Genomic DNA, 1,009,113 nt, shown 5'->3' with positions numbered 1-1,009,113 from the left:
TTGTTTGAAGGAAGAAGACTCGTAGGTATTTTTTATGTTAATATGACTGTTAACAGTTTTCTGGCTTTTTCGACATATGATTCAAACATTCTCAGATAATTATTACTGTCATAAACAGTGTATCACGCGAACTTTCCTCCAAAAGAACTCTGGAAAAGAGTTTGAGAAGTGGAATATAGGACGTTGCAAGAAATATTCGTAGACTTTCAAAAAGAATAAAAAAATGTAAAAAGTTTTCATTTTCATTAACTTCGCTTTAATTACTTCTCATCCTCTACCCCCCTAGATTTTAATCATTTCCTCATCATTAATTTAATTAATACTCTCAATTTCCATGCTCCTCCATTCTCAATAACTTACCCGCCACTGAAAATCAAATTCACCAAATGGCAGTGACGTTGACAATTATACTCACCAAACGACAATGATACTGACAATCAAGTTCACCCACATACACCTACTGGTTTGTTTGCCACTTTATCTCTTGTGATAAATGGAAACTTACCGACGTCTAAGCGCCGAAGGTAACAATTCTATGCTGAGTCTTCCTCTTTATGTCTTTTTTATAACCATTATCATCCTGTATGAGAAATATAAATTCGTAAAGAAAAGGTGTTTAACCGAAATTTCTTTAACAAATCGAACGTTGAAAACAGAATTCTATCGAAATTGAAATTATGGCCAAAAGGGCGAAACTCGCAATAAACTCATTCTTCCGGGAAATTAAATGCCAGTCAATACTCCTCTAGATTGTTACGATTTTTAGGTTTCTGTGCAGGGGCAGTTACTTTCCGACATATCGAACGGGGCTTTCAGGACTCTGAGGCCATTTTTACATTTCAAATAAAAATTCCTATGGAGAATATTACACCACTTTTGTTTCACTGATTGCTCGTTTGAAATCCCCCGAATCGAGAAAGGGGAAATAGGTGATTTCCTTCAAATCGATCCACCTGTTTTGAATTTTCGGGGAAAACCAAAGGTCTTCTTTTGGCGATATTATGCATTGGGTAATATGTCGGACAATGAGTTACAAACTGCGCAACTTATGTTAAAGTGCACGAACTTAATAAAAAAATATAAAATAAAAATAAATAAATAAATAAAATTTTTCGCCTGCCTTATGGTTCCATAATTACCAAATTTATTGTCCCAACAATAAAAATTAAAAAACGATTGTTACTGCCTATTATGTATTACTAATCTATTACGTACGGTTATTACTCATACGTAAGATTTTTATTATTGTTTAACCTCCAGGCCCGAAGTATTGAATTAAACCAATAGATTTCAAAAGAGGCAGAATGAGATCCCATTATTCCAACATTAACAACCACCGTTGAGAAACTTATTTAAATGAATGGCTGGAAGAGCTGTCAGTAGGATTCCCAGGAAACACTAAAATGCAACATTTCCCCTGATATCTTTCTTTTCCTTTTTACTTACCTCCCGGAAACAGAATACGTTAACATCAGTAACAGCGCTTTTCGAGCAGACATCAGCTCGTACATTAGAGAATCTGACATTTTTTTGTAATGCCCCGAGCTTTTAGCCTATTTTACTTTGTGAATTACCTCCCTTCCCGAATGGGCTAGAAGTTCTAATAGGCGCGAGAAAAAATCGGGATGCTCAGTCTACAAGAGCGAAGCGGGTAATTTTACGTCAGGATTAATTACTTTGAAACATCAAAATAGGCCATCGAGACTGAAATATTTCGCTGTTAGCTGCATATACGCTTCGAATTTTAAATCCACCATCAAGCTGAGTGGGCAGAAGATTAACTGCAAGGCTGCCATTATAGTTGCAGAGTACAGTATAACTAAGAAGACTAAAAACACCTCAGTTTACGCTAAAAATTATTATAATTTATCCCACGAACGTCAGACCAGGTATCGAGGCAAGAAATTGAAAGAGAAACAAAATGACAACACAGTCTGCAACACGCTGGCGGGTAAAGCCCCGAGCAATTTGGAATAAGTCAACCTATACTTTCTATATGGGAATTTTCCTGGGGCGAAAATTAATTATTATCTCCCACCCCTAATGCGGGGACGAATTTAAAGTGTTTTTGCCTCTGTCTCGCCTGTTTTCCTCACCCGAAATTAAGGAATTCCGAAACAAAGTTTGGTATTTGTTGAGGTGAGATACTTTCAGGAAAATTGGGAAAATGTTACTGAAGCGTCTTGCTGACGCAAAAATGGTAAGAGGAGTATTGACAGTCGGAATGCTTAGAGGAGACTAGTATTTCACAGGTGAGTTACTCAATGCATCACAAAAAGGCTCACAAAATTGCCATCGATCACTTGACCGTTATTAATATATTTATAATATTACTAATATAACTCTATATGAAATTTGAAGCATTCTCCTTAAGGAGAAAGTAAAAATTTCCTCTGATCCATTTAACTTCCATTCTGCTGTCTTCCGCATCTGTCATGTCTCTCCCTCCCTCTTTCGAGGTTGGCTCCCCGGCTCGGGGGAGAGGGAATCCGGGGATCACCACGTGGAGATGCGGATAGGTCTTTGACCCCCCTAGTACTGAGACTAGTCAATGCTCTTCAACGAAAGGTCCATTAATTTGTGTTATATAGAGGTAGACTTAGATTCCGCCATTCAGCAAACACCGGTAATGTTGTACCAGTTAAGATACTGCCTGCCTTATAAAGCAATATTAGTCATACCATATCACTGCATTCCATTTAAGCCACTAATTCCAATACTTTTTCCACCAACTTTAATTTGACCAACGTGTTCCTTACTTCGACACTTTGACAAGGAACGACCAGGGTGTCCAAACCGTTGTGGGACTAACGAATCCACCTCTTCAAACACCCCAAAGTGTCTGATTTCCATCGAGATTTTCTCCATAAAAAAGAGTTTAATTAAATAAACAATCAACAGCTTTAGAGGTTGTAATTCCTTTGAAACAACTCAAAACGAGAGAGTTTCGAAAATTGACACTTTGATCTTGGAAGATTAGCGCGCTCCATGAACCGGATCACGGCTTAAGAAATTAGTCATTGTCGAATATTAATGGTCCGCTGGGTTCGCAGAGATAAAAGTGGGCCAAATGCATGTTAAATGTCTTTAATTTAAGGGCGGTATAGAGGGAGATTGTGAATTAAACGGGATTAGAGTTCTTAAACACAGATGTAACAATAAAACTGCCTGACAAAGGACAATTGATTTTGGAGAATAAGGGGGCGCAATGGACCAATTCACTACAGCTCACACAAAAGGGTTATTATTATTTGCCGAAAAATATGGCATCCAGAAATGCGAAAATATCATCGTTTACAATAAGACAAAAGGGATCCATTTGTTTTATTTTAACAAAGCTATTAAGTGATTAATTGTTGCCATCTGGGAGGAACCCCTGGGGAATATCGCTAAATACCAGAATTCAAGGATAAATACCACTTTCCTTTGTGATCTGTCTGAGAAATTAATGCCGAGGAAATTTCCGGAAATGTGCATTTAAGAGATATTTTCTTTGTAATTTCTCATTGGTCGAATTGCCAATTATGAGGTTCAGCTCGAGGATCTAAGGTGCAAAAATTACCATAATTGATTGGCTCTTCATGTAAAGTATTCAAGGGCTATAATTGCACTGCTGAGTAGGAATATTATAACTAATGATGGATTGAGTTTATTCTATAATCAGATTTAGGCTTTAAATGTTGGACGTGGATTAGAAAAAATACTCTCTGCATTGTGAAGTGGAGATGTGACTCAATAAGTCTCTGGTTTGAGTCATATGTGGCAACACTGTTGACAAACTAATATGATTTCTAGATAGTACCAATCTTCAAACGATACATGTCAAAATTTTGTGATATTTTAACAATTAGTTTACATTTTGATCTGGCGCCGCGTTTGCTCCCACCGAACCAAAAACAACAACGCGTCGACGATTTAGAGCACTTGTTTGGAGCTGTTTAAGCGAGATAAAAATAATTTCTTGTGCCGGTATGTGATGATGAAATATGGATGCATTACTACGTACCTGAATCGAAAACATCGTCAGCTGAGTGGATAGCAGCCAGTGAAAGTCGTCCAAAGCGACCAAAAACTCAAAAGTTGACAAGGATATGACATCCATATTTTGAGACGTACATAGTATTTTATTTATCGACCATTTTGAGACAGGTGAAACTATCAATAGTGAATATTCCATAACATTGGATCGATTGAGTATAGAAATCCAAAAAAAAGGCCTCACATGTAAAAGAAAAAAAATACTGTTCCACCAAGACAATACTTCGTGTCGCAAAGTTAAATTGAATGCGTTACGTTTCGAATTACTTCCCTACCCTCCGCACCATCCAGATCTGGCCCCCAACGACTACTAGTTTTTTGCAGACATCAAAAAGGTGCTCCAGGGAAAGAAATTTGACTCAAATGAAGAAGTGATTGCCGAAACTGAAACCTATTTTGAGAGGGAATATAAATTGTTTTACAAAAAAGGCATCGAAAAGTGGAGTGTTGAAATGAATGTTCTCTTAAAGAAAAATACGTTGATGAATAAAGTTGCATTTCTAAAAAAAATGTTTTTCATAGTTAGACTGGAGACTTATTAAGTGATGTGTTAGGTAGTCCCGGGTGTTTAATTTCAGTCTGTTCGCAGGGTATCGCGCTTATAATAGGGGAGGAGGATGCGGTATTCGTGAACGTTTTCGGGCTCGAAATCAGTTTATGATCTAGCGAGTTTGCTAGCGAGTCGAATAAAACTTCGTTAAAAATCACCTATTAATAGAAGCCTGTGTCCGTCAGTCAATATTAAAAGAAGCCCTTTGACTGGAGGGAAAAATGCTTTAGTCCATTGCCAAGTCAATTTTCTCTATTACAGAAACTCTCAGCCACTTTATTGCTTGCCTATAAACCATGCCTGAAGTTTAGAAGTCGAACTCCATATCAATTTATAGGGTGCATTTCCAACATCTTCCTTAGAGACGGCGCGATCTAATTCACTTCACTGAACACATCACATGAAGACAGATTTAGCGAACTGAATTATTGATATATGCAATTTGCCTATGAGTAGGAAGCTTTGCAGTTTATAATAAAATACACTTAGTCCGAGACAATTATACTGGATGTCCCAAATTCGGCTTTTTTGTGAACCTCGAGAACAGCAAAAGATAGAAAGTTGGTTAAATGGATCAGTTTTCTGGAAGACGAGGATTGTCCATTCACATATACACTATATTTGACACTCTGATTAATTAAAAACTAGAACCTATTTGTGGGGAAAATGTTTTGCTATCAAGCTCGCCAATAATCCCAAGCCGCCACAAAATGTGTCGATTAAAATTCACGTCTCTTCGAAAGTGGGTAATAACAATTTACTTTCACCAATTCGTGATGTGATTACGTTGCTTTCAGATCGTATTAACTTCAACCACACTTTAAACTCTAATACTAAAGTTTGCGCTATGTTTCCAGTTAACTGGGCTAATTGGGACGTAACTCAAATATTATAAGGAACAGTGTGGCCAAGATGAAGAAGCCTAACGTGGGTACGGCAATAAAACCGATAAAAACGATGATTTGCGATAAGAAATCGATAAATACTAATATCACTTTTCCATTGCACTTTTTAACCAGCTTCAAATTGCTTCGTCTCATAACGAAAAATCATTATATAACAGACAGCGAGTTTCCGGACGCACTTCCAAGAAAATACATATACATATACAAGTAAAACCAGTTCAAGTGGAAACATAGGAATTGTGCAAATAGGAAAAGGTCTGCATAAGGTTTAATATGTCTGCGACAAAGATCAACTATGTGGCTTGAGACGTTAGCGGTGGAAGTAGGCGGAGTTGGTCCGGATTTAGTATGGATTTGGCTGCCTTCACGGCTATGGGAATTTTAAAAACTATCGGAGCAAAAAGCAGCAATGTAAATAAATGGAAAAAAAGAAACCTTAATGACTCTAGAAATTCTTAACATGTTTTACCTGCACTGGTCAATTTATTTTATTTTCCAATATCGTTCTATTTTGTGTCTTCTACTTGGCACAGAGAGGCGGTTTGTTTGACAATCTACTAAAATAATTTAGGTTTTGTGCTTTAGAATTTTTTTGTTTTTATTCAAATTTTGCACGGTTAATTTATTACAGAAAATAGATTCATTTCTTTTAAGATGGGATAACATCAAACAGTTAAAAAAAATTAAAAAGTGCACAAATGCGCCTATTATTTTGATGGAATGAACTGATGCCTTTAACATTCCCCGTGCAACAATCGGTCGGTATTGAACATCGTTTTAAGCGGTAAACAAACCTTAAGAGGCCAGTGCTGCCGACTCAATCTTCAATCCACTAAAGATCATAAATACCTAAATGTTAACGAATTCAGATCATTATGTTCATTAGACGTAACTACATTATGCTAACGGGGAAATGTACAATTATTTATAAATAAGTAAAAATTCTAAACTAATTTAATCCCTCACTAGAACGTATTATGAGTTAAAATTCTGAAATGATGAGTGGTTCGGCAAACTCCGGACCGCCCAGGTTAGCTACTAGTCCCCGACGCACTTCCTTGGTTTTTGTCGGATGCATATTAAACCTTATGCGGTCTTTCTCTCACTGGCACAATTCCTATGTTTCCACTCGAAGCGGTTTTACTTTATAAGACACAAGCAGTTAAAATCACCGTGTGCGCATTTTACTTCTACCTACTTAACAATAGTCTCATAGTAAGCTGTGTCCGCTCTGCGATTAAGTAATAATACACGGGACGTTCTCTACGAACGTGTCGAGGACAGTGAACGTCGACAATCCGGTATAGTTTTTAAGCTCATTTAACTCTTATTCCAGAAGGGCAAAGCTTTTTAATACCTGAAATAAGTTCGAATATTAATCCACTCCTCAGCCAATGTATTAATTCTTCGAGCAGCGAGGATACTGACGTTAAATATGTCACTGAGACATTTGTAAACAAAGCGACATATGAACCTCCTGTGTGTCGTTTGGGGTATCTAATCCCAACATCCCACAGACTCTCGTCCGGTTAAGCGCTATCTGCGACTCTAGGCTCTGTACGTTATGTTTTCTTTGGTCGAAGGTCTTGATGCCGGGCATGTTCTGTCTAATCAGGAAATTTAATGCGGCACATGCCACGATAGGTATTTGGTGCGGTATTTGAGTGCGGTTTGATAGGTGCATCCTTGGACTATAACCCAGGGCGTTTGAGGCCCCGTGCGTTTCGCAAGAAAACGGCTACAATGCCGGCAAAAACGCTTTATTTATTTGGTAAAATTTCTTGGATGCACAACAACAACACTCTTGTTTTCGGTCTCATAATAAATGGATGCGGTTGATTTTTGGATATGTGTAGGAAGCGGATAGGGAGCAAACCAGATATACCGAGGAAAGCAAACAGTAGTAATTGGTCGAGCCTAGAAATGGCTTGACGAATTACTAGTGTTTGCTGCGTTGAATAGATACCGAATTACTAATATTATTCTCGATGAGACATTTCGAAATTGGGCATTAGAATATAGAGGCTGGTGGGCTTGTCTTGGGATCTATTCGATCCCCCTCGTGTCTCAATTGGTTGAAGAATTACGCAAGATTTGCATTGCTTTGATTTTCCTCTTATGTCAGGCATTACAAAAGAGTGGCCCGATAATTTCTTCGGAGAGTTGCGCATCCAAAAATTTTTCGAAGAAAAAAAACCTGTTTTTTGCCAAACCTGTAACAGTTTTTTCACGCAATTTCTCATAATTTTCCACGATCTTTCCCGCACTCAAATACGTGTCGTTCTCGCAGTATGTTGTGAATTGAAACGTAGGACATTGATTAAGCCATTTGTTATTTATCACCAAACATCTGCCTAACGAGTTCCAGATGATTCTGACATTTCAAGGCCTGCTCGACGTTTTTTTAGCAGTGGCCCCTTATGTATAAGCTGCAAAATTTCATTATGCGTTTCGAAGTTTATTTGCCAAACAATTCGTATTGTGACTGTCAAATTGTCGAGCTTTGAGTACATACGTGCGCTTATTTGGCAATATTTGTACTCGCCCATTTGATTCCGCATATTTCACTGACTTCAGGCAGGAACAATATGAGGCAGAATCAATATTTATCATAAGGTTAAAAGGGGCGAAAACCAAGTGATTACTGCACGGCGTAAGACAATTGCGGTATGACGCCATGTTGATGTATTAAATCGGCTCGTGGGGTCAACGGTTACAATGGGAAAGCCAGACTAGGCCGCGAATGATGCTCCTAGGACTTAGCCGACAATTAATCTTGTCTAGAGGGTGATCCGAATCCTTGGTCTAGGCTCAGTTAGCAGCTAAGCACACAGCAAACCGGTAAACTGACTTTTGCCATGATTTTAGCTTATGGGTTTCGGCGACGGTCGATGGGGGAGTGTGTTGCATGGGCCTAATAAAAAACCGGTAAAACGTATCGGTTTCGAGTTTATTACGACGACAGTAATAATTAGGCGGCTAATTGAGATTAGACAATAATAACTTAGTTAGAGCGTAGGTAATCACGCTCATCTCGATGAATTTTTAGTGCGGATTCGAAGAGAATTTCGGTTTTTCTGGGAACGAAAACTACGACTTGGGTCGATGGTTTAGGGAAAGCACATACAAAGGAAATTCGGAAATTTTGCATCAACTTTTACGGGAATAGCTAGCGTTTATGGGGAGTTTGGAAATTGGGTTTAAATTAAAATCTTCCAAAGCGAAATAAAAAAATTCGCCAGGATTCCGAATTTCATGCCATCATTTTCGGTTTTGGAGCAACGCAAACATATACGGAGCATTTTTGAGATTTTTTTAAATTTGAGGTTACAGGGTAAAGTGTGGCAATAGAGCTTCAAGTTGACCGCAAAAGGGAGTGACACGAAATCTCGCCGTAAGGTTTTTTTTTGAAAATGCGTTTAAAATCCCGTGAATTTTTACGTCTATCGGTTTTTAAGAGAATGACAAGTTTCTTCTCCGTCACGCCAATGGTGCATCCTTCGCCTTTCACTACCCCAAAAAATTAATCAGCGTCCGGATTACAAGTGTGTTAAGTGCAAAATTTTTTGTGATTTTTGATTTAAAAAAAAATGTAAAATCATTTTGTGCCGTTGGGAAATAATGTTCTATTCTCTAATGTCGTTAGAAAATGAACCTCTTTTCAAATCAGGTTTTGAATAGTATGATATTAATTGTCAAACAAAAAAAAAAGATTTTCTTTTACTTTTTTAAGAAAAAACGTTGTTTCTCAAACGTAATTTTCTGCTATTTCCTGCCAATTTCTCACTGTGATTAATAATGCAAAAACAAAATTTAATATAACTAATTATTCCATTTTATATATGAGAGTAATTTGCTTCCACTTTGCACATTTATGCGAAAGATAACAAGATTTCAGCTTAAAACGGGGCATTATAACGATTACACTCAAATTTGCATGATTTATTTATATTTGCGCACCACGCTGAGGAATGCGCTTAAATAAATTGACTGAAAGAGCGACGCCAGGTTGTTGCAAACATGATATTGCTAATGCTAATGTGTCCCTAAATTATGAATTTCTTATTTGCACGATGGAGACAGTGCACTAGGATTGCGAGGGAAGCAGTATTTTTATGTGAATTAGAACGCTTTGTATATCGTAACATTTTTAGCTTCCCTGCAAATTACAGTTTACTTTATATAGAGTGTCGGTGAGTTATTCATAAAAGCTCTTCTTAAGCCAAAATTTCAGAGTTTTCGAAGCGTAGAATGCCAAAGTTCACAATCTCCAGACTACATCTCCCATTGATTCAAATCGTGTGGGAAGTTATGAACTCAAGGAACTATCACAATGCGGGCGCTAGCCGTGTTGCCAAGGCAACTTTTCATTTTAATTGTAATAAGTTCTAAGGTAAATGTCAAATATGGACTTATTTACGTTGCCTTAGGACAAAACTCACAAACTTAACAATACCATAAAAATCATGCCAAGTATTATTCATTTTCATAAAAATGGATTAGAGACCTGCACCGATAATAAATTTTCATCGGTGCACTTTTTATTGAGTTTTCCAAAGAACCCATTTACCGGGCCAGGATTCGAATATTTATTAGGTTTATTCAGCTTCTGCCAGTTGTAAAAGTTTCCAAATTACACATAAACCTGTATAGTGCACCTGGGCTTGACTCACATTGTTGGAAAACTGATTTCTAACTATGTTGCTTTAGACTATGAAAATAATTTTGAAGATTATCTTTTTAAGAACCTTTCTATAAAGGATTTTTAAACTTTCTACGACATATTTCATTGACAATTATTGCCATCGAATTTTTATAGATATTAAAAAAGTTAATGTTTATTTAACTTTTTTTTATAGAAGATTAGACAGTCTGCTTCCAGACTTGTGGGCTTGGCACATGAGCGATCTTCGTTTGCTCACATGGTGTCGGGTTGGTATCCCTCGGGATACCAACCGACTAAATTCCTTTCTTCTCTCTTACTCTGGATCCCCCCGGAACTGCCTCAAAGCATTACTTCGGGAAGTGAGCATAAGTCCATTTCTCATCCATTGCTTATCCATCTTCCTTCTGCCTTCTAAAACTCCTAGTCCCCATCCATGCATACCAAACTCCTAACCCTCATCGGAGGGGACTTCTGGATCCTTTTTTTATTTCGTTCTTTCTCCTTAATCACTTCTACTATTACCCCCCCCCATCCCCACCCCCATTGCGCCCTTCTTCTCGCTGCTTTCCATCATTGTCTCAATGACGTTGTGCAGACGTGAGCATTTTCTCTTTACAATAATCGCGTGACGCACAGCAGTGTTTCTTGGTCATATTGAGACAAAATTTCATCGACAGCAAACCATTTTTGAAAATTAGACTATGCCAAGTTTCATTGAGTATTTCGAAAAAATATTAAATAAAACGTAAACAAGTTATAATTTTAAAGCGAACAAATAATACACTGGATTCCAGTGACATTCGTAGTTTTTTTTTATCTCGAGGAAAATCTTCAAAAGACACCCGGCTTGATTGTTGTATTGGTCGGGTAGTGTGAGATTCGCCGAGGTGCCTACCCATTAAAAAACCTTGGAAAAAGAAGAACCTCTCCTCCCTGACCCGAAACTGTCCCTGAGGAGATATATCATCAGTGTTGGAAAAGATTTTTCTCTCTTTTGTTGGATCTTCTGCTGTTTTTATGGCCTCTGACGTATTTTTTTTGCGATGACGCAGAAGGTCGTGTCTTTTACCTGCGGTCACCCCCATCCATTCGCCAACCACGCCCCACGTCGTTTTACTTAGGTGATTGGACGGCAACCTACAGACTAATGTGACACGCGACAAGCCGCCATTTTTAACTGCCAGGTACTTAAATTGAGTATATTGATATAAGGAGTTCGACCCTCTTCCGCCTCGTTCGGTATAATTTACCCTGCAACCGCACCCCTGTAAAGGACTCGGCATTTTTTCCTCGCATTGCCCACTCAATGTGTGTCGTGTCACTCTTACCATACCAGCGGTTCCTGCAGTAAAATGGAGTTTTTACTCATGTCGCTAATTGCTTTGCTTTGCGCCATGTTCAAAACTTAATCACACTCGCAATTCTCGTTCAACTAACGTAATAAGTTTAATTTATGTAAAATTTATGTCCCTCTAACTATTATGCATATGCCCCTGGTTTTAGTCCCATGTTTGCGAAATAGTTTACATATGTAGAAACTGACCATTTGAAGTAAAATATATTGTAATAATTAACCGAGTTCTAGCTGGCCACATTGCTGGCGTATAGGCACCGAACAATGCGCAACAGTAAGAACTAGTTTATAGAGATAGGTAAATTAAATGTTTCTAATTTTACGATGTTAGGAAACTTAACGAATTCAATTAACCGAATATGCCTTTTGAGCAGTCTGTTTTTTAGTTCATAACACATTTCCTTTGTCATTCAAGAAAAGCTGATGTTCAATGTTTTCTCAGCGAGCTTACGATCTTAACGTGCTTTCAATAAAAAAACGACTTCTTATGAGTCCTAGAAATACACTACCTATGTGGGGTTAGTTCAAGTATCGATAAGTATTTGTTATCACTTGCTGCATGTGTTCCCAAGGTCTAAGCGGAGGCGTTTCTAATTAGTCTTACGTTGTAATTTAAAAATCACTGTCGAAAAATAGAGCTCTACATGTTCAACAATAAATGACCAATCCTATAACGAGGTACGTGATCCGAAATATTGATGATCGCTAAATACCTTAATCTCCTATTTTGCACGTTTGGAAATGCGCCTATGCAATTAGCGTGAATAATGGCCACGCCTCTGGAAACGTAGGTAGTTTCTCTTTAATCCAAACGAGGCCAACAATTATCGTGTTTTTCCAGCACTTCATCGGAAACGAGATATTAACTCTTTCATGTTATACTATCAGTGTATGTGTTGGGTTGTCCACAAACTTATTACGTATTTTCAAATGTAAATAAAAGACAATTTTCTCACTAAAAATGATAACTTACTATTAAATTATGCTTTATCCATTTTGTCCAATAACATTTCTCCATCTTTAGAGATATTTAATGACAGCGCGGTCATAAAAATTAGATTTTTTTCGGCAAAAAACTGGCCCAAGTACGATTCTACATCTTCACCAGTCGCGAAAGTTTTTCCATTAAGGGTATTTTGCGGCGATCGAAACCGATGATAATCCCATAGTGCTAGGTCTGGGGAATAGAGTGGATGTGGCAAGACATCCCATCGAAGTTGTAGCAATTTTTGGGCGGGTACGAGTTACTAGTCCTAAACTCTTTTTCTTAAATCGACTTTTTGTAACACCTCATATCTGCGATACCAAGATAGCGATGACTTTTGTGCTGCTGTTGAATTTGTTTCATAAATATCGGACATGCGATTATGAAAACCGTATCTAATATACTCTCTGCAGAACTGCTTTACTCCGTTTCCGTTTGTCCCAATATTATCTCACAGTGCAGTTTACCGTAAAGTTATAGTTTACTAAATTTTAATTTAATTCATACCACTAAAGCATGTCAGTCATTTGCTTAGTGACAACATATCATAAGTGTTGTCACTCACAGCCCCGTCCCGGTAATATCAACATGACGCGAGTTTAAATAACGAATTCAAGGCTGCTGATTCCCGAATCAAACACACGACAGTTTTTTCTATGTACACTCAATTTCTAAAGATAAATGAGCCAAATCTAAATACACGAGATGAATAGAGAACGCCTGACAGATGAAATTTAAATTGTGTAGGGCGGTGAGCGCGTGAAAGAGCTTCGCTGTCAGCCGCAAGTGGATTTAGCGCAGGATACCAAAGACTTTTTATGGGTCCTTGTCTCCTCACGATTTGGTTTTAAGTCAGGACTGAAGTTGATATCTCAAGTATTGTTCTTGCGGGATCTGAGGAGATCGCACTAAATTATTAGTGTCTGGGTTTCCAGAAAGTAGAAAAAAATAAACGCCATGAGCAGACGCTCAGACACTTTATATTTGATTTATGTCCAATGATAGCAGTGTAGAGGGCTAATTACCTAATGTGGTTTTCCGAATCGATGCTTTGGCCGCAAAAAATGAACATAGACAGTGAAAAATATTAGTGCACGTGAAACTGGTCATCATAAATCATAGTTGTAGATAATTGTTATCGATGATTCTATTCAATATCATTCTTTATGGGAAACCATATTAGCGATATCAATGTCAACCTCTACGTGAAAACATATTTTGCATTGAACAAAATCATAAAAGCGGACATCTCTTTATGTGTGAAAATTTAATTATTATCTACAGCCATGCAGCTATGCAACGTGATCGAATTTTTCATTTTTCCTTTATTAAAACTGGTTATAAATTAAGTTACGTGAAGTTGACATTACTGTGTAGTTTAACTAATCTGGAAATCGATATTCGGTTTTATAAAAACGGGTAGAGATTTTAGCCCTTTTTCCATTAATCATGCATAAAAAAACATTTAACAAATTTGAACAGCTCTCAGTAAAATATTCCCATCTCGGGTGGACTAACAATATATGTATAAGTTGTTCAGTACAAAAACCGGTGCACGTCATAAGCCACGTGATATCTTTGCCAACTCTCACATTCGAAATACGAAAAGTTCTCGCCGAGAAATCCGTCTCTAGGTAAACAATAATTATGTGGATCAACTGCAACTAGTAGTTGGACCTGAGGGTAACCTACCCGTTGACGTTTAATAAAATATTTAAACTTAACATGAACGTAAATAATGGAAATGTTAACAACGTTGTTGGAAACAGGGCGCGTTGTCGCCAAATCGTCATATGTTTATCCGTTTTGACGTGACGCCTTCCCCATTTCACCACGTTATTTTTGTTTTTTATATACCAAAGCACTTAAATAACCGGTGCAAGGAGCTTGCTGCTTCCTTAATAGAGAATTTGGAACGGGAAAAGAAAAACAACGATCCTTTGTTGCCACTGAGTGCTGTCAGAGACGTATGTTTGTCATTTTTATTAAATTTCAGATTTTATGTTTATATATTGTATAAGAAATACTGAATTAATCTTGCAACCGGCAACATCGTTGAGCTTTAGCGTTATGACGTGCATTGGTTTTAGTACTGGATAACCCATGGAGATGCGTTATTCTCATAGTTATAAAAATCCCCTGCACGCGTGCACCAAAAAAACTAAATGCACTCTCTGGAACCTAAAACGTTATTAAGGCAAGAATCCACAAATCTTCCAAGATTTATACGATCCCCTTATTGATGGATGTTATCAAAGGCGGCACTGTGGGTAATATATTTCTCCTGTTGACTGGTTTTCGAAAACAAGGCCCTAAAGCTGCGGCAGGTTAAGTCTTTATTTGTTCCATTCTCCTATGACATCTTTGTTGAAAGAAGTAATACATTTTCTATAATAGCTTTCGTGAGGGTAATGTCGATAATGACCACTCTATAGCCAATTTAAAATTTTTAACATCGGCTTGTGCTTGAAATTACTTGGTCAGGTGACTATCAGACAAATAGCATTTCATATCGATACGCTGTGAGAACATCAATTGATAATCATATAGTTGACATCCTTTGGAATCTCGAAAAATCACCAAAATAATTTAAAAAAAATAATAAAAAGATTATTGAAAATTTTGTCACTCGTCAAGATCACATCAGACAAAATCGAGGACGAAACGGAGCGTCTTATTGCCCTTCAGATTTAACCTTGAAATTTTCAATAGAAAACAGTGTAAAGAAAGCAGTAGAATTGCTGAAAACAATATTCCTAAACTATTGTGCAGTTGATAACAACTAGCAGCCATCGTTTATCTTGTAAAAACAATATCTTGGGGCAATCGTCGAAAGCAAGAAAAACCAAGAAAGCACATTAATGTTATAGCAAAGGAAACATTTATTTTAAAAATAGATTGATTACTAACGCAAGAAAGGCCAATTTCTAGTTTAATCTTCCGGGGTGTTATTTATTTTTCTACGTTTCACTGGTTTGACATATAGTTTGTTTTACTGGAGCCAAAAGTATTAAATTGGGTTGTGTCTTGGCAAGGCCAGACCTCTTGTGGATTTCTATGAAACCCCTCCCCCTTAAAGTTACACTAAGCCGGACCTTAAAATTTCCGATTCTAGCCAACTTCGTTGCTAGAAAAGTTTGCCACTTAAGATTTTGGTGGTGATTTTAACGGCGAGAGGTGCACATGGCGCTTAAACATTACAGTATGTTCCTAAAGTCACATATGAGATATTGTGTAATTTTTTGACATTTTGACCTAATACAAGTCCCAAGACTACATAACAACCAACCACGTGTAATTTTTAAGGAATGTTTTTAATAATGAATAGATGTGAATTTTTTCGTCATTATTTACGCAGATATTCTCTAATCATTGCGAGTGACAATATTTGTGAAAAAGTATTGTGGGATTTCGGCTCGAAGCACCAAAAAAATGGTGTGTTTTGAGGATATTACCGGAACGTAGGAATTTATAAAAAGGCCCGCCAAACCATTTATGAACCGGATATTCACGCTCGAACCAGCCTAAACAGTTTTAGGGACACTGTTTCAGGCAAAAAAAAATTAACAATTTTTCGAACTACAGCTACGCTTTTATGAGCATCGAACAAAAATATACGTGTTGAAACAATATCGAGGAAGATGGCATATGGCAAATAGCAAATATAGTGAATCACCCTATTGATTTTCATAACGAATCGAGAGAATTTTATCACGGGAGAAAACCACTTAAGTTTTAATAGTGCATTAGGAAATTACCATGTGAGACATCCTGTATATTCATTTTCAGTTGTCCTGGCGTTCCCCGAGTAAAATATATCGGCCATTTTCTATTTGCTCTGGTAATACCGATTCTATCCTATAGAGAACTGAACTATTAATAGAGATAATATAGATTAATGGGTTTTGCTCGTGATTATATCATACCACAAAACGATATTGTTTACGTCGAATTTCAAACGTAATGAATACTTGGAAGCTATAAAGCCTTTCAAGATTTATGCAGATCCTTTTATTGATGGTTCCTATCAAAGCCGACGGTATCTATAATATATATCTCCTGTAGACTGGTTTTTCGGATGCAAGGCCCTAAAGTGTCGGAAGGTTACTGATTTATTTGTTCGGATCACTTAAATCATTAGCCTAACTGGTTGGAGTACAATGGTCAGTTTAACGGAAAATAGAGCAAGCTTGCTGGCTGAACAAAGAAATATGGAGGTGATGTATGCTGTGATTGATCGAAGTATGAGTATTACAGGACCGTGTTTTCCTCCTATGTAAACATTACTATATCATCGCAGCACGTGCATCTAAGAAGGGGAGCAAGCACGGCTTGCTTTTAACACAAAATGTCCATTTTACCCAAAATCACCGTAAAGTGAATGAAAACGACACAATGGCAGGGCCCATTAAACCCATCTTTTTAATACCAACCAATGTGTTGGTTTAAATCCGCCCTTTTCCGAGACTCGTCATTCGACACTAAGAGCTATAGCAGCTGATATCGATGGATCTATATCGAGTTCCATTGCAAGTGGTTCAGGGGAAAAGGGGATGCAAAACATGTCCGTGACCCATATATTCGGATGCTTCCATTGTCGATTTTTTTCATCTATTGGGCGATCGCTCACAAACATGCATAATGTAACCCGTTTGTGACACCAGTTTAGTATCGTGAATTCAGTTTGAACTCAAGCAAAGTTCAGAACATTTGAACAATAGTTTATTCTGCTAGTTGCAATGAACTTTAACCACTAATTGAGGAAAACAAAAATGAGGAGAATCAAAAATGATAATTGAATTGAGAATGAATACAATGGAATAAGAGTGCGTCGGCTAAGAATTTCGTGACTGTATATGAAAGAAGTGCACTAGAGGCGAGAGCCGAAACGCAAGAGCGCGATTTCTGTGTTACAAACAACTTAAGGGTTAAAAGCCTTAACAAACATTCATAGGCGTACCACTAACTAAAGAGCGATTATTGATGTACTATTTACGAGGCTGCAGCAGTTATATTGTTTCAGTGAAAATTTCGCAGTGTTAAAATATAATTGTCCTTAAACAAAGAGGCCAATTTAAGAACGACTATACTCTATCTAAACATTGAAGAAATTAGTCATCATGATAGGTCACACAAAAAATGGTTCAGAGATAAATATGCACTAAGATTACAGTGGTTCAAAATGTTGCTGAATGGTCAAAATCAAAATCACAATAACTCCCCCATCCCAGGATTCATTGGGTTTCAGTTGTCCATGGCGTCGGGCGTCCATATGTGGGATAATATGTTGACAAGACAAAATGGGAAAAAATACAAATGATCACGTGAAGATGCAGATGGCTCTGTGACGTTATGGATAACTGCATAACTCACGTTTGGAAATAATCGGAAACTATCAGATGCATGCAAGAATAGATTTTACTTGGGGGATACCTATTTTCTAATTCTTGACTAAGTACTTAGAAAAAAACAAGCACTTATTAGAGCTTTCTATTTAAAAACATGTATATGAAACGCACGTTAAAATTTACTATTCATAAGATATTTTAATATTTCCAATATATTGGACCACTGGACGGTTTATCAGGCGTCTAAACATTTTTTGCTGCATTTTTTGTATGGCCTATGGCGATGACCAATTTCTTCAATATTTAAACGAATTATAATACCCAAATCCATTCGTTATCAGCGAAATAAATCTAAGAAAGAGAGTGCTACACATAGGCGTAGGACAGGGGTACATTACACATGATACTCCTAATGCAAAAACGTCGCATCATCAGGCATCAATTCCGATCCCATTTCGGTAATTCGGGGCGTACCCTTCGCCTGCAATAGGCTTAAAGGCCATTACGTGTACCAAAAGGTGCCATTACATGTCGTTCGCAGCTTATCTTATTGATTGATTGTAATAGGTGCGTCAGATATGCCTGTCGTAACACAATATTTCCTTAACACAAAAAGCCTCGTATCGGTCCTGAAATTCTGATTGATTGTCTGTGTCTTTTGTCTCGAAGCATTACATACACGAGCCCACTAAATTTCATAAATAATGTCACGTTTCAAAGCAAGATGTTTCTTGGGCGGCAAAAAAAGCTTCATTTTGCTAAAAGAGCAGAAACGCCATGTAGACGTCGTTACGTTTGTATGGCCATTTGTATAATAAATTGCTGACTCAATGACATGACGACTCCTTATTTTATTTAGTAGGGCGAACCGTGAAATAGCACGCACAATATTGTGTACAGACCAGGCTGCTTCGCCTTAAAACTATCCTTTTTACAACTGGAATAATGCGTGATTCCCCAATGTAATAACAGTAGCACATATGTAGGTACATTTACATGGCAACTAGAGGAACACAGCATGGGAATTGCCATGGCACTAAGCTGGGGCTATTTCCGATAAGCAGTGATAGCACAATGATTAATGAGAAGTCTTGTTAACAAGTTTAACAACGGTAAATAAGTTGATGTTCACGTAATCTATTCACGAGTTTCAAGTTTTAATAAGTGGACCTAATCCACAGAATATTATGAAGGTTTACTAAGGCAATGGTTGAAATCACAATGAGGAAAAAGAAATGATTGCCAAGGAAATGGGCCTGCGCAGTGGAGAGTAACTAAAAAGTACTTGGCTTCAGAGGCAAAACACGACGTGAGCTGAAATTAGAATAAAAATTATATACATATAATAAAAAGTTATATGTATAAATAAAATGAAACGAAATAAAAATGAAACTTTATACATTCTAGTCTACAAGCTGTCAGCAGTTGTCTTTGCCTTGTGGATGAATGCAGTTTTAAGTTAAAAGTATATTATTTAGCTCGTAAATTAATAACTTTTACCAATAAACCTTAGCTACGGTTAGGAAGGTTGTTTTTGCACGAAACGGTGTCTCTGAGACTGCGAGCTCAGGGAGGTCCGAACCGGTCCATAATTATCTTGGCGGCCATTTTGTGGAAGCACCTCACGTTGGCCCTACGAGAAGGATCGACACAGATTTTTGGCCCTTCGAGCCGCATCAATTCATCTCAATAACAAACCCAATTCCACGTATTTACGTGTGACTCGTCTGCTTGTGTACGGTCTATGTATCGACGAGAATCGAACTGGTGATGTTTTTAGGAAATGAGCTTAATATTTACAGATTTTTGGTTGATTTTATTACGACTAATGATTCGTTTAGGATGCGCAATATAACGAATTTAACGGTCCTCAGGTGCACCATTCAAAAGTTAAAAAATGGTCTACGGGCCCGCCTCTTCGCTCGATCATTTATTTTCTCTCACTGTTGGTCCCCTATATTCACAGTGGGTCCCAGCGAATAAATTGCTGGTCTGTATCTCGAAAAACGTTATACGAGTATAGTAACAACTTCCACAGAAAGACACGGACCTTTGTAAATGCACACATAAATCTTCTTCGATTTATGCTATAAATGACATTTGTAGCATACATTGTATGCGATGCGACATTACTTACAGCTCCATATCAAGTTTCAGGTTGTATTATGACAAACACGAGTCGAAATAACATAAATCTTCCTCTCGTAGAAGCAAGACAAAGCAATTTGCTCAAGTGCATCTGTCTTGAACAGCGGAATTACTGTTCCATTGTTCGATATTATTGTCAAATTGTCGCAAATACAGATTGTGTGCAAAGTAAATTAGAGCTGAAACAATTCAGACTAATTCAAATGTTGCGGCGGCAGTGCTGTCAATAAACTAAGTATAATTCGAATAGCTTAATTGTGTAGTTAATCCAAAAGTTAAAAGAACAATGACATGAAATTTCCATTTTTCTAGTAGAACACTCTGTATAAGCGTTCTAGCAGTCAACTTCAATAACTTATCTCGTTTTATCCACCTGTATTTCCAAGGAAACAGTATTATCTTAATTCATCGAGCGGGTGGCACGCAGTACATACAGTTAGAAAGTATAAATGAGCTGTGGTAAATTACGAAATTGACACATTTTGATCACTCTGTATATTATATTAAACATTTAATGTTAATAATAGATGACAGATATTGATGGCAAATGACATATAATTTATCTAAGACGTGCCTCTGATATTGCAACACCTAATTGAGGTTTTTTTAGTTCTCAACCTCTATAACTGAAAAACTTGAAAAAACCCTTTCCACCGAAATAACGAAGGGCCATAATCGCGCAAGCAATTTTCATAGAGATATTTAATTGCAGGTTATATTTTTATTTTATTAATGGAAATATGCAGTTCTATGGGGGCAGTAGCCATGGGCGGTCATGCACACGATTCATTGCTCTTGTTGAGAAAATTAAAACGTTGCATATAAATTTCTCGCTAATTGTTTAAGAGATTACTTTATTTTGTTGAAAGGAGCTTTTTCAAGTATTTCAAATATGTGATAATATTCAGCGACATTTAGCAAAAAGATACTTATTATCGCTTCAGTACAGAAGTACAGAAAGAATCCGTAAAAATTCCTATTTAATGATTTTTCTTAGCAACTGCGATAAAAAAACTCTCTGTAGACTTGTGAAAATACAATACAAAAATTGGCTTTATGTGTATGAGGATTTTGGTTATCAGAAGTGTTTCCGAGGAATAGCGACAGTTGGTTAGTCAGAGCTCTTGCAACTACCTATGCATACTCCATTTGATTTTATAATTCATTTCCGTTTTGTTAACTGCCCCTACGAGTGGCAATTAAGGAGTACGAGAGGCAAAATTAGCTGCAGGTCGCAATTACATTACATACACAAATAAGTCCGTTGCCAATTTCTCCATTGCTCGTCTTTATCACTGTATTGTCACTATTACGAACTTCACGCAAATAAAATTAACATGAAACAGCTGAACCGAGTTTAGCTACAGCAGCAGTTTCCATCAATTTGCTAGAAGTTGATTAAATCTTTCGATGTGTACGTCGAGTTTTGTGTTTTCACTCCTCTTTTAAAGCTTGTGCTTTTTACGTTCGCAGGGTTCATCTGAAAATGGTATTTTCACCGGTTTTTTAGTTGCAGAAACCCTTTTTCAGGGTTCAGCCTGTGTAATTATCGTAAGTACTTTTGGTGAAATAATTATTGGAGTAAAAAAAACAATTCGTTATACCGTACACGGTGGCCGGGGTTCGTAAACTTTTCGCGACAATGTTTTTTTCTATCTATGTAATGTTTCTGCGTGCGTGTTTTTTGTTTTCCGCCTTTACGTTGTGGCATCCATGAGTGTATGGCCGCTTTTAGGTATTGGTTCCCTTTACCATTTCGTCACCATCTTCTATGGCCTTTCCTATCGTGTTTACTCTGAAGGTTGGTTTCTGATGATGCAATTTCTTCGACAGATCCGCGTCCAGGCACTCCTCAATTTTACCCAACGAACATCCATCCTTTTGCCTTTTGCGTCCGCTAAATCTGTTTTCCTTCTCCGAGGCTGGTCACGCGGACGCGAAGGAGGAGGTATCCAGGAGTCACTACGTCTAGATGCAGATGGGATTTTGACTTTCTTTTCAAATACAATTGTGAATCCAGAGCTGAGAGATACGAAACTTGTTGAATCAGTCATCAAATCTTCGGTGACGTCCTTCTTATTTTCTTACCTACATACTTCATAAGAGAAACTAACATAAAAGAGGAGCAGCTTCGACATAAATTATCGAGCCGAAGACAGGCTGCGATAAATGCAAATAACTGTTTTCTAGGGGAGCCTGCCAGACTGAAAACTAAATTTCAACCCAAGAATCTATAAACGTTCCGTGAGAGAACGAGAGGCTTTAAGGATTTAGACTCTAAAATAAGATTTAGACCCGATTCATGAGCATGCTTAAATAGGTTTCGGTTTTAGTAACACTGTTATTGCGAGGTCTAGCTGGCAGGGGGTCTTATAGTGGATAAGTAGGCTGTTACTTCCGCTTAATTGGTTCTTACAACCGCTTCAATCCTATTTGCGTGAAATGGGGGTCCTTATTATTTCACTTATTTACGCAGCTCTGATAAATTTAGGATAATCTACATCTACGAGATTGCGTGAAAACGGTATTACCTTAAAATGTACTCTACGGATTGGAAGTGCAGCTATAAATTCTTCCGGGGATTTATTACCCCCCGACAGACTAAAGTATACAAACGTTTAAACATTTACGGAGAGGAATTTTGGATTGTTGTTTGATCTGTATAACATATTCAACTTGTTAGCTTAGTTTATGACACATGCTGCGGGCTTGGAAGGGCCAGTAGGGTCAAGCTAGTGTTGGTCAGTCGAATTTTTGGGATCCAACACCGGACAAAATTCGAGGGACGATGGTCTTGGAGATATTAGTAAAGTTACACACAAAGCAGATAAAGATTTAATTAAAACTTATCGTCTCTAAGGCATGTTAGTTCTGAAAAAATAATTTTCGTCATACTGTGACATAATTAACGTCTAACTTTCCCCATGCACATTTTTTGTGCGCTCTGCTCGGAAACCACTTCATTTATCGCTACCTTTTTTATTTTGCTTTTTACAATAGGGAAATTCAAATCACGACGAATGCTATTGATCGTTCTCCATTTTCCATATAGGTTAATTCTGCTTTTTCTACTTTTTTGCCGACCTTACAGTGTAGATTGGTTGGATTACCTCGTGACCATCATGTGGATGTCCCAAAATGAACGTTTATTTTAAATAGTTAATTGGTAATTCATTTTACTGACATTCTACTTTTATTTATTATCTGTGGAGCAAAATATCGAACGGTTACATTTTAAATTCCCGATCGAGTCACATCCCGCAATGGAGACCAAACTGACCATTAAAAGCATGAGGATGCCAAGAAAGAAGTTGCCTGCTTACTGGCAACTGGCATTTTAGTATGCGCAGAGAATCTAGTTAACCTTTAAATGAGAAAATTGATATCTGCAGTTTTCGCAATCCTGCATAATGGGGCAAACGGCTAAAATCTCGCAGTAAACGAAATACGACGCAAAATTCGTGAAACAAAATAATAGCTGAAATAGAAATAATTAGATCGTAAGTTTCTTGGTTGAACTCTTCCATTTCAAACGAATATTTCACGAAATTTCATTTCGCGAAATTCGCTTTTAAACTGGCAGATAACCAGCGTCCTTTATCTACCCAAGCGGGAAACCGGCACCGGTTTTCAGCCTCGTAAAATCGGTGTTGGACAACCTGCTTTCTTTGTGTGGGCACACTTTTAATATAAGAACTCCCAATTCTCCTGAAGACTTTTTTGAAACTTTCTGCCCCTAACCCAGCGACAAGTCCAGATTTGTAAAGCGAAATGCAACGCATTTTTGATGATTATGGTATCGATAATTTCACGCGGACAGTGCAGATGTCACGCGTTGTATAAATGGAAGTAGCTAGAACCAGAAAACCAGCTTTTAAGGAATTCCAGAATAAATGAATGGATTATCAATCGTTGGGGGAATTTTCAGTACTCTAGGCAGCTATATCCAGAAGCTACATAAAACATGTTATATCGGGCTATCTGAAACTGGATATACAAGAGTAAGAGAGATCGTCGGAGTTTGAATATCTGACTAAAGAACAAAATGACGATTTCTACCGAATAAATGGGAGTTCCCGCTCTTCTCATAGTGATATTGTCGAGATTATTTTCTATGAAAATGCTGTGTTGATTGTTTCAAATACAAGTTTCGATTCCTTTAATGAATTTAAACTGAGTACTAAGGTGTGTGTGATTGTGTATTTATTAATGGGCTTCACATCGACCTATGTATGATTTAAATCACGCAACCTTTTATGTACGTCACAAGCTTCACATTAACAGTGATGTCACATCTTTTCAAAATTAATATGTAGCAGGAATTTGTCAGGTATTAATGCAACACTATCAGTATTTAGCAGTATTAAAAGATTCAGAGTAAATAATTGTAGTATCAATGAAGAAAAAAGTAAAAATAATAATATTTATTGCTAACAAATGAACAAATTTGAAGGAAATGTTCTGAATAAACATGTTTAAAAAAGCACACTTAGCCACTAAAATCACTAAACAAAATTTCTGATTCACTTGAGTAATCATCAACATTAATAATTATAGGTGAGATTGCCTTTCTGTCAAACATTCTTTCTTCGTTAAACTAAGCCAAAATTTCCTTTTCTGTGTGCTGAATAGAATTTTTCCACATATCTGCCGTGACAGTATGTAAAGCTTCACACCACATGTTTAAAGCATTGGTTTCTGAATATCCCTTTCTTCCAATGTGTTTACTGCAGTAAGGTTTCTCAATTCCCCAAATAAGTTGTTAAGATTTATATGATTTCCTAAAATCAGCACTTTCTGTACTCGTCCATAAAAGCAAACGCCCATTAATTACTTACGATTTGTAAAATTTTTAAAATTTGTGCTATACACAAATTTTGTTGTGCATAGCACTAACATCCAACAATGATATGCCATTTACTGGTTTCTTTCTCCTTCGATTTTTCTTGGGGGAATGTAGCCTTACATTCCCTTTAATTGCCGCTGATACCTTACTTATAGTAGTCAAACTCAAATTCAATGCATTTGAAACACTTTGATTAAAACAAGAGTTCATAATATTTAATTATAAAATGTTAAAATTCAATTTACCTCTCTAACTGAATTCAATGGTAACAAGGGCCCATTATTTTCCAATTATTTTTCAAAATAGTTGATAAGGGGCGGTACAAGCTCCTTACACCGACTGTTTAGGAACTTAGGCATTATGTCAACAATAATATTAACATCATTGATAATAAATAACCAGGAGAACTAATTCATATTTATATTATAAAGAACTAATTTATATTAATAAAATAACCAAAAGAACAAATTTTTACTGTCAAAGTTGATGAACAAAGAGCACAACGGTTTAAAATACCAAATTAAACCAAAACGTCGACAAATTAAGAAACAACCGCGCAAAATTAGGATTACGTTGAGACATACAAATATATCTTTATTCTCTTGCAGCATATTAAATTTATGTGATTTGTCATTTTACGTAAGGCGACTCTCAATCGTTACATTTTGTGACTTGAATAAAAAGTACCTGATTTGAACCATATTTGGGACTGCGCAACATATTACATCCACCGTCTTTCAACCGTGTAAGTGCCCCGGCCTGTATATTTATTGACGTCATGCATTTCACGATTTTTTTTTTAACAAAAAAGTATCACTATCAGGCCTTTTAAGATCCTTTGTACGCAAATAGGACTGAATATCGAATTGAAGTTTCTATTGCCTATTTCATCGTGGAATCTCACATTGAAAATTTATGTAGCTCCACGCGTATGCTAATACGGAAAGCGGGCTACCAAATCGACAGGATTTAAGGGGAAAGAATAATGGTAGAGAAGACGATTCGAAGCTAACATTCAATCCTTTTCTCATATCGATGGGCTGGTACAGAGGTCGTGAAAGCATATCATTGGAAAACGATTTCCTTGTAAGGCTTATAAATTTGAAAGGGAGTTAAATCAGTTTGGAGTGTTCGCTTTTCATTTATTGTATGAACGACGAGGGTATTGCACACACTATTCGCAAAAAAACGATCGCGTCAAACGAACAGTTTCATAATTTCCCTTTTCTAACAGTTCTATCTTGAAAAATAATGAACGCGATCTATCTCGTCCTCGAGGAGAAGATGAGTGACAGGACGTTGTTATCGCGAGCTGTGACGGAACAATAAAAAGTCGTGAGTTAAGCAAGCGACACAGGGCCCATATGCGAATCAGGCCTTTAGCTGGAAAATAAATTATACCCCTGGGAAAGGAGCTTTCCATGTTTTTTGTCATTTTTCAATTTCCTTTACGTTTGATTTTTATTGCTATTTTTACCACTTTTCCAGTTTAATTTAAAGTACGCATGTAGCGTGCAGCTCACATACCGAAACATCCCTCAAAATTAAATAATCCCCGAAGAATATTACTATCACAGTCAGGGCAAGATTTATTGATAGAATTTTAACGAACCATCAAAAAGCGAAATTTTAGATTAACAATGAGGGGTCTCCGGGATATAATTTTGTCCCTTTTAGGAAAACAGCGGCGTCTTCAAAATTAATGAACGTAATCTATCGCGTTTGCGCCTGGAAAAGCAGTGAATAAGGAAATTCTAACGCGCCAAGTTTTCGTAATAAATCTTTGCTATTTAGTTATTGGCTGTATTTCTGCTCTAGACTGCGAATAATGGATTCGGTTTTGATAAATGCAAAATCATGAGCTGAAGTTTTTTTTGACGTATACATATAGAGTGTTTCAAAAAAGTGGTGCCGAACTTGGAGTGGTGATAGAGGACATTGCGGTAGAAAATTTTAGCGTTCTGACGTCATACGGGGCAGCCGCTTACTCGTAGCTATGCGCAATTTATGGCAAAACACGGTTGTTGTGGGTAATAAAAATGCAATGTAAATCAGTAAAAGCGAAATTTCCCCGGTAATCCTCAATTTATTGCGCGTCACGCTGCCTGGCTAACGCCAAGCATACCGCTTTGTGACGTCACATTGCTCAGTTCAGACGAGAATTATGATTTTTCTTTTAAATTGAGGGATCTGTGTGGGCTGTAGATGTAGGCCGACGTAGAATTTCATCTGAAAACCTGTTGGACCTGTAAGGGGCAAAATGGAAATTGAACTTTAACACTCTGATTTTTTTCGAAAAGCTTTTCATTTCTGCTCAACAGATTTTCAAAATAGACACTCACAATAAATTTTACGCCTTCCGCGCCATAGGTACAACAGGGCGCTTGCGCTTAATTCTTGAAGTACGTGTATTTTCTATTTAGCGAGCAAATAGATTTCATTTTCAAACTGCAATACTCGTCGTTGAACGAGCTGCTTATGTAGATGGAATTTTAACCCGGCTTAAAGACCGTTTCATTCTAAGGGTCAAGCGCCGCTCATGCTTACACTCAAATGAGCGCGGCTCCCATTTGGATGCATAGGATCGTGGCGCTCACTTTAGTGTGAACACAATGATTACTTTTCAATGTAATACATTTTGAGCTTTGCTTGAGTGGAGCGTGAATGTCGCCAAAGGATGAAACGACCTTAAAAGTTTAACTGTGTAGTTTGAAAATCAACATTGATGTTAACTTTCGCGTGCTGAGAGGTAATGGAATAACTTCTCGTAAATATCCTTCATTAAGTAAATTTAATCAATACTTGAATTAACTTGGGTTTCTGCCTCTAAGCTTCAAACGGGAGTCGTGGAAATTGCCGCAGGTCGTACCAAGAGACAATCTGGAGTTATCGTTATGTTTCCTTGCGTTTCTCAAATTAAATAAAATTGTTGCGTCGCCAATATTGTTTACCAGCAATCGTGGGGCAATAACGTGTAACAATACCCTCGTTATTACAGTTGTCATGCAGAATATGATTCCATTGTACAGGGTACACATGTACCAGGGTTAAATGCAAATGCTCTTTTCAGCTGTTTTCATGGTTTGCGCTTAAAAATATCAAGCGAAATCCATGCAGTTTTATCTCTAACGTTGAGCTCTTATTGTTTGCATTATTTGATAGCAATATTTTCGTCTAACTATTATCTTAACTAGAACTACCTATAACTGTAACATTTCCATATTCAAATAACACAGGAAAATCCAGACGAGGCAAGTCTATGTCCGCTAGACGGATGACAAAGAGGAACTCTTAAAGAAAATTGCCCAAATACCGCCTTGCGTTACCTTTTTAGATTACCTTGATGGATTCAATTCACTGAAATAAATTCTAAGAGCTTCTTGAATGGCCAGAAAGATAAGGCCGCATGAAATAAAGGATTCCATTTGTTTTGGTCAATCGAATGTAAAATATAAAAGTTGGCTTTTTCTTTTGTTCCACTTGGGAAGTACAGTACAATGCGTCAAATTTATGAACGTTTTCCTTCAGTGGAGCTTCCTTCGCCTTATGTATTTTAAAACACCTATGAATTCGGGTCACGTGTAGCTTTATGCGAATATAGCAAATTTTCTAGGAAATCGAGGGTTAAATGATAAAGAATGTCTTCAGTCTAGCCTCACGATGTAATGGGCAAGCTTTACTCAAATCCTTATATATCGAAGTTCGTATCTTCAATGAAAAATAGTTTAACTCGAATCGTTTGAAAAAATATATTTCCTTCTTCAAGGGCAGCTGTTGCCCTACAGTACCAGATACCAGGATGACTTGTCTAGTCCCAAAGTACCTTTTCAGGAACCATAATACGGAAATGTTCTTTTTGGAAGTACGCCCTCTTGATCGCGACATGTTACCTTCGATTTAAACATTTTAAATATGAATGAAATATACGGTTTGTGGTATTAGTCGGTATCCATTAGTCTACTCATATATCCCAATATGTTATAGGTACACCACGAATGTGAATTGCATTATTATAACCCGAATGTCACAATACGAAACCTGAACGTTTTGTCAGGTTACGCGCAATGCCTTTTCTCAAGGGAGATCTCATTAATACTTTTAATTGTTGGTGACCTACATGCCCAATCTACTGGTCTTTCATTCTAGAAGCTTTAAATATTCAAATGACCGTATTTTGCTTTGGGAGCAATCGAACTTGATGCTTTTTCCATGTTTTTAAACACATGTAGTATTTTTATTATCAGTTTAAACTGAGAAAAAAAACCCTACCGGCATACATTGAAACAATTCAGTACGAAGGTATAACAAAACCGATATTTTTTGAGTTATTGTAACGCATAAGTTTAGTAGGGACATATTATTTTTTGATTGAATTTAAATACAGGTTTCATCATTCTCATCATCAGTGGAGTCACTATCAACGCTCGACTGAATAAATATTGAGGCAATAGGAGGTGACACATGATACTCGTTTTCTTTTTCTATAACATGAGCTGCATAATTTTTTCACACTACGTTGTCCCTCAAATTACTTCGATGGGGTTAAAAATGCAATAATAGGGCAGTAACCGCAAAATTGTATGTCCTTTTGCTCCTTTTTGAAATTTAACGACTTTATTATTTCTAATAATTCTTTTTTTCTGGAATATGTACATTTTTGCCCCTCATAAAGTTGATTACGTCCTGTTTCTTTGCACTATTATTAGGGGTGTTGACTAGTAACTGGGAATGATAAGGGGCGTTGTCCATTACAATGACTAGGTTAGGAAGAAAGTTTGCTAGTAGTTGTTCGGTGATCTATTTTTCCAATAGTTGAGCAGTAATGTATTTGTGATAATCAGCAGAGGAATGGCTTATATTTGTAACGGACAATAACAAGCCGTTTGGCACAAAACCATTTTCACTGCCAGCGTGCAGAATAATAATTCATTTGCAACTCGAACATAGAGCACCTAAACTGCAATTTTTTGAATTACTATCTATCCAACCATATTTAATCACGCCGTGAATGTCGAACCACGTTTAATTTAAATAAACTATACATCTTCCTAACTGTCGATACTCCCTAATTTGACGTAAATATGTATTCTCCCCGCAAACCAACTATTCGTTATGATTCCATTCCATTATCAATTTTTTTTATATTTAAAACCCATTATAATCCATTATAATGGCTCGTGATGTTGCCAAGCAACGATGATTATAACGTGAGTGGTGTTTTAGCCTTTCTCGAATCATTTCTAGTGTAGGTACCGCATTTTCTTTATAAAAAATTATAGATAATTCTCCGAATAACATCTGTCCGTATCGTCGATTTGTTTAAATTTTCGAGAAGTCCCTTTCCTTTCAAAGCTATCGTCTATAACATTTTCTTCCTTAATAACTTGATAAATCGCGGACATTGATAATTTAGTCATTTCGCTTATTACTGTTCCAATACTTTTAACTGAATTATGAGTGATTTCTTTTTTTAAACAATCATAAATATTCAAAAAGAGACGTTGATATTATACTTGTAGGTACTTGTTTTTAAAATCACTTTTAGCCTCTGCAGAATTCATATTTGCTTTATTTCCTAAATAGTCTTTAAAGGGCCTCCAAAAAGTCATACCTAACTGATATATTCAGGTCTTTTGTCTGTACATTTAAAACTATGAATGACTTAATATAACTATGTAACACTACAAATGGACAAAAAAAACTCAATTTTAAACGCCCTTCGTCGGCGCCACTGGTTTCAGTTTGTTTACACTCACGAGTACCCTTTTCTGTGAGGAGTGGCGGCGCATCTTAAATATTCTTCGTTTCGCAAGCCAGACCGAGGCAACATTCGTTTTGGTCCACTGGCTTAGGTATCTGAAATGTCATAGTAATTATGTAGTAATTATGATTTCATTTCACATCGGGATGTTTTTGATCATTTCTTCTATGGGCGAGGTTTTCAACTGATATTCAAAATCCTATATGTATTGGGTTGGCAATTAAATTCGTTCAGTTTTTTAGTTTGGAATAAAACATTTTTTTTTTATATGCAAAACAAATTTTAATCAATTATATATTGACCATCTTTATTGATAACCTCTTGCCATCTCTCTACCAACTTCATTATGCTGCGTTCATAGAATGACTGTGGCTTATCAGCAAAAAAACGATCAAGGTGGTTTTTAACTGCATCTTCATCTTTGAAGGTTTTTCCTTTCATTGAATTCTGCAGCGACCGAAATAAATGAAAATCGGAAGGGGCAAGGTCCGGTGAATAAGGAGGATGAGCCAAAACGTCCCAGCCAAACTAGAGTAATTTGTTCCGCGTGGTCAAAGATGTGTGAGGCCTAGCGTTGTCATGATGGAAGACAACACCCTTGCGATTTGCCAATTCTGGCTGCTTTGTGCGAATAGCTTCTTTCAATTTCGTTAATTGGGAACAGTATAGGGTTGAATCTATTGTTTTTCCAGATGGTAGTAACTCGGTGCCCTTAAAGTCCCACCATACGGAGAGCATTATTTTCTTCGGATGCAATCCCACTTTCGAGGTCGTTTGTGGTGGCTGGCTGCTGTGTCCCCATGATCTTTTGCGCTTAACATTTTCGTAAATGATCCACTTTTCATCACCTGTTACTATTTGTTTCAAAAATGGATCGCTTTCTTGGCGCTTCCGTAACGAATCGCAAATGGATATTCGGGTGATCAAGTTAGCTTCGGTTAATTGATGCGGTACCCAAACATTAAGTCGAGAAACGTATCCTAACTGATGCAAGTGTTTTTCTACGCTTGTATGAGATATATTCAATTTTGTGGCAATCTCTCTTACCGATTGGGATGGATCACTCTCGACTATAGCTTTTACGTCACTTGAGTTAATCTCAGTTTGACGACCGGAACGGGATGCATCGTCGATATCAAAATCTCCAGAACGGAATTTGGCAAACTACTTTTGACATATACGTTCTGTTAAGGCACCATTTCCATACACACGGCATATCTTTTTATGAACATCGGCGGCTCGTTTGCCTTTTTTAAAATAATAAAACAAAATGTGACGAAAATGCACGTTATTTCTTTCCATGTTCACCGCTACACTATATGTACGATACTTATGATAGCCAAACCAAAGTTCGTAGAAAATATAAGAGAAATCTGATCTTGCATGTGTTTATTTAATTTGCTTGATAGCATTCAGAAAAAAAAGCAAATCAGCATGAAACTTATATGGAAAGAAAACCGAACGAATTTAATTGCCAACCCAATACTTCCCTTTGATCACTTTAGACGTGGAAGAACCTCAGCAGTTCTTGCCCATAAGCGATTCTACATTACATTGTTGCGGGTTGAAAATAAAATTTTCATTAATAGAAGTAGAGGTGTTCCAGTCACTGGCACCTCACATATGTGAGTCCTCTTTTGTCGACGATGATTTTTTCTACTAGGAGGGACCAACTGATACCGCGCAAGCGGATATCGCGCACGTTCCTCGTGACGCATGAAAGAGAAAATGAAAATCAGCAATTTCTATCTGGACCCATATGCATATCTGGACAGAGCCAGCTAAGAGATGCTCAAGAGCAAAATTATACGGGCAAAACGTTTGATCGAACTAGACTAGATTTTTATTTAAGGGTGATGCAATTTTGCCCGTATTCGTGTGGACCTTTGACAAGTCATTCAACCCTCCTTTACAACAACGATCGTAAACTGTATTCCCTGAGATGTCCCCATGAAATATAGGGTCTTCATTTTCGCTAGAAGTATGCCCGAATTCGTTAGGGCCGCCACACCGGCCCTAGTAATTCTCACGGTCTCTTCCAGGTATTTTTGCAAAGCTTATTATACCTATTTTGTTGTGTAAGTGCGACAATATTTTCGGTTTTTGTGTGGATTTTCTAAAGACCACTTCGCCTTTGCGATCTATAGCCGTCAGGGGTATTTTCACCATATCGCATGCAGATTTCTGAACTTCCGCATTGACCGCTTGTCGCTTCGCTTGACCTAAATGGTATTATTTACCGAAGATTTTGATTGAAGAGGTTTTGATTGAATAATACATGAGCAATAAAGGCCCTTGGTAACGATTAAAACGCTTTCACATCTGCGTTATTAATGTGAGGTGAAAAATGTTTTTTTCGCGCAATCTGAAAAAAGGCAGTAATTTTAAGGTCTTCAAGTTGCCCTCCGTATCTGTAAAATTGCAGGAACTATCGTTGTTATGAGTTCTATTTGTTGACTGAGTTAGTAAAGTACCTGCCCTCATTATGCAACTAGTCATTTTTCTTATGAGGGTGCAGTAAAGTAGTTTTACCGCACACGTTCAAATTAGGCTTTAAATACTTTTGAATTTTTCCTTTTTTTATTTTTTAGGAAAGCCCTCGGTTTTAATTTGCTAATTTGAAACTGCTAAAAAAATACTACGCGCCGGACGCCCATACTTTGCGGAACCAATCCCTAGGGCATACTAAGTAGCTCTCCTATATTTTTTTAGTGTAATTTAATTTCTATTTAAGGAAATCTTCATTTTAATTTGTATGACGTTTTAGGTTATTCATTTCCTGGTGTGTACTTTATTATTCCACATTCAAGGCGGGCGTTAACCAGTTTCCCACCCTCTCCAAATCGAGGTTATACCGCTACCTCCCTAGTTTGCGGTATAACTCCTTTTTTGGGGTATTTAAACGCCGAAGAGCGAACACATTTTTAATGCCACTTTTGACAACATTACTTGAAATAGAGAAGTTTTGATCTGTTTTGAGATACGATAGATCTCGCCCACACACCTCAGTTTGCACGTTCGTTCTTTCCAAAACTTTCGCACGTGGGGTAAAACTTCTAATGGAAAGGAACGAGGTGAGTGGGGTCACACATAAATTCATTTCTCTATTGTAAGTATCCGGTATTTAACGGTGAATGGCAAATACTGATCAGCTGCTATTCAGTTTTAATGAAAGTCCGCAATTCTATTTCCGAATTTCATGGAGGTTCGTTTTTTGGCCAACCGAACACTTTTGGAAAAAAAGAAGTCCGGCTACATGGAACCAATTTACCACGTAAAATCAAACCTCATCACAACATTAAAAGGGCCTACGCAAGCCTGCCAATTTCTCACTGAAAACGTTCCCCAAACAAACCAAAAAAACCTCGCCAGGGTAACAAGTACGTTTACAAATTAACGCTGCGGTTTTTTTCGCAACCGAACGATAATAAACCTCGACGATGTGACCGTAGTGGCTTTGTCGGGTGTAATGAAATTCTGGTAGGCCTAAAATTTTAAGGGAATATCGTATCGTAATTTGATACCTTTAGAACGTTATCTCTTTAGTGATGCGTAAAATTAAATTACTAGGAATGGCGGAGTCCGCTTTATTCTCTAGCTAAGAGGTAATTCCCAAAAATATAGTTGGGGCTCAGTGCGTGCCTTAATATGTCCAATTCCCTCAAGATGCCTCGATATTTTCGTATAATAATCGAGGTCAAATGTCAAATGAAAGCGGAATAATGGTTATTCTTATGGCTATCGTTCTGCTTGGGGAGCTGATGATGGAGATATTCATATTCTCTATTACTTAATTTTATATATGCACTTTTCGGAGAAATTTCGTTAACGAATATTTTCGAGCAACAACGTCCTGGCTAATTCTTTATTGTAGAAAGTCGTTTCGCAACTTCGTATCTTCATAAAATATTTAAGGTAGCCAAGATAAGGATGTCCGGCATGGGGATTTCGTAGACGATAAAAGATGCAGGCAAGGGGGAAGTGTTGCGCATTCAAGGGAATAGTTTCACGCTGCTAACAGATCTAGAAAACTACTTTTGTTTTCTTTATTATTTTGAAAAAAACTCAATTTTGGGATTAATTTTTTTTTCATGAGTTATGATAAAATATAGATGAACCACCTTTCTATTGCAGATTTTTATAAGCTTTACCACGCCAATTTAAGTGTCATTCAACAACATTTGGTCCGTCAAAAACGAGTATCGCGAAATATGGCCCTGGTAAGTTTTCCTTTACCAGGATCGTACACACACAAACACTGTTTCCCTAGCAGCAGTGATAACTCGGCTGTACCAACACCGAGAAATCGACAAAATTTATATCTTCTAAAATATCCAGCAGTCCATGAACGTTTAAAAAAAAAAACAAAACTGATATTTATTCCCCAATTCGGACACTTTGCCGCTCTGTTAGTTTCCGAGATTTCTTCACCAAACATGGAAAAGTTCACCCTGCAGAGAATATTCAATTTAACATATTTTTCGTTCACACCAATTTAACCACAAATTTGCTGTGTAATTGTATACGTAATTATCGCGGTTGATCGTTTATTGCCAGTTAATTTTAGTTCTCTCGGCATGCTGTGGCTGCCTGAAAGTAATGTGTGGCTTTATTGATCCTTTTGTGAAATTCTATTCAATTGTGAAACTGTGGATGAGTGTTTAGTCAAATGTTTAACGTTATTACATTAGAGCGAAAACCCGTGTAACCCATAAACTTTTTCACGAGGTGCCCGTTTTTCGGACCGCTCCATTCGACCGAACCCATTATTCCATTACCCAAATTTCTGTATTAAGATAAGAAACTCAGGTAACAGAAGTGCTTTTTCCACTTTTAAAACTTACACGGTCACATCAATAGTTTCCAGTTGTACCATGGCACCAAGAGCTTTATCGGGAGGTAATAATAGTTCTTGAAATGCCCGTGATTGTTCTAATTGCCGTATGGGTACATTTTAGGAATTGATCCCAATATCCATTTCCATCAAACTAAACTTCATCTGCCGACAAAGGGCTCGTTTTTCATGATCTGTTGAACTTGATGAATGACTTCTGATGCACGTCTTAAGCGGTTTTCCGCTGCCTTGTTTTCCCGCTAAAGATTCAGTTTGTCTGAATGGAGCAAACACTTCTAGTCAAACACTCAAATTAATTATAGTCAAAAACAAGCACTGGAAACTGGATTCGAAACTATTCCAATTTTGAGCTGAATAAGACCACACACTATTAATTTTCTTATTATTGCGGAAATAACTCGTTCATAAACGTCATTTCTTCAAGCAAAAAAATATCACATCGTGACTGAAGATGTATTAAAGTAAAAGTCGAATTTAAGGCCGAACGTGGCTTCGATCTGCCTGCAGTAAATAAAATTCGTCCCAAAGCACCCTTGCCCAGGAATTTTCTGAAACACTCGTTATATTATATGGTTCTACATTACGCATTGACGCCATGAGATTCCATTCCCTTTGCGGCTACAGGGTGGAAATTAATTTCAGTCTTTGAAATGGACAATAAAAGAGCGATAAATTCTCTATGCAACGAGCTTTTCCTCATAAAAGAAAGTTATCGTCATTTGATTAGAACAAAGCATCCATCAAAGTCATTTCCCTTCATTTCACAGGTTAGACCCCAGTTTTTCGCAGTTAACCAAGATTCCATATCGTCACGTTATTACATGCCTTTACTACGCATATTATTAAAAAAAGACGATTTTTTTGTGTTGAAATGCGAATCGCGTTTTCCATGGGTGGACCCGAAAATTTTCCATCAGAGACCTTTCTTGTTGGCATACTCTGTGCATTACATTCGTCTATAAAAAGTTCGTGGTACGCAAAATAACACGCGGCCATCGAATGGCTCACAACATCTGGACACATTGATCTTATGATTTTTTGTCATGCTCGAGTGACTTAATTTTATTCTGGAATAAATCTTGAGTTATTTAGTTGTAGAGGGTGTCCCAGTGATGAATCGAAAATAATTCCTCTTTACTGATATATACACGGTGTTCAAATTTTAGGTCGTCTCGAGTTTCATTTCAGAGCTCCTTTAGTTTCTGAGGTATCGTTGAATGTTTGTACATGTACCGCTCTTAATTCATGTGATTGTGATACACAATTTGTTGTCAATATCTACAGGTGGTACATTTTCGGAGGTGAGGATCCCTCTCACCGCCCTGAATCTTTACGCTACTGAATTTTCCATCGTGGAAACGCGGAAAGCTGTCTAAATTGAACAGGGCTGCCATTTTCGGGTTAGTCAGGGCGTGCTACAAAAAAATTCAGAGTGGGAGGAAGAATCCGCGCATCTAAAAGTTATCACCCTGTAGATTTTGCCAACAAATTTCAGATAATGGACATGTGGATAGATAGATAGATAAAATTTGATATCTCAAAAACTGAACGAGTTGTTTGATAAAATTTAAAAAAAAATCAATTTCCATAGTCAACCTATATAGTCCATTTTAATCCTTTTTCTAATCATTTCCAATATCTACCGATTTATCTGTGTGCTTTGACGCAATTTTCCAGAACCCTGTTCCAACTTTTTAATCTAGGTAGACAGCAATATCCTGCAATGTGGAAATCCCTGCCTCATTTGTATCGGTACAAACGCCCGCTGACAAGACATTTAAATTAATTATTCCAAACATGTTCAAACTGGCTAGTTAAAATTCAATTGATACCTTAGACAAAGCCATTTATTTGCAAAGTCTTACGCGTATCGAGCGATAATTGAACCAATAGAAATCAAGTTTTAGCTTTACAGCGGCAGCGGTTGAACGATTCAGTTCGAGCAAGTGAGATTTTTTCAAATGTTTTCGTTCGTTTTAAAGTTTAATTGTTACAAAACTCAATTTCCACAAACAGTCTTTGCTCTACACATAAATCTATCTGAACAAAGCCGACTTCCGTCATGAAAACAAAATTCATAACCATAAATTTCCCAATCAATGATGGCAAAAATAATGAAGTTTTAGTTTGAAAGGAAAAGTGGTTGTGCAATACGCTCTTTAATGGCCCATTGTCCTGAAAATAATTTATAACGCACCATTGTGTTTTATGTTTAGTTCTTTTTAAAATTAAATTATAAATATATTTTGTTTCGGATTATTTGCATTATCCTTTGGTCGAAGTTGTAGCTGATGCTAATAGGAAGGGATGTGGATGCATGCAGTCTTAGCTCAATCATCCGTTAGAAACCTAAAAGATCTTTTTCTTCAGAAAACGATACCGCCAATAATAGCTACAACTACCGATACATTGGTACAATATCTTTTTCGGTCGTATGACGTAAGTAGTTTTCCCAAGTGTCCGGAAAGTGGCTTTAACGTACTAATTTGCAAGTTGTGAGTAGTGCTATATTGCTTAACCTTGCGACATGCGCATAATAGTGGTTCGTGATAGCGTCAATTTTTTTTTTTTTTTTGACTTTGACTTGCCTGCAGAAAAACATTTTACTGCGCGCAGGTCAATGTGAATGTTTAAATTGAACTTACAGAAGACATTAAAGATAACACACATATATATATATGTATGCGTTAGAGGGAAAAAATATTGTACCTAATACGTATGAGAGTGCGTTACCGCAAGTGTAATCAGCGTGTAGAAAAATATGATTTTCCGCATTTGTTTTTTTAAATGTTTTTATACGTTTTTTATACTTGTTTAAAATCTACACAAATGAAAAGAATTGTTTTTTTTTTTTTGTGGTTTGCGTAGATGAACCTGCTATTGAATCCACTGAAGTTCGCTGTTGGCTACGTTCCATTGCCATTGTCTTCCAACTTTGTTTGATGAACTGCACTTTTAATACACTGAACTATTTTGTACACATAATTTTGACCTCTGTTTGAAATTTACCGTCGGGCTAAAGCTTTCCGCTTCTACACTGGCTCTGCAAATTAATTTGTTGTTCTCATACTTCAATTTCGAATGGCCCCGCATCCATTCAACCACAGTTGGTTCAACTTCGGGTATTGCATCAAATATTAAGTAACTAATTGTTGATAGAAATACACAGTAAACGCGAAATACTTGGACAAAAATCTCAGAAAGGTTTAATATTATGGACTAATTATGGGTTAATTCCAAATTATGACTGACACGATTTCTGCTGGGGTTCCCCTTGACGTTTGTCTAATTCAGGGGGGGAGATGATTCCCCCAATTGTATAAAGCGGTTTTTGGCGGTCAATGTGTAGGTATGTCGCTTATCAATGTAAAAATAGCAGACAATGCCTGGACATTGCACAACTGCCATAAACCTGCCCTGTAAAGAACAGCTTTGTTCAAAAATGTGAAAAATTAAGACCATCCAAGATAGCGAAAACAAACTTGGATAATGTAAGCTCTAGCATCTAGAATTCCTTCTGAAATGTAATGGCATAGTTGGATTCCTTATAAAAAATTCCTTTGTAATGTCTGAGTTATGAACTTCCACCGCAGCCGCCGGCTTTCGACGTAGAAAATAAAAAGAAAAATCAATATTTACGTTTTTTTCAAGCGAACCCGCGGAAAGATGCGAACCGTCTTAGAGACCTTGGAGGTGCGCAGCTTTGGCCTCATTTAACCACCTTACTTACCTCGTGATTTCCCATGCCCAAGTCCACATTTAATTATTTTCCGATGGTGATAAAATAATTCTGAAAAATCTGTATAAGTCCATATGCTTAAATTCGATTAGAAAAAAATCGGCACATGGTTAAAAAGCCAACTGATTATTGCGTTGGGGCGAATTGCTTTATACGTTTGATGCGGTAAGGCTAAGGATAAAACTGCTCTCTTTTTATTCATTTTTCATCACAAGCAAACAATATAAAAAACTTTTTCCTTTTCATTCCCGGTATTTTTATATCTTACCCATTGCTAATATTGTTACGAATAAGTAGAAAATCTCCGCCCAGCTTATTGTTTTGAAAATTTGGTCAGTTGTTACATTCAGCTTATGGGGCTTGTAGGTTAAAGCAGGTGGTACTATTTATATATGTAGCTTCATGAAAATGCCATAAAGGCCACCAGTCAGCATAAATAAGTGGTATAAAATAAAACGTAATAATCTCTAGTTTTTAATCCGTATAAGGCAAGAGTAGGGTCATTGTCCTATTTCCCTCAGAGCACAATATCAAATAATTACTTACATAGTAATTAATCAAACTATTTAAACTCTTAAAGCACTTCTCATTGTCTTTCTCCTCTCCCATGGCCACGCAATCATCCTCTCTAATTCTGATATTGAGATGGAAAATTCTGAAGTCTTGCACGATGGACATCGTCCCTAGCGGGGATCTTTTTGATGGTCTTATAATGAATGTTCCGTTCTGTTTATTCATTAGAAGTTTTTCGGCTCCTTCTCTGCCGACGTTCTTATAGAATGCTTCTGATGATTCCCTGATTAGCACTGAAAAGATTTTAGAATTCAGTAAGGTCCTGTCGGACGTTAGCTTTGAGGTGAGTTTCAAGAGTAATTTGCTGGCCAGTCTTCGCATGTTTAGCTTACCGCATTTTCCTGATTCTTGAGAATGGCTACTGCAACAGCAAAAAATGCACATTTTATAAGCCAAGTCCAACGTTTCGGAATAAAGTCTTCTAGTGAGATTCGCTAAGACACAACAAATCACCTTAAAACACATACACATCTGCTTGCAAGTGTTGTCCATATTGCCTCATTTTCCGTTTACTCTCTGCTATTGTCGGAAGAATACTATAAGTGCAAGTAGATTCAACTTTTAGTGTTAGGAAATAGAAACATGATGTGCCATATGGATCATGAAGTCGAGAGGAGATTTTTTTGGGTGCATATACCAACAATTTGCACCAACGGTAGCCGCCTTGTAGATCTGCTGATATGCACAATTTGACCAGGGACTTTCCTAGGGAAACTTTTTCCTTAAATTATCTAAATATGTATGTACGTGTAAAGGGAAGATTTTAAAACTGCCGAGATCCAAATATCTCAAAATGGGATCCTTTTTTTCTGAATTAAAAAATGCAGTGCTCTGCATGGAAACATATAAAGCTGTGAAATCGCTAATTGTCAAATTGTTTTCAAAACTCAATATCGAAAAAAAGTGGTTGAAAGAGCCCCGTGAGAAAATATAAGATTATTTGTATACATTTTATTTTAAACAACGATCGTCCTTTTTTTTAACGAAAACTATGATTTTATATCCATTTTTAGATATTTTTCAACACATAAAACATACAAAAAAAGCAAATAGAGAAAAAAATTACCTATGAAGCGGCGGCGAATTATTCTTGAAATTCAATCCTGTGGATCAGGTCGTAACACCGTGAAGAACGCCATACACGATACGGTTTACCGGAAGGCAGTTCTGCTGGTTTGCATGCCGGAAGGCTAACCTGCACCCTTGGTTGAGGCATACATTAAACTTTTTATCGCGATTTGTGCGGTTTTTGTGTAGTAGTGAAAGGACAACTTTGTGTATATAATCTCGGAAAAGGGTTCTGCCATTATAATAGGCCCGGCGGTTGTATACAGTTATTACAGATAGATAGAGAGTAAAATTGAGTATAAACAGCCTCAAAATAGAACTGGCAAATGAAGAAATTATAAAAGCAAATGTTGTTATATAATTCAAAAGTAAAAGCACCTGCAGGGATAGCTACACTGCAATTAAGTAATTAAAGATTTAAGTGCATGCCCGCTAATCTTTTAAAGTGAATTATCAACCATTTTATGTATAGGGAATCTTTGATAAATACCACATCATATTTATGTGAAGGATTACTGATATTACTTTCCCGGATGTGCAATTTTGGAGACGAACAGTACCAGTTACTGGTGACTCAACTGAAGGTTTCATCACAGACTTATCGCTCAATGGTGCAGCATTCATAATCTGGCAACAGGATGGGGTTCGCCCGCATGGTACTCACCAAGTTAACATGTGTAATTTAAAATATCCAGGGAGGGGCATTTGCGGAACAACACCTTGGCCAGAATACAGCCCAGATTTAAGCCCATGATGCCTGATACAGATTTTAGAAAATCTCGTTAAATCTAGTAGTGGAAAAAATCGTGTATACACCGCGGTTGTGGGATAGTTATATGCGGATTAGTTCCCGGAGCGCTGTGCGCTTCGGGATTTAAACTTGACGTTGGGGGCATAATAATGTACTGCACGCTCTTGGTGTATAATTTCCCCGGGTTATATAAAAAACGGTTTCAAAATTCTGCGATATTACTGATCTAAAGCTAAGAATAACAAATACCATTCTGGATTTAAGAGGAGTTGGAAAAATTCCATGCACGAAAAGTGCGGAGAAAAACCCGATAGTCGTGGAGAAAAACGTGCTCAAACCACGCACAACTTAATTAACGTTTATTGTAATTAGGTGTAGAATTTAAAATTTTCCAATGTCCATCAAAGGAAGCATTGGAATTGGAATTTCAGGTGGCGCACTGCATACATTTTAGTAATGCGAAAGCCGTTTTGAGTGCGACGTCTAAACCGTTGGTGGTAATTATCATGCACCAGTTATATGATACGTCGACTTCTTTGTCAACTCCAGCGAGATCGTGTTATGAAATTTCATTCCGTTTTTTCTTCCCACAGTGGAGAGGACATTTGCATCCAAATAAAAATGCATAATATGGCTCTAATTCCTTTTGTTCCTATCTCGACGTTTAGTTTATACGCGTACAATGAAGAGAGCGTAAATTTCAGAGCCAAGTTTGCGTTGTAATTAAGATATAGCGGTCAGGTATGACATTAAAATATCTCTTTTGTAGTCAAGAACAAGTTTGAGGTGAAAAGTGGTAAGTTATTTATTATTTTGTTCGCGTAATCGTGCATTTGTAAAGTTTGGCGAAGGCCCTCCAGATACGATGTTAAATCGATAAATTGACATATTAATTCGGGACAACTATAGCTGTAATGGTTCTAATGCAGCTTAAAAGCTACATCTATAAATTAGACTTTAAGCTTCTTAGCGAGTAGTGGCAACCCAAGCAGTGTTCAAAACAAATTTATGTCTGTTTCTAACTAGAGTTTCGTAGCAGCGACCAAAGGGATTAGTTGAGGGTTAAAATATCAAAAACAGGGATTTTGAAGTCTTTGCTTTGAAGTGTTGTTGCTTTATAGAAACTTTGCAGGGATTATCGATTGCATTGGTTAATTATTGCCTCAAGATACCTACTTTTATCATGAATTGTAGCTGCCCAGTACGTTTACCATTAGGAATGGTATGTCATGAGTAATTTTGTTATTATTCGTAAAAATTAAAAAAAAAAGCTTTATATAGTATAACGGAATATTCGAAGTCTTACACCTATCATGAACTGTAATTTTTCAATTCTGATCTGTAGTTACTTCTTACATAATATTGTGCAGACGCGAGCGCAGAAGCAGCGAAGACGATTTTCAAATTGTCATCCCGCTTCTGTTTCCTCCCGATGACCGCGATTTTGTCGCCTTAATTTCCTCGCTATTAATCAGCTCATACCGTAGAATTTTGCCTTGAACCAGCCACCATTCACCGCCAACTTGGAACACATTGTATACATCCCCTTCTAAATTAAAAATACATGAGCGACGCGGCCTCAAATATATGACTCTTTTCCTTCCCCAATTTCCTAGATACGCTGAACCCATAGAAATTATATAACCCTCAAGGATATCATAAATCGTTCCACCGTCGCCAGTGAGACTGTACATCAAGTGCGGTTTTCTAGAGCAACCTCCGGTAATCATTAATATTAAAGAACTGCGAGCGGGATTGTAAACATTTCGGTTTACTCCTCCAGACACCTATTTGATTTTAGGTGGATAATAATTAACTTTTACGTTCAGAGGTGCTTAAAATTTCATTTATTTAGACTTCAATTTGTTTGGACGAAATGAGTATATGAGTCCAAGGGAGATATGCTGGAAACATTAACTTAAAAAATGAGCGGGTCCTTTAAGATTGAGGAAGATGTTTATCTTAATACGCCATAAAATATCTCTTATCTGCTCCCAATACGAGACATTTTTGTTGTGGCTTTTACGAATAAAATGGTCTGGTTGTGTAATATTCCAAGAGAACGTAAGGAGTATACGGAGTTAAACACATTTCGAAACATTTTTCCATGAATCTCGTTAAATAAAACCGTTCCGTATTTAATGTAATTTAATAATCAAATTTAATTCGATGCCCTTTTTTGTTCCATTTTAGTGCGACTTAAAACTCAAAATTTAGTGAATATTTAACTGAACCATTAATTTAGGAACTTATTTTTGCGCGCTCGTTCTACGCATAAAAACGTTATTTGTCAAAAAAATTGAAAATTTTCAAGAAGTGTAAAAAAATTAGATTAGACGTCCGCCCAGAGTAATAAATTTTAGCAATTTGACATTTCAAGAAAAGTGAAAGGCACTTTTTTATCTGCCGGGCACTTCTCATCTCACCTGAAAGGTTCAATAATTTTTGCCGTGATCTAAACCACAAAACTCGAAAATTGCCTATTTCCGATTGCCAGCAGGCACAAATTTGATTGCAGCATCATAAAATTAATGTTGCAGTTAAAATTTATACCGGTTAGGTCTGTTTTATTCACTCCCTTATAGGCACTACGGACAATAAAATTTGCCGCTCGTAAACACGTACATTTATCCAGGGTCTCGTGAAATATTTATGGCCTGATAAGATGCCGGTCTTACAGTTAATACCTTCAGGCTAGACAATTAAGTTATTTATTTTTTTACTTCTTATTAAAACAGGGAGCAGCCAGAGCGTTATATACGATTGAAGCCAAGAAGTTTCCCATATAGGTAAAGTAGTCCAATTCAGGAAATAGCGTGGAGCCTCCGAACCAGATGGCTTCGACACATGTTCGTAATGTTCTCATAGGAAGACCTTAATATCCAAAAAGCTAGATTTCACTTATTCTAATGTTGATTCGCTATCGGAACATGTGCTTTTGATGGACCGTTAGCCCCACTTCAAGCTTATCTGAAATTAGAGTTCTTGTTGTCATTAATATTAATTAAGGAAATTTTGATTTCCTGTCCGAAGTTCAATTAAGCAGCAGTCAGACGAAACCCGTGAAAGTTATATTGGAATCGATTAGGATCAAATTGGGTTTGTTTTCGGGGTGTAATTTTAACTAAACCTGAAAATTCTGCTCGTAAATTGCATACAAAGCTAGAAGTCATTATAAGAGTGCGATGAAATCTGCAGGGTGAAATATGACTGCCTCATTTTGGGTAATTATCCCTTTGTTTTAAGCACTTCTTAAGAGTGGCACCATTTCCGTGAATTAATGAGTATTTTCCAATTAAAGTGGGATTTTAATTGGACTCCTGGTTGACAACGATTAATTCACTAATTTAAGGCTTTTTTGTCACGAGAAAAATCTTCAAAAGACATCCGACTATCCGACAAACAACGTGCAATACCACAGACTAAAGGGCTATGAAAACACCATTTTGGAGAAGGTCACAAACGCGTGTGCAAGCCGCTTACGAATGCAGGATGATGTATCGTGAGTTTCCGAATATTTCCGATCGGCGCCGATTAGGTGCGAAGAGCAGGGCAGGAAAAACTGCTAAGGGCCACCATTTTTCCATTTGCAACGAGTCAATCAACAATTTTCCTGTCAAATTTTTTTGCTTTTTTTAGTGATAGATTCACATGAGTACAAAACCGAAAATATTCAAGATTCAGATTATTGATCAGTCTGACGAGTTGAGAACATAAAGACATAGCCCTCTGTCTGTCACGAAGAAAATCTTCAAAAGGTATCTGGCCTGGTGTTCTGGTGACCGGATAGTATGTGTTAGCGCTTACCCACTAAAAACTTCTGGATGAGAGAACCTTCTCCAATTCAGGAACTGTCTTTGAGAGATATATTAGGGATATATATTATCTACTCCACTCATCTTCTTCTGATCAATTCAACGTTCTCCTCATTTGTTGTGTTTTTAAAAGATCTATTGTGTTTTTGGGCCATTTCGGTCCTGTTGTATTTCTTTTCGCCCTTCGTATACTCGAGAGGGCCTTTGCGATGGCTTCGCCATGCTCAATTTGTGGCCTTTCAAGCTATGGGACAACGCCGCTCTTCCTCCTTTCAATCACTTGGTCGATGTCCTTCTGTTCCCGTATTGTGTTGTTATCAATCCTGATATATACATCTAACAAAAACCTTTGCTTTCCTTCGGCGATGGAAATTGTTCCTGCATATTTGCATTTTCTCCTGAGATGCTTCTCTTTGCATCCATTTGTGTATAGCTGCCCTTAAGTGTTCGGTTCCTTCGCGATTTCGTTTTGATCTTCTATGAAATTTTCTGTCGTGTTTGCCCCAAGGGCTGGTTTTTGATGATTCAATTTCTTTGGCAGTCTTGCGTCCAGGCGCTTTCCGGGGTTTCCTATTGAACATCCGTTTTTCTATCTTCCGCGTCTCTTCCGCTCCTTTCCCTCCTTCTACGTTGGTTTCCCAGACTGAGGTCACCATGTGGAGCTGCGGATTGGTCTTTGGCCTCCACAAATTTCGGGCTAGTTCAGGCTGAAGAGTTGTTAATGTTAATATTCCCTTAAGGGTAACACACTTGCTGAGAGACAATCATCCACCTGAAAATTTAAACGTAGAATTATGGATTATTGAGTCACTCCAAGCTGAAATTGGACAACATTTCCACATACACACGTTACTTCCAAACGGCTGTTTAATATGAAAATGTGTCGTTCCACTGTTTTCTCTTCACCACATTATGCCGATTACGAGTAAATACGCCCCGCACGAATAGAAATTTAAAAGCAATTTACCAAATAAAACTTTTCGGAGTAGATAAAGGTTGTTTTCTATTTTCGAGAATGTGTAAACAAACTTTGGAGCAGCAAAACAATACCCTTCAAAGTTTCGCTAAGTAGTTTTGTAGATCGGTGCAAGAGATAGTTTAAAATGTGGGGAGATATTGAGAAAACAACTTCGACACCAGGATCAAATTAAATTGAAACTAATGTTGGAAACAAATATTGTTCTAAGCAAGAAGAGCTGTATCCGTTTGGAAATATACTCAACTTGAAAATAGACTCTTATATGAACGTAATTTCAAAACCGTTAAATTCGACTATCTATGAAATGGGCGCATTCACGGGAATGTGCAATGCTGGAGCGCTGCAACAATTGAAGCTTCAATTCGCTCACTGCTTTTCGTCTGGCAATCTGATTTGACAAGCAACTCTTAATTTGATCTTGTGAAAATTGAAGATTCGAAAGCTTAATACTGCTGCAAGTCAGCGCTACAACGAAGGCAACCGCTGGCCCAAGGCGTTGCAGCAATCGAGTGCTTTCCTGATGGCACATATTATTAGATGTTCGTTGGAGTTAGCACCCCTTATAGTTTATGAAGTTAAGTGCTTCCGCGCATTGCGACAAATATCACAGCGCGAATTAAAACAACCATTTAATCGCGATTTAATCCTCCTGGTCACTATACACCTCAACCACTACCTGCAATGGGCCTACTCCCACTCTTAAGACTCGCCCGTGCAGGAGCGGTATTCAGTGTCGCCGTTGAGTTATCTTCTTTGCAGTTAAAACAACTTGTAGAGGCCAATAAAGTCTCAACTTTTTGAGAGCCCAGAATTCTTTTACTGCTCTTAATATATTTCCTGTGTTTTCGCTCATTTTCGGATTGTTTCGTTAATTCTAATTACTTGACCTGTACCATATCTTAGACATGCCTCTCACCGTTTTTGTGGCATGTACCCGAATTTGTCAACAAATGAGCATCATAAATTTGATTCATCACGGCGTTGTCCAATGTAGCAAGATACAGGTACTGTAAGAAAGCACAGTGTCTCGGCTAGTAATTTTAAGGTTGCCAAAACGTGAGACTGGCAGCACTGCGCATACTGTGACAAAATAGTTTACGTTTTTCTACGCCATTTTTTGCAATCTGTTAATCTTGACCAACCTGACAGGGCAAAAACAGCTACACGAGTACGGCAATAGTATAGCTCATAATCAAACTGCTAGCAGAGCGGTAAAGTAGCGATAAGCGTTCGGAACTAGCAAAAAGTATTTATACTGTTTTGTCTATTATGCGCATATGAAGTAATAGTCGTAAACTAGAAACTAGATGTGCTACATAAGTTCTCGAATTGGTAAGTGGGAACGAAAATTAATTCAAATTAAAGCTCGACCCTTAAGTTTACGTAAACACACGTTGTCTGCCATCTGTATGTGCAAATTCATCCATAATTCAGAACTCAAACGCTACAGATGTGTATACCAAAAATAAAATTATGCCGTCCCCAGCCGTGACCTGACTTAGATTTTATGTAAAAAACTATTCCGACGACCTTTTCCCGGTCGGAATTGGATTTGTCGGCCCGTTAGAATCCGATTTGAAATTCTAGAGGTGGTCAGTATGTTTTCCCCAGTGAGGAATTCATCAATGAAATTAAGTGATCCTTCGTGAGATTATTATCGTTTAGAAGACCTTTGAGGATACTAAAGTAAATTACTCAAAATTCTATTGTAACGGTAAATAAAAGCCATCGAACGACTTGACCATCAGTTCTTCTGCATTAGTAGATGAATTTTGGGGCAGCATCAACGTCACTGTAGGTTTATCCAAATTTATCTAATTCGAAGACTGACTAAAGTTGCAAAATATTATATTACTGCACACTTACAGATTTTTCGATAATTTGTAGCGCGTCATCAAGACGGACATTCATTTACTTCGGGCTTTATTTTCGATTTCAGCATCAGCAGTGCACTGAAAGGTTAATTTCAATCGAGAAATGATTTTTAATTAATCGCTGGAATAAGATAATCATGACGTTATGTTGTTTGCACACCTTGTATATATAAAGAGTGTTCGTGCAGTTATTGGGGCCCTAAGGGATACCCATTTACACCACTGCTTCCTGTGAATAAACAATTCACATGCTTAGAAACTGATCGCTTGATTTATGGTTATTTCATTTTCTCGCATCGACAGTTCGTAGATGCTTTGAGCGTTGACTGCGAATTTCTCCCTAACCATCTCCTTGTCGTCAATAAATTTTTGATATCTTCTTATCCTTCGTTCTTGGTTTCATTTGCATTGAAGAGTAACAGTAGCTGGTTTTGATAATCGAGTGAAGTTAGAAATCTAACAAATGTCAAATTTTATTTGGCATGTGTTGTGTTAGTGTTTGAGACAGTGAGGTTAGAAATTCAGCACATGCCTATTGAAATTTGACGTTTGTTGGATTTCTAACCTTATTTGAATGTCAAAATCAGTTCGCATTGTCTCTTATTTAGACAGGAGCAAAGCAATAGAAAATGTTCATATAGTAGCAATAAAAGAAGTCAGAGTTCTACATCCCGAAGATCAACTAAATTATAAGTTTATGCGAAATATTATTACCATTTCAAATCAGATATAACGACAACATGCAATATTTGCAAGCTGCATCAGTATTTCTCCTCGAGTTTCAATTATACCAACAGAACAGCTTTGCTCCTGCTTTATGGAATTCTGGCAAATACAACGTAGCTTTGAGCTTTTGTTTTCCATGTTACTGCTACCTTGTTATGTGTAAGTCGACGTGCGCTTCGACAATTCCCTTGTTTTCGTTCGGGGATAATGAGAGTAGACCGATTCATCGCTGTAACGTATTGTTATAAAAAAAAGACTAGTGCAAGCTACGTGTATGTATCCAAAAATTTGACTTCACGGCTAGAACTGAGAGATCATTTTGCACATTTTCAAACCAGTCTACAGCATTTCGCAAAAGGTGAGGAAGTAAACGAATTAGGGTTCTTTGGCCCTGATCGACAACACTAAATTATATTTACTTACGCCCTTTTCCGGAACTGACCGGATAAAAAAACACGGATCTTTTAAATTCTCGAGGACTGCCTTTACCGGCCAGTCGACAAATCAAGTTTTGACCTATAAAGGGCTGAGGGGGCAGTTTTTCTATAAGTACGGTGTCAGGATTCGGCTGGAGAAGGCATAATTTCTCTAGGCCTTCGCATTTGTTGTAGACAACTTCTGAATTATGGAACAGCTGCGTTCGAAGACTACTCAGAAGTAGTGTTATACCGATTATCGTTCCAGGAAGTGCCGGTTTTTCATAAACTCGCCGAAAAAAATTTCTGGCATCCTTTAATTCTCTGAACAATATAAAGCATGTCCACAATAAGAATGTCTCTCACGGGAATGTCGTAAACGGTAATGGGTTCAAACTTGGCTAAATATCGTCCACACCGAGAAGTAGGTACGCAGCTCTACAAATTTTTCAAGCAGAATTTTCGAATTTCTGTTTTATTTTTTCCTGAGTTTTGGCAGGAAAGAGATGAAAACTAAAATCCCTTTTCCATAGCAGCTTTCACCCTGATAGTCTCGACTCCATTCTATGACATTTCGTTTGTCAAAAGTGACAATTTTTCCTCCAAGTAGGATCTTCAGAATTTTTTGTCGATTTTGAGACAAGTTTTCAGACCGTATTTAGAAAAAAGTTGATGAGCATTTTTCATGATCATCTTCAAAAACCAAAAATAACTTTATAGATCCGTTTGCTCTGCTGCTTTGGACGCGCACCTTTCCTCCCATTTATCCAAATCTCACTTCATCGTTCACGAGATAGACATCCCTACCTTGAATACCCTGTATAAAGCGTTTGTGCAAATTTCATCAAATAACAAATTCTAATCGCTTTCGCATGAAAAAACTCGAGTCCCTTTATCCCGGTCTATGCTACGCATACGATATTAGTAAAAGTTGGCTCTATAGAGGAAGTTTTAGCACAATGAGAACAGAAGGTTTATTACTCTAAAATAGATCCAGTCAGCTTTTGCAAGACATGAGCAACTGGGGAGCTAAATTGAGGGAAGAGAGGAAACTAATGAAAGTCAAATATGAAATGCATTTTAATCCATCAGCAAGTGGCAAATGAAATATGTATACAGATAAGTTGAAACCATTAGTAACAAAGCAATATTAATGAACTATCCGCGAAGCGGGTACCTCTCCGCATGTCAAGTGATGGCACTTGCAAGTGTTCCCCTCGTTAGTTCAGTCGACCCAAAAGAATTTTTAATGCAGGTTATTTCTCTTTATTCAGGTGAGTTGGCTTTCAAGGGAACTTTCAAAGGGGCATTGTTTTAAACTCTTACATTACAGCTAAGCCGAGTTGTTCGAGAGCAACGCTCCGAGGGTTTATGAAGACTAAATTCAGCTGCAACTTTTCCTGCAAATGCCGCTCTCGTAATGGCCGGTTAACTTTAATTTTCGCGACACGGCAAGTTTTAAACTAGGATGTAAAGAATGTTTAGGAAATTTCTGCAGGTTTATTCAAGTTTGGGGTGAAATTCTCCGAAGTTTTGGTTTTTCGGCAGGATTTTTGGCCTTAGAGGTGCAAATTAGTTGGAGCTTCTTACGCTTAAGGAATTTGAAGAATCTCATTTAATTCTTTCTCAACAATAGACGGGCAGTGGGAAAAACTTTTATTTTATTTACACGACTATTACGCGGAATCTTCGGCAGGGATGCACTCCAGGAAATTCGCTGGAGCTGCTCCACGTGGTGGTAAAAGCAGATTCGCAGATCGAGGTGAAGTTCAAGTGCATTATAAATTTCACTGTGCCTAAACTATTGTACCGGGCCACAACTTGGATGTAAATAGTTAATGTTACACACGATAATGGTTCACCTAGAATTCTTAGCCGAATGATTCACGAGTCTTGAGTTGCAGGAATCGCACTGCCGGCAACTTTCGTTATCGGATTTCACGTTTTTATTACGAACAGAACTAAAGAGTGAATCATTTACACTGAACCAGATAGCTCCACCTTCCCCTACTGAGTTATGAAATTAAGATAGTATAATAAGATATTCTCGACTTCGATGAGCAAGTTTGAAGAGTTTTCAAAAAACTAATAAAACTGTTAGATAGCTTGATCATTTAGTTATAATTTCGCTATAGACCATTTTGCTGTAGTTTGTAATGCTGCAGAGCTATGGCCGGAAAACTAAAAAAACGTATTTTACTCTCTTCTCCCCTACTACCGTGGTAAAGATAGTAAACATTTTTTAATACTGCAAATGAAATAAAAGATAAAGAAAAACTTACAGTGATTTTGAATTATTGAAATATGTTTATTTAGAATGTTTGTTAGAAAATGAGGTTTAATCAAAATCTGTTTTTATTCCTACTTGCTCATCATGTTATTTTTTACATTTGAATATGGGATCATCTCGTTTTACTACCCCGATGGCTTAAATTTCTATTATCGGTCGGTAGCGTTTTTCGGTTATATGCACCATTACACCTAAAACCAAAAAAAAATTAACTGCTATCTTTGCCCCACAATCACATTTTACTCATTTTCATTGATTTTGACTAATAAACAGATGTTTTAGTGGAAACAAACATTATAATCGCGTTCCGCTCCTTATTTTACCTTTTAATTAACTTACCTTATTAAATTTGTAACACAGATGATCGTGCGCGAAAAAAACGATTAATGCTATCAAAATTTTATAAACGCAGTTTTCTTAATATAAATTAGCTCGTAACTTTTACAAATGGCGGCACAGAAATTTAAAATTTTATCTGTCAGTGTCGATAATGAAGGGAACTACGGTGTTAATGGTGCCATCTTTCTTCTAGCCGTTTAGCTGTCAGACTAAATTACTATTTTAGCTCCACTCTCTCCTGTTAATTAGACCTTGTTTCGTTAACATAATAATTTATAATAATTATTAAAAGTTCAAGTTAATCGCAAAAATATTTTATAAAGCACAATAGTAAACAGTAGTAAATAATAACTACTCGGAATTAATTTATAACATTAGAGAATAAACTGGCCCACATATTCCTTGTGCAAGTTTCTTGTGTGATGCATAAATTCGGCTTATTTTAATTAGAGACAACCGATCGTTTATAAAAAGCAACACAAAAGTCCATGGTCCTTTCATTGCCACCAGTTGTTTTGCGATTTATATCTAAAGAAACTGCTTCACGTGGGTCCAACGGAGGAGTTCGATAAGGCTCAAAGTTCGAGCAGGCATGTGCTCAATTTCTAAGTGTTTGACCGATGATTAAGCTTATAAATATGGTCAATACCTAAAGCCGGTATTACATCGACAATTTATTCATGAATTTCTTATAAAAATTTTGCGTATGGCAAACAATGACTTATAAATTTATTAAATATCTATTAAAATGTTTAATTTAATCGAAATAATGTATTTTCAGCCAGTCAATTATGAAAAATTAATAACATCAATATTGCCAATCATAATTTGACAGCAATAATTAAAATTGCACCCAGATAATATTGACCAAAATGGCTAAAATATTTTATAATGTTTGTTATTTTAACGATATTAGCCATATGAATTTGCTTAATAAATAGCCAGTGTATCGTTATTAAAAAACGTCACAAATAATTTGCCTGGTAAAATAATGGCGGATAATTATTATAGGGCCATTCGTCAACAGACTGCAGACATAATAATAATATAAAATTAATTGTTTAATACTGCTGATAAAATGCAGACTTATTAATTACTTGAAATTATTGCAGTTTTAATACACCTTTATGCTACGCCTATGGACATCACCATTTTTTAGTAATATACCCGGCTAGAGTTTAGTACCAAATATCCTCAAAAAGGGGCTGTTCTGCGTAATAAAAATTCCACACATTTCCTTTTATTGTAAGAAAGAATTGGAATTTCAGTACCGGTACCGCAAAAAGTTCTGTCGTTTTTTTACATCTCATGTTTACACACTTACAATTTCTAAACCATTATGATAAACAAATTGGGTACATTTAGGATCAACAGATGTTTCCTTTGTTGGCAACTAAGGCCATTCAAAGTTAAACCAGTTAATATTCTGAGTCCGAAGGAAAATTATCACGATCATCACCCTAGAGACGCAAATTCGTTCAGTTTTGCTTTACGAGGATAAAACAGGAATAAAAGCCACAAAAACAGCACGTAAACTGCGCCAGATGTTTGGGGAGGATGCTCTCTCAGATCAAAAGGTGTAATTTTGGTTCTTAAAATTTTGTAACGGGGATGAATGTTTCATGGACGAACCTCAAAGTGGAACACCCAAAGTTGTCGATGATGACGCTCTAACCAAAATCATTGAAGTTGATCTGCGCCAAATTTGTGCAGAAGTCACATAACTGGATGTTTCAAAAGCGGCCATCAGACCCCACCTTCATGAAATTGCTAAGGCAAAAAAGCTGAATAAGTGGATTCTTTGTTTAGACTAAAAAGTGAACAATTTTTTTATTGGATCATCACATGTGACACAAAATGGGTTTCGTGTTACAATACAAAACGGTCCTGTCTATGGCTCTAAAGATGAACCTCCAAAAATGTTTTCTAAGAAGTATTTACACTCAAAGAAAGTTTTGCTAACTGTTCTTTGGAATTTGAAAGATACATTTTGAGCTCCTTAATCAAGGCGAATCAGTTACAGCAAGTATGTACACATCTACACTTGAAAGAACTCACAAAGAATTACGTGAATTTCAGCCTTCTCTCGTTAATCGAAAACGCCTGTTGCTTTTTCAAGATGACGCCCGTCCTCATACGCCAACAATCACACGGGCAAAATTGTTAGCGATTGCTGGGAAACTATGCCTCATCCGTAGTAATTTCCTGATTTGTCTCCTTCGGACTATCACCTATTCAAAGCGCTGGGTAACAGTATGACTGGAAAAATGTTTTTGGACCGCAACACCTTGTAAACAGCCTTGAGACATTTTTTCTCATCCAAACCAGCAGATTTAAAAAAAAAAGAATTCGGAAACTTGAGTCACGTTGAGAAAAGGTTTTGGAGAGCGAAAGTGATTATTTTGATGAGTGGATAATATTTAAAATGTTCATTTGCTTTATTGTTTCGTTACAACACAAAAATTACGGGACTTTTTGCGGTACCTGGTACATCCACTGTTCCAAGACCCATTGCACAGTAGCAACGTTAAAAGTGCTTATCCCAACTAGAGTTTTACCTGGATGGATGAAAGGCCATTGTGAAAATACACACTTAATTAAACTCGTCGGAATTGAAACTAAAAACGCCACCTCTTATGTTTGGCAATTGGAAACAAAGGACTTTTCAACAAAGTTTGCACTAAACATGCCAAAGAACAATCGACGTAGCAAACAATAGGAAACTAGTTTAAAGTACTCAGATAAAAATTTAACAGGAAAAGTTTCGTTTCTGTTGTCGCCACCTGAAATAGAATCAAGATGGCAAAGAAAAATTCCAATGAGAGAGAAGTTTGCTTTTCTTCAATCTTGGAGTCTAAATGTTTGGAAGCGCCTTTTTAATTGCTGTGCATAATGATCACTGTGCAATAAGGTGTTGAAAACAAATTAAAATGGAACTAATTTTCCATTTCAAAGTCGTTTGTACAGGCAGAGTTCACTTCAGACTCATGGCTTTAACACCTTGACAAAGCATCAAGAGAATGGTTAACAGAATCGGCTACTTCATCGTAGCAGGACGCCGAGGAGCCTCCGATTAACAAAAAGGATTAAAAAAACTAACAGGAGTTATGAGCCATTTCCATCGTCACAGGGCCATCTGTATTTCATCTCATTTTTATTTCATCTTATCCAGGTATCATCAGTTCTAGGTCGGAACACAGGAAGTGTGTAAGCGAGATAAGGACCGAATAAGGTTTAATATGCCTCCGACAGAGACCAACAATGAAGTGGGGGAGTCAATCCGGCCGGCTTCTCCACCTCGTTGTTTAGATTAGTATCGATTTCACTGCGAATATCAGAGCAAAAAATAGCAATGTAAATAAATGGAAAAAAGCATGGAAACACAGAAATTCTGTACGCTAAAATCGAAATTCCTTACATGTTTTACCTGCAATGGTAAATTTATTTGTTTTCCAACATTGTTTTAAGCGATAAAGGAATCGTCCCTTTCTGTTTATCAGTTGACCTCGAGTCTGCAGCCTGTGCCGTTGGCTGAGTCTCGGACCCATCAAAAAGTCATAAACAAATATCAGCGGATTCAAGTCATCATATTCATCAATGACGTGCCTAAGTTATGCTATAACTGGGAAATGTACATTAATTTATAAATAAGTAAAAATTCGAAACTAATTTAATCAATTACTTATATCAGTAAAAATTCTGAAATGGTGGAAGATCTGGCAACTGGAGCTGGACTCATTCCGCCCACTTCAAGTGCTAGCCCTCAGCGCACTTTGTTGGTCTTTGTCAAAGGCATTATGCGTTCCTTCTCCCACTTGCAGAGTTTCTATGCTCCGACTTGAATTGGTGATATCTGCATATTATCTTAGCTAGGGACACCTGGGACCATAGCTCATTAGGGCCCACCAATAAGGGACAAGCATAAAACCGTCTTTAAGTAATGAAAATAATAATTTTTTTCCATAAATTCTCTGTGCACAGTGTTAATGATTGGTGTGCATGATCCTTCTAATAAGGCCAAAGTAGGGTGTTTCTGCAAAGTGGCTGCCAGAACAATTATAGCCGGAATAATCACGTTCAACCGCACTGAGGTCGCAGTTTCCAGGGCATTGTTTCTGGCTATTTAAAGAATTTACTAAGTTTCGTTCCTGTCGAAACTTCGTCGTATTTTGAGGTTTTAAAGTCCTCAAATTTTTGAGCTTAATAGAGTTAAAGTCTTTATTAAATTGGATTTTCCACTTTCCTCGCTCGTGTTTGATATTGTCTCCTCTAGAGAATCGGCCATCGATGATTGACGGCTTCTGCCCTCAGAGGCCATTGCCCAGGAACATTCCATCGCGTTATTTCTATCCCTATCGAAGGCTTCCCAGTGCAATTGGTTTTGGATTAATAGCGACAAGTTCAGCGATACAAAAAGATGTCTCCTGTTGAGTGACTAACAATATGGGGAGATGGGGGTGCCAGTGGCAACTCCATCTTCTCAAGAGAGCTGCTGTGTCCAAGGGGTTTAGGCATATTTCGGACGACCCCTTTGATTTGCAATCATCAAAACTGACAAGCTACAACTTCGAATTCGCAGTGAACGACAACAACACTTGATGAATTGAACATTTGATGTTTATGACCATGTTACATTTGACTCTAACAAGACCTCGCATTTATTGGCCGGGGGACTTCGTCTTAAATGCATTCAAACATATTCCGACTTCAATCAAGTTCATCTTGTACAACACATCACAATGTTCGGAAATTCACCAAAACGAATTTAAGTTTCCGGTTGAAGCCAATTGAAATTCTCACAGCACTGTTTTCGAGTCTCGACTCGTAACATATCCGTTTACATAATTCGGAATTTTAAAGGAAAATAAAACTCGCCGTCAAAAGCCTTATTTGCCCCGAATTTGGCAAAAATTGACCCTCCCGTCTTCAACGGATTCAAATTCGATTTTTCGCTTCGTTGCATCGCTATTTGTAATTCCTGAGGACTCCAGTGGTCTCTCTTGTGGAAAGATAAATGAGCGTAAATTATCAGATCCAGTTATGTGAAATACTTTCGGTGTCTTAATGGACCTACTCGATTTATCGAAGGAGTTTTTTTTGCGTCAGAGAATGGAACGCTTCAGCGGACCAAAGAGGAAAAATCAAAGCACCTGATTGAATCAAAACCTTCAAAGAGCCTCAAAATTCGTCAATACTCCAGACGCTCTTCAAGCATCCAGCAGCCAGAATTTATTCCGATAGCTTCATTGATGTTACACATATTTTGAAACGCGAATAATTTTCCCCATGAAGAGATAAGGCCTCTTAGTCCCGTTTGTGCAATTAATCCAAATCATAAACACAAAGTTTACACTAAAAGACCGTATCTTGTAGAGATAGTTAAGGCGGTCTGGCCAAGTAGGAATTATAACGCTGCCGCTACGTAAACTTTCTCAATTCATTTATGTTTTCACAGGACTCCAACATCTACTTGACTTTGCTCTGGAATTGATGTAAATTAATGTTTTCTGTTAGTTTCGTAATTAATCATGGGACAAGGTTCATTAGCTCTAATTCGAGGGGCCGAAGTAACGTGCGATGATCGTATGGCGGGAACGTGAGCTATTGTTTTGGATATGGTAAGTTGTGAATCGATGGCGGTTACATTTCGTGATAAATCTGTTCCGTCTCAGTCAAGAATATCAATTGATCAAACGCCATTGATCTGCTTTATCAAATTACGTATTTGTAACGTATCACGCGAGATTCGCCCTGCTGTCTAAAGAAAAAAATCGGCCGACAATGTTTCCATTGATTGTATCCAGAGGTGTACGTGACTCCGTAGTTCGTGATGTCTTGGTAATTGGGATAATGGGTTTATTTGTATGGTGGGCGCATATATAAATTAAATGTCACTTAGTCGAGTTATCAGTTCTGATTCGGATTAATTTCAATTCTTCGTTTCTGTCATTTCACCATTCGACTCGGGGAATGCGGATTGCCGACATTAAATCATCTGTCCACCCGGACAAAAAGAAGTAAAATCAAGGAAAGTGCAGACACAAAGTGTCCCAGAATAGGTGTGCAATTCTTCAGATTCATAGAGAATGTATCAAGATAATACGACAAGTTCCTATAACATTTTTTTCCCACTGACCCACCCTATGGAGTCCTAAAGGACGCCTTTGGAAATCACTTTTTCTTGAAGAAGGTTTAAAATACTTAGTGTAATTAAATCATTTTTCAGTATGATGGATGTTAGACGGGGGTCCTTAACATTATACCATTGAAACACATTTGATTTATTTAGTTTGCCAGGAACGGATCAGATTTAACACAAAAATAACCATTTTTCTACACCCTGATAAAAATGTTTTTTTCTTGAAAACAGTTCATTTTTGCGATAACGAACAAGAATACATTTTTTTTAATCCAACGTAAACATTATCTAAAAAAGTTATTTTGATGTCTTTATAGATGTAGGGTGTAAAAAAATTATGATTTTTGTATTAAAGCTGGTCCGTTCCTGGCAAACTAAACAAATTAAGTGAGTTTAAATGATGTAATGTTAAGGAACCCCTTCTAATATCCATCATACTAAAAAATTATTTAATTACACTAAGTACTTTAAAACTTATTTAAGAAAAATTTATTCCTTGAGGGGTCTTTTAGAAATCTGTATCTCTGTGAGGAGGGTCAGTAGAAAAGACTTTTATAGGAATTTGTCATAACATTTTGATGTATTCTCTATGAATACGAGAGATTGCCCACACATTCTAGGATACTTTGTATTTTACTAAATAAAAACCGATGTGTGGTCTCTTGTTCAGTATAGATGGACTTTGTTTTTCGTTTTCCTAATAATTTTTTCCTCGTTTTTGAAGACGGTTTTGCCACCGAAACCTTATCGAAGGTTTTCGTCTGAGCCTTCAGTAGAAAGTGAATTATTAGTTTTACCTAAGAATAAAGTTCAGTTTTACCGCTCCACCAATCCCTATTTATATCTGAGGCCTTGTTTGCATGAAAAATAAAAGAAAATAGTGCCTGTAATAATGTTATTTTTTACGTTTTTCTCAGTTGGAAACCGCTCTATTTCTCCTTTTATTTAACTCAATTTGCAGCTATGCAAAAAAGCATCTTATAACTGAATGAAAATAAATACCTTTGTTCCTCGAAAATAAATTACATAAGCCCGCCTTTAAGCTCGGTTAACAGACTCACGTACGTTACGTTACCTTAAGTTCACGCTACGTTACGTTACACTAGCGTGACGTAAAAACATAAAAGCACTTCAAACATACTGGGTAGTTTATAACCGTATGGCAAGTATCGTAATCAATTGGTCTTATGTGTTTGTCCTCTTGTAGCGTTGCCAAGACTTTGGCCTATTAAATCTAACGCTGAAATAGAGATTAGGCGTTCCCAAATATTTTGTCAGCCTCCATTTTTCGATTCCCTGATGTGATATTTATAATTAACAATCCGCCAGATAAGCTCGAGTTCGACAAGTTCAAGCAACCTACGCGTCGTCTAGAAGTCAAAAGTATTCGTCGCAAACAGATAACTGAATTATACGGTCAGAATCTAAACATCAACATAGATAACGCAATATTGCAAATAGTATCAAAATCTCCAACAAAGGGCAAGTAATTTAACAACCGGGGCGGAAAATCCTACGTGAAGTCCATGCGAAATTCCCTAATATTGAACCCAATACTCTAGAGAAACGGGGCATTACCTCGAAGTCCCTGAAAATTAATGGGAAAAACATTACGATTGTGACACGCGATGGGAAGACAATGAATAGAAAGAGGGTTTACCCCTTTTTGATTGTTACACACTTAATTTAGGTTTCTTTTCACACGAATTCACATTGATTTCCAGCTGTAGAACAATGCAGGTACGTCGTTAAGATCACTCGGTAACATCTAACGCTACCCTGGAAGAAGTCATCCAGATATGAGACGTTCTGATAATTCAACTAGGAAAAGTGGACCCTCTCAGATCCAGAGTCATTATTTTTCGAAATTTTCTAACAAACTTGGGTTTTATTAGGAATATAAATTTCCGAAATTCCAGACGTTCGTAAAATGCTCAGTGAGAAGAAAATAATTTATTACAGAAAAAGGTCTTCAAATGGAATTTAAAACTAAGAAATAGCGGCATTAAATTCATACTGTGGAAAACTTTTGTCAAGTGTAAAGGTAAAACCCGAAGAAACCGGATTAGAAAATTGTTCTCCGACGCTGAAAATTATATTTTCTTGATGACCCAAATATGAGAGGGCAACGAAATAAGCCAAGTGAAGTGAGTTCAACCGTAATACAATTGGAATATTGTGTTTGGCACAAAACTTCGCCTCCGACGATAAACTTTTCAACTCGTTTTCTTTTTCTTTTGATAAATCGTTTTTCCACCCCTTGATTGTAACTTTAATACTGTTACTATTTTTACTAATCTTTCCACGGTTTATGGCCCCTTTCATGGAAAATTAAGCACTATTTTATTTACAACCTACCATACCTTTCCCTCTTGGCTTTTTACTCGTTTAGGTAAGATAAATTGGTTACATTTAGAGTAGTTTCGAAAATATAAAGTACCATTTATTCTCCGTACTTGTAGACATGTGTACGCGATGAGAGAAAAGGAGTGAACACTTTAAAGTTAATGGCTTGAAAAATGACCATTGTCGATCCTGTAAGAAGTAAACGATATATAATGCAAAACATCTTTAAGTATTATGAATGAGGATGCAGTCATCCAAATTAGCCAAAAAACACAAAAGAATTATACGAGATCGACCGTTATAAAATTAGCCATATCCTTAGCTGTGCTTTAGCACACCATAATGGGCTAGATGCCACTTCGGTTAGCAATACGGAATTTTCATGAGAAATTATTATAATTTTACCACGTCCTTGACAATCGCTAACAATGAATTTTTCAATGAAAACAAAAAGACACAAAAGTTCGTTATGGAGCGTTATTGGCTTGGAGAACGCCCAGAAATTATTAAATTGTATTTCCAAAATTGCCTTCGATAATTTCAAATCAAAGTGCTTTTAGGAGCGTATCTCGACCGAAGAGCTCCGCAGGGAGAAACAGCTCGTCGTTTGATGTAATGGAAAAAATGGAAATATTGAGAGGCCGCCTCATTCCCCTGATTTGACGACATCATATGTTTTCTTGTGGAGGCACTTGAAAAATAAAGGCACCTCGTGATTTTTCCTTTTTATTGTTATTTAATTCACAACTTCCTTCAGTCTCAATCCGGTTGATTTGGGTGATTATATCCGAGTCAGTCCGAATCAAATTCTATTTGTACGTTAGGATCATTAAAAACTTCTTCTACTTTCGAGGCTTCATCTTCAGCCTTTATGAACTCATTCACATTTTCAGCCTCGCTATCCATGTTTTGAAAACCCATCATTTTTCAGGTCACTTTCTATGAGACCCTGTAACTAAGCCTGTTGAATTTGATAAATTAGGAAGGTTGGTTCTGGTCAGTTCGGGCTTAGCCAATTAAAACAAAAAAAACATAAGTTTGATTTATCAGTATATTTTTAGCACTTATACGATTAAAAAAAGAACCGCCTTACCGAGGATAAGCAATTATACAGAGGATGTCGATGGAAGAAGCGACATAGAAGAAACGCCCAAAATTAAACAATATGACACCGTTATTAAACTCATCAGTATCCTAATCAAAAAGAAAGCGGTTGCTTAAAAATCGTACGAGGATAGGTTGCTCGAGATTAAAAAAAAAGAGAAAAATTGACGAAGATAATTTTGTTGCCTTCTTTTCTACCTGTATTTGCAAAATTTAATGAAGATCAAACATTTGTGGCCCGAACAGAAATTATGAATGTTATGGGGCTTGTGCGTTTGTCAGGATATACTCTGTAAGGTCCGAGTGGATTCCAACATGCAAATCAACCGATTGGCAACAATTCGCAACAAAATAATGGTGCTTAGTACTTCTCGAATTTCGCATGAGAAGGGCCCACTCAACCTATCACTATCAGGTGCGTTACTCGTGACACAAGATTCTTGGGAAAACGCATCCGATTCAAGTTTGTTTCGTTTATAAAAGTTTTGCTAAATTTACAACCAGTTAATAAAAATTTTAACTTTAAAGACTGATTAAAGGTACCTATTAATTTTTTATTTTATTTCAAATTGAAGGCCAATCTTTCCGGTGGCGGTACAGCCAGACGCATGTAGGTTTTTTAGTATGACACTCGACGTCCCAGTACATTTAAGTCAAACCTCCCAATGCTCATATGGAAATAACTGCAGAATTTTATCGGGTACTTTCTCAATCCCTCAAACAACTAATGAAATTGCCCCTTAAAAAGTCTTCAGCTTAAAATCGAATGAATCCAAAATCCCTTTCGTTTTGCTTTTATGAATAGTTAGTCATCACGTGTGAGCAACTATTCGATTGTCCATACGCGGCCGCGAAATGTTACCAGCAACTTTTTAATCGTGGCAATATTTAATCACCAGCAATTCAATTTGCTCGTGTGTGGTGGACCCGGACGCTTTTCTACTTGACCGATTTAAGAATCGGTCATATAATACATTTATACCTTATAATAATAAATAATAAGGGTAAAAACATGGTAAGGTATCGCGGCGAGGTGAACGTCGAGGTGTGATGCTTTACTATGTTTTACGCTAACTGCGAATATGAACGATTGAAAAATTGGTCAATCAGAAAATCTGAGTCCAAGCATAGATTCCCGGTCCGAATGCCATCGGCCGATGTACCTACGTCTATAGTTTTTAATGGGGCCATGCGCGAGAGCTCGATTTTACCCGATTTAAGGACACCTGTCGCGAAATAGAATAAACAAAATACCGACAGAACCTCTTCTTTTTGCATTGCTTCGTTTAATATTTATTTTTTTGTAAGGTACCCTTATGCTACGCCTATGTACATCACCATGTTTTAGCAAAATACCTGACATGGCCAGATTTCTGTATCCCTTATTTTCTCAAAAGATTGGTGGAAGTGACCCTTTTCTTGCGTTGGATTGATTATAGGGTGAACTTAATTCCCCCTTTTTTTGTTTGTTTTTTTTCCCGTAATTTAAGGTGTAAAGAAATAACACGCGCAGTTTCTATAAAGTCTATTTCGTTTTTCCCGTGGCCGATGATAAAATCGGACCATTTCGCGGGCATCTTGAACCGATCGAAAAATAATCGGTCATAGTTTAATAGTTCATGCGCGCCTAGTCTTAGGCCTAAGGCCGTTCATTCGCGCCTGGCTTAAGATATCAGTACATTTTCTGACATGACAGCATTTGGTTAGGACTTCGGTAAATCGCGTTTCCTCGAGCGCGTCTGACAAGTCCCCGCGTGAGGCGAATTAAGCACGGGAAGTTATATGATCATTTAAGCGTGGGAAGTCATGTGGGGCTCGAAAATGAATTTCGCTGCGAGCATAATAAACCACTTATTTATGATACAAGACCGGAAAGTCGTGTTTTGCAAGGCGACCCGCACAGATTTTTGAACATCGCAGTCCGCTGTATCTGATGGAAACCCGGAGGTTTATAAGTTAACTAAAAAGTCATTAAAATCGTGCGAGGGGTCCCGATAAACTTGGGGTAAATTTTGCCGTTCCCCTAATTGTGCCAGTGAAGCTTCTGAAAGGTCGGTAATTTGATGGGAAAAGACCTTGGTTATCTTTCGGGATTTCTCTCGCTGCAAAAAAGCGGCGACTGAGGCAAGTACGATGGTGCTCCTGACTAGGGGTACGACATCACATTACATACTTCATGACATGAACTGGAATCAAAGCGTGGTTTTGTGCAACCAGCTCGGTTCTGGGGGCCAGCGATGCGAAACCTCACTATATGACACAAGTTACACAAAATATCTGATATACTTTTATGCTTCCTTCACTTCGAAGATCAAATTAGCAACTTTACACCCTATGAGGGAGGAATAAAGTGGATCATATAGTTTCAGTGAAGTAAAAAAGTTTTAATCCCTCTGGCGCAATTACTAATTGTATTATTTTAGTCCCTTAGCGACTTCAGCACGGGATTAAAAGACTTAAATTGGTCCCTTGATATATAACAACCTTCACTACAAATAAGTCTCACGTCCTAGTTTCTGTCTTCATGTGCTGTGTTTCCAACTATTGGCTTTGCTTTCTCTTCCTGCCAACTTCATATTTGGTAAATAGACCCCTGCTGAAGTATATCAGTCTATTACTAAGTTAATTTTGGGAGACTACATGGAAATTTTACAAGCCCTAAAGCTTCGAATATTTTAGTATTCTAAATTAATGGATATCAAGTTCTCCAAGTTACTGGGGAGCACCAAACTGATTCCCACCAAACTTATATAAATATTGGTTAAACACGTTCTATCTCAAGTTATTGTTAAACCAATATTCGTTAAGCAAAGACCGTAGTAAATTCTGGGGTGCATGAATAATAACCGGAATGACTTAAGGCATGGAGCTGCTTCAATTATTCACTTAGACTAAGTGCATGTTGAATTATTAGCTGTATTCGCGAACAGGCGGTCAATATTCTGGGAAAGATTGGTGCTGAATAATTAGTTGTTATTACAGTTAGGTGTTTTCAATAATTTCAGTACCCGTACCGGAATTTTTCATTACGTATTCCATTTACGGAATAAGTTAATATTAAATAATCGCTAGATAAAAGAACTTTGCACAATACGGGCTGAACATTTTAAATGACATGTATGATACATCACTGGTTTTAAAAAATAAAAAAATAAAAATCATTTTTTAAGCGTTCAATATTTCTGCGAAAAAAGGTCTCTTGAATATTTTCTTTAACGTTAATCGTTTTCGTGGAAAAAATAAAACGCAAAAATCTGCACCTGAGAAATCGCATAATTCATTGGTTTAATACGATAAAAAATGCACCAGAGATTTTTCAAAAAGTGCGCGATAATGGAGAATTTAGGAAATTATTATTATTATTTTTAAACCAGTGGCGTATTATATTTTTCATTCTAAACTTTCACGATCATATCAATAGGGACGCCACTGGCGAAATTAAAAACATTGTTTTTTCCTTAAAAAATGTATCTTTACACCCATTTTACGTCCCCCCTTGTATATTAAACAGGAAATGAAAACAGACCCATATTCATATGAGCTTTTTTCTTAAAATCACGAACACATACACAGCTACAGATGCACCATTATAATTTTTGACATATTATTAAGAGACACCCTCTATAACAGCTAGAAAATAATCTAGAATCTTTGTGCTCGAGCCAAACTATTAAAATAACGATAACCGAGATCCGCGATGAGATTAAAGACAAAGAAAAATTTACTGTCGTAAGGGCCCCTTTTGACCTTAAGATGAAAGGACGAGAAATCCTCTTCTAGTGCCTGACGTTCAAGAACTATTATGAATTATTAGAGATTACGCTTCATTGGATGCGTTTGTTAGATTTCACGTTCCGTTGAATTTCAAGGCACATAGTTCAAGAACGACGTTGAAATAATATTTCGAATTATTCGAGTCGAATATCACTATCTAGTGGATTTGTTTGTCCCTGATTCGTCTGAATATAAATTCTAATGTGTGCAGATTGAGGAAAATAAGGACTGTTGATATCGAACACTCCAGTATTATACCGTCCTTCCCTCGGGATTAGCTCTGGTTCTGAGCTCCTGACCTCCGGATTTTAGAATGGAGGCCGCACCATTGAGCTCCCGACGTACCTCACTTTACTAATTTGTCCACAAATTAATATACATTCAGCCACTTATAGTAACATTAACGTTTCCTAGTTCTTTGCTAATTTTTCTAGTCGCGTATCTCACATTCCATCAAATTCACAAAAAACCGAAAGTTCGAGCGGCAGCGATGAGTAATAGAATCTCTTATATACAGCGATATACAGGGTTGCTCCTTAATGCGCCAAAGTGCGATGTCTCAGTAAATATGATTTTTAGAAGGGAATGTTTCGTATCAAAGTTTTTGGTCATTAAGAGATGCGTATTTTAAAGTTATTTTCAAATATATAGGATCTGTCATAAAAATGTGGTAGTACCAAATTATGTTTTTTGTTAGATGGAACCTCCCATTTTTTTTCCCATTTTCGCATTTATTGTCAGATTTTAGGGTCAGTATATGTAAAGGGACTTATGTTAAAAATTTACCGTTTCTGAGTTATTCAAGAAAATTCTAAAATTTTGATTGCAACAAAGTCTCATGAAAGTAACTTTAAAATACTATCTTTTAATGACCAAAAACTTTGATATGAAATATTTCCTTCTACAACTCATATTTACCGAGATATCATACTTTGATGCGTTAATGGGCAACCCTGTATATTGGAACACAAAAAGACCACAACACTAGCGAATATTATCGTTTAAACAACACCACCTTGCCTGAGTATTACCAGTGCTAATCAGCAAAGCGGATCGATAATAATTAAGTGAGGGAGGCAAATGCACGTGCCTGTTCATTGGATTAGACTGCCATATAAACTAAACGTGACCGCGGCAATGGATTTTGTCGTGCATCTACCGTATTTTGCCACCCATTAAGTGATTTGGATGTTCGGTATCGAATTTCGTTATAACTTTTGAAGGGATGTCATGAAATGTTACGCTAAGAATATTCGCGAAGGTGGCAGTTTCCAGAATTAAGATGTCGTGTGAGGAAGTTTCTGATCACTGGGCGAGAACACGTCAGGATAACTCATCCTTGTCGTATTTATTTGAAAAATTCATTCACCACTTATTCCATCCTAAAGGGCGGCCTCAGTGGCATGAGGTTGAGCGCCAGGTTGGCTTCGGAGGACTGACCTCTGAAATCCAGGAGCAGAGCTTAATACCTAATCTTGATACTTGTTAATTAGGAATAGATGCTAATTTTGTTGTTAGAGTTAGAGGAGAGTGTTTGCAATGGATATTCCGCTTGTGACCTGCCAGGAGAATAGATTTTTCTCCTTGTCGAAAGGTGTAGCAACTTCGTTACTACACTACGTTTCTCTTTACAGATTATTCCAGCATCAAAATATGTGGATTTCTTAGCCCTTAAGGGGTCTAATTCTTAAAATATTTTAAGTAAAGTAGGCAGATAGAGGCAAGTGCTCTCTTCACGCTACTTGACTACATATTTTGATCGACATTCCGTCCAAATCCACGATTCGCCGAGCACAGTCCTCACTAGATGATTAAATTGATTCTCACGTGAGCGCTTGTTCATGAAATTCTAACATCTAAGTAAATAATAAATAACTACTGTTATTCTATATTATACCCAATACAATATCGATTGATGAAGGGCAGGAGTTTTATACCGAGGGCTTGAATCTTGAACCGTTGCGGCTGGAAGAATGCCCCCAGCACCCCGAAAACTGTGTCTGCTTAGAATAATCCACATAGCTGTCAGAAAGACACATAAAAGGCCATTACATTAAACGCTCATTACATCACTGTGCAGCACAGTATCCTCCGCGCCTGTGCTTGATCTGAATAAGACTATTCATCATAAAAATATTATCCGTACAAGAAGTAGAGATAGCTCCTGAATTTTATCAGAGTGTAGTCAAAAACTTTACTCCTGTTTATGCTTTATATATGCCATAAATTTCCAACCCTAGAAAATTCATATCATATTCACCCGAAGCAAATAATTTATGTGCGCCCGAGAGGTATGTTAAATGTAATTCTGAAAGATTCATGTCGAGTGTGTCATAAATGTTGTGCAGAAAAAATAACGATATTTTACGTTTAAGGTGAATTATTTATCATCTACTATGGGATATTGAAACTGAATTCTACTTGTTCACCACGTACATAAGACGTGATGCAAATACCACGCGTATTATGAAAAATGAAGCGCTTTCGACACGCTGCAATATAGTATTAATTCGGTTGCTACGTGAGCTTATGTGATTCAATATTCGAGAAGAGCGATAGTTCTGTCAGAGACATTAATATCGGTTTTTCACAGTTCCTGCGCAACCCGTAAATAATAATCTAATGGAGTAAGATCTGGTAAACGGGCAGGCCAACGTGTATTTCCATTGTTTCTGTCTGGTGTGCTAACATACGAGGCAGAAACTGATCCATTATTATCAACTCTTCTTCTGAAACAGGTTGATTCATCGTGTCAAAATCCTGTTTTTAGTCTTCATGACCATTCCCCGTTCTGGTAATAATTTAAACTGTAAATGACTTGTTTATATTTTATTGGTGATAATTAGTGTTTAAATATTCTGATTTTCTTTTTGCTAGAAAGTTGCGAGAAGGGGAGTCCCTATGTCGTTTCTTTAAACTTTTATTTTCTCACAAGGCGGTGCTCGAGGCGAAATCGTTTGTTTTAAACAAAGGATTTTACAAGCTGTAAAAGCGAGTCATGAACCTAAAAATTGCTTACGACACTAACGTGGTGTTTATGGCATGAATTACTCTCAGCTTTGAATTTTTGCTATCGTTCATGCGGTTATAGATATGTCCAGTTTATAGAGCATGAAAGAACGTAAACGGTATTTTACTGCCCTCCAGGCGTTTAAAAAATTCCCAGTCATTTCAGGTCCCATTGTGTATGCCAGACAGTCGGTGGCCTACATTATCGTTCCAGCGGATCCCAGAACCATGACAGACAAACCAGGGTTCAGCTATTAAGCTTCGGTTCGTCTTCATTAACACCAACATCTATTTGAAATTTATTTCAAGCGTTTAACGAGGTTTCCGTATATGCATCTTAACTAACCAAGCAATTATATGGTGAAACCGGATTCGGAGATGCGGACCAAATTGAGTTCAAACAAGCATCAGCTATTCATGGAACCAGAGTGTAATATGCATAAACAAAGGTAGAATCCTTGTAATAGGAATTATCGAGATTCTGTGTTATTGTGGAGTGAGATTGCTCTGAAGTTGTAAGGGAGATTGTTGTGTTATCCACGCCTGAGGCTGGCGAAGCAGCACAGGGGATATTAGTGTTTAGTTTAATTATGATTCATTAGTTAAATGATGGTTTATTAATTAAATTATGATTTATTACACGGAGAGAAATCTTTTAGTGCACCAACTGTTTCATAGATAGAGATAGCAATAGGACCCTTTTTATTTACATGCAGGGTGTGTGTATAGCTCCTTTAATCTAATAATTGCCTCGGCCAAAACTAATCCCAACGATATCTCATCTAATTTTAACCTGCATGCGATGAATAAGCTCCTTATTAAACCGCAATTTAAGTTGAAAATGTAGATTCATTCTCTTTATCACTGTATGCAAATGGGCAATTTAACCTTTAAAGTTGAGCAGTTTCAGCAGAGCAAATATTCGAACGGAATTGTTATTGGGATTCGATCGAATTCGGTTTCAAGAACTTTAATTGTAACGCTGTGTTAATATTTAGATAATGAATATTGCGTATAGTTGTCCCAGACCGATAATCGTCCAGAAGTAATAATGGAAGCTAATATCAGTTTCATGGAGTTTTTCCAGGCTATTCCTGACATTTGGAGGCAGTTTTTGCTTGCCTGTTTCATGACGCTTTAATATGCACGATGTGTAGATACAGTATGTAGCGAAGCAGAAACTGACGAAAGTTAGGGATCAATTTCATCGTTCCTATAAAAGTTGGCTTACAGTTAAACGCATATTAATTATTCGACCCCTAGTTGGTATCGGCTTTAGGGGGGGGGGGGGGGGGAAGACAGTGAACTCTCCTGGTCGCGGGGGCAGGGGGCAGTGATTAAAAATTTCGCGAGAGCTCCAGATTTGCCAAGGCGGACCCTTTCCCGGAGTTTTGTCGGTGCATTGTTCGGAGTTTGAGATTTCTGTGAGAAAAAGACATTTAGATCCACTCTAAAATTTTCTCGATTATTTACATTTCTTTGTCCAAAAACCAATGGATCACATTATAGGCGCCCCCTTCCTACTGCAGCACCCCAGTTAAAATATCGCTCGCTGACCATTAAGCTCGCCTAGGGCTATCGAAGATGGTCCTAAGCGGTGCCAAACGCCTACGGACGACTACAAATGCTATTTTGAACAAAAAAATGGCATCGTCCGTCCGGGGTCTTGACTTGCTCCTGAATAAACAGAGATTTTTAGCAAATTATTTAGACCTGGCATGTGCGCGTTTTGTCAGGTTTCTCAACTGATCTTTTCTGAGTCTCATATGGGGTCAAGGATAAATCGATTCGTTCAAAGAACAACCCCCTATGTATTACTGAGTTAGAATGAGAAGTAAAACTTAAATTTCAAAGTTGATGTCATTAGGATGTTAATGTTTAAAATGGTCTTAAAATTAATGGATTTACATAATGGTAAGTATGTGTGAAGTGCGTCTTCTGAATAGAACACCCTATATATTAGCAAACGCGCCGAAAGGGAATTAAATTCCCCTTAAAATGACGTGTCGTGTTCCTCTGCTTAGAGGGGCATATTTCGCTAATAAATGCTGTTTGCGTACTGATCCTGAACATTGGATTATCATGGCATTTTTGCCGAAGGTGGCTCAGGCCCATGAGGGTTGAAAACAATTGCGAATATTCGCTTGCACGTTTATAGAGCTTCAAGGCAATATATCGTATCGAACGTCTCTGGGACAAGCTAAAAGTGACGGTCGGACTGCAATTTCCGTACTCAACATGAAAAATATAGTGGATCGAATCCAGGTCAGTGGCGCAGATAACAAATTAAGGTTTATGACGATGCTGTAAAACGAATGTGTTATCCAGCATTGTTGTGCAACAATCTGTCTTATATTTTGCCTCGGAATACGATCCCACACGCTCACAAACAAGGGTGGGATGGTATGGTGCCATTCCACTCTTTCGATGCAATAGGAGCATGTGAGGCTGCGAGTAAAATTTTTGTCGATGAAGAAGTCCTCAACATCACTTTTAGATGCTTATAGAGACTCTCGTCTCGCCAATGGGTGCGGTCAAAGTTCAGCATGCCGGTGACGTTGCACGTGATACGTCACGCCAGTTAATGGTACAGCCTGCCCCGTTTAGTAAAAAAAATTAAAATATTTATTGCTGCCGCATGTGGATGGGGATTCACCACAGCGGGTGGGGAAGAGGGTATTCACCACGGCGGGGAGCTCAAAATTAATGCTCTCATGGTTAAATTCTAAACCTGCCTAAGAGCGTCTTTTAAATAGAATACCCTGTATGTTAGCAAATGTCCTGAAACGCAATTAAATTTCCTTCAAAATGATGTATCACCTTTCCATGCATAAACCGCCAGATTCCATCAATAAATGCTTTTTTTGTGTATCGTCGCCGCGCATGGGATTATTTGTGCATTTTTGCCGAAGGTGGTCGAAGCACGCCATGACTAATGTAAACAAACAAGTGCGAATCACTTGCGCATCAATCGAAGGTCCCTGGGCCAAGCGAAAAATGATCGAGCCGAGATTTTCATACCCAGCAAAAAAAAAGTACAGTGGCTCGAGTTCAGGCCAGCGGCGTAGTAACAAATTAAGTTCTATGACGGTGTTGTAAAATAAATGCGTTGTCCAATATTGTCACGCAGCAATCTGCTTGTTTTGTTCTATTCCACTTGCGAATGAAGCCTCGCACACAAACAGGGATGGAATTGAGCACTATTCTCAGTTAAAACTAATTGAGAACTACGTCCATTCTTTACTAAAGGTTCGGACGAGCATTGAATAACAGTGCAGCTGCCAAGGTGGTTATACATCTGTTTGCTCCTAAATATGTTTCTGAACTGGATTTCATTTTCGCTACAAAAGAAACAGCTCGAACCTTACCACAGGGACGGCAACAACAGCTTGAAATTAGGTCAAAAACAAAATTTAATAAAGTTAACTAAAAGTTATTTCCGAATTTCCTGCTAATTTCTGAATAAAAAAAGTTGATTTTAGCTCTTGAAAGGGATCGTTTTTTAAAAATTACGTACTATATGTATTTAACCGCATATGTAGGGGAATAAACTACACCCGAAAGCATGCTGTAGAGCTGATTGGCAATTTTCCACTCATTGGTAACAGTCCCTGCTTTGCTACCTGAGTTTTGTGAGATGCAGCAATCGTGGAGAGCAGCTTGCTAATGAACCAGATGGCTGCCTGGGCCGATCCTAATAACCCACCTGGATTAGAGAGGCGATTGCAAAGAAACCAGGTAAAGAACCACAAAAGTATACGCAGATATCAAGAAGTCTTCTTCCTCGGAACGGGATAAATATGATAATGGCGCCTATGGCGGGGGCCACTCTCGGTTACAATCGCGCAAAAAACGCAAATCTTCAGTTTCCATTATATTCATATCACGCTTACGCGTCATTAAACCCCTGTAACGTAATAACCCTATATTCATCATTGCTATTATTAGTGGAGAGCGTATTAATTACAATAAACGATATTCAATTTAACGAGATTTCAATTACACATCAATATAATGGAATGAATAATAAGTTGAATTATTAACGTGTCATTAATATTATACATTATCGAAGTATATTCCTTATAACGATATAATGTTTTAAATGGCTGCATAGTTTACCGGTAATAACGCTGCATTGCAAATCCTGATTGTAATAAAGTACTGGGATTGTTTAAAATGCTCATTTTAATATATTTGAATTTATTATTATTCAAGAGCAAAGCTGACCATAAAACATGTTAATCGAATGTAATGAATTAAATCGTGCTTCATATGTGGATTGCAATCGCAAAAATTTATGGCAGATTATAAATAGCAAAGATCTAGCCGATTTATTTCATTTTCGGCATGGAACTGATGTTTGCATATCGCGTGTGTGTGCACATTGCATGGCAGAATTCGGCTGTGTCCACAACCACCAAGCCGATGCCTGTCTGTGGCTCCAAAAACCGTCATATTGTCACTACTGATTTAATGCAGGGCGCATAATCGCATATGGCAGTAACGTCATTGTCTGGGCTGCCGCACTGGAACTCATTCACGGCGAATATCAATTCGGAGAGTTTCATTCCCGCATCCGCCGGTTGTCAGTTTGGGCATTAAATCCCATAAATTTGAATTAAACTAAGTGAATTTTAGCAGCCGAGTTGTAGCGCACTTTTCGTGATAAACTGAGTAATTGTTTCGCTTTTAATAATGCCCTGGATCAGTGCAGGCATTTGATTTAATTTCTTTAACTATCAACTTATTTTTAATTAAATCAGTAATTTATGACTTGGCAACATGGCCGAACAATAATTATGGCGGCTGAGGGCTCGGATTACGAGACGTCAAAGTCAAAATGTAAATAATTTCTTGAAGTTTAAATTAATTTTTTTTTGCTTTTATATTGCGTTATTTGAGCTTAATTTGTTGTGTGCAGCGTAAATACGTACTAATTTAAAAGCAGTATTTGCTTTGAGTGTTGTCTTATTAAATTCCAAGGTGAAAATTCATGATGGAGGTTCGCAGCCATAACAAGAAAGAGAGAGGCAAGGTTGAAGGAGCAGGCTGCACTCTAAAAATAAACACATTTGGAATATTATTCATCACAGTTATATGCTGCGTAAGAGAAAAAAGAACACTCCGTAAAAATTCGATTTAAACAATTTTTAATATGTAAAAACGATCAGCTTTTCAACTATAATCTCACATTCGTTTTTGTATATCAGAAATTTTACGTTTTTTTTACTGTTAAAAGTCCAACAACAAATCAACCTTGCAAAAGATCGCATAGTGGACATATGAGAGGCTGCTTCCCCATTTGAAGGAATCGCAAAGTTTAAATACCGTGGCCATCCACAAAGGAGGAGAGGTTCGGGAATAAAACTATCTCAGAATCCTTCGCAATACAGTTTTTCAATAAGATAATGCGCGATCACATGTGGCCCGAGTACTGCCAAGAAAATCAAATCAGTTTGTCGCCTTAACCTCCCCGATCTCCAGACTTATCACCATCCAAACATGTTTGCGATACTGTCGGTAGAAAGTTACAAAATTTGCAGCATCCCCTCAAGGGGACATCGATCATTTCATTGAATATATGCCCAGACGTATCTAGGAGTGCATAAGACAACGCGAAGGACCGACATTTTATTAAGTTTTTGCTATCGAATTTGTTAAATTTTTTAACGATGTAGTTGCATTAATACAAGATATTAAAATTTAAATCAGATCTTTTTTAAGGAATGTTCTCTTTTCTGCGTTGCGCAATACAAATTGAGTACCTTACAGTTCAAAGAGTTAGACGTTGTCCTGTCCATCACTCAGCAGAAAATAAATGATCATTAAAAAATCTCATTACACGTAAACGAATGATGGAAAGCCACAAATATTATAGGAACAGTCATGTAATAATTATAATAATTGTAAAGAGACTTTAGCAAATTTAATATAGGGCCGCAGGTTGTCTAGTTAGCGTGTGTGAAAAACTGGATGTAAAACAAGCAAAGATAAAATGAGAATTTTAATTTAATTAAGAGATTCAACGTTGGCATGTTGCTGTGTAGGTGGACTCAAAAATATGGCTATGACATTATTTCAATAGACGTAATTTTCATTTTTGCGGGCGTATGGAAAATGTCCTTATCTGGGACCGCATTTTCATATATTCAGTAAGGGAACATTGTTTGCCTTTCGAATATGTTTTCGACTTCCTTTTTTGTTGGAGATTTTGTCGCCTTACACACAATGAAAAACGCTGAAATGATGCTGTTGGAGGTTGCCTTTTCATTGCTTAATACATTTTCTTTATTACACGAAGTAAACTATGGTTTTAAGTGAAAATCAAGTCCTCTAATTGACCCGTACCGATCTTGGCCTCACCTAAAAGGACCGCAATCTATCCACGTTAAGTTAGTTAGTTTGACCGGGCTTTATGAGCCGCCCTATATGGTACACAAAATTATGTAATATTTAGAGCTCGGGTCAGCGGCTATTACAAATCTAAGTTAGCTCTTCCATAGGTAAACCTAAATTTCGATGTGAATTTCATAATTTAACATTTCAATTCTGTCCTTCTGACCCTTTCTATGTACAATACATTAAAATCCCTCTATCTCGATATCTCATATAAGTGTGCTTGCCTTAATATCCAGAACACAAATATACAATTGCTATTATACCTCTGGCAATAGTAATATTGCTCGAGAGATAACAGGGTCTTGTTTTCATTTGAATGGATCTCTCTGGAACGAACTGAGCGACCAGAATTTAATATCAAAATTTACTGTGGTTGAAGGTACAAGGAGGGTATATTAGCGACGTTGAATATCGAATACAGCGGTTTAAGCATTAAGTGAAGTTTTTGGCGATAATTGAACAATAATTTTTGGAATCTAATGCAGCACCAAGAAAAATAAAAGTATATTTTTAAAAGATAGATAATCCGGATGATCCATTCTGCCAAGAAACTTGAGCTGCATTTATGAATTTTCATTACGTTGAAAACGAACAGATTTCCATAATTTTAATATAAATTTGAGGAAAAAGTTTAAGAATGCCAAGTAAATCCCGGAGCCATTAAGGGAACATAAATATCTTCCCTCGAGGTGACGTTAACCATTTTGAGGGATTGAGAGATATTATTTTCAGTTTATTAATATTGGCTGGGACCTCGAAGATGGAAATATTCCAATATGTGTGTGGAGAATTTAACAAGATATGGCACGATGTTATTAAAAATTGTTTAAAAGTTTAGTGTCCTGACGAAGTATCTTAAAATTAAGTAACTAAAGATCTAATATTTTTTATTTTTTGTTATTGATAGGCAAGGAGGAAAAACAATGGCACCCTGTATTAGCAAATTGAAGGTCTCTCGACAAAAATAACTCTCAGTAGGTAACATTAACTCCATGATGAACGTGATGGCTGTGGAATTATTTTTTAACGTTGCTCATAACTTTATTAAGTATGATACACACTTCTCTTCAGCGACTTGTCTGCAAGTGCTATTAATTAAGGCACGTGAATGATCATTCCGATAACTTTATCTAATACTGAAGTCCTCAAAGAATTCATGTTATCCATTCCAATAAATTTTTTTACCTGACAATAAAATTAAGATTATTTAGGCATAACCAAAATATATCTTCCCACTGTGTAATGGTGAAGTCATGCGATGCTGCTTTCACGTCCATCATGATAATCTCTCTCTAGATTTTGACGTTCGCATAAATCCCTATTCTTAACGTTTCTCAAACGTTTCATTGATTAGTATTCTGCCATTTATCAGGAGGTCTTAAGGCAAACACAACTGCGGCATAAATGATTTACCTTTGGCTAATTGCGGTCTTTTGAGTTCAAAGGCCAAGCATAATTCTCTTGTGACCACTGCTTAATTTTGGGTCGGTTATTAATAAAATAAATCCTACCAAGGGCCGTATCATTCATCGTTTGTAAATTATGAGAGCCGTATTCCTAGATATTTTTGTAGATCTGTTTCCAACCCATTGAAGTTCAGCCGCTATGAAATTCTTTGAAAGCAATGGTTACCGACCTGAAAGGGCAAATAACCCGATGATAATATTACATTGTGCACCAAGGATGTAAAGTACGTCATTATGACCCCAAAGTGAAAGTTGAATCTTGAAGCGCACGACGCTGAGGGGTCGAAGACTTCCACCCAAATTCGCGGGGGGGTTACGGTCTTTTTACTCTATTAAAGTGAGTCGGTAACAATGTGCCATTTTGACATCGGTAAAAAGTGGTTTTTACTGCAGATAGATATTCTAATACCGGGAATGTTTTTCATGTAACGGTCCACAAGGGATAAACGCCGATTACAGGCCGGGAACAATGGCAGCAAATTACCGAGGAGTGGGCAAAGTCTCTGAACTGTTGTTCATCCAGGCCTTTTGTTCATCAGCTTTATAATTACCTCAAGTCAATTACAAGGAGTTTAATCTGGAAGTGGATAGAAACGCCTTTTCCTTGAGGAAATAAGGAGAACCGTGTTTGGAGGAGATTCGAGGATGATATTATTTCCCATTACGGGAGCTGCATTAACCGATTGGCATTTTGAGAAAAGTAGAAATCAGTTTTGTTAAAAACGTACGTTGATAGGAGGCTTCTTGCCAAAAAAAGAGGACATATCTGACAACTGACTTTCATTTATATTGGACACAAGTGGTCTATTCAATATTGGGGTCACATTTTCCGTCGTCAAGAGGCCAATCTCTAATCCGCTGCAATATATTATCCGCTCGTAGCAGTAATTCGCGGATGTCAAAGGATTCTTTCTGGCTATGCACCGCAAGAGATAAACGATCGGCCACAATGGCACGAAATTATAGTGGTGGAGAACTAAGCCCGGACTATACTTCGTTATTTTATATGGATTTATTGGGACGTGTGGGGATTTTCTAGGATTGAAATTGGATTTTGAGTTGATAACAATTAGCCCTGCTAAGCGATTAAGTTGAACCGGTCTGCATATTTAACAAAATTAAAAGAATTTTCCAATTTGCGTTTTCCCGAGCGAACTACATAATTTTTTCTCCATTGGTGCCATTGGTCTATTGGGGCAAAACCAATTTATTGAGTATGAAAGGGCCTAATGACATAAAACAGGCTGCAACCGTCTCTTTTAATCTGAATGCCCAGTCAGCAAACGTGTGACTTCACAGCCTAGGCATTAAAAGCGCCACTTTACACCCCGCTTTATGCCATCACAAGGTCACTCTTTTCTCAATGGGAGAAAAATGTTGTTTTTCCTATAATGAAGGGTAAACACACCATTTCTTGCGTCCGAAAAGGAGCCGAAAATAATGATGTTATGAGGATATTTACTCATTTGCGCGGACAGAGGCGTGGAATTTTACCTTTGGTTTGACCTCTAGTATAACGCTAACAACGTACGTAACGGCTGATATGTATTTTGCTACGTTGCTCTGCTTTCGTTATATTTCATCGTTTAGTGCTAAACGTGTCTACTTAAGTTATTTGTCCCCGTCAGGAGAGAAAATTGATATTCCCGCGAAAGACTAGATAGAAGTGCACGTAAGAAAATTTTCTTTGGAGGATAAGGCGGGAAACAATATGCAGAAATCGAATTAGGTGCCAATGTGAAAACGTTTAGCAGAAAAAGCCCAGGTAATGTAATTCGAGCACAAAGTGTTGTCGCTGTCATGAAATATCTGCGCTTCGCTACGCATGGAGCGACAACATATCACTTTGCGCTCTTAACTTCCCGGCTGCGGCGGTCGATGCGACCCTTCGCGCAACATTGTTCGATGTTTCACTTATTCAGTTTCTCACTGTCCTTCCAGGTATTCTTTATTAGGCCCAGCTGGTAAAGTATTACCTCATCGGGAGAAACTTATTGCAAAGAATTAACTAATCTTATGGAATGGTCGAAGCTGTGAATATCTGACAGTTTCCACGAATTATCTAGCTTGCAGCGGAAATTATATAAAAAGGGGTCGGTGACAGGCGGATTTGAGAGAGGAGGGATTTACTTAATAAAGTAGTTAGAAGTTAATTAACTGAATGCAGCGAAGAAATTGAAGTAGTGGAGTTTACTCACGGCCACTCTTAGTAAATAGCAGATAATGTATACGGGGCTTTAAATTGCAGTACATGGGTCGCCGGTGGCAATGTCACACAGAATGAATGCACATGACTGATGTCCTGTATGGACGGGTCCGAGCGAAATAGATGACCTTGGGGGAAATTTTCCATCAAAAAAGGGTCCTTGCCTGCGATCTTATTTTGTTTTCGATTTTCACGGCACAGAAGATTTAGTAATTTCTATTAATATTTCTCAACACGTGTTGTTAATACAAGTGACAGTAAGACGCTTCCCAGCACCACACAGCAGTGAGGCTAAATCCCCAATAATGACACAAAAGTGGAAACCTACACGGATGAAATTTCCAAGGTAATGGAGACGTCTTTAATGAAAAGTTCTATTTAGTGTAATGCGGCTTAAAAAAGGATAAAGATTTAAGGTGTCGAAAGAAATAAAAACCGTAATGACCCGTGAAGAACGTGCACCCGGTAACAGTGTTTATTCTCCCCGGCTTCAAGGCAATACTGCGAATTTCACTTTTTGTGACAGCGATTAAACCACGTCAGCCACGAATCTTGTCCTCACTCGCACATGTTCCTATAGAATCGAGGCTCGGATGGGGCCTCATGGGGTCAGCCATTTAATAAAAAATGCTTATTTCGGTCTTTTATCTTCCACATGAAATCTGAAATGCGCATATCTTTGCGATCTATCTGTTTTTGAGCGACCTGTTTCCCGTGCCGTTAACAACCCGGAAAGTGATTGACTTACCATTTAACTAAACGATAATTAAATTGTAGGGTTTATCACGAATACATTATATTAAGTTATTTGCAGTATAAATCCACGCTTCCACACTGAGCAAATAAGCGAGTACAAATGATTATTAATGAGAGTAAATTATAAGTAATAAATCATCAAAAAATAACAAGAATTTGACATTTGCAGTTTTATCGCTTTCCTTTTTGATCGCTTTACAGAATCGTGCCTCTGGAATTTGGGCAAATATGCAATTAGCTAATTATTAGCCCCACTTTGATGAACCCGAAGAGGATGAATACAGAGCCCCGATTAATCAATTAATTTTAATTATGCGTGTTTAACTAATGCAAATGAGGATAGCTAGGTGGGCCTTGAGAGTTTACTTGTTGACTTCCATAATACTTTCTTTTAATTAATTTTTACATCTATTTGTTTCAGATACCTCGCTACCCGTCGGTACACTTTAAGATACATTAAAAGGTGAGATTTTTTATTTTCGTCTACCTTTAAGCTTTACAAAAATATCCCCGCATCAAATTAGACCTGCCTACAATTTTAATTACCATTTCGGTAAAAAAGTCCTATACTGGCGTGAATAAATTAAAAATACATTTATGCATGCAAAAACATAAAGTACGTGTTCATGCCGGTCTCGACAAATTACCATTAATTAATTAGACACATACATGTGGCGTTTTATATTAGCTATAATGTCCAGTATAAAAATTAAATTATGCATCATTAATTTTAAAATGATAATATTGACAGTGGTTTAATCTCCTGCTTTGACCGATTCTTCTTATTTTGAGCACGCATTATTGAGCGATGATAAATTATCAAATTGGTCTCAGACTCCATCCAGGGGCACTACATGGAGGTGCGGATAAGTTTTTGCCCCCATTCGCTCTAACTAGTTATTTCGGATGATTTGTGCCTTTCCGGCTGAGCCGCGAGAAACACGGGAGAAATGTATACAGTATATTTCATGGCCCTAATGAGATGAAGGAGTGTGTGCTTCCGCGCATGTCAATTTATAGTATACAAAAAAACAAAGCAAACATAGTGGGAATCAGCTGCCTTACTGCATGAGCTCTACAATGTTGCCGGTTTGCTTTTGAACAGCCAGGTTGCCGGATTGTTGTTTAAAACTTGATATCAAAATTATTTCGAAAATAAACTAAGAAAATAAATGCAACTTTTGAACATGAAACAAAATCGCATTCTAGAAATAAATAAAAAATCAATAAAAATGTTATCGATGAAATTTAAAATAAAAACAAAAACCACATTAAATGCTCAAATCGGCGCCCTTCTTATGCAGAATAACCGAGTCGGTCATAAAAATTCTGCCACACGTTCGCAAGTATTTCTAGGCTAATAGTTTGCATGTAATTTCGAATTTCAATTCGCAGCTCATTTAAATTATTAGCCCTACCACCCTTAAATCTGTATATTGTAGATTTAACATAAACTCATTAGAAAAAATCTGCAGGACCTAAATCAGGGGATCTTGCTAGCCACAAAATGTGGCCCTATCCACTAATCACTTTGCTTCGAAAACATACCTCAAGACGTTCTCTAAGAGCGGCATTGTGGGCAAGACAACAATTTCACTGAAACCATACATCTCTTAATTTAACTCCTAATTGTTAGATTACCGGAATAATTTGTGTGTGGAGTAGGTCGAAATGTCTCAATCCATTTAAAGTATGTTCAATGAAAAACGGATCAATTACATGGTCACCTAAAATACCTGCCCAGACATTAAGTTTTTGAAGATATTGGGTTCGTGCATTGTACGTTTTGTGCAAATTCTCCTTTGACCAGTAACGAGTGACGGCTGGATTAGCGTGACTCAATAATGGAAAGGTCGATTCATCCGCAAAAAGGATGTTTTTGATGAAATTTTCATCATTATTCGCCCTTTCCATTATTATTTCATAAGAAACCAGCCGTCTCTTTAGATCTTTAGGAAAAATTTCATTCATTTTTTGCACCTTGTATGAATTATATCCGTTTTTCCTCAAAACTCTGTGGGCGGTTGTACGTGGCATATCTAATGTGTCCGCTATTTCCTTAAGGGATTGATCAGGGTTTTCCTCAACACTGGCGCAAATAATAATTTCCTGCTCTTTCCTTTCATTGTTATCTTGTGGGGAGCGTTTATGATGCACGGACGAAAGATATCAAAATCGTCTCGAAATTTCGAACGACATGACGTACTGTAGCAACACTAGGATAGGGCCGATTATCAAAATTTCCTAAAAAAAAAGTAACAACTTCTTCTAAGGATTTTTCTGAATAAAACTGTTTGACCATGGAAATTTTTTCTTCAATTGTAAAGACTTTCATGTTATTATATTTTTATTCGCTATTCTAACAATATACGGAAGGTAAAATTATTCCAAAGTTTCGATAGCTAGTGAAGAAAGTATAATTTTACAAGTTCAAAAAATATGCAAATGCAATATGCAAAATTGCAAATGCGATATCGACAATGATATGTATTAATTTTTTTTAAATAATGCAAGCCGGCAACATTGCAGAGCTCATGCGCAACAACAGCTGATCACTATGTTTACTTCGTTTTTCATAATTATAAACGGACATGCGCATACACTCCTTTATATCGCTAGTATCGTAAAATATACGGTATATAAGTCCAAATAGTGATTTAAAATAGAAATTACATGCGACTTTTATCAAAAAAATATTTTTAAATCGTTTATAAAATTGTCCATTTTACCGGAGCAGCAAATATCCAATGGACGTGTCCAATTTCAGTGAACATTTACCGTCACGAACAAACAAATATTTTTAGGTGTTAATTTTAACTCCCGTAACAAAGGGCCAATTTCGCTCTGGAGTTCAACACGGCAGCATTTCAATTATGTAGGACCACTGAAATGCTTTTAGTCAAGGGACAGTGAATTTAAAAAATAAAGTGGGACTTCCGAAATTACGGCTAGTCCGTTTAACTATTAGCAATTCATAAGGGAGAGCGATAAAAAAAAAATCCCTCACGGGTGTCTGTGACGTATATATACGCAGATACTTATTTGGACATGTTTCGGTGATTTCACTTCTTATTAAGCTATCAGTTTAGTCTTAGATGACCCAAATTAAGCATGCAAAAAAATTTGATTCAGAATCTCGTAGAAAGTTGATTCAAACTTGCAAATGTGCAAGATTTGCCGCTGAAATGGAAAAATTTCATTAATTTTTAATTAATAATTTTCATGAAATTTGGATTATATTTATTTAATTTATATATTTATTATCCTGATTTCATTATAAATGAGTTTTGCTTGATCTTTGCTCTGAAAAAACTGACATTTTTACTCAATTATCGACCATAATTTCCGTTCCGTTTGGGCTAGAACTCATAAGGAAGGGGCCCAGAGTAATGGCGTAGGAAAATCGAAATATCTAACTTCGTTCAGCTAAGACGCGATAAAGGTAGCATGTATCGATTAATCTCGATAGAATTCTAAGGTTCGGGAGACCTTGACGGCCCGTAAAAGGCGTGCGTGGGGCGTCGAGGTCGGTCGACCGGGGGGAGTGTGAGAAGATCCAAAACTTGCGAAATTGAACTTGCACGGATCACTTCTAGTCAGAATGGCTCCGTTATTCGAACGACTCAGGCCATTTTGCATAACGGCACCGCAAAGGCTACGTCCTTATCTATCTTCCTGCAGTGGAAACGGACTGCGAGTCGCAGTTTAAAACGGGGAAAAATCAAAATCTGGAAAATCCTGAAGAGTCACTTCCGGCATCCTGTGCTTTCCCCGTTAGAGGTACTGTGATGAGCCTGGCAAAAAATTCTTTGGGGGTTTTCCATGCAGATTTTCCATCGTAATTTTTTTTAATGACCAGAAATCACATTAATTTCAAACTGAAGGAAAAAAGTCGGGAAATTTAGCAACTTTGTCACTAGAAAAAGCTTTCACCGGGAAAGCGGCAGGTGGGCTAACAAGCGGTTTCCGGAAACACTCGGGGATTGGGTGGGGCGGCTAAAATTATCTATCGGGTGTCGATTTGATTTCATTTTTATCTAATTTTCCCTATTCCATGCCGGGTGTTTGCGCCGCATTCTGACGAGAAATTTCGCCTACTAAAGGCCCGACGCCTCGAATACCGAATTAAGCAGTAAAACGCTCCAAACGTGGAGTGTGCCATACTGTCCCATAAACCCTTCAAAACACGTAACTTCGCGACGATTTAACGAGAATGCGTTTCTTAAAAAATACTAAAATTCCGGCATATTTGGAGCGACATTCCCAGTTAACTCAACAAAATTCGATAACCGATAATAGACCAGGACAGGATGATTGATAAACGACACTGTGCCATGGTACAATAATTGAAGTGTTCTAGCCAATCAACTTCGAAGAATATCGTAATTTTTCCAAAAAGACTCGACTCAGCCCTATCTGCGGATTATTGGAAAACTACCAACGAGAAGGGTTTTAAACATTCAGGTGCATGAAGGGTTAAATTTAGTTTGCTTGCAATTGCGTTCTGATGGATACCTCGCTGATTTATTTTATCTACTTTCCGCCGATGAAGTAAAAGCTCGTCTAATCTCTTGCATTACGGTAAGTCGAGTTATTTAAATTGAAAACTGTCTGGTCGGATAGAGATGTCACCCTCGTTCTGGAAGTAAATTTATAAATGTTACGATGGGCGGAGTACGTGCAATAATCAGCCTCAGTTTGCGCCAGGGATCGTTTTCCTGCATGTGGAATAATGAGAGCGCTTCATGATGCAGCAGATTCGAAACATTAAATAAACGCAATGAAAGGGGCACACGTCCACGAAAGTTGAAACTTTTATGGACTTTCACCGATTTTTATTTTTATGGAAAGTTTACGTCTTTTAGAGACGTTTTACGCCAGTGATCGACAAAACAGTAATAAAGCCCAAAGGCCGTTTTTTTTCTGCCGTCACATCACACAGAGGGCAGTGTGAGGATGGAAGGCGTTTCGAGAGATAGTTTGCCGCCTCTCGGTATTCAAATGGAGAAAGTGCCGACTCAGGGTTGGCCCAGATTACTGCCGAATGATTGCAACAAAATTAAATCCGCAATAAAAGATGAACTGTTGAATATGGTTTGGTCCGAGTGCAATCGCTAATATAACTCGAAAATTGCCACAGCTCATCCGATTATCCACGCTAAATACAGTATTCGCCAAAATAAACAATGCCGAAACAGAGGGCGCTGTGGAGTTGCTTATGTAATATGCATTTGTCATATTTGGATTGTCACTAGTGTCATAGCTGATATATTAATATCGTTTTCCCCGAAAATAAGGCCCAGTCTTATATTAATTTTTGCTGCGAAAGACGTGTTAGGGCTTATTTGAGGGGATGTCTTATTTCTCATGCACAATAATTTATATCTGTTCAAGAAATAAAGTTATTTATCATTTATAAAAACAGATACAAAAAATATACAAAAAGTTAAAAAAATTATTTAATTGCCATGATCTTCGAAAAACATATTCATGTCGTTTTCTTCTGAAATATCGTCATGAATTTCTAGACCCCAAATTCCAGCCTGAATTTGTTGCGTCTACATTTCCTCTAGACCATTGGCTTTAATCTCTCATGTTGAGCAATAGCGCTTTCCTCAAATGAGCTTTTCTTGTCTAGGTAGCCTGCTCATAGGGCATTGGCGATACAGCTGCCTGCATCCATGCATTTTTCACTCACGTAACGACTTCTTGTAGCTTAAGCTTTACGAAGTCTTGGCGTTGATTTCTCTATTCCATTTTCAATGTAGTCATTGATTTCCGTCCGTAAATGATCTTTAAATGACTTGTTTATTGCAATATTAAAAGTTTGGAAATATGCAGTTATTCCTGCGGAAATCATTATTTCAACAATGTTTCATTCCGTAAGAAAGTTTTTCGTGGCCTTAACACGATGAGTGCCAGCAGAATCCCACACGAGCATACCTCTTTTGCCACCGTGCCAAACAAGTGGTGGAAATGCATCGATCAATTTTCTTATTGCTGCTTGTGTTGACCAAGCCTTTTCAGTTTTAAGAACATGAAAACCTGAAATATGTTCGATTTCCTCTTTCTTGCCCTCAGAGATGATTAAATGATTGTTATTTTCATAGAGACGAATTGCAAAAATAGATGTAATGCGTGTACTTTTGTAACCAGTGAAGGAAATGTAGGTTGCGACCAATGGTAATTTGAGAATGTTGGTAGTTTGAATTGTTGAATGTGGGAAAGAGGGTTCCCCTAGTCGTCCGGATAACGAATTTAACTTAGGGCTTATTTTAGGGATAGGGCTTATACTAGAAATGCCTTGAAAACTCATGTTAAGGCTTTTTTTTTGGGGAAACACAGTAGTACGCTGTAATTAAATTTTATTTAAAATGGTTCTAACAACGGAAGAAAACCTGTTTTTGGTAGAGCATTATTTTCGCTCATAAGGAAATAGTCGCAATGATGGTCTAAGCTTATAACGGGTGTCAATAAAATATCGACATAAGTTTAATGAAGCAGCTCTCAGTAAAAATATCATATTAGTTGTTGTTGAAAATCTTCGTCGCACTGGTAGTGTATTGTGTAAACGTAAAGGTTCTTCAGGTCGTCGAAAAACTGCGTGTACTAACAAAAATGAAGGACACATTTTTCACCAAGTTGTGCAATCACCTTAAAAAAACCTCGTAAGAATTGCGTGTGAAGTCAACATCAATGAAACATCTACACGCTGACTGTTCAAATCAATTGGTGGTTATCCATACCGTATTCAAGTTGGACAATGACTAAACGCTGCAGACAGACGCGCAAGAGAAACTTACTGTGGTCGCATGTGAAGCTTAATTTACGAGGATTCGGAATTCTTGAAAAACATATGGTTTTCAGATGAGACTCACGTTCACCTTAGCGGCTATATTAATCAAGAAACAACCAGATTCCTTGGATTTGAACGTCCAGATGTTATTATAGAGAAACCACTCCTTAGTCTTCGAGTTACCATTTGGTGCTCGGTATCTGGTCATGACATGATTGGTTTATATTTTGTTGAAGACGATAATCAGAATTCACTTTCTGTCATCCAAGAATGTTATAGACAGAAAATTATTGTACCTTTTGTAAGAGATATAAAGAGCTTTTGTCGTGCACGAAATCTATAGGTGCGCGCACAATGGTTTCAACAAAATGGTGCAACGAGCCATACAGCTGCCCGCACTCTACACTTCCTCCGTCAGTATTTTGACAATAGAATAATTTCCCGGGGAACAGTCTTCGAATGTCCTCCTCATTCGCCCGATCTGACACCACCTGATGCATACATTTGGGGCATAATGAAAGACAAAATATTTCACTCAGAAAATTCGCCGGCGAATATTGCAGAACTACGGGAAAGAATTAAAAAAATTCAGCAGTTAAACCAACCACTTTTTAGAAACATGTTTAGTGACTGACCCTCTTCCTCGGCCTATGAGGACATGACAGCGACGCCTCCTCATCCTTCCCTGAGCCTTGTCCCTACAAAATAATTGAGCTCTCGCATTGTCCAAGTTGGCCTGTAATTTTCCTTTATTCGCTTTAGTCAAAAAATGACTGCAGATTTCAGTCTATGGTTAGCTATGGCGGTTATTGAGGTTCTTGTAATGTCGTTGAATACCTCTTAGATACCTCGATAGTTATTTAAGCAAGAAAAATATGTCGGCTAATCGAGGGGGTGACTTTTACTCCCTTCGCTCTGTCTTTAGCTAACGTCCAACACAATTTTCAACAAAAACCCCCCTAATTAAATAAGCATGGCTGCTAACCGCCGCCCGGCTTTGTTAATTTGTTTAGTAAACCTAATGGATGATAATGTTTTTAGGAGTATGCAGGCTTGTTTTTATTATTTCCGGTCTCCGTTTTGCGAATGTGTGTGTGTGTGTTTGTGTAGTAAATTTAATGCGGAATAATTTATTAAGTGGTTAAAAATTTGAATTTGCTGGTTCACCTGCATAACCATGATAGTTGCAACAAAGCTTCATTTACATCGGTGACATGCTTTGCATACGCGTCAGGCAACAATACTACGGAAAGTTGCCATTAGCCGTAGTTATGCTCTTTTGGTACATCGTTAAACTCGGAATTAGTTCCGACATATTTGCTTTACACTGCGCGAACTTACTCCTGACACTTTTCCATTGTGAGTGTATATGATCATAAATTTTCTTCCATGAGGACTCCCCTTCGAAATGCCTTTATTTACTTAAAGCATTGTCCCTGTGAAAAGTAAATTAGAGAAATGGAAAGGAATTCCAAACCCCTTTAAAAGTACCTCGTCAATTAAGGTCCGAAGATAAATTAGAGCAAATCGAACGACGGCAAGCAAGCTCACTTATTCAATTAAGCTTGGTTTTTGTTGGCAATTACTTGGAACGTTCGTTCAAGACAAAGCGTTGTAATTAAAGATCAGTCTTGACCTAGACAGGAATTATTTCATTCTACGTATTTACATCAGAACGGCCTTTCAGTCTTTCCACTGAGCCGAAGATAACTCTTGCGACGGATTTGATGTCAAGGGTGTCTCCGTATTTTTCACTTGCAAAAATAACGGGCATCCAGGCGAATTCTGGACAAAGGGGAGATTAACATGGGAAATCGGTTTTTATTTCTTTGCGCCAGCACGGATTATCCAGTTGAAAAACTTTTACATGGAGTTCACAGTGCTCAAGACCAGCCATCATTCCGCAAATTTTTCAATTTTCTAATTAAAGCCGTTTTGGCTCGAAACACCTCTAAATTTCAAAAATTCGAATATCCCGCGTAACTGTTCGAGGCTACGATTGGTTAGAGTCAACGTCAGCATTAAACAAACACAAAGTCGCCAACAACATAAGCGAAAAAACCCCATGTCAAATGAATTTTCTCTTTTTGCTAATTTCTTAGCAATTTTTAACTTATTTATGGGTTAATTTAGTAAGAAATCAATAGAAAATCTGAAGATAATTATCATATGATCTGCTTCGATGTCCTTACAATATATAGTTTTTACGCTTTTGTTGTTGGCGACTCTGTGTTTTTTAAATTCTGACCAATGGTGGCTTCAAACGGTTACGCGGGACATTTAATTTTTTTCAATTTGGATGCGTTTTGAGTCAAATTGGCTTTAATTAGAAGACTGAAAAAAGTGCGGAATAATAGCCGGCATTGGGTACTATGACCTCCATGTAAAAGGTTTCAATTGGAAAATCCATGCATATGCAAAAAATAAAAACCGGTTTCCCATGTTAATCTCCTATGTCCAGGGTTCACCCGGCCACCCGGTATACTTTTATCACTGCAGTGCGATTCACATATTCGCGGCATACACAAACAGATTTTTTCTATGGGACATCATGAACATTTTCGCTGATTTCAGCCATTTATCACACATGATATTTCCATGCACCAATCTGATCAAAAATTACATTTGTTTCACAATAGTGGAAAAATTTAATCGATTGATGTTAATGGCGCTCTGTTGCGAGGAAGAAAATAATTTTAACATTATTTCTGTCTCGTATAAAGGAAAAAAAAACTTTCTTCTTGAGCTAATTTTCACACAAAAGTTTTTTGACTTTTTAGCGGCTATGCATTGCGGCATCGAGAGCGGCAGATCTAAGCCACCATGGCAAATATAAATCGCACTCTGTTGATCAATTATAAATGAAAATACGACATGCACAATGCGTTTTCTCGACGCTCAATGTAGAGATCTCGGTAACTAGCGGAGTTAAAAACGCACAAACATTTCCAGTTTTAAAAGAACGGTTTATAAGGACTTACGGTTTCCTTCGGCTGCATAGAACTATTAAGTTTTAAGTAGAAAAGTCTTTTTGTTTTTTACACATCTTTGTAGTCGTTTAAAAACCGAGCGCAACCAATAACCATTCTCTACTCATTCGACTTGCATGACTCGCCTGCTGCTAGTGGGCAGAAGTTATACTCCCAGGAAAAGAATAGCAGTTCGTGCTCATAAAATGCCTTCTCTTTTTCCCTAGTCTGATGTATATCTTGGGAAAATACGTAATAATAACGCATTTAACCCTCGCGGGAGTCTTTAGAATCGTAATTGATTTACTCTGCACATTTGAACCTTAATCGCTCGCTGGACCTAACCTCTTACCTGTTGATTAATTACAAACTTAGTAAAGGTCACATAAACTTCATGAGCTGTTGGGAACGACCACATGTTGATAATCCCCTTAATAGTCACGGTGTTTACCGGAATGTAATTAATTCTAGTAATGGTCCTTCAATTAATCACCTTAACTGCTCAGAATTATATAGTACTTTTTCACGTCCGGGCAGTAAATTTGAGGATTTTTGTACGTGTAGGTTCACGTCTCGTAAAACAAGCAACTAAAACAACTACATATTTGAAAATACCCGGATGCTTTGAATGTTTACAGTTGTCCTAAATTACCCGACAAAAGTGCTTTTCGGCTCGTAAACTTAGCTTAAGAGGTCCTGGACCTTCCTTTGAAACATTCTCGATAGGAAGTTCTTTATTGTTATGTTAGGGCGTCACCCTTTCTAGAGAGCAAACTTTTCGGGATTATTATGTAGTTCGCCGTTTACGTTTATCTGTGTCAGTGTGTTTGGTCCGGGCTGAGCTGCTGCAATTGTCGCTTTAACAATTTTACGACTTAGGATATGACCAAGCGGATAAAATTCATATAATAGTTATTTATGTACTGTGTCACAAATACGTAATTCAAGGTTTTATCAGGCGAAATTGTTTATTGCCGAACTGGCGAGCGAGTCCATAATTGGTTGAGCCGAATAAACGCTCATTGTGTATGCAGGACATGCAACGTTTATGTCCGATTTCATGTCAAATTGAGAATAATTTATCTTTTACGGGAAATTTTTTGAAATCACCTGGTCAAGTAATAAAATATGTGTTAATGAAGGCGCTAATTAATAACCGAGACAATTTAATGCGCGAGCGAGGTGCGCGTATCAACGCCAACAGCCCATTAACGCACGAGTTCGGCACAGTATTTTTCCACCCTCTGCAGGTGACGGTCTTGAAGAAAATCTAATTTTTGACTTAACGTAACGGCATATTGAGTATCAAAGTCAGTAAAGCCGTTCATAATGCTTATATTGTTCGTGCACGACTATGAGACACTGGGTGTGCCACAGTCTCTTCTGCTTTTTGTGCCCTTGGAAGTTTATGGGCTTTACGTGTAGTGTTAAAAGCAACAATTTTTCTGCATCATTCCATTCATAGCTCCAAGTTTTCAGCATTTATGGTCTTCATGAAGATGAAGAATGTGGGGTTAAAAAATCAGATATACAGGGTGTTAGTAAATAAGTGCGAAAGATTTTAATGGGTGATTGCTGAGGTTTTTGTTAAGTAAAAAAGTTCATATAAACCCTGGTCCGAAAACGCTTAGTTTCCAATATACAGTGTTAAAGTTCTTATATGACCATGCCATGACATATTTTTAAGGAAAAAAAGGCAAGCCGACGGTTTTTTCAAATGTTCCATTAATTGTTAACAAAAAAGACAACAATTATTTTAAAACTAAATATAATTATGATAAATGTTGAAAATGACTGCCCTCAGTCGTGATACAAGAGTACTCTTCCCCTCATTGATTGGCGTATTCGTTGAAATAATTTTTTATATTGAAAACGGCTACATGAGCGACAAAATATTAAGAGGTCTTTTTTGTCAATAATTAATGGGATATTTGAAAAAAAATCATTGGCGTGCCTTTTTTCCATAAAAATATGTCATGGCATGACCGTATAAGAATTTTAACATTCTGTATCTTAGAAACTAAGCGTTTTCAGACCTGAGTTTATATGAACTTTTTCACTTAAAAAAACCTCAGCAATCACTCATTAAAATCTTTCGCACTTATTTACTAACACCCTGTACACGCCAGGGATTACCTAGCTAAATTTCTGAATGAAGTGCTAGATGAGGTAATTTTGATCATAAAATAAATCGTGATGAGCAGGTTAGCTGAGGTTAGTGCACTAAGTTCTACTTTTACAATTATCAGCAAAACTTTAGTTAAAACTTCGGTTTAAACATTGAGTTAAACTGGAGATACTGAGAAAAGTGGTTTTAAACAGTTCGTTTTAATTGAGTGTTATCTGTGATCTACAACAATGGAAAAATAATATTAAACGCATATCGGCAATCTCCAACAATTTCTTACTCAGTAATCCTTACCGAAATCACTTCATACGTGTTCCCACACACGCTTTCTCGACGGTAGTAAAGTAAGTGATTTTTTATGGTATAAACTTCGGCTCGAGGTTTAAACCATACCTAAAATACCGGTATCGGTTAAATCTCAGTTTGGAGTTTACGATAGGTCGTTAAAGGCAAATGTTTGTTGATTCGAAGTTTAAACCTCAAACCGGAGTTTAAACTGATCTTGTAGAAGTCGCTATAAGTAGTTCGCTTGTTTTTTTATTGTATATCTGTTGAGTAAAGTTCATTCAGTCTACCATAGCAAGTCTTACTTATCTCTGAGCTAAAGAGAAGGGTAAGATTGCTATCTATGCTCCCAATGTAATAACCATCCAACTCTACGCGTAACGTAGATATAAATAGGTGTAAATCAATATCTTATTGTACAAGGTATCCCCCTAAGTTGATGAGGGATATGCAACGAAAACATGTTGAACGTGGCAGTTTCCTTGTTTTAAATGCATTTTTCGCTATTGCGAATTTCAACAGTTTTTGCTATATGGTCCATTTACAGGTTAGCAATCATTTTTCCAATTTTCCGCTTTAGAGCGATTTCGCTTTCCCTTTAGGTCGTACGCGTATTGGCGTTGGCGGACGGGAAAAGACCGATTCATCAGAAACAGTCAGAATCACGTATAAGGAGTCACGAGCGGTATACTGCGCGCATTTCTGAGCGAATCTGACGATCCGGCGTTTTCACACAAATCCGTTCAACTTGATGCTGCCTCAACATCTAAAGGGCCGTTCCCGATTTTTTTCTTTGATTAACATTTTATCCGAAAATATCAACCCAAACTAATCTGAATAATGCTCAGTATTTTTAAAACATGGCTTCAGTCCCCTCGAATCAATACCCGCAATAACTTGGACGCTATCAAATTCTGCTTTGGGAGTTAGTCATCCTGTATTCTATTCCCATTCAGTATGCAGATAAAATTCTGACACGTTCAAATAAAGATCGGGTTTATCAGTGCAATGAGAATACCGAATAGAATATGCTGGTGGAGAGAGAAAAATGGCTTTGGAACCCTACCGTTCTTTACAGGGACGATATCCGTAAGGGACAAGAGATTACCTAAAAGGTTGTGCGAGCAACGTAAGAGGGTTAGCCTCTGGACTCAAGAAGTGGTGTATAGTGATACATAATGGCAAATTTATGATTTGTCCTCTTCGATGGGAGACCGATCTTTAAATATTCATCTACATTCACGCTTCTCCTCGAAATGCGTGCAGCTCATGGAAATTATTATAACATATTCCTTAAGAGATTTGAAGAACAAACGGGAAGATAATCGGAAAAATAAACTATTTCCACTTTTCCGCCGGTCCGCTAAACGCTGATAAATTTTATTCGCTAGTGCTTGACATATTCCTGTTTGCTTTCCTGAAGGAAAGTCATCGTGCAGGAAAATGTTCGCTCGCAATTTTCCTGCCTACCTTCTTTGCTACTGGTGTGAACTTGAGTGTATTATTTGCCTTCCATTAAAAATAAATATATGCACAGAGGTGATTTGTAGAAACGCTCTTTAAAGCTCCTTTTGGTTTCATGAGCTACGGCGAGAAAAGGCCAATAATACGGTTGAAGTAGAAATTTAAATAGTTGTCAATTAGAAGGCGATTTGAAATTCAATTAATAAAGCTTCAAAGCCAATAGATAAATCTCTATTTCATTGGATTGTCTGTGTGCAACGATATAGAATCACATCTGATTTGCGGTTTTCTTATTCTATTTATAACCAACATTGCGTTGGCTTGATTAAACGTTTTCGATAGGGAACCAGTTCGCTCAAACTCTTTAAAAAATAACGAAATATATCAATAGATAATCCTGCAAAGTGAGACGAGAAAGAATAAGTTGTCAAGTAGCGTGCAAATTGGAGCCTTAGCTACTCAAAGTCGGAGTCTACCCGGATAGCAGGGGACGTTAATACACTGCTCAAAATAATTTAGGGAACAAGGCCAATTGTTGATAAATCTTCATATTGAAGAGTGCGGACCGACGTGTTATTCATAGATAAGTCTCGGTCTGGATTTCGACTTGACACCCGAAAGTAACGCGTTTGGCGTAAAATTGAACGACTAGAATGAAAGATTCATTTGCATGAAGTCCATAATTCTGGAGGAGTTCGATGATGTATGGGGTGGTATCACATTGCAACATCGAACCGAGTTTGTTTCTTTGCCACAAATGCTGAACCATGTGCGCGAACCTGCTGTCCTTCCTTTTACATAAGCTGCTGGTCCAGAGCTGCTCTATATGCAAGACAATGCTCGTCCACATGTTAGTCAGACTACTATACAGGGTTACAGGGACAACAAAGGAACCCTTATGAATTAGCCACCATAGTCACCGGGCTTGGCTCCTCGGAATATTTTCAGGGAGCAGCGGCAACTTTTACCACAAAATGTTACTGATAAGGTGATTTTGAGTATGCCAAGACGTTGTCGTGCTATTAGTAATGCTCGGAATGATAACACGAGGTATTGAAGAAATTTTACGTGAATTAATTGGGAATTAATGCCACTATGTGAAAATTATAGCCTAAAGTATGCTTGATCCTTAGATTCTTTTGAGCAGTGTATTCTCCACATTTGATAAAGGGGCGCACATGCTGATTCTGAATAACTTTTCTTAACACTTTCACTGCTATCCTAAAATTTGTATGGTCGCAAGAGGCGGACTTTTTTTTCCAAAATACGACTATAAAGAGATTGGTGGCACCTATCGGGGCCATTCGCGGTGAACGTGTTAATAACTATTTGTCGTATTTGCCTCATAAATAGCGCTTTACTGAAAAATCGTTTTTTTTCTTTTTTGATAAAACATGTCTCTGATTTTTCAAAACATTAACCAATCAGCCAAGGAATTAAACACCCCAAAAAGTGTTCGCGGGCATACTGCATGCTCGACTTATGTCTCGGTATCCTTCTTATTCATAATTGTTATATTCAGTTTTTATGCTTCCAAGAGATTTCGACATAAATATTGACCAAGAAAACTTGAGACACTCTACATACAGCAGCGTTTCTTCTTGGCATCTCAAGTGACTTTCCTGTCACTGTCAACTTTCTTTACCTAAGAATCGAGCACAAATTTACGAAAACCATATGCCTCCAACTTCGATACTTACTGGCAAAACCTCGTAAAACCATCCAATTTAAGTTACTCGTACACGGCTAACCACTAAAATGGCAGTCCCTGGAGAGCAGGAGAGATATTGCTTCCTCGGCGAACAAGGTCTTTATGTTAACCTTCGTACAGACATGAATATTTCGGCAAACAACGTACAATACAACGGACTGCAGGGCTATGGCAACACCATTTTGGAGAAGGTCACAAACGTGTTTACAAGCCGCTTACGAATGTACGATGACGCAAGCGTGACTCTCCGAATATTTCCGATCGGCTCCGATTAGGTGCGAAGAGCAGGGCAGAAAAAACAGCTGAAGACCACCATTATTTTATTGGCAACGAGTCAATTAATAACTTTCTTGTCAAATTTTTTGCTTTATTTAGTGATAGATTCATATGAGTACAAAACTGAAAATATTCTCTGTAAGTAAAGATTCAGATTATTGATCAGCCTGACGAGTTAAGAACATAAAGACATCGCCCCCTTTCTGTCACGAGGAAAATCGTCAAAATACATCCGGCCTGGTGTTCTGGCGACCGAGTGGTAGGCTAACCACTAAAAACCTCTGGATGAGAGAACCTTCTCCAACTCCGGAACTGTCTCTGAAGGATATATCAGGGATATACACTATCTATTTCATTCATCTTCTGTGAGGCGATTCTGCGCTCTCTTTATTTGTTGTTTCTTTTTTAAAACATCTATTGAATCTTTGGGTCATTTCGGTCCTGTTGCATTTCTTTACGCCCTTCGTATACTCGAGAGGCCCTTTGCGATGGCTTCACGCCTCCCCATGCTCGATTGGTGTTCCCGGTTTTACCCATTGAGCATCCATCTTTCTGGCTTCCATGTTTGTCAGCATTCTCTTTCTCTTCCTGGATTGATTACCCGGACTTGGAGAAGGAAACACACAGAGATTACCACGTGGAGGTGTGGATAGGTCTTTAATCCCCAAAGTTTGCCCTCAGTTGCGTCCGAATCTCAATTATCTGACATTTCGAACTTTGTTTTTTAATGTATCTGTAACACCATTTATGTTAATATGAAATTATGCCCTTCAAACGTCTCTAGTTTGATTATGCACATTAATGCCATGAGCTATAGCACATCAGTGATTGTGTATGCATTAATTCCACATTTTCCCATAAACAGTATAATATCGTGCATAATCAGTAAAGCAGATTTTCTGTAATTGATTGAAAATGTTAATTATTATCTAATATTAAGAGCGCTCCTTAATCACTAATAGACTTGGTTGAAACGGGCGGAATAAGAACGAAATTTCAATCGTTGGTATAATTATTGGTTGCGTGCTTACATAGCTCGATAACGGTCATTAATCTTTATAAGAGTATTGGTTTTTCTATTCATTAGGTGCATTTTTTTACTCTCCAATTTCTTACAGCGAAATATTCCTTTTTATTTAATTATTAAATATTAACAAGCATTTCAGTGGATAGTAATGAGAATGTGAGCAGCAGCTATACGTACAGGGACTTCCAAATTCAAGACTCGCCATTGTGATCTCGGAACCACCGAGACCCGGTCTGGTTTAAATGGGGCTAAATTTGCGTTTTGCGTATTTATCAGCTGATATTAAAACAAACAAATTGACTATCATCGGGGATCAATCCGACATTTAGATAATCACTTCTGAAAAGCTATATTAATTCAAACGACATAGGTGCCGAATATACCTGTCCGCGACGCTCATCAGCAGCGCGCATTAAGGGTATCCCCCTTTTAATTGAATAAAAAATTCACTTTCTGCGGGAAATAATTTAATTTTGGGATTTGTAGTGAGTTTTTAGCGCAGCGCTAGATACAAAGAATATGAAATAATATGAACTACTAAGTTACAAAAATTACAAAATGAAATTTCCAGCCAAATATGCTCTCAAATTTCTATTGTGGTTATTTCATTGATTGCAATTCGTTATAGCAAAATAAATAGGGGAAATTGAGCATAAATAGCTACCAAATAAAGCAGATAAAATGAAAATATGTACTGCATGTTAAGAGATAGCAGAGTGGGTTTGTGCTTGTCAATGCTTGCAGATATAAAGAGCGTTAAATTCACTTTCCCTTCGGATTCCTCATTTAATTAGTGTTTCATTTTAGCTCTAAAACCCATTTGGTCATTGCTGCACTTTCCATTTCATTACAGGGGTTCGATAGACGAGACTTTACTCGCTAATCTCCTAGAAACGCTCACAAAAGGCTTTACTGAAACCAACAGGGCCCGTATAAAAGTTGTCTAACCCCTGAAATCTTGACGCCGTGCTCCGGAATATATTACTACTAACCGAGCAAAGAAAAGGTAAATTTGGTCTCAACATTAGCAGCAGACTAGAATTAATATCCACTTTCGAGAAAATTGCTAAAATCTGGGAAAATATGAGAGAAAACATTAAAAAATTTCCTCAGGGGGCAATATTTAATCTCATGTCTCTGTACCAAATACCTTTCTTTTTGTAAATAATCTGCTTTTTATCAGAAAAAAACAGTAAAAAAATTAGATAATATGGCAGTACGCTAATTCTGGTCTCTCTCAACTTTCTGCCAGGCGCGCATGTGTTAAAATGATACATGCGCATTATATACATATTAACTGACCAGCAAAAAACGCTGATGTGGCCATTGTCATTTCTCATCCATTAATTAATTTTCAGTTTAATTTGTCACATTTTCTTCTTAATTTTTAGCTAAAAATTCAAATTTAATATGTGTAGCCAGGTTAGCGACTGACCCTCGTCAAAATGAAATAACATCCTCTATTCATAACTTATGATCGTTACGCTGTTGGTAAAAGAAAAAGCAATTTAAACATCTTGGATCTCTAGCAAAAGCATTCTAAAGTGTGGAAACCTCTACGTGCTTAACTGCTTGGAACGCTCATGATCTTTTCATAGAGATCACTCGAAATTACCTATTTATGGACGATGTTTAAGAGCTCGTTTTAGAAATTTCTTCTCTGCTGTGCAAGATTTAAATTTCGATTCATTTTGAGAGACGCTTGCTGGAGAGGGTTGAGCTTACAGCGCGACGTAGATAGATACTTCTTAAGTTTCAGTTTTGTATGGGAATCACGTGTTTTCTTTACTAATGCTGGTTAGACGGCATAATTTAACATATTCAAAAAGCTTTTTGGATTCCTTAGGCAAAAGCGTATATCGCCTTAATGTAAACTGCTCGCAAAAATAAATGGTCTTGACGGCACATTTTTTCGTCTTTGTTGAGAGCTCGTATTTCCGAATCGTCTTGGCTGATTTTTCGAGCAAAAAAATGTTCTGAAAGTCTATTCCTTCTAGAATCAGATAGTTATATTCGGCTTAAGTAGAATGTTCTGCAAAATAATTTTCCAAAGGCTCCAAACACATACATGAGATTGACAGGTTTGACAGAAGGGTTGGCTTGTCAATACCGCTGTCAAAGTGGGTGATTCAGTGAAAGACACATGACAACCAAGATATATTTGGTACCCGCCTCAGTTGATATATACCACGATTGGTTCATATCCCGACAATTCTTTGCAGAGAGGTCGTTTTGACCAACAAACACTCACATAATCCATACAACCTGAACTAATCCGAACTAACCTAACAATTTTATACTTGTTTGAGGAAAATGCCGAATAGAAAAAGTTGCGTTAACAAAGAAGAGTCTAAGAAACTACTTAGAAATCGATTACCTCGAATATACGATTAAAAACATATATTTCGTGCGAAAGGTTATTTAACTCTGCACGACAAAAGAGTACTCTAACTGCCCAAAAGTTAGGTCTCACGAAAACCTACAGAAAGAAAATTCATAATCAATTATCCGACAAAGCACACTTTCGCATGGCCAGTTTGGATAAGGGGCAACCGGAAAAAAGGGCTTTCCTAAAAAGGACCCGGCCAAAAAGGCAAAAATAGATGACCTGTAGGGAAGGCGCACAACACCTTCGCACCCTTTCGTTGTACATTTTCACCTCCCAATATCCTGAAAATGTCATAGGATTATGAGTGAAGCACGTCCTCCTAGTTGGGTTTGACCAAAATGTTTTCAGTTCAGGATGTAGTATAGGGGATATGCATAATCTATTTAATCTTTCCATCCATTCCATTTCATTCCTTTCCATTAGTATTTTTCCGAACTATTAATACTAAGGGAAATATGGAGCCTTAAAATTAAAACATAAAAATTTATTGGTTTCTGCCAAACCTACAGAATGGAATTTTGTGAATGCTGGTAGCTGCAGCAAATGCATATTTTTAATAAAAAATAGTGTAATTAAAAAAAACGACATTCCAGCGTGGTTTTTCAACAAATAACAAAAAAATAACTGTAAGGAATAATTTAGGCAAGATGCAAAGACGATTGTCACAGCTGAACCATTCCGAACCCTCTTTTCCTTGCAAGGCAAATAAGACAATCCGGCTCCTTTTCCCTTCAACCACTCCATTGGAACATTTCCAAATGCAATTTTTTTGTAAAATTATCATAAAAGTGACTTTCTCCAAAATAAACTGAAACTGTGTTGTTCTGGATGTTTCTGGATCTTACTTCGTTGCTTCTTAAATTACACAACTTGTTTTCCAGTTAACATAAGCTGAATCTCCTATTATTTCCGAGATCCTCATACTGAGCGTCACACTATTGATCCCCCAACAGCAACGGGAACGGTGAGAAAAACGAACAGCGGAAAGGCGAAAAAAATTATAAATCCAGTTTTATTCTTCCACAAATTTAACCAAATATACCTGGCACTACTACCTAAAAGCCGGAAGGAGCACAATAAACTGTTTCAAGTTATATCAGCTAGGTCGACATGAAGAACTCCGGAGCAGGAAACCACTGAAATTGGAGCTCAAGATTAAGGCCATCGCGACAAAATCGGGATCGAATAGTTCCCAAAAGTTCCATTTCAGCTGAGGGCGATTAATGATACTTATGACATGGAGAAACTGTAAATATTTCACGGCAAATTCGCACCATTAAGTACGTGATGGTTCGTATGTGATCAGATCACGATAAGATATAGGTAGCGAGGAAATAAGGTGATGAATGGGTGAGCTCACGGGAGCAACAGATTGATTGACATGAGGACAGATTGACCTGTAGAATCCTGTGGGATAAGTATCAGGGGAGACATTGGACATTCCGGTCTTGCAGAAACCAGACAGCAATTGGCTTGATTTTTATGAACTTTAAATACCCCCTTAAGTAAGCACCCCAATAAAGAGTGCTTACTTAAGTCTCTGCGGAAGATATACTCCATTTTAAATCTCTGGCTCTTCCAACGGCAGTAGCGATAACGTTTATTTTATACCTTTTATTGCGTAAGCGTAGCGAATTTCTGCTAACACATCAACTCATTATTTTGTAATTTTATTACGAAATGGATGAGGCCATAACAATTTCCTCGAACTTCCTCACCTAATCTGCCTACGACGCATATCAGAGAAAGACTGACTTAATCTTCCCGTGAATATGTTTTTCCAATACGTAGGTTATCGCTATTTTTCCCTTCATGCTGGATATCGCACCAACAGGCAATTTCCCTTTCCACCGACTTTGCGAATAAGGATAAAATGAAATTATTACCGGTATCAAGTCAAAAGCTTCCTTATGATTTATGGTGTCCCGTTGGGAGAAGAAAATTTTTATTTTCCCCGTTTTTGATCCGTAGAGGCCCGGGGTGAGGATAAAATACGAGCAAGAATTTTACAGAGTTCGTGGTAACATTCTCTTGTTTCCTGAGATAATCGGGCTCCAATAATATTTGAATTTGTAATATAACACGAGTTAGTCTCTCTATAAACTTTCTCGGAACTTTTGTTGTAAAGTACACCCAACAAACAAATGATCGCTTTATAGTTGTTGTAGCACAGTAAAATAAAATAGTAATTAGTTACGCGCACAAAACCTGACACAACCAGAATTGTCGTGCATTGTACCGGGACCTCAATCTTAAGCCACGTACGGACCTGAATACAATCGGTGGAGGCATTGTTGGCCGACTGCATCCTTTCAAGCGTCGTCCGAGTCGGCCGATTTCTGGTCGACACAACAGCGCCACCGAGCATCAACAATCGGCGAGATTTAAATCGGCCGACTGTCTGAAGAAATACATTCAACGGGAGCAGTAAGGGGATTAATTAGCCATATCAGTATTATTTTTGTACTGAGCATTGCCAATTGCGAAGGATTATTCCTGTGGAAGGGCTCGGCTAAGAACGAGACTACTAACTGAAAGTAACGGATAATTAACATCAATATTTAATTTTAAACAAACCTTTCCTTCCCCTCTAATATTCAAGCATCGAGCACCCAACTGATTGTCAGGTTTTGCAAAACAGATAATTTATAAGCGAGATGTGGAGCCTCTCGAATTTGCTCTGGAAAGCGAGTTTCGGGTCATTCACAAATAATTAATGCCCAGACCCGGTTTTAATTTTATTCATGCTTTCGCTTTCCCCTTGACACACATACATAATACATCAGTCTTAATTTGACCCTGTTAGGACCTCTCTAATGTCGTTTTTTAGTCTTCGCTTTCCGATATTAACAATTATCGATGCTGCAGATAATCCTGCGCTGCACTCAGAACAGTTTGCTGATAAATTGACAAACTTTGCAGATGCAACTTCGTTTCAATTCAAACAATATCTAGAGCATGATATGCCCCAAAGTTTCGCTTTATAGGTTAAACATATACTAGAGGCCTTAATTCGGTTGCACGTAAGACTGAGTCCGGTTTAAATTTGCAAGAAACACTGCAGCCCTCTGCGGTTCTTTAATGAGTAAAGTGGTTACTGTTGCAGACAAAGGGTGGATTTACAAGTTACGAAACCACAATGACGTGGGTGTTTAAACTAATGCAAAGCTGAATTTGCCTTGAATATTTACTTGTGGCAGTTGTAGGTGAGAAAGATTATTGTGGTTTCCACTGTTAGCCATGTTTGCGTATCGATAATTTGGCCTGAATTGATCGATTCTATTAGTTGGTACCTGTAGCGGAATAATATTCTGTAACGAGGAGTGAAACTCTACTGTCAATCTCTGGCATGAAATGGTTCATTTCTCACGCAGGCGCAGAGAAGAAATATGTATGGTTCCAGTGTTGTTTAAGCGCACTTGGTTGATGAGTGCCAAATGTGCATTTATTCCCGTTTCGCAACTCCTGAATATAGTCATTTTCCCAACGAGTGCGGAAAAACGCTTTCCGCAAGAATCGACGTGTTTTCTATACGATTCGCAGTAAAATTCCCGATCCACGTCACAGCCTTCAATGACGACGACGTTGCCACATTATGGGAAAAGCAATAACGATCGTGGGATTTTGAATTAAGAGCGAAATTCTTAGAACAAGAGCACATTATAGGTATAATACATAAAGCTTAAACATTTTCAGCTATCTGAATCATTAAAATCTCTACTGCCACTTCCATCAAATTGCCAGAAAAAGTGATCACTTAAAAAGGCGGCAATAAATCTCGGCAGCAACGTCGTAGATTAAGACGCGGTGTCGCCAACCCGACGATAATAAAATTCGAATTTAACCAATATTTACAAGTTTAATTGAAATAATTGTTTACTGTATTTGCCTTAGTTACAAAATAAGATGAAAAACTTCGTAGTATTTTCATTATCCGGCCGATATTTAACATTTTTAGCCTAAATTTTATCCTGTCACATTTGCAGCCTTGTGCATTGCCTTCTGGGTAATTTGTGAAGTGCATCGGGAACTTTACGGCGTATAGTACGTGTTATTTTTCGTGTAAAGAGTGTTTGCTCGTGTGAGGAAGAAAGCAGTACCTGATAAACGCAAGAGCCAAGAAAAGAAGGTATAATCAATACTTAGAAAGTACCGCACGAGCGCAGGAGAGATCTTTTTAGTTTCCCTTTCTCAAGCGGCTCGGGCGCGTAAATGTGCTAGTTTCTACATGCAAATGCGTGCGGAAAAGTGCTAATTAAACGCGGCAGTAGATACAAGGTATTTCCACCCCTGAAGCTTATGTTTTTCATTTAAACATCATTCAAACCATCAAAACAATAATTTTCGTAACCGAATTGCCTTTTTCAAAAGATATTGCCAAACCTCGAGATAAATCTTCGGGCTGACGATAAAACGCGTACCATTAAAATTTATCCTCAAAAATAGTTCAGCAATTTTCAGGACGAGAAAAATGGAAGCGTACCAGTTAAAATGCTTTATGCCGCAAAATGCTTAACTTCGAAAAATATATCTCGAGCCGCTCAAAAGAAAACGGGCGGTACACGAAACGGTGCAGATTAACCTTATTTATGGTTATGTCGCAATTATTTTACATCTCGCAAGAACGTTTATATTATCTGAGAGTTTAGGCTATGGTTTGGGGTAGCCCGCAAACAAATTTGCTCGATTTTGCGGGAGAGGTGAGAAAGAAAAGTCCCAGTAATTCCGCAAGTCGGAAATGGACGCAACCCCAATTTCCCTTCACATCTGCAGTTCATACGTAGGTATTAACCAGCACATAATCAATCAATCCATAGGACATAAAGCCGAGCAAAAGGAGTGTCTTCAGCAAAAATTAACGTGGGGGCAAACGTCTCATCTCCCTTTCTGACTTTTCCATTCGGAACCACCCCGAATGTAATTTGACGAGTTTCTTAAATTGGAAACGAAAATAATTGCCTGAATACGAGATCGTTGTTTTCACGGAAAGCATTTGCTTGTTCAAACTAGCTGCCACGAATAGGCACGTTTGATGCACAAAGCGGCCAGATTTGAACCGTCTTGACCTGTTTTCGAAACGGCTAAACGGTCGTCGTAAAAAACCTGGGGCACCATTGATGTGTACTTCTGGGATACAACAGAATTTTAGTGTCCCAAAATTTCGGTCCGTAACATCTACATACAGGTATGACCCGTTCAAGTCGATACATAGGAATTGTACAAGTGGGAGAAAGATCACATAACTCTTAATATCTCTCCGACAAAGACTAAGGAAGTGGGTTGAGACACTGGCGACTGACATGGGCTGAGTCAGTCTAGTGCTACTAGGTCTCTCACTGATTCAAAATTTTTACTAATATAAGTTCTAGTGATGGATTAATTGCTTTTTTCATTTATTTATATTGCTGCTTTTTCTTCTAATATTAAAAAAAAAATCATCCCTGCGAAGGCAGCAAAATCCATACTAATCTAAGCATCGAAGTGGAGACGTCGGCCGAACAGGTCAACCCAGTGGGCGGAGTCACATCAGTGTTACCAGATCTCTCACCGTTTCAGAATTTTTACTAATATAAATTCTGGATTCATCGTTTTTTTTTTCATTTATTTACATTGCTACTTTTTTCCCTGTGTTATGAATTAATTAGGAGTATAAAATACCGAATAGTTAATGTTTATTATTGGTTACTATCGTTCTTTACATTTTTACGATTAACTTGTACTCATAATAATTTTTATAAATTATTTACCTTAATTGAATAAGGTCTAATTAATAGTTAGTTATGGAATTATTTAGTGCAGTGACTGTTTTATTCTTCAGTTCTGATTGTAATAGAAACGTAGAAACCGGCAACGAAGATTGCTGGTGGTGTGATTCCTGCAACCTAAAGTGTGTGAATCATTCGGACGAGACTTCTACGTAACTAAAGACGTGCATCATTTATTGTATGTAACATCTGATATTTTTAAAAAGTTCCATCACCGCAAAGGTAGCGAAATCGATACTATATGTATAATTTAAACATCGAAGTGGGGACGTCGGACGGACTGACTCAGCCCACGTCCATTTGCAACCCACTTCGTTGATCTTTGTCGGAGACATATTAAACCTTATGCGGTCCCTCTCCCACTTGCACAATCCCCACGTTTCCACTCAAACTGGTAATACCTGTGTAAGTTATTCTGGAAATAGAGGCTTCCCATCAAAACCGTCCAAATCTCACCTCCTTGAACACGAAATATGCTCAAAATTTCAAGAATACTGGACAAATTTTCCAGGTGTTTCAATTGAAATTTCCATATCGTCTTCGGGTTCTGTTATTATACGAGGTGTCCCACAAAATACCACCATTATCTTGAAGTGAGCACAGACGGATCTAAGTCAATTGACCCATGTGCTCTTTCTACGTGCGAAACTTGAGCGTTTGCGCCGAAGTAGCTGCTTACCTGTGCGGCTAGTAATAATTATTTTTTCTGTTTGTAGCATCATAGCTGCAAAAGTAGGGTTTAAGCATGCCTGGTTTATCGCTCCCCAGTGTCGGTGTATTTACTGGCGCCCCACTGTTTATCATTTTTATTCACATCAATTAAAAACGTACGTGTGCACGCAAAAATACTCGCACTAGTCTTCTGATGCCAATGATTCATATACGTTTAACCTCTCCCCCCCTCCTCCCCCCTCTAACGTTGAGTGTAAAGCCGAGAATTCAATTTTAAATATTTATGCAAGCATTATGAACGTAGTTAAAATATCGCTGATGGTTGTTTACTCAGAGCGAACACTCGTATTAAAATGCAAATTTCCCATATAATAAATTTTAAAGTCCCTAATAAAATATAATCCAGATCTATATTGGGATAACCCGAAAAATTGAAGCGGAATTTTAAATCGGCCAACGGCAACATAAAAAGCATAGATTGACGTCTAGGGAGGTATTAGCTCAGTCAAATTTATTTATTATGGAAAGGGGTTCGCCGAGGAAGCAGGTTATAGCACGAAAATTGGAGATTATGGCAAATTATCTGTGAATGATCGACTTTTATAATTCTAATATGGACCATTTTTTTCACTTAACAGCTATTTTGTCGCTATAACTGTGAGCTAATAGTCGTCTCATCGACCTGAAGTTTATTCCGACGTATATCAATCACTTTCATTAATTTATATCCGAGAAATACACCACTATCACCGGGTGTGCATTTAATAGCATCTTACTTTACGAGTGTGGTAAGAGACATGTTACGCGCAAGCTAAAATTTTGCGACCGAGCCGCAAGTAAAGTTCGTAATTTCAGCACGCGAAGTATCTATAGAGATGTTAGGCCAGCAATTTTGATTTTCTAAGTTCTAAGTTGGGCCTAATCCTCGCGAAACGCCTGTTCTGTTTGAGTTCACAAGGTTGAAAGAACCTACCTTCTCTTAAAGCCGGATACGACGGATTTAAGAAAGGAAGAAGAGGAAGAAATAATGAGCGAAAATGAGAAAACGTTTAAATTATCTCGCCAGCGCTGCTACTATGGCTTCAAACCTATGTTACATTGTTTAGGTGTACTCCATGTGCATCTCATCATATGTTTAAGGATTCATTAGTAGCATCTCCTCGCTCCAGTTACTCGAGGATATATGTTTGGCCACTAGAGTAATCTTCTTCCAAAGAGAAAGCCGGGTTCTGTTGAGAGGCATTAATGTTTTAGAAAGCTCAAAAATTATTAATAGACTTTCTAGAGAAATGTATGTACACAGGCCACCAAGGCTGAGAAAGCCAAAAATAGACGATTAGGGCCTGCAATTTTAACGCTTGTTCAAAAGTCTAAGAAGCAGTGGAAGCAGCGGAAAAACCTAGGAACAGAATGGCTTTCGGGTAAAGAAAAATGCGTCCAAACCCTCAAATGGAACAATTTTTTCCCAGTACATCAACAATATTAACGAATCGCTACCCTGTACGCAACTGCCCGAGAAGCTACAATAGCATGAAATTTAATTGGGTGCACAAAACCTTATGTTACGTACTTATGACGTAAACAACTATTACCTTAAAAAAGTCTCATGGTTCAACGTCCGAATACGTCCTTGAGAATTTGCCCACCTCTTACTTTGCGCAGCCCCTGGAAGCAGCAGAAGCAGCGATCTTACTTGAACGCGCTATCGGGTGATAAGCACGAGCCAAAGTAAGTTAGAGAATCGTGAATGTTCCTGCCTTTTTTGGGGTTCGAAAGTATGGCTTTGACGTGGTTGGATCAATGTATCGCAGCTAAGTGAATTTCTGTGTTACATATCGGTTGGAAGATTTTAGAGACCTTTAAGAAGTTGTCCCTTGTTATCAATAATTTATGAACAAATTTATGTGAATTTCGAAGGAGCTCATACCGAGAAACTGATAATTTATTCTTGTTTTGCGAACTTCCTCGAAAGTTGAACTCCAAATCTAAACTGATACTTTTAAGCTTGTAAATTTGTAATGCTCATGTTAGGGTCAAAATTATGAGAAGTAAAAGGTATACTTCTCACCCGACTAACCAAAGAATTTAAGGGCCTTAATAAATATTGCATAAAGAGCGAGCTTTCAAATCCCAAACTCGAGAACGGGAGCGCTATGTGATCGAGCTTAGAGGAAACTGGAAGGGCAAGGATCAGTTTGGTCCAGGCCGGTGAGTCGTGTGGGTCGATCCCTTCGGCGTCTGCACGTCTGGTTCCCTCGTGTTTTGCAATGCAAATTGCACTATTTGAAATTTGATATCTCCTTTTTGCATATTCGGTGACAGTAATTATCATAATGTTCTTGTTATTTCAGTGGAAATGGAACTCGGTGGCTGGTGAGAAACTATAAGGTGCAGGATGGATTATGTTTTTCACAATTATTGGTAAGCACTTGCTTAGTAGTAAATCTTTGCTCAAAGGTTCGTACACGCATATTTAGTTCCACCGTATGGAATGAAGACATGTATATCGTACACCTCTAGGTTAAGATTATACCGTCGCGATAGTTGTGAAGAAAATTACACTGATAAAGAATATTTGAACCAACTTTTGCTGTATATTAAGAAAATGCAAAATGCTTCCGCTTGCTTTTCTGGGGGCTTTCGAAAACTATCTATTGTGTATGTTGAAATACAGCTAACCATGATGTCTTATTTTCTGTTTCAAAAGTCGTTAATAAAGAAGCCTTCCCTAAGGAGAAGAGGAACATTTCCGTAAGTTTCTACTTATCTGTAACGCTTGCTGGCGAAAATGAATAATAACGGAAGAGATTGCATCAGGATATTTAACGCATAGAATTTTGATAGACAATTTTCCATTTTGTACCTTAACTTATAGTCCGATTACATGCTGTTCCAGCTTAAAAATCGGCCGGTGCCACGGAAATGAATTATTTTTACGCTATATAAATAACGAACGGCGACAATACGTGAATCTAAATGTCGGTACAAATTTGACAAATGTCAATATTGAGAAGTATATCAAACATTCTCACAAGAATTCAGCACATGCCTAATAAATATTATTACATGCATTCATATGTCGTTAAACGTAAAGACGCCCTCAATAATCCAAAGAAAAAATATAAAGTTCACCGCCCATAAAAACCCCCGAATTCAAGACTTCTTAAAAACTCAGATTTTTCAGTGCTAATGAATCACTCTATATATGGCATGGCCTTGTATATTCTTTTTTGGCCTAGTCGCTAAACTAGTGTAAACTTACCTCTAGAAATTTTACTTACGCCCAATTATATAGTTGTAATAGAACAGAGTTCAACATGGAACAAAAAATTTTGCACATAGTAAATACCGCATTGCCTGGTAGCAAAATGCACTGTGGAAAAATGCCTTTTATGGCATTAATTACAAATATGAATTACAAATTTCGAAACAGTTTTATCGTTATGTTAAACAGAAAGCATATTTTAGTCTCAACATAATTAATTGAAAAGTTTAATTATTCCTCGGTGCTCGAAACGGAATTGTTTCCATCCACATTTCTATACCAAAGGAGTCATTCAATCCATTTACTTCGAATAGTGCCGTGCGCAAGCAGAGCAAGTGTTCAACACCGTGTCGCGTTGAGAGTGTAGGTAATTTTATTTTCAGGGCAGCAACTTTTAAGGGTTTGTAGCTGTAAACTTCAGGTAAGCGATGTTGAAACCGTGACATTTAAGAAAAGCGGTTTTCTAAAAAGGCAACTGATAACTGAGAGTATTGTTCAACTTAAATGAAAGGTGGAGAGTCCAGATTCTAAGAGTTTTCCGGAGACACTTTTCCTGAATTTGGCATAAATAAAAATCTATTGGGGATAGGTCAGGTGAACTTGCAGGCCACTCGCCCACGTCTCGGGTCCCAATCCACTTTTCAGGAAGTTTTCTTTAAAGAAACTCTTTTAAAATGTGGAGACTGGAAAATTTCCTCACAAGTTTCTCCAGGGTGTTGTTGGAATCAGGGAAGGCGAAGCCATCCGATTGGCAAGGTTTCCAAATACTCTGTTTCGTGATTTTCCAGGATATCCAAAAGAGCAGCTAAAATCAAATTGTTTGCGTAAATAAATGAGCCTTTTACGTGACTGTTTAGAATCCCAACCCCCATACATTAATCTGTCTAAATTATGATGTTTAAAAAATCGCCCCCTAAATTAAATCGTTGCCTTAGCCAATTCCACCAGGCTAATCTCCGACGCCGCCCCCGAACACTCTATTAACGTCCTCTTCCTCAATTCTGTCTCCGTATTTATATCGCGGTTTTTCAAACGAACCATATTCAAATAAATTTGTGTTGTGTTTCGAAAAATCAAAAAGATGTAACCAGTCATTACGAAAGTGAGGAGCTCCAGCGTTGAGTTAATGGATTTAGGGTGGAACTACATTGGATTCGATTCCCAGTCGGACAACTCTTTTTAGTTTTAATTTTTGTGTCTTTATTACTTCGACCTTGAAATAAATTGTAACACACTGGCGTGATTGGCGCGTGCATAAGGCTGCTGTATAGCATTTCACACTCGTGTGTTAAGAGTTACTTTCTTTGCTGATTATCTAACATACCAATTACGGCAACTTGTTTTTCTAGCCGCATGTAAAGAGTGCCCATTATGGAGGTGGATGTCACCATTTGGGTCAGCGAGTCAACGATCTGTAAGTACCTCAAGCAGACATCGGCACGCGAAGTGCCATCACAAGTTCTGTTTGCATTTTACCCACTTGTCACACATTTACCTAGACTTGAGGTTACCCCGAATCCACGTTCCTTGTTATGTTATGTTCGCAACCAATGAGAAAAGAACACATTACGTATCATTACGTAATCGTGACAGATGTCGTTGCCGTATTAAAGTTAAATATGCGAGGTAGTACGCATGTGTTGTCATCGCGTCAAAACGGTCTTTATTTTTTGACCGATATCCATTCCTTTTCACATTTTTTGTTTATGTTTGGAAGCAATTAAATTGGATAAAACCTATTAAAAGTTTCCCCTGACTAATTAAAAACCCGCACAAGCTTAACAAGAAGGGTTATTGCGTACGATTTTCTGCCGTACTGACGCCTTGTCCGAATTTAATTACGGGATCATAATTTTAGCGTAGGGTTTTGCGGTCATCGACGGCAGGACGCTCTTCGCCTGTACCCTATTATGAATTTTCCCGCGTAAATAAAGCTAATATTGTCGTTGTGGGCGGAACACTGTAACTAGCCATCAAAGACTGGCATGGGTGGAGGCTTTGGACTCTTGAATATTAGTTCGGATTAAAACCCTGCGTTGCTGGTCGAGCAAAATATAAAAAAGTTGCCAGAACTGAGAGGTTATCCAGCTCGCAATAATACAGGTTCTTCGCAAAAAGTAGATTTTATGCAAATTATATAATAATTGAAAAAAAATTAAAACAACTACCCCCCAACCCCAATGGGAGGCGCATGTAGACCTAACATTTGCCTTACAAATCTTCACATTACAGTTACCAATTTGTTGTTGATAAATAATGTAAAATAACACCGGTAACAAAAAACAAATTGGGTCAAATCTGCACTGTAAGAGTAATTTTCTGATTCGTTGTGAGCAAAAATAACCCCAAATTTTGTTTTTTTAACTTTGATAGTGAACATGTCGGATTTCGTAATCGAAGCAGGTGCGTACCGAGTTTCATTTCGTAGACGTCTTTATTTAGCAAACGTCTTCGTTTCGTAAGATAGTTGACAGGCCAGTAATAACCACTGTGCTGTAGCTCTATAGCAGACACAGGATGCAGTTCGAATCTGTCCAAAAGTCGGCGCTTTTCTTTTGATTCCTGCATTGTGCACCGAAATTCAAAAAAATCATGCATGGGATTCATTGCCTGGCTCCGCGCACCGCACGGAATCTTTCTAGTCACGCAAAAGTATCCATTTTCTAACTGCTTCCATTAAAAGTCGTTGTTTTTAAAAATGTTTACTTTTGCCTCTTTTCCAAGGATGCATTCTAGTTCTTCTGATTATTTCTAAGGAGATATGAGTGGGTAAAGGGGCGAACAATGGCGGTGCAAACTCAGTTATGTAGGTGCTTTACCCACGACTCATACGCCCGTAACGCGAGAAAACTGTTGGGTAAACTATTCATTTCTTATATTACATTTGCGGTTGCTTTCATCCAGTTATTGCAATCAGAAGCGTTTTATAAAAAAATTATTTCCATAGAAATATGAAAAAGGAACGAATGTAATATCAGTAAACCCGCACCCAATTTCATTCTGCGTGGCAGCGATAATATAATTTCCATTAATTAGGAGAAAATCAAAATCGACTAAGGAGGACTCAGGTTAAAAATTCCCGTCGACCAATGATAATTCAAAAACATTTGCATTTCACTGTGACTCTTTAATGAAAAAACTCTTCCTCAAAGCTCATCATTAGCGGCCTTTTCGAAATGCAATTACTAGCCGTATCTCTGAAGCAACACTCCGCAATGCGTCTACAAAGGATATTTTTTGTTTTTAAAATCAATTACCATATTTCCCAAACATGCAGCCTGTTGGTAATGCTAAAAGGATAATTTGATTTTGGTTTAAAGCGATAAGTTCAATAAGCTTGCGTTTGATAGAACTTAATTGCCAGAAAGCCAGCAGCGAACTGGTAATTAACTCTTTCCAATCCTACGATTTTTAGGCAATCGATACATGTTATCATGTTCAGGTTCTCATGTGGAAACGCCATGTAGGGATATATTCCAACAAAACCGCCCCCAGAATCTAAACGGTTAATTTCATCAATTTGCCTTCGAGCACAAATTTATCATTTAACTATTTTCTCAGCTCCTGCTTAAAAGTCGGTAATATTTCCTCAGTAAATTGAAGCAAAAGTTTACCATAAACTAAGAGAAGTCGATAAATCTTAGCTGATATATTAAGTTTTAATTACTTTACATTTTACTTTAACTACACTTTTGCATTTAAAGTTTTATACATAGTTAGCAGTTCCCGGCGTGAATTTATTTAAGATTCAACAGAGCTTCAAATCTTAATTCAGATTACTGTTCGTCCAGTTCATGGCCTCATTAAGTATTATAGATCATTGCACTTGAAGATATTAGCAGAGAGGACAAACAGATTTCCCTTAACTATAACGTGACTCAGGTAGTGGCAAGTTTCCGATCAAGTATCGAGAAAGGCTATTTATTATTCACTGCAAATGTTGTTCTAGTGGTGACTGAAGCCAAACGACACGCCATCTGGCGAAATAATTTCAAACTGCCGGGATATAACCTCAATTTTCTCTTGCATTGGATTTCCTGTTTGCCCTTTGAAGAGTTCGATTATTTTCCTCATGTTTCATCAAATTGTATTCAGTGCAGGGTTTGTGGACACGGAGTATTTCATGGACAGAATTTCAGTATTTTGTCGACTACTACTCCCAAACATTTCGATTTAGGGTTAGTTTTTCTGTTTAGTTGCGTGACCGTTTGCGGTGAATGTAGAAGGTTCTGCTTCAATTTGTTTATTCGAGGGTTGATTTTTGGCGGCATTTGGTGTCCGATTTGGAAATATCAATGGTCATAATACAAAATTTCATGCTTGTTCTTCAGTAGTTCCTAGTTAGTTTTGGTTATAATAATGTTAGAATATTAATGGAGCTTCCATAAACTTAAAATGGTGATTTCTGTTCGACCAATTTTGCAAGAAATGGGAGACTCAATGTAAAATAAAAATTAGGTTGTATTTTTACTGCTTTAGGTACAGAAAAAGAGCGGGAAAGTTTTTATTGCAATCGCGAGTAATTCAACAAACATCCCTGGAGTGCCTGAATTTCCCATAAAGAAACACCTTGCAACCTCCCTAGCACCTGAACCGAACTAACCCGTTCCCGACGCAGACGCTCATACTTTTTTACAATAGCTTTGCAAACGATTTCTTTATGACTTATGTGGCATATTCAGGCCCAACCTCTCGTTCAATTCATATTCTCAAATAATTTGAGGTTTCCAAACGCTTCCATCCGAGCCCCTATAATAATTAACAATTTTATTGTCTCACGTCTCAGCACCTTCTAATGAAGCCTCAGCTATAATGTTGATGGAGAAGAAATGAATTTCTCATTTGTCTCCTCCCTCGGAAAACCACATAATAATTATTTCGCATTCCAATACTGATTTCCAAGCTATTGTAACTAACCTCGCCAGTAATTTCAGAGCTCTGAGACCGGGAAAACGATTAAATAAGTTAAAACGGAGTATGAACATAGACTAAGGCACGAGCTTATTCAATTAACCTTAGGTTTTGTTCGCAATTCTAACACATTTAATGTCTGTATAAGGCGAACCGGCTGTATGGCAAACCCAGAACTTGGTACTTGCAAATATAGCGTGTTAGAAAAGTTCCTGCTTTTTTTAAAAATATTTCAACAGTACTAAAATACTGCATAAACTATTAAATTCACATAATTAACCAACAATATTTGTGCATAACCTGCACATTTTACCCGCAATATGCAGGATTACCTAAATCTACAATTTCTTGGACGATAGATCGGAATGAGAGGAACTATTAGTTGGCCATCACGAACTCCCGATTTAACTGTGTTGAACTTTGTCCTCTAAGGTCACATTAAGTCCATAGTTAATGTGGCGTAACACTTATATTTATAACCCTTAATTAGATATTCCTTAGTTATAAGGGCTTATAGTGTGGATGTTGTTATTTAATCGATAAGTCATTATGTAACACTTCATTTTCTCAACTTTTAAGTTATCGTTAAGTATTTTATCCATTGTGGCAAATTTTAACAGTTTACCTCCATGTCTAGTTTAAGGGGGGGAGGTATAATGTACCCCTTTACTATGCCTATGTGCAACGCCCTTTATTAGATTAGTTTTGTTGATAACGAACGAATTTTGGTACTAGTCGCTCCCTAATTTCGCGTAAATACTCTCCCCGCAAGCCAACTTCATTATGACTCCATTTCATTATCATTTTTTTATATTTAAAGCCGCAGTTCATTATAATGGCTCGCAATGTTGCCAAGCAATTATAATTATAATGTGAGTAGTCCTTTAGCTTTTTTCGAATAATTTCTAGTGTAGCTACCGTATTTCCTTTGTAAAATCTATAAATAATTCTTCGATTAACATCTCTGTCGTCATCGTCGATTTGTTTAAATTTTCGAGAAGCCCCTTTCCTTTTAAAGCTGTGGCTTTAACATTCTCTTTTTTACTAATGCGACAAATCGCCGCCAATGATAATTTAGCCATTTCGTTTATCCTCGTTACAATACCTTTAACCGAATTAAGCGTGTTTTCTTTCTCCAAACAGTCATAAAAATTCAAAATGAGACGTTTACTCTGTATATCTAAGACTTTGTTTTAAAAATTACTAGCCTCTATATGATTCACATCTACTTTATTTTCCGAATGGTCTTCAAAGGGCCTCCAAAAAACCATACCTAACTGATATATTCAGGTCTTTTATTTGTATATATAGAACTATGAGTGACTTAATTTAACTATGTAACACCACAAACGGGCAAGAAAAATTTAATTTTAGACTCCCTTCGTCGGCGCCACTGGTTTCACTTTGTTTACACCTAGAAGTACCGGTCGCCGTGCGAAATGGTGGCTCATCTTAAATATTCATCGTTTCGCAAGCCAGACCGAGGCAACATTCGTTTTGGTCCGCTGCCTTAAGCATCCGAAATGCTACAGAGCCTTAACACATGATTTTATTTTGCATCGTGGTATTTTTGATGAATTCCTTCTCTAGGTGAAAATAACTCCGTAGTTTCAGTTTCTTCTTGACAATGTGGCAGTGTTGACGCTACATCTGCTGATACCGAGCTCCTTAGCCATTTTGCGCTTGAACGTTGGGAATTTGGCATTCGGTGGTACTACCTTGGAGCGATGGCTGGACCACCGCCAAGAGGACGGTATGCAGTCCCTCCCGTCTCTTTGTGGTGTTTTACGAGGTCGTAAATCGTTCGTTTCTTGAAACCAGTCGAGCGAACAGGGTCGGCCGTACTCACGAGACATTGACTCTGGAACAACTGAAAGTAGGCACATGACTAATGTGCATCACGGACCTCAATCAACACATCAAAAATTGCCAGACTCGACAATATCACCGGTAAAAACTTCCCAGAACAAAAATGTTCACCCTGTAGTTTGTCTCCACGAGAGAGTGGGTCAATTAGCTCGTCCATTGGGGCTGAAACTCCTTCGTGCGAGTTAAAGGTGATCAGCAAAGACAATACTTTTCTCTGCTCCACCAATTTCAGCTGCGGATCGGTTGATGCTCAGTTACAGTTGAAAACTCGTTTACCGTCAATTGCGCGATATAATGATAAGTATGCGGCAATGTTTTTAAGACCTTACATTAAACCGCTTTTAAGCTTATTGTCCAGCGGCTATAAAATAGAAGTAGGTACCGAAAAGGCCTTATATAACCAAGAAAAATATCAATGTGAAGCTTTTCCTCCGGAGGAATCCAGGAAAACAATTTTAAAAGCTCCACTCGATAGCTCCGTTCGTCAAATACGCTCACAGAAATATAAAAATCTGAACAGCGTTTGGTGGTATCCAGTGTCATTGGATTTCCCGGAAGAGTGGCTCTTTATTGCGATTTTCGGTCTCGTGGCCCTGATTCCAATTTAAATCCCTTTTTGCTGCAAACTGTCATACCAGCAAATAAAAGTCGGTTTGTGTAACGGCTATAGGCAATGCAGGTATCTGTTTCACGCCTTTAGGCTTCAACATGCGTCGAGTTGGAATTTTTCGATTCGACATGAACGGGAATTCAATAAAAGTTAGTTTGAGGAAACGTCTAATTTTTCGCTTCATTCCTTAAGTAAATAAATAATATTGGGGCCGCATGCTGAAAATCGACGGTACATAGAATTTTCTCATAGAGACATACATGCTCCGTGAGGTACGAAGTTATTGAATCGCAGAAGTTAGCCGAGAGAAACGGTGTGATTACTGCTTGGTGAGTTGAAGTATACCTGGCAAAACTTCGTCAATAAACTGTTATCTCAGGCGTGCACTTATAGGCGCAAACGAGACTATAGAGGAAGTTTTGAAGCTCTCTTATTCAACAGCTTATTTCCACTGGCTCCCTGCATAATACACAAATTAAGCTCAATCTCGTGACTTTCTTGTGTATAAATCCACCCATATCACCTCTCATCGTGGGCAGTTTTCGATGACCAAGAGCAGATCCACACAGGATGTGCGTTTCCGGTGCTCAACCACAGCAAAGCGGTGAAATTGCGGTTAACTTGTCTAATTTTGACTTTAAAAAATTACCATTTCTTCGTTTTCGGAAAGAACTTTTCGGAACCAACTGCATCTTTAGAGATCTACGCGGAGCTTTTTGAACACAGATTCGTGGAATCTTAAGCCACAAAGCCTTGTGAGGCGACGAAAAGACTGTTTGGCTAACGGTCAGAGGCTTGCGGAACAAACGGCATTTCAGGAATCAGGCTCAAACTCGAGATAGAAAGGACTTTGTGTGGTTTTCGCTTTGTGAAAGTGGCATGAGATATATCGCCCTCAGTTACATAAATATTGTCTATCATGTGTACCGGGTGTATTTTTAAAAACTTTCTACCCCTAGATTAGTGCAAACTACAGTTAAAATTGTTGAGACGCGTCAACCTTAGAATCGAGGGAAAAAACTAAAAATGAAAAATGTTCTCGCTCCCCATCGACAATATCACGGGGGTGGCAACCCCTTCGTTTCCTTTTTTGAATAGGGAATATGGGTCAAGTTACATATTAATGTAAAGGTCTTCAAATTCTTTAAACAACAGTGTGAAAATTTTCGTTTTTTTAATTTAAATTTAGTTGGGAAAATGGGTCATTCCGTGAAATTATTCGAAGAAGAACGAACGAGAGTGGACATCGAATATTGGATGGGGATTTATTACACTTTCAACGGGATGGCGCCTCTCTACATTATATTTTACCGGTTCGACAGTTTCTTGCCAATAACTTTCCTGATAGATGGATTGGCAGAAGAGGCACTATTGAGTGGCCAGCTAGATCTCCCGATCTTACACCTCTCGGCTCCTTCCCTTGGGGATACTTTAAATGCGTGATATACGCTACTTCTGTACATAATCTTCAAGTATTATGTAGAAGAGTTACAGAAGCTTATCTAGCATTCCACAATAGATACTTGCAAAAGCGCACTTGCTATGTACACGGAATACTTCCACACCTTAAAGCTAGATGAATCAGTGATTCGTTTTTTGGAATTTGATCGCACACGTCCCATTACTGTTACTTGAGCCTCCTTTTACCTATCTATGTGCTGTATATGCTGATTGATGATTTCAGCGGGTCTTTAGCATCCGATGATTATTTGATATGTTCCTTTTGTGTTGTCTTGTATCTCTTGGAGCTGTAGGCGACATTTGTAAGTTAAAAGAATAAATTGCCTTTAAACCATAAAATCTCACACCATATCAGGAAAACATAATCCCTCAGGTAATAAATCACCTTTCGCTTACGTACGTCTTTCTTCTTTGTTTTCACAAATGTTACCTTAACGGTAATAAAAATAAAGCAGTTCAACTGACCTTCGGCATAAACAGGATGCTTTATTTTGCAAACAAATGGGAGTTGACAAAACTCCGTTGCCTTATCTGTTGTTTTATTTATTCTTCCCTCGTAGAAAAATCAGTGTCCGCATTCCCTGGGAGCAAACCCTCAATTTGTACGCAGAACTTTTTTGGATTTTGTTGTCTTTAGGCAGATAGAATAAATACGGAATACTGAAATAATTCTGTATTTTATCGTTTAGCTTTTTTATGCAAATAAGGCCTATAGAATACCGGGATTATACAGGGAAGCCCTCCAGGGACTGCAGGGAGTGATTTTCGGATTTTTCCTAATTATGATTCTTCCATAACCATAAATGGCAAAAAAATATGAAGGTTTGCCATAATACAGAGCTCGACATGGAAAACACATTTAAAATATTTCTAAGGAGACGGTACTTCCGGTTCTATTCTAAGCATACAGGGTGTTTCAGAATAATACGTGAAAAATTCGGGAGGTGAATCTATGACGAACATTGTGGAAAATATTCAAGAGACTTTTTTTATAGAGATATGGAGCATTCAAAAAATGATTTTTATTAAAAAAAACAGGCGGGTCATATTTTTCATTTAAAATGTATAGGGTCACGTCGATGGAGACACCACTGGTGAAATTAAAAATATTATTTTTCCCTTAAAAAATGTGCCTGCGCACCTATTTTGCGCTTCCTAATTCTTATAAAAATATTTAATACCTGAACTGACTCATTAGGAAAAAGCTAAAAATGAAATTTTTTACCACTCTGCATATCAGACAGGAAACGGAAACGGACCTATGTTTATATGAACTTTTTTCTCTAAAACTATTCACAGATTCGCCGCTGAATTTTTGACATAGTATTATAGAACGCTCTGTATATGAATTGTCAGTATGTGAATGAGACACACTGCATAGACGCCGACAGTATCACGCTCGCCCGAGGGAATTATTCCTCAGTTGTGTTTGGAGCAGGTTTCAGTGTTTCATATTTGATTTGCTTCGCCGGGAAGCATTAGCGGAGCTAATGACAAACCACTAGAACTTTTGCTCCGTTCGTATTTGGGGCAGGACAATATTTTAAAACTTGGTACTTATCTCCACCTTTGAACAGGGCATAAACCTAAATTCTGAATGCAGTTCCAAAATTAAAAAAGTTACAATGCCTTGTGAAATATAAATTTTCGGGGAGGTGTTACAGCTGATGCATTATTCATTTCTCCTTTATCATGTTAATATGGCGCATTATTCCACGACTAGTGTTAGCTTGAAGTCAGCATTTCTAGTTCCACAGCATCACGGATTAAAATTTATGCCGGCTTTTAGAGGACGGGGCTATTAATGGAAGAAAAATTCTCGCACTATTTTATCATTTTTCAAGCAGTTTAAGAAATATATTCCCTTTTTATCTGCTTTGAAATTTACACAATAACTCGTCATATTGATGTACTAATCATCATTCGAATCGCGCAGACCCTTTGTGGTTGCTCTCATCTCATCCAATTCGGATAATTTATTTGAGTTCACCGTGAAGGGTTATTAACTGTCCCAGTTGAAGCTCATGTAATATGAAACGACTATCGAACATTCGCGTAATTTTCCAAATATCCAGTGACAATGTTCTTGGTATATTTCGGGTTGGGCGTGATGTCACCCAAGGGGAGTTTGGATTGTTAATTATGTTGGATTAGTATCAATGATGGATAACAGACATATTTGGCTTCCCTAGACTACACAGAGGGGTCGTCGAGATCTTCAAGCTCGACAACAACTTCGATAGGGAAGGGCACGTCAGGGCCCTTATTCTGAAAGCGAGTCCTACCTCACCTATCATGAGCGCCAAAACTCCTCCCACAGCTGCTCACTGATGAGCGCACTCGCGCTTCTAGTGTCGTCACGACCAGTTATCGACTTAGTCACCGTTGAACAGTAACGTAAATATTGCCTCAACGTTCTTGATAATGCTCGCTGCAGATATGGAGGAAAATTCAGCAGAAATTTCCTTGGAGAGCGGTTTCAAAGTACAGAAAGTGTTTTAGAATATAGGGGAAAGCTGGGTATATTGGACCGTTTGCTAAATTGGACCACTACTATATGTCAAATTGTCGTTTTTATTTTTATGAGTTGGTAGCACTACACGATTAGGAGCAAATTCATGGTGGTCGGCCATCTTGTTTTTTTGCCTAAGCTGACGCAATTGTGGGCTGTTTACAAAATGCTAATTTCGAACGTTTTAAAATAACTTTTAGTATCTTATTCTAAAGGCGTAGTAACGTTAATGGTAAGCTTTCAGAACTTGTGTTTACAATTTACATTCATTATCTATCAACAAACGACTGTAATGGCGCAAATAGCGGCTTTTATAGGTTATATTGTTGTAATTTTTATAAACTTTTGATGTTGTGCAGTTTGATAAATTGGACTGCAGGTAGTTGGGTAAAATGGACCGATCCAATTTAATTGATACAAATGGTTTTTTTACACATGACGGAAAATAAGTATTATAAGTGAAAACCTGAGGATTTGCAAAATGCAATACATGATTATAAAAAGGTATCGATCTGAATGAATATGTAAGATTATACAAAGTTTCTGAAGCTATCTTGAAGAGACATTTGGATAAGGGCAAAGCTAGTAAAAGTGCCGAAATAAATAAAAGAAGGCAGGCTGTTTCCAAAAAATGTAAAAATATTATAATTGAGCATATATTGAAGCTGAAATAACTATTCCTCACAATTTTAATTATACAAAAGAAATGGCAGGCAAAGCTTGGCATTACGCTTTCATGAAAGGACACAAGATAAAATCGGTTCCAGAACCCCAGCAAAAAATAAACCCGAAGAAAATAGAGGAAATAGACCAAATTATAAAACAAAAAATAGAGGGAAGCGAAATACGGAAAAGATACGTGTAAAGAAGCGTGGGAAAATTATGAATGAAACACGAGCAAAGAATCTGACAACAAAGAAGAAATCTCATTTCTAGATGATTCAGGCAGTTGTATGTCAGAAGACCAAGATAATGAACGTGCCAAATGCAAACTTAATTATTTTAACGAAAAAGACCCTAAAGTGAATTGGTGCAGTGTGTACGTTGCCATGATTGGAACCATGAAAGTTGCACCAGCAATCCCGACATATGCGATAATTGTTTTCCTTCATTTTACAACTTATACCTACTACTGTTTTTCCAAGATATTAAAAAAAACATTTTGTTTTTTGCTTTGCTTTTATCAAAGTCCAATTTAGCTAACTCATGACTAATTAATACGGCTGACCGGCTAATTTTGAATAAAATTTCAATTGCAAAATTAATTCATTATTGAAAAATATATAACAATTTTGTTGATTTATCTTTAATAAATATGACGATTAATAACTGTCCTTTCATTTGGCGTAATGGATAATTTGATCAGTTTTAAATTATTCTGAAAAAAATAGATTTAACAAAAGTGGTCTAATATAACCGACTTTCCCCTACGCACCATTTCGAACGTATTGTTCCGCTCTGTGTCCTGAATTTTAATGTTCCTCGTCATTCTTAGCGCACCGCGTATTTCATCGTTTTTCTATTAGCTATTAATGTTATGACTGACGACTATTATGAGAAAGGCGAAAGACCAATGGAACACGGTATTTACCAGCAACAATCAAAAGCTCGATACCATGATGTGAAAACGACCAAAATGTGTCGCCGGTATTCGTCATTCTCCTCGCTCTACTTTTGTTAGTTACCAGTCCGCATGTATTACGTCCACTAAGTTTTCGATTGTAAGTGCTATGCCTTGTTCAGGCTAATTTTGCCACAGTAATGACGTATACCGTCTATGATTTCGCAACAAGCTGTGGCCTAATTTAAATTTGGGCCCTGGGTCAAAGCAAACAATGTTTTTTTGACAAAATGGTGAAAGCAACTTTCTATGGTCGAAGGAAGAAAAAGTGTTAAGAGAATGGTTGCGAAAGCAACTGAATGATGAATCACCCCCTTCGACGAGCCATCAATGAGGTCAGACTGTTCGGCAACAGCGCTACAAATCGGGGGTCCTAACATTCGATTACCCGCCGCAAATCAGCAGAGCGCACAGAGCGACTGATCTAGATTCTTTTTGTGACATTCACCTAAGTCCACCATTTCATAATCCTCTTTACTGGAAAATGCCATCTTACACAACCATCCATCTTTTTATCCTGCCCCAGCTGAACTTGGAGACCATTTGCAATGTGGCCTTTCTTTAAGCGCGCTACCTCACCTCGCTGAAGTTTCATTCTTTGTGCAAGAGCATCGAGCTGTCTCTTCCCTAAATTGACACATTTCAAATTGCAAATAGAGCAATTTTAAAATCTAATGTCTCCGGTTGGTACGAAAAGGGACCATCCAGTGCAGATAAAATCACTCAAATGCTTTCAATATTATGTACGTGATAAAGCGACAAACGTATCATTTCCTTGGAAATTCTTATATATTTTTATTCATTCCTCTTTCATGCGCGAAACCGTCTGACCCGATTCATCCGCAATTTTGATTCTTTCCTTTCGTATACGGCATTTCCATCATATTGAAATATTTTCCGTTCCTGCATTTAGACCACAAGGAATATTTGCAGCCACGCTAAGAATCCGTTTCGAATTTATACATTTGCTTATTCTCGTATGTCGAATATTACGATTTCTTAACAGGTGTGCAAAATGTATGTCCTCAAATGCTATTTCCTGAATGCATGGAAAATCCCAAATCCAACCTGTTCCTAATATATTTTATTAAAGGCGAAACTTTCTATAAATGCCGTGTTATCCGCTGGGCCATTAGGACACATGATTTCTTTAAGACTTTTTACATTAGACAAAGTTTAACCGGCCTGGTTTTTGCTGACGCGTAACGAAAAAAAATCCCATTAAAAGTTGGAACAAGGGATAAAAGATAAGCAAATAACAAACTTCCCGAGAATCACTAAGTAGGACTTGAAAAAGTTCCCATTTTTTTCCCTTATTGGGTTGTTTCGCAGCGTTGACGCCATGTGCAGGAATATCGGGGGAGCCGCAGAAGTAAAATCATGGTTTGCTGCTTTTTTGATCTGAAAATGAAACAATCAGAGCAGGTCCGGCCTTTGAAAGTCTGGCGAAATTTTAAATCTCCACCGCCTTGTCTCCAAAAAAAAACCGCTGATCAGGACCGGCTTCGCCCTCTCCGGCCGGATTTACATCAAGTTTCATTATAAAATATTCAACCTGTGTTAAGGTGTATTGTATACGTACCTATGGATCCATGAAGCGCAGCTTCCCTGAGAAGGCCTTAACAGCCTTCTTGCCGTCAACAATAAATGCATTCTGATGACTGTCCCCCGAAAGGCGTCCTGCGCAAACCCACAACCGAAAATATGTTATTATCTACCGGATTCACACGTGCAGCTTTATCACTCTAGTGCCGGCCTAGAGCGGAAGCGAAGGCTCGGTATAATTGATGTCTGCTCTGATTTGGACCCCCTGTAGATTATGCTAAATTAGCTATCATCAAGGGGTGGCTTGCAGAGTTGTCATTTCGGTTAGCAGGGTCCGTTTAGTGGACTAATCGACACTAAAAAAGACATAATTGGCAATTCGCAACAGACAATATTTCAGCCTCCTTTGAAGGAAAAGTGGCCCAATCTAGGCAAGCGAATTTGCCTGCAACTAAGTACAAAAATATTTCGTTCCGTTTACCTAATAATCAAACAATGATTACTCTATTTATGCAGCTCTAATTAAATGTTCGACACGTTGACTGTTGAAGGTCGGTAGGGATCATAACGCGTCAGAGGAAATAATGACGAATCTGCGAAATATGAAGTCATTATTCCCGCTGGACTTTTGAGACATACAAGTGCTGACGGTGGTGACTGCCGCGTTGATTGACTGCGCAGTCGGGTTGCTTGGTTGCGCAGCCGCGATGAGGCAAATGGCATTTCGATAATGTTTGAACCGTAATATTGCTTCAGTTTTATTAAAACTTATCGATGGTAATAGACAATGGCGTGCACAAAGTATAGTAATATACTTACATTTTATGGCCATTATTCCCTTAGAAAAGCCGCGCCCCTGGTCTGAGACTCGGGACATAAGCGTCTGCTTCAGGGAATAATGACATATAAAAGTATAACATAGTATAATAACATGCTATAATTTCCATTATATTAATGTCCACACTTTCATCTCGATTAATACCTGTTATACGAAAACACTCACGTCTCACTGGGGGTTAAGTTGGATGATCCCAACATTTTTCTAAAAGCGACCTCAGCTGCAAATATGGCCATCACCCTCTACAGTAATAATTAAGATAATTGGACGTTAATTGAAATTTATTTCACAGGCCTCGGAGTTCCTTGAACAATAACAATTATCAAAGTTAACATATAGGAGTTTCATGCAACTTTGTGAATTCTATCCGAAACAACTTCGGTATCAAATTTAAACTCGGTTTCAAAAGTTAGATATATGAGTTGTAGTTGTTCGATTTTAATGAGGAAGTTTAGTTTTCCTGTTTCTACAACGTAGGTCCCATCGAGAGAGACATGGACTTTCATCAATGTACTCATTTATGGAGGTGAAGGAAAGTGAACTTACCCATTCCAGGTTGTGGTTGCTCTTATGTAGCATGCCCTGGGCATGAGGGACTCAATGGCGATCTTGTGAAATACCCACTAAAAACCCCTTATCCTCTCTTCGTCCTGAGTCCCTCCCCTGAACCACAGGGAAACATAATCTTCAGGGGGGCGCATTTGCTGTCTTCAACGTTCTACTTATTTTTCTCTTCCTTTCTCTGTCCTCCATCTCCTTCGGTCTCGTGGGTTTCTTCAGTATTCTGATCATAGCCATCCAGTTAGTCTCGCTTCTCAGCAGCAGACGAGCGACATTCGCTGCAGTGCACCGAAGTACCGTGTATTTCGGATTCTCTTTGCCACCGCTAAATCAATATCTTTAATTCGCACTTCGACCTATTCTGTCGGCATCCCTCGGGGTATCTACTGACTTAAGTCCTTCCCTCTCTTCGTTTTGGTTCCTCCAGGACCGCCGCAATGCATAACTCTAGGAGGGGAGTGGTATTAAAAACTCTCACCCTTCATCCATTCTAAAACTCTTGCCTTTCATTCATCTACTCATATCCCTCATCGGACTTTTCATAAGAGGTTTGCTGCGCTGGATGCCTCCTATGATTCCACTGGCCGCATTCCATCCCTCCCAGGGAAACCGGAGCTAATTAAATAACTAACTACTGAGCGTTTTTTTGGAAAAGATATTTTGGGATTGTGGAGAAAATGCCACCATTCCTGGAGAAAATATTTTCTTTTGCGTCCTTTTATACTTGTTATAGGACACTTTCTTCTTATATTACTCACATCCTATTTAATTCACATGCATGTTTGTTCATAACGAGGAGAAACCCAAAACGCTTAATAACAAAATCTTTAACATAATTACCTCAACAACAAAGTTACAACTTCCTTTGTTGATCTTCCTTTAACTATACAATTATGTACCAATAAATGCCAACTAGAGCCGAGCCTGAGTTGTAGCAAGTTAGAAAAGTTCCCCTGGGAACACTGTATCGTATTTAGCAGTTATCGATATAAACATGTGGGAAAATACATCGATTAATAGTTGGCTAACCCAGCCCTTGGTAGTGGTAGATTGCAGGGCCGGCCTTAGCAAGTCTGGTGCCTTAGGCGAAATTTTTAATCGGCGCTCCCCTACTCCCAACGAATACCGCCGGCCAGGACCGGCCTCGCCCCCTGTAAGGCTGGTACTGCTAGTTAGAGAAAGAGAAATTACTTTCCGTTAGCGCGATTTTTCTCGCTATTTCCCTGGAGTTTATATACTAAGAAATATTTAAAGATCGCGACAGAAATATTGCGGAAAAAGTAGCGCATAACGGTACAGGAGCGTGATCAATATCTCTTTACCGAGTTTTTAAGCAAACACTTGTCAACCCCTAGTGCCGAAAGCGAGCTTCTGCAACATGGCGAAATGATTTGCACAACATGATTACGTTTAGATAACGCTGTTTTTGTTGCTCGCTGTCGCCTTCGCTTACCCATTTCCGGTAATTCAATATCAAGTGCCTCGACGTTTCTCATCTTTGAAAGCTGCTGTTGAGAAACAAATTAGTAGTTTATGGCGATATGAGATTTTCAAGGATGCGAAATTAGTTTAAATGATAATAGAGCGACTCGAGCTGTAATAAACATTGGCGCCCCCATTGCCGTCACCGCACTGACCTTTCCTGCTGACTACAGTGAAAAGATCTGCCTTATCCGGTGACCCTAAAGAGATATAAAACTTGAGAAATTGTCTGCCCATTTCAAACGGTATGGACTTTTAAGAACGTTCCTTCGCCTAGCAGCTAGTATTTGGCTTTTACTGACTTGGGGTGAACCGACTACTGCATGCCTTCAAGCGCAACAATGAGCTCCCATTTAAACCATAATAAAAAAAATACTCCAAAATAAGTGGTTGTTCGTTTCTCATTTTTCGAATTTACACACATTCATTTTCATCGTCGTTAAACAAACTGCATCTGATTATGTTTTTGCGACATCCGTTTTTCCTGAATCGTTCTGAATGCCGCCCACCGCAGGGAAATCGGTAGGCCCTACATCCGGTTATTAATGATTGTCGTCACCGCTAACCATTTTCCACAGCTTGTTGCACACTTTTATGTGTGAGTGCGGTTTCCAATTGTATTGAATTTCCCAATTAAATTGAAATGTGGCGAAACAACGACGTAAATTAGGCATTTAAAATTATTTAAATTTTACCGTCACCGCTATAACTAAATAGTGCATTTGTAGCAGAAAGCAATAATCATAATTTCTCTGCGGCGCTTTATTTGCTGGTAAATGAGCAGATATTATTTTGTGAAATATTTCATATTCGAGCTACAGGCCGCACTTTATTAACCTGGTATTGATGCCTGAGCGACGCATACGATAATTAGTGCAGCCGGAGGTTCTAGACTGTCATGATACGAGGGCTATATTTTTCAAATTCCAGCGAATGAGGTCAACAAGACATGTTTTATTATACATAAGAATTTCTTACGCACCCAGACTACTTTTCGACACAGTCACCAAGGACATTAAGACATTTGTCGTAACGGGAAACAAGTTTTTCTATACCCTTTTCATGCCAAATTGCCGCTTGTGCAGTAAGCCGATCTGGCACACATCATTTCAGTTCCTCGTTTGTGTTGAATCGCCGTTTATCTAACCACACTTCCATCCTAGCGAACAAGTTAAAGTCACTTGGTGCCAGGTCTGGACTGTACGGTGGACGGCCAAATACTTCCCGTCCGAAATTCTTATGCGGTTCTTTAGTCTGTACTGCTGCATGAGGACGTGGATTGCCATGCTATAGGACTACTCCCTTTGTCCAGCGATTCATGCCACACGCTCAATTACAAAACTCCAATATTACCTCCTTTTAACGTTAATTGAGCAATTTTCCCTTCGATCGCATTCGTCACCGTCAAAGTAAATAATTACCCGTTGTACAAATAGTGACTCCCCCTTTCTTTACCTAAAAACGGCTAAACACCCTTAAATATTTATTAGGCGGCCTATTAGCATTTAACTCAAATTAAAACCAAACAAATACGGCTCCGGTTCTCTTTAAGCTTAAACTTCGAAACCGAACTATTTTAAATTCAAGAAGTGAACTTATCATTATTCCAGTCGCCGATCCATTGTCACAAATATTTCAGCTTTAAGAGAGTTTTCTACAGAAAAATACTGTTCGTATCCCGGTGTTTAGTATGCAAGTAGAGGATAACTCTAGGGAATCCCGGTTCCTCTCCAGGGCTCTAGGACGCGTTAATTAGTGTCGCCCTCTAATGAGCTCGTGTTTAGAAACTAGAACTGTCCCATTGTTGATAATTGTTTACTATTGTCTATTTCTAATGACATCTGCATAATTGGAGAGCTGTTAGAGTAAATTGTTCAGATTGTTATTCGCTTAGTTATATCGCTTTTCGTTTTCAGGACAACGCTTGTTTAGGGCAGTTATTCGCGTGTGTTGTTCGTAGCCCGAGTTCGACGATACGTGAAACTTTTCAAACTTTCTCAGAGTCAAAAAGATTATTTAAACAGCAATTCAGTAATAAACAACTGAGAATAACCCTTCGAAATATCTAGACTCTTCAGTTGCTGGAACTAGTCAGACAACTCCAAACCGCTTCAAGTGCGTAAGTCTTGCGCGAATTACCGGGAATGTTCTCGTAATGTCAAAGCACCATCGTACGTAATCACGGCCACATGTAACTACATAAAGTTATTTGGGCGTATCCGTTATCTAAAGGCCTAGAGGGAGATAGATGGTTGACGCATGTGGAATTAGTACATTTTCGCACTGCGATATGATGGATGGTCCGGAAGGAAATATTTAGACCAAGGATGCCATATTTTGCGTACTCGCAACACGTAGGCCAAATGCCAAATCCGCTTTCGCATCACTTGATTTACGATAATGAATTTGCATTCATTCAAAAAAGCACATTCCAAGATAGAATTTTCATATAAGCATATCCTTTTTCAATCGCCCTGTAGCTTCGACCCGGGCATAAATAGGAATCATGTGGATGAGAGCAACCTCCTCTAAAATGCCTTTAGTAAGCACTCCTGAAGTACTGATCACATATCCTGGTATGTTCTATATTTTCTGAGGCCTTCATCCTCCTTTAACTATTGAATTCCACACAAATAATTAAAATATCGAGGAGACAGTTTATGAAAAAAAAAGCGTACCTGAATGCAGTACAATATAAGAAAACGGCTGGATTTACTGAAAAACTTTAAATTTGAAATATGTTTGAAGTTGAATAAGGAGTCCCATGTTACGAATAAAGTAGGAGTTTCTATTAAAAGTTATAGAGAAAAATGACTTTAAAAAAGAAAGTTTCCATTTTTTCCATGACGACGTGAAAATTGGTATCGGTAAAATGCCCGGAAATACTAATCTATGAAAACCGAGTCGATCGAGTTTCTTGCGCTCTGGAAAAAATCCACATTTATTATTAATGATATAGCAAATTTTAACGGCATTTTCCCGAAACCGGTAAGAGATACATGCAGGTTATATGACACGTTAATGGCTTAGAATTTGCGTAGAATCCGACAATAAGGAAACATGCGGGAGATTCTATTTGAAACAAGGAAATTGATCTCACATCCGACACCGAAACTGGAAATTATATTTCCATATACGGGATGTTTCAAAAAGATGGTGCCAAACTTGAAGAGGTTGTTGAGATTGTGGTAGGAATTTTTGTTACCACTGCCATCACTCTCCCTAACAGTTCCTCGTGGGCGGCTACATGGATTTTATTGACTAAGGACTTGACATAACCCTAGAGGAAAAATCTAACGGAGTTAAATCAGGACTTCACACTGACCAACTGATAAGTTTTCTTCTTTCGATCTCTTATCTCTCAGAAAATTGTAGGTTTGCGGGACCCTGCACATAATAAGCAACATGTGCAGGTGTACCACCGTTGAGGTGTAAAAATAAGAATTATTTACTACAATTTCACGTATTCTAGAAGCGCATAAAATATTAAGAGGTCTTGAAAATGTCAGGGAAGTGTTGACGGGATTTTGGATCTTGATTATTTGGATCTTGAATATTTTTCGTGCTTTACGTGAATGTGAAACAGAGATATTGCGCAGAAAAATGTTAAAGCCAAACAGACGATTTTTAGTTAAATATACCTTGAATTATATAATAAAATCTGCCCCAATATGTATTATAGGTGCATGTAACCACTATGTGGTAGTGTACATTGGCGTTATTTAAGAACCTATTGGGAGCCCTTTTTCCATCGATGAGTTGAATGATTAAATGCATGACCCTCTAAATATCGGACACCTCTATACATATCGGACAATTTACAATTCCCCGTTTGTTAGCGATCGGAGAATTCGAATGAAAAATGCACCAGCGATCGATTATTCTATCAAATAGAGTGCATGCGAGTATAAATATAAGAATCATGCGATTGCAAAAAATATTCGAATACAAGGAACTAACAGGTGATCACTAAAACGAACCTCGCGCTGCGATGAGTACAGCCGAAACCGTGCCAGGGTCGCGCTCCAGTAATCTCTTAAATTGAAATTTTTATGCAAAAAATATGCCATTGTTTAGCCAAATTTCATAGCCATTGTTTAGGCGTTTCATTAGCTGTTTAATTGAAATTTTTCATTTTCTGATAAATTCTAATGCATCAAGGTACAGTCTATCGATTTATAGAAGAAAACAACTCCGACCTCAATTTCACTCATCAGTAAACTCAGATTAAAATTGATGTAAACAAGTTTTCACTCATGCCAGATAAAACGGAGATATCTGTGATTAAATTTCGTTGTAAAGAAATGCGAGATGTCTCTGCCAACTTTACCAAGCCATAGAACTTTGGAATTTGCATTATGACTTTTTCGCTTAGGAAAGTGAGTAGTGAAAAGTTCAGTTATCATGCAATGAAGGCAGTTGATTTAAGTTATGGTATTTTCCTGTTTCCTTACGGGTTATTTTGGATGTTTTGTGAGAGGTGAGCAAATACGCCCAACAAAGACTGTGAAGAGACTTGTGGCGCTGGACCCAAGATCAATGTGGCGATCGCGTCGCCTATTTAGATCGTACCGCTGCTACTCATGGCCAGTTAGTTTTTATTTTTTTATCACAAGGGAAATTTTCCGATAGACGTTCCTGGTCTGATGTCGATCGGTTTGTATACAGGGTGTAACAATTAACTTGAGACGTCGCAATATCTCGAATAATAAGCGCCCTATGAAAAAAATGTCAATTATGAAAGTTTAATTATTCCGCGGGGGAAATACATTCAAGCTAAAATTAGTGCCCCTCTGCCTCTTTTTGTCGGGGGGATGGAGGGTAACTTTGGTTTCTTAAGTGGCATCACATATTTTTTATTGCAGATTCGAATTTTACAACAAAAAACACGTAGAATTTGACTGGAACATTTTCGCGATTCGCGACAAATGGCGCTTTAATCAACGAAACTTAATTTTCCTTTCGCTTATGATTTACCGGAATGTTTGGTGAAATTTGCTTTAAAAAAACCTTATTCTCACGCGTTGTTGGGGATAGATAAAAATAATACATTTTTATTTGTTTACGTTTTTGGTTTAAACGTATTAATAAAAAGAAATAACTTGAAATAACTAATTGCAACAAAATTATAAGTATCAGAAATTCTTGTGCCGAAATTCCAGCAGACGTACTTCTCGGTTGTGTACTTGGTCGTTGGAAATGCAGATTAATAAGTGCATCGAAGTTGAAGGGCATCATTTTGTGCATTTACTTTAAAAACTACAAAAACTAAACTAAACTGCAAAAAGTTTTTATTTACATTGATTTTAAAGCAGATTTCACCAAACATTCCGGTAAATCATAAGCGGAAGGAAAATTAAGTTTCGTTGATTACAGCGCCATTTGTCGCGAATCGCGAAAATGTTCCAGTCAAATTCTACGTGTTTTTTTATCGTAGAATTCGAATCTGCAATAAAAAGTAAAGGATGCCACTTAAGAAATCAAAGTTACTCCCCATCCTCCCACAAAGAGGGGCAGAGGGGCACTAATTTTAGCACCAATGAATTTTCCCCGCGGAATAATTAAATTTTCATAATAGAAATTTTTTTCGTAGAGCGCTTATTATTCGAGATATTGGGACGTCTTAAGTTAAATGTTAGACCCTGTATAATGCGAGATTCGCCCAAGCGCCTCCACCCACTAGAAAAAAAACCTCCAAAATGGGAGAATCCTCCCCCCCTTTTCTCCGACGCAAAGAACGACCTCCCCCCTAAGAAATATACATGTAATATCCTTTTCTCTCTCATCAGTATCGGAAGATCTTTCTTCTCTTTTCGTGAGGTCTGCTGTTTTTATGGCCTCTGGCGTGTCTTTTTGTTTGTGGTGACGTAAAAGGCCGGTTGCTCTTTGCCTGTGGTCACCCATCCATTGGCCAACCACGCCCGATGTCGCTCTCCTTCGGTGATTGGATGGGAACAGGTAGACCAACGTAGGCCACCTACTCTTGACTCGTTTAGTCCATATTCGTTTTCCTGATTTGAGTTTAAATAAGGAAGCAGAACCCTTTGACCCATAATTAGCTAGCTCCACTTGTATCGTGCAGGGGCTCGTTGCCAGCTTTGCCACTTTTTTTGTTGTTTACCTCGCAAATCGCCATCTTTTTTGTACCAACAAACCTTCGCTATGGCGAGAAAGGTTGTTTTTGTCCGAAACAGTGTCCTTGGGACTACGACCTGAACGCGAAACATCAGTCGCTAATTATCTTAGCGGAAGCACCTCATTTCGGCCAACGAGAAGGATCGAGTGCTTTCAGTCCTTTATACCAGATCAATTCACCAATCTTCCTATACATGCCCTCGTTTCGCCTTTAAGAAAACTCGAAGTTTTGTGGAACGTTGATTCGAAATCTCCGCTATGGAATATGTAGCGGTATAGCTCCCAGCTATGTAACTCCGAATATCGAAATAATATTCAGCGTTGGCAATATGCCAAAAGTACGTATAAAACATTAGTCGTAATTCTAAATGGAGTTACTAAACTCGGCCTAACTGTTGCCAACTGATTAATACCAATTAAATAATGCCACATCATAATCCAGCTGTAATTAATTTCAGTTTGATACTAGCAAAACGAACTTGCAGCGATTTTCCGTTTATGCTTTTCCAGCATGTTTGCGATTGATTAGTTGCATAAAGAGCTGCGAGTCTGAAGGGATAAATGAGCATTTGGCGAGGGCGATGAGAATGATGAGCCAGCATCGAGGAAAAGAACCGTTTTAATTCAGGTATTATATCAAGGGCTCCAAATTCCGGCTTTAGTTACTCGATCGACAGCGAAACGAATTATCAAAAGCCCGACATGCCTCAGCCGTTAAGGCTCCATACAGTCCACACACGCTATCAATCGGACTGCGTAACCCACGCTGCTAGGCAACAATTTGCCCGTGTGTGGGAACCTGTGTTGCATTCCGACAACCGTAAAATACTGTGCAACAACACGTAGATACACACACAGTCAATTGTCAGTTGCTCTGCGTTGCCAATTATTGCACGATAGCACGTATTGCGCAGTTTGGTTGATAACGTATGGGCCCCTTTAGGGACAGGAGGTAAATAATAGCCTTGCTCACGCCGAAGATGCAGCTTCAAGTCTGGTTCAACCATTTCTGATTCATAAACAAGCCAGTAGATTCAAATGGGTGCATGCGTATCAAGGATACGTTAATTACTAGCAAACGTACGTGTTGTGCATGTATGTGATTATACTAAACTACTGGATAATTGCGTTGGGACATTCGATTATTTGAACCATGTTGGGCGAAGCGTAAATGGCGATCGCCATGACGGCGGCGGGGGCGGTAAAGGCATGGGCATATTAGTGACGGTCGTGGTACCACATTGCAAGACTTTGTGATACCTGCAATGGATTTTGAAGCAGTACTTACCTACTGCCTTTAGCATCAAAGGAAATAAACAAATCTAATCAATAATATGTAAAAATACAACAGATGATGTGGGGTCAATCGGGGTTCTATCTGTTGCGAATTCGCCGAGCGCGGAACCCGTTTCGCTTAATTAAATTATAAAGCCGAGTTCACCTCTCGCATTCGGTTGATACTTCTTGCGGAACACTCACGGGCTTACCATAAACTTTAAAACGCCATAGAACCTAATCTTGGAAATATATCTCTTTATTTTCCGCGAACTGGTTTCAACAAGATAATAAATGACACATTAAATATACATATACTGCTTGACGTAGAAAAGAGAACACCCCGTAAAAAAGGTTTTAATTTAAATATTAATATCTCATATTAACGCAACTACGTCGTTCATAAATTAAACAAATGCGATGGTTAAAACCGGAAAAACTCAATGATATATCGGCCCTCCGCGTTATCATATGCATTCCTGGAAACGTTTTGGTATCAATTCAATGAGACGATCGATGCCCTCTTGAGGGACCTCATTCCAAACTATCTGTACGGCATTATAGACCGCCGCTACAATATCCCAGACATGTTCGATTGGTGATAGGTCTGGAGATCAGGGTGGCCGACGTAACAAATTGATTTCGTTTTGTTGAAAGAAATCTTTAGTAACCCGAACCACATGTAGTCGTGCATGTAGTCACAATCCAGTGGCTATTTCTCTAAATAGCAAACCAGCCTCTCGTAAACCCACTATTCGACCTCTTTCAAAGTTGATTTGTTGTCGCGCTGTTTACAGTTAAAAAATACTTAAAACTGCTGTTGACGCAAAAACGAATGCGAGAACATAATTGAAAAAGTGGGCGTATTTATATACGAAAAGCTATTTGAATCGAACCATTTATACGGGGCGTTCGCTTTTCTATGTCACGCAGTATAATTATCTCCGACCTAATCAAATAACCTGCATTGGTTGCCACCGGCGTCTCTTAATCGATACATCAGCGAAATACGGACTATTACTGACTTAAATTGATTACTCTATCTTTGCATCAGGTAAGTGGATGAGCTGGAGGCTTATTTCCGATGCCTGTCGAAAATTTCCGTCCGCCTCGTCTGCGTCTTTTTGGGGCAATTATCGACTAAATGTGTTATTTATAACGTGCTCCGGAATTTCCAATTAGTTGCTAAATTCACGCTAGGATTAACTGAAAATTATGTTACAGCGATGTGGGAAGAGGAATTCCTAATTTATGTAATGAGATGAGTAACGGTGAGCTGCTTCCGCGACTGTTTTGTTTCGGTTTTTCCCTATTTATCGCGGATAATTCGTTATTTACTGCTGCTTTAATTATGTATAATTTCATGGCATATGTAGATAAACAGGCAAATTCTAATTCAAAAGGAGATTGAACAAACAGTGTTTCAAGACTACAGAGGATTCTCTGCTGAATCCAATTTACGTCCCAGCACCGTAGTCTCTTCAAATATTTAGGTTTCCTGTGCGAAACAAATAAATTGGCTGAATCAAGGAGTGGAGTTTTCTCCCTGTTTTCTTTTAGCAACATGGGAGTACGTTTATTTAGGACATTCTTTTGAGCTTGCCAGAAATCCCTTATTTCGACAAAATATTTTTTATAACCCTTGACAAGAAGTGCTTTGCCCTAACAAGTCCATTTACTCGTGAAAACGCAGAGCAAACATTAGATTTTGCAGGAGAAAGGCCACTTTAAATGCTCTGCTTTGTTAACAATCGCCTGAAGGTTCTCTTAAGGTTTAACCTTCATTGAAAAATTATGAGATTTACTGTCAGTCGCGAAGCATTACTGTGTTATACAGGATGTCCCGGAATTAGGTGGCATAACTGTCTCAGCATGTTCTACCAAAGCCACGACAACATGTTCAGGATAGCTCAGGTTACCGAAGTAATGCCGATGTTAGTTTGGGAGGGACGGGGTCCGGTCGGTGAAATGATAGAAGGCACCCCGCCCAGGAAACCTCTTAGGAAAAGACGGATGAGGCATATGAGTAGACGGATGAAGAACGGGAGTTTTTTAAATTCATGTGAAGTGAAAGTTTTTAATATCACCCCTTCTCGGAGTAACGCTTTGCAGCGGTCCCGGGGGCTAGGGTGAAGTTCAGGTTCAGGATCCACAGGGATCTCAGGGGCTTCGCCTGCAAGATAATTTATTAATTTTTTTCCGTGCAGCTTCCAAAATATGTGAGTTATTTAGCTCAAACTTGGAATGCACCTGAATTCTTACCAAACCTCTTCCTCTTCTTTCTAAGTATATGAATTCCTTGTTCAGCTTAGAATCGCTCTCATCTCTAGCATCCCTTCAGCACCTAGCACCCACCAGTTATTTCCTTCAGAGTTTCTTACAAGAAAACTAGGGAAACCACTTAATTTTACTACGATTTATTCAAAAATGTTTTTGGGGGTTCACCCGCACTTAGCGAACCGACAAACCGTCCAGTGCCGATTTGGGCAGATATCGTCGGGATACTTGAGACACGTATAGAAACAATTTGCTTCACCACGTTCAAATAGAACACCTTGTATTATATTTCGCATGCTATTCATGATGCTAAGAATCCTTATTTCACAAAAAAAAGACAAAAAAAGCATGTCATCCATTCATACTTCTAGTTGCCCGTTTCCAGAAGGTTTTTGGCGCTTGAAATTCGTGAAGTAGACCACTGTGCTAGACGTTGTCAAAGGCCTTGTTGGTGTCCATTAATATGTTAAATGTGTCTTGAGAAGCTTTTACTCGGTTTAAAGCAACTGTTAAAGTCGCACGTAATAGAAATATTCGTGCGTTTACGGCAGCCATTAATGTACACATTTATCATGTGGTGTGTCTCGCAGCCCCTCAGAACAATTTCCAGAAATCTCTTTTCGCACTGTGATTCATGTGTTACACTCCTAGAGAACTGTTTTATGCAGGGTGGTCTCCGGGGAAATGATCGTCTATGGGAAAACTTCGGAAATATAAAAATCTGAGAATTTGCATCGTCGATGATAGAAATTGATGAAGGACATCCGCCTAAAATATCTCCAAGAAGGCGACATTTCCAGTTGTATTTGAAGTAGGCGTTGCTTGCCTTAAGTAGACAACCCTATATATTTTTTCATTTTTAAATTCCACCGCGAATGCTTTAAAACGGCACCGAAAAGGGGAGTGCTTTGCTTATCAACTGCTTATTTCTCATTTTCTGCCATGTCGAACGAAGTACGCTCGAATGGCACGGTTATGGACATTCGCGTTAAGTGGTTGACGAAACGGGCATTCCAGGACAGCGTCCTTTTAAGGTGCCGCTCTAAAAGCATTGCGCTGGACTTCTATGACATTTCCTCATTCCGCGATTCGATGTGAAAATCTAAATACATTTCGTATGTGTATTTCAATCGATTTTTCGTCACTCAGATGTCTCTCAGCCGGAAAAAATTTACGAACGTTATACGTGTCTAGCAAGGAATATTTCAAGTAGATTTTGCGCGATCCAGGTGGCGTAGCAATAGTCCTTTTTCTATTTGAAGCAACACGCATGTCGAGCGTAATAAAGATGCGCCTGCGTCCACGGCAGTGAGGTACATTTACGGTTGTCGCGTGCGTGCGTTCGGGAGATGAATCACTGCGCTATGCCTTAAGTGTTCGACCACTCTTTGATGATGCTCTGTACAGTAAAAGAACATTAATTCAGTCGAAGAAACAGGCATGATCGTATACGTCGGAGGTAGTGTCTGTTTGTCCTAGACGTCAAACGATAATCAAATCTGAAATACGTTTACCCCGAATCCGTAAAGCAGACATTTGGATGGGATCGGCTTATATTTGAGAAACAATCGATTTCTCTTTTATGTTTCTAGGGCACGGGAAATGAATTCACAGAATATAGCGGAGAGATAGAGGATATTTTATGTAGCGGACGTCTCCAGGTCGAAGCCATTTCACAAGCTCTATCTATATACAGTGAAGGTCGGAATTTACTTTGGGATGCATCTGTAGGATTATTGCGTTGAGTGTTAGCCAAATAGAGCAGTTACGTTTTATCTCCTATTAGAAATTTCATAAATGAAAAGTCCAGACCTTTCCGGAGCAAATTAAAAGGGGTGACACCCTGTGACGATGGCCCCGTCGATTGCCTACCAGAAACTCTATATGGAACTGACGTAATTGCTGCATCTTCGCTCGCAGCTGGAGGAAAATGATTTCCGATGTCATCATGGAAAATTTCCGCTTCAGTCGTGTTGGATTTTATCCCTGCTGTCCGACAAAGGGCAATATTTTCAGGGCGAAATTCATGCAGATGAAATAGCAAATGCGTTCGTTACCGAATAGTTGAACTAACCATGGTTAGGTGCAGCTGTTGTAGCAAATGCCCGCATTGTTCGTCTGTTTACTTTCAGTCAAGAAAGGAGAAAAATTGCCGCGCATTATCCAATTTAGGTACCTAATGATGCCTCTTTAAAAGTTCTTTTCCTCAATCTAGAGACATTTCTTATTCAAGCAAATAGATTAAGGCTCCTGGCGAAATAGAGATAAAACGTGATTGCCTCCTTTATGCAGATCGAAAGCTGTGTGTTTGCATTCAAGCTTCCTATCTCCATCAGTATCTCAGCAACTTCATAACGGATAGCTCAGTTACGTCTTACCGAATTACAATCAAAATATCTAATTTTCAATCTAACCAGCACCGCACATGTCCAGTTTCCTCCTTAACGACAATAATGTGCAAAAAAAATTAACATAGATCGCGCTGCAAGATGCCAATACAGGGTGAACGGTATTGTTAAGACTTTGCAGTTAATAACCGTATTGTTAAGGCCGAGACAAGGAGACTGAAAATTAATAACAGTGTCCCTCCTAAGTTATGGGACCCACGGACGTCATAAATAAGAGCTAAGTTTAAGACCTGATGTTCGCTGAATTAGGTCTGCTCTATACAGGATTGCCACTTTGGTACACCAAATATTGTTCCAGCTTGTCAGCACTTTCATATGGAACAAGAACAATTCGTTTCAGTTTGTGAAATACGTCAGGAGATTAAAATGCCCGGGGTCCGTGTTCCTGTCTTTTTGGACATGGTGTGTTTGCTTACGAATATTCCTAAGCTACTAGTGCTTGACGCAATCGAGCATAGCTGAAGATTTATGTCCTGTTACACGATCGTATCATTAATAGTTTTCTCGAGATTATAGAATTTGTGTTTACACCCAACTACTTTACATCCAAATGAAATTTCAACAAACGAATCAGACCGATACACGGTAGAATACTATCGGTACTCTAAAGACGTGACGCCGCGATTACCCGACAAAATGGCGAATGCACCCTGTCACTAGCAAAAATCGAACCGTAACGAAAGGGAAATAAAATTTCTTGGTTGGTGACCTTTTCCGCGCGTAGAAGGTGTCTACAGCAATTGAATTGCATGCTATCATTCCAGAAGGAGAAAACAACAGCACAAGAATTGAAATCTTTGTTTTCTTTGAAAAGCACCAATTTTTTAGATGGGTTACTTAACTTGCTTTGATTAATTTTATTTGGCTCTTGACTGGACAGCTTAGAAAACTAATCTCATCCAGAAAGATTGATGACTTGCCGTGGCAGTCTTCTGTATTGTGCCACCGATGCTATCTCAAAGGTTAGCAAAATAAAGTTTAAAAGTCGAAAATAAAGTAAAAATCCTTTCAGAACAGGCATTACATTAATAAATACTAGAGAATGATTTAAGTTTGCGGGAAACTGATGTTTTAGGCAATTGCTCTTTTTGAGAGTTCTGGGCCGTGGTTCGACTTTCTGTTTATATTTAGATTAATCACCTGTAATGGAAAAAATTAATGCTTATGATATTTCAAATAAACGGATATTTTATTGAGTGTTGGAAATTTACCTAACAAGTCGTGAAAAGGTAAAAACTTGCGAGGACCATGTGCGGGGGATCTCACGATTTGATAACGCAAGCGCACTATATGCTGCTTGCAGAAACTCCTTTTCTCTACGTAAATTTGTTATTATTTAAAAATACCAAGTGAAAAGATGCCAACAGTGCAGAGGTCCGAACGCGTGCTCCTCTATACAGGGTGCCCATATCTGGAACTTAAGAATGGAGAAATCGATAACCACACAAGAGGTCTATAAGAAAAGGGGAGGAGAGCAAAAATTAAAGGATCAGACATGGAAAATTTTATATGAATCTCAGTGAAGGTACTCGAAACTCCTTCGGGAAATATATACAAAGCAGCAGTAATAGGCGAGTCATTAGTTCTCGTCCAGATTTAAAATTATCAATTAATTTACTTTGGGTTTCATTAGATCTCTTGTCGGATAATTGGAAATTTATAATTATACAGCCCTCAAAGTGAAATAGAAGAAACTGAAAGGAAAAAGGTACATTTATTAAGGTCATCGGAAATCGGCTTTCCATTCATTCATTTTGTTAATACCGAGCTGCAGTAATTGCGTTTGATTTAGATTTGAAATGAAATAAGTGATGGAACAAAATTGACCCGTTGGTGAATTCTCTTGTAGGAAATCAGCATTGAAGTAGAGAACAATTAAGCACGTTTATTTGAAAATGAGCACGTTAATTGATATGAGAACGCAGTCTGTTCATTAGTCATTAATCACCTAAATATTCACCCACGGCGCTGCAATTACTTTCTAAACAACTTAAAGAAGGTAGCGATAAAATGGCTTTTCCATTAACCTAGAAATTGCTTTTTTTACAATTTTGTTCCCCGTTTTTGAGACACTAATCTATGGCGGTGATATCGGAGGAAGTGACGCTCCCATAACCTCTTGCGTGTTACATGCCCCGATTCCCCCGGTGCACGGGACATCTTTGCGCCTCCAAAATGACTTCACAGGGGCACTAATGCAGAGCCTTTCGTCCGAAAAACTGGACCAATTTTATTGGGATGTTAGCAGTTGTTCGCTCACTTCTTCTTTGTGATTGAGCGTTTTCATCACAATGTGTGAATCGTATGTCGCCGAATTATGAAATTGGTCCAACAGCAATCGAACTGGTTCCGGCATGATCATGCCGAAAGGAAGTTTTTAAATGGGCAGCGGCGTGAAGTTGGGCGTTGCGCAAGTTGGTTACCTTTCCGCAAAACTTTTTGGGAGTTTCAGATTTCTACATGGAAGTTATATGCTCGTAATAATAAATTTTTACGAGCGTGTAATGTTCAAAAGCAAAATCGCGTACTCTGAAAGAAAGGGCGTTATTGTCGTTACACAAAAGCACTACATAACACACATTGGCGCCAAAAGGAAGCACAAATTAAAAAAAACACGTGACGTAAAACCATCTTCAGGGGAGGCCCTTGAGAGGGCTGTACCGCCCTTAGTGTCCATTTGCCGTCCTATATTTATAGGAACTGTTTTTAATATTTTTGGTCGTAGAATTGGCTCTTAAATTATTGCTACTTAATTTAGGGACACTAGGTATATTAAATACCCCCGAATCAGCGACTTAGAATCTTGCACCACCCTGTATAAACGAATTATTTAATCATACACCGAACATTGAAATCATGCAGATCATTAGCTTCCAATTACATAGCCGCATAATTTTCATCTACTTAACATGCCAAATTGCCTTTTCATGTTATCATACACATATATAAATATACCAAACACTGAACACTATAATTTTCCATAGTTCTGTTAGCTGAATAAACACCTCGTTATTTATGATCCATTTTATTGCATTTGCGCTTCTAATAACTTATTCCAAATATTTTTAAACAAGCAAATTTCACTACATTACTTTTGATAAACCATTCGATACGCCAATATGCTGTTTGAATTTTCCTGGCGTTGAAATCGCGCTATTGAATTATTGGACGGGAAAACTCCAATAAAATGAAAATATAGTTTACAATATTCAAGCTGCGAAGATATTCCAGGTAACGGTTATCAAGCGGAAAACCCGCCGGAAAATCGTCAGAAATTTTGTGGCATCGTTCCTCCTCTTGCTGTCGCTCTTCTGAATACAGTTTTTCAAGAAAGTGGAGCAACGGGAGAAGGAATACGATCTAACTGCAATAGATTTCGATTGAACCTCCTCGAAGTAAGAGTAAAAACAAATTGTTTCGATTCTGGCTCGTGCAGAAGTTGCATTTGCTGAGTTCGATCAGAGGCCTTGACTAAAGGGACTACTGAGCTGGCGTTTTTTTTCCATTCAACATACTACTACGGTTATGATCATAAACATATTGCAGTAATTGTAGAGAGCATGGGTCAAGGAATATATAATTTTAAAGGGCTTTAAATTCTCAAAAAACCTATGTGTAAATTTGAATTTTTTTAGTTCAAATTTAGTCCAAAAAAGTAACATCCCGTGAAATTTTATTGTTGATTTATGAGATTTCCAAAAGAATGGTGTCTCTCCCCATTATGCTTTACCGGTTCAACAGTTTCTTGCCAATAACTTTCCTGATAGATGGATTGGCAGAAAAGGTACATACTACCAAGTGGCCAGCTAGATCTCCCGACCTTACACCTCTCGACTTTTTTTTAAGAGAGACCTTGGAGATAGTTAAATGCGTGATTTATGATTAATCTGTACAGAATCTTCAAGTATTACGTCGGAGAATTGTAGAAGATTGTTGTAAAATTTCCGTTACCTTCGAATTGCGACTTTTTATTCGGATATCTTCAATGGGTGTGAACGGTATGTCCGTATATTGTCACACAAAACTGATTTTTGGCTTGTATAGCACACTTGACGACTCTTTTATATCTCTTTTTAATTATTTTCGCCCACTAATAATAACTCCATCAAAGAATACATAAAACAGCACACCATATGAATTATTCAGTTAACGATGCCGGTTATACGGCAAGCTACTTTGAGAGAACACATTTATGCAGGGTGGAATTTTAACTGAGGGCTGAAGAAGCAAAAATGAGGACCGTAAACTTAATATGCACTAACAATACGGCATAATTTGTGTTGGATAGCAAAACAAATGGTCCCAGCCAGAACATGATAAACCACAAACGCAAACAGGCCGAGTTAATAAATCTGGCCACGTAAAAATTCTCGAGTGGCCAATTTATTTCATGAAGATAAAGCAATTACAATTTTTCAAAATGCCGGAAACAGAATTAACAAGAAACGTGCCACACAATTTAAACTTGCTCATGTCTCGTTGACTTAGGGTTAGGTTGGAGTAACCTGTCACCATCCCGAGTTAATTTATTATAATCAAATCCGAGGGTTAACATGAGACGTGGCGATAAGAAGGACTATCATTTACGAAATCCGAAGGGGAAAACATGGCTTGGGCTCAGGGTGTTTGACTTACGCGCCCATCTGAAGACACAAGTCTGATAGAGATGTATAATCGGCGCGCTATGAAGAGCGCATATACTGGGTGCTTTCTTTGAATCCGTGGAAAAATTTGCGAGCATTAGGAAAGAGCGCTTCCTCCAATCAGGTATATAGCAACACTAGGTCGCACGGTACCTTATAGAAACAGCTTGACTAGAAGTATCTCGGCTATATCTGGAATTGATGCCAGCATCGAAATTTCTAACGAAACACCCAGTATACTTGGAGATTTTTTACCATATTTACTTAATAGAAATAAGATCAAAACATATGGGAACCTCATAGTATTCAATATGATACGTAAAAGTATCACAAGTCGGAACACAGGAAGTGTGTAAGCGGGATAAGGACCGAATGAGGTTTAATATGCCTCCGACAAAGACCAACAATGAAATGGGAGCGTCAATCCGGCCGGGTTCTCCACCTCGATGTTTAGATTAGTATAGATTTCGCTGCGAATATCAGAGCAAAAAATAGGAATGTAAATAAATGGAAAAAAGCATGGAAACACAGAAATTCTGTACGCTAAAATCGAAATTCCTTACATGTTTTACCTGCAATGGTAAATTTATTTGTTTTCCAACATTGTTTTAAGCGATAAAGGAATCGTCCCTTTCTGTTTATCAGTTGACCTCGAGTCTGCAGCCTGTGCCGTTGGCTGAGTCTCGGACCCATCAAAAAGTCATAAACAAATATCAGCGGATTCAAGTCATCATATTCATCAATGACGTGCCTAAGTTATGCTATAACTGGGAAATGTACATTAATTTATAAATAAGCAAAAATTCCGAAAAGGTGGGGGATCTGGCAACCGGACGCATTCCGCCAACTTCAACGAACTTCTTTGCTCTTTGTCGGAGGCATATTAAAACTTATGTGGTCCTTCCCCACTCGTACAATTCCTCCTACGTTCCAACTTGAACTGGTGATACCTGTATGTTCCGTCTTAGTTCAGCTGTCGTATGCCTGCCATGGGTTCTCCCATGCTTGGATCATCTGCTTTTTGATCAGTGTCCTCCCTTCGCCACTGAACTAACCTGAACTAATCTGATCTTTTTTTGCCTCCTTCGAATAATCGAGAGGACCTCCGCGCCTTCCCATACTCGATTTGTGATCTTTCCAGTTGCGGGGCACTCTTCCTCTTTCCAATCACTTGGTTTTTGTTCTTCTGTTTTTGCATCGTGTTGTTACCAACTCTGATATATACATCTGACAGAAATGGTTTCTTTCGGCAATGCAAATTGTTCCTGCATATTTTTGTGTTTCCTCAGATGCTTCTCTCTGCATCCATAAGTGTACGGCCGTCCTTTGGTGTTTGGTACCTTCGCCATTTCGTCTTAATCTTCTGCGGCATTTCCCGTCATGTTTGCCCCAAAGGCTAGTTTCTGATAATGAAGTTTCTTCGGCAGGCTCGCGTCCAGGTGCTCCTGGGGTTTATCCATTGAACGTTCATCCTTTTGCCTTCCACGTCTGTTACTCCACTCACACCTCCCTCCCGGGGGGGTACCCGGACTGAGGGAAGAAACATCCAGGGGTCACCACGTGGAGATGCGGATAGATTTTTGACCCCCACATATCAACGTCTAAAACGAGCGCTTATTTTATACCGTGTGTTCGCCATTAGGCGAGCATTATTTGTCAGGGCCACAATTGGTACATGCGTTTGGCCATGTGCATGCTCCGTTGTTCCATACACAAAGTCCCCTCATAGAGGAGACCAACTAAAGACGATTATTTTAATTTGTACGTATCAAAGGGCTTTGTTTTGCTCGCCAGCAGTGAATGAGAAATTTGCAGGCATTAAAAAACCTTAAACGGGCTGTTTCTTTAAAAACTCAAAAATATTATGCTCATATTCTCTAAGTACGGAGCTTCTATGTTTACACTTCAATAAATCTTAAAGTTAGCTGCAAAAACGGCCGTATTTTCCTTAAACTGCAACCGAGAAACAAACAGATTCCGAGGGCAATTTATTAAAATGCAAGATACAACCAGAGAACAAGTTAATAAATCTGACTGCGCAAAAAATCTTAAGTGGCTCTTGTATTTCGAGGAGATTAAACAAATACAATTATTCAAAAGTTTTGAAATGAAATTTAGTGGGTAACTGGATAAGGATTTATTGTTTATTGCGGTATTTTCCCAGAGAATTTCACAACACGTCAAAAAAGTTTCTGCCTGTACATCCACCCGTTTCACTGTTCGGTGACGAAAAACTTTTACGTAATAATCCTAGACAGATCTCATATTTAACGAATAGAATTTCTTTCTCCATAAAAAGGCACGACGTCCAGACTTCAATAATTCAGAATCTGTAGTATTAGAAGTTAATTTCCTATCCTGTCAGCGTTCTCTAAGTTATCCGCCTTCTCTGTTGATAGATGCCGAGGGCGTAAATTACATTTTTCAGATGATCTTATTTTGGTTGTCTGGTTGATGAAGTTATGAATTTAAATGAAGTTTGAACTTTGCACGGTGCATGTATAATGATTTATAGGAGCCGGCGACGCTGGCCTCTTTTGATATTAGTGGTTCCCCGGAAGTGGCACATACTCTTAACAACGTAGTCAAAGAAGATTGGCTTAGTGATGGAATATTAAGCTCGAGAGCTGCGATCACCTCAAATCGCGAATTTACCGCACCAAACCCGTCAATCTGTGTTAGTGTGCCCACTTTCCAGCCTTATTCCCAGGCACTACAGAGTGGATCCTTAAGTTCGAGTTAACTTTTCGTAATCTCAAAAACAACCAAAATATATGTGAAAAAGAGTAAAAAAAATAAGAAATTTTTTATATAACCAATTTTCTAACAAATGGATAGGTCGTGATGAATCGATAAGATGCCCCGCGGGATCAGCAGACCTAAATCCATATGATTTTCATCTGTGAGGTTATACGAAAAGCTTGGTGTTTACCATTGAAATTAAAAATTGCGTGAACGGGTAGAAAATGCAATTCCGCCGCAGAAATAATTCGAGGAAAAAATCTCTTCTAACATCGTGCACAGAGTCGTGGATAAGGCGAGCTACAATTTGTGTGAATGAAACTAAAGACGACAATTTCGAACACCTTTTCTAACTGGTCCTAGAGTGAATAATTATTAACAGTGTTGTATTACATAAATATTTTGCTTAGTTTTTGAAGTCTATGTCATATTAAAAAGATTCACTGTCTATGCCCACCCTGATTATTGTCCGATAGCGACTGAAGAAATTCTACTCCTCTATCATGGGAATTTCCACTCCATAAGCCCCTTGGGATCCCCCCCCCCCCCCTTCGACAGTACCATTGAAACCCTCTTTTGAATGAACTCAGCAATACTCTAATGATCGGTTTCGCCTCGTGTTTGCGTCCACCGTTTGCAAGCTCCCATCGAAAGCCTCCGTCTTAATCTAAATTGGAGGCTTGAGCAACATCAGTTCAGCGTCGCTCCGGATGTGTCTTGTCAAGTGAGGTGGCCGTGCTTCTCGACTTTAGACCCTTCCAAATAAGAAACGAACTTATCTTGTTGTAATATTCCTTAATCGCAAGTGGAAAACAAGGGCAATCAGCTCAAGGACTTGCAGTATCTCTTTGTATTCACAAGGAGGCTTTATCTCACTGAAACCCGGGTCACTGAAAGCCGGCAGGTTGTTAGTTTTTTGTTGATACCAGGATAAAACCTGGTTATCGCTGAAGTGTTCATTTTGTTCTTTCTCAATGGATCTAGTGACGCAAAATCACACAAATGTGACGAAATGCGGATTTTTAGCCCCGATGTTAAATTTTAATTTAGCCACCAGTTTCCGTTGAATTTTGCATATTTCTATGAATGACATAACGAATTCATGGTGGTTATAATGCCATCTAACAAATGGAACGTAATTTCCCGGTTAGGAATTTTAATAAAGTGTTAGGGGCATGATTCACAATTCAGAACCAAATCTCATTTTTGCTTAATTTATTCAATTATCGGATAAATTTTGTGGCCATTTGTACTCGATTTTATTTTCAGTATGTACATCTGTCATAATCAATTACTATCAATGGAATAACCGCAAGGTGAATTTGCCAGCAAATTTCCATTTTGTACTTTATATTCATTGTAGTGCTGCGTAAAATGTGAAAAAATTTCGAATTGATTAAATTTTTGAAAAAAAAAAATTATGATGAATATATGATATGAATGAATGATGGTATGATATGAAAAAAAAATTATTCAAACAACCTAATAAGAGCGCATGTCTGCATTTTGGACTCTGTGGGATAAGGCAGAAATGCACACTTCCATGAGGAGGCATAAAAATTCAAATTTGCACTTTTGAAAAATGTCGAAAATTTGAATTTGAGGCCATACTGTGACTTTTCCGTTGCAGATGCATATGTGTTGGCGCCATTAAAATTGCCTTTGAGCCTTCGCCATCGATACTCCGTCTATCACGTTTCCTCTAAAGGGCCTAGAAACGGCTTGTATTTCAAATCACAGGGAAAAAAATAAAAAATGTTGCCAATTTTTCACTAGTAACATGTCGGAAATGCCTCATTTATCCACACAAGCATTTGCAGAATATCCGTGTTTGCCCATGCGGATTGTTTGATTTTATTACGTGAGCGAAGCAAAGTTGATGAATGCGTGAAATTTCAAATCTTGGGAGTTGTCCGCTGCAAGCCCGAGCGTTTGTGCAGTATTTGCAAGAAAAAATTCGCGCAATAAAGCCCTGGAGCCCCGGAACGCGGAAATAATGCGTGAAAGCAGGAAAACATTTAGCTTTAGTTTCTAATGTTTTGTTTGTAATTTTACTTCCCGAACCGGTAAAATTACTTAGATGAAATTATCCATGAACGTCTTGTTGCTCCAATCTGGCATCTACGTTGAATGGGCTTTGCTGCGCATTGGAAAATCCAAGGCTTGCGGCAGAGCTTCCACCAAAACATTTTTTTCAAAATTTCATTTTTTTGAGCCTTAAATCGACGGCATCACTGAGGCACTGTACGTTTTATTAGACAATTTATATGAATTTTACTCAAATCCTCTATGACACTTGGAAACGCATCTGACTTGTTGCCATAGCGGTGTAATCCTTCCATTATCGTCTTTTCCATTTAGATCTTTTCACCACCGGTTTTTGTCGAATTTTGCTTGGGCCCTGAAAAATAAGCGAAATTGTCTTTTCACGGCCTCACTGAGTTTAGCACCATCCGAGAGGAAAGTTGTTTATGGGAACAGCGTGTGGGGGAAATCAGCCCCATAAATTAGTCAACTAGTTTTGATGGTAGAAACGATTAATGGACAACGTTCAAGGATAAAACCGAATTGAATACCGAACCGAATTAATTGAACGAACGTCCCGTTTATGTGCCCCTCACGCAAATCAAGCGCACGTCATGACATGGGACTAACAAACATATCGACAGGCCTCTCGAGGGAAAATAATATCTCCTTCTGGCCATTCAGCAGTTTACTAAAAAACCATAAATCAAACATGATGATGTTCGCTTTACTTTTTCCATGCCTTTGAACCAGACAAAAAAGAACATCGTCAGGATATGCAAAACGTGTGGCGATATTTTCATTCCCCCAAGCTGTAAATATATTTTAAATGATTTTGCGCACTCTACCATAAAGATAGAAGGGAAATTTAAAGTAGATTTAAAACATTCATCATATTGCGAAGCTTAAAGCGGATAACGTATTGAGATGCAAGCTTATCCTCCACAAGAAATGTTTTGTATACGTGTAATACGTATTTGAGGCCCTGTTAAAGGGATGAATGGGGGGCGATAAGTCGCCAGCTGCGAGGCTTTTGAAATGGGGATATGGCAGAATACGGATTTTCACATATAAAAAATATAAATGTGCTGTCTAATACGTATATCACCATCCTTTATACACAGGTTTGTACACGCGGTGTGCGTTTAACACACAACATAACATTTAATGCGTTAAAACACACGCACAAGTACCAAGTTTCACAGCTGTCACGTCAAAGCAATATTATTATCCCTCGATCAGCGTGCGGAAGGTCCACATTTCACACTCGTAGACGTGTGCAAAGCACGCGCACGCGCGCACGATCTTTTATTGACAGGTAGAGACTTTGTTCGCTCCGAAATGGTGAGAGTTAAAATCCGTTAAACCATTTTTTCCATTAGATTGATAGCTTTTGAAACAATTTTGGGTGGAAACGGTGCCCAATGGATAGGTTAACGGATATGGATGTCATTTCGTGTGGTTGGGCGGTTCAAATATAACACGTGATATATGAAAACGGGCCAATGACAACTCGCATTTTAAATGACTCGCTGCATCCCATATAAACTCGTATTAGTAGTGCAATAACTGCAACGCAAAACCGAGCCATGAAGGCTGCGTTTTTATTGAGAGGTTTATACCTGTAGGAGGGTCATAAAAATCAAATTTGAATGTCGATCTATTTCAGTGTTTACGTTTCAATAACGCTGCAGGCCGGTTATGGATTTTGATTTTTTCTCGTTATTTCAACTATTGACCGCAGGGAAAATGGATTGCTTACCCCGGGTAGATTACCTGTAGGGCCTCGGACTGCTCGAAATTTGATTTTCGAGCAACATCACCGGACACCATATACTTCCCTCCGCCTCATACGGGAAAGTATTATTTTCCGAACTTGTTAGAAAAACCACCCGGTTGTGGGTGAAAGCCGTGCGTTACACCACCTCCATATTTGAAGGGAAATAGACGGGAAGCCAAGCGAACTACCATTCAGAAGTGGCAACCACGGTGGACACGACAAGCGAACAAGAGGCAGTGGACCAAGCGATAAGTGTATGGACGTCTTGCAAATATAAGCGTCTGAAGTTCTATCTAACTCAGACGCTCAGCGGACACAGGAGCTTCAAGAACTACACCCACAGAATAAAGAAAATTAATCCGGATTGCAGGAACTGCGGAGTCGTGGATACCACAGAACACTGCACCTGCCAATGCCCGTTATTCGAAAAGCAAGAGGACGTGCTAAAAGAATGTGTGGAGAAACTAACTCCAACTTCCCTCTTCAACGGGATGTTGGACTGCAAAACAAGGTGGTACTGCTGTAGCAATGTCATTTCTCCGATCGTTAAGAAAAAGCAGCGCATAGAGAGTGCCAATCAAGAGGGACAATAATCCTGGGCCTAAAAGCGATTGACAGTCAACTCCCCAAGCCCCTCGACACTAACGATTTATCCCCCAGAGACAGTTCCGGGCCGTTACCAGCTGGTAGAAAAGGAAACCTGAGGTTTTTAGTAAGTAAGCGCCCATGCGAATCCCACAGTATCCGGCCGCCAGAACACCAAACGGGGTGTCGTTATAAGGCTTTCCTTAAGAGATCGCCTTCATATTCGAAATAGAAATTGATAGTATTAAGTGGAAGGTGTAATGAGAAAAAGAGATCTCATTCCTCAAAAAGCTCACAACTGTTTATTTTCCCCGTAAACTACCGCTTTAGCAGTAAATTGAAAGAACCCACTTAACGCGGCAACAAAGGCTTAGGTTAAGATCGGACCTAGTAAAATCGAAGTTTTTGTAAAAAAGTAATTTTCTTTTGTATGGCGCCACCTCGTTTTAGACGTCCATAAATCAGGGACCGTTGATAATACGTTATACATTCTCTCTCGTTCGAGAACATACTAAATAGGGATTAAGGGATGCGAACTCGCGTATTGACATTTTATGGATGGTAGTGGGTGAAGGGGCCTTAAACTACCGGTTGGCACGTTCGCTTTCGGAATTGTCGCTGGTTTAATTCAGGAATATATTAACTGGAATTATGCCAAGCGTTGCCTGAAGCCGTATTCTTATCCTATTCCTTTATCAAGATATAGATACTAATAAAAAATTTAGTTTGAAGGAAAAGCTTTTAACGTAATGCATACATTGTGCCGGATACTATACAATGCACCTCAAATAACTGCATTCTGCATAATGCAGGTCTGCAATTTGAAATGCCAAACCGGATTTGATTCAGTTAATATGGTAAACCAGTTGTTTGCATATGGGATTTAGTGTGTTTAAACAACTGGTTAGTTGTTAAGAGGATGAATATCAAACTGTTTTGATATGGATCTCATTAGTACACCAACCAAACCGCACTTTTTCGCCTCCCTCATTCCTGAACGATCACATCGAGTTGGTCCTGCTGTCACAGGCTTCTCAATCAGGTTAGTTCAGGTTAGTTTAGGTTAGTTGCAATTGTCCAGCCCGCAATATTGCTTATCAAAAGAGTTTGTGTGAATACTCGCTCTGGATCTTGCCAGGCAACGCGTCTTCATCTAGAAGAGACGATTCTTCACGCACTTCTTCTTGTCCAGATATTTCTTCGTGGATACTAGAAGGAGTTGACTTTCGCAAACTTCTGGTACTTAGGGATGGCCTAGACGCCCATTCAAGTCTATCAGCGGAGACGTGCTTACCACGTACTTACCATTGAGGCCTATTTTAAAATGCCAGTGTGTCTCGCAATATCATTTTTTCCTGATGAATACAGTGATAATAAGATTCGTCAAGTACCGTGCAGTAAGCAGCACTTACCGTCCTAATTCAATAGGGGTAAGCAGAATATTACCACATGCCGCCGATTGCATCAATTTTACTAAGCTTCCCCCTGAGGCTTTATGTGGCAAATCCACTGCAATAATTTATTCCCAACCATAACTCCACTTAAACGCGAGTAGTTCCTAATTTGTACGAAAAGCTGGATGTTAAATCAAAAGTATCAACATCAACTAGCGGTAACAGCCTTGATGGTCCTTGAACGTTATGTGGAATTCCACACAAAATGGCGATATTGCCTCTTCAATTTGATGTATTTTGTGTTCGATTAAGCTAATAGACATTTTCCAACAGAGAGTAATTTTCAGTAATGGAACAACGAAGTTTGCGCATTAGCGAATTGTGTATTTTGCGGCACATTTATTACGAATTCAAAACAAATAGTTGGGTACCAATTAATGACGAGTTTCGAAATGCCGAAAGTTCGGAGACGCAAGACCTGACTTCAAGAAGATTTAAGACAGTGCTCATCGGTGGGTGTGTAAAGAGCAAGCGGTCGGACGCATGACAGGGGACTTGTCAATGACGCGCGATTAACGCATGTGGCGCGTGCGCAAACCTGCGAGAAATACTCAGCAAAATACTGAAACTTAGTAAAAAATAAATACAAAATCACAAAACGGTCAGATCATTAATGATCATGTGCGTAAACTAATTTGGTCAGGGCAATCAAATAATCCGCCAATAATGCTACACAATTTCACATATGCCCGAGCACTACTGGCTGGCAGATTGACGAATGATGAAATTGTCAGCTTAAACAATTACAGGTTACGTAACTTTCGATTTTTGAATTTCGCGCCGATTTGTGGTCCAAAATGGCGGCCGTCGTGGTCGCTTTTCGCATTGAGTAATTTCAATTTAGAGCGTCAACCAGTACTAAAACGCGTAATTATCATAACTACAACGACATGACATACGTGGATATTCGGTTTGAGCACAAGGTCGATTTAAGCTAAAGAGGCAAGTGCTTCAAGCTGAACTCGTACCTGCACCGGAACTGCCAACGACAACCAACATCTCAACCTTCTAGATACTGAGTTTTGCTATCACGGCACGCAGGCCAACGTCAATCACTTCTATTAGTCTCAAGGGTAAAGAGGAACGGTTGCCCCCAAATTATGCATCGCAATCTGGAACTTTGTGGCTGAAATATGTTAAGAATGTGCCCCAAGAAACGGTCAACCCGGTTTAACCCCTGGTAACCTCATATAAAAAGATCATTCAACCAAATTTAATTTTCTTCTTTCACAAGCCAAAAGGAGAGAGGCTTGATAACGGTCTCCAGATATTTCGTTTAATTTAATTAAATGTTTCTCGCAATTCTTTTTGCGACTTTTTCTGCTCCAGCTAAACCTTTCAGCGTGAAATGTGACAAAATAAGAATAGTTTGTTGAAACTGAAATGCTCATCATTATATCTAATGTATATTTTTGAAATGCGTCCTTTGATTGCGCCACTTTAGCTCAATTTTCCAGGTTCTACTTTCGAGCTCTTTTAATGGCAGATGAACAATAATTTATTCTCCCCGAGTTTTAAACGAGTAACATGTGCATAATATGTGCATTGCCATTCTTTGGATTAATTCGTTCGCCTAACATTGAGGTTTAATTAAGGGCCCATCATTTCGATAGACATGGATTTACTGGGGTAAGACGGGTGAAGTGGGTATAATTTCGCTTGGAATTGGGGCTCATTTTCTTAGATGGAACATGTTTTAGGCGATTCTGGGTTAATAACAAACTTGTCCATTCGTTTTCTGTATGATTAATTTTCAGTTGGGGATTTCCTGTAGACATACCCAGAACAGGACTGCGGACTTCGGTTAAAGTTTTATTAATTAACGAGACCGTTAATAAATATCGAATTATAAGAAACTCAGTGAAGAATTTTTACTAGGCGCGGCCGCACAAATAAGGACCACCGTATCAATAAGGGTTCCGAAAATCTGTTCGAAAACTCCCTTTCAATCATGCCATAGCGCACAATCGAGTTGTCGAAGTATTTTGTGGCATTTGTTTTTTATGACATATTCATGACGTTGGAAATGCTGATTAGTCAGCACTGGAACTTGGATTCTTCCTTTTTCCGCTTCGTAATTTTTAATGTCCTCTCCAGTTGCCTTTCTGCAGTGACCTGCGATTTTCTTTGGAAAAAAGTAAGCTTTTGACGATTTTCGTAGTTTCACGTCGCTTTTTCCTTAGTATTGGAGGGATAAATACTCAAAATTGTTAGCGGATTACAATTATGAAAGGTTAGTGCACCCGTTAGACGTCTACGGGCGCTATTTAATGTAAACGTCAAATGTGACAAATTGTTTATTATGCAAATTTCGCTACTGCTACGCCATTATCAACGCACACACAAATTCATTTGCAAGTCAAACAACTTCTGTCCCAGTGCCCCTTTAAACGTCATGGGATGTTTAACCTTCTACCGTAAAAGACAAGCGTCAAACATTTAGCTTCAGGTAAGATAAATGATTCCACTGCGATCAACAAGTAGTTCGAGTACACATAACCGAACGAACGAAATCTTAACAGATTCTCAAATGCCAGGAATTTAAAAATAGTCCTTCTTAATTACCGAACAATGGCCCATTCGGCCCAGAACCAATTATAAATAACAAGGAAATTGCTCTCGAAAATTGCGAAAGTTTTCAACTTTGAAACTTTCTTTTTATGATCATATGCTTTAAGTTAATTTTCGGTTAAGCCCAGAGTAAGTTCCCCGTAAATACTCGGTTGGTTTAAGAAAGTCGTTCAATTATCCAATTTTCGTGTCTGGTTAGTTCCGTTTCAGATAATAAATTTCGGAATAGTTTTAACTTTGAAGTAGAGGAGAGCCAGATTTTCTTCGTGGAAATTTCTTGTCATTAGGACAGCAATTTGTGTTATAATGAAGAAACTTTTAGATTTTAAGTTCTGTAATGTTAAAGTTTGTGATCAGCCTCTGGCTTACGTTAGACACGCTTTCGGTTTTTAACTTATTACAGCGACGAGTGGCTTACCATATTACCCCAATTTCACATTAGTTATTCCTGCGAGTGAACCACCATTTGTCACCTCAAATTCCCGTTTCCCTCCGATTTCCATATGTCCCAATCAAATCCGGTGAAAAGGCGGTAATAAATAGTGCAAAAGAGTGAAACATTTCACTGGCATATTAAAGGAGGACCTCATCTCAGGGCTTCCATATGTACGTTAGAGTGTCGCGCAATTATAGAGGGCGCCTCGCGTCAGCGGTATCACTATCGCTACCTTGGCACCCACCTGGTATTCCAAGGTAATATTGGCAAAAAAATCCTGAAAAAAGCAACCCTAATTTTCAGGAACTGTGGCGGTTTTGGTGTTGATGTACCTACATCTTCCTTTATGCACTTCTATCTCGTCTTCGGCTTAAATTCTCCACTTGGCGTTTTAGTTAAATTTAAATTCCCGAACGCCGTCCGTCGTGCAAGGAAACCCTGCTCCGCGTGTATAGCCTTATATCCGTCGCGGCGTAATTACAACACAAGTTCTTTGGGTAAACAGCCAGCCAAAGGAAACAAATTTATATAAAACACGCCGAAAGTAATTTGCCATTTTAAAATTACTTTGCCATAACCCAAAAGAAAACCTTTATAGCCAGCTGAAAAACTGGCAAGTAATTAGGCAAACTTCAAAGCTAACTTGAAGCGGCTGCGGTTTCCGTAAAGTTATGAAGCGATTCGTCACCTGCAGTTAGCCAGCTACAGTAAGTCCAGGCCACGCTATTCAAAGTTTTTAATTATCTTTTTGTACTGTTGTTGTTTTAGTTAGCCGGTTACTTTATTGTTGAAAAAGATCTTTTCCCGAAGCTTTCATTACCTCGGACGAGTTAAAATTGAAGGACGACCGTATTTAAACGAATTAGGAAATTTTTAATCATTATTACTTACCATCGAATGGGTTATTAAACGTAATCTAATGACGTGCACATTCCTTTGTTACAGGATGATGTTGTTAATATGTCCGATCCTGCTCCTTCTGGGGCACCTACAGGAAGCCACTTCCGGCGCTGCGTGTCGGATTAGTGAATTTCCTTGTCGTAATGGTAAATGCGTTCGTCTCAATGGATACTGCGATGGAAGGGACGACTGTGGAGATTTATCCGATGAGCCGATGTATTGTACAGGTCAGTAGCACATTCAGTTAGCTCATCGCATTTCATCAGGATATTGAATAGTTTGAAAGGAAGTGTTGCAGACGTCCTAAATATTCAGGAGTCAGGTTCTTGAATTTGAGGAGTTGGAATTTCCTGGAGAACGTCCTTAAAGCGACGATGATATTATTAGACATTGCCGCACACTAACGATTGAAACACTTTAAAGTCATTCTCGGGGAACCTTCAACGACCCAGATTCAAAAATTTTGCCACTGCTCGGTTCCTCCTCTCCTAGAGGAAAATATCCTCTTAGTAACAAGACTCTGCTCTGTTGGCGGTAAGAGAGAAAAATATTATAGCTAACATTGAATTGCATAACACAATGTTAAAGAAAAGACGCCGACGGCTCTATTAATTTAGTAAAACGATCCTTAACTTCTCATCTCCATTTGAGCACGTTTCCATAAAAGGCCCCTTAAGAAAATCGATTTATCACTGCTTCGTTGACGGAAGACGTGCATTGCACTTAAGTATAAATGAAAGCTGTTTGCCTAAGCCAAGGAGATATGAAAGTATACACGGTATAAAAAGAGCCAGAGGGGTTCTCAAAGATATTATTCTTCCCAATTTCACGCGTTTGCTTCATAAATTACTTAGGAGCCTATTCCCTCTCGATTTTTTCCCATGTCGTTTTAATATCAATAAGCTAAATATAAATGGCACATAGAATCCCATTAAGCAACTCCAAAGCGAGGATTTATGTCCCTTATAAGCAATATATTTTGCAAAGATAAAACTTTTTTATTTTACGTCATCTTTCTCTGGATTAATCGGAAAGCTTGACCCGACTTTTGTTAAGCGTTTTCGAAAAAAATCCCTAATCTGAAAATTTATGGGTTTTTTCTGTACTGTAATCCATTTTCGCCGCATACTTTAAACTTTTCCTTCCTTAGTTTTGTGTGTATTCTCGCCTAAACGTCACGAGCGCAGCAAATGGCTCAGTTCTCCTGTGGATATGATGCTCTCTCATCATGTGAGAGCTCAATAAACTATGCTTTACCTGCGGTTAAACCTTAGTAGATTAACTAAATATCCGCTTTAAAACGGGTGATACTTCGAAGGAATCCACCCTGTATATGGTGCAATTTACAATAAATTTAAAGAAGTGTAGCGTCTAGATCCAGATAGTCTGTGTGTAAATAAATCTACCTAGCATATGCATAAACATAAAGAAGTTGACCTTATCAAATGGACGATAATTAAATGGAAACAGTGATATGCTTTGTTGTTCTACACACACAAATACTGTCCTTCATACAATATCTTCGTCGTTAATTTTTTTTTTATCGTTTATATACAAAATCAATACCAACATTAAGATTAATTGTATTGCAAATATTAAATATTGCATTAAGAATTAGCAAACTCAGTAAAGTGATCAAAGCATGATTTGCATATCCTAAAATGAGCATAATAGAGCCATATCCCATTGGACCTCTTCAAAGAGAAATTGCACTGTCAAGTCCACCAAAGCAATCAATTAAAAGCGACTCCCATTCCTAGTAATTTATTAATTACGACATTTTCCGATAATTAAATCCGTTGATAACCCACAATATTAAGTCGACCTCATTTAAAAGTTATTAAACACATAAGCGGTAGTTTCGGTGGTATGCGCGACTAGTTCGAATAAATTAGGCATATTTCATAACTAAAATGCTGTGGTGGAAAGTAGTGCTTTTTTTAGGATTTTTGGGAGTGTTTGACGTGGGTTCGTGCGAAAATCAAGATTATCTATTGTTCAGCGGTTGGATCAAGATCCGGAAAAATGGTGCGAGAATTAATGTTAAGAACATACGAAGCCTTTGCCCTCCAATAGTCCCCGACACGACGACATATTTAAAAGTAGCCGGATCGAGCGTTCTTCAAGAGCTTCACGAGGAGACTGTTAAAAGTCTACCAGCGCTTCAAGACTTAATCCTCCAGTCCATCGGGATAAAGAAAATATTTCCGGGGGCCTTTTCCAATTTGCCTCAGCTAAGCAGAGTAAATTTAAAAGGCAACGAGCTAAGGCGCATTAGCAAAGGAGTGTTTAATACTTTGAATATCACAGAACTTCTCCTTAACAGAAACAAGATTAAAATTATAGACAGTGCTGCCTTCGATGACATGCCGCGGCTGGAGAAAATTAAATTAAATTCCAACTTTATTACCAAGTGGGACGTGAACTGGTTTAAAAACACTCCATCACTAAGAGTGGTGCTCATAACGCGCAATGCTATCGAAGTGATTCCTGAAGGAGCTCTGCAAAACATCCAATATTCCAGTCTAGAAGAAGATGATCTTCCAGATCTGAAGTTGTTCTTCAGCAAAAATAAAATTCATCATATCGAACCAAATGCCTTCAGGACTCGCGTTACCATAGGGCAACTCTTCTTGGACCGAAACAATATTACGGTATTGAACAGCAGGGCTTTTGAAGGATTTAAAAATATTTCTATGTTGAACTTGGCAAGAAATAACCTGACCGAAATTCCACGTGATCTTTTTTCGGACGGGCAGACTGTTAGAAAGTTCGATTTATCAGCCAATCACAAACTACATTGCATTCCTATCGAAGTTGCTAAAGTTGTTAGGACCTTGCAGTTGGAGAACATTGATAAATTGAATTGTACGTGTGTTGGTGAGTTAAAAAGTCATGCGAAAGTGATTGGTTTGAACGGTGCGTGTTTTCCTCTCCGTCAAAATTCTATGCGGTTAATCAATCAGAGGAGCTCGGATAGACTTTAGCTACGAAGTACAGTTTTGGTCTACATATTTAAAAAGTAGTCATACGATAAAAGTTGTTAATTAAATCAAATAATATTAATAACACTGAAACATGTATTCGAATCTAGGTACATCTTTCCGAGGTAAAGGTAAATATGTTCTATGCCCTTGAGGCGCATTGTAAATTTTTTGTTCTGTTTTGTTTAGGAATAAAGTATCGCAGACAAGCAGGAGTTTTTGGAGCGACGGAAGTGCACGCTATTCTCAGCTAAAACAGATTGAGATTAACGTTCGCCCTTTGCTAAGACCTCGAACGAAAACTCCTCTCAACGAGTCAATGACAAGTCCCTCACTGTCTTCAAAATCTTGAGAAGAATTCTTATAAAATCGAAAATTAACAGCACTAAAGTGTATAAAATGTGTGGAGCACAGGAAACTCCCCTGTCACAATAGCTGGTGGAAAAAAACATCCTTTACCATTTCCCCGCAACTGAGTCGAGAAATTCTCGGAACGTTTCACATATTTTACATACTGACATGCCGTACACTTAAGTCACTCAAGTTTCGTTTTTGTATTCTATTCCTGACACCTAGTTTACACTGAAAAAACGTTTGTTTTTTTTCATTTCTGAACTCGCAAACAATCATGGCGGAACTTATATGGTTGAATTAGTGTTTAAATGTCTTTGAATTTTTAAAAGCACTCCATATTACAACGTTGCCTGTACGTGAATGTACATATGTATATAGCATACATTTTACTTAATAAAAAATCAATGTGCGGCCTCTCGTTCGGTTAACATATGTAGGTAATTTTCGGCTACCTTAACATTAACGTTAGGAAATGTTTTTGCTCGAGCCCTAAGTAAAAAGTGAAAATTATTTTCGGTTTTGAACGAGAATAGCATGCAACTCCGCCGCTCCATCAACCCTTACGTGTGAGCTGGACCCAAACAAAATAAAAGAAAAAATCTAAGTAAAAGTGTCAAAAATCCAAACAGGCCGCTTATACAGGCAGCGCGCTAAATGGACCACAGTACTTTAAACCCCTTTTGTTCCCGTCCCGAAGCCATTATTCTAATAACTTATTTTTATTCTAGGTGCCCCTATTTTGTATTCTTTCAAAAGAACAATTTTATATATGTAGAATTCTTATAGTATTAATAAAGCATTTTTCTTTCTCCAATAATCTATCCTTCCTTAAATTAATGGTGAAACGATATGATTGGCACAGTGTAAGTGTTTAATGCTTGCATGCAGGAAAAAATTAAAACGTTTTTAGAAATTTTCGATTTCTTCTTTTCTTTTCGGAGCTCGTTGGAATTTGCGAAATTTCAAAATTGATTTGTTCTACTCCCAAGTAAACCAATTTTTAATGACCATTCATGAAACTGCAAAGTCGACAATCACACGGTTTAGTAGTTACGTGTATGAAACCCTTAAGTAGACGTAAAGCCTGATAATAAGCGAACAAGTTCATAAAGTTTGTTTTCAAAGAAAAAATGGAAGAATTTGTGATGCATATAATGAATCGGCAGTAACAAATATGCATCAGTTAAATCTAAAGTTATGCCATAGTTGCCGCGATGAATCAATTTGCTTGCTGTTCAGACATTTTTCATTTTAAAATACGGCACATATATCAATGGGTTTAGACGCTTTAAGTTTAGAATAAGGCGTTTCTTGCCGCTTGATTTATCAGATAGAAATATATGTGAAATGACCTGAGTTGGAATGAAGTGAACGTTGAAGTAGAAAAATGTAAACGGGATTTATATTTTTCGATTGCATCAAAATTAATAAACGTCCGATAACATTGTTCCCAATTTTTGAATGAGAATATTCGCTAGGACAATTGAGAAATTTTTTAGGAGGCAGTGCATTCGATTTTTCTTCCACAAACTTTTTTTGGGACAATAAGTATATTTTTGCAAGCAGCCATAAATTTTATGTCCACGTAGATCGTATTTTCCCAATCTTTGTGACATTTGTTTTATTACAAACAGAAAAATGGATGTTGTAGTCATAAAAGTTGCACAAAATTTATAAGAGAAATTATGCATAATCTTGGTGACTATGACATATATTTTACCAAAAAAAAAGCAAAGTGGGTGTTTCGAGAGTTGAGAAAAATATTCGAAAGGAGCGGTGCACAACTTTTCCTACATAAATCGTATTCACTGTATCTACTTCTGCGTAAAAGCTAAAAAATTAAAAACATAAAACTTTATTTTGTAATCTTTAAAATTCGGTATAGAAGATAACAAATGAAAATTGTGGAGAAGAATTATGAAATTTTGTCGTATACTTTAAAAAACACCGTTAAAAAATGGTAAAAAAAAATCCTTCTAACAGATAGTTATTAGGGCATTCACGAAAGTTGTACAAACAACTAAATCAGGGCTTGATAAAAATACTATTTTTCTCGAAGTCAATCGGCCGTAACCACTTGCGATTGCATTTTCTATAGACAACGTCGGACTAACGAGTTTGCTCAAATATTATTTCTCTTCTGTTTATTTTCCTCCTGTCGATAGTAATTTTCTTAAGCCAGAAAATAAACGACTGGAACTTGCGAGATTGAAACAACATTGTCCGGTCATCGCCTTCTGAAACTCTTTGTTGCCCTCCAATTTTCTGTCAGATCGACGGGATTGTATTGTTACGTGATATCAAATCAAAATCGGTGTGAAACGTGATTTTCAAGAAAAGTAAATTAGAATAACACGGGGGTTATAGAAAATGTGGGATTACACACGTAGACTTCATTCTTACGCTGTTTTTATATACCTACTAATAGTTTTAGGTATAGCGTTTCGATACCGTACCTGCCTACAGAAATATCGACTTTTATCAACACTTTCCTGTGATATTCTGAAAAAAAGAAGTACAAAAATTTCGGTTTCTTCGAAAAAACTCAAAAAACCAAAAAGAATTTTATAGCAGTGTTTGCATCACGAGACTACTCCCTGGAATGCGCAGCGTTTCTCCTATCTACCCAAGTCTGTATCTGTTACCGTTTACGAGATCCCCTTGCTGGGCATCCTTGTCCAGTATGTATTTTATCTCAACATACTTGCGATTCAAGAAGCACGACTTTTCTGTTGCAAAAATGGAACACGAAGTTATTGGGAGTCAGTGCAACATTTTTAACGCAAATGCGCGAATTCCAAATTGAAATCTCGCGTTCGATTTATGCGACTGAAAAGTCGTGCAAGATAAATCGTAAGGGTGCGCCGGTCTTAAGAGTTCCGAATATTTTCTGCAGATAGCACTGGGGTTAAATGAGCTGTAAATACTTCCGTTAACATTAAACATCGTCGTTGGATAAATTGTCATGGCCAGAGCTAACACATCAAGGTCCGCGTTACCAACCGTGAATGCGGTTTGCGAACTAAACTATCTGGGACACCGTATATAATACTGCTTAATTATTTTTCAGTATGCAACCGGACATACTACGGAGATGTTGGCAAAACGTACGACCTACGTGTCATTAAATCTCCGGACGCACGTCTGCCCTTCCTCTGCCATCTCACGTTTACTGCCAACGGCGAAAGTCATGGAGATATCGTGCAGGTAATTACCCTTGACCATAACAGTATCATTAAAAAAGTTCGGCCATTTACCCAACAGAATTACGGCTGGGCTTTAAAAAGTCTGTTGAATTATTTAAAGTAGTTAGAGATAATTCATAGCTGTACATTTCACAACTGTTTATGGCTAATTAGCTTTTAAAATTTCCACAAACTGGGGGATAAATGAAATGAGTAGTAGAAAAAGTGCTTCATGGTATGTTAACAGGTTATAGATGTGGTTTTTATATTTAATCAGTTATGAAAAATTCTATTAAATGGCATGCAAATCAACAGAAAAACTCTCTCGTGAAGTGAAGTCTTCTTGGCTTGAAACTGAAAATTAAAATTACGCAACAAAGCACAGGCCCTCTAAAGAAATATTATAAATCTACGTTTATCTTATACGTAAGCGTAGCCGCTAATTGACGGATTAGAATGCAACTGTTGTCGGACATCGCGGTCAGTTACGATTACGATTACGATTACGCTAAGGCAATATTGGATTGCGTTGACTGATCAATAAAGCGATCAAAATCCTTAGACTAAGAAATATACACACTACTTAACCATTGGAAGCAAACAAACCGATCACCTTCTTGTTTTCGTATTAATCTCAAACAGATATAGGGCGCGTCAAATAAAGTATAATACATTCCATGCCGACAGTTGGTGCTGAAATCTGGTGGGTCAGGAAGAATATTGAAATTGGCATTTAATGGAGAATTTGCGCAAAAATTAAATATGGAAAGTAATGCTTCCAAATTAAAGCACGTGTAACTGAAAAGTGCGAATCAAACATAAATGAGCGTATCTTGACCGCTTGTTAAGTATTATTAAGTATTAAATAGTTAAGCCTCGTTAAGTATTAATTACATATGTATTAATAATAACCCTTTAAAGACGGCAGTATCGAAGCACTTGATGGCGTCACTTGAGGCTGAATTATTAATGTGCTGTTAACTTTGACTGCAAGCTAATTTCCATAGGAACGTCGAAATTGGGCCTCGATATTGATGAGATTCTGTGCTTCTATGGAAACTAACTGAGTGTTAAAATTACCAGCACATTAATAATAATATGGTCCTTACCCCCACACTCCCCATGAGTCCACGAGCCGAACTTTAGTTTAAGCTTTAAATTGACACTTCTACATGAAAAACTGTCAATTTAAGCCAAGCTTAAACTTGAATGTAGTTTGGCCGAAGTTTGCGCAAACTGTCCTTAGTGATAAATTAGAACCATGTCGAATTGGTGTTTCGTGTATCGTCTCTAAACGTTGGATTATTTGGGGATTTCTGCCAAAAGTGGTCATAGCACGCCTTGACTAATACAAACAAATAATTGCCAATCACTCACCCGTCGATCGAAGGGTCCCTAGGCCAAGCGAAATGATGATCGAGCAGAGATTTTAGTATTTAACAAGAAAGGTACAGTGGCTGGAGTTCAGACCAGTGGTGCAGATAATAAATTAAATTTCATGACGACGTTGTAAAACAAATAAATTAACCAACATTGCTATGCAATAATCTGCTTTTTTTTCTAACTCTGTTTGGGGATGAGTCCTCGCACAGAGGTAGAGGCGAAATTGTAGACTAGTTTCAGTTAAAACTTATTAGAAATAACATTCGTTCTTGACTAGGGGCGGAGGCATTGAAAAATAATAATTACGATGCAGCTACAACTGAGAAATTTATCCCAATTTACAGAATTAAAAAAATTAGCCCGACATCCTGTGGAGCAAAAACTGGCAACTTTCGTGTGAGGAAGTTTTAGCTGAGTCGCTTTATTTTCTTATCTGCTACCACCTTATACCCAGTTGTATCAACGTTTCTAAGACACTGTGTATACGCATATTACTTCATATTGGATATTATTTTACGGGCCTATGAACTGGACGTTTGCAGAGGACTGTAAAGTTTTGTGTAAACTTGGAAGCCATACAATCCTCGCTATCGTTCGAGCTATGACTCGTACCTTTATAAAAGGCACATTGTAAAGTTTTTGCATATTCAGTCTGGTGTTGTCGCGGCAGCAAACGAAATGGTCGTAATCTGGGTCCGCTCATCGGGATAATCGAGTGTTCTTTTGTTTCAAAGAGCGAGATACGTCACTCGTTTATCTGACATTTAGTAAGTGAAAGTGGGCGTCGCTAAGTCTTCTTGTGTTTGAAAGAAGCATGACAAATCGCCAAATTAGTTGTCATTTAGCAGGAGAAAGTGGACCGTTGCTGGGAGATTCAGTTCGTTTTTTTCATTTTCTGGGTCTTGCCTTTCATTTTTGCTTTTAATTTCAATCGTCTGGTCTTTGATTCTCTATCAGTTGTTGATATAATTGGTAACAACACATTTAAATATAACTAGTGATGCAGACTCACTGTTATTCGGAACAACCTCCCCTTAACATAATTAGGTAATATCCAGCTGGGTTAAGTTTTTAGACACATATTTATATTTACAGCCTCAATACATGCATTTGCGCTCCCAAAGGCACCTTATTTATTAAAAGTTTTTCCCTTCAACGATATTTTAGCGCATACGGCGCATTCCGCGTTCAACAAGACCCCTTGAAGGCCTATAATCCAGCTTTTCCAACTTTCATTGTGCTGTTATCGACCATTGAAATTAATGTTTCGGATTAATTAATTCGTTCCCCTTGAGAAGTTTTTCGACTTCCATTAGTGTTGTAAATGAATTTGTTAATGTTAGTTGTGGTGTTTCGTTTATTTCCAGGTCGGAATGCTTTAATAATTTGTTGTTTGATGTCAAGTCAATAACCAGTTAGGGATGCATATAGTAGAGCAATTCAATCAAGGATATTAATCAACCAGTATTGACTTACTACAATCCCCTATCGAAGTCCAAAATATGTATTGTTTGATTGAATTAAGTCGACTATGATAATATATTGAGATTTATAGCCCATTTATCGCTTGGCGGCTGTTGCAATAGGTTTATTGATTAGTTGTGGTTCGTTAATTAATAATCACGATATATGGGTAATTGTTTTGAGTTATATTGCTGTCATATCAGTTTATGGAAGAGTTGGCGTGCTTTAATAGAATACGTTAATACGTATATTTAAGTAAATTAATGAAACTTGTAAAAGCTGCTTGCTTTGACTTTGTGGCTCGCTAGATAAATAATGAGCCATGTACGTGTCACCATTAACCTGTTATTCAACAGTTTTAGAAAAAATCAGAGAAAACGTACTTCACAGTCAGTCGACGTCCCAATTAATGATGGCGTTTAAAGTTAATAGGGAAAAAACTATTTAAAAGTTTTTTTATGTTACATAAAAACAAATTTATTCGCAAAAAGTAGCTAAAACAGACTCACATAAATTTATTTATGATCAAAACTTTTAAATATTCCGGAACTAAATAGATATTTAATTTATTATCGAGTTTTTCATGGTAATAAGTATTAAAAATAATTGGGTTTACCTTCACCAGGCATAATTCCACTTATAACCCGAACAAACACAATCTCGAGAACTTCTAAAATAGTTCTACTGTTTAATTGCTTGCGGTAGGGTAATACCGTAAGGGGGGTTAGCCGTAAAGTGCTCAAGAGCTCTCTATTGCGGAATGAAGCAATTAACATTCTTAGCAATATAACACTGGTCATAACAATCAGATCACAAATATAAGGTGCACGCATTAGAAAAGTAAATATTTCGGGCTAAATGGGGAATTCGATTTATAAATGTAGTTTCAGTTTACAAAATGAGATTTTTCGATCCCAATCTTTTTCATTAAACTGATGAAGTAGATACCTGAACTTTGTGCCATTTCTCAACTTCACTTATTGATCCCGCGAAAATTCCGGTATAATTAGAGACTTTTAGAAGAATTTCGCAGCATCGGATCTACCTTAAAATTACCTAAAACTTCACTGAAAACCGTGGGTCCTTTTTAAGATTCACGCGTAAATAGAGAGATAAAAGTCAACACGCCCAATAATGGTGTACATGCACCGCGTTTGTGTCACGTTTCCCAGTCTGACATTTTAGGTCGAATCATAATGACGCACTCCACTACCTTGATGTATAATATACTATTAAATTCCCCTCCACCCTAAACATTTAATCTATCATCCCACCTGAAACTATATTTGTCGAATAGCAAACAAACCCGAAACCACTCTATGTAGTACGTGCAAATGCAGTTAGAAACGTTTCATTGTATCAAGTGATAATTTCGATTATGCCAACCACAATAATTCGGAAGTTATCTTTGACCAAGCCGCAAATACAAGCTTTATAAAGCCATGAAGGCATATTTGTGAACAAAATTTGGTATCACTTCGACACAACTCACCACAAATTCTCAGTTATCTTTAATTAAAGTGTTATTACAGCCTCGATCGCCCGAAGTACCGTGAAAATCTACCGGGCGTTGATTTATCTAGAAATTAATAATCGACCTATTTAATTAATGGTGACCTAAAGATAAAGGATGCTGAATCCGTATGGGCTCGGTTATTATCGATTATCGAAAAAGGAGTTTTTAGTAAGGCTGGTAGGCACTCGATGCGAAAGATGGACGTTTACAGCTGATTGAGTTAACCATCTATATCATATCATATTTTCTATTGTCTGCCGCAAATAATGAAAGAAAAGTATTGCTTTATGCGGCGTGGGAAAATCTCTGTTGTCAATTAAAATCCGATCACAGTTCAATGAAATAAATGGAGGTTAGTAATAAATGGTGACAATGACGAATGAAACTAATGGCATCTTCTTTTATTGAAGTTTTACTGCTTGGCTTCCCTGCATAGTGCTCTGATAACCCTGGCAAAGGGTCATAGATCATAGGTAGACGTCCCGTTGTGTCACATTCGCAGCGGCACGTCTACGGATTTTTTTGCGAGCTGCGCACTTTGTCCCAGTAGCAAGTTTATCGAGGTGGTGTTGTACTAGGCAGTTTCAATTGTAATCTAAATCTCGAAGAGTGGTCTGTCCCAAGGAGTCGCCGCCGATACCGTGATCAGCTTCGTTTCAAAAATAAAAAGCGCTTTCAACATGTGGATTAAAATCTCCAACTCCGTATTTAAAATAGACAATTTGATGCTGATAACTCAGCTGTTAAATGCAGTCTAACGCTGAGTCGTCAAATCCCAGTTTGTAGAGATTCAAAGTTGTCCAAACAGCATTAAAACTGTCTCTGGAAGTCACATAATAAAAATGTATGATACTTTTCATCGTTCAGATCAAACTTTAAATGGAATTTTTAGTATTTATTTAATTGCGATTTTTTATTATTATTTATCCTCACCATTAGAAAAAAGTAGTGGGAGTAAGGTAACAATTTCGTTTAAAAGTGATGCCTTCAAGCCTTATTATCATATTTCCGCGAGCATCCCATTACTACAATTTAATTAGAATTTCAACGTAATGGACATTAGCTTCTCCAGCTAAAAAAATTTACAAAAATCGTCTTTAAAATTCACCTGAAGCGCGCAAACAATAAGAACAGAAACGCAGTCTCAGTAATGAATCTTTTTTCTGGAGGAATAAGTCGAGGAAATTTAAGAAATAATTGCTATCTCGTCGCTGAATATTCACTTGAATTTGAATATCATAACACTTTCAAGTTTCTTTGCACTCCACTCTTTTGAAAGAAGGAATTGTATAATTAATGCAATTTAGATTGAAATCAGTTTTGTTCCAAGCGAGTTTTTACCAATGTAACGTACATAAAGATGGATTTGAGACAAACTTTTTATATTCTGGAAACCAGTTCAGTGCAAAACTGATTTGAAACCTTAATTGTACACAAATAAAAATTCACAAAACTAAGTGAAACGATTGGGGAAGGCCCATTTTTTTCCATGACCTGAAATTCAGTTCTAACTTACCTCGTAAAACTTTGAACACTAGTAACTTCAATTTGATCTTTTCGCAGATCCAGCGACGCAGGTGCTTTTCGAAGTGAGCTTCAAAACCAAGGTCATATACTTTGTGCTTCAGTGAAGCTCAAAAATTCTCAATTAATCTTGCCTAATAAAAAAAAAAAGGCAAAATGAAACGTTTCAACCTCATTTATATATATTTTGTACCTATCTTTAATGGCAATGCATGAATCCCTATTGTAAAAAACATAATTTGTATGATATAACCAAGAAAAACTAACCGTACAAATAGCTTCTGGTTCCAGTGAAAGCCCTTAAAACTCTAAACTGAGGCTGACCGTTAATGATAGGCGTTCTGGTGCTATCAATATAATTATATATCTTGTTACTAATCAGATACAGAAACCCATTCTGGTCAAACGCTAATCCATCGGGCCAGATCATAGTCTCTCTGTTGCTGTCAATAATTTCCATTGTGGAAATCGGCTGCTTAATGTTCCACGAAGCGACACCATGCTGTGGCAGCATTGTTAGGTACATTGTGGATAATTCATCGATTATTATCCCTAAGGAAACTTTTTTTATTAATGATGTTAATTTTAAATATGGCTTGTACCGTCACTTTGTCCTGATTTTTGCCCTTCCTTCTTTATCATGGCTCTCCATAATCCGGACTTCACTAAAAGCCTGTTTTTGAGTACATTAGTTGGCACCGAATAAATTGTAAATGATGATATTGCACAGTAGAAGAGGGTTCTCGTTTTGTCAATTTTCTTAGGTGATAATGCAATTCCATCTAGAATTAGATTGGAAAATGGAAATTTGATGGTTATATTTTGAGTTTGTGTAAGCAGACGAAAGTTGATTTATTCAAACCTCTAAGCATTAATGAGATGTGGTCTCTGGGATAAATTAATAGGCATAAATATAATTGCGTAATTAGAGACGAAGGGGCTCGTTCTTCTCTTACCAACTGGAACAGGATTTCTAAAAACCAAATCATCAACTGGAAACTCAACTGCATGAGGTTCTGGCAGCATGGATTTATCGCGCAATTTCCACGATGTGTTTCTCCTTCTTGAATAAACAACTACTCCCGGATCTATGGGCGAGTTGTCCGTAATGTAAGCGTAATTTCCTGAAATCGAGTCAATAGAAATACATTCGTGGGAATTACCTAAACAGGTTCCAACGTAACAAAAACATTTTTGAATCACCCTGTAAAGCTCCTTAGAGGGTTGAACGTAATTGCGTTGCCTAAATTGATTTACGAGTTATTAGTGGTTCTAGCTTCACTTAAGCCAGGTTGTAATCTGAGTGCTGCTTAAACGAGAATTAACTGATATTGTCAACTTAGCGATGCTCCTTATTAACCTCCATATACCCCGTAGGCCAAAGCCGCACTTAAAGTCGAAAGATGGCTTGAATGGACAATTTTTCATATAGAATTCACAGTTTGCGCTACGCTTAAGGTTTAAGTTCAGCTTTAACCCGCGGAGAATATGCGGTAAGACGAATATCTTGACCATAAAGGAAATTATTATTAAATGTAAGTTTTACCATCAGATTCATCAATTACAATATCATTCAAAAATCCTCCATTCCGCGATGAAATCCCATCAGGAAAAACGTATGTGTGGACTAATAGTCCACCGTTTTTCAGGTCCAGCAAAACCAACTTTGCAGGACATAGTGTACTATTATTAATTCTAACGCCGTCTATCACCCACATTATCCCGCCTGTGTCAATTTCCATGCTTTGGACGCTTTGCAAATTTGAACAGCTAATGGCTTCATCGTTAGATTTCCAGTCGGGGAATGGTGTTAAGAGGGGCTCCTCATGTCCCTCCATCATATCTAGATAGTAGGAACACATTTTAATATGACTCGAAAAACATGTCATTAATATCTACAGATTATATCGTTTATTGACACGCGAAACGTTGACTTTGAGATTTCATGAATTTTCAATTCAATATTCACATCGTGCTTCGCGTAAGTAAAAGAGCAAAGAATAGATAGAAATATTATCAATGGCAAAGAATCCGACTCAGGTATAGGGAACGATTGCCCTAGCCTAACTAAATAAATAAAATGTATCTAAGGTACCTATATAATTAAGTGTGGCAGGAATTCCTTTCCTAAACCTCGGTATGGTCAAAAATATTCGATTAAGATGTAGCTTCATCCCTGTAGGGGCATTATTTTCAGGAATGTATCTTCCGCTTGTAATCGCATTGTAGTATTCCTCTGGTGAGTTCCACGTAAAGTTGAGGTAAGGCCAACGATACACCACCTTAAAGCTCAATTTTGAGGTAAGCTACACTATCGGACGTCGTAGAAGCCTGCGGTCACAGGTGCCTTTTCGGGAGGTAAGAGCGCGAATGCTATTTATTTTGAGGGTATGTAGAAATGATGCCGAAATCAAAATTTTCTCGCAAAACGGTCTTTTGGATGGACAGGACAATTAAAAAATATAATAGAAAGAAAACAACAAACGAGCACTCTTTTAGTGATAAAATAAACGAGGTGCGGAGAAATATGCAGTCAAAAGAGTAAGTTACTATACTTATGTCGCATGATAAATCACCCCAAGCTCCCCATTTAGTAGAAATGCCAGTATATCTGCTGAATTTTATATCTTTGTTAAGATTTGCTTCGCGTGTGTCCGATAGAGTATATGTCTAATCTAATAATGAACTTACGTTAACTTACTTCGACTTTTCTTCTGACTGTTGAACAACATTGGAAATATAGTCCTTACTTGAAATTTCTGTACTGAAATAATAAAGTAAATAATAATAAATAACTGAGCTTAACCACAAAGCCACATTATACAGCATCGTATGCAAACTAGAAAAATATGACCCTGCCACGATAGACTACGTTAATCTGAAGTAAAAGTGGTTTGTTGCGCTTATAAATCGTGTCGATAATGAGATTGCACAACGGTATGCTGGGTATTGGAGATTATAAATTCAAGGAATTTTCAATACAACACGTTCGAATTTTATCCAGAATTTTTAGCAACAATGAAAGTACGCCCTTTAGATTAGTTCAGGTTAGCCTAATATCAATACGCAACAACTATGTTTTTGCTGGAGTATCTACTGAAAACCTCGGGATAAAAGAACTTCCGACTCCGGCACTGTCCCTGAGGGATATATCGTCAGGGTCGGAGAGGACTGCGAGTAACTACTATCTATTCCACTAGTCTTCTCCTAGTCGATTCTGCGCTCTCCTTATCTGTTAAATTTTTACATCTACTATCTCTTTGGGTCATTTTGGCCCTGTTGTACTTTTTTTCCCTTTCCATATAGTACGATTCCGTATAGTTGAGAGTGTGCCCTCGTGATGGCTTCACGCCTCCTCATTGGGGTCCCTCCCCGGTTTTACCCATTGAATATCTATGCTTCTCTGCCTTCCGTCTCTGTTACCGCTCTAGCCCTCTTCCAGGGTTAGTTACCCGAACTGGCGAGAGAAGGTGTTCAGGGATCACCACGTGGCACTACAGATAGGTCTTTGACCCCTAATTTTTGAAATAGAGCTGGCAACCGTTCTTAGTTAAGCCACTCGATATAACCGCCTAGAAATGAAAACGTTTTGTGAACAACTCCATAATGAATTTGAAAAAAAAACGTGTCATTTATTTGTTTCTACTGATGCAGCGGGGACGCTGATTAATTTATCTGCGAAACACCACTTTGAATATCTAAGCAAGCATTCTTTCAAACTAGAACAAAAACCCAGTTTCTTTTCTACCCGTGAATTAAAAGATTTAAGCTGGTTTTAAATTATAGCCGAGCCTTTACCTCTTCAAAGTTAAAAATTACACTGATTTAATCCCGTCTCGGAATCCGACTTCAAGCCTCCGTTTATCCTTGAAAAGTTGCTTCGTCCGCTGCTGAAAGTAATTACCATAAAAATGGAATTTCGCTTATTTAAAAATTTCCGCAACCTTAACTACGTATCTGGACTGGTTCGTTTTCGCCATTTTTCGCAAAATGCTATGTCTGCAATATTGAATTCATTTATTTTGGCGAGGTCGCAGAGGAAGGACACTGATATGAAATTTTTAAACAAATTTTTTAATAAAGTGCTCGGGAACCAGATATGCATAGTTAAGCTGCAAATTTGGCTCGGGTCTGGGGCATCCAATTCGGAAAACTCATTAACATAGAACCCTTAAGTAACTATGCAAAATAAGTTGTAGTCAATTTAAACACGGAACGTCGTTACTACATTCTACTCAGAACAGAACATCATGCGCCAATAAAATGTAGTAAAAAAATAAATAAATAAAATTAATTGCCTCAATAGGAATCGAATTCGGTTCCACCACGTAGGAAAACATTGAAGCCATGGAGCTAACACTGCGACCGAGCACTTCCACAATAAATCGGGCGATGATTTTGATATTTTTATAAACGTGTTAACGTTCCAAATTAATAGGTTTTTAGTGTTTTACAGACACATAGGATATAGGGATGTTTCCTAATAAATTTCATATTTTCTAATTTTGCTGCATGAATAAATTAAAAGAAATTGAAGCAACTTTGAATTCATTTGATCTACTTTGCGTATCTGTAGACCAGTGCTGCTACTATGAGCATCTGTTAACTAAATCATACATTTAAGGCATGGGTTTTCGTTATCGAACTAATTACGAAATGAACCCCTTTTAGTCTCCGGTGCCCATCATATTACAATTAGGAAAATATTTGAGTGTATTTTTTAAGTTCCTTAAAAAGTCCAATTTAAATGTTCATTAATATCTCGTCAGCTTTGAGTTGCGCCTTTAGAAACTTTTACATCATCTTGCACAAAATTCCATCGTCAATTATCCAAAATGAGGAGGATTAAAAAGAATGTTCAAATCACTTAAAGACTACTCCACATTTATCAACTGATTTTTTGTATCTATAAATTAACGTCGCCTCAAAGCCGGGATATTTATGTTCTTAATTTGTCTTCCATTAAAAAAGTGTCGCTTTTACGAAACAGAACGTTTCTCTTAATGTAAAGCTTAATCTGCATTGTCGTATTTAATTCCATTGCAGACAAGCTTTTTAAGAGTTTTGGGCAATTTTGAGAAGTATTAATTGACAATGTCTTCGTATAGCAAGCGATTTGCATATTTTATAAGCGCTCATTGGAAGGAAATCTGTTCCCAAAACTGTTCTTTGATTTGACCAATAACCCTTTAGCCGAAACTAATCCTACTTTTAGAACCTACAAATCAGAGCATCCTGTCGTTACAGCCAGGGCAGCTGATAAATTCCATTAACCATGTTCGTTTAATTATTATTACAAATTTAAGCCTAGGGTTTAGTTATCAATTAGATCCCAGGATAATTACAATCTTGAACTGTGTCCCACAGGAGGCTCAAGGGGAGTTACCTTCCAAATCTCCCACATTTATGCGATTTAACTAATTACACAAAATATTACATTACCTATAATAGAGAAGGGAAACGGTCGTTTCAGCCTTGAACCCTCATCCCGGATTTACCTTTACTGTAGTTCTGTTATGATGTCTAAGATTCAGTTGAAATTGGTAACAAGCAATGGCCGAGGCGTGTACAGCATTGTGAATATCTTCTAAACTCCTACCGACAGTTGAATAGTTGGACTGAAAGAATATTTCAAAGGCTTGTTTCAGGATGTTTGCTGGATTAGTAGGAATAGTTACTTGTTCAAAAAATTCTTGTTATTGATTTATTGTACGTAACGATTTTTCAACTTTGACTTTATTCCCCTCTTGTATGCGATTTAGGTCTCTAGAAGCCGATTTGATAATATGCAAAACCGCAGCTTATTCAAGGCATCACCTTGAAATGCCCCTCCATTGATAATATTATTATTCGCTCATTTATTATTATATCCAAATTTGTTGACACGCTTTCCAGATTTCTGATTTCCTGTCGTAATTTACCTACTAAATTATTTTGCCATTTTCAAAACCTCTTTTTAATATCTTTTGGACCATTTGTTATCAAACTGCAACCATCCCTTCAAAGCGCCAGTGGTATTTATTCATGCTTTCAAAGCTCCACTATATCATGATTAAAAGATTTAAGCATGGGAGGCTCTGGCTTTGTTTTATCCAAAAGTGTTAAGTTTGCCTTGAAAACAAATAATTTAAAATTCTTTTCTCGCGGGCTTAGAAAGTCCTTTTTTAAAATTCCACCCTTAGGAAATTGAGGGCTAAAATCGACGAGACGTAATTAAATATTAAATGGTCGTCTCTAGGGCTTAATACATTATTAGTTACTTTTACAGACAGTCGCAAAATCTTTCGTAGATGCGAAATTTAATTATTAACGAACGGGCAATTTCATTGCGGCTCGTTTAATTTGATTTCCGAAGTCGATCTACCCGTACCATTTCCAACGCAATTTATATTCGTGTCATGTTCCATATGTAAAAAATCGCCTATGTCCGCATCGGAAAGATGTGAGAATAACATGATCATCTTTATCACGTGGATGCGAAACTTCTCTGGACTTATAAAAGGCTCAATCCATGAAACTTGGATCATATGTAAAAAAGATGGAAATGTCATGCCAGTTTTTCTCCTGTAGTGACGGTATTTGAGTCAAATCTCATATTGGGAGCTGTTTAAAGGGAACAAATCAGATTTGGCTTGCATTTTTGATGTACACTGTAGATCGACGCCGTCAGCCTTCTGTCGGGTAATTTTGAACGAGCCTAACTTTTTGTCCTCACGAGCAAAACTTTACGGTGAAATTGATAAAAAGTGCATTTCGAAACTTGTTTGATGCGAAAAACACGTACTCTGTAGGAGCACCCACAAGGATTGAAATATTTCAGATTAAATTTAAAGCAACCACTCGTTTCCCAGACTGCACTATCCATTTTTTGTCTATTTTTTTTATTGAAATTACTCTTTGTAAAAGCTGTTTGCAAGAAAATATCTCTGAAATGGAGGTAAGTCCTTAGGGGTGTACCATCCACTTTAGGTTGCACAATAAATTGTATAGGGTGTCTGAGTTTAACTATAAGTTAACAGTAGTTATGACCTTATGTGATACCCTGTGCATTGCTTAGATATTCTGAATCGTCTCGGCAATAGCTTTCAAAGGCCAAAAAAATGTATTTTTTGATCAGAAGAAAACATTTTCCTGACACGACCGTTACCTTTCTCTCCTGCCTTTTCTCCATAGTCAGCCAAAATGGACTTTGTTATTTACATTATCTAAAATCTCTATTCGACGAATGGGTATGAACTAACTCTAACAACTGCAGTTTTTCACGTTAATGTACAGACATTCATAAGAGATAAAACATGTGACAATGAATTACTCAATCTGAAATTAGTTTAGTAAACTGACAAAAAGCGGTAGTGCACCGGTTGACCCACTTGCTCCAAACACCATAACTCTAATTTCGTTTGGAAATACGTACTACCTCTCCATATTCGGAAAAAGGGCCTGTACAAACATCAATCAGTTAAATCCTGGCCAATTTTAAATGACAACACTGTAACTGCCTCAACTGAAATATCATTTTGATGGAATGTTTAATAGCCTTCCGGGTAATTACACTGCGAGACTGGGGAAAAATGCAATTAATCAAGACATAAAAACAAGCGAGATAACGGTCATATAAAAGGCTAAATAAGCATGAGCCGTGATAAAGAAAAATATGAAATGTGGCAGAGCTGGCTGATTGATAAAGAAGAAGTAGCAAATCGGGTTTTAAATCTCTCGCAAAGGTATCTAATGTGCCCAGTGACCGCGAACTGACCCAGGCCGGCCTGGCGAGGCAGCATTTAAGAACTAATAACAGAAACCCTAATACCTTTATCTAGAATACCAACACATCAATTGATCGATAGTTCGGATCGAATCTTCCTGCGTCGTTCACCACAATATAATTAAGTTGTCGTTTGTCAGAGGGATTGGCCCAGGGATACTCGGTGCAACACTTCGCTAATTTCGAGAAATCTGCTAATGTTTTTGTGATGGCAAGCTCTCGGGTATTTGCCGGTTGATTAATGACTTTTCGGGGCTTATTTTTGTCGACGCCTTATCTTACTTTATTGGAGATTTTTTTGGGCTTTCCCATCCATATAATTGCTCAAGAGTTTTCTTTTGATTAAGAGCTCCAAAGATATGCACTCGTAAAACATTTAGTAGATTAATGAGCGAGTCATTTCACTCTTGAATATTTCGTACTTTTTAATCTTCTAATTTAATTGGACGTTTAACAAATTTTGTTTAATTCACAGAGTGAGCGAAATGCCATTAGCCGGGATTTTCAGTCTTGTGAAAAAAGGATACTGCGTGAGCCTATTGTGTGGACACAAAGAGTGAATCTCCTATTATAAATGTTAATGTCAGTTAGCTCGAATTAACGAGTAGAAAAGAAGTATAATACACCCTTAAAATCCCGTTAACAAGAACCTTTTTATAAACCCAGGCAACGCTAGATCGAATATAATTCACTTTACCATTCCTGTCATAAATAATACCCGAGGAACATTCGAAGCAGCCCCGTTGCTCAACTGAGCGGAAAAAACAACCTCAGGGAATTCTGTCAAGCAGAAGCACATACACCGCTAACAGCGAAACTTTGTTATAAATATTAAGTTGGCTTAACTTATATACTTAACTTAATTGAGAGATATGTGTGAGGAGGCTGCCTTGACGTTAAACATTTAGTTCTGTTCGTTAAACTTGTGGGATACGCGACTCTCAAGCCATGTCTTTAGCAGATAATCATTTTTGATTTAAGTCAGTTTGCAGTGTATATCCTGAACACCAACAATATTTTATACCTATGGCGCAAATTACATTCCCCTTTCAGTTTAAAAGTAATCACTTCTACCTGCTCGGCATAATACGTAAACATTTATATACATAGGAACACATGGAAATGGTGTTTTTAAGGCGCACGAACAATGGCAAAATACTTCTACTTTTCCAATAGAACATTTCAAAAAAAGTCTGCTTCTTTGAGATCTATTTCTCAGCAGCAATTTTCCTGTGACCATCACTCGCCGAACTTAAGTGATTTAAAATTTTCAGGATAGGTCATCTATCATTTTTCACCTTTAGCTCCCTTTCAATAATTTTTAATGATGCTCAGGTCGAAAAATGAAAAAGCCTTAGTTTGAAAATACTTATATTTTTAAGACGATAACAGTTTTGTGGTAAAAAAAGTAACATTTTTGCCTTGAAAATTTTAAATAAATATTATGAGCGCGTTCATGACTGAATCTAAGCAATAATTACTCAGAAATGTAGCGAAACGGATAATCTTTTCTTTTATCTTTTTTGAGAGTAACGTCTCATATATAAGAAGGTTTGGTTGGAACGGTGGAATTGCACACTATTCTCAGTTAAAACTAACTGAGAATAGCATTTACCTCTTACCAAGCGCTCGGACGAAAACCCTTGTTAACGTTTTGGTGACAAATTGCTCAGCGATTTAGAAGAGGAATTTTCAGAGTGTTTCACACATAATACATATCTCATTCTATATATTTTGGTTAAATACACTATTTTAAACGATGGGAAACAGTTAGGGTAAACAATTTTTATTTACATTCTCTATGGTCATTGCCGAACATCACCTATGTGTAATAAATATTCAGAGATTTAATTGACCCTCAACATTTTTCTTGTTGGTTTTAGCTCTAATCCTGAACTAACTAAACCCATTTTAATTTCCTTCGCGCGTTGCTCAACTGGATTCAATATTTGCAGGTTAAGAACCATTTTCTCATAACAGTAAAGTTTATCTTCGCAATACTTCTTTATTCTCCTGCTAAACCCTTCGAAAGTAGGAAACTTTCTGACCCATTTAAGGGAAAAGTAAGCGAATCTAGATTTGAAGGCAAAGTTGACCGTTTTCCCGGTTTATGGGCAATTTTCCGTAACGATCATCCGATATACTGAAATCTGATGTAGAAATGACCAACGCTTGGGATATTAAAAGTGTTTACGTAATGGTATGATGAGAGATTTTTGTGAAAGTGTCCAAGATAAAGATGTGCATGATCTACAGCTTTTTTCCGGTACCACGGGATGTCCTGAAAACGGAGGACAATCCGCTGACCTGAAATTCTTTAGTTCCTTTAAGATCTCCATGGCGTTGGCATTCAATGTTTTCGATTTTTGCGCACAGCTCCTACAGTTTTTCAGATATCAAGTTAAAATTTTGAGAAATGTCAACTCTCCGGAGGCTACTGATTTATTATTATCCCTGTTTATTTATTATACGTCGTCACAGTACACACACACACACACACACACACTGACCTCGTTTGTAGTCGTATAAGGAATGTAGCTTTGTTATTTCCTTACGTTGGATCGACGTTGCCGGGACGTCTACGCACGACTTCGATCAAAAATACTCCGATTATTTAGTCGGAAAGCGGAAAAACGCTGTTTGAATAATAGTAATTCGAGCTAACGTGAAACAGAAAGAAAAATTGTATTTTCCTCAACGGAAATCGTCAATTTATATAATAATAAATGTCTACCGTCCAATTTCCATTAAATCTCGCTTTTCCTCAGGAAATGATTAGGTTTAAAAAAATCATTATCAAACATTCTGAAAACTTGACTAGTTTGCTGAAACTTACTAAAAAGTTACTAATTACTCTGTGGATAACTTTGTGTAGCAGAACAGGGAATATTTCTGTTCGCCAGCAATTTACTTTGATGCTCAGTTTTCTGCAGGCTGATAACCTTGTTGATAGAAGAATTTTGTGTACTTTTGCACTTCCAATTACTTCTACCTAATAACTGATTTGTTGTGTTTAGTTTTGGATTTCTTCGTCAATGTATAACCAATTACTTCATCATTTGCAAAACGATAGGGTATAACACTAACTTTTTTGTTTGTCTACATGTGAAAAACTTGAGAAAATGAGATTTCTACCGCTTCGTAAATAGAAAAATAAATGAGATTATTGGGGAAAACTCTTCGAAAAAATATATTTTAACTTTCAATAAGCTTTTATTATGTTGCCAATTTAGTAAGATCCGTTCGGATGCACGTTTTATGCAAAATTAGGAAAATTACATTTTCCAATATACGGGTTTCCTCTTCGGCTTTATAGATAATAAATTTGGTTTTCATGGAACTTTTGAGGTTTCGAAGCTTAGTTTCGAGGTAATTCAACTTTAATTTCAGGATTTTATCTAGGATCAAAGCATTTTATAAAGCTACGGAGTACAGCCAAAGACTCTGAATTTTGATGAAGTAAAAGGTTCTGCCGGAGGCGAAATTCATTCAATTTCGGATAGGTAGATAAGATCTTTCAGTTTCAATTAGCTATATTTAAAATAACATGTTAAATACTTGTTTCTTCGCATGACACAAGATTAGAATGTGGTACCGTTGGTCTGAAGCAACTAGGTTAGCTTCCCTTCACTAACTATTGAAAAAGTCATCATGTATAATATTCTTTGGGTTTACAAAGCGATTGATTACACAGCAATTTCTCACTTAAATGCATGCCTGAATTAATATTCACAAAGATCTCGCACATGAGTTTCGCGAACTTGTGATCTCGTACATATCTCTGGAAATAATTCAGAAACCAGTGCAATCATAAATGGGAATCTACAACTATTTCTTTAGATTCGCTTAATTTCTCTTTTCTTTCACGATTTTTTTTTGCGGTAGGCTCTCTGTCCATTCTCGAAGAATTCTACTAAAGGGCATAATATATGACTAAGAACGTTGCTGCGATGGTAATTTTAGTGTAATCGAGATAGCATTTTTGTCACTAGGACTTGTTGACTTGAAAACATATTGGATATGATATATCTTCGATGTAAGCTGTAAGGTAACCTGGATATAAGAATTGCAAACTACAAGTTGTTAAGGACTGAAGGTCTCTTTAATGGCTCGGTTGATATATTATACATAAGCGAGACCTTTCCAAGGTAAGTGATAAAAAGACATGGTAACACGTATGTTCAAGTGCAAAGTTAACCATGCTATCGCATTGTATAAAGCTAAAAGTAAATAAATAAAACCAGTTTTTATATGTTTAATTCCTTTTTGCGTTATAACAATTGCAAATACAATTATAACAGACGGACAATATACATTTACCGGCATTTCAAAAGGCTTTTCGGATAAAGTTCAATTAAACAGATGTTTGTGAGGTTAAACGAGCGTGTCATAAATATTACCGTTGGCCTGTATTATTTTTGTTCAACGTTCGTTTTTTACGGGAAATATTGAGATAACCGAATAACTGAAAATATTTAGACTCGAACATTAACAATATTATAAATGAGACAGAACATTTCTAATTTGTAAACAATCGAGTAAATTAAAAACTATCAAATAAAGGATCATGGAAAATCGTGTCCCAACTGTGCAGTTGAAAAATTCTTATTAAAAGACTTTATTATTAAGACTTTATATATACAGTAGTGGAAAAATGTAAAGCAACTTTTGAAAAATTAATATAATTAGAGTTGTAATAGTTATAAATATTTAGATATAGGTTCAATATGAAGTCAGTGTATGTCCAAATACTTCTACAAAAAAAATCTTTATTTTTATTTTTTTGTGGAATTTTATATTAACAATAGTATTTTTTGGTGGAAAAAAATAGAGCAACTTATCAACTTATAGCAAATATTTGCCTTAAAATTTATCAAAACAACAATTTACATTAAAAAATGTTAATATTTTAGAAAATATCCATTATTTTTAATTACAGCATCGCATCTTTTTGCCATAGACCTTACCAATTTGGTCAGGATGACTAGATCCATACTTGTCCATGCGTCTTTTAAAGCAGTGAACAGTTCATCTTGATTCCTATAGGTCCTATCTCTAATTTTCCGATCTAAGATTTTCCAGAAGTTCTCAATAGGATTTAGGTCGGGGGATTGCGAAGGCCATTCCAAAACGCGTATTCCTTCTCTCCTGAATCATTCTCTTACATATTTAGACGTTTGTTTTGGATCGTTATCCTGTTGGAAAATGTGTCTTAAGGGCATAACATCGTCCGCATATGGCACCATTTGATTCTCTAAGATTTCCTTACATTCAAATCTATTCATATGACCATCTATTTTATAAAGGGGGCCAACACCATAGCCGGAAAAACAACCCCATACCATTACCTCCGTGCTTCACTGTGGGACAGGTGTATTTTGGATTGAGTCTTTCATTTTTAGGACGCCTCACGTAGGTGATACCATCACTATTAAATAAGCAAAACTTTGATTCGTCACTCCAGATTACTTTTTTCCAGTCCTGTTCTGTTCAATGACAATGTTGTCGCGCAAAATTACGTCGGGCACGTCTATTTCTTTTGGATAAAAGAGGTTTTTTGGCTGGTCTTCTTCCAAATAAATTACGTTCAAGTAACCTGTTTCTTACTGTTCTAGATGTTACTTCAACACCGAGCTCATCAGAAATAAGGCCCTTAATTTTGTTCGATCCTAGAAATGGTTCATTCTTCGCAATTTTTAAAAGTTGTTTATCTTAATAACGATTGGTTTTTCTGGATCTGCCACACTTCTTTTTTACATCAATATTCCCGGACACTCGATATTATCGGATAATTCGACAAACAATGGATTTGTTTAAATTAAATGTTTTTGCAATATTTGCTTGCTTTTGGCTACTTTTATACAAATTAACAACACGTTCTTTTATTTCCACTGATAAATGTTTGCCTCGAGGCGTTTTGACCAACGATATACCACGGATGAAATAAATTTTAAGGCAAATATTTGCTTTAAGTTGATAAGTTGCTCTACTTTTTTCCACCAAAAAATACTATTGTTAATATGAAATTCCACAAAAAAATAAAAATAAAGATTTTTTTTGTGTAAGTATTTGGACATACACTGGCTTCATATTGAACCTATACCTAAATATTTATAACTATTACAACTCTAATTATATTAATTTTTCAAAAATTGCTTTACATTTTTCCACTACTGTATATATTATAAAACAGGACAATTAAAATTATTAATTTTGTCGTTCAGTGAAAAGGTAGTTCTAAAAGGAATTCAATAATGCTCTCTCAATTTTTTTCATTCGGAAAATTTTTACTCTTTTTCGTACTTACAGAATCTTTCCCTAGCAGAAAAGCCTTAAATTTAAATTTAATCATCCCACCTCCTTTCCTCTCAGCTTCCAATTTCTTGTTAAATTGCACTAAAAACTTCATTCTGTCAGGGGCACAATATGTTTTAGACTTGCTTTGAGGTTTAATATCATTAAAATGTACGTAGGTAACGAATTTTCTGTTCTGCAAAGCAAACTTGAGTCTTAAAAAATATGAAAGGTTCGAACATAACAAGTCATGGGAAGAGTGAGGATCTACATGAACCGTAGTGTCGTAACTACCCGATATTGAGAAAATACATAGTGTGCTAAATGAAAGCGTTGAAGGTTTATTTTAAAAAATCGGATAATTTTTTTTTTAAAAACATCGATTCACCGTGCTTTAAAGAGGAACGCTGAGGAATTTACTAAAAATAAAATTGAAATTACTTACCTCGTATTTAATTTGAAAGATTCATTTTGTTTCCCACTGCGAAACCAGGAAAAGCAAAATAACACATTCACTTCTATTTTCCGAAGTGCCAAAACAAAGAAGCGGCCTTATATTTCGTTCTCTCTGAAGTCTAAGTGGAGAGACTTTTAGGATAACACCGGGCACTTTGTTAGTTTACGGTCCATTTTTCTTAAGGGTCATCTAGGATCTAAAAAGCTGTTGTTGAGAGACTTGTAACCAGGGACGTAAAATCCATAAAACGAAACTGAACTTACGTTTTCAGCTTGTTTCAGTTTTAAGGTGGCGGAGATAGCTTGTATTTGAAGGTGTGTAATCCCATCCTTTTTTTGACATGATGAGTATGAGATGTTGGAAGCTAAATTTTTTTTTCCTCTTCCAGTTAGTCTTCGACGAGTTCAAGTTAGGCCGCTACGAGCCCAGTGCTTTAGATGGGTGTCCCGACGGTTACATGCAGCTGAGCGAATTCGGTCGGCCTTTCACTGGGGGCTCATGGTGCGGCACCTCCTCGGGGCCTGCAGCTTACTACAGCGAGACCTCAACAGTTACCGTGAGCGTCAAACTCTTCGCTTCTCCCCATCTGCCGTTCACTTTCCGTCTGCGCTACCGCTTCGTGTCACGTAAAGAAGCTATCGTGAGATTCGGATCTCTGACATCTCCTTTAGAAAGAGGACAAGTGGCCCCCGGCACATACTGCACTAGGCAATTCGAAGAATGCTATCGCAAGCCATGCCGGCTGCAATCTCCTAATTACCCGGGCATGTATCCTCGGAACGTGTCTTGTTACTGGAGCCTCAAGCAAAAGTTTGTACCCACTTGCAAACATGCCATGATCGCCGTAAGGCAGGAGGCGGCTCATAAAATGCATATGAAGCGATCAATTAATGTGGCCGGTTTGAACAAGACTGCCAGAGCCCTACGGGCATGGAGAGATTGCACTGGAGAACGTGACCACTTAATTTTCTATGATGGAGGCTCTACCGACGACCCTGTCTTGGCAAAATATTGCGGCGGAGATTGGCTGCCTAGGGTAGTGTCTCGGGGTTCGGAAATGTTAGTCGCTTTCCACTCTTCGCCGTACAGTATACCGTTACATTCGCCCCCTAGCCAATCTCCCCTTAAGGGATTCGAACTAGACGTGGATATAATTTTCGTCGATTCAGATTCCCTCGATTTCGCGCGACATAGCCACAAGTGCGAATTTAATATAAACGCTACAAGTCCGGACAGCGACGAAATATGGACCGGCAGGGGACGAAAAGGCAATCTCATTAGCCCTAAGCACTCCCTTCCGCCGAATACTACTTGCTCATATAAATTTCTTGGATATCCCAAGGATATTGTTTGGATTAGTTTCACTTCTTACAATCAGAGGCCTTTACTCATAGGAGAGAGTGGCCACGCGTTATTATCCAATAGCACATTTGGTGATGGGTGCCTTACGCGTTTGCGCATATGGGACAACCGGACATTGATCGAAGACAAATGTAACGAACCTCCATTACTTTGCGATCACAGTGCACTTATTAATTCAACTCGCATCACTCGCCCATGCACCAACGACGAAAGCTACATTTCAACAGGAAATGATTTGATCCTACAGCACCACACCGAAGACGGCACTGCCCTACATCCGGCCTCGTTTAAAGTTAAATACGAGTTCATCGATACTCGCCTAGGAGGTGAGCCCTGGTTTGATAGGAGTAACGCAGGCCCATGTCACAGGGTTTTTAGAAAACATCACGTAGGCGAGGTAACAGGTCCCAGAAATGTATTTCTTTTCGGCAGGGGTGGCACCAAGGACATTCATTGCGTTTATCGGTTCAAAGCCGGTCCCAATGAAAGAGTGCAACTGACAATAAATAACGCATCTTTTGGACTCAATCCCTCGTGCGAGACTCTGTCAGACCCCCACAGTGGTCGTCACATTTGCGAGTACTATGGAGGACGAAATGTTGCAGAATTCAGTGTGTATGAGGTGCCTTGGCCCGATGTTCAAATACCTAAAGGTTGCATATGTGACAATTCAACTTTATCGAGCAAACCGCTGGTGTTCATCTCGTCTTCCCGGACCTTAGAGATGCATTTCCGGGCCAAGGACATGAAGATAACCGAGGATTATACAGTGTTGCACTTCCATGCATTGTTTGAATTAGTAAAACTACATGATTGCCCTCGAGTTCAGCACCTCAGAGGCGACGGGGGCGAAGTGCAATTTATTTACCCACCCTCTGACAGAACTGAAACCTTATGCTTGGGACTGCCCTGGCTAGTAGAAGCCCGACGCAATAGTAGTCTGTTCCTTCTAAGCTGGGGCACTTTTTTGTCTTTGAAGCCCCGCTCGGATGAGCCGTCTCGGTGTCCAACCACAAACAATAGGATATTGATTTACGCAGGAAAACCTCCGAAATTGGTGAGAGCAATTTGTCCTGCTGAGCCCGGAGCAAGACCTCTAGCTGTTCAAGTTTTTAGTGAGGAGTGGCGAGGAGAGGGTTTGACTCATTTAGTGCAACGTCCACCACAATTTATAGTCGAGTGGATCGGTTCCGAACCCGGAGTGGCAGCGTTCAATTGGCTGGAAATTTCGCGTTCCAGACACTCCCTTCTTACCCAGTTGCAAGTGCCCGTAAATACTAGTGCAAACGACACTGACTTGGAGTGCTCGTTTAAGTGTCCGGAGCTCGACGCGTGCATAAGTCCCTCGCTGTGGTGCGACGGTAGGGACAATTGCCCTTCGGGGTATGACGAAGCGGAAGCGCAGTGCGGTGCAGCATCAAAACTGCTCAACTCTTTGCCTTTGGCGGCAATAGCAGCAGGATTTGCAGTATTCGCCTCTATGTTTGTGCTCATATGTTTGACTGCTCATCGGTTGCGTGCGCGTAGGCGTCGAAAGCTAGCCAAAAAGAAGCTAAATATGGGCCCGAGATTGTTAGACCCGGGTCTTAACTCTTGACATAAAGGACCTCCGGTAGAATTTATACATATGGATCGTGAAACGACCGTATGAGATTTCCCGATCACCGGTTCGTCCGTCCCCCAGCTCACTTATTATCTGTCGGTGCCTTTAAGTGATTTACAAATATGCCCCTTAGCGATCTCACGATTTCGGAGCAATAACCCTGAGCGTAATTTAGGATGCCATTTAGAGTAAAATATGTACATATTTTTGCATAATACTTCTTTCAGTAGCTTTTTATAGGCGATTTGCGTATGACCCTTAACTCTACTGATCCACTTATAGTTTACTTCGTTGTTATTTATTAGCCAGAATAGTTAGTAAGTAAAACATTGTTGCCATTAAGAATACTTACTGAATCAGTAATAGTTTTAATTTTATGGCCGAGTTCCTGGACCTGGACCGACCTATTAGCTTCTCCAGCGATTTTCTTTGCTTCGGAAGTTTTGCTTGCGATAGAAACCTTTCTGCCAAGGAGGACGATTTCCATCTACTGTAACGCTTTAAGATCCCCATCCATGATGCCCCCGCCTGCGTTTGCCAGAAGACTTGCCGATGATCTTCTAAAACAATGACCTGCATATGAAACAAGATTCTGCAAGTTAAGAAAACACACTATTGGACTCAGCACCCTTCCGATCGAATTGATCCCAATCACTTGTGAGGTCCGAATTACCTCATTTAAAAATGAATGAATCGAACAAAACCTCATTACGTATGTATTACATATAACGTTTTATCTCCCATTTCGAGTTAATTTGCTAATAATTTTACTATGATAACAGAACGTATGACAACAGGAACATCCATTGGTGTAAATAAAGTGACCCACCACGTACATAATATGTTATTTGCGGCGCTGTAAATGTAAAGTATTACTCGTTCTACCAACACCTATCATTTCCATTCCCTGAGATACAAAGTACTTATAATAATTTGTAAACTTCTGTACTGGCCTTGCTGCCATTCACAGTGAACGTTTAAAATCGAACTATCAATTATTTGACATATACAACGTCAAAATGACAGCTCGGCACCCTTTTTTTTTCATTTCAGTGCCAGTTTAATATCTTTTATGTTATATTCGATAATTTTTAATGCCAACTGATAACTGTAACAGGCGAGTTTAAATGCGCTATACTAACGTACCTGAACTGTCAAAAATTAAGTATAAAGACCGCTCTGCGTAAATGTTTTTTTTTTATAATTTTCACACTGTATTTTTTCTCATGTATTGCGTTATTTAATCGATTGGACAAAAAGGATCTTTGGAGTAAATTCACTTGACTCTCTATCTCATAAAAAAATTTAAATGAGCTCAGAGACTGACAAAAAAGAGAGCAGTGTCTCAAAGGAAACGCAGGCACTTAAGATACACGGGTAGGTCGACCATTTTTTTTCATATTTATTATTTATGAATTTACCACACATGAGACGTTTTAGGATATAAAATATTACATTACCAGTGCGATAATGAACGCATTATAAATCGAGTAACTCCCAAATGTGTAACGAAGTCGGGCGACTTCTAACTATTCAGAAATGAAATCTTTTAGTGAGAAAACCAGGATTATAAAAAGTTCATTGTTATAAATATTATAAGTTAAATGTAAGTTAGAATAGAATTAAAAAATGCAATTCTTTATTCAAAGTGTAGTGATAGTTCTCACTTATGTGGTGATTGTGACTCGATTCATACCAAGATATCCATACCTCCCGATCCATGCCACATTAGTAATGTAGCCTTTTTCGAAATAACTTCATGTGTGTGTAGTCTAAATTATAAAGTGGTGTTCAAATCAGTTAAGTGTGATTCGCCAATTCGGAACGTGAGATCGCAAGACATACATAGTGATTAAACCTAGAGTTAACTAATAGACAATCTCAGTGGCCAACGTTCAGGCTCAAATAATGTAGAGGATCCTCTGGACTAAGTAGTGCTTTACAAATTGAACTCGTTGAATTTAGAATTTATGTAGATTGTACATGTAACTGACTTGAGGCTTCAACTCAAAATATTCAAACTGGTGATACAATAGTTATTATCGTTTTCTAACATAAGTGATTGCTTCTAAAGCGTATTTTTCAGCCCTTCGGATAAAGACATCAAAGAGCCAGGGGAATGTAACAATTAAATCGTCAATTTATGTTTCTGTTAAAGGATGCGCTTTAATTTGTCTGTTTTTGAGCATTTCTTTCCGCTTTTCCACAAAACAATAATTACATGAACATAAAAGCAAACATTAGCCTAAGCCAGACTCACAGTCGGACAACTTGGAAAAAATGCATTTCAACGTCGGAAACAAATCCGGATATTAATATCTTTCAAAAAGTCCGGAAGCAGAATAAATGTTTTTATAGTTTAGAACAATAGATCATATAATTTAAAACAGCAATAATTTGTCATTCAAATTTGAAAACGGAAAACGACCGGCCTTTCTGTTTTGCTAAACTGACGGAAGGATTATGAAAATTAATTGTCATTTTCGTTTCTGTTCTATTGTTTGGCCTCCGGTCTTACTCGTATTGTAAAGTGAAAAAAAGTTTTGTGAAAAGTAAAACGCCTTAAATGATTTCAATTTATGGAAATGATGAGTTTTGCGGTTTTTATTTTACTGCGTGATACAGAAAATAACGCGCAGGAAAAATGATTTGATTTTAAAAAAATTTGGTATCCATATTTCTTATACTAACATCGTTAACAAATTAAACAAATTGGATGGCCAATTTAATGAAATAATCGATGTTCTCTTAAGGGACCTCATTCCGGGCTATGTGTACGGCATTTTCGCTTACCGGGAGCCCCGCTAGGGTTTGTGGGGTGAAGTATATATCCTACAATATTCCAGATACACTCGATTGGTGATAGGTCTGGAAATTGGGGTGGCCAAGGTAACAAATTGATTTCATTTTGTTACAAAATATCGATAGTAACCCGAGCCACGTTGTGCCTCCCTGTCCTGTTAAAAAGTGGATTGCTAAGTGTTCTGAGATAGGACAGAATATGATGCTCGACAACTTCTTGAATGTACCGTTGACCGGTCATATTGAGTGACACCTTCCTAAACCTCTCTTTCCTTGTGACTGGCCTTCCTGGAACCATGCCCGACAACAAAGCACCACAGCATTTAAACTTCGATTTCAAAGAATACTTAGAAGCACTGTACGCTAATAAATGATATTCTGGCCCCGTAAAGTTGATTTGATTGCACTTGATAACACAAAAACGAATACGAGAATACGATTAAGGAACTGATCGTTTTTACACACCAAAAATTATTTAAATCAAACCGTTTTTACGGGGACCCTCTTTTCTGCGTCACGCACTAGATATCAAAGGACACACCTGATCTTGGAAATACACATCGATTCCACTCATAACAAAACCGTAAACCAGGAAGTTTCCGCAATGAAACTTTCTAACATAGAAGTATTTCTTCGATGGTTTGGTATTAACTTTTCTTTGACTAAGGTGTGGTTAAATATCAATAAATCGCTAGGAAGCCTAGAGTGATGTTCGATAGCTAAGTAATTTAGAAGTTTTCATTATTAAAGTTTGAAATATTTTTGTACGAGCCAGAAAGTTTTAGTAGTTTACTTTTCCAGCTCTTGCGCCCGATTCTGAAGTTATGATGCCCATTATTTCTGCAATTTATAAAGTAATTTAAATTTGAAGCCAGAGGTCGATGTTTAATGCAAAAGTGTGCATCAATGCGCAACGATGAGTTGTTCATCTTATTATTATTGGTTTCACTGGCAACAGCACGAATCAGCATAATAATTACGCATTATGAAGCGTCTACACATACTTTGAGACTACGTCCAATCGCTCCAAACCGATTAAACAACTCTAGAAACCCTATATAATTCCGCATTGTCAGGTACATTGTCAAATTGTGAAGATTAGAAGCAGAGTGTTGTCCTCAGGATTATCATTTGAGTGGGTGACTTTGATAGTTTAATCTGCTGCTCTAGTAATCCTCGGGACAAAAGCTTTATTAATTATTTAACAACAATATGTGGCAAAATAACAATGCTCTTTGGTTGACGGGTTACTCCCACTGTTGACCCAAAGGATTAATTAAGGAACATTCCCATGCGAAATTGCTTTCGGTTAGAGCATAATCGATAGTGAATTTAATGTAGCTGTGGTTAAGGAAATAGTCTTGTATTGGTTATTGGGAAACGATGCGACGGACATTACTAAAAGCAATTTGTCATAGTAATAAAACTATCGTAATAATACCTCATTTTACTAGTACTCTGTGATAATCTTGAAACTTAATAAGTAGGAACTACGGAGTTAGGACATCGAGGAAACTTAACGATAAAAGTTCGAGACATCATAGACAATAATCGAAATGGTAAGAAAACATCAAAGAACATGTTTAACACCAAAAACCTGCAACGGAGGGTTCTGTTGGCATTGTTGAGAAAATAGTGAGCAGCCTCTTTTCGGCAAGTAATTTCGATTCCTTCACATGCGAAAGGATTTTTAAGGTTTTGAAGCGAAGCGTTCTTACCCTTTAGGGCTTACAGAATGCTTTTCAAGCTGTATGACATTCTAATTTAATAGCAACATTCTAGTTTTATAACTTTCATTTCATATACCTTAGAATCGAGAAAATCTCTTAGAGAAAACGGGCAAGTCTAATTCCTCTGGCTCAAATGATTCGTCATGTACATATACACAACTAGTCGAAAACACTTTTAGTAAACTCGTACTGTCTTAGGTTTAGCAAAATCCAGGGCTAAGTAGAAAATGAAAAAGGGTTGAAATTAAATAATCAATGGATAATTTCCAATTATCACTAACCACCACTAATAAACTGATTATTAATTTGAAGTTCATGTTTCCCGAGAAAACTTTGTTCAATTATAGCATTTGTAATGTGTATTATCCTGTGTTTAAATCATGCAAATGATGCTGTTTTAGAGAGTTTATAAATAAATCCTATTTACAATAGTTGCATATTATTAGGATTTTAAATATATCTGTTAAACCTATTCCTATAGGGTCGTTCTATTATTAACTAAAGGTTCAATGAAAGTTGTGTATAAGTGACCTCCAGAGTTGAAAAGCAAGTAGCTACGAATATGTTACTGTTCATTGTGATTTTTTGAGCCAGATAAATAATAGGGATGGATTTTGTTGATATGCTGTTAATGTAGTTTTAGGTCTTTGCTTGGACGATTCAATATTTTTTATGTATGTACTGGACATTCCACCGAGACTACGACAGAGCCATATTTTACGGTTCCCTCAAATGACTAAGCACAACCAAGATAACCATATTGTGTATTTTCCCCACTTAATCCTACGACAATTGACGTAAAATTGTTTGTTTTTTTTTTTATAATGACACACCCTGTATTGCTAACATCAGAGTAAAATATACAAAACGGTGTCAAAACGAGTTTCATTTCGATACTGTTTTGGCGGCAAGGCAGTGCGGTAAGTCTGTTATTATGACTATAATGGAAAAAAAGCAAAAAATCGGTTATCGGTTACGATAATACGCAATATGGGGAGAATGGAAATACGGTTGTGTTCTGGTGCGGAGAAACCCGTGTCTAGCCCAAGCGTTACTTGTAATGCAATGTAAATACTGTACAAAAGACTTATTAATATTAGTGACAAATAACCCATGTATACTTTGCGATCCTAATTCATTACAGAGATTTGTATGACATTTCATTAAAAACATGAATTAAGACTGCTAGCATTATGGGCGAAAATAGGTACCGTATAGGTCCGGTACTGGTTTTTGGTGTTTTATAGTGCTAATTTACAACTAAAAACTGTTGACTTTAGATCTGATAATTTAGAGAGTTTCGAGTTAAAACAAACGCATACACGTATAGATGCGCAAGGAACACCCTACTGCCATTTGTATTTGTAGATGTAATGATCCGATATAGTTGGTGTAAATAATATTAAGGTAATCAAATATAGGAAATCGTAAATAAGTAGGTAGGGACTATGCACTTTATACTGTAAGTATGATCACCAGAAATATAAATACTAAAGTATTATTCAGCCTGTCATTCCCCGTAAAATGTTAGCTCCAACGCGCCGACCTGAAGGGTTCTTTGTAGGTGCGTGCAGGCATACAACAAAACAAGTATTTATATTAATTTTTAAATTTCTTACCACTGTTACAATTAGGATACAAAAAACTGAGAAATCTTGTATATTTATGCACAATTTTGTGAAAAATGAAGAAAGCTATGAAAAGGACCTGGGTGGCAGACTTTGTTAAACATAATAGTGGCCATATGGTCATAATGGTCTTTATTTTCAAAGTAGACACGATCAAAACAATAATAAACGCGTCATCCATCACGTGGCCAGCCGCTGATTGGTCTACACCAGGTGACGTATCGTTTTGCAAAGTTGCAATCAATTTCATTTTCGTTGCTTTTGTACGTACCTACGTAAATATTATTAATTGTTACTTATTATTGTGTACGATTTGTTAATATCTTTATTTATTTTCACTTTTAGTATATTAAATTATTTTAGCAATAAGCTCACATATCGTCATTCATTACATTTTAAAAGAGCCTAAGTGCGGCATTAATCAATAGTTTTGCCGTAACTGTGCGCATGCGTTGGTTTCGACCATGTCTATCTTGAAAATTAAGAAATTTTAGAAGTGAAATTGTCGATATTTACAGCCGGGGCCACCTGTACTGACCTATTCCACGCTATTCAATTTTGGCTCCTATATACTGCTATATTCTGCCAGGTAAGAAATGGATAAAACTAGAGTCGTGATTTAGCGATAACATCAAACCCACCTCAAGAGATCTAATACATAAATTAGACTTTTTCGTAGCGCTTCGTCTCGGACGGAATTTTGCATCGCCTCTAAAATGGCTTTAAAACTTTCGTGAAAAATAGAACAAAAATATTAAACCACGGCGCAATTTATTTCAATTGCTTCTAGCATTTCTATAATTTATGATCCAACTCCAAAACCCTCTCAGGTATAGGAAAATCGACGGCGTCGCTGTTTCTTGAAGTTTGATAACCGCTCAGCTGAATATTTCCAACATCTTTGTCAAATGCCGAGAGTTAAGCTTATGGTGACTGTTTCCCTCATACGTTAAAGTTGCAGCGCCATGCCCACTAAGCGGTTGAAGCGTGTTTTTACGAAGCGATTTTAAATTATTTACCTTTTTTGGTGAGTTCTTCATGGGGACAGCGGCCCTGGCACGGCTCCCTGGGCACCAACGACGCTGAACGTAAAAATAGCCGTAGAAACACCTCACTATCAGAGCGACTTGTCACTGCAGCCCGTTACGTCACCAAACAAAATACTAACAAAGTCGTTTCCAAAGGTAAATTGGTCGTTTATTTCGGTAATTATACCGGGTGGTAGTAGAGCCAAAACCTCGCAGTAGGCAGCGTCCCGTAAACGTAGGGCGGTGATTAAACAATGAACTATTTACCACCAAACATCTGACTAACGGATGCCCGATGCCTCTGAGAGTTCGACAACTAGTTGAGGTTTAACACGTACTCCCGTATATCTCAGTTTTTTACTGCACCAGTTGATTTTTTGAAAAGAAGAACCGTTTCACCTCACTTTATCGGGGCTTGTCTTGTCGGCCTAATCCTAAGAAAACATTTTAAAACTCTCCTTTTCTCTTTGCCAAAGTAAAGGTAAATAATAAAAGTAGGTACTTCAGGTTTAAAAAACTAATGCCCTCTAGGGTTTAGTTTGCGAAGAACTGACTGCAATAGACGGCAAATTCCCTTGTGCAACTCCAGATCGAGGTAAAATAACACGAAAGGATTCGGTTCTTTTTTCGTGACTTCACTGCAAGAGCAAACTGCATATTTAATCGGGAACTGGACGATGCAGATGGAAACGTCGCGATTCCCCATAAGGGCAATGGGGCGGATGTCGGAGCAGATAGATTTATAGGATGTTTAATTTTTCATGCCTGCTTTGATCTCAGCTGGGTAAGGAATTTTGATTAATCCTATAAGCGCCCTAAGGTTCTGTATAATGGAACTCGCTCAAAATCGAACAGTATGTACGGCGAACCCTCGCAGAGTGGGTCAAAGCACTCATAATGCACGTGATATTTGTCATCAACATGACATATTATAAACATGACGTATTCAATGCCACATAAAATTCTAGATTAGTCTTGTCCCTCAAAGTTCCCCACAATAACTTCTGACTTTCCTTTTTTGAGCAATTTCCCTTTGAAATGAGAAATATAAACTTTATCCAGAAATAAAACTTCTCGGGTCTTTGCTTATTTTGATTTTGTGCCTCTGAATTTGTCTTTCGATTCCTTGAAGGGTCTCCAGCGGGCTCGGTCCTCTAGAGCGATGCTAGGTCTGTCTGGTCATTCTTCCTTTAGAAACATACTTTTCAAACTCGCCACCAATTTTATGCTCTTGGGAATATAAAACATAGTGTTTTCTAGGATCCTGTAAAAAAGACAACTTTCCTCATTCTTCAGCCTGACCGCACCGTTCTCATCTCCAAAGAAATATCCCTTAATGTTAGCGCTGGCATGATCGCAAGACTGAAAAAATTCGTTGGACTTATACCAGCGATTTTTATTTTTCATTTCGTATAGATTTTACAAAAATCGTTCCAACTTTCAGTCCTCGCTGTATAATTGAAAATGAGTTAAAAACCTAAAGAACAATGAATGCAGTGAACTCGGTACAAACATTCCTCGAAGAAAATTTCCGGCCGTTATCTGAATCTACTAAAGCAATTTCCACTCGAACTATTTCAAGAAAGTAATTTAATTTAGGTATGACATGTACCTTAATTAAATTCGAAAATCGATTTCCTTTTACAGACGTTAAGCAAGCTTGAACTTTTTCCTTATGGTTAGAAAATGTTATGTAGAATTTGGATTTAAAGTATTTCCATCAGCAAACTCTTATTTGATTTGGTTTGGATTCAACCACTCCGTTTAACCTAAACTTAATTTATTTCTTTCCGTAACTGTAAAGATGGTTTACTTGGGATGAGGTAAAGCTAAACTCGTTTAAATCTCAAGAAACTGGATTGATTTTTATGTCTGACGAGAAATGAGTTTCACCATTTTTATAAACAAAATTTTTTTAGCTGACTAAGCGAAATGCTGTAAGAGTGAAAATGACGCATTTTCTCGGATAAAAATAGCATATTAGAAGAAAGAGCACGAAATGGTACTCGTTACAATTACCCTCACTAACATATACATATTTTAATAATAGCAGGGAAAGATCCTACTCATGGATGAGTTTTTCGATTGCTAGTGAAGGCATCTCGGAGATTGGAGTTCCGTCGGTCAGTTACGGGAGATTAAAGCTGTTTTTTAATTCACTGCCAGATTAGATGAACCCATTATGACTCATTAGGAAATGCCAGTTTATGTACCACGTGTCATATTGTTACATAAAATTATGCATTTCCTAACTGATTACATTATATAAATTTATAAAACTATTATAAAACTTGTTTGCGATTAAAAAACAGGAAGTTAAGTTATGAAGACGATGGCTATATGTATTAAAACTTTACCGTCAAGTTTATCGCTTCAGGCCACCTTAAATTTTTCGATCTGAGTTTTATGCAAGCAATCTCTCTTATTAAAAGTTTTAATTTAGTTTATGGAGATAATATGTTTGTGTTGAATAAATACTGTTCAGACGAGAAATAAATTGCGATATTAGCTGGGCCGACTTTATGGCCTTTTACCGCCGTTGTTGGCATTGCATTCTATTGAATGTAGAAATATGAGTAATAACGGTCGACCTGCTTTGTATCACTGTACATCAAATTATTTAACTAACGTTTAAAGAAGCGTAAACTCTTCATATCATCATGTCTAGTATATGTTCAAATGAATTTATAGAGTTGTCGTTTATGCGTCGTAGATATACTTTTAAGGTGCCTTAAGTATTTTAACAATAAAAATGTTCGATAGTTTAGCCAGTCCTAAATTAGACGGTAAAGCGCAATAAGCCTCACAACCTTAAGATTCTCTTCATTGAGTTCTGCAACTGCGATAGCCCTTTAAAACCAACAGAGGAAACACTTGTCGCCGGATTGCACATCCTCTCCATTTTTGCTATTTGAACGCTCGATTTCTTTGCGAACGTTCCACCAACTTTTTCTTACAAGTTAATATTTAGGGTGCTTTGTTTTGAAATAAAAAAAAACCTGTGATTCATTTTAGCAACGTTTAATAATTAAGATGAATTACGTTTTATTCGTCACCTACGTAAGAGAAGGAGAATAAATATAAATGAAATAAAATCTTTCAACCACAGTAAATAAAACATTTAGTCCGAGACTTGTTTTTAAGTTGGGCAATTATTTTGCTCAGTTCCGTGCGAATCGAGGGGCAGATCTCTAGGGTATTTTTAGAGCTACACACTGGAGGTATCTATTTTGAAGTATTTCCTAGGTATTTTGAGGTACAAATTCATTGGCTATCTAACCCTCGGTACGGACGGAATAATCCTCTACTAACATTTTTTTCTTCAATTTCAACGTGAAGCCAATTATGATTATTGTCGCGTGGACAAATCACAGCCATTAAGATCTTTTATTTTCGTGGATACTGTTCTAATCACTAAATTACAACTCTGATCTCTCGCCTCCTGAAGTGTATTTACTTTTCTTCTTATCCTTCCATCCTGGTTCAGGCGGACAGTAGCAGGCTTGTTTCTGTGCATCCATATAAGATTTACAACCTAACGTCACTGTTCCTGTAAACAACATTTTAGCAGCTCCTTTGCAAGCTAAAAATAAGGAAAAAGTCGTCATTTTAAACTTGTATTTATCTTATAATTTGCTTTTGGATATAGGTAAATTACCATAGCTTTAATTACTGGACACCTTATCAACTTAGGCTCTAGCTAAACTTACCTTTAGTCATAGTTTGTCCCCCAGAATTTTCCGAGTAGCTATCGCAGTGCCGATAAAGACATCTCTTAAAGTCAAGATCACAGACCTCCTTATTTTTATTGCAAGTATCATAACATATATCATGTGTGTTGCAGCATTTTTCCATTGCAGCAAATGGTAAGTAATCGGAACTAATTTTAACTCCTAAAGATCCACATCCATTGGAACTGGGTACATGATTTCTATTGGGTTTTGGAACTGCACCTAGTATAGGAGGAGTCGAAATTTTAAGAGTATCGTTACTAGCTATGCAACCACTGTTAAATGGTATGAACTATAGATAATCACTTACCAGTAGGGCATTTGAAGATGCAGTCTTCCTCCACAGCTGCATCAAACAATTCATGCACAGATTTAAATTTTTGAGCAACTTTTATTGCATTATGAATAATATCTCCGAATACTGTCTCAGCGGAAAAAATAGCATCACGTAAGCTACCTAGGAGCCCTGAACCATATCCTGAATAAATGTACCCCAAAAATGTCAAAACATAAATCGCAATTTTTCCATAAGAAATGTTCATTGTTATTTGTTTTGTTTATATTGTATTCTAATACGCGACGCTCAAACAATCTTCACAAGTCCACTGTACGTTCTAAGTGTTACGTACACTGTAAAATAAAATAAAGGGAAACGAAATACACGTCAACGAATATTATTTAATTTGAGGTTTGAGTCCTCCGTCATCAAACTTACCGGTGACCCCGCCGTCGTATATCGAGGAAAATAGCTAAAAGTGGAACGAAACATAACCTGAAAACTAATCTTTAGCCAATCAAACGAGAGCAGTACAGGTTTGACGTTTCCAATGTTCCGCTTTTAACGATTTGAAGTCCTGAAACTTCGTTTCTTTTTGCTCTTCCGCAGTGACATCTGTGTTTCCTTTCACAATCTACAGAATTCCTTTCTGATGGCGACATCTCTCCTTAGGCTGCTTGAGAAATATTAACACAAATGAAACGCTTTACTTAGTTTGGATCCATTTAATTAACTTAGAACTTTAAAAACGCTGACATTTTAATATTACTATCTAATGCTATCTTGGAAAGCACTTGGCTAATTAGATAACTTTATCGATTGCTATGTTTCTGCATAACGAATCATTACTTTATTATTATTGGAGACCACAACTTCAAATTGCAATGGTCATTTCGAAAATACAACTGCCACAAACTAATCAGCCACGTAGACTAATGATAAATTACATTAATGAAGGTTTCCATATTGGACGTTAAAATGTTGCCGAAAACCTACGGAAATAATAAAAAGCCTGGAGGCCACAGATTTCTAAACGCAATTAAAAATAAAGGGGACCCTATTCCCCAATCGAACTATAAAATTGCTTCATTTCGATCAAATAACGGAAACTTTCATTAGCAACATATTGAGAACGATCCTAGAAATTATGTCACCTGAACTAGGCGATGCGTAGTAACGTCGTGGAAGGCTTGCTAGAAGATTGATTATGGTATTTACAACATGACGGCTGCTCTTCTGTGGACCAGCATTGCTTTGTTTCTTGTTATTGTTAATCGTGAGCTCACCTGTTGATAGCTGCAAAGAGCCAGACCAAAGCATGAGAGGAGAACCATTCTCGGTAGGTGGTGTGACTTACTATGTCTGAATTACCTTTGAAGCTCAAGCGTTTCCTTCCATAATTGGGGCAAAACATGATAAACTGAATATTGCTGATGATATTTGACTTCAATCAACGGTATCGATCTCTATCTCAAATAACAGGGGTAATTTTGGTACCATCCCCAGTGACGGTGACTATCCAAATTCAAGCAGTTTTCAAAAGACCATTTAAAATGTCTTTTTATCGCTAGTAATTACTTATTTGTCTACACAAGGCCACACTAGCATAGGCAAAAGTGAACTTATGTATTGTTAATAATTAGCGTCTCAAAACAGTTTTTTGTAAAAACTAATTTGTTCACAATGACGCCTCCAATAAAACATACGAAAAACATTAGCATGGTGGTTTCATCATTAGTGAAGCTTCAAAGGTAATTCCAGATTAAAACTAAATTACTGGATAAATACCTCGTCGGCAAAACGATGATAACACATATTGGGATCTACATAAGCGGTAGGAATCCGTAGAAAACGGGCTTTGAACTGTTAGTTATGTTTTAAAACTTAAACTATAAATACCTCGTGATACGAAAGAAGTCGTACTAAAGTACAAAAAATTGCGCGTACAGTGTTGCCAACTGTTTGCAGCATTGTCGGGTTGTTTCACTGCTGAAAACTTATATGACACTTTCGTCGGCAATGTCCTGTGATATTTGATAAATAAATTGAAATAACAACATCAAACCACATAATATCAATAATTCAAAATTTGCTGTTATACTCGATTTAAAGTAAAATAGGTGGAAATGCATCCAATGCAATACAGCATACACGTAAATATCCATTTGATGGTCACCAATCGCAAAACTGAATATTCTTTATGTTGATCGGCACTCAAAACGTTTCCAAAAGGAATTTAACCAAACTAGACAACTCTGTTTGTAAGAAACAAGAAGTTTGATTACGTAATTTCGCAGCATTTGGAGTGCCGGTTCAAGAGAGACCGCTCACAGTGGAAGCAGGTTTCCTGCTTAGCAGCAAGCAAAGCCGATTGGAGCCGTCTATCAGTTTCTAATATGGCATTTTTAAATTTGCGATAACACAATAAATGAAGCTCAATTTTGTCAGAGCTGCACGGCTTGTTCCTAATGCATTGCTGTCAGTGGTTACCGGTAACCTGCACCTACTGTGCGACTTTACAACTTAAAAACGTTCCTAGCTTTGTTCTGCTATTTCAAAAATTTATTTATAAATGTCCGTGAAATATTGCGTTTGCCCGTGTTTAGCTACTATTGTCAATACAATACTTCTTGCTTCTTACAACCTTGCCTAAGAAACTTAATAGGTCAAAACTATAATATATATTTGGCAATTTTTCATTTCTGAGAAAAAATACTCATAAAACCATTCGTCTATCATATCAGGCCTAGTGTATTCGTTCGAAACTTTTGCAGATTATAAGATAAAATCTGTTCTTAGTGCCATTTGGCATGTGGGACAGCCTGTATAGTGAATAAACAAATGACAGAAGTAAGACATTTATCACAGATTTAAATCGAATTCTGCAGTTTTGAAAACACACGTTTAAACGAATTTACATATTCGCATTTAAATGCAAACATTGCCAGACAGCCTGATCCACCATTATAAACAAATTAAAAAAAAAGATTACAGAGCCACTAACCTGTGCAAAAACTGGAAGAAATGTTTGGTTAATTCAGGCTCAATTGAAATAGCACCTACCTGCGTTGCATGGTCTTACTCGTCAACTACAAATTCGGTGAAATTAGCGCCGATGTCTGTGAGAATGGTGGTGGTGGTGGTGATGACGGTGGCGATCTAATGAGAAAAAGAATATGTCTGATACATAACTAACTAGTGATGTAATCAACGAAGACTTGCAGCTTGCAACGCAATTTTATAATTTTGGGTATTTCCACAAATGAGTGTCGTTATGTTTCACAACAATTTGATAATGGGTTTTGATGAAGCAAAGACGTCAACAATCTTACCTTCACGGTCAGAGCGATGCCGCCTTTCGTGGTCCCTGTCTCTCTCCCGGTGCTTAGTATCACGGGTCTCAAAGTCTCTACCACGTTCGTGATCTCGCTCCCTCTCTTCATCCCTGTTCTTTATCTCCCTATATGATACAATAATAAGATATATGATTATTTGAATTTGCACGTACCTCTGTCCTGACCGACTTCTTTCCCTTTCCTTGTCTCTGGTCCTTTCTACATCTCGCTCCCTTCTCCGCATTCTATCACCATCCTTCTCTCTAACAAATTTTCTAGGCTCTTTGGACTCCATGATAATTGCAGTAATTTCTTCAACAGCTTTTTTCAGTCTCATATAGCCCATATGTTGTTTTCCCATTAAATGATCATCAATCCTTTGTTGAGCATCACCTACAATCAAAAAGGCCCCACAAACTTCGCACACTTCCATTTGTTTCTCTTGTTCCACAGCCAATTGTGCTGTTAGATTCAGTTGACCTATTTCAGACTTTCTGAGAGCTTCTCTTTCTTCCTTTAGTTGATCACAAAGTTTCATAAGGCCTTGCGCTTGTTCTACATTTCCATCTGTGCCAGCCTCTTCTGCCTCACGCTCCAAATCATTTATTCTTTCATTTAATATATCTATTTTCTCCTGATTCTTTTCAGCTTGTTGTGGATTTGTAGAAGCCAGGACACTTTTTCCGCTAAGGGCTAACCGCTGCTTGCCTTTAACAATTTTTCTCTCAACTTCAGTCAGCATACTAGTGCAAAACCTAATGAAATCTTCCTGATATTGAATTTTTCTAAAGTGGGCTTTTTTGGCTTCTTGAAATAATTTACGGGCTTCTTCATCATGTGTCTTTGAACATGGGCCTAGGTCTGCTCTTGTGTTTACAAAAAGATCATGTGGGCAGAACTTTACCATAAAAAATTTACAATACTGAAAAGAAAGAATAATCAAAATCTATACATAAATTGCTCAGAAAAGATTAGGCTACGTGCTACAGAGGAAGCCAAAAACAGAATACCAAACCAGTCTCTAAACAAACACTCTATCTATGCCCAAAACTGTGTCCCTTTAAATATGAAAATTAAAAAATAAAAGTCACAGTCGATTCCTCATACCTGATAGGTGCTTTAACCAGACTGCTATAATGAATCAATCTTTGCAACAGGCATAGAAATGAGAATCCTGTTCCAAATACTGCTATAAAATAGGAAATACTTGCCTCTGGATCCTCCCAGTCAGTAGATCTGAAATTTTCATTGGGGGCTATGTTTCGATGTCTACCCATAAGCTCATCAAGAAGCTGAGCTGCTGCAAGAACTGCCATTCTTCTAGATTAAGCCCGAAGGGCCTCCACCCTCACAAATCCCACAACTACAAATGACCTATTCCACTCCTTTAGAGTCTCAATTGCCAACAACAGATTACAAGTTTCTTTTCGTTGCTTGTTAGCCAGGGTCTGAGTTAAATTAATGAGTGAGTGAACAAACACGGAAGGTATGAAAAATCAAATATTAATATGAAATTAATCGGAAAAAGCAATCACCGTAATAATATAATTAATTATTTCTACTTCCAACTTCGAACAAAAATTCATAACTTTATTTAATTTATTATCACCACAGTGACAAGGGACAAGGCAAAGTTAGAGGACGACAAGAATGACAGCTGACAGGATAAATCAGGTATACGTTCGGTATCTTCACGATTTCGTTTGAAATAATGCTCACAGGATTCTAGGAGCATTCCAAGGTCTACTTTTGATTGATCCAATTCCCAAGTATGGGATAAAGAAAATATGCTTAGAATTTGAGCAAATCTCAGCAAATAAATAATTTTTACGCATAATGGGAAAAACATTGAAACTCCTTTATTAATCCTTTATTAACGATGATTTTTTAAATTATTTAATCGATTTTTACACGGTAAAATTTATGTTTTTTTTACGCTTGGCCAATTCCGAGTTGCTTGTGCAGCTCGGGAACAGAATCATCATACTGTGCTTGAAAGAAATTGCCAGCTATCAGCTGCAAATCATATTTCTCGGAAAATTTCTGAATAGAAAATTGCGGTCTATCTCCAACCTCAGTATTAGAGACTATTTTCTCGTCAAATCTAATTTTTTTAGGCTGCTTGTACAATAGCAGAATATACCTATGCAAACCACTGTCTTTCGGAGGTCCTGACCCTGCGTATTGGGTGAGCGATTGACCTTTGGAAATGTTTAATCCAGGAATGTTTCCCACCTAAAACAAATTTACAACATATCACTATATTAACAATAAATATATTTTTATTGATTTATAAGGTGGCACACCCCCTATGCAACAAAACTTTCTCCATAAATGCAGTTAAGCATGACGGAGTCGGGGAAACCCCACAAATTTCGAGTGGCGACTGTAATGGAGATTTCACACATGTATAGTATTTTTAATATCAGTTGAAAACATCGCTTATCGAAAGAATGATCAAAAATATCACGATGCAAAATTAAATTATAATCACTATGCCTAATCCAGCGGACCAAAACGAATGTTGCCTTGGTCTGGGATGAGTTATGACGAATATTTGAAATGCGCTACTACTCTGCATAGAGACGGGTACTCGCTGAAACCAGTAGCGTCGACGAAGGGCGTTTAAAATTGAGCTTTTTTGTCCATTTGTGGTGTTACATAGTTATGTTAAGTCATTCATACTTTTATATGTACAAATAAAAGACTTGAATGTTAAATAAGTTAGGTGTGAGTTTTCAGTGGCCCTTTGAAGATTATTTAGGAGATAAAGTACATACACTAAAAATCATTCTAAAAAAGCTAAAAGACTACTCACATTACAATTATAATTGCTTAGCAACATTGCGAGCCATTATGATGGACTGCGGTTTCAAATAAAAATATAAAAAAATGATAATATAATGATGGGATTAGAGTCATAACGAATAGTTGATTTGCGGAGAGAATATTTACGGAAAATTAGGGAGTATCGATAGTTAGGAAGATGTATAATTTCTTTAGATGAAACGTGGTTCAATACTCATAGCGTGATTAAATATGGTTGGATAGATAGTAATTAAAAAAATTGCAGTTTAGGTACTTCATGTTCAAGAGGCAAACGAATTATTATTCTGATGGTAGTGAAAAAGCATTTGTGCCAATGGCTTGTCCGCTAAAAATATATGACAATCCTCTGCTTTCAAAAAAAAAAAATCAAAAAGGAGTATAAGGACATGAAATTTTGCGGTTACCGCCCTATTATTGCATTTTTAACCCCATTGAAGTAATTTGGGGCCCAACGCAGTGTGGAAAAACTGTGTAGCTCATGTCGTACAAAAAGAAAATGAGTATGACGTGTCACCTCCTGTTGCCCCAATAATTATTCAACAGAGCATCGATAGCGACTCCACTGATGATGAAAATGATGAAACCTGTATTTAAATTCAATCAAAAAATAATATGTCCCTACTAAACTTATGTGTTATAATAACTCAAAAAATATGGTTTTTGTGACGCCTATATCCCGAATTCCATTAATGCATGCCGGCAAGAGGTTTTTTCAGTTTCAACTGATGATAAAAGTATTATACAATGTTACCTAGATTTTTTGTCGAGTCGACTTTAAATGTCGTGATGGGGTACCGGATGGCTTAAAAAACACCCAATAGATTTTTTTGTTCATACCAGCCAATGTCTGAATTCACGACTGACAGGATTTGCTCTACTGGGCGCGTCTGGATCAGTCATGACAATTGTGTAGAAATCATCTGGATCCGCATCGAAAGTGATTGTGGGTTGTTCTCTTACATCCATCGGTGCTAATTCGTTTCCCAAATAGACAACTTTTTTCGACTTTTCATACTTGACTCCAAGCAGATGATCAGGAGCTTTAACGATAACGTCGGGAACTATCTGGTTCGCAGTAAAAGCCTAAAATGTAATTGGGTCTTTTTAGGTACGATACCGAAAATTATTAGACAAAAATTTAAAGCAACCAGCGCACTTCATGGTACAAGAAAAACGCAGAGGAATTCTCATTTGTTGGTCCTAGAAATGCAGGACTTTGCTGATTTGCTGCTATCACAAAAGAAGTAGTTTGCGAAAATCGTTAAAAAAATTAACTTCTGCGCCCTGCATTTCGAAAACTATTAACTTTTTGATGAGGCGAGTTGGATTAAATCGTTCATTTCTTGGATTCAAAAAGACCTGTGTCGATTTTCAGTTATTTCATTAGTAGGACAATTCAGCATTCTCAGGACAAAAATTAATTATTGCAGAGGCCACATAGATTACTGTTTGAATAAGGTCGAAACATTTATTTATTAATTTATGTACATTCTATCCATACAGCTTACGCCAATTAACGAATAGGACAAAAACTACAAGAACGATAACAGTAACAATAACAACTCAGTATCAGTAACATATTAGAAATTTTTGTGATAATAGTACAGGCGCATAATAATCAACAAAAATTGCCAACTACTTAAGTTCGGCTTCATTGAAATACCCCAATAACTAACCACATCCAATAATGCTTGTAGCAAGTAGCAGTCTTGCAATGGCCAAATGCTAACAGAACACATTACAAGGGAACGGCGAAAGTAGCGATCCTTGTGGAGTTTTTTCCACAAATTGGAAGCTGCCTCAACTTGATTGGCACTTTTCGAGTCTTTTGGTGTGGAACCTGAGTAAGAGGTTACTCCTACACAACCTGAGTGATCAATGCAATCGTAGAAACTGTCCTACTTAATTAAATTAACATGTTGTTGGTACCCAGTGGCCATTTTATGCATAACTGTTTTATCCTTTTGTTGTTTTTAAGCATTTGGTACTTGCAAGGTTCACTTGCGTGACACGACTATGAATAAATCAATTAAAAAGTACCAAAAACTTATGCTGTATGTACGATTCTTCAGCAGTTTGCGTATGCCCAATCTCTCATATACAGTAACTTCAAAAATCAGAGTATTTTTACCAGCAATAAAATCAGTTTGTGCATATACTTACAAATTCAACTTTGTGGTCTTTGTGAGCTCCATCGGCCGAAACTTGCATTCCCATGAATGCCACCAAGGCAAGTAGTTTATGCAATATCTTCATCATGGTTATTCAGCGGTAGATGACCTGTTAACCGTGAACTAACAAAGGTTCTTGGAACTCCAAAAACTATTAATGTATTGATAAGTCTTAAAGGTGCAAAGCTGATTTAGCGACTGCTTCAAAGGTTCGAACACAAACGTTCTACACCAACTGCTTTCAATTGATAGTGATATCGAATAGTCTTACGTAATATACCTGCTCAACCACTTATAACGGTTTGCAGCGAGTTCTTTAAATTATGGTGCTAATCTCGAATTGTTCATTATTCTCAGGCAGTGATGTGTCCCATTTCGTAATTATGAATAAAGTGATTTTTATGAAGTTTTTAGTAGCATTGCTTGAATTACCTCATATCGCGGAAACTTTCAGTTGCAAAGTCGACTGAGGAAATTGCAATTGGAACTTTTTTTTTTTTTACTTTTTTTAAACTGCAAAGAATTGCAATTGAAAAGGTCAAAGCATTCCGAAATCATCAATTTCGTGGATTTTAGAAAACCCAGTGTTTGATAGTCCAAAAATTCCGTAATGATTAATGATGTCTTCAAGCTACCCGCTTTTCACAATACTTAAAATACCAATATTCGTATTTATTGTTGAGCAGTTTGTTTTAGTTTTAGTTTTGGACTTTCGGTATTGAATTTCTGAAAAATCGAATTTTATAGATGACTAAAAATGATCACATTAGAGTTTAAAACATGCGACAATAAAACTCTTCGCTAAAAGGGAAATTAGACAGCCAATTAATTTGGATCTCTTAATTAAGCCGATGGTGCTAATAAAAGCGTTTAAGAATAATTGAAAAACCTAGAACTCAATTTTAGCGTCACCTAACCTCGAACTTTCAGTTCGCCTCCCAGGGATTGTTGCATTTCCTTGGTGCCTTTACGCGATAGTCACAGAGCCCTAAATATAGGGCCAGCCGGAGTGGCAAGTCAAGCCCTTAAAAATACCATTGCAGCTCTTACTTTTCTGTTCAGTTGCGAGTATGCGGTCGGGCTTTCCATTTCGGGCCTAAACGATATAATTGTTACCCACAAGATGAAAAAAAAGTCAGGTGTTAAGGCATTTTTTGCACGTCTTTCTATGCACGTTTTTAATATTAATACCAGGTATTGGTAAGTCATTTGCTTACACATTGGTAAAAAAACGTATGGAATTTTTACATTTTCTTCTTGGCACTTTTTTGGCACTTTTGTTAAAGGCTTACTAAAGACATTCCCACTTTTCATTGTTCGTGCAGGTTTTTTTTTTGTTAATTGAGCCAAAAACTATTACTGAAATTGCGTGTATGATGCAATTAGTTCCACGAAAATGTATTGATGGAAACGTATCCTATAAATGTGACCTAAGTTAGCACAAGCAAATCAATACGTCGATTTGTGAAAATCAGTAGGGGCAACTTTAAACACCCTCTGTATTGCCTATTGAGGCAGTTCTACAATTTTCAAATAGATTTTTAAAAATACAGTAATGAAAAATATTAAATAAAATTAACAAATTAAAAAAAATAAAAACTTAACTGGAAAGTTGGAAAAACACACTTTTAGCAACATGATTCGCTTTAAAAGTTAACACATATGTATATAACCATTTCACATATTACAACTATTTCGCTCTAACAAACTTTTTGGAAGTTACGATCTCCAAAATAATGGAGAACTGCCGCAGTTTATTTTAAAAAGTCCGAAATCAACTGAATCTGGTTATACTACGCAAAAACTAAACTTAATAAATTATTAATAAAAAGTTAAAAAATATACCGAGTGTTCCATCAGCAAAAGGAAATTTTTCAATAACCAGGGTTTTTCTCTTTAAAAAAAATCGACTGGTTTTCCGAGACGAACGCGCTTTAGTTTCCATCGCCTGACTGAACGTGGGCTAATGTGATGCTGAAGAATGGTACATTGATCTTTATTTGAAAAGTCGGCCGTGCCGCTGTCACAAATGTCAATAAAAAAATCCGAAACTCGATTGCCGAAAATGGCGAGAGAACTTTGTAGCGCGACATGAACCGTCATCACATAACGTGGGCTCACGTGATATCACAGCAGCCATTTTCTACCTTAACAGTGCATGTCGATCCACATAACTTATGACTGTAAAAAACCGAACCACCTCTTACAGATAATAAATTGCCAAAAACTGCGTGACTTATGTCATCCTATCCGAAAATAAAGGCGCTACTGAAGCCTTGGCGCACCCCCTGCTGAAAGAATTCAAGTCCGCCGACATGATAAAAGAACCCCAAACAAACCACAATTCTAGAAAAAGCGTGTCAACGACGGGGAGTTTGAAGCATAAATCTGACAAGCTGCCAATAACTAAAGCTCTGGAAGCGAAAGTTAGTAGGCTTCTGGCTAGCGCACCATCGTCGCCAAAGCTACAAGCGGTGACTCCAGAAATACAAGAGACCATAGATAAATGCGCGAGAAGGTCCAAATCCTGCTTGGAAGGAGGTAAGATCAGGTGCACCATCACAAGTGAAAGATTGGCTCAGTTGAAAAAAAGTGTTGAAAATGCAGTGAGAGATCATCGGATTTTCTCTATCAAAGGTAACTTAAGCGAATTATAACCCTCAGCTACGGCTAACGTGGTATCTTTCAGGGGGCTGGCCAGTTATCCGTAGGGAACTCACCAAAAGAAACTTTATTGAGAAGCTCGAACATGGCCACAAACAGAGATATAACACAGAGGATGTGACTAGCAATTTGCCCGTCAGACAAGATTGGGAGTCACCTGCAAACTATGTCGAGAAATGCGAAAGGACTGGTATTTGTGCTCGTTGTTTTAGTAGATCAGTTTTCCAACGATCATTTAAACCACAGTGATGTCCAGGATGCTCTCAGCATACGACTGTGATTTTTATTGGTCAATGAGAAAGGAACCATCAGATTTACAACACAGAGGAAATGGGTACAAATTGATAAACCGCTTCAGCAGGTCCCTTTTTGCTTCCAAGGAAGGATTAACTTTATTACTTCAGCAATCCTATTGGTACTCCGAGGACAATGTCGCTAATGTATATACTCAAATTGGCCTTGAAACTAATTATTATTTAGCAATTATTTTAGATAAATTTTCCACGTTGCTACGTCTTAGGGTTTCCAGATCATTACAACCTCTTCCTGGACGATTTCCATATTACTGCTTGCATGGGAGTTTTAAAATGGTTTACTGAAAGATATGAGCAAAAGAAGGAGGTTCATTCCATGGAAGGAACAATTCCGCATTCGGCGTTTAATTTTGCTATGGAGAGGTACGCAATAAATAATAATTATTATTGCCATGCGTGACATATTGGACCTTCGTTCATCATTCACTTAGTTTACCTAACACACGTGTGTGCTAGTATTTGTTTTCGCCCCTACCGCCTCCGTTTGTTAACTTAGCTGCATGATACGTGTATCCAAATTAGCAAAAAGATGTTAGTTCGGGAAGTAAAAATTCAGCTAAAGGTCCAAATCATAGCCAAGTCATAATCACTCAATATATTTATATACAGGGTATGTGTTTTTGGAACTCAATCATGAGCATTCGCGGTAACCATAAAAGTTACAAGGTCGGTTAAATTGAGGCACAATAGCACAATTTAGAGTTTAAGAATGTGTAGTTTCAAAATTTGAAAAAATCCGATAATTTGCGGAAGTAAAATACACGTTACATGCAGAAAACGATCTAACACTTTCGTTCAATTTCGCCTATTAACTCCATCAAAATTATACTGTTAATTTTGCCATCGCGTTTGTCCCTGAAAAATAGTCTTTTTTTGTCCGTTTCGATTCGGTCCTTGACACCATTCTAAATACAACCATATGGCGTTATTAGAACTATTTTTATGTTCTATAGTTATCCGTTTTAACATAAATTGAAACTTCTATTTAATAGGTGTGCTGAATACATTGCAAGACAAAGACATCAAGACATTGATAAGGACTTCGGCAGAGTGTGGGATCATGAATGGGAGCAATTTCTGGGCTTTTTTTATTCAGTAGTGCACCAGAACGAATTATTTGCAGACTTTAAGGTAACAGAGCATATTTTACAAGGAGATAGCTAGGTATATCGACAGGGTGTCCGATTAAATTGAGGTATTTTTTAATACATGTGTACTAATTGTGTACCTACAGGTGGTCTTGAGCGAAATTCTGCGAAAAATGCAATTAATAAAGAACGTATAAATGTTATTTCTGAGGCGCTTTGTGACGAAGCAGAATTCAAAAATGGGAAAATTCAAGATGGTCCCACGAGAAATCACAAAGTTCATGATGTTTGCCGAAAATCGAAACGTCTTGTCTGCTGGGCAGTTTATGTGGTCCACGCCAGACGGTGATATCTTAACTTTAGTTTGTTATCCTGCGGAAGGATGTATTACTATTACCCTGAGTAATGAGATCCCCTGTTTTCTTAATCCCCAGTGTAACTACCGACTGATTATTTTATCACACACAGTAAAAATACCTTTCCAAATATGGAACTAAATCTTTTTAGGATCGGAACAATTGAAATATAATAAGCAAATTGATGGTTTCACGTATAACAGTTTTCCTCCTCAAATTTTCTGTAAAATTATGTTTCATGACTTCAGGATAAATTATTAAGCAATTACGCCGAAGCGAAAATAAGGCTAAAAGAAATGGCAAAACACTGGCCACAGTACGACCTAGATGGTATGAGAAACATTTGGATATTAAAGCCTGGAAACAAATGTCGAGGCAGAGGGATACAATTAGTGAAGAATATAGGGGAAGTTGAGAAGGTCCTGACCCAGAAAATTAAATACGTTATTCAGAAGTATATTGGTAAGTAAGAGTTATAGCACTGACAGAGGGGCGTAGCGGCCCAATTGTGTCTCAAGTATGATTCTGATTTCTTTTCAAGTCACAGTGCTAATCAATGTAAAGAAATAGCAGATTTGTTTCAGAAAGACCCCTGATAATCTACAAAACAAAATTTGATATAAGGCAATGGTTCATGGTCACTAATGTTCAGCCACTTACCATATGGATGTACAGGTATAACTGTAAGACCAAGGTTTATCAACTCTCTAGTTAATCCATTTATGGCACCTTTGCTGACAGAGACAGTTACCTCAGATTCAGTGGACAGATATTCAGCCTTGAAAACTTCCACGAGTCCCTACATCTAACTAATCATGCAGTTCAGTGCCGATACGCCAATGGACATCAAAGAGACAAGGCTTTACCCGACGACAATATGTGGGACTGCCATTCATTTAAAGCTTATCTGAAGCAAATCGGCTGCTTCGATAAATGGAATCAAGTAGAAACCTGTTGATGTGAATTCTATCTCTGCATCCACATGTTATACATTTCTAGGTAATTTTTCCCGGAATGAGGCAAAGCATTGTGTGCGCCATGCTGGCTAGTCAGGATACAATGGATCGCAGGCCTAACACGTACGAACTTTATGGGGCGGATTTCATGCTGACTGAGGACTATACGCCATGGCTACTAGAGATAAATTGCAGTCCAGATTTGTCGTCTTCTACTTCCGTGACTAGTAGATTATGTTCACAGTGCATGGAAGATGTCATCAAAGGTAAAATCAAAAATTGAAACAAATCACGTGATCTGTATATACATATAAAATAGTTCTAAACGCAAGGCAGTAATCATAATCTTACTTTCATAATTTTTTTTCTAGTGATCGTGGACAGAAGAAAAGATCCAAATGTAGATACAGGTTTATTTGATATGATTTATAAACAAAATTACCCTCGAACACCACCATACCTGGGAATGAATCTCTCTGTCAGGGGAAGGAAAATATTCAGGCAAAGGCCTCGAAAACCTGATGAAAAGGTACGAAATAGCCAAATTGCCAAAATGGCACCCACAAAAGAAATCAAAGTTGATGGTTGTTGTCGAAAATTGAAGCATCGTATTTTAAATATGTAGAAAAGGAAAAATTGCAATGGTGAAGCATCAATGATTTTGAATTACCTCGCTAAATAAGCTGAAGAAAAAGTAAAATATTTTTCTAAAATTGCCTTAATTCACATCTTTGGCCAAGAACATGTTACTTTTCCTATTCAACGCACTATTTTGTTAACATTAGACAAATAAAAATATTGACAACAATAACGAGTTCTCCGTGGTTAAACACAAAAGCGTTGAGAATTGTCTTGTAGCACTTAACATCTTCCCAGTTTTATACCTTCACCTTAAACACTTGGTACACAACCGGGGTTTAAGTACTTGCAGTCATCTGTTATACTACGTTCATGATCTCATGTAGGAAATACGAGAGAAGAGTCACTTTATCCATCGCCTAAAGCCAAGAAAATCAGGCGAATTTATCAGGGCTGAAATGTTAGGCGATGCAGGGGCTGCAAATACACTGCCTAAGCTGTTGTCGCCTGACTTATATTCCGGACCTGTTTTTGAGGACCTTATTGAAGAGCTTAACAAAACGAGTAAGTTTTTTTGCTAAAGACGGCTATTTAAATTATCATTATTAAATTTACTCTACAAACAGAAACAATATTGATTTGATACCATTAGGTGAAAAGAAATATCAAAAGTCGAGGGTCGTAGAGAATCAGTTTGGTGGTCGTGGTTAGAATTGCTGTTTAAAATTGCCTATGTTAAGGTTCCTTCGATAAACGAAACCACGAAAATAACAATTTGCTTTACGAAAGTGGACTGTATTAATTTTCACTTATTTTAATAATGACAAAAATGTTGGTCTAAGTATGAAGCGGGAGTTTGCTTAGCTGGGCAGATTACGAACTATGTCTACGATCATATGTTTAGAGCAAGTACTGGTCAAAGAGAGCAAAACTACTTCGCTCATCCCTTAAGTACTAAACCTGAGGAGCTCCAACCAGAGGCGCATCACCACCAGGAGCTCTTACGAGTTATGGCCGTGCCTGATGTCATAAATCGCAGCCATTGGGTGAATACCTATATAAGTCGCTTTTATTGGAATATTGCGGACCCGCCGAATTACAAATCGCGGCAATAGTCCAATTTAAAAAGCTTCTTTTGACAAATAGCGTATTTCCTAGCCATAAAGAACCCTTCAATGTGGCCTGATGGGTACGGTTGTCTGACACCCAAATGGAATCCTCTAAATAATTATCGATATACATGGGCATAACTTAAAGGATGAAAGTACGAATAAATTAACTAAGCAAACTACACCAAAAACAATAACCTAAAGTTCTTAACAGTCTGTTTTGGGTCCTTTGGGATACGTGAGCGTCTTCTATATGTTTCCCATATGTGTATTGGATGTATTGGATATTACAGCGACATATGGTTAGTAATTGCCACTTTTATATTTACTGCACCCAATCCTTGGCACTTTTCAAATTTTGAAACGACGTATCCTCAAACTGCTACTTGGGCAACTTTGCTCCAACTTAACAAACCCATTCTTTTGTAGTGACCGAGATTCCCGTGACAACCGCAAAAACGGACGCCCTATATATGTGACCTACTAAAAATAAAGATTTCTACATTGCACCTTTTTCTTCTTTCCAGTTTACGAAACGGACAGTGGCATTCACTTCGTACTACCAGAAGCTCAGAATCCAATTCAACAAGAAGCCACCAAGAAAAAACTCCCTTCGAGCCGTGGGGATAGGGTACCGAAATTTTCGTTTTCTCGGCACAAAATTAACCCAAAACCTTCTTTGTCTAGAAAACCAAACGGAAGCGAAAACATTAAACCAACTAATCATCGCCGAAGCACACGTTCTAGCGTGCCCATTGCTAGGCGTAACTATTTTGGACTGTTTAGAAAGTTTATCTCAAGAAATCAGGACCACTATAACCCGCCATTAAATTCATGGGAAAAGGAGACTTTCAGTATCCTCAAAAGCGAGAATTTGCTTAGCAAATCGCGAAGCAGTAAATCTGGTAATGTGGCAGACAATAAATCATTTTTGAAAAGTGTTCCTTGTTTAAACTTGCCTACGTTTGATCTTAATAAATTGTTGCCTGAGATTAAATCTAACAATAACAACATGTAATGCTTTAATGGGCCACTTTGGAGAACTAGTTATATAAAGTAGCAATCAAGCAGTTGTTAGAGAAACCGTCTTTAAATGAAGGATCGTCATATTTTTACTGAAATATATTCTGTTGTCAACTGGTTGGCCTTCTTTCTTGCGACTCCGTATGCCCCCTCCCCTCCTCTCCTCTCCTCTCCTTCTAACTTCGAAACTAATCGAGATATCAAGCGAATGTATCGATTTTGAGAATCAAAACGTTCAGTGCTTTATCAAAAAAAAAATCGCAAAGATGATCTAGAAAGGTACTCATGCATAAAAATCCACCTCTGGATGGGGAAGAGAGAAAACACACGATAAGCATGAATGCAAAGACTGAACCTGAAGTATCAGGACAATCAGCTGTCCAATTCTGATTGGATTACTGCGCTTAAACTACTATATAAAAACTCTAAAGGAAGGAAAGGGTCTGAAAAAGACATTTCCATTGCGTGATGGAGAATTGCATTTTAATAGGGAAATTATATTCCACTTTATCAATATTAAGATGAGAAGAAAAAAGGAGAAATAAGCCAATTAAGGAAGTTTCCATGAAGCAAAAATCAAGAAGTTGGAACTAAAATCGGGAAAGTCACAGAAGAAGATATCTGAACAGAAGAAATATAAAAGAGGCTATGTCGAATCCAAAAAATCTTTGTGTAGAGGTTGAGGATTTAAAATATTTATCCAAGGACACTAAATAAAGTATTTATAAATATTTATATATATATGTATATATAAGAAAGTCTAATGCTGCAAATTGCTCCCAATTTACCCAGAAGTTGACCAAATAGATAGTTTTCTAGAGTAATAAATACACCATTTTCAACTGCGGCCGTGAATTCTGCATAACCGCCTTTTTCTGAGGAACAAACGCCTTAAGGAGGTTCGAAGTAAATATGAAAGTATACTAGGATAGCTTAATAATTGAATATTCCTAAAACTGGCTATTAAGTTTCGTAGTTTAGAACAAAATTGAGGTTTGTCTGAAACGAGTTTATGTAAAACGTTTTGTCTTTTTGGGTCACAGTATTAATTTTGATAAATAAATAATCCTTTAGCCCTTCATATTATTAATAAACTCCCATGTCGGCCCCTTTCATCAAGGACTTGGAGCAGGGAAAACTCTATTATTGATGTGGGTAATAGAAGGTTTTGCGTCGTAGAATTAAATTTAAATCCTGTGGTCTCATATAATATACGGATGGAGAACATGATGTTTTTGTTGCATGTTATAAATTCAGACCTCCATCAACAAAACATGCTGTCTCTGCAAAGGCGCGGTCGTTATCAAAGACCTCAACCTTAACAGGAGGACTTGGCATTAACCAACTTACATCACCGATATTTCTGATGCCCGAAAATTCAAAGTCAACCTTTTGTTGTTTAGGAATCTTACAAATAAGATAAACCATGTGTGCTTTACCAATAAACTTGTGTCAAATTGTATAGCACCTCAGCAGAAAAATAAACTCGCTGATTCAGCGATATCACTAGGGCAAGTGGTTGGAAAAATCGATCAATGTAGTATGTGTCGATGTCAAAATAGATATTTGACATTGATTTGAGTCCAGTAAAACTGTTTACCGCCCATGCGTGACTTTACCACACGCTCATATTTAAGTAAACTCATTAAAAATAATAGAGTTAACGCGCATGCACTTATAGAAAAAATATCGTACCTAACAGTAAAAAGCGCGGTTCCTCTATTTATTTGAGTGCAGAAAAGGGAAGCAGCACAAAAATGACAATTATTATTACTTTCCTGCATTGATTACTTAAAATAACTGACGGTGACGCCTATTCATCAAACAAAATACCTGAGATCACAAATTTTTATAGACAAAATAGTGTTCCTCTTGCGGAAAGTGTTTTCCGGCACTCTTGCCTACTCGTCGCATTGCAGATTTGTTAAAAAAGTAAATACATGAGGTTTTGTTTGATGATCGCCCTTATCATTTCGGCGTTTAGATTGCCTCCTTTTTAAGTTAACTACTAATGTGCGATCTGTTGGATTTAAAAGAATAATACTAACCGCAGTTAGACTGCGACATTTTGAATACTTAAATTTAAGCGAATACCCTGCAATTATCAGCACAGAAATTATAATTGAAAAACCTATAGAATTAATAATCGCAGAACCACCTAAGCACCAATAAAAATGTTTACCGTACCTAATCGATGGTTTTCGCTGACCGCCTCTCGGCTGGAAACATGCGCATATGACCACCATCGGTCAAGAAAAGTAATAATAAAGTATCCATGACGACCCATGGAAAGGCGATTATTAATTATTCAAAGTTCTCAGTTCTAACGCTTTTCCGCGTAAAGCTTTCAGTTTTCACGTAGAACCCACGCGCGCGTGTATGTCCAAGATTTTCTTCACCCCCAATCCAGGCTCTGGAGAACTCCACATCCAGTTTCGGTCGCGGCCTGAACTTGAATTTCAACATGATGTAGTGGTGCTCGCCCTTTTTAAGACAGTTGTTCTTTGACTTTCGGATAGGAGCCACGACAAGAAACATACTGTGTGTTCTCCTAAATGAGTAATTCGGTTCCGTCGCCGCGGCATCCGCGTCTTTGTTTGCATCCTTGTGATTTAAGAGCACTGCTTAATTATACTTAAGTGTGACAGTGGAATATGGGAATCTGCTTAGATACAGGTATGCGTACTGAAACGCTGGTTATTGAAACACAACGCGACATAACAACTTGTAGTTCAAGTTAATGGTGAACGTTGAGATATTTTAAGAAAACCGGTATCACTTCATAATACAGAATTGAGCATAAAAGTCCATTTTTTTTACTGTCTTTAATTGTCTGGGTACCGCTCAAGGATTGTTTACAAATGTAATATAATAAAAATTAAATGAAAATAATAAAATAAAAAAGAACAAAATAAAACATTTTAAAAAGAAAAAATGTGATAAAAACATATGTACAGGATAGCCTAAATTCGAGACTTTGTTGGAACTTCAAAATCAGTAAGAGGAACAAGATCTGTTAAAACGTGGCTCAACGTCATAGCAACATAAGTAATTTAGTACGGTTTGCGACTATAATTTAAAAAATCCGCCCTTCCTGATCCAGATCTGATTAGCATTGGTACTTTCGAAGCACGACAGTCGAAACCGCGAAAAATGCTGGTTTCTGGGTTTGTTCAACGTCCGGAAAAGACGAGTTGTGCCATTTCTGTAACGTGTATTTTTTCTCGGTAATGTTATTAGAAACTCCTCGCCCTGATCAGTCTAAAGAATGTTGTGTGATTGCAGAATGGGGATAACACAAATTTCAAGTCTAAAAATATCGTAGACATCAGTCGTATTATAAAACAAATAAGTCAATGAGTCGTCTTTTCTATAAATTTCCTCGAAGTATCTGTATCCATTACTCATTCCATTATTCTAGCGTGGACATATTCATGGAATGGGCGCCTTATTAATAAAGCTTACGAAAAGGCATGATGGTCTAATAAAAAGGAACAACACAAACTTTTGCCTCAGTTTCTTTGGAAATTAATTCATTAACAGCAAGCTTTATTCAAAAACTTGATATTTCAATATCTGTCGTCATGAGCAGTATTCCTCTGGAGGAACAAAGAGTTCCAAATGGTTTCGCTATTCATTGAAGCTTCTTAGTAATGGCAATTGACGATGTACTAACTTCATGAATTTCCCTCTTCGTTAAAGCCATTCCGTGAGATTAATTTCAAAATGATTAACAATAAGCAAAGGGGATATTTTTGGAATCATGTAATTAGCGCCAGTTTAAGCGACACGTGTGCATTAATAATCCTTAAGAGACACTAGATAAAAAGTATTCTTTCTGTATGTGAGAATTAACGGACGTTTTATGGTTTCAGAGCATAGTGATGGTTCTCAAGCATTCGAAGAAGGAACTGAAAGTTGGGTGCAAAACTCCCCTCGTCCACAATCCAGAAATGCCGTTACTCCGTCGGCTGGCAAGTTTCCCATGCATAATGATGCCCAGGTGTTGTTTGAGGCTCCAAAGGCACCGGTTATATTTGTTCTTGGTAAGTGACCTCGTATTTCATGTTTTCGTTCATTTCGCACAAAATGGATACAATACACCTTACATAAGGACATTTTATTGTTAAGAGCAAGAGCGTTTGCCAGGGTATTCCTTTGATAACGAACTCATTTTCATTAAATTGAAAGTTACCTTCTATGGTCAGTGTTCATTTCCCGGAAAAGCCGCTCGTCGCCTTGATAATATAAATGACACGTACCTATTTACCAAGAATACATAAAGCCAGTTTACTTTATTAGATAAAATCAAATTTGCTTATTTAGCTGAGGCAGTATGTGCTTATGTAGTCGTATAAGCGTTCAAGGTCAAGGTCGGTTCAGGAAAGTTCGCAATTTAAAACGTAGTTAGAATTTAGGTCATTAGAACTAAAGTTTTTCCGAAAGGTTTTTTCGGTCTTTCTATCGTCCCGTTCCCAGAGATTACCTCTTCTGAAGCGGACGTTCCTAAAAGTTCTACTGGCAACCCTTCAACAACAGATCCAGATTCTTCAGAAAAAGATCTGAGAGGAAGATCAACCATTTACCCCTTCAAGTATCGCAAGAAAACTTAGAGGAACAAATGAATATTAGTTGGGTGAGGCCCAGATAGGTAGTTTGCTTTAGGTCAGGTAATATTGAACGGGCGACCTCTGTGATCCTTATTAATTGGCAGCATAATTTGCTTTAAAATTACTTCATGGGAATATCCACTCACGCATTGATTAAAGCTCCTTGAAAGCTTTTGATGCACGGATAAATAATTGACATAATTGCCTTGACCGCTAGAATCTTAAATATACCGGCTAGTTCAGATTGCTCCTGTACACGTAAGCGCACAAATGAATTATAATTTCATGGTCGTTTTTTTTTGAAAAATCGATTTACTGATTTGAAAATGAATAAGACTTACATGAGGCTTATACTGCTGAGATCGTCCAATTCGTTCCGATTGAGATTGTCCCATTTCGTTTTAGGTGGTCCTGGGAGCGGTAAGGTGACCCATTGCGACAACCTGGTGCAAGAAAAGAAAGAGATAGTGCATATAAACATGTCGGATTTATTACAACAGTACGCCATAGGAAACGGTAAGTGATTTTAGCGCTTATTTTAAACAATAAATCAATACAAATTTGAAACGAATACAATATTATGTTATGTATTTCCTTAAAATTAACGCTTTTGTTGTCATCATCTATGTATAATTCGGCGAGATTAATGGTATTTCTAGTTAGCTTGACATATGTTTCCTTAACGATCTAATTGCGGAAAAATCACTTGTTAAATAATATGCTACATGGATTGTATAATAGTTCTAGCTGGTTTTTGGCAATGTTTTGTATCCTAATTGACCCTAGACCGCTCTGGAAGAAACATTTTTTATATTTTTATTCACTTTTTTTTATCTGACCTGAAATCGATTCAGTTCAAAACACAGATTAACCAATTTTGTCTGATTCATAATTTTCTATCATAAATTACTTTATTGGTAAAGTGAAATATTAGCGATAACAACCCTCACGCGTTACTTACGATAATGCCTGTATCGATCGTGTTTTCGTTTAGAAAATTCAATACCTCTGCATGATTAGTCAGTAATACGTCGAATTTATTGATGCGTGATTTAAAAAAAAACAAACAATATTTGGCACGTTTTTACTGAGAGCGACTGCTAAAATCGAATTCCACCCTTGGCAATAAATTTTTGGCTCAAAGCCGTTAAAGGCCTATTGAGGGACTCGTTTCGTTTTGATGTGTTCTTCTTACTTGAACCACAAATGAATGTTAAGCACCGATTTTCAGCGAAATTGGGGTGCAAAATCAAAAAAACAAAAATTTAAAATAGACTTAAAATCAACATACGTCGGTTTCGTGTGGTAGCGGACATACGCAATTGTTGCTCGTATATGACTTTCAAATCCATACGACCCGTTAATGATTTTGCACAGCAGCTTAAAGCAAGCATGGAAAATTAGTGGCGTAGCCCTGCTTGAAGCATTGTTGTAAATCATTAAAAATTAGACCTGTGGGGTTTTCTGAGCGTAACTTTAAATCAGTATCGGATGCATTAATGGCTCTGCTTACTGCATACTGAACTGATTTATTTCCTATAAGTTCTGTTTAACAAGGGTTTTCGTCTAGGCCCTTGTAAAGCGCGATTATTTCCGCCGCTTGAACACCTCTACTGTGCATGAAGAGCTATTTTCAAATTAAAAAAAAACGTATTCCAGAGGCCTCTTCAATAGGCTTCTGTACATTATAAATGAGAAGCCATTGGTGCATCAAACCGCACTTGAAACACCTACCCCATCAACCTCTTAGAGGATTGTCCTTGCCAATCTGTATTCCACCTAAAAATAATTGCAATTCCTACCAATCCACAAATCCAAAACTCCCATAAAACATCAATTAGCCACATTTTAACGAATAATAATTTACAACTGGCTAACCTAATGCTTGTAGCGGATGGGTTTGTTACAATCAATGTTCTTAAACCTATCTATTTATTGTAGATGGATTCACAAGCTTAATCAATATAGGTAATAGATATCAAGGTAAATGGAGTTTTCGGGTTGGAGTGGCACTGTGTGAAAGCTGCACTTTGGTGTTTCCTGCTTAGAAATTATGTTAGTTTACAGGGTGCATTCGAAAAGTCTATTGGTGGTCCTCTGTATGAACTAAATGTGTGACACAGGAACTTACCAATTGGAGCTTTTAGAGATCTAAAAGTTCGAGGAACTTCAGTGCTGAATACCCGTTTTTAGGAAAATCACGTCTATTTCTTCTCGTCCGCTTTTACGGCGAGAAGACTTCATTGCGTCACCTACTTCTACTTGTGTTGATTTGTCTTATCAAAAAATTACGTAATTTTTAATTAATTAATAACATCGGTTATCCTAATTTCTGTTAACCGTGGTCACCAACAACTTAAACCAATTACATGCTTCATTTCATTAAATAACGCGAGTTTGTTCACAGCTTAGTGCTATATTTACACTACATCACGGCCTCTCTCAAAATCGATAACATAACAAAGAGAAGCAAAATATTCAAAGTGCCCTGTCATGTCGTGTTCCTTGCCGTTCTTAATCCATTATTTTCAATTTCTTCCGATAAAACATATTGTCTGGCTTTCCAGCTTATCGACCCACAATCAGGATTTCGTTTCTGTATTGTTTGAACTACCATCATAGTCCCGTACATACCCTAAACGATTTTTAATTGTAATGTTCTATATTTATTGCCGATCCATCTGTCCATAGGCTTAGCAAGTGTTAACATGGCCGGAAATGGTGTATTAGGAGAAGCTCTAATGGGGATCTCTTATGGGGGGAAACCTTTGCCTTGACCCTTAGTTTTATCAGACTGTAGAGATTGTGAGGGTGGTTGTGTGTTTTTTGTGCGTGACTAACAGCATTTTATAGCATCGTGTCTGTCTGTGTTGTAAACTGGAATCTAACTAGTTATTCAGCATGGAACCACTCGTAATAGAAAACATTCGTGTCAGAGGAAACCGAAGGACTATTACGAATTTCTGGTAAATCAGGAAGGAAATCCTGAGTGGGTTAATAGAGTAGGGTATACCTTCACCAGATTTCTCTTACGGAATAATGCATGAAACCTCAAAATTTACGCGTTTATTTTAACATTCCTCCTTTCCTAAGTTTCCAAGGGAGCTACAGATCGTTTTTCCGAGATTCGGACCGATATATTTTTACTACGTTTGTGGAAAGTGGACAATTCGATCAAATTGCACGAGATAAAATAGTTTTATTATCAAAATATGATATAAGGAAATAAATGGAAATTGGCAAACGTCAGGAAAAGTAACCACCCTGTAGAACTCCGTGAATATCTTAAAAACTACTAGAAACTAGGGAGGAAAAACACATTCTGTATTGGGGAAAAAGCATTTGTCGACTTATGTCGTCATTTTTATCACTGATATTTCTTCTCTTGTATTTTCCAGACCTTCATCGCGTGTTAAATATTAGCCACTGCTATTCGATACACCCTGCTGTATGAATGGATCAAATAATTGAGACCCAAAATTAGTCCCATTTATTTAATTTTTTATTAGATCATTAAGAATTGTCTCAATTATTTAATCTATACATGTAAATGGGATCATTAAAGCGCTCCCATTTATTTCATCAATTAATGCATCTTTAAATGAAAGTTAATGCATTTTCTCTTTCAATTTTACGTTGCGTAAGTTGCGTTGCGTAATTTTATTAAATAGTCATAACCTAGATTAAATTTAGAAATACTTACAAAATCATAAGTTTGCGACGAATCTACTGATTTTAGCCTCTATGGTACTTAGAGTTAATGGTTTTTATCAGTGCTTACTTTAGTTTAGTTCAGGCTAGCAGTTCACAATATTGTTATTGTTTTATTCAACAGACACTACATCTGTGCATTCACCTGATTAGCAGATATAAATTCTAAGTCGTTTCAAAAATTATTATAATTTCAAGAACGTTAAGTAATATCTAAAGTAATAGAGTTTTTCTATATGCTATTTCAACTTATGAAAAATTGAGAAGTGCCATGAAAATTAATTGTTTTGGCCCTATCTAATTATGAACAGCTAAGTCAAGTTGCTTTTTTTGGTTGGATTTTTACATCTCTACAAGGCTAAGGTTTCATCAGAAATTCCAACAAAAAATGTTATCTTTAACTCTTCAATGAGAAAAACTCCATTTAATGATCTGGATATATAGAATTGTAAAATACTTGAGAAGTATTGAAATAAAAACGATTTTGGGACCGGCGAAAACATGATAATTTTATAATATATTTGATCGGTGAATAACGACTTTGTAAGGCGATTGAGGATAGGAATTTTTTAATTTCAGGCTTTGTGTTTATTAAATTATCGGTTGTGCGCTTTATTTGTTTTATCTTTATCGCTGTATGTATTTTATTTTAGATGTAAACATTTCTTTGAATATTTCTTTGGTTGGAAATTGGCTCAGCTCAAAGCATTTTACATACAAGGGCTAACTTTATTTCACTTTAAAATATGCCTATTTTCACAACGTTTCTAATAATTGCCCACTTCTTTTCCTAGATATTCCCGACTACGCTCAACTTTCAAGTAGAACGGTAACAGAGGTACTGATGGTGGAAATGAAAATGGCTCCTAATGCGAAAACTTACCTCGTATCCGGTTATCCACGAAATATGCGAGACGTCGTAGAATATTCAGATAAGGTAAGATGTTTGCTATATTTACGACATTCTATGATATTTAAAATAAAAAAATTATAATCATGGCATGTCACTGACAAATTGGAGCTAAATAAGGGTTCTATTCTTACCAAATCGCTTAGTATTATTTACACTCTTTTACTTACGAAAAATACACCAATTACAATAACAAATTATTGTTCCTAATACATGTCTCATAATATAAACAATGCATTCATTATCTTTTTACACGTGTTAATATTGATCGTCGCCTTCCCGTTTTTGTTTTCTGTAATCCTTTTCTTTGCAATTGAAGGCAAATATTAATTTCGCTCTCTCTATTAAAACGATCGCTCCAAGGCAAGAAGTGATTAATCAAAGACTCGAATCGTCAGAGCTTCCGAGAAATATAATAAAAACTATATAATATGGATAATTATTATGATGCTGCCTAACGCTATCTTACCCCCTGGGAATAAGGTTCATTAAGACTCACTCAAGTAGTACTGGATATGAAATATTTACGGATCCCCTATGGGAATTACGGGTTTTTTCTTTGCAGATTCGGATAATAAACGGTGTGATCCTCATATCATGGCGACAAAAAGTGCTGGAAAGACAAATCGATTATGGTGCCAAATTAGGACAAGTCGTCCTGTCCTTAGCTAAGATGGAACTGAATAATTTTTATAAAAACGTTATTCCTGTAGCCGAATATTTTGCTCAGAGTAAAATGCTAATAAGGGTGAGTAATGAACAAAAATCCAGAAGCACTTTTATCAAAAAAAGACCACCACCGCATTGTGCTCGAAACAATACCGCAGTTTTCTATGTACTGCTTCGCATAGAATTTGCATATTAATGCATAACAAAAGGTTTATCCAAGAAAATCTGGAAATGCACAATAAAGGTCCGAGTGGTCAGCAGGCTTTCAGGTTTCAACTGTACGGTAATGCCCGGTTTTGCGTGAATTCCCGCTTGTTTGCAACTTAAAATATGCGCTCGCGTGTCCCTTTGACTTGAACATTGTTCAAATAATTAATCGCCTTTTGTTTCCCGTCTTTATTTGAAAGCTTTCGGGAAAAAATCGATTCATCACATACTTTAAAGTGGTTAATAAAAATTGCACAATGAGTTGAAATAGGCGGTGAGTCATGAAGTCACTTTGTAATCCGGTTAAATGGGATTATTTAGATTCACGGTGAGAGGCCTCCTGCGGACGTTTATAAGGACTTCAAGGCGGCCTTCTTTCAAATTCTTAGTAGCCAAGATAACCCTCCGGAATTTAGTAATGGAGCACTTCGAATGATGCCAACGAACACCACTTCAGAGCTGCCAACAATAGTGAGTATCTCGAGCAGCGGTATCAACTTCTTCAACAAACTTATTGCGAAAACTATTTATTCGACATTGATACACTCCGTGGGTTTTAAACCTGAACTAACCTAATCTAACCCGAACTAACCCATTCTCCATTTCTCCTAGCAAAACAACGTTGCGAACGGTCAGGCGAGCCAGCCATCCCAAAACCGACCAGGAACGCAAGTTATATCAGTGGGAAACCACGCCCCACTTAACTTCAATTCACCTGTCAAACCCCCGACGTACCCCCCTGTCTTATGGGTCATTGGCGGCCCTGGAAGCAATAAAGCTGCCTTATGTGCCGAGGCTACCAGAGATACTGGGTGGACGCATATTAGTCTAGGCAAGCTTTTAAGGTAAGTTATCTAAACAAAATTAATAGACATAGTTGCAAGTTAAGTGCTGATTTCAGAGCTGCAGCTGAAACTTCTGAATCTGAACAACACGACATCGCTACCATAAGAGATTGTATCACGAATGGAGAGCTCGTTCCTTTTGGCATCATTATGAGATTCGTGAATGTTCAAATGGAACACAATATCGAAGCCCAGGGAATTATATTTGATGGATTTCCCAGGGATATAGACCAAGCTTATGAATTCGAGGCCATGGTATGTTGTTCTTAATTTTCACTATAGATTCTATTGTTATACAAAACAGTTCAAGTTGCGATATCATTTTTCATCTAAAGATGGTCCTAAGTATTTTTCAAAAGAGCCAAAATTGAGAATAACAAATAAAAATAAATAATAAATAATAAATACATATAATAAAGGTAAAGCCACTAACAACCCTAACATTTTATTTCAGTCTGTTAAAGCTTAACAGCTTGGAGAGCTGAATGATAAATGCAATCCAATAAATTTAATTTTCTTATAAATAATCATAAACATTGTGTCGCGATCCTGCAGGGACAAAGTTTGCTCCACCAAATTGTCCGGAATTCGTAATTTTTATTAACACGTTTGTGGATAATGCATTCGACACTTAAAAAATCTTGCGAACCGTTAGAGTTGCCTCTGAATAATTTACTTATAATTTTGGCTCAAACCAGAGGCCCGTACACTTGAACACTTGAAGCACACGAACATTGAATTTAATTTCCTAAATTGCAATTAAAAATCTTAAACCTATGTTGACCGTGGATACCACCATTAAAGTCGTGGAGCCTTGGAAAGGCACTTTTGGGACTTTTGTTTTCAGCACCAAAAAATCCCCAAAATTAGGGATCAAAAAGATGCTGTATTTCGGAAACTAAATAAGATATTGCCAAACAATTTTCGTTTCGAACTCACTCGATGATTAATTTATTCTGTATTTCGAACATCTTGTTTGTCGTGCTACCACTCGACTAAATCATCTAAGAATCGATATCAGTAAGAAAACGTACAAAAAACTTTATAATCTGCCTTTTGCAAAGGTACGAGTCATAGGACGAATGATAACGATATGATGACCTCCAAATATTCAAATAACTTTACATCCTTTTTTGTGAATGTACATCTTATCGGTCTAACCATGGAAACGGTACGCGAAAGGAAATAATATATAGCGTGTATATGCTTGAAGAAACAGTGACAAAAGCCACTTAGAGAAGTCACCAACATAAGAAATAAAATTAAGCAGAGCTAAATTAGGTACAAAAAACAAAAATTTGCCACAAATAAACCTTCTGGAATTATGATCTGTTTGGAATTCTGTCAACAAAAACTGTCATTCCGCAGTCATTAAGAGGAGATATTTCAGTTACTATTGATTTTGAACATGGCACGCACTGCACTACCCAGTGTCACGTCCGCCTCTGACTTTTGTCTTTTTAATCGCCGAAATTTTTACTTCGATTCAATTTGAGATCCTTCCAAGCATGCTACTCAGGAATCGTGCAGCTTCGGAGATCCGAACGCAAACGAAACGATATTCCCGAAAATGGCAAATGAAATTGAATTTTAAAAGTATGATTTTTACCTGTTTTCTACCGAGTACAATCCCGTACGACCACTTATTACGTTTCTATTTAATTAACATTTAAGTCCGCACAAATGTTTTCAAATTTTTGGCACATTTTCAGTCGAAATTTGATAATTTTCCCGAGCGATGCAGAAGAAAACGCGGCGACGCCACTAACACTGACAGCATAAGTGGTATTCATTCGTTTCCAAAACCTTCTTAATCTAAAGCGTCATTTTCGGATGATGTATTATCGCTAAAGCACGTATCGATTTGTTTCTGCTGAAAAGCCGATGTTAAAGCGGACGGCAATAAAATTTCGCAAATAATAATAATTTGGAAGGGGGTCTCCTCAACTTTGGAAATGTAGCATTCGGCAACAAAAATTGACCAAAACTAGGTGTTTCTTTTATGTTTTGGAGTCCAATTGTGCATGTTGTTTCACTTGGAAGAAGGAATGCGCTTCAAAAGGAAAAAAAAGTTAATGACGTATCTAACGAGTTTTTTTAACAAAATAACACCCAATTATTAGTTTATTCCGTATTCCGCAAATCTTGTTTATCGTGCTAACATTCCGCTGAATTATTTAAGAATCGATGTCGGTACGAAAAACGTACAAGAAACTTTACAATCTGCCTTTCGCAAAGGTACTAGACGAATGATATCAACGATGCGATGACCTCCCAACATTCAAATAACTTCACATCTTTTTTTGCCAGTGTCAACAACTCTCGTCGGTCTAACCGTGGAAATGATACACGAAATGAAATAATATACAGCGTGTATATGCTTAAAGAAGGACATAAACAGTGGCAAAAACCACCTAAAGTGGCCATCAACATAGGAAATGAAAGTAGACGAGGTTAGATTATGTTCAATGATCAAAGAATTACCGCAAATGAACCTTCTCAAATTATGATCCGTTGGGAATCCTGTCAACACTGTCATTCCGTAGCCATTAAGAGAGAGATATTTACTACTGATTTTCGACATGGCACGTACTGCACTGCCCAGTCTCACGTCCGCCTCTGGCTTTTCTCTTTTCAGTCGCCAAAATTTTTACTTCGATTCAGCTTAAGCTCTTCACAAGCATGCTACTCAGCCACCGTGCGGCTGCGCGGACCCAAACGTAAACGGTACGATATTCCCGGAAATGGCAAATAAAATTGAACTTTAAAAGTGCGATTTTTACCCATTTTCAACCGGTCACGATCCAAGCAAAAAGATATCAACATTTATCGAAGCGGAATTCCATTGCAAACAAAAATAAACAATAAAAAAACTTATATTCTACATGGATGTTCCTTTTCGAGGACCAGGGAAATTTATTAGGTTGATAAACATTTGCTTCAGTGATTAATGCATCTTTTTTATAGTTGTCTCGACAAACAATAAGTCAATAAGTTAGTAAAGTGATTTATTACAACATTTTTATAATAATAAGACATATTTGAATTCAAAAAAAATTACTTTCGACGCAATCAAAACACTAATAGGAAAACTGATTTTAGAATGATTAAAGACGACTAACCTGATAACACAACAGTCAAACGTAACAAATGCGATGCCAAAATGTAGAGAATGGAAAACTCTTTAAAATGATATATCACTTGATCCCCTTTACCATTTAAGATATTTGAGAGGGTAGCTTTGCGGGGTGGAGGGTTGAAAGAGGTACAGTAAATTCTGCATAAAAATTGCTTTCCTCAGTAACAAAATCAACGCGTTCCGGTATTTTTTATAAATCTATCCCGTTTCGTGGTAATAGGGGTGGGGAGTTTTTAAATCGACACCCAGTATAAATAAATCTGCAGTTTCGAGTACAAATAGTGTTTTAATGAGTTCAACCTCGAAACTGCTTATCTTAATCGCAATAAGTTAATATGTATTGTTGCTCGAACATCTAACTTCACTGACATATATTTTTATGGATCAATACTCGGCTGGAGACCTGAAATGATGGACGAGAGCATTATTTTAGCCGAAACCATTAATTTGATATTTTTTGAGGTCCGCGTTCCTAGTCGGACTAAAATTTTTTTGATTTAGATAAACAGATATTTTGTTTTATTATGAATAACAGTTTCCCGCTTTTCTTCAGAAAGGGTGCGGCCCAAAGTTGTTCTGGGTACTAACAATAACTCTCTGGCAGTAGAACTGCACCTGAGGTCTTTGAGAATCTCGGATCTAGAATAACATACACTCAAGAAAATTAGAGGAACCGAAAAACCCACCAATAGAGCATCAAACCTACATGCATGATGTTGGGCAGTTTCACATTCATTTAACACCTGATCATTGTTAAAGATTTGAAAATCTGGCAACTCTTCCAGGCAACTTACCAGCTACCCACTGGAGCAGCTGTAACCTAACACCGCATCATACCCTCTTCTTTATGATGGATAATTCTTTCATCAATAAATTATTTTGGTTAAAGAAACCCAACTTGCCACTGTACACGGCGATTAAGAGCGGGGGCTCCTTCACAATGCCACGGGCACAAGTTATTCGTTTGCAATTTGCAAGAACTGGGCGAGTTCAGCTTGGGCGGGTGAAAAAGGCCTCCTCAGGGTTTTTAAAAATTTTGAAAAAAGACTAGAAAGAATTGTGTGCAGCACACAAACAAGCTGATTTCGGACACGTAGGAGGCAAAAGAGTAACGCCAGAGACTCACGGGCTGAAGCACTGAGTTATAAAAGAAAACAAGTCCGGAAATTAGGAAAAAGCAATAAAAAAATTGCTATAAAATTCCAAAAAGTTTATAGCAATTTTCTCTATGTTATGTTTATTTCCCATACTAGAAATTTCAGGTTGTGCCAGGAAATACACAACGATATTATAGTTAATAATTTATCAGCAAATACTCTCTAATATTATTTCTTGAATCGATACCAAATTAGAGGATTCCCCATAAATACAATATCTCGTAACAAAGTATGGAAACATTTTGAAGTAAATGATAGTAACTTTATTTCCGTTTACACAAAAAATAGAGTTTGACTTCTTCATAGTCTTGGCAAAGAGACAGAGGCGGGGAGTCTAGAGGCTTCAGAATGACATACTTTTGGTTATTATTAAATTATTTATTGTACGCTTTAAGTTTCTTTGTTCTGAGTTGATTAAAATTGATTATACCCATACTGAGTCTATGCGCAAAAATTTACTCTCAAAAAGATCTATTTCTTCTAGTGTCTAAGAGCGGCGTTCTTGTGAGCGCCAAAGGCGCATTAAAAGAGCCTGATCAGAATATCTGGAAAAACTGCCCCTCAACACATTAATTCCAGGACAAGTCCACCGAGAATTCCATAGAAATAATCTAGGTTCGCTCGCATCTGTATCAGCCACAAACGCCCGATCCATGGTCTCAATTCGCTTCTACGATGTTTCGGTTTATATAGACACGAAAAAGTAGATGGAAATAAACACACCTGGCCACATCAAAAATTCAAGTTTTGTTTTAAAATTAATTTGGGACTCGGCATGGCTTCGTACAATTTCAATTATTAATGCAATAATTATACGATCCCGTTTACTAAACGACGACTGAGAACGGACCTCGAAGAAGGTCAGGCAAAAAATACTGAGAATATGTAATGTCATAATTGACCGCTTTGCGCATGGGACAAAGTTATTAACGACAGAAAAAATATTACATAGTTTATGAAGTAATAAGAGGAAAACTAAGTAAACAAGAAGCGTCACGCGAACGAGTTTTGTATAACGAGAAAAGTTCTTTCGACGTTCCCATCCCTGGTCATTTTTACTCATGGAAGTCCTTGAAGGAACTTGACCAAGAACTTGAGCTTCCAACACACCGAAACATCAAACCCAAAATCTCCAAGAACACTCCGGGGCGACAACTGCAAGATGCGGGAAGCGAGATCACGCAGGTTATCGCTGCTCTTCCAGGCGTCATCGTTCGGCCTTCTGGCTGGCAAGATTGGACGATGGTCCAGGGCGGCAAACTTCCCCGGTCTGCGGTTTTCCTCGGAGATAGGGGGCGGTGATTAAAAATTTCGCCAGGCTTGCTAAGGCCGGCGCTGCCTCATATCTACCTGAAGTTGTTTGATATTTGTAGAGCTGAGCGAAGCATGAAGATATTCCACCACTGGACGATGAATCGTTGCATCAATCTTCGTTTCATTGATTCTGTCCTCGATTTTCATAGATCAACGATTTAAAACGTTTTGCTTGTCGTGAGCTTGTCAGAGTTTTGTTTGTCCTGTCGTTAGCACCCCTGGAAGCAGCAACTTCGTTTACTTTCGAGGGCTGTTAGACCAAAATGAGCGATGAGACGTGTGCGAATGTGGTCTCTATGTGCAATTTGGCCGGATCAAAGTTCTAAGGCCGCCTTTTTCCTGATAAATGTATGTAGAGTTGGGTAGCTAAGCTGCAGTTGCAGCTCACTGTTGATGTACTCTTGTAGATAGGTGTTACTTTTAAGTTTGATAGATGTTAGATAGTATGCACCATTTTTAAGATGGATATACTCCTGAGATGCGACCCTGGTAGGCATTAGTTGGGGCATGGGGATTTCCTATGTTAGGCCTAGTCGACTTTAGAAATACCCGCAATAAACTTGGTCGGCATTGAAACTGATTGTAATAGACTCTCGGCTCTATAGTTGCAGTTCCACTTCCCAGCTAAGACGCCATGGTTTAATGCGGCAGGTAGTGCAGATGGCACCCTAGCCAGGGTGCGCCCATAGTTTATCATCATGGGTTTCAGTATTTAAGGATTTAGGACATGTACAAGCTCTCTTTTCTTCTGGGTTCGGTAGGTCGTTGGCGACTCAAAAGCCATCTCCACCCTCACAAATTCATAAGATATTCTGTCCTTCGCTTTGTCCACTTTCTACTAATATACATACATTTATAATCCTTTCCCTGACCTGTGATTTCATTCAATAGATATAAACACAATCCTATCTACACAAGTATCGAATCCAATACTACATGTACATATGTATGTTCTGTGGTTGGCCCCCTCTTCCGATTTTCTGCTGCCTTTTCATGAATGTGACGGCATCTACTACGTTGATTCGATTTTTGGCTTGAATTTATCTTTGAACTTGCGTCGTCCTGAGTCGCTACTCGATGGACATGGACTGACCTCCCCCATAGGAATTTTACCTTAATTTCTTTTGGGGAGGGAATGCTTGTAGGTTGAAGATCTCTTGAATGGTCTGCACCTGCTCAATCAAGTGCTAATCAACAATTCAATTCTCTGTCTACACTGGCCGCAAGTAGATCAGAGCGTGCTTAAATTTATTAGTTGCGTAGTATTGTGTAAGGAAAATTGATATAGCATGTACACGTATAAGCTTACAATTATTGAAGCCACAATATACTCCTCAAAAACAACCATATGATATCATCATATATTTTCATTATTCATCATCATATAGAGCTTTATAATCTAAAATATAATAATTCAATTCTAATAATGTGGAATTCTATCAATTGCTCGCAGGGCCTATTTAGCGTAACAAGAGCGGATGCATTATGAAACATTATTACTCGCTAATAATGCCCCATTTACAACATATTTATTATCGAAGTTTATGTGCAAAGTAAAACATTCTATGCATAACCGACAGTTTGGAGAACTGGAGATTGTAGGGAAATTATGATGTTATGAATACGTGATACCCTCCACCGTCCCCCTTCGATTAAAACGATTCTGATGATATTGCGCGAGTAGAAAAGTATCTTACCTTCAGTTTGAGCATACATCTGGTTTTTTCTATATGAAGAACGCTCTTTTATTCTCTGAAAAGTGCTTTTTCGCATCTAGAACTTAGGCGCTATTAAGATCCCCGAAGGGCATTGTTTTTTGCCCAACTGAAATAAAAAAACAATGAAAATATGATAGATTTGAGGTATTTCGGCTTCCACTAAAAAGAAAGTTGGTTATATTGGACCACTTTTGTTAAATCTATTTTTTTCAGAATAATTTAAAATTGATCAAATTATCCATTACGCCAAATGAAAGGACAGTTATTAATCGTCATATTTATCAAAAATAAATCAACAAAATTGTTATATATTTTTCAATAATGAATTAATTTTGCAATTGAAATTTTATTCAAAATTAGCCGGTCAGCCGTATTAATTAGTCATGAGTTAGCTAAATTGGACTTTGATAAAAGCAAAGCAAAAAACAAAATGTTTTTTTTAATATCTTGGAAAAACAGTAGTAGGTATAAGTTGTAAAATGAAGGAAAACAATTATCGCATATGTCGGGATTGCTGGTGCAACTTTCATGGTTCCAATCATGGCAACGTACACACTGCACCAATTCACTTTAGGGTCTTTTTCGTTAAAATAATTAAGTTTGCATTTGGCACGTTCATTATCTTAGTCTTCTGACATACAACTGCCTGAATCATCTAGAAATGAGATTTCTTCTTTGTTGTCAGATTCTTCGTTTGTGTTTCATTTATAATTTTCCTACGCTTCTTTACACGTATCTTTTTTGCTTTTTTGCTTCTCTCCATTTTCTGTTTTATAATTCGGTCTGTTTCCTCTAGTTTCTTTAGGTTTATTTTTCTTGGGGTTCTGTGATCGATTTTATCTTCATGTCCTTTTATGAAAGCGTAATACCAAGCTTTGCCTGCCATTTCTTTTGTGTGATTAAAATTGTGACGAATAGTTATTTTAACTTCAATATATGCTCAATTATAATATTTTTACATTCTTTGGAAACAGCCTGCCTTCTTTCATTTATTTCTGGACTTTTACTAGTCTCGCCCTTATCCAAATGTCTCTTCAAGATAGCTTCAAGAACTTTGTATAATCTTACATATTCATTCACACCGATACCTTTTTATAATTATATATTGCATTTTGAAAATTCTCGGGTTTTCACTTATAATACTTATTTTCCGCCATATGTAAAAAAACCATTTGTATCAATTAAATTAGATCGGTCCATTTTAACCAACTACCTACAGTTCAATTTATCAAACTGCACAATATCAAAATTTTATAAAAATTACAACTACATAACCTATAACAGCTGCTATTTGCGTCACTGCAGTAAGTTGTAGAGAGATAATGAATAAATTACAAATCCAAACACTGAAAACTTACCATTATCTTTACTACGCCTTTAGAATAAGACAATAAAAATTACTTTTGCAGCTGAGCATTTGAAATTAGTATTTTGTAAGCAACCCACAATTGCGTCAGTTTAGGCGAAAAAACAAGAAGGCTGACCACCATGAATTTGCTCCTAATCGTGTAGTGCTGCCAACTCTTAAAAATAAAAACTACAATTTGAAATATAGTAGGGGTCCAGTTTAGCAAACGGTCCAATACACTCAGCTTTCCCCTATGAAAAATGATTCAAACACAGTTAATTTGTCATTACTCTTTCAGTACAAGCAAAAACCAACTATAATCTTGCTGGACTGCTCTAAACTGCAACTGGGTAAAGGACGATTGGACGACAGCGTCACGGCCTTCCGAAGACGGTTAGAGATCTTCAGAGAGTCTACTTTGCCCATGTTAAAAACCATGGATAACATTGGAAGATTGACGATAGTGAGTCACTTCATTTTATGGAAAAATTTGCTCGTTTTTCTCAGTTTATTGCATGTTTTACTGAGGAAGATCCTTAAAAGCACAGGTACTGTACGTGTTGTGGTACTACAGATACTGACAGCACATGCTTTCAATTTAATTTCCGTTTCCCAATGTGCAAACAAAATTCCCACTTTCAATAACACCCATAGTAAATGTGCTCCTAAGACACGTGCAGAAACAAAAATCATAAAGGAAGACACCCGCCTTTCGAAGTGTACTATATTTACCTCAACGACTGGCTATGAGACATGGATGTCACATTGCCCTCCATTAATAGGCCAAATGAACGTTATACAAGTTTAATGATTAAGGCGAATGTACACAGAGACAAAGAAATAAATACAGGGTCCGGCAACAGGATTGAACTATTTTAAAAAGCTTACTGTGAGAAAATAAATGTAGCGATTCAAACAACCAGTGCTGAAACATGGACTTTGTTGTCGGTAATTTCTTAGTGTTTGTAAATTATGTCCTTAAGACGTCCACCATGGTCATTGACACGCATTTGCAGTCTCTTCCTAAAATTTTCCAACACGTTCTGAAGCAAATCTTGATCAATTCCGTTTACTGCATGCCTAATTCGATCTTTTAAGTCTTCTATGGTCTGAGCACGAGTAGTGTATACTTTTGCCTTTAAATAACCAAAAAAAAAAAAAAAATTGGTGGTGTCCGATCCGGAGGTCTTGAGGGCCATGGAATGTCACCAAAACATCAAATGAGGCAATGTAGGAAAATTTTCCGTAAAACAGTTAAACTTCGCCTACTGGTATGAACGGTAGCACCATCTTGTTAAAGCCATACAATATTTTGCCCCCCCTTCTTTCAAGTTCTAAATTCACATATGTGTCCAACTTCATAACATATCGGTCAGAATTAACAGTAATGGTATGGTTGTTTTCCTCAAAAAAGTATGCTGCGATTATGCCAAAAACGGATACTCCACATCATACTGTTACTTTTTGGCTGTGAAGAAGTCGTTCGTGCAGCTCCTTTGAATTGTCACGTGCCCACTAACGAAAATTCTGTTTGTTAATGATTCCAGTTAGGTGAAAATGAGCTTCGTTTGACATGATAATAGCATTTCGATCGTTATTTAACATTTCTAACATTTGTCTGCTGAAACGCAAACGGACTTCTTTATCAAGGTCATTCAGCATATAAACAATCCGTATTTTAAACAGGCGATAGTGTAAGTTTTCATGCATAATGCGTCTTAAAATTCGATCCAAAATATTTAACGCAATCGCGTGCTTGGCGGTAGGAGGCAATGATGATCGCTAAACCGATTGCCTGACCCTGTCAATATTTTCTGGAGTACGAATACCACCAAGAAACTTTCATACGACGTTTATTTTCCAATTAGCCATAACACACATAATTGTCAAACTGACAGAACCAAGAAATGGCTCTTTGACAAACATGGCTCTATTTGTTTTTCCATGGCAAACTTTTCAAAACCGTTCAATTAAGTTGCCGGACCCTGTATATCACATAGAAGTTGTATCACAACGAAATGTGACAACACATAAAATCTGTAGGTTGATGGAGACACCGATACAGCTCCAGTCCAAGAAGATTTCAAGGGTGTTGTGCAGCAACATATTGAATACATGCTGAGCAGCCTGCAAGAGTCTCAACCCACTATCCCAGACCCACAGCTCAATGGGCATATACCCACTGCCAATGGACACATCTCTAACGGACATATACCAAATGGTAAGAGTCTCTTTTTAGGCTGGAACGTAGGTTACGGTTTGTCTGTCCCGCCGTAGGCCACATCCCTAATGGCGAGACAACCCTAGAGGACCTAGAAGGAGCACCTGAGGTCGAGACCATAAGCAAGCATGTGGGCAATGGCGTGTCCCATATGGGAAATAACGTCGCCAATCACGTGGCCAATGGAGTTCGAGTGGGTAACGGAGACCTGAATATACCAAAAGGTGTTAATGTTAAGCGTAACGTACCAACGTTCGCAAGTTTGGATGAGAACCATGGACACGAGGCGATTAATTATATGGATAGCCACATTTAGTAGTAGAGAAGGGTTCTATTGTACTGGGGTAATAATGGAGATTTCATAGCCCTAGGGCTTTATTACTGAATCTGGTAGGCTGTGATGGAACGCGGGCTGGGTTAGTTTTGTGCTGGACACGTAAACGGAGATTAGGTACTAATTTTTTATAATAGTTTTAGATGTAGTAAATTCCTTGCAAACGCACGTAATTCAAATGGAATCAGTTTTTTTAGTTTTAATATAATAGATTCGTTCCCAAACTAATAAGATTTTCAAGTCAGAATAGTACAAAATAGCAATAATAACATAGCTTTTGGTGTTCGATAGGAAATCACTGTGTTTGGATATTATGCCTTTCCCATCCGCACCACACTGTATTATGATAATTTAGAAAAGGGGCCAAAATATTTCCTGAGTTTATACGAGTCGACTAACAAAGTAAGAATAAATGAACTATTCCGTTAAGACCTTGAGTTGATATACAATCTATTATGGTACACCCTAGCACATAAGTTAGGTACGTATTGCAAAAGTGCCTTATTATGTAAAAGACGATTATACCTAGGAAGTAGGTAGTAATTGAATAGGAGTAAGGTTTAATACATTTTAAAAATTGACTAGTATCTAGGCAGAAAATGGGTTTTTAGGGTCCAATATATTTTATAAAATAATTCTCTGTCGTGCGACCTAGCAGAGCATTGCTCAATACTACTTCTATGTCATAAATAACTGCAACAAAGCAAAAATAAGAACCTTATTGGCAGAAAGTCGAGAACTATGTCAGTTCCAGTGAGAGTTTTGAGATAAAATGATATTTTGTACCAATAACAATGCTTTAGAAGGGATTTACTAGGACGTAGCTCAAAAGATAAAAATCCAGTATTTTTGTAAACTGTAGCGTTTCTATTTGCAAATCGATTTAAAATCCACTATCTCTGAACACTTCACTTCTTTCTATTTTTATGACTAACACTTTTGAAGAAATTTGCCAATAATAGGTGGAATTACATGACCCTTTATTCAGTGCAGTGTTGTTTCTTAAGCAGATGCCCAAAAACTTTCAAAAATATTTTCAAATAACCTCTTGAATATCTTTTTAATGCTGAAACCTATTAGCGCAATTTAGGTAATGATATGTATACAATTTTATGTTCATAATAATACTGTTTTATAGCTATAGGAATGTCCATACAGATTTATTTACTTACCTATGTATGAATGTAACACATTACTTGTTATTTAATAAAAACTGTTTTCAATTATAACATTTTTGTATTTGCACATACCTTCCGTGGATGATCTCCGGAGGACCGCAGATCCTGCAGCTATTCCGTGACTTTCTTCAATAAGAAATCTGAGATTAAGATACTTTTGAGCCTCTCTTCAAAGTTTTGTGGCCGGATCTGTAAAGATCATTCTGCAATATAGAGCGTTTCATTATAGTATGTTGAAAATTCAGAGGGTGAATCTGCGGGTGGTTCTACGAAAACAATTTCATATCAACATGGGTCAGTATTCGCTTCCTGTCTAAAATACAGGAGTTTCCTAAATCCGTTCCGGTATTAAACATTTTTACGAAAATTTGAGAGCGTAAAATACGCGCAGAAACACACCTTTTAAGCGGAAAACAATTTTTTTAATGTGGCGTTCCCGTTGATGTGACCCTAAACATTTTAACCGGAAAACATGATACGCCACTGGCTTTCAGCAATCCTGGAATGACCGCTTTCGCCCGCTTTTTACAGACCTCCATCCTCCTCTAGGAGGCCTCATTCCTGGAGAGGGAACCGTTGAGCGCTACCCCGGCGTGGCTCTAAATGCAACAGTAATGGTAAGTGTAACCTCTCGCTTCATAAACGTGGCTAAAATAAGGAGGACACCCACCTTTGGCCTTGATTTCCTTCTGGTGGGCTTTCAGAGATGCGACTTTGCGATCGCTCCGATTTGACCCATCTCACAAGCTGAGATGGGGTGCCCCGGGCCACGGGGACACCTTCCCGCCTTTGGGATAAATACATACGCCACTGCCTCGCTAGTTGCTCTATGCGCTAATTCCCACGAACTACCCAATAACTTAGCATTTACTATTGCCTCTAGCTGCTTATAGTTCCCTATGCTTAACAGATCTAAAATTCATTGAAATATAGATCTGCATGACAACTTAATTGATCTTAAAACAGTCCCAAGTTTCCTTTAATAACGAGTTACCAAAACTATCGATCTGGCAAGCCCTGGAGTCAAAACGGACAAACGCCACGGGACTGGGGGGAAAGACAGTTCAAGTTCAGTCGAATTTGGGTCGCAGCAGTTGGAGATTGGATCGGGGTGGACTTTAACCCTGAATGTCGAAATCTGAAGAGCAGAGTTTAAGGGCAATGGAGGCATCGAACGGGGCAAGTGGCACCATTTATTATTATAGCATTTTAGTTTGAACCTGGCAAATTTATAGATCCTCTTTGGGGTTAATTAGGGTAGGTATTTAGGTCATGGGGATTCAAAGTCGAATGCAAAGAGAATATTGGCTTGCATGCAACAATGACATTTAATTTTGATTAGGATACTAATTCAATCAATATGAAATTATACTCCGATAATTAGAAATTGTAAAAATCTGACTGAAAAATGGAAAAATTGAATTGTGGCGCGGTTTTTTCTGTCGGCATATACTTCTTTTTTAATAATTATATGTCAGTATTGCAATTAAAAAGCAAACTCCCTTTTCGGAAATGGCATTGCATGTGCTTCTACTTTAGATGATATTCACCATTTTGACAGAACAAGTGAACTTGTGTCTTGACAACATGGTGAATGAATAGTTATAGAGCGACTAAAAATGAAATCTCGTGGTTTTAGTAATGTCTTAAGGGAGCGTTTCATATACGCTTTTTCTGCTGTTTTCTTTTTACCATTTTGTAATAGCTTTAGAATCACGTAAAAATTTTCCGAAATCTGAATCTCTCCATATCCTGGCTGCCTCATCGTCCTTATTAAAGACAAAACATTTGACCTTCGAGGCTCTTACTCACCATATAATACAGACAATTAGAACTATTTTAAAACACCTCAATTTACCAACATTAAACTGAAAAAATTAAAACGGTGACGCAAATTTTCGTATTTGTTTTCATTACGTTGCCACCAAACTCCCACACTATTAAGCGCTAAACGTCATGTAGATTTTGTGTATTTTTAGTCCTGATTGTTTCTATCTCAGTTTGCGAGATGACCGCACTTTTTAATGAGTTGGGTCTTGTCCTATGTGTCTGTTTTCATCATCATCATAGTTCATATACGTCAGGTAGGGGCACTAATTATAGATCATTAATTAAATGTAATGAAAATAACATCCTGGTGGCACTAGTGGTGAATAGAATACCTTCGAGGATTTTTTATTTTTGAAATGCGCAGGTCATGGTCGCTACCATCTGCAAACGGGCTAGTTAGAAAGAATTACCAATAACTCACTTTTTGTTGAAATTGGAAGCTACTTGAATTCTATAAAAAAAAAAACTCTTCTTCCCATCTTATACTAACGTCATGGTTGGTATATCTCCATCGTTATTTTTCCTATGGCTTGTCCTTTTTGAATCGAGACCATTCCTTAGGCCTTCTTCCGATCTAGAGCAAACACCCACGTCTTCGCCGCTGTTTAACCATTATCTGGTTAAAGTCTTAATTGTAAGGTGATGCTCGTTATTTCTTTAAGGCCCATTGTTCGCCAACCTCTCTCGACTTCCTTGTCCTCCAGGCTTGCCCAGCGTGCCAGCCATTCTTAGATGGTTCTGACTGCGCGTATGCGCTTCCAACATCCGCGGAAGATCGCTGCGTCTCCGCCTGTCTTCTAGGAGGAATTATCGTCTGTATTTGGTGCGCTCTCATGGCTCACCCCATAAACAGTACAGAATCGAAAATATTCATAAAAATTATTGATTGTAGAAAAAGTGAACTTTATCGTTACATGAAACACCTGATAAAAAAGTAACAAATTATGACACGCTTTATTTTAAGATTTATCCAACCTTGAGTGTTCGCAATAACTACATAAGTTGGCTGCGGTCTCGCTAACCTGAACTAACTGATACATAGCAAACTAGCTGTTATTTCTGTATAAGCTGGGGTTATTTTAATAGTAGCTTGTTTGTTGTGTGGATCAATTTAACACGATTGTTGATTCTCGTGTCCATCAGATTGGGACGCGCTAGTAAATGGTAAGTGACCTAAGAGAAGGCTAAAATCTTATTTCTTAGAAAATATTTTGAATTTTGCAACTTATCTAATTTATGCTTGATTGACCCTAAAGTCACGATCTACTGACAAACAAGAACTTACTGATATTTCGCACTGGTCTTCTAGGCTCCTGTAACCGAGATTAATGTGCCAATCATTTGGATCTTGGGCGGTCCTGGATCGGGGAAAGGTACCCAATGCGACCGGATTGTTGCCAAATATGGATTCACCCATCTCTCTTCTGGGGATCTGCTTAGAAATGAAGTAATAATTTAACAAATGATTAGGGATTAATGTTACGTTCTACTCTTCTATCTATCTAACTTCAGGTGAAGAGTGGATCTCCCAGAGGGCAAGAACTGACAGCGATTATGGAAAGAGGGGAGTTGGTGCCTCTTGAGGTGGTTTTGGACCTAATCAGAGAAGCGATTTTAAGCTCCTTGGCCAATGCTAAAGGGTTCCTTATTGATGGGTACCCAAGAGAGAAGGAGCAGGGTATTCTTTTCGAACAGACCATAGCTCCGGTGAATTTGGTTATTTTTTACGATGCGTCTGAAAACACTTTAGTGGAAAGGTAAGTCACTGGAATATCTTGGCATTTTTTCAATTTGGCAATATTTTTGACCTCCTATAAATATACAGGGTGTAACATATCATGGAGATATTTCAGAGGGCAATAGTATTCTGCACAATAATTTTAAAAAATGCTGATAGACCCATGGTCAAAAACGCACCATTTTCGATATACAGGATGGCAAAATTTTCCATTTTTTTTCACATCACGCAAGGATATTTTCAACAGTTTTTATGGTTTTGTTTTCGAAGAGATTTATTTTTATTTTTAGAAATTTTATTAAACGTTACGAATTGCTTCAGATAGTTGATGACTGAGCCGAACAATTATTCTACTTACTTTCTTTGCATTCTCAATTTGCGCTATTAGGCATTTTTGCAAATTTTACGAAAACAGTGAAAGATAGGGAAACACTGCAAAAGGCCAAAAAGCTAAAGAATTGAAGAAGGAATTTAAATTTGGTATCAGAATTCATACAGGGTGTTCCAAAAAAAGATACAAAGCATAAAATTGTACATGACCCAAAAAATATAACACCCTCTATATGACTACCGAAGATTTTGACATTTTGTTGTAGAAGATCTTAAAGAAAATAAGTATACGAAATTCCAAAAATTTAACTCAAGGTACACGTGAGAAAACCGCAAAATACGAAAAAATGTAAAACTTTGCCATCCTGTGTATCGAAAATGGTTCGTTTTGGACTATAAGTCTATTAGCATTTTTTTTATTTTGCAGAGTATCATCACCCCCTGAAATATCTCCATGATGATATGTTACACCCAGTATATTTTTTTATTTTGCGACAAACTTGTGAAACATTTGTGCTATGCAGCGGTCTCTAGGAGTTTCAAGGAGAGTTCCTCCTCAAGAAAATACCGCTCAAAATGCTCACAAATTATTCTAGGTTACTAGGAAGAGCTAAAACTTCTGGACGTGTGGACGATAATGAGGAGACCATCAAGAAGAGACTTCATACTTTCAATACACACAACGATCAAGTGGTCCAGCAATACACTGACAAACTCAAAAAGGTACGTCATTGTCTATGAAATCTGCGGTGACTATATGCAGCATGAATTTTCTTCTTAGATACAAGCTGAGAGGACCGCCAATGAGATTTTCGAAGAAACTGTTCAACACATCGATAAAGTATTATCTACATTTGTAAAGTAAGCTCAAAAGCACTTTAGTAGAGCTATTTCAAAGAAATGGGAGCGTTCCTGAAAACCTTAATTGCATGAAATATCTATTTTTGTTATCTAATTTAGTTATTTTTTCAATTTAAAAATCATAACAAATCAAAAGTTGCACAATAAATCTTTCTTACTGTTAACGTAGTTTTGCTGCAGTCGGACATCCTACAGATCATGCGGCGCTTAATTAGGCTCGACCAGCATAATGCAAACTACCTGCGTAATTCGCTTAATTATCCAATCAAACCTCATGAATGTTCATGCAGTGGAACAGTGGCTGCGAACCATGTCTAAAAAATTCCTGTTTATCGCTGCGTTCGTCCTGCTCCAAGACATCACAGAGCAGTCGCTGAAAGAGTGCATGCCACCGTCAAGAGTCATCAAGTATTATAGATTAAAGTCTTGCCACAAATCCACCTCAAAAGTGGTCTTTTGGAAGCACGTGAATTCTTTGCAGGAGTGCAAAGTCCTGGCGCGACAGAAGGCCGGATTAGCCTTCAATTTCAGCCCTCCAGGGGCAGAAAGCTACGCTAAGCCCTTCATTCCCAACTGCCAGGTGCTAGGGTGTCCAGAAATTGAGAACGATTCGTCCTCGTTAATCGCGGATTTAGGATATGATTACTACAGTGCCTATGGGAATTTAAATGGTAAAATGAGGTAATTAAATCCAACTGAAGCAAACTTAAAGCCATTTTAGTGACAGAAAACGGAACTTGTGTCCAATCGCTAGGAGTCTTCGCTCTAACTCCAAACTACCAAAACTATAGCCAATCAATATTAGCTTGTCAGAACATCAGTGGTGATTTAGCTGATGTTTCCTCGGAATATCGGACAGTAATGTTGTCTCAAGTCTTGGAAGACACCTTGTCCACTTGGTACAAGGCAGCTTTTGTAGGACTGGATGACACTGATAGAGAGGGTGTTTTCCGGATTGGAAGTGGGATGTTGCTTACTTGCTCAAAGTGATTTCATAAAGATTATAGCATATTTCGTGGAAATTATCATTCTTCATTATCATTCTCTCTTGAATTATCACTTAAAGTATCACTGAATTATCATTCAAATTGTGAATTGAATTATCACTTAAATTGTTACTTGAATTGTTGCTTCAGTTATCAATTGCATTTATCAGTTACCGAGCATGGGCTCCAGGACATCCCAGATCCAAGCACGATTCTGAAGACTGCGTGGCTTTAGGCTCGGACAAAATGTGGAGGACTGTCAAATGCAATAGAGTGAAACTTCAGGGATTGTGCGAATTGTATCCGCACCCACCGGAGATCGAAGAGAGTGTTCCCAAGAACATTAGCTGTTCTCTGAGAAGTAGAAGTATGAAAGTGAGATTATCTTACTTAGTGTGTAAAATTACGTTTCTTCAGCTAAGAAACGCAAGTGCTTGCGTCAGAAGCAGTTTTTTGAGCTCTTCCACAACTCAACCCGTCCTGATAAGTGCGCTCTATTGAACTACGAGGAGAGAAATAAATCTATGGCTTTAAATTAGTATCCGGAAAATTTACTGGAAGCGTCAATAAATTATCTACAAATTCAAATTTAGCATTTATTCGTATTACACGGAGTGGCTCTCCGGGAACTGCAGCGATACATTAAGCTCGAGGAGAGAATGGATTAATGAAAATTTGGCACGGCATGGAAGACTGCAGGCGAAAACCACTGCAATATTTTCAAAATTTATTATTACGTTATTATTTCGGTTTTAGCAAGAGTGAACTAAGAAAATTCAGATATCTGAGGAAAAAAAGTAAAATTGGCGAAGTCGCCTGTACCGTCACTAGCAGCCTGTACTAAACTACCTACTGGAATTTAGGGTTTCTACATCCTTTGAAATAAGTATAGGGCGTTTTCCTCTTCTTGATGAATTGGTGAAAATAAAAAAATAGCGCATTTTTTCGGTCATTTAACGAGTTAACTTGATTGGTATTTCCCGTGTACTGAACAATGCGTTGGCATAAACACTGAACGTATAAACCCACATTGGAAAAATTCAACCAAATATTTTAATTTGAATGGTAGGTATTTGTGTTGTTTTGCCGATAATCTCCTTACTACCGAAACTACCAGCTCATGATATAATTATTCAGCGGTGAATACGAATTGTGTACCAGCATGGTAGAAATGAAAAAACAAGCTTTCATATCACACCGGAGATTGCTTATTAAATATTTAGTTTGCCAACTCCAAATTGCACGAACGCGTTTCCGCTGATTTATATTGAAGAAGATCAAATTTGTGTAATATCTGCTCGTTGGGGTGATTATTTACCAATTACGAGCATCGGCAAATGCAAAGAAGCGCATTTCATGTTATGAGGTATTAAATACTTATGCGAGAGCGTTAATTCATCAAAGTGCTATAGTGATGTGAAAGAGGACTTTGCGATTGAGTGCTCTGGGGATTTGAGGCCTGTCTGGTGAGTACCAACGGGGATTTTAGCATCTAGTTCTTTGAATTTTGCGGCCTAAAAAAATTCAGACATTTTTCTTGCTAACGGGTGTCCCTCCCCCCTACCCCTCCGGGGGCAAGTTTAAAGGATCTTCTTTAGGTTAAACTCCCACGTCCGGTATTTAAGAAATTAGGAAATTCCGAAGGAACTTGTTTATAGGAAGGTTCCTTTATTTTATTTATTTATTGCCTTATGGGCATTATGCTGGATAGAACCAGATTTTTTCATCCAGTTTCCTGCAATCGGTAATTTAATATGCTTAAATTGGTGGCATATTAGGGGCATCCATTACACGCATATCACGGACTGTCGGTAGTTTAATCATGGACGAGACTGCTGGGCAGATTTGAAGTGAAAGTAACAGGCAAATATTATATCAACTTCCCGTAAGTATTTTGAGCAGTGTTTTTTGGAAATGCGCATGCAATTCGCCTGATTTGTTGCGTTTTTGCACGTAGAAGAAATGTAGCAACTTTCCTGCTCGGCCCGTTTTTTTGGCCGGCAGCCTGGTTTACATTAAATAAGCGTTATATACCTGCTATTTTCTTATGCATAGCAGACATTTAGGGTCAATGCTCGATCTTATTGTTACAGCTACAAATTGACGCGAATATCTCGATTAGGAAGTTCAGATTTATGAACCAATTAAACCCAAAAGCGCCTCAAAATGTCTCAGACCTAACTTTTTTTGTAGAAGAAGGTAACTTTTTTTTCGCGAGGTTTGTCTGGACGCCGAAGTCCTTTATCATCGGTTTCTTGGGTTCCCCTACTTCTTCCGTCTGTGTCCCCACAGACCCTTCTTTGGCCGATTTCTTACAGATTTTCCCAGTCTCTAGAAACAGCCATTTCCCTTCACATAGTCACAGTTTCACAATTTTAATTTACGGGGAGACGCCTTGATCTCCTTTTTGGTGTTAATGGTGGTTCCTGACAGACCCAACAACTCCTTACCCACGATATAGAGAGAATCGATCAGTGTTTGCAGCTCTTCCGCCGCTATTGCGTTCTTCTCGCACCCCTTTTTGTTATTTTTTCTAGTGTCCTTCTCAAATAGGGACCCAGCCGTGCTTCATCCCGATTCCACGGAGGATTTCTTTTTAAGAGGATTTTCTCTTGCAGACGTAAAAACACAGTTCCTCATTGCTGTCAGACACCTCCACAATGGGGTTCCCTTGCTAGCTTAACACTTTTTTGGTAGAGGAGGAAAACCTTCACAAGAGCGGGTTACATAGGATTCCTCCCTTATGGGGACGCCTACCCATTACCAATCTCCCATTTTTTGCCTTAAGTCTTGTTGGAACGACCCTTCAGCAGTCCTGCAAGCGGAGTCGAGTGTTCCTTCATCATCTTAATTTTCTCTCTAACTTCTCCCTAGGCCTTACCCCTCCACCCATCCCTTTCCTTCTCATACAACACCTTCCTCAAATAGTTTCTAATCTTGTCCCATGCATTCTCACTTTTCAGCACACATTCTCTGCTCCTATCTAACCTAAGCTAACCTAAAGTAACCCTAAAAGCGCCTTAGAATCTATCAGATTTGGAAAACATTTTTTCGAGAAATCCACACAGAGAGACAAACGAGCTCAGGACGAGGAAGGATGTCTCAGGAGGCGAGGCAACAGATTACAACGAGAAATCAACAACGATAATTAAATTAATGAGTTGCATTCCTCCATTATCTCCTGCAATATGTATGTCGTATGTCTGAAATGTACTTTCAACGACATGATAATACAAATTGTCCAACCTCTCCTCGTACCACTAAACTGCCCTGACACCATATCGCAAGCAGAACAAATACCCCATTTATGTATCACTAATCGTCTAAGATTAGCGATTATCTGTAATCAATGCCCGTAATTATCAGCCATTAATATATCATCAACCCAAGTGATTTGCGTATGTATTTTTCCCAACTCGCGCACTCAATTTCATTGTTTGTGGATTGTTATATCACAGCAATTATCGACTACGAAGCTTTCAGGTTTCGAAAGGATATTACCGGGCTAATTAATGGAACCGTTAAAATGAAAGTCCCTACATTGGAAAACCCGATTCTGTTAATATCGCCGCTATGCGTTTTAGTACCTCGATGATATCTCGGTAACCGGAGGAGCAACTGCGTTCAAAAATCGACCAAATGAATCACCTCGATGCTTCAGGCCTACACTGGGCTTCCCCGTCTCTTCTAGTTCCCGAGATACAAAGTATCATTCGTGTTGATTTTGAAGGAACCTCAAAATCAAGGGTCTTCGAAGCAGCGTCAGAAATAGAATGTCAGGTTCGCCTGAAAGGGAGTTTGAAAGGCAGAAATAAATGAAGAAAGTTGTCATAAGAATATATCACATTTCCCGTTTACCTTATTATTGCTTGAAACTTATAGAGGACCTTCCAGTAATCCTCTCAACTGCAATCTCTCAGAGCGCCAGAGACTTTCTGAAACTTCCTCGTTATTTACGTCTCGACGCAACAGCTTCAAAGCAAGTCGTGCTCGGTATAGACCTTAAATCGTAATTATTTATTCAGAATTGTCTTTACATTGAAACAGGTCGGCCTCAGCTAATTAATATTAATAGGACTAGGGGATTACCTTTTTTTATTCAAAAGAGCGACTTGCTATGGCATATCTGTTTGCGATATATAGATGGTTTTCGTTGAAAATGAGGAATGAGCTAATTTACTTATTAGGTTCTGCAGAGTTAGGAGGAGAAATCATCTTAAGAAAGGTAGGCAGGTAAAAAATAATTTATTTAAGGTACCTATTTTTCCAAAAGGAAAGCTTTTTCGGGTGGTACGTAAGAGGACAAGACCCAATTTATCCCATCAATCGCTCCAACTCTTGCTGTAGCTTTCGTTGGGATTTCCCAATTTACAGTGGTGTCGTCAGTTATGTGATGGTCAACACTAAATTCAACCATATACAAATGTTTCCAAATATTCAGGCTGTCCCCGAACAAAGTGCAATTATTTTAACTACGAGGTCTTAGTTATAGAGGAAGCAAAAATTCCGGCCGTATTAGTATTACTAAGGGAATCTATAGTTAAAATATTTATGCGGTTTGATCTGAGACACCCTGTATAAGAAGCCATGGCAACAAAATCAACTCAGAATGGTGCAATATCTGGAAAACTAACTTACCAGTTTTCGATCGTACTCTCGTTTGCGGAAATCGTTTTTCGAGCTCAGTAACTTCAGAGATATGTGGTGATTAAGCATATTCATTTTGTTAATATTTATTATTTATATTTATATGCTAGAAATAACCTCGTGGAACAGGGTTTTTGCATGGTCTTCATAATCACAATATTTCCAATTGGTTCCAAGGTTGCAGGTCTCTTGGGAATTACTTCTTTACCCCATAAAACGATGTCATGTTATGCTCCCAAAGTCGTTAATGGACACTTGGATTGGCCAATGAGGTCATCAAGAGTTTGGTGCAAAGGTTCTTTCATACTGAATTAGGCAGAACATGATGTCTGATGGTAGGACGAAACGTTAAGGCTCCACTAAAAAATCATTTTTTTTACCGGGGAACCCAATCGCAACGGGTATCTACTGTATTGTTTTTTGAAATGATTTTGTTAACTCGTTTAATATATTTGCATACACTTATGAAGCTATTACTTAATAAAACTGCAGATAACGCCAATAGAAATTATCAAGTGTGACAAGGTGGTTTCAATGTCTTAACCTTCTATCCGTTTTTTAGCCTGTTCAGCTTCGAACATTTCAGAAATACCCATGACTGACGTTCTTTCTTGAAATTTGCTCAAAAACGTTCTTGCGAAAAAGAGTTGCAACCCTTACGAGTATCTACCCAGGGCCGGCCTTCGTAAGTCTAGCGCCTTGGGTAAAATTTTTAATCCCCGCCCCCTTACCCCCCAAAAAATCCGCCGACCAGGAAAGTCCGCTGCCTTGGGCTATCGCCTAACCTCCCTCACCTCCATAAGGCCGGTAATGGATCTACTTCTAAAGTAAAATTATTCAGTGCTCATTTATACGAGACAAATGAAGAAAAATCTCGTGAACGGTGAAGAATCGCGAAAATTGGGCAATAATACATTAAAAAAAAAAAAGAAAAGATGCATCCCGACAATTCGGCTTTGGATTGGTTTACAAAGACAATTTTATGAATAATGAAAAAATGACAGAATAACTTTTAATTATTATCAGTATATGGCTGTTGGTTTTCCCGATGTTAAAGAGATACGTAGCACTTTACGCGCGAAGAAGTTGATTCTCTTATCTGCGCTTCAGACCACAAATGGTCATCTGCGGTCTCCGACAGAAGTATTTATCGATGGTTTTTAAGTGTTTATATTTTGCGGTAAGCGAAGTCCGTTTTGAAAAGGTAATTTGGAAGAACCGGTGCCTATGAAGTACTCTGAAAGTTAACTGACCAGTTCTAAGTAGTAGTTAACACTTAATGCACATGTAAATCATCGGACAGTTTGTGCCTGAAAAGGAAGGAAAGACCTCTTTGTTTGCGGTTGTGTTGTTAAGTGTGGAATTAATAAAAGGTGCTGGTTTCATGGTAGGTAAATTGTTTTTATACACTTACATGCACACACAGTAAACTCTAACTAACGCTGCTACCTACACCAAACCAGGAAGTATGCCAAAAAGGGTTTTACCCTCCATGGAGATTAAAGTATAAATAATCGTATGTTGTTACTTGGGTGGTTTTATAGACTTATAACTACAGTCTAGTGCACAACAAAGACAGTCTTCGTGCTACTTTGTACCGGTACGTAGCTATGAAACATCATTATTGATTTACTCAGATTTTTTCCTCTTTTCTATTATCTATTACAAAAAATACAATTATTATCATACGGCTGCATATACAAGGTGTCCAAATTTGAAAAATTCCCATGACTTTCTGAGACATTCAAAAGAAACCTGAAATATTGGAAAAAACGTTTTTAGATATTTCCCAGTAATTACTTCAAACAACGGAGATATACGTTGGTTAGCACGTCCACCAGATCTTGCCCCACTAGATTTTTATCATTCGAGCGCCTCTTTTATTTATTTTCTGTGCTTGTTCGTTTTTTCTTTCGTTATTTCCAAGATGATCTTTACGAAAACAAATTTTTTTATATTTGCACATACTGCAAGACTGAACCTTAACATATGATACAGAAAAAAGCCTATGTCATGGTATTTCGTTAACGGTTCATATTGCCATTGAAGATGGACCCTGTATATGTCCGTGTTAGGGTAGTTACATAACAAAACGCACAATCAATCTATGAACAGGCACTCACGCTACAGCGTAAAAGATACAGAAGCAGTTAGTATGGAATAATGTTCTTATTTTAACTCCTTTAGGCCTTCCTGAAGAAAGCAGAAATGGATATTTAAACGATTATGTAAAAACAATATATTCTGCCATTAAAAGAAGTCTAAAATGGATAACTCTGGAAAGGAGGACAGACGGACTAATCCAAGAGATCGAGCAAACGTTTTCTCCTTTCTGACTTTTGCGTAAGCAGCAATAATTATTAACCATTTTTGCACGTTCTCCTTAAATTTATTTCTATTCCAGATACACATTTGGCCTCTTCAGGAGAGGGATTGGAGGAAACCTCCAAGATAAAGACATTTATTCCATCCCTGAAGACTGCAATTCCAAAGAATGCGGAGACGAAATTGAGTTAGAATGGAAGCAGAATAAGACCTTAATAAAACTCCTATGGAGGAGATTCAGGATAAGATACTCTATTTTGTTCACTCTTCATTTGATATGGATCGTTTTCAACAGGTGAGTTTTTCTTTTTTTTAAATCTCCTCAACTAACCTGAACTAATGACATTGCAGTATTGTCCAGCCACACGTAACGAGCAAATTTATCTCATTTTTCCAAAAAAAATCCAAAATATCCAAAAGCGATGCGTATTTCTATGCGGGAACAGTTATAGGATTGTTTATATTCCATTGCTTTTGGGCGCACAATTATCGTATGTTGCAATGCAAGTTGGAGATCCAGATAAAGGCGTCTTTAACCTCTTTAATTTACAGGTAAATTCGGGCTAAAAATATCGAAGAAAAAATGATTTAAAAAAAATTATTCCAGGAAAGTTCTAAAGCTGAAACCTGGAGAGATATTTGAAACTAACATGGGAAACATAGTTACAATCTTGACCAAAGATATTAAGCTTATGGTCCATAACATCTGGACTTTGAGCAACATGATCATTGGAATAATTCAGATTTTTATAATATTTTATTTGCTTTACGCAAAACTGGGCCCTCCTTCTGCGATCGCTATTGGCATGCTTTGCGGAGGGATGATTATCCAAGGTATCTCTGTAGTGATTTGGTCTACTAAAAAGATTAATGAATGCTTTCAGTAATATTAACCAGAACAATTACAAATTTGAGGTTGAAAGTAGGCAAAATGGCTGATAAAAGGTTGCAATTGACCCAGGAGGCCTTGTCGGCCCTCAGGATCATAAAAATGTATACTTGGGAAATGTTCTTTTTTAACAAGATTTGTAGCGCTAGGAAGTGAGTTAAGACGCCTGAATACCTGAGAAGCAAATTTTCTCTATGCAATTTGTCTATTTTCTTTTTTTATGTTTAATTTTTTTTAATTAAGCCGAAAACTGACTTGTTTAAAAAACGAAACCCCTGCTGTCTACTTAGCCTTTAAAGGAGATACTTCTTTAATCAACATTTTTGATCCTCGCTGCGTCCTACCATGCATAAGCAAGTACCAAACACTCCGTGTCCGGTGAGCGCCTGTGTCGAGTAATATTCCACATCGCCCCACTTCCTATTAATCCATCCTTTGATTGAGGCTATGAACGTATTAATCCAGCCGTTGTATTTCTGCCCATGGTTCCTCCACGCCTGGATCATCTGCGCTCTGGAGAGCATCCTTCCTTCCCTGCCCTCTGCTACTGAATTAACCTGATCTTTTTTTTCACGAGGAAAATCTTCAAAAACATCAAGCCTAGCGTTTTGGCACATAGTGTGCATAAGCTCTTATGCAAGAAAAACCTCAGAAATGAAAGATACTTCTTTGACTCCAAAACTGTCACTAAGGGATATATAGTCAGTGTGGAAGAGGACTACGAGTAGCTACTATTCACTCTATTCATATTCTGCTAGTTGATTCCCTGCTCTTCTTATCTGTTGTGTTTTTAGAACATCCATTCGTGTATGGTCGCCGTTAGGTTTTGGGCGCCTTCGCCATTTCGTCATGATCTTCTATGGCCTTTCCCGTCGCGTTTACCCCAAAGGCTGGTTTCTGATGTAATTTCTTCAGCAGAACTGCGTCCAAGTACTCCTCGGGTTTACTCGTTGAACATCCATCTTTCTGCCTTTCACATCTGTTACTTCTCTCTCCCTAGTCCGGAGTTGATTACCCGGACCCGGGGAAAGAGACATCCAGGGATCACTACCTGAAGGAGCGTATAGATCTTTAACTCCCATTAAAAGAAGGAACTAACCGGAATTAGACTTCATTAAAGCTATAAATATGGCTCTATAATCGATCGCTATATGAAAGTATACTAATGAAATTGAGGAATTGCGTACAGAAAGTTTGCTCCTGTCTTACCCTTAAATCAAAAACGCTTCATAAAATTTTAGAAAGGAAATGCAGAAAACCATGACTGCATTTTACCTCAGAGTTTGCCTGATCTTGATGGGGATCATCGGTTCTAAAATCACCTTCCCAGTCCTGCTGATCTCATATTTGGCATTGGGCTATTCCATTACCACCGAACTGGTCTTCTACATCATAAGCATTTTCAGGGAGGTAAAACATGCGGCTGGCATAGCCATCCCCTTGGGGCTGACCCACTTTGCCGAGTTCTATGCCTCTGTAACTCGCATGAGCAAATTACTGCACATCGAAGAGCGTTATACTCCTGCAAATGTAGCTGAAGGAAAGCCAAAGATTGTGTTTCAGGATGTGACGGTTTCAATCCACCATGAAAACATCCTGAAAAATTTGTCGTTTAACATCAGTACTCCAGGAGTCAATGTCATAACTGGCTCTGTGGGGTCCGGCAAGAGCTCCTTATTGAAAACTATCTTAAGGGATTATCCAGCCACCAAAGGGTCAGTCGTAGTCTGTGGCTCAGTGTCCTATGCTAGTCAAGACTCCTGGCTGTTCCCCTCGACCATAAAACAAAATATCCTCTTTGGGCAAGCCCTGGAGAAGAACAGATACCAAGAGGTGTTGAAGGTATGTTGTCTGGAATACGACTTGAAGTTGCTACCCCAAAGAGACGAAACCGTAGTAGCTGATGGGGGAATGAACCTTAGCAAAGGGCAGCAGGCTAGAATTAACCTGGCTAGAGCTATTTACAAGAGCAGCGATATCTATCTGCTGGACGATTCTTTGGCAGCCTTGGACATCCGAGTGCAGGAAGACATTTACAACAACTGCATAAGGAACTATTTAAGAGGGAAAATTGTCTTGTTCGTGTCTCAGAACCCTGCTCATTTCCAAAGGGCCTCAAGGGTGATATTCCTAAACAGAGGTTCAATCAAATCAGTTTCTGATCTCTCGGAACTGGAAGAGTTGGGCAAGCCTGGCGGTTCGGGTATAACCGAAGAAGATGGTCAGGAAAAAAATAAATTGATTGATGTCATGGAAATAGAGCCTTTGAAGAATAAAACAAGGGTTTATCAAGAAGAGAAGAAAGAAGGGAGGGTGGAATTGGGGACATATCTGAGGTACTTCAAATTTGGAGGTGGCTTAATGATCTTTGCCCTGATTTTATGCCTCTACCTAGCAGCTCAATCTACTGAGAGCTACTCAATGAAGCTCCTTTCCCTATGGTAAGATTCCCTAGAAACCCCCAAAAAATTTAATCCCATCGCCTCCAACAGGGTAGACTACCAGCAGCAAGTCTACGACCTCAGTGTGGGCAATAACGTAACATCCAAAAGAAACGAGACACTCACATACGAAGAAGCTTTGCAGAAAAAACGCTCATCCTTCAACTTATATGCAATTCTCATATTTTCCTCAGGAGGATTCGCTTTTCTGAGGTCGTACTCGATTTTAAGGTTCTGCAGAAGAGCCTCAGTAAAAATCCATCAAATGATGTGCAGAAGCATCATTCACTGCTTGATGATCTTCATGGACGATCATTTCGTTGGGAATATTTTAAACAGATTCTCTTATGATCTGGATATAATCGATGAACATTATCCCTACATATTGATGGAATTCACTAGGGTCAGTATTGTACACGATGGTCTATGTAACATGGTCCACCACCTGATATCAAAAACAGTTCGGTTTAGAAAAAACTTTGATATAAAAGTTATTTAATTTTTCATTACTTTTTATTTTTTAATATTTTCGAAACTACAGGGTGGTCTAGAAAACCGTGGCGTGACAAAAATGCATTTTGAAATACTTTATATTTTGTTACGAATATGAATTTTGCTTGTAATTATAAGTATTTTTTGTTATTATAAAATATGAATTTATTGAGAATTTTTAGAAGCTTATTTTTTCTTTGCTCTCTACTTTAAACTGAATTAATTCAAAAACAGCTAAAAATTTCTCATATTTTGTAATAACAAAAAATACTTATAATTACAATCAGAATTAGTATCCTTAATAAAATATGGGGTATTCCATTTGAAAAAAAATTATTTTTTTCACGCCACAATTTTCTGAGCAACTCTATAACTTCGCAAATATTAAAAAATAAAAATGTATTAAAAACTAAATAACTTTCATATTACACTTTTTTCTAAATCTTATGGTTTTTTGAGATACAGCAGTGGACTACCTTACGTGAACCACCCTGTACAACCCCTAAAAGGAAATTAAGTCATTCAAGTGGTTTGCAGAGGATCCTCAGCATTGCAGGAATGTTGATACTGATTGCCACAGTAAACTGGGTTTTCCTCTTACTTGCTGTGGGATTCTTCTTCGTTTTGTACTTGCTTAGGATGGCATATATGCCCACTGGTAGGGCTTTGAAGAGATTGGAAGCGATGAGTGAGTACCACAGAAGTTACTTCGCTTGAGCTGCTCTGGGAAGGTGTCTGCATGAAATCAATTCCCTTAGGGAAACCCGTGGATGATTTCTTTATTTAAAATTTTAGCAAGAAGTCCTCTGCTAGGTCATCTCAATGCCTCCATGGAAGGTTTAACCACTATTCGCGCTTATAAAGCCGAAGACGTCTTAAAGAACGAATTCGACAAACACCAAGACCTGGCAAACTCTACTTACTATATGGTCGCTACCACCTCGGCAGCATTCGGGTTTGCCATGGATATTGCTGCCTCTACATTTGTCGTTTTCATAGTCTTAATATTGCTCTTCGTGGATATTCGTAAGTGACGCCAGAACCATCATAAAACCATAAGAAGCTATTTTTTGCAGGCATCTCTGTTGGCGATGTGGGTTTAGCCTTGACTCAGGTGATGATGTTAACACAGTTCCTGCAGTGGGCAGTCCGGCACTGGGCTGAGCTCGAAAATTGCATGACTTCCGTGGAACGAGCTCTGGAATATACAGAAATAAAGCAGGAAGAAAGCAAAGGAGGTGCCCTCAATGACTGGCCAAGACATGGTTCCATTGAGTACCAAAGCGTCGACCTTTCTTATAACCCTTCAACTAAAGTCCTGAAAAATGTAAATTTCACTGTAAATGCCGGTGAAAAAGTAGGAATTGTTGGGAGAACTGGAGCTGGAAAGTCCTCCATCATGTCCACTCTGTTCAGGCTATATGACTATGAGGGCAAGATATTGATTGATGGGGTGGATATCACATCTGTATCAATCAACTTCTTAAGAAGAAGCATATCAGTGATACCTCAAAACCCAGTGATCTTCGAAGGGAGCATTCGAGACAATCTTGACCCTTATAAGCTTTACACTGACAAACAGCTTTGGAACATTTTGGAGAGAGTTCGAATGAAACACCTGGTTCCTAATTTAAATGACGATATCGTTAGTTTGAACTTAAGCACTGGTCAAAAGCAGCTACTGTCCCTAGCGAGGACGGTAATGAAAAGGAACAAAATTCTTATACTAGACGAGGCTACAGCAAATATGGACGAGGAGGCTGATTTGCTGGTCAACGAACTGATAAGAGAAAGTTTTAGCAATTGTACTGTGATAATGATTGCCCATAGACTCAGCACTATTTTAGGTTGTGATAAAGTGATGGTTTTGGACAACGGCAATGTCGCCGAGTATGAAGATCCTAAAATACTTTTAGCCAATAAGGACAGTTTGTTTTATGCCATGAAGAACCAGTCGACGAGAATTAATGATCGGTGATCAATAATCATCAGAGTTTTTATAATATTTTCCATATTTTTTAATCAAAGAATAAACTTTTAATATAAAATTAAGACCTTGAATTCTCTGATTTATCCCCGTCTTGTGATGTTTCCAGGGCCGGCCTTAGTAAATCTAACGAAATCCTATCCTCAAAAAGAACCGCCGACCAGGAAAATCCACGCGCCTTCCTGGCCTGCCTTCAAAGCTTGAAATACCCAAGTCTTCAGGCAAAACTGCGCTCAGATATTATTCTTTTTTACTGATTTTCCAGGGATTCAGTCATAGTGCTTCAGTTTGGCGATAGATAGCTGTAAGTGGGCTGCTAAAACTGCATGGTCCTCACGCACAGATCTGTTATTAAACGGTCAAGAAAAATAGATGACCATTGCTTGATGGCATTGATATCACCAGTAAATAAAAATCAATAGGGGTCATGTTTGGACAATAACAAATTACCTACTTTTTGCTGTTCTTGGCTGGTTAATTAGTTATTTAAAAGTACTGTCCACCTTATTTATTTTAAAACGATAAATGGAGGTCGTAGAGTCCATCGAAAATCGCACTTCGTCGGGCATATTAAGAGATTTTATAATGCATTTTTAGCGGCTGTGGAATCGTAATTAACTATCCGTAAAAGAGGTAATGGCGTAAGCAAGGTTGGCCGTTATTAGTAGCCAATTCATTCGTTTTATAATCATAAATTTGTAAGCCGCTGCAGCGCGAACGTAACATCCCGGAACCTTCAACCTCTTTGATGGGGAATTCTAAACAACCAGTACTAATGGCATATTGTTGACTTGAAATGTAAGTAAACAAACCACTTTATTTCGTCTTTGTGTTAACGCAAATGCCACGGAGGGGAAATTCAATTGAAAATAAAAATTTGCAAATAATGCAGCACGTGAAGAGAGCTTTCGAAGATTGCACATCATCGTCAACGCTACCTATCAATTATTGCCTCATAATGTCAATTAACGTTCAATTTATCCGGTTCAAAGAAGGACTTAATCTATAATTAAGCCTTTATGTGTACTCTCAAATTTCCTATCTGGGCCTAGTTGCGCAATTTCATGATTAAGTACTTCATTTGTACCAGTAGGTGCTAGGTCAGGGAGAGCGCCAACAGCCAAAAGTGTGTCACTCCTTCCTACCCACTTAGAGTAGACCACAATCGTGTTATGAGCTGTATTATCAAATTATTCGCGATTCACAACGTGCACTCCAGTGAACAATTCTCATTTAGGACAATCGGGCTATTATTCGTCGTGGTGGCCAGGTCCTTGCAACGACGGTTTTCTAAGGATGTTGCTAATGTATATGGTATGTCGGTGTTTTATTGCGTACTGTGATATGATGTGCTTGAAGGTTCGAAATTAGTATAATTGGTGCCTGATCTTGAAATATATTTTAATGATTTTTGTTACTGATTCGATGAATTTTTAGTGTAAGTTGGCCAAAGCTGTTATCTTCCAATTGCCCCATGCGAAGTCAACTCAGTAGTTTAACAGGAAGCTTATTAAACATAGGTATGTGTGTAGATTACAACCAGTTTCAACTGCATGCAAATATAATCCTATCGGTGATTGCAATTTCTTAATAAGATCATTTCGTTTCAATGCATATTTCCCTCTTTTGATTTTATTTCCCCCTGCTTGACTGTTCCATTTCCCCTATTCTTCATTGAGTTCCTTCAAATTCTTTCCCCTTTTTTCTTCCACAATATCATTATTCTTGCTTATTCCTATCTGTCTACTGGACGTGCCGCGTCAATGAGTGGACCTCTTCTAGGATTTACCGAAACTCAAGTCCGTCATAATAAAGAATAAACCCTCGGGGGGAGGGCCGTCCATTTGTTTCCCACGGAAGATCCCCTCCCAGGTGTAACTGGACTCAAGGAAGCAATTAGGTGCGTTGGCTGTGACGGGGCTGATACCTTCCTAGGTAGCTGTGGATGTGTGATCTCAAGTTTTATGTCTAAATATATATGTGCCATTTCTGCTATAGTGGCAGAAATAGACGAATAGAAAAATCATCCATCTACTATTTTTGACAGTAGCCTCGTTGTTCCAAGCGAAACATTTACTAATTACTTCGGGCGTGGCTTGTGCCTCAATATTCGCCCACTTGACGAATCACATTTGAGATTTTCAGTTATCTAGAGGCGTGGCTTCTTAATATCGACCAACAGGCTTCCGAAAGCAGGTGCGGCCTTTCTGATCGGCTGCAGAACGCTGATGTTATTAACGTTCTGATCACTCTCAAATTCCATTAATACAAATTCTTTTGAATTTTTCCTGCTAGTTCATTGTTTCATGAGCAGGAACGCTAAATTGTTTTATTTTTGCAAGTAATATTATGGATAATACCAGAACTTGGATATTTAGTAGCATTGTGTTAGCACCAGTCATTATCAACATTAGTTACGATTCAATGGGAATTTCATGTAAAATATCCATTTGCGCAAATATAGAAATTAGCAATTATCAACCGAACCTTTTACATAAGTAATAAAATTTAATACTAACTTTGTCCCCCTTACTACCCATCGTATGCTGCAAGTCGCCGGCAATGCACTTTCTACAACCGAAATTTCCGTGAATCAATTACATAACTAAAGGTCAATTATATCATATTTGGAAGAGTTTATTCTTATAATTTTCGTGTGGCTTACCGCAAATCTACGGTAAAGTACCATCGGTAAACCTGCAGGTTGTAGGTATGAATTTAGTATCTCGCACACCCTGTAAGGTGATAGTTAGGTACGGCTAATCCATATGAGTACACTAATAATATTTTTTAATTCTAGCTTGCCAACGATTTCCTCAAAGTAATAGTCGCATTATAAAGTATGTTTAGTCAAGGATGACTTAATAGTTGACCGATCATTATTTAAGTTTTAAGACGGTTTTTATGGGAAAAGATGGATAGCGGAGGCAAAGAGGAAAGACGCAGCAACCCCAGGGAGAGGGCTAATTTGTTTTCCTTCCTAACTTTCGCGTAAGTATGCGATAAATCCCCTAACTGAATTCCATTAAATAACATTAATTCACAGATACACGTTTGGTCTCTTCAAGAGGGGCATAAAGGGGAGTCTTCAGGACAAAGACATCTATGCCATTCCGGATGGCTGCGACTCCAAGCAATGTGGAGATAAAACGGAGCTAGAATGGAAGCAGAATAAAACTTTAATTAAAGTTCTATGGACCAGGTTTGGTTTGCGCTACTTCGTCCTCTCTCTAGTCCACTTATTGTGGACCATTTTTAACAGGCAAGCCCTAGACAAGCTAATTAAGAGCTAATTAATCACTAATCAATTTATTTTAGTATCGTTCATCCCTACATCATGAGCAAGTTCATTGCCTATTTCCAGCCCCATTCCAAACTCACCAGAAATGACTCCTACTTCTATGGAGGAATGTTGATCGCCCTGGCAATATTCCATTGCTTTTGGGCCCACAATTTATACATGGTCCAATGCAAGCTTGAAATCCAAATCAAGGCCTCTCTGACGTCCCTTATTTACAGGTAAGTTGCAGTAAGGGCAGATTTAGCAGTGTCAGTTAACTTTAGCTAAAGAATAATTTCCTTGGAAACGGAGGAGCAATACATTGCTAAGATAGTTTCCAGACTAAAGTACCCTATTGATAACTTTAGCAGGACACTGATCCGAAAATTTCAATATTTGTGTAGGAAAGTGTTGAAGCTACGGCCAGGGGAAATATCCGAGACCAGCATGGGCAACATCGTGACCATCTTGACTAAAGACATCAAACTCGTGGTGCACAATATATGGACGCTAAGCGAAATGATAATAGGGGTGTTGCAGACTATCACAGTGTTTTATCTGCTTTATGCGAAAATGGGCCCTCCCTCCACCATCGCCATGGGAATGCTCTGCGTTGGCTTGCTCATTCAAGGTAGGGAAAGTACTCCAAAAACTTATAAAGTCTCAAGATTACCATTTGCAGTTGTGTTAAGCAAAACCATCACCAAAATGAGACTGAAAGTGGGGAAAATGGCCGATAAAAGGCTACAGCTGACTCAGGAGGCTTTAACTGCCCTAAGGATCATCAAAATGTACACATGGGAGCAGTTCTTCTATAATAGAATTTGTGAAGCTAGAAAGTGAGCTTTAATTACTTCAATAATTACTTAATTCAGCGCTAATCAATTAACATCTCTTCTTCAGAAAAGAAATGAAGAAAACCATGACGTCATTCTACCTGAAAATTTGCCTGATCCTCATAGGAATAATGGGCTCAAAAATTACCTTCCCGGTCCTGTTGATCGCTTACGTGGCTCTGGGATATTCCACCAATACCGAGTTGGTATTCTATGTTATAGGACTATTCAAAGAGTTAAAGCACTCGGTTGGGATCACTATTCCTTTGGGTCTGACCCAAATGGCAGAATTTTACGCCTCCCTATCTCGCGTCAGCAAAATGCTCCACATAGAGGAGCATTACAACCCTTCGATCAATACCTCCCTTATCAAAGATAAGGCAAAAATTGATCTTAGAGATGTCAGCGTTTCAGTGGGGAAAGACAATATCTTGAAGAATATATCGTTTAATGTAAATCGCCCTGGCTTAAACATCGTGACAGGTCTGGTAGGCTCAGGGAAAAGCTCTCTGCTCAAAACCATCCTCAGAGACTATGCCACCACCAAAGGTTCCATCGTAGTTTGTGGCTCGATATCCTACGCCAGCCAAGACCCATGGTTGTTCCCTTCAAGCATAAGGCAGAACATACTCTTCGGACAACCCTTCGACAAGGAGCGATACCATGAAACCATCAAAGTCTGCTCTCTAGAATATGACTTTAACTTGCTCCCAAATGGAGATGAGACCATCGTCACTGATGGTGGAATGAACCTCAGCAAAGGTCAGCAAGCCAGGGTGAATTTAGCTCGAGCCATCTACAAGAACAGCGATATCTACCTTTTGGATGACTCCCTGGCAGCCCTGGATGTTAGAGTCCAGGACGACATCTACAACGCCTGTATAAGAAACTACTTAAAGAACAAAATCATCTTCTTCGTCTCTCAGAACCCTGCCCACTTCAAGGCCGCAACAAGTGTGATATTAATGAATAGAGGTTCCATTAAGTCAATTTCCAAGCCTGCAAAGTTACTCATGGAAGACTTAGAGGAGCTCCATCCAAGTCCGATTAGGAGTAAAAGCATCGGATATGAAGGGAAGCAGAAGAAACTGATGGAAATGATGGAGATTGAGTTAGATGAGAGTAAAAGCAAGAAGAAGGTTTATCAGGAGAAGAAGAAAGAGGGGAGCGTGGATTTTGCCACTTATCTGAAATACTTGATGTTTGGAGGGGGATTTGTGATTTTTGGTTTGATCATGTTGATTTATCTTGGCGCTCAGTTTACTGATAGCTACTCTTCAAAGCTTGTCTCTAGATGGTAAGTTTTTTGTCCCAGTGTAGTTTCCTCACTAAAAGTTCATACTATTAGGGTGGATTATCAGCAGCAAGTCTTCGACATCGGAGCAGGCAACAATGTGTCCTCAAAAACCAACGAGACCATCACTTATGATGGCGCAGTCCAGAAGAGAGATAGCACTTTTAATTTATACGCCATGCTCATATTCTCATCCGCAATCTTGTCTCTGATCAAGTCTTACTCAATTCTGAGATTCTGCAGACGAGCCTCTGTTAAGATACATCAAATCATGTGCCAAAGTATCATCAGTTCTCTGATGACTTTCCTTGACAATCATTTCATTGGAAACATCTTGAACAGATTTTCTTATGATCTGGATGTTATCGACGAGCATTTTCCTTTCATATTTATGGAATTCTTTAGGGTAAACAGTGGACTTTTGAGATGATTTTTTAGGGTCAATAAGTGTTGGTTTTTAGAGTTTTATAAGCATCGGAGGTATGCTGATTTTAATTGCGACAGTGAACTGGATATTCCTGTTATTTGCTTTGGGATTCTTCTTAGCTTTGTACGTGCTCAGGATGGTGTATATCCCTACTGGAAGGGCTTTGACGCGGTTAGAAGCAATGAGTGAGTATAAGAAGGAATAATAACGATGCGAGCTAAATATGGCAATGATTTGAAATAATCAGGACCGTACCGAAACGAAACATTTGAAGCAACCTGAGTAATTAAAAATTTTATTTTTGTTACTCAAGTTACTTTCACTAACCCGCCCGGTTACTTCCATCCCTCCAATTCCAGCTCGAAGTCCCTTAGTGGGCCACCTAAATGCATCCGTCGAAGGCCTGACCACAATTCGGGCATACAAAGCTGAAGAAGTACTGAGAGACGAATTCGACAAGCACCAAGACTTGGCAAACTCAACTTACTACATGGTGATGACTACCACCAGGGCCTTTGGCTACATCATGGACTTTGCCGGCGCCCTGTTTGTGGTGTTCATCATCTTAATCCTCCTGTTTGCCAACACTCGTAAGCTCACCATAAACTCACAAATATCATCTTAAGTAAAAAAAAACATTTCAGCCATATCTGTGGGAGATGTGGGCTTGACTTTAACCCAAGTGATGATGCTCACCGGTTACTTGCAATGGGCAGTAAGACAGTGGGCAGATTTGGAGAACTGCATGACTTCAGTAGAACGAGTGCTCGAATACACCGACATCAAGCAAGAGAATACTAAAGGAGGAGCCATTAACGACTGGCCAAAGTATGGTTCCGTGAAGTATGATAATGTGAGCCTTTCCTACAATTCTGAAAGCACAGTCCTTAAGAGCATAAATTTCACTGTGAATACTGGAGAGAAAATAGGGATTGTTGGCAGGACTGGGGCTGGAAAGTCGTCAATTATGTCTACCTTGTTTAGGTTGTATCAATATGAAGGCAAAATTCTGATAGACGGAATAGACATCACCTCAGTTTCGATTAATTACTTGAGAAAGAGCATTTCCATTATACCACAAGATCCAGTGATCTTTGAGGGGTCAATACGAGATAATGTGGATCCATACAAAATTTACTCAGATAGCGAAATATGGGACGTTCTCGAGAAGGTTAAAGTTAAAGACTTAATACCTACTCTAGATGACGATATCATGAGCTTGAGCTTGAGCACCGGCCAGAAGCAACTTCTATCTCTAGCCAGAGCTTTCATTAGAAAGAATAAGCTTGTGGTGTTGGATGAGGCTACCGCAAATATGGATGAGGAATCCGACCAACTAGTCCATGAACTAATCAAGGAAAACTTTAGCAATTGCACTGTGATAATAATAGCCCATAGGCTCAGTACTATTTTAGGTTGTGATAAAGTAATGGTGCTAGATAGGGGCAATATAGTTGAATTCGACGATCCCAAGAAGCTATTAGAGGATAAAAGTAGTCTGTTCTATGCTATGAAAAATCAATCTTCAAAGATTGATTCGTAAATGTGAGAAATAAATAATTTAATCATAAGGTTATCGCTTTTTTGTTATTTTACTTGAGTATCACCTCCCAGGAATGGTTCTTAGATAAGCGGAATTGCTCACTATTCTCAGCTGAAACTGGCTGAGAATAGCTCTCACCTTCTACTAAGGGCTGAAACTAGACGTAGGAACACTCTAAAAATCATTTGCGTCAAAGCTGTAAAATAACTATTTTATATTGAAAAAAAAACCTATTTTGAATTGGTAAATCATAAAGTTTCTATTAAAAAATTCATGACTTGAAAAAATTAGGTACGGTCCTGACTTAAGTAGGTGTTGAAAAGACAAAAAAATTTACATAAATTTGACAGTTGACTGGAATTAACTGAGGACCGTATTGAGAGGGGATTGGAAAAAATCAGAAATGGAAGACGCGTTACATTTGAAAAATTCGTAAAATCCCCGAAAGCCGAGATTTTCTTCGAATTTATTTATTGATTTTTACTTCAGAAAAATCAATGTGTGACCTCTTGTTCAAAAAGCATAATTACCTATGCTTGAACAAGGGTCAATCTCGGACATGAAAAAAAATTAAACACTAACAAATTACCACTATTCTAAGGGCAGTGAGAGATTGGTCACTGACACGTTAACAAAGGGTGAATGTTATCTCGCTCAAACAACGCTCCATTTGCGTGATACAGCATTATTCAAAAACAAAGAAAAATAGAAAATGAACGATCCTCCTGAAACGCACAGAACGTACAACAAAGGTTATTGCATTAGGAAGTGTTTAATCAATTGACTTAACATAGTAATTTCGTAGTATGTAGGTACCTAGGCGAGCGATTCTAATAAAAACAAATTTGGGCCTTAATTTATCAGTTAAATCATTAAAGTGTAGATCATTCTGGTTCATAAATAGGCACCTTTTTCCCATACGAACTTAACTTTTTAATGTTTCATATATAAGACATTTGAATGTCGTCACGGTGACACCACAGTTTCTTAAACGCACGTTTCAATGAAATTAAGTGTTTCATAAATAGAAAACAATGGGAAGATATAGAGGTCTTATGAAAGCTCAATTTTTTATTATTCGAATTTCTACTTGACAAGATTAAATCTGAAAATATATATCGCACTAGTTGAATAATGCTTCTTTAGCTCTTTTTTAAATTTATTTAATAAATTCTTTAATGTGAAATTCTATGTAATATTCGTACCTTGATTAAAATTAGCTTGGACTGCCTTCGTGATCGTGATGATGGCTTCGCACTTCCCCATACTCGATTAGTGCCCTTCCAAGTTGCGGGGCAACGCCACTCTCCCTCCTTCCAATTCTTTTCTCCATAGCCTTCTGGTCCTGTATCGTATTATTATGAATCCTGATCTATACATCCAACAGAAATGTTTGCTTTCTCCTTCGGCAATTGAAATTGTTCCTGCATATGTGCATTTTCTCCTGAGATGCTTCTCTTTACATCCATACGTGTATGGCCGTCCTTTGGTGTTTGCTCCCTTCGTCATTTTGTTTTGTTCTTCTATGGCCTTTTTTGTCGTGTTTGCGCCAAAGACTGGTTTCCGATAATGCAATAAGTCGTTCCTTCGGCATGACCACGCCCAGACACTCCCTTGTTTTACATATTGAACATCCATCCTTCTGCTTTCTGTCTGTCACCTCCCTCTCCCTTTTTCGGGATTAGTTACCCGGAAGCGTGGGAACAGGTATCCAGAGGTCACCACGTGAAGGTGTGGATAAGGTTTTGATCCTCATCAGGGTTAAACTGATTCGTGCAAAAGTTGCTTGTTTTCGCTCTACAGGGGGCTAAATAAAGTTTGCTACTTCAAGTTGAAATTTCCTTCATTCTCCTTCAAACTTTCTTAAATAATTCTTAAATTCCATGAAAGTTATCCTAGAAAATCGCAAGAAATTTTGAGATCTTCTACACACAGTGAAAATGATCTTGAATATCCTAAAGGTAATAGTAGAGGCATTTTTGGATTTATCCTTAAAAATTCTTAATTCTTAAAAATAGAGAATTCTGAGATTTCTCCTCTAAATTTTGAGAATTCGGAGATTCTTCTCAAACCCTTGAATATTTTGAAGCATCTTGCCAGTTCTATGGGATCTCTTTAAAAGTTTTAAATGTCCGAAAATGTGAGCTTCTACACAAAACACATAACATTATCGTGGAAAAAAACCTGAAAGGTTGATTATCACTACGTTACACCAACGACAATACAATCTGCTTTTTTTCATTTTCAGTTCTCCCATATCGTTGTCTTTCCATATTTACAGAAAGTTTATGTACCTATCTAAAAACAATAATTAATATTTACCATCGAGGCTTTGTCTAAAAGACCAATAGCAGCCGTCGCTACAAGTGCTCTAAAGCTCTCATAATTTATAAACCTACAAGTTTATCGCGAAATTTAGAAGGATTTAACGGTGAAGTTAATAAAAAGCTGAAACCCACGCATTTGGGACATTTTGCTTCGTGCTTGGTAGAGGACGATGGTACCTTAAAACATGCGGTAGAGCGATTGAGTAGAAGCTGCGGTATAGTGGTTGTGGATGAAATCGATTTGTGTCACAAGTGCTTGAGGAGGTTGTTAGCGGTGAAAAGTGTTTAAGTTCATAATTAGTTGGATTTGACGAGGAAAGCGTCGAATCATGGATCATACGGGGAAAGAGATTAGGAAGCAAAACCCTAGGGAAAAAGCCAACATTTTGTCACTGGCAACATTTATGTAAGTTTTTATTTTTTGGGAACTATTTGCAGTCGATTTTCGAAAATATTGCAGAAAAACTTTTTTGGGGTCGAGTATAGCGTAAACCGCATAAAATCTCATGGTTTCTCCTAATAGTTGTCCTCTAATAATGTTGCATTTCCATATCTCATCCAAACTCTTGATGATTATATTGCTGGCGAAGCCGCCAGGATGGGTGAAAAACCGGCCTTCAATCCCAACGAGCCTTTAGTAACTTAACTCAATAGTCTAAGACCCAGATTTTTAAACTCTTGGTAACTTTTCCAGCAAAGTAGTGCTTATAGAAGCGATGAAATCATGGCAGATTATTGTTCAATTTCTTCTTTTCTTTGAACATTATCGTGCTGGCAAACTGACCGAGAAAAAACACCCATACATAACGATAAAAGAAGAGAAACAGGGAGAAATAGTTGTAGGCGAACTGCTTGAGGATTTCCCACAATATACAGAATGTTAAATTAAAGATGACGAATTTATGTGATAAAAGGGCGAGGACACTGAAATGAGCAAATTTTGGGATGTTTTCCTGGGAGACCAAGAAAGCTCTCAAAGAAAAAATCAATCAATTACTGAAGCAACCGATTTATTTCCAGATATACCCGGAAACTATTTTCGAGAGCTCTGAAAAATGATTTGGAAGAAGAGGACCTATACGACGTACTAAAAACCCTCCATTCAGATCATTGTGGAGACAAAATTGAATCTCAATGGAAATCTGAACACCTCAAAGAAAAGCCCTCTTTTGCCCGATTAGTTTGGGCCAGATTCGGGCTGAAATACATGTTTATAGGCCTCATACTATTAGCTCATAAATTGTTTAACATGTAAGTATGTCCACTTTTCACTAAGAATTTTACGAGCCACTAATTTCAGTGCCATGGAGCCCTACGCGATGAGCAGCCTTATCAACTGCTTCAAAAGCCAGGACAGCTGTAGTCAAAACGAGATCTACATGTATGCTGCAGTAGTAATTGCAATAAACATCTACAACTTCTTCTTCTGGCATAACTATATCATTTTCGTCCAAATCTTCGCGATTAAAATCAGAACCTCCTTTTGCTCCCTCCTCTACCGAAAGGCCCTCAAACTTACCCCTGCAGCCATGAACGATATCAGTTTAGGCAATATTGTCACGTTGATCACCAAAGACGTTCACGTATTCGAAGCGTCTATCTGGCTATTCAACGACATGTGGATTGGAATAATTTCATCTGGCTTTATAGTTTATTTACTGCTGGTCAAGATGGGATGGATATCATTGATCGGGATGACTTTCTTGATATCAGTGATGCCACTCCAATGTAAGTTTTTGGTGCTACATGTTCTTTAGCTTAAATTGAGTTTTCACAGTGTACATTGGGAGGTGGATCACCATTCTGAGGCTGAAAGTCGGAAAGAAGACGGATCAAAGGCTGCAGACGATGCAAGAGATATTATCCTCGATTAAGATTATTAAGCTGTACACTTGGGAGAAGTTCTTCAACAATCTTGTTAACGATAAAAGAAAGTAAGTAGCCTCAACCACACTTTTTAACCAATAAATGCAGTAAACCTCGCAATTAAACTTCCAGAAAAGAAATAAACACGATGCGTCTCACTTTCTATCTTCGGACTCTAATCGTAGTAACTGGGATCGTGTCTACGAAAATCGGCTTCTACGTGCTCATAGTCAGCTACCTCTGGATGGGCTACATCCCAGACGCCAAACTTATATTCTACGTATCCAACATGTTCAATAACCTCAGACATCTTCTGGGAGTGGCCATCCCAATCGGCATGTCCAGGGCTGCGGAACTTTTAGCCGCAGTCACTAGAATCAACAGGGTCCTTCAAGCTGACGAGTTGCACAGAGACAGTAGTCACGACGAGCCTACAGATTTTCCTAGTTTGAGTCTGAAGGATGCTACAGTCACCATCAACAAGCGCATAGCTCTGCAAGATGCCACTCTAAACATCACTTCAGGCTTGGTCATTGTCACTGGACCTGTAGGGTCAGGGAAGAGCTCTTTGCTTAAAGCATTGCTTCAAGACTATCCTCTTGAGAGCGGAATAGTTAGCACTAATGGAAGAATTTCCTATGCCTCTCAGGACCCGTGGCTGTTCCCCTCCTCCATTAGACAAAATATTTTATTTGGTCAAGAGTACAACGAACAGAGGTACCTAGAAGTTATCCGAGTTTGTGCCTTGGTTTACGACTTGAACCTTCTGGAAAATGGAGACCAAACTATAGTGGCCGATAACGGGATCAACCTCAGCAAGGGTCAGCAGGCTCGCGTAAATTTAGCCAGGGCAATTTACAAGGAGAGTGAAATTTACCTCCTGGACGATTCACTGACAGCCCTAGACGCGCACGTTCAAGACCACATCTTCAACGAATGCATCAAGAAGTACCTGAAGAAGAAGATCGTGGTTCTAGTCAGTCAGACGGTACACCATATCCAGGATGCCGACAACGTTATCATTATGAAAAATTCCAAGATCAAGTCAATAGGAAAACCTACAGAAATGTCTGTAGAGGAGCTCACAGAGATCGTAGGAAAAGATGATGAAATTGAGAAAGAAATTATTGAAGAGCATAAAGAAAATGGGAAAGTTATCAGCGAGAAAACGCATGTAGAAGATGAGGAGAAGGTGCAACTGCTGGAGACTGAGCAAAATAAAGCCAAGAAAATCTACAAGGAAGTGACCAAGAAAGGTGATGTAAGCTTCAAAGTGTATAGAAGGTATATCAAATATGGAGGAGGAATGTGCTACTTCTTGACTGTCGTGTTAGCTTACGTGTTATCTCAGGGGTCGGAGACAGCCGGAGATAAGTTCATAGCCATGTGGTAAGTATATGAAACCAGGATTCACCTAAAGCTCTTTCTCCACGAACGGGTACAGAAGTCATTCATAATTATGACGTGATTTTACGAATTTGATAAATAGACCGCGTTTGCTGCTTGCGCCCAATCAATTACAGTGCCATATGCTTGTCACGTGATCGGTATCTATCATTCATGAAGACCCGCATTTTTAAGAAAATATCTATGCCTTCCAGGGTCGACGAACAACAAAAAGAAGTAGACTTGATGGTAAGCAACCAAACCAACACGACCCTCTTCGATGAAACTGTTTCGCGAAAAGACATATTCATCAAGCTCTATTCAGCAATGATAGGAGTTTCTGTGTTTCTAGTCCTGGCTAGATCATATTTTATCTTCGATTTATGCAGAAGGGCCTCCATTAAAGTTCACAAAGTCATGGCCGTTACAGTCATCAACGCAGTGATGTCCTTCTTTGACACCCACTTTATTGGCAACGTCCTGAATAGATTTTCACAAGATCTGATCAACATTGACGAGTTTCTGCCTTATACTTTTGTTGAGTGCTTTAGAGTGAGTTGAAGGGTTTTAAGGATGACTTCAAAAGAGGGTAATAAACTGATTTCAACTATAGGTAGCAGTGCAGATTATTGGGGTGGTGGTCAACATATCCCTAGTTAACTGGAGATTCCTGATTCCGGCCACAATTTTCTTTATTGTGACCTATATTGTGAGGAAGCTATACCTGCCCACAGGGAGGAGTTTGAAGCGATTAGAGGCAGCAAGTGAGCGTCAGCTTTCTTTAAATTGCACCCTATTCTAGAGAACCCGATGATTTTCAGGCCGAAGTCCTTTAGTTGGACATCTCAATGCATCCTTGGAAGGGCTAACAACGATAAGGGCCTATAAGGCTGAAGAGATTTTGAAGCTCGAATTTGACCGACATCAAGACCTCTACACGTCAGCCCATTTCATGCTCACTTGCACCTCCAGGGCCTTTGGCTTCTTGCTTGACTCTTTATGCTCAGTCCTGATTATTCTCGTAGTATTCAGGTTCCTGTTCTTTGACACTGGTAAGCGTTCAGGAAATCGAACTTGAGCTTTCTTAAATCACAGTTCTTGCCATTAGACACCAGCGCTGGAAATGTAGGTTTAGTTCTCACGCAAGTCTTCATGCTGGCCGGCAGTGTCCAATGGGGAGTCCGCAACTGGGCAGAGTTGGAGAACCAAATGACTTCAGTGGAAAGGGCGTTGGAATATACTGAACTGAAGCAAGAAAACAAATGTGGCAGTAAAATAGAGAACTGGCCTACTGAAGGTCATGTGAAGTACAAGGATGTGAGCCTGTCTTACGGAAAAGAGCTGGTGCTAAAGAACCTCAACTTCGATGTTTTCCCCAATCAGAAGATTGGCATTTGCGGCCGAACTGGGGCGGGAAAATCTTCGATTCTGTCCACTTTGTTCAGGCTCTACGAAGTGGAAGGCAGCATTTTGATCGATGGAGTGAACATCAAGCACGTGGCAGTTGAGTTCTTAAGGCAGAGCATTGCGATTATTCCCCAAGACCCGGTTCTCTTTAGTGGGACTATCAGAACCAACATCGACCCCTACCTCCAATATTCTGATGAAGAAATTTGGAAGCTCCTGGATCGGGTGCACCTCAAGGAAAGTATCCACACCTTAGAAATGCCAATAAACGAAAACGCCCCAGCTTTAAGTTCTGGACAGAGACAGCTTGTGTGTTTAGCCAGAGCTATCATCAGACACAACAAAATTGTAGTTCTTGACGAGGCGACTGCCAATATGGACCCTCAGACAGATGCAATGCTGCATGCGGCTATTAAAGAAAACTTCGCAAATTGCACTATATTCTCTATTGCCCATAGGTTACATACCATCGTAGATTCGGATAAAATCTTGGTGTTGGATCGAGGGGAAATTAAAGAATTTGACACACCTGAGAGACTGCTGTCCAATAGAGATGGGATGTTCTATAAGATGGTTGAGCAAGCAGGACTTACAGATTATTTAAATCGAGGATAATAACATTGTACAATAGGTGTAAAGTGATACTTAAAGGATCTTTAGTCTGAGACAATGCATTAAAGTTTTAATGCTTCTTAACTCTATAAGTTACAAGACTAACGACTATGCCACCAATCCTAACATGTTGCTATGCTGACACTGTATATAGTATTTATTACGTGTTCTGGGTCTGGGCTAGATCCTTTGTAAAAACATCTTCATGGTCTCACTTGAAAGTATGATTGGATTATAAATAAGTAATTATTATGTACATTCAAAGACAAATAAGCGGTGCCGTCAATATTGTAGAAGGTTGCTATTGTTGTTAACAATTTCACAATAGAAAATAAGTACTTATTTTCAGTTTTTGAGTAAATTACAATTATTGTCTAGAAAGTCTCCTCTCCAAATCTCTTTATCAAAGCAAATAAAACTAGGTATGCCACAAAAACTAGTAACAATAGGATTTTTATGATACCCTGATACAAACAACACTCCGATTTCAATGCTGATTTGTTCAAATATTGACCTGACAATACACGTAATCGCGTCTGAAAATGATAAACAGAACATCAATAAAAAAAATTATAAACAGTAAAAAATCAGTCGCACACGCACATTTAATGTGTAGACTGCGAATTTAAAGACAGGCAAATTTCGGAGCAGCAAATGGCTACAAGCAAACGAAAAATAGTTATTTGTCTATCAAGAAATATATAAATACACTGATTAAATCCGATTTTAATTTCACATATGCCTTTTTTTAACCTGCTTGTCTCGGTTTTATTACCACATAAAACGGAAATAAGATTATCAATTCGAAACGATTTAAACGCTCCGTAGAAACGCGGGAATTACCTTCAAATTTATCAACAGATAGATATAGGCAACCGGATATACACGAAGCAGAGTTGACCTGCCGATTAGTGATTTCAAATAGATGAAACACTAAATATCTCCTAATAATATGTTTCATTGGTAATATTACAATAATTTCCAAAAATATTGTTTCACTCGGTACTGAAAGTAAAATTGAAATTTCAAAGAAAACAAAAAGGGCTACTTTCGTCCCCAGTGAAAGTGAAAGTTCGTTATGTAAACGGATATTTTTCGGGTGGTTTTAGAGGATAATGTTATTAATCCCATTCAATCACAATTAATAAATTAACAAAATGCCACAGGTATATTATGCGCTCGACACATTTAATTAAATCTGCATTAAAGTTAAATATTCTTTATTTTCAATACGCATACTTTATAAATTTTATGGCGCGAGTAGGGGATACTCTGCTGGCTTCTAGATGGCCCTGCATACTAACACCGGATCTGTTAGATGTCGTTCAACTTTGTATATCTCTTTTCAATACATGGACTAAAAAGACTTCGGTCGTGACGTTAGTCATCATTGACACTCGAAGCAGCTGATTTTGAAGTTTAAATGTCAAAGTTTCGTGTTTGTGTAATTACTGCCGGAAGTGATTTTTGCGAGTCAACAAATCTCTATTTATCTATAAAGTTGTGGGTTTTTTGCATAAAGAAACACATAAACTAGTGAAATCAAGTGTCGAAACTACCTTAATCAAACAATAACTTAATTCGAAACACCTTACATTTCGTGACAATGTGCACTATGTTAATTTACGCTTTGCTCAGCTCGATCGATTTTTACATAAGTGCCGTTTATTCTAAAAATATGTGTAACAAAAGAACTATGTAGCGTCAGTGAGTGATACTTTATCACTTGTATCCTTATCAGTACCTGCAAAAACAAACATCTATTATTAATCATAAACACATTACATCTCATGGCAACATCCTTAAAACGGAGCCGTTCCAGACGCCGCATCGCAGCGGTAACCTTCCTTGCCAACATTTCTTTAGATGGTAGTTATAAGGACACAAAGTTAGCTCTTTTGCCCCGAAATGGGGCCATTACAAAGCCCCCACTTGGATATGATGACTTTATTCTTGAGGAATCAGATGGAAATGATGGATGTTTTGGTGAAGCAAAAAATGGTGCTTTACAGAACAGGGCCTTCCAGAAGAAATTGCAGGGGAGTGCCAATGAGGAAGAATCTGGCAATTCAGACTCTGATGACCTTACCACCCCCTTGAAAACCACTTTAGAAGAAAGCTTTAAAGGGATTATCAGAAATAAGTGAGTTAATACAAGAGTAGCCCCTGGAGTGCCCTAAGTAATTTGTTAACAAAGTTAAAACACAGTAGAGGAATTTGGCTCAATGCCAAGTAGTACCTCTGTCATATCTTGGTCAATTTTATATTGCAAAGGCTATTCTTATGAGAGTTGCTGGTAAATACCATGCTTTATTGGCCTCTTGCCTGATTAGCATTTACTTCTCATTAAAATCCATGCACCACTAAAATTTGGCAAGAATTTTAAAGTTAATTAAGTAAGTCTTGAGGTAGATACATTGCAGTCTGTTGGCTCTAGTTCAGCAAATTTTTTCAATACTTATAATTCCTTATTTGAGATATTTTTGAAGAATTAGGAGACACCTTGTATAAATATTAACATTACAAATAATACTGTTTGTTTCTAATGAACAGGAATTCAAGTTCTGAGTCGGAGAAAAAAGGGATTTCAAGAGTCCAGAGGCGCTTTCCACGTCAAATATCTGGCTGTAACGACCTGGAAAGGCAATTACATGGTAGCAGTTCAGAGAGCCTAGAACCAGTTAAGGTAAGAAACAGTCCATCACCTGCATTGCCACTGGAGCATCCCAAGAAAAAAGTTCGGATTTTGAAACCCACTGAGCACACCAGATTTGGTGATGAAAGGATTATGATGGTTACTGCCAAACACGTACCATTTATGGTATGGTCAATCATTCCATATAGAAAGTCTAGGTGAGTTTGTTGAAGACAATTTGTATTATAATATAAACGAATTTTGGTACTCAGATTTGATGTTAAAAGAGAAGAAAAACGCAAAAGAACCACTTCAGGAACGCGTCCAATGTCATCCATTGGTGATGCCCTTGATCCCTTTGATTCCTTAGGCATTGAAAGAACCTCAGAGGGACAAGTAAGTTGACCACAAATTTAATATTGTGTAAACGAATGTGACAACATAAAGCTTCTTTTTATTCAATTAATGTAACACTCAATATTAGGAGGTTTCATATGGCTACTTGCTAACCCCAAGCCATAAAGAAGGGCAAACGAAACGTACCAATACAATCGACGACCCCACAGAAGTGTCAATAAGGAAGCCCAGGCATGTTGTTGCTAGGTATATAGTTGATTATTCGTCATTATTTACGTACAATTTCACCTAGAATTATTCATATTCTCCTACACTTTTGGCAATATTAGTGGGGGGTTTTCACATATTATGTTGATTCAGCTGCAAGAAGCCCAAATAAATGTCTATATTATTTGCAGGACAAAAGTTATAACGTGGCAGCCAGAACATAAGTGGTAAATATTGTTCGTGGTTTGGGCCTTGTGCTTGATAATATAGATCTTTAGGAATGAGTCAGACTAACGCTTTTTGACCGACCTAGATTGTTTAGAGATTGAGGAATGTATTGAGGGCCAATTGTACATAGAAATCAACTAACTCTATTGATGTAAGATTGCTGCAATTGCAGTAGGTGGTAGTTGTAGTACTAACAAATGGACAATAGGTCTGTGGAGTTTTGTGTGAGCACTGCTCAAGCGGTTATACCTGGTGTGTGTCGGTTATTCTCAGGAGATTTCTACTTGAAATTAACTTCCAGGGAAATAAGAAATTGGAGCTAATGCGGTTTTATGGCTGACGATTTCTATCTTTCCACTCGAAATTTTTAATATGAGTAGTGACTGGAAGAATATTGCTTTAAATCGACTTTACATAATATTTGGCGGCTCGTTTTAACTGAAACACTCTATATATTATCAGTGCACTTCATCAGGGTGTAAACTCATATGGTAGAGCTTATATTCATTCCTCACTGAAACCAGTAAACTTCGGCATTTACAAAACAGAAATTTTCTAGGTGTTTTTCATACGACCCTAGCTCACAACGACCCGCGGCTCCTGTGCTGTCTCAGTCACCTCCAGACCTGAAAGAAGAGGCGCTAAGCAACAGCCTTATTTACCATCCGCATCTCTTAGACGATCCAGAGCTGATAGCAGGAAAACACCGAACACTGCTAACGTTCGCATCTTACATGACATCAGTTATCGACTATGTGAAACCATCGGATTTAAAGAAGGAGATCAACGACAAGTTCAAGGCGAAGTTTCCACATATCCAGTTGACATTGAGCAAACTTAGAAGGTAAGATTGTGACTTTATTGCAAAAGAGGACGTCAGGGTCATCATAAAGTGTAGTACCTGTGTAATGTTGCTTCGTTTCGTTGCAGTATCAAAAGAGAAATGAAGAAAATAGTGAAACAAGAATGCGGCATCGATCTGTTGACAGTAGCCCAAGCTTACGTATACTTTGAAAAACTAATTCTTCGCGGATTGATAAATAAGCAGAATCGTAAACTTTGCGCTGGCGCGAGCCTTATCCTTTCGGCCAAGCTGAACGACGTCAAAGGGGACCAGCTCAAGTTGCTCATAGAGAAAACAGAAAGCACTTTTCGAGTTAGCAGGAAGGAGCTTATAGCCTTTGAAGTCGCAGTTCTGGTGGCGTTGGAATTTGGGCTGCATCTCCCTACTTGGGAAGTTTATCCACACTATCAACGATTAATTTACGATTCATGACCGATAGCGGATGAGGCTTCGTTTATTTCTTGTATTAATTTGTCCTTGCCGTTTAGTAGAAAGGTTCTGTTTTAGAATATTTGTAGGTCCTAACCGTTTTTTTTGCAATAGGCTGAGAGATTTAGATGTATTATAGGCACGTAGACCAGGTGTTCTAACCCTGTTCAAATTGAGCCAAGTTTGGGCAACCGGGTTTAAAATTTCTTAGTTCTTCATCTGCTATTAATAATGTGTTTGGTGTATGGAGGCTAGTGATCAAATGGATGAAGATTGGTGCTTAACTGTAATATACAATATTATACGAGCTGTTACATACCTAAAGAGAAATAGGACTATTTTTGCAACTTGTACTTATGTCAGTAAAAGTGTATTGAAACTGGCGCCGTAAAAGTGTGGAGAAAGTAGGTACTTAACGTCAATGTTTGTGATTTTAGGCCGAATGTTAGAGCATAAATACTTGTTGGTATGAATCATGGACGCCTTGAAATTGCACGTTTTACCCTAATTCTTCCTTCATTTGTTTGGCGAAATAGACATCAACTATATAAAAAGTTCAAAATAGAAAAAAAGAGTGTCTAAAGCAGTCCATACATGGTTATATATTGCGATATTATGCTGTAGTTTATAGTCAAAAACGAGAGTATACAGCATTTTTGTATCAATTTAAGGTTAGTGATCTTTAGATACTTTTACAGTTCACATTGAATAATGTCAGAAATTAATTTTAAAAATTTTCGAATATCTTAAAAGAGTATTTTGTGTAACCTCATAATACTCATTCTTTAATTGTTTTTGATGTGAGATACCTAATTTTCAAGTTATATCAGCAGGACACTAAAGGCATTGATGATAATCATAAGGTAACAAGAAACGTAAACAAATATTTTGCTGTATTTAGGTAAATTAAAATCCCTAAAAAAAATCAAAAAATCACAATTCTAAATAAATGAATATTGTTAGTTTAATGAAATATTGTCGATCTAAGACACCGTTTGCAATATTATAATAAAAATCACTTAGAAAGGGCCTTTTTAAATTAACAATGTTACCTTGTTTATTACCATTTTAAGCAGAAATAACTTGCTGAATGAAACTTTACCTCCGCGATTTATACCATCTTATTTACAAGTGTTATTTTGGGTCCTATTTTTATTATTTTAGTCATACTTCTCCTTAATAATATTCATAATATTGTTCCTTGTTGTTATCTTGCTTTATGTTTTTACGATTGTTAATTTGCGTTTGTTTTTACTGGTTATTGCTTTTTATCGTACGTTAATTTTAGATATTGTGTGTGTATCCATCTTATTTAGGCGAATAGGGTGTCTTTGGATAAATGTATGCACAATTTTCAGGTCTTCAATAAATTCCTAAAGTCCTAAAAATGCTTCATCTTAAACTGGCACATAAATATCTATTATCGTTAAACGTTCCAAAGCATAGATTTAAAGAAAAAAGTATTTAATCCAGTCTTGCCTTTTCCATAAAAATTACTCTTCAGATTGGATCAAAAGTTTGATAAGTGCAGCAAGAGCCCGCAAGAGATGGATAGACACGTCTTTTTATGGTGTTATGGTTATTGTTATATGGATCATATAGAGGCATACATATAATATAATAGAATGTAACGTCTACAAGGGCCCCCACAAATGAGCCACTCAAGTAGTGCCACTTAGTTACTCGTCGCGTCACAGAGCGACTTGCGTGGAGGAATATGAAATTTGAAAAATTCTTTTAAAAATATATTCATTCGTAATACTCGGTAAGGCTTCCGCCACCCATAATCACTCGTGTGGACGGATAGGTGCTGATAGTGAACGCCACTTGTGTGTGTTAGCCCTAATTGTGTGTGTACTCAAATATAATCGTCGGTTCTGTGTAAAGTCGTGTGTTAAAATTAATGAAAAGTATGCATGGATGATAGATCTGCATAATTTTCAATTTGCGTTTAACATGTGACATTACAAATCAGCTAAATGCTGGGTTGAGGTTTTACTTCATTACTGTTTGTAATTATATTATTATTATTATTATTATTATTATTTTGGAGATTGTTTAACAAATAAATCAAACATTCTTACCTATAAATCACAACGATTCGAAAGCAGTGGATGTGCCGTCGCTTTTTATAGTTTGATTCTCTCTTTTTGGCAGACGAAGCACAAGAATTCCGCCATTTTTCAAATAATAAGCGATACAAATGCGCAGCCAAACTGTTTTGGTCTAGCGCAAGATTTTCATAGCCAACTATGATAATTCGCTTCCGGCCTAGTACGATAAATTGACATCTGTATATTATCTAGTAGGCCTTGCTTAGGATGAATTGAATCAGCTGTAAGCAGGGCAGAAAGAGTAATTCTGTCTTTGACATTTGACATTTAAGTGATGACGTAACCCTATAACATAACCCTAAATATTTTCTACGAGTTTTCTTAATGTTCTCGTGCAATGTTTTAATTCATTTTTCCATTAAACTCGCAGATATTAAATAACTTTTAACCATAAACGCAATCAAAATGCCTCATAAAGACCTTCCGCAAGCACTACAACTTCTCAATGAAATGAACGGGAGCGCCCAGCACGTTGCAAACTTAGTTCAGAACATGATACAAAAGGTTCGCAAGGGGGAACTCACGACAGACCAGGGCCTTAACTTCTTAGAAGTCAAGTACAACATGCTTTTAAGTTATTTAATAAACCTCAGTTACGTAGTGCTACGCAAATGTTCTGGACAACTTATTGAAGGGGACCCATGCATTGACCGATTAACAGAAATCCGGACAGTGCTTGAGAAAATCCGACCTATTGACCACAAGCTAAAATATCAAATTGATAAACTCGTGAAGACTGCTATGACTGGAGCCAGCAGTGATGATCCTGTGTCATTTAAAGCTAATGCAATGAATTTAGTCAACAAAGGAGGGTTTGAAAGTTCAGATAGTGAAGCTAGTGAGGAACCAGTGAAGGAGAAATCTGAGAAAAAGAAGTCTGGAGTATATGTGCCTCCAAAATTGTCAGCTGTCCATTATACAGGTGAGAAAATTGAATTCTTAAATTGCGGCCTGTCACCATAATTTAATTGTAACATATTTTATGATAGAATCAGAATCGGCCCAAGAAAAAAGCAGACGTTTGCAGGAAAAGTCCAAAAAAAGGGTCTTTTCTTCCTCAATCATTCAGGATTTGCGAGAAGAATATTTGGACACACCAATAGAAGTTTCTCAAGGAAGTCGAGCCCAACAGATACTCTCAAAAGAGCAGAAGGAAAGGCAGGATTATGAAGAAGAATACATGACAAGGTTACCTATAAGCAAGACTGAGAAGCAAAGGAATAGGCAGTTGACTACTTTAGGCACTTTAGGAGATGAAATTACAAGTTTTAGCTCAGGTCAAAGTAGTAGTCGTAAACGAAAGAAGGTCTTTAAACAGAAAAAGAAGAATATTAAAAGGAAAAGGTTCCACTGATCATGACTGTGGTTGCTAAATAAACAGGGTGTTTTTCAAGGACAAGTTGTTGTATTTTATACTTTTTATGATGAATAGAGTAAAATTTCTTTATTTCATCAAGAAATATTTTTTACTTCAAAACTTCACAGAATAGGAAAAATTTGGATTGATGTAGTGTTGTGGAGTTGCGGTGATTTACTATTGTTAGGATTCTAATAATTAAATAAAATGACTTGTTTGTGACATTTTCTTGGAACTATATTGATGATCATTATTTTTCTATAGCGTTGCCAGGACAATGTTTAGACCAATATAATAATTTCAGTTTTTTCAATCCCTTGTTAATAGTTTTTATTTAGTATATAGTGACATTGCATAGTTTTCCTTTTAAGACTTATAACTTGAAATGATCCTCCTATACTTAGTTCTTTATTTGTTTTGCATATTCATAGCTTTAATTTTTATTGTAAGTATAAGCTTTTAGTTTCATCATTAGATGCATATATATTTTTACTTGGCCTTATAAATTTTAGAATAAACCATCTGTATTCAAAAAGGTGAAGAAATCATGTAGAAATCCTTTCACAGTCATTCAGTTTGAAAGACAACAAAGCCTTCTGAGACTTTTGGAACTATGGAATTCCAATATTCTGATGGGACCGTCAAAAGAGAGAGTTCCTCCTTTTTACATGTTTTAGCAGACTACAAGTAAGAATTGGTATAGTGATTTATACAGGACCCAACCTGTCTTCTACAGTATCAGGTCAATACAATTTGGCCAACCTTCATTCTCCAATTTCAGCCTCCACTCAGGGAAGGTAATAAAACCACACTTCATAAACCTTAAATACTTTTATTCCATTATTAAAATGTTTGTAGACGATGATAATTCGCAAAACCAACGCACTATATTACATAATATAATTGAAAAGAGTCTGGAAAATGAATACTTTTAATCCTCAGTCAGCACAAACCTGTGCAAAATGTCAAACATTAAGCAAGATTATTATCACACACTGTTTAGTAACTTATATCTATTACAACAATAATTAATAACAAATTCCATTAATAAAAATCATGCAAATTTCGGGGATGTTTTTACTGCTTTTAAGTAAGGGAATATTGCATTAAATTTAGCAGTGGAAACGGATGTTATTAAGTTGTATCTTTGACTCATATTTTTGCACACAAACTTCTTTCTGGAAGATGAAAACTAATCATATTGCACATTCCAAGCTAGATACTTGATGTAAAATCAAACCACATAATCAAATTTGTTAAAAACATTCCTAAAAATTGGTAACTATGATAATTGTATATTAGTCATTTAATAAAAAGATGACAAATGTAAAACTCTCGAAAAACATTCATGTAATAAAAAAAATATCATCTAACAAATGCTGGACGAGAGTAAAACCTATGAAAATAGGTTCGCCTGTTTAAAAAATCCCATATTAACACAGTCTATTACCACTTAGCAATTGCTGTTACTTCGACTTTAAGAGCATATATTTTCGTTTATTAAGCCTGCCGCATAAAATACCCACTATAAATATTGTGCCAAGGAACATCAAGATGACTAAGAAAAAATACTGTTTTGAAGGTGATGTGACGACTTGATTGTAGAGCTGCTGAAGGTCCTCCGGGGCTGCCACCGGTGCGAACTAAAATTAATGCAAAATAACCTCTCGTCTATAAAATTATCTTATTTTATTTCGTGCATTTGCAAGCTGAAACTGCCGCACACGTGAGATAAAAAGTTAAAAATTAATTAACTCACCAATACTGCATTTCTATACATTTGAAACCTCTTCTTTAGCATGTTTTTACACTTCGAGGAAATTTCTTTTTTATCATCTAACATGTTCTTCAAACAACTGATATCTGCAAATCAATAACAATAACAACAAATCTAGAATTAATATGAAACAAGAGTTACGTCTGCCGTTTCCGTGTGGAACACCTTGACATAAATGAAGCAAATCTAAAGCACAGGCCTGTTGCAGCAACGGATCTACGTCGATATCGGCCTGAGATTCTTCAATCATATTTGCGACGTCCACTTTACACTCTGGCGTCATTATCCGACCGTTAAGAAAGGCGTCTTTGAGGCATTCTTCAGTATCGCCCGAATCGTTATCATCATCGTCACTCTTGCAAATCGTAGTTAATTCGTTTTGGCAAACCATCCTAAAGTTTGAAGTAACCAAATAAATCTTCTAGTTAATAATTGCGAGATAGTTGAATATAGTTCGTCTATTCTGGATTGAACTACAATCATACATATACACGTACAATATATACTGATACAATTATTAATCGAAAAAACTATCAATGTAAAGAAAAGGTCTCCAATATTTGTTTTGATTATGAACAATTCAATTGAAAATATGTAAACTATGGTATTATTACGTGTATAACTTCACACCTTATAAGAGGGTTTAAATTGAGATTTAAGGCTTGCTCTCTGAGAATTGAAGCCATCTCTTTCTCGCAATTATTACTAAGCCGTGAAAGCTTGAATTGTTCCTTCAAACATTTGATGACCACCCCGTTCGTTTCTTTGCCTTGCGACTCTATCAGGGAACTTTTACAAAATTTATTAATATCCATGTTGCAGTTTTGTTGTAAGGATGGGTTTAATTGGTAGTTCGAATTTTGTTCGATAATCCTATGTGTGACAATTTGCCTGCATTTTTTACTAAACCCTTTTTCGTCCCTGTTTTTCTAAAAAAAAAACATTTTCTCAATACTTTAGCTACTAAGGAGGTAGTAAACGTACCTTCAAACAGTCAAACATAACTTCCTTATCCTGGTGGACACAAAACTGTTCAATAGCATCTGCACATATGGTCATCAAGGCGTAATCCACACTATTGTCCAATACTTGCTGCTTTTTAATTTTGAAAACCTCTTTTTCACATCGATCTGACAATTTGTTTGGTTGGCTCTTTAGGCATTCTAAAACCTAAAAAAGTCGTTCAATCTTAACTGAATTCACTAAGTGGCGTAGAGAAATTGAGTGAAAAGAACAACAGTTAATGAGATCATGTTAAGAGGCGTCATGCACGCATTTCTCTGGATATTTTAATGAAAGCGCTCAGAAAGTCACAGAAAAAACGTTTCAGAGGAGATACGCAAGTGAGGACCAACAAAGTGCTGAATGTGCAAGAGACCAAAACACCAATCAATGGATAGGATTACCCAATTGATCGATTTAAAAGCAATAACTAAAGACTCTTTCTGGTTTTCGCATGTTGTCACTTTGTTTGCTGTAATGTGAACCTATTTATACACCTGAAAACCTTCCAATACATCATCTGAATTTTTCGATTTAATCCTTTCTGTTTATTAATCTCCGAAATTGGTTAATCTCGCATACCTGTGCATTCCCACTTTGAACATTTCCGCAGTAGCTTTTAATATCTTGTGCACAAGCCGCCTTTAGCAGTGGGTCAAACTGAATATTCTCCCTTTGTTGAAACAGCTGTGCCCTCAGCTGCTGCTTGCATTCTTTCGGAATTTGACTTTTTACCCCGCTGACAGTGGAATTTACTACCTGTTCACTCAGGCAACGAACAACTTCATTTTTCGTCTGCGCCGCGCTGCAGAAACGCATAGCAGACTGCTTACAAGCAACTTTAAATTTGTAGGAAAACCTATAGGAAAAAATCACTGAATATATTTCTTTTAAGTGTGTAAACATTTACTTACCTATAATCATTCAAAGATATGATCTGGAAGTGCTCGATGCTCCCTCGACACGCAGAATTACTCCTTAATAGCAGATCATTTTTATGCGAAATGAGACATTCCATAATATCTCCCTCATCATTTTTTGCTTCTTGGCTGCACAAGGTGTCAATAATTTTTGGGCAATACGTATTGATATAATAATTTAGTTCGGCATGTTCGGATTGGAATTCTGTAAACAGCCTTATGGTATCCTTGCAAGAATCTTCCAATTCATTATAGTTGTCTTGTAGGCACTTCATTTCTTCTCCTTTTCCCACCTTATCATGACAGAAGGTGCCTAGTTCCTCGAGGCAGGCTTCTTCAATTGCAGGTTCAAGATTTACACTTATTGCTCTTTGTCGCATTACTCTTCGAATGTTTTGCAAGCAAGATCTATCTAGTTGAGTGTATTTGTCGTCTGAATTTATGTACCTTAAATGTTTTCGTAATTATCAAAAAAGTGGTGGAATATTTGAGTTTCCTATCTCTCAAGCAAAGGAGAATTTGTGGCTACACACTTTTATTTATAGAATCAAAAATGACTAGAACTTACCTATACAAACATGGTAAAACTGAGGGACTATAACTAGGACCCACTTCATTATCCCAATCATTGCTGGCATGACATATTCTACTAGCATCTGCTTTGCATGCCCTATACAACTGACTATCCAATTCAAACCTTCTGGCAATAAAATACTGGATTTGAATTAGTGCATCCTCACAATATTCAGTCATTCGGTCTGAGCCTACAGAAACATGTTTTTAAGAACTAATCTCATGTTTTTATGAAATTACCTACCTATATTATCCATTAGGCAGTTCATTACTCTCGCATCTCCGCTAGTAACATCTTTGCACACTGTCTCCACAACTGGGGAGCAAGCTGCTTGTAGTACTGGATCTACTTTCCAGTTTTCACCAACATCAGAATTTTTTACAAGGTCTTCAAGCTAAAAGTACACATTCAGTGAAAACTGATTCTTGTCATAGATTTAAAAAATTTATTCTAAAAATATTTAAAATACAAAAGTAACCCCTATAGCAAACTTGTGTAATACCCAAGTACATATTACATAATCCATTTAATAAACAGATAGGGAATGTTATTTCCACTTACTGCAATTTGACAATCAGTACTGAACAAATTATTGTCCCGAACTTCTCTGGCATATTTCATGAGGCAATGAATGGTCTTTCCTCCTGTTTCATACCCTTTACAATAGTGAGTAGTCTCCTTTTTACACTTATCCACAATTTCTGGTGACAACCTAAAATCCTCCATCAGCATTCTTCTATGCTCCACAAGCTCTGCTTCACAGTCTGATGAGATTTTTGTACCATTTTTACCAATATTCTCTAAACACAATAAAATTTGAGCTAGTCTTATGGTTCTATCACTTGAGGTCTGTTTCCGACAATGTGATTTTTTTATATCATCTCTGCAAGACCTCATTAGGCCCTTGCTAACCTTGTAATCTTGAGAAATCAAGCTTTCTCTTCTGAACAGGCTGTTCTTACATTTAAGGCTTAGTTTGTTAGGATCTTGCCTTGTGAGGCAATGAAAAACCTTTCCACTGCCAGCATGAAATTGAGAACAGTATCTTGAATAATCTTCTGCACAATCCATGTATAACTGTTGGTCAAATCTGATGTTATCAGCTTGAAGCTCAGATAATTTGAATACCTCTTTCTTGCAAATGTCATGAACTTTTAGAATCTTTGACTGAAGACATGCAATGGTACCGATTTGAGACAAACCTTGAGAGTCAATTACTCCACAATTTAACTCCTTTACATCTCCTTCACAGTGCTTTAAAAACTTCACTAAAATTTTATAATCTGTAAATGCCACATTCTCCATTCGTCTGACCATATCTTGACAAGTAGAATCTTCTATGTTTTCTTTATCTGTGGCAAGGCATCTAAAATATGCCATATTGTCAGCAGGGTCTGTGCGACAACTCAAACGGTCCACATCATTTCTACATAATGGCAGTACAAGGGAATTTACAACATTTTCATCTTTAATTAAATTACTTGTAGCAGTCCAAACTATCTGTTGGCACTCCTTTGATAATGTCGCCAAATCATCTGGATGAAGGGAGTGTAAACATTCCAGAATAGGCAAATTATCATTTGCCTGTTGATTAGTACAAAACCTTTTCATGTTACTACAGGAGGGTTCATCTAAAATGCTTTGAGATACGTTACTTGATTTTATGCATAAAATGGGCAAGAGTAAGAATGAAGAATAATACAGCATCATAGTGGAAATTGTGTGTATGGTACAGGTAGCGCCGGTAAACAAGTTGAGAATATGAACTAAACACTAATTGTGCAGTGTCAGACCACTGGTTGTTTCACAAAGCAACGAACGAAAATAATTAAAGCATAATTAAAACGCTATTTGAATGTTAATTAAACGTAAATTGATGAAATCGAATAGTTTGTGTTCACGAAAAGTGGAAAATGCCATGTCAAAACAATTCGAAAAATGGGTTTTGTTTGGAAATGACACTGACATTGATAGGTCGACGTCAAACTTATCAACTGCAATATAGGACATTTCTTTTGTTGGAAATGGAGACAAACCTGCCAACTTTCAAGAAAAATCGAAACCATTTGGCAGCATTGTAATTGGAGGATGCAGAATGTAGAGAATGTAGAATAGAATCTTTAATAAAATACAACTAATTTCAAACTTTTATTTATTAACTGATGATTTAACTGCTAAAATAACTTTTCAGCTTATCTAAAGCCTTAAACCTATGAGATATCTTATTTTTCTCCGTTTTTGGCATTTCAGCATATGTCACTGTATACCCTGTTGGTTGAAAACATGGATCCCACCCAAAATCTCTTGGCCCTCGGGGAATTACAATTTCTCCATCAGTTTTTCCTTGAAACAACAATACCTCAGCTTCTTCTTCACCAGGATGGTACGCAAAAGTGCAAACAGCTTGAGCTGTTTTATCTTTAAAGTACAAATCACTTATAAAATTTGCATAATTACTATTTTAGAAAACTTATAAGACAAGCTACAAACCTTCAAATCCTGCTAACATAGTATAAAGCCCTTCTGGGCCTATTTTCTCCAGAAACCATTTAATATAAGGGCCAGGTAAGCCCTTTAATGCATTAAAGCAAAGGCAGGTATCCTCAACTAATACTGGGCCGCCAATCTGTTTATAAGCAGTTTTAGCTTTCTTAATGCAAATTTCGTCTATTTCACCCTGGAGCTCTGGTAAATCCAGCTTTTTACTTATAACCTCTCTTGGGAAAGTTGTTCCTAATATTGCTACCAATTCTTCCAGTTTTTTAACATTGCCGGTAACGAAAGTTATTTGTTTAGACATTTTCTAGATACTGTGAAAATGATTTTATAGATAATGGTAAAGTTGAAAACTGGAAATTAATTAATAAAACTAATAAATCTAAACAACTAATAAATCTTTTTGAGAATTGAGGTTAGGTAGTAGCGTAAATAAGGTTAAGTTAAACTAGGGCTTTTCGGTTTTTACAGTCCAGTTAGAACATTTCTATTTACTTCATTTGCCTTCGATCGATATTTGAAAATCCTCTAATATCTGTTCGTCATTGGTGACGTTGATCAGCTGATTAAGATTAAATTAATTATTATGGAAGTAAGGAGTCGATAAAAAAATGTTGAAACATTTAAAAAATTGATAAAATCATGGCAATTTCGTTATTATTAATTATCATATAATCAGCATAATACCTGCTTATACGTCCTAAAGTTTAAATATGGTCAAAAGTCAACTATCATTTAGGTTAAGGCAGAATGCTTCACAAAACATCCACAGGAATTCTAAAAAGGACATTCCAAAAAAAGCTCCAAAAGTCCAATCCAGGTAAATATATCCCATGTCATGTATTCTATGAAAATACTTAAGTGTATCCCATTTGATAAGCAATACTGAATCATTTTACTGGGAGAATGTTTAAATCTCCACAAAATCACATTTAGCTTGAGTATGTTTTTTAGTAATTTTGATGTAGAAGCCTTCTATGAATTAATATTAATACACTAATAGAGAAGTTCTAATGTTAAGCTTCAATGAAGATTTTGCTGCTGGTAAAATCAATAATTTCAATTAATTTGCTCATGTTATGTGCTGATAAATTACAATAAAGAAAGCATTACCATAAAGATAGTTTCCATGGAATTTACTAAATAATTGGGCTTTTAAGTACTAAGTTATTTATGTGCTGTTGACTTTCACCTTAAGCTACTTTTCATAGAAACCACAAATAAGGCCTATGCCCAGCCACTATTATAGTCTCTTCTCATAATTCTTAAAATCTTATCGCCCCCTGAAATATTCCTGTGATCTATAAATTAAGTATTACTAATTCCTATTTCTCTAGCAAAATTGAACGAAAGGTTACTGAACAAATCTCAGTGGCCAGCAACTTAATATTTCCAAGTGGTGACACAGCATTTAAAGCACTGCTCTCAGCCCGGTTTTGCGCGGCAATATGGTCTTATGTCTCTGATTGTGATGAAACATTTAATTATTGGGAACCCACACATTATCTTGGTAAATACTTTGAATCCATCCACTGTGGTTATTTTTAATTCACCAACTTTTAGTATTTAGAAAAGGACTTCAAACATGGGAATACAGTCCACAGTTTGCCTTGAGGTCATATTTTTATCTAATGTTACATGCAACTCCCATATGGATATACCACAAACTACTACAACCAAACCCTCTTCTATTGTTTTATTTTTCCAGGTGTCTTCTAGGGCTTGTGTGTGCTTTTGCAGAAGTATATTTTTACAAGTAGGTGCTGAATCCCTAAGTTATTTCCTAATTTAAACTCATATACAATTTTAGAGCGATATGTAAGGAGTTTGGTGTGCATATAGGAAGAATCTGTTTAGGATTTCAGCTATTTAGTCCTGGAATGTTTATAGCAAGCACAGCTTATTTACCTTCAAGCTTTGCAATGTACAATTTTGCTGCTGCCTGTGCAGCATGGTGGCAACAAAAATATTCTTTGGCAATATTTTTCACTGCTATGGGTTCTTTGTTAGGTGACAGTTGTACCACCATATTAAAACTCTGCATAAAGTTAGTATATCTTGTAGGGTGGCCCTTTGCAGCACTTCTAGGTGTACCTATAGCATTCGACATGCTAATCTTAAAAAAACTATATAAAGACTTTATAACATGGGCTGCAGTGTCTGCATTTGTAATAGGGGTGCCAATGATTATTGTGGACTCTCTGATTTATGGAAAGTTTGTGGTAGCTCCCTTAAATCTTGTCAAATACAATGTGTTTGGTGGCACCGGTCCAGAGCTGTATGGGACGGAACCTTTCTCATTTTACTTGGTCAATGGACTGTTGAATTTCAATCTTGTTTGGGTAAGTGTGTGTAAAGAATGGAAGAAGGCTTCAACTTATATGGAGACCTTATAGTACTCTATTTTTATCACATGACACGTTGCAATCAACCTTATTTTAGGTTCTTGCTTTATTGAGTCCAATTGCCATCCTCCTTAACCATCTTTTTGTCCCTTCAAAAAGCAAAAGCACCCTGTATTTGCCTCACTGGCTCTCCCTAAGTCCTATGTTCTTATGGCTGGCAGTGTTCATGTTTCAAAAACACAAGGAAGAACGTTTCCTATTCCCTATTTATCCAATGGTCTGTCTAGCTGGGGCTATTTCTCTGGATATTGCTCAGAAACTGATTTTTCGCATCTGGAGTTTGTTGAAAAAAATACCAAATGGGACACATTACTTGGACAAAACTACTGTTGTTATGCTATTTACTGTAGCGTGTGCCTCAATTCTAAGTAAGTCATAGAAGAATGCATTAAAGGCAATTCTAAGGGAAGTTTGGTTTAGGTGTATCGCGCATCGTGGTCCTGTATAAAAACTACCATGCTCCTTTGGATCTAATGATGGAACTTAATCGATATCCAGGAGAAATTAAAGTGCCGGAACACATCCAAATTCAGGTGTGCTATGGAAAAGATTGGTACAGATACCCCGGTTCGTTTTTCTTACCAAACAGCAACTGGAACATCCATTTCATCAAATCGGAGTTCAACGGAATGCTCCCTGCACCCTATTCCGGTGACCCTAACGCTACCCAAATTATCCACCCTTATTTCAATGACCAAAACAAGGAAGACCCGAGTTTGTACTATAACGTGAGCAATTGCCACTTTCTGTTGGATTTAGATCTAGGAAAAGAGACTGAATTGGAACCTATTTATGCGGCGATTACCGATACTTGGAAAGTGGTTGCTAGCTATAAGTTCTTAAATGCCGAAAAATCCGATCCGTTAGGTAGGGCTTTTTATATTCCTCTTTGGAGCGAAAGCGTCCTGACTTTTGGGAATTTTTCTTTGTTGCAATCAAGGAAGCTGAAGATCAAGTAGTGGGACTCAGTGAGTATTGAGATTTATAAAAATAGCACAGGGTGGTTTTAGATAATATTGCAGTGGCATTAAATGTTAATGGAAACTATTGAATTATTTGCTATATTCGTAAATATGTCGGGTAAAGCTTAACCAAATAACTATTATGGATACAGAATCCAAACTTCTAAAATACGTAATTGATTGTTTTAATTTAAATTAATCAAAGTGAGACAAACGATACCAATTGCACCAAAGACTGAATATTATCGTGGGATATTGTGGTGGAAGGGTAATTTGCCAATATTGTCTTCAATTAAAAAATTAGGGGGGTAATGTATGGCACTTTCTTCAGGCTAAATTGAGTAAGAACGAAATTATATTACAACGATTTATACTAAATAGATAATGGAGGCGTAAATTGATAACAATTATTAATGCGGCATCAATTAATTACAGTCTCCTTCAATCATCATGCTCTTATCACGTAGAATAGATATCCTTAAGTTTAAATTAGCGGTTTGACTATGATTTCTATTGCCATATAATATATGTCTGGGACATTTAGAAAAGATATGCATTTTTTATAGCATTATTGTCACATTTAATTGTAATCTATGTGTGGCGCAGTGTAAATGGTCTTGATAATTTTTCTGGATTTTTGATATCATTGTTATATGTTTTTAATAAAAAATTGACTTGAAAGTTTTGGGCTTTCAATCCGATGACAACAATAATTCTATGGATAATGTTATGACTGAGTAAATCAATGCATCATTCATGCCTCAGAGGAGAGGAGTTGGGTTTAAGCTTGGTACAAAGAAAACCAATAAAATTTTTCAAAAACCGTCTTATGTTCCTGGCGGGAAAGGTAGATTTTGATAACACGAATCCTCATATAATGTTTCTAAAATAACACAACTTAAATAAACGTCATTATAGAGAAACTTCTATAACGATTAAACAAAAAATAAATATTCAAACATAGGTAAAACTAACAACAAGCAAAAGTAATGTTCTACATTGGTAGGATCAAGGCATCGTTAATGCCGTTTTGAAAAACAAAGAATATGATATACTTGCTATGTTTAAATGTTTTAAGACCTTTTTGATTTAATGGGGATATTTGTTATACTCAAAAGACCAAGCCCCATTATAAGGAGGTTCACAAAAGAAAAAAACGAAAAAAAAAAAATTCTCTTTAACCCACGAAATAACCACTCTCGAAGCGGTGGGACCTCCGAACTACAATTTTTTACAATAAGTAAAAAAAGAATAGACCTGCCTATTGCACATTTTTTGGTACTAGATCTAAATGAGTAAATACACAATAATCTATGGGCAACTTTTGTAAATGAGTAGTATTAAATCACAACAAATTTGTTCATGTTAAAAAAAATATCTTTACAAATTGGTAATGTAAATAAGGGTAACTAACTACGCTAAATTTAAAGTTAAGTTGTATTTAATATTTAAGTCAGTCAGTAGGAAGAAATTCAATAGGTATCAAGTATAAAACGTAAATTAAATATCACTGGGTACACAAGATTAACGGAGTTAAAATTATTCCTATAAATTTCCTCAGTATTTCTAAAGACAAAACCAAAGAATCGCCAATTTCTGGTGCATGTTCAAAATCTTTTCCTCGCAAATGTCAGACCTTATTAATGAGTATTATCCGCAGATTAATTTAAATCAACCTAAATCGAAGTCACTGAGAATAAATGAACACCATGCTAAACAAATCTAACAGTCCAAATCAAAGCCCTCCCCTTATAATTTATTTTCTTTGAGTTTATCTCGATCATAATTGGGCCTGTTGCGCCTCGCTAAAACAATAATTATTTATTGATTCTTACTATAATTAGACCTTTTATAAAACCTTTTTTTTTAAGCTTTTGTTTAAAACTTTTTTTGGTATATTTTTGTCATTTCTATACGTTCCAAGGAAAACATCGAAGATCATTATTTTCTCAATCATCTATATCGTCTTCGGCATTAAGGACTCCTGTAGGTTCCTCTGTACGACTGGATAAGTACTGCTTAGCATCAAAGCATTGTACCACCTGCAAGCAACAAAACATGAGGTTGAATAGGAAGAACAACTTTGTTAGATAAATTAGCAGCCTTTTAACACACGAAAGTATAAAGTAGAGAATTAAACACTAAACAATTTGATACACCAACTGCATCGTACAACACAACATTCTTGACAATCGGCTCATTCAACCATCAGTTAACGGTTCGTATTATTGAACATATAAAAATTTGTCCCTGAAATAATTCCTCTAATCCCAGAAAATAACTGTGAAAGTCAAACAACAGTAATTTTTGTGAAGATGTAGAAATGCATCGTTTATCAGCGTTTCATAATATTTGAACACTGATATCTATATCTATTCCAATTCCGGACGAACGCCCAAACGGTAGATTTTCTTTTGTATGCAGGGCATGTTCTAAACTTACCTGTCTCGTCAGCATGGGATAATCTTGGACAATGCGTCCCCACTCCGTAGGTTCAGTAAGGCAAAGCGGCGACATCGCCAGCTGAGCCAGATATTCTATAGAATAAGCCATAGGGTTTTTGGCGGGAGGGCTCCCTAAAGTTCCATCACCTGCTGTAACAGGCACCTTGGGCGTATTCGGAGTGTTTGGGGATCCCTCTTTATCCGGAGACCTTTTGGTGGTCTTAAGAAACTCTTCGGTTGACGGTCGGGGCTTTCTTAACTTGATTTCGCGGTCTCCTTTAAAACAGAAGATTGTTATTATTAAAGAGGGACGCGACAGTAACGAAATTGTTTAGAAACGTTAATTAATTTGGTTGGTTAGAAAAACATGTATGTAAAAGAAAACAACCAATAAGGTGTTCGATATCAAGTTTTGTGTACAGGATCCTCCCAATGCTTGGGGCTATGTCAAATATCTCCACAAATGAATATCAAATGTAAGCGTCCAGGTTTTTCCCCAACTTTAAAGACGTTTTAGTTGAATTATAATTGAACATCGGACAAAACAGTTCTCGAGCTATTTTGGAATTCGAAGCTGATTGTTTTCCAATTATCGATCTTCCAAATCCAGGAATATTGATGTTTAGGTGTCCGTCAAAAATACGTAGTTTTTCCTAATCTAGGTATTTGTATTATATATATGATACATTTTTCAAATAATGCTACAGTTACCGTTCAGAATGATGGAATTTTGTCCCCTGTTTTAGGAAAGGAACGGGAATGTTAAGTGGAGAATGACACTTAAACCGAATCACATGTGATTTAAGTGAGCCACATGTGACGTGATTTAAGCGACACATGAGTGACACATCACACATCATAATGTACCAGTGTCAAAGACAGTTAAATTAACTACCAAGTGCTTGTGAATCAAACACTTTATTTCACGACATTTCACAACCTTGAAATTGAAACCTTATTTACATTATAGAGCACACACTAAATACGAAATTCATTCAAGACTCGCTAATTTCCATTATTGGGTGGTTAAATTTGAGCTTAATTTGAATCATTAAGTAGATATATTTAATTAAAAGATGAGTATGTGTTTAATTTAAGAAATCAGAAGTGGGGCGCCACAAAAAGATTGACCCCAAAGAGGGCATAACTCTAAAAAAACAGCACCCGTTACGTTCTCATAATAAGTTGACGCATTTAAGAATGTAGGTCCTAAAAAGTTCACTATCTTTAGGGCCTACATTTGTGAAAATTGTGCATCTAAATATCAAGACAACCTGCATGTCTTTATAAGAGTAACAGAAACAATGCAGTCAAGAATGGATTTTACATAACACGCAACATAAAACCAAGACAGAGAATTACTCAATTTTTACCTGATCCATCTTGAGGGACAGCGCTCGAAGCAGCGGAGGTCGACGTTTGTCCATTCAGTAGTGGTCCAGGAGGAGGCGCGGATTCGGTAGGAGAGAGAGGGTTTTCATCTTCATCAAGCAAAATTGGCTGCGGTAAACTGTCGAAGCTGTAAAATTGCGCCATGTCGTGGATAGGCTCGCCTGAGAAGTACTCATCCAGCACGAGTTTGCTTGTCTAAACGAGAAACTGATTACAGAAAAACTTAAGGGGGCGCACGCACTCGAAGAGAGCAAAACACCTTTAGTCATGTGATTTTTACTAAACCTATTAAAAGATCAAAAACATATTTGACTACTACTGCTTTGCTCTATGTCTGACTAAAAATTCAATTTCGTACTCGAACCAAATCCAAATTGTCTCCGGTAATCTTGATGGTGTGTCCATTGGTGATAACTGTATACTTGTATTCGCCAAGATTGGCGTCGGGCGTGCTAAGGCTGTGCATTAAGGCCCTAGACGCCCTAGCTGACGAGGGCAAAGCACTATCGTCTGAGGCCGACGAATTTATGCTGGAGCTAGAACCGGTGAGAGGACCCCCAGCGCCGGAGCTGCCTTCGCGCACTGGAGAGGCATTTCGTCTGATCGTGTCCTCGATCAGCTGTTTGGCATGACTGGGAGAAAATTATTCCCTAGTCTTAAAAAGAAATTTAAATACCCTAAACTTACTTTATGCTTTCCTCATTGGCTCCTGTGATCTGTACGAGCCTCTCCTTGGCACCAGGACTAACTGTAAATAGAATCAAAAAATAAATTCACAGTTGTTCATAAATGTAGGTTGGTGAGTTAGAAAGGCAGATCATATCAGTCGAAGATTAACAAGATGAACATTTTTTGTACAAGACCGACGAGGGAGAAATGCAAAGGTATTGATGTGTTGATGGCAAGGGTGGAATGGTGGCGTCATTGTCATATCTATGGTTATACACTCAGTATCTTACAAATTTTATTATCAAAATTGTTTACTTATTAAATGAAGTAAAATCGGTTGCATATTGTAAGCAGTCATTATAGGTTTTTCTCAACACTTAAGGATCAAACAAGTAGGGACTCCGAAGCGACCTTCAAGCTTCTCATGGATACAGTCGAGGCATTAGTTGGTTTTGATGTCTTTATACGGCAACTTTCCTCAGATTCAAGAATTTGGACTCGGGAAACTATGGGGAATTAAGGCCACCAACTACATATACTTATAATACCAAAAATTCGAGAGATTAGTCCCATTTCTAGCAGTGTAATTGAGAGGTGAAGTACCAAATCTAGATTCGGAAATCGACGATAATGTATTAGAATAGAGGAAATAGTGTGCGATCTTGATTTCACGTGATTTTTTTGATTTTTGACTTTTACTTAAAATACCCTGTATATAAATAACCTGAAATTTCTACACCCTACTGGCGTGGCAAATAAATTAGATATGAACTTTGCCTTGAAACTCGTTGATCATGGGGTTAAAAAAACTTTTCGGTTTTCGCCTCAAATTGGACTTCATATCATAACAAAGCACGAAAACAAATAATGACTGCCATAAGTTAAAGATTAGGAATTTGTTAAATAAACGTTCACACAATTAGAGGTTACGAGTTTATGCTATTAGAAAAGTTAAGCTGATGTTAGTGGTAGCCACGACCACACTCAATTGTTACCTCTCTGAAAGGATATGATAGTTTCACTTAGTTCCTCTATCATATGCACCCGCCTTCCTTTGATTCCCATCACTATAATAAACAAATCGTTTAACATTCAAGGTTTTTCTCAGCTCGACTAAGAGGTAAATCCACCGCGAAAAAACAGCGAAAAACGATACAGGTAATAGACGAGCGAAATACTGACCTTTGCCAGAATCAGCATTTCGGATGACAACCTCGTCTTTGCAGTACTTTTTACCAGGGATCCTGGTAGGTTTCGCAAATTTGCCCGACGGTTTAATAACCTCGCCGGGTCCTAATAGGGGCGGGGACGAATTTAACGTTAATACTGAAGACATCGAATCACTAAGGCTAGTTATGGAATCGGTAAGATCTACCTACAATTTAGAATCATACTCATTAACTAAGAGTCCTTGATCTTGGGAAACTACGTATGACAATGGAACGAATGTGGAATTAGTCACAACATATTACACTGTATGAAAACTGGTATAAAACCACAAATTACCTGTGAACACTGATTCAGTTTCTTTTTGTAGTACATATTCATACCATCGGTTCCTTTCCAACCTTTGGCTCGTAGTTCAATTAATTCGAGTAAATGTAATCGAGAAAGCATATCGACTCGTATGTCGTCTTGGGCCTTGTCCCGGAATATCTTGAAAGCATGATCCAGCTGCTCCTTGTACAGTATTTCTAAATACGCACCATACACCTAATTGGACAGATTAAAGCTTATTAATCAGTGCAGTGTAAATTTATCAATACTTCGTACCTTGAGGTGCTGACACAAATTGATAATACTGTCTTTGTAGTTGATTTCTTGGATGTTGGAGGCTAGGACAGCTGCTACTTGGTCCACAGCTTGGAGGACTCCTTCAACTGAAATAATTTAGTAGGTGTTATCACATGAATATATGAACCTGAAAAATTGTTGTCTTTCAACTGAACTGGAAACAGCAATAGGGAAGCATGGCAAGTAAACCATCACATATTTTGATTATCATTCACTTTTAAAGACTTATTTTGGAAGGTTTTAAAGTAGGAAAATGTTGATACTTTTACATGCCACTCAAAATTTATCTCAGTCCCAGTATTTGCAGTGAAATTGGGGTCAAAGTCACTGAATCATTCCAAGTGCATTACTCCATAAAATGAGCAACAAAAAGTGGATTCATAAAAAATATAGTTCAATATGGCTATAATATTTACACAAACAGAAAATGTTTATTTGCTTAATAAGTCTTACATTAATAAATAAAAACTGCTTGCAGTTGTTGCAGAAAATATAAACATTTCCACACCACATTGGACTTTAGAATAATGACTTGCTGTGTTTTTTTTATAACAACCTAACCATATAGGGCCTTCTACAGCTTTAATTTCTTTTCAATTACCTCCGATAACCATAGGAATGTTTCTTGGGAACCTTGCCCTAATCTAGCTAACCTCCTTTTATGGTTATCCAGATGGTTGAACTACAAAAACAGACACCCACTATGGAGTGTTCCATCGAAAAAATCTCAACTCATGAAGATATGCACATAGAAACAGTGTCTACTTACTCTGTCGACAACAGCCCCTGGGTTACCAGAAATCATGCTGACAAATTATAAATGTAATATTTGACTAGATATTATTTCACAGCAAATATCAGAATATCTAAATATCAGAAGAGTGGTTATGGATATGAAAAGTTCTCACCTGCATCCATGACACCATCCTGCCGTAGCTTGTTAGCCAACAGCTGGGCCTGGCTGTGAGATTTAATGAGCTCATGTTTTTTGGGATGCTTCAAACGGGACGCCAAGCCCGAAGACATGTTCGTTTGGGGGAACAAAGACGTTGTGTCCTAAAAAAGTAACATAAATAATCCACATTTTCCCAGCCTTGGTGAGTCATGGCAAAATATTTTGAATTATTCAGAGAACTGCTCGAGCTGATGTTTTATATAAACATCATCGATAACCACTCAACAATCTGGGAACTGATAAGATAGAGGAGAATATTAGAAATTACCTTGCACTTTCGAAATAATCTTTGGTAAAAAACCCTCTCTCCTACGCTAAATACGCAACTCAGCGAATATTTTCGGCTTCCTGACTTTTCACTAGTGTTACTGCGCATGTGCTAATTAGAGAAGGAGAGTATACTGAATTATTGTATTTATCACACTAGTCAATTGTCAATTTTGTCAAAACGTCAAAACACGTAAATAGACACATAACCTAATATTTACATATTCCTTAATTTATTTCTCTTTGTATACCCTCACGATAAACTCCACTAATAATGTTTAAAATGAGTTAATATTTAAATCTTCGGTAACTGGATCAAACGCACAGATTTATCGATACAAATTACTCCACTTTCACTTGGTTGGTTCATTCATTTTTGAAAAGGTAGAATTCGAGTTCTAATTATATTTTATTAATAATTGCTCCAATGGAACAATTTTTTACCTTACCCTTTGCTGTGCTTGAAGTTCCAGTCATTAAACTAAAGAAGCCCTCATGGCTGAAGCAACCTTCTGCTATGGTTGTGTTTTCATTAGTTTTGTTTTCATATTTTTTGGTAACTGGAGGTAAGTATTAATATCATTCAAATTTTAGTTTACCTTTAATATTAGTTTACTCTCATCCTCTATTTAGTATACTTCCAAGTAAAAGCTCATTGCAAAAACAACTTAACTCAACTTTTTTAAAATAGCATTAAAAAAATGCAAAATTTGAGCAAAAGACACAAGAATAAAAATATACAATTTTCTAAGTGTCTGAAACAAAACTTATCTAATTTCTGAATGTAATAATATAGTTTTTACTGATTTTTATACTGAACTTTTTATTACTCCAAAATTATTCATGGAATTCTTGTCTCCTTAGGAATAATCTATGATGTTATAGTAGAACCCCCAAGTGTTGGATCTACCACAGATGAACATGGACATTCAAGACCTGTAAGCATGCTCACTGATTATTAAACAATGCCCACTTTTTATTTTCAATCCTTAGGTTGCATTCATGCCTTACAGAGTCAATGGGCAATATATCATGGAAGGCTTGGCCTCAAGTTTCCTGTTTACTATAGGGGGCCTTGGATTTATTATTCTTGATAATGTTCACAGCCTTACAATGCCAAAGCTGAACAGATTCCTAATGACAGCTATTGGATTTATATGTGTGATGGTTTCTTTTCTCACAACTTGGGTGTTTATGAAAATGAAACTTCCTGGATATCTTCAGAATTAAGAGAATAACAAGACAAATTAAACAAATAATAAAGTGTTTACTTACATAAAACTTCTTTCTATTGATGAAAATAACATAAATGGAAAATACATATATAATAAAAAGCTTTGTGTGGTATTGTATATTGGATAATATAAATGAGAGAGTGAAAAATGACTTAATGGATTGGAATTGTAAAATACATATGGGCTTTTAGAACAAATACATTCAGATTAATACTTGTAGATCATTATAGTTCAGTAGAGATTCAGTCTAAATAATATAAAGGGCAGTTATAGTCTTATTCGGAATGAGCTGAAAAAAAAAGAAATAAATAGATGAACATTGAATAAATTTACACATACTTTAAAAAATCAGAAGACCTGTCAATAACATGCTCAAATTCAGCAAAAGACAATGCTCCGTCATCATCAAGATCAGCTTCATCTAAGATATTCTGCACAAGAATATTAATTTCATGTTCACTCAGCTTATTATCGCCAGTTAATTTACAGATCACCTGCTTCAAATCAGACACTCCTAACATATCATCATCATCAAAATCTGAAAATTTAAAATTTTAATCAACCAGTATTAAAAATGTTAAAATCTGATAGGTACCAAAAATCCTAAATGCATGTTCAGCTTTCACAGATTTAGGTGCATCTTCTGAAAAAACAGACATCATATCAAGAAAATCTTCAAATGTGCAATCTCCATCCTGACTAGAGCTAAACACTTTGCAGATTCGTTCTCCAAATGGGTTTACACTTAATTCTGGATAGAGTAAAATTTTGGCCATGGGCAGTTTGGCATTTTTGTTGTGGCCCACTTTCTCTGGGGCTAGGGCTTTAAATTTTTGATGAACACTGAAATATATAGTTTTGGTTCCTACTATTATTAACAATCAACTAATAACTTAGAAAAAATTGACTGTAATGAAAGGACTTGAAAATTACATTGAATGCATATAATATATCTGTTATTATCATGTTTTTTTCTTTTAACACCTATCAAGTGGAAGTCTATTCTTATGCACTTAATGCTTCAAGTTTCAGCAGATATTCTTAATTACAAATCATACTTACAACAATACTTCTTTTTTAGTAAAGTAGGTAAGATCCTAAAACAACAACCAGAAATTAATAAACACACAGTGCATATTTGAAAACATTCGGGGGGGGGGGGGGGGGGGGGGGCACATACTACTTTCAAGTGTATATATATAGTGGTTGTTAAATCTTACTTGATAGTCCTGAAGTTCCTCTTGAGTCAGTTGACTTTTTGCTTGGCCCATTTAAGATCAATTCTAGAATATAGTTAATACTTTATATATCTTTTTTCCATTATCGAATAATATAATATCTGGAAATACGATATAGGGCATAAAACGTGAACATGAACTATGTACTAATAAGTTAGGAGCCCCAAGTTTTGTAGATGTAAACTAAAACAGAGAAGGAAAATAGATAACTAGAGTGTTAAAGAAAGAACATATATAAATATAACCTCTCCCCCTTATGACACATCAATCAAGACATTGACAGTTGACATTTTACTAGCTAGAATAGGGCAGGACTAGTTCCTGGCATACTAGTTTCAATTCAGACCTGCTCTTATGTGTGATTAGAGCAAGTGGAATAATATGTGTCTTCGAGAACCCGCATCAATGCGTCAGCTAATACACTCATCTAATGACATCTACACTGCGTTTTTTATTTAACGTGCAGCATCTTAAAACTTTGAGTCCATGTTAGCCTCTGTTCTACTGGAAAAGAAGCTTTGAAAATTTGCAAATGTTAATTCGGTCCTACCAAAATTACGCTAAGAGAATTGTGTTAAAGAAACTTGCGTAAAATATTAAAATAGTTATTCATATTATTTATTTTATTTACGTTATATTATAACCAATTAGGAAACTTATAATCATACAATTTTTTAAAACTTTGCTGTAGGCTAAAGAGTGTATAAGAAAAACGTTTGAGTATATCCAAGCTGCGTCCTTCATCTGTAGAATTGTGGCAGTCATTATCGTTATTGCTTCTTGTAACTGAGGAAGGATTTTCGTCTCGACTTTTTCGTCAATTAACTAAAGGAACGTAAACACCGATATTAAGATTTCAACTGAAATTGAAAGTTTCCCTTCGGCTTTTCTATTGAACATTTTACTGTTTTCCTGCTTTTGTTTTCAAAAATAGGAAGGCTGTCTTCCGTCTGCGCACATGCATGCGCACTAATGCATCGCAGCGGCAGGAGTTTGTGGTTACGGTTACAGACACCCTCCATTGTGGATTGTGATTGTGGACAAGTTTTCTTGAACGCAGACACTAGGTAACCCGTTAAAAACTGTTTTTAGTGTTGTGAAAACGATAAACCGATTGTGCAATTATAGTGAAGTGCCCATTTATTGACTCTCATCCGGTGCTACAAATTAAAATAGTCAATGTCAGCAGGCGTGTCAGATCAGGTAAAATCACAATAGTTGACGTTCCTATTGGAAAAATATAAATAAATGTCCTGCGAATGCCAACAATCTCAAGAAAATTTTCTCTTTTACAGCGGATGAAAGGGCAAGGAAACCAAGGTAAGCACATGGTCCTGATTGTATTATTAGTTGACTAGAAAATTGGTTTCAACATGGTTTTTCCTATTTTGACTGAAACATCCTCAGTCTGTGCTACCTCATTAAACTGAAATTAATTTAGTATTTGAAGAAGGCACTTATTATCTCTGCCATAGCTATGGATATAATGCTGTATAATCTTCTTGAGGCCATTGACATTGTAATATTCATGGTACAACTCTCAATATATTTACTAATAGGTGTACAAATGCAAACCATATCTTGAAAATGTGATTTTACTTTTGACTTGATAAAAATAGTCCATTCAAATTTGAAAATTTAGGATAATTTTACATTTATTAATTTTTACATTTTATTTACGCTAATCATAAATGAAAAAAATGTACTTAACAGATTCATCTAAATTTGCAATTAATGTAATTATATTTGGCAATATGGCATAATTATATGTTATTTGGTTTAGTGTCCAATGGGTCTAAAGAGCAAATAGGAACTGTGGAGGGAGCAACTGCCTCTGAAGAATTTGAACCATGGCGAGCACAGCAACAAAACTCAGCAGCTCATACCCCCTATGGGGCGTCAGTTCCAATTTCATCTGCGACAGATATTTACAACATGGGTTCAGCAGGTAATAATTAGGATGACCACTTTCATTCAGTATTGAATGGGAACCAGTTTCATTCAGAAATTAACTTCAATGTTGGGTAAATTTATTAGGTTATTATGGCAGCGCAGGAACTTTTCCCCCCTACCAAGCTTATGGAGTAGGAGATGGGACTTGGTCCAATGGAGCAGACATGACATTTTTAAGCGGCTATGCTGCTCCCGATTCATACTCCATGGATGGTAAGAATAGATTGTTATACAGAAGAAAGCAGAAGACAATGGCCAAATTTTACTCATGAACGAGATTTAAAATTTAGCAAATTTTAAAATTTTATTAGACTTAGGTTGTATGACATTTCTAACCTCACTAACATATTAAATTTGGTATCTGTAACATTTCATTATTTAGACAGAGGAAAAACTCAGAAACTCCTATTAAAGTTTATAAAATTTCAACATGCAAACCCGCGCAACCATTATGACCTCTTGCTCTTTTGTTAATTTCCTATTTTTATTTTGTATTAAATTACAATTGGAATATTGCAGGAATGTTCGGAGCCTCAACCCCGTTCTCGACAGCAACCTTCCAAGGTCAGCCCTCGTCGTTCAATTATTTCCCCAACAACGGCGAGTACAACTGGGGCAACCAGTTGAGTGGCCCGCGCAAGTACGACGACTATTACAGAGAGCAAAACATGTACACGCAGGCCATCTCAGACAATGCTGTGAAAAGTGTTGAGCATAGTATGCAAAACTTAGGTCAGTTTCTGTTAATAAACCACTAAAACAAAGCAAAATCAGAGATAATTGTACATTGCATGATGAAAAGAGGGTTGTTGTTTGAAAGTAAGCTTTTCATTTTCAGAACTGAAATCTTCAAGTGATAATAAAGACTTAGGCCAGAAGAAAACGACATGGGCGAGTATCGCCAGCCAGCCAGCAAAACCCCAGATGAATATTCAAAGTCAGAGCTTGAAGAAGAAAGGGCCAGGCATGCCTCCCGGACCGATAGTACCAGGAAAACATAATATTGATATTGGGACATGGGAAACCAACAAGGTGTGCTTTTATTTTACTCTAATCTTTCGTTTTGCAGTAATAATAATAGTAGAAATAACCATTAGTGCGAATATGGTGTATCGCCATGTTATACTGCTTCACTTAACTGATTGAAGTGACAATATTAGTAAACTTCACCTAAGATGTTTCTTATTCAGAGTACGCCTCCTCAAGCCCCTCTTCCACCAGTAATGGCGCCTCCTCCAGCACCGCTTCCGCCGCAGCCGAAAACTACTGTTCCTCCCATATCCGGCATCCCTCCGCCGGGATCCGGGCTGGTCCGACCCGGATGGTCGGGACCGCTTCCTCCACAACCTTCTCGTCAACCTCCTCAGGTTACACAGCCGCATCCGTCTCGTGGTGGTCAGCCGCAGATGCCACCAGTGTCGACTTTTCAACAGCCGCCCATGATGCAGGGGCATATGCCACCCGCTCCGATGCCGCAACCACCTTCACATCATATTCCGGTAGGCAAGAATAAATAAGGGGGTATAAAAAATCCAGGAATCTTATCAATTGAATCAATTGATCAAAGGCAAGAATGGATAATCTTGTATATAGTCAAGAATAATTGGTAGTTTATGTAACGACTCATTTGGTTTATTTTCTATTGGAATCCAGGGAATGCTGCCTCCTCGAGCTCCAGAACTTCGAGCGGAATTCGTGCAAAACAACCAGACCCAGCAGTTAATTAACCATCCAGTTTTGGACCAACTAAAGGGCAAAAACAACTACAATCCGACTGATTTCGATCTTACGGCTGCTAATGCACGATTCTTCGTCATTAAGTCCTATTCGGAGGATGACATTCATCGCAGTATCAAGGTAAGAAGTTCGTTTGAAACACGTGTTATTACAGCATGTCCCAAAAAAAAGTATTTAATAGGGAAGGACACCCAATGAAATGAAGATAGGCATTGTTGCTCTACTTTTGACTACAGTGTAAATCGATTTGTCGGTGTTTGTCCATGATGTTTTTTTTTAAATTGCGCTATTACTAACCTTTGATTAGCTGAGAATCTTAACATAAAATATTTATGATATGTATATTCCAGTATGAAATTTGGTGCAGTACTGAACATGGTAACAAGCGTTTAGACCAGGCATTTAAGGAACGAGAGGGAAACGGTTATGTGTATTTATTCTTTTCCGTAAATGGGTCGGGTCATTTTTGCGGCATGGCTCAGATGATTTCATGCGTGGATTACAACTCGAACAGTTCGGTGTGGTCCCAGGATAAATGGAAAGGCCAATTTAAGGTAATGACCAACGTTATTTTTTGCTTGTTTTTTATCGTTCCATCTTCTTCTGTTTACATGTATTACAAGCAACGTGATAAATGTGTTTACCTGCCTTTTTTCCGCCAAACAAACATAATAGCGTATTTATAGGTTAGATGGATATACGTAAAGGATGTCCCTAATGTGCAGCTGCGACATATTCGTTTAGAAAATAACGATAACAAGCCAGTAACGAACTCTCGGGACGCTCAGGAAGTGCCCCATGTCCGAGGGTTGCAGGTGAGTGAGGTTTTTTCACGCACATTTTATCAGTTTTGTCTGAATCTCTGCGAGATATCGTCAGCGTTCTATGCCTTGGAGCACAAAATATTTAACCAAGCTACTTCAGGTTACATTTATTTAATCAGGTTCTCCGCATTCTCCACACATACCGACACTCTACTTCAATCTTTGACGATTTCATCCATTACGAGAAACGACAAGAAGAAGAGGACCATCGCAAAATACCATCCCGCGACGGTGCCCATCACGAGGGTGGCGGCGGTGAAAGCCGCGGAAGACCGGAGCATCACCACCGCGATAATCGAAGTAACGCTGGTGGCGGCAGTGGCGGTCGCAACCACGATCGCGATCAACGGGACGTTGAGCGGACCGATCGTCCTCGTGGGGGCGGTCATCGCGGTGATCGAGAAAGGGACGAGCATCGGGGCGGTGGGGGACATAATAGGGTGAGTTATGCTACAATGTTGAATAGGCACCGTTAAAAACAGATTGTAGAGATGGTTATTGCGATGAATAACGATATAAATTTTTTCTAGGACCGCGATAATCGAGGCAGAGGTGGACGTGGCGGCGGCAGAAACTAGAAGGGACAACTGTCGCCAGATTCACTAGTGTTATTTTCTTTATGGCTTTTTGCAGTTACACACGTCATGGACTGCCATGTTCCACTATTAACTGTTGTCTCGTTTTCTCTGTTGATGGATCTTATTTAACGGAACTCTCAGTTTTTATACATCCACGTAACTTCTTATTAGTTGGCGCTGATCATGATAGCATTCGGGATATATTCGTGAATAAGGGAAAAAACAAAAATGGTATATTGACTATAGTAACGTAGTTAAAACTTAACAAACTTAGCGGCTCACTTTTCGGATCGGGCTTATTAAGTGGAATATTAATGTAACGGAAGAATTTTTAACAAAAGTGCAGTGTTTGTGTTTCGCCGAAGTGAACGGACTTCCTCAAGAAAATTGTTGTAATGTAAATTAAATGGACGACACTTATAGTTCAATTTTTGAAAAAAAAACTCTTAATTTTCCGGACATTTTTTTAACCCGCGGTTAACGTAAGAGGCGTGTCAGAAGACTGTGAAATAAACAGGAAACATCGCGAGCGCCGTGATCGAACTGTGAATGTGAACGAACTTCTAACAAATTGGCTTCGTTTTTTTGAAACGAAAATAAAGTAGTAAAGGTAAACTTACAGCTTTATTTTGTATTTTCTAACTATAAGTAAATGCACATTTTTATATTGTTGGTCGATTAGAAAGTTTAACTAGTACAACTGCAAAACACCAAACCGGCTATGTTCGAAAATGTGCAATGGATTGTAATTGCTAAAACGAAACTGTAGGTATAATTGCGTGTAGACAAGAAGATCTTAGGGAATTTCGTCTTATAATAAATTGTGCTCATTTTATACATAATTTCCTGTATATTGGGTAAACATTTATTCGCATTTTTACTGCTATTTGTATATAACAGATTGTGATAGTTTTTGGAAATTGTCGAATTGTGCTTTGATATTTTTTCCATTATGTTTTATCCCAGCAGTCATGCTAGGCCGCCGCATGTTTTTTATGTCGCAAATTATCCCAGACTTCCTACCCATGAAGCCCATGAAACACAGACGTACAGGGTGATTTAAATTCATCATCTACTAAGAAATCTATCACTAATAAAAATGTAACTTCCCAAAATGTTTTATGTGAAAAAGAATACCTTGTAGAAGTTTCCATGACCCTCGTATGAAAATAATTACCAAATAGAAAAGTTGTGAGCCGAGTGAGCGATTTAAAATAAAGTCCCCGCATATAATATACCTAATAATAAAGCTGTATGGGAAAAAAAATTAGGTATGCAATGTAAGTGTTTCAGAACGCATTAGATTTATGTGTGGAATGAAGATGCGTTTGTTGGCATTTTACATACCGCATTTTATAATAAGAAAACCCAAATCACTATGACTCATGACCACTAGAGCGTGACATTAGCATATCTATTGATTTAAGCCGAAGTTGTGTGTTTAATCTGTTGTTGTACTTTGTTATGGAACTATTATTTGTATAATGTTTATTTTTTTTGTATTGAGATATTTTTTAATTGCTAAAGGGCGGCGGAATATTCAGTAAGCAAAGAAATTACTATCATCACAGACTAAGGAAACATAGAACCGCAGCGCAAGGCTTTAAAATGGCACCGAAAAACGAAGCCCTTTGCTTATCCCCTATTCATTCTCGTATATTTCGCCGTTTCAAATGCTTCGACGTTGAGCAAAATATACGCGAATGGGTATTCATTATAAGCATCTAACAAAGCCGCTTTTGCAGGGGCCCTTGCAGACCGACGGGCCACCAGTATTCAGCTGTACGAATCAATAGAATTTTGTCCATTGTCATTACACATCGAATAAGTTTCCGTCGTAGGGTCCTGCCTTGTAGAATTAAAATTGCTTCGTCAGTATCCATGTTCTCTTCAATTAAACTGGACTTTGCTATCAGGTATGAATTACCTTTTGTACCTTTGATTCCTTTTCACAAGAGTTACTTTACGATCAGTGCTGTACGCGATCAAGGCAAAATCGCTGATACAAGTTAGTCAGTGACACTGCCCGATAGTTTTAAGCTTTAATCGAGAAATTTTGCAAAATTATTTCCCACCTGTTTATTAAAAACGAAACGACGAAGTAGTTCGTCTTTAAGAGTCTTACGAAGCTTCATTTTTGGGTGCTACACCAAAGAATTGTTCTGGAGTTTTGTCAGGAACTCTTCTTTCAACTGAGTTGTTTACACCAAAATTAATATGGTGTGTAAGCGTAGGAAACACCTAGGCTTTTGTTGTTATGAGTGATACCATGCGATAGAGGGACGAAAATAGTAAATATTTCTTACACTTATATCTGAATTCTTTTCGTTTTCGAGATTTGCGAGTCTTAAATTTTAAGTAACGCATTTTGAACGCAACAAACTAATGGAAATCAATGCCTTTATGGGCGACGGTGATGCATACTGTTTATATTTTTTCTTATTTTAACACCAAGTTTTTGCAATGTTTACAGCAATCACTGACATTCTCGAGAAGGAAAGGAATTCCCACATGTGCAAACACCTACAATGTCAACATTATTATTCTCAACTACAGTTTTTTGTCAGTGCAGGTACCTACATAGATTATTTCCAAATTGACTTCTGAATCTCACTATGCATAGTTTTCACTTTAGTTCCGGAAGTAGGTGCCATAATTTTATGCCTAAATCTGCGGCCTAAAATAGCAAATAATATCAAACGTGTAGGTAAATATTTACATTTAAAAAAATACGACGTTTGAATTAACATTATGATGTAATAGAACATTGTTATTGATTCTTAAGTGAAGGTATTGTGCATTGTTAACTTTTTAGAACATAGCTCGTTGGTATAATGCATGTTTTATACTGTGCCTAAATATTTTAGACTGATGATGCTCCCGCCAGAAAGAGTCATATCAAAAATTGTTTGTCATTGATCCGAACAGTGGGCATAATGTTGATAGCAACAATTAAATGATATACAAATTAATTGTTTTTGTTGATTGCATAACCTCATTTTTCGCTTCTTTGATCCACCCAGGAATCTACGAAACTGAACAATGCTTAATTATTTAAAGTTATAGTAAAGTAGAATCATAAACCGCCATAAACTCGAAGAAATATGAAATAAGGAACGTTGGGTTTAGTTTTTGTTGCAACTGCAGTTATACGTAGTTCACATATCAAAACAAATGGCGCCGCCATTATAACGTAAATCGCGAATACTAGGTATACTTCACTGCATTTATTGAGAAAGGCAAATAATATACATCTATGTGTTTGTTTCTAAAATTAAGTATAGGTACATCAGTATGTACTTACACTAAACAAATGTAATGTAATTCATTTTGTGAAATTAACCACATCTACAGCCGTCTGGGACATCATCGCACACTGATGACAATTGAAAAATAGGCTTCGCTTTATATACAAGAAAAGAAAATTATTGTCAGATTTTTGACTTTGACCAATCGCCTACAGTTCCAACAATGACGCACCTATTAGTAACTGTAAACAGCTGAAGTCAAGGCCAAAAATCTTTGTACCAATAAAACTAACATTGCCAAACGTTAACTTAAACGTCTGTTGAACGCTAACTTAAACGGTGGCAGTGTTAAATGTTCGGTAATTATTTTTTGCTAGATGGAAGTAACAATTGCGCAGCAGTCATCGCGTCTGGGAATAGCGAGTGGTAATTTAATAAGGGTACATAAGCGGCAGTGATCACTCTCCCGGCAAACCATCTACCGTGCAAGGAATTGACGGAGGCCACTGCAGTCGCTATCGATGGACATTTTACATAAACATTGCCTTGAGGAGAACCCTTGTCGACGTAAACGTGCAGTACTCCTCCGTGTTTATTGCATTCTTCTATAACGTCATCTCTGATTTCGATGTCCCAATTTGGATTGCTTTCTCTATAAGATATAACGTAAAAATAAATACATCTCTTTCCAAAGATAAGCTAAATTTGTCTTTAAATTTTTCCAAACAAAATATAGAGTAGTTAAAAACTATCCAAAACCTATGGTTATAAAGTGAGAGGTGTGCAAATACCACTAAATAAAACAATGTAAATAGTACTTACGTGGCTGGATCAAACATATTACTCAACATAAAACACTGAGTGGCGATTGGTGGAGTGGAGTTAGTCTGTGCCTGTGACACCACTGGTTGTCCCGTTGCCATACTCAGAGCATTGGCCGCAGCAGCCGGCACCTGCATACCCGCAGTTTCTGCCAATTTAAACATCAATTGCAACCTGCCTGTGGCTCCCAAGTCAATGCCAGATCTGTCCAGCTCGTCTGAATCCAGCAAAGACGGTCCCTGGCTTTGGAGATCTATCCGCTCAGTGACGTTGCCCACTTTCATAGGCCGACCGGCTAACTCGAAACCGTTTAGTTGTTCAAGAGCCTTCTTCGCGTCTTCACAGTTCGTGTACTGAAAGAAGGGAAAATGGTTTTTTTTAGAATAAATCAATTAAAGAGAATCATATATACATAAGAAAAAGTGAAGTTTAACAGTACGACTTCAATTTAATTCAACCTTTACGCTCCCACGGTGTAAGGATACTTGGCGACTTACTGTGATAAACCCATATCCTTTTGATCTGCCAGTCTCAGGGTCCATTATAAGCTGAATGTTCTCGATCTTGCCAAACGGCTCAAATATTCCTCTCAACATTTCTTCGGTTATATTGAAATGCAACGAACCCACGTATAGCCGCATAGGACCTGTCATTCCCTTCGGTAACATATTTGGCATGGCGTTCCCCATCCTGTTTTTTTCCGCTTGTGTATGCTGGACGACTATCGGGATGCCCATCAATTTTTGACCGGACAAACCAAGCGCCTATAAGAATAGAATCATAATAACAGGAATAACTCGAAACGTCACTTCTGAATAGGGTGCAGAAAAACTTACTAAAGCGACACTCTCTGGATCTTTGAATTCGATATAGGCGATTCCCTTGAACCGTCTTGTTTTATTACAAACGATCATTCTGACATCACGCACTTTGCCCACTGAACTGAAGAACTCCTCCAAGTCTCTGGCTCGTACTCTCTGTGATAGCTGCATACAAAAGACTGTTCGGGCATCTCGTTCTTCAGAACTCAGCTCTTCTGCTGGTGACTGTGGTCTTAGGCCTGGTGGTGATCGAGCGCCACCTGAAATACAAGAAATGAGGAATAAATTTACCCTAGGTTTCGATGGAGGGCAAACTTTGGTATAAAATGCCTTTCTATCTTTGGTAATGCTTTTGTGCCTCAAGGTAATTGTAGAAAAACAACGTACCTTTACGGAATGGTGGTCTAGTGGGGGGTGGAGTTGGTGAGCGCTTCCGACTGCGACTTCTGTCTCTGTTAGGTGGTGACCTTTTTGAGTCTTTGCTTCGGCTTCTCCTATCTCGTCCTCCTCTGGCCCTAAAAAAGACGAAATAACATCAAAACCATTTCCGAATTAGACCCAAACTTTAAAGAATTAAATAAATTATACTGCCTACAACTTACCTATCCTTTCTGCCTCTAGATCGACTCCTATTTCTTGATCGGGAACGTCTGCGGTCTTTAGATTTCGACCTCCTGTCCCTAGATTTGGATCTCCTATCTCTAGATCTAGTTTTTAAGGTCTTAGATCGAGACCTTCGCCGATCTCGAGACCCTCTCCTATCCCGACTGCGGCTTCTTTTCTTCTCATAACGTCCATCTCTTTTCCTGTCCTTGGACCGACTTCGGCTTTTCCTGGCGCGACTGCGGCTCCGACTCCGTTTGCTATAAATGTACCGAGAATAATTTGCTCCGCTCAACAATTAAATTATAAACAATATTGAGAATAATGGTAATATACTCACTCAGATCCTTTATGATGCGATTGGGCGCCGTTTTCCTTAGATCTGCCATTAACTTCTTCCTATGAACAGCAAGAAGACCACGCGGAAGGGGGAAAACAAAAAGCATTAATAAACAGTAGAAACTAGGAAATCGATAATTATTTAATGGTAGAATTAACTCTCATAAATTAGAGAACTAAACCTTTTTATAGACATATTTAGTAACATAAGGCAGAATGTCATAAATATTCAATAAACAAAAAGGTTTAGTTTATACTAGTGACTCCCAGATAATCATTGTCCTTAGCGTAAGACCGAACTGTTGAAGGGCGGGGGCGTCTAGCCTTGACTAGACTTACCATCTTCGCATAACTAAGTATGTTGGTGCAATAGTTGATCCACAGTAATTATTCTGAAAAAATACACCGAGTAAAACAACATGTCCTCAAATGACCGGAGTATTTCAATGACTTCAGGGTTTGGCAGTGAAGTACAACTTACAATAGGAACCTTACACGCTTCCTTCCTTCCAGCTAAAGAGCTTAAGGGCTAGCAGTTCATATGCAAGTTACTTGTCACGTAAATGTATAATTAAATAGAAGATTCATTTTCTGCGAGGAACAGTTTAAGCTTGGGAATTTTAGCGTTTACGCAGGAGCGTATAAAATGAAATGATGGCCACAGAGATTTGCATACCTACATCTGGTATCTAACACAAATACGGCAAGGGAAACGGAACAATCCGGTCAATTTTTGAATCTACATGTAAGACGGGATTGAGTACTTCCAACTTTTCTTAGTATTATTAAGGTACTAAAACTGGATAATAAAAGTGATTTTTTTTCGTTGCCTAAAAGACAAAAATGCACATGCATTGAGATAGTGAAAATATATTATATTGAAAAATTACTGGCATTAAAAGTATAATTAATTTATAATTCTGAAATAATAAATGATATGAATACTATACACTAACAATCAGGTTTTCTTTTGAAGCTCCTAATTAACACTCTTTATTGTCAGTGCCACGGAAATGTTACTAAAAATTCTGAATGGCTCTCGGTCCTTTCCTTCGAATGTATGACACGTAAATTGCGTTAGCTTTATGAGTATTTGGCCGGGATAATTCAGCGTCATATCAGCTACTTCAGTCATAGAAGCAATTTCTTTGGATGTATTGTTATGGATAAAAATTACATTTACAACTGTCAATTAGTGCCGACGAGCTGAATAATCACGAGCTTAATAATGATTTTAGCTTAAAACAAAAATGAAAGTACCTGATGGATCGAAACCTAGAACACAAAAACATACTAGATACGATTTTTTTTTTTTAATAAAACGCCAAAGGTTCACAATTTCAAGTTTACCTCGTATCAGTGACAATCAGGGAAGCTGATGGGAACCTGCAAAAGAAACAGTGCCAAACCCCAAAATGAAGTGTATAACTTTATCAACAGGAGAGGCAAATTTTGAAAAAAAATGGAAACAATAGCTTACATAATCACATAAATTTGAAACTTATACCTGACATTATTATGGTAGCACTTTAAACACTTAGACGTAACACAACGTGTCAACTCTCCTACTAACTAATACAAGTTTTGAAAATAATTTTTTCTACCTGGTGAAGCAAATAAATGCAGATTAGGCAGATAATGCAGCAAATTAGGTACAGAACAGTATTTCACCTACCCAGCAACAGCAATAAATGCTGCCTCTTTAAGTATTCTAATATATTATTAGGTAGAGAGAAATTAAAGTTTACATTAGACTAATGTGACAAGAAAGTCCAGTATAACCTTTAAACGGGATGCATTAAACATTATTAATTAAATTCAACATTTGGCATTTCTATCGATTTAAAGCTCAAACCAGAAATGACTAAGAAATTGGAAATGATGGCAAAAAAATTGTCAGCTGTTAGTGTAAGGCTTTATTAAAAATTTCTTCTATACTAGAGATTTACTGCTAAATTTTAATGAACCAAATTAACAGAGATGCCTGAGAAGACTTGAATGCCCTTTGTATCAAGCCTTTACAAAATCTGGCCAAATGCACAATTCGGCATATGTAATACCCGTAACAGCTACATTGTAATTGATTCACAAACAATGACGCAAATGTTTAAGATGGAAAACACAATAAATTTAAAAGCAAAAATGGTCTACATCTTCAAATGAGGAATAAATTTATATTTTTGACAGCATTTATATGGGGTGTATCAGAGCTATCCTAGAATAGGTTATTCTATGTGACAATTCAATATATATAAGCTGTTGAAGATGGGTATACTATCTCTATATAGGATAATTAATATTCATAAGTGGGGGTATCTAGGTGCGGCTCTAATCCAATTAAATTATTAACCTTATTTTTACTGTCATTTATTATGTATATGGAAATCTAAATGGGAACACATGAAATACATTTACATGGGAGAAAATAATGTATATTCCCATTTGATATCTTAAAACTGTAGGAGCTGACAACGGAGCGACTGCAAAAAGCGATATTAAAATGTTTAGTAGTAAAATAGTAATTTATTAGTACACTATTAGTTGGCGAATCATAGGTGTTATTTTTTGAGTAAAAAAAGCATTTACATTGAAAGGGAGTATACTGGAACTATTTCAACCCCGGAAATCATTAAAATAAAAGAAAAAAAGATGATTAGTGTTGAAACAACTTCTAACTATTGAGATGAGGTGAAAGTAAAAAAACTAATCGGTTCATGTTTGGAATTACAACAGTTGCAAATTTATTTTCACAACAATTCTAAATTCCAAGGAGTGATACCCTCGTCTCTAAAACCCTAATAGAACTAAGGGTTGAGGATATATTTTAAAGGTATATTTAGATACAAAAGGATTTCTATTATAATTCTGCCACATTTCAGGTTTGTGACCTTTTTTCATTGTTAATTATTTCTATTAGAATCTATCCTATGACAAGTTTATACTGTCTTGGTAAATTTTGCCTACCATTATGCTCATTTACTCTCCATTGTTATTTTATTCTATCATTATCGAAGTTGGCAGTCAAATTCAAAAATATCCAGGCAAACTCAACTTAACTTGTTTATCATGGTTAAATAATTTTACAGTAATTTACCAATGGAACAATTGTCACCCTATCTATAAAACAACAGAATTTATTTGAGACTGTGTTTTTTTCATGACACTAATGCTGTAACTAAGAAAAAATTTATGTTCCTCTCCCATTGATAAAGATAATTTTCATTTAATAATGTACATCTTTATTTACACTTCAAAACTCCCATCATGGTAAAGACCAATCGGTTGATTGGATATTGTGCCGGATACGATGTGCTATGGGGTCGTCCATACTCAGCTTGTTACCCTATGACGAGAAAGTACCGATAAGCGGAGTTTTACAAAAATGTCAAGATTAAAACAAAGTTTATGGCTATTTGAACAAAATTCGTCTATCTTAAAATATAAAACTTAAGAACTAAGTTGTTTCTGTACCTGGTTTATGGGAGGGAGCCGATAGCCCATATAAAACGAATACCTCACAAGTCTAAAAGATAAAATGAGGTTTTGATGTAGAGAGAAGCCAGAACATGATAAAAGTAGAAATGCTATGCAAATGGCGAGGTACCAACGGATCGATGAGTTCCGATGGTAGGCATGAAACCATCCTTCGCCACTTGCATTCCACAGGGAAAATATGGTTCATACGTCAAGAATTAAACGTATTAGGGTTGGAAATTGGGAAACTTACCGATTTTCGAAACGGGGCTTCAAGCATCGCCTCAACGTCCAGTTCGTCCGCCATGTTCCTGTAACGATTAGCAGATCAATGAGAGGCGGGTGACCGATATTGGGTCGCACACAATGGCTTGTTACGGAGCTTATGGTGTGATTCAAACAGGGAAATGATAAACGGCTCCACTTACGTCTAAAATTGGGATCTAGTACAACTTTTTTACGATAAAATCCAAGTTTTCCTAGAATATAAAACACAAAATGGCGAACAGGCGAACCACAAACAAGGCAAAAGAGAGTTTCTTGAGTAGGTGTATGATGTCATCTGTGACTTTGCGACAGCTGACAATCATCGTTTTGGTGATTCTGCGCAAACATGTTAAAGATTGCAGATAATTTATAAAAAACTTAAGAATTCTCCAATTTCTAAAAAAAATTGAATCCCTTCACTTCAGATTAAATTTATAATAATAAGACTTATCTGCGTACTGGCAGCATTGCCTGAAAATATTCGGAAAGAGAATATACGGAGCAGATAGAGTGAAGGCAGTAAGAAAGAAGTATTGAAGTATCCCACACGCAAATTGAATTAGTTGGTTGTCAAGGTCGCCAAATGTCATAAGTGACAGACGTTTTTTTTATGTTTTAACAGATTGACTTTAAATGTCATTATTACTATTCATTATTCATTCCCACTAATCACAACACTATTGTTAATTTTTATCTCCTGGATTAAAATTAGTTTATACCTGTAAAATGATCGAGCACTAAAATTAATGCAGCTAATAGATTAAGGAGTGTAGTGCAATTGTGCCTAAATCTGAACTGCAAAGATGCTGACTACATAGACCACAAAAAATATCCTTTAAATGATGATTTATCACAAATTCTCTTCTCTCTTGCAATGGGGGTTTAAAGTTTGAAAACATGAATCAGAGTTTTATCTTATGGATTTACAATAAGAGCATTGAGGTTAAGACCAGCATCAAAGAACCTGTAAAGAATATTGCAAATATCAATAACCACATATTTATTTTAACAAACAGCAATGTTTTATATCAGGGAACAATTGAAGGGGTTGAGAAGAAACACATTGAATTTACTCCCATAAACAATTTTTTCCTTACTTACATAACAAGCCATGAAGATAAGTTATTTATAGTAAATCCTGAAGGTGCAGTACTAATTTGTAATGAGAATCTCACAGTATTAAAAGAAATTTATTTAGTTGAACAATACAAGTGTGCTTTAGGGCATGAGAGCTCTACCAGCAAAGTAAAAGTCAAAACCATAGCTGTGAACACATTTGGAGCTTTGTATGTGTGTGAAAACAACCAACTATGGGCTAGTGGTTATATGCCTCAAATAGGAATAAATGAGAACAACCCCAAGAAGGTTGTTTTTTTCTCTGGTAGATTAGTACATGCCATTGCTGTAGGAGTTGATTTTGCTGTAATTGTCATCAACAAGCAAATTATAGATGAATTTGAAGCGACTTTAAGTTTTACCCCACTCTGCCAAGTATGTTCCTTGCACTCACAGGGATCCCATAGCTCTACACCTCTATCAGGAGATCTCTGCCCTTTAGGGGTTAAACTTGACACTGACATTGAAGAATCTACTGCATTTAGATGCTATGGTAATGAACGCGCTGAAGATGAACTTATTATAAAAGAAGAAAAGAACATTATTTTTCGAAACACTGAGGCAGCCAAGGAGTTCCTTACTAGGCAGATATCTCGCATGTCCTCAGTGGGAGAAGAGTACCTGATAGAATGTACAGAAAAACCAACTCGAATTATTAAAGAGAATATGAGTAATGTTGCTACATTTGTCTATGAAGGGGTTAAAACAGTAGGTGATAAAGTTGCTACTCTCTCGAGGCATGTAAGCTCAAGCTCAGATCATACATATGGCACTGATAATAATAATGAGGGAATTCACAGGAAAAATTCAAAAGAGGACTTTTTACTGTCTGTCAGTCAAAGCACATCTGAAAGAGACTTTCAAGATTTGGGAGTGCAAGAGAATATTGATCACATTTTAAGTAAAGGAAATGATTTGTTGAGTAGGGAGGTATGGATGTGGGGGAATTTTAAATATGGTTATTTTGGTGAGTATACATGTTTGTATAGATAACCCAGTTAATCCTTACTCAAACAGGTATTGCACAAATTTTTGGCCTTGTAATTTTCCTCAATAATTTTCCTAATGTAAGTTTTAATATGATTTGGTTGGTTGCAAGGACAAAACCATTCATAATTGCTTCCTTAACCACTGGAGAATAAGTGCAATCATCCATGTAAAAAAGAAATTAGTTTCATATCTTTAGATTTTTCTATTGTTTTAGACACTGAATCAAAGGATGATTTCCCAGTGATTATATCAGCGCTCTCTAAAATCGGAGTGTCAAAAGTGAATCTTCAAAACATACATGCCTGTGCAGTGACTTTAGATGGAAGAACATTTGTTTGGGGAAGAAACAATGACCATCAAGTAACTCTAGAAAATAAGGCTGATCAAAGTGCTCCAAAGCTGTTTGTATGTAACATGAACGAGAAGGTGATGGATGCAGCATGTGGCAGTAATTTCACAATGATTTTAAGCAATAAAACCAACGTAACTTATTTCGGAAAATTCTCCCAGAGTTACCAAACAATTTACCATAAGTTTATGTCTGAGTGCGAGAATCGAGACACTGAAGCTGTAAAACCTTTAAACAATTTGATTAGTAGTAACGAATATGTTCTGCTCAACTTAGGAGTGAAGTGTGATGAAGGCTTTAATCAGTTTGTTGTTAAGGAGCAACTGATGTTAGAGGAAATGATCTGTGTTAACCAGCAAGTTATTAAACTTTTAAGCAAGAAGTCTGTAGGCTCAGAAAATGCAGATTTATATCAATCTCTCTGTATAGCTTACAAAGATATGCTTTTTTTCCTTACTGCTAGTGTGGAGTCTTTGTTAGAACATAGAAATAGCATTATACCCCTAATTGATATCATGCTCCTGAAATACTGCAAGGAGTTCTTGCAAATTTACAGGAACTATGTAGATACCATTCAAAACATTGTTAGTATTAATGGATTTGAATATCTGACAAAGATATTGTCTATCAGTCCTCAGTTACATACTCTTCGCTCTGGAATACTGAAGGATCAAATTACTAAAGATAGAGAATTATCTTTCCTTCTACTCTCCCCATTGAAAAGAATAGTTGTTTACAGTGAATTCTTCAGAAAATTTGCCAATTTAGATAGCCAGTTCAAATTCAAAGACCTCGTAGATTTTATTGACATTAAGGTGAAAGAGGCAGAAAAAACTAGCAACTTTTGGTTAAATGAAGGAAAAATCATTGACTACCTAAAAGCTCCTAAAAGAAGGTTGATCAGCGACAGCCATGAAGACCCAATAAGCCTTCACAACGCAGGCAGATTTTCATCGCACCGATTCATTTTATTCTCAGATATTTTCGTGCATATCAACGGGTCGACTTCACACCAACACCCATTAGATATGATTTGGTTGGAAATTCCCCATCACGAATTACTCCACTTAATCTGCCTGAAAATGCCTGAAGACACCTTGACGCTAGTCGCAGCAGATGGTGTGACTAAGAACTCGTGGTACCATGCATTACAACAAGCCATTAAAGGGGCATTAAAAAAGCCGGAACTTCTTCAACCGCCCTTAGCCAGAAAAGGCACGTATAAGTTCACAAAGGCTGGGTTTTTCAAAGATGCTTCGTTTTCGGGGAGGTGGGTCAATGCAAAAATGCATGGTTCTGGGAAGGTTGCTTGGTCTGATGGGAAGAGCTATACTGGGCAGTTTAACAGTAATGTTTTGAGCGGATATGGAATCATGGAAATTCCCAATGTAGGTATGTATTGCTGAAATATTTCAGTCAAGTTGCCTTCATATCTTTCTGACTTAATGAATGGGCCCTGTAAGAAGCACTGAAGTTCTACAGATACAGTACCTTTTAGGTACTTATGAAGGCGAGTGGAGGGAGAATAAACAAGATGGTTATGGTACATACACATACTGCAACAAAGATATCTACAAGGGTTACTTTAAAGATGGGGCCCCTCACGGACATGGTCTCCTACGTAAAGGTAATTTCATGGCAAATTCCGCTTCTTTGTACATCGGAGAATGGGATTGTGGAAAGAAATCTGGCTACGGGGTTATGGATGATATAGCCACAGGCAAGAAATACCTCGGTCATTGGTCAGATTGCAAGAGACAAGGCAGCGGCCTTATCGTTACCACAGAAGGCACCTATTACGAAGGGAATTTCCATAACGACTCACTTTCGGTAACTTTTCTGTTTAAATAATAGTTCATTGTTGAGATGTAGACCTCCAGGGTCATGGGGTAATGGTGCTAGACGACGGTACCCACTACGAGGGAGATTTTAAAGGAACTGGATTAGTAGGAGGAAAAGGAATAGTGACCCTGCCTTCGGGCCACATTATAGAAGGCACATTGACCGGGTCCATGGACGAGGGAATAAAAATAAGCGCAGGAGTACTGCGCAAGGAACCAGACCTAAATTCGTCCTTACCAAAATCATTTGGTACTCTTTGCACTCCTCCTTCGGAGAAATGGAAGGCCTTATTCAAGCGTTGCCATGCAATTCTTGGATTACCTGAAAAGACGACAGGGGCTTCCTCTTCGGAAACTCCGAGAATATGGCAAAATGTTGCCGTGTATTTATCTAGCGCCACTACTTTAAAGAAAAACAAGGGCGATGATGGCAGTTTTCAAAATTCCTTGAATAATTTGGACGTTATTCCGCCATTTGGTCGAGATTCCATTAACGTAGAATCTTATAGGGAAATCAAAAGTTATTTACATCGTGTAAGTTGTATTTTCTGCAGATGAGTGTAGGTCTGCAGCAGACATTTTTTTCATAGGCGTTCGAAAGCACTTTCCACCCTTTAGGCTCTCTGCTAAATAACCTGTGCGAAGCCTACATTTCGTCATACAGCGGAAAAGTTCATCCAATACTCGTGAATCACGCCATATCGGAGATAATTGATATAACTGAGAGGGTGTTTGATATTGTAGGATATCTTTTTCCAGCCCTTCCTGATCGCAATAATGAATGCATAGTTTCTAATTTGGAAGGAGAGTAAGTAATTGAATTTCCCCAGATCTATTGCTCATTTAAAAACCTTACAACGCTCCAAAAAAATGGGATCTTTCAGGCTAGAAGTCATAAGTTACCGATCTCTTTTATACCCAGTGATATTACCAAAGGTCTATAATTCTTTGTGTACTTTGTTGAGCCTCAAAAATGAGGCTCAGGAGAAGCAATATAAAAAAGTATTAATAGAATGGAACAAACTGTCTGATAGGAGCTTAATGAGCGTTCTTTCAGTAGAAAAGTAACTGTTTCATGCATGAGAACCACCACAAGACTATGATATTAACGCATTTCCAGGAAGTTCTTCAATTTAGATCAATGCATTAATCTATCAGACAAAAGCTGTGCCTTTTTAGAGGCAATTGAGACCCTCCAGCAAATAATAAGCATGTTTCTGCCCCTCGAAAAGCTCATGATAATACGAAATACCGTGGACAAGATGACTCCCATAGCTCAAAATCTATTGGGCAATAGTTATGTATGGAACATGGATGACTTGTTCCCATTATTTTTGTATGTGGTGGTCAGAGCTCGTATTCCGCATTTAGGAGCCGAGTTGGAGTTCATGGAATACTTCATGGATCAGAATTTGGAGAACGGAGAGCTTGGGATTATGTTTACAACTCTTAAGGTTTGTTCTTACAGTACCAGGAGTTTAGCTGATTATTACATTTTCTAATTGCAGGCTTGTTACCAGCAAATACTTCAAGATAAATCTTTCTTTTATTGAAATATATGTGATAGTCGAATATTTTTTCTATAGATATTTTTAGTATTATCTATTTGTTTTATCAGATTTTATTCGTCAAATTGTACCTGAAATTGATATTCCCAGATAAATAATAAACTTGTTTTAATTATCGCTTTGGGTTTTTTTTATGGAACATTTAGTGTAGCGTTAGAAACTTAACTCTTATGTTAAATATACTTCACCATAAGGTCAAGAATTATGGAAACTGAAATAAAATGCTATCGTTCGTCAGTATTGTAGTTTCCTTGAAAATTATCTTCCAAATAGTTATCAAAATCGTGTTATTATGATCCATTCAACATACTGCTGACCCAGTAGCATTTAACCGTCTCTGTAACTTAAAGTCGTTTTCTGACCATTCTTAAGTCGAAAATAGTGGCCTCTGGCCCTGAAAAGCGATAATCGTTGGTGACATCCAAGATACTTAGTTACCTGGTATGAATTCCAAAAATTGAATTATCTTGCAAGTTGGCTAAAATTAAGCTGCATCATATTAATAGTGTATATTCAATTATAATACAACATAATGAACACCTCCAGTGTCCACTTCAATTACATGTTTATCCACGAAATATTAAAATATAAACTAAAAATGTACAATAAGATAATGCGACTAATTTTTACCTTGGAACATTAGTGTATTTAAAATTCTGTACAATCACCTCTAATTTTTAAAACCTAGCTAATCATATAAATTTACTTGATTCTTTTCGCCAAATATAAAATGGCCTGATAATCGCTGGTGAAAAAAAGTGATCCTTTCATATTTCCACAAACTTTAAATTCATCTTAATTCCCAATTTACAGTGATTGCCATTAACAAACAATAATTTTTTAAGATTTAGAGACAGGGATGAATGCAGAATTATTCGCGTGACTAGGAACACCTATCTATAGTATTTTTGTATTGATACGGGTCTCAGCAAAAAATTCGTTCTCTGGTATTTTTATATTTCTTATGAGGAAATAGACATTGGCAGCCTCAAATGGAATCAGATTAGATTCGAGGATATGATACGAGTACCTAGGGAAAGCTTTGCCTGTGGCCTTGTGTGCATTAAAACATACGTCGCGTTTGACTGTTTTAATGATACAGGGTGTTTTTAAGCTTAAGCTCAGCTCTGCTAAAGTCGATCATAATTTGACAACTTCCACTGAATGTGAGCAGGTACTCAACACTTCTGGTTGCTGAATGGGCGTAATTATCATTATTACCTGAAAGCAAGCCAATCCATTGATTTAAAGAGGTTTCACCTGCCTAACAGGCAGAGACATTTTTTCTCCAACGACGTTGCACCATTGAAAGTTCCCACACAGGCCACTGAAGTGGTGTTGGGAGATTTGTACAGTCTCAATGTTCAGCTGAGAATAACTATGAAACCATAGTTAGTCTCGAATCGTGTGCAGGAGAATAATTTATAGCAAGAAAGCGCATAGCTCGAGTCGCAATCAGACCTATACTAACATGAACTAAGGAACATTTTCTTATTACACTTTATTGTATGATTAACCTGGTCTAAGAATTAAATGCGCTTATGTGCTCTGTCTTATGAAACTTGTGTTTTTGTGTACCATGACGAAGATTGACTCATAGCAATAGTGGGGAATACCTCAAGGCCAACCTGAATATTTAGATCTTTCTAGTAGCTATGAACATTCATCATAACGTCTTAGTTAACAAGAATCATAAGTTAACAGAAATGGGGCTCTCTTTCTTGCACCAAAGCCCTCAATTACTGTTTTTGTTGTTGAAAAATTAAGCGGCTTCACGATTGTTTCTTTGCCAATAAGTCGAGTTCACCCGGTCACACCGGTCTGGTCACTGGCCTAATATTCTCTTTCCATTTCTACTACTGAAACGTTCGCTCCTTTTGCAGACTTACCATGTACTTTTTCTACTTTGACATTTTTCACATAGAGATGTGACGGGTCATAAATGGTTAAATTTTAATCTGGAATTCTATTCGGTGAAGATAGCTTTAAAACCATAATTTTACATCCTTGTAACTCAAATAATTGCACTAAATAATTTCACCTCATCAATTGTACCTTTCCACGTCTCTTCTTGCTCAAAATGAACAATAGAACAGCGAATACGAGCACCAAATCACAAAGCAAATAATACAGGCTTTGTACCACTTATAAAGTGTAAATTAAAGCAATATCAAAAACATCTATGTCAGCTATGAAACTTCTACTCCCAGACGCGCAACTAAACACCCTCGCATTTTTGACTCCATTTGATTCGCTTACCATTAGATTATTGTTAATCACAACTCAGGCCAAATAAAATAAAAATAACTCTATTTTTAACAATAAAATTGAACTAAATAAGACAATATGAGTACTTTAGAACCTGCAAGCGATACGCGACGTTGGACTCCGTTAAGACGAATGTTACAATAATTTGGTAACGCTGTCGCTACTGCCTAAATTAATAATTAAAAATAAATGTATAAAATATATATGGAATAATTAATAATTATTATTATTGGACATCTATTACGAAGCGTCTAAATCATAATAACAAGAAATTGATTATTTTTCACGATTGATCTCATCGAAGACACTTCATGCTAGAAAAAAAAATGACTGATATACTCTAGAACAAGGGCCGGATGAAGGTAAATGCCTAAAACGGAATACTTTTGATAATAACAAACTTTATGCTTAAAAACGACCCCGGACAGCGATAGTTACACTGTCACAGACACTTGAATCTCCCAACAATTTTTAAGCGACTAAAAACAATAATAAATCCATACCTTTCAAATTAGATTGGCGCTAAAATACTCTCCTAATATCAGAAACTTTAAGTTGATCATAAATATGTGACAGTGTACGATGTCTATTATCATGTTCATTTTTACGTTATGAGGACTTCTTACATTCAACGTATCACTAAAGTGCCTGACGCACAGTCCAACCTTCTAAATTGAAATAACACTTCACTGCGGCCGACAGCCATCACTTGCAGCAATTGCCAGGAGTCGTTGGTTCCGTAGTACCTTCGGTGAGTCGTCTTCCCTGCCCACTACCCGCTTGACCGGTGTTTTGTTCGTTTTTGGGTAGTTTCTTAGCTGGAAAAAATAAATTTTGCATGAGAGAAAGAAACGTCAGCGAGAAAATAGATCCATTGAAGGACCAACCCATTAATACTATAACCAACTCATTTTTAGAATCATTTTTTTAATAAAAATACTCATTTACCTATTGCTAAGAAAATATCGTTCACGTTCATCGCGGTTTTGGCGGACGTTTCCATAAACAAGAGTCCGTTTTCATCGGCATAAGTCTGCGCCTCTTCATACTCCACCATCCTCTTGTTGGCCAAATCTTGCTTATTGCCAGCCAAAGCTATGACGATGTTCGGACTGGCTTGACGTTGCAGCTCTTTAACCCACGTTTTCGCTCGTCCAAACGTGTCTTGGTTAGTTATGTCGTAAACGACAATAGCGGCTTGGGCACCTCTGTAGTACATCGGGGCCAAGCTGTGATACCTACAGAAAACAATTAATACAATTCAGAATTGTGACAATATAATAACAGTTTCTTACCTTTCCTGACCGGCTGTATCCCAAATTTCAAATTTTACAGTGGTGTCATCAAGGCAAATAGTTTGAGTGAGAAAAGCTGCTCCAATAGTACTTTCTTGGTATTCGTGAAATTGGCCCTTAACGAAACGCAAGACTAAACTAGATTTCCCAACAGCACTCTCCCCCAGAAGTACCAGCTTAAACTGACATATTTTGCCCTGGGTTTGTCCGTTGGGTCTTTGGGCGGTTCCAGTTCTATTTGCCATTTTTCTGGAAGAAATTTCAATCCGTTATGAACATTATTAAACTAAGCAAACAATGATGTTATATGTATTTGTTTATCGATAAGAAAACTCAAGAAAGGCTTCTATACATGTCTTTACTTTCTAAGCAAGTTATCCCAGTAGATTAGTTAGATAAATAGAAGGTCATCAATGCAGGAATAATCGTTGAGAAAATGTTATCTAACTAATACAAGGTGTATGTTAAGGCTCTATAGCTTATAACAAAGTGAATGGTGTTTGCTCGGAATCAAAATTTTCAGTGCAGCCTTTAAATATATATTCACTATGCAATTAGTACAATATGTTTAGCAATAGGTTTATTATTGGCTGAAGTTCAGGATTTTTTTTTCACATTTCATGTTTACTTTCTGTGAATCTCCAAGAGCTAAGGAGTAATAATAGAAATAGTTTCTTATAGTTCCTATGGACCTATTTTAAATTAACAATCTTAACGACATTTACATGACATCCATACATTTTCCAAGTCTTAAACCAAAATATTGTTGCATCTTGGGCTTATTGCACCAACGAAACATTTTCATTTGTTCAAATTCCATTCTTTTATACCTCAAACAATCGACATGGGCCCTATGCCGACAATATAAATTCATTTTATATAAAAGAAGAGAAATTTCAAAGTGTCTCACACAATTTAATTATTCAACTGTCACACACAGTAACAGATCTGTCACTGAAATGTTAACAAGGGTGTTTAGCAGAGCCCTTAGTAAAGGGTGAATGTTATCTTCAGTCAGTTTTAATTGAGAATAGGGTGGAATTCCATCCCTACTGTTGTGTGATGTGTTATTCTCAAAATAAAAAAAAGAGAGTGAACAATCCACCTCAGATGAAAAGGACATAAATGCAGCTTTATGATTCTTTTAGGAAGCAATTTAAGCTGCAAGAACTGGCAAATGCTAAGGTGTTGATTCTATGATTGCTGACTTTGTTTAAGTAAATGATAACATGGCCATAAACCTACTAGAAAATCGCAAAGAGAAAGTCCCCAAAACTAGCTCTGTAAATATGTGTTGTGGCTGAGACTATGCATAGTACTGCTGAAGCATTTGGATCTCATATGGGTACTGGGCATTTTCTCTTGTGGCACAAATTGCAAATATGTTGTAAATTCGCAAACCAGACGAGAACATCACTTAATTTTTAATAATAGATCAAGAATTTGTCACAACAGTGAAGATAAAACACAAAGAGGGGGGCGGATTTGCTGGATTTCAAGGGCGTTACATTACCTTGATGGTCAATTGGGAGACATGATGGTTTTTGCAATAACTCATTAAATTGGTTTGTAGGTAGGAAACTGCTTTTTCTCAACAGGTTCCCAGAAAATTAAATTTAAATTAAGCTTAAGAACATGAATGAGATTACCCACAATGACGCACTTGACAAGGAAAACACAATACAAAAAATGACTAACCTTTATGGTGAAAACTCTGCCTTTTCACTAATCGATCACGTTGTTCCGATAGTTGGTTGGTATTGCGTGGACATAAAAGCTTCTAGTAAAGAGAAATTTAATGAAAATGTACACTCGAGATTAATTTTATGAAGAAAAAATAAGGGAATTGCTCTGACAGTTCCCTACAACCCAAATTCTCCTTCCGTCCCGACCCAACTCGATGGTTCAGGCTCGGCTTTGTTCGAGCGATGACATTTCGACGAATTTAACCGAGTAGCCGCCAAATTGACAGCGACAAATGAAGGATTATATGTCATTTCAAATGATAAATCTGGGCGTACAAACTGCACGATCTTAATTATGAGGTCCTAAGATCACATTAAAGCGATGCGCATTTTATTAGTGATAGATTGAAGTGACTTCCGAATTTCATGGTTTATTGCCCACTCGTTACTGTTCTTTTTTGCTTTTTACTGAAAAATCGATATGAATAGCCTCTCAAATGTGAAAAAAACAAACCTAAGGTATTTACCAGATCCTATTCCTTTAGATTATTACTTATGAGGAACAATGGAAGACTTCAATCTATATCTGTGGAGTATAAAAAAGCATTTTTTCACAGTCGAAAAATATTTGTTCCAATTTCTTTGAAAAGCTAGAAGTAAATAGGAAATAAACCAAGATTTTGTAAACAGCAACGTAAAGCATAAAATGTGTATCGTATTGTAAACTCATGTGATGATAATATTAGCGATTTATAAATATATTTTATAATACATAAATCTCAATTTTATTTTATTGAGATTTATTTACTAAATTATTATTTTTAAGAAAAGTATATTTTGCATGAATAATTACCGCTTTGAGTTATGAAAACATTGAACTTTTTCAAACTCTGACGTTATCACGTTTTTCCATAATCAAAATGGTGCAGTTTGTGTGTTCCCTTTTTAGTCTTTGAAAGGTATTCAATTTATTGAAAAAGTCTTGTTAATTCTCTTTAAAAAAGAAGTGATAATCTAATAATTGCTCTTTAAAACACATTTAAAATTTACTTTTTAACTTTCATTTAATTTAATTGTACTTAAATACTGCTCCAACTGCACCACGTTCGCGATAAAAATAGCCATTTTTCCCAGGTTAGCCAATAGCACAAGCATAAAAATCCTACTAATGTCACCCAGCGAAATCCGTTTTTAGTTTTTTAGGTTGGTGACAGTTCATTAACAAATATGGCGTAAATTAGGCTTGGTTTACAAAAAACATTGCATACCTGAAACTCGTTTACAATCGAATTTTTTTAATACGCGAGCCAAAAAATACGTGCATACTTTTGCACCGGCAATAACGCCCCACGGTGAACTTCCAAGTAGCAGTTAGAGGTGGTGATATTTTTTTAAAGGACCATAACAAATGTTTAAATGGACGCATCGTCCATTATTACCCAGGTGTCGAGAGAGGATGAACAACTGAACAGTTATCCTCCTGAAAAAGGTAAATAACACTTTTAATTTGCGATAATCACTTGGTCATCATCTGAGTTTAAAAGGGAAATATCAGCCCCGCAATGACCATATTTCAGAGTTATCTGCCGCAAGGCATTTTGCAATTTGCACATACTTTCAGTAAGTGTTTTTTTTTGTAAATACTAAGCGTTTCAGTTCAAGTCTTTAGGTACACATTATGTAGGCGACTATGTAATTTTTCCTTGGTGGGTGCAAATTTGCACATTGGGTGAATGAAATCATAACAATTTTCACAGGTTTGCCTTGGTATTTAAAGAATTCAATTCACAAGGTTCAAACTGGGTCATGGGTCACTGGTATTTACTTCCTTAGTAAGGCTACCCTGTTACATTTTCTTCTATGTAGCTGACATTACTTTTGGGATTGTTACAGGAACATTTAATAAGTTTATGTTTCTTTATAATTTGAGATTCAAAGGGGATTAAAAAATTAAGTAGCAAGCACTTTTTTAATATGATGGTTAGTTTATAAGAGAACTCATACTCTCCCCTGAGCATATAAATGAGCAAATCCTATTGTAAGCTAAATCCTAATACCCAAAATATTTGTTTCTGTAAGGACAATGGTTTTGTACATATAAATATAGTAGACTTATATGATTTGCAAATTTTATTATAATCTACCATGTCTCTAATGTAAAGCCACTTAATGTCAGTTTGTTTAGTTAGTGCACTTATGAAACAAATTGTTATTTACCAATTTTTGCATAGATTGATTTCATTATATAACAAAACACTTTTATCAAATGCTACTGGCACCTTGAAAATAATTAGCAGTTCCTTTAACAATGTACCTAAATATACAGCCTCCTTTGCATCTTCTGTCAAGCCAGGGTATTCAGCCTTCATTGATGACACTATGTGATGGTATTCTGTTTATGATCTCCTTATGAAGTCACACATCTTAAAGACAAACTCTTCATGTAATATACTATAATATCATTAGTATAAAACACAGAATTAGAGTATATCAAACAGGAACTGATGTCATTTATAAATACACTAAAAAATGAACAGAATGCAAAACAATCCAGTAGAGGTTTTTTGCTTTCCAATTCATATCTGATATTTACTATCTTTATTTACAACATATGCACATATTTGGATACCCATCATTAGATTTTTAATAAACTGTTTAGTCTTCACAAATGAATATTTAATCCTTTGTAGCTAAAATTCCTTCATGGACTTGTTATTTAGAAGTGAAGTAATTTGCTAGGATTCATAAAGGTATCTAATCTTATCTTGCAATAATTTACTTTATCCTTAGTATATTTAGGAAAAATTCTGTTGTTTTGAATGGAAATTTCTTCTGGTAATTAATAAGAAGCCAAGTGTCAACCAGACTTAGGTTTGACTCCCTTGAGAAGTGTTTATGAATTGCAGAAATTAGCTCTTTGTGAAGGTGTTTAAAGAACTTTGGTTTTTTAATTCAGGCACGTTACCTGTAGACGATAATGCCTCCAAGGCAGCAGATTACCTTCCACCACAAACACAAAAGAAAAGCACACGTGGGTTCCTCAGGTCACTGCTTTGCTGTTTGGGAAAGCGGAAAACTAAGACCCAGCAGCAGGAACAATGCGTGGATGGGACTCAGTACACGCCCAGCGACAGGGTTTCATTCCTGCTGCCTCCTGCTAGGCACCAGGATATGGAGAAGAAGTGTATGGTGATCGATTTAGATGAGACTTTGGTTCATAGCAGCTTTAAGGTGAGTTCAAAGACAAGAAAGGTTTGAGTTTTTACAAGAGATAGGGTTCTTCTCTATTGTGTTCTTTGAGTAAATACATTCAATGAATTGCATTTTCTTACAGCCAATAAACAACGCTGACTTCATAGTCCCTGTTGAAATCGATGGTACCACACACCAAGTATACGTCCTAAAACGGCCCCATGTGGACGAGTTCCTCAAAAGAATGGGCGAACTTTACGAATGTGTCCTATTTACTGCTTCGTTAGCAAAGTATGCAGACCCGGTAGCTGATTTGCTGGACCAATGGGGCGTGTTCCGGGCGCGACTGTTTCGAGAGAGTTGCGTTTACTATCGAGGGAACTACGTAAAGGATTTGAATAAGCTGGGAAGAGATCTGCAACAGATCGTTATTGTAGACAATTCGCCGGCCTCCTATATATTCCATCCAGATAATGCTGTAAGTACTATTGCTTATTTTAATAGTGATATGTTCCATACATCGCTGTTTTGGTTTTAGGTGCCAGTAGCTTCATGGTTCGATGACATGAACGACAATGAACTCTTAGATTTAATACCTTTCTTCGAAAAATTATGTAAAATGGACAATGTGTATACAGTGTTGTGCAACTCGAACCGCCCATACAACACCAGCATACCTACATTGAACGGGCCCAACAACAGCACGACGACGACCAATAGCAGCACGAATTCATCATCTGCGGTCACGACGCAGCAAGACAAACAGATTGTAACGCGACCGAACACGTAGCAGTGGCTCAGATTGTTGGAAGGACTTGCTGGACTCTAGGATCAATCGTTTTCTCGACGTAGAACTCGTCGTTGTAAGTAGAGCGTGGATTATGCTGATTCTATTTTATTTGATGAAATTTAGCCGGAGGATCGATCGACGTTTTCTAGACAGAGAAAGGGCTGATCAAATCACTAAAATAAATCATAGTTTTCTCTTAAGTCTGAGAAAAAGGAATTTACACCTGATGTTCGACTTTGAAGTATTTAACGACTATCACTCCTTGTGAAAGTGTTTTGATAACCTTAAGACTTTTGTCTTCATGCTTAAATCTGAAACGAGCGTTGAATACTTTTCTTTAGCCATTAAGCTGAACTTACGTATATCTATTAAAAAATCCTATATATTCAGAATGTCCTAGATCAAAATGCAAACATTTTAATTATAGATTCTGCTGATGAAATTACGAGTCAATAAAATTTATTCGATTTATTCAGAAGCGGCGTATGTTCAAAAGTGGCTTAAATGAAGGACTTTTGAACAAAAAGAAAAACTACGTATGTACTAAATACGTAATAGGTGTAATGCATCTTGTATAATGCCGTAGATCTCCACCTTGTATATTTAGGCAGCTGTAAATCTCTGTGCTTCTAGGATAACCTCTTCCAATTGATGTTCAGTTTAGGATTTGGGTATACATTTCTCTTGAGGCAGGCATGAAATTGGCATTTAGTTTAAAAATCCTAAAACTTCCCACATATCTCAAGCTTTTGAATAACTTCGTACTTCATACGTACCATTATTAGATTATTAATTGATGACCCCGGTCTTCACACGAAGAAAATGCCTTCCGTATAGCTGACTTCCTTCAGCGTAATCTCATTAGAGAGACATTTCCTTGCTTTTTCCTATGCTAAAAGGATTCTTTCGTCGAGACTCCTATTGGTGAAGCTTTAGGAAAATTTACTTCGCACATAGTTCCCAAATATTTTAAATGGTTTAAGTGGCAAAAAAAGATTTTTCCATTTACACAATTTTCATCAATTTGGTTTCACAACATCTACCTCAATGGACCCCTGAATTCGTGATTCCTCGAGCGTCAGAAAACCGCAAGCTCCCCACCTACACATCGCTGCAAATAGACCTTTAGTACTAATACCACTTGGAAGCGATGGAAACCTAAAGGTCTATTATATATTGTCTGAATTTCTGGTTTTCAATCCAGATGCAACAATTATTTGTTATTAAACTGGTCTTAAAAATTTACATAAAAATTGCCTGATTCTGTCTAGAATGCGTCGAGAGGCCATATTTAGATTACTAAAATAACAAAACAATATATTTTTGCAACAAAGATATAAGAATCTATTTAAACCCAAAGCGCGATATTTTGAGACAAATCCATGAAATACAATAGAAATTGTATCCTGTATACTGACAAAAGCTGCTGTTTAGCTTATAAAAAAGGGGACTACATACTTAAATTGGGAGTCAATAAATACCAGCTGATCATTTGTAACTAGAAATTGCTCATTGGTATTTTTTTTATATGATGTTATTGAACCTTTAAAGCTAGGCTTGTTTTACGAAAGCCCATTAGACTGTATCTTTTATAATGTAAATCTTTGAACACTTGTCATCCTTAACCGGGATTTAAGTGCATACTTCAATTTATTAGTACTGTATTTGTGCAAAGGAAACGTTTAACTTAACATCTCTTCACTGCCAATAGTTGCTTATTCCTTGAACATATGTAACACTATTCGGCGGATTTTAGCGAGAAAATACTAGAGGGCCACGTCCGTAATGCCTCACTATTACACAATATATTTATATAAGTAAGAGTGGTAATTACTAATCTCACCCCGAGCGACTATATTTAACACGTTGTCTTGTTTTCTTTGTAAAGGAGAGAGAAAAAAGATAAACACGCTTGCGAAACAAGCCACATTATCTGCATTTGGTGTAAATTAATTGGTCGTCTGATTAGAAACATCTTTAAAATTTGTAGTCACTTATTTGTAATAGCTGTTTTCAATAAGTACATAATCTGTCGTACATAATTGACCCTTAGGTGTTTGCATATGAACCTCATTTGTGCATTAATAATAGGTAAAAAGGTAATAATGAAACAGTCTTGTAAAGAATCATATCTCTTTCGCCGAGGGGCTTATGCGGACAGTAGGAACCGAGGATGTTCCACATATATTTAACAGTGGCCTTAAACGATATCTGAATGATTTTTTTGATCTTTTAATATTGCAATTTATACTGTAGAAAATAATCTTGGAATTAAAGGAGCGCTGTTCGAAGCGTTTTGTTGTTTTCAAACCAGAGGTGCCATAACTTTTTTTGCGACGTATCATCAATTCGGTGGCTGCGCGTGATGTCCATTGAAATGTTTTTACTTTATGAGAATTTGAATTTATTTTAGTTTCATCTGCAGCGTGACTGTTTTTCGATAGTAATTACGAGGATGGTGGGGCTCTCTTCTCGAAAAATCAATTTCTCAGATATTTTCGGAACTAGTCAGAATTTACCATAAAGTTTACACAAGGGAATCGCGGTTATCCTTTCTCAAAAATCCATTTTCCAGATATTTTCGGAATTTATCAGAATTTACCTAATTTTAAACATGGATTTTCATTGAGATCCAATAATCACGCATTTTTCCCTACTGGTAATAAGAGGGACTCCCATCCTTAAAGTCGAAAACCAACCACCCTGCATGCATAAACATTAAATATCCTGCAGTGGTCCTACATAAATCACATTCAGGCAATTTGTCTTATTGTGAAGAATTGGTTGCCGAACATCACAGCTGTCTATGTTGATTGTAATCTGTATATACTTAGGTTTTAAAACCTAATAGGTGTATAAATAGAAACTGAGTATTTTTTGATGAAATTAAGCTTCATTAAAGACATGTTTATTGGAAACGTTAATAATCAAAATAATCTCCATTACTATCTATGGTCTTTTGCCATTTATCGGGTAGATGATGGATGCCCTCGAGATAGGGGAGGTCAGTAGTTTCGGGGCGCAATAGTTATCAAGCCATTTTCGAACATCTTTAACTTTGGGGAACTACTGGTCAGCTAGATGAGGCTGAATTGATCTGAATAAGCGACAGTCGAAAGAGGCCAAGTCCGGAGAATATGCCACATTCTGGAAAACTTCCTAGCCTAAAAAGATGATTCCTAGGTGGGTTTTGCTGTATGCGAATAAGCATTGTCATGCAGCAATATCACTTTCAGATCTCCGTGGCTCCAAACCTTCACTTAATTTGATCACTTGGGCCTGATAAAGTTGAACTGTTACAATTTGACCAGGATCCAGAAGCTCGTTGTAAATGACCCCTTTCCAATTCCACCCGACACACGGTAAAATTTTCTTAGCAGGAATATTCAGTTTTGTAACTAATGTGAATGGTTGACCTGGATCAACCCGTACTTTTCTATGCTTAGGATTGTCACATCGACATTTTTTTCTTTTGTACCAAGAAAATAAGTTCATGCAGAATTTCAACTCTTCGATTTTTATTGTCTTCATTTAACTCGTGAGGAACCCATTTTCCTTTTGAATCTTTCCCATTGCACGCAATCGAACTGAAATTGCTTGTTGAGTCATTCCTATCTCTTCTGCAAGTTTTTTGTGGTTTGGCATGGATTTTTGTCTAGTAAAGTTTAAACTCCTTCGTCTTCAAACTTTTTCTCTATAACCGGAGGTAGATCGTCCTCAAGACAAAAAAACGAGTTAATCATTTCTGTAGTTCCACCAGCATTTTTGTTCATTTTAAAACAGCACAACATAGATATTCTTAAATTTTGCCTGGAAACATCCATCTCTAAATCAAGTTTTATGCACTGAATGACAACTCGTGGGCAACTGACACTTATCATATAAAGAGCAATGACTAAGCCGTACATGCTCAGAATTGGGGACCAATTGATAAGGCCACGTATGTTTTTTAATGCGGCTAACTTCGGTGCTTAGTTTCTTATTGTACACCCATTATTTATTTGTTCATTAGTACAAATATCTTATCACAGATCGTCTTACAATGTATTAAAATTAAAACAGCATTCTTTTTGAGCTTTACAATTTATTTTGAGTAATAATGTACAGTTTACTTTTAGTAATATATTGTATGCCCTAATGATAAATTTAATATATTTCTTATGTAGTTACTGTATATTTTATTATGGCTATGGAATGCGTGAAATAGACCTATTAATGAGTTAACTTATATATTTTTAACAAGCAATAATTTGGCCCCTTAGGTTCAAAAATCAGGTAACACCTTCCAATTACTATCTAGATAACTCAGCTTTGTAACCGTGATTGTCTTAACAATGGCAGTTTTTAACCCCGGCTTCGTTGTATTTACTGCTTACACACAATGCTTCCCCATAAACGAGGAAGGGGTCAGTTGTAAATTTATAATTATTATAAAACATATTTTAATATTATTAACAATATTTTTATATATTTTTGTTGTAGAGTAATATTATTGTTTATGTTGATTTTAAAAATGTATTAAAAGCCCTGATATGTAAATTTCTGAGTGTTTTCCTGTCATGTGAATAAAAAAAATGCCTTCATTTGTAAATAAAATGCATCATTTGTACCCAAGAAACGATGTTTAGCTTATTTTTGTATGTGTATTTGAGACTAGGAAGTGAGCATTTAAAATCTCCTCTTGCCTTCATACAGGACCTACTATGTAGGAGGTACGCTACTAACACTATTACATTACACAATATTTGCCTTATCAGGGACTCTCTTTTTGGATCGTTTACTTCAATTTTTCAACTAAAACCGAAGGATTTTGGACGTTCTAATTATAAATGGTAAAAAAAATACTGCTGGTAAACAGAGATATATTTACATGATATCAAAAACCATATGCAAATAAATCACAATACTATTTCTTCTTTTTAGGGGCCAATTCCAGCCCTCTAATATACTTTTTAGGAATCTTATATTTTTCAACCAACAAATTATGTATGAACACCACCTGGTTTCCCTGCACCAAAAGTTGGTCACATCTTTTTCCTGGAGGAGTTGGAGTAATACTGGTGCTTGCAGCCACTCCATGTTGGCAGTCCTTGGCAAACTCATTGATGTTTACCCCAAAAATCTCCAAATTGTCTACAAGTGTGACTTTCTTATTCCCAGATCTCACCGACACACTCATTGTAATAGGGGACACTTTGCCTTTATTGAAAATTTGGTCATTGCCTGAGTTAACCTTGAAGCATGACTTCATTGATTCACACACTTTCTCAAATACCTCTTCCCATGAAACTGGATTGTCAGTTTTGCATATAGATCTCAAGACATCAGTGTTTGGTTTGACTAACTTTGTATTTTCAATCACCTGACTGTTATTGGACTTTACATATTCAGTTACTAATTTTCGTATGTTTGGCCTATCAACAATGTCCCCTTTTTGGTAGCCAGCTGGCCAGAAAAAGGGTAGCACATTAGCTGTCACTACATAGGACTCAGTAATAACTGTTTGTTTTTGACTCTCCTCAACATTGTCTTTTTTAGGCCTATTTTCAGGTTTTAAATAAAATTCGCTAAATTTTGGATGATTTTTGTTTATGTCTGTCACAGCTTCAACTCCCTTTTTAATTTCTTTAATTGTTATCAATCCTATTTTGGCCATTTCCTCTAAATAAGGCTTCAACTTTTTGTAGGAAGTTTTTTTAATGTCTAAAGTTGTCCCTTCAGGGCACATTGGAAGCATTTGCAGCTTGAAGAAGTTTGAAATCAATAATGGCAGTGTCAAAGTCTTTGAATATTTTATTGAGGCCAAAAAGCAATAATTTAAAAGTTCATCCATATCTTCAGTACTATTACTAACATTCTCTTGATAATGAGTTTCTAATGCAGTTTCTTCACTCTCTTCAATGCTATTACTGCCCACATCCTCATTTATACTAATATCTGCTTTTACAGAAATAGTTTCTACAGCTTTACTTTCAGGACTCACTCTTGCTTCAATAGCAGGAAAGTCGGAATCATAATTATTTAAAAGCAACCATTCAGGTGCCCCTAAACTTGGCATTGATCCACTGGAGTTTCCATCAATACTGCATAAATGATCGCCAAAAAAATGATAAATAATTACACACTTTCCTTTCCCACCTGCATGATCCATATCAAAAGAACTTTGGGCAGCTGTTCCAACTGCAAATGCCGCCTTATTTACTGAAGTATTTACATATACAGGAGTTCCTTCTTGTACGCTATTGAATTTAAGTAAACCTGAATTAGGAGGAGGTGTTATCACTCCAGGCAGCATTAAGTCTGCTCCCGAGCTAATGAAGTTCACCACTTGAGGATGAGTTGTAAAGTTTGAAATTAAGTTTGAGAACTTCCATAGTAGAAACACTGTAGGAAATACATTGTTTTGTACTGTGAAGAACAATGGCTGTTTCTGTAGCACATAGACTTGGACTATTTCATTGCTATGTGTGACTAACTTGATGCAATTTAATGGGTCTTTTTTGTTGTTGAGTAAGACGTTTAGGTCGTTCTCAGCTATGCCTGGGAAGCTCTTAGATAATATGTCTTTTATTCCTTTTCTTTCCGAGCCTTTTACTTGATTGTTGCTTTTTATTCGTACAGGTTTTTTGAACATCTTTGTGCACGTTTTTAATACAGCAGTATTTGCAGATTTATACAGGAGCAGTCAGTTAAAATTAATGCTATTTTTTTAACAAATTTTGCTTGATTTCAACCATATTATCTTGTTTTCAAAATTGAACATTTTTCGAAAAATCTCAAACTTAACCTCAAATAAATTTAGGAAATTAAGAAACGTCATAAAGCAAATTAAGGTGTTTTTTTTTTGTTAGATCCACACACTTTTAGAGTATCTAGCTGGCCATTAGAACCTACTTTGGTATTATTGATATGTGTGGGATAGGGCCGTAGATACTGCGAGCGCTAAACGAATAAAGGAGCGATAATTGATGGCTATTAATTTATGTTGCCTTAATTCAATCAAGATTAAATTAGGTACATTAATCTACTTAGTCTACATAATTTACTCAGTTTCAACGTAGTGTATTTGAAAGCACTTTACTAATTAAACTGTTTTGATTGCAATTTTTTATATCCTTTTATTATGCAAATACAATAATTTAATTGTAACATTTGCACTAATCAATCTAGAGTCTTCCCATTTGAACCACAATTTATGGCGAAAGTACCCAATCCGAACAAACAAATAATTACCCTTCGCAGAACCAGAAGGCCTTGCACACCCGCATTTGTTATGATAACATTTGTTTGCAATTGTTAGCTTAGTTTATTTCTCAATTTAAATTCAATGTTGTAGGACTTAAATTTCTTGCAAATGTACTCGTCTCATACATCTTCAAACCATATAACTAACTTTAATCCTACAAACATGTCACAAGGATGTCCAGTTCTAATGGGGAACAACATCTGTGGAGAACCAAATTCCCTCGACATAATGAAGGACTTTAACCGCCTCTACAAGGATCGCATGGAACAGGTAGATTCTGAAGCTGCAGAAGACTGTCTACAAGTAAGGATACTTTGGTTGATAGTTAATATCTATAATTAACTATGTTCAATAACACTGAGACAGATTGTTCTTTTTTTTAATTTTCAATAAGAAAAATACAAATTTGGTGGTTGCTAAAATAAATGCAATAATTTGTTTTATCATTGATTTTAAGCTGTTAGTACTGCACAATATCATTACCAATATACTATTTAAAGCTGCCAATTAAGCTGAAACTAACATACCTTAATTCCTACTTACCAGTAAATCTCCTTGTAATGCACCTAATGCATGGGTGAAGAAATAAATTACACAACAAACAACTAACAATTACTTTTCAAATTACGACCTAACTAAACATTGGTATCAAACAACTGTTACCTATACTATACTGTTTGAAATCAAATATCGATCGGCAGAACAAAATAATCTTCTTAATGTGGGGTCTCATGTTTAAATAAAAAGTGAGTTTTCCATCTATTTACAATACTTATGCTTTCATTATCTATCTAACAGTTCTCATATAATATCCACCCAATTGTTGGCAATAAACCAGGGTATAAATATGATTGAGGTACTAGTGCCAAAAGATCCAACTGCCTTCACCATTTTTATTGACACTGAGTTTGTATTGAGAAAGGTTGACAGGACCAAATAAAGATTATAAAATACATTTTTTTTCATTTTCTAGGAAAAAATTAAACTTCAGCAAGAGTGGATTAGAAATTTAACTCAGCAGAATGAGATGCTAGTCAGAGCAGTCCAGGAACTAGAATATGAAGCAACAGATAGAGTCCAGCAACTAGAGGAAAAGTTACAGAAGAGCGCACAGTGTCTTTGCGAGGTGAGTCTTACTTTTTATTTTCATTTTTATATATGTACATTCCAACTGCATAACTTTCCCACCCTTTTTATCATCCTGAATGATAAGTCCTTGCTCTTTATATGTCCTTGAATGAAGTCTACATTTGATTTGAGTGATTTTATATGAAAAAACTAAGAAGGCAAGATATAAAAGTAAGTAAAAAATATTTATTTAGTATATTAGATAGAAGGTATTGTATGTATTTTTTCTTTAGGTAATGAAAAAATATCGGGAACATGACTTTGCAGCCGATTTACTTGCGGAACCTTTGCAAAAAATATCTCATTTAGAGGATGATATAAGGAATGTTCTTGAGTTTATTAGACGAATAAGGGAGAGTCGCAAATGGAGTCTAGATGGTTTGTTTTTCTACACTATAACTGCTATAGATCTCTTGGGGACGAAATGCGAATATTCCAATAAGTAAGTTAATTTAAGAGTAATTTGCTCCGGAATTTCTCATTGTGCTGAACTTTAATAAACACTCTTATTTCCTACATAAATCATAAGAGAAGTTCCATGTTTGCATCTTATTATTTCAGGTTTGCAGATGAGGATTCTCGTGAGGTGCGTAGATTGCACGATTGCTTTTTAATTAAACAAATAAATGTCGTGGTGGTGTTATAAACCCGTTGTCCTAATCTCTCAACATTGAGATCCAAGACTCGTTCCCTTTCCCGCATTGCAAAGAGAGGATTAAGCCATTACTTTTCCCCAACCTTTATGTATGTGGTGTTTGGACGTCAGCAGGGTTTTGATCAGCATGTTTATTGGTATCAATTTACTAATAGTTCAAAATTGATCTATATTCAAAAGCAAAAGCACTAGTGTTAGTCAACTGACACCAATGATTTCATGAAAGTCTAAACCTTGCATTGCTCATTTTTCAATGAAATAAAGCAATGGGTGTTTGGTGTGGTTTGTTTTCATAGCGTTAAGTTAACCATCGTTTCATAGTTTCAATTATTTAACGTACGTTGCGTTGTGATTTGAACGAATTTTGGTTCACGATTAGTAATTTTAAAACCGAACATTTATGAAATAAAATGTTTGTGAATCCTAATAACTCTGTCTTTGGCGAATCCCTAATGTAAAAAATAATAGAAAGAGACAAACGTTAAAAAAATACATACCCAAAAAAATTGAAATGATTTGTCAAGCAAGTCGCTTCTCAAGCCTTCATCTAATTTAAGATTTTTAACGTAAATGTAACATGGAGGGTAGGTAACCTCAAATGAATAACAAAAGGTGACTGGTTTTAATTGGGAAGCATTTGTGTCGATTTCTTGTTATTTGCTTTTGCACTGATACATTTTTATTTTAGGAAAAAGAGTTGCTTCAAGACCAGGAACAGTAAGTATTTTATAATTTACATCTCTGTATAAGGAGGGGGAAAAATAGGTCGTTTTAAACTTTGATTTCTTATAAACTAATAATGTTAAGAAACACAGGGGTTTTACGATAAAATAAAAATGGCTTGTGGATAATCCGAAAAGAACATGACATTTTATAAAAAGCAATGGCATGTTGTATTTCCGAAATTACACTGATATGGCTTTCAGGACAATTCAAGATGTGATTCACTGCAACTGTGGTAATGTAAAGAAAATTGCTGATGAGTTGGAGCTGCGCACCACAGAATGCGAGTCGCTAAAGCAAGTAAGACACTTTTATTGTTTTTAATTAGATTAAGTGATCAAATAATTAAAAAGTAAGAAAGATGCACTAATAGTAATAATATACGCGTCTTTAGCTGAGTCATATAAACGCCAGAATTAAAAAAGTGCAACAGTGAAACTTTGATTTAATATAAGAAGGGCTGATATTGACGTGCTAGTGATACCGTTATTTTCTTTAAAATAATACGATTTCAATGAAGATTCCACTGTTAAACGGTAAAAACTACAAATTTATTAAAGCAATATTAACTTATTTTTTTTTTGTTTCTTTGTAGGAAATGGCCGACATGAGACAGGCTTTAACTGAGGAAGTTGCTTCCAAGCACGACCAACTTATTCTTATAAAAAAGGATATTCAAGTCTTCGAAGAGCAGTGCATGCAAGCCGATAAGCAAACTGCCTTCAAAGAAGACATTATTAGGGAGTTGAGGAAGGAAATTAAGCGACTTAAACAACAGGTGCACAATTACCGCAAGAACTAATTGGATAAAAATTCCATTTAAATCCAGATTTCTATTCCCGAAAAACCCTTAAGTCCTTCTCTAAGGAAGTCTACCCACCTCCTAACTCAAAGTCAACAAGCCCTCAGTATGCGAAATAGATCAACCTTACATAATGATGAATCACTGCTCCAAAAAGCAAACGAGCAGAAACGCAGTTATCTATATAAGCAAAGACGGCAGCGTCCACAAAGAGGAGCATAATTTAGACTAATCGAGAAAAGTGAATAAATTCGAACATTCACAGGTTTCCTCGAAATGTAAGGTCAAATTTAAGAGTGACAAGTCATTTTTCCCCATTTTCAAGAGAGAGATTGATTGTTATAGTGAAAAATATGTTCAAACCTATGAAAATGCCCTTTAAATTAATCAATAGGTGTAAAACCTTCATGAAACAGAACGAATATGTTTTAAACGAGATCGATCTCGAAGAGGTCTGTTGTAAAGGAAAGGTGATTCCGGTTAAAATGTACGTTGAGTTTTTAGAGAAAAGAATCTTCTAGACGCTTATTTTAGATATTTGTACTTAGTTTTAAGGGTAGTAAATACATTTTGTACATTATAAGAGAAAAGATTAAATCAGCTTAAAATGAGAAAAGTCATTGTTAAAAATAATGGGAACAGTACAGGGGCTTTTATTTTAGGTGACAAAAAAGTATTTGAATTTAGTTGCTGAACAGTTAACCGCATCATTCGAAAGCCAAAATAGTAACTCGGTGAGTTGCGCGAAAAAAGGAATAGCTGAAGCAGCCATAAATCTTATTTTTTCGTCAGAAATCTTCAGAAACCTCAAACAATGTTTCATCATCAAAAACAAGTGATATTCAGGAATTGAAGAAGTGTATGAAAATAAAAGATGATTTGTTAGTCAAGCAAATTTCCCTTATAAAATTACTGGTGACTAAGCTATACTGTGTTGATCGAGGTTTGAGCTATTTGGAAGAAAGGGCCTTATCAATAGTACGATTTCGATGGATTTTATAGTAACACTTTACGTTAGATGGTACAGTTTTTTTAGACCAAACTGTCACCAAAAGGAGATGTGATAGAAAAGGATTTGCTGCGGTTCCAGAATACCTTGAACGAAGTGAAAAGTCTCATACAAGTTAGTTTGAGCACCTGAGAAGTAACGTTTCATTTACATTTGGTTTTTTAATTAATTTTTTGCTCAGTGCATTTTTGTATACAATATATCTTTAATTGGCTTTGTTGGTTTATGTTTATTGTCCTGGATAGCACAGGCTTTTAAAGGACATTTTGTTGCTCTTTGTTTTTTGCCTCTGCAACCTTTGAGTTATTGATGGTCGATGACACATTTAAGTAGAGAAGCAATTTAAATATAGACAGTATAACGCGTGTTCACTTTACATTTACGCACGAAACGCTCCTCTGTGCACCGCGTTTTGCAGTATCTCCCACATACTTTAAAGGCCTATAAGTTCTACAAAATACTATTTTTAACACGTTTTTAGACAACTTCCGCTTCGGTAATGTTTCTTCAGATCAAGGTATTGAACCTTCTTAAACTTCCTACACATCTCATATAGGCAAACAATTCCAGATCCAGAAGTTAGAGAGTGAAAATGCCACATTAAAACATACTCTCACACTAGATAAGACTTACATAGAGCAACTGGATGAACAATTCAAAAGCTTTGTAAGAAGCCATTTGTGCATTTGTTAAAATAAAACTGACCACAAATTTGAAGTTGCAAGATAGAGATGTCCTCAAGCTCAAGAACAAAATGTTAGAGAAGAGATCGAAGAGTGTACTCAAAGAGAAGGAATCACTGATTTGCCACTGTAAGGCTCTAAATGTTGAAATCCAACGGCTTAAAGACGAGAATGTAAGATCTTCGATCTTTAAATTTATTATCTTAACACTTTTACATAGAAGAACTTGCAAAAAGAGGTCACAGTTACTAGAACTGAGCTTGAGGTTCTAAATTGTGAATCGGTAATTCAACAATCGATCTCAATGACTCACTTACACCTCATGAAAAATCTTCTTAGGCAGTTTGCAAAAAGAACTTGATGGAGTTCGTGGATGATAATAGAAAAACTACAGAACAGGTTTTTTCATTGAATCAAGAGGTGTGTGCTAGACCTAAGTCTAGGATGTAAACTGTAATTATCTTACCGCAGAATAGGGGCTTATCAGAAACCATTGACGAACTAAGATACCAAAGTGAATATATCACCAGTGTAAGTGAGGGTTTCCTGCTTTATGTCCAAAATCCCTAATATTTGCCCCTTCATTTCACATATATATTCACGCTCACTTAAATCACTTAATAGTTTACACAAGACGAAGTTGGCAAGCTGAACCATACAATTGAACATTTGAAAGACGATTTGGAGAAGACTAAAAGAGCTCAGGAGGAACAGGAACAGGTATGAGTCAACGCTTACTTTGTTGCATAGGTTTATGGACAGATTTGTCTTTAGTGCCATCAAAGTGAGATTTCTTTATTAAACGAAACCATTACTAGTTTAGAAGCAAAGTTGAAGAATTCAGAGGAAAAGGATCAAAAGGCAAGTTTTGAATGTATTTACCTTATGCATATGGTAATTTCCGTAAACGTTGTTTTCTAGGCGTCTAAGGTATGTCAACCAATGGAGATCTAAAGTTGGATTTCTGGAAAGTTCTGAAATAAGAGTGCATTGTATAATTGTGTTGTCGTCTCATCTAAAAGCAGATATTCAAATTCTCTCATACAAAGACCATCCAATTTTATTATTTGTGAATGGGAACAAGCATTCATTCATACTTTCCAGCGCTTTGTTAATACTTACGTCCTTTATGCAAGGCTAAAAATACCCCCTTGCAGCAATTAAGCTACTTTAAAATTATTAGGAGCGCCTCTTGCAGTGCGAGCATCCAGATTATCTGCCTTTCTAATTTAAGACTTGTTTGTATGTTTATTTCAGGTCCAGGCTGATTTGGAAGGGAATGACGTGCAGTTAGTGAAGGTAAAGCCATAGTACATGTGCTCAGTTTTCTGCATGGGTGCATATTTCAGGTTTTAAATGACACCAAATCCAAAATGAAAGTAGAGATTGATAAAAGGAATAGTGAAATTCGCCACTTGAAAAACACGATAAATGAGTTGGAATCCGCCTTGAAAACATGCGAAGAAAGAGCTACCAATCTTCATGAAGCCGTAAGTACCTTAACCATTAGATGAAATTAAATTTCCGCCCTTTTGCTTGTTTTTTCTCTCTTCGACCCTTCAATTCTACAGGTAGCTTTATATTCTAATTCTATAAACGTGTTGGAAGCGTCCGAGGAGGCAGCGAAGTTACAAGTAAGTGCTTATTTAATTTAATTTTTAACGTTTTTTCTGATTAAAAAGTGAAGATGCAACAGCAGAAAGTGACCATTTCGAACTTACAACAAGCTTTAGTGGAGGCAAAACAGGAGGTAGATGAAATGCGCAAGAAAACTCAGGATAATGTGAGTGATAGTGGCAGTTGGGCTGCATGGTTTGGATTTAGTTCCTCCAGTGATGTGACCAATAATAACAACTCGAGTAAACTACCAGTGTTGGGTAATAATAACAAATCAGTGCATGATATTTAACGATTTGAGTAGGATTTATTAGGTCGTTGCTGGTGAAATTTTGATTAAAAGTAGCTCATTGTGAATATGCCATTGGGCATGAGATAAACATATGAATATGATAGTAACTTGTCGATAAGGTGCATTTTGCTGGGGAGATTAATTTGATTGGGCTTATGTACGGGGCTGGACTTTGTGCTTTTATTTCTAGAATTCCCTAAAAGGCGTTGAGGAATTCGAGATGTTTCGGCCCTCAAACATGCATTTTTATGACTTTTAATGTTTGTACAGCAATGCACTCTAACGCGCTATTAAATTACATTTAATTTAATGATAATTTGACGCCTTGGTTGTTCCCAGTGCCTGGATAAATAATTGGAATTCAGTAGTTTTTATGAAAAAATCTAAAATTAACTTTTCCATGTAATTGTATTTTCTTAATTAACTGAAGTCTTTTCATTTAATGTCGTTAGTTTAGTGTATGATTTTTTGTATAGTTAACCTGAATTAATATTAATGTCTAACTCTTTTTAAGCCAATTACTCTTGCAATCGCCTTAGATTTTCCCTTCTTAATCGTCCTTGTATCTCTTACGATTTCAAAATAACAATACATTCATATCTAGTTTTGAAAACTGTATGTATATCTTTTTAATATTTTTGTGGGATTTTATTTTGTATGTTGTGTATTTATTTATTTATTGATTCTAATATAAGTGGTGTCAAAAATGGTTCTTTAAATATACAATATCTTTGCCAAAAACACATTTTCTTTTGGCCTTAAAAACATTTCAGGATATGAAAAGGCAAGAGATACTCACGCTTTTGGAGCTCACAGTGAGAGATATGGAGGAAGAAAATGATTTGATCAAGAAACAGGTAATAATTTTCACATTTCCGCTGTTTGCGCTCAAAATTCAATTTTAGAACGAAAAGATTAATAGAGAACATGAAACGCTACAGGACCTGAACTTTAGCTTAGAAATCGAGTACTGCGACAGTTTACAGGACATGGACACCTTGGAAAACCAACTTAAAAAATACCGATACTTATTTAATGTCAATGAAGTAGGTGCACTATTGCTTTCTTTTCCTGCATGCTTTGGCTTTAGTACTACGAGCTACATAAATGTTATTGATTCCTAATTTACTTTAAGGAACAGATGAAAAATTTATCTAAGCAAAAGCGCTGCTATGAAGAAGTTATTGCGTACTTTAAGCATGAAATGGGTCTGATGGCGGACCAGCTTACCAACCTCCAGGAGCTTTTGGTAAGTTCTGGCTCAATAAACTTTTTCATCCCCGTGTTAAAATAAAAATAAAAACATCAATCGCGATATTTCCGCTCATAATTTTCATGGTGTAAAAGTAAAAACGTTAACAAGGTAAGTACAATTTCTCCTTATTACTTATTACTAAAAGGGCATATTATGTCTCTTACACTGTCACCTTCGACCCTCAATGCTCATAGACTTTTTCCTTGGTTGCAGACTTTATCAAACGAGAGCGCCCAACAAGAGTCCAGCAAAGTAATGCAGGCCTTCATAGAAGTCCAAACATTGAACGAAAAACTCTCTTCCCAGCTGTGTGCCTGTGAGCAAAAGGTGCAGCTTGAGAACCAACTGAACCAACTTCACGAAACCAAGATCTGCGAATTGCAACAGCTACTCACTGAGAGGGAACTAGACTTAAGCAAACACGATGACGACGTTCTAAACATCCGTAAAACCTTAAGCGACTCTTTAAGACAGAACGAAGACCTTCAAACAACCATAGAAGGGCTCAACAAAACCATCGGGACCTTACAGTGCTCAATCAAAGAGTATGAGTATGAAAATTGCATCAGCAAAAAGAAATGCGCGGAGCTCCAAAACCAAATAGGCAGCTATTGTGAAAAGCTTGAAGATTTAAAGAGGAGTTTAGATGAAAAGACTGAAGAATGTTTGAAATTGGAGATAGATTATAATAATGAGAAGCGAGCATTGAAAACTGCGCAGAGACGGTTGCAGGAGACTAAGCGTCATCAGCAGCAAAATCATAATGACCTAGTGGATTCTCTGGAAGATTTTAAGCAAAAGTTGGCTTTGAGTGAAGATAATAGCGGGTCATTGAGTCGGGAGTGGGAGAATTTGCTGTCTCAATTGACCAATCTCAGCTGTAAAACTACGGTTGAAAATTTGGAGACTAAGCAGAACAGGAGCGATCCGAAATTGGAGGACATTTGCTTGGGGTGTCCTTGTGTGATGGAATTTTACCATAAAATGATGGACATTTTAAAACGATCTGTGAGTAATTATTTCGCATTCAAATACGGAGAATCAAAAAACTTATTGGTATATTTCCAGGTTACAGAATTAAAAAAGAAGCTCTCAGACACTCAGCAAAGGAACAAAACCTTGGAAGGGGAAGCCAAAATCAAAGACAGCCAAATCACCGACCTGAAGAAAACCCAAGAAGAACTCAACCAACAATTGTCGCAAAGTTCGGAGAACGATAAGAAAATAACCGATTTGCAGTATGAAATCGACCATTTGACACAAGAATTGCAAGTGAAGTCGTTGCAAATGGACAACGTCAGGAAGAGCGTCAATGAAATAAACGGGTCGAGGTGCGTTCAATTAGCTTGTGCCCAGGAAGAAATTTCAAATCTAAGGAGCGACTTGGCGAATGTTCTTGAGAGAGAGTATACACTAAATCGTAAGGTATTGAATGCAAATAATTTTTTGCTAATACAGGGTGGTTCACAAACAATGACAAAAAATTAAACCTCGCATCCTTTGTTAAATTTTAGGAGGGTGTTTCATGTGAACTTTTGCGCTAGGATTCTTCGTTACAGCCTTACGCTCAGTAAAGAACACGAGGTTCAATTTTTAGTCACTGTTCTCAAGTTAAATCACCCAGTGTAATTAAAAGAATGGTGAATCATTGAACTCCAGATTACTGATCTACGAGCTCAAAGCGATAAGCTTCATTGCGTAGTGAACTGCTTAAATGAGAAGAATAAGATGTTTGAAGATCAAGAAGATCAATACTTGTTGAAAATTAAGAACTTGAACACCGAAAAAGAAACGTTAATTAGAAAAAACAAGGAACTTTTCAGCGAGTTGAGAACTATTCAGTCTATGACTTACTCCAGCAATAAGCAGCAGAGGTAAGTCACTGTTAGTAACTAGAACTACCTATAAGCGCGATGCAAAGCGGAACGAAACCAAAACGCGACTGCCGAATAAATCACCTCAAATGGGATTATGACAAATTTTATGAGTCAAGATTACTCGCTTCCTTTTTCTTCGTATTTTGCCCACCAGAAGTCGCTTTAGCTTTTCAACACAACACATTGATGTGAGATTATATCTGTCCTTGTCCCAAATTTAAAGAACACCGTCCATCTCTTTTAGGTTCTGTTGTATACCGTATTTTTAAACTCGATTTCAACTACTCGGCTTAACTTCGATCTGAGGTAAAGTACAGAATTTGACATTATGATATTGTTTATTTCTTAAAATCGCCAGTCACACTGCAGGTGGAGTTTGAAACATACAACAAAGTCCCATTTTCTAGGACTAATTATCCACTGCACCAATAAGTTGATTTTATAAATAGTTATTATTTGAAGGTCTGTAAAAAATTCAATTATCGATTATTTTGGTTTGGTACTAAAGCCTAAGTGATCGCCGGTCATACTGATTGTTTTGTTTGACAACAGCTTGCAGTATTAAAACAAACATGTCTTGTTTGACATATAGGTTGACGACAGAGTCAGTTAAACAGCTTGAAGCAGATATCGAAGATCTGAAAAATAATAAATCTGATATTTGCCAGGAGAGTAAAAATGTCATTCAGAATGTCAGGGCGTGGGTAGCCGAGCAAAAAAGGATTAATTCTGTTGTGGCCAAGAGGGAGCAACAGTTTATTCAAACCATCAAGCAATTAAATGGGGCCATGTACGTTTGTGTCCTGCATGTTTCAAACTATTTTCTAACAGAGTAATCTATAATCTATAAGGACTTGATGATGTGTTTTAACCATTCTAACTTGTTTTTTTTCGACAGTGAACTAAAAATCATTGTTTTGCGTTGCATGTGCACCATGAGACGTATATCATCCTATTTGATGGCCTACTTGTTTATTGTTGAAACATGATTAAATATGTTTTTACAGCGATATTCTTAGTATACATCAAAAATCATCACCAAACCAAAGTGGGAGAGTCAACAGATCAACATCATATGGTCAAATATGCGCGTCTCCATGCAGTTTGGGATCACAAGGCACTGCCTCAGTTTATGACGTAGAAAGCCCCCCACCAAGTCTTGATTTTGGGAATAATAACCAATGGTATTCCCACACCTTTCAGGTAAGGTGTGGAGTCACTGCGTTGAATTAAAATTACTTTGAAGATATTGTTGGTTTCAAATTCATCATTACAGGTAAGTTCTTTGTGTTTTCAGGTAGAATCGGAGAACGAATCTGAAGACTATTGTTGCGTTGGCGCCTTGGAGAATTTAACCGAGCAAATGAGAAAATCGAATAAAATTTGGATGGAGGAGAAACGATCTGTGAGAGAGTGCAAGGATAAAAAGCAAAATAAATAGCTTAGAATCTCATATCTACATACATATTATATATTAATTATTATTTATTTATAACTATGTATTAGTTTGTTATATTATATTTATGTTATTTTTATGTATCTTGTATAATTGATTCATGTTATTTAATTTAAGTGTTTACTCTTATACCTATGTTTGAATCCACCATTAATTTTTAGTCCAAAATCCTATTGGCCAGACCTCGTATAAATACACGTCGACTGCTCAGGTCTGATCGGAACCATAAAAAATTCAAGCAAAAAATCCCATCAAAAATGAATCAGCTGATTCAATTGCCGCTGTCAGATTTTTGACGTAAAAACATAACCTAACAAAAATCAACGTGTTTGTGTGTTTGTTAAAATTAACAATATTAAAATTAATTACACAGAACTTTAAATCTTTGTTGAAATTGGCCAAATATATCCACAGTAAAGTTTTTTACCATACTGCTTAAAACTATAAATTAATACCAGATTTTCAGATGCCCAAAGTAAATTCAACCGGGGGAGCTCCCCGTAAGCAGGGCTTCAACAGGTCGAGTCATTCTATGAACCCTGAAAGATCAACAGATGGCCTCAAAGGAGTTGGCAAACCTCGTACCAAAGGCACCATCAAGCGACTTCAAATGTACAGGAATTTCAAAGCAAAACGAGACAAGAAAGGAAACATCCTCACACCTGCCCCCTTCCAAGGTAGATTACCCTCTGGTACTCAAGCAAGAGTAGAGCCTAGTCAGAGGTGGTTTGGAAACTCTAGGGTTATATCCCAGAATGCCTTGCAAAAGTTTCAAGATGAATTGGGGGCAGCTATTAAAAATCCCTATCAAGTAGTTATGAAACCAACAACTCTTCCCATAACACTCTTAAATGAGAAGGCAAAGAATGCCAGAGTTCATTTGCTTGACACCGAAAGCTTTGAGAGTGTGTTTGGTCCAAAAAAGCATAGGAAGAAACCAAATGTTGGAGTTAGGGGCCTGGATGAGCTCTCAGAGCTTGCGCAAAAGAAGCAAGGAGAGTACAGTGATAAAGCTGATTCAAATATTGTTCGTGATAATGGAGGAGTTAAAGATATCCCTAGGGATTGGGTAATGAGTGCTGGTCAGTCAAAAAGGATTTGGAATGAATTGTACAAAGTTGTTGACAGTTCTGATGTTTTGCTCCAAACACTTGATGCTAGGGATCCAATGGGTACTAGATCGCCATACTTGGAGAAATTTCTCAAGACAGAAAAGCCTCATAAGCATTTAATTTTTATTTTGAACAAGGTAGATCTTGTTCCCACTTGGGCTACTCAGAGATGGGTTGCAATTTTAAGTAAGGAGTATCCAACAGTTGCTTTTCATGCAAGCTTAACACACCCCTTTGGCAAAGGATCTTTGATAAATTTATTAAGGCAATTTGGTAAGTAAATTTTATTTATTTTTATTTGGTCAGTACAGCTACAATTTATCTAACCTGAACTCACTTAAATAATTAATAACCCTCAATTTTCATCAAGATATTTTAATCACTTCTCCCTTTTCCAGCTAAACTGCACTTAGACAAGAAACAAATATCAGTAGGTTTTATCGGTTACCCAAATGTGGGAAAATCTTCAATAATCAACACACTACGAAGCAAGAAAGTTTGCAAAGTAGCCCCGATTGCAGGTGAAACTAAAGTTTGGCAATATATTACCTTAATGAGGCGGATTTATCTGATTGACTGCCCAGGTGTGGTTTACCCATCTGCTGAAACTGACACAGAAAAAGTCCTAAAAGGTGTAGTGCGAGTGGAATTAGTCAATAATCCTGAAGACTACATAGCGGCCGTTTTGGAAAGAGTCAAAAAAGATTATTTAATTAAGACTTACAAAGTAGAAGACTGGAAAGATTCAATAGATTTTCTGGAAAAAATGGCACAGAGATCTGGGAGGTTACTTAAAGGAGGGGAACCAGATATTTCCAGTGTGGCAAAAATGATTTTAAATGATTGGCAAAGAGGGAAGTTGCCATTCTTTGTGTGTCCTCCAGGATTTGAAACTGGGTTAAATAAAGAAGAAAACGAAAATAGTAATCTTAATGTGGTTCAAGACTTCAGGAAAATCAGGGTAGGCTTGAGTTATGAAGGGGACGACGTTAAAGAATTGGAGCCGATTAAAGACCTGGAAAAAGCTGTGGAAGAGTATAAGGAAGATGAAAATGTTGCTGATGAAAGTTTGCAGGACATTGATAATTCTTCAATGATTACTGAAGATGACACTTTGAACAATGGAGAAGACATAGACTCTGATGACTCCTCAGAGATAAGTTTCTATTCTGACATGGACACCAATGACTATGATACCAAATCAAATGTGGTATCTGCCAGTGGGGAATTTCAAGTGGAGACACTGTCATTGGAAGATTCAAGTATGGTTCAAACAGCAAAAAAGTTGACTAGCAAGCAGAAACGAGCCTTAGAAAGAGCTCAGAAGAGGAAGAAGATTGGCAGCAACTTTTACGAAGTAACCAATGTCAAAAATAGGAACAGGACTAGGAAGGTTAGTAAAGGTTATAAAGCAAAAAAATAGATTCAACATTCTTTTATTTCCACTTATCACTCTATGATTGTTTCAATAAATATATTTGTATAATAATTTCGTTTTGGGATATTCAATATGTGATTGGTCGGTAATATTTGTTGGTAAAATACATACAAAAACCATTCTACAGTACTTGAGATTCCAAAAACTGTATACTTAAACGTAAATACTTCATTAAAAAAATTAAGATTTTGATAGGAGCTGAGTGGCTTCGGGCGAAGTTAATTCCATGAGCTGCTGCAGGAACCTTGTAATTCTTGCGCTAAATGACGAATAGTCAGCAGCTTTTTTCCATTTGATGAATAAATAATACACAGGAATACCTATAAGAATCCAAAAAAGTAATTGAGACGATCAATAAATTATTGTACCAACCTGACAAAGTTATGGCCGCTCCAATGATCGTGTTCCATGGCTGGGAAGGAATGGGGAACAAGATCAAAAACCCACAAGCAAACAAGAAGATAATAGGAATGGATGTGTGTACCCTTATGGGTCGTGGGGCGTCCGGTTGTCTGTACCTCAGAATCATCATTCCGGCTATACTGGCTGCCACAGAAAACCACAATATCTGTCCATAGTAGTTTATTAGGACAATCACATCTCTGACAAATAGCATTGCCAAAGAAGCTGCGCACTATCAATTTTTGGAAATAAAAAACTTGAAAAAATGGGTTAAATATTGGAGCCTACCGTGAAAATTAAACTGGGAATTGGAGTGCTTCTCCGTACGTGAATGTAAGAAAATATCTCTGGTAAATGCCTTTCTTGGGCTCCGGTGACGAACAGTCTTGCTGAGGTGAAGAGTATGCCGTTAACACCTCCAAAACAAGAGAGAGCTACGAAAATTGACACGAGCCATGTGAAACTCCCATACGTTTTCAGCCCAAAGGACTAAAAAGAATTTTAAGTGTTATTTAAAAAAACATGATATTTTACAATTTTTTGCTTTATACAAGGTGTTTCTGAACTGAAGACTCAATCTCAAAATCAAATAATCATTGACGACATTTTGTCAAGAAAACATGTAGGGATACCATTCATCGCTTCGTTGCCGAGATTCTGAGTGGGAAAGTTTGATATATTTTTACTTTCTCGGCAACCGAGCGACCACGTTGATGTGAATCCTTCAATGATCTAAGGAATCATACCCTGAAATATTTGTATCATTATTAAAGGCCATGCGGGTAAGTACTTACCAAAGCCACAGCATAGGAACTTTCCATCTCAACTCCTGACAATACAGCGAAATAAGCCACATTTGCCAGGACGTATACAATCGTGACCACTGGTAAACCGATCCATATCGCTCTTGGCAGATTTCTGAAGAAAAAAGTGGTATTACCTACTGTCTACGTGTTAAGAATCAAGCCCAATTATAAGAAGTTTGTTTGGAGCTTGCGGAATCTGAACTCAGCGAAAAACGCTCAACTTCAGTGATCAAGAAACAAGAAATTAAATTTAATCGACCTCGTATCTTTAATGGTTGCTGAGGTATCATGGTTGAATTCCAGAAAGAAACATCCTGTATGCGTTTCGTTTAATACCTACAGATTTTTAGTGCCCGCGATATAACCATAACTTAGCCGTTACACCTATTTCAAGCAATAACGTGTAGGATTATACCATAAAATTTAGTGCCTAAAGGCAAACCATTATTAAAAGATTTTTTCTTAACAATCATGCCGATAAAGCTGCTCATTTGCTGATATCACATTTAGAAAAATTTATTGTCTCTAAAAACGATAAAAATTATTGTCTCCTATAAAAATTTGAGTGCAAATAATGAAGGCAGTAACCAGTACCGGGCTTATAAAGGGGGTGGCGGTTTTCCCTAGAAAGTAGGGGACGGTGATTAAAAATTTCGTCCAGGGCGCTAGACTTGCTAATGCCGGCTCTGGCAGTAACAAAGAAATTACTGCGGAATCGAGACTGCCGCAAAACGAACCACAAAAGACGAATCGTTCCCGGGAAGTGCACGAAAAGTAAAATCGAGCACTTCATATTCATTAAATTCGTTAAACGCTGGTGTGCTCGCCATTCAACCGAGCCTGAATTAAAGATAAGAAGAGCACTCGATAACGATGGGAATAACACAGAACGTGAAGCTTTTCCCATTTAATCCCGGACGTATTTTTCTGCGAATAAAGCCAATTTATTTCCCAACTGAGCGTCTCCTTGACAAAAACAATTTCCAATACAACTGAGCTCGCACAGAAATATCTGCCAATGTAGGGCTTCGAGACTTGATTAACCCTCCGCCCCTTCCGACAAATTCACTTGGCCTGGATATCTACTTACCTATAAGGGTCCTTCAGTTCTTCAGTGACGAAATTCAGATAGTTCCACCCACCAAAGGCAAATAGTCCCGAGTAGAAGCTTAAAGCGATGCTGGAGACGTCATAATTGCCTTCGAATGCGTTCTCAAAGTTTTCAGTGTGTCCTGCAACATAATAATAAAATCAGCAGAGGTTTTAAAGATGTTGACCTTTGTAGACGCAACCGAAACCATCAGGAAAACATGTGACTCAAAGATTAACATAAACATTTCTTCACATGCAGCAACATGAATAATGCATTATTATCATTCAATCAATTGTGCAATTGAATGTTTTAGAGATGCTTCTTGCAGGTGCATACGACCTAGATAACGTTAGAATGGGTGGTACAACGACTGAGTGTCTTGAAAGGCGGTGGTGCAATGAAACGGTTATTAAACAGAATAATTGAAATATGTACATAATTCATTAAATTTTTTGTTCGGGAATTTTAATATACAGGGTGTTTCATAAACATACTGTCAAACTCATGCAGAGCTCATAAAAACAAATATTTAGATTGAATAAAGTTAGGTCCGAAATCCAAGATACATTGTTAATTTTTTTTTTTTTCAAAAACGGTTTGGGTACAGACATGAAACTAGGGACACGTTGTGGCGGGATAAATGTGCATGTTCTTGGACCAGGTAGAATATTTCTACCTATTTAAAAAATATATAAAAAAGAAATTAAACACTCTGCATCTTGGAAATGAAGCGATTTCGGACCTAACTTTATTCGATTTAAATTGTTTTTATGAGCTTTAAATCCTCTGAAAGTTTGTCAGTATGTTTATGAAACAGTCTGTATACAGGGTGTTTATACATAAAATGTGTCAAAAATTCAGAGGGTGAATCTGTCGACGATTTTACGAAAAAAATTCATAAGAACATGGGCCCGTTTTCGCTTCTTGTTTGAAATACAGGACCTGATAAGTCCGGTCCGGCTTTAAATGTTTTGATGAAAATTGGGGAGCGTAAAATACGTGTAGAGACACATGTTTTAAGGCGAACACAAAGTTTTTAGCTTCACCAGTGGCATTCCCATTGATGTGACCCTGAACATTTTAAACGAATACGTCACTGGTTTTTTTTTTAATAATAATAGTTTTCTGAATGCTCCATCTTTCTTGTAAACAGTGTTCTTTACATTTCAAACAATAACACTGCAGTCGTATCGTAAAAAGACAAGGTTACCATAAATAATCCTCTTGCGGTACGATGATATAAGATTGAAATATATGCCCAATTATTGAAGCGAGTATCATATAGAAACTCGACTGTAGTTACCGCGTGTACAGTATTCTGTACTTTAGTATTTAATTTCCTCTTTTATTAGCTCTCACCAGATGCGTATCAATTGTCCATGTTATTTATTTTCTTGTTTTTATGCTATACCTATACTCCGAAGGCTTTTACCGTTATAGAACAGGAATATAACAGAAAATTGCAGTCATATCAGCAATTATACGGTTATATAAAAGATTATTGCAGTTATACAGGGTGTACCATATCATCATGGGGATATTTCAAGTGGCGATAGTACTTTGCGAAATAAAAAAGTTTTTATAGACGCATGGCCAAAAACGCAGCATTTTCGACATACCATGTGGCAAAAATTTTTTTTTTAACTCAACTTATATAGGTAAACGTTAATCAGCATACAATTAAGGGCCAACAGATCCTTTTAGGGACCCATGTGACCGTTACCCAGATCCCCACAGCTCAGCTCCTGAAATAGCCACCCCATACGTCCGCCACTGGGTCTGATATAAAATACCGATCCATACACCATCACCAGTGTGTGGACGATACAATTCAAATTTCATAGAATTTCCCACAGAAATGCGTATTTGTGAGCTATTTTGCAAAAACGCCCAAATTTAATCGAACGCTTCCATTAACAAATAATTAGAGATAGTTCAGATACTGATGGTGGACTGATGGATGTAGTTAATGATATTCTTGAAACTGCCCACTTACCTGTAGCAAGGAAGTACAGACCGGTCAAGATAATGGCAATTAAAGCAAATAGCTTGGCAAAAGTGAAGATGTCCTGTATCCTCATTGACAGTCTGGTGCTCAGGCAGTTGATAGCAGTGAGCAGACCTAAATTAAAATTAACACAAAAAACAGAAAATGTGTAAAAAACAACTTGCAGACGTCAAGATAAAAAAAAACATCATATTTCAGGGCTGATTGGCGAGGCGTAAATGTGTAGGAAATACGAACGGGACTTAGATGAATACGAAATTAATTACCGCTCTATTCAAGCCTAATTAGTCGTGATTTCATGCTGACTAGCTCTTTAGAAGCCCAATAGCAGTCGAATTTAATGATTAAGTGCGTCATTGGAGTTCGTTCAGGATCATTATAAATTTCGCTCACATTCAAGCGAAGTAGAGCAAAATGTCCATATTTGACCTTTCGATTTAGTAGTTGCTGTCCTGTAAAGAGCAGACCTTCGATACAGGACAGGACACAGGAAAATGAATATGTTCAAATGGGAAGTTTACGGTAGAATGAATGATTGGTCATGAATGCATGGCGTCAGACTTGCTAAGGCCGGTTCTGGCCAGAAGACGAAAGTAAATCTTACTGGCAAAAAAATTTTAAAAATAAACAAATAAATAGGAGCTGGAAAAGAGCGTTACGTAAACAAAGATAAAGCTGACGCTTTTACTAGACACTTTCAGAGGACCTTCAGCCCTTCGACAAATTGTAGACTTAATGATTGATTTAGCATAACTGGAATTCGGTGAACAAACATGTTTATTATTATTATTATTATTAAATCAGAAGGTCAATTTTGGAGCTCCTTTCCAGTTCAATCGGGTCTCTGCACGTATTTCCAAGGGGGCCAAGTGGTATTAATACTTTCTATAAGATTTTAAAAAATAATCTTACACAGGCACACCGCTGCTAGCAATCTAACGGCATTATCTGGTGGTTTGCATTCCGTGAAAAATGGTTTGGCAGCATATTCTGCAAAGGTTATAGCGACAATTGCTTGGGTGGTTGGTCTAGAGATAGAGAAACAAATACCCGTCAAATACAATACTCACTATAAGTATTACTTAACAATGATAATGAGGTCGCTGGCTAGCAAGACATGTACTATCGGCCACAAAAGTGGTCGACCACGCTAAGGTTCAAAATCGCTTGACGCGTATTCCGAGCGAAGGTACCTTATCAGTTCACAAAAAATGATCCACAACAAAAACGTGTCTAGCGAATAAATTTAGAATTTTACATCGAATACCAAGTTTGCCGGAATATTTTCAGGATGATAATTTTAAATAAATCAATTCTGCTAGTAATTGAATGAAAACATCACTATATTAACATTGAATATTGTAAATTGCAAAAGTTGATATGGCTATATAATTGTTTAAGATGAAAACGAAAAAAATACATGTTAAATTCAATTATAAACAAGACCAACAATTTACAAAACACTGCAGAACAACTTACTAAACTTCAAGACTTTTATTAACAATAATATTTTGCTGGGAATTAGGAATTAACTAGTCCGACTGTTTCCTACCTCTCACTTAACAATCAAGTGATTTCTATGTCACAAAAGTTCTTTAGACAAAAGATGACATAAACGGCGTTTTTCGTAATGCGTATGTTAAAAGGGAAAATTTCAAGACACATTTTTTTCGGAAATACAGTACGATCGAGAGAAAATAAACTTCAAATTTATATAAATAAATAACTAAATAAAAAAATAAACAATTCTAATTGCGGGTTACTCCCCCATTGGCGTCGATGACGTCTTGTAGCCTCCGGCCCATTGAACCCACAAGGTTTTGACACAAGGGTCTAACCCCATTCCAGATTTGGTTGCAATGTGCCACCAAATCTTCGGTAGTACGTTCATTGTTATTGTGCCACCTTTGAACCATTAGGCCCCATAAATTTTCTATGAGGTTTAGGTCTGGCGAATATGCAGGCCAGGGAAGATTATTTATGTCTGGATGCTCGTGATACCAGTCCTTCACGATGTTTGCGCGATATATCCTACAGTTGTCATCAAGTGGCATTTCTGCCACAGGATACAAAGTACGAACAGAAGGAAGCATAACTTCGTCGAGCATCCGAACGTACTCAATAGAATTCGCCCTTCTTTCAAAACTTGCCAGTTCGCCGGGACCATCAGCAGACATCCACCTATAGAAGTTAACCCGTATTCGGCCGGACCTTCTGTTCGATACACTATAGCGTTCATCGTACCGAGTATTATGAGGTCGCCATAAATGTAGCCTGCCGTTTTCGCTTGACAAAAAAGTTTTTTCGTCAACAAAAATAGCATTTGTCCAATCGAAATTTAAGTACTCTTGGGCAAATGCTAAGCGGGCCTGTTTATGTTGCTCTGTTAGAGCAAGTTTCGTTGCTGGTCGCCGATTATGAAGACCCTCTTTATGAAGAGTCCTTCGGATGGTCTTCATACTTACATCCCAGCGTACAGCGTACTGGGATGTTCGTGGGAAACCACATTCCCGAAAATCGGCGACCAGTTCCTACCACTGGTCGTCCGACAACTTGGGAGGTCTACCAGGTCTGGGTCGCTCGTCTACGTGACCCTCGACCTCATGACGGGTGATCCAGCAACGGATCGTGTCCCTCTGAAACGAGATCAAAAGTGCACGGACACAAAAATTTTAAAAACCAATTTTTGTTTAAAAAGACAATTTGATTACGTACCGTAATATTCAACTCACGACTAATTTCGGAAATATTATGGCCTTGTTCATATAAAAGTACTATATATCTTTTAATGTCTTTGCTCAGATTCGGAGCCATTACGCCTTAGCGATAAATTGAGAAAATACCAAAAAATAAAATTGTCTCAATGAATTGGGCCAGCAATACATGTTTGTATGCAAAATATTGATGTATATACACAAAAAGGAGGATCCAACAAAAAGTAATCTAGGTCAAGTGTGACAAAAAAAGGTATCCGACCCACAGTACCACAAGCGATTTTGATTTGAAACTGGTCGACCACTTTTGTGGCCGATGGTATATTGCACTGTAGAAAATGATTCTATATACGGACCCTCGGGTACTAGACATAGGCAATAAATAAGATGAGTGTACAAAAATGTGGGTATTGCAACTATACAGTTAATGACAAGCTGTGATGGTATTTGCTACATACCGAATAATCAGCATGGCCATCCATAGCCGAAGGAAAGCTGCGAGTGGTCCGAAAGCCACATAAATGTAAGCATAGTCGCCGCCAGATCGTGTGACGGAGGTTCCCAGTTCAGCATAGCAAAGGGCTCCAAGCATGGAGAAAATTCCGGAGAAACTCCATATCACTATGGACATCCCCACAGAATGGGTCGCCACGTAAACTCCGGTTGGAGAGACGAATATCCCACTTCCTGAAAGGAAAATAAAGCTCTTGTATCGCAACACTGATGGTGATAGTTGAAAATTATATTTTCAAACCTGAAACTTGCCCCCCCCCCCCTCCTTCTTCTCCTCTTTGATACTATTTATTATGGACTCGGATAAAAATCTTTTTCGACTTTCTTAGAAAAGTTAGTCACCAAAACGTCAAGAAAAAACTGAAATAAACTATTAGTTTTTGCTTTTATTTTAGTTGACCTGAGATTCATGTTGATGATTATCGATTGGAAAATCACTCGAAAAACTCTAGTAATTTTGGTACCCATATGTTTATACACCATAACCTCTACCAAAAGTAGTCAAGTAGGTGGGCAGATATGTATATCTAGTTTCTGCGACAAAAGCATAGGAGTTAAAATTTTTGACGACGAATACTCACAAAATTAGTCAAACTACTTCATCAATTAAGTCATAAAATCGTGCTTGGTTAGGATACGAAGCTTTTAACGAAATTACTTACATAACTCAAATGCTTCTGTTGAAAATTGGCGGCAGGAAGGACCCACTTTAACCTTTAGAGAATTATCAAAATATCCATAACAACATTGTTAAAAGTTGTTATGGCAAAAAATAAGAAGAAATCTCAGATGTAAAATTATGAATGTTTCAAATTCCGAGCATTTTTGTAGCGCAAAATAGTATGTCCGTCATGCTCATTGTCCTGTTTCAAACTACCTTCATAAATAAAAATAAACTCCCCAACATTGTTTAAATGCTCTTTATGAGTAGGAGTTGGATATTTCGGTTGAAGGCGCCTATGAAGGTACTATATTTACTGCACAATAGTATGCCATTAGAGTAATAATATTTTGGCAAGTAAAATTGTTTCAGAGTAAACAAGAAATACTTAAATAAATAAGCAGAATGGTCCATGTGCGACGCTATCATGTGGTGTGCATATCGAGCAATCAGTTTTTTTCAAATTAATGATTGTTGCAGGATTGATAATCCAGAGAGCGAATCGAAGAAACGAACTAGATAGATAATGCCTAAAAACATGAATAGAGTGACAGTAGAAAAATCGAAGCACGTGAGGTAAATAAGTTAAAATTACTAATTGAATAAATTAAAAAATAAATAATAAAAATAAACAATGATAAAAAAATTATATAAAAATATATGCAATCTAAAAGACTTAAAGCTCGCTTTCAAACTAAATTTTACCATTACGCGATAGTTCTGTAGGTGCATGGGATAAATTCGTATATTCTCAATAAGTAAAAATATCTAACTCTTGCCTTTATCAGTGATATCAGGCCCTCACAACGATCTTGGCATCCAACACAAAGTAGGTGAAGTAGTGATAAAGCAAATATTTTGGTATTCTATAGTGTCCTGATTTAGATAAACCGAAAGCTCGGGTTTAAACACTCACTGAAAGCTTCAAATATTTTGCCTTTGCGAGTAATGAGATTTTAATTATCTATCTTAAAACAGTTTAAAAAGTCGATTTGAGAGATGTTTGAAAACACCAGTTAAATTCTATACAGTTTCTTGTATATTTTCGCATTTTAAATTCATATTTCAAATTAGTTTTAAGCCGGCAAGACCGTGCAAGGTTCCTGTTTTTGGCACTTAACCATGGGAAAGTTAGTCGGGAGGTCGAGGATAAATTTGCACGATTTAAACTTCTTTAAAGATTTGAAATATTCCCATGACTTTCGATTTTGATTTTTCTTACACAGGATTTTTCATTTTTCCACCAAACTGTATGACTGAACCCTAACATACGATACATCATCGTAATAAAAAAAAACGCTGAGTACAACAATATGAAAATCCAAGATGGTACCGATAAGAAAAACCAAAGTTGATGATGGCTGTTGAAAATCGAAACGTCGAATTTGAATTATGACATCGCCATGTCGTAGACGAGGAAATGTTGCACTAATGAAGTGTTAATCATTTTGATTTATCTCGCCAAATACGTTGAGGAAAAAATAAACACGTTTTTCAAAATTTTGGGATTCTTTCTCTCAGTTATTTGACGGAATAATTCAAAACGATTGACATTTTATGAGTGCAACCTCTCCTTTTCTGCAACGTGGCAACGTCACATTTTAAATTCGACGTTTCGATTCTCGGCAATCATCATCAGCTTTTTTCTTATGGGCGCCATCTTGAATTTTCAGACTTTTGAATTCAGTTCGGTTTTATTCTTCCATCAATTCTATTCACTTTTGAATAATTTGAACTAAGCGTTCACAAGCGGCTTTTGCCATATTTTCAGACACGCCACGCGCTCCTAAATTACTGCACATTAATTTCGGAACACTCTGTAACTCAATTCCACCGGATAAACCTACCTGAAAACTAAATTTGCGACTGTCATTAGAATAGCGAAGAAGCGCAAAGTTAAGGCAAAAGCTGACGTTCGTTGCATCATCTAGATCGCCGGCGTTCTGAAGGAGTTTTTTGGCGCTTAAAAAAAAAGATTATCCAGGAACAATTTATTCGTTTATTCAGTGTTGAATAGTTTAATTCAAGTCATAAATAGGCCACTTAAAATATTATCGACTAACACCCCCACCAGCGCACTAACTTTTCAATTAGCGACTTGAAATAATCATTTTTGAGCGTCTGCATCAATTTGAACTTACCGACAATAGTTCCCACGATCAATCCAACCCCGTTTAGTAAAGTGATTTTTCGCTTCAGCTTCGGTGAATCATCTAGTTTTCCGGACGTGGACGTTTCGGTGCTGGCCGCATGACCGTTTAAAGCCTCCGGCGAATCCATAAGGACCAAAATCGTTTAATTAGCTTTTTGTGAAGTTTTGAGTATTTTCTAACCGCTTAGTAACATATCAGCGCCGATTTGAAATCGCTGCTCTTACAGCTATATGGCTTTTACTTTTAATCATACGCGGTCGATATCCGATATCGCGTACAAAACGTATCCTTGCTCATATGTTACAATACGCGAACGTCTCTCCAAAGCCAATGCGTCGCTGCTTTTGCTCGTACACGTTTTACGGCGGCCTCGTGTTAGAGTGGTGGCGTTGATTTAGTGCGGTAAATATTTGTACAATAACCTGTGTCGAATTGTACTGAAGCCAACAAGTTCAGAGTCAGCGGCGTCCGCTCTGTGCTCGTTGACTGCGATACCATCGGTTCAGTAGAAATTTTAGTATTTTCAATACGTACATTCATATAGAGGGTGTGCATTTTTTCGGTTCACCGATGAGAATCTCGGTAACGATGAAAAGTGCGGTAAATTGGGGTAAAGTTGCACAATTTAGAGGTCAAAATATGCCGCTTCAAAGTTCGAAATTGTTCATTTTTTTTTTTTGTTATAACGTCTCGCGCACTATTAGAGCTTGTTGGAGTGGTGGGACGACATCCTATTTTCGATTAAAATGAACTAAGAATAACATTCCCATTTTACTAAGCACTGCAATGAAAGCTTTTCTTGACAATTTGGTGACGATATTTGTCTGGGAAAAAAATGTAAAAAAAAAAACAAAATAAACAGTGAACCGAAATTCCTCTTCTTAATCGCTAAAGAGTAGCAGTTTTTTGCGTTCCAAAAGGTCGATTAGAAGTAAGTGGTGGGTGATTTCTGTGTGGTATTTCTTAGCGTTTACCTTCCTTTTATGTGTCCTAAGTTGACCTCTTCTTCAAACATAGCTGAATATTATTTATAACGTATTTTATCATTTTGTAATTTATTTATGGGTGTAAGTGTACAAAAATGGCGCAAATGTCGCTTCTTTGCTGCCCACTTGCCAAATGACCCTGGGTATCTTCGGAAAATTGCATTTTGATTTTTCCAGTATACCTTCTCCGCATGTGGAGAAAATGAATATTTCGAGACTAACGAGAACCATCTAATTCGTGGGCAGAATTATGACATGCATGAAATGCGTCGCAGATCTTGAAATGTCGATAAATTGTACTATAGACAGGACAATTATGGCCCCGTTTGTAACCATCGTAATTCAGGTCCCATGCGATATGGGCGAAAGAGCGACTGCGTGCTATATTCGATGAGAAGGGCAAATTTCAGTGCATCTGAAACAGCGTTCTTTTTCTAGTAGGCGCACTAAGACAAAGAGCGAAAAAGAGGTTAAACCTGTATAATGTGGCGATTGTTAAGTGTATGCGGGTCCCACTTTTATGCGGTAAACGTATTGGTCAATTAACACAGGGCTATGGATGGACTTCTGCATTTATCTCACTACTAATAAATTATAGACAGGCAGAAGCGCTTTATTGTGCAAAATCTTACAATTAGAAGCATAATTTAATCGAAACTCTTTACATATGTTGTATACAGGGTGTTCGCTTCTGGATTCAACCATGGGGGATCTGGGCTACCATAAAAGATACGAGGTCGATTAAATTAGTGCAAAGTTGGACCATTAGGAGCTCAAGAATATGCCATTTTAAAGTGTTTTTAAAATTTCCATGACTTGGAGGTATATGGAAAAAGCTGAAATATTGGAAAAAGGTTTTACTTTTTTTTCAAATTATTTGACGAAATAATTCAAAATGATTGATACGTCATCAATCCAACTTTCCCTCTTCCATAACGTGACTACGTCATATTGGAAATCCGCCGTTTCGATTTTCTACAACCACCGTCAACTTCGGCTTTTCTTATGGAGCCACCTTAAGTGTTTACATTTTTTAATTCAGGCCTTTTTCTGACTACGGTAACGATCACATGTTAACCCACGTTTTTCAAGTGAGGAGACACGAAATATGTTAGAAATTTATTGCGCTTCGCATCGAAATGTGTAAGTTACAGCGGTATCCACAAAACCAACAACTATCTCAAAACTATTTTCCACTCCTTTAGAGAAATTTAAGCGAGTTTAGTGTATTTGGTAATTTCTATTAAGTTGGCCAGCAAGCTCGCCAGACTTTTCCCCATTAGATTATTATTTATACATTGTTTTTGATATTAACACTAAACTGTAAAACTGAACCCTCAAACGTGATACATCATTGTAATCAGAAAAATAGGCTAAATGTATCAATGTGAAAATACAAGGTGGCGCCCATAAGAAAGAATAAAGTTGAAATCGAAAAAAATCGAATTTCAATGATATCGCCATGTTATAGACGAGGAAAAGTTGCACTAATGAAGCGTTAATCATTTTAACTTATCTTACCAAATAACTTGAGGAAAACATAAAAATATTTTTCCGAATACCCCTGAAAGCAATCGGATTTTTGTTTTAATTTTTAAACGGTACACTCTTGATCTCCAAATTGCGCACTGTCCCTAATCGAATCCACCCCGTACCTTTTATGGTCACCCAAATCCCCAAGGTGAAGTTCCTGAAACGGACACCCTGTACACGTATTAGCTATCAAAGTCGAACAGTTTCAACACGTAACGACTCTTACACATTCCTTAACTGAAATTAAAATACACACGAGGCTCCCTTTATGACGATTGTGTACAGCAGTACAGAAACACGAGACTGCAGACCTGACACAGGTGAACCGCACTCTGCCAACTTCTACAGACTTAAGCACGATCGGTTATACTTAAGTAACCCCAACCTATTGACAAACAACACATTTAACTACCTCCAAGCAAAACGAGATATAGAGATCAAATTATAAAAACAACGTCGCGGGAGACTGAAAGATCTGAAAATAAAACAGCATCCAAATGTCTCAGGATTGTGTAAGTTCAGTTTCACACAAACTTTTATGGTGTTTATACAGATGATTTCACATGAAATCGATTTTTGCATGACCCCTTCGCGTCGGTACACCCTCGAATCGAGGTAAGCGATATTGGTGTGCAGTTTTAATGGAATTTCGTGGATAAACGAGCTAAAACAAGTAGGAACGTGGCCGACCTGACTCATGTTTTCCATATAACTTCGCCTTAAATCATGTTTTGCGGTTTGCGGCCACGTGACGGATTTAACTCGTGTGAAAATCAACTCAAAGCCCTCGCTGAGGATACAATCCTGGATATCACCGGCTTGTACGAGCAAGATGTGAAATTTATAAGTGAAAACAGTAATTACATGTATTAGCAATATGGCCACGGAATCTTGTTTTTGAACTTTATCCAACATATCTATTTTTACTTCGTTTATGACATCTTTTTCGACTTAGAAATCCACTATTTTAAAAGAAAATCAAAATGGACTTCCAGATGGGGGAATGTTCCAGGGAAAAGGCGAAAAGGCCGGTTCGGAACAAAAAAATTAACAGGTTTGGGACGAGTGGGAATTATTTGAGTTTGGCTTGGAGTTTTATGTGTTTTAGCTTAGTCAGAGTAACCAAGATTTAGTTTACTTCCATTGAAAATCACTTAAATATGTTTTATTACATGGCAACCTTACATAATTTGGCCTTCAAGCGGGAGGTAATACTTGAAATATACCTCAAACTGCATATGTAATCGTCACCGGTACTGAGCCGTTGATGAAATCCGATACTGCTGATCTAAAAATATTTGAAAAAATGTGCGATTTTTCCTCCCTTATATGGTACATACCTTTGCACACCATAAAAACACATACAAAGCACACAGGTATTCTATTCCATATACAGGGTATCCCACATAAAGAATGTACAGAGATGCGCAGTTGATCAAATGGGAATGTAGTTGCGCACTTCAAAGTATCATAAAATGCTGTTTGGGAGCTAGAAAAATTTTCGCTATGCTAGTGGTACCGTTATTAGTACTATTATAAATGTGGTATATTAGACAGAATAGCTTTGTAAGGGGGCAGCTATAAAATACATCAAAATTCATCATAAATATTTTTAAGAGAGACAAGATCAAATGATGCAAACCCTTTCTTGACATTTTGGTGGCAGCTTTACCTAGGTGTGAAATTTCATGGAAGTCACACAACGGATCTACGCCTTTGCTTCGGTTTCCTCTCTTGATAAACTTTCCAGGACTCTACTCCATCGGTCCTTATTGACACACTAATCGATGAATTCAAAATCCAACGAGGCTCGCGAATTTAATTTAAATCATGCAGGACCGTATTTGACAGGGACTGATGTATTACCCGCCTCCGTCGTAGGTGACAAAAAATGGCACAGGGCAAATTATCAGTCATTTTAAAATATCTTTTTATGTGAAGTAAAGGGAAGTAGAAGAGTTAGAGCTTTATTTGCATGGATAAGAACACAACCCTTGCTAAATTGAATTAATGGATGACTTTTTCCCTCTTTCAATAACGCACCTCTAAGTAGGTTTTATCACGATTTGCCTGCTCTAATGGTCTATCGTTTGCAGAAGGGCATATGGCGATGAAAAGCGATCTCTGAAAAGACTGTTTACCCCTGAAATCAAGCGCTTCCTCAAAGACTGGCTGATCCGCAGAAGAGACAATCCATATCCAAATCGAGACGAAAAGAAAATGTTGGCTGTGCAAACTGGACTGACATATATTCAGGTAAACATGCAGTATTTACATCACCATAGCAAGGATGGCTAGGCTTGCTGTGTTTGCAGGTCTGCAATTGGTTCGCTAACTGGCGCCGAAAGCTGAAAAATGCGGGTAGAAACCCCCAAAGGAAAACTTGGGGAGACCTTATAAAAACATACAACAGTCAAGTGCAAGGCAACGTGGAGCACTTTAGTATATGTTCAGAAGACAGTATCTGGGAGGAGCCTGAATGTACTTACGACGATGCCGAACTACAGAAATTCGAGGAGCAGTTCGCTAAAACCCAATTAGACCACAACTATGGGAAGTTTTATAATAACAATAATAGGCAAGTGTAGCAATACAGGTCGGCAACGATAGTGGCGAGACCAGTGCAAAATTAACCTTGTATAACTCAAAGAAATTAACCCCCAGACTAAATTCTTACTGGCATTGGTCTCGTTTGACTCATGGCTATTCGTAGCTATTCAAATAATTGATTCCCCTTATCTCTCTCAAACTTGTAGCGAGTCTCAAAATCAGTGCTACTTTGTGAGTTCTACAACCGAAGCAGACCAGGACAATCCCTTCTCTCAACCTGCGAACAAATACAAGAACCATATCATGGAAAAGTATATGCGCGACTGTCAGAGTTCGGAACTGTCTGGTGCTGAGGCAGCGGAAACTGACAAAAACTCAATGATTGCCAGGTGGCTGCAGAGCGCCGAGAAATTTAGGCCGAACGAGGGGAACTACAATATTGACTGGTCTTTCAACAAGTCGCTAAAAAAGAAACCTAATAAAATCGATTGTGATATGCTTTTGGTTCATGGGAAAGAGGAGATTGATGCGGCTGAGGCTCTGACGTCGTTGGCTAATTCGAATAATCATCACACGTAACACAGAGGGTAAGAAAGATTCATTTTTGTATTAAGAAAAAGTATTGTCTTTAGGAACTCTACATCTCTATATCACGTCACTAATCTACCTAACTAATTTAATATGTACTTCTACATATAAATTACTCCATTATAAAAAGTTTAATCTTTTATTCTTATTGTAGTCGATAGTTAGCGTATTATTTATTACGTATTGTTACAGTTACGTCGATAATTTGATACATACATATGCATGGTCTTCATGGTGATTTTCTTGCTCAATAACGTATAAAATAAAAACTTTCTGTATACAGTATTATTTGAAAGTGATTTTCTTGGTCAAAACTGCTGATATTATTCTCAAAGCTAGTATTTCGGCGGCACAGTTGTTGGACGCAAGCGCTGTAGCCATGCGTTGCCTTCCGGGATTTGAAACACGGCTGCGGGCAGACAAAACGTTGAGATTTTCTATAATAAATTAAGAGAATTTCGTTTATCAGCTGAATCAACAGCACAAACCCATGTACTAATTTTTACATCACAAAATAGCGCACTTTATTACTGAAATAAATTCCATTTTCTACGTATTTTTAAAAGTAATTTCCTAGACCTCCAGAAGGAAACTTACTTTCATCTATGATTGTATCAATCATTTTCTGTCGTCTGTTGATCTTCCACCACATCACTAGGATTTCCCCAAAGCTTAATTGTGGTAACAGAGGCGGTAAGAATAATGTCTTTCTTGGGATGAACACTCAGAGAACTTAAAGCCTTATTCCTATTATGGACAAATTTGTGCTTCACTGCCGTTGACACCAAATCCCAGCACCAAAGCTCCCCGCTGACAGAGCCACTTAAGACATAATTGTCATTGGCCATAAGGTCACTTTCAATACTTAAACCGCCGATTTTGTGGCCAGTGTATCTGAGGAAAGCATTTATCTTACTTTTAACAGCAAATTAAATATTTTAAAATTGACACATACTCTCCAAGTAGCTCACCACTATCCTTGTCCAGTAATCTCACCACATTGTCAGCTGAACCAACTAAAATACACTGGCCATCCCGGGAGAAAGTGGCAGATGTTATGGCAGCTATATGTAAATAACACTATAATGACTTATATTTCAATCAACACTAAACTTACCCCCAACAAAATCAGCATCACATCTTCCATTCCTCAAATCATACCGTCTAACTGAGCAGTCTACTGATCCAACTAGAATTTCATGGTCACTAACTCTAATGGAAGAAATGCAGTCTTTTGCCTCTTTTAGAATCTGGAATGGAGTTTGTGCTCTTGATCTCAAGTCCCAGCACATCACAGTGTTATCTAGACTGCCAGAAATTGCCACAGATGACTCTTCGTTGAATTTAACACAAGATACTGTGGCTGCGTGACCTCGGAGCCTGCGTAAAGGCTGGCCAGTTGACACATCCCATACTAGAATCAAGTAGGTATTTAATATAGTAATAAATACCAAATGGTGACAGGAAGGTGTATACACAATACCTATTATGGATTTATCAGAAGAACATGAAAGGATTTGGCTGCTGTCGCAGGAACCACATGCATCTAACACCTCATTTCCATGACCCCCATAGGTCTTCAGTAATAGTTTACGATAGGGATTCCATAGCTTTATCTTTTTGTCAGATCCACATGTCATGCAATAGTAACCGTCAACTGAAAGGGACAAATCAAGTTTCAAATTAATAAATTAAGGAGGATCTATATTCTCGATCAGGTTAAATATTGTAATATTCATTTTGTATTATTACAGCATACACACCATTAAACCGAACAGCTCTAATCCCACCTTGATTACAGTCGATATTATTTATGCACTGAATATCCATTTGAGTTTGAAATTAACTCTCTTATTCGAAAATTTTCATTCATTTATTCCTTTAGATAATTCACTTAATATGAAAAGTAAACAGAAAAACCTTCAACCATCATTTTTTGAAACATAACCCCACAAAAACAACGCGAGGATCTACGAATTAGATCAACTCTGAATGATGGAAGGTGTGTCTACCAATCGACAAAATAAAAAAACGATAGACATGCTAACCAACTTAATTTTATAATCAAATGTATTTGACAGACGACAGAAGACACTGTGAAAAATATCGATATGTAAATTGAGATATAAATACATATCGATATCGATATAAAAATCGACTTATAAATACATATTGATATATATATGTGTATATTCACAAACATGCACGTCATTGTCGTTTGTCCGTCAGTCAATTTCGGATAGTTGATATTTACTTGACATATCCACATCTTCTATCTCGTAATCTTAAGCTCTCCTTTTCAAGTTCGTTTTCAAAATGGGTAGGTGTCTAGAAGAAGGTTTTCTTTAAATATCTAGTAAAAATTCTTACATCCCGGTGTGAAAATTGCATAAAAATATTCAACCAGGTCGTAGGAAATCGCCACAAAAAATATTTTTCCATAAAATAGAATTGTTGGGTCTAAAACTGATTTCTTAGGATTATAACCTCTCTAATAACTACTACCTACAAAAACACTTTCATGATGATACTTTAAAGAAATGTTGTCTGATGTGTGTGCTGACGACTAAAAAACATCCCACAGCGATCTGAGCCTCTCCAGATTGCCCACAAATCAATACGAACTTCATGGCAACATATTACTTAAAAATGCTTTTTAGGTATTAGCCGAGACCATTGGCACAAACGAAGGGCCACTGGTGGGAAAAGGAAGCCTTTGAGAAAGAAGAGGAAGTTTGAGTTAGGACGCCCAGCTGCCAACACAAAACTTGGCACTCGTAGGGTGCACTATGTTCGCACCAGGGGAGGTAACCTTAAATACAGAGCTTTGAGGCTGGACACTGGAAATTTTGCTTGGGGAAGCGAAGGTACCGCCAGAAAGACCCGTATTATTGATGTTGTTTACAATGCTAGTAACAATGAGCTGGTCCGCACCAAAACATTGGTGAAGAATGCCATTGTCGTCATTGATGCTACACCTTTCAGACAGTGGTATGAGAACCATTATATTTTGGCTGTAGGAAGGAAGAAGGGTGCTAAATTGGTAAGTGTTTTATTAAAATTTGTTTTGGTATCTAAAGTCAGACTTTCAACGGTAGGGAATTTGAAATATTTCATTCTCGATTAAATTTACAAAAAATCTGTTTAAAAATCAAGGCAATTTACTTGTGTCTAAAATGTCTAAAAATAGTGGAATACCAAATATATAAAACAGTCATTGTGGAAGAGGAACTCAAGTGGTAAAAAAAATAAGAGTTGCATACCATTTGCAACATAATCCAAATTCTGCATAACAGACACTAATTTTATACTTGTGAGGACTTGCATAGAGGTTTCTCAGTGATGTTATAATGCGTGTCATCTGATTTTGATGATTACATTGGCCAAAAGTTCTGAGCATATACGCTTCCTAAAGCAAAATAGTAATTCAATGAGCTTTATCCTGGCCACATAACTAACTATTCAAATATTTTGCAGACTCCTGAGGAGGAAGCACTCTTAAGCAAAAAAAGAAGCAAAAAGGTACAAAAGAAGTACCAAACAAGGCAAAGGTCTGCAAAAGTTGAACCAGCTTTGGAAGAGCAGTTCCAGACTGGAAGATTATTAGGTAAGGCTAGGTATCTAATGTATGATTCAGTGTAAATTTTAATGCCAAATTTTTGTCCTTAAAAAGCCAGGGGTACAACTAGCAGTAGCTATTTATTGCTTGACTATTACTAATTAATACTAATATGCAATAATACCAAAACACATTGAAATTTGCTATTTTTTGACACTAGTTACTTATAATTTCATGTTTACAATATCTTGTTCCATACATTTTTATTCACACTGTACAAACTTCACATGATGATAAAACATTAGCGAGAACATGTTTAAGTGAGCAGTTTGTTTTAGACTCTTGCTATGTTCTATGACATGCTTGTCATAGTTACTCTGATTCATTAGATAATCCAACATTTTTCAGTTCTAATAGGAGATAATGTGAACTAAAATAGTCTTTTTTTTTCAGCTTGTTTGTCTTCTCGACCAGGACAGTGCGGGCGAGCTGACGGCTATGTTCTTGAGGGCAAAGAACTAGAATTCTATATGAGAAAAATTAAGTCTAAGAAGGCAAAATAAAATTATTTTTTCTTGCTAGACTTGTACAAATACATGCTTGTACGTTATGTGTTGTTTTATTTATTGGGATTTTTGGAAATTATGAAATATCAAAATCCTTCCTTTAAACACGGGGTCGCATAGGGATACTAACCGTACACGTTGCAGTATTTACCCAATAACTGCAATAAGGTATTGAACAAGGTTTAAGTGGACGCATCTTTACCTAAATTTTTAATTGGTTTCCTTGTAATATTGTTTTGTTTAATAAGGCTTAATTTAAATTTATGGGAAATTGCTTCTTTATTTTTTTACACAGTTTTAAATATATATTTTTCAGGCATGGCTTCAGTATAAAATTTTTCGTAAAAAAAATTTAATGGTATGCACTTTACCTCGGAATTTGGTCTTCGCAAAATCAGTGGCGTACATTCCAATTTCGTACCAAAAAAAAATTGCTGAAAACTAAGTGCTCCAATTTGGGCGAGATTGGGTTCCGCAGTAGGCATACGATACAGCTTTGATATGCCACGGTCAAAATTCGAATCGGACAACTTCGATTTTTTGGCCCAAAAATTTTCATGATGTATAGTCCATGATATTTTTTGGACCCAAAAATCGAAGTTGTCCGATTTGAGTTTTGACCGTGGCATATCAAAGCTGTATCGTATGCCTACTGCGGAACCCAATCTCGTTGAAATCGAAATACTCAATTTTCAGTTTTTTTTTTGGTACGAAATTGGGATGTACGCCACTGTTTTTGTGAGGGGAAAATTTGTTGGTAAAATTTTGCTCAAAGAACTTTCACAATCTGCAGTTCACTAATAAATCTAGTTCGTTAAAGACTAATTTCTGGTAAAAATTATAAAATTTGTGGCATAAAAAAATTCAGTTACTCCGGTTTTAAAATTATTTGCGTTCGAAAATCGAAATGCAAAAGCTGCCATTCAACAGTAGCCAAAATAACTATTTCTTTTTAAAATTGATACTCGGGATTATGATATATTTGGAATAACAGTGTTTCGTTCGCCCTTGCTAAAAATTATGGGTACAAAAGGAAAAAATGTCCGTTTATAAGCGATCACATGAGTAGTATTCATTTGTATTGTGGGTTGCTTGATATGATGCTATCTATACACCGCTAAATCCAAACCAAATATTCCATTGTTTTATATGGCGCCATCTAGGAGTGAGTAGCCAAACTGAGCATTGTTTGGTAGAAGGAATTTGTTCCCGTTTAGTAACTCGTACTGTGCTTCGCCGTTAGGCGGCACCACCAGTCAGGACAAAATAAAGTTACGTTACGGTACGTAAACACGATTTTTTCCTTTAATTTCTGTTGATGAAAATAAAAACACTCATTTAAAGCTATTATTGTATATAAAGTTCTATTTAGCCAGACAAACTTGAATCGGATAACTTGTTAAAACAAAGCTGATCTTGATAACCGAAGGTGGTATTTATTAAAGTGCCACTAACATAATATGCAACAACGAACAGCCACTTTCGATTATACACGTCCCTCAGGCCCAATTGGACAAGGTTGTAGGAATTTTTAATATTATTGATTCACTTACGAATTCTAAACAATTAAATGTGTATTGCCCTCGACTTCAACCTAGTCTTATGCATCTAAATGGAGAATTCATCGGTTTCATTAGCATTTAGTATTAATACATGCCTTACAAGAATAAGTGTGATCTCTAAACATCACTTGAAATGATTGCAGCCAATGAACTAACTATTTTCAAAAACGATAGGAAGATACATAGTTGTTATTTATAACCAGAGGACCGAAACGAATAAATTCTGTTACATGAAAGTCAAAATATCACATGCATTTAAGGCCTGCATTTACTGTCGTAACCTAAGAGACATTTCCTAGGAAAGTATCTCTGAGATCACAAACAACACAGGCATAAACTTTGCGTCCAATTATTTACAGAGAAATATTAATAAATACCATTACAACGATGACATCCAATAGAACGGACATAATCTCTCACTGATATACAAAAATAACATAGCATTTTTAATCTAAGACCTATTATCTTTTTTTTGACAAAAAAAAAAACAATAAATAAGAAGTTTTAATTACTAAGACGCGGTCGAAGAGTGCAGGGCGGCGTGTAAAGCTTGCTGTTGTTCTGGCGTCATCGTTTGGACGACTGTTTGGAAAAATGTATCGTTTGACTGAACTTGTCTCACTATATTCAGCATTCGGGCGCCTTCAGTCGAACTTGGCTCAAGCACTTCGTTGTTGAAGGCTTCCGCAATGATGTGAATTATTTTGGGTATGTTCGCGTTGTTAACACCTGAAAGGAGAGTGAAAGTTGTACAATGCACATACTACGATCAAAATATCCCATAATTCCTTTTTTATATAGAGAATTAGGTAAGATGAGGAAAATACTCAATTATCAATGTAATTAAATTAGGACTTATTAAACTTCTGATTACAAAATCTGAAGCACCCAGTATATTACATATTGTTATTTCTTTCTCATTAGAGTTAAAAATTAACCCTATATTACCTGCCAAATTATAATAACAAAACACCCATACATACCTATAACTGCTTGATTATTCTGCTCTATCAAATCGCATAAATATCCATAAATATACGGCGCTTCATCCGTCTCTTCAGTTACAGGCAACCAAGAGAACCAAATTGGGATAATTTCTGTCAAGTTAATTTGCGAGTTGTTATACTTCATTATTTTTGTCACCGCTGAAATAGCATTCTCTGTCGCATTTAAATTTCTGGGATCTCTTGATTGAGAGTCGTTTATAACCTCCACCAAAACTGGTAGGATTTTCGATAATTCTGTGGCAAATTGTTCGCCCCCAAACTGGGCCAGGACGCCCCAACCGTAAGCCGCTGCTTGTCGTACTTCGACGCTTTTATCTCTAACATAAACCGCCAAGGGTTCAAGGAAGTATCGCTGGTATTTGCAGCAGGCGGGACCTGTGAATTCAATGACGTCGTCGAAGACACAAATGCCCCACTGCCTGTCGGCCGAACTTCTATTGGGTGCAAGGAGGTTAACGAAGTGATTTAGTAGTTGATCGAAGAGAGGGATGAAATTCTCTCCATACACTGTGAAGAGTGAATGTATGACGTCCGCTACTTTACTGAGAATATAAATGTCGTCGGATTCTTCGTCCTCTAGTTGTTCTTGAACGTCCTGGAAAGAACATGTAATTTTTTCGGTCAAAAATTTTACAACTCTAATTTCGTACTCTTGATATTAAAAAACTGAGGAACTTACCTCATCATAGTCTTCATCTAAATGCTTTTTATGTCTGTCGTTGGCCCTGTCAAAGTGTTCGGTCATCAGTTTGTCAGCGATTCTTAAAATCTCAGTCATTGATTCTTGGCTTATGTATGAAGGTCCCAATTTCAGGATACATCTGGCCAGCGAGTCTAACATTACGAGTAATACTTCATTTTCGGGTTCGGTATCTAGGGCTCGCAATAAATCTGGGCAAATGAAGAGCCACATATCGTTGACGAATGCCGGGCCTCTGTTTTGAAAAAGAAACAAAGAATTGCCAAAAATAATGTTAATACTAACATAAAGACAAATAACTCAACAAGGATTTTCGTCTGAGTCTTTAGTAAACGATGAACTGAGAATCAACAGAAAAGAATAGAAAGCAGAAAATAATAAGAATTCATGTAGTTATTTTATTATTTTCTCACCTGCACATAACGCATTCTAACAGCCATGGTAGAGATTCAGCGGCTGCGTTTCGTACACCATCATGAAAGTAAAATTTTAACATCGGGACCATCAGTTTTACAATCTCTTCAGCGTAGGGCGCGAACGCGTCCTTTAATTCACGAGCATAGCATGCTAACATCATGCAAGCCGCAGCTTTATCCTCCAAGCCTATAAACAGAATACCATCAGATAGTCTCTTTATAATGGATTTACTCGTTACAAGTAAACTTACCGGCTGTGCGAATACCGAAATTCTTCTGTTCCCCGAGCGAAATGAACTGCCATTCATCATCTTGACCTTCTACACCAGCCATTTCATCGCTGTCCAAAAGAGCTACGTCGGGTTTCATGGATGCAGTTCTCACAACAGAACTCATCACCAGGGGTAAGTATGGCTCAAAATTTTTTCCTAAAACCTATAAAAACAACATGATATACTAATAAACTGAATATCAAACGAATCAGAATTGTCTATGAATTTTGAGACAAAAACACTACAATCCCTATTCCCATTCCATACTTGACATATCCTTGACCAGGCCGATATTAAGTAGCTAGTTTGAGGATCATCATCTGGAAGCTCTATCCCATTTCCGTGGGTTTTGAGTAACATGTCCATGACTTGGGTGGCGTCTGCACTGAATTTCTCAGGGCCCACAGCAGTGCCTATCAAGGTGACGCACTCAATGGCCTTACCTAAATAAAAGAAAACCATCCAAAATATTCTTGTTAATATCAGCTATTAAATATTAACCTCTGAGCAGCTTATATTCTTCTTTGTTGGCATTTTGAATAATGTATTTCAAACAGGGCATCAGACGATCGTAATAGGTGACGAATTCGTTCTCAGCAGTGTCGGCGACACTTGCTATTGTTGTGACGACTTGTTCCAAAACGAGTTTGGTTCCCTTTTCCACCAGCTCGTTCACTTTTGAGGTCAGGATGGTTTCAAGTTTTGCCATGAGGGGTTCAAGGTAACCGCTTAGGATGTGTTTGGGACAATCTTCGGCGAAGTTTACTAAGGCGGCACCTAAGTAAAAGAACGATTCCAATATTACTAGGTCTTTTCTGTAATGAAAAACAGACGCCTCAACGCAAATCAAAATTTAAATTGAGTATCTCAAACGCTGCAAGAGTTATAGGAAAAATTGTAAAATAAGATAACTACTCAAGAGGTATTCTGCTTACCTGCGTGTGCTTGAACTCTTGGATTGGCGTTATCGTCTAACAGCATAAGTAATCCGGGAACTACCCGATCGTGGAACTTTTTCTCAAAAACCGGAGCAAAGTCTGAAGACATCTGACCAATGGCGTTGCAAGCTGCGTACCTCACCTAACGATATGATTTTACATTGTTGATTATTCAAGTATAAATATACTTGAATTCTTAAACAGACCTCCCTTAAACGTGGAGGAAAAGCTTACCCTTGGATGTGGGTCCTGTAAGTATCTTACGATGCTTTCCATAACCCCCGGTACACCCTCCATAATCTGCGGCAACATCGGTTCCATTTGTTTCTGACAACCTTCGCCAATAGCACTAATTGCCATTAAAGCGGCATGCCGTTGCTTCCAATTTGGGTTGCTCAGCATTTGGGGAATATTTGATGTTACCAAAGGTAAAATCACCTTTCCTCCTGTGAACATCATTGTCTTGTCAATGATCATTAGAAGTCAATTGCTAGTACCTAATCCTGTAGCTAGTCGATCTAATGCCGCTTCGGCAATCACATTATTACTATCAGTATCTTCGTCCAGCTGTTCGTCCGATTCCGCCCAATTTTCTTCGTCTTCTAAGTCGGCCATGAACTGCAAAATAAGAGGCACTAACTGCTCCATATATTTGCCTGCCATCTTTCTGATCATTGCCGGTGCTACTTCTGCCAGGGTAACCATTACTTCCAAGCCTAAGGTTCTCCAACTGTCGAGCGCCCCTGAATCTCTGAACAATTTCATACTCATTTCGAATATATTTATCAACTGAGGTCTAAGATATTTGGGGGTATTCTCGGCCAGATCAATCAGCACCTAGGGGAAACCTAGGATATTTAAGAAGTCACTCTTCCTTACATACATACTTTCAAAACATTATCATCATCATGATGTTGAATGCTTTCAGCAATCACAGCGAGCATAGGTGTCAAAAGATCAGCAAAATGTTTCAAAATTTGTGTTTCTTTGTCGTTGATTAAAATGAAGGCGCCAACAGCTCTGACAGCTTGGAATCTAACTTCATATGCTTCGGTCGGTTGCAGACTTTGCATCAGCATTTGTTTAATCAGGTCTAGATAATTGTTTTGTTGGTTTCCAAATACGCCTGGCACACTTGTGAACATTGTTAAGGCAGATTCCTTGAGTTGCGGATTTGGGTCATTTGCGCAGTGGAAAAGGAACTGCAAAAAAAAGGAAAAAACAGGGTTTATATATGCAGAAACTATCAATGCCCCATTAAAACTAAATAAACTAGGGTTCAGTTTTTTACTCCTACAGACATAAAATTTGTTATCGTTTCTGTGTTAGATAAAGTTACCATTTAGAAACACTTCCTTCTCTGTGGTTTGTTACACACTTGTTTTTGTAAGAAATATACAAGTTAACATGCAAAAGAAGCTTGAAAATTATATTGTGTTAAATATAAATGGCAGTGTACCAATTCATGATTTTTAAGTCATATTACACTAATTCATCACTTCATAATTTAATTCAAATCCTTTTCAATTAACAGGTAACAGTTAAGAATATTTTGCATGTTAGGCAGAACTGGCTCTGATTGAAAACACATTCAAATACATCTTACCTGCAAAAACTCAGGCCACTGGTTATTTCCTTCATCATCTATAAGATTCCTGGCCACTTCAGCTACAACTTCGCAAACTTTATGTCTTAGCAATTCAGATCGAACCTGTTGCACAGCAAGTAAGACTTGCTCTTTGAGCTGAGTCTGACTCTCTGGTGGAAGTTTAGGAAAGAAGTCCGTAAAATCATTAGAGAAGACTCTCCGTAATAAGACTGCAGATATTTGCCTAACTTCAGTGTCAAGGTTTGCATTGTGAATTGCACCGAGTAAATAACTGATTTTTCTCTCTATTGGTATGTTGCTGTAAACTTCCTAAGAAAAAAAAATTGTGGTCAAGCTATGGTTAGAGCAGTAAGTACGACTTGGGTGAGCATTTTGGCGCCCTTTGTGAGCATATACATAGGGTGATGTTGAAGGTGGAAAAAGATGCTCATATTGTTATTAGGGTAAGTTAAGGTGTCAAATTTGATCATAAAATTAATATATGCGCATAATTATGATGATTCATGGTATTTTTTTGCGACAGCATGTTGTATTGGAACATTGGGACTCCAACACGTTGCAGAAAGACCGCAAACAAAGCAAAAATATGCCAACACCAAACATTGCCTCTAGCTCGAAAGCCTGTTAATGGACAAAGGGAAATGATAGGATTAAATAGCTTACCTCGGCTTGAGATCGGATGGCGTTATCAGTGGATAACAGAGATGTTAATATGTGACAAAATTGTTCCTGATCGGCGGCCATGGCGCCTTGTGCATGAAAAGATGAAATTGTCAATGCCGTCAATTCAACCTGATCCAAGCGCCAAAACAAAAATTTGACTCTGACATTTAACTTGACATTTTATGGAGCTTCCGAAATGGAAGATTGGTAATAGAACAGCTTCTTACTAATCAAAGTGCACTAGTGTAATAAGAGCAGATATATCCTCATTTAGTTAGGTTGACAGCGTACTGATATAATAAAATTGATTCTAGATAAATCGTTTTTCTTATCTTAAAAACATCCCAAAGCACACAGAAATATAGGGAATTAGATTCTCAATTCTTCTCTGTATCCTTCTCATTCTCTTGGTTAATTGTAACGAGTTTGACACCATACAGTACACCAAGTCCGATATCGACATCGTCCAAATTCGATAATCTGACTGATTTTTCTATTGGTTTGGTTTTGTATTTGTATTTATTTTATTCATAGAATATTTTTGTTGGGTGAGTTGTTTTTAATTAATTACGTAAAAATATTAAAATACCTCCACTATATATTTACGGATTTTACGCGTGCTTGTGTTAATCTTAGAATATAAAACATGATGTTTTATATTCTAAGGTGCTAATCTAGTCTGCAACCTCAACCTCTGATTTCTCGGAGTCCTGAGTTCTCAGCTAGTCCTGCATACTTAACCGGTTTATATGTGTCTTGTTTATCCCTAAATTTATACAAGACATGGCAGACGATATTGAAAATGATGATCAGTGGTTATATGGAGATAATCCTGATGGCTCTACACCTCAAGAACAAGCAGACCAATTCTTGCAACCAATAGACCCCACAGAAGGTCCAGTGTCTTCTCCTGCAAAGCCTGTTCCTGATGACTATCCGGAGGTAGGCATCCTTAACTCAAACTAACTTGCACATATCAAGATTCACCATATTTATGTACCAAGATGCAGCTTTAGATATATTATTTAAAACAAAAAAGCTAACAAAATAAAGATTGCATCACTCAAGGCAAGAAAAGCTATTAAAAAATTTGGTATAAAATATTTGATCAAGTCAACATTCTAAAGTTCATAAATCAGATATCTATTAAGAGCAATTTAAGTTAATACTCATTCCAGTAATATCTTATGTTTGGAGTTCCTTTAATAAACTATTTTTGTTTTATTTACACTTGCACCTACTTTAATGAAGAAAAACCTATTAAAATTCATTAAATAGATTACTCCAGATGGAAGCATAGAAAGAAGGATCTTGCAGAATCCTCCAGAAGATGATGGACCTCCAGGAGTAGATGAACCTTTGGAGGAACTCGAAAACGGTGATACAGCACAGGAGAGAGAGGATGAAGAAGTGAAGCAAAATGGAGATGATGAAGAAGATCTAGAAGATGACAGTGATGATGATGTGAATGTTGTTATTGGCGATATTAAAACTACAACTTCTGCTTCATACACACAACAGCATAGCATTAAAAGAGGTCACTTTATCAAGTTTGTTTGATACAGTTGTGTGTTGAAAGTAATAATTTTTGCTTTAGGTGGCCTTTCCACTACAATTGGAGATAAAAGCAAACAAGTACAACAGACTGGGAAATTTCAAATAGAAGAATTTGAGCAGATTGGTACAATTAATGGAGTACCTGCATCTGATTATAACTTAGATTCTCTAGAGGATAAACCCTGGAGGAAACCTGGTGCTGACATAACAGATTATTTTAATTATGGGTTTAATGAGGACACTTGGAAGGCTTATTGTGAACGGCAGAAACGGTAACGATTGTAGTTTTTTAAAGCACTAGATTTCTAGTTAAAAATTATTTTGTTCTAGAATTCGTATCAATGAATCTGGTGTGGGCATGATGGCATTAAATTCCATAGGCCTTCCCAGAGGGCCAGTGATTGTAAATGATATCAATAAGTATCCAAATCAAAACTACATGCCAGTACCCCCTCCATCAAATGACACCCCCAAAATGAATACAATACAAGTATTGCAAGTTGTTTTCTTATTTATAGTGTAGTGAATAGTTTTATGGTTGTAGGTAATGACAGCTGATAGAAGAGAATACAGCAGGAAACCAGGATTTCCTGATATGACCATGCCTCCACCAATGAGCTATGGTGAACCATTAATTCCTCCACCAGAATATGGCTTTAATTTAGAACTAGAACCTTTTTATGGGGGTGGCTATGAGCCTACTCAGGACTCTCAGTGGAGTAAGTAAATAGTTGAGTATTCTTAAGTCTATTCAGAAGTAACCAGGCAAACAGCTGGTAACTCTTTAACTTCTATAACATAGGTGGTACTTGAAAGTTTATAAAATAGTTTTTTATTGCCACTTGGATGTTCACACAACATAACGCAAGCAAAAATCGTTTTTAATTGAAGTCATGATTTCCACACACGTTTTAAACCAAAGAAAATCGCCAATATTAACACTATTATATTTTTTTAAGTGGAAGGACAAGGTAATCCACACTGGCAGCCAACTGAAATAAAAACCTTGACAGGGGGCAGTCCGCCCAGACCTGCGCATATGATGGGCGTGCCTCAGTTCAGGAGGTCTCTGAGTAGAAGAAGCAGTTCCAGGGATAGAGAGCGTGAAAGGGACAGGGAGCATGATAGCCGAGGAAGATCCATACGACCGATGAGGGATCTCGAAAGGGAAAAGTGAGTAGTGCATTGAGTATGGATTTGTTTAACACTCTTGTTTGGTTTTAAACAGGGAATTGGATATATTTACGATTCAAATCTGTTTTAATAAAAGTTCTTAAGGCTTTGATGTGAAAATATTTGCTTTTTAAGTAGACATTTGAAGAGAACAAATTTTGACACTTTCCTTAGATCTAGGCGGAGGGAACGGTCTCGAAGTCGAACGAGGAAACATAAGTCGAGGTCCAGAAGTCCCAATCATAGACCGCATAAAAAGAAGAAGTCCAGGCGTCATGAAGATAGTGATTGAGTGCGGTTCTTTTGAATTTTTTTTACACATGTGGTCGATAACAGTTGTTTCTCCATATTCAGTATAATTTTGCGTTGCTTATACACCTTTTATTGTAAACTCTCCATATCAGGATCGAAGTCATGAAATAATTCTATATCTCAGTATGGTGTTAGGCTAATAAGAATATAGTTTTACTTAGAAGTTCTTCATTTCGTGTGTTATTTTATATTTAAAGCATAGAGCACTTCACATCAAACGTCAAATGAGTTATTTCAAATAAAAAGTAACGGTTTACCACAGAAAATAGGTGTTTTTCCCCCCAGGATACCCATGACAAAGTGGAAGCGCACATCTTGAATATGTCCCTGAAATTAGGGAAAATTAGTTTTGGGCGTTTCCACAATAGTCAAAGATCCGTATTTAAAGAAGGGGAGATGGGATCGATATCTTGAACACCATATGTCTTATTGGAAGGACAATTCGCTTATTGTAAGAAAGAAGAGATTACCAAAAAATATATTAAATTTTTCTTGATTGAACTGACGAGTACTTTTTATTGGTAGTTTTGAGCAATTAATTTTACATTTTTTGTAATATCTCAGAAATCAAAAGTAATTTGGCAATGCTGCTTGTGACATGTTAAAAATCCCCAACATAGTTGCTTTTTCCTCTTTAACCGATATACTTTCACTGTTCGACCGCAAGTAGGCATACTTAAATAAGACACCCTGTAGAGGCTGTCTTCGAAATGCGCACCACAAATAGGCCTTGACGAAATGGGAAGAAAATCAGTATGACTATAGCTGCGCAGAACTTTGCTTGTTGAGTACAGGGTGTTAAGTGTTATTTCAAAAAATGTGTAATTGAGAATTTTCAAAGAATCTTATCCTCTCTGTCTTTCCTTAACAAGGCATTCTTGTAATGTCATTTACATCTCAAACTAGCGTTATTTTCCGATATAGAGGTCGTGATTAAAGGCTGCATAGTAGCATTAGAACTTGAAACACACTGTATATTTGACGGATTTTCGAGTTGCTTGGCAACGTTGCAAGGGCGGCCGTTCGCCGGGTTGCCGGCGTTGCGATCGTGATCGATGAAATCTGGCGGCTGCGCCGCGCGCCGAACTTCTGTTCTTCTGTCAAATTTTTTACAGATTTGTGATTTGTTTCCATACCCAAGTTTCAAGTGTATACTCCTCTCGATATTGATTAATTTTTGTAATTGTGCGTACTTATTTCCGTTGATTGTGCTGTTTTATCACCGAACAAGACAAATAATTCTGCGTTCGGTCCAAAAACACTTCAAGCACCCACCGCAGATCGCGTATAATGTGACAATATACCAATTCCGGTGCTTGCTCTGTACTCTTGCTTACCTTCCGGACAGTTAAAAAAAATGTTCCGACTGTTTTTACTCGAGATTGTGTGCTAAATCAACTTCAATTTGTGCTATTTTAGCAGTCCCACAGGTCAACAACAAGTTCATAGAATTTGCTTGAACAGCATTCCACACAACATGTAAGTAGAAGTCGCTTTCCTGTGCAATGTTATTATACGAATTGTGTTATTATTCAATGGGTTTAAACACTTTCGTGCATCAAATTTAGAGAAGGTAAGTTGTCTTTAGCCAGAACTTAGCCCTAGTTTTATGTATCCCTGTCCATACCTCTTAAAGTGCACCCCAGAGGGATGTAAAGTTTAACTTAAACAAGTAAATAAATCAGTCTCCTTTATCAGTTCTCATTTATGTCATAACAGTTATGCTACATGAGTATTTGCTTAAGTCAAAAGGGAAATATTAGCACAGTGATCTAATCCCTATCCCTCTGTTTTCCCCTTGAGAGAGATAGTAAATAAACCACTGGCTTTGTCTATTCGAGGTCAAGGCTTCAAGGTCAGCAAGAGGGCCCCTACCCCTTTTATCACCACGTCTATGCTCCTTTATTATGGTTCCCAGATTTTGCATTTTCCCTAGGGGATTATTTAGGATTAGTGGAGAGTTCTTTTGCATGTTTCCCCATTAGGTATCCTTGTTGTTGTTGTCTCTAAAAGTTAGTTTTAGACTGGAAGCATGCCCAGGCAAAAGAGATATGGACACCTCTTGGGGCAGCCAAATGTTGCAAACTAGAGTCGAAATAAAAGTAGGTACAGGGCATTTGAAGTGTGACTGAAAGCCCCTTCAAAAATCAAAAAGCACTTTTGTGTCTTCATACTTGTACAGTTTAAAAAATACAGTTATAAATATAAAGTTTGTTCTAACTGGATAGTCAACCATCTTAGAACAGGTCGAGAGCCTTGAGCAACTCATGTTGCGGATTTGAACTCGAAATGAGTAATGCACTTGCCCAGAAAGGCTCTTAAAGGTGAATTCTGGGAGTGCTCATGAGATTGTTTCTTTGTGGCTTTGGACAAGTCATTTTTATAGTGGACCGTCCTATATGTTAGAATCTTAATAAATGGGCTTTTCATGCTGGTTTCAAAAAATATGGGCTTCACGAATTATTTGTGTTCCACTCTAGCATAGATACCATTCTTCAACTGTGTCACTTACCAGGCCAATTATAAAAAAAAGAATAAAAACGCAATTGACAATAAAGTTTAGGAGCTGCTAGGGATGGTCAGTGGTAAATGATGACTTGGCCTGCGCTACAGGTTGCGGGTATGTGATTATCTGATAAACTTGGCCTTTGACATTGAACTTTGTTGTCTATTGGTGGTACAGTCACCAGCACTATCAGGCTCTGTTTTTTTTTCACGCAGTAACCAGGAAAACTAGGGGTAGATCGCTGATGATATTTTTGTACAAAAACCGTCCATTGGAAATACCTTAAAATATTTTGAAAAAGCCCAGAAAATTACCGGAAATATCTTGAAAATACCTTGAAATACTTACCCTTATACCCAAAACGAACATACTTATTCATATGAGCTATAATAAGGGCATTGCATGGATGTGATTAGAAATGGAAAAAACCGCGCGTGCACGAGTGCTTGTTTGCTATGAGTTCAAATGCTACGCATTCGTAGCACTTTGTAGAATATTTGCCTCATAGACATTCTTTTTCTTCCCCCATCAACATCATTCTCTACATTCGAATTTCAAACCGCAAACGATCGATCCATATAATTTTTCGTGTTTTGTGTAGCAACAATTACAGTAGCGCCATGAACAGTGACATCATTGGTCGATAATTGGCAGAGCTCACACCCCCAGCAGGCGCCTGGGGTGTAAACTGTGCTTAGCGCTAAACGGTGCTTTAAGCATAGAACACTTGGTCCAAATGGTTGATGCCCGCAGTTACCTCGATTGCATGCGGTTTTCGTAAAGTTTTACCGGCTTAGTTCTCTTCCTACCGTTAACGGTGACATAAAAGCCAATTTTCTGGATATTGCAGTAATCTTAAAATATCTTTTGAATACGAAAGTGGCAATAAATTCCACATTAGATCCCGACGAATTTTGCTTATTTAATCATTAATAAAAAAGTGCCACACGGTGTACACCAGGTGAGGATTCCCCTGGGGCTTACAATCTTCAAAGACGACTTAAAGGAACTTATCTCTAGGAAAAAAAGTTTACACGATGGGCCACGGCTGTCGATATATTAAGGATTTTTTGATAAATAAATTGTACTTTCAGTTTGTTATCCCTCCAGTACAATCCACGAAACGTGTTGCATGAAATCGTTTCTGAGATGTATCAGTTGCAGAGCGGTTATATTTATAGGCCCAATTTAAAAGTTTATTTCATTGAATGTAATTTGTCATTGCAGAGCGAGTCGCAGAGAGTAATAAATAAAGCAAGATATTAGGTGTATATCAAACACTTAAAAACAATCATCTTTTATTAATTCTGGAATTAAAGAGATTTTTATTTGTTTGTGCAGTAGCAAGAGCTATTAATATCACCCAAATGAACAAGGAGTTGTTGTGCGTGTGCTGAGATACCTACTTAGCACCCTCTAAATAAATATTTTTCTGAATATTGGGGAGCGTAAAATAGGTGTAGAGACGCAACTTTTAAGGGGGATAAAAATTATTTTTATTTCACCACTGGCATCCCCATTGATGTGACCCTGAACGTTTTTAACGAAAAATATGATACGCCACTGTTTTTTTGTAAAAATAATTTTCTCAATGCTCCATATTTTTGTGAAAAAAAGGTCTCCAAAAATTTTTCTGCCGCCCTGTATGGCAGGAAGCGAAAACGATCCTATGTTCATATGAACTTTTTTTCTTAAAATAATCCACAGATTCACTCTCCGAATTTTTGACATACTGTTATGAAACACTCTGTATAATACAAATTAAAACACGTGCTAATTAATGTAATCTTACGGGTAGGTGACTGCTCATTTTGAATGGATTAATTAAAGATGGACTGTTTTCCTTAGAACAAATAATACGACCAAACAAGCGTCGAATATGGTTATTATAGGACTCTGTTATTACATTCATTAGCAGTTAGTTGAGAGACACGATGTGTACATTAACCCATATAGATAAAATTGCGAATACAACTGTTCACGTTTGGGTTCGAAGTTTCACGCAACCTGCATACTACATACTACCCCTGTTGACGTAAGCAAAACCTGCATACCACCCCTTTCGATACTATGAGAGTTATTTGTTAGTTCCGATTTCTTTTAAATTTTATTTATTACACACTTTCTGCCTGTTTTAAATATTCTTTTTTTTTATTCCGTTTCTTTTCAGATTTGTTTTACCCGATCACTCTGTAGTGTTCATGTTCATTTCACCCACACCAACTGTCTCGACACTTTACCATGTCTACGCCGTCGGGGAATGATCTAAGAGATCAAAGGTCCTATTCCGTAGGGGCTAGGCTCTCGTTCCGCAGCTTTTTCAAAGATGCTGGACAAAAGCAGTAAGTTTTTTGTTCTCCTGGTGATTTGCAAATAAAAATGGTGTGTGGGTATTGGGATTTGGAGTGGAAACATAAAATCATGCTTGCGGAACGCAATAATATAAATTGGTTTACCACCATAGCGAATAAGTCGTGAACCATGAGGTAACAGGTAGGTAAGATGTTGAATGCTTGTCTTCTTATTGGGGTCTTGTTGGGGATATACAAGGTGGTGAAAATGTCGACGCCCCTTATTGATATATCGAGAGCGACGGAAGATCCATCATCGATTTTCGAATTTAGATTTCTGCAAATAATGTTGATTTGGCATTGACGGGAACTTTCGTAAAATTGCAATCACGAAGTGACATTTTTCCAATATAATGCGTGTCTTAAAGAACAGTAATCATGGTTTTATTTAAAAAATTTTGCGGAGTTCAGCGGAGGCGATGTATGGGCGGGAAAAGAGGAAGCTTTTGACAGTTTTGTTTTGTCCGTCTTGTTTGACAAGTTAGCCACTAATTCATGGCGAACAAATCGGACGAAGCGCCTTCACCATGACACCTCACGTCTTATATGTATATGTACCGATTGCGCCACTGTAGGACGCATCTCTGGCGGCAAAACGACGTCATCAGGTTTTTAATACATGGTGACCAGTCAAAAATTCTCGCAAAGAACTGTGGTATCTATCTACACCTATACTTAATATCTGTTAAGAGTTAAAATGCATTCGCTAGTTTCAACTATAGATAAATTCTTTATGGTTACATGTTAAATTTAGAATTCAAATAAATAGATTTTGTATATTTTGAGAAAAAACATGAATGTATTTTTCTGGTTGTTTGTTTATTATTTGTTTGTAAACAGTCATTTTAATGCTGCAAATCATAAAAAGTTCTAAGTATATTTAACTATGGGTTCTTCTTGACGTTTTGGTGAACAGTTTTTGTTGCTACTGCTTTTTAACTATTGGATAGATCAAGAACGTAAAATTGAGTCTGTTAGGAGTAAGGAATGCTGATCTTGGTAAAGGTAAAGAATTAAATAAAGATTAATGATAAATAAATCTTAAACTGGCAGAGTTGTTTCGTCTCTACCATTTGCTGTGTTGATAATTAGTGTCAGCTGGAGTCACGATTGTTTTTATTATCCAGTTCAGGCTTATAATCAAATGCAAAAAAATGTAACTCAGATACTACTGATAGTTCTATAATTGCCACACTATATTAACGCTGACACGTCGGTCTGCTAATGTCTGTTTGTTCCACTGAACAACCTTTCCATGATACATGGTCCGGTTTAGAGACTAATCTAGGCTCAGAGCGCTTATAACTTATAATACGGAACACCTATTTACTTCAGGCGACAATAAATTAGGTGGAGAAACGACACTACATAGGTACTGTATCGCCTTCCTTCCTGCAATTTATATTGAAATTGACAGGTTTTGTATAGGGAATTACAAGATACACGTGTATATGCTTGAAGACATAAATTAATATCAACGCCGCATTTCTTGTTGCAAAAATGCAAGTCCATTAATAAGTTTTGCCTCAATATGTTTTGCATGTGTACAGCTAAGGACGCGGCTTATTAATGTTTCCTTGGTTGGTTTCCCCTCGTGCGATAAGGTCAGTTTTGGTAAATTTTTGAAACGAGTTCGCTTTGTTAGTATTGAGTTGGACTAGCTTCAAGTTTAGGACAATCGCGTTTAAAATGTACATAACCAGTCGATCATATCGTTTTTGGTTGTTTTGGCGTTTAGCGTTACCAATAACAGGCAATTTACAAGGTGTTCTTAAATTTGTCGCTTCGTGTCCACATAATTTATGATTTGTTTCCACATTTCATTACACGTCCGAAATAAAAAGCCCATTCTCATTATTTCCATTATTACACTGACGTGTGTATCGTCGACAAGGTCGGCAATCCCGAGTCCTCGCCCTAGATCTTTCTTGTTCTGTCTTAAAAAAAAAATAGATTGTGGGATAAAGTATGTCTGCAATTTTCTGATACGAATGCGACATAACCGAGATTTATAACGTCCGTCACTTGGACAAGGTTACTACGGTTTATTGTTTGTGAAAATCGAAACGTGCTCAGGTTAATGGGGAGCGGAATTGCGCCATGTAGGGGACCTGGAACTATTGCAGCTCGACACTTACACATATCAATATCTGTTTGTCGTTTTGAATTCTGAGTATCAAATTGTGGGTTATTTTCTGGCATAAATTCCAGAAACTACAAAAAATAATTGTGACACCTTCACGATTCACTGCAATGAAAATCGTTTGACGAATATACTTCCTGACAAGTTTTGGCTAAAGTGCGTAATTTGTGGTAATTATTAATAAAGATGAACTCTGCCGCTCAATCTGTGATAATTTCAAATTTCCGCGGACGATATAAGCTACCAGATCGTATATCACTGCCAAATTAATTGGCTGTGTAACTTGGACGATTTTGATGTCAAATCATATTACAAAGTAACGTTATTTCATGGTGTTGTCATGAATTACTTCGCGTGAATGATTTTTCCTTGAGATACAAATAAATTCCGAGATTATAAGAAATTTGATACCTAATCACCATTTTGTCAAGAAAGGGATGTTCCTGGCCGGTTCTTGACAGGTCACGCCACCGCCTTTGCTGGATAACCCGGCTAATTAAGAAGGATTTAAATCAATTGGTTATTTAAATTAGCTGATTTTTATCAGTCAATGTACGAGTTATTACGAATACATCCATAAAAGTTGAATTATTTCACAACTCATATCTAACGCATGCTTTGGCAAAAATTAATTCATAGAAGCGACCTAAATACAGAAGCATCTTTTGCAACGAGGGGGAATGAAATACTTCAACGTCTGAATGCAAGAATGCTATTTATTTTATCCAAGCCATATGCCTACCGTTGATATGCATGCAAAACTTTATTATAATCTGAACCCGGAAGGCTGTCTCGTCTGCATTAAAATGCTATGCTCCCGCAACTTCATTTAAAACGAGAAGGATCGCATTGTTATCTTAATTGTGTGGTGATTTATAATCGAAAAATTAGATGAGAGATAAAACGATTTAATTAAAAATTTGTTGAAATGCTCGCTCCTGCTGTTATATGTACACAATTTCATAACCACCAGTTGCACAATGAAACTTCAATTAATAACAGTTTTTATTTATAGTGATTCATATTTTCAACAACACGTTTCATGCCAAAACTTCTAGCCTGAGGTGTAAACGTCTCGAAGTGTCACGGTTTTAAATTTATCGTTTCTCATGTAGTCACACTATGTCAGTGGGTGAATTAATGTCCTGCAACGCGGCCTCGCAGAAATTAAGAGTTAAGTCCAAAAAAATCTTAATGATTGCCAACAGCTTGAGGCCATCCTGGCTGACGCAAAAGTAGCAATTGAAAAGAAGGCAATCAGAAATATCGCCATCTTAATTAAGCAGCTCATCGGAATTAGCAATTAGGTGCATGCACTTGATCGCGACCAGCATCCTTGGTTTCGAGATGATAATTGAGATAATCGAGCCTGGTTAATTTTTATTCGCAAAGTGCTTTCTACTACCCAGAGCCCTTAATTGTTTGTTGCTGACCGGGATATTTTCAATTGGCTGAATTGGAAATGCTCTAGGAATTTGCCGCTTAACATGAGATCCGGAGAGATAAATCGCGAAGAACGATTTTGTGGAAATTAAAAATGAGCAAAGATAAGTAGAAATCGGAGCCCTTCAGCTTGAATATTGATGGTTTCAACGCTTGGCTTACCATTTCTACGGACTTCAATTTCTATGCAACTATCTACACAACTCAAATGTAATGCTGTATTCAATTTACCCAACATTCTTCAGCTATATACGATAAATTCATATATTTCGCATCGCTATAATATTCTTCATTTATCTTGGGCTAGAAATTCTTGCTATTTGAATGTTTAATTAACTGTTGAATTTGCTTTCTCACATCTCAAATTACGTATTTCAGATTTTGTCACGCTAAGTTGACTTTGAACAATTTTGCAACAAATGAGAACACGCAAAGATAGTAATCTCGTGTTAATTTAATTAAGAATACACACAGTTTATGTTTGCTTTTCAAATTTTAAATCACTTAATTTGAGAGTTTTAGCTTGTTTGAATGGAAAATTTCGCAAGGTGAGTGGTATTTCACTGAGAAAAAAAATTCAATTTTAAAGACCACTTCACAAATAACTCGTTCGCCAGATTGTCACGAAAATAAAAAGAATTTTCTTAAATAATTGGCGATTGCAGATTTCTACGGAAATGGCCAGGAAACGTAACTGTTAAAATTTTTAGTTATTAAACTCTGAGGTTTTATCCTCTAGGCATTTGTTGCCGGAGCAGGAAGCAAACATTTGCAGGTTAAGCCGGTCGTTTAAAAAATTGAAAAGGGAAGTAAATGTAGATCCGAAAGGAGTGTTTCTTGATACTTAAACGTGTTTTAAAGAGTCGCTAATTATCTGACGTAATCAATTAATAACAACCAACCATCAAATGAGAGTCACGAATTAATAACCACGAAGTAGTGTTAATGCACAATAAATTAACACGGACATGGTGAACGCTGAAAATCCTATATGGACCATCGATTTTTGCCTGTTAATACCTACCTAGCAAATTAAAAACCAATTTTGCTTACTAAAGAACAGACAAATATTTAATGCAAATAAAAAACAAAGTAAATCGTTATTATATTTCGAAGTAGTTTCGGTTCGGATCAGGTTGTCGCTTTTACATTTATAAAAAATATGTTGTTTTTGTCATTACCGAGTTCGGGTACATGATAAATATTGAAATTGCCTGATCGCAGTAATAAATATGAATTTTGTGAGGTGTCCAATGTGTTCGGTGAAAGTTAGATCTGTTATCCAAGACTTCTTGACACTCATAGATAAGTTCGCTTGTTGGAGGTATGCCGGCGAAAGCCAGATTTTCCTAATCTTATAGTTTGTTTGAACAGCACTCCAGGAGCTCGCGAAATTACTGTCTGCTTCTGCACGGAAAAATAACACAAATATTTATCGTCATATTCCGGCTTTTAATTATCCGGTTGGAAATAGCTTGTTTTATTTGGCATCCTTTCATAATTTAATACACCACGCAAATGAGACTCGTTTGCTTGTCTGTCCTAAATTACGCGTTAACATGACATTTAGTGCAGCGGTTGAACTTGAAACATTTTGTGCACTTTTCCACTGGAAATAATATTTATGGTTCAACCGCACGGCGTTAAACCGCCAGACACAGATTCAACACAGTTCACAGCACAGTTCAAAAGCTTCAAACACATAAAACGCCCATTGACATTCCCAAATGCACCTCTTTATTGTCACTTTATGAACACATAATGAATATGCTCGATACATTCCAATAACTGATCCTATTACCATACTTGATCTGATAAGGCCATTAACATTCTGCACGGAGTTCTTCGACGTCTATGGTGAAGCATGGCGCATACTTCCGCAATTTTTATTTCGTTATTAGAACAAAACACCACAGGTTGTCACGAAGGTTTTAGACTGTAAAGATATGAATTTGTTTATGGGTTGAGTAATTTATAATCTATTGTTTCCTGGTGCTGTTGCACTGAGTTTTCGGGCACGTGAATCGGACGCCTTAAAAATTTCCTTTTCGTCTGAATTATTTATTTTGCCGGAAGAGAGGTATGGCGGCCCTCCCTCGCCAAGAACAATAAAAAAAATCGCCAGATCACTTTGATAAATACATTCCGGGGAAAAATATTTGCTAGCAAATTCCCGGAGTATCCGACGCAAGTTGCTTTAGCGATTTTGGGGAGATCTGGCCGTTTTTTTTTCTACGGCTAAATTTCGAATTTGTTTGAGGAATCATTAAGGCCAAACGTTGCCTCAATTAGATCGCATTTAGCCGCTCTAGTAATGTAAGAAACAATGAAAAAATTAGTTGACCTTCAAGGCCTCCTCCACGATCGCAATTACCCAGTGCTGTATTTGATACATATTTTTCTTGCCGGGTGAGTAAATAATCTATTAGATTGCGTGTGCATAATGACTGCCGCTCCTTCATAATGTACCTGAGTATTAATAGTATCAAACAGGTTAATCAAATTATCGCACTGTTATAAATCGTGTATACTACGTCATGTGATCACGCTCTACTAGAGGGGTATGTCTACAGGAAATCCTGCTAATTCTCGCGAAGTGAGAGGGGTGGGGACTAAACTTCTGTCTTAAGTAACACGATTTACACGATATTTTTGGCGCAAAAAATCAGCACTTTCTCCGCGAGTTTATAATGCTTTCAATCCAATTGAGATTTATCTAGGTAATAAGGTTTGGTGCATCTGCTGTGTGTACGCTGGTTGCATAAGGCCGGAGTGTGCAAATTCCGATATTTGCTTACATCAATATCATTTGAATGACAATGCATCGTCGACAAGTACAGTGAACGGCGACACCATGAAAGCTGATTCTGGTTGAAATGACATACATAGCAAGTGTCACGTGACGAGGAAATTGTTTGATGCTCCATTTAAATGCAATACGTTTGGTGAGTTTTAATAGCGTAGCACGCAGCATTGGAACGGAACATGCTTTGAAATTATGCTCGAAATGCGCCTACAACAGGACTGTACGTTGGTACATTGAAAATATTGAGTTTTTTTAATCCATTTCTTCGTATTTCTCCAGACACCAATTCGTCAAGAAGATTCGTTTCATTTTTGTGACAATCTGGTGGATGAGCAAATTGTTAAGTGACGTTTATCCCCTTTTCATTCTTACAAACGAGCAACTCGATGGTTATTTGCAATTTCATCCTAGATCTGGACGTGGATTTCCACAGGACCATTTTTTTCACGAATGCTTTACACGAAAAGGGATTACAAGTCGACACAACAGTCTTGAATATTCCATCTGCCTGTTGTGTAGTTTGATATTTAAGCAATCGTGAATATCCTAATTCCCCATGGTACAGTAATGAGCCTATTATTACCCAAGATAGTGTACAATGGATGTGTGGGTAGATATTGTTGGGCGATATTTGGTTCGCGTAGTTCCGTTGCCAAACCGCTTGAACGGCGCAACATATTTGTTTTTCTAACAAAATAATCTCTCTACTCGAGCTGCTGGAAGATTTGCTACGAATGTGTTTACGCCGTGAAATGTGTTTTATGCAGGATGGCATTAATATTGGCCGCCGCGATTACCAGATTTACGGAAATGTGATTTTTCCCCGGCAGGATAGGAAGATTTGTGGAAAAACAGCAATAACAAATGCCCCAGTATAGAAAATGACCTTCAATCGAGACGATTAAAGTCGAATAAGTTCGACTTTAACCTTCGGCGAAGGGTGCATGTGAGAAAAAATAGGAACAACTTTGAACAGCATCTCTAGTTTTAGTTTGTTGCTGTTACTTAATTAGGTCTACATAAGTAGTGATGATTGTTGAATTTTGCTTTGAGCGAAATTTTAAAAAATTAAAAGAATAAACATGGTTTCGTTTCTAGTTTGCACAAATCTTCTAAATCTGAATACTGGCGCTCCAAAAAATTCCTGGTAAAGGGTGCCAAAACCAAGTTTCCAGATGAAGCTGCATATAATTTTAGCTTTCCTATGAATTCGAGCGTTGGAGATTATCAGTTTTATTCTAATCTACCCAGTTAAGTGGCAGTTGGTTCTACGAATGATCCAAAATAGCCCGTGTCGTTCCAAATGTCAATGCGTACCAAGAGAAATAATAATCCACTTACCATGTCTTTTTGGGCAACCTTCCATGTGACCCTGACCGAGCTTCGTGGTCATGGTTCTAAATTCTAGGACAGCCGACATTTACATGTAACATCTCACGGAGGCTGCCGGTGGGTAGAACCATCATTGTATGCAAGAAGCCTGTGTAAAGGAATTAATGGAAAAGTAGCTATGAGTAAGCGATGCCGTATAATTATGTAAATAGGAATAATCAATCACGAAGCCACAATGTAGCTAATCGAATCTTTTATGCGTACAAAACCTCCCGTGTCGGAACGTTGATCTAGATATTGTAGTGGTTTGTTGCCTTTGAGTTTGATTTATGTCTAGGTGTTGAGTTGTGAAGAATTAAAAAGAAATAAGTAGTCTTATTGCTGATGTATCATTTTGGTCGTTTTTTTCCTGCTGCAAGGCTTCGATTCACAGAACAAAAATTTAAAAGCGGTCCCATCAGCGCGCTTACGTGACTAAGAACTCATACAAAAGATTACGTACGCGCTACTCATCAACTGCTCACCTAATTCCAATCAATTATCATACGGTAACGATAAGGTATTTTATTGCATGCCATTTTCGATATCTGAAACTCATCATTAAAAGAAAGACAAAATTCTCTATAGTATAATAATCAACCAGGCTCATTGATGCGTTTTTCGTCGAAGCGGGATGATTATGCAACATTTCGTAACGGTTCGATATGAAGTTTTACTGTGTGTTCAAGGAATTTATGAAGCAAAATTAACGGTTTTGCAGTGATTATGATTAAACAAATAAAATTTAAGCCAGAGAGAATTAGGAGTCGCAAAGAAGCCAAAAACAATTCCGAAAATGCGCCTCTTCACTTCGGTTAGTGATCATCGGATAAATATTTACGACCTCGTTTTGGGTTAAGTGTGTGATATTCGTAAATTTATCACTGGATAGAGTAGGCAGAAGCAATAAAACCGGGTTACTGTGTAATTTCCTAAAAATCCTATAAAAATAGTCTGCTGAGAACTCGATTTCACAGGGGACAATTTATTTATTAGTTCGGCCCGAAAGTGTTTGCTAACAATAACAGGTTCCACTATAAGTCCATAATAGTCACACAAAACAGATTTCTTGCAAGTGAGAGTCTCGCAGGAATTTCTAAATTTACATCAAACAATGCAGTTACTAAAGACGAGATTCACCACAAGTTGTCAGGTTTATTAGCAAATATTTAAATGTCGATAAACAGACTGACACCACAGCAGCGAGCTTTGCTGACACGAGTGTCCTAAATAACAGTCGTTTTGTTGTCATAACCTCCACACTGAGGATTTAGATTTCGGATCAACGGTTAAAGACTATGTCATACAGTGTGGAACATCCAAATGGAATAAATTCAATATCCGTTTATTTCGACATATGCGAAAAAAATACCGAAACACGTGAATTTTAGGTTTCCCAATTACATCCTGCAACATAAAAACTTCATCCCTAAATTTAACCCCTTTTGAGTGGCAGTTGCCACCCCCAAATTTTTAAATTGGGAGTATGGGATTGTGATACCTCAATTGAAAAGTATTTTCATTCTCTATTCAAAATTGCCATGGGGATTGAATTTGTTTCGTTCGGCTGTTCCACACTGTACACGTCCGCATAAAATGTCTTTTAAAATGTGGCTTTCTGATAAGTTAGACATCAACAGCGTAGAATTTTATACTTGGATTTGTTTGCAATGTTAACAAGTTAAAGATAACTGGCTTTGTGCGTTAGCTATACGGTTAAGTGCATAGCCAACTTTTTGTCACGCATGATCTCATCTAAAACAATGACTTAAAGACCGTATTTGTGTAACGTTGATGAGCAATACCAGCACTTGTACAATAGCTTTTTAAGTCCAATTTGGTAAAAAAGCGTTTGTGCATAAGCCAACTGCCATCAGTCTTAGCGATTAAGTATATTGATGTGTTTCCGGAATTCGACAGATTTCCTACTTATTATATGACCTCAACTTTGCTAAACCAACAAATATCCCCAATTACATTCGTCTTCCAATAATGCACTACTAATCGCTTCACTATTAACGCTTCAAGTCGCCTCACGTTTTAGCTCTGTTACAGCTCCTATCTCGTATCGCACTTACTTAAAACTGCCCAAAACTGACCTACAGCAGCCTCTCTCATACGAGTTTTTTATGATTACTGAAGGCATCTCAAAAACTGTAAGAGTAATAAAGTTGCTTAGACGGGGGAAGATTTGCAGTTTTAGGGCTATAAATTTAAGGTATCTTAAATAAAGGGTAACTAAACACGCCTAAATAATCTTCGTGTTTTTTTCCTTTTATGGTTTCATGCTTCTCTGTTGGCACACAATTTACGTCAGGAGTTGCCGTGACGCGTGAACAGTGGTACCTCTTTTATTGGTGCAACAAAAAAACGACGTAAAATTAGTTGGCGAAGTACAAAAGAAACTGCTGGTGTCATTTGACTCTGATGAATTCCTTTCTTATATAAAACTCGCGTTTTACATAATTATTGTTTGCCTAATTTGATTGTGATAATTGATTTCAAAACCTCTGCTGTTTGTATTGCGCAGCTACATGGTTGTACCTTCCCCACTTTGTCAAGAAGTCGTTAGAAAATTACTTCCTCAGCGCTCACAATTTGATCAAGAAATGTAAGAATGCTCACGTATCGTTGACTTCAAAAAAATTAACCCTTCAGTCGAGCAATCGTAAACAAGCTGAAGTTCCACCAGTTTTATCATAGAAAGAAAACGTCTGATAACTCATTTCAAATTGCTTCTGGTTGTCCTCTGTTCCTGCACGGCTACATCGTCACCATTTTGCCAAGAAATCGTTAGCAACCTAACTTTTCAGCATTTACAATTTTGATGAAGAAAATCATTGAAGGACTTGTTTTGGTGGGTGCCCAAACGGGATGCCGCAAACTTTCTTTACCCACCTTTAGAGTGTGACTGCGATAAGTAAGTACCCTGTAACCAATAGCCAACATTTGAATGCCTTCCTGTAGTACCATATCAAACAAAAGTGTCTTGTGAAAGTGCCAGAACGGTTCGTTTGGTTGCAAGGCGGCACCGCCAATCGAGGCAGTCACCGAACGCGCCTCCTTAGGTTAGTGCACCGCGTCGCGCTATCAGATACAGCACTCATGATCATATTCATATACTACTGATCCCGTCGGTACCGCCAGTTGCACGGGGAACATCCCTTTAGTACCTTCTCAGATTAGGCGAGCCCTGGTGCGGTTTCAGAACATCCGAGTATTGTGAGTTTATCGAAAAGAAAGTTTGCATTTTCGGTTCATCGGTTCTTGTGAAAGTACGGTACTACCGCGTTGGCTACATATTTTCTTTAAACTTTTTGACAAGTGGTTCAATTTTTTTTTCAGTTAGTGTGTGAAGTTGTGTAGTTGGTCTTGTGAATAGGATGTAAAGAGGCTTAGCGTTGCTACAATGAGTCAAGAAATACTACAGGTACTATCATAGCTTTCGTTTAAAGTACGCATCCAAATTTTTGGTATACACATATATCTGTTGGCCTTTATGACTTGGTAGTGCGCTTGGGGTCGAATCCCTACGAAAAGTAGTCAGATTGTGTTCTTTTAAATTGAAGTACTGTCTACACGGCAGTGAGTACTGCGGGTAACTAAGTGTAGGTACGTGGTTGATTCAGTATTTTTATATAATATTAACGTTAAGTACAAAATAATGCGTTTCACTTCTCGGACTATTCTTGGAATTTTACGAAAGGTGATTTTGTTACAATATTTGTACTGCAATTAGGTGTTTCACTCTCTTGTTGAACACATAGAGTTCGGCCCAAACGGGGCCTACATCTATGGATCTTGAAAGCTATAAGAGATAGGTTAAATAGAAAGGTTACATAGAAAGTGGGTGGAATGAAAAAAGTTGAAGGAAATTTAATAGACAGTTACGTGTCGTTATTAAAACGATTTTAAGAATTTTCGTTTTTGAGATATTTTTCGAAAACGTTTTCTAAAAAATACCGTAATCTTCAGAATCCAAAGTCAAAATCCAAATTAGCTTGTTAAGATAATTTTTTGCAAGTTACTCACCGCGCATTCAATGTTCAGCTAAGACACTTCAGTTGAAAAAAGAAAGAGTTGATGATGATATTTCAGAATCGAAACGTCGTAAGCGAAAATTGAAGGCACAGGTGGATAGCTCGCAAGAAGTTGCTCGAATAAGGTTTTTTTAGATTTGAAAAATATTTTTAATTAGGAAAATTACAGTAATTTTTCCCAAACACGTGTTTTTGGTTTTTATTAATTTAATCAAATACAAAACCTTTTTGAAAACTCGTAAAATCGTTTTCAAAATGGCATTGAACTTACATTAAATTTCCTTGAACTTTTTCCTTCTGATCATTGTCTCATCGCTTATAGTTCTTAAGATACTCATACGTGCATTTATTTATATGGAAATATGATTTGATTTCTATCAATATCGGTGAAAGAAGAAAAGACCATACTCTTGGATTTTCCTCACTGAACTCGGGTGCGTTATTTCTTGAAACGTGAAATCATAAGATTGATTTGGAAAATTTCAACATATTGCATTTTTTATTTAATGGTGCGATTGACATCAGGCCTCGAATTGTTTCTGTTCCATTAATATGCAAATTAGGTGATTGATTAGTCATAAATGAGGCCAAATAAAAAGATTACTGGCATTGTCAATTAGTTCTTAAAGACATAAAAATGGCAGATTTCATTTCATAAAGGGGGCGAAAGGGACCAGGGTAAACCTTGAAAGATTGTGTAATTTTTCAGTAACGTTATCGAATTGAAAAATATTAAACAATTTTTCTAAAATGTGTACTTTTACAAATTCTGAAATTACACGAAAACCGATTCAATCCCAGAATTACCTGAGTAATAATCATTCACGTTATATTACGATATGTGACGAGATTACTCAATGTTTGACAACATTTATCTATGTTATGAAGTATTATAACACAGTCAGTGTGAAGATGTCATTTCACCATGATCGAACATTATTACATGTATTTATGAAATAGTAATTAAATGTTATTGGAAAAACTTAACCTAGTCTTAACTGCCATTTAACTTTGCTAACTCAACCCAAGTCACCTTAAATGAGTTCTCAATTAAATCATAATTTATGATACGTTAAATTCACTGCTATTTTATGCCGCTAAGTAGTAAAAGAGTCGGTTTATGATGAAACAATGCAATTTATTTATTAGTGGATTTTACGAGCAAATATTTTCAATAAACTCCTCAATAACTTTTTGTTTAGAGTAGCCAATTAGAGTAACTTTTCCATACTCAAATTAATTGAGTAATAGGAGTAATACTGATCGGGATTTTTGAAGTTCCGTAATGTATTACTTGATTAACATTGACAGGTTGACTTACTTTATTCAACAAACGATGGCAGTAAGACACATTATAGGACTCTTCACTTTCATGACGTGCTGGACATAACAGGTTTTGAGCTGAATGTCATCAATACTCTTGTGACGTCAAGTGCTTATGTCAGAACCCACATTGCAAATATGCGATAGGGTTTTGACATAAGGGTTCACGTATGTACATATATGATAGGAGCCGCGTTCATGAAGTTCCATCGATTTATTAAACTTCTGCAGTTATTTTCCTTAAAACATTAAATTTTCGGCTTTATTGGAAAATACGAAACTATATAGACAAGATAATTTTTATTATGCCGGTCTCGTGACACTGTCATAGATCATTTAGCAAGCGATCCTTTGCGGGTATCAATATTTTGTTTATCAGGTTCAGTGGTTGGAAAATGATGTCTCCAAGGACGGAATTAACATGTTTGCCCATCCGGCTGAATTTGTCGCGACGCAGACTATTTTAAGAAACTACTCACAGTAGAGATTCGAAACTCGCGTGTCCTAGTCTTACTTCTGGTGGGTGACAAGTTCAAAAAATCGCTTCTTTCAAAACACTTCTCCCGCCACGTCCCGCCTTGTTGTGGCCAAATGGGTTATGGGCAGGAGTCGCCTCAAGTGTCTACCGCTTAAAACAACTCGGGTTTCCCTTTCCATCCACCAGGAACCGTACCTAACCTGAACTAACCTGGACTGCACTTTTAAAATTAAACACTTTATTGCCTGTCAAGGATATAAATTTGCAACGTGTTTATTCGTTCCTGAGCTGACTCATTTAATTAGTTTTTTAATTAGTAAGCAGGCAATAGGCCAAAAGAGCTTTTAAAAGACTGTACGTTGAAATTGCCAAACGAATTCCCGCGAAAACATTATTCCAGCGGCATCGGACAACTCTGGATTTATGGATGTTTGCCTTTGTTAATGGGCACAGGCAACATGGCTTAGCACATGGACGATCATCAGTGATATACGTTTGTATCTAATGCCCGCATGTTGGGTGGAATGTTCATCAAAACGTCCGCTAGTGATTGACAAATTAGTCCATAAATCCAGATTTAAGAAGTTTGGACGGTAAAGTGTTCATAAATTTTTGGTGAGCTTTCAGAGCACATTAACTTTATTTATGGGTATCCAAATTATCGTAGATTGAAACATGTAACAATCACATTTAGGTCACCCTGCGCAACTAAATATATTTTGTTTAATTCCAAATGTTTGGCACTTCATCATTGCACCTTTTCCTTTTCTAGAACGTGTACGACCAAGTGGAAGTGAAATTGAGTATTGCTAGGCGGAGTAATTTCAATCAATGGAGATATACGTTGGCCGACACATTCGCCAGACCTGCCCACATTAGATTATTATTTATACAGGGTTTTTCATATTGATACTAAAATTTAAGACTGAATCTTAACATATGATGAATCGTCAAAATCAGAAAGAAAAGCTGAATTAGCAAATGTGAAAATCCAAGATGGCATACATTAAAAAATCAAAGTTGATGATGGTTGTCGAAAATCGAAACGTCGGATTTCAAATATGACATCGCCACGTTGCAGAAGAGGAACAGTTCTCTCTCATGAAATATCAATTATTTTAAATTATTTCGCTAAATAAGGCGAAGGAAAATAATTTTTTTCTCGCAAAATCGTAAGTCGTGCTTACACACACAATTAGGTAAAAATACCCAAATTTTTAATCATTCTAAAAGGGGCATTACATGGGATTGGTTTTTTTTTTAGTTTGAAACGATATCAATAACAGAAAAACTGCCAATTAATGACTGGATGTGTGTTCATACTGATTGGAAAAACCCCTTCAAATTACATATTTGCTTCCAATGATTGATGGCATCACATGCGGCCATCATAAAAATGGTTATACTTTTCTAAAATACATGATATACAAATACATATCATTATCCGCTATTTACATCAGATAAAACAACGAAAATAATTAAAACCAGATCGATTAAATTCCTAGTAACAAAGCTAACAGCGGTGTACGTGTTGGAATTAACATCCTCGGCTCTACAGCATCATTAGATTCTGAAGATCGTTTCCTCACTAATTATTCGCCAAAGGATTTTCCATTTCGTTGTTAAGACGATCGTACGCGAAATTATAGATTTTTTTTTAACTCTACAGGCAACGACTTAATGGATATTAAAAAAATACCACGACAAAGTTTCACAACGGACAGTCTGAGGTGCGTCTCTGTCGCGCTTTTATACTTGATAAATGTCGCGGCCCATCTAAACTGATATTTGTTTCATTAAATGGCTATTTTAACGTGATTGAGCACAAGGAAAACTGGAACGCTTTTCTGCAAGGAATCTTGTTACTTACTATACTCTGCTTAATTAATCTAGCGATTAAGACCTAGAAAGGCATTAAAGTTATGGAGAACTATCTTTTTTTTTTTTAATATCTCGCTAATTGGTAATTATGGCCGATTTCAGCGGAGTCGACAATGGTAGAATTGCTCTGATTTTGTGTTGAATGACACCCTGCAGGTAGAATTAATGGGAGCCGAAGTCGTTTTTGCTTAGGATTGCAAACAGTTACGAGATAGATGGTCGATGTTATCTCGGAAATAGCCGTGAGACCACCCCGTGTTTACAGGGGAAAGCGACCTTAGTTCTGCTCGAGATACATGCCCCTGAGATTTTTGCTATTAATTAGAAAAAACGCGTTTGGTGGAAGACGGAATAAATTTTTCTACATGCGTTAAGGTTTTTGCTTCTGTGGGAGGACTCCAAAAATAAATTAAATAACTGAAATATCATGTGCGATGTTAGAATTCCGGATTAATTACTGAAAAATTGTTAAAATTCGTCTATACCTCCAGTTATTTTATGAGGAGGGTTCAGTGTGTAGTACCTTCGAAAATATTGCAAATTCAACGAGTAATTAGGCAAATTAAAATCCCACGAATAATGAAAAGTAAACACTACCTGTAACAAGTTAAAGACGGGGCTTACCAGATGATGACGCTCATGCTGGTGTAAATTACAACGATCTTCGGCGTATTGAAGATTCTAGCACTTTTATTAATTTCAATAACAATATATCAGTTTCAACAATAAGAATAACGTTATTGTTAAGTTATGCAACTTCTATGTTTACAAATAAGTAACCAATCTCGTTTTTTTTACCGTTTTTTGGACATCAAATAAGAAAAGTAACCGGACTGTAAAAATAACACTTATGGCATATTACTCGCGTACTCTTTTAATTAGCACGTGCATGAATATTCTTATTTTATTATTCGCTGGAATCATTAATTTTATTGGAACCATTTTGATTCGCTTGCAAAAGACTTTATTGTCATTTTTATGGATCCAAACATTTGCGACATTGGGAGGTCATATTTATGGGCTCGTATACCAAAAATTTGGACGCAGTAATAATAGATTTAAGCGTGTTATTTAGACGGCAAAGGGTAATTAATATGCATCCTAATCTGTGTGCCTATAATAAGAAATTTGGAGTTTGTTCAGGAAACTAAGTGTCGGTAGCTCGGACCACAGTTTTTCAAAAGCAGCAGCAGCTGCTGAGAGATCGCGGATATTTTTAAAGCAAAAACTGTGTCTGTGCTCTACATGGAATTTAACGTGGAACTCGATATTGATCATTATAGCCCAGAAATTGTCGACTCGTGTTTAAATACATTTGGTTAGATTCATTGCTCCAACCAAAATATTCCATTAGTTTCATCATCTAGGCCATGTGACAATAATTACATGGCTGCAGGACCCCTCTCTTTCAAGCTATTCAGGAGTAACTCAATCAACTCCATCAATTACTTATCCCCGTCGACAAATATTAGGAAATATACGCGATTTATTTTCAGATTTGATTTATTGGCGTCCGCAGGTCAGCACGTGCTCGTGTCACTGATTTTAACATTAACAACAAACAGGCGGGTTCGTATGTAAGCACCCAAATTGCCATCAGGTGATACACAAGATAATTTATTGTCCGTTGACTCCAAAGTCAACAAATAAGGTCATTTCGTGTGCGATAAAAGTACCTTAGCTCTAAAGGCAAAGCGCATAAATAAACACCTGCTTCCTCAGTTCCTTGAAACGATTTTTATGAACGTCTTAAAATCCGTTTCCAGTCATCATATGGAGAAATTGGCGCTCTCCACGAATTAATATCAAAGCCAGTTTTATTGCTTAGAAAAGAAAGGGGCTAAAAGAGCAGATACTTAATCCGACAGCAATAGCACTAAAACAGTTACTTTAAGCTAATTTTATTAGCAATAGAAATAAAAGCAATAAACGGGAAACTGCGTTTACCTGCGTGGAAGATGAGAGTAATTACATAGCACGAGGAAAGGATTAGGACAAAGCTCTTCTGGGAGATCGATCCCTAATGAAGCAAACAAATTAATTAAAAATATTGACAAGGCTTCCAGGCAATTTCGCAATGTTTTATTGTTCCAATTCGCAGATTAATTATCTGAGGAAGTAGGTTATGATTGTAGAAGTTAGTAGAGCGAACTTGTTTTCGTTCAACATCCAAGGTCTTTGGGTACAGATTAGAGGCACAGAAATCAAGTGATTCACCAAAGTGGCAATTGTTTTTAGGTTCAGAAATGTTTGAGTCTGTTTTTACGCGGCACCCAAATGCATGGGCACGTAGGCACTATACTTGAACGAGCATTTTAAACGGTTGAAATTGTTGGGGAACGGCTTGGATAAATTCATCTGCTGTCTGTAGTTAATTAGGTGTTTGCTTTTAAATATCAAATGGCTTAATTAACGTCTTCGGTTATGGTTTACCAGAGGTCGGTACCATGTGCGAGTCTCACTTTTCTTCATGTGTTTCCCTTTTCTACATAAGTTTCACTTTTCTTCATGAGTCTCACTTTTTTATCCTTAATTCAAGCTGATCAGCCAACGTTTCTCCATACGTATAAGGAGGCGAGTTCCGTGCATTTCGACCGCTATCATACCAAAGAGATTTCAAGTATTACGTAGGGATATTTTACCTTATATACAGGGTCTTTGTGCAGGGTTAATTATAATTGTTGAAACAATTGTCGGCGCATCACTAGAATTGATAAATTTTTTTTGACTTGCGAGCCGCCACGTATTAGTGTCCCTAGCACGTCGTTTTGTCATCAGAAATGCGTCAGGCTAACATCACTTCCTCCGTTTTGTTCGCCATGGATTAGTGACTCATTTACCAGAACGGCGCTTCAAAAAGTATTACGTCGAGTTCTTCCGAAATAAGTAGATCTAGCTCATTTCGTAAACAACGCTGTCGCCAGTTTGATTGAGATACCCTGTAGGAAGTTTTTTACCATTATTATTCGGACAGGCAAATTTGCGGTTTCTGATGGATTATTTCCCATATTTTTATCCGCTATTTCATTGGGCCTCTCCCGTACAAACTCTTTGTTAGAGAATTGTTCAGAAAATGTAAGTCTGCGGAACCAAGTTCTGCTCGACCTAATCAAATAGTTGCAACAAATAAACGTTACGTGTATTAGACAGTCATTGGAAATTGACTGTCATGGTACCATACCTAATTGCATCCTTATTGCGTCGGGCTTTCCTATCACTTATATTGATAAACATTCAATTGAATATAAGCAAAAAACGCTTTAAAGCCCATAGAAATGGAGCTTGCATCAGACACAACTTATTAGCTGTATTTGGACCTAAAACCTTAAATGAATAAAACTGTACTTATTTTTTTGCATTTTAAGTCATTTTGTATGTTATGGCGTTTGCCAGCAATTAAATAACGCATTTAATTATAATTTTAAAAATGTTATGATTTATGGATGAAGGCTTTTTCAAGTTATTCATGGCATATCTCATTACCAAGGTATGCGCAAAGTGAATTTAAAGGATGGCAATAATAAGAGTGTTTACCTCAAGACATAAACAACTTTGTTTATTGCAAAAGCTACCAATTAAAACCAATTAATGCTTAATCGACAGTTAAGCTATATTGCCCGATATATTTGAGTTGCTTATCCTTATGGTGCATATCCATCTTCATGGCAATAAAAAGTAACAATTATTGCCGCTGATAATTCTTCCGCGGAATTTTTAATGAACGATGAGTCATTTAAAAGGGGCCGTCTATTAATAGTATTATCTGCCACATATCTATTTTCATAATCTATTATAAATAATCAGCAATATTACCTTTGCCAAGGTCGGTAACCGATTTGTTTGCTCCTACACTACGTAAGTAGATTAAACCACACGATATCTACGGAGGTCAGTTACGACCAGCTGCGAACTCTTAGTTTCCTGAACGATTTTGTCTCTAAGTGACCATCTAAGAACGTTTTAACTCCTTCACCAGGCGGTACCCGAAAAAATCATTCTGCGACACCCCGAAGGGTCCTGGCCGAATATCAAGGATATCGACGAAGATGAGGTGGTTCTCCCCATTAAAAAGAGCCGGAGGAAGTCCTGGCATGCCATCAAGTTTGAGAAGAAGAGGAGGAAGGACAGTAGTAATTTGGAAGATCAGTTTGGGTCACCGCCCCAAGTGAGGAGGGAGAAACGAGGATCTTGGTGGAACATTTTTACTGGCGCTCCTAGGTATAGGAATATCATTTTGTTTTTACTAATCTTTAACTATGGACGTATTTAAGAGAAAATTGAGGTGAGAGGTGCAAAGGGGGAGTTTTCGAATTTATTTCCAGCGGCCCGAAGGATTTCATGGGTGTGCAAATCCAAATTAGACGTTGTCACATTTAACGGAAATTCTAAGATATTTGAAATTTTGCAAATGGTCGATTTCAATTTAATGTTCATACAGACAGCAATTTTTCATCACACAAAACTCGCAGGACCGAACTTGCTCTTTTTGCAATTTCACCTTCTCACTGGGAGCGGTGAAATCAGTTATGACGACGGTCGAATTTTCAGCAACGTCATTTTCGGGTGCAACAACCTTCGAAATGTCCGCGTTTTGCCAATTGTACTATGCAAAATAATATCATTTCGAAAACCTCCCACCGCGGTTTGCGGTCTGCAAAATCATGTAAAAAAATTGCAGATGTTTCAGCTTTCTGAGTCGATTCAATACAGGCCCAGATATCTAAATTGAAATACTGAGTTTATACACGAAATGAATAGTGACATGATTTCCGCTTACAATCTTTCGCTGATTGCCAATCCTGCCAATGTGCCAATCGACGTTACTATAGGAAATTGAATGTAACGAAGAATCGATAAATCGTTTGCGAGATGTCGAGAGCTGAGACTGGTTGAATGGTGTGAGATTTCTGGTTTGGCAATGACCAACAAAACGCGTTTTAGATGCAAAAAATGTACGGGTGTTTATCGAACATATTAGTTAGTTGCTTACTGAACTAAATACACAGATACATCTTGTTAAAAACATTCACAACGTGTATCTGGACCCGACAGGAACGAGACAATTTTGTTCCTTTCGGGTTCACTCACGCGCAATACGTGTGGTGTCTTATGGAAAAAACGAGCTTCCAAGAAGAAAACCGTGTAGAAAATTCGTTTTTAAATTGTTCTTATTAATTTTATATTATTCGAGGAATACGAGAATAGGGAGTTATGGAGGTTAAAGCGAGTAACAGATTAAAAATGGAATAGAAAGCACGGCGTTCCGTGATAAAGGGGGGAGCTTCAGGATACTGGGCAAGGAAAGACTCGTGAAATGCTGAAATTAAAAAAGTCCAACGTTACATGGCAAATTACTGGAAAGATATATTGTTAAGTAATGGGCGAAGGTATTCTAAAGACTTAATTATCAAACTCCCTACGGAGTAATTATTAAAAATTCGACATTCGCATTAATATGTGCTTATTGTGTGGCAAATAAAGAAAAAATGTAAAAACTGACTTACTACCAAACAGGCGTGGCACGCATACCTTAAATGTATTTCCTATAAACAAAATAAACACATATATATTCTCCTTAACCTTTAGAAGAGTGGGCGTTAGTTATAAATAACGCAACTGGTTCTTGCGATGCGCGTCCGAAAGAATAATGGTCAAACCAAAAAAGTGAAAGAAGCTGTTTATGGCTTTGTCTAGATTTTTACACCTTGAAAATCAACAGTGAATGCTTGATGAAGAGGTGTTTAAGAAGTGAAAATTAGATCCCGGCAAGACCTTTGACGCCAAAAAATTCCTAAGTGATGCTTACAGTGACCCTGATGGATTTTGTTATTGGCAATAAGTATGTCACCTATTCAATGCAAATAGTCACTACAGATATAAGCGTCTCATAATAATAACAATAATAATACACTCGCAACAGGTGTATAAATTTGTAGTTCACAGGTAATAAAACATGTCGTAACTCAGTTATAAGTACACATTAGTATTGGTTTGCGTTTATGGGTTATGATGAATTATATTGTTTCTCACAATTACCTAATTTTGTGCGAGTTCCTTTCGTTGTTTCATGTACAATTTATGTACAGATGAACAGCGACAGAAGCTACATTAATTAGGAAAATATTTTGAGGATAAATACATGAGGTTTGACGTTTCACGCTTAATTTCTCGAGTCATTAAAACGGAATATTTATTAGTTTAACGTGAAATTTTCGTCCCATTAGGTAGTTGAATATTCACATATGATAGAGCGACTTCACCACTATGTAGCACATGGCATTGTAATGTAAATTAACATGTTTGCGCCAATTTATGCCAGATATGACAATAACGAGGATGCAGGAAATGTTATATGACGGCCCGCCTTTTTTGCCATAATGAGTGAATTTTGAAGTCGAACTCAGGATGGTTAGTTATTGCAACCATTACAGTCTTTACTGTTAAAATCGTTGTTTCTTAAATAGCCTTTTTGGAGTCGCACAACATTAAAGGAAGGTCACGTAAGTTTCGTATTCGCAAACTAAAGTCAAAAGGATGAAACAAAAGCTTCATTTTTAGCTATTTAGCAAATATTGCGATCACTAAAAAATTTTCATTTAAACGGAACCATCCATTATTACTCAAATTGTCCTTTTTTAGATTTATAAATGACCCTTTTTAGATACTAAAAGATAAACGGTCATATGCAACAAAGAAATGAAAAATTACTACGTTCATGTGGCAAATGCTTATTACTCACAACTGTTCCTTCAGGCTGGCAACATTTTGCAATATATTTTTAATGAAATTCAGACAGTAAATAAATCGTTTTATTTACTCGTCAAATACACGTTCCCCACACGGATTAACACTGGTTTGCCATTTTTTGCAATCAATACAAAACGCTACAGTAAAAGCATATTATACACCAAGGTTGTGAAGTACACTATTATGGACTGAACGTTCAAGCTTAAATCCAGAAGCATGCAGCCCTGAGGCTGAGAGCCTGAGGGCCTGAGGGATTTAAGACGTGAGGGTCACAAGTTTGTCGCAACCGCGGTGTATACAGGATCTTAGTTATCTTCATAGATACGAGGTTCATAAAATCAGGGCAAAGTTGCGCAATTACAGCTACGTCTTCAAATTCGCAATGTTGCAATACTTTTCTAAATATCTGCGAGCAACTGAAATTTCAAATTCACCCAAATATGCATATAATTTAACCGAATTTTACAAAAATTAAGCATAAATTAAATTTGAAACGCAAAAAGACAACGTTTTGAATCGTAACACCAAAACTGGCCTTTTATTTGACAACAATGGGGGTGATGACGACATCGACTGATTATTCCACTGGGTAAATAATACCCCATAAACGTGTCATTATTAATCTGTATTCAACTGTTTTGGAAGAAAAGCCAATAAACGGACTTCACAGTCGTGTTTAACACACTCAATAGTCGTCTTGTTTAAAGCTAAGTAGTGGAAGAAAATTTTAATAAATTGGTGAATAATGAGACAATCCCGAGGCTGGATCTGCATATACCCAATATGGTAATAATGATAATTATCATTGAAAAGATTTGTTGAAACGATCGAGGCATATTGGTCAGAAATATTAATTATTCAACTAAATTCTCCCATGTTGGATGATGTTATTTCATTGTCATTAATATCACTGATTTTTAATGTCTCTGAATTTCGAAAATAAGAATATCAACATGAATTATTATTATTTATTAAACAGGGAGACGAACTTTACTTAAGGTTAGCTCGTAAATAACCACTTATTAATAATGTCATTTTTCCCCAATATATTTATCGTTCGTATATCCTGTTATTAAAGTTTCACAATTCACTATAGCGCACTGCCTTGACCTTATTTATTTATTTGTTGAGTACCTGCAGACGTGTAAAAATATCTTCATCAGTCAAGTAACAGCGGCGGTTCACAATCTACTTTCTCTTTGACACGACCGGAAAATGCACATTTACGAATGACTTGCGTGTGAATTGTGAAACTGTTAGAGAATTTTTTTTCCCGAAGTATCGTCATTGATTAATTCAAAAATCATAAGACCATGGCGACCCATTTCATATTTCGTTGCATGGCAATCTCAATTTCGTTTTTGAGCAAATTAGTATGTAATAGCTTGATTTTATGTTTTCCGTAAATGCATGTTTTTTAAATTTACTCACTATACCATTTTTTAATTTTTGCTTTGCATGGTTTTATCTTCATTTCTTGCCTTCACCCATAGGTCACGCAGGGCTTCACAAGACATTACGAAACTCCCAAAGGATCTACCGATAACAAGGTGAGTATGGTCACAAACCCATTCCTACTGTGTTTTAGGAGATAGATGGGATTTCAATTACAATGATGTGTTATCGCTTATGTAACTGTGACGTCATCTTTTACATGTACTTAACGATAACAAAAGCAAATTACTCGAAACTATTTTTATTCGAGGGCTTTGATTGTTGTTATATCGATTAATTAGTATCATTTATCTAATAATGGTCTATTTCATCATCAGCGTCAAGCGAATCGAACAAATTAATCAATTACAGATTCTTGATATTTTGGTGGATGAAATTTTCCTCATGCATATTTGCATAGTTGACTATCAAATTAGGTTCGTATGTATCAGTTTTTGTTTGTTTTATTGAATATATGATATATATGAATTTCCTCTTTTTTGCTCTTTAATATGTTTTTATTAAATAAATTTTACTCTTAAAATAAAAAAAACTTCACATTGTGTGTTCCCTTATTCTCAATTTTCATTGCGAAGACCACTCAAATCCTTTTCAACTCTGTGTGTTCTAATATATGTTGAAAGAAAATTCTCAAACTTGTTGCCTTTAATGTATTACATTGACGCCCACCCCCTTCGAACGTTCCCGTTTGACTGTCTGCTTTAATACTGAATAATTTTTAGGAGTAAGAGTAGAAGTGTGGACCACAGCATATCCTCACCTTTCGATCTTGCGGTGCTGCGGAGCCAAGTGGACAGGACTTTGAGCCGAGGTAGGTTGATAGTTTTTATTATAGTGCTTTATTAATATAATTACGAAGAATTTTGTCTAATACCAGATGCCTATAAGATATATTTCTTTCACCTTTATTAACATCAATTGTGACCTCATTGAAATGGTATTTCCAGACTGTGTTCGGCAAATGAGTGTATTAAAAGAACTACAAAGGATTTTTTAGCATAGCCGACTTAAGAGAAAACATCCACAATACTTAAATTTTAAATTGGACATCGTATTTATCGTTTTTTTGTTCGGCGGGATTCTTCTGGCCGATATAAAAAATATAAGATACTATGGAGTTATGTGCATTCATGAGGCGAAACATCTAAAAATAGTATCAGAGGGGTATCATTGGATGAAGAATAGAAAGGACTTCCAAAAATGGAATTAAAAAATCCAGGTCCGTATTTGAAGACAAGTTAATATTGATAAATTGTGTTAATTCGAAGATATACATAGCTTCGTAAATTGTTCAACTTTTTCTCCACCCTAATGAAATTTTTTAGGAGTATCGCTCGTCTAGGCTATACATCTTAGACACACGGTATTCTATTATTAACAAAACTGCATTAAAAAACAAAGGTAGACGCATGAAATTTGTCCTCAATTTTGGGCATGTGCGGTTTTATACGATAAAAGTATCAGTTACCCACGAGCTATCATTCAGTGCATAAAACGTGATTAAAAGGTGGATATTTGCAAGCAAAATTTAAGAATAGTAACGTTGATTTGATTTAAACGGTACAAAAATGCTGCTAGAATTACAGAAATAATTAATTCGGCTTGGGGAAATGATTTTGTTGGTGCTTCGACTGTTAAGAGGTAGTTCTGTGAGGGAATTTTTTGCCTTGAGGAGGATCTACGTCCGGTTATAGAAAAAAAGTTTGAAGACGAAGAACTTCAAATTTTACTGGACGAAAGTCCATATCAAACTGAAAAATGGCTTTCAAAACAACTAGGAGTGATTCATCAAGCAATTTCAGTTCGATTACCTATAATGGGAAAAATTTAAAAGGAAGGAAGAATTTCTCACGAACTAACTGAAAACAAAAATCGCAGAGTTGACATTCTGCATGAACTTGCTTTCTTGGTATAAAAGAAATAATTTTGTATATGACAATTCTAAGCTTAGAAAAACATGGGTTGATCCAGGACAGCCATCCACAACAGACGCAAAACCGAATACGCATGCCAAGTAACTTTTGCTGTGTGTCTAGTTGGATTGGAAGGGAGTCATTTACAACACTGTTACAGCTGAACATTATCATGCTCAAATTGTTAAATTAGGTGAAGCCCTGGAGTCACGGAAAGTTGATAGTGATATTGTTGTATGACAACGCTCAACCGCATACTGTAAAACCGACCCAGGTAATCATCTTAGGCTGGGAAATTTTCCAGCACGCGGTGTATTCTCTAGACTTGGCTTCTTACCACTTCCACTTATTCAGATCAACGCAGTCTCATTTGGTTGACCAGCGGTTCTCTATAGTTGAAGATGTTCGAAAACTACTTGATAACTATTTTGCCTCGAAACCACTGAGCTGCTATCGCGAGAGCATGTATAATCTTCCCGATAATTGGCAAATAACCATTGACAGTAATGGAGATTATTTTGATTGTTAGCATTTCCATTAAGTATCTTTTTAATGAAGTTTAATTTCACAAAAAAATGCTCAGCTTCTACTTGTACACTTACTCTATGGAAAAATAACGTTTATCTATGGACATCTAAGCCACGGTTGTTTTTTAATACAAATTTCATTGAGAACACCTTGTCAACAAAAAATAACGATACGCCTGTTTCAACCGGTTTACATGGTCAACTTGTGCGTCCCCCACGTCAGACCGTTTAATGTTGTTACTCACCCGTACAAACACGAATGGTCTAACAAACCTAACGGTATTCCAACAATACTCAGCGAGCAGTGACTTTTTTCCTGCGCACACGAAAATCCAGCCCCAGGTGTTCGCGTTCTCACCACATTATTAAAACTCTGGCTCTAGATACGGGGTGACCATTAAAAAGAGCTGAATTAGTCGTTATATTGCCAGAGGAATCTGACATTGACTCATCCGTTAGTCAGATGTTTAAAGGTATATAGAACCTAATGGACTCCCCACATTTTAGAAAGAATGGTTCGGGGGTATTAGTGCATTATATCTAAATATCTATTATTGATTTACTTTACCTTATCTTTTTCGCAGTTAGTAAAGCTTCAGTCGATTCTCTACTACACACCGAAAAAAGATGTCGAAACAGACCTGTTAAGAAAAGTAAACTGGATGAGTTTTGACAGCAACCTCGAGTATCTTAATCGGGTGCGCTCAGCCGGCTAAAAGTCAATTCTACCGTAACGTGAAACTTTGTTTTTGATTAACAAATAGATAATCGGTATCACTTGACAAGGTTCCTTGGAATGATGATTGAGTTATTGTAGCTGCGAAGGTGTTTTGTGTCGCAGTGTATGTGATGTCGCGCCAGTAAATAACGGTGATGCCAAATTTCGCCATATATGTCCAATTTCATCTGTCATATAACAGAGATGCTCAACATTGCATTCCTGGTAATGTGTTTTGTCCTTTTCACTCTTCCGGGGTTTAGGGCATCTCGCACACCATGGACTTCGTCGAAAACTACTTTGATCACTGCCAGCCCCATTCTTGCGCTTTCATAGACCGTACCGAGGACGGTTTCGACAAATTCGTGATTGTTTACTATAATTATTCCGGATTCCATTTTTCAGGTATTACTGCAGGCTGCTTCGCTACATTATCAGTTAAAGTGATTAATTACATGGCAAATGTTTGTTTGCAGATCTTGATGGCTCCACTAATAGTTTGTCGGGGAGGAGGAGTGGGCCTCCAGAAAATACCACCACCTACATGGTAAGTTTCATTCGCTTGCATTCGAGGCCCTTAAATTTAATTTGAATTACAGGTCGCCGATAGGGATACCTTAACGTCAGTAGCTGCAAGGTTCGATACTACACCTTCAGAACTAACTAAAGTCAACAGACTCGCGACGCCATACATATTCCCCGGTCAGCAGTTGTACGTGCCTCTCAGAGAATCAGTTGAAAACGATTCTGAAGGCTCCACCCCTGTCGAGGATACTCAGGATGATTTACCCCCCGATGAAAAAGGTGACATTAAGTGGCATTGAGTCGTAGCCAGAATTAGATTATTTACTACCTGCAAGCAAAGCTTTACCGCAGAGTCGTGTCACTTTGCGCAAGTGTTGCGAAAATGACTGTTTTAACAGTAGATAAAACGAGTTAAAATTACTTTTCTTAATTGAAGTTCAATAACTGGAGGTGGATTTCTTGGTTCTTGTGGGTTCAAGAGTACTTCAGATAGTGGAATGGGGTGAATGATAGGGAGGATACTATAATATTCTATTTCACATAATATAAGGTGTCCGACTAAGATCGGTTATTTTGAATTTATCACCATTTTTCTAGTGTCATTCCTACAGCGTTGTATTTGGAAAGCTGTCAAGTGTAAATATTGAGGTTTAATTGTGGGGAATTATACGGACGCACAACGCAGAGAAATTGTGAAAATCTCCTAGTTTACAGAGTTTGGCAGAGAAGATTCGAAAACATTGTCGATTTTTCGGTCACCGCAACGCACCTTCTTTTCGTTCATCAACGACGATCGTTACCGTAGCAACTTCTTCTAGACTTAAATTGCTGCAATGGATCTCACAGACATGTGATTTCAACAGGAAGGTGTAACCTGCTATACAGCAAACGAAACAATGAAATTGTTGAAGCCGAAATTTCAAGGGAAAGTTATTTCGCGCTGCGGCGATGTGGTATGGCCCACACGACCATGTGATTTGACGCAGTTGGATTTTTTCTTTGGGTTTTTTTGAACGGAAAAGTGTGTCATTAACCCAATAACAATTCTTGAAGTGAAAGACGAGATTCAATGCGCCATTGATGGACTTAAGCTGTTATTTTGCCAAAATATCGTCGAAACTTTCGTCAAAAAAATCAACAAGTGCCGTTTGTCACGAGGGGACTATTTATCGCAACCGGTCTTAATGGAACATCCATTATATTCGTTTAACTGTTCCAGCAGGTTATAGCGCAAATACCCATTTACATAGAGGCAAAATATTTACAAGCAGTTTATGTGCTTTACATTCATATCGCAGATTTTGCACCTCGACAATTTAATGCAACATATGAAACATACACGGCTTTCCAAAGTTTCATCTTACACTGCGAATGACCGTATCAGCTGGAAAGCCATAATTTATTTAAAATAGTGTTTACATCGACTTTATAAGGTGTTTACCGCATTGGTGCTTCCAACTCCCACGTGGTACATTTTGCTTATCGTCTGTTGTAGGACTGTGTCGGGCAAGTTTGCTTATAATGTGCGAGTTTTTACTTAAAACAGACGGAATCAGGCACCCACGGAAATATAAGTAGATACTTAATCTTATCATAAGTTGCGTTTTACTATTCAATTGAAGTAGATATACAATTATTCCTCAGTTGAGTTTCCTGCAGTGATGTTTGGTCAGTTCGTTGGAAAACATATGGCGGAATGAACGTTTTCAATCTCTTTAGTATACCAAAAAGTAAGACCTACAGGCAAAATACATTTTAAAATTAATAATTAATGCAAGTTGTGCAATTAATTCAAACTTTTAAGTACCCATTCTTGCATCTAAACTAGATTAAGCCCCACCAAGACCCCAATAAATCCACCTTTAAACTCCCTATTTCTCCATCTAAAGTATATTTTTTGTAGAACTTCTGGACAACCTGCGACCGGTCAGCCCGAAGCCCGGACATGTGGAGAGAGTTCGGACTCCTTCATGCAACCAGAGTTCTTCTGTCGAGAACGAAGAGGAACCCACATCAGTATTTCGTGAGAGATTTCTTAAAATTAACGTGAGACATATCACCGATGGAGAAGGAGTGGTCAGTGGTGTGCTCTTAGTTACCCCTAATGCTGTGATGTTTGATCCTAATGTTTCAGATCCATTGGTAAGTGCCTAACCAAATTATTGTACAAGTGAAATCCATAAGAATCTTAGTTAAACTGCGTAAATTTTACTTTTTGCACAGATTAGATTCAACTTTTCATAAAAGTGATCTTTTCAGGTAATTGAAAAAGGACCAGAAGCATATGGCGTGATAGCTCCAATGGAATTTGTAGTCAACGTTGCCATATACAATGATATTGCCCACATGAGGGTCAGCCATATGGAGAGCAACGTCAATGAGAAAGCCGAGATCTATTATCCAAAAGGAGAGAAGGAAACGGAATCTCTGCTGGTGAAAGACGAAACTTTTCCTGAATTGGGTAAGTTGGATCGATGTGTAAATATGGTGTTTTGAACAATGTCTGAGCTGAATACGATCTGAGGGCTTTGGGTGCTGTTGCATTAACTTTTTTCTTGCTCTGGGAAATGTAGGCAGCGTATCACAATAATCACGAATGAGAAATGAACATTATTTTTAAGCTTCTGAAAAGTTAGCTAAAATTTGGTTTAATGATAAATTTGGTAATGGCATGCACGTTAAATGTGAAATAATGTCCGCATTGTTTTTCACCTATTAGTATTGACTCAGATTATGCGAACGTAAAAATATAGATAACATTGCAAAAATTGATGGCCGAAAATACAATAAAACTAATTTTTACTGGGGCTTTGCACCAAATAAATCACCCTGTATATCTAAGAAGGCGCTTTAACCTCTACTATATTATAAAACTTCATAATTATACTACATTCGGTGACTCTGTTTTTGCCTCAAATTAAAATTTGTTTCGTCTTCCTTCTGATGAAACGATCATATATTCGTTTTGTAGTTCAGGTCAGTAACTCTTATTTCTAGTTTTGGCTTGCCTGTATATATCGACATCAATGTAGCAATAGCATGAACCATATATTAGCTTAGAGGTCTCGTTTGTAGTGACTGGTACTGATGATGCTGAGTCTGTGTGTTCATGTACAGAACGGGAGGGTGACGCCTTCCCCAAGGCCTTCGAGAGGGAACTTGTCACTCCCACTAATCTGGAGGATCCCGAACAGGAACAGAGAACGCTAGAGGAGAGGAGAAAATCTTTATTGGATCACCACTGGCCCATGACATCACGGGAGAGACAGTAAGTTGATGTAATGATAGTGGTGCACATTTCTATTAAATATATTATCGAATTGAATGTGATTTTGTTTTATTTAATTTCCATTAGATCGATTGATATCGATGAAATCCCAGAATTATCATCAGTCAATGAAGTACATATCGAGGAAGAACAGACTCCTGGCGAGGCAGTAGAAGCCGAAGCAAAAGAAAGTTGCCATGACTCGGGTATTGATATCAGGGAAACCCCCGTCGTTCCTATTCGCGTTAAAGAAGTAAGCAATTTCACATGGTTACAACTATTTGTCTAATTTTCATTTATAGCATTATAGCGATGCGGATATAGTTCTATCCAAAGATTGGGTACCTCCGGTGCCTCTACCTCCATTGCACCACCAATCTGTGAGTAGCGACAATGAGAGCCCGGCCCGCAAGAAGACAAACAGTGTGTCATTCAGCTTGGATTCGAGCAGTGATGCAGATACTTCCGGTACCCAGTTCTCGACGAGTTTAATTGATTCCAAAGAAGATGCTGAAAAGTATGAAAGTAGGAAAAATAAGGTGAGTTCTTTGGTTTGTTCAGGTTCTCGCGGAACCTAAAATATTGAGGGTCCAAAATTAATGTTACTGCCATATTGCAGATGTTGAAAAGACTGTCCTATCCCCTTTCCTGGATGGAAACTTTGAGTGGGGATAAGGAAGATGATAAGCTACCTAGTCAGCCGCAAACCGCGGACGCACAGCACTCATCTGTGTTTTCTAAAGTGTTCTCAAGGTATGTATTACTGTCAGTAAGGAGTGATTTGAGTCACTCCTTATTAATATTATGGTAAATCGTACCAGCTGACGCTTTATGTTCGCCCAGGAAGATAGTAAATTAACAAGTAGAGTTTCGTATATGTTTTGATTTCGTCGATTTTTATATGGTCACAATTTATCTCACTCGTAATTTAACCCTACTTGTTAATATATCCCTTCCTAACTTAAACTAACCGACAAGCTTCTCTTCTTCCGCTGCCTAACACAAAAGCTCCCCGATCCACTTGGTGGACTTCGGAACGGGGCTTTTCGCCAAAACCCCCTCCGAGGACAGCGGCGGCTCCGGAGGACCCCATTCGGGGGGCAGCGGAGGCCCGCCGTTAACCGGTGATAGCGCCTCTTCGAGTAGCTTTTTCCCCACTAACATAATCAGCTCTGTGGGGGCTTCCGTGGGCGCCGTCGGGGCCCAAGTGGGAGCCATGGGCGCGCAAGTCGGCGCCCAAGTAGGAGCCATGGGCGCTCAAGTCGGCGCCCAAGTGGGGGCCCTCAGTTCGACCGTCGGATCTACGGTGGGCGCCGTAGGAGCCCAAGTCGGAGCCTTAGGCTCCTCGGTCGGCTCTACTGTTAGCGCTGTTGGGTAGGTGTGCGTGTGTAGATGGAGTAGCGTTATGTTATCGGATGGTCAGCATGTCGGTAAACGTTTTGAATATACCCACTAGGTTATGCGCTAGTGATTTGGCGAGTTGACTTAAATATTTGGAGAACACAAAGAAACACTAATCTGTTTAAATATCTAAATTCGTTTCTCCTTTTATTCAACCTTTTTTCTTCATATATACTAAGAAAGTGGTGTTCTTTTGACGAATATCAATGAAAGGAATGCTATACCAACGGCAAGACAAAGATTGTTCAATTCAGAATAGATAGGCAAATAGCCAAAATATATAGTTTTTTAGTCCACTGTATCCAGGGCAGATCAGGCTACTCCGAAATTCAATATTATTTCGGCTTAAACGAATTCTAGTCTATTCAAATAAATTGATATTTAAGTCACCTACCGCAATCTCCAAATATCAAAAATAAAAGGCAAACTCGGCTTAAAAACACACAACACGCACACTTCCACTACCCACTTACTTGCATCTCCCCTTACTATATGTGGCTTGTCTAGAAATTTCATAGCTTTAACAGTAAATTATTATCAATGATTTGTTAGCAAGAACTTAATGTCACTGTAAGGGTAATTTGAGAGCTATACTGTTTTTTTCATTAATACGTTAACACTTAAGGTATATTGTTAAATTGACCTTTATTCAAGTTAACAAATCGATAGATAATTTGATTCTGAGGATATTACAATTTGCAATTACAATGTTTTTAACATATTTGATCTATTATAGGAGATCGTCAGTAGGGACGTTCATAAGGCAACCCACAGAGATCGGCTCGAAGAAAAAGGACCCTCCTCCAAAGTTAGACTATCGTTCCATGGTGTCAGTTGAGGATAAACCCGATCTTTTTGCCTCTTTTGACAGTAAGTATGGATTTCAGCCTTCAAATTAATGTGAAGTTGGATCGAATTTTATAATGCGGCATCATTGTACCGGTAAAATTAGGTGTAAAGGAGACATAAGTGCAACCGAAAACACGATAGAATCACATGTAATAATGCACACCTGCATGTAATTTTGCAGAATAGATAGTACGATTTTAGAAGTATTTTTCTGAATCACTAGGGATCATTCATGTTGATTTTGTCCATTTTCTAAACACAAGTTAACTTGGCATCAATTAAGAGGGTCAATCTGATTTTTAACCGATTTCTGCGATAGTTTTTAAACGATTCAATCGGTTTTCGAAAGCGGAGCCTTTTTAACTCTTTATAAAGACTTTTGAAAGATTTATATTGGATATAGAGGGTACACATAACAAGATGAAGTGATCAATACATAAAGTGGAAATTTTATGAATTTCGACGCAGCTTTCCTTTTAGCTTGCTAAAAAGTGAAATGCTGATGTGGAAATTGAGTAATTATTATATTACGAGAATATGTTGAATGAACATTAAACTCTAACCATTTTAACCATTTTAGAATAACTAGAGCTTATTTTTTATTTGTGCCGCAGTTCGATCCCCAAATTATGGGTTGAATTCATTTGGTAGGTTCCGCATGATCGTTTTACTGCATGAGATTACTTCTAAGATATTTATGAGTATTTTTGTGTTTTAAGGTAATTTCTTTGGACCCCCGCTTTAGTATACTATAATGCACCTCTTTACTTCGCTTTTTAATTGTCAGAAATCACAAGAAAGTCACCCCTATCGAAGTTTCACTAAGAGTTCAATTTACTTAGTTAAAGAATGAGAAAATATACCAAATCATCATTACTGCAAAAATTACATATGTATAGAACTTTTCAAACAAAAATGATATTGCTCGGAGACTTCATCTGCATATATGCATGTTGCTCCTTCATCCCTTTCTATAATTCTCAATTATACATCCCTCAAACCACTTACTATTGCCGGTGGATTAAGACAGCATCATAATATAATTATAAACTTATCTGGGGCATGAGTTCAGTGTGTAACTTCCAAATGGTATTTTTCCTAACAAAATAAAGGCACTGAAAGGTTCATCATTGTTTTAGAACTGATACCGCGACCAGCTAGATCCTGCGAAGACCCTCCTCTTTACCTGAGATTGAAAATGGGGAAGCCTCTCAATAAGAAAATCCCGCACTCAACACCTCTAATGTCTTACGGAAAGAAGAAGATGCGTCCAGAGTATTGGTTCAGCATTCCCAAAAATAGGGTAGATGAGTTGTATAAGTTTATCCATGGATGGGTGCCGCAGTTGTATGGAGAGCTCGATGAAGAAAAGGTGAGAGATTTGTGTAAATTCGATTAGTCCCTTCTAGAGAGGTTTTGAAAACAGAGAAGATCAGTTATGTATTTCTAAAGATTTTATGAATACTTCAACTGGGTACTTTCCTATAAGTATTAAGTACTCGTTGGATTTGGTACTCATTGAGGTTTCAATTGCAATTCAAATATTTATTCACTTAATTGTTACTGCACTCTTCATAGCATTCCGAATAGTATTTAGTAAATTCTCAATTCACACGTTCTATACTGCACATTATGCTTGAGATGCACGTAATCAACAGCTCATTAGCAATCGATTGCCGATAAACATGACGTTACATAATCTCAAATTGGCATTGGTTGGAACGATCTACCCAAAAAGCCTAATAAATTGGAATTTTAATGGGCCGACGTCAAACTTTCATATAAGACTACATAATCGTGACTGATGGAGCGAATAATAAGATTAATAGGTGTCATTGAAACGTTCTCTCCTAATCCAAAGTTGTACTTTTAGTAGTATCAGCAGACCTGAAATTTTTCAATTTTTTTCTCCCTCCAGGGAGTGATTGATGGTGGACCCCCTTGGGGATGGTTCATGTCCCAATTCTGATTTGGCTAAGCCGATCTTGACAATAGTTTTCTCGTACCTATATAGAGCCTAATAGATAATTATTTGTAATATGCACGGGGCACTCTTCCTACCTGGCCTGTGAGGTGCCGAGTTTTGCAAATCTTTTTTAGCTCGTTTCAATTTATTATCGATCTCCGTCTATAATCTATGACTCCATTTTGCTTCAGATCAAACAGCGAAATTTCGTCTTGGTTGACTTGGATACCGAACTATGGAGCGGAGAACCCACCCCGTCTAGCAGTCGACACGGCAGCCAAGGGGAGGAATTAGCTGAAATTACCAACAAGAACTGGGAGGTAAGTGCACTTTTCAAATTTTTTTTGCCTCAAGGGAAATTGCTCAGTGAATCGGTGAAATCTGCGATTCAAAAAAGCTTTCAGCTATGATGTTTCACCATGGTTCAGTATTATCGGCGTAGTAAGTGAAGTGCAAAAATATTACATTTGATACTTTTTTCTTGCTTAGTAACATGATAAAAACGCTTAGAATTGGTATATTTGGCCTTCCGGACGTTTTTATATGTTTACAAAAATGGTGCTTGAAATAAAATTTCGCTGCATATAGACCGACCTTCGTTCAGCCGATGCAAATAGCTCGATTTTTTCAGGTTTTTATTGCTATGTGAAGGACTAAAAAACTCTAAACAATAACATGTCTATTAACGCTATCTAATTGAAAATAAAACAATTTCCTAAATTTATATTCAATGAGAAATTACTCTCATAAGTAAGTGAAATAGTCTAAACTCAAGAACATTGCGCTACTGTTCTTAAAAGTAAAATGATACTAGACAGTATTACGCAGTTAGTAATTAATACAGAGGACATTCAATTACGGAATATTATTATCCTACATAATAATAATTGAATTACTAGCGATCACGATTCCGCTTTACTTTGTTATGCCTAGGACTGTTGTTTACTGCGATATTATGATTTTATTCGGATGGTTTCATGGATATTACGCGACGCTTTTTTCTCTCAAATGTACCATATTTGTCCATGAAACGCTGAACTTGCTTTATAAATTTAAAAATAGTGGTCTCGCGGGATCCCCGATTAATTCAGGCATTGCCTCGATCAGTCAGGTAACCATTTCCGTGTTTACATGGTTTTAGGTAAATTAAAGGATTTTTTACATAAAGAAATGAAAGCACTATTTTTGAGTATCAACTTGATAGTATGTTTGCACTCTTTGAGTATATAAGAGACTGATGCAGCTTTGGTTTGCTCTCGCCGCAGCTAATCAAGGCTCCTTACGCTAAGATCTACAACATCATCAAGACCCAAACGCTGTCCGAAGGGAGTGTCGACGAGGTGATTTATATGACTCACGCACGACACTACAGATCACACAACTATATGTGTCTCTTTTCTCAGTATCTCAGATTTCCTCCTTCCTTCTTTGTCTTACGCTGAAGTTTAGAGGTTGTTTTTACCTTTGCCCTTGTTACATTAGGCGGGCCCCTGGCTGGTCTCGTCAGCACAATGCTTGTAAAAGGGAGAAATACCACTAAACCTTTTTTTCGAATAGTGCTGCTAATCATAAAAACAGTAACTGAATGTTTCTAAATCAAGAGTAGCGACTAATTAATAACATGAATCGCGGTTTCCCATGTGAGCATCTTCAGATATATCAAAAGGTTGCAGGGATAAATACGTGAGTCGCTGTGTTTAAAAAATCTTTTAAAAAACTTACTGAAACCTCAAGTATCACGAGGAAGTAAAAAGGGCGGATGGAGATAATATTGGTGACATGAAATGGACCAATTTAAAGAACTACTTCTTACCTTATCCTATACAGTTTGTAACATATCATCATAAAGATATTTCAGGGCGCGATAATACTCTGCAAAATAATTTTAAAAAATGCTATTAGGCTCATGATTAAAAACGCACCATTTCCGATATAAGGGTGGCAAAGTTTCACAATTTTTTTATTCTTTCCGTTTTTCTTACGTATGCCCTGCGTCAAAATTTTGAAATTTCATACACCTATTTTCCCTTACCGTCCTTAAGACCCTCTACAACAAAATGTCGAAATCGTCGGTAGCCATATACAGGGTGTTATGTTTTTTTTGGGTCATGTATTATTAGTGATAGTAATCCATTGGTCACATAATTGAGAGCCGCAGTAATCGCACGCTTCGGTACTTCACATCTTTAACAATTCACAGAGCAGTAGTATTGTCATGATGATATATCATGTGATCACCTTGTACATCACGAATGCATCAATCAATTAAAAGGCTCCACAATTAACGAGACATGCAAACCGAATAATGAATACTTTCTAATTGTTTTCACTCTCGTGTCAAGGTTGAAGCATACACTGCGAGTACATGAAAGAGAGTTTTGTGGTACCGATCCCGTAATAAGAAGTTTCCTCTCAGTCACGGTGTGGAGGGTGTATGGTTTAATGGTTTAAGACACGTGTATCTTTTTTTGCGGTTCGAAGACTGATAATTGAGGTAAAGTGGGCGTGTAAGCCGCGTTATGATGCAACAGAAACCGTCTACTTTGTCTAATAACCCGTTGAATCGAAGGTTAAGCTAATGGACCCCGACAAATTCTTGCAAAAGAGCGCAGTATTCGGCATTTCCTTGCGTGGCTTCCACCTTGATGGTTCGCCAATCTGAGTAAAGCTCGAATTTTTCCTTTCAAGCCGAAATTTGGCCAATTAAAATGTCCGATTAAAAATATTCCGGATAATTTGCAATTCAGACAGAAAAGTCGTTTAACCTTCGGCCCGTCTTATCTGACCATAAGTACGTTTTTAATGTTACTTTTGATTTGGTATTGTCCGCAAACACACTTGCTAAGTAAACAAGTAGCATTCTTGTGTACGTGAATCCGAGTAAGGCCGTGATGGGCACAATTAATCGGAAGCAAGTATAAAAATAAAAGCGGGTTTTATTAAATAAGCTAATGTTGATGCCAATGGATTGGCAGTGTTGTGTGTGACAGTACCGCGGTTACATCGACATAACGATATAATGGTTGTTTAGTATGATTTTATGAACATACATCGTCTATTGAAGTCGTTCTCACGGATTGGTGAATTCTAAAAAATGTTCGCTTCGGTAAGTCCTAATTATGTGTTGTGATTTAACTCCCTTGTGCATGTTGTCCAAGTCCTGATCCTCCACCATCAGTTTAGCGTTGGGTTGGGCCAATCTGCACACAGTAAAAGGCCGTAAACCTGATATCCCCATTTTTTCGCTTCATCACCCTCTTGCAAATGGCTTGAAGGCATCCAATTCAATGGAAAGTAGATGATATACGGGGTATCTGCAAAAATGACCAATTCGACAGTTCCTTTCTGAAATGAACTATTTTCTAAACAGGCAATTGAAACATAAAATACGCCAATTCATATTCAACATTGATATTTTACTGAAACGAGACTTTCCCGAAATAAACTGTTCAATTAAATTTTAAGCAATAACAATGCGATTTGATGGGTTTTTCAATGTCTTGAAGCGCCAGAAATGTGTTTAATTAATGGATTTAAAACTCGTTTGTGCTACTGCTTTTTAACGAATACAAATTAGGCGAAGTATGGCGCTAAATACCAGTTGGCACAGAATGCAGTGATGATGAAGAGCCGGTCTGCGAATGTCCAACCACTAAATTTTTTCGAAGCCGGATCTGGAATTAAAATATGCATGTCTCAGTTTCCATGCTAAATTGCATGTTAAATATTACAAAAAAAACTCAGTTCCGATGAATATCTGAGTAGCACCAGAAGTTGCTCTTCATTTCAGTTGACCGTAGAGGGTGTTGAAGCCCTCAAATTTCCATTGCCAGTTAGATGAATTAAAAATCTCACAATAATGCTATCTAAACTAACTTCAGCTGACCTTCAGCAGATCAAGTAGTACCCTTGAAATTTTCCTCCTGAGGTCCAACCGCTGCTAATTATACTGGTAACTCAGTTGTCAGGAAAGCTAAACCTACAAATCTCAAATTAAACATTAAACGTTTCTGTTAAAATTATACTCTTGACAGGGTCATCAAGACGTTCATCATTATGATATGAAATGTATTGGGTTAAAGTTTGAAAGAAGAAAGTTACGTTAACGTCGTTATGGATTAAATTGGGATTCTTTATTACTGTTTGTCTGAACTGGCTTTATTTCCGTGAAACCCTTTAAAATCCTACCTATTAGTTTTCTGCTTTAAATGTCCGAAGAGAGGTTTTATTTATTTATTTGGAGCAATTAGTGCGAGGTGGAAAAATTAAAATTATTTTTAAAGTCTGTAAAAAAAGTTTGCGTTGTCACCAGTTTCTGTCTAGATTCTGCTTAAACTATAGTGACTCAAACTGGCCTTAGGGCCCTTAAACTCTTCGAATGCATCCTTGAAAGCTGTTAACTTCGGTTAACAAATAACGCCAGTTTACTTGTGAACCTTAGTTCTTATTATTTTTCGTGAAGTAACGTTAAAATTAGTTTAAACTTTAAGCTAGACCTGTATTGACCGAATCTGATCTAAATTTTGGACATTTAAGACTCGGAACTGAACACACGTCACTTTGGAAAATCTCTTCTGGACGTATCGGTGGAGGAATGGAAATTTTCAGGAACGCTTCTAAATAACGATTGAAGCTTTTATGGTCTTCCAGTCAGAGAAAATCGAATTCTAAGGAAACCGTCGCGTTCTCATTAAATAATCGCATCATAAAATTGGTGTTTGAGTCTTCCAATTCAATTAAGGTAAAAGAAGACCTCAGTTCATGCTAATTCACTGACAGTGCGGGAATATTTCACCATTGCGTTAGAATCCTATTATTTATTGCATATTGTTTAACGAAGTGTCTGCCAAGCATAATACCCATTTGAGCAGTAGAAAAAGGTTCACCCAGAATACTGGTTAATATGAATATCGAATTCATTAAACCGGAATGATAGGGGTCAAAACAATAGTCAGGCGTCGGGTTTACAATCAGCCACAACAACGCAACATACAAAATTGATATTTACGAGGAAGTTTAAAAATAAAGCTGAATATAGCCAACCACCCACCTTTCTCACCTCTAATAATAGCGAGAGATCAGCCATGGCCCGGAATCAGTCCCCTGAAAAATATTGTTAAACATTCAACACTACCGTAGTGGCTTCTTTAGTTGATGGAATTAAATGTTGGATGTTAGAATATTAGTTGATTAGTTGTCTGTTCTGTGTTCGCACAAAGAGATGTTCCGGTCGTCTCACGATGGCCAGTAGTTGGACTACGTTCAAGTCTTACGTGACGAAAATAAATAATGCGGGTCTTGGACGAGTAGGTATTCATGGTTTGAGCCAATAAAAACGTCCATCAAAAATTAAATGATCTAGAGGTACTCGTTATGCTTTGTGGACGATTATATGGACCTTAATTAGGATAATGAGCACAATTGCTAAATTTGTTAGGTAGTTGTTGCATACGAAGAAACTTCATGTAAATATTCACCGACTAGTCGGTTTAGATTACGCTCCTCCCGCTTGACATCTCAACCTAGTCTGCTTTCTAGAACCTCCAAAAGCCTGCCTACGACCACCTTGCGCATAGCAAAGAAAGACCGTAACGAACGCTTTTTTCCTAGGTGCTGCCTCCTATGTCTGAAGAATATCGGCGGGCCTTTTATAGTGCCACTCCATCTTTGGATATTGAACTATCACCTCCGGATTTGATAGGTAAAACCGAGATCCTCACGGATGAGCACCGCGAGGCGCTGTGCAGACATTTGCCCGCGAGGGCCGAGGGGTATGCCTGGACTTTGGTGTTCAGTACGAGTCAACACGGCTTCAGCCTAAACAGCATGTATAGGAAGATGTATAAGTTAGAATCGCCTATTTTGTTGGTTATTGAAGACACTGACAATAACGTAAGTTTTAGTCCAGTTTTTCGTTTGAGATTTATTTAGGGATTTTTAGGATGGTCCAAATTGGGCCGTTAAAAGTTTCCGGTAAATTTCTGAATTTTCCGGGAACTTCTTCAAGATATTTATGATGTTTAAGATATCGAAATGTTCAAAACTGCTCTTACCAAACGTGAGTTTGATGGAAAGGACATACTAAGTTCTTTATCAAGCTTCGAAACCCTAAAAATGAGCTTCTTGGGTTTTACGCTTTGATTAAATCCTCCCTTTCTTTCCAGGTATTCGGTGCTTTAACCTCCTGTTCCCTTCACGTCTCAGACCACTTCTATGGCACGGGAGAGTCGCTGCTTTTCCGCTTCACCCCCCATTTCCAAGTCTATAACTGGACGGGCGAGAACCTCTACTTTATCAAAGGCAACAATGAATCGTTGAGCATCGGCGCTGGGGATGGTAAATTCGGCCTCTGGCTCGACGGCGACCTATATTTAGGCAGGACGGAAACCTGCAAAACCTACGGAAATGACCCACTCACGCCCAAAGTAGATTTCGTAGTTAAAACTTTAGAATGTTGGGCCTTTATATCCAATTAAACGGGGCGCTTATCGCGGCCCGAAGCGTGTTGTTGTGTGTTGTTCAGCCACGAAACTAGGTTGTTGTTGTATAAAAGGAGAGGGAAGAGAGAAATCGGTGCATATCAAACAATTAATGGATTAATGTTGGGAAAGACCATAGGTAACTCGTAGAAAATGCTTGCTGTAGTGCTGATAATGGCATCAGTCGCCGAGGGCATTCTAGATGACATGGAGAGGTTTCACTATTTATTTAAATGATAAAAGATTGCAAAGATATATTATTACTATATTGTAAAAGTTACCAGGTAGATCGAGAACTTTATTTTGCTTTAGGGTACTTATTGATACACATTCATAGGTTGTAGAGGCGGAAATCGAGGCATTCAGCTTTATCGCAATGAAATCGTTCAGTCTTTAGCTTGTACTCTGAAGAAAAAACGAAAATACGCTCATGCCTTTCTGATTTGTTTCGATGAATTCATTACAACGAATGTCTTCAGCCTTTATTAATACTATAAATAACATTTAAGCAGCAAATTTTTATCGTTTTTTTTGTCTAAAACTACAAAGAAACGACGAAAATTTGTAATCGCTGAATAAAACACGCACTAGATATTTTCCCAGGCAATTTCAAAACCTGTCCTTCTACCAGCAAAGAAAATAGTCAGTTTTTGTCCCCCCAAGGGGTCATCATTACCTTAGTTGGGTAGCCTTAATTATATGATTGTGTTGTAACAATTAATTGTTGACGAGGCCATCCCGGCTATTTTGGATGTGTTTTCTGTCAATTAGGCGCATCTTAACATGCCATATCATCATTTGTCAATTTACCCGTTAGGCTTAACTGTTTCGCGATCTGTGGACGTTAGTTACTATAGTCTGGATGTCGCTGCTATGCTGCTTAACTGTTAAATCAGCAACCGTCATTCACGCGCGTTATTTTAGCCGTCGACATACCTAACATATTTTTACACTTTTCGGACATTTAGTTGCACTCGTAACGGGGTTTAAAGTGCCACTAAAGTGATCAATATGAAGAAGAACGCGGTTATTGAAATGAGCGATAGAAGCTTCAAAGCAAACCTAAGCAACGAGAGTCTTGTGGTACAAATCGATGTAGTTCTTTCATAATTGATCATAGAACAATAGGACTCTAATGAGTGTAATTGTTGAAGATTCATTAGGTTTCGATCACTTCTAATTGCTTAGAATAAATGCAATCATAACACAGGGTGAGAAATAAGTATGTAGCTAAACTTGAGGGTGGTACACAAATTCTTATACAATTTTAAGACGGGAGATTTATACTGTGGGGGGCAAAAGTAAATAGAGAAGAATGGTTGTCGCGCTTTAATTTTGAGCACTTTATGGAACTGTTCTTTTTCTTTCCAAACATCGAAGGTGAGATCCAAACCCGATCAAATACAGCTTCATAAATCAACATAAGCACAATCATAATAATCACAAAACGTCCCAATGCCCACCAAGCTGGGTTGCTGCAACCTGCGATAACATGATATTTGTAAAAGCGGGGCATTAACTGCTTTTAAAATATATTTTAATTACATGAAATCTAATCAATACTAAAAGTTGCAGCTGTATGGACAAAATTTGTAAAGGTTTCCTTGTCCAAGTCATAATAAAAAAATAAGGTCTACCTGAAATTATATGCACCACATTAAAAATACGTCCACTGTATAAAAAAAAATGGTTCTTTGAATTAAGTAATTAATAGCGTCCCTAAGTTTAATTACATACGTAATTAAAACCCTGTATAAATAGAATGTTCAAAATTGTGCACGTGCAGAAAATAATCTTAATTTTCGACAAGCTCTATTGCCATTTCATTTATTGGGTCGGTTTAAGGTTAACATCCGTAATACTATTTAGGCAAATATAATAGTCATTATAATAGTACATGTACCGTTATTATATTTAAAATTATTATGCTACGTTAATTCCCCTATATGGCATACTATTAACCGCCAATATGTGGCAGCAGTCTATCGAGTACCTAAGCAAAGAATTTATATACAAATAAATTCTATATTTTCCTAGCGAAATCGCGACCAGAATCAGTATGCTTATATATCACTATTATTTATTTTTCTGATGTTAAAGATATTTAAAAGAAGGGGTCCTCAAAGGCCCAATGTTTAGCCCGTTATTTTTAGTAAGTAGGTTAATTATTATTGCTGGCAGTTATGTATGTAAATCTTTGTTAGGAGTTTATCTGTAAACAGTGTAAATAATTTAATGATGAATTAAAATGATTGTATTTTACATAGTTTTGTTTGATTTCTTACCATAAAACACGTCGTAAAGGAAAATAAGTAAATAAATACATGAGAACAATTGCAGCAGGGGTAGAATCTCCCGACCATGCAACACTAATGATTTCCTTTTCGAATATATTTTTAACGTTCTTTCATTTTGCCGAGGCCAGCAAAATTGGCTGAGGGCTTTATATGTCCTGAAATTTAACTCGTTTCTTATGCTTCGATAATACCTCCTGTCATATTAGCGTTAAATGGTACAGTCCCATCTGAAAACTCCCTTGGGGAACACAACAAAACCAGGAATTCCCCCATTAAACTGATTAGCTTCATCAAGTCGACAAGACTACTGTAACTCTTATTAAGCAGGAGGTAATGGGATAGCTGACAACGGAGCCTGTATGGTAAAAGCACTTTTGTTCCTTGCTCCGATTCTTTCAACACTTATGGAATGGATTATCATGAACTATCGTCGCGTTGCTGTAAATGATTTACTGTAAGTGTATTAAGAACGTTGCGCACAAAACGGTGAAAGCGCTACTGATCTAAAAGGAAAACTCTAAATTGAAACAAAGGCGCTGCTAAACATAAAAAAACTCTATATTTGTTTCTATTAGCAGCGCCCTTATCGGCACCGGGATTAGAATTTCCATAGGCACCGCTTTTTTAAGGAAACCGCAATGTTTACATCCCAAAGGGATACAATGTTAACTACATATATTTATTGATGGTAGAAAGTAATACATACATACATATAGGAAAATATAAATAATAAAAGCTACTTTACTCAACACTTTAGGGATATCCGACGACGAATAATTATAAAAAAATAACACATTCAGGGTGACCCTTAATTTAACTTATGAACATACTTATGCATAGCTGAAATCATATTTGAATCGTGAGTACACGATAAGATGGAATAATTTCAATAATAAACTTTATCAATAATAGAATCTCGTAAATCTATCACTTCGCGTATGTATAAATATTCCATTGTATTTTTAGTAAACTACTGCCAAGTTTATCATGTAAATGGCATGTAACCAGCGCTCAACAAGAAACGAAGTCAAAACTATGAAACTTAAAACATTCCGCTTAACTAGGTACTCCGTTTATACACAAAGTGTCAACAATATTTCTAATTAGTCTATTTTCTCAATGTTTTGCAACATTGACCTGAAATTTGGGGGAAAACCATGGTGTATCCGTATGTAACTTTTAGATAATGTAACGTGATAGTACATTATACATTTCCATCAAATTCCAGTTTAACGCCACAAAAGGTTTTGAAGAAATTTTCTGATTAAAAACATCGTTGACAACCGGTATAGTGGGAAAATAGCCATCCCAGAGGACGGTGTATGGGTGTATGAAACTGTCAACGCCATACCGAAAAATGTCAATATGTTCTCACTTTCTCATTGAACGCTTGATATTTCTATTTAATAATCCTCGTCGAACCAAATGTATTACTTACTAAACTGAATTCAAAAGCTGAGTTTACATCTACCAGTATCAAAACCCCTACTAATATTCCCTCAAAGTGTGTAGGGTGTAGGTAACTCGAAGAATCGAGTCCAAGACAACATTCTTTTACCGGGCACAGCAATTTAATAAGTAGGTACCACTCTTAATATTAACTAATATTGTTAAATTCCTAATTATTGTATACTTCTACAACTAAAACCTTCTCTTATTATTATTATTCATTGACCTGGAAAATGCAACAAAAAAATCGGAGTGCAAATTAATTTAACTTTAAAGTGAAACAATATGATATTACGAACCGAACCCCGAGATTCCAATTAGACGGCCTGAGGTAAGCCAACTAGCAAGAGCAATTGTCTTTATTGGCTTGTTGGTCATTGGACAAGTTGTTACGACCTGGTTGAGATGGTTTATGTTGCACGCCCGACTCTGCCGCATTCAAGTCTAATCGCCCGTCTTGAATGCTCTGATAAATCTTCTTTGCTGTTTCCAGGAATGCTTCTTCCACATTATCACCCCTTGAAGGAATTGTGGAAACTTACATTTTAATTTTTAAAGCAGCAATGTTGCTTGCACCCTCATGGTGTAGCAAAGAAATGTTGAGTGATATTGAGTTTATGATTGGTGTGATTGTAAATTCCAAATTCTGCTAAACACCCTCGGAACACATAAAAAAACAGATGATCTCAGCCTACTTACGTTTTTGCACTTGCTTCCACAAACAACAATCCATTTTCCTCTGCAAATTTGCTTGCTTCTTCATAAGTAACGTCGCGTTGCCCTTCAAGATCACATTTGTTTCCAATAAGGAAAATAACAGTGCTAGGATTAGTCAAATTCCTTGTGTCAGTTAGCCAGCTGCTGAGATGGTTGTAAGTTGATCTCCTGGTTATGTCATAAACCATTAAAGCTCCAGCAGCACCTCTGTAATATGATCGGGTAACAGCTCTGAACCGCTCCTGTCCAGCTGTATCCCAAATTTGTAACTTAATTTTTTGGCCTGAAACTTCAATGATTCTGGTTCCGAATTCAACACCAATGGTGTGGGGGCAATCTGCCATAACTAGAATACAGAAAAAATGTTATAGACCTGAGTAGAGTAGATGTAGATCAATAATGATGAGAAAGAATGTATTGATGTCAGTTTGCCTTCCTTTGAAGCCTTACATTATGTAGGACAGTGGGGTACCTACTAACTCAAATCTAATACTTAGTTGGTCTATTGGAAGGCTATTTATCATTTAAGCAAATATTGTAAGTAACTTACATTTCTTTTCAGTAAATTGATGAAGAAGGCAGGATTTGCCAACTCCCATATCCCCAATTATAATATATTTAAAAATGTAGGAGTAATTGTAAGGGCCTGCGGACATTTTCCTAAAATAGGTGAAGAAATTACTCTGTTTTCCTCTTGTTCGTGGAAAAAAGTAAACAAAGTGTCATAACTCATAGAGAATATCGGTCTCTACGAGGCGATACTTGCCTTGATTTCGAGATTCTCACGCGTTTATCAGGACAACGAGAATTAGATATGATTTTGCGAGCGAGTTTAACAAATATTTTCAATTGAATTTCTCAATAAGTTGCAAAACAATTAAAAACTTAAATGTGGGTGGCCATAATCATCACAAAAAGTTATAAATTAGGATTTGTCAACATATGATTCAATTGACGTTGGCAGAAGACTGTAAGGGCGTGAAGAAAACGGCAAGTGACAAGGACATTTATTTGAGATCTTCGAAGTAATCGGAACGAGCAAATCCTATTCGAGCAACAATAAGTCCCCAGTGTAGTGCAACAGGCACTATCTAGACTCTGACAACTTAAATTATTCGAGGTAAATGTCTTATCATTAAGGTCAATTGTCATTACTGTCAAAACTCAAAAATATTTTAAAATTGATGGCGTGCTTCGTGAGTGCTGCAAAATTTGTTAAAAAGTTATGTTATTAGTTGCTCGTTCAAATAAAAAGTAAACGATTCAATAACGGTACTCTTACAACCTAAAGAACATTATTGAGATGCGTATCAAATTACATTACACGAAGTGAAAGTGGTAACTTTGCTGGACGCTTTTGAGGTTAGGCCAAGGAAGCTCCAGTTCTGTTGCAAAATGTTTAAATCGAAGGACGTTAAAGAATCCCCGTTTATGGAGAGTGTGTTGTTGTCGAATTGTAACGAGACATCCAATGGGATCTTTCCCAAAATAACATCAACCCCTTTGAACTCTCAGCTGCAAAGTCTCAAGCGAAGCAAGGTCCCTTCTCCAGCACTTACTAGACAGGCAACTCCGAGAAAGTGAGCATAAACAACTTACAACGAAGCATATTAGAACATTGCCATTTTATTTTGCAGGTATTCATTATCAGAAATAAATTCCCCATCATCTAGTGCAAATTCATGTCGTTACACCAACAATACCCCAGGACCTCTTTTGGCCTCATTAAATTTCCATGACAATGTCAGTTTATATGAGGAAACAAAGAGTTCAGGGTTAGCAAGAAGAATTGTTTCATACAAAGAAGAAGCTGAGCAAGAAAAATACTTAACACATCAAGAAAAATATGGCAGTCCAGGCTTGTTTCCAGTAGTACATTTATTTAAGAAAACAGCACCGGAACAGTCTCTGAAAAGAGTTAAAGTTAAGTTAGCTAATACTGGTGAGTATTATATACAGGGTGTTTCTGAAACAACTGTACAACATTTGATACAAAATTTCTGAACCAAAAATAAGGCATTCTAGGCAAACTTAATTATCACCAATGTTCTTAAATTAATATCATTTTTTTGAAATAACTGCTGAATACTTTAATTGATTTTCCTTAATTTTGGAACTAAGAGTTATTACATAAATTGACATGAGTGGAATCTTTTTTTAACACGTGGAAATATTGAAAATGGCATGTGGTTTGTAAATAAAAGTTCTTATTTTTGTTACCCACTGTACAAATGACTTCAATTTTTCCTGTCACAAGCTGACCTTATTTTAAAATTTTTGCCAAGCATACATTTTTTCTATAATAAATTATTTACAATACCTTGTAATTTAGCATTGTTGTTTAATCACATGAAAACATGAAAAAAGTTTTAATTCTAAATAATTACCAACTTAGTTTAATTCTTATAACAAATGTTCAAAATGTTGACATTTTTTCTGAATATACAAATAAATTTAATTGAAAAAATTCATCTGTACTTTAGGCATCCTGTCTAAATAATTTTTAAAATAATATGCAGCATTGAAATTTCTTTGCAGTAACTCAGATTATGTATGGATGAGGAAAGCATACACTTTTGGCTTACGAGCTCTTCTCAGATAATGTTTAATATTTTAATTGTATTGTTCTCATTGATCTATTAAAACTTAATTGCAAACCACAAAGAGCAATAATCAGAATTCACCCCCAAACATCAAAATTATGAGCCAGAATCACGTCAGAAGTATCCACTTTCACTTACTAAGTCATGGACATACTAACGGCTTACCTCTTGAGACTTTAGAACAAAAGAAAACCTGATTATCTCGATTATTTGAGCAGCGCGAATTACAAACGTCTTGTTTGTCGCCGTGCTAACATTTAAATGAATCATCTACGAAGTGATATCGGTACTACCTGCCTTTTGTAAAGGTACAGCTGATCGGTCCTAAAATCGATACGCGATAGGAAGTAATATGCGATGTTTCCAGATTTAGTAAAAGTAGGGAAAAGTCGCCAAATCAAAGCAGTCGTCTTATTATGCAAACATACCTCGACGGAATTAAAAATAAATTTCTTATTGCAAAGATAACTTGATTGAAAAAGAAGTGTACAATACTAATTTATAATTTCATCCGGTATTAAACACATCATGTTCATAATTAATATACATATGTATATAATAAAGATAAAGCCACTATCAACCTTAACATTTTGTTTTGGCCTGTTAAAAGCTTAACAACTTCGAGGACTGAATAATATATGTGATATAATAAATTTAATCTCTTATGAACAATAGCCATAAGCATCGTGTCACGACCTTGCAGCTTCTTCTCCACCAAATTGTCCAGAATTCATAATTTTTATTAGTATGTTAGAAAACTAATTAAATTATATAACCAAAATACATTTTATAAAGCAGATTATTCATAAACAAAGTAAATAAAGCACCCGATTTATTATTATTCTTTTAACTTTAATAAGACACCTTTTTCTAACATCTTTTGTTTATTATTTTTTAGGCTCTCGAGAGTTGCATAAAAGGTATGATCTAATAAACAATAGCCATGAGTATCATGTGGCGATCCTGCAGGGAAAACTATTCCTCAAACAAATTGTCCAAATTTTATAAATTGTATTAATAATACGTGTTTGACTTATACAGGCAACTATTTCAATATGTGCAATAAATATATAAACATAATTCTGCCTTTCAACGGACCTCCTGAAGGCTTTCTTACCATTGACTTTTATATTAAGAATTATTGGGAACTCAATTAGGAATGGTTTTCCTTGTTACCTTATACTTCCATAGATATTCTACCAATCAACTGGGGTGATTATATATATATAATCACCCCCATAGATATATATATTAGTTTTTGGCGTTTTTAAGCGTTAACGTCTTTAATGAACCTAATTTGGATTAAAACTGTCCATTTACGTAGAACGCCTTACTTTATTTTAAGAATTTTTGGTCATGTGTTATACTATCAGTTCAGGTATACCCTGTATATTGTGAAATTTTGAGTTTAATGAATTCTGACAAGTCATCACAAAATAGGTCATATTGTGTAACACTGCAAATATTTTCTATAAGAAAATAATTGGAATGACCTTTTAATTAACATTGACCTTGTTTTCCAGAATATTTAAGGAGTTACTCGCCCCAACATAAAAGTAAAGTACTGGAAGAGATTACCAAACCCAGGCTATATCGCCAGCTGAGTTTGCCACCTCGTAGTCAATTAAGTGATGCCGGCACAAAAAGTGTGCTAGATGCATTAAAAGAAATATCTAGGAAGAGAATACATTCGAATGAGGTAAGTAAAGAAGAGATTATGTATACCTTATGATTTATCCTTAACTCTTATTTGACATTTTTTAAAAATATTTCGCAAAGCCAAACGGTTCGTTTAATATTTCCAAGTTTACCTTAGGACCATGAATCATCCAATGTCTGTCAAAATGACTCAACAACACTTCTTAAAAAAATCAATATGATACTCTCGATGGAAACCAATTAAACAGGTCTCAATTTTTAAAGGATCAGGATTAAGCAAATACTCATATCTAACCCAGAAAGACCATGTAAATCGAGTTTGTAAAGATCGTGCTCAGAATTGATATGATGAAATAACTTATGGGTTGCATTTTTGGCCTTGCAAAGAAAGTTTATGATGCAAAGAGGGTGGTTCGCATTATCTATGGATAACCTAAATGGAGGAGACACTTGTCGTCAAGGGTCTTAACTGGGCCACCCCTTTACATCCTTGAGTTGCTAGATTTTTCTTTATAAAAATCCAGGTTTTACCGCTTGTATGTCAATGTCAAATACACAGAGAAAATGTTTAGGCTCATTCTAGTTTGATTTGCTTATGGTAAAATGCTTGTAAATGCGTCTAATAAAACCACTTAACCGCACGTCCGTACGAAATATTAAAAATGCACCAAGCGTTGGAATTTCAGTATTTGTTTTTTGTTTACCTTTGCCATCTGGTCAGTTTATGCTTGTTTTGAATACCTTAACTGATTAATATCGCAAAATCTCATTAAGTTTTTATTTGAAAATGTGTGTTTAAATAGATACAATAAAGTTAAGCTTTGACGAAAGTCAACTCAACGAATTTACTATTTGATAAAAGGCTGGTATTGATTGCTGTTTTCGTGATTTAACCACCCTTTATTTCTAATAAAAGAGGGACAGTGCACCCTTCTTGCTTGTGACGGTTTTGCTTCACTCTTATATCCCCCTTTTATATAGTATCGCGCCCGGTCAGTAAAGATGCATATCAGAGAGACCTGAAAATAACGCTGTAACAAAAGTTGTGTTGTACTTAGTTTTCTTCTTTGTTTAGGTACATTCATAAATGGAATAGTAGATATATTATATTTTTATTACATATCATACATCTAGACGATTAATTTGAGATATCTTTTAAGGCAATAGTTCGACGTATTGCCAAGATATCGGCCCTTGAAAATTGGCAAAAAATAAGCGCCTCCTCTCCTAGGAAATTTTTATGTCCTCCCTGTACATATAAAGAAATTCCCAATTAACTGTTTCATACGCGATAATATTTGATTCGATAGTTGTGATCGTAACGTTTAATTTTTTCCTAGGAATATGACTATTCAGAAGAATCGGGAAAGCGGCAGAAAACGGACCTACATAACGGAACGTCTTCGGTGACGAATAAGAGAGGTCGCGCCGACTCTCCCTTGCTGGATCAGTCAGACAGTCCATCGTCAAAACAAACGAAGAAGAAATTTTGCGTCTCTGATGAGTTTGCAGCGTCCAGATCATCCTCGGACTTCTCGTACCTTGCCAAATCCGAACCTTTGGGTGCGAAACGAAAAACAATATGTAAGTGAGAGGTTTGTCTTCAGCGAATTTAAGTTTGAATTACTGCGGCGCTGATTCCGCAATGTGCGGCTGCAGATCCCCTGAATGCATTCAGTGATTAGAAATTTAGTACAGTTGTGTTTTTTTGTTTTCAGGCACTTCAACTGAATCTCTTGTCGAGACGAAACAGGTCAAACGCGTCAACGTCGAAACTCAAACTGCTGTAGCTTCTATCGAGCAGAAACCTGAAGAATCTGAAGAAGTGCCTCAAGAAGTGACCATTAAACCAAAAAGAAAAGATTATCCCTTGAAAGTGTTCGACGACGCGCCGCTGCAAAGAATCAGAAAAAGCAGGTTGGCGGCTTTGATGGGCACTATCATGGGAAAAGACATTGTTATCCCTTTGGAGTCTGAGCCTAAAGCCAAACAAATTGAAGACTCAATTGAAAGTAACGCTGGAGAGAATAGCGGGAAGGAAAATGCGGGGGTGCAGGAGAATGTTAGTGAAACTAAAAATGAAGCAGATGTTCCAGTAAAGTCAATTCAAGCCAAGGCTGACAAACATGTCCACTTCACCTTGCCGATAACACCAAGTCCCTGTCAGCTGTCATCGACGCAAACTTCCGTGTCAGTTGAGACCCCGATTATTTCCGATTCAATTAACGAATCCGCAGTCGTTGCTCAACTAAATTCGTCAGCAGTCAGTAGTCAAAGTGTATCACTTGAACCTTCAAACTCGCTGTTGCCTGCATTTAGTTATGGGAGCCCTAGTAATGAAAAGGAGAAAAGCGATGCCTCAGTTAATCCTATTCCAATTCTTGGGTTTCCTAAGCCTGATAAGATTTCTCCGTTGAAGCCTGGAGGGTTTACATCTGACTTGAAAAACCCCATTGGTTCAGATACAAGTAAATCCACTGCCCCAATAATAAATTTCCCTAATGTTACAGTCGCGACGTCTAGATCTATTGCTGCAACCAGTTCAAGTGGGTTCACTTTGAATAAGACTCTAGAAAGTGGTGGAGCATATGCTTTTGGTGGAAATTCAGACTCTAAAAGTGAGCAGAAGTCCGAGTCACCTTTCGAATTAGGAAAAGCTGCAAATACATTTACAGCTCCCAAGACTAGCGAAGCTGTATCCGAGGCTAATTTCGGAGGGTTTAGTTTTGGGGCGGTTGCACCCACTACTACTAGTGCTCCTTCAGTTGAATTTACGCCATCTTCTGTTCCCATTGTCTTTGGTAATTTTGGAGCCACTACAGTGGCTACTACTGCTGCTGCTGAAACGGTTAAAGTGCAGCCAAGTTTTGGCTTCGGAGTTTCCTCCCCTGTCGGTTCGAATTCTAAAGATGTGAGCGTGGTTAAACCACAGCCCACCTTCAGTTTTCCTACCACGACAACTTCAGATACTCAAAGTGCGTTTAAACCGACATTTTCTTTCGGTGCCACAACGTCTACTTTAACTGCCAGCAGTCAAAGTTCGTCAACACCGGCTTTCAGTTTTGCAGTTCCAACTACTCCTTCGACTGCTTCACAATTCGCTCCGAAAATAAGCGCAGTGTTTGGAGGTGCTGTTTCGTCTCCTACGGCATTTGTAAGTGTTGCCCCGACGACCACCACAGCTCCAACATTCGAGTTTGGTGCGTCGCAACAGACTTCAAAGCCCACTATGTTCGGCAATGCCGCTGCTCCTACAACTACGTTGTCGCTTTTTAGCACTTCCGTCACGACCTCTCCGTCAACCTTTGGAACTGTTACAGCTTCTGCTCCAGCTTTCGGTAGTTCCAGCTTTACTCCCTCTACTGCGTTCAAGTTTTCCGCCCCCACCAGCTCTTCTTTATCCTTTGGCAATGGTCAGTCAGCAAGCTTTGGTCCAGCTGTGACGACTGCAACCTCCTCATTTGGTAGTAGTCAGTTTGGGCATACTGCAACGACCACGGCTGCATCCTTCGGGAGTGGTCAATCTGCATTCGGCACTCATCCCTCCACTACTACATCTCCCTCTTTCGGATCAACCGAATCTAAGACTTTACAATTTAAATCCAACGTTTTTGGATCTAGTACCACTGCACCGCCTTTCGGCAGTAGTTCCTTCGGAGCACCAGCCTCGCAAGCGTCCTCGTTATTTGGAAATGCGACCACAACATCCGCGCCTTCTTTCGCAAGCAACACCTTCGGCAGTTCCACTGTGACTTCCTCAGCTGCTTTATCGATGTTCGGGTCAAATACCGCTGTCCCAACCTTTAGTTTTGGGTCAGCCAACAAGCAATCTTCAAATCCCTTCGGTGCTGCCACTACAACGTCCGCTTCGTCCACATTTGGAAGTACCAGTTCGTTTTCTTCGGTTGGTGTTTTCAATTCTAATGGAGGATTTGGTACTGCTTCGTCCGGTTTTGGAAGGGCGTCACCTAGTGGAGGTTTTGGAGTGACTAGTGCGCCGTCTTTTGGCCAGTCTGAGAGTAAGCCGACGTTTGCGTTTGGAGGATCGGAGCAGAAGACCAGTTCTAGTTTTGGCTCTGCTGCTGGGAGCTCAACGTTCGGGAATCCTAGTAGTCAAGCTGGTGGATTCGGCACGACCGGGGCTTTTGGTAAGTGTTTTGTGATATTTTCAGAGCGTTTTGTACAAATCGTATATGTCCATAATGAATTGATCAAACAAACTAATTTTAACTATATACTAATCAATGCTTTGTTCAGGTACTCCAACTACAAATGGATTTGGCTCGCAGCCACCCAATGGTGGACTAAACTTCGGACCTACTAACGCCCCGTCAACAGCTCCGTTTACCTTCGGTTCAGGCGCTAGCAACAAAGCTGAGGTTCCTAAACCCACGTTTAACTTCACAGGTAAGATTAAGATAATTGAACGATGAATTCTCTCTCCATGAAATTCGTCCAAAAAACTTTTTTAACTTTCAGGAAATTCGCAGCGGCCTTCATTTGGAGCGCCCAGTAATCCTCCATCTTTCGGGGCATCATCGAGCTTCAGTTCTGGGGTACCCTCCCCCGCAGGTGGGGTGTTTACTATTGGAAGCGGTTCGACTTCGGGTACAAAACCTCGACAACCACTCAGAGCACGAAGAAGAAACGTCTAAGTCATCTCTTCTTGAACAAATCATGCAAATATTTCTTCGGGTATGGCTGTTTTTCACATATTATATCAAAATAATGTCCAGTTTACTACATGGAAGTAATGGTGTCACCATTGCTGATTAAATATGGCTGATAATATTCAAGGGAAAGATCCCGTTTTATTTCAAAATTTAGTTAATAATCATTGAGAAGAACTACTCAGGATTCTTTTTAGCAAAAATATTAAATAAAATTTAATGTAATATAAATTTATTTTTTCTACGACTGTCTGCATATTGCATTGTTACCTACTCAAAAATAGTGTCTAAAGACCCTCGATTTCCGTATGCTTTTATCTACCTACGGGTTGTGCGCAACGATAAGGGAATGAGCTTGTTTACCACTTCTCCCTACCGATGTCCACAGCAAGAAGCATCAATAGCCCTGCAGTCGCGTCGATGACAACTGCATCGAATTTTGAAGTATTAAACAATAAATCCCTTTTACTTTTGACAAGTTGTTGCAGTCTTAGAAAAAGTATCGCATACATCTTGCACAAAATGACCATTTCCTACTGATATGACTTACTGCACTTGCCTGCGGCTCGTGCATAAGCGCATAATTTACCATTTAATTATAGTTTCTGTATAAGTTACTTTATAATTTAACGACACATACATTTAATTTTTTGCGACGTAAGCATGATTCCCTTGTTCTGTCAATTTGTGATGTACATACTTCTGTTTTAAATATTTAATGAAATGTGATATGTAGGTATATATATTTTTTAATTTCTTCATGCTTGCTGATGCTTAAAACTGTACAATTGTTAGACTTATTTCATACTGTCCCGGTGTTCGCTGCTGATTTGCGGTCGATAAATTGATCATTACAATACCTGATACTGTAATGTTGCAAAATAACCTTACCGTACCCTAATTAGGGATATGTCGTTTGAAAAATTGCAGTCATTTCAATCAAGCATTTTTCTCTTACTGTGACCATAGTGGGCACGAATTTTAACCTAAAGATAATTTGAAACATTGCACCATTCACTTTTTTACATGTAAATAGTCAAATATTTATGCAATAGCAAATGCGTTTGCCTACGTCAAAGTGATAAATGTAGATGTCTGCCTTCGCCATATTATCAAGAAACATTGTTTTGCTTAGAACCAAAATCGTTTTGTAAATTAAGTGACAGTATGAAATAAAATACGATACATGTCCAATGGGTAGGTGTTGTTATAGTACTCGTTGACTTTTTCCAAACTCAATAGTAAAACACTCGTACTGTAATAAGTTACCTACTGGACTTGTAAATAACTCTTGTGTTATGCCATTATAATGTTTCAGGACTTAAATATAAGCCGTATGGAAGGTAGTTTTTATTGTATAGTGGCTCGTTGTTATAAACAAAAACTATTTTAATAAGAGGAAAAGAACCCAAAAGTATAATAATGTGTGTTTGGGTTCACCTTTCATCCCCCTGTCATATTCCAACTTGCAGTTGTGTACTTACCAGTTAAGGTATCACTTTTTGGGAATATGCAATAGGTGGTTAGGTCTTAGACAACGATTTCGCCGCCGCCTTTTTGCTTCGGGATGAACTTCATAATAGACAGGCCGTTTTGCGGGCGACTAAGCTCACATGAAGTGAAAAAGGGTGGATTGGGGAATGAAAAGGCACGTAAGGGCCTAATCACAGATGGTTTAGTTTCAATTTGTAATATTCTTAAAAGACGCAAAGAAAAAACAAAAATGGGGATAAGGGAAATGGTTTGAACACTCTTTCTACGTTAAACTTAGTATATTTAATTTTTAGAAATACAAGTCAATCTTTGGTGCTTGGAAGCATTACAAGGTACTCTTGAGTTAAAGGCTACCGGTTACTGGTGAGATTCTAAACCTACGATAACGTCAATTTTCTATACAGAACAATACATTATTTTTCAGTGTTTAGTCTAAATATCTACAAAGGGGATTTCTACATGTCTGCCAGATAATGGAAAAGCAGTAGTCCCAATTTTCGGTATGTAGTCAATCACTGTATATTGTAGATACTAAACAACCTTAGTGGGACACCCTGTATATATCTCACACGAACTACAGAATGATGGTTACATTCTCTCCTGTATTATCAGTTTTTGTGTGTAGTAATCCACTTTGGCAAATCAATAGCATTTTAAACATATTCTGAAGTTATAATGATCAATTAGACCTGAGAAAATGTGATTATTACAATAATTTAAAATGGCACTAAGAGCGAGTATTAAAATTTGAAAAGTTAGTAAAAAAACTATAATAAATAAAACAATGCTGAAAAATAAATATGCACTAAAACAAATAAACTGAAGTGGATTCTAAATCCACAATTACTTTCTATTTCCTCTTTGTGTAAGGCTTTTTATGTCTGGTATGAGATCTGTAAGTCGACTGTGGTTTACTAATTTTATCCTTATTGAATTGGAATTGTTGGATTACAGGAGCTTTTGTTGCTATTGAGTCATTAATTTTTAGCTCATCCTCTTTGTGTTCCATCAGTTTCAGTTTTGCTTCTATGGCTTGGATTTGCGTTGTTTTGTCTGCTTTTTTAGCTTCTTTTGCCAAAGCAAGAGCTGGTATTGTGATGGATGGTTTAGGTTTTTCATATACATTGGAATCCTAAAAAACATTGATGTTAGACATGAAACAGTTTTTTGAATCTAGTTACGGAAATAAAAATAAACATACAAATAAAATATTTATACTTTTGGGCACCCACTTACCAAGTTGGCACTATGAGCCCAAGTAACATTTAACTTCTTCTGACCCATCACTTTCCCATTTAGAGCATTCTTAGCAAGAAAGGCATCTTCACATTTAACATAAGTTACAAAGGCATATCCCCGAGGCAGTCCAGCTAAAGGCCCCACACGGTGGAAGATTAGGTCAAACTTCTCGATTGCACCATAGGTTTGTATGAGTTTCAAAAGTTGGTACCAATAAAAAAGAAAAGCTTGTGTTAATTTACCACACTGATAGATAGCTTAGGGATATTTGTATCCTTTCTGTAAATGTCAAGGTAAGGGAGATATTTAAATTTTTCATATAAGGTACGTTGCTGTCAGACACATTTACCATATACACCCATTTGTTCACGTTCTTTATGAATTAAGTTAGTTGATCAATGAATCATCTATGTGTAACAGAGATCTATGAGGATCAGGCTCAGCAAAATTTAACGTAATTTGTATTGGAACACAAGAGTCTTAATGTTTCGATCACAGAGAATGAGCTTTATTTATATGTATTTTACCATTTACACCAGGCACAAGTTTTTACAATACTTACTCAGTAATCCGCGGATCTAAATTTCCAATCCACAATTTCCGATCTGCTGGAATGGCTTTGTTTCCAGTGTCTCCCATTAGGCCTTCAAACTTGCTAATACTCTGCAATCTTAAGGAACTTTCCAATTTTGGAATCACAGATTTTACTCTAAATTCGCTGCTCCAATATAGGAGCTCTCTTAATCTGCATCCAGATTAAGGGCGTCGATATTTTAACATTTCATAAATAGTTTGGAAGTAATAATCGCCAAAAATCCAATACAACTTGGAACAAGTCTATGAATCAGCTTTGGAATTTGGGAAGTTATTTAAATTTTCTACCTCAGGCGACTTAAATTTAAATTAAAGTTATATATATTTTTAATAACATAACAAGTTAATGACATTAGGCTTGACAGAAGGAAAAAACAATTAGGAGACGTTAGAAATTGACAGTCTCAATGTTTATCATGTTCAGGGCTGGAAAGGATGTCGGGATAATTCACAAGATGTCGCTATTGTCAGTAACATTGATTTCAAATTAAAAATAATATTCACACGAAATATATTAATGTACCATTTATAATTATTTCAATTTAATGAATTTAATTTACATTTCCATCGTTTAAATGATCCTGGATCCATTTATTTCAAGCTCCATTATCATCAAAGTCAATTTCCATACCCATCTCGTATTTAAATCCATGAGATAAGTCCGAAACAAAATGAAAAAGGAAAATACCAATTTTAGAAACCGCATTACCGAACGAACATAAATATGCATGATAAACCAAAAGTTCAGACTCAATAAATCAGACCCTGGGAATTGGGAGCTCTTCGATGCGTAAAAAATCTACCTCCTTTGATAATTCTTGTCTATCTAAATAGTCTAATGTCGGTTGATGTGGAAGTATTGTGGGCATCTTGGAATATAAAAGCAGGAATTTTGAACCCCTGGATACAGTCGCGATAGAGATCTCCGTCCGAAGAAAAGCGAGAATAAGTCACAATGATCAAGAGCATCAGGTATCCAGTCCGCCCGGAAATGGCTCAAGCTGGTACTATTAAAGTAATGTTTTGTTCCAGGCTTCTGGTGGTAGTTCTCTCAATAATCGTCCTGCTGTTGGCGTCACAATGTTCTTCGCAAGTAACTTTTTCCAGGAATTGGGATGGGGCTGGTGGTAAGCGAAGTGCTCACTCGACGGGGGTGTCGGTGCCAGAAGTTTACTACCGATTATCAGCTAACGGTATTTGTCAATATCTGTTGGTAAGTGGTTTTTACATATTGGAAGACATTTGTATAATCTTGGAACGTCGTGTGATGAAATCAAAATTCGGGATATTTCCCAAACAAATCGGGAACCCAAATTTGTACGAAACGTGCGCATATATAATACAAATATACAGGGTGTCCGGTTTTGGAGTTAACCATGTCGACGATGTCATATTTGGACTCCGACGTTTCTTTTTTACGGGCGCCATTTCGGATTTTCACACTTTTCGATCAAACTTGTTTTCATGGCGTTCTTTGTAAAAGCAACATTTTTCATTTTCGTCGATCTGCAACACTGAACTTTAATGTGCGATACATCTTAGTAACTAGAAGAGAAAATGGAATTGAAAAATGTGAAAAACCAAGATAGCGCCAATAAGAAAAACAAACTTGATGATGGTTGTGGAAAAACCCAAATCCCCACGGTTGAGCCTGAGAAACGGACACCCTGTGTATATAATCATCGAATTAAAGTTCCGCATTCTTCAATTTATTTTATTTATTTTTCAGTCTGAAATAAAGCAATTGACCACATGCGACACCCGAACTGAAGAAGGATCAGCCATGTTCTCTTCCAATTGACGAGATATGCCCTCCTCTTACATCCGTATTTAATAGGGCTAAACTAAGGTATCAAACAATGTAGAATTATACTGACCATATTAAAATACAGATAATTTCCTGAGCTATGAATCCGTTCCTTATTTAAACGTTATTATAAAGCCACTTGATTGCGCAGCGAGGTAAACTCCATCAAGACCAGAATGGGGACTTTTAAGTCCTCTACATATCACTCCCTTAAATACATTTAGGAAATTATTTTATTTAAAAAATCTAAAAAAAATTGAAAAAAATTTAAAAAAACGGCAAGTTTAAAGAAAAAATAAAAAAAAATATTAATGCTAAAATCTACAATGTTGGCGTTCGACATAGTTTAGGTCGAGGATCAAACGCACATTCGCAGCGCTTCTCCCCGCAGACTTTGCAACCACTTCCAGTTCTAGCACCTAGAAAATAATACGCAATTTTCCTCTAGAATTACACATTTCAACGCGAATTACAAACAAATGTTTAATCTTATTTTAGTTTAGATTAGTCGATTAGAATCGACTAAAGAAAAAGTGCAGATTTGAATGCACTTCTTTTTAGAGCATGCAATGTTACTAACTATAAAATCGTGCTTTAAGCAAACTAGAAATACACCAACCCTCTTTGTTTGTTATAATCGAGCCTCCGTTGTTATTAATACTATCAAGATGTTCGCTTTCGATACGATTTTCGTCAACAACAGACTGACGATCTGTGTTGGTGGTGGTACTATCCACTGGTTTAGTGTGGCTTGACCCAAAAAAAAAGTTTAAAGTATCACACTTTTAAAATAATTAATATAATTTTTTACTGAAACACTTGCGGGGTGTAACCGTTCTTTGTGGTCACCCAGTATAACATGTCACAAATGAGCAAATACCTTGTGTTTGATTCGCCATTTCCACAGCTCGTGTCTACCAAATTGTCTTCATTTTCAGTAATATCTTTACGGATCGCATCATAGCAGCCGCATGAATATTTGCTTTGTCCAGGAACACATTTAGAGCATGAGCATTGAGCATTGCTGCCTGAATTAAATCACTGCAGTGTAAGGTTGATAAATACTTAAGAACTCGGCAGTATTTACCATTCTGTAATTTCAGGCAGTTCTCCATGTAGCACAAGGGGGTCACAGGATACCTGCTACAACCACCAGAATACTGGCTGAAGTTTTTGGTTCTGACGTTGTTCCTTACTGCATTTTGAGAGCTCGACATGAACCTGCAAAGAAATTTGAATTTGTGGAGATTTAAGGTAATTTTAATTTCAGGTACCGTTTCGGATTCGCAGCCACGGATATCTCGAACCGTTTTGATTTCTCGGAGAACAAGGTTGTTGGGGGTTGAGGACCGCGTTTTAAACCATACGATGGTAAAGTGGTCTGAGGTTTTCCTGGAAAAAATCTCAATGTGAGATTTCCTCAAGATTTTCTGATTTACCAACCATCAGCTAAATATTCCAGCAGCAGAACGTCTCCAGAAGGAAGTTGAGAGATGAAATCGTTCTGATCTAGATCGGCTTCCAAGCGATCAACCTCTTCATTACCACCATCCTCATCGTGGTCCTCATTAGGAGCGCTTCCTCCTTGTAAGCGCGATTGGAGGATGAACCCCAGTTGCTTCCTTGCATCAGCATTGTGTGTTGCCTAAAATTATCTGTTCCGGTATTTCTGAGTCCCTCACCTCAACTGGGCATACCTGGAGAACCTTCACCATAATTTTATCCAGCTTCTGATTGGTGGCCTCATCGACTATTTCACTCTTCTCGAAGATGCTCAACATGACTCCGTTAATATATGGTAGACATGCCTCACTTTCACTTTCTAAGAGCTTCCTCAGCAATCCCACCACCTTCGTGGCATTCTTGTTGGCCTTATTTTTCGCCTCGTCTACCTTATAATCAAGAAGAAATCAACCGTTTTCACATCATAAATCTCATACTAACCAAACACAAATTCATCAGCAACGCTGAGCAGCACTTCAGGCAGTATTTTGGGAGTTTCTCATAGAATGCGTCCATGTAATTCACAATGACTTCAAAGAGTCCATCTTTGACCATTTCAACTCGGCATTGCTTCTTAATGGAGAGCTTTTGCACGCTGGCAATCTTCAATAAATTTTTCCAGCATTAAAAGGTAGTCAGGTCTCACTAATACTCACTAGCATGTTTCGGATAACTGTTCCTGGCAAGGTCCTCACATCCTTGAGCTTTTTAATGAGCACTATTTTCAGTAAACGTTCGTCCAGGGTCAGGTAGTCTCTTCCTTGTTTTAGAGAGGCGAGGGTGTTGATGAGCCTGCAGGAGGATTCCTGCGAAAAATTTCTATCAAGCAACAATTTCGAATAAATAGTAATGATTTACTTGTACGTAATGGTCTGAGCCATGCCCCAGCAGCAATCTCTCAGGAATGCTAATATCGGAAAACAAATCCAGGATGTCGTTGGCTACGTAAGATTCCAGCACTCTTGTCCTGCATGATGCGTGATTTTTGGTTATTCTCTTTAGAGAAAGTTTATTTTGTGTTATTCTCTAAGAGATTTAAATATTCTACACACAAACCCATCTCAGAGCTTGCAGAATTCGGGCCTTCCTTTCATTATCCCCATGAATGAGGTCAAATTTCAACTTGGAATAATCTAAGCATTCTAGATTATTCAAGTTCCTGGAATAGATTAGATTGTGGTAACTAATAACTCCAACTCTCAACTCCCAACTCGCATCTTGTAACTCCCAACTCGTAACTCGCATCTCGCAACTTTCAACTCCCAACTCCCGACTTCCAACTTCCATCTTCTAACTTCAACTTAACTTAACTTACAATATATAGCATTAACAATACCTAGGCGTCGGCGACTCTCTATTGGCAAACTCCGTTTCTCCGGCTCCGCAAGTGGAGGGTGACTTGATGGTCTCGTTGAAAACATCCCCCGCATTTCTCTCCATAGCGCCTCTAGTTAAGGGCTGCTCCTTGGAATCTGGCACTGCCTGTTCTTTGGCTCTAAATCACAATTAAGAGGTGATTCGCCACCTTCTGACATTCACCATAACAATTTTAATACTTTTCAATTTCAAAAATTCGCTCAAAAACGCTCTCCAACGCACATCGAACAGTTTCCGGGGTTAAATGACCATTTAATGGAGAATCCCCTCTCAGTTTTTCCAGATTCAAATTGAGGCCATCGCTCTGTTGAGTTTTAAGTTGTGGTTGGTTTTCAGGAGACTCAGGATTTCTAGAACTAAAATTGTAGATATCAATTGAAATGACTTACTGCATTGTGCTCGCCTAGCAAGTTTGCGCTTTATACTGCCAGGCTCCTTAACATCCACATGGAAAACCCCAATTTTCCTTTCAAATCCTGGATCTTTATGCACATCACTCGTAATATTTTGAACTTCACTCTCATTTTTATTATCACTTTTGTTACTGTACTGTGGTGAGCGAGATCGAGAGCGAGGTTGAGAACGAGTCCCAGGAGAGCTAGTTGAAGGACAATTAGCGTGAAAAAGGCCTGGATAGATGATTTTGCATTGCTCTAGAACTGAGTTAATATTCTTCGTCTGACTGATGATGTTTATTTGGAGGGCTGTGGTTAGTTCACTCGTGACTTCTATCAACTTATGATGCTCGTCCTGGAGTTGACTGAATTTCGACTTCAGTTCTTTAACCTCGTAACGTGGGGAGGCATCAAGGGCTGATTGACGCCCCCCTGTGCAACTTCTTTGAACAAATACTTATTTTTTATAATTTCTTATCGATCATAGCATTGTTAATTACCTCTCAGCTTGATTGTCCTTGTTGTTGTGCTCACACACATAAAAAATCCGCGCATCTTCCCAGAAAATTTTCCCTTGAAAAGGGTTCTCCAGCCAATCAGTTTTCTGACGACATCTAGCAGTGCTTTGGACTTCAGATTGAAGGGCCTGGTTCCGGGAACATTCACATCTGATCAACAGCAATGACATGCTAGGAAATTCCTCCAAGTCCACTTGGTCGTAGCCCCATTCTTCGCGAAGCATGTCAGCTGTTTTGTTGAACTTGTGATGAGACAGAAACTACGATACGATCTTCTCATTTTTTCTGGTTAATACCTGAAGAAGTGCTTACCAAAAAAAGTGTCTTGAAAATTCCTTGAGCGGTTCCTCCGCTAAAAGACGCGTAAACTTATTATAAAGCAGTTTTAGAACTTAATGCTAGGACTTACTCTTTTAAACATATTCTCTTGTCCATGAATACTTATACGGCTTGGGGAGGGAAATTAATGGGAATGGTGCGGAAAATGGAAGACACGATGAGGGATTTCATATCCGCGAAGAGCGCAAAATTTGAACTGATGCAAAACCTGGATTTTGAGAATGGTAATCGATAAAGAACGTCAAAATTGCATGTTAGATGTACAGGCGCTGGAACGAGGAGCTGGAAGAAGTGTGTAAACTAGGCCTACTATGACCCAAGCTTTGATACGAATTTGCTAGCCATATGAATATTATATGAGAAGATGAAACTATAAAACAAAAATTTTATATGAGCGAAACTCAAAGAGAACACCAAAAAAGTGGGTCTCCAGGTAGGCACTAAAGTGGCCGTCCATCTCTTTCAGTGTTTTTATTAGCATTTATAAGAGACAATTTTAATGACATTTTGCGTAAGAAGTTTCGAACAAACCGTTTGAATCTATAGTAACTACAAAGGTCTCTATCAATTGTAGTCACCATAGTATCAAGAAAATATGGGACTATTTTTCAGAAATTTATACTTCAGTTGTTTTTCGAAGGTGTATTTTTTATATATTGTATAAAATCTAAGTGAAACAAAAACATCAACCCTGTGGAAGGAAACCCCACATGAGCATCATTGAGTGATCAATGGATAGATTGCACAATACTGAACTTCACGGCTGTGTGTCAGCCACTATTTTTACCACCCTCAATAAAGGCGACAATATTAATGGCATTTAATCAAAAGTGTTACACTCTAACATATCTCTTCATTTATTAATTTTTACATAATTTATTGTGATTATTAATGTTTAAAGATAATTAAAAAGAACCTGAGGATATCCGTTCACCATAATGTCAAGAAGAAATATATAAATTTCATAATGCGACTTTTATATCATTTTATCATTTAATGAGGAAAACTTAGTAAGGAATCAAATAACACACATTTAGATTTTATTCTGGCCGAGTTACACCTCTCCATTGTAGTGGTGTCGCGTGTCTGTGGATACGACCTACTTTTAAATCTGCCTTGGCGGTTATGATTGTATAATTTCTCACATTTTTGCACAAAAACTCTATTTTTAAAACGTAAACGCGTTGCTAATTATGCAAGAACAATATTTTTTATATCGAGAAATGCTAAACCATTAACAGAGCTCATCCGGAATGTACAAAAATTCATATTTAAAATTTTGAAAGGAACGATGAAAAGAGTGAAAAGAATGAAGAAGGAAAGCAGCAACACGAAGATCATATAAAGAGAAAATTCCGGTGACTACTAAATGGCTTGGAGGTACCCATTTAACTTCCGTATATGATCGCTTTCACCTTTCAAATCCTAAACCGTTCCATGGGAAAACTCTTAAATGCAAAATTGTAATTCCAAGTTGTCACGACATCGCTACATCCCGTAACTGTTTCTTGCCCCCAGTGATTAATGCAGCTTTTTGTGTCACCCAATTTCTTCTTTTAACCTTAATCACTGTTCTGATTTGAATCTTAATGGAAATTTATGTTTCCAATTATATAAAACGGTTTTGATTTGAACTACAGATGGACAGAAGTGAAATTCATAATTTGTCAACAAGTTTTTATTTTTTTTATAAAAACAACGTATAAAATTAATCAACAAAAAAGTAAAAATAATATTTACAAGGGCAGTCTGCGTTAGTTAGCGAGTACTCTCAAATCTCGAATAAGATGTCGCAACACTCGAAAATAAATCAGTCCGTTTAATGCAACTCATGTTCGTATCCTGAAGAACCATCATCGCTTGCACCTGAAAGACCAAATTTCCTCATTCACAGCCATAATACACTGAAACTCATCTTACCTAAGACATCACTATAATGTCCCTCAAAGCCTCCCTCATGTACGCCGTATCCACCATCAGACGAACCCCCTCCACCATGTCCTCCAGCAGAATATTTGCTGGAAGCCACGAAGCTGCCTCCAAAAGGTCCGTGATGTCCGTCACCTTGATTGGTCAAGTCGATGGTTTGGCCCTGTTGGCCGCCACCTCCTCCTACGATGCTCACTCCGTGATGAAAATCTCCATCTGAGGAAACACCACCGCCGGATCCGCCTCCACTAGACCAGCCTCCATGACCTCCTGACCATCCACCACCACCACTTCCAAGCGAGAGGGTTTCTCCTCCACTACCAAGACTACTGTCGCCGAGGCCGTGGCTGGCTCCGCTCAAGGCGAGGCTGGCGAGGCTGAGGCCGTGGTCGTCATCATCCCCACCACCATATGCTGTAATCGAAGGGGGAAATGAGACAGGGAAAACTACGGAAGACTCAGAGAGCCAACGACTGAATAAACCAAGTGGTTTCTTAAGAGGGTTAGTAGTTTTACGAGAACCTAATTATTGTGGATTTTCATTTCTTAGCGTTCTCTTTGTGGTTTTGCTACCTGCATTTTTTTCAATTAAATCCAATTAAATTTGAAAAAACTGACCTGCAAATGCTTAATTGGTTTATCAATATTACGCTGTCTGAAAAACATGTTAATGAAAGCATACGCATCACAAGGGAATTCCAAATAAAGAGATAGTGTAATTATGGAATGAACCTTTTCACTAGAGAATGTCCATCGAGATTAAAAGAGAGGAAGTGAAATCGATCATCAGCATTTCCTAAAAGAAATATTAATTGTATATCAGTAGCCCAGGCGCGACGTTAATGCGACGATCTCGTTAATACATTCACTTTGCTGGGGTTATTAAACAGTGTTATGTAATGGTATGCATTGTTGACATTAATACATAGGAAAATTAGGATAATGGGGCCTAATTTACATCATTATGCATAATGCCGCGATAATGCGAATGGTAAGGACCTGCTTTTGCCGTTTTTAGTTGCATTGATATGGAGCGAACGTTGCGTATACATGGAGTCAAATTTGCAATGGTGTTAGCATATTTTGTTGTTCAATAAATTAAACATAAAAAGGAATTAAATGACGTTGAATAAAGACCGTACTTACATGTTTCCACAATCCCAGGCCTGCACAGTACCTTAGTGAGTAGGGCACCAAGCACGATGAACTGAAACCGAAAGAGGATTTGATTCGAAAATTCAAAATTCTGAAAAAAGGTGGAAAATTGTGGAAATAAAATAGTATTCTCTTTTAACAATTTGAGTGAATAAAACGCAATAAAACCTAAAAATAATATCGACAACACAATTTAAGACATTAATAAATTCTCTGAAACAGCATTAAATAATGCCTTTTTAATAGTGGAAAGTTTTCTAATGGGATATATGAAACTAATTCGTGCTTGATCCACTGCAATTTAGAGCAATTTTAGAGTAAAATCGACATGGTTTTAATGACAAAAAAATCTTCCACTCGCCAGAGTCAAACTACTCAACAGAGAAAACTGCACTTTGAATCATCAAAAACTTTGATGATTCGCAACCTTTCGTCTGAATACCAACCAAAATATTACCGTAAAAAAGGCATAAGCCCCATTGTTCGAGCTTAGATCCTTTTCACAGTAATTTGTTTTTAATACGCGACAATCCAGCTTCAAACCACCGTCACGTCTTCATGGAAACGACTTCTTTTCCATCGCCCCATCGAGTGGTAGTCTCAAATTAAACTAAATACTCACCCTCAACATGATTCTCTCCTCGAAAAAAATCGCACTGACGAAATTGAAGTATGTAAACTAGAAACTTACTTCCTGACCACCATCTTTTATAGTGCAAGTGATTGTATCAGATCCTAGGAAGAAAGAAGGGGATTAGGTGGGTCCGAATGGTCTGAAAGAAAGCCTTTCTCTTGCAAAGCGGATTAAGCAGTTCAAGACCAATGTTAATAAACTGTGATGGAAGATCTGTTATTCAATCTCTTTCAGGTGCGTTGGTCTTTTTTCCAATTCAAAGAGAATGGGTGCAATGTATAGTTGTACAACCCATTATAGGCATATGGATTTTAATTCTTCAAATAGTATTGTGTAACTCGCTACCTGGTAGATTAATTTATTGATAATATGATAGGAAGGAAAAATCTCACTCATGGCATGAGTTCCAAATATCTTTACGTAGTACTTGAACCAGAAAATAGAAAAAGTTCAGTTGATTGTTTTGTTACTTTTTTTCATATCGTTTGATTGTCTAAAGTAAAGAAAAAAACTAGCTCTTTAATATCATAATTGGGTTTTACAGACCATAATTTGCTCCTTTTAGTTTAATTAATTGCTCATTTAATTAGGTAAAGATTGTTACATATTTAAACTACAAATAATGTAAGTTTGAAATTTTTAACATTTACGCGGAAGTAGCTACAATGAGTAAGAAGTAATAAAATTGCAAAAATGAAATTTGCAAGCAAATCTGCTTTGCGATTATCTCATTGTTTGCAATTGGTGATTATATTTATCTGATAGTATAAAGTCTTGAAAAATGTAAATATGGTTTGTTTCATTCCCTTTCAAGTAATGGAGACATATGTTGGCCGGCACGACAACTTCATCTATAAATGTCTATTCATCGATATTAATGAGTCATCATGCTTTGGTTTGGGACACTCAGTATTTACCCAGTATGACACCAAAAACAAAAGAAAACTGCACTTGGTGTAATGAAAGCAAGTTCAACGTTTGAAAACCTTATTCAAGTGGTTGACAGATGCTAAGAGTGACAGTGACAAATGGCGGAATAATATTGACGTTTGACGTTCTTTTTCCACAGCGATCCTTTGCCGAGATATCGTCTGTGAGTTTTTCAGAGATATTTTTAATAATATTTAGGTCATCTTAAGGGATTTCCTAGTTTAAAATGGTGCAAAAGAAAGTGAGTATTCCATATTTTCCCTTACAATTAAGATTTCTTGTCAATTATGTTAAAAAAACACGTTAATTTGATGTTAAGTTTTTCCAAAGCTCTTCAAAAGTTTCAAAATGCGTGATTCTAAACAGGTTTTGAAACATCTCTTCAATGTCTGGTGATATTTTCCTGTATCATTTACATTTCGCAATGTATTCTAGTGATTCTCCATTGGTTTTCACCTAAATATCCTTTAATAAGCTGAAAAAATAAGTGTAAAAGGTTATGTTGTTTACAAATTTTCTAATCACCTATAGTTCCCACGATTTAAGATCTTATAATGATGACATCCTGTATTTGCTATCTGAAAGGTATATTGAAGAAAACCTTACTACCACCAATAATTAAACTGAGGCTTTAGTTTTGACCACTATGTACCATTAGCCAAATGAAGAGCTGTACTAATTGTTTTTATTCTTTTCAAGCCCAAAAAGAAGGTAGGGAAAAAGGTAGCAGCAGCTCCTCTTGCTGTCAAGAAGGTTGAGGCTAAAAAGGAAGTTAATCCCCTTTTTGAGAAAAGGCCAAGGAATTTCGGAATTGGTAAGTACAGATTGTTCAGTACTCATTTTACTTTGGTATCTCTCAATAGAAAGTCATCAAAATTAGGAATTTCCTTCTTTAGGGTTTAACTTGAGAAGGCACTTCATGTGGTACTTGGTACATGCAACATATACCTATGTCTGTCATAAAACAGACATTTTTATTTGACCAAACATCTCAGCCATTCTTTTATAGAAACTGAACAAATACCTACATTAGTTAGGATTGGAATTTATTATCCCCCTGCTTTTCTTTTTTAGTATTATTAGAAATAGATTTTATCATGATGATAACTATTTTTGTGTCAGACGTCTCTGTTGACTAACAAAAATACGAGCTTTTTAATTCTGATAAATATTAATAAATTTTGATCATTTAAAAAAAATTTAATGTGATTGTAAACTATTATGTGTAACTTTCAAACTTAGGCCAGGATATCCAGCCCCCTCGTGACTTATCCAGGTTTGTGAAATGGCCGAAATACATTAGAATTCAGAGACAGAAGGCAGTTTTGCAGAAGAGGTTAAAGGTGCCCCCACCAATTAATCAGTTCACCCAGACTTTGGATAAGCAAACAGGTTAGTATGATGTAAGTCTTTGGTTCAATTTCCTATGTATCAAGGATCAAAATATTGAGGAAACACATTTTTTAGCTGTAGTTAATGCTTAGCTACTTCAGAAATTTATATGTGTGCCTGTTATATTTAACTATAATTTTCAGCTACCCAATTGTTCAAAGTTTTGGAGAAGTACAGGCCTGAGACTGCATTACAGAAGAAAAATAGGTAAGCTCTACTGGATTGTTGGTAAATTGATTGGGTTCTTACAATTCATCGGTTCTCTAAGTGGTCACAAGTTTTTTGAATTCTATTTGTTAATTATTCTTTAAATTGCCTTAGGGAAGTATTAAAATAATTGAACATTCTCAAATTTGACACTTCTTTTACAGGACATATTAAATTATCTTTTACTGTTAGTTTCTGTAAACTCCAATTAAGCACATCAAATTAAAAGATTTCCTTTAGTTTGCATTTATCCTCGATTCCGTTAGGTTGAAAGCTAAAGCTGAAGCTAAAGTGGCTAAAAAGGAGGAGGCTCCATCAAAAAGGCCCAACACTTTGAGGGCAGGCACCAACACTGTCACCAAACTTGTAGAACAGAAGAAAGCTCAGTTGGTCGTCATCGCTCATGATGTCGATCCTATTGAGGTAGGATCTTGTTATGTATGGGGTTTATTATGATGTTTTTATTCTTTTTACTAACATGTTGTACTTTAGAGTCAAGAATTAGTGCGCAAATACGGCATTTGGTATTTTTGTATTCGTTTAAAATTCTAGTTTAATCAATGTGTATGTGTTATTCGGTTTACACACGTGATGCTAATTTAGAATTTCTTCAACTGAAGTCACTTTAAAATGACAAAAAACTGAAGAGAATTGACACTGACTTTATTTTAATAATTAAAAAGTTTCAGAATTACAAAAAATCTTGATGTGATTTGTAAATTTTTGTTTTGACATAGCTGGTTTTGTTCCTGCCAGCTCTCTGCAGGAAAATGGGAGTGCCTTATTGCATTGTGAAGGGAAAGGCCCGTTTAGGTAAGTTTAGATATGTAGAATTTTCAGTAAGTAATCCAGCCTTAAATTTGTATTAGTCATTGAGGTGAGATGAGTACTAAGACCTACTAACTTAGATATATCGTACATGTTCTCTAATAGACAAAAAGTCTAAGGAAAGCCTCAATTTCTTTCTTTTTTTTTTTAATTATTTTTTTATGATGATAATCCCTAATTTTTGTCTTCTTTTCCCGTCTGAAAAGATGTGACGATACAAAACGTCTGAAGTAAATTTTAAGAAACTCTAATATTTCCCACATCTAATACAGTTTATAGCGAATTTTTCTTTTTTAGGGCTTCTTGTCAGGAGGAAAACCTGCACTGCCGTAGCCTTGACTCAGGTCGACTCCGGAGACAGGTCTAACTTCAACAAGATCGTTGAAGCGGTTAACAATAACTTCAATGACCGTGGGGACGAGATCCGTAGACACTGGGGAGGTGGTTTGCTTGGATCCAAATCTGCGGCGCGTATCGCCAAAATCGAAAGAGCCAAACAAAAGGAATTGGCTCAAAAACAAGGTTAATTTGTAATTAGCCTTTTTGTAATAAATAAGTTTTAAGTTCGAGCTGATTATTTATTAGCCGTAATAAAACATGAAATTTAGTTCCCAATAAAAAAAAGTCCCTTTACATCCTCGTGTAAGTCAGTTTTTAAGCATATTCGAGAAACATCTGAATGTTACATTTTTCTCGGATAGATATAGCAGGTGAAACTAATTTCTAATGATTTCTGAGGATGGGTTTATAACACTTGGGGTGCCCTATATAATACGACAAAAACCACCTAAGTGGCTAAGCAAAAATGATTCTTTTTGCCTTAAAATTTAATGCCTAGCACCCTAAGCAGAAAATTCACTGTATCATTAAAACCACACCCTTTGTAGGCTCTCACTGCGTCTCTCAATAAGAGATGGTTCTGAGAACATCCGGTTTTTAAATAGGTAATTCGTCATTAGATGGCGATTCGCTGATTGACAACAGATTCATGCGCTGTAAAAAGGCGGGGAATGGACTATTCTCAACAGAACCGTATTCAAATTAATGCAGAGGTAAAATCTAGAATTAACTGAAAAAACAAACACTCAAAATTGCTTTCAAAATATATGTTTATTTTATAATATATTTTTCTAGTTGAGAACAGACGTTATTCGTACAGGTTGGGCAAATATCAAAGTTTATACAGGGTGTGTCATAGTTAATAGTATACCTGCACAGCTGACCTCTGATTTCTTACATGAAATTATTAAGATTGATCCTAATTTACACATGTTCAAATGTTTGCGATTAGCGAAATACACGGTTCGTTCCAACACCTTAGAGATCCTTAGTATATGATTTCGAACATCTTACTTTTCTGTGTCAAGTTTCGCACTCGCTCTAAATTTAGCTAATTAATAACTGTAGGAGCTATAAAAAACAAAAATAATCTTGAGCTTTAACGTCCTATGTTTAAGCAACGAAGCTTTAAATTATACAATTTCAAATGAACTTATTAAAAAATACTATTCTCCCTAAGGAGCAAAAGTTCTGCTTTTTGCCTCGAAGAGTTCTATGTTCTATGAGGGGCGTACGAAAAATTATATTATGTCACTAGCATCCGTGTCGTTAATAGATTTCTCTCTCTATCCTATAGGTACGGAGGTTACTAATGCATATAAATATTGAAATTTGCACTCCGTGTACAATAAAATTATATATGAATATAAATATATTCTCTACGTTTGAAGCGGATTTCACATTTTTTTAATTTTATTTGAGACTAACATCCTACACAAGTAAAGGTAGAATTACGAACTATTCTGAGTTAAAACTACCCGAGAATAATGCGAAGCCCGACTTTAACTAAGTTTTAACACAAACTGTGCAAAAAGTAAAAAATTCTAAAAATAATCAAATATAGGTACCACTTTCACTTAGTTAGCACAAAAAATGGTGAACGATAACAAGCATTAAATTACATCGATGAGTACTAAAAATGGTTTCTTTGCTGTTTCTTCATCGTGCGACTTCGGAGACCCCAGCGTAAACGACGAAACATTCCCGATATTGTCAAACGAAGTTTAATTGTAAAGGTGCGGTATTTGCCTGATTGCAGCTGGACACAATTTCATACGACACTCATTACGTTCCTATGAAATTAACCTGCAACTCCCGTTCAAACTTTTTTCATTTTTGTTCACAGTTTCACTCGAAATTTGATATTTTTCGCGAGTGAAATGGGAGGAAACACGGAGACGCCATTAATACTGACAACCAAAGCGTTATTGTTTTTTTTCCATAGCCCTCTTGGCAATTTTAAATGTTCACCTCTTATTTTAGCAACTGTTTGTTGTTGTTTTGTCCACTATTTTCGCAGGTTCTGAATACAGTGACAGATTTGACACCGAGGCATTAACAAGGGTGCTCGTCCGAGCCTTAGTGAAGGGTAAATACTGTTTTCAGTTAATTTTTGTTGTTAGTTTAACTCGGGATAGTGCACAATCTCACAGCCCCAACACCTTATACTTGTAAACGTTATTCCCAAATAAAATTAAAGAGAAAATGCACGAATATGCTAGATTTCTTATTTTAAATAATTTTCGTAATCAAAATTAACTGCTAGTCTTGGGCTGTTTGTTATCCTAGCATCCCCTACTCGATTGTGTATTCTGTTGTAGTCCTCATTGTAGTTCCTCGGACCACTAAACATATGCCTGGGAGGGTCTTTGGTGCCTCGCAAAATTAAGCGGGTCTCTCCTAAATAGCCAATGTTACCCTCCGGCCCAACCTGCAACAAACATCTTTCCGTGATCTATTCCAATATTATTTGTTTATTACGTTATCAGAAATGACCAATGTCCACAAACCGCTGGCCAATTCTCCCCAGGTCATGACAGACATAAAGGTCCAGTTGACGAAACCCTTCGGGCTTTTGTCGAATTTTCTGGGCGCCAGTAGTTGTACCATCGACCCTATTGAGCATAATGATGGAATTGAGGCTTTATTTAAAAACCTGTTGCGACAGGTACCTGCCGGGGAGGTTAAGTGGACCTCCAAGGACCCTCGGGTTGTATAGTTTATGGTGGTTTTCACTTCAACATGCTCAAGAAAAACCACTTCGTCGTCACTGCCCTGACAACCAGAGGTCGCCGCGAATAATTTTAGGGGATTCCCGAATGAAAACGTGGCGTTGTTGGCACTGAAAAAAATATTGTCGATTGACAATATTTTGATGATAAAATTGGGAATTGGATAAATCACAATTTCATGGACCATTAAGTTATCACAAACAAATGGTCGCGAAACTTTCGCTATTGATGTACAGGGCGTAAAGATTTCAGATTTTTTAGATCTATGAGCAGCAAATACCTACTTATTAAAGAGGATTTCACATTTTTTATCTTCAGGCACAGTTGTCCAGTTGGAGGCGGTCGAAACAAGTCCATAAGCGTTCATTAAACCGAACCCAAATTTAGTGCTAAACCACAGGCCGGCGGCGTTTTTTTGCCAGCCTGGATTGTCGGCTACTGGTGCCAATTCTGAGGTCCAGACTATCAGGTGCTGGACATCGCGCCAAGTCAAAGATGGGCTGGAAATGTGCCAGGTTAAGGTAAGTGGGAGTTATTAATATGAGCCGTACTTCACTTCCAGAGCTAAGGCAATGATACCCGCGGCTAGAGGGGCAGATGCAGAAGTTCCTGTATGTTTAATCGTACATTGGTTGTTTAAGTCCGTAGTGGCCTGATGGTTTAAAAAATAGTGAAATTTCCTGGCAGTTTATTGCCTCATGAATCTCCGCCATTGATTTTAAAAGAAGCAGCTTTTCAAAATCTATTTCATTTTTTAATTTCCGCTAAGGCATATCCTAGACATTCAAAAATAACGAAAAATTTAGCGGTATCAATTTTTTTCATGAACAGTTTGTTTGGCGAGTTTTGGGGTATTTAATGCTGTTGATACACTTACGATCATTTGATCTTTGTAAGCTCCGCTGCTATAAGTTACGGCTAATGTTGATGCGCAAGCCTCTCCATACCAGGGAAATGCTCCTTTTTGGGAGGCACTTCCTATGGAAATTGTGTACGGGCTGGCAAGGTAACCATCGCAGTTGCAGTTGTCGCCACGACTTCCTCCATTCCCTGATGCCCAAACGTAGATAGACCCTTTTCCTCCTCTTCCCTTTGCAGACAAAGTTGTATAGGAATTTTGATGGGATAATCAAGGGTTCGGTGGCCACAAATTACTTAAACTTAATGATCTACAAGAACTAGATGTAGTTTTTTTTTTAAATAGTTTTGTCCCATTTTTTTAGTGAATCAAACACTAATCCATGGAGGCGAAAGCGGAATCACCACGATTCGTTGCTTTTTGTATGAGTTGATTGTGTCGGCGCATGACATGGCTCTGACAACAATGCCGTCACAGGGACACTAATACTTAGCGGCTTAATTTGTGCTACGTCCACTCCTTTTACGTCATTGCTCAAACCTGTTTTCCCTACCTTTCGAATTCCTTTTTCTATAGCTTCTCTTGCTAATCTGCCTGGTCCATCGACAGTTTTTCCATCGTCATTAGGGCCCCAAGAAGCACTGTAAATGTCCACCAAATCTTGGGCGTATCCCAGGGCCGTTCCCTCGATTCGATCTGTGACTAGGCCATCTAACATCTTCACTGCCCCTAAAAATTGAACTATCTTGATCTATTTATATTGACTAATTCTTATAAAACCTATTCGAGCATTAAAGGCTATTCCAACTCCACATTTTTTGTTATTTGCCACCATAGCCACTTCTCCTGCACATCTCGTACCATGACTGTTTGATTTGGTTACTTCATACCGCGGCAATGGGTCACGGGTTTCGTCGTTGCAGTTATAACTTATTTCAGGATCCTTCAGATCAAATTAGTCAAACAAATCTTAAATCTTAAAATTCCTGACTTACATAGTTGGGACTCAAATCTTCATGGGTGTATTCAATGCCGTCGTCTAAGACTGTAATCCTCACTCCTTTTCCAGAGATCCCCGCCCTGTAAACTGGCAGGACGTTGAGATCTAGTTTGGGTAGGTCTAGTCTTGTTCTTGTGTCTTTCTATGTAAGATTTAAAAGGCGCAAATAAATTAACGTGAACACATAAGACAAAATTGAATGTTCCGGTCACTCAGCATTCTAAAGTCAACTACCAAGTGGTCATTTGGTCCAGCCTGGCTTTAAAAATCAATTTTAAAATGTATCAAATAAGAGGTTTGGTTCAGTCATGATATCATAGTCTAGTTCTCAAAATCTCTTATTAGGTGGTAGCAAGTACTTACAAGGTACCACTGCTGATTCCATAATTCGTCGTTAAAGGTCTGATCTATTTCTGACGAGGCATAGCGCTTTCTTCTGGTTTTGAATTGGCTCAAGGTTTGGTTTTTCCTGCTCTTAGCCATCGTTGTTTTGAATCGAATTGATTTTGCAGACGTCCCTTTAACAGACTCATTTTCATGATCAACTCGTTTGACTCTGCTTAATGGAATATCAGCAGGATCTAACGGCATAAAGTCCCTTTTCTGACGTTGTTTCCAATTTTGTTCTTCGGCCCATAGTACCTGCGTCATTAACGGAAAATGATGTAGGTTGGTTGGTACCCCAAAACGTTGTTGGTACTTACTCTCACATCTTCAGATAAACTTCTGCTCACATGTCTTCGTTTCTGTTCGTTGGGAAGAATGTATTCCGGATTTTCCGTCGGGATAAGCACGTAAGTGTCTTCAAACCCGAAAACCTGGAAATTTTAGAGTGATTAAGGTACTTGGTTCAGAGACCACGTTCATCAGAAAGTGGTAAATTTTAATTATACCAATATATGCAAATAAATTGCTGGTTGAATCAACATCCTGATGGAGTCAACCGAAATTATTAAAAAAATTGTGACTACGGGTTAAACAGAGTTGGCGAAAAAATTCCAGATCGGCTTAGGTAACAGGACATATTTCAAAAAACTTGAAGAAGATTTTAGTGATACTTGGTTTTATGTAATCTAATCGCAGTCCATCGAATGGCAATGCAGGCGTTGTTGCCGAGTTTACACTTTTTCCCTGGATACAGAAACTTTCACAATGTACACAATTGATTTAACCAATATTTTGTATGCCGATAATAAGTACTTCACTTGATTTAAAAACTATTTTGAAATATACAGAGTGAGTAAAAATGTATGTATGTGTTGAGTGGTTTCCTTTCAAAAATTAAATCCTACCGTTGCATGATATTTTCGACTCACCCTGTATAGTTTAATATAGTTTTAAAATGGATACAAAAGCAAAACTGATGAGTTTTGCTTTGAAAATAGGACCTGAACATGCGTCGTCAGGTTTCATCTATTTATTACCGTTTTGCCTATCCCCATCTAAACCATTTAATAGGTGCCACCACGTGTTCAACTCGTATTATTTTCACTATTTTAACGTCATTAACCCCATTAAAGTGTTTCTGCTATCTGTCTGTATTAGGAAGTGAATACAGACGAACATCTGGCTGAAATGCTTCTTTCTCACACGTGCCGCGTGCCCTATGCCCATATCGCACCCCTTATATGTCGCACCTCACCCTCCTCTGATGCGTAACAAATTTCCGTCTTTTTCTATCACATTCATATGGCTCTCGTTTCTCTTTTCACTTCATTAATAGGGATTATTTATCATCGGCAAAAACCATTGCATGTACGTAATGTTGTAAATACATTCGGGATGGTCTATTTATAGAGGGTGTTAGACGCGTGCCAAGCCACACGCCATTTTATCCGGTAGTGTTTCTACGCTCCTGATAAAAAGCGTCGATTTTCACCGAAGTGAAACTTGGGGAAATGCCCGAACGTTGGGGGGAAACCTATCGGGAAAAGTGGAGAAAATGGTTCGAGAAGCCCGCGGTGAAAAGCGACCAAGTTATTTTGGCCTATGGACGTACGGGGGTACTTACTATAGTAGGGACTATTTGGGGGTCATTCCAACATTACAAGTTGGGGAAATTAAGTTAAAAAAATCGAATAAGTGCACGGCAGCTTTAAGCGGTGTCCTCATCATTCTTCCAAACTGAATTATTTAATTGTATTCCATTGCAGCTTGCAAGAGGTTATGTTTGTATCATTTTAAATGAATTGTCTATCTGTTTTTTTATCATAGTAATTGCTACATCAATTGCTTTAAATTTTTTTACATTGCCAGTCCAAAAACGATAAGGAGGTTTTAAGAAATTAATATTATATCATTGGTCAATGTTCTCAGTGGTGTGAAATTTAAAATTAAAATATTTAACTGGAAAATTTAATTTTACCTGGCTGTAATTGGCAATTTATTTGAGGTCTTTTCATACTCACAAGGTATATAAAAGGTTTATTAACAAATTGTATTGTTAAGCAAGAATACTTAACAATATAATACATTTTTCTTTCGTAAGTTTGAATTTGAGCCTTCAAATAATAGCAAAATGACTATGAGTACCTATAATTTATATAGCTAATAATTTATATTAGATAGGGATTAAAGAAACAAAAGAAAAATCTTTAAAAATATTAAATTAAAAATCTTAGAAGATGTCTTTCGTTATTTAAAAATTCGGTACCTACGGAATTGTTTTTTCTTCCAACTTTGGGAAAAATTCAGGTTACCACCTTCGCTTTTCAACTTATCAAGCATTTTTTTATATAGTGAATCGGAAAAACTTAACCTGGATTTTCATTAATATCTCGATTAGTACAAATCACTCTCCAACATACTTTCTTATAAGTATCGTAATTTTACAGAAAAATCATTTATCGAATTAAAGAAAATTGATTGTTAAACCGTACTTTTTTTCTATTTACCAATTTATCCACATTAAGTAAATAACAGAAAGGTAATTCAGTGCAATTTGAATAAGAAATTTCGTAATGGTTTGACCACTAGGGAATAATTATCATATTGATTAAAACTTGCTTGAGAAGATTCAGAAGTCAGGCAATCTCTGTTTGATACTGATTCCGAACTTAAACTTCAAAATTTCTTTAGTATTTTAGGCAAATGAAATCGTATAGACGAAAATTGAAAAATATGTCGAATGTTCAAGGAACTGATTATCCTAAAGAGGTGTTCGCCTCTGTTGATAAGTTCATTTTTGTATGCGGACAAGCTACGCTTGGTAAAGATGTGCATTGGGTGAGTAGAAGATAATAATTAAGGTAATTGTGTATAATTAAAAAACATATATTACAATTTCATAAATAACACAATTATAGTTAATACAGAAAAAGATTAATAAATATTTTTCTAATTTAATAATTAAATGTAATATAAATATTAATAATTAAATGTATAATTGATTAATAGTTAGGTTAATCCTTAAATTAAATTAATTTAAATTAAGTTAACTGAATAAAATAATGAAAGCCGAATAATAAATAAATTATCTTGGATCATCAGTACTTATGAAACCTCCCCTGTACAATGGAAAATGAACCAATTCACTGACGAATATTTCTGCGCTGTGACGCGATTAGACGCCCTTGACCAGAGAGGACATGGCGTCCCGATGTGGACCGGCGTCTTATTTGCACGACGGGCGCGGCGTCTCCAGGCGTCGCCGTCGGTCAGTTTCACGCCGCGAAAACCGCCAAATAGGAGTAGGAGGACAGAAGTTAACAGAAAGGGGTATGGAGAATGGAGAAAATTGGGGCCGTGTCTAAAATAGATCAATATGAAATATACATCGCTTTTTCATGCAGGAGAAGGAAAATTAATGCGACGCTTGGCGTCAGGACGCTCATTTAGAAATTGTCTCTCTGTAGACAATATGGAAGCTAAAGCAGCGAAAGTTTTGGTCCCTAATAGCCGAATGTTGTGAAGTGAACATACTAAAAAAAGAATTTTTTTCAAAATTCGAAGAAATCTGAAATTGAAATTTTGTCCGCAAACTTTGGCGCCGTGGCGACGCTGGTGTCGATGCAGCAGCGCTCTCCAAACCGGGACGCCTTTTACCAGGATCGCATAAAAATGACGAGCTATATTTTTCTGTATCCTACATAACGGTTTTCGGCACGAGCCAACCCTAAAAATAGTTGTGTGTCCCCCACACTACCGCACGTGCCTTAGAACCCGTTATAATTCAATGTACTGCCCCCATTGTTTCATACGACACCGTAACATACAAACCAGGAAACCTATGCAGTGCTCTGAAGTTCAAACAGTTATACAGGGTGTCTTATTACAAAGCCCCCTGTTTTTTAATTTTTCATTTTCGAAAATAGTGCTTTATACAGAGTAGGATAAATGGGACGATTTTTTGAGAATTTGATAAAAACTCATATCTGGTTTAAAACTGACTTTGTTTTACCGTTTTCCAGAAAAATGGAAAAAGTGAAACACTGCATTTTTAACTTTGCCTTGTAGTTTCTAAACCTAGCTGAAAGTGATATTGAAGGTAAAATCTTATTGGGCACTTTTTTACGTCGTACTTGTTAACTTCATTTCTAAAAAACTTCACACAACTACTCTTTTCCCTTAAAACCTAATATTAATTAAATTGATTATACGTATATACATTTATATTTATAGATATTGTATTAAAATAAGTAAACAACAATCCATGTATTCCGGTCCTGTTCATATATCGATCTTTCTTAGAAAGCTCACGTGTTGCCGCTTCGCTACCTCAATGTCGCCAATCGCCCCGCCCCTTTTGTCGAGAATTACAGTTTTCTGTTTTTGCACATCGACCGATCAATTCCGTTTCCACGTAAATTGTCCAAAAAATCAGTCGAATTTAATAAAATTTTTAAAAACATTCGAATGGAGATGTAAAATGCTCTATAGAGAGTGCCTAAAATACCAAAGATTGAACAGTTCGGTTTCTTTTCTCTGCTAGAATTGATATCCTCTCTAGGACGATTCAAAAGTGCCGCGCTGTGTGCAACGCCGGCGACAGAGAGAGAAAACCCAAGCCGGCTTCGTTCTATCTCACACTACCGGGCGGCCATTTGACTGTGGCCCCGCAAGCTTTGCTAAATTAGTTCTGTGTTCTTTTAGTTTTTCAAGTCATATTTGGCTGGAAAATACAATGGAGACTACACAAAACGGTTCTGGGGGCGGCAAATCAGGTCTGGAAGAAGAGAAGAAGTTGTTTGTTGGTGGCCTTACCCTAGAAACGACGGAAAAGGAGTTGCAGGACTACTTCGGCCAGTTCGGCGCCATCCAAAACGTGACTATCAAAGTGAACCCCCAAACGGGTAAGTCCAAAGGATTTGCTTTCGTTACTTTCGGCACTGCCGACGTCGTTGATCAAGTGCTGTCGCAAAAAGAGCATGTAATCAATGGCAAAACTGTTGATGCCAAAAAGGCCAAAGCAAAGCCAGGGAAAATTTTCGTCGGGGGCATCACTTCTGACTTGACGGACGAAGACATCAAGAGCTACTTTTCCCAGTTTGGCAATATAACCCAAGTGGAGATGCCCTTTGATAAAACGAAAAATCAAAGAAAAGGCTTCTGTTTCATCACCTTCGAGAATGATGCCATTGTGAAGGAGCTGCTCAAGAAGCCCAAGCAAACCATCAAAGACAAACAAGTAGATGTTAAGAAGGCTGCAACTCAACCAAATAACATGATGGGAGGACGTGGTGGTTGGGCAGGTGGCCGAGGAGGACGTGGTGGTAGAGGAGGCGGATGGGGTGGGGGATGGGGAGGCCCTGGTGGCTGGAATGACTACAGTTATGGGGGAGGATATGATAATGGTTATGGAGGCGGCGGCGGCGGGGGTGGCAGCTACGACTACTATGGTGGTGGTGGAGGATATGGCGGTGGTTATGGAATGGAATCCAGTTATGGACAAAGTGGAGGTGGCTACGGGGGTGGTCGTGGTGGTGGCCGAGGAGGCCGTGGAGGTGGTGGAGGCCGAGGAGGCCAAAGGCATCAGCCTTACTAACCAGTGTATATGATAGTTTTAGGGGTAAATGTGTGAAAGTTCGTGCATTGAGCATGTTGTGTTCATAAAAAACTGAAACAGTGAAGCGCGTCGTATCTTCCATTGCCTAGAAGTTCATTCGGACATCGAAACTGATCTTTGAATGCACTTCTTTTTGTATTGTTTCTCCAACAATAACTTGTTTAAACGCATTAAGGATATTTTTGTAAAAGTTCTTGTGTTTTTATTTCAGTTATGGTCCTGACTTATTCAGAATCCTAAAGGTAATATAGTTCTCAAATTTAAACTTTAAAATTATCTTATTTCCATTATAATGATAACAATAACGAATAAATAATCTCTCTACAACTCTTCTCTTTTTTTACAAAGGCATTTACATAATTATGTAAAAATCTACCTCTGATATTTATTGAAACAAACCTTTTTTATATAAATTGAAAAAACACCAAAAAAATAGAAAAATTATATAAAAATAAAAATTGTAGAAAAGGATTTTCTACTAAGGGCACAAATGAGTATTAGTAGCGCTTATTTTGCTACCGTGGGTGAGAATATTTTTTAAATAAATTTGTAGAATAAACATGGTAAGGTGGTGTTTTATTGATTTATAAAATCAAAAAATGTTTCGTTCGTTTTACCGCCAAATCCCGACCAGTGTTCATTAACCTAAAATTGCTGTGGATCCGCAATGTTTTTATTGTGGAATTTAATGTATTTGTTTCCTGCGATAACAGAAAATTGTTACCATTTTATAAGTCAAGTTTAAATCCTAAATAACGATTAAAACTTAACACGCGCTACTCCGAGGACGACAAAATGGCGGCATTGGCGTCATCAAGATTGAGGAAAGGTTATTCCACTCTTTATTTTGGCGAGATTTCGCATTGATTATTCCCCGCGGCCAAATTACTCTCAGGTGTTGAGCAATCAGTCGCATGCTCAATTTATAGTTTTTATTTATCATAATTTATGGTATATACAACTTGTGAGATTATATTGAGAACAAATAATAAAATAAATGATTGTACATTTCCGAGCCGATAAGATTTATTCGTTTTTTCATTATTTTTAATTGGGTTCATTTGCTTTTATTATTACCATTTTATTTTACTTTTGAAATAAAAAAATTACCGCGAAAAGGTTCATATTTTTAAATTATTTCCTGAAAAAATTTAAGATAATTTCAAACTAGTGGCGTCCTCTGTGATTATCGCATCGATCTAAAGTAGAAGAGGAACTTCTTTGCCGGCGGCACGCCATTTTAGTTTGCTATTTTTGTCGTTTAAGTTTCGGAAACGTTATAGTACCCTCTCTCAAGATAGCACGGTGAGCTAAACGGTAAAGTTTGAATATTTAATTCTCGACTTGGCCAACTGTCTTACTCGCCCTAAAAATGCTAACTTCGGTACTAGTTGCCCGCTACACTATTTTTCTTACTCGCGTGCGATAAAGTATTTTTTACCACCCCTACTGGTTAAGAGGCGTTATCATCCCCCCTGCAGAAAAAAAAACAAAAGAGCGCATCCTCCAAAATATTAATTTGACATTTTTTTTGTCATTCCATACACCAAAAAATTGTCCATTATTGCTATTTTACCGAGTTAATAATATTGCGTTTTTAGGCCCCCAGAGCAGCGTATTCTCTCTACAACTATACCTTAATAGCAATAGCCGCAATTTTCATAATTTTCGAATTAATCGCCTTTCGAAAGGCCTTGGAAGATGTTCCTACTTTTTTGAGTCAAATTGCTATGATGTTCACTCACGTTATGGGTATGCTCAAACTATGGATGCTCGTTTATCGAAAGGAACAAGTAGTAGAGATAAAAGCAAAACTTCAGAATAAATATTTCCAATACGTCCCCATAGGTGAAATAAATTTTATTAAAAAAATAGAAAATTTTAATTTTAGCTTTCTTTTATTTATTTGATTATTAAATAAATTCAACTAAGTTTTAATTATTTAATATTTTTTCAATTTAATTTTCAGATGATTTCCAGCCTGGCAAGAAAATGCAAAGAGAAAAGCTTTTTATAAAGTTCGCCTCAATGTTCATATTTTTATTGTATAGTTTTGTTGGAGTCTCAGGCCACATTACTGCAGCCATAATGGTAGACAAAAGCTCGGTATCAGGAATCTTCTCGGGAAATGCCTCTTGCCAATCTTTCATGCCTTACAACTTCTATTATCCGTTTGACATTAGTACCCCGAGGAAGTGCCATTACGCTCTAGTTTACATGGACATAAGCTTAGACATTTTCGCATTTTACATTTCAAGTAGATATGACTTTAACGCTTTATTTTTTGTTTTGATGATTTACTAAACTAAGCTTTTCAGCACTTGATATGATATTTGTCATGTTCTTGCACGTACTGGCTACTCAATTAAATATTCTTAAAGAGGCTTTCATTACCATACGGAAACGCTGCTTAGGGAAGATGAAAATGGATCTAAATAGCCGTATTTTTCGTGATATTGACCATAAAGAGTTGGAGCAGGAAATGTACAGTGAACTTATCCATTGTACGCAACATCTTCACTTACTAATTGAGTAAATGGCAATAGTGTCCGCATTGCAAAACATGTTCAATTTTCGTTTTAGAGTGCGTCAAGATATGGAGAATGTTTTCTCTTTCATTACTTTAACCCAAGTCACCGCATCACTGTTGATATCAGCATCCTGTCTCTTTGTTGCAGCCATCGTCAGTGCCATACCCATATGATATTTGTTATGTCTTGTGAACTTTGAGACAATTTTCAGGTGCCTGTAAGCTCACCCAACTTCTTCTCTCAGCTAGAATATTTTTCAGCCATATTATCGCAAATTTCCTTATATTGCTGGTTTGGAAACAAGATAACATACGCGGTAAATCTAAGTTATAACGAAGACTTTGATATATTATCTCCACTGTTTCATTATATTTTCACATTATTTGTATGTTTCAGAGCTCAGAATTACCAACAGCGATCTATAAAAGTGACTGGTTGAGCTGCAGCAGACGATTTAAACAAGCAATGTTAATGTCAATGGGCAGAATGGAGAGGCCTCTTTATGTCTCCATTGGAAAATTCATGCCCTTGTCCCTTTCCACGCTACTAGCGGTAAGCGAAGTAATCTATGTAATTTGTACCAAGATCTAAAGAATCTTTTTGTCAAAAAGAGTAGTTTGAGATTTAGTCATGATGTGGCAAAAGTGAAGAAGTCTAACATCATTCTTTGAATTATTGTTACCTTTCTGGTCGAGCAGTAGAAATTTGTATTAATCGATACACATTGATCTATTTAATTCACTTTTGATTGCCATTGCACTTTTCTACATGAAAGCTTTCGCACGATAAGTATAATGATGAAGTAACGACTGACTGTTATAAGTTACATTTTTACAGTCTTCCTGTTAATTTCAGGTACTAAGGGGATCTTTTTCGTATTTTACGTTATTCCAGAGAGCCGGACAGATCTAATGGACAGATTGACACATATTTAATCAATTATTATTGCTACGAGCAATTGTATGAGCACAGATAATAAACAAATTTCATGCCTTTCGTTTTTGGGCCAATTATCGATTTCTGTTTAGTACCCTGGGATGTATCATTTCAAATGCTAGTTGTGTAATAAAAGTATAAAGTGATATATCGGGTGGTCCCGAGAAATTGTTGAAGTTTTTCGCACTATTCAAATAGCACAGAAAAAACATGATTAACTTATCGGTTGTATGTACATGTTACTAGAACGAATAACGGTTGGTACTAATCAATTAATATTAATCGTGCTAATTAATTCTCCAGCCTGATTTTCCCATTTCCCGTATTATTTCTAGATGACGTCAATAACAATTTTCACAAATTACTTTCCGCCTTAATTCCTAGATAAAACCTTTGTAAATAGCGGGCCATATGGCAGGGAATATAGTACGTTAGCGGAACGTGTTTTCCTTTCCATATTATCCATTAATGAACCCAATGTATATATGTTTTGGAATTTCTATGCTAATACGTCTATGATCCCAGCTCCTGAACGTTCCATGAAATTATTAATATCAAAAAATTAATGAAACAGAACCGGAATTTTGGGAAATAGTTTTTGATTTGAGGCAAATCACTTCGAAAATGATCTTTTTTTGATGAAGTTTTAATGAGATTTTCTTAAGAAGGAAAGCGCGCGAAGTTCTTGGCAAAACATTGGTCATATTACTATCGTAGTAAACCATAGTAATATGAATACCTACACCAACCAGTAATTTTATCATATGATTTTTAATGAATTCTTAATTATTTAATGATTATTGATTAATCATTTTTTCGTTCGCTTTAATTTCTCCGCATTCAACTGTCTTTAAATTGCAATATTCAACTTACCGGTCCTTTATACACATATCCAGTTTCAACTGCAAGAAGTTCAGCAACCAAAGGTCCACCCTCAATACGAATCACCAGTTCTTTAGCACTTGCAATTGTTAACAGTAAAGTCAATATCGAAACTATTTGGTTTTCTGCAGTGATCATACTGAAAAATTATTGACTATTAATAAGGTCCTACAACATCAAATTTTAGATCATTTTTGTTTGGTCGCGAGCAAGAACTTACTTTATTATCGTTGAGGCCTATCTCAGAAATAATCACTTTGAACAAAAATTTGAAAATTTTCGTTTTTGCCAAAAAAACTTAAAACTCTGGAGTGCCTATTAACCGATTGCCGGAAAAGGAAGAACTGCTGGAAATATCTGAACGGTGGCGAAAACGAGTGAATGCTGAAACATCGTGCATTGGTTTTTCCAATACCGATGGATAACGGTATAGTTATTGGTTTTTGGGAACATCGTTCCAATGCAGGTTTGCTTTGTCATTATTTAATTGTTTTGTGAAACTGGTTAAAATTTATTACATTAATCTTATTACATTTTATTCATTAATTTATTTTATTCTGTTAATTGGGGTTCCAAAAACCAAATTAATCAATGATAGGAGTACCAAAGGCAAGCGTCCCTGGTACTCCTGTTATGATGGAGTCAAGTTCGTGTAAAATTCTAATAACAGATCCATGAACTATTTCCATTAATTTGATTTTTTTCTATTAATTCTCATAATTAGGGCAAAAATTGCGAGTGACAAAAAATGTCTGATTCGAAGTAGGAAGTAAAAATGGAACAATCAGTGTGGTACCACAAAAAAAGTTGAGGCACCTTAGCCCAGGCATATTGTCACCCTGTAGATTTTTTTCATTATGAGAAAAACAGTGACACGTGTTACAAATGTCAGAAATTATAAAAAAAACAAACAAAAAAATTTAAGTTTGTCACCTTGTATTTTCATGACGTAGCTTTACAGTTCATATAAACTTTTCTCGTTAATATAAACCTGACTTACCCTTTGTAACATACTGAGAAACTCGAATCGAATTTTCATAAAATTTTATGTTAAATTGTTCATGTCTCTATTATTTGATAAAGCACTCAAACTCGAAAACTAGCGCTCAAAAGTTCTTAAAAAGTACTCATGTAGATGAGTTTTTTTTAAATATTGCCATATTGTGAGAATTGTTGGAAGTATGGGGAAATCTGAGCTTTGTTTATAATATTCTTCTGCTAAACAGCTGGAGAGTATAGCTTTCCTTGTCCATTGATGGGTTCTTAAGAGCACGATACGATAATTTTTCTAAATTTTCTCGCTTGCGTCTTTAGTTGATTTCTTCATGTAAAAAAATTAAAAAAAAATCATTTTTTGGAAAACTCTACGAAAGTTTGAAATAACAATATCGTTTTAACAATTGCCACCAACGCTTCCTGATTCCACTAATACCAATCAGTCTCTCCTACATTTGTTTTCTTAGGACACGTAAACATGACTTAATCGTGTTAATCCCGTGAATTTCAGCTTGTCTGTCACGGGACAATAAATTGTAATTACATCAATTCCTAAATCCCTTAAAGTCTAAAGTATCTGAACGTGGGACATGAGTGGAATGTATTTAAAAATAAATCGATGGGACAAAGATTTTTTCAGCGCGTTGACTTTTACTGAAATTGCAGATGTTTAATCATAATTTTATTTTCGTCTTTTTTCTTTACTTATAACACTCACCGAATACTGAAAAAATGTATAGTTTAGTTTCTATACAATAAACTTTTGATGTTAAATAAGATAAACAAAATAAATAAATAAACGGATATGTGGTTATCCTCGTAGATGGCCATAATGATGAAACATCCAACAATATTCGTATTCAGATCCAGCCAAATTCGATGTTTTATATATCCCAAAAATGTTCTTAAATAACGTCACATTTACGTCTTTAAGCGAACCTTTAATTTAACTCCATGACATCATTTTGATGTCATCTCTTGACGTTTTCCACGAGTACCTTTCAGTGAATTATATATTGTTTAATTTATCCATGCAGGTCCCTGCTAATAGAAAATAAAACAGCCAACTTTGCGTAGGGAAAATTTTATAAGGCAATATGATTGGTCCAAGTAGATAGACAAAAAACTGGTTGAGAGCCCTTATGTGACAGCAATATATTTGAAAATCTTTCAACTAAACTTCAATTAATGCTTAATTTAACTAAATAATAATTAGAATATCAAAGATTAAATTAACACAAAACAAATAAATACTTATCGTCTATTTCTAAAGTATCAAAATTACATACATTTTTGAGTAGATATATATAGCATGATTAAAATTGATCTTGAATAACTACCTAATTTTCACTTTCATAAATTAATTTAATGTTAGCATGCACTACGTATGTATCCAGTAGTTCGAATCTTGATATGTTAAATTTGCTGAAATTTTCACACAAGTACATTTTTTTCAGTCTTCCCACGAAAAATTACTAATTACTGATAATTACAAAAAGAAATTGTATATTGAATGTAGTTTTTGTTTTATAACTAAGTAATTCATTATAAGATTTATGATTATTTTGATAATTATGCATTATAGATAAATAATTATATTAATAATTGATAATTATTATGAGGTATTGGCAGGTATTTCGATATTGCCCTTCGGCACAACAACCAAATGGATTGACTACAAAGGAATCATTTTAATCCTTTTACCATCGCTCGAAAAAAAATTTAAGGTCAGAGATGCAAAACTCAAAATTTTAAATGAAAAGGGAAAGCATTTCTGAAAGTGAAAATCTCGAATTTCGATAGCATTTGCGGATTATGGCGACATATGAAAAACAGTTTGTGTACAGGGTGCTTCAAAAGTATAAGAACGGTAAAAGGCTTAATGAACAGTTTAACTAAAAATTAACAATGCCTTGCACTATCTGTTTATAGTTTTAAGCATAAATGAAATTAGAAAAGTACAATAATGTTTCGGGTATTTCATTTGAGATAAGAAAATTCTGGCCTCTAGAGCAGCTTAATTTTGGCATTATTACCGTTGTCGTCATTTAATGAAGCATTACACAAGCCTTTTCTGGAATGTTCGACCGTTCTCATACTTTTAAAACGCACGGGACGTATACCTTGATAACGAAACAACTTGGGTACATGTACAGGATCCTGCAATACTGCGATATATAGGAAAAATATTTTAGAGCCTTCGAAAAAAACAAAATTTTGTATAAAGAAACTTTATGCCAAGAGATATACATATCTATTGTAATTTACTTTTTTATTTTCAGGGATTTTATAAATAGATATAGTCCTTTTTGCTGCGACTCATCTCATATAGTAAGTACCTCACTGTTTGGTAATAAATTAACAAATTTAAAACAACCTTTTAAATATTCTATAATATAATGCAATTATTCTTCTCTGAGGCAATCTAGGCACCTAGAATAGAGGAAATAGTTATATACTCTAATGGACCGTCGTAGAAAAAAGTTAACTAATACTACATCTATTGCATTTTTGTTTATTGTGGCCTCTCCTTCGGGCTTCGTTCTCTTGGTCAATTTTCCTCCTCAAGGTATCTGTAACATTTTCTAACAGTCACGTAATTACTGTAGTTTTAAATCCTACCTGCCAAAGGCTTTTTCCCTATAGCAACCAAACTTTCATAGAGTTCCCTCACAGGGTTCAGTTCAGGACTCAGTCCATGTATCCAGATTAACATCATTCGGAAACCGTGCTCTTTGTAACTTGAAGGACCTATAAAATATATTTCCAAACAGTAGGAAGTTATAGGAAGAACAATTTCCATGAGTATATTATTACCATTGTACTGATGTTCGATGGCTTTGATTTGGTCATCCGTGAAGGCCCAGTGATGAGCCAGCCTTTTCCACTCCCCAGGACTTAAATGCTTGTAGGCGAGTTTGTATAGAATTTCTTTAAGTCTTTCATACTCTTTGGCCTTTCCTTCATCTTTGGATCCTGTCCTCCATCCTTTGCTTAATTTTCTTCTTATGCTGGAGCCGTCTTTTTTGTTTTCATGGTTCTCTTCCTGAAATAAGAGAAACCGTTTCAGAGAGAGAGTGAAAAAAGGACAGACAGGTAGGAGAAAAAAGAAAGGGAAGAAAAATCTTTATTACATACTAATATAGGCCAATATGTAACTCATTACTGCCCTTAATTGTTTAATTTATCGTTGTACTCATATCTAACGTTTAATTAATTGTTAATAACACTTTTCTTATTAATTAAAAAAATTTTTAAATCTAAATTTTACGTGTAATTTTTCTGGTTCTGGAGCTCAACCATAAGGTCCAGAAACAGTACTAACCAACTTACATGCCCTGGATAGTCGAGCCTGGCAGTCTTAATTATCATATCCACAATTGCGGTAAAACTTCCCCGAGCTGCTATGTATAAGGGCGTCCTGCCACCCTGCTCCCTTTGTTCTATATTAGCTCCGGCGGCTAATAGCAGTTTACATATTTCCGTATGACCCATCTCTGCTGCTATATGAATTGGGGTTTGCAACCTCTGAAATTATTATATCTATGCACTCAAATTATCATGTTTTATTAATTATCGTGTTTTTGAACCATTTAAATAAGAAGAACTACATTATGTACAGGGTGTCCGTTCTGAAGTTCATCCGTGGGGATCTTGCTAGCCAACTTTGTTCCAATTCAGCTGGCCTTGTATCTTTAGTGGTTACAGAGATCCTCACGGTTGAGCTTCGAAAACGGCTGTCACGGTATATATTTCATTTCATACATTGTTAAATGTGAGACTTACCTTATTCAAGCAATTAAGATTTGCCCCCTTATTTATCAGCATTTCGACTGTCTCGACTTCATTCGCTTGGCATGCCATATGTAAGGCGGTATTTCCACTCTGGAAATTAGATCGGTTACGGCGTATAAGGGCTTTATTACAATGTTTCCGTAAGCGAGGGCTAAATTAGGTTTATTAAGATTTGTTGTTGCTTTGGAATTCTAAGTGAATTATTTAGAACACTCCAAGTTTATGGCTTTTTTAAGCAGGTCAGGAAGGAGCATTCCAACAGTTAGATTTGCCTTCACTCAAAGGTGGTAAAACTTCGTAACTGATATTCTAAGGAGCCACTTCACGTAATTAATTGATGAATTGTCAGCTGCGAAGATAGCTTAATTGGAACTTTTTTACATATTTTTAAACCTGAGGGAGGCATAGACATCAGTGGCGTAGACGATTTAAACAGAATTTTCCAGAATGTTTAAAATTTTTTAACTTTCAGGAATCCCTCGTCGAAAAGGGTGAGGGAAGTCAGAACACTTTGGCTTACGTCTAAAGCTATCTACAGTCTCAAAAGTTCAAACGTAAGTCAGAATCTTTCTAAATTCTTCTCTCATTGGAGCAAACCGTTTTGTTCAATAACGGTAGGGCTATTAACCCTCGAAACTAGTTGTTTCTGTCACCTGATTGGGTACTGCCAATGAAGCTCCATGCTGCAGTAAGCAATCTAAAATCCCTCTGCTTCCCAGACTGGCTGCTACGTGTAAGGCCGTATTTCCTCTCTGAAAATAAAGCCATCTTTAGAGTCAAGTATTACCCTTAAAACCAACATATTTTTATTGAGTTGAATCTAAGCAATAGAACCGGACAAATAATTAATTATTAAAAAAAGGAAAGGATGAATAATCCGCTTCGGTCGCATAGTACCTATTTACAACAAAACCAACAATGTTTAACGACATTTCCAATAAAATTCGACTGCTCTTCTACAATAATTGAAATAAAAGACCAATAGTTTCAATTTGTAGGATTGTAGCAAATTGCCGGAGATACAAATTTTATATACCATTGAAAAATGAATGAAAAATGCGTAGGGTTAGAGATTTGCAACTGAATTTTAGACGTGATAAGAAAGGCTGGTATTAACACATTACAAGGGTTTAGCATTCATTAAAATATACGACACCTGTGCTTACGCAAGAAATCGCTTTTCTGAATTTATGTGCCAAAGTTTGAATAATTTCTAAAAGGTTCACATTATTCAATATCCTGCGATTTTTATCCGTTTTAAGATTGTCCAGCCGGCTGAAAATATAGTGAATATGAGATTATCTCATGGCACTTAATATGCGGGAATAATAAACCAAATTATTCATTAAACGAGGGTAGGTTCACACTGCGATAAAATTAACGTAGCATGTCAATCAACTCTCAGGCTTATTGGTATTTTTTATACTATTTATTATTCATTCTAATGTTTCATTTATAAGTTTCTTTTATTTGCATAATACTAAAAGCATTTATATAACTCGATACCATCAAGACTTTGCCTTTAACAATCCGTAATTTGAACATGAAATTTGCATTGTAAGGGATTGTTAAGTGGGTTTATCTCTTTGTTTATGTAACTGCTCCTTTGAGAAATATCTGTCTATCTGTAATGTACCTATTATATATTTAGGATTGTAATACATCATAAAGCCTCCGGAGACGTGAGAAATATACGGATGAGCTAGAGAGCTGTGCATCAGTTGACAAGTTAATGGAAGCTGGAGTTTGCCAACATTCAGACTTTTGCACAAAGTTTATGTGTTGTAACGCCGTATCAACTTATTTTCGTTTCGCTACAAAGAGCTTTACGTGCAGAGGAATTGAATGTGACTTACTTGATTCTCGCTATCAGTATCAGCGCCAGTTTCCAGCAACAATTGTACCACCCGATTTTGTTGGTGTTGCACAGCTATGTGCAACGGAGTGTTACCTTGATGGTCACGTGCCTCCATGGCAGCTTCTTTAATTAGTAACATCTGGGCTACTTCCTCGTGCCCTCCTTGGGCGGCTTCATGCAATGCTGTTCTGTTTTCCTGCAATAATACATCGTAACTGTTGTGGGTACATTATACACTGATATTTCGCCAAACACCCACATGGAGGTACCCATCCTTATTTTAATCAAGAGGCACAGGCCTAGTTAAATGAGATTTTTCTTGAATATCGAATAGACTGTAGGGGCGCAATGTAGACTGGCCATCTAGATCACTGGATTTGACACCTCTTTATTATGTCTTGTAGGGTTTTATCGCTTAACATTCTACATACTGTCTTGAAGAGGAAACCAAGTGAAGGTTAATTCAAATTGTTAATAGTATGAAACTCAAAGACAGACCGGCCACCTCCCAGAATCTGGAGCGGATGCAATATTTGTTTGTTAATATAGACTGTTTTAAGTTATTCTTCAAAGTGTCTCTCTTAGCCTACTTCAAGGCGACCACAGATTTGTAATAAAGGTATAAATAAGTAGGGGTAGGAATAAAGGCGAATATAAATTATACAAATAGACGTTAACATGCAAATAAATGGATACCTTATTTTTCTTATCTAGGCTAGCGCCCATTTCTAAAAGCCGTTTAACAATGATAACATGTCCGTTAGCAGCAGCATGATATAGAGCAGTTTGTCCGTCGGCGTCGACGGCGTCGATCTGGACGTCGTCCAAAGTGTCCAAGAGGAAATCTATTACTTCCGCCCTGTTATTGCGAGCCGCACATATCAGTAGCGTGTATTGAGCCTGGTTAGTAAAAGCACAAGTTAAAGCAAATTGATCCAATAGATACTAAATATATCAATGACTTCGGGACCAGAATACCAAAGACATTATACGGGGTGGCCCAATTAAAATGAACAGTTAAACATTTCGTAGATAGCAGCAAATACAAAATGACATTTTTTTATAAACGTTGTGTAAAGGGGAAACTAACAATTACATTTTTTTTAGCAATATGTTCATTTTGTCGCCAGAGGTGATAACGTGTGAAGTGTATATAGGGCATTCGCTTTTGGAGCGTAACCATGGGGATCTCGGTAATACGAGGTTGGTTCAAAAAATTATAAATTGAGGTAAATTTGGGCAATTTCGAATTAAAGAATGTGCTGTAATAATAATCATATAAAAATATATTTTTCCTTGCATGCAGTTGCTATGGTTTACGAAGCATTTAACTGATTCTTTAAAAAGAGAATCTCAAGAAACACCCGAATTTGCTTTAATGTGAAACAGAACTTAAAGAAATACATTTCTTTGAGCTGCCCAAAAATTTATCGGAGTCGTATTTACTTCAAATAAATGGAAATAGCTCTTGAGGCCAGAGATAATTGATATTCAATCTTTTTGATGTTAACCCACGCACAGTGAACACGTCCCAAAAATTTCTACTAATTTTAGCGTATGACTGAGGATAAACTTCGATATCTAATTACAAGATCTTTTTAATCTTTCATTGTAAATTTCCATTTTTAAATGGATACATTTTTTAATTTTTAATTAAATTCAATTTGAGCTTAATGAAAATTTGCTACTTGTTTATCATGCGACTTCGGAGATCCGACTGTAAATAACAGATATTCCCAGTGTTCTCAAACGCAATGAAATTTTGAAGGTGCGATTTTTACTTGTTTTCAGCTGGGTACAATCGCGTACAACATTCAGTATATTTCTATGAAATTAACCTTCAAATCTGTATATATTTTTTCAATTTTTTTTCCACGTATTCGTTCGAAATTTAGTATTTTTCGGGAACGAAATCGGAGGAAAGTCGGAGATGTCATTAACGTTGGCAATCAAAGTGTTATTATATCGTTTCCAAAGCCTTTTTAGGTTTTACTTTACCATTTATTGTCCTTTTTCTACTCATTTTTCAATTGCCACATTCTCAGTTAGTTTTAACTTTTATCTTTTTGATGAGTGATCCAGAATAAGGGATCAGAAGTATGCACGATCCTTCTCGCAGGGCCAATAAGGAAACGAGAAAAAACAAAATGAACGTAATAAGAAGGGTCTAGATCACATTGGCTTGGGTCTAATAAGGCACAGGTCTTAACACATCTATTAGATTAGTTTATAGAACTTTAGTGATGCCGTCCGAGGAGGAGACCTATCTCTCCGTCTTAGCCAGTTTAAAAATCTTACAGATGCCGCACAGCCTGAGCCCACAAGGAATATTCTCTACAATGGCACAGAATAAGGGAAGTCAAATTCTCAGAAGATTGATGTCAGGCGGTGTTTCACATCGATGTATTAAGGTATGAACTACTTTGGCATTTCTATAATACAAAGCATTACAGCCAGAATTGCAGGATCAAGAAAACGCCAATTTACCAGAGAAAGGGGCACCTCTGGAAAATCATCAGATGGCCCCAAAAGAAAGGTTTCTATGATCAAGAGGGGCAATGATAGAGCTTTGAATGGAAAGGAACGCGAGCTCGCCATTGATACTGGAGCAACAAGATCACATGTCTGGCACGCTTTGAAAATAGTTTGCGCTTCAAAGTTTCAATTTTAAGCTCAAAGGAGTGTCTCTACATAAATGGTGTTTGTGAAGCTCTTGGTATTAAACACGCTTTATATTGCTGATGATGAGCTGGAAGGAGGAAGTTATAATGACAGAGCCGTGGTAGCTGAAACGTCTGCGTATGAAGAAATTTTGGAACTGCGGAATTGAGTAAATCTACAGAAAAACCGATGATGTTTCTCATCTCAAAGTCATGAATTTATTATCACCCAAAATAAGCAATTTCGTATAAATAGTTTTAACTTCGGAGTACTGCCTACACTCCTCAGTACATCTTTGATTTGCAAAAATTCTCTTGTTTCGTATATTATTTCTGGCCCCTCTAAGTACGACGAAACTCTCCAACTACGGTTACAGCTCACGATTACATTTTAAAAAGCAAAAGTCACGTACCTTTGTTACAGAGTTAGTGCAAGCCCCCGAATTTATTAGAAGCTCAACGGCTTTGGGATGTCCGTGCCAGGCTGCCATGTGCAAAGGTCGCATTCCATACTACAAGTTATTAGATGTAACTTTACGAAAAAAACATAGTTAATTAAAAAACTCAACTAAGGATAACCTTCGGGTGTATGTCGTACTGCATCAGACCACTTTATCCCTTAATAAAACTTAAAACATTTGAAATACACCGAGGGCCTTCCCCAATGCGCCTATTTCCAGCTTTCTGCTGGCCTCATCGGTCCCATGAGCCCTAGCTTTCATCATTACATTGTTGAATGCTTTTAAATTAGAGAACAGGTGTAACTGGAACTTATAGAATCAGGCCTAAGGCGTGAGTTCTAATATTAGTTTAGCAGCCCTCCAAATGAGATAATTAAGCAAAAGAGAGGGTAAACGAGGAGCAACACACGATCAATCGATCATTATCTTGTTAGACGCCCGTTATTTCTGTGTCTAATTTTTACATAGATATTATTTATATAGAAATATATTTAATATTGATTGGGTCAGTATGGGGTAAATAATGCTGCTGTTGTCGATGCCCGAAAGGTCAACCATACACATGCCATGGAAAGCAATAAAATTATGAATTTATGCCAGGGCATAATTGGAGAGATATTACTCAATCTTGTAGCGGAAATGATTTTTTTTATTGGAATAATTTGTCATTTTAGCAGAGTTGCCAGAATACAAACTATGGGTTTCAGAAGCCTGGCTCATTACTCTCGACATGATGAGGGCTCATCACATAAACGACCTTAAAGGGGCTTTACCTTGTCTCTAGCTTCGATGTCGCAGTGAGCGTTGAGCAACATTTCCATAATTTCGATGTTACCTCTTGCTGATGCCCAATGGATTGGAGCTCTGCCATACTAAAAAAAAAAACAGAAATCTTATAAAAGAGCAAAAGTGCCAACGAGGAAGTGAAATTTATTTTTAAAAATATCTTCAAATAACTTAAAAAAAGCAATTTGCAGAAATTTGTTTTTTTTTCAATTATCTTCGGAAGTAATAGGAATTTTTCAGATTTGAAAACGGTATTTGGCAAAACTTTGTCCCAATTTAAGCGACCTCGTATCTTTTATGGTTTTCGAAATCCCAATGGCGAACAGCGAATTTGAATTACCCTGTATGCGGAGTGTTTTCAAGCATATGGGCTAATTTAGCACGATACTCGTTAAGCTAAAATGAGGCAAAAATTCCTGTAAGCATATGTTTGGACTCACTTTATTTTTCACCCTGGTTTTTTCAAAAGAATCCATCAAATCCACCCCACGGGCACGCCCCTGAAACTTCCGAACACACTCTCATATGTCTACAAGACCCACTATGGATCACCATCGGACGTAAGTCAACTCGCCTATACGTTAACTTGTGACACCGAATAAACAAAATAACTATGTCAAAACTTTATTTTCAGTTGGAGATTTCATGCGATTTGCCTCGAAATGTGAGGCAATGCCTGAGAAGATAAATGGGACCCCAATAAGACAAGGTGAGAAAAGATTCATATTGAAGGTGAAGGCGAGATTGATGGAGAAAATGGCAAATTTGGCTCCGTCACGGAATTTGATTTTTCATATTACAGAAATCCGATGCCGGCGAAAGTTTTCAGTCAATATGAAATGAAGCGGTTTCATAGCAAACTGAAAGACAAAAAAGGGAACATTAGCACTTCCCGTTTTCTGGACATAAATTGTATGAAAATTTGCCATCATCATTTCCTGCCGATTCGGCTACAGTTTTGTAGTGCGTTTCCGTTCTTCCCATTTTGTTTTATTAATGGAATATTGACATTGTGCTTTTTGGGGATGGATGGAAGCGCAATTTATAAAGCCTATTTCCTCGTTTTCGATCTTATTGGGAATTGACGAGAGACCAATTTTCCTGGTAATCTATATAGTGGAATAACAGGAAAACCTGCGAAGATTCCGTCTTCGGTTTTTCATGGAGAAGTATTTCTGTCGGAAATTTACGACTAAGTTTTGTTAAATTACCTCAAAGAAAAGAAAAGAAAATTCAAAAAGCTTCTTACATCAAACTTGTTGTTTATTCGAAACTTCCAGAATTGAAAGGGGAGCGTTGAGAAACTTTGAGGTAACGAGAATTATCAACCTCCGACCTTTATTATTTATGTGCAATGGTTTGTCATTGCTTTCCTGAAGCAATCACTGGCGAACTACGGCGATAACTTGCACTGGTGTAATTATCGCGATAATTGCCCTGGCAACATTCCACATTATAAAATTTCTTTGTCCTTCGTTCTTTGCCACTAATTGATAACCGAATGATCGATCTGTATGTAGAAATACTGCGACATAAATTTCAAACCGCCGTCTTAGCTTTTATGTAAACAGCTCTATCTAAAGAAGCTTGTTAGAGCTAGTGACACGTGAAAGCGGATTTAAGTCGATAAGGCACAGAGAAACTTCATTGAGATTGATGCCAATTACGCTGTTTCGGTGCCAGGGTCTCCAATTAAAGAAACAGAAACCGATGACTATTTTGAGTAGTTATTCATACGGGTAAGTTTTGACCGGGAAAGCTCTTTCTTCATCCTCACTTTAACGAAAACGAGACTTACGTTGTTCCTTGAATTAATATCGACAAGTTCCTTCAGGACCTTCTTCACGCCGTCTGTGTCATTCTTAATTACCGCCTCATGCAGCAGAAGATCGTTCCTTTGGATAATGGCTCTTCTCTCCAGTTCTTCAGGGGTATTGGCAGGGGAAGCACAGTTGGTCCTATTAGGACAACTGATGTATTGAAGTGGTTGAGCCATGCTTTCACCTCTGAAAAAAACAACGCAGACGGCCCCTTTTAATGTCACTCTCTCAGGAGTTTTAAAAATAACTCTTTTTTTCAATTTATTACGTTCATTCAGCGCTGAAATAAAACCGACGCTTCTTCGAGCCCATTTAATGCGATTTTCCGGGTTCTTTTTAAACAAACTTCGTGTAATGATGAAATGTGAGCGGTTATTCGAGAAGTCTTTCTGTTAAAGTGTAAGCAAAGTGTTGGGAATTTTCCGGTATAATTTCCAAAGCGAGGAAGGAAAGACTTGATGAAAGTCATTTCGACAGCAATATTGTTTAATTAAGTTTTATGCCGCCTTGTGTCTGCTCAGTTGGTAGCTGATTTAATGTAGATTGTTTTTAAAGGAAAACAATTTCCATTATGTGTGCTTTAGCTGAAATTTTGGTGCGTCGATTTGCGTGCGAGTCACGCTGCAATTAACTCAAAATCCATCTCAACAGCGCGCAATCAACGATAGTGCGAATTTGACTTACCTAACTTAAATTAATTGCTCCTTTCTTTCGCTGTAATTATTTCACCTTCCCAGTAGCGAATCAGCTGCACATGAAAACGATAAATTCCCACGGCTGTCCCACGCCATTTCGATGATAAAACGAATTACTTCCTGCGGGCTAAAGCTGCAGTAAGTCCATTACCGTCACTAAGCCGCTCGCCAAGATTTCATTCTGGAATCACAAATGCATCACAATTGATCACGCCGCAAATTCGTCAAAGATCGAGCAATAAAAGTTTGAATCGTAAAAATGACAATGAGCTCGGAAATTTTATTTCCGATCTTTGCGGAAATAAGCTTTGGGTTGCTAGTCCCGAAAAGAGTGGGAATTGCCGGAACAGCAAACAATTTTCTTGAGCGGAAGAGAGAATGGTCGAGTTAAGGATTGTTACGGATATAAAAATAGGTGCTTTGGAAATGTCTATAATGGGGTTGAGAAAACCTCATGATGGTTAAATGATAGGTCGTTCTTATCATTAGCAGCAGAGCAAGAAAACACAATCTTATATTGGCGTCTTTGTGCTCAGAGCAGAGAGTGCCGGTAGAAAATTGCCTTAAAATAGTACATAAAAGTTGCAGCTATTATTTAAAAAGTTTTACTTTTTTATTGTTTAATTTTTTTTTATTGCAATTTTATTTTTTATTATTTTATTGTTTTGTTACTTTAATATCTCATTTTTGATAACTTTGTTCAATTATTTTATTCATTACAATGGTTTATGGAAATTTCGTAATGTCCAAATAATTCCTACCCCTGCCAATATCGTTTGTACCCTGTCAATCTCCCTTGTGCTCTGCCAATATTGCATTAAAGATTTAAGAGATGAAACCACCAGTAAACCGCATTAAAGATGTAAGAAGGAAACTTAAGGTAGATCACTGCTTTGCCTGATTAATCCACAATTGCGTTTCCTTACTTACCTTGACAGTTCTTTGTTGTAAGATTGCAAGTCGTTGGACAAAGATTAGACTATATTTCCTTATAGAGTCTGTATTTGTTTCCATTTAGGTGGCAGTAAAGGAAACGGAACGAAAGAAAAAAATAAATAGATTTAGGAAAATATCCTGAACACTGCAAACCCTGTAGAAGTATTATTCTACACTTTATGATTATTAAATTTGATCTCTTCCGCTGATGCACTTCTCTTAACACCTTAATCAAATAAGTTTGCAGAGCGAACTCTGCTAGAAGCAATTTTTGCTTTCTGCTCTTGAAGTAGACATATCAGAGCTTATATAAATTATCCACATAAAGGGAAAGGGAGAAATGGGTCTCAATAAATTTTGTTCTTGTATTACATTTTTTATTTGGTCAATAACAGTTTTGTCATCAAACACTCTACGCCACTGATAAAGCGCTCTATACAATTTTAGATTTAATGTTCAGGTCAAAAGCTATTGCAGATAGGCGTACACAAGCAGATAAAAACATTAAAGGCACACTATTAAGAAAAACATAACTCAGGAATGCTGCACTTTCTTGAGACACCGTGTATATTGGCAGGAAAAAGGACTTATTGTGGTGCGTTTTATGTGTGTTGAATATTCTGATATATTTATTTACATTAATCTTCACATGTTTGTAAGACCACTGTGGAATCTTCTAGTTATTGTGTCTTGAGCTATGTAAGGAGACCATTGTTAAGAGCGATGGGGCCTGAGACTATGGCCAGCGATAAGAACAAAGCGATTGTAAAAGGCGATACTAAAGTCCTTAGTAATGTAATAATAATGATTTATTAAAGGTATTCTGGAATGCTTCGATCCCCAGATATCATATCGCTACTTAAGTGCGCAACTAAACATGCGTGTTAGGTCCTATTAGCCACCTTAAGTGGCCTCGTGAAATTGAAAAAAGGAACTTCAATTATACGAAAATGTTCAGAACCTCCTTTGTTTACAAAATTTCTTTATAAAATTTAACATGTTTACAAAAAGAAAGTGAGACAAAACAACTTGATATAACAATGTACATTCTGCAGTCGACTGCTTCGAATTTATCCCAAGAGGAATCTCTTTGTTTCAGCATTTAAATGGGGAATAAATATCCAATTCTTGTTCAGCTCAGTCATAATGCAGATATCATGAGTCACACATGCACTGCTATAATTCATTTCATGCAGTCAGCCACGTTCTTACCAGATTTTCCGTAAAATACCCGGCCACAAATTGAATGAGGAAAGCCCTTACGCGAGGAAAATTTTAATACTTTTAATGATTTATCATAAAAAATAAATCTCCTGAAGCAGAAAAAAGAAAATTGCTTCGTAATGACTTTTTGCTTTCATGTGCTAAATGTGCTCGCATTAGTTCACAAGCAAAAAGGTTTCTTCTGCCCATGAACCTTTGGAGAATATGCGTGAAGAGCATTTTATGGTAATGTGGGTGCTTAAAATGCCATTCGAAAAAATGGAAAATTGGAGGAAGATTCATTAGCATTATTAAAAACCTGTGCGGAATTCTATACGATTTTTGACTATTTCTCCAATTTTTTTTTTTTAATACATTTTATTTAGCTCAGGTTAGATTAGCGTTCCCTAGCGTTTACACTCGCGAGAAAAGATCAAAGCAATTGACAACCGAACCCCCAGACCCCTCGACACTGACGATTTGTCCTCCACTGATACTTCCAGGTCGCTGCAGGCTGCAGAGGTTTTAGTGGATAAGGGCCCCGGTGAATCCCACACTATTCGGTCGCCATAACATCAAGCCAGGTGTGTTTAGAAGATTTTCTTCGAGAGAAAAAAAACAGGTTAGTTCAGGTTAAATCACTTGGAGATACAGGAAATCACGTAGAAATTGGAAATTTATTTAGCAAGCCAACAATGAAGGGACACTTTCTACATAGGCAGTTAATTATCTGACGGTTCCTCGATGGAAGTTGTCAACTCAGCTTTACAGCTTCACTCTGTTTTCAGCCTTGTTTTAGTAAACGTAAGGCGAAGGTATACAAAAGTGATAAATTGGAAACTACAAGGGGGTATCGATTTTCGCCTTTCATCCACAGCGGCATAATTAGGGCCCCTTGAGAAAATAGGCTTTTCGGAGTCTTTGATATTGAGATAACAAAGCTCCTGCAAAATTACTCTGAGGACTTATCTCGTCTAAAAATAAAAATCTGCTTAATCTATTCATGAGTTTTCGCGTAGTTTTCATTCCCAGTTTCACAACTAAATTGAAATTTTCAGATAATTCTTCGTTGCGAATTATTGTGCAGGCCCAACTTCCGAATAAACTGGATGAGAAATCTAGACCAGAGGCTTGGCTGCGCTGTATAACCCAAAAACATGCTAGCAATAATGATGATTAGATATGGAATGTGATCGGATGCGGACGTCCAGGAGGTCGTTAGTGTCCACAAAATGTTGCACGATAATGATTATTATCATCGTCTGCAAGGCTTGCTATACCGCTAAAGCTGCGGTGTGCTCTTTCCGCCAGCTGCCAAAAATATAAGTTGTATTTTTCAATATAGATTTTTTTGTATCTCACAAGAGCATTTTACCTTCATTTTAGGCATTTATGGGTAGCCGCTTGAGTTGTCTTCAAAATATTAAACCTTTTAAGTGTAAAATCGAATTGTTAATTTTTGTTTTTTTTTGCTTATTATTTATTTGTTCATTTTTTCTTTATTCGTTTTTTGTTTGTCGATCTCTTTGTTTATTCGTTTTTGCTTGTTTCTTTAAATAATCAAATTTCACTACTTGATTACCGTCAACAAGGAGAGCCATAAGCTGAATCAACGGTAACCATCCAATTCAGAGCGGACTCAACATTATTGTCCTGCACCCCCAATGGGTCAGTTTTACGAGGACCATGAAATGTCTCCTATTAACAAACTTCTCTGTTTAATATGCAAGACGACAGAATTCCAATGGACATTAAATTGTATAAGTAGGTAGGTAAGTTTAATTAGCCACGTACCACGTTGGTTTCGCTGGTTCCCGTTCGATCATTGAAATAGAGCGATTCGTGCGGGGTTGGCGAATGGATAAGTGACCGTAAAGGGACGACCCTTTACGTCACCGCAAAAAGAATACGTCAGAGGCCATAAAAACAGCAGAAGATTGGAGAAAAGGGGGTCTCTTCCCTAGCGTGTAGAAGCCTTAGCGAATCCCTCTCCCCCAGCGTCATTTCTGGTTAGCTGATAGGAATCATCATCCCCCAAGGTCTTTCAAAGATTTTCCTCGTGATAAAAAAGGGGGCAAGGTAAGTTGGAAAAGAATGCCCTGAGCATATTGCGTGTTTGCTACTATCAATAAAAACCATACAGGAGGAGGGAAATAGGGGCGGGTGGCATCTGCTAAAATTTTGAAAAAATTGCATAACTTAGTCTTCCGCAAAAACTCCAAACTAATTATAATAGATGCATCAGTTCGCTTTCAAGGGAGGTAAATGTTTATGGGGTTTGTTAGTGCGCCTTAACGAGGGAAGGAGATCTCGGAGTCTTAAACGGCAAAAAAATGTCATTTGTTTGCATTAAATTAGAAAACGTATTTCCACGAGAAAGCGAAATAGGCAGGAAAAACGAAAACAGTTTTTCAAAATGAAATTGCTCTTGGAATTAAGTTTAATTCTGACGAATGGAATGGGGGAAGAAAAGTATGTCTAAGTTATTGCTGCTTTTAGGAGACATATTAAACAATAATCCCTGTTTCGCTTAAATTCATTTGAACAGTTTTGCAACTGTTAAAGTGGAGGTTATTCCGGGGGTATGTTTGCAGCCTTCCCGGAAGGTCCACTCTGCGAGACGCCTACAAAATTTAAATATCTAGTTCTGATTAAAATTTAAATGTACTTGATTAGCATTTGAAAGGGCTTCAAGTACTTAGAATGGAAATTCACATCCTGACATAAATTTGATAGTTTTTCACTAGAAGTTCTGCCTTCAAGTAGCGTTTGTGTCTACGTCAGGTCTTCCAGATCCACATTAGTGTTTTAGGGACAAAAACGTATTCTTACCTGCATTTCAATCAACTAATTTATCCCCAGACATTTAACGATTTTTTACCTTACAAACACGAAAAAGGTTTCTAATTACTATTAAACCAGAGATAGGACGAACTGTCCTGGCAGGCAATGAAACATTGCAATGACGTAAATAATGGGGCGATAATGGAGAGCCGACACATGTTTACTGGGGTTTATTGTTATGATTTGGTGGAGAATTTACTAGCTGCGGGCTTAGTTAATATCCTCTTCTTTCCGAAGCTTGAAATATGGATTTTATTTTGCCGTTTTATCACTGATTCTGTTTACCATTCGTGTCTGAATACGGCGTAATAAAAGGATAAGTCCACCTGTATTACGGGCCCCACAATAAAACCCGGTTCGATTTCATCGAAGAAATAAACATTTCTATTGCGATATAGAAAAAGCGACTCATTTTTAAAGAATCACCATCGGGAGTAAAGTACATTTTCTCTTTGTACTGCTATGAATTTCCGTTTCTTTGTTGTTTTTTTAATTTTAATTTTTTTATTTTCTTTAGTTGACTTGGAAGTTTCACGAGCTGTCTATAAGCATTAAAGCAGGCGTACGAAGATTTTCTGTGCGACAGAAAAAGAATCACCCAGTAAAAATGGTTTCATTTTACATTACACGTTTCTTATACTAACGTAAGTACATCGTTAAAAAATTAACCAAATTCGACGGTTAAAATAAAAAAATAAAAAACTGAATAATATGTCTGCCCACCGCATTGTCTTATGCACTCCTGGGCACGTCTAGGCATCGATTCAATGAGATGATCGATGCCCTTTTGAGGAATTTCATTTCAGAATATCTGTACGGCATTACAGAGCGCCGCTACAATATCACAGAAACATTTGATTGGGGATATGTCTGGAGATCGGGGTGGCCAAGGTAATAAATTGATTTCATTTTGTTGGGAGAATCCCGAGTCATGTGTAGTCATGTATTATCTTGTTGAAAAACTATATTGCAGTGTGCTGAGCTAGAACGGAAGATACTGCTCCAAGAATTCTCGAGTGTACCGTTGAGGGGTTCTATCGTGGATGAAAACCAAATGTGACCTGCTGAGCTATAGCACCTCACATAATTATCCCTGCAGTCTGGTAGCCTTCTGACTCTTTCCCAACCATTATACATACGTAGGCAATATTTGGATTCGTTGCGGAAGACTAAAGTATCCCATTCCAGGACCCGTTGCACCCATTCTCTACACCACTGCAAACGATTTTGCCGATGAAGAACGGTAAGAGAGCACATAATGATTAAATCGAACCATTCTTACGAGCTGTTCTCTTTTCTGTGTCACACGGTATATAAAGAGCTGGGAGTGTCGGGATTTAAGGGAAATAAAGTTGTGAATGATCTAATATTAGATGCCGAAATTGCTGTTTTGCGCCGTTGCGGCTTCGGTGATTTAATCGCCCCGGGGAGTTTCCAATGTTGTGTGTCTATCCACATGGAAAATTTGATTTATGGCCACATTGATAACCAAACTAAATTATAAATAGCGTAATTTGAAAATTACGTTATTTATAATTCAGCTTTAACCTATTTAATTAAAACTAAATTTAACTGAAAAACAACTAAATGATGACATAAGTAACAAAATAATAAATTAAAAAATATATTAATTACAAATCGAAAACTACCTTAATTCACTCAGCAATAAAAAGCCGAATTGTGTTCTACAGAGATTTACATTTTTTCCCTTTATTTCTCGTAACATGTATTTGCCCATAATTAGTAATGCTCGCAATAATGTACCGTTCCATTTGCTTGGAAATACAGCCCCTTATGAATTATTCATAATCAGTTTCACGAAGGAGAAATATTAATTAAAAGGTCATTTCATATAATTAGCTACAGTTGAAAATCGGAATTCCGGGACGTTTTGGCGCGTATATCGGCTTAGTGAGTAACGAAAAATTTATTCCTTTCAACGCCTCTGATCGAGGCTTGAATGCATGAAAAACCGAAAGGATAAGCTTCTCTGAGTAGATACACCGTTTGAAAAAAATTGAGGATTAGACGCTTTAAAACAATGGCGGACATATAGCCGGGATGGCCGCATTTTTTTCACCGAGACTACCGCAAGTTCTGCCACTGAACACAGGGTTTTTGTATTTTCCAAACACGAAGTTTTACCTGGTAAAAGCAGGGGCGCACACGTCACAATTTGCGAGTCAAGACAAGCCAAATGGCAATATCCTTAAAATACTGTGAGACGCCAATGATTTTTGGAAAAAAACCCTGGATGGGTGCTTTAGAAGTTTTCCAGATGTGAAAATTCTGCATTTAAACCGCTGGAATGTTGTCTGACTGTTGCCAAGCAGTCCGTCCTGTTGAAACTTTTTTTATCCAGACAATCGCATTCCTCTCTTGGTCCAGATATTTCCCGCCTTTCTTCCTCCTCACGCTGCCGTCTCCCCAGTTCCTCTCAGAGCAGTATCTGTTCTTTCTTCTGTTCCTAGTGATGTTTTCCCGCTCTGCTTTCTGCTCTTGCAGACCCAAAAATTCGCACACAAGAGGAAATCTTCGCGCGAATACTAGAAGATCCAGGGATTAAGGGTCGATCGACAAGAGTAGCAACGACGTCTCGCTCCGAAACCCCCATGGTAGAGCTGCTGCAACGAACACCCTGTACAGTACACGTTTTGAACCGAGCAGGCCGGGGCACAGTTCCACCACTGGTTTAAAATTTTTACAGTAGGCATAATTTCGAATTAGAGGTTTAATTCATTTCCCACCACTTCTCTTTGCTCATCCTCAGAAAATCTGTATAGCAACAGGTAGGTGTGCACCGGACATTACGAGTTATTGTTGCAAATTTCCACATCGAACTTGAACGAAGAGGAGAAGAACTCGCGGTCATTGCAATATGTGACCCCAATTTTTGCATCCACATAAACAACTATTTATTATGTTATTTGTGTTCGAAACCCTACAACGTGCATAATTAACACGCACGTACAATTATTTAAAATTTGAAATCAAACGCAATACACTGAAATGCTATTTGCTCTAATTGAAATATTCTAGCTCGTTTAAATGTAACTATAAATGGTACCGGTTTAATTGCATAAATTAGTTTACGAAGTCAGAAGCTTTCAATTCCACATGTGCAAATATGTAATTTTGATAAACAAGCCCAAGTTTTTTACTCCCCTTTTGGCTTTTATACATATTTTCAGGTCAAGTCGGTGCATGCATTATCGATTATTTGCTTGAGATTTCTCTGCTAGATTTGCCAAACTTGCAACGAACTCACCTAAATTAAGCATAAATTCAATTCGAAACACAAAAAATAACGCGTTTCTATGACCATCATAAGCGAAACCGCAATGAGGATCATAATGACGGCATTATCGCCGAATGCTTCATTAGTGCCTTAGGTCAATAATGCCCCATTATCTAATTAAGGCAATAATGGCCCTTTATTTTAATCTGCTATTCCACTATATTAGGAATAAGGCAAAAAACGGGCTTCGCTTAATTGACTTGATGTCTTGTATTTTGTGCCCATAATAATTATTAGGCGTCGATTTCCTGGTGCACCCCGAGTTTCTATAAACATTCCTTTTTGTTTCGCTTATTTGATGTTATAATAAGTTGAATTAATGATGTAATAAAACGAAAAAAAAATGCTTTTCTAATGAGGCTTCACATGCCGCTGGAAAGAGACGTGCCATGCACTGAGAGAGGGCTTAGTATAGAAATGAAATTTTTACAATGCCGAAGATTATTTCCAAATTCCCAGATTTTTTAATAAATTTGCACGACATATGCAAACACGACAGGCATCAAGTCACACGCCACAGCGATTTATGGGGGGTAAAAACAAATTGCTCAAGAAGCTTGGGGAATATTGTTTATATTTCACTACTCGATAATTCGGGAATCGATATTTTTGTATACAGGGTGTTTCCTAAACATAAAGTGCAACTTGCAGAGGATATATAGGTAAAAATGTCTAATACCACAATTACTTACGTCACATATGTCACTCATTCCGTCATTATTAAAATTGAAAGTCAACTTTAATAATGACAGAATTAGTGGTATATGTGACGTAGATCACAGAGCTCAAATTTAAATGTATTTTAACCGTCATGCAATTGTCTCAAGTAGAATAAAGACTGATCCGAAACTGAACGAAATTTATTTCATCAATACCTTCGTCGCAAAGGTTCCAGCGAGCCAAAATGTTTAATGATAGTTTGAACAATATAAATTTTCATGTTGGAACTTTCTAAATATTCTACTATCTCAATACAAATATGTTAACAACAATTATTTGAAGAGAAATTTCCAAAGTGATGGGTATTAGAAAAAAGATTGTAATCGTTTTGAACTTTGGTATTAACATTACTTATTGTTTTGCCAAGAATTCTAAATGGAAAATAAACAACTAGATAAGTACTTTACGGTATACGTACTTTTACGTTATTGGTAAATATACTATTTTTACGTAACATGTTACGTTATCATTAACGTTACTTCTGACTCGTTAATATTTAATTGTTGTTTAGGAAAAATTATGGAGTTGGTATTATCAATACAAACAATAAAGGTAATAACTATTTAGGGAATAAATGTGTCATTTTTGACATGTTTTCAACAACATATGTCAAAAATTACATGTGTTTGACAGAAAACCAACATAATATGTTTAAACGTTTTCTTCAACTTTATATTTACATAATTCCTTTAGACTCTATGACACAGCTTGGTCGATTGAAAAAAATTGATAAAACTCCTTTTTTTTCGAAATACCTAGTAAGTCATGAATTTGTTAAAAAAAACTAAAGATAGCTGTGGCCCCGTTTTGCAAACTCTTGATAACTTCTCCACCATGACAATTTCCATGGTAATGGAGATTATGGCCGATACTCTTCTATGATTTTGCCGTTTTTATGGCAATTATCTTGCTGGAAAAGTTGTCAAGAGTTTGAAAAACTGAACGTCCTGGAACTGCAATTCTTTCATTATTTAAGCGAGCTTGTGAATTTGATAGTTCCCGAGGTCCCTTCACTGACCATAAAAACCCACCCCATAAAAGAGCTTTAAAAGAAATCTAGTAAATTACTCGGGCAATAAACTTTTATAATGAATCGAAGGGTTTGAAAAGCTCAATTATCAGACATACTTCAACACCCTCTTAATTTAACGAATGATTATTTGTTATTTTTCTCTGAGAACTTTCTGCTACAGTGCAATTTATCGAACGTTGTCCTGCACCTAATAATAGTAAAAATAATGTTTTTTCCACAAAACCGTGAAATAAATAAAGCAATAAATTACAATTAAATGACACCAGGGAAATCGAGGGAAAAGCTCGAAAATAAACAAACCTGTTGACGACTGGGATCGTGCCGATGTGCCTCACTGAAAATTCCGTCGATACGCTGCGTGACGTTGCTCGGAAAGCGTCGCGACGCACTGAACGGTGCCTCCGTCGCCGATTCGCGGCCTTTTGATATGCGCTTTGTCGGGAGGATTCCCACGATACGTTGGCCTTTTAGGTGGGCAGGTCTGCCTGCATACTAAGAGGTTGGCCAAGGTGACGTTCTTTGAGGTATACGAATAACACACCGTTAAAACTTAAAATTGCTATATTTTCTAAATAAAATAAATTTACTCTTCACTGTCAGCAAACTCGAACCAGCCAGACTCACAAGAACTGTTGTCTTATTTATGCGTTAAAACCGCAAATAATTATATAACAAAATTTGCTTACATTCACCGAATGGATACATTAAACCACGTAGTGCATACAAGAATACAATTTACTAAATTAAAAAAAAAACAAATAAATGGGGAAACCAAAGTGCCGGATCTTTCACGCTAACAACACTACTGATTGGCTATCTACCCTACACCGTCATCAGACGGTGGTGTATTTTCACCTCCTTTGCCGGAATACCGGGTCGTACAATCTCTTAATAATATTTCTGACGCAAAACAAATCTCCATGCTCCAGGTTGTTGGTCAAGTAAGACAGAATCGTATCTTGTAAAAACGTCTTAAAATTACCAGCGAAGTTACCGTTAATCTCGGTGTTTTCTAAAAATTTATGCAGGGACTTTAGACCGTATATCACAGACATTTTGGTTTTAGTTAACATCATCGGCGAATCGTGTTTCATCAGCGAATTAAGGAGGGTGGCGGTCACGATTTGAGTTTGCTCTTCTAGGAATACAGACTTGTCGTCGTAAGAGAGACCATCGGGCAGCACCCACAACATTTTGATTAAGACTCGGGAACAGATGTCGATTAGGGGCGTGTTTTCTGCATATTGGTTTAGGCCTCCTCTTTCGAATATCTAGAGGGTAAATTCCTGTATTAGTACGAGGCTTTAGGAATTAGGGGAAGTTTATGATTATATGTTAACCATGTTCGCAACAAAATTCCCACTGCAGGTCACAAATTACCCAGAATGCAATGCAATGCACAAGCCTGCAAACGTGACAAGATAAAATTTAGGCTGAAAGTGTTAGTTTGAACTGCTAATAAAAATATCATTAAGTTTTTCATCTTACTTTATAACTAACACAAATACAGCAAATAATGGTTTATTACATTTTTCGGCAATTCAATGAAAGTAGTGGTAGTGATTATAGTGATTCATATAATTCAGATAACTGAAAAAATTAATATTTTATGTATACCTATAATGTGTTTTCGATCTAAAAATTTCACTGTTAATTCTTAATCCCAATTTTCGCGCTCATTACTTTTTTATAATGTGGCAACGTTGTCGTCATTGAAAGCTGTGCCGTGCATCGACAATTTTATTTCGAATAGTATACAGAATGTCCGGAAATGACGTTGAAATATTTTGGGAGGTGATTCTAAAGATTAAAATAATAAAAAAAGTTCTTATAAACATACCAAAAAATTCTTTCTTAAAGAAGCTAGAATCCCTTAAATGTATTGAAATTTAAGGAGGCCATTTTCGACATTTGTTATGAATAAGCAATACATTTTTAATAATATTAATCTTGTTATTGCTGGCTAATAAAAAATATTTCTATTATAAAGATACCTACTACATTTATTAAGATGCATTTTGACGTCCATGAAATCGTGCATCGATTCATACCAGTTAATTTTTCTGAAAAATGGCCCATCCTAATGAGATGAAATATGAGGACATTTTTTACTTAAACATATTTGCGATTCAGTAATTTAATTTCAAAAGTTAAGAAATATCACAAACAAAAAAGTTAGGGAAACATTTACGTAGATCCAATATATGTGACGCCTCTGACTAAATTTGCAATTACTAACACAGAAAGTTTTCCCATTCCAACTTATTAAAGCATACTAAATATCATAATTTTAACGCAAACCCTTTTGAAAATATTGCGGAAGCACCACCTTCAGAGTTCCCGCTTTAAGAGACAATTTTTGGGGTATGTTTATAAAAACTTTTTTATTAATTTAATCTCAAGAATTACGTTCCAAAATATTTCAACGTTATTTCCGGACACATTGTGTAGCACTGTAAACCTAGCGCAAAAAAAATTGAAATTATTTTCTTACAGAGTCAAGTTATTCGGAATTAATTTTAAAAATATTACTTACCTCCTGCGTATCTGTACTGGGCTCAGGAAAGTACCGACACGCCCAGGAGAATATCAGACAAACAGCTTTCTCTTGAGGCATCAAAACTGTTATTAAATGTATTAGATCTTCTTTTGCTTTTTCAGGTACTACTGGCCATTTGTAGCCTGGACTACAAAAAAATAAAGTTGTTAGAGCTCCTTTTTGGTACTCTCCATTATTAACAATAAATTCTTAAAGATGCTTACAATGTTTGATTTATGGAGTTATTTATTTTGATTCGCACTTTCAGGGCATTCTCATAATTACTCATGGCGTTTCGGACATCCAAATCCTCATCCTCAAGCAAAACCATCACAATATTTAAGACGTTGCACAACTCGTCTCCTAAAATCGAAAAAATGCCACTACAATAATTGTCCTACCAGCGTGTTGTAGAGTAGCCTACACATTTGGAAATGAGATCGACTAATTAAGTGCCCCACAGCAGTCTCGTTTAGGTAAGTACTTACTACTTACCGCATTTGTTCGGTTAATGATTATTACATAAAATACTTACCCTTTAAAATCGGTTCTTCATTGCAATATAGCGGATAATTTTTGCAAAGAAAATCGCAAACAGCAAGCCTGCGATGCAGGGCAGACGCCGGGGAGGATGACTTAGACAACACCTCCAGTAACTTGTCATATCTACATAAGAAAAAAATTCATAACTTAATACTAGCGAGCCCTAAAGAAAATTACCGCAAAAGGATGAAATCCTCTTCCTCAATAAAAGTACTTATACAGCTTATCACAGCACTTATGAGTTCTTCATTATCACAGTCGCAATAGTTCAATAACGTGTTTAAAGTCTCTTGCTTGCTCAACCTATATTTAACGATTTAAAATTTTATTGTTTTCATATAGAATTAGACTGACCTCAAAAATCGAATAGCGCAAGGGTAATAATCTAAAAGAAGAAACAGCAGTACCCTGTCTTCTTCACGAATGTATTGCTGGATTTTCAGCTCTTCGATCAAAAATCCTTTTAGATAATGATGGATGTGTTTTAGGATTTTTTCTACGGACGGTCTGCTGAAGGACATGACGAGACTATTAATATCGCCATTAATCTCAATTTCACCAGTAGTAAATAGGGGATGTTGCTCTATGGTTGTATCTACTATAGGCTGAAAAATTGAAAGAGGGCTATTGTAAAACTGTCTACCCTCTATAAACAAAATTAATCAATTAATACCTACCACGTCATTTCTGTCGGGAGCGATACTCAAACGTGCCATGGTTGATCCGAACTGAAATGACAATAATTAAAAAGTACGGAAATAATAAACTAAATTAATTATAACAAAGCTAAACTAATTGAACAGCCACTTACCACTGCATTCTCCATTTTATTATAGAACAGATGCATCTGATTCAAGCTAATCAGCAACTCCAAGCAAAACTTCTTCATGGCAGTTTGCGGCCCGTACAAAATCGACATTATTTCATTAGTCATCGTCGTGTAAGTAACGTCAGTCTCTTCTAATTTGTTAACAATGATATAATACGCTAGAATGGTTCTGGTTACGGCAAAATTGCCTTGCCAAGTCAGGGCCGGATTTGTATGCCTCTTGGTGCATTTTGAAAGGTATAAAAGTATGCGTTTCAGGCACGACAGATCATCGAAACTGCCGCAACTGGCAAAAAGTGAAAACGTGTCTTTGTTTTGATGATACGACAGTGTGGCTACTTACTTGAACAAAAATAATGTTATAAGTTCCGTGTAGAGATTGATAGTCATATGACTAAATTTCCTTTGTACATTCTCCCAAATATGGGAGCTTTGTTTTAAGTAGGTTGCTAAAGGTAAATCCTTGATGTGGACGTTTTTTAACACGTGATACATCTGTAAATAGAATAACAAAAATTATAAAAAGAATTGGATATAAAGTATAGATATAATATAAATATACCTGAAATTGCTGTACAATGTTTGACCAAAAATAAGGTATTCTACATAAACTTACCTATGTCTAATGTAGCATGGTTTTGCAACTATAGGGCGTCAAAGTTTTTAAATTCTATCGTTTTTTCGAAATAATTGCTAAACGCTTTTATCAATTTTCACTAATTTTGGAAATAAAAGTTACTACATAAATTGGCGTGTTTTGACATGAGCGAGATATTTTGTAATACGTGGAAATATTAAAAATGGTGAGTGATTCGTAAATAAGTTTGTATTTTTGTTCCTTCTGTTTGAATAACTTTAATTTTTTCTCTTTATTTATTTTAAAGTTTTTTGTCTCTTGTAAAATTTTCGCCACGGATACAGTTTCTCTACAAAAAAACTATTTACCATACTCACAATTCATCATTGTTGTAAAAACAAAGCAAAAAAAATTATGTTTTGCGTTTCATACGCAATAATAATAGAGTTGATTGTATTGTAAATTGAATAATTTTTGGTTTTTTAAATGGAAAATTATTCTATCGTTGAGAAGGTTGACATGCTTCTAATATATGGATTCTGCGAGGGAAATGGATGTATAAGTGTTAGAGCCTATCAGAACAAATATTCAAATCGCAAAATTCCAAATCATCAAACTTTCGCGAATATTGAAAGATAACTTAGAGAAACGGGTAGTGTTAATCCAAATAATGTTAATCGAAAACACCAACGTCAAAAAACGCAATTATTTCGAAAAAACTATGTTAATTTGAAAACTTTGGTGCCACATAGAGGCAAAATAAAGCAATATTGGATAAAGATAAATTTGCCTAGAACGCCTTATTTTTGGGGGAACTCTGTATATTGCCACCAGAGGAACTACATACCTGTAATAATGTACCATGACACCCATTATCACTAATTTTTGGGTTAGAAATTTTGTTGAAACACTTATCAATGTGATTTTTAACTTCTTTCGCATTGATTAAAGCAACTGAAGCCTTAGCTGCGGCCTCTCTGGTCCTAAACACCGGGTTTCCCAAACAAACATCAATGTATGGGAGGTATTCTGAGACCTAGACATCGACAAAAATTCTATCAGTTAAGAAAATCCTAAGAAAACACCCATTCCTCACCTTATGAGGGCCTTCGTCAAAATTCGAAGGATACAACCTGCACAAAATCATTAGAATCGGTTGAAGCACTAAACTGGCTTTATTGTGACACTCCTCGACTAATGTATTAAGGATGAATTTGTACAGTTCTTGGTACCGTATGAAAAACACTTTCACGGTTAGCTTGTTTTTAATGCAAAGATGATCCGAATCGGCGGTTCTTTGAACTCCAAACATTCGCGTCATAAGAGCAGAAAAAAGCAACGTTGAGGAATTCCTAACCTAAGGGACAATAATTAAACAAAAAATTAGTTCTGAATGTATAGGAAATAAAGACACGTACCCCCCAAGCCTCGCTTTTGAAGCCAGTAATGGCCAGAATCAGTCCTTTAGCGACATAAGGGGCAACTAATTCCCCCAATTTGCTATGCCTAAATATCGCCCGCAATACGTTCAAACAATGCATCCGAGTCTCGTCGGTGCAATTGTCGTAATCCTCAGAAGTTTTGAACAAGCTCACCATGGTGTTATAGAAATGGGTTGGGTATGGCTCGGTTGTAAGGATAGAGAGTATGAGAAAGGGCAGACCTAAAAACATCAATTCATAAGCTATGCTTTTCAGTGTTGCCAACGGAGTTTATCAAAACTTACCGGCACTTCTTCGGGTAGCACACAAATCCTCTGAGTGTTTTTTTCCAGTGCAGAGATCTAACGCTTGTTGTAGCCAATTCGGCGCCAATCGGACAATATTCTCATTACTAGATTTCCAAAAATATTCACAGACAATACTGAAACCCACATAGGCCTGCTCAAACACTCCTCGATGTTTGCTTTGTACGAAGACGTTCACAAAAAACTCTCCTATTTTCTTCAAAGTCACTTCTGGAAGCATCGTCAGTTCGTTTTGAAGCTTTACGGATTGTTTCGCAATTTCTGCTAGTAGAAGAGTCATTTCTTTCATGGTTCGCCATGCGTAGACTATGGATTTAATTAAAATTTGAATAATAAGGAATGCAGTTGAGGCTTTGGTAGTACCTAGAAGCTTCTGAGACTTGGGAGACTCGTCATTTTCGCAAAGGTCCTCAACATTTTCAGGCAAAAAGCCCTCTGGAGAAGGGTTGCATACCAAAGGCATGATTTTTTCGGTGATACTGAAGCAGGTAGATACTAGATGATCAAAAATTCCTGCGTAAGTTTCATTATATTGGCTGTAAATCAAAATTAAATAAACACTTCACAAACCACTTTTTAAGAGTGCCAACTCACTCAATGTCTCGACTTTCTAGCAAGTGTCTAATACTCAATATCAAGCCGTAAACAGCAGTATTGTCGACTCCAATATTTTCAATTTTAATCTCAGAGCTCTGGTTAATGAACTTCCTGGTTAAAACGACGATCATGTCCAGGGTTGGATCGTTAGACTTCTTAGCCTCCTCACCACATTCGCAATGGACAATATCGTAGAAATAAGGCGAGTATGAACAGACTTCAAACAAGTAAGCGGCCGAGAGTGTTTTGCTTGGTTTAACGTCCAGAGCCAAGTCGATGCTGCGTTGCATATATTTGAATGTGAAGCTTACGGTCTAAAAGAAAAGAATAAATATTTGACACAAATAGTTGTGAAGTAAATTCTAATATTAGTTTCGTCTTTTCTTATCCAAGTTTCCACCCTATGTATTAGACCTCAACGTCTTGCCTAGGCAGAAATGTATAATTTCGTACAATTCGAATACTTTTAGTAGTTAGTCTAATTCGACTTTTCTATAATAAATTTTCCATTCCATACTAAGTAACTTTTTTCATTACCTCACACTCCAGCCGTCAATACTCCTCTTAAATACCAACCAAAGACTATTACTTTACCAGCCAGAACTTACCGTAAAACCTAAATAGTCCGGTGGCAATGTCTTTAGTAACTTCACAGCCATCTTCTTATTACTTTCGTAAGTATCAAATAATATGTTGTGGCTACTTTTTACGTCATCTTCGTTCCAACAACTTTTCCATTCATCCGACGAAAGGATATCGCGGATCACGAGCAAAAGCTCTAGAGAAGTTGCCCTTCTAGGAAAATTAGAGTCATAAGACAAATTGCCTAAAATGCATTGCAAAAATAACCGGCAAAATTATCGCTAAGTCAAAGAGGGAAGTAAAACTCTTGTTATTAACTTTAGATAGATTAAGTACTGACCTATAAGGATCCTTGTAAAATTGCAAATAAACCGCCTATAAGACTTTTTGAGCTCCTGATACAAGATAAGAAACTTCTTCTGCTCCTTATTGGTGCATTTTGCCTCCGAACACTTCGTTAAGTTATTAATATTTCTGTGGATGACTTTAAAGCCAGCATCATATCTGGTTAACACTTTCTTGTAATAGGCAAGAATCTGCTTCCTTGTACTGGGAGTTTGCGACGTGATATTATAACTGATAAAATTTAGCAGAAATATGAACTCCCAGTCGAGGTAAAGCTCAGTGGATTTCAGACTTTCGGCTACTGAAGCTAAAACCAAGAGGCGTATCTGCAAGTTAAATCATAATATTAAAATTAATTGACAATATTAAAGTGGTAATGAACGTTTACCTCCTCATTTTGATGAATCATAAACATATCCATTTTCTGTTTATCAATTAACCCCCGCCAATACAAGTTACTGTCTTTATCTAGGGTCAGCTCAATACCATTCCTTCGAGCGTTGTGCAAGCAATGTAGGAGTACCTTGGACTCTTCAGCTGTGCCGACATACTCGTTTGGGAATCTGTAGCAATATTTTAAAATATGTAATTGAAATTTACAAGCAATAGCATCGCTTACATCATCCTCAAAATAGCAGGCTGCAATTTGAAAGCCGTGCTAATAATTTTCTGGCAAAAAGATTCACTCTCTCTTCCAGATTTTAGTAGATTTATTGCGGGCAACACCCAGGTTTTTGCCCAGTCGTTTTCACTTTCGGTGGATGAGGAACTGAAGCTTTTTTCCAGTAACGTTTGATATGTCTTACTGACCTAAAACAAATTGGGGCTTTTGGCGAACGAACTTTTGATCAAATAAAATTGACCACTTGATTTTTTTGAACGATTTCAAAAAGAGATATTTTAAAAACGGAGAAATATCCAGGCATTGCGTGTGTGTTTCTCGGAATAGGGTGGTTATGCAAAATGTGTATTAATGTTAATATCTTTATTGATTCTCATACAGTTTTTTCTAATATGAACATCTTTTCTATGGTCCTCATAGAATTAACTTTATTTATGACACCCTGTACGTATTTTGACCCTTCTAAAAAGATCTTAAGCCAACGGGGCCAATAAATATAAGTCCAATATAGGTCTCTCTAACTAAAATTCTCCCAATAACTCTAATATATCTCCATCTCAAAATACGCTATTTTGAAATTCCCCTAAAAGTCAATTTAGCCAGAAAGATATGAGGCATAATTGAAAAATCACATTTCTTCATTATTTTAAAATACCAGTTATTAAATGCCATGTTTGGAAACTTACTTGATCCGTTACCGTAGGGTTATCAATGCTCTCCAACAAAACTAAAGGCAAATGCTCAAATCTTCTCAGCAAAAAATCACACCCATAAAACTTTCCTATATTTTCATAGGCCTGGAACCTCATGGTACTTTCCTCTGGAATGTCCTCAATCTTTTCCATCATTAAATTGGTTAAATCAATGAACCCTAAAAATATCGCGTAAATATAGGAACGTTTAAGTGTGATGCTAAATGTTCACCATTCTCATGATAATGTGCTGCTAACCCGACCAATTCATCAAAAAATATCTTTGAATAGTTACGAACTATGTCGATGAAATGGTCTGCATGTGATGAGACATAAAACAGACTTTCTAGGAATAAAGGTTTGATCAAATCTATTGGCATGTTTCTCAGATATTTTGCCACATGGCATAAAGTTCTGCTGGTTTCTACTATAATTGAGGATTGGCCAGGATTACTGAAATCAGAAGTAATGAGGCTATTAAAAAGAATATTTGCTTAAATATCCACCTTTTGGCATTATCCAATATTCCCTCAAACAAAACACACAGCAAGGATTTACCATCTACCTTCTCTAAGATTAATCTTTCCTCTGGTAAGACACTGACTATTGAGGAATATATTATTATAAGATAATCACTAGGGGTATTCTCTCCATTTAAGGGATTCACTGATAAATTAAAAGGAGAGCAGTTCTTGCTTAACTGAAAAAAGCCCATTTAAATAGGTACTTAAATAACTGTAGCAGGTGAAATCTTACCAGCTGCGCAACGCTCATGGTATCCCCTTCTAATATACTGAATGAATATACAAAAATTAAACAAACTTTCATTCTCAAATCAAATCCAATTTTGTCATTAAACAGCAATATGTAGGAGTACATTATCAGAGACTTCAAGTACTGATCTTTGATTTCTTCTAGGAATGAGACCTTTTTGACAAACACTGGTAGAATCTGCTTTAAAACTGCATTCATAAGAGTATTCAATTCTTCTATTTCTGGAATTATGTCTTGTTTGACTTGGCTAAAACAGATAACAATATAAGCAAAATATAAAAAAATAAGGTCTTAATAGCTGACTCACTGGTCACATAGTTATGGGATGACAACTATATTGGTGTAATATTGTAGAAAAGTCTATAAATAGGGCAACCTAAGAACCAACATGAACAATAAATCAAACCAAGGTTATCTGCTATCTTAATGTTAGATTTTCCAGAGACATATAAGCAAAATTAAGTTTTTAAGCATTTCTTTGATTTATATAGTATGAAGAGTCCCTATTATTTTAAGAATATTGTGTATTTAGATATGTTGAACCTTAAGTTGTTCAGTTAACAATTTGGTAGTAAACCACAGTTACTTATTTCACAAATTAATTCACAACTCAACATAACCATCATTCTTACCTTGCATAAAGGGCAAAGCTATCAAATAAAGAAATGTACAATGGGAATAAAGGCCTAAAATTCTCTTCAAAGTCATAATCAGGAGAAGTTTGCATCACAGCTATGAAATGAAAGAATTCGCTGCACTTTCTTAGATGACATGTTTTCTCCTCTTTAATTTTACTCAACATAAATTCAGCTGTGTTTTTAATAATTTCACTTAACAAGTCCCTTTTTATTACTAAATCCTGAAGAAACTTCCTCAATTGTTTTTTGCCATTGTACCTAGTAAATAATTCGATAATTAGATCTCTAACTTCTCCTTGTAAAGGCTCATTTTCCTGCGATTCCGTATAGAAGGTTACCTAAAAGATTGCTGGTATAATACTGGATAATATGAGGTGTGAAGTTTAATTACAATGTCCTTAATAACTTTTTTATTATCGTTTTCCGGGCTCTGTTCTCCCAATTGGTTTAAAAGTTGCTGCAGTGCTGAGTTGGTGGGCAGGTTTTCTCCGCCTCTTTGAAACTCCAGAGGAGGCAGGCCAGTTTGATTGATTGGTATGTTATGCATGGCCATCTTCTTTGTGTAAACACATATATTTAGCTTAAACTATCAGAGGAAATTTAAAAAACTGCAACTCGTGTACATTTTTCAGAACACGCTTTTTCGGAATGGACTTGGCAACTGTCAATCATTTCCTGGACTTAATTGTCAGCGTCAGAATCACGTGATGCCTTCAGAACACGCTTTTTCGGGATACACTTGTGAAAAACTGTCAAATATTTCCCGCAGTTAGCTGTCAGTGTTAGGACTACAGTGACACTGTCTTGGGAACCTGCCTGAATGTTATCGCAACGAGAAGGGATTATTATCACAATTCAGGGAAAGAAACGTGCTAGTTTACTACGGCACTTTACAAACTGGTACACAAGCAGACCTCAAGGGACAACCAAACCAGATTTGAAAGGGGGTTTCGGCCGTTTAGATCCGGCTGAAGAAACCCGGAAACTTGAGATACCTTCCGTGTATCGATATATTTATTGGATATATATGAATGTATCGACATATAACATCGACACTTCGTCTAGTGTTATCCAACACTACTAGGAAGTAAGGTTGTCCTTCTTCAATCCATAGCTGTTCCCCCCACCGTTACGTAACTCACACGTCTGTCTCTTACATTTTTTTACTCTGCAATTTTGCTGTTTGTTTATTATTTGCTCTGGTTTGCAATTTGCTTTTTTTATGTAGCTTGTGCGTTCACCTTTAAAATAAGAATGCATAAACATAGGCGCCAAACAAGAAACGCTTATTAAGCTAAATCAAATAAGTTATCACGGTTCTGTCAAATGCTCATAAACAAATTGCAATCGAACCTAGCGCAGCAAAATATTCATGTGACAACCCATGCAGGGAGCAGTAATGCAATGCTGTTGGAGTAGGTACCACATGCTGTACAAATGCTATTCGATTCAAATTCAAATGATAACGAATTACATTTCAAGCCAAACAAAACGTAGTTTCGATCCGTACCCCAAGCAGAAAGCATTCACTGCTGCCCAAAATTATCTAAAAAAAATCTAACCTCGCTTTAATTGGAGGAGAGCAGTTTCTAACGTTTTCGTGAGTAGAGTAGAAATTTAAACAGCGCAATGGGTTCCAAAGTCAATAACCTGGGGAAGAAGTTCATTGAACAATTAAAATCCAAAGAATTCAGGGACTATTTGATGAGGTAAGTGGAACGAATTTCATTTGATTCGTTGCACGTTTGAAGGTCAAATTCGTTTAGCACGCATTTCTGGGGCCCCGTGGCTAACTGGGGAATTCCTATAGCGGCTATAGCAGACTTCAAAAAGGACCCAAAGTTTATCAGTGGGAAGATGACAGTGGGTAAGTGCCCCTTTTTTTGGGGAGGGACATGTGAAACAATTTTACTGTTTACACATTATTACATAACTCCTAACAATTAAATTATAAATAGACTAAGAGGAATAAACAGAGAGTGGTTTGATAACAATTAAATAACAGTTAGGAAAGGGCAAAAGTAAGTGCCAGGAAACTAATAATAAATTTACTCGCAGAATCTACAATTTCTCTCTATCTATGCGAGCCATCTCCCTTTTCCTCATGTCCAGGAGATATTCATGCAAAAACTGTCAATGTTAAGTTTCCATGAACTATCACTTTGCCTTGAAACTGTCAGTGGCCACATAAGGCTTGTCAATTGCATTGGAAACTAATGGTAACACAGGTATTTCCAAGATATTCTTATTCCAAATCACGCAAGGAAAAGAAAATTGTAGATCTTGTCAAGATTTCTGACAATAACCTGATTTCAAATGCATCCCCATTCTTGGGCTGATTACTGATCGTCCATTATCTATCAGCTTTATGTCTCTATTCCGCCATGTTCATGAGATTCGCCTGGAAGGTGCAGCCAAGGAACATGCTGTTATTTGCTTGCCATTTTACCAACGAAGGTGCGCAACTAGTACAACTTACCAGATTCATTGAACACAACTATCTAACTAAAGAAAAACGACCAGAAGTTGCAGCAGTACAAACTGCCTAATTTGATCAAATTAAAAGAGATGGGTTGAAGGAGGTGGGTGACGGCTGTTAAATCTAACTAGGAAATTTGGGGTAGCTGAACTACATTTCAAATAGGAAATTGTGGTAGGCATAGTGGGTAAGTGAGTGCTGAGCAGGCTCGGTGCAAAAAAATTCACTTGGTTTGAGTTATTTTAGCCTTTTAGCCATAAAGTTTACTTATAAGAAAGGGCTTCAGCTCAATTACAGCCCTATTACTTGAGAAATTATAATGATATTACTGTCTGAAGGTATACATGTTAGGATTGATTACTCTGGGGTAACAGTGCAATTACTGTTACTTATAAGTTGCTTGTGCGTCAAATGATCTGATAAGTAAAACATTAAAAATATACACGTAAATATTATAATTTTGCTCCTCTTGGTTATATTACTGTTACGTCCGTCAGTTTAACGATTCTTCACATTGAGTTGATAAGAGAGCTTTGTTATCAGTTCATTATTGCACATAGCTCTTGACTTCATATTTAATTAACTTGGACTTTTGTTGCCATATAAAGTGGGATTCTAGTGGATACACACAAATATTATATTTTATTATTATTATTGTTATGACGGATATTTTGTGATTTTTATTATTTATAAGCTTCCATTGCGGTGAGGGGTTCTTGGCTATTTCTTTTGAAATCCAGGAATGGAGAAATGGTAACAGCATATTTACAATACTTCCTCTTTTATGTGCCAACATCTTTATTGCTCAGCATGCTATCGTGCTATTAATCTTTAATTTCCAAACAATAGCGCGTTCTATTGCCAGTTAATATTAACGGTAAACAATCCCGGAATAATAATACAATATAGCAATATTACAAACGTGCACCTACTCAGAATTTTTGATTATTAATATGGCACTGTTATTTTTGATCACCTGTTATACGTATTTACATTTTTAGCTCTATACCACGTGTGTGTTAATCTTACGCTTATTTTGAGATTAGGTACGTAGGTATCTGAAATTTGACTGTACAAAATCATTCTGCTCAAATATACATGTGTACACTAAAGATTTTTTCCGACTGATAGACACTCCATTGTTACTAGTGCCTGTTGTAATATCAGTTCTTGCAATCACTCTTTCTAGTAGTAAATTAAACATCTGAATAGAGATAGGACACAAATTCTGTTAACAAATATAATATATTTTAGTTACAGCAGTGGTCTCATTACCTCAAGGTTAGTTTGATACGATTGACAGATGGCGGATTCGGGCATTCGCATTAGGGAGCACTGAGGTCGGCAATTGGGTCGATTTACCGGCGCAGTAGCCGAGTGCTCTGGTCTTTCTCGCTGGGTTTAAGCTTTGGTAAAGGCTGTTGTAATGCTCAAACGGACTTTTACCAAATAGAAAAAATTACCTATTCGCTATTCTTCAATTTGTTTATTAGGAAAAGGAACCCAGTGAGTTAGAAATTCTGTAGAACGGCGAAAAAATAATGCTTCATTACGTTTCGGGAACTTCCTATATTAAATCTACATATAAAATTTGCACAGTACAAAAATAGTCCATATAAACTAATTAATGAACCTTAATGAATTAATCAAACCACCAATATATGTATTGTTTGTGAACGGTCATATAAGGAAGTGCACCTGCCAATCGAAGTAGAACTATTTCTGTTTCGCAACGTAAAGAAATTGATTTTTGATCATTAGCACATAGGTGTCCACTAACAGTTTTGGTATGCTTCTAACAGAAAAATGGCTTTAGTTAAGAATGAGAATAAATAATATTATTAGTCTACTTTTGCTTAAAATTTGCTTCAGCTAGGAACAAATCATTTGTAAACACATTTAATTTTTACAGTCGTGAAACACTCCTATTTGGAGAGTTATCTCGGCTTTCCATTGCTCTCGTACACTGGCCCAGGCTATAGGTAACTTTGAGATATCCCATCAGTCTGTTTTTTTTTTTAATATAAAAATCATTTCTTGTAATAATCATCCGCGTGGTTCAAAGAAGGATGCTCCTCGTAACTGGAAAACGAATACGACGAATGTTCCTTCTTGATCATGTCTGCAGCTTTCTCGGCTATCATCACGACCGCAGCGTTCGGATGACCAGAGACGTGATCTGGTATTATACCCGCATCCACTACCCGTAATCCGTGGATACCATGCACCTTGAGTTCATGATTTACAACTGCCGTTCGAGGATCAGGCCCCATCGAAGTGGTTGCAATAGGATGGAAAAGCTGGAAGAAGCGATAAAAGGTCAAGATAAGAAGCTAAGATGTGCTGAATACTTACAGTGGTGGCAATACTCCTTAAAGCACAGTACCACCAAGGTTTCGTGAGCTTTTCGTACTTATAGTCACAATTCGGAAAAGGTATGACCAACAGCTCGGCGTGCAGATTCTTGAAGGCATAAGTGTTGTTGAGTGACAAAGCTGCCAAGACTCCCAAGTACATGTTTTCAATGTCTCTGCCTTCGGGATCGGAGAAGTAGTTGGTGTCAATCAGAGGATAATCTCTGGGGTCTTTGGATTGCAGGGTAACGGTTCCTCGGGAATAGGGATGCAAGAGTTCGATGTTCACGCAAAAGTCAGTCAGGCCGTTTAGGGCTCTGAATGCGTTGATATGAGCGTCGTCAAAACTAGAAAAAAGTTGATTATGCCTTTAAAAATTATGCAGATGTAAAAACGAGGCATCTTCAATCTTCAAAGTGTGTTACGCGTTAGTGCATCTTCAAACGCAATTTACCACTTCTGATCAAGCATCTCTATATTGAACTTGCCCCTTACCCGAATATATAGGCCAGATCTGACGTAACTAAAGGAGGACCGAAGAAGAATAGCTCTATTTCCGGTCTACTGTCTTCAGGCCCTTCAAAATTGAAGAAACTAATAGCTGTTTGTCCAAGATTGGGAGTAAAAGGCCTTTCGTTTTCAGTCCATGCCTTGGTTATTTCCAATACGCTCATATCATAGAATTTCTTATCAGTTCTTAAAAAAAAAACCGGTAAGTTTACATAATTTTTATCGCATATCTACTTACCTGTAAAACACACCCGGGAAGAAAAGATGATCTTGCAAATTTCTCCCCACAGGCAAATCCTCAATGACTTCAATGTCGTGCTTGTAGAGCTCTTCAGCAGGCCCTATTCCGGACAACATTAGAATCTGAGGGGAGTTAATGGATCCTGCAGAGACAATCACTTCTTTTCTGGCAGTGGCATAGCAAGTTTTTCCGTCCTTTACATATTCGACCCCATAAGCCCTTTTATTCTTAATGAGTATCTTTGTAACTAGAGATCTAGTGCTTATGACCAAGTTTTTACGCTTCCTGGCTGGGTCTATGAAAGCGTGGTAAGTGCTGGCTCGCACGTTTCTGTCCAGGAAAATCTGCAAATTGCTGACTCCATCTTGATCAGCTCCATTATAGTCCACTAATCTCTTGCCTATTTCCTGATGGCCTCTGATAAGCGCCTCGGACTAAATTTAATAAGTAATTTTACTAATCATTTCCTAATCAATTTCGGCTTAAAAATAATAAATTACTCACAAGAAAAGGTATTTCTTGGGGTACTCCAATTCTTTGCGGTCCGTTGAACCCATGGTATTCTCTGTCGATGTTGTCGGTAAAGGTGGCATGTTCAGGTTTTCGAAAGTATTGCAAGATATCGTCGTAGCCCCATCCAGGATTGCCCATAGCTTCCCAAATGTCGAAGTCTTCTTTGTTACCTCGAACGTACATTCCAAAATTGATGACGCTACTTCCTCCCAAGACATGACCTCTTGGATAGAAACAGCGGTCATCTCTAGAACCTTAAAGACCTCAATTAATGACATAATGGTGAGTGCAGTTCTACTACTGGCGGAGTCGCGTTTTTCTAGGCCTAAAATTTAACTTGAAAATGTTTTTTGAGACGTTTCGTACGATACTATTTCCTCACCAATTAGCCTGAATTTCACACTACATCAACATTAATTTTTAATTTAATTTATACGGGGTCGAAATGAAGGTACGTAGCGACAATCCATTTTCGAACATAACTGAGCATTTCTCAAATCCATCCAGAATATTATCGGTTAATGGTCGTTCCTTACCCAAACAACCATATCGTTGCCTCGTAGTGTTGTAGCCCCAATTCAACCCTGAGTGATGGAGGTACACACTTATGCCCAACATGTTGGATAAAGTTGGAGATTCTTCACCCGCCTCTATGGCCAACACTTTATAGTGTTCTTCCGTCAGTCGGTTGGCCAATACGCCGCCTGCAGTTCCTGTTCCGGCAATGATGAAGTCAAATTCCTCATTTCCTATTAAAAAACATTCAATTAACCGTTACTCAAATAAGTTTAGTGGTAATTCAACGCACATTTTTCTAATGTCAAGTTAAATTCTTGTTTTACTTCTTAAATTCGTTATCATTTTTTACCAACATCGAGCGTATTTCCAATTAAATAGTATTTTTGAAGCATTAATAGTTTCCTTTTACTAACTGCGAAATCAAGGTTTTAGCTGTTACTATTGCGATAATAGGTCTCCACACTAGTAGGCAATAATGAAATGTGATTTAAAAACGTATTTAAGTCTGTTTATAAAGCCCAATTTTAAGTAATGGTATGTATTTAGAATAGTGCAGACTTTCTTTTGGCCACCAAAGAGGGGGTTGGTTAAAAACGCCCAATAGGTTCGTCAATTAGGTGCCCCTCATGTGAAGAAAACTTGGTTGAATACCAATAATTTGCTTTGTCCACAACATTAGTTTCTCATTTCTTTATAATTAATAACCCTTTTCCTGTTTTTACCCAGTTGTCCCCTCCAGAAACCGTCGCCAAGCATTACTTCGAGTGGAAACCTGAATTAACCTGGACTAGCCTGAACTAACCTGAATTGAGCTTACAACAGTTCCGATTTTTTTAGTAGAAAATGATCTTGTAAATGGCCCGACCTAAACTTCGAGAGAATTTCAAGGATTAGGACACCTGGTAAAGTTTAAATCCAGCTACTTTCTATCTTACGTGAGGCAATGTCTCATCGTATTTGCCCTTTTCGATTCTACTTTTCATTTTTGCCATACTTAATGAGAACCATGAGATTCCATTCAATCGTTCGTTCAGTTATTAATCTTAAATATTATGTGTAATATTACATGTTATGCATAGTTTAACAGTAAGCACTCACCTTCTAAATGCACTATTTGTGTGCTAACAAATACTCCTACTGCAAACAGTGTCATAATCATAATGCACTTGAAAACCTAATTACACAGATGGCTTATGAGGTTTTGTTTGCAATAAGCGGCAAAGGCAATTATTTCAATTTAAATGTGCAGGAAGAGAAAATTTTACTATTTTTCTTAACAAATATATGAGAAAATCGGTAAATCCTTCTTGGAAAAACGAATGGTATCAGGTTTTCTCATATGGATCTCTGTTGGTTCGCCAACGGTCCCTGAGGTAACTGATTCTTTTTTAAGATGTGACCTTAGTCGAAATCATATTGGAGCTTTGGGCTCCCACATGATTTCAGCGCAACATTTGTGTAACCGTTCAATGAATCATTGAGACTCATCCTTCTTCCATCAAAAAGTTCTTGATTTGCAAACACATTTTGTGACAATTTTTCTTAGACGTTTCTGAACAAAAATACCAAAAAAGCTCTCTTGGGCCTGAACCACAACTGATCCGTGAAATTTACCTTCGTGACACGGATCCACTGTTGCATGCCTCCGATGATAAAACCGATCATTACTTTGAAACACTTGGTAGTTCCTATATCGTCCCATCACATACTCAATCTGCTCAGTCAGTGATTGGTAATCAAACAGCTCAGGAGCAAAAACACTGGGCAAATATAAGCCAGACTCATTCCGATTGTGATGGTCTTGATGGTGATGATCGTGATGGTGATAGTGATCGCTCACTTGCTGTACATGCTTCTGTTTCGGAATATATTCTGCGTGTTTGCCGAAGAAACTGCCGAAATTGCCGAACCAATTCGCGTGTGAGTGCCCAATCGCGATAGATAAAAGTACGAACGCTATGGAACTTAATAGGCCCATTTTCGCTTGAGAACTAGTCAATCAATGCCCAATGTTTTTTCTTTTATATTGGCCGGTCGGTGATTTTTCGCTGGTTCCGGTTGACCTCTGTACTATTTAGCGGTAATAAGAAGTAAGAGACTCGACATTTCCTTGTGGGGGTTGTTGGACTACTTCGAATTGGTTATTTATTATTATTTAACCAATATTCGAATTTTCAATAATTAAGAGAGATTTATTTGGTGTTGCATTTGATTGTGGTACCGCTCAATTTAACTTGCGTCACATTAGAATTTTTAATGAGGATGTTGGAAGATGTTAGTTCATTGCGATGTGCAGGTGCTTATCAGGAATTGGTATAACGTAACCATAAGTCAATGTCGCGTATGTTTTGATGGGTTTTTAGTCGATTAGAGAGAAATGTAATACCTAAAAAATTACAGAATTCCTTTAAAACTTACAAAAAGAGCAACCTTATATCACTTTTCGAGCTTCTAGGCTGTAACTCAGAGGCATTCCTCATTCTCCTCTAGAAGAACGCCTCGGAGAATGATTCAAAGAAATCATTTCGCTGAGATCTAGGCCAGGTTGTGACATCTCTTTGAATTTTTCCAAAATACGCAGCTGCCTTGATCCTCATTTTCGTGGTTTTGAAAGTGTCCTAATGAAAATGCATTAAACTGCATTTAAACACCACGAGAACGTGCTTCTCTAGTAGCTATTTGCTATTCTCAGTTAGAATTCCGGTTAGAATATCCAAATTTACCAAAGAGGCTTTAGAAACAAAACACTAACGCTTCAGTTAACGGTATTGATGGCGTTTCGGCGTTGTTTTGCATTTCGCTCACGGAAAATATCAAAATTCGGGTGAAAATGTGGAAAACATTTGGAAAAGTTTGTGTGGAGTTGAAGGGTAATTTCATAGAAACATAATAAGTGTCGTACGAGATTGTGCCTGGCTGGAAACAGGTAAAAATCGCAGTTTGAAAATTCTGTTTAGTTTGACAAAGCCGGCAATATTCTTTTGTTTGCGTTCGAGTCTCCGAAGTTGCGCGACGGCCGAGCGGCAAATCTCGACGAAGTTTACAATTAGCCGAATTTAACTAAAAGTTTTACGACGCAAACTCAGTGATGGACATGTGACTATCCTTCAAAACGAAAATAACTATCTTCACATTAAACACAGTTTGAGGTAAAGATCTAATTTGTGTGGAATACTCTGAAATTCATCTTCTCACTCACTGAGTTATGGTTTTATGAATCATCATTCCACAAGGTTGATTTCAGGTAAGTGATTGATCATTGCATCTAACTAAATCTCTCTCTTATTTTTATAATTTCAGTTTCTATGTTGGTGGTTACTCTATGCAGTATCTGATAGTATTTGTTTTTTTTTTTTATCCGAGGTTGATCTTTCGTATCCCTGTTTGTTGAAGAAAAGACCACACATGGGTTTTATTATGTAAAATATATGGACATTTTTTAATTTCATGCATCCTTGATAAGGGTTAACTGATAACGATTGAAAGAAGTCCATATAAATACAGAATTGGTTGATTTTTTATCTTGATCAACGTTTTAAAAAATCCCAAGCAGTTAACTGATTAAATAACGAATTAAACTCGGTACCTAAGGTTATAATGATTTATTAGAAAACGAATTTTCTATAATACATAAATTATATAATTTCGTGATTTTTGAGGCAAATTAACTGCGGCATTGTGAAATACTGTCTATCTGTAAGAGCATTTTCCTTAACCCTGACAAAATCAACCTTGATTGTTTTAGATTATTCAGGAATTTCGCAAAACATGCGGTTTACTAATTTTTTAAATTTCGATAGCAATAATAGGTTCAGTTTATATAAATCATCGGCAATTTGTCAATTGGGCATACGCTAACAGTACTTTAGAGCATCACTGAGTTTTTATATGTACCATCATCCAGAGCAAAACCAGACTTTTCAAGATATCCTAGATACTTTTTTGGGAGAACATTTCCCTTTTTGTTTGCTTTCGTCTCTTTTATAATGATAGACACATATTTCAGTTTTTACGGCAATTTTAGATACAGGTTTTTTTTTGTCATTAGTTAAGTGAAAAAAACGAGAATAAAATTAGGAAAACTCAGGCATAAAACTGGACCGGTATTGTTAATTTATACTAAGGCAGTGTCAGAATCCAAAACCTCCGTAAAAGAAAATAAAATCTGAACAGATTATACGTGATAGGAATTTTATATTACTTAGTTTCGAATAATTATTGTTTTCGGTTCAATAAACTGTTAATAAGTTACTTATTACTAAATAATATGCTTTTCAGAAATTCTCAAGATCTTTTATGAGTGAGGAGTTCCTTTAAGAGAAAAACTTAAATTTCCCAACAAATTTATACATGAAGACGATATGATCTATTTTCGCCACACCAATTATAATTTAGTTAAAACAATTAGCAATAATTAAAACAGACGTTTTATTCTTGGGCAAGTTGTAATTAGAAAAGCGCATGGTTTAATGAAGTAAGATTTGCGGATGTAAATATACAAGCACAGGAAATGAAATATTGTCGAGGTCGCGGAGGTCTATATACGTTAAACAGGTTTTTTAAAGAGTTTTGCTAAGTCCCCATATTTTAATTTTATATATTTGGATATTTCTGATGTTGTTATGTTTCGGATAGAAGTTTTTCCATATTAGCCTCTATTTTTCTTGACGTCCTAAGTTTCTAATTAAGAAAAGGGGTGAGATAGGGAAGTTGTTGATTACGTTCTTGTGAGTCATGACAAGAAACTCAAAAAATGATTCAGTTATGCAACAATTTCTATGATTAAATATAATGGATCAAATAAGAAATACTTTTTCATTTATCTTGGATTAATCACTGTAAATGTTCAATGTGTAGGTAAATGACTATTTGAAAAAGAAAGTAATAAGTTCAGTCAACCAGTAAAGGTCGTTTTGCAGCTTATACATTTTTCCTGATTGACTTTGAAAGGGAAAGAAATTTGCAATTCAGCAGAAGTATGAGTAATTCCAGATATGAGCTTCACTTGAAAGTTTTTGGGTTTAAGAGGAATCAGAGGCAGGTAATGAGAGAAAAATGAAACATTCAATAGAAATTGTAATACACATACAACTGTTTATTGAGACATCATAGTAAATCATCAGTCATCTTGTCAATGTTATTATTGATAGACGTTATTGAATAACAATGCCGTGCACCGCTGACTTCCACTAAAATTATCAAGAAATTAAAAATACCGGACGTCACAAAAAATCGCCCAACGTGTTTTTGCCACAGTAGTATGCATCATTGTGTATCATGTAGTCAAAATTGCAAAAAAAAATGAAAATTAGTGTTACTATTACAGGCGTACAATTCTATTACAATAGTCAATGAACGAAACCATTATTCTTAGCTACATCACACTAAAAACAAAATTATTAAATAGAAGTAATAAACATGAAAATGGGGAAGATGCCGGGACATTGGATACAAGCTATAACATATGAAAAATACAAACCAAAATTAATTATTAAAGTTAAAATAAAATAGTAACTAAAATTTCAATACAAGTTTTTGCTGTGATATTTTGCGTAATTCCGAGCAACGTTTTGAGTTGTCCTAAAAAGTTCACGGGAGGGGGTTTTCTATATAAACGGGTGTAATTTGTGAAAATTTGAGGGGGAGAAACAGAAGTATGTCATTCGACTCCTTACTAACAACTGCTAAACATACAATCATCACAATGCAAAAATGCATCACCAGGATAAAATATATATTTATACATAGTTAAAAAAATCACACTCGTATCCAGTTAAAAAACAACTCGAGTGTCATTCCCGCTAATTTCAAATCTTGTTATTGGTGCCTTGCTCTGCTAACCTACGCCATAACCATCAACGAACCGAACAATAAAATTTTACTAACATTTTTTATAAATAATCTAAACGTAAATAAAGGTTGAACAACATAAATCAGCAGATCGCCTACATGATGCCGTTTTTTTGTGATCCCAAATAAAAAACCAAGACTTAACTTTATGAAGCACCACGCAGGCGTCTTACGAGCAACAAGGCAAATTTAGTAAAGAAAAAACAAGCGCCAAGAGAGTCTTGGACCATAACGCAAAGTTCGCAATGAGCGATCCAAAAATAAAACATAAATCAACTCATTTAATTTAATATTAGGCAACTAAACACGTTACATAATCAATTTAGAACCGAAACGTAACACAATTTCGAAAACATAATAAATGTTAGGAATGCACAAAAGGCAAATTTCAAATGAAAACGTTATCATCCTATTACTTAAATAGCAGATTTGGGGACACTGCGACTTTTGGTAGCCTGGAATTGAAACAGTAGACCGAATCGGATCGAAAAATATTAACACTGAACCGCGCTTTAAATACATATTTTCGGCTTCATGCAAAAAACGCACCAAAATAACAATGCGGACCAGATCTTTTGAACAAATTTACAAATTAAAAACAGAAACACGAATCGCCACGAAACGGTCTTACCGAGTCGCGAGAGGGCGCGCGCCAGGACACTCTCATCCACCTCACTCGCACTCACGTTCGTCCGCCATATGCACGCTGCGCGCGCCCTCTAACTCCAGGCCCCGTACGAATCTTGATACCACTGGTCGCCGTTCAGGGGCTGCTGCGCTAGGGGCTGACCGCCCCAACCGCCCTGTCCCCCGCTTTGGAAGCGCCGCTTCGTTTCCCCTTGATTTTGATGACCCCCGTCGAACTTCCGTTTACCTGCTAAAGAAGAATTAGTACTTGCAGAAGAAGGTTTTTTTGTAGAAATTTAGTGACCCCACAACCAGGGGGAAGCTCTAAGCATACATGCTCTTTGATTATCTCCATTGCCCTCAACCTTGTCGGTGCAATGAATAACAATATACAACTAATCTGAATTTTCCAAATTTCTAAACCATATTTAATTATAAAATTTCCCTATTTTAACCGGTTTCGTAATTTTTTAAACAACCGGGGTTTCCATGATTAGAATCGAAAAATGGCCATTTGGTGTACAGGGAGTCAAAAAAGTGATACATTTTAACAATTAAAAAATCTTAAAGTATTTCACATTTTTTAAATATAACAATTTCAAATTATGAGGTTCTTTAAATTAAAATGAATATTTTGTTGGAAAGTTGGTTGTGGGGCCTTACAAAAAAACCAAAATAAACTACACGTAGGAACATACATGCTACATTCCTACAAAAACAGTACTTCGGTGGAAAAAACTCAACTAGGAATGGGTACTTGTATGGGGGAAACTACCCAACGGCAAACAAGCCACTGGAAAAAGGACAAAGGGAATTAGGGAAGGCTTATTTTTACAAATACGAGGCCGAATAACAAGGCCGTGGTGATTCAATTGCGAATTGCGGACAGTGAATCACGTTTATAGCTATAAAATTGGGTTTTATCTGGGATTAAGATTTTGTCAATCGGAAAAGTACTGAAATTGATTCAACGTTTTTGCAATTCTCTGGTTGATTTCCGCTTCTGCATGCGCACTGTGTAGAGCATTTTAAACTATTTTGGCCAGTTCATTTATCATTCTTTCTCAATGGGAAAGACACAAACCGGTTAAATATTGAAAAAATAATAAAACATCATTTTCACGAGTGAACAAACAAATTCGGAATTGATAAAAACGAGAATAAGATTATCCGTAATTCGCGAGTGTATCAACCTGGTTTTTGACATTTGCTGAGGTTGGAATCAGGGAACTTACCTTGTAAACTTGCCCCCTTGCCTCGGACCGCTCCACGAGCGGCCGGGCGCGCCGCCCCACGGGCCACGCCCGCGCCCCGTACCCCCCGGCCCACCAATGCCGCCCCACGGGCCGGTGGCCCACCGGCTCCCCGGCCACGTACCGCCGCCCCACGCCCACGGCCAGCCTATAGATAAAATTGATTTAAGTCAGTGATCTTATACATTCATTTATTCGAATGAAATAAACTCATAAATCACACCCATCCTAGGATAAACTTAATCAGAAAAATGTTAGTTGAGAGTTCTGTTTGTTTGTTGCCACAATGTGTCCGCCTTGCTTGTAAGGGCCCTTACGTATTATACAGTAACAACCTAAAGTCAATCCCCCCCCTAACTTTGCCCTTATTGAAAATTTTTTTAGAAATTTGGAAATAACATCTCGGAGACATACAACTGTAGTCTATCTGTAGAGTCAGTGGGGGTTGGGTCTTGACTGTAGATTCGGGTACAAGAGAACCATCTCAAACATAACTAACTAGAGGAAGTTTTAACTGACCTACTACTCGGTTCGAAATGAATTCGACAATATAGCCTGTTTTTTTGCACTTGACAAGATATGACAATATTAGTTATCCAAAAAAAGTGTATCAAGTGTCACAGACAAATAGGTCGCTAAAACCATTTCGATCAGTCGTTACAAAATGTCACTATAAATCAATGACAGTAAAACAGTTGGTCATTTTTTTTTGTGTTGCTTCACATGTGTTATTTAGAGTTTACTCAAAATTATAAAAATAAAAAATATATTAAACAGTGGTGGGTTCTACCTCACCAAAGCTTAACTCATCTTAACAGTATAAATATTCCAGAATTTTAAGCAAGTTTTGAAATTTTTCTCTTCTCCTTAAAAGCAAGGTGACTTCAATAAGATCTTTAATCCATAATCCTTTCTACCATACAAGCATTTGGTAAGGAAAATTGGGAATTTCAATTACTACTTACGTTTAAAAAATATCTCAAAGTTGGAAACTGAAAAGTTTATTCCGGAAATTACCTTTCTCCTGAGGGTTTCTAGTATTTAATATCAAAACCTACAATCTAATTACGATTATTCCATTATTATCATGAGTAGCAAAAACCAAATTTGAACTTAACTATTTGTTTTACAAGGCAAAAAAGTGGTAAAATATAATTTTTCTCCGATTGATAAAATCAATGACTGAATAAAAAAGTGAGAATGATGTAAATTTTAGTAGCAAAGTGTCACGTTGAATGCCTGGGTAGTGAGTGTTACTTGATAACTTGTTTTGTGTTAAGGTAACCTTTTTTTCAATTGGAAGAAAATCAATTTTTGAAACGTAAGAAGCATTAAAATGGGTTGGATCAAATGAGAAGGAAAAACATAAGAAACCTCAATTCGTTAAATTTTTGATCATACTTACAAAATCCGAAACGCTGCTAAACTTGGGCAAACTAATGTAACATTCTGGCACGTATCTATTTTAGGGCCAAATTCTTAATGAGTTCTTAACTTTAACTACAAGCTAATTTCCACAGCAATATTGAAATAGAGCCAGGTTGACTAAATTTTTTATTTCTACGGAAACTAGTTTGACGTTGAAGTTAACAGCACGTTAAGAATTTGGACTTTAAGGAGATATATGGGTGAGTGGTAGAAAGGATTTCAACAAATCTGAAAGTTGTGTCTTTAGAGAAGTAATCCGAGTCCCGTGTAAGAATTCTCATCATTGCCCTAATAATTATACGAAATACAGACATTTTTTTATGAATTTACTTTTGATAATTTAGAGATGGGTGTACCCTAAAGCACAAATATTAAGAAAGCTTTTCACTACAACATGTATATTAAGATGACAAAAAGTAAGTCAACTAAACAACTTTCTTTTGGTGCTGTCTCCCTAAAGAGAAACCAAAAGGGTTATCCAAAAACTGAATCGAGATAAATAAATAAAATATAAACAGAGCCTGGCAAAAAAATAAATGCGACATGTGTATCGAAAAGCCCATCACGTTACTGGCTTTAAATAAAGACACAAACAAAGCAAAGCATAAAGCGTGAAGCAAAGCATACTAAAAGCAACTAATTAAATAAGCAAAGGAATTGAGGAAAACAAAAAAGCATATGGAACCAAATAAAGCGGCCCAACAAATTATAAGACATAATTTGGGTTGTCGGTCGATCCTGAAAAGTTTTACCTCTTAAAGGTTTCCCAGGATCGCTCGAAACAAAACTAAAAGAAATTCAAAAGAAAAAAATGTGAACTGCAGCGCGCAAGTTTTAAACACTCGCTTCGAAGCAACCTAAAAATGGGTAATTTTCTTTTAAACTAATAACTCAATTTTTGACAGCTTGTGGTTAATAAACCATTGAGTAATTGAGGTAAATATAAACCTAAACCTGGACAGACATACATAGGCAAGTGCAAGATTTCATTATTAAAAAATCAATTTCAGCCCGCCAGTTTTCAATGGATTTTTTAATTTTCAACGGGGAACACTAAAGATTCATTTGAAATTCCTTCAAAGGGCGAATTGCAAACGTGAGAAAGCATTTAAGTTTAACACAACCAGCAATTAAATTTGACATAAAATGCCATTTGAGGTTACGATTTATTAGTCGCTTTCTTCAGATTGGTTACGTTTTCAACGCTGTCAAAATGGCAATTACTCAAAATTTCTCGTAGTTGTCTGATTCTATGGGCACTAACCGTGTAAGATCGATAAAAGATGAGGAAGTAAGTAGAAACCACCGGCAGACGTCACAAAGGTGTTGTGACATTTCTTTCATTTAACATTCATGGCAAAATTGTGACGTTGCCACTAGCTTTCTGTACTGTATTGGGAACTCCAAAAATGAATGCACCTTCTGATGGGCAGAATGCGAAGCTAAGGAAGCGATAATAGTCTCATTAAATTTAATATATGATGTTACGAACTGATACTCGCTTTCCTGGATTTATTTACGTTTTGCAGCGCCCTCCTCGAAGTGTTAGTTCCCAATAACTTCATCTCTTTCGATAAGGCCTCCGTCTGTTTATTGACCTTTCTTATTATCGTTTTGACAGCGTCTTGGAATGCTTTGTGCTGGTTTGCAATAGACAGACATCTGTCATTTCGATACATTCATGAATAAAATCACAACAAATGAATGTATGTCAGATAGGCTAAGGTGTACATTTCCTAAAGCTGGATAAAACTGTTATTAGTACGGTATCACCAGGGATCAAAAATTGGAGTATCAACCACACAAAACATAATCGGTGCAGGATGTTAGTGTAGATCGGCGTGGCTGGTCCCAATTTTTTTTTTTGGATAACCCTACAAAGATAGCCGTGCTACACCAGGCCGAAAACAGCGAATGAATTGCAGCTTTAGTGATGCAACCAATCCTCGAAATCAAGTGTAACACTGCCTTAAGAGCAACATCATATCTGAGCCAGCTCGTGATCAGCTGGCTGGCAGGTCCTTGCAAATTTTGACTAGGTGCAATTTTTGGGATTAGAATTTTGATTTTGGTTTACACTTTTCCCGGCCGTCAGTGACAAATTTTGAAGTTGACTCAGATATGATGGCGTTTGACGGTGGCGGGTGATCGACTATGTGGCGCTAGCTTAGCGAGAGATCTCATTCTTCACATCTCACTCAGTCTCACTTGTACTCGATCGCTTTAGTTCAGCCATGCCAAAGCCATACGAAACAACATCATAGATAGAGAGAATGCTGTGATTATTAGTTACATAAAAAGTAAGAGGCGAAAACGGGTCCCAAAACAGCCGCGTTAGTTCACAAGATGCTAGTCGATTCACCGTCACAATCAAAAACCTCGTATATGCATTAATTTCAGCGATTTGCAAAGTTTTACGGTTAAGCAAGAGACGTAACAGCTAGGTTAGTGAAAGAATTAATTAGGACCACAGGGTTTTAATAAGCAAACTACTAGCTAGGGGGCCTGGTAAATTGGTGAACAATGCTTTGAGCTTTCCTTTCACATAGTTGAGTCATCCTTGAGGTGTGGAACCGATCTTAAGCCAATTTAATATGAAACGCAAATAACAAATTGGATCCAATCATAGCTTGATAAATTAGCTTGCTCTACCTTTTTGCAAGTCCCATCAGCCATGACAGATATAGTTTAGGGCCAGTTACACAATTTAAACTAAAGCTATGACAAACTGCCGCAAAAAAATTATAGAATGATGGGGAGAAACATATCGAGTTTATGGATCGATTGAACGTATTTGAGAGAATCTTGTTGTAAATGCCTTTACAGGGCACTCAATTTTCCGAATTGGGATGGAAACATTCTAACGATGTTGTAGTAATGCACATCTATGGCATTATACTAAGAATTAACATGAACTTTTCCCAGTTTTAACGTCGTTCAAACAAGGAATACTGCTACTTGAGGTAATGTTAGTAAGGTAGAGTAATTTAGACCTTTTCCAAGTAAAAACGTGTGTTTTGAAAATAACTGATCCGACCAGAAGGTCGAATGTGTATTATACCCATTCACAGAAGAAACATCTCTTCAAAGCTATTACTATCCTTGTGTTATTCACCAACGACGAATTACTAAGCTCAAACATTGTTCACCTATTAACGCCATAGTCAGAAGACAGCAATGTACACAGCAAATTTGGCGTTATATTTCAGTAGAACACGAACACGTGATTAATATCATTCAATCTACAACAGATACCTTTGCAAATCGCTTACTTAAATTTTGATCAATCGAACCAGCGACCTACCAAACCACCCTCCATCGAGCTTCTGATGCTCAACGTATCACTTATGATGCGCTGAGCATTACAGACAGTGAAAAAGGGAGTTTTGAAGGTGCTGGCTCGTTAAGCCTAAAACCAAAAAAATTAAAAAAATTAAGAAAATAATCGAGAGAGAGAAAAATATGGCCACCCACCGGCTGAGCTGGCGGTCGGCCCTGAGAGGCGCGAGTGCGCCCCTGCAACGCAGGTGGCGCTGAGGCTCCTGGCGCGGGCTGCTGGTAGTCATAATAACTATAATCCTCGTATCGGTAATAGTCATCATAATAAGGATCGCTGTAGCCGCCTCGGTAATCCAGATAACCGTAATAGTCATAATCGTAATCTACAAAAAGAGACAACATGCTACTCGTCAGTATTACATCGTAAATGGTCGAGCCCTTTGATCGCTGTGTAATGGAAACCACGTCGGGGATGTAATACTATTAAGTAGCTAAAAACGCCCACTTAGCCAACTGAACAATATTAACTAAGCGACAACAGGAATTTAGAGACATCATGTCTTACGTCGGGCCTATTTCTAATTAATCAAACTGTTCATTCGATACAGTGAGCATGCCGGGAAAAGTCCATAAATGTCTAAACTGTCCAAAATAACATAGAAAAACACTACCGAAACAATGTTTTAAAGAGCCAATCATTGCCTGTTGATTCTACCAACTAAATTCTATACATTACCAAACAAACTAATATCGTGACTATGTTCTGTGGATATGCCTTGGTAGTATTACCTATAGTTCATTCCAGGAAACTAGGAATTTCAAGTTTTTACGTATCGCTTTTCCGTTTTCCAGTTATTTGCAAAAGTTACGAATGCAAATTAAAGACGATCTTTTCGCAGACCTTGAAGCAATTGCCTTGCGCAATAAAAGTATGACTTCAATTTCCACATTTGCACATCGACAATCCAAAGACGATCCAAAGACGAACCTAACTAAATGTGCTTTGCTCTAAAATTTCAATAATTATAGATAAATTTTTGAAGTTCTTCCTATTGCGATCTTCCCAGGACGACTATCATTAATACTAGCCAGAACTTCCACAGAACGAAATCAACACTCAAAATGAATGTTACTCTTAAGTCGTAATAAAAAAATGATCAAATCAACGATCGTTCCCTGCACCACAGCTCTGTACGATAGGGATGTTGTGAGGAGAAATCGGGAACAAACGACTTACCTGTGCGCATCCTAAAACGGCAAGCTCATCTCAATGTTAATGAAAATCGACACGGCAAGTTTAGATCTATCGTATACGGGATGTTGTGGAAAGGGGATTAAGAGACATATAAAAATGCATGCAAGTTAAAACAGTCGAAGGTCGCGTGCAATATGCTGATTACGATTGCCCTTTTGCCTCTTGCGGTGCCCCGGCTGTAAATTGTTATTTCAAAAATGTAGAAATATTACATCGACATAAATTACGTGCCAATTTCTCATGACAAAACTTTGCCCTAGATTATCACCCCACAAATGCATCTTTAGGGTCTGAATCGCCACCCTTCGCTGTAAATACACGTGTATGGTCAATCTTACTCCAAACTATAGATTTCCTCCCTTTTAATGGGAACTCTTGTGCAAAGTTCGTCTGTCCTTAAAGCAGCAACTTTTTTTTGCACTCGTACGATCAAAAGGTTTCCAGCGAAGGGTCGGTTCCCACGACTCAAAACAGGTTTCGTATTATTCGATTTTTTTGATTCACGGTAATTTGTTATCTACTCTAACCCGTTCTGTTGGGGACACGCTCTTTATTAGATTTCTATAAAGTTGTATAGCAACAATCGAATCGCGGTGCGAATAGATTTCTATGCATTTTTTCCTGGAATAGATGATCCGAGTTCAAAGGTTTCGTCTTAACGCGTTGAGATTTTTTTTAAAAGTTACTCTGAAAGATGCATTTGGGGCATTAGAACTGGCAAAATTAGTGGTTGCTTGGAGTCGGTATTTTCAGGCTAAGATTATCTCATTTGAATTACGCGATGTAGGTTAACCTGCATCAAGATTTCGGATCAGAATAATGACATACATTTATCACTGTGCAATACAGAAAAGGTGAGTAACTCAAGCTTGGAAAGATACAAATCTTTCCGGTTGAAATCGATATTTGGTGTCGTTATTTCAACGTACGATTCAACACTACAACGCGCATCTTGCCTTTGTATAACACCCCTGTATAGACTCTTAAGGACAAACCTACTTTTTATAATTGTTACTTTGGTTTTATATGATAAAAATTTCATGAAACGTCAATTTGCTGATGAACAAAATGTTTTGCTATACAAACATGTTTTAACCAACTCTTTATCTCTTAGAGTTTCTGACATACGGGTGTAGACCGAAACATCAGATGTCATCATAGAAAAATCAACAATAAAATAATTAAAATTCCGCATGTGTTGTGTTAAAATGAGATAATCTGGCCAGGAAAGATACCGGCATCCTAAGAATTAAGGAGACCTACGGACGAAAATTACGTCTTGAAGTAATTAATTACAGGGTGAGACTCCCTCCTCTTAAAGAAAATTTCGGATGATGGAAGTATGCCTTTTGCCATCTATTGCAAACCATTATTCGAACACTTTAAACAAACAGTTTTCATTTAGTAATCAATATAATTTAAATTACAACAAACAAAGCCCTCATTTAGATAAGGTATCCGGGAATAAGGCGCAAAATTTGAAAAAGCAATTCTTTCAATGGAGATAAGAAAGTCTTGTGGAAAATAATTTCCAAAATACATCATAAAGGCACTGGATACTATTAAAACTGCTATGATGGAGTTATTTTTACTACAAACAGTGATTTATCATTAGTTTTTAAAGTTAAAGATGGCTTCATTACTAATCAAGGCAAAACTAACCATCATTTCCCTCCAATAAGAATTTTAGTTTCTTATTTTATTTTTAAATTCTAAAATTCAACATTAATTTAAAACCACAAATCCTCAAACTAGGATTTGAAATTGGAGAATTTCGAAATTGTTCCAACAAAAGGATTAGTCTCACCCTGTAAAGGCGCAGTTTTAAGGGAAGTGTATCAGCCTATTTTCTTGATGTTAGGCACACAAACACACACATGGAACCAATTTGCATAATATTTTTCAAACATTTTAAGAATGTCTTGGCTGTGATAGATTTACTTATCCAATAAACTACTATGGAATTGATATTTTACTCATACTGTGTACAGGGTGAATTATAATTAGGTTATACATTTTTAAGGGTCGATTCCTTGACTCAAAACATAAAATAAGTTTATAAATTGCGGTCGAAAAATGTCCGACTTACAGCTATTTAAAAGTAGCAGCTATGTACTGATTTACGCTGTATTTTCCCTTAAAACAACTAAAACTACATCATTCATTTATGGTACATGTTGTACTGCCAACGTGAGCTGTTATTTGATTATAATAGATGATCGAAACGTTAAAGGATGAAATACTGGGCCCTACTTCCTCATTCATTTTTCGACCAAAGTTTATAGGTGCTATTACTCATGTTTTGCGTCAAGGAATCGACCCTTTATGAACCTAATAACTCACCCTGTAAATAGTTCTGTTTTATGCAAGTTGGTAACGAAGATATCGTTCGATCGGTTAAGTGGCGAACTATTAAGATTAATATCAAAGTGTAGTTCGCGAGCTCAGGACCGTACTTACCGTAATCCCCTCGGCCCATAGGACCTCGCATTCCAAGGCCTGAACGTTGGCTGCTGGTACCAGGAGGTCCGCGAACTGGCATCGTTCCCGGCATCATTCTGCGAAAAGGAAAATACGTATTATTTTTCGATAGTAGCAAAATTTTAAGGTATAAAATGGGTCATCTTCAATAAATAAAAGATTTATTATTCGGTTATTTACGTCTTGGTTTTGGAAAGTTTATCTCAATTCAACATTAGGATTTTTTCAATATAAAGAAGAGTTATCTTCATCGCCTTATCACTTTGTTACTTACCCTCCTCTAACTTGAATCATCTGCATCATACGCCTCTCCCGCGCTCGCAATATTTCTTCTTTCTTCTTTTTGTCGGACGGAGGTTTGGCGAGCGATACTTCTATGTTTGAACCGCCCATTTCCTTACCATCTAGTTCTTCCATGGCCTAGAAAAAAGACAAATATATTTAAAAACAATTTTTTAATTCTTGGTTGAGGTGTCCAAAACAGCCTACACGTAGCGTTTTACTTTTATGCTACCCTTAAACTAACAACACTTTCTCACCTTGATTGCGTTATCCCTATCTTCGAAATGAATGAAAGCATAATCCTTAATTTTCTTCACCCTCTCAACTTTTCCGAAGGCTTCGAACGTCTCCTTCAGTTTGTCCTCGGTTATATCCTGGATTAAATTCCGGACGTAAAGTACTTTAACTTTTGACATGGTTTGCTCGTCTGGTTCTTCTTGCGGATCAGCCCAATCAACGATGATGTCACATCCCCATACCTAAATGAAATAAAAATGTTAATTGAATTCTCGAAGTAATTAAAGTGTAAGCAAATTCAGGCAAGACCTATTGCTAGAGTGCTTACTTTTATCCTTCCAGTTCCTAATCTCCTTTTAGCCAGCGAGGCAGCTTTATGTGATTCGTATTCCAAGAAGCAGAATCCTCGGTTTTTCTTCTTATCATCGGGTGAACTGTAGATTATCACCTCCATAAGACCAGCTAAACAAAATCGCAGATTTGTAAGTATGCAGTGCGGTTGAATGACTAGGGTGGCAATACGTTTGGCATATTTGGAAACAAATTTGGAATTTGGAAAAGAAACGGGGAATAACCTTTAAAGGCAACAAGCTATTTTAGATTTTACGCAGTGTTTAGGAAAAATACTATCATGGTAACTAATCTAAAATAACGACGATTGCAGGCGCTTCCCCATGATAACTGCAGCCCTGCCCTACCCAATGCTCATTGGCTTCTAGATTAACGCATTCCAGGATAATTACAAAACGGCTCACTAAAATGCGTACAAGGACATCCACATCACGTTCAAATTTTTGGAAATGCAGACATTATAGGGAAAAAATTCTGATGTGGATATCCAAGAGCACGAGTTCAGCCAGTATCCTCATTTGCCAATTAGATTTTGTTGTCGCTGGGGTTACGCAGGCTCAACTTACGTGCATATTTCGAGAACTCTTCCAAGAGATCCTCGCGATCCCTGTTTTTCGGTATATAGCCCACAAACAACCGATGATTGTTATAGGAAATGGTCACGCCAATCTTTTTGCCTTTCCGTATCTCATAATCATTCAGCTGCAAGAACAGTGGAAGGGTAGCCATATTTGTGCCTTGGGCAAGGGGGCTGGGGGCTTAGAAATGGGACCGACGGGACGGATTAAGGATAGAGCGTTACAGAAAATTGGAGAAACAGAGCCCGACGTAGGGACGCCGAATTTAGTTTGATTAAATTTTTGTTTGATTTTGAATTTGAACGAGTTGTCGATGACTCCACATGAAAAATGTAGCTATATGAATAGGAATTTTAAGTCCTTGATTTCATGTAACACCATAACAACTCAGTAACCACGTCAATTTTGGACGTAAGTTTAATTTTGTTTCATTAAAAAAAGCGTTCAAAGCAACGTTACCTGTTAATTTACCAAACTCCTCCAGGATCTCCTCTTTGCCTTTAGATTTCGGTATGTTGCCAACAAAAAGCCTCAGATTCGGTACGCTTATGTTAATTTTCAAGGTCTTGCCGGGTTTGATTTCGTAATTGTCCAACTGCGCCAAAAAAGAAAAAACACAAGTGCCAAAACTGTCTAGAATTTTGTACAATATATTCGAATGGTTCAAATTTGAGTTACCAGTTCAAAACTAAACCATTAATTTAGTGTTACTACGAATAAAAACAAAATAACTTTCAAAGAGATTTTTAGAATTTTGTCTCGTTATAAAGCAGTAAACAAAAATCTCTAAATGTACAATTTGCAAGAAGGAAAAGGCTCAACATCGCGCTAAAACCATAAAAAAAAACGGTGAATCCACAACATAGACCACATGGAATAATTTTACTTCACTTGACAAACTTTGGAAACCCTTCACAAAACCTACACCCTCTGAAACACAGAATTATGCTACTGACCATATCCTGTAATTTTCATCGAAAAGGCATAAATCTGTATTTCAGCAAACTTCTAATCAAGACTTCAACCATTCCAGCACACTAAAATACAACGCAAGTTTGTGGTCTCAATTTTGCCCCTTCCGCAAAGAGGAGACCTGTTACAGGAAAGTTCAAATTGGCACTAAAAAAGTCTAATTTGGAAGCCCGTAACCTGAATCGCCATCAGCCAATTGCACTGCGACAAAAAGCTATTGCCAAAATATCATATCGTCACTCCAAACCAATCTGCGAAAATCAAACATTGGAGGGCTCTCTATTTAAATATACAGTGTGGAGGATAAAGCTACAGGAACATTGTGAGAGCTCCGCTGTCAGAGTCGCTGCAACAAGTCATATACTGAAATTTCAGACTATGACGAGAGCTTTCAAGACACATCTATAATAGAATTGCCAATTAGGTACAAAAGAATGTTTCATTTGGTTCATCAAAGCACAATTCACAAATTCCGTTTTATTTTGACTTTAGGTTTGTTTGAATAATCGTGTTTATTGGCAAAAAATTATCCCTAGTCAAAATAATCTGTAATTTGGAGTAAAATTGAAAATTTAATTTAAAAAAAAATAAATAGACGACCTAAAACCTCTGGGGTGTAACTAATATGTCCATACTTAGAGAGATATGTAGGTGGTATTTTTGCAAATTAATAATCATTATTGATGCAATGGATTCTGGGCTGCAACGAGGATTTTTTTAGGAACACTTCTTTTTTTACTAACTTCTCCACATATTTTAACAATATATTTCATCTAATTGATTCAGTAGGCAAGGAACCTCCCTACCTTCGGTCTTCAGCTCAGAATCCATAGCATCAACGATTCCTTATTCTCGCAAAATTACAAAAAAACAAAACTCCTAAGTATAAATAGCAACTTTAACCAAAAATTACCTTACTTCAAAACTATGAGATAGTAAAATTCCTCTCTTACCTTTTGTACGGCCACGTGCGCCGCATCTCGCGTTGTGAATGTCACGAACGCATATCCTCGGTTGGTTCCTGTCATTGGATCCATCATCAGCCGGAGGTCCCATATCGCCCCGCACTGCTCGAACAGGGGAATCAACTCATCCTCGTAGAGGTCCTTTGGGATCTTGCCACAGAAAACTTCGCAGCCGGATCCGGGGGTGTTGCCGTCCCATCCTGGAGGTGGACCGCCATATTTTCTTTGTCCTGAATGAAGAAGAATGTTAATTCAGCAGATACATTTTTGTCTATATATTATAGTAATGATAGGTCCAGTATGATTTTTCTTGATAAATTTTCTACGCTTTCAACTGTGGCAAACTTCCCACCGAAGATAGGCGTCCCTACCGAAGGTAGGCGAAAAGTTTATGGGGATAACGAGAATTGTATTTTTCATTGAAAAAAATAAATGGTCTTCCGAATTGAATTGAGATTTTTGAAAATAATAACATCATTCAAGGATGGAAATGCTCGAATGTCATTTAGAAAATAAATGAAACAACCCTGGAAATATATTTGCAGATATGTTGCAATCATTTTTAACTTTAGTATACTTTTGGAATTGTTCGAATCGAAAAATAAACGCAGCATATACAAAAGTGTGTTAATAGTAATGTAAAGCTTGCAAGTCCGTATACCTGTTGTAACATCTAACGTGTAACCAGTCCTATCTAAGATTTGTTTGATTTTTTCTTCGTCGGGGCCTTTGGCTGGTATTGGGGCGGCTGCCGTCGAGCCTTGACTTGAGCCTGCTCTACTCTTTTGTCTGAAAACAACATAACATTTAGAGGTTAGTCAGCCAAAAACCATACATGTATAGTCTGTTTGCAACACATAAGGCTATTCTTTATTAAAAAAATTTGATCCACAAGCGTGCAAAGGAAAGTAGTTTTGCTCGTGTACAACTAAAAAATACGACACCGCTCGTGAGACATGTCAATATCGCTCACCTATAGGTCTTCATAACGCCGCACAAGTAGGCCGACTTATTGGAGACATGTTCTAAGTTGGAGTCTAGGAACTGGCCAAGCACGTTGAGCGCGCCATCAACTGGAAACTCCTTGAGGGCATCGAGGGCGCGCCCGTCCAGGTCTACATGGGCTAGCTTGCCGGTTTTGTAGATTTCATCCAATTTTGAAGCCACCTGATAATTACACGAAACACTTACATATGGAAAAATGAAGCGTTTAAAGTAAAGTATGCAAACCTTTTCATCAAGGCCATACTCTATCAGTTTTAGATAGTCTTCTGTTCTTTCGGAATCTTCTATCTTCACTGCTTCTTCTAAGACTTCACCATTACCTTCTGCCATAGCTGAAACACGAACATAAATAGTAAAAGCGCGAGTTAATCACATTCTAAAGCAAAAGCGACAAATAGATTTAGTTACCAGAAACGTCAAATGTGGCATAGTATTTTTGGCAAACAATGACGTACTATCATTGTTCGAAATTAAATTTACAATAGGTTTTGACTAGATAAACCGAAGAGATTTACCCAAAGAATGATGTTGAGACAGATGGTCTTGATAAAGAATGTTAACAAGAACTGGGATTAAGCAAACAAGGTGTTCCAGAAAAAAGGATGGTTTTAGTTGTTCTTTCTGTTTCCGGTAGAGCGCGTCGAATTATTGTGAAAATCTTATCACAATTTGGAAATTATGAAATTTTGTGGGCGTTAACATTAAGGGGAAACGCACACTTGGCAACAAAAATTAAATTTTTACTGTCAACGCATTTACCAGTACGGTGCTGGACAATCCTAAAAGAGGTAGCCCCCTGCCAACTCGTCCAGCAGGAGGATTTACCTCGATGAAAGTTCAAATGTTGAGAGGGTTCGTTAAGAGAGGCATTTGCATACAGTGGTTGTTTTGAGACTACGTGCAGTGTCATTTACGACCGTGATCGAGAGATGTCTATGTTTATGAAAGCATTATACTGGTGACATTTCCTCATATGTAAGTATGATGTAAACCAGACTCAGGGCAAATCCGCACCGGCATGATTAACGCTGTATTTATTTCTGCGGCCCCGGGCATCTAAACAAATAATTCTCGACTGTGTACAAATTAGCAGACCGGGCCTGCCAGTCAATAACACACCAAATTATTTTGCGGAGAGACAGCCTTTAGAAAGTACAGGGACAAAAAGTAGCAAACTGTCTGGGGCCGATACACTTTTCAAGGTCTTGGTCATTGCCTCCATCAGTTACCTACCGTGTACAGATTCACTTTTATCATGTTAAAGTTTATATAGTTAACGGTTAACAACAGCAATTGAGAGATTAAAAATAATCGACTGTGAAAAGCGGTCGGTTACCAGATATTATTTGCTTAAAAAAATATTTTTATTTTAGGTCATGTTCTTCCAGCATTTTTTATCGGGATGCTTGCTTAAAGTTCATTAAATTTGTGACAATGAAAGTAAACGTTTTATTACTCGTTACGAAATCTGGTTATTATTGCGTACAAGGTGTGCAGGTTGCCTGTATTTGTCGGAGCCTCTCGAAGCAGGCCATTGTTGAATACTGACCAAAGACCCAACTATCGCAACGCTGAAAATCCCATTGACTTTGAAATTACTCTCTTATCAGGCTCAAACCGGGGCAGACGCTCTAATGCAGAAGTTGCACCGATCAATATTTGCAATTTCGGCACTCTAACTATCTGCCTTTCAGGGCCAAGCTCCTCCCCAATTATCTCCGTTTACCATGTACTAAAATAATAACTGTGGGTATTTTTTATTCACATGCAAATGACTGCACTAACAGCGTTGCAGACTGCTCTCGCACATTTGCATTTCATAGAGTGAATATATTTAGAACAGGTATACAAACGGGGATTTCGGATTCAAGGTTATTGGGGAAAGGTTGGGAATATCCTATATTCCCAACCTCCTTTAAAATTTTACCTAGACTTTTACCTCTCGGCCCTTTAAGGATATTGTTTTTCTGGACTAACTGGAAGCCGAGTTTCTCAGTGATTGTTTCGGTACGTGTGAGTGATTTTTTAAAAGGTGCACACAATTTGGGGAGTCCATAAACTGTACTTTTTGTAAAATTAGATATCAAGGGAGTGTTGTCAGATAGGGGGTTGGACCAATAGGGGTTGAGGGCATCAATGAGAACTTAACCAGGAAAATAATCTAAATGACAATTGCAAAAATGTACATTACTCAGATTTTTGAAATCAAGACATGCCATACATGACCCAAAGAAAGGAAATTGTGTCCATATGGTTGGCTAGTATACTCCACTCTTCTAGTTCAGACATCTATGGTGTGATTTAACCTGCGCATAGCAAGAAACAACTATCCCTACATGACATTAAATGCCTGTTTAATATAACTCCTCAATGATTTAATTGCTATGATGCAATTTGATACGTTGACCCAACTGAGTCATGGTACGAAAAATTAAACAGTGTTATTCAAAGTAACATTTATGAAGTATTGTGTCAGTTTTACGAATTTTCAGTAATTGATAAGCTCGATGCAAGAACCGGGGGGATTCATGAGAAAAGAAAGGGGAATCAATTACAGAATTTTTTGAAGGGGAATTGGGCCACAAACTGGGGTATATTTGGCTGAACTGAATGGCAGCGACAACAAATGTCTTCAGAAGAACGTTATGGGAGCTGTCTGCTTTTGTGTCGAAGAAATTAATGGCATGTTTATTATTCAGAAACTGTGCAGGTTGTTACACATGTATTAGTAGGAATTATATGAGAAATCAGTTGGTTAAATTGTGGCAAAATTGCGTATTTTAATGCAGAACAATTTATCAACTTTTTACCCAACGTTTATGTACGTCGTGAATATACTTATTTTACAGTCTTCTTTTTTACTATCCTTCAACAAGAGCAGCCGCTAATTTGACAGAGCGATTTATGAGGCCTAGGCACAACTGTGGATAAATGAAAGCTGATGGCAAATTTTCGAGTCCGACTTCCCAGGGAAATTTTATGGTGCGATTGTGGCCAGACTAACTTAATTTGTTTTGTTGCGTTCCCTATGTAAACTAGAAATCGCCGGAGATCTGAAGAGTTGACAAAATTTAATATCTCCCGAGCAATTTTGTCAAATTTTATTCGTGCGATTTGATAACATTGGGCAATCTTATAATGGGATTAATAAATCTGCACAAAATCGGAAACTTAAAAGTTGATTTGGTAGATTGGACGTCACTCTTGGTGGAATTGAAATAAAGGTAAAGAATTAAGAAAAAAATCATCGGTTAAAGTGTATATTTTTAGAATTTTTGGCAGCTCTGAGAAACGAGATAAATAGCAGCGTTTAACTGAATGCAAAAGCCTCGCTGAACAAAACAGTGACTTTGAAAATCACAAAACTTGCGATCCACCATGATTTCACCCCTCCAATTCATGTTGATTATCGTTTAATCAAGTTTAAAGTTCTTTGCAGCGAAATTTCTCCGAAGATCTCTTTAACGTTTGATAAAACCATTAAACTTTATAAAACGACAATGAACATCGATTTGAGATTTCAACAATCTGATTACTCATCTGCATGTATTAACTATTTTTGAGATATCCTTATTTTAGTTGGTTAATGACTAGAGGAAAAGCGACGTTATAAGCACATTATAAAAACAGGCTGTAAAATGTCTTGGCTGTAAAGTAGCCCTTTTACTGTTTAAGTATTAAAAGGTTTTAGAGCACTGGCAATTTACTAAAAAAGTAAAAACATTTTAAATATGCTTAAGAAAGATATAAAAATCGAGAGAAAAAGGATTTTAGTCAATAGTTAAAAATGATGCACGAGTAAAACTCAGCGAAAACGTATCTTTGCTGTCTTAGTTTACTTCATAGTCACGACTATCGCTGCAGCAGTGAATTTTCTATTCCTTCCCATACGGAAGAAATAACTATTTTCCTTCCAAATACAATAAAAAAATGCGAGAAAATTAACGAAAAACACTTTAAATTTTCCCGCTCAAATGCCGATCGTCCTGACCTCGCTTCAGCAGGAACGTCGGTTCTAAAGAGAACAGCGTTTTGGCAACATCGCAATCTCGACAAGTTCTCGATTCTAAATTCTAAAAAAACGTACTCACAACTATAAAGACAATAATAAAAAAAGAAAAATATCAGGGAATGGCAGTAATAGGCTTGGATAACAATTTGAAAATCAACTAACATTAATTAGCACAGTGACGAAATGTATACAACAGTGAGTGAGTGTTCAATATCGCCATTTTCAAGTGAAAACAAGGAGTGTTGACAGAAGCAACAACATCGGAATCTGACACCCATGAAATTTGGTAGAAAATACCCCAGTTAGAGGCTCAATATCGGATCAATAATGATTCAGGTACTCACCAGGGGTTGTTTAAAATAAACTATAACAAATATACAAAACAAAACACCTACAAATCCTAAAAAATATATAAAATCTAAAATGGCGGACGCCGATATAGACAAACGCAAGCGGCGGCGCACGCGGTTTAAAGTTCCTACCGGCAATGCACACCGGTATAGCCTCATTGCCAGGACAAAGGTCTCGCCAAATCGAATAATTCACTCCTTTTATTTTACTACAGGTATTTCGGGCGTCCAGAAAAGGACTTAGCTTGAAAAGTAAAGGACATTCTGAGAAGGAGCACGTAGGAAATTTGTATAGCGCATAAAGAAATCCGTAAACTCTTCGGGATTGCGTTATAGAGGTATTCTTGGTTGCATACCTTCTGCGCGACAAAACACGTAGAGTGAACTTATAAATTCCTGCAAAATTGGCAGTGTAATTATCGTGGGCTTTATCAGTACTTATACATTTATAATATTTGAATTTATGCGTTGTGATGTTTAAGGATACTGCGTGAAGAGCGAGGTCTGCGGATCGTAATGTTGGAGCAATGCCATACCATTTTAACCAACACATAAATCGCAACCAACTACTGTACAAATACGTTTACGGTCAAGCAAACTTACCACTTACTTTTAAATATAAGCCGGTCTAAGAACCCTTATTCATTAACAAACACAACAAACATTATTTAAATAATTAAAAATAATAACACTAACAACTAAATAGGTACTGTTTAACATTTAACTTGCGAAAACAAAAGTAAATCCTTGAAAGGCACTGAAAAACTGAAATGTCCGAAATCGGTGCACAGTTTTTGATCCAAAACGTAAAAAAGTGGGACGTTCGGTGGACGAGCTTGGATATCGGATAATTTTCGACAAACCAAAAAGGGTTAGAAAATTTTGGTTTTTTGAAATTTAAAAGGGGGTGTTGTACCGGCTCCCGCGGCGCACGTATTAAAGTAATGCAATAGATGCAGCACCCGTTGTTTTGCAGCCCGTCTGGGCAAGCGAACTTGCATTCAGGCAGGCCCGCGAATATATGCGCATGTGCTTTAAAGGGGGTCGCGAATAAAGCGACGACCTGTTATACCGTTCGGAGGCCAGATTTGCGAATTTACCTTCATTGTTCCAAATTGCCGTCCATTTACTACGTATCAAACCGCTAAAATTACATCCGTGGAAGTTTTCACAATTCGCCGAAATATGAGAGAGAGAGATCAATGAGTTATCGCCATAAACGAATATACGTGTGTACCTTATGTCACATGGTGGTCGCTATTCTACACATGTAGCTTTGCGGCCTGTGCTCTGATCAATGCTCGGGCTGGGAACACCAGTCTGGACATTTAACATTGCAGACATTCTCATATGTATTTATAACGTACGCAAATTCAAGCGCTACGCGAAACAAAATGCACTCTTTGAAACGCTATAGGTCTTATTGTTTTATGCAAGTAAAAACTGCAGACTAATACGAAAATATACATTCGTAGAATGAAAATCAAACAGAATTACATTTTGTTGTTTGTATTGGAACATACTACAATATTTACCTTGTTACGCAACGCCACACGTAGTGCTAAATTTGAAACGCGATATAGGTACGCGATAAGTTGGGAAAGTTCGTATTTTCGCACAATAAAAACCGGAAGCTTGAAACAGGAATATTCCAACAGGGTACGAAACCAATTCCGGATCGTCAGAAACGCAGGGTGTCCGTTTCTGGAACTCAACCATGAGGACCTGGCTAAGCACAAAAGATACGAGGCCGGGTAAGTTAGGGTGCAATTTGGAGTTTGGTGAAAATATAAAAATTAATTTCCTCAAAATAAATAATAATCCAACGGGGCAAAATCTGGCTAACGTGTCGGCCCACGCGTTTCTCCATTGCTTCAAATGATCACCCGGAAATATTTCGGGTAAAAAATCAGCCCCTCTTCTAGCGCTATGTGGCACAACATCATTTTGTGGTAACTAAAAGAGTAGATGTAAATGTGTAAATAAAAAGTACTCTGATAAAACAGGCGCACTTTCGCACATGCAGAAAGTGATTTTTACAGTCATTCTGTCCACAAATGGTTCATTTTTAAACTATTTATTCCATATGTTCTCGTGTAAATCTCACTTTTTGTATAATATCTAAAATGTTTGGCCATATTTTATGGCTATTTATGCTTGGCAGTAGATTGGGAAATACGACTGTACTCACAAAACATGAAAGGTGAGCGTGGGGAAAGTTATTTACATTTAATAGTTCGACTGTAAGGTGAGTCATATTATTACCCAAATTCAGCCAGGCATGGCTCGTTTTTGAAAATGATCCAGCGATTTGCTAATGGAACCATCGCATCATAGCACAGTGCACTTTTTCTCATAGGAGGTGTTTTCCAGTTGAGGAAAATTGATTATATGTTCCATGAAAGTCCTAGATCTCATGAGCATGGTTCGAGACTTGTAGAAGCACTCAACAAGTGTCAAAACCCGCCATCAGTACCCAAAACAGATACCTAGGGGTTTAGCTCACCAACGCTTATTTCGTGGTTACTGGATCATCGTGTTACTCCATCACTCACTCTTGAAATATATTTGGGGAACTGAATGTTTGCACGTAAAAAAAGACTTCTACAAAGCTTCTATGTAATGTATTTGTGAAAATATACGTTCTATCTAGTAAATATCGCAGCATTCATTTGAATAGCCGCATAATAAATTAACGGAACTGCAATAAATTACGGTACAACTCCATGTAAAGTATTATCTTTCGTTGTCAAGGGGACATTCTCCCGATTCCTTGAAGATCATGTTGCAGATATTCCATAAACGCTCTACAGTAAAATATCAGTTAAAGTAACTTTGAGAAACATTTTTCATGTCTTCCTCCATCCTCCTTAATATTCTTGGAGCGCTTTGCACATGTAGGCTCGCAAATTCATAGATCTACGGCTACGGTGCGGGCGAGGTCAAGTGATTCAACTACTTAGACCCTTAGGACAATGTACTATTTCTGATTTCAATAATTCTCACATAATAATAGGCGTACACGTCATTGTCCAAAACGTAATTTTAGACTTGCGAAATATTCTCATCATTAACTCCATATGCAAACCCTATCCTCCTCTCAAGGTCCATCCTGTGTGCGGTCATAGAATACGGGGCGATGTTCCATCCCCACGCCCAAGATAAAGAATCGCTAACCAAACATTGCAAAAAAAGACAGGACGCGAATAATTATCCACCACAGGACGACCCTTATCCCGTTCGGTTCCCACGGGTAGAGATCTCTCCGTCCCGGTCCACTTAAATAATTGCTGTCTCTTTCAATGAAAAGGTGTTGATTTAAATTTCGCGACGCCAGAAAAATGCTCTCTGCCTCGTATTGCAAATGTTCATATGGTTGCCCAGCCGGTGTGCACGGTGCCCCCCAATCTTTTGCCGTGGGTCGTGGGTCCGTCCTTGTCCTTTGGACCAGTAACGGATCCGACGGCAATCCTTAACAAATTTACACGAGTAAATCGTCCCTTGTTATTCACAGCTCGGATGATTGCAGGATGTGTTTCTAAGCTAAGAGCTGTTTCTGGTATTTGTTTCTCCGGAGTGTTTGCTCTACAGGAGTGAGTTGAATTCCTAGATTTTTTAATCTCAAGATGAGACAGAAATCGCATCATTACATTCAAAATTTGCTGCAACCTCCGACTCCATCCCTGTCCATTTATCTGTTTCTTTCACACTCACACTGTCCATTTCTATCGCTCTCGTGTCGGGTTTCTTCAGAATGACCCAGGTTGAGCGGCTGGAATCTGCTTGTCGTCGCTAAACAGGTTATTCGGGAATCGGTTTGGCATAAAAACTTAATTTCGAAACAGGGCGGAGGCGGTTAAAAATCTCGCAAACGGGTTTCTTACTTGAACCATCATCGTCGTCATAGAAAATCGGCAAGGGTTGAACGAGCAGAATGCCAGGTATAAATTATTGTTTTTACCTTGTTGGCACTGTGTATATTTAGCAGTGTAGGTAAACGCGGCAGTGCATATTGCAGCAGCAGGCGAACATTTATTCGCAAGTAATTGGAAAAGTTAAGAAGTATCGTTCGTGCTTGGACGAAGAGAATGCCAACAAAATTAATCGATCTAATTAAGTTTGTAGAAAGGAGATAACCACTATATCAAACGATACGAATCAGCATTTGCTTCGAGGAGGCTTTGAATGGTCTTTGAACGGAATTGGGTCACTTACTAAATAATGCTCAAAAGATGAGAAGCGCAACTCTATTTTTTAACACACCGTACCTACCTCTGCGTAAACGTCGAAAATTCGAACTAAACCGAAAATAGTGTGTCAACAACATAACATTAAGTCCCATATTTCCGTGTGCCATATTGTTGGTTTTTAGGTGGTTCAGATTTTTCCTTATTTAACCAAACCCATATTTCTTACCATTTCCGAGATCTCCACTCTACTTATATTGAACGCGTATACACGACCAACAGCTGAAAAACTAAAAACGGTGACATGACTCCCACAAAAAATTAAAATTAACATTGTTCGCTCATCGATCACTGAATTCCAAAAATCATTGAGTACGGGAAGGGAAAGGAAGCAATCAAGGAAGGTAAGTTTTAAAAAGTACATCCTCCATATTTTAAATTCCTCAAGACCATTTAGTCTATTATGACATCAACTTGTCTTTGCCCAACTCTCGTATACAATATTTTGACACCAATAAGAAGTTTACCTGCACATATAAAATAAATGGATTGCAAGAAATCGTCCGATACGTTGGCCCCCAAAATCTCCTGACATAACTCCATTAGACTTTTACTTTTGGGATTATGTCAAGAACGAAGTCTATAAAAGGAGATATGCGTACCTGGCTAAGCTTCAAAATAGCATTACAGGCATTATAAGATCCATGGATGGGAGCAGTTCTAAAAGCTACAAACAGAATAATACAGAACTCTTGAAAATACATTGAACAAAACGGTTAAGTGTTTGCATATTTAATATAGATTATTTTATGATTTTTGTTACTTAAATAAAATGAAAAAAGTAAAATTGAATCTTATTTCGCAGCCATATACAGCCAACCAGTCTAAAAGAAAAATGTGCTGATAATTCGATTATTTTCAATTTTAGGCCAATATTGTATATGATCTTTTTTGTTCTGTTGGTGATTTTCAAACGTTAGAGTAAAAAATAAACAGGGTGTTCCATTAAAAATATGCATTTTCTTCATTTTTTTCTTAAACGCCACATTTTTCTGTTTTCACCATTTTAAACGGCGGGAAAAATGCTAGTAGTTTGCTAATTTAATCGAGTTTGTACCTTTAATAATTAAAAAGTTACCAATGGTGCACACTTAACTTCGAACACTCTGTAAATGGAGTTACTAAGTGGTACGTTAGACAGGAGGATGGTTTGAGGGTAACCGTTCTATAATCGCCATTTTAACAGGAAAACTAAAAGAACAGGCCCCTGTCACCAATTAGTACAATTCCACCCAAATAAAAACCCAAATAAAACCAGGTTAAACCGCCCATATACTTTTTAACTAAAGGTCGCCTAAATTGAGGAATTCTAAGTTAGCATCGGTTACAGTAATGAAACTTGCATATATGAATGAAGATGTTACTCGCACGGCTGTTTTATTTAGGTCGCATATGGCGTCGAAAAAACGCAACTTTGCGCCCCATTTGCGGCAATCGAACGCATGTGTCCGATGCGAAAAGAACATTTGCGTTGCGTGTCGTTACAACTTTAAGTCGGTTGAATTTCCGACAAAAAATCGAAAAAGTAACGGAACTGGGCAAGCTGCAACGCTGCTCGACATCGGCAGGATCTTGACGGGCAGGTTATTCTACTCGTTTAAATATCGGGTATATCGACCACATGGTATAACCCAGAGGCCAGAGGAAATGCGCCAAGGTCTGCCATGAATGCCAAACGCAGTTTTCGCGTTTTTATTACCTACATGCACACCTACTTTATGCAACCGGCGAAATTACTGTACGATAGGTACGTATACCATGTGGATCCGAGCCCCTACAGCAGGTTTCAACACCATCTCTATTATATTTTTTAGCAAGTTCTTTTGTCCTCGTTTTTCGCATTTGTACAGAATACAAAAGGGTGCGTCCGAATGGCGTCGAAACTTCGCAAGGGGTCTCCCCGTTTTGCGATAGGGGTGTCGTGTAAATGTCGACGTCACGTTTGCGACCTGTTGAGTTCGGATTTGAATAAATAGACCTGACGTTTTCTATTTGGCCTAGCTAGTGGTAGGGTCGTTCGTGGTTGCAATTATGGCTATTATTAGAGAGAGAACCGAGGCACAGGTTATTTTGTTGTTGTTATTATTATTATTATTGGGCAGTCAGGTTCGGGAGGGTACCAAATTAAGAATTGGAGAATCATGGTCCGCACAGGGGGTTCACGGGTTGTAGTAGGTTAGATGTTTGTGGGAAACAGGATACACGCCCCTAGTGAAAAATTTACTTTTAATTAATAGGTAATCGGTGTCATCTCATATAAGCTGAAAGGATTGTTGTAAGGCTAGAGGAGCGCCCTCCAAAATTAAAGATGAGGCAAATTACGAACGTAAAATTCACCTTTGTGAGAATTCACCACGTAGAATTCAGCTTTGAAAGATTTTTTACGCAAAAAAAAAACAATTTTTTAAGTATAATTTGGTCAGACGAAGCCAACACTTGTAGAAAAAATATTATCCAAAGCGACGCGTTTTTTCATTGTTATAATTTTTTCATGGTGGCATACGACGGCGTGTGCGAACTAAAAGTAACACGTTGCAAAGTGCCAGTTTCACACATTATTATCATCCGGACGCTTCGAGGTACCACAAATTGCGAAAAAATCTCTTTTAATGCTCTTTCCCGATCGAGACTTCGACTCGGCCATGCGGCGCTACGCCCCTGAAAGATCCCTCGGATCTCTCACATTAATGTAGCATTTCGCGCAATTGACGCCAAATCAACTAGTTCCGATTTTAGCCAATGCCAAAAAATGCGATTTGCAATACAAAAAACTCTGCATTTTGAATTCTCGTAAGAAGGTCGATGTTTCTCAATGCCTCGACTTTCGTCTGGGTCGCGATATAAAAGTCCTACTCGTGAGTTCGTTAAAGGTGAATGCACTGAACAAAGAATGAGGGATCGACTGCAAAAATGCGACTCTGTCTGCGAACATCGAGATACCCCCAGAGATGTCGTAACGCAATGCGCGTTCTTCACTTTTCCTTCGAGCAAACAGTCCCGTCTGGCATAGTTTTTTAAGTGGGGTAACCTTGGAAGATAAGCACGGTTTTCCGTTTGATGTGCTTTTTAATTACTGAATCAAAATTTGCTTCGGTCCGATCATTGACGATTTGAAATTATAGCAGAATTTGCAGCAGTCAGCGTTGTTTCCACGGAAGTCGTTTAGGTATTTTATTTATACGCCGCCTACAGACAACGCTGATGGTTGCCGGAGAGCCATTCGAAGTACCTTCACGCGAACGCGAAAAAAATGGTGCAAACATGAGGAAATGTATGAGTTCCCTTAAAGAATGAATGATGAAAAGTATCAAATTTTTTGTGGAGTCGGTAGTTGTTTCCTGTAATTTTGGCGCCAAAAATTTATCGGTTTTTGGAGTTCGTTCAGTAACAGTAGACTGACAGCAATACCGATAGATTTTTATGTTTGAGGTGGATTTCAAAGATATACATAAAAACGTGTCACCCATAACATTACGGAAACTAAAGGAAATTAAACAATTTTTAAAATGATCAGTCAAAAAACCCCTCGTCTCAATCGCTAAACAGTTTGATAGTCGAAATTTCAAAAATCGTTGAAAATCGGGTTGGTGTATATCATACGAAATATTCTTAGAATTTTCAAACGCATCCAAAAATAATTAAATAGAATATTTTATTAAAAAATCATTTTATACTTAACACTTAGCGCTTATTTATATTGTATTTTTTTCAAATTTATGTCAAAACGTAGTATAGAAAAAAATTAACCCAAAAAAAGAGTCCTGCCAGAGTAGGCCCCGTTTTGTAATCCCGTCCACATTCGAAACGAGACTCCAACATCACTGTGCTATGACAAACACCACGCCCCTACTCGTACCGCACCCTGGCAATGACATAGCGTAAGGCGTGGCTAACCGGTAAGAACCGGCGGTACTTTCTACCCGGGGTCCGGGGACCTTCCTCGAAGCGAACGTAAGTAACAAGTACCCAGTAAGTGCCTTCGAAAGTTGGACTCGGTAGGACCCTGTTAGAGATTGTTTTTCGAGCGTATTTGAATTTACGCTCGGTTTCCGAGCGGCTGTTAGATATTAAGCGTCAAGACTGCGAGGCTGGTTGCATAGTCAATTGATTCTGGTATACGCTCGATTTCCCTTACTTTGAAAAATACAATTTTTTAGGTTAATGCTGAATTTGTGCACTTAACGTTTAAATTTTTGAGTGGCCAATCGATAAAAAGAAAGAATTGTAAAGTTGTTGCCGTATCAAGTTTGCCAAATCGATAACAGTGGGATCGCGCTTGACTGCTAACATACAGCGTGTACGACTGGCTGCCTAATGTTCATGCATAAGCTGGACATTCGACCACTTGTTTGAATTCAATCATTGAATTAATGTCTCCCCTACCTAGTCAAAGGCCACAATGAATGGTAACGCTGTTGCCAAGTGGTGTCAGGTGTTGTGTATGTTTATACATATATACATATACATATACATACATACATACATACATACATACATACATACATACATACATATATATATATATTTTTTTTTTTGGCTATTCTCAGATCTTTTCAGATAAATGAAGATTGAGACATATCGAGATGAAAATAACCCACAAAAAAAGTACCTACCTACCTCCGTTTATAAATTTTTAGTTTTTATTGATTTAAGTAGTTTCTAACGAAGGTTTACCCAATTACCGTTATAACTGACATCATTGGTTTACACAGGCATTAGCAATATTTGCTATTTATTAAATAGTTATTGCGATAACGATAATAAATACGGAGAATTAAGTATTTGTCTCTAATCTATTCCATTAGCCTCTAATTTTCGTCATTTCACCACCGTGGCCCCTACTGACTACTGATGACAATGGGTAGTCTCTTTAAGGATATTTTCAGAAAAGCGGTGGCAACACTGGCCAAAGACTGACGGAAACTGAATAAACTAATGGGAAACAACGACCCATAGGTGGGTGCAGGTTTGGTGATCAAGCCCTAGGTGGGTTGGGTCGAGTTTTTAACCTTAACTTTATCAACATAAACAATCCGATTGAATTTCAAAAAACGTGTTAATCGAAATTAAAAAAACTACGTGCCCAGTGAGAGGCTTTATTATTTACCTACTTCTTATTAAGAAGAAATGCGGTGGTTGTTTTGCTTAATCGGGTGGTGTTATCTGTTGGTGGCCAACGGGCAATATGAATGGCAAGCCCGAGACGCCTTCGACGAAGTGTCTAGAGCCATAAGGTCCATCAACAAGGACAATTGTGAGATTCAACACGTAGAGGACTTATACTTGCCCGCGGACACTGTCTCACACCTGCCAGACATCAAAGATGTTAACATCAACCCTGTGTTTCCCAATCGAACTCAATTGTTGCACCTGCACAACATGGCTCTCAATAGGGCCTTTTTCTGGTCATACATATTACAGAGCAGATTCATTCGACCTGCCATTAATGACACTTATGATCCAGGGATGATGTACTACCTCTTGTCAACAGTGGCAGATGTATCCACAAATAAACACATCAATGCCAGTGCCATTTACTTCTCACCAAATATGTCCTACTCGAGTTCCTATAAAGGGTTCTTCAACAAAACTTTCCCCAGGTAGGTTGGAATCAAAGGGACGATTTGGTTTCTCGGTAATGTCATCTTTGGTGACAGATGTGGCAATAGTTAAATTTATTCAAAACGTTCAGAAAATAGTGGTTAACAAGTTAACTATTCATCTTTGACCTATTTGCTATATGAGAATCAAAGTTAGAACAATCAAGTGTTTCACACTGTATGTGTAAATTTGTGATAAACAAGTTTAGAGCAGTAGAAGGGGGTATGCACTCCAGGAAAAGTCAAACCCTATGGATTCTAAAGAGAAGTGGACAGTGATTTCATTTCAAAAATAGTCATGTCCATGGTTTCTTTTACCTACCACCCTGTAGTTTCTAATTCAAACCATTATTTTATTGACAGTAGTGTCAGTTAACATACAAATAGGGTAAAATAAATGAATTAAGAAAAATTCCTGTACAGGTTTGCGCCGCGAACATTCCGAACAGATGACTTCAATGACCCAGTCCATCTGGAGCGTATCTCCACACTGAATACCTTTACAGTCCACGACTTAGGAGCCGTGCCGCCAAACACTAGTGCAGATTATACTTCAGATTATTACAGAATAAATGAATGGTACAAGGCCTGGTTACCAGACCAAGTGAATACAAGGCATGACACCAAAACAACCTATCAGGTAATTTTAAAAAATCCCCTAGATACCCTAAATGTGTCTTTGACAGAATGGATATAAAAAGCAAAAGTATCAGTATACTAAATTTCTTAATTAAGAATATTAGGAAACATAGTGTATTAAAATGTCTCTACAGGGTGTCCCAGATTGTATAATTAAGGTTTGTCTGCGTTATGGTGCTACGCATATAATGAATAAATTTATAGCCTATAAAGCGCCCTTTATAATAAATTTACACAAAAAATACACGGTGTGTTAATTATGTAGACAAACTTGAATGGATAAAATGTAAAAAAACACATGTAATATGTAGGAATAAAAAAATTAATTATTTCCTGGTATCAGCAATTCTTAGAGATCTATCTACATATACTAATTTTTGTAGGTTGAAATTCGCTATGCCAACAATACGAACGAAACGTACACATTCCACGGACCGCCAGGGGCGGACGAAGATCCAGGCCCAGTGAAGTGGACTAGGCCATATTTTGACTGTGGAAAATCCAATAGATGGTTGGTGGCAGCGGTCGTCCCTATTGCAGATATTTATCCACGACATACAGGGTTTCGTCATGTGGAATATCCAACGTAAACTGTTGATGTAAAAAACTCCAAAACAAAACCTAATTTATGATTTTTAGATACACTGCGGCATCGGTAGTGGAAATGGACTTTGATCGTATTGACATCAACCAGTGTCCAGTTGCCGCAGGGAATGACAAAGCGAATAGATTTGCGGACACTGCGAGATGTAAAAAGGAAACCACAGAGGTTAATTGTATTTACAACATCTAAAATCTGAATTATGAATTATTTCTCTTCAGTGCGAACCAATACATGGTTGGGGTTTTCGAAGAGGAGGTTATCAGTGCCGTTGCAATCCAGGTTATCGGTTACCTATGCAAGTTAGGAGACCATTTCTTGGTGAAATAGTTGAACGGGCAACTGAGGAACAGTACTATAATGGATTTGATTGCAAAAAGATTGGATGTAATGTTATATTTTTGTGTACATATCTAAAAATAATGGAAAATTGTATTAAAGGGATTCAAAAGTTACCAGTTGAATGGGAGAAAGCTCCATGGTATGTAAAGGCAATGGAGCAGGATAGACATCCAGAATATAGGTTTCCTGTTAACGGTTCGAGTCCGAAGGTTTTAGATGAACCAGTTATCAACATACATAAAGTACTGGAATTTATTGGAGGGATGAACAAGGACAAATGCAAGGCTTATAGACCGGATGAGTTGATTCTACCAGGAGGTATGTGAATTTCAGAAATGGAAAATTATAAATATATTTAAACAATAAATGGAAATATAAAAAAGTGCATTACACATCAAAACCATTTCAGGCGTTATGTTTGGTGCAGAGGAATTTTTTGAAAACGAAGCCAAAATGGCGCTTCGCTTAGCAAACTTCATAAGTGTTTTCCTCCAAGTCTCTGATCCCCAAGAAGTTTATTCCGGCAAACGAGTGGCAGATAAGCCATTAACTGAAGACCAAATGATCGGTGAAACGCTGGCCATTGTTTTGGGCAACAGCAGAATTTGGTCTGCTGGCACATACTGGGAAAGAAACAAATTCACCAATAGGACTCTGTTCGCTCCCTATGCCTACAAGAAACAGCTCAACTCAAGGAAATTCAACATGGAAGATTTAGCTCGGTTAAACAAGTCCGATGAAGTGTATTTAAACAAGCCATGGTTCAGTTCGCTCAAACACCGATGGGCTTCCAACTTTGACAGTTTGGAGAAGTTCTGGATGAAAATCCGAGTACGGTTCAATGAAACCGGAGAGACGACGATTAAGTACGAGCACTTCCCTAATTACTATAGGGGCGCCAGATTGCACCATGGTTATTGGACAGCGCCTTATTTCGATTGTCATGGAAAAGTTCCCATGTGGAAGATTAAATATGCGGCACCGTTCTTTGGTTGGGACAGTTTGAAGGTTAAATTAGAATTCAAGTATGTTTGGGTTTTCAACTGTAGGTAAAAGGATAACAAAATTTTTTTTGTAGGGGTGTTGTTGCAGTCACAATGGACTTGCTGAAATTAGACATAAATCAATGTCCAGACAAATTTTACGTTCCTAATGCTTTTAAGGGCACCCACAAATGTGACCAAAAAACATCATACGTAAGTAGAGCAAAAAGTATTTAAGAGTTTTCGGACATATTAACAATGTAAAATGCAATAAGAAGTACCTATCTTAATTCGATATTTTGATACAAAAATGTAAGTTTTTATATAAAAAAAACTCACCTTTTTTGCTTAGCATCACTTCTTATTATATTGAAAAATATTTGATATAATCTAGTGTGTGCCAATATTGGGAAGAGGCTTTGAGTCAGGAGGCTACAAATGCGAATGTAAACAGGGCTTTGAATATCCCTTCGAAGACCCTATAACATACTATGATGGACAAATCATGGAAGCTGAATTCACCAATTTGATGGACAACAACATAACCAGATTTGACATGTTTCGGTGTAGATATGCTGCTGCTAGTAGCATACAGGCCAATATCCTTATAATTTTAGTATTACTGATGCTTACCTTTGGGATCTTTGGGCACAGGTAAATTATTGCTTTATTTATGAACCAAATAACTGTTCAGTACAATATACGTTTGACGTACTTTTGAGAAAGCATATAATAGTTTCGCTAAATTTTTTGCGCAATTTATGGCTGTACATATTTTAGATCTGAAGGCCTTTGCAAATTAGTGCCTTTTTATTTTTGTAAAGCAAAAATGGTAAGGTGTAACATAAGTAATCTTTGTGATTTAGCTCGAGATTTTAAGTGGAAATCGTCTGATGTTGCGTTAGGATTATTTCTCGTATTAATAACAAACCGTCCAAAGTAACACGATTTCGTAAGAAAATAAATACTTTTTTAATTATTGTTATCTTAAATAAATGTAGTTTAGCGACTGATTTCTTTGTCAAATGCAAAGAAAGGTTTGAACATTATTATAATTAATAAGAATGCCTTATATATTGATCCCGAAAATATAATTATACTTTAATGACATAACACCATCGAATACCATATTTTTACACAATGAACTTGGCTTTTCTAGTTAGATCTTCTTAATGGAAATTAGGTCAGAATTAGAATTACTTAATTAAAATAAGCAACAACATATTGCTTTACTTAAATCAAAAATAATATTAATCAATTTTTAAAATTGTTCAGTTTAAAATAATCCCTGACACAGTCAATTAAAGAATTAGAATAGTTTGAGGGCTGGATGTTGCCTTAAATATACTTCCAAAACCGATTTAATGTGCAATATATGAACTGTCGTGCAACGAGAAGCACTAGTAAATAATATTGCCTTACTTTAATCTCATGCGCATAATCCGAAAGTTAGAACTGATTGAAATATTAAATAACCTGCTTCTAAGCAGCTTTAGGTTTAAATATTGTAGTGAGATATTTCTGATTTTCTTTCTGATTTTAGAATCGTAAGAAACTTTTCCCCAATTGACAGAATTTGTTTATGTTTATATTATTAAGATAACTTTTAGATCCGTCCAAAACATATTTCTTGGCATTTTAGTTTTAATAATATTCGATTTTATACGATATTATGAATAGCATTAAACTTAACCGCAGCAGGGTTACAATATGTATATCCACGTGTATATTATAAATTTTAAAATAAATTTTATATAAAACTAAATTCATTATTTACTTTACCTTTGCACTTGTTACATTACTCATAATCTACTACACACTTATACTAATAGTATTGCTATGTTAGCATACTCGGTTAGTATTGTTACAGTACTCTACTACTTGTACTTGTTCTCGGTTGTTGCGCGTGGTTATTTTATAACGTTTGAATTCGAGGAATACAGGGTGGAAAGGTAGGAAATTTTGCAGTGTCCTGCATCAACTGAAACAATGGTGGTCGCAACACGTAAATAAGTTTAGAATATAAAGCGTGTTATTTTAGAAAAATAAATCCGTTCACCGGTGTAGTTTAATGTACTAAGTAAAAGAAATTAATACTTTCTTTACATCTAGACTATCAGATTTACAACGCTTTTTTTTCTCCTTACACTATAGACTTCGGTAAAAACCGTATTTTCATTGAAGATTAATTATTTTATTGAATCAAACATCAATTTCATATCAAAGTGTTCATGTGAGTCGTGCAAATATTATTAATTTTTATGGGTTTCGCAACAATGGAAAGTTTGTTTGATTCAAATTTATAATTTGAGGATCAATTAATAACCGTAAAAGGAAGCAACATGAGGTGCGGGGTGAAAATCCCCAGAAGAATTAAAGGCCCTTAGGTATATTTTTGGGATATTAGAGTGATTCCTGGAGATTCTCATGGGAATTTTTATATTACATATTTATCACATTTTCGGGAGCTTTAAGAATTGATTTATCAGCAATTTCTTTAAATTCGCAAAGTTCTCAAGAAAGTTAATTGACTACGATATATTTAGAATGTCGAATATGACCTCATCGCATGCGTAACGATGCACCAAAATGTCCTAGTTGGGACTGTTTGGTCTTAGCTTAACACCATATCTGAGAGGCAAATTGCCAGTTTCAAGCAGCTTAAGTACTTATGCAAAGCCATGCCGCAGAGCATAAATTAAAATAATTCCTACTTACAACACTCCATCGCGATTTTTCAATTATACCAAGACAAGATGTCAATAGCTCTATGCACCTTTTGATGAATTTTGGATAACTGTGGACAAAAACCAGAGTTATTTAGTACCTTAGAAGTAAACTGTGAATTTGCACATTAGGATCTGTTACATAATAACGTCTACCTTATCGGAAAATCACGATAATTCACAACAACTTTTCATGAAGGTTTTGAAATTTTCAACACAAAAACCACCAGGCATGACGATGGATGGTTGTTTCTGTTGCTTGGTAATGTAATATGCAGTGAGGCCTACTTATCAGATAAAAATATATATGGAGTTTACAAGTTTAAACTTCAATGAGAAAGAGAGATAGGAAGGCCTAGTTGCTAACTACCCCAACATTACTTCTTAGTTCAACGTTACTTAACGCTCATTCTAAAGAAGCCTCTACTTGCTATGACTTACCTTTATCAGGAATAAGTATTATCCTGGGGTTGTTGGAGGATGCTATACACATAGAACAAGACGGAAAGAACAACAAAATAGCATAATAAGAAAATACACATATACACAGTTAGAAGTGCATGCAAAAATCGCATTTAAACATTTTTAGAACACTTTTTTACACTTTGAAGCGAGATTTTTCCGAATAGAAAATATACCGCCAACCCTATCACCGCTACTTTTCGAAAAAACTAAGATGGTGGATGATTCACAAATAAGAGACGTTTGACAGTGTTATGTTTGATCATCGCCCCCTACGTTGCAAGCCATGAAGCGGAAAGGCAACTACGCGCCGCCTTGCAATGGTATCTCTCGTAACGCATAAATAAATAATACATTTTAAAAATGGCGAAATATTCATTCGCTTTTTGATCGGCGAGTAAAATTGTGAGGAAATAAAAAGCGTTTGTTCAGATAATAAAAGGGTTATGGGCTGCGTTCAGCCCATCGAATTTGCATCACCCTGCATAACATAAGTCAATATTTTTTATTACCTAAAAAATCATCGAAGATTTTTGTAGCGGTTTATAGACAGCTTCACTAAAAGGAGAATTTCCATTGGCATCATGAAATAAGGGCTGAACACTGACCAATTGCTTTCACCGAGTTCCACAGAAATCCAAATAAGCTTAACAGTGCAGTGATGTAATGAACCTTGTTTTGTTTCATATCAACCTCTATAAAATACAATTTTCGTGGCGCCTCGAACTCTCAAGTAAATTAAAAATATCATTGCCTTCATAATTTATATAAACAACCGGTCCTAAAATAACCGTTATTAATGTTTTCCGAAGTCCTGATCATTGGTACACCCAATATTATTGTATTAGTATATTCCAAGATACAGGGTGTTGGAAACTCTTTAAAAAAGCCGCCATTGGAAGGAAATGACCTTGCTTTAAAAACGCAGCCCTTTATACAAGGCGCAGTAGCCATTTAGTCGATATTATACAGAGTGTATAAAAATTAAACGGTTTATGTCGTAATAGTGCACTGACACATAAAATCCTAGAGCTGAATGTGTAGTAGAACTCTTTATAAATGGGTGCCGCTTAATTTTAATACTCCTCGTATGTATTTTATCTCTAAAGTCAACATTTTGCGCTCCTAGGCGAACGGCATACAGCAGTTAAGCTCATCTACATTTTCACCGAAAACCATGATTGACACATGATTAAAAAATCTTGAAATACAATCGAATCGTCCTCAGTGCGGCAACACAGGCGGGACACAGCCCCGATCCGTCGCGCCCTTGGAACGCGCCGACGCAGCATCCCTTAAGACGACGTCGCCGTCGCGGCGCCGATATGAACCGCTCCCATTTCGCCTTCGCGCGCCGACCTGTTCGCCGCCCTTGTACCGAAGAGCGACCACGATGCGCCGGCCAGGGGCGGGGCGACGCTTGGTCGCCCTTGCCTGACAACGCGATGCCGCGAGTGCCGCCCCGATACGGGAACTGATACGGTAATTATCCCTTGTTTCCTCATACAAAAAAGTAACTGGCGAACCAGGTGTTGGTCACCAAAAACCACAAGACACAAAACACATTTCCTGCTTTTGTTTACGCAATGGGCTTTTCTTGTTTTCACATAAGTTACTGCTGCTGCTGATATTGCTGATGCTGCTGGCGGTCTGTTTCCGCTGTAAAGTGCGGGTTCATCTCCACTTTATAGTCAAGAGTTAGTTGCAGTGGCATATTAGGATTTGATTATTGTAGTGTGTTGACAACGGTCATTTTAGACGTAAGTAGTGGTGCAAGTTAATAACTCTTGGTCGTATTTCTTGGTTTATCTTGGTCATTTTGATTGCTGCATCCTGCGGTACTTTAAAGACTCACAGCTTTGCTAAAAAACTCTACAGTTTGCAAACAATTTTGAATATGTTTTTAAGTATAGAGCTTTGCGAATTTTTCTCTCTTTATTGCATTTTTTCCTTAGTCTCTCTTTATTATTTCTCACAGTTTTTATATAAATTTTTCTGCTTTTGGGCGGGGTAAACAAAGGCTTAATTACATGTGACAATCCGACACACCTTCAATGCCATTGTAAAATACCGATTTGCATGGCAACCTGACCTTAATCTCTCTTCCCAACAGTAAGCATTACTGCCATTTTTATTATTTATGCGATTTTTTTGTTTGAAGTCACCAGGTTCCTTGCATTCTCTTGAATATGCACTGGGGGGGGGGTTGCCCCACCTAAGTTTTAATCAGGCGAGAAGTGTGGATGTCCCGAAAGATTGAAATCTATTAGTATTTAGATGTAGAGCAACACAATAAACATGCGTTTACTTTCTTTTCTTTATTTTAATTTAGTTTTTTTTTTCTTTAATTTTAATTTGTGTAAGTTCTAGGAAGTGTGTCATCTACAGTAAATATCACGCCTTTAAAGCAATGAAGGTTGCGAGTTTCCTAACAATTACATTTTCGAATAACAACACTGTCAATTGACTAATTACATTAATTGGTGCTTAAAAAGCATTAATGCTTGAAAGGTCATCGCATGTATTGCCATAGGATTGAATGAGAAGGCAAATATCTGTCTTCTATTAGACAGGGTTGCCACGTCTCTTCAAACTAAGGTAATTCGTGTAAAACACTTTTTTTTATTTATTTCATTTTTAGTTGCAACTTTTTCCCTGTATTTTGATACATTAACAAGTTTACACGAAGAAATTACAGAAAAATATTTCACAAAATTTTTTTCTTTTTCTGTCCCAGTTCATTTTGTCTGTCCATCTTTTCTTCTCATTTTTTTTCTCAATTTAGTATCATTGTCTAACCTAAACATCCTCCGTATCTATCCCTAATTCTAATTTTGCCCATAACAATAATCATTTTATTCCCTTCTCCCTTCTTGCATTCTTTATCTTTTTTTCTTTTCCTTGTTAGTGCCTGTTTCGACAATAATAGATTGCCTTGTTGTATATTTAACTACATGTTTTTAATGTATAATTTCTCCCTCTCGTGAAATTTTTTCATTCCTTTATTACAATTTTATAGTCGTTTTATTCACATCTTTCTCATCGTGCCTTTCTTTTCTCTTCAATTTCCGTCTTCTAATGACCTTCATAATCGCGTCTTATACAGGGAGTAACATATTATTATGGAGATATTTTAGGGGGCGACAGTACTCCGCAAAATAACAAAAAAATACTAATAGATCCATGGTCAAAAGAGTGCCATTTTAAATATACAGAATGGCAAAATTTCACATTTTTTAAAGGACATTTTCAACATTTTTTATAATTTTGTTTTATATTTATTTTAATTTTAAAAAATTTGATTAAATATTACGAATTGTTTCAGATAGTTAATAATTGAGCCAAATGATTTTTATTCCTTACTTCCTTTACATTCTTATTTTGCATCGATAGATATGTTTGCAAATTCTACGAAAACGGTGAAAGATACGAAAACATTCCAACAAACCAAAACCAAAAAGCTGAAGAATTTAAGAAAGAATTTAAATTTGGAATCAGAATTCATACAGGGTGTTTAAAAAAAAGACACAAAGCATAAAATAGTATAAAAAAACATAAAACCCTATATATAAGTACCAAGGATTTTGGCACTTTGTGGTAGAGAATCTTTAAGAAAATAGGTGTACGAAATTAAAAAAATTTAACTTAAGGCGTACATGCAAAAAACGCAGAATATAAGAAATAATGTGAAATTTTGCCATCGTGTATATCGAAAATGGTGCGTTTCAACCATGAGCCTACTAGTATTTTTTTATTATTTTGCAGAGTACTATCGCCCCCTAAAATATTCAATGATGATATGTTACACCCTATATATTCAGTTTTCTCTTTCTTCCATTACTCCAAACCGATTCCATCCACTCTTCCTTTTTTAACTTAAGTTTATTCCAGATATTTTTTGTCGTCGCGGTACTGTCAAGTACAATTTGGCGTAACTTTTGATACAAGTCCTTGTGAAATTTGCATGAAATTCGATGATTTCGGCCTCCTAATGAAATGTCATTACCTGTCTCCCCGTTTATGCGACTTCTTAAGTCGTTTGTTAGGTGATAATTGTTGATATTATGAAGGTTTAGTGCCGAATAAAACTTTCTGTAAATGTAGACGTGAATTCAATTTGTTTCAGTTTACTCAGTGTTCGAGTTGTGAGGCTACGCCCAAAGATACTATCGAATTTGTTGTTTTAGCATGGCTACGGCTGTCAGTTCGGAGGGGCCACGAACAGGCACATATTAAGGGTGAGTCTATCTACCACGTTCTGGTGATATAATAAACATAAAGTAAAATTAAAAGGAGGACAATATAGCTCAAAGATTAGGTTACCTAGAGGTTTAACTCGTTTTTTTTAGCTTCCGGCTATGAGTTACGTAGCTGGAAACCTGGCCATGCAACAACTTTAAGCCAACAAAATTTGCATTCATAATTAATGCTATTTACCAGCCATTCTTCAAAATTTAATTAAATTAGGAAGTTCAAGGGAAGGAATTTTAATAAGTGCTAAAAATGATCCTGTTTGCAACGAAGCAGTACCCCATCGAACGCTTTTTTAGGCGTTTTCACAAGCCCTTTGGACTAATTGAGCAATTAGAGCAGAGTTGGAACTTCACCTCTTACTTGCGTTCATAGCAATAACTCTAACAGAACAGGGCCTAACACGAGGATAAAAATTTAACGCGTTAGACCCCATATTGCGCGCTAAGAAAAGCGCCCAGTATCCTGCACATTTTTGGGTCTTCTGGGGAATATTTACATATAGAAGGCATTTACCTATGAAAAAGTGAATGTTTTTCATACATTTTTAAACGTAAACATCGGCAAAATCCTCATGTTACGGCACTCCACATAATGAAACATGCAGTAGGGGCATTTCACGTCTGAGTCTTTGCCCTATAAGATACTGCGGAATTTTAATTATGGGAAAAGAACTTGGAATGCAGAAGACAGCCAGTGCCAAAAAGTTCTCCAACACTGAGTCGGCACAAAGAGCAGCATGTTCCCTACATCTTGCTGCAACTCATTCAACGGGATCATTAAAAATCGCTTAGGTATTACACTCTTTGTCCTTTAGCACTTATTTCATGCCAGACACTCTTCGTGAGCCTTTATTACACAAATACAATCCACAACGGAAACTTCGGTTATCCCGTTCGCAATTGATATGAATAGCTCTACAAGAACTAAGTCATCCAGTTTCCCCATTGACCGCCTCGAAACTTAGCTACTCACAGGCAAAATCCAAACTTCCTGCTGCCCTTATTCTTCGCATAGTATAAATACAATCGAAAAGGGAGGTCTAGTAGCTTGAATCAGAATTGAATCTCTTATCACGATGGTCATTAAGGTCTGCCCTTTAAGATGTTGGGTTTTTGGGATCTTACTAAAACGGTTTACGAGGACCATGATGCATTTGGGTTGTCGTACGGCAAGGGCGAAGGTTAGATCAAAAGGAGTTGGAACAATGGAAGGTGTATTGTTCTTCGGTGTAATGTTATGCAAAGTAGGGCGAGATGTTGTTCAAGTTTATAGCGATAATTAGTTTAAGTGATGGATTTGAAGCTGATTAAGTAATGTAAAGTGATGGCGTGTTGATTAAATTTTTTCATAGCTGTCCTAGGTACAGGACAGAGGCAGGGCCAGTCTTAGAAAGTCCGGCGCCCCGGGCCGTTGCCCAATCAATTAAGGCCGGTACTGGGCGAAGGGAAAGTACGCGAACCTGCACGGTGCCCCTCCAAATCGCTGTATAAGGAGGAATTTTCTTGTAATGCCGATGACGAGATATTACGTCTCAAAAATGGCGGATTTAAATAATAATTGGGCTTCTCCTCAGCTTCCCCCGCACCATTACCATGCGTCTCGATTTCTGGTTTCTTGCCAGCTTCGAAATTTGGCTTCCGGATTTTCATCATTATTGAAAGGAAAGTTTGCTCCTGACACGGCTCCACTGTTTAAACTTCATCTTGCACGCTTCGGTTCATAGAAAACGAGTCATTCGAGTGAAAAAATTTAAGACACTTTCAGATACTCTTTACCAGGGAATTTTGGGGGAGGTTTTTATTTCAGCTGAAGGGCAATAACGAACAAAAAGGTCTTTTGCTAGCTTTTAGTTAAGATATTTCGATGAGTGAGCAGAAGCTCTTCCCCCAGGCTAATTAGGCTGGTTAAGGGCCAACTTATTAATGTGCCGTTAACTTTAAGTTAGTCTCTATGGAAACAAAGAATCTGACCAGTACTAATGGAAATTAGCCTGCGCTTGATACCACATTTGTAATTCTACCCTTAATTAAAATTTCCCTTTTTCAGGTGACTTGGAGGATTAGGCCTATCGTTCGCCTCCAGCCATCGCCCCCGACTCAGACGATATGGTAAGTAGCATAGTTTTACGCATACCTGGAATGAATCTGGAACATGTCCAGAAATTATTAGTAGTTCTGGCAACATGGGAAAGAGAGGAAATAATTCCGCCGCAAAGCTTGGTCTAATGGGCTTTCGCCGAGCGAATCGGCCCTTTATCCTGCACATTTAAATTTAGATTGCCCAGCTTTGACTTTGTCGAGATAGGAGATATCCTGCGAAACATGATAGGACTATCTACAGCCAGACCAACTGGACCGATTTTCTTTTTTCGATTGCCGCACCGTCCCAGCAGATGCTGCTTGTTTAAGTGGTAACGAGATGAGGAATCGAAACTCGATAATCGGTTTTGTTCCATATTGAAAACTGAACGCAGCGAAATTAAACAAAAAGAGATACAGTATACTTTAGCTAAATAATCATGAAATAGTCATCACGACAGGCCGCACAAAAAAATATTTGTTGGTAAACACATCTTCCCATTACAGTGGGTCAAAGCTGTCGTTAAATGGTAAAAGGTTCCTTAGCGTCTTTTGTTAGCGGCGATTTTCTATTTTATCTGCTACTGACACCAGATACAGTTTCTTCAACTTCAGGAACGTCCTGAGATTCCAGTTTACCATAAACTCTCAAGCGTTCAAAAATAACAACTGTCTTGCTCGCAACTACTACCTGTATAAAACTGTGTATTTTTCTAGAAAACATATTTATTAAGGTATCTAATAGAAAACTGTATAAGAAAAGCATTGCACTGAAATTTTAGATCAATATGAGAGATTTAAAAATTCGTATTATTTTGAACCACTGCACGATTTGTCGACCGCCATAAACATGTTTTGCTGCTTGCAATTTGTAAGTTTTTGTGCGACCTAGTCTGATGCCTAATTTCTTCATTATTTAGATATAGTATAGCCATTTATAGTTCATCTAAATATTGAAGAAATTACTCATCGCCATAGGCCACCCAAAAAAAGCAGCAAAAACGACTAGACGCCTGATAAACCGTCCAGTGGTCCAATATTTTGAAAATTTTAAAATTTCTTATTAATCGTGAATTTCAATGTGCGTTTCACATACAGTTTTGTTTTTAATGGAGGGCCCTAATAAACGCTTATTTTTTTTATTAGTACTTAGTATTTATATTTAGTTTTATTAGTATTAGTATTTAGTCAAGAATCTATTCGGGTACCTATAGGTCCCCGAAGTAAAATCTATCTTTGCACGCGCCTGCTAGTTTTCAATTATTTCCGAAGGGAGTTATGTAGCCATTCGCAACATCACAGGGCCACCTGCATCTTCATGTGGTCATCTGTATTTCTCCGCATTTTGTCTTGTCCATAGTTGTCCGACATGAGGATGCCTGGCGCCATAGACAACCGAAACCTCTTAGACCCCAATGATGAGGGAGTTAATGTGGTTTCGATTTTGACCACTCAGCAACATTTTAAACCACTGTAATCGCAATGCATGTTTATCTCCGACCACTTTTTTGTGTGACCCACCGTGATGACTAATTTCTTTAATATTGAAACAGTACGCTCCGGGTAGGTCCGGTTAGCCTGCGCGGTACTGACCTGCAGCCGCTAAATCGACCATTACAGTACCTGGCTTGTAATGATGCGCTGCAGCCCTTATTAGGGCTCTGTCATTTGGAAAATTGTAACGCCTTTGAGGGAGAATTTTTAAGAATTTTAGAGTAATTTAAATCCACGTGGGCCGAAATTTTCGAAAATGTTCCCGTGTCCCGGACCGATTCAACGGGAATTCGAAAGTTTAAATTTTCTAGAATTTCGCGGCAACTCAAGCCAACAAGGCTCGAACAGGCAACCCAGGTTAACCCGAATCTAATCCAGATCAATGCGAACGGGAGGTTTCGGTGATTTAGAAGCAATGTTGGCTTTTCGCGAATATGAGACCAAAGACATCCAATAATGCCACTCTAGTACGTTCGCAACGGCCAGGGTGTGAAGATTAACGCCCTTCGGGGGAACCTCCGTCGTAACGTTCAAATCAAGCGTTTCTCTCAGGAAACGTACCCGTTGCCGTATTGATTAGAAATTATTCATTCAACATCCTGCCTCAACAAGATAAACAATTTCGGAAACTCAGCATCCACATAACACAAAATCCCCTCACTAATCAAAATAAACCACTCACGATTCTCCTCTTCCATCGAATAAATTCTGCTCGGTATTTATCCAGTAGATAAAGATAAAAATGCCAGCCGAATTACCGAAATATATCTTGCTTTATTCAAAGTGGCAGAGGGAGACCGGTATTTACTACTTACATTTTGACGAGAAACACAAAAGGCCGCCACCAAAAAGAACCGGAATGAAAAACAATGCTGGATTTCGGTCAATTTGGGTTTTTTACTGCCGGAATGGGCTTAAAGGATTCCACCGGAAATGATGATATACTGACGATGGGCTAGTTTATTCCCAGATGGGTGTGCCCCAAATGAGAATCTTATTGTAGGAGCCTGTCTTTCTTTAAAATACGTCCGGCTCTTCGTTCGAGGTCAGTAAATTGAGGCTTAAAATCGGGCTATTAACCGGCGTTTAACGCCGTTTGCTATTTAGGCTAATAGCCCTTTATAGCTTTCTTTGTCATAAAAGTCTTATATTTGGCCACGCAACTGCGACAGGTGAGGGCCCACATGTGGACATTTTATTGCTGCCGTAAAGACGAAGTTATGAGGGGCGAAATAGCTTTTGATGTTGCCACTAGAACTGCAAAATTGCAGCAGGACACGCATCATTTTTAGGCGGTGCCGGAGAACCTAATTGACTTTCATAAGAAAAAATCCATTATAAATTCGCGGAACAGACGTTGAACGAGAAAACCCCCGAGGTTTTGACCGTGAATTTGTCTGGAAATAGGAGGACGTTCAAATCGAAGCCGAGAGGTCAACGTGGAATTAACGGTTGATGCCCCCTTTTTGAGTGGATATTTCCTTGCGCTTTAGCTCCGAAACAAAATAGCTGCAAATTTTCTGGATCCATCAGCAACCACTCCAATTTTGGGGGGCCACGGAAACTAGAGAATTCCTGGAACGAAGCGACAATTGGTGAAAAAAATTAGCGTAAATTGCGATTTTATACCCGCAAATGGAGGCGTAAAATTGCATTTTGCGCCCGGAAGCTATTTTTGCCGCTGCTAGCTTCAAAAAACACCATTACTGGGCGCGTTGAATGATGTGAAGCGGGTTTCCTCGCCTACAGTTAAACAACAGAATATAATAACGGTCATTACAATCTTAATATACAGGGTATCTTCGAAATTACTGTATAACGCTTGGCTGAAAATTTCTCAATTTAAAATAAGGCGTTTTAGGTAAATTTACAGTGCAATGTTATTTCATTTTCCTGCTACCGGGTGCCAAAGTTGTAAATTAATGTATTACAGCTTTTTCGAAATAGTTGTTGAACGCCTTTATCGATTTTCGCCAATTTTGGAACTAAGAGTTACCATATAAATTGGCGTGTTTTGACGCGAGCGGAATCTTTTTTTATTGCGTGGAAATTATATTAAAAAAATATTAAAAATATAAAAAACATATTAAAAATGGTGCGTGGTTTGTAACTAAAAGTTTGTGTTTTTGTGAGCCCCTATACCAATGATCTAAATTTTTTTCTCTATCACAAGTTGATTTTATTTTGATACATTTTTGTCTCTTGTAAAATTTTGTCCAGGCATACAATTTCTCTATAAAAAAATTATTTACGGTACCTTGCAATTCATCATTACTGTGAAAGCAGTGTTAAAAAGAAAACCGAGACGTTGCCCAAAGTACAGATTAATTTTTTGATACGACTTTATTTATGTATTCAGGAAAATGGGCAACATTTTGAACATTTGTTACAAGAACTAAACTAAGTTAGTAGTTATTTGGAATTAAAACCTTTTTTCGTGTTTTCGTTCGGTCTAACAACGCTGATTAATTGCAAAGTACCGTAAATAATTTTTTTATAGAGCAATTGTATGCCTGGAGAAAATTTGACAAGAGACAAAAAAGGTTCAAAATAAAGTCAACTAGTGGCAGAGGAAAAAATTAAAGTCATTCGTACAGGGGATAACAAAAATACAAACCTTTATTTACGAACCACGTGCCATTTTTAATATTTCCACGCATTAAAAAATCCTATTTGAGTCAAATTATGCCTATTTATGTTCCAAAATTAATGAAAATCGATAAAAGCGTTTAGTAATTATTTCGAAAAAAACTATGTTAATTTGAAAACTTTAGCGTCCTGTAGCGGTAAAACGAAGCAACATTGGATATACAGGGTGATTCAAAAATCGATCACGGAACTTAAAGAGGTGATTCTACATGATAAAATAATAGTAGAGTTTCATATAAATTTTATTCGAAATTTCTTTTTTCTCATTGATTTTCGAGTTACAGTTCGACAAATTTAAATTTAAAATTATATGAAGCTCTACCGTTATTTCATCATGTAGAATCACCTCCTTAAGCTCGGTGATCGATTTTTGAATCACCCTGTAGGTAAGTTTGCCTAAAACGCCTTATTTTCCGTTAAAGAATTCTTGGTCAAGCGTTATACAGTAATTTCTTGGACACTCCGTATAATACGCCCATATTCACGGCGGTTGTGAAATCCCCATGGCCCCACGTAGAGATTTTGTCGTTGCACACAGCGCGAGATCTCTGTCTTCAGATGATTTTGGAAGATTTCCCATCTCTCCTTTTCTGAGCCCTGACGGCTCAGCTGACATTTTACCACGGCTCCAAAGCCAACGCCAAAGCAAAAGCTCAAAACATTCCTACTAATGTCTCTAGCGGAAAAGGGCTCGATTTATCATTTCGAAAATTGTATATCCCTGCTATTTGTCGCATTACGTCGGGTATGTTTTTCTGGAAAGGGATCGAGGAAAGGAGAATTGCAACAATCCAAAATGTCTGAATAATGCAGCAGGAGGCAGAGGGGCCCTGCGGAACGTCGCGTCGAGATGGTTTCGAGTGGAGATACGAACGTAACCGATAAAATTTCAGAAAAGAGGTTTTTGATGCGCCGAAAGGTTTGCTTAAGTGGCGGGTTTTCAAAAGAGTTTTATCCCGATTGTTCCGCTATTTTACGAAATTATATGCTAATAGCCCGATGGTGTCGGTAGATTATTGGCTATTGACTAAATTGTAGTAGATAAGGATTAGGAGAGTGTGGTTCTAAAACGGTGGAATGAGGATTTGTGCAGAACTCGGAAATGAAAAAGTTACAGCAGACGAAATGGGGAGCTGAAAAAATCGGTCTTACATCTTATTGAAGCATCATAATAAGCTTGGATAAGAGGACTTCCTGCTGATAGTCAGGCTACTCGCTTTATTTGCTATTTTCACTTTTTGTGCTATCGTTGAAGCGCAAAATATTGGCAGTGATACCGCCGAACATATACAGGGTAAATCTAAAGTAATGGTTTTCTTTCAACACAATATAGATCTCAAAAACTAGGTGTATCTGTATGTGAAATTTTTTCTAAATATGCGCGTATGAGTAATAGAACCCTTAATTATTATTCACTTTGGGACTAGAACATAAAAGGTTTCCAAAATTGTGGCCTTTGGTTTCATTTACATAAATTGTCGTTTGTCTTATGCACGACTCTGTACATGTTGTTAAAAGAGATCTTTTTGCTTAAATTATTTCTGTGGCGTTTTCTATCAATTCACGCAACTCTGCCACTCTCTTAATTTCAGTCATAAACACCAACATTTTCAAACAATTCCACAGATAAAAATCACATGAATCTACGTCTGGTAATCTCGCGGACTACGTTATTACTTCATGGCGACCTATCCATCCGACAAAAAATTAATTATTTAAAGTCTTCTGTTAAAGCATTCCTTATGAAATGCATTGGATTTTCTATAATAATAAAGTTTTTATAGATTTCTATTATCTTCGAAAATCCGTCATTTCGGTTATCTCGAAATTTCTCAAAAACCTAAGCAGTTAGGCCGCTCAGTTATCGCTCAACTAACATAATTACCTAGAACATTCCCCATTTGATCGCAACTCTTATAGTTTCCGAGATACTAATAGATGTGGGCCAAGTCTTGGACGCACTGTATACCGACTCCAGACGCGCCAACGGGAAGAAATTCAAATTTATATTGCTTGGAGACTACGAGAGCTCCCGATCAAATATAAATTTCCATAAGAAGATAACCTGTCCAAATTTAAATTGAAACATAATAGTGGGTGAATACCAAGTCTTCCATTATCATTTAAATGTTATAACTTTAATAAATAGGCACGGAGGAATATTGATTTTAAAATCTGAATTATTAAAACCTCTATTGAATAATTGACTTGGGTAGGAATGTAATTTTCTAGGTATATTTTACTGGATGTGGCAAAAAGTTATGCCATTTTCCATTTGCAGCTATGGTACTCAAAATGCGTTACGGAATGGCACAGCAGCAGCACATTAAACATTAATTAATCCTCAATGTTTGCGCTAAATGATTGCTCATTGAGACACTTTAGTGCTAATATAATCCCAAAATACTCTAATATTAGTTCAGCCGTTTCAACTCCCATAGCTATGTAGGATACATGTTAAACTTGTATTATGTCTCTAGTGAGAAAAGTAACATATTCTCGACCTACCATGCATCGAAGCGATGAACGAGAATATCATTTTCCTCCGAAATACACATAACTACTTTAAGTATGTAAATTATCTATATATTAGTAAAGGCACATCGGTATATATTAGCGGTAATTCCTGTGCTGTTAGGTGAGCCAATACTGGATCTACTTCAATTAATGACTTCTGCGACGTTACAGCGTGTCAGAAAGTTATCAGTTCTTCGCTGCTGATAGAGGACTTTACTTCCTGGCTTTGAGCACTCCTATAATAATATATTGTGTCTCTAGTAGGAAAAGCAAGACATTGTCGGCCGCCGATGTGGGTTGATCGGAAGTATCAGCGGCCGAGAATATGGTTTTCTGAACACCTGTACGGAAAAAGCTACCGCACGGAAATATTTTTTTCCTTTTCGTTACACATGGGACGTTCTCGTTTTCATATAAAATTGTCAGTTCTAGGGGTATTACAGAGAAAAAACAACTATAAATGTCACGTTAGCACCCAATTCATCGGCAAAATTATATGCGCTTATTGAAACAATAAAGGCAAACAATAAAATAACCACAATGCGATAAATAGTATGCATATTGCAGCTATCATTGCTCATTTTCGGGACATAAAAATGATAATAATTTTTGTTTTATTATCCATAAAGTCGCGCTTTTCTCTGATTTCGATGTTATTGTCTCACTTGGGAATTAAAAGATTTTGAGCAGAGAGGGAACTGCGGAGAACTACTAAGAACCTGATGGAATGCTGCAGTACTACTAGTACATTTTTATATACCGCCCGTGTCGTAAAAATTTTCGACACCCCACAGCTCTCACAAATTACACGCACCTACGGTGTTTTCTATTAGCAAGTTTCATGCAAAGCTAGCACATTTCTCTATTACATCCATACTGCTTTAATGCTTAATTATTAACGTTCCCCTTGGACATATAGCAAAATAGATCATTCTTCTTCTTGGCTAGAAATTGCCGTTCTTTACATCTTTTCCGGATGTTTTCTTCCTCAGAAAGTTATAAGTAATAAAAATAAATGCACAATTCTAAACTTTTCATCTTACCTCAAGTGCGGAAAGAGACACTTTGCTGCACGCTGATTGCAGTTGAACAATCGATGCGAGGCGACACTTGGACAGCAATCGACATTCTTAACAATATTTGTAATAAATGTTAAACGATATCTGAGGCCTAATGGCAATAAATTTAGAAACTAATCTGAACTAAACAAGACAAAATGGTGCTCACTCTGCTCAGGAACGGGTAATTTCGGATTATCGGAGATATCGAAGTGAACTGAAACACGGAATGTTACCGAAATCATGCAAAAAAATTCAGTTAGTTTGATTCACCCAGTATGCAATGATGGTAGTATGCGACTAAAAACGTTGGAATGGATGTGATTCATGAGGATTGGACCTACAATTATACTACTTATCATAAAAATTGTAACACCTGGAAATAATTCGCGTATTTTAATGAAACTTTATACAAAATAAATGATTTAACTTGCTAGTGAACCGAAGTCCAGGAAATCTTTAAAATTCGAATAATGCGTATAACCACTTTGTGAATTTATACTCTCAGAAACTCGTCTGGTCATGCTTCTAAGCAAATGGTCGATTTCTTCTTGAGGTAGCGTATCCCAGGCAACTTGAACTGCATTTCGTAACTCTTCTAAAGTACGTCATGGGTTCTCCAGTGTAGTAACTCTTCTTCCTGTCGTGTTCCATACGTGTTTTATAGGAGAAAGATCAGGGGAGCGTGGAGGCCAAGACAGCTCATTAACATTGTGACGTTATAGATGAGCCAAAGTTCTACCAACAATATGTGGCCGTGCATTGCCCTGCTGAAAAAGCACGTTTCTGATACGTTGAATGTGTGGTATAACTGTTGGTTCTAACGCTTTCTGTGTAAATTTCATGCATTAATTCTGGGTGTTGCAATTTTTATGATAAGTAGTACAAATAAAAAAAACATCAAAATCGGACAGCAGATTTAGAAGTTGTTAACGTTTTTAGTTTAACGTCAACATTTTAAATTTAACGTCAACGTTTTAAATGTAACGTCAACGTTTTGAATTTAACGTGAAAGTTGTGGCATATTTTTAGTGGCGCGATAATTTTGTTCAGCAATTTAGTTTTAGGAGAGAAAACTGAAAGTAAATGAAACAGTCATTAAACTCGAAACCATATTTTCTGTTTTGATTGGTAATTTCACAACACCGTAACTCCGACGCTGCGCAATAAAAATCCCTTTTACGGCCTTTGTTGTTTTAAAAAACGAATTAATGAATCCCTTCAGACGGACACACGATCAATCTTATAAGCTAATTCGGGCGTTTTTTTCCAGAAGGAGATCTATCAATTTCGGACTAGATTTAAAGATTCCTCTCTCATTCAAAACGATTTAGATTTAATGAAAACGTCAACAACCATTGTCTCTTCTCGGGGGAGTTTTCTTAATTCCCGAACTTAAAACTGTCCAATTTAAATTGCGGAGTTTACTAAAGTCCAGGAAAAACGAATTTGAGTTTATAAAGTTGTGCTTCGGTTAAAATACAAAATTACAATAAAAGAATACAGATTCGGGGCCATTGTTGCTCGGTCTATTGTTTTAATTCCGTTGTCGGGACAATAATAGTGTTCATTCACTGGGAGGGAATATTATTTATGAGGAATTTTTGTTTTCTTAATTAAGAACTTGGATAATTGCAAGAAGAGTTCGCAAAGCTCTTGCTTTACTTGCCAATTTACGTTATTAAACATTAATTACTTTCTGACAATGCCCTAATCACCATCTAGATGAATGATCGAAGAGGACCGACGTTGGTTTATTAAGATATAACGAGGAAATCCATTTTCGAACAATACTCTCAGAAGCCAATTAAATAACTAGACTTCAATGGGACTGCGATCGTGTCCTCTCTCACACAATATTAATCCCCAAATACAAATCTTCGACGAAATCCGCTTTATAAACTCCAATAAAAAGGGCAAATAGAACTAAAAAAGGCCCTTTTGTGAATCGGTGAATAATTCGCGTAATAAAGCGTTCGCATTCGGCATTCGGGGGCTGTCAAAGGATTCGCAAGTCTCCCTCGAAGAATATTTATCTTTGCCTTTGTTCCACATTACATCGAACAATCGAGGTGTGGCCCACATGACCGAAACATCGATATTTCTCGCTCAAGACGAACCCATCGCCATTCGCCATCGTGTATATGGCGATTGCAAACTGATGAGCCCGTTTAAAGCCTCAGAGAGTTATAAAACGTTTTTTCACTTAGAAAAAATAGTCGTTCGCCGAAAAAGTGCGGGAAGAGGCACTTATCCGCACGCCGCAACGCGAAGACACTTTTCGCACGAGGTGTTTGCTGCAAACGTATTTTCTACGAGCCCGTTGACCAGTTGCTTACTGGGTGTCCCGAAATGAGTGTAAAAATTTTAACGACGTTCTAGGTCAAAAACTGTGGGAAAACGTTCATATGAACATAGCAGGGTTACAAAGACGCTTCGTCGCTGAGATGCAGCTTAATTCTTTGTAGTGCCTACCTTGGCCCTCTCTGAATGCCTGTAAATAAATTTATATTTCATTCTTTTTTTATGGTTAATTTATTTTCAATTTCGAAGACCCCCTCTAGATATGCCCCTGCAGCAAACTATCATGTAAACTACCCCGATCCATTACAACACTAACATAATATTGAACCATAAATCCTATTTAGTTGCAAATTTTCACAGCTCTATCTGTGAGTTGACTGTTTCGGGGGCACAATTAATTATTAGGATCTAACTAAATTTATAGGTTCTAAAATCACCACTCACGCTAGATTAATCAACAAATAAATAAATGCATATAGCTCTCTATTATGTAATTTCATGCGTGGTCTTTACAATTATTTATGTTGGAGTTCGTTTGGCTAATGTAGAGACAATGGAAACAGTAAGGGCTAATTTAATTTAGGTTTTCGAGTATTTCAAGTATCGAACTATACAGGGTGTCCGCTTCTGGAGCTCAACCATGAGGACTTTGCCTACGTTGGCCGTCACGTTCACCAGATCTTGCCTCATTAGACCACTATTTATGAGGAACTACACCTTATGTGGACCTCACTTATAAATTTGAACCCACCAAAGTTAATCAGCTGCGAGGGAAGATCATTACAACTTTAAGGACCAAGATAAGAAGAGGGGATGTTTTAAAACCAATGCAGAATTTAAAAAGAAGCATAGACCCGTGCTTGGAAGTGGAAAGTGAACGCTTCGAGCACTTTTTATAATTTTACTTACTTATTTGCTTCTTTTATGCTCACCAAAATCTCAATGGTTGAGTTCCATAAACGGACACCCAGTATAGCCCCCGTGTTACACTGAAATGTGTTTATTCGTAATAAAATTTGGCAAATATGCGAATGGTTTAATGGCTCTATCGACTAGAACACGGCCATTTTGCAGTGCCTAAATTCTTTATTTATAGTTCTTTGTTGGAGCAGATATGACCACAGTCAATTCGAATTGCAGGTATGCGATCAAAGGGTCGGAGATCAAAGAACAATCCGTCCTAAGGATAGAAGCTATGGAAAAATGAATTTATTTAAACCTCGATTAGAGTTGGCACACTTCACGCAGCTTTTAAACTATTTAGTATCGCAACGAATGTCCTTGTTACTGCTAATTTAGGGTTGCAATAAATTTAATGGTATTATAAATATTTTAACATGCTGCGGTTAGTAGAAAATGTGTTTACAGTTATTAATGAATCAAATTTTATTAATCTTAAAATCTCTTTAATTTTAAATTAATGCATTCAAAATTATTTTAATAATTTGAATTGCATTGTTGTGTTTAAAAATTTGTTTAAAAAAATTGATTAATGAAACAATTAACGAATTAAGCTTGTTGGAAGATATTGTGACCGATTGTCCAGGTTATTTTCCTGACTGCGAGTTTAATTCTCCTTTGACTGTTCCTGATGGTTGCAGCAGCTTGTAAATTGGTATTTACGTAAAATACTCTCCATCAAAAATCGACAGAATTTTTCGTCAAATAAATCGTCAAAGCGTCTTCCGGATCAGGCCTTTCCGGGGCATTTTTCAACGTCACAGTCCACAATGGCCTTTAAAAGTGCATTTTCAGAGCTCGGCAGCCTTCTCACTTGAGGATGTGATTGATAGTTAAAATATAAGGCGGGCCATCAAACTACGCTCTGTCGACACCTTGTCGGGCTGCTATTGAATTTTTTATTAGTTTTCAGTTTCAAAGTGTTACACGGGAACTTTTTCGAGTCCAATTTGTGAGAGCTGAGTGAATCAGGCCCGACACGGGACGGAAATAGCTGAGGAAAACCATAAATTATATCGGTGCAAGAAAGCTAACCGTTTTCTCAGCGCTTAACGTGAGCACATCATAAACACATAAATTGCCTAGAGGCTAGATTGATGAGCTTCTATCAGACTTAGCAAATGGCGGAATATATGTATGTTTAAAGGAAAGATGGGAGAGCAACCGCTACATGACGAAATGGATTTTGGGCTAATATTGTTCTGCAAGGGAATTTGTCACTCTGGAAATCTACACTATTCATCGCTGGTGAGCTTTAACCTCTTTTCGTGGGGACGTGCGTTTAATGGCAGCAACATTAGAATTGAGAACAAGACAGATCACCTAACAATCCACGCATATGAATAATAATATAAACTTAAGTTTAGCTGAAACCTTCCACAGAGACGCGAAACAGCGACGCAGTCTGCATACTACCACGAAATCTATCAGGGAGGTTTTTGCACTTTCGTTTATATGAAACCCTGTTGCGAGTGAGTAAACGTGAGACGAACAATACTGTGCCGCTTTAAATTGTATCCCTTCCCTAAACTTTTTAACAAATTATTATTTAAAAAAAAATTCAAAAGCGGCATTAGATAGGACAAAAAAATACTATCTTTTGATGTTCGTTTGTTTTTTTTTAGTTTTACTTACGTCCCCGGTAGCGCAAAATGGCTGATTTTTTTAAATTGAAACTCAAGTCAGGCGGCCCCTCAATTTAAAAACCTTTCAAAATTGTATTCAATGGTGTATTGCAATCCAAAACCTGTCGATTCGTTTTTGAGCAAAACACCTATAATTTTGGTAAAAAATGCAATCAAACTCAATTAAATACTACGTAAACAATGAAAAAACTTTTTTTTTATAGGAAATTGGTTTGTTATCGATTTTGTGCTTACAGTCTTTGATTATTTTTATTTATTTTATCTTTTTTTTAACCAAAAACTGTGAGCATAAAATCGATAACAAAACAGTTTCCTATCAATAAACAAGTATTTTCATTATCTATGTACTATTTAGCCGAGTTTGTATTGCATTTTTTGCCAAATTTATAGCAGTTTTTCGCAGAAACTAATAGACAGATTTTGAAAGACTTTTAATATAGGGTGTCATTTGACTCATGTTTAAATTTTTAAAAATCGGCCATTTTGTGCTACCTGTGACGTAAGCAACATTTAAAAAAATAAGCAAACGTCAAAAGATAGCATTTTTCTCCTATTTAATGCTGATTTTTAATTTTTTCAAAATAATGATTTGTTAAAAACAGGTGAGGAACTTACAGCCATACGGTATAAATTTCAGGTATAATTCTGCGCTTGGGGCTGTGATAATTATTCCTCGGGCTCTTGCAAATTCTTTTAAGTTTAAGCCAAGGTGGACGATAGAATTTCCTGTTTGCAATAATAAAGGGTTCAATTCTAGAGGACTTCTTCGAGATAGACAAAACAAAATCTCTACCACAGATGCCTAGAAACGAAATACAACGAATTAGTCCAACAGTTTCCGAAATGCAGGACGTCAAACGGGAATTTTCCTCTACGTTTTATAATTTTTTTTTTGTAATGACGGAATGTAACTGAACAAAATCTCGTGTTGGGGAGTTTTTGAGACCACAAATCGGGATCCGACGACATTTTTGCTGTAATGAATAAAGGGCGCTGTTGATGCTGCAAAACGTTCCGGACCTGACTTGAACCCCCAATTTGAAACCAAACCGAGCTTCCATTTCCAGTCAGTCCAAAACAAACTGACCACTGCATTTATCGACCGTCAACAATATATGAAAAATCAAACTCTATGTGGCTTCCACTTCAAGTAAATAACAGGACGAATCACTACATGTCAAGGGAATGTAATTAGATTTCCAGAACGAGTGGCTATCTGGATCCAAATAAACGTATTTTATTAATTGGATATCACCTCGCTGACGTAAATCATTCGATTGGACCAGACAGATTCGATCACTTTATGCGTATTGAAATTACTATGCTTCGATGTATTAAACATCACGTTGTTCGTCAGCGTTGTTGATGCGGAAATCCTTAGTTCCCGTCTAATTTATGTTTTATTTTATTTAAACTATACTGCGTGTCCCTTTCCGTATCCCTGTTAATCTCTTAATCTGCAATCTCGGTAATCACAAAGAACACGAGATCGCTTAAATTGGGGCAAAGTTGCACACTTTGGAGGTCAAAGATGTGCCGTTTCGAAATTCGAAAAATTCCAATGGCTCTCAGAGGGACTTGAAGAAACCAAAATTTTTAAAAAACGTCATTATCTCTGCCTCGGCTTTCGTTTCAACGTAAAATACGTGATTTCAGCTCGAGGCACCCTATATGATGATCCATCTCTAAAATCTCCCCAAATCTTTCCACCCACATAATCATCTTTTCCACCGCCACCAACTAGGCGATTTTATGAGGAATAGACATACTGAAATGGCTAAAATGGTCCTTGCTCAAAGAGATTGACTTTATTCAGCATCGGGGGATGAAAGGCGTTTTCGCAGTTTTAGGGCGCGAAATTGGAACGCGCCTCGGAGGCTGATGACCCTGAAGGAGCGACGACGACGACGCTCCTCGAGGAAAGGCCACGCCTCGGACCGTGACGTCGATTGCATTGGTCGTCTGCAGTCGATTTGCTTTCCAATTTTCAAATGGAAAAACTCTGGGTTGTTCTTGTGTTTAGCCTTTTAATCTCTGATTTTAAGTAGATTGGCCCATGTACTTGAGGAGCTTCCAGGTTGATAATGCCTGTCAAGCACAGTTTAACTCTTCCTAATCATACACTCTCTTAGTTACATTTCTTATGCCATCGAAATGTTAGCACAGACCGACGGAACATGCTTGACTTATGGCGAATACGGACATTCGCACCGATGCGCACTCAGTGCGGCAAAGGTCGGTTATAACGTTGGTACGGGTGTCCGAATCCGCCAAAAAACTCTTCGTAAGGAAAGCGTAAAAACATTTAGGAGAAAGCACTAAAGTAGGAGAGAGAAAATTAATACTCAATTCCGCAACTTTCTGCTATTGAAACCTGATAGTATTACGTAATAATGTATTACTGATTCATCTGGTTTTGAGGCTCGCCATAAAATGGATTTGCTCCATTCAATCTCGTTAATATTAGTTTGGAGATCTCATCTTTTGATTTGAACTTGCAAAAAGCACAAATTTGAACCAGAATACAAAAACAGAAGTTAACCTTCCTTTAACGCGATGTATCATGTTGTCATACCTAACCCGCCATATTTCACAAATAAATGTAGTTTTGTGTATTGTCTCTACACACTCGGTTATTTTGGGATTTTTGCCGAAGGTGGCTCTGGAACACTATGATGATTCAAAACAATTGAATATCCGTTTCCGCGTTGTATCGTAGATCTCTGGTAAAAAGTTAAAAATGACGATCGAGCTGTAATTTCCGAGTTGAACGTGAAAAGTACAGTGGCTCGAATCGAGGTCATAGGCGCCGATACCAAATTAAGTTTTATAATGGTATTGTGAAATAGATTTGTTATCCAACATTGTTATGAAACAATCTGTTTTTCTTTGTTTTCTATTAATTTTGGTATTAATTTCGAAAATTTACTTTAGTTAGTTTTTTCAATCAAGGTCGATTTTTTGCATTAATGTTTTACGTCCATTTTTGGAGTCAAATCTTCCTCTGAAGGATCTGAGTCCAAATTATAATACTTTAATCATCTGTTAAGAAAATGATGTCCGTTTGTCAACGTTCAGTCATTGTCAGCTCCACAGATTTATGTTTCGTAGGAGTATCAGTTTACCTGCTAAATCAGTTAATGGGCCTAAAAGGCTATCAAATAATCAAATCCTACATAAAAATCAACTTCGGTTGAACATATATTATATTCTTAATGAATTCAAATAGGTCGTGGACGCAGTAGTTTTATTTCATGGGGACTGTGAATACTACTATCACAGTGACCTAGTCAGTTAGTATCCTCACTAACTTAACAAATTTTGATCAATATTTCCTAATACTGTTGCACAATTCAATGATTTCGTGTCACATTGTATTTTTCTTAAATGTCTCAAGGACTACAACTGATCTCCGAACCTCGATCGATATCGCGACAAATGAAGTGTCGTACTACCGTGCTGACAATATGCACTAGAAAATTTGTAAATTTCTGGTCATCTGGTAATGCTTTTGGCTCACTGGAGAGCCCTTAAAATTCACGTTTTCCAACGTGAATCACTGAGCCTCCAATGATCTGTTTTGGCCCTGCTCTAAGAACACTGCACAGCGTCATTAATGAACTCCACAAGGAGCTTTTATCTCACTTAACTGACTTTGTAACTTGCACTGCTTGACAGATAACACCAATGGGCACATCCAAAAAACACCCTGTATTAACATTGAACCATGAAATCGACAATCCCGAGCAAAAAAATTCTTAATGGCATTACCGTGTCAGGTGATTCTTTAATTAGCCTTCAAGGTCTTGACACCTAACCCTATCGTCTGGACTCTGGACAGGTACGAGCCATCTAGGTTAGAAATTTCCAAATTTTACCTGTTTCCCCAGGTACTTAAAAAGGACCCGCCTGAAAAATGTATGGAAAAGGCGCCTTAAGAGGTCATCAATTTTCAGGCGAATATGTTCCATAAAATTATCGTTTCCCGTCTCTCCTCATACATATCATCTGCATAATTGAGGCAAACTAAAAGAAATTAAAATGCGGCAAAGAGTTTACTTTAGCTTTTCCCGACAGAGGCGGGAGAAAAATGGTTTTTCGTTTTTTAAAAGGCCTTCATCCGCGACGGCAATTTTTTTCAAGTTTTGAATTATACCCGGGATTCATATCTTGTTATTCAAATTTATCCCACAGCAACGATTAATGGATTCTTGTCATATTACTAGCGGACTCGGAATACGTAACCGGATATTAACAGATGCCGGATTTTTAATTAAAACCAGATTTTTGCGTCACCGGTTTTGATTGTGAGAACTGGGGATTTTCTTTCGGTTTGCGGCAGGATTAGCTGGGGAATCGAACGAATTTTGTGTAACCAATTCGTTGGAAAATAGCATTTTGCGGGAGCGAAGAACTGGTCTCTAAACGTAATACATCAAACCTAAACCTCCACACATCACGTTGCAACCATCTTGATTCCCTAAACGATAATAACTCAACTCCAAGAAGGCCCCTCTACAAACTCATAAATTTTAGAGTAGCGCCGCGGACGCCCTCTAGCCGACGTCGGCGGACGCAAGACGCCCCCTATTATCGGAAATCGGTTTATTCTGTTCGTTCTGGGCGTCGCGACACCAACTCGTTACCGATAAGGGGATAACGCTTTCTAAAAACCTTCGCACCGGATAATAGATGGCGCTATATGGGCGCTGCTCGCAAATATCCGGTTTCGGGGATCTTGATAGATATGTTTGGGGATGTAATGTATGCACGCAAATTTATGGTCTCAGTTAATTATTCAGATTAGAAATCGTGACGTTTTAATAGCCAAGTTGACTGGAAGCTAAGATAAGACCTGCCCGTAATGACTTGCGAATAACTAAAAAGAGAATTCCATAATTTAACCTTATTAGAATGTCACTTAGTTTATTTGCTCCCCTTGCTCTCAGCGCTTCTCGCATTTTAATCTAAATTTCGAAGGGAGTTCGCGTTACATCCAGAGTTGGCTTGTGGGAGCGACAAGAAGTTTCCTTAAAGAACTTAACTAGGAAGCAAGTTTCCTCATATATTTCTTGTCAAGCTTAAAATTGTTAAGTGGAAAAGTTTCGGTGGTGAGTATATTACGTTTTGCAGACGTTTTCTTTTGTTCGCTGTTTATTTTCGAGTGAGTGACAATTTTGCGAAGCCACTTCCTAACATCGATTGATTGCGATTTCACTAAACCTTCAGAACCTGCATAAGAAGATTCCCGCGATTTAACGGTATTAAAACTTAAGACAAACTTCGAACGATAGTAGAAGTCCTCAAACTAAGGGGCGCTGATCTTAGAGGAATCGCTTGAAAAGTGCTTTATTACTCCTATACAGGGTGTTGAAATAAACAAATAATAACAATAGTTTAATTGACATTCCTAAAACGGTTTTCTTAAATATTCCCAAATTTAAGATGTTACTCTTCGTAAACCATAATCCTCCAGAAAATTTGAAAAAAAAAATCTTGGAAATCTCAATTAAAATTAAATTTTTGTGTCGGACGCACTGTATGTTACACAAACTCGTGGCCTCCATCACGCTAAAGAGTGCTCTGATATAATAACGGTATTCTTGCGTTTAAAACTTTTGTGTAACAATGTCCCCCAAGCTCTTTTAAAACAGAACCGGAGCCAATCAAATATTTGAACAAGCCGTTTCCTACGCCATTAGTTCCCCATCGGACCGGACCTTTTTCCGACAAGATAAATTGTATAGCACGGAATGTTGTGTAGGCTGACGAGAGGAAATTGCTGTTTCTGATGATGAACAAAGATAAAAATATCCCTCCATGTCGACCTAACTCTAACAAGTTGCGTCTAGCATTCGATAACGCAAATTAATGAGTAAATTATGTGGATGGTTTGAAGGGGAAACATTCGACAAATCGATGTTTGAATGCCTATTGTTACCAAGCTTTCAGTCCGATAATAATTGTTTGATTGACTGAGCAAACGGAGAATGTGGTTTGTGTCCGGTGCAATTTAGCCTTTCAACTATCCTGACTGGCATTATAGACATATGCGTCAATATTAACTAACGAAGCGATCGTATTAATTTGACTCGTTTGATGGATTAATCCTTTTGAAATATCTTGCACTTCGCGATTCACTAATAATCCTATTCTAGGCAGAGTTCACCTGCCCTAAATAACCTATCTAAATAAATAAAATAATTAATAAACCGCTTAAATAACGTTTTGTTTCAATAAGATAGTGCTTTGCTTGATTGTTTATCTGAAATATTTCTCGGTAGAGTGTTTCGAGAGAATCGAGACATACATTGACCGGTACGTTTACCAGATCTTTCCCCTTTGGATTTTTATTTATGGGGAAATTAAATTTGATATTCGCATCGAAATGCAAGACTGAATTTTAACGTGGGACACATCATTACCTCGCCAATAAAATGAGGAGAAAATCACAATGTTTTTCCAAAATTTCAGTTTTTTCAAATCCCTCCCTGCAAAGTCATTGGAATTATACATAAGATATACATATACATAACAAATTTCTTACAGCTTAATTCGCTGAAATCTGATGGATTTTAACGTGTATCCCTCAGTTTGTATAATAAAATTAAGTCTTACTTCCCCGTTACGATGGCGTTAACTTAATTTTAAGATTTCGAAAACCCATTTTGAATCTTTAATGGTTTACCTTCCCATCTCGCTGCTATTATAACTTGTCAAAGGCAGAAAATCCTATTATCGCCACTTAATAATCTGGAATATTATTAAGGTTGGTGGGTTGGGTAAATTTTAGGTTGTTATGAGCTGATAAAAGAATTATTTTGCCACGTAAAAGTGTATTTGTATATGTTTTGCCATAGTAATATAAAAATTATTGAAATATTTTATTAATTTCTTTCAGGACACAGTATGGCCTCAGATAACCGGCACACCTCAAAGGAAAGAGTCGTACTGTCGATTTTTTGTCTTCAAGCAATCTTCATTCAGTTCATTATCGGTAAGTAATTTAATATGAAAGTAAATTTGGGGTAATAAATCGGATAATATGAAAATATAGAATAACAAAGGTCAAAACTCAAAGTCGTGTTTGAAGACTTTTGAAATAATGAAGGTTACAAGGTGTTCCATCAGGAAAAACACATTTTTTGTAGAGGCTCACATATTTTATAATTCAAAAGTTTTTGAGATTTGTTTTTGAATTTGGCATTTTAATAGATACCAAGAGAGACTATTTCAGGTTTATCCACTAAGAATACGGATGCTCAGAAAAGGAGCTAGCTACTCAGTTCTCGCTTAATGACCCTGTACATAGACGCGATGGTATTGGGGCCGAAATTTGGTTATACGTACAAAAAAAATTGCCCTTTAATCACAAAACTATGGCGATTTAATACGTATGAATTTTCCAAAACGTTTCAATCTTGATCTTTAAAAAAAAAACGAATTGAATGAACTTGTCAAGCGACTGTCCTGTATTTTTGAGCTAAAATGCATGTCGGTGTATGTCGGTAGATCATAAAAGTTCTGATTGGGCCCAATGATTATGAGGCAGCTAATTACCCCGGTGACACAATGACAAATCCCCCGATTTTATTCCCAGATTACCCACTATTTTTAGACTAATGTTTCCATTCACTACCCCAACAACGAGGGTTGATTGTTTCCAGTTGATAACTTCTCCTGCTTTTCCAAGTTTGTAAGCTGATTTGGGAATTGAATTGCGTGATCGAAAAGTGCAAAGAGTTGAAATATAATGATTGCATTATATTCCTTTATATGTATTATATACCCTTCCGAGAGGGTATATTTGAGTTAGTCGAACGCTGTAAAACTCAAATCAGACGGCAAATTATTTTAATCGGTCGTTTTGATTGGGAAAGTTTTATTACTTGACTTCCAAGATTGTCGCTGGAAGCACCTTTTTATTTCTGGAGAAACGAGCTTGTTATTTTTGTGTAATTTGGGAGAAAATATAGAAAGGAAATACATCAGAGTCAGAACATCAAACTGATATTCAGGAATATTATTCAATGAGGATAATTATAAATCTGCTCTATACGGGGTGTATGCGTTTTGAGTGAATTATACGGGGTATCCTTGAAATGATTGTACAATGGCCTGATCAAAAATTACTTAACCAAAAATAAGGTGTTTTAAACCAACTTACCTATATCTAATGTTGCTTCGTTATGTCGCTGCAGAACGCCAATGTTCTCAAATTAATATAGTTTTTTCGAAATAATTGCTAAACCCTTTTAGCGATTTTCACAAATTTTGGACATAAATTGGCGTGTTTGATGTAAGCGGGATCTTTTTTTAATGCATAGAAATTTTTAAAACGCCGCCTGGTTCGTAAATAAAATTTAGTATTTTTGTTCTTCCTGTATGAATGACTTTAAATTTTTCTCTGCCACTAGCTGACTTTATTTTAAAACTTTTTTATCTCTTATAAAATTTTCGCCAGACATACAGTTTCTCTACAAAAAAAATATTTAAGATATCTTGTAACTCATCATGTGATAGCAATATTAAAAAAAAGACCGGTGTGATGCCCAAAGTGTAGATTAATTTTTTGAAACGAATTTATTTATGTATTCAGGAAACCGGGTAATATTTTGAACATTTGTTATAAGAATTAAACTAACTTGGTTGCTATTTAGATTAAAATTTTTTTCATGTTTTCGTCTGGACTAAACAACGATGATGGATTGCAAGGCACTGTAAATAATCTTTTTGTGGGGAAACTGTATGCCTGATGAAAATTTGACAAGAGACAAAAAAGTTTCAAAATAAAGTCAACTAGTGGCAGAGGAAAAAATTAAAGTCATTCGTACAGGGGATAACAAAAATACAAACCTTTATTTACGAACCACGCGCCATTTTTAATATTTCAAAATACGTCAATTTATGTAGCAACTTTTAGTTCGAAAATTAGTGAAAATCGATAAAAACCTTTAACTATCATTGTGAAAAAATAATATTAATTTGAGGATTTTAGCGCCCCGTAGCAGTAAAACGAGGGGACATTGAATATAGGTAAGTTTGCTTAAAACTATTTTTAGTTAAGGAGTTTTTGTTCACGCGTTGTACAGTTATTTCAGGGACATCCTGTACAATAATGAAACAGTATTGAAATGTTTTCTCGTTTCTGTGGAAATTATCATCGAGGCGCAGAGGCTAGTGTTTGGATTAATTGGCCTTTTCGAGATAAATTTATGTTAAAAATGTTATGTTAACTAATAACTATTGTGACTAATCACAATCCTCTATTCTTCACGTTGACACGAAACAATGTACTTTTAACAGCTACTTAAAAAAAAACAGGTCGTAAAACATTTACCGATGAGCAATCTCCCACACTTATTGCCGTTCAATGACTCAACACAATTAAACCTCTTTTGTTAGGCATACAAAAGGCCCTAAGGGCTACCCAAATAGGCGCTACGGCCCCCGCAAAAGACACCGACGTTCTCCTACCGTATCACTTAACGTTTCAAATCCTACAGCGTTGCCGCGTCGAAGGGACTTAGAGTCTGAGAAGCTACGCATAACAGACAGATGGACGTCGCTACAACCGAAATTTCCACTAGACGGTGTGACGTCACCACGTTCTTGGCCCGGCCGAAGTGCCCCCTATAGTAGGCGCCGGGGGGCCTTTCCTAATCAATATTTCATGTGCGAAGTTCGGCGCGCGCTTGAGCCTCAAAACGTTGTCTCATCGGACCGGGCCTCCAGTTCTTCGCTCCCCATTCCGACACAGACATGTCACCTGCCGTTTTTTACCACCCATCCGCGCTTATTAACTGAATGTTCTGTCGCTTATCCACCCTTCGTAGCACCACTTTGAAATGGAAAACTGATCATCATCCGTAAAAAAGAGCGAACTTGAAGTTTAAATGTGGAACCTACGATGGCAATTTCTATAGATTTAGCGTTCTCCAGGCACAAGGATAAGAGAAAACATCATTGTCCCGGAACTAGCGAGGAGTTAACTTTACTAGCGGATAAAAGTCACTTTTTGGACCTCAAACCCTTTAAGGAGCGGCTTGTATAAAGATTGGGAACCACAATTATGGAGAAGAACCCAAAAAAAGTATGCATTTAACTGTTTCTGCGGCCTGGAAAAGAGATTTTTGTGCTGAGGCTTCGCATCCGGGATCAGTTTTAAGCTTCGAATCTTGCTCCAGCGCTTTTTCAAGATGGTGGCCGTAGCTGTGTGCTGCATTTTAGTGTTTTTAGCTGTGTTCATTGTGATTATCATCGTAGTGGGACAAAGTGTCGGAGACCATCATCCGGAAGACTAAGCACGATGCAAAATCGATTGGTGCATCGGCCGATATGAGCTTAATTCAGAACCGTTGGGGCATATTCTATTTTCTTGTAAAATGGACTACTGTAGCTACCTAAGGTCAGTATGGAATACCCATTACAATGTCAAATTTCCTAATGAATAACACGCACCTCGATTTCATAAATACCTACCCATACATAGAATGTGAGACTATTGCAATTACATTTTGACCTTCTATGAAATGTAAAATTACACAGAAAGCTTCAGAAATCAGCTTTCTATTCTTATTACAACGCTAACGATTTCTGAGCTCCCTGCAATTTATTGACACCTTAAATAATATCCCTCCTTATCTATTCCTTTCTAACCGATCTAAGATCTCTCCTAATCTCTCTGCTCAGCACTTTAGAATTTCAAATTCGATTGTTATGCCACGTAAATTGGTCTTGGAAGGATCGATTGATATGTGATTCAACATATTTCCGAACTCGTTTGTCGAGAAAACACTGTTTGAGTAAATTGCATTTTAACATTATTTTATCTTCGAATTTAGGTTTTCGTTCCTCTTTTATGCTCCTTCTGGTTTTTACCAATTTTTTAAACAACTCTAATTAATTAGTTAAGTCGTATTTCTGCCATTAAGTTCGCTAGGGGAAATAATTGATCAATTATAAGATTTTTTGATTTGAAAAGATACGCAACAGTTTAAGTGATTTTGAAGGAATCTGGCAACAAAACTCGTGAATTTCGAAACAATCAGTTCAGAATCATAAAGTAATCGTGGAGCAATCAATGGTACAACTCTGCAATTATTTGATTAATTGTTTTTCCTTCAGCTTCCGGGGATTAGTCATGGGATTGGCTGATTAATTTTAAAGGTTTTTGAGCAAAATTCATAATATATCTGTTGATTAATGGATTAGTCACGTGAAAGTCATTAACTAATTCAGTTAATGTCAGCCATCAATTACTATGAATGTTTCATTTTCATTTCGCCCATGCCTCTATTTGGCCACTTATATTTCCCCTTAATCATTTTCCAGGTTTACAAAATGTCCCTGTTCTATGAACTGCTGAACTGAGTTTTATTATTCCATTGTGTCCACAGCCGTAGTCTTTCAGTGAAATTTACCCATTTTTTCCAGCTCTAAGTCTTCTTTAAATTTGAGAACTGGATTTTTTTTGTCTTGCGCGCCTTTATGAGAGATATGGTACTTATCCAAACTACCTGCATAATCGTTCTATTGATTGCATAAATAACATATCATGATATATTGGTCACATAGTCGTACCTTTCCTCAGAACCAAAATGTAATTGCATTAACTCCACGAAAATTTTTAAACAACTTTGCTTCAGCAGATCCTTAACGAGAACTATAATCGTTGTTGTTATACCAGGACATGGAGGTAAACCAACCGAAGACTGACTCAAAGAACACTTCCAGCAAAGTACGGTCGTACTTTCTTCTTCTAGCGCTTTTGTCGACCTGAGACATCACCTCAAAGCACCACTCGTACTAAGAAAATGAAGCTTCTGGACACGCTCACTTCTCTCTCTTCGGGCATATCTTCTTTTCCTGCACAAAATGCTTCTAGTGGCGGTGTGTTGCATATTCATTTTCTTAGCGGCTTTCATTATAAGCATTATAGTAATTGGACAGCACAATGGAGGATCTAGTTCTAGTGTCCAGGCAGCACATTAGGGTAAACCTACTCGATGCGTAGAAGTCTCATTATTAGACTTAGTTCTTATGCAAGCGGAAACTGTAATCTTGTAGAAGTAAGTATACTCAGTAGAGCTTAGGTTTTCCTCGAGTTGACTTTAGCTAGTTCGTAGCTATGTCGGTTACTATGTATTTGGCTGTTGGATCAAACGAATCTATCCATTTTAAAAGTTGACATTGTTCGTTTACACCTGTTCGGTTTCGTCTTTGTATATGACCGTTCTTCAAGTCAAAACAGTTGTGATAAACATATTTTCTAATAATACTCGACATGTCCATAATGCCTGTGAATTTCTTTTTAGATTTAATCTACTACTCCGACTTTTAGGAAGGTATAAACGAGTGATCTCTCGGCTGTGTTTCTAAATTGTATAGCTAAAATGATCGTTGTTCATATTCATACTGCACTGACCTATTGTTTTATAGCTGAAGGCACTATCATTTTATTTTATTTCAGTCAGTTAAATTCCCTTCTTTGACACGATTTAATCACTTGCTTGTTAGGTTTAAAATTCGACTTGCAGTTGAAGGAATTAGTCAACGAGTGATGGACCTAAGAAATAAATCTTAGATATTGGAGGTACTATTCGTCCCTAAAATATTTCGTTTAATTTTAATGATCAAAGGCCCACACTCTTCTCTAATGGCTTCAACTATCACGAAAAAGTGCCAAAGATTATGGATTCACTCTTCTTTGCCTGTTGCACACATTATAGTTTCAACCCAACTGAATGGTTTTCAGGTTAGACACATTACCAAAACTCATAAACACATAAAAGGTGAATCATGAGAAACTGTACCTATTTCTAATATGGAGCAAGGTTACTAAGAGGAATATGGAATGAGCATTAAAAAATTGCTCACATTTTTTATTGTTATTATACAGGGAGTTTTACACATTTTATCGAAAAACGATTTAGCCTATAACTTTGTAATGCCAGTTTGCTTTTTTTCATTTTCTGGTGAAAAAGTATGAGTATGAAACAGTGTTGTGTATGAGTAAGATCATGTATTCAGAGTTCAAATAACCCAAGACCGTCTTCAAAAAATTTAATAGGTTTTTTGCAAACCAAAAAAATCACTCTGTAAACAAATTTTCAAAAAAACAGCATGCAAATTTGTTAAAGATTATATGAACTAATAGTTATACCCAACAAAGGTTAGTCACACTCTTCACTGTTTTGTAAAAAAACGAAGTTTATGAAAATGTTAGAATTTTGGATATTTGGACATATCTACCATAGAATCTAGAGATTTCTACTTTGAAAATATCTTTAATTAATGTGTAACAGTGACGGTGTAACGGTGACAGAAAATAGCGAATTTTTTATTTTTTATGTAAGTTTTTTGAGTCACTATCCAACAATAGTAAAAATAAATGTTCATTTTCTTTTTTCTCGTTATTTCAATTTTAATATGTTATATTTGTCTTAATAATTTTTTCCATTATTATTTCATTAAATTTTACAGTCTTGCGTTGTATTGTAATTTTTGTAATTATAATATTTGATTTTGAAATACAGTATATTCAAGATAACGATGTTAGATATATCTAAATATCCGAACCTGTAGCATTTTTGTAGGCTTCGTTTTTTTATAAAACCATGAAGAGTGTAACAAATTTCTAGACTGATTATAACTATTATTTCATCTAAAATTTAGCAAATATGCATAACGTTTTTTTCAAAAATTTGGACACAGGGTAGTTACTTTTAGTCTGGAAAAACCTACTAAATTTTTTGAAGACAGTCTTAGATTTTTTGATCTCTGTTCATATACAAACGTGTATTCTTTCACCAGAGAATGAAAAATGCAAACTGGCATTACAAAGTTATAGTTAAAATCATTTTTCGATAAAATGTGTACAATTCCCTGCATAATAGCAATAAAAAATGTGAGCAACTTTTTAATACTCATTCAATATTTCTTTCAGTAATCTTGTCCCCTGGTAAAAGTATGTACAGTTCTGCGTGACTCACCCTGTATAATTGTTCTCAATAAGTCCCTCTTCTTTAACTATCAATTACCCGCAAATTAAAATTTAAAACTAATCATAGAAAATCTTAGATGAATTACAATTTTTCTTCCACGGTAAAGTTGTGCAAAAGTGACTTAGATCGAAGACATTTTATAAATTACTGAATATATTATAGCCGTTATCTCCTTTTAATGTGACTAGGATCATCCTAAATCACTCAAAAAATTTTCCTTGAAAAAAAAGGAATTTCTGTGTTATTTTTTGCTAAAGTCCAATTGAAGAGTTAAACACAAATCTTCATATATCATCAGAATTAGCTGATTATTCTACTTAGTTTGTTGATGTACGAATTGTAACACAATAGAGCACATCTGCAAGCAACATACTCGATTTAATAGATCCTCCATCTCAATAACTTCTAGTTCGAGTATATGTATGTATATCACCTTGTAGGTTCAGGTTATGTGACAACGCCCCTTTAGCCGCAAATTTGGCAGAAACATGAAGTAATAAGGGCAGGGAAAAGAAAAAAGCAGGACCGCCCCCGGATGCGATCGATCCCCGACGCCAGAAGCTCAAACAGCTCTTAAGGCTATTTTCTCGCTCGCGACGACGAGAATTTTAAACGGTTTAAAGCCATCCAGTATTCCCTGCTATTCTCTAACTCCTTTTCTCCACTCTAAAGTAGTCCGTAGGGCTTTCGGCTCATTTATTTAATTAAGAACGCTGAATAGTGCTCGGCCCTTCAGATACAAAGAGATAGCTGTTTGGAAACAAAAGCTTCATAAGCGGATTTTCTCGAGATGAGACTTATCCAATTTATTTTTCCATTCTGGTAAAACTTCTTCAGGCTTTTCGAAGGAAATTTTTGATGTAAGGTAAACCTTTTATTTCATTCTAGATATGTCATGAATCGATTGGTACTTAAAATGTCATAACTTTCGATATATTTGAAAAACCTTTCAGACCACATTCTTCGACTCAATAATTCTTCAGAAACTAATAAGACTTTTTGCTACTCAAGATAGAAATCTTGTGGAGATACGAAAAGCTGTTTATACAAGGTGTCTGAACATAGTGCCATAAATTCAACCACGTATTTTAGGTCCCAAAATATGACGAAAACTTCATTGAATTCAACTTGAAATGAAATAAAAAAATATTTTTGACACTTCCGTATATGACAGCATTTGTTAATAAAGACTGGTGGTGAAAATGATAATGATGAAAATAAAGTAAAATGAATAAAAAATGGTTTCAAATCTGATGTTCATTTAATAAAATACAGGGTGTCCCAGATAAGGATGAACAGCATGGGGATCTTGGAAACGGTAATAGATACAAAATGGTTTAAATTGGGAAAAAGTTGGGCAATTTAAAGCAAATTAATAATCTGTTTTTATATCGACGAAATTCCGAATGGTTACGAAGATATCCGGAAAAAAACGAATTTGGCGGTTTTCGTTTTTTGCAAATAACTCTTATACGGTTATAGTTAGAGGAATAAAAGTTTTACATTATTAAAGCACTTTTTTGAGAACTGTTTAGCAGTGTTGCCAGTTTTCTTGTTACATCCTTACTTTCGGAGAAAAATGAGTAAACTTTTGATTTTCATATGGGCGTGATATCAATTATTTATATTTTCAAAATCGTCATAAAATTCCCTTTTCAGCCATGCATTACATTTAATATTTTTCTCAGAAACTCTATGAGTTATAGCCATTAAAGCATTTTTTGATAAGTAGGCCATGATTTTGACTTATATATTATACATATATATAATATTATACATATCTTCAGCATCTACACAATTTCTGTGACAAAATATGTAACACGACAACATGTCAAATTTCTCTTCATTAGAAAAGCAATTTTGAGACATTATTATGCACACGTCAAACAAATTTAAGGTTTTACAACTTTTAAATAATGTTGACGTTTCCACAGCATTCATTTATTTAATGTGCACCATTACTATAAGTCAAAATCATGGCCTACTTATCAAAAAATGCTTTAATGGCTATAACTCATAGAGTTTCTGAGAAAAATATTAAATGTAATGCATGGCTGAAAACGGAATTTTATGATGATTTTGAAAATATAAATAATTGATATCACGCCCATATGAAAATCAAAAGTTTACTCATTTTTCTCTGAAAGTAAGGATGTAACAAGAAAACTGGCAACACTGCTAAACAGTTCTCAAAAAAGTGCTTTAATAATGTAAAACTTTTATTCCTCTAACTATAACCGTATAAGAGTTATTTGCAAAAAACGAAAACCGCCAAATTCGTTTTTTTCCGGATATCTTCGTAACCATTCGGAATTTCGTCGATATAAAAACAGATTATTAATTTGCTTTAAATTGCCTAACTTTTTCCCAATTTAAACCATTTTGTATCTATTACCGTTTCCGAGATCCCCATGCTGTTCATCCTTATCTGGGACACCCTGTATAGTATCCACCGATTTGTTAAATCTCCATTTTCTCGAAAACTCTTGGAGATTTCAATTTTCAACAAGAGTACCTTTTTTATATAAAGAGCTTCAAATTTAATATTTTTCCTATAAAATCGTCAATGAAGTTAAGTATAAAAAAGTTTAGACAGCTTCTAAATGCTACCCTCCTGAAAAAATGTGCCAATTTGTTTATAGAGACTCAGAAACAACACAAAAAGTTATAGTAAAATGCAAAATTTAATTAATTTATCTCGAAATGTTTCGAAGATATAAATAAAAAAACCATCTTCAGGAACCAACTTTTCACACCGTTTATATAAAAAACAAAGCACTTTCGATATATGTTTATATGAAGTTTTCGTCATATTTTGGAACCTAGAATACGTATCTGAATTTATGGCAGTATGTTCAGAGACACCTTATAGTACATTATTCGTGACATCGATAGCTACAAAAAAATCGTGACTTCCAACCCACGTCCTTCAGCTCTATACTTTTTTTATCATAAAGAATTCACCACTTCTATTTTTGATCAAAACTTCTTTGTTTTCGACTAAACTATTATGCGAAACACCGGCAGGAAAGTTGAGAAGTTGGAAGACCCAGGATGAAACCTTTTTGATGCTTTTTTCTAGGAAAATATTTATTACATTTTTATTTGGTATATATAGAACGATTTATTTTACATTGTTCCTTTCAGGTCATTCTCTACAGAGAAGACCAGCTGTTTTATCTTCCTACTCTGCAATATGCTCTCTCTTGGAAATGTAGACTCTGATATTGAGCAAAAACTTGACCTTTCTCAAAAGTCGACTTGAACTAATCATGAAACAAGCGGGATAATCCCACTCATGAAGGGAGTTTCGGATAAATTTGAGCATTCAATTGATCATAAATATTTAGAAAATTTAGAAATTTTGCAAAATCGACTTGAACTAGTTCTATCCGATAACTTGAACTAATCTGAAGCACATTGGATGGGACATTATACAATTCCGTAGGATTTTCCCCTATGCTCTCAAATACTTTAACTGACAATTTAATAGGAACTAATTGTCAATTGCAGCCACCTTTAAACTTTAAATTTGGCTTTTGCTTATGAAGGATATGGGAGTTAGAGAATTGAAAATAAAAAACAACGCCTTAAGCTATAACGTAAGATGTCCATGCCCTCGTCATTCAAAATAACAAAAAAATAAAAAATAGCCAAAAACCGCTTTCAAAGAACTTAAAATTCGCCCAATCCAATCATGGCAAAACAAGATTCCTTAATGAAATTCTGGCAAATACGGAGAATTAATTTTTAAAAACCTTCTTATATTCTAACTTAACCTGAAGTAACCAAATGGGCACAAATTTTGCTGGTATAATTATATAGAGGTAAAATCCTCAATTTATCCATCTTTGTAACCCTTAGGCATTTCGAATTAAGCTTTGAAAGCTTCTCAAGCTTCCCACATAAATGGACAGATTTATTTGATTCTTCAACCCTTTTGACCCTGCGCAATTCATTTCCCTCACAAAGAACAAAATCCCTCTGCAAATTAAAAAAAAAAGTCATTTGAAACCTCAAAAAAGCACAATCTACCCCTACACGATACTTTCAACTCCATTTTGTAAATTATTGTATACACATACTATTAAACTAGTTGTTGAGATTATTAACTGTTGAAGATACTAATAAATTATTAAGTATTATTGATGTCGCTTAACGTATGTAATGTTACGGTAATGTTACAAACCCCTAAATGTAAACTAGGTTTTAGTAAATCGTTGTTGTCTGTTGTTGTTACAGTAAAATAGTTCCACGCACATATACAGAGTGTCGGGTTTATGAACTGCATTAAATACATTTTGACCGTTTTAGTGGAGCTCCCAAACCAGCAGCCCTGATATGCCCTAACTAACTTAGTGGCTTATCCAGAAAATTAGACTTGATGTTTAGACTGTATCAATACAGGGTGTTCAATATGGTTTTATGAAACGACAAAATGCGATTTTAAGGCGATATTGCCGCAGAGTTGAACTTGCCATATTTATATTCCCAATACCCAATGTTCTGTTACGAAGCAATCGTCAATTAAATATTAAACATCCTGTACCTACTCATACTTAATGTTGTATTATTTATTACGTCGACAATATAGGTGACATATATGATGTATATTTTAAATGGCGACGAACATGTGTGAATTGAAATACTTTAGATAAAGCCGATTGAATTTACATGCCTCCTCTCACGAATCTATAGATTTACATTAAGAATGCTGGCAATTATTTGGTGGCAAGGTGGTGATTGCTTAGGGTAGGGGTTTCATTACTTAATTGTATTCTGTGGAAATTTATAGCAAATTGGCTCTAACTTAAATCCAGTCCAAGGCAAATGAAGTATACTATAAGTACCTACAAGTATTATTATTAAAATCTAAAGTACGAAACTGCCATTTTGCATTCTCTTAGGTCATAATATAATACAATGTCAAACCATGTTCAGGCATGTCTTTTCAATTGGCGGTAAACGTTACATTACCTAAACGTCTTAATTTTTATCGTCGTCGAACTTAGAGTCTGACTTACTCAGTATAATTTGTAAATTTTATATTTGTATGAATATATAAACGAGTAGGTACTGAAATATAATATTTTGTAGCAATTGCGTTACTCTTTTTCTATCCTTCAAGTAGTTTACAATATCGAAGTATAAGATCATTGATTTTCAGCTTTGACCTGCATTTCCGTCAAGATGTCAAGGTCTTGTAAGTAAAATTCTAAGCATTTTTAAGTCAATAAGCTGATTTGAATTAGCTTTCAATGTGAAATTTGAAGGTTTAAGTGATATCACTGGTAACCATCATTGTTTTAGATTCTGTAATTTCTCATTATTCAAAATGTGCAGGTTTTATAAAATCAATCTATTTTGTTTAGGTTATTCTATTATTAAGACTTCAGTCATAGGAATGTTTTGCTTTTTATACATGTATAATGTTTTATGTTGAAGATTTTTGTAAATTTTATGTGAGTTGAAGAATGCTATTGATCAGTAATGGTTTATTACATTCTGTGCAAACGGACAGAACTTTGTAGGCTAAGATGTTTCACATATTTACTACCACGATTAACTTCTTGCAGCCAACTGGCCCTAAAGAGCGCATGCACAACTGATAAAAAATTCCTCGAATCGGTACTTTTACACTCAATTTAAATTTTGGTTTAGAACAAAAAACTTACACTGCGTATCTTAAGTTTTATTATATCTGGAACAAAGTTAAATAACTTTCTGCTTTATACAAGGTGTCTCTGAGTGGTATAAAATCAATTATGTAGCTAAGTCCAAAAATATTACAAAAACTGCACATAAATAAATATCGAAAGGTGTTTCGTTTTCAAAATGAGTGTGAAATATTGATTTCTGTGGTTGTTTTTTTATTAATACAGGGTGATTCACGTAACTGTTTCATTAGAAACTTTTGTACTTGTAACAAATCTAAATTTTTCATATTTGGGGGTTAAACTAATATAGATACACTCTACTTTTTTAAAATATTTTGAAGGTCATATCACTTCCGGTTATACCGGAAGTTGAGGTCAACTTCCTTATTTCAAATGGAACTCCCAGTATATTTTTGCATTTTTGGAATCTAGTGATTAAGCTGATTAAATTTTTATTAGATATTCCTATACCTAAACCTAACCGTTTTAAAGATATTTTGGTTTAAAAGAAAAATCTTTTTAGAACACCATTTCTATAAAATTTAAAATTCGCAGCTATTATTGAAGCTGACTTTACGAAAATTTGCTGACATGTTAACTGGGTATGGTAGATTAGGTTAATGTAAAAAGTTTTTATAAATATCATACAGGGTATCCAAAAAAAAACGTCATATTTAAAGAACTTTGATGGCAAAAAAGTCGCTTATTTCAAATGGAACACCCCATATATTTTTATATGTTTAGAATCTAAATTTAATTCTGAATCGATTACTATTAAGCATTCCTATACCTAAAATTAACGCTTTTGCTCTAATTTGCGATTTTTTAATATTGTACGATAATAATTGTACATACAGGGCTGCTTCCTGTAACATGCGTTAAACTGCTGAGCGAACTTATTAAATTGACAATTACATTAACGCATTTTACAGGAAGCAGCCATGTTCTTTTCAAAGCCAACTAAGATACTTACAATTATTATTGTACAATATTAAAAAATCGCAAATTAGAGCAAAAGTTAATTTTAGGTATAGGGATGCTTAATAGTAATCGATTCAGAATTAAATTTAGATTCTAAACATATAAAAATATATGGGGTGTTCCATTTGAAATAAGCGACTTTTTTGCCATCAAAGTTCTTTAAATATGACGTTTTTTTTTGGATACCCTGTATGATATTTATAAAAACTTTTTACATTAACCTAATCTACCATACCCAGTTAACATGTCAGCAAATTTTCGTAAAGTCAGCTTCAATAATAGCTGCGAATTTTAAATTTTATAGAAATGGTGTTCTAAAAAGATTTTTCTTTTAAACCAAAATATCTTTAAAACGGTTAGGTTTAGGTATAGGAATATCTAATAAAAATTTAATCAGCTTAATCACTAGATTCCAAAAATGCAAAAATATACTGGGAGTTCCATTTGAAATAAGGAAGTTGACCTCAACTTCCGGTATAACCGGAAGTGATATGACCTTCAAAATATTTTAAAAAAGTAGAGTGTATCTATATTAGTTTAACCCCCAATTATGAAAAATTTAGATTTGTTACAAGTACAAAAGTTTCTAATGAAACAGTTACGTGAATCACCCTGTATTTTTGAAATATTTCGATATAAACCAGTGACATTTTTTACTTTATTATAACTTTTTATATTTAAGTTAGGCTTGCGAATGTCTATAAAGAAATTGCCATATTTTTTCAGGAGCGACCTTGGAAAAATGCGGCAATTTCCTTGTTGAGATACAGAAAGAGCACAAAAAATTATAATAAAATACAAAATTTCACTACTTTATCTCGAAAGGTTTCGAAGATATAAATAAAAAATCATCTTCAGGAACCAACCTTTCAAACCGTTTGTATCAAAACTTAACCGCTTTTCGATATATGTTCGTATAAAGTTTTCATCTTATTTTGGAACCTAAAATACATATGTGATTTAATTTATTATATTTATTATAATTATATTAATATATATAATAAATATATATAATATATTATTATAATTTATTATATTATGTTCAGAGACACCTTGTAGATTTAGTTTAAATCAATCTAATGACAAACCTGGAGGCTCTGAATTGAAAATTCCTCGGTTTTATCCAGGATGACATAGTATATTCTCACTCCAAGCCTGACCTATAAAACTGGTAGTAAATACTCTCATTTGAACGTGTAGTATTTCCATTAAAGCGCTTCCGCAACACTTTTAAAGAGTATTTCTCGGATAAATTTTAATTTTAAAATACCTCCGTGGCATTTGGGGCAGTTTCAGCGAATCCCACCCGATTCCACTGAAGGTTTTAGGGGATTTAAATTCCTGGGAACAATTGACGCCTTTTGCTTTGTCCCCAACATGTCACCGGCTTAAGCTTGGAAACCGAAGAGAATGTGACATTTAAAGTGAATCAGATTCGCTGTTTTTTAACCAAAAATGTGCACATAAGAGAATGTATGTCGCCAGAACGGGCCTCAAAAGCGAATGCTCATAATCACGTTTGAATTATCTGGCTGATGCGGAAACGAGCGGTTTTATGCACTGATTTATATTCAGTTTAGAGGCAGCTTTCCAGCTTATCAAAGTTTTAGTCAATAGTTTTTATCGGCTGTTTGGAGTACAACGCTGATGCGGGAATGTTTTGTGTAATTTATTATTTCCAACGACCAGAACAATAACGGGAAAAAGCATATGCATCCTAAATTTTTCTTTCTTCAAACATTTGATAGATAATAAACAAATTGAAGGGCAAAATACACCCGAACACCTAAAAATCGAATAATCCTTAATGAAATCGAAGCCTCAACCCAATTAAAACCTTTCGGCCAATTAAAGTCTAAATATAGTTTAGTCGATAGAGATACTCCTAAATAAACTGCTGAACTATGTTGAATGTGATTATTGAGGTTTCTGATAATGGGGTGATAATTAGCCACGTTATGTATTGTGGCCTTATTACGATTAATGAAGGAATAAATTTTTGAATAGTGGAAATTTGCCCTCTTTGTATACGAAGAATTAATTATTTTACGAATGTAGCCAACATTATGCCAATAATAATGACTTCAAAGCAACCGTTACCAGAGAGAAATTTGTCCAGGCAAGACAACAATTATATGCTAACTTTTATGAAGCACGAACGAAGATCAAGATGTAGCTACAAAGAGTGCAGAAAACTTATTTTTGCTAAAGTGCATTATGTAATATTTACTTATTTGATGGGGTGGAAAGAAATCGTCTTGTCTTATTTCATCAATAAATTATGGTATTATGAAAAATGGGTCCTAATTCGAGCTTAGACCCAAGGAGATTATGAAACTCTTCCCTTCATTCAAAATAAAACGTAAAGAGTCAAGAATGGAAAATCGGAAAACTTAGAATTTTCCCTTTGAATAATTTATTGGACCCTTTTCCGACGTGACGTAATAAAATTTTACCTTTCCTGGAAGTATCCAAGTGTAAGTAAATAGGTATAAGGCAAATTGCCATGCTGTGATAAAACCATTACGGATAAAGTAAACTGAAACTTCTACTACGGTTAACCGTCATTTGAGCTAATCCTTGAATAACGTAGGTACTTTCCTCACGTACTTTAACGGATTATAAATTAAGGGATATCCGAAACTATCCCTGATATACAGCGCTGAGTGCTTATAATTATGCGGGAACACGAGTTTTATTAACTGTTTGGAATGTCGACAACCGCAATTTCGAAATTGTGCGAAGTGCTTTGAGGAATATTAATCGGCTTTAGAATTTTAATAAGAAACAGTTCCTTAGTAAGATTTCTTTAAAGATATATGCAGAATTTTTAACGCGACAGTTTAACTTTGAGGAAAATCGAATTTTTGTCAAGTCGCAAGAAGAGCGCCAGAAGTTTCGAATTTTCCTCGCAAAGTCTTGACTTTCCATAGTTTCAGTTCCCAAGAACTTCGCTTCCGTTCTCGTTTTAATTATGAAATACCGAGCTTATTGAAATTCCGTGCATTCGGTGAGGGTGCCAAGAATTTTACAGAAAGTCGGAAGAATGCAGTTTCAAATGTTCAGGTAGTCTTGGTTTACATAATGGAAAGGATACATAATGGTGTTTTTTTTTCATAATATGTATTAGTCTAATTTCCAATAAATAGCATCTTCCACACATTCCTAGGCATTTTCCCACAAAGGCTTGAAAAAAAATGAAGAAGTAACTAGATCAAGTTTGTTGAAAAGAAATTGTGTCGCTTTCACAGCTGCACATAAAAGACTTTTTTTTTTACTTGTATCATGAGATAATGATACCAGTCACGAAGACAGATGAATGAATTATATTTCAATCGAAATCGAACCTAAATCATACAGTGAAATCAATATGTTGGAAAAGGTAAAGAATACAGGCTTTCGTATCCTTCAATTAGGTTATTTTTTGCCTTTCAACGTAATCCAGAGCGAATTCTTTTAAGCAAAAAAGTGCATGTATGCTTAAAACTTGGGAAGAAATTAAGCTCTCATATGGCCCTTAGCCACATGTAAAAAGAGAGCAATCGCGAGGCTATTGAATATTTAAAAAATTGATCTGAGCTCATATAACTGATTTAGTTTCTCAAAATGCCTTTTCTAAAATTTGGATACATCAATGCAATATTGTTTTGTGAGCGAAGACATACCATCAATCTTTATTAAAACCATAAACGATTCAATATCCTGATTCCCTAACGATGGCAGCAAGAAGTAGATCAATACAATTTTTATAGGAGCCCGTCAGTCAAGATCAGGCTCAATAATTGATATCCTGATTTGCAGAACGATTTGACGGTCGAATGGTCCCTGAAATAGAAATACAGGAAATTTATTATACCGTTCGGCTCGGTCTTCGCTGGCCTTTCGAATTAATTATGGATCAAGCCACCAGTTTTGGCAAGAAACACTTGCTCTTTGATACATATTTTATCATAGTTCAGCATTTGATATGCAAAACTGCTGTTGAGAGCCTGCCAAATAGAAGGTAAGGAAAGGACACTAATAAATGCTATTCCTAATACACCCATTTAATATGTAACCTAAAATAACCAAGTTTGGTTATGTGGCTACCTGACAAGTTTGGTTATATGACTAACTAAAATGTATGAAATACTCTAAAATTTTTGTACTCAATTGCCGAGGGAATTCCAGTTTTTTTGACATGTTGCTTTTAACTGAGGATTCCACCACGCCAAGAACTCTTATATGAGGCATTATTCTCAAATAAAATAAAACAACAGAATAAGAGTGTCGTGCTGTTAATTAATTAAAGTACATCCGTCTCACTTTAATAGGGAAATAAATCTGCCTGAGACGAAAGTCAGACCCTTTCAGCGTAATTGATATCCCGCATTCTGAAACAATTTGATTGACGAATCGGTTACGAAGAGCAACCCAAGCAACGAGGAAATTTATCGGAGCATTCAGGTGGGAGAGCCAAGAATAATTGTGTCAGCATTGAGAGAAGAGAACGAACACAACGGGAAATTGAGTTAATTTTATTGATCTTTTGAGGTTGTTTCCTTCATTAAAGAGGATTGTTGATATTGGGTTATTCAATGAAGTCTGTCACAAGCTTGTTTTCAAAAGTAAAGATTAAGCAATTTTATTTGCTTATTATTAACCTCTTGGCATACAAACTTCAAATTCCAAAATACCTACTTCACGTCATTTGAAAATCTATTGGAAAACAGACATTTGTAAGTTAGAATTGATGACATTCTTTCTTTCCCTTTTTTTCCTTAACAAGGGCTCCCTCAAGGATTGCCAGTCAACCTTCCTTTATAATGCATACCGCCGTAGCATATAAAACCATGACTTACAGAACAAAAAACATATGGACAAAACCGTATACATATTGCAATACGTCGACAACACTGTACTTATTGCATGTACATGATAAAACGACGGAGAAAGTTGTAGGAAGACTTCAGATATGCACAGAAAACAATGGTATGGTTCTACAGGGTACCTTTGAAATGACAGTATAATGCTTGACTAAAAAATCCTGAACTAAAAATAAGGCGTTCTAGGCAAACTTACGTTTATCTTACGTTATCTACTTACGCTTATCCAATATTACTTCGTTTTGTTGGTACAGGGTGCCAAAATTCTCAAATTAATAAATCAATATTGGAAATAATTGCTTAACACCTTTATCGAATTTTACTAATTTTGGAACTAAAAGTTACTATATATAAATGTGGGATCCGCTTGTCAGACCGCTTAGTGTACATAGTTTGTAAATATCATGCTATAAGTTAGGATTAAGGATTAGGGCATGAGGACGATTTACCCTTAAGATACGCCCATGGTTGGCATTACCCGGTACCCTGGGTTTTTTCCACGATGCTCTGTTGGCATAGGAACTACAATGCTGGTTCCCTTTGGCGAGGTCCTCGCCAAGGGCTGGGTGCCAGATGTGGACGCAGCGGCTCCATGCGGAGGGCTGTCCCAATGCCTTTAAGTATTGTTTAGATGGTACGCCCATGGTTTACGACCATGGATGTTCATACTTAAGGCTAGGGAGAAAGCGGATCGCTCTCTTTTTCCTGGCTTCCTGGTGGACTGAAGACTCAGGGGTCGTGCCCGCGATTTTTTTACTCAGTTTTTTATCTAATATATTCATATCGTTAAGTTAACGTGGCTATCATTGAAAGATCCCTAACTATCCCTAAAACACAATTGCCGAAGCTCCAATTAATAAACCCCTAAACAACGGAGAAAAACCTACATAAATTAGCGTGTTTTGACGTAAGCAGGATCTTTTTTTAATGCGTGGAAATATTAAAAATAGTGCGTGGTTTGTAAATAAAAGTTTGTATTTTTATTACCCCTTGTATGAATGACTTAAATTTTTTTTTGCCACAAGCTAACTTTGTTTTGAGACTTTTTTATCTCTTGTAAAAGTTTCGCCAGACATGCAGTTTCTCTATAAAAAAAATATTTACGATACCTTGCAATTCATCAGTGTTATGCAGTCGGACACTGCAACATACGAAATAACTCGATATTACCTAATCCTCGGAAAAAATTCAATATTAATTCTTGAAAAATATTAATTTCTGAAAAAAACGCAATATTAATTCCAGAAAGAAATTAAATATTAACTAAATTCTGAAAGAAAATCAATATTAAATTTTAAAAGAAATTAAATATTAGTTCCTGAAAACATTTTTTTTTATTGTTAGAGTTTCGAATTAACTATGACTTGAAGTAGAGCCGTACACAGTCGAGACCTGAATCACACAAAAAATATTACTTTATTATATATACAGTGTGACCCACTTAAGAGCGGGACACCCCTGTAAAATTTTTATTTGTGGTTCGATTTTGATCATTTTTTTATATGTTGTAGGGCATCAAAAACTCTATTTTGTGACAAGTTCTTGTTACGCTCGCTTAAAATCTAAGGTCTACTTTGCCCCTTTCTTATGACGAAATTTTAAGAAAAGACATTAGGGAATTTTTTATTTTAAATTTAGCTTCAGTAATAACTTTAGAATTATTCAAAATGGCTGTATTTCAAATTTCGTTAAAAAATGTTTATCCATAAAAAAGTTGTAGAACAATTAAATTTTATTTAATTTAAATTAATTAATGATTCAATGTGAAAAAAAAATTGTAACGAAAAGAGATTTAATTCATTTTAAAAAACACTTGCTTCGATTAAGCTACCGTTCAACTGGATACATTTCTCGTATCTTCTTCTAGTATTACTCATTACTTTTCTGAGAGATAAAGGAGTAATTTCTTCACAGGCGCGTCTCAACCTTATGCATAGTTCTTCTCTATTTCTGGGGCGGTTTTTATATACTTTTTGCCCAAGAGTACCCCACAAAAAGAAATCTAAAGGGGTCAGGTCCGGTGATCTGGGTGGCCATTGTATTAATGGACTATTCCGTCCGATCCATTGATTGGGAAAGTTTGTATTTAGCCACTGCCGAACAATTTTCGCGTTATGTATAGGACTTCCATCAAGTTGAAAGTACATGTTACTTGTGTATAATAGTGGAAGATTGTCAATCGCATTGGATAATTCATTTCTCAATAGTTCTAAAAAACTTGCAGAATTCATATTGCCCTCAAGAAAAAATGGACCGATAAGTTTGTCATAGATTATTCCACACCAAACATTTACTTTTTGGGAATATTGACTTTTGCAGTTGATAATCCAGCGTGGATTTTCATGAGACCAAAATCTACAATTCTGTGAAGAAACTATCCCGTTAGTAGTAAATGTAGCTTCGTCACTAAATAGAATACATTTTAGAAAATTGTTGTTATCTTGATACTCCCCTTGCGCCCACAAACAAAATTCCAATCTTCTGTTCTTGTCTCCTTCCTCCAAAGTATGCAGAAATTTTGGTTTAAATGGCTTAATTTTATTCTTTTTCAGGCATCGACGAATCTTTTCCCTCGGTACATTTAAATCTAAACTTGCTATTCTTAATGTAGCATGTGGGTTATTAGTAAAATAATTTAAAATTGCGATTTCTGTATCACCTTCATTTCTATTTCCAGGACGGTTGTTTTTTAACAATTATCTATCAACGGCTCCAGTTTCATTAAATGTACGATTTATTCGATTCACTGTACTTTTAGTAATCGGACGTCGATTAGGATATCTTGTGTTAAATATTCTAGTCACTTCCCTTACACTTCTGTCATTGTCACTAGAAAGACGCACTATTTCAATTTTTTCCCTTAAAGTTAATTGATTATTCATATCTGAACTTTTTCTTCAATCAAAAACAGTTAAATTTTCTTCTAAACCACCAAGAACTGGTTTATTTATTTACAAAAAGACAATTGCATTGTATTTAATGACAAGGATAAAACAAGTGACTTAACTATGTTTATTGGATCCGTACTCAGCCAACTTGACCAAAAATTATTACATCCAGATGGTTCAATAAATTTAAAATTGGATTGCTCTACAACTTTTTTATGGATAAACATTTTTTAACGAAATTTGAAATACAGCCATTTTGAATAATTCTAAAGTTATTACTGAAGCTAAATTTAAAATAAAAAATTCCCTAATGTCTTTTCTTAAAATTTCGTCATAAGAAAGGGGCAAAGTAGACCTTAGATTTTAAGCGAGCGTAACAAGAACTTGTCACAAAATAGAGTTTTTGATGCCCTACAACATATAAAAAAATGATCAAAATCGAACCACAAATAAAAATTTTACAGGGGTGTCCCGCTCTTAAGTGGGTCACACTGTATATAGTTCCTGAAAAAAATTGAAACATCTTTGAAGCTACTCAAGTTGCGATATCATTCTTCGACAATGTCTAAAGATGATCCTGAGTACCTTCCAGAAGAACCAAAATTGCAAATAATTTCAATTTTCAACTAAAATTCTAATTGCGTCGTTCTCATTGATCTAACAAAACTTAATTGTGAACCACAAGAAGCAACAATCAGAACTCACCCCCCGAGCACCAAAATCGTGAGCCAGAATCACGTCAGCAACATTCACTTTCACTCACTAAATCATGTATGCACTAACGGTATACCTCACAAGTCTTTAGAGCAAAAGAAAAAGCGATTATCCTTATTATTAATGCCACGCACATTATGAATATCTTGTTCATCGCCACGCCAACATTGGAGTGAATCATCTACGAAGTGATATCAGTACGAACATGCAAAAATTTACAACCTGCCTTTTGTAAAGGTCCAGCTCATCGGTCGAAAAGCGATACGCGAGTTATGAACTTTATTGAACAAGCAAAGTTTTTAAAAAAATTTAATAGTCAAAATTTCTAATCAACTATTTTAATGCAGAACAACCTTAGGTTCAAGAATGGCGTCGAAATCTATTCTACCTATTTATATTCCCCTATAAATGCAATATAAGCATTAACAATTTATAAGGCGTAATTGGGTCCTATATCCTACTAGAACAATTTCTTTTAGTTTACTATTATCATATTTCTTAATATACGTAATATTTTATCATCTAACTCGCGATAGGAAATAATATGCGATGTTTCCAGATTTAGCAAAATGGGGGGAATGCAAAATCAAGGCAATAGTTTCGTTATGCAAATAGATCCCGACAGAATAAAAAAATCCATTTCCTATTTCAAAAAGAATTTAATTGAAAAAGAAGTCTGAAGTTTTTAGAGTACAATACTAATTTAGAATTTCATACGGTATTAAATACGTCACATTCATAATTAATATACATATGTATATAATAAAGATAAAGCAACTATCAACCCTAATATTTTTTCCCAATATGTTAAAAAGCTTAACACCTTCGAGGGCTGAATAATATTATATACGTGAGCTTAGAAATGTTATTATCTTATAAACAATAACCATAAGTATCGAGTCGCGATCCTGGAATAATATCTCTTCCCTCATCAAATTGTGCAGAAGTAATAATTTTTATTAGTATGTGACCTTTGTAGGAAACTATTATAATTAAATTGTATAATTAAAAAACATTTTGTAAAGCGGTTTGCGTAGAGTTGTAGAGCACATCAAGACAATAAGTTTGAGACATTTTTCAAGGCAACTGTGCCACGCGTTCGCGAATTACCAGCGTTCCAAGTTTGGCAAGAGGCAAAATGTATATTTTTTCTCTTGTAAATTAAAGATAAATCCTATTATTAAAATGTATATTCATAATTTTTTCTATTTGTTCTGTAGAACGCCTTATTTTTAGCTCAGAAATTTTTGGTTTCAGGAATTTCAGGGACACTTTGTTTAAATGACTTTGTACATATTTCCATAAACTCAACCTTTAAGTAGACTAAATATTTATTATAAACTCAGTAATGATCGAATTATGAACTCATGATGTATCAAAAGTTACCATTTCTGAAGTGAAGCAATTGATTTAAGATTGTAAAATGACAATCATCACAACTGCAACATTCTGAACTCTCTTTGTCTTACAAGACAATCCGGCTTCCTTGATTCTTACACCACTTTATTAGAGGACACTCAAACTAACTTTAAAACGTTTTTAATCTGAGATTTTCATTATTTTGCATTCAGCTGCGGATGAACTACAAACGATAAATTATTCCTAAATTTCCCAATTTACTAAAACTTCTTTTACCCCTCTCCCTTTCTCATTTCGGTACTATTAATAATTATTATCAACGTCATTGACGCTTTAAAAAAGCTTTCGTGATAGATAATTGATTTTCGGTAGGGAGGGACACTAGATACAAGCGGGATAGAGAGACAGATAATATCATATGCCAGAAGACAAATTAGAGCGAGATACTAGGCGTGATACGGCTCGCTGCCATCGGCCATTGTGTCAGCTTCAAAGAAAGATCGATGACCCGATTTTTGGCTGTAGGCCATTCCGGGATCATTCCGCCGGTTTTTCTCTCAAATGAGGAGTTTGATTCAATCACCTAAATTGGCCATGGGCTTAACCAACATCGTTTGGACTGTTATCACAAACGATGGAGGTCGCTTTACAGTCTCCGATCAACAGCGATCAGAACTATCAATCTAATAAGAGATTTTTTAACACTTCATTCAGACATAATATACCAGGATAGTTGGCGAAATAGCGGCCCACAAGCGGATGGCACTACATCCATGTTTATAGATGTCAGAAGTTAATTCAAATAATTGGGGAATGTGGATCAAAACATACTGACATCCGCCTCAAAATTCTCGATAAGGCCCCAAATTCTGTGCAGCCATGCAGTATTTTATGTTTCTAGAACACACTTTCCTTTGGTTGGGCGAATAATGTTGATGAAATGAGCATGGTACACGGCACAACACTATGAGTTTCGATAACGCAATTTCTAGTTAAAACGCGACACGAACGTACCAAGATTTCAACGCAGAACACTTGAAACACTTCATTTTTCCCTATAGTCAGCAATACAAGTTGTTGTGCACGATCCAGAACTGGGTTACAACCAAAAACTATGGCCGACAAAAACAATTGAATTTAGACATTGCGCAAACTACGAAAGTAAGTTAAGGAGAATTCGTGACACACTAGATAAATTTGCAGTGATCTTTGCTTAGAAAAATATGCATTTTTGGAAATTTTATTAATTTTAAATTCAATATGGTAAATTGTGCATCGTAAATAACACCATTTATTTTATTATATCTACTATATCTCCTGATGATGCTCTCAGTGGCGAAACTGTGATAACGCACTTAATAAAAATTATGGAGAATTGGATTTTTAAATTTCAAAAACTGCTGAAAGCTCTCCTAGAGGATAATGGACTACTCTATCTTTCATAGGACTATCCTCTCGAACCATTCTCCAAGCAACAACCCTGCAAAAAATTGCGAAGCATTCGCACTCCGAATCCAAAGTTTGTTCCTCGCTCCGCCCTTTCCTGTCCATTGTCACCCACGACTCAAAGATATAAATCGATATTTTAATACCGCCTATTCTTTGCTGGATACAAAAGGCTTTGGTTTCTTAATAATAAACTAAGCAGGGTTAAGGAATAGGGTGCGAGAGGGAAAATGTAGGTCTCGGGGTTGAATATTTAATGACTAACTTGCATTCTTAAGCCTCCGAGTCTTAAATAATGCGCGTTGAGGATATGAAAAGAGCGTTTGTTGGGTAGATGAAAAATCGGTTTTAGTTAAAATTTATTTTTGTCTTGGAACAATCAGCTTTGGAATTTCTTTTATGCTTAACTTTTTTGTAAATGAGCTATAGAGAAGGTCGAAACCACTCACAAAATGTTCGTACAGAAAATTGTCTTCTAAATTTGAAGTAGGATTCTGCACAATTTAAACGTTTTGGATATATTATATTTTCTTTTAAATTTCTCTTAGTTAGCATTTGCATCTGATGATGTTCTCACGAGCGAAACTCAGTTTATTCATGCAAATACTGTTTGGGGATTTCAACTTCGAGATCTTCTCGATAATCGACACGACTTACTTCCATAATATCGACAGTCAATTCGTACCTGGAACCGTTATGACATTGCAATGGAACGCCTTAAACTGTTAAGCAAGCAAACATTTTAAGTAATTTCGGATCATCGCATCGTCGGATAACAGATGCACAGAGTTGACGAATAAAAAATCAGAACCAGGATGTTTCTTCAAGCCAACGATTTACTTTGAAAATGAACTAAAACGAATTAGAGAAAATAAACTTATCCAGTAATTACTTCGCCAATTAGAAGCTGCTCAACGTTGGCAATTAGTAACCGTTTACAGGCCAATTGCACCGGTAATCTGGCCCGTTTCCCTGGGTTTAAATAAGTTAGTAACGCCGAGTTCGATAACCGGAAGTTCTATGTCGGGCTAGTTCGCCTGATTGGTTTTATAGATTAAGCTGATATTAAGCTGTGATATTAAAAGTGGATTAATTTAGTCGCGATGCCAGTTTTATTGATTTCAAATGAGGGCGCGCCTGTCGGTCCTACTCAATTTCAGCGTTATTTATTGCCGGTTTTTGGTGTAACAGAGTTGGATATTCGTCGATTTCAGTTCATTTTAAATCTCTCTGCCTTCATCGATGTGGATATTGAATCATATCTTCATGGTAATATCGTCATTTTAACGAATCCCATTTAAATGAGTTAATTTAACGCGTTGTAACCACTGGAGGTATATTTATAATGGAGAGTTCAGCCGGCTTCAGAGCTTTGATGGTGTCAGATATTTTTTGTTTTTCTCTTGCTAATTTGATTGCCTTTAGGTCATTAAGCCGTAACAAAAGCGCCGCTGCCTACCCACGTAAAATGTACGTATTGTTACCCGAAATGTGAAATAAAATAATGTTGGCATTCAAGGGTTAACCATCAATTATCATCTTGTTTCATTTATGGGACTAGGAGTTCAAAATTCTTCGAAATGTCCTTCGATGAACAGTTTTTGAGATATTGAGGGGCTTATTTCTTGGTGCCTCGCTCGATACAAGATTTGTAAATTTTTACTTAAACCGTTTCTGAAATATTTCGCCGTTCCTTTTGAAACATACTGTACAACACCGTATCTCTCTAGTCTGATTTGTCAAGTTATTGCTTTAGAACATTAAACATGCATCTTATCCATTGTTTGTTGCAGGTTGCCATCAAACATTCGTGAGTCGTCCTGGAGGTCCTATGAACGGCACATTCACAGGACCGGAGTTCACAAACCCTCGGGGTCATACAGTCAGCTGTGTGTATACGTTTTTAGGTGGCCCGGGCCAAAGAGTCCAAATAAGATTCGATACGTTCCGACTGAGAGGTTCCCCGCCAGAGTAAGTACTCCCAGCTTAATCCCAGTTAAGGACAAGCTTGATGGTAGTTCTGAATGGCTCTGATAAGCAGTGATGGCAGTTCTATTCTTAACATTGAAATTAAATACGATATACAGTGTGACCAACATTGGGTAGTAGCGAAAAATCGTTGAGACAGAGAAGAATGAGAAGGACTGATACTTGTAAAAATTACGAACAAAAAGGTCTTATATACCCGAAAAAAGTTTTCTGATTTCTGGTTTAATTTTGGAATTTGCAGCATTTAACTTTAGTCACGCAAGTTTTTAAAAATAACTCAAAAACGAAATACTTAAAATCATTTTTGAAATAGCATAAAAATTATCATTAAATTCCTTTCAACTTTTCACCTTTAACCATTTTTCTAGTTCTTACAGATCTCAAAACAAACACATACGCGGAGGCCTAATTTGGGCCACACTGTATGAGTAAAACGGTAGACCCGAAGGGCCATAAATCGCTTTAGAGTATTGCGTACTGAAAACGTGGCGCTTCCATTTTAGGGTGACGTTAATGAGTGGCAAATAGGCAGTGCATTAAACAACTAAAAGTAATTTTAAATGGCGGTGCAATTTGCACTTTGTCTCTTTAACGAGCTTTTATTTTAGTTTAGTCGCTAGGGACACGGTCGAGCTCTAAGTAGCTTTGATTTGAAACTTGTTAAATTTATATTAGGATTGCATGTGGTAACAAAGTAAAATGAGTTATTACTCCAAAAAATCGCCATTAACCAACTAAAAAAGCTATTTTATTGATTTTCTAAGTTTTAAATTCTTGGAACTTTTCAATCTCTGGCAATCGCCCAATAATCTCTCACATCTGATGAATAACCTAATGCGCAGATTGAAGATATTTCAATTCATTGAACAATGAACAAAAACCTTCATTCAATACTTTTCGTACTTGGAGTAATAACATTTTAAAATTTTGTTGGTCTCTCAAGGAGGTTCGCAGCTTTTGAGATGACTCAACACTCAATCTTCCTACTCATCTAATGATATCTAATGAAAATTTAGATCATTTTTGCAGTTAAGTTGCTGGTTCATAAGTGAAACGTCTCAATTATTATTATCTACTTTAATTTAAGCAATTGCAGGTGTATTGAGCTCAAAAACAATTAGAGTAGATGTAGCAGATATCTTACACTTAGATGTCATTTTGTAGTTAACAAGCAAATTAATTCAATAACCAAATCACTTGTTTTACAAATAGTTCTTCTCTTGACCCAATTTTTGAATTCCGGGTTGGTTATTGGATTAATGATATCCATTGAATTTGGACTTGACATGTTTTTGTGTTGCCTGCTGCATCAGTGGAGCCGCAGTTGGAGACCTCCCTACGTGAGTACCTTTTTCCCTTTTTAATTTTCATATCGTCGTTCTTCTTTCTCTTTACTTTACTTCCTCGTGCATGCCATCCTCATATTGATGTACTTTCACGACTAATCGTCAAAATACGTCATTATTTAGCTCAGCTTTTAGACTGGTTATAGCAAGTACATAAACATGGTATTGATTTACTGTAGTGACTTCAGACACAGAGGTCCTTAAGTTATGTATTGTATAATATTATATAAATTACAGTTTAGCATTAATATGCTATTATAATAATTATATCAAATCTGTTACGATAATTAATTTAGATATAAAAAATAATTTGTTTTACGAGTTATACCAGGCTTCAATGTCTAAAATATTGAGGATGTATGCTATCTAATGTTAGTATGTAGTGTATTAACGTAGATAATCTACTTTAATTTAATTTGCACTTTGCATGAAGATGATTTCTCTCTCTACATTACTTCGCTAAAGGTGGAAAAGTACAGTTTGCAAGCAAAATGCATTTGAAAGTTAAAATGCCCTTAGTAGAATCTAAAGTTTTATTACTTATTCGAGTTAAGTATCTACCCTTATCTAAAGTTTTTAGCATTTAAACACACTGGATTTTTGGATTCCAGCCCCGAACCTTTACATCTTCAAGTTTACCAAGGTTAGGTTACATATTGTAAAAGACCAATAATATCGTATCTGACTGAAGTTCTCAGTATTTTCTCGTAAGGGCAACCTAGGTTGTTTCAAATCTTAGGTTAGTCTGGATGAATCCATAAATATTTGATAAAACTTGATAGGTTCTGTAGGCTGCACAGCCTTTAATAGATTGCTCCTCACTACTTCTTTCTTACTAAACTTCAACTGTAATTTCTAGTAACTATAATTTCTCATTATTAACGGCATGTAAAGGAGTATCACCAAGGAAAACTAGAAAGTATCTTGCTAATTGATTTATCTTACTTCAGATGCGTGCACGAGTACATGGACATCTACTCGGAGGTGACGCAACCCGAACAGAGCGAGCTAGTCAACTCGCCCTTCGGGGGACGCTACTGCGGCCCCATCCCTCCCCGCACCAGGGTATCATTTTACAGGACCCTCGCTTTCTCCTTCCATTCGGATAAGAACGCATCTGTGCCCGACCTGTTCTCTGGACGGTATACCTTTATTAACGACTGTAAGTACCAAGAGACACGATGGTATTAAGAGAGTATTTACGGGATTATTTTTAGCCGAATTCGAAATAGGCGCCCCAACAGGAGCGGGGCCATGCAACTTCCTGGTAAAAGGTGCCGCCAAACATACAGGCAGTTTAGTGTCCCCCACGTACCCGGGCGCATACCCCAAGAACATGTACTGCTCTTATCAGTTCCTAGGCATCCCCGGCGAACGCGTTAGATTGGAATTTAGGGATTTCGACTTGTTTTACGGGGGTCCACAGTACGTCTTGAGGTAGAAAATTGACGGAGATGGTAAATAATTGTTTTTTTCAGCTGTCCATTTGATTTCGTGCGCGTCTATGACGGACCCGACAATTCGTCGGCTATCATTGGCACGTATTGTGGTCAACAGCGTAATCTGGTGATCTATTCGTCGGAGTCGACGCTCTACGTTACATTTGTCACTTTAAAACGCACTGCCAATACTCAAAATAGAGGTTTTAAAGGGATTTTTGAGTTTTCTAACTCTTTTACCAAACTAGGTTAGTCCTACTTAACTCGAAAGAAGACCCAAGAGAGGAATGATGCTGGAGCAGTGAAGTTATACACTATTTTCAGTTAAAACAAATTGAGAACAACATTGACTAAAAACCATTCGTTCGGTGGAAGCTCTAAGCTGGAAACTCCAAAAATCATTTAAAATTGGCAATATTCCAAATCAGTGACGGTTGTACGTCCCTCACTGACTTTTTGCCGCTATGTAACAAAAACTTTTGGTTAAATTCAATTTGAGTTTTAACGAGGTTTGCTGCTGATTCATCATGAGACTTCGGTGACCTCGACGTAAATGATGGATATTCTCGGTATTGTCGAACCAAATCGAATTTTAAAAGTGCGATTTTTACCTGTTTTTGGCTTGGCATAACCTCATACGGCACTCGGTGGATTTCTATGAAATGAATCATTTAAGTCTGTATACACTTTTTCAATTTTTTCCAAACTTTCCATCGCAATTTGGTATTTTTTGCGAGCAAAATGAGAGGAATTGCGAAAACTCCATTAATACTGATAACCGAAGCGTTATTGTTTCGTTTCCAAAACCTTCTTGACCACTTTAGATATTCACCTTTCATACATCTTCCTGGGCTCAGAAGATTGCTATAAAATTGTCACTGAAACGTTAACAAGGCAGCTCCGTCCGAACCTTTAGTAAATGGTCAATGTTATACTAAATTAGATTTAACTAAAAATAGTGTGCAATTCCACCAGAACAACAGCAACCTCACTTGTGTGTGAAGCACACCTCCCAAGTAAAATAAGACAAAGAATCTCACCATTGTTTTAGATTTTATAAGTAAAAACGATGGAGAGCACATACGGGGGACAGAGTGCGACCAGCGGATCTTTAGCAAAAAGGAATCCAACGGCTTTGTCTATAGCCCCAACTACCCGTTCCCATATATGCCTAAACTAGTCTGTAGATATTTTATCTACGGTATGCAAAATGCTCAATATTTAGAAAGGGTCCGATTGGAATTTTTAATGTTCGAAATCCCCAAAGGAAATAAGGGAGAGTAAGTTCCTACAACGCCATATTAGACGAATCTTAATCACTGGGTTTCAGTTGCTCCGATGGCTATCTGAAAGTATACCTAAAAGGGCAAGAAACTGTAGACGCCTATGATAAGTTCGACCATGAGCTATGTGGCGAAGAGGCTAAACCTGTGACCATGGTCTCAGATGGTCCGCGGCTGCTGATGGTGTTCAGTTCAGGAGAATTGATGGGTCGGGGCTTTAAAGCCAACTATACATTTGAGACTGGTGAGTGTGGATTACCTCTTTTGACTCTAAGCCGTACAATAATGATTCTCAAAGATTACATCTTAGTTTTAGAAGTAAAATCAAGAACGACATGAAGTGACAAAATGACTTATAGATACAGGATTATTAAGGTTCAGTGCTTCTTATTGAGATTTCGAAAACTACAAGAGATCGATTAAGTTCCTATCGCATGCACGAGAAGCGCTAAGAGAGGCTGATTATTGGCTGAGATATTTTCTGATCGAATCATGAGTCAAACAATGGAGATATACGTTGGCCGGCATGTTCTCCATATCTATCCCCATTGGATTATTATATTATATATGGACAACTATAAAAGACTTCATTTATAAATCTATTCCCACTGATTAGAATTTTCGAATTTTAAAATAGTACATTCTTAAATTCCAAATTTCACAACTTTTCAACCATCTATAAATATTTTGGAATAAAATCAAATTACGCATATTCTATCACCCTGTAACCACTATGACAGTGCCTTCAAAATGAATACCTACATCTGCATAAGTTTTGGCATCATTTTACAGTGAAGCACTATAACAAGAATCTGATTAAAACCAACTTTCCTCCCATTATATAAATTTCCAGTTATAAACGAGCCAAGCCCGGCCATTGTTTCTTACTGTGACAAAACATTTGCATACCGTATAATGGATGTGAGAGAAACTTTTTGGCATCTGCTCTGAATACTGAATTCTAGATTTATTTAACATAAGGGGGATCGTTACGGATTATTAATTCTTTTAACTCGTGAATAGGACTATTTGCGGGTAATAGTCAAATAGGGAAATAAGGGCAATTTCTCTTTCAGAATACCGAATCCCAGGTACCGCAGCTCCTGATGGCTCATGTTCGTTCACGTATCGCAGCACCTCGAAGAAGAAAGGAGAATTCAATTCACCCCGCTATCCCACCAACTACCCCAGTTTCACCAATTGCACCTACTACTTCCTTGCCACTGATAACGAGCAAGTGACCCTGGTTTTCGACAATTTTAAAATAAGGGCAGATAATATTAATGATAGTCTTGGCTCCTATGGGTAAGTTATGTTACTCAAGAAATATCATTTATTTGACCCGAGGAAATACTTTCTATAGAGCTGAAATATGCCAAGAAGACTGGTTAGAGATATACAACATATACAGGGACGGTAGTGAAATAATTATCGGACGGTATTGCCACGTGTCGGCTCCAGGTCCGGTGGAATCTAATCGAGGAGCTATAGGGCTGAAAGTTCTTCTGCATGCTGATGACACCAATGTCGCCAGTGGATTTAAGGCAAGGTACAGCTTTGAAGTGGCCAAATCTATATTTGGAGACTGTGGAGGTGAGTCATATTTACACAATCGATTTCTCTTATTGTCTTTAATGTGTAGAAAAGGCAACTTGAATTTAGATTTCCCACTAGATACTGACCCTGTGCCTGAATTGACATTTTTTCAAAATTATCGAAATAATTTATAACTAACCTGAACTAACACATGTTACTCTCAACTGAATCTCGTTCCAGCCAACGTGAGTAGTTCCGACAGTGGCCAAATACTGAGTCCGAATTATCCTAAAAACTACGACGCCCCCAAATTCAACCAGGCCTCGAAAAGCTGCAACTGGTACATCAGTGTTAAACCCCTACATAGAATCCTAGTGGTATTTGACAAGTTTGCAATTGAAGGAAAACCAAACGGTGAGTCACCTCGATTGAAAAAGCGACTATTTTCAAAGTTCTCGTCTTTTAGAACGCGGGTGTCCAGCTGCAGTCTTAAGAATATGGACAGACACTTCCGCTCCTGGTGAAGAACTTTGTGGGGAAAAAGGTATTACCGAAAAATGGGAATATATTTCAACGTCCAACCAAATGCGACTAAGGTAACTAAGATAAATTTACTATGTAGTAAATTAATTTGGGAAGTAATAACTATTTAATTATTAAATTAATAATAAAGGTTAAAAATTCCCCAAGTATTGATTAAGTAATTAACTACATATGAAACGTTTACCTGCAGCTTTATCACCGCTGATAAGGCAGTGGGATATGCAGGCTTTCGAGCTTACTGGACAGAAGTGCTAGATGGACCATCTTGCGATGAATTCCAGTGCCAAAAGAGTCTGTTTTGTATACCATTTCATCTGAAGTGCAACAATGTCCCCAATTGTGGAGCCTTAGACGATTCAGATGAAAAAGACTGTGAGTACCATCTGCTTGAATACCAAATTTGGTTTTTGTGCGTCATTGGTTGAATATACAGGGTGTGTCAACAGGGTTTAATAGTTTAGAAGGATTTGTGTTACAATTGAGTGCATTAGAAAAAAAAAATAATAGAAACAAATTAAAAATCAAAAAATAATAAAAGAAAAGAAAATAAATTAATAAAATAAAAAAACAAAAATATTTGCTTTAAAATATTATGTTCGACTTCAGAAACAATTCCAAAAAATATTCCATTCTAAACCGTTCAGCCCTGTTTTCGTACTCATTTCAATAAGATAATATATATATCATAAACTTGCGAGGTATTATTTCCTTAATCTTTCAGTTAAGATGGCGGTAACTTCCATGTTTAGTAATTTATTATAACATTATTTCTGTTGCATTGCACGCACGCAAGGTAATTATAATGTTATCTGTTTAGAGAGATAAATAAGATCTAAATTGAACTTTCTACAAAATCCTTTTTGCATTCACTTTTATCCATCTTTTTATCTCTCCATTCTTACGCGTCGGCTGTCAGTGGTGGCGTTCTTTTTCGATCTGCCCGTTGAAATATTAACTGTTTTTATGTAGTTAGAACTCTCAGCTACAGGCTGGTTTTGCCACTTCAGATAAATCTTTACGCTAAAGTTAACTTAAAACTTAAACTGGAGTAGTGAAATCGGCCTTACGAATATTTATGTCCAAGGATTAATTTAAACTTATGTTACTTATTCTTTATTTAGCTCTAATGAAATCATGTACCACTACGAATTGGAAATAACAGAAATTATTGATCATTGATAGTTCATAGTTTTTTTAATTGGGTGAGAAATAGACCCATCGATTTTAATGATTTTTAAAAAATGGCCATCAAAGTAGTTCCCTAAATAGTATATGATCACTTGATGAGAAAATCAAATTCTTTTGCATATATAGGGCCCTCATGATGGCCAACGAATCTTGGGAGTTTGAAATAGGAAACTTTTGAAGATCAAACACAGATTTTCTATTTGTTTTTAATATTCCCCCGTCTAGAGGACTCACAAGAGATTTTTAGGTCTTTTTAACATCTTCACATTTAATAAATCAAATTAATTAAAGTAATTTTGTCTCTTCAACGAGTATTTAAATCTCAATTATTCTTGAAAAACCTTAAGGCACCACTTGAAAATTATCAAAAACTAGAAAATAATCACTAAAAGTCTCGAACTGAAAATTAAGCGCAATTTTCATGTCTCACGATTTCCATTTTCCAATCCTTGGAAACTTTCATATTCATAGTTTTGGCGGAAAACCCTTTGGTGGTCTTTTAATGGATAATTAAAACAAGAGGGACGACTTTTGACATAAATATCGTAACCGAAGTGTGTGTATGTGCAGGTGGCGCGGCGTCGCGGGTCGACGCGGCGGCGGCGTCCCGCGGGCGGCGCCCCACCTGGCCGGGCGTCGCCCCACTGGCCGCGCTGTTGCCGCTCTTGCTACTCCCGTAGCCGTCTTCCCGCCCCCCGCTCCTCGCTCATCCCGCTAATCTCTACGTGAGTCACTCTTAACTATCTTCTTCTTACTTTCGCATTTTGAACACTTTTGAATGAACTACCTTATTTTGAGAAGTTATCGTAAATGGAAACTATTTTTTTCATGAATTTTACTCGAGCTCATAGGACCGAACAGCCTGAATCGTATCGGATCTTAGCAGTGACAGCAGACTACAGACTAAATAATCGGCCGATAGTTCAAATGAAGAAATAGCATCGGCTGGGTGAATCGGCGCAGGTTATGGCGAGGTTTATGTATGTCTCTATAAGCGGCCGACTAAACTGTCGGTTGCGAAAAGTCTGTAGCCTGCGATATGGATTAAGGCTCTCTTTGGGCCCTTTTTGCCGTCTTTTGGTGACACAGATTTCGACGGTTGTATGATCACAATCAGTACGGACTGATCGGTATTGCAAATTCTCTTTCACAACTTTGGAAAACAAATCGGCAATTGGGAAATCATAAAGAAACCACTTAACACCTATACGATAACTGATCAACTGTGATCCCCTTGCTGGCTGACTTAACATGCCTTCTGCTTTGAATGGTGTTTGGCCTAGCTTAGATAGATGTGTACGTCATAAGTTCCAATTTATATCATTTTCATTCATGTAGGCATGCAACATCTAAGTTACAAAAATCCTTGGTGTAATGAAAATTGGGGAAAATCAGTTCAATATTGAGAGGCCCCTAGAACGAATACACCTCCACACATCTAGCATCTGCTAGTTTATTCACATGTTAAATACGTATTTGTAAGCAAATTAAATGTGTTTATGGAGTATTTTTGTGGAGTAAAATGGTGTATATACTATCACTATTAAAACGTGATTCCGCCCATGCCAAGCCCAGGGGGTCTTTGAAAACTATTGACAACATTTAGATTCTTCTTGCCAAAAACAAAGTTTAAACAACCCTCCTTAGTCCAAATTTTGTTTGAAAGACCAGTTACTGATACCACGTTTTCAAAATGACTTTTAATATGATTTAACATTAATAGATTTCAAAGGGACTTTTGAGGGCATGAATATCCCCTTGTGGGGAAATACTATAAGTGCCCAGATATTAGAATCAGCTTTTACTATGATCCCTTAGGTCCGAAATATGAAGTTACTCTGATCGAACCTGACTTCACAGGCATTTTCATGCTTCTGAGTAACCGCTAATTCTCTTTTGAGAAGTTTTAAATATCTAAAAAATACTCCATTTTCAATGTTATACCTCTTTGTACCCGCTTTTAAAACGTACTAATCGATGTTTAGGTTGCATGTTACACGGATTTCATTGATTAAGAATGTAAGAAGGGCAATTATAGCTCTGACTAATTAAAAGTTATATTATTATCGTTGCTTGGAACTGCTCATTTGTTATAGATATGTGAAGCTTTCACTTTCGCCTTTTAAGCATCGATACCATACAAGACATTTCTTAGCATTGCAAATCTCCTTCTGTTCCAGGCCAACCTCCGGAGGAACCTCAAGCTCCCTTTCGATTGTCCTGGGTGGCTATCATGGGCGCCATTTTGTTAGGTCTTATATGTTTCTGCGTCATCTGTCATAGGAAAAGACGGCGGCGTAGGGAAAGGGAAAGGGCGATGAGACGCAGTATACATATACCGGTAGGTACAGGGTGTATCACATAATGTAAAAATGTTTTCTGTTTTCATTTTGTGAATTTTTCTTTGATGGTAACTCCACAAAAAATCTATATGTAATAGTTTTTGAGATCTTGCTGACCGGTCTATCGGTACTTTTCTTCTCCTCCATCTATTTACATATGTGAGATCATTACGAACAGACGAGGCATCTAATGCATTTCTCTAGACTAATTCTGAAATTTCCTCACAAATTTATTACTTGATGAAAACTAACTTTTGTTTTTTCAACAGGTAGCCATTCCAGGAACTTCCAGACAACAGGTGCCCCATTTCTGCGAGGAGCTGGGCGAACGGTTCGCGTCCGTCGATAGTGTCTGATGACGGCTGTTGCCGTCGACGGCGAAACGTTGGTTCTTCAGGTGCCTCTTCGAGACCACCAGACCTTACTTCACCTTGACGAACACCGCCGACTGGATAAAGGAGCGAGTCTGATTCGGTTTAATATGGTGTTGTAGTGAGTAATGTCGGTCGGTACAGTAAGAAGAAGCGCGGTTTTGAATATACCTATAGATTGTTATTTGTAAAGGTGGACGGTAGGATAACAATGGGGACGGCAACCACATTTTCGATATTGCCGAAGGGAAGAAGGTGATATCTATGCCATTATGGTCTTCCAAACTTTCTTAAACTGGCACTTTGTTGGTTGTTAATGGACATATGGAGATGGTAGAACGGTAACTCGATTCAGGTCTATCGGCTAAGTGTCGGCATGGCTGGTACAATTTTAAAGAATGTTGAATATCTAGGAAGAATTTTTGCTCGTTTTCCTGCACTGTAGTCAACAGACTTTCGAATCGGATCTATTTGGGGCAATATCGAAGGTGCACAGACTTTAATAGCCAATGGCCGGCAGAGCCGTTTGAGCAGAGGAGCCCTTAAAATTATTTACTTATTGGTCATTTCCTTTAATTTTAACAGTAATTGTTGCTTAAATCAGATCTGAAAATCGTCGGCAAATCCTTGGTGAATCTTACGAACGATAAGAGATGTTCAAAGCTAAGATTAAACGCAGTACAATTCAATGAAATGTAGAGGGTGCCTCGGAAACATTACCTACGTGGTCGGAAAACTTAAGGCAAAGTCGATCAATTTGCAGTTCAAGAATATGCCGTTTTTAAATTTCAAAATTTACTAAAATTTTGATAAAACTTCCTTATTTTATCTTCAACTTAATTTGGCAAAATAATTTTAAATAATTGACACTTCGTTAGGACAATTTTTCTTTTTCAATGTAGCAAGGTCATATTTAAAATCCGACGTTTCGATTTTCGGCCACCATCATCAACTTTTTTCTCATGGGCGCCATTTTGGATATTCACATTTTTAAATTCAGTTTTTTCTTCTGATTACGATGTTAAAATTCAGGTTTGCACTTTGGTGGAAATATCAAAATAAAATTCCCCAAAAATAAGTTTCCAATGGGGAAAGATCTGGTGAATACACCAGCTGACGTGTCTCCATTGTTTGAAACGATTCTACCGGGAAATCTAATTGACCTCGTATCTTTTATGGTTACCAGGATCACCATAGTAATGGACACCCTGTATATCTCGAAACAACACTATATTTCAGTAGATTCATTAAAGTAACTTTTTTCGCTGTAGAAAATTTCATACATTAATGTTCACAGATACAATAAAGCATTCCGTGCTATTGTTTGCGTAGTTTTTTCTTGTGAACCTCTATTCGAACCAAACGAATTGCTTATAGTTAGATGGACAATCAACAACTACCCTACTCAAACTGCCCTTGCCGGCCGGAACCCAAAAGAAATATTAACTTATTAGAAATAAACATTTTTACCGACACGTTTAAAATCTTTTATATACACTAATGGTAAGTTAATCTAAATTTGAATCTTTTAAGGATAAGTCGTGCGTAGTTACTGTACTTTAGTGATACGAGTGAATACTGGAAATTAGCGTCATGTGACGAACTGTTTGGCGGTGAACAGTGATGTTAACAAGTAACGTTTTTAAATCGAAGTATAACAAAATATAATTTTTTACGTTTCATTCACTCGAAATACGCAATAATAGATAGAATTGCACTTATTCGCACAATACGTAATACAGCCCAAAATCGCGGTCATTTGGTACTTGTACGGGCCCGCCGACGTCTGTAGTGATCCTTCCTGGTGACATGGCCCATACGAGCAAATCTAGCGGGTGCTTAAAGATAAATAATTATAATGATATTTTATTTTAACAACGAATTGATAAATCTTCCTAAGTGCGCGTAAGACAAGAACATTCCAACTCTTATAGCGGGAAACCAATTCTACTGCCGTGTTGAAGAACTTCATTCGCTTACATTAGTGAATTGTGTGCTAAATGATCACGGAGAACTCTATCCGGTGTGTTGTTATTTATACTAATATAAAATATTAATAGAATTATTACAAAATGACTGAAACTAAATAGTTTTGTTAGTGTAATTTATGGTTTACAATAGTTTCGCATTCAGTGGCGGTTGGAATTTAAAAAAAGAAAACGTTCAAAGGAAAAATCTTTGAATGTTAAGGACTAAGATGTAAAATAACAATTGAATATTTCAGAGAAAAAACAGGCAATGCATGTTTTTCTTTTCGTCATTCCTTTACCTACATGCAGGTTTTCCAATACTGAGGAATTAGGGGAAAAAGTGGATCATTTTCTAGGATATATTATTTTCACCCTGCATGTATTTACATCTCGTATCCCGCTAACGAAGCAACTTTTGAACGTAATTTGTGCGGCACATTAGCCTTAACTTTCGGCGAAAAATGCGAAATTAAAGATCCGCCAGTGCAAAAACACCAACTTCATTAATTTAAACCCACAATTTCTGCCTGAAAAAAATCGAATCCAACCGCCGCAGAGAAACCCACCGAAACAACCTCCAGTTCGCCCTACGAACTGCTATTAGCTATGTGTTTTGTCTGTAGTCCAATCAATTAATTAATTACTCCTAAGCCCATTCTGTACAGATATGATATATTGCGAAGCATGAAGGTATTTTATGGTAATGCTAATTTTCAGTTTGTATTTTCGAACTAAAGGCATCAAAACACCAAATAACTATAGCCCAAAATCATTTATAAATGTATCACATCTGGTGAATAATAACATAGATTTAATTTCTTATAGCAGTTCAGTGAATCTCAGTATGTACCCTATTTCTCCTATATTTGGTACTAGATAGACCTAAAGCATATGCAGCGTGCTATTGACTTACACGTTCATGAGTCCTGCTGTGTACATTCTGACAACAACCTGCATTTTGAATGCAACATACCCTTCATGCAATATTGAGTTACTTTTACCCAGGTATTATACCTTTAATACTTTGTTTCTTATATACCTACCTAGGCATATTATATAATAAAAACTAAATAATGTGTATGTAAAAGTGTCTGTGCTAAAATTGTAGAAAGAACAGAGCGATTATTATTCGAAAATTGCTTAAATGTGTCCTAATAAAGTTTTGTTTGCATTAATTGGAAGAATTGTTACACGAAAAATTTGGTTTCTCAATGTCTGTTTGTTCCTTTCTATAGCAAATTAATTGTGTATTAATGGTGCGATGATGAATTCGCCTCTACGCAAAAATACTTACTTTGAGAGACAAAACACCAAGTAAATAGATTTTAATATAAAAAATTAAACTATGAAAAATGTAAGTCTTCCCGACGATTGTTACGTTTATTCATTAGGTATTATCATCTGCTAAAATGTAGTTTAATAACACGATAGTGTAACTGTACTAATTTTAATTACTGTAAAACCAACTCGGATATAATAAAGGGAATTGACGAAAGACCGCTAAAGTGCACATTTAAAGCGTTGTTTTCGGATTTTTCGCACCTCTGCGTGCTCTTGCCAATTCCAATACAAACTTGGATCTGTGCCACTATTTAGTTTAACTTTTCAATAACACTAAGAAACACAGGGTACTTATATTAAAAAACGGTATGAATAAATCATATAGGTACAGTAATATTTCCCCAAACTGACCCCAAAATTGAACCAAAATTAAATCGAAATTTACCAAAATTGAACCCAAAACAGAAAATTGAAAATGTTTCATGGCTAATTAGCTTTGGGCTTGAAAATATCCTTGTAAACTTATTTGGGTTAATTAATTTGTGTTGTTTTTCTTAGGTATCATTGTGCCAATTACTGGTAAGCTTGAACCACAATATTTAGATAACCCTCTCATTTTTGCACGAAACAACACATGTAAAGCGCCTAAATCGAATTTATCCTTCAAGCTTACCAATAGCTGTAATAATAATAAAATTTATATTTAATAGTTCCATTAAATCGTAGCGAAATTGCACCCTATAAATTATTAATATTTAAGGACCCACATATTGTTACTTAGATTGACATTTATAGATTATTGTTTTAAACGATCTATTAAGGTGAATGTTTTACGGTGATTTAGATTTATAGAAATTTATTTATGAGTATCGCAGTTTACGTGCATGTAATTGAATGATTGAGATCGCATTTCTGTCCACTGCTGGTCGTCAAAGTCCATGGGCATTCTCTATACCGAAAACGTGGCAATAAATCAGCCTTCTCGGCCGCTCAAAGTACCACTGGAAATATTTTTCATTATTGTTTACGTGTAAGACATTTAAGCCGTGGCCTAATGGAACTGCTTCCTGGGGCTTCGTCCACAACTGCGGTGGACATTTCGTCAGCATTTTCAGTTTAACTGGAAATTTAAGGCAATATTTCCTTTACTGCCATTTTGCGTCCTAAGCCTAAAACTTTCATTTTAATCGGCGCAAAATTAAAAAGTTTTAAAGGTGAACCACATTTCCAGAGACCCAAGGTATACGCGGTGCCCCAGGTTTTACGATCAGAATTGCGGAATTAGTGACAAAAAGGTGGAGACATAGATACTAATTTTCATAATTTGTGTTCACATAATATAGCTATAACAAGCTCGTTTTGGGTAACATTTTTTCTGTTCTACCGTAAGGGAGATCTGTTGACACATGAAAAATAAACCGGAGGCACTTAAAAAATAAACTACGGGCACGTATAAATAAACACACTCGTGAAGTACAAGAAAAGCTTTTTTTGCTTAATTTGCCACTCCGTTGGAAGAAATTTATTGCTTCTGGTTCGTTTCGCATATGATTTTTTGAACAGCTATCTTGTTGATATTAATTACTGGTTTATGGACACCAACACACACAATCATTTTTGATGTGCAACTAGACATCACCACGTCATCGGAAAATCATTGAGCGCATTGTCTCGTAAACTTTGATAATCTTCACTGGAGCAGTTCAGGTTTCAGTGCACTGAATGCAGTGAAGATCGAGTCAGAAAGCAGTTCCGTTGGGCTAAGGAATATCAATGTTTGAAAAATATGCCCAACTTTATTAAGAAAATGATAAGTTTACCCAAAATTCAAAACGATCGATTCTAGTATTAAAAATTTCCTGTCTAAGCTCCCTACTGATCGTTCTCAAAATAATTCTAATTTTGGTCGCAAAATTTGCAATTAAAAAGTACACTACAGGCACATAATGAATAAACTACGAGCACGTAAAAACGGACTGGGGGGGCATAAGAAATAATCTAGGAGCATAAAAGAAAAGGTGGTGAAATTTATTGTTCACTAACAAGAACAACATTTGCAGACAGAAAAAACGAACCTCCAAAGAGAATAACTTATTGCCCTAAATGTACCTTTTCCTTCTGTAGATCTTTGCTTTCGCTCTTGATTTTATGAGTTAACGCGAACGGAAGGGCTTCGACGACCGACACAGTCAGATAAATAACTTCTCCTAACACACCAAACTGGCTTTTATAACACCCTGTACAATCGCGATTTTTTAACTCGTAATAATTGTTAATAAGTCGAAATATTGTAGTAGCCCCATTTGGGGCGGACACGAAGCTAGGCTGTTCCAAGACACCACTCAAAATTCCCGGAATTTCACACTGACAGTTATGTCAAATAATCCCCTTACAAAACAGAAGCCTTCTTGACCGGCCTAGCTTCTACCTCAAAACTGCCTGCTTTAAACTGGAAAATTCCTTTCCAGTTTAACGCGGACCGTAGCATTATCTACACTTTTTTCTGAGGAAGGTTCTATATTGTAGGCTAACAGTAATGTTTGTTGTTATTATAGATTTTTTAAAATTAAACTTTGTGCGGCCTGTGTCCCTTTCCTCAAAAAGAAGTATTAGGAAGACGATATTGTACTATTAAATTTCGAAAAAATAATCCACATCTCCATATGTTATTTGTTAAATTTAAAGCTGTTAAGTACTGTTAAGAGTTAATATAATCGGTCGCGATCTGTAACATACTATATCAAACTGCTCACAGCGACTAAACGAATAATGAAAATGTAATTACACAGTATGTTTATGGCATTTTTATTTAACCTTCGCACTTGAGTTAATGGGAGGCTGAAAGCGCTCCGAAACATGGGCATACAAGACAGTGATCAGGACATTAAAAATTCAGGGAATGTCCACTGGGGTATCTACCTCAGGTTTAAGCCGGATTTATAGCTTTATAATATAAACCGTGAGAATTAGCGCAAGAATCATAAAATTATTAGTTATTTCGATAGTACTTACCCCTGCACTCCAAACACATTTAAAATAAGAATTTTATAATACACAAAGTTACTCACACTGAACCCACAGAAAATATGGCGTATACCGATTTCAAAAATGTTTCCAACTGTCAAATTGTCAAATTAAAGTCATTGGATGGTTTTTGACGGTTGGAATCTCCCGCGTTTCGGATCTGGAGGGCCGTGGTATCTCTCTCGGACCGTGATCACTGTCGAATGTGGACGGACGGAGTTCCTATATCGAACCTGGACTGGTATCCAACTTTCGACCCTATCGGACTATAAAAAATAGATGGCATACCATATATGGCACAAAAGTTGACGTGGCAACGGCGTCGTCCGCCGTAGAACATTATTGTCATTATGTTTTAGTTTATGTGTGAGGGCGGACACGTTGCGCGCTCAGGGTGGTACGATTGTAATTATCCAGTCCATAATCTTAGCAGTCATTTTTGTATGTCTCTAAATATCGATAACGTTTGCAAAGGACACTACGTTTGATCTTTTGTGTCAAAATTATTGACAGAAATCTAACTGTATCCAACGGGAATATTATTAAACCTGATTCACAATCTTGGTACAAATAATTAACATCTGTAAATCTGGTTTTCATATGACTAAACTGATGTGATTTCATTATTACAAGAATCCTTTATTTATAAGATTATAATTTTAAAAAATTAACACTTTGTAGCATAAAACATATTATTTAAATACATAAAATAGAGAAATAAGCAATCAATCTCAATACATGTCCTATGCGTCTATATCATACATTTCAATTTGCCGTTTATTTTAGCATTTTCAATTAGTTTTTCCTAGAAAAGTTTTGTCACCAAAACGTCATGAAAGGTTTTCGTCCAAGCCCTTAATAAGGGGCAAATTAAGAGTTTTACCTGAAAATAGTGTATAATACCACTCTTGCTGGTGTGTGAGGCACTATTCCCAAAAATTAAAAAAGAATGAATAATCTAAATATGTTTGAAATTCTTATATGAACAATACGCTTTCATTAATTTCAATATAAGTCATCATGAACTAAATCTGCACTAATTTGAAGTCCTCGTTCTTTAAGAGATTTTGTTATAAGCCTGTGTTTTTCAACTTTTGATTCTTGTTCTTTTCTTTGTGCATCCAGAATTTCATCCACTGATACTTCAGTAAGTGGTATTTTGTCTTCTTTTTCAGTGTCCTGTAATAGAATTTACATAGGTATAGGCAAGGAGCATGAATTATTGATGTAAGTATGTAAAATTAAAATGATCCAAAATGTAAAGAAATAATGCTACCCAACTGAGCTTTTTAATTCATTAATTTTGGTTACTGGCATCCAGTTCCCTACTTACAATTTCTCCAAGTAGCACAACATTTTCACCTCTAACAATAAAGACCCCTCTAGGGATATCTCCATATTCCTTGCCTACATGGATACGTTCAATAGTTCTATGTAGTACTAGATTGGCAAACTGATCCACACTGCGTAAGTAGCCTATCAATGTTCTACCATCTCGTAGTAGTACCATGAGTTTTTCTGTGAAAGAGGATTACCAGTGAATCGGGATTTTCTTGTGAGAGTTCTTTGTAGAAACCGTTGGGAATTTAAGTTGTCCCATTCCACTTACTATCCAATTCGTCAAGTAAATGAGCAGTTCCTTCCAGTTCAGGTTTGTTCATTTTTTTTTCTCGATAATGTCTTTTTTAGCCAAATGCTGTGAATAATTAGTTAGGAATTTAATATTTTAATAACAAATAAATGTCACAACCATTCACACTTTCATAACAATAATAATCAGGAAAGTTTCATAAATTTGAAGACTTTTTAAATATTTGCAGTGAGTTTTGAGTTCTACTACACATTACGATCAGCTGCCGTTTCCATCAACTAAAGGCGCTTTCAAACACACATCCTAGATCAAATGACCAATAGAATACCTTGCTCCCGTAATTCAGTTCCACATGCTTTCTCTTATTAATTTCCATATTATACTGTTTAGCGTCTTTGTTCAACAAATAATGAGTTCGTTTTATGTGCTCCGGTCACTGTCACCGTCAATCAAAAAAGTAAACAACTAAGAAATTTTTGTACTTTTGAGGCAAAAACCTTTTTTACTTTTTTCCAAATATTTAATAAGTAAACGATTCGTCACTCGACGGAGAATAGAGCACAATTTCGTGAAAATGATTGAAATAACCTGCAATGACAGATTGGGTAAAAAAGTAAGGGTGAAATGCAACCCTGATGATACCGTGGGGGATTTGAAGAAACTCATCGCAGCTCAAACGGGAACGAAATGGGATAAAATCGTGCTAAAGAAGTGGTATACCACCTTCAAGGATCATATACAACTGCAAGACTGTATCCTTTCCTATAAGAGCACTACATATTCTTGTATCAAGATGTCGACTTTGAATAAGTTCCTTAAGTTCTCTCTACAGATGAAATTCACGATGGCATGAACCTAGAACTTTACTACCAATAGAACATCTTGTCATAAATTGAGACTTTAATTAAGAATAATTAAGAGTATTTACATTGTAATTCTTTTGTACCTTAAGATTTAGGTTAAAAAGCTAATAAATAATGTGGTTATTTCTGTTTATTATACTGTGTCATAATTAATGGAACTTCCTGGTATGTTAATTCTTCAAAAAGGGTTTGAGTGGTTTGTGAATTTTTTGATCTAGGTCACCTGTGTTTGATTAGAAGCCATGGGAGACATTTCCGATTGATAGGAGACATAACCGAGGAAATTTAAGAAACACCCTTCTGCAGCTTCTTAGCAGCTAAGGATTTTCAACCTAATAGAACTTCCCCCTTCTTGTCAGGTAACTCATTTCCACTCTAAATTTAACTGTGTTCCCATGTAAAATAGCTGATCTTTCAGGATTTCAACATGTTATGAGTCCAGTCAATTCAAACAGATTTTTATTAACAACAATTTTATTTTACCTTTCAAATAAACATCAAAACAAAACATTTGTAGTTGGTTTGTAGCACAGATTATACACATTCAGAAGAATTTTTAAAGCTGTATAGAGTGTAGTTTTTGAGTTATGTGTTTCCTAAATGAGCTTCAGAAATAGCAACTTCCATCAATTTGAATCAACACACTCAAAAAACACACCCTGTATATGTAATGCCTTTTAAATTTATGTCGTTCATCAAAATTTGCAAGAAGTATGGTGCAGAAAGCCAACAAGTGCCTCACCAATAAACAGCTTGGATGATAATTTTATCCCATTAGATTGATTTGATGAATAATCTAAATTTATTTCCTTGAGAGAATTTAAGTTTCTAAATATGTACTACTTCCTATCACAGCACAGTGGTTCAATTATGAGTTTTATAAGAATGTGATGTGCAAAGTTTCACAAATCTACAGACCACAAGCTTTCAGAATTAAAAATTCACATCTTGATTAGAACAGGTAATCGAATTTGTATCTCTACAGTCTTCTTGGGGATAGATATAGATTTGTGATACCCTGTAGTCAGATAAAATATGTATAATAAGCTGAAATGAATGTGTATGATAATTTATAAAATTATGAATATGTAACTTAATAAGTCAAATGAACAGGTTCGATTTGTTCCTAGTGACATAACAATAAAGTAACAAAATATTTGTATGTTCTAAATAGGTACAGTCATTTCTTTGCAACGTAACTAAGAGCAGTTAGTTAAAAACTATAATGAATGAAATTGTTAATGAATAATATTGATACAGAACAATCCTTTGGGGTTCAATCTTTGGCAAAAGCGTATGAGGCAAGATAGAATAACCTATTTCTGGGGATAACAGGGATAAAAGCGAATGAAAGTAAGAGCATTTGAGTGCCTAAATTTCCGAATAACTTAGGCACTCAGTCCAAAAATGAGCACGGAAAATACTAATTTCTCAGTGAAATAACGTTCTAAGATCCTAAAATTTCGATCTACTAAAAACATTTCTACACATTCTCTTTGTAACATTGCTCTTATTACTAGTGAGTAAAACGTAAGAATTTTCACTTAGTAACACAAAGCCTAAAGGGCAGCATGCTATTAAGAAATATGCCTAAAATATAAATAAGCGAACCAAGATATAACTAAAAATAAATAGCAAAAAAAACTTTAAAACAACCAATAAGTAACATAATAAGGAAACAAACAGGCTCTGGCGTCTACTGGATCTTAATGTGGCCTCTTAACGACTCCTTCGCCATTAATGGCGACTTTCTTTGAAGGGGACTGAGATGAAGTAGTGTGCAGCTTCACGAGCGGTGAGGAACCATCTTCAGAACTGCGGTTCTTATTGGAAAGAAGTTCCCGGATATGCTGAACAATGAGATCAATGGCAACTGGAAATAGAGACACATTTTTGCAGGTTCTTGGCAGAAAAGCAATTATGATATTTCAGTAATGTATACGAAAACGTTGGGGTAAATTTGCATATAGAAATCGTGTTGTTCACACTTTTCTTCTGTAGGAAGGTATTCTGAATGAACAACAAAAAGCGGAGACTTCTGGAAATAAAAACTTTATATTGAGAATTTCACTATAATTATTTGAATTACATCTGTTGAATCGCCTGAACCACAATGCAACGAAATATCCATTTACAACAATTGTACAAGTACATCAATACGCAATTTACTTCTCTACTTTTACATGTAATCGATAAGTAAATACATCTAATCTACAAACGAGTGAGAAGGAATTGAAATGTGTGTAAAATGTAAAGTCGAACAAAACTATCACAAATTATGTGCCGGAGCAACTGTAAAGGGAATAACTTTATTTATTGGGTCCCAACAACGTTCAGTGTGCGAAAATTGAATTCGAGAGAAGATCGACCATAGAGCCCTGGATATTTTAAGTAAGAGAAAGTGCGCCGTATCCTTGCTTTGATATAGGCAGACTCGCTATCCAAAACACTGTTTATGCCATATCCTCCGTGATAAGTAAAGTCGAGAATGTAACTTCGTCAATGAGATTGTGTAGGGAATCAACAATGATAATATATATGGCATTCCATGGGAGAAAAAATTATTGAACAATGCATATATATGTATATATACGTTCAGCAGTTATTTTCTTCTAAGCAGGTGCATGTGTAATTCGAATGTGACCTTAAAAACTGAACAGTTATCTCATACAGGGGCAATATGTCAGAATTCTAACACCTTACTTAGAAGAAAGTATGGTCTGAACATGTTTTGTATTAGTTGTCCCTTCAATTCCAACATTTTCACCTTCGACAGTAGCTTTACTAATAAAGATATAAATGAGCTAAAATTCCCATTTTTTCTTTAAGACCTCTATAAAATTTGTATAATTTACTTCCTTCCTTGATACTTTCGAGATATTTTTCAATACATCTATCGTATTTACGGGGCCCAGCATAAACACAACTGCATTGATGCACTCAATGCACTATGAGAAGTGAATTCATGCAAATACGTAAGCGAATATTCTATGTGAAAATCGTAAAAACGCATATAAAAAAGTGTAACTTAACGTCAAAATTCTTCAGTTATAAATGTAAAACATCACAAATCAATACTTGATCGTGTTCGGGGATATTGTGTTTCATTGACTCGGGCGTAGGGGAGATATGTCGAACCGAGGTTAAACTTGCTTTTCCTGTTTCTGAATTGAAATCACCGAGTATAAACGGATGAATACTTAAAATACTTAAATAAAATCACGGTCCGAAACACTATTGCATCACATCAACACCGAACTTATCGGGTTTTATACTGATCACTTTGGTATCTAAATACCTAATTTATTTCTTTGGTACTTAACCAAATTATGCGAATAATCGAAAGCGGCTTCAACTTTCTAAGTGCGAAACGAACGAAGTCCTGGCATCTTTACCAAGAGGATAATACCTATGGAAACGTTGAAATAAAGACAGAGTCATTGGTCAGTTTCGCGATTTCCAAGGAAATAATCTTCCAGCTAAAGTTGTCAGGACACTGATCTGGTGGCCCTAGGCCGGACAAATGTTTACTGTCATTTTTAAATTCAAATAAGCGATCGAAAATATTTTGTAGTCAGTTTACGATTATTTAAAAGCGACTAGTGCTTTTCAATATTAGCGCACACTCCATTCTCTCGAGGTCTCCCCTGTATTTTGTCCTTGATATGGTGGACGATAAGATCGATAGCCACTGCAACAAAAAATACCAATGAGTGACGAGAAATGTGTTAACATTTAATTGGACATGGTAAATGCATGCTCGATGATACACGACAGTTAACATAAAATGTATATCCGAAATCTACCATGCAAAGTATGTTTGAACGGGGATTTTATGGTTTATGCTAGTTCGCCACATGGCCCCAGTTCTTTATGTCAACATATCTGAGAATGAAGAGGAGAGATGTGCAAGACGAGACAATGACAAGCCTTAAAAATCGAAATTTTGGCCGGTTCTACCGGAAAATAAATGATCCAAAATAAGCAACAAATTATATACCATTTTAAGAGTATACATGGTGTATTAAGACATTTTTAAATTATCCTTATCAGCTATAAATTTTTCGAACCTTGCATACAACTTGTAGAAGCTCTCAGATTTTAGGACACTCTGCTTACTTTAATTGAAAAAACACTCTCTTGAAAAGGAACCAATTTTTGCGGATATATCAGAAGTAAATATACTGGGTGTTTTCTCATTCATGATGTATACGAAACATTAGTACACATATTAACCATTATGCAGTGTCTATCTCTCATATCGCCTCACATAAATAGGACACTTAGTCAATCGATAAAACCAGACATGGAACAATATGCAGCGATGATCAATATTCTTAATTACGAGTAACGTTAAAGAAAACACTCTACCTATACAGGGTGTTCCGGATGAGAATGCTTTTTACAGGCATCTCGTAAACCATTATGTAGAAATGATGTGTGAGATCCTAGCACATAATTACAGTCACCATTTTGTCATTAGACCTAATAAATTACAGGTACCTACGTACTTTGAGAACCAACCTGATCTAATGAGACATCATACCGAATGCTTTCATTTGGTTCTATTCACTAGGAAGCTAGTCTAAGTTTAAGTTACCTAAAACCGTAAAGTACCACCAAGGAATGCCAAATTTTAAGTACCACACAGCAGTGTTTTATCCATACTGCATGTGTTTTATGTTGTGAGAAAATGCCGTTTTATTTGTTTGATGGGAAAAATATCAATGGGCTAATTAGACTGATCTTGGGTGATGAGTCTGGTCTTAGATTTAGCCATTTTTTGTATGTTACCCAAAGTAAAGTTACAGGGTTTTTTCCAGAAAATGATGCATACAAGCAGTAATGATTGAAGGGGCTAATGTATGTACACAAGGTCTACTTGTAACTAATCACCAGTTAATACCAATAATGTGCTGAATGTGACAATTTTGTTACCTCCACGTTTAAAAATTCCTAACGGCGTCCAAGTCTTCTTGGTAATAAGACTATTTGTATTATACAGTGTGTCCAAAAAAAACGATATCTGAGGAATATTGAAAATCATACTATAACATTGAGAGATAAATAATATTCCAACTTGAACACACTGAATAGAACTACGGCAAACACCAACAATTTACAACACCCCACCAACAATTCTAAGACGCAAATAAGCGAAAATAACATAAATTCCGCACTTACCATGGTTATCAGCCCCTCTAGGAATAATAACATCAGCAAACTTTTTTGTCTGAAAAGAATTAAATAAGGATAGTTTAGGTCATATTAGGTTACATCCAAAAGGATAACAAATCACCTGAAACAACTTAGACCCAGTTGTATATTGTACTAGAACTGGCACTTGAACCATCCTCAATAAAATCAATTTGACAACAATACTACTTCTATGGAATGATTCAAGGACCTGTGTTGGTTTAACTGAACCGATTCTCAACAACTAGGCCTTAATAAATCATTAAATATAATCTTCACTTACTGGTGAACAGAATTCTTCAAAAGCAGGCTTCACAAAGTTCATGTATTGATTGAGTACTTGATCCAAATCCCTGCCTCTTTCTTTGATGTCTCTTGGCACTGATGGGAATAGAAACATATTACATTTGAACTGTCATACCTATCTGAATTAGATGGGGCAAAATTACCTCTTCTGGCCAATCTAGTGTCAGAGTCTGTGTCAACAAATAATTTCATGTGAAAGAGCTTCCTGACTTCAGGAAAATAAAACACCAATATGCCTTCAAAAAGTACAACATCAGCAGGGTAAATTGTAAGAACTTCATCTTTTTTCCTGAAAAAGTTAATTTCCTTCAAATTGGCAAAGTTAACATAGAAGTAGTAGTAAGTAGTAGTAACATACTGTAGTAATCGATTATAATGAGGATATATTATTTTCACACTGGTTTTCTATTGGATAACTGGCACCCAATGAGTGATTGTTAAAAAAAAAAAACGTCGCAGTAGGCACTGAATCATAAATGTAGGGCGTAGATTAAGCCACTTATTATCTACCATTTGCAGAATATTTTACAGAGTTACAAAGTACATAGTTACATGGAAAGAGAACTGCATTTTTACAAAATCAGTTTAAAAATGGTTTTGCTCTGTTAAAACGAGATCAAGGATTACTATTTTACAAAAACCAAATTTATATTTTGGTACAAACTTTACCTCCTCCTTTTATTTATTTTGTGGGTGAGGCCTACCTACAAGAACAACTGATCATCAAGTAAAACTCCAAGAAATTTACTGGTTCTAACTCAGTGTCATAAAACTATCTCAGGGTGAAAACTGCAGATTGGGTGTTGGCCTCATCAACACTCAGCTGGTTTGAGGCAATCAATAGCATACCCTGTCCCAGGTTTTGCCAGACAGTTGATTCAGTGAATTAGAACATTTTAAATTATTTTATGAATGTTGTTATTTCATTCATAAATAGAACCACTATCAGTACAGGCCAGGCAGTTATTAATGTCATTTATGTAAAGGAGAAACTGTTAGGGACCCCTGTGACACCCTATGACAAATACCAAGACAGTGTGACCTTTTATTTTGACTTTGTATCTTTTTTAAACTGTATTTTGTGTTTGTATGTTAACACCTTGCAAAACTATAAATGTCAGAAATGTCTCACAAGAGGAACAAAAATTAATTTACTGAATTCTTAATACAACAAGAAGACTGGCTCTAATAGTAATCTTCACAGTAAATGAAATGAGAACACTTATACTCAATTCAAAATTTAATTTAAAGTAATGGTAGAAATTGTTTCTGTATCAACTATAAATCAATAATCCATGCCCCTTAAGGTGTACTTACAAAGTATGATTTTTGTAGTCATAAGTAGGAATATGGACCATTTTTCCAGCCAAAATATCAGTTAAAGTATCTTTTATCAGAGTCTCATTAAATGCATCAGGATGGTCAAAGTTAAATTGACCTTTCTCAGCTTTGGCAATTTCAAATGGTGTCAACTCTTGATAGAAGCTGTCCTGCGATATGCAGACAACTTGCCGCTGTTTATTGTCAATAGCTGCTTGTCCTAGTTTCTCCATTATTCGTTTGCAAACTGTACTCTGTGATTTGAGAGGACAAGTTAGGTTTACAGCAATCTTTGTATCAATGTTGTGCTTTTTTTAAATAGAAACATGCAGCTATTGCATTACCTACCTTGCCACTTGCAGTACCCCCAGATACTCCTATTAAAAACGGGGTATGTGGCTCTATGCCATTCAATTTGGGCAAGCCATTCATTTTACAATCGCTCATTGCAACGTGGCAGCACAAACAAAATCCTGCAGAGTAGTATGTTGTATTTGCAGTACACAATCTATAGTATCCTGCTAGTCCTGTATCGTGTACATTTAGCATATACGAGGAATAATGTTGGTTTTTCAAAGACTAATATAATTTTATAATAACAAATGGCGAACAGTCATTTAATCCGCAAGTTTTAGCAGACTTTTTTTACAATACTAAGCCCAATATCAAAACATTTTTAGACATTAAATTTGTGATGAGTAACCTCATTAGAATTAGGTTATGTGAATGTTACCTCACAATGACAGTCTCAAGAGCTTTTTCATACAAAAAAAATCCAACACTACGCAACTTCACTAGTTCAGATTACACTTTTCGACGTTTGATGAAAGAGTAATTGTCACTTGTATAGTTGACTGTGGCCATGAACATCAATGACAATGACATACTCAATAATAATAAATCAATAAACAACAATAATGAATTAAATTTAAAGTTCAAAGTGATAAATTAAAGATTCCAATTACATATTAAAATTAATTAATAATTCAAATATCACTTTTACTGCGACAAATTTGTCATTTGGAGGTAAATATAATTTATTTTTAAAAGTTCCTACTCCCAACATTAATGAAAGTCAATCAAAGAAAGTTAAATGCCACTAAAGGTGATTCCCATTTGGAATAATTGATACAATTTACTCTGACAAATAATCATAAATTTACATAATTTCTTTATAATTTTTTGCTATTCCTTCACTCTCCCCATACATGTTTGAGATTTAAAATGCCAATACTATAATGCATGAACCACAAATATCCATTCAACTATTAATAGAGAAAGTAACAGAATTGTTTATTTGCACCTAACAATTCACGTGTAAGTCCAGGGTTTAACGATTATCCTTTATAGAATGTGAAGATTTAAACTGATTTTTATCTTGCCACTCGCATAACAGCTCAGATTGTTGTGGCATTCGTTTGCTTCTCTAATTCAATAGATAATAGTCGAATTGGATATCAGTGAGGCCATCAGTTTTGTTAAACACCCATTAAGAATTGTATAGGTTAGCAACACATTTATGAGGTGTTTTATAATTGAACTTGTTTCAGCAGTTTGGCTATAGGCTCAGGTCTTAAGGTATGCATAAACTTCAACCTGTACCATCCAAATTTCCTTGTTGGGCTTGGAGTTGTTTGTTGTAAGCTGCCAAAGTGGTTTTTGTGAGAGGAACTAGGGATATGGCCTCTGTGATAGTGAACAGTCATTCACCTGGAAGTGATATTCCGCAGTGGAAGAAAGACCTCATAGCGAGGTTAAAGATTCAAAATAAATCAAGTGAGGTAAGTGGTCAAGATGAACTGGTTTTATTTTATTTACTGAGTAGTATCACACTTGAAACTTGTGAAGACTGTGAGGTATGTTATTCATGACATACTTGAGTTTCTCAACAAATAACTTAAATTATTATAGTTTTGATATGGTTTCACTGATTGAACAACTTTCACATATAAACCCCGCTAATGATTTTATTATGAATTTTTAAGTAATAGGAACACTTTTATCCAGTTCATTCGGATCTATAAAAAGACAATTGTATTGTTTGTTGATCAAATGGCGAAGGTGTAGTTTTTCATTGTTACACTAAAATAGTCGTTGGCGAATTACAACGATAACTTAGACTAAGCATACAATAAAAAAATTGACAATAAATCCATAGAATTAGCCCTCAATACTAAGCCGCACAAGTGCAATGCTCAGATTATACCTGTAATGTGCCGGGTTGGAATAACTATACGCGAGTCAAAAATATAACACTTTATTAACTTCTCGATAATACAAGAGCGGGAGCGAGGCGTAAAGACCCTTTTTATGTAAGTGTTTTGTGAAGATAAGTCTGAAGGTTTCTGCTGGACTATATCTTAACTGCTTGACTGCCCTATTTATATAAATGATATCTACGTGGACTTTGCCAAAGTACATCAATAAGGGTAGTTTGAACCTTAAACAGTACTGAGACTTTGAGTCTCAGCTAATTACAATTTGATGGGTTGCTTATATTAGACAAAGGAATTGTGTTTCTACGTAGACATACATTCTAATTAAGTTCTAATATTGTCCTTAGGTTTCCATGAGAAAATAGTACAAGAAATAATGTAAGAGGTTAATACATATATGATATAATAATACGTATGCGTAAGCCGGGGTGCTTTACATACCATTTATATGTGATGAATAATAATATATGTATTCCATGCTACAATTTGAAAGTTCAAATCGGCATAAGCTACCCGACCCACACATGATCCTTTATGGTGGTTAGTTTAATGAACGTAGGCTAGTCTCGTTTTTACTACCCATACTGTATTTTTTTATCATGACCTAATGATGTAAATTTGTGGATTATTGTTCAATCGATTTCTTAGAGTTGGTGACACACTGTGCTAGTTGTAAGAAGCTAATAAAATAAGTACAATAAGCCGAAATATTGAGTTGAAGGTTACTGTAAATGCATAAAGTCAAAAAAGGCAGAGTCAGCGTAATTTACGTATTTATACAAAAACCAAATATTGAATAAATTAGATACGGAGTATTAGACAACTAAGTGGTCGTCGTGCATTATCAGTTTATGAGTAATCGGAAAAATAAATAAAGTAATTTTAGTGTTGATATTTTTTAGCTCGAACTTTTGAGTCTTGATAATTTATATATTTCTCAAGAATTTGATAAGGAGAGTCGAGTCATCAGTAAAAATTTGTATTTATTTACCTAATTATATATCATCAGATTCTACATGAGGTGCCCACATAGTAATAACCCCAGGTACCGTAAAAAGCCCTGTCGTTTTTTTTAATCTCATGTTTACACGCTTACAATTTCTATACCATTATGATAAACAAACCGGGTTCATTTAGGACTAATAGATGTTTGTTTTGTTAGTAAACAAGGTCATCCAAACTTAACCCAGTTAATATTCTGAGTCCAAAAGAAATTTATTACGATGATCACGCTGGAGACGTAAACTCATTAAGTTTTACTTTCCGAGTATAAACTAGGCTTAAAAGCTACAACGACAGCAAGTAAACTGTAGTACGTGTTTGAAAAAGATGCCCTCTAATGTCGAAAGGCACAATTTTGATTTTCAAAATTTCGTAACGGGGATAAACCCCTCATGGATGAATTTCGAAGTGAAAAACCGGAAATTATCGATCATGGCACTTTGACCAAAATCATTGAGGCTGATTCACAACAAAACAAAACCAAATTTGTGCAGAAATAACTACATAGCTGGGTGGTTCAGAAACCACCTTCATCAAATTAGAAAGACAAAAAAGCGAAATAAGTGGGTTCCTCACAAACTGACCGACCACAATCGGTAGAATCGCTTGTACATGGTGTCTGGACTAAAAAAAATTAACTATTTTTTGATTGGATTATCGCACAAGATGAAAAATGGGTTTTGTATAACAATTATTGCAGATATGTAGATATTAATATTTGATAGAACCCACGAAAAATCGCGCCAATTTCAATCTTCTCTTATTAATACAAAAGGCTTGTTACTCCTACAAAAAAAAAACTCACGTCCTCATACGGCAAAGATCACACAGGAAAAATTGTTAACGATTGGTTGAGAGATTATACCTCATCCGTCATATTCTCCTGATTTGTGCCTTTCAAACCATCACCTGTTCAGAGTGCTGGACAACAATTTGTCAGGAAAAACGTTTTCGAACCGCAACACCTTGCAAACAGCTTTAAAACATTTCTTTTTTCATCCAAACCAGCTGATTTTTTATTTAAAAAAAAGAATTCGGGATCTTGAGTTACGTTGAGAAAAGGTTTTAAAGAGCGAAGCTGATTATTTTAATGAATAGATGATATTTAAAATATTCGTTTGCTTTAGTCTTTCCTCATAACAAAACGGCAGGACTTTTTGTGATACCTGGTATATACTAATATTGGTACAACAGCGTCAATAATGTTAGCACGATTTCCTAATTTTAATCGTTTACAACGCGACTAATTAACAAAATTTTTAATTTTCTTATTTCTTTCAACAATATTATACCGGGTGATTTTATGGAAATATTTTACTCGTTGATTTAAGAAGTCTCGCCTTAACTTAAGAAATAAATATCCCGCTTAGTAATATAGACATGCGATGCTGTTTAGGCACGCGAAGAGCTTTATATGCTTATAACTCTTACAAAAAACTATTAGAGGTTCTTAAATGGTCAAGTGTTTGATAAAAACTTAATAAGAAGGCTCAAATCGGCAATACTGACATTGTAAAAATTTATAGCCAAGACCCACTTTTACTACTGAATTTCTTTTCACTCAAATTGCGTAAATGTTCGTCAGTTCATTTTATTGAGGTCTGTCTTATTTATTTAATTATTTTTTACGAATTATTGTTGAAATCTATAGAGTAGTGCAGGATTGAAAAAAAAACCCAAAATGCAAAAAAGTTGCTAAATTGCTCTAGGAATTCGAATTTCTTCAACTCCATGAACTGAAGAAACTAATGAACTGAAAGTAGTTCATAACTTCTCAAAATATAAGGAGCCACCCTGTACATTACGAAGGATGGCAATTAGGGGACAGTAACACGCATTTTATTACTTACGCTGTAATAAGGAATTAAAAAGTATATGAAAGAAAGCGCTTTCGACGGTCAATTGCTTTATAAGGTCAACAATAAATTAAATATTAAGTTGTATTATTTTTTATAAGGAATTTGGCAACACAAAACGATGCGTTCATCAACCTGATAATCAATGGTGTAGCAGCTGTCGATGCACTAGCCCGTGTTGCCACGTTCAGATCTTTGTATGTCTCCAACTTCTAATTGATAAATTACTACGGATTGATCATTGCCATTGACCTCAATAATATCAAAAAAGCATCTTTTCCATTACCAAATTCGCGTTGAAGAACGTACAGATATAGTTATTCGCCTTCTTCGGTTCGCGTTAGTGCCACGAAAATTCGGATTTATTTTTTTGGGGTTGCCAATCGCAGGCAATAGCATCATTTTGACTTGCGTCCTCTTGGCGTTTTGACAGGCGCGTAAGCGTTTTCAGAATGACGTCACTACTGGATTTGATCTCTATGGTTTAGTGTCATATTTAGATCAAAGAAGAATATTCCCTGGAGGATACTGTAGTAATTCTACCACGAAGATTATCAGAATGCGCAGCCCGCACTCTTCCCCTTAGACTGCGCATTTTTCTATGGTACTAAACAATGACGGTCACGCTAGAGGAAGTTAAGTCATCTCAACGTGCTTTAATGTAAAATTCGACATATCACTGAACGCTAGAAACGGGGGTATATGTCAAAATGACGTAAATAGAAGATCTGTTTTGATGAAATATTCTAGAATTTGACCATCACCACAGCTCTACTAAGGTTGCGGTCCATTGATTGATGCTATAAAGAATTCTCAAAACTCCCCCTCCTGCGACGACTTCCACGTAAATAAGTTCTTTTATGACTGCTCTCAATCGTCTAAATTACAAAAACCGACGCTGTTATCATCTAAACCATCTAACGCGACAACGTCGCATAGCGTTAGCGGTCACCCGAAGCGAAACCCAGTTCAGTTTTCCGGAGAACCAGCCAACCAAACTGGTATCCGAACCCAGCCGTACCACTCGATCGCGTTTCAGGCAGTACCTCTTGCTCCGGTAGCACCAGCACCGTGCTTGTTTGGGTTATTATTGCATTGGAGTGGCCTCTACTTTTTTTCGGTCGAGAACGATATGTGATGGTGGTTCTAATGGTTTATGCCTAGTGCCCCTGTCCGATATTGGATTTTTCAATTTTTCCCGAAGAAAATGGTGCAGGTAAGGCACGCACGTTGGTTCTTATATTAATATTTCGTATATTGATTATGGTTTTTTTATTTCGTTGAAATTATGTTGTGAAAGTCACTAGATAAAAATCATCATTTTTCTACACGTAGTTTAGAAATACATAATTCATCACAGTCATTATGGTTTAAATTTTCAAGCCGATTTATCGGTAGTGAATCATTGGGCGTACAGGAATCGATTCAGCTTAAAACGGCTAAAGTGGACTAATGTACTTTTCATGTATGTCCTTATCACTTCACGACTTCATATTCATCGAGCCTATCTGTCATATGTACCATGTGAATGGTGTCATCGCTTGAAAGATACATTTCCGTTCCTAATCGATTTTGCTATCAATTACTGATAGGATGCAGATAATATGAGTATCGAGAGCAGGTCAATGCTTATCAGTTGCAAGTAAATAAAAATTGAGTATTGGCAGATACCCACAAAAGGGTGGTCTAATAAGGTTTTAACACTTGAACAAAGGGTAGGCACTACCTGTGTTCGTATTTAAACGGGTTTGGCACGGTTTTTTGTATTTAAATGTGGCATTAAAGCTGCATGCCTGTGGGGGAATATAATAATCCTTAAAGATATTGCGCAATTGGGGTTATACAGGGCGTTTCAAAAGGTGGTGCCAAACTCGACTGGATTATAGAGAACATTGCGGTAGAAATTTTTCGCACATAAACCTCTAGTCGAAAATGCGCCGTTTTAAACCTGGAGCAATTTTTGTCCAAAAATATAATGTTTTCTCGTTGACGTTAAAAGATATAGATATTTAAGTGATTTTTATTACATTGAATGTTGATTGAAGGAAGTGCAGTACCGACCTTATGGAGGGCGATGTTGGATGGTAGATCAGGAAGAGAGGTGGATTTTGCTGGTCAGCGATTTTTTTTGCGGGTAGAGGGCAAACGATTCAAAATTTCGCCCAGGGCGTCAGACTTGCTAAGGCCGGCCCTGGGTTAATAATTCTTGTTTGATCAGTGTAGCTCATGGTTTGTTGTTCAAATTTTATTATCTCTGTTGATTGTTACTCTTTAGCGATATCTGTTAAGGTGTAGTTTCTTGTTGCGTTCGAGGTTCGCCTCTTGCTCAAGTAAAGTTAACCGAGTATTATTTATGCTTACTGAACAAGGGACCAAATATCGGTCTTTATTGAGTTAAATATATGTACTTTCTTCGATTTTATGCTTCTTTGATGATGATTCTTCGATAATGACGCGCAAGTATCGTTCCATTTAATGCTGTAGCCGCAGTCAAAGGCGCGCTGGCGTATCTTTCATCTATAAAATTATCTATTTTTAATGTAGTTTTCGGTCTTTAAATCCCTCGTTTTAAGATCGCGATAAAATTCCCCACATCCTCAAGGAATTTTACATATACAGGGTGTTTCATAATAATATGTAAAAAATTCAGGGAGTGAATCTGTGGATAATTTTCAGAAAAAAGAACCATATGAACATGAGCCCGTTTTCGCTTCCCGTCTGAAATACATGGTGACAAAAAAAATGCAAAAATACAAGGTAATAAAGACAATTCTTGGAAGCGAAAACGAAGTTCAGTGGTTCTAGTAGGTGAAAAACGGGTTCATATTATAGCTGTAATACTAACCTTAATCGTAAAACCTCACTGGAAATAATCCAGAGAATAGCCTTAGGTTAGCCTAAAAAGAATACAAGGTTTGCGGTAAAGATTTCTGTAGTTTTATTCATTTGCCTGATAAAAATTCATGAAGAGTAATAATTGAGAGGAATTGTCTTGCAGTCTCACAGTTGACTAATGAGTCCGGGAACAAAAACAATAATTGGTTTTTAAGTAATTGTATTTTAATTCGAAGAAAACCGTTCAGCCCCTGTTATTCGAAAATCTTTAAGGTATTTAACCTAAAAACATTGTATTTATTTCCCATTCTGAGCAAATTTACTTTCACTTTAATTTTAAACGATGTCGAGTCTCAAGCAAGAAAGTATTTTGACATAGTTTAAGCGACCATAAAAATATGATTTAACAATAGTAATCGGGATTACTTACGGGCGGGTAATTTTAGTAATTTTCTTTTATTGGAAAAATCGCGTTAACATGCAACGTTAGGTATTCTTGCGCATGCAAGGTTCGTTGGCCGTTTACTTGGTCGTCGCAAATAAACGTAGAAACAATCAAACAAAGAGACCGCAATTATTGTTGTAAACATTGAATTACATCGACCTCACAGTTCAGAAAATTTTAAACCGATTACTCTCATAATATCACGCTTTGTATGGATATCAATATCTTGCCAAGGATGAATTATGACTCATTTGCTTCATGCCTTTGAGATATTAATTAGTGTAAGTCAGTGGTTATGACGAGGATTTTTTTCACGAGGGAAATCTTCAAAAAACATTCGGTAGGGTGTTCTGGTGACCGGGTAGGGTGGGATTCCTCGAAGCACCTACGCATTCACCTAGGGGGATTCCTGTTGATCAAACCTGCGACGACCCAGGACTGTGGAACATAAGCATCAGAGCCGAAAAAGCGTGTGTGGATTGAGTTAGCTGTTTTTTCCTTGTTGTGTCCAGTTGTTAGTTTTCTTTTTGTTTTGCTCCTTAAATTTTTTTGGAGCTTTGTTATGGATTTTTTTCCTTATATTTTTTTGCCGTACCATTATGGAAAACGCCTCTTCAAACTTCTTGTATAGCTCGTTTCACCCGCTCTTTGTCCTTGACCATTGCGGTAACGACTTCGCTGCAATGGTCCCATTTTGATTTTCCCTCCAGCATTCCGTCAATTAAAGATTCCAGAGTCAAGGTCTCTATGCACACGGTAAACTCGTCCCTTTGTACTTAGAAAACGACAACGAAGAATTAACTCGAGCCAATGATTACATTTTGCAGGAAATTATGCTTTTTCAGTAAATTGTATCAGCAGCCTCAGCATACGCATCTACCTGTACGCCCATGAAGTCCGCCGCTCTGAGCCGTCGCCCAACTTGGCCCCCACAAGGTTGGAACTGGAATTACCTTCCACTTCATAGTGGCAGTTGATATCACCAAAAAACGAGATAATGAACATAATAACAAGATAATATTAAGTTTGCACTCATTGTTTCGGCATTTCCCTAATTCCCCCTTAATTTATGGTATTAAGATTAGAAAACTAAAAGTTATTTATATTCGACTCGGCTTGCAGCCGAAAGAGTCGAAAACTATTATGGGCACATTCTTTTAGCGCTCACCGTAACTATGCTTCACCGATTTCGGTACAGCCATTAAACACATCTGACACCGGTTTTACCGTATTGTTGCGCTATTTAGTACATTCATGATTTTTAATAATTTCCGTTAATTTCGCCTTTAAAACGCGATTCCAGCTTACATAAGTAGTTATTAGAAACCGCTTCATAAACTCCGAAGGAATTCATGCTTCCCGTTACATGCAGGAACGCCTTTGGGTTGACCATCACCCTCCTCACCATCACATCCATCCCAAGGCACACATTGTGTGTCCGACTTCAACAGATGAGTTCAGCAAAGGCCGGGAGTCCCCCGGGTCTTCCGACTCTGAGGATCTGCATTACGGCCCTGGAATTGTCAATCGGTTGCGAAACAAATACTTGAGTTTGGCTTTAAGGGAAAGCAACCCCAGACCTACGATCTTGAGGAAAGCCACCAGTTTGGAGAATTTATTGGACGATGATGCGGGCCACGATAGGGAGAAGGAGGAGATGTTCGTTCGGAGGACCGGCGGTAACGAAAGCGGTAAGTCTCCGGACTTTCAAACTATAAACATATAATTTTCTTGGGGAACCAGGAAGCAGATATAGGTCCTCTAGTCGTCACCAAGAAACTCTGAAACGCGCTCGATCTGTCGAAGTCATATCGCGAGCTAATCACGAAGATGAACCTGCCATGACTTCGTCGATGACGACTAAAATCAACAACAGACAGTCCTTGCATGAAGATATGCTCAAACATTCCAACGACGAGAAGCCGATTTTGATTGAAACCGCTAGGTACTGGATATTTCGAAGCTGAAGGGTTGGTGCTCATTCATGCATTGTAGGTCTTATAAGAGACCCCATTCTGTCGAAAGTAACGGTGAAGAGGTTGGCGATAAATTCTCGAGGAGAATGAATCGACCTAAACGAGTACCGCCTCTGCTGAATGAGAGGGAAAAGCCGCCCGTGGACGTTGTTAAGCATACGAAAATGCTGTTTGAGAAGAGGCCGGAGACGCGTACTAAAAAACCTCACCATACTGGTAAGTTAAAGATTTGTTCGTCCACGTGAAAAAATATAGTGTTCAATACCAATTTCTGGTTTGCTATGAACACCAAAAACCTTCCTTGTTTGCAGCAATCAATTATACCTTAAAAAAGTGTGTTCAGTAATTATTGATATAAGTCATGCCCAAGTCGGAGCTTCGCTAGTGAATGACATCAGTAACTGAAGTAGCTATTGAGAGTTTAGGTAATATACCAGAAATGTTATCAGTGCTTATTATGTTAACATTTTTTCGATCGTTTGTGCATTGATAATTTGTATTTAATTCAAAAATTGAACTAAAACATCAGTAAAATAAATGAAACTCAACAGAATTAAACAAACAGTCCAAAAATAATTTGAATTATGAGAAAAAACCGTTGTTCCATGTAGGGTTGTAGAACGCATCGAGACGATTAATTTGAAATGTTATTATGCCAATTGTTCCACGTCTTCCTGAGATATCGGCGTTTAAATTTTGAAAACAGGCAAGAAATGGGTACCTTCATTCTTCGAAATGCTCAATGGTACCAATTATTTAATCATTCCTTTCTAGATATTAATTGTCGTTTTTTTTTCAATTTCCTGCCCCTTATGGAAAATTAGGAAAAATAATATACAACCTTTTCAGCTTTAGTGACGCTTTTCTCTCCTACTTTTCAGGCGACGTTGCGGCTAAGATAAGCAGTTTTAACAGTCTAATCGTTAAAAGTAAATTAGCCGCTAAAGCTCCATGGAGAACTATAAAAATAGTAAAGCCTTCTCCGAACGGTAAAACTTCGTTCATATAGTGCGCCCTATATGTGACTATTAATCTTGTTACTAACATTCATTCACAACCTGTAAAACAATAATACTTAATATTTACGACGTGTCTAGCGTAAACGCTTCTAACGACAAACACAGAATAACTAATATGTTGGTTAAAGGGGCACCTAATTGTGTTCGTAAATGGTGTGGAAAATGTGAACGTTACATTCATATTTTTTGTTTAGATTTAAGGAATTTATGTGCCTATTTTAGGTGTTACTTTAAAAATTAAATTAAATTAAATTCACGTTTCAACTATTAAAATTAAACGTGCAGAAGAGGGTGGTGCTTTATACGAGACTTTTGCTGGCTGGAACACTGTTTAATAGAGTACGACGAAATTGCAGTCAGGCAGGTATACATGTAGCACTATTGAAAAAAATTAAGTATCACTATTCCTACAGGATGTCTCAAAAGAAGTTAAATTATTTCATTTAGAACTTATGTCGTAAAGTTATGAATTAGTACAGCTTAAGTCCCTGATAAGATGCCCCTTACCTGTATGTACCGATTTTGCCGTACAAAGCACCAGTCACTGATATCTATTAATTCAAAATAATGCAGCTCATCAGTCAATTTTGAATTACACAACATCTTAATCTTAATCTATTGTTGTTAATCGGTAAAAATTGCGCCAGATCAAAATCGCCTCTGTTTCATTTTAGGCGATGTCGCAGCCAAAGTAGACAGTTTCAACGACATCATAGTGAAGAACAAAGTAGCTTCAAAAACGACCAAACCAACGATAAAAACCTCCAAACCAGTACTGACTGATAAAAGCAAAAGTAATACTCATAATCATATTCCGAGGCCCGTGGCCAAACCAATAATTTTAAGCGATGAAATTTCCAAGCCCAAAACGTTGGAACTCTCTTCTCCCAGACAGGAAAAGACGGGTTTCAGCAGTTTGCCTAGTCCCATTCCTGATGTGTCGAGGTAAGTGCGTCTTGGTTGATGTAAGTTCGCATCTGCACTGATAATATACAGGGTGGACAAAAATCAGGACGGAAGTGATCCTAGACATAACCCTAAGAACTCGCTTTGCGAAACGCCGGATTTAATTTTAACCACTAGCCCCATTCCCAAGATATCGTCGCCTACTTACAGAAGGAAGAGCACCGAGAGTTTCATCAATGAAGAGATAAATCGGTCTTATGGGGGCCGCGCAGAAGCCACTAACAAGTACGCTGCTTCTTTCTGTTAAAAAAAAAAAGTAATTTTCATTGATTTTTTTGTTTCAGATACATCAGTCCCCTTCACAGCCCTACGAAGTCTCCCACATACCTCAAACCTTCATCTCTCCACTTTAACAGAGACGACCCCGACGCCCTTGGCTTTAAGATGATTTCCCCAGTATCACAGAACAACATCACAAAAAGTTCTGCCACTTCTGTTTACAATTTTTTGAACTCCGACGTTGATCAGACGCACCTGCCTTCGATCAGAAACGGGACCACTTACAGAACTTCAGTTTCCGAGTCGCCAAGTTACACTAGCCCAACCAAGGGGAAGACTGGCCTCACCGCCTTCGAAATTGAGAGAAACTTAAAGAACGTCGCAAAATCGGTTAAGAACGAAGAGTTAAACGTATCGGATAATAAGAAGCAAGTGGATGGAGTTGAGGTTTCTAGTCAAAACAGCAAATCAGAAAAGGACGGATCTAATGCTCTGGAAAAATCCGACAGTCCCGTCAGTAGATCTCCGAAGTCCCCTAAAACAGGCGCGAATTGGTTCCAACCTTCATTCAAGCTCAATAAAGTTAACAGTGAACCTGCGGTTAGTGTGGAGCAAGCGAGTGCCAGTGAAAAGTTACTGAAAGATGATTTCAAAGGTCCAGATGTTGTGAAGTCCGAGAATGTGAGTACGGTTGCTAGTGATAATGCACGTGTCAAGCCGGTCGAAGTAGTGGTCGAAAAGGTTAATCGTAGTGCTTTGAAACCGGTCCAAACCAGCAATAGTGCCAGCGGTAGTGTCGCGAACACTTCGGATGTCGAGGACAGGCCCATCAAGATTGTGGTGCCCAAAAAGACTAAGAGGAGCGAGGAGGCCACTAGTGCAGTGTTTAATTTTACCACGAGGACTGATGTTCCTGACTATATTTCAAATGATACGAGTAGAACACCCAGTAGACCTGTTATGCCAAAGGTAAATTGCGTTTGTTTTAAGAAGTATTTAAAAGTTGGGATTCACAGAGGCTTGTATGGTTCACTTTCTAGAAATAGGAATAGGAATCCCAAATCGACTGCTTTTCTCGTTTTTAATATACTGACGAGGGTTAAATTTTATTTATTTATTAGTTACTAATGTTGCAGAACACCGAGCTCTGAGACGCTAAGATAGTTTTACCTTTCGTAAGGTCTTTATTTGCTTACTGAATTAGCAATCCCCAGAAGGTTTTGCTTTGGGTCTGACTGCACTACTGACTTAATTTAATTACAAAGCAACCCGGTTAAAAATGCATATCTTGGACGTTATGCCAGTTAAGCAAAAAAAGGTTTCTTTACGCAGATAACTTTTGAACATATTTTCGTATATACAGTGTCTGTTAAAGCTGGACAAGAGTTTCGTATAGATTTTTCGCTTTAAATTTTTAGATAATCGATTTCTAAAGTAATTTTTATAGTTTGTGTACTATTAAACTGAATTTCTATTGCATTTTTTTCCATTTATATAACTCCTTTTCTTAAAAACTAATCTATCGATTTTAAATCGCATTACTCCATCAAATGTAGTCTTGAAGACACTTTAATTTGAAGTGACACTCGCTGCATGCTTCAATTTTAAAAAATCGGCCCTTTTACGCTACCGGCGACGTAAACAACATTTAGAGAAATAAACAAAAGTAAAAAGATAGTATTTTTTTGTTTTTTTAATGCTGCTTTTGAATTTTAAGAAAATACTAATTTGTTAAAAAACTAACAGAGGGGCGAGGGGTCAATTTAGAGCCGCACTGTCGACTAAAATCTAAACTATTTCCATGCACTTCTATGCAAATTAGAGAACTAATATTTTCTTGTCTTTTTGCAGCTATTTAAAATAATGCAAATCGAGACTTAGCTTTCTCGTTAATGGTTCATCCGTAACTAAAAAACGACACAGTATAATCTACAGAAATACAAGCATAAATCGGTCCCTTTTTAATAATTAATTACCACTTTCAGCACTAGGCCGTAAAGAAATGACAAAATAAACTACTAGTTTTATAGATTTGCTAGCTTTAGGCACACTTTCACAGGAAAGTTAAAAGAAAATATTTGTTTTAAGATTAATCTACTGCGATATACTTTAGAAGTTTTGTCAGGAGATAATCGGTGTTAATAACTAATTTATTAAATAAATTTATGGAGGATTTATGCTGACAAAATAAGAGATATAAAGCAATTTATGCGTTCATAAATGAATGAGTATGTAGATTAGCAGAAAGGGACAGAGAGAAATAATTTTGCTACTTGGTGCCAGCTGCGTGAAATTAATTGATGTCTTGTTTATGTTTTTGATATTTATAAAGTATGAAAAAATCAAAGCTCAAATAAATTTTACATTAAATACACTGCTGAAAATAATATGAGGAACAAGCATACTTTTAGCTATAATCTTTATATAATGACATTAATTCACATAAAATTTCTTTAGTTTCTCGTGTTACCACTTCGAACGTTAATAATAGTACCACAACGTCTTGGAAAACTCAAAATTACTATATCTATAGCGTCTTCTGATAAAAGTTACCACTACTCCCTGAGGATGTTCTGAAAAGCCAAATTGCTATGAACAGGGGCCATGAGTGGATTGAGTTGCCTTTGCAGCATGTTTCATACATACTTTGTGGGGTTCAAGTCGGGTAATTGTGGTGGCCAATTTATAAGAGTTACATTGTTATCTGTGAACCAACGCATAGTAGCTGGCTAAACAGTTCTGGGTCAGCAGCATATGCCAAAGGAACAACAGGTTCGAATGTATTGTCTTGGTACTGCACTTGGTTCAGCGTTTGTGGCAAACAAACGAGCTCGTTCGCTGATGCAATAATTTACACCCCATACCACTATGGAACCTCCTTTATAATTATGAATTTCCTGAAAATGCCTCTCTCGTTCTAATTGCCCTGTTTCACGCCAAATGCCTTTAGGTACCAGGTCGAAATCCAAACCGTGACTCTTCTGTGAATAACACAATGGCCCGTTCTTCAATATAAGAATTTGTCAATAATTACTTTTGTTCCCTAGATTAATTTGATCAGTGTATTAAGTAGTTCTTATTACTGACCAGGCACAGCTTGCTGCCAGACACCTCTTTAGCTGTGATTCCCACGTTGAATCGCTAAGCTTTTACCGACTTTAATTTAAAATTTGGCACATTAAAATAAGATATTAAAAGAGAAAAACTTGTAAGTTTTATGGTTTTTTGCCGATAGTCAATCACCACTATTAGCAGCAACAAAAATGCCTCTTTTCATGGGTGACTGAGTGCACTATCGAGCAACAATTGACTAGTCAAAAGTATATTTTCCATTTGATTAATAGCGTCAGGCAGCGAGATAAATCTCATAATCGATTTTGGCGCAAAACACATCCAACCTTGCTTAGAATAATTGAAGTTGGCCGCTGAAACTTTCACCAATCTGCATTTTTCTTTTCTACAGTAACGTAAAAAAAAATAAATATTCACAGCTACAAGAAACTGCTTAATAAGTCGGATGTTTTATGGAAATAAATTGAATTGTTTCTGATTTGATTAGAAAATCAATTGATTTTCTCGGGTAGTTGAGAATGTAACCGCGGCCGAAGGTAATAAAAGTATTGCGAGAACTCAGTGCAGCGTGGAAATAGTAATAATAATTGGTCTTCAATTCACTGTCGGATAGTTTCATGATGGTTATTACTTTGGAAATTTTTAGTGTAATTAATGCCGGTTTTAATGAAGGTTGATTGGGATTTTTTCAAAGGTCCCGAGGGGAAGAAATCGGTGAAACGTTCCCGAAGAACGGCAGCAAAACCACAAATGGGCCAGTTAAGGCTTCGAATGAAGTTTAACAGCAGTTGCGGACACCCTGTGTAATTTTCATGAAACTTTGCAACCTTATGGAGATTCGGGAATTTTCCCTTTTTTTTTCACCCAAAAACAACAATTTTCTAAAAACCCATACTCCATCTTCGAGCCGGTCTTTGTGCATAGTAAGATGATTCTTAGACAGCGGTGTGGCCGGGCCATAACCACATCTCAATGGATTATTCACTATTTCTGCAAGAATGAGCGCTTCAATGACAACTTGACCATAATCATGCCCACGATCGACCGCCAATTTTTATTAAGGTTGCAGAGATTATCGATCGTTTAGCCTTAAGGGACCATTCACTATAATTACTCTTATGCATTAAGCCCATTCCTCCTAATAATAGCAATTTTATAGGAGGCTAATCTTTCCAGAGAGAAGTTCTAGTATTTTCGTATGGTGACATGGGGACATGAGGTAAACCAGGTGTCTGCATGGATTAGACTACTGTAAAAAGAACATGTTTTAACGGTTATTTCTTACGGCATCTCGAGGCAATTAACTCGGTTAAAAAGTACGACGTTATCGAGAACTGTTCAATTTGCTTGGCGTTGCGTTACTTTTATCTCCACGTTTTATCTTTAGTATTGTTTCACAGCCGCTAAACAAACTTAATACATAATAAAGCGACTTTGGTTTGATAACCTTCATTAGGTGCTCACTCTTCAGCCAGCAGCAATCTGAAGCCAAGAGGAAAACAATATGATGGACAAACCATTGCTCTAAATATGTTCATTTTTTCCGTGTTTTCTTTTGGGAATAGACACCAGTGCGCATTATTCTCAGTTAAAACTGACTGAAAATAAAATTCGTCCTTTGCTAAAGGCTCTAACGAAAACCCTTTGCTAACGTTTCAGTAACAAATCTGTTCCGGGTTTCAAAACATGGAAAATGAGTAGAAGAACGATAGTCCGTGGCAAAATCTGAAATCTGTGAAACACTATGAAATTTTCTCAATTGCTGAGAAATACTACTGGCAAAACAGTGTCCTGTCCAGTCTAACCTGCACTTTACCTGGAAGGCAATTTACCGGGAAACCACCAAACTAACCAGTGATCTTGCCCTCATTTCAGTGTTTCTACAGATTTTCCAATTGATAGAGAGAAATATCGAGACATTGATTTTTCGGAATGGAATAAATACGTGACTTGAACGAAAAATTATAAGCTTATTTGAAATGAACTCATTCATTTTCGCTCAATTCACTATGAAACTCCAATCAGAATAACCGGTAAAAATTGCGTTTATCGTAAAAATTAAACCAAACAAAGGTGGAAAAGTGGATTGAGTCGTTTCACACACAAATAGGCGCTGTTAGAGCAGTGGAATGCACACTATTCTCAATTAACTGAGAATAACATTCGTCCTTTGTCCAAGGCTCGAGGGAACACGTGAAAATCTAAAATTGTCAAGAAGGCTTTGAAAACAAAACAGTAACACTTTGGTTGTCAGTATTAATGGTGTCTCCGCGGTTCTCCCCGTTTCACTCTAGAAAAATATCAAATTTGAAGCAAAAATATGAAAAAAAACTCAGAAAAATTTATAGACTTGAAAGATAATTTTATCTAAAGTTAATTTGTGCCGTATAAGATTGTGTCAGGTTGAAAACAGGTAAAAATTGCTCTTTTAAAATTCTATTTCGTTTGGCACCACCGGGAATATCCTATCGTTTACTTTCGGGTCTCCGAAGTCGCCCGATGATCTAAAGCTAAAAGATATCGGATGAGTTCCGAAGACGGTGCCAGATTTGTCACTGTGACGTTAGCAAGAATTTCCCTTCGAGCCCTTAGAATGTTATTCTCAGCTAGTTTTAACTGAAAACAGTACGCAATTCCACTTCTACTTGTGTCTCAGGCATTACTCCCAAATGGAATGGAGGAAAAATGAATGAACCAGTTGCATCATCATAATGCTTAAATTGCAACACGTTGTTGCAATATGGTAATTCTTAAAAAAAACAACCATTACAGTCGCTTCACAGAACAATAATGGTATTGTTTTACATTTCCTATTGTAATGGTCAAATGACTTTTACTGCATTCTTCACACTAATATAGACCTTGAACTAGTTTTTATTTCCTTTGTCGCAAGAATGTTAATTATTTCGTAGCTTTTGCATATTCCTCAAAAAAATAATTAATGCGGCGATTAATAATCGAAAGAATGTAATTTTTAATGTGAATGCACGAAAAAAATTACTGAAGAGATCGGCTAAACGATGTGTGAGAATTACTCACCATGCAAAAGCCTCTGTGAACATTTCATGTTTTTTTCTTGCACAGTAAGAAGTCACTAAATGTTACACTTTCCAGCCTGATGAGCCGGGCATCAAAATCCTGCCAGATGCCATTTTATCCAACTATAAGGAGTTCCAAGAAATGTGGGAGGAAGATGAGTTGATACGGTCCCTGGAAGCTCGACCTCCTAGTCCTTGTGACGTCACATTTATCAACGATAACGTCCTCATCGATGGAAAATCTTCTCTGATACAACGATCGTGCAAACGGGTTAAGGTGAGCGTGTTTTTCGTTTCTCCGTTTGTTGATTAACCATAATTATTGGTTTACATATTTCTCCCTTCTGATGGTTGCTGATGTGTTTTTTTTTCTAATTTAATATTGTCGAATATCATGCTCGAATTAATCAATCCGCGCGTTGGTGCAATGCACAGAAAAGAAAGTTATTGTTTACGTTTCATTGAATCAGATAATTACTGGTCATTTATTTAATTAGTTTACATAATTAGGTAGACAGTAGAAGGTTAATCACTTTCGGTCGATTTCAACTAGAGTGAGATTTTTTTAGCGCCCATTCATAGGAACAGCTTCGCCTAAGTGCACAACTGCGTAGGAGGTATGTTATGTAAAACTGTGTTGTGTTGAGTGTTTCCATAAGGAAAAACTGCGGCTTCAGGAAAAAAATTGTAAGGAAGTTGTTTATATTCCATGGAGTCGGAGACAACATGGAATTGAAAGCAAACGAAAAAGCACAATGTTTACTTTGCAAAAAATACCTTGTTGATGCCTTGGGCCAGACTTGATACTGAAATGCCACAAACAAAAGAAAGAATCAATGTAAAATATCTGTCTCTGCAGGCAGAAACTCCTATGTACAAGGCATCAGTAAGTTCAAGACCGATCGGCCGCCCACATCTACTCTTTCAGGACTTTCAGTCAAATTCCAGAGATTTTGCTTTTTCTTCATTCAGAATATGCAGAAAAATGATGCTTCAATTTCCCAAATCATTGTTTTGGAAATAAATTTTGTGCCCTCAAATCTACATTCGCCGAATTACTTAGCATATCAAACAAAAACGCGGCCCCGAAAGGGGGGCACGCAGAGGAAGCGATTAGGTAGAAATTAGTCATGAATACTGAGGTCGATGATATAGTTTAAACGACCCGTTTCCTTCCGGTTGCGAAAATTGAACTTGAAATATTCATATAGAGTTGGTATTTCTTCGTATTCTTGTTCATTGGTGGGAATAGAAAAATGCAAACTCAGTGCCACTTTTGATCGGCTTTCGTGCCTTGGTCCTGCAACTATCAATGGATGAAAGGAAGGAGAGGCTTTTAAAGAACGTTACTCAAACCCCTAAAGAATTTCACAATCGTGGTTGGTATTCTTTAGTTATCTGCACACACAACTATGCTTCAAGGTTTAACATTAATTTATCAATTACGTAAAAAAAGCTGCCAATTTAAACTAATAAATCATCGATAAGGAAACATATGGCATCGATTTAATTATATTTCACTCTATCTGCGGTAGCGGGTAAAGGCAAATATTTACACAACTGCAACATATTTTGCATTCCATTCGAGCTAATGGATATTCAATTATTCTTGACATTTCCAATAAATTATATCACTGTGGAGCTAATAAGTGACTTTTAAGCACATTTTCGAACGCAAAAAGACGAAACTTCAACTCAGTAAAGGCAGTCTGACGCTGCACCGTATTTAGTATTCCAAATATTAGCCACTAATATCTGACATTAATTACAGGAAAGAATGTGCGGTGTGTGTTCAGATGGCCATCGAAATTTTCACTTTCTAATCCATTTTCCCAATTGGAAGAATCTAGGTTAATTTGAGTCCCATTATGTAGGTATAGTTTCATTTGCCTTGCGGAAACCAATTATTCAAGGTCTACACGTTCTGAACATATCACTTATTATAGTCAAGGAAAAATGTAAATTGAAAATTCTTGGTGATAAGGTAACAGATTAAAACGTATTGAACATGGGGAAATATGTTTTTTTTTTACAATCGCCGTGGAAGTAAGTCCGGGCAACGTAATTGTCTGCCGCATATATAAGTAAAACCAACACAAACAAATAGCATGCCGGAAAAACGCCCTGTACAGCTGTTTCCGTATAGATTTGTCCATATGTGAAACTAATGTTGAACTCCAGAAAAAGTAATAAATTCATCTCGTAGAAAAATGACATTCTCGGCCTCTGATTCTTACGTCGACGGCCGAGAATATGTGGCTTTTTCCACTAGACATAATATACTATTGTACTAGTATCGAAGGCCAATAAATAAGGTTTTCTATCATCAGCAAAAAACTGATAAGTTTTTGGTCTGCTTTAACGGCGCAAAGATCATGGGTTCGAATAAATCCAACATTCGTTCTCCTTACAACCCAGGAATGATTGTTAATCTATATAGGGTGAATCTAAAGTTGGGGTTTTCTTTTTAACGCGAAATAGACTTAAAAAAACAAAGCAACATCTTAATATAACATTTTTTCAAAATCTCAAAAACAACCGAAATATGCGAGTATGAAAAAAAGTTAAAAAGTATGGGATTTTAAATAACCAATTTTTTAACAGGTGAATAGTTCGTAATGAACTATTAAGGTGACCACCGAAATCATCAGACCTAAATCTATATAATTTTTTTCTATGGGATCATATGAAAGGTTTGATGTTTACGACTGAAATTAACATAGTGACAGAGTTACATGAAGGGATAGAAAACGCCACAGGAATAATTCGAGAAAAAAAGTCTCTTCTAACAGCATGTACCTCTTTTCTCACTAGGTGTATAATACATATTTAAAATAGTATATCCTTCATAGCTGTGGGAGTTGAAATCGCTGAACTAATATTGGACTATTTTGGTATTGTATTAGCACTGAAGTGTCTCAATGAGCAAACATTCGGCCAAAATATACCATTCTATAACACATTTTGAGTACCACACAATGTTCCATTGAAGAATATAAGGAAACGCGTTTAAAGAGCTTAAGTTGCCAATAAATACACTTATATGGTCAATAAATGAGTGTTATGTAGTCTAAGTAATTATAAGGAAGAACCATATGTGTGCTGTGTGGTAAAAGGCCTGATTGTATTTGAAAGTTGTCTATGACTGGCTTTTCGGTTGGCTGATTACATATTATATTATGGTTCTTCTATCTTTCGGTGTATTATATTATAGTTATAGTTCTCTTCATGAAGGTCATTACTCTGGGTTTATTCACCTATAGATTGATTGAGACCTTGTACTCATCAAGTAATTATATGAGTGCGCAAAGACCAATGCAAAAGAAAACCAGTTGCAGAGTGGAAAACGCGTGTTAATAGGGCTTATAATGTCTTGCAGAGATATTTATGTACACTGTAGTAGTACCTAATTGGATATTAACAGGGGGACTTAATTATTACTCTTTGTTAACCGCTCTATATTTATATTTAACTTTCATAGAGGCATTATTAAGTCAATTCTCTGCCTCATGTCCAGGTTAACATCGTTACGAAGGAATTATTAAGAAGTGTGGAATTGTGCCAGTTTTTCTTTTGGTAACGGTTGAGAGTACGGTATACCCATTCCGAAGAATAGGTCGCGAAGAACTAGTGCGTCACATGCATTAGATCGACGATTTTCCGGCTGATATTGGGAGAAATCAATTTCTCGGTAGAGCCCCAAAAATTTCACATTTACAAATATTAAACTGTTACATACTTTCATTTATCATTGGAAGAAGCTATAAAGCTCCAAAATTTCTGTTTGCGTCCATTCATTACACCTGTGTGTTTAATGTTTACAGAGTAGCCGTTTCACCATGGGGACCTCGGTAACCACCTACAATAGAAATTACTAACAGGAGAAAAGAAATAAAAATTAAGTTTGATAATTAATCTCCCTTAATCTGCGATTAGGACTATTTTAATAAAATTCAATACCTAATTTTTTTTTCAATTCATTCAATACCAAATTAGCGAACTACAATATTACGATTCTGTGGAGGAATTTTCTTCGCAGAAACACCGCGTCATTAGCATGTTATATAAAACGCAACGCTAATGGTTCGTAAACAAAAAGGCTCAGCTTATTACCCAAATGGCAAATTACAGAATTTCACCGCAACTATTTTTTTTTATTGCATTGCCAGCTTACGGTATTCTTTTTCGTAATTACCTCGAAGCAATACTATGGTCGAGGGAATGATTATTGGTTTTAGAAATAAGGCGAGTTTAAGAAATTTTTTGAACAGCTCACTGAGCATGCCAAAAGCTTTAAATCGCGAATCAGTTTTAACATGGTATAGAAGAGGGAAACCAAAAAACAATTTTTTTGTTTATAATTTGATGCATCAGTTCCATAAATAATGATCGTTTTTGCAGAGATTAAAATATCGCAATAAATATAGCGTTGATAAAACTCCTTTGATGATAACGTAAGCAATAAAGCTTATTGAAGGTTGAAAGATGTTATTTATCATATGCTAATATGGGAATTTACTTGCATTAGGTACATCGCGCTTTACCACATAACGTAGGTATTTATATTCATAAATGGCTCTTTTTGCTTAACTTAATTTTTTTAGAATAATGCTGCATGCTCTTCTTACCTCGAAATTAATCGATAAACTTTTTTCTTTTCAGTTAAAAATATCGTTTTTGGATGGGATTCCAGATATATATGAGTATCCATCGGAGTTATCCCTTCTTTTAGAAGAGACGCAAGTTCAGACGTTAGGGGGCACTGCTCAAGTTGGCCATACAGTTCCAGCACTTTCTGGTAAGTTTCCATGCGAAAAAATCCAAATCACTTAAGAAGTTTTTGCTATAAACCGACCTTCCGCTATTAAAAAAATTGTTAAATTAAATAATAGACGAAAATACTTTAGAAAACAACTTTACTTAACAATTTAGCTAGAAATTTTTAACTCGAAATGTTATTGAACGTATGCAATTCATGTAATAGTTTCCGAAATAAGCCACTGAAAATATAGCTCCAAGCGAGGTGTCTTTAATGGCCCTCAAAGGGACAACTTTTACCAAATTTAAAGGACCCTGCAATTATCATTGTTTCAGGATAGAATTAATGTTCACCTGTTAAAAACATCCAGTAGAACTAGAAATGCTCGTATATTCCCCACCATAAAATACGTTATTCAAAATCTATTTGGAGTTACACCTTTTCCTCTTTTATGAACCTTTGCGTTCTGAAATGCAATATAAGGCACACTGATTTTTTTTAGGTTCATCTCTTGCAACCTACACACCGAAAACCACAGAAGACTTTCAATTAGGAGTTTCAAAAAGTTTTCAAGACATTCCGGTAACCATTCCTAAGTCCGAAATGCAGACTAAAGAAACTGAAGCAGACGTAGTATTGGAAGAAATCGAGAAGCCGGTTCTGTTCAGTTCGGGCAGTACAAGTGATATACTTTTCTGAAAGACTGTTTTTGCTTTCCTACACAGGGTGTTTTTTAAACATGCGGCGCGAATTTAAAGGGATAACATATATCCGGAATTACTTCATTTCCGAAATTTAGGGTGTTGAAGTTGTTTTCTTCTGCTTTTCTAAAAATGATTAATGCGATTTAATTAAAATGTTTGCCGTCTAATAACAATATATCTTCTAGATATATCAGAGTTCAACTAAGAATTCCCAGAAAAGCAGTAACGCTCAGTAATTTTTGCATTTCTTATAATTATTTCGAATAGTGCAAGTAACAACAATACAACTTTTTTGTTTCTTGATGTTTTTTCGTATCTTGATTCGTTTTCAATATTAAAATCAAAATTCAAGTTCTTGCACCTCTCAACAAACTTAACTAAAAAGAATTAAATTAATGAAATTTAACGCTACAAAGTTACAAAAGTGGGTTAAAATTGCTACCACCGACTAGAATATACGAATTTGCTTATAAGCGGCTGCTCAATTGTTGCGAGAACACCGGGATTGTTTTTTAACACCCTTTATGAAAGGAAATTATTGGAAAAATGCAAAGTATTAATTGGTAAAAACATTCGTTGCAGTGATCCAATATCATTAAATCGCTCATTTAATACATTCCTCTAAGTGTTTCTTCGTTTCTTGTAGAATTTTAAATTTGCAGAGTGCTGATTATAATTAATACATCACCAATACTGCATATCACAGCGTTTCTATTCAGGGTTGGTATTTTGATAAAAATCGGATATTTTTATTAAGAATAGAAAATTAACTTTTATATCTTTTTTGGTAAATTTACTTTGCTTTTAGCATTTGAAATGTGGAATATTTAAGTTTCGCAGCCATAAATTTGTCAATGCGATAGATTTCGTTATTTAACCAATTTTTCTATTAAGTTTCTTGTTTTTCCTTTTTTTCTAGTCTTTTCGCTGATTTAAACTGCGCCTGCCTATATGATTTTAGCATCAGATCGTAAGTTCCAATTGAAAAACAAACTTTAGATCTGGACTTTGCACAATTCAGTATCAAATATGATTTTTTTTTTCAATTACATCGTTCCTAAAGTATACTTTGATGCATTCCTTGTAGGCGACATTTCTATTACAAAGTACATTATATTATTAAATACATATTGCACGCATAGATGTCCTGTATGTCAGCATTGCTTTAGCGTCTCAATGCGCGTAAAAAATAAAAGGGTATGCAGGGCAAATAATCGAAGATTAATGTTAGCGTTTTATACGTTTAAACGTTCCATGTAATTAATGTATGGATTGAAATATGGCTCATTGTGTGTGAAACATTTGTGTATCAGTGAAAGAAAGCTTGTATTTTATTTGTAACGCTAGGTATACTTCATTTTTAGAAATATACACACGTTTATTTATTATTTATTTGGTCTCATTTTATCTTTAAAGGACATTACTAGTATTTAAACAATGAGATGATTCTAAATAATACTTTTATGAGATTCTAGAATATTTACGACGGCCTAATGAAAACATTGCGAGCGTTAATTGTGCCGTTATAACTCGCTTTATGTACTACGATATCTACATATCAATAACGCTTACGACAACGGGGTGTTTTTCTCCTTTGGTAACCTGCACCTCTATTACGTTGTCCAGAGCAACTAATTTGCTGTGAATATTTCTGAGGACCTGGAGTATAAAAACGTATACATTTTTTTCCAAAATTCTCCTTTTGCTTAACAAATTAACTCACCCGAAAAAGCTCGTCCTTAACACTACTGTCAGAATTTACTGACAATTTTCTCAGATGCTCCAGCCGCTCCGCAGAACTTTCGGCGAAATTTTCTACGATCTTCGGATGAACCTGGACTATTAACTCTCCAGAAGCGTCCATCACAGATATGGTCAGATAATAATCACCGTCAACTGTGCTTAACTTGTCTTTAACACACTTAAACTTTACTTTTAACTTAAATTTCCCCTTGCCGATGTCCGGAATTAGAGTTTTTAGTTTTTCAATCTTCATAATATTAAATCTTGGAAGTTCTTGCATGCTTTTGTTACTCAAGGAATTAGTGCTCAACGACATACCTCCGGTTTTTTTAAGAGATTCACTGGACAACTCCAAAGGGACACGATCTTGAGACTTTTTACTTGAAAGCGCATGACTATTAAAAGGATCTTGGTAATCGCCAACATGAACGTTCGTTGTAGAGCAGCTGGGAGATTCTTTGTTTGCAAAAGTTAATTTGCTCTGGGCTAGTTTTTTAAAGGACCGGGATTTTAATTTCAATTCCGGGCTTCTCAACCTCTCTTTAAAATCTCTTACTACCTGCGTGCTGCAAGGCAGATTCGCCATTTCGTCATCAATACGGTCCAAATGCGAATCTATATCGATATTGTCGAAACTATCATCCAATATGATCACTTCTTTCTTAGCATCTTTGGAAGAACTTACTGCTACGTTTTGAAGCCCGTTTATCTTCATTTGCTTCTCTCTCGCATCTAACTGATCTAAGTGCTGATTAAGCAAGTCGTCGTCGATTTCATGTTCCTCGAACAAATCTGGAGATCCACAACTGCGGGAGATACTTTTTACAGGGATGTTATTTTTAAAATGAGTCACGGAAGTTTCCTCAAAGTCTTCTTCAAGTTCTCGCAAAAGCTCATCATCGATCTCGAATTCTTGATGGATTGCTGACTGTTGCTGCTGATTTCTGTTGAGATTCGAATGAGGATTTGAACTCCGAGGCGGGTTAATGTTGCCATTTGGAGGGGGGTTTTGGGGCGCCAGGCGATGTTGATTGAGATTTCTATTTAAGTCATTTTCAGTTTGTGCTGTAATGCGGCAGAAGGCAATAATTAAATGATGTTTTGTTGCAGAAAATTTATAAAATAAAATCTGTGGCCAAATTCCATGTAACAACCAAATTCAAGAGAGGCCAAGTGTAAAGTGAGAAAAAAAGGAATTTTAAGACACAAACAAAAGAAAAATCACCCAGAAGAAACAGAAACATGCAAAAAAAGGTACACAAATCAGGTAAAAAATTGGAGATTTGTGACTGGAGACTTACCATCTGGAACTTCCAACATTTTTTCATCAATGGTATGTGGTGTGGGATTTTCAGGCAACCCCAATGCCCTGGCAAGCACATTTTCAGCAGCATTCGAGACCATTATATCATCAACAGATCCACCTAAATTCTACAATACAACTACTCACAAATATCACACAGATTTTAAATGGTATAATGCACACCTTTATGTTGTTTGGCTCTAGCATTAATCTACCATTTCGTATAACCACCGGACCTATAATTTTAAACTTTGCACCCGGTGATAAATTAATACTTAGACATTCGATTGGTTTAAATTCCATTGCCTCCACTTCTTGAACACCATCAGTAAGAGTCAATTGTAATACCTATGAGAATTTAAGTCACTGTTAGATGAACATAATGTAGGAAGAGTGGAATAATAAGATGCAGAAAGATTAAATTAATAATTAAATTTAAAAAAGAAAATTAGAATATTGAGCTGTACTCCTCACAACAAATAAAATTCCTTAGTTTATATACTGATTTATTCAATTTGAATATTGCTAAAATTCTCACTCTTTTTCCAAAATCCTTTTCTATGTCGGTGTTCTTTGTCACATTATTTCTAATTCTTTGCAGTTGCCATAACTTCGGCTTTGAAATATCTATTATTTGCATTAGCTGTAGGTAATAAACGCCTGTTAAACTGTACTTCTTTTTAGAAGATATGTCTAAGGGCAAACACCTTATTTCTACTTCTCTCAGATCTAAAAAAATAAATTCAATCATTTAATACTTCATTAACAGCACAACTTCTTAGGTAACTTTTGTTCTCTACAAGTGTTAGTGTTAGAGAATTTTCTGGAAAACAGTAAATGAAATTCCTTAATTTTAGCTAGACAAAATATGTAAAGACATTACCCAACACCAACCACTGTTCATAAACCATATTTTGTAGATGTTGTAAAGTGTAATTCGGTGATAAATCATTTTTACACCAATCTATACAGCTTTCTAGCCATTCCATAGAAAGAGGAATTTGGAAGTTATCAAACATGCGCTTAATTTGGTCTACTTCGGATGGCATTGTCTGCCTTGCAGTTTACTGTTTGCATTAGATTTTCGCTTAAAAGTTAAGCAAATTAATAACGAAATTGTAATTTAATTTAACATTTGTAACATTTTTACTTTATATTTAGTTACGTTTTCAAAATTTGAGGTTATGTTCGTATCTCAAACTTTAACCTAAAACTATAGAGGAGAGAAAGAGAAAAAACATTTAAAAAAAAGTGCATGTGCACTCACACCTATCGAATAAACTAAATTGCTAAAAGTGCAATAAGCCACGTTGCCACTGTTACCGGTTGGAACAGAGGGTGTATCAGAGTGTGAACAAAATGATGCCACTAATTCCGGAGGTGAGAACATTGCACTGAGGATAGCCTTGGACGTGTCTTGGTATGTCAGCAACAACACAATAAGAAGAGATCTAAATTACTGAGCAATGAGGGATATTATTAGAGACTATGTAATTAGAACACTCTAAGAAACTGCAAAACATTTAAGTAAGCTGATCAGGAGGGCAATCGACTGCGGCACGGAGGATGAAAGCGGAAAAAATTTTCCCAACAAAAAGGTCACGCGTATATTGTTGAATAATATATTTTTTACCCATGTTACCCGGACTGAGCTCGGTAGGAGTGATGTGGCAAATCAATTTCTGAAGGTCTTTAATTAATACCTTTGCTATCACTTTCAGCCTTAATAGTCACCCTGTATATAAAATGTTAAGAGCTGTTTGAACCATTTCTATGGTTCAAATTATTCTGTTATAATGATCATGTAAACATCCGTCAAAATTATTGCTTCTGGAACATGGCTGTGTTGATATGTGACATCACTTTTTGACGTCACAGGCACCAACATCTAAATTTTAAATTTACGAATCTCAAATAAATCTATAGCTTATTAACTGAAAAGTAAAGGTGTTTTAATTGATATTATGGTTACTAATTTCCCGCACACTTGAAAAGCAATAAAAAAAAGTGTTTTGGATGGAATTTTCATGCAGAAACAAGAATTTGCCAAGTTGGTGGATAAGCATTCGGTTGGCAGCGCGTCGACGCCATACGCGCGGAGCATGATGGGAAAATCATGGAAGTCTCTTGACAAGACAAGTGACCATTGTTCACCATTTCTGAGGAAAATAAACACTAAATTCGTTATAATTTCTCCAAGGATTTGTAAAAAGCATTTTCCAAAAATTAGGAAATATTCAGACGCCACGACCATCTCAGGATGATTTAATTCTTAGCGTAGTCGCCAGCTTAGGTAAGAACTGAGAATTCGGCGCCATCCGACTCGTTACAGCAAGACAACAATCCACTTCCCTCAAAAATTATAAATAAACATTCTTGTACGCCATATTTCAGGGTACTCTCTACACTAATTCGGTTAAAAAAAAAACCGTCATGTTTGAGCCAAGTGATTTACTGAAGGATCCACCCTCTTATGAGAAAGGGGACATTGTTTGGGTGAAACTGAGTGCTTACTGGTGGCCTGGTGAAGTGAAACTTGAAGAAGATTTGCCCAGTGATTTGGCAAAAGACTTCAAGAAGCCCCCTTTGCTCATTGTGAAATTCTTTGAAGAAGATACATAGTAAGTTTTAGCTATTTACTCTCATGCTTATATTTTACCGTGGTCCTGCAGAAAAACCACTGCAACTGCAAATTTTACTAATAAAGATAGCTTTTTAACTTCTCATCAGTAAATGCTTGTGCAAGGCAAGTTTTTATGCTTGGTGAAGGGATCTTGAGAATGATCAGTTGCCAAGTCATGTAGATAGTGAAAGAACTGCATTGTTAGGACACCAATTTAAGAGATCTTTTGTTTTATTGAAAAAGTTTATGGCTGACTAGATGTTCCCAAAAAAATTCTCGTAATTGAACTATACTATACATATATTTCCGAAACATACAGCATGAATTTAAGGAGATATTTTTTGGATCAACATAAGGAAAAAAGTGCATGCGAAGATACATCCACAATCGCTTATGAAGTTTTGACAGAAAAATTCTATAACAAACATTTTTTTTTTGGAAACTCATTTCTGACAGCTGCTGACAATCTCCGCCATACTGAAAAACAATTTTGTATGATGCAAATGACTTAAACAATACCTCTAGATATTTAAACTCCATTACTGCTTTAGATATGGGTTCACATATTCTTTTTGACTAAGACGTAATCCATTTAGAGATTAATAAGCTGAATAGATCCACTTTATGTGAATGAAAGGAATTGGAATATGATGGCCCACTTACCAATTTTAAATGAGTTTTTAGATTTTAAGCAAGATCTGTTTCTATTTGATTCTGAGTGCAGTTTAAAAGAACTTCTAATCCACCCATAATATAAAATAAGTAAAAGGGACAATTTTTGTCCTTAAACCCCATACAATTTATTAGCTTCTTAATTTTTTGTCATTATCTGTACAAGAGAGATGTGGCTATTTGGCATACTTAGAGCTATGTAGAAACTGGATGCACACTAACCAGTTGAAAGATCAAATCATAAAAACTACACTAAAGTGCTGTGTTTTAAGATTAGTAATAAGTAATAAAATAATAAAGATAATAAAAGTAATAAGAGTAATAAATTACACTTTGGTAATAATCCTCTTACCTTTAATATAGTTATGAAACTGGCATAAAGCAACTTTCATTGAGTTTTTTCATCAACAGTACTATGTAGAGTGCAAGATTCACTAAATAAATTTTATTCTTCGAGAAAATTGCTTAATGTTTTGTGTATAATCTAGTTTAATTACCAAACGATTTTCCAATAAATTAATTCTGAAATGTTCTAGTATTGTTTATTCAATGATAGAGGCATTAGTCAGGTTAAGTGTAACAATTTTTTGTACTAACTCAAAACTCAGGTGTCCTATTTCCTGTTTGGTAACTTCTATTATTACTAGCAATATTTCATTGAACTCATTAAACACCAACCTCTATTCAGTTAGCTGATCTATATCTTTCTAGATTTACATAATTTTCACATTTATAGTGAAGTTGATCTGTTAGTAGGAGCTAACTCATTTTGAGATTTGATTTTACAAAGGTGCATCTAAATCTTAACCTTCCTGATTTACGGCTAATTGAATTTGAATATATTGTGATTGGAAATATTCCAATTGACTTTACATGCAGTGTGTACTTTGGCCAAGATGGCATATTTCTAAGGACAATTGGTTGAAGACATTCTGAAAATTGAAAGAAATTAAGTTTTCACTTCAATATATATCTTGAGATAATGGTGAATGTGAGCTTTTATTTATTCATAACGCCGTAAAAATTGTGCAAGGCCGATTTATTGTAATTTTTTTTTCAATATCTTATTCAGGGAAGTGCATTTACCAACCTATCAAATGTAGAAAGAACTTCATAACGAAAATAGAACAAGCCTGTCAATCTATATGAGAAAATCCATAGAAAATTCAAAGAGATCTAAAACTAAATATTTTTTAAGTTGTTAAAAATCTCTTTTATGCAATTTTTTGTTGGAAATAAACTATATAATCGTCTCTTAAAGTATCTTCATCTTATCGCAAAAGACCCTGTATATTCCAGAACCAGTTTGACTTTTCACATTGCGTAACCGATTCGAGGCGCTTAGAGGGCCTGAAAGCTTTTACTAATAGAATCGACACACCCATTGTCATACCAAGAGTCACGGCGAATTGCCGTGCACCCACCATTTCCCACTTCCCAACTTTTACCGACGAGTCCGGCGACTTCTTGCAACGCATACAGTGATTTTTAAGCATTCGCTGATCGTTGCTTGGAAGAATAAGATCGTCAGTTATACCACGGACCATCTAAGTCCCTGGTATAAAAATATGCCTTATCTTGATTCTACTGGAAAGGGCGAACCATTTCCTTTTTCTTAAATCATCTAGAAGTTACAAATCTTTTTAAAGCATAACACATAAGACTACTTAGTGTAGATAAGATAAGACTTACACTCATTTACCTTACAGTTAAGCTGGCATTTTCTATATAAAACATTGATCTCATCAAAATTTGAAATATTACGTGATAAGGAGTTCTCCGACAAAATGTTTTATATGAGAAATTTTTAAGATTCACCTTAGCTTAATTTAGGGGTAGGGGGCAAGCAATGATATGTTGAAAACGCCTCTTGCTCCCTACTTTCTAGCTTGGTATATTGTTTATTTTTATCCAAAAATGACCAGATCCAAAGTATTCAAAATACACAATACATGGACATTCAACAATTGTAGCCATAGTAACAGACACTGACCGAAATGTTATTGTGGTAAAATTTCACTGAATGATCACCGGTCAAGTATCGTACAAAGGAGTTAAAATTCATTAAATTCTGTTATGTTTTTTTTTCCAAACCTAACTTGTACTCATGTATATTACTCAGAAATTATTCGCCAATTTATTATCCCAAAGTTTACATTTGTCCTTTAATTTTTTTCAGTGAATACATCAAGCAATGGTCCCATGTATTCCCATACAACTGTGATCGAAAAGCTGAGTTCATTAAGAAAGGAATGGGTTAGTAATTTGCCAGTGTACGAAGTCGCGTTTTTATCTTGATTTAAAACGGATTGCAATACTTGTTAAATAAAAAAAAAACTTTCAGCTGGCTTTAGGGCAAAATTATCCCACATGACAACGTTCCCCAGAGATATCGTCACTGCGGAAGAGAAAACTAACGGTGACCCTAATATCTTAAGCCAGACCGAATTTCTGCCAAACAGGAAAATTAATTTGGACGAGATTTTTGGCACTCCAAGCCCTAAAAAGGCCGCCAAAAACAAGGCTGTTTCCGCGAAAAGTGGGGGCTTCTATTTTTTAAAATCAAAATTATTAATCTTTTATACTATTTTTTTAGAATCATATTCAAGAGATAACTCTCCCTTGGTTACGCATCGACGATTCTTGGGCAACGACGATTACAAATCCTATATCTACATTCAACACGTAGGCAAAGATCGGCAGCCTGACAGCGAAGATGAAGAAATACGTAAATTGAATGAAGAACCTGAAAAGGTTTTATCATGCGAGTCCTGTGGTTTTTATACCAAACGATTGGGAGTTTTGCTTATACACAATAAATTACATTTGGAGGGTAATTGATACTATTCTTTTATTTGACGAGGATTTAATTTGTTTTTTCTTTTAGGTGCAGTGTATGTCACACCAAAGAGAAAAAGCAAGAAGATTAAGGAGGAGGAACTGGCCGGTTCTGACACGGAAGTTGCAGTTGAAAGTCCCCCGAAGCCGAAACAACGCAAGAAAAATCTGTCTCAAGTCAAATCACAGGCACAGCCTGTTGATCATTTTGCTAACTTATTGGATGAGTGGAATGATACTGATGAAGAAACTGAAGCTTCAGTTAAGCAAATTAAGGATCATAATAAAAGTAGGTTTAAGAGTATTCAATTTTTAGATCAAGTTAATTTTTTGTTTTACTTTAGGAGGTAAAAAATCAACCCACGTGCATGAATCGAAGAATGATACGTCAGACAATTCGAGTGATAAGTCAATGCCTGAGGAACACAACAAAGTCAACACCCAGGAGGATATAAAAAACTGTTTCGATTTCGACGAAGAGGAAGAAGAAGATGACTTTTTGTATCCTGCTTCAACTGGTAGGAAAATTCCCAGGGTCATACCTGAGAAACCAAGGGCTAGCATATCAGAGCTGTTGGAGCTTAGTGATAAAGAAGAGCAATTATCGAAAGGTAAATATTACATTTAAATGTCGTTTTTTGATTGAATCAAACTGTTGAGAAATGTCTTTTTCTATCTTCTCACTCTGTCACAATGTTTTTTTTTACAGTTGATTCATATAAGCCACTAGACATCGAGGACGCAAACGTCGCCACTGAAGATGACAATAGAAATAAAGAAATATTGCGTGTTAGTCAATCTCTCAACAAACCGGTGGCAGTGGACGACAATTTAGATAACGCATTTAAGGAATTATTGGAGGAAACCGAAGTCCCACACTTGGATGAACTAGCTCAGTCCCTGAAACCGGAGCAAAATTTTCATGATGCCAGGACCATAAAATTTCCTGACAAGGGAAGTACCACCTTGAAAACGCCTGTCAAGGGTGGTACTTCCAAAAAAAGATTCGTTACATCATTTGAGGGTTTCAAAGCGGGGTTTCGGAAAGTTGACATAGGCAGGAACGAAGACAAAAAGGTAAGTTATTATTTTCTTAATAGTGCATATATCACATTATTTTTTTAAATTGAAGTTGGTTAAGGAAAGCTCCAATGAGGATAATCAAATTCAAAAAACCCTTGCGGACCAGAGCGCTTCTACTGAAGTCTGTGAGGCCACTCCCGAAAAGCAGGCGAAGTCATCTGACACAAACACTTCACAAGAAAAAATTATTGATACCAAGCGTACAAGGCGCAAGACTAAGAAGCCAGTAACAGAGGAAAATTTTGAAGAACCTACAGAAGTTGCCAAAGAAGATATAGAAGCGAAAGCTGCTAGTAAATCACCCATCGATGCCGAGTTGGAGGGAATAAAACGAGACTTGGAAACGTCCCCCAAAAAGCATATTAATCTAAAACCATCTGAGGGACAAACTGAAATGTCCCTGGAACAATTGACTAGGGAATTGGAGGGCAGTAGCAGCAGCCTTAACACAGTCCCAACTGATCGCGAAGTAGTGACTAGTCGTATTGGCGGTGATAAACGGGGAGAAAAAGAAGGTCATGTTTCTGAAAACGTCGGAAGGAGAAGTACAAGATCTAGGAAAAGTGCGGCAACTTATGATTTAAAACCTAAGGAGGTAGCAAAGAGCTCTCGCAATAGTCAGAAAGTTGTAGAAACGTTGAAATCTAGTCAGTTGGAGGAAGAGAGCACCGCCAAAGAAGCCCATGAATTGGAATCAAAGTCGAATGTAGAACTGGAAATTGCAATCAAATCAAAGACAACAAGCGATTCAGTGATATTTAATGAAAATGTGGCGAAACAAAAGTCGAGGAAGGGACGCAGATCGAAAAAACACGAAGAGAAAACACGGCCCGAACTTATTACTGCCGAATCTGAAGTGGTGCCATCAATCCTTCAATTAACTAAGGAACCTGAGCATGACCAAGCAGTTGGAAAATCTGAGGAATTTATCCAGGACACTGCAGAGGAATTTCGAAGAAGCCATAGAAAACGGCATTCAGAGGACAGGCCAATTAAAAGCAATAGAAAAGGTATCTCAGATGAGAGAGAAATTAGTGTCTCGACTAGGTCGCATAGAAATTTAGAATTTCCTGCTAGTGGTGACAACCACAGTTTAGAACAAAGCCACCAAAGTGAAAACTTACTTGAATCAGATCAACAAAACCGGGAAGCAAAAATCCAGACATCTCTTCGATCTGAATCAGTTGCAGTTACTTCTGAAGAAAAGGCAGAACCTCCGAAAAACTCTGAAAAATTAAATACTGAAAAGATTTCTGATAAAGCTTCAGTTGAACATGAAGGAACTATAGCGCAACTCTCAGTTTTAGGACCGAAAAGTAACGAAAGACGGAGCCGTCGTAGCAGGCGCCTACGCTCCGATCCTAAAGCAGTAGAAGCAAACGTAACTGAGCCTGAAAAAGTTGTAATAAAAGATGATGATTGCTCACAAACTTTACGTCCTCGGGGATTTTTATCTAAGCCAGAATTAGTGTCCCAAAAGCACACAGAAATTAAATCTGATGCAACTGTTAAGGAAATTTCAGCAGTGAATTCAGAAGGACCAACAATAGCAGAACCATTGATGAAGGTTGAAGCCATAGAAGTTGAAAGTGAACCCAAAGGGAACCGTCGAAGTACACGCCAGAATCCAGAAATCATTGCAGACGTGGTTTCGTCAGAAATAATTCAAGATGTTCCGCAGGAAGAATCAATGCCCATGGAACCTAAAAGGAGGCGTGGCAGGTCTCAGCGGCACCATGAAATTGAGCCTGATAATACAATCATTGTTGCCGAATCTCCGCAAACCCATATTCGGAATGAAACCCTGAACGCCGAACTTGAAATGGCTCAGAAACGTGAAGAATTGGAACAAGAAACACCAGCTAGCAGTAATACTGCCTCACAAAATGTAATAATAAGTGCATTAGGAAATGACAAGGATTCAAAAGATAATTTGAAAGGATCAGATAATGAAAACACTGCTTTTCCCGCTGAGTTGCTCATGGTGCCCTTGGAAGAAATTCCATTACCAGAGATGCCAATGGAAAATCTCACTTTAGACATACCAGTGGAAGATATTCCACTTCCGCCCATGAGCCCTATAACAGAGCGGAAGAAGCGAAAGAAATTGGAGTCCAAACAAGAAGACAATGTACCTGCAGAAGCCTCAAACCCTCAAGGTGTTTCGGAAAGAATAGATGTGTCAATAACCGAAAGTGGAGAATCTCCAAAATTTGCTAAAGAAAGCGAATCTTCTTCAGCACCTCAATTATGTGAGTCTTCTAGTGAAACAGAAATATCGTCTACACCTTTCCTAAAAACCGACTCCGACGAGATTCATAAGAAACCTGACAGCAAATCTGAAATTACAAAGGTAGCCCTTCCCTTGGAAACATCCCCCAGAACCAGAAGGCGAACCAGAGCCTTCAAGCTCAGAGACGCTGCACTTGAAAATGTGCAAATGGCAGAGGAGCCAAAGATTGATCAGCATGTAGAGTTATCTGCAACCACAATTGAGCAAGAGGCTCTAGATGACATACCAATTCCTGCCCCCACCGAGCGATCTTCTGACGAATTATTAGCTCTGAGCGGCAGGAGACGCACTAGAGCTTTTAATACCAGAAATGTATCCGCTCATGAAGGCAAAACAAATTTTTCCTCAAAGAATATTGAGGAATTTGAGCCAATGACAAATCTCAGTGACATACCAGTTCCGACTGACATTGAAATTTCACAATCAAACCAGGTTGAGATTCCAGAGGGAGAACCCGAGGTGAAGAGGGAGAGGAGACTGACCAGGGGTTTAAAGGCAAGTGAAATGGCAGGAATGTTGCAGTCGGCCCGCATTGAACCAAAGTCAGATAGTTTAGCTGAGGCGGCGCTTGACGATATACCAATTCCCGCACCAATTGAAACTTCGCAAACAAAACGAGTTGAAGGTCCTATTAAAGAATCGGAGGTTAAGAGTGATAGAAGGCGAACTAGGGCATTCAAAACAGTCTCACCGGAAGTAGCTGAAACCAGCATTGATTCCAAGTCTGATATTTTGGCAGAATCACGCTCAACCGAGGTGGTTCTTGATGATATACCAATTCCTGCACCTATCGAACTATTAGAAACAAAACAGTTTGAGGTTTCAGTAAAAGCATCTGAAGTGAAGAGCAATAGAAGACGAACCAGGTCGTTGAATAAATCAAGTGGAGATGTTCTGCTTGGGATAACTGAGTCCGGAAGCGATCTCAAATCTGGTGATTTGGGAACTGAAATAGCGCTTGATGATATTCCAATTCCTGCTGCCGTAGAAGAATCTGAAAATCTAAAGAGCGGGAGACGGCAAACGCGGGCTTATAAAACAAGTGTCGTAGAAGATTTGAAGAGAACTGAAGACAAAAGCGATATTTTAGCAGAGGCAACTACTGAGACGAAGGAGTTTACCGAGGACCTTAATGATGCGGCAGTTGAAGGTTTTCTGGGAAATCAAATTAAAAATGACAAAGAGGCGTTAAAGAGTGACCGAAGGAGGGCCAAAGGTTTTAACGCAAGAGAATCTGGGATAAGTGATGTGCAAATACGCGAACAAGCAACAAAATCCGAGGAACTTGGTTCGTTAGCAGTGCTGGACGACATACCGATTCCTCCGATCATTGAAGAAGCCATGGTTGCTCAGCCTAAAGCCTATAATGAAGAATCGAGTTCCAGAAGACGAACGAGATCTTCTAAACCTAGCGAGCTCACAGTTGAAGAAAAACAGTTATCCGATCTATTGAAGGAAAAAGAATTGGTGAACCCTGAGAAAGTTGATACGATGTCTCTTGAAAACCTACTAATTCCTGCAGCAACTGAAACGCCAAATGCCAGTCATATTGTTAAAGGGATTTTTCCGTCTGCCCGGAGGCAAACCCGGTCCTGTACGAAAATTGATCAAGTTGCCGAAAAAGCCTCTTCATCAACCCATGTAACTTTCGATGTTATACGAACTCCAACATCTTCCGGATCCAGCGCAGGAACCTCTACGGGCAGGAGACGTACAAGGTCTCTTAAAAGTGTTCCTGTTGAAGGTTCAACTGCTGAGGAGAGGAATGAAACTGTTCCCGACGCTCAAATTGAGACTGTCACGACTAAGGAAGAGGGTAAAGACTCACAGTTGGAACCATCCATTTATGAGGGAAAATTCGAGGAAGAATCGACCATTCATGAGAGGAGAAACATTGCTGATCTTCTGCAATCTGAATCTGCTACGAAATTTATGGCAGAAAATATTCTCCCTCCTGTATCTTTTGAAAAAACTCCAGATGAAATTACAAAGTTAAAGTCGGTTGAGATCTCTACTCCGAACATTGCAGGCTGCAAAATTGTTGGACGGAGCAACGTGCGTAGGTCCGAAAGACTCAAATCTAGTAGGTGGGACGTCCCTTCTGAACTTGACCTACAACATACTGATTTCCAAAGTGCCAATAATATCTCCTCGTTGTCGGAGAGCAGTAAAAGTGCGGCTTCAGTAGTAACTGATGCGTCATCAGAAAGTAATTTAACAGTGACTGGACAGAATTCATCACAAACTGAGTCAACAGAGACAGAAACTGCGAAGCAGTTGGAATCTTCCGAGAAACCAGAAAACGAATATCAAACAATAGAAGTAGTTCCTGGGACCTCTGAAGCGGAGAATAGAGAAAATTCCGAAGGTGCTCACATCAGCAAAGAAGTCAAAGATTTTTCGGCTTATGAACAGCACACTGAATCAACTAATGCCGCGTCATTCACTGTGCAGCCAATAGAAACGAGTAATGTAGAAGTTGCTCAAAAAGCCCCCTTAGACGCTTTATCGAAGGCTTCGAAGAAAGAGAAGCGCGGAGGAACAAGGAAGCAGACATTGCCTTCAGAAGCAGATTCTGAAGTAGTTTTCGAGAGCGAAATCTCTGAAAGTATTGATGAGATATCAAAGACAACCGGGCTTGACACTAAAGCTGAACTGCAAAGCTTGGAAATGTGCCGACAGGAAATTAATAAAATCATTTTCGGAGATATCGTAAGTTCTGAAAGCGTAGAAGCGAACATAACGGAACCGGTTAGCAGTATTGAAGAACATGCAGATCTACGACAGACATTAAAGGAATCCGCGAGTGTGCCAGAATGTGAAATTTCTGCAGCAGAGCCGCCAAACGAGTCGGAATCCGAAGACTTGGCCAACGAGATGGCTCCTCGCCGCAGAGAAGAGCCACACAAGTACTCAAAAACCCTTGAAAACGTTCCCTTGCATGACGAGGATTTTGTCAGGGAAGGTAAATTCATTCAACTTGAACCAAGCAAGGAAAACTTAGTTCCTCCAAAGAAAAGCAAACGCTCTAGGCTGGGCAGCAGCTCAAAAATTGAAGAAGATATTGCGGAAAATATCAATTTGGAAGGAACTTCCGCGGTTACCACAGAACTCAAAGAGGAAGGCGATCCTTTCAAAGCCATTCCGGCCAAACTGGACGAACCAGAAATAATTCTTCCTTTAAAGAAGTCCAAACGGGTTAGCGAAGTCAGTTCTCAAATATCAGGAGAAAATTATCCGGAGAAGCTTGGTGGTTCAGACTTCAGTTTTCAAGACGATTCAATAATGTCCACATCATTGCGGAGCAGTATCGAAGGCATCATCAATGATATGGATATTGCTGATAGTAGTGGAAACGAGCCAAGCAAAAGCTCTTTATTAGAAGGCAGTTCAGTTGAATCGGGCGATGCTAATGCCTCTAAAGAAGGCAGCGTGCCACCGAAGAAAAAGAAGGTTGATCTGCCCATTATTGACAAAAGCGAGGAGCAAGGCGACAAAGCAGAAGGAAAAGTAGAGGCGATGCCCCAAGCCCCAAAGAAAAAGATTCAAAAACTTTTCGAGAGCAGCCAAACAACAGAAAAAGTGGATGTTCCCCCTATGTCACCTTTAGCGAAGAAGAAAAGCTTTCTGTTTCAGCAAGATTTGGATAATGTTGAAGAAGAGACTCCACTCTTTTCGAAGGAATCTAATGACAATACTGAGAATGGGGTTGCAAAGAAGCGCAAATCTTCTTTAGAATCTGAGTGTCCCTCTAAGAAAGAAAAATTAGATGATAGTCCTGTTGTATCCGAGGGTTTAACATCGACTCCTGGGGCCGCCATTGTCCAGAACAATCTCAAAAACGAAAGTGTTGAGTCTTGCTCTAAAGTCAGCAAAGACGCAAAAAAACGAGTTGAAGTGCCACACGTGACTGCGGATTCAGAGTCAGTAAGCGCCGATTACATTGCACCAGAGCAAATCATCGACCTGAAACCTGACTCAATTATCCAGCCTGAGCTGGTACCAATAGCCGTAACCCCAACTGTAATGTCCGAAAAAGATTTGGCGGACACCCAAGTAGAAATTACATCTGACAAAGTCATCAACGAAAAGAAACCAAGCGGTTACGTTGAACCTACCGCTGTTACTGCAGAAACCCCCAGTGGTCCTGAAATATCAGGAACTGAATTCACGTCCAAAGCCATGATGAAAGATTTCGACAACAAGGCGTTAACCTCCCAACCGAATATCTATGGATTGAAGTCGGAGCTTCTAGACATTCTCGAAGGCAACTCCAATTCGTCAACGACTTCCAGCGGGTCGGAGCAGAAGTTCAAGACCTCGTTTGACAACTATGAAAAGAAGAAGGGCACGGTTCATGGGATTATTGATTTTGAAGATGCCATTCCTTCCCAGATTGTTCTCACCAATAAAGCTACAGCGGACAGTGTGCTGATGGAGTCTCCGAAGCTGTTGGAGCGGCTGTCCATGGCTCCCGATACCAAGGTAAGGTGTTGGGAATAAAGTGTTAACTAACGAGAATAATAGACACTTTATCATCACCGTATATGACCATATTGCTGTTCAATAATATCTTGAACTAATTTTCAGGCGAAATCCAAATCTGCAATTGACTTGAAATCTGTTGAACAAGTTCCCAAAACATTGGTGGGCAAAATAGCGAAACCTCTCGGTGGTATTCCTAAGCCGGGCCAGAAAATCGTTATCCGGACCACAAGGGCGATGGTTACCACGCAATCTAAAACTGTAGGAACCAAACCGATAATTTTATCAGAGCAGATAATAAGGTGAGTTTACATTTTTGGTATTGTTTCATATTATTAGACCGCTTTACTAGGAGCAATTAACTGATATTTGCTGTGCATAATGGGGTGTTTTAATTGAGGTTGAGTAATAGGTCTGACTGGTTTCATATAAGATTTTGATAGTTCATTAGTTGTTTGGGTTCAGGTAATGTGTGTGTTTGTTGATAAACAATGCAGTGCCGTAAATTATGGTTAATAAGCAAGCAATCATGTATGACGTGGAAGGTCGACTTATCCGAACTAGGTACTAACAGATCATTTCTTGTGCAATTTAACTGTAAAATTTGTTATCACAGTGTACCATGAATTTTTCACATATTGTAAGTACAAATCAGTGTTGCTTTGTCTCTTGGATGATTAAAATAGTTTTCCAGCTGATATCACTGTTCCCATAAACCTGATAGGTATGTTCCTTAAACGTTGTGTGTTAGTGGAAAGATAAACATGAGTTTTGTATCATGGAACGAGTTAAAAGAAACATACACGTCAATTATAAACACTCGAATCAAGACATTATATCTTCATATTGCACTTAGATATGTCCACAGACCTGCGAATACGACGGCTGCTATTGCCAAACCGGCCGCACAAGGCGTAAAGAGGGAATATGAAGACATTGAAGATGTGGAAGCTGCGTTCATAATTCCGAAATTGGCTAAGCCAACGATGGCGAAGGAAGAAGAGGCAGTCATCCCTGTGCCAACAGAAAAGATTGGCAAGGGGCGAACTCCCAAGGCGGGAGGAAAGCCTAAAATTAACCAGCAACCCATTATTGCTGCAACAGGTAGGCGTTCCGATAAAGTATACCGGGTGTTCCGAGCAGGTGGGTTTGACTTTTTTGCCAATTATGGTTTTGAAACGAAACTTACAGGATTTGGAGGTTTCTGGAGTTAGACCCAAATTTATCAGTCACAATTCTCACGTGCGCGATTTACATAACTCATCCAAATCTTGAATTTCTTTATAAATTTCAAAAGCAATTTTTGACTCAAAAAAATTTGGCGCCCTCTATATTTTTCTTTTTTTTGTGATTTAAAACCTTAAATAATCTTCCAGCCGAAACAATCGCTCAACCAGCATCAACCATTACTGCAGCAACCCCTGCATCAACCCCACCTACCGAACTGCAGAACGTCCCAATTCAGACCGCTCAAGACGACTCTGTATTTGATATTAATTCGATGCCGATAGTTCTTTCGGATGATTTGTTAACGGCTGAAATTCTGCAGAACATGCCTGTGGTTCTTTCAGGGGATGTAATGCCCCCGGCAAAGAGTGTCGTTGCAGCGGCAGTGAAAACACCAGTTCAAGAGAAGCTAGTGGCTGCCATGCCCAAGAAGGGCCTTGCAACAGCGATAGGAGCGAAACAGGTAAAATTAAATGTCTTCGAAATCAGCGAGCTAGTAAATTTTTGGACATATTTTTGACATTGCCATTTTATGCTCTTCTTTTTTGGATCACGTTCGTGTGAGATATTGCAAAGTAAACCACCCAGCTATTCTACTTAAAAGAGATTAAAAATTACTAGGAAAATAATTTGGGCTAATTGATTTTATTGTTATTAAACTGGTTTATCTAGGAAACTGTCATAATGAAAATATAATGTTTCTTGTCCTGGGCCGGTTACAGATTATCTTCAAAACTACCCAACCCAGTACATCCACCCCTGCCTCAGCTATTAAATCAACAACCAAGCTGAAAAACGTTCCGTCTATCGTACCTACTATACAAAATAAGATCATCAAAGGTGGTACTGCATTTATTGCCACGGGAACGACCGCTGATGGTAAACCTGCGAAATACGTGTTAGTTCCTCCATCAGTTACTCCTGCTACTACTCAGGTAAGTTTCAGATAAATTTCAAATTATGTTTCTTTTTTATACTCTATCAAACTGTGTCCTCATTTACTCAACGTATCTTTAACGATTAGCAAGATAACAATAGTAATACTTAAAGGAGATACCCTGTATATTACTAGAGGAGGTGTTAAATAGGCAACTTGAATTTTGATACTCAGTGAAATATTAAAAATCATAATGCATTTTATCTTCACAGATCAAATCTACAAAACAAACTGTATTCAAGAAACAGCCAACTCTCCAAATCAAATTGCCAGCACAACAGGCAGTTACGACAACTCCAGCCCCAACTGCGGAGCCAGCTCAAGCTGTCGGCAATAAAATAATGATAGTCACAAATGCCCAAGGACAACAGACCAGAGTAGTCTTGACACCTCAACAGCAAAAAGTGTTCTTGCAAGCGCAAACTGGGGCTAAGGCGAAGGCTGTAATTAAAAATGCCATCCCGAAAGCCCTGTTGGAGTCTGTTGGGGTCAACACACAGCCCGGTACGAGTGGGGTCATGCCGAAGACTACTGTTGTTTCCCAAGGTAATAGGGGATTTCGAGCGCATTAAACCTTTAAACAAGTGAGCTTGAGTGAGAGTTTAGGATTAGTCCCTTTACGAGAAAAAGAGGGTGTTTTGAGTTAGAAAAGAGTGGACTGGGGAACAAAAAGGGCCCTTAAAAGCCTGATTGCAGGTTCTGTAATCTAAGGGAACCAATCGCCCAGGCGGCATGTAACTTGTCCTCTAATTAACCCTAATTTTACTAGTTTATAGGCTTACAAACAAGAAACAAATTAATAATTAATATCAATCGTTTCATAACTTTTAGTGGCTGCGGCACAACCGATTACCGCTCCAACAGGTTTGCTGATGCCTGCCGTGAAAAACGTCAAAGCCCCTGCGCCGCCCAAAAAGACTGTTCAGCGAGGAAAACCTCAGAAAACTATTCTAATTAAGAACCAACTGGGACAAACTGTAAGGAAAATACAGGGTACCGACGATGCAGATCTTGACCGACAAGTGGCAGAACAACTCGAGGCAATTAGGGCCAGTGCAAGGCTGCAGCAAGCAAATAAAACGCCAGAAATTATTAATTACACCAATAGGTAAGAAACACTCTGAAGAATGTATTCTGATTGAATAAAGGTGAATGAGTGAGATATGTAGTGGCATGGATATGCAATTTAATCAACTAGAAGTAGATTTCGATATTTTCGAGTTTTATGTAGGTAACGGTAACGTTACATTGTCCCAATAGAGTACGTTTTTATCTACAGCACACCCTGTATCTTCGATTTATTTGATATTTTCTTAAAAATGTGTTTTTTATAGGACAATTCCCAACAGCACGTCTGCCGCCAATAAGCAGGCAGCCGCTCGGAAATCTTATTCTAAGAAAGTTCAGGACGTAAATAAGACAAAAGTGCCGATATCTTTGGAGGAAAGTCAAAAAAAGCAGGACTCGACAATACCGGCTTTGGCGCCTCTCTCGCCCCAATCGCGATTGTCTCAGGTAAGCCTTTTTAGACCATACATGGCAGGTATATCAGACCAAATGAAACGATTAGGGATATCGGTTAAAAGTATAGGGAAATCCAGCTAAATATACCTCATTAAAAAAATGGTTTCTTTTCATTCTACAGAATGTTTAAGTTTTTTTAATTCGATGATAACATAGTTATAATGATCTCAGCTTACCCCGATTGTCTACTGTCATCGACCCATCTTGTGCGTGGAACTATCCAACAGTCACTCTCTTCACTTCAAGGAGCTCCCCCATGCAAGGCCCTAGCCTTTACACCCTATCGCATTTCTCCATGTTAAACCCTTAATGTACCGGTTTAGTCACTATCACGCACAATACTAAATCACAGCTACATTCATTAAATGTCAGGTACATGACTCTCACGTTCACTCATTAAGCGTCAGCTACTCCAACGACACATCCTACGAGTTTTTAAAACAATAAAGCACCCGATTATCTCGACTAATAGTCCTGGATTATGAACGTCTTGTTCATCACCGCGGCACCGTACGACTGAATCATCTATGAAACGATATCGGTACGAGAACACACAAAAAACTTTACAATCTGCCTTTTGTAAAGGTACGAGTCATAGGCCGAACAATACCGACGATACAGTGGCTTCCAAACTTTCGAAAAATTTTACAGTTGATTTAAACAAGATAACCATCCGCAAAAGGAAATAATATACAGTATGTCCAATATAAAGGTATATCAGATGTAGATTTTCCAGGACTCATGAAGACAATGCGAAATTCATCTAATTAGATCAAATCTATGAAATAGTGTTTCGTATAAGTACAAACCTAGAAAATTGTATTTAAAAGCTTTTGTCCTTCATCCAAAGTTTAATCGTTTTAAGCAGTGTTTTCTTAATAAATATTCTCAAAACCCCTCCATTGCAGGCCCCGGGTCAACTCACTCAAAGCCTTCACAAACCTACTGTTAGAAAGGTTGCAGAAAGCGCATCCAGAATTCCTGATGGTGCAACTGCGAAGCAAGAGGCCAAACCGGCCCCAAGCACCTCTGCTAAAATCGAGAAGCAGGCCGAAAGTAAAAGGCCTGACAGTCCTTTACGGCAAGTGGTCATTCAAGATGGGCTGGGCAATCTTACTACTGTTACGGTTGGACAAATACTAGGTGAGTTGGAAAATTTGCCCCAAAACAAGCCGAATAAAATCATTGAACATCATTGTTTTGAAGCAATACCAAGTGAGACGGTAGACGGTCAACCTCAATCCTACATGCTGGTGACAGTTGATGAATCCGGCAATTTAACTCCTCTGAACAACGACGCATTGATGTCTCTGGATCCTAGTTTAGGAGCCGGTGGCGATCTTAATAACGTAGTTTTGCAAGTGGACCAAGGACAAGGTACTATAGCTGCAGTCCGGCCTACATCTGAATCTAGTGGTGGTGCTGAATCGGCGCCACAAAAAACTAAGGTAGATATCCTATAACAATATCTGAATATTACTATTAATATTTGATTCACTAGAGATGAGCTAAAAATTTGTAAATTTAGGCTATTGAACAGTTTCCTACTCTTAGGTACTTTTTTCTTCAAATTGCAGGTCGAAGAGAGACTGAAACCGGAAGCACTCAAGCCCACATCGCATCCCCCGATACCACCGAAACAAACGGATCAACCAAGATCGAAGTTAGAAGTCGAGCAACAGATCATTGTGAAAGACGGAGTTACGCCAGGAGGTACGTTTTGTCTATCTATGTATATACATTCAGAAGATAATGACACTGCTTTTAGGAGATCCAGGCGGTCAGCAGCTTATAGTGACAGGCGACCCCGTAGCGACGCAAAAACTGCTCGAATCCCTTTCGGACGGCTCTACTGATTTGACCAGCATTTTAGCTAATGCCGAGGGTGGCAGCGTCTTGGTTCAGGTGGACGGAGAGCAGATTTTGATCCGAACCAATCCTACAACTCAGCCCATATTGAGTGTTGGCGCTGACACTGCAGAGGTGAGTCATTTTAATGGGAATTTGCTAGAAACGGAAAAAATATAACTCTGTTCAATTGTCATTAGTTGTCAAGAAGTTTAGCAATCCAGGTGTCGGTAAAGTTGTGATTCTTGTCAATCGCATCCTAATTTTATCCTCGTTTTACGATTAATCACCAATTCATCACTTCCAGATCAATGAAATGCTCTCCACTCACAAACCAAATCAAGACATTTTGGCCGCTGCCTTGGCAAATACGGACGTGTTTCAATCAACTGAGCAGTCCGCTAATCAATCGTCGCTGGTCAAAGGCGGAGCCAGCACGCAGCTTAGTCCAAGTGGCCTGTTTCCCATGCAAGTCGGAAACGTTTTGGAAACGAGTCTGACGTTAAGTTCCCCGATAATGACACCACTTGAAGTGCCCAGTACGAATAGTAAGAAAATCAGAGATGAAGCTGATATTTTAGGCCAGGTAAGTTCCAACTCAAATACCTCCAAGAAGCTTCCAACTTTTCATGATAATAATTTTAAAAAAAACTATGAAGGTCGAAAACTTTAAGTTTTCTTAAATGGACGATGTTTGATTTAATTTCGGCGTTTTTCCTTGATATTAAAAATATTAATTCTCTGTAGGTGCCTAAAAACGTAGATCTACCGATTACGATAACAGATCCGAATATTGCGCAAACGGTCGCCCTCCAGCCTGGATCTGGACTTATGGAACTTTCCTTACCGATCCCCGAAACCGGCCCTGTTGGTGATATTAACAGTCCAACATTCTCATTTTCGTTGTCGGGCATGGAAGATTCCGTATCACAGAAACCGTTCAATGGCAGCATGCCCTTACTTACGGAGGATCTAATGGAGGTGAATATAAAAGGCTTTTTGATACCGTTCTCTTTTTAAATGTTAAAAACCGGCAGTTACTATAAATTACTTTTTAACAAAGAATAGCTTACGTTTCGACTTAATAAACTAAATGAAATCTGGTACGTTTAGCGATTGAATTAAACGTAGAATTTCAAGATTGTATTGGGGAGTGTTAATTCTGGGTGCTGAAGATGCATTTAAAATACACACTCATTCCGGAATTATGATAAACGGGTTTCTATTATAGTCCCAAAGCAAAAGCAGCACGAGCAGCAGTTTCAGCCCGAATTTCGGCACCCTGCCCTTGCTTGACTCGGTCGACTCATCAAAAGAGGGAGTCAAAACCAGTACTTTCAGCGACGTCACCTCACTGCCGATGCTCAGCGACGAGGGTGTCGAGGACAGCGGTTCTAGCATGGGATCTGCCAAGTTGCCCAGGTTAGAGGATTGTAAGCAAAGGTGGATAATAAGAGCACTTCATTACTGTTATTCTTAGGAGCTCTCCCAAGCCGATAGAGCGCGAAATAATCGATGAAGGACTCTCGACTTTAGGAGGTGAAATGTGCAGCTCGCTAAGCGAGCCTCCTCCCGACATGTTCGATCTAAGCGCTCTCGCCCCTAAAGAAGAAGAGGTTTCCAGTGACGTATCTTCGATCCCGGAACAGGAGACTTTGTCAACAAATAGCGAGAATTCTAGCGAAATCCCGCTACAGCCTCCGATCGTGGCTAGTTTGAGTGACTTAAAACGACCAGGAGACGATGATTCTGAAGGTTCCGATGAAAAACGGCCGCGGTTCGACTGAGAAGTTGTAAATTGGCTTCCCGAGTTGTATATAGACTTTGTAAATTTGTGAAGGCCGTTTTTATGAGTGGTTTGGTTAGTATTGGCGGGGCCTTAGGCCAAGCTCGTTTCATTCGTCGATTCTTATAAATATAACTTTGGCCTTGATCCCACGAAAAGTGCGAGGTTGCAAAGGGGCTCGTCGCTTCTGTTTAGATGACTCGCCTGTTGAACCTTCTGCCACATGTCGAGTTTTTCAGGTATGTGGTTATGAGCGTGCATATATAATAAACATTGGAGAATATTTGTGTGCTACCGGCGAGCCAATTGTCCCTATACATATTCGAGAAAACGTTTTTTTTACTTCGTTAATATTATTTGGTCTAAATTGTTTTAATTTTGTAAATAAACGTTATCTTGTACGGAATGTACATAAATCCAAAAAAAGTTTTTAATCATATCTTTTATATTGATCAAATGGTTATAATAATTATCAGATTTCCCTATTCAGCCTACGGCTTCAATCCTGGTTGAGTGTTGACGATACGAGACTAACAAATTGTTAAAGATGAGAAATTCTAATATATAGACTGCAAAAGCAGTTGTCATGGGCGCAATTTTTCGCATGGGACTGAAGCTACAGGCCGCTTATAAATAAATTATAAGCACATTTATTTTACGTAGCTGTCATACTTATAGGTGTTAGATTTAGATTGGAGTTATATTAACTGAAACAGCAAAATCAGCCGACCCTGCAAATGTTAGATCTTGTTTTTAAAGGTTATTGGATTTGTCCGTGTATGCTGTTAGACTAGTAAAATTCAATTATTGTGCTTTTATTAAAGTAATATATTATTTATAGTAAAGAACATTATGTTGGTTAAAACACATACTATGCCTCTACACAGCATGGCTTTAAGTCCGTCTCTATTCAAGGAGGCACTAAATGTGTCGGTACAAAACTTCCACAAATCTCTTAGGTCGCTTTACGGTATTTCTGATCTCCTTGCCTCCAAACTATATTAAAGATCAGGCTGCCGGATTCTCGATTCCTTATTCAAGTTCTTGCAATGTAGTTTCAGCAGGTCCATAACATCAGTATTGTATTCGATAGGAATTTCCTTTACTTCTGAAGCCCAGTAGTAAATGTCCCAATCATTAGAAGGGCCATTAATCAATCTGAGTGAATAGATTTTTGTTTATAGTGTGTTTTAGGAGCAAAATATCCATAAAAACAAATACACGTGATCCGTTCAAGACGAGAGTATTGAACAGGACCGTAGTCAGTTCGTTATTATACTGAAAATGTTTTTTTAAACAAGGTCTTAGAGTAATGGGCACTAGAATTTAGCCATGTCTAGTGTAGTTCAAAAATGATGACGTCTTATATATTAAACAGTTAAAAAGTTTAGTTTATGTTTCATTATGTTCGTGCAATTCGCTTTTCATTTAAAATTAAATAAATTCAACCCTGTGAAATGCCGTCGCCTTTGTGGAATATCGATCGTTGAGACGGCACAACCGACCAATCAACGGCGACCAAGCTGGCTATCACGCGTTTGGGGTTTGTTTACATGTTTTATATTCGTAAGACATGCTGTAGACCTAGAATTCACCATTTTTTTATTTAGTTCTAAACCAAAACAAAAACCTCATGCTTAAATCTGTTCACTATTGTTGCTTCCAAAACGGTAACAGTTTTAATATCAGTTAAATTGGAAAAAAGTTGCCCATTTTGCTGACTTAATATACTTTTTTTATGAATACCTTCTTCTCTATAATGTAAGTTTAGATAGAATTAAACCAACATTGTCATTTTGAAACTTTGGTAAAAAAAATATGTTTGCTGTGAATACTCACTCATCATATGTGTTGATTTGGTCAACTGTAAACTGATTCAAGTGCTTTGCTACAAAAGTACTCAATAAGAGATCATTTTCAAGCATCCCCCTTTTTCTTGATTGATAGATTAACCTGAAATTGTAAAGCAGTCAGTAGATAATTAAGTATGAGTTGTGTTTATTTTTATTACATAACCAGCCTCCTTTATACTCATTATAGGAGTACAAAAGTCCAAGAAACTTTATTGAGGAGATATATTTGCCATGGAAATGAGGAAGTTGGCCAATGCCCGGCTGCTGTTTTTATGGAAAGTATCTTAGGACCAAGACTTTAATATACAGGCAAGGTAAAATTAATATATTATCTCTTACAGTAACAATGATTATAATTTTTTTACAAAGGAATTTTGTTCTTTTTCAACTGTGAATTTTTTTATTTCTCAATTGTATATTGATATATCTTCACCAAACTAAACATTAAAAATTATAATTATGTAACATGATTGTGGGGAACAATTTGGACCCCACTGTTTATTATCATTGTTTTATAGAATCTCCAGCAAATTTAAGTCTCACCTGGCTTTTCTTTGGTGTAAGGGCTCATTTTCCCTGGTTTTAGGTCGCGGAATTGTTATTACTTGTTCCTCAGGGGGATGTATTACATCAGAACTACTTCTACCAAATATGGCAACATTTTTTACTAAATGCAATCCTGTGCTCTGTAAACAATAAGTAAATAACAATATTGAGGGTTCCTTACGTAGATAAATCTATTAAACAAGAGCACTTTTAAGTACTTACTGCTTTACTAAAGGCTTTTAATGTGTTCATTATTTCGAGAAAAAGAGGTCTTTTACTTCTCTAGGAGCTTTATATGGCAAAAGCCTTAATTCTTGTTATAAGAGGACTGTAATTAAAGTTAAAAATGAAAATAAGAAGCAAAAATCGAATTTTCAGCTTTATAAATTGCAATTTTAGGGAAATTTTAGATTGTTAGGTTAAGTTGTTTGGTATCTGACTGATTACTAGTAGACATGCGCTATGACAAATACGTAGATCTCTTATTCGAATAGTATTGCAATTCATCACAGCGGTGGCGCCACCCAACTCAAATGAAATTATTTTCAATATCACTTGTTAACAGGGCCGGCCTCAGCAAGTCTGGCGCCATGGGCGAAATTTTTAGTGATTGCCTCCCCTAACCCCAAGAAAAAACTACCTGTCAGGAAAGTCAGTCATTGCTAAACTTCGCCCGCCCATAAAGCCGGCAGTGCATGCTACTTACATATGTCTCTTAAACGTTTGTAATTGTAGCTTAAAATGCTATTAAAAAATAATGAAAACAGTTTTTAATTAATATTTATAACATGTAAAATGTCCTTTTTATTTTTTATTAATAACGAGTGAATAATCAGCCAAGATTCTAGCGTCGAAAAAGTTTTGTTTGGCGTTAGCTAAACCAGGATCCCATAATAAAATTGCACAACACTAATCGTGTCGTCTCGCGTAGTAAGGTTGTGTCAAGTCACCAATTTTAATGAATTATTCTCACCTTCCGAACCCAAACCAATGGACACATAAAAATCGACAAATCTAACTTTGATGCTGAATAATTCCAATTTTAACGTATTATCGAAATCGAAACGTTCCAGACAATGATTTACGGGTTCACATCGTAGATTTTATTCTCGAATCAATTTTGTGTTTATCTGAAGTACAGCTAATGAAATTTTAAGCCGGCATAACTTTGCTGCCGTCCAGAAGTTATTTCTGTAGGCACGTATGAGAGCATTTCCAGACTAAAATAGATTGTTCTAGACGCCAGCTTAGGAAACGTAAACGAATTGGAAAAGATAAGACATTTCGGTGTATTAAATGCACTAGAGAGGTATACATATTTCACAAACCATTCATGGTTGTTGGTCTTTTAATGATCTGAATTATAATTAAATTAAATTAAATTACAATTTAATTTATTTAATTTTAATTTAATTTATCTCAATTATGATTTTAAGTAACAGACCTCAGTCGAAGTATAGAAATTCATTTTTTTTTGCAGGATCCATAGCCAGCTCAAGTTAGCCATTCCTTCTGGTTTCTTGTTGCGTGTTAAAATTATCTAAGGGAGGCGTCCTCGCTCTACGGGAATAAACTCAAATATTTGCTCAGACATTACGCTTGAACAGTGCCGTTCCCTTCGCAAAAATTGCATTCATGTAATTAGTTGATTGATGGTAATGGGTTTTAATGACACTTTCCTCTAAAAAAAAAACATCTGTAGTGCGATTCATGTGGGTGCGAGCTTTTTTTAAAGATGTGCTTAGAGAGAGGATCAACATGGAACTTTTTAAGCTTAGATGACGAAGCCTAATTTTAGATTTGTAGTAAACTCATTTCGTAAAATTTACAATTCAATTGAGTAAGGAGTTTGGTCGTATACAAAGTGTCCCAATTGCAAATGTCGACATTTCTAAAGAAGGTTTCGTTTCGGGCAAAAAAAAAATAGAAACTGGGTCCTAACTGCTTTGTTACTCTCAGTATAAATATAAAAAAATAAAAATATAAACAAATATAAAGATGTAAAATATAAAAAAACTGTCAAAAATTCCCTTTTTTCATTTTACTGACGTCTCGTTTTTCTATTTTTCTTAGAAACTCTTCATTCGACTGATACTTTGAATGTTGCGAATTATTTTTCTAGGCAATCAGACAGTCCAACAACGTCATTAATGAGTTTAAAAATTCAATCGTTCAGATAGTACTGCTGCGAAATGTGCTCTTGGCACTGACTGGCATTGGACTTTTCCAAATACTGGGGCTGGCACAATATATTTTTATATTTTACTGCTTACCTACGACATTTTAATTTAAAATTACAGAAACCCAGGTCTGGTTATTACCCGGAGCTGGATTGAATGACTATCTGGAAGCCCTTTAGAGTCAACAAATCAAACTCATGGTTTCCGCAAAATAACTTCGATTGAAACGATAAAATCAATCCAGCGGTCAATTGGTTCCTTTCCATGAAAATGATCCCCTTGATAGAGTTACCAGGATTTCGACATTTTCGCCTTTTAAAAAGACACTCAAATGTTATAAGAAAGCGAGGGGGAAGTAGCTCTGCGGGGGCATCGTCCCTCGCTCGGCATCGGCCAGGCGAGACGGGTCAAGCTGCAAGTCCCACCACAGGCCGAAAGGAGAAAGTCTCGTTTGGGGCCACTTAAAATTCAATCCAAATGATTACCGATTCCATAACGTCAATCTTAATTTTCTTTCCAATACGGACCTGGATTTTTTATTTCTGTTTCTGGAATTTCTGTTTTCTATTTTGTGAAAATGCTTCAGGGTGTTGACAAAAAAGTTTCAAAATTTACCAAATAATTCAAAGTTCAGGAACTAACCGTCAGCAGCGTACTGAACTGTTTAGGGTGGTGAAAGGTAGGAAGCCCACGGAAGTGCCTCTCTGCAGATTGTTCCAGGCATTAATCATGTGAAATGGTGCATATTTAGCTTTAATATCTCAAAAATTGAGGGAGCTATGAAATCCTACCGTTAAAGTACTTCATTAATAATCCAACCATTAAAAAACTCTCATCCCCAATATCTCGATAATTATCTTAAACTATCAACGTTTCGTCTCAGCAGTGGGGCTTCACATGGGAGGAAAAGATGTTCAGGCAGACCATCAATCGGCAAAAAAATTAAATTGATATTTAAAAAATATTTAAAAAAATATTAAATTAAATCAAATATTAAATCAAGTGTTCAATCGCATGTGAAGTTAAGTATTAAATTAAATGTTAAATTGAGTATCAAATTCAGTATTAAATTAAATATTAAATTATTACTTTGGCAAAACCTTCGGCGCAAATTCATGCCATCGAGCGTAACGCATGCTTTCCAAAAATGACCTGACCACTTATGGCTATTTTATCAAATATTGCAGCAGATAATCAGAATTTGGTCAGACACGTATTTCGCAGTTACATACCTCGTGACGTAACAGGTGTCGAACCCACTCAAGGTACTTGGCGCGTGACCATTTATGGAAGCGACATGGTCGCTTTCGACCAGTGGGCATTTATTTCAATTAAGATATGGTACTTATGTGGCACATTTTTCATTCGACATTCAAGGGACTGAGAACCGAATAGCACTGGTTTACGTTAACTAAGGCAGATTTAAAATTTATGGTTTCACTGCTGTTGCAGTCGGCAAACCGAATTTTGCTTGAAAAATCAATTAAACAGGTTAAAGGCAGGTGGAATACGTTGTAGACGAATGTATTTTAATTAGCGATTAGGTACCGCCGATGGCAATCAATCGTGAAGCTCCTAACGATCGGCGGAACCAACAAGTGTCTTCAAAGGTGTTTTTCATTTTGATGAGATGTTTTCGTTTAGTCTGTTATCGGTGCCGGTTGGATTTCTATTTTTATCTGTTCTATTGGACTTCTAATTTAATAACGCTGAAAATGATGGGTCACATTAGTACTTATTCACCCCCCTCCCCCCCCCCCCCCCCCATTCCATGAGGTAGGATGCCATTTAACTCTCTTTGACCTGTTTGGTGCGCCCCTAACCATTTCTTTTCGGAAAGTCGAATTCACTCTTCAATTCAGAGATTTTTTGTCCTCTTCATGTTGCTCTATAGCTGAAACCGTTTCAGAAGTTATTTGCAAAAACTTTCCATTTTTACTGGGTTTTTTTAGGATGCAATACTGAGGCACCGCAGGTAGAGCCCAAAAATTTACGAAAACTCCATAAAAAAAAGTTGTTAGGGTGTTTAAATTTTTGTTGTTTAGTTTTTCAGTTAAAAGATATTTAAATTTTTTTAATTCAGTTTTTAATTTTGTTTTTAATTTTGTTTTTACGTTTGTTTCCTTTAATTTTGTATATAAAAAAAAAGAAGTTTTTAGTTTATGAGCGCACTTGGTTCAATATAGGGAGAGGGCCAAAACGGGGATCTCGAAAAAAGCTGAACACAAAACTGACTAAATAGAAAAAAAGCTATTAAATTTATAGACTAACGAAACGAGGCTCAGAAACATAGAACACGCATATTTTCTGCATCCAATCCAGGTCGAAGGTCTCGTTCCTCTTGGCAGTAACTCAATCTTCAAATTTTCTCGCCCAATAAATTCGCCTAAGAATGTCGTTCAATACAAATTTTTATTAGTACTCAATATATTTTCCATCAAAGAAATTCCATCGATAAAAGTCAGTTTGAAACACATATGAGTGAAATATCTGCGTAAGCTATTTGTGATTTAGAAGGTCGGTTCGGTTATAAATAGCGGGCATAACTATGGCCAGTACTGAAAAGTAAATATTTATGCGAACCTATTTCAATTAACGCACGGATTGGAAAATGTTAATATGTGTTAATAAAACTGGAAAATGTCGAAGCCCAGTGGAGAAGTTCGGAAGAGTGACGGCGTTGTTCCCCGTGCGTTCTTATGGGAAATTAAAAGGCTGAGTCACGCATCAGAGGTGGAGCTTCAAACCTCTTTTTTCCTATGTCGTCTGAAAGAAAGTATTTAAAAACCGTCTAATTCGTTGTTATATATCGTCAAGTAGCAAAATCGTTGTGATATATCTCAGAAACATTAAATTTAAAAAAATTATTTAATTTTTTTCCTTTAATTTTTTTTTCTTTAAATTTTTTAATTTTTTGAATTATTTTTTTTTTTAATTCTATTTTTTTCCATTTCTCAAGACACGCATGCACGTAGGCCCAATTTGGACCACGCCGTTTGACTTTGATTATTTCTCTCCTCTAATTTTTCACAATTTTTAAGGGCTCCCAAAGTTAAAACTAACTAACCGAGCGCTCGGCAGTGTCGCTTTACTAGGAACTGGAGTCCGTAAAAAAGAAACTGAATACTGGTTTAACGTTATGCACATAAATCAGCCCTCATGACCAAATTTTAGCATTTTGCCAAAAAGCGAAAAGTTACGATTGTTATTGGGCTGGAACGAAGTCTGGTAAACACACGAAATTTTGGCCGTGCCAACAAATGCGCCTTGTTGCGAATAATAACTTTGATAACATCATATTTATAATGCGAGGAATTAATTATTGAAATCATTTGGGCACAAAAGTTGCTTTTTTTGGCAGCAGCGAAAAACGCTCCATGCAAATTTAGTTGATGACAATTTGTTCGCAACGTTAACCGAAAGGAAATCGCAGCTCGAAAACATCCACTCAAATGAGTTTCAAATATAAAAGTGACCATCCACTCTGTCCAATAAACAACCGACAAATCTTCCATGAGTCACGCTGAAAATTGAGGCAGGTCGCGCGATTTGAGTCGTTTCAGAGGATTTCAGCTTTAAGCTGAAACAGTAACGATATTTATAACGTTGCCGTTTCGCTTTTGTAATTGGATGAGTCACAGATTTATTGGGACTTATTCATTTCATGAAAATGGTTTGGCCTTATTAAGCACTCTGAATGTAGAATGTGCTTATATGTAGGTATGTAGGTTAAGAGTGATGCAAATTTCCCGTCCCCCAAGTTAACTTCCTATATGGACGTTGAATTTGTTAAGTGGGACGTTCGAGTCTTCCAGAATGTTCCTAATTTATTTCGTCTATAAAAAATGTCTGTAGGCATAATCGGCGATCGTCTTGGTGCACCTCGCGTTTTTCTCCAAGGCTTAATAGCGAACGGCACCGAAGGTTTTTGAAATTCGATCAGTCAGAAAATGTTGGTTAATGGCCAGAGAAAAGATGTGGTTTATGCACGATTGTGCGCTATCATCCTTACTTGGGTTGCCTGTCATATTCTGGATGATAACTATCTTAACCAGTGGGTAGGAAGGGCAGAACCGCATGCATGGCCTCCCGGATCACCTGATTTGAGCCCTTTAGATTATTTTTTCATGAGGTCGTTTAAAAGCACTAGTTCATAAAATAGTGGTCCACAATCACATACAAGTATATTCCTGCTCATTTATCGGCCTTCCGCGTCTATTGCCTCCTTCTCCATAATTCGGGATAGTTACCCGAACTCGAAGGAGGAGCCATCCCCAACCTCAATTAACCTGGGTCACCCCGTACCATCGCATTTTTGTTTTAGATACTTAGTTGATGTACCCAAACAGCTACAAGACAACGCATCCCGTAAAAATTTCATAAAATCTTGACCATATCAATAACCAATTAAGACCTGTAATATGAGCAGAGGTGCGCTACAACAACATTCTCCAACAATCCAGAACGTGCATCGCCCACGAATTTGAAGAATGAGCTTTCATTTTCCACGTCATTCTTACTAATGAAATCGTATGTATACGATTTGTTTACGTAAAAATCCAAAACATCTAAATTTCTATGACAATGAGACAAACATGCGGCACGTGGGAGGATCTCCCAAGTTCGAAGTCATGAAACATTCTGTGTTTAAATTAAAAAAATGTGTTATTCGGTCATATTTAGAAATAATTGAGAATGAGTGCATAGATGAGTAGGTAGGTGCATTGATTCATGATTGTCAGGTAATGAATATGCCCTAAAAGAAAATGCCTTTTAGGGCATGTTTGAACTGAGTCACAATTATTAGTTTATGATCTCAAAATTCTAACGAACTGTATTACAAAATTGATAAATTTAGTACTTGTATTGGGCGCGTTCAGGCGACAGCCGCGATGCAGCGCCGTATTGCTACGATTTTGCTGTAGCGCCTGCTCCAACTCACCACCATGGTCACCATAAGTTCGCAAATCGAGCTTAAATTAACCCTTCTACGTGCAAAACTGTCCATTTAAACCACGTTCGAGGTCTTGTAATAGTTCTCCTGTCACAACCGTTCATGTTTACATTTAAGTTATTTCTCTCATTTGGGCATTTTAGACTCAGATAAAGAGACCCGGGCAAAAAGGCGGATCTCGTTGGCAATATCAAGAACGGCAAGTTGTCGGCAAGATGTCGGCAATTCGTCGACAAGTTGTCGGCAAAAGGTTGGTGAGTGGGCAGCAAGTGGGAGTCTTGCCGTAGACGGAAGGCGTACTTCCTCTCGCGAACCATTAACCAAAAATTGACGCGGCGGTTCTAAAGGTTCCGTGGCGCCCCAGCTGGGCCCTCGATTACATGAGACAGAGGGCATTCCGTCACCCTTATTCTCCGTCCCTTTTCTAGTCATTTTTCCCAATGTCGACGGACAAATTTCTCGAACGTTTGAAAGCCACAGAGCTGCTGCTACGTCAGTTCGTGATTCACACTGCAGCCGCACCTGATCATTTCTCTTTCAAAACCTGCTACGTCCACCTCCATCCTTGTCGGTTCCACGGTCCGAGCGGGCAAGCGAGACGAGAACAACTGCCCCGTGTGGGAACCCATTTCCCCCATTATTTTCCGCGCAAGTTCCGTGGGCCCCCAAAACCCCAGAACGTGTTTCTATTTAAAATCGAGGCATGACATCGACTACAGTTTCAGAATATTGCGCATAGCGATTCAGAACGTCGAGTGAGGAGCGTTGCCTGTAGTCTTCGTTTCTACTTTAGCCGGTTTGCAGTGCACAAGTGTGCGGTTTCGAGTGGATTTTTAGTGATTTTTGAGGATTATTTCGAGTCTAAGTGGAGCAGCTGAGTCACAATGGCCGAAAACAGGAGGAACATCCCCATCAAACACAGCGACTTCAGTGTTATCGACACGGAGTATTCGAGCATCAGGGAAAGATTCGACGCGGAAATGCGCAAAATGGAAGAGGAAATGTCCAAGTTCCGATCGGAGTTGATGAATAGAGAGAGCAATAACTTCTTCAGGAGTACGACCAGGTAGGATATACGTTCAGGGTTATCTTGGGCTTGATTTGAACGCGACCTACGCGCTCATCTATGTGCTCATCGCAGAAAAAAAATCATAATTGGGCCCCAAATTAACGATGGTTTGTATATTACAACAATGGAAATAACGAATGTGGCTGGGCGGCCGACTGTGACGAATCAAAGTAATTGCACGTTTTTGTTAAAAGCGGTAAAGTGAACGAATTAGTTTTGTGCTCATCCGGCTGCAGCAGATTAAGGATAGTAGGCAAAGAGCAACGGGCAACAACTATCCAGGTCCGAGATCATGGTTCAGTGTCAAAAATTTGTTTTGACACTTCTAACACTGGATTTTGAAAATTTTGACACTGGACTGAAAATTTTGACGCCGAATTGAAAATTTTGACACTAGACTGAAAATTTTGACATTGGACTGTCCTCTGCTTCGTCTCTATTAAATATTGCAATCTCCCAAAAACAACGAACATTTCATTAGGCATTTCATGCTCTAATTCCAATTTTTCTTCGACTTTCACCTGATACGACCTATAATCCCGTTAAAAGAGCGTGTCGCTGTAGAAAGATTTCAATACAAACACCCGTCTGCGTCCGCTAAAATCAATAAGGCCTAAGTATGTCCCTTTCCCAATGATTTCATGTCTCTCTATTGTTGATTTCGGTCATTCAAAAACCGTCAAATCAGAAAAACAGAAACGAAAAAACTAAAATGCATCATCAAAAATTAAAAACTTTTGAAGCTCACTTTAAAATTAGTGCAGCGCTTAATTGAATTGAATTTAATTTTAATTAATTCCAATTTTAGGGGCAAAAATTTAAATTTAATTTAATTTTAAATTGAATTTATTCGTTCACCGCTACTTCCTAGCGCCAGGAGATATTTTAATGAAACTTTATAAGCGATTACTTCCAAGAAATTACTTAATGATGGAGTAGTTTTAACGATCTAGGTAACGTATTTGTAGTGCAGCAGTTAACAATAATAAGTTCAGTACTTAGAAGGTACTACCTTAGGAGGTACTACCGGAAACCCACGTTTATTTTCTAATTAGACATAAAAAATAAACAAAACGTGCCAGGGAATCACATTTCCATGTGGTAACCTTCTGTTTACATTCCTTTCAGCTCGGGCATAAAGGAAAGTAGGTACTAAAGTGGTTCTGGAAGAGCAACTACTATTTTAAACCTGCACGCATCTTTACTATTAAATAAATAGAAATTAGATGAAAAGTTCCACAAAGTTAGTTCAGGTTACCCACTTATTATTGAATCAGTGAATAGCAACCTTATCACAAGGTACTTGAATAATAACACCCCGTATAACCACCATCATTTGACACCAGAGATCTCGTGTCAAACTATGAACGCAAGTAAATTTTTTGACGCTTTTGACACTGGATTGAAAAGTTTGACACAAATTAAGAATTTTGACACTGGACTGACATCTACTGGTAGAGGGCGTTGCAATGCGATCAGGAAACTCGGTTTTGTGCCAATGAATCTCGGGCGCATTCAATCCAAAATAAAGGTGATCAAATTTAAACAAGGGGTGCCTGTTCAAAATCAGGCCTCAGGCAGTGTTTGTAGGGACAGTAAATTCATTTAATTGCATCGGCAAATGTGCAGAAGTAATAGGTCGTTTTAAAGGCAACACTGACATTTTGTGGCAATGGCTCCCACACCCTTTAAGATAATTTTGTGGCGCTGCATCGCCCCGATCCCTTTCCGATTTAATTGCATATAGATAATACCAAGGGTCGGAAGTCAACTACCACCCTATTGTAGATCTAGGAAAGGAGGAAAATGTCATAGACGAAGAATTCTAAATTTCAAGTCGTTAATTCATCTCGGATATTTTTATTTTTATTTATTTTTTTATTTTATTCTTTATTTTATTTTCTATTTTATTTTGCTTTATCGTTTATTTCATCAACTTATTTGTGGAAAAATTGCAAAGCGGCGAAACAGACCTTCGTAAAACTCTACCACCCTTAATGGTCGAAGATTTCACCCCTGAATGGGAAGAGGGGTTGCATGGAAATGGGGGCCTCTTCCCCTAAAACCGTCAGCTTTCGAAATTTCCGAAAACTGCCTTTAATTGGGCCTCACAGATGGGCTTGTTATAACGGGATTTCGTGAATTTCTCATTTCTCTTTATGTGTTTTACATATGAAACGGTTCTTAAAACGTAATGTAAAACAAGTTCAATGTACTCTTCAGCTCTTACATCATGCATTGCTAAAAACGGATGTCTGTGACGCTTCTATACTTAGTAGCAACTTGAAGACAAACGACTTAAATGGATTGTTGAATGCGATGCTATATGTATTTTTAGCTTCAGCTGGCGGAGGAACGGAAGTTGGGATGTTTGAAAGGAGTGAGAAGCTGTCGACTTCCTTTCATCGAAAAATTGTTCAATAAACAATGGAAAAAGCGCTAGTTCCGCAATTTAGAGTTCAAGGATATAACATTTCAAAATTTTAAAAAATCAGATAACTTTCGAAGATCGTCAAAAAATGAGTTATTTCGGAAATATATCTACAGTGGTATTCAAAAGGACAACAACCGGCTCAAATTTATATTACAATTTTGTCTGAAATTTTCTCGATGAAGTCATTATAAGCATTGAAGCCATGCGTTGGCCGGCACGTTCACCAGATCTGTCCCCATTAGACCGTCATTTATGAGGAACTATAAAAGATCAATACTGATATTAATGAGATGCAAAGGAAGATCGTCACAATTTTAGAGAGAGAGAGAACACGTGTATTATTCCATAAGGCCAGAAGGACAGGCAAGTTACTGGTGGATACATATTGAATGCTAAAGGTGATGCCTACAGTAAGCTCATTTTTTAAAAGTGTAGAAAGACGTAAGCGTGGGTGTATGAAAACGTCGATTCAGATTATAGTAGATCGCCATATAAGGCAATTGTTTGTTGTTAGAATACTCAGTCAAGGTTACCCATACACAATGCTGCAATTTACATAAATGGTAACTATTGATTGACATTGTAGATCGTAGAGTTATATATATTTCACAACATATTATACATCAAATGAACATTTAAAAACTACATTTTATTGAGTATTTTTTTCGGAAAATTTCAATATTGTGATTACTCCTTTTTGCCTCAGATGACTCAGAATTTTGTCTCGTCTTAATTATTTGATTCGTTTGAATCTTTTCCCGCCGCCCCCACGAAAGTAAACATAACAAACGGAGGTGGTAGTCGCGAAGATTCCTGCTAACGCACACGTGTGTTACGAAAAACAAATGCCAGTTACCTTCCTGGTTTGTTATGTACATAACTATCATGCTACTACTTCAAAAATTACCTGCAATGGGACGAACAGTGCTACCAAAAGCAATAAAAGATGTCGCCTTCCATATTGCTAACTTAATATGGTAAAATAGTGGAGATAAACTCAACAGTTTTGATACTAAATTGCTTCAACCTTTGATAAATGCAGCGGAGGTCAAGACCTCAATTTGTTTATTTTTCATTCGGATAGGTAATGTGCTATTTTGAGCAGTAGCTCAGGGAAACGAGGCCTACTTAAACTGAGATTATATGGATGTTCTGACCGGAGAGGTGAACCTCAAAGCTCCGCAAAAGAACACTAAACTTTATTCATAAAATTTAACAAAAAAAAACATTAAAAAATGGTATTCAGAGCTCGTGAAAACTATTTTATGGCTCATTAGCATCGTGGCAGGGAATTTATAATTAAATTACTCATAAAAACTTATTACTACATGATCACCATTCAATGTCGTGTCAATACATGTTCAAACAGAGCCCAATACTTCAGACTATCGACACCTAATTGAATAAAACCCATGACCAATGGTAATATTAGGTGGTACCTACGTGCTAATATGAAATCACGCCTTCGCGTTTCAGTACCTAACTTTTTTTATGAGTCGGGCGAGCAGTTGGTACTTAAGTGTCCATTTTAAGACTCGGCATGCGTAATGGAATATGATGTCATTCGCCTAAAATAGAAAGCTTAGCGCAGTGGTATAATACGAAAAAGTTCGGGCGCTTATTGCTGTAACTGTAAATTTTTGAGCATTGTCAGGGGCGTATCTGAAGGACTTCTCCCTAGGCTTAAAATTTAAAAAAAAACTTGTGTTTCTATTTTTTGAGAACTTCTAATTCGTCATTGTTTTCACCACTGACCTGTCACCAACCTCACTTGAATTGCGTGTCAGTTTCTGGACAATAACTACCCTAACCGGTGGGAAAATGGGCAGGACCGCACGCGTAGCCTCCCAGATCACCCAATTTGAACCCTTTTGATTATTCTTTGTAGGGTTGGTTGAAGGTGCTAGTTCATAGAACAGTGGTTCAAAATGACATGTAACTATATTCTTGTTGCTCATCTATCGGCCCCTCGAGCATGAAATAATAGTTGAAGCGTTTTTCTGCGCGTTCCCCGTGACGAGCTGTGAAATGCTTATCATAACAAAATAAAACTTGTTTGCAATTTGAACCGAAACGAAAGCAGTGGGATTCATGAAACTCCTGCATGTTCTCGGCAACTAAAACTTAAAATTGTGACTGCATTATTAAATGTATAGCTACCAATTCTCAAGTAGCATGTAAAGCCCCTAATCTGTTCGTTTAAGTTTTACGAGTATTAAGTAGGAATACAGCTTCGCGATACTTTCTGATGTGTTATTTTTATGATCTTTTTAATTTTTATTCATTTATTTTTTTATGTTTTTGTTTTTTTTGGCACAATAAGACATAAACCAAATAAGCACGACAAACGTGGACATATGTATGTCTAGTATTGGATATAATCAACTCGGATAGGAAAGTTTATTTTAGAATATCGCATAAGCAAATATCGGAGCGTGCGAACTGCTTCGGTTCAAATTTATTACTTTATTAACTTTATCATTTCTCTTTTCTAGGTAAAGCTAATAACTTTAACACTTAACCAAATGCAGCTAACAACTGCAGCTAAATTAACTGCAACTAGTTTAAGGCTGCATCCAGGTACTCGGATACGCTTACATAACCAATCTAACCTAATGCTTTTTTACTTGCATGTCTTACGAGTCGGAAGTGGTTAAGGAAGGAAAGAATGAAAAACTCTCTTCGAGCAAGTCTTCATCCAGGTAATTTGTAGATATTTGTAGATAAAATGTTCGTAGAAAGCTTTTATACCAACATCTTGGAGTGAGAGTGTTGTAGTATGTGAATAGTTATTTAACTAACACGTGCGCAAAGTGGCACTTTATCGCACACTCTTACATTCGCACATACCACACACATGTCAATGTCAAATCCCCGCGAAAATTTTGACAGTGACATATGTCATGTACATGTAAAGTGCTACTTTCAGCTCGTGTGGTAAAACCACTTTACCTCACGTTTCGTTGTTTAAAACAAGAACAAAATTTTCTGCAGTTAAAATCTTGGGAGAAACAGTTTTGGACAGTTTCCCTGCAGTAATCACTTTGTACCCCATATTTTCAATAAGTAGGTACCATTTGCGGCCATCCAGCTTTTTGAATGTTACGTTTAGGTATTACGTGACAATATTATTAATTTGATTGGTATAGGCGAACATAATGAACAATAGTTAAATCCTGCGCATATATGTTCGACCTCAACAATCTTTTTGCGCATTTTTTTATTCAGTTTTGTTTACTCTGTGTGGTAACAGTGTGATTGACGTGCACTCGAATTTGATCTGTACATATTAGTTTCCTTTTTCTGCATATCGAAATGTCGATAAGGTAACTACATGAAATTCGCTAGTGCTAGCCTAAAAGATATCATGGGTCATTGTTCATTTATTGGTCCCGTGATTTGAAAATTCATGCACATAAGTGTCCAGAAAATAAACTCACAGTTCAGTTGCACACTTTAAATCGGAGATTTGTATTAGTTTATAATAAAAGGTGATTCTCATAAACTTTTGACAAGTGAGTGAGGTTAGGACTTCAGCAAATGTCATCATTTGATAGGCATAATAACATTTGACATTTGGTGAGTTTCTAACCAAACTCTTTTGTCAAATTCGGCCGCTGTCACTGCCGGTTATGCAGGGTGCCATGCCGGGAATCGTGTCCATCGATTGTGGGGAAACTGTAATTGGGAAGTATCTAAGAATTTGGCGTTGTGCGAAAACCGATGGGGGCACTGGGACTAAAATATTTGCAAGATACGACACTTTCGATTATGAAAGAAGTCAAATTTCAAATAAAAATAAAGATGATAACAAAAATAATATAAATAAATTTTTAAAATCAAAACTAAAAATGAAAAAAAAAAAGAAAAATATGAAAATTAAAAAAAAATAAGAAAAAATATAAAAATTAAAAAAATAAAAATATAGAAATTAAAAAAGTTAAGAAAAATATAAAAATTAAAATAACGAAAAATATAAAAATTTAAAAAAATTAGAAAAATATAAAAATTTTAAAAAATTAGAAAAATATAAAAAGTAAAAATTAAAAAAAACAGATTCGCCCTGCAAAGCACAAACGCACACATGCACACGTGGAAGTATCATTATACATATTCCCTGCCATCCCAATGTTTCCCCTAACCTATCCACCATTAATCCAGCTTTGCACCTTCCTACTTGTATTCGCCGATGCACCTATTACCGATGAAAATTCAATTGTGCATAGCATCAGCCACCCATTAAAACGTCCGAATCTAATTACATCCTGCCGGCTGGTGATCATCACATACATTTATAGCCATCAACCCGTAACTGGTGTTGTTACCGAGCGGTTCAAGACGAACATCTAGCTGTTATTTTCTGCTTTTCTAGCACAACTACTCAATCGTCAAACACAAGCTCAGATCGAGGTTCGGACCTCGTCCACCGGGCCGGACCACCAGCGACCACCTGGTACGACGACTGGAATTCACCTCTAATCCAGAGCGATGGCAACGACAAGAGCCTTAAACTCAGATTCGACGTCAGCCAATACGCTCCCGAAGAAATAGTCGTAAAAACCGTTGACAATAAATTATTGGTAAGTACGTACCATACGTACCGTACGTAGCGCATTACGGTACCGTTAAGTACCAAACCGTAAATTGTAAAATCAATTTTGACGATGCGTCGAAATTGCAATCAATTATAGAAACGTTATTTGCTCTCATCTGGATCGTGGCGTTATGAGGTTACTAAACTATAGATAGTAATGCGTAAGTTATTTGGATTGAGTAGGTATCCTACGCACACAGAAATGGTGTCAGGGAAAGCCATTCAGCTGTACATTATCTGTGTACTCGCAACTTATTTGCTTGCTACTTAATCATTGTTGTCTTTCGTTCTCAGGTTCACGCTAAGCACGAGGAGAAAACAGAATCAAAATCCGTGTACAGGGAGTACAACCGTGAATTCCTGCTACCAAAAGGCACCAATCCTGAACTGATCAAATCTTCTTTGAGCAAAGATGGAGTGTTGACCGTTGAGGCCCCTTTACCAGCCATCGCCTCTGGAGAAAAACTGATTCCCATCCAGCATTAAATTCATTATTATAGTTTAAAATTATCTAAAATGCTCCTATGATATTTTTTTTTTTTTTCACGGAATTTCTACTTTTTTTTGTTTTCTTTTATTTTACTGTTACATGACGACACTTCGGGAAATATAGTGCAGCTACGTATTGGAATTATTTGGAAGGAGGATTATTTATGTGTAGTTTGTAGTGTCAGTGTTTCGTTCACTTAGCTTTTGTTGATGATATTATTTTCGGGATAAAACATAATATATATATAACGTTAATCTAACGTTGATGTAACGTTAATCTAACGTTAGTATGACGTTAAACTCTATTAATACTCTAGACCCTGTTAACGTTTTTACGAAAAAATGTATTTTCCAAAGTAAATATTCTAAACAACGTCTTTCTGCTAATAAAGTCATTAATTTTTATAAAAATTTCACGCTTTAAACCCGGTAGATACCAATTTTTTTAATAATAAGTAAGTGTACTATTTATCTTTTTTTAAGTTGTCAGTAATTAATAAACGTATTTTTAATGAAAAAATTGCTTTTCTAATCGGAAAAACGGCGAGAGTTAATTGTGCTCTACTATTGCTATCTCTGAAACAGTGAGAGCTACGAAATGGGTTAAATACAGGAAGAACGATATCGCTTTCGGAGATTTCATGTGGCCTAACTGGCGTTGCCGAACTGTCTTGAGTGACCAGCATTTTAGCGAAAATGCACAATTGGTCAAACGGAAAACGTGGTATTCCCCGATCTTAAAGGTAATTTGTATTATTATTATACTATGGCGAATGCGCCGAAACCAAATTGCACGTTGCGCCATCTCATCACCGCAAGTAAAAATAAGCTAAGATTTTAGGGAGACTTTGCTGCTCGAAAAAGGATTCTGCTACGAGCCATCAGAAAGTGACGAGATAACCGATAGATGAACAAAGATGAAAGCTTATCGACCGTCTACTGCATGTAAGATGACGCGGGGAGTGGCATTTTCAAAGCGAAATGAAAATTTATTGGTCGTTGGTATACCTAAACCGTAGAATAAGATTGATTAGTTGAAAACGCTAATTTCCTGCATCCAGCCTTTTTGACATTTGACAACCTCTTATCAGCTGGCTTGATATGTCAAACCTACCAAAAAGGGAAAAGTGGAAAGTTGGTACGGAAAAGTGCAGGAAAACCGGCAAAAATGGGTCATTCTTCATTTCAAGGACTTTTTGAATTACAAATCGTATTAGTTTTAGTTGTATATTTAATTGATGTAAGCCAGCCAAGTGTAGAAATTCCTAGGCCACGCGGCGTTTCCTTATCCAGAGCCGGTTTGTATGACCCAGAACAAGACTTCACATGCCTGGATGGCAGCAAAACCATCCCAGTTAATCAGGTATAGTGCATGGGAGGAAAATTATTAACGTGCTGTTAACGTTAAGACCAAGATAATTGCCCTGTGAATCTTGAAATAGAGCCTTATTTTTGGTTGGATTCTCAATTTCTATGGAAACTGTGTGATGTCGCAGTTAACATCAAATTAATAATTTGGCCCCAATTGAGTACAGTAATTGGTATCAAAATTATCTACCATTTTTACGCAATGCTTAAGCTTAAATATCTGAAAAACCACTAGAGGTAAATATGAAAATAATGGTATTTTTTAAATTTGGAAAAAGATATGAGTCTATTTCTGTAAAAAATACAAGGTGGTCAATTTTAAAAACCAAAATTAGCTGACAGTTTAGCCCCGATCATGTGCAATTAGACAGTAGGTTTCAAAAATTTGAGGAAAATATTAAACCTTGCTATTTTATAAAAATTTTCATAGGGCCATTAATAACCAAACTACACAATAGATCAAATATAGTAAATCACTCTGTACTAACCTAGCTCCTTGATCAAATTATTTCACTCCCACTGAAACATGTATTCATATGATGCAAGTTGCTAAAGTTCAGTAATCAGCTTTCAAGCTTGCTTGAGTTACTTGTGCAGGCAACTAATCCCCTGCACATGTGCCTTAACAGATGGTACCTGCCAAACAATTACCTGAAATATGTAATTTTATTGCAATGGGCACTTACTTTTGTTAGGTAAATGATGATTACTGTGACTGCCCTGATGGAAGTGATGAACCAGGAACAAGTGCGTGTCCCGGCGGTAACTTTTATTGCACCAATGCAGGCTATAAACCACAAATATTGTTATCAGACAGGTAAGAGTGTGCAAGTAAGATATTTTTTCTAGTGGGGAAAGGTTATGGCTACATAACAGCACAGCTAGTAGTTTGATTAAGAACTATATAACCAAACTGCTGTGGTTCTGGTAACTGGTAGCACCCTTAACCTACACAACTAGGTCTGAAAAACCCTTGTTAACAAATACTAATAAACATGATGCATTCTTGCACACTTCATTTCCTCATTTTGTTAAAAGGGTAAATGACGGCATCTGCGACTGCTGCGATGGCAGTGACGAATATTCAGCTGGGAAGTCTTGTCCTAACACCTGTCTGGAAGTTGGTAAAGCTGCTCGCGAGGAAGCAGCCAGGCGAGCAGAATTATATAAAGCCGGTATGTAATAGTAAATGAATTTTCAGTTCTTTCATTGAAAACAAGGAATTTTATATAATATGCGAAAATTACGAAAAGTCCCATTAACTCACTAACCATTGGGACTTTTCCTACTTTTATTTTATTAGACAACCACGCAAGAGATATTCTAGTATGTCCGTGCGGAAAAGTACACTTTTCCGCATCAGTGTAAAAACACTTTTCCGTACTAGAGCGATAAGTTACACTTTCCCGCTCCCGTGCGAAAAAAGTCAAGTAGTATAATATTTTATCCATCACTAATTTGTTTCTTTAACACATGCGTGTGTTAGTATACTACCATGGAGCCCACAAATTAACTCTGTGGTGTCAAAATAGGTGTTTGCATTGTAAATGAGAGCTTATTAAAAAAAAAAAAACTTAACTGCTAAAAGTAAAATATGAACATAAAATTTAATATTTTTTAGGTGGTAAGCTGGAAATTTTCCACGTCTGGCAAGTTCTGTCTTAACTTGAAATAAATCTAGTTTGCAGTGGTGTTTTAATAGCGCATTCGACTTTTTACACATATATGCAGGCTGAGTATTAAAAAATCAATTTTGACCACATTGTTAATGAAACCAGTCGAATGTGTTATCTGTTTTATTAACTGTGATTGACCTGCGTCCGTGATTTTTCGTTTTTTTGTTACCAGCGATTTTTGCCAATTAATTTTCGTTGCGCACTCAATAGTTTTCATCAAGCGTCATCCTTGATTTGGCTTGTATTTCAAACTACTACTCACAATAATTAATCATTAACTCTTTTGTATTGCTGGTTCCTTCACTAAATTGATTATTGTTATAAAGGAAAGCAGCTCAGGGCTGACCTCGTTCAACAAGGTCAGAAAATGAAAAGCGAGAAACAGAAGAAATTATCTGAGCTTCAACGGAACCAAGAAGAAGCCGAAAAAGTAAAAGCGGAAAGGGAAGAAATTAAAGAGCGTGCTGAAGAAGCGGAAAATAAGGCTTTGGAATATTACAGAACACTTGAGGAAGAATACAAGAAAAAGGTTTTTTCAACGTTCTACGTTATGGGAATTTTATTATAAATAATTATTATAGAGAGCCGAACAGGAGGCCGAAAAAGAAAAGGCAGAGGCAATAGAAAACTTCAAAAAATTGGATAGCAACCAGGACGACCTCATCGATATCGCGGAAATTCAGAGCAGGCAAACTTTCGACAGGGACCGTAACGGTGAAGGTCAGTTCTTGAAAGCAGCTCGAAACTTAAAACTTACGTCCAAAGTATATTAAATAATTTAGTGTCTGAAGAAGAAGCCAAACTATTCTTTGGCGACCTCAATCGAGACTCGGTCGATTTGGATGCATTCACAGAAATCACCTGGAAATTGATGAAACCTTTTGTGGTAAGAGAAGCTGGACTGTACAAACCTCCTGTAGGCGAAAATGACAGTGAAGTCGGTACTGAAGATCAATCTGAAGGCGAAGACCAGGAACAAATTGAAGAACCTGAAGAAGGTGAGGAAAACTTTAACTTCACTTGCAGTTTTCATGACATTCATGGTATCTAGAAGAGGATGATGAAGATGTGGATGACAAGGAAGTAGAAGAAGAGCATACAGATGAGGGACACGTTCCTTATGATGACGATACTCAAAAATTGGTCGATACTGCAACTAAGGCAAGAAATCAATACTCTGGTAAGTGCAGATAACTAGTTTTTTTTTATTGTTATTTTTGATGATTTAGAGGCCGAAAAGGATGTAAGAGAGATTAAAGACCAAATCCGCCAAATTGAGGAAAGCTTGAAAAATGACTTTGGAAGTGAGGAGGAGTTCGCAAGTCTTGAAGGACAATGTTTCGAATACCACGATCATGAATACATCTATAAATTGTGTCCGTTCGATAGAACCGTGCAAATTCCTAAGTCTAGTTCAATGGAAACCAATTTGGGCAGGTAAAACACTTTGCGACGTCTTTTTTCTTTATGACTGTTCTTTAATCGTCTGCCACAGTATTTTAACGACTCACCTTCAATTCAGAAAATTAAAAAAACACATGAACTAAATTAATTTAGGATTTTTATTCTAGATGGTCCAAATGGGATGGCCCTGCGGGTAATCAGTATAGCGTGATGGTCTACGATAATGGCCAAAATTGCTGGAACGGGCCCAACCGAAACACAAAAGTTAAAGTGACCTGCGCCACAGAAAATAGAATAACTAGTGTGTCGGAACCAAACAGGTGAGTTGACTGCATATCATTCACTTTTCATAAGATGTTATATTGACATTCATATATTTCTTGTGAATGTAAAAATATGCGAGGGCTGGGCTTAGCAAAGTCGAAATCAATTAAAAATGCAACATAATGGGCCTTTAGTGATTTAACAATGGTGAATTGTCACTATAGGTGCGAATATGCCTTTGATTTCGAAACCCCAGCAGCATGTCATGACCCTGCGGAGCAGGGCGACCGAGATGTCCACGACGAGTTATAGGTAATCGACATCAAGACTGTACATGAAGTATTGGAATAAGTCTAAAAAATGAGTTTTTGTGTTAATTTTTAGTCCTTTCTTGTTCCTACATATCAAAAAAGCCCACTGAAAAGAATAACAAATATAGCATTTAGATTAAAACTTCCACCCACTTTTTCAATTTCCAAATGAATTTATCCTTAAGCAATTTTACCACAAAGACTCATTTATGTTCAGGTATCTAACAGTGAACTACATATTTCGAACAGGTGGTTTTATATATTTGTATATGTGGCACTAGTTTTCATTTCGTGAATATATTGTGATTTAATTTATTACTTGCAATCTACAATACTTTCTATCAGATAGAACGTGATATTGGAGTTCTTTGGGGGATTTTTAATTCGCGGTGAAATGGTCTTAAAAGGTTTAGTTGTTATACATGTTTGAATAAATTTTTCATCTGCGCTTGTTGAGTTTCGTTAATCCCACACAATCGGGCAGGTAGACTAGTCGACGACTACCATAAAATTTCACAGCTCAGCGATCAAATATTGAATCCTGCTGCAGCGGTGTGGCCACGAGCAAACATCCTATATATGATAAAATTGATACTCACTTGTTCAAATTCAAAGGAGGAAAATTCCTGTTTTGGGGAGTACTTTCCTGGATCCTCAAACATGCAACTTACTGAATCTAGTGGGCGTTAAAAACATGAAAATACTTGAGAGATGTAAAATCATAACAATATATTGAAATAACAATAAAACCTAATCACAATTGTGATGTTTACTGCAAATTAGCATGTACCTATACAAATAAGTTGATCGCTATGATAATTACGTGTATGATAACTTACATCGACAAGCATAATAGGGAAGTCCACAAGAAAATTAAATTATATTCAGACATTAGAAAATATTAGAAAATGTCATATGATTATATGCATAAAATTAAAAAAAAATCATGTAAACTAAATGAAAAAAAAATCGTTTCTACGGGGAAGACCAACCAAAAATTAAAATTCTCACGAACCTCCGGACTAAGATTTTCTACAAATAAAGTGGACAAGAGCAGACCTGCCTATTACGCTTAATAGAAAAGAAAATAAAATAAACAATTACTAACAGAATAACACTCATACCGGCAGTATACAGTCAACATTTTGTTGAAGGTCCTTCCCTTGCAATAAAGACATCTTAAATAAATACCGTCATCGTACGTTCAACAAAGAGCGAAGTCATAGTAGAGTCCTGGTAAAGTGGGGTTTCAATAGTAAGATGAAAATAGTGATGTAGCGAGTTAATTAAACGCAGGTAGAAATTGGCAAAGATGTAGGGCCTGCAGGAAAATATGCTACCAGCACCATCTGCCGTGTTTTCTTTGCTGCTGCACCTCGACCAAATTGTCGAGTCATAGAATCGTTTGGCAGATTAGTGATGTGGTTGCGCATTATTGGGTTATAGCCGCAGGTGCCTGTCAGCAGCACAACCTTGAAAATTTGTTTGCTCGTAATCACAAATCGTATTTCTCATCTTAATGTTAGCGAATTCATTGTGTTGAGGCATTCGTGAAAATATCTAGCACAACTTACCTCATACGCCAACGAAACAAGCCGTTGTTGATATAGTTATGTCAAACGTCAGTAAAAATGTCAAAAAAAGGCGTCCGTGTGACATCTTATTGTTTTCAAAGCCTGCCTCGCAGCAGGTGACGGGCTGATGATGGATCCTTGGCAGTGCACCGAAGAACTTAATTGAAAATATCTCGGAAACGATTAGGGATACCAATTTTTGTGCAGAATACGTTTTTTACGTAGAAGAGTTCAGAGTATCAGAATTCGTAAAAATATTTAAGTTTCAGCGCTGAGAAATATAAATAATGATAAAAAATAAGGTCGTTCTTTTATGCCTGTGTAACGCACAAGTGAGGCCTCCCATCAACTGGCATAAATTTTAATGAATTTATCGTCCCGAGAAAATCCTGCAGGAGCAATTTCAGGCTTGTATAGAATAAAATGCCGTAAACACCCTGTAGAGTGAAAACGAGCAACTTTTTTATAAGGCATTATTAGCTGAGTCGTTCTATTCTTTCAACCACTAGCGCGCTATTTATGTTTCTGGGACACCCTGTATAAATAACCCTCTCTTACCGAAAGAATTCATAAGCCGTATGGAGTGCCTGTTGCCGGTGCCAGACGTTCCCGAGGAAAAATCAGATCAGAAGGATGAACGACTGCAAAACAAGAAAACGTGTTACATGTGCCCTATAGATAGAGATAAAAACGTTATGCATGCTGACGGTGCGAGAAGCCAATCTGTTTCGAACATGCTAAAAAAATCGTGTGGTGTATGTAAAAAGGCAAGAAAAATTATTTTTTATCATTTACAAACCAACTTTTCAGTAGTTACTTCTGCTGTTAATTTTTACGTACTGGCAGCAGTAGCAGAACAAATAGTTTTCAGAGTCGCGGTTAAAGATTAAGCAAATAATCCAAGGGATAGTCAAGTAATACTGTAGCAGCGCTCCGTCGAGGGCGGCTCGTATTGGACTATTTAAAGCAGAGAGTGCCTATTTATTATTGCCGTGAAGATTTTTAAGTTCAATCCCTCGACTATGAGACAACAAGTGCAGAAAGTGATAGTTTGCTGCAAGCCGAGCGAGATCGATCAGCAAAATCAGAAACTAAGCGCAGGTGCGTCTAACAAATCTCCATTCGCATATTGTGCACAGCTACCAGCTGATTAGCGCTGATTGGCGTTACTATGATAACCACGTGTTATGAGGCAGGGTTTCGGAACACAAATAAACAAGTGTCATCTCTGAATATCGGCAGACATTAGATTTCAATGGGTTTATTTTGAACAAGCCCTTAGTCGTAGAAAAAGCATTATACACCACTTGGGAAAAGGAAGAAGGTCTCATAATCTAATGCATTAAAACATACAAGCTAAGAAAGCAATTCTTAACGCGCAAGCGTGAAATATCACGCGCAAAGCAAAAACTAGGGCGGCAACCACGTGAGTATTAAGACGTTTTCTTGCGAGTTAAGTACACTAGTTTTCCCACGACTAAGAACCATATACAAAAAACAATTAAATAAAAAAAGTCTAACCTGACTGAGTATCGAATCCGAATCGGTATCACAGCGGAAATTGACCAATTCATCGTTGCTTTGATCATTGGGCATAATAGGCAATACCTTTGACATTTTCCGGTCTTTATTTTTAGATGGGAGCTAGTAGTTTTCGAGCAATCGAAGGCGGCTGCACCGTTGCAGGACCCTGTATGTTTTATAAACCATCAATGTGAATGAATAACACTTTCAAGAACCCGCTGTCAAAACAATTATGCCAAGTGCGGGATCTAAGCACAAAAATCTAGAAGTTATGCTGGTTTTATATAATGCAGAACACATAACATAAGGTATAAGAAGTGCAGACAAAGGTAAAGAGATATGATCTCTCTGTGTTATGTATACGCTATGCGATGTAAAAATTTATTTTCACTTGTGTTGTATAGACATATTGATCCGGATGTAGCTATAAATTCGCATGTAATGCGTACGAAGTGGATATGGAATGACAATGAAATGTATTGTGAGAATCAACCTTTAAACAAAAATAGGGGTCACCATAAATTTAAGATTCTCTACGTGCTATGCATTATGCACTATATGAACCCAGTTAAAATATTGACGTTCCTGCTATTCTTTATCATTTTATCGAAATGAGATAAGACGACATTACTTTCAGCTTACACTACACTTAGATATTGATTTCAAAGAGCAATATTTGGGTTGGGATAGCAAAAGGGAACAATAGTGGTGTCCACCAAACAATTTTTGAGTATGCTTAAAGCTAAAATACGCTCAAATCAAAAGTTCCCATGATATTGTTTAATTATTTAGAAAATATCCGCACTCCTCCTCATAAGTTTATATGGGGGAGCTTTCGTCGTAATATAAGAATAGTTTTAGCTACGCGACATGTGTTTAATCACCGACTCACTAGACTTCCGATTTTTGTTGAACGCTTTTTACAATGACTAAATTTTAAGTTTAAAACGCAGATTTATGCAGCATATGTTCTTTTATCACATAGTTTCATAACTGAAATTTAGTCGCTGTAATAAAATTAAAGTTGAAATGTAAACTATAAGTAATCGTAAAGAAAACTATACATAAGTAAGCTATACAGCAGTCAGCAGAAAATCGGGCAATGTTAAATAATAAAATTGTCGGAAACCCACAGATGTTGCATAAGCTGTTCAAGTAGGGATACATGTATACTATTGCACGGAAAGTATAGAATATGTTTCAAAATGAATACAGAGTAAATTACATAAATTACCTTACTTTGATGTAATGTGAATATCCATGTTAAAAACAGTCATCTCAATACAATCATACTATATGAATACCTCTGTATTTATTTCAAAAACTCTACAATATTTTCTTGGGACTGGTAACGGCACAAACCAATGTCAGGTTTACATGCTGACCAATAAAGGTAGGTAAGCATACATCTTGTATTCGAATCAGCAATCACCGGTTCCCCAAACTACACCTAGTTGGGGACATCACAAATTTGTATTATGTCCGATTTGATTACATAGAGCTCTTTATGATACTGTTTTGCGACCATAAAGCTATTGATTATAGTCCTAGGACAATAAAGCGGGTGAATTTGTCATCTTAGTAGCAGAAAGTAGACAAAATGTGTTTTCTGTGAGGTTAATGACTGAACATTGGCCAACGGATATAAACTTCCTTCAGCAGATGATTAAGGTATTTTAATTTGGACTATAAAATTAAAATTATTCATATATTAACACAAAATCGGACATAAGACGTTGTATGAAACACGTACGTAATGAAGTTTTATTCGATTCATCCAATTACAGGCTCACACGCATATGAACTGATTCGTATCATAAGCCTTACATTACGTACTTTTTCCATAAATAAATATTATATCTAGAATCAAATGCTTTTTGAAACATTTTACGATCGATACCCATCCCATCAATAATACAAAATAGGTTTTAAACCCTTCAAAACCATGACCATGGTATCGCTATTTACATCGCCTTACTCGATGAGATCTTTTTTAAAATTATCCCCTGGCAAGTATTAAAATCTACTCTAATCCTAACTTAAAATAAGACGTCTAATGCCTGGCACTGGCGCACTTATATAAAGTTTATATTACCGTAATTTACACTGCTGGTCAATTTATGCTTGAGAAAAAATCCTGTAGCTGCATGACCGTCGATCGGTCGAGGAGGCACAAGTCGAAATCAAAAGTATGAGCCGAAACTTCATACCTTCCCGTTGCGGCTATGAGCTGCACGACTTTTTGCAAATTCGAGTGATCCTTTAGCCCCATTATTTTTGCTTGGAGGCCTTTGAGAATATTCATGTAATCATCAGTCTGAAAAAACGGAAGCTTGTTGAATAAACATATAATAAATACATATTTTTAAGAGTACTTACACCATCAGTGAACGGAATCGGCTTTGCATCCTCTGTACTCGAGACTCTATGTTCATCGTCCGAATTATTGTTGGTATCCTCTTCCTTCTTTTCAATTTTAGCCGGAGTTTCCTCTATTTCAGTCTGAAGTAAAATATAAATATGTCCTAAATAGCCTAGATACTTCCAAATAGTTTATTAATTTACCTGCGAATCCGACTCAAGTTTTCTCTTCCTCTTGTGGTCCTTCTCACCTTTATTCTTGTCTTTCTTTCTCTCCTTCCTCTCTTTCTTTTTGTTTGGCGCGCTATCCCTGGATTTTTTGGCCTCTTCTGGTGTTGAAGGCTTTTTTATCGGCTCTTCTATGAGAGGCGGCGACGGAGACTGTTTCAATTAAAAAATGTTTTACCACCCTTAAAAAAATCAGTTAAAATTTACCCTTAGTGCAGGTGGCGGTTCGTGAATGGGGCTGACTTCTCTACTACTAACTTTTGAGGCATTTGACGAGTCGTCATCAATCAAATGAGACGCCGTTGTCATTTCTACATCTTCGAGAGGACTTAGAGGGGGCTCGCTTTTGGGGCTGCTGCCAAATAGATTATTTGTTTTATCCCTAAAACACTCAAATACTTAAATAAAATAAAAAAATTAAACATGTTCCCAGTGAATGCATCCTTACACAAAAAGTATTTATTTTAATCAACGTTTTCTTACCGTTCTTTGGAAGACGGTTCTTTTAATGTGCTCGCTGCAGTAGTCTTTTCTTTCTCTTGTTTCTTGTCTTCCTTTTCTTTCTTATAAGATTTCTCCTCCCTGTCTTTTTCCTTTTTTTCCTTGCGATCTTTATCCTTCTTCTTATGCTTGTGTTTTGGTTTGTCTTCTGGCCTCTCCTTTTCCTTCTCTTTGGCTTTATTCTCTTCTGATTTCTCTACATCCTTAATATCCCTTTCTCTCACTTTCTCCTTCTTCTCCAGCTTCTGAGATTGAGTATTAACCATCGGACTAGCATCTCTATCCCTCTCCTTATTTGAATTGTTAAGGGTACTATTACTGCTACTATTTTCTTTCTCTTTATCCTTGATGCTTTTATTCTCCCGATTTTTGTAGTCTTTACTATGATCAGCCGGTTTTTCGCGGTCACGATCTTTATCTTTCTCTTTATCTCTATGTTTACTTTCTTTCTCCTACAGAAAGTAATTCACATTATGAATAAATAAACATTAAAAACATGAATATATACTTACTTTATGTCTCTTTATTTTCTTTTCTCTCTCTTTATCTCTGTCTTTGGATTCTTTATCTTTCTCTTTTGACGTATCTTTCTTATCTACTTTTATAGGAGTAGGACTTCTCGGTCGTTTGGGTGACCTAAAGATATCGTAAATATAATTTTGTCTACTTTTAAAAAGGGGAGTGAAAGACAAGGTTTATTTTCCAAAATGCCTAAAAGAAATAGGAATTAGATCAAGTTTCTTGTTTAAATCACCTTTTAGGACTGGGACTTCTTATTCTGGGAGCTGGACTTTTGTCTTTTTCTTTCTCTTTCTCCTTATCACGGTCTCTTCGGTCTTTCTTGTCCTTTTTACTTGACTCCCGGTCTTTTTTCTCCTTTTTATCATCTTTGGACTTTTTATCATTACTGGTACTATCAGTTTGTTTTTCCTTTTCTTTGTCTCGTGATTTTTCTTTGTCTCTCTCTTTATCCCTGTCTTTATCTTTATGGGGGCTTTTAGTTTTACTTTTATCTTTGCCTAGAAAATTAAAAAAATAACCATCACACACATTTAGATATCTTCCAGAATACCTGAGATTTTGTCTCCTTTGTCTTTATCACTATTTTTAACCACTGGTTTTGTGAACTCCTTATTCTTGGAAACTTCAGTAACCTGACTTCGCTTGGTAATAGGTTCACCTGAAGGTAAAATGTAAACAAAATGATTTTAGGAAGCCCCTAACAAAGAGGTACCAAATAAATCCGTAAACTGGTCAGTTTTTGGTTCTTCCGGTTTTAATTTGTACTTTCTAAGTTGGTCAGAACCACTCAATTTTGGTTTGCTAGTCATTTGGGACTTCTCTTCTAACTTGGGTGTAGAAACTGATGATGAGCTCCCTGCATTCAAAGATGACGACACCTGAAATGTGGTATACGGCATGTACAGAGGATCAATTAAAACTATTCTTAGTAGGACCTTTTGTTGCCCTCTTTGTATTCCCCTATACTTCATAAATACTTAACAATTTAAAAATGCTACATTCAAACTAATTCAACCAGTTTACATATCTAGCAAACCTATTAGTAAAGGACAGAATTAAATTTATTGTTTAGATGCAGAGGTAAAGACAATGGTGCATGATGGACAATGCAATGATAACTATCAAAAATAATCAATAATAGTTATTAGGTAGGTAATTGTCTAACGAAAAAAATTGTTGTTAAATAATTTATCAGTTACCTATGAGAATCTCAAAACATTTGATAGGTAGATACTTTGCTTGGCAATGCTGGCATAAGTCAATGTAAAAACAAGCAAGTGGTTGTAAAAGTGATAAAGGCAAAAATGCAGGTTGCAAAAATATTAATATCATTGCTTTCTATCAGGTAAAACTGAGACCAAATTTTTTAACATTAATGCGACGTGTGGTACTGAAAAGTCCATATTTTCTCAGGAGTAATCAAGTAAACATCTGTTATTGCTAAACCAATGCTGCTGAGTGCAGCAATATTTAAAACTATAAAACAAAATATATTATTAAACACTTCAACTATGATGTAATAACTACACACCTATTAAATGGATGTTAAGACTTCTCAGTGCTACAGACTAGGCCATCACATTTTACTACTTCCCCAAAGCTGTGAATACATTTCGTGTCTATGAATACTTTGTGAATTTATTTTTAATATAATACAGGGTGTTGTTCGAAACTTGATGCAATATCATTACTATCTTAAACCTTTTCCAAATGTGGCTTACTCTACAGTTTTTAAAAGCTAATGTGTCAAGAAAATTAGATAACTTACCACGGCTCCCCCTTTCAGCAGCTTGTTCCGAAAATCTTCGCTAACTGAATAAAATGTATATTTTTCCTTCTGAACAACATGCAATGGAGGACCACTGGGTTGCAACTGAAGATCATAAGTATACTGGATCTTCCTTGGCTCTTGATTGTTTTTTAAGTAGATATAAATGGGCAAATTAAAGCCAGCATATCCAGATGTTTTTACTATGTATGGAGGCTCCTTTAAGACTAAAAGAAAATGAATAATGATTATTTATTTATTTAAAACATGTGGTAAATTAGTAAATTATTCAATAATTAATAAAATAAGTCTTTCTACTTAAATTTTATCTTATAATTAAAATTCTACTTCTAGTGTATTTAACCAATCTAGGCATAATAGATAATTCCTAAAAAAATAAAAATCTGATCAAATGCCAAAAAAAAAAGCTTTTTGTAATAAGGGCTCCACTGTCACAACTGAACTTTGTAAAAGACAGCCAACTAAACAACCATGAATATATTTTGGAATACTTTCGGTAACTTCATTTTTGCATTTCATTAAGTCAAACGTAATGCTGTCCAATCATTCTGTGATGATAAGTACATAAAAAATTACCTCTTTTTGGGTTCTCGAACGTTTCATGTAAATGAAAGACGACCTTCTCCACAAAATGCCTTATTTCTGTATTGTTAGGGCCTCGGACAAACACGTCCCAATCGTGTGTGTACCCCTCAGATGTGATTTTTTCTCTCAAGCTAGCATTGTGTCCTATCTCCAAATTTATAGTAAGTGTCGACATGATTCGTCTACACTATCCCCTGTATATTCGCCATATACATTGTGTTTTTTATCTGTATTCATTTAGTTCTGGACTAGAAGACTTGTAGTAACCTAAATATAGAACTTTCCTAGAGTGGCGATCACGCCGTTTCATGCCTATATGTAAAGTACAGTGCGACTTAAAGCTACCATTTTTTGCTAGTATCAATTTGAAAAACGATACTAATTACTATGCAATAGAGGCAAAGATAAATTATTAAAATCTTATTTATTTATGGATTTTTTATAGCTTGTTTATTGATGTAAGCAAAATAATATTTGTCATTTATCGTGACATTCGAATATCTGTCAAATTTACTTGTTTCATTCAATGAGTGAAAAGTTTTAGCCATGAAGTGACAACGTTGTATGGTAGAGCGGGATAATTAGTTCTACTATGCAATGTTAAGACAAAAAGATTAAGACAGAGCTCACCAAAGTTTTGATGTGTGATTTATCATAACAGAGCCAATATTTGAGTTAAATTTACTTTCATTACCCCCCTACTGCAATGTTTTTTTTTATTACCACCTGTTTCACTTTCGGAAATATTGGAAAGGAAACCACTTGTTGCGAAAAGTTGCGAAAATACAGAAGTCTTCAACTGGACCCTGTATCTACGAAATTTATTCATTCATCAAAGGTTCTATGGTATATTTCACGTTACTACATCGATATTCATTTCGAAGCTTATGTAGAAAATACTTAGAAGTCAACTTAGAATATGAAACGAAATGAAAAAGTAGTTCATTCAAAAAGTCACTTTGCGCCACCCTGTATAGATACTTCGGAATGCCAGGAAAAACTTAAAATTTTACTTAAACAATGTTAATTTATTTATTTCCCGATCAATTAATTTTTAATTAATTTAATTCATTAATTATTTTACTTTAAAAAAGTGTAAACCTTCTAACAAATCAATGATTCCAATATTAAAACGTGCACTAAGAATCTCTTACAGTAACATTATTAAATAAGGGGAAACTCTATACCTGCTTCGCCATTGCGTAAATTTGTTAATAACTTTGTAAGTCTTATCAATTAAGTGAATTAACGAATGACCCTTAATATTGGTCATCCGCCCACAATACCAACAACATTTTAAATTCAAATTGCTGCACTAATAAATGTTGGGATGGGTTTAGTGGTGTTTGGTGTCTTTGCGTTAACTACCGTGTAAAAATTTTGTTGTAAAAATTGGTAAAGTTTGAGAGCTTTCCCACGCAATAGAAAATGGGCGATAATGAAAATATGGAAAACGGGTAGGAAATTTTGTTGTTGCCTGAAAATATCTATGTTTTAGCTTTAAATCTCTGCATTTTAGTGATGTGAATCTAAGGAGTAGACCACAGGGAACAATAAAAAATTGGTGGCAGACTAGGACTAAAAACGAGAAAAAGGGGTGTTGCTGCTTCGTGGTCTTGACGGTGTTCACTTTTATCTTACTAGGGGTATATTTTCACTTCTTTTTCGGTAAGGCGATATTCGCAAAATTGAATAAGAACCCTAATTTCACCTATTTTTCACCTTCTTTTCGAAAAACCAAAAATATGATAAATGCGCTTTTCAACTTCAGACATAATAGTGATCTGCAAAACCCCGCAATGCCAGGCCACAACTATGGAAATATTAAAATATATCGATGAGCGACATAAACCTTGCGATGATTTTTACCGCTTCGCCTGCGGCACATTCCTGCAGAACATTTCCTATGAGGACCCTTACAGCACACATTCCGTGAAAGCTGCCATGGAGGAAGAAATTCAAGCAGATGTTAAGTAAGATTCAAGCAGATATTAAATAAGCAACATTTCCGCGAAACTCTAATACTGAACGTGTTATTTGTTACAGGAATATGTTGGAAGAAGAAATACTACCAGAAGATCTTTCATCGTTCAAATTAGCAAAGAGATTTTACCGAGCCTGCATGAGCGAAAGAGCCATTGACATGGGGGGCCTCAACCGAGTTTTAGAGCTTTTCAACCAAATGGGCGGCTGGCCAATTTTAGTGGAAGACTGGAATCCAGACAACTTCGAGTGGACGAAAGCAATCCGAAATTTAAGGGCTTTTGGAGCAAATTTCGACTTCTTCTTTAATGTTACGGTTGAAGTAGACAGGGAGAAACCTGATAGATACATCTTAGGGGTAAAGCGTTTACAATAAATTTATGTATATTTTAATATTGTTCGCTGCAGATTCACGACAGGTTTTATAGCCCTTCTGAGTTAAACACCAACGCCAAGATTACGTATCTTGACTATATGGTGGATGTAGCCTCGCAATTTTATGTTAAAGTAGTGGATGTGAGGAAAGACATGAGTGAAGTCCTGAATTTTCTCCTGAAGTTGGGGAAGGTACTAAGGGACTTTGAGTTTAAAGCTACTTTTACTGAAACTGTTGATTTTTTTCAGATATCTGAGGAATCGATCAAATCCAACAAAACCTGTCTGTATAGCTTGTATAGTCTTTCAGATTTGCAAACCGATTTCCATACAATCCACTGGATAGAATTCCTTGAAGGTCTGCTGGCTGGATCCGCGCAACTACAGTTGGATGAATTAATTAACATTTCTGAACCAGTCTATCTCCAAAAATTGCAACTCCTGCTCAGTAGAACCAACAAAAGGTGCGCATTTGAGTTTGGTGCCAGAATTTATACAGGGTGTTTTAAAAAAAGTTACAAGGAACAAAACAGTGCACGACCTAAAAAAACACAACACCCTGTATGTTACTGAGGATTTTGAGATTTTGTTGTAGAGAGTCGTAAAGGAAATAGGTGTACGAAATTTAAAAGGCATACGTGCTTATAAAACGAAAGTATAAAAACGTAAAATATGAAAAAAATGTTAAACCTTGCCACCCTATATATCGGAAAGGTGCGTTTTTAACTATTGTTCTATTCGCATTTTTTTGTTATTTTACAGAGCACTATCGCTCCCTGAAATATCTCCATGATTATATGTTACATCCTGTCTATTTAATTAAGAAATCATTTGACCTTCGAAGTAATCCGACGGTCCTGTTGGAATAGACACTATACACAATTTTTGCTTCAGGATTATCGCCAATTTTATGGGATGGCAAATTGTCCAATCATTAATCAATTACCTCCCCTCGAGAGTACTGGACAAAGCCTATGAGTACCTAAGGAAAATTAATGGCCAGTTTTATAGGAAGCCCCGATGGAGCATGTGCGTTGAGGCAACCAGGCAGAGGTATCATTAGAGTCACCACAGCCTTTTTCCTTATGATCGATTCTATGTGTGCAGATTAAGCCCAGCCATAAACATTGAGTACATAGGAAGGCATTTCGATGAAGACACCAGAAGGAACGTTACTGACCTTATACGATTTGTGAAATATCAGTTCCGAAAAAATCTCCTGATGGCCGATTGGTTGGACGACGAAACCAAACGGAGAATATTGAAGATGTTGGTCACTAGTTGGGTGAAAATTTACTCCGATTCAGACGTTCTTAGGGTGATTTACGACAGCTCTATTTACGATTCAGTACGTGTTTGCGGTCCGAGAACGGCGATTTTCCTGATAATCAAACTCTTGCAGGTGAAAATTGGAGAAACCGACGTGCTGAAGGCGGTACTGGACTTAGACCTAATCGGTTGGGATTTATATTTCGCAAAGCTGCGACAGCCAGTGATCGACGACTGGATTAAAACTCAAACTTTCCTCAGTGGGCAAAAAGTCATATATTCAGCACGGGACAATCTCCTTAGTAAGTCCCGTCCTCTGTCGCATTATGAAGGACATGCAGGTCTCCCCTTTAGAATTCCCGCTGGCGCTCTTTCGAGGCATATATTACCACAAAAACCGACCAGGATATGTAAATTACGGACTTCTGGGGTCCAAGTTGGCCCACCAGATATCCCATATCTTCGTGGAAGCTCAAGGAATAACTGTGGCGGCCTCCAAAGTTGCGGAGCAGAGACTCTTGAATTGGTGGTCCTCACCCAGCGTCAAACAGTATATGGAAAAATTGCAGTGTTTATCTGCACATTACTCAAAACTCGAATTAAAAGATGTGGATAATGTGAGGGTATGCTGGGCATGCCTCGATGATTCCTGATCTAATAATATTCTTCTTGCAATTCAGACGAATTCCATAGTTACCCGAGACGAAGACATTGCAGATTTAGCCGGATATAAGGTGGCTTATGACGCCTTTATGGAGCACGAATGGAAATATGGACGATATCCTCTGCTGCCAGGTCTCATAGTTGTTTGAAACGTGGCCTCGCATTCCCAAAATAATCATTTATAGGGCTGAAATACAACGCCAGACAACTGTTTTGGATCTCAAGCGCCTTGCAGTTTTGTTCGAGATATCAACTGCAGTATTTGCAACACAAATATTCAGGGAACAGATACCACCATTCGCCCAATGAATTCAGGGTATGTTTATGATGAGTAGTTCCTTCCTTAAAAGGACGTTTCTAGGTAAATGGCCCTCTTCAAAATCTGGAAGAGTTTTCGTACGATTTCGGATGTCCGCATGGCTCATACATGAATCCCAAGAAAAAGTGTCAAGTGTGGTGAAGAACGACTTAGACTGGCGCACAATGTATTACGTAATATAAACCAGGAAGTTACATATTCTATTAGTTTCATTGCGAGGTGTATAACAATTATGGATTTGGTTTCGTCAAAATTAACCAGAAAAGCCGCGTTGAATGTCACCAAAAATATAATAAATAACTGCTCACCCTCCACTTCGAAGCACAGCTTTATGCGACTTTAAAACATCCGTTCCTCTGATACTGGTTCATAAAGTTGTGCCGATTTTCCTTCGCAGCTCATTAATATCGGTATCGGTCCTTCATAGCTTTCCATAAATAATAGTCTGATGGGGACAGATCTGGTAAATATGCCGGCCAACGCATGTCTACATTGTTTGTAACGAATCTACCGAGAGATATTTCAGACATTTCTCTGCAATAAGAAAGTAGAATTGAGGAAAATCAATTTAAGTTGATTCTTGTTTTTCTGGATACCGCTGTACAACTACAAAAATCCCCATGATTGAGCTCTGAAAACGGGTACCATGTACAGCAATTCTACCAATAAAAATTCGCTTTATTTTCTAAATTCAGTTTGCATTTTATTTTGTTTCTTCACATTTATAAGAGATATTTAATTATTCTAAAACCTTAACTGCTAATGTTCAAATTTAAGTTTTCACGGCTACATAAATTGTCATGCACGCAGGGAATATTGGAGGAAACACTGAAATATTCGCAAAATATAACGTTTTTACGAGTCAGTCTTAGAGTTCTGCAGAGAAAAGTATTTACATAAAATGCATTTAAAATTACAATAAATAAACCTACCCGGGCTAAATGATTGAAGCTTGCGTACCTTCAGTAGGACAATGAATGGGATGCCGCTATTTTCAATACAGTCCTGCCAAATTTTCGACGGAACTTCAATGATGTGACCCTTAATCAATTGCGCTAACCACCAACAAATCGAACTAAGAGTAATATCGTACCACCTCCTCAAACAAACTCTTAAAATTGGTCTCATCAATCTTGACAAACTTCTTTGCACCCCTGCTAAAATAGTAGATCTCCCCCGTATAGATATCGAACCACAATGCATGGATGTGCAGCTGATTTTGCTCTAATCTCTTCTTCAGGAACCCGTAACTGGCGATATTTTGCAGCTGTTGCAGGGTGTTGATTTGTGACAATCTATCCTCTATACTGAATTTCTTTTCGGAGTCGATGTAAGCCACGAATTTCCTTAAGGGGGTTTCGGCTTGAAAGAGCAGGGGTTTGTCGAAGTCGTGATTTGCGAGGTCGTTGAATTTTTCTATACTGGCAGTGCAATGGGAGCAGAGCCAGGACCTCAAGGGGGACAAGCGTCGATTTTCCTGAAAAATAACGGGTGACAATTACCACCAAATACCATCGAACCATACCGTCGATCATTGTAATCAACCACTTGATGATCAGCCTGTTTTGATCGCTATTTAGTGTGAATTATTAAACTCAATAGTTACCTGACTTGCAAATTGAGGATCTCTGAGTTTGTAGAGCAAATTGATGGCCTTGCAATCACTATGTCCGCAGACGATGATATGCCTAATGTCGTTCACCACACACCCCAATTCCAAAGCTGCAGGTTCGTTGGTGTTCTGTTCGTCTGAGAAATGCTGAGAGTGTGGGACGATGTTTCCTGCATTCCTAACTAAAACATAAAGAAGATGAGTCCTTCAAGTGCGGTACTTCCCACAGTTATGCAGGTTTTAACCTTATGAGTACTGCGTTCCTTTACCGCTTCAAAACAAGGTAATGATTTGGTAAGGTACTTCTCCAGAATCGCGATATTACAAAGACGCTCAGAGATTGTAAAATAAAGAATATGTTGGATGATGATTGAAATGGGCATAAATAGAATATGTGGTGACACTGGCTAAGACTGAAAGTACAGTAGGTAGGCAGAAAACGAACAAGGCAAAAATTCGAGGTAATGCTGAGGTACCCTGAACTGTCCTCATATGGGCCGTGACTAATTGGAACTGCTAACTGGGACTAACCTTACATTACCCTAAATTAACAGGTGATGGAGACACTATCATGGTGCGGCCGGTGAAGAACTCCACTGAGGTGAAATTGAGTCCTTTTCTGATTTATTTCGTTAGGAGTTTGCAAAAACGTCCCTCTTGATAAAAACCTGTGTAAACGTAATTGAACAGCATAAGCTGTCTGATAATATAATTTAAACCCGACCCAAATTAAAAGTTGTGGTATCGAATGAGGTAGCAGTTTCTCATAAGTAATGAATACCTGATCATTTTTGAAAATAATCTTCTGGAGTTGTGGAAAAACACCTTGATAAGCACAGTAGGTGACCCTCATTTGACAATATTGTTGCGAAGAGCTGCAACTACCGACCCCTGCAGACGCGACACTAAAACCTTAAGATGACGTCCAATGAAATGGAATACGAAATATTAAAATGGAAATCATCAATTTTAGAAAATGTCGATAGGAATTTTGATAATCTTCACAGAATAAATTATTAGTGGACTACCGGCTTTACTTACTTATAAACATGTCCCCTACATTGGTTTGCGTAAACCTTGTGGGTAACATTCTACTGTCTATGCAGGTGAAGAACACAGCCTTTGGCTGAAAAAAGGACATTGAATCATGTTAGTGCAACAATACGAATTCCCCGTAAATGTTACCTACCTGTTCTGTTCTACTGGAATTTATTACGACAAAGAGAGGTACAACAAACAACAATAAAATTTAATTTCTGTCTTTAAAGACATAAAAAACAAACTACTTTGCCGTCTAAGACGTGGATAAATATGCAGAAATCTGCTCAACATCGGAGTATACGTCTAGAGAGGCGATATAAAATCTATTCCACATCAATCCAGCAGAAGTTATCCCGATATCAATTTACTTTAATAATCTCAACATAAGACAAAATGTGCAACATTTAAAATATAAAATTTTTTATGTGCGTCCTCCATGGCCCCCTCCAAGCCCCAACACAGGCGCGACAAGCACCTGATGCGCACTAAGACCGCAACCATCAGATAAAATTAATCAGTACGCGCACTTTCTAAACCACAAAACTTATCACATTCTAAAGACTGACCACTGAAACTTGACTTACCGTAGGACTATCCTTGACTTTCACGAACTGCTGAACCATGGTCTCCCTCACGGTGGCTCGGTACTTCATTATGCCCTTTAGCAGCTTATCCATGATCGATTTGATTTTGAACTTTGATGGGTGCCTCGTGAATAGGCGACCTCTCGTCGGATTGCGAAAGTGGTCAAGGTCTCGTTAATACACATTTTTACACTAACAGTAAGATAACCGATTTGGTGATTGCATTTCATTTAGCGCGTTATGGCTAAAGAGCGTACGTTGGACTTATGGTGGCGATAGTTTTTGTTGGCCCGCGCTTATGGCAATCTTATCTTTTCCGGAACGATTCGATGTGGGTAAATGTACCTGTAGGCGGCGGAAAAATGGCAGTAATGCCATATACTGTTTTCGGATCATTTAAGGTGTATAGTGGTGGGATGTGTACGCAGTACCGGCTTTATGGGAGGCGAGATTGGGCGACGGCTCAGGGTGGCGGCAGACTTTTCTGGTCGGCGGTTTTGCTTGGGGGTAGGGGGCGATGGTCGAAAATTTGGCCCAGGGCGCCAGGCTTGCTAAGGCCGGTCCTGTGTGTACGCACGTGCACCATTACGTGCAGCCGATTTCAGTGCGTGGCCTCATTGGGATCGAAGGTTAAGGTGATGCATGTTTTGATTGGATATGAGAGCGGACTTTCATTTATAGTTAAAATAAACTAAAATGTTTTAATAAAGTTTATTAAAAATATATACACAAAAATTAACATTAATAAATATTTTCAATGTTATCATCCTCTAATAGACAAAATAACGAATCTTTAACATGAACGATTTCGGGAAAGTCATACCTATGGCAATTCCTCTGAACATTTACTGGGTGTTTGGAAACTTAAAGATGAGGAATAACGCCTCTGACGATTCCCGTACGCGATGTCTTCGCAGTAACGAGCAATTTTGGGGCTTTGAACAAAACCTATTGAATGTGGTGATGGTACCAAGAGCATTGAAAATCTTAAAAACGCACAGTATCCTGTAGATCTCCTATTCAGCGGGCACATACAATCTCATTAAGGTACATTCAACAATATAGAAAAATAGTACTTTCGGGGTAGATTGAAGTCTACTTAAGAAATATTCCACGGATTGGTCACATATTTCAGGGACCCTGTAAACAGCATTTTCAGGGGAATCGCGCTTTTCATTGCCGCGCGTACCTTCAGACCATTTTATGCGCTGCTTTGCTGCCTCTATTGCTGAACGGGAAAATTCCTGGAAAACTACATGAAACCCGTAAAATATTACCGTTCACGAATGAGTTTGTAGAATTTCGTGTTTTCTTTTATTTTAGAACGATTCATTTGCTGTTTGGCAAAGTAGAAGTTACCGCTAACGTTCGACAAGGCGCGGGCCCATGTATAGAGTCCCTGAAATATGCGATTCGTATGTCCTGAAATGGATTTCATACGTATATTACATGTGTTATGGCACTGTCAAGTATATCTATGAGAGACCAACAGAGTATTCATTTAACTAACGACTTGGCAGCTGTTGAAGATGGCTTTAGCTAAGCTATTGTTGAGTTATAAGTAACTGCCTACCAAAGCTCTAGGTATGGTGGACAGAACATGGAAGAGACACTAAGTACTACCGCAAGCGTAAGAGTAGAATTGCACGAAACAGTGATGTATTAAAAGGTACAATTAAATCTTGACACACATTTAGAAAAAATCTGAATGACTTATATTTAAACCTGCCCAAAGAAATCAACATTAGATGAGCAGCTGGTTCGTTCCAAGAACGCATGAAAATGTAGAGGTGTAATGGTAAATGGTATTTTACGCTCCATTTTTGCCGCAATAAAAACTGAGCAAGGGGGCGAAAAAACAGGAAAATGATATTAACGAACAATTCCCCGGAACTCGTAAACAGCCCTGCAAGGGATTATGCAGGTAAAATTAAGGCAAAACACCTAACAATAATTGGAAATATGAAACGTCCACATTAATAATAAATATTTATGTAACTGCTTAAAACTTGCATAGTATGAAGGCTGAGCGAGGCTCTGCAATATCTAAGTAAAATATTTTCATCAAAGGTCGAGAATAGGGTTTACGGGCCTGTTTTTGCGCTACTTGCGTTGAACAACCGGTCGCATTGATGAGCGAAATCTGGACCAACCTGGATTAGTGACTCTTACGAAGGCAAAACCTTCCAGAAAGTGGTACCTTCTAGAGCAATTGCGGAAAAAATTGCACTTCCTAACAAGTTTCATGCACGATGATTTCGTAATTTTGCTGTATAACGAAGAAATCAGAAGACAGAAATTTTAATATACGAGGTGTTTCATAATAGTATGGTTTGCTCAAGCATGACACCGTCATTTCAGGGACACCCTGTATAACGGTTAAAGTGATGAAATATATTCAAGCGACCTTTTTTTCATAGAAATATGGAGCATTATTTTTATGTAACAAAAAACAGTTGCGTATCATATTTTTTGTTTAAAACATTCAGGATCACATCAATGGAGACGCCACTAACGAAATTAAAAACATTGTTTTCCCCTTAAAATATGTTTCTGTACATATATTTTACGCTCCCCAATTTTCATAAAAATATTTAATTCCAGAACGAACTTATTAAGAAAAAAACTGAAAAAACAACATTTTTTCATCACCCTGTATTTCAAACAGGAAGCAAAAATAGACCCGCGTTCATATGAACTTTTCTTCTTAAAACCATCCAGATATGCACCCGTTGTATTTTTGATATATTATTACGAAACACCCTGCACAAATAGAGTTCAGTTTAAGAGATTCTTCAAGTATTTTAATTATCAATATCTTCTGGTTTCAATTATAGCGACATCCTGCATTAGAATAATTTTTTCCTATATAATCAAACCTTTATCTATTGGAGATAACACACAACAAACACCCTTATATTGGGCACACTGCATAGTATCCGGCTGAGAACTGCATCACTTAATTATAATTGAAGACTGGTGCAAAAGCGCAAAGCTGAAATAAAGCTTAAAATCGTAACAGGTCTTAATATTCCCATATAATTTCAAGTCGGACTTATTTTCACCCATTTATGTTAAAATAAGAAAGTTGACTGGCAGTAAAACTAAAAGTGCAGTTCTCTTTAAAACGAATTAATGAAGGGGCCCCATTGATTTTAGTATGATTGAGAAGTTTCAACATGTTTCCTAGCCACAGAATTTGTCCTTCTCCATACTAGATCAATGGCGTTCCTAGTACACCCTGTATAAAGTGTTCCATTTATTTAAGATAAAAAAGTTGAATTTCTTTTGTAATTAGAAATGTTATCATCTTGGGAATATTTTAATGGAGTGGCCTCCATTAATACTAATACACTGATACTTATTCAAATTTTCTTCTCCTTATAATCTTTCCATAATTCAATGGCACAGTTCCTGGTAAGACACTTGTCTCAATTTGAAATTATTCTTTGGCATGATCTTGAGTTTAACAACAAATGGAAGATAAACTTAAAACTGTACCTTGGAGCAATTTCACAGTATAATAAATGACCTAGCTTCACATCATAACAAACTGAAATTATTACACAGGACTTAGAATGCGCCTTCTGACAAACCAACTCAGAATTCCCTAAACCTATCGGCCAATGGAAGAATTTGACACTTTTTCTAGCTGTTCAAAATGTTTTCTTGCATTCCTAATGTTGATAAGGGTGACCTCAGAAGGGATTTGTGGATCAGACATGATCACCATCACATAAGTGTTACTTGTAAACATATCAATGTAAGCTGCAAACAATTTATTTCTGACTTCCATGCTCTGAAATTGAGCTGCTAATTTGGAACAGGATAATTTGAATTGTTTTATGATGTTTGAAACTTTCTCAAACCGTTGCATGTCTCTGTGCTCTTTCCTTTGACTATGTGAGATGACCAAAAATGTGGCTTTTTCAAATAATAACACTTCATCTGCATCAACTATGTTGGCAAATTGCTGTAAACTAGTTTCCAATTCCTTAACATTAGGTATTAACATATAAACTATGCTAGACCAAGCTTTGTAAAGGGTTTCATCCCAAATAGATGTCCTGAAACAGGTACAATCTAATGGTTTTGACAGTCTTATTAGATCAGATTCGCGTTCTTTGAAAATAACATCTCTCTGATCTTCAGCTACTAAGTCCATTTTATGGATTAAGCAGAATATTTTGGCATCCCTAGAATTTTGTAGAATTGCCTCTAGACACGACTGATAATAGTGCATGTCCTTTTCCAGTTCCCTGCTCTCAACATCAAAAACATAAATTAGTACCTCAACATTTCGAAATATGTTGTCTCGTTGAGAAGCAAAGTAGTTCTCCATGAATGCTTCTTGACCTCCACAATCCCATAGATTTAGGACCAAGTTGCCAAGAAATCTTACATGAGAATGTTCAACGTCAACTGTTAAAAATAGTTGTTTTAAGCATCTATGGTTGTAGTTTAGGGAATAAGGACACTTACTTGTGGCCCCAAGACGTCTGGTATCTCGTGCAATATAATTGGCAAATATAATAGATCTCATGCTGGTCTTACCAGACCCACTCTTTCCCATAAGTAATACCTGGAATTATCAAATCGGGATTGATAGTTGCTTCAATTAAGATGTATGATGATCATTTAATTATATTGAAACTTGCCTTTTTCTTCATAATGCAGGTAGAAGATTGCAATAAAAAGAAAATAAACAAAATGGAATAAAGGCTGACCCTTCTCTTTGATCCTCAGTTTGTCTGTGTATTTTAAACAATTGATCTATATTTCCTTTATTTGATTTTAGATTTTTGATAAAAAATCAAAAATAAAAAAAAACACTAATGACTTGTCAGTGTCATTTATTGTCATATTGACACTTTGCTTGCAGTTAGTTATCCATTTTGACGCCATTATTCCCACAATGTAAATAATGTAAATTATTAATAAAGATTGTAATATATAACCAAGCAAGTAAAACAAAAAAGCCAACTCCTGCAATGATGTGTTCTCTCAATTTATTGGTTGCAGATATTGAAATTATGCTCCCATTTCCTTTAAAGTGATCTCTGTCGGAGCGATTGTAGCAAATAATTGCCCGCATTTTCGCAAGCTGTAACTGGCGTAAGGCTTCTTTGGAAATAACTTGTTTAGAGATCTTTGCAGGCTTGCTGAACTGGAGTCTTAAAGGCGCACTAGATTAGAAGGCCAGATAGAATTAACATTAGCAGGTTTGTACCCAACGTCGGTCTTTTAGACTGGCCACCGAAAATTTCTCTCAAGAGTCACCAGAACCACATATAAAAGGAAAATGTTCCTGTTTTTGTTCGGATGACACTTCCAAACAAATGACAAGCAGGTTGTGCTGCAATATCGAGAGCGCTACATGACGATAAATTTCCTAATTGGGAAATTTTGATTCAAACGTCCAACTATTTGTCCATCTTTGTTTATTATCTGCTTTTAGTGTGTGTTCACGAAGGACGTATTGCGTCCTTTGACGTTTTAATCCCCAAAGTTGAGGATCGTAAAATGGTGGACACCGCTTTTAATTTTCGATTTTAATTTGTTGTTTTTCTACATGTCTCCGTCGTAAATGTCTCGTTTATAAATTCATTTTAACTTTTCTAAGGATTAGGACGCGTTTCTAGTGTTTGTAAACGTAGTGCCTGTCATTTTTCGGTGAGTACGATAATGGAGATAAAGGACCTTTTGTAGCAAAGCTGACGCATTCTATGTGTGGCCCGCCCATACAAAAACACTTCAATCTTCCTTTTCCGGTCTTATCTTGACATATCTACCATTAATAAACCCTGACACCACTTTAGCAACCTGCGGTTTTTTAGCTAGACATGTCTTCTGATGAGGAGAAACCACCAGCACCCCCTGTGCGATTAACTTCTAACAGGGGCAATGAATTTGTAAACACCATCACGGTAGACCGACCTCTCCCAAAGGAACCCGAGGATGCAGACAGGAAAAAGAAAAACACTAAAAATAAGAAGACTTCAATTTTGTTAAAGTCGGATAAGCCAAACATCTCTTATCCTACAAATTTTGAGCATACTGTACATGTAGGCTTTGATCCAACATCTGGGGAGTTCACGGTAAGTGGATTTTTGGGCCTCAAGCTTGTCATTTTTGTAGAGTAGGTAGGAGCTTATTTTTCTATGTTTTAAACAGTGTAATTCATTTATTAAATTTTACATTTTACAAGCGGCCCGTGAAAGTAAGTAATATTCGTAGGTACAGTTGTTTCCCAATGGTTTTTGTTTAGTTGCATTGAGGGAATATGAGTTTTTATTAGAATTTTTATAATGTAAAGGTACAGTTTTGTTGTTATCCACAACAAGAGGCTAAGTAGATAATGTAGTACACATAAACAGACAACTTAGTATAGTGTTTAGTAACCATTCTCTTGTTTAAGTTTAATTTTAATGCACCTTTTTAACAAGAGGTTTTTTGATATGCACCAATTTCCCATTTCTCATGCTTCCAACTCAGTTTTCACTTGATAAATGATTTGATAAATACTGGAGGGCAAGAGTAGTTGTGTCTGCATGCCTTGTGCAAAATTTTGTACTTTTACATTGGTTCAATTAGTAGATGGGAGATAGATAAAAAATTTACATATTTTATTAGCAGTTGAGTTGCTAAATATATGAGAAAATAAGGTAATTTCTACTGGTCATAAAAGTAAATATTTAAAAAATGGCTTGAAAGATCTTTATAAATCATGGAAGGCCTGTTTATCTTTTAAGTTTGGAATTTAGAGTGTTTGTGTAGAAGTAGATTCATGCAGCAAACAATAAAATTACAAAATCAAAATTTACAAGTAAATCTGCTTTGCTTTTATTTTATGTAATTGAGCTAAGAATAATGTTGAGAAACATAGCCAAGAAATAAAGTTACATAAAAGTAACTTTCAGTTTTGAGGTATTTGTTGGGATGAGCAATAAATTGCTTCCATTTTACTGTAAGTTGACAAGTTGAATTTAAATCTGGGTGTGACTTAAATTGACATTTCCACACGCAGAACTGTCAATTTAACATTCACTAGGGCTAAGTGTGGCTTAGTTAACTAGTGTTGGCAAATGGCCTTTAGAGTTAAAGTCAGCTAGTAATATCTTGCCTTTCTTAATTGTTCTCAGGATGTGTTCAAGTTTATTAAGGAGCTGCTCATAGGTATTCAATTTGAACATAAAATTAGTAAAAGGGAGAGGCCAAATAATAAGCATGAGATTTTATTGAGGGGGTTAGCCATCATCAAATATGTCTAATATTAAACAAAACAATGAAAAAATATATATATTCGATTAATAGTGACCCCCTCAAATTTTTTCTTCCCTTTATTGCATGATAGTCTAAGAACTTTCTGTGAAAAGCCCACAAGCTCAAGAAATGTGAATTTCAGTTTAAAGCTTAGAGTTAAGCTCAGCTTGTGGACCTTCAGAGAATAGGCTTTGTGTTTAAAGGTCCAGCTCAATTATAGTTTGAGCTTCACTTTTATTATCACTACCTGATAATAATATAGCCAAGTTCAGCAGAATCAACAGTAGTACAACCATTCAGAGTTCTGCTGAATATGGTCACCGAATCAAGTTTAAGTTTGAATGAATGGGTGTATGTATATGAACCTGTCCACACAAAAGCAACACGGAGTAACAGAGTTTTGTGCATTTACTGCTTCTACCCCATATGGTAAAATCAAGAAAGGTAATTCAACATAAAGTCAAAATCTTGGTTGACACTGAATGTTGCTCTTCTATGGAGGGGGTGTTAAATAGGCTTAATTTTGCTCTAACTCAACAGCAATATTTCCCAATATTTTTTTTATCCTCTGTTAGATGTCTCTTCTAGAAGAAATCTACTATCAATAAATTGTTCTGATATATCTTGTGCTCAGAACAGTAATTTTTGCACAGTTTGCTTGTTCACAAAATAGTTTTCTTTGTTATAGGGGATGCCTGAAGCTTGGTCCCGTTTGTTAATGAACTCAAACATTAGCAAACAGGAACAGAAGAACAACCCCCAGGCAGTGTTGGACGTTCTTACATGGTATGACAATAGTTCCAAAGAACCACCAAATGCTAAGTATATGACAAAGGCTAGTGCCACCACCCATTCCGGTAAGTTTCTTTGATGAACCCTAATCAGAAAAATCTATAAAACTATAAGTATATTTTCCTCAAATTGTGTATTATGCTAGAAATTTTTATCAGGGTCATCTGTAAGTCGAGTATCTAGCTCCAGTCCAAGTAGCACCACACCAACTGACATAGAAGGTGGTCCGCATTCATACCACAGTCCAGCGCACGCAGCTAGTTCCGAAATTGAAGATGAGGCTCCTCCTCCTCCCATTGCCAGTCGGCCTGAACGCACCAAAAGCATTGTAGGTTTTTTAAAACAAATTGAACTCTTAGTGAATGCAGATTTAAGTATTAAATTAAAAACTTCCGGAATTTTAAGTTAAGTGAGAAGGTGGCAGTTAAATCCATTCCTGGGGTAACTTGCTGGGGAAGTCAATTCATCTGCCAATTCTACTACCTTAACATTGTACCGCATGTTCCGAAATACTTTGTATTACCAATCACAATCTAATAAATTAAAATTCGTTTGGTCAGCAGATTATTCTCAGTTGATTAAACAAAGTTTTTGTTTTGAATCTGCTTTACTTCATCAGAAATATTTGTTTGTGCAGTATACTAAACCCATAGAAGATGAAAAGGCGAATGTGAATTCAACGTCAACTCCGCATAGTTTAAGTCCATCTCATATAACTGCAATGTCGGCCACCGCCACGACGAATTCCAACAGCACGGGAAATGCAGCGCCTGTTTTAGATCGTAATAAGGTGAGAGTCAAGAACTTCAGATTTGTGATCCGTGATTTTATTTGCTTCAAAAATTTCCTGAACCTTATCAGGGTAGCGTTTATTTCTCGGTTCTTGTAAAAAGTATTCCATTCATTTATTATCTTCCACAGAACCCTCCTGGACCGGAGATGTCACGTGCGGCGTCCGAAAAGCGAAAGAAAAAAATGTCAGACGAAGAAATATTAGAGAAACTGAGGAGTATTGTTTCAGTTGGCGATCCAAATCGAAAATATACGAAGTTGGACAAAATCGGCCAGGGGTGAGTAAACTATTAAATTCCTTTTTAAAAAACTTTGGAGAATTTAATTTGTTTTGCTGCACTTCCAGGGCTTCTGGTACAGTTTATACAGCCATAGAGACGAGTACTGGTATGGAAGTAGCTATAAAACAAATGAACCTGTCACAGCAACCTAAAAAAGAACTGATTATAAATGAAATTCTTGTGATGCGGGAGAATCAACACAGCAACGTCGTTAACTATTTAGATAGTTATTTAGTTAATGAGGTAAGATGTTGTTCTCACTAACAGAAAAGTTCTTAATGAAAATTCGCTGTTAGGAATTGTGGGTAGTGATGGAATATTTACCCGGAGGGTCCTTGACTGACGTCGTAACGGAAACTTGTATGGACGAAGGGCAAATAGCTGCTGTGTGTAGGGAGGTGTTACAGGCCTTAGATTTCTTACATTCAAACCAAGTCATTCATCGGGATATTAAGTCGGACAATATTTTATTAGGCCTAGATGGCTCTGTTAAATTAAGTATGTGTATTCTCTTTCTCTTCTTATTTTTTTTAACATTCCGATTTTGTAGCGGATTTTGGTTTTTGCGCGCAAATCAGTCCAGAACAATCTAAAAGAACTACCATGGTTGGAACTCCATACTGGATGGCTCCCGAAGTGGTTACGAGAAAGCAGTACGGGCCTAAGGTATGCCCTATTCACAATTTAATGTTTTTGATATTTATAGAGTAATTTTCTTAGGTTGATGTGTGGTCGCTTGGTATAATGGCCATAGAGATGATCGAAGGTGAGCCTCCGTACCTCAATGAAAATCCACTTAGGGCCTTATATTTGATCGCGACGAATGGCAAACCAGATATTAAGGAAAAAGAGAAGCTTTCAGCGGCTTTTCAAGATTTCTTAGATCAATGTCTGGCTGTTGAAGTTGATAAACGGTCGTCCGCGAAAGATCTCCTTAAGGTTAGTATTCGGCATATGATAATTTTTTAGCCCTGAGGATTATATCTATAAATTATACAGATAAATGGATATGTAGAGTTATTGAGAAAAAAAGTGTTATTGTCACAATAACAGGAAGATCAAATTATCAGCAATTCATTTATAATTAAATCGTGAATCAACTCATGTAGGCATTGTCAGTGTAATACTGCCTCCTTAAGCCATTTCTTCAGTATTTTGCATGCACTTCACGTAATTTGTCCAATTTATAGACATGTACATTTTAGTTAAACTTGGATTTACTTTCAGCATCCTTTCCTGAAGTTAGCCCGACCATTGGCCAGTCTGACTCCTCTAATTTTAGCCGCCAAAGATGCAGCTAAGCAACACTAGCGTTAAGTGCATCAGCCCACCAAAGGGCTGATTACATAAATGTTGTTATGTGACAGACTATATCATATGTTGTTAGAAAAGCATGCAAACAATTCTAAATTTTAAATTGTCACTTCGTTGTTATTATTATTATTTATTCAGAGGTTTGAAAATTTCTGAAAGAAATCGATGATAGTTAAAAAAATTAGGGAAAAACACTTCAGGTCAAGGTCATGCGTTTCTAATACCATATACAGACATTTCTTAGGGATGTAAGCATTTATTAGAGAGAAACCGAGTGTATAAATGAAATGAGACTGTGCCTAATTTCACAATAATATGCGCGCATATAAGATGGTAAAAAATAATATAAATATGTATAGGTAACGATCGAAAGTATATTTTATAAGAAAATAAACAGACTTGAAATTAGTTCTCTAAGGGTACCGAATCATGTGCTAATTTCCTTTATTCGCAAAAAAAAATACTGGTTAAATTGTATGTTGTTTACCTATAACCTTACAGAACTAATTTCTGTAGTTCGTTCACAAGATGTGAATAAGTAGCTTTCTAGTTTGTATTTAGTGCAAGACCGATATTTCCGTTCGTTAATGTTGGTTTTAAGATGTATTGATTACGCCCAATACTCTGCGTGTTTGAAGGTGTTTCATACATGGCAAAAAACCAACCCTTCATTGTAGCTGCGACAAAACTCCACCCAAGAACGATTCATTGATAGGATTGGATATTTTTCACATAAACATTTTAATTAAACCAATTTGGGGTGATTAGATGCAGGAAGATGTCGTTCTTCGTCTAATCACCCCAAATTAGGAAACTATGTTGAATTTATTTGAGTTGCGAGCATGATCTTGATAAAAATCCACAGTCATCGAGTTAATTTTTTAACTGAATTGGGTTTTCAGCTTAATGTGCGTATGTACAGGATTTTCAACTAAGTATTTACCTCTAATGTTTGAACATACTCTAATATATGCGTATTGAATTAAATAAAAATAAATCTAACTTTTAACTTACCTTACGATGGGACTTATTGGTGATAAAGAAAACCGGACATACAGCATGCTCTTTGTTATTAATTATACGCTCGAAAAAGAGGCATCCCTTTTAAATAGTTCTTATTAGTTCTGGTTAGTTAATTTATATAAAAGACGCGCCACTCAGATTATTTTTAGGATATTAATCGCTTTAATAGACATTTAAGTAGGTATTTTTCTTTTAAGCGACAAAACAGCTTCGATTTTATTTGTATTCGTTTTAATTGTAAAAAACATATGATGATGTTATATGACGGTTTTTAAGATAAAGGAACGAAATGTTAAATCTTTCCTGATGGTAAATTCAATATTATGACCTCAATTTTAAATTTATTGAGTATGTCATCGACTAATTGATTAATAGCTCAAGTGATTTCTGCAAGGAATTTTAGTGCCATTTTTTGGGTCATCCCAAAATTTTTTTTAGCCCTTCGTGAACTGATTTTAATGTAAATATTTGTTGTGAGCTTTATTAGGATGTAAAAAGTATTTCATGTATATTTATTTGGTACTATCTTTAAATTAGCCATATCACATATAATATTATACGTTTACTTTTTAATATATTTTGTAACGAATTATAGAATATTCCTGTAAACATACATTTTTGGAAAGCCCACGTTAGTCGAAGCGGATATCTGGACGATGAATGAGAGTGTTAACTAAAAAACTAGTAATAGTATTTTTGCACTAGTATTTATGAAAAAATGTGATTGCGTAGACATACTATTGTTGCCAACAAAGATAGTGTGTGGTATTAAAAATTCTTTTTTAATAACAAAAACAGTTTTTCTTTCTCAAGCACGTTTTAATATCTATTATCCTTACAGCTGAAGCATACGTGTTGCGAACATTCAGATATCAGACTAAACTTTATTATTGTTGACTTAGTTTTCTTATATTATTCTTTCTGAAGGAGCCACAATTTTACTATTTAAGACAGCTAACGTTCTCGCACCTTCTTGAGGAGATATAGCCCCGAAATCACCATTTTCTAATTCACTAAATACATTAACCTTCTTAGTAAAATTATACTCTTGAAAGCATTAACAGTGAAGGGAAGCACATATTCTGCAATAAAAATTGAACGTTTAGTGCCATTCAGAGTGCAGTGCTCATCAGTATTTTATTGCTTAGTGCCGTGTCGTATAGATTGTGTATTTGACTGTACCAGTTCCGGTCCGGAAGGGGGAAAAGGTTGGGCGATAGTTTTTCTTGGCGATGGGGGGGGGGGGGGGGGGTGATTAAAAATATCGCCCAGGACGCCTTGCTTTTTGCTAAGGCTGGCCCTGTACACCACGATATTCGAAAATTCTATAGGTATCTACTCCTTTTTTATAAGAAAAATACTTTTCATGCAATCAACATTATATTTTTTAACATTTTTCACTTATACGGTTGCATATAAAAATAAATATGTTTTAATATTAGTAACAATAGATTCACAACACTCATTAGTAGTAGTAGTATACGATACAAATTCAGTACTACATCGATATAAATACGTACTTTGGTTTACTTAATAAACACATTTCTGTACAGAAATTATCTAAATACGATCACTTATTGGTGAAACTGAGGAGAGCAAAAAACTCCCAGAAAACTATATTTTGCATAAGACTTCTTTATCTTTTATTATATGTCTCCTTTCCTTTTAAGCGCCAATTTATCAAAGCCCTGCTAATTTTATCAACCAGATATTTAGAATTGATTGGTTATTTCTCCCTATCCATGGAAATTATCTTACAGGTAAAGTTGCCAGATCCTTGATCTAGAGGTCCTAAACGAGACAACTAATAACTAGGCAGCTGCGCGTACAAGATATGTATAAACCAATAAACTCTGCCCTTCAACAAAATCCCACTACAAGTTTCACTTACTATTCCCCGCTTTCAAGTTCTTCGCTATAAAATTCAAACTAGCCGAATTGATGCAAAACCTCTTCTTGGTCGGAGGAGGTCCATCGTTGAACACATGTCCCAAGTGCGACCCGCACTGTGCGCAAGTAACTTCGGTCCTGATGCGGCCTGGTTGGGATATGAGGAGTAAAAGGTTTGCTCCAACTGATGGTGGCGTGGGTCGGAGGAGTCGGGATGGGAGGTGGCAATGTGTAAGGAGGGTGCGGGTAACCAAAAAAAACCAATGAAAGCGGGTGATTGATAAGAATGAGAAACGAAAATCATAATAAAACAAGTGTCGGTTTGTGTAAGGTGGTGTATACGCAGACCGGACCAGAGCGGGAACAAAAAGAAAACATCTACATTAGCCTCCCAGTAGGACTAGTTTGTCGTCAAATGCAAATGATAGCGTGTTGAGGGGTTAGCAAGATTTAAGCCACACATCTACGGTCTAGTTGGGTTAAGGAGATCAGGACAGTCACATGTTTATGACCTTTGAACTATTGCAAATATAATCAATGCTTGTGCCTTTAGGGTGTATTTCCTCTGAGCCCCAGTTATATCCAAGGGGTCCCAAAATAATACACTGTACTATACACATTTGTACACCTTGGGTACTATAAGGGGTGTCCTGAACAAAGAGTATTACATATAGGGATTATGGAAATCTAAAGAGGCATAACGCCTTCTGTATAGTCTTGTTTATATAATCACCAATGTAAACAACTTTATTTGGACTGCCCTGAAGTCTTTAGGTTGATCCTTTGGTGACCTTCCCTTCCCAAAATTACATTTAGCTGAATACAAAAAGCTTTTAATTCACCAAATAGTCAAAGGTATAATTTAGATGTATGAGTTAATCACTAAAAAACATTGTTCAATGGAGCAGAAATATATCAATGGCAGGAACTAGGAAGGTCACATAAAAACAATCAAACCAAAACATGAAATTATCAATTAGTGGGTCAGCTCATTAGTTAGAGGCAATAAAATATACAAATTTTTTTACCTCCACTGGTATCTGGGGTAAGTTTTACTTTCCCCTGGTCTAAAACATCATTAAATGCAGGCCAGCCACAGCTAGAATCATACTTTGTGTCAGAGCTAAATAGGGGCTGTTCGCAGACTAGACAGGCATAAATTCCTTCTTCGTAGACTTTATTGTAACAACCTGTGAAGGTGGAGAAAAAATAATTCAGTTCTAGACAAGTGTAAAGTGGAACTGATTGAGTTTAGATTTGGCATTTCTGAAGGCCGGGTTTAGCTTCTTCATTCCTAACTCCTAATCCTTCATTTTGAATTAGTAACATTAATAATAATACCATTAAGTAATATGTAAATGAACTCTTTAAGGATTAGTTTTATTAAGATTATGTTTGAATTAAGTTGGATAAATGGTGTCATAGTGCAGAGCTGAATAAATATAATGCTAAAGCTGAGGATGACTAAATCAGAAAGAAACCTAATAGGGAACTTAATATTTACCAGAAAAAGGCCTCTCAGTTCCCTTTTCTTGAGTTACATGAAACTGCAAAGGAGTGAGCCTTTTCCGCAATTCTTCCTTATCCACGTTGATATTTTGACTCATGGTTAGTGCTCCTGTAAAACTTGAAATCATTAAAACTTCAGTAAATATGTTCTATAGGTCGGAAGCGAATTGTTCATTTTTTAAAAATTTTTGGGTGTCCTAAGAATGTTACCAAATTTATTACTGTTAGTGATATCAGTCAATCAGAAGTGTGTGCAATTCCGGCGATTCGATAGCCCTAAACCTACTTTAATAAATCTCAGCAAAGTCTATTTACCCGTGGAGTGGTAAGTATTCGCTACAAAAGTAAATCCAGCTCCAGTCCTCTTAGACCAACCAGGATGACGAATAACGCACTGTTGTGCAAACCTTAAAAGACTAATCATAAACTTGGACAGACAAGTACTTTAATACGCTCCCAATGAATTAATCTAATTAATAAGGTTACAAGCCGTCTCATATTACGTAATTTAAGTGAAGAACGCTTCAACTTTCATTTCTCAATTTAGACTGGAAATTGATTTGGGAGAGGGAGACATTTTTTTATTCATTTGCCTGACAGAAATCAGCTGATTGTCAAATTCTTTCACATTGTCACGTGCCATAGACGAGATTTCGATCAAAATACTCGAAGGCGCATTCTAGTTGTAATGAAGGATTTGAGTAACATATTCCTGAAGTGTTAAATTCAGGGAGGTTCGAAATATCTTAGTTGGAACCCTATGTACGATTTAATTAGTTTATAATTTAATATTTTTCTCAACTAAATAATATTTTATATATTGTCTACATTGTAGACACTAGCATTTTGTTTTTGGAGTAGTGGTGCAACATTTTAATATGTCAGGGTTATGTGTGAGCGTTCGTTTACCGATTGAGATGTTGGTAACAGTGTAGGGTGCACCTAGAGCGAAATTCTCTCGAGTGATGCACCACCTATACAATATATTTCAATTCCTGTCCCTGTCACCAATTGTCACTGTCACTCAAAAATTTGTATTTTGACGTTCTATTTATTTATTATTTTTGTAATCACAATTCAGACCAATCAATCCACCACACAACACACAATCACCGTCGAATCTAATCGACACTCGGTCTTGTTTCTAGATTGGTGTTTCGTTCTCGATCTGCGATCTCCCAATCTCGCTATTGTTAAACTTGGACGGTGTGTGTTGAGTGTGATATGTGATCTATTCTTGGTACTTCTGCAACTGTTTAGGCCCTGGACGAAGTTACAACATGTTAGCAGGAATCGCGCCCTTTTAATCAACCCCCAACAAGACAAGAAAAATATCCATGGAGTGAATAATGAAGAACTCGAAAAGCGTGTCCGTTCAAGTACTGGACAGTGATATAGCCCTTGTTTTGCCTAATGGTGTTTATGAGATCAAACAAATGGAGGCGAGGTCTTCTAGGCTGAAGCGGATCTGCATTTTTTGTCTTGCCCTGTGTCTATTTGGAATTTTTGGATTCGGGTATTTCTGTCCCGAGAAAGTAAGTAGCGTCAAGAGTTTTTGAGAAATAATTTTTCAATAGAGTTTTCCAATCTTGTGTTACCTTTAAGTTAACAAATGATAAAAATGCCTTTACCTTGTCTTTGTAAGGCCACTGAAAAAAGCTAGTAAGGGCACCATAATAGTAAGGTCATAATTACTTAAATTAAATAAATAGGATTTCTTACTCACAGGATGACAGACAGAGACTGGATGTTCACCTCTCAATAAAACTGACAACTGTATTTTAAATTTCCATTGTCAATTTTCCTCTAATGAGTTTGCCAGTGTGAGAAACTAGAGATAAATGTTATTTTACTATTGCTACTAAAAGATATCTTAATAAAATTGTGGCTCCCTGCATAAAAAGTCTTAAGAGAAATGCAAATATGCATGTAAATCCCATTTTATATTGTATAATAAGCCATGTGGCACAGTGTAATTTAATCTGTTTTTTTATGTACCTCTTTTTCATTTTTTTCTGTCACAATGAATTATCTGACTGTCATATTTCCTTTTTGAGATTATTCAATACATCTGAGTCTTTGTTTCAGGTATGTGCTTTATCATCTAGAGACGTAGTGCCTCCAGTGGATGATAACATGGGCAAACCACTTCTTTTGGGAAGCAACAAAATTGGCTTAAGCTATGATGATATGTTAAATGACGACTTTGCCTTTGACATGGATTCGCACGACGTAATGGTATTCCTTCATATGCAGAAGACAGGTAGGTAGAAAGCATTTACACCTTACACACCCAATGGAGAAAGCAATCTGTTCCTTTGCAATGAAACTTAAAGCTCTTGGGAATTACTTTTGCAGACTACTCAATTAGGACCAAGAATACCGATTCAAATTAGGAAGTTAATGTTTACGTTCTTTCTCTTGGAAGATAGGAAATGGGCCATTACTCCCAAGTCTATTAAATTCTTGGCCAGTGTCTGTCCATAATATTTAAATTAAACTGTTTATAAATTCTTATAACGTCCACGACGTTACGCTTTGTGTACTTATTTTAAAATTTAAATAACCTTATTACATGTTTCCTCTTTTTATGTTGGATGAGGGGACAATAATTTTCCTTTAGTGGAAATATCCACTAAGATGTTCATTGTTTCAAGTTTATTCAAGAATTTTAACGGGTAAATTTGGCTGCAAAAACCTATAAAAATGTAAATAAGTCTTCAAATATTCTCCAAATTCGCCGGGTGTGTCTAAGCGATGGTTCGCCGCTATTGACTTTAATTTTTCAACTGATTGGAATAATTTTTCCCGACAACGCATTTGAAATATGACTGAATTAAACGAACTATCCAATTCGAATATTCCGCTTAAACTGGAAATTCCGTCAATACTTGAATTTTAAGTAAGGCAACTTGTATATTGTTATTTCGTTCGACGGAGTTCTCCTGGCTGATTAAAAAAATATTACTTCATTCTCTGATATTAATATTTATTTGCTATTTTAATAAGTAAATACGTTATCATACTTTTTTATTTATTTTTCTTAATATGTGTTCAAGATAGAACAACAGAAAATCAAAATGAATTAATTCGCTAATAACTATTTCAAGAGCAAATAAATTAAATAACATAAATGTGGCCACTGGTGCCTGAAGGTTTACATTTAAATCGAGTTTGCCAGCCGGAAACTGTTAAAATTTGGCTTCTTTAGTAATCGTAGACACAGCGAGGTTAAATCGCTAAAACTATTGAGCACATCTAAGCAATAATAAATAATCTTTAAAACTGTTTTTTTAATTATTATTACAATATAAATTTAAAAAAAAACGTTAAATTATCAGGTCAGGAAAAGCAATACGTTGTAATGACGTCAATTTTATGGTGCACTACAAATATTATTCCGATATGAGAAGCATTAGATAAGTTTTTCGATTAAAATAAAGAAATATTAAGGATTCTCATTCAATGTTTACTTTTTTGTATGTAAATAGTCAAATATTTATACAATAAGCAAATACGCATTAATAAATTTGAATAACATTCGACTTCCTTCGCCATATTTTCAAGAAAAATTTATTTCTGAATGAAAAGGTGAATTTTTTACTCAGTTAATTTGAACTAAAAATAGCATACAATTGCCCCCCTTGTCAACCCTTATTGCTGTGTAAGGTGTTATTAAAAAAAAACGCTTCAACAACATATAGAACTTATTTTAGGTCACAATTAAGGTTTGTTCAATATCTTTTAGGTGGAACATCATTCGGCAAGCACTTAGTCCATGATTTGGACCTGAAGAGGCCGTGCAAGTGTCCTTTAACAAAGAAACGTTGTTACTGTTTCCGGCCGCATTCGAATCAAAGCTGGCTGTTCAGTCGATACACTACCGGTTGGAAGTGCGGCTTGCATGCTGACTGGACAGAATTGACAAGTTGCGTGGATGAGAAGTTGGACGCACTTGAACAAGTAGTAAAAAGACGTTATTTTTATATTAGCTTATTACGCGAACCAATAGCAAGGTAGGTAGTCAATAAGATCAGCCTAACACGGAAGTAAACCAATCGCGGATCGTCAGAAATGTTAATGGTTTCAACTTTATTGGAAGTGTATGTACAGGGTGCCTCATAATTCGGTACAAATAAAGTTAGATTTTTTCTTCATGGGAATGTACAGACCCAAAAGTACAGATAGTAATAAACGGTCTTATAAAATGATTAGATTACTTCCTGCAGTTAAACGAGTGGCTTTAGTGATGTTCAAAAAGTGGGGGGATTAATATTATAATAGGCCAATATATTTTTAGATATTTGTCGGAATTTAGACACGTTCAAAGAGGAGCCACGTGGAAAGGTGCTCGACATTGGTGCAAAGGGCGATTAGCCACTTTAGGAGAAATTCCCTCTTGCTATGATGGAGATAACTGGGAGGGAGTGGAGTTAGATGACTTTATTGATTGTGATAGTAATTTAGCCGCCAACAGGCAGACCAGGATGTTGGCGGATCTAGAATTAATTGGTAAGTTTAAATAGCTTATGCAGTGGAAAAAGTCGACGGCTTTATACAAAGTTTAACCTGTATACGAAATAACAATTTGAAAATTTCCATTAGCAAAAACACATTGTATATAGATTTGCAGAGAAAAGGTTTTAATTACGTCATCATTAGGTTGCTATGATCAAAACTATATGCCCAAAGCTGACAGAGACAGAATAATGCTGGCCAGCGCCAAGAAAAACCTACAATCAATGGCATTCTTCGGTTTGACTGAACACCAAAAAATCTCCCAATATATATTTGAAGAAACCTTCAACCTTCGCTTTGCCATCCCATTTGAACAAAACAACGCAACTGTGTCTAGTTCGACTATAACGTCGTTAACTACAGCACAAGCGGCCAAAATAGCCAAATTGAACAATTTAGATATAGATTTGTATAATTTTGCCAAAAAATTGCTATTGGCACGGTTCGAAAAACTCAAGTCCAGGGATAGTGATTTTGAGCAAAGGTTTAATCATTTAGGAGTCCTCAGCGAGAAGGTAAATCCGTCAGCTTTTGATTGGGACAAACTGGATGATTCGGACCCAGACAGGAAATAGCATAAGATGAAAAAGGAGTGAAGCTTTGAAGGTAACATTCTTCAAATCTGTAGGGTGGTTGTGACGAACAATAAGAGTTGAATGAAGATATTTAATAAGATATTCAATAAGATAATTGTAAAGATGCCCAAGATTTAGAATCGAGGAAGTTTTAATTAACCAAAACAACGCGATTTTGTTTATCGAATTTGATCAGTTGCTATTTTTTTAATACTCAAATTAGCTTTAGGAATAAATGTCCCAAGTGTTGTAGGCGCGATTGCATGAACTGGAATGTGTCACATACTAAAAATTGTATTTAATGAGGCTAACAGTTTAGTAGTGGATCTACAGGCAAAAATGTAAAAATATTAATGAATTTTGTCTTGTATTCTATAGGTCTTTTTAAGGCAACGTTAGGTGTCCGTTCCAGTAATTTAGTTAAAGTGTATCGTGTGATTTATTACCGTTTCATCCAATCTTACCAAAGGTAAAGAAACAGTTTTTGCGTAAGTTTACTACGTAGCTAATTTCTTATCTAATACTGACTGAGCTTCAAGGTAAGCAGAAGATTTCCTGTGTCATCTTCTACATCTGGTACCATTAAAACTAAATTATGTAGTTTATGTTTACTTTGTATATTTATTTAGATAGTGTTAATTATGTAATTATCGGCATTTATGTTCCCAATTTTAACCATTTTTATATGGAGATCCCAGCGGTCTCATATAGGCGGGGGACCGACAAGTTTATTTTTCGTGCCATACACCATATTTACATATTATTATACTATCACTCATTTTTTTAATTTACTAATTGGACTGATATAAAATAACAAAGATTATGGCATCAATCATTACAAAAAATAATTTCATTCAAATTTGAAAAAGCGAATGAACTCTGTTTTCCTCTTTGGATGTGAGGGAACTTTTTAATGTTGATTAGGAGAAGGTTGCCCACAGTGAGACAAAAATAAGATTTACATGTCTTTTGGGGTTTGTCATAAAATATGTTTATATGGAGTTAAAATAGTTAATTACTTAACAAGAGCTGAAAGTTATACTTTACCGCACATTGATTGAAATCGACTGAGCGAAGCGAATCGGTGAAACGGTTTGTTTATTTTTCATTTTTCGTAAAAGAGAACCAATGAGATTACAACCAGGAATTGTGATTTTATTTTTACGTTGCTCATATAACTAGCAGTAAAATGAAGATAACATTTGTCGTTTTTGGTACCGTATGCATGTCAATGTCAAATACCTGCAAATGTATTTAATATTGACACATTGCTTTGATTTGCGTGCGGTAAAGTGCTACATTCAGCTCGCAGAGACGTGCGGTAACGTGGCTTTATCGCACCATCGTAGGAAAAAACTTACCAGACAATAACACCCTAGGTCATGTTTACAATCGTTGTCTGATGTATACCGAGTGCTTTTAGTGAATAGGTTCACAATTCAAATTGATCGGTCGCATGTGTTCGACATACACCCGACAACGACTGAACACACCCCTGTAAAGCAATGAAAGTAAGGTATGACAGATTTATATAATGTTTTTCGTTGTTTGAAAAAATGGAAAATTGTTGTCAGTTTCTCCTTTATTGCCATATGAAGTTTTGTTAACTTATTATTTTTTAAACTCAAATGATCTCGATTAATTCACTGAGGCGAACAGGTGCAACTAAATAACTCTATGTAGGTATTCTCGTTGCAATAAACCGCTCATAAAGAGAGTCGTAAAGGCACAGTCGTTTTTGAGAGCTCGTATGTTCTTCTGAAAGTCCGTTCTCCAAAAATCATTGACGAATAATCGCTTTGAACGATTTTTCCAATGCCTTACAGTGGGCAAAGAAAAATACCGTGCAAAATTGTTTATTTTCAACCCAACAAACATTTGGTATGGCGGCTCCGGCTCTTTCAGCAGTGTCGTTGATTTGCGGTCTTAAAAAAAGTCGAAGAGGTTTCCCAAAATTTCTATTTTTATAAAAATTTTGCCCAAAACTCAATATCTAAATTTTTTGCGTTTGTTTTCAAATTTGAGTTCTCAAAAGTGCAGCTTCAACTATTTTGTGAGCAGTTTATTTAGTACTTTACAAATTTCCAAATAGCGACTTCCATTTAGGCATAATTTGTATATGTATTTCATGACATATCGTCTTAATTCGTGGAGTTTTCTTAAGTGCAGTATGTGTAACCGCAGTCTAGATTCATAATATACCATTATAACATAATAGGTTTGTAAATGCTTCTCGGTAATAAGAATTTGACGATATGTTTGCCATTAGCAAATCCTCGTTTCTTCCTTTATATGTGCAGTTATAAATACCATTTCTTTATTTTCTCTGAGACTGGACTAATTTGCCATTAGGGCGGAACACATTATTGTTGCTTAACGGAATATCATCCACTTAATTTTAGGGTTGCTGTAATTACGCCGCTCCATAAAGACCTGAGGCACAATCACACGTATTATTCAGATTGAATATACTATTGTATTTCGACTTTCTTAGTTTGTAGGAGAGATTTGATTTTTATATAGTGAAATTATGAGAGCTTATAGAATTATACCAAAGACTTATTATGTTTTTAACTAGATTAAATTTTATATATTTCCTTAATCATTTTAGTGCAATTTATATAAAGTTTATTTGGAAATCCTTTATTGAAGCGTCACAAAATACATTCTTTTCTATATAAATAATCCAGCTTTTTATTTCCCAGTCCTGCCCTAAATCATCAACTTGTGATGACAGTTAGAACCTGTCCCAATCGTGCAACGTTCTGTTATTAATGATAGGTGCGTTGCATAAACTGCAGAGAATCGGATTAACTACAGGGCAAGTTTTAACGCGAGCTAGAGGATTTTACAGGTTAAACTTTGAATTTATCATTCCTTCTAACGTTTTAAGGTGACTTCTTCTTATAAACGTAGATTCAGTGTTTCCTCATTTCGGGCAGCAGGGTGATAACTATTATGGATTAATTTTACGATATATTAAATATATAATTTGTTCATATTTCACATTGTTATGTCGTTATTTTATGCCTTACTCCTTAATAGATGAGTTTAAATATACATAGTTATAATACATAACATATTTATATTATCATTTTTCTTATATCTACTTGCATCGATTTTAATTGTGAAAAAATAAATGCCTTTATACTACAAACTAAATATTGTTCGGCTTGAGAGCAATAATGCATCAATTAATACTGGCTAAACAAATAATTACAAACATCGTTCATTGGCTCTACATGCTGCATGTGTTGAAATTCTATTTTTCAACTTGCAATTATTCTAGGGAATTTAGAGATTCATGAAATGTGCTATTGGCTTTAATGCCTAGAAAAAAGTATCTGTTTCTTAGATTATTTTAACCAAAGAACGCCAACTTACGTAAATTTAACGTACTTTTTTTTTAAGATGGCCCCTGGCTGTGTTCTATAATATGACAAACATAACTACAATGAATAGCATGGAAAATGGATAAATTGCAGCCTGCGGGATTATTATACGTTATAGAACACTATAGTATGTCTGTGAGTGTAAAATTTCTTTTTTTTCTTTTCATATATTATACAGGGTGTCCCAGATAAGGATGAACAGCATGGGGATCTCGGAAACGGTAATAGATACAAAATGGTTTAAATTGGGAAAAAGTTAGGCAATTTAAAGCAAATTAATAATCTGTTTTTATATCGACGAAATTCCGAATGGTTACGAAGATATCCGGAAAAAAACGAATTTGGCGGTTTTCGTTTTTTGCAAATAACTCTTATACGGTTATAGTTAGAGGAATAAAAGTTTTACATTATTAAAGCACTTTTTTGAGAACTGTTTAGCAGTGTTGCCAGTTTTCTTGTTACATCCTTACTTTCGGAGAAAAATGAGTAAACTTTTGATTTTCATATGGGCGTGATATCAATTATTTATATTTTCAAAATCGTCATAAAATTCCCTTTTCAGCCATGCATTACATTTAATATTTTTCTCAGAAACTCTATGAGTTATAGCCATTAAAGCATTTTTTGATAAGTAGGCCATGATTTTGACTTATAGTAATGGTGCACATTAAATAAATGAATGCTGTGGAAACGTCAACATTTGATTCGATCCAAGTTTAGCCGCATTGTTGTTATTAAATACATAATTTGAAACAATTATTTTTTTAATTTTAGGGTGATACCAGTAATATATTTATACTTTTAAATAATGTTGACGTTTCCACAGCATTCATTTATTTAATGTGCACCATTACTATAAGTCAAAATCATGGCCTACTTATCAAAAAATGCTTTAATGGCTATAACTCATAGAGTTTCTGAGAAAAATATTAAATGTAATGCATGGCTGAAAAGGGAATTTTATGACGATTTTGAAAATATAAATAATTGATATCACGCCCATATGAAAATCAAAAGTTTACTCATTTTTCTCCGAAAGTAAGGATGTAACAAGAAAACTGGCAACACTGCTAAACAGTTCTCAAAAAAGTGCTTTAATAATGTAAAACTTTTATTCCTCTAACTATAACCGTATAAGAGTTATTTGCAAAAAACGAAAACCGCCAAATTCGTTTTTTTCCGGATATCTTCGTAACCATTCGGAATTTCGTCGATATAAAAACAGATTATTAATTTGCTTTAAATTGCCCAACTTTTTCCCAATTTAAACCATTTTGTATCTATTACCGTTTCCAAGATCCCCATGCTGTTCATCCTTATCTGGGACACCCTGTATATGACTATAACCCTATACAACAAATGTTTTAGGCTATTTGTATTTTGAATGTATTAATTAAAACATTTAAAAGCATTTATAAATAGATATTTTTGTCTTATTAGGTTGCTTGTTATTAACAAATGAAATGTAACAAAAACATTAATACTTACCCTTTTCTTGACATAGACATGGAATAAAATAATGTTGGCATTCTAGGGTTGAGCAGCTAAAACACAATTTAAATTAAATCAACAAACACACAATGTAGATACCAAAAACTATGTGTTCTGATTAAAATAGAGCCAAAAATCATCTAGAGACAGAATTCTCTAACAAAAGTAGATAAGGAAAATTGTACCTTCACTTCACGCTGCTAAGATTAATAAATAAATAAAATTAGTCTTTACACATCATTCAGCACTATTTTCATACAATATGATTTTTCACCTATAAGAAAGTGCCTATTTTTCTGTTATATGTATACATAGGTAAACCAGTCTGATAATAAATTAAGTAACAACATGTGAAGAAATATGACTTTAGTATGTCAATTTGTTGTTGTTGTTGTGCCTCATGGCATTCTTTTAAAGTAATGACTGTTCTAGCATAATTTTGTCAAACCCTGAAGGTGGAGAGAAGTTAAAATGTTCTAATATAATGTCTAATATGGCCCCATCGTCAACTGAAAATAATTCACTTATTAAAAATACAACAAAAAAAATTTGCAAGCTAACTCATCTTTTTGTCCAGAAGAAGACTGTCGCAACTAAAAAAATTTCAAAAAATGTGATTCTCACAATTTGTTTCAACTCAGGTTGTTCAAACTATTTTTTTAATGAAATTAGCAGCACAAGTTTAGTGTAATTGGTGTTAATTAAAGGTTCAGACTTTTCCAGCCACAAATAAAATTTTTCCATTCAAAGTTTTCTAGAAAAAACATTGTTTTTTACTCTTACAGAAAGTGTCTTTTCACCTTTGTTTTCAATCTTTTTAAGTTGTGATGGTTTTCCTCCAGATAAATGATGAGGTATTCAATTACTAGACCAGTTACTTACCATATAAGACTGGATAAGAGGTTCCTTTAATATTTGTTATTGAATAGTCTAATTCATTACCATTAACAAAGAATTTTAATTGTATATGATCAAATGCTACTCCTATAATGTCACCCTCCTGTAGACTTCTAAGACTCTCATTTGAGTCACAGGGTAGCACCAATTTATGGAGTTCATGCTTATTATGTCTAAAGAGGTGGTCACTGCATAACGCCCATGAAAATTCATCCATTCCTCCTTAAAAAAATTAGTTCCAAATTATATAAAGGTTAACTTATTAATTGTCACATGAATTTTATTACATAGATATTTAAGATTTTCTACTGCAAAATACCAATGCAAGAATAACCAAAGAAGGGAATTTGATTTTTCTCAGTACCTTTATTTCATAACTAATTGAAACATCCACTGTGGATGTATCATTAGCCCTCTGTTTTCCGCCACTTACCTACAGTCAAACTTAGGTCAGTTTGTCTCGTTGCAAGTCCTATCGACCAAGTTCCGCCTTGCTGAACTTTAACTTCAAAGTACGATTTGGACTGAACTAAGGGGGCATTCCCTAATACCGCCCCAGCACCACAAACTCTTTGTCCTCCTTTTACAACTACCACTTCGTATCCTGTAAACACAAACATAAACGAAAGGTTTTCAAAGGTTTGGTCATTTGTTACCCATAAAAGATGTGTCCAACTGGATGGGGTTGGGTTTGGGAACCTGCTGGGTGGGCTGATTAAGCCTAAATCCATTTAAACAGCCTTTTAAACAACAAAATACGGAGAGAGAGGACATTTCTTTAAAAATAATTTTTGGGAATCAACATAACCAAAAAATAATATGTAATTTTGATGCTGTCAAATGTCTTTTAGGGACGGGCGAACATTTTTTACTAATGGTGAGTAGGAATGTGAATGTAGATTATGTAAACTATATTTTCATATGTGTTTAAAAAAGTAATTAAAGTGAAACGCAAACAGTTTGAGCAACTTCTTCTTGCTTAAAAATTCAAATCAGCCCGCGATATGATCAAAATCATATTTTTCAAAAAATATTATTCGGATATGTAACGCCCTTTGCTCTCTGAAGCATGGATTTTATATGTTCATAGCGGTAAGGGTCTTAATGGTTTAATCTAAATTCAGTAAAACTTAGTGAATGTAACTGAAAGGGAATTAGAAAATATACACTTAGTATTATACTTCCAAATATGTATTCCTTAATGTAAGAAACGAAGGCAAATTGCAATTTGATAGAGACAGCAACAGGTAATCACCTTTACCAAAAACCTATTTGAACCGGACTTCTAAATTATAATGACCTCAAATGGGCACTGTCGTGCACCAATTCTATAGGAACACTTGAGATCTCGATTGGACAAAAATTTCATTCTCACCCTCACACGTTATTCCTATAGAATCAAGGCCCAGAAAGCAAAATCGGCGAAGAATACTTATGTTTTAGGTACTATGGGTATCTGGCTACAAACAAGTTTGTAATATTTATGGCTAATTATACTGGAACATTTACATTTATTCAGGGTGTGCCTAACAAATTAGAACAGCTGAAGTAAAAATAAAAATATCAAAGATTATAATAACTACTTATATACAACTCTTCTTAACATTAGCTGGTAATCTAATAGCAGCAACTATACACATCGATTATCACTAAGTCTTGTATTAGTCGTATTGATGTAAAATCAACGGCAGATCACTTGTATAAACAACATTTCTCCATTATCTTAATAAATTCAATTTTTCACTCGCATTGCATGACCTTATTGTGGTTCGCAGGTTGGTGCGGCTTATCACTGCGCTCGAGCACATTACACAACAACGTGCAAATCACTGCAGGTCTTCATTCGAATTAACGCCATTGAAACTGATTGTGCAGGACGAAAAGAAATCACATAAAAATTATACATGCATGATACATGTTAGTTCTACTCAGAATCATCATCCAATGCAGTCGTAACAGGCATACTATGCCCGATCAGTCTCACTGCAGGTTTGGGTTTTTGCGGTTGCTGATTAGCAATACTGGAGCTGGTACTGGAAATATTCGCTGAGGGAACAGTAATTACGTTTGGTTTGATGGTCAGGGTGGGGCCTGCTCTTAGTACGGTGGTGCTGGGTACCAGTTGGTAGTTTCCTGGCGTGGTTTCCATCATGGTCAACAGGCTACCGGTCGTAGTCTGAGGAAGCATGTTTTTAAGTGTTTGTTTTTTAATGATATTTAGCATGGCTATGATGGCGGAAGGAAAAGCCTTCCTTCCAATGATTCAATTGGCAAGCAATGACTACAACAAACATAAGTTAGGGATTGAGCTCCAAAGAATTGATACCACTTAATAATGAAGAAACCTCATGGTACACATGTCAATCCTTACTAGTAAGAAAGCAAAATCAATAAGTAAAACGATTTTTGTATCAATTTTATTGAAATTTCAGCTATTTCTGTGATGCTCAGATGTATTGAAAACTCATGGAATGATCTTGTTACTTCAAACTTCCTATTAAAACAGATTCAGGTCAACAACACACTTTCACTACCATTGGAACTAAATACTCCTAACACTACCAACTACCAATACTTCTACCACTACCCTCGACCTGAAATCGTGCTCGAATAAGAATGCGTTTGTAACGTCGACTTTAGCTCTTGAAAATGCACTGCAAAAATGTGAGAAATATCTAAATTCAAAATCTCTTCTGTGGTTTAAGGAAATTCTTCAAGCTTGTTAACGTAAAGGAAATGAGTAGGGTTTCTAATAGATACTTCATGCGCTATTAAAGAATGTTAAACCTACCTGCACCCTCATTGCTTTGGAGCCAGACAACCCACGATTCATAAACACTTTTTGAACGGGTTTCGAAAATACTCTCTGCAAATAAAAATACCTCAATAAAAACTACTAAACAGAAATAATTGTTTATTTTTTTTTAATTCTAGGAGATACAAAATCTTCTTACAGCTACATAACCAACCAAATAAAGAACTACATAACTGGACATTAAATAGTTACACTATCTAATTATGTTAAGTACCTATCTTAAAGGACCGAGAATCCGATAAGTCGTAATTTGGATCAGCAAGTATTGCGATTTTTAATTCGATTCAGTTTAAAAACTTCAAGCAACTTGGAAAAAACGATTTACCATTTGTGGTAGGCATTTATGTGGGCATTACGGTATCGCCATGCAGTTAACGTTTATAGTATTTTTAATATCAGTTGAAAACCTCGCTAGTAGAACGATAAAAAAAGCAGAAAAAACCACAATATCTCTTGCAAAGGTACGAGTCATAGACCGAACGACCTCCAAACATTCAAATAACTTTACACCCTTTTTTGTGAGTGTACAGCTCATCGGTCTAACCATGGAAACGATACGCGGAACGAAATAACATGCAATGTGTATAAAATTTCCGATATCAGTCGAAAACTTCGCTTATAGAAGGAATGTTCAAAAACATCACGATGCAAAATGAGACCATAACAGCTAAGCTTCCTGTAATATCTGGTGACGGGGCCCTGTAACATTTCGGGTGCCTGAGCCAGCGGACCAAAATGAATATTGCCCCGGCCTGTGTTGCGTAACAATAAATATTTAAAATGTACCGTCAAGCAGCACGGAGACCGGTACTCGCAGGTATAAACAAACTGAAATCAGTGGCGCCGACGAAGGCCACTTAAAATCGAATATTTCTTGTCCCTTTGTGGTGTTATATAATTAAATTAAGTAATTCTTATTTTTATATGTACAAATAAAATACCTGAGATAACCAGTTTTTTGGAGGCCGATTAAAGACCATTTAGAAAATAAAGTAAATGTGAGTCCTGCAGAGGCTAGTAATGTCCATGTCAATATATGTGCAGTGTCAACGTCTCGTTTTGAATATTTATGACTAAGAACAAGCGTAATTCAGTTAAAAGTATCGTACCAAAATTGAGCGACATGAATATAATATCATTGTCGATGATCTTCGGGTTGTTAAGGAAGAAAATGTTATAGACCCCATAACATTGAAAGGAAAAGGACTTATAGAAAATTTAAACAAATCGACGATGGTGAGAGAGAGAGATTATTCGAAGAACTGTCTATAATTTTTATAAAGAAAATATGGTAGCTATACTAAAAATGGTTCCACGAAAGCTAAAAGATTACTCAAATTATAATTATAATTGCTTGGCAACGTTGCGAGCCATTATTATGGACTGTGGCTTTAAATATGAAAAAATTGATAATAGAATAGTGGTAATGGAGTCACAACGAATAGTTGGTTTGCGGGGAGAACATTTACGTAAAATTAGGGAGTATTGATGATTAGGAAAATGTATAGTTTATTTAGATGAAACATCGTTCGATACTTATGACGTGATTAAATATGATTGGGTAGTAAATTAAAAAAATTGCAGTTTAGGTGCTCGTATAAGGTATGTTCGAGAGGCAAATGAACTAATATCCTGCATGCTAGCAATGAAAATGTATTTGTGCCAAATAATTTGTCCGCTAAAAATATAAGCCAATCCTCTGCTCATTACCATGAAGACTGACTGCTTAACTATTCGAAAAATGGATCATCGAGCAACTATTAATAAAGATCCCCCCCTAACTCAGTTATTGTAATGGACAACGCCCCGTATCATTCCCGTTTGCTAGTCAAAGCCCCTAATAATAGCACAAAAAAAACGGGACGTAATCAATATTATAAGGGACAAAAATATACATATTCCAGGAAAAAACACAACAAAAAAAAAGAGTATATAATTAACAAACTATGTCGCGCTCAAGGACATACAATTTTGCGATTACTGCCCTATTATTGTATTTTTAATCCAATCGAAATAATTTGAGAGACAACGTAGCGTGAAAACTGTGTAGTTAATGTTATACAAAAAGAAAACGAGTATTCTGTGTCACTTCTTGTTGCCTCACTAATTATTCAACCGAGCATCGATCGTGACTCCATGATGATGAGAATGATGAAACCTTTATTTAAATATAATTAAAAAATAATATAAACCGAAACTTATTTGTTATAATAATTCAGAAGATATAGTTTTTGTGACACCTATGTCCTAAATTTCTTTAATGTATATCGGTAACGGGTTCTTTCGCAGTTTTAACTGATAATAAAAATACTATACTTAAACTAATTAAAATTTAAGAGGAAGTTTTGTTTGAATTCGATTTTGGGCAAGGGACATCAAGGGCATCAGTCGAATATGTATTGGACCGAACACTATTTGACCATTTTACAGGGTGTAGCATATTATCATAGAGATATTTCGAGGAACGAGAGTACTCTAAAAAAAAAGTGAAACTTTGCCACACTGTATATCAAAAATGGTGCGTTTTTAACCACGAACGTATTAGCATCTTTTTATTATTTTACAAAGTACTATTGCCCCCTGAAATATTTCCCTGATGACATGTTATACCCTCTATAGAGTGCCAAATAACTAATCGCCATCTAATTCACTTTTCTTCCCCGATATTAAAAAATAAAAATGGAGCGCTAACCTGGATATCTTTTAAGAATTTGATCGAAAGCGATTGCATGGTTGCTCCCAATGAAATAATCGTCTTTAGAGGCAATAGCAGAACTTGATCTTAGTGGCGGGTGCTCATATACGGCAGACCATGAGCCTCGAATAGCGGGCAATAGGCAAAGAATTTATTTTTCAGAATGGTGATTGTGATTTGCCGATTACTCCCTATTCGAGGGATTAGTCAAATGTGGCACGTGTATACATGCCAATATTTATTTTTCTATAAATTCAATCGCTGGTTCTTCTAAATTATGCCCTTTTTAGAATAAAGCGAATTTCCAATACTAGTTTAACAATAAACACAATAGGTTTACTCTTGATTCGATATAATTTCTGCGCAAGCCCAAACCTAGGTAAACCCAAGAGCTCTCGAAATAAGCTTTAATCTGCAAATGCTTACGGTACAGAAATACCGTAATGATTGACTTAACGGTTCTTAAAGTTGAATGCACCATCTCATGAACTCCCGCTCCCAGATTTATAATTTTACTCACACTATTCAACTGGTTTTCCCAAAAAAACTGAGGTAACTTAAAGAATGTGTACGTTAAAATCTAATGTCTCTTTGAGCCATAACGCAAAAGGTAATAACTCACCCCGAGACCGGCCTTGGCGGGCGGGTTCGTAGGCCTGAGAATAATCTGCTGGCTGCCCGGCCTGATTGCGGGTGACGGAGTAATTTGACCTGTTGGATTCACACTTTGGGCGCACTTCCCCATATGGGTGGACCAGTGCTTCTGTTGACAGGGGTAGTCGCAGTAACTGGTATTCCAACAACAATAAAACTGAGCTTCTTTGGAGCAGTTTGCGCACCTAAAAAACGTTGTTGAGTCTGCAAATTCCAATTACTGAAAGGAACTTATCACCATTGCTTCGACTTGGCTTCCTCCACCTTCTTGATGGTTTCGGCCTCGCAGGCGGTTCGAGTCTCTTCAACAATTCGTTCCCTGTCTTCCAAAATAGTTCGCTGGACGTCTTTTAACGCAGTAGTTAGGTTTCTCTCTATTTCCGAAATTTCTATACTATGCTTATATTTCAGGCTTTCAATCTCTAGCTTGAGATTCACAATGGTAGCGTCGGGGTTGTCCGCTTTACTCAAGTCTTCAAAAGTCTCTATCAGCATTCCTCGGAAGTAATCCCCTAACTGCAAACAGTTCAATTATCAATTCAAATTAAAAGGATCAATAGACAAAATTGTTTAGAAGATAGTTTCCACGGAAATAATGAAGCAAATGTACAGGATTAGCCTCCATGGGAACTATCTTGTACAATGCAACCATTTTAACTTATCACCATTTTAAATGCCTGCAGTTTATATGTTTTAACGCTTCGTTATTGAAATCCACGGTAATAAATTCCAATTTTTTACTTGTGGTTGCTTATAGTTCTTACTATTTTAGAAATATTTCAGTAAATAATTAAAGTACCGTAGCACCTTTTACGGTACTTCAATATTTTGGCCCTTCAATTGACACCCACCCTATGCGCAATGGAATTAATCTTCGCTGCCACTGGGCCTGCAGCACTGGGGACACCTTCGCTGAACTGTTGGCTTAATACTCCTGGAGGTCGAGGCTTTAGCCTCGGTAGAGGCTTCAGTATCTAATAAGGTCGATGTTCAATGAATTAAATACCTGTATATTTTTGCAAACTTACAACATCGCTAATTATCTTAGAAATATTCGTATCTGGCACTAAACCGTTTAGCACCGTGAAATCTTCATCGCCATCGGCAATTACAATTGGTTCCACGACGGGTAAGGCGGTTATTGTTGGCAAAGCGGTTTCTGATGCTGGATCGCCTGCTGCTTCAGGAGGTTTCTCGGTGTTGGTTGGTTTAGCAGAGGTGACTGACGATGATACTAAAAATAAAGCGTTTTTTTGGTGGAAAGAAAACTCATCGTAACAAATTTACAAGAAGTTGAATGTAAGAATTTCGTGAATGAGCCGAATATATCGTTAACGAATTTTACGTACTTTTCCTATGAAGAGGATAAGTTATCACAGCCGGTATTAAACATTTTTCAGTTATATTATGGAAATCACTTACCACTGGCTGTCCACTCAGAACTCGAATTAACCAAGTTAATTGTAGGTGTTTCCGCCATCAATCCATTAATCAGCCTCTTTGTATTTCCATCAGCCTTACTAATTTGTGGGTTTGGTAATGTTATTGATGAAGGTGTGGCACCAAATTCTCCTTGAGGTATATAATTTTGAGAAGTAGCCAAGTTTACTGGATTTATGCCTTTTTCATCTTGAGAAAGGCCTGGATGCCACAATTGCGCTTGGGTCGTAATGTGCCGCACCGCTTGGCCAGTGGCGGTGGCAGAAACCAAACAAGGGGTCTAAAAATTGATGGTGAGTTACTGTTTGTATAGTGAGATCAAAGAAATGAAAGCCTAATTTGGGACGAAGCATCCAGTATCGATTGCAATGAAACAATTAACTTAACAATACATACATCAAACTTCTTCCCAAATGCGCTACTAGAATCTTACCACAGACATCACTTGATTGGCGAGACTAGCTAGTGGAGCTGTATAGCTTAAAGTTTGGTTTGGTGGCAGAAAAACAAGATTATCTTGTTGCGGCGGTTGTAAAATAAAGTACCCGTTGGTAGGTCTCACTTGATCGATTTGCTGCAACGGTGAGATTATGGGCTTGGCTGTGGCTACCGCTAAAAAAATTTGCTTTTAAATTTCATAAACACGCATTTTACGTTAATATCACAAATATCAGGAAGAAACTGAGAAAATAAAAATTCGTTTTTATTCACAACTTGTTTCAATAGGAAATCTTTAATTATTCTCATGCAATGAAATTGCTCAAGGAGAACTTTAATCTGAGATGCAACAAAATGGACAATAAAAAAACACTTTTTATTTCCCAATGGCTGCATTCAATAATAAAATAAACCTACCAGCAGGCGGTCTGGATGCCACTCGTGCAGGAGATTCAACACTTGAAGGTTTTGATACACTGGGCTGAGGGTGTATGCTTGGTCTTACAACTTTAGAATAGTTCGGTTGCGGAAACGATTTCCGCGCCTTTTGTTTGCTTGGTGGAGTTGGAATCATCGAGGTATTAATTTCAGGGACAGTTGTGGCTACAAAAAAAAAACAAATCTTACACATTTTTACTCTAAAAATTGAAATTTGGAAAATAGTATATTATTAAAGTTAACGCCATATTAACAATTCAATCCTAAACAATTATAATATGAATTTTTAGAGGTACTTACCTATTTTTGCAAAAGATCTAACATAAATTTCACAGCCGTCAGATTTCGAGCCGTTAGCAGTACTAGTGGGTTTTTTCTTATTCAAATGACACGAGCGGTCCTCTTCACGAACCGCACTGTAATTTATAGCGACGTCGTCAATGATCTTCGTCATATTATCCACCACCTGGAAGTGAAATTTCAGCTTTTTCCTTACAAATGTCAACATATTGTTGTTTTCATTGTGGTCGAACAACATAGGCAAAGTTAATGCATCAAACATGAAGATTACATTGCCATAGTGATCGACCCCGTACTAATGAAGCGAACATATAATGCGCACAATTTTTTTTAGATTAACCTACCATCGCATTAAAGAGTTGTACTCATAGTGTCAACAAATTCAGTAAATGAAACACTGTAGCAGTACTTTAGCATCGATTGAGTTGTGAAGACCTGGGTGGCAATTTAATGGCCTCATATTGCATATGTATACACATTTAAAAATGTGTTCAACTTATGCCCCGGACACATCCCTACAATGTTTCCATTAAATTACTATGACAACTCTTTAATATGATTACAACTGAACACTCTTTTGGACAATGGATAGTTTTTTGAAAAGTAACCTATCATGTTATAAAGGAAAGTAAAAGAAATTACCACATATGGCCTATTCTTCAAAATCGCCAGTGTTAATAACAAAAAAGCACCCATGAATGCTGACGCCACACCAACTACTTATCCCTTATCGAAAACATACTTACTTGTGACTCGTTACTTACTCTAAACCTCTCTCTTTTCTCTTCGGTTTTAGAGCGGGTGCGAATTTCATGTGTCTTGGGTTTCTGGACGCCTGCTTCGCCCTTTTCTTGGATATTTAAGGCAGACAAGTACTTTTTCTTCGCTTCCATATCTTGGAGACCGCTACTGCCTGCTTCGATTTCAGCCTCAGGCTCACTTTTTATTTCATCCGTTGCTATCTCGTGCACAGAACTCCTAGCAGATCCAGCAGGCGAATTTTGTGCTGATTTCGTAATCCTTTTGGCTTGTAATGAAGTTTCCAGTATTGATGATTTGTTTTTTCCTTTGCTTTCCTGGTTATTGTCGGTTTTGTTCATAATGCTTTCGATGGAGACTAATTTAACGATTTTATTTTGAGTTTCGTCGCCACGCTCCTCACAATCAGCGCTTTTCTTACGTTTGGTACCCCTTTTTGTGTCATCGTTTTCTGCGCTGCTTCGACGCGATTGGTTGCATTCTTTGGAATGGGTTTTGTGGCTTCCAGATTTTATCACCGGTTTCGGCAGAGATTCATTGAGAGATGAATGAATTATGTTAATGATACTCTCCTGAAATAAATGTTTACTCTAAATTGAAAAAATGTGTTAGTATTCTATATATTAGACATAAACACAACAAATTACTTTTGACAACAGCACAACCTAGGTAATTACCAAGTTCAAATATGATGTTCTCCTACCTTGTCAATGTTAAATCGAACATCTTCATTCTCTACTACTTCATCATGGTCTTTACTTTTTGACTTTTGTGATTCTGTTGGATTTTCATGAAAGTTAGGCAACTTCTTTTTTTCAGTTTGCTCTTTGGAAATTTTGGGCTTGTCTGGACTGCTTTGAAGCTTCTTTTCTGAAGCCCATTCCGCACCATTGTTTGAAGGAACATTGTCATTTTCCTTCATAGATTGGAGTAAGATTTTAATGGATGGTTCTTCAGCATATGGCGACTGGGTATTAGTTTCAATTTGCTCTTGATCATTAGATTGAAATTTGGAGATAATTATTCCAGTTGCTGAAAACATATTTACTTAAAACTGACAGGATTTCTTAATAAATATATTATATAACTATACACATTAGACAGAAAATATGCCACTTACCTGATTCCTTCGGTTGCCGATCTGCAACTACTTGAGCTTTAGACATAACAACTTCTTCATCATTTTGATGTTCTTCACTCATATCTTTAGTCTCCTCGCTGTCTTCCTTTCCGATTTGGTCTAATCTCTCCTCTGATCTCACAGCCTTGATGACAATTTTGGTCCTATCGGATTTCTGAGACACGTCCCTTACGGTCCAATTTACGCACTCTGTATTTTTACTTTTATCGTCATTTTTAGAACTAGAAGCAACAGACTTAGTTGGACTATCTCCAATCTTTGCAGCAACATACTTGTTCCCTTCTGGGACTGAGTCAAGATGTTGTTCATCTGAAGGTGATTTAGTTTCAAAAATTTCATTAGATGCACAATTTTCAACTTCATTTGTGTCAAGTGCATTAAAATTTCTCTTCACCCGCTCCACATTATCAAGCTTGGAGCTCTCTTCAGTGGAGGTAGAACATTCCCCGTCAGATAACCGCTTTATTAGCGTGTCAGTCATTTTCAACTTCCTAGCGGGGGAAATAGTGAACTCCACATTGTCCACATCAACTTGCACCGGCTTTTTCTTAAACTCTACACTAAAATCACTGGAACACTCGCTGTTGCTGGACGATATATTTTCTATACAGCTGACAGTTCCTTTCTCATCATTTCCCAAGCTTATTTCTACATTTTCGGCTATGTCCAATCGACTGATTTTATCAGAAATCCTTGTGCACTCGGTATCGCTGTTTCGGCGGAAGGACATCAATGCTGGATCTTCTACTGATGAGTTGTTGCTGGATGGTTCCGGTAGAGATTTGTTACTGCCCGATTTACTGTCATCTGCAAATAATATTTAAGAAATTATTCCCACTTATCAAAAATGTGTGAGATTAGAACTTCAGCAATATTAGAAAAGTTTGTTACTTGTTATGTTACTTACCATTAACAACCGGTCTGGTTAAAAGAACTTCTTCAGTTCCGCTGGTGTCTGGTTCAACATTTGCAGGCACTTGAGTGTCGTATTCGTCGACCTCAAGGTTGTCGTTTCTATTCTCAGGCAAGTGCAACAGAGTTTTTCGAAATTCGGTGTCAATTTCCGGCACAGACTCATCGTCTGTACCTAAAATTAATTGTTATAGTTACTAAATCTCTCATATTCTTGCTTTTTCTTACCATATCCCTCCATGGGATCATCATCTTTTTCACTGGTTTGTTGCTCCTCCAAAGTGCTTTTAAATGATTCGTCTGAAATTGCGTCTTTTAATTTTATCTCTTGACACTCCTTTGATTCCCCTTGTTCTTTATCTAGACTCTGCCTTTTCAAAGATTTACTTTTACTGGAACTATACTGAGGCAGGAAGATTTGCAGCTGTTTTACTTCATTGTCGGGGTCAATTGCTGTTTTGAACGGCGGATAATTGAATTCACCGTAAATTTTTTTTAGGTTATCGACGTGAACTTCCAATTCCTGGAGAATGAAAATATGTAAGAATGTGATCGCATTATTTGGAATCCTCCTTTACCTCTACACATTGCTCAATGTCAGCTCTTTTAACGCGGAATAAGTTCGGGTCTTTAGGCGAATACAGAAAACATTCCTTTTCTGGAACCCACGCTCTGTCATGAGCTCCGAAAAACCTAACATCCACTACTCCGTCTTTGCACTTCATTGCTTTTCCTGGCCAAAATGGAAAACCTAAAAATTCAGAGGTATTAAAAAATATTATTCATTATCCCTAAATACACTTGCAATTATCATTTAGTGTAAAGTATTCCCTTAACTTAAAATAACAATCTTGTTGACAATTCCTACCTCGCAATTTTGCCCATACTAGCAGATGCGGTTTCGGACACACTTCTACGAACCACGTCTTCTTCTTAGTATTGGCATTCAAGTAACAGCTTGGACAATTTTCTATCTCAGACATTTCTTGCTTGCATATTTTTATTATTAATTTGGCGGCAGTTGTTAGCTTAGATTGATCTAAAACAGGTCCACATGCAATTAAAACTGACAAATCCTTGAATAAAGCACATTTAAAACCAATGACACACACTGGACAGAGCAATATAATTTATAAATTGGTTGAATAGTAGAATTATTAGTCTACAAACGTGCATTTTTGGAATATACGATATACAGGGTGTTCCAGAATCTGTAGACAATATGTCTAACTCGTATACATGGTTTCCCAGAATATATTAATAGCAATTTATGTCACAAGTTGAGTAGATGATTTGTTACAGTACCGACGAGACGACATCAAGGGTCGAGTCTGGAAAATATCATTGAGCACTGTAACAATATTTAATGGAAGTATATCATATGTTATTTTATTTTAATATGAGTTTTCAAGTCAAAACAAATAGTGTTTTGACACTGTAGAGGAAACAATTCTGTATTTATCTAAAGCTGTCAGTGTTAAATGTATATGCTACTTATTGTATAAATATTCGACTATTTACATGCAAAAAAGTGGATATTGCAATGTTGCAAATAATCAAGAATTTAAAGAATTTACTTTTCCCATGCAAGGCTAACCATTTTCATTGAAAAAATGAGTCCAAAAGAACGATTTTACTGCATTTACTACACATAAAACTAATTTTGAATACAATTTCCATTTAGTTATAATATGGTACCTAATTTGGACTAATAACTGTCATTAAAATCAAAAACCTCTCAATATCCATTTAATATACCATCAACTGCTTGTTAACCGTTTGTCTAGAAATATATTAAACGGGAATTAGACTGAAAATTTCTTCATAAATTAATTCACGAACATTTTTCAACAATACTTAACATTTTTTGCTGTTGGAAACCCCGAATTTACGGCAAAATAACCAGTCTCAAAGGGGTTTTACATAGGTAAATTAATCCATGAAGCGACTTCGCGAAGAAATTCACGAATAAATTATCAGTGTACTACCCGCTTAAAAACTATACCAGAGTGGGCAAATTTCGATGTTTAATGTTAGACTAACTGATATGTAGATTAGTCCTATCTCCAAAAATGTCATTGAGACATTGGTCTACTCATTCTTTTCTTTCTCGTATGGTTATCAAAATTTGCCCAATCTGTACCCGCTCTAAGAGCACAACTAATCTACATAGACTACAAAGCAAAAACTACACCCCACATCAATTAAATGGAAAAAGTATTCAAATATTATTAGAAGACATGCATAGCTAGCTCAAAACAGACTACTAGAGGCCAACTTAATGAAATTACGTACATCTTTTGCTGTACGTTCTCCCTGTTTCTGATTTTAATGACAATTCCAAGTCTAGGCAGCACATAAGACATTAAGAGAATTCATTGATGGCAATTGCAAGAAAGGCAAACTTAAAAAATATGAGAGACACATAGACACCTACATGAGTTGAACACGATGCTGTTATGTAAAATCCATTTGGCATCAGCTTCAAAAGCCTGTGTACTGCCGTACAAATTCTCCTTAATGTTTTTGTCCAGCTGTGTTAAATCCATTGGTTGAATGATGTACTTTTTATATTCAGGAAATTCATTATCGCTGACTTCGTTAATAAAGGGCTCAGACTGAAATGAAATAAGCGGTAACAAAAAAATGTGATAACTGGTAGTGAAGGCTTACCCCTTGACACTGTATCATCCGCTTAACTGCAAACTTCAGCAAGCTGCATAGGTGTTCCAAGGTCATTCCTTGCAAAGCAGGGGACCTTTGAATTATTATGTTAGATTCATTGAACTTGTTATCATATAATAATAGGTATTTACCTTGAATTGGTGCTCTCAGCTTTTAAAATGGCCACACATTCTGGACAAGGCCAGTGTTCCAGATCTGTAATGGTTTGTTTCAGACATTTCTGATGATAACTCCTGGGGCATGTTTCGCAGGCTATGTTTACATTGTCCTTGTGGCAGCGCCAACAAAACATATCTTTGTTTGGCTAAAATGACATACACATGTTAGAAAAAATGCTGGACAGCTTTGTATATGCAAGCACTCATTATACAAAGGAAATTGTAGTATTGTTCTACATTCATAAAGTACATTTTAGCTATATAAGATTACCCACAAAATTTTCAAGACTCACAAAGTGACATAGTATAATACAATAACTTTATTCAGAATGTAGCATTGGCCCTCCTTATATGAACTTATAGATATCTGGTTTTCTAAAGCTTATAAGAGATATAAGTACCATTTCCTATAGTTCGTGAATATTTGTAAACTAATATAGGAATTAAAAATTGATGATCTCTAGATGAATAACATATTAATCACAAAACTTGTCCTTACCTTAAACAGAATTACATCAGTTGATAGTGATTTGCGACTTTTCTTGACACCTTCCTCCAGACCACTATTGCTAGACACATCACCCTTCTTGCGCTTTGTGCCCTTGCCACTGGAACTTGTGCTAAGTGTATCATCATCCTGCATGGACTCTTTACTGCCATCTGCACTGGACAAATCCATCTCCAATTCACATTCTGCAGTAACTGGATACTGGATCCTTGAGGACTTGCCTCGACCTTCACCTCTGTATTTCTTTCTGAGGGGCTGAACTTTCCTCTTCCTGGATATGTTAGTATCTAACTTGGCTTCTTTGGAAAGGGCTAAGAGCAGCTTCAGCTCCCTCGATTGATTAGAAGCTTCTTCTTGATCTATTTTAGCAACGCCGTCCTGACTCTCAATTGTTTTGTCACTCTCCTCACAGTGCACTGAGAAGCTTTCAGGTCCAGTAACATCATTCTGGACCATTGAAGTGTCGGTGTCACTCACAGTGCTGGTGTCATTTGAGTTGGATCTATTTGGGTGTTGGTAAGTGGACTGGCCCTCAAGGGATGTGTTTAAAGCAGCTGAGGGCTCCTTTGGAGAATTAGGCGTATCGAAGGTTCCGCCATTCCGGTCCATGCCTTCTGGTTCTGACATTTTGCATGAGTCTTCAAGGTCCGTCAGGCAATTGTTTATGCGTTCGCGACGGCTTCGTTTGTTTTACAGGGTTGTACTTACGGTTAAAGGCGTGAAATCGCGACGGTTTTTACGCGAATGGTGTTAATGGAGTTTCTGAAGTATTATTCTAGAAATTAATATCAGCGCACAAGTAGACAATGGGCACTCTAGCGGCAAACTTGAAAAGTGACGGTTCGTAACCTAAAACTGTTCCTAGTCTAGACGCTGAGTGGGCGGAGCCTCGATGCTCGACGCTCATTGGTCAATACTTCCATGCTTGAATTTTTCTATACACGGACTACCTATTATTATGAACTGCCTAATCTCTCGCGTAGTCCCGTTAAGAAGACGGAAAATATAGCTTTTATCATTGCATGCTAAGCCAAGACAAGAAACAGTCCTTTTCTCCTTTAGAAATCTTAAGATTAAATCACCAGTATGCGACAGAGGGCGTTTTTTTTACTTCTGATCACAAGGCCAATACATGAAGCAGCATTGCCAGTTCCAGAGCATGTTGAGGCAAGATGATCGATTTGCATGTGTCTGCTAAAGCGCGTTGACCACAGCAAATCTCTGTATTCTTCCTTTAACAGGCGATGGCTCATAGGTTTCTAATCGTACTACTAAAACTAGCGTTGCCGTCAGAGGCATAACTACTTAACTCTAATAGCACTCGCACTATACAACACTACTTGCAAATAAAGTGAAGGTTACATGACACTTTCTGCAATGAGAGCTTGTTGCTCCACATGGCAACATTGCGTCGTCTTAGTGTTGTCCTTATTCACCCCGTTACGTTTTCTACTTGATTCGCTAGTTTGGTACGTCTCTGGTATGCTGCGTGTTGAGCTCAGTTTGTGACGTAGACGCAGGTATTGAAAGGCTGCAGTCATGCAAATAGAGTACGATGAAAATCGGCTATAGGCTTTTCTGTATAGGCAGCCACCTATACCCGGCTCAGTTAGATTTAATTTGAAGATTATATGGTATAATTTCGTATAGGGTGGTTTAGTTTAATGCCCTAACGCTTAGACTATTGGTCTCATTTTATTACTCATTGGCGTTAAACATGAGACAGTCTGATTGAACCAAAACTCGAAAACGATGATAAAGCTCTGAAACTATAAAAATAATGCGAAACAGATACAAATCGGTCAAATTGATCAAATTAAACATTGAATAGGTTGAAAAAACGTTCAGCATGGAGATCTGGACAATTTGGCGGAGATAACCCTTCTATTTATCAAGTTACTAAGGTTTGGCGAAAAAATAATCTAGAATTTCATGAGGCATTAAATACGTCGTGTTGATTCAAAAGTTGGGTTAAATAAAGAAACGAAATTGAAAGGAAAAGTCGAATACGTTCGTCAAGAAAATTTTACTTATGTTGTTTACTAAATGGGGAATAAATGTTACGTATGCAATGCTTTATGAAATTCTAAATTATCATTGGGTTTCCAAATGTACCAAAAAATCTCTTACTTTTAGGATAAATTTCTTTCTGAACGAAAGCAATCTATTTCACCAAATTGTCAGAAAACACCTTTCTCCGAAACTTACTTTTTCTTATTTAAAACGAATTTTTTGTTGCTTTAATTGCAAAAAACATCTGATTTTGATCAATTACCATCTAAAATAAGAACGAAGAGGTGTAAATAAAACAGTTTTGGTCATTGGCCAGTGAATGGCGTGCTTCTTCACTTAGAGTGTATGACGTGAAAGTGGAAACAGAAAAATTAAGAGTTTGAGGATTTTTTTTATTTCCACGAAATTGGCAAACTAAGGCTAAGGAAAAAATAAAAACTTTTTCGCAAAATTGCAGTTTTTTTTCGAATTTATCCCTTTTTTTACCGACCTCGTATCTTTTACGGTTACCGAGATCCTCACGATTGAGCTCCCCAAACGGACACCTTGTATACATTGTTTTCACCGTCACAAATAGAGGAAACATTGGTGGCGGATCCAGCTTTAAGAAGCTAAAAATACGCCGAGCAAGTTCTGTGCGCGGAAAGGCGGCACTGATGTGCCGCCTCCGCATGAACATCAGATCGGAAATTACAATATTTTGATAGGTTGTGAAGCGGTCACACTCTCATCTCTATAACTTCAAGTGTTACTGCAAAACACAGAAAACATGCCCTATCAAAGACCTGCATTTTGGCATTACAGGGAAGGGCAGCAAAAGAAAAATGTAAGTTGGGGTTTGGAATTGAAGCTTAATTTTTTACGCTTTAGTGCAAATATGAAAACATATTTTTTGGGATATTTTGCATATAGAAAGCTTAGCGGCAGTCATACTTAGATTGTTCTTAGTTCAGTAAATCTCATTGGAAAACAATTGGACCTCCTTTCTCCTGTTTACACTTTCTGGACAACAAAATATTTCCAATTTCTTGTCAAGCATCGCCCCCATTTAAGTAAGATGAGCACTTTAAATATTTCGTCGGTGGCTTTTTAAAATGGCTCTTAAAATATATGAGTCTTGCTTTCATCGTTGGAAGACAGAAACGAACGAAATGGTCTATCATTGTGTTAGGACCAACATGCCAAAGTTTGGCCATTATTGGCCACTCGCAGCAATAAACTAGACAAAGGGCTTCCCTGCAAATTCATTTTATTGATTCATTTTTTCCTGAAATTTTTGACGATCAATCGAGATTGGAAGTAAACTCACGCCCGGTATTATTGATGCAATAACCACAAGATATTAAGTTTTTTGAAATAGATCCGATATAAAGTTTCTGCTTCCAGATAATGTTTTCATCGACTTGCATGCATATCTATACAGCGTGTCCGTTTCTGAAGCTCAGGTGCAGCAATAACAAAAAAAAGGAAGTTTGGAGAAACGTTTATATTTTTTCCTCAGTTTATTTGGAGAGATAATTCAAAATGATTGACTGTTCATTAGCGCAACTTTTTCTTTTTTATAATGTGGTGATGCGATATTTGAAATCCGACGTTTCGATTTTCGGCAACCTTCATCAACTTTGTCTTTTTTCATGGGCACCATATTGGATTTTCACATTTTTGAATTCGGTTTTTTTTTCTGATTACTATGATGTATCACATGTTAAGGTTCAGTTTTGCAGTTTGACGGACATGTCAAAAAACTTAGCAAAACAGGATTTTTGATATTTCCACTAAACTGTCAGACTAAATTTTAAGATGTGATACATCGTAGTAATCAGAAAAAAACCCGAATTAAAAAACGTGAAAATCCAATATAGTGCCCATAAGAAAAAACAAAGTTGATGATGGTTAGCGAAAATCGAAACGTCGGATTTCAAAAACGAAATTTTCAAGTTGTAGAAGAGAAAAAGTTGCACTAATGACGTTCTGCTAATCATTTTAAATTACTTTGCTAAATAAACTGAAAAAAAAATAAAAACGTTTTCCCAAAATTTAAGTTTTTTCCGAATACCTTTTCAACCGTTGTTGATTTGTCTCAATCTATAAATCAATGCCAGTGAGGAAATGCATTTTTTAACTAACGCAAAGAGGATGTAGTAAAAATGTATACTCCAGTCTAAAATTTCTGGTTCCAATTTCTGAATGAATTATGTTATCTGGCGAACAGTCGGCGGGGTAACTAGGTCAGAATTTAATAACCAACATACCAAAATAACTTCCAGAATCTGGCTCAAGGTGTTCTTGTACGGAGCATTTTTGAAAATAAAATCGCACAGAGAAGACTTTAACTGAGTTCGCTGAACGCTAAAAATGAATGCACGAAGCTACACCAAAGTCGTGTAATAAACAATATTAATTCGTTATATGAAATTATTCTACAAAAGGTCGAAACCGAGACATTTGGGTTGTACTTAAAAGCAGATATTGTTAAGACTTTTCGGTAAAATTGTCAAGAGAGGAGTTTTTGAGAAATCTTCTGGAAAAAAGTGTTAAGTAGATAATCTCATGGGAATTCTCTTTTCTGTCGATCGCGCATTAAGCAGACCCCGTCACCCTTGGAAATTTGAAACTTTCAGCACGACCCAACCTTCGTACCACTTCTTGCTAGGTCGGACGTGGTGCTTCTGCAAACAACTTAAATGACTTTTTCAGCCCTAGCCAGTAGCTCTACTTAGGTTTAGGTGACCTTTGAATCCCTCGAACTATCGATAAGAATCAGCGCTAACTCCCAGTGCATCCAACCAACTAATGCCAGGCCACAGCGTTCTATTTCTGCTCCACAATGTCCGCTCTGGCAGGAGGGGCCATCGAATATGCATTTTCTGACTATCAATGCCAAATCAATTTTGAGCCTAAGTGCACCTGCTTTGCTAACGGTCGGTTTTCATAACGCAACATTTCGATCTCTTGAGAGCCATTTTATTCACGATTTTTAAAAAAATGTCCGAAATCGATCAAAAATGAGTGTCGTGTGGTGTTGAGACACATCTATGATCCTCTGACGAGCGCAGCGCGTTCAAGGGCGCCCGAATTTTGACTGTAGTTTATTTTTAAATTTTCCTAAAAGTAAACCCGTGTTTACTTGATAAATAATTCAATATTTAGTTTTCGAAGTGACTTTCGCGGAAACTGTCGAAGAATTTCTGATGGGAAAACATCACGAGTTTGTGGTCGATTTGCGCAGGAATTTTCCGGACCAACCCTGGGGCTTCAGCCTCGTCGGCGGGGCTGATGTGAAGACGCCTCTAATCGTCACTAAAGTGAGTACCTCAGTACCTCCTATGATGAGCACAATGATTTCTTTTTTTTTTTTTGATTTTTCACCATTAACCGCGCGGAGTGTAGTTAAGTAACCGCAGGAATAGCGCAACGCCCATTCTCACGCGAAATGAAAATTCCTCAATGTGTAGAGCATATTTTGAAAGCGCGCCATAAATCAGGTGTAAATTATATAAATTGCAAATATCTATAAATCAGCCACAAATTGGCCATAAATTGGGCTCGTTCGATACAGGATGGTCATCTCTGCGATCACCGCCATCAATGAGATCGCTGAAAGAGTGAGCGTTGCAAGGTCGAATTTTATTTTTCTGCGAAATACTCTCAAAAATGTGAAATCAGCTCGATTCCAAACCGGATTGAAAATCTGCCCGGCAGCTGGTCACGTTCCTTGTTATGGAAAGTGAAAATTGACTGTTGACGCAAAAAACTTTAGATGGCGCGAGAAAATCTCTCTGTGGAAAGCGCATGGGCAAAAAATTGGCAATAACCAGAATTTTTTAAATTGACATATTTTGACACATGCCATTTCAACTAATAGCGTTAACGTGGCACACGCCACGTTAACGCTATTATGATTTTCTTGATGATCGATGATAACATCGAATTTTTGATAACGATTTCTGTTAGGTAGCTTTCGCATCACCTGCCCAAGGAGTACTTCAGCGGGGCGACATTATCAGCAAAGTTGGGAATTACGACTCCAGAGATATCAGACATGAAGATGCACAAAATTTATTCCGAAACGCCGGCAATACCGTACGCATAGTGGTGCAAAGGTAAGTGGATGTAGTCCCACGCAGTGGGAGCTGTTAAGAAGATAAAGCTAGCTATAAGTGTAAAAGAATAATTTAGGAATAGGCTTAGCTATATTCGCCACAAAAATTCGGTATGCCAAGAAGTTCGGTATATCGAGAAATCCGGTATTAATCTTGTATTTGTTTTTAACCTAGTGTCAAAATTGACAGTTTGACAGGTGGCAGGTAAGTTATGGAACAATTTGCTTGTGAGGTACCCAATTTTAGTCACTTTTCAAAATTTGAGCGCCGATCTTCTGGGAACCCCAAGAGCATGCCTATTGAAAATCCAACTCGTGTTAATCGGCTTCATGAGCTCTATCGGGCTGGGCTGAGTGGGTGCTCCTTTTCATTCGGTTCCTGAAACATGGACTCATATTCATATTAATTTATGACGATTTTGAAAGTCTCTTGGAACTAAAGGTCTTCAAACTGCACTTCAAAGGTCCCAGAGCCTCCGCTAAAATATCCAGGATCAATACAGGAAATAGATCTGTGGATTAGAGCCAGAAACATTAGCTGAAAAGTTTCAAATTTTTCCTGAAAGTGGCGGGCGGTAGCCAATTTTAACTATTATACTTTTGCGAATTTCAAGCCTCCACATTTTGGGAACTCACAGAGCAATTGCGTGAAAAATACGGATGAGATTGATCGCGTGGACCAGAACGATCAATCTGATCCGTATTTTTCACTGGCCATCCGATCCTGCGTTAAACTTGAAGCCTTAACAATTGTAATAAATTCTTTTAAGTAAAAAATTACTGATCATTAAACAAAACTGAGCCATGTTCAACCCACACTGTACAATGATTTTTGATGGGGCGCTAATAAAAAATATCTGTTTGGAATTCGTCCAGCTGAAAGACGATATAATATTATTTTTGAACTATGCAAACGATTTCTTAAAATATTTCCTGTGTAATCGCGCTTTCCCAACATTCTGGATTCCCTCGTCGTTCCGATTCAATTTGACCGTGCCATCCTCACCGGGAGTTTTCCGAATTTTCGGCTGCTCGGTCCGGGGTTCGTGCTTTATTCCGGGTGGATTGTGTGTTGTTCTAAACGTGTGGTGCCATGCCGTCATACAACAGATATTTGTGAGTAAATCTGGCATGGTCCTTATTTACACGGACTTAGTTTACTGTTAGTGAGGTTTGGCTAATGAGTTAGTGAGACGAAACTGTTCAACATCGTTTGTCACTACATAGGAGACCTTTGGTTAAATTTAACACGCATTATTTGCGCCATGCTTTTATTTAGGATTGCACGTGTTTAGGTTAATCGGGGTATCCGATCATTAAAAAAAATAAATTTCTCAAAGGAATTTGGGGAAGCGCATTGGCCGTCTGGCGATACAGATTTTAGGTACTGCGACTTTGCCTCGTTGATGGACCTGGGCATACGTGCAAATCCCCATGAGCGAATGCCAAAAGTATTTTTTCTTTTGTTTTGTTTGGGAACAATGCCTCACAGTAGGAGCTAAAAAACGGTATAATAAAACCTTGGAAACCTTAGCGTTTTCTGATCTTTTTTAGCAGATGCGTCAAGCATACTTATATGATTTTCAACGTCCTGATGATACATCGATAAATGCCTTCTATGTGGCGTGCCAAGCGTGAATATTACAAGTCGAATTTATCACAGTACTGAAGGAAATTTTATGCATGCGTCAAAGTTACTGTAAAATTTTCATTGAATTTGAGTGAGAATTTCATTCACCAGTTAAATTTGACATTTCAACAATGCAATAATTCTGGTGTCCCATTGTCATGCTGAACCAATTACCACCGAATTATAAACATAAATTGGCATAACGGACAGTTGCACAGTTGCACTAGTGCAACTGTCCGCTGTTTTATCCTAGTGCAATTATCAACCCTAGAATTCTCTTTAATTTTACTTTAATTGCACTTTAATTTTACGTTTTGTTTAATTTCAAATATTTTCCATCTGAAATACTTCATTTCTATGTTTAACTTCTGCTTATTGCCGAATTCCGGCATTTTAGAATTAGATTTAAACAAAATCGCTGGAATCAAAAATATTGTTGGCTTCAGATGAACTCATTAAAAATACGCCCTCATGGTTTATTAATAGATTATTTTCCACGTCACCCAGAGCATTGTTATGAAAGCACTTATCCCTGGAAACATTTCATTCTGGACCACATGAATACTTGATATTTTAAGCGTTTTACAGGTCGTCTGTTCAGTGACCCATTATCACCGCGGCCTCGTCTTGAACGATTACTAATTGCGACTGGCCCAGACATCGCCACCTCCTTTTTTTCTGTCTTTTTTCCTCAATTTTTGCTTTCGGTTTGGAGGCGGAAAGAAGAGAAGGAAAAATAAAAAATTAAAAAATAACAAAGAAATTTTAAAAAGCGGACTTCTACTTTCACCTTACTACACAAACGATTCCCCTCTTTGAAAAGACATAATTCAAATGGCCTTCGATCGAACTGATCCAGATAGCGCTAAGGCATTCCGGTTTATTTTAAACCGTTCGATTTTTGGTCTATTTGTAAACTTGTCTGACAGTTAAATCTTTCCCGTACGCACAAATGTTACAACACTTCTCTTCGAGTGCTTGTTAATGTGATGAGATTAACACTTAAAACACATAGGAAGCGCGATTGCACGAGCGAACTTTGCTTCCGCAGTCTTTACCTTGTAGAATCAAATTCCAGAGGTACCCTAACTAGAGTGACTAGAGAATAATTAGGGGAAAATTAGGAGAATAATTAGGAGAATAATTAGGAGAACATTAGGCGAATAATTAGGCGAATAATTAAGTAGCTAATTAGGAGAATAAGCGGGAGAATAATTAGGAGAAACGTCAGTCGTTTTTTAAATAGCACGTCGTGCGCAGTAAATGAGTGCGCCTCAGAACTTCTGATCAGTATTGGTGGAATCCGCTCGCCTTCCGGTGACAAAATCGCGAGTTGCGCGAACACCTTGCGTGGCACATTAAGGGTCGTCTACTTTAGTTTCGTATGTTTCCTTCCTTCGTTATACATTAAACCAAGGTTATTCACTTTTTTTGCAGAGAAACAGCACCACGTCACAACGCAAGCACTGGCTCCTCACGAAATAGCTCCCATTACAGTCCCTTATCTGTCTCTCCAAACCTTTCTCCAAGAGGACCTGGCCTTAGTCCATCAGGTAAGTTATAGCCCGGACAACCTTTGGTACCACCAAACTCACCCCATCAAAAGCAGAATCCCACCGTAGGCGGGCCACCCCGTACTCTGCACTGTACCGAAAGGTGGGCCACCCTGTATTGTACCACGAATACCTTTTACATCAGTTATTTTCCGCCTGGTTCCACGGGAACCTCGCTCGAATTCCGATTATCTGAATGATTGGAATCTTAAATGAATTGCAGATTTGCAACGGAACTTTCTATTTCATCACGTTGTTGATTTTTGCAGGTTACAGCCCAGGAGGCTCTATTGGTGGATCGGCCCTTACTCCAGTGTATACCAACCCCCTCACCCCCATCGACAATCACTACTTCGAAATATACGAATACGGCCATCCGAGAAGACAAGAAGAAAATGGAGATATTCACGTCACAAAACAGGTAAAATACGAAATTATACTGATATTTACAACCTAAAATTATCGAGCGGTTGCATAAGTTCAGCAGTTTTGGCTAAAATGCTTTGTTTACCTACCAAATAGATCTATTGGAAAACCTCCAGGTAATGTCACAAGCAAGGTCCATTTATTTATATACTTTGTTGCTGAATTTATGCACTTCAAAATTAAATGGCAGAATTTTGTTATAGTCGATGGAGTTGCCCGAGATATACAGGGTGTCGGTTTTTGGAGGTCAATCATAGGGTTCTCGGTAATTGGGGGTTTAGGAATATGCCATTTTAAAGTTTGAACGAAAACTTTGGACAAAGTTAAAAAAAATTTTTCAGCTTGATTGGCGAGAAAATGAAAAATTGTTAACACTTCATCAGTACAACTTTTCCTTCTCCACAATATGGCAAAGTCAAATTTGAAATCTGACGTTTCGATTCTCGGCAACCACCATCAACTTTGTTTTTTCTTATGGGCGCCATATTGAATTTTCACATTTTTGAATTCGGCTTTTTTTTCTCATTACTATGATGTGTCACAAGTTACGATTTGATCTTGTAATTCATTGGAAATATCGAGAATCACATTTTTTCTAAAAATATTTGAATATGTTTTTTGATAATTCCACTAAACTGCAAAACTGAACCTCAACATATGACACATCATAGTAATCAGAAAAAAAAGTACAATTAAAAAACGTGAAAATCCAATATGGCGCCCATAAGAAAAAACAAAGTTGATGGTAGTTGCCGAGAATCGAAACGTCGGATTTCAAATATGATATAGTCACGTAATGAATATGGAAAAGTTGCACTGATGAAGGATCAATGGTTTTGAATTAGCTCGACAAATAAGCTGAGGAAAAATAAAAACGTAAAAAATTATCGAGATTTAACACTCGGAATCTAACATGTTCTTTAAATATCGCTTGAGAAAAATTCCAATTTCATTAACAGTAGTTATGTACCTTAATGAACACACCTACGCACTATTCCCAGTAATTATCCGCCATATTCATGACACCTTGCCTACGTAAATTTTTCTCAACATCCGAAAATATTATGCTCTTGATACCTCGATGCCAATCTGAATATTGGCGAGTCAGTTTTGAGGGAATATCGGTCCAACTTGGTGCTTAAATTCAGCCATAAAATACTGTGTTTAAGTGCGTAAAGTGTTGTGAAATCTTTGAATATGATCCTCTCTAGAAGTGCATCCAGAGAGCAATTTTACTACAATCAACCAGCGGAGACAGCTCAAGCATGGGTAAAAGAGATCTGATTTTATTGGAATTTTTTTAGTTTCCATTAAATTTCGTTAAGCTTTTCTCACTATTTAGATACAGATTATTTAATCTGTAGTGCTAAATCACCTGCTGAGTAGAAGTCCACCAAGTATGGAACCAACTAATTTACGTCGATATCCTCCATTATTATAATTCAGTGCCCTGCTTTTCAAATCTAATTATAAATTAATTTTGTTAGATGTTTACGATAGCCGCAATGTTGTTTCGCAATTTTTCAGCTTCTCTGCAAATGCTTCCTTGAAAGCGGTTTGTAAAAACTACGTTTCAGATTTATAATGTTAGCCTTACACAAAAGAATAATAAAGTTTTGAAATTATTGCCGCTTTTAAAAATATACCCGTTAGGAAGAAAAAGGTGTGTATTTTTAAACTGGGAACAATAAATTGGGAAGTCCAAATAATTTAAAAGTTAAATGACAACGAGAAATGTAATAAAAATACGACTAAAATAAAATTAAAAACTGACACCTGCTTCTTAACAAAATGCTCTTTTCAAGTGAAGAAAAACCGCAATACGCTAGAAATGATAAATACATATGCATGTATATGTACATTGGCCGGCGCGCTCACCAGATCTGTCTCCATTGGACTATTATTTATGAGGATTTTTTACATTTCCACCAAACTGCAAGATTGAACCTTAACTTATCAGAAGTAAACAGAAAACAAGTTCAAAATAAAGTACTTTTGGCACCGTCTTTCATAGGCAAACATATATTGTTCGCCTACTCTTCATTCGTCAGTCTGTTATGATCATCGTATTCATTCCATGTTTATCGCCATGTTTGTACCTGTGTTCCGTCATTTGTTGTAGCCGTACCGTACAACCCCTCTCGTACTTCCTGGAGCTAAGGTAAAGAGAGAACCCGGACCGACTGAAAGCTACCTGCGCCATCACCCTAATCCCAGTGTGAGGGCACCACCAGTTCATCATCTTGACCATGGTCATAAGGTATTGCGGATTAAGTCTATATGCTCCTTACTAATTGGTATTGTAATGTAATTCATTTTAAGACTAACTGGAAAAGCGTGATTAAATGTAATTAGGCATTCCATGGTTAATATTAATACAGGGTGTCCCAGGAAGACTTGGATAAAAAGAGAAGTAGGTACCATAAATTTCTCGGGTGAAAATTGGCCGATTTCACTCGATTTTCTAATGTTGCTGTGCTTCATTTTCACTTCAAAGTAGTACGAAAATTAGTATGAAAATTCCCCATATACCGGGTGAGTCAAAAAATTCCCCTTGACTTATTGCCGTTATCGCCTCAAAAATTGAGTTAAATCGGTCTATTTCTATCCGAGAAGTTCGTGATGTTTTTTGTCCGCCCTTTTTCAGAACACCCTGTATTTCTTCGCAATCACTCAATTCTGTTTCACCACATATTCGCTACTTGTTGAAGGCAAAAGGTACAGTTTTAACAGGTTTTATTTTTTACCACAAATCAAACTTATTTTCGATAAAAATACGACTGCCAGATGTTCGCATAACAGCCGAAAATAGATTGAAGGTTGGGATAAACAGATACGTAAGTATATCCCAAACTGTTTATTTCGGAATGAAAAAAAACCGGATTTTTGGTTTTTCTGTTACATGCGCGCTTGTATATATAGAATAAATGTATGGGTATTTCTAAAGCGAAAAATCCCCAAAAAAGCTGAGTTTTAGTAGACGATTGCCATGAAACGGTAAAATGTCTTATAAGAAAAAAGTCCCCTTACTTTCAACCGTACATAATTTTCTCCCTCTGCATGAAGTTTGCTCTTCAGTTGGAGGGAAAATGACTTCCAACTTTATTCTACTCTAATTAAAAAGTATATACTGTGCCACCTAATACTCCTTTGGGGCACAAAAAAAGGATTTAAACCATTAACTATTTACTTTTTTATACTTAATCAATTTTATTTATATTTGTGTATAGAATTACAAGACCTCATGTTTTAATGCATGAATTTTGCCTGTAGAGGCGAAGTCATTGTTACGCAGTTCGTGATGTTACACATCATTGATGAGTGCGTTTGTTATTACAAAATACCTAATTAAATTTAAATGAAGATAATTTATATTTGTGATATTTTTTGTAGTGTTAATTTTAGGGTAGAAATTGCAAATTGAATATAGTAAATAATTAAAATTTTAAAGAAATAGCAAAAAATTGAAATTGAAAAAAAATGAAAAGAAAAAATAAAGGAAAAAAAGTTAAAAGGGAAAATATTAAAACAAAAAAATAAATATTGAATATTAATTTAGGGTAGTTATTAAAAAGTGAATATAGTAAGTATTTTAAAAAAAGGAAAAACATTGAAAATTGAGTATTAATTTAAGTCATCACAAAGGAATAAAGGGGCAACATCTTGTATTTCATCTGCATATTTTGGGATTAGGCAATTTTAATCTACGGATTTTTTATTTTTTGTAGATTGCACACTCAGTGTTAGACCGAATAAGTACGGGGGATCCAAATAAACAGGTTAATATTTTTTTAAAAATGATGTGATACACAGTGTCTTCCGCATGTATCTTTTCTTTAGTGGCATGTTTTATACATACATTACATCATTCGAAATTCTGCATTACTGCATCATGCGAACACCTTGTAACACCAGAAAAACTTTCCAATAAATGTCTCTCTTTTAAATTAACAGCTCACAAATCTTACATCATACTATGTATATGTAACAATTATCACGATGATACTGGATTGAAGCGCATGCAAATTCAATTTATGAATAGTTTTTTTTTGTGATTTGCCGCTCCCATATTTTTCACTTTAACACTCAGTTAAAAAACCACACGATAAAGTCGTTTTTTGGAACTGAACGAAATGATTTAAGTCCGTATGAGTAATTTTGCTTTAAACCGCACACTACTAAAAAACATAAAAAAAAGGTAGAAGTGGCAATTGCCATTAAAATACTTAAAAATTACGAATAAACTTATCAATTATTGACCGAACTTCTTGTGGAACGCAATACCCGACACTAAACTTCCTATCCACACCATTTTCAGTTGTAATCCAGAAAATATCGCCGTGATTTCAACGCTATCACTTGTATTTCATAAACCATCACCGTAATTTCAGCACTATCACTAGTATTTCATAAACCACCGAGGCGATTTCATCACTATCACTTACGCGTCATAAGTCACCACTGTGATTTCAACACTGTCGCTCGCACTTTACAAACCGCTGCGGTGATTTCAGCACTATCGCGCGCATCATTGCTGAAATACACGTGACGATTCTGAAATGCAACTGATGTTTTCTGACACCTAAATGACCATTGCGAAATCCAAACGATACTTCAGAAAATTCGTCTGATTATTCTGAGCTGCGAGCGATGTTTTCTGGGTTGCAACTGATGTTTCTGATATGCGAGTGACTGTTTGAAAAATTAATGTGATGCTTTCTGGACTACATCTGGATATGGGGTAGTGTTGTTTGTGAGCTCTGTAATATTGGGTATAACTACACAATTATAGCGTGTGGATATATGTATGTTAATGTGATATGTAAATCCTTTTTTAATTAACGTTTTAAATGTGGTTGCTAACACTTCGGACAATTTTATTAGTTTATTTAGGGATTTTTATTATCTGGCGGTACCTGGGCAAATTCCTCTATTCGTTTGCACTTAGTTTTGTTAGCTTGTCGGGAACCCTAACATTTCGTAACAGGTTCTTCAGAAGCCCTATCAATCACTATGTCTGCTTTCGATAGCGTCGCCAGTTTCCCATTTCACGTGCATCCTGTTTTTACTGTTTAATACGCAGAAACGAAGCGACAAATGCTCATTAATAATTCTGTAAAATTATGTTTTTAATGCGGGGTGTCCATCACATTCGTACTTACACCCTCCTGGACTCATTGGCGCCATCATAATCTTCAAGTCGACTGCTGTAACTCCACTTAGGGGGCTCATTTTGAGGCATGTATGTGGTGAAGGCACTGCCTTACGCATATTTTTCTTTTCGTAAACTGTAAAGCGGGGATGTCCAGTGATCTAAATTTACGAAACACCCAGTGTGCACTCGCAAGTGGGTTTCTTAGTTTTCACACGATTTCACACCGCACTTAGTGCGGCAGGTACAACAACTAAAAACCGATTAAAAACATGCACAGCTTTATTACTTAAAATTATTACTTAATTTATTACTTAAAATTATTACTTAATTTATTACTTAAAATTATAACTAAAGATTATTAATTAAAATTGTTACTTCAACTTATTACTTAATTTTACTACTCATTTGAAAATATATACAGTTGTATAAATTTCCAGGTGGTGCACAAGCAATTTAATTCTCCGATCAATCTGTATAGCGAACCCAACGTAGTTGACACTATTCACAGGCAAACCGGAGTACATGCGTAAGTACCATTTATATTTCATGATTTCTTGTATATATCATTACACGTCATGCGAACTAATTAATTATACTAATTTAATTATGTACACATCCAGCTTCATGCGCCATATAACTGAAAGAAAACTGTCCAGAAATCTTTGTACCTTTAAATTGCATATCTCTTCACTAGGAATAAAAACCATGAACTTTTATGTGAAGATTTACCCGCCATTTAACGACCGTTTCCGTAGAAAATTTTGTTCAAGAGTAATTTACTTTTAAATTACACATCTGATTTAAAATTTCCACCAATTAAGAATTACTGGGTTAATTGGGAACTGAAAAAATTAATGCGACTTCTGGTGGGCGAAGTGCGAAGCGAGTAACTGACAGTTCTGACATGTTTATTATAATATTTAGGGCTATAAGTTGTCATTCGCTTTCCTCGGATGGTTAAGGTTTCGCAGCGCCACCATTGGTACTTTTAGTTCCTAGTCTGAGTTTTGTAATATCGTAAGAGTAGTATTTGGAATTTCAGAATTTAAATCATGAATATGCACCTTACACGTCAGACACCAACTGTTCGATTCTATGATTCGTGTCTAATATTTATGTTTTCTTGATTTTACAGCCGGCTAACAAGGCAAGTAGACTATAGGCATTAATAATTTTGGTCCCATTTGTTAACTAAGTTATGAAATGAAGGTACCTGCTTTGATTATGTAACTAATTACGAAATGAAAGTTTGGTCGCCAGTTTCCATGAAAAAAAAATTGTCAAATGTCAATTGAGCTTTGTGTCAATCATCGCCAATCTAATCAAAATTCTTTATTTTTGACGGTCAAGTAGAAATCTTTGACAAATCTTTAATTTTGACAGTCCGTTTACTTTCAAATTGAATTATTTAGAATTTTATTATTATGATTTGGGAAAAGAGTAGCGTAATGGCTCGTAGATCATATTCAATAAATAAACATATCTGTACAGAGTGTCCGATTTTAGAGCTGAATCATGGGGTTCTCGGAAACGATAAACGATTCGAGGATTTAAATTGGGGCAAAGTTATGTAAGTTGGAGCTCAATAGGCCGTTTCATAATTTTAATAATTCTGATGGCTTTCAGAGGTATTCAATAAAAACGAAGCTTTGGAAATGTTTTCATCTTTTTCTCAGCTTATTCAGCAAGGTAATGCAAAATTATTGACGCTTCGTCAATGCAATTTTTTCTCTTCTAAAATGTGGCCATGTTATATTCGAAATCCGACGTTTCGATTTTCGGCAACCATCATCAACTTTGTTTTTTTTATAGGCAGCATCATAGACTTCTAGAGTTTTGAGTTCAGCTTTTTTTTCTGATTACGATAATGTATCGCGTCTTAAGGTTCAGTCTGCCAGTTTAGCGGATATATAAAAAAATCTGTTTTTCCGAAGAGTTTTTTGATATTTCCACTGAACTTCAAGACTAAATCCTGGCATGTGATACACTGTAATAATCAGAAAAAAAAGCCGAACTGAAAAATATAAAAATCCAATATAGCGCCCACTAAAAAAATTAAAGTTGATAATGGTTGCCGAAAATCGAAACGTCGAATTTCAGATGTCGCATCACCACTTTATAAAAGAGAAAAAGTTGCACTGATGAAGAGTCAATCGTTTTGAATTATCTCTCCAAATAAGCTGGGAAAAAATGTTTAATTTTTTTCAAGAATTTCACCTTTCTCTGAATAGCTCTGAGAATCTTTTAATTTTGAAGCCGCATATTCTTGAACTCTCAATTACGTAACTTTGACTCAGTTTAATCGACCTCCTATTTTTCGAGGTTTCCGATAGTCCCCCGGTTGATACATGATCAGCACACTTATTTACATACTTACCTACTTCATCAGTGTTTAGTGTAAGCAACATAACTTTGCTGATTATACTACTTATAATCGTACCTACGCAATTCCAGCACAGAAAAGTTTCAAACACTTAGTGCTCGCTTCAGTGTTCAGTGTTCATGTACTGGTCGACACTCACCAGGAATAATTTATTTGAACGTTCTACATTGCAGCGCTCCGAAGAGAACGGTAAAGTTCAATCCTGCTGAGAGCGAAACCTACAAATATCTCAAAGAAGAAGAAGATATGGCTTCCTACTCAGGGTACACAGCACCGGTCCAAGAAATCACAACAGCCCCTCAAAGCAAAATATACACCCCCACCAAGGTAACAGATATTCAATGTTTGATTAAGACCGCTTAGCTATCTCCCTATGGCTGCTTTGCTTATTGAAGGTGATTCTTGCATTTTTTTACTTTCCTCCTGCATGAGAGAAATCATTCACGTTGCACGTCCCACGCATAGCAAAGTTGTGCGCATATTGCAGCGCAGCATGACATAGAAAAAAGCTTCCGGTTCTTACAGGTACTTACAGAAATTACTTACAGATACTTACAGGAATTACTTACATATACTTACAGGAATTACTTACATATACTTACAGGAATTACTTACAGATACTTACAGGAATTACTTACAGATACTTACAAGTCTTATGATTTACTTTTTTTTTAACACCCTTATTTTTCATTATTGGTTTTATTACTTATTAATTAGGGGTGTTTGGAATCCTACCTACTTGCTAAGTCATCTGATACGCTCCTTAATTAACCCCGCAAGTAACCGTCAATAATATGGATTTCACAATAAAACATAAATGAAATGCATAAACCGAGTGGACTTTAAACGAACGCCCTGTACATAAATTGGGATTTACGATTAAAAAAAAAACGTATTTTAATTCCATGTAATTGAATTTCCTCTTTGACTCAATAACCGCATCGTGTTTGCATGAGGTCGTTTAAATGTACATAACACCTGTGCCGTGTATCATACAACAGTGACCGACTAAATCATGGAATAAATTCGATGTGAAGTCAGGCAAAATTCTCATTTTGAACGCGCACTTTTTGAAATTTGAAAATACACTAGGTGGCCCGTGGAAATTGTCAATCTTTGGCGTCATCACTGCAACATCGACCGTCCTGTATATGTTGATTTTAGTGATGGAGTGCGCAGGTCAAAGTAAAATTTGGGGGCCTCGGGGATTTTCTGCTGCGAGTTTAGATCGAATTTACTGCGTAATTTATCTGTTCACTGTGTATTGTGTCACATAAGTTCCATAGGTGTCGAGGGAAATGTTCGTTTTTTTGGTTTCTAGGTGTACACCATCCCTCGTAGAATGTATTAAATTGTATGTATTAAGCGATTTGTGGTAATTTTTATCTATATTCAATGTCTTTTCATATCGCTTCTTGCTAACGCATTATTGGTTTGTGCTTAATAAAACGAAATAATACAGTTGCGGTTTTCAGCATCTCTGCTATTCCCTCGAGCAGCCTCTTTAACCCCTCAATCCTCCCAATTAATCCTTTATTTATTCCCACCAGGCACCTGTTGGTTGCGCTGCAGACAACTTTCACTAAGCCCACTTCGCTTGCGCTGCAGTGAATTAAAAGCCTTATGATAACGCTGAGAAATTCTCTCAGAAGAAACGAAACTTAAGCGCAAATCTGAACAAAGCAAGTCCGTACGCATCTCAAACTGATCCATTATGACGGGTTCAAACCATTTGAGTTTAATATCTGTCTGGTCGGATAGAGGCGATGGTCGGGGGCATTGAGGCGCAATTCTGCGCCTCAATGTGATAGTGAAAAATTCGGCTACTGCAAACTGAGACACCATGGTGAAGGCACCTTTGGAATTTGGATCCTTCACGAAGCGGACAAACATACATTTCACAAAAAAAATCATAGCGCTTTCGCCATTTTTAAAAAATCGCAAAATGGCGAATGCGCCGCTTGGACAATTAACAATTTCTGTATGGAACAAAACTAACTGAGATAATGATAAACATAAAACCCGATTAACGATTGACGCAGAGATTGACGAAAATCCTATTATGACCGAATCTCGCAGGAACTAACACCCTCCTCACTAGCAAAAAAATTTTACCTACAACTTGGGGTTCTTTTTATCAATTTTAGAAACAGCAACCTCTCGTAGTTAACCAAAACAATCCGGCGTATTTAACCGCAATTGGCAACAATCCTGAAGTCATCCAGCAGAGCGGCTCCTTCAGAAGACTAATGATGTCCGTTCTTCCTGGAAGCAATTTTTAAGAGTATTCGAATCAACTATTGAGGTGCTATTTGGTTTACAATTGAGTAAAATGTGGTAAAATTGATACGGTTTTTTCGTTTAAGAGAATAAATGCATATTTTTATTGTACGAAAAATCCAATTCCGAGAAATACGACGGATATTTTAGAAATGTTCGTTATCAGTTGTTATAATTTCTAATCAATTTGCTTTTGAAACTCACAACCGATAAAAGCGATTTGAGCCATTTGAGAGTCAGAGAACTGCAATAACATCGTTTTCCTCGGTATTGAGTTTTGAAGGGTAAACACGAAAAAATGAGAAATTTAGCTCGTAGTGTACTAATGATAATCGCAAATTAAACTTATTCAATTAATAAACACTTTTCGATGTTGTTAATGTTGTGACAATTTTAGTTCGTTAAATTTTGTTTCAAAGTTTAAATTCGAGTGTAAATCTAGTCAGAAAATTAGCCAGTAAGCTATTTTGGTTCTCACTGTTCTCGAGGTACGATATAGGTACTGTTGAGCAAGTTGAAGGAGAAACATCGTATGTAACACCATTAACATCATTTGTCTGCGCAGGTCCACAATGACACGTTTGCACCTTATATAAATAGCTGTAAAATATTATGTATCTTATGTATTATGCAGAAGTATATTTATTTATTATATTACCATGCTATTATCGTATTATAGTATTTATTTCAGAGAGGGCTTATTAATACACAGTTTAATGTAAAAATGAGGATTGTTTATAATGTATCTGTTTACAAAGCTGGCAAAATAAAATCTATTTATCTAATATGGTGAATGAGTTCGTTCCCAAACCATAAAAATGAGCATGTAAAATATAGGAGACCCTCGGAAAACTCCTTGTCCCAACCTCTGAAGAACGACAGTTTTTAAAAGTGTCATTTCCATCACATGACAGTTACTAAAAGTGTCATTCCTGTCACATGACAGTTATGAAAAATGTCATTCTCGTCACAGGACAGTTACCAAAACTGTCATTGTCCGCCTGTAAGATGATAAATGGTTAAAAACGCACATGGGAAAAAATCTAAATTCTCCTTTTAAAATTTAAAAAAAAACGCAAAAGAAACGTATACCAAGGTGTTCAAGAAATGCAGGGAATTGAAAAAAAGACATAGTTGACGTTTGAAAAGAATTTGACAGCAACTGATCTGTAAAATGAACTGGTAGGCTAAAGAGCACTCCAATCAACCCTGAAAAGCGCCGATTGGAAAATCTCCGAGACCCCAAAAACGCTGCGGGATTGTCAATGTACCGATTTTTGGTTTAATGGGATTATACGATTAGCGATTAATGTGACCCCGTATCTCAGAAAATAAAAAAAATTTTGCAGATGCGTTAGTGTGAGGTCACAAAGCGCCTGGAGACGATTAATTTGACCTATTTTTAATAGTTTCACGTGTTCCCGAGATATCGCCGTTTAGAATTTGAAAATTGGCCGAATCAGCATTTTTTATATGTATTTTCCATGATTCGTCTGTATATGCCCACGGCAGACGTAAAGTTCGAGGATTGCTAGAGTAACATGTAAAAATGTTGGAGGTATTAAAAAAATAATAATATCAACTAAGTAATTAATTATAAGTAATTATGAGTATTCTTTGTTGATTTGCCGTCCAATCAATAACCTCCGAACCTCAGTGGTTCCCCCTCCAATTTCGTTAAGTTTGGCGTCCCGCAACAACCTGCCAACAGGGTAATCGTTGATATATCCGTTGCCCCCTGAAATAAAGACACTTGCTCTATTGACTCATTTTTGAGGAAAACTACACGTATAACTCATAGATGCATAAAATAGAGCGTTACCTAATATTTGGATAGCATCCAGGGCCATCTGTGTGGCCCTCTCGGAACAAAACAGGAATACACCTGCGCAGTCCTTCCTGTTTACTTTCCCGTCATCACACGCTCTGGCAACACTGTACAGGTAACTGCGACACGCAGAAAGAGTCACGTACATGTCGGCCATTTTACTCTGAAAATTGAACATACGTTGACTTCTTAAATAGTTGATCACCCTGTATATTTACCTGAATTAACTGAAATTCCCCAATTTTTTTGTTAAACTGTTTCCGCACATGCGCATACGAAAAAGCTACATCGCAGCAGGCCTGCAATACTCCTACGGAACCTGCTGCCAAGACCAATCTTTCCAAATCTAATCCGCCCATCAGCACATAGACCCCTGAAATGTCGTTTCGATGACAAAGCCCTTTATCCTCACAATTCCAAATCGAACCTTTATTTTCCGCTCCAAGGATGTTTTCCTTGGGGACTTTACAGTCTTCAAAAATAAGTTCTCCCGTATTTGAGCCCCTCATGCCCAATTTGTCGAGTTTAACTCCGCTTCTGAACCCTTCGAAACCCCGTTCGATTATAAAGGTCGTGATGCCGTGTTGAGGTTTTGCGTTTGGGTCGGTCCTGGCATACACCTAAATAAGTGTCTGCACAACAAGGGAAAGAAGTGCTGCTTTTCCTCCCGCGAATGACCCGTCAACATTCGAGGGAGTAAAATGCACGTTTTTCTAAAGGCGTATTTGTGAAAATAAGTCCCTTTGTCCATAGGGAAAATTCCCTAGGAAACATTCTTTCCTGGGAAATTTTCCTCCCTAGGGACCAAAAGTGCTATTTTTCTGCCCTAAATGAAAGAGGAATGTTCTACTTTATGTGATGATATAAAATTGGTTACCACTAAAACGTCTGCATCAGGTCCATTAGTAATCCAAAACTTAGTGCCGTTTAACACATAATAGTCTCCTTTCTTCTCAGCCTTTAACTTAAGTGATACAACATCAGATCCAGCGTTTGGTTCAGACATTGCCAAGGCGCCAATATGCTCTCCTGAACACAGCTGTAATTGTAATTATAAGCAATATAAATATAAATAATATAAATAAAATAAATAATAATATAAATATAGAAAATTATAACATCAACGAAAAAGCATAATACTTTTGGTAAGTACTTCAGTCCCTGCGCCCTGTTGCAATTTCTGTGCAGTTGTCCGAGACACAAATTTGAATGTGCCACGTAGGAGAGACCTATGGCCGGACATGCCCTGGATAGTTCTTCCATAATAACCACTTGATCCAAATAGCTACCATCTGATCCGTCATATTCACTTTGTGCTGTAATGCCTGCAAAATTTGGTAGTAAAATACGATTATTTATTTATTTTATTCTTATATTTGCTTTATTCAATGAAAATACTGGGTGTCCCATTTAAAACCCAAAATTTAGAGTCAATTCTGAAGCCATGGAAAAAGAAAACAGCAAACCGCACATGCCCTACATGATACCAATTACTTTACCTAACGCTCCGAGGTCCCCAAGTTTTCTCCAAAAATTTCTTAAGTTGTCAAAGTTATTTTTCTTATCTATTTCGTATGCTAATGGAGCCAATTCCTTTTGAGCAAAATTAAAGATGGTTTCCCTAAGCTGAAAACGAGATTATGTTGTAGTTAATAATTATAATAATCTCTGGTGGAAATGACAAAACTCCTGGAATAATAATCCAGTGGGGAAAAATCTGGTAAACGTACCGTCCAACGTATGTATCCATCATTGGAATTCCATTTATTTTGCGAGGTTCCTGCCACAAAGTGGAGATATCATATTTGAAATTCGACGTTTCGATTTTCCGCAACCATCGTCAACTCTGTTTTGATGTTTGCCTGGAGGATATTTCCACGAAACTGCAATATTCAACCTTAATATGTAACACCATCGTAATCAGAAGAAAATGCTGAATTCAAAAATATTAAAATCCAATATGGCGCCCATAAAAAAACAAATTTGATAATGGTTGTCGAAAATCGAAACGTCGGATTTTAAATTTGACGTCGATAAGTTACAGAAGAGGAAAAGTTGCACTAATGAAGTATCAATTATTGTGAATTATCATGCCAAATAAGACGAGGGGAAAATAAAAATGCACAAAAACAGTACCGAACCGAGGGTAAGAAGCAGCCCTTTTCAATAGGGAAAATCGTGGGTTGTGATCGCGACATTTTCAATCACAAAAAAAGCAAAAAGTGCCTAGTGATAGTATTATGGTGTAACACTTGCCTGAATTTGTTCTCGTGTTAGTCCAAATATGTGTTCGTCAATGGGGTAATACTGCGACACCTGTCTTTTTTGAACCCCATTTATTGCCCCATTACATTTGTTACTGCTTCTGAGGAACAAACTGCAAGCCCTTTTAGCCATATTCACTCTAGTACTGTTCATGGGAATCTGCGCTTTATTACCCAAGATGTGTGCTGTAGTAGATTAGTAATAAATAAAAATATTATCTTATCAATGCTTTCCTAAAGGTTCTTCTTTACACAATTTCAAAATAAAGTAGTAAACAACGCTATCTTTCGAATTTGAAACACGAATACATTATCAATTATTAACATTTGTTTGTCCTATTGTCGCAATTTAAAAGAGTTTTTGCATAAGCAGGTTTCCTGTACATTTTTGTAAGTGACCTTTCTGAACGATTTACTAAGCAAGTTACGGTTAGCGTTAACTGACCCAACACTCCTGAACCTCTTATTATAATGTATTGTGAATAAGGTTTCACAATCACTTACTGTAACTTACTAACACACTTACTGCCACTTACTAACACACTTGTCAACTATAACGCACTCGAGTATACAGGGTATTCCAAGCTAACGCGGCAAATGTTAAATTTTTTATTTTAGTAAGCACATGGGCATTCATTTACTTATGTCAAATCCATGACCAATACCTGCAGTGAGCGGAAGAATATTCTAAAACGAACTCCTGTATTAATGGGCGATTAATAATCTCCACCCTATTAACAAGTAAGGGAAGTGATTATTTCGGTGGGATTATTAATTATCTTCGTTAACACACGTGTTCGTTAAAGAGCTATTAATAAACGGGTTGTCACTGCATGACCAAAAAATGACGTAAGTATTTGGGCTAGCTGATGCCTGACGTCTTGATTTATTTGCCGCAAGGGTTTGGGTACATTCAATCACTAAATTCGTATCAAATAAAAATTCTATTGTTAAAATGTGAGTAAGTAATTACATCTTTATAAATATGAGTATAAAATATATCACATCCTTTCGCTTTTGATCCAAACAAGCAATTTACATAATGTTGTGTTGGCGTAAGTCTTCGTACCTATACAAATTGAAGTGTCATAATTAAAAAAATCGTGAGTAAAATGTTATGATTACGCAGGCGCCGGTAAAATGTTATGATGGCGCAGGCGCTAGTAAGGTACTATGATGGCGCAGGCGCCACACCAAATGCTGATATGAATACGTTAATAATAGTAACTAAAAATACGCAAATGGTTGTGGCATTGTTGACTTTGTTGGCCACGCAGAGCGATTTTTCATCCTTGATATTGTACGTCGCGTTCCAAATTAAACCAATGCCAACAGCAACCTGCAAAAGGACGAAATTCCCATTAAAACTGCTTTATTCGAAATTTTCTATTATAAATCACAGAGACTGGTACTCACTTGCAAAAACAAACTAATAGAAATTAACGTCAAACTGGGATAATAATACGGATGATTTCGAAAGGTTTCCAAAACGTATCTCAGTTGGTTCGCATTAGCGGAAAATAACGCTAAATCCATCATGCCTTGTGCTAGAGTCTTCTTGTGCTGATAGACGTTCAAGTCCGGAATTGATTCAGTCGCTAGAATTCATTCCGCGAGTTAGAAATACAAGAAATGTTAAAAGAAAAGCTAATTTTACGTGGAGAAGACCCGAGCTCCAAATCGAAGCCCCATGGACGAAATCCAGGGCTTTGAGGAAATTCGGGACGTTGAGAAGGTGGCTTTGGGACTTCTGCGGGAGGCTGTGGCTCCTCTGGGTGGACACTACCTCCATCTGGACCTAACCTGTTTACATCAGAATTTCAAATACATTCAAATGTAACTTTACACTGAAGACACATCACATGATACGGATATCACATGATGCGCACCCCATATGATACGGATATCACATCATGCGCACCCCATATGATAAGAATATCACATGATGCGCACCCCACATGATGGGGAAATCACAAAATGCGGAAAAGTGACACTTTGCCATTAATTTACTCATCAAATTTGTATAGATAGATAGCAAAGTAGGATTATTATGTGAAGCCAATCCGTTAGCCTCGCGGTTAAGTACTTGTCTACGTTCCAAAATGGACCAAACTTAGATAAAATTACCTAGGAGTTATGCTGGGAACATGCGGTTCTACATCTTCTGGATTTTTTGGTCCAGTGGGCACAAATTCTACTTCGGGATTCCCAGATTCTTTTGGTTTTTCTGAAATTAAATTTACCTAAAATTAGTGCGTTTAAGCGAATTTTGATTACTGCACAATAAGTTTGGCTTTACTTTCAACTTTGACTTTAAGGCATATGAATAATGAATTATGTTACCTAAAAGTCACATAAGAGTTGTATAAAAGTTAGATAAAAGTCATGTTTACAAATCTCTTCCGGGGCACTCTTCACCAGAATCATTGTGACACACGCATTACCTCCATTATCACCGTTGCTAAAAAACCCATCATCCACGCCAGGATAAGGACGATTGACAACTTCTCGATCGTCAACTTCTTCGTCCGTCTCAAGCCGCGCTAGGGGCGCGCCCTGACTGTCTGTCACAGACAGAAGTGGCCTCGAAGGGGATGGACTTCGGCTTCTGTTAGAAGTAATGTTATTTGCAGGAGTTCGCAGCATATTGGTGTTCGAAGTATTTCCCCTAATATAAACGTCAATATAGTGATATTTCGAATGGTAATCTATGGTCAGATGATATGGCAGTAAGGCCTACTGCAAAAATTCAATGATCACATTGAGGCAACGATTGCACAATTGTTTAACGTTCAGAGCTAAAAATGACATCAGTTGAAATTTACATGTGGTTGAAAAGGTTCCCGTCATTAAGCAGAAACCTCAAAGTTGCACAACCAATGGCTCTAACTGGATCAATGCTTAATATGTGTTTCATACAAATAAGATAAACTTATGGAATCTCACCTTATATCTGAAGAATTATTTAAGTAATTCCCGGTAATTGATAAATTATTGCCTGCCTCCTTTCTTAACAATATCGCTTTGTCACCGAAACTCGATGCCGATGAATTTGTACTCATAACGAAACACCAAATTCGCAAATTTCAGACGCGTTTAAGCTTAACTAACTGAACTGGTGTTAAGACGACAATTGCTCTTTATGTAGATACAAAACTCGCGGTTTTACACTGTATTAAGATATACTAAGCGCGATAAAAACTTAACTGAATACGCTATAATTAGAATACCGTGTAGAAACGCAAATGCATGGTTTGTTGGCAAACTTTCGTTGCAGAATAAACGCTGTCTGATGAATAACTAAACGATGATCTGCAACTGGTCATTGCCGCTTCATACGTACCGGTTTTTCCGTCCTTGTGGGCGCTGATTAGTGGAATCTTTGTTTTGTACCTACGCCGATCTCTTGGTAAAATGTAAATTCAGGCAAATATAAACGATAATTTACCAAGAAAATTGGAGCAAATTGCCAACACATTTTCCGGAAAATTGCTGCTAATGTGCGATAGTCTTTGTCTAATGATTTATGCACTTATTCACGTAAAGGAAGATTTTCCCAGTAGAACCATTTTTTTTGCAAATGTTCAGAATTTATGCCTCATTATTCATAAAGTTGCTTAATTTTCCCGATAATTACAGAAACAATTAACACATACGCGTCATCAAATTTACCCGAAGAGGTCAACTAAAAATTATTAGACGGCATGAGATTGGAAAGTCATCAACTCAACGGTCAAAGACCGCATATTTGCCAAGCGACCCATTAACGAAACCGACTCCCATGCAGGATGTCCATTTCAGGAGTTTTGTCATCTCCATGGTTAAACTGCATGAAGATGGTTGGGGAAAACCCAACGTCTGGTAAACGTATAGGTCACTTGTTGGAATCCCATTCAAAGATTTATGCTAATAATCGGAAATTCCACGTAAACCAGTACGCTTATGAACGGTAAATTGATCGTTCGAAATCGGGACAAGTATTTTTATTTGGATTATTTAATTTTAATTTGAATTAATAAGATTCCTTCCCATTGGTGATTTATTAGGTGTACAACTTTGCTTCCGCCGTTTTTGAATAGATGTATGTAGCGGTAAGTAATGATCGAAATAAATAACCCCATGTGGGCATGCAGGAGCCTTGGGCACCTGTTAACATAACCTCATAAAAATATTAGTCTATTTGTGTCTTCATCATAAAGTTATTCGCAATTGAAAATGTCAGTGTACGAGCCAAATTCTCGTCATTTGCGGGAGGTTTTACTTTTCTGCTTCAGTATGAAGAAATCTGCTGCTGAGGCTCATCGAATGCTCTCAGATACTTATGGGGAAGCCACTATTAGTGAAAGGACATGTCGTGAGTGGTTTCAGCGCTTCAAGAACGGTGATTTTCACGTCGAAGACCAACATAGCGGTGGAAGAAAGAAGGTTTTCCAAGATGCGAACTTGGAAGCATTACTTGACGAAGACTCGTGTCAAAGTCAACAAGAATTGGCACAATCATTGGGAGTGACTCAACAAACAATCTCAAAACGCCTCAAAGACATGGGAATGATTCAGAAGCAAGGATATTGGGTGCCGTACGAGTTGAAACCAAGAGATATTGACAGGCGTCTGTTCGCTTGTGAACAGTTGCTTGCAAGGCAAAGACGGAAGGAATTTCTGCATCGTATTGTGACTGGGGACGAGAAATGGGTTCATTACGATAATCCCAAACGCAAAAAGACTTGGGGATATCCCGGCCATGCTTCCACGTCGACGGCCAAACCGTCTATTCATGGTTCCAAAATCATGCTCTGTATTTGGTGGGATCAACTCGGCGTAATATATTATGAGCTGTTACAACCAACTGAAACAATCACAGGTGCTCTTTATCGAACCCAATTAATGCGTTTGAGCCGAGCATTGAAAAAGAAACGGCTGCAATACAACGAGAGACATGATAAAGTGATTTTGCAGCACGATAATGCTCGACCCCATGTTGCGCAAGTGGTCAAGAAATACTTGGAAACATTGAAATGGGAAGTCCTACCCCACCCGCCATATTCTCCTGACCTAGCTCCTTCTGATTATCACTTGTTTCGATCCATGGCACATGGCCTAGCTGACCAACACTTCCGGTCTTATGAAGAAGTAAGAAATTGGATAGAATCGTGGATCGCTTCAAAAGATGTCCAATTTTTTCAACACGGGATTCGTATGCTGCCCGAAAGATGGGAGAAAGTAGTGGCCAGCGATGGACAATACTTTGGATCCTAAAGGTATAATTAGTTTTTTACAATAAAATCGCGAAATTCGGAAAAAAAACGGCGGAAGCAAAGTTGTACACCTAATACATTTTTAAAAATTCATTGTTGCTAATGTAACAACGACGTGTTCTTTTAGATCCCCCTGCATTAAACTTATATCTCATATCTATAAGATGGAAAAAAAAAAGAAGAAAAAAAAACAAATGTTTATTAGAAATATATAACTTTTATCATTAAGGAAAAGATGTTATTAAAAAAATCTCAATCACAATCTGTCTCAAGTAGGCATTGAAATATCAGAAGCGTGTCTTGGATAAATTCATCTAACATCTATTGTTCATATCAGACGTTTGACAGCACACGACTTAACCCGCTTATTGTAAAACATTTACCGCCTACCCTGAGGTTCTTTTAATGATCATCCATCGTAACAAACCTACTTAAAAAATCAACGAAACAAACTAAAAACTATACACATTAATGACTTAAAGTGAGTCGCGCAGTAATATTCATCGCCTGCAATTCAGTCAACAACAGTTTGCAGGCATATGGCATTGTGATTGATGAAACTTGCGCCGAGCTCTTGCAACTGTTGCACCACCCGCAATACCCTAGACGCCCGCATTGATTGCACACATCGACCTCACATTGATCACTTGAGACCATTAATCGCTCAACCAACATCATGCTAAAAAGAATTAACAATTAACAATTAATAGTAAGTGTTATTTGTATTGATGGGAATTATTATTATTAGTCTGTATTACCTGGCTCCATATCCTATCAGACAATCTCTTTCCATTTCTCCTAACCGTAGCCCCCCATCTCTGCTCCTACCTTCAGTGGGCTGCCTAGTTAATACTGCTCGTGGACCTCGAGCTCTAAAGACAAAATTAAAATGTTTGTAAACTATTTTCAGAAGTAAGACTGTGACTTACCACGAGTTTAAATAACAACCAGAACTTACCTTCCGTGGATTTTATCCTGTACCATGTGCTTCAACTTTTGATAATATACTGGTCCGGAATATATGTACGCCTCCAGCAGCTGTCCGTCGATGCCAGAATAAAACAAGTCCTTCCCTTGATAGTTGTAACCATGTTTCACCAACTCGTCGCCTACATCTTCAACTTTAGAACCTCCAAACGCGGTTCCGTAATGAAACTTCCCTGAAACAATTAATATCCAGTCACCGTTAGTTTCTAAAAAACCAATTTAATACCTTCAACGGTGCCAGCTTTTCCGGAAAGTAACTCCAATAATTTCCCTACAGTCATTCGAGAGGGATAACCATGAGGATTCATTATTATATCTGGACAAATGCCGTATTCATTAAAAGGCATATCTTCTTGTTCGACGATCAGGCCTGAATTTGACAATACAATCATAAATTAATTTATGGTTAGTAAAACGATTCGGAACGTAAAAAATCCGGAATAATGAAAAATTTTATTTATGTTATTCTATGCGGTATACATGTGGTTATTTTTGTTCTAAACACAACAGCAATCGCATGATATGCACTCACCTACTACGCCTTTCTGTCCGTGCCTCGAACTGAACTTATCCCCGATTTCAGGTCTTCTCGTTTGCCTTAATAACAGTTTAATCAAAGTGGTATCTTCTTCATTAGTACTAACTAATACTTTTTCTATATAACTAGGTTCCACGTTTCTATATGAGAGAGGCGTGTCTTTATATTCAACTGCAGAGTTACTTGCTGTGCCGGGTAACGTAGAGCCAGGTAATGTAGATCCTGAGGGAATGGATTTGTTGACCAGTGTCTAAAAAAAGAATAATATGGTAAGAACAATAGAAAATTATGAATATTACAGATGCCTCTAGCTACTTAAAATTAAATCACCCTCTTGGGGGTATATTTTACAGACTTATTTAAACCACCCTTACCTGTTTATTTTCAATTAATTCACCGGGACTAGCAATACCATCAGCATCTAAACATTTGTGTTTCCACATGGGTTGGTTGGTTTGTATGTCTATCATGGGCCCCTGAATCCTGTCAACTGTTTGGTTTTGGTACCGTTTCATAAGGCATTTTGAATTCTTGTAGACTAGGCATCTCCCAAATCCTCTATCAATAGACGCCTAAAATCTCTCTTAAGTGAATATATTATACACAAATACAATTCATTTTTGAGCGAAAAACGGAAAAAGCACAGCAAAGGTCGCTTCAAAATAGTTTTTCTTTTTCAAATTTATTTGCATTGTATAAGAAATGCCTACCTTATTCAAAATCAACGCATCTTCAATATCATAACCACTATAACTCATCACAGCTATGGTAGCGTTCTGACCTGCAGGTAATTTATCAAAGTTTGATAGTTCAATAGATTTTGTTTTGCACATCGGGATTTGCGGATAAACCAAGTTATACAGTAAAGTGTCCATGCGGTTTCTTTGGTTGTAGCCAATTGACCCTGAAACAAAACAAAGATTGCATCAGATTTTATTGTCCAAAATTATTGTTTCCAATCAACATGACTTCCTTAACTTAAATTTCTTAAACCAATCTCCGGTAATTTCTAGATTTAATTCATAACACACTTACCCATGGCTTGCTTTCCCATAGCACATTGATATGTGTTTCGCGGACTCTGATTATGATGCGGATACGGAACTAGCCCAGCACACACACCTAACAGCGTGAATGGAGCTATTTCTAAATGCGTTGTTTGTGGTGTAATATCTTTCTCATAGCAAGCAATGAAGCTGTCGTTTTCCTCGTTTACATCAAGAAACTCTATCAATCCTGCAATGATAAAACTTAATGTTAATAAATTAATACAATCACTACATAAAAACGTACGAAAATAGGTAATTAACATTATTTTTATAATGTTTGTACTCATTTTTATATTGTTTAATATTTACCATCGTGTAAAAAGTCCTCAAAATTTCTGATTCCCTTCTCCAATTCCATTATATGGTGCCTATTAACAAGTGGTTGTCCCGCTTCCACCAGAATATAAGGTCTACACAATCTACCCCCGTCTGAACTTATGTAAACACATTTGTGCAGGAAACTGGCATAAATCGATACATAATTTGATATTTTACCCTTTCGCCGCATTAGTCTGAATACATCTATTAATTTCTTGTGGTTTGTAGTCACACCCAAAATATTACCTGAAAAAAGTGAACATTATTATCATATTCATACAAGCATATGCTGTCAAACTTGACAAAACAGTGACCAAGACTAATATGTACCCATTTTCTACCTTATTTACGAAGCCAAATATTGATACAAAATTTTAGTTGTCAGCATCGATTCAGATAATTTGAAGACACCGCTGGTTAATATATGCTATTCCAACTTATAACAAATCTTAGATCGTCATGGGATGGAGAAAATTGTACAAATAAAGCATAGAAAGTATGTGCTTTGAAATCTGCTAAATGTATAATCCCAAACATTCTCTCAATCAACAGTTACCGTTTGGACTTTTATGGACAAAAGAACAAATCAGTTTGAACCAATATCCGTATTTGGTCATTACACAATGAGTAATTAAAATAATACTTACCATTTAGAAAAACAATAAAAGCAAGCGGTGAGTGAATGGCAATACTTGCAACCATCCCAATATCTTCTACGCCAGCGTTCCTTGCCAGCCGTATTATCGGAAATTCGTCTATGTCTGTGGTAATGTGTGTCATCAATGCTAAATTTTTTACTAAGCCGCAAGCCTAAAATAATAAAAAAGTATTTCGTGCTAGGATTGGCGCATTGAGACTTAATTTGATAAATCTTATGCAAGGCAATTTTATAAGTTTGAGGCATTTTGTGGTGACTTCAAGCAACAAATCTGAAATATGCTACTGAGGCTTACAAGATATCACAAGACAAATAATCCCCGTGTATCCACCACTTAAATTTTGTGGAAGCTATGAATATCACAATACGCTACTCATGAATATGGTTCGTTTTTAAATCCTAACTTTGGATTTACCTCTCCTTCTGGTGTGTCGCTGGGACACAACATTCCCCATTGACTTGGTTGCAAACTGCGTGGCCCAGAAACCTTTCTAGTCGACTCAAATTGTGAATTTACTCTTGTCATCATTCCCAAAGCGGAAATATAACTTAATCTAGACAACACTTGCGTGACGCCCAATCGTTCCATTCTGAACCGTTTAATAGTCCAATTTCCCTTAAAAAAAATACAGATTGCCAGAAAAACACACAAAAGATTAATAGAGAACATTCAAAAAATTCAAATTAGATATAAATATAAAAAGTTTACTGTTCGAATCTTTAAATAGTTACACCATTAATATAACTTACCGTAGAAATAGCAAAAACTAAACAGTTTGTTATCACATCCGGTCTCATGTACTTTACAATGTCAAATTGTGTGGCTCTTTGTTTGGGTATGTTTTTTTCAGCGGTGGATTTCAGTTCGTAGTTAAATCGTTTGAAAGCATCTTCAAATAATAACGATATCAAAGATCCTGCCAGTTCCATCCGTTTGTTCCCATAATAATCCCTATCATCTAGAAACTTTTTATCCGTTTGTGCCTGTATCACCCGGTTTACCTATAAATGTGCACAGTGAACAACCAAGAGTGGACCTAGACTTCATTGGATTTGACATTTTTGGCAAGAAAGGAATCTTAATTATCAAAGGTCATTTTTTTAAGAAAAAACGTAACTCCCAAATACGATGGGACTGACAGATATACAACAGGTTTATAAACAATAACATTTACCATAAGGCCTAGGTATACAGCTTTAAGCCGAAACTCATACTCGATTACTGGGACGTGAGCCAATATTGTAGTGGCCAATAAGTCTCGTGCTTCATCTGTGGGTGTTTTTACTTTCGATGCGGACACTGCAAACCTAGAGAAAACAAATATTCAAACAATATAATTTTATACGAATCGTTACCACTTATATACATATAATATGGTCAGTTAAACGGAAGGAATTATAAGTAGTACAGTCTCTTCCATTTAACTGGCAGTAGTCTCTTCATTTAAATAGAAGAGACTATACTACGTATAGTCCCTTCCATCGTAATAGTCGTACCTTTTAGTTATTATTTTGCTCCCTAAATATTTTAAAGCCGCTTCTTGGGTATATATCTTCAGTTTATGGCATTCTTCCAACGTCGGAGTGAGTTTATGTATATCTGCAATGCCGATCAATTCACAAATTTCTTTATCACTCAGAATATCCATGGCTTTGAATATAATGGACACTGGAATTGGCTGAAAAAAACAGCCCAATAAAGAATGTCACTGTGGATACTCCGTTTAACGTGCTTATAGCGTTTTCTGTTGGGAACAGAAATGGAAATATAATATATTTTTATTCCTGTCCGAGGAATATCAATTAACTATCTTTGCATTCAATGTACCAATACAAAACGCTATTATTCTAAATTCCAGTAACAAACTTACATCTGTAAATATATTGTGACCCATATAATACTTATTTCCTTTCACAAAAACCATTGTACGAGATTTTTTTTCATGAGTGGAGCTAGTAACTTGACACTGAACTCCCCATTTCCCTTCTTCAACCAACATCCGATTCTTTGACAACTGTTCCTGGATGAGAATGACTTTCTCCTGACCTTTAACAACAAAATATCCGCCAGGATCTAAAGGACATTCATTCATTTTCGCTAATTCGAATTCCGATTTATTATATAAAGTGCAATTAGAGGACTTCAACATTATAGGCATTCTGCAAATAAACACTAATGACCTATGTTATCCTTTAATAGGAATGAGAGTGTGTGCCTTCCAATTAACAACCCTTTTCTAGACAGCCTCTGTGTTTCCTTTGTATACACAATATCAACAGATATAGGGGCTGCATAAGTCAAGTCACGCAGCCGGCATGTGTGAGGTGCTGCTTCACTCGTAACATTATAACCTTCATCGATAGTAGGAACTCCCACATGAACATTGGTGTATCTGCAAAAGAATTATTTTGTTATATAGGGTGTTGCCAAATCAAACAGTGATAAAAAAGATATATTTTTACCAATATTTCTGGAGATGTTGACCCAAGTCACTAAATTAAATGATAAGTTTATATGAACTTGCTGCTACATCCTGACTCAATTAATAGAAAGTAAGGTCCCTTAATTTTGGGACACCCTGTGTCATACTTACTCAATATAAAACAGAGGATCAGCATCACATGTTACTCTGTTGTTTGCTTCTACAATTTTCTTGATTTCCACATTGATGAAGTAATTAAATGAGTCAATATGCTGCTTAATCAATCCCTTGATTTTAAGGAATGCGGGAACTAACTTCCATTTTTCCTAAAAATTACATGGTTTTAAAGTTATAGTTATATAAAATTAAATTATATATTAAATCATATTTAACATATATTAAAATGATATTTTCCCTGCTATGTCATATGTATTATTTGTGTTTCAAGAGTAAGACTTTGAGGGATTTGTTTGAGATTTCATAAATGTCTCTTGATGCATGTAAAGAGTGGTTAGCTGGAAAGTGACTTGAATAAATAGAAACTGCTTCTTCACAGCATTCAAAGACCTCCTTTTAAGCGCATATGATATGTTTTGAAGGTTTGAGAATCTTACTATAATTATCTACCTTCTAATATCCACATACCTCAATTTCTTTCACTGGCTTGGGGTAGAATTTAGAATCCCCAAATAACGATGTATTAAAATCTTCAAATTCAGGCATCTTCAACAACTTTTCAAAGGGTTCTTTTAACTTTTCACTATGTAAATTTGTTATTATTACAATAAACGTACATCACGGAAATTCCGAAAGTGTTGTGGTTTGAGGTTATGAAATAGAGAGGGAGCAAAGGCTCTATTCTCTAATTACTGAGTTCGGTTTTGCAATCGGAGCTTTCGAAGTGTTCGGGGACGTTCGTTTGTCAGCGATCACTTGGAGCGCTCGGTGAACAGTTCATTTATGGTATTCCCGAGTGTTCCGAAACTCCTCGCTTTGATCAGAGCTTAAAGAGCAAGTTAAATTTGACAGGACAACATAGCCAAAAATTGAAGTATCGATAGAAATAAGTAAAAATTTAAGTAAAATTTTGAGTAAATTGTGTAAGTAAACTTTATCGAAATTGCCCTACATTCTCAAGGTATCATAAGGTAGTCTAAAACTTCTAAAAGTTCTTCAACTTCGTTCTTAGTGGGCAGTTGTAAGACACTGTCACTGTCAACCTTCAATGACATCACTCAATTGGACCTAAATTTGGTAAATAGTAAATAATTAAAATAATTATTTTAATATGTGTTGGGATTATCAGTCATGATTCATGATTTTAATTCAAATTACCGTATATCCAGCATTGTGATTGTAAAATGATATAAGTTACTATTCCGGGAACTCTCCATAGTTTGTTCTTACAATGGAAACTCCTTGCAGTGCCAAAAATTATACCTAAAGTGATGAGTTAAACAAACTTAAAAAACTGTGTTTACTAGTTTAGTTTTTTGATACATCCTGATGCTGAGGATTTATTTACGTCCACCGAGGATTTATATGAAGGAGGACCGTCCTACTTTAAGCAATTTGTGTACATATATCCTGAGTTACAGGTAGTATGCTTAGATTACTCTTCAAGGCCTAGTTAACTGTTGAAATGTGTCTAGCTTTAACACTTAACTAGGCTGTGAATTTAGGCCAATACCAACCTTACTTCTGGCTTCTAGAGCTTCAGTTTAAGTGAGATTTAGGTGTAGATGTCCTTGGGTTTACCTGCCTACCTCTTGACATATCTTAATCACGGGTTTCAACAGTAAAAGGTTGTATTACAGTTTTTTTTACAGAGCTAAGTTTATCCAATTTCTTTATTGTTAATTGCTTTTTCCTTCATTCCTAATTTTTAATTATTAGTAATGTCTATGCTTAATTTCTAAGGAAGTGAAGGTAGTACTTACAGACTATAAGCATTAAAAGTGACACTATAACTTGTGGGGTTTTCTTAATGGGTTCTGGTGAATCAGAAAAATAAAGTTTGGTTAGGTACCAATACAAAATTTGTATAGAATGCTAGAGAATTCTGGAGAATTAAAAGGACAGTTTCCTCGAATCTCATATATTACCATAGTAAGTTAGTTAGGTTTAGTCAATAGGTCAGATTTAGGTTTTGGTAAAATGTAATATGTAAATCCTGATAAAAAATGAATTTATTGTGGCTCTTTGTCTAAGCGATAGGATTAAAGGAACTTTTTTGTTACAGATTTAGTTATGACAATGGCACGAGAAAGAATAACAAGGAAATGGGAAATATTTCAAGGAAGGAACAAGTTTTATTGTAGTGGTAGATTTATGACTGCTCCAAATGCAGGAGTATTCTTATTGACTGTGTTTTTAATCACAGTAACTTCTACCCTCTTTTTTATATTTGAGTGAGTCCTGATTCACGTTATTTATGTGACATTTCCACCATCATATCAAGATTCCATTTGTTACAAAAAACTATGTATTTCCTTACGGGTTATACAAATATACAAATTCGACCAATTAACTTAATTATCAATGCTAATCTCTACTCAAATTTTAGTTGTAAATATCTTGCCGAAAATGTAACTATCGCGATACCAGTAATTGGAGCAATTTTATTTATATTTACTATGTCTTCCCTATTGAGAACAAGTCTGACGGATCCTGGCATTATTCCGAGAGCCACATCGGAAGAAGCCGCATATGTAGAGAAACAGATAGGTAAGAGTTCTTTAAATTACAACTTTTTGGTATCTTTGCTAATAAGCCTAATAGCTGGTGGATCATAACTCCATTCAAGTAGAATCTTACCTATACTAGCCTATGTAAATGCTTTTTTTTTAATTTCATTTTGTTTATTTGTTTTAGAAGTGACTAATTCAGCAAACAGTCCTACATACAGACCACCACCAAGAACAAAAGAAGTTTTGGTCAAAGGTCAAACTGTCAAATTAAAGTACTGTTTTACTTGTAAACTATTTAGACCGCCACGAGCGTCCCACTGTAGCATTTGTGATAATTGTGTGGAAAGGTTTGATCATCATTGTCCATGGGTAAGTTGATTGGCAATTACTCATTTGATATTTTTGCCCTATCTTTCTGACATGTACAGAAAGGAGATAGGGAAAAAGATTCCAAGACTTATAACATATTGATTTAGGTATTATTTTCAGGTGGGGAATTGTGTAGGAAGACGAAATTACAGATTTTTCTACATGTTTATAATATCGTTAGCCTTCTTGGCCGTGTTTATATTCGCCTGTGCTGTTGCTCATTTAATATTAAGTAAGTATAGCTAAACCTTTTTGTTCTAAATATAAGTCTTGTGACTTTCCTTCAACAAATTAGTTAAAATAATCATAAACATATAATAAAGAATTATCAGAAATACTCCTTATAAGTATATCAGGAAGTGAGAAAAATTAATACTTGACGTCCAAGGTAATGTATGGTATTTCTACCGTCTTGAAATTTCCCTGCTTTTATTCTTGTTGAATATATTTAATCATTGATGTTTCAGTTACTAAGGAGGGTAAATTTTTTGAGGCTGTCAAAGATTCTCCTGCCAGTGCAATAGTCGCAGTAATATGTTTCTTCAGCGTGTGGAGCGTTTTGGGTCTTGCAGGATTTCATACATATTTAACTACAAGCAACCAAACGACGAATGAAGATGTGAGTAAATTCTTATTTAGTTATAATTTATAGCGGTTTGCAGCTTGATGGAATTGTAATTTAGCGTTCAAGAACATTTATTCCTCTCTGCACTCAACATTTCATTCAATCTGTATTTTTCAGATTAAAGGTTCTTTTACCAGCAAACGAGGTCAAGACAGCTTTAATCCTTATTCAGAAGGAAACGTTTGTGTAAACTGTTTTCACATTTTATGCGGCCCAGTCACCCCTTCGCTGATTGATAGGTAAAACTAAATGTGCACGTATTATGTTTATAGAGTGTCCCTAAATGATCTATACGGAATTCTTATCATAGATTCCTGAATTCAAAGCACAATATTCCAATTACCCTTATTGTAGTTCAAAACTTCTTAATTTTTGGTCTGTAACAAAAACAGAATTTGAGACGTCCTGTATTTACGCCGTATTGACCGCGAATTCTACAACTCTCTAAAATGGCCGCGTTCAGCAGAGTCAACTGTTACCTCTTATGAACGAGGCGAATGCGTAACAGTAAAAAAAATATATTTCTTTTTATTTCAGGAGAGGAATAGTGACGGATAGTTACAGATCAGAAATTAGTCAACCTATAATTTTTGACTCTCCACTGGCCGCAGCAAATTATTCGCTTAAGATTCAGGTAGGTGATTTAATTAGTTTATTTTCAAATTTTATATATTATATTCAATTAAGCTAAATTCTATGTGTACAGTTCGTCCTCCTATCTGTTTCTCTACATTAGGATTTTGGAAACTTTTATAGCTAGAACAAAGGTTAAGTGGGAAAAGCAAATACGTTAGAGAAGTAATCTAAGCCATCATAAGAACCAATGCTAAATAAATATGTGTGGAAAGGATCCCTCCGAAACAAATGTGCGTCCCGTTGGATTAATTTTGCAAGAAAAGCCAAAATAGATATCTCTGTGACTTTGATAAGTTTACTAAACCATGAATTAATGAGCATTTCCAAGCAGTGGGACCTATTCATTATTTGCTTAATTGTTGCCTCGAGCTTGACTTAAGCTTTTTTGGCATATAATTACGATTGCCTTAATTAGGCATTTTAGGTTGTAAAATTATTTCTCTCTGGACGAATGAAGAAAAGAATGTGAAGTGTTGATTCTTAATAAAAGCTAATTTAAGAATTAAATTTCAGAATGGTACAAGTAATAGCGCCGACCTTCCCGGCGGCATCTACAGGCAAACAACTGAAACAACAGGTATGTACAGTCCATTAAAACGCCATCTGCTGCTCGCCCAGCAAATTATCCCGACGAAACATTGTGCCAACCAGAAAGTAATACCATCGCAGTCACCTTTAATCCCTCTGCATAACCTGTATCAACGGCCCGTTATGGTGCGAAATGGGTCAATTGCGAAAAACAGCCACAGCCTGCCATATTTGACAAGAATGGAAAATTGCGTCGAGGAATATTTCGAATACGATAAATATTACAATCCTTATAACTCGAGAATGGTTGTATATCAGGTAGAGAACAAGTCTCATAGAACCCCGCCACCTCCTGAAATAAGCGAACAGGCGGATCAGTTTACTCGGCCATACACTCCCCCGGAAAAGCGCTACAATAGTTCTACGTTTGGTTATAAGCCAAGTGCAGAAGAAACGTCAATTTTTAAGAAGGAACAGGTGAAATCTAGAGAAAAGACAAGGTCTCAACAGAGACCGAGGAGTAGTTGCATTTACGAGAATGTGCATGTGACTTCCGAAGATTTGCGCAATCATAACGTTAAACATGTTAAGTTTGACAGGAGTCCTGTGCAGAATGTCAAGTTTGATGGATTTCCGCGGGCAGAGTTCAGTCACCAATTTGTGCAGAAAAGAGTGTATAATTGAGTGTCAGGTTACTTAAAGAAATTTAATTGGGGAGGCGTAATTTGGTTGTTAAATTATGCTTATTAGAGGTCAAGTGTCAATCTCAAAGTTCAATTAATTGTCAATCAAAATCACAGCGATGTGTATAGACCTTTTTTTATCACCAGAAAATCTTCAAAAAACACCCTCACCGGGCCTGACGTTCTGTTGGCCGGGTAGTGTGAGATTTGCCCAGGCACTTACTCACTAAAAACCTCGGAAATGGAAGAATTCTTCTCCTACCAGTAACTGTCCCCTGAGGAATATATTGTCGTTGGTGTCGGAGAAGATTTTTCTTTTTGCTGGGTCTTCTGCTATTTCGTCTTGAATCTTTATAGCCTCTGACATGTTATTTTTGTCCGGGGGCTGGTTCTTTTTGTAGTGATGCAGAAGATCGGTCCATTACCTACGCGATCACTCATTTATTTGTTAAGCATGCCTTACGTTGCTCTACTTTGGTGATCTCACGGGAATCGGCAGGCCAACATTGTACGCGGCTAGCTAATGATGTATATAGATCTATTAGTGTTTCGATTGAATTTACACAGAAGGAAAAAAGTTATGGATGTTGAACAGAATTTAAGTGTTTAGATTTTGTATTAAACTAAGGCATTCTTTTACACCTCTTAGCAGGTATGAAAATTGCAAAATCTCAATTTTAAAAAGAACATATTCTCAATACTTCTTATGACAAACCACTTTTTCATGTGCAAAAACATCAAACCTTACTGTCTTATAGTTCTAGTCCCAGAACCGAAAGACATAAAAAATAGGGAGATTAAGCTGAACTTAAAATTTCTCACTCGCATTACACAGGGTTTAATACATTCGTTGTTGTGTAGGATACAACGTAGACAAGGAGTTAGTTTGTCACACAATACCAATGTAAACGAGGTTTAATTTAAATTTTAAATTTAATTTTGAATAAGGTTTAATGTTTTGCTCAGCTTCAACGCCAGTGCACCGTTTAACTCTAATCCGTTGGTCATGATCCAATACTTTTTCAAAGAAGAGATATTGAGCGATATTGTGCGAAGAGGTATGTTGTTTTTTCCTGGTAAACACAAAATCTAGCTTTTAACAATGATTTTTAGTTAAATTTGTTTTTAAAACTAGTTCTATTTTTTTTCGCATTTCGTTGGCGGAATTTTATGGTCACTGATTCTATGGGTGCCGGCTGGGTGGTGTTGGTAAGTTGTCGTTACGGCATGGTTGGCTTCGCTTTGTGTTTCTGTTCATTTTTTCTCGATTCTGTCAGCTTTAGGTACTCCTTTGCAGCTACTACACAAAATTCATTAATCGATCGAAATCTTTGTGCCAAAGGAAGATAGAGTAAGAATAAAGATGAACTCTACTAACTGTTCACCGCGTTGCGAATCACCCTGTATATATAAGGTGTAATATACCATCATGGAGATATTTCAGGGGGCGATAGTACTTTGCAGAACAATGAAAAAATGTGAATAGACTCATGACCAAAAACGCGCCATTCTCAATATACAGGGTGACAAAGTTTCACATTTTTTAAAGGGCATTTTTTAAACGTTACTATAATTTAGAGGTCTAAAGACAATACGTGTACGAAAATTTAAAATTTTAATTCAAGGCGTACTTGAGAAAAATATAAGACTTTACCACCCTGTATATAAAAAATGATGCTTTTTTGACCATAGGTCTATTAGCATCGTTTAAAATTATTTTGTAGAGCACTATTTTCCCCTGAAATGTATCCATGATGATATGTTAGACACTATATAGAGTGTTCACTTGGGGTGTTATTGAAACTAATATTGTGCTCGATTTTTATGACGAAAGTTAAGTGCAACAGTGCAAGAGTGGTCGTCATCTCGGTTTCGTAGATGTGAAATATTTAACTTGTGTTGTGATGAACTCATAATTATTTGAATTATTTTTTTGATTCGCTACGCTGCTAGGGAAATACCTGTTGATGGAATGTGGACCGTAGTGCACAAATATAAAAATAGTTTTTGCCGAGTTATACATAGATTTTGTTAAGGCTCCAAGTGCTTAACCTTTCCCACAGAAGATCGGCTTGAATTTGGTTTGATGCCATTGTTCTTGTGTGTTGCATTGTTTATACTATTTTTATTTTCCTATTTTATCCTGCTTCCAATGTAATTTTTTATTAAGATTTCACTTTATAGCTTCACATTACTTCAAATTAAGAAGATCCCTTCGTTAGAGAGGCTTTTGATGTTCGAAATCCTATAAAGGCGGTCATTATCTATTTCATTGAATAGGGTTTTCCATTCATTAATAGTAGCAAAAATTGTATCTTTATTGTTAAAATATGAAAGATAGATATTGGCACCCTCTATGTGGTCCGATAAAGAAGGCCAAGCTGGTAACCTCAGATTTCCTAGGCCAAAATATGATGATTCCTCATTTAGGTTTAGTAGCAGTAACACTGCATACACTTAATTATTGAGGTACACGGTATTAAAGTTTCGTACTCACAGGTCTTTCACGTTTTGAGGTATTACCACCCTGAACTTTTTTTTATGGCGTGCCAGAACTCTTCTGGGCAACTTCACCAGAAATCAATATAACCAGGCAACAATATTCTGTGCTAACAATGATGTTCTTCATAAACTTTCTCATTCATTCGCTCCGACCGCTAATCTGCGTTTTTATTTGCAGGAAGCAATGCAGGAAGCGTCAGCCTTTTGGTATCAAACGAACATCCTCTAGCAGTAGCGCCCGCTCTTCAAAGGCTGCCTGAGGACTCGATGAATCATTATAAGAGTCATCCAAGTTTGAGCCATTCCCCAGTGTATAATAATTTAGTGCCTCTAAACCACACTTTGAGTAAATCTCGGAGCTACGCGGAAAACATCAATAGTGTCCTGGATAGTAAATCAGACCCCATTAGAGAACAGAAAGTTAACTTGGCCGAGGATTTGTGTTTGGATCCTGTAGTGTTGCGGGAAAAACATCTTATAAGTAACGGAACAAGTGACAGAACTAAAGTCAAGTATGGTGAGCTTAAGTTGGATAACGACCTGACAGTGTCGGAGAAGGAAAATAATCTAATGAGTGCTAGCAGGTTAGTACGTACATAAGTAAGGGGTGTGTTTTCTAGGTGAGCCAGAGAAATTAGTCGTTTTGCTCTCGTATAAAATTGTTGACCTTGGCATTGAATTTGACAATTATGCGAGTTTCTTACTCATTTAACAATTCAAGTTAGTTCTGGTCATCATTGGGTAAATTATATAAGGGCAGAACAATTGATTTCCATGGCACAGACTGACTTTTCGTAAGTTCAAGAGCATCATTAGATCCGATTAGGTTGTTGTAATCCTGAGTAGGTAGAGGAAAACCGCATTGTCATATGCGTAATCATAATACACTTTGTTTTTTCTTTTATAGATTGAGGCTGTTGCAAGACACCACAATGATAGAGAGCGCTCTCGACTTAGACTCATTAGAAGAATCCAGCGTGGGAACAAATAGTCAAGCAGGACTGATGAAAGTTATGGTATAATCTCTTCATAGATTAATTACTGAATGCGACTTGCCAAAACAGTTATTATGTTTTGCTATTCAAGTTTTTCATCGAGATTTTGGTGTCTCTCTGAAAGCATTGACTAGTTTCTTGATTTTCACAGAGACTATCTTTCAGATGATAGAGTCAGTATACAGGATGTTCTGAAAGATCATGTTATAAGTGATGTTATACAGGAGTCAAAATAATGTTTGTGTTTCATATAACCAAAATCCGGCTTGCTTGCAGGTATACAGAGCTTCAAAGTAAAAATGTCATAATTTAATTTTAATTATAATATCTAGACTATTTGGTCTTAAACTTGGAAGTCCTGTATGTACCAGTGCCTTCATGCCCTGCAATTTAGCATATGGTCCTTCAGAATATCGTGCATGGATCGATTGAGCGAAAAATAATTTTAAAACTCCTTTAACAGTCGCATTTCACCAATAAAGGAGTGTTGCAACTCCAGTTATTTAAAACCCACTTATAAAATGCTTTACAATACGTACGTACCTATATTACAAATAAAGTAATATTTATTTTTGTATAGTAGACTAAGTATAAAAAATACTAATTCGATTGGTGTAAGAAAGTTGCCTTCGTTTTATATGTGATGATATTTTATTTTGATTGAAGGTCATTGAACGTTGTATAAATACAAATAATGATTTAGTGTCTCGTTAATCGTAATTGTTAATTAGTCGTTTACGCATTTAAACTATTTTTTGATATAAATAAAACATGCGGAATAGATGATTCTGTTCAAATGGAAGTAATGGGTTGTCTAAGATGTTTTCCATTGAAATTTGTTGAAACTCGAAACGCTTATTGTTTATTGGAGAGGCGCAAACAATTAAGTTTGTTAGAATTAAAACACATTTAGTAAAAACTGATATAACCCTTTTTTATTATTTGCAAAGCCTTGAAATTATTTGACTTTGACCTCTTTGCCTATATCCCTGACTTTTGCAAAATGAAGATGATTTGAGAAAAACTGAAGATTTAGTCGTTTTTGCAAATAATAGTAAATGGGATATGCAGGGTCGTTCTAAATCGTCTGTACAAAGCTCTACCGTTGGTTCCTGAGGTCTAGAAATACAGGGTTTCACCACGTTTTTTTATATTATTTCTTCTTTTACGACAGTAATTAAACAGAATTTCGCTTTTAAGGGTTTTTACAAGTAGGACAACTCGAAACCAGCCTACATTCTTGTTGCTCAGTGTAAAGAGCGCCGTTTAAAGCTCTTTAAGGGATCGCAACTTTTTGTCATACTATATAAAAATCACCCTGTGTATAAAAAAAATAATTAAAAAATGTTTTTGCGAAGTACGTCGAAAATCATCGAATCGAAAACTTTTAGGTTAAGTCGTCAAATTTTGGCCTCAGGAATCTGCGATATAGACCATTTGGAGGCACCCTGTATGCATGTCCTGCCTCACTATCTACAAATGAAATGCACCTTGTTCCCCTTGAAATCTTAATTTTTCTTCCATCCATCCGCCCATGAAAGGTGAACCTACATTACTAATTTGACGGCCGTAATTTCTTTACACGAACGACTAAAAAACTTCCACACGAAATGTGTGTGTGGTATCCTTTTGAGAGTGTCAGCTGAACTTGATCTAATATGGCTGTGCACTAAATTTGAGAGTTTTTAGGGCTTTTAATATGAGACTTGCGTGAATCACCCTGTATAATTTAATTTGCAGGGGGGTACCTATATCTTTTTGACTGCTTTTTTCGTAGGTTAAGTTAAGTAAACAATTGTATAATAAAACATTACAGCTGAAACGTATTCGAAACACTTCATATTTCGTTGTTAATTGAGGAAATTCGGCAATTTTCCTGATTAACCTAAATTCAATACATTAAAGAGTTACCTTATGTTTACACTTACGAAAGCTAATACCTAATGATTTTTATAGCAGTTTCCGCATTGCAAGCACAGTGAGCTCCAGATGTTTTTTTATTACTTACTAAATCAGCCTGTACTGACTTTTGGGACAGACTGTATTTTTGATCTCACATTGTATCTATAGAATGCCACTGTTACAGGGCGTGTCAGTCTCGACTGACTTCCACTAAATATCACATGTTTTGGCTATAAGCAAAAATTATGCGGATATTTTTGTGGATGTTTAGATCTGTAGTGCTTCATAAACTCTCCTGTAAGATATTTAAATGAGACATTGAAATACAAAATGTAATTTAAGTTTCAGTTTTAAAGATACTTGGGAAGTAGTTTTTAAAATATGTTAAACTTCAATTATTTCTTTTGACTATCGATTCTAATAGGTTCAATAGAGCTATTTATTTGAGCTATAGCAAACACTAGAAGGCGTGTATTAAAAGATGGAAATGTAAGATCTCTGCTTGCCACTTAAGTGTATGTCCCTAGTAATAGTGGTGCAAGTGAATATATGTTTATTATTTGAGTTCAATGGTGTGCAAATGACAATCTAATATTCGTAGTTTAAGCCCTCACAACACCAGGTTTCCTTAAAACCTTATTCACGAGACCTTTTTGGCGTTAAATAATTTCATTTTCGTTTCATATAATGAAACGGTCGTGTTGATAAAACTTCTGACCTTATGTGCGTATAACGCCTGCAGTGACTTTATTTAGATTAGGCACCTTTGTTTAAGAATAACCATTTAAAATAGCTTGTTATTTGCAGGAGGCAGTGACCTCCTACAAATAACAATTTTGTGAGATTGTGCAATTGGATTTCTTCTCTGAGCCCAATTCTTGGGATGTGCGGCGTTATTTTTAAGCTAATGGTGGATTAAGTTAAGAAAACAGATATTTATTTTGTCTATAAATATATTGTGTTATATTTCGTGTTTGCTATAAGTGCTAAAGAGTAATTTCACGATTTATTATTGTTTTCAGGAATACAGTAAATCGGTGCCTTCCATCTAAGAAATGTTATGTTTTGGCTTAATTATTTTTACTATTTATGAGAGCTGTTATTATAAAATACGTACAATGTTTCTACATTGTTCACAATTTTTGTTCAAATTAAATAATTTTTTATTGAATTAATAGATTTATTTTTATACCTTTTTCTTGTAGAAAGCATCTTTTGTCTCCCTCTTCTAGATAATATGGTGAACTGAACTTTACCTCTTTGGGTCAATTGCAATTGCAAATCCTCCTCTGTTTTTCATGCACCCTTCCGAACAAAATTGTTGCCAATACCCCTGTTATAGCTAAGGCCATGATTTCTGAGTATTTATTGATTTAAGCGCATAATCTTCATATAATAATTTTATTAGATTTAATCGAGCTAATGTTATGTAAATACCTGCATATTTATTTCGTACATTCATATGAATAACTTTCGACATGAATCAACGTTTGTACATTCTACAGTTTAAAAACAATACATAAACATGGGTCTACACTAACACTAGCGTCTTAGCTGTATACCCACTTCAAAGTGAATCTCATTTATCGCTTTTCAGTATTTTCCCACAAGCGCTTCAATAAGCCGTAACCTTCCTTTCACTCTCTTATATGACATATACCACTCTTCCACGGGCTTCTTGTCTTCTTTAGTTAACATTCTTCCTAAATTTGTCTGTACAGTTTTTTCAAATTCTTTAATCTTGCGTCTCAGCTCCCTCTTTTCTTCAATGATGGCTCCCATTTGTTGCAGTAATTCTGGTTTGGTCAAAGAGTGCAAATTTTCTTCAAAATTCACTTTCTTTAAAACTTCTTTATAAGTTTCATTTTCGATATAGCCAGTGGGCGTTTCGATTTTGTCGGATTCGGTTTCGTTCGACGAAGAAGTAGATGTTACAAAATGCATTGCTTCATTTTCGTCGATTGTTGCTAGCTCGCTGCTGTTATTCATCTAGAAATATGCAAAAATGTGGTAAAATGCTAGTGAAAACGTGGTGGCTTACAGTGGGACATTTTAAGACCATCTGTTTAAGAGTCCGATATCGATCGTAAAACGGTCGCACCATATCTCTATCCTGTTTATTTCGTGGTCTACCATGTACCGATTCCAGGAATAATAGCGCTTTCTGAGTAGCTATTTTTTCTTCTACGAGTTGTTCTGGAGTCATGTGGTCAAGTGAACAATCTCGGGCCGCAGTTTCACGTTTTATTTGTAGTCTCTATAAGAAATTACGTATGCAGCAAACTTTATAACAAAATGAACATTTACAAAAGATTTTCTTGCAAAGTGGCGAACGCTGTTTTTGTCACCTTGAAGCAGTCGAACTCAATTAAGCAGTGCCTATCGAATTAAAATGTATTGTTTTTAATATATTTAAACATTTTGTTTCTTACGCTTAATTCAAAATTATCGTGACTAAAAATCATTACTTACCTCTTCAATATCCCGAATAGTTTCCTGTAAACTGAAATTTTCCTCTGTTTCATTCCCTTTAATGCCAGTATCCGCACCAGAAAATCCCATAGAAATGTCAGTCAAATTTTTCTGCTCTCTCTTTAACTTGCTTAATTGTAAATACTGTTTTCGCAAAACATTATCATTCATTTTATCAAACTGGTTGGATTTAGCACCAGTTCTTGCTTCGAACTCACTTTCGCATGCTAATATCTTCTTTTTACATTTGTTTATCTGCTTGGTTAATTTTTCAATTCTCTCCTCAACCGGGTTTCTTATAACCTTTTTAAGAGGAATATTAACCTGGGGCACGTTGGGATCAAGATAGATTCGTGTCGTGGCAATAATCGAATTTCTGGGAGAGGATAACATTTTATTAAATGCTATGGACTGCCCTGGCATTGTCTCCATATTATCGCTAACCTGGTTCACTGGCTGGGAAATTAATGGTTCCGAACCATCTGGTTGCTCATAGAGACTAGCAAAATCTAATATTGGAGTGACTTGCACATTCGTTGGACTTGGAGAGCGGTCAGTCGATGGGCTGGGCAGATTTAAAAACTTTAGGGAGTTTGTTTCCTCGTTCTCCTGGTTAATTTCGATATTTTCAAATTCTTCTAAAAACATTGTATGATTTATTTTTATTTAAATTTATTTATTCATTTATATATTTATTTATGACCAACTCACCTGCCATTGAAGATCCACCGATTTTTTTTGTACCATCTTGCACTTCATTATTTTTCAACTTAACTTTAGATGTTGCTCGTGCTTTATATCTCCTGTTGGGATGTTTTTTACTTCTAATATTGTGAGATCTGGAAAATCTCTCGTGCGACCTTGCCCTATCATGCTCATTGTCGTCATATTTCAACATCCGTAACTGTTCACTTTTCCTGATGGGGGACTTAGATTTATCATCTCCGATTGATTTTGGGAAGTCTCCTGAACTCGATACTCTACGTATTCCACTATTCTTATCCTCGTTGGTTTTTATTAATATTGGTCGCTCCTCTGAACTAGATCTTTAATTGTAGAGAGGGGTATTCTTTAGTACTTTTAGTAATAAATTAAATTGCTTAAATTATATTACTTCTAAACTTGCTTGAGTGGCGATTACCTTATAACTTTCCGCTCCTGACTTATCGAGCTAACGCTCTCCTGTCTTTCCTTTCGTTTCCGCAACTTGCAAGAAGCCTTGGCTTCTTCATAGTTGCACAGTCCTGCTTGTTGCTTATTTGTGATTGGTAGAAGTACTTTCTTTGTTTTACTTATTCTGGGCTCGTACTGCACCCTCACCACAACTTTTTGAGGCGCATCCTCCTTCGGATTGCCGCTTTTCATAGTATTTTGCTGTAAATACAAATCCATCTATGCGTCTTAGTCGGCTAGTAGATGCCAATTTTGACTGAATATTTGCATGCCTTTACATATCCGGTTAAATCGGAAGTCATAATGTACTGTCACATTCATTATGAAACGTCAAAATGTACGAATACAGCAGGTGCGTGTACATATTACGTCACAAAAACGTCAAATGCTCAACTTAAAAAATGGCGAAACAATCTAAGGGTGGGGTATTCTATAAAATTCCACTGGTCACTGAGGCGACAACATTAAATTTAATATTGGGGCTGCACTGTGTTAAAATAAATGTATATTTGCGTAGGTACTTACCTTGAACTCAATGATTCACTTAATTTGTAAAGGAAAACCTCTTACAAAAAAGGAAAGGAATTAGAAGTGTATGCTATACGAAGCAAATAAACTAATTATTCATATCTCTGTCGCGACACATTATCGAATTTATGGTTGCTTCAGGAAGTGTGTAGAAACCAGCCGCAATTTTAGCATATGGCTGGGTAGGACACTTCCTCCAACCTTAAGTCTCCTAAAATCTGATGGAGCCTTTAAGAGTCTGAAAAAAAATTTGTTATTAGTATCCAGGCGCTTATAATCACCCCTATGATGGAACACCCAAGATGGCTTGTTAGAAGTTCGCGTTAACACGAGCATATTAGCTTACCTATTTGGGTTTTCCGTATTCCATCGTTTCATAGAGGCGAGTTTCTGGTGAAACAATAGTTATCCCGTTTTGTAAAATGAGATAATTTCATTATTTAAATCGTATTGGTTAAAATGGAAAAATGAAATAAATGGTACAGTAAAGTGTATGAGAGGTGAATATCTAAATTTGTCAACGAGGCTTTGGAAACAAAACAATAACGCTTCAGTTGTCAGTATTAATGGCGTCTCCGCGTCTCTTCTCGTTTCGCTCGCGAAAAATATCAAATTTCCCATGAAAATGTGGAAAAAATTGAAAAAGTTTGTGCGGGGTTGAAGGTGAATTTTATAAAAACGTAATGAGTGTCGTACGAGATTGTACTCCGCGGAGAACGAATACAATTCGCGCTTTTAAAATTCGATTTGGTTTGACAATACCGGGAATATCGGTGGTTTGTGTTTCGGTCTCCGAAGTCGCACGATGATTGAGCAGCAAATCCCGGTAAAGTTTAAACTGAATTTAACTAAAGTTTCTGCTCCATAGTGGCAAAGATTGACTGACGTATAACTTACCGTCTTAAGAAACTAAGAAAAATGAGTAGAAAAACGAAAATGAACGGTAAACTAAAATGTATTAAAGGTGAATATATAAATTTTGCGAAACGCGCTGTAATTCCCTTTTCCGATCGCTGCGGAACAGCAATTTTTTGCATCTTCATTGCAAAAGGGCTGGGTGGGTGGTCATTGTACCTAAATAAACCTATCTTAACCTCGAATACATAAAAAGAAGCTAAACACTAACAACTATCATATAATTATCGACACAGAAATAAACCGGTTTGATTAAATACAATGATCAAACGACAACCACTTGCCTCAAATCAACCTTTTAGAGTGAGGACATAAATAACATAAGAAGACCGGAAAGAGGAATTTCAGAGTGTTTCACACATTTTAAATGTCCAGCTCTCATACATTTTAATTTTCCATTTATTTTCGATTTTACCACTCTTTTCCTAAGTCCCGAAAACAATGTTTCCGTGACAGATTTGTCACCCAAACGTTAACAAGGGTATCCGTCCGAGCCTTTAGTAAAGGGTAAATGTTATTCTCAATTAGTTTTAATTAAAAACAGTGTGCAATTCCATCCCTACTACTGTATGACGCATTATTCCCCCCGAAAAAAGAATGCTCAACATATAAAACTGAACTAGTTTTTACATATGTAGTATCGATTAGCAAACGTCTGAACTCTAAATGTTTGTTTATGAAAATTGCGTGTTTATTTAACATTTAAAATAAGTATACCTAGTGGTTGATTACTTGGAGAACTTAGTGGATAATATGCTAAACTCCAATGCATACTAACTAAAAATAGGCGGTTATTTGCAATGGACTCGCCAAAGTCGTAAATAGGTGATTATGTTTAGAACGTAGTAAGGGTTTATCTAACTTTATTGAATTAGGCTTATTAGCCTAAGCAAAAAAAAGCTTGCTACATCATAGACCCTAAATAACTCAAGTAGACTACAAAGAAAACTTTAACGCTTTGGTTGACACCTCTCTGGAACAATATCTCGTCAATTAACTACGCAGTTTTTTAGTCCTATGTAGGTCACCCTAAGAAAAACTAACTTTCTACTCAGAAAGACTCACTTTTCTGCACTTAATTATTTAAACATTTTTTACTTACCATATGACATTATACTATCACAACTGTACCACTTTATATTTAGAATGCCAAGCACTACGTTCGGCATAAGCGTTATTTGGGAAAGAGAACTAATCAATAATGAACTTTCCAGAGGAAACAGTGTGAGCGTGATAGAGGAGGGCGCGCGAACGCAGTGAGTTACATCCTGCTCTTAAATTTGTTAAGGGATCTGGAACAACGGATTCCAAACCAAGGATTAATTTGCTATGCTTTAAGTATAATAGGCATAAATTAATATATAGGGTGGTAGATAACTTATAAAAGAAATTATTGGGGTAGATAGTAGAACTAAAAATAACATTTATTTAAAGTTACATTACGTAAAAACGCCTGCCTACAAGAGAGATTCTTTTATTATACCGGGTATTTCTCAAAAATGATTCACCCTTATTAATTTGTATTTGTTTTTCAACCGACGATTCGACAAAACTTTCCTGACTCGTGTCGGGCTAACCCGAACTCACCCTTAGTTTAGTCTAATTTAGGTTATTTCCCTAATGACGTCTGTGCAGTGCTGAATTTAAGCAAAAAGAACTACAATTAGTTTTCACTATTCTTTAATATCTTATTAGTATACAAAAAACCTTAAAATAAAAAAACTACGACAAAAATATTTCAAAACATCACGTAATTAATATTAGTAAGAATGACCAGAAAAATTTGGCGTGAAATGATAATATACATTTTTGAAGAGATTTTTTCTTAAGAGGATTTACTGTTTAATCTCATATGCGTTTTAGAAATATTAAAATTTAACGTGTAAACTGAATTCTGATATACTTAATGAAAAATTTAAATTAACCACCAATATCCTCGTATAAAGCAGACAAAGCCTTGCATTCCTCAACCTTTTGATTTAACTCAGAGTTAAGGGATTTAGTTTGTAATTCTAGTCTCTTCACTAATGATTCAAGTTTAGAAATTTCCTTCAAGAGAGCTTCATCTCCAATTTGATCTTCATTCCTACAAAAAATATTAGTAATTCTGTGATTATTAAGATAACTGTTCTTTTTTATAACTTTTAAGTTCCACTCTATTTCTTCTCAAACTACATTAACATTATACGGGGTGTTACGGATACATGGGGAAATGTGTATACTATTGGTTATAGAAGAAATAGGTTTTGAAGAGGGAGAAGGTGGAAAAGTTCCAACTAGATGATCAGACCGCATTTTTACAGACGTAGATGCCGTCGAGAGCAAAAGGGTCGAAATCGTCGGGACAAAAATTGAAAGATTAATAATGTTAGCATATGAGCCATGGAGAAGTTCCTTCACCACATTTATTATGACCAATTTAATGATAGTAATTGAGGTGCAAATCTCCAGTAGGCATTTCTTCTTAGCTGGTTAAAGATTTCACAGATGCTATAGTCTATTATCGCTGGAGGCGACCTTAAATATGACAATTGTGGCAATTACTATAAAAACTGCAGGTGAGAAATCTTGACTTTAGAGTGAATAAAGATGAAACATGATCGTCAAGAAATCGCAAGACAAACGGAGATTAACAATCGCTTGCATCAAGAAGTTAAGGGGTTGAAGATGAATAAAGAAAAGTTAAAAAAACTTGCAGATAAGGGGATAGAGCATCTTATTGCAGACACTCTGTTCATTTCATCATGCAACACCCAGTATAAATACATACATCTTTTGTCGATTATTACAGTCTTCTTGTAGACACACATATTCTTCATTAAGCCTCAATAAGTCCTGTTTAGAACTTTCCAGTTTAGCAACTAAAACTTTCTCTCTATTTTTACAGTCTTCAATTTCAGTTTTGGCATCATTATAATCTCTGAAAAGAAGTATGGCAAATTCATGGCTGTAGAACCAAATAATACCTGGTTTTTACTTGACCATTTCAGCAAACTTCTCTGTTATTTCTTTTTCTTTTATTTGGGCTCGCATTAAAACATTTTGCATTCGCTTAGGGGCCTCTTGTGAGTAAGTGAAAATTTTGTGCTCCAAGGATTCTATATGTTTGCTAGAAAACGATATTTATGTTAACAGTAGTAATCAGTGTTTAAGGATAAATTTCTTCAATATCTTGCTAAATTGTTTCTGTTCATTGTGGAGGTGTTTCAGATAGCTGTGAATGTGTGTAATGATTAAGTTTTAATTTCATTTTAAAAAACACTTCTGCCATTTAGCCATTAAACGACAGCAGTTGCTTCCTAACTAGACATTAAGAATATGGTTTGGCTTTTTGCCAAATCTTAGAAGTCTAGGTACCAAATATGTATTTCAAATCACCCTGTACAATGAAATGAATATCAAAACTTACATATGATTCTTAATAACTCTATTTTCTGACCGTTGCTGTTCTAGGGCTGTTTTGATGCACTGGTCTTTTTTTGAAATTTCATTTCTAGTTATTTTCATTTGGTCTTTAACATGATTGATTTCATCTTGAATATTTTGAATTCTGATTCTATATTCAGCACTGTGTGCATCAGCTAGACCTTTTTGAGGTGAAGCAACTTTCCCCTTAAAGTTTGTTGTGATGTGTGATGGGCATTTATTCTGGAATTAAAAGTTGATAATAGAAATTATTAATGCTTAGTAGGGATTTAGATATGCGAAATTTATAGGGTAATGATAACAAGTAATAGATTAATATATAATTTATTAATTTATTAATAGTAGTAATAGATAAACAAAGAAGTTGTTGGAGGTCTAACAATCTTATCTTCTTAATAAGATGTAGATTTGTGCTTAATTTCCATATTACAATAATTTCAGTAGTAGACCTTCTATCAATGTAATTTGGGCCCAACAAGTAGTAAACAGAAACAGATTTGCTTACATTTTTGGCTGATAAATTTACAGCTGTTTAATTGTGGGATATCAAAGATATAGTGACACTCATGGTTCACTCAAACAAAAATGGGGGTTTTGACTAATTAAAACAACTTTATTTTACATAATAAAAAAGGTAGTTTTAGTAAAATATACAGGTTCACTTAAAGCTATCCTTGCCCACTGATGGGGTTCTTACCTCTTTATTTGGCTCTAGAGACATAGTTTTGGTGCCTTCTACGTTTATTAAAGTTCGACAAGCAAATATTAAATATCCTTCAAGGGCTGCACAAGACTGATTTAAACCCAATCGGGACTAGATTGACTACTAATGACTACAAGATATTCACGCTCACAAAATTGTTAAAAAATACGATATTTAAAACTTTCCGTTGAACGTTAAATTTGAATAATAATATGTCATTGACATTTCTAATTTAAGAATATCAGTTTAAGTATTTCATGGCATCTGTCATTGTCATAAAGTTAATTGGTCAATTAGCTAAGTTGATTGGTCAAAAATGTCATTCTTACTCTGCCATGTTCCTACAGAGTCGATGGAGCTTGAATACCGACACACCCTAACACCCGAGAATACCGAACACGCTTCTAAACTACTTCACCCCCCCACCACACCCTTCCACCTGTTGACTGTTTTGTTTTGCTGTCGTGGCTGTGGTAGAAGATGTTAACAACTCCTAACCTAACTAAGTTTCTGTAAATTTTTTAAATATTTTTCATTATAATTGCCGTTATTTTAATATTAATAGCAGCTCCCGTCTCTAGTGATCTGTAGGTGTTAAAAAAAAGGCCTGGGTAAGTATTCTTTAACCATCCGTTTCAGTTAATCTTCATTGCTACTTAGCTCAAATCTTCATTCCTTATGCTAGCTCCCATATTTCTATTAAGTTATCTATATTATCCCAATTTGTTTTTATTATAACTATATAGTCTAGTTCATCCTTACTTTTATTTTTTGGAAATAATGCCTTGTCTGGCATTGACAGGTTGTTGTCGCAATCTATTCTTCTCCTTTGGCAGTTTTTTCCAAGTTTCTTGAGATGTTTTTCCTAGAGGGCCCTTAGTTCTCAAATTTGTTTGCTGCCCTGAGGTATCCATAAACAAATTAATGTGTTACCCACAATGTGGCACAGATTTGATAATTCATTGTAGAAGGAATATAGATATGGAATTAGAAGGTACTATCCAGAAGAACATTCAAGCAAATATACAAAAAGGTGATGATGTTACTGTGCAGAATGGAAGAAGCCCTAAAGTGCACTGGGATATATTAAGAATAATGCTGTAGCTTTTCAGCAATCTGAGATATTTGACACGGAGTTGTGCAAGTTTCCTCTCCTGTTTTTAATCTTTAATAACATCCTAAGAGTTGAAGAACTTGTCCCTTTGGATGCTAGATGTATAATCTGTGATGTCTGCTTGGTTTTTATCAAACAACTTATCTCTAAATGAAGAAAATCTATCTGGCCATTTAGGGCCTTTTTTATTTTTTGGAATTGATTTGGAGTGATTCTGCTTATTATTGACTGAATTTGTACTATTATCTCGCAGATCAAAATGCCGAAACAACTAAAAGGCGGAAAAGCGAAAGTCACCTCAAAGGAGAAACAAAAGTTGAAGAAGGAATACCAGGAGACCCAAAAGCAGCTTAAAACTATAGTATTACCCTCGCTGGCAGTAACATTCGTCTTCATCGTAATTTACGTTTATTTGAAGACGAGGCCTTTGCGAACCGGCTTTGATTGACGCAAGATTGTTATCTAAGTGTTAATTTTAATGAAACAAATGGATTATTACTAAATGTTTTTATTTTGTACAAAATAAATAAATAGTTTCTTAAAACCATCATTTTGCTTGTTGAACTTTGATGAATAAGCGGCACTAGGTATTCACAAATACATAAGATGTGTGTTTAAGTTTAATAGTCTTACAAAACATATACACAAAATACAGATTCCTAGGTAATTAGTAGCTAAGTGTTAAAGTATGGAAACCTTTAATTGACCCTCAATTAATAAACTTTTTTGGACCCACACTATTGGTAGTTTTCAGCCGGTTTTGTGGTCAGGAAGACGTGTTTTACAGTTGCACCTGATCATGTTGTTATACACATTCACACAAAACTGCGTGGCTAAAGTAGAAACGTTATTATTAAAGTGTACAAGGTATTACAAAATTTGCAACAATGTTTGGGATCTTTTAAACCATAAAAGATACAACATCGGTTAAATTAACGCAAATATACACAATTTAATGCTTATTTAGAATCTGATGATTACAAAGGAAATATTCGAAAAGTATTCTAATCCTAAAACAGAATCTGAATAAGCACTAAACTGCTTAGTGTTCTCTTAATAAAATCGATCTTGGATCAATCAAGGTTTAGCAGCTCATTAGATATTTGTAATATCCTATAGAATTTCATTAAGAGGTCTCTTATCCAAGGTTCCAGCGTCTTTGTCAATATATCGAAATCTATCTACCCACTAATCCTCGTAGGGAGCATCTCTCCGTTCTTCATTAAAATATAACATGAACAGAGGATTTATTAAGCAATTGAAGTAAGTAGCAATTAGGTATATTAAGAGTATTGCATCTAGTAGGTACCATTTGCTTAAAACTATTCCTCATATACAAGGTGTCCTGAAATTGGTGTGAAATACTTTAACGTCATATAGTCTAAATACTCACGTCGAAACAAATGAAAAAAAAATCCAGATTCGAAAACGTTTCATTATCATGATACAGGGTGTTAAATTTTATTTTATTTTTTCTTCTGATTTGGACTATATGTTGCATCCAGGTAGACTTGTCAATATATCACTTTAAAAACCTACAGGGCAATTTTTGTTCTCTGAGGATTGATGCCTTTGTACCACTCCAACTGTTTTAGTGTCAGTCAGTGGCGTATCATTTCATAGCTTGAAATTTGCATTTATTGTTCAATTTAGAAAAATAATTGGTCGTTTGTTTTGATCTTCAATTGGTTACTAATTATATCTCATTTCAGGAAAGAAAACAACGCTTTTGATACGCCTTACAGAGGAGAACTCCTTCCTCCCTAGAGCAGAAAACGTTGTATGCTGATTCTGATGATGAAAGTTTGGCTCTTAAAATTCAGAAGATTTTACAGTAAAGACGGTAAGGAAATCAGGATAATTTTCATACTGAAGTGTGCCAAAATGAAAGAAAAACGAGATGATTGAACATTTGGAAAATCAGTTGGAGGGACAGATTTTCATAGAAATATTCCATCAAAATACGTAAGAGATAAAAACCAGCATGATTTTTATATTCCTGGGACGGAATCCCTGAATTTATGTGGGATTCTTTTTTTGTTTGGATACTGACTGACGTATTGAGCTGTAGATCGAGATAAAACGATACATTTTTATCTACTTATCTATGTCTTCTATCTATCTAAAAATTCCAAATTGAAATTAATCATTGATATATCACAGAGTATGAGTCAAAATAGGTTTAGGACAATAAAGTGCAACTTGCATTGAAACCAATCAGGTTGGGATATAAACGTTAGCGCCTTTGCTGGTCCAATGGTTTTTTGTTCAATATCCTTCCTTACGGAGGACCATAACCAAAAGAAAATTATTTTGGGCTTGATGCTGGCGTAGTGTTAAATTTACCATCTATACCCAAACTGCCATCGTACACCTTCTTTGCCAACAGAGTTTGTAGATCCACCCTGTTGACAAACCTTATTAAACCTTTAGATCTTCAGTTAAAGAAGACTCTTGATAGTAAAATTTCTTTTCCAAGCTTCTATTATTACATTTTTCAATAAATATATGCATTACTTATGTATTAAATATATGACACAAAATAGGAAAAATCAAAAATTAATAATGCCGCTTCAGTTCTTCTGGAAAATTTGTGGGTCAACATACTTTAATACTTGCCATATGGCTACTATATTAATTTTCTATTACTATGCTTCCTGTTAGTAGTTTTTTGCTATCACTTTTCATAGAACGACGATCACACGTACTAGTAGCTTGCGCTTTAAATCATCATTGATGGATTAACTAATGGCCCTTCACTAACATTTCCCAAATCTGAGTATCTATAAATCTAAGTATCTTATTTCTCAATATCAAAGTTTTGATGATGCGCAGTTCGACTAGCAACACCTACATTGGACATGTCCCTTTACACAATGTCCCATAACACTGTTTAAAACTGAGATCAGTTCTTAATTAAGTTGTTTTCGTTTGTCACTTAAGTGGCCGCCAAACAGATCTCGGAAATATCACTGTGGTCCATTAGTCACATATTATAAACTTACACTCAATTATTTACCTCTATTTACAAAACATTTACAAATATCACAGTAAGTCTTTAATGGCACCACCGAACCACACCATCACCATGGGCAACAGATACTGAATCAAAGCCCTGGTGAGCGACATGGAGTTTCTATTAGCACTAGATGTCCTTATGACCTCTGGAGGCGAAGCAGTACTGCTTACAGCAGGAGGAGGCGAAGGTTCTTTGACTTCGTCTTTCTTGGGGAACACCGGATCCGATTCGAAGTCGTCTCCGTCTTCAGCATTATCCTCGTCTCCATCTCCGGAACCCGAACCACTACCATCGACAAAAGTCTCCTCTGTATCATCGATCATTTCCACGTCTTGGCCATGATAAGCCTTTTTCAACTTGTCTGACAAGCCGCTTAGGGTGTAGATATGCCCCGTGACCAGAGGAGATGTTTCTGTCGGATCCGGGGTGAATTCCCTGATCTTATAGCTTCCCACCATGGTGCCGTTCCAACAGGAGCCGTCAGCGCTGAGGGCTGCTGACATGTCGTCGTTGTTGCAGTATTGGTACCGTAGTTGATCCCAGAAGAGCCTCGTGCTTTTCACTTTCTGAAAATAACAGTTTTATTAGTGCCTCAGGTTGCTAATTATATCTGGAACAAACGTAAAAATAAAAAGTAAAATGATGGGTAAAAATAAAAGGAGCAAAAGTGCAAATAATTTTGACCTAAAATATTATCTCAAATAGTGGACTACAAATTACTCTAACTCAATGTAATTAATCTCGACGCTGAACAGAATATTGTATGTTTCAGGAAAAGCTATTTGCGGTATGAAACGTGGACTAAAAGCCCCATCAGAAACATGCACTCTGTATTCCTGAAATATTAATTTCTCCACGTACGGGATCATTTGTGTTTTCACAGTTTATCCGAAAGTTTGTTAATTCTGGTGTGGATGCAATAGCAGCATATTCCCGTTTGGTTTGGCTTCACACATAAACAACACAGTGTATGGCGGTAGTTATCCATGCGGATGAGCCATAAATTCGACATAACCCAACAGATATCCTGTTTGTTTAAATCATCGTCTTTAGTGGGGCCATTTATCAGAATTCTGACCCGTGAACGGGAAAATGTGGTTTGATTTAACGTTGAAATAATTTTATTGTTTGGGTTACATCAGGAATTTAAGAAAGTAAAGTTTTGCACTCAAAAATTATGATATAACGTCTAAAGGAGTATTTATACAGTATGCAGAACTTGAACATTGAATTTTCTGTACGAAACGGCGAAAGGCTTACACTTACCCCTTTAATATCTTCTATCACTTTTTCCAAGCTGGGTCCCTGCTCAGGCTTTTCTTGTACCTTTTTATGTTTCTTGTTCTTTCCACTGTTAAATTTCACTTTTTCCTGCTGGATTTCCATCTCGGGATTGTCATCTGGAGGACTATCATAATCGGCATTTCTCTTCGGCCTTTTAAGCCCTGAAGTTCCGCATTTGCTCTGGATTTTCTTGGATATGTCAACTCCCATTTCCTGGAAATTCATTATTGCTTCTGATATTTTGATATTTAGAGGTTCGACTACTGCATCAACGTTGTATGGTCCATTGAGACGGTCAGCCACCTTTTCTATTGCACCTGCAAAGGGCGGCTGTTTCAAAACCATGCTGGTCACAATCTAAAAAAACTTACTAACAAATGTATCCCAACTATCACTCAACTGCAGATGCCTTTTCAGGCATACAGTAACAGTGTCCGAACAATAGGAAGAACAAGGGCCGACACCCATTTCTTGTCGACACACCCCGCAAAGTTGCATGCGAGTTAAATCGTTCAGGCATCTCTCGTCCAGACGAAGATTGGGCACTTCTCGTAGGATTTCTACAGCTCGCATGAGAGACTTATAGAACGTGCGAGTGGCCACAAACGAACGGGTCAGTTGTTGGGTCAATTTGTGGGGGACGTCGCCGAAGGGTTTTAACTCCAGCATGTGATTGTGGACGCATTCTGATACAGAGCGACAACATATTTCGAATGGTCCCAGAGTTATTAGACAAGAACGCTTATTACTTACGCATATAACTGTCGTCAAAACTGTATTGGGAGTTAATGACGGTGAACATTTTCTGGTAAAGAATGCCGAAAAAAGAGTCCATCGTCTCCGAAAGACGCACGGACCCCTTTTTATAATAAGTCTCCAGCTCGTTGAAGAAGTCCGAAAATACCTCGGAGTTCTGCAGATAGATTTTGCCGTACGTTCGTTCGAACATATCGTGGAATTCGCGTTTTGAACTTTCCATCATGTTTCGGAATATTTCTGTAAATAAAAAAAAACACGCATAAATATCTATGACTAATAAATTCCTAACGTGCATAACTCTTCTATCTAAGAATAATTTTTAAGTGTCACTAGTCTTATTCAATCCCATTGCAGTGTTGCCAGGGGGTCAAAGAGTGCATTAATTTGTTTTAAATTCGATTTAATAACAGCAATCTCGTTATTAGTGCAAATGCGGTAGTGAATACAGTCGGGTAATTCGGTACCGTCCCCGGAGGTCCATTTACCCCTAAATTCGCTATTGACATTGTCGGGTATATGGCCGGGCAGTTCCACGCTTTGCCCGGGGGTACAGTAAGACAGATAAAAAGACGCATCACACCTCTTATCTGTTTGACTAAGTTCGAGGCATAGACACTGGGAAAATCTTAAGCCGACGACACTATTGACATATCAAAACATATCGATTTATCTTTTATGTAAGCAGCTGTCAGCAACAGCGAAATGACAAAATTGATAGTCAAGAGCCGTGCGTGGGATAAATGCTCACATACAGATACGGTATGTAAATATGAAATAAAACCCATAAATATTAATGAACTGAAAATGCTCCGATGATAAACAAATATGTATGTAAATCGAATATACCTATCTAATACATATATAAATAAATAGTTACAGGGTAAAGCTGAAACGTTAATGATCAAACACTAATCAAGATCATCACTGATAACTATCGTTATGAAACTGAAACTCTGTTTTCTTGCATATATGACAATCGGAATTTGACCCACTGTGTTAGTTATGACAGCAATGATATTTCCAATATATGCCATCGCTATTTTCACAACGTTCCTTCACTGAAAACCATAGATGCCCGGACCTCAATTTGGCAAAACGCTCGATTCTCATAGCAGATATCCCTTCGTGAAGGGTTTTTAAGTTTTTATAAGATTAAGATGGAAACTTGATCCACTGCACCAAGTGGCAACGTTGCCTGATGAAACAACTGATTCAACCATGTGAAACTGAGGCCGCCGTTACATATAGCGGAAATGTCAAACACATAATGCTCTTTTTGACATGATAATAAAAGCCGAACGCAGCGTTGCCATTTCTCGATCTTTTTATTGCGCAACCTGGGCTTACTAACATTGATTCCAACAAGCCGTTTGATTTTTCTTCGTGTTTTTGAATAAGGCCTCTGCTTATTGTGAAGTTTCGAGGTGAATTATAAGTAAAAACTTGCTTAAGTCAAGGTGAGGTTTAAACTCTAGGGTCATGCTTACTTAGTAAGCTATCTGGGGTAGGTTCACCAAATAATTGAAGTACTTACCATCAAATTTCTTCGCTCTGGTTTCTATTATTGAGGCAACTTTGAGAACGGACTCTTTGACGAATTTTTCTAGGGAAGATTGACTGTAAATTGATAAACTAGTTTCGTAGCTTTCGCTGCAACAGCTTCCTTCTCCGCATATTGGACCTGAAATCAAATAAGTGCTCTGTGAGGTCTTTTTCTGGTCTAACTAAATTCGTAAGGGTTATTTAGGGTATATAATTCTGGAACTATTGTTGGAAATGATCGCGTTTCAATATCGCGTGAATGCCGTGGGCGATAATGGCCATTTGGAAAGTACACGATTTTCAGATACAGCTGCAAAGCTGTGTGTTCGTTGCAATCATGTGCGAGCTTTCTCTACCACAAAAACCTTTTCATGTGTTCGCCTCCCCTTATTCAATAACGGAACTTCACGAATTGCCTACCAAAAGTCCCATGAAGGAAACATCCTCTCCGAACCTGCTGCAACAAGTCAGAACCTAAATGATGTTTCACTAATTCGGAATGTAAGGCATCCGATCCGTGGTACCTGAATTTTAAGAAGACCCATCTTTTTACCTGGAAGTTTACCGGCAGGGTAGCATTAAGAGCGACATCCATTCATCTTGTTTTTAATTTGAGATTAGGCGCTTTGCCTAACAATGCGAGAGGCGTGGTGATTCACACAAAACCACAAATCTTTATAAATAGTGAGATATTTCTCAACGGCTGGGAATTTCTTTAACGTCGGTTTTTTGCCACCAGCAGTAGGTGGTGCCCGATCAGAGAGAGGGTTTCGAATTTCGTATATCCACCATGCACAAAAGCTCCTTTTGCTCGAGTAGGTTTTAAGGAACCTAATAAGTGCTCTGACAATAAGACTTTTGTCAGCGAAGCGTCTGTAAACACACTGCATAATGCCGCTATTTGGCAGCGCAGTAATTCTGCCAAATATCTTTATTCTAACGGAAGTTTTCGGCTTTAAGCTTGTAAATCTTCTTGGCCCACCTGCAGCTCTGGGTAGGGGCTTTTCAAGGAAATGTTTATGGTTTATTACTGCTCAAATTAAAGGTTAAAGACCGAGATGGTATATCAGACTTCACCGTCTTATTTCACAGACCCCGAATAAGTCACCGAGCACACAATTCCGCCAATGTGCGAAAACACATTCTCGACACAAGATATCCAATTTTCGTAAATCATTTCTGATAACAGTGTGTTTTGTTTTTTAAACATCCCATTAAGCACTTGAAATTATTCATCACATCCTTTGAGTGGAGCCATTGTTCATGAAAAAAGCAGACGATGATGTCACGCACTTACCAGAATTGTGTTGCGAATATGTATTTTCTTTTGGGGTATTCGGTAAACCGTCAGAAATTAACATAAGTGGTGTTGAAATGCTCAGAGTGACTCAACCAACTTCTGCGATTTTCTTCCTCCGAGTGTCTCGAGTCATTATTCAGAGACGCAGTGCTGTAATGAAAGGTGGTTTACGACGATTTTTTTTCTTTTGAGCGATGGTTTTGTGAAATTAATTGGACAAAATCAATTAAATCGATTAATTACTATGAGTAAATTAAATTAAAACATTTTTAAAAACAAACAAAAAAATAAAGTAGCAGAAGTCTGTGAAGAAATTCACAGATGAGAATTGATGGAATATGCATGATACAAATATAGTCGGGGAACACAAGAGAAAAGAAACAGAGGATGGTTGAGAAACAGAAGATATGGTTGAAGTAAATGAAAATAAGAGTTTCAATTGACACGCAATTACAGTTGTTTTATTCCATATATTCATAATGTACCAGTAACTTATTAACTTTAACCTTAAACTAATTGGGCCTCCCCTCTTAATGGAATCCCAAACAAAGTGCATGTTTCCCAAACACGAGCTCCTCGCTAATTATAAAATACGCTCTTAACTGCTAAGTAATTAGGAACATCCAGAATCTAACGATATTCAAATAAATTTACCTAATAAAATTACGAGGGTCTCTGGTCTTTACAGGGCGTTTTATTCACGCTTATTCACGCCTCTGTCGTTATCCAGGATGTTTCGCTTTCCCTTGGAAGGGCTTCAGAAGACAAATCGAGATATTCTTTAGGAAAAAAAAAACAACAAAAAACTTACCTTAAAACTTATCCGCAAAAATTGGAGAAAGGAAGAAAAGCCCAGGTAGCTGCTGTCGATAAACTACACAAAGTGCGAAATTTCCCCTGTTTTTCTTTCCGCTCATTACCCCTACTCAGAGGGGCTTTCTAGAGGGACAAAGGCATGTTATTTTTTTATACAGGCTGCGAAGCGATAGTCTGGGATTTAGATGTTTTAAAGCCTCCGCTGTAAAAGTCCTAAAAAACGAGGCGTTCACCAATTTTTACAATGCCAATTGTAACTGTAAAAGTACACAGGGTGTCTGATTGCGCCCTGAAAGCCGCCCTTAATTAAGATGGTTCTCTTTTATCGCATCTTTATCTTTCCCGGCCCTATTCATGCAGGTCCAAGGCCCGGGTTCAGGGCGATACTCTTGTGTTTTGGTTCGTTTGTCGGCAATTTTTACAGGTAGAAAACTGTCGCGTTCGATTTCCGAAATGTTTTACGGCCAGTTGCTGGTCAAAACGTTTACAGAACAAATTGTTGATTATTCCTTGATTTAGGAGATTTCTTATGGCGCCCCTGCCACATTCCACGTTCTGTTTTTTTTTGTGCTTTTGTATGCACTTTCAGTTGAGTCAGTTAAGATGTCTCTTTGAGCTCACTTCAGTTGCGCACAAATTTTCCTTGAAATTTAATCGTAATTTATCGAGTAGAGGAGTTTACGTTATTTCTTGGAATCTAAATAAATTTGAAGGAGAACTTAGAGAGAAAATCTCAGCGGAGTCAGATAACGTATTCATGAATGTAAATATTTTTACTAAAAAAAATTCATAGTAAACAGACGGGGTTCTTTGCATACGGCGAAGTAGAAAGATTTAGCACTTGCTTCGCTGGAAACTACATCTGGACTTTATATCTGACTGGCCGTTTGTAAATCGAGCCAGCCTTTGGATTTTGAAAAACATTCATACACCAAAACACCACAAACGTCTTTGGTATGTTTCTGGCTGGTGCGCTTGACTTTTTCTTACTTGCCGAGCCCTAATTTCGGTCTCTATTGGTATTTCTGCCTTTCGCGTTGGGCAAAGCAAACTCGAGGCCTGCGTTGAAGTAGGTTATTAACGTACTTACTTCACCAGTCTGTTCTCATTCATTTTTACTCGTTTTTCTAGCATAAGTGAACACGAACTTGTTCATGATAATCGCCGTATTCGAGGCACTTGGGATCTTCTGCGTTAAAGGACAGAGTCTCGGGACAACAAGTAAGCCAGTTTCTTTTGATACGTTCAGAACAACTGCCCATATCTCTTCTGCATTGACTTCAGCGAGGTTCTTCGCGTCCTTTTCCCCTTCAATTTTTTATTATATTTTTTGCTGCTTTGCTTGCCCTCCGTCCAATGTTCGGCACTGCGCCAATTGTGGACTTGCTTATTTTCGCTGGAACACCCTGTACATTATTAAAACTTTCTTTAATTTTTTGTGAGCATTTAGGAAATGAACTGTGTGCATAAACATCTGAAAGATTTTTCTAATCAAATACAATTTTTCTGGGAAAATCAATAAGTTGATTAAAATTAATTGAAATCGAACGGCAGATAAAGCAAATCATAATTCTCTGAGCTGCATTCCATTAATCAACCAGAGGGAAATGTTGTTTATTATGATTAGTAAGCAATTATGCACGTATAGCAATTATTAACAGTAAATAACACATCGTTAATAATGATCGATAGAGGCCTTTTTTAGCTATTTCTCCGTTGCACGTTGTAAACAGGGTTGGGGTCAAGCCATTAAATGTTGTAATAAGGTTAATTTAGTATAGATCTGAGAACATGAAGTGACCTTTTACCCAGCCTTTTACTGCATCATGTATTACTCTGCCTTGGCAAACATACAGCCGAGAGATTAATTATTCGTCCACTTGGAACAAATGAAAAATAAATAACATAAAATCCAAACCATTTAAATTTAGTCGAGTTTTAATATACAAAATAAAAACTGTCCTTCATGTGCCACATATAGGGATTAAATATCCAACATTAACGTCACGTTTAAAAAAAACAGACATTCTTCCAAACCAATGGGTGAAAAATTATTCGTCCACTTAGCATTGCATTTTTTGTTATTTCACGGATAAGAACTCCTAAAGATAGGTTCCTGAATCATTTTCTTTGTGACTTCGAGGTCGTTTGTGGTAAATTATAAAATGAGCCGCAAATTAAGCGATGTGCCTCATGAAACGAAGACCTGATCATTAAATATTGTCAAGAAGGAAAATCTCAAAGAGACATAAGGAAAATTTTGGGGAGAAATCGTTTAACAGTTCAATACGTTATAAAAACATAAAAGAGAAGCCACACAACCAAAAACTTGCCGGGGAGGGGAGGAAAAAGTGTACAACATATCGAGAAACGGGTGAAAATAAGAAAAGTTAGTGAAAATCTGCAAACTAGTGTGACAGATATAAGCGGAAAGTGTAGCAGCCAGCAGTTTGGGTTTTATCGTAAGTTCTTGTTATTATTCCACGGACAAACAATTAATCTCCCGACTGTAATTCTCATTCGTTCGAAAATGACAATCATGAAATATTGATTTTGAAGGTATAATTTGGGTTTATAATCTTAGTAATCAGCACTTTACTCCGCTTCTATTTCCAAATCAAGTCAATGGAGATTAAGCTCCCCAATGCAAACATAACAAAACAAATAGAAAATATCATGTCTATTGAGATTACAAGCCATTTTCAGGCAGTAGACGATCATTTAGCTCGGTAATAGCAGAACAACTGCGGATTCCTGGTGTGAGTGCCGCTGACTAGCTGCAAATCAAAATATTTCATCGGGACATTGAACAACCTTAGATCGACTGAGGTTGCAGAAATTTTGAGCCGATCATAAAATTTAATTATTGCGAGCTGCAGTAATCAAAAACTGGTTTTTCTCGCTATGAACCCAGCTGTTGTCAGGGACAATCTTAATTAAAACCTAAAAGTGGACGTTTTAAGCAGTTTTTATCTTGCTTTATGGTAATCTCCTACCTACTTACAATTTTTCGTTTGCGCTTATGCAGCCACATTTTTACGATACTGATCTCTTAATTTAATTATTAGCCGTCCACCGAGGCTGTTCGAGTTGAGGTGCCTTAGAGGTTGAAATGAAGAAATTGGATTTTTTTTGTTGTATGGAAGAGGCCGAAAATAGATTTTCGGGAAATAGGAAACGAGAACAATACGTCCATTTATCTGGAAGAGGTATTTATAAAGTGGCCGGTTTTAGAACGGAATGAAAATAGTCCGGAGCTAATTATTATTGACTGTGGTTGGGACATCTTAAGCAGTGCCCAAGATTGCGGAGTTCAAAGTTCCCGCGAATACTTTCACAATTGAAGATAATTACGGTCAGTGTGTGGTGGCCACAACATGTACAGGGCGATCACTAAAAAACCCCCCAAGGAGGCGCTGAAACTCCAGAAGCACGTCTTGAATAAATTCATGTGCTATCAGTTCGATGGCTAGTGCTCTACATACTAAATGACTTCAGTGGATTATTGCTAACTAAACATGAAGCCATTAAAACCCTTTCTTTATAATTACCTATTACCCTCGGAAGCCGATGGGCAATTGTTCCTTGAACATTTATGATATATGTTCCATTTTGATAGTCAGGCAGTCCATTCAACCGAAAGATGCCCCATCTTCCTAACCACATACTTTTTGATTATTAGGATCATTTTTCAAACAAAACGCTTTCTCTCTCACAATTAGTGGGGTCCATCCGAGAACATTTACCCGCCCTAAGAATGTGATCTTCGTCTGGTTCAGCTGCAGTTCCTTCCGAAGACACAGGCAGGTGTGGTCCGCAAGAGGAGTTTTCGCGAGCGATTTTGAAACAAAAAACATAGTTTCCTCGACATCCGAGTGTATGAAAAACTTGTCCGACTGCACGCAAAGCAAGAAAGCAATTACTTTGATTTATTGAAGAATCTCGGGCCAATAGAATGTGCTTGAAAGGGACGGGGCTGCTAGAGGTCTCTATTAACAGCAGTCGGTGACTCACAAAGAGTCTAGCACAAGTAGGCCAATATTGTCATTAGGGACCTACACCGAAGAGCGACGGCTCTAGGAATACATTCGTATTAGTCAGCGATAAATCTTGGTGTATGGGAGGTTTGCCTGTAATTCTGAGTCAGTGTCCTTTCTGAAGCATGAAGATTTTGATCAGAGAAGATCGGTTAAATTGAGGCAAGTTTACGCAACTCAGATTTCAAGCATGTGCCGTTTTGAAATTTTGTAAAAATCCAATTTCTGACGTTTCACACCCGCCCCTGACTTTTTGCCGCCACGTATCACAAATCTTTAGTTAAGTTGGGGCTCTATGCAAATTTGCTGTGCGGTCATCGTGTGACTTCGGAGGCCCGAAGGTAAACGACGGATATTCCAGGTAATTGTCACGCCAAATCGAATTTGAAAAATGCGATTTTTACCTGTTTTCGGCAAGGCGGAATCCCGCACGACACTTATTCTGTGAAATTAACCTTCAACTCCGCACAAACTTTTCTAAATTTTTTCCACATTTTCACCCGAAACTTGATATTTCACGCGAACGAAAGGGGAGGAAACGCGGAGACGCCATTAATACTGACAACCGAAGCGTTATTATTTTGTTTCCAAAGCCTTCTTGTGTACTGTTTGTTTTAAAGAGCAAATATTCTCAGTAAGTTTTCTTGTTGAAACGTTGTCCCTAAAAAAATCGAAGAAAAAGTAAGTAAACCGCCTGAAAAGCGTAGAAAATACTCCGGTGTTCCAAGCAATAAGCCTAAATCCGCCCAAAATCACTATGAAAAAAGTCAGCAGAAGAAGTGCGAGTGAGCCAGTCTCAAGGTTGGTACCTTCTTAGGTAGGTACCGAAATCGGCATATTCCGTTTCAAGTGATGCTTAACTTAGATGCCTTCCTGCCCCTAACGCAAGGACTTTAGGTCTCACCTTGCTAAAGCCCCCGATGAACAAATTCAAACTGGTCGTTACACCTCCAAACGGTCACACCTCACGGTCAGCTTTGCCCTAATTGACACCTGGAGTATAACTTTCAAAATATACGAGCTCAAAGCTCCACCGTGTGTTGTGGCAGTAAAATTAATAAGCGGCCGGTGTAACCTCGTTGTAAACCCGATCCGTGAGAGAGTTCTTGGACCGTTCGTTCGCAGGAATTCCTCCGACTTACGGGTCCGGTTCCCCTTCATATTTAAATCTATCACTTAACAGGGCATATTCTGCAAGAATGTTCCAGCCATCTGCTCATTGGGGGGCATAAGAACCGCTAAATCAGCAGCAACCCGAAGAATGTGGGCAACTTTTAAGGCAAGGACAAGAGCCTGTCGAAGTTAAGACGAAGACCGGTCACCGGAGAGTCGCGTAGGAGGTTAAGCGGTCCAAAAATGCCTGCCGATTCGATTTTATCGCAGATGAACCGATATCGATATATAAAAATAATGCAGACGCAGGTCGAAGAAAGAGTTATCGCCAAGGTGCATGGAATGCGGACCTTCATCTGGTCTTGGCTGGACAAGAGCAGCCACAGCCGACCATTGCTACAAGAGATAAAAGAGGAGCATGGTGATTTTGAGGCCAGTTTTTTTACCCTCTAGCACTCAATGCGCCACTGTTTCTGGGACACCCTGTATAATAAAACCATAAATTATCTAAAGCAGGAAGTCAAATAAAAATTAATAATAGTTATAGATCGACAAAGATAGACGATACCGTTGTATTGACCCTAGGCCTCAGCTTATTTAAACAACTAGATAGGATGCCATTTGTTTACTTTGTTGTTACGGTTAAACAACAAATTGGTTTATTAATTATGGTTTAAAAAACGCTTAGACGATTATTAATATCGCCGTAATTGACCGCACGTATCTCAGCTCACGTCTTTACTTTATTATGGTAGTGTAATTACTATACTTTTATCATTTAATGCTCACTAATAAATTATACAGACGGATCAACATGTCGAGTTAATTATCTTGTGTGTTGAGCTAATGTAACGTAATTGCCATTTTTAAGCTTTGGAGGCTTCGGAGTAATGTTGTTCTTGATAGATCCAGGCATGTAGGATGCAAAATCCAACTGAGAAGTTGAGTCGAGAGCTTTTTGAGAATGCTGGAGAAAGGTTCTCACGACTCGATTAGCTCAGAGGGAATAGAGCAATTTTAAACAAATTTAATCGTTCACGAAGCTCTCGAACTATCAGAATTCACACATTTCATTTAAAAATTTTTTTATAACTTTCGACGTCCTCTAAAAGTGGCAAAATGGCGAATGCGCCACATGGAACGTTAACAATTTGTGTATGGAGGAGCTTAAAAATAATTGAAATGTCGTTGTTTTTCATGTCTAACCACGAAAATTATATGAATATGAACGGTTTATTTTTATTATTTTGGCAATAACACATTTACCAGTGAATTTCTTGTGCGTCTTTACTGCGAACAATTTAGCACAGTACAAAAAAAAACTTCCAACTACGCAAGCTAAGAGGAGCAGAAATTTTTCGCGTTTCTACATCAAAAATTCTTCAATCGTAAAAAGAGAACCAAGAAAGAGCCTCGTAAAACAACAGCAAGTAATGTTCACAAGTCGCACGGTTCGTCCTGTTTTGATGTCTGTCGGGTTCCCATTCATGAAATATTCGTGCTTTTTACTTGGGAGGTTCAAAAGTAAATACAAACGAACCGAGAGTAGTCGCAAACCACTCAGTGGTTGCTCGTCCCAAACCATAAACAATCGATTGATTTGGGCTTCACGGTGTGGTGATGACAAATTAATTACCAAATTTATTATCGGTTGGAAAAAAATGTACGAGTTGTGGTGCGACGCCTCAGGTTCTTCGGGAAAAATTGCCTAAGAGGAACAAATTCAGTTGAATGAAAAATCGGAACGTTTTCAGACAAAATCACCTAAACCCGAATTTCAGTAGATCTTACTAGAACCTTAAAAGGCTTAAGGGATTTACCCACTATAAAGATTTAAACTGCGCATAACATGTAAATTTAAGCATACCTAAGCTCAGGTGAAAATTCAGTAGCCAAAGTTTGTAAAGATCCTTTATCGAAGATCTGATATTTATATAGAGACTGTGGATAAACAGAATCGTTGTGTAAAAAACTCTCGTCGCATTACCAACATGTCGTCGATATGATCGATAACGTCTTCTAATCTTTGATAAAAATGTAGCTTCTGATTCATCTAAGCCGCATGTTCGGTAGAGAAGTAAAATGGTTTTAAATCACCTTCATTTGTTTTAGACTTTTAACTTTCCGACGACCAGGACAGGATTAGGACACAGCTGTAATAAGTTTGTATAAAAATTCATGTATGAAACAACTTTCAACTTGAAATGTAAAAAATCCGATAGATCTAAAGCTTCGCGAACGATTTAAATTTCAAAGGTGCCTTCGCCATTTTGTCATGTGCAGTAGCAAGCTTCGCCATTTTCAGTGATATTGACAAAAATAACTTCAGCGCTCCCCTAGTGGCTTTATTGGCCGGCCCAATCGGTTGACCTAGATTGACCACTAATGGAAAAACCACCTGAAAGTCCCACCTCCACCCTCGGCTATAACTACCCAGCTGGAGGTTTCCGAAAACTGGCCCGATGACCTATAGATTGACCAATAACCCAAAAAATTACCTTTTTATGACGCACTACATACTTGATAAGTTAAAAACCGGAGCCTGCGATAAGAGTTTTATGGCCCAAATTAAAATTCAACCCATGTGTCCATGTTTTCGGTGTGTTTTATGGGTTCCCTGGTCGGAATTTTAAATACAGTCGTATTTAGAATATTAGCCCAAGTGTGATGTCAGCACTGTCAACTGCTCACAGTCGCTGATTGATGCTGTCGCCGTTATATCACTAGATGTGAGGAAATTCTTAAGTAATTAGATAACAGTGTTAGATCTCTTTCATCAACTTTGTCACTGTCAAGCATCCAGTGGTTTTATCAAAAAGAATAATCTTTCGAAGTTAATCACTCTCACCCCTGTCAACATGAATTAAGGCACTTCCTCTTCGATTCTTGACCTGCTATTATGGGAACCGTCCCGCTGTGGTGTGGTGTGGTGTGGTATGCCACACCATTCAGTACCACATCTGAATAGACAAACACATTTCTATTTACCTGACTGGTGAAGTTGATTCTACTAATTTATATTTACGAAGAACACACAGGGAGAACCAGTTCTCTGTTTTCCTAAGTCCGTGATGGTGCATGCTCCTGCTTCTGTGACCAAATGAAGAAGCATTGATTGGTATTTTAAAAACCGAACCGGTTCAAATGACGTGCCTTAAATGCCTTCTACTCTCAGGCTGAATTCATCATTGACTTACTTTAGCTTATTCTAAATTCTGTTTGTAATATGTGACACATTGAACAATCGTTACGTGCGCTTTATGGAAGTTTTATGGGACTAAACGGCGGCTTCATATGAATTTAAATTAAAAGCAATAGATACAGAATTTTCCGGCACGTTCACGCGACCCCTTATTGCCTCAGCAGAGCTAAAACTTGCTGAATGATGCGCGATCCTTCAAATACACTCGTTCCGAATCTCAATTTTCAAACAGTTACGCAATAGCTGTTGAACTGTTGACGCTGCTGAATGCGGCCCATCCAATATTATTCGCAATAATGAAACCATTCAATACGGAGTAGGTAGCATCCACTGCAAATGATCTGCACCCACTTTATTACCATATGGGCGGATGGTACAAATGCTTATATCGTTTGAGAGTGTTCTGTAACTTAAGCCGCATCCCTGTCTCTTCGCCGGCCATTCTTCGGCAGTACCGCGGGCATTCAAAGGTTCATAGCGCCATTCAGGTATAAGTTGTCTGGAGTGGTTGACCGGTACCATCGACTGTGACCGGGTATCGTGGGAGAGAATGCATCGCGAAGGCATCCCAGGTATGCCAATGTTTTAGCGCTACCTAATTAGTTGTTGCCGGTCTACCATGCCTGCACAGTGGTGGTTCTTTTTCTTTTGGGTTGGTTCCAGTTGCTTGGGGACCATCGAAGGTTACTTTCCTTGGCTGCACCGTGAAATGGGTCATTGCGGGAATGCGGCCTCGCGAGCGCATTAGTTCACTCTCGATAGCGCGAGGATTTCGAAGGCAGAATAAGCAGGAGCCTCATGAAAAAATGCCAATTTGCGAACGTCCCATCGTGCATCATGCACTTGGCAGGAACCTAGCAGGTCGCGAATATGAAAATCTAGTAAAAGCGGAAAAAAGATGAAATAAGAGAATTCTGTGCGGCCTGTTTTATTTGGTTTTCTCAGTAAGTTAAAACACCTGCAACTGTTAAAGTACCTCGAAGAGTACTTTATGCATTCGCAATCCATTTAAGAGCGGGTAAATGCTTTGGGAATGGTCTCAGTAGTTAAAGTCACACGTAACACGGTTCTAGGGGTTCAGTTAATCGAAAAAAAAAACGACTATTTCCTCCCAGTACTACTTTGACACCCTGTAGAAAGACATCTTTTGTATGAGGCAATTTAACGGAATCGCTCTGTTTTTTCCTGTCCCACACTCAACACTCCATTCCTTCTGGGACCCCCTGTATATGGCCAACACGCAGGGCCTTGGAGCAAGAACTACCAGAGACAGTACTCACTTTAGAGTGTCTGCAAAGAGCTGAAGAATTGCCTTACTACTCTTTACACACGACTACATTACACAGTTGGTGTAGTGGATGATGACCTATTTCCTGCGTTATTATTTCCGAAGTGCAGTGCATGATGACCTATTTTCTCTTTCTAGGTCATTATGCACTACATCAAGCGACTTCCGTATAAGCTATAAACGAATAAAAACATAACAGTTAGTACCAGTTCTCGGCTCCATTGAGAAAAAGCTGCGATACAAAGGGGCCTTAAAGTCTCTAGTTGAAACATAAACGTAAAACACTATTTATGATATGCCTCGTGCGTTACATAATCGAATCGTTATCGACGAGTGATCGTCTACACTTGAATCGCACCAACTTTCAGTCACGTTCATTTTTTGCCGACTCTCCTGCTGAAATTATGGTACTTATTGTATTTTATGATCTCTTTGCAAAACGACTGACAGGTTAGCAATGGTTTTTGCTCCGGTCGTGAATGAGTACGACTTAATGGACGATTTCGGATTTGATTGATGCCTGTAGGACGAAGCTTCTTAAACGTACGAGATGACGAAAATTGTCATGGGCTTGGCCGGGTCACACGCCTCCTACAGAAGACAACATGATAACTGCCTTACCCTGTACTATTAAAGACACAATAAAGCTCGACAAATGCGCTTTATGGACCGTGTGCCGTACAAAGATCTTATCTGAAAAGCAAGTTTAATTCCGACTTCTCAACCTTTCGTAATTTAATCTTCCCTCGCAGAGCATTCTTAGCTTTCATTACGTGGCGTTAGATGTCAAAAATCTCTTTTTTTAAACTAGAGAATAATGATTTGTTTCCCTCTTATCTCTCTTCGAAGACAGTAATTCCGGCTAATTGGAAATAAATTGGAAATCTGAGCTCATCGGTTCAAACTTCCAAAGTTACAATAAGATTAAGGCCCACTAAGTAATAGTTATTTACCTCACATGTCTGCTAAATGGCGTGTTACATACGAGTCCTTAACGGGCAACACGCCGCCAAGAATATGCGACTGTGTACACACCTACTGGATCGTATATTAACTAACTTCATACTGCCGATTCATTCACAACTAATAACAACGTCAATACATGTGTATATTTTTTAATTTAAAAAAAAACTAAAGTTGATGATGGCTTAAAGCCGAAACGTCGGCAAAAATTCTGCCACCGCCATTTTGTCACTGGCAAGCAATGGTGCTGAAATGACAACTGATTGCATCGCATGAATCTTGATGGCGACATGTTGATAACGTGCTCGCAAAGATTCATTGACTCAACTTTGTGATATGAGAATCAAGGGTTTTGTAAGAAGATATTTTTTAATTTTCAAATTTTACAAGTTATTTTCCTGCCGGGGAGGGGGATAGAAAGGGACTGATACCTCCTCCCCCTCTTCCATATGCCAGCTCCAATCTTCGGGCAAATGCTTTTAACATTTTTGTCAATACCATATGAACGTTACTTTATGCAGGAAACTTCTTCAGTTCAATCTTCCCTCCCGTTATTTACCCCATTACGAAACAAGGCACAATTAAGCGACATAGAGCCTTATTAAAGCGTTAATTTTTTTCGTATATCGCAGATGACAAATTGCAGAACCGACCTCATGATGCACGATCGGACGAACTCATTACAGACGTTATGATTATAATTAAATCCTTATTCTCGTCTCCAACATGTTATCGATCTAGGTCAATTAACATTGCATTACATATTTATTAGAATCCGAGATGGAAATGCATACAGGAAATACAAGAGGCAATTAAGAGGAACGAACTTTATACATACATACATACATACATACATACATACATACATACATACACACACACACACACCGAGACTGTATCGTTTCTAAACATAGAATTTTGCTTCCGTCGGCATTGCTTGATAACGCATTTATTGATTAGTAGCGGTTTATCAGTTTCCGATAAGCTTTTTAAATATGGCAACCGAAATGTGCGTCAATGCTGATATAGGGAGTTCAAACTGATAAGTGAAATTTGCAGTACGCTCATGTTAACGCAACTTTAATTATTATTTGAGATATTAAGTGGTCTTTTAATAGTTTTCTTAGGTAAAATATCTCAGAAGTACCAGGCCGTTTACTTTACATCTTGTAATCATTTCCAGTATTTCTCATCAGGTTTTTTTTTTTTAATATTTTTCCAGCATCTAAGTAAAAAGGGTTTGTTCAGGCAGAACGGGTGGCATGCTGAGGGCAATAATATGTAAGTTTATATGAGATGGTTCAATAAAAATGCGATCGTCATGTGTCACAACTTTTATGAATATTTGACATTGTCAATTGACAATGACGCATGCCAATTAACAATGAGACATGTCAACGTCAAACCGCACCTTTCTGCACGAGTGCAGTTTACCGTACATGTGCGTGTAAACACTACTTTATTCAAAAAATAACATTAGTATTAAAACGTACGAACTCGAAAAACCAACGGAATTACGGTCGTATAAATGCATAATAAATATTTTAAAATTTGACAGTAAAATATTGATCCTATTGTTTCGGCTGACATTGCTATTTGTATAGTTTACGACGATTGAATTGAATTGGATATTAATGGCCGCGTCCCCTAACTATAGAGCGGACCAGCAAAACCACACAGAACAAGTTAAGATACAAATTTAGTCGAATCAGGGAGGGTTGCAGCTGCAGAAACTTCCTCATTATACAGCATGGTAACTATTACGGTCCTCACTATTGAGATCTCAGAAAAGGGTGACCCTTGCAAGGTCTGTCTCATGACGCAAGCAATAATCCAACAGCAAATTTGTTGTAACTTTTGAACTTCCTCTTGAACTTTCAACCTTTTGATCATCTCCTACTCGCAATTGAGCGCGACATAGGCAACCAGACATGCAGAACACAATGCCTGAAAATCTCATGTGTGGTTTAAAAAAGTGCAAAAGCAAACATTCACGACAAATTGATGACATGGAGACTTGTCTGTCTTGGCCAATATTTGCTTTATAATTTACTGAAGGAGCAGTAGTCATTATTCCGGTAGCAGAACTGTTATAGTGATTTGCTTGAACGTTCTGTAATGGAGTTGTCCTTCAGGGATCAATGTTACTAAGGACCCATTAATCTACTGCCTTCGAGGGAATAATATTTTCCTATCTATCTCAAATGAAGAAAAATTGCGCCTAAAAAAAAGTTAATGATGGTTGCGGAAAATCGAAACGTCGGATTTCAAATATTCTTGAATTCCACATTGTGCAACTTTGTCCCAACTTAACCTCGTATCTTTTATGGTTACCAAGACTTTTATGGTTGAGCTTCAGAAGCGAACACCCTGTGTATGTAAGGTATTTTGAAGATGTCAATGTAGCAACAGTGATGAAAGATCGGGTACAGGAGAGGAAAACTGTTACCTCGAGTCGGGGCGAACGAGGAGATTTCTCGTCTTCAGAATAACAATAAAGAAACTTCTTCATACGTATAAAACAAACGCGATTTTATGAATCTCAACAGATATTTAAAGCTGAATCTATCTGTACAGTTTTAACATTTCAGGAAATTCCACTACTAATGAAATTCCACATTTTTGGACGAAACCGTTTAGGAACACCGCCCGTCCATTTTCCAATAAAATTAATCTCACTAATTTGATTTTAATGGAAAAAGTGAACGCGGCTTGTCTTATAGACATCGAGGATAAAATTCCATCTTCAAACGCCATCAAATTCCATTTCATTAGGGTCTTTCCATAACGACTTTGTCGAAGGCAAATAAAACACGTGTCACTAACGGTTTTATTACTTTTTAAAATCTGAGCTTAACAATTTTTCATGCTTCTATCTTTGATGGAGGCAGTTTCTTCTTCGTACGCTGGATGGTGGCTTTTTATATATACTGCATGACATAGAAAAGGGAACACTTCATGAAAATGGTTTGGTTAAAATGATTTTTGGTATGCACGTTTCTTATACTAACATTAGTATATCGTTAAAGAATTAACCAAATTCGATGGTTAAAATCCGAAAAAAAATTAATATGTCAGCCCTCGTTGTTTATGCACTCTTGGACACATTTGGGGATAATTTCAATGAGATAATCGATTTCCTCTTGAAGGATCTCATTCCAGGTTATCTGTACAAAGTTACAGAGCGCCACTACAATACCCCAAACATGTTCGATTGATGTTAGGTCTGGAGATCGGGATGGCCAAGGTAATAAATTATCTTCATTTCATTAGAAAAACTCCATAGTAACTCGAGCCATATGTGGTAGTGCATTACCTTATTGAAAAACTAAATTGCGAAGCGTTTTGAGGCAGGGCAGACTATGCTGCTCCAAAACTTTTGGACGTACCGTGGGGCGGTCACATTGCCTCTTTTGTAGTTGCACTTTTGAGAATTAAAAAACACCTAAAGTTCCTGATAACGCAAAACGAATGCAATAACATAAATGAAAAACGGATTGTTTTTATACACCAAAAATTATTTACATCAAACCATGTGTAGGGGGTGTCCTTTTGTCCAAGTCGGGCAGTATATTTATATGAATAATTAATATATTTTTTACTTTTTAATATCTAAATGCATTCTTTATGTTTCGTACAGAAAAACTTATTATCTTCATTCTAGTTTAATTGCTTTATAAACTAAAAAAATTCTACAGTCAACAAGGACCGAGATCACCAGCCAACGAAATCGATAACCTTCATAGGGATTCTAGAGCGATCTTAGAAAGATTTCTCTAATTGCTAAGGGAAAACCTTTGAATCAATGCAGGGCTTCTCAGTTTAATAGATGAAAAAAAAAAACCTTTTTAGAGGCCTTTGCTGCTTAGTTTGTAGTGCGTGAGGAAAAACAGTCAATAACTGTTTCCCCTCTTTACTGAAACGGCCATAAATTATTCGTTGCACGCGCAATGTTTTGATTCCAGTGGATCGTTTACCTCGTTACACAGAAATCCAACTCTAATTAAAGGATTACTGAGCTGTTAAATTTAACTTTATGATGAAGCTTCCTGATAAATTTTTTCTTTACTATAAAAATTTCAGGGCTTAGAAATTCTGGGGAGTTGATCAACGGCCTTTTTACATACGAAAATATTGGTAATTATTCGTAATTAATTTAATTCGCAAGTTAATTTAATTAATTAAAATTAAAATTAAATCAATTAACCTGAAATGTGAACTCAACGTACAAAATACATCAGCAAAAGGACGATCCTCTTAATTCCAATTTTCTAGCTGAATGTCTTAATTGACCTGTATAAAGCAAAAGTTAATTAATTTCTGAAAACCAAATCCTACTACTTAGCGAGTTTTAAGTACCTTAAATTAAATGAAAGTTAAAAGAAAGTCGCAATATTTGGCCCTCAGTGGTTTAGATCAGAGGTCGGGGTCCACCTCCGATCCACTTTGAGGTTATACATTTTGTTATGTACCCCGATGCAGGGAGATAGGTTTGGTCAACAAAAACGCGTTGGTTCTACTAGTCGCTACTATAATCAACTATTCTGGTCGAGATTCTATTCGGAAGTGGGTGTTTTTACCCTAAAGCTGTATTTATGTATATATCTAATCAAATAGAAGGGTGATTACAAAACTAATTACTATGCAATGTCTATTAGAAAAACCCCGGACCTTGGCTTAATTACTTTATCTGTGGGACCAAGGTTAAGTTAGTATTATTGGTTGGGCCAAAGGCCGAGTTAGTACAGAATAAATACAATTCTTCATGAGAAATACAAATAAGCTCGAACGTCAGTTAATTTATCCTAATTCATAAGATAGATACATTACAATTTTTTGAATTTCGAAACTCCGAACTTTCCAACAATTCTCTTGTTCTCTAGGACATTTTAAATCTCTAGTCCCCCTCGAAGTCATGCATTTTCCAAAAAAACCTCTTTCAGTTTCAAGATTCAAGATTTTCAGTGGCTTCTTTGTAGCAATGTTTCTGGGACGCCCTGTATACGCTACAATTCCCTATCGAACCTACTTACTTGCGAAACCGCAGACTCTACGCTCATGCGCGAAACTTATTTTCTACACTCGTTATAGAATACCTATTCCATTCTCGTTGTAATTGAATCGTCTTTTTTCCTGCATTGGCACCATCAATCCGTCGCGAGATAAAGCACAGGCCCTGGGGATAGTGTTTGTGGAAGTTTGTTTTAACTGTTGAGATAAAGCAAGCATGTAGAAGATAGACTTATGAGACAGGGCAAAATAAACAAACTGGGAACGGAATGTAAGCAAAGCGACGCTGGAATCTGTTGTCTGTAAGTCCATATAAACCGAGGAATAACTTCGAGTACACGAGAGCTTGTTAGGTGCAAAGAGAACATTTAGAATGCGGTTTTTAGTTAAGCCGGATACTGAACTGCAGTAAGGGGTTTCTAAAAGTAGATGCCACTCTAGTTAATGATATTCTGCTTGTTGTGTTGATATCAGAAATGAGAAGAAGCGACAGGTATACTCGATCAAACATACTTTTACGGTTTGCCAGAAATTTCTCTGGGGATCTTATATATGCATTGAAATCGATGTTGGAGTCCCCTCACGAGGATCAATGCAAAAATGAGAACATTAATTAACATTTGGAAAGCCGTCAGAGATAGATGTAGGAATTATTTAGCAGAAATTATTGAAGGAAAATGGTGAAACTGAAAATGAAGTAATATACAGGATGTCCCATTTAATAGAGCAGAGTTAAAAACAAAAAAAAAACAATTAAAAATCCAATAGTTCCAAGTCGGGACATCATGATGGCCATAATATTCAATACGTCGACATCGACGTGTAAAATTTCTATTCGAGAACTCTCTTACAAACATACGCACCTTTCATGAGCCAATAACGTTGTCTTAAGGCTAGAGGCACATACTCTAAAATAGAGATAAGATGCTTCTTAAGATGCTCAAAGAAGTTAGATTGTATCCATTACGAAATAATATTCCATATTAAGCAGTGATGGAATAAGCTCGTTTTAAAATTAATTTTAGAATCGACATGGTACTTTCTTACGTACGTTCAAATTCGACCCTGCTCTAATGCGAGACCGCAACTAGATTATTTTAGCTCCTCTCAAGTGGGCCGCATAAATATTTATTATCATTGCTGACGGCATTTATCCAACTATGAGCAAGTTCAAAGAAGGAATAAACTGTAAAGTGATGTAGCAATCTGTAATTACCGTTAATGCCCATTTGAAGATTTACATAGCAAACAGATAACTAGAAGGAAACTTACTGTAGACTTATGTAACGGGCCATCATTAAAAAAACTGAAATGTGCGTCAGAGGCATGTCTGAGATAAATTTATCTAGTGTCCATTGCCAATGTTAGATAGTATATGGTTTAATCAACGCCCTACGTTTACGGTTCACCGGCTACCGAAAGGTGCTTTTTAACGATCACCCTTTGTTTTGGGCCTCATTTGAGTGGAACCGAAGAACAATACCTCTCAAGACAAGTTGTGATAAAAACTTGATATCTGAACTTCCCTAGAAGTTTTGCAACAACAATAAGCTATTTCTAGAGTGTTCTCAAATCCACGAATTCACGATAAACAATGGCAAATCCTCGCCAAAACCCACAAATTCATCATTCCCACAGACAATACAAAAACTAATATACATAATAATATATCATTCTTATTATAAATTCGAGACGAGGTTCTATTTATTTTGACTTCAGGAGCGAATGATCTTCGCCATATGTGAAATTTATGAGCCTAATGAATTGTTAGTAATTTATTAGTGTTGGACCTTTAATACTATGAAGGAATCTGTTTAGTTGGGCTGTAACAGTAAACGTTTAGTAATTTAATTGAATCTTAATTTGTGTGGGTGAAAACTAAAACTGGTTCTATTATTAGTGCAGAGAACGTCTGAAAATGTCGCTCAAACGGATATATTGATTTGAGATTGACTGGAACAATGGAGACAGACAAGCCGGCACGCTCACCAGATCTTGCCTTATTGGATTATTATTTACGTGGAACTTTGAAACATAAAAAAGGATCTTTTTAAGATCAATGCAGGATTTAATAAGACACAGAGCTGTGCAAGAAGATAGAGGGTGAATCCTTTTTCACTCACCATATTTTGGTATATTAATTTTTACCGAAAACACTCTTTCTGTATCCTATTTTAATTGCTCAGAAATCGTCTGAATAAAAAAGTAAAAGACTCAGTCAAAGGGATTCAGAGGGTAAATCCTGCTCTGAAATAGTCAGTTCGATATTCGTCGCAGTTTGTAATTGATTCGAACGCCCGAGGTGGCGGAAATGCAAAGGGATGGAAGGCAGGGACAGGAGCAAAAAACGACCCTTCGGATTGCTCGACAAACATAAAACGCCTTTTAATTTTTTGTTCCATAAGTGATTTACTCAAGTATCTATACAGATGAAATCTCAAAGTGGTTCAAAATTGCTGTTGATGTTTTTTAAGTTTTGAGGAATGGCGCCCTTGGAGGTTTTATGCGAGGGAAAAATTTAGGATAGAATTTTATATTAGTATGTGAGAGTATTGATTTTATTATGGCGATGCTTTGGGGGTTCTATATTTGCTTTGAGAAATATTGGGGCTTTCAGTGTTAGACTCGCTGCACGCGCTACAAGCAAAGGTAATAGTGTTTTACCTACGATTTCTAAAAAAATAACGAACAAAACGTAAAGAGCATCTTACGCACGATAAACCAAACGCACGAGGTGAAAATGGCGATGGGTGGTTACATAGCTGCTGACAGTACGGCTGTCGGGTAAATGACTGTTAACAGTACGGCCACCGACCTTATGACAGTTGACAGAACGGCTAGTAGCGTATGCTAAAATATCGTAACTTCTAATAACTCGGATATAACCATAAAAGGCTTGGCAATCATTTTCCATATTATACCGGGTGTGGAGTTCAACCATAAAAAATGCAAATCGGTTAAATTGGGGTAAAGTTACGCAATTTGGAATTCAAAAATTTGAAAAATCCGACGTTTCGATGCTCGTCACACCATCAACTTTTTTATTATGAACCCTACCTTGGATTTTCACATTCTTAAATTCGGTGTTATTTTCCCGATTACGATGATGCGTCACATCTGAAGTCGACAATGCGATAAAACTGTCGTTTCCATCGTGAAATTTACGAGTTGAATTTACTAGAAGTTTTTTAATTTCAAAGAACCTCAAAGCAGCCACGTGAGTAACAAATATTTAAATGGTTAAGTCTTCCTCTTAAATATTTGCCAAACGATAAAAGTATCTCTTTGTAGTTGGGCGCGCTGAAGCGACAAATACCACCGAGAAGAGGGGATTAAGAATTCCAAAAGGAAAACCGAAAGCAGATAAAGAATGTTTGAGTTTACGGTACCTCGCGCTGGCGTTGGCCTGAACCGGCGACAAAACATCTTCATTAAAAATAAAAGACACCGACCACATCGGAGTTGAACATTCACTTTAGCTTCATGACAGTTTTTGATAAGACGAGTTTTGAAGAACCTTAAAAACAGCTGCGTACGTCCCAGAATGAGCCGGTGAGACTTCGGAATCCGGTATAAGAAGCTTTAAACAGAGTTTCTCGTAATCGCCAATCAGCAGCTGCCGGTTAGGCAGTAACTCATTTTTCCGCACTCGCTTGCAACTACCAAATCTATAAAATTCGTTATGGGTTCCGAAACTCATTCAATTTATAACTGCATTATGATTTACAGCCACACCGGTCTCACTATTCCAAATAAACATAGGAAACACGTGTTAAGCTGAAATTAGAAACGGAAACAATGCACGTGCCAGAGCTCTAAAATATCCCTGGAAAATGCCTAAACAATTTCTCCATAAGCTCCTATTGAACTATTTTTGTGTTAATTCTTTTTGTTTAGTGAACTGTTTTTTTAACAGATTAACACCAGGAATAGTTTTTTATTTTATTTTTGAGAGTGGCACCAGTAGAGGTTTTTGGAGTTATAGAATTACGTACCATTCTGACTGATATCACCGACAACGATAAATTTTGACAGAGTGGCGAATGCGCTCCGCGAAAAATCGACAATTTCTGTAAATATCACCCTGTAGATATTTAACTTGGTTAATATGCCAAAATGTGTCAAGCGTCATAGACAATCTGCTTTGCAAATTTCATTGAACCATCTCTAAAAAACTCTAGGAGCTGCGTGGGAAATATCACCGGCAACGATAAATTTTGACAAAATGGCAAATGCGCCCCATGGAAAATTTCCTGGGTTTTGACATTGACGTGGGTGTGGCAGCAGAGCCACCCTGTGTAACATCAAAGGCGATGAGGGTCAGGATAGAAATGTGTTACCAAATAGTGGCTGGCTATAGTTCTCCAGTAGTCGGCCGGAGAATAAACTATGGATAATTTTGGATAATGAGTAAAGCAGTTCTCGATCGGGACTAATCAAATATAGTGAGAATTATTTTTAATGCTGCCATTGAGCTATTTGGAGCTTCCCAGAGTTTTAAGAGGTTCGATGGAAAAGAATGGACGACGAATGATTGAGCAAACCCTCAAACCGCCGGATTTCAATGGGGTTAAGGGTGAGCAAATTCACACCCCCTTTATTTTCTTTTTTCACAAGGCCCTGAAGGGTTCTATTCATAATAATCCATCCTTTTCACTGAACCCCTCATTGAATTATAAATGAATCACTCCACATTATTGCCCCATAATTTCTGAATTTTATGCCACGAGCGGCTTACAGCTTTCAGGTCTTTACGTCTTACCTATATTTATTAAATTCCTGGATTTTCGCGCAGGCGACTTCAAAGGAAACGTTCAAATGTGGAAATTGTGTAAAATAATTCAGATTTTTCCAGTTAAAGTTACGTGTCGAATCGAATTTCGGCCGAAGGCACCGTTCAAATTTAGTGAATAATTTCAATGAATGTAACAGGAAAGCGACTTCAACGTAAATAAACAGGGAAGGTCCAAAAGAAATAAGCTGAGGCGCAACCATATTTATGGAATTCGCAGTTCTCCATCGGAGTAGAAGAAAACTGAGGGAGGAAAAGTTAGTTTTTAGAAGATGTAAACAGGAGGGTGATTCGGGAATACATTACTAAGAGGGGCAATTTTTTAACGAATTTCATATTTAAATTGATTGATGTGGTATACCGAGAGTTCTTGATGCCACGGACAGGAAAAAATCGAGGAATAAGAGAAAAAAAATCGGCCGAATCTGCAGAATTTTTGGTTTGTGGCCTAATAAACTTGAAGATCGCGTTAAACCTATAACACTGAAGAATGTTCTCATGTTCACTGTACTAAAAAATGCTGGGCAAAAAGTAGATGACATACTTAAGATACAATAAAACATGTAGTCACGCGAACCAAATATGCAGATAATCGAGTAGGGTTACATAAAAATGATTTTTCCCCTACAAGCTTTTAAAGGGCATCATTACCGGGTGCGGTTTAATGCCTGTAAAATGCGTTTCTTCGCCCTTTTTCTATAAAAGGCCAATAATGATACGTATATATATATTTACCTAGCGGACTAATGGAGCGCAATGTCGCCATCATCCCCCATTGTTGTTTTCTTTACTGTTACCTAGGAAACGAATGTCAAATGAACCGTCACCGTTAACTATTGACACATTTGAAAGGTTGGAAATTCGACAAATGTCAAACTTGTGTGTCAATTTTTTAACCCCACTCCTCTAGTCAAGGCGACCCAAGATTTTTAATAAGTTGGAACAGCATATATTATATCGACTCTGTTGCCACAGTTATATCCGGTTTTCGTGCGATACTTTAGTTCTTTTATTCCACCTTTATTCAATTCTACTGCGGTCCCGGCGCGGCTTTAGTGGCTGTTTTGAATTTATTGAAAGTAAACTGATGCGTTGGAAAATGACTTTAAACGCCATTACTCAAAACCTGTGGATTTCATCTCCGTGAGGTCCTGCCCATATAATAAACGAGAACATGACACTCACGGCTGTCCCATAGGAATTCCAGAAGAAACAGAAACAAGGGTCTGCTTAACAAAGGGAAACAACACGCCCTCGTGGTGGCAACAATCAAAAAATATTTACTGTCTCCTTCTTTTTGCTCTTCCTTATTACCTGTTTCTCAGTGCCCCTTCCGAGGATTTTCGTGCACCCATCGACCTCCTCCTTGTCCGGTGATTTACACGAAATGGAAGTGAAATTTAACGCTTCATATATAGGGAGTCCGCTTAAGCCACTAATCCGCACCAGAAGACCACCTAGACGTTTATGGGTAGCTTTATGGGTTATTTTCTGGCGGTAAATAACGCTCCGCTATTCAGAGGCGCCCTATCGTATTACCGAAATATTTGCTAAAATTAAGTTGTAAAATGAGGGAGACAAATTTGCCACATGTTGTCGCCCAGCCGGCGGAGCAGAATGAGATGTTTTGACTTCTAATGTTACGCTAATGAGCACTTTAATATGGTACGAAGATGACGTAGTTTTCGCGCAAGAGCAGATGGAATTTAATCTGCCTGTCATTAAAGTTCCTAACTTCACTCGCTCTGGGAAACGCTCGACAACTCCCTAATAAAACTTGACAATCGCTCTTGACACCCATTTGTCAAATTCGGCCATCCCCCTTTCCATATGTTGGATAGGGAAAAACATCTCCATTGTGGCAACACCAAAGAATCTTAAGGTTTATTTTGCATGTTCGATGACCATGTCGTCAAGTCCAAACAGGAAACATTTTAACTGTACTCTAAACATCCCTCAAAAAAATCCTTTGATCTTGCCGGGTTTTATTAATGCAGGTAGGCAGTTCCAGCGGCGTTACTAATGCAGTGTCCAACTAACGAAAAAGGCAAAAGAAGGTGAAACTGAAAGGCGCTGCGTCTTTTCAACGTTTCATAATATAGCAAAGTAATACCATTAATTACCCTCGCCTCTGGTGAGCAAGTTTGCACCCCAAAATTACTAGTATCTAAGCTGAAGCCGAATTTGACAGACAAATAATTTCAGTAATTGTCAAATTTCATAAAAGATGTGCTAATTTTCTGCGCGTTTTATTTAATAGGTGAGGTTAGAAAACCAGCACACATTTAATAGAACTTGACATTTGCTGAAATTCTAACCTGACTTATGTGTCAAATTTGACAACGATCACTGTTACTCTCACAAGCACCACTTTTCCACATCTTAACGAGTTTTTTTTAAATTGGGAAATCCAATATCTAGCATGACCACATGATACGTGACTCTTGATGAAGTTAGGTTTAATATTTCATTATGCCTGCTCGCAAGGGTCAACAATTCGACGCATCGAATGAGCTGAAACTGCAGTATTTGCTATAAATGTTTTAAGTCCAAATCGCATTGTTCATTCTGTTTAGGGTCACTCACCTTGAAATACGCAGTACCTTTTAACACCGAGAGTAACACGACCGTAAATAATTTTATTCCCTCTAATAACGTTTGCATTACTGAAAGCATGAACTATATATGAACTGAATAATCGTGACTTATTGTTTCTTTGACACGACGATGATTATTGATTGAATGCATTGTGCAAAAAGAATCAATGAAAGTACTATGATAATAATAATTATTTATTATTCTCCTCGTTATTATTTGAATTGCTGATGGTGATTTACATATCATTAACCAGTCTAGAGCTCAGTCTGCTGGCATGTTAATAACAGACTTGGCTAGACTATTAGACGTCGCAGTATTTCAGGTCCCGTCCAGGTTCAGCGAAGAGTTGTACATTCTCATAGAACGTCAGTTTCCAACTAAAAATACTGAACAAATGACCACTTCCAAGCGGTCCAGAGTACTGAAATGGTTCCGCCACTATGTAAGTAATTGAAAATGATTGACACTTTGACAACCAGGCGCCGTTCTTTTGTTTCGAAATCGTGATGACTGTCTGACATGACCTGTCAAAGTCAAAAACGTGACTCGCTTTATGAAATAGTGGAAGTTGTTTTCAGGTTAGTTACACAGGATGTCCCAGAAACTTTGGTACCAATCAACACTGAGCGATTCAGCTAAACTTACCTTAGTGGAAACTTGCTTTATTATAAACATTAATACGATTATTATCTTTTATAAATTCATGAATGCCGGGTGTCTCTAAGAACTGGTTCTCTCCATTATCTTTCTCGTTTTTCGAGCGATTAAAATAATTTTTTTAGACTATGTGTTTGACACGTGACTGCATTAGATGAACTATTGGTTACACCAATACTTGAATTTTCAATTAAATTAAAATTGAAATTAATATTTAAATATTTTTCACAGACTTGATTGCTGAAATCTTATTAGATTTACCAATTTTTATTTACCCCACCATAGCTCCTCAAAGTGGTCAGGAAGTGCTAGTGAATTTGCTCTCATATTTCTAGAATTTAACCAGGGCACCTAACCTCTTTCCATATAAAATTCCGCCTAGTCAGTACTGGAATTTGCGGAACGGCTATTTAAACACAGATTTCGTGTTTCTCTGTAAAGCAGCAAATTATTATGCTTTCTGCAGCGTTGTAAAATTAGACAGTATATTATCTCCATTGATAATTATTGTTTATTTAACATTAAGGTTCTTAGCTTCCTTAATGAGGATTATATTATAATTTGGGGAACATAGTCAAATGAATGGAAAACTACTTTGGGAGATGAGATCAAAAGGCCTTTGATCAGGATTTCTTTTACCATCAAAGAGATATCGCACACGCGTTGCAAACAATATTCCTTATGCCACTAATAATTTCTGATAAAATATCAGAAAACCAAAATCTAAGGGCTCTTTACGCCTTCAAAAAATTAATGCACCAAAATATGTGAAAAAAGTCGCATGCACTTTATTAACGTTGCTATAGGCAACGGGGATAAATTACATATAGATAGATACATAATGCAGGGCATGGGAGGTTTGCATATCTCCCATATGAAGAAAAAGTCATATTTTTACTTCTATAGAGAAAAATCGGTGCAAATAACTTTTTGGGCCTCCAATGAAGTTAATAATGATCGTTCGTAAGATGGGCATTAAATATAAATTCACAAATGGCAATAATCTCGGAATTATTGGTTCATCAACAAAGGAACCTAAAGGAATGTCAAAGGTGCATCGCGCAATGCGCAGTGCAAAATTTGTATCTAAGTTCATGATTGCATTGACAAGGATTAACGTTACTCCTATATTCTCTGACCTATGTGTCCAAACTGGAACTGGATAAGTAATGAATTAACCTCACTTTTAAGTCATAAAGCTTAAGTGTCGGAGATAAAGTCGTGGATGAGCGTAAACCGCTGGATTATGACAGGAGACATAAAATTGGAATTATGCAGATTTTTTCCAATTTTGAGCGTTTGCAACTCATAAGGCAGTGCCCCTATTAGAGAACAATGATTGTCAATATTCGCAACAATGCAGATTTGCGGAACAATAAACATTATTTCAAACAAACCATAATACACTGAAATGGAGAAAAATTAATCAAAACGTACCAGTTTGAGGAGTATCATTAATTCCCGGAGTGATATTAGGAAGCTTGGGGAGTAACTCATCAACTTTAACCGATTCGCACTTGTTCCCGTTCAGAGGGGTAGCGAGGCCAGCCGCGACCGACGACAGCACAAAAAACAGAACGACACCCTGTAACCGGTGCATTTCGCTTTGCACACTATCAATCCTCATCACAGCCAATAACTAATTTAATTGATATAAGCGTTCACCATCTGAGTTATTTACTTGAGAACCATCGCGATTATATTCATCGGTTGACGGTTGCTAAGGCACAGTCGTCTACCCTCGACGATCCGGTCACGTTTCCGTATTCCTGACAACTCGCCGATACGAGAAACAAGCGCCGAGCGGTCCGGTTTTCAAACAACCTGAAAAATGTGCAAACGCCGCCAATGCGCAAGCGTGGCGCATGCCACGAACGAGTCTTAATGTCATGTCGATTCACTCTAGGTTACGGGAGACCTCGAGCCGTCTCTCTTTGATAAGGCCAATTTGGCTCCGCCTCTGTTAGAACGTAGTGCAGCGTTGCCGAGGTCGCGGCAATTACGGGTAAACAAGGAATTAATTTCATTAATTTGCGGACTCAAAGCAAAAACGCCCGGAGACGGTTTCTTTGGATGAAGGCCGCGATTCCGATGTAAGCAGCACCGACCAGAGCGGCGCGGCGGAGATATGTTGCTAACAATTGTTTATGTATATTTAAACGATGCCGATCTCATTTAAGCAGAGCCGCGCAGCGCAGAGCGACCCGACACCTCGCGGCAAATTTTTTACGTCTCGGGGAGCGTTGGTTCGCTGCACTGATGCTTTGCGGCGCTCTGTGCTGCGCGTTGACGAACAAGTGGGAATCACCAAAGGGCCAAAAAACAAACAGCGTTCGTCCTGCTGAAAGTCGCGTAGAAAGCGTACGAAATTCGCCTCCTTCTAATCTTACGCGAAATATATCATCAACCCAGTGCTGTCGCTTTTTTTTCTTCTTACTTTCATGATGTATAGCAGTTAAAAAACACCGGACCACCTGACGACGATGTAGAGTTCTTCATTGTCACGCGAATACAAATTTTAAAAAATCTGCAGATTCGCGATCGCTGCCAGTTCAATATGTTGCTTAGATGGGAATCGGCCTAAACTGAGTTTACCCAACAGCAACCTTCATGGGCGATAGATCCTCATGTATCGATATTCGCCAGCGTTACGTCACTCGCTCCGGAATTCTAGTAGTTGTCGGTTTCACAATAATATCGCACGAAAACTGGATTTTCCTGGATTACCGACGTCAATGTAGGAATGAAGTGCGTAATATAAATTATAGTTACCTAACAGCTGTACTCAGACGCGTTTAATCGCCTCCGATTCGCCAGCATTTTGAACTAAATAAAAACACCCGAGGACGATTTCCTTGGATAGCCGAGTTTATCCAACAGCAAAATTCACAATCACCTGCTGATCATGCATTGATACCGATTTTAATATTTTAGTCTGGTCAAAGAAAAGTCGCGCTGACCATTTGAGGCACCCTCTGTTTAGTCATAGGGTCATTTATTTGATTACTCTCGCAATTAAGTGATAACTGTGTAAATAAGAATTTAATTACGAGAGTAATTAAGGCCTCACTGTGTAAATGAGTATTGACCACACTAGTATGTTACCATTAAATTTCCACTTCCATTTTTAGGATTTTTATTTAGGTATTTAAAGTATCTAGGTACTACCACTAAATTACATATAACACATGTCTTCAATTTACTTAATTTGATACTGTCTTGATTTTGGACAGTACATCTGAGGAAGATAAATCTTTTAGGGAAACTGCCTTTTCTTTGCCTTGCTCTGAAATATCCACAAAATCGCAGGTATAATAAATTCCTGTGAACTTAAATGGTTTAGAATTTAACAATTTTAAATTATTGGAAATAAAGGAGATGTGCATGCTCACATGAAGGCCCTGTACACCCTCACGAGGTGTTCCACATATGGGTTGCTGGATTTCTCTGCTTTAAACCCTGGTTAGAGTGTGTTTATATTTGACCAATTTTCTACACTGACGTAAACAACCGATTACATTGAAAAAATCACAATGCTACTACATCAAATAGAAACTGTCACATTAACACTGACAGGCACTATTCAATGACAGTCTAGAAGATAAGGGAATGCTTCATTGCCGCAGAATTTTCTCGGCATGACTGTAATTTGTCATAAAAATTCAGGCACAAAACAAAGAAACCCAGTAAGTTGTGTATCCAAGACTCTTCAGTTATCTTATCAAATTCTTCAACTTATGGTTGTAATAGAAGGCATGCCTGCTTTCATTCTATAATACAAATCCCAGCAGATTTCTTACCAAATCGCGCCCATAATTTCGGTTCAATTCCTGAGCATTCCCGTATTAAAATTGGAAATTTGGGATTGCTCGATTTAAGGTCAACATAGTATTTTTCAATGAACTCTCTGAAATGTAAAGAAAATATGTGCAGAAAATAGTTAATAACAATAAATAAAGAATACAATTATGTAACTGTTTACCAAATAGGATAATCTTCTTGGCTTTAACCTACCGTACTCCTTTGCTTGTGGGGCTTGTTTGACACAGGTGGATCCTCAGTTCTTTTAAAGCTCTTGAAAATTTAATCGCTGACATTCTTCTTGATAAATTATAAGAACTTATTCAGTTTATTTAATTAATTTTCCAATTATTAAAAGGGTTTTAGATTTTTTCAAATTTCCATAATAATCATAACCTCAAATCGTCAATGTCAACTTCATCAAAGTTGACATTGCGTTTGTTCCATTTTTAGGAACTAGATGGAGCTATCAAATTCATATATTTATTAGACATATATTTAAATTTTAAATACAATATAGACATCTGCTTAACTAAATAATGAAGCCCTAGAAGGGACACAAATTTCGAAAATCGATCTACAGCTACTCTTCTGTTTTTCTGAAACAAAAAAACAACAAAATGATAAACATATTTCCACCATTTAATTAAAAGAAGTTCACGTGTTTTGTCTCACGATTCTACTTTCTTTCGTTCACTAACACTCAGTCAACCTCATTATTATAAAGGGGGGAGGCCGAACTTTTCTAAAGGCGTTTCATCTACAGACGATACAACAAATGATGCTGCCTCACGAAGCTCCATTGGAATGTTTTCATCTGGAACCATGATCACTTGCATGCCAGCACTGATTGCTGCTTGAACTCCATTTGGAGAGTCTTCTAATACTAGACATTTTTCTGGATTAGGTTTGTCCGGAAATCTGTGTAAAAGCAAAGGCGTACTATTCACATCATATCTTGCTTCTCAGATCTTTTATTGTGCCTCACCTAGCTGCAGAGACGAGAAATATGTCAGGCGCAGGCTTGCCTTGCTTCACATCTGGGTCACTACTTCCGCATACTATATGATCAAACAGCTTAAACAAGTCCTTGTGTTGTGCAGACTTGAGTTCGAAACTCTCCAAGGAAGATGATGTCGCCACTGAGATAGGAATGTTGTGCTTGGAAAGGTGACGGATTAATTTTTGTGTTCCTAAAGTATTAGCTGATATCATTTAACGTATTTTATTATTATTACTTTGTTTTGTTTTATAGAAATAGACGGTAGTCGATATAACTTAAATTATTTCGGCTACATGTAAAATTATTCATGGGAATAATATATATATATATATAATGTAGTGACACGGGCAGGCGATACGTTAAGTAACAAGGGATAAAAAGACAAATAAAAAAATTAGTTCACAAAGCAGTGAAATACCTGGCATAAGTGGAACGCCATGTTTAGCAAAGAAACTGTGTGAAAGATTGCGAAACTCTTTCCGAAATTCTTCTACCGGCATGGGAATAGTCATTTCAGTTATTGCGATACGTGCAGATTCGCGTTCAACAGTACCAGTTACTTTAGCAACTATGTCATTCGTGTAGTTTTTCCCAAAACGCCTGGCGATTGTGGCAATAGCTCGTTTATATGATCCCTCAGTATCTAAAAATAGAGCCGAAATTACTCACCAGGGAACACGGTTGGATTCGCCAAAACCACTTGGTATTCTTTGTGAATTTCAGTGTCATATTCTTCCCATGTAATTGGTAGGTTAAGTTTGTTCACAATGTACTTGGAAGCTTCGAATCGATGGAGACCCATCATTCCTGCTTTAACTTCCCAGGTGAAAGTTCTGTTGTATTTGTTTAAGACATTCTGCACTGCTTTAGTGTACAGAGGTTCTGTGTCTATAAAGCATTTGTTATACTCTTATATCCTTGCTGTTTTCTAAATACTTAGTTACAGTAATGTGCATATTTTGTTATTTTCTCAAACAATTTTATTGTGAAACAGATTTCATAATGCTACATGTTTTACAGTGTGCAATATCAAGTCACAAATAAAACAATCATTCTTTTTAAACATTATTACCTGTTAACTCAGAAATGAAAAAGAACGAAGCTATATTCATATGAGAAACTGAGTCTTGATCCAAGTAAACCTGATTATAAGATCCAAGTTATTACTTTGGTAAAATTGTCAGGGCTTTGATCTATTAAACAAGAGTTCAATGAGATTTCATATGCACCAGAACCAAGTGAAGTTTCTCATTGAACTCTCTTAATAAATAAGACTGTTGCGATAGTTCCCATGTTTGTGTGGAACAGTTCTTTAACCTCCACAAAGTAGATATTGACTACTAATAATGTTCCTTCAAGCTAAATTATTTGAAGTTTGCTTTTTATGCCACTTTATTTGCAATTCTCCCACTATTTATCTTACTTTTTGATATTTTGGCGGCAAGAAGTAAGCAGCATGTAATACCCAATAGTATCTATCTGATTTATGTGAATGAGAACATTTCTGGAGATAACTTACCTAAAATTACCCCATCCATATCAAAAATTACATGAGAAACTTGCCTAAATTTCGCCATAATTTTATTAAAAGTTTTGTATTTTATAGTGAAATATATTTAAAAATAAGCAAAAACTATTGAAAACCTAAGGGAAGACAGCTCATTACGAAATTTTATGAAACTAATATTAAAAATAAAAATTAAATTTAAAATTAATCGATGTCTTGACAAAATTGCACCTAACCTCAAAGTCTTCTTCTTGTTCTTCCTGTTTGCAAAGGGGCGACTCATATAAAAACGATGAAATATAAAGCTACTATAACAAGTTTTTGCGCATGCGTATGGTTTGAGATATTGCACTAATAAAATAATGTCACGTGACATTCTATGTTTTATTTTCCGCAATAAATAATTTTTACAGGCGGCTGAAAAAGTCACGTTTCTAGAAAAGACCGCATTTATCTATCAAATTGATTGGATAATAATTTATATTTTTTTTGTTATGAGGGAAATCAAATGCGTTCGTAATAGTAAAATTGAACCCCTATATATTCGTAAAGATGCGATAAAACAGTTATGTATCAGCGCTTTTTGCCTTTAAAAAAGGCAGACAGTATCTCCCTCATGTTTTTCAGCGAATTTTTTAATCGCCCTATAAATAAGGTACTATTCATATCGGATATTAAATATTCGAAGGGATTACAGATTACGAAAATTTTCGTATTCTTCGATAAATGTTTCCTTATCGGTTTAAGCCAATAACAATCCCATGTGTCATTACATTGTTAAGCGCAGAAGATATCGATGACGAGATTTAGAAATTTTGAACCAAAGCAAAGTTTACAGTGATACGTTTCCTAGACAACTCATCAAATTCGACTATAATGGTTTCAAGAGTTGCAATTTTCTTAAACATAATAGTATTCATGGGCTTTCTCTCAACTTTTTGCTATATATTTTCCCTTAATTTATTTCCAAGAATAACTGATGATCACTCAGTGTATAGTAAGGACACTATCTTTTTATTTTCTATTTCCTCTGATTAATAATGCAGTACAGGAACTGGCGTGGACACATAGTGATTTGAAGGCATCGGAGAATTACACAGAGTTGACGATAAAAGAATCAAAAATGAGGTTGAACGTGTCATCGTATAGAGATTTAAATGATTATTTGTGTGTTTGGGTTCCACAAGTGTCGAAAGAGAAGACCAACACTTCTGTAGAAAAAAAGCGCTGTCCTCGAAAGGGAATTGTTTCGTTTATGGTGGGAGGCAGAATAGGTAAAATTATTTTTTTAAAACCATATAAATCCTATAATACAGATTGTTCTAAAAATATGCTAACAAACTTTAATGGCAGGTGGGAGATATCAATACGAACTTTTTCTTCAATAAACATATGCTCGCAAATCAGCCGTTTGAGCAAAAAAGGCAACACGTTTTTTGTCATTATAAGCACTTTTTGTTCGTGCTAGACGTTGTTTTGTCGATAAGTAAACAATGGCTTACAGTAATTGCTCAAAATGTTGACCATTTGCTTCAATACAAAAATTACATCGTCCGGTCATTAACTTGTGGACCCTATGGAATATTCCGGGAAAATGATTCTAAATGCTAAAATGTGTGTAACTGGCCAATATTCTTGCTAAGAGATCTTCTTTATTACGCATAGGTATTTCGTAAACCAGATATTTGTGATAACCCTAAAGGAAAAAATCAAGAGTGTTAAGATCAGGAGAATGCGCGGGCCAGGCTACAGAATCAATGAATGTCCATTTTAAATACAAATTTTGACTTAAAAATCAACAAAATTAATGTTTCTATTCCAAAAATTAAAAAAAATTGGTATCTTTGGAATGTCTAATTATGATACAGAAACGTTTGTGTTCCCAACAACAAATATAATTGAAACAAAAAATATTCTTCGAAAGACAGCGATGTCCAACTAAATTAAGAATAAATTTAGTTATTTGATATAACTAAATATTTTATTTGCTCCACATCCTAGCACACAGGAGCTTTTGCGAGCATATGTTTATTACAGAAAAGAAGTTTGTATTTATGTCCTCCACTACCCCCTAAAATTTGTTGGTATATTTTTGGGACACCTTGTATATTATAAATGCTGTAGGGAATCAAATTTGGGAGTATGCCACTCTTTGGAGCATCGCCTATAAAACTGGGCTTCAGCCCTTTTTACCCGGTTGCGTTAAGCGCGAACTAAGTGAATTGTTCGACAAACTCTCTATCTCAACTTTAGACTCTATTGCCCATTGTCCCTTTAATCTCAATAATACTGTGGATAATATGAACCACTGGATATCTATCAAACAGGTTTTTAGTAACCCATTCTTTGCGAATGATGATAAACACCTTAAGCATTTTAGAGCATAATCACTCCTCAATTTATCTTCCATTTGCCAATAGTTTTGCCTAACTTGGACTACTTAATCAACAGAGAGTTCGTTTTAAAGGAAAAGCTTCGAGATAAAGCTCAACGACTTCTAATACATGCGATACAGATGCTACCTGCTTTGGAATATACCTTTGTTGGAGTTCATGTGAGGCGTACGGACTATATCAAATATTTACAAAAGTGAGCCTTTATAGAAACTTTAACTATTAATTCTCATACTTTTAGAGTATATAACTCAATTCCAGCATTTCCCTCTTTCTTTTACCGCGCAATGGACTTCTTCAAAAATAATTACCAAAATTGCCTTTTTGTGTATGTCAGCGATGACCCTCAGTGGTGTTTTAATGAGTTTGGCGGTTTAAACGACGTTGTTGTGATCTCATATCAAAGGAACAACACCCCAGCTGAAGATATGGCGATTATGGCAGCATGCAACCACACCATATTTGATTACGGCACCTTTGGTGAATGGGGAGCCCTCTTGGCAGGAGGAGATACAGTGTTCAAGAGGATGAAGCGGAATATTGACAGACCTACAAGGAGTTTAGAAAACTGGTTTTTGCTGGATTGATCATGGAAACTTATCTCTATTGTTTGGAAAGTCTTCGCAGATTTTGAGAGAGAACTACATTGCACCAACTCAGAGAACTATAACTAATAGATCATATTACTTGAGAACTTACATTCAATGAATTCCTATTTCAATTATTTAAATTACACATTATATACAGAACGCTTTTTACATATGCTTGTACTTACCCTTTTGCTGCGAACCTACTTATCAGTTATAGGCTTGAATGCAGATTAGACTAAATATGGCAATAGTCTCTGATACCAGTGAATGAGTGTACCAATTCCTGTATTGCAAACTGCAATTTCTAGTTCTTGGAGGTCACCTGCAAGACTTAAGGAAACCAAGCAAAAAACACGGTTTTCATCATAGATGATTGACCCCAAAAAAATAGTACTATCGGAGGTGCCATTTATCTGTGTTGGGGGGGCCAGATCCTACATGGGACTTACAGGCAGTGAATAAGCTCGGTTTAACCCAAAATTAGCGATTGCTAATATTAAAATATTCACAGGGATTGCGATTTTCCGCAGTCGATCTTGGTATAAGGAAACAATATTTCCGATGGGCTTATAAAAGGTCTGCGTATTTTAATATTAGTTCATTTTGGCTTAAGCCAGGTCTCCGCGATAATTGGAGATCAGACGTGGTATCTAACCCCAAGCACACATGGATAATACTATTTGTCACGAAATCTATGTTAAGAAACGCACTTCTTGCTTGTTGGTTCTTGTTGTTAAGAAAATCTTGAACTTGTATGGGCAATCGGGATTCAAACGCACTTTTCTCTTTGAAAGACAAATTTGATTTGATAAAAAAAACTATTGAGCTATTCTTGTTTCAATCATAATCCTCAATTACTAATACACTCTTCAACAAAAACCTATAAAACAATACATTCCAACACAATTCACTACGTGGTATGAAATTGAAACAAATCTAACACGGGCAAGTCGAGGTTCAACGAATTATTACTGTGCCCCTCCAAGTCTGATTCGGTAATTCTACGAAACCGCTCATTCACAAAATGATCCACGTTCATCACCTCATCTGAACTGCTGGAAGTGTCCAGAATACTCGTAGGCCCCGATGCTACTGGTACCGGCAGCATGAGCTCATCCACTGAATGCCGTAAATTACCAATCGGGGACAAAACTGAGTTTTCAATCAGCAAATCGGGATTAACTTGTTCGCCTTTGCTTTCCTGGGCAGGGCTCGTATCTTCTACGAATGGTTTAATGCTTGATTGAAGGTACTTAGGCTTTGGAGGACACAACATTATATTGGCATGGATTTTTATTTTTGAAGCTTTCTCTTTTGATTTGACCTGATCTTCCGAGGAATTATTCGACTGGTAAGCAATTGCAAAAGACTCGGCGATGTCACTTGAGAAGTAGGCTCTCTTCATGTCAACATCTGATTTGTATTCTAAAGACTGAGGCTGAGAATTGCTCTTTTTGTGGTTCAAAGCATGTTCGAATTGAGGCTGATCGTCTATGGCAGATGTCATATCGCAATCGTAAGTAGACAAAGTCTCAGTACTGGACACGAGAAACTCTTCTCCAGTGAAATGTTGAGAGCTCGCGCAATCTCTGGTGTCACCTTCTTCCTGTCTGCTTTGCTCTATTCTAATATCATCGATTTTCTTAGCAATCGCATTGTTAGCTTCTGAGGATATTAACATAGAATTTAAAACTAATTCATCAATTAAATTCAGTTTGGCGCAATTGCAATTGCTCCCAGACCTGGAGGATATATCTTTCATAGTAGACTTTATGGAATTCACAAAGTCAGTATTGCCCATCAGCTTCAATAAAGAGACATCTTTGTACAAATTAGTGTCATCAAAGTAGTACGTTCCGGGATTTAACCCAATAGCATTTCCAAGAACCTTGTCCACATCAACCTCGTTAACTGCGCTTCCGAGCTTCTTGAAGAGAGCGTTGGTCAGCAGTAGCAAATTGTGCAAAAGATTGGAGAGTTCTTGACAAAATTTGGCACCCCTTTCGGATAAAGCGCATTTCTGGGTGATCGATACTAAGTGGTTCCAAACTTCGAAATGATTTTCTTTGTTTTGATCAATAGGTCCATGAGATGGATTTTTCCTTAGGTGTTCCAACATCTTGTTACGCCCTAAATAGGCCTTTTTGCATTTGGGACATCGATATTGCGCAGCTATTCGACGTTTCTTTTGCAGAAAATCAGGTTGCTCTTCTGATTTCATATTGCGGATTACGGGATCTCTATAGTGATGTGATTTATCTGTGTTTGACCCAGTTTTATTGTCGAAGTCGTTTAAGCTAGAGGGAGGCCTGTCTTCAATGACAATCTTAAATTCCTGTAAATTAAAATAAAAAGTGGTATTCAGGCAATAAAACCCCAATTAAATTTTATAAAATTGCAGGTCAAGAAAGCTTTGTCTGAAAATTTTTGTTCTACATCGATAACAGGTTAAGTTCAACCTGTCGATGCCGAGTTTGGTGAGGAATAGAACATATTTCAAATTAGGTTCTTGACCACGAATTTCTTTTCGTTGGAGTTCACTTACGTCCTGGATATATTTTGGAACTTTCACTTCTCTGCCTGATCTTGTTTTAGAGACAACCTTCACCTTCCCTTTGTCTGACTGAACCGATGACTCACTAAGCACTGGTTCATAAGTTTTAAGTTTTTTAGGTCTTCCAAGAGGTTTTTTTGATTTTTGTAAAGGCGGATGCTAATAACAACACTTCATGGTTAATTTCCATGTTGCATATATGATATATTGTAGAGTATTATCTATTAATGCAACCAGTTAGAAAATGCTATTTTATACAATTGGTTTTGTGTTGGGAGACCTTGTTTCACTCATCCGACAGATTTCCATTTGTTACATAAATGTATATATTTCTTAACTGATTACAGAAATAGTTATTACTTAACAAGTGCGGAATGCGATACTTTACTGCACATTAATTGCATTTAAGGCTTAAGGTTACACAAAACTTTCATTTTACATGTGGTTGAAGTAACATTACCGCATTCTCATAGGAAAACGGCATTCTAAAGATAAGACTTTATAAATGAAAGACGCATATTTACATATGTGTTTTTCAATGACAATATTCAGTCACCTTTAAATTAAGATCATCAGGATAAATGACCTTATAAACAACATTTATTGAAGATTTATCCTTAGCTTCATAGAAACTTTTTTTTAATTCCTCAGGGCTGCTTTTTATAAGCGTTTGAGTCTCGGGATCGAAAATTTCTATGACATTACAGTCCAAGTGGTTTTGCTCCCCCGAATCAGTTGTAGATTTGTAGAGTTCCATTAAATTCAACTAAAACATAAATTTAGAATACGATGTTTTAAAATTTATTATTGATAAGTTGGATTAAGGGGATTATCATTGGTTCAATGGGCTGCTTCTATACAAATTATACTTGTGGTAAAGTTACTAGAGCGTTATTAATTTGATCGTTGACTAGAATGTTGGCAAGGAGATGTAGGCTAGGATTTTCTAGCTTAGTATCACTAGTTCATGGTCATGAATCTTTCCACAAATGTAATTTGTTTGCAAATGTTGTTATAGACAAAAATTACAGTTACAATTATGAATTAATAATACAAAGCTAGAAAATCTGTGTTATGTACCTTTTCATATACCTTTGGCTTTTGTGCCTTCTTTGACATCTTGATACTTTATATAGGGCTCCAACAAATAGTGATGAGACACTTCAAATTTAATCTGAGATTAAAATTAAGCGACTGAAAACCATAAATTTCTGCTAACACAGATTGCCCAAACGCACTTAATTCAACGAAAACTATACAAACTTTATCAAACGTTCAAATTTTAATTATTTTGGAATATTTTCATATACTAAAAAATCAACATAACACATAACCTCTATTTTCTATGAATTAGACATTTTCAATTGTTTTACACTGACACTAAATTGTTCTAACCATTCTCTTAGCTACTCATTGTCAATAAGAACACCCCGAACAATTATGATGGAACCATGACCGGGAAAATTAAAAAAGATACAGTTTAATGTTTATTGTTTAGACAGAAATAGCCGCAATAGCTACAAAACATACAGCTTAGTGTACTAAAAAGCTTAATTGGCAATAGCGCCATTTTGAATTTGGAATGTTAAAACCTTCTTCAAAATATGTTGTTATCGTTTTACCACTTTTACAAGGTTTATCTTTGTTTCACTTCAAATTAAAATAAAAATCATACGTCTTCATATCTCATTAACGTACAATAATTTTTTTTTAAACGTGTAAATACTTCATTCTATACATTTTGGCGAATTGAAATAATTAACTTACACTAGATTTCCTTATCGCCGATCTAGCAAACGTTAATTTGCCTCGAAACCAAAATGCTTCGACTCTTAAACTGATAAGCAGTTCTTCAACTTATAATGGTTTATTTATAATCAAACTATCTTGAATAGTGTTTGTAGAAAGGCTATATTCATATTTTTGTTTTAGTTTAGTCCGGTCCGCGACGGGATGTGAGATTAACTCGCTTTCGATTTTCGATACATAAAATTTAAAAATGGCTATGATTAAGTGCTTTAATATGAATTTCATCGGATTAATGAAATCTCTAGTAAAAATTCAACGTTCACGACTTTATTCCGTCAACAGCAGTATATTGAAAATTAGTGATGAGATAGGGGCTGCTTTAAATGAACTTAAGCCTGTCCTGGCTTTAGAATCTACTATTATTACCCATGGAATGCCATATCCGAGAAACATAGAATGTGCTTTGAAAGTGGAGGATACGGTACGGTCCCAAGTAAGTGATATACCTTTATGTCCAGCTTGTGGTTTCCATTTAAAAAAAGGAAATTAGATTTACAGGGTGCATCAGATTTTATGTGCATCGCATTATGGCTACAGCAATACGATACAATGTTAAGAGAAAACAATATTTCACCGAGGAAAATTAAGCAACATCAAATAAGCAATATGCAACATGCGCAGGAAACATTTTCTGTACATTTTGTGAACTTAAAAAGGGGCAAACTTTCAGGCTGCATAGTAAAATTAAGTAAACTGTTCAAGTTAAGGTACTAAAAACCCGTAATCATTAAAGATCTAAAACAGTTATAGAAAAAAAGCTCGTTAGGTGCCAACAAAATTAATTGCATTAAGTGTGGCATACACAAATATGGAAATTAAAATTAGGCACGTACCTGTTTATCATCTCAATTATGGCAAACAAGTTTCTACAATTGTACTGATCACTCAGGTTGTACAAGGGTAACCATCATTTACTTACCACACCAAGAGACTCAAAGACTTTCGAGGAAGTTGAAACAACTACTAGTTTCCAATGGTACGAAACAGAAGAAATGGACGACGAAACAGTATTAAAATTTTTCTCAATTTACTAAAAATGAAACGATCAATGTAAGCTATTTTTTAAGGCAATTACCTGACGCCCGCCCCATTCAATATAATTGTTTGTAAACAGGGTAAATCAAATATATAATTAATTATAGTCTTATTTTGATAAGTCACTTTCCTTATCTTATATCTTATGATTATTATTCATTAGACTCCGATTTTCAATTGGAATCGGACAATACATGATGAGAACAATAAAATAACAACGTAAGACATAAAATTGCCTACTCTATACTCATTAAAGTGACCTGATCTTACTTGAGGTATTCATACTCAGGCATTCGGAGGACAAATAGGACAAGTAGGACAAATAGGACGGGAGGAGTAAAACAAAATCATTAACACCTTTGACACGTCTCAGTCCCTTAAAAACGTAACAGCTTCGAGGGTTGACTAATATATGCGATCTAATAAATTTAGCTCTGCTACGAACAATAGCAATAAGCATTAAATCCTGATCTGCAGAGAAATGTCAATAAACTACATTGTCTACAATTCGTAATAATTATTAATAATCCGTTTCTGACTAACGTACTCGATGCGTTAAAAATTTGTGGAAACAGCTAGAAAGGCGATACAAATCATCAGCCACACATAAAGATGTTTTCAAGTACCCGCTAGAACAGCAGAAATTAACTTTGCACAAAATTAACACTTGAAACAAAAATATTAGAAATTAATTACTCAAGAAATTGAAAAAAAAATTCAATACAACGAGGGTATCGAATTAATTCCGACAAACCAAAGGCATACTCAGTTTAGAACTGAAACATAAAAGAAATTATATTAATTCCTGGAAATTAAAGAAAAAGGTCTTCGAAAGAACTAAAATTTCGAATTAGTTCCCTTTTGAAGCAGAGGCGTATACAGTTTAGACTCGAAACCTAAAAGAAATTATATTAATTAATGAAAATCTAAGAAAAAGGTCTTCGAAACAGCTAAAGTTTCGAATTAATTCCCCTTTGAACCAGAGGCGCACACCGTTGAGACCTGAAACATAAAAGAAATTATATTAATTAATGAAAATCTAAGAAAAAGGTCTTCGAAACAGCTAAAGTTTCGAATTAATTCCCCTTTGAACCAGAGGCGCACACCGTTGAGACCTGAAACATAAAAGAAATTGTATTAATTAATGAAAATCTAAGAAAAAGGTCTTCGAAACAGCTAAAGTTTCGAATTAATTCCCCTTTGAATCAGAGGCGCACATCGTTGAGACCTGAAACATAAAGGAAATTATATTAATTAATGAAAATCTAAGAAAAAGGTCTTCGAAACAGCTAAAGTTTCGAATTAATTCCCCTTTGAATCAGAGGCGCACATCGTTGAGACCTGAAACATAAAGGAAATTATATTAATTAATGAAAATCTAAGAAAAAGGTCTTCGAAACAGCTAAAGTTTCGAATTAATTCCCCTTTGAACCAGAGGCGCACACCGTTGAGACCTGAAACATAAAAGAAATTGTATTAATTAATGAAAATCTAAGAAAAAGGTCTTCGAAACAGCTAAAGTTTCGAATTAATTCCCCTTTGAATCAGAGGCGCACACCGTTGAGACCTGAAACATAAAAGAAATTGTATTAATTAATGAAAATCTAAGAAAAAGGTCTTCGAAACAGCTAAAGTTTCGAATTAATTCCCCTTTGAACCAGAGGCGCACACCGTTGAGACCTGAAACATAAAAGAAATTGTATTAATTAATGAAAATCTAAGAAAAAGGTCTTCGAAACAGCTAAAGTTTCGAATTAATTCCCCTTTGAATCAGAGGCGCACACCGTTGAGACCTGAAACATAAAAGAAATTGTATTAATTAATGAAAATCTAAGAAAAAGGTCTTCGAAACAGCTAAAGTTTCGAATTAATTCCCCTTTGAATCAGAGGCGCACATCGTTGAGACCTGAAACATAAAGGAAATTATATTAATTAATGAAAATCTAAGAAAAAGGTCTTCGAAACAGCTAAAGTTTCGAATTAATTCCCCTTTGAACCAGAGGCGCACACCGTTGAGACCTGAAACATAAAAGAAATTATATGAATTAATGAAAATCTAAGAAAAAGGTCTTCGAAACAGCTAAAGTTTCGAATTAATTCCCCTTTGAACCAGAGGCGCACACCGTTGAGACCTGAAACATAAAAGAAATTGTATTAATTAATGAAAATCTAAGAAAAAGGTCTTCGAAACAGCTAAAGTTTCGAATTAATTCCCCTTTGAACCAGAGGCGCACACCGTTGAGACCTGAAACATAAAAGAAATTATATGAATTAATGAAAATCTAAGAAAAAGGTCTTCGAAACAGCTAAAGTTTCGAATTAATTCCCCTTTGAACCAGAGGCGCACACCGTTGAGACCTGAAACATAAAAGAAATTATATTAATTAATGAAAATCTAAGAAAAAGGTCTTCGAAACAGCTAAAGTTTCGAATTAATTCCCCTTTGAACCAGAGGCGCACACCGTTGAGACCTGAAACATAAAAGAAATTGTATTAATTAATGAAAATCTAGGAAAAAGGTCTTCGAAACAGCTAAAGTTTCGAATTAATTCCCCTTTGAACCAGAGGCGCACACCGTTGAGACCTGAAACATAAAGGAAATTATATTAATTAATGAAAATCTAAGAAAAAGGTCTTCGAAACAGCTAAAGTTTCGAATTAATTCCCCTTTGAACCAGAGGCGCACACCGTTGAGACCTGAAACATAAAAGAAATTATATTAATTAATGAAAATCTAAGAAAAAGGTCTTCGAAACAGCTAAAGTTTCGAATTAATTCCCCTTTGAACCAGAGGCGCACACCGTTGAGACCTGAAACATAAAAGAAATTATATTAATTAATGAAAATCTAAGAAAAAGGTCTTCGAAACAGCTAAAGTTTCGAATTAATTCCCCTTTGAACCAGAGGCGCACACCGTTGAGACCTGAAACATAAAAGAAATTGTATTAATTAATGAAAATCTAAGAAAAAGGTCTTCGAAACAGCTAAAGTTTCGAATTAATTCCCCTTTGAACCAGAGGCGCACATCGTTGAGACCTGAAACATAAAAGAAATTATATGAATTAATGAAAATCTAAGAAAAAGGTCTTCGAAACAGCTAAAGTTTCGAATTAATTCCCCTTTGAACCAGAGGCGCACACCGTTGAGACCTGAAACATAAAAGAAATTGTATTAATTAATGAAAATCTAAGAAAAAGGTCTTCGAAACAGCTAAAGTTTCGAATTAATTCCCCTTTGAACCAGAGGCGCACACCGTTGAGACCTGAAACATAAAAGAAATTATATGAATTAATGAAAATCTAAGAAAAAGGTCTTCGAAACAGCTAAAGTTTCGAATTAATTCCCCTTTGAACCAGAGGCGCACACCGTTGAGACCTGAAACATAAAAGAAATTGTATTAATTAATGAAAATCTAAGAAAAAGGTCTTCGAAACAGCTAAAGTTTCGAATTAATTCCCCTTTGAATCAGAGGCGCACATCGTTGAGACCTGAAACATAAAGGAAATTATATTAATTAATGAAAATCTAAGAAAAAGGTCTTCGAAACAGCTAAAGTTTCGAATTAATTCCCCTTTGAACCAGAGGCGCACACCGTTGAGACCTGAAACATAAAAGAAATTATATGAATTAATGAAAATCTAAGAAAAAGGTCTTCGAAACAGCTAAAGTTTCGAATTAATTCCCCTTTGAACCAGAGGCGCACACCGTTGAGACCTGAAACATAAAAGAAATTGTATTAATTAATGAAAATCTAAGAAAAAGGTCTTCGAAACAGCTAAAGTTTCGAATTAATTCCCCTTTGAATCAGAGGCGCACATCGTTGAGACCTGAAACATAAAGGAAATTATATTAATTAATGAAAATCTAAGAAAAAGGTCTTCGAAACAGCTAAAGTTTCGAATTAATTCCCCTTTGAACCAGAGGCGCACACCGTTGAGACCTGAAACATAAAAGAAATTATATGAATTAATGAAAATCTAAGAAAAAGGTCTTCGAAACAGCTAAAGTTTCGAATTAATTCCCCTTTGAACCAGAGGCGCACACCGTTGAGACCTGAAACATAAAAGAAATTATATTAATTAATGAAAATCTAAGAAAAAGGTCTTCGAAACAGCTAAAGTTTCGAATTAATTCCCCTTTGAACCAGAGGCGCACACCGTTGAGACCTGAAACATAAAAGAAATTGTATTAATTAATGAAAATCTAGGAAAAAGGTCTTCGAAACAGCTAAAGTTTCGAATTAATTCCCCTTTGAACCAGAGGCGCACACCGTTGAGACCTGAAACATAAAGGAAATTATATTAATTAATGAAAATCTAAGAAAAAGGTCTTCGAAACAGCTAAAGTTTCGAATTAATTCCCCTTTGAACCAGAGGCGCACACCGTTGAGACCTGAAACATAAAAGAAATTATATGAATTAATGAAAATCTAAGAAAAAGGTCTTCGAAACAGCTAAAGTTTCGAATTAATTCCCCTTTGAACCAGAGGCGCACACCGTTGAGACCTGAAACATAAAAGAAATTATATTAATTAATGAAAATCTAAGAAAAAGGTCTTCGAAACAGCTAAAGTTTCGAATTAATTCCCCTTTGAACCAGAGGCGCACACCGTTGAGACCTGAAACATAAAAGAAATTGTATTAATTAATGAAAATCTAGGAAAAAGGTCTTCGAAACAGCTAAAGTTTCGAATTAATTCCCCTTTGAACCAGAGGCGCACACCGTTGAGACCTGAAACATAAAAGAAATTGTATTAATTAATGAAAATCTAAGAAAAAGGTCTTCGAAACAGCTAAAGTTTCGAATTAATTCCCCTTTGAATCAGAGGCGCACACCGTTGAGACCTGAAACATAAAAGAAATTGTATTAATTAATGAAAATCTAAGAAAAAGGTCTTCGAAACAGCTAAAGTTTCGAATTAATTCCCCTTTGAACCAGAGGCGCACACCGTTGAGACCTGAAACATAAAAGAAATTGTATTAATTAATGAAAATCTAAGAAAAAGGTCTTCGAAACAGCTAAAGTTTCGAATTAATTCCCCTTTGAATCAGAGGCGCACACCGTTGAGACCTGAAACATAAAAGAAATTGTATTAATTAATGAAAATCTAAGAAAAAGGTCTTCGAAACAGCTAAAGTTTCGAATTAATTCCCCTTTGAATCAGAGGCGCACATCGTTGAGACCTGAAACATAAAGGAAATTATATTAATTAATGAAAATCTAAGAAAAAGGTCTTCGAAACAGCTAAAGTTTCGAATTAATTCCCCTTTGAACCAGAGGCGCACACCGTTGAGACCTGAAACATAAAAGAAATTGTATTAATTAATGAAAATCTAAGAAAAAGGTCTTCGAAACAGCTAAAGTTTCGAATTAATTCCCCTTTGAACCAGAGGCGCACACCGTTGAGACCTGAAACATAAAAGAAATTATATTAATTAATGAAAATCTAAGAAAAAGGTCTTCGAAACAGCTAAAGTTTCGAATTAATTCCCCTTTGAACCAGAGGCGCACACCGTTGAGACCTGAAACATAAAAGAAATTGTATTAATTAATGAAAATCTAAGAAAAAGGCCTTCGAAACAGCTAAAGTTTCGAATTAATTCCCCTTTGAATCAGAGGCGCACATCGTTGAGACCTGAAACATAAAGGAAATTATATTAATTAATGAAAATCTAAGAAAAAGGTCTTCGAAACAGCTAAAGTTTCGAATTAATTCCCCTTTGAACCAGAGGCGCACACCGTTGAGACCTGAAACATAAAGGAAATTATATTAATTAATGAAAATCTAAGAAAAAGGTCTTCGAAACAGCTAAAGTTTCGAATTAATTCCCCTTTGAACCAGAGGCGCACACCATTGAGACCTGAAACATAAAAGAAATTATATGAATTAATGAAAATCTAAGAAAAAGGTCTTCGAAACAGCTAAAGTTTCGAATTAATTCCCCTTTGAACCAGAGGCGCACACCGTTGAGACCTGAAACATAAAAGAAATTATATTAATTAATGAAAATCTAAGAAAAAGGTCTTCGAAACAGCTAAAGTTTCGAATTAATTCCCCTTTGAACCAGAGGCGCACACCGTTGAGACCTGAAACATAAAAGAAATTATATGAATTAATGAAAATCTAAGAAAAAGGTCTTCGAAACAGCTAAAGTTTCGAATTAATTCCCCTTTGAACCAGAGGCGCACACCGTTGAGACCTGAAACATAAAAGAAATTATATGAATTAATGAAAATCTAAGAAAAAGGTCTTCGAAACAGCTAAAGTTTCGAATTAATTCCCCTTTGAACCAGAGGCGCACACCGTTGAGACCTGAAACATAAAAGAAATTGTATTAATTAATGAAAATCTAAGAAAAAGGTCTTCGAAACAGCTAAAGTTTCGAATTAATTCCCCTTTGAATCAGAGGCGCACATCGTTGAGACCTGAAACATAAAGGAAATTATATTAATTAATGAAAATCTAAGAAAAAGGTCTTCGAAACAGCTAAAGTTTCGAATTAATTCCCCTTTGAACCAGAGGCGCACACCGTTGAGACCTGAAACATAAAGGAAATTATATTAATTAATGAAAATCTAAGAAAAAGGTCTTCGAAACAGCTAAAGTTTCGAATTAATTCCCCTTTGAATCAGAGGCGCACATCGTTGAGACCTGAAACATAAAGGAAATTATATTAATTAATGAAAATCTAAGAAAAAGGTCTTCGAAACAGCTAAAGTTTCGAATTAATTCCCCTTTGAATCAGAGGCGCACACCGTTGAGACCTGAAACATAAAAGAAATTATATTAATTCCTGAAAATCTAAGAAAAAGGTCTTCGAAACAGCTAAAGTTTCGAATTAATTCCCCTTTGAACCAGAGGCGCACACCGTTGAGACCTGAAACATAAAAGAAATTATATTAATTCCTGAAAATCTAAGAAAAAGGTCTTCGAAACAGCTAAAGTTTCGAATTAATTCCCCTTTGAACCAGAGGCGCACACCGTTGAGACCTGAAACATAAAAGAAATTATATGAATTAATGAAAATCTAAGAAAAAGGTCTTCGAAACAGCTAAAGTTTCGAATTAATTCCCCTTTGAACCAGAGGCGCACACCGTTGAGACCTGAAACATAAAGGAAATTATATTAATTAATGAAAATCTAAGAAAAAGGTCTTCGAAACAGCTAAAGTTTCGAATTAATTCCCCTTTGAACCAGAGGCGCACACCGTTGAGACCTGAAACATAAAGGAAATTATATTAATTCCTGAAAATCTAAGAAAAAGGTCTTCGAAACAGCTAAAGTTTCGAATTAATTCCCCTTTGAACCAGAGGCGCACACCGTTGAGACCTGAAACATAAAGGAAATTATATTAATTCCTGAAAATCTAAGAAAAAGGTCTTCGAAACAGCTAAAGTTTCGAATTAATTCCCCTTTGAACCAGAGGCGCACACCGTTGAGACCTGAAACATAAAGGAAATTATATTAATTAATGAAAATCTAAGAAAAAGGTCTTCGAAACAGCTAAAGTTTCGAATTAATTCCCCTTTGAACCAGAGGCGCACACCGTTGAGACCTGAAACATAAAAGAAATTGTATTAATTAATGAAAATCTAAGAAAAAGGTCTTCGAAACAGCTAAAGTTTCGAATTAATTCCCCTTTGAATCAGAGGCGCACATCGTTGAGACCTGAAACATAAAGGAAATTATATTAATTAATGAAAATCTAAGAAAAAGGTCTTCGAAACAGCTAAAGTTTCGAATTAATTCCCCTTTGAACCAGAGGCGCACACCGTTGAGACCTGAAACATAAAAGAAATTATATGAATTAATGAAAATCTAAGAAAAAGGTCTTCGAAACAGCTAAAGTTTCGAATTAATTCCCCTTTGAACCAGAGGCGCACACCGTTGAGACCTGAAACATAAAGGAAATTATATTAATTAATGAAAATCTAAGAAAAAGGTCTTCGAAACAGCTAAAGTTTCGAATTAATTCCCCTTTGAACCAGAGGCGCACACCGTTGAGACCTGAAACATAAAGGAAATTATATTAATTCCTGAAAATCTAAGAAAAAGGTCTTCGAAACAGCTAAAGTTTCGAATTAATTCCCCTTTGAACCAGAGGCGCACACCGTTGAGACCTGAAACATAAAGGAAATTATATTAATTAATGAAAATCTAAGAAAAAGGTCTTCGAAACAGCTAAAGTTTCGAATTAATTCCCCTTTGAACCAGAGGCGCACACCGTTGAGACCTGAAACATAAAAGAAATTATATTAATTCCTGAAAATCTAAGAAAAAGGTCTTCGAAACAGCTAAAGTTTCGAATTAATTCCCCTTTGAACCAGAGGCGCACACCGTTGAGACCTGAAACATAAAAGAAATTATATTAATTCCTGAAAATCTAAGAAAAAGGTCTTCGAAACAGCTAAAGTTTCGAATTAATTCCCCTTTGAACCAGAGGCGCACACCGTTGAGACCTGAAACATAAAAGAAATTATATGAATTAATGAAAATCTAAGAAAAAGGTCTTCGAAACAGCTAAAGTTTCGAATTAATTCCCCTTTGAACCAGAGGCGCACACCGTTGAGACCTGAAACATAAAGGAAATTATATTAATTAATGAAAATCTAAGAAAAAGGTCTTCGAAACAGCTAAAGTTTCGAATTAATTCCCCTTTGAACCAGAGGCGCACACCGTTGAGACCTGAAACATAAAGGAAATTATATTAATTCCTGAAAATCTAAGAAAAAGGTCTTCGAAACAGCTAAAGTTTCGAATTAATTCCCCTTTGAACCAGAGGCGCACACCGTTGAGACCTGAAACATAAAGGAAATTATATTAATTAATGAAAATCTAAGAAAAAGGTCTTCGAAACAGCTAAAGTTTCGAATTAATTCCCCTTTGAACCAGAGGCGCACACCGTTGAGACCTGAAACATAAAAGAAATTGTATTAATTAATGAAAATCTAAGAAAAAGGTCTTCGAAACAGCTAAAGTTTCGAATTAATTCCCCTTTGAATCAGAGGCGCACATCGTTGAGACCTGAAACATAAAGGAAATTATATTAATTAATGAAAATCTAAGAAAAAGGTCTTCGAAACAGCTAAAGTTTCGAATTAATTCCCCTTTGAACCAGAGGCGCACACCGTTGAGACCTGAAACATAAAAGAAATTATATTAATTAATGAAAATCTAAGAAAAAGGTCTTCGAAGCAGCTAATGTTTCGAATTAAATCTGCTTTGTACTGGAGGCGCACGCCATTGAGATCTGAAATACAAAAAAGAATAAATATTAGTTCCAGAAGAAATAAAAAATCGGAACAGTTAGAATTGCGAAATTATTCTTTGGCTAAGCCCAAAGTTAGTTCTAAAAAAAGTCAAAATTAATAATTAATACCGGCTTTTATCCAGATTTCTAATTACGTCTTTGTGCTTGACCTGCCAAATCTTTCTTGTAAAAAGCATAAAACATTAATGAGAACTTTTAATTTAAATCAGAGACCCAACGTACCCCAATATTTTACTCCTTTCGCCCCATCTTGTGGGAGGGTCCATCCAATGTCGTCTCTCTTCACTTAAAGTTACCCCCTTCCTTGCAAGACCTTAGTCCTTATATCATTATAGCAATTTCCCATGTTAAGCGGCGGCTTAAAGGGGCTGTTTAACATAAGAGCGCACCGGTGGAGGATAAATAGAATATATTTAGCTTTGAGGGATGAATATACCCCCAAGCACCATAATTTCCACTTTCACCACGAACGGAGGGAAAAGTTCATCACGTTACCCACTTTTACTCATATAGACGTAGTTATACTAATGGTGCACCTCACAATTCTTTAAAACAAGAAAAATCCCGATTATTTCAATTAAGTGGAGCTCGCTGTACGAACGTCTTGCTTGTCGCCGCGTTAACATTCGATTGAATCATCTACGAAGTGATATCAGTACAAACATGCAAAAAATTTACAACCTGCCTTTTGTAAATGTACAGCTCATCGGTCGAAAAGCGATACGCGATAGGAAATAATATGCGATGTTTCCAGATTTAGCAAAAAGGGAGAAAAGCTGCGAATTTAAGGGAGCTCGAGGGGTGAGGGATTCACTATGAAAAAAGATCTACAAAATTATGTTTCGTCTTTCAGGCATTTCAAAAAACCCAAAAGTTTAATTATTAATTATAAATGATGAAGTTCTGAAACAGAATGAAATGGCTTTATATAAATCGAGTAAATGAATGAGTCGAAGAGTTACAAGATTTAGATGGAGGAGGAATGAGAGGCAGTTCCTCAAGAGATTATCAAGAATTTTGTGTTGTGTCTAAGTACAAAAACTTCGCCGCTCAAAGTTTGAAAAGTGGCAATTAAATGGTACCGCCCTCCCCTCGGCTTTTTTTGGAAAAATTTTTAAATTTTCGACGTTCTGTTTTTCAGTTTAATGGAATGATATGGGTCTTATATTGATCGTGCATACGTTTCACCCAGAAAGACATTTTTTTCCTTTTCTGGTATCTTTAAAATCGCACGCAAGTTTGTTTTTCCATATGAGCGCAATCTTGAGTTTTTATATTATTCAATTCAGCTTTGCTTTCGTATTAGGATGATATATCACATGTTAGAGTGCTTCCAGTGCCTGCCCAGGCTAAAATTAAACAAAACAACGAAAAAAAAATGGGAGTTCCATTTAAATTAAAAAAATTGAATGCCATGGCAATATTTTGAGCCATCCCGTATGATTAAAATTACACTCCGTCTGAACTTATTCCTTCATTTTACAACTCTTATGTAAGACCGTTCTGTTTCTAAAGCGTTTGGAGATAATTGTGGCACGTAAAATATGAGACAACCTGTATATGTAGACAAAGAAAAAATAATAATTGTTACCAAAAGGAAAATACCAATAAAGATTTCTAAATTTTAGGGAGCAATTCCCGCAACAATTGCCATTATCAACGGATCAGTTAAAGTTGGACTCTCCAGAAATGATCTTGAGTTTCTTGGAGATACTGACAAGAGCAAACCTGTGAAAACCTCTCTACGAGATTTTGCTCATGTATTGAGCAAAAACCTCAACGGTGGTACTACCGTCGCAGGTACCATTGCCGTCTGTAAAAAGGCTGGAATTGACGTCTTTGCTACTGGAGGTAGGTAAAAACCTCTCATTGAGGCCATATCTGTCATATTAAAGCAGCTCTATTTAATAGATTCTTAGGCAAAGATCATCACTTCCTTCAATTTTTCTGCAAAAAGTAAAATTTTAGTTTTACGCCCTTTGGTACTTTGTTTAATTAAATTACGTGTTAATAGGCATTGGTGGTGTCCACAGAGGAGCTCATGAGAGTTTTGATGTCTCAGCTGACCTCACAGAACTCGGCAGGTCCAGAATTGCAGTAGTTTCAAGTGGGGTTAAGTCCATTCTGGATATTCCTAAAACTCTGGAGTATCTTGTGAGTTTGAATATTTGCTTTCCCAATTTTTGTATACATATAATAAAAAAATGAAATTCTCATACTAATCGGTGAAATTCGCGAAAAAATTTAATGAGGTCGAGTATGGAGAATGGGCTGTCTGAGAAAGGAAACGTAAAATTCAAAATAAATATCTTTGTAGTTAATAAAAAAAATTGGACCTTTCTGGCTAGATTCGCATTAGAGCGAAGACACAATTTTCTTGTTCATGACTCCCACGCCGCCCCCAATTCTCAAGAGAGTATAATCCGTTCCCTAATGAGAATCTCGTTTAGTTAGTGCACTTAAACCAATTTTGAAGGCGTCGCCAACCTAATCATTGAGAAATTATGTAGACACACAGCTGTCCCAAAATACCTTCCGGTCTTATAATCTAATTATTCAGTCCTGAACGCTTTCCAGGTTTATTTAGAGATACCAGCATGTGTTAAATTTCCCTTAGGTCTAGCCTGCATAATTAAACGATCCTCTTTGGAATTATAAATGCAAGCTCGATTCTAGGAAAAGAGACATTTGGTATTAATAGTGTTGCGTTGTTCTATTTCGAGTACGTCTTCGAAATATCAAGGGGGTAAACGGCAAATTTACAAGGAAAACATCATTTTAGGAAACTCAAGGAGTGCATGTGTGTACTATTGGCTCAAATGCAAAATTCCCAGCCTTTTATTGTCAATCTAGCGGATGTGATTCACCCTACAACGTCCCTACCACTTTGGATGCTGCTAAGTCAATCCAGGCTCACATGGAAATGGGTTTAGAATCAGGTAATAATTAATCTTTTAATTCCATACGCGGTTAGTGCAAATTTATCTTACTGACACTCCCATTAGAGAGATTTTGCTCTCCATTATTGTTTAATGCTTCCAGGATTGCTTTTTGCGGTGCCCGTACCGGAACCATTCGCCCTTAATCCTGAATCAATAGACAAATTAATAGAGGAGGCATTAGCGAAAGCCGATAAGGCAGCTATAAAGGGTAAAATGATTACTCCCTTTCTGTTATCCCAAATTGCCGAGATGACATCTGGAAGTTCCTTGGAAGCTAGTATCCTTTGAGTGTGACGATTTCGTCTTTGCTACGTTAGTTCTAAGGTGGCGAATAGGGTCGAGAGTAAAGAACTTTATAAAATTATTCGTTTGAAAAAACCGAAATAGTTTTATGGACTGGTGTTAAAATACACGTCCGTTGGGACATATAAAAAAATTAGATTTATATTTACCCTTTCAATTTAGGAACTTCAATCCCTTGTATCCCTTCCCATTAATGATACATAATCAGTTAATTGACTTTGACGGGGCAAATATTGGTGAATGTCCAGTCCACTGGCCGGTAAACAGTGAAAGAGCCAAATATGTTTGCTTTGTTTCGAGTCATAATAATTTCACATTGTTTTAATAAGACGTGGACCTGGGGTTGTTTAATTAAAATCGATATGGGTTTGGGGGTTCTAGTTTGCCAATAGATCAAAGTTCTGGTAATTTTAGCAAGAGGATAACATCCATGCACATTAAATAAGGACAACAAAAACATGGACAGGGCATTGGTCAGTTTCGTGGTCTGCATGGAAATTATCTTCCAGGTTATGTTACCAGGATGCTGATATAGTGGCATTAAAGCCCTATATCAATATCCTGGTAGCTTAAACTGGTGCTTAAGCTTTGATCTATTGGCCCTACGAGTTACTACATCAAAGTACTAGCAATTTTGTAGGAGACATTAATTCGTTTACAGTTCACGTCATTCCTATGCAGATTATCCTCTTGGCAAACATATCAGAGTTTATGTTATTTATCGTCAAAAAGGACTGCTTTCCTTAACGCTTTTCTCAGACATAGCCCTAATCAAGAATAACGCAAAATTTGCAGCTCAAATAGTATGGCATTTGTCTCAAATGCGGAGCAATACTAAAAGGATTTCCGAACCTCCCAAAGCAAAGAAACAGATGTCTGTTTCACACAACCCTCCAGTAAGCAAAATTTTTTGTCGGTTCTAAGAGCAATATAATTTTGTTGTAATAAGCCTAACACTATACAGAGCGTCAATTTCTGGAGCTCAACCATTGGGATCTGGGTAAAGTTTCATGAAAATATAAAAAATTCTCATAAGTAATAGTAATGGGGGTAAATCTGGTGAATGTACAGGCCAATGTACTCGTATGTCTAATTTCTAGCACATCGTCTTTTTTCTCTTGAAAAATAATTTTATTGGGTTTCATCGAACAATTAAAAGACTCTATTGCAGTACTAGCAGTAGTAATAACTCACACTAAGCTCTTTACCTAACAATTGAACTTATGTGTTTTGGGGTCTCAAATCGCGCCCATCAAAGTTTGAATGCGTCACTTCAGTGTACCAATTATATGCCCATCGACCTTCATCTCATCTATGACAAGCATAATCAATCATCGGTCTAAAGTTGTATTAGAATAGTGAATTTGATTACATGGAGCACCCTTTTACAAATTTGCTCAGCTCTAAAGGCGATAAAAGACCCTATCTCTCGCCATCCGTTATAGGTCGCCTGAAAATGCCTTTGGAGATATTGCCCTCGTATAAAATACAATCTATGGGAAGAACTCCGGAAAGTAATTAACAGAATTGATGTGTGTAATTATTACATCGATTAACTCTTTGGAAGTGTTTTGATGATTGATGAGCCTTTGCAAACAGGGCATCTGAGGAAGCAACTCTAGCTTGAACTATGTTTCAGGGGCTATTCTGTAGCTTATAAGTTCAGTTTCATGATTTCAAAAATATGATTTTGTAGCACGTCTTTTCTTTCTCTTAAGCACAACGTTCTAGAATAGATCTTGGCCTTTTATCACCATTTTGGGGTTGATGGGAAAGAGAGAAAAATTTGACCCTCAGGGCCACACGATCAAGGATGGGTAAACTTACCAATAGTGTTCTTTAATACCATCTAACAATTCGCTTTGAAATGCTAACCATCGCCAGCACATTAACACTTGCTTGATAAAAATCGAATCTATGAACTTCAACTTAATATTTCAGGTCATTATTGGAGGTTCCAACCTGGACTGCATTGCACACCTGGACGGCAGTGACATTAAGGTAGGAATTACTGTTTAATTAAATCCACTTATTTTGTGGAAATAATCTTTTCCTACAAGAGAATATATTAGGTTTATTAGGGGAGAAATTAGGTACCACTTAAAGAAAGTTAATGTTAACGTAAAGATATTCACTTAACGAAAATCATTTCCCAGGTGTGAAATATCAAACACTCCTGCTTCTAGTTGGGCGAATATTATTGCATGCACATAAGGAAGGTTCCTCTACGATATTAAATTTATTAGTCATAAATACAACCAAGGCCATTTTGTAGTATGCCCATTGGTTTATTTATGTAATCAGAGGATGGTAAGCTTCAACGCATTACAAGTTTTGGCTCGTTATTTTTTTCAGAATAACGAAACACTTGGCTTTCTAACAATACTTTTTATTAAATGGGTATATACATTAATTTCTTGTACATACATGAATTAGATTTAAGAATAGGTAACAATAATAGATTACAGAAATTCTATACCACTCGCATCTAAATGGCGGAATTCAAAATTGGGAAGCTTTATTAAGGTCGACATTACCGTTTGGTCTAGATTTTTAAAATTTTTTGTGTCCTTTACAGCGATTTAAACATCTTTTAGTTGTGGGACTTTATTTTTTGGTATTTTAATATTTTTTCGGACCGAAAACACACACAGGGACACAGAGATACAGAGAACGAGATAGAGAGAGAGAGGATTGTTATTAAGCTTCGTATTTACTTAAGGTCTCAGATTGGGAAATATTGTGAAAATATAGGCTTATGATTGATTAAATCTTACCAAGAAAAAAAATTAAATTCGACAAACAATCCCCCCTTCTCAATTGCATATCATTGCATTCTGGTATTCAAATGTTTCTAAGAATGCTTCGATTTTGCAAATTTCGGGTGCCCAAATCCAAAAGATTTTACATTTTAGAAAGGGAATGCCAGGTAGGTTTTCGATAGGGTATAAAAAAGTACTATGTTAAGTCTACGTGAATCTATACAATATAAAAAGACCAAATTCTAGTAATTATAGGCGAGGCACTCTATTCAATTAATAAGCCTAATATGTATGTACGGATGATATGTTTTAGAGAAGTACTTTTCACTTTGGATTGAATACCTTTTTTTGTATTTTAGATGTACTTTCGATAAAAAAATAAGTTTCTTATAGGACCAAATTCCTATGGGTCCCGATATCTTTTATGAATCTGTGATATGAAAGTCTCAGCCCGGAAATTTATATACAGGGTGTCCCGAAAATGAACCGCCATATTTTTACCATATATTCTACTTGGAAAATTAACACTAGTTATCGAAATGCAGGATGTTTGTTTCAGATTTGTAAAATAATTTGTCTCACAGCTCGTTCAGTTCTTGAGATATTAAGTTTAAATTTTGAATATTCACTATGTTTTAGATTTCACTTAATAAAAACCGATATATGGTCTTTCGTCCAATAAGCATATATAACAGACTACTCAAAAAACTGTTATTCCTCAGCGATTGAGGAGAGGAATTTGAATTTTTGAGATATTTTAGATATTCATTTCTCATAGATTTTCGTTTACCCTTTATTTTCGTTGTTCTACCCTTTTTTCCTGGGTTTAGCACACATAACACAAGTTGTTAACAAGGGTGATCGCCCGAGCTCTGAGTTACGGGAAAAATATACAGGTATCACTGGTTCAAGTCGGGACATAGGAATTGTACAAGTGGGAGAAGGATCACGCAAGGTTCAATATGACCCCGAGAAAGATCAACAACGGAGTGGGTGGAGTCAGTCTGGCCGGCGTCTCCATTTCGATGTTTAAATCAGTGTCGAATTCGCAGCCTTTGCCGCGATGGAAAAATATCAGAGCAAAAAGCACCAATATAAATAAATGAAAATAAAAAACGTAAACACGATAACTCTGCACGTTAAAATCGAAATTCCTTACATGCTTTACCTGCACTGGTCAATTTATTTAGTTTCGGATATCATTCTATTTCGCCTCGAGAATAGAGCCAGTGTTGCCAGCTCAATCTTAGACCCACCAAAACATCATAAACAAATATCAGCGGATTCAGATTATCATATTCATTTGTAACGTAACTGAGTTATGCTATAATGAGGAAATGTATAATAAGTTATCGATAAGTAAAAATTCTGAAACGGTGAGAGATCTAGCAAATGGACCTGATTGACTCCGCCCACTTCAGCCGCTGGTCTCTCAACTAAGTTCGTTGATCTTTGTCGGAGGTACATTAAACCTTATGCGGTCCTTCTCCCACTTGCACAATTCCTATGTTCCGACTTGAACTGGTAATACCTGTATATCATACTTATGGGATTTGCAGAAGGCTTTTGATTATGTGTCTCATTCTAATTGGTCGGATTTGTTGATAACATGGATGGTTTAACCTCCATATGTGCCTTCATTCGAAACTGTGAAAATACCGTTCGAAGCTTCTGCACTCGAAACCAGGAGAACCCTGCTAAAACACATTTTCGATCGACGTACAATTTTTTATGACCCACTTTAGCTGGTCTTTATTCGTTTTTGCGTGCGTGCATTTTTGCGTGCGTAGATGCTCTAAAAATAAATTTTACGGCATCGAGTGCGGTAATAGTATAGCACGTTACTAGAATGACAAGAAAGAGGTAACGAACAAGACAAAAGTTTGCGACCCAGCCGCAGACGAGGCCAATAATTTCATCGAAGAAAGCAATGTAGTTTGCTGCTGATTTATTATCAATATGTGAAATCGTAATTCTGCCAATCTCCAGAGCAGGCAGGAGACCATGTTTGATTTACTTGTATTCCGAAATCCTGCAACAACACAAAACGCACTTAATTGTTAGCTAACGCATTAACAGGCATCACCTAAACATTCTGACGTAATAATATTACGTAACAGTATGATTGTGATCTTGACCTCACTTCCAGATAGGAAAGCTGAAAAAATGCTTTGGTGCATTTGATGTAGACCACAAAGTTCATATGAAGTCTTCATCTTGAATGTTACGCACCTTGTGTCAAGCCAATAAAAGACCTTGTTTTCGATGGTAATAACTGCAATAAAAAGAAAAAGAAATAAAGGTTTATATCGAAAACCAAATGAAATAATTCAAAATATTAAACAAAACATATTTAATACGTAGTCACAAGAAATTCTGTAACCAAACAAGATAACTAAATGACAAAATCAACTAAATCAAATCAATAAATTGCACTTTACAAAAAGCTTGTGCTATGCTTGGATTATGTTGCTTTGTGTTAGTTTACAAATCCAGGTTTACTCGTAAGAAGGATCACATGTAATACTGTAACATTCACTGAATTAAGGCAGATTTCCGATAGGGAGGTTACTTTCCTCTCAGACAGAATAAGTAATATTTGACTGTGTATGAAACCGAGGGAAAGGAACAAGGAATTTTTGCACTCAATTTGAAGTATTCCAGCTTCATAATCGGTTTATATGAATTTTAACCCTGGTCCATCAAAATTTGATTCTGGGCAAGGTATAAGTGATTCATCTTAATTACAAAAAACAAATTTATGGCTGAAATTAGAATGTCGGAACTTATCTTTGCTTAGCTTTATAATATTTCTTTATGAGCGTATATGAGTGGAAACCTTTAAGAAAAAAATTATTTTACACAGGAAATAGGCGCAAATTTCGTGATGCTGTCCAAAATTATTAAATCGATAGGTTCGAAACTTCTTTTGAGTATAGAAAATTTTAGGGTACTTGATTCAAAGTAGAAATATACTTCCCAAAACACCCTTAATTTACGCCTCATGCATAGCGAATATGTTAAGAAACGCAAGACCGACCAAAGCGAATGTAGCAGTCTCACAATCTCGTGAATTCTGTACAAAAGTGAGTTTTGGAGGTTTCTAACATGGTGTAGAAATAACAATTTTTTGACTTCTGTTAATTCTTCCTTTAGTCATCCTTTATAACTTAATTTGCACCAGATTTGTCCAGGAATAGACAGCACATAGAAGAATTGTCTGTACCGAGGTTTTGGCGTTGTTTCACCTGTTTGTTTGTGGCTTTAAATATTCGGAAACAAAGTTCATTGGTCATATGGGTAACGAATACGAGACGAAAAATACATACAGTGAGATAATGTTAACAGTCGCTTTATACCTACTTAATTTAGGCTTAAGTAAAAAATATTACTATATCTCTTACGATAATTTACATATAAATAGGTATTTAGTTATTTGAGGTTTGGTACAATTTTTCTACAAAAAATAGGATTATCATAGTGCTAACGAATCTACTAACAGTTATAAAGTTCCTTCGATAAACGTTTCACAGCGTATTCAATATTAATGCACGTGATAAGTTAGTACTACCTACTTCTAAGTGCTACGTCTAGGGTTGTGAAAAGTAATCATATTATTATTAAAAATCCTTATTTTCTAAGATTTATTGAGGCATGATATTATTTTGAAATTTCTTATGATTAGTAGGTATATAAACGTTTAATACAGAAATGGCTTTGTTGATTTTGTCCAGGTTTTAGGTGTAGTTAATACGTACTATGCACCCAAGTAAAGGAAACTGCAGTCCTTCCGAAATTAAACTTACCCTGAATCTATTTTAAAGCTTTTTAGAATGCACTTTTGATATCTTGGGACAATCTCAGATTTACCTTTTCAAAAGCCTCTAATATTTAGTTAGCATTGTTACAATATCAAAAATATAAACATACCTACTAAATAGTTTCCATGGAAACGAGTCGAAGAGGTATTAAAAAATGAGAAAGTTAAGCTTATTCGTACAGTAATTCGTTTTTAAAGCCCTATAAGCGTATCAATACAGTTCTGAATGCAGTTTTCTCGTTAAGGCTAATGAAAACTTTCTTCGAATTTGGAAAAATAAGTTTTGTTAATTGGAATACGATCTTAGTATTATCGTTAAAAGACTGAAACAGTTTTCAGTCCTTCAAGCTTAACCTATTTGAGGATTTTGGTGAAATTTATTGAAATCCAAGGGTCAGATTCTTGGACCTGGGGAGTGCAGCAAGAATATCCGGAAAAAACATCAAAATAACTTGCATATGCGAATTTGACGTCGTTTCAATAGTTTCCAACATTTCGCTCATGCTATTTCTTCAGACTGCTCAAATAATTTCTCGTCCAGTCCTCGATGATATAGAATTAAGAGAGACATGTAAATGCTTCCTGATTATTTGGATTGCCTTTCTTTCTTTTGTCCAAAACTTATTTTTCCTTTTGTAGAGATCTAAATTCAGAAATAATCTACCATAAGGCATGGCAAAAATTAGGAAATAAATTTTTGTTTTTTTAAATATTTATGTATAGGTATCGAAGCACCGTTCATTTTTATTTCTTTTCCAGAAACTTGCACTTTCTCATTCCGCGGCATTTTGATTAGTGAATTCTTTAATTTCTATCAAGACTGTCTCTGTCAATTAATAATTATAGTTCTCACCAACGAATAGAAGGAACTTAACAATGCAAACACGCATGGCTGGCCTATTGATCATCCTTCAACTTAAATCTGTCCCTACGCACAATGACTGTTCCTCAGTCATACTCGCACTGATCACATGATAACAGAGCTACGAGTAAGCCATACCTATGCATCACTAAAACTTACCTTTATCTGTGCGATGTCAGTTAGTAAATTCTTTATTTTAACCTATCACTATAAATAAACTGCTCCACAAAAAAATAGCTCCACCCATGTTTTTTGGTAATTTACCAAAGTGTTTAAACTTTTCTTAAGTTTTTCTTTTGTATCATGTTTGTTGACCAAAAACATTAGGCTCTGCAAAGAACCATTCACATCCGCTTCCTTATACCGTAATAAAGTATACTAAACCGAAAATCGGCTTCCACATAATGATAGCTCCACTTTGCTTTTGTAACTTATCGATGTGTTTTTGTTTATATTGTTATTTTTGACAGCGTAAAAAACTGTTTTGAAAGATCGTGTTTTCACTTTGTTTTCAGTTCTCAGGTTCTCAGTTTCAGTCAGCAGGTTTGGTTCAGTATTTGCTATCATGGGACGTGGTCCGTCTTTAACTGAGGTGGAAAGAGCAGATATTTTGACTCATCATCGTTATGGACGCTCAAATCGTTGGATCGCTCGTGAAATAGGACGTAATCATCGAGTTATTAATTCTTTCTTGAAGGATCCGATCTCTTACGATACGAAAAAGTCCCCAGGATGGTCGAAAAAGCTTAATGCCCGTCAGAGAAGACGTATCATTAATGCAGCTTCAAATGCTACCGTATCGTGCAGCACCATCAAAAAAGATCAGGACCTTAATGTGTCAATTGAAACAGGCGTACGATTCGTCAATGTGGCTTTATTAAACGTTCAAAAATGCTCACAGCACCAGAATTGTCTGACGTTCACAAGATTCAACGTCTCGCATTTGCTCGTGCTAATGTTCGCACTGATTTTACAAATGTAAGTTTTGCAATGTTACCAGCAATGTTATGTAATTATTTAACGCCTTTCATTTAGTTCATTTGGTCTGACGAGAAAAAATGGAATCTCGACGGCCCTGATGGATTCAATTCATATTGGAGAGATTTGAGGAAAGAGCCTCGAATTTTTCCACGTCGAAACTTTGGTGGTGGCACACTAATGGTGTGGGCAGCGTTCAGCGTGCACGGTAAAGTGCGTTTAGCATTTCCATCCGCTAAAATGAATTCAGAAGAATATCAAGAACTGCTGGACGCATGTCTTTTGCTTTATCTCGAGGAAAATGACGGTATTGAATTCCAGTATCAGCAAGGCAATGCACCAATCCATGTGTCGCGATCAACGAAAGCTTGGTTTAATGGAGCACAATTGCCACTGGTCGACTGGCCTTCCCGTTCACCAGATTTAAATGTTATCGAAAACGTTTGGGCGATACTCGTACGTCGTGTTTACGCAAATATCGTACCATTAAGGAGCTCAAAAATTCAATTGTGCTCGAATGGGAAAATTTAGATAATAACCTTCTTGTTCGGCTTGTAAATTCTATGGATAATCGTTTATTTCAAGTAATTCAGGGGAATGGTAGCGCCACTGATTACTGAAATGTCGTCAATGTTATTATTTTATTGGTAATATATAAATAAATTATTGTTTTTGAAGTGGAGCTATCATTATGGGGAATCCAGTTTTCGGTTTAGTATACTGTATTACGGTATAAGGATGCGGATGTGAATGGTTCTTTGCAGAGCCTAATGTTTTTGGTCAACAAACATGATACAAAAGAAAAACTTAAGAAAAGTTTAAACACTTTGGTAAATTACCAAAAAATATGGGTGGAGCTACCTTTTTGTGGAGCAGTGTATATATACAGGGTGTCGATTTCTGGAGCTCAACCATGAGAATCTCAGTGACTGTAAAAGATAAGAGGTCGGTTAAATTGCGGCTAAGTATAATATTCATATCAATGCTGCAAACGCTTTGAAACGGCATATTGTTGAACTTCAAATTGTGCATCTTTGTCCCAATTTAACCGCGTATCTTTTATGATTACTGAGATCCTCAAAGTTAAGCTCCACAAACAGACACCTTGCATAATTCTATCACTAACCGCTACCCTAATAATCGAAACATGAAATAGGGCACACAAGTCCAGTTTTTTAGGTCACACTTTCTGCGTCCTGGAAGTCTCTGGGCTATACTAACGTTTCCTGTGGAAAAGTGGGCACCGATGAGAGCAACTCTCAGCAGGGTTCTTCTTTCGTCTCTTCCTTAACCCGTGCACGGGGCTTGCGTTTGAAGATGTCTTCCAGGGGCGTAGCCAGGGGGCCCTTCTTGACACGGCCCCAACGGCCGCGGCTGAACAGGCCCTCCAGCCGATACTGGAAAGAAATGATCAAGATTAGAAAACATATATGTACATAGTTTTTACTGTGTTGTAGCAACGTCGGTGCAGATAAAACGTGTCTAAAGAGAGCGTATCAAAACATTTTATCGCTTCGTGTATGTAAAATCGCAAAATAATTCGAAGACTGTGTAAACATTTCGTCGCTTTCGCGATAGATATAGGGGCTTTTTGATAAGATGGATGTTTCCTGGGAGCTTGCATGGGTGCGAATCGGATCAAACCTCCTCCCAGCATGGCTTTCAAAGACATAAAACAAGGAAAAAGGATAGAAAGCCCAACCTCAATTAACGGACAAAAGACGAGGACGCAAGGATACAACAACATCCACATTAATCATTTTCCCACATATTCAACATCATCATAACTACCGTCACCACGAGAGTCCAATTTGCCATTAAATGGGAAGAACTTAATCCGAATGACAGGGATATCATCATTAAGCAAGAGAAGAGCTTTTTGGTTAAAACAAATGACAAGATCAACGATCCATTTCCTAATTTCTAATACGTTGACCGGCTCATTTACCAGATATTGCCCCATTAAATTATTATTTATGGGGAACTATGAGAAACCTCATTTATAAATCTGTGCCCATCGATATTAATGAGCTATGTGGACGATCATCGCAAATTTAAGAACCAAAATGAGAAGAAGAGACGTTTTAAGATCAATGCAGAATTTAATAAAACTCATAGAGATGTGCTTGGAAGTGGAGGATAAACCCAAAAAATTGATATTTCCGCCAAGCTACAGGACTGAACTTTAATATGTCATACATCATTGCAATGCCACCTACTTTTTATATTTTTTTAAAGGGGAAAGTCACCTTTCTGCTGATTTAGATTTTTTGTGTTTTCAAATTTTCAGTAGTTGATGAGTTTGTTTAATTACATCTCTAATAAATAAGCATAAAATAGATAATGTTTCGTAATGAGTTGCCAGGAATGGAGTAATTATATCACCACATAATCTAACATGATGACAAATTTTCCACTCTAATTTTACTCAATACCTATATCCTTTAGGAGATTTAATGGCGCATCCTTTCTAGATGAGAAAAAGGACCTTTTAGAGAATGAATATGTGTTCTTCATATAGAGAAGAGATTTTTTTTGCTGGGTAAACCAACCTTTAATAAAAGGGAACGGTACGCCTTAACATTTTTCTCGAATTGAGTAAAATCTCCTAAGATCCCTTGATACTGACTAAAATCATTTCGTTATTCGCCGGCCTAACAAGCCTTCTGCAATAAAGCTAAGAATGCACTAACACAGATCCAAGTTAACCTAATAGAGGCATGTATTATTCACCTTAACAAACATTCTGAATACATGCAATTTTAGTGTTTACATTTGCCATGCTAAAATTACGTTAAATCTGACTGAAATAATGTTGATCTCCATTGTTATATTAGCGGAGGGAGAGCGGTCTATTTTGAGCAAACAGTGCAGTTTACTGGGAAATGCATGCAAGGCAATTCACTCACCAACAACACTTAGAGCAGGCGGCCATCATGCTTGAAGAAATCTTAAAGAAAAGAAAAGTATCTAAGATATAAATAGGGCTAAATTGTAGTATCTAATAAAAGTACAGACTTACACAGATATGTTTAAAGGAAAATACAGCTCTGTCAAAGGAGCTACGCCATAAATATTGGCCATTCGCAAAAAAATATGCATTATAAACAAGAAGTATGTTAAGGGAAATAAAACAATTACCGCCAATTAGTCTTATCTCGGTTTCGATATTTTCTGCCTTTCAAGAGGTTCAGGTGAGGGAAGTTGCGTGTTTAATACCCATTTAATAATAGTAACCAGGGATTAAAGTGTGCAGTCGACATAATTGCGTAATTTATACATTGCATGCAAATACGTAATGGCAATACAATAACCTCTAGGGTATAAAACACAATATTTAGTATACAAATGTTGCTTCGCAGATAGAGTTGAGGGTAGCTAATTAACCCACATAGTGAAATCGTTTGTATGCCAATAATTTACACCAGAGAAATACTGCAAAATTCAGCGTTATTTTTCTTCTTTTTTTTTGGGACTAACGGCTCATACACAGTATCCTGACTTAAAACTAAATCAGGATAATATTTACGTTTTACTAAGAGCTCGGGCGAAAACCCTTGACGTTTTGGTGACAAATCTGGCATCGTGCTCGAAACCTAAGGAAACGAGAAGAAAAACGCAAATAAACAATTAAAGTTTTTTAAATTCCATTTTCTCTGTTGATGACGATGGGAATTACGCTAAATTAGATAAAGCCCCCACAGAAACATTAGGGAAGCCTGAGAAATCTGTCATTCCTCAGCGGTTGAGGAGAGGAATTTCAGAGCGTTCCACACAATTTAAATATTTACTTCTCATATATTTTATCTTACCGTTTATTTTCGGTTTTCTACCCCTTTTTCCTAGTTTCTGAAGACAGTGACGGTCGCACGTTCGCCATTAGTTTTTAACGCGATATGTGAAAGTTTTATTTGCATTCAATTTGCGCTCTGTCCAGGCTTGCTGTTCGGTCATCGTGCAACTTCGGCACCCCGAACGTAAAAAGGACGCGATATTCCCGGTACTGTGAAACCAAATTGAATTTTAAAGTGCTGTTTTTACCGGTTTTCAGCTAGGCACAATCTTGCACGACACTCATCACTTTTCCTCAAAATTCACCTTTAACTCTGCACAAACTTTTCAAATTTTGTCCACATTTTCTTCCGAAATTTGATATTTTTCGCGACTGAAACGAACGACGACGTGAAGACGCCATTAATACCAACAACTAAAGCGCTATTGTTTTGTTTCCAAAGCCTTCTTGACAACTTTAAATATTTACCTCTCATACGTTTTAGTTTACCGTTTATCGAGGTTTTTCTGCTTTTTTTCCTAATTTCTGAAGACGGTGATGGTCACACGTTCATTCATTAACTTTTAAATGCTATGTAACGAAAACTTTTAGCTCAGTTCAATTTGAGGGTTAGTGATGTTTGCCGCTCAATCATCGTGCGACTCCGGAGACCCGAACGTAAACAACAGGATATTCCCGGTGTAGTCAAATCAAATCGAATTTTAAAAGCGCGATGTTTAGCTGTCTTCAGCTGGGCATAATCTCGCACGACACTTATTATGTTTCTACAAAATTAACATTGAACTCTGCACAAACTTTTCCAAATTTTTTCTACATCTTTCATGCGATATTTGATATTTTCCGCGAGCGAAACGAGTGGAGACGCGGAGATGTCACTCATACTGACAACTGAAGCGTTATTGTTTTGTTTCCAAAGCCTTCTTGTGTACCCTTTATTTTAAAGGATAAATGTTATTCTTAGTTTTAACTCAGAACAGTGTGCAAAATTAAATTAAAGTAAAATAAAAGTAAAAAATAGAAGAAGAAATGAACAATTCCTCTCAAAGGTATAGAACATATTGGGTTGTCCACAAAGTCATTGTGTTTTTTACAATGAAAATGAAAGACAATTTTTCACTTAAAATGACAATTTTATTAAATGAGGTCCACTTTGTTCAACAACATTTCTTCAACTTTGGGGCCACTTCATTATGCCGCGTTCATAAAATTTAGATCCTTTTTCGGCAAAAACTGGCCGAAAACCGTTCTTACATCTTGATTAGTCGTCAAGGTTTTTTCATTAAGGACATTTTCAGCAATCGAAACAGATGATAATCCGATGGTCTTGGAAACACTGTAAATGTGGCGAAACTTCCCATCCAAGTTGTAATAATTTTTGGCAGGAAATTAAACTTGTATGTGGTTTAGCATTACCTTGATGACACACACTTTTACGAGTTACCAATCTTGGGCGCTTTCTCTCGATTTCGTTACTCAGTCTATCCAGTTGAGGACAATACATACTCGAATCCAATTGTTCGGTTCCTTAGAAGGAATTTAAAAAGGCACCACACCTTTGTAATCCTACCAAATGGATAACATAATTTTTCTTTGGTGAATATCCGCTTTTGGAGCATTTTCGACTGGCTCATTACGCTTGATCTAAGAACTTTTACGTACGACATTGTTATAGACTGTTCAGTTTTCGTCACCTGTTATCGTACGTCTCAAAAAGTGCCCATTTTCTTCTCGTTTAGAGAGTGCTTTGAATTCATGTGGTGCCCATATATCGAGTTTACTAACGTATCCAATTCGTTTCAAATGATTTCCAATGCTTGATTTCGATACGTTTAGCCTGCCAGTAATCTTTCGTATGGGCAATCGACGATCGTCAACTTCACTTGGCTTTCTTGAGCGAACTGAGTATTTGACAAACCAGTTTTGACACTGACGAGGTTTTAACATGTTATTTCATACACATCGCATAACTTTTTATGATTTTGTTTTGCGCATTTTCCTTTGCAGAAGTAGAATGGCAAAATATCTCAGAAATGTTCATTTTTGTTGTCCATTTTTGAATAGGTGGCAAATAAACAATTTCAGCAACAATTTAAGGTAGTTAAACTCACTCAATGGAAAAATACGGAATTACCTTATGGATAACCCAACATTTAAAATTTGGAATGTTTTTGAATTTAAAAAGTTTTAAGTATGGGACTCCAAAGGTCACAAATATAAAAAAAATGCAAAAATTCTCACCGTCGCTCAGCTACGTGAAGGTCAGCATGATCATATTTTGAGCTTACCTTTAGTCATATATTGTCTTGACTTCGGCTTCTATGATACTCCCTCAACTCATAGTTGTTGTTTCCGTTAGGATTCTTGGGCTGCGTGGGAGGTGAGGACAAGAGGACGGCACTTTCGGGCCGTACCAGGAGGGCCTCCATCTCGCATTCAGCCGCCTCCGCTTTCAGTGAACCCGGTACGGCCCCGTTTACGTTGGGCAGTTCTTGTTCTACCCTGATTATAAGAAAAAACAACTTTTCGAAGCGCGTGAATGAGCAAAAGCGAACTTACTTTAATATTCGTATTTTCTGAATCATTTCTCTAATTTCGTATCTCAGAATTCCTAGGAAGCACAACTTAAGGAAGGCCAAAACGCAGTAGCCTAAAATAGCTAACAGGGAGGCAGTTGACCTTAGATAGGCCAGAAGACGCTCGTCACAGCCAGTTGAATGCACCTGGAGGAAGGAAACGGTGCATTTAATGGCAGATTTTTGATTATGTATTTATTAATAAAATTATTAATAAGAGGGAAAATCATTTATAGCCTGGTAAAATTGTTCTATACTTTGGAGAATACATTTTTTACTACATGGATCAACAATACTTTCGAATTAAATGCCGCGATTGTTATGCTTAAATGTGTGTAATTTCCCGAAACAAATCAATAAATTAATAATTTACAGCAAAATTTCGCATAGCTGCAATTCAGTGGCCTAATTAATTGACTACGTTAAAGGGCATGGAAACGTTCGTTTCTGTTTTATTGTTTAAGAGCCTAAATAGAAGCAATTAATTGTAATTGCCCAGAAATTGGTTAGCTTTTATTGTTTATACCTTTATTAGAACAAAAATGAAAATTATTTACATTTCTATAATAAAACTGGACTAGTTGTTTGTTTCATGTGGACGATTAACGTGTTGATAAAGCATATGTTTTTAGATTCTTAATATGTTTATGTGGACAGTAATGAAGCACGAGCGATGTAGTGCATGTGATTTGATCTAAAATATCAAAACACGAAAGACAAATAATTTTTAGGTATTGAATTTAGTGTAGGTAAACCGTTTAACTTCTAGCACTAATGACAATTTTCAACGTACATTTGTACATCTTGTTGCGTTGGGTGCCGGCTCGTAACAGCAACTAGAAGGCATTTCGAATTTCGCAGTTCCCGTGCTATTCGAAAATTCTTCCGGTCCTGTGACCCCGCAGCACTCATCTTCAGTTTGCAAACGATCCCATAAATGCGTCATATCACTACTCGTGCCGTATTCCTGATGAAACCTTATTCTTAAGGCTGGTCTAAGCTCCTGGAACCAATAGAAAACCTCATGTGAGTCTCTAAGCTTAACTCAATTAGGTAACAACCAATGGTATTCAAGTAAACGCGTACATCTAGCCAATAAGGGCCTCGTTACACCACGATAGTACTACGTTACCCGCAATAGTCTATGTGCCAATTGTACCGGCGCATAAGGCACCTCTGGCAACAAAATGACGTCATGAGGGTACTAAACTCGCGGCCTTCTGTTCAAAAAAGATAACCAATTTTAGTGGGTTGCCGTCAATTGTTGGATTCATGGTAAAGTGCCTGCTAAAGATAAGTGGATCAGCCTAATTGGAATTGTGAGTTACGTCAATCGTAGGGCATAATCTTTCCCCTTCTTTCTACAGCTATTGCCAAGCAAAAATATTTCCCGGATTTGTAGTCCAGTTATTTCAGGTTAAAAATGCACATGGTAGAGATTAAATCATAGCATTCTAATTGCCAATTTTATTGTCCTGAATTGGCTGTTTTGCTAGCATGGCACAGTATGACAGAGCGTAACGTAACGTGACGTAACGTAACGTAGCATAAGCCAAGAGATTTTCCCACATCGCAAGGAGCAACACTTTTTTTCTGATTGCAACAAATAAAACGCCTCAACCGGATCTATAATTCTTCATTGCCAAACTCCACCAACCTCCAAATGAACGCTCGACCATTTTAAAAATTCGACCCCGCTTGCAACGGAGTTTAAAATCACGTCTCGATTTATCCCAGGGGAACCCACGAACATTGGCTCCACTTAATTAAAGTCTCTTGTATATTTTTTATCACGTGATCAGCCCAGGTAGTTTTTCTGTTATAAAATCTTTAGCATGTTTTGATTTCCCGAAGGTACTATCCGGGGATCTCCCTTCCACGAACACAGAGGTTGGATTTATTTTTATTAAGATGTAGTGACGCTTTAAAATTCGCCCTTTTTTGCCGAGTTCGGATGTTAAAAATGTAATAAAGAAGGATCCAGATGAAAGGAGTTTTGTGTTCGTTTAATATTTAGCATATAAGGCTTGAGGCCTCCTGAACGTATAAGGCCAGATGGAACATAAAAGGGTCAGCGAATTTATGAGAAAAATGGAGAAAAAATACGCTGTCTTTGAGAGCACATGAGAAGGCAAGTAATAATATGATATCGATAAATTCACAATAAAATGTAAAGGTGTTAGATCAGGTGACCAAGGGGGCCCAGGAACATGCCAAATGCACATATGCCGGTTTTTTTACTAATGTGGTTAATAAATTAAAATGAAACGTACTAAAACTTGATGAAACACATTTCTGCACATAACTGTCTTAAAGCATGATAAAACCATAGCGTTTTAGGAAAACATTCTGGACATGGGTTTTTAACTGTCTTTTATTGTTGCACCGAATAATCTCTAAATGTTTGATCTCATAGTTCTGAATCATTCTGTATAGAATGGAAATCAGGTAGCTGTAGATACCACAAGTAGGTATTATACGCAGCTACCCAAACTTAGTTTGGACTAAACTTGTTCAGAACTTTCTCGTGCTCTCAAAATAAGGGATTGCTGCAATTTCCACAGCAATGGAGAGCAGTTATGTCGTTTCAAACTCAAAATTTCAAGTGGTCTGAGATGTGAGTGAGCGAGTTTTGCGCCAGAAGCGCAGACCGGCTAACAATCCGAAAGATTTTATGAATAAGTACATCTTCGACAATAGAAGAAATCCGACATCCACAAGGACATAATTTGTCACAGTCCGGTCACTAAATTACCAACTATGTTGAGCCCCTTTCAAGCCGCGTGTTATCTTTGTTCTTAACAAGACTAAGTCAACATTGAAACGTTCTATCGGGTAAATCGAAAGGGCAAAAACGAAATTCCCGACAAACCAAACGTTAACCCTCGACCTTTCTACTTTGGCTTATCGAAACAAATCCAGCAGAAGCAAGTGAATTAGACATAAATTTAAAATCGAATTTGGAAATATCGCAGTTGTGGATCAGTGTTGCCAAGTAAGGAATAAGAATTTCCACGTATGTGGTTTTAAATTTATTCCGCAAAGTGTACGGATCCAGGTCTTCTTTGGAATCAGAAGTAACGAGTGAAATCCACTTTTGAATTTCCATCTATTCCAGAGAAATTGCAGCGTCTCGAAGTCCTTCAGCAGTACGTTTTCAAGCTGCTAATGGGGGGATGAAAACGGGCCATTATGGCCCAGCTGCAAGAAAGACTGAAAGGCGCCTGTAAAGGAGCTGGATTTGAACACGAAAATGTGAAAATTCAAGAGACGCACATAAATTTGACAATTGACACGACAGCAAATTCAAAATCCGCGACATGTCAACCTCTAGCTCAAATTGATGGCCAATTTTCCAATTCCCATTGGTCAGTTTTGCAAACGATGTCAGTCTATAAAGAAACGGATTGGCTGTTGCTAGTTTGTAGTGGATTTGTACGGCTAATGTCTAAAATGGCGGTCGTTGTGTTAAGTATGAACTGACGTAAGCACCTTTGGTTAGGTTTTTAGGGCCAATTTAGAAGTGAACGCGAACGCGATTCAATAGGCGATAATGGCAATTCATTCTGCAGAAGCTAAACTCCGCTTAAGGGCTTAACCTCCAAGTGTTCATTAAAGACCCATTTTGACAACATTCAAATAATATCGCAAAGAAACTGAGAACTTACCTGACAAATTTTCTCGAACCTATATGCCCAAAATGCGCCTATGAGAACGTCCCCAAATATTAACACTAAAAGTAGCAACCAATAGGCATTCAGCAGTTTCTCTGATAGTTTTAAGGCAGCTACACACCCCAATACTTGCAAGGCTCCTCCCTGTGTCGCTAAGGCCAGGTAAGCGTACAGGAACGATGGCTGGTACAACGTGAGCGAAGGTATCAGACTTCTGCAAAGTAGTAAACGATTCTGAGGGTGTCGATCTTGGGGGGAGGAATGGTATAATTTTACCTTCTGAAGTCAAAAAGGAGAGTTTTGACAGCGGCTCCAGCGAAAGCCAGAGCTCCAGCCAATAATGCTGTGTTACAGGTGTAGATCCAGAGGCGGTAGTAGCGCATGGCCCTGCCGCCCGGCCCGTAGCCGCCCGTCGTCGCCGACCTGCCACCTGCGCGCCGAAGCGGCATCCGCCTCCGTAGGCCCCCCTCAGCCGTGCCGCCCCAGCCCATCGCCCCCCATGCACCTGGCACACAAAAATACAGCTCTTTATTCAATTTAATATAAGACACCCTATACACATACATATTATACGTTTCTTCAACAACTTTCAAAAACACCCGGTAATACGAACCCAAGGTGGAGACAATTTTTCTGTCACTGTCAACTGTCTTTTCATAACTTCAACTGCCTTAAAGTCAATTTTGATGTTTGCCATTAAATTTCCTAATTGCCGGTGCACAGGTTCGAATCTTTTCGAAAACGATATTTTCATAAAACTTTTTATCATAATAGGATAATGGTCAGTCAAGAAGATTAGCCTCAAATTTTGAACTCGACAGGCCGAAATTTTGATCCCTTTAAAGCACAGAATAAATTAGCTTTGAAACTCCAAATAAGATTAATTAAAGTGATACATCGAAATACGCAACAGGGGTAAACTTCCGGATATTAACACTGGATTTAAGTTTTCTGGAATCAATTAGTTTTCCTCAATTCGCTGAAGCACAGTTGTGTAGTATTTAAATTTTAAACCGAAGGTTGGAGCAAATAAAACAAAGTGAAAATAACTTCGATAATGAGAAAATGAAAGAAATTTACGTCACAAATGTCGTCCCCCATCTTGTCATTATTGCATAACAAAGTGAGTGGCATTTGTGACGTAAATAAGTATCCTGTCGCTATTGAATGACAAAATGAATGGCATATGTGGCGTAAATGAGAGTGACAGTTGGCACTTTTATACGTTAAGGTTGTTTTAGTTCCCTTTTTACGTCAAGCTGTCATTTAATGCAAACTTTGAACATCCCCTTCCTACGAAATAAGGCCAAACTACACATAAAATTACATCCCCATACAAAAGGTCAATAGCAGAAGCTGCGGCACGTGAAACCGTACTTTCTATGTGATGTGCGAATCGATTGAAAAGGGACTTCGATAAATGTCGATGCCCTTCAGCTTCGCCACAATTCGATCATTCACATGTCTCTTCTGCCCGAGAGACTCATAGCATTTCCTGTTATTTTTCTCTTTTGGTGTCGGTTCAATACGAAAATCCTTCTGTACTGAAAAATGACCGTCGATTTTCATCAATTAACCGCACTGAATTATAGTTACTCGTGGAAAGAGGTTGTTAATACCAAAGAGTTTGTTAATACCTCGAGAAGCCGTTTTTCCAAATTAACTGATTTAGATTGCTGCATAATTTACGCTAAAGGCTGCATTAAGAAGTGTTTTTTCTCATTAAATTCAGTTTTATGGGTTCTCAAGATTGCCGAATAAAATTTCGTTGGAAATCGATTGGCAATGGGAGAGGGAACATGACCTTGAAAGAGATCCTTTCTTTCATGTAATATTATTATCCGGCAATGGAGAAAGAAAGCTTTTAAGACTAACTTCTTTTACTTCTGGCAGTCACTAATAATTATTGTTATATCCGGAATCATTTATAGCTATTTTTTGAACAGAGTTGAAAACAAACACATTAAGCTACTTCGGTCTTATTTTAATTTAATGGACAAACTTACAGGGATTAATGGATTTTGGGTGTTTATAAGTGGAAACATTTTTCTATTTATTCTGGGTCTATTTTCGTAACTTTTGTTTCGGCATTATATCGTGGCATCAACTAAACCAATAAATTTCATGCAAGATGCGGTAAGCAGATATCTATTATAAAAGGAATTTTGGCCCAGAAATGCGATATATTACCTACATCGTCTTCTGTAGATAATAAATCAAAGTAGGATAAACCCACTTTACTTTCCTGTGCCCCATTTTCTAGGTACCTCAATTTTAACAGTGATCAATGCACTACGTGATGTTAGAGTTATATTGTTTACAAGGTCTGTATTACATTTTCTCTTTAAATTTTAGGTATGTATTGACTTTCCATAAATAGCTAAAATTCCACAATAATTAAACAATTAGGTAATTGAATAATTAGATAATTAGATAATTCGCCAATTAGACAATTAAATAACCTAACCTGAACCTTACCAAATGATATGCTGTAAACCCTAAGCAGTCTATTGAGAGCGTATTTATAGCGGAAAACGTAACATCAATTCCAAACCGTAAATAGGCATCCCCAAGGTAATTTCGCGACTTTATTGACCTTTAAGGTGAAATTTTATTAGGTGATATTAAAAGGGAAAAACAGGAAAAAAAATAGAGTTTTTAATGGAAATGGTTTTAGTTGAATGAGTGTGCCTGTTTATTACCAGGAACGAGGATTTTCAAAGAATTCACATAGAAAAGCGTCAACAGAAAACTCAGTATTTTAGATATTTTTTTTCTTAAACCCATCAGCTAAAAAGTTTTTGTTCTCTTACTCCCAAAATTCCTGGAAGTAAAAACTTAAAGAGAGTGCAGTGAAGGGCGGAAAGTTTGTCTCTAGCGGGACACTTCGCTTCGTAACTTTTTGCTCTTAACGAAAAAAAATCAGCTTGCGAGACTCACTTTATTGCTTTATTATTGAGTTAGGTTTACAATTCCAGGATCGAAGAGTAACTTAGAAAGAACTTTTTTCCACAACCAGCTTTAAGAGGGACCATTATTGAGCGTGTTGAATGACTGTGAAGTACATTTTCGCGCCTTTTTTTCCCAAACAGTTGAAGGTTAATGGTGACACGTGTATGTACTCTTGCTCATTGCTCTATACACGTAAAATCATGAATATGAAGTTTTCATATCGATAAATTGAACAGACTAGTGAACATCTGTGGCCACCACGAATTCCAGACTTAAACCCACTAGATTTTTTGTTTGGTTTTTGTGCAGTCATTGGTATATATTTAAATCCGTGTATCCGTGTTCTAGTTATAATCACATACCTCACAACATTGGTGTGTAATATACCATTATTCTCAAGTTTCCATTCAAATTTAACCGATAAGTTGGGGAGTTCTGCTTTTGTTTAAACAGCAGCTGGACCAACTAGAGATTTCTAATGGCTACAAAAACTACTTTAATTAATTGATAACCAGACTCCATCTTGTTTCCAACTAGGATTTTTGCATCGGAACAACGTCCAAAGGGTTTTCCTATTGAAAAGCTCAAAGGGCCGATTTTTCGTGTCCGTTGCACAACTGGGCTGGTTTTAATTAATACGTTTGTAGAGTTTGGGTCTTTTGTGGGAACTTTGTAAAGGTCCATTATTTGTTCGAGTGTAAAAGAATTTTCCAATAAACTTCCGCTAATAAAGACAATGCACGATGGAGATAAAAAGGGTTTTGTGGGCTCCTAGTAATATTAAAGATTTATAGTAGTAACCAACACTTTTCGGCGCTACTTCGTGAGTATATTGAACTCGATAGCATTTCTAGGGGATTTATTTAATTCACATTGATGACTGAAAAATCTGGAACTAAAAAATATCTTTAACCCTAAAATATCTTTATGGGTGTAGCCGGGGCGATTTCTGATCTCTATTAGCCTTCGGAGGGAGTTTCCACTATGCCGATTTTTTATCCTTCGGGGTGTTCTCGTAGGGAAGATTCGTAACAAAACGCTTCGAAGGCGAAATGTTAATTTTACGTTGAATATGGTAATAAGAATTTCTCAGCGTTTAGTCTTTGGGTTTAAAGTGGGTTCATAACGAAATGATATGTAAGAAGGCATGGGTATTATAAGACAAGAAAGCTTTTCCCGTAAGTCCCGTGTTCATTAAAAAACTCAGACAAGATTTTGAAATAAATTAACATTTCGATAGGTACATGTTACAACTAGAATTTACAGAATGTCCATTTTTGAAAATCAACCATGGGGATCGTGTTAACCGTAAGAGATACGAGATTAATTAAATTAGGGCAATGTTGGGCAATTTGGGGTTCGGGAATATGCCGTTTGAAGATTTAAAAAATTCCGATTACTTTCGGATATATTCGAAAAAAACTGAAATTTTGAAAACATTTTTTTATTATTTTTTTCAGCACATTTGGCGCGATAATTTAAAATTATTGGCACTTTATTAGTGCAATTTTTTCCTTCTCTACAATGTGGCAATACCATATCTGAAATTCGATATTTCGATTTTCGGCAACGATCATCAACTTTATTTTTTTAAGGAACCCATCTTGGATGTTCACATTTTTAAATTCAGCTTTTTTTCTGATTCGATTATGTATCACACGTTAAAGCTCAGTCCTACAGTTTGGTGGAAATTTCAAGAATCGTCTTTGGCCGGCGCTTTCACCAGATCTTTCCCCATTAGATTGATGAGGGTCTCTTATGTTTCCGCTACACCATAATGCTAAACCTTCACATATGGTATATCATTATAATCAAAAAGAAAGATTTGAATTCAGAAAAAAAACTGAATTAAAAAATGTGAAAATCTAAGATAACGTCCATAACAAAAAACAAAGTTGATGATGATTGCCGAAAATAGAAACGTTGAACTTCAAATATGACATTGCCATGTTGGAAAAGAGGGAGAGTTGATCTAATTAAGCGTTAATAATTTTGAATAATCTCCCTAAGTAAGTTGAGGAAAAAATTGAATCATTTTTTCAAAATTTTGGTTCACACAGTTGTTAACACTACAGTCATTGTTTCCCTTTTATGATGAGAAACCCTCATTAGTTTCCGCCCCTCGTCGCCCTGCCACCTTCTCTTTCAGATCTTGTCTATTGAATTGTTGCGTTTCGCTATTCTCAGCACCTCCAACTCAAATTATTAAATTTCTCTTTGTTCCGAACTTGCTCTTGGCCATTTATGGAAAATGAAAAATCTCTTCATAAATTTCCTCGATAAGGCTACGAACACTCCTCGAATTCCGCAAAATGAAACTTTCATAATCGGTTCACTGCAACTTCCTTTAAAACTCTTGAATTCTCAGAAGAATATATTAAATTGGAAACGCAGTCTTGAAGTCAAAGACAAGAACTCCTCGCTTTGGGCAAGTTTTATTCCTTTTGATTCGACGTTAAAGTGGCAAAAGAACGCAATACAGAATGACTGACTGCATGGTAAAAATGTAAACTAGAGATGAAATTTTTCCTGCTGCGTGTTTTATCTCTTTTTTAATTTATGTATAAAATTGCTCTTCTAAGCCTAGAAACAAAGGTAAATAATGAAAACAAAAAACAAAGTCTCGATTAAACGAAAGCTCCATGTGTTCTGATCTCAGATGACCACCCAAACTTATAGGAAAATTGGAAAAAAGCCTTAATTAACAGTACGTTAGAGCTCCTTTAATTAATATGCCCATGTTGCAGATAATCCCACCCAGAGATTAACTCATTGAGGTCTGGAGAGTCAAAATGGAATTCAAATATTAATTATCGATTGTTACGTAGCTCAAAGGATATGGAGGAGTGCGTAATTCTTAACAATGTACTCACGGCATATGGATCTTTGATCAAACCGTCTATTGTTGGCTTCGACAGGCACAAATTTCATTCCGTGCACCACAAAAGCAATAATAGTGTATTGTAATTACGCAATTACCATTCACTGATTTAGCCAGTTCTTGATTTAGCCATGTGGAAAGATTAATAGGCTGGATCGCGACCGGAGTTAAATATTCAGAAAAACATTGGTTTAGGTGCTATTTATAATCTGATTTTTTTCATTAAAGCTCAATAAAACAGATTTAAGTCTTTGGAATAAATCAGAAGGTGATCAGCTTATCTTAGAGAAAATAAACGTTTTACCCTGATTGAGATTTATTCTACGGTTAAAGTTGTCCGAGAAACTTAAGGCCCTAAAATCTAAGAGTTCGTGCAAAGCAAAGACATCGTGATTAAGTAATGAAAGTTGTTTCGAGAAAACGTAATTTTATGGGCCTCATAATATAAAAAAAATAATACCAATAATAAAATAGTTATTATTCTTCCATGTGATCTCCAGCTGTGAAAAAAAGGAATTTTTAAAATTTTAAATGGGTCTAATCTTGAACTCCAAATGACGCCACGATTTAAGCTACTTCGTCTCTTTTACGGTTACCAAGATCCTCAAGGATTTTTCATATTTCCACTAAACTACAGTATTGAACACCAACATGTGATACTTTTCATTTTCTACAAGGTGTGAATGTTACATTTGAAATCTAACATTTCGAATTTCGACAACCATCCTCAACTTTGGTTTTTATGGGTGCCATCTTCAGTTTTTACATTTTTGAATTTAGTTTCTTTTCTGATTACACGATTACAATGATGTATCACATGTTAAGGATCAGTCTTGCAGTTGAGTGAAAATACAAAAAATCCTCATTGGCCGGCACGTTTACCAGACCTTTTTCCATTCGATTTAAGTGGATTTTTGTTATTTTTACAAAACTGCAAAACCGAGCTTTAACATATGATATATTATTGTATTAAAAAAAAACTGAATTAACAAAACCTATGAATTTAGGTTTTTCATTCACGTTTAATGTGGAAATCTAAGATGGCGCCCTTGAGAAAAAACAAAATAGGTGATGGCTGCCGAAAATCGAAATTTCGAATTTCAAATATGACATCGCGACGTTGTAGAAGACGGAAAGTTGCACCGATGAGGTGTGAATCATTTATTTGTCAATAGTTCATTTCATATGTCTTTTTGTATGTCTACTCGACCTATTGTTGTTTCTGGAAAAAATATATTCATTTTGACACAACTTTTTTTTAACTACCCCCCAACCTCTTAGATTGGCATTTTATTGATTTAGTCGGATCTTCGAAAAAATAAACTGAAAAAATTGAATCGATCATCATGAAAAATGCATTTCGGGGGGAATTTAAACCCTGAGTTTGAAAAATGGACCTTTATCTAAGGTCTCTTGTCCTCTAATTCCCCCTGGATGCACGGAAAGAATGAAACCAGCATAATCGAGCCCCTACTGTCTATAAATACTTTATAATGCTGTGAGTGTCCCTGGAATGAATCCAATGTTTTGATACAATTTTTAGATCCGTTTCCGGCTAGCTTTTCTGCTATTAACAAACGTATCCAGATGGCATTTGTTAATTTAACATTTCGGAGCAAACTTGAATAAATAGCACTTCATGTTGCTTTTTAATGATACAACACACACAATAGCTCCCCACACGTTCCATTATTATTTCCACAAAAAAACGACAGATTTAATTAAAAATTCGCTGAACAAAGCTCTATACGAAATCCAAAACTGATGCTATGTACTATCATGAACAGGTTTGTCGTTTCCACTTTAACCGTGCACACATTGTATTCATCCCTACAATATTTATGGTTTGAAGAAATTTAAATTGTAGGTCCATACTGAACCTTCGAGTTAACAACTAATACGAAATGTGTCTTTAAAACGGGTTAAAAGTAATTAACCGTAATTAAGTGTAATTAGACGTAATTAATTGTAATTAGCTGTAATTAAGAGCATATGCAAGCAGTGTTTAAAGTATGATTATAATGCTTTGAAACAAAAGACTATTTGAAAAACATACCGTAAAGTCTTTCCAGAATATTTCGAAGGAAGCAAAAATAATTATCCAAGAAACCTCTCCAGTGGGCTTCTGGAAACAAATTCCAGAACTCGCAGATACATACGCTTACGAGTCCCCAGTGTGTCTTTGGGAAAATCGCTCCATAATTTAACTTAGCTAGTGAAAGCGGTAAACTTTCCCTGTCGAATCGTTTAAGGCAAATTCCTTCAGAATTACTTAGGTTCTTGGGAAGTTATGCATAACTTCAGGGAAAAGGTGATCTTCCGGAAGGCTTCAAGTTATGGATCAACCTGAGACTGAAATGAAAAAATATATTTTATTCTTCTGAGGCGGATTGTTCATTCATATTATTACATCCTGCAGTATACAACATAAGTGTGCAACTCCACGGTAACAATAGCCCCTGCTGGTGTGTGGGAGGTTTTATTCCCAAAAAAAATTTAAAGAAATGATCGATTATAGTTATGTGAATTTTGAGCTAAGACGCAATGCAAAATAACATTTTAATGACTTTAAGCCATTTCCGAAAGAAATTGTTGATTTTCCATGTGGCGCATTCGCCATTTTGTCATTTTCAGTGAAAGTGATACGATTTATTCTCTAGTGTGAATTCAGGTAGTTCGAAAGCTTTGTAAACGATTTAAATTTCAAAGGAGCTATTTTGTCAAATAAAATTCCATGGAAACCATCAACCCCCGATCAAACTTCTACAGGGTTGATAGCTCAGCCTGCTTCACTGGTCAACAATACAGCTCATACTTATAACATACTTTTATTTTTTTGCATATTTGGCCATATAATGAAGCACCTAATTAAATTTATCAACACAGCAAAGCTATATAACAAAAATCAGTCACATTTTAAGATAACGCAGTAAATATAGTTAGGCAGAGGTCTAACCCAAGATGAGTCCTTTTTCAAGTCCCAGACCACCAATCAATCCAGGAGTACCAAGGGCCCATCCAGGGCTGGCAACGGCAACGGGAGCGATTCCAAGAGTGGCTGGGGCCAGGACTGCGCCTCCAATGACTCCTGCGTAGGTAGAAGAGATGGCCAAGATGGCGAAGAGGGCGATAGTTACGAATTTCATTTTGAATTGGTGAACTGTTGTTCTTCAACGACTGTGAAGTACTAATGTCTTTTGCTCGGAGTTGTTGTGTATTTATAAGCGATGCTGCATGTAGGCACTGAATAAATAAGTAGTAAATAACTTGGAATTTTACATCATCGTGCTGGTGGATTTTTTCTTCTGTGCCTTACTAAGTGACAAAGATATATTACTCGTATCTGTGTGCTGATAAATCTTATTATCACACGCGGGGGGGAATTACATCAGAATGTTCGAAGGAGATTAATCGACAATGACAAAGTTGCCCTTTAAGATATTTTATGATATTTTAAAGTAACATATAGGACACTTCATGAAGCTGAAGAAGAGGATAGTTTGCGGGCCGAGAGATGCAGGACAAGGTCTGGGGGTCTTCTGGGGAACGAAATTTAGTTGTGCCTAATAAAGCCTAAGAGAACCTTGCAATAACATTACTTGTATATGCTGAGTGACTCACGGTAAATGCCCTGTTAAAGACAAGTTCCGCAAATCTGCTGGTAGTATGATCTCTATTTCAAAACAAGTCTAAAGCTTTGATGCCGCACATGTAGGTTTTTTACATATGAAAGGAAATGGGAAAATTTACTGCTTTGGAAAATAATTTAAAAAATGTTTATAGACCTATGGTGAAAAACGCACCACTTTCGATATACAGGGTGGAAAATTTTTATATTTTTTAAATTGCATTTTCAACAGTTTTTATAATTTTGTTTCCGTTTACATTTATTTTTATTTTAAGAAATGTGATTAAATGCTTAGAAAATTAAAATTGCTTCAGATCGTTGATAGAGCCGGATGATATTTTTTCCTTACGTCCCTTACATTTTTAATTTGCATTTGCGTTGAGGTATTTTTACAAATTCTATCAAGAAAGGAAAAGATACGAAAATGCTGCATGAGACCAAAAAACTAAAGAATGGAAGAAGGAATTTTAATTTGGTATCAGATTTCATACGGGGCGTTGCAAAAAAAGATACAAAGCATAAAATGGTACGTGACCCAAAAAATATAATACCCCCTATATGGCTATCGACGATTTTGACATTTTGTCGTAGAGAGTCTTAAAAAAAATAGGTTTACGAAATTAAAAATTATCTCAAAGACATACGTGAAAAAAAAATGTAAAATTTTATTACCCCGTATATCAGAAATGGTGCTTTTTTTGACCATTAGCATTTTTTAATTATTTTTCAGAGCACTATGGCTCTCTGAAATATCTCCATGGTGATCTGTGACACTCAGTATAAGAGAAAATACACTCACCAAAAAGTAATTATTACGATATTTAAAAAACTCTCAGCCTTCCCAATGGTTTTTTTCTAATGTTCCTACTGTAACATCACACGACTACATGCAAAGAGACGCAGCTGCTTCAAACAACACATTTCCGTAAACGTTAAAGCAACCAATAACTGGTTAGGCGAAAACTATTTCGTGATCTATCACTTAGCGTTTATTAAGTTAATGTTTAATTAGTTAATTTCTAACAGCGAAACGTATGAATTGCACCGAAAACTATTTATCCTCCTTGTTTGGCGCCTAGGGCCACATTCGTGAATTTGGGGTGTAGAACATTTTCTGCGAATGACGTCAAAATGACGTGTATTTGTTGACACTCTACATAGTTGCCCATACTTGATTGAACCATTTTGACGTCACTCACATCAGGGAACGTTTTACTTCCCCGATTCGAGAATTTGGTTTGTGAAGAGTTCGGCAGCTTTTTTTAAATTCTCGACTAGATATTTTAGGCCACTCTTCTTATATTGCCTTTTCTGGGAAGCCATCTTAGAGCTAGATTCTCGGAGCCCAGATGAAGTTAGCATCAATTCAGTAAAATCTCTGAGATAATGTGAACCATGTATCCTCCCATACGCATTGGCTTTAGCGATGAGTAGGTTTTAGGTCTTTTACTCGCTTATTAATCTCGATGAGTCATGTCTAACTTCTTCGAATTCCGTGCCATTGAAAACCTGTGCGTCAGGTAGAGTCGATGGATTATAGTTAGTAAAAATTCAAAAACGCGCTAGTAATCTGTAAATTTCCTAAAATTAATCAGTTTCAAAAAATTGCAACGTGGCGACACTCATTTGTTTGATTGGGGTCTATCTCTTATGAAAGGGACATGGCGTAATGGAAAATGTCACTAATTGAGCGACGTTGCCAAACTAGGATGAAAATATTAAAATTAACTATAAGATGTCCGATTCTTTAGGAGCTGATTTCTTGAGTAATTTCGGGTGTTCTTGCTGCTTGCCCGCAGTGACGAGACCAACATTTATCTTTTTGTCGAGCCTTTACTTGCATAAACCTTTGTTTATCGTATTTCTCATGTTGTGTTCTCATGCACAAAGAAACACAGAAATTCACATGTAATTAAAAAAACATAAATTCCGTTTCCTAACTCATATATTAAAAATTTAATCAAAAATCATAATGCATAGTACCTCATTTCAATAAAAAGAAATTAACTAAAAGTCCATGATCAACGTCATCTTGAGCAGTCCAAATAGCTCTAAGTGCGGCACTAACCAATAATAGTCTTGCCCAATCCAAGTCCAAGTCCAGTGGTTCCAACGATTCCGGGAACACCAACACCAACACCAATGGGGGCCAGGCCAACGGTACCTACTCCAATGGCAGGTCCCAAGCCGATAACGCTGGCGTAGGTGGAGGTGATAGCCAGGATGGCGAAGACGGCCAAAGCGAGGAATTTCATGGTGAGATTGAAGTTTTTCAAGTTGCAACTGAATGGAACTGATAGCAGCTCTTGGAAAATTGTTGTATTTATAGCTTGAGACACGCAGGGGCACATTTGCATTTACTGAACGGTGGTATAGTATAGAAACTTTCATTAAAAATAGTGCAATTTGTAGAGCTCTTGCGTTATTTTCTTTCAGATAGGTGGCCAATAATGGCTTTCAAATGTAGAAGTTTGTTGTGTGAAAAATAGTTGGATATGTCATCATGTTCTGAGGTGACAAGAGTTTACATGAATCTCTACAATTTTGTAGTTAATGGAGAAAAATTTCTTCCCTTGCTGTTGTTGTTGAGTTGTTCTGGCACTCAATCATGAGGATCTCGGTAACCTTAAAAGGGATGAAATCAGTTCAGGTTAGTGGAAGGTTAGCGTAACCACCGGTCGTGATCATGTAACTGCACCTTTCACGAAAACCATAAAAATTTACTGCTTTCCATGCCCTTTATCAATCAAGTTCCTCAGTATCACAGCAAATAGCATCGGGCGCGTTCCAGCGACATCTTCAGAAAAATGCCAAAAATGTTAAGGTTCGATCTTACAAATTATTGAAAAAACCAAAATTCTCATAAATAATGATCTAATGGAGACAGAACTAACGAATGTGCCGGCCAAACAGGATTTTTGATGACAATGGTGGCAATGATGGAGAGTCAATTAGCTTAAATTACCTCCTCAAATAAGCTAAGCAAGAAGCCAACACACTGGAATAAAAAAAATAATGCAAGAGTTCTACAAGTTGCACTATCTTTAGGGAAAATTTCCATACTATACCCCGTTGATTAAATGCAAATAATCCCCGCGTTTCTCAACCTATAAATACAACAATTTCCCAGGAGCAGGTATCAGTTCCATTTAGTTGCAACTTGAAAAACTTCAATCTCACCATGAAATTCCTCGCTTTGGCCGTCTTCGCCATCTTGGCTATCACCTCCACTTACGCCAGCGTTATCGGTTTGGGACCTGCCATTGGAGTGGGTACCGTTGGCGTTGCCCCCATTGGTGTTGGTGTTGGTGTTCCCGGAATCGTTGGAACCACTGGACTTGGACTTGGACTTGGATTAGGCAAGACTGTTATTGGTTAATACCACAATTAGAGCTATTTGGACTGCACAAGATGACGTTGATCATGGACTTTTAGTTTATTTTATTTTATTGAAATGAGGTACTGCGCATTATGATTTTTGTGTAAAATTTGAATATAAAAGTTAGGAAACTGCATTTGTGTTCCTTTTCAGTTATACGTGAACTTCTATACCGCTTTGCACCCATAGATCAAGAATTGGTGGCCTAAATTAAACACAATAACAACTTTACGTGGGAGGATACTTGCTATTTTTTAAAAAGTACTAGGGTTATTCTATTAATTTTGGTGATTTAATCATCGTTTTGTGAAGATTGCAAGTTTGCTCTCATAAATGTGATATTCGCGAGTCCCGGCGCATTTTGCTCTAAGAAGGTTCCAAATATTCCATACCAACACCTGAACCAAACTTCCAGCACTTCAGTGTTATCGTAGCAATAAGTACCGATAATCAGGGTATTATTAAGCTTTCACCTGAACGCGTTATCTAATGGTTTACTTACAATGGTAAAATCGTTTATAAATTCACAATAAAACGAGATTAATTATTACTTTTTCAAACGGTCGATGCTGTTTACAGGGCGACATTGAACTACTTTCGTTAAAAGGAAAACCCAGTTTGGGTATCAATCGGTTGCACTTGTTGTAATTCAAGATTTATTTATGCTTCAAAAAACTTCAGGTAAAGAAAAAAGAATGTTCTCGTTAATTTAAAAGTAATTGAATTAATTATTAAACTAATTACTTAATAAATTTTATAATTGAGGAACTCAGAAAAATAATTAAACGCCACGTTAGTTTAGATAATCCACTCTAAAATCTCACCACCAAAGATTTACGGCCCAACAGGACAGATAAAGAACCAACTACAATAGTTAATGGAGAGATTTTGCACTACTTACGTTATACTGAAATGCGAACAAAGAAAAACGTCATAGTAAAAGACAATTCACACAACGAATCGACTAACAAAACAAATAAAAATTTTATTCTTTTTGGCAGCGGTGCAAGCCCTTATGCGTTACCGTTAACTCTGCTGCTTGGGCTTCTTTTTGTGTGCCCCCTGTAACTACTTTGAAATGATGGCTGGAATGGGATTGACTGGCTTCCAAATCTTCAAATTTATTTTTATTTTATTTTCCATGGACTTTATTTACAAGCTTCCGCTCAATTGGTATTGCATCGATGCCAACTTACACTGAAAGGAAAAAAGCGGAATTTGTGAGGTCAAAATATGATGAAGGGATAACTTGTTACATATAATTTGTCTTGGAATCAAAAGAGGAACCCAAATTTAGACGAATCCGGATTCATGTTCAAAATAAGAAGGTTGATGATCGTGATGATGACTGCGAAAAGCCGAAACGTGGCCTTTTTTTACTTTTTACATACTAGAGGAGGAAAAGTGATTCCAACTAAGGGAACCCCATTTTTTGATATTGGCTTAAATAAAGACACAAAATCATGTTGTATTGGTTCCATCGTTTACTTAAAAAACCATAAGATGTACAAAATTAATCTGTGCAATCCAATAAATGCACATTTTACGGTCCTAAGTACGTAGGTTGTAGAACAGTTTTAAATGGTTTATCCCCAGTGGTGACCATGGCCAGCACCCCAGCCAGCTCCACCCCAACCGGCTCCACCCCAACCGGCTCCTCCCCAAGCACCTGGTGGTACTGGTGCAGCGGCAGGTACAGGTTCAGGCTCAGGGTTGGCGAGAACAGCGAAGATGGCCATCAATGCCACAGCGACAAACAAAAGGAATTTCATGTTGGTTGTTGATGATGGTTTTAGACTCGAAGGGAGACTATGCTTTCTGGGGAATATTTGCTGGTATTTATACGAACGGGCATTACAGAAGAACTTAGGAAACAATCATTAAATCAGCATTCTCTATTGGTTATGTAAAGTGTATTAGTGACTTTTTAATTAATTTCTTAGTAGGGAATACATATTCAGCAAGCAAAAAATCGCGTTGTCATTTGCATGATTAGAGTTTGTAATAGGTATATGTGTAAATCAATCTTGGAAAATTATGCCAATCCTAGTGAATTTACGATTATCGGTATATTTTTTTTACTGCAAAATAACGAATATAACGCGATTCCAATGTATCACTGCTATGAAACATTTAAGCTACAGGACCGCAAAACAGTGTTTTGCAGGGCGCACAACGCGAACGCGACGAGCCGGAGGCGAGGCCAGGGAGCCTGAAAACCCACATTTCTGGGCGCGCGAGGTGTGAAATACACATTAGCTGATTTTCTACTAATTTTTAAAATTTTATTTTTGATTTTACTAAAGAGTGACACAAGAATGTTACTGAACGCTTTTTGAAAGTTTCAATATTTGTTACTTAAACAGCCTCTCGCATCTGATATTTTCAACCTTCATACAAGTGATTCATGCATAGGATAAACGCAAAAAAGTTGGTTATCAATAACAATTAAAAGTGTCATTCAAATGATTAATGCCTATTCATACGCTCTAATCATGCAAATCACCCAATCTGATAGATTTTTTCACGTTACGGGAAATTTACTGCCCATAAAAGTGTACATTACATCACGTGGCACAAACGCTATATTAAAAAGTATTTCATAAGCTCGTCCAATTTGATATGAATACAACCTCGGATCTTCTCCGAATTACAATATCTACTCCAAAATGGCCAACCACCAACATGAAATTTCTCTTGTTCGTCGCTATAACCTTGCTGGCCATCTTCTCCGTTTTCGCCAATCCAGAGCCTGAACCCGTTCCTGCTGTGGCACCGGTACCACCACGTGCCTGGGGTGCTAGAGTCCACTGAGGTTGAGCCGCCTCATCATAGTTAGAGCACAATCAAACTTACCGGAGAGACGTAACATGTGGAATTACTGATTTATATGGTTTAATTTGCCACATCTTATTGTTTTTTTTTAAATAAATTATGTAATAAATAGCTATTTGCAAATAACGCCCATTGTTTTATCAGTTTTTTATGGTAAAGACCTGCAGGTGTTCAAAAATTATTTAATGCTCATCTATCGCGCTGTTTCTGAGATATCGAGGATTAGAATTTAAAGACTGGAAAGCAACAGAATGCGCATCACGTAACGCTGTAATTCTCTTGACGATTCATTAATTGAACCTCGAACATGTACCAAATGCTCATGACTAAGGAAAAGGAGCACAGGGAGCATGCCACTCAAGAAGGACAATAATCCCCGAGCCTAAAAGCAATTGATAACCGAATCCCCAAGCCCCCCGACACTGACGATTTATTCCCTAGAAACAGTTCCGGGTCGTTGTACCCTGCAGGAAAAGGAATTCCGAGATTTTTAGTCGGTAGATGCTCCGATGAACCCCACGTTATACGGTCATCAGAACACTGGATCGAGTATCTTTAAAAAATCTTCTTCGAGGCAAGAAAATGGTTAGTTCAGGTTAAGGTGAGTTTTCTACTCATAGCAGGGATAATGTCGATAAAGCTATGACTGGAAGAACTCATCAAAATGCCGTGGCTCAATGGGAAGTGCATGGAAACAAAATAATAGATACTCAGAGAGTGGTAAGTACAGTAGAACACTTACGAGAGATGGACAAAAAACGTTGGGGCTTGGACTTATAGATAATGCGGAGCAATGAACTATTTTTTAACTCAAGCGATCACAGGACGCGGGACATTTGGAAGTTACTTGTGCAGAGTTGGAAAAAACGGAAGCCAAAATGCCATATCTGTGACGAAAACGATAACATACCCGAGCGCACAAAATTTAGACGTAAACAGTGGGATGAAGAAAGAAAAGAAGCCGAGACCCAAATGAACTGTAAACTGACTAAAGAGTATATTGCGAGCATGATGCTAAAAACCGAAAACCCTTGGCATCGTACAGCTAATCAGAAGAATTATGAAGTGAAAACAAGTCTACGAACTAACACTCCCAAAACAGGAAAACTGAAATCCATTCTGAAGAAATGCCTTATGGCGATTCGGAATGTGAGGGAAGGGGCTTCAGATAGTCGATGACTCCTGAATAGGAAAACCCCACACACGGTGGGCAAACTTGATCGCTATGGACCAAGATCACAATAGCAGGCCTGCAGATTCCTCTCAATCTAAAAAAAAGGTTAGTTCAGGTTTATGGGAAACGTTAAAGACTGTTTTGAGAAGACTTTTGGAAACCTGAATTAGCACATAGTGTAAGAAGTAGAAATGGAGTGCCGAGTGAAGGTTGCAGTGGAAACATAGGCGGGGTCATGATAAGGAGCGAGGAAGACTGAAGTGAGGAATGTTGAGGAAGATCATGAAAAGAAAGGAGGAGGACGAGGGCGAAGAGGGGAGGAGAAGAAGAAAATGCAGAGAGTGTTCATCGACGGGAATGACCAGATGATCGAAGGTAAGGTGTTCCTGAAGAAATACCAGAAAAGGTGGTTCCAGGAAGAGGAAAAAGGCGAGGTTTTTAGTGGGTAGGACGACAAGTAAATGCTTTTTTCTCTGCCAACAAAAAAAAGGTTAGTTCGGGTCAGTTGAGGTTGTTCCTGAAAGGGAAGGAAATTCCGAAAAATAGCCAAAGATGTCCACATACGGAAGAACGCACCTGGGGAAATCTTGAGATTTTGATATAGAACACATTTATTATGTTCGTTCATAGGTGTGAATTGTCCATAAATATTCACAAATATTATGAATACAATACAACACTCGTTTTTCTTACATCACCACACAAAACGATATTTTTAAAAAGTTTCATAAGATCTATTCGCCAACATTGGCCATAAATTAATTCCGGCCACTAGTATAAAAAGGGTTCCATTGGATATGAAAAGCATAGTCTTTTGCCAGCTTCAAAAGCAATCAAAACCAGAAACATGAAATTCCTCCTGTTTGTCGCTGTTGCCCTTATGGCCTTCTTCGCCGTCTTCGCCTTCGCCCACGCGGAGCCTGAACCCATTGCTGCTCCAGTACCAGTACCACCAGGCGGTCTAGGTCTTGGAATTGGTTTGGGACATGGAGGATTGTTGGTGGGTTAAACACCTTCTTACCATACCACCATCTACCGACGAATAGGAAGCTTGATATGTGGATTTACGGGAGTTTTTTGAAATTTTTTGTAATTTACATGTTAGTGTTTCTTGGGAATATTGTAATAAACATAGTTATGCAATAATTGATGTCTTTTCTTCAAGAACCGCAGGTAGTTGCAGATACTAGAGATACAAGATGATTTTTTAAAGTGCTGCAAGGCAACTGCTCTATCTTCAATTAAACACGTATATCTGAGGCTAATGAGAGAGAATTTTGACATTTTTGAAATCATACAGGGTTGGCAAAAAAGTTATGATCACAAGGTCAATTTTTTTATTAGGTGTACAACTTTGCTTCCGCCGTTTTTTTTCCGAATTTCGCGATTTTATTGTAAAAAACTAATTATACCTTTAGGATCCAAAGTATTGTCCATCGCTGGCCACTACTTTCTCCCATCTTTCGGGCAGCATACGAATCCCGTGTTGAAAAAATTGGACATCTTTTGAAGCGATCCACGATTCTATCCAATTTCTTACTTCTTCATAAGACCGGAAGTGTTGGTCAGCTAGGCCATGTGCCATGGATCGAAACAAGTGATAATCAGAAGGAGCTAGGTCAGGAGAATATGGCGGGTGGGGTAGGACTTCCCATTTCAATGTTTCCAAGTATTTCTTGACCACTTGCGCAACATGGGGTCGAGCATTATCGTGCTGCAAAATCACTTTATCATGTCTCTCGTTGTATTGCAGCCGTTTCTTTTTCAATGCTCGGCTCAAACGCATTAATTGGGTTCGATAAAGAGCACCTGTGATTGTTTCAGTTGGTTGTAACAGCTCATAATATATTACGCCGAGTTGATCCCACCAAATACAGAGCATGATTTTGGAACCATGAATAGACGGTTTGGCCGTCGACGTGGAAGCATGGCCGGGATATCCCCAAGTCTTTTTGCGTTTGGGATTATCGTAATGAACCCATTTCTCGTCCCCAGTCACAATACGATGCAGAAATTCCTTCCGTCTTTGCCTTGCAAGCAACTGTTCACAAGCGAACAGACGCCTGTCAATATCTCTTGGTTTCAACTCGTACGGCACCCAATATCCTTGCTTCTGAATCATTCCCATGTCTTTGAGGCGTTTTGAGATTGTTTGTTGAGTCACTCCCAATGATTGTGCCAATTCTTGTTGACTTTGACACGAGTCTTCGTCAAGTAATGCTTCCAAGTTCGCATCTTGGAAAACCTTCTTTCTTCCACCGCTATGTTGGTCTTCGACGTGAAAATCACCGTTCTTGAAGCGCTGAAACCACTCACGACATGTCCTTTCACTAATAGTGGCTTCCCCATAAGTATCTGAGAGCATTCGATGAGCCTCAGCAGCAGATTTCTTCATACTGAAGCAGAAAAGTAAAACCTCCCGCAAATGACGAGAATTTGGCTCGTACACTGACATTTTCAATTGCGAATAACTTTATGATGAAGACACAAATAGACTAATATTTTTATGAGGTTATGTTAACAGGTGCCCAAGGCTCCTGCATGCCCACATGGGGTTATTTATTTCGATCATTACTTACCGCTACATACATCTATTCAAAAACGGCGGAAGCAAAGTTGTACACCTAATATATGGAAACCCCTTGTTTCTCATAATTTTTAAGCTCTGGTCAATGTCAATTTATTCATTGATATTTATTAATTATCTAGAATTTGCAAAACTTTACTATATTTAACACGTTCACCGCCACGAAGCCCAAACCATTTTCACTTTTTCTGTCAAATCAGCTTCGAATCCCAAACGTTGGGTTTCATTTTCAAAGTGTGTTTTTACTGATTTTTGGTATTTTTATAATAAAAGTCAAATATATATGACAGTAATGTAATCAAAAATACATTTTAAAACAAAGTTTCGTTTTGGGCCCCATCGACTAAAAATTCAAATGTACGGTGGGCGGTTAACGTGTTAAAACACCCAAGGAACTCATGTTCATATGAAATTAAAAAAATCGAATCTAAGAAAACATTTCCTGTAAAACTTGAAATACTTTAAATCGATATAATGTGGAATGTTTAATACACTATTGAAATACAGGATGTTCCATTTATAAAAGGAGCCACAATTTTTAGATTTTGTCGTTTTTTAGCGTCCGATTCTAAGCGCTCGAAAAAAGGCGTCACAATTGCGTGTTTAAACTTTTTTGAAGGGACAATAAGATTAACTCTTTCTCCGATTGGTACCGATTATTTTCTTTACCTCTTACACAAAAGAATATTCGATTGAACGGAAAAGTAGCAAGGGAAAGAAAGAACAAAATGAAGAAAAGGGAACAAAAGAATGAAAAAAAGAGAAGGAAAAATTTTTTAAATGGCAAAAAAAATTTAAAAATGGAAGAAAAGAAAAATGTACAGTTATTCTAAGGAAGCAACGTTCTAGTGTTGAAATGAAATAAAGGAGATGTAAATATTAAGTGTGGAATTGATCGTAAATGAGTAAAAGTAAAATCGCATCACTTTTTTGGCACTCCGTGGTTCTCCGTTTCAATATATGCAGAAACAAGTCGTACCATTTTCATTTGTCACATACCGTCCACACCTTTTTTCGTCCTATATACTCATTACCTACCGTAAAAGTCTGCAACCGTACCCGTCGCATGTAAATCAATCTCCAGGCCTACATTCAATAGGAAAAAAAAACAACTGGTACTGCAACAATTATAAGCAGTCAACCGATCCGATGATGAAATTCCCTCGGTTAATTTCTCATAATATCTGCATTGTTCCATTGTTTGCAAGATTTAAACGGGGTGGGTTTTTTACTAGGATTAACCATATAAGTAGCACCGTTAGGATATGCTAATAAGTCTCAAACAGTCTTTACCTCTAGTAACAACTTCCAGTAAAAAACAGTTTTTACGATCATAAATATGAAATTCCTGGTCTTTGCCCTTGTTGCTGTCCTGGCCATCAGCTCTGCCTACGCAGGACTCATCGCTGGACACGGAGCCATCCTGGCGGCTCCAGCTGTAGCTGTGGCTCGTCCAGCTATCCTGGCTCCATCAATTGCCATTGGTCATGGTGGACTGGCTCTTGGCCATGGTGCCATTTTGGGACATGGGGGAATCTGGTAAACCGACGAGACTCCGATAAGACCGCCTTTTATATGCAAATCGTGTTTGCAAAGTTATAAAATATGCATGTTTTTGCTTAGTTGCAAATAATGCACATTTTTTAAATCTGTAAATGATAATGATTGAACGAGTTTGCTGCATTAATTTTTTTGCTTGAATTATGAATTTTTGATTAAATATATCTATGTAAGGTACACAGGAAACTTTGGATTTTTTTAATGCTATTTTGAAAATATTCCCCCGAATAATCGTAAGAAAATTGGTGCTTACAAATCGCTGCTCATGGGCGTCAGTCATCGCTGGACCTCTGCCTCGGGTTCTAACCAACGCAGTTATTGAGGGACAAATTGAGGAACGAATAAAACAACAATCGGAGAAATAACATACGCTAACAACAACACACAAATCCTTCATTTTTGTTATTTTTCCCTGTCGCAAAAGTTGGAAAAACAAATATCGCCCAAGTTGGAATCTTTTAAACCCACACAATTTGGATCCCGGCCAAGAGGGTCTTTTTCAAGGCGATGGCTTGTTCTCAGGCGTTCAGGCACGTTTTTAGGTACATATTTCTATTACGGCAACCTGCTAATTTTTTCGGGAAAAACTTTACTGTTTTGTTGCATAAAGGGGCAAGAAAGTTTCTCCACAACGTCTTTGTGCCTGGCTTTATGGAGTGATATGGATCCCTTGTCGATCCTCGATGTTTCAGTCGAAGTCCTGGAACCTTTAAAAGCATTTTTAGGGGTCTTAATTTTTTAACACCATCAAAATCGCCAAAATCATACTAATGTAACCCCGTATCGCAGAAACTACAAGAAATTTTGCAAAACCGTTTTTGTAGGGCAATAAAGCGAATCGAGATGAATAATCTAAGGTACTTTTGAAGGCAATTGCTCCACGTGTTCCCGAGATATAGACGGTTAATGTTTGAAAATCGAAGAAGAGTGGGTCTCTGCTCCCTTGAGAAATTTTCAAAAAAAATTCGCCCGGAAGGGCGCCATTTATACATGACATCGTTTTGTCGTCAAAGATGCATTATGCGCTAGCGCAATCGGCGCCTATAAGGCTTGAGAGGTCATGGTGACATCACTTCCTGCGATATCGCCGCCATGGATTAGTGCCCAATTTTCTCAAAATTGCGAACAAAATTGCAGAAACAGTGCTGCATTCACTTCTAGAGCGTGGATCAAAACCAAGTAGAACGACGTTGAATAAGGGGGCTAATTATTATACTGTGTACCTTCTTTATTCGCAAAAAAAATATATTAAGCCAAAATAATGGAAAAGAATTATTCACAAAACAAAAAAAATTGCATCATTTGAACAACAAAAATATGCACATTTTTAAACTTTGCCATAACCGAAATTTCCGAATTAGAGTGGTGGTGGGCTTACAATAGTCCTTCTTAACCGAGGATAGCTCCATGACCAATGAGTCCATGGCCAATGAGTCCAGTGTGAGCTACACCCACGGTTGGGCCAATAATAGTTGGAACGGCAGCTACAGCTGGGGTCAAGATGGCTCCATGGCCGATGACTCCAGCATAGGCAGAGCTGATGGCCAAGATGGCGAAGAGGGCGAACACGAGGAATTTCATCTTGATGGCGATGGTTTGGTTTAGATTGCGGCTTGCAAAAAGTATGTTTACTACTTGCGGTGCTCGTTAACAGTATTTATATGCGACAGGCCGTAAAAAAAATTGTGTTGGATTTAAACTGCAACAATGAAGGCGGATATGAGCAATTTATGCAAGAAATTTCATCAGATGTTAACCTATCCTACTTGAATTTTTATTATTGGTAGTCATTTTCTTTATGTAACACTATAGGCACGTATGGCTTGATTGGCCATTGATGTGTATACGATACTCAGGGTTAAATGAAACTGCCAGAATTTTTTTAAAATTTTATAGTCATAAATTATTATGACTCTGTATCTCAAAAACCAAAAGAGATTTTGCAAATTTGTCTGGGTAGGGTCATAGAGCACGTCGGAACGATGAATTTGAGCTTTTTTTAAAGCAATTGCCTCACATTTGCTCGAGTTATCGCGGTTCAAAGTTTGAAAAGTGGCAAAAAATGGGTATCTGTTTTTGAACATTTTTTCGGGAAAAAAATGAAAATTTTTAATGTGCTGTTTTTCGACTTAATGGAATTATATGGATCCTATATTGATTCTAAATACCTCGATTGAGTACATGAAGCCTCGCTAAAACTTATTGAGGGATATTTTTAGGAAAAAAATAGGTACTAATTATTATGAATGATGTCACGGAATTCTGCCTCTGGATGACCCAAACGGGTCATATCTAACCCAAAATTAGTTTGACCATTTGTGATGACCATTTTTTAATTTCCATATGACCCTCCTCCTGTATAAAACACCCACAGTCCATGACGTATTGTGGGCGTTACTGCAGGCGCATATGCAATTTCTGATTTATTAGAGTTACATAAACTTATTAACAACCACATTTGCATAGGAACAATAAACAATAAGTTGCTATTATGATCAGTATCTAGCGCGGCATATCTCAACAGCATGAAAGACATTATGCGCATCTCAATGGCATAAAGGGAATTATGCGCATCTCGACAGCATAAAAGACATTATGGTCTTTTAGTGGCTCCCAAAGAAATCAGATAGTATAAATTTCTCTTTTTACGGTACAAACACTAGTCGAGTATGTTAATGAGCAATTAGCAGTACCTACCACCGAGTTACCCATAAACAACAACAATTCACAATTTTTCAAGCAGGTGCTTTACAAGCGAAAAAAAAACTGCACTATCTCTTTATCTTGCAAATATGAATTCCAAGACAAACCCTCAAATTAGTATAAATACACGCGGCTTTGACCCTTACGATCAGAACTTGTCTGCAAGTCAACCAAATCAAGTCAAGAAAATGAAGTACCTTCTCTTTGTTGCTGTAGCCCTTGTGGCCCTTTGCGTCGCCTTCGCCGAACCAGCTGCCAAGCCCAGGGCAGCACCAGGTGGCTGGGGAGCAGGAGGATGGGGCAACGGAGGCTGGGGAGGACGAGGAGGTTGGGGAGGAGCTGGCGGATGGGGCCATGGCGGATGGGGCAATGGTGGTTGGGGTGGCGCCGGAGGCTGGGGAAAATGGTAACTCACCGTGGCCCTAATCCAGAATTTACCAGCAATTACTGAGCGAGTTAACATGTTCGATTTTTGGGTGGATGATTGCCATCTAATTTTGCACATGTTAAGTTTTCTTTGTGTAATTTTTGTATGGATTTACAATTAAATTTTAAAAGCAAAATGATAGTTTTTCTCGAATCGAATGGTCTTTTTTGTCGGTCATGACGAACTCTAAAGTATTTTCTGTGGATCCAGCCTGGAGGCGCGTGTAAATATTTCAGAACAAAGATGACCAAATTTCATTATAGAATAGTCACAGTGGACCCAATTCACAAACCTATGGCCGAAATGTGTTCTCGATTAACTGTTCTTTGGATGGGTGTAGATAAAGTGGGGCTCAGTAATCCCAGACTATCCGCTCTACTGGGAACATCGCGGGAGGGTTCATTCAGATCAATTCTGAATACATCAAGCTAATCGGAATATTCTGTATCAAAAATTAGAATCTCGAGGAGGCCGGGGAGGATGAAGAGGTTGAGGAACAGCTGGCAGATGAAGCAATGCCGATTGGGATTGGGGTGCATCTGATCATACCAACACGTGCCAGATTGTGTAGTGCCGGGCCCGGGCCCTTGTACATCCAATTCAGAGTTTCCACACTTAAGACACAACAATGTAATCAGCAAAATGGAGTTCCTACGTTTTAATTTATTTTTCGGCTATAAGTCCGAGAAGAGATAAAATTTGGGTGTTTGCCGAATTTTGCGACATTTATAGGATTTAAATCATTCATTTTATAGTACTTGTAAAATGGCTGTAAACTTGGCTTTTACTGCTGGGCTAATAAAACTCTAATACGACATTGCTCGATTAGTAACCGGCATAATTATGTCGATTTCCTCCCCTACAGTTACGCAATTCGCATTTCAACCTTTCTGAGGTCTTGCTGAGATCTCTGAGAGATCTTCAGCTTCGCATGAACGATAGGACAAATTTTATCATTACACGTTTCCTCTATTAAATCCTCCATATACAATTAATTCATTTCCTTTTGGATAATAAAAATGCCCAACCCGTCGAATCTTGTATCTGCCCCCATTGTATTCAAATAATAATTGTTTTTGTATGGTTCGGGCTTTCTTGATAATGAATTCTAATCTTTTTGTGGGAGAGCTGTAATTTAAAAGGGCCCATCAAAGTAATTTTGTTGGGGCTTTCTATTTTGCGTGTCGGAAGTTCAAACCAGCGCCAGCGTAAACAACACAATCTCAACTTGAGCATGCGACTTGTGATTTATGAAAAACTATACTGGACGATACAGGAATTACTAGCCGAGAAATGTCCCTTGTTTAAAAGAAGTTGAGATCTTGAAATTTTAAAGGTTGGAAATGAAAATGGCAAAACTCTAACATAAATTTGATAGTGGTGATACGGATTTCATACCAGTACTTAACCAGAAGTTATTCCTAGATATCTACCATTTCTTCTGGCAAAAGGAATTCAATGGAATGGTAGCACTCATGAACAGTCAATGCTGATTCAAACCTGAAACAAATAAAAATATAAAATAATCATCGAAAAAAATGGTGAAAGAACACCCAATGAAATGGAAATTAGTCTCCCCTTAGTTATTTTTAATTATTTTCTATGTTTATTATTTCGCATCAAATATATTAATGCAGGAAAGGGATGAATAACGATCTGCAGAAGATCTAGAAAACAATTCTGAGTAGGAGTCAAATTATTAGCGCCCTAACAGATTTATCCTAGCATCTAAGACTTAAAACGACTTTAAATCACCAAGTCTAAATTATACTTCCCAATTTTGCCCAGCCAATTTTCCTCTAATTTTTAATCTAAAGTTACCTGATTGATTAAAACCGAGCTAACGCGGTTCAGTCACGTTTATTAGTCAGCAGGATGTACGAACAGCACTACTCAAACTTGCTCCCCTCAAACTAATTACGCAGTGAATTATGACAAAACTTTCTACATAATAAAATTTATCTCGGGGTTATATCCAAATAATGGGGATACCATAAACTACTTCTAAGTATTTAACAGAAATTTTAAGCACTTGGGCTATTGTAATTCGGGAAAACTACAGGGTGTCCGTTTCTGAAGCTTAACCATGAGGATCTCAGTAACTATAAAACATAATATATATATATATATATATATATATATACAGGGTGTCCCAGATAAGGATGAACAGCATGGGGATCTCGGAAACGGTAATAGATACAAAATGGTTTAAATTGGGAAAAAGTTAGGCAATTTAAAGCAAATTAATAATCTGTTTTTATATCGACGAAATTCCGAATGGTTACGAAGATATCCGGAAAAAAACGAATTTGGCGGTTTTCGTTTTTTGCAAATAACTCTTATACGGTTATAGTTAGAGGAATAAAAGTTTTACATTATTAAAGCACTTTTTTGAGAACTGTTTAGCAGTGTTGCCAGTTTTCTTGTTACATCCTTACTTTCGGAGAAAAATGAGTAAACTTTTGATTTTCATATGGGCGTGATATCAATTGTTTATATTTTCAAAATCGTCATAAAATTCCCTTTTCAGCCATGCATTACATTTAATATTTTTCTCAGAAACTCTATGAGTTATAGCCATTAAAGCATTTTTTGATAAGTAGGCCATGATTTTGACTTATAGTAATGGTGCACATTAAATAAATGAATGCTGTGGAAACGTCAACATTTGATTCGATCCAAGTTTAGCCGCATTGTTGTTATTAAATACATAATTTGAAACAATTATTTTTTTAATTTTAGGGTGATACCAGTAATATATTTATACTTTTAAATAATGTTGACGTTTCCACAGCATTCATTTATTTAATGTGCACCATTACTATAAGTCAAAATCATGGCCTACTTATCAAAAAATGCTTTAATGGCTATAACTCATAGAGTTTCTGAGAAAAATATTAAATGTAATGCATGGCTGAAAAGGGAATTTTATGACGATTTTGAAAATATAAATAATTGATATCACGCCCATATGAAAATCAAAAGTTTACTCATTTTTCTCCGAAAGTAAGGATGTAACAAGAAAACTGGCAACACTGCTAAACAGTTCTCAAAAAAGTGCTTTAATAATGTAAAACTTTTATTCCTCTAACTATAACCGTATAAGAGTTATTTGCAAAAAACGAAAACCGCCAAATTCGTTTTTTTCCGGATATCTTCGTAACCATTCGGAATTTCGTCGATATAAAAACAGATTATTAATTTGCTTTAAATTGCCCAACTTTTTCCCAATTTAAACCATTTTGTATCTATTACCGTTTCCAAGATCCCCATGCTGTTCATCCTTATCTGGGACACCCTGTATATATATATATATATATATACAGGGTGATTCACGGTCGATGGTAGGTTAGACGTTTCTGGAAGACTGATATCACGATTTTTATGAAAATTTGCATAAGTAGATAAATGAACTTGCCCTATCGACGTAAAATATTTTCAGTCATGCAGCGTTGCCGGTTCTATCAGAAAATACTAGCATCTCCGATATTTTAAATGGAACACCCTGTATATTTTTTCATTTTTGGGTTCTACATTTCATACTAATAACTTCTGCATTTAACTTCCTATACTTATCTCTAGCAGTTTTCGGAATATTATTTAATTTTCTTATTTTTTGTTCAAAGTGAGGCCTTTAATAAAACCTCTGCTATAACGTGATTTGAATTCACAAAGGGACAAAATTTTGAATATAATTTGTGAAAGGTCCATCAATTTATCGCATGTAATTAAGAATGTTCTGTCTTATACAGGGTGGCTCAAAATTAATGGTCTTACGGGTAAACAGTAAAAGTGTCTAAAGTGTGTTTTTTCAAATGAAACCCTCTGTATATTACTAGCCATGCTGAAAGACAATTAAATTTCCTTTAAAATGATGTGGTACATCCCTATACCTAAACCATCACGTTTCGAAAATAAAAGCTGTTTTGTCTTTAAATTGAATTATTTAAAGATATTTGCCAAAGGTGGCTCTGCGACGCCATAATTGTTGAAAACTATGCAATTGTTTGAACAGTTTGACAGGCGGCGTTGTTGTAATTTTTTATTTACGCATTTTTAAGAATAGTGAGTCAAAAACAGTGAGAAAATGCCAGAAAACAGTTATTCAAATGAAGTGTTGATGAAATTATTTATTTTACATGGACAATGTGACCAAATTATAGCAAGGACCTGCAGAAAGTTTAATGAAATGTATCCTGATTTGCAAACAATAAACGAAAGGAAGTTTATAAGAATACAACAAAACTTCATTAACCATGGCTCGAAAAAAGTGAACAATATTAAATGCATATTTACATAAGATGTTCAAAATGGCCACCATTAGATTCCAAACACTTTAATATGCGCTCGTTTACAGATTCCGTCGTGGCCCTCTGGATCTCATTTGCATCAAGCTCACGAAAGCAGTTGGTTACACGTTGACGCAATTCTTCCTTATTGTTTACTGGCTCGATGTAAACTTGTTCTTTAATCTTACCCCATAAGTAAAAGTCCAGCGGGGTAAGATCAGGAGATCTAGGAGGCCAATCCCAGGGTCCCAAACGTCTGAACCAACGGTCGTCAAATAGTTCATTTAATTCCCTTGTTACTTCCTGGGTACAATGGGCCGGTGCTCCATCCAGTTGAAACCAACAGGTGCGATACTCTTCTAAACTCATATTATCTACACAGTGACTTACTATAGTTCTTAGTATTTCGCGGTACTTAGCAGAATTTAGTGGTTCGTCGTAAATAACGAAATTCAATTTATTATTCTTCAATAAACAAAATACATTAAAACTGAATTTTTCTTGAAATCCTATTTCTTTGGTTACATGTGGATTATGATGAGTCCAAAAGTGCTTATTGTGTCTATTGAAAAAGCCTTCTCGTGAAAATTTGGCTTCGTCTGACCATATTATGTTTTTAAAAAAGTTAGGGTCTTCTTGCTTTTTTACTATCATAGTTTCACAAAAATTGATTCTACGTTGGTAATCATCTGGTTTTAAAGGCTGGACTTTGGCGAACTTAAATGCGTGCATGTTATGATTGGTGAGGATTCGCTGAATGGAAGCATATGCTAAGCCCAAATCATCTTCGGCACTGCGAATAGACGATTGTGGATACGCGTAGAAGTAAGCTAATACATTCACAATATTTTCTTCATCAGCAGTTACAGGTTTCGGTAATTTAGGTTCGGCCTTTAGTCTCGAGCCATGGTTAATGAAGTTTTGTTGTATTCTTATAAACTTCCTTTCGTTTATTGTTTGCAAATCAGGATACATTTCATTAAACTTTCTGCAGGTCCTTGCTATAATTTGGTCACATTGTCCATGTAAAATAAATAATTTCATCAACACTTCATTTGAATAACTGTTTTCTGGCATTTTCTCACTGTTTTTGACTCACTATTCTTAAAAATGCGTAAATAAAAAATTACAACAACGCCGCCTGTCAAACTGTTCAAACAATTGCATAGTTTTCAACAATTATGGCGTCGCAGAGCCACCTTTGGCAAATATCTTTAAATAATTCAATTTAAAGACAAAACAGCTTTTATTTTCGAAACGTGATGGTTTAGGTATAGGGATGTACCACATCATTTTAAAGGAAATTTAATTGTCTTTCAGCATGGCTAGTAATATACAGAGGGTTTCATTTGAAAAAACACACTTTAGACACTTTTACTGTTTACCCGTAAGACCATTAATTTTGAGCCACCCTGTATAAGACAGAACATTCTTAATTACATGCGATAAATTGATGGACCTTTCACAAATTATATTCAAAATTTTGTCCCTTTGTGAATTCAAATCACGTTATAGCAGAGGTTTTATTAAAGGCCTCACTTTGAACAAAAAATAAGAAAATTAAATAATATTCCGAAAACTGCTAGAGATAAGTATAGGAAGTTAAATGCAGAAGTTATTAGTATGAAATGTAGAACCCAAAAATGAAAAAATATACAGGGTGTTCCATTTAAAATATCGGAGATGCTAGTATTTTCTGATAGAACCGGCAACGCTGCATGACTGAAAATATTTTACGTCGATAGGGCAAGTTCATTTATCTACTTATGCAAATTTTCATAAAAATCGTGATATCAGTCTTCCAGAAACGTCTAACCTACCATCGACCGTGAATCACCCGGTATATATATATAAACATACGAGGTCGGTTAAATTGGAGGAAAGGTGCGCAATTTGGAATTCAAGAATGTGCCGTTTCAAAGTTTGAAACATTCTAATGACTTTCAGAATTATTTGAAAACACTAAAATTTTGGTAGAAAGTTTTTATTTTTTCTCAAATTATTTGGAGAGATAATTCGAAATAATTGATGTTTCATTAATAGAACTTTTCCTCTACTACAACTTGGTGATGTCGTATTTGAATTCTGATACTTTGATTGTCAAAAATCACCATTGTTTTTTTCTTATGGGCGCCATTTTGAATTTACTCATCTCTAATTAATTTTTTTTTCTTATTACGATGGTGTATCACATGTTAAGGCTTAGTCTTGCAGTTCGATGAAAATTTCGTGAATCCTCTTTGGCCGGCACGTTCATCGGATCTTTCCCCATTGGATTCATGAAGATTTTTTATATTTCCACTAAATTGCAAAAGTGAACTTTAATATGTGATACGTCGTCATACTTAAAAAAAAATTAATTGAAAAATGAGAAAATTAAAGATGGCGCTCTTAGATAAAGCAAAGTTGATGATGGTTGTCGCATATACATGTATGCATATATGGGTGAGTGGTATATATGTATATGGTATATGTATATAGCAGCAGTATATTGTACAGATACTTTTCCTTAATCAATAATGTATAGTGGCGTTTCATTTCTGTCGGCTTGAAGTTTGTGAAATTAATGCCATTTGTTTCCTACACAGTTTGAGGGGAGGAAACCATGTACCACTGGCAAAGTTACTTTTCTAGAGTTCCCAGAAATGAATAGTGTAGCTTCATACTCAGTCTTATATATTATTGATTGAGAATTCAATATAGAGCTGAGAGCTTGCGGGACATACTGATGAAAAATTGAGCAAAACTAGGAGACTCCCCAAGATTTATGATTATAATGGATACCCTAGGATGACAATCGCATTTGGCCCTATTTAAGGCATAAATGCTTAAGAATGAGGTAGATTGATAGCGATTTTCCAATAAAATGGCTTTGAATTAATGGGAAGAAGTTCGTCTTGAAATAAACATATTAAGTTCCAAATTTATACCTAAGAAAACATCGCAGCTATTACTACTTTCGATATCACAGCTGGAATACAGAAACTAAACTCTCTATAGCCTCCAAAGCAAATTTAATCAATTTAGTTCAGGGGGTAGTTTCCACTATTCCCGCATTCATGCAGGCCTGCAGGGTTTCGTCATGATTACGGGTTTCAAGCAATGAGGTCTGGTTTTGTCGTTCTGCAGAGGAAAATTTGTATCCAAAGTTTGCTCGTTTAGTTTAGTGAAATGTTAAGGGACACTGAAAAGCTAGTCAAAAGTCTTATTCCAACTATGGGATTTAAAATCTAAACTTCATGGTTACTTGTGACTCTGAATATTCTTTTTGGCATGTTTACAGCAAACGCAAATAGGAGGCGCAACAAAAATACTAATAAAACATGCATAGTTCGGGTTATTTGGGGCTAAAATTTACATTACAGTATAATTAATATTAAAAAAGCAATACGTATCTTTGTGATATCCAAATGATCGCGTTGACAACGAAAAATTTAAAGCGAAATTTTTAAATCTTGTTACAAAGCTCAATCACTGTGAGGTTTAACACTTTCGAAATGCGGTTGTTAGGGCAGGAAATATTTCAATAAACAGAATAATTTTGTGGAAGGCTTCGTAATGTAATCATTTTCCTAACAAGTGAGAAAAAGTCAAATTTTGATTTGTAACGAGAATTGTTGAAATATTTTGGGCTAAATTTTAACATTTGGTGGGTACGTGGGAACATGACCAATCCTGAGAACAGAGCAGTGAAACAGAGATGAAATTTTGATTTGTATTCCACGATAAACGGTCTATCCAATATCAAATTTCGTATTCGGGTTTGCCATGAAACTGTAAGAAGGGGTTATATAGAAGGCATTTTGCAACGATGAACGCACGCTTGAAATTGAAATCCATCGGGAAGCTTTCGAAGTATCAGAATTCATATTTTTCACTAAAATATTTGTATATATATGTATTCATTGTATATCACTTTCGCGAAAAGATGACAAAATGGCGAATACGCAACATGAAAAATCAATAGTTTCTACGTGCGATGGCTTAAAAAGTCGTCAACAGGTGTTGTTTGTTATGATTATTTGGAAATGTACCTTCGTTGTAACACAGAATGATAACTATCCAATATAAAACTTCTCAAACATTGAATTTAAACCAAGAAAACAGTTTAACCTGTTCTACTATCGATTACCAATTTAAATCCACTTGAAACTAAGGCGGTTTTATTGAATCTATTGGTATGCAACTTGCAGAGGATATGTCATCCAGAATCACGAGTCGCCTCATCCAGAATCACGAAAAATGGCGCCGAAAACGGCGCATTGCTGAATATAAATGTCGCATTACTTACTACATTGCTTAGTTGCGGGAAATATCTGGTTCTGAAAGAGGAAACCTTAATATGTATGCTGATAAGAATGCTGAAAGATTTTTAAGTTATTCCCCATATTATCTACTGTTTTAATACGGATATTTATGGGAGATATTTGAAATATTGTTATGATATTTCAAGCAAAGCTCTCATGGATTATTGGAAACTGTCAGTTAAGTCTGATTAAAATGAGTGGAAAGATTGAAAAAACGGTTACGACATTTTCGAATTTCCTTTAAAAGGAATCCGTTGTTGCAATAAATTAAAATTGACCCCTGCCTTAAAGCTTGAGATTCCAGGTATTTCTTTCTTTGAATTTTGAGTAATTAGGTGTACGAAAGGGGCCCAGTTAGAGCACAAGCAATAATTGAAGATTGATATAAAAAAAAGGTAAGAGAACAGTTAAATTAGGGTAAAGCCGAGCAATTTGGAGCTCAAAAATATGCCCCTTCAAAGCTTGAAAAATTGCGGTAGGTTTTGGAGATATTCGAAAAACATTAAATTTTGAACAAAAGGATTTTATTTTTTCTTCAGCTTATTTGTCGAGGTAATTTAAGGTAATTGACACTTCACCAGTGCAACTCTTCTACAACGTAGTGATGTCACATCAATTTTTGGCAACCATCATCAACTTTGGTTTTTTCTTATGGACGTCATCTTGTATTTTTACATTTTTTAATTAAGTTTTTTTTTCGACTATGACAATGTATCATTTGTTAAGATTCGGTCTTGTAATTTAATAGAGTTGTTATGTTTGTTATTGCCGCCCCAGACATTGCGTTTGAATACTAAACAATTCCAATTCACCAAATATATTTTAAAATTTTTATAATATTCTGAAGTTAAAAAAAATATATATCGAGGGGCAACTAAGTATAAAGTAAGTCCTCTAAATTTTATTTCAGGATATATCCAAGTTTCATATCACCATAAACTAAGAAAATGTGTCTTAATAAAACACAGAGGTTTATTTCAAGATAAAGTCGGATGGCCTAAATGCTCGAAATTTATAACCTACAACTCCCGGAATTCTTGTCATTTATGTCGGTTTAGGAAATTATGCAAACAACAATTTATCCAACTAGGGCAACATAACTGGAGCAACATAATAACGGATTATTACGAACTTACATAGTTGTATTGCGGAAGTGGGTAAGCCTGAGGATTATGAGGTAGTTGCAAATTTGACAATGTAATTTCAATTGAAATTTGAGTCGATGTCACAAAATTTATTAGATTTTTGCATCTCATCAACATTTCGTTTAATATTTTTTGCACGCACTTTCCGGATGTGAACCTTAACCTGAACCTACCAAAAGTAACAACATTATTAACAATTTAAGTAAATTTAAATATGTTTCTTAATTGGACTGTTTCATCTTAGCGTGAATGACGAGTTCATCATTCACGCTAAGAAAAACTGCTTTAGACATTTTTAGAAGGTATTTTCAGTTTAACTAAACAATTTAACATTTCTCTTCCTTGTTCCAAGTGAGATCGTCAAGTACACAATCACAAGTTTTCGGGTGTTCAGGAAAGCTCACAATATCACTGGTCAACAATAATTAAAAAACTCATTCAAGGTGATTATGGAAGTAACAACATTCCAGCTCCCTTGACTCACATCAACACTAAAACAAGTCAATTATTTTTAAGTGCAGTTTATCGCCCACTTACACTTAAATCGCATGTTTCCAGGGAATATACATTTAATCACCCATTGTTTCTCACTTATTTAATATCAATTGCTCCTGCCTAATGACTTCCATAAGGCTTTAATTACGTGCTCTCTCGCAAACAAAAGAGCATGTGCTAATGATTGGTCGTTAAATATGTATTGTGTTTGTGATATATAAACCGTTTTTATTGCACATTCAATTCGTATGCTCGGAGAGAGATAATGGAGGAGGCCATGTCCAACAGTTCGGAATAAATTACATTTTGTATATGCTAAAGAGTCTTGATAAACAAATAATGAATGGTTTCAGTTGTAACTTTGGGCTTGAAAACGTTGAAATTTTACTCATGAAAAAAGTTGACGTAGGCAGAAGAAGAATGTAAAATGGCACTCATAAAAAAAACAAGTTGATGATGGTTTCCGAAAATCGAAACGTCGGATTTCAAATATGACATCACTACGTGGTAGAAGACGAAAAGTTGCACTGATGAAGTGTCAAGAATTTCGAATTATCGCGCCAAATAAGCTAAAGAAAAAATAAAAACTTTTTTCAAAATTTCAGTTCTTTTCGAATACCTCCGAGTTTCATCGGAATTGTTAAAATTTTAATACACTGAGCTTCTCCTGAGTAAGTTCCAAAACTAAACACCCTGTATTGATACAAAATAATCATCCGATATACATATCAATTTTTAAAAAATCGCAACTCGACCATTAAGTTTTTCTTCTCAAGACGTTCATCGGAGTTGCTAAACAATACAAATTCCAAATAGTGACTTGAGCAATAATTTATGCTTCCATGACATTGCAATGCCCGTTCGCTGTTCTAGGACACGACTAATTTGCTAAGATCTGTTCCACAATACCTCGGTTTGTCTGGACTCATTCAGTCGGAAACGTTCCAGATAAATTGTTATTGGAAGGATTTCTCTGCGCTAGGATTAATGGGAACAAAAACTGAACCAATATGGGTTTTCATTTGTGAACTGAGGGCTTTGTAGGTTTGAGGTGGGGAGCGAGAAGAAAAGGCAGAGACCTAGCGTGTTTGTACCTTGGAATATGTCAACTCGGATTTATAAAATGCATTAGGGTAAAAAAATTAAGAAAGTGAAGTTAATGTCCCAAGAAAGATTAAGAGAGGGCGAAATAGTGATGGTGGATATTAAAAATTCAATTCGATTGTGTAATTTAAACGCATTTGTTACGTATGATATACATAACATATGACATTCATAATGTACGACATATGAAAGGCTATAGCTAAACAGCTGGACATCCGAAACGCGCTACCGACGTCAACGTGTGAATTGAGGTTTTCTTTCTGATTACAATAATGTATAACATGTTGAGGCTCGGTCTTGCAGTTTTGTGGAAATAAAGATCCTCATGAATCTAACGGGGAAAGATCTGGTGAACGTGCTGGCCAAAGAGGATTCTTCATATTTCCATAAAATTACAAAGCTGAATCTTAACATGTGACACATCGTCGTAATAAAAAAAAAACTAAATTCGAAAATGGGAAAATCCAGAATGGTGCCCTTAAGAAAAAACAAACTTGATGATATTTGCTGAAAATCGAAACGTGGGATCTCAAATATGACATCGCCAAGTTATCGAAGAAGAAAAGTTTCACTGATGAAGTATCAATTATTTTGAACTGTCTCTCAAAATAAGCTGAGGAGAAAAATAAAAACTTTTTTCCAAAATTTCAGTTTTTTTGGAATAACTCCGAAAGTCTTCGCATTGTTTCAAATTTTGAAATAGCATGTTTTTTAACTCCAAATTACGCAATTTTATCCCAACCTAACCGACCTCCTATCTTTTATGGTTACCGAGATCCCCATGGTTAAGTTGCAGGAAAAGACACCGTGTATAGTTTTCGGTGTTTACAACCTAATGAAAGGTCTGAAACACACAATATATTCTGTAAAATACATTGAACCAGAAAATTTGATTAATTAATCTTTAGTTAGTCAGCCTAGGAGTTATGTTCACTTAAATGGATCTTAGGATAAAAGGCGAAGAATAATAGGGCAGTGTCACGCTATTGTTGAATTTCTTATAAAGATCTAAATCCGCTTCCGGTGTTATAACAATGATCAAATATCCTTCTTCGCTAAACTATTTAGTTGCTAATTTAGGAAATAGATATATTCGGAAGGGCGAAACAAAGCGATGAATTACATAAAGAACTCATTTTTGATGAGTGCGATTATTTAAAAAATCCTATTTCAGCTAAAATAGATAAATATCCCACGATTACCACAAAGCGCTTTTTGAAATATGGACTGCTAAATCGCCTGCAGATTACATTTAGATTTATAAGTAAGACACTCTTATATGATCTCCAAAACGGACAAAGTTGGTTCAGACGAAAGCCAGAATCGGGCGTTTTTGGGCTAAAATAAGGAATCAGGAAAAGCTTGCGCTCAAAGTTTTCTTGTGAGCTTTATCATGAAGAAAAAGTATACGAGGCGAACTTTCCCGTATTCACAAGAGATATTATTTCCTTTGTTTTCCCGCTTCTATTGAGCTTTTACGGGTGTACTTGCACCACTTCAAGTCGGCCCGAGTTTTAGCAAATCCCAGTATAATCACTTCGGTGAATGGCATTAAATACGCAAATTCCCATCCGATCGAAATTTAGATAAACTGTTCGCATTGTTCGCTCTATGCAGGCCGATTTGCAGTTTTTCTCTTATTATTCAGTTATTTCTCAATTATTCAGTTTTGCCAGGAAATTGAGTTTCACGTTTTGAGGGCTTTTGCATAATGTGGCACGAACTTAATGACGGATTTTCATGCACGAACACACTATAGAGCTAAGAGTGACGATGAGTCACACTATTACTGCACAAAACCTCGTAAAGGAGGAGCTCGATAAAAAAAACATCTTTAAAAATAAAAATTAAGGAAAAAACTAAACCCAACAAAAAACCTGTTCCTGGATGTCCTTCTTAACTGAAATCAGGTTTTGCCATTTTATTCGCCGGATATCTATACAATCACTAATAAAACACGTGACAGCCTGTGAAAGGGCGCTAAATGCCCTTCCAAGGGCGATTTTCTTTCTATTACAGTAAGCTCCAAATCGTTTCTTTGAAAGGCAGTGGGATGGAAAAAAAGGTTCAATAGGCGATTTAAAACGGGTTGGCAAGTTATTCCATGTTTAAAAGTAATTTTAGGTGTTGAATCGAGGCGAGTATTCATGAGAGCACATCACAAAGTTGGCTATCAACTACATGAAGTTTTAAGTTCTTTTGGACGAAGAAAAGCTCATAAAAATCAAAACAAGAGTTCACCAAATGTAATTTTGTAAACTTCCAAAACTATTTTTTTTTATTATCGCTCCCATAGTTTGTGAGATACTTTGGTCAATTTTGGCCGCATACATAGCTTTAGGGCGTCTAGAGCTGGACTTTCCAAATCATGCCACAAATCCATCGGGTCAGGCGTCCTTTCACATGGAAATGGTTCTGGTTGAAATTAAGCTCAGTAGCGTATCAACTAGGGGAACATTTTCTGGAAAGTTTTGAAACCCTGGAGGTAATATCGGCTGTCCTATATTTACAACCCTTATAGAGACGTCCTTGATTTGTGATATTCTATCGAAGTTTATTTGGAAATCGAAGTCTTCAGGGGCGTATCTAATAGTGAAAAATTTCGTTGAGGGTTTTGTAACCCTGGAAGTGGCGTGAACTGTTCCATATATCTAACCCATTATGGAGACGTCTCTGATTTCTGGTATTTTAATGAAGTTTATCTCTCGATATTTTGAAATGTTTAGGAACTTTCTTGGCCCATATCGAGGTCCTCAGTGGCGCATCGAGCAACGAAAAATTTCGGAGCAAAATAGCTATTTTCAATATAACACGAAGTGTCTCACCATCAACCCAACTTGGATCACCTACCCTGTATTTAAATCCAGTGGCGAATTTGCTTTCGCACTGTGTTTGTTCTAAGTCTTATATCAGTTAGTCTAAATATAGAAGAACCATTTAAATGCCCATTATCTACTCTTTTATTCATATGCCCTGAATGTCTACGCCGCCATGGCGACTTCTTTGCGAAGTTCCCATTTCATTACATATACGCCAAATCTAATATCCGCCCCCCCTTTTGATGGTAAAACTTAGAATGACTCTTAAGTTTAACGACGTAAATTTGCATTCAAAAAACTTGCGAGCATGTGGATGACATCATTCGGGACAACTTTGCAATTTAAATCAAATTTGAGGCGAGGATTTGAATAAATTTTGGCTAAATACGTCCTGGCTTGTTTCCACATTGTCAAGTATTATGGGTCGTCTGGAAGTGAGCTCGTTTTTGAACTGAAACTAGGATGGAAATCAGTTAACCCCTCGTTAAAACTGAAGTTTCATAAGTTTTTGCGATTTAGGTGAAAATAGGAAGATCTTGAAAAAGCGAACCTCTTCACTTTAAATCTAGAAATTTCTTCCCTCAGTCAGCGTGGAGAGAAAAAGTTGATTACTCACAAATATGTTACTCAAAAGTAAATTAGCCGAAAGTAAATTACTCACACATGGAAATTTTGTTTCCACTTTAGTAGTTTATACCTCATTCAAAAAACGAACCAAATATTGCCGTTATTTAGCTGGTGATTGCATCCGAGTTGCGTTTAATTCCCGTGTAATATCATCATCACAGCAACAAAAGTCAAAGTTAAAAACCTATTAAAATCCATCATCTCTCTGTCAAAACCAACGAAGCGTCTGCTTATGATAAAATGATAAATAATCCCTCATAACTCAAAAACAGGAATAATTGATAAATGCTGTATATGGACAAATGTGCACTATTTAATCATCCATACGAGACCCTCTAGTGGGGCTTTGTAACGAAGCTACCCGAAATATGTGAATTTCGCCTCCTGGAAAACACGCTAACAATGAAAAATCTCAACGGTATACAAAATCCAGAACTGTAAATTTCGGTGCCAAATTTCCAGAGTATCTCGTGGAAGGAGGAATGTTTGCTCATATTTATTCAAGACAAATTTTCTTTGGCCTTTCGCTTTGTGTCTCCTTATAACACGCAGAGAGTTTCTTTCCGACATCGAGTTTACCCCAATGATTTCAGTCTGGGGTGCAATGTAAGTGTAACAAGATTAAGTTTAGAACTATTTGTAAATATCAAAACAAACAAGGGAACAAATTGCACTCAGAGTGATTAAAACGCTAAGGCAACCCGCTCAACAATACATCCAACAAATTACTATGCGAATGCACGCACGTGAATTTGTTGCAAAGAGAGCCTTAAGAGGTGCTCAAGGGGTTCACCCTCCACTTCCAAGTACAGTAACTTTATGCGCCGTCTCAAGTTCTGCATTCATATTAAAAATACCTATTAAAATGTGTTTTGCAAGTATTTTCAAAAACGATTAATTTAACTTACTATGGAAAAAGAACAAATAAAATAAAGTAATTTATGAAACCGCTCTATCTTATTTCCACAGTTAACAAAGAACGACAATAATTTAAAGAAAAGTTCAACAGATTCCAAAGTGATAAGCTCCGAGTATACCACTAATCTCTCAGTTAGTGGCCCCCGCTTTGTTCCAGTCAGACACACGGTATGGTATTTAAAGGCTTGACCTTATTTAGCACATTTGTTATTCTGTTTTGTCACGAAAGTCGTCCCCGAATACCGCAATGGCCGTAGTTTAGCCATGGAGGGTTTCGGCCGTTAGAGGGGCATAACTTGTTAAGACAAAATATCCATATCGTGGACACGTGTTAGAGATTCAGGGAGTTCCTGCTCAAAACAAAGGAAAACTACAAATAAATAAGTAATTTTAAATGTTTGGCTCTCCGCTATTGCAACTTTTCGTCTTCTAAAATGTAAAGATGTTATATTTGAAATCTAACATTTCGATTTTCGCAACCATCATCAACTTTGTTCTTTTTTATCAGAGCTATCTCGGATTTTGACATTTTTGAATTCATTCCATTTATTTTTTATTTCATGATTACATTGATGTATAACATGTTAAGGTTCGTTCTTGCAGTTTGGTGGTAACAACAAAAATCCTCACGAATATGATGAGATAAGATCTGGTAAACATACTGGCTAATGAGGATTTTTGATATTTTCACCAAACTGGAAGACAGAATCGTAACATGTGATACATCAACGTAATCAGAAAAAAAGCTGAATTCAAAAATATGAACATTCAAGATGGCGCCCTAAGAAAAACAAAATTGATGATTGCTGAAAATCGAAACTTCGGATTTCAAATATGACATCTCTAAATATCTAAAAAAAAAGTTGTGTTACTGAAATGTCAATTATTTTGAATTTTTTTGCCAAATAAGCTGAGAAAAATTTAAAATGTTTTACCGAATATTTCAGTTTTTTCATGTAACTCTGGAAGTCGTCAGAATTTTTCAAATTTTAAAAAGATGATATTTTTAAACTCCAAATTGCTCAACTTTGTCCCAACTTAACCGGCCTCGTATCTTTTATGGTTATGACACTCTGTGTACATGAAAATTCTGCACATCACCTCATAAAATTTCATTTGAAAATCTTTTGAAAGTTTTAACAGCCTTCAGAAACATCCCCATTCTTAAAACTATGCAGTTGACTTTTTTTGACTCTTTCTCAAGAAAAGTTGTCCTTCAATGCCCGTATAAGGAACGATAAAAATATTAACTATAGATTCACACCTCCCTCGTTCTAAAAATGCGCTAGTAAATTACTTTCCTACTTTTACTGGGTGAAGTAATTAGGTTGCACCTGTGTTAATCTATTTTTGTGCATCTTTCAGATTATGTTCGCTCGTGCAAAATACCGGATTAAAATCCATTGCGACCTATATTTTAATATATGCAAATAATTTCATAAATTCTTTCAATCTTATTAGACCGGACACTTTTTTTGTGTCAGAGCCAAAACTTTCTTTGCGCATATTTTTTACTTCTTTTTAAATCAGAATATGCATAACATTTTTTGTTAAATTTAAATTTATGTCTGGTAATAAAGCCCAAGCGAATATTTTCCTGCGCACTTTGTACGTGAATTTCAGAAGTTTTATGGGGAAACATACCCTTAAATAACTTCTAGCATAAGTGTAAGCAGAACATGACATCAGAATATCCAGGAGCGATAATCAGAACATATTACTGTTCATTTTTATTCCACCTGTAAAATGTTTAAAAGGGGTATTTTACTTTCAAATTTAGTACTGAAATTTCCTGTACGCGGAAGTAGGATTTTCTCCTGAATTTTCCATTCCCTGCACAGAACAACAAGTTACCTAAATTTAAATCGTTATTGATTTAATCATCGATTTTTTACGTTTATCATAATTAATTTAATCGACAAATAAATATACTGGGTGTTACGCCATGTCCTACATTCAAAAATATGAGAAAATTGCCCTAAATGTAGGTCTGGAAATTATTTGTTACCGAAATGTAGGGTGTTAAGAACTTCGCTTTACAGCTCGTAGAACTTCAGCATGCGTTATTATATTTTTACGGCCCGCCGTTCACGACAATGAGCCGTAAAGTTGCAATAACGCCCGTCGCCGATGGCAACAGGGCGTTAACTAAAAATAACGTCTTTAGTCTATACTTGAGAATATTTGTGATATAACATCGCAATTGTTGCCGGCAATCCACAGGGCGATGGCAGTTTTCTTGGTCAGACTCTCATGTGTTTTTCCAAACAAATTTTGCCCCAAAGCAATCGTCTTTCCATTACAACTGAGACGTCGTGTCTTGCAAGCGCTAAGGGTGGCACTCCCCCGAAATCTGAAGCATTTTTGGCCACGAATTTTAATATTTTCTAGACGGCATTAAACCCATGGCAAGTAGGCTTACGTCAGCATAGCTCGCAATCACATTTTAATAAAAACGATTAAATATTCTTTAGCGATTCCCGAGAAATATGCTGGATATTCGAAACTCTTGAAGTATGAAATACTACCCGTCAGGGCTGGTATTAAAAACTCCCCCATCGTTTGCTCTACCAATTAAGTAATAAATTCCGAAACCATTATTAAATGATTAATTGCCAATATTAATGGTTTTCTTTAAGCTAATTAAGTAGCAGTCTAGTCTCGACGTCCTAAAACTTAACAGGCTTTAAAAGTCGATATTCTTAATGCCATTATAATATTTCACTTCAGAGCTGAATTATAAATAAAGGCTGTAACGTTTAATATCTGCCAGAGCTTAAGTAGAAGGAAGAAGTATTAGTTACGCCACCTGGTAGTTCTCTTGCATATTATTTAGTGCAGTTTCTTATGCGAAAAGATCGATATAATGGTCTTGGGTAGTGTTCCTAAACATATGAAACTCTTATTCCTACGGTTGATTGGTTTTCTCAGTTATACGCAACGCGGTGTTTTAACGATTTATTTGACCAATTACTTAAGTGCAAAAATTGTCAAGAATTAACAAGATACCAGAAAGTTGTACGAAATACTGGGATTTCGGAATGTCTAAGTTGGAAGAACCACGGAGGAAACACTATTTTCCGTGCCACGACTTGTGCTATTAGCCTTTTGTATGGGGATGCAATTCCACACGTTCTTTGACTTTATTTCGTAGCAAGGGAATGATAAAACCGAATTATATGACAGGCGCATTTTGATGTATAAGAGGAGCTAAAAAACATTAACATATAAAAATGTTAAATCTCACTGCCATTTACGTCAAAAGTGTCAATTTAAAATTGTCATTTATGTCACACGTTACTCATTTAGCAATTATTGAAGTTGACTGTCAAAAAACTCCAAACAAATTCAATATGACTCAACAGGATGTCAATTGAACCGTCTTACTCACTTTTGCATTTTTTCGATTGTTTTTTTAACGATCACCCTGTATCATCTATTAGTGATCTACGGATTTCTCACAACTTTCCTGTTCATGAAGCCAAAAACAGACTTTTAACCAAAGTCAAGTAAGCACTTTTAGTCGAAATGGTCCATTTTTCCACCAAAGTATCGTGTCTTATCCCTCAAAACCCATGTTTTCAACTTGACCTTTTGATAGAGCTATTCACTTCCAAATATAGATTAATCAAGCTGTCTACAAACGAAAGTAAAAACATCAATTTTGTTTACTTCTTTTACACGTTAGAGCCTTTGCCAAAGTATTGCTCTATTCTCGTGTCTAAGAATAGATTTTGGTTTGGACATTATCCAAAACGTTAAGAAAGGACTCGCACGAAACCCTTGAGGAAATTCTGACTTCGATTCATTTATCTTTGCCGACTTCAAATGTAAATTCGTAATGTGCCAAAAGGTTAGCTTGCATTATAAAGATGTTTGTTTCCCGGAGTGTCTTCTGTGTGCTTTGGGGTAAATACATACTGGGTGTCACCCAAATATATTTGCCCCAAAACGCTCTTAATAATGTTTGTTTAGGTTTTGATATAAACGAGGGCAAAGTAGAGAACCAAAGATAAACCCTTATTGAAACTCTTTTTACGTATCCAAACATTTAGCCGCAATGAAAGAGGTTTATGGTTGTTATTTATGTTTTTCAAGACAAATATTTAAACTTTTCAGTTAAATATTTGTTAAATTTACAATTAGCCGCTCTTAGTTAGTTTTGATTAAGGTCGTTCCGTCAGAAATGTTATAGAGAGTCTCCGTTTCTGAATGTCAACTATAGGGATCTTCGTAAACATAAAAAATTCAAAGGTGGTTAAAGTGGGATAAAATTGTGCAATTTGCTGTTCAAGAATATGCCGTTTTAAAATTTTAAAAATACTGATGATTCTCGAGATTTTTCAAAAAAAAACTGAAATTTCGGAAAAAGGTTTTTATTTTTTCCTCGACTTATTTGGCGCGAAAATTCAAAATTATTGACACTTCATCAGTGCAACTTTTCGTTTTGTACAACATAATGATATGATATTTGAAATCTGCCGTTTCGATTTTCAGTAACCATCATTTACTTTGTTTTATCTTATGGGCGCCATTTAGGAATTTCCCATTTTTAATTTCAAGATTTTTTCTGATGACGATTATGTATCATATATTAAACTCAGCCTTACAGTTCGATGGAAATTTCAAGAATCCCCTTTGGCCGACACGTTCGCCAGATCTTTCGCCATTAGATTGATGAGGATTTTTTATATTTCCCACAAATTGCGACACTAAATCTTAACATGTGATATGTCATTGTAATTAAAAAAAAGGGTAAATTGAAAAATCTGAAAATCCAAGATGACACTCATAAAAAAAACAAAATTGATGATGGTTGCCGAAAATCGAAACATCGGATTTCAAATATGGCATCGCCATGTTATAAAAGAGGAAAAGTTACGTTAATGAACTGTCAATTGTTGTGAATTACCTGAAAGCCATCAGAATTTTTAAAATTTTAAAACGGCATATTCTTGAATTTAGCAACTTTCCCGCAATTTAACCAACCTCGTATCTTTTATGGTTACCTCATGGTTGAGCTCCAAAAACTCCCGCTCTGCATCAGGTGGGAAATAAAATAACCGATAGAGTAATGCAAACTTTATACTTTAAACGGTCAATGGAGATATGTTCATTGTGATAGAACAAACGATACACATGTTATAATGGCCAATAAAAAAGAAGCAAGACCCATTAGCGAAGTAAAAGCAAATTCAGCCCTTTTAAAGCTAATAAAAACATACGACTAATGAGGCCCCGCCTTGCGCTGCCCCACCAAATCAGTTTTATACGTCTTCCGCACGAAACCACCGAGGCTGCATTAATAAAAGTAAGAAGGAAATGAATATATATATTTTTTGCTTGGATTTGATGGATGTGGAAATCCATACCTTAGAGTTTGGGCTAGTATGTGCTTTCAGTCTATGCTAAATATACAGTACGAGTTTAAGAGTGCGCATCATTCGTAGTACAAATGATTGATTTGTCATGTGGCGCATTCGCCATTTTGTCACTTTCTTGAGATAGTTTGAATGTTTCGTGTACAATTTAAATTTTAAGGGTACTTTCTCCGTTTCGGCACCATCTGAAGTGGTAAAATTTATCATTGTCAGGGATATCAGTCAGTTAGTATAGTGTGAGACGTTATTCCTGAAAATAAAAAAGATAGATTTGGCTGCAGAACTTAATGATAGGCAAACACGGAACGATACGACTTCATGCCAGTCTGCGCCTGAAAAATGCCATCATTTTAAAGGTTTAAAGTTAAATTGCTCCGGGTCACATCCAGACAGACCTTAAAGGTTTTGCCCTAAACTCGTTATTGCTCGTAAAGCAACATAATCAGTTGGGGTCGAACTTATTTATAGATGCTAAGAATAGCAAGATATAAATCCTGCACGAAAACGGGATAAAAACATCCCATTTGTTAAGAGATATTATTTGTTTCGGGAGGCTTTTACAGTAATGAAATAAATGCTTTTGTATTTTCGGGGTTTATAGCGCAAAACAGAATTCAGAGTTATATGGAAATTCGGCCCTAAAAATTCTCGGTTTTAAATCGCGGATATTGACCAAACTGCGATTTTTTAAAATATATTTGCAAGGAAATTGTTTTTCTGTGTTAAGCCTTCAGGGAAATGTTCCGTTATAAGGCATCTAGATAGTTACCTAAATGTGATTAACTCCTGAAGACTCTTGGAATATTCCAAATAACTTCCGTTTTAATGACGCATTTCATATCTAGAAACAAAGTCACTTCTTCGATATGTTCAAATTTGCATGGTATACAGGACCTAATCAGATGCCTGTGTGGATCATAAGGTTTTGAATGGGACAAGGGACAATAATTATTGCGAACAGGACACCCGAATGACAAATTACTGTAAGCTTAATGGTATTGAAGATATTTATTGGTCGTTTTGCCGTATATGACTTGATTACCTACATAAACAAGTGTGATGGGCCATACATATTCTAGCGCTCGCTTACGCTACATGTGGGTTTTAACGTGGGCATTTGAGTCAGTAAATATTTCTTTATTTAGGAAAATTGCCAGCAGCTTCATGTTATTCAGTTAAACAACATTATATGGTTTTTTTTTATAAAAGAGTGAATCTGACTTCAAAGTCAGATTCATGTTCAGGTTAGAATGTTATGCAGGATGCCCGCTTCTGGACATCCTGCATAGCCTACGAAATTCCCATTAACAATGACGTAACGGTTCATCTCTGCTACGGTTAATGGGTGGCAACTTTACCAAAAACACGACATCCATGGAAACTTCAAAATAAACACAAAATATTGGTCAGTTTCTACAGAAGTTATCGTCCAGATAATGTTACCAGCACATTGGCCTAGTGGCCCCTAGCCTTAAAAGCGAAGGCTTATCTCCTAGACTATAGCTAATTTGTCTCTTGTGCATCTGATAAGCATTCGCAGGAATTCTGATCATGGAAACATCCTTTTTGCATGGTACGTGTTCAAACTCAGTCCTGCTCCCATGCAGAACAAAAGCCAAATTGGAAATATTAATCTTCTAAACTGGATTAATTTCAGTCTGTTTTGCCGACGTAGCTCTCTTTTCAATTACAACCGAGTATACGGAAAATTATTACATTTTTAAGTTATATATATAGGCTGTAGGCTGCCATAAATAGGATGACTGTGTACAATATATCTTCCCCACTATAATGGAGTTTCATGAGCCGAAACGATGAAGTTTCCTGAGATATTAATATTAAAGCGAAGTGACATTTTAAATTCCATCCTATTGAAATATAATTTACGGTCTCACATATTTTAATATCGGATTCGGGGCTATAAATTATGTATGAAAATACAATATTCCATACTAGGCAGCGCTGGAATATGGATCACATCCTGCCATCGTAAATAGGTGGGAAAAAAATATTCAGAGAGTTTCATTCATATTCCAATTAACAAAATCTGAAAAAATCATATTAAGACTGCAAAGAGGGAGAGGGGGCGGAGGAGAAGGCTTTCTAGCCCTACATGTAGGTGCGTGGCAAGAAGGATATGATTCCATCAAAGAAAGATTCAGTTTCTCATGTTGCGCTGCTATTTGAACAATAAGCTTCAGAGCGATTTAGGACAAGAGTTTCGCAACATTAGACCATTCATATTTGCCATTAATTTTCAAGGTAAAGAAGAGATTTGCTTTGCAACAGCAAAGACTCGCACGGAGTTTTCCTTTAAGCGACCGAAATCTTAATGCATCAACAACAGGAAGATTGTTGGCATGCAGTGGCTACGCAGATGGAGACACGAAAAATACTTTCACTTGAAGAACGAACTAAAATAGATAAGTTTGTCTAGACGGCAAGTCTGAAAAGGAATAAAAATGCTCACTTTTGCCATTGTCACGTAAATATCCACTTTATGAAATATTTTCGCTCTGGGTCTCGGAACACAGCAAACTTCCAACTTACGCTGCTACGTGATGATATTCTTTCCGATAAATATGTTGCAAGTCACGTCGGGGAAATTTTACAAAATGCGGAATATTCTCTCGTCCCAACAGCGTTTTCCATTTTGTTATATGTGTCAACACACTTATGCAATCCCTCCTCAGAATAAACTTCCTAGTGGAAGAAACTCGAGGACGGTCCTATAAAATCGCTATTTGTGATAATGTAATGACACAGTTAGTGCTGCCACTAAAACCTAGTCGAACAAAGTTTCATGGGGTTGCAATACGTCTGATACTAAAACTGCCTATAAAAATGGGTCCTAAACAACCTTCATGGCCGCGCTTTAACTAATATAAAGGTCTACGTAAATGGCCTCTCTTAAGTCATAAGAAGAAAATTTATGGCCTTTTGCTTTCCCTCAAAAGAGGTGATAGGATAAACGCCAACATTTGCCTTATGACCTATGGTATCACACGTATTGAGGCTACAGATAAAATAAAATTTATTCGTCGCTCAAGAATATGCGATTTTAAAGTTTAAAGAATTTTGATGACCTGCGGAAGTATTCGAAAAAGACGAAAATGTTGGACTATTTATTTCTTACTGAACTTATTTGTAGAGATACTTCAAAATAATTGATACGTCGTCAATGCAACTTTTCATCGTTCATCCGGTAGCGATGCCATATTTGAAATCCAACGTTTCAATTTTCGGCAATCATCATCAACTTTATTTTTTCTTAAGGACGTCGTCTTAGATTTTCACATTTTTGAACTCAGTCTATTTTTCTGATTGCGATGATGTATCACATGTTGAGATTTAGTCTTGTATTGTAGCGGAAATATGAAAAAATCCTCATCAATCTAACGGGGAAAGATCTGGTGAACGTATCGGCCAAAGAGAATTTTGAAATTTCCGCCGAACTGCAGGACTGAGCTTTACCATATAGTACATAATCGTCATCAGAAAAAAGCTGAATTCAAAAACGTGAAAATCCGATATGACGCCCATAAGAAAAAACAAAGTTGATAATAGTTGCTGAAAATCGAAATGTCGGATTTCAAATATGAGATCGCCACGTTGTAAAGAAGAAAAAGTTACAGTAATGAAGTATCAATGATTTTAAATTCCCTCTCTAAATAAACTGAACAGAAAATAAAAACGTTTTTCGAAAATTTCAGCATTTTTCGATTACCTTCTTGTTTATTTTAAATAGAACACACCCTGTGGAAAATTGCATTTTTCCATAATTGGAATCCGTTACTTAAATTTCATATCTCTTGTTGGATCGATAATAGAATTAATACTCCGCCATTTCGTTAGTTTTAAATCTAATGATATCGGAAAAGGATTTGTTTGTGCCATTAGAGCGGCGGAGGTTTGGCATTAGCATTGCAAATAAAACGCGATTCTTTTTGCTTATAACGATATACAGGGTGAGTTTTTTAAGTGTGTCACGTAAATATCTCTGAAGTTATGAGTTTTAGAAAAAAAAGTTTCAAATAAAAAAGGATTATATGAAAGGAGAAAACTTTTGGTATCATCACTGTGTCGATTCAAGGTCATTTTCAGGCTCTAATCAAGGTCAACTTTGTTTTTTCAAATGGAAACCCCACATTTTTTTGACAGATGCTGATTTGTTGTTCAAAACAAACATGTTTCTACTTGAAACATTTTTTTATTCATTTGATAATTTTGGCACAAATTGACATTTTTAAAGAATTTTGTTCTAACGAAAATGCTTGTATCGATACATTCAAGAGGAGAAATTAAAAAAAAAACATAATTTTTAAACAATTCAATCAAATAAGTGTTCAAAGTGATGTCCTTCTACTTCAATGCATTTAGTGATCCTCATTTTGAATGACTGTTAGATATTCCAATATGTTTCTGGCGGAATGTTACGGCAAGCTACTCTTATTTTTTCTTTCATGTTTTCAGCAGTTGTTGGCACTTCAGCGTAGACAATTTCTTTTAAGTAGCCCCAAAGAAACAAATCTGGAGATGTTAAGTCTGGTGAACGTGCTGGCCAGTTAACATAACCACCACGACCAATCCACTTTTGGGGAAACATTTCATCCAATTTTTCCCGAACAACTGTTGCATAATGAGCTGGGTACCCATCATGTTGATACCACATGGTCATTCGTCGATTTAGATTTACTTCTTCCAGAAGTATTGGCAAGTCATGTGTTAAAAAATCGAGATACTTTGTAGCATTAAGATTTCCATCGATAAAAAAAGGGCCAATTAAATGTTCTCCTACAATGCCACACCAAACATTTACAATCCATGGACGCTGGTTTTCCACCTCTCGCAACCAATAGGGATTTTCAACAGCGCAGTAATGCATGTTGTGTCTGTTAACTTGCCAATGGTTTGTGAATCCAGACTCGTCCGAAAACAACACATTCGAGAAAAAATCATCATTTTGTCTGATTGAGCCCAAGTACAAAAGGTAACTCGGTTTTGAAAATCGTCACCATGTAGTTCTTGATGAAGAGAGAAGTGGTAAGGATGAAACTTATGATTTTTTTAAATTTTACAAACACTACTTTGTGAAATACCAGACTCTTCAGCCAGCTGGCGAGTACTTACATGAGGATCAAGTGCAATGGCAGCTAAAATATCAATTTGATTGTCTTCATTTCCAACGGCAGTCTTTGAGCATGCTCTTTTTTGTGTTTCGACATTTCCTGTTGCTCGAAATAAACTCACAATTTTATTGACAAAAATCCGTAAGGGAAGTACGTTTTGTGGGAAACACTCGGCATGACGCTGCACCGTTGCAGTAGAACTTCTACCTGATTCGCCATAAGCAAAAATAATTTCTATTTTTTCGTCTTTTGAAAATGGCATTGCCATTTTACAATATTTATTATTCTAAAACTGAATTGAAAGTGTAAGCGAGTAGGACTGTGAGTCCTACTTGTTTAAAAATTGATAAAACATCTATTTATTACGGTTTTTTTTTTATTATTTCTTTATTCGACCAGAAACATATTGGAATATCCAACAGTCATTCAAAATACAAGCATTTTCGTTAGAACAAAATTCTTTAAAAATGTCAATTTGTGCCAAAACTATCAAATGAATAAAAAAATGTTTCAAGTAAAAATATGTTTGTTTTGAACAACAAATCAGAATCTGTCAAAAAAATGTGGGGTTTCCATTTGAAAAAACAAAGTTGACCTTGATTAGAGCCTGAAGATGACCTTGAATCGAAACAGTGATGATGCCAAAAGTTTTCCCCTTTCATATAATCTCTTTTTTATTTGAAACTTTTTTTCCAAAACTCATAACTTCAGAGATATTTACGTGACACACTTAAAAAAACTCACCCTGTATATGTGCTCGAAATAGGCATTAGATTATATAGTACATGCTCAGGAAACATACCGGGTTTATCCTAAACATACGTCACGCATTTAAGGGGATATTCTTTGGGTCAACACAAGAAAACAGATTACTGTAAATATTCAGGTTATACGCTTCTGGAGCTCAACCATTAGGACTTCAGTAACCATAAAAGATGCAAGGTCGATTAAATCAAAACAAAAGTTGCGCAATTTGGAGTACATGAATATGTGAAGAAATTATGAGGTTACCAGCTTCCGCGACCGAAAATGTGATTCTCCTGCGCGAATCACATTTTCGGTCGAGGAAGCCCGGCCGAAAATGCATATTCTCGGTTTTCTCGGCTGAGAACATCACAATGTTCCCACTACTCCAAGATACTTGACGCTCTAGTGTGCCACGCAATTCAATAGGTGCAAAAAGAGAGAATTATATACCTTATTAGGAAACAAGTTTTATTACACATATAGCGTCGAACATAATCTACCCCCATAATAATTAAGATTCTGTGCGGGGCTATATGGTTCGTTATAATCTCGTAGACGGTACGTTATGGTCTACCATAAAAACATTACGGTCTTCTAGACATTTACTAAAATTGCTCGTAAAAACACCATCTCATCAAATTTTACAACCAAAAACAAGTCATTTGATTGTTCTTTTAAAGTCTTCGTAGCACCAAACGCATTAAAAAATGCGAAAAGGCACTAATTCGATTTAATTTACTGCGGATCTGCCACTTATGATTGACAAAAAAACCACAATGGTTTCATGCATGGGAAATTTAACGACAAAATTCGTGCTTCATAGAGTTTTATGATCTGCCTCGTTTCGTAGCAAATTTTTTCGTATGCCAGCTCTAGGTAATCGTCTGTTCACAAAATGAAATGAGAAAAAATGGATCTGCGGTGGCAGTTTATTACGCATCGGGGTAAAACTCGCCCTCTCATCATGCTGTTAAAATTACTTTTTCGAAGTCATTTAATCCGAGTTTCCCTAGGAAATGAAAATGTAAAAAAAAGGTTAAGTTAATAGAAGGTGGTGTCGAAGAGCAGCCATTAAAAAATTCTCGGATGAGGCAGGAGTTTCAATTTAACCCATAAAACACGTTTTATCAATAAATCCTTCACCTGTCTTACGTACCCACGTCAATATCTGCTGCATTATAAAAATCCGGTGCCTGGCTATATTGAGAAGAGGCAAAGCCAGAGAACATAGAGATAGAGAAACAATCCGTATTAAACGGTGAATCATTAAAATTGATGCAACCACCACATAAATTTCAAAAATAGATTAATGTGCGGTAGAGTTCCATTATCGCATGCGGTGCGGTGGTGTGCCATTTATGTCATAAGACATATAATAATTTACTATTTACCTCATGACTATAAAATGCGAGTCTGGATCTTCTTCAGCATGGCGCATACTCTATTCAAACATAGAACCCCCAAGTCTTTCAAGGTATTGAAATGATTACGTTTCTCATGTAACGTTCTACCAAGAGTGTTCCGAAGGTGCTCTAGGTAATTCAAATCCGGACAGCAAACTGGCCAAGTCATATTAATGATTTCAGCTTCTTCTAAATAATTCCTCACAATACGCTCAACATTGGGTCTGGCTTAACATTATAGTTATTGAATTCGCTCTCCAAAGCTGATTTTATGGTGGAAAAACAAACAACGTTCATAAATTGCCAGCATTTCGCCTAATGCATGAAAATACCTAGCATGACCTACAAAAATAAACTCACGGAATTCTAGGACTTGTGAATAAAAAACAGGGTGGGCAGTCAAAACCCTTTTATCAACCGAGACATCGGCAAAAGCACGGCATAGGAATTCAGGGCGCTTTGATAAAAAGTTCTCAGGCCAAAAATGCTTTGGCCTTAGTGCTGGCAATAAGTATTCATTAGTGCTAATTTCTACCCCACAATTTATTAGCACGAAATTGGAAATATATTATTTTTCGATTTCATTAGTCTATATGGAGATTAAATTTACATGGCGGAGGTAATATTGGCAAGTCTCTGCCGGATGAATCTTTCATAGGGTTGGGAAAAACTCGAAACTGCTAAAACCAGATCAAAGTTTAAAGTGGAAATATTTGTATTAAAATCCCACAGTGAGGCACATGACTCATTAAAAAAATTATGTAAAAATAAAATAAAATAATAATTTTAAAAAATAACAAAAAGAAAACTTAACAAAATAAAAAAAAATCTGGTAAGAAATAATTATAAAAAACCGTGCTTAAAAAAATTAATAATTCGATATCACGTTAGTTTTTAGGCAACGAGCTTTCGAAGCTGTTATTTATTAAGCAGGGCAACATATTAAGCAGATTTAGACGCATTTTAGTATTGTGTGGTGAATTTACGACATCGGATCGATACATAATAATACCTCCCCACTGTTGTCGGTAAACATTTTACGAAATTATCACCCTCTTACATCACCCTTTAAAAAGATTTCCCGGCATAGTTCGTAAACTTCATCATTTATTTATCATTTCTGGTGTTTTCGTATTAAAATTTTCCCTCTAGTTTGAGCAAAACAACGATTTAAAACGGTGACCGGCTGTCTCGAGTCGGAAATTTGAAGGGAAGAAGGAAAATGGAGTTCGAAGTTGGGCGATATTGTCTCCGTCGTTGAAGTTCATGCATTGGACGAAATGCTGGAAATTTATGGATATTCTGTGTGTGTGTGTGTGTGTTAACGCCATAAAATGGGTCTTATAGAAGCAATCAAAGGACGATGTGAACATGGTCGAAAAAGTATTCTTTTGCATATATTTTTATATTTTTCTTAATACGAAGTGTCTGGGAATTCCCTCGTTAAATTTCAGAAAGTGATGAAAAAGCTATTTTTGTAATAAAGACATAAAACTTGCCTCCACTGCTAAGAGTTCTGGCCCGAGATGCGCGAGGGCACCTATCAGACAAGGTCCTAAAAGAGTTTTACACCAAAAAGAATAAAATTCCGTTTTAAATGCCCCTCCAAAGCTGCAAATATTTCCTCACTTAATCGATTTCCTAACTCCGCTAGTTCCCGAGATCCCTGTACTAAGCAACGAGGAAAACTCACCCTGTATATAACAGTTCGTAGAAATTACATTGCGGTTAAATTTAACGGCATATTAACTGGCAAATTATTAATTTACTGTTAACTTTAGCTGCAAGTTCGTTTCTATAGAAACCAAGAATGTAACCAATACACCCCGGATTATTTCAACATTTCTATGGAAATTAGCTTGCGGTTAAAACTGAGAACACATTAATAATTTTATCTCACAGCTTGTAATACCGTTAAAACTGAAAATTTGGGGTCAAACAATCATGGAAGCGCCAGCCTGAATATATTGAACGCGGGCGCGAAGCGCCCCCCAGCCTCGAAGGGCACGAAGGGCACAACCCGATTTCTTTGTCTTGTCTGATAAGATCTAAATGTTTGAACCAGTGTTAATTTTTCTTGCACATTAAGATTTGTTCTATCCGAAAACTTCGCAAGGTTCCTTTAAGAACTCCCCAGCCCCACCTTTTGAACAAATTTATTTATTCTAAAATAAATTTCCCCATTAAACAAAATTTACCAGAGCTTGAAATAGGTCATCAGTGGTTTGTCACGTCCCGATACCCAACATTCTATTGGGATTCGGCATTTGCATTTTGAATATCCCCCAATTAAAAAGTCATTGATGTATTTTTGCAGTATTGTTGCCTATAGGCTCATTCCTCATATGGCAGCTTTAAGGTGGATATTCCTTGAATAGAAATAAAGAAAAAGGTTCATGTAAATATGTCCGGAATCAATCTATTTCTGAAATGCAGTATAGAAAAAAAATTACTTGCTTTTTTTATGCTTATTGGCGCCATCTTGGATTTTCACATTTTTGAATTCAGCTTTTTTTCTGATTACGATGATATATCTCATGGTAAAATTCAGTCTTGCAGTTTTTCTGGAAATATTAAAAATCCTGTTTGGTCTGCACGTCCATCTGATTTTTCCTCATTAGATTTTTATTTCTGAGGATTTTTTATAGTTCCGCCAAATTTCAAGACCGAAGCTTGCCGAAAATTGAAACGTTAGATGTCAAATATGACATAACCACATTGTACCTAGTTTCTTTTATGGTTACTAAGGTCCCCATGATGAGCTCCAGAACCGGACACTTTGTATATCATCTGCGAGCACTCTTAAAAAGGAACAAGAGAACTTCTAAACCTCGAAACACAGTAAATAAACGGCATTATTGGACTTTTAAAGATTTTATGAAATTGCATTTGCAACGCTGAAATCGACCAATTCTGAATATACCACTACAATTTTCCAATTAGGAAATAAAATTTTCATAGAAAAGGGCTTGAATGTAAAATGAGGCAATGCCAAATTTTATAACCGACGTATTACCACGGAAGCTTGGATTTTATGCTTAAAACCTTGTGAATTAAGGAAATTTCAGTTTCAACAATGATGTCGACATATTTTGGATCTGCGCTTGAATAATTATATTTAGTGAGTTTATGATTAATTCACCACCTCGCTGATTACATACATTGCGTACTATGATCAGTGGTTAAAGCGTTCTTTTACCTACGGATGCCCGTCATAATTTACTCTTCTGTTGTAACAGCAAACAATAAAAATCAATGAAACAACCTCTACATTGCTCCAATGTGTGCTTTCCATGACGTTGCATTGAACAGTCGGATAGAAACTGCATTCAGCTGAATCAAACAAACCAGTTTAATAATAGAACAAACATATTGGCCTAATTAGTGTTAGCGATTGGTATTCCATTATGGAGGGTTACATTTAATGAACTGAAATCCTATGGTGGTTGTGGTGTATCAAGAAAGTGGGCATTAGATTATTTTGCATATGGATTATTAATATTTATGTATCTCCACTTATGTGTTAATTCCAGAAAAAATTGCTTCAAGTGTACATGAAATATGGTTATAGATTTTTCCATATAGCGCATTCACCATTCTGTCATGTTCAGAAAATGGCAAAAGTTAAACAAATTTTTTTAATGAAATGCTCGAAAGCTTCATGATTTAAATCTTAGGAGTGCTTTCATCATTTTGTCACCGCACGAAGTGGAAAAATTTATTATTATCAGTCAGAATAGTGTCCAATTCCCCCTTAATACCTTTCTGTCTTCCAGCCAAGTCGGCTGTATTAATTCAATTTCAACCCTTCAACGTTTTTCTGAATAAGATTTTCCCAGCAAGTAGTCAATCAATTTTGCTTAAACAAACGAGTGATGGGATCGTAGAAAATCCATCCCAATCAGCATCGGCTGCTTTAAACATAAATAATTCAATCCCACGTAACTCATGTGAGGGCTGGTACATCTGAGACGCCCTTCGCATTCGATCTAATGCGATTATCGTACTTGTGACATAAATAAATCTACGGGTCGATCGCGTGCTTTAAGACGACTCACGAAACTTCTAAAATGCCGTATATCATTGTTTTCATCTTCAATGTTCTTTTTGGGAATGCGATTTATGGCCAGACGTAATACGGCAGGTTGGGGTTAGACGATAAAAACATACATTATAGCACTAAAACTAAATAAATAAATAAATAAATAAAGAGTCAAAGTTTCTTCGAACGTTCGAATAAAGACTTTGCAACTAGCCGAATGAATCTACGGAGTGAGTCTGTTTCAATTATTAGTGAAGAGATCACGGAAACAAGCCGAGTTTCGAAGGGAGTTAAGTGCCGTCTTCGGAAGTAGAATATTCATGAAGAATGTGGATGGGCAGATGCTAAATATCTACGACAAAACGAACAGCTATTTTGTAAGAAAATTCCCAACAATGCAGCGTGCGGTATTCCTCCTAGAGACCTAAAGATGTCAATATTCGTTGGAAACTTTTCAGGAGCTTTTCAAGAGAATTTCTGAGAAATTTTCTGCAATGTTTCGGAAGTCCCTGCATTAATATGCTGGAGAAGAGATTGATGAATTGGAGTCTGAATTCAACTGGACCGACTTTGTGTCCGACTGCCAGCAATTCGAAGACGCCACTGCAAAGGAGGACAAATTTGATGAGAAGGAAGAAGCCCACAAGGGGGAAATTGTTGTCAGTGAAGCACGGCTCTCAGTCGTAATTAGAATTTTAATGTATCATGTCAAAGAAACCCCAGATGCAAAATTAAATTTATTTTTATGTTAATTAATTTGCGAGAGCTTTTCACCATTACAATTCATTCGATACCCCGATGAACCCTGGATATTCGTACATACAAGGTTGACGAGGGTATATGCTCCTTTGGGATCCCAGCTTTCGGGGATATGAATATTTGCCTACTCAAATACGGCGAGGAACGTTAATAACGGTCTTAAATATATCCTAGTAAATGTATCCTTAAAAGGTTGGCACACGCAAGGGCTAAATCAAGGGATTTAAACAGCATAAGCTTATATTTAATTTTCCGCTAGGCACTATTTCGTTCCTGTGGGCTCAAGTAAATTGCAAATGGGAAATGCCTAAGCTTGAGTTTCCGATTTCTTCCCTTGCCAGGAAGCAAACTTCCGGTTTCTATTGAATTTCATGCCTAAAAATAATTGGCTCGACCATTAAAGGTTGAGATACACTAATTTGATAGAATTTGTTTAGATACATTATAGATTATTGAAATTCAAATCAAGCACTTTTATCAATTTTCGAATAGGTGAATACAGCAATTTATTTAACGCTCGAAGGTTAATTAATGCTCATAATTTACCAACAACACCTTACTTACAACATAGAAAAATTCGAGGTAGACCAAATTAGGGCAAGAGGGAGTAATTTGGAATTCAAGAAAATACCGTTTTAAAATTTTTAAAATTACAATATCATCCGGAGTTACCCTAAGAAAGCAGAAATTTTGAAAAAACTTTTATTTTTTTCTCAGCTTATTTGGAGAGGTAATTCAAAATAATTGACCCTTCATCAGTGCAACTTGGTCTCTTCTATAATGTAGCGATGTCATATTTGAAATCCGATATTTCGAGTTTCGGAAATCATGATCAACTTTGTTTTTCTTATGGGTCACCTTAGATTTTCACATTTCTGAATTCAGCTTTTTTTTCTGATTACATTGATGTGTCACATGTTACAATTCGGTCTTCCAGTTTAATGAGTATATCAAAAATTCTGTTCGGCCTGCACGCTCATCAGATCTTTCCCCAGTATCTAATTTATGCATGAACCTTAGCACGCATAAGGGATGTTTTGGTGAAAATTTACTGACCTTATATTTTTTTTTTCGTTCTTCGATACTGCTTTGAATGCCTGACAATAAAGCCGACTTTAACTTGAAGCCGTTAAAATTTTTGTTCGCCGCGACAAGGAAGTTTTAATCCTTCAGCTTTCTGAACGAAGAAGTATAAAACTAACTCTACATCTAGTCTAGAGCATTAACGCCTCAAGAATTCCGGTATTAAATTTAAGTAAAATTAGAATCTTGAAGCGACGTTAAAATTGTTAAAGCGGTTTGGCGAAATGCGGAACAGCAATTACGCATCTATAGCGAATAATTGCAGCGACAAGCGAGGACTATAAGAAGCAAATTGGTTTAATAAATCGTCAGTTCTGGGAGCTAAATGAATTTGATCGCTTTGCTGGGGATGTTTTATGTTGTTTTGCCGGTTCTAAGCTGACATCTTAATCGTTCTGTGCCCAACTTCAAATTTATTTTTAATCGATATTTATTTTCAAAGCTCCTTAAGTTTGAGATGTGAGCTCTGGAAATGTCATTTTAGATTAATTTTTTAAATCAAGAATTAAGCGACAATTAAGCGGTTTCTAGTTTCACAGCGATGACGTCATCGGAGTTGAACGAAAATATATCAACGCCCAATTAGCGTTCCCCTTTACGGTCCCTCTGCATGAAAACTATTAGGGTGCATCATTACTCGCCCATTTGAGGGATTATCAAACCGATATAGTTAAATTGGGAATTGCATATAATGGACTTCACAAAGCAAACAAATCAAACCAGGCCGGGTAACAAATAACATATTTTAGAGCAAAGCGTCAGCACATATCGCTTTACCTCACGTAGCGAGAGAAACACGAATCATCCTCAGTGAAACTTTGACATTACACAAAATCGAACTCGTTCCGATACATAAGTTCCATTAAATACCAGCATGTGACAAAATCTTTACTCGCGCACGATCCGCATAGATTTGACATTGACATTCGTATGATAAACTTTACGCATGACAATGTCAATGTCATCAATTGCTGCTGCTATTATTTGACACCCATAGTTACATTACGATTATTGAACAATTTGACGTTTGACGACCCATCTGACTCGATAGATTTTACTGTGAGGAAACTGACAATTTTTTGCCAACTATAACAAAAAAAATTAGGGTTATTCTAAAATTACCCAATTCAATGGTACTTTGAAATGCGAATTCGGCAAATAAATTCTGGGCCATTTGCAGAAATTTCCGTTATCTGCAATGATCTCGAACCGTATTTGCTACGTCATGCCGAAACTGAATCAATGTGGCAATTAAATTTGATGAAATGGCAATCGAAATCGAACCGAGAGTTCGATCGTCATTTCAGAAAGACAATTAAACTTGATAAAATGCCAATCGACATCGAATCGGGACTTCGACAATCTCGGCTCAGGTTCGAAATTAGGCCATTAGTTTGTCGCCAAAACTAGAATCAAATTGTTCAGTCCCGAAAATTTGGTTTGGCCCTGCTGCAACTCAAAATGCACGCTTATTTTAGTACTCATAACTTATATAATCGGTATGAAATACCGCCTCAAATTGAGCTCACTCTTACTTATTTAGCGTTAAATAAGCAGTCACTCAATTTATCACCGCCCCTTTCACGGGAATCTTATACGCTTTTGAACCCAAAAAGGACCGAAAAGAGTATTTCGACGAGAAAATATTGTAAATAACGTTTTCGTTTAGAGAAGTTTGTGGCAGGAATGATTGCTTACTTAATCGTAAGTTGCCCCAAGCATGAAAACAGCTTTCCGAGGTATAGAACCGAAAAAGATTTGAAAAGTTTCAAGGTGGATTAATTCCTCTTGTTTCCCTTCGACTCCGATGTAATTCACCTCCAAATTGTTGTCATTCGACGTACAACTTTTAAAGAAAAATACACGAATAAACTTTCTTTCAAGGCAAAAATCTAACCCCGATCAATGGCAAAAGTCATGTGTTAAACGATGTCTTTAAGCCACTTAAGAAAATTTGCGATTAAAGGGCATTATTTCAAATCGTAATATCAGAGAACGGAAATTCAGCTAAGTCATGGCAATAAATTATCACACACCATAACTAAGGCAAGCGGGATCAAGCCGAAAACGTTGGGAGCCAATTTTAGATCAATACCAAATAGGGCAGTTTGCTCTAGTTAAATATTTAAGTAGTTAAAAAAAATGGCTAAGTGGTTTGTCGAAAGATGATCTACCGGATAGTCACGAAAACTGACTTATCATAAAATAGGACAAAGAGAGGTTAACTGGCCCTGAAAATCATTGATGCTGCACAGAGATTAAAGCAGTAAAATGGGGTCCTGACCCTTCGAAAAATGTGTTGCATAAATATAATTAATAAACATATCTAATAAATATAATGAATAAATATTTTGAATAAATAAATCCTCAAACAAAAATTGCATTGAACCCGAGTGTGCAGGTTTCGCTTTTCATATTGGTTTTCCTTCAATGATTCCGATCAATTGATTGATTTAACTTAAATCTAACTTTTCGAGAAGGACCTAAAAACTTCGAGAAATAACATTTTTCAAGCACCCAATTAATGATAAAAGAAGCGTGAAATTTGAATTTGCCTGCAGGCCTAAGAGAAAGTTTCTCCAAGTTGATAAAAGTTTTCTGGACTAATTTAAAGGGCTTGTTAGTACTCTAAAGAAATTACAGTGTAGAAAGAGTTCTAAATTTCGGTGTGATTTCCAGTTTTATCGATAAGTCTTCTTAATTGCGTACGAATTCGTACAAGGTGAGTCAAAGTTCGTAGAGGTAGCTGTAAGACCGCTTTAAGGGACTAAATTAGGCGACTTCTTAGTATTTTTACATAAAGAAACTATGATATAATTACGTTATGGGACGTCCTGTATAGCAAATCAGTACTATTTAACATCAGCCACCCAATTTTGGGACACCCTGTGCGTAAACGTGACACTACTAATTATGAGAAATGTCATATTACATACCTCCATTTTCCGCCCTCATTTTCCACCCTCATTTCCCGCCCCATTTCCTGCTCTGTTTTAATTAATTTCTAGCATTGCTCCTAACATACCCACAGGCTTTATGGTTTCTTCTGTTTATTTTGTTCTCCAAAATACGCTGAAAACTATTAATCGAACTTTTCACTTAATTTGATTAAATTCGTAGATAAATTTCGAAGTTCGAGAAACTTTAAAACCAAAGATAATAAGCCAATCCATGATGTCCAAGAGGAGCTTCCATTAGCTTTATCATGCTTTAACTAAGTTGGATCATTACTTAGATTGAACTTAGGTTTAGAAATAGATGACATCCAGAGGTAGATACTTAGTAATAAATCTATCGCATGATTGCGTATGTAATTTACCTTTCATAAGGAAATACATTGAAAATACGCACAAACCCCTCAGCCGCTTAACTGATAAGTTACATTTGAAGATACTACCTCTACAAATTAAGATCTCTTTAATAGGAACATTGATCAAGGACTTTTATAATTCCTTTATAAACAAGTGAACTCTCAATCCGTCTTAAAATAAATAATTAATTCACAAATATCGACAAACAGTCGAAAAAAAATTACTCCGTTATTATAAATATGTTCTACATTGCAACTTCAAATGGTAATAAAATAGTGAAGACACCCTTGGTATTTAAATCGTTCATGAAGCTTTCAAATTATCGGAATTTGTACATTTCACAAAAAAATTACAAAATGGCGAATGCGCCACATGGAAAATCAACAATTTCTGTATGGAATGACTTAAATTGACTTCAATACTGGCAAATAAACAAAAATGATTGAAATATTATTGTGTTTCATGTCCCACATCTTGTTACGATCGAATTGCACGCCATTTTCAGTTAAAACTAACTGAGAATAACATTACGGCATATCTCTATTAAGCTCGCATTCAACTTCGACCCTATTGAAAAAACTTCTAGATTTATCAATGGCCAAACATTCTGTATTATGCATGAGCTGTTCCACCGCTTTTAACTTCGAAACAAAAACTTGAGTGACCTTTCCAGTTTCCTCATAAATTAATGACCGGCATAATTATCAAGTCATTGAGTATCCAACACTGACCCGATTACATTGGTTAACACTGAAACAGTCCTTAACAAAATATGCAGCACATTCTGTGGATATGGTCATCCAATGTGATAGAGAAATCTTAATTTTGTTCTGTCTCGTCTGAAAATGTGGAAAATATGTTTCTAATAATTCTTCCAGATAGCTATAAATCTTCAGAATGGTTTGAAACGTAGTTGGTGCGTAGGCAATATTGCAAAGGAGAAACAGGCATGATTCTTGATGTAGCCAAAAAAATCTATAAGGGTTAAATTTGTAGAACGGACTGGCCAAGGATATTCCAAATGAATGCCTATAGTTTCTTATTACCTGTGGCGTGCATACTAACATGATTTCGTTTATGCACAAAAACAAAACTTTTTTTTGTTCCCTAGTGTTACTTACTGAACAAAGATTTACCGAAAGAGGGAAAAACAATTATTTGCAACTGGAAATTTAATGAGGAAAATGCGAAGAGTCGCGTCTCGGCAGCTGTCGACCTGGATACTTTGTTGATGTGGGTATGTCAGTTGGAGGATCACAGAATGAAAATTTCATTTCGGAGGGCCGTAATTTATTTGAAATTTCCATATAGCTTTGGTGGAGTCAACGTGGTAGTAATTAGTCTTTATCCGCGGCAGTAAACTAAGTCCCCTTTTATTTTTCGAACCCTGTTACATAAGAAGTTGAAAGAAGTTACTGCATTCTGACGTTCATGTTAAGCGTAGGTCTGACAGTCAGGTTGACAATACATCAAAAGTTTTGACATTTTTTAAATTTGTCAAATTCGATATTTAAATTCGTCCTAAAAAATTAGGATGAAATGTGAAATCCGTTGTGCTCTAACTGTATCTGCCGTACCGTAAGTGCAAAACTGGCAATGTTTCAAAAGCCAATATTTATTATATCGGAAATTGGTACGCACTTTCGGCGAAACCGGTGTAACCAGAAGTGCCGCCATCCTTGGCAATGAGATTAAAAACCAAATAATTATGCCCCAGTTTTAAGCTTATTCACATTTTAGTCAATTATTGTAAGTTTTTATCACCTTTATGCATTTAATGGTGTAGATGTTATTACTTAACTATATGCCTAGCAAGCTGTTAGTACATAAAGCAAAGTAATTGCTATCCCTTTTTGCTTCAGAATGCATTTCTAGGGATATTCAAGGCAAATCCGCCAACATTTAAGTTTGCTGAATGTTGTAAATGGCCTTAAAGTCAGCTTAGAGGATGTGCAATTTCACGCTTTATCTGTAATGTACATCAAGCAACATTACCTTTAATAGCATTCGTGTGAAAGTATCGTGCGAATAGAAAACTCTGTTTCAGTTGTCAAGGATGATACTATGCACGACAGTAGTTAAAATAATTAAAGAGTTAAAGGAAGTTAAAATTCCAGGCCACTGCATCTTGCAATTTAAGGGCTTTTAAATACTCTGGCATTGTGTATATGGAAATTTTATTAAGTCTATTTTGCAGGGAGACATATTTACGGGTATTTTTGGAGTGTATTCTAAGAAATAAATGCTGCCGAGAAAATTGGCCTGCACGTTCACCAGGTCTTTCCCCATTAGATTATTATTTATGGGGATTTTTTATATTTCCACGAAACAGCAAGACCGAAACTTGGCATGAGATACATCATTGTAATTAGAAAAAAAACTGAATTCAAAAATATGAAAATCCAAAATGGTGTCCATAAGAAAGAACAAAGTTGATGATGGTTGCCGAAAATCGAAACGTCAGATTTCAAATATAGCATCGCTATGTTGTAGACGAGGAAAAGTTGCACTAATGCAGTGTCAATAGTTTAGAATTACCTAGTTAAATAAGGTAAGAAAAAAATAAAAATGTTTTTTTTTAATCTCAGTTTTTTTTCAATATCCCCAAAAGTTATCAGAATTCTTCAAATATTAAAACGGCATATTTTTAACCTCCAAATTGCGCATTTATTTTTGATCTTTTATCACTGGGATCATCACAATTTGTTCTGGACAGAAACGTTCATTTATCCAATTTGCATATTTTTGGACTTTGAGTTACCCTAAAGACTTTTGAAGTGAACACGAAATTGCTCTGGTGGCGAAACAATAATACAAAATGAAATTAAGGTCGCAATTAAGAATTCAGAACCTTCTCCTTCCTGGAAATTATTCTTTTCTTTGCGACTTCCAATTTCCTCCGCGTTTGTATTATGCATCTTTGTTCTCAAAATTTCTTATTGTTTTCGGTTTAACTATTTTCCAATGTATTAATAATTAATAAGAACGAGAAGTGAGCTGCATCTACAGGGTGTCCCCTTCTGGAGCTCGCGCGTGGCTATCTTAGTAACCATAAAATATGAGGTATATAGAATATGTGCTATACCCGACCTCATAGGTCGATATACCACGTAGGACGATACCAAATTCCTCATGGTTGAGCTCCAAAAATGGACACCCAGTATTTGTTTAAAAATATCAGGTACTGATATTCTCAGTAACTAACAGTCACCAAATTGACCTTCTTGACACTCCTAACTGTAGAATGCTGAGTCATAACTTTATAACAGAAGTAAGATTTACATAGAAACGATGAAATAACGAAACAGTTGTAAATAGTTCCCTGATTACTCCGAAAAATGTTTTTAAGATTAAGATGACAATGCTCTAAAAAGACTATAAAAGAGCACTCTTCCTACCTTTTGTCAGTCGCTCAACTCCCAAAATGTGCAATTTCCAACTTGTCCACTGATACCTACTTAAAAACTTCGTAAAAGCACAAGAGCACGAAACTGAGCGAGTTCACCAACTACCAGTACCCTTATAGGTACTAGCCAGAAATTCGTCACATTTCCGTATTTCCCGATCCATATCGTACCGGTATCGCATGCTCATCGCATGCTTATCGCATGACGGGGGCGTTAAATTTCGACGTTCTTCGCCCAAAAACAACACGTCGACGTATTATTTTCGACGTGCATCGTCGGACTGGCGGCGTCGACGTCGCGGCGCCTCGACACAGGGTGGGACGCCGGTCGCCCCTACCACGGAGCCTTTTTCCTCCGGTCGCACTCAAAGTATGTTGAAAATGTGGAAATTATTTCCAGTGACTCAAGCAGACAGGTCTTAACATCAACTTGAGAGGGGGAGGCCTTCAGCTGTATTAAATGATGTTTTGAGGAGGACTGGTGTTTTTTTGCTTTGGTTACTTCGATCGACTTCGATTAGGTTTTTTAGTTTTTTCACCTTCCAATTTTTCCGTGAATTCAGGCCTAATATTGAGGTTATTTTCTTCTTTCGTATATTTTCCTTTTTTTCATTTTCTTTTTTTGGCCTACTTTTTTCACTGCTTTTGTTTTATTACGTTAACATATCGGCCATATTGCCTCACTCAGTCTCCACTTTTTGGAAGGCAAATTCGCCGTTAGTTCAGGTTATTCTTATCAAATCCTGAAAAAATCATTCACTGCGAAAGAGCACCAAATGTGGGACATCTCTAATTCGCTTACGTTTTGTCTCCCCGATTACTCCATTGTTCAAAGGGGCACATATTTAATGGCATTTATTTCCATGGAGCTTATATTCTCGTTTTCTCCCAACCGAGAATGTTTTATATTCTCACGAAACCGCCCAAACCGATGAAAATAATATACGACTATTTCTTGTATTCTTGTATAGTCTCCTTTGAATCCGCCCGAAAATCGATCTCTTTTGCTCAAACTCCTTTTTTCTTAAACTTTTTGAGACAGGTATTAATCTTTCCCTTTTTCCAATTTTTACGGATTTGAATCAGCCTCGAAACCCCGAGAAGCCCAAATTTAACAGCGACAGTCCGATTAGGTGGAATCTCCGCCAGAGCGAAGTGATCACGTAGTCTTGCGAACTTTAGTTTTATTTGGGTGCCCAGACACACCCTTAGAAATAAGTTCTCATCGCCAGAGAAGCCTGAATTTACTTTTAGATTTTAATAATCAAATTAATGTCTCACTATTGCTCATTAAATGGAAAAGTTTTTGAGGCCTCTAGTGGCATTTTTATGGCTCGTTAAATGATTCGATCGACAATTTCATGAAAAGCCCTAGTGGAAATAAAGACCAATCAGGATGATGTTATTAGATTTGGGCTCGTTCCCACCATCATTATGGGGCTTTAGAAATTTTTATGTCGATTCCTGGTATTGCTTACGAAATGTCTTGTCAACGTGCAGTTTATATGTGAGACGTTATCCGAATTTGTGATTGCCTTCATTCTTCCAGGTTGGAGTTTCGATCAAGAATAAATGACAAAAAAAGGAGGCGTCTAGGGTCGCATAGAATGGATCCTCCGGCGTTTTTAACTGGATCAGCTCAATAAGGCTGTCGCGTCTCAGTACATCCCATTTCGATTTAAATTCTTTTCAGGCGTTATACCAGCCAAAACAAATAGGACGTATGTTGTATCTTTTTCCAGACAATCACCATTCGCAATCACAAAACGTGGGAAACTCTGTATAAATAAAAATTGCACGTAGAAATGTGTCATAAGACGTCAGCTTAAATTACTCAAGAAATGGGATTATTGTCACAGAGTGTCATCAGCTGTCAGCTCAAATTACTTGATAAATCGGATTAATGTCACAGAGTGTCATCAGCTGTCAGCTCGAATTACTTGATAAATCGGATTAGTGTCACACGGTGTCATCAGCTGTCAGCTCAAATTGCTCGATAAATACGATTAGCGTTAGAACCAATATAAATAGTTTCCATCGAGATTGAATTTCTCTATTCTAAAAATAGAACTTTTTCAATTATGGCGGTTTTCTCTGGATGAGATGTGCCACAATTAAACCACACCGGATTAATATTTCCAGTCGAACATAAATTATATGGGCCACTGCATTGACCAAACCACTCGTTATCAAGGTCCATTTATGTTAAATTCCCCGCACCAAGGTACACTTCCCATTTCCAGAATATTTCAAAGAGAATGTATCCACCGGGCGATCTAAATTCCGAATTCATCCCTGCGATTCTCGTAATCTTATAAACCTCCTTATTTATGTCCCTTTTTCTTTTTCAGTTAGATGGCCGGATTCACGTGGGCCACTTTGATTACAGCTCCGGAGGGGTTGGTCGCAATATATGTGAGGCCCTTGCCAAATTAGGGTGCCCTTCGCATTTTATATCGGCAGTAGGTGACGATTACCAAGGTGAGATTAATGTCGTTCGTTATAGAAATTTACAACGTTCCCGCAAAAAATCAGGACTTAAACTTACCTGAGGTACGCTTCGTAAAAAGATGACGCCAATCTTTTTTGCAGGGTGTCGTGTATTTACCGGTAATCAGCTACACCATAAATTTCCGACGTGAGAGACATGAATTTAATCAGAAAGATACACAAACCTTTTTTTAGTTTTTAGTTGAAAATATACAAGACGAACCGGAGCGACCATAAATATGACCGAAAACTTAATAGTTCTTCCTGAGGGCGCCACAATCAAGCTTAAGTTATTATGCTACTGACCGGGTTTACATCGTTGACAGTTTCACTATTCGTCGATAGTTTGACTTATTCGGCGTTTTTTTGGGACTGCCCGAAAATAAATATAAATTAAGCTGTTGTTAAGAATCTAAATTCTGGAAGAAAGAGCCATGCGATACTTTTTGGCAAAGTTACTGTCTTCAGTACACGCCCTATTTATAGTTAACAATTAGATCATATTATAATACATTACAAAGAACTAAAAATGCCTTAAATCCCTTCTAAGATTATATAATATTTCACAAAAACGCATCAATAAGTTAGTCAAGTAACCTGGACTAGCAACCACCAAGAAACATCCTGCGATTCGAAAACGATGCTTTTGGGAAATTAGTACGTGTATATCGTTAAGACTGAGCATAGCATTTAAGAGAAAGTTTAAATTGTCATACCTACATCACTCCTAAAATCTTGAAATTATTTGAGACAAATCTAAACAACGATAAATATGACTCAAAGCTTAATGGTTCTTCCTGAGGGCGCCACAATCACCTTCATCAGACTTAAGTTATTATAATATTGACCGCGTTTACATCGTGGATTTTTCCACAATTAGTCGACGAATTGTTTCGTTCTGTAATTATTTTAGGACTGACATAACATAAATGTAAATTTCGCTGTTGTTTCAGGGCGCATTCTGAAAAAACAAATTCCCGAACAGTCCCAACATTGTCTCGCAACGTTGCCAGGAGATAACACTGCTCAGTGCATTGTTATCCTGGATAACAAAGGGGATTGTTCATTTCTTATGGGAGATATGCGTATACACGACAGGATATCTGCTGAAATGGTAAGAAGCTTTTGCACACATTGAAATCATTGTAGACCTCTTTAGCAATACTTCAGTTGTTCCCGCAACGCTAAGAGACACAAAATCTTACAATTTTACATTTACTATTGTAGAAATGTTTTTGCATTTTACTGAAAAATAATAAAAATTTTATCATTTTTCTTACTAAGACCAGAAAGTTGTCGAGTCTCAAATAATCAATTTGAAAAATGGGAACAGATTATTCAAGTTTCGATAATAACAATTTCATTAATATAAATTAATGAATTTCTTGTTGCGGTAATTTTCAGATTCAGACCTTCGAGGAAGTGATCAAACTGGCGCCGCTTATAATAATGGATGGAAATATTTCTGTAGCTGCGATGGAACGAACCTTAAGCTTAGCCCAAAAATATAAAATCCCAGGTTAGTAGCCTTCATGCATACATTGTACAAATTGCTCCTTAATATGTAAGTAAAACATTCATAAACCCGTTTCCATACGGAAATCGTACAATATGTCAGTGAGGAATTTCTATACAAGGTGTCCTAAATTAGGAAGCCCAAAGTGATAACAAAGGCATGCGGCAGTTCAACAATAAAATTCAAACTGACATTGTTAAGTTTATTAGTGCAATTTCAATACAAAAATTCATAATAGAAAAATTATTCAAAGGCATTCGTACGCCTCTCTCTTAAAATTTAGCTTGATTTTATAGGCGGACAATATTGTCGCCGAAGTGGTAAATGTGTCTGGCAGCAATGTATAATAAATGGGAAACTTAAGGTCCCCTTTACCTTAAATTTAAGCTGTGCAAATGGGGCTGTAAAGACTTTGGTGAGTATTTTACTTGGAGATTTTCAGGTTTCTCTTAACGTAAATTTAGCGAGAGGTGGAGCCAATGATCCTAAGTACTTCTAAATCTAACGACACTTTACAGTTAACAAACCATATGAAATATACCTTATTCTACATAGCAAAAATAGTAGTTATTCTAAACATAACAAAGAATAATTTCTACAAACCTTAAGATTAGACTACATATATGGAGGGAATTTTGATTCATTTTGATACCATTCAAACACCTACTTTAGGGTCAAGTTATTAATATACTGTTAACTTTAACAACAAGCTAGTTTGCATTAAAATCAAGAATCGCAGCAATACTCTATTTCAACTATGGTATCTATGGAAATTAGTGTGCACTTAAAGTTGACAGCAAATTAGTAATAATTTGACGCTTACTTATTCAGTCACAAGTTGCTAATGAGATTCTATAATAAAAATACTAAAGGAATGCGCCATAAGTAATGTGACAATATCAAGATAAGGCGATTAAGGCCACCGTTACATATATCCTCATGAATAGCTTAGTGTCTTTAAAATACATAAAAAAATACTTCAAATTGTTTTTGCCAGGTGCAATTAAATATTAATTATTAGATAGCGATTTAGAGACACATACATGAAGAGTACAATTCGAAGGCGTAAGTACCGACACAACTAGAAGCAAAATAATGAATACAGATTTGAACATCATTGATAAGAAAAGCTAATATTATGCCCACATTTTCAACGTTTAGATATATCTTCTAAAGGGCGTATACTGCTGCAAATTAAGATGAAATTATCCGACTAATAACCGTGAATATTCCAACCTAAATGGTGTTGTGGATTAGGTTGCATCTGCATTACAAGGTTCTTAGACTCTCGTCTGCGATTGTAACTCAGCCTGCATTCTTTATATAGGCAAATGGCTCCAAAGCCATGAAAGAAAAATGATAAACAAGCTAATCCGTATGACCAGCATAGATAATTGAAGTTTGGATACATTAGCCAGTCCCTTCGTGCATGTGATCCTCCAAAGATGGTGATGGCAAAAAACATAAATACAGCTGAAAAATACAAAAATCCAGTCATATACACGGTGAATTAAAAGTATTTGAGTTCATAGTGAATTAAAGAAACAATTTTGCTTTATTTTGAATCTCTTTAGAAGCATTTAGTACTTGTTAGAGAAGTATTTGGTGTATTTTGGACCCTTGATGAGTGTCTTTTAATTGCATATTTCTAAATAATGCCATGATACTTACTTGTTGTTACAACACACACAAAATCAATTGCAGAAAGAATCCACTCATATCTCAATATGAACTCCAGTGGCCATCTGCAAAGCTGCATGGCCATTAGGATTTGTGAACCAAAACTCAACAAAAATGACATTGTAACAAAAGCCTGCACTGCCATAAGCCATGGTGGTAATAGCCATTCCCTAATCACATAATATTCCTGGCTGAACACATGGTGACACCCTTCAAAGGGATGATCAAATTGATTGTATGGGTAGCGGAAGTTGTGGAAACAATATTCCCAAAGGCCCATGTTTTTAAACTTTGAGAAAGTATCATCGTATGACTTCACCCAATATGGACTGGAAATCATAAGTTTGCTAAATAAGCTAACCAACCATTGAAGAAAATCATTGATGAATTATAAGTGCAACGGAGGCTTAAGATAAACAGCAAATTGTTACCTGCAAAATGCTACCATTAGTAACAGCCCAGCTATGTAGGTGAGAAGTGCTCCATTGAACAGGTACTCTATAAAGCCCAAATATCAATTAATTACTAGAATTCCCCTGAATTCGCATACCTACTAGAGGCTTTTGGATAGTTATTTTTCTCAAACTCAGAACTGCTCATTTTTTCTGAGGTTTCTCCACTCTCAAATTACTTCTTATTTTTTTATTTATTTCTTTTTTACAATTTCAATATACTTCTTTAAGAGTTTAAAATATTATCAACATTAAACGATAATTTATTATTTAATTTGTTTACATTAGATGCAGGTTGAAGGATTAAAACAAACGAAGTTTGAAGTTTGACGTTTACTGGTTGAAGGTTCTACAGAGTGTTCCAAAAACATTGGCATAAACGACTATAGCGTATTAGTGAATAAAATTCTACTATAGTTTTTGATTTTCCGACTTAAAATTGCTCCTCGGAGGGTTTTGGGCAGATTAAATTTATTTAAAACCTGCATTCTAAGCCAGTCGATAGATGGTGTCACTTGTACCTTCTTGAGGTATAACAATCATTTGCGAGGAAGACCATGAGAACAATAAAACATCACGCGAACGCCATTTTTGATACTTTCACTAACGTTTCAATTTCAATAATTAGTCATGATTATACTCATTAACTGCGTGTTTTTAATTTGATGAGTAACTTCTGTTATACTTTCATTAATGCCCCCACGCAATTAGCTCATTAATATCGAGATGAGAAATGCAGTGAAGAAAAGATACCTGCAACTTCGTACCAATAACAGAGACAACCAGATCATTCATCTTTTAAGGGGCTTTATACCGAGGGCCAAGAAGGGACGACGGAGGCAAGTAAATCGTCAATTTTCAGAGGTTTTAGTACAAGTCAAGTTCACCTGAATCTTTTATTTTTTTTTTTACCGTGTAGCACTCAATATTGTACAATGATAAAAGAAATAGTAGCAACCTCGATATATTAAATGGGACACCTTGAATATTATTTCATGTTAAAATCCGCTATTTCCTTCCTAAAAGAAATAATTTCACTGTACTTATAGAATACAGGATGTTTGAATAAGTTATTATTAAGTTACCTTGAAGTTAGATAGTTAAGTTAACCTGACCTTGAAGATTATGATACACCGGACGATGCAGAACCGTACCCTAATTCAATTAACAGAAGGCTGTTTTAGTTTTTAGACTACAGGTGATGCGGAAAATTAATCGTTTAACGCACAAGGAGCATTAAAGCTCAAGGAACACCGCGAAGGGGTTAAATACATGTTGTATTAAATGGCGTAATACATCGTTTAACACAATTGTATTGTACTCGTTTACATTACAGCGTCTCTTTGATGGCTGAACATGAGATTAGCAATTCCAAATAATGAATAGTTATTCAAATGATCAATATTATGCGCACGACAATAATGTTATTGTAGGAAAACACATTATGAATCATATCTCCGCGCTCTGCCTATGGTCGTCTTATGCACTGACCCCGGCAATTATGCCGGACTAATTGACCAAAGGCCTTTCATAAACGATGATCTTTGTATTCCGAAGTATTTTAATCACGACAATACGAAATTTACAAATTTATTACTGCTTATATTACGAACCAGATACTTATACCTATCTATATTCACACAGTGAAGGATTAATACCCGAATATTTCTAGTAATACTGGACTTTTTATTAATTTTATGACGAACCTCTTATAATAATTATGACTTTAAAACTATATAAATATCAAAAACATTATAAAAAGGTAAAAACACGCTAATGCAAAATGTCCGTGCCTGGGCTATGAGGATCTTGGTAAATAAAATAGGTAGGAGGTCGGTTAAATTGATTTTTTCTTAAAAAAAATCAGTTTCTTTAAAATAATCGGAATTTACCATATTTTTAAACGGCAACTCCAAATTTCGCATATTTACCCCAATTCAACCGACCTCGTATCCATTATGATCGCAGAGATCCCCGCGGTTAAGCTCCAGAAATGACCACCCTGCATAAGCAGGAGATTGGTTTCACTAACAAATAACGCAGTTTCACCCTGGGTATCCACTTAGACCAAAAACCAAACTCGATTGCTTTCAAACCACCACGTAAATTCTCGCTCCGGTTCTAGATTTTGTCATGCTCCATTTCAAACCTCATTTGAGAGTCCTTCAGCTGCTTTCGCTTGCTGTCTTGAACGTACCCTTCCACGAAGAAGAGCGTAGACGCCACCAAAGCGGCGACCGTCCCTATGCATCCCAATGCAAAAGACCAGCCGAAGAAGTTGTTGTCGTGTCCCGGCATCCAATGGCTCCTGTTAGCGCAACAGGCGAATACTATAACTGCTATCCCGCCCGCCAGGCCACCCACCAAGAGAATCCAGGCATTCAATTTGATCAGAGTGACATACTGCTTCATGTCTGGCCCGCAACACAAGAAATATAAAAGTGTTAAAATGGCGCTGAGCAACGCTCCAATGAAGCAAATTGTGAAGAAAAACTGGGTGGCCACCAAGAAGGGCGGAACCAAGAATCCTTTGATTTGATCGTACCCCGTAGTGAACGGGTCGTAGATCCATCGGCAGCCGACGAAAAATCTCCTTTGATTGACATCAACGGGATCGGGGAGAGATCTGAAGCAATGTGTCCATAGACCGAATCTGTCCAGTCTGGCCCCAGTGATTCGGTAATCGGACACCAGCCAGCTGGGGGTGGAGAAGGCGACCGCGATGAGGACAAAGGTCATCAGGACGAAGCCTATGGCTACGTTACCAGCCAAAGTGCGTTTCTTCATCTGAAATAAGTGAATATTTGTCGCATAACTGCATAAATCAGGGTTTGATTCTTAGCTCATGATCACACTGCTAGCAGTTTGATTATGGGTAATGCAAGTAATGTTAAGATAATTCGACAGGTCATAGATCTCCCAATTAAAGGAACTATCTATTACAGCTCTCGTTTCAAAGTTATCAATTTACCAATGATGTCGATAAAAATTTATTGCGAATAATTGCGGGTTTAGATAAGAATCTGCTATACAAATAACCCTCCTATTTTGAAGCTTCAACACGCTAACTCTTCATTAAAACCCGTGGGCACGGGGTCTCAAATAGCATTTCGCATTCTTTTAGGTGTTCGATGTGTTTATGAGGTTCTTTGGAAGTTAAGTAGGGCCGTAAAACTTCCTTCTGATGTTATTAACAGTTAGTTGTTAAAGAAAGCGAAAATGCTTCTGAAAGGCGGTTCTTCGATTTTTCGATTTATAAAACAAACATTTTTCTGATTCATGGCGTAATGTGGATATGCGCTCCGTTTCAGAATAGTATCAACAATTTTCGTTCATTTTTCTTATTTCTTGATATACATCATAATATGCAACAACCTCATAAAACCGTAAATGACGCAAACAATAAATGATACTCTTATTTTTTTCTTTTTCTTTTTTTTTCTTATCCTTTTCTATTTTTTCTTGTCATTTTCTTTTTTTTGTTATTTTTTTTTTAATTGGATGGATGGTTAGATTTATGTCACATAGACAATGCTTAGTTAACAGGGAATCAACATTTAAAACAAAATTTAATTAAATTCTTGTTTAATTCATTTCATTTATTTTTTTAATCCTTTCGTTTATTTTTTATTTCATCTTTACCTAATGTTTATCTGGATTGAATCTGTATTACAAAAAAAGTATTTTTTTTATAAAAGTAGAATAATTCTGCTGAAGGCACAATATTATGGTATGATTTGGTAGAAAATGCATTGATCATTTGGCAACAATTTATAGCACTCAAAAACAGACAGGACAAGAGACAAAGAAAAAACAGACGAAACACAGAAAACTTACAATAAAGATAAGTTAATACCGCAAAGTGATTCCAATTTAAACATTTATATGTTCTTGCATTACCCACTAATATTGCACTTAATATACAATCTAAACCTTTACCCTCTGGTCTTCGTATCGACGGTCCACCATTTAGCAGCAAAAATTCGAAATCTTCTCGAAACACCACACAATGGCCTACAACCAGTCACCAAGCCCGATAATAATTGGAAGCGAACGGAAGACCAACTGTTAACTTATAGATTAATTATAGATGAATCACAGTAACACTCCTTGCAATGGAAACCGTGGAAAATAAGTAAAAACGGTGGACATCACGTGGCCACGCCTCTAAACACTGAACGAAAACAAAACTTAACTTTTGCTTCCTCGCGGACTTGCAGAGTAGATTACGACAAGCCCAGGCAGACCCATTAATGACCCAACCAACGACCCAGTCTACCTTAGACAGGACCGTACTGGAGCATTTCACAAGAGCCAAATAGCGTGGCAGTGGCTGGGACTTTAGGGTAATGATTGAGAAGTCAAATGAAGTTCACTTGCTGGCATTGTCGCAAAAAAGGAAAAGCATGGCGAATGCGATAAGTAGAGGATGCTTACGACGATTTTCTAGATCCCCATGCTCTGGTTTGTGTTGATGAAAAAGGAGTTGGGTTTGAGATGAATAGTCCCGTGGTTTCCTTATTGAGATAAAACTTGTGGAATTAATGATAAATTAAAATATTAAGCATTTCACACCATGTATCTACCAGACCTACGCCTAGTCCGTCTCTGATAGCTATTCTATGCTACACACTTTATTTCACGTTGGTTTACAATGACCAATCCAACGCGGACGCCATAACATGCAACCTGTAATCTCATTGACCTATTTCATGATCAATATTCCTTTTTGTTAAAGAAATATTGATTATTTCTTATACCTTTGACCATTGCTAGATGCGCAGGCAGCTTTTTATTGGCATTTAGTAGTTCGTTATTGCGAAACGCACATAAAAAGTCAATTATTTTCTTCATACATAGTATACATGATGCATGCGGTATGCATATTAGATGTACAATAATAATAATCCTAGTTCAGAGCTTCAAGGATATTTTTATAAGTAAATCAAATCAGGAGTGCTAGATGCCTGCGAATTTAACAAATTGCTTTTAACGCAAAAGCTTGGTGGAACAATTCCGCATTAAAAACTTGTTAAACGAGGGACGTAACGGTAGCAAAAGTGATGGCCACCTTTTTACTTACCATGCAAATTCAAATAATAACATAATGAAAAATTAAATAATAAAAAATAATACAAATTATTACACTGCTCAGAAAAGTATCACCGTATTAGCGCCGGCCTTATGGGGGGGGGGGGGGGGTCTTTTTTGGTCGGCTGTCTTTCTTGGGGGCAGAAATTACATTTATTAAGGACGGCCCCGTATCGCATCACCATCCTTTTTCTATCCTGAAAATGAAAACCATTCTGGCAATCAAGTGATCACTTCACTTATTAACGAAAACACACCATCATCGAGAGATGACCAAATCAAGAACATTTTCTGCGATTTCTAAGGGTGATGACTTTTTTGCGCAGTGTATCTGTTTTGTCGTTAGATAAATTCTTCCTCCTAATTTTTTTTTCAAATTGAGCACATATTTCAAGGTTTCCGAACAATAGACGTAGAGTACTTGAACTCTTGAAACTGGGTAAAACAATTCACACCATTAAACCATTAAAAAACGCTAAAATTTATTACAAATACCTACATTGTTTTAGTATGTATATTGCATGAGTATATGCTGCAAAGTGAGTACAAAAACGCCTTAAACAGTATTAAAAGCGACTTATATTTAATATATACGTATATGGACGGAAAGCGACTAAGTTAAAGCATTGTAGCCCAACAGATGATAGGCAACACAATGGTTGTCTAATATCTCTCAGGTTACAACAGGCAATGGTTAAGCAGATCTAATATAATTAAGTTTTTACATATTGCTATCTAACATACTGTAAAAACTAATATACATGTACCTACAAGCTTAATACATACACGAGGGGTGCTAATTGCTACGCTATCAGTAGTTCTCAGAAAAATCTATAGCCAGATCTCTAATAAGAGGTAGTTCGCCCTTACAACTTCTGTATTTGTGGTAGTTAAAATGAACTTTTTAACGTTAGGTCTGGAACATTCCACTGCGTTAAAAGAACACCTTATATATATTTCAGCTCTTCCTATCTTTCTGATTCCATGCAGTTTGTGAAAGGTCATAGAAGGCATCAAAACGATTAATTTGAGCTATTTTTTAAGGCAATTTGTCCACGTATTCCCGCGATATCTGCGATTCAAATTTGAAAATTGGCAAAAAGGAACTTCCTTCCTTTTTTTAACATTTTCCAAAAATTTCGAAATGTTTAATGTGTGACTTGGTTTAATGGAGTGGATCCTGGATATCTTAATTGACGTTCTGCATACAAATAAACAAACACACAGAGAGCTAGTTGACTTTCCAAATGCATTATACAATCTTATGACAAAAAGGAAAATATTTTTTGACTAAAGCTACAAATATCAGGTAACGTGGATGAGCTAAATGAATTATCATCTTTTAAAATCACCCAAGTTAAATATCAGTGTGTGTAGTGCTGCTAGGCTTGCTCACATCTATACTATAATGGGACTGAGGAGCCGAACCCCTCAACCTCCTGTACTTGGCCCTACGAGCCTCCACAAGAAACAATGCTCCTGCGGGCAATAAAAGCAAAGACCCAACACAAGCAAATCCAAAGGACCAGCTCAGGTCATTGTGCTGCCAATAAGGCATCCAATCCCTATTATCTCCATTAAAGCCAAAGATAAGTACGGCTATTAGACCGCAAATACCTGCTAAAATTAGGTTAGAGCCATTGCTTAACAATAAGAGGATGTATTTGTCATGGTCTCTGCTACAGAAGCAATACATCCAGGTTAAAAAGGCAGCTACTAAGACTAGGGTCATGCACAATGTGAAGAAAAATTGAGTGACAATAAAGAATCCTGGAAGAAGGAAGTCATCTATGATGTAGTATTCTTCCTCGAAGACCCACCAACAGCCTGTGAATTTGTAGTCATAGTGATGGCGGAAGTCCTCAAAGTTGCGGAGACAGACCTCCCAGAGACCTAAATGAAGGTATATGATTGATTATATAAGTCTTAATAGTAACTAAAAGATATTGCTGAGAAACGGTCGATGTTGTTGAGTATAGGTTGTTTAGTTGTTAAGACCAGTTTAATGGGAAGAAAGGCTGTATGGCTAATTTAAGAATCCATATGGACAACATCTAAGCTATAAATTGTTTGTACACCCACCTATCTTTTCAAAGTTGGGATTTTCGATTTTGCCATCATTCACAAGCCAGTAAGGGGTTACAAAGGCTAAAAGAATGAATAAAAAAGCTGACGCTGTAACTACAATTGCAGCAACTCCAGTTTTCGTTTTCATGCCCATTTTGGAGAGTTGGCTGAGGCTGCAAATACAGATAGGTGGTGGTAGTATCTATTAAGAATTGAATGGGGTCCACTCACTATTCAATTAATTTATAGGTGATGTAGGTGGTTTTTAATATTTGGGTAAACTGATACTGATTAGAGTTATTTTTGTTATTTGCATTCAAAAATTCTGATTTTTATTTTCAGAATGAGAAAATAAAAATAAAAACAATCAGAACAAGTAAATCTATCAGATTTGTCAGCGAACTGTCAAAAGATTAAGGTTAGAGTTATCGTTCTGTCTGGAGTCGGACAGAACAATAATCTGGAGGTCATCGATCCTGTTATGGTCGGAATACGGACCTGTCATGAGTACCTTTTTCGCATATCAATTGCAAGGACCGGAATTAAACCTGAGCGCAATTTCTATGTTTCATGTCCAAAAAATAATAAGGAACAAGAGAAGCTCGATTGAAAGTATTTTTTGTTTCAGTACTCTTCGAACCCACCGACATAATTACCGCAAGAAAACCGTTTACTACTAAGAATTGGAAGGTTATTAAGTTGATAACGCCGAACTTGGGAGAACTGCAAGAAATATCGAGGCAGTTGAATATCCCCGCCTTTGAGTTGTCTTCAAATGATATTGAGAAAGTGGCCGAAGTCGCTCTGAAGTTGGCCCATTTCATCGATAATGTTCTAGTAACGCTGGGTCCTAGTGGTATCATTCTGGCAAGAAGAGGTCAGGCCGAAGACTCCCCACTCAAGTGGTCAAGCAATAAAATATCTGTACGTTACTATCCCATCGAAGAGAGGAAGGATTTTGTTAATGTTAGTGGAGCGGGAGACTGCTTTGCAAGTGGATTTATAGCTGCCTTACTCCGTAATTGCCCGGAAAGTGTATGCGTATCTGTAGGGTTTGCCTCTGCCTTGGCCGCCTTGTATTCACAGTCTTCAGTTCCAAAAAAAATGTTTGACGTGTCGAATGTATCTTGGCGTACTAAAGCAAAGTACAGCGAATTATAATAATAATAAAATATTTTTTATTTAAATATGGCGAATTAAATTTATTCTTTTAAAACCACTCTGCTTCCAATTAACCATAGATGGCCGCCGTACTGCTCTCTGTTGTCATGCTCTAGAGGATTACAGTTTCGGCAAGAGGCCAATAGAGGACTTTGCTGCAAAAACTTTTTACCTGGGCAACACTATTTAAAGGCATTTAGCAAACAGCTTGGCGGCATTCGTTCTTGCTGCAAACATTCAATGATAACCTGATCACTGCTTTGACTTACTCTGCGAGCATAAAACCGAACGCAGGGTGCACCTCGCGTTCAATGTCAGATGTCATCTCATTTGTCACTTATGACTGTTGAAGTCATGTATTAAATCTATGTTAGAAGTTATTGTTATTGTTTACATAGCTAAAATCAATTTTTGTAAAATATTACATACATAAACGCAAAATAAATAAAATAAAAATGCATTTCAAGTGGAACAATATAGATATTACCTTCACATTAAGTGATATTTGTACAATTAACGACTGTGTTGTTCCTCTTCGGGTGTCAGGTACATACCGATAAGGCTAAGCCAAAAATGTTTACTCAGGAACTCAAATATTTGATTGGAGTACAGCTAATTTGGTTGAAAGGGCAGTTTGTCACGTTTATGGCTTTAATTAATTTAATGCAATAATAAACCTCGTCATATAAAGCAAACTGAGCCATTCAGTAAATGATTATGTGACATCACCATGACACTTTTCATATTAAACTATCAATTTGGTTTATCTAATCTACAAGTTACTTAAATCGGATTATTAAAATTCCCTGTGATTAAAAAAATATATCTATAACTCCTTCATATTTGCCGATCATGGCTCAACTAGAGTGTTCAGAACCAGATCCAGAATTGTTTGTTACTCCACCTTACTGCAGGAAAACTGGAGGGGACAAGGATGGTTTACCTTCAGAGGAGGTATCTATATCAAAAATTGAGGTTTCTAATCCTGGAAAATTATTGAATTTAGTGGAGGATTTAATTGATAAATCCACTAAAAAGCTCGAAGCAAAACTTAATAAATATGTGAGTACTAACACTTAGTTAAAAGTTGAGGTTCTGATTGCCTATTTCTCTGTTAAGTAAAGGAATTTCATTTCATTTTGATTTCCATTTCATTCCAACTTAAATTGAAAAGGCTGTCATGCACTGCATGTACTCTTGGTCTTTTTCAGCTTAATTTGCACTGGTGCAAACTATTCAAAATTTGGATAATTACACTAAGTATTGTCTTAGTACATATTACAGAGAGACAGTAACATTAATGTTTTGTCAGAATTAAGTTGAAGAGAGAGGAGGCCTAGGGGCATTTGCATATTGTCTGGGTTGATAATTTTCCACATAACCCAGTAACCTCTATTTACTAAATTTTTAATAGTTTTGCAAAATGTTCATAACTCTCTGTAGATACTGTTTATTGTAAGTATAGCACCATTTCAAAAATCCCAATGATAGATAGCTCTAAAATTTTCTATCCTGCATTAAATTTGCATATTGAACTATAATTTTGATAAATTCTGGAGAACTTGATTATTATCAAATAACTTGAATCTTCTCCTTCCAGCTGAAAATAGAATGTGAAGCAAAATTCGTATTTATAATAAATTTGCACAGCATTTCTGAAGAAGCTACAGTGCAGGTGATCCAAGAACAAATTCTTATCGAAGACTTAAGGGTTGTGCTGTGTGAAGATATTTTCAACAAAATCCTACAATTTCAGACCAGCACTTTAACGGTCTCAAGTGCACTGGATCCTAAAATCCAGTTCCTAATTAGAGAAATTGTTCCCGATGGTACTGAGGAAGTAGTCATTGTGCCAGTTTTAGCTGGCCAACAAAAAGGTCTGTTATAATATTAATTTGAGAAGGACAAATATCATGGAAATTTCTTTGTAGATGAGGAAGCCTCATCCTATCCAGTGTACTTAATCTGTGTAGTAACACCATCAAAGGACAGTACATACATATCAAAATTAATCAGCGAGACCTTTAGATACTGCATGCCTTTGTTTCTTAGCACTAGAGAGTGCGAAAATGAAAGGCGACTTAAAGCAGAATGTCAAAATTTACTTCTAGTTGCTAGAAAACTGTTTTCACGTCTTGGTAAATTTTTCAGTGTTCTTAAGAAAGTAAGATTTCAAATTTGAGAATCTATTTCTAGGGGATTTGAGTGACCTGCTGAAAGAAATCATGTCTGAAGCACGAAGATTGACTAATGCAGAAAGGTGTTCCTTATTTTTATTGGACCCAGACCACATGCATTTGGTAGCCAAAGTTTTTGATGGGGTCAGCCCGGAGGAAAGAAGTACTGAAGTCAGGATTGCTGCAGACCAAGGAATTGCAGGCAAAGTTTTTATTATACTTTCAATTTACATTCGTAGCCATTTAAAACTTCTTTTTATAAAATCATTTTCTTACAAGCGCGCGTTAGTGTCACATTCCTCACTTGTTAAGTAAATAAACATTATCGCACCCTACGTTATTAGTCCGGGGGCAGGTGATAACCGATTGCAGTTGTGATTTTATTCAGTATGTATTAAGGAACGTAAACGTGTGAATTCTAGTTACGAAAAGAGACTTTGCTTTATTTAGGGCATGTAGCAGCAAGTGGGGAAATACTCAATATTAAAGACGCCTACAAGCATCCTCTCTTCTATAAAGGCATGGACGAGGCAACCGGTTTCAAAACCAGAAACATCCTGTGTTTCCCCATCAGAGATGAAGACAATATTGTGGGCGTGGCCCAACTCTGCAACAAAATCGGAGGGCATTTTGACTATTTCGATGAGCAAGTGGCCAACGCTTTTAGCATCTACTGTGGCATATCGATAATGCATAGTCTGGTTTATAAGAAAATTCAAGATGCCCAAGCGAGAAGTAGATTGTCTAATGAGCTTATGATGTACCATATGCAGGTAAGAAAATGTCCTAAAGCAGTAGTTCTCACACTCCCCAATGGAGGTTGGAACTGACAAAGAGGGCGATTTATAGCCCGGCTGAAATTGGGGACCAAGTAACTTTCAATCACACACGATTTAATTGTTTAAATTGTTAGAGATTTGCAGAAATTTATTTTTAATAATTGTATAATTTAAACGTTTCTTTTCAGGTGAGCCCTCAAGATGTTTTAGACCTTACCATGTGTCCAAGTGAACATGAGGTTCCGGTTTACTCTCTGTTCAGCTTCACTCCTCGCAAAATATTGTTGAAAGAAACTCCGTGTTTCGCAATGAAAATGATGAAAGACTTGGGATTTATTGATACATTCCACATTAAAATTGATTCCTTGGCACGGTTTATATTATACGTGAAGAAAGGATATCGAGATGTTCCTTATCATAATTGGTCACATGGTTTTTCCGTGGCGCATTTTGCTTATTTAGCTTTGAAGAATTTCCAGCTTGTAGAGAGGGGATATTTTACGTAAGCATTTAATGCCTTGATTATTCAAGATACGGACTTAACGTTGAATTCCATATTTTTAGGCAATTAGAAGCTTTGGCCTATTTCACGTCGTGTCTGTGCCATGATATCGACCATCGAGGCACCACAAACTCTTTTCAGCAACAGTCCAATAGTGTCTTAGCTAGCTTATATTCAAGTGAAGGGTCTGTGATGGAGAGACACCACTTATCACAGACTATCTGTACCCTCAACACTGAGGTAAGACGTGAATCTGCATCTTATTGAATTAAAACAACTAAACTAGCTGATGTATCGTCTAATTATTTAATTGGGATTGTTAAATTGGTCTTTAGGAATGTCTTTTCAGGGATGTAACTTTCTGGAGTGTCTATCTAAGGACGATTACATCAAGTGTTTGGATCTGATCAAAGACATGATTTTAGCTACGGATCTGGCTGCCCATTATAAAATACATTCTAGGCAGCTTACCATGGCGCAAGTAAGCTTATGGGGTGTTTCCTAAACATGCGTAAATAAGGGTCCTCTATATACAACTATATAAGGCGGATTAATAATGTAACAACAATTTCCTTTATTTTGCACTATATGAAAAGACTCTTTATCACAGCTGAGTCAAAATCGCAAAATAATTCAAGTCCGGATCAAAGGAATTTCTTTACATTTCTGCCGCATTAAGAAACATCCTATATAGAAAGATACTTATCCTAAAGTTATATTGATTTTTTATATAATAATTGCAATGTTATATTGATTTTGATAATAATCAATTTTTAGGAAGGCTTCAATAAAACCAACCCAGAACATAGATATTACCTGGCAAGTTTATTAATGACCTGTGCCGATTTGTCAGACCAAACCAAAGACTGGACAGAAACAAAAAAGGTTGCACAGTTGATTTATGCTGAGTTCTTCGCGCAGGGAGACTTAGAAAAGAAAATGGGCAAAGAGCCTGCTAATATGATGGACAGGCATAAGGCTTCAATTCCGGATCATCAGTTGGAGTTTTTGACACAGTGTTGTATAAGCATATTTAGGTAAAAAAAGGCGATTTTAAAAAATTCTTGTTGATTTACAAATAACTTGGTGTGGGTAACCGATTTTTTTTCAGGATACTGGCGACAATATTCCCCAACGCCAAAGTACTTGTTGACGCAATAAAACAAAACATACTCTGCTGGGAATCATCAAAGCGCATTTTTGCCAAATTGTGCTTAGGAGGTACAACTTCTTATGAGGTTTTGTGTAGTGACGAACTAGAGGCAGAGGTGCAAAGCACCCTGGAAAATCTCCATGAAGGCCAGCAGTAACATAATTAAGATTAAAGGAAATTACAAAAAGACATATTCGTGCAATAAGTATGCTTAAGCTTTAAAAATCCCAAAGATTGAATTATAACATATGAAACCCAAATAGTACTACGCTAATTTATTGTTGATTTACAATATATTCTATTGAAATATTGCTATATTGATAGTTGTTAGCGAGTGGAAAATATATACCGGCTTATTGCAAGTAATATACCTTTAATTTAACAGATAGGCAAAATTTAAGTTCACCAAAATGTATAGAATCATGACTAAATGACCTACGTGTCAAATCATTGGAGCAATCATGTGCTTAAAAAGATTAAAAATTCAGTTTTAACGTTTTGCAAAACTGTTAATTTTTAGACTATTTCTTTTCATTCATCATCATTCATTCATGGGCATATAACAACTAGTAACGATAGGGACCTCCTAAAAGAACAAGACATATTTTTTTCATACAAACTTAAATCATCACTATGATAATTCTTTAACGGCTACTTCTAACAGTTTCGAAATAAGAGGATAAACTGGGTCGTAGTTGGTGGAATTCATAAGCCTCACTATGCTCTCGTACTTTTGCACTGCACCCGCTACTAAGTCGATTCTCTCCGTTTCATTTGGATGTTCATCAAGCCAAGCAGACAGTTTTGGTAACGACCAACCTAAAAGGTAAACAATGGTTTAATTAATTATCAAATTTGGTCTTCAATCTAGTTGAAAGGATACTCGCCTTCAAGATTATTTTTCATTTAAATTCACCTTTATAATTGTTAAAAATTATTGACTTTGCTAAGAATTAATATAACCTGCCTGTATTTTGATGAGGACTCGCTAAATCGTGGCCAGCAAACGAGAACAGCATCAGTAAAATTGTACTGTGAGGAACTGAGCTCCCCAGTGCCTGTCCTGTGACTATTTCCTCAGGCGTCTGGGCTATTAGCGAAGCCATGGATTTTAACAACCTATAAGGTCGACCCAGGGTAGCTAACTGTGGGGAAATGATTTTTAAATTGTCTTCCATTTGTTGGTAATCAGCTTGCAAACGCAGACGGCCGCCCTGTGTGACCGGCCTTAAAATTGAAGAATGGCGGACCAGAAGTTCAATGCATCTTAAGGCTATTTCGTTACATCTATTATAAAAAAGGAATTATCCCTTAATTCTTTGATCACGCCCTGTCTCTTTTTAATTTTGTTCTTACTTTTCCGAGAGGACTTCCTTATTCTGAAACCCACTTAAATACGTGTTGTAAACCCTGTCGATGAACTGAACCAACTCTCTCATGTAAGGGCTACAAGAAATATTCTTGTTTACAGAAACTGGCAGTTTTGTCCAGTCAGGCTCCACGTGCATTGTTATTATAATCGTTTCTATCACCGAATTTATTGACACTACAAGTAAAATTTAAAATATTAGAAGAAATTGATAATCAATTAACTGTTATTTTACCTGTAAGCGGATGGATAATCGCTCCAGTCAGACTATTGAGGCTGTTTAAACTCTCCTCAATTACATTGATAACGGACTCAGATAAACTTTCTTTCATATTGTTTAGCATTCTTCGAATTTGAGTTTGCAAGTAATGGAGGACGTTTGCATATTGCACGTTTTTTTGTTGTCCAGCATTTGGTGCTCCGGCTAAAAAAAGCAATTTAAAATAGGTAATAATAAACTACTTATGTTTCGTAGAAGTCGCGATTTGACCTGGTAGACCTAGCAAATCAAGACTTGAGGTTTCCACGTGCAAGGTATGTTAATTTTCTGACAGTTTCGACGTACAAGTGTCTTCTTTCATCTTACCTAAAACTTGCGCAGCCTCGGGGCCAGTACTGATTTGCTGCTCAGTCTTTACAGCGAACATTTTGACGCATTTCCCCACGTTTTTGGCCACTTGTTCATTCAAGTGCTCTTCCACTAAGGCCACGCTTAACTCGCTACGGACAATTATCTATGTAATATTGTCCATTAATGTTCTATTTGTAGGCATTCTCACCTTGTAAGAACCCGTATTAACGAATCAATTTCATCATGACTTGGAACATTATTTTCTAATCGGAACATGCATTGAACAGGGTCTAATATTTTAGTAAGGGAACTGGACAAATAAGAATTCTCTAACTTCTTCAAAACACCACGACTGTAAATTAAATTTAAGGAACATTCTTAAGTAAAGAGAACAAAGCTCACTCAAATTGGAATTGGTCATAGTTCAATTTTTTGACCATCTCATAATAGTTTTTCAACAGTTTTGGATAGTCTTCCTCCAAGGTTTGCACCACAGCTAAGGTAGACTGATTTATGACGTCTTGAATCAGGGCCCCAAGTTGAAACCAGAACTGGGCCGCCAAGTTTTTATCAATGCTTTGAATATGAAGTTCATTTAAAATAGTTTGTAGGAATTTTATCTAAAAAGTGGTGTTATATAATCTCCAATCTTCCAGAACTCACAGGAAAGTTGTACTTGTTTACAAATTGCATGGATATCCTCAGAAAAGCTCCTTTCAAGTTCAGTCCAAATTTTGGCTCTAAAACCCTGGGATGATGATAACTGAACTCGACCTGGACCTCCTTTTGACTTGTTAGGTGCAATATTACTGGTCTCAAATGCTAGTTTTAAAGCCTCACGACACTCGTCCAAGTTTTGTTTTACTAAATTTTCTATAGTTGGTTTTATTAAACCTAAGTTGATGAATATCTGAAAATACTTCTTATGTACAACACTCTATCAGGAGGAATGTATATGGGTTATTTACTTGTAGTGCTGTAGAAGTTTGAATCACATTCTCATTAACAATCCCTTGATTTAAAGATCCAGTGGCAAGTTTAACCACTTTCTGTTGCTGAATTCTGATATTTCTTAATTCCGTCGTCACCGCGTCGATATCAGTTAATTCAGAATCTGCAGCAAGCTGCTCTTAAATTGAAGGAAGTAAGTATGTTACAAAACATATATGTTCCTATGGTACCTAACTCTTGCAACAAGGCCGCTTTTTGGATCGGATCGTTGGTGTTTGAGAGTCTTTTACTAAGTTGCTGCACCCGACTGACTTGCCTAAGAATATGGCTTGCTCTATGCAGACGACCTAGCACTTTTGTATGTATTTCTAGCTGATCATATGGTACAGTTATCTGAAATTATGAAAAATGGACTTGTCTTGGGTATTTTGGGCAAATTTGAATTTAAAAAGTATTTGTAAACCCAACATTGTGGTGGTTTATAAATACTCTTCTTGGTTCTGCAAATGGATAATCAAATTAGCCAGCAACAAAGTGCCATTTCCAACTGTACAGATAAAAATCAGGCTATCAAACTATGCTACAAATATATCGCCGACGTTTACGGGATTGAGGCCACACAGAGTTTTACCAATGCAATGAACTCACCTGCACTTTCAATCTTTCAGCATTCGCAAACAAATTTTGAATGTGGACATTCATAGTGTTTAAAACATTTTCTAACTTGTTGGCATGGTTAGCCTGTTGCAGTAAATCATGGTGGTTTTCCAGAACCTGCTTCTGGAGTTCCTTGTTCAATACTTCGATTCCCTCTCCTAACCTCTTAATTTGCTCAGTGAATGCTAAGGATTGGCTTAGCAGGGTCTTGGAGTTGCTTGAGAGGTAGGTCTGGAAGAATTCTAGAAGGCAGAAATGCAGAATGTTTAATTGAGGGGGTTATTTAGTAATCAGTTACTGGGAAAAATGCTAAAATCAATGAGAAGTGAAAAACATAGAAATTATAGGATATTTACCATCGTTTTCAATTTCAGCAATAAGTTCTTGATTTTCCATTACTTTTCGTTCAATCTATTCTATTTTCCTGCTAATCATAAATATATCTTTAAAAGCAATAATTCAAATTGTTTACATATGATTATGGGACATCATAGTCACCACCCATCTTGATAGATCAATTTTGACTGATCAATTGACATTGATCAGTGGGATCAGAAATAAGGTTAGGAATTTGAGTTTGTTTTGTTTGGTGCCGTTTCTTGTATGTTCCTTCTTCATAACCTTCATAATTTGAATTTATTTTAACCATTTAATATATCAGAGTTGTTATAAATTGAAGTCAACTGTTTTATAAACAAGTAGAAAGAGCGAAAAAATGCCGTACGCCAACCAACCCGCTGTTCATATTACAGACCTCACAGATGAAAATGTAAAATTTTACATTGAAGATACTGATTTAAGGTATTTCACTCTTTATTGCACAAATAAGAGAATAAAAGGCCCAAACTTTGTTTCTTTCTTATTCCCTTTATGTTTCAACTTCATATCCACTGTTTAGATATAAATTTCCAGCTTAAATTATTAAGATTAAATTATTGTTTTCATCAATGATTTTTGTTAAAACTCTCATACAGAGGCTCTGGTTAATCAATTTAGATATTGGGGCACATGTTGGCCAGTGTTTCCACAGCGATTTTTCTACAATTTCATCATTATGGTTTATCCAATCTGTACAGGATATCCCTTTAAAATACAACAGCTTCGTTACTTAAAAATGATTAGAGATAGTCAAAAGGAAAGAAAAACATCTCATAAAAATATTCTTAAGGATATAGTGTGTCTCAAAAAACTATAGCATTTCTAAATAATTTTTTTTTAATGGGATGCTAATAGCATTATTGTTACTCTGTATTCTATGGACCCAATCAATGAGTGAATAATTTCAGTGTGGCCAACAGTATTAGACGGGTTTTAATTGCTGAAACTCCCACTTTAGCCATAGATTGGGTGAAACTCGAAGCAAATTCCACAGTATTGAGTGATGAGTTTTTAGCTCACAGAATAGGACTTATTCCCCTTATTTCTGATGATGTAGTTCAACGTTTGCAATATCCTCGAGTAAGTATAGAGGGTCCTGCTACTCCATTGCCCTCCAAGAAGACTTTTAATATTTAACATTTTCTTTGCCTGAGCCTTTACACCCTTTACATAAGTATGTTCATTGTAGGATTGTATTTGCACAGACTTTTGTCAAGAGTGCAGCGTAGAATTCACTTTGGATGTAAAATGCACAGATGATCAAACTCGGCATGTCACCACTGCTGATCTTAAGTCAAGTGATCCTAGAGTAATACCAGCCACTTCCAAGCACAGGGATGATGATTCTGCTGAATATGGAGAAACTGATGAGATTTTAATAGTTAAATTGCGAAAAGGGCAGGAATTGAAAGTACGTGCTTATGCAAAGAAGGGATTTGGCAAGGAGCATGCCAAATGGAACCCCACTTGTGGAGTTGCCTTTGAGTATGATCCTGATAATGCCATGAGGCACACATTGTATCCGAAACCTGATGAGTGGCCCAAAAGTGAATATAGTGAATTGGATGATGATCAATGTAAGAATTGATAAAAGTAATATTTTCTCTCTTAAGAGCCAAATTAGTATTATTGTTCAGGTTACTTACCAAAAAAAGTATTCACAAAGCTAATACTAAATTCCCTTTAAGACGTACCCATTCTTTTATTTGAAATATTATAGATGAAGCTTCATACAACTGGGAATTGAAACCGAACAAATTTTTCTTCAACGTTGAAGCTGCTGGCCAATTAAGACCTGAAAACATTGTCATAATGGGGGTGGCAATGCTCAAAGAGAAATTGTCTAATTTGCAGACTCAACTCAGTCAGGAACTGCAAAATGATGCCTTGGCTATTGCATAAAACAGTAGCGTTAGGAAGTTTGGTCTCCTAAGGTTACTTCTTCTTCCGTTAGTCATAAGGAAATAATGAGTGTAAGATATACTTTTTGAAATAAAATGATATAATATCAGTATTCTTATATCTACGTCCACTACTATACCACTTTACTGATTGCATGTACGATTGTAAAATAATAATTGACTCAAAGATAAGAAGACACTAGATAACTTTTTAGGAGAGAAGCTGTCTGAACTCTTTCCAAAATATAGTCTCCCAGGGGACAAAATAATAGATCTCTAAAGCTATTAATTATGATAGCTGATAATCTGCCTTCTTCGAGCTATATAGGCTAAACCGCTAATGTACAAAGGACTTTTGATCGCCAAATGTGACTTTCTAGTTGCCCCTTCTTTGCTAACCGAATGCCAGACTCTTCCTATAGGCAAAGATAATGTTTATTAATAAGTGCTATATTTTTTAATACATATAATTGAAACGCAAATATATTTGAATAATATATTTCTTTTTTAGTATTAAAAATACCTAAATTAAACACAATAATAACAGCCATAAAATAGAACAAGGAAATTTTAAAACCATCAAAATAAGCTAAAATCTATATAGAAATCAAGTCTTAAGTAAAATCGCGTATTTTATATATCTATAAACAACAATATTAATAAAATTCTCCCTTTCTCTTTCAACCAAGGACATGATTGGATAAACCAATGAGTAAATAAAAATTGATAGTTATATCCAATGTTAAAAAATACTGATTTTTCACAGCAATAATATAATAAAGGTTTCAAACTAAGAATGAATGCCATATGTGGCTACAAATAAAGATTCATGAGGTAATTTCGTCCCCCACCTCTACTCCTATCAGTCTAATTAATGAAAAGATAAGAAATCGCTTGACTAGCCTTAACTCTAACTTCCTCAGCGTCATCTTGTAGTAATCTAATTAGCTTATCACAGACTGTATCTAATGACACTTTGGGCTTATTCTCCACAGATAATTCCGAATACAATAAACCCGTAACTAAAGCTGCATTACTTCTAATCGGGATCCATGGGCTTTTTAGATAAGACACACTCGTCATTACAAATAAATAAAACAAATCTTGAAGATCCTTGGACTGAAAATGAAACAAGAACGTATTGAAACGTCCAACAACTTACACGATTCAACAGAAAAACTTACCATTAGCTTGATTAAATCTTTAATGAAATCGGCGTAATGAAGGTTAGCTTCATCAATTAAATGATCCTGGATCATGTTATTTACTTCAGAACTATCTAAATGGGGCCCAACTTTTCTCAATGTATATTTACATGCCTGAAAGAAAAAAAACTTTTACAATGGATTCCTTATCGAACTTTTAAATGCACATTTTTATCAGAACTATCCGATTTAATTTAAGTACAGATTCACTTGAATATTCTGTGCATTTTCTCCACTGACCTTAACAACATAAATATCTGGATCGCACAAGTGAAGTAGTAACGTAATTATGTTTCCTTGAATTTGCTCTTTAAACGCCTCTAAATTAGTTTCTGGACTGAGAGAACTTGCCAAATCGCCTAATAATTGCAGCGAGGCCCGCCTCAACTGACAATCCTCTTGTCCGAACAACAGTTTTATTCGAACTGCTGCAGTTACTTGGAAAGAATGAAATTTATAACCTTCGAGGGCATTCAAAAGCTTGGAGAATGTAAGAAGGGATTCCAAAATCAGCTCAGTTTCGCTTCTGGAAAAGATATGAATGCAATAATGTATAAAACCATAAGTTAAAATAGTTCTGTTTATTTTTAACAGAATGGTAAATACTTTAACGGAATAATAACACATACCCTATGTTGTTGTAGTCCAAACTGTTCATCAACACTCCAAGAATTTGATTACAATATCGTGACACCAGCTCCCTGCTCAAATTTTCGGCTGCATACCCTAAACCTTCTAGCCCAATTTTCCGTACGGTGCAACTCTGATCCCCCTGTGCATCCATTATCATTTCCAAAAGATTCTCTATTAAAACCGTTTGTTCTTTCTGGTTGCCTTGTTTCAACAGGTAAGTGAAAAATGCCACTACTGCGATTTTCTGAGGCTCCAAGTCTGACCTTATAAAAGGACCGAGACAGGCCACAATCCAAGACAAAGATTGGGGCATGTCTGAACAAATGTTGTGAGTCAGGGTTTCCACTACTTTTAGAAACATAGTTCGGTCTTCAGTTGAGTCAAAGGTGTTGAAACAAAGAAGATTTGTTGCCATGTTCGTAAACTCACAACAGGTTAAGAAAAGTCTAAAACAATTATTTGATTACATTACAAACATGCACGTCTGCAGTAAAATAACTATTTAGATAATTGCTTTTGCCTCACCTAAACGTATCAAAAGCAACTTTGGCAGGATTCAATTTGTATGCATCCCTGTTGAGAATAAGTCCATATTTCTCCTTTTTATCGCTCAAACTTTTGACTGCCGGAGCGGAGCACCCAATGTAAGATGCTAAGCATATTAATAGCAATGAAAAAAACTCAGAAAACTGAGCTCTACAAGTCTCTTTGAGCTGTGAATTTTTCAATAGTTCGTGCAAGGCACATACTGCTTGAAGAGGCGACAAACTGGCAACCTTGATGTCACCGCTTCCTTGTGCTTCGTATAAAGGGGTGGTTTTTATCAATTTTTTAATATGGTCTAGAAGATCTAAGACGAGAGTATGGTCATTGGATAATACTGCCCAACAGTCGCAGATAGAACTGTAAAAATTAAACTAAATAAGGTTTAAATCCTTTAAGTAGTTTGATAAATACCTTTCGTAAGGCAGAGGTTGCATTAGTAAAATTCCCCCGACAATGCGGGAATGATGACTGGCAAAACTAGACAAAGCTCTCAAAGTTGATGACTTAGTCCTGGGACACTGAATTTTATCCAGTTGTGCCACGAGGGCTTCAGTCACATGAGCCACGTGATTCTGTATGCCATTTCCCTTATTCTTTAAAACAATATTGAGCACAACGCTAGTGCCATTCGAGCTGGAAGACTCGCAGTCTAACAAGGATTCTATTAGGCCATCTATAAGGTGGATGATTTGGAATTGTGGCAAATCCACTGAAATAATGTGGGCCAAATCGGATGTTAAGTTGAAAAGTAGCTTTGGATCCTCCGATTCGATGTTCTGCTGAATGTTACGCAAGCTGCTACTCAAGACTTTGTCGTGGTCTCGCATGTGCCCCTCGTATCGGCCAGCTATGCAGAGGACGAGGTAAACGCAATCAACTGCAACCTTTCTAATATTCTTAACAGGATCTGTGCACCTAGGAACGATCTTCGACAGTAAACTTCCAGTTTGGCTGAAAGTACTAGGAAGATCATGCGCAAAGCGCATATTATCTAAGTAGGTCTGGAGCACCAGTCTTAAAGTCTCGATTGCGGGCAACCGCTGTTCCGGTTTCTTCTTAGCCAACCATATTTCCAGAAGGGTTACGATCTCATCCAAAGTAGAAGGCGATAAGTCTTGCACGATTAGCTCTTGTATGAACTGATTTAGTTCTGTAAAACTTCTTGTTACACACGGAACCAGCTTAAGATCTCCGAAGTAGCTGTCTGAATTGTTGATATTAATTTTGCAATAAATCGATGAGGCGTTGTAAACGTTGTCAAAGAAAACCTTGACGAGTCTGATTCTCTCTTGGGATTCCAGTGGAAGAGGCAATTTGATCAGCGCAGTCATGGCGGAAATTATAATGGGAAACAATTCTATATAATCGGGGCCGCTGTGTAATTGCATCTGCTCGAACACTACATCTATAACTTTATCCCTTTCGATCATTTTTACATGCAAAGTGTTGCGGTTCGGGTGCATGGCGTCGGCAATACTTTGAATGGCTCGTAAACAGACCTTTTTTGTGGCAAACTCCTTGGAGTTTGCCAATTCATTCAAAACAAATTCCAGAACTTCACTTTCGATAACCCTCAGCAGATGCTCGCTCGGAGCTTCATTGCAAACTTCCGCGTAGCTATAAACTATTACATATCTCAACCTTTCAATTCCCAACTCATGTGTATGATTTTTCATAAATGAAAAAAACTTTGAGGACTTTTTTGAAATTATTTCCTTCCTAATGTGAGTTAATTTTTCCAAAACCAAGCGCAAATGGATACGGGATACGATACCTACGGCTTCCGCACAAGCATGGAGTTCTGAATAGTCTGTAAGTCGAACGTTTACTAACAGACTATCTAATGTGTGCATTACCGTCTCTTTCGTCTTGAGATAACAGAGAATTATAGCAATGAATTTAAGAAGAAATCGCTTTTCTACTAATTTGGTTTGAACCTCGTTTTTATCATATATTGGACTGTTCCTGGAATCGAAGATTCATACGGTATCGTACTTGAAAGTTAAATTAAAACTTACCTAGCGTTATTATAAAGTTCTAACTGACTTTGAGCCCTCGACAAGAGAACCTCATTAAAAGCTCCATTATTCACATTTTCCAAGAGGAAATTAATAAAATCAAACAACTGATCATGCCACTCAACGGAGTTAAATCCATCGTAGTTTTGATCCAAATATTTCGTTAACTGCGGTAGTTTAACATCCCAAACAGTTTTATAAAGAGATATGTCACATGGGGCAATATTCCTTAGGAAGTTCAAAATAAAAGTTCCTCTCAATAAAGGCAAGGGGTTGGACAAAAGTACCATACATCTAATAAAAGCAGCTTCACTGCTATGCACGGGGTCTTTCTTCGAAGCCAAATAAGTTAAAGACCGCAGTAAAATTACAATGGCATCGTCATAAGCGGTGCTTAAAAAGCACTTTAGCAGTAAGTGCCATAAGATGCTTTCCAATTCGGGTACTGTAGTTGTCAGGACGTAGAGGGCGTTGTCTGAGGAGGTTTGTATTTCTTGAAGTTCTTCGAGAGGGACGTCTGCATTTTTGGGGAGTGGTTGTCTGCAGCACATTTTCAAGATGAATTCCAAATAAAGCTCTGGTCCATCTGGGTTCAGATCTTCAAAAGTAATATATTCAACTTGATAGATTTACATTTAATATAGTTTTATTTTACCATTATTGATGAGGACTCTCTTGTGAGCCAAAGCAACAATAATCTTAACCAGAACTTTTTTTGTCTTCAAATGAGACCCAGCTAACATATCATTTATGTGCCTCAATATGTCCTTTATCCTTCTATGTATCGTCTGTTCTGCGCTATAAGCAATTAGATGTGTTATCACTATCAATGCTTTTAATTTATCTCTTTCGTTGTTGTTTTTCAAAAGAATCAAAAGTTTGTCGATGGTGGTATCAGTAAAATAAATAGCAATACACTCATAGCACCTCAAAACTTCCGAATGAGACCGCGCTGAATCTGGCTGAGCATAATCAGGATTGAGACATACCAAGTCTGATAAATGGTTTAAGATATTTGAAATCAGCGGTTCCAATAGCATGCCATTAACGCTTGCACCTTTCGTTAGAACCGCGTACAGGCACTTGGTGATAACGTAGGGATTTATATTTCTTTTATATAAACTCAGTAAGAGTGGGATTATTTTTGGTATTTGTTGAGATACTTTATCAATAGGCAATATTACAAAAATTGCTGATAATGCCTCTAGCACAGTCTCAACAACCTTAGGTTCTCTAGATTGAAGCCAAGATGAAAATAGCACGTCATAAGCCATTCCTAATTCTGTTTTGAATGATTCTGTTGTAATTGTAGGGTCAGGTGTTTGGTCAAGATTTGATACGTATTCTACCAAACTTTCACAAAAGTTTTGTAAGGCTGCAAATGGGAAAAATGTGTTCATTTTTCATCCTAATCATTTACAATCATAATCAGAAGCTTACCAAAGGCAAATGCTTGCTTCAAGTGATCTGTTCTTAATCCTCCCAACAGGGGTAACATAATACTTAATATATCTTTGAGATATGGAATTACCCCATAAGCATTGGTACTAGCCAATTCCCCCATAGTATGTGGAATTGTGTAATGCGGAATTACTCCTGCCTGCAGGTTCTTAAGCAGAGCGTCTGTTACCTTAATAATTTTTGATAAATGTTAAGTAGGAACAATCAAACAACTAATTCATGCTTATAGGTGTGATAACCTAAGGAGGTTATAAAAAATTAACTGCCAGTTTTAAAACTAGGATTGTATGACTGGGTTTTAATGTGCTACCAAAATTATTAAAACATAAGGCATATTCATTTTGTGATCCGCCAATCCCAAGGAATGTGCACACCTTGTGCGTAACTTAATATTAATTCTCAAAAATCAACTTTTAAGTACAAACTTTGAACACACTAAGACTTACCTGCAAATAATGCAATCTTCCCAAAGCAACTAAAACATCAGAAGCAGGCATTTGCACTCCAGGCTCATAAGAACTACACTCAGTCATTAATTTTAAGCTAAATTCGATGGTACTGATAACAGTATCACCATCAATATTCAAAATATGCTCTTTGCAGATTTTACTCATTAATCCTAATATGTGTCCCAAATGTTCATTGGTGGGCTTAGGAGTTTTCGAGCAAAAATCTGAGGAAGACATTAAGACCTGATTGGGGTGCTTCTCTGCCAGTTTCAATAAGGAACTGGACGCTGCTTCGAAAACTAAATGGCTTTTGTCTGCTAAGGAGTCGACTAGAACCCCAATTGCGACTGCAAAGCAAAGAATTTATGATTCACTGAGAATTGCAGAGTTTTTGGATAAAAGTTGAGTTTACCTTGCAACTGAGTTTCTGCAGCAGACTTCATTTTTCTAACTGCAGTTCTAAGTGAAGTTCGAAGTTTTAATGATTAACACGCACTTTTAGGATGTCTTTTAGCGCGTGTGATATCAGCAGCTTGGAAACACGCTTGAAATGAAATTAATTGAATAACCAATAGAATAATTACTCTTTTATCGCGAAAACAAACAAAAGTTTTATTTTATTTTATTATGTATATTAATTTCTTTCGTCTTTCTACTACTTTTGTCATTCCCCACTCAGCTCATGCGCTTCTGCTTGTTTTATCTTTATTATTTTAATTAGTAGATAAAGACAAAACATAATCTGAGTCTGTGCAGAAGATTAATCAGGAGCTCAGGTTTTTAACCTCACAATTTATTTGTTGCTGTTGTTTTGGTCAAGTTGGATACACGTAGTCAAAATCAAATTCTTCAAATATTTATTGATTAATTATTTATAATTTGATAATTATAAAATATTTTTCAAATAGTTTCATCATAAAGTGTAGTTAACATTAAGGTCGTTACAATTAGAGTAAAGTCACGACGATATGGAAGAGCTGTATAATCAAACCAACAAGTTAATACAACAAACCCAGCAAAGGTTCAAAGTTTTGGAAGGAAATGTGCCCAATGCTTTAGATGTCGAGGCTGAAATAAGCGAAAATATAAAACAAATTCAAAAGTGAGCCATAACAATATCTGCTAAACATACTTGCTCATCACATATCTGTAAAACCCATGGTTTCATACCAGCAGTCAAGTAAAACTCACCCTTAAATCATTGAGACAACTATATGAGTGCATAGAACTTACTAAATTTTGAGCTTTTCTCAGAGTTATTTTAGTCTGAAATGATCTTTATACTGCACTGATTTATTCAGTTTAAGAACTTCAATTACTTGAATATGTTCAAGTTTACTACTCATTAACTGTTTGGAGCATCTAATGTGCCATTTGTTTATTGCACTTCCCACTGCTTTAGTGAGGCCATGACCAGACACAACTGTTAACCTAAACTAACCTAAGAACTAAAATAAATATGTAGACCTTAAATGGATTGTTTTACATTTTAGCAACTGTGAAAGACTTGATTTGTATATTTACAAACTACCAATAGATCACAGGCAAAATGTGAAAATGCGAAGCGACCAACTGAAGTATGACAATCGCCACCTTCAAGCAGCACTAGAAGCTGCAAAGCAAAAGCGGACTAGACGAGAAAGTGCAGCAAATGAACGAGAGCAATTGCTTAACAGACGGTTTGCACCAAATCCAGATTTGACTACAATTAATATGGACTATTCAATACAACATCATGGATCCCTACTGAATGCCAATCAAGGTGTTGATGAGATGATTTATACTGGAGTAAACACTTTAGAATCTCTAAGATCACAAAGATCAGTTCTCAAAGGAGCCCACAAGAGGATTATGGATATGGCAAATACTTTAGGTTTGAGCAATCATACCATGAGGTTGATTGAGAAAAGGATTTCAGAAGATAAAGGTGTTTTTATAGCTGGTGTTGTGGTGACCTTTATTATTATAATTTTAGTTATAGTTTATTTAACTTGATATTAGTTGTACAGGGTGTCACTTTTAATGGTTTGGCTAGGTATGTCGCTTGGAAACGACAAGCAAGGAAGGAAAAAAGAATACCTACTTTCTTGATGTTTTGGTGTAAAAATAATATATAGAAAAGAGGTCCCAAAGCGCAAATTTAGTTAAATCACACCGCATTTACGATACCAAGACGCGTTGACTTTTCTATTGGTCTTCAATAATGCTTGTGGTACCTTGTGAAATCGTAGAATTTAAGACTCCCTGTACATGTTGCATTCCTATTTATATATGTATATTTCAGCAATTTTTTATCCATATGTTTTATTTATCTAATTTATTACCAAAATATAATGATTTATGTATTTTAATCATACGCCGAAAATAATCTAAAACACTAGCGGTTATAATAAACTGGGTGGGTTATAGGGTGCGAAAATGTTAACAAAAAGGTCATAATGGTCTGATTTAACTATGCGGTAAAATGATATAGCAATGTCCTTTTTAAAGCGTTCGGACTTCCAACTTCTTTAATTTATTTGAATTCATTTCAACGCGGTTAGCTAATTTATGGGAAGACAGGTTTGTAGATATGTAAGGGATTCTTATTGGCACACTTACACTAGTTTATCTTGTATTAACGTGGTACCAAGATTGAAAGACGTTAACGTCAAACAAGTCACTGTCGACTGTCTGTTTTTAATTTTAACTTTGGGATTTAAATTTTTAAGGATTGTTATTGTGATTTGAATTCTTTATTTTATATTATTATTAGTATAAACACTCTAAAAAATCTTAATAATATTAATAATAAATAATTTAGCTTTTTTTGCATATTGCAACTTCGATATATTGTTGTTTATTGCCTTAATCTGTAAGATATGGCATCTCTACCTCCCCATCCATCAAAATCCCTAGCTCTAGGTGTGTACATTATTTCCTTTAAAGATAATTTATAAAATTACGTTAAAATTATAGTTGCTGAAAATCATGCTTTCATAACTCCAACTAAACTGGTGAAAACTATGGATGATATGCAAAAATGGGAAAAATCTGAAGCATACTTTGTAAGTTCCGACAGTCCTTGTTTGTATGAGAGTTCTCTAAAGACTTTGAGATATAAAACATGAATTCGCATTAATAATACTTTCATAGGAGTACCTAGGATTCCTATTTGCCATAAACGACTCTATTAAAGGTGTCAGCAACACTAAAGGGAGTGAAAAGGCTTCCTTAAACATTAACAAAATTGTGGCTATGTTAGACACACTTAGTCAATGGGTGGATGAAATTCCCCCTGTACAGCAACCTCAGAGGTTTGGAAATGCTAGTTTTAAAACTTGGTATGGGCGTTTGAAAGAAGTAAGTCTCATTAGTTCTTACAAAGATTGCCAGTTTCTTTCTTATATACTTTAGCGAGCTATAAAGTTATTAGAAGGATTACTTCCACCAGAAGTTTATCGAGCAATCCCAGAAATATGTGTGTATTTAGAGGAAGGGTTTGGAAATGCCACAAGAATTGATTACGGCACTGGGCATGAACTATCATTTATAATGTTTTTATGCTCATTATATAAAATTGGATATTTGATTGAGACAGATTTTTCTGCCACAGCCTGTAAGGTTTTTGTTCGGTAAGTTGTTAGTTGTGTCCATGGGTATACATACTATTTGATTATATTATTAATATTAAATACAATACAATCTGAATAATCCAAACCTCTACCTTTACCTCCCCTCTGAAAGCTTTGGCTACCCACACTTTGGTTTTCTTTACTATGCATACGGTAATCTTGAATTTCAATGTTTTGTTAATCTCAATCTCTTTTTTATTTCTATATACATAGAATAAGTTTATCTATTTTTCTCTGCTACTATGATCAAGAATTTTGGAATTGTATCACATTCCAATTTTCTCCATTTTAAGGAAAATTTTAACGCATTAATAAAATGTCTTTCATTTATTAACAAGGTACTTAATTTTGGTAAGAAAGCTACAACAAACATACAGGATGGAGCCAGCAGGTAGTCATGGGGTGTGGAGTTTAGATGATTACCAGTTTGTACCTTTCATATGGGGCAGTTCTCAACTGATTGGTAAGTTAAATAAGAAAGATTTATATAAAGAATTTTATCCATTTTTTACAATTAGATTTTACAAAAAGGAAAATGTAATGCGTGCCTCTAATGCTGCAAATATTAACTTTAATTATTCAATAAAATTAAAACCCACATTTGCTTCCTCTTCCCACTCTTGGTACCAAAATCTTTATGATGGAAATTTTTATCCTTTTCTGCAATGAGAATTTTTATAAAAAGGCAAAAAGATTTTTTTCAGTTAGGTCATATGTAAATGTAAAATGTCTTATAATTTTCTCACATTTTTTTAGTAAAAATACAAAATACTTAAAATAATTTAGGCAATTATTTACAGCACATCCCAAGATTGAACCATCCATGTTTCTGAAGCCAGACATAGTCCATTCATTCTCAGAAGACTACATGTTCTTGAGCTGTATAAAATACATAAACCAAGTAAAGACTGGTCCATTTGCTGAGCATTCAAATCAGCTCTGGAGTATTAGTGCAGTGTCTAGCTGGTCAAAAATCAATTCAGGGTTAATTAAAATGTATAAAGCTGAAGTAAGTAGTTCTTTTATGTAAATATTCATGAGAGTGAGTTTTTTAATTGGTTCAGTGAAGAAAAGACCAGCATTAAATGTTTTAATTATTTTTGGTTTCAGGTTTTGTCAAAATTCCCCTTAGTTCAACATATAGTATTTGGTTCCCTGTTTACCCTCCAAAGGGCAGAACATGGTGCAAGTGTCCGTAAGCCAAGATTAGCCGATTATGGAAGTGCAGCCCCTGGAGGCTTTAAGGCACCTGTTCAATCAGAAAAGAACTCCAAAGAGTCCCACACTGTGCCAGAAAATACTGTTACCTCTTAGATTATTTTTCTTTATTTTTATACGTTTGTAACCAATAGTATAAAGCAGCTGTGATTTATGAAGATTTAATTATTTGCCACCCTTCGTGCAACATCAAGGTAAATTATTATTTGTGAATATAATTATTTAATTAGAATTGTTTGCTTGTAGTTTTTGATTATGCCACCTATGGAAAAGGCTTAGAATTGATGTTTTGCTGCTTGGCATGGAATGAATATACAATAATTTTAAGAGGGATATACAGATAAATAGTATGGGCATATTTGCTATGCTAAGACCAAGGTTTGAAGTTAAAAATTGTGTGTTGAGTATACATAGATAGAATTGTTTATTTAAATTTAAGATCCACTAGATCAATTTACTGGCAACTTTACCTAGAAGATAGTTTCCTTGGAAACTGATATATTTACTAATACTGTCCCCAATTTTACCGTATCAAATATTTTATCCATGTAGCGTCTTCAATTACCTAGTTTTGGGGAAATTGCCCAGTTTTCGAGTAGTTGCCTAGTTTTAATTATGGTTAATTACCTTGACATTGGTGACATTGATTATACGGTGACTACGCCAAGTATGGTTTAACGCTAATTACATTATATGTTCCAATAAGGTGACATTTGTTTTTAGTGGCTTAAAAACCTTTTATTACCTACAATCCACTGATCTATCAAAATGAGCTATCTATCAATTTTAAGGAATGCTACTGGAAGGAACTGCAAATTAATGTTGGTTGATACGTGAATAGAAAGATAATTCGGAAAACTAAAGTAAATATTAAATTGCTTGCTCGAAGTTCATGAAACTTGAAACAAAACATTATTAGTAACCGAGAGAATATATCAACAACAAGAAAAATTCCAACTTTCCTTTTTTACTAGAATACGAATTTTTCTATAAAAAATGTAAAATTTTATTACATGTTTAATATATTTTTATTACAAATTATATTAAAAACAGTTCAACCTCCACAAGTTCTTGTCCGACAACAAGGCTGGCAACAATGTGTATTGAATTTATTATCGGTATAGTGGTTCCCCCGTGGTAAATAACCGCGTTTTAATCGAGATTTAGCCGTATATTTATCGTTCATTCTGAAGCTCTCATTCATTCTGTTTCCGAATTAACCGGTATTTGTATCCTCTAAGAATACCTATAGAGACGAGAGACACGCAAAAAATGGTGGTACCAATTCCAAAAACCGAAGTGCGAGTTCGCTTAAACGACGTGAAGTCTTATGTCGGGAACCATCTAAACTTGAAATTCTCCCAGAATTTCGTTACGATATTTGTCGTTGGGAACTACTGTAGATTGAAAATTACCGAAAATTTTGGTGCGGTGAAAGTGACTGGAAACTACTGTGAAATTGAAATATCCCATGGGACCGGATCTGTACATTGCACAGGAAACAGCGGCACTATATGCCTGGGTCCAGGGGTCGATACTAAAAAAATTACGTATGTGGGATCAAATGGAAGGATCGTTTCCAAATTTTCAAAGGAGACTGCGTCAATGGGGCCTAACAAAAGTACCTCGTATCCTGAAACCTGCGTTACTCCCAAGCATGTGGAGCAATTTTTAAAAAACCTAGGTGTTAATGGAAAAATAATGGCTGACAATGCCTATATAGTGAAGAATAACATTAAACTACAAAACGGAGGTAGAACAAGTATAGACGTAAACAGCATCATTCATTTCTCAATTTAAACCACAATAAAATAGTAAATTTAGATGAAGTTCCTTAGCTTTTATACTATGCCAATGCTTATTAAGCTCAAAAAGTTTAAAGTTCCTGTATTTAAGCTAAAATAAAAATTATTTTTGCTAAAAGAGTATTAATAATAGATAAGTATTTATTTATTTATTTGATTATAAGGTTTTATGCATCAATTTCAAATTTTCAGTTTAAGGATGTTTGACGAATCTCACTATGGATGACTAAGTATAGGATTTTTCAAAGTTTCTTTGTGGTTTTTGGAAAACGATAAATTTTTTTAACATAATTGTTTCTAAAGTATCTTCACAAAAATGTATGTTTATTTGTACTCTTGCAACCAGGAATTTTTGTAAAACATTTTTGAAAGAAATATTAAATTTAAATCCGTAAAATATAGCGTGCATTTAGATTTCTTTGTTTTATTGTCAAGCAACGATACATGAAAAGGATAACGAAACGGGTTTCATTTCTTTAATTAGTCCTGAAACAACACTTTGACTATTAGATTTTTTTTTTATTAATAAAATTATATAAGTTTACTGTATTTAAGTTTTTCTGGCCCAAAAAGCGACTCGTATGTGTAATTTTCGGACGCAGCCCTTAAAAACAATTGACAGCTCCCTATAACTCTAATGAAAAATATCCTTAAGTTATGTTATAATATGTAAAATTTAAAGTTGAAAAAAACATTTTCTTATAAGTACGTCAAGACTTACGCATTTACCACGTGATCTAATTCATTTTGTATTTAAGTTCAGGACGTGCGGTCGTATATTTTAAACTGAAAAATAAATAATTCTAGTTATATCTATCCATAACCAATCACCAAAAGGGATTTTGCTTTTTTTAGTGCGCCACAAAATCTCGCTGACTAATCCCGATGCTATGCTCTTCTTCAAAAACTAAGGAAATTTCTCCTTCAGATTACCGCGGCATTACAGCAAGATCGTATAAATGGTATTTACCGAACTCAAAATTTTATCATTCATGCAGGCAATTTTGTTTACTACTGCCATAAATGATTGATCAATCTTCTATCACGCTCTTTAAAACTTAATAGGTTTTACTATCCCTCGAAAAATTCCCACTTTTCTTAGAAGTGTACGTTCTATTTTAAAAAATTAGAGATTATCTTTAGACATATTTGTATACGACAAAACACTCGACAGAAATAGCAATTTGGGAATCTCTTATGTGAATTACATGACGATCCTTTAATCCTTTATTACGCATTATAACTTATTTGTTAAGCTATTCCTTAATAGAAATATAAATATTTTCATAATCATGTTGCCAAGTTTCAAAAAGCAGGTACATTCAAGGATTTTATTTTCGCATTTTGAGAAACTAATGTTATTGATTAGAGAAAGTAATAAATGTACGCGAGATCAAGGAGAGAATAGAATTTCTACTTCAAAAACGAATCCGAGACTATTTTGATCTCGATCGCGGTCTTGGTGTGCCGGACTGATACTGTAAGTCGAGATTCTCGGAAGCCTCGATTTTCATTTTACTTGTATCCGAAAATTAAAAGAAAAAAGAAAATAGTCCCTTAGTACTTCATCGCGTTCTACGCAAAAAAATACCCCAAAAATTCCCTTTTTTCAAAATTACTTTCCATTTGATTTCAACTATTAAGAGTTACGGACTATTTACAAATTTTCCCACTTTCCGGGAAAGCAATTTTTAAACCTGATATGAGTTTGTTGAAAAATTCTCAAAATTGGCCAATTTGACAGTCTCAGTATTTCTTTCATTGTTCAAAATCCCAATAAACATATCATTTTTTATTAATTCCCTGCAAAACATATGTTTTTATTGTTTGGCATTGAACTTAGCATATGTACAAATGTTGAAACGCAGTTCGGGGATCCCGATTTTTAGGAACCAACAATTTCCTAGCTGGAAAATCCTTGAATATTTTTGAACATAAATATCAACCGTCTCAATAGCCCCATTTGTCATTTATTTGCGCTTTAGTTTAAAACCATGTTAAGTAAATATTTACAGCATTGCTAAGCATGGGGAAACATTTTTATCGTTATTTCGGAAGAAATGGCATTACCATATTATTGAACTATAAGTAAAATGTTGCATCATAGTTTCTAGAATAACGTGACGAAAACAATTCAGTTTTTACGAGCAAGTACTTTAATGTTTTATACAGGATGTTTAAAAATTCCTTTGTTAAACTTCAGGGTACGATTCTTTGGGTCGTTTCTGAAGAAGCATTGATAAGAACGTAGATATGTGTGTAATTCCACGACGGATAGCACTAAATGTCAGCTACATTAGTGACTTACCACACGAGTATTCGAAACAGAAGTTCACTCGATTGTCCCGATTATTATCGTTATTTTAAATTTACATTATTCCGTATTACGAATATCTTGCTTACTACCGCGCTAACAATTGATTGAATCATCTGAGAAGCGATGTCGGTACAAAACAAGCAAAAAACTTTACAGCCTGCTTTTTGCAAAGGAACAACTCAGGTCTAAACGATACGCCATACGAAATACTGCATTTAAATTTTAATATTTTTGAATACTGGAGGTACGGAAGGTACATACATTCTTATTTTGGACACATTGTATATAATACAGTGTCTCCAGCATGGGGATCTCGTATACGGTAACAGATACAAACTTGGTAAAATGGGAGAAAAATTGCTCATTCAAGAGAGTACTATCACGAATAAACCTACGTAATAAACATCCCACATCGGTGACGTATGCAGGTCTTCGAAGCGTTGCCCTCACCCCATTCGCATTATTTTATGTTACCGCCAGACTGCCACCCCCTGCCCTGTGTGGGCGGTGCGCTTACCCTCGTATCCATCGACTGTGGAGGCGGCGAATGGGCAAAACACCCTTAATCTACCTACACAAACACGTATTGCTGGGATTGAATTGCACGGTGGAAATCTCTGGATTGCCCATTTGTTCGTCTTCTTAGCAGATGCAAGTTGTAGAATAATAATTATTCTTGAATATGAATTATCATAAAATCATGAAATTATATTAAAAAGAATAAATAATCATTAAATTTAGCCGTCTGGTTTTATCGATAAAGCTGTATTCTGACAAGCAGATTTTTGTTTTGAGCGATTGATTGAAAGTAATCAAGAGTTTAACGTAATTTCTCAACTTTTTAATGGATTAATGACGAATTTAAATGAGTCAAATGTAATTCACTTAAATTTTATCGATCCAAAAATCCAATCGATCGCAAATGGATGAAGCTTGTTTGAAGTGTGTAAGTGTCGAACAAGCCAACTTCACCCGAACCGGTCTATTTTAACCAGGTCGATTCTGCGTGTCTTTGTTCAAAAAATTACATTAAACAATGAGAGCATTTTATTTTGCTTTATTTCATTTTATTGTTTGTTTATTTTAGTTTTTATTTTATTTAATTTCTTTTTGGTTAATTTTACTTTTGTTATTTTGTTTTCACTGTCTTGTGCTTATTGTTACTGCATTTACGCTCATAAGGTTAGCAGGAGTTTTGAGGAATTTTGTTTCTCATAACACAAAGGATCAGAACCTAGGAACCAATACTTGCAACATCGTACAGATCCAAGAACGTTGCAATACTTAAATACAGTATACGTTTACATATTTGCTGCACTGTTACATTATTCATTCACTATAAAAATTTCTAATAGGCGACTATAGCAAATTTCTTAACAATACGCTCACACTTAAGCTAAAAATAAGTAGTTAACAAAACTAATCAATATTGGTAGCTTTTTGACAAAAATGTTCAATATTCCGATTAAAGACAGTAATTCGCCTGAAACATGACTTATGTGGCTACTTTCTTAAATTGGACGAGGACGAAAATCATTCTAATAATAATAATTCTTAATTAAAGAAACCATTAAAGAGGACACAAGGATTGTGCGCGACAAACAGATCGATATAGAACAAAAATGGGTTTTGGTTTTGCGCACTCTTGTGGGGTTCGTGTCATAAAGCTAATAAGCGTTTGTAATTGCTTTTGGGCTAAGGTTGCCGATGAATTAAGTGCTTCATTTCTTTGTAAAGTTGTGTCCTAGTTAACATATATTGTTAACATCTATCGATGTTAACTGGGACTTAACACTACAAAGACATCGATACATGTTAATCGTACAAACATCGATAGGTGTTAAGTGTGGAAGTCCTTGTATACATGGTGTCCCAAAAACAATGAGGCAGATAGATGAGGATTGGAAACGATAGTGTAAAAAATAGAGCGATTCATTTTAGCTTACCTCATTCAAAGGTTACTTGTTTTCAGTCTATAGAATGTGATTTTTTATTAGCAGCATTTTACCTCACATGTGCAGTAAAATTTTTGACTGCACATAAAACAAAATGGCATGCGTCAGTGTCAGAAACTTTTGAGGGCAATATCGAACTGTGGACTTTGACATGCGCATGGTAAAACTTTTTACAGCACATATGAGAACTGATTTCTTTAGTTGTCTCCAAAATTTGATAAATTTACGTAACTTTTACGCAAACGTTCATCGGTTTCGACGATGACTTCAATAATTGCTGTGATGTACCTTTCAATATAATTTGAACATATTTCGGCTAACTCTAAATAACAGCCATATGCCTCACGTTCATTAATTACAATTTCGTTCTAAATTTATTGCGACAATATTTCATTGACAATATAATCATTCATAATCGCACTTATCCCAGATCCCGAACTGACAGTTGAAGCACTCGACTTGTTAATGAATACTCGTTATTGTATAGACACATTGATAATATTTTTTATAAAGCTGTGCTCAAACAAGTGAAATATAAGTAATTCCCCATTGAAAATAGTACAAATATTGCTGTAAGTAGTGTGAACAAGGAAATCTCAGGTTAAACAGGCATATGCACGATATTATTAGCGATGATATGTACCTACCCACCATAATACCGTTTTGTACAGGCTGATGACCATCTATAACATTCTTGTGTACTCGCTTGGAACAGTGGGAGAAGCTGTCGAAGGACATTTGGTTCTGTTTATACCGGACACTTAATTCTCAAATATTGTTTTAACACCTATTTTAGGCATCGTTTGCTTTCGACGAAAAGAATTTAAAGGAATGTTAAATTCAATTAGACACAGTAATACTTATTTGATAAGGTAGTTCTACTACTCATTAAATAGATATTCATAGGCGTGGTAAATTCCATAACGTAGCGATATCATATTAAAAATCTAACGTTTCGATTTGCGACATCCATTATCAATCATCATGTTTTTTTTTAGGCTCCATCTTGGATTTTCACATTTATTAATTTTTCTCTGATTGCAATGATGTATCACATATTAAAGTTCACTTTTGTAATTTGATGCAAATATCGAAGATCCTGTTTGACCGGCACGTTCACCAGAACTTTCCCCATTAGATTATTATTTATGACGATTTTTGTATACTCAAGTATTGAAATGTAACTAAATTTTGTCTAAAAATGAGATAACTAACCGACACTCTGGACGAGCGCTAAATGAATTTATCCCTCTAGTAAAATTACCTATACTTTCCCTTATCCATGTTACTTGGAATTCTTCCACACTTCAGAGACCGTACTATGTTTAATGGTAACTATCCAATAATAAAGGGTGATCATTACAAAAAAACCTCAAATAGACCTTGAAATGGCAGAGGCACGTCTGAGATCAATTCATCTGCGAGTTAGATGTGTATTTGATGGTAAACGGTAAATTATTCAATCAACGCGTTACGTTTACGGTGCAGCACTGCGAGGTTTTTTAATGATCATCCGTTATTAAAAAGTGAAAATTACCTACCTGCAGTGATTATTTTTCGTGATGTAAACAATCGTGTTTGACGTTAAAGTAAGTACGCAGATTTGTCTTCAACGAAAACCATTAACGATGTAAACCAAGCCAATCGATTGTCTGGTAATTTATGTAACCCGAAGGATGAAATGAAAGGATGCAGCTTAAATAAGCGAAACAAGAACAAAGAATATCGTCTTTGTTTGCTGAGCTGCTAATACTTATTTATAAAACGATTTAACGTTAAGAAAGTGCACGAAGAGTTTAAGGGAAATTTTTTTAATGTCGATCTACTTTCTCTTATACTACGTATAAATAGACGTTTATTGAAATATAGCTGATGTATGTAGTGAAATGCTTCTATTGTTAATCCTGATGGGATTTCCCTTCTCAATAAAAAAAATTACGGCCGTAATGAATCAGCCTTACTTACAAATTATGTATGTTCCATAGGGATAAAGTACAAATCACCTTAATTTCACACCTTTTACCCTACAGAAATTAAGGGAAATTCTCCGTTTAATTGAGTAGAAAATTTATTTTCTGCGCGAAATAGTTAAAATTTGGAATTTTTAGCGTTTACACAGAAACGAAATAGGTACAATGAATTTGAAGTAAGCAATAAAATTTCAAAATGGAAATGTGCACGCAAATTACCTTTGCGGTCATTCCACTGGTTGCAAATGATTATTACAGATATGTAAATAGAGAATGAAATTGAGCATAAATGGCTACAAAATATCCTTAGTTCACCCAAGCTTATCTACATTTTCAAAATTACAAAAAAATGACAAAAAAAGACTGAAAAAATGAAAAAAAAAAAGAAATCCATGGGGTTTACGTTTACGGACTCTGCGGTAGCAATGAGCAAAAACCTAATTTCAAAACATTAAAAACGGATTTGTCCAGGACTTTTCACGTCATGTTTAATTGATATAATATTAAATACACTTTTTAGATTAGACGTATAAAACGCCGATCACTGAGTAGATAGGTAACCAAAAATATCTCATACAGTTAGCCTTGAAATCTTGAGTACTCCAAAAGCAACAATTTCTAATTACGTGCTATCTACGTTTTTAGTTGGGGTTTTTACTTAGAAATTAAAAATCCAAAAATCCGGCTATTTTGATGACATGATTACAAAAATTGAAACCTGATGAACCCGAACTCATTTGAATTGACTCGATCCTATTAATTATAAAAAAATACCCAAAATCACAACACGTAACTACTTCCATCTTTTCGCATTTTGGAAATTCTTCCTGTTAAAACGAACCTCAAAAAATAAAAGTCCAGTAGTACTCCGCGTATACGACTCCGCACTACATGGAGCCTGCAGTATTTCCACTCTATCACAGATGGCGGAACTCGTACTTTAGCTACCTTTATTGTACTAGCGTAACTTAAGTAGTTTAATGGTCTTCGACCTGCGTGACTAAGTGACTAACGGCAGTACCTATACTCATCATTATAGCGTCAGTGTTAATATTCATGCTTCTATTATGATGTCAAAGACAAAACTGCGAACCTCAACACCATTATTTCGTTTGATTGGCACGTCGGAGTTGGAAAAAATAAATTTCAGATGTTTCACGATATTTAATTGATCGGTGATAAAAATTGAATTTAATGTGTACTTGAGAGCAATACCTAAGAGCACTTCGATGCCTGGTAGTGGCATCAGGTAAATTATGATAACAATTACAATGACGCCTATTTCTGACCTCGACAACATTGGCTGTGTTGCACGCATTTGAATCATGTCCTATTATGTTTCCGTGTGTAAAATTTATCTTTAGTTTGACGTAGGTTTCCACTTAATTGAAGAATAACGATAATTGTCAGGATATTCCGTATCACGTCTTGTTGAATGTGTTCAGAAAAAATTTTTACGCCAAACCTAATTGCCGCCAGGTTTCCTTAAGAGTGTACGAAGCGAACGTTTGAATAAACAATTTGTTTGTGTCATTAAACTGTTATTCAATTGTGATTCAACTTGTCATTTAACTTGTCATTCACCTTGTCATTCAACTCGTCATTCAACTCGTTTTAATATCAAATATCTCGTCAACCTCTAATTTGATTACCGAATGGTATATCTCCCTGATGCAATTTTATCCTATAAACCATCTCTGCTGTTAGATACGGATTTATATACCAAAGACTTCAGATAACACCAAGAAAATAAATTCGTGCGTTATATACCCTTCATATTCATTACGCTGGCTTCAAAAATACATTCGCTGTGTTTGTGAGGCGATTTGAAGCCCGCAAACTGGTTCAAAAATAAACTTCATTTTCCAATTTAAATTTGATTTGCACGCAAACTCTGGAGCATTGTACTGGCTCGTGATACAGTTTTTCAGAGGAAAAGTATTTCCGTCCTAACCGTCCGAAGTGAGTACGACCTTTTGGAATGTTTTATTTTAAATCAATTTTAAGTTTAATCTCCATGCGTCAGCATAACTCAGGTTATGAGGCAACATGTTGGTATATTTCATATTACCGACAATAAATCTATTTCGGTACTGTTAATTTGTGGATTTACGATTTTGAGAGATTTAAGAGGAGTTACCAGGTAAAACCCAAAGAGAAGTCGCGTTGTATTGCGCACTTCTTGCATAAATTCATCTATTCTCAGTTGTCCAGTCAGATGTTTGATGGTAAACAGTAAATGGCTTAATACTGTATACGCCATAGGTTTACATACCTTCGCTATATTTAAACGTAACCGCCTCTTGCGCTTTTTTATTGATCACCCGTTACAGAATGTTCACATTACCACAACCAAACTCAACTTTCCTTCTTATAGCCACCAACATATTCTTAAATCTGAACTGAAATTGTACCGTGTGTTGGTGAATGCGGTATTGTAGGTGGAAAATGTTTGTGACAGGTCATTCAGTGCACGATTCTACTGCATTCAGGTTGCAACAGTCAAGACAAACCTCAGTTAGCCATTAGCCGTTGATTTTAATTTTCTACGGTTGACCTGATAGGAAATGCCTTTACATCTTCAGATATTCCATTAAAGTAGACCGTTATTTCACTGCAAATCAGTTATTGTTTGAATAGGTACTGTTAAACGGAAGCGAAGTACTACCTAATTAATTTCTGCAGGAGATACACATATCGAAGCAATTTCACCAGTGAGTGTTTTATACAGAGAGTCTCCATTTTACGGCGCTTAGTAACACATATAAGAAAAATCCATTGGGGTCATGTCGGGAGAACTAGGTGGCCCACAAAAAAAAAGAACGTAAATAGATTTATTCGGTCAGGTTTAACTGATATTTTCTGCAAAATCAACCGCCGTGTATTGCGTGTAAAAATCTACGTGATTCATTTTGCCACATGTCCAATATTAAATGATGCAAGACAACATTCGATATTATACGATACCGTTCTGGATTAAAAGAAAAACTTGATAGTTAAATCGTGCATGGGGATAAGAAATATAGTATTGGGACACTCTGTAAAGTGACCATTCTTTGACAAATGATGTATAACCGTTTTTTAGATGGTAAGTATGCTTGTTATTCAATTTATGGCATAGTAACACCTAGATTCATGAATAATTACGTAATTTTTTTATCCGACCTTCCTTTGACTTCATTTCCTCTCTGCATATTGATTCAAAAGTTTCAAAGAATACCTTTACTTTGATCGTAATAGTTGAAAATTTGAAAAATTATATCATATTTTAAACCCATATGGACACACACTGGGTGTTCATATATCAATCAGACAAAAGAGAGCTTATAACTGAGTTATGTGATACGAGTTGGTCTGTCTGCATTGTTAATTGCTGAGTTCATTCAAGGTAACCCAGTAGGATTTCATTTGGTTACAAATATTCTGTGTTGATTTAAACACTCAAATGTTGAATGTAAAATTGTAATTCCTTTAGTACACTGCGACGATAGTGAATTTTGTTATTTTAAACTTGCTTTATACAAAAGTTGCTTGTTTTACTTCTATAGGGTGTCAAAGAATATTTTTTAATTCGTGAAAGTATAATACAATTTACTTATCGCACTAATAAAACAAACCGTTGGTTAGTGTAGTTATGATTATTTTTCTATATCAATGAAAAAATCGCAAAAAAAGAAATCCAATAGGTGTAAGCCGGGACTTCCTGATGGCCACATGGTATGTGCGCTACCCCGACTCGCTAATAACATCTAACAGTGATTGCTGATGCGGTCGATATCCATAGTCCAATTAACTGAAAGTGGACCAAGTCTGATCCACATTGTACTAAAGGTTGCAAATAATGTGATATGTAACTGTTTTCGCAATATCATAAGTGCAGAATACGTAATTTCATATTTTTATTGTTGTTCGGCCGTTTTATGGTGAAAGCGGATCGCGAGGCTGCTATATACGGTACCAGCTGTCAAGTTTATTTATATCTTCGCCGATGGCTATTTCACGATGGCTGCAAATTCGATGGTACTGTTTTAGTTTTATAAGCAGATGAATGTGAAGTGAATAACTAGATAATGAAGAGATAATAATAATAATAAAATAGATATCATTTGAGATTAAATACTAAAGGGAGGAATACTAGATGAAAAGAAACTAGAATCAGTAAGGAAATAGGTGGAGAGACAGGAGGAGAAGAAATCTTCAGATGAAATAATAAAAACAGAACTGAAAGTGCAAAAATCGGAGAATACAGTATGTTTCCTAAATATAAAAAGCTGATTCGAGGGAATATTGCTTCGGTTAAAATTACAAAAAAAAAACATATATCCGGAATAGCTTTACGTCTGATATAGAGTGTTACAGAAACAACCTGGTGTTTTCTGAAGAAATCGATAGTCTTAGAATTTCTGTATCTATCTTTTCAATGTTCTTTCTTTCCGTTTGTTTCTAATCAATAATTAATCTTTAATATTCCTCTTTGCAAATAATAATTTTCCTCACATTTTCCATGGCTTCTCTACGATGAAAATTCTCAAGTTTAATTTATTCTGTCTATACTTATTTACTTGATATTTGGCCTTGAACTAATTACGCAACTTGCAAATGAGGCGTTAATTTATCATGCTTTGAGCACACTTAAATTTGTTTTTATTCGAACTGAACATCGTTTCGTATTAAAAAAAACGCCTCTTGGCATGTCAATCTCATCTACATTGAATAACAAGAAGTGACACATTCATAGGAGGTTCTTATTATTATTTTAAATCGTTTTCCCAATTAGTATTTATTAATTTGCACCACTTTTGCCACCACAATTATCTAGCGCCATAGACGAATTCATGAACTGCTAAAGAAACTACATCGAAACCTCGAGCTTTGAACTGGTTGAAGACGCCAACAGTACCGTAACATCGAAGATCTAAATAATGTAGGTAGGTATACAAAATAGGCATGGGTGGGTATGTATCTCAGCAGGTCACTGAAAGGTTACCTATGCGATTTGATATCCGTTAGATCCTAAAAGAACAGTTAATGGAGAACAAATGACACAATATTACTCAGTACCAGAAAAGACCGCTAACTATCTCTCAACTGTAATATTTTATACGAAGAAGATAACTGTTTTGTTTAATGTGTGACATATTATAGCGATAATGTATAAATACGCGAAAACCGTGAGGTTGGTTAGGATTTCAACCTAGCCGTACCGTTTATTTGGTTACACAAAGGCCGTAGATTTGGAATATTTTTTTATTTTCTCGATGAAGCACATGTAAATTATTGAATTTCGTCATCATCCCCATCGCTGTTTTATTATGGTTGCTATGGAAATTATTTAAATCTTGTTTGGACTGCACGTTCACCAGAGTTTTCCCCATTAGATTATTACGTATGTAAGTTTTTGATATTTCCACCAAAACTGTAAAACCGAACTTTAATCTGTGATATATCATTTATTCACATAAATGCATATAATAAAAAAATACACCCTGTATATACCGCGGTCGTGAAATATGAACTTATGACTCTCATGTCGCAGATCCCGCGCTTTGGTATTTTAACTTGACGTTCGGGTCATAATAATGTACTCCACAACCTTGTAATATAATATATTATTAATATGTACTACTATGGGAATCAACTGGTGGTATAACATGCATATATCAACACCTAGCAGACTGGCCGCTATTGGCAAGGTCAGCAAACAGTCAGTTCATCTACAATGTTGTTTTATTTTTCAACCGGTTGGTCGCCTTCCACCTCAAGCTTAGTAGCAAGGTTGGTGTTGTGTTATACTTAATATATAATTTGCATTTTATGGAATTTCATCTATTGAAATCGCCGTAACAGGATTTGTTAGCATTAATGCGTGTAACTGCGCATAACTTGCTGATCGAGTATCAGGGATTTTTATTTAAGGGCTTGGGCTACCAAAGGGATCTTGACAATCTAATAGGAAAATTGTGTAATTTGTTCCGAATGAACATGAGAAACAAAAATGTTATCAAATTGATACTACTGCTCATTTTTCATAGGAATGAGCAAAACATAGCCCTATATTGGGACGAAAATAGGTAAAAGGGATGGCAGATTACGTTTTCGGCTCTAGATTAGAAAATACGAATAATTGGAAGGCGGTATCGGTTGTGCATATAATGTATGTATTACGGGATAGAGTTTATTTAGGAGTTGATACAATATGGTAGTTCATAGAGATTTTAATGATAGCATGTACTGCACACTAATGACTGCATTCACAAGAAAATTATATGAACTGTTTGAAGGGTTCATTCTCCACTTTCAAGCACAGACCTTTGTGCCTTCGCATTGATTTTAAAAGGTCCCTTCTTATTTTGGTTCTTAAAGTAGTGATAGTGTTCGTTCGCAGCGCATTAATATAGGCGGATACAAATTTATAAATGAAGTTTCTGATAGTTCCCCATAAATAATAATCTAATAGGGATAGGTCTGTTAAACGTGCGGACTAACGTACACATGTCTAATTTCTGGCATCCAATAAATTTCTATATCTTGTGTTTCTTCACTTCAAAAAACATTTTTTTGAATACTCATTTTGTAACTGCAGGTGACGTTATATAATATTTTTGCAAAGAGTGCCAGGTAAAAACCAGGTGAAATGTGAAAACACATTGTTTCTGGGACACCGAGTGTAGGAAGCGCATTCTCTTTATGAATCTCCAATTACCACAATACCTGAAACAGCTTAGCATTTTTTGTGGCACTCGTGTGTTCTTTTCTCTCACCTTTTCCTCAATTTTCATCATTTTCCTTTACTTTTTTAGAAATCAAACAAATTAAACCGCTTACTACGTTATAACCTTATCCAAACGAGCCGCAGAAACAACACCCACACAACGATGTCTAATCGATATACATATATATATATATATATATATATATATATATACTCATGCCTTACTTATTTTAACGTAATTTTCCGCCGCGCCAAGATAAAAATAAAAGGGGAGGTGTGCAAGAAGGGTAGAGGACAAAGATTTGACGTCATTCAGCTGAAAATAGGTGACTACCCGACGCAAGTCATTCATCGAATATTTCGATCGCCTTGCATGAGAACCCATGAGCTCGTTGGCCTTTCAAGGATTTATACAAATATGTTGATGTGTGAGTATAAGAAAGACAATGTCTGCGTATAGAACCACTACTGTCTCGAATGCATGGGACATATGCATGTGACCATTGAAGCAATGTATGGTATAGAAAGGTAGCCAAGGTCGTTGGTTTTAATTGTGAGGTAAATACGACCTTAAATTGTTCGGATCTTTACTTTGGTATAATAGATAAATAAAAGTTAATAATTGATTAAGCTTCATGATCCGGGATGTTAGTGCTGTTAATTTTCAATTTTTAACGCGTAACAGCGGATCATTGAATGTTTTCTGTTGCTTTCTAGATGCGATGCGATGGTCTTCCTCAG

The 1,009,113-nt window shown here is 36.7% G+C and overlaps 94 protein-coding genes, 3 long non-coding RNA genes and 1 other non-coding gene across 184 annotated transcripts; 49 read left to right on the top strand and 49 right to left on the bottom strand.

Moving 5' to 3' along the window:
* Positions 1-39,669: 39,669 nt before the first annotated feature.
* LOC136419392 (tyrosine-protein kinase Src64B) lies at positions 39,670-40,333 on the bottom strand. The gene is made up of 2 exons (XM_066405674.1): positions 40,101-40,333; positions 39,670-40,001 (listed from the first exon to the last, which is right to left on the bottom strand). The coding sequence occupies exons 1-2, from the start codon at positions 40,258-40,260 to the stop codon at positions 39,670-39,672; spliced, it is 492 nt and encodes a 163-aa protein (XP_066261771.1). The 5' UTR covers positions 40,261-40,333.
* A 66,585-nt stretch (positions 40,334-106,918) lies between these two features.
* On the top strand, positions 106,919-184,885 carry LOC136419135 (uncharacterized). 3 transcript variants are annotated; one of them, XM_066405303.1, is made up of 4 exons: positions 106,919-107,128; positions 154,659-154,840; positions 161,022-161,158; positions 181,928-184,885. In XM_066405303.1, exons 1-4 carry the CDS (start codon positions 107,103-107,105, stop codon positions 184,496-184,498), a joined length of 2,916 nt encoding a protein of 971 aa, XP_066261400.1. In that variant the 5' UTR covers positions 106,919-107,102; the 3' UTR covers positions 184,499-184,885. The 3 variants fall into 3 exon arrangements, with proteins under 3 accessions (XP_066261400.1, XP_066261403.1, XP_066261401.1); XM_066405306.1 differs by lacking the exon at positions 106,919-107,128 and adding an exon at positions 109,351-109,386; XM_066405304.1 differs by lacking the exon at positions 106,919-107,128 and adding an exon at positions 154,247-154,420 and having other exon boundaries at positions 181,928-184,884.
* On the top strand, positions 156,329-158,715 carry LOC136417181 (leucine-rich repeat-containing protein 70-like). The gene has a single exon (XM_066402734.1). The coding sequence runs from the start codon at positions 156,527-156,529 to the stop codon at positions 157,598-157,600; it is 1,074 nt and encodes a 357-aa protein (XP_066258831.1). The 5' UTR covers positions 156,329-156,526; the 3' UTR covers positions 157,601-158,715.
* LOC136419138 (dopaminechrome tautomerase-like) lies at positions 167,205-191,761 on the bottom strand. The gene is made up of 8 exons (XM_066405311.1): positions 191,684-191,761; positions 184,857-185,064; positions 169,725-169,787; positions 169,119-169,312; positions 168,570-168,866; positions 167,980-168,147; positions 167,626-167,805; positions 167,205-167,575 (listed from the first exon to the last, which is right to left on the bottom strand). Exons 2-8 carry the CDS (start codon positions 185,015-185,017, stop codon positions 167,286-167,288), a joined length of 1,353 nt encoding a protein of 450 aa, XP_066261408.1. The 5' UTR covers positions 185,018-185,064; positions 191,684-191,761; the 3' UTR covers positions 167,205-167,285.
* Positions 191,762-194,817: 3,056 nt separating this feature from the next.
* Positions 194,818-196,027, bottom strand: GXIVsPLA2 (phospholipase A2 group XII). The gene is made up of 3 exons (XM_066402698.1): positions 195,734-196,027; positions 195,403-195,645; positions 194,818-195,275 (listed from the first exon to the last, which is right to left on the bottom strand). Exons 1-3 carry the CDS (start codon positions 195,963-195,965, stop codon positions 195,112-195,114), a joined length of 639 nt encoding a protein of 212 aa, XP_066258795.1. The 5' UTR covers positions 195,966-196,027; the 3' UTR covers positions 194,818-195,111.
* Positions 196,028-196,400: 373 nt separating this feature from the next.
* Positions 196,401-200,657, bottom strand: LOC136416356 (luc7-like protein 3). 3 transcript variants are annotated; one of them, XM_066401489.1, is made up of 5 exons: positions 200,247-200,654; positions 199,209-199,957; positions 199,033-199,160; positions 198,764-198,859; positions 196,401-196,996 (listed from the first exon to the last, which is right to left on the bottom strand). In XM_066401489.1, exons 1-4 carry the CDS (start codon positions 200,349-200,351, stop codon positions 198,807-198,809), a joined length of 1,035 nt encoding a protein of 344 aa, XP_066257586.1. In that variant the 5' UTR covers positions 200,352-200,654; the 3' UTR covers positions 196,401-196,996; positions 198,764-198,806. The 3 variants fall into 3 exon arrangements, 2 of the variants coding, with proteins under 2 accessions (XP_066257586.1, XP_066257574.1); XR_010752702.1 differs by having other exon boundaries at positions 197,489-198,859; positions 199,033-199,957; positions 200,247-200,657; XM_066401477.1 differs by having other exon boundaries at positions 199,033-199,957; positions 200,247-200,657.
* A 244-nt stretch (positions 200,658-200,901) lies between these two features.
* LOC136417629 (protein D3-like) lies at positions 200,902-204,259 on the bottom strand. Its single transcript, XM_066403406.1, has 3 exons — positions 204,028-204,259; positions 202,702-202,947; positions 200,902-201,270 (listed from the first exon to the last, which is right to left on the bottom strand). The coding sequence occupies exons 1-3, from the start codon at positions 204,121-204,123 to the stop codon at positions 200,968-200,970; spliced, it is 645 nt and encodes a 214-aa protein (XP_066259503.1). The 5' UTR covers positions 204,124-204,259; the 3' UTR covers positions 200,902-200,967.
* Positions 204,260-205,091: 832 nt separating this feature from the next.
* LOC136419136 (tubulin glycylase 3A-like) lies at positions 205,092-212,241 on the top strand. 2 transcript variants are annotated; one of them, XM_066405307.1, is made up of 13 exons: positions 205,092-205,235; positions 206,245-206,672; positions 206,725-206,889; positions 206,946-207,139; positions 207,192-207,376; positions 208,006-208,144; positions 208,706-208,919; positions 209,042-209,132; positions 209,199-209,400; positions 209,457-209,679; positions 209,785-209,942; positions 210,379-210,556; positions 211,629-212,241. In XM_066405307.1, exons 2-13 carry the CDS (start codon positions 206,351-206,353, stop codon positions 212,117-212,119), a joined length of 2,562 nt encoding a protein of 853 aa, XP_066261404.1. In that variant the 5' UTR covers positions 205,092-205,235; positions 206,245-206,350; the 3' UTR covers positions 212,120-212,241. The 2 variants fall into 2 exon arrangements, with proteins under 2 accessions (XP_066261404.1, XP_066261405.1); XM_066405308.1 differs by lacking the exon at positions 205,092-205,235 and having other exon boundaries at positions 206,128-206,672; positions 211,629-211,732; positions 211,789-211,949.
* Positions 212,242-214,472: 2,231 nt separating this feature from the next.
* LOC136419256 (adenylate kinase isoenzyme 5) lies at positions 214,473-235,536 on the top strand. Of its 2 annotated transcripts, XM_066405467.1 has the most exons (12): positions 214,473-214,800; positions 216,000-216,170; positions 217,140-217,250; positions 218,676-218,717; positions 221,240-221,382; positions 221,921-222,103; positions 222,553-222,702; positions 222,844-223,076; positions 223,133-223,331; positions 232,051-232,215; positions 233,796-233,973; positions 234,030-235,536. In XM_066405467.1, exons 1-12 carry the CDS (start codon positions 214,779-214,781, stop codon positions 234,287-234,289), a joined length of 1,857 nt encoding a protein of 618 aa, XP_066261564.1. In that variant the 5' UTR covers positions 214,473-214,778; the 3' UTR covers positions 234,290-235,536. The 2 variants fall into 2 exon arrangements, with proteins under 2 accessions (XP_066261564.1, XP_066261565.1); XM_066405468.1 differs by lacking the exon at positions 218,676-218,717.
* A 1,946-nt stretch (positions 235,537-237,482) lies between these two features.
* Ak1 (Adenylate kinase 1) lies at positions 237,483-265,874 on the top strand. Of its 3 annotated transcripts, XR_010753082.1 has the most exons (6): positions 237,483-237,569; positions 238,625-238,762; positions 238,828-239,072; positions 239,980-240,106; positions 240,165-240,365; positions 265,865-265,874. XR_010753082.1 is itself a non-coding variant. In XM_066405315.1 (5 exons), exons 1-5 carry the CDS (start codon positions 237,510-237,512, stop codon positions 240,246-240,248), a joined length of 654 nt encoding a protein of 217 aa, XP_066261412.1. In that variant the 5' UTR covers positions 237,483-237,509; the 3' UTR covers positions 240,249-240,408. The 3 variants fall into 3 exon arrangements, 2 of the variants coding, with proteins under 2 accessions (XP_066261412.1, XP_066261413.1); XM_066405315.1 differs by lacking the exon at positions 265,865-265,874 and having other exon boundaries at positions 240,165-240,408; XM_066405316.1 differs by lacking the exons at positions 237,483-237,569; positions 265,865-265,874 and adding an exon at positions 238,318-238,479 and having other exon boundaries at positions 240,165-240,408.
* LOC136419139 (uncharacterized) lies at positions 240,435-241,779 on the top strand. Of its 2 annotated transcripts, none has more exons than XM_066405313.1 (4): positions 240,435-240,915; positions 240,966-241,230; positions 241,401-241,591; positions 241,648-241,779. In XM_066405313.1, the coding sequence occupies exons 1-4, from the start codon at positions 240,474-240,476 to the stop codon at positions 241,767-241,769; spliced, it is 1,020 nt and encodes a 339-aa protein (XP_066261410.1). In that variant the 5' UTR covers positions 240,435-240,473; the 3' UTR covers positions 241,770-241,779. The 2 variants fall into 2 exon arrangements, with proteins under 2 accessions (XP_066261410.1, XP_066261409.1); XM_066405312.1 differs by having other exon boundaries at positions 241,401-241,597.
* On the top strand, positions 247,040-254,003 carry LOC136419132 (probable multidrug resistance-associated protein lethal(2)03659). Of its 2 annotated transcripts, none has more exons than XM_066405300.1 (11): positions 247,040-247,264; positions 248,065-248,220; positions 248,282-248,497; positions 248,554-248,754; positions 248,810-249,036; positions 249,087-249,243; positions 250,333-251,532; positions 251,584-251,935; positions 252,562-252,712; positions 252,820-253,050; positions 253,101-254,003. In XM_066405300.1, exons 2-11 carry the CDS (start codon positions 248,144-248,146, stop codon positions 254,000-254,002), a joined length of 3,714 nt encoding a protein of 1,237 aa, XP_066261397.1. In that variant the 5' UTR covers positions 247,040-247,264; positions 248,065-248,143; the 3' UTR covers position 254,003. The 2 variants fall into 2 exon arrangements, with proteins under 2 accessions (XP_066261397.1, XP_066261398.1); XM_066405301.1 differs by lacking the exon at positions 247,040-247,264 and adding an exon at positions 247,395-247,477.
* On the top strand, positions 254,381-261,419 carry LOC136416772 (probable multidrug resistance-associated protein lethal(2)03659). Of its 2 annotated transcripts, none has more exons than XM_066402134.1 (11): positions 254,381-254,809; positions 256,812-257,002; positions 257,058-257,273; positions 257,330-257,530; positions 257,696-257,922; positions 257,974-258,130; positions 258,195-259,424; positions 259,476-259,827; positions 259,883-260,033; positions 260,208-260,438; positions 260,493-261,419. In XM_066402134.1, the coding sequence occupies exons 2-11, from the start codon at positions 256,926-256,928 to the stop codon at positions 261,389-261,391; spliced, it is 3,741 nt and encodes a 1,246-aa protein (XP_066258231.1). In that variant the 5' UTR covers positions 254,381-254,809; positions 256,812-256,925; the 3' UTR covers positions 261,392-261,419. The 2 variants fall into 2 exon arrangements, with proteins under 2 accessions (XP_066258231.1, XP_066258238.1); XM_066402141.1 differs by lacking the exon at positions 254,381-254,809 and adding an exon at positions 255,434-255,531.
* On the top strand, positions 263,735-269,298 carry LOC136419128 (ATP-binding cassette sub-family C member 4-like). 2 transcript variants are annotated; one of them, XM_066405298.1, is made up of 9 exons: positions 263,735-264,124; positions 264,739-264,969; positions 265,019-265,446; positions 265,496-265,652; positions 265,717-266,973; positions 267,186-267,522; positions 267,584-267,734; positions 267,792-268,022; positions 268,079-269,298. In XM_066405298.1, the coding sequence occupies exons 1-9, from the start codon at positions 264,048-264,050 to the stop codon at positions 268,990-268,992; spliced, it is 3,783 nt and encodes a 1,260-aa protein (XP_066261395.1). In that variant the 5' UTR covers positions 263,735-264,047; the 3' UTR covers positions 268,993-269,298. The 2 variants fall into 2 exon arrangements, with proteins under 2 accessions (XP_066261395.1, XP_066261393.1); XM_066405296.1 differs by having other exon boundaries at positions 263,736-264,124; positions 267,186-267,526; positions 267,588-267,734.
* Positions 269,299-270,437: 1,139 nt separating this feature from the next.
* LOC136419137 (CDK5 and ABL1 enzyme substrate 1) lies at positions 270,438-273,795 on the top strand. Of its 2 annotated transcripts, XM_066405309.1 has the most exons (7): positions 270,439-271,132; positions 271,543-271,842; positions 271,897-272,020; positions 272,109-272,227; positions 272,380-272,415; positions 272,976-273,260; positions 273,347-273,795. In XM_066405309.1, exons 1-7 carry the CDS (start codon positions 270,780-270,782, stop codon positions 273,690-273,692), a joined length of 1,563 nt encoding a protein of 520 aa, XP_066261406.1. In that variant the 5' UTR covers positions 270,439-270,779; the 3' UTR covers positions 273,693-273,795. The 2 variants fall into 2 exon arrangements, with proteins under 2 accessions (XP_066261407.1, XP_066261406.1); XM_066405310.1 differs by lacking the exon at positions 272,380-272,415 and having other exon boundaries at positions 270,438-271,132.
* Positions 273,796-276,077: 2,282 nt separating this feature from the next.
* LOC136419141 (neuroguidin) lies at positions 276,078-277,378 on the top strand. Its single transcript, XM_066405314.1, has 2 exons — positions 276,078-276,725; positions 276,793-277,378. The coding sequence occupies exons 1-2, from the start codon at positions 276,209-276,211 to the stop codon at positions 277,155-277,157; spliced, it is 882 nt and encodes a 293-aa protein (XP_066261411.1). The 5' UTR covers positions 276,078-276,208; the 3' UTR covers positions 277,158-277,378.
* A 950-nt stretch (positions 277,379-278,328) lies between these two features.
* On the bottom strand, positions 278,329-283,382 carry Glg1 (golgi glycoprotein 1). The gene is made up of 10 exons (XM_066405302.1): positions 281,995-283,382; positions 281,677-281,827; positions 281,428-281,623; positions 280,854-281,306; positions 280,522-280,798; positions 279,922-280,107; positions 279,568-279,866; positions 279,079-279,329; positions 278,920-279,023; positions 278,329-278,803 (listed from the first exon to the last, which is right to left on the bottom strand). Exons 1-10 carry the CDS (start codon positions 283,141-283,143, stop codon positions 278,627-278,629), a joined length of 3,243 nt encoding a protein of 1,080 aa, XP_066261399.1. The 5' UTR covers positions 283,144-283,382; the 3' UTR covers positions 278,329-278,626.
* Positions 283,383-283,600: 218 nt separating this feature from the next.
* LOC136419390 (inosine triphosphate pyrophosphatase) lies at positions 283,601-284,303 on the bottom strand. The gene is made up of 2 exons (XM_066405673.1): positions 283,924-284,303; positions 283,601-283,851 (listed from the first exon to the last, which is right to left on the bottom strand). Exons 1-2 carry the CDS (start codon positions 284,231-284,233, stop codon positions 283,601-283,603), a joined length of 561 nt encoding a protein of 186 aa, XP_066261770.1. The 5' UTR covers positions 284,234-284,303.
* Positions 284,304-284,455: 152 nt separating this feature from the next.
* On the top strand, positions 284,456-287,977 carry Alg9 (alpha-1,2-mannosyltransferase Alg9). The gene is made up of 7 exons (XM_066405737.1): positions 284,456-284,749; positions 285,267-285,439; positions 285,493-285,685; positions 285,740-285,939; positions 285,994-286,271; positions 286,372-286,702; positions 286,755-287,977. The coding sequence occupies exons 1-7, from the start codon at positions 284,643-284,645 to the stop codon at positions 287,291-287,293; spliced, it is 1,821 nt and encodes a 606-aa protein (XP_066261834.1). The 5' UTR covers positions 284,456-284,642; the 3' UTR covers positions 287,294-287,977.
* A 130-nt stretch (positions 287,978-288,107) lies between these two features.
* mxt (Eukaryotic translation initiation factor mextil) lies at positions 288,108-294,961 on the bottom strand. 2 transcript variants are annotated; one of them, XM_066405738.1, is made up of 11 exons: positions 294,819-294,961; positions 294,504-294,651; positions 293,575-293,681; positions 293,308-293,514; positions 292,984-293,176; positions 292,797-292,868; positions 291,820-291,880; positions 291,491-291,764; positions 291,114-291,327; positions 289,739-290,016; positions 288,108-289,338 (listed from the first exon to the last, which is right to left on the bottom strand). In XM_066405738.1, the coding sequence occupies exons 1-11, from the start codon at positions 294,924-294,926 to the stop codon at positions 289,246-289,248; spliced, it is 1,755 nt and encodes a 584-aa protein (XP_066261835.1). In that variant the 5' UTR covers positions 294,927-294,961; the 3' UTR covers positions 288,108-289,245. The 2 variants fall into 2 exon arrangements, with proteins under 2 accessions (XP_066261835.1, XP_066261836.1); XM_066405739.1 differs by lacking the exon at positions 292,797-292,868.
* A 111-nt stretch (positions 294,962-295,072) lies between these two features.
* On the top strand, positions 295,073-296,155 carry LOC136419444 (oligosaccharyltransferase complex subunit ostc). Its single transcript, XM_066405741.1, has 3 exons — positions 295,073-295,383; positions 295,682-295,755; positions 295,811-296,155. Exons 1-3 carry the CDS (start codon positions 295,245-295,247, stop codon positions 296,045-296,047), a joined length of 450 nt encoding a protein of 149 aa, XP_066261838.1. The 5' UTR covers positions 295,073-295,244; the 3' UTR covers positions 296,048-296,155.
* LOC136419443 (calcium and integrin-binding protein 1-like) lies at positions 296,033-297,434 on the bottom strand. The gene is made up of 5 exons (XM_066405740.1): positions 297,273-297,434; positions 297,115-297,149; positions 296,648-296,895; positions 296,392-296,590; positions 296,033-296,341 (listed from the first exon to the last, which is right to left on the bottom strand). Exons 1-5 carry the CDS (start codon positions 297,321-297,323, stop codon positions 296,320-296,322), a joined length of 555 nt encoding a protein of 184 aa, XP_066261837.1. The 5' UTR covers positions 297,324-297,434; the 3' UTR covers positions 296,033-296,319.
* Positions 297,435-298,257: 823 nt separating this feature from the next.
* On the top strand, positions 298,258-305,354 carry Ythdf (YTH domain-containing family protein). The gene is made up of 12 exons (XM_066401467.1): positions 298,258-298,493; positions 298,586-298,610; positions 299,074-299,238; positions 299,328-299,456; positions 299,763-299,975; positions 300,082-300,275; positions 300,434-300,742; positions 300,897-301,100; positions 301,331-301,534; positions 301,667-301,795; positions 301,924-302,244; positions 302,335-305,354. The coding sequence occupies exons 1-12, from the start codon at positions 298,470-298,472 to the stop codon at positions 302,380-302,382; spliced, it is 1,965 nt and encodes a 654-aa protein (XP_066257564.1). The 5' UTR covers positions 298,258-298,469; the 3' UTR covers positions 302,383-305,354.
* Positions 305,355-305,590: 236 nt separating this feature from the next.
* Positions 305,591-312,267, bottom strand: Caper (RNA-binding protein 39-like protein Caper). Of its 3 annotated transcripts, XM_066405908.1 has the most exons (12): positions 312,118-312,132; positions 311,943-312,000; positions 311,687-311,738; positions 311,463-311,558; positions 308,555-308,607; positions 308,217-308,275; positions 307,876-308,136; positions 307,661-307,788; positions 307,289-307,533; positions 306,950-307,216; positions 306,453-306,805; positions 305,591-306,282 (listed from the first exon to the last, which is right to left on the bottom strand). In XM_066405908.1, exons 5-12 carry the CDS (start codon positions 308,555-308,557, stop codon positions 305,994-305,996), a joined length of 1,605 nt encoding a protein of 534 aa, XP_066262005.1. In that variant the 5' UTR covers positions 308,558-308,607; positions 311,463-311,558; positions 311,687-311,738; positions 311,943-312,000; positions 312,118-312,132; the 3' UTR covers positions 305,591-305,993. The 3 variants fall into 3 exon arrangements, with proteins under 3 accessions (XP_066262005.1, XP_066262004.1, XP_066262003.1); XM_066405907.1 differs by lacking the exon at positions 311,687-311,738 and having other exon boundaries at positions 311,943-312,240; XM_066405906.1 differs by lacking the exons at positions 308,555-308,607; positions 311,463-311,558; positions 311,687-311,738 and having other exon boundaries at positions 312,118-312,267.
* Positions 312,268-312,622: 355 nt separating this feature from the next.
* Als2 (Amyotrophic lateral sclerosis 2) lies at positions 312,623-317,937 on the top strand. The gene is made up of 8 exons (XM_066405975.1): positions 312,623-314,039; positions 314,277-315,803; positions 315,910-316,241; positions 316,292-316,786; positions 316,843-317,060; positions 317,137-317,316; positions 317,373-317,706; positions 317,761-317,937. Exons 1-8 carry the CDS (start codon positions 312,854-312,856, stop codon positions 317,803-317,805), a joined length of 4,317 nt encoding a protein of 1,438 aa, XP_066262072.1. The 5' UTR covers positions 312,623-312,853; the 3' UTR covers positions 317,806-317,937.
* A 377-nt stretch (positions 317,938-318,314) lies between these two features.
* On the bottom strand, positions 318,315-323,299 carry Rab5 (RAS oncogene family member Rab5). Of its 2 annotated transcripts, none has more exons than XM_066405605.1 (4): positions 323,082-323,299; positions 321,384-321,632; positions 321,037-321,326; positions 318,315-320,906 (listed from the first exon to the last, which is right to left on the bottom strand). In XM_066405605.1, the coding sequence occupies exons 2-4, from the start codon at positions 321,626-321,628 to the stop codon at positions 320,794-320,796; spliced, it is 648 nt and encodes a 215-aa protein (XP_066261702.1). In that variant the 5' UTR covers positions 321,629-321,632; positions 323,082-323,299; the 3' UTR covers positions 318,315-320,793. The 2 variants fall into 2 exon arrangements, with proteins under 2 accessions (XP_066261702.1, XP_066261703.1); XM_066405606.1 differs by lacking the exon at positions 323,082-323,299 and adding an exon at positions 322,897-323,036.
* A 969-nt stretch (positions 323,300-324,268) lies between these two features.
* LOC136419511 (carboxy-terminal domain RNA polymerase II polypeptide A small phosphatase 1-like) lies at positions 324,269-329,491 on the top strand. Of its 2 annotated transcripts, none has more exons than XM_066405903.1 (4): positions 324,269-324,557; positions 326,040-326,299; positions 326,403-326,738; positions 326,799-329,491. In XM_066405903.1, the coding sequence occupies exons 1-4, from the start codon at positions 324,485-324,487 to the stop codon at positions 327,048-327,050; spliced, it is 921 nt and encodes a 306-aa protein (XP_066262000.1). In that variant the 5' UTR covers positions 324,269-324,484; the 3' UTR covers positions 327,051-329,491. The 2 variants fall into 2 exon arrangements, with proteins under 2 accessions (XP_066262000.1, XP_066261999.1); XM_066405902.1 differs by having other exon boundaries at positions 326,025-326,299.
* A 2,408-nt stretch (positions 329,492-331,899) lies between these two features.
* On the bottom strand, positions 331,900-333,822 carry eIF2D (eukaryotic translation initiation factor 2D). Its single transcript, XM_066405900.1, has one exon. It carries the CDS (start codon positions 333,682-333,684, stop codon positions 331,957-331,959), a length of 1,728 nt encoding a protein of 575 aa, XP_066261997.1. The 5' UTR covers positions 333,685-333,822; the 3' UTR covers positions 331,900-331,956.
* A 420-nt stretch (positions 333,823-334,242) lies between these two features.
* LOC136415793 (early endosome antigen 1-like) lies at positions 334,243-345,848 on the top strand. Of its 3 annotated transcripts, XM_066400599.1 has the most exons (22): positions 334,243-334,599; positions 335,270-335,422; positions 335,658-335,866; positions 335,986-336,010; positions 336,768-336,796; positions 337,006-337,102; positions 337,398-337,580; positions 339,921-340,016; positions 340,071-340,157; positions 340,554-340,595; positions 340,646-340,786; positions 340,868-340,930; positions 340,984-341,079; positions 341,979-342,062; positions 342,111-342,251; positions 342,341-342,454; positions 342,674-343,468; positions 343,529-343,885; positions 344,120-344,334; positions 344,930-345,127; positions 345,345-345,540; positions 345,635-345,848. In XM_066400599.1, the coding sequence occupies exons 1-22, from the start codon at positions 334,405-334,407 to the stop codon at positions 345,776-345,778; spliced, it is 3,660 nt and encodes a 1,219-aa protein (XP_066256696.1). In that variant the 5' UTR covers positions 334,243-334,404; the 3' UTR covers positions 345,779-345,848. The 3 variants fall into 3 exon arrangements, with proteins under 3 accessions (XP_066256696.1, XP_066256707.1, XP_066256716.1); XM_066400610.1 differs by lacking the exon at positions 344,930-345,127 and having other exon boundaries at positions 334,244-334,599; XM_066400619.1 differs by lacking the exons at positions 334,243-334,599; positions 335,270-335,422; positions 335,658-335,866; ... (1 more) ...; positions 336,768-336,796; positions 337,006-337,102 and adding an exon at positions 337,204-337,338.
* Positions 345,849-346,103: 255 nt separating this feature from the next.
* On the top strand, positions 346,104-348,394 carry Ns2 (nucleostemin 2). Its single transcript, XM_066400699.1, has 3 exons — positions 346,104-346,206; positions 346,260-347,178; positions 347,304-348,394. The coding sequence occupies exons 2-3, from the start codon at positions 346,260-346,262 to the stop codon at positions 348,326-348,328; spliced, it is 1,944 nt and encodes a 647-aa protein (XP_066256796.1). The 5' UTR covers positions 346,104-346,206; the 3' UTR covers positions 348,329-348,394.
* On the bottom strand, positions 348,326-359,052 carry JhI-21 (Juvenile hormone Inducible-21). 2 transcript variants are annotated; one of them, XM_066400711.1, is made up of 9 exons: positions 358,682-359,052; positions 355,825-356,053; positions 353,565-353,680; positions 352,641-352,766; positions 350,642-350,783; positions 349,540-349,663; positions 349,034-349,234; positions 348,716-348,977; positions 348,326-348,663 (listed from the first exon to the last, which is right to left on the bottom strand). In XM_066400711.1, exons 1-9 carry the CDS (start codon positions 358,818-358,820, stop codon positions 348,524-348,526), a joined length of 1,479 nt encoding a protein of 492 aa, XP_066256808.1. In that variant the 5' UTR covers positions 358,821-359,052; the 3' UTR covers positions 348,326-348,523. The 2 variants fall into 2 exon arrangements, with proteins under 2 accessions (XP_066256808.1, XP_066256815.1); XM_066400718.1 differs by lacking the exon at positions 358,682-359,052 and adding an exon at positions 356,542-356,563.
* Positions 359,053-361,397: 2,345 nt separating this feature from the next.
* Positions 361,398-364,638, top strand: LOC136418401 (homeobox protein Mohawk-like). Of its 4 annotated transcripts, none has more exons than XM_066404463.1 (5): positions 361,398-361,827; positions 363,309-363,468; positions 363,528-363,794; positions 363,973-364,349; positions 364,543-364,638. In XM_066404463.1, exons 1-4 carry the CDS (start codon positions 361,751-361,753, stop codon positions 364,339-364,341), a joined length of 873 nt encoding a protein of 290 aa, XP_066260560.1. In that variant the 5' UTR covers positions 361,398-361,750; the 3' UTR covers positions 364,342-364,349; positions 364,543-364,638. The 4 variants fall into 4 exon arrangements, with proteins under 4 accessions (XP_066260560.1, XP_066260552.1, XP_066260577.1 ...); XM_066404480.1 differs by adding an exon at positions 362,187-362,266 and having other exon boundaries at positions 361,407-361,827; positions 363,973-364,638; XM_066404472.1 differs by adding an exon at positions 362,168-362,266 and having other exon boundaries at positions 361,510-361,827; positions 363,973-364,638.
* LOC136418389 (WD repeat domain-containing protein 83) lies at positions 364,471-366,268 on the bottom strand. Of its 2 annotated transcripts, none has more exons than XM_066404439.1 (6): positions 366,114-366,268; positions 365,834-366,007; positions 365,468-365,764; positions 365,306-365,414; positions 364,948-365,244; positions 364,471-364,787 (listed from the first exon to the last, which is right to left on the bottom strand). In XM_066404439.1, exons 1-5 carry the CDS (start codon positions 366,178-366,180, stop codon positions 364,965-364,967), a joined length of 927 nt encoding a protein of 308 aa, XP_066260536.1. In that variant the 5' UTR covers positions 366,181-366,268; the 3' UTR covers positions 364,471-364,787; positions 364,948-364,964. The 2 variants fall into 2 exon arrangements, with proteins under 2 accessions (XP_066260536.1, XP_066260540.1); XM_066404443.1 differs by having other exon boundaries at positions 364,471-364,759.
* A 312-nt stretch (positions 366,269-366,580) lies between these two features.
* On the top strand, positions 366,581-368,519 carry RpS8 (ribosomal protein S8). The gene is made up of 4 exons (XM_066405327.1): positions 366,581-366,670; positions 367,011-367,393; positions 367,828-367,957; positions 368,363-368,519. The coding sequence occupies exons 1-4, from the start codon at positions 366,667-366,669 to the stop codon at positions 368,470-368,472; spliced, it is 627 nt and encodes a 208-aa protein (XP_066261424.1). The 5' UTR covers positions 366,581-366,666; the 3' UTR covers positions 368,473-368,519.
* A 1,293-nt stretch (positions 368,520-369,812) lies between these two features.
* Positions 369,813-375,779, bottom strand: Karybeta3 (karyopherin beta 3). Its single transcript, XM_066405921.1, has 13 exons — positions 375,643-375,779; positions 374,977-375,288; positions 374,258-374,572; positions 373,868-374,207; positions 373,605-373,816; positions 373,368-373,512; positions 372,934-373,209; positions 372,700-372,875; positions 372,412-372,595; positions 372,158-372,347; positions 371,724-371,979; positions 371,021-371,639; positions 369,813-370,766 (listed from the first exon to the last, which is right to left on the bottom strand). The coding sequence occupies exons 1-13, from the start codon at positions 375,721-375,723 to the stop codon at positions 370,549-370,551; spliced, it is 3,324 nt and encodes a 1,107-aa protein (XP_066262018.1). The 5' UTR covers positions 375,724-375,779; the 3' UTR covers positions 369,813-370,548.
* Positions 375,780-376,170: 391 nt separating this feature from the next.
* Fip1 (Factor interacting with poly(A) polymerase 1) lies at positions 376,171-378,847 on the top strand. Its single transcript, XM_066405438.1, has 8 exons — positions 376,171-376,190; positions 376,424-376,584; positions 376,921-377,179; positions 377,240-377,471; positions 377,530-377,689; positions 377,744-377,918; positions 378,159-378,372; positions 378,547-378,847. The coding sequence occupies exons 2-8, from the start codon at positions 376,426-376,428 to the stop codon at positions 378,662-378,664; spliced, it is 1,317 nt and encodes a 438-aa protein (XP_066261535.1). The 5' UTR covers positions 376,171-376,190; positions 376,424-376,425; the 3' UTR covers positions 378,665-378,847.
* A 922-nt stretch (positions 378,848-379,769) lies between these two features.
* On the top strand, positions 379,770-427,136 carry mtd (mustard). 14 transcript variants are annotated; one of them, XM_066405604.1, is made up of 19 exons: positions 394,339-394,734; positions 403,003-403,244; positions 407,267-407,323; positions 407,951-408,039; positions 410,863-410,933; positions 410,986-411,190; positions 412,815-413,053; positions 413,171-413,372; positions 413,987-414,179; positions 414,267-414,432; positions 414,482-414,718; positions 414,799-414,932; positions 415,188-415,553; positions 416,317-416,450; positions 417,569-417,801; positions 418,587-418,715; positions 419,661-419,735; positions 424,006-424,287; positions 424,560-427,136. In XM_066405604.1, exons 1-19 carry the CDS (start codon positions 394,714-394,716, stop codon positions 424,869-424,871), a joined length of 3,387 nt encoding a protein of 1,128 aa, XP_066261701.1. In that variant the 5' UTR covers positions 394,339-394,713; the 3' UTR covers positions 424,872-427,136. The 14 variants fall into 14 exon arrangements, with proteins under 14 accessions (XP_066261692.1, XP_066261693.1, XP_066261696.1 ...); XM_066405591.1 differs by lacking the exon at positions 415,188-415,553 and having other exon boundaries at positions 394,342-394,579; positions 394,650-394,734; XM_066405595.1 differs by lacking the exons at positions 394,339-394,734; positions 403,003-403,244; positions 415,188-415,553 and adding exons at positions 379,770-380,163; positions 383,361-383,532.
* Positions 427,137-427,836: 700 nt separating this feature from the next.
* On the bottom strand, positions 427,837-430,293 carry LOC136418536 (ras-related protein Rab-14). Its single transcript, XM_066404627.1, has 4 exons — positions 430,104-430,293; positions 429,888-429,997; positions 429,320-429,683; positions 427,837-429,138 (listed from the first exon to the last, which is right to left on the bottom strand). Exons 2-4 carry the CDS (start codon positions 429,991-429,993, stop codon positions 428,961-428,963), a joined length of 648 nt encoding a protein of 215 aa, XP_066260724.1. The 5' UTR covers positions 429,994-429,997; positions 430,104-430,293; the 3' UTR covers positions 427,837-428,960.
* Positions 430,294-430,506: 213 nt separating this feature from the next.
* On the top strand, positions 430,507-439,692 carry LOC136416735 (nuclear pore complex protein DDB_G0274915-like). Its single transcript, XM_066402067.1, has 7 exons — positions 430,507-430,917; positions 430,975-431,279; positions 433,464-433,639; positions 434,940-435,183; positions 435,318-437,747; positions 437,857-438,006; positions 438,079-439,692. The coding sequence occupies exons 1-7, from the start codon at positions 430,733-430,735 to the stop codon at positions 438,252-438,254; spliced, it is 3,666 nt and encodes a 1,221-aa protein (XP_066258164.1). The 5' UTR covers positions 430,507-430,732; the 3' UTR covers positions 438,255-439,692.
* A 362-nt stretch (positions 439,693-440,054) lies between these two features.
* On the bottom strand, positions 440,055-441,879 carry LOC136419338 (uncharacterized). Of its 3 annotated transcripts, none has more exons than XM_066405582.1 (3): positions 441,565-441,879; positions 441,000-441,133; positions 440,055-440,895 (listed from the first exon to the last, which is right to left on the bottom strand). In XM_066405582.1, exons 2-3 carry the CDS (start codon positions 441,045-441,047, stop codon positions 440,614-440,616), a joined length of 330 nt encoding a protein of 109 aa, XP_066261679.1. In that variant the 5' UTR covers positions 441,048-441,133; positions 441,565-441,879; the 3' UTR covers positions 440,055-440,613. The 3 variants fall into 3 exon arrangements, with proteins under 3 accessions (XP_066261679.1, XP_066261678.1, XP_066261677.1); XM_066405581.1 differs by having other exon boundaries at positions 441,000-441,167; positions 441,565-441,878; XM_066405580.1 differs by lacking the exon at positions 441,565-441,879 and having other exon boundaries at positions 441,000-441,274.
* Positions 441,880-443,530: 1,651 nt separating this feature from the next.
* Positions 443,531-447,631, bottom strand: LOC136419389 (uncharacterized). Its single transcript, XM_066405672.1, is given in 17 exon segments — positions 443,531-443,598; positions 444,023-444,153; positions 444,215-444,431; positions 444,491-444,624; positions 444,678-444,795; positions 444,847-445,048; positions 445,101-445,291; positions 445,344-445,509; positions 445,563-445,712; positions 445,765-445,902; positions 445,963-446,065; positions 446,243-446,388; positions 446,432-446,639; positions 446,687-447,121; positions 447,179-447,456; positions 447,509-447,548; positions 447,606-447,631. Coding segments are annotated over 17 exon segments (2,751 nt in total).
* A 1,567-nt stretch (positions 447,632-449,198) lies between these two features.
* LOC136418282 (uncharacterized) lies at positions 449,199-451,354 on the bottom strand. Its single transcript, XM_066404313.1, has 4 exons — positions 451,242-451,354; positions 450,611-450,671; positions 449,456-449,878; positions 449,199-449,401 (listed from the first exon to the last, which is right to left on the bottom strand). The coding sequence occupies exons 1-4, from the start codon at positions 451,248-451,250 to the stop codon at positions 449,355-449,357; spliced, it is 540 nt and encodes a 179-aa protein (XP_066260410.1). The 5' UTR covers positions 451,251-451,354; the 3' UTR covers positions 449,199-449,354.
* Positions 451,355-452,281: 927 nt separating this feature from the next.
* On the top strand, positions 452,282-455,176 carry RpL7A (ribosomal protein L7A). The gene is made up of 7 exons (XM_066405169.1): positions 452,282-452,424; positions 452,883-452,997; positions 453,426-453,575; positions 453,719-453,782; positions 454,049-454,205; positions 454,520-454,595; positions 454,908-455,176. Exons 1-7 carry the CDS (start codon positions 452,410-452,412, stop codon positions 455,135-455,137), a joined length of 807 nt encoding a protein of 268 aa, XP_066261266.1. The 5' UTR covers positions 452,282-452,409; the 3' UTR covers positions 455,138-455,176.
* Positions 453,275-453,353, top strand: LOC136419576 (small nucleolar RNA SNORD36). The gene has a single exon (XR_010753125.1). It is a non-coding gene; the product is annotated as a small nucleolar RNA SNORD36 (small nucleolar RNA).
* A 573-nt stretch (positions 455,177-455,749) lies between the features above and the next one.
* On the bottom strand, positions 455,750-470,220 carry LOC136419358 (neuroendocrine convertase 1-like). Of its 2 annotated transcripts, XM_066405635.1 has the most exons (13): positions 470,114-470,220; positions 469,885-470,032; positions 460,245-460,358; positions 459,904-460,182; positions 459,536-459,682; positions 459,321-459,483; positions 459,094-459,269; positions 458,559-458,771; positions 458,233-458,333; positions 457,966-458,181; positions 457,622-457,791; positions 457,431-457,564; positions 455,750-457,380 (listed from the first exon to the last, which is right to left on the bottom strand). In XM_066405635.1, the coding sequence occupies exons 2-13, from the start codon at positions 470,029-470,031 to the stop codon at positions 457,177-457,179; spliced, it is 2,064 nt and encodes a 687-aa protein (XP_066261732.1). In that variant the 5' UTR covers position 470,032; positions 470,114-470,220; the 3' UTR covers positions 455,750-457,176. The 2 variants fall into 2 exon arrangements, with proteins under 2 accessions (XP_066261732.1, XP_066261733.1); XM_066405636.1 differs by lacking the exons at positions 469,885-470,032; positions 470,114-470,220 and adding an exon at positions 461,183-461,591.
* LOC136419360 (odorant receptor 49b-like) lies at positions 458,138-469,071 on the top strand. Its single transcript, XM_066405642.1, has 8 exons — positions 458,138-458,202; positions 467,146-467,392; positions 467,514-467,801; positions 467,863-468,076; positions 468,128-468,227; positions 468,287-468,391; positions 468,472-468,627; positions 468,931-469,071. The coding sequence occupies exons 1-8, from the start codon at positions 458,188-458,190 to the stop codon at positions 468,985-468,987; spliced, it is 1,182 nt and encodes a 393-aa protein (XP_066261739.1). The 5' UTR covers positions 458,138-458,187; the 3' UTR covers positions 468,988-469,071.
* On the top strand, positions 464,562-465,871 carry LOC136419361 (RNA-binding protein squid-like). The gene has a single exon (XM_066405644.1). It carries the CDS (start codon positions 464,663-464,665, stop codon positions 465,521-465,523), a length of 861 nt encoding a protein of 286 aa, XP_066261741.1. The 5' UTR covers positions 464,562-464,662; the 3' UTR covers positions 465,524-465,871.
* Positions 470,221-471,957: 1,737 nt separating the features above from the next.
* On the bottom strand, positions 471,958-493,436 carry LOC136419359 (ankyrin repeat and death domain-containing protein 1A-like). Of its 5 annotated transcripts, none has more exons than XM_066405639.1 (13): positions 493,299-493,435; positions 482,954-483,145; positions 482,248-482,455; positions 480,437-480,535; positions 479,616-479,714; positions 477,239-477,442; positions 476,541-476,738; positions 475,338-475,436; positions 474,676-474,774; positions 474,223-474,417; positions 473,707-473,935; positions 473,512-473,640; positions 471,958-473,474 (listed from the first exon to the last, which is right to left on the bottom strand). In XM_066405639.1, the coding sequence occupies exons 3-13, from the start codon at positions 482,443-482,445 to the stop codon at positions 473,374-473,376; spliced, it is 1,650 nt and encodes a 549-aa protein (XP_066261736.1). In that variant the 5' UTR covers positions 482,446-482,455; positions 482,954-483,145; positions 493,299-493,435; the 3' UTR covers positions 471,958-473,373. The 5 variants fall into 5 exon arrangements, with proteins under 5 accessions (XP_066261736.1, XP_066261737.1, XP_066261734.1 ...); XM_066405640.1 differs by having other exon boundaries at positions 471,958-473,462; positions 493,299-493,434; XM_066405637.1 differs by having other exon boundaries at positions 471,958-473,462; positions 473,512-473,935; positions 493,299-493,436.
* A 105-nt stretch (positions 493,437-493,541) lies between these two features.
* THADA (Thyroid adenoma-associated protein homolog) lies at positions 493,542-504,209 on the bottom strand. Its single transcript, XM_066405633.1, has 25 exons — positions 503,875-504,209; positions 503,478-503,821; positions 502,828-503,092; positions 502,578-502,771; positions 502,304-502,524; positions 502,066-502,250; positions 501,377-501,567; positions 501,146-501,320; positions 500,753-501,083; positions 500,439-500,656; positions 499,828-500,144; positions 499,597-499,769; positions 499,213-499,539; positions 498,905-499,149; positions 498,583-498,843; positions 498,334-498,522; positions 497,253-497,404; positions 496,892-497,195; positions 496,758-496,808; positions 496,435-496,685; positions 496,258-496,383; positions 496,073-496,203; positions 495,762-495,900; positions 495,535-495,685; positions 493,542-494,269 (listed from the first exon to the last, which is right to left on the bottom strand). The coding sequence occupies exons 1-25, from the start codon at positions 504,034-504,036 to the stop codon at positions 493,850-493,852; spliced, it is 5,523 nt and encodes a 1,840-aa protein (XP_066261730.1). The 5' UTR covers positions 504,037-504,209; the 3' UTR covers positions 493,542-493,849.
* Positions 504,210-504,609: 400 nt separating this feature from the next.
* On the top strand, positions 504,610-507,219 carry Mpc1 (mitochondrial pyruvate carrier). Of its 2 annotated transcripts, XR_010753081.1 has the most exons (4): positions 504,610-505,192; positions 505,250-505,350; positions 505,848-506,149; positions 506,217-507,219. XR_010753081.1 is itself a non-coding variant. In XM_066405283.1 (3 exons), the coding sequence occupies exons 1-3, from the start codon at positions 505,113-505,115 to the stop codon at positions 506,030-506,032; spliced, it is 366 nt and encodes a 121-aa protein (XP_066261380.1). In that variant the 5' UTR covers positions 504,610-505,112; the 3' UTR covers positions 506,033-507,219. The 2 variants fall into 2 exon arrangements, 1 of the variants encoding a protein (XP_066261380.1); XM_066405283.1 differs by having other exon boundaries at positions 505,848-507,219.
* A 443-nt stretch (positions 507,220-507,662) lies between these two features.
* Positions 507,663-512,098, bottom strand: LOC136419330 (glucose dehydrogenase [FAD, quinone]-like). Its single transcript, XM_066405571.1, has 7 exons — positions 511,714-512,098; positions 510,117-510,329; positions 509,572-509,834; positions 509,065-509,501; positions 508,812-509,012; positions 508,318-508,663; positions 507,663-508,262 (listed from the first exon to the last, which is right to left on the bottom strand). Exons 1-7 carry the CDS (start codon positions 512,075-512,077, stop codon positions 507,993-507,995), a joined length of 2,094 nt encoding a protein of 697 aa, XP_066261668.1. The 5' UTR covers positions 512,078-512,098; the 3' UTR covers positions 507,663-507,992.
* Positions 512,099-515,173: 3,075 nt separating this feature from the next.
* Positions 515,174-550,173, bottom strand: Syp (Syncrip). 8 transcript variants are annotated; one of them, XM_066405625.1, is made up of 13 exons: positions 550,155-550,173; positions 530,888-530,994; positions 530,631-530,824; positions 530,319-530,446; positions 529,646-529,887; positions 528,180-528,315; positions 527,120-527,253; positions 526,812-527,033; positions 526,547-526,692; positions 526,252-526,349; positions 522,732-522,919; positions 517,812-517,977; positions 515,174-516,826 (listed from the first exon to the last, which is right to left on the bottom strand). In XM_066405625.1, exons 1-13 carry the CDS (start codon positions 550,162-550,164, stop codon positions 516,669-516,671), a joined length of 1,929 nt encoding a protein of 642 aa, XP_066261722.1. In that variant the 5' UTR covers positions 550,165-550,173; the 3' UTR covers positions 515,174-516,668. The 8 variants fall into 8 exon arrangements, with proteins under 8 accessions (XP_066261722.1, XP_066261724.1, XP_066261723.1 ...); XM_066405627.1 differs by having other exon boundaries at positions 515,174-516,823; XM_066405626.1 differs by lacking the exon at positions 528,180-528,315 and adding an exon at positions 527,709-527,844.
* Positions 544,222-549,201, top strand: LOC136417420 (uncharacterized). Its single transcript, XM_066403098.1, has 9 exons — positions 544,222-544,871; positions 545,295-545,511; positions 545,894-546,096; positions 546,150-546,279; positions 546,333-546,498; positions 546,553-546,771; positions 546,863-547,478; positions 547,532-547,649; positions 547,831-549,201. Exons 1-9 carry the CDS (start codon positions 544,399-544,401, stop codon positions 548,092-548,094), a joined length of 2,406 nt encoding a protein of 801 aa, XP_066259195.1. The 5' UTR covers positions 544,222-544,398; the 3' UTR covers positions 548,095-549,201.
* A 1,802-nt stretch (positions 550,174-551,975) lies between the features above and the next one.
* LOC136415640 (cubilin) lies at positions 551,976-614,174 on the top strand. 3 transcript variants are annotated; one of them, XM_066400323.1, is made up of 18 exons: positions 551,976-552,106; positions 554,751-554,862; positions 556,925-556,986; positions 576,486-576,581; positions 603,294-603,471; positions 604,803-604,829; positions 605,786-605,997; positions 606,053-606,260; positions 606,314-606,522; positions 607,326-607,554; positions 607,605-607,801; positions 608,634-608,862; positions 608,921-609,150; positions 609,334-609,507; positions 609,560-609,689; positions 609,827-610,008; positions 613,005-613,169; positions 613,440-614,174. In XM_066400323.1, the coding sequence occupies exons 4-18, from the start codon at positions 576,494-576,496 to the stop codon at positions 613,520-613,522; spliced, it is 2,541 nt and encodes an 846-aa protein (XP_066256420.1). In that variant the 5' UTR covers positions 551,976-552,106; positions 554,751-554,862; positions 556,925-556,986; positions 576,486-576,493; the 3' UTR covers positions 613,523-614,174. The 3 variants fall into 3 exon arrangements, with proteins under 3 accessions (XP_066256420.1, XP_066256439.1, XP_066256430.1); XM_066400342.1 differs by lacking the exon at positions 613,440-614,174 and adding an exon at positions 611,395-611,549 and having other exon boundaries at positions 613,005-613,137; XM_066400333.1 differs by lacking the exon at positions 554,751-554,862.
* A 389-nt stretch (positions 614,175-614,563) lies between these two features.
* Positions 614,564-619,579, top strand: LOC136415736 (uncharacterized). Its single transcript, XR_010752643.1, has 2 exons — positions 614,564-615,040; positions 615,101-619,579. It is a non-coding gene; the product is annotated as an uncharacterized lncRNA (long non-coding RNA).
* A 968-nt stretch (positions 619,580-620,547) lies between these two features.
* On the bottom strand, positions 620,548-621,652 carry LSm1 (U6 snRNA-associated Sm-like protein LSm1). The gene is made up of 3 exons (XM_066400487.1): positions 621,422-621,652; positions 621,146-621,330; positions 620,548-620,991 (listed from the first exon to the last, which is right to left on the bottom strand). Exons 1-3 carry the CDS (start codon positions 621,471-621,473, stop codon positions 620,818-620,820), a joined length of 411 nt encoding a protein of 136 aa, XP_066256584.1. The 5' UTR covers positions 621,474-621,652; the 3' UTR covers positions 620,548-620,817.
* Positions 621,653-621,847: 195 nt separating this feature from the next.
* On the top strand, positions 621,848-623,441 carry ubl (Ubiquitin-like protein 5). Of its 2 annotated transcripts, XR_010752641.1 has the most exons (3): positions 621,848-622,155; positions 622,236-622,625; positions 622,685-623,441. XR_010752641.1 is itself a non-coding variant. In XM_066400505.1 (2 exons), the coding sequence occupies exons 1-2, from the start codon at positions 621,978-621,980 to the stop codon at positions 622,277-622,279; spliced, it is 222 nt and encodes a 73-aa protein (XP_066256602.1). In that variant the 5' UTR covers positions 621,848-621,977; the 3' UTR covers positions 622,280-623,441. The 2 variants fall into 2 exon arrangements, 1 of the variants encoding a protein (XP_066256602.1); XM_066400505.1 differs by having other exon boundaries at positions 622,236-623,441.
* On the bottom strand, positions 622,723-735,052 carry Uck (Uridine-cytidine kinase). 3 transcript variants are annotated; one of them, XM_066400412.1, is made up of 7 exons: positions 735,040-735,052; positions 629,437-629,727; positions 629,086-629,342; positions 627,912-628,057; positions 627,746-627,843; positions 627,451-627,499; positions 622,723-624,139 (listed from the first exon to the last, which is right to left on the bottom strand). In XM_066400412.1, the coding sequence occupies exons 2-7, from the start codon at positions 629,635-629,637 to the stop codon at positions 623,973-623,975; spliced, it is 918 nt and encodes a 305-aa protein (XP_066256509.1). In that variant the 5' UTR covers positions 629,638-629,727; positions 735,040-735,052; the 3' UTR covers positions 622,723-623,972. The 3 variants fall into 3 exon arrangements, with proteins under 3 accessions (XP_066256509.1, XP_066256500.1, XP_066256520.1); XM_066400403.1 differs by lacking the exon at positions 735,040-735,052 and having other exon boundaries at positions 629,437-629,779; XM_066400423.1 differs by lacking the exons at positions 622,723-624,139; positions 735,040-735,052 and adding an exon at positions 624,303-625,957 and having other exon boundaries at positions 629,437-629,779.
* Positions 622,723-738,278, bottom strand: LOC136415717 (succinate dehydrogenase assembly factor 2-A, mitochondrial-like). Its single transcript, XM_066400474.1, has 6 exons — positions 738,269-738,278; positions 680,179-680,249; positions 679,954-680,096; positions 679,397-679,510; positions 678,495-678,715; positions 622,723-623,108 (listed from the first exon to the last, which is right to left on the bottom strand). Exons 2-5 carry the CDS (start codon positions 680,206-680,208, stop codon positions 678,559-678,561), a joined length of 444 nt encoding a protein of 147 aa, XP_066256571.1. The 5' UTR covers positions 680,209-680,249; positions 738,269-738,278; the 3' UTR covers positions 622,723-623,108; positions 678,495-678,558.
* Positions 629,991-654,583, top strand: bif (bifocal). Of its 5 annotated transcripts, none has more exons than XM_066400284.1 (12): positions 629,991-630,114; positions 630,639-630,869; positions 638,815-639,133; positions 639,186-639,387; positions 639,438-639,634; positions 640,300-640,407; positions 641,112-641,382; positions 641,434-641,628; positions 641,688-642,591; positions 647,809-648,009; positions 652,395-652,530; positions 652,994-654,583. In XM_066400284.1, the coding sequence occupies exons 2-12, from the start codon at positions 630,768-630,770 to the stop codon at positions 653,188-653,190; spliced, it is 2,832 nt and encodes a 943-aa protein (XP_066256381.1). In that variant the 5' UTR covers positions 629,991-630,114; positions 630,639-630,767; the 3' UTR covers positions 653,191-654,583. The 5 variants fall into 5 exon arrangements, with proteins under 5 accessions (XP_066256381.1, XP_066256390.1, XP_066256372.1 ...); XM_066400293.1 differs by having other exon boundaries at positions 629,995-630,114; positions 630,642-630,869; XM_066400275.1 differs by lacking the exon at positions 629,991-630,114 and having other exon boundaries at positions 630,533-630,869.
* Positions 654,573-657,420, bottom strand: LOC136415652 (recQ-mediated genome instability protein 1-like). Its single transcript, XM_066400354.1, has 6 exons — positions 657,125-657,420; positions 656,780-656,970; positions 656,425-656,589; positions 656,240-656,369; positions 654,919-656,003; positions 654,573-654,854 (listed from the first exon to the last, which is right to left on the bottom strand). The coding sequence occupies exons 1-6, from the start codon at positions 657,288-657,290 to the stop codon at positions 654,747-654,749; spliced, it is 1,845 nt and encodes a 614-aa protein (XP_066256451.1). The 5' UTR covers positions 657,291-657,420; the 3' UTR covers positions 654,573-654,746.
* Positions 658,350-678,407, top strand: LOC136415560 (microtubule-associated protein futsch-like). 2 transcript variants are annotated; one of them, XM_066400205.1, is made up of 24 exons: positions 658,350-658,534; positions 658,636-658,862; positions 661,716-661,792; positions 661,881-662,075; positions 662,133-662,369; positions 662,424-662,663; positions 662,719-662,985; positions 663,084-663,451; positions 663,507-670,235; positions 670,341-670,537; positions 671,104-671,339; positions 671,612-671,925; positions 672,185-672,397; positions 672,612-672,945; positions 673,231-673,507; positions 673,734-673,914; positions 674,832-675,066; positions 675,130-675,371; positions 675,501-675,636; positions 675,692-675,906; positions 676,079-676,357; positions 676,519-676,752; positions 677,003-677,193; positions 677,252-678,407. In XM_066400205.1, exons 2-24 carry the CDS (start codon positions 658,675-658,677, stop codon positions 677,556-677,558), a joined length of 11,892 nt encoding a protein of 3,963 aa, XP_066256302.1. In that variant the 5' UTR covers positions 658,350-658,534; positions 658,636-658,674; the 3' UTR covers positions 677,559-678,407. The 2 variants fall into 2 exon arrangements, with proteins under 2 accessions (XP_066256302.1, XP_066256295.1); XM_066400198.1 differs by having other exon boundaries at positions 671,092-671,339.
* On the top strand, positions 679,189-681,750 carry LOC136415740 (uncharacterized). Of its 2 annotated transcripts, none has more exons than XR_010752647.1 (3): positions 679,189-679,318; positions 679,598-679,724; positions 681,437-681,750. It is a non-coding gene; the product is annotated as an uncharacterized lncRNA (long non-coding RNA). The 2 variants fall into 2 exon arrangements; XR_010752645.1 differs by lacking the exon at positions 681,437-681,750 and adding an exon at positions 680,522-680,653.
* On the top strand, positions 687,784-696,196 carry LOC136415710 (heat shock protein beta-1). 2 transcript variants are annotated; one of them, XM_066400459.1, is made up of 4 exons: positions 687,784-688,155; positions 693,223-693,295; positions 694,966-695,173; positions 695,482-696,196. In XM_066400459.1, the coding sequence occupies exons 1-4, from the start codon at positions 687,975-687,977 to the stop codon at positions 695,671-695,673; spliced, it is 654 nt and encodes a 217-aa protein (XP_066256556.1). In that variant the 5' UTR covers positions 687,784-687,974; the 3' UTR covers positions 695,674-696,196. The 2 variants fall into 2 exon arrangements, with proteins under 2 accessions (XP_066256556.1, XP_066256545.1); XM_066400448.1 differs by lacking the exon at positions 693,223-693,295 and having other exon boundaries at positions 687,790-688,156.
* GCS2beta (glucosidase 2 subunit beta) lies at positions 696,796-701,147 on the top strand. Its single transcript, XM_066400383.1, has 10 exons — positions 696,796-697,039; positions 697,740-697,861; positions 698,083-698,219; positions 699,047-699,249; positions 699,302-699,440; positions 699,503-699,718; positions 699,772-699,900; positions 699,950-700,157; positions 700,292-700,444; positions 700,613-701,147. The coding sequence occupies exons 1-10, from the start codon at positions 696,845-696,847 to the stop codon at positions 700,698-700,700; spliced, it is 1,590 nt and encodes a 529-aa protein (XP_066256480.1). The 5' UTR covers positions 696,796-696,844; the 3' UTR covers positions 700,701-701,147.
* Positions 701,414-710,236, bottom strand: LOC136417510 (protein AF-9-like). Of its 3 annotated transcripts, XR_010752820.1 has the most exons (13): positions 709,775-710,236; positions 709,178-709,404; positions 708,122-708,287; positions 707,960-708,067; positions 707,642-707,906; positions 707,400-707,523; positions 706,870-707,339; positions 706,594-706,768; positions 706,363-706,539; positions 706,177-706,299; positions 705,893-706,114; positions 703,795-703,963; positions 701,414-702,914 (listed from the first exon to the last, which is right to left on the bottom strand). XR_010752820.1 is itself a non-coding variant. In XM_066403235.1 (12 exons), exons 1-11 carry the CDS (start codon positions 709,956-709,958, stop codon positions 705,911-705,913), a joined length of 2,223 nt encoding a protein of 740 aa, XP_066259332.1. In that variant the 5' UTR covers positions 709,959-710,236; the 3' UTR covers positions 701,414-702,914; positions 705,893-705,910. The 3 variants fall into 3 exon arrangements, 1 of the variants encoding a protein (XP_066259332.1); XR_010752819.1 differs by having other exon boundaries at positions 703,795-706,114; XM_066403235.1 differs by lacking the exon at positions 703,795-703,963.
* LOC136419294 (neprilysin-2-like) lies at positions 711,118-714,574 on the top strand. Its single transcript, XM_066405513.1, has 13 exons — positions 711,118-711,240; positions 711,303-711,451; positions 711,555-711,756; positions 711,830-712,124; positions 712,175-712,333; positions 712,391-712,605; positions 713,036-713,194; positions 713,249-713,489; positions 713,544-713,712; positions 713,765-714,033; positions 714,091-714,205; positions 714,259-714,389; positions 714,435-714,574. Exons 1-13 carry the CDS (start codon positions 711,212-711,214, stop codon positions 714,531-714,533), a joined length of 2,232 nt encoding a protein of 743 aa, XP_066261610.1. The 5' UTR covers positions 711,118-711,211; the 3' UTR covers positions 714,534-714,574.
* Positions 715,070-717,826, bottom strand: CAHbeta (carbonic anhydrase beta). Its single transcript, XM_066403574.1, has 4 exons — positions 717,630-717,826; positions 717,046-717,130; positions 715,999-716,186; positions 715,070-715,869 (listed from the first exon to the last, which is right to left on the bottom strand). Exons 1-4 carry the CDS (start codon positions 717,720-717,722, stop codon positions 715,468-715,470), a joined length of 768 nt encoding a protein of 255 aa, XP_066259671.1. The 5' UTR covers positions 717,723-717,826; the 3' UTR covers positions 715,070-715,467.
* Positions 718,327-722,475, bottom strand: RagA-B (Ras-related GTP binding A/B). The gene is made up of 3 exons (XM_066403563.1): positions 722,288-722,475; positions 722,112-722,211; positions 718,327-722,051 (listed from the first exon to the last, which is right to left on the bottom strand). The coding sequence occupies exons 1-3, from the start codon at positions 722,297-722,299 to the stop codon at positions 721,246-721,248; spliced, it is 918 nt and encodes a 305-aa protein (XP_066259660.1). The 5' UTR covers positions 722,300-722,475; the 3' UTR covers positions 718,327-721,245.
* Pak (serine/threonine-protein kinase PAK 3-like protein) lies at positions 723,056-729,889 on the top strand. Of its 2 annotated transcripts, none has more exons than XM_066400370.1 (11): positions 723,056-723,302; positions 723,471-723,727; positions 725,581-725,749; positions 725,843-726,012; positions 726,322-726,474; positions 726,606-726,754; positions 726,823-727,000; positions 727,054-727,255; positions 727,308-727,423; positions 727,478-727,696; positions 727,985-729,889. In XM_066400370.1, exons 2-11 carry the CDS (start codon positions 723,473-723,475, stop codon positions 728,066-728,068), a joined length of 1,695 nt encoding a protein of 564 aa, XP_066256467.1. In that variant the 5' UTR covers positions 723,056-723,302; positions 723,471-723,472; the 3' UTR covers positions 728,069-729,889. The 2 variants fall into 2 exon arrangements, with proteins under 2 accessions (XP_066256467.1, XP_066256459.1); XM_066400362.1 differs by having other exon boundaries at positions 723,058-723,302; positions 723,467-723,727.
* On the bottom strand, positions 730,456-733,069 carry SelR (methionine sulfoxide reductase SelR). 2 transcript variants are annotated; one of them, XM_066405427.1, is made up of 4 exons: positions 732,809-733,069; positions 732,489-732,602; positions 732,013-732,174; positions 730,456-731,168 (listed from the first exon to the last, which is right to left on the bottom strand). In XM_066405427.1, exons 1-4 carry the CDS (start codon positions 732,915-732,917, stop codon positions 730,978-730,980), a joined length of 576 nt encoding a protein of 191 aa, XP_066261524.1. In that variant the 5' UTR covers positions 732,918-733,069; the 3' UTR covers positions 730,456-730,977. The 2 variants fall into 2 exon arrangements, with proteins under 2 accessions (XP_066261524.1, XP_066261525.1); XM_066405428.1 differs by having other exon boundaries at positions 730,456-731,132.
* Hs6st (heparan sulfate 6-O-sulfotransferase) lies at positions 733,629-740,016 on the top strand. The gene is made up of 5 exons (XM_066400393.1): positions 733,629-734,028; positions 734,582-734,756; positions 736,242-736,509; positions 736,794-737,005; positions 737,156-740,016. The coding sequence occupies exons 1-5, from the start codon at positions 733,843-733,845 to the stop codon at positions 737,584-737,586; spliced, it is 1,272 nt and encodes a 423-aa protein (XP_066256490.1). The 5' UTR covers positions 733,629-733,842; the 3' UTR covers positions 737,587-740,016.
* Positions 740,017-742,427: 2,411 nt separating this feature from the next.
* Positions 742,428-744,166, bottom strand: LOC136415705 (SPRY domain-containing protein 7). Its single transcript, XM_066400436.1, has 4 exons — positions 744,023-744,166; positions 743,800-743,970; positions 743,352-743,588; positions 742,428-742,978 (listed from the first exon to the last, which is right to left on the bottom strand). The coding sequence occupies exons 1-4, from the start codon at positions 744,138-744,140 to the stop codon at positions 742,881-742,883; spliced, it is 624 nt and encodes a 207-aa protein (XP_066256533.1). The 5' UTR covers positions 744,141-744,166; the 3' UTR covers positions 742,428-742,880.
* Positions 744,167-744,541: 375 nt separating this feature from the next.
* Zmynd8 (Zinc finger MYND-type containing 8) lies at positions 744,542-759,795 on the bottom strand. Of its 7 annotated transcripts, XM_066400246.1 has the most exons (23): positions 758,301-759,794; positions 757,775-757,947; positions 757,632-757,716; positions 757,396-757,576; positions 757,254-757,304; positions 755,827-755,997; positions 755,537-755,709; positions 755,187-755,481; positions 754,954-755,133; positions 754,026-754,853; positions 753,609-753,937; positions 753,327-753,495; positions 752,893-753,263; positions 752,147-752,312; positions 751,826-752,011; positions 751,404-751,582; positions 750,953-751,250; positions 750,559-750,764; positions 750,382-750,504; positions 749,769-750,046; positions 749,499-749,715; positions 746,158-746,232; positions 744,542-745,542 (listed from the first exon to the last, which is right to left on the bottom strand). In XM_066400246.1, exons 1-23 carry the CDS (start codon positions 758,934-758,936, stop codon positions 745,291-745,293), a joined length of 5,622 nt encoding a protein of 1,873 aa, XP_066256343.1. In that variant the 5' UTR covers positions 758,937-759,794; the 3' UTR covers positions 744,542-745,290. The 7 variants fall into 7 exon arrangements, with proteins under 7 accessions (XP_066256343.1, XP_066256310.1, XP_066256327.1 ...); XM_066400213.1 differs by having other exon boundaries at positions 752,893-753,495; XM_066400230.1 differs by having other exon boundaries at positions 752,911-753,495.
* Positions 759,796-760,957: 1,162 nt separating this feature from the next.
* Zasp66 (PDZ_signaling and DUF4749 domain-containing protein Zasp66) lies at positions 760,958-778,636 on the top strand. 8 transcript variants are annotated; one of them, XM_066405791.1, is made up of 10 exons: positions 760,971-761,148; positions 763,473-763,627; positions 764,277-764,425; positions 767,492-767,607; positions 767,877-768,028; positions 770,156-770,293; positions 771,762-771,812; positions 773,626-773,714; positions 775,745-775,898; positions 777,719-778,636. In XM_066405791.1, the coding sequence occupies exons 2-10, from the start codon at positions 763,514-763,516 to the stop codon at positions 777,851-777,853; spliced, it is 1,098 nt and encodes a 365-aa protein (XP_066261888.1). In that variant the 5' UTR covers positions 760,971-761,148; positions 763,473-763,513; the 3' UTR covers positions 777,854-778,636. The 8 variants fall into 8 exon arrangements, with proteins under 8 accessions (XP_066261890.1, XP_066261888.1, XP_066261891.1 ...); XM_066405795.1 differs by lacking the exon at positions 760,971-761,148 and adding an exon at positions 776,893-776,925 and having other exon boundaries at positions 763,222-763,627; positions 777,719-777,876; XM_066405793.1 differs by lacking the exon at positions 763,473-763,627 and having other exon boundaries at positions 760,958-761,148.
* LOC136419461 (isovaleryl-CoA dehydrogenase, mitochondrial) lies at positions 778,517-782,138 on the bottom strand. Its single transcript, XM_066405789.1, has 8 exons — positions 781,936-782,138; positions 781,179-781,305; positions 780,820-781,004; positions 780,557-780,718; positions 780,107-780,299; positions 779,898-780,052; positions 779,674-779,842; positions 778,517-779,589 (listed from the first exon to the last, which is right to left on the bottom strand). The coding sequence occupies exons 1-8, from the start codon at positions 782,095-782,097 to the stop codon at positions 779,456-779,458; spliced, it is 1,287 nt and encodes a 428-aa protein (XP_066261886.1). The 5' UTR covers positions 782,098-782,138; the 3' UTR covers positions 778,517-779,455.
* Positions 782,139-782,868: 730 nt separating this feature from the next.
* Positions 782,869-785,454, bottom strand: LOC136419290 (ninjurin-A-like). The gene is made up of 6 exons (XM_066405511.1): positions 784,890-785,454; positions 784,388-784,611; positions 784,071-784,170; positions 783,601-783,746; positions 783,360-783,541; positions 782,869-783,282 (listed from the first exon to the last, which is right to left on the bottom strand). Exons 1-6 carry the CDS (start codon positions 785,003-785,005, stop codon positions 783,115-783,117), a joined length of 936 nt encoding a protein of 311 aa, XP_066261608.1. The 5' UTR covers positions 785,006-785,454; the 3' UTR covers positions 782,869-783,114.
* Positions 785,455-787,470: 2,016 nt separating this feature from the next.
* RpIII128 (RNA polymerase III subunit RpIII128) lies at positions 787,471-793,968 on the bottom strand. Its single transcript, XM_066402146.1, has 18 exons — positions 793,817-793,968; positions 793,343-793,497; positions 792,965-793,141; positions 792,620-792,908; positions 792,246-792,427; positions 791,924-792,056; positions 791,499-791,750; positions 791,164-791,364; positions 790,738-790,900; positions 790,082-790,336; positions 789,759-789,959; positions 789,434-789,627; positions 789,098-789,295; positions 788,718-788,973; positions 788,412-788,555; positions 788,157-788,358; positions 787,957-788,070; positions 787,471-787,877 (listed from the first exon to the last, which is right to left on the bottom strand). The coding sequence occupies exons 1-18, from the start codon at positions 793,892-793,894 to the stop codon at positions 787,667-787,669; spliced, it is 3,405 nt and encodes a 1,134-aa protein (XP_066258243.1). The 5' UTR covers positions 793,895-793,968; the 3' UTR covers positions 787,471-787,666.
* Positions 793,969-794,334: 366 nt separating this feature from the next.
* app (Palmitoyltransferase app) lies at positions 794,335-805,276 on the top strand. Of its 2 annotated transcripts, XM_066402182.1 has the most exons (11): positions 794,379-794,769; positions 795,414-795,582; positions 795,738-795,898; positions 796,046-796,230; positions 796,351-796,462; positions 796,698-796,849; positions 796,973-797,094; positions 797,393-797,489; positions 798,005-798,068; positions 801,395-801,788; positions 802,112-805,276. In XM_066402182.1, the coding sequence occupies exons 2-11, from the start codon at positions 795,422-795,424 to the stop codon at positions 802,224-802,226; spliced, it is 1,563 nt and encodes a 520-aa protein (XP_066258279.1). In that variant the 5' UTR covers positions 794,379-794,769; positions 795,414-795,421; the 3' UTR covers positions 802,227-805,276. The 2 variants fall into 2 exon arrangements, with proteins under 2 accessions (XP_066258270.1, XP_066258279.1); XM_066402173.1 differs by lacking the exons at positions 801,395-801,788; positions 802,112-805,276 and having other exon boundaries at positions 794,335-794,769; positions 798,005-798,776.
* A 212-nt stretch (positions 805,277-805,488) lies between these two features.
* On the bottom strand, positions 805,489-810,418 carry LOC136416802 (protein FAM13A). The gene is made up of 7 exons (XM_066402160.1): positions 810,292-810,418; positions 808,272-808,512; positions 807,715-807,947; positions 807,285-807,619; positions 806,574-807,211; positions 806,143-806,358; positions 805,489-806,090 (listed from the first exon to the last, which is right to left on the bottom strand). The coding sequence occupies exons 3-7, from the start codon at positions 807,936-807,938 to the stop codon at positions 805,695-805,697; spliced, it is 1,809 nt and encodes a 602-aa protein (XP_066258257.1). The 5' UTR covers positions 807,939-807,947; positions 808,272-808,512; positions 810,292-810,418; the 3' UTR covers positions 805,489-805,694.
* LOC136416872 (uncharacterized) lies at positions 808,718-816,201 on the top strand. Its single transcript, XR_010752743.1, has 2 exons — positions 808,718-809,100; positions 816,145-816,201. It is a non-coding gene; the product is annotated as an uncharacterized lncRNA (long non-coding RNA).
* Positions 810,995-813,512, bottom strand: LOC136418098 (tropomyosin-like). Its single transcript, XM_066404049.1, has 5 exons — positions 813,313-813,512; positions 812,599-812,837; positions 812,167-812,298; positions 811,960-812,109; positions 810,995-811,275 (listed from the first exon to the last, which is right to left on the bottom strand). Exons 1-5 carry the CDS (start codon positions 813,334-813,336, stop codon positions 811,110-811,112), a joined length of 711 nt encoding a protein of 236 aa, XP_066260146.1. The 5' UTR covers positions 813,337-813,512; the 3' UTR covers positions 810,995-811,109.
* On the bottom strand, positions 814,925-848,623 carry dlp (dally-like). The gene is made up of 6 exons (XM_066402164.1): positions 848,250-848,623; positions 821,029-821,175; positions 819,489-819,731; positions 819,107-819,421; positions 818,718-819,052; positions 814,925-818,017 (listed from the first exon to the last, which is right to left on the bottom strand). Exons 1-6 carry the CDS (start codon positions 848,437-848,439, stop codon positions 817,478-817,480), a joined length of 1,770 nt encoding a protein of 589 aa, XP_066258261.1. The 5' UTR covers positions 848,440-848,623; the 3' UTR covers positions 814,925-817,477.
* A 1,316-nt stretch (positions 848,624-849,939) lies between these two features.
* On the bottom strand, positions 849,940-850,986 carry ND-B8 (NADH dehydrogenase (ubiquinone) B8 subunit). The gene is made up of 3 exons (XM_066404607.1): positions 850,827-850,986; positions 850,613-850,719; positions 849,940-850,098 (listed from the first exon to the last, which is right to left on the bottom strand). Exons 1-3 carry the CDS (start codon positions 850,907-850,909, stop codon positions 850,016-850,018), a joined length of 273 nt encoding a protein of 90 aa, XP_066260704.1. The 5' UTR covers positions 850,910-850,986; the 3' UTR covers positions 849,940-850,015.
* Positions 850,987-851,173: 187 nt separating this feature from the next.
* Positions 851,174-853,358, bottom strand: LOC136419285 (probable pseudouridine-5'-phosphatase). Of its 2 annotated transcripts, none has more exons than XM_066405504.1 (4): positions 853,136-853,196; positions 852,035-852,259; positions 851,602-851,806; positions 851,174-851,534 (listed from the first exon to the last, which is right to left on the bottom strand). In XM_066405504.1, exons 1-4 carry the CDS (start codon positions 853,191-853,193, stop codon positions 851,333-851,335), a joined length of 690 nt encoding a protein of 229 aa, XP_066261601.1. In that variant the 5' UTR covers positions 853,194-853,196; the 3' UTR covers positions 851,174-851,332. The 2 variants fall into 2 exon arrangements, with proteins under 2 accessions (XP_066261601.1, XP_066261600.1); XM_066405503.1 differs by lacking the exon at positions 852,035-852,259 and adding an exon at positions 852,286-852,504 and having other exon boundaries at positions 851,177-851,534; positions 853,136-853,358.
* Positions 853,359-854,102: 744 nt separating this feature from the next.
* LOC136419388 (galactoside 2-alpha-L-fucosyltransferase Sec1-like) lies at positions 854,103-856,103 on the top strand. Its single transcript, XM_066405671.1, has 5 exons — positions 854,103-854,115; positions 854,170-854,397; positions 855,248-855,450; positions 855,504-855,712; positions 855,758-856,103. The coding sequence occupies exons 1-5, from the start codon at positions 854,103-854,105 to the stop codon at positions 856,101-856,103; spliced, it is 999 nt and encodes a 332-aa protein (XP_066261768.1).
* An 824-nt stretch (positions 856,104-856,927) lies between these two features.
* On the bottom strand, positions 856,928-859,913 carry LOC136419209 (uncharacterized). Its single transcript, XM_066405411.1, has 4 exons — positions 859,741-859,913; positions 859,217-859,426; positions 858,652-858,819; positions 856,928-858,441 (listed from the first exon to the last, which is right to left on the bottom strand). Exons 1-4 carry the CDS (start codon positions 859,777-859,779, stop codon positions 857,017-857,019), a joined length of 1,842 nt encoding a protein of 613 aa, XP_066261508.1. The 5' UTR covers positions 859,780-859,913; the 3' UTR covers positions 856,928-857,016.
* A 697-nt stretch (positions 859,914-860,610) lies between these two features.
* Positions 860,611-972,051, top strand: LOC136416794 (uncharacterized). The gene is made up of 11 exons (XM_066402153.1): positions 860,611-860,902; positions 872,405-872,627; positions 872,791-872,930; positions 873,559-873,715; positions 873,819-873,995; positions 874,781-874,917; positions 875,963-876,022; positions 959,926-960,055; positions 961,018-961,178; positions 961,469-961,583; positions 971,499-972,051. The coding sequence occupies exons 1-11, from the start codon at positions 860,660-860,662 to the stop codon at positions 972,029-972,031; spliced, it is 2,076 nt and encodes a 691-aa protein (XP_066258250.1). The 5' UTR covers positions 860,611-860,659; the 3' UTR covers positions 972,032-972,051.
* On the bottom strand, positions 883,395-957,933 carry LOC136416825 (CD63 antigen-like). 2 transcript variants are annotated; one of them, XM_066402194.1, is made up of 8 exons: positions 957,567-957,933; positions 892,760-892,988; positions 892,478-892,697; positions 889,603-889,812; positions 888,793-888,956; positions 888,522-888,735; positions 885,353-885,393; positions 883,395-883,840 (listed from the first exon to the last, which is right to left on the bottom strand). In XM_066402194.1, the coding sequence occupies exons 2-6, from the start codon at positions 892,972-892,974 to the stop codon at positions 888,528-888,530; spliced, it is 1,017 nt and encodes a 338-aa protein (XP_066258291.1). In that variant the 5' UTR covers positions 892,975-892,988; positions 957,567-957,933; the 3' UTR covers positions 883,395-883,840; positions 885,353-885,393; positions 888,522-888,527. The 2 variants fall into 2 exon arrangements, with proteins under 2 accessions (XP_066258291.1, XP_066258298.1); XM_066402201.1 differs by lacking the exon at positions 885,353-885,393 and having other exon boundaries at positions 883,399-883,840.
* pck (Claudin superfamily protein pickel) lies at positions 961,848-963,974 on the bottom strand. The gene is made up of 4 exons (XM_066402238.1): positions 963,815-963,974; positions 963,692-963,758; positions 963,252-963,589; positions 961,848-963,053 (listed from the first exon to the last, which is right to left on the bottom strand). The coding sequence occupies exons 1-4, from the start codon at positions 963,858-963,860 to the stop codon at positions 962,794-962,796; spliced, it is 711 nt and encodes a 236-aa protein (XP_066258335.1). The 5' UTR covers positions 963,861-963,974; the 3' UTR covers positions 961,848-962,793.
* sinu (sinuous) lies at positions 965,301-967,990 on the bottom strand. Its single transcript, XM_066402250.1, has 2 exons — positions 967,652-967,990; positions 965,301-966,499 (listed from the first exon to the last, which is right to left on the bottom strand). The coding sequence occupies exons 1-2, from the start codon at positions 967,679-967,681 to the stop codon at positions 965,834-965,836; spliced, it is 696 nt and encodes a 231-aa protein (XP_066258347.1). The 5' UTR covers positions 967,682-967,990; the 3' UTR covers positions 965,301-965,833.
* On the bottom strand, positions 969,269-971,248 carry kune (kune-kune). Its single transcript, XM_066402264.1, has 3 exons — positions 971,102-971,248; positions 970,886-971,043; positions 969,269-970,696 (listed from the first exon to the last, which is right to left on the bottom strand). The coding sequence occupies exons 2-3, from the start codon at positions 971,022-971,024 to the stop codon at positions 970,161-970,163; spliced, it is 675 nt and encodes a 224-aa protein (XP_066258361.1). The 5' UTR covers positions 971,025-971,043; positions 971,102-971,248; the 3' UTR covers positions 969,269-970,160.
* A 333-nt stretch (positions 972,052-972,384) lies between the features above and the next one.
* LOC136419432 (cGMP-dependent 3',5'-cyclic phosphodiesterase-like) lies at positions 972,385-976,953 on the top strand. Of its 2 annotated transcripts, XM_066405724.1 has the most exons (11): positions 972,385-972,577; positions 972,897-973,093; positions 973,632-973,908; positions 973,963-974,169; positions 974,228-974,410; positions 974,659-974,981; positions 975,176-975,489; positions 975,552-975,729; positions 975,839-975,970; positions 976,267-976,526; positions 976,601-976,953. In XM_066405724.1, the coding sequence occupies exons 1-11, from the start codon at positions 972,487-972,489 to the stop codon at positions 976,797-976,799; spliced, it is 2,361 nt and encodes a 786-aa protein (XP_066261821.1). In that variant the 5' UTR covers positions 972,385-972,486; the 3' UTR covers positions 976,800-976,953. The 2 variants fall into 2 exon arrangements, with proteins under 2 accessions (XP_066261821.1, XP_066261822.1); XM_066405725.1 differs by having other exon boundaries at positions 972,434-973,093.
* A 69-nt stretch (positions 976,954-977,022) lies between these two features.
* On the bottom strand, positions 977,023-980,684 carry fws (four way stop). The gene is made up of 12 exons (XM_066405726.1): positions 980,547-980,684; positions 980,182-980,432; positions 979,764-979,926; positions 979,551-979,711; positions 979,259-979,492; positions 978,985-979,202; positions 978,791-978,934; positions 978,598-978,731; positions 978,247-978,435; positions 977,999-978,188; positions 977,610-977,929; positions 977,023-977,461 (listed from the first exon to the last, which is right to left on the bottom strand). Exons 1-12 carry the CDS (start codon positions 980,584-980,586, stop codon positions 977,274-977,276), a joined length of 2,232 nt encoding a protein of 743 aa, XP_066261823.1. The 5' UTR covers positions 980,587-980,684; the 3' UTR covers positions 977,023-977,273.
* Positions 980,685-980,821: 137 nt separating this feature from the next.
* Positions 980,822-982,524, top strand: RpII33 (RNA polymerase III subunit RpII33). The gene is made up of 4 exons (XM_066402704.1): positions 980,822-980,991; positions 981,477-981,648; positions 981,758-982,145; positions 982,289-982,524. The coding sequence occupies exons 1-4, from the start codon at positions 980,906-980,908 to the stop codon at positions 982,468-982,470; spliced, it is 828 nt and encodes a 275-aa protein (XP_066258801.1). The 5' UTR covers positions 980,822-980,905; the 3' UTR covers positions 982,471-982,524.
* Positions 982,525-983,028: 504 nt separating this feature from the next.
* Positions 983,029-989,347, bottom strand: c11.1 (maestro heat like repeat family protein c11.1). Its single transcript, XM_066405722.1, has 11 exons — positions 989,194-989,347; positions 988,779-989,128; positions 988,312-988,501; positions 987,527-988,246; positions 986,872-987,469; positions 985,265-986,818; positions 984,833-985,210; positions 984,304-984,753; positions 983,915-984,200; positions 983,654-983,788; positions 983,029-983,588 (listed from the first exon to the last, which is right to left on the bottom strand). Exons 1-11 carry the CDS (start codon positions 989,222-989,224, stop codon positions 983,337-983,339), a joined length of 4,944 nt encoding a protein of 1,647 aa, XP_066261819.1. The 5' UTR covers positions 989,225-989,347; the 3' UTR covers positions 983,029-983,336.
* Positions 989,348-989,574: 227 nt separating this feature from the next.
* Positions 989,575-990,781, top strand: Membrin (golgi SNAP receptor complex member 2). The gene is made up of 2 exons (XM_066402878.1): positions 989,575-989,883; positions 990,275-990,781. Exons 1-2 carry the CDS (start codon positions 989,750-989,752, stop codon positions 990,774-990,776), a joined length of 636 nt encoding a protein of 211 aa, XP_066258975.1. The 5' UTR covers positions 989,575-989,749; the 3' UTR covers positions 990,777-990,781.
* Positions 990,782-991,556: 775 nt separating this feature from the next.
* On the top strand, positions 991,557-993,767 carry LOC136419257 (serine/threonine-protein phosphatase 2A activator-like). The gene is made up of 7 exons (XM_066405469.1): positions 991,557-991,685; positions 991,740-991,828; positions 991,917-992,123; positions 992,178-992,395; positions 992,734-992,858; positions 993,196-993,404; positions 993,506-993,767. The coding sequence occupies exons 1-7, from the start codon at positions 991,643-991,645 to the stop codon at positions 993,707-993,709; spliced, it is 1,095 nt and encodes a 364-aa protein (XP_066261566.1). The 5' UTR covers positions 991,557-991,642; the 3' UTR covers positions 993,710-993,767.
* The last annotated feature ends 15,346 nt before the right edge of the window (positions 993,768-1,009,113 follow it).

This window comes from Euwallacea similis, chromosome 2 (genome assembly GCF_039881205.1).
Source record: "Euwallacea similis isolate ESF13 chromosome 2, ESF131.1, whole genome shotgun sequence".
Lineage (NCBI taxonomy): Eukaryota > Metazoa > Arthropoda > Insecta > Coleoptera > Curculionidae > Euwallacea > Euwallacea similis.
Note: the sequence above shows the minus strand (reverse complement) of the source record. Positions and strands in the feature narration are given on the sequence as shown.

Bases quoted from the DNA above. Each gene is read 5' to 3' on its own strand.
- LOC136419392 (XM_066405674.1), bottom strand. From the start codon at position 40,260: ATGGACAACACTTGCAAGCAGATGTGTATGTGTTTTAAGGTGATTTGT. The intron at 40,002-40,100 runs GTAAGCTAAACA...AAATCTTTTCAG, and splicing joins TCAAGAATCAGGAAAATGCG to TGCTAATCAGGGAATCATCA.
- LOC136419135 (XM_066405303.1), top strand. From the start codon at position 107,103: ATGGATTATGTTTTTCACAATTATTG. The intron at 107,129-154,658 runs GTAAGCACTTGC...CCTTTGTTACAG, and splicing joins TATGTTTTTCACAATTATTG to GATGATGTTGTTAATATGTC. The intron at 154,841-161,021 runs GTCAGTAGCACA...ATTATTTTTCAG, and splicing joins TGAGCCGATGTATTGTACAG to TATGCAACCGGACATACTAC.
- LOC136417181 (XM_066402734.1), top strand. From the start codon at position 156,527: ATGCTGTGGTGGAAAGTAGTGCTTTTTTTAGGATTTTTGGGAGTGTTT.
- LOC136419138 (XM_066405311.1), bottom strand. From the start codon at position 185,017: ATGGGGATCTTAAAGCGTTACAGTAGATGGAAATCGTCCTCCTTGGCA. The intron at 168,867-169,118 runs GTACCTTAGATA...CCTACTATCTAG, and splicing joins TGCCACACTTAATTATATAG to ATATGATGGAGGGACATGAG. The intron at 167,576-167,625 runs GTACAAGCCATA...AAGTTTCCTTAG, and splicing joins AAAATCAGGACAAAGTGACG to GGATAATAATCGATGAATTA.
- GXIVsPLA2 (XM_066402698.1), bottom strand. From the start codon at position 195,965: ATGAACATTTCTTATGGAAAAATTGCGATTTATGTTTTGACATTTTTG. The intron at 195,646-195,733 runs GTAAGTGATTAT...CTCCTATACTAG, and splicing joins CATCTTCAAATGCCCTACTG to GTGCAGTTCCAAAACCCAAT. The intron at 195,276-195,402 runs GTAAGTTTAGCT...CCTTATTTTTAG, and splicing joins GGGACAAACTATGACTAAAG to CTTGCAAAGGAGCTGCTAAA.
- LOC136416356 (XM_066401477.1), bottom strand. From the start codon at position 200,351: ATGGCAGTTCTTGCAGCAGCTCAGCTTCTTGATGAGCTTATGGGTAGA. The intron at 199,958-200,246 runs GCAAGTATTTCC...CTTTCTTTTCAG, and splicing joins CTGACTGGGAGGATCCAGAG to TATTGTAAATTTTTTATGGT. The intron at 198,860-199,032 runs GTAAGATTGTTG...TTTTCTCATTAG, and splicing joins GCATCGCTCTGACCGTGAAG to ATCGCCACCGTCATCACCAC.
- LOC136417629 (XM_066403406.1), bottom strand. From the start codon at position 204,123: ATGATGAAGATATTGCATAAACTACTTGCCTTGGTGGCATTCATGGGA. The intron at 202,948-204,027 runs GTAAGTATATGC...ATTACATTTTAG, and splicing joins AAGACCACAAAGTTGAATTT to GCTTTTACTGCGAACCAGAT. The intron at 201,271-202,701 runs GTATGAACAAAA...AATTTGTTTTAG, and splicing joins GTGAATTCAGACATTGGCTG to GTGGGAAACATTCCTGGATT.
- LOC136419136 (XM_066405307.1), top strand. From the start codon at position 206,351: ATGATAAAAGAACCCCAAACAAACCACAATTCTAGAAAAAGCGTGTCA. The intron at 209,133-209,198 runs GTATAACTGTAA...CTTTGCTGACAG, and splicing joins CTTACCATATGGATGTACAG to AGACAGTTACCTCAGATTCA. The intron at 210,557-211,628 runs GTAAGTTTTTTT...TCTTCTTTCCAG, and splicing joins TGAAGAGCTTAACAAAACGA to TTTACGAAACGGACAGTGGC.
- LOC136419256 (XM_066405467.1), top strand. From the start codon at position 214,779: ATGGGAATCTGCTTAGATACAG. The intron at 216,171-217,139 runs GTAAGTGACCTC...ATTTCGTTTTAG, and splicing joins ACCGGTTATATTTGTTCTTG to GTGGTCCTGGGAGCGGTAAG. The intron at 218,718-221,239 runs GTAAATGGAGTT...TTCTTTTCCTAG, and splicing joins TATAGGTAATAGATATCAAG to ATATTCCCGACTACGCTCAA.
- Ak1 (XM_066405315.1), top strand. From the start codon at position 237,510: ATGAGTTGGGTCTTGTCCTATGTGTCTGTTTTCATCATCATCATAGTT. The intron at 237,570-238,624 runs GTAGGGGCACTA...CTGGTCTTCTAG, and splicing joins TCATAGTTCATATACGTCAG to GCTCCTGTAACCGAGATTAA. The intron at 238,763-238,827 runs GTAATAATTTAA...ATCTAACTTCAG, and splicing joins GGGATCTGCTTAGAAATGAA to GTGAAGAGTGGATCTCCCAG.
- LOC136419139 (XM_066405312.1), top strand. From the start codon at position 240,474: ATGCAAACTACCTGCGTAATTCGCTTAATTATCCAATCAAACCTCATG. The intron at 241,231-241,400 runs GTGATTTCATAA...TGCATTTATCAG, and splicing joins ATGTTGCTTACTTGCTCAAA to TTACCGAGCATGGGCTCCAG. The intron at 241,598-241,647 runs GTATGAAAGTGA...ACGTTTCTTCAG, and splicing joins CTGTTCTCTGAGAAGTAGAA to CTAAGAAACGCAAGTGCTTG.
- LOC136419132 (XM_066405300.1), top strand. From the start codon at position 248,144: ATGGATAACTCTGGAAAGGAGGACAGACGGACTAATCCAAGAGATCGA. The intron at 248,221-248,281 runs GTAAGCAGCAAT...TTTCTATTCCAG, and splicing joins TTCTCCTTTCTGACTTTTGC to ATACACATTTGGCCTCTTCA. The intron at 249,244-250,332 runs GTGAGTTAAGAC...ATAAAATTTTAG, and splicing joins AAGATTTGTAGCGCTAGGAA to AAAGGAAATGCAGAAAACCA.
- LOC136416772 (XM_066402134.1), top strand. From the start codon at position 256,926: ATGGATAGCGGAGGCAAAGAGGAAAGACGCAGCAACCCCAGGGAGAGG. The intron at 259,425-259,475 runs GTAAGTTTTTTG...TCATACTATTAG, and splicing joins TCAAAGCTTGTCTCTAGATG to GGTGGATTATCAGCAGCAAG. The intron at 259,828-259,882 runs GTAAACAGTGGA...GTTGGTTTTTAG, and splicing joins TATTTATGGAATTCTTTAGG to AGTTTTATAAGCATCGGAGG.
- LOC136419128 (XM_066405298.1), top strand. From the start codon at position 264,048: ATGGATCATACGGGGAAAGAGATTAGGAAGCAAAACCCTAGGGAAAAA. The intron at 265,447-265,495 runs GTAAGTTTTTGG...GAGTTTTCACAG, and splicing joins ATCAGTGATGCCACTCCAAT to TGTACATTGGGAGGTGGATC. The intron at 267,523-267,583 runs GTGAGTTGAAGG...TTTCAACTATAG, and splicing joins CTTTTGTTGAGTGCTTTAGA to GTAGCAGTGCAGATTATTGG.
- LOC136419137 (XM_066405309.1), top strand. From the start codon at position 270,780: ATGGCAACATCCTTAAAACGGAGCCGTTCCAGACGCCGCATCGCAGCG. The intron at 271,843-271,896 runs GTGAGTTTGTTG...TTTGGTACTCAG, and splicing joins ATTCCATATAGAAAGTCTAG to ATTTGATGTTAAAAGAGAAG. The intron at 272,416-272,975 runs GTAAATATTGTT...GAAATTTTCTAG, and splicing joins TGGCAGCCAGAACATAAGTG to GTGTTTTTCATACGACCCTA.
- LOC136419141 (XM_066405314.1), top strand. From the start codon at position 276,209: ATGCCTCATAAAGACCTTCCGCAAGCACTACAACTTCTCAATGAAATG. The intron at 276,726-276,792 runs GTGAGAAAATTG...ATTTTATGATAG, and splicing joins GTCAGCTGTCCATTATACAG to AATCAGAATCGGCCCAAGAA.
- Glg1 (XM_066405302.1), bottom strand. From the start codon at position 283,143: ATGATGCTGTATTATTCTTCATTCTTACTCTTGCCCATTTTATGCATA. The intron at 279,867-279,921 runs GTACGTTTACTA...TTTTTTTTTTAG, and splicing joins TTATGTTTGACTGTTTGAAG to AAAAACAGGGACGAAAAAGG. The intron at 279,024-279,078 runs GTAACTCTTGTT...ATTGATTTGCAG, and splicing joins TCCACACGGAAACGGCAGAC to ATATCAGTTGTTTGAAGAAC.
- LOC136419390 (XM_066405673.1), bottom strand. From the start codon at position 284,233: ATGTCTAAACAAATAACTTTCGTTACCGGCAATGTTAAAAAACTGGAA. The intron at 283,852-283,923 runs GTTTGTAGCTTG...TGTACTTTAAAG, and splicing joins TATGTTAGCAGGATTTGAAG to ATAAAACAGCTCAAGCTGTT.
- Alg9 (XM_066405737.1), top strand. From the start codon at position 284,643: ATGGTCAAAAGTCAACTATCATTTAGGTTAAGGCAGAATGCTTCACAA. The intron at 285,440-285,492 runs GTAAATACTTTG...ACCAACTTTTAG, and splicing joins GGAACCCACACATTATCTTG to TATTTAGAAAAGGACTTCAA. The intron at 286,272-286,371 runs GTAAGTGTGTGT...ACCTTATTTTAG, and splicing joins TGAATTTCAATCTTGTTTGG to GTTCTTGCTTTATTGAGTCC.
- mxt (XM_066405738.1), bottom strand. From the start codon at position 294,926: ATGCGCAGTAACACTAGTGAAAAGTCAGGAAGCCGAAAATATTCGCTG. The intron at 294,652-294,818 runs GTAATTTCTAAT...TTACTTTTTTAG, and splicing joins GATTATTTCGAAAGTGCAAG to GACACAACGTCTTTGTTCCC. The intron at 290,017-291,113 runs GTAAAAATTGAG...TCTGTTTTAAAG, and splicing joins TGTCCCTCAAGATGGATCAG to GAGACCGCGAAATCAAGTTA.
- LOC136419444 (XM_066405741.1), top strand. From the start codon at position 295,245: ATGGAACAATTTTTTACCTTACCCTTTGCTGTGCTTGAAGTTCCAGTC. The intron at 295,384-295,681 runs GTAAGTATTAAT...TTGTCTCCTTAG, and splicing joins ATATTTTTTGGTAACTGGAG to GAATAATCTATGATGTTATA. The intron at 295,756-295,810 runs GTAAGCATGCTC...TTCAATCCTTAG, and splicing joins AACATGGACATTCAAGACCT to GTTGCATTCATGCCTTACAG.
- LOC136419443 (XM_066405740.1), bottom strand. From the start codon at position 297,323: ATGGGCCAAGCAAAAAGTCAACTGACTCAAGAGGAACTTCAGGACTAT. The intron at 296,591-296,647 runs GTACCTATCAGA...TTAAATTTTCAG, and splicing joins ACATGCATTTAGGATTTTTG to ATTTTGATGATGATGATATG. The intron at 296,342-296,391 runs GTATGTGTAAAT...TTTTTTTTTCAG, and splicing joins AGGTCTTCTGATTTTTTAAA to CTCATTCCGAATAAGACTAT.
- Ythdf (XM_066401467.1), top strand. From the start codon at position 298,470: ATGTCAGCAGGCGTGTCAGATCAG. The intron at 298,494-298,585 runs GTAAAATCACAA...TCTCTTTTACAG, and splicing joins CAGCAGGCGTGTCAGATCAG to CGGATGAAAGGGCAAGGAAA. The intron at 302,245-302,334 runs GTGAGTTATGCT...AATTTTTTCTAG, and splicing joins GCGGTGGGGGACATAATAGG to GACCGCGATAATCGAGGCAG.
- Caper (XM_066405906.1), bottom strand. From the start codon at position 311,996: ATGGCGGACGAACTGGACGTTGAGGCGATGCTTGAAGCCCCGTTTCGA. The intron at 307,217-307,288 runs GTAAGTTTTTCT...CTATTCTTATAG, and splicing joins ATCCAGAGAGTGTCGCTTTA to GCGCTTGGTTTGTCCGGTCA. The intron at 306,806-306,949 runs GTAAGTCGCCAA...CCCTTCTTTCAG, and splicing joins AAGGATATGGGTTTATCACA to TACACGAACTGTGAAGACGC.
- Als2 (XM_066405975.1), top strand. From the start codon at position 312,854: ATGAATCAGAGTTTTATCTTATGGATTTACAATAAGAGCATTGAGGTT. The intron at 315,804-315,909 runs GTATGTATTGCT...AGTACCTTTTAG, and splicing joins CATGGAAATTCCCAATGTAG to GTACTTATGAAGGCGAGTGG. The intron at 316,787-316,842 runs GTAAGTTGTATT...TTTTTTTCATAG, and splicing joins TCAAAAGTTATTTACATCGT to GCGTTCGAAAGCACTTTCCA.
- Rab5 (XM_066405605.1), bottom strand. From the start codon at position 321,628: ATGGCAAATAGAACTGGAACCGCCCAAAGACCCAACGGACAAACCCAG. The intron at 321,327-321,383 runs GTAAGAAACTGT...TGTTTTCTGTAG, and splicing joins GATACAGCCGGTCAGGAAAG to GTATCACAGCTTGGCCCCGA. The intron at 320,907-321,036 runs GTAAATGAGTAT...TATTTTTTCCAG, and splicing joins CGATATTTTCTTAGCAATAG to CTAAGAAACTACCCAAAAAC.
- LOC136419511 (XM_066405902.1), top strand. From the start codon at position 324,485: ATGGACGCATCGTCCATTATTACCCAGGTGTCGAGAGAGGATGAACAA. The intron at 324,558-326,024 runs GTAAATAACACT...TTTTTAATTCAG, and splicing joins CAGTTATCCTCCTGAAAAAG to GCACGTTACCTGTAGACGAT. The intron at 326,739-326,798 runs GTAAGTACTATT...TTTTGGTTTTAG, and splicing joins TATTCCATCCAGATAATGCT to GTGCCAGTAGCTTCATGGTT.
- eIF2D (XM_066405900.1), bottom strand. From the start codon at position 333,684: ATGTTCAAAAAACCTGTACGAATAAAAAGCAACAATCAAGTAAAAGGC.
- LOC136415793 (XM_066400599.1), top strand. From the start codon at position 334,405: ATGTACTCGTCTCATACATCTTCAAACCATATAACTAACTTTAATCCT. The intron at 343,886-344,119 runs GTATTGAATGCA...ATTGAACTCCAG, and splicing joins AGTATACACTAAATCGTAAG to ATTACTGATCTACGAGCTCA. The intron at 344,335-344,929 runs GTAAGTCACTGT...TTTGACATATAG, and splicing joins TCCAGCAATAAGCAGCAGAG to GTTGACGACAGAGTCAGTTA.
- Ns2 (XM_066400699.1), top strand. From the start codon at position 346,260: ATGCCCAAAGTAAATTCAACCGGGGGAGCTCCCCGTAAGCAGGGCTTC. The intron at 347,179-347,303 runs GTAAGTAAATTT...TCCCTTTTCCAG, and splicing joins AAATTTATTAAGGCAATTTG to CTAAACTGCACTTAGACAAG.
- JhI-21 (XM_066400711.1), bottom strand. From the start codon at position 358,820: ATGGATTCGCCGGAGGCTTTAAACGGTCATGCGGCCAGCACCGAAACG. The intron at 356,054-358,681 runs GTAAGTTCAAAT...TTTTCCTTTCAG, and splicing joins GATCGTGGGAACTATTGTCG to GAAGTGGGATATTCGTCTCT. The intron at 348,978-349,033 runs GTAGGCTCCAAT...AAAAATTGATAG, and splicing joins TTCCCAGTTTAATTTTCACG to TGCGCAGCTTCTTTGGCAAT.
- LOC136418401 (XM_066404463.1), top strand. From the start codon at position 361,751: ATGGTGTTTATACAGATGATTTCACATGAAATCGATTTTTGCATGACC. The intron at 361,828-363,308 runs GTAAGCGATATT...TATCGTTTGCAG, and splicing joins CGGTACACCCTCGAATCGAG to AAGGGCATATGGCGATGAAA. The intron at 363,469-363,527 runs GTAAACATGCAG...CTGTGTTTGCAG, and splicing joins CTGGACTGACATATATTCAG to GTCTGCAATTGGTTCGCTAA.
- LOC136418389 (XM_066404439.1), bottom strand. From the start codon at position 366,180: ATGGATATTCAGTGCATAAATAATATCGACTGTAATCAAGGTGGGATT. The intron at 365,765-365,833 runs GTATTGTGTATA...ACTTGATTCTAG, and splicing joins TTCTGATAAATCCATAATAG to TATGGGATGTGTCAACTGGC. The intron at 365,245-365,305 runs GTATGTGTCAAT...TGCTTTCCTCAG, and splicing joins AGTGGTGAGCTACTTGGAGA to ATACACTGGCCACAAAATCG.
- RpS8 (XM_066405327.1), top strand. The intron at 367,394-367,827 runs GTAAGTGTTTTA...AATATTTTGCAG, and splicing joins GGAAGAAGGGTGCTAAATTG to ACTCCTGAGGAGGAAGCACT. The intron at 367,958-368,362 runs GTAAGGCTAGGT...TTTTTTTTTCAG, and splicing joins CCAGACTGGAAGATTATTAG to CTTGTTTGTCTTCTCGACCA.
- Karybeta3 (XM_066405921.1), bottom strand. From the start codon at position 375,723: ATGGCCGCCGATCAGGAACAATTTTGTCACATATTAACATCTCTGTTA. The intron at 372,348-372,411 runs GTAAGTTTACTT...TTCTGTTTATAG, and splicing joins TTTCGGTATTCGCACAGCCG to GCTTGGAGGATAAAGCTGCG. The intron at 370,767-371,020 runs GTATGTATGGGT...CTCTCCTTTCAG, and splicing joins GAATAATCAAGCAGTTATAG to GTGTTAACAACGCGAACATA.
- Fip1 (XM_066405438.1), top strand. From the start codon at position 376,426: ATGGCAGACGATATTGAAAATGATGATCAGTGGTTATATGGAGATAAT. The intron at 377,690-377,743 runs GTATTGCAAGTT...TTATGGTTGTAG, and splicing joins CCAAAATGAATACAATACAA to GTAATGACAGCTGATAGAAG. The intron at 378,373-378,546 runs GTGAGTAGTGCA...CACTTTCCTTAG, and splicing joins AGGGATCTCGAAAGGGAAAA to ATCTAGGCGGAGGGAACGGT.
- mtd (XM_066405604.1), top strand. From the start codon at position 394,714: ATGAGTCAAGAAATACTACAG. The intron at 411,191-412,814 runs GTGACATTAAGT...TATTTTTTGTAG, and splicing joins TTTACCCCCCGATGAAAAAG to AACTTCTGGACAACCTGCGA. The intron at 414,933-415,187 runs GTATGTATTACT...CTAACACAAAAG, and splicing joins TTTTCTAAAGTGTTCTCAAG to CTCCCCGATCCACTTGGTGG.
- LOC136418536 (XM_066404627.1), bottom strand. From the start codon at position 429,993: ATGTCCGCAGGCCCTTACAATTACTCCTACATTTTTAAATATATTATA. The intron at 429,684-429,887 runs GTAAGTTACTTA...TCTGTATTCTAG, and splicing joins TCAATTTACTGAAAAGAAAT to TTATGGCAGATTGCCCCCAC. The intron at 429,139-429,319 runs GTAAGTAGGCTG...AATTCCTTCAAG, and splicing joins GTGGAAGCAAGTGCAAAAAC to GGGTGATAATGTGGAAGAAG.
- LOC136416735 (XM_066402067.1), top strand. From the start codon at position 430,733: ATGTTTAAATCGAAGGACGTTAAAGAATCCCCGTTTATGGAGAGTGTG. The intron at 431,280-433,463 runs GTGAGTATTATA...CTTGTTTTCCAG, and splicing joins AGTTAAGTTAGCTAATACTG to AATATTTAAGGAGTTACTCG. The intron at 438,007-438,078 runs GTAAGATTAAGA...TTTAACTTTCAG, and splicing joins ACCCACGTTTAACTTCACAG to GAAATTCGCAGCGGCCTTCA.
- LOC136419338 (XM_066405582.1), bottom strand. From the start codon at position 441,047: ATGGGTCAGAAGAAGTTAAATGTTACTTGGGCTCATAGTGCCAACTTG. The intron at 440,896-440,999 runs GTAAGTGGGTGC...AATGTTTTTTAG, and splicing joins GGGCTCATAGTGCCAACTTG to GATTCCAATGTATATGAAAA.
- LOC136418282 (XM_066404313.1), bottom strand. The intron at 449,879-450,610 runs GTAAGTACGGTC...CTTCGATTACAG, and splicing joins GCCTGGGATTGTGGAAACAT to CATATGGTGGTGGGGATGAT. The intron at 449,402-449,455 runs GTAAGATGAGTT...TTGGTCTTTCAG, and splicing joins ACATTATAGTGATGTCTTAG to GTGCAAGCGATGATGGTTCT.
- RpL7A (XM_066405169.1), top strand. The intron at 452,998-453,425 runs GTAAGTACAGAT...TTTCAAACTTAG, and splicing joins GCCAAGGAATTTCGGAATTG to GCCAGGATATCCAGCCCCCT. The intron at 454,596-454,907 runs GTAAGTTTAGAT...TTTCTTTTTTAG, and splicing joins GAAGGGAAAGGCCCGTTTAG to GGCTTCTTGTCAGGAGGAAA.
- LOC136419360 (XM_066405642.1), top strand. The intron at 468,077-468,127 runs GTAAATGGCAAT...TTTTCGTTTTAG, and splicing joins CATCTTCACTTACTAATTGA to AGTGCGTCAAGATATGGAGA. The intron at 468,628-468,930 runs GTAAGCGAAGTA...TGTTAATTTCAG, and splicing joins CCCTTTCCACGCTACTAGCG to GTACTAAGGGGATCTTTTTC.
- LOC136419361 (XM_066405644.1), top strand. From the start codon at position 464,663: ATGGAGACTACACAAAACGGTTCTGGGGGCGGCAAATCAGGTCTGGAA.
- LOC136419358 (XM_066405635.1), bottom strand. From the start codon at position 470,031: ATGATCACTGCAGAAAACCAAATAGTTTCGATATTGACTTTACTGTTA. The intron at 458,772-459,093 runs GTAGGGAAAACA...TTGTCTGCAAAG, and splicing joins TAGAAAAAGGAATTCGAAAG to GGAAGAGGAGGAAAAGGGTC. The intron at 458,182-458,232 runs GTACGGCTCATA...GCACATTTCCAG, and splicing joins GCCTTAGCTCTGGAAGTGAA to CCCATCTTTGACTTGGCGCG.
- LOC136419359 (XM_066405637.1), bottom strand. From the start codon at position 482,445: ATGGCTCAACCACTTCAATACATCAGTTGTCCTAATAGGACCAACTGT. The intron at 479,715-480,436 runs GTAAAGCCCCTT...AATAACTTGTAG, and splicing joins ACATCGAAGCTAGAGACAAG to TATGGAATGCGACCTTTGCA. The intron at 474,775-475,337 runs GTGACAGAAACA...TCTAATTTCCAG, and splicing joins CATTGGCAGTACCCAATCAG to AGTGGAAATACCGCCTTACA.
- THADA (XM_066405633.1), bottom strand. From the start codon at position 504,036: ATGGCCATGCATAACATACCAATCAATCAAACTGGCCTGCCTCCTCTG. The intron at 499,540-499,596 runs GTACTACCAAAG...TTAAATCCATAG, and splicing joins CAAGTCTCAGAAGCTTCTAG to TCTACGCATGGCGAACCATG. The intron at 494,270-495,534 runs GTAAGTAATATT...TTTACCCTCTAG, and splicing joins CCAGTACAGATACGCAGGAG to ATATTCGAAAGAGGAGGCCT.
- Mpc1 (XM_066405283.1), top strand. From the start codon at position 505,113: ATGGGTTCCAAAGTCAATAACCTGGGGAAGAAGTTCATTGAACAATTA. The intron at 505,193-505,249 runs GTAAGTGGAACG...AAATTCGTTTAG, and splicing joins TTCAGGGACTATTTGATGAG to CACGCATTTCTGGGGCCCCG. The intron at 505,351-505,847 runs GTAAGTGCCCCT...ATTATCTATCAG, and splicing joins CAGTGGGAAGATGACAGTGG to CTTTATGTCTCTATTCCGCC.
- LOC136419330 (XM_066405571.1), bottom strand. From the start codon at position 512,077: ATGGGCCTATTAAGTTCCATAGCGTTCGTACTTTTATCTATCGCGATT. The intron at 510,330-511,713 runs GTAAATTTCACG...GTTTTTTAATAG, and splicing joins AGTGGATCCGTGTCACGAAG to GAAATGAGGAATTTGACTTC. The intron at 508,664-508,811 runs GTAAGGGGCAAG...ACTTTTTTCTAG, and splicing joins GATCTGGCCTATATATTCGG to TTTTGACGACGCTCATATCA.
- LOC136417420 (XM_066403098.1), top strand. From the start codon at position 544,399: ATGCGGTGGTTGTTTTGCTTAATCGGGTGGTGTTATCTGTTGGTGGCC. The intron at 544,872-545,294 runs GTAGGTTGGAAT...ATTCCTGTACAG, and splicing joins TTCAACAAAACTTTCCCCAG to GTTTGCGCCGCGAACATTCC. The intron at 546,280-546,332 runs GTTAATTGTATT...ATTTCTCTTCAG, and splicing joins GTAAAAAGGAAACCACAGAG to TGCGAACCAATACATGGTTG.
- Syp (XM_066405625.1), bottom strand. The intron at 530,825-530,887 runs GTTTGCATACTT...TGTAATTATCAG, and splicing joins AGTATGGCCTTGATGAAAAG to GTGGCTTCAAAATTGGATGA. The intron at 529,888-530,318 runs GTATACGGACTT...TTCTTCATTCAG, and splicing joins CACGTTAGATGTTACAACAG to GACAAAGAAAATATGGCGGT.
- LOC136415640 (XM_066400333.1), top strand. From the start codon at position 576,494: ATGGCCTCAGATAACCGGCACACCTCAAAGGAAAGAGTCGTACTGTCG. The intron at 604,830-605,785 runs GTGAGTACCTTT...ATCTTACTTCAG, and splicing joins GCAGTTGGAGACCTCCCTAC to ATGCGTGCACGAGTACATGG. The intron at 608,863-608,920 runs GTAAGTTATGTT...TACTTTCTATAG, and splicing joins GATAGTCTTGGCTCCTATGG to AGCTGAAATATGCCAAGAAG.
- LSm1 (XM_066400487.1), bottom strand. From the start codon at position 621,473: ATGAACAAACCTGAACTGGAAGGAACTGCTCATTTACTTGACGAATTG. The intron at 621,331-621,421 runs GTAAGTGGAATG...CCTCTTTCACAG, and splicing joins TTTACTTGACGAATTGGATA to AAAAACTCATGGTACTACTA. The intron at 620,992-621,145 runs GTAAGTAGGGAA...ATTCTATTACAG, and splicing joins TTGTGCTACTTGGAGAAATT to GACACTGAAAAAGAAGACAA.
- ubl (XM_066400505.1), top strand. From the start codon at position 621,978: ATGATTGAAATAACCTGCAATGACAGATTGGGTAAAAAAGTAAGGGTG. The intron at 622,156-622,235 runs GTATCCTTTCCT...TTCTCTCTACAG, and splicing joins TCATATACAACTGCAAGACT to ATGAAATTCACGATGGCATG.
- Uck (XM_066400412.1), bottom strand. From the start codon at position 629,637: ATGCTAAATGTACACGATACAGGACTAGCAGGATACTATAGATTGTGT. The intron at 627,500-627,745 runs GTAAGTGAAGAT...AATTCTTTTCAG, and splicing joins TTGAAGAATTCTGTTCACCA to ACAAAAAAGTTTGCTGATGT. The intron at 624,140-627,450 runs GTAAGTGCGGAA...CTCTATTTCCAG, and splicing joins TAGAGGGGCTGATAACCATG to TTGCCATTGATCTCATTGTT.
- bif (XM_066400284.1), top strand. From the start codon at position 630,768: ATGGCCTCTGTGATAGTGAACAGTCATTCACCTGGAAGTGATATTCCG. The intron at 639,134-639,185 runs GTAAGTCTCCGG...TTGGGGAACCAG, and splicing joins GACCGGCGGTAACGAAAGCG to GAAGCAGATATAGGTCCTCT. The intron at 641,383-641,433 runs GTAAGTGCGTCT...GATAATATACAG, and splicing joins CCCATTCCTGATGTGTCGAG to GGTGGACAAAAATCAGGACG.
- LOC136415652 (XM_066400354.1), bottom strand. From the start codon at position 657,290: ATGCCATCCGAAGTAGACCAAATTAAGCGCATGTTTGATAACTTCCAA. The intron at 656,971-657,124 runs GTAATGTCTTTA...TTATTTTTTTAG, and splicing joins TGAACAGTGGTTGGTGTTGG to ATCTGAGAGAAGTAGAAATA. The intron at 656,004-656,239 runs GTAAGTCTCCAG...GCCGCATTACAG, and splicing joins AATGTTGGAAGTTCCAGATG to CACAAACTGAAAATGACTTA.
- LOC136415560 (XM_066400198.1), top strand. From the start codon at position 658,675: ATGTTTGAGCCAAGTGATTTACTGAAGGATCCACCCTCTTATGAGAAA. The intron at 662,664-662,718 runs GTAGGTTTAAGA...GTTTTACTTTAG, and splicing joins AATTAAGGATCATAATAAAA to GAGGTAAAAAATCAACCCAC. The intron at 672,398-672,611 runs GTAAGTTTCAGA...TTATCTTCACAG, and splicing joins TTACTCCTGCTACTACTCAG to ATCAAATCTACAAAACAAAC.
- LOC136415717 (XM_066400474.1), bottom strand. From the start codon at position 680,208: ATGAACACATTAAAAGCCTTTAGTAAAGCA. The intron at 680,097-680,178 runs GTAAGTACTTAA...TATTGTTTACAG, and splicing joins TAAAAGCCTTTAGTAAAGCA to AGCACAGGATTGCATTTAGT. The intron at 678,716-679,396 runs GTGAGTATTCAC...CTATTCACTCAG, and splicing joins CAAATCAACACATATGATGA to ATTGATTAATGGCCCTTCTA.
- LOC136415710 (XM_066400459.1), top strand. From the start codon at position 687,975: ATGGCCGAAAACAGGAGGAACATCCCCATCAAACACAGCGACTTCAGT. The intron at 688,156-693,222 runs GGTAGGATATAC...GCTTTTTTACTT, and splicing joins CTTCTTCAGGAGTACGACCA to GCATGTCTTACGAGTCGGAA. The intron at 695,174-695,481 runs GTAAGTACGTAC...TTTCGTTCTCAG, and splicing joins CCGTTGACAATAAATTATTG to GTTCACGCTAAGCACGAGGA.
- GCS2beta (XM_066400383.1), top strand. From the start codon at position 696,845: ATGGGTCATTCTTCATTTCAAGGACTTTTTGAATTACAAATCGTATTA. The intron at 698,220-699,046 runs GTATGTAATAGT...ATTGTTATAAAG, and splicing joins AGCAGAATTATATAAAGCCG to GAAAGCAGCTCAGGGCTGAC. The intron at 700,445-700,612 runs GTGAGTTGACTG...TTGTCACTATAG, and splicing joins AGTGTGTCGGAACCAAACAG to GTGCGAATATGCCTTTGATT.
- LOC136417510 (XM_066403235.1), bottom strand. From the start codon at position 709,958: ATGTCGACACTTACTATAAATTTGGAGATAGGACACAATGCTAGCTTG. The intron at 708,068-708,121 runs GTACCTCTTTGT...TTTTACCTTCAG, and splicing joins CCAGTTTACGGATTTATTTG to GTGAACCTATTACCAAGCGA. The intron at 706,769-706,869 runs GTAAGAAAACGT...TGAGTGTTTTAG, and splicing joins GAACCGTCTTCCAAAGAACG to GGATAAAACAAATAATCTAT.
- LOC136419294 (XM_066405513.1), top strand. From the start codon at position 711,212: ATGGGCGATAATGAAAATATGGAAAACGG. The intron at 711,757-711,829 runs GTAAGATTCAAG...TATTTGTTACAG, and splicing joins GAAATTCAAGCAGATGTTAA to GAATATGTTGGAAGAAGAAA. The intron at 713,195-713,248 runs GTATCATTAGAG...CTATGTGTGCAG, and splicing joins GTTGAGGCAACCAGGCAGAG to ATTAAGCCCAGCCATAAACA.
- CAHbeta (XM_066403574.1), bottom strand. From the start codon at position 717,722: ATGGATAAGCTGCTAAAGGGCATAATGAAGTACCGAGCCACCGTGAGG. The intron at 716,187-717,045 runs GTAAGTAAAGCC...TTTATGTTTTAG, and splicing joins TGTAGGGGACATGTTTATAA to TTAGGAATGCAGGAAACATC. The intron at 715,870-715,998 runs GTAACTATTGAG...GTTATTTTTCAG, and splicing joins ATCCTCAATTTGCAAGTCAG to GAAAATCGACGCTTGTCCCC.
- RagA-B (XM_066403563.1), bottom strand. The intron at 722,052-722,111 runs GTAAGTGTCCTT...TATTTTTAACAG, and splicing joins CAGACGTCTTGGGGCCACAA to TTGACGTTGAACATTCTCAT.
- Pak (XM_066400370.1), top strand. From the start codon at position 723,473: ATGTCTTCTGATGAGGAGAAACCACCAGCACCCCCTGTGCGATTAACT. The intron at 723,728-725,580 runs GTAAGTGGATTT...TCTTTGTTATAG, and splicing joins CAACATCTGGGGAGTTCACG to GGGATGCCTGAAGCTTGGTC. The intron at 727,697-727,984 runs GTTAGTATTCGG...ATTTACTTTCAG, and splicing joins CCGCGAAAGATCTCCTTAAG to CATCCTTTCCTGAAGTTAGC.
- SelR (XM_066405427.1), bottom strand. From the start codon at position 732,917: ATGATTAGTCTTTTAAGGTTTGCACAACAGTGCGTTATTCGTCATCCT. The intron at 732,175-732,488 runs GTAAATATTAAG...CCACCTTCACAG, and splicing joins AACTGAGAGGCCTTTTTCTG to GTTGTTACAATAAAGTCTAC. The intron at 731,169-732,012 runs GTAAAAAAATTT...CGCCACCATCAG, and splicing joins TACCCCAGATACCAGTGGAG to TTGGAGCAAACCTTTTACTC.
- Hs6st (XM_066400393.1), top strand. From the start codon at position 733,843: ATGAAGAACTCGAAAAGCGTGTCCGTTCAAGTACTGGACAGTGATATA. The intron at 734,029-734,581 runs GTAAGTAGCGTC...TCTTTGTTTCAG, and splicing joins GGTATTTCTGTCCCGAGAAA to GTATGTGCTTTATCATCTAG. The intron at 734,757-736,241 runs GTAGGTAGAAAG...AATATCTTTTAG, and splicing joins CCTTCATATGCAGAAGACAG to GTGGAACATCATTCGGCAAG.
- LOC136415705 (XM_066400436.1), bottom strand. From the start codon at position 744,140: ATGTCCTCTCTCTCCGTATTTTGTTGTTTAAAAGGCTGTTTAAATGGA. The intron at 743,971-744,022 runs GTAACAAATGAC...TTGTGTTTACAG, and splicing joins GTTGGACACATCTTTTATGG to GATACGAAGTGGTAGTTGTA. The intron at 743,589-743,799 runs GTAAGTGGCGGA...AATTTTTTTAAG, and splicing joins TGACCTAAGTTTGACTGTAG to GAGGAATGGATGAATTTTCA.
- Zmynd8 (XM_066400213.1), bottom strand. From the start codon at position 758,936: ATGTCAGAACCAGAAGGCATGGACCGGAATGGCGGAACCTTCGATACG. The intron at 753,496-753,608 runs GTAGGAGAACAT...TTTTCAATTTAG, and splicing joins TTCGATTTAACATTGACAAG to AGTAAACATTTATTTCAGGA. The intron at 750,765-750,952 runs GTAAGTGATTTC...CTTTATTTTTAG, and splicing joins TTCTGAGTGGACAGCCAGTG to TATCATCGTCAGTCACCTCT.
- Zasp66 (XM_066405791.1), top strand. From the start codon at position 763,514: ATGGGAAAACATCACGAGTTTGTGGTCGATTTGCGCAGGAATTTTCCG. The intron at 763,628-764,276 runs GTGAGTACCTCA...GATTTCTGTTAG, and splicing joins CGCCTCTAATCGTCACTAAA to GTAGCTTTCGCATCACCTGC. The intron at 773,715-775,744 runs GTAAGTACCATT...TCTACATTGCAG, and splicing joins AGGCAAACCGGAGTACATGC to CGCTCCGAAGAGAACGGTAA.
- LOC136419461 (XM_066405789.1), bottom strand. From the start codon at position 782,097: ATGAACAGTACTAGAGTGAATATGGCTAAAAGGGCTTGCAGTTTGTTC. The intron at 781,306-781,935 runs GCAAGTGTTACA...TCTCGTTTTCAG, and splicing joins TAACACGAGAACAAATTCAG to CTTAGGGAAACCATCTTTAA. The intron at 780,719-780,819 runs GTATTATGCTTT...TTACAATTACAG, and splicing joins GACTGAAGTACTTACCAAAA to CTGTGTTCAGGAGAGCATAT.
- LOC136419290 (XM_066405511.1), bottom strand. From the start codon at position 785,005: ATGAGTACAAATTCATCGGCATCGAGTTTCGGTGACAAAGCGATATTG. The intron at 783,542-783,600 runs GTAAAATTAGCT...AATGAATTCTAG, and splicing joins GGAGCTCGGGTCTTCTCCAC to CGACTGAATCAATTCCGGAC. The intron at 783,283-783,359 runs GTGAGTACCAGT...GTCCTTTTGCAG, and splicing joins CTATTAGTTTGTTTTTGCAA to GTTGCTGTTGGCATTGGTTT.
- RpIII128 (XM_066402146.1), bottom strand. From the start codon at position 793,894: ATGCCTGAATTTGAAGATTTTAATACATCGTTATTTGGGGATTCTAAA. The intron at 793,142-793,342 runs GTAAGTATGACA...ATTCTTTTGCAG, and splicing joins GATCCTCTGTTTTATATTGA to ATACACCAATGTTCATGTGG. The intron at 788,556-788,717 runs GTGAGTGCATAT...TGTCAAATTCAG, and splicing joins CGGACAGAAAGGCGTAGTAG to GCCTGATCGTCGAACAAGAA.
- app (XM_066402173.1), top strand. From the start codon at position 795,422: ATGACAATGGCACGAGAAAGAATAACAAGGAAATGGGAAATATTTCAA. The intron at 795,583-795,737 runs GTGAGTCCTGAT...CTCAAATTTTAG, and splicing joins ACCCTCTTTTTTATATTTGA to TTGTAAATATCTTGCCGAAA. The intron at 795,899-796,045 runs GTAAGAGTTCTT...TATTTGTTTTAG, and splicing joins ATATGTAGAGAAACAGATAG to AAGTGACTAATTCAGCAAAC.
- LOC136416802 (XM_066402160.1), bottom strand. From the start codon at position 807,938: ATGAAAAGCGGCAATCCGAAGGAGGATGCGCCTCAAAAAGTTGTGGTG. The intron at 807,620-807,714 runs GTAATCGCCACT...CTACAATTAAAG, and splicing joins CAGGAGCGGAAAGTTATAAG to ATCTAGTTCAGAGGAGCGAC. The intron at 807,212-807,284 runs GTGAGTTGGTCA...CAATGTTTTTAG, and splicing joins CGGTGGATCTTCAATGGCAG to AAGAATTTGAAAATATCGAA.
- LOC136418098 (XM_066404049.1), bottom strand. From the start codon at position 813,336: ATGTCTCTAGAGCCAAATAAAGAG. The intron at 812,299-812,598 runs GTAAGTTTTGAT...ATCGTTTTCTAG, and splicing joins AGAGTTATTAAGAATCATAT to CAAACATATAGAATCCTTGG. The intron at 811,276-811,959 runs GTATGTATTTAT...TATTTTTTGTAG, and splicing joins TGTAATAATCGACAAAAGAT to GAATGAAGATCAAATTGGAG.
- dlp (XM_066402164.1), bottom strand. From the start codon at position 848,439: ATGAGGATTGATAGTGTGCAAAGCGAAATGCACCGGTTACAGGGTGTC. The intron at 819,732-821,028 runs GTAAGTACTTCA...TTTTATTTACAG, and splicing joins CAGAGCGAAGAAATTTGATG to AAATATTCCGAAACATGATG. The intron at 819,053-819,106 runs GTAAGTTTTTTT...CGCCCTTTGCAG, and splicing joins TAGTTGGGATACATTTGTTA to GTGCAATAGAAAAGGTGGCT.
- ND-B8 (XM_066404607.1), bottom strand. From the start codon at position 850,909: ATGTCAGCGATTAAATTTTCAAGAGCTTTAAAAGAACTGAGGATCCAC. The intron at 850,720-850,826 runs GTAGGTTAAAGC...TTTACATTTCAG, and splicing joins CCCACAAGCAAAGGAGTACG to AGAGTTCATTGAAAAATACT. The intron at 850,099-850,612 runs GTAAGAAATCTG...TGGATATTTCAG, and splicing joins GAAATTATGGGCGCGATTTG to AGCAAGGCAAAGAAAAGGCA.
- LOC136419285 (XM_066405504.1), bottom strand. From the start codon at position 853,193: ATGGCGAAATTTAGGCAAGTTTCTCATGTAATTTTTGATATGGATGGG. The intron at 852,260-853,135 runs GTAAGTTATCTC...CTCTATTTTTAG, and splicing joins TATGGATGGGGTAATTTTAG to ATACTGAGGGATCATATAAA. The intron at 851,535-851,601 runs GTGAGGCACAAT...GCTTTTACACAG, and splicing joins TTTCTCGTCTCTGCAGCTAG to ATTTCCGGACAAACCTAATC.
- LOC136419388 (XM_066405671.1), top strand. The intron at 854,398-855,247 runs GTAAAATTATTT...TAAATGCTGTAG, and splicing joins TATGGTGGGAGGCAGAATAG to GGAATCAAATTTGGGAGTAT. The intron at 855,451-855,503 runs GTTTTTAGTAAC...TAAGCATTTTAG, and splicing joins ACTGGATATCTATCAAACAG to AGCATAATCACTCCTCAATT.
- LOC136419209 (XM_066405411.1), bottom strand. From the start codon at position 859,779: ATGTCAAAGAAGGCACAAAAGCCAAAGGTATATGAAAAG. The intron at 859,427-859,740 runs GTACATAACACA...TTTATGTTTTAG, and splicing joins AGCCAAAGGTATATGAAAAG to TTGAATTTAATGGAACTCTA. The intron at 858,820-859,216 runs GTGACTGAATAT...TGTTGTTATTAG, and splicing joins CTGATGATCTTAATTTAAAG to CATCCGCCTTTACAAAAATC.
- LOC136416794 (XM_066402153.1), top strand. From the start codon at position 860,660: ATGGCTATGATTAAGTGCTTTAATATGAATTTCATCGGATTAATGAAA. The intron at 873,716-873,818 runs GTAATAATTAAT...TAATGCTTCCAG, and splicing joins GGAAATGGGTTTAGAATCAG to GATTGCTTTTTGCGGTGCCC. The intron at 874,918-875,962 runs GTAAGCAAAATT...TTAATATTTCAG, and splicing joins CTGTTTCACACAACCCTCCA to GTCATTATTGGAGGTTCCAA.
- LOC136416825 (XM_066402194.1), bottom strand. From the start codon at position 892,974: ATGGGCTGGGGCGGCACGGCTGAGGGGGGCCTACGGAGGCGGATGCCG. The intron at 889,813-892,477 runs GTAAGTTCTCAG...TATTGGTTCCAG, and splicing joins GGTTCGAGAAAATTTGTCAG to GAGCTTAGACCAGCCTTAAG. The intron at 888,736-888,792 runs GTAAGTTCGCTT...TCTTATAATCAG, and splicing joins CAGAAAATACGAATATTAAA to GGTAGAACAAGAACTGCCCA.
- pck (XM_066402238.1), bottom strand. From the start codon at position 963,860: ATGAGCAGTTCTGAGTTTGAGAAAAATAACTATCCAAAAGCCTCTA. The intron at 963,759-963,814 runs GTAGGTATGCGA...TGGGCTTTATAG, and splicing joins TAACTATCCAAAAGCCTCTA to AGTACCTGTTCAATGGAGCA. The intron at 963,054-963,251 runs GTAAGTATCATG...TGTATTTTTCAG, and splicing joins TGTGTGTGTTGTAACAACAA to CTGTATTTATGTTTTTTGCC.
- sinu (XM_066402250.1), bottom strand. From the start codon at position 967,681: ATGGTGGACCGTCGATACGAAGACCAGAGG. The intron at 966,500-967,651 runs GTAAAGGTTTAG...CACTTATTTCAG, and splicing joins GTCGATACGAAGACCAGAGG to ATGAAGAAACGCACTTTGGC.
- kune (XM_066402264.1), bottom strand. From the start codon at position 971,024: ATGGGCATGAAAACGAAAACTGGAGTTGCTGCAATTGTAGTTACAGCG. The intron at 970,697-970,885 runs GTGGGTGTACAA...ACCTTCATTTAG, and splicing joins TCCCAACTTTGAAAAGATAG to GTCTCTGGGAGGTCTGTCTC.
- LOC136419432 (XM_066405724.1), top strand. From the start codon at position 972,487: ATGCATTTCAAGTGGAACAATATAGATATTACCTTCACATTAAGTGAT. The intron at 975,730-975,838 runs GTAAGACGTGAA...ATGTCTTTTCAG, and splicing joins TCTGTACCCTCAACACTGAG to GGATGTAACTTTCTGGAGTG. The intron at 975,971-976,266 runs GTAAGCTTATGG...ATCAATTTTTAG, and splicing joins GGCAGCTTACCATGGCGCAA to GAAGGCTTCAATAAAACCAA.
- fws (XM_066405726.1), bottom strand. From the start codon at position 980,586: ATGGAAAATCAAGAACTTATTGCTGAAATTGAAAACGATG. The intron at 979,927-980,181 runs GTGAGTTCATTG...TCATAATTTCAG, and splicing joins CTGAAAGATTGAAAGTGCAG to ATAACTGTACCATATGATCA. The intron at 979,493-979,550 runs GTAAATAACCCA...AAGTATTTTCAG, and splicing joins AAACTTCTACAGCACTACAA to ATATTCATCAACTTAGGTTT.
- RpII33 (XM_066402704.1), top strand. From the start codon at position 980,906: ATGCCGTACGCCAACCAACCCGCTGTTCATATTACAGACCTCACAGAT. The intron at 980,992-981,476 runs GTATTTCACTCT...GAATAATTTCAG, and splicing joins ATTGAAGATACTGATTTAAG to TGTGGCCAACAGTATTAGAC. The intron at 982,146-982,288 runs GTAAGAATTGAT...GAAATATTATAG, and splicing joins TGAATTGGATGATGATCAAT to ATGAAGCTTCATACAACTGG.
- c11.1 (XM_066405722.1), bottom strand. From the start codon at position 989,224: ATGAAGTCTGCTGCAGAAACTCAGTTGCAAG. The intron at 989,129-989,193 runs GTAAACTCAACT...TTTGCTTTGCAG, and splicing joins TGCAGAAACTCAGTTGCAAG to TCGCAATTGGGGTTCTAGTC. The intron at 983,789-983,914 runs GTCAGTGGAGAA...TTTTTCTTTCAG, and splicing joins CAGATATTTATGTTGTTAAG to GCATGTAAATATACATTGAG.
- Membrin (XM_066402878.1), top strand. From the start codon at position 989,750: ATGGAAGAGCTGTATAATCAAACCAACAAGTTAATACAACAAACCCAG. The intron at 989,884-990,274 runs GTGAGCCATAAC...TTTACATTTTAG, and splicing joins AATATAAAACAAATTCAAAA to CAACTGTGAAAGACTTGATT.
- LOC136419257 (XM_066405469.1), top strand. From the start codon at position 991,643: ATGGCATCTCTACCTCCCCATCCATCAAAATCCCTAGCTCTAG. The intron at 992,396-992,733 runs GTAAGTTGTTAG...TTTATTAACAAG, and splicing joins GCCTGTAAGGTTTTTGTTCG to GTACTTAATTTTGGTAAGAA. The intron at 993,405-993,505 runs GTAAGTAGTTCT...TTTTGGTTTCAG, and splicing joins TTAAAATGTATAAAGCTGAA to GTTTTGTCAAAATTCCCCTT.